Source organism: Phyllostomus discolor, chromosome 1 (assembly GCF_004126475.2).
Source record: "Phyllostomus discolor isolate MPI-MPIP mPhyDis1 chromosome 1, mPhyDis1.pri.v3, whole genome shotgun sequence".
NCBI lineage: Eukaryota > Metazoa > Chordata > Mammalia > Chiroptera > Phyllostomidae > Phyllostomus > Phyllostomus discolor.
The window spans coordinates 72389212-73414188 of NC_040903.2; the positions used below are offsets into that span (position 1 = coordinate 72389212).

A 1024977-nucleotide genomic window follows, 5' to 3' on the forward strand; every position below is an offset into this window, starting at 1 on the left:
AAACAATGCAATTAAACAAACACATAAAATAGAGAAAACTAAACAGAAAGAAGAGAAATAAAAAATACTAATAAAATGAAAGAAGTAAAAACAAGGAAATAATAATACAAATAAACAATAGAATTCAAGTTCTATAGGATAGCAAAGTGAAATTTGTCTCAATTTTCAGTTGTTAGGGTTAGACTTGTGCTTCCTCTTTGGATCTGTCACAGCTATAGGTCTTATTGTGTCACTTAGAAGAAGAAAATAAAAAGAGAGGGGTGGGGGGGAAAGCCTCCTGATGACTTTAAACCTGCCACGCAAGTCCTGCTGGTCTTCCTGGATGGCACAGGCAGAGGGTGGCTGGGCTTCGCTTTTCTCCTTTCCTGTGGTTTTGCAAGGATAGAAGCCAGATCTGGGCCACGATTTTCACAGTTGCCCAGCCTCCAGCCCAGGTCCTCTGTAAGCTGCTGGGCCCCCACTGTCCATCTGCACCAGGCCTGTGCCTTGAATCTACAAGTTGCACCAAGGTCCGTGTGTGTGCCTCCTCCTTGCTCTTTGTGAGCCCACCACAGGGCAAACAGCACCAGTCAGCCACCAAGCAAGTGACATGAATCAGCCTGTGGGCAAACAGCACAATGGTTTCCCAGGGATGTTATCTAGGTTGTGAGTTCAATCCCTGATAAGGGAGTGTATATAAAAAGCAAGTGATCAGTGTTTCTCTCTCACATAGGTGTTTTCTCTCTGTCTCTCTGTTTCTCTCTTCCTCCCTCTCCAGGGTTCCGGCAAAGGCTGGAAAAGAGTCAAGTGGAGATGCCTAAGGAAAGACTGGGGACAGAAACTTTGGGGAGAGAGCAGAGAGAGTAGCCACAGGGAACCCCTATTTCTTTAATATTGAATGTACTAAGCATACGTAAAATAGAAATAGATATCTAAAGAGTATCAAATAAGCTGGGTTATTATAATAAGAAGAATAGCTAATATTTGAAACAATCGAAAAGTAGAGAATCATCTTATGTGAGAGTTCCATTCTAAAGTTGGCTCATGGAGTTACAATTATGTGGAGTCAAATTAATCTTGAAAACTTTCAAATCACCTATAAAATGTAGTGTAGTGTGTGGCATATTTGTTTGTATGTAGGTCTACAGTAGAGTTCTATGTTTAGTATCAACTGAACTAAATAAAAAAATAAAAAGGAAAGGATTCAGTCAGATGTCTGGGTATTCAAATCACTGTGCTTTGAGAAAATGATCACTTTCCAAAAAGTAATTGGAGGTTAGACAAAGAACTTCAAAGTGTTCCTGTTTGCCTGAAAGGATTATTCAAATTATTGGTTTTTATTAAAACAATAATTATAATATGTTACTATTTGTTATTATGAGGATTAATACATATGCAAGTGTTAAATCTTAGAAAGAATACAAAATTGGCCCTAAAATTATTGTGTTGTGGAGATGAAACTTAAAAAGTTTGAATATTATTCTTGATTCTATCACTAATTAAATCCTAACAGCAAGATGTTTTCTTTACTTTTTCATATCACAGTTCTCCTTTTGAGAAATGGGGTTATAATCATAGCTTCTATCACCTAATACTTTATTAGAGTGAATTTTCTAATCTCCCTGCCTGCAAGACCTTCTCCAGTCTGGCCACTTCACAAAGCTGTCCCTCATTCTTTGTTATTTAGCTCAGTGATCACTTCTTCAGGTGACCTATCATCTGAACTGATCCTGTAGAACAGAATGTAATTACCTCTATTAATATTTGAACTATTAAAAATATATTTGTACTGTTTATTTTAATTGTTCATTTGTTTATCGTCACTCTAGAAAGTTCTTCATGATTATTGGATGTTTTCCCACTTCTTAGTACCATGCTTGGTTAATAAAAACACTCAATAAGTATATTTTCAAGGAATAAAAGAGAAACTGATAGAATCTTAGGAATGAAATGGAATAATTTTTAAATTTCTGATTCAGTGTTGGAATTCCTTTATAATACACATATCCCTGATATATGGGTTCCAGTCCTTTCTATTTAATAAAATGAAAGCACATATTCTTGTACAACTTGTATTATTTCATCTTCCTTAAATTAAATAAATGCTACCTCTCTCTAATCTTAAAAAGCACTACTTATCTAAGAAGATTCAATAGGGCATATTTTTGTTTTATTTTGTTAATGTTAGACCTCATCCCTGACCTCAAGAAGCTCTTAAGTTAGTAGAGAAAACAGACATGAAGACAAGTAATTACAACATTTATATTCACCAAGTGTGATATGATTCAAAAGCAAAGGTCGATGCTATGAGACCAATGGGTTGCATCTATATATTATTCCAATGACACACTGAGAGATGACTAGTACATTATGGAGAAATTTTTTCCAGATGTATCACAGAATAACCAGAACAATAACTATATTTATTATATGCTAGGCACTATTCTAAGCAATGTATATCATTCCACTATTTATACTGACATAGCACAGCAAGGTTGGTACTGAGATATCAGCATGCAGCAGGGCCAGAGTTTCCATGACAGCAGTCTGGCACTTGAGTTTGCACTCTTGGTTATGGTGCCACACTGCAAGAGAGAAACCCTTTTCGTTGGGAATGTCATAAAAAGTAAATGTCATTTGCTTGAATTCTGCTGCTGGTTACGCAAAAGAAAAGTAGAGAAATAATATCTGCAACTAAATAAATACAGATTTTACATGTTGAAAGTTTGAGCCATTATATGAAGACAGATTCTCTGGAAGATGATCCTTGGTAGGAGGAAGTTAACCATTTAATACTACTGTCAATCTAAGGCCACACAGAAGATAAACTGAACTAGAATCCAACTGAGGGAAAAAGAAACTCTGGACAGAGCAGGACCACACAAAATTACCAAACTACATTTATCAAATGGTTGGTAGAGATAAAGTAGTGTGTATATGAATATTTGCATTGAATATTTCACAGCATTAATCAACTAATAACCATGGGAAAGCCGGCATTAAGGAATGGTAGTTATTTAGAGTAGTCAAGATTCTGAGACCCAGAAAGGACAGATCAAGTAAGCAGCACACATCATTAACTGACACTGGAACATAGTCTTTCTTCCCACATGGTGTGTCACACATTGTGATCCCACATATCACATTGTGTTTATATGATATTATGAAAACACAGGTAAGGGAAAAGCCACTGGAAGCTACACAGAAAACCAATGTATTTTTCTCATGACAATCCTTCAAATATTAATCTCCCTGAGGCCTTTCTTCTCCAGTTTAACTGTTCTGTGTTGTACAGGTTTACCCTTGACAGACATGACTTCCTGGCCTTTCACTATCCTATTTACCCTACCCTCAAAATGTTCTTATTGGCAATATCTCCCTTCAAATAACACAGAATTGAATACAGCACTACACATATCATGTATCCATGTGATGTCCAAAAGGCTGATTTATGTACTGATTTGGAATCCCTTACTCAGTTCTGTTATTATAGCCTAAGTTGGCACTTTCAGTTTTTATTTAATGCATTTCCTAGTACATTATATTGACCTTACAGACTTTTTCATATGAATTACTATTAATCTAGGTCTCCTCCACTCTGGAACTAACTTTGTCTCGTTAGGGGTTAGCCTGTCTTTCTGTCAGGGTGATGATGGGGGTGGTTGGTATCTCTTTACAGCAGTTCTATCAGCAGATCAAATTGAAAGGCTTCTCAGTTTTCAGTCATTCATAAATTTAATGAGTAGATCCTACTATCAGTAAATTTGTTACAAAGAATGTCAAACCTGTGGTAATTATTACAAACACTCTTTGAAACATTTGGAGGAAAAGCTCCTACAAGTAAAAGGCATATTTTAGTGTATTTACATCTAATGTTATTAATATGGCAGTGTTAAATATTTTATTATTTTTTCATCGTTTTACCTGCCATTTGTTTCTTTATTCTTTATTTTTGCTTTATTTTGGTTTAGCAAATATCTTTCAGTAATTTATTACAATTCCTCTATTGGCTTTTTACCCAAACCACTCTGTATAATTTTTTCAACCTAGTTTTTTGGGGAATAAAGTATATATATTGACATTAATGTTATACTACTTAGTGATTAATGTAAGAATTCCATAACATGTAATTCCATTTATACCATTTCCTTCCTTCCTTTCTTTATATTCTTGTGTGTGTGTGTGTGTGTGTGTGTGCATGTATTCATCATTTCTGTAGATTATTTAATGTATTTATCATAGTTTTAAAAATATCCTCTGCCTACTAGTGCATATGTATTTTACTTTTGTAGGTCTATTTTTATAGACTGCTGTTTCTCTTTATATACCTTATTTGAAAAAAATATGAATTATATCTTGTTGAGTCTCTGTATTCTATTATCCCTCTCTAAGGAATCTGAACATTTTTATTCTAGTACACTGTTAAACTGCTGTTAATGAACTTAGGCTGGTAGAAGTTTGGTTTTTAAACTGTTCACATAGATTTCTTTCAGTTTTGTCCTTAATCTTAGAGTGAACACATTAGTCCTTGGGTATTACTCTTATCACTTTTGGGGTTTGAATGAACAGCTGAAAATATTTACCAAACCCCTCTAATTTGATGAGATCTGAACCCTAATCCAGTCCTCTATGTGGTGTGTCCAGCTTCTGAAACCTCAGTGAGCTCTTTCAGCTTTAAACTGCTGTTATCCTCCTGAGTTACCTGTGTCCTCCTCACACATACACCACTCAAAATTTAAAGAATTTGAAGGGGGTTTCTATTCCAAATTGGGAACTTCTACTTCAGTGTTTCTGTCCTTTTGGGGATTCCCCAACCTCTCAATTTCCAGTCACTCTTCATCCTGAGACTCTATCCTTTGCACATCAGACTAATCAAGCTGTGTCTTCCTGCTTAATCTTATGTATCCCTGCATGGGAGGCCTAGGGATTTCCTTTAGAAGAAAAACTATGCAGTAGTCCCCTTGTCTGTGGTTTTGCTTTCCATGGTTTGTTTCCTACCATCAATTTTGATATAAAATATTAAATGGAAAATTCCAGAAATAAAAAATTCATGAGTTTCAAATTGTGCACTGTTCTGTGTAGCATGGTAAAATCTTGTTCAGTCTTGCTTTCTTCCACCTAGGATGTGAATCTCTTGGTCAGTGTCTCCATGCTGTATGTGTTTCCTGCCCTTTAGTCACTTAATTGCTCAGGAGTCATCGGGTTATCAGATCAACTGTCATATCCCAGTTCTTGTGTCCAAGCAATTTTTATAGTAGCCTAATGCTACATCACAATGCCTGCATCATTCCCCTCATTTCATCTCATCACATAGGCATTGTATCATCTCATATCATCATAAGAAGGTTGCATACAGTATATTAAGGTATTTTGAGAGAGAGATCGCATTCACATAATTTTTATTACAGTATATTGTATTCATTTTATTTTTAGTTATTGTTGTTAATTTGTTATAGTGCCTAATTTATAAATTAAACTTTATCATAGGTTAGTATGTATAGAAAAATATAGTATATATAGTATTTGGTACCACCTGCAGTTTCAGGTACCCACAAAGGGGTCTTAGACTGTATCTCCTGTGGGTAAGAGGACTAATGTATAGCCAAGGTCTCACCCACTGTGGTTTTCCTTCCATCAAGATCTGAACCCCTCCAAAATATATGAGGGACTCATATGACTCTACTCCAGGAAGATAAACAATACAAATTAAAAAATGGGCAAAGGACCTGAACAGACACTTGTCCAAGGAGGACATACAGAGGGCCCAGAGACATATGAAAGGATGCTCAGCATCACTAGCCATCAGAGAGATGCAAATTAAAACCACAGTGAGAAACTACTTCACACCTGTCAGAATGGCCATCATAAACAAATCAAAAAACAGCAAGTGCTGGTGAGGATGTGGAGGAAAGGGAACCCTAGTACATCTTGGCTGGGAATGCAGACTGGTGCAGCCACTGTGAAAAACACTGTAATTTTCTCAGAAAACTATAAATGGAACTGCCTTTTGACCTGGCAATTTCACTACTGGGACTATACCCTAAGAACCCTGAAACACCAGTTCAAAAGAACCTATGCACCCCAATGTTCATAGCAGCATAATTTATAAAAGCCAAGTGCTGGAAGCAACCTAGGTGCCCATCAGTAAATGAATGGATCAAAAAACAATGGTACATTCACACAATGGAACACTATGCGACAGAAAGAAAGAAGGGACTCCTGCCCTTCCTGACAGCATGGATGGAACTAGAGAACATTATGCTAAATTAAAATAGCCAGGCGGAGAGGGACAAATACCATATGATCTCACCTTTAAGAGGAACCTAATCAATGAAACAAATAAGTAAGCAAAATATAATCAGAGACATTGAAATTAAGAACAAACTGACAGTAACCAGAGGGGAGGTGGGAGAGCATAATGAGGGGGAAGGAGGGCAAGGTTGTCAAGAACATGTATAAAAGACACATGGACAAAGCCAAAGGGGAATAGGATCAAGGGTAAGGGGTGGTGATGGCTGGGGTGGGGAGAGTGGTGGTAGGAAAATGGAAATAACCGTACTTGAACAATAATATAAGTAAGTAAGTAAGTAAGTAAATAAATAAATAAATAGAATAGAATAGAATAGAATTGAACCCCTCCAGTTTTACTCTCCAGTACCTTCAAGTACCTTTTTAAATATACTTGTTATCAGAAAATGAAACTATCTATTACATGTTACTCTGAAACTACTAAAAATCAGAACCTCAAGATATATTTAAAATATCAATTCATTTTTATCTAAAAGAATTAATTATATTTGTAAGGAAACAGAAGTAGAACAGTGGAAAAATCTGGCTTTGAATCACTGTTCTGACTTGGATTATGTCTGTGACTGCAGGCAAGTTGCTTTGTCTGTAAACTTCTTTTCCTTCTCTTTAAAAATAGTCCTTTTCTCAAAAGAAAAAAGAAGTTTCTTAATCCATTCCTCAACTACTGGGGAGAGGAGAGCTCTAAGACTTCATACAGCTCCCTAGGTTGCCTGAACAAAGTAAGAGAAGAGTATGTACTGTAAGAATCTCATTCATTAAGTTCTATAAATAACAGTGTAGTGCTTTACTCATTTCTCATTCTTGCTCTTGTCTTTGCCTCCTTCATGGGCAAGGGGGTGAGGATGGGCATCAGGAGAGACTAAGGTGAAAGTTGCCTTCCCTAATAATTTTTAACAGTCAGTAAAGGTGATGTTGTTCATATATCTGCTCTCATTTTCATTAAGTCTTCTTTGAGAAATAAGTTAGAGAACTAGAAATTGGTGGATTCTGGGGAGAAAGCATTAAGCCACAAAGAAAATTATGACAGATATTTAAAAAGAGAGAGAACTATTTTTCTGTTTGGATATATGGTGGAGGAGGATTGTTATATTAATAGAAGCCAATAAGTATGCCATGTGACTTCTCAAAAAGTTGTTTTCCAACCTGTTTACTGTGCTGTGTTTTTTGTTTTTTGTTTTAATTTTATTTTAATCATTGTTCAATTAAAGTATTAACTGTGGTGGTTTTTAGTCACCCTAATTTGTTCCTTTTATATATTAGTGTTTTATTATTACTATATATTATTATCTTATTAGTATAGATAATATTAGTGTATATAAACCATATTTATTATTAGGAGAAATTACTTATGAAATGTTAGATATTGAAGCTTATACACCAGAATTTAAATTTGTGATAAAATTTACATTCCTAAAATTTTGAGCTTCAAATTCCATGATTTTATCTATCTGTCTTTACACAAACTAAACAGAAAACTAAAATTGAGAAAGTAATTGGAAACAAAGCATGTGCGTTCCCACACTTGTGTTTAGGATTTATGCTTAAATTTGGGCAGGAAAAGGTGAAAGGATCATAAAGGGGAGCCTTCCAGTGCTATACTACTACACTGCAGTACTACAAGGAATACCCCCACCTTTCATCAGAGTAAGAAAAAACAATGATATCTTTCAAATGTCTTTTTTACATAAATTGCTATATTAAATAAATTACTAACAGTCTTCCTTTGGGTAGAAAGGAAGGTACTTCAGGCAGAAAAAATATATATTGTGCAAAAAGATAGGAAGGGAAAAAAGGAGAGAAGGAAGGGGAAGTATTGGGTTGGTCAAAAAGTCCATTTAGTTTTTTCCATAAAATGAAAGACATATTTTTCCTTTTCACCAATAACTTTATTGATTTGGATATTTTGAGTATGTTGGTTATCTCCCACTATTGGCTTCTAGTGGATAGAGGCCAGGGTTGCTGCTAAATATCTTCCAATGCATAATCAGCCCCACAGCAAAAAAATTATTGGCCAAAATATCACTAGTGCCAAAAAAACTTTGCAAACCACTTTTGACACATTCAATTAGTTACAGCACCTCCTCCATACACTGCACAAATCTTTTTTTGTATTTCAGTTGCATTTTTACCTTTCTTAAAATAATAAAGCGTAATATGCTGAAAGTATTGCACGTATTCTTCAATATCCAATATTGAAATAGCTGCACAAAAAAATTCACCAATTTTGATAAGCTTTTTCTTAATGCACATTGATAGACACTGTCACAATACAATCTAACAAAATTGTTTTGAATAAACTTGAAGACAACTAAGCACTAATAGAGCCATCACACAGAAAAAAGTAAACCAACTTTTTGGCCAACCCAATAATAAAAAATAGAGAACACTGAGATTATAAAACTACTAAAATACCAAAAAGGTAAATTGCCACTATGTCATGAAACAAGTTTATGTCAAAGAAAAGCAGTAGTCAGATGGGGAGGCATGAATCTTGAATTTACCTAATTCTTCATGTAATTATGGAAATTACTTTATTGCTGTAAGTTGTAGCCTTTCCATCTGTAAAATAAGAATAATATTAAAAGACTATATACATCAGTGTTATTATGGGGATTAAGTTAGTTAACTGATGTGAAAATATGGGAAAATCTCAATAGGTAGAATGCAGATAAGTGAATCAAATCAATAAGCCAAACTTCCAAATTCACTCTTATTTAGACATATGCTTTCAGTACTTTTTAGAGACAAACTTTAAAAAGTTATATAGTTATATAGAGAATATATAGAGAATATATATAACAATATATAAGAATAGAGAAAAGTTATGTAGAGAATATATATAACATGATATATATATATTCTGTCATGATATATATATATATATATCATGTAAATATATATTTGTCTCTACTGTCTATATAAATTACTATTTGTCCAATATATAATTATCCTGCAAAATACAGATATATTGCTAAAGTTACTTTAGCATTTTGTTTTATAATAAAAAGTTAAAATTTCAGTTTCTAAACTTTAAAGAGCAGGTTGAAAACCTACTGTTGGAGAATATATTTTCAAAATTAGGTGTTTTGAAAAGTGTTAGACCCAAAGAGATAGCTACAGTTATTCGTGTTCAAATACTAAGTGATGTTCCAGGTGGTAAAGCAATACGAGAGGGAATGAATTCACCGATCCCTTTGAACAAAGTACTGGAAGGTTCAGCAGTGATGCTCACTGGAGACAATCTCAGGTAGTCTGGAGGTGCTGTATCCATCCCTTCTTTATCTACATTTTATCACATTTTTTAAAAGATTTTATTTATTTGTTTTAGAGAGATGGGGAAGGGAGGGAGGAAGAGAGGGAGTGAAACATCAATGTGTGGTTGCCACTAGCACACCCCATACTGGGGATATGGCCTGCAACCCAGGCATGTGCCCTGACTGGGAATCAAACCGCGATGCTTTGGTTCACAGGCCTGAGCTCAATCCACTGAGCTACACCAGCCAGGGCCTGCATTTTACCAAATATTTTTTACCGAAACCTTTCTGTCCAAATAACCTTATATAACTCTGTCAACAACCCTCCAAGGTGGAGGGTTCACTATATTCTTTTCTTCACAAAAAATGGCAACTGAGGTTCGGTAAGTTTTCCCAAAGTTACACAGCCAGCAAGAGGCAAAGCTTGGTACAAAATCAAGCCTCTGACAGATTAGAGCTCCATGGTTGCATGTGCCCACTTTAAACGACCAGTCATGGAAATCTCAATGGTTTCTGTATTGGGTGAGTAGATCAGAGTGACAATGTGTTTTTCCAACCCTCCCACCCTGGCCTTCATAGTTTTGTAGGCCAGAAGTATGTGAAATAGACCACAGAAGGATGAGAACATAAGCCACAGAGTGACAGCCCTGTGAGTGAGGGACTGTGTCCATGCCGTCATCCCTGTAAATCAGGAGGACTTCCAGATACTATGTTTTGGCCACACTTATTGTTTGAGATAACTGTGTAGATAGAGATCTTAGATGTCTTTGTTTCTGTGACAATCATTAGATGGAAGGAAGTTACATACTCCCTTGTCCCCCAACTTGTCTTCCCTCAATTACTACCTGAACATATGACTGAAAATCCTGAGTCTCCACACAGCTCCCTAGTGTCAGCAGTGTGAGAGGCTTCAAAGTACCTGGTCTAAGAAGGTCTCTTGAGGACATTAACCAGAGAAAGGATTTGTGCACATCATTAAACAAATTATTTCAAAGAAGACTGTTGTTCTACAAGCAATTAATTGTTGGAATAGACACCAGGTAAATATTGGGTAAATATTGCCTGTGTACATGAGTATATGTTGGCTTACATCCTACCCTTAACCTCCCAGCAGGTTATTCCCCATCCATATTTTATGACCCTACCCTGTCCCCTGTGTAACTTGGAGATTTCATATAATCCAATATAACTGTGAAACCACAGTAATACTGGACACTCCCATACAGTTAATTGGCAGCACCTAGATTTTCATAAATGGAAACTGGATGGATGAAATTGAGTAAGTTGCCAAAAACCTCACAGGCAAACCATGAAGGAATAAGTTAAGGATTGCTGGTTAAGGGTGTATTGTATGTAGGGATCCAGTTTCATTCATTCTTGGCTCAATAAATGTTTGTTGGGGATAAAATAATAAATAAAATGATGCAGTTTTGCTTTCTAAAAATGAGTTGAGTCAAATAAATAGACAATTACAATGCATAGGATATAGCCGTTAATAATACAGCACTCTTTGATGGCCCATAGAGAGGCAGCTGACTTGAGAAGGATAAGGGGGACTTTGGGTGCAGCTGGTGATTAAGATGAGTTTTAATGGACAACTGGGCGGGGGGTTACTGAGAAACAACTGATAGGAAAAAAACACTATGAGGAGAAAAACGGGTTCTGCTTTGCACATGCTCTTTAAGGTATCTCAAATACAAACTAATAATAGCTAACATTTCCAGAGTGCTGATAATGTGTCAGACAAGTTTTCAGTGTTGTCTCCAGTGCTCTCAGCAGACAGATGAAGTAGATTTTTTTCCTTCTTACAATGAGATTGAAATAAATATGTGTGAGTCGTTAGTGTGCTGAAGCCATGAGGGTTTGAGGGAGAAAGTGGAAAAAGAAGAGGGTTTATGAAAGACTCAGAAATATTGCAAAGTAAGCAGAGAATGAACAAATGAAACTGTAAGGAAAACACTATATAATGGAAACAAAGGAAAATTTTACATGAAGATGGGAGTGGTCACCATGCTAGAGTAGAAGTCAATGACTGTGAAGACTAAGTGTCTTTTTTTGTTTTTAAGATTTTATGTATTTAGTTTTAGAGAGAGGGGAAGGGAAGGAGAAAGAGAGGGAGAGAAACATCAATGTGTGTGAGCTACAGTGACCTGTTGCCTCTCACATGCCCCCCACTGGGGATCTGGCCCACAACCCAGGCATGTGACCTGACTGGGAATCAAACTGATGACCCCTTGGTTTGGTTTGCAGGCCAGAACTGAATCCACTGAGCCACACACCAGGGCAAGACTGAGTATCTTGACAGTGAGTGGGCACCATGTTGCAGGCAGCTGAAGAGAGAACAAAAAAGCAAAGAAGTAGAGACAGTGAGGAGAACAAAATTCATTCGAATGTCACACTGAGGAGACAGTATAGCAATACAAAAGTGGAACATGGGCTTGGCAGCTTTGCTGATGTGTATGCATGATACCTCTTAGTGCCTAGGAGAGCTGATGAGGCTGGGAGCTGAATCTAAGGGGCCTGGGCTGGGCTGAGGGGCATTTCTTTATAACAGCAGGAAGGAAGGAGAGAAGGTTTTCTATGGATATGTGTAGGTTTTTATATTCTTCATTCTCTGTCATAACTGCTACATTTCATGTAGATTATAAAACAAAATTCAGTCAGCTAATGAATTACTCAACCACACCCACCCCAGTTCAATTGAGATTCATGGAGACATTGAGTTATGTTTATTTGCTTCTTGTTTAGAGTTACTCACATACTAGTTAGTATTTACTTCCAGTTGTAAGGAGCATTTTTAAAAATCAAGAGCGAGCATAAAATTAGCACATTCTACCAGCTTTATTTATTTTTCCTATTTGGTCCCTGTTCTTAAACATTTGGAAGTATTGTCAGGGTTTCCTACCCATGTTAATGTGCTGAATTCAGGGGTAGATGAAGAAGTTTGGTGATTTAGAAATAGCTTCGAAACAATCACATCTACACAATTTTGGTTCATGTATTGGAATCCTTTTTGTTCAGCATTGCCGCCAAAGTTATTTTCAGAACATCATATGGATTTTTCATTGAAACATCTGTGTTAACTTTTATTATCCCCGGTCTGCTTTGTAATTTTGGGAACAGATATAAAGAACGAGCAACCCAAAGCACAGTAATATAGTGGGAAGCATCCTTCATAAGTCAATTGAGGAATTTAATAATCTCTTTAGAAATAAGCTCTGCAGCTATGAGAAAAATGTGTGGGTTAAAGGCCTTCCAATTAAGAAAGGTTTCTCTGTGGATTTATAGGCTGGTGGTTCACTCTTCCTGTTCGAGTTTCCATAGCAACTGTCAGGTAGATTTTCTGCTACTTGCTAGGAAGTTAGAAATGTTGAGTCTGGTTGAGCCTTTTCAATTCAGTGAAGCTTAAATGAAATTCTTCGCAAGAAACTGGCATTTAGCTTGGGTCATTTATTCATATCTAGAAAAAAAAAATCAAATAATCAAATGTGCAAATTTTTATTGGGATTATTTTTGGTACATATTTTGTGCTGTAATCTATTCTTAATGCCAGAGTACTAAAGGTTTGAAGGGCTGCAGCTGGCCTCTTCACTATCTGACGGCTTGTGGCTTTAATTACAGCTCAAGACATAGGAAGGCATGCCTTTTCCTGGTCTACTTTTGCAGGCTATAATCACCCCTGGTGATATTCAGAAGCGAAGTAGGATCCAGGAGACTCATTAAGTTGAGATACCTATACTGTGTGAAATACAATGTACAACCTTTTATTCTTTTATTTTTCCTTTCCTATTGATTATTTGAATTATAGCCTGGTAAATAAATGATATATATGTCATTATTTAAATTTCCTATAAGTACAGTATCTTCATTTTCCCTTCCGATTAGACCCACTTTGGTGTCACTCACTACGGTTTATTTCAACCCACATTGACTGATGTCTGACAGCTCCATGTAGGATGGGGTCCTTCAATTCTTAAAAAAATATTGAACATGTAAGTGGGCAAAGCGAGCACCCATTCCATTTCTCTTTATCTAACATACAGTATATGCCACATGAAGGACAGCTATCTAAGGGGCATTGCTTAGTGGGTTCTTTTGTTAGCATTGTTGCTCATTGGCACAGGAAAAGCAGCTTATACAGAAAATAAAGCACAGTCCTTATTTTACATTGTGAGTCTATTTATTTACCAGGTCCCCTGTGGACATTTTTTATAAGATATATTATTTACAACAATGGCTTTGAATGCACATTCCCGCTCATTTTGTTCCATCCCTCTTCTTTCCCTTGTCATTTGTAGATCATGCCTTTGTCTGTTATAGTGATGCTTAATATTATATACAATTAATTGTTGCTAAAAATACAAATAAAGTAAATACAGGAGAGGAGAAAGAGAGAGAGAAAGAGAGGAGAGAAGAGAGATTTCTTTTGTAAAAAGTTCAGCTCTGAAATGTCCTTTACTTACTTGCCTTGCCTTGTCTTATTTTCTTCCTCTTTGGTCTAGAAAAAAGCACAGTAACTGTGCTTTTTTCTATTAAGCTAAATAAAAATTTTCTGAGAAGAGCAATTGAAGCTGAAGGAAGCTCACTCTTCAGTCACTACACTAGGAAGTGGAAATGAAGTAAGTCTCTCAGCCCTGCTCTCAACTTTATTTACTTTAAACAGTGGGCAATTTTCTCTTAAAATAAATCATACTTGGAGTTGCATGGCTTTGTCAGAAGGGGATGCACCTATACCCTGGAGCAGAGAGATAGAGAAAATTGAGGTTCTGAATGTTTTTCTGGATTTAGAGAGTTGGAAAGGGAACAAACTTGCTTAGTTATAGAAGTATACTGAAGTATATAAATGCATAAAGGGATAAATTGACTACCGAGACTATTCTGATTCTTGTTTTGACAGTTGTAAACAAAGGAATTCTGGGTAAAATAAGAGGCATTATTACTTTGGACAACAGCAAGAATTAAATTTTGGCTGCTACTGCTCAAGGGAAAAAGAGAAGCTATCTTTGCTGCTCACATTTAGACATTGGATTAGAGATTTCCGTCACCTTCTCCTCTTCCTAGGAAGAAGGGAAGAAAGAGGAGGTTGAGGAAACTAGCCCTTTTGGTCCAGCACATAACCAGGCTGGGCACCCACTGGAGGAAAAACAGTAAAGGGGTCACTTGTCCCACCTCATGCTGTTCCTTGGCTTAGTATGAATTTAATTCAGTAGATAAGCCCTTCCAGGTTCTCCTTGTCCTTGAATTCAAAGTCCCTATGCCCAGTCCTTGAGGCCATGGCTTCTACTATTAGCCTCCAGTCTAGCCTGACCTCTCTTCTTCCAGACCTTTGTTCCTGAAAATATGGAATTTTTTTTCTGAATGAGCCTCAGGTCCACTATTTTGTGCTTCACAGTGAGACAACTTCTCTGGCACTTCCTCCCTGCCTGCTCAGCTCCCATCCCATCCATTCTCCAGTTGAAGGCAAGTGCCTTACTTAGTCTTGCTGAGCAGAGTCACTCAGTGGGCTAAGATGATTTTTTTTCCTCTTCCTCACCTCTCTACTTTCTCCATCATCACCTCTATTATTCCATCCTGATTTTTCTTGCTTTCTTTTATTTAAGACTTTAGTCCCAGTCTTTCTGTTCTGGGCTAGCTCGTTCTTCACTTTCTCCTCTAACATCAGCCAAGTACCCTTTCTCTATAGCTCAGGTCACCACCACTCCTCACTCCCTACCCTTCCACCCCCACACACTAAGGCTTTGCTAAAATACTGGTTTAAATGTTAGTAAGAATCTCTCTTCAGCCCTTGCAAACTTCCCTCTGACTTGTGTTTTATCAGAACTCTGCTATGAGATCTTAGGCAAGTTACTTAACTTCTATAAGCCTCAGATTCTGCATCTCTAGAATGGGTACAATTGTACTAAAAAATTATAAGATTGCTGTGGAAATTAAATTAGTTGATTCATGTAAACTCTGTAGAATGGTTTATTGCACTAGAAAGTTCTTCCTAAATATTAAATTTTATGACTGTTTTTTGTTGCAAAGAACTCGAGCCTTGCCATCACAGAGATATATGTGTTTGATTCTATTCTCTGCTGTTTGCTACCTATATGATCTTCAGTATGTTTTAAAAATTCACTGCATTTGTTTACCTCCTAGTAGAATGAGAAAAATTATAGCTCCCTCCTAGGACTGTTAAGACATTAACTGAGCAGGAAGGTTTTCAACATTCAGATGTAATGTCCATCTCACAGTAATAGTTCTCTCTTCTTAACATGCCGATTTTCTAAAACCTTGATTAATTATTCCTTTTATCTGGTGTGCATAAAACATGAACTCATAATCTTCCTCCACCTTACTATTTCCTTTCTTAAAAATGATCTCTCTTTACTCTCTCATTTTTAGGGAAATCTATTTCCTCAAGGCCACAGGTCTTACAATAACAGAAAGCAAGCATTCTGTTCTTCAGCTCCTTCCCCCTTACAAAGCTGGATGAATATTTTTAAGAGGCTGCTTCTAAAAGCAAAGGGATATTTCTATTCAGTGGGGTAGGAAGACAAGTTGTGAACAGAGTTTGTTTCACCAGAGTGCGCAGAGTAGAGATTAAGAGGGGTGTCTTCCGAGTGCCCCCGATTCCAAGGAGCCCACTCCTGACTCTAAGCACAAAGTTACCCTACTGTTGGAGCTGTGAAGCACAGGGGGGAGTCTATGTCCAATTCTTGGCATCTTTGTCTCAGTTTTACATTTGAATTTTTTTCAATTATTTCATCAATCCCGGATGTGGTCTTAAATCCCTTGTTATGCTTGCAGTCTCTGTAAGTGCAAAATTCAAAATTATTCTCGTCAAACCTGCCCCTTCCAGATTTGCTAACTCAAAGATCAGAGCTTTCTGCAGAAGAAAAGACTTCCTGGCTCAATGTGTTAGCTCCTTTTCATGTAGCTGAATCTTTCAATTTGTAGCAGAACCCCCGCAGCACTATAGAGAAAAGAGGATATGTCTGAAATGCTGAACTGGGGTCACCCCTGTCTACCATTATGTTTCCACAGGCTGTCTATAAAAAGTTGCCAAACCAAGGGGTCTGAGATCTGACACCTGAAATGGCTGCAGTCACTCAAAGGCACCCCTTTTCCTGTCTCTTGCTGATTGACCCCATCGCATTGTGCCTTTCAATGCACAGCCTGCAACTCTATATTTAGGGTGATGACCAGCTGTATATACAGGCTCCAAACACTTCTCACTCTGCCCTTGGATGGCTTCCCCTGTGAGTTTGGTATTAGACTCAGAAAAGCTGTGTTCCTATCTCAGCTAGGACACTTATTGTGTGATATGATGTGCTTTCCCAGAGCTTTCTGAGATTCCATGCCCTGTAAAATAATAAACAATAGTGACAGCTAATATCATTGAGTGCTTGCTGCCTGCCAGATATTATTCTAAGTCTTTTCCATGTGAATGTGTGGAGACACCAATGCCTTTAAAACTCACCACAAACTAATGAATGAGGTCCTTTTGTAAGAGAGGAAACTAAAGCCTAAACTCTCCCAGGTGCTAAATGGTGGAGCTGGGATTCCAACTCATAGAGTCTTGTTCCAGACCCTATGTGATTAACCAAAAGCTACTTATTTGCCATATATACAACCACAGTCGAGTCTCATTATCCACAGTAATTATGGTCTACAAAGACGTTTTCCCAAATATTTGCCTAACTCGGAATCTCATGACTCTCCAAACAAGACAGTTATTAAGTATCAGAAGATTCAGTCCAAATTCTTCATTTTTCCACTTAATCCCTCTTCAGTTTCCCATTCTGTACAATAATAGGAAGTAGTAGTTGCTTCTCCATTTCACAGACTATTGGTAGGGTTCAAGTTAGAAAGTGACAAAGTACTTTCAGAAGCATAAAATGCTATGCAAATATACATTATTTTAATTGCTGTTACTATCAAGGATGACTCATATTACTAATTCTAAAAATCAGCAATTTTCTAATAATGGAAGAATATATATATATAGTGTATGTGTGTGTGTATATATATAGACACACATTTTATATATATATATATATATATATATATATATATATATATATACACACACACACATTCATTTTCAGACAGGAAAATGTCTTTGCTATAATGAGTAATACATTTCTATAATCACCAGTTGGAGTCTATAGAATCAGATCATATCTTGTAGCCATTTGGATGCTGGCCTTTGACAGTAACTCCAAGACAATTGGAGCAGACAGGAAGACATCTTATGTTCTCTTTCTGTAGTCTGAGGTTTTTGGGATTTACTGAATGTACTTGGATCATTTTTAATGAAAATGTCATACTTAATATTTACAAGACCATCACAGAGACAACCAATTCTCTTAAATGCCTCTTTTGAAGTTGCCTTTGCCAAGTACAAACAGTCGACACATTAAACAGCCAGTCATGCAGTCTTGTCCTACACACACAACAATACATATTTCTTAAGAAAGCTTATGGAAAGCTGTAATAGAAAACTTTAACTCCTCCTCAGATTCAGAATCTGGTTTTCTTTTTTTTCAAAGATTAAATAAAATGTGCATCATTTGCAATGCCATTGTCTGAAGAGATACTGAATGTTTCCTTCCACAAGTACCTATACGAGTACCCATACTAGTTAATGACTAGAGGGATCCCCAGTGCCTAAGTGATTTCCTAGTGTTAAGTGAGGTGCTTGATGGGGCATCCTTATTCATCTGCATCATTAAAATTCAAGTTAGTGCCTTCCTGCTCCTGGAGCAGAGTGTAACCAGCACATCTGGCCAGGTCTGCTCCAACACTAAATGGTGCCTGGTGGAATGATGGTGTAATAGAATTTGCTTCCCTGAGCAGAGAACAGGATAGCAAGCAGCGAGTTAATCACAAGAGATAACACACCCTAGAGGTTGTTCTTTGCCTCTTTTCCTAATACTGAAAATATCCTTTTTAAATTAATGCCATGTGGTTCTGGGGCTCAAGGTCCCCATCCAGCATGCAATTCTTCTACCCAGGAATGCTGGCATACACAGAAATAACATCCCAGAACTACTCTCATCTGTTACTCAAGGTAGATGGCTTCTGATGACATTCTCCATCCCTCTTGCAGATTTTACACTGCTTTTTGTTCTAGGGCTTTGTTTGTATTCAAGTTTGATGCAAAATGGATTGTCTAATAAGAACTTTGGGGAGGTTCAAAGATGGCAGCTTTGCTCCAGGGAGTGTGATTCTCAGCTTCTCTGCAGGGGAGGTAAACTTGCGGATCGGCAGAGGAACAGAGCAAGTAGCCTAGGTTACTGAAACATTTTTGAAAACAGGACATCAAAAATTATAGCGGACATTGAAAAACCAGACAGTAAGGAGACTGCTTCAGGACAACAGAGACTTAGGGATCAGCTCGGTTACAAGGGGGATTGTAGGCCCCAGGCCCAGTGCTCCCGGGTCTGCCTCAGGGCACCTGGGAGAGCAGAGTCGCTGCTCCCTCCCTGGACAATGGAGGTTGAGCAACACCAGGGGAGACCTTGTTGCTTGAAGGCACAGAGAGGGGAGTTGGACTGGGAGATAGTCTCGCAGGGGCTGCTAGCACCCACCTATAGCCCTGGAAGAAGTGAGTACCTCCAGCTGGCACAACCAGGGGTGGCCTGGAGGTGCACCCGCACCCCCAGCCCTGTGGGAGTGTGGACCAGTAGAAAACCCAGACCTCACAGCCCTGAACAAGGAAAGGGCATGGGCCTTCTCAAGTTTCTGGAGCCTGCAGTGGTGAATTGTGGAAGCGCACGCCCCCTCGGGAATCCTGACTCTCCCCTGCTGTGAAACCAGAAGGGACACAGTGCTTAGAGTGTTCCTAGAACCTGAAACTGAAAAATTTGGTGGATGGGTGCACCCCTTTATGATCCCCACAGATTCCACCATGAATCCAGAAAAGTTGTGGGTGCTTCCCGAGAACATAGTGCCCGCCTCGGTGAAATTTGGGGGAAGGGTACGTCTTCTTGAGGTCACCGGAGCTTGCATCCTAAAACCCGCAAAAGACACAGGAGCCCTGTGGGGCCCTGGCACGAAGGAGACCGAGGAAGTGAGCTCCAGAGAGCATGCTCGGGAGTGCCCAGGGTCCAGTAGGGGAAAGTTAGATTGGCTCTGGGGAGAGGCCCTGGGGATAGTACCTGAGAGACTTACTGAGTTTTGACTGGGAAGAGTGATAAACAATTCAAACGTCCCTCAGCCTGCTGAAGACAGCAAGACCAGAAAAACTAGTCTGGCCAGTTAGAAACCAACAAGAGGTTTTGTTTTGTTTTGTTTTGTTTTGTTTTGGATGTGGTTGGTTGATTGATTTTATCTTGTGTTTTAAGTGAATTTTTATTTTTCAATTCTTACTATTTTTACATCTCTCAATCCCTTATGTTTCTCTTCCATTCATCCTAGTATTATTCCTTCTACTCCAAATTTATCTCTCCTGCACTCCATCTTTTGCTCCCCCCCTCTTTTTTTTTTTTGAGCTTGCAAGTTACTGTAAATTAGTATTATCTTTTTCTCACTTTTCTGACATTTTTTATTTTAATAGTATTTTGGTATTCTTTTTCTTTCTGTATAATCTTCTTTCCTTGGCTGGTTATACTGTCATTTGATAGGTTCCCCCTCTTATCTCAGTCACAGTGTGTTGATAATTTACTATCCTTCATTTGTGTTCCATTAGTACACCTCTCAAGGTTCCATACTCCTTATTCTTGTTATCTAGATCTCATCGATTCTGCCACATGATTGTTGCTTTAATATTACTGTAAATAAGACCTAGTTCATACAATTGTAAATACTACTCAACACCCCTCCCTGATCTCAGCCCACTTTGCAATATCCTGAACTCTATTATTGTGGGGGTTGTCTCTATTCTTTTACACACTACTCCTATTTACTAATCTTTATTCCCACCCTACCTCAGAATCTGACCTCCCACAGCCTCACAGCTTTCTAGATCCAACTAACAATCCTTTTGTCCCCAGTAAGAGTCTTACCTTCTTTCCATCCTTTCTAAAATGTGGCCAGTGGGGTGGAGGATCACAGTTAACACTATAAGTAGCCAAAGGATATCCCATCTCTTCTCTACTGGATGCTAATGTAAATATCATAGAATACTGTCTTGCTGTCTTAAACCATTTTGCCTTACTCCTCCAACTGACCACAAAAAAAGAGTAGGGGGAAGCTGTCAACACCAGGATACATGAAGGAGACTGCACCACTGAATCTCACAGGTATTCTACCACAGAAGTTCACACCATAATCACAGGGAACCAGAACACATCAATTTAATAACAGAGGCTAACAAGAAGAATCCCAGGAACAATGAGAAAACAAAGAAACAATCCCCAAATGAAGGGAAAGGAAGAAGCCTCAGAAAGAATGCTAAATGAAATAGAGGCAACTCAACTATCAGATATTGAGTTCAAAATAATGATTATCAGGAAGCTCAATGAACTCACAATGAGCTACCAGAAACTAGAGGGAAGCTACAGTGATCTCACTGCAAACTATATAAACATTGAAAAGGAAATAGACACTATCAACAAGAGCCAAGAGAAAATGAAGAATGCCATTTCTGAACTGAAGAACACAGTAGAAGGAATGAAAAGCAGGATTGATGAAGCAGAAGATCGGATTAGTGAATTGGAGGACAAAGTAGAAAAGAACACCCAGAAAGAGCAAGAAAAGGAAAAGCTCAGAAAGAATGAAGAGGGATTAAGAGAAATACAAGACAATATGAAACATAAGAATATCCATATAATAGGGATACCAGAAGGAGAAGAAGAAGAGCAAGGGATAGAAAACCTATTTGAATAAGTAATGATGGAAAACTTCCCTAATTTGATGAGAGAAAAAGTCACACAAATCCAGGAAACACAGAGAGTCCCAATCAAGAGGAACCCAAAGAGGCCCACCTCAAGACACATCATAATTAAAATGGCAAAATTTCAAGACAAAGAGAGGATATTAAAGTCAGAAAGGGAAAAACAGGAAGTAACATACAAGGGAGCCCCAATAAGGCTAACAGCTGACTTCTCAATGGAAACAGTCTAAGCCAGAAGAGAATGGCAAGAAATATTCCAAGTAATGAGAACCAGAGGTCAGCAACCAAGGCTACTTTACCCAGCAAGGCTCTCAATCAAGATAGAAAGCCAAATAAGAAGCTTCCCAGACAAAAGAAGTCTAAAAAAATATACCTCCACCAAACCAGCTCTGGAAGAGATTCTAAAGGGACTGCTTTAAGGAAAGGAAGGAAAAGAGAAAGAGAGAGAGAGGAACGCATGTACATAAAAGGCAATGAATAAGTACCTATCAATAATAACCTTAAACGTAAATGGATTAAATGCTCCAATCAAAAGACATAGAATAGCTGAATGGATAAGAAAACATGACCCAACATATGCTGTCTACAAGAGACCCACCTCAGTATAAAAGACCTACACAGGCTGAAAGTGAAGGGCCAAAAACAAATTTTCCAAGCAAATGGACAGGAAAAAAAAGCTGGGGTAGCAATAGTCATATCAGACAAAATACACTTCCAAAAAAGGTCCATAAAGAGAGACCCACTGTAATCAAAACAGCCTGGTACTGGCATAAAAACAGGCACATAGACCAATGGAACCGAACAGAGAGCCCAGAAATAACCCCAAGTCTCTATGGTCAATTAATATTTGACAAAGGAGGCAGCAACATTAAATGGGATAAAAATAGCCTCTTCAACAAATGGTGTTGGGAGAATTGGACAGCCACGTGCAAAAAACTGAAACTTGAGCACCAACTTACACCATATACAAAAATAAATTCAAGGTGGATAAAACACTTAAATATAAAACGTGACACCATTAAAGTCCTACAGGAGAACGTAGGTAGGAAAATCTCAGATATTTCACGAAGAAACTTTTTTACTGGCATGTCCCCCAGAGCAAGGGACATAAAGGAAAGAATAAACAAATGGGACCTCATCAAAATTAAAAGCTTCTGCACAGCTAAAGAAAACAGTATCAAAATTAAAAGAGAACCAACTGTATGGGAAAACATATTTGCCAATGATACCTCAGACAAGGGTTTAATCTCCAAAATATATAAAGAACTTACACGACTTCACTCTAAGAAGACAAGGAATCCAATTAAAAAGTGGGCAAAGGACTTGAACAGACACTTCTCCAAGGAGGACATACAGAGGATCCAAAGACACATGAAACAATGTTCAATATCACTAGCTATCAGAGAGATGCAAATTAAAACCACAATGAGATACCACTTCACACCAGTCAGAATGGCCATCATAAACAAAGCAACAAACAACAAGTGTTGGAGAGGTTGCGGAGAAAAGGGGTCCCTAGTGCACTGTTGGTGGGACTGCAGACTGGTACAACCACTATGGAAAGCAGTATGGAACTTCCTCAGAAAACTAAAAATAGATCTGCCTTTTGACGCTGTGATTCCACTGCTGGGACTCTATCCTAAGAATACTAAAACACCAATTCAAAAGAACCTATGCATCCCAATGTTCATAGCAGCACAATTTACAATAGCTAGATGCTGGAAGCAACCTAGATGCCCATCAGTAAATGAATGGATCAAAAAACTATGGTACATTTACACAATGGAATTCTATGCAGCAGAAAGAAAAAAGGAGCTCCTATCCTCTGCAACAGCTTGGATGGAGCTGGAAAACATTATGCTTAGCGAAACAAGCCAGGCAGTGAAAGACAAATACCATATGATCTCACCTTTAACAGGAACCTAAATAACAAAACAAAGAAGCAAGCAAAATAGAACCAAAGACCCTGAAATAGAGGACAGGCTGATAGTGACCAGAGGGGAGAGAAGAGGGAATTTCAGGGGAGAATGGGAAGGGTTTACAGGAACAAATTTAAAGGAGACAGGGACAAAAACTAGGGGGAGGGTGGTAATGGGAGGGAAGTGGGGAGAGTTGGGTGGGTGGGCTGGATTGGGAGTAAAAGGGAGAAAACTATACTTGAACAATGATTAAAATTAAAAAAAAAACTTTGGAAAAACATATCCTCTTCATTTAAAAAGAGTTGGCTGACAGTTATACCAGAAATAACAATATCATATTAATGACCTTAAAGTATACTACCTGCTATTTATTTTTTTTTTTGAGATTTTATTTATTTATTTTTAGAGAGGGAAGGGAGGGAGATAGAGAGAGAGAGAGAAACATCAATGTGCAGTTGCTGGCGGTCATGGCCTGCAACCCAGGCATGAGCCCTGGCTGGGAATGGAACCTATGACACTTTGGTTCGCAGCCCGCGCTCAGTCCACTGAGCTACACCAGCCAGTGTTTACTACCTGATATTTAAACCTGTTAAGAGCTAGGACTTCTCTCCTGAGAGAAGTATGATGCAAAGTACTGAGGATTCAAAGATGGGAAAGACCTGTTCCTGATCTTAGGATGGTTCCACAAAATGGAGACAAAGGTTAGACTCTGCAGGCTGATGAGTGGTTTTAAAGATTAGTAGCAATCACTACAGAAACAGAGAGAAAGGGAGCCAGCCTGGGGTCCCAGGGAGTCTTCCTGGAAGACACACTGCCTGTATATTTAAAGGGTGATTAGGAATTTTTCAGACAAAGAAAGTGGGAAGGACAATTCCAGGAAAGAGGAATTGCACACAGGAAAGTACAGAGATGTGAAGAACCCACATGTTCAGTGAATTCCAAGCAGCATAGAATCCCTAGAGGACAGTAACATCTTTGGAGAATGAAGGAAAGTAAAGATACGTGAGAATGTAGCAGCCAGGTAAACGTCATGTGCAGGAGTTTATCTTTAGTCATTAGGGTTGTTTAAGAGGCTTGAGTATGGAAATGAGAGAATGGAATTTGGTGTTAAAGTGAGTGCTGCTCTGCGATCACTCTGAAGAGGATGGGGGTGAGAAGATAAGACCAGAGGGAGGGAGAGCAGTAAGGGTGGGGAAGGGGGAGGATAGAAGAGATAGAGGAGGGGGAGAAAGACAGACAGACAGACAGCAGTGAGGAAACTATCATAGTTCTCCAGATAGGAGGAAATTAGGGTTTTGTATAATGTAGGTGTGGTTAGAACATGGAACAATGAACAGATTCAGGAACTAATTAGGAGGCAACATCATTATTAGTTAGAAATTTTGGGAGTGGTTTTGAAGAAATGAGAAAGGTGTCCTGAACAAAAGGGTATAAAATGCTCCTGATGATACTGGTTCCTCTAGGTGGGTGGTACCATCATTTACAGGCATAGCCAGGGAAAAAAATCCTTAGGTGGTTGGACAGCTGTGAAGTGTGTGAAACATCCAAATAGACTTGCATGTTCAGGCAAAGTTCTAAATCTAAAGCCCAAGAGAAAAGCATCAAATACAATTTTGGGGCATTTTTTGTCACAGTAATTCTTGGTGACTCTCTGTATTTATAATCTGTATATTTCAGGTCAATATTTAAAGAACTACCTTAAATTCTCCATAAACTAAGGATATGGTTATCATTTCAATAGCCATAATTGTTGTGGTTTCTTGAGTATTTCTTTCTTGTTTTCTTCAATAGTCAATATTTTTTTGCCATTAGGTAACTTTCGGTCCTTGATTTCTTATTTGCTTAAAAATGTCAAACATGCTCATTTGTGATTGGAAATTATATATTAAAAAGGCAGGAATTTAGCATGCCAAAGGTAATATGCATATTTCTAAGTGTCAGATATTGTTCCCTTAAAATAAAACTGACTTCCTTTCAGATCCATATAGGAAAAACAAAATATTATTCATCCTACACTAGATGGTTTCATATTATTTGGAAATACTTGTCACTTGATGGGTTTTTTTGTGAATAGTTCAATGACTTTTTATTAAGAAAGAATCTTCTATTCCCACTTGATCATATTCTTTTGAATATCTTAGATGATTGCAAAAATATTCTTCTAGACATTGATGGAAAATTTTATTGTAAAATATCTCAGCTTTTGTTTATTTTTCTTATAATAAAAAGAATAAGTGAATCTATATTTGTTGTTGCTATGGTAACTAACATATTTTTATACATTGAGAAGAAATATGAACACTTCTAAATGCATTTCCATTCTTCTGCTATATGTCTCTAAATATATAAGATCATATATTAGGGATAACTCAAGTCCAGCAGACTTCAGAACAGGTCCTCTTATAGCTATTTTGTACCATCATTTTTACATAGAGACAGATGCTATCAGACCTAGGTCTTATTTAGTCTGGAGGACATAAACTGTACACATTATACAAGAAAGGAATTGATCACTTTTATTTTTAAAGGAAGATTGGAAAACATTCCTAACAGGTTATTTATGCTTCAGCTCTTTATTAAAGTTTGTAAATATCTCAGGTCATTTCTTAAATAGGTTTCAAATATGGAAATCATTGATAAATCACTTATCTGCCTGAGTCTGAGGTTGGCTCTAAATCAGGCACATTGCCCATATATACAGTCATTAAAAAATATTTATGACAACTTTCTAAGTTTAGAATCTTTGCTAGATTAAAAATTTAGAGGAAGTAATAGTCACATACTATATAATTATACAAAATAATCAAAATGATATGCACCAGGATGGAAATGCAAACAAGGCATCACAGGAACAGAGGAGGGTCAACTAAACTAGTCTGAAGGCATCAAGGAAGATTTTGGGGATAGTAGAGGAGACAATGCCTGAATAACATCTTAAAGCTTACATTTAACAAATACAACAAAAAATATTCATTATGTACTCTACAAACTTCTTTGTGTGTGCATACATGTAGGAAAAACAAAATCCATGCAGTTCAACTTAGTTTAATCATATCTATTGAACTTCTACTATGTATCAGATGCTGGCTAGATTCCTTGGTTACTCCCAAGGGGTTCACTTTTGTGAAACTTAAACAACCTTGCAAAGGTTTAATGTAGTAGTTCCAGCTCTTGGAACATATTCTAATTAAATAGTTAAATAATCAGGAATGTGCACAAAGATGCAGTCACTGGGGTTTTTAACACCCATTATTAGTAAAGGTGAAACAACACCATTATCCAAAATGTCCAAAATGATGATTGGTTATGTATATCATTATAGACATGGTGCATTTGTTGTTATGGAATAAAAATTTTATTTATTATATAATTTTCATTAAGTTGTTAATAATATTTGTTCTCACTGGATTTTCTTCATCAAAAAGTTTTAGTGAACTAACCAAACCCAACAGGTGTAGTGTGACTATATCTTTGAATTTCCTATGTTCTCTGCTACTCTGAAATAACTCTTAGTGACATTGCCAATATTGTATTTTGTTCTTTTAAGATGCATGTTGTATATAAAACTAAATTGAAATATAGAGGCCAAAAGTCTGGTGAAGATGAGAATGAAAAAGTTTTAGACATATGGCTTACTAGGAAAGAAGATTTAGCAATGGGTAATGAATTAAGCTTGGACAAGATTGTTAGAAAATTGGCATAAGAAAGCGAGAATAAGTTATAAAGAATTAAAATAATCTGGCAGACAGTCTAAGAAAATATGGCAGGAGAAGGCAAGGAACAAGATATGAAGACAAAGGAGATTAACACATTGATTATTAATCTAAGATTTCTGGCTTTGAAAATCATCCATGAAACAGAAAAACTAATCAGGAGAACAAAGATGGAGGCTCAGGTGGAGAGGAAAAAGACTTTCTGAGGAAATGAAACACAGTGCTGTTGAGTCTCTAAAACAGTGGTGGGTAAACTATGGCCCTCCAGTTTCTATAAAACCCAAGAGGTAAGAATTTTTAAGTGGTTGGAAAAAATCAAAAGAATATTATTTCTTCACGTGTAAAAATATGAGTTTTAAATTTTAGTGTCAGTAAATAGTTTTATTGGTATACTGCCATGCTTCTTTAATACATTGCAGTGGATACTTTTGCACCACAAGGCACAGCTAAGCAGTCAGCAACACTTGGCCCATAAGGCTTAAAATATTTGCTATCTGCTTCTCTCCAGAAAGCTTTCTGACCCCTGATCTAAAGACTAAAGGAGACAAGAAGGAACAGGAAAATATTTAAGAAGGAAATTAAATGAAGATTGCTTGCTTGAAGTCAAGAGTAAAAAAGCATTGTGAAAGGTTAAGTAATTGTTATTCAGGATTTAGAAGGTATGGAAGTTAGAACCTTGGTTCACCCCCAGCCCTGTCACCCACTGACTCCTCACCAGCTCCATTCTGCCCTAATGCCACAATCAGTCTCACACTGTCACAAGGGTCTTTGGTTCAGTCTATCCTACTAAACCTCTAATATAATCATGGCTCTCTTCTGATTTCAAGAACCAGAACTCTTTCCTAACTACCTTTAATAAAAAGTCAAATTTACATGAAGTCATACGAAAACTTAAGGAAGTGAAGTTCAACTAGACTTTACAGGAACATGAAAACCACCAGGTTCTAAGGACCCCAGTTTCTCTATCCCATGCCCTTAGGGTCCTATATTTTCTCTTTTTTCTCTCATGGAAGACTTACTTTCCCTGCTTATTCTCTAATTTTCATGTAGCCAAAGATAACCTCCAGTTCATTGTCTCTAGGGTAACCTCTTAGAGCTAGCATCAAAACTGGGCTGTCCTGCATCCCTCCTCTTTCAGACTACTGGGGAAAGACTAAGGGCTTTAATCCAGTCAGCTAATTAACTGCATTGATGAAAGTGTGTACCTCTGATCTAATTAATGGTAGGTGGTGAGGCTGGTGAGTTACAAAGCCCACTTCATATTTACTAGGGCCTTACATTGGGTAGACAATGAAAACTAAGAGGAGAAAATGGTAAAATGCATACCAGAATACATACACAGAGGCCTTACCTTCAAACTTCAGCTCAAAGCACCTCTTCTAAAAAGCCTTCACTAACTCTACAGTCAGATTTAAATGTCTTTCCTCTGCTCTTGGTCATACCTCAAGCTTGGGCAAGTTTCATTAAGGGTAAAGTTGCATCTTTATCATTTGAGTCAGTTCTGTCATTTCCAAAACATATCATATGACCAATATAGCACATCAAAAGGATTAATTGGTATGTAAATGAATAACAAGCACTGTGTGAACAAATGTAGCAAGTTAAACTCAGATAGGCTATATATTTTTGAGGATGTTCAACTTTAATTAATTGGTGGTGAGCTACCCTTTATAAACCCTAAATATATATGATTTTTAAAATTGAGAAAATTAGGGAAGATACAAAATAAATTTCATAAATTAAATGGCCCCACTGTAAGTGGAAGGCTGATTCAATGTTCAAAATTCAATCAATGTGATCTACCCTAATAACAGACTTAAGAGACAAAAACATGATCATCTCTGTAACTTCCAAAACGTTTCAGTAGATCAGAAATAAAAGGGACTTTTCTTCACCCAATAAAGGGCATCTATTTAAAAAAATATCAGTAGTTAACAAGGGAAAATACTGAATAATTTTCTCTAAGATCAGGAACAAGACAAAAATATCCTCTTAACACTCCTATTCAAAGTCATACTGGCAGTCCTAGACAGTGTGATAAGGTATGTTAAAAATATACCTAGAAGAATATACAAAAACACTCTGAGAACTAATAAGTGATTTTAGAAAAGCCATAAGATACATGGTCAGTAGACAAAAATCAAAGTATTTTGGAAAACTAGTTGAACATACTATTAAATAACATTTACAATAGCATCACTACAGAGCAATAATTAGGTGTAAATCTAAAAAACTAAATGCAGGTTCCTATGCTGAAAATTATAAAAATCAATTAAAGGTATCAAAAATCTAGATAATGAAAGAGGGGTAACTTGTTAAAAATTAGAAGTATCAATATCGTTAAAATGTCAATTCTTACCAAATTGAACATTAGGTTTAACCCAATCCCAGTCAAAATTCTGTTAGGATTTTTGTGACTATCACCAGATACTTCCAAAATTTATATAGAAAGGAAAAAGAATCAAAACACTGAAAACAGCTTCTGACAAAGAACTTCTATCCAGAATACATAAACAACTCGCAAAACTCAACAGGAAAACACCAAACAAACAAAACTCTCAATTTAAAAAAGTGGGAAAAATATTTGAACAGACACTTAACCACAAGAGATGTACAGATGGCAAATGAGCACATAAAACAGATGCTCAAAGTCATTCATCATTTGGGAAATGCACATTAAAAACTACAATGGGATACTATTATAAATATATAAGAATGGCTATTATCAGTACCAATATCTTGACTTTACTCCAAGATATGGAGCAAGTGGAATTCTCACACACTACTGGTGGGAATGCAAATAGTCCAGCAACTTTAGAAAATAGTTTGGCCAGACTCACAGATACAGAGAACATTTTGACTGTTGCCAGGGAGGAGGGGTTTACGGGTACAGGTGAAATAAATAAAAGGATTAAGAATACAAATTGGTAGTTACAGAACAGTCACGGGGGTGTAAAGTACAGCATAGGGAATATAATCAGTCATATTGCAGTAACTCCGTATGGTGCCAGATAGGTACTAGACTTATCAGGGTGATCACTTTAAGTTATATAAATGTCCAATCACTGTGTTGTTCACCTGAAACTAATATAATATTGTACACCAACTTTAATTGAAAAATGAAAAAAAGAAAAGAGTATGGTGATTTATTATAAAGCTAAATATATACTTATCATACACTTACCATATGATACTTACCATATACTTACAAAATGCCACTCCTCAATATTTACCCTAGCAAAGAGAAAACTTAAACATCTCCTCCCCCACCACACATACAAAGTCAATGTGAGGTCAGTACCACTCAGAGCATCATAATTTGTCAATGTCTAAATTTGATCAGAATAAATAAAAATGTATAAAGAAAAAATTTAAATTTATAGAAATAAATAGCCGACTGCAAATTTTCCTTAAAAATAGTTAAGGTATAAATTTATGTTGTGTATTTTAGCACAATAAAATTTCAAAATATTTATAGAGAGTAATACTATAATTTTAAAATCTAAAAAAATTAAAATTTAAAATTAGAAATTAAATATATTAAAATAAAAGTAAATCTGTACGGATTTATCTTTATGCAGTGTAGCAGAAAGAAAACATTCATCATTTGGGCCAGTAAATTAGATACATATCATTGGTAGCATAGATTTGAGTTACATTTTAAAATTCCCAATCTCCCATCAATTATATCATAAAATTGTGAGAATTGTCTACCATATATTTTATGAACAAATAGCCTAAAACTTTTGTCATTGTTAGAAATGTGCACTGAGACACTTTTGGGCTTACCTATAATACTATGCATTGTTGTAAAGACTTTATGAATGCTTTGAACTGTACCCAGCTGGTTTTTGCAGAACTGAGTATGTTCCACTCACTAGTACCCTCAAGAGGTTACTACAGTGGTTTGCTTTATGTATTATCAGTCTGTCATTAGGGCTGACAAGGCTAATATTCCACCATGGGCTCTTTCACTGTCCTCAAGAGATTATAAAATGACACTCAACAGATTTTAGATGTTTAAACCTGCTGGTACTGTTAACACTATTTTCTTTTCCAGTTGTAAAGCTAACTGGATAAAAATCCCCAAGACCCTACCCAGATCCCTATAAAGCAGAAAAACAGAAATTTGCTTTTTTTTTTTCCTCCTCTCTCTCTCTAATGCTCTTGTCCTCTTTAACGGTAAAACTATCCTGTACACTATTTTTCTATTTATAGCCCAGACAATTTAACTCCAGGCAGGCGGTTCTATTGAAAGATAAACAAACCGGTTACAAACCCCCACTGGTTCGTAAATGGCCAACTGTGCTGACATGGCAGGCTGCAGGTGACAGAATCCATCCAGGGATGTTGGTCATTTACCACAGGGCTAGGGATCCCACAGCATCTTTGGCCAAGGAACAGCTGGTGCTCTCAGTACTTTTGTCTCTTAACAAAACTCAAAATCAATGGTCATACAAATGGATTAACAGAATCAGGTGGGGCTTCATCTAATATATCAAATTCCCAAAAATATCTTTACTGCTTTTGCCTAATGTGCTTATTGATTGCTGAGCATCTTTTAGAGCATTTTGTTGAATAGTTTTGCCTGTGAAAGTGCAATTTTTATCCAGATGGTGTCTTAGGCACATAGTCCCCCTCACTTCTTCTCTTATTGCTTATTTTTCTGTCTGCCCACCACTGGGATGACACCTTGTACAGAATTATATAACAGAACTGGATAAAGGATGACAAGAATTTCTCAGGAATGGATTTCTACATACTCTTTTTCAATTTTCTATTCCCATTCATGGTCTCATTGTATCTTTATAGCACGCAGTTCACTAACTGTTATTGGATCTTACCTCCTAATTAAGTTTACCACTTAAATAGCATGAGCCAATTTTGTGGTCACTAATCCATCTTTCACCATTATATTTTGACTGTTTTCATTGGAGGTTTCTCTGTTGTTTAAGTATCAAGAATGTCTGCTGGCGCCCTGGCTGGTGTGGATCAGTGGATTGAGTGCTGGCCTTCGAACCAAAGGGTCACCGGTTTGATTCCCAATCAAGGCACATGCCTGAGTTGCAGGCCAGGTCCCCACCCAGTAGGGGACACATGAGAGGCAACAACACATTGATGTTTCTCTCCCTCTCTTTCTCTCTCTCTCCCTGTCTTTCTAAATTAAAAAAAAAAATGTCTACTGGTAATTAGTATCTTTCCAAGATATGACCCAATCTAGTGCACAAACAACTATTGTTCAAGGAAATGGGACACCACCCTTCAATAAAGGGAGATAGGTAAGCCATTATTTTCAATATAGTTGGCATGAATGGATGTGGCACAGAAATGGTACTTTGTGGTATTGAGTATATTTTTAGACATGAAAGGAATATGTAAATTGTGGAGGTGAGGTACTTTAGGGGCCAAAACACAGAGGAATTTACAGAATAATGATGGAGCCTCTGAAAGATTATGGTAGAAAACCAGGATCATCACCTTTTCATTTTAAGAGTACACTCTAGTAGAGGTATGGAGCTGGGTTTGAAACAGGTAAAAACTTGGACCAATAAAATGAGCTATTATGTCGCTGTCATAATTCAGGAGAAAGAATATACCAAGAGCAGTAGATGAAGGAAAATATATCTGAAAGCTTTTAAGAAGTTTTTTTTTAAAGTTGAACTCATTCAAATTTACTAAATAAAATCAAAGAGTTTATCACAAGGTTGATGCTTAAAACTAACCTGTTATGGCTAACATAACTTACAAATTAAGATGAACAAACACAAGTTTTTCTGCTACAAACATTCTTTTTTTACTATTTAAATTATATTTTATTGTTTATGCTATTAAAGTTGTCCCAATTTATCCCCTTTGCCCCCCTCCATTCCCTCAAGCAATCCCCACACTGTTGTCCAAGTCCATGGGTCATGTATATACTCTTATGTTCTTTGGCTAATTCCTTCACCTTCTTTCAGCCAGTCCCCAGCTCCTCCCACCCCTCTTACAGCTGTCCATCTATTCCATGTTTCTATACCCCTCATTCTATGTTGCTTCTTAGTTTATTTTTTTCATTAGATTCCACATATAAGTGAGATCATATGGGAGAAGCGATAGAAACACCCAATATAAACACCCTCCTGGTATTCAGCAAAACCAAACTCTGGGCTCCAGAGGCCCCACCTACCTGCCTACTAGGGACTCCACCCTGCCAAGTTCAGGGAAATAATCTAGGACAGACTCAGACTCAGTTGTAGACTTAGGTAGGGAAACACACCCATCATCTTCCCTGAAGTCTGAATGGCACCTCCCCCTCACAGTAGATCCAAGGGTCCCATCCCCTTGATTCCATCAGAAGCCCTTTCAGAAACAGCCATTTCAGTGACTAGTGACAGCTGGCTGTCAGGCAGAGACAGGCAGAGGCAGATCCTCTGGTGCTGTGGGATGTTTGCTCATGCACTCCTGGGCCCTGTACTGGAAAAAGCCAAACTCGGAGTGCAACTTGGCCCTTCCTGTGCACAGCCAAACCCGGCAGAGGCAGCTGCAAACTATGGACTACTTGTAGCTTTGAACAGCCTGCTGAGGGCCAGACATGGACAGAATCTGACATCCGAAACTAGCGCAAACTAGCTTCAAACAACGTTGGAGCAATAACAAAGGAATCTCCCAGCAGGCAGGTACTAAACTCTGCTGAGAAGTATTTTTTAAAAATTCTAAGTTCTTAGCTCCAAAAGCATTATAGATAGATAACAGAGACAGACACAAATCCCAAACCAAAACATGTCATTTTATTTTTGCTTTATAATGATTATCTTGAGATGACAGAAAATAGTTTAGTAATGATATACAAACAAAAAAGTGAAAATAAAAGGAATAGTAATCAATTGTTGAGCTAGTGTCACAGCTCACAACAGGAGGCATTTAGGTAGAATCTAACACTTAAAATTGGATAAAACTTTCTTAACTTTTAACCACCAATATTCTTGAGCAGTAGATTGTGGACATACATAGATAGATACATAATCTCTTGCCTATCAGGATGTCTTACATTCAGGCTTTTATGGATAATGATCAAGTGACATGTCAGGTCTACTGTATTACATTTTCAAAGAGAAGAAAATGAGTTGCATGTTTTCTAAAGACAATTTTTATTACATACACCTCTCTTTTTTTCCAGAAAGTGAGCTTATTTATTGATTTACAATCTTATGTTCTACATTAAGTTTACATTGCCCTAATGTCCTGTCTCATGGGAGCCAGCTACAACTTCTAAAAAAACAAACAAAAATAAAATCATAAACCTTTATAGCTGGAGGTTTTGTGCAATAAGCTTTGACACTACAAAGCCAGAATTGACAGATATCATTTTTTTTTGCACCGTTACCCATCCCAGTTTGCTTTTACCATCAGTTGTACTTCTGCTGGTCTAGGATGTTTGGTCCCTTGGGATATCCCAGACTTATTTCTGAAAGATCTGAGGCCCCAGTTACTATACACTCCTTAAATTATGGTTGTTTCAGTTGGCCATTCATAGCTATCACCAGACATGGAAGCACCAGGTGGTACCCCAATAACTACTATGGGTACTAGACATTCTTGTACTTGCCTTCATTATAAAGGAATAATTTTGTATCTTTATGAAAATCAGGGACTATTACTCTTGTCAGTATAGGAATTCTTTTTATGCCTGTTAGACTACTGACATGAGGAGCCCAAAATGACTATGTGGCAGTTATTGATTTAGGTTTATTGGAATCCTTTCTATAGCCTCTGAAAGAAATCCTTTTTCACCACAAATGGTATACGTTAATGAGATATGCTAGGTGACTTTTAGAAAAGCATGTAAGGATGAGGGCCAATTTCCAGGAGAATCAACTGCATGACTGGAGAGCTGGAACTTTCAGTAGTACATGCCTAACTTCCAGAGAGGGGAAAGGGGCTGGAGGTTGAGTCAATCACCAAAGGCCAATGATTTGATCAAGTATGACTATGTGATGAAGCTTCCATAAAAACCCAAAAGGGCAAGGTTTGGGGGCTTCCTAGTTGGTGCACATATGGAAATGAAAACTTCATGCCCTTGCCCCATACCTTGCCCTGTATGTCTCTTCCACCTGAATGTTTCTGATTTATATCTTTTTATAATAAATCAGTGATCTAGTAAGTAAAATGTTTTCCTGAGTTCTGTGAGCTGCTCTAGCAAATCAATCAAACCCAGAGGAGGTTGTGGGAACCTGTGATCTATCACCAATCTGTCAGAAGTATAGGTGATACCCTGGGCATGTGATGGACATATGCAGTTTCCAGGTAGATAGTGTGAGAACAGAGTTTAATTCTTAGACATTCAGCTGATGTCTGAAAATTGCTTGTTGATTGTAGGGGAAACCCACCCCCACACACATTGGAATTGGTTCCAAAATCATCTTTTATTAGACAGAATTATCCAAAGATAATGAAAGATATCTAGTTATCAAAAGATCTGGTTATGCCCCTTTCTCTGTTACACTCTGTAAAATGGCCTTAGGGAAGGAATGGAGGAAATGCAGTTGTACTGTATATACTTCATATACAGAGCTCTGACATTTCAGAGCTGTCTGTTGGGGGCTCAAATTCTGTTTAAAGAGATGGACCCTGAGTCTGAGAATTGGCTCATCTTTGGAATGGGAAGAAGGAATCACAATTTTCCACTGCGACAGGTGCATTCTCCTTTCTTGCTCTTGATTTATCATTGTTGTTGTAAATTGAAGTGGTACCCTTGTTGCTGGCTTATGTATCTCATTCCACAGATTTTTTGGATCCTTACCCAATGACCTGTTTATTGACTGTAGAGATAGAAGAAGGGAGAGATGAGACAGGGTGGAGGAGAGAGAGAGAGAGTGAGAGACAGAGAAAGAAACATGGATGGGTTACCTCCTGCATGCACCTCAACCAGGGATCCAACATACAGACTAGGTATGTGCCCTGACCAGGAATCAAATCCACAACCTTTTGGTATATGGGACCAAGCCAAGCAACTGAGCCATTCGGCCAGGACACACCATAGATCTTTGTAAGTTAGGACCCCCTGTTTTCCATTCTGACTTTGCTGCATCTTATAATTAATTATATTCATTCTTCCTTTGATATTTAAATGCTGCCACTTGCCCTTGAATATTTTAGAATCCTCCCATATCAAAGACATAAGATGCCCAATTTCAAAGCAGCCTCTTTCACTATCAAGCCTGATGTATAAGGTATAGTAATCGCTGACATTTCTCCACATATAAAATAAAATTGAGGTCAAAAAGAATCGTCACTGGCTGATGTTTATTTTACAAAGACAAGATTAGGACACTTGACAGAGTATGGAGAAATCAAACCACTATCTATTACAAAATGACTTGAAAGTGCTTCTAACCCATATCTGGCATAAGGAAGAGAAAGGCCCTTAACATACATATTCCTCCCCACTGAAATGCTGAAGAAGTTCTTGCTATTTCTCCATTTTTGCCAGCTAAAATATCACATTTCCCTTCTCAAGTAACATGTAACTAGTGGAATATAGGGTTATTAAAATTGGTTAGGTATGTAATGTGCAAGCTATTTTAATATTGAATTTATTTAACACAGAGAATTTCTTTTTGCACATATAAGTGTAACTTCAACAAATCAATTCCATCTGATTAAGCTCACTTTACATGGCTAATGTACCGTGGAACACTCTTTCTCCTCTGATGCCTTTCCTAAAGATCACAGGAAGAGCATTTCGATGTTCACGTTGTATGTCACCCCGATGCACACAAAGTCCAATAGATTCAAAAGGAAACATTGCATTAAATTAATTCGGCTTCAGGTTCAAAGGCTTATCATGTATGATAAACAAAACCAAAGGAAATGATAAGATGCAATGTCACATTTTATTTAATGTCTAAGTCTACTCACAACAATGTAATATCTAATTCATTGTAGCTTCACTCTACATTCATATGGCATAGCTCCTTAGGAACAGAGAAAAAACTCAAAGAACCTGGAGCTGGCAACTATAATGGGAAGATATAAATGATTAAGAGCAGTGGTTCTCAACCTTAGCTATACTTTATAATCACCTGGGAGCTAGCAAAATTCCCAATTCTCTGGCCTCACCCTAAAAAAATTAATTGAGAGTTTCTGGGGTTAAGATCTGGGCATCAATAGTTTTTAAAACTCCCCAGCTAATTCCTATGTGTGTAAGCAAGATTGGGATCCTATGATTTAGAGAGTGGTTCTTAAAGCTTCACACACTTCATATCACTTAGAAGGCTTGTTAAAACTCAAACTACAGGGCCCCATGCCCAGATTTTCTCAATCATTAGTTCTAGAATCTGCATTTCAAACAAGTTCCCAGGTGGGGTTCTTGCAGCTGATTCAGGGACTACACTTTGAGAACCACTGCTTCAGGAGAACTCATGAACCCCAGATAATAAGTAAATCCTATGAGGTTGCCATCGATATGGCCCTAGAAAGATGAAAAAAAGATACCTCATAGTAATTCCATTGGGGAAAGGGGTCAAAAACCTCTACTACATGTGAGTTCTATGATTTAGATAAACTGATCTAAATAAATAAATATCCCAGGAATAGAAATTTGAAGTTTCATAGAGGGAGAGATTCAAGAAATCTGAGAATTTAAATATGAATGTGGTACTGGGTGGGGCAGAGGATTAGGATTTGAAATGTTTGGACTAAATAAGGAATGAACAAAACTGTAAACCTAAATCTTGAATTAGGCAAACTCAAGAACAAATTATTTTACAAGTGGCTTTCATTACCAGTTAAGGGAACAAAATAAACTAGAAAATATGTCTCTAATAATGATGTTTTATACTTCACAAAGTATATTACTACTTACATTTTTATGATCTGAAATTTGAAATGTTTCATAAAGTATAAGCATCAAACAGAGAAGAATTTATTTCAATTTCTACTCCTGCCTTATGTTGATACCAAAATTTGAAAAAGTTTTGGTATGGTGCTTGTACATATACTGACTTGGGAAAAAACACAAGACATTTTGGGAATTATTCAGCCTTATGTTTCACACAGAGATGAAACTGAAAACATACCCTAAACCATTATTTGTGTTTCTTTATGGGGAAAATTTCAGAAGCACTTCAGTTTCTATTTTTTTCTGTTTTGTATTTTTTACATTGTTTACATAATGTCTTTACTTTTGCAATGCCAAAACAAATACAACTACTAAGAATACATTAGAAATTGATATAAATGAAAGATAAGAATAAACTGAAGACACAGATGCCAAAAATAAAGACTACATTTCCCACCCCCTTTGCAAGGATTTATGATTGTGTATGCAAACTCTGGTCAAAGAAATATAGACATATGTGTGCCGTCCACTGAGTAGATTTAAAAGTAAAGAGGCATGTCTTCCCTCTCTTCCTCCCTTTCCTCCTTCCTTTTATTACTTTTTTAAATTGAGACATTTCTTTAAAGCAGTTTTAGGTTTATGGCAAAAATGAGAGGAGAGTATACAAATTTCTGATATACCCCCTCCCCACACACATGAACAGCCTCCCCCCTTATCAATATTTTCCACCAGCATAGTACATTTGTTAGAATTCATAAACCCATGATTGATATATCATAATCACCCAAAGTCCATAGTTTACATTATAGTTTACTTTAGGTGCTGTACATTCTATTGGTTTGGACAAATATATAACATGTATCCATCATTATGGTATTACATAGAGTATGTTTACTGTCCTAAAAATCTCTGCTCTGCTTATTCACCTCTGCCCCTCAAAACTCAACCTCCAACAACCACTTATCATTTTATTGGGTCCATAGTTTTCCCTTTTTCGAAATGTCATACAGCTGAAAATTATACAGTGTGTAGCCTTTTCAGATTTTCTTCTTTCCCTTATAATATGTATTTAAGCTTCCTTCATGTTGTTTTGTGGCTTGATTGTTCATTTCTTTTTTAGTGCTGGGTAATCTGTTGTCTGGATGTACCATCCTTCATTTATCCATTTACCTACTAAAACACACTGATTGCTTCCACATTTTGGCAATTATAAATAAAATTGCTATAAACATTCATGAGCAGGTTTTTGTTTGGACATAAGTTTTCAGTCCTTGGTAAATACTGAGGAGTGTCATTTCTAGATTTTATGGTACTAATATGTTTAGTCTTCTTAACTGGTTATACTATTTTGCATTCCCACCAGCGATAAATAAGAGTTCTTGTTGCTCCACATCCTTGCCAGCATTCAGTATTGTCAGTGTACTGGATTTGGCCATTTTAACAGGTATATAGGGATATGTCATTGTTGTTTCTTCTTTAATTTTAAGTTATAGTGGACATTCAATATTATTTTATATTAGTTTTAAGTGTACAGCATAGTGGTTAGACAATCATAAAATTTGTAAATGACTGCCCTGTTATTTCAGGTACACACCAGGCACCATACATAGTTATTACAATATTAATACTCTGGCTTCTCTTCAGATCATATAAATACTTCACCTTTTACAATATTATTGACTATCTTCCCTATTCTGTACTTTACATCCCATGACTATTTGTAACTACCATTTGTACTTCTTAATCCCTTCAACTCTTTTACCCAGCCACCCCAAACCCTTCCCCTCTGGCCACCATTAGTTTGTTTTCTGTTATCTATGAGTCTGTTTCTGCATTTTTTCATTTATTTTTTCTTTTAGATTTCAAATGTAAGTGAAATCATATGATATCTGTCTCTCTCTGTCTGACTTATTTCATTAGCATCCATGCTATTGCAAATGATAAGGCTTTGTTTTTTATGGCCCAGTAATATTCCATTGTTTACATGTACCACCACTTTTTTATTCATTCATCTGTTGATGGGCACATGGATTGCCTTCATATCTTGGCTATTGTAAATAATATTGCAATGAACATAGGGATGAATATATTTACTTGAATTAGTGCCTGAGTTTCTTCAGAAATATGCCCAGAAGTGCCATTAAAGTCATAAGGTAGTTCTTTTTAATTTTGAGGAGGAAACTTCATACTGTTTTCCATAGTGGCTGTACCAGTCTGCATTCCTACCAATGGGGCAAGAGGATTCCCTTTCCTCCATATCCTTATCAGTATTTTTTGTTTGTTGATTTATTGATGATAGCCATTCTGACAAGTTGAAGTGATATCTCATTGCTGTTTTAATTTGCATTTCTCTGATGATTAGTGACATCGAGCATTTTTTTATGTTCATCTATTGGCTCTCTGTATGTACTTCTTGGAAATGTGTTTATTTATGTCATTGTTGTTTTGATTTGCATTTCCCTGATGACATATGATATGAAACATCTTTTTATATGCTTACTTGCCACCTGTATAACGTCTTTGAGAAGATGTCATTTAAGATCTTTAGCCCAATTTTACAGGGGCTGTTTATTTTCTTATTATTAAGTTTTAAGGTTCTTTGTATATTTTGTATAACAGTCCTCTGTATCAGTTGTTTGTTTTGCAAATATTTCCCCCCAGTCTGTGGCTTGTCTTCATATTCTCTTCATATGGTCTTTTGCAAAACAGAAGGTTTAATTTCTAAAAAGTCTAGCTTATCTATTTTTTTCATGGATTGTGTCTTTGTTGTTGTATCTGAAAATGTATCTTCATACCCAAGGCCCTCTAGATTTTCTCCTATTTACCTTCTAGGAGTTTTATAGTTCCATGTTCTGCATTTAGATCTATGGTTGATTTGGAGTAAATTTTTGTAAGGGGCGTGAGGTACGTGTTTGATTTATTTATTTATTTTTGAGGGGCATATGGCTGTGCAGTTGTTCCAGCATCACTTGTTGAAGAGACTGTCTTTTCTCCATTGTATTACCTTTGCTTGTTTGTCAAAGATCGGTTGACTAGCCCTAGCTGGTGTGACTCAGTGAATTGACTGCCGGCCTGTGAACCAAAAGGTCACCCATTCAACTACCAGTCAGGATACATGCCTGGGTTGTAGGTCAGGTCCCCAGTTTGGGGGTGTGAAAGAGGCAACTGATTGATATACCTCTCACACATCAATGCTTCTCCCTTTCCTCCTTTCCCCCTTCCCCTCCCTTTGAAAATGAATAAATAAAATCTAAAAAAAATAAAAAGAAAAATGATCAGTTGACTATATTTTTAAAGGTCTATATTTGGGCTCTATTCTGTTGTATTGATCTATTTGTGTATTTTTTTTCCTTCAAAACCAGTCTTGATTACCAGAGCATCATAGGAGGTCTTGATGTCAGGTAGCATCAGTCCTCTAACTTTGTTATTCTTCTTCAGTATTGCATTAACTGTTCTGGGCCTTTTTGCTCTCCATATAAACTTTAGAATTGGCTTGTCAATATCTACAAAATAACTTGGGATTTAATTGGGAATGACTTCAATCTATAGATCAAGTTGGGAAGAACTGACATCCTGAAAATGTTGTCTTTCTATCTATGAGCCTACAATAGCTCCTTATTTATTTATTTAAATTTTTGTTTTTCAGATTTTCATAGTTTTCCTTGCTTTTAAATACTGCTTTTGGAGTTTGGTATCACTCAGCTGAACCATATCCTAAATGTTACAATGGTAGGGAATAAGTTCTGTATTTCAAAATTCGGTTTCTAGAAGGATGTTGATGGTATGGACATAATATATAAGATATCACAACCAGGGTTTAGCTTCTGGAGAAGGGGATAAACATTCTATGGTAATTTCTGAAGTTCTGCCAAGACTCTGAGGATTTCATGACTTTTAACAGAAAAATAAAATAAAATTCTTGATGATATCATGACAGGGTAACTTTGAAATAGCCCCACTGGAGCTTTCTTCTAGATACAAGTTAATGCAACTTGTTCAATGCACAGAGAGGTGATTCACTTCCGGAAAGACCAGAAAATTAACACAAAATGGAGGAAACTACCTCCCAATAAAAATACATTTAATTAGTAGAACTTTAAAAATTACTTTCTTCACCTTAGTTTTTCAATTTGTATCTTTCTGAACAGCAATTACACCATCTTACCAAGAACATATAGAAAATCAATAAACTGAAAAGTTCAGTGTAGTGTAATATGACTAACCTAGAAAATATTGTGCAATATAGCATCATAGTGAGCTAATTCTACCAGACTTTTTTTCTTGTTACTACAATCTCTTTTAATGCATTTGATTCCTCAGATAATGTAACTTTCAGTTTAAAGTGAAGTTATTTCTGTACAGCAGGGAGTTATCCCTTGAGGAAACTTGACCTCAAGGATTTTTTCTTTCTTTTTTAAGCAAAATGAATATCAGGTAAAGTATCAAGATAACCCTCCACAGTGAATTCTCTGTATGATTAGTGACATCAAGCAAGTTAAAACCACAATGAATATCACCTCACATCTGTCAGGATGGCTACCATCAATAAATCAACAAACAACAAGTGCTGGCGAAGATATGGAAAAAAAGGAACCCTTGTCACTGTTGGTGGCAGTGCAGATTGGTGCAGCCACTGTGGAAAACAGTATGGGGTTTCCATTAAAAAAAAAAAACTAACTAAAAATTGAAGCTGCTGTTTGACCCAATGATCCTACTTCTGGAAATATATCCTAAAAATCCTGAAATACCAATTCAAAAAAAGATATGCACCCATATGTTCATGGCAGTGTTTTTTACACTAGCCAAGATCTAGAAGCAGCCTAAATGCCCATCAGTAGATGAGAGGATCAAAAAACTGTGGTGCATTTTACACAATGGAGTACTACACTGCTGTGAAAAAGAATGACCTCTTACCCCCTGCAATGGCATGGATAGACTGGAGAATATCATGCTAAGCAAAATAAGCCAGTCAGAAAAAAACAGATCCTATATGATCTTACTCACATGTGAAATCTAATGAACAAAATAAACTGACAAACAAAATAAAGCCAGAGGCATGGATATATGGAACAGACTGACAGATCTCAGAGGGGAGGGTGGTGGGGACTTCTGGAAGAGATTAGCCAAAGAACATATATGTATATATGTATAGCCCATAGAAACAGATGACAGTGTGGTGAAGGACAGGGGGCAGGGCAGGGGCTAGTGGAGAGGGAAAAAGGGGAGAAAATCAGGGGACATCAATAAAAAAATGAAATGAGTCTGCTTGCCAACTTAATTCATAGTTGATTCTGAGTAACTGGAAACTCAAATTCTCTTAGTTACAATTTCCTTCCTATTCTCATATATCAGTATAAACCCCCCAAATCTTAGGAAGATATTGAACTATTCTCTTCAAAGTGCACACTGTTTGCAAATTAGTCCAGCTACTGATAGTGCAGCATAGCATATGTCTCTCAAGATTGGCCAGTGCCATTCACCATTGTGTTCCTAAATATGAAGTGGGGCAGAGAACCCAGGGTTCCCCAGGCTTACCTACTAGAGTGAGTCAAGAACTAAAGAGCTGTTCCTCCTTTTGGAACTGACAACAGAGAAAGCAGGAGGACAAAATACATAATGCATAGCATTCAGCTACCTCAAAATGTTATCATCATTGTGTCTCTAATAACTCAGGCAAGCAGAAATATTTGGAAGCTGGGTTCTGGCAAAGAGAACCAGAAGACAAAATGAATAGTTAAATAGTGCATAGTTAAAGTGTGCAGTTATTTCAAATTATGTTTATTGCTGGAAGCATTCAGAGGTGTGGCTTGTGTGGTTCAGAATCAGGGAGAGTTTTCCAGGACCTGAAAGAAGACTGGAAAAAGCAAGATGACAAGGGTATTAGGAGACAGATATTCCTAGGCAGGTTGTCAGACAGATATTCTGGTACAGGGACAAGAATAGTCTCATTTGAACTAAAATGGTTCAAGTTAAAGAATTCTGCTCCAAAAACCCCAGTATCAAAATTTAAGTCAGTTTTGGCTGGGAAGCAACAAAATACCCCAGTGACAATTGAATCCTGAGACATAGAACTAAATCTGAAAACTTAGAAGCTATGATAATGCCTCAAGAATAATGAAAGAAGAAAAAAGTAAAGGAGGAGAAGGAAGAAGAGCGCGGAGATAGAAAAGATGGGAAAGGGGAAAATATTTTGTGATCCTTTATTCTGTACCATTTTACCTGCATTTGCTTATTGACTCCTCATAAATCTATTGTAGTAGGTTTATGGTTGCTCCTCAAAAGCTATATTCTTTACCCCCAAACTGTGAATGTTACCTAATTTGGAAAAAACCTTTAGAGTAGTTCAATCAAGCATTCAAAATAGCTGTGGATACCACGAAGTTGCTTCATTGCCTAACTTCAGGTAGGGCTGTTCATCGTGTCAACAATATGAATGGTAACTCTGAGCATGTTGCCATTCTTCATACTAATAAATTATAAAACCCCAAATTAACAACATATATAATCTCTATTGCCTTAACTATAATATATAACTAAGTCTCCATGACATAAGTAATAAATAATATTTCTGATGTCAAAGAGTGTAAGAAACCTGGAGTAACTCTATAGTATATAAAAGCAGACCATCACTTATAATTTAACCCAAAATCTTGTTTTCCATATTATAATTTCATCCATGCTTAATTTATGTCATTGAGATAGTTCCATAAAAATAAATTACTAATCCTTAAGACGTGTGTCTACATTTCCATAATCAATAAGTATTACAGAATATAAGCACATTACCTGAATTCTGTAAGAATAATCCTGTCTTATTATATTTCATGTAAGAGAAGAACATACTATATTAGACATGCCATAATAGGAATATTAGTTTAAAATCCTTTTCAGGTAAGATTTCCATTTTACTAAACTTGGTTAGATATCAAAACTGCTACTGTGTAGTCAAACATAATCAAAAGTTTGTTTCTAAGGCATACACAGGGGAGACTCTACTTATTGGGCCTTTTCTTATTCGTTTATATAGAGCAGATGTTTAATGCACATTCATTTTATAAATAATATATCTCTCTTTGGCACCTTATTCCAAGAGGAGCATATTGGACTTATAAACTATATTTCCTAGAAGTAAAATGTGGTTGTATCTGTATAGACCTAATTTTCCCTACTTTTATTTTAATGTAGTGAGAGATTTTTAATGAAATTTAATGGTATCTAAAGTGCATTGTTGGTGGTGTGCTTTTTAAAATATGCTCATTATTTAAATTTGTTCTTATAAGGCATTCTTCCCATATTTTGCTCCAGGTTGTGAGTTTTTTTCAGGATAGGAATACATCATGTTGTTCTTTGTATATAAACAGATCTAGACATTTAATAGATACTCATAAATTTTTGTTGAATGAACAGGATTGCAATAAGTCTGAACATGAGCCCAAATGCCAGATCTATTTAGCAGAAAATTGAAAAATCTGGTGGGGTTGCAAGGCCTAAGTCAACAGCTAAATATGAAAATGTTAGTAAAAAGGAAAGAATAAGAGAATGCAGCATCTGGCTTCAGAGGCAAAACTGTGAAGTAGGCAGGTGGAACAGGTTTTTTTTTTATTTTTATTTATTGTATTTAGAGAGAAAGAAAGGGGAGGGAGAGAGAGAGAGAGAGAGAGAGAGAGAGACATTAACTTGTTGTTCCTCTTATTTATGCATTCATTGATTGATTCTTGTATGTGCCCTGAACTGGGATAGAACCCACAACCTTGGCATTATGACAACACTCTAACCAACTGAGCTACCTGGCCAGGGCAAAGTGGTCCTGTACACCAGGCAAAGGCTATAGAAGGCATTGTGTGTGACTTTTCCCCTCGGTCTGGCCTTTCTGTAATTTTCTTTCTCCTCAGACATACCAGTAACAAACTTATGTGCTCTGAGAATTTACCCTGAATCTTGTGGATACCCATATTTCAATCTCCCTCATCTACTACCTCTTATATTTTTCTACACTGTGTCCCCATAAGATCCCAGAATTTTCACACAAGTGAAAATGAAAGTATCAATGCAGTCACCAACTTGTGGAACAACCGATTCTCTTTTCACAGGTAGTGCTCTTATTCAAAAGGAGAAAAGGGAGGAAGAAATCAAGGGAGGGAGGGAAGGATAGGAATAGGAAGAAATAGAGGAAGGAAGGAAGGAAGGAAGGAAGGAAGGAAGGAAGGAAGGAAGGAAAGAAGGAAGGAAGGAAGAAGAAAGGGGAGAGAGGAAAGGAGGACAAAAAATAAATATCTTCATTTTCTTCCTGCTAAAAGACAAAGTTTAGAAAAAAATCTAAAGATTTTTTTTGTCTTATTGTGAGAACATGTATAAATATGTTTATACATGGAAATAAGAAAATCTTAAATTTGTCTCAGCTTAATGACCAGAAATTTGTGAACACATTAAACATAATTTTATTGCATCTTATATAGTATTTTTTTTTAGAAATCTGATGTTATTGATACTCTTCTCAGACATGATGCCCATAGTTTAGGTCACTAAGATACAGTTGAATGGCAATTATGGAATCAAGTCTAACTGAATTATCATCCATTATCAAAACATAGGTAATTAAGGAAAACATTTTTTTTATTTTGATCATTGTTTAAATACAGTTTTCTCCCTTCTACTCCCAATCCAGCCCACCCACCCAACCCTCCCTACTTCCCTCCCATTAGCACACCCCCTACTTTTTGTCCCTGTCTCCTTTAAATTTGTTCCTGTAAACCCTTCCCATTCTCCCCTGAAGTTACCTTTTCTCTCCCTTCTGTTCACTATCAGCCTGTCCTCTATTTCAGTGTCTTTGGTCATATTTTGCTTGTTTCTTTGTTATGTTGTTTAGGTTCCTGTTAAAGGTGAAATTATATGGTATTTGTCTTTCACTGACTGGCTTATTTCACTTAGCATAATGCTTTCCAGCTCCATCCAAGCTGTCACAAAGGGTAGGAGCTCCTTCTTTCTTTCTGCTGCATAGAATTCCATTGTGTAAATGTACCATAGTTTTCTGATCCACTCATTTACTGATGGGCATCTAGGTTGCTTCCAGCACCGAGCTATAGTAAATTGTGCTGCTATAAACATTGGGATGCATAGATTCTTTTGGATTGGTGTTTTAGTGTTCTTAGGATAAAATCCTAGCAGTGGAATTGCTGGGTCAAAAGGCAGATCCATTTTTAGTTTTCTGAGGAAGTTCCATACTGCTTTCCATAGTGGTTGTACCAGTCTGCAGTCCCACCAACAGTGTGCTAGGGTCCCCTTTTCTCCACAACCTCTCCAACACTTGTTGTTTGTTGCTTTGTTTATGATGGCCATTCTGACTGATGTGAAGTGGTATCTCATTGTAGTTTTAATTTGCATCTCTCTGACAGCTAGTGATATTGAACATCGTTTCATGTGTCTTTGGATCCTCTGTAAGTCCTCCTTAGGTGTCTGTTCAAGTCCTTTGCCCATTTTTTAATTGGGTTGCTTGTCTTCTTAGAGTGGAGTCATGTAAGTTCTTTATATATTTTGGAGATTAAACCCTTGTCTGAGGTATCATTGGCAAATATGTTTTCCCATACAGTTGGTTCTCTTTTTATTTTGATAGTGTTTTATTTAGCCATACAGAAGCTTTTAATTTTGATGAGGTCCCATTTGTTTATTCTTTCCTTTATATCCCTTGCTCTAGGGGACATGTCAGTAAAAAAGTTTCTGTGTGAAATATCTGAGATTTTCCCACCTACGTTCTCCTCTAGGACTTTAATGGTGTCACGGTTTATATTTAAGTCTTTTATCCATCTTGAATTTCTTTTTGTACAAGGTGTAAGTTGGTGCTCGAGTTTCAATTTTTTGCATGTAGCTGTCCAGTTCTCCCAACACCATTTGTTGAAGAGGCTATTTTTACTCCATTTTATGTTGCTGCCTCCTTTGTCAAATATTAATCAACCATAGAGACTTGGGTTTATTTCTGGGCTCTCTGTTCTGTTCCATTGGCCTATGTGCCTGTGTTTATGCCAATACCAGGCTGTTTTGATTACAGTGGCCTTGTAGTATAGTTTAGCGTCAGGTATTGTGGTCCCTCCTACTTTACTCTTCTTTCTCAAAATTGCAGCAGCTGTTTGGGGTCATTTATAGTTCCATATAAACTTTTGAAGTGTTTGTTCTATGTCTGTGAAATATGCCACTGGTACTTTAATAAGAATTGCATTGAATGTGTAAATTGCTTTGGGTGGTATGGACATTTTGATGATATTAATTCTTCCAGTTCATGAACACAGTATATGTTTCCATTTTTTGTGTCTTCCTTGATTTCTTTCCTCAGTGTTGTGTAGTTTTCTGCATACAGGTCTTTTACCTCTTTGGTTAAGTTTATTCCTAGGTATTTTATTTTTCTTTTTGCTATATTGAATGGGATTTTTTTCTTGATTTCTGCTTCTGCTGTTTTATTGTTGGTGTACAGAAATGCCTTTGATTTCTGGATATTGACTTTGTATCCCGCTGTTTTGCCAAATTCATTTACTAGGTCCAGCAATTTTTTGGTGGAGTCTACAGGATTTTCTATGTATACTATCATGTCATCTGCAAACAGTGACAGTTTTGTTTCCTCCTTTCCGATTTGGATGCATTTAATTGCTTTTCCTTCTCTGATCACTGTGGCTAAAACTTCCAGTACTATATTGAATAGAAGTGGTGAAAGTGGACAGCCTTGTCTTGTTCCTGATCTTAGTGAAAAAGATTTTAATTTTTTCCCATTGAGTATGATGTTGGCTGTAGGTCTCTCAGATATGGCCTTTATTATGTTGAGGAATGCTCCCTCTATTCCCACTTTGCTGAGTGTTTTTATCATAAATGGGTGCTGTACCTTATCAAATGCTTTTTCTGCATCTATTGATATGATCATGTGGTTTTGTCTTTGCTTTTGTTTATGTGATGTATTACATTTACTGATTTGCGAATATTGTACCATCCTAGCATCCCTGGAATGAATCCCACTTGGTCATGGTGTATGATCTTTTTAATGTATTGTTGGATGTGGTTTGCCAGTATTTTGTTGAGGATTTTAGCATCAATGTTCATCAGCGATATTGGCCTGAAGTTTTCTTTCTTTGTTGTGTCTTTATCTGGCTTTATCATTAGGATGATGTTGGCCTCATAAAAAGAGTTTGGGAGTCTTTTATCTTCTTGGAATTTTTGGAATAGTCTGTGAAGGATAGGGGTTAGCTCTTCCTTAAATACTTTGTAGAATTCTCCTGTGAAACCATCTGGTCCAGGGCTTTTGTGTGTTGGAAGTTTTTTGATTACTACTTCAATTTCTTTTCCTGTTATTGATTTGTTCAGGCTTTCTGCTTCTTTTTCACTGAGTTTTCGAAGATTATATTTTTCTAGAAATTTGTCCATTTCACCTAGGTTTTCAAATTTCTTGGCATACAGTTCCTCGTAGTAATTTCTTACAATCCTTTGTATTTCTGTGGTATCTGTTGTAATCTCTCCTCTTTCATTTCTCATTGTGTTTATTTGGGTCTTCTCTCTTTTTTCTTGATGAGTCTGCTTAAAGGCTTGTCGATTTTGTTTATGTTTTCAAAGAACCAGCTCTTAGATTCATTGATCCTTAGAATTGTGCTTTTAGTCTCTCTGTCATTTAATTCTGCTCTGATCTTGGTTATTTCTTTCCTTCTACTTGCTCTAGGCTATCTTTGTTGTTGTTCCTTGAGTTCTTGTAGATGTAGGATTAGGTTGTTTGTTTGAAATGTTTCTATCTTTTTTAGGTGGGCCTGTATTGCTATGAACTTCCCTCTCAGGACTGCCTTCTCTGTGTCCCATAAGTTTTGGGTTGTTGTGAGTTCGTTTTCATTTGTTTCGAGAAACCTTTTGATTACCTTCCTAATATCATTCTTGACCCATTCATTGTTTAATAACATGTTATTTAATCTCCATGACTTTGAGTGTTCTGGGTTTTTTTCCTTGGGGTTGGTTTCTAGCTTCAGTCCCTTGTGGTGCGAGAAATGCTTGGTATGATTTCAATTTTCTTGAAATTGTTGACGCTTGTTTTATATCCTATCATGTGGTCTATCTTTGAAAATGTTAGGTATACATTTGAAAAGAAGGTGTATTTTGCTTCCTTGGGATGGAGGGCTCTGTGTATATCAGTAAAGTCCATTTCATTTGGGTATTATTCAATGTCACTATATCTTTGTTGATATTTCGTTTGGAAGATCTGTCCATTTTTGATAGTGGGGTGTTAAAATCCCCCACTATAATTGTGTTGCTGTCAATATCTTTCTTGAAGTCCTCTAAGATTTTCTTTATGCATTTGGGTGCTCCTATGTTGGGTGCATATATATTTACAATATTTATGTCTTCTTGGTGCATTCTTCCCTTGAGTATTATGAAGTGACCTTCTGGGTCTCTCTTTATGGATCTTTTTTGGAAGTGTTTTTGTCTAATATGAGTATTGCTACCCAGCTTTTTTTTTTTTTTCCTGTCCATTTGCTTAGAAGATTTGTTTCCAGCCCTTCACTTTCAGCCTGTGTAGGTCTTTTATCCTCAGGTGGGTCTCTTGTAGGCAGCATATGTGTGGGTCATGTTTTCTTATCCATTCAGCTATTGTATGTCTTTTGATTGGAGCATTTAATCCATTTATGTTCAAGGTTATTATTGATAGGTACTTATTCATTGCCTTTTATGTACATGTGTTCCTCTCTCTCTGTCTTTTCCTTCCTTTCTTTAAAGCAGTCCTTTTATCATCTCTTGCAGAGCTGGTTTGATGGAGGTGTATTTTTTTAGACTTCTTTTGTCTGGGAAGCGTCTTATTTGGCCTTCTATCTTGATTGAGAGCCTTGATGGGTAAAGTAGCCTTGGTTGCTGACCTCTGGTTCTCATCACTTGGAATATTTCTTGCCATTCTCTTCTGGCTTGGAGTGTTTCCATTGAGAAGTCAGCTGTTAGCCTAATTGGAGCTCTGTTGTATATTATTTCCTGTTTTCCCTTGCTGCCTTTAATATCCTCTCTTTGTCTTGAAATTTTGCCATTTTAATTATGATGTGTTTTGAAGTGGGCCTCTTTGGGTTCCTCTTGATTGAGACTCTCTGTATTTCCTGGATTTGTGTGACTTTTTCTCTCATCAAATTAGGGAAGTTTTCCATCATTACTTATTCAAATAGGTTTTCATCCCTTGCTCTTCTCTTCTCCTTCTGGTATCCCTATTATATGGATATTATTATGTTTCATATTGTCTTGCATTTCTCTTATTCCCTCTTCATTCTTTCTGAGCTTTTCCTTTTCCTTTTCTTCCTCTTTCCGGGTGTTCTTTTCTACTTTCCTCCAATTCACTAATTCAATCTTCTACCTCATCAATCCTGCTTTTCATTCCTTCTACTGTGTTCTTCAGTTCAGAAATGGCATTCTTCATTTTCTCTTGGCCCTTGTGGATAGGTTCTATTTCCTTTTTCATGTTTATATAATTTGCAGTGAGATCATTGTAGCTTCCCTCCAGTTTCTGATAGCTCATTTTGAGTTCATTGAGATTCCTGATAATCATTGTTTTGAACTCAATATCTGATAGTTGAGTTGCCTCTATTTCTTTTTTTTAATATATTTTATTGATTATGCTATTACAGTTGTCCCATTTCCCCCTTCACTCCCCTCCACCCTGTGCCCCCTCTCCCACCCACCTTCCCCCCCTTTAGTCCATGTCCATGTGTCATACTTAAGAGTTCTTTAGCTTCTACATTTCCCATACTATTCTTGCCCTCCCCCTATCTATTTTCAACCTACATTCTATGCTACTTATTCTCTATACCTTTTCCCCCTCTCTCCTCCTCCCACCCCTACTGCTAGCCCCCCATGTGCCCTACATTTCTGTGGTTCTGTTCCTATCCTAGTTGTTTGCTTAGTTTCTTTTGGTTTTGCTTTAGGTGTGGTTGTTAATAATTGTGAGTTTGCTGTCCTTTTACTCTTCATGTCTTTTCTTTATCTTCTTTTCTTAGATAAGTCCCTTTAGCATTTCATAAAGTAAGGGCTTGGTGACGATGAACTCCTTTAATTTGACCTTATCTGAAAAGCACTTTATCTTCTCTTCCATTCTAAATGAGAGCTTTGCTGGATAGAGCAATCTGGGATGTAGGTCCTTGTCTTTCATGACTTGGAATATTTCTTTCCAGCCCCTTCTTGCCTGTAAGGTCTCTTTGGAGAAATCAGCTGACAGTCTGATGGGAACTCCTTTGTAGGTGACTGTCCCCTTATCTCTTGCTGCTTCTAGGATTCTCTCCTTCGTTTTTACCTTGGCTAATGTAATTATGATGTGCCTTGGTGTGTTTCTTTTTGGGTCCAACTTCTTTGGGGCTCTCTGCGCTCCTTGGATATCTTGGAAGACTATTCCCTTTGCCAGTTTGGGGAAGTTCTCCTTTATTATTTGTTCAAATAAGTTTTCCACTTGTTGGTCCTCCCCTTCTGGTACCCCTATAATTCGGATGTTGGAACGTTTAAAGGTGTCCTCGATGGTCTTAAGCTTTTCTTCAATTTTGTGAATTCTTATTTCATCATGCTTTCCTCCTTGGTTGATTCTATCTTCCTTCTGGTCCACTGTCTTGTTTTGAGACTCAGATTCCTTCCTGTCACTATTGGCTCTCCTCCGTATGTCTTCCTGCATCCCTTTTATGGTAATCTGCATTTTTTCATGTAATTTGCCTCCAAAATCAACCAGTTCCGTGAGCTTCCTGCTCACCAGTGTTTTGAACTGTACATCTGATAGATTGGCTATTTCTTGGTCACTCAAAAGGATGAGTCCTGGGGGACTGATCTGTTCTGCTGGAAACATGTCTTATGTCTTTCCCTGTCCCTCCTATTATTTTATTTATTTATTTATTTTTTCTCCGGTCTGGTCCCTCTTGTTACGGTGGGGGGGCGGAGCCTTAGGTGTTCGCCGGGGCTGGGAGCCCCAGTCGCTAGATTGTGACGTTATATGTGGGGGCAGGGGTGGGAGCGAGGACAGGAGGGATCAATGGCGACCGTTCCGTTCTCCTGGAGCCAGACACTTCCCTGGGCTTCTGGGCCGTGAGCTCTGCCCTGGTCCACAATCGCTGCCCCACTGATTCCCCCAGCCACTGCTTGCGTACTCAGGGATCACGGCTGCACCGCTGCACTCCGGCGCCCCGGATTGCTGTCATGCCGATTTTGTCCCAAATTTCCCCCAACCTCCGCGTGCCTGCGACCCGCGCCAGCCCCGGGCCCGCTCGGCTCGTGGTCCCCTACCAGTCTGGATGTACGGGTCTACTTCAACTTCTTGGCTGTCCGACTTCCATTTAGATAAATCCTCTGACAGTTCTGATATTATGACTGCAGATCGTTGTTGTAAATTATTGTTGTTCTGTTCTTGGTTGTGCGAGGAGGTACGGTGCGTCCACCTATTCCTCCATCTTGCCGGAAGTGAGTTGCCTCTATTTCATTTAGCATTTTTTCTGAGGCTTCCTCCTTTTCCTTCATTTGGGGATTGTTTCTTTATTTTATCATTGTTCGTGGGATTCTCCTTGTTAGCCTCTGCTTCTTAAATTGATCTGTTCTTCTTCCCTGTGATTGTGGTGTGAACTTCTGTGGTAGAATACCTGTGAGATTCAGTGGTGCAGTCTCCTTCATGTATCCTGGTGTTCACAGCGCCCCCCCTACTGTTTTTTGTGGTCAGTTGGAGAAGTAAAGCAAAATGGTTTAAGACAGCAAGACAGTATTCTATGATATTTACATTAGTATCCAGTAGAGAAGAGATGGGATATCCTTTGGCTACTTATAGTGTTAACCGTGATCCTCCACCCCACTAGCCACATTTTAGAAAGGATGGAAAGAAGATAAGACTCTTATTGGGGAGGAAAGGATTGCTAGTTGGATCTAGAAAGCTGTGAGTTGTGGGAGGTAAAATTCTGAGGTAGGGTGGGAATAAAGATTATTAAATAGATGTAGTGTGTAAAGAATAGAGACAACCCCCATGATAATATAGTTCGGGAAATTGCAAAGTAAGCTGAGATCAGGTAGGGGTGTTGAGTAGTATTTACAATTGTATGAACTAGGTCTTATTTACAGTAATATTAAAGCAGCAATCATGTGGCAGAATCGATGAGATCTAGATAACAAGAATAAGGAGTATAGAACCTTGAGAGGTGTACTAATGGAACACAAATTAAGGAGAGTAAATTATCAACACACTGTTACTGAGATAACAGGGGGAACCTATCAAATGACAGTATAACCAGCCAAACAAAGAAGATTATACAGAAAGAAAAAGAATACCAAAACACTATTAAAATAAAAAATGTCAGAAAAGTGAGAAAAAGATAATCCAATTTTCATTGACTAGCAAGCTCAGAAAAAAAAAAGGGAAAAAAGCAGAAAGTGGAATGCAGGAGAGATTAATTTGGAGTGGAAGGAATAATACTAGGATGAAAGGAGGAGAAACATAAGGAATTGAGAGATATAAAAATAATAAGAATTAAAAAATAAAAAGTCACTTAAAAAACAAGATAAAATCAAACAATCAACCAACAACAACAGCCGAAAACCAAACAAACAAAAAAAAAGTCAAAAAAAAAAAAAAAAAACCCACCTCCTGTTGTTTTCTAACTGCCCCGACCAGATTTTCTGGTCTTGCTGGCTTCAGCAGGCTGAGGGGCATTTGGAATGCTTATCACTCTTCCCAGTCAAAGCTCAGTCAGAGTCTCAGGTACTGTCCCCTGGCCCAGCAGGGCGCTCTCCCCAGAGCCAATCCGACTTCCCCTGTAGGACCCTGGGCACTCCGCAGCATGCTCTCCAGAGCTCACTCCCTCGGTCTCCTGGGCTCTGGGGCCCACAGGGCTCCTGCATCTTTTGTGGGTTCATGGATGCCTGCTCCAGGGATCGCAAGGAGACGCCACCCTTCCCCCAAATTTCACCACAGCTGGCTCTATGTTCTCAGGAAGCACCCGCATCTTTTCTGGATTCACAGTGAAAGCTCCGGGGATTGCCAAGGGGCATGCACTTCCACCAATTTCCCCATTGCCAGTTCCAGGAACCCCCAAAGCATCACATCCCTTCCAGGTTCAAAGATTGAAAGTCAGGAATCCTGAAGGGGCGTGCACTTCCCCGAGTTCACTATTGCAGGCTCCAGAAAACAGCCAACCCCCACACCCTTTTCCTTATTCAAGGCTGGGAGGTCTGTGTTTTCCACAGATCAACACTCCCACTGGGCTGGGGGCACAGGCGCACATCCAGGCTTCCTCTGGCTGGGGGCTCTCACCCCTCCCAGGGCTATGCTTGGGTGCCAGCAGCCCTGCAAAACTGTCTCCCAGTCCAGCTCCCCTCTCTGTGCCTTCAAGCAACAAGGTGTCCCTTGGTGTTGCTCAACCCCCATTGTCCAGGGAGGGAGCAGTGACTCTGCTCTCCCAGGTGCCCTGAGGCAGACCTGGGAGCACCCACCCTGGGGGCTGCCATGCTCCTGGTCCCTGAGCTGATCCCTGGGTCTCTGTTGTCCTGAAGCAGTCTCCTTACTGTCTGGTTTTTCAATGTCCACTATAATATTTGATGTCCTGTTTTCATAAATGTTTCGATATCCTATGCCCCTTGCTCTGTTCCTCCACCAATCTGCGAGTTTTTCTCCCCTGCACAGAGGAAGGAGTTCACGATTCCTCCAACTAAGCTGCCATCTTAGGACCCTCTCCAAGCAAAACATTTTTCAATTCCAAAGTATATCACCTACCCTAAATGTAAGCAAACATGTTTTTTTTAATGAAAGATAGAGACATTTATTGAAGAAGATACAAGAAATGTTGTGTATAGGACAATGACACCTCAGTGCCTTTCAAAATAGGCACCTTGGGACCTCACAGAGTTCTCCCAATCACCATCAGCTGTCCCATTGCATTTCTGTGAATCTCATCACTGGTCTGAAATCTCTTCCCTTTCAAAGGTGATTATAGTTTTGGGAAAAGTCAGAAGTCACAGGGCACCAAATCTGGGTTGTAGTGGGGCTGAGTCACCTGAGTGATTTGATGTCTCACCAAAAACCTCTGTACAAGATGAGCAAATATGTTTTATATCTTTAATTATATAGTGCTAAGTTTTTTAATTGAAATTATTGATTATGGGGTAGATTTAGTAATTTTTTCTTAACTAAAAAAACAAAATTATACAATACCTCTTGAGACTTCATCTTCACTTTCATCCATATTATTTAGTTAATTCAATAACCATATATGAAAGTTTAAATTCTCGGCAGTAAGCTCAGTATGAGAGTAGCAGAGAGGAAATATTTGGTTTCTGATCTGGATTAACCTACAGTCTAATGAGGAAAATGAAGGAACAAAAAAACAAAGATTGTAGCCTGAAGAAATCAGGGAATCTTTCTTGGGAAGATGGGATGTTGGAATGACTTCTTGTGTGTGTGTATTGTGGGGAACAGTAGTGGTTAAAGCCAAGTGAGGAAGTTATAAAGAGCCTTGCATATTATATTGAATAGTTATAATCATTTGACATGTTTTAAGAAGGAAATTAACATTTCAAATTTTCTCTGTAGAAGATGACTGTAGTGCATTATATGGAGTACAGATTTGAGATGAACAAGAATAGTCAGGAGACACAGATAGGAAACCATTGCAGTTATCTGAGTGAAAATCAAAAGGATCTGAATCTAATTAGTAACAGCAGGAACAGAATGGAGAGAGGGTATGTGTCAGCCATCAAGATGCCACTTGGGTTTGTCTTCAAGAAAGAACTTGATTTTTTAGTTGCAAGAAGTATAATTAGCCAGCTTCTTCTAGCATCAGTATCTTTTTATAAAAATGTTATTGAATTTATAGGGCTGGCATTGGTTAATAAAATTATATAGGTTTCAAGTGTATAATTTTATCATCTGTACACTGTGTTGTGTGTTCACCACCCAAAGTCAAGTTTCCTCTGTCACCATGTGTCCCCACTTTAACCTCTTCTACTGCTCCAGCTCCTTTGCTTTTGGTAGTCACCATGCTGCTGTCTGCATCTATGAGTTTTTTGTTCTTCATGGCCTGCTAGTGTTTGAATTGAGATCACACTTATCCTGAGTAGCTCGACCAGAGATCAACATGGTTGTAACATTAGGCTTTGGTCACTTCTGCCCAACATGGTACTCTTCTTATGGTCAGTCCCTAGTGCTGAGTTTTCTTCTGGGTTGACTTAGATTTTCTAAGATCTGCCTTGTTGTATGAAACTCCCTGCCCGGTCCTGTTTCCTTCTCCCTTTTCTTTCATGGGCATCAGATCTGCAATAAAACCCAGTAGAACCTCCTGTCCAATTCTGTTTCTTTCTCTATCTTTCACAGGTGTTACACCTGAATAAATTGCTTATACTCATGTCTGCAGCTCCACATCTACTTCCAGGAAAAAATTGACGACCACAGGGTATTTGAAAAATAATTAGGTGATAGAATTGACAGGAATTTTTATTGATTGGACATAAAGTAAGTCAGAAGGATGATTCAAAGACAACCTAGTATTATTGCTTGGATGGCACTTCAGTTCACTGAAACGTGGTTACAGGAAAAACAGCAGGTTGGAATTAGCAGATTTTGGAGATGATGAAATTGAAATTCCTGTGGGACATGCAATAGTCTCGCCCATAAGTAATTGCACACATATGTTTAGTGCTTAGAGAGAGTTCTCAAGATTGTCACTATGCACTAATGATGCATATCTTGTACTCATAAGCCTTTTGCTCAGCAACTCTGACTTGTTAATGAAAATGCAACTTTAGAATGCAATAGTTTATAATTCTATTAATATGAGTAATTTTTGAATATTTGTGATTATATTGTGACAAACACACACCTGTGGTGTTATACAGTAGAGAGACAGAATTACATAATGGTTAACATGTAGGCTTTTCTACTCATTGGTTGTGCAAACCTGGGCAAACATTTTTGTTCCTTTTTTTTCAATTGTACTATAGAATCAATATAGTACTAACCTCATAGCATTCCTGTGACAATTAAATGAGAATATAGATGATGAGCCCTTAGTCTAGTGCCTGGAATGAAACTATGTTTCTACAAACTATTACATGCTTTTATATCTCTTCTATTGCCTAGCAGGGTAATGTTTATATAGTCCTCGTGTAATGCACATTTGTCAAGATAATTAACTGGATAAAAGTGAAAAGAAAATACGTATTTTTTTATTACCATGCATGTGATACACTAAATAACACGAATTGACTTGTAAAGGTCAAAGTTTAATTCCAAGCCATTCTCTGTCATATCCTTTTCTGATTTGCTAGAAATCATAGCACAAACAGGGGCAAGGTTCTAAATCCTTTCTACCACTGCCTAAGAATGTTATTGTCAGAATGAGTTCTCTCCCTCCCAAACCTTTCAGAAATTTTATGGCCACCCATCACAATGCCCTCCATCAGAAATCTTAGGCTTCAAAGGAAATTAAAAATTGTTCTTTTTGTAGATTAGTAGTGACATTCTTATGAGAATAATGACTGAGTCACTACCAGCCTAACTAAACACCATTTTTACCTATAAGTTTTTATTTTTTGTCACAATTAATTAACTAAACTGTAGCCAAGTATTTTTGCAAATCAGTACCAGCTAAAAGGGTTTAATTTCCATTCTAGGTCCTATATTAAGGACCCTAACTTGGACCTAACTTGAACTCCAAGGAGATTTATACATTTGCCTCTTTGTCCTACTCTTAAAAATTAAATCTAATTGCTGATGATAATATCATATTATTGTTTTTAATTAAGGTATTGACACATAACATTACATTACTTTCAAAATGTTACATTACATATAACAAAATGTTATATTACATATAACAAAATGATTTGATATATGTATATACTGCAAATCCATCACCACACATAGTTTTTTTTCTTGTGATGAGAACTTTTATGACTTACTTTCTTAGAACTTTCAAATATATAATATAACATTATTAAGTACAGTCACCATGTTCTATGTTATATCCCTAGGACTTATTGATAATATAGCTGGAAGTTGGTACCTTTTGACCACTTTCACCAACTTTTCCTTCTTGCCCTTGGCACTAGTAACCAGTAATCTTTTTTCCTTATTTATGAATTTGGGAGTTTTGGGGTAGAGGGTAGGTTTTTTATTTTACTTTATTTTTTAGATTTGAAATATGAGATCACACAGTATTTGCCTTTCTCTGACATACGTCACTTAGCATAATGCCCTCAAGCTTCATTCATATTGTGGCAAATGTCAGGACTGTGTTTTTATGGCTCAATAATATTTCATTGTGTGTATGTGTGTGTCTCATTTTCTTTATTTATCCATCAATGGACACTTAGGTTGTTTCCATGTCTTGGCTATTGTAAATAATGCTACAGAGATGGGAGTGCAGATATTTTTTGTTGCCTGCACTCCTTTCAATAAGTAACCAGAAGTGGAATTGCTGGATTATATGGTAGTTCTATATTTAATTTTTTGAGGAACTGCCACACTATGTGTCTTCCATACTGGCTGCACTAATGTATGTTCCAACCAACAGTACAAAAAGGTGCCTTCTCTTTTGTCCTCATCCTCACCAACACTTACTATTTTTGTCTTTTTGATAATAGCCATTGTAACAGGTGTGAGTAATTACATATTACTATGGTTTTGATTTGCATTTCCTTGCTGATTAGTGATATTGAGTACCTTTTTAATTTTTTAAAATATTTACTTATTTATTTTTAGAGAGGGAAGGGAGGGAGAAAGAGAGAGAGAGAAACATCAATGTGCGGTTGCTAGGGGCCGTGGCCTGCAACCCTGGAATGTGCCCTGGCTGGGAATCGAACCTGCAATACTTTGGTTCTCAGCCCGCGCTCAATCCCCTGAGCTATGCCAGCCAGGGCCTAGAGTACCTTTTTATGTACCTGTTGGCCATCTGTATGTCTTCTTTGGAAAAAAATGTCCATTTAGATCATTAACCATTTTTAATTAGATTTTTTATTGACTTGTATGTTTTTAAGAAATGTTTTTTTTATTTTATTTATTTATCTTTAAAGGGGAAGTGAAAGAGAGAGGGAGAGAAACATCAATGTATGGTTGCCTCTCATGTGCCCTGTGCTGGGTACTGGCCTGCAACCCAGGCATGTGCCTTGACTGGGAATCAAACCTCAACTCTTTGGTTCACAGGCCCACATTCAATCCACTGAGCTATACCAGCCAGGGCAACTTGTATGTTTTTAAATGTTTTGGATGTTAACCTCTTACTGGATATGTTATTTGCAAATATTTTCTCCTGTTTAGTAGTTTGCCTTTTTATTTTGTTGATGTTTCCTTTGCCGTGTAGACGCTTTTTAGTTTCATATAGTCCCATTTGATAATTTTTGCTTTTGTTTTCTTCTAGGAGTTTCATGATTTCAGGTCTTATATTTAGCTCTATCATTCATTTCAAGTTAATTTTTGTATGAGTTGCAAGATAGTAGTTCTGTTTCATTCTTTTGCTTGTGGCTGTCCAGTTTTCCCAACACCATTATTAAAGAAACTGTTCTTTCCCCACTTTATATTATTGCTAGTTTTTCATACACTAATTGACCATATATACATGGGTTTATTTCTGGTCTCTCTATTTGTTCCATTGATCTATGTGTCTGTGTTTATGCCAATACCATGCAGTTTTCATTGCTATATCTCAGTAACATAGTTTGCAATCAGAAAGTGTGATGCTTCCAGCTTTGTTTTTACTCACAATTGCTTTGGCTATTTGGGATCTTTCATGGTGCCATAAAACCATGAAAGGTATTTTATTTTTTTGATGCAATTGTAAATAGAATTATTTGTTTTTAGTGTATAGAAATGCAACTGATTTTTTTATAAGGATTTTTGTATTCTACTGAAGTTTACTGAATTATTAGTTCTAACAGTTTTTTGTAAAGTCTTTAGAATTTTCCATATGTAATATAATGTCATCTGCAAATAGAGACCATTTTACATCTTCCCTTCCAATTTTGACACACTTTATTTCTTTTTCTTACCTAACTCCTCTGTCCAGTACTTTCAATACTATGTGAGAATGAGCAGGCATCCTTGACACATAACTGATGTTAGACAAAAAGCTTCCAGCTTTCCCCATTGAATATGATGTTAGTCATTGGCTTAGTCAAAGGTCATATACGGCCTTTATTATGCTGAGATCTGTTCCCTCTTACCCTCTATATCCTTTGTTGAGAGTTTTTATTGTAAATGAATGTTGTAAGATGATATTTTCTAAACCCTCTGTCAGAACACATGATCTAATAGCAATACTTTGTTTCATTTACAGGTGCCTATAGATAATCTAGAAAAAGTAGTGAATATGCCAACATGTTGGAACTTTGTGATATTCTAATTTTTAATAGAGTAATTAAGTAGGATATTTGAACTGAAGCTTGTCTCTAAAGTAGATAATAATCTTAAGTATAGGATCTATTCACTAACAACAATCCTATAATACTAAATTATTTTATGTGAATAAACTTAAAGCCTGAGTAAAAGCTTAGAGGTAACAATTCATAGTATCAGAAACCTGTGAATAATATATAAAAACATTAGTACCAGAAAATAAAGGCTTTAATATAATTCAAATAGCATACATATTCTCTTTAAGTTAGCCCTATGCTTATTTATATACCAACCTTGGATGACTGGTTTAGTGTATAAATAATTTAAATATAATTTAGCATTAACAACCACAGCATTACTTTATTTCAGACAGTAGGAGCATTACAAGTTCAAATGCAAAATTATTTATATTCTGAATAAAATATTATATCTGTTTAGAAATTCAATTTACATGGTATTAACTATAACTCTATTCTGTGTTATAGTTTGTTTCCCCTGGTATCCAGAAGCATCAAGTTTATTCTTATATGTAATTTCGGGTCAATACATGCTGCTTACTTGGCAACTAGTTGAAGTAGTTGCATTGTAAAGCAATTCCACTCAGATAGTTTTAACAACTGTAATAATATTTCATACACTGTTGGTACATAGAAATGAAAACAAAGTGTCTGACTCAACTTTCCACCCAATGCTAAAATTCAGTGGCAATTGGCCACTTAGCTTCCACTTAACCTCCGTGATGGAGACCTCACTACCTGATGAGGTTGTACATTTCATGGTGTGACAGATCCAGATTTTAGACAAACCTACAGCATTAAAATATTCACACAGTTCAGCATATTTCTTGCCAATTAACTTATAGCAGAAATAAAGTGATTGAGAATAATGAAATAATTTATATTAATTCCCTTCACATGTAGTATTAATTTTATGAGGGAATATAAGCTGTATAAACAAAGGTACAAACAAATATGTGTCTTATTAGGAAAGACAAGGTGCCAATAATTGCCCCCAAGAATTAAAACAGACACTGCCTTCTCTACTCCAGTTCAAGGGTCCATGCTTAAATCTCAAAATTTCTGCCCATTAGCTCCTTATGTGTTTGCTTCTATACACTCAACATATTTGTGCCTCTGTTATACATAATAACTGAATTGCTTCACCCCAAAGACTGGTCCCCTGTTGGGTGCTATGACCTCTTTGGACTGTTCTTATTTGAGGATTTAAATGTACCATCTTGACCCTATAACCTATCCTGGTTTTGAATGACCCAACTCCTGGTTCTGCATTAGACACTTAAGGCTTTCTGCTGACCACCCTTTTAGGTAGACTATTAATGATTTACAGATAAAAATTTTAAAGAAATATTCAGCAAGGATATTGAGGGCAACAAAGGAGATGGATAGAAAGGGAAAAGAGCTAGCCAACTGCATGAACCACAGCTAAAGAGGAGTGATGATAGCTGAATCACACTATTTTCATTTAAACTTACCACCTTTCTTCCTAAGTTGAGCCACAATGGCACTGAATTATGTCAAAGAAAAAATCTGTCAAATATCTGTAAAATAATGTGTACTTATTAGCTAATTAGATGTCCTTAATAACTTTTAACTGGAACTTCAGTCTCAGAAATAAGATAAAGCCCACAGCACATTTCAAGATGTCCCACTGAGGCATGGGTGGCCCTGGAGTAGGTGGGTATATCAGGAGATCATTATCTGGCTGGAAGTACTTTAAGAAGAATGTCTGTGTCAGAGATCTAAGAAGCTCACAAAGTTCAAAGCAAAGTGCTTGGATTTCTATTTGAAAATTTTTGACACATGCTTCAAGGTGCAGAGGCAAGAATTACAAAAGTCCCCTTTCTCAGCTTCCCCTGCTCCCCTGCAGAGCTTCCATTGATTTCAAAGACTTGCCAGGCTTACATCAGCTCTGTGGGGCATAGACCCAGGTGTGGACCAAAGACAGGAGTAAAGAAAGGCTGAACAGGGGAAAAGGAAGGTTCTGTTGATAAATCTTAGTACAAAAGAGTGCTCCTTTCTTCTGACCTGCATGAGTGCTGATGCAATAGATATAAGCATCCATCATATATTTATAAAACATGTTTATAATAAAAACTATATCATATATAAGATACAGATACAGATGATTATTTATCATATACATAATAAGAAAATATATATGTTCTTTTTTAATCTGATGAAATCTTGCCTAGGAGCAATAAGGATATTAGATAATGCTATCATAAATCCTAATGATTGTTCTTACCAACTAACCACTGATGCCTGTTTTTCATCAGTGAGATCGAAATGAGATATACCACATTATTCAAATTGATTTAGGACCTGAGTAATTAAAGCTTAAAGAGTGAAAGATTTGCCAGAAAAAAAATGTATTTATATGAAAATTCTGGAGGTCTGTCCAGAGAGTATCCAGCCATAAAACATGAAAAATTTATTGAAGAAGACACAAGACATAAGAAACACTGTACATAGGACAATGATGCCTCAGTCTTTTTCAAAGTATGCACCTTTGGATCCCACACTGTTCTCCTAGTTGTCATCAGCTGCCCCACTGTATTTTTTGCGAATCTCAACAATGGTCTCAAATCTCTTCGCTTTCAAAGGTAATTTTAGTTTTATGAAAAGCCAGAAGTCATATGGTGCCAAATCTGAGCTGTAGAGGGGCTGAGTCACCTGGGTAATTTGATGTTTCTCAAAAAAAACTGCACAAGACCTGATGCATGAGTGGATACATTATCATGATGAAGCTGTCAATCACTGACTGCCCATATCTGCAGCCTTCTGAAGCATCCAAATAGTTTCTGTGGAGGAATGTTCAAGCTTAATGCAAAATTTGATGTAGATTCACTGCTTTACTCCCTCAGTCATTTTGAATGTGATAGCCACACAGTACATGTTTTCACTTAATGGTGTCTACCATTCCCACTGACTTGTACAGTAAAGTCATCATTGTTCACACATGTGCAGTCCAGTTCACTCTCCTTGGCTGCCAGGTTACACTGATGTTATACAAATAGTTCTCATTATATTAACAATGGCTGGACTTTTCCAGACTGATCCTGTATGTTTATGTCCTCTGTAAGTCTTAAATTGTGGCATTTATTCATGTGCATGCTGTGGTATAGGAACCTATTTCTTAAATTTTATTTAAGTAACAATTTATCCCAAGTTATTTATGAAATATTTTTTTCCAGTAATGTATACCTCTCACATGTTAAGTTCAAAAATATGCTTGAGTCCATTTCTGTGGTCTCCACTGAGTGTCATTTGTCTACTTTCTATTCTTATGCTAATATCAAACTATTCTAATTGTTATGACTTTAAAATAAATATTAATATTGTAGTAATGCACACACAAGCACACATCTCTTCTTTAAAGTTGGCTGGTATTTGTTTTGTCAAGTAAATTTAAGATCAAATGGTCAAATTTCACTAAAACTGTATAGGGATTTTTATCTTAAAGTATATATAAATTATAGAGTAATTTAGAGTTTACATCTATGTGCTCTTTAGTTTTCCTACCTATTAATACATAATCAGAAGAGAATTTCCATAGACTCAAAACAGCACATTTACTTGGCTACAGATGTCTGCATCACCACAGTCTACATATTGTTGTACAAGAACTGTCCTTGTTCCCATCTGAAAGTAGTCCTGCCCATTTTGCAATTTTGCCTTACCAAGCACATCTCTTCAGCGGTTCCATTCTTTTTGTTTAATATCTTGACCAGACTATTCTCATTAGTATACAAATATGATGCTATTTCTGTCATCTTAAAAAATACCATCTCTTGACCTCATTTCTTCCTCCAATTCCCTATTTTACTATGCCAAAAACTTATTAAAAAACATCATTTTCAATAACTTCACTTCCTCTTCTTTTAATTGTCCTTAAATTGCTAAATCTAAATTTCTCACCATTTTATTAAAACTGGCTGGCTGGCATAGCTCAGTGGATTGAGCTCAGGCTGCGAACCAAAGCATCGCAGGTTCGATTCCCAGTCAGGGCACATGCCTGGGTTGCTGGCCGGATCCCCAGTGGGGGCCACAGGAGAGGCAACCACACATTGATGTTTCCCCTCTCTCTCTCTCTCTCTCTCTCTCTCTCTCTCTCTCTCTCTCTCCCTCCCTCCCTTCCCAACTCTAAAAATAAATAAATTAAATATTTTTTTAAAATATCTGAGAATTGATCAGGAGGTTACACTATTAAAAAAAAACTGCAACTGTCAATATGGTAAACTACCTCTGTGTCAACATTCTACTTTTCCTAAGAAATGGTCCAATTTACCTAATTTTCAAATGTATTGATATATAATTATTTACTATACAATTATATACTCTTTTAAATGTTTCTGACATATGTAGGGTGATTTTGTTTGTTATTTCCACCTTGTCCCTCCTGATTTTTCCCTTTATTTTTAAAGAATAAATATTTTCTATACTGACTTTTTTTCTTTTTTTTTATTAATGATATTCTATTACACTTGTCCCAGTTTTTCCCGCTTTGCCTTCCTCCTCCCAGCCCAACCCCTGCTCCCAGTCAATCCCCACACTGTTGTCGATATCCATGTCTGTGGGTCATTCATACTTGTCCTTTCACTAATTCCTTCCCACCATTATCCACTCCCCCTCACCTCTGGCAGCAGTCAGTCTGTGCCATGTTTCCATGTCTCTTGTTCTATTTTGCTCGTTAGTTTGTTTTATTCATTAGATTCCTCATATAAGTGAGAGCATATGGTATTTCTTTTTCACCAACTGACTGATTTCACTTAGCATAATAGTCTATAGTTCCAACCATGCTGTCACAAATGGTAGGATCTCCTTCTTTCTTTCTGCTGTGTGGTATTCCATTGTGTAAATATACCACTGTTTTTTAATCCACTCATTCACTGATGGGCACTTAGGTTTTTTTTCCAGCACTTCACTGTTACAAAGAGCTCTGCAATGAAAACAGGGGATACAAATAGCTCTACAATGAACATAGGGGTGCATTAGTTCTTTCAAATTGGTATTTCAGGATTCTTCAGGTATATTCCCAGCAGTGGAATCACTAGGTCATAAGGCAGTTCCATTTTTAATTTTCTGAGGAAATTCCATACTGTTTTCCACAGTGCATACACCAGTCTACATTCCCACCAACACTACACAAGGGTTCCTTTTGCTCCACATCCTCACTAGCACTTGTTGTTTGTTAATTTATTAATGATGACCATTCTGACAGGTATAAGTGATATCTCATTGTACTTTTAATTTGCATCTCTATAATGGCTACTGATGTTGAGCATCACTTCATATATCTATGGACATCTGTATGTCCTCCTTGGAGCAGTGTCTATTCAGGGACTTTGCCCATTTTATAATTGGATTGCTTATCTTCCTGGTATTGAGTTGTATGTGTCCTTTATATATTTTGGAAATTAAACCCTTGTTCAGTGTATCATTGACAAATATTTTCTCCCATATGGCTGATTCCCTTTTCATTTTGATGATGGTTTCTTTAGCCATGCAGAAGCTTTTTAATTTGGTATAGACCCATTAGTTGTTTTTTTTCCCCTTTTATTCCCAAGCCCTAGGAGATATATCAGTAAGAATATTACTGTATGGGATATCTGAAATTTTACTGCCTATGTTTTCCTCTAGGGCTTTTATGGTATCACAGCTTATATTTAAGTCTTTTATTCATTTTCAGTTTATTCTGGTATATGGGGCGAGTTGACAGTCTAGTGTCTTTTTTTTTTTTTTTTTTTTGCATGTAGAAGTCCAGTTCTCCCAACACCATTTATTTAAGACTGTTTTTACTCCATTGCATTCTTGTACCCTCTTTGTCAAATATTAATTGACCATAGAGACAAGAGTTTATTTCTGGGGTCTCTATTCTCTTCATTGAGCTATGTGTCTGTTCTTATGCCAGTACCAGACTGTTTTGATTACAGTGGCCTTGTAATGTAGTTTGATATCAGGTATTGTGATCCCTCCAACTTTGTTCTTCTTTCTCAAGATTAGCCTCCGCAGGCTATTTGGGGTCCTTTTTGGTTCCATAAAAACTTGAAATATTTGTTCTAGATCTATGAAATATACCATTGGTATTTAATAGGAATTGTGTTGAATCTTTAGATTGCTTTGGTAGTATGAATGTTTTAATGATGTTAACTCTTCCAATCCATGAACATGGTATATGCATCTATTTATTTGTATCTTCCTCAATTTCTTTCCTCAGTGTTCTATAGTTTTCCAAGTATGGGTCTATTACCTCCTTGGTTAAATATATTCCTAGGTACTTTATTTTTCTTGGAGCTATAGTAAATGGGATTATTTTCTAGTTCCTCCTTCTGATAGTTTATTGTTGGTCTACAAATGCCATCAACTTCTGAATATTGATTTTATATCCTGCTGTTTTGCCAAATTCATTTATTAGGTCAAGTCGTTCTTTGGTGGAGACTACAGAGTTTTCTATGTACACTATCATGTTGTCTGCAAATAATGACAGTTTTACTTCCTATTTCCCAATTTGAATGCCTTTTATTTCTTTTTCTTGTCTGATTGCAGTGTCTAAAACTTCCAGTACTACCTTGAAAAAGAATAGTAAAAGCGGACACCCTGGGTTTTTGTTCCTTATGTTAACAAAAGGTTTTAATTTTTGTCCATAGAGTAAGATGTTGGCAGTAGTTTTCTTATATAAGGCATTTATTATGTTAAGGTATGCTCCCTCTACTCTCGCTTTGCTAATTGTTTTTATCATGAATGGATGATGGGTTTTATCCAATGCTTTTTCAGCATCTACTGATATGATCCTGGGCTTTTTGTTTTTCATTTTGTTTCTGCGATGTATTACATTTCTTGATTTGAAAATATTGTACCATCCTTGCATCCCTGGGATAAATCCCTCTTGAAAATGCTGTATGATCTTTTTAATGTATTGCTGAATCCAGGTTGCCAATATTTTGTTGAGGATTTTAGCATCTATGTTCATCAGAGTTATTGGTCTGTAATGTTCTTTCTCTGTTGTGTCTTTACCTGGTTTTGGAATTAAGATAATACTGGCCTCCTGAAAGGAGTTTGAGAGTCTTCCGTCTCCTTGAATTTTTTAGAATAGTTTGAAAAGAATAGGAGTTATGTCTTCTTTGAATGTTTGGTAAAATTTGCCTCTGAAGCCATTTGGTCAAGGGTTTTAGTGTTCTAGAATTTTTTTTTTTTGATAACTGCTTCAATTCTGCTTCTTGTTTTTGGTCTATTCAGGCTTTCTTCTTCTTGACTCAGTTTTGGAAGATTGTATGTTTCTAGAAATGTATCCATTTCAACAAGTTTTTCTAATTTCTTGACATATAGTTGTTCATAGTAATTACTTACAATCCTTTGTATTTCTGTATTGGTTGTAATTTCTCCTCTTTCATTTCTGATTTTATTTATTTGGGTCCTCTCTTTTTTTCTTGATGAGTCTGGTTAAAGGTTTGTCAGTTTTATTTATCTTTTTAAAGAACCAGCTCATAGATTCAGTGATCCTTTGAATTGTTTATTTGTTTGTTTGTTTGTTAGACTCTATGTCATTTAATTCTGCTCTGTTCTTGATTATTTCCTTCCTTCTACTTGCTCATGGCTTTATTTGTTGTTGTTCCTCCAGATCTTCTAGATGTAGGGTGAGGTTGTTTATTTGAGGCTGATAGAAGAAAATTTTTCTATCTTCTTTTGTTAGGCCTGTTTTTCTATTAACTCCTTTCTCAGGATGACCTTCACTCTGTCCCAACATTTTGGGTTGTTTGTGTTCATTTTCATTTGTTTACAGATACCTTCTGATTTCTTCATTGATCTCATTGTTAACCCATTCATTATTTAATAAAATGTTATTTAGTGTTCACGAATTTCAATGCTTTTACGTTTTTTTCCTTGATGTTGGTTTCTAGTTTCAAGCCATTGTGATCTGAGAAGATTCACATATGCATCTTGATATGCTATTTGATATGAATTCAATTTTCTTGAATTTGTCAAGGCTTGTTTTGTCTCCTGCCATGTGGTCCACCTTTGAAAATGATCCACATGCATTTGAAAAGAATGTGTATTTTTCTTCTTTGTGGTGAAAATCTCTGTAAATATTAGTTAAGTCCATTTGATCCAGGGTATGGTTTAATGCCACAATATTTTTGTTGATTCTTTGTTTGTAAGATCTATCCATTTTTGACAGTGGGATATAAAATTTCCTACCTTGACTGTATTGCTCTTGATTTTTTTCTTAAAATCCTCTGAAATTTTCCTTACATATTTAGGTTCCCTATGTTGGGTGCATATAGGTTTACAAGGGTCATATCCTTCTAAGTATTATGTAGTGACCTTTTTTGTGTCTTATTATGTCCCTTGTTCTGAAGTCTATTTGGTCTGATATAAGTATTGCTACACCAGCTTTTTTTCCTGTTCATTTGCTTGGAATTTTTTTCCGTCCCTTCACTTTTAGCCTGTGTAGATTTTTTGTTCTGACGCAGGTCTTTTATAGACAGCATATATGTGGGTCATATGTTCTTATCCATTCAGTTACCCTATGTCATTTGATTGGAGCATTTAATTCATTTACATTTAAGTTTATTATTGATAGGTATTTATTCCTTGTGATTTTTTTTCCCTTTGTTCCTGTGCTCTTCTCTCTCTCTTTCTCTTTTTCTCCCTTTCTCTTCATCTTCTTAAACCAGTTCCTTTAGCATCTCTTGCAATGCTTGTTTGGTGGAGATGTACTCTTTTAGCCTTATTTTTTTTTTGTCTTGGAAGCTCCTTATTTTGCCTTCCATTTTAAATTAGAGCCTTGCTGGGCAGGGTGGTCTATGTTGCAGGTCTTTGCCTTCCATTACTTGGAATATTTCACACCACTCCCCTCTGGCTTATAGTGTTTCTTTTGAGAAATCAGCTGATGGCATTATCAGAGCTCCCTTGAATGTTACTAGCTCTTTCTCCCTTGCTGCCTTTAAGATTACCTCTTTGTTTTTAAATTTTGCTGTTGTAATTATGGTGTGTCTTGGAGAGGACATCTTTGAATTCATCTTGATTGGGACCTCCTGTGCTTTCTAAACCTGCATGACTTTTTCCCTCACCATGTTATGAAAGTTTTCAGTCATTATTTTTTCAAACAGGTATTCTGTCCCTTGCTCCTTTTCTTTTCCTCTGGTATCCCTATGAGGTGAATATTGTTATGTTTCATGTTGTCCTGAAGCACCCTTAAACTATCTTCAATCCTTCTGAGTCCTTTTTCATTTTGTGCTCTAACTGTTTTTTCCTACTGTGTCTTCCAACTTGCCGATTTGATCTTCTGCTTTATCTAACCTGCTCTTTTACCTCTGAGTGTATTCTTCACTTCAGATATTGTATTATTCATTTCCTCCTGGTTCTTATTCATAGTTTCCATGTCCTTTTTCATGCAGATGTAGGTCCCCTAAGTTTCCTGTTGCTCCCATAATGTTCTCTGTAGTTCTCATTGAGTATCTCCTTTAGCATCTTTATAAGTATTACTTTGAACTCTGTGTCTGATAGATTGTTTATTTCAATTTCATTTAGTACTCTCTGGGGATTCATCCTTTCCTTTTGATTTGGTGTTTCTGTTTTGTTTCCCCATTTCAGGTGACTCTTTTGTTTATTTTAATCTTGTTTTACATATTAGATTGATCTACTTTGACTCCCTGTTTGACTTGGCCTTTTGTGGAAGGAGACTTGTGGGACTCAGTAGTGCAGTCTACTTGATTTTCTGAGCTGGATGCTCTAGGGATTCTTTATGCAGTTTATGTGGGATCTCTTATTGTAATTGGGGTTGGTTGTTTTTGGCTTATTCATTGGTGGTTTTCCCCTCTGACTGGCTGACTGAGAGTCATAACCGTCGCCACATCTTTTATGCTGTTATACTGGTGCTGCCAGAAAAAAACAAAACAACCCAGGAAACAAAACCACACCAGCAAAAATACCCTGCATCCACAACCACAATATTAACAACAAATAAGCAAAGATTAATAAAAGTGGAAAGAGAATAAGAATCTTATAAGAAAGAAAAAATAATATGAGTTGATTAATGGAATGAAAAATAATTTTGAGAGGGTAGAGGGAGGAGAAATAATGAGTAGGGAATAGAAATGTGGCAAAGAGAGGGAGAAAATAAAATATGCAATGTAAATAAAAAAGGGAGTGAATAGAGCAAAATAGAGTAAAAAAAAATGGAAGAGCATAGTATGATGTCCAGAAAAAAAGTAAAAAAAATAGGAACCAACCTGAAAAAAACAACCACTGCATCAATATCATGACAAGTGAGCGAAGAATACTAAAGATGAAAATAGAATAAGAATATTATAAGAAAGAAGAAAAAAGAATTTTGACAGGGTAGAAGGAGGAGAAATAATAAGAGTAATGATTAGAAACCAGGTTAAGAAAGGGATAAAATACAATTTAAAACAAAAATAAGAAAGGGCAGGAGGAAGGTGAAATGGAGTAGGAGAGTGCAACATTACCATGAGCTTTGAATTTTTTAAAAATGTTAAACACCTAGAAATATAATTAAAGAAATATACAAATGACCACAATATCACTGACAGAAGAGCAAAGATCAATAAAGGTGGAAAGAGAATAAAGATATTATAAGAAAGAAAAAAAGAATATGTGTGGGGGAGCATTGTCCACAGAGCCCCCCATCCACCACGGATGAGAATAAGTCTACCAAGACAGGATCTGCTTGGGGAGGAAACATGGCCGATCTCTCAAAGGAAAAGGACCAATAGCCTTTTCCTCAATGGCTTTTATTGGGCTCGTTTACACAGGAATTCAGGTAAAGCTCATTACTCATTGCTGGGAAGTAAGGATCAAATAACAAGGAACTCTGAGGGCCTATTTTGAGTCAGGGTCAGATAGCTAAAAAGCTATAAAACACTTTAAGGAACAAACTTACTTCTTCCTTGGACCCTTATCATTTGAGAGCATTCTAAACAAAGCAGGTTTCACAGGATTTTACATATTCTTTCTTAGGCCTGATTGCCTGGGGAACCCGCTCTTTCCAGCACAGGGCTGCACCACCCTCTGTCATTGTTTCAGGCTTAGGTGGAGCAAGGGAAGTAAGGTAGCCAAGAGATTAGGAGATTCTCTCGCAGACAATGAGGACTCAGGCTATGTCAAAACCGAGGGGTGAGGGTCCATCACCCCCTTTTGCTGTAGCCCCAAAAGTTCTTCCTTAAGGGCATCCCATGTGATCGTGCCTGTCTTGGGTCGTTCCCCCCTTGGGAAATCTTACTTGTCATTGGCTAACTGACCAAGCATTGGGGGTCAGGCAGGGTGAAGTAAAAGGAGCAGAAGTGGCACTCCTGCCAGGGAGATAAGCTTTTGTCTCCTTGCTGGCTTACGGTCCAAGGTCATTCCCTCAGCCTTAGCCTTGGCGGGGGTTACAGCTTCTGAAATCAGGCAGGGCAGTTCCCAACAAACGTGAGATGATTAATGGAAAGAAGAATGGTTTTGAGAAGATGGAGGGAGGAGAAGGAAAGTGGGGAATATGAACAAGGCTTAGAAAGGGAAAAATAAAATAAAATTTAAAACAAAAATAAGAAAGGGAAGGAAGAAGGCAAAGTTAAGTAAGATAAAAGAAGAAGAATGTATGAAATTCGAAACAAAGCTATAATTAAAAAATAGTAAAATAATAGGACCAAAATTGAAGAAAGGGAAAAAAATGTTAAAAAGTTATGCAGGAGAAAAAATAATGCAAATAATGAAAAAGAATGAGGTAGAATTTGTCTCAGCAGAGTGTAGTGTTTGCCACTGTTTTCTCTTCCTGTATCTGCCCCTAGCATTGTCAGAGGATGTCCCAATGTAGTTTTGGCAGTCTGTTCCAGGCTACAAGGAATCCACAGTCTGTGACTGTCTCCTTCAGGCTCGGCTGGTCCTTGCTGTTCTGCCCTAATGGCTTTTTATCAGCACAAGGCCCAGGGGTAGTTCATTTAAAGACCAACAGCACCACATGTACCACCTCCACTTGCTTCTAGAAGGGCTTCTAGTACAACTGGGAGTGTGGGATCCCTGGTTCTCCCCTATGAGGCACTGTTCAGTCTTCTGGGAAAAGTACGGGTGTGTTTCCCCTGCCCCTGCACCACATATCTTGGTCTTTCCCAGATTATTTCCAATAATGTATAGTTTCTGATGAATTAGCTATCTGTTTCATGCGAGGGACCAATCTGTGTAAAGGGTCAGCTCTTTCCTATTTGGAGCTGATGGCATCTCTGTATAAGAGTGGAACTTGGGTGAGACCCTGAATATCCCTCACTGTGCCTATTTCTCATCTCTCTGCTCTGCTATTTTCAGTGGAATAGGGGCCAATGAGGAACGAGTATAATTTGTCTTGTCTCATAAAAGTTCATAAAGGGCTCTTTTGGAGATTATCTTTCTTTCCTCTGTGGATGTATGCTCAATAAGGGGTTCTTGAGTTGGCCTTACTGTACTGCAGAGTTTGCAGTCCTGCAGGTGGGGGTTGGCCTTGCCTTCCTCTTCCCAGAGCTTTGTACTCCATGGTGTGAAGGGATCTGCCTGGCTGCAAGGAATCTTAGGTGCTCAGCTTTTGCCCATTCTGTTTCCTGCCCATCTGGATTCTGTGGGTAGAAACTGCACTTTCAATCTAGTTTTTTGTTTTGGTTTTGGTTTTGGTTTGGTTTTTTTGCTGGTAGCACAGCTGAGCATGCATATGGCATCCCTGCCCAGCCATGCCTCTGCTCCCCTTTAAAAATTCTCTATGTGACACCCACACTGCAGCACCGAGTCACTGCCTGGTTCAGTTCTCCACATACTCCACCTCCCCCAAAATCAAAAAGTCTCTCTCAGTCAGGGCTGACCACAGCCTGCTGGTGCCTCTAGCAGGTTTAAGAGATAGAATTTCTCTCTGGAACTTTCCCTGTTGGCACTGCAACAGTTGAAGTGCTGCTTGCTGTATGCTTGTATACAGCCTGAGACTCCCTTATAGCATCCCTTTTTAAAACTTTTTAAAACCAGTTTCTACTCTTACTATTAATAATTTTATTGTTGTTTTATTTTTTGACTCATTTTACTAATCTTTTTGACTCAAACTTAGTTTCCTTATTTTTAATCTTTTTTCTAATAAAAATGTTTTTAAAAGTTTTTTTTTCTTAAAGATTTTATTTATTTTTTAGAGAGGGGAGGAAGAGAGAGAGAGAGAGAGAGAGAGAGAGAGAGAGAGGGGGAGAAACATCAATGTGCGGTTGCTGGGGGCCATGGCCTGCAACCCAGGCATGTGCCCCGACCAGGAACTGAACCTGCAATGCCTGGTTCACAGCCCACACTCAATCCACTGAGCTATGCCAGCCAGGGCTAAAAGTTTTATATGTAATATCTTATTACTACTCACTTCAAAATATTTTCTAATGTTCAGTATTTTTTCTGTGACTCATGAGTTACTTATACATGTATCTCTTAACTTCCAAACAAGGGCTATCTATTATCCTTTAGATCTTTACTGCCTGGAGGTCAGAGAATATGCTCTATGTTATTTCATTCCTTTGAAATTTGTTACAACTTGCTTTATAACTTAGTATATGATCAAATTCTGTACATCTTCTAGGTGAACTTGAAAGGAATGTATATTTTGCAGGATTAGGGTACAGAACTCTGTGTAAGACACTAGGCCAATTTTGCTAATTATGATGTTCATATTTTCTGCATTCTTGATTCTTCTGTCTAATTATTCTGTCAAGTACCAAGAAAGTTAGAATCACCATTTGTGAGATTCCACTGAAGAAAAAAGAAAGAAAAAGGTAAATGAAAGAAATACTGTGGGACTGACTTGGAATGCATTGAATCTATAAATTGATTTAGAAGGAATTTCAATTACTGAGTCTGCCAATCCACAAACATGATACTCAAGATAGATATATATGTAGGTATATATGCGTATGTATATATGTGTATATATGTATATATGTGTATATATATATAAACGATAGTTTTATTTAAACCTCAACTAAATGCTAACTTGACTTTGATGTGGGTGATGCTGACAATATGAAAGAGCACTAGAGAGGTGAGGGGGAAGAGACAGGTAAAAAGAGTGCTGCTTTTCTAAATTGTGATTCCCAGGTTCTCATACTCTCTGTACCCTAAGCCTCATCTCAAGGGACAGTGGGAGGTAAGATTCTTTTATTAATAGTTATTTACTTGACCATTACAGGGATTTTTCTTTTTTTAACTTTCATTTTTAATTTTTTATTAAATTTATTGGGGTGACATTGGTTAATAAGATTATATGGGTTTCAGGTGTACAATTATATGATGGACCTCAGTAACTTTGCAATTTTAGTGGAAAATTTTTGCACATGTTTTGGGTTTATTTGATGTTTTTTGAAGCTATTATAAATTGAATCTTTAAGAAATTATTTTTGTGTTTTGCTGATATATAAAAATATAATTAATTTTTGAATATAAGCCTTGTATCCAATAGCTTTGGTATTTTTCCTTATTAATCCTAAGATTTCATTTGTAGATATTTGTGTTCTTTATATATATAATTTTGTAATATGCAAAAATATTATATTCCCTTTCTCCCTCACCCTTACATTTTTATTTATCTTTCTTGCCAATTTTACTTGCTACAACCTGGAATGTGGTGATTAATAAAACTGATGAAGAAGGCTATCTTTGTCTCATTGCCAACCACAAGAAAGTCTCTACAATATTTCACTATTAATTATATGTTTGCTATAGGATTTTCCTAAATTCTCTTCATCAGATTTAGGAGCTATGCTCCTATTAGTGGTTTGCTAAGAGGATTTTGGCCTAAATGAATGTTGAATTTTATCAAAGGCTTTTTCTTCATATATTGAAATGGTCATATTATCTTTCTCTTTTTTCTTCCTGTCCATGTGATGAATTCCATTTGTTGTTTTCAAATATTAAAGAACTGTGAATCCCTGACATAAATTCAACTTGGTCAAGATATGTTATCCCTACTGCATAATGCTAAAATATATCTTTTAATATTTTATTTAGGATATTTGCATCTACACTCAAGAGGTAATTGCTTGTGATACAGTTTTTACATAATGGCATTTTCAAGTTTTGGTGTCGAGATTATTGTTTTAGATTGGGTCCTCTAGGAAAAAGATTATAAGAGAAAAATTTGCATGCAGATAAACAACTGAGGAATGTAGGGCTGGGCAGTAGTTTTACTGCCATAATGTTGGGACAGAGGTCCCAGGCCACCCAGAGGCACTCTAGAGCCAGGATGACCCCTCAGCATTGTTCTTGCTTAAGGCCTGGGGGCTGGGCATTTATACCACTTAATAGCTCAGTCTTTGAATAAGATTACCCTAAGGGCCATGTTTTTGGATTGGTTGGCAGACTCAATATTTCAAATTCTTCCCTAAGTAACTGACAGATTCAATACATTCCCAACTAGTCCCATAGTATTTCTTTTATTTCTTATCTTTCTCTCTTTTTTGTTATGCAGAAATGGAAAAGCATATTCTAAAATTTATGTGGTAATGCAAAGAGCTAAGTAAGAATTGCTAAGACTGTTTAGAAGAAGAAAGAAAAATAGGAATATTTTATATTAACAGCTGCCAATACTTATTTTTCATGTAGAGTAATTAAAATACAGATTACTACTGAAGAAAGTACAAACACATAGACAAATGGAACAGAGAGTTCCCAAGCAGATGCACATACAGTCAATTGATTTATGGCAAAGTTGATAGTGCAGAGAGGTGGAGAAAGGATTATCTTACAATAAGCATATGGGTGATTTGGATTTATCTGTATGGGAAAAAATATTATGAGCCCTACTTATTATCATATACAAAATATCAGTTCCAGATGGATTATACATCTGAATGTATAAAGTAAAATATCAAAATTCTGGAAGAAAATATAGGAGAATCTCTTCTTAATCCTGAGGTAAGCAAAGATTTCTTAAACAGACATGGAGCATCAATCACAAAGGAAAACATTGAAAATCAGACTACATTAAAATTAAGAGCTTCTGCCCTGGCTGGGTAGCTCAGTTGGTGTAGTGTCATCCCATACACCAAAAGGCTGTAGGTGTGATGCCCATTCAGGGCACATATGTGCGTTGCAGTTTCAATCCCTGGTTGGGGCATGTACAGGAGGCCACTGATCAACATTTCTCTCTCACATTAAGATTTCTTTTTCTCTTTCTTCCTTCCCCTCCCCCTTCCTCTCTTTAAAATCAATAAACACAACTTTGGGGGAAGATTAAAAAATTAAGAGCTTTCATTCAAAAGACAGCAATAAGAGAGTAAAGAGCAAACTATAGAATGAGCAAAGTAGTCAATCTTCATTCTTCATGGATTTCACATTTGTGAATTTTCTTAATGCTTATGTTTATTTGTAACCCAAAAATCAATACTCCTAGTGCTTTCATAGTCATTCAGACATGTGCAGAGTGACAAAATTTTGAGTCACTCAAAGTGCACATTCCCAGATGAAGTCAAAGTGACACTACCTTCTTGTTTCAGCTTTCATACTGTAAACAAGTGTCCTTTTCTCAGTATATTTAGTATCATATTTTTTTAGTTTTGTTTGTTATGTTGATCCTTCAAATGGCCCTAAAGCACAGTGCTGAAGTGCTATTTACTGTTCCTAAGTGCAAGAAGGCTGTTCTGTGCCTTACATAGAAAATGCATGTGTTAGAAAAGCTTCATAAGCATGAGTTATAGTGCTGTTGGCCATGAGTTTAATGTAAATGAATCAACTATATGAGGTCTGTCCAGAAAAAGGCCAGCCATTGTCAATATAATGAGAATGGTTTGCATGACATTAATGTAACCTAGCAGCCAAGGAGAGTGGACTAAAATGTGCATGCATGGACAATGACAACTTCACTGTACTAGTCAGTGGGGGCAGTAGATGCCATTGAGTGAGCATGTACACTGTGTGGCCATTGCATTCAAAATGACCGAGCAAGTAGAGGAATGAACCTTCATCAAATTTTTCAGTAAGCTTGAACATTTCTCTGCAGAAACTATTCAGATGACTCAGAAGGGTGTCGGGGATGATGTAATGAGTGAAGTGCAAATAAAAGTGTGCACATGCTTCAAAGATGGTCAAGAATTTGTTGACAGTGATCCACATTTTGGGAGGTCTACAACAAGCAGAACACCTGAGAATATTGAACATGTACAAGCTGCAATCAACAAAGATTGGCAACTGCCAGTGCAAGAACTGGAAGCTGATCTGGGGATTCCAAAAACTACTGTGTCTGAGATTTTGATGCAGGATCTTGGCATGAAATACATCGTTGCAAAATTTGTTCCATGGCTTCTGCTACCAGAGCAGAAGGAACATTGTGCTGCAGTTGCTAATGACTTGATTCAAACCTCTACCAATAAACCAGATTTCCTCAAGAAGGTAATAACTTTCGAGGGGACTGAGGCATCATGTTCCTATGTACAATGTTTCTTGCATATTGTAACTTCAATAGATGTCTCTATTTTTCTTAGCACATGGCAGGATATTTTCTGGACAGACCTCAGATGAAGTGTCTTTAAATAGGAAATACAGAGATTAAGGCAGTATATTAATTGCTTGACAAATATGTTGTAACCAGAAGATTGGAAGAGCATAATCCTGTATTTCCTGTAGAAGTAGTGGTTCATTATTAACTAATTCAGTTTTTATGATGACCTCATAGAACATAATTATTGTAAATAACAAAAATTCACTATGTTTGTAATACACAGGTTTTGTAAAGGTCTCATATACCTAATATATAAAGAAGTCTTATAAAACAATAAGAAAATAACAGGCAACCCAAAATAAACACAGATAAAAAACTGGACAGTACTTAATGTAAAGGAATATCCAAATGGTGAATGTATTTATGGAATGGTAGACTCAAATATATGTACCTTATCTCTGCTCTGTTCCTCAGTTTTACTCACAAAAATGATAATCTCCAATTTGGATAATATAAAGTTATTTTAAGATTATTTTAGCTTGGTGGGTTCCTGATGCAGAAGTATTGTGTTGTCTTTGCAGTCATTTGCTCTACAGACAATGGAGGCACCATGCCTAATGAAATCTCAACTGATATGACAAAAGTCTAACCATATGACTGTAATTACTCAAAGCCAATCAAATAACACTTGAGCCTTTATTTTATTTGCAGAGATTAAAAAGTGTCTGAAGTAATGTTTCCTGGGATTGATATAATAATTAAATGTATAGGGTTTTAATTCAAGGTCTTAGTATTTTTCTGATAAAATAATGGGAATTATAAAATTAAATTACTGAGAAAAAACATAAATAAATAAAAAAGATGTTAAGATTTTTTTATTGAAATTATTGGGATGACATTAATTAATAACATTATATAGGTTACAGGGTTACAATTCTATAATACATCATCTGTTTATTTTACTGTGTGTTCACCACCCTAAGTCAATTTTCCTTTCTTCTATCACCATTGAAAAAACAGATTTTAAGATTATCAAATCCTATCCAGACAGTTTTGTCAGGGTCTGTTTGAAACTGCTATTTGCTTTGTTACTGTTGGCTCTTTGTTCATGGATTTCCCTGTATACCTCTGCTTACTATAGTACTAACCGTGATTCATTTCCCAGCTAAAAATGTTGCCACTCCTTGCACTTTTCTGATTACTCTAGGAATAATTCCTTCCATTTCCACTGTACTTTTCAGACCTTCAGCCCTCTCCATTCTACTTGGCAGATATACATAATTATTTATGCTTACATTTTATCATCCACACTAGATTATAAAACCCATCCAGGGCAGAGACAATGCACAGCACCTATGTGAATCCCCATGGTACCAGTCTTACACAAAGACTTAAAACTTGAGAAGCATTCAAATACCTAACAAAGAAAATGTACTTGCTCTATAAAATAAGTTTTAATCTAGGAAGTAAATAGGACAAAAACAAACAAAATTCTTAACAACAAAAGAAAATAAGCAGTGCAAAGTTGACCAAAACAGTTAAGTACAATGTGAGATCAGGTAAAATAAGTTCCTTTTCCTTCTATTTTCAGCTCTTCTTGATTATTCCATGTTTCTGATTTTCCTTGCTTGGCCTCCACCTTTTACTCTGCCTTGGACTTCTGAGTCCTGCTTTCCAGGCCCCTCACTGTCCACACCTACCTGGTTTATGCTCATGTCAATCAGAGCTAAGCCTGACTGTGTCCAAGCCAGACCTCCGGAAATCCATGCTTTCATCATTGGCACCACGACTGCCCCCCACTGCACCATAAAGTTGAGGGCCACTTGAGCTCCGTGAGCACCAGACCAGTGTGCCGTGCAGTGAGGGAAAAAAAAAATTTCCCAGCTACCTTCAAGAAGGCGCCTTTTTTTTCTTTTTTTGCAAATTTTAATAAACAGTTGACTGAAAAACAATTCTAGATACCACTTACCACCTGATGAAATTATCTAATTTAAGGAAGTTAGCCAATTGTTTACCAGTAAGAACAGTGTCTCTGAAAAACAATAAAGCTTTCAGAGCAATTTGAATCAAATGTCTTATATTTATCCCAATAGAGTAATACTTTTATTTTCTGCACATATAAATATTATTGGAAGTTTTGGTTTTGAACTGGATGGCTGACTGGTCTGCTGGAATAGAGGAAAAAAAATAGCACCTGGTACAGTGCCTGAGGCAAAGGATGATTAATGTTAGTGGATGATGATGATGTTTAAAGCAATATTTTTTCTCTTCACTTTTGAGAGAATGCACCATCCTTACACTCTGAAGACAGATGTTTTTTACAAGGCAGCAGCTGGAACTATGGTACGCCGTGGGCAGTATCAGATCACTTTGTACACCATGTGTTTCTCAGGAGAGACTAGTTAGCGTCTCACTGCAAACAAAGGTCACATCATAGGAAATGACACAACAGGGCAAATAATTTAATGGAGCCATCCAAATTGCTTTAAGCCCAACCTCAGAGAAAATTCAGCCTTACTTAAACTCTGTCACACTGATAAAATACACATCTGATTAAAGATTCATCATCATTAGCACCATAATTACAACCATCATCAAAGTCCTGGAATGACTAGCTGCAGAGCCAGGGCCAGGAAGTAGGCTCAGGGAACACACAGAGAATGAAATACACACCCAGCCTTCTTCCCTGGAGCTGCGGACCCACACTTCTGATCACCTGCCTTCTGGGCAGTTGCCTCAGATGGTCCCATGGAAATGTGCAAAAATTCAACTTAAAAGATCTGATACAAATTTTTTACTTTTCTTTCCATAAAGCTTTTCTATTTCTTGTTCCATTCATTTTCTTGTTAATGACACCAGTATACACCATGGTAACCAAGTTATAAATGTGGGCATAATTAGATGCTTGCCACTCCCCACACCTCTCATTCACCAAGTTCTTTATGTCATCTAATTCTTTTTTTAATCCTCACCTGAGAATATATTTATTGACTTTAGAGAAGAAAGGAGAGAGAAAAAAAGAAACATCAGTGTGAAAACATTGATCGGTTGCCTCCCATACATCCCTGACCAGGGATTGAAACTCTAACCTAGGTAGGTTCCCTGACCAGGAATCAAATGCACAACTTTTTTTGTGTACAGTAAGTACATGAGAGGATGTTCCAACCAACTGAGCCACCCAGCCAGGGCCTAAGTAGTTCTTTGTGCCCAATTGTCATTTTCTCAGTCATTTCATGCTGAATTTACTGCAAATATGCCCTGTCTTAACCCATTCAGACTACTATAATAAAAATACCATAGCCTGAGTGGCATAAATAACAAATATTTATCTTTAACAATTCTCAAAGCTGGGAAGTCCAAGATCAACGTACCGGCAAAGTCTGTTATTTGGTGAGGACTCACTTCCTATTCATAGACATAGTTTTGCTGTGTCCTTACATGGCACAAAGAGTAAAAGAGCTCTCTGAGGTATATTTTATAAAATAATTAATCCCACTCATGAGGGTTCTACCATCATACCTAATTACCTCCTAATATCACCACCTTGGGGGTTGGGATTCCAATGTATGAATTTTAAATTTTGTGGGGACACAAACATTCATTCCACAACATGCCCTTCATTTTCATCCTTCTCAATCCATTCTCTATACTTCACCAAAAAATAATAATTTCTAACCTGTACACACCATCACATAACTTCCTTTGGCCTTAAGATAAAATCCAAGCTCTTTAGCATAATATACAAAGCCCTTAATCATCTGAGTCCAAGTATCATCTCCTGCTGATCTCTACCATTTTAAATTTTATGCTCTACTGACGCTGAACTATTTTCATTTCTCCAAATGGGTCAGATATTACATGTTTCAGTCCTTTGCACATGCTTCCCTTCTGCCTGAAATGCAATTTTCTTTTCCCCACCCTTGACTAAGGAACATCAGCTTATCTCTATCCTATCACAGATGTCACATCTCCAAGGACCATTTCCTGACACCTCTTCCTTCAGCCCTGCTATCTGTTACTTTGGCCTTACTTCAGTGGTTGCTCTTATTCTACTATATTGGGTTGTGTGCCAGCCTCCTCATCTATATATTAAACTGTTTACTAGAATCCAGGGACCATGTCTTGGGTATTTATCACCAGCACCTCGCAGAGTCCTTGACATGTAATAGGTACAGAATAAATATTTTTAAATGAGTGGGATTGAATTGAGCTGAATTACAATCTGGTGGCCAAGGGAGTGCATGCAAATAAAAAGATTCAAATGCAAAGTGCCAAATGAGGGCTTATAGCTGCTTAAAAGAGAAAGCAATTATGCTGGCCCAGGAAAAGTGGATGAGGCAGGACATTCGATAGTATCAGTGTTGTATTTCAAGGGCCCTTATGTTCATTCATTTTGGTCTCCACAGAGATACAGTAAATGTGAAAGTGGCTGATTCAAAAATGCAGAGATAGCATCTGCAGCCCCTCTTCTGGTGGATAATGTGTTCCTTAAAGCACTGGGGAAGTCAGACAATAGAGATGTCTGTGTGTGTTTCTGTGGGGGAGGGAAGGGATATGTTTTTCCCATAAGGGTGGAAAAACAGAAATTCTTCTCACATTTATTTTTCTTCTATTGTGACAATTCTGTTCCATTCCCCATCATGGAACATAGTTTTTATAGGTCTAAGCAAAATAATTACTATCCCAATCTGTAATACATTCCTGTGAATCACTATGCCAATATCCAGCATTAATCTAAGGAAAATACATAGGAACTTGTCATGCATTTTCTGACCATGAAAGTGGACCAGAGAAACTTCTGTCAGACCCAAGAGTCAGCCTGTAAAGCAGGCGGCTGGGCACTTCTGTCCATAGAGCATTGACACACCTTCATGGCAGTTTTGGAAACACATTTTACCACTTTCTCCAGCCTTCAAGTTTTCAGCAATGCTGAGTTCCAATTTCACAGTATCCTATAACAAAATAAGAAATTTTAATTGTCAAAAGAAAAAATAAATAGTTAAATTTCTGATTTACTTATTATTCTTAAACCGGAGAGCTAAATATTAAATGGTGCATTTTGACACCTATCAATCTAACAGTGATAATTCACTCAAGTACTATCTCTCTTTAAACCCAGGTAACCCTTCATCTAAGTGAAAATCATATCACAGACATGATATGATTGGACCAGGAGGCTGCTCCCAGTAATCCCAGACTACTGGGGATTCTGAGCATCATGCATAGGTCCACTGCCCTTCTTGCCCCTGACAGTTTCTCATCTTTATACCTGTCTCAAGAGAGCTCCCATGTCCTGGGAAATGAGCAAGTAACTGTCTTTCTGGATCATAATTACTTAATAGTTTACTGGGACTGTAATGGCTTATCCCCTGAATGCTCTTGAATAAACAAGTATGTGGCTGCCTGAGTGAAGGACACCACCAACTGGTTTCTTCCCTTATCACAGAGATGTGCTCCAGTGTGGCTGCAAGAGGAGGAGGTAGGACGTGAACATTTTGTGAGAAGAGGTAGTGGCCTCTCACCAGAAGCAAATACCACAGAACACAACTTGTGATTAAGTCAGCTTCAGTCCCTTGTCTCTATGTTTGGGCTTGGGGCCCTCACCTTTCAGGAGAGGAGAACACAGACTAGCCCATGTTCCCACTTCGTCTCCATGCACTCCCCAGAGTCAGGACTCAGTTTGGCATAAAAAAAATCACTGCCTTCTTGACTGAAGCTCAGACTTTCCTCACACAGAGCTCCATTAGAAAGCCTCAAATGTTCATTCTTTTGTGAACCCTGATAACTAAAACTGCAAAAGAAAGGTGGTATAAGCGTGCCAGGACCTATTGTATGAAGTAGGGAGTTGTGTGCACATCAAATCCATAACCAACACAGGCTCTGTGCAGGGGGGGTTTTAAAGAAAATGACCTCCAATTTGAAAAAACATGTTGTATCACCCTACCAATATAAAAGCATGGGAAGCATTTTCTTTTTCTGCCAGAAAATTCAGTTTTATAGGACTGCCCTGAAGGGATGGAGTCATATCTTTACTGTAGCCAGAATCTGGTTATTATTTACTTATTCCATGGGAGTGAGGCAGTGGATTTTCACTTCTGTCAGGGCCATGCAAGATGACAGAGATAGGAAAGGGTCTCTGTCCTGTATCCAACTGCACTCTGTTGTTCCATTCTTGCTCAGACTACACACAATGCATCTGCAATGGACTTTTCTAGTCAACAGTCAGGTAAACTCTAAAGGTAGGGTGAGATAAGGTATATAGCATTTATACAACATTAATGCATATATGCATTATTTTATATACATTTATAGTCATCTTCATTCAGGCTGTTGTAACAAAGTACCATACATTAGGTAGCTTATAAACAACACACATATTTATTTCTTGTAGTTCTGGAGGCTGGAAGTCTAAGATGAAGGTGCCAGCATGATCAGCTCTGCTAAGGAGCCTCTTCTGGGTTGTAGGTAGTTATCTTTTCATTGTGCCCTCACATGGCAGAAAGAGGGGGAGGGCTCGCTCTGGAGTCTCTTTTATAAGGACACTATTCCCATTCATAAAGACTCCACCCTCATGGCTTCATTATCTCACAAAGGTCCCACCTCCAAATACCATCAACTTGGAGGGATGGGTTTCAACATATGAATTTTGAGGGACTCAGTCCTTAACACTAGTTATTTACATTTTATCAGCTAAAGAGGCTGTATTTAACTTATTTAGGTCCTTGTACCAAGCATCAGAAGGGTTAGGTTTTCTATGAGTTTGACTTTTGGAGAAAGATATTTCCTCCTTAGATCCAAAGATGGGTGTTCATAAATGCTCTTTCTCTCCACTAAGACCGCTCCTCCCTCCACTCCTCGGATCTCTGTTTTACAAAGTTCAGAGTTCTCCTTTATGCTTCCCAAATCCAGTTCAAGTTTCACTGCACCAAGGCTGGTGCTATTATCTTATTAGTTGACTACAGAGCTAGTGCACCTCAGCAAGGCTAGTGATACATTTCTCTGAAGACAGCACAGCCTAATCTCAGTTCACACCAGTCTATCTCTTCTGTTAGCATCACTCCAGATTCTTCAAGACAAAAACTACAACAGTACTGTTCTTAGGATGAATTATTTGTTGGGCCTGTCTTACATTGAAAGAACCACCACACAGCTGCTGAAGACTTAGTTCTTGACATCAGGATTGAAAGTACAGGCTCTGATTTGCTTATTTTTATCCTGATATGGTTGACCTATATCTCTACCACATTCCCAATTGAAGGGAATTTCTACATTACTCCCCCACACTAATTTAGTACAAAAATATATTTTTAAAATTTTTCTGTTAGCATATCTATAGACAATGTGCAGGGAGTGAATATATTTGAGTTTGCATGCATGAGTCATGTAATAAATACCATTTTTATCTTATTAAAAGCCATGCAGACTTGTGTTTTTAGCTAATACTCCTACTCTGTGGAATGTTGGACTTGTATTTTCTTGGACATATGGGCCAGCTAATTTAAAAGACCTCATAATAGAGAGTCTCTGTGGAGTGGTGATCTGCAGATCAGGAAATCAGGGACATTGTTGTCATTGAGTCAAAGAACTTAACTCTTAGGTGACTAGAGTGGGAATCTAATAGGAAGAGGGTAATCTAATAGGAAAGAATGCGTTAAGACTATTTCCCTTTCTGGAATAAATATTTGCATAGTAAAAAAAGGGTTATTTACTTTGTCATCAAAACACAATGGTGGTTTTAGAAAGTGCTCTATGAACGCTTTCCTCATCTTTAAAGTATCTTCTGAGGAACTGAGGACATTAGTTTTATTTTCTCCAAGTTAAAAAAGAAGTAAGTCCTTCACATTTGAACATTTTGAATTGCAAATGTAACAGCACATGGAACTCATGGCTGTGAAAGTTGACCTTAGCGTCATAGTGAGTAACAGAATTTTATCACAGAATATGAGCAAAATTTAGACTCTCAGAAATATTTCATGAAATTTTATAGCTCATCTAATGCCAAATGGCCCAACTTCACCTTTTAATCCCAGTTATTTATTGTTAGAGTATTCTGAAAGTTAATTTTGTTAATGAACAAATGAATACACAAGTAAATGTAAAGTTAGATTAGGGCTTTTTAAACCAATACTCTTACTCTTCATTTATTCATTGATTTAATAAATGTTCACTGAATATTTTTGATGTTCAAAAATATATCAGGGTGATAGCAGTGGGGTGAAGGATGCAGGAAGAAGCAAAAGGGAGTAAGACACTAGTCCTGCTTGCAAGGTTCTTGCAACACAGTAGAGAGAATTAGAGTAGAACATAAAGTATTTTAAACTGAGGCAGAATGTCATATGTACTATAAAAAATGCACTGAAAATGCTATGAGGGTTTAAAGAATGGGTCATTCATATCCAATTATTAAAATTAAAGAAGACAGTGCATGGTGTCACATTTGAATTAGATCTCAAAAAGTTACCTGGGATATGTTGGAAAATGTAGATCACATAGATGGGTATGAAAAAAAGATGTTAAAGCAGAAAAGTGCAGAGTAATTCCATAGATTCTCAGGCAGTCTACACACCAACCCTATGAAATTCAGTGTGTAATTTCTCTGTGGGGAGGATTCCCAGCTTTCATCAAAATAACAAAAGATATGTTTGGCTTTATTTGAATATTAAGATTACATAGCATCCTCAAAACAAAATTCATTTCTTAGTCTTTGGTGAAACAACAACAGCAAAAAATCACATAAGAGGTCCATGTTTGGGAACTCTCTGGTGTAGTGTATGACCTGGAAATAGCATATAACATTTGAGTTATATGCAATACACATTACCCTGCTAACAGTTAAGGTAAAAAATCAGCAAATAAGCCCTGGCTGGTGTAGCTCAGTGGATTGAGCGCGGGCTGGGAACCAAAGTGTCCCAGGTTCGATTCCCAACCAGGGTACATGCCTGGGTTGCAGGCCATAACCCCCAGCAACTGCACATTGATGTTTCTCTCTCTATCTCTATCTCCCTCCTTTCCCTCCCTAAAAATAAATAAATAAAATCTAAAAAAAAAAAAAAACAAATAAAATGAACAAATAGCCAAGAAGGCAATAGTTTAAACCCCTTCGTTTTTATTTTTAATTTTTTTAACTTTTTGAACATCATGGAATTTATTTTGGAGTGCAGTGTGTGACAGATGTAAACATTACTTTATTCCAAATAAGTTATCAGTTGTTCCAGCATCTCGTATACAATTTTCCTCCCTTTTCTTTTTTTAAGCATTTTTATTGATGATGCTGTTACAGCTATCATATTTTTTCTCCCCTTTATTCCCCTCTGCCCTGCACTCTACCTTACACCAGCATCCCCCCTTTAGTTCATGTCCATGGGTCATACATACAAGTTCTTTAGCTTCTCCATTTTCTATACTATTCTTAACTTCCCCCTTTCTATTGTGTACCTACTATTTATGCTTCTTATCCCTGTACCTTTCCCCTTCATTTTTAAATAGAGAAAATGGGACTCTGATCATCATCACCAGACTTATTACTACACAGAGATAAGGATGTCTTAAAATACCTGTCTTAAAAATTAAAAATGTACCTGGCTGGTGTGGCACAGTGGATTGAGCAGTGGCCTGCAAACCAAAGGGTTGCTGGTTCAATTTCCAGTCAAGGCACATGCCTGGGTTGTGGGCCAGGTCCCCAGTAGTGGACTTACAAGAGGCAACCACACATTGATGTTTCTCTCCCTCTCTTTCTCCTTCTCTTCCCCTCTCTAAAAATAAATAAATAAAATCTTTTTAAAAATTATTTTTAATTAAAAATATATGAAAAATAGACTTCTGTTTAGTAGGCATTTGGGAGTCATTTCATTGTTTTTAGACAAGGAGTTGTATGCATGTGTCTTGGTAGAACTGTTAGTTTTAGTGGAGAGGGCAGAACCTAGACTCAAGAAGGCCAATTGAAAATGTATTATAATGGCTGAAATCAGAACTAAATATGGTCGAAATCAGAGCAGTGGCAAAAAAAATTAAAAGGACATAATAGATTCAAAAACTTAATGATAGTGAATACTATAATATTCAGAATGGAATAGATATGAATGGCAAAGAAGAGGTAGCCACCTAAGATGACTCATAGATTTCACTATTGTAAACTGGGAGATATTCTTTTTTAAATTTTTTATTTTTTAATTTTCAATTATAGTTTACATTCAATATTATTTTGTATTAGTTCCAACTTTACAGCATAGTGGTTAGACAATCACATACTTTACAAAATGTTCCGCACAATAATTCCAGCACTCTTAAAGTATGTAACACATGGGGAGAGTCAGTTTCAGGAGAAAGGTGATAATTTAGTTTTGGATATGAATGGCTTGATTAACAAGATAATGTATGCCAACTTAATTTATGGCTCTACAGTTAGTTTTCAAGAGAGAAATGGCACCAGCCCAATGATATTTTTGTGGTCAGAGCTGACATCCATTTATTTGGCCTTGGACTGACTTCCTACTGAGGTAGCTGCACTATGTGAAAGTTAATAAAATGCAGTTAACTGGTATGTCTGTTGGCCAGTATATGGAACAGTAGATGTAGAAAAAATCAGAATAATTTTATATTGCTATAGTTTATGAATATTTATATTATAGTTATGTCAATTTGCATAGCTTATAAAAATCATGCTACTGACTCAATAAGTATTTAATAAGCTCCTTGATATACCAGTTTCTATAATAGGTTTTTTAAGGGAGAGTGCAAAAAAAAAAAACAGGAAGACATAGTCCTAAACCTTAATAACAGGTAATTTTAGATAGGGTTGTCAGAAATAAATACAATCCCTTATTTGCTGTTGACATCATATTGTTTAAACCAAAAATGCTGGAAGGCTTGTAAAATATGCATATCTCTTCTGTTCTTCCCTTTAAAAGAATTTTATTCTGTTAGAATTTGAAGGCTTGTAAGGATCAGCTGAAAAGCCAAAGACAAACCTCACTATGTCTTGTTCCTTCAGCTTTGAGCTTCTCCATGAAGTCGGTGGAAGCCTTTGGCTGTCAGAGTAAAAAAAAAAAAAATCCAGTTTCAGCCTATGGGTATGTATTCTGAGATCCAGCAGTAATCTAACATGAACTGTCCTAGCATCTGATTATTTTTAGGTCTATGTCTGTACAAACACCCAAGACCTGACAAGTTCACTCCTCCTTAAGCTCTGTAATTCCTGTTCTATATGAAAGATGTCCTTTTTCAATATTTTTCAATTTTTACTTTTTGTCTCTCTCCATTCACTCAAACTTTTCTGCTTTCCTATCCTTATTGGTGACAAAAGTTTTACTTTTCTTTCAGTTAGATTTTCATAAGGTCAGAGTGAAATTAAATGACTCAAACTGAAACAGTAAAACCAGTGTGAGTGCCAGTTTCTGAGAACTCTCCTCCCACCGTGCCTTTTGTCCTCCTTCAAGCTGCTGGTTTCTCTGAAGAGATTCCAGCATTTGTTTGAAACCCTAGAGCTCTGGACCAGCAGCTGGCATATGTCATAATTACTTCAGAGTTGAACTATTTTGAAAGCATCAAAAAATAATGAGATTTGCCTGAAAAATTATTATTAGCACATCTTAAAGACTTGGATCAAGGTTTGCCTGTTCTCATGCAAAAGTGTTAAATATCTTAATGGTGTGGCTTGCAACAGAGAATACTCTTCCTGCAAGTGTGAATGGCATAAAAATCAGTTGGTGGAAATAAGAACATCTAAACTGTGATTATATATGGAGTCTTTATCATCAAGTGACGAGTTGGTTGGGAAATGGGAATGACCACTCTCTGATGGTTGGACTGACGATTACGGACATGTCTCAGAGGACTAGATGAGCTTCAAAAGTAAATTATACCTGAATCTGTATGGATTAACCCTTTCATTTCAACACCCCATCTTCTGAGGTTTTCCAGTAGTTAAGGCTTTCCTTCATTGGAGCAGTATGGCCTAGTGGGAAGCAGCTTTGCCTATCTGATGACAGTGGATATAATTACTAAAAAATTTAGTGATCTGGAGGGAGATGGTTGTAGTTTGAATCAATCTTTACTTGTCACTTACTAGTTGCTGGACCTTAAGCATCACTTAAGTCAAGTTGTCCTCATCTGTATCATGAGGATAATGATCAGCTTGGCTTTATAAGGTTTATTTGACAATTGAATACATTTAAATTGGTTAGCAAAATGTCTGGCTCTTAACAAGTACTAAATAATATTGCTAATGTTGTTATTTATTATTATTATTATTACTAAATTTCTTATAGGGTATTCAGCCATCTCTCCATACAGTGTTTCCCCTAGTGACTCATTTCAGTAGCCTGCCTGACATACTGATGAACTGTTCTTCTCCAAGACTGCTTCTGTGCATCAATCCCGCAGTCTTTCGCTCTACTCACACCTACCTACCTGAGGCCTGCTACCATAACTGTGTAACATGGAATTTGTAATCAACTTATTGGCTTACCTGCTTTTTCTGTTGCTGAGTTTTGGTTATGTCTGCCTCACTGCTGTATCTTTCCAACATCACCTTCTCAAAAAGAATCAGTATGTGTATATATATGCTTTCCCCTACCAAAAGCAATAATTCTAGCATGTGTCTCTCCTCTTTTATTAAGTTGAAACCAACTAAGAAAATACAATTCAACTTTAAGAAGTATAATTACAAAAGGACATTTCCTACAAAACAATACTTGGAAACATTTTTAATTTTTAAATTTAAGAACATAATTTTCCATTTAGATTTACAGGAGGAAAAAAGCACCCCATTTTAGTGGTTAGTTTTTAATCATTATTTTTAAAAAAGGAAGGAGATTTGCTAAACTCAATATCTAGGTCACTAAAGGTGGATCATTATTCCAAAATTTGGATCATGGAACTAACAGTTTGTTAATTCATTCACAAATATGGATTCCTCTCTAAGAAGGGTATAGTCTAGTAGGAGAAATCATGGGTATATAAACATTACATAAGGTAAAAAATGGTTATAGAAGATGTTTGAGTTAATTGCTATGGGAGCTCTGAGGAGAAAAAACAAGCTTTCCAATATGAACTCAGAATCATCTTCTTAGAAAGAGAGGATGATAGGCTGAGTCTTGAAGAAGCAGGTTATGTGATTGTGTCTTGCATATTTAAGCACATTGCCAAAGGTAGCATATATAGTCAGTGAGTTTACCTGTAGTTAACTGTTAAGTTCTCACTCATCCTATCATGTAATTTCTATTTTATTTTCATCCCTCTACCCCAAATATTTCTAAATCAACTGATGTTGGCCTGAATTTTTGCTTATCTTGTTTAGTGTCTGATAAAAGTCAGCAAGCACTTTCTCTAAAGAGTCTGATAGTAAATATTTTAGTTTTTGCAGTCTATGTGATTGCAACTATCCAATACCACTATTGGAGCATAATAGTAGCCACAGACAACATGTAAGTAATGTACATGTCTGTGTTCAAACAAAACTGTGTTTACAAAAACAGATGCCAAGCCAGATTTTGCCTATGGAGCAGGGAAGGTGGATGGCAGTATGCCAACCTCTGATCTAAAGCATAGATTTACTCATCAGTTCAAAGAAAATATCTGTTATCTGATATGCATGGAAACGATACTATAACAAGTAGGGAATCAGCATTCCTACTAGCCCAAATACCCAGCTGTCAATAACAGTGAAGGGTCCGGTATTTTACTCTAATTGCAAATAAGTAAGTTAGCCTGCCACATTTTTAAGGATGTTGGCATAAGACACAAGATTCTTGGGTCAGAATCAAAGGAAAATTTATTAGTCACAGTAATAACAGAGTCAGAGCATCAGCATTTCTTGTGCCATTTTCCCACACCTGAATTCCCACAGGGCAACACAAAAAGAGCCATGTAACTATACACACAGTGCATTGCATTACAGGGAAAAAACCTGAGTTTAGAGAACACGAATCTTTTATAATGGTCAATAAGCCTGCCTGACATTTTGCTCCACTGAGAGACATCAACTTTATTATACTAGACAGTAACTATGCCTGCCCTTTGCTCTGGAGAGAAATACCATCCCTAATTTTCAAGGCTGTTTATCAAACTTATATGCTTGAATAGATAATGCAGAACAAAAGCAAATAGTGCCTCTACCTGTGAGATGTGCATATGCCAAAGACTCATGGAGAATTGTCTACCAAGCCCAGCTCCCCAGGCAATCCCATGCTCTTGCATATCTTGAATGCTTTGAGAGAAATGCAGGGTTAAACCAGACACACTTAAATGTACACTGAATTTACCAAAACAAGTATGAAAAAATCTAGAAAATGGGCAGGAGCATTCTGTACCTTTTTAATTTAAGACCCCAGCTTAGCAACAGCAATGAGGGACATCAACTCTCTTTCAGTTCTATCTTTGGAACTTATTTCTTTAAACAAGATTAATTAAAATTAACTGTTTCAATGCCATTTACATAATTCTATTTTTTAAAGTTTTGTGAATGTGTATATACGCTTGCATATGCGTGCATATGGAAAAGTGTTGTTTTTGTACTTATCAGAGGTTACAGGGAAAAATGATATTAAACTGAAAATAAGTTGAGATGCTTCAAATTTTAAAGAACTGACTGGAATTTCAAATGTTTTTATGATAATCACCCTCTCAGAATTATTAAAATTTAAATTATAGTTTCTATAATCACATTGCTTGGTAAGAGATGACCTATGCTACTCCCAATCTCCAACACTGGGAAATGGAGACAGATGTGCATAGAACTACACTGACCAAGACCAACAGGCAGAGTTGAAACAAAGCCCTAATTTTAAATATTGTTTATTTTAAGACAAAAGATCTCACATATTAATTACTGGGCCAACCTACAAAATATAGGCATAAAAAAACAAAGAAAAATATCATTATTGTCCTAATAAAACATGTCTAATTATTGAGGTAGTGGTGGCTGTTTCCATTTGATATGGTAAGATGTTAATGACCTTGATACAGCATAAATACATAAGCCATTATTTATAAACCCACCGTGGCTCTTCTCCAATGTCAATTTTGGGGTTGTACTTGATTTTATGACCGGTTTTTATACGGATCCATGAGGGAATGGGAAGTCTGCTTTTCTTTCTCGACTAGGAATTGCTTGATTCTGAAAGCCTTATGGGAAGACATGCCAAGGAAGGGGGTCAACCACCCACAGCTTGAGGGCAGAGAAAAGGAGATAGGTTCAATAATTTTTCAACAGACTAAATTTTGAACACAATGCCCAGGATATTTTATTGAAATGAACAACATGTGAATTTTTCTCTCATAGTCACTTTTTAGGCCTTTGTACATTGCTATGACAGTACACTACATTCTATGGAGGCAGCAAGATGTGGGGTTACGATCAGTCTTTGCAAAGGTACTATGCACATCAGGACATAGACTTACACACCATACATGTGAATAAGCAGAATACGTAAACAGGAGAGCAGCCTGGTTCACGGCAGGCAGATGCTAGTGGCAAAAACTGAGAGGAGTCTTGTGCTACTCAGCTCCCTTCACAGAACACATTTGTGTCTACTTTAAACAGTTCACTGAATAGGAGGAGAAATGTGCATGTGTGCAAAGGGCAGAGGGACGGAGGGGTGTGTGTGTGTGTGTGTTTTCACTTCTAAACACTTTCTCCTCCCTTTTACCCCATTGACTCTTTGGGAAACATGTATCTATAATTGTGATACTTAAGTCATTTTTAACCTGGACATTGGGAAGTGAAGATGACTGATTCATTTCACAGATATTAAAGTATGTTTTCTTGTGTACAAGCATTTTTTAAGTATGTCCCTGTTTATAGGTACAGACATCAAGAATCCTGCAAAATGCTATTGATGTGTCGTTATCCTGCATCATAGAAAAGCTAGAGAAGATTTGGTGGTGAGAAAATAAAACTGTGGCAAACCCTGAGTTTTAAGTTTTACTTTCATCACATTTGTACTTCATTTGCTTTTAGTAGCAGCATGATGTCAGTCACACTTAAATCAGATGAAAACCTGAGTTGTCATATTAATTAAAGTTCAATGAATGATTTATAAAGACATGAAGAGGTGAGTAGTGATGGGGATGGGGGCAAGTCACATGGGGTGGATTTTCTGCAGATTACCTGTGGCTGAGCTGAACTTCCTCCTGGGTTTTCTGGACTGATTCCAAATTAAGAAAGAGATTGACAAATAATGTTAGTTTATTCTGCATGTTTTTTTCTCTTGTGAAGAGGAATATAAACAAAGAGAAAAGAAATGTTTTCGTTGAGTAATGGTGTACACAATTGCATGTATGTGTGCACCATGGTTCTCCCATGAAATAACGCAAATATATGCAAAACAAATCACTGCTCTGTGTGCAAGTATCTCTAGCAGTGTAAGGCAGGACACACAGTGAAGCCTATGCCCCCAAACTCCCTATTCAGCTGTTAACAGTGCCTGTGACTGCAGCCTGAAGATTCTATTAAAGCAATATCTGTGTACATTTCTATATCATCACCATGTGACCAGTTAAATCCACCAGAGTTTAATTATTTGTATTCTAACCCATAAATGGAGATTTTTAAAACTATTACTTGGCAAAGACATAGATAAGAAAAAAATCAATGTTGTGGAGGCATTTATACTCTTAGTAAAAACTAAATTTGAACCCTAATTTCTTTCTATGAAAGAAATTCATAGCTATGACTGTCATGGAACTGCCTGTTACACACTTTAAAGGTTTATAAAATGTCACTCTGAGTGGGTGAGAGAGTTTTTGTTCTTGTTCTGGTGTCCTTGGGTTCTGTCTGTCCCCCTCCTGTCAGCTATCTTCTTCCCATAGGGTGCCTGGGAAGATCTTGACTGTAGAATGTACAGAGATTCTCTGCACCCCTGTGAGCATCAGATTCTTAATGCCTAGGGCTTTCCAATTTAGCAGTCTCTGCTGCTCCAGTTACTGCTATGTTATTACTATTAATGTGCCTACACTATCTATCTGTCTCTTTATATTTGAACTGCTGATTACAAGACAATTGACTCTAGTTAGAAAAACATAAATTATGCTTTTAATCTTTCACACTTTGCTTTTGGTACACTGCATCAGTCTGTGATGGCCCCTGTTTCCCCACATTGAATTAATTCTTCTTGTGATCCTGTTTAAATCTCCTTTCTTGAGGCTTTGCTGGCTGTTTGATCAGTGGACTTAATCAAAGTAGAGTTTAAGATATTCAGTCCTTAGAACACAATATATCTCTTGACAGTGATTTTCCAATTTTGGAGCAAGAACTGGTAATAGTACATAAAAATAAATCAGGCATGACAGAATTTATAAAGTCATTAGTGATGCATTAACAAAAATCACATAAATATACAGCTGTGTTAATCTTTTTAAAAAAGAAAAGCAAAAGCTTAGGTTTCTAGAATGGTAGGACTGAGATCCTTGGATGTGGTGATTGGTTAAAATAAGACCTGTAAAAGCTAAGAACTATTGTTCTGGTCACTGAGCTGTGTGGATTTGCCAGACCCACCTGCCTTCCTCACCATCACATCCTCACATTGCAATTGTACTTCTAATGCCATACAGTGGAAAAAAAAAAACATTTTAACCTGTCCTTGTGCTTTTGATAAGAATGAAATAAATAATTTCCAAGGACAGTAACTATGAAGTGCTCTCCCCTGGAAACCACGTAAATTTATCTCTGCTGCTTTTTGCCATTTTTTTTAATGCCCCAAACCTCTATGCAGTGGGGCAATGGGTAAAATGTCCATGTGAATATGCACTTGAAGACTTCTCATAATAACAAAGAATTGCCGTTAGAGCATTTAATTTTCTATGCTTCTGCATTATTATAATAACATACCATTGAATAACCAATAGCAAATGAGTAAATTATTGATAGCATTTAATGGAGCATGTTGTTATCCAGAGAACTTTAAATTATTGGAGGAGACAGGGACTTTTTAAAAACTAAGGGAAACATGATCTATTGCTGTATAAGTTAAAAAAGAAGAAACAAAGACAGGGAAAGAACAATAAAGTAAGAAGGGAGCTTAGTAGGAGATATGAGGAATAAATGAGTGGCATTATATCTTACAAACATGCAACTTGGCTGAGATTAAATTTTTAAAGTCCAGTAAATAAATCACCTGATGTAAAATCTGACACGGTGAATGATTAGAAAAAACAAAAGTTACATGGTGTTTTATCAATGGCATGTATTACTTGAGAAATAATATGCAAACCCATTCACTTGTGTGCTCTCCCTCTTAGTTCCATCTCACTTGGATACATTGCCATCTGGATTAGCACTTGATGAAACAGACAAGTAACTAAGCATAACTGAGCTAAATGATAAAGTCTACAGAGATAAAACTTTTTCCAAAAGCTGAATGTCAAAATATATATTTCTAACATAAAAATAAATTTAACTCAAAAAATAGTTTTGAGTACTTATTATGTGGCAGTCACTGTTCTAGACTGGCATGTCCTTAGTCAGCAAAATAAGGGTTAACTCTCCAATGCATAGTAAAATTAAAATATGTGGAGGATAGATATTTATAGTGAAAGTTTAAGCCTTTGAAAGTCATGACAGTTTGTTGGTACCGATTTATATAATAAGAAATAAAATATTTGTTTTCAAAATCATTTTTGGACACTCAGTGATAAATTTGAATAAAGCCAGACATCAAGGATCTTTTAAACTTGCTATGAATCACAATGTACAGGACACTTAAGCCTTCCTTGACTTTAATGGTGAAAGACATCACTGAAATGTTTTATTTGTTAATCATTGAAAACCTTGGTATTGAGCAAATTTATTTCCTACCATGAGACATTTTAATGGAATGAATGTAATACATTTTCTAATTCATCATTCAAAGGCTATTCTTATTAATCAATTTGGAATGTATTTTTCTTTCCAACATCACTTTTTTTTGTAAGAAAAAGGAGAGAATAATAAAAATTGCATATGTATTCTCTACTTTCTGATTGACCAAATGAAAATATGTTTATATATCATTCTTTCTTTGAGGTGGGGGGAAGCTAACTACTTCTATCTTGTTTCCTTCCTCTTATAAACTAAATGTTTGTGTCCCCCCAAAATTCATATGTCAAAAACTAACCTCTGATGTGATCATATTAAAAGGTGGGGCATTTGGGAGGTTATTAGGTTATGATAGTTGAGTCCTCATGGTGTCATTAGAGCCCTTATAAAAGAGACACTACAGAGCTCCTTGGTCCCTTCCACCATGTGAGGACACAGTGAAGGCAGTCTTCTACAAACCTGGAAGCAGTCTGTCATCAGACAGGAATCTGTCAAGGCCTTGATCTAGAATTTCCAGCCTCCAGAATTATGAGAAATAAATTTCTGCTGTTTATAAGCCACCCAGTCTATGGTATTCTATTTAGCAGCCTGAATAGACTAAGATAACTCCTATATAACATACATGTAGTAATAGGTCAACTCAAATAAAAATATTGAAGAATTCAACTCTGCTGACAGAGTACATTATTTTTTAAAAAAAAAAAAAAAAAACAAGTATTTGAGTGATTTTTAGCAATTCTCAGGAAACCAAAAGACTGGAGCCTCCCTGGTTAAACCTACTTCAGTGTCTCAGCTTTAAGAAAGACTCCATTTCTTTGCAGCCTGTGCTCTCAGAGTGGGTGATAAATGGAACAAGGCTTGTCCTCCCATGCAAATTACTGATTCAAGGGAAATACTTTGGAGAGGAATAAAAACCAAAGACAAAAAAACTAGTAATTTCTAAAGCCAGACTTGCAACACAGAACTGGGTTTTTCTCTCATACAAATGAGAACTATAATAAGAGTATTGACTTATATATTTTACTTATGTATACATATATGTTAATATTTAGGTAACAAGTGGTATGGCTTGCTTATATATAAAGAGGGAGGGAGAGTTTATTTTTAAAATAGTTTAATATCTTGTGGAATTTTAAAAGAGATATATAGTTGGGCTCAGGAAAAACCAGAAGCAGAAACAAATGAATAATATCAGAACTCTGTCTTCATCTCAACACTTTTGCTCCTTTCTAATTTTCTTCTCTCCCTTTCTCTAACTCTCTTTCCCTCTCTGTTTCTGTTTCTGTCTGTCTCTCTCTCTCTCTATCTCTCTTTCAGTAAAGACATGCTACCTTTCCTTTTGTAGTCCATATGACAAGATTTGGGATGATCTGCAACACCCAAGTTGTTTTTGTTGTTGTAGTTGTTGTTTGGTTTTGGGGTTGTTTTGTTTTGTTTTTTTTTTTTTACAGATACCATTTGGGTTCTAAATTTACCTGTCTCCTGAAGGAGTTAGTTTGACTATCTGAATTCTAAATCTACTTGCCTCCTTGGAGTGCTCAGCTGGAGCCAGCATGAGTCAGATACCATCTTCTGAACCAATCAGTGGTGTCTCTGTACACAGGGCTATGTATCTAATTTACATATGTATCTACAAAAGAGCTCTCAGTTGTAGCTACGTGGATAGAGGTTGTAAATCCCAAAATTGAGGTATAAACCTCTAAGAGGAAAATCTCAGATAAGTCACTATTTTATAAATTTAAATTACTTCTATATTGTTGACTGTGGCTAGTGATCACATTAACTTATCCTTTTGCTCTCCGAGACTTAAGTCATATAGTCCAGTCCTACTTGACTCACCAGAAATCAACAATCAGTTTAAGATGTTTTCAGAGTTTGGACTCATGAAACATTTCAACTGTATTTGGCGTAAGTTACTGAGTACACTTAGAGAAGCTGCCAAAATGTGCAGAGTGTCTTTGGCAGAAGAAAAAAAAAGCAGATGGTCCCATCAAATGGATCACGTATATGGGCATTAAATTAGATTCAAGCATAAGAAGAATTAAAACATTTTCCTGGGGAATATGTTTTAAAGGGTTAAGTAGCTCTGTTATCATAAGCTCGTACATAATGCTTCAAGAGACTGCTCATGAATTTGAGCATATAGGCTGGGTTCCAGATACTGAAATAGTGGCAGGAAAGAGTGTTTCATGATCAGAAACACTACAAGAGAGCTGCTGGGGGCTACAAAGTAGTTGACAGATCACACTAGCAAAGAGAGCCAGGCATGAGCAGAGCCAGTGTGAATAAAAACACCAGTGAAAATGACCACAAGACAAGAGAGCAGAATTTCTTAGGCCTAAGGTATACAAGCAACTTTATAAGCTTCCATCAAATGCTTTAGAGATCTTAGAGCATAAAAAGAACTTGGAGATCCTTCAGTCTGAACTCTTCATTTTGCAGTGAGGAAACTGAGGTCAGAAGAGGGAGGTATACAGTGTCAGGTTTCTTAATGATGAGGATTGTGCTTTTCTATCTCCTGTTTAACAGAAACTTGGAGTTAACAATCAAGGAGGGACATAAGCTGCTGAGCAAGGCTATCTTCATATGAATTCACTCAGGACTGCTTTGTCCTGGGTGAAGAGCAAGAAATAAACCTCAGCAAAGTTACACTAGTGAAAGTTTGAGGTTTTTTGTTAATGCAGCTAAAATCACTGCAATCGATACAATAAACTAAACTATTTCCTTATGTAGGTGCCATGTTGGATATGTCTGAAAATGAGTGATAATAGGCCATGTTCCTAGAGGGATATATTTAAATGAAGTAGGCCTATTAGAAATGCATAATGTACAGGAATTACAGGAGCATCCTTTTAGTTTCCCAGCATTTCTTTGGAGCTTCAGAGCTGATCTGTCTCTTTGTATATCAGGATAAAAAGGTTTACACTAAAATAATGACTTACAATTTGATGTCATGGCTTGAGTCAAAGGCAATTATTACAGTGAGATTTCCAAAGAATTATTGGAAATTACACAAGCTGGAAGGATTTCTAACATGCTTCTCTGAGACATCCCTTTTAAGGTCAAAACAGCCTGCTTTGTTTGTGGCAACAACAACAGAAAAATCTCAAAGAAGCTGACCAAAGCCCATAAGTATCCTACCAAATGGAACACAGCTTCAAGTGGTATTAATATAGTAAAAGGCATACAGAACATCACATCACAACAGGACCCCAAAAACAACCTTCTTGCCTTCATTTTACATAGGAGAAAACTGGCTTTACTTTTTAATCTCATTCAGTTAACAAATGACTTAAAAATTCTGAAACCCCTGAATTTTACTAAAGTACTATATAGTTTTTCACTAAGAAACACTATATCTAATTTGAACTTTTCACAAATTTATATTTTCTTTTAGTTATCTCTTCTCTCCTTTATATCTCAAACTGGTTTCTTTCACTGATTAATGTATATGGGAGGATTTAAGAACACCTAACACTGAGATCTTTTCTAAGTACATAAGCTTTATATAACTGTTTACTTCTTAAAATCTTCAAAGCTATTATAAATAGTGTAATTTTCCTTGCCACCTAACATTCCTTTGAATAGTGTAAAGGCATAACTTCAGTGTATCCATATTATAACCAAGAAAAGCTTTAATGAGACACAAGAATGTTGGAGGAACTTCTGCAAGTTCCTCCTAATACCTACTCTCTAAGCCATGGGACAGCTTGCACAACAAGTTCCCTGGTCTGACACTGACACCTAGAATTCTTGATTCAATGTCTTTTCATTAGTTTCTTAAGTTAGAAGGAACACTAGGTACTTGTATCCTAACCATGTCATTTAGTAAGTTTTTTGTTAAATAGAGCATGTTTGAGAATTGATATTGCCACTTTTTGCATTGAAAGGTCATAATTAGTTGTAGAGAAAAAAAATCAGTTTGGTTTTTACTTCTAAAGCAAAAGATATCATGTTCTTAACAACATGATTCCAAGGAGAAGTAAGGGAAGTAAAATCATGCTAATTCAAAAAGAGAGAAGATGCATGAATTCCTGAGCTGTAGCAATGACTTGGCTGCTGGCAAGGCCTTGGAAGCTACTATACTGGAAAATTGGATACAAAGAAGAGGAAAATAGACATGTGATAGATCCAGGAATATGGGAGCAATCTAAACCTACCAAAAAGAGAGACACTGAAAACTAGATAAATATATTATGTTTGGGGATGAATATCAGGCAGATTCTATTGCTATCTCCTATCCTTGCATAGTTGGCTTATTAATGGAGAATTAATAACAGAGATGGAGGCTATTCAGGAGCCCACTGATTTTTTAATTGAATTTATTGGGATAACATTGGTTAATAAAATTATAGATTTCAGGTATGCAATTCTATAATATATCATCTGTACATTGCATTGTGTGTTCACTACCCCAGGTCAAGTCTCCTTTCATGAACTTTATGCCTTCTTTACCCTCTTCTGTCTCCCTCTAACCCCTTTTTCCTCTGGTAATCACCATACTGTTTTCTGTGTCCATGAGTTGTTGTTGTTTTTTTTTTTCTTTGTTTAATTCCTTTAACTTTTTTTTACCAAGGCTCTTTCTCACTAAGGCTTACCTATCTTTTGCTGTTCCTAAACATCCAACCCTGTCAGCAGCAAAGATCACACCAGAGTTCTCAATATCATACCTTCATGCAAAGAGGTCAGCGAGCCACTTGGGATAAAATCCATTACATTAGACTCCTGCTATACCAGAACTGACAATCATTACATGAATTGTCCTTCCATATTCTCTGTGCTTCTGCAAGCACTACCCTCAGAGGGTTTACAGAATGCTCAGTTACTGACATAGAACCCCACAGAATGTAAGCTTGAACTAAATGACCTATTTTACTGCCATATTGGTTTGAAAATGGTCACCTGTTTCCATGGATGGATCTATTTCTAAGCTATGTTGATCCGCTGGTCAAGTTCTGTACATCTGAGCCAATACTACAGTGTCTCCTACTTAATAATATCTTGATACCTTATAAAACAACCCTTAACTCATATATATATATATATATATATATGAGTTATATATATATATATATATATATATATATGAGATATATATATATATCTTATTCTTTGTTATAAATTTTTGGGCAGATTTTGGCCTTTGACTATTCTATAAATATGATAATCAACTTATAAAGTCCCACATAATGTCCTTCTGAAATGTGGATAGAAATATCATTGAATGTATAGATCAATTTGAGGAAAAATTAGTGATAATACCAAACCTTCCAATTAATGAAAATATATCTATTTACTTAGATTGTTTTTATTAGCTCTCATTAAAATCTTATTTTGCTTCATTCCTGTCTTGGACAAAATTCAACTTATCTCTTTTTCTAGCTTTATTTCCAAACATCCTATTATTGATAATTAATAAATAGATAATTTCCATTTCCTTCATAGACAGTCATGTCTTCTATCAATAAAAGAAGTTTTCATTTTTATACCTCTGCATCTACTTTCTTTTCAATTTCTAGGGAATATAACACAAAGCTGAAAAATTATGGTGATATTAAATATTTCTTAGGGGCTTTTTTTAAAGGTTCTACCATTAAGTGATATTTTTATGCTCTCTCTTATTAGATAGACATGTCCTAGTTTTCTAAGAATGTTAAACACAAACTGGTATTAAAATTAACTTATCCTTACATTTACTAAGGTGATCAAATAAATATCTTTAAGTCTACCAATCTGGTGATTACTTTACATATATACATATTTGTAAACTTGGTTTTATATAATATGGGATTAGATTATTTTAAGGACTTTTGGATATATAATCACAATTAACATTGAATTAAAAATTTGCTGGTCTCATGTAATAAGTTGGAGAGTAGTATTTCCACTTTCTACCATTTTCTGAAGGAGGTACAATGAAAGTGAAATGGTCTTTTCCTTCAAAATTTTGTAGAATTCACTGTGAAAATGGACACCAGTTTCTATGGATGGAGGGATCTATTTCCATGTTCTCTGTGTGGTTCCATTAATTACTTTATCTGTCCCTGGGCCAATACCACATTGTCTACTGGTTAATAATAGGTTTTTATTTTTTATAAAACAACCCTGCACACACATATATGCATCTTATTCTTTGTTAGAAATTTTGAAAATTTTCATTAAATATGATTTGAGCTAGGTATCTTTTTGTGAGATTTCATGAGATTTTTTAATACTAATTTATGGCTGTGGTTATTATAAGACTATGCTTGCTATTTCTTCTTGAGCGTTCTGCTAGAATTTACATTTTTCTAAGAATTTGTCTATTTCTTCCAAGTTTTCTAATTTAATGGCATCAAGTTGTTCGTGATAATCTCTAATTCTATTTTAACTATCCTATTCCTTATTATGCCCCCTTTTGTTGCTAGTATTGTTCATTTAGAAGTGGTTTGTCAGTTTTATTATTCTTTTGAATAAATGACCATTGAGTTTTGAACAGCTGGTATCTTTATGTTCTACTTCATTGTTTCTAATTATTTATGTATTTATTGTCCTTCTATATTTCTTCTGCTTTGTCTCCTAATATAAACATTCATGACTCTCAGCTTTCTTTTACTTACTATTATCACTGCATTTAACACATTTTGGTTTATAATTTTATACTTTCATTTCACTCAATTATAATTACTTATAAATTTATTGTGATTTTTATTAAAATATGAGTTACTTAGGTATATAGTTTATAAGCATAGAAACATATGAAAATTATTACATAATCTTACAATGTTAAAAGAAATTTCAACATGATAAAGAAGAAACTGATAGTACTTCATACTTCTAATTTTCTTAATAACAAAAATAAACTTTTCTTTTTTAAGTATATTTTATCAATTATGCTATTATAGTTTTTCCAATTTTTCCTCTTTTATCCCCCTTCTGCCCTTCACCCCGCAACCCTCAGGATTCCCTCCCTTTAGTTCATGTGCATGGCCTATACATATAAGTTCTTTAAATTCTCTGTTTCCTATACCATTTTTTACCTCTTCCCATCTACTTTATGCCTACCAGTTATGTTTCTTATTCTTTTTCCTTCCTATTCCTCCCCTCCCCAGTGAAATCCCTCCATGTGATGTCCATTTCTCTGATTCTGTTCCTGTTCTTTTTGTTTGCTAAGTTTTTGGTTCTGTTGTTTTTCTTTATTTTTTTTAGGTTCATTTGTTGATAGTTGTGAGTTTGTTGTCATTTTACTGTTCATAGTTTTTTATCTTCTTCAATTTCTTAGATAAGTCCCTTTCATATTTCATATAATAATGGCTTGGTGAGAACTCCTTTAACTTGACCTTATCTGAGAAGCACTTTATCTGCCCTTCCATTCTAAATGAAAGCTTTCCTGGATAGATTAATCTTGGATGTGGGTCCTTGCCTTTCATGATTTCAAATACTTCTTTCCAGCCCCTTCTTGACTGTAAGGTTCCTTTTGAGAAATCAACTGATTGTCTTTTGGGAGCTCCTTTGTAAGTAACTCTCTCTTTTTCTCTTGCTGCTTTTAAAATTCTCTTTATCTTTTTTTTAAGGTTTTATTTATTTATTTTTAGAGAGGGAAGGGAGGGAGATAGAGAGAGAGAGAGAAACATCAATGTGCGGTTGCTGGGGGTTATGGCCTGCAACCCAGGCATGTACCCTGGCTGGGAATCGAACCTGGGACACTTTGGTTCTCAGCCCGTGCTCAATCCACTGAGCTACACCAGCTATTTCCTTTCCTAAAGGAAGTCTATTTCCTTTGCCAGACTGGGGAAGTTTTCCTTCATTATTTATTCAAGTAAGTTTTCAATTTCTTGCTGTTGTTGTTCTCCTTCTGGTACCCCTATAATTCGGATATTGGAATGTTTAAAGTTTTCCCAGAGGTTCCTAAGCCTCTCTTCATTTTTTTGGATTCTTGTTTCTTCATTCTGTTCCTGTCGGATATTTTTTTTTTCCTTTTGTTCTAAATCATTGCTTTGAGACCTGGTTTCCTTCCTGTCACTGTTGGTTCCCTGAATATTTTGCTTTATTTCACTTTGGGTATCCTTCATTTGTTCTTTCATTTTGCAACCAAGCTCAATCAGTTATGTGAGCATTTTGATTACCAGGGCTTTAAACTCTCCATCAGATAGGTTGGCTATCTCCTCATCACGTAGCTCTCTTTCTGGAGTTTTGTTCTGTCCTTTCATTTGGGCCCTATTTCTTTGTCTTGGCACAACAGTCTGGTTGGTCTGGTTGACTGTTTCTTTAATTCCTTGGTTGTCAGAGTTCCATGCAATTTGATTTTCTAGTATTTCTGGTTCTTTATTGATTTTAGATTGGTTGTTATCCTCCTTTTAGTTTTGTGAGGAAGCTAAGGGTTTCTACCTATGCCTCCATCTTGGCCAGAACTCCAAAAATAAACTTTTCTATAAGAACACTTAAGTTATCTGAAAAACCTGAAATAATATTTATAAAATGTAAAGTTCTATATCTATGATATATGAAAACTCTTATATGTCAAAAATAACATGAACATCCTAACAGAAAATTGGAAAAAACATGAAAACAAACTCCCAACAAGATATATAAATGACTAATATGAATGAAAAAGCCTTATTTAAATAGTCTAGAAATAAAATTTAAATGTATGTAATTATTATAATTTATCCACTGAATTAATAAAGCCTTTAAAAATAAAAGTATGTAAAGAATTCTCATATATCAATATTTGATCATAAATTAGTTTAATTTTCTTGGAAGTAAATTTAGTAATACATGTAATATATGTCAAAACCTTGAGAACTGTGTATAAATTCTAAATCAGTAATCTCTCCTTTAAAATTTAACTAAGGCAAAAATAATAATAATGAGGAAACATCTTATTGGCAACTATGTCCATTATCATATTTTTAAAACAATATGGTAATTTGTGTGTCCAATTAATATTTGAAAATATTAAAATATTGAACAACATAAATCCACCCAAGCTAGGGCTCAAGATGATGTGTGAATGAACTCATCAACATTTATTCACCGTTAGGATGGGCTGAACTTCAAAAGTAGTTCTATTTATTTTTGTATTATATTTTTGGACTTATTTTATAAGATGCATACAATTTTGCAAAGCTATAACTTCCAGGTGAATAGAATGTTTTATTATATAGTGATCCTCTCTATCCTCAATATGTTTTATCTTAAACTACACTTTATATGAATATAGCTATTCAACCTTTATTTTAGTTTGTTTTCTTTTTTTAATTGTTTTTCTATTACAGTTGTCCCAGTTTTCCCCAGTTGTTCTTCCATGCCCTGCCCGCCCCACAGTCAATCCCCAACCTGTTGTCCATGTCCATGGGTCATTCATACATGTTCTTTACCTAGTCCCTTCCCCTTCTTTCCTCCCTTATCCTCCATCCCCTTCCCATCTGGTTCCTGTGACTCTGTTCCTTGTTTCCATGCCTCTAGTTCTATTTTGCTCATTTGTTTTGTTGATTAAGTTCCACTTATAAGTGAGATCATATGGTATTTGTCTTTTGCTATCTAGCTTATTTCACTTACCATAATGCTCCAGTTCCATCCATGCTGTCGCAAAGGGTAGGAGTTCCTTCTTTCTTTCTGCTGCATATATTCCATTTTGTAAAAGTACCACAGTTTTTTTGATCCATTCATCTACTGCTGGGCACTTAGGCTGTTTCCAGCACTTGGCTATTGTAAATAGTGCTGCTATGAACATTGGGGTGCATGGATTCTTTTGAGTTGGTGTTTCGGGGTTCTTAAAGTATAATCCCAGCAGTGGAATTGCCAGGTAAACAGGCAGTTTCATTTTCAGTTTTTTGAGGAAATTTCATACTGTTTTCCATAGTGGCTGCACCAGCCTGCATTCCCACCAACAGTGCACATTTTTCCATCTTTTTACTTTCAATTTTTTCATTCTGTACATATACTACTGATAATGGGATAAAACTGTAACTTTAGAAATTCCATTGAAAAGTCTATTTTTAAAAAGATTTTATTTATTTACTTTTAGAGAAAGGGGAAAGGAAGGAGAAAGAGAGGGAGAGAAACAACGATGTGCAAGAGATACATTTTACACTTGGTATAAAAGTGAACATGATTCATTTCACAGGATTCACCAGTGTATACTTGATCTTTTTGCTTCCCATGAGGAAATTGAACCCCAGTCTTCTGTGTTGACATGCAGAGATACTCACAGTGTGTACTTTTTGTTGTTGTTTTGCAGAAGAAAATAGTAATACAAATATAATAATTATTTTAATAGTTTTAACAAAAAGTGCAAGTTTTCTATTTCTCTTGGTGTCAGGTTAATAGAATTTTTAAGAAATGTGTAAGTTTTTATTTGATTTCTTATTGACATAGAATTTTAGACAATATTCTCTTATTCCTAAAAGATAATATGTAGTGATACCTCCTTTTTTGCTCCCAATACTGGTCATTTTTTCCTATATTATCTCACCTTTTGAAATGTATTAACCCTTGTTTTATAGCCCAAGATACAATACATCTGTGACTGTTCCATGTGCTCTTAAAAAAAAAAGTGTATTCTTTAGTTACTGGGTGTGATGTTCTGAGGTCAGATCTTCTATATCTTTATTGATTTCTTATCTACTTGTTCAAACCATGGCTGAGAGAAGAGTCAAAATCTCTATCTTTGAATTTGGCCTATTTCTTTCCGGAGTTCTATCATCTTTGCTTCATATTTTTTACTTTCTGTTAATATTAGGCATGTTTATCCATTTAGCAGTTTAAAATTATCTCTGCTAATACTTCTTATCTGGAAATCTACTTAGTTTGATGTAAATGTAGCCTTTTATATGTTTTCATATGTTTAATAATTTTCATATGCTTAACATTTATGTAGTATCTTTGTCATTCTTTTATTTTAAACCTAGTTGTATCTTATTTTAAAGTAAAGCTCAGATTGCATTTTGTTGGTTCTTACTTTTTTATAAAGGCTGATAATCTCTACTTTTTAATTGAAATATTTGACTCATTTATGTAGTTATTGATGTATTTGGTATTAATTCTACCATCTTTATACTTGTTTACTCTCTATTCCATCTATAGTTGCTATATTGTTTCTCCTTTTATACCTTCTTTTGATTTAAATAAATATTTTATTGTCTATTACAATATCTAGCAAAGATGCAAGAATACCAATTAGTGTGGGTGATCAGTTGTAATATGTCTAGATGAATGTCTCTTTTTAAAAAATGTTGACTTTTATTATAATACAAAGTTAACTTACTGGCATTTTTACTCAGTTTTGTTGCAGCTTACCTTTAGACTTTGTTAAGGAATATTATAGTAACTTTGGGGCACTATTATTACCTCTAAGGTATAACCCTGCTGGTATTATCAGCTGAATTCCAAGGTCTTTCCCTTATAACTGGGTCAGAGCACCAGCATTTCCTAGAACTGTGGCATCTTTTGGTTCCACTCTCAACCTTGCAGGTGCCACACTCTGCCAGGCAGTGCAGAATTAAACCCTCAGTTTAAGCAAGGAATTCATGAGTTCTTATCCTCATTGCCTCCTCTTTCTGTCCTGCAAATGTAAGCTGCTTCAGTAGCTTCAGCTGTGTTCTCAGCCTTCTCCTGTCAGTGAGACCACGATGCTCTGCTTTAGTTCTACTCTTCTCTGCTGCACTTGAGAGTTTTTCTCGAAGCAGAAATTTCACCACATGGGTGTGTTTCCCTTTTCTCCAGGATGAAAGTCCTGCACGACCAATGGTTTAATGTCTGCATGCAGTTGTTTCATACATTTTACCCAGTTTTATAATCGTTCATGACAGGAAGGTAAGTCCAACAGTTAATTCTTGAATCATAGTTAGAAGTTGACTCCTTTAAAAATGTTTTCTCTTTTTGTTCTCATCTTGTATCAGTGTAGATTTTTAAATTCAGTTTATTTAGATGCTTTCTGAAGCTGTGGTTTTATATTTTTTGTCATGAAATAGATGGGAAATTTTCATATATTATCTCTTCAAATATTGCCCCTCGTTAATTCTATTTTTACTTCTTGGGACTCTATCATATATATGTTAAAATCCCCTACCCTCCTCATCCAATATTTCAGCTGATCTAAGTTGCTTGCTAGATCAGCAATACCAATATTTGTCATCCCTGAGGGATCTGGAGCTTTTGTTTCCTAGCCCTTTCCTTGCTATGGTGGCTGCAATTGTCCATTTACTCCTTTGTGGGTATGGAAGGGCATACTTATGGGACTTGATCCTGTAAACCAACAATATGGTCCTCAGTATATAATGTTTAAGAACTAAAACAGAGAGTATGTACTTTATATAACAGCAAAATAACTAGAAATGTGAAACAGATAGTAGATGATATAGAAACCAAAAGCAAGCAAACAAAAAACTAGAAAGAACCTAAATATCTATCAACAGGAGAGTAGAAAAATTATATTGTATGAGTAAGGGAATATTTAAATGAGTGACTAATCATTATTTAGAGCTAATCATTATTTAGAGCAATAACATCTATATGTTTATTAGAAAGTTAATACTGAGTGAAACAACAAATTTCAGTAGACTACAGCATGATATCTCTCTATGTGTATAAAATACATATATAAAATAAGGAGAAATAACATATTTTGGGAAGGATAGGTTGAAAGTATTCATAGCACACCAATTCTCCCATTAAGAATAATATTAAGATCCAAATACATTATAAAAATAAGACGTTGAACAAAAAAGGAAAAAAAAACTCATGGATGTGGACAACAGTGTGGTTATTGCTGGTGGGTGGGGGATATAAGGGGACAAAATGGTCATGAAAAATACAATAAAATTAAATAAAAAATAAATATACCATTGAGTTGTAGAATCAGTAAGAACTAAAGAGAGTCAAATTCCAAAGAGGAGACCAACCTCCAGGAGTGGAATGAGGAGCTGGGCTGGCCATGGAGCCAGTTTCCAGGTCCAGGCATGTGATAAATATTAAGAATCTGGACTTGGCTCAGACAGCACACTACTCCTGGGAAGGGGGAAATATCCAGAGGTTTTTTTATTGTGAGGGTGTCCTTATATTTTCTTATACTACCTGTATAAGAAATATATTAAAAGTTTTTAATATATTTATTTAAATATTTACTACTTATAGCACTATTTCTAAAGAAATTTTGATAGTTTTAAAAGTGTCAGTAATTTTACCTCATCTATTAATGTGCTCATTTTGTTTTTCCACTTCATTTAAATGTGATAAAATTATTTAAAGATTCTAAACTCCAAATCTCTATATCATAGAGGAAATTAGTGTACAGTTCAAGCAATAAATTATGGTTTTTCTCTGGATTCTAATGTATCAGATTTTGATTGAAATTGATCTATGTTCATAGATAATATGAGGAGAATTTTCTCTAACTCTTTATAACTTATACATTCATATCCTTTTATATATTTTAATAATATTTTATAATTCTGTCCAAGAAAATCTTGTACATCTTTTGTTATATCTATTCCTCAAGGCTTCACAGTTTTTTGCCCAGTATATACATGGTTGTATTTTCCATTAAATTTTATGTTTACTGCCAAAGTATAGGAATATTGCTGATTTTCTTATTTTTATAAATTTGTTTTGTATCATTAACCTTGATGATCTTCTATTGGTTATAACCATTTATATGTAGAATCTCTTGACTTTTCTATATAGATAAGTATATAATCTGAAAAAAGAAAAGGCAAATGACTGAGTTTATCTCCTCCTTCTCAAAATATGCATTGCTTATTTTTCCTCTTGTGTTATTGTCTACAATCTTCAATAATCTTTTGAATAGCAAAGATTATGGGAAACATTCTTATCTTATTTCTGGTTTCAATAGGAATGCTTCTGAGTTTCAGTGTTAAATGCAATGCTTGTCCTAAATTTTAGGTAAATGGCACTAACTATATTAAGCAAGTGTTATTCTTTTAACATGTGTTAGATTATTTATTTTTACTTATTAATTGCTTTCAGCATTAGTTTAGATTGTTTTATTTTTGTTACAACCACTGACACATTTGAGGAAAGTTGTCTACTTCTTTGTTCTCTTTGAGTATGACAATTCCATCTCTTCCTATTTTCCTAGTTTCTTCTTCACTTAATTTTTTTTTCTTTTAAGGATGCTATGTAGATACCATTTCTTCTTGGAAGCCATCTCTGATCCTTCAAGTCTAAGTTGGGACTATACATCACTTTTCTTCCCATATCATGCTCTCCCTTCCCCATTCTTACACTCACTGTTTCAATTGCCTGTTAACTGGTCTTCATCCCACTAGTCTGCAAGACATCCCATTAGTCTACAACCAAATATTGTCTTGTTCTCGGTTGTATTTTTAGTGACTAAGATGGTGTCTGATGCAAATTATGTGCTTAATTTTTGTTTAATTGATTAGTTAAGTGCTAAGTGTATTTTCTTTGTTTTAGGGCTGAGGTGGACCATTTTTATTATTTACTTTTCAGTTTAAAATTATAATCACTTGCCCTTTGAAGTAAGATTTAGCTCATTCATGATTGGAATCAGGCTCACTGCATATAAAATATAAATATTCAAGTTGTTTAATACAACACTCTGGTACCTGTTTGTAAGAATTTATGACAGAAATATCTCTCTAATTTTTCATCCAAAGATCTGTATTTCTGCAACAACTGGTTTGTTTTTATCTTATGGAGAGTATGATATGAAGCTGTGTTTTCTTTTTTTAAGATTTTATATATTTATTTTTAGAGAGAGGGGGAGGGAGGGAGAAAGAGAGAGAGAGAAACATCATTTGGTTGCCCCTTGCATGTCCTCAGCCAGGCACCCAGGCATGTGCCCTGACCAGGAATCAAATTGGCAACCTTTCAGTTGGCAGGCTCAGACCACTGAGACACACCAGCCAGAACCTGACTGTGCTTTCTACTTCACATTGTTTGCAAATCTTAAAACCAATTGCAGAGGACCTTCACCAACGGTATACAACATGTAGTATAATTTTGATTATTATTTTAATCCCTGTTTTTCTTTTGTACTCATACCTTATTTTTCCCTCTTTTTGATATCTTTTAATTGTATTTTATATTGTGGAATTATATATTTCCCTCTAAACTGCTTTAAATCCTTTTCAACTATACAAAGTAAACTATCATCAGGGTAATACTGTATTATTGAAGGAATTTTCACCCACTTCAACTTATTTTAAATGTTGCTAGCAGATTTGTCTTTCAGCAATACATATATAATGATGCCTTGATCCTGCTTAAAATACTTCAGTGACTTCCTATTGCTTCTCAAATGAAACACTAAGTTGTTAGAAAGTTGCACTTGGATCTTCCTGGGACCTTCTCTCAGTGCAATGTTGACATAGACTCATTTAAACACACTATGTTGCCATTTGATGGAGTCATTTGGAAAATAAAATATACAAATAAATTTTTATTACAATATACTGGCTTACCTTCCCACCAAAATTACAAAGTAAACATTTTCTTTTCCCAATTATGAGTTTGGGCATAGTTAGTTATTTTTGTTTTGTTTATTTTGTTTGTTTTTCAACAATGATATATGGGGTCTGGAAAATAACACCCCTTTTTTATTACAAAATGTTTTATTACAAAATGATAAGCATGTAATTCTGTAACATAACAATATAATAATCACAACATGTGACATTTTAGGTGAAATGTTCAAATTACAACTATAAATTATTACATCCATATTATTACCCTACCAACCACACTCAAGTAGGACTTACTTCTGCTGGACCCTGTATATTGAATTGGGTTTGGCAAAACATGAAAATTCTAGAAAGTTAATATTATGGTGAAGAGAATAGAGAGCAGTAAAGAGCATAAAGATAAAACCATCAATTGTTCAACATGCTATTCCTGATCATTTTGACATGCTATTCCTTATAGACAACTCAGAGCCCAGCAAAGGTGTACCTGCAGTCCCCAAGTTTGAAGTGCTTTACATTAGATGAAAGTGTTACATTATTTCAGAAGATAAGTGAAGAATATTTCAGAACTTAAATCCAATCTCTCCCACTGTGTCATTCACTTTGTTTTTCTTCCTACATCTAAAACAGAAGAATTATGCCAATTCTGTTAAGTATAGTAAATTATGGCTTGAGAAAAAATAATTCTGTCCTAAAAAGGACTTTCTCACCAGTGGCTTGAGAAGAAATGAGGAGTTTTGTAATGAAATGCTATATTCCTATGATAAACTGACAAAGTCATTGAATTCTGCCTTACTAACAGCATCAGAAAGTAGATGTGGAAGAGCATTTTGCAGGGCATCTGTGGGATGAGAGGGTTCAACTTCCTTCTAAATCAATTGATAAAGACTCTAATTTGAGAAAACTCATAAGCTATAGCAGATCTAAAACAAGGGTAGAATAATCCCATGTCAGAACAATATAAAAATTATATAATGCACCATTTGAAGCAACATTACATATTTACACTTGCATGATTTCTAGGATGTTTATTTAAATATAAGGTGCATTATACTGCACTTCATGTTTATATACTCAGTTTTCCAACAAACATTTTCTCAGACTATTAGTTGTGTCATAAAACCTTCTCCTTTAAAATGATGCACATATACACTCCCTGCCAAATTGAGTGCCATATATTGGTAAGAGGGAGTTATATAATATACTCATATGCATTTATATTTGTTATCTTCCCTACCATATCACAATTTTCTCTACATGAGACAAAGATTTCTAACATAAAGCTTAAAAATTCAATTGCATATATTCCAAATAGATTAGGAATAGGAACCTTGATGTCTAGTTTTTTTGTATCCCTAACTACTCATCTAAAACCTGAACTGAACTATATTGTCAGATAGGAGGGCAGGAAGATGGTGAATATGTTCTCATTAAATTTAATTGTGTGTGGTTAACGTTGCCCTTTTTCATCCATGCTATGTGGCAGTCAACCCACCACTACAATAAAATTGCTTCGCCAATGGCCTTCAACTTGATGTTTCTTGGTAATATTTTCTAGTCTATTCCAGTCCAAATATAAATATTTGTAATCTTTACAGAATCGGATGCCCTAGATTAGTTCAAATCATCTTGCTTGAATTATTTTATCCTATCTTGTTCCACATTCCATTTGCTTGCTTGTCTGTTTGTTTTTTGAGATAGAGAAAAACATCAATGTGAGAGAGAAACATCAATTGGTTGCCACCAAAAAACCTAAGTATTTGTCCTGACTGGGAATCAAACTGGTGACCTTCAGCTTTGCAGGACGACACCCAACCAACTGAGGCACATAGGTCAGGGCTCCACATTCCTTCCTGCCTGTCATGCCATTTCTCAATCTGTCACTTGAGCACTTCCTCCTTTGCCATCCCTGGAATCCTTCTCTCATTTCTTGGCATTCTCTTGAAGAGCTCATCATTATGTGGTTTCTGTTATAGGCGCATGACTCTATGTCACTATCACTCCTCCACTGATTACTTACCTGAGAGCTAGACCCAGAGAAATTGGCCATCTTCTCTACTTTCACCAAGCAAATTCTTGAATGAGCATGTTCCAAACTGACCTCACTATCACTCATTATGCTAAACTTCAACCTCCCTGCAGCCCTCACAGGGTGAATTGTGCTACTGTCCACCTCATTATCTAAGTGAGAAGTCCCCTCTTCTTTTCAGCACTGAATGGTTCTACTGATTCTATTCCACAAGTTCTATGCCATTCTTTACTCACCTTGGTCAGTATAGAGATTGCAATTTCCCTGGGCTTTCATCTTCTCAAAATGAAACCTCTTAGCTGGTTTGTAAGAAAGTTTTGCTACATTCCAATATGCTGTGCAAAATTTTAGTAGTCAGTTCAACCAGGTAATGCACTTTTTAATAAAATGCTGTATTTCTCAAACTCTGGTATTCTCTGTTTAAATTTTCCATGGCTTACAGAGTTCTGTGGTTATATCTTGTATGTCACTCTACCTATTAGGGGAGCAATGCATACCCTTGGTATAGAAATAGAATTTAATATTGTCTCCCATTAGAAAATGACATGATACTTTCTGTATTACATTCAGCAATGTAACCCCTACTAAAGGAAACATGATGTTTAATGATTTGAGTCTACTCTCATATGGGCTACCTTACACTTTGGAACTGAATTCACTTTGAAAGTGTAGTTCATTTGTGGTATGTTTGCCCCTCTTTGTAAGAATGTGACAACAAGATAGAAATGGGCTATGGAAGTTTAAGGTACTCTTCTGCTCTTTATTCTATCCTAGGCTAAATAACAGTTTCTAAGGTCACCTGGTTACAATCTGTATCCCTACGCTATACTGTCCACAAGTTTATATGTACATAGTCCCAAAAAATTATTGTGAAAATCTCTTATTGTTGGAAATTCTATGTGTGTATTTTTAAAAACTCGTGCTTACTTTTCATAAATTTAATAAAATTTATTTAATGATGGAAATAAAGTTCAAATGATAACCCAAAACTGGTAAACTATTTTTATGACAGTGGTGAGATATTTTTCTGATTACTCAGGTTTAAAGGGTTAATTATGATAGCTAAGTGTTATCACAAATGTGAGCAATTTCTCAGAATTCTATCAAAGTTAACAAAAACATCATTCATTGACTGTTGGAATCATTAAGACATCAGGGTCACAATATATCATTCATTAGGCAATGTTTTGCTGCCCCAAGGACAAAAAAGTAAAATTACACTGAAGACAGTTGATTTAAAATGAGGGCTACATTTATCAAAAGGCAATAAAAAATGATTTAAAAATATGCAATAAGTTTGAAAAGTATTTCATTGTCAATTATAACTGAAAAGATAAAATGTATTATGCATAAAAAAATCAACGAGCACTCCCCACCCTGATGTTAAGTTTCTCTGAGCATAAACATTTATTTACTAAAGACTGTTCCTTCTGTGAAGTTCAATGTCAGGACTTTTTATTTGATTGAAACTAATATTCTGATCATTACACTTAGCATTGAGAACCATAAAAAATTCTTCTTCCTTTAAAATGGAGATCTTCAGAATATAAATGTGCTGCTCTGTGCATATTTGAACAATATATTATCTAACATATTATCTTTGTTATTCACAATAATACTAAAGTATTAATATTAGTCATAAAAGTTTATAACTATAAATATACTACTTTTAAAGAGCCATTATGATTTCTCAGCTCTACATATTTTTCCTTCTACACATATTTTCTTCTCTATGTTTTTTCTTCTATATGTTTTCAGCTCTACATATCTTTCTAGAACTCTTCTTTAAAAGGAAAGGATTGAGAAATGCCACTTGAAATTACAGAATATTCCAAGAAACTAAAAACCCTCTTCAAGTAAATCTTTTGAAAAATCTATGCATAACACTTTCTAAGCAAAGGCATGGGTTGGTTTTATTGCATTTTCTGCTGTGACAAAGTGCTATAATTAGTATATTGGTGTAATCTACCACTGCTTCATTAACTCTGACTGCCCAACTACCTGGGAAGTTAACATGACATCTTGAGTACTTGACCTGCCTTATTTTTCTACACAACAGCTGTTTGTGGGAGTCCAGCAAATTCATTCACTGCAAAAAAAAATTATCCTGATAAAGGTTATAATACAAGGAAAATATTTCATTTTGCTCTTTGCTTCCTTGGTCCTTTCCATCTTTATTTGGTTCAGTTTTATGGTGAGACCTCAAATGACATGGATATCTGGCAATCTATTAATGTTTTTACCAATTTAGGAAGCTAAATCATATATGTTTAATTTATATTACTAATTACTTCTCTTTTTGAACATCTTAAACTATTGAGTGCATTACAGTACACTAAGTCTTTCCCATTCTTAGCTTTCAGGGTTCTACAAGTTATGCAGAAATAGTGAAGTTCATTTAAATGGCTTGAGGTAGGGATAAGGAAAAATTCTTTAAGAAATATGAAAAGTAAGAGGCAAAAGTAGATTAAATATGATCATGTCAATAAGAGTAACTTTCATGTATTCAGCCACTGGCAAAGACCCATGTTCATTTTATCTATTACTGGTCAATCACTCCCCCGACCACGTAATAGGAAACACCCACCAGCTTGGTACTTATGTTAGAACAGTAAGATGATCTAAGGAAAATTCAAATGGAGAAACAATGCTATGCACCATTACAGAATCAGTGCTTCAATCAAGGCAAACCTACAGATGGTGTATACCTGCATACTTGGAATAACTTCAATACCAAAGTAATCTATAACAGCCTCATCTGAAAAGAACACTTAGAAAACAACAACAAAAAAAAGCTTGTTGTAAATTCTGGGTAAACTATTTACATTCTGACAGAAGAAGGATGGGCTTTATGATCTGTCATAATTCCTCTGCTACCAACAGACAATGTGCTGCACATTAAGTAACTGTTTTATTTTTCTTGCTAAAATTAAAGTGGTTGTCTATAAGACACACTTGAAGTTAAATTTGCAAAGTAGACCACATTTACAGCTATGAATTTTAGCTCTTTGCCCAAATCATAAATATGAAAATGAACATTTTGGGTTTATTTGCAAAGATTTTTGCATTAACATTTCATCCTCCTGAGAAGTTTCACGTGTTATGGAACCTTCCTCCTAGGCCCTCTGTCACTTGAATAATTTGCAACACAACATGCTAAAAGAAAGATATCAAAGGAGAAGTAAAAACCCTCATGATATTGTTATATCTATCATTTCTGAGAATTTCAATGTTTATGAGTTAAAGGAAAAGACAGGAAATGATATGTCTTAGAGAAGAGGACAGGACAGTGAAGGATGCAAAGGATGGCACTAAACAGATAATAATAGTAAAAATACAAATAATAATAGTAACTATTATTATTATATATCTTTAGAAAAAAGAAAAATGAAAGGAAAAACACCCAAACAGTAGTCAAACACCAGCATCATGAACTATGGTGAATCAATTAAAATGGAAGGGAATTACATGCCGATGCTTCAAATAAAAAATCTAGAATACCTTTCCACTGATGATTTTTAGTTGTCAGGACAAGTGAGACCCAAACAGCAGACAGAATGGTCCCAGCATGCTTGTTGCCTTTTTTTGTTTGCACAGTAGCTGTCAATTCCAGGCTTGCAGGTAGTGGAACCCAGCAGGAAGAAGGGGCGGGACCCAACGATGCAGACTGAACTGAGAGCAAATTTAAATTACTGAGCCTTTTTTCCCCTTTTTTTATTTTTCTACTCTGCGACAAACTGAAAAGATTCCAGCACGCTAATTTAACCACACTGCTTTTTCTTCTTTGCTCCCCCCACCCAACCCCTGCTTCCAGGATAATTAAAAGAGAAACCTGTAAAGGCAACATTCCTGTGAGCGAGTTGGTGCTGCAACGTGCTGGTAAGAAAACCAATTTAATTTTTTAAAATCTTTTCTTTTCCTTTTTTTGCTTTTCCTTTTTTTAAAAAGAGCTGAAGGCTTTGTCTGTCTAATGCAGTCATAAGCGTAGCTTTCCTGCCGTGAGGGGTTAGCATGTAATGAAACGGAGTAATTGCCTGATATGTGACCTTCGCGTCATACTTATAATGGGTGATAACAGCATTCCTGTGGACCCTGATGATGCTTCTCTCTGAGAATTGACTAGTCACCCAGTTGCAACAGGGCTAAGATTGTCACACTACAGCAATGAGTTGTTGATCGTTTAGGGTTGGCATTTCAGTGTCCTGTCAGGGAGAATTCTTGAGTTGTCCAAGTTGTTCACTTACAAGGATGTTATGGGTTTTAATAGGTTTGTGAAGGGCCATAACTGTTTTGTTGTTCACTTACCAAACAGGATGTATAGTGATGAAACTTTCAGTAGCACTGTAATTATTGTAGACTTCCTGAGTCCAGATAATAAAACAGACAAAAGTGAATACTGACTAAAGTTATGTTAATCCCTTTCATCTGGAACTAGCCAGGAGTTGATTAGAGAGTCAACTGTGAAGATCCTATCATTTGGGGACCTTGAACTTGAGGTGCTAACTTTATTCTCTCTTAAAAGGATAAATTTTAATTCAACCCAATTAAATTCAACAAGTATTTCTATACATTCTGCGTGGCACTGGTACTGACAATGTTTCTTGCCTGTTGTTTTTTTATGAGGAAAAACTGAAGATAGAGGGTGTAAATTTTTAGCAGCCAGATATTTTTACTTCTATTAAAGCTGATCAAATCATTTCAGGCACATTTTACCAGGTTAAATCTTCTACAATCAGTGTACTTTTGTTTCTTTTGTTCATGTGAATTTTGTTGATATCAATTTGCATCTATGGTCAGTGCATTTTTTACACCATTTTAATGTCATAAGGAAGGAAGAAAACAGAAATCTTATCTTTCTTATAAACCAAACATGTCATTTGAAAATATATGCATGTGGCAAACTATTTTTGAAGTTATCCAGATTCTAGCTTCAGAAGCTAGAAGACACATGGAAACGTTTAGGTTTATCAATAAGTTTGCTTGGATTTGGGTCAAGAAACTTAGGAACAAAGCTTTTTTTTCTCTTTTTTTTCCTTAAACGTATAAAATATCAAGGGATTTCTCTGCTACTAATCAGTATTGTTTATAAACTGTGATAGTGTTTGGTTTTCTTTGTTTTTGCTGTGAATAGATTATTAAAAATGTAATGGGAGAGCATCGAAAGGGGACTGTAGTCACCAGTTGTCCATTAAGAACTTTTCTAAAGAAAAACTCCCCTGTGAAAGTTTGAAGGTTGGATGCTATTGGCATCGGATAGAGAACGTGGCATTCTGTACACTGGTAAAACTTGGTTTCTAGACTCTGTAGCTATTCTAATTGTGTCACTTCTACATTTAACAGCTCTGACACTGTGCCCCCCCCACCCAACCTTCAGTCCTCAGCAATGCCCACAGATCATTTTAAATGTCCAAAAAGACCCTGGAACATTAGAAAGTGTCAATTGTTAGAATAATTTCTGCCTCATACAACAGTGATAATACTATGGATTTAACAGTTCAATTTTTTTAATCTGTTTTTATCTACCAGTAACAGTCTTTTAGGAACATTTCAGATGTAATTGGAATAAACGGTTGCCCAGTAACAAGCAAGTAACTCTGAAGCTACTTTCCATAGAATCAGTGACTAGAAATAGCTACAAAGAGCTAAATGCAGGTCAAACCACAGCACTTGGCTTTAATTTTTTAAAGATTCATTTCTCTAAAATTTTACCATTCTCCTTAAATTTTTAAATGTTTTAGTCAAGTTGCCTCTTCTTTAATAATTTCCAACTGATCAAAATGATGTATGTGAAAAATAAAGGCCAATAGATCTTTGGAGGAAAAAATCTTCCTGATTCAAAATAAGAATGACAAAGATAAGCAGAACCTCCCAGATTAGGAGCGTTAACAAGAGACTGGGCTAGCAAAACCATTATATGTGAAGAACTGCCATCATCTCTTGCAAAATGTAATGTGAAATTATGGGTTTTACAGTAGGACTCTGTCATTTAAACCAGTAATCAGTCCATAATTCTATAGATTGCTGCAGTTAGAGCCTTTCCCTGATTAATAAATATTGAATAACAGTGAAATTACTTTAGTTAGATTTTACCCTATTTTTTTTTCCAATAGAAAAAGAACCAATAATAACTCCAAATTCTGATATCTAAGCACAGAGAGTAGCAGAATATCTTTTCTTCTTCCCTCACTGAAGAGCTACGACATTACAATCTCAACAGCAAAACTCTTTCACAGTAGTTCTGCATTTGCCATTTAGCTCTTGTGACATTGGGGACTAATTTTCACCTTATAATTGCACAGGTGTTGAAGGACACTATACCTTATGGAAAGAGTAAACACTGTTATTTTACACACAGACATACACACAAAATTACACATGATGTGAGAATAAAAATGTGAAGTCACTGTAAAAATACAATGCTTTCTGAAAATGTGACATTGAATATTTGCTCAATTGATTATAAATGTTCACTGAGTATAAACCATGCCAATCTATAGAAAATGGAAAAATGAAAAAGCCATATATTGGTCATGAAGGGAACAACCATGTAGTGGAAGTACAACTGGTGAACTAGAAAGTATAGTTTGATTAACTAGCCCAAGATGAACATGGCATTATATTAGGCTCCCAGGATAATAAGAAATTAAAACATGTTGTTTCTACCCTCTTGGAACCAGCATATTCTTTACTTTCCACCTTAGCTTCAGTTGTTTTTCAATAGCCACATATGTTTTCTATTTCTTGTGTTTTTAAGAAAGTATTATTATTGATACAGATAGTGTTATTCTCTGTATTTTTATTTACTATAAAATAAAAGATGCAAGAAGCACATGCTTCAATATAGGGAGACATCAATCCTAATCCCTAGTTGTTCACTGACTTTGGTACTTAGTCTTCTTAGGCCTCTGTTTCCTCACATTTACAAAGAAGAAATGGCCCCATCCAACAGTAAAATGTTTTGATTCTGCCTAGCTGAACATGGATAACTTCCAAGGAAGAGAAATAGGAATATCACTCATGGCAAGCACTGTGGCTTAGTGGTTTAAACAAAATACATGAGAATAATCAAGGAATGAACCACGAGTCCTAGACTCTGCATTTGTGCTGAGTTAAATGTGGTTATGCCAGTGCTTGGTTTCATTCCCTCTTCTCTCTTGACTGGGCTGCTCTTGCCCATGAGACTAGAGAGAAACACTGCAATAGAACAGTAAGTGTATGTAAAGAATGGAACTGCTTCCACATGTCACCCAAGGAAATAAAAGGAACATTTCTGTCCTTAAAACTAAAATGTATAGCAATGCTTTTTAAAAAAAAAAATGTATGTAATATTGACTGATTACATTACACTTCCAGGTATACAAAATTATAATTTGCTATCTGTGTAATCTATTTATGTTCAGCACCAAAAGTCTAGTTTCCATCCATTACTATACATTTGATCTCTTTACCCATTTTGCCTTCTCCGTGCCTCCTGTCCCCTCTGGTAAGCACCATTCTGTCATATCCATCAATTCATTAGTTTTGTTTGTTTACTTATAACTTTTTTTTATATTTCATATATGAGTAAAATCACACATTTTTGTCCTTTTCCATCTGACTTGATTCATTTCACATAATAGCCTCAAAATCCATTTATGTTATTGCAAATGGAAATATTTTATCTTTTTTATAGCAGAGTAGTATTCCCAGCAATGCTTTATCTAAACACATAAAAATATTCTAATGTATATATTAGTACCTATTACTGACACTTTAAAGTAATGTAATAATTTATTTAAAGTAGCAGTTTATAACCTATACATTAATAATGTAAAATAGATTATAAATGTAAATTTAAATTATTTCTAATGCCTGTTTCTAAAATTTTTCTAATATATCTGTCAATATTGAAAATATATAAATGCTTATATTTCATAATCCCTTTGTTTTCTTCCTGCCTCCCTACTTTTCTATTATTTTTTAAAAATGATGAGCTATACATGGGATATGTACATATGAGAAACTACAGTTTTTCTTGATTCTGATCAAATATTAATTGGTCATTTAGAAACCCAGGTTGATGGGAAGAGGTAAAGGGAAGACTAGTTGTTCTTAGATTATTTCTTTCAGAAAAGTAGAAAGACTAGCCCTGTCTGGGGTGGGTCAGTGGACTGAGTGCCTGCCTGAGAACCAAAGGGTCTCTGGTTTGATTCCCAGTCAGGGCATATGCCTGGATTGTGGGCCATGTCCCCAGTAGGGGGTGCACAATAGGCAACCACACATTGATATTTCCCTTCTTTTCTTTGTCCCTCCTTTCCCTTCTCTAAAAATAAATAAATCCTTTTTTTAAAAAATAAAAGAAAAAAAGAGAAAAGTAGCAAGACTGAAGGACTTCTGACTTCTTCATTGACTCATTTATCTATTCATTAAAAATTTGTTTTTAATAGCCTATTTTATATTATATTTTTCTATTACCATTTATCCCCCTTATTCCCTCTCCTACCTCCACCCACTCCCTCCCCACCCTGCAATCACCACACTGTTGTCCATGAGTTCTTTTTCTATTTGACTTGATTCCTCCATGCCCCCAAACCTCCCTGCCAGAGCTGTCAGCCTGCTCTCTATCTATAAGTCTGTCTCTATTCAGCTTGTTAGTTCAGTTTGTTCATTAGATTCCACATATGAGTGAAATCATATGGTATTTGTCTTTCTCTGACTGGTTTATCTCACTTAGCAAAATGTTCTCCAAGTCCATCCATGCTGTCGGAAGGGGTAAAAGTTTCTTCTTTTATGGCTGAGTAGTATTCCATTGTATAAATGTACCATGTGTACCATAGGTGTTTTATCCACTCGTCGACTCATGGACAGTGGGCTGTTTTCAAACCTTGGCTGTTGTAAACAACACTGCAATGAACATAGAGGATATAACGACTGTGAAAAGCAGTATGGAGTTACCTCAAAATATTAAAAATTGAACTGCCTTATGACTCAGTAATTCTACTTCTAGGAATTTATCTGAAGAAACCTGAAACACTAATTCATAAGGATGTATGTGAAATTTGTTCATTAAATATCAGTTCTATAAAATGTACTGATATACTCTGATTAAAGAAAAATATATGGTTTCCGTCCTCAAGAAGCTTAAACTGTGAGATATATTTAATCAAATGACCACAAAATATACAGTTATAAGTGGTATTAAGTGCTATCAAGGAAAAATTCAAGTGCTCTGTTAGAAACTATAGCAGAGACTAGGGAAGATTGGTGGGTGCAGGGAAAACTGTTCTAACCCAAAAATAGAGTTTGACAAATACTTATTTCTATTTCCTCATGTTTTGGGGCATTGGAGTTAAAGTTCCTTGCTTACCTGGGTTATTATAACACCTCCCTAACTGCCCCCATGCTTCTCCCACAGCCTCTTTTTCATACAGCAGCCTGTGTGGTCCATTAGAAATAGAAGTCAGAGTATGTTGTTGTTCTTCTAGCCAAAATCCTGAAATAAAGATACCTTGGAAACTGATAAACAATGGTTGTTTGTAGGAAGAAAAACTGGATTCCTGGGGATCAAGGGTGAGAGGAAGGGCTTGTATTTACTCTGTCCACCTTTTACATTTGAAAATATCCATGCATTAAAATCTGACTAAATAAATGCTTTTAATTTAATGGACATTTTACAAAAATCTCTCCAATGCTTTCAATATTATTCAGAGTAAAAGTCAATTCCTTATGAAGGGCTTCAATATTAGGGTAAGGATATAATTTTTCATTTTTTCCATACACTTTTAAAAGTGAAAAATGAGAATATAATTATTGCTGTAGGACAACCAACATAAAATAGAGTTGTCCAGGGCCATCATTTACCTGACCCTGTACATTTCCCCAACTCTCTCACCTTATTCCTAATTCCCCCTGTACTCCAGCCCCTTCACCTGTACAGATGAAGACAGAGAGAAGGGAAGACATGACAAAGTCAGGGGTGATAAGATGCAATGAGTAGGTTTCATAGAAGAGATGGGGACAGTAATGGAGAGATTTCTGATGTTCTGTGTGCAGAATTTATTGGAATGTGGGCTGGATCATCTGGAATAAATTAGATCTTTCTGACCCTGTAAATGGGGCTTCACTTGGATTTCTAGAAGACTTTCTTAAGGAACTATTGGACTTGAATAGTTATAAGCTGATCTAATAAGTGATAGTCATCTGAAAGAACACAGAGTTCAAGGAATTGGGAAACATTTTACTAACATTTTTAAAACCACATCATACAATGTTTCATTTTCCATGTATTTTTTAAAGTAGCACTTGAGAAATACATTTAACATTCTTGAAAATCTACCAGGAATAGGATAATATGAGCAGGCCATGGAAAAAATGAACTTAACAAGTTATTTTTTTCATCTTTGGTTTTACAGTATTTATGTATAAAAACAGCCCTTCATTTTAAAGACTAAGTTAAAGAGAGATCATGTTTTCTAAGTAGTCATTCTTTGTAAAGGTTATTATAAGAAAATAAGGGTGTGGTGTCATGCTTCTCTGGCAAGGAGATACTTCTGAGTTTTTATTACGCTAGACCAATTATCAATCTGACCTATTTAATGAGGGATTGGGGTGAATAAAATAAATCTGCCCTAATTTTGAAAGATATTTGATAGAGATTTTAATCAACCAAATTGATTTGTAATTTACATACAATATGCAACACCCATGGTGAGTGTAAAATTTGATGCATTTTCATCTATGTGTCCACCCGTAAAGCCACTACGGCAATCAAGATACAGACATTCATCCACGTGAAATTTTCCTTGTGTCCCTTTGCAGCCAGTCCTATCTTGCGCACCTAGCTTTAAATCAACCGCTGATTTGCTGTCAGGATAGATTAGTTTATACTTTATAAACATCTGTGTAAATGAAATCGTACAGTATGTACTCTTTTGTCTCTGGAATCTTTCACTCAAAATATCAGTAGGTAAAATATTTTATTGCTGAGTGGCATTCCATTGTATGAATATGCCACAGTTTGTTATCCATTCACCTGCTGTATGACATCTGAGTATTTTCCATTTGGAAGGTATTATGAGCAAAGGTGTGTGAATCTTCATATTCAGGTCTTTATGTAGCCATAAATGTTTGTTTCTCTCAGGTTAATACCTGAAAGTGAAAATGCTGGGTCTCGTGATAGGTGTATGTTTGGCTTTATAAGGAAAAACTGAGCAGTTTTCCAAAGTGTGTAAAATTGTATGCATCCATAAGGAATACAAAAGAGAGTTCCAGTTGCTGGAAATCTTTGCTAATGGTTGGTATTGCCAATCTTTTCCATTTTCATCATTCTAATGGGTATATGGTGATATCTCACTGTGGTTTTAATCAGCATTGTCCTAAGAAGTAGTGACAGGGAACATCTTTTCATGTATTTCTTGGCATATTGTGAAGTTTCTGTTCAAACTTTTTGTCCACTCTTTATTGTGCTGCATGTTCTGTTATTGTTGAGTTGTAGATCCTTTTATTTATTTATTTTTTATTTTATGGTTGATACTTTTTGTGTTCTCTCCAAAAAAATTTGCCTATTAGAAAGTGACAAAATTTTTCCTTTTTTAATGAGTTTTATAATTTAGGTTTTCATTTTCATTTCTATCTGTGGTATGAGTTAAGAATAAATTTTAATTTTTATATGAATATTCAATTACTACAGCACCGTTACTGAAAAACATACTCTGTACCTCATTTAGTGACATTGGACTATTTACCAAAAATCAATTGATCATGTATACATTGGTCATTTTCTGGGATCTCTATTCTGTATCATTTATCTATGTTTTAGTTATCTATGGTTTCACATTACTGTACTAACTGGGTATCTAACTGGTAATCTTGAAAACAGGTAGTGTAAATTCTTCAGTGCTGTTTTTCTTTTTCAAAATTTCCTTGGCTATTCTAAGTTGTTCTGATTTCCATATAAATTTTAGAATTATCTTACAATTTTCCCCCAAATAAAAAGGCTGCTGAAATTTTTATTGGAGTTGCTTTGAATATACAGTTCAATTTGTAGAACTGGCATTTTAATTACATTGAACCTATTATCAATAAACGTTTACTCAGTTGCTCTTCATTTACTTAGACTTTAGTTTTAGAAATGAATTGTAGTTTTGAGTATACAAGTATTAACATTTTTGTTAAATTTATTCTTAAATATCTAATATTTTGGATGATACTTAAGCAGAATTGTGTTTTTTATTTTATTTTCCAGCTTTTGTTGCTGTTACATGTAAATACTAGTAGTTTTTTAATGCAGACCTCTATACTGATATCTTGACAAATTCATTTGTTGGTTCTACTGGTTATTTTTTACATATATATTTCTTAGGATTTTATAAATACCCTTTAAACTCTTTGATCAAAACACTCATCCTTTCCGATCTATATTTTTTTCTATTTTCTTACTTGATTAAAATAGCTAGGATTTTCAGTAAAATATTGAATAGAAATAGTGAGAGTGAACATCTATGACTTATTTTCAATTCTAGGTTCCTGTCTGTTTCTAGTTTGCTAAGAGTTTTTACATTAAAAGGGTGGTGTCCTTTTATATAATTAGGATTTGATTTGCTAATATTTTATTCAAAGTTTCATGTTTCTGTTTTTGAGGGATACTGCTTGACACCTTTACTTTGTTATAATGTCTTTGTCTAGTGTGCTCTCAAGTAATACTGATATCATAAAAACAGATTTGTAAGTTATTCTTCCTCATTTATTTTCTGAAAGATTTTTTGTAGGGTTAGTAATTTTTTTTTCATTAAATGTTTGATAAACTATATCAGTAAGCTATCTGGGCCTGGAATTTTCTTTGTAGGAAACTTTAGTTATAAATTCAATGTCATTCATAGATATAAAGTTATTTAATAATTTCTGTTTTCTTTTATGTTAGCTTTGCTAATTCATGTTACTTAAAGAGGTTTGTATATTTCACCTGAGTTAACACAATTATTGTCCTAAAGTGTTCAGATTTCCTTACCCTCTGAATGGTGTAGTATCTGTAGTAATATCTCCTCTATCTTTCTTAATATCACTAGTTTCTGTTTTCTATCTCTTTCTTGAAAAAATCGATGTATAATTTTCTACTTACACTATAGCAAATTGCCAAAAACATACTGACTTAAACAATATAAGTATATTACTTTATAGTTCTGTTTATCATAAGTCTGTCACCAGTCTTACAAGATTCAAGTCACAGCATCAGCAGAGCCACATTTATTTCAGGAAGCTGTGGAGGAGGATCCATTTCCTAATTCATTTGGATTGTTGGCAAATTTCATTCATTGTGGTTGTAGGACAAAGATTCACATTTCTTTGCTAGTTATCTCACCTGGTCATTCTCAGCTTCTAAAAATCACTCACATTCCTTGGCTTGTGGACTTATTCCTCAATCTTCAAGCCAACAATGGTGGGATATGTTCATGTTACACTTCAAATCTTCCTTCATTCTTTTTCCATCTCATCTGTTTAATCCAACTGGCAAAGACTCTTCATTTTTAAACACCCATGTAATGAGAGTGGGTTTCAAAATAATCTCTCCATTTCATGGTCCATACCATTAATCATACATGCAGAGTTTCTCTTGCCATCTAAAGCTACACAGAGTTATGAGTACATGAAAACAGAGTTTATTCTTGTATTATTATTTATTAATTATTGTATTATTTTCCATACAAATAACCATAAACCTACTTTTGCCCCACCATGTATTTATAGGTTCTAGTGAGTGATTCTTAGAAGCTGAGAATGACCAGCTGAGATAACTAGCAAAGAAATATGAAGGGATTAAAGAATAAAATCTTTGAGGATCAATTTTTCTGCTTTCTGTGTCAGGAGTTTCCTTAGTTAATTTGACCTGTTTTTTCTTCTTAATATATACTTTTAAAGATATATATTCTCCCCTAATTACCACATTAACTGTATCCTGAATATTTAAATTTTATTTTTTATTATTTTATTCAAAATAATTTTAATTTTTTTGTTATTTCTTCTTCATCCCATTTTTCAAAATGTGTTATTTCATTTTCAGATATTTGTACTTTTTCTATCTACATTGTTGCTGCTGATTTCTAGTTTAATTCTTTTCTGATCAGAGAACTTACTCAATAATATCATTTTAAATTTGTGTCACAATATATGGCTTACTTTGGTGAAACCAAGCAAAACATAACCAGAGACATTGAAATAAAGAACAAACTGACAGTAACTGGAGGGAAGGTGGGAGGGGATTCTTGGGGTAGGAAAGGGGGAAGGTTTTTCAGGAACATCCATAAAGGACACGTGGAAAAAGCCAAAGGGGGTTAGGATAGAGGTTGGGAGTTGGGGATGGCTGGGTTTGGGGGGGTGGGGATGGAGACAACTGTACTTCAACAACAATAAAAATGTTTCAAAACATTTTTTAAAAATGAAAATTCCAAATTTATAAAAAGGATGTATATTCTACAGTTATTGGATGTACTATTCTATAATTGCCATTTGGTTTTAGAATGTCCTCCTGATCTGATAGTATTATGGATTTTTTGTTTGTTTTATCAATTACTGAGAGTAGGGTAAAATCTCCATCCATAATGGTAGATTCGTCTATTTCTCACCCTTAGTTTTCTTAGATTTTGCTCCATGTATTTTTAATCTCTATTAAGTGTGTATACATTTATAATTGTCATATGTTACTGTTGTATTAACCTTTTTCATTATGAAGTGACCATTTTTTCTCTGGAATTACTTTATTTTGATATTTTCTTTCTTTCCTTTGTGTTAATCAGATGTTTTGAAATTTTCATTTTAATTTATTTATTGGCTTACTAGTTATATTTTTCTGAATTATTACCCCATGATTGCTCAGAAATTATAATATGCATTTTAAACTTGTTGTTAGTATTTCAACACTACAGTTACCTTTTGAGCTATTGTTTTCATTGGTTACTTTTATTATGAAGTCATTAATAAGACATGATTTTTTTCTTGAAACAATCATTTTTCTTTTAAAGAAATTAAGAGAAGGGAATATTTTTATATATCCTGAACATCTTTCTTTACATTACTTGTATTGTAATTTTCCTGGTATTTTCTCACTTTCTATTTGTCTGACATTATCTTTATTTTTTAGGATAGCTTCACTAAACATTAGAATTTATTATTAGCACCTTTCTTCCTTCAGCACTTCTGTGTCATTCCAATATCTTCCAGTATCCATAATTTCTTATAAAAGCCAGTAAATCATAACATTCTTCACCTATTTTTTAACTTTTTTATGTGTTGATTTGAGAGAGAGAAAGAGAGGGAGAGAGAGAGAAACAGCAATGTGTTGTTCCACTTATTTATGCTTCCATTGGTTCCTTCTTGTATGTGCCCTAACTGGGGATTGAACCCACAGCCTTTGCATATAGGGATGATGTTCTAACTAACTGAGCTATCTGACCATGGCCTTCACCTGTTCTTAATGTGTATGCTTTCTCTGACTGAGTTCAAAATTTTGTTGGATGATTCTGGATTTTAGCAATTTAACTACAATGTATTTAGTAATGCTTTCTTTGTTTTAATCCCATTTGGATTTCTTAAGTGTCTTGTATCTGAATTTAATGTTTGCCACCAAATTTTAGGAATATTCTGCCATTACTCACTTAAGTGTTCTTTTTCTGCTTCTTTCTTTTTCTCTCCTTTTTTTCCCGGTAAGTCTAGTCTAAGTCTAGATAGCATGGTTGATCTTCTCCCTCAGGCCTCTTAAATTCAATTCAGTTTCCTTCAACCTTTTTTCCTCTGTTCTTAAAATTGGGTAATTTATATTGATCCATCTTTAAGATTACTGATATTTTATTTCACCAACTCCAATCTTCTATTGAGTGCATCTAGTTAATTTTTAAAGTTTATTGAATTTTTAATTATCAAATTTATATTTTATAGATGTATTTCTCTGTTGAAATTTTCTTATCTTTTCACTCATTGACTTCATACTTTCTTTAATTCTTTGAACATATTTATAATTGCTGGTTTAAATTTTTTATCTGCTAAATCAACACCTGAGTTCATTGGGAATGAATTTCTGTTAATAATCTTTATTCTTGTTTATGGGTCATATTTTCCTATCTCTACATATCTAATAATTTTTTACTATAAAATGAACTATAAAGATAATACATTATTAGGTAGTATATTCTCCTGTGCAGTGTATTCTGAGAATTGGGTTGTTTCATTGCAATATTGAATTATTCTATCTGGACATTAACTGCACTATTTGTCTTCTCTGTAGTATGCAGCAACTTATCTCTGATCTGTTCTTATGGCTTCCAAATGCTAGTGTTATTAGTCTCCCATCCTGAAAGTTTCCCCTGTGACTGTATAATTTAGCAACTAGGGATTGTGTTTTATTTTACTTATATTTCAGCATTCACCCTTTCTATGGTTTCTTTACTTCTAGGAATTTCTTCTAAATCTAGCTTCTATGACATATCCTTAGGAACTCACTTCTGACACTTCAAATCCCAAAGGCTTCAGCTTTCTGATGCTATGTTTCATGCAAGTGGAAAATGTATTCAGCTTTAAAAAGCAGCAAAATTGTAGATCTTGACCCAGGCTACTAGTATCTTTCAAAAGTTGATTCTTTTCTGACCTCTTCCTTCTTTGTTACCAGGCCCTATAGAATTTTCCTTCACTATGCACAGTATTTCTCTCCACATATATATGTATGTTCTAGGTGTTTTATGAGCTCAGAACTCTGATTTCTGCAAACATTTGCTGACAAGGCTATGTTTTTCAACCACAATTTTTCTCTGCCATATTCATGGGGGGTTGGAAAATAAACAATACTTAAAATTTATTGGGGGTTTTTTTTCTAAGAATAAACTCTCCCCAGCTTTTGTCTCCATTTGGATATATGATAGTATCTTTAAAAAAGACTCTAATAGTTTTATGCTTTATTCATTTTTTATAATTTTTATCTGTAGGAGTGTTTCTGCAACTACTTAACTCCACTACTGTACCTATAAGGTCCTTTTGTAGGCATATGTATGTATTTTTCTCTGTCTGATACATCACAGGGACTCTGAAAAATAGAAAACAATCTATCCAAAGAGGAATTTTTTTTATTTTTTTACGTATGTCATATTTTAAGCCTGCTCTTTTGCCATTGCACTCTCTTATTATATGGTTAATACATTTACATCTCAGTCATTTTAAGAATTGAAAGCATTTAATTGTATAAAAAGGTCTGTGAATGAACAGCATCTTGGGAGACCTTTGCCACTGCACTTTTGGGTACTGTTGTGGGTTGTATTGGGTTCCCCCTAAAAAAAAAAGATAAGTGGAAGTCTTAATTCCTAGTACCTTACAATGTGACCTTATTGGAAATATAATCATTGCAGTTGAAATTGGTAAAGTTAAGATGAGGTCACCCTAGTGTAAGGTGGGCTCCTAATCCAGTATGACTGGTGTCCTTACAAAGATAGTGATGTGAAGGCAGGGGCACACAGGGAGAACACCTTCTGCTAATAGAAGCTGATGTGTGGGTCACCGGCCAGCAGTGATCACGGAACACTGTGGATGGCTCGTCGAAATGCGAGAAAAAACATGCACAGAGACAGACTAGTTTCTGTGGAGAAGTAGGGACGGGATGGCCACCCCCTCTAGTGGGGAGGGCCTTGGCCACCCTCTCTCCTGGAGGGCGCCACTTGGCCACCCTCCCTGGTGGGGAGAGTACACCGTTCCCCCTTCAGAGAGGCTTTTTATTGGTTTCGTTTGCATAAGAATTCAGATAAAAGCTCATTATTCATTGCTAGGAAGTAAGGATCAGACAATAGATAACAAGGAAGTCTGAGGGCCTATTTTGAGTCAGGGTCAAACAGCTGTAAAACTTTAAAGAACAAACTTACTTCTTCCTTGGACCCTTATCATTCAACTGAGAGCATTCTAAACAAAGCAGGTTTCACAGGATTTTACATATTCTTTCTTAGGCCTGATCACCCGCCCTTTTTAGCACAAAGCTGCCCCACCCTGTCATTGTTTCAGGCTTAGGTGGAGCAAGGGAACTAAGACAACCAAGAGATAAGGAGATTTTCTCCCAGACGATGAGGACTCAGGCTATGTCAAAGCCGAGGAGCGAGGGTCCCTCACCCCCTTTTGCTGTAGCCCCCAAAGTCCTTTCTTGGGGGCCTCCCACATGATCGTGCCTGTTTTAGATCATTCCCCCCTCGGGGAATCTTACCCATCTTTGGCTAACTGACCAAGCTTTGGGGTTCAGTTATGAATGAAGCAGCAGAAGTGGCACTCCTGCCAGGGAGATAAGCTTTTGTCTCCTTGCTGCCTTACAGTCCAAGGCCACTCCCTCAGCCTTAGCCTAGGCGGGGGTTACAGCTTCTGATACCAGGCAGGGCAGTTCCCAACAAGAAGCAGAGATTAGAATAATGCAGTTACAAACCAAAGAATATCAAAGATGGCTGACAAACCACCAGAAGCTAGAAGGAGGCAAGAAAGGATTCTCTTGCAGGTTTCAGGAGGAACATAGCCCTGTTGATACCTTGACTTTGAATTTCGAGTCTCCAGAAGTGTAAGACAATAAACTTCTGTTGTGTTAATCCACCCATTTTGTGGTACTTTTTTACAACAACCTTAGGGAACTAATAAAGGGTCATTGCTAGATGTGCATTTTGCAGGTTATAGTAAAGATTGACTCTTTTCTAAGGAAAAGTCTTATGAATTAAATCCTACTAGGGATGATATATACCATAATGTGTTGCAGAGATGTTTGATCTTACTTGCTGTTCTTGATATATTTTTAATGTAATGGCATATGCCTATATTTATCTATCCTACTTATTATGCAGCTCAAGGGGAACAATCATTAACTCATTAAAAAGAAAACTGAGGCTCCTTATGCTAAATTCTTTGTCTAGGTCACATACTAAACCTTTGGAAGAGCTTAAAAAAATAAATTGTCCAGAACCATGAAGTAGGTGCCTATAGTTCTTTGGTTTCATATTCTTGAACACCATGACCACAACCTTTACTACCACTTCAGTCTACCTCTGCCTGCCTCACTCAGATAGATGTAAATGTTCAGAAAGATCACATTGTTGAGTTATCAATGTTCCAAGTCAAGTATTGGCAGAATTATTCAAACTCTTGTGTTTGGTCATTCAGAGAAAAAACAGTAGAAAAGTAATTTTCTCATTCTACTACCAGACCAACTTTTCAGGGTAACACCATTATCTAGGGAGAAATGAAAATGCAAATGTATAATTTGAGGGTTTCTTCCTGGGAAACAAATGTAATTCAAACCATCAATGGAGAAAGACCATAGAACCCATTGTGCTGGAATTAAAATATTTTGCCCCCTAACTCATATGCTCAAATATGTTGTTCACATAGGTAATTTAAAGCTACAAAAAAATGTTTTTAGTTACTTGTAAACACTTTATTCAGACTGTATATTTTATGCATAAGAAGGCTTAATGTTTAAATAATGAACATTAAGTTCCCAATTTTGTACAATTGTGATCAGGGAGTTCACTTTTCTTTGAGTGGGCTGACATTTTCTTCCTTTTATTCTTTTATTTCGCATTCTACTTTTAAGCTGTATAGCTTTCCCTTTGTAGGGGATTTTGATAATTCTTTTTTTTTTTTACCTTGTATACTATTGTTTTTGAGCCACTGGGACACCTGGTTCTACCACAGTTTGCAGCTTTCCAATACCAAGACTGCTAGGTTCCTGTACGCTTTTGAATACCTATGCTGAGGCAGAGAGTTGGTTAGCAGAGATTGATAAAAAGCAATTGAAAAATAAAAATTTCCTCAAATTCAAGAATTACCATGGGCAAAATCCCAAGATTTCAACTTGGTTTACTGTTATTCTATTCCTGCTTACAAGGGAAGGTTTGTTTGTTTGTTTGTTTGTTTGTTTAAATTACCCCACAGCCCTACTTTCTGATGTAACTTTATTATAGACCTTCAGTCCCTTGGTATTTACCTGAAAGAATTGAAAAAAGGCTATATCCATACAAAAACTTGCACACAAATGTTTGTAACAGTTTTATTCATAATTGCCAAAGCAACAAAGGCATCCCTCAGTAGGTGAATGGATAAACTGTGGTAGATCCAGGAATGGAATGTTACTCAGCACTGATAGGAAATGAGCTATTAAGCCATAAGAAAGAGGTACCTTAAATGCATATTACAAAGTCAAAGAAGCCAATATGAAAATGCTGCATGCTGTATGATTCTAACTTTATGACATTCTGGAAAAGGCAAAGCTATGGAGATAGTAAAACTATTAGTTGTATCCAGAGACTGGAGGGGAAGGATGATTAGGGAGAGCATAGAAGATTTTTAGGACAGTGAAACTACTCCATATGATGCTATGATGGTGGACACATGTCATTATACATTGTCCAAACCCATAGAATGAACAACACCAAGAGTGAGCCCTAATAAAAACTAAGAACTTTATGTGATGATAATGTGTCAGTGTAATCTCACTGATTGTCACCTACATACCATTCTGGTGGAGGATGGTGATAGTGGCTACGCATGTTTGTGGACCTTTCAATTTTGCTGTGAACTAAAACTGCTCTAAAAAATTTGAGTCTTTAAAAATACAAGATTGTTAGGGATAATGAACAACTAAAACTACAATTCTGCCCACCCTGTATTGGTGCTGCCTTTGATTTAGAGGGTTTTGTGTGACTGCTGGAATATAATGAATTGGCCCAAAAGTGTTTCATCTCTAATTTTTCCAAGCCCTATTCATAACTAAGTAGCTAAAGAACATGAAAATACCTGGTGAGAATTCAGATATCTAAAATTTTGAGGGCAATCCTTTCCTAATTAAAAGCCTCATCAATCACATTGCATCCCCACCATGCTCTACCTTGTTGACATAACAATTTTCTAAGCAAAGAATTATCATTACATGATATCACTCAGAAAATAAACATGATTATCAAATGCATAGACTGTCTTCATGTGGCCCTTCAGCTGAAAATGTTTTTATATTTGTAAATTAAAAAAAAGAAAGAGAAAACAGAGAAGAAAGAAGGAGGTTGGGAAGGAGGAAGAGAAGAGAGAAAAATATGAGATAGACACATATAATCTGTCTCTTGAGAGAAACACTTTACCAACTCCTGAACTATATGAATTAAAGCATTTTAAACTCTATAACTTAGAATATTTCCATTCTTCATATTATTTTAGTGAAAATATTAATAACCCCTCCCCAAGAAAAGTACATTCTGCATATAATGTGGCAGGTTATTTATGGCCTGAGAATAAATGTAACACAATTTAATGCTATGGATGTAAGACTCAAAATTTGTTTTGACTCACTCTTCTTACAGTTGAGTCATTACTAAACATCAATTATATACTAGTTTCCATATGAACAGTTTTCTTATATACCCTTCAAGTAAAAACACAGCCATCAGCTTTTCTATCTTTTGTCTGATAGAAGATTATGTTCTGTGGCATGTAAATTGCTTTTGTCAGCAGGTAAGCCAAGACTTGGATGAGAAAAACTATAGACACCAATGCTATTTATTTCTCTATTATGTTATGGGTTTCCGCCCACCAAAAGTTGAAATCTGGCCAATGTTAGGTGGTTTTTATTTTTTGAAGCTTACAACTGCAGTTACACTTTTTCCTCATATTTTTTGCACATTTTGTACATTTGATTTGTATCTACTGAGATTCAAACATCCAAAAAAAATGAGAAGGAAGGATCTAATGTATGTATTTCTCTTTTTAGCATCTAATGTAATCGGGGCATAATTACTATACTTGATTTTAGATTTAAAAATTTAGTTATAGACAATAAAGCCCTCTCTAAATTTTTTCAAATCTGTAAAATAGAATTATATAGTCATTGGTAGAAAATGATTTTTAGTTTTATTTGGGCTCACCATGAACATAGTGCATGAGAGAGAATTTCAAGTAAATTACTAACTTGGTAGGACGGAAGTGGCTTCCAAGGAAGCACTATGGTTATAGAAAATCAGTAGCTCATGGACACAGTTGACCATGCTTTTCATAGCTCCAGACACTTCTGGAAGCAGACCTCCATCATTTCTGCCTGGAACAATTTCAGCCGTAAAACCATTCACAATGAAGTACTAATTAACAGCAATTGAATATTTTATCTGGTTTGGGAATTATACGCAGGTAAAAGTACAAAAGTATAGGTTAAAGTAATTGGTTTTGTGTTATATGGTTTGGTAAAATTGGAAGGATTTCTTAGTATTCTCTTTGTTCATGCTGCCTACCCATAAGCCCTGCCCCTCCAATATCTCATTGGCAAATCACTTGTGCAGCCCTGATTTTTTCTTTTTTTTGGGGGGGGGGGGGGTTATATGTATTTTTATTTAATTCAACAAACCATTTTAGAGACAGGAAAGTTGAGGCTCAAAAAGCTTACATGGCATGTTCCCAATGGCACCTACTTGTAACTGATCAAGTTAGGTCTGATTCCAAACCTAGATTCTTGTCATATGACATCTAATAGTCAGAATGGGGGGTGACACCTTACACATTGATGGAGGCAGAGTTAGTGCCTCTTTTTTTTAATTGTTGTTCGAGTATAACTGTTTCCATTTTCCTCCTACCCTACCCATCCCTTCCTCCCACTCTTGATCCTGACCCCCTTGGCTTTGTCCATGTGCCTTTTATACATGTTCCTTGACCACCCTGCCCCTTCTTTACCCCATTATCATCCATCCACTCTCCTTTCTGATTACTGTTAGTTTGTTCTGTATTTCACTGTCTCCGGTTATATTTTGCTTGCTTCTTTGCTCTGTTGATTAGGTTCCACTTATAGGTGAGATCATATGGTGTTTTCCTTCACCACCTGGCTTATTTCACTTAGCATAATGCTCTCCAGATCCATCCATGCTGTCATGAAGGGTAGGAGCTCCGTCTTTCTTTCCACTGCATAGTATTCAATTGTATAAATGTACCATGGTTTATTGATCCACTCATTTACTGATGAGCACTTAGGTGACTATTGGAAATTGTGCTGCTATAAACATTGGTATTTCAGGATTTTTAGGGTATAATTCCAGCCATGGAATTGCTGGGTCAAAAGGTAATTCCAATTTTAGTTTTTTGAGGAAATTCTATACTGTTTTCCACAGTAGGTGCACCAGTCTGCATTCCTACCAACAGTACTGTTTCCTTTCATCTCAAGCCATGACTGCTCTCACATTCTGGAATACATGAAGTACAAAGGTGCTCTCTTCCTACATTTCCCTCAGTCTTTATTAGAGATGATTCATTTGGGCTACTATGTAAACTGCATAAAAGTTATGATAGAAAAAAAATATACATCATGACTACTTCACTAATTTTCCTATTATTTTCACTACTAAAAGTAGGCAATACTCTATTTGTTCTAAGGTATGATATGCTTGGAAGTTGTGATTAAGAACATGATCGATGGAACCAAATAAATCTAGGTTTAAGTTCTAGGTCTACCGGGGACCTTGAGCCACTATTTAGTATCTGTAAGCATCAGTTTATTTACTTTGAAAATGGTAATATTAACACCTCCATCAATTACTTATTGGGCAGAATAAAGCATGATCCTGTAACTTACTGATTTCTTAATAAATGGAATAATAAATAGAAATGATAATAACAACAATTATTATTACTCACAATTTAACCCTGTTCACCTTTTTTCTGTGCAAAGAAGCTTTAACTGTGTATTGCACAGATTAACCAAGTGTGATCAAGCTTGACCTATAGATTTAGCCTGGCTCTCAGGATCTCACCTATAATTTCCCATGCCTAGATCTTTGTGGACTCTGCATCTTGCCTCGTCTGTAGAAATATAGTTCCCAGCTCTTTCTCCACTAGTTAGTGATGTTTAATCCTTTTATAAACAGAACCTTTTTTCCAAGGAAAATCATATATGTAATTCCAATGTAAATATATATGTAAATACATAAAACAATCAAAAGAAGAGTTACTCTAGTTTACACAAAATGGAGCTCAAAGCTTCACTTCATAGGCCTCTGAGTAATGGCTGAAGGACCCCAGGCTTCCATCAGTCCCTTTAGAAAACCCCTGGTGTGGTGGATCCCCTTGACTTTAGCTCAATATCCAGGTTCAAGGAAAAATGAGCTCTCCCATTGTTTAACTCTACTCCTTTCTTTGCATGCAGATACCTACCCCTCTAAGCACTGCTGGCCCAGCCTATTTCTCCTTTAGTTTGAGGTTAAGGCAGAGCAATAATGGAATATACTCCTTATTAGAATCAGTAGAGATAAAGATGAGCTATTTGTATTTTGATTAGCTTCTGAAGTGAGTGAGATGCTACTATACTTAAGAATCACTGCTATAAAGAACAAGAAGGTCACAGATTTACTGACTCCCAAATTTAAGGGAATAAACTCACTCTGTATGGAGCTTAAGCATTTGAAAATGGTTGTTTAACAATTGCTTTGAAATGATAAGAAAGAATAACTAAAATCTATATTTTTTAAAAAAGTCAAAGTGGAAAAAGAGTCTACAATCAATAAATCATTAAGAACTGTTTTCTAAACATTCCATTAGCTTATTTTTATTTCCAAATACCACTAATCATGTTTTATTATTTACACATCAATATTATTCAGATGATGAAGAATCTTGCCTAATGTATTTTGAGAGAAGAAATATTTGAATGGAATGCTTTATCCTGGCTGTTTCTTGTCATTCAGTTTCAATTGTCATCTCCTTAGAAAGTCCTTCCTTCACTGCTGAGTTCACAGTAGTCAACAATAACCTTCACATCAAAATTTTAATTTTCTGTATATCACATTTTTCTATGTATTTGCATGTTTATGTATTTATGACATTAATTTTTATCTGCTTATTGGTTGTTTTTACTTTTAGAATTTGCTCCATGAGCATAAGGACTTTATCTTCCCTCAAGTGCCTGGACATTTTGGCTCATAATAGGTATTTATTTAATAAGGAATGAATTAATAAACTAGTGAAGTGAACCCTCACTTTTAACAACCATAAAGAGAGTTTTTGGTGGTGGGAGGAAGTTGAAAGGCATGACAAAGAATAAATTCAGCAACAGTTTAGCTGCAAGCTGAGGTAATGGACTTTCCCTCTCCTCACATCCCCCTTTTGAGTTGGGCCATCTTAGACTCAAATACATCATCCCAGTTGCAGATATTCTGAAAGGACTAAAAGATTGCCAGTACTTTTCCTTTTGGCTTACATATGATACTATTAGAAAACTTATAATTGAGTCAGTGAGACTTAGGAAGATGATAAAGGACACAATATCATTTTTTTGTTTTCAGAGCTCAAGATTTCACACGATGATTTTTCCCCTTTTAATTATAAATTGTTAACTTAGTTCTATAGTAGAGGGGAAATCATGCAAGTGTTATGCTTCATTTTCCTTCTAATAACTCAAAATAATTATTCACTGGCAGAAACACAAGCTTAGAGGCACATGAAATAATACAGCATCAGGTCTTATTGCATATGGAGAATGTCCAATTTAGGCAAAAGTTATTTCTAGAAATTTATTATTCTGAATCCTCAATGGCCACATTTTGGATTTTCTTAAACTTATTAATGTTAAGAATTATTTTTCCTATCCCTTTAAGTACATAGAGGAGTTAACATTGTAGGAATTGCTGTAAGTGGGTGAATAATATTTATTTGCACATATATTCTGAAAAAGAATCGCAAGTAGTTTGCACATTAAGTGTCTTTGAGGAGATGACTCCAATTTAGAAGCTGTTGGTTGTGTGCATACCTTTTATTTTATGAGGAAAAATTCTGTTTAAAAGGGTAATTGTTCCAAAATATCCCAATGCATATGGTAATTTTTGAAATATAAATTATTGCCAATACACAGAGTATGTGGAATGCATATGCATATTATGATTAATGAGCAATAACAGATTTATAAAAATCACAGAATTTAAAATATGAAAAAAATGATTTAAAATGTGATTTTGTAACATTAATGTCCTGCTAAATCTCAATATGTGTTGGTTGCAAAGGGTCAAATTAGTTTAAGGTACTCTGGGTTAAACTGCTAAAAAGGTTACTTTACTGTAGGATATCATGTAAAAAAATGTGCTAGTAGGCATTATGAATATTAAAGTGAACTACAAAGTTTATATAATTTTACCAAATTCGCACCAAAGGCAATATTCTTTTACAAACAACAGATTTTTTTCAATGTCTGCATTTTATGATGCTTTGACATCTTGTGGAGAGGAAGGGCATTGCTAATTCTTAACACACCACTCTTCCCAAAGCTAGCTAATTCTTAGAGACAGTAAACCTTCTAGCCATTTTAGTCCATTTGGGTTACTATAACAAAATACTACATACTGAGTGGCTTATGATAAACAGAAATTTATTGTTCACCATTCTGGTGGCTGGAAGTCCAAGATCAAGGTGCCTACATGGTTCACAGCTAGTGACATTTTCATCCCTTATGTGGTGGAGGGTCTAGGGATCTCTCTGGGGTCTCTTTTATAAAAACACTAATCTCCTCCATGATAATCTGCTCTCATGATTTAAACATCTCCCAAAGGTCCCATCTCATAACACCATCACATGGGGTGTTAGGATTTCAACACATTAATTTGGGGGAAACAAACATTCAGACCATCACATCTGCAAACACCTGCAAAAATAAATGCCAACCAAGCAATCACCAGTCCACACTCCTGACTACCTGCCTTTTCTAACTCTCACACATTGGATTAATATTTCCCCTGCTCCAAATGCCTCCAGGACTAGGAACTGGAAAACTAGAAACCACTCTTATGGCCCACTGAATATATTCAAACTCTCCAATCCTAAGGTTGTGCTACCACTTAACCTGCCTTGCACCTTCCTTCCCATGGGAAAATGTGTATAGGCCATACATTCCTCTCACTCCTTCTGCCTCCTGATGAAACCTGGTGCTTTCCCAGGTACCCCTACGTGGCCTGATATGCCTGTTCCCTTGGAAACTATACGCCTCAATGCATTGAACTCTCAGTGTCATCAATCAGTCATCTCTATAAATTTAAATCTCACAGATTAAACAAGATAAATAGCTAGTTAAATGAAAAGGAGCATAAACTTTGGAGTCAAGCTTGGGTTCAAAACAAGCTCTGCTATTACTTCCTACCTAAAATATCATGGGAGAACGTCAAGTGTTCATTTCCTCATTTGTAAAATGAAGAAGACAGTAATGATCTCTGAGATGGTGCTTTGACGATTTAATAACACAGGATATGTAAAACACAGCCTGTGGTAACAGATAGGAGTTCAGTGACTGTGTGCATACATTCAGTTTATACATAGAGAAATGCATACCTAAGAGTGGACTAAAGTTTTATGTTAGCCAATTTTGCCCTCATGATATAAAGAAGACATTTATTTGCCCATAAATAAAATCAATCAGTTCAATAAAGACCATTTTAAGATCTCTCTCTGTCTTTAGTTTTGTTTCACCTTAGTTTGGTAGTGAAATGAAAACAGAAATCAGGTCTTCCTACGATCAGTTTTATTTTATGTCAATTCCATCTACTAGACTAGTCCCTAGACTTTAGGCTGTCCAATGAGAAAATGAAAAGAGGACTCCAAAATGGCAACAAATTAAACAATTCAAAGTATTCTATAAAGAAAATGTTTTTGCCCTGACTGGCGTGGCTCAGTGATTAGGCATTGCCCTGCAAATGTAAAGTTCACTGATTCAGATCTGGTCAGGGCACATGGCTGGGTTGTAGGCCACAACCCCAGCTGGGGGTTCGTGAGAGGCAACCAACCAATGTTTCTCTCTCAAACTGATGTTTCTCTTCCTCTCTTTCTCCCTCCCTTCCCAGCATCTAAAAATAAATAAATTAATTAATTGATTAATTTTTTAAATGTTTTCTCCTTAACTTCACAAGTTATAAAATTTTATTTCTCATGATAGCTTTCAACTAGCATCCTTATGCTCTTTTGGTGGGTTAAGAATATAAGCCATTCTCCTGTCTATATGAAAATAGCCATGTTTGCACATTTTAATGATCAAAAAGTAACTTGACTTCCAACATGTGAAGAATCTAAAAACTAAACATACCAAATAAAACACTGACAAAAATCATATAGTGTAATTCTTAACTAGTATACTTAATGATTAGGCAGGGAGTATATCTGCTTTTCTGGGTATCAGTTTTGTTTTTAAATTGTGCATTCCAAATTAGCTATGAGGAAGAGGATATTTTCTGATAGAGTTATGATCTCTTTTGTCTAATTTTTCATTTTAGATAGCTTCTTGATGATGCTTTATGGTCAGCCTGAACTCTGCATCTCTTTATGTACTCTTCCTGATGCTACCAGGAGTTGCCCTCCAGGGACACTATGACATTTCACTGGGGCATTCGAGTAATAAGTTTTACGTGGCCTGTTAAGGAGATTGTCCTCACATAAGAGTCAATTTCTTAACTCCTTATTCAGTCATTGATGATAGATTTAATTACACGAACTGCCATTCCTGGGCCCTATTGCTAAAACGAAATTCATGTTGTTTCAGCACCATCTTTATTAAAATGTTAAAAGCAACAATGAGTAATGCAAGGACCTGCATTTATTAAGGTATGGCTGTCCAGAGATGACATGTATTCATCTTCTTGTTCAACAGATGGTCTTCTCTGTGAAGAGTTCTACCCCTTTTTACTTCAGTATACAATATTAATGCCTTATGACTGGATTTGCAGTGGGGGGAGAGTGTGCATATGTAAACTTTTAAGCTTGTGATATATCTTTTCTTCTGAACAAGTCTTCAGGTAACATTTGTGAGCAGCAATCAGACAAATACATATAAGCTAGCATGCACAAAGCAATCCAATGGATAATTCTCCTTAATAAACGTGAGGGGAAAGTTGTCATTCTTCATGCAGTGAGAAAAACTCATCCCTGTTCTATTTGTGTCACTGGCAGCTTTGTATTAACAATGTTCACAGCACACCCACCTCATGAGATGTTATGAGGATGAACACAACCATCTTTGCAGAGTGCTTTGTGTTTATATAGCACCTCTTCCCAGAATACTCCCAAGGGTGGTACAGCAGTTGTCACTGAAATTAACTGTCTCTGTCCTGTCCATCTCCAAAAGAGGCCTAAAAATGCAAAACCAAATTTCAGAGCCTCAGTATAATCAAGATAAATAGGAAGCTTATCTGTGTTTTAAAAAAAAAGTCTGAAGATTCAACGTAGGGAAATACAGGAGAGCAAGTGAAATCACCCACATAATCGTCAGTGTTTATGATCAGAAACTTTAGTTGCTATACTTGGCAATCATGTGAAGAAAGACACCATTTTAAAATGAGTTAATTGCATCCATTAGAGCATAGAGTAGAATTAGAATCATAGAAATGTAGAATAGCAGCATCTGGAAACTGAAGAAACCTTATAGCTTCTACTGGATTATCCTTTTTATTCCCCTGGAAAGGTCAAAGAAACTTCAAGAGAGTGTGCATGAGCTGGTAGTGGGTAATTCAGGGTCCTTATCTTCTTGCTGCTAAATTTGGACTAGACAAAGCAGTAAGATAAACAATGAACAGATATTGTGAACACAGAGGCAAAGAACCCAGACCTTTCCCTTTTCTGACTGATTAATTAAGCATACACGGACATGCACAAATACACCCAGAGAGAAAAGCTTAGATACTGACCTCTATGATGACCTTTTAATACCATGATTTAGTTATTTGCGATTTAGAGACAGTGACTGCTAAACATCACAGCTCGAATGAGTCTTTCATAATAAAATGTATTTTTTGTCTTCTGTAGAAAAATAGTGTACACATTTCACACCACTGAATACTATTTTATTTAATGTTTACTATCTTTATACCACTGTATTCTTAAAAAAATAATTGAGGTAAACATGCCTGGGTTAGTTTTCCTGGGATTTCTACATGAATTTATGGAGCTGTCACCAGGAGGTTAAAAGCAGAAAGATTCTACAGTGATGAGGAAAAATTAGCTGAAGGTCAGTAAATGTAAAAGGGAAGAGAGAGGACTTGTAAAGAACTCAAAACAACTGATTGATAAATACGTCAACCACATTTTCTGTCCCCTCCTCCCTCACTCCCCTGAAATAAAATTTTCCTTTCCATAGTCTATGTCTAGGAATCTTTTTTATTTGACCAGAGAATGTAAAAGCATTCTCCATTTAGAGTTGTCAGGATGAGGCTGTTTCAGATGTGGAAAGGAGTTGTTCTATGATCCCTGGAGTGGTTCACAGAGAGCAATGTGTGGGTGCTGCAATGCCTTATTTTGATCTTTCAGACTCCTCCTCTTGGTTTGCATTTTCAGTTTTTTAGCATGATTATATGTGAATTGCCAGTGTCTCAGTCACAGTACAGATGTAAAGGGCCAAGTGACCACGTGAGAAGACAGAGCCACATTAAGTCTGGGTGATTATTAATTGTCAAACTCTTCCCTCTCTTAATGTCTCAGCTATTTAAAAAAACAAACTGCTTTTTTTTCCTGATTGGTTTGTTTCTCATGGATTGGAATAGTTCTGAAGGTTTATATGTCATCCTCCAAAAATTTCAATGTAAACACACCACAGTACATTTGTTTGTGTCATTAACTATGGGTAGTTCTAGACTGGATTTTTCATGATTTCTATGGTCCAACCCTTTTATTGGATATGATGCTACTATATCTATATTCTGAAGAAAGAAACATGCCTTGGCCCTTCCCTTAATTTTGGCTGTTTCATAAAAAAAACAAACATATGCTGTGATGCATATTTGAGAAGATATTGAAATTACCATAGACTATTTAACTGGTAACTTTAATGGAATCATTTAGTTCCATTCACTCATTTAGAATAAATCATACATTATATCCACATTTACATCATATTAATCCACCATGATTAAAAGTCTTATAATGAATACCAAATGAATTAGTAATGATGGTCTATATGCATAACACTTTATATAAAACAAAAATACAAGACTTTTTCTGCTCTGAAAAAGTCCAGCTATTGTTAATATAATGAGAATGGTATGCATGATATCAATGTAACCTGGCAGCCAAGGAGGGTGCACTGGAATGCACATGTGTGAACAATGACAACTTTACTGTACTAGTCAGTGGGGGTGGTAGACATCATTAAGTGAACATGTGTACTGTGTGGCCATCCTATTCAAAATGATTGAGTGAGTAGAGCAATGAATCCGCATCAAATTTTGCATTAAGCTTGAACATTCCTCCATGGAAACTCTTCAGATGATTCAGGTTTTGGGGGACTATGCAATGAGTGTGGTGCAAATGAAAGTATGGCACACATGCTTCAAAGATGATTGAGTCTGTTGAAAGTGATCCATGTTCTGGAAGGCCTGCAACAAGCAGAACACCAGCTTAGTGAGCCTTCTTCTTGACCTGCTTCTTTTGGTATTTGCATCTCCAAGCTGCTGATAGCAAGATGTCTTCAGGAAATGCTAAAATTGGGCACCCTGCCCCCAACTTCAAAGCTACAGCTGTTATGCCAGATGGTCAATTCAAAGATATCAGCCTATCTGACTACAGAGGAAAAGCAGTAATAAAAAAACTCCCAGCACACAAAAGTCCTAGATCAGATGGTTTCACAGGAGAATTTCACAAAACATTTAAGGAAGAGCTAACCACTATCCACAGATTTTCCAAAAAATCCAAGCACAGGGAAGACTTCCAGACTCTTTTTATGAAGCCAGCATCATCCTAATCCCAAAACCAGAAAAAGACACGACAAAGAAAGAAAACTTCAGGCCAGTATCACTGAAGAACATAGACACTAAAATCCTCAACAAAATATTGGCAAGCCATATCCACAGTACATTAAAAAGATAATACACCATTATCAAGTGGGATTCATCCCAGGGATGCAAAGATGATACAATATTCACAAATCAATAAACATAATACATCACATAAACAAAAGGAAAGACAAAAATCACCTGATCATATCAATAGATGCAGGAAAAGCATTTGATAAGGTACAGCACCCATTTATGATAAAAACACTCAGCAAAGTGGGAATAGAGGGAGCATTCCTCAGCATAATAAAGGCCATATATGAGAGACCCACAGCCAACATCATACTAAATGGGCAAAAACTAAAATCTTTCCCACTAAGATCAGGAACAAGACAAGGCTGTCCACTTTCACCACTTCTATTCAACATAGTATTGGAAGTCCTAGCCACAGCAATCAGAGAAGAAGAAATAAAAGGTATCCAAATTGGAAAGGAGGAAGTAGAACTGTCATTGTTTGCAGATGACATGATAATGTACATAAAAAACTCTACAGACCCCATCAAAAAAATATTCGATCAAATAAGTGAATTTCTCAAAACAGTGGAATATAAAGTCAGTATTCAGAAATCCAGAGACACATGAAAAGATGGTCAGTATCACTAACTATCAGAGAAATGCAAATTAAAACCACAATGAGATACCACTTCACACCAGTCAGAATGGCCACCATAAACAAAGCAACAAAAACAAGTGTTGGAGAGGCTGTGGAGGAACGGGGACCCTGGTGCAGTGTTGGTGGGATTGCAGACTGGTACAACAACTATGGAAAACAGTATGGAATTTTCTCAGAAAACTAAAAATGGATCTGCCTTTTGACCCAGCAATTCCACTGCTGGGATTGTATCCTAAGAACCCTGAAACACTAACCCAAAAGAACCTATGCACCCCTATGTTCATAGCAGCACAATTTACAATAGCCAAGTTCTGGAAGCAACCTAAGTGCCCATCAGTAAATGAGTGGATCAAAAACTATGGTACATTTACACAATGGAATTCTATACAACAGAAAGAAGGAGCTTCTACCCTTTGCTACAGCATGGATGGAACTGGAAAGCATTATGGTAAGCAAAATAAGCCAGGGAGTGAAAGACAAATGCCATGTGATCTCACCTTTAACAGGAACCTAAACAACAAAACAAACAAACAAGAAAAATATAACCAAAGACACTACAATAGAGAACAGGCTGACAGTGACCATAGGGGAGAGGGGAGGGAATTTCAGGGGAAAAGGCAAAGGCTTTACAGGAACAAGTATAAAAGACACATGGAAAAAAACAACAGGGGAGTGGAAATGGGAGGTGGTGGGGAAGGGCTTGGGGCATGAGCTGGGATGGGAGTAAAAGATGGAAACTGTACTTGAACAACAATTGAAATAAAAAAAAGAAATCAAAGGCATTTTTGTACACAAACAATGAAATGTCAGAAACAGTAATAGGGAAAAAAAATCCCAGTTGCTATAACACCATGAAAAATAAAATATCTTGGAATAAACCTAACCAAGGAGGTAAAAGACCTGTATGTAGAAAACTACACAACAATGAAGAAAGAAATTAAGGAAGACACAAATAAATGGAAGCATATACCATGTTCATGGATTGGAAGAATTAACATCATCAAAATGCCTATACTAACCAAAGTAATTTATAAATTCAATGCAGTTCCTATTAAAAGACCAAACACATATTTCACAGATATAGGACAAACACTTCAAAAATTTATATGGAACCATAAATGACCCCAAATAGCTGCAGCAATTTTGAGAAAGAAAAACAAAGAAGGAGGAATCGCCATACCTGACATCAAACTCTATTACAAGGCCACAGTAATCAAAACAGTCTGGTACTGGCATAAGAACAGGCACATAGACCAGTGGAACAGAATAGAGAACCCAGAAATAAACCCAAGTGTCTGTGGTCAATTAATATGTGACAAAGAGGGCAGCAGCATAAAATGGGGTAAAAATACCCTCTTCAACAAATGGTGTTGGAAGATCTGGATAGCTACATGCAAAAAAAATGAAACTTGATCACCAACTTATACCATGAACAAAAATAAATTCAAGGTAGATAAAAGAGTTAAATATAAGTTGTGATACCATAAAGGTCCTAGAAGAGAAGAGAGGCAAGAAAATCTCAAATATTCCATGCAGCAATATTTTCATTGATATGTCCCCTAGAGCAAAGGACATAAAGGAAAGAATAAACAGATGGGACTTCATCAAAATAAAAAGCTTCTGCATAGATAAAGAAAATATTAGCAAAGTGAAAAAGGAACCAACTGTATGGGAAAATATATTTGCCAATGATATTTCAGACAAGGGTTTGATCTCCAAGATATATAAAGAACTTACATGACTCCACACCAGAAAGACAAAAAAAAAAAAAAAAAAAACAGTTAAAAAATGGGCACAGGGCCTGAGCAGCCACTTCTCCAAGAAGGACATACAGAGGGCCCAGAGATGTATGAAAAGATGGTCAGTATCACTAGCCATCAGAGAGATGCAAATTAAAACCACAATAAGATACCACTTCACACCTGTCATAATGGCCATCATAAACAAATCAACAAACAAGTGCAGGGGAGGTTGTGGAGAAAAGGGAACTATAGTGCCCTGTTAGTGGGAATGCAAACTGGTGAAGCCTCTGTGAAAAATAGTATGGAATTTCCTCAGAAAACTAAAAATGGAACTGCCTTTCAATCCAGCAATCCCACCGCCGGGTTTATACCCTAAGAATCCTGAAACACTAATTCAAAAGAACCTATGCACCCCAATGTTCATAGCAGCACAATTTACAATAGTCAAATGCTGGAAGCAGCCTAGGTGCCCATCCATAAATGAGTGGATCAATTAACTATGGTACATTTACACAATGAAATACTACAAAGCAGAAAGAAAGAAGGAGCTCCTACCATTTGCAACAACATGGATGGAACTGGAAAGTATCATGCTCAGTGAAGTAAGCCAGGCAGTGAAAGAGAAATACCATATGATCTCACCTATAAGTGGAACCTAATTAACAAAACAAACTGGCAAGTAAAATATAGCCAGAGACATTGAAATCAACAACAAACTGACAGTAACCAAAGGGGAAGGGAGAGGGAAATAATGTGGGAAAGGAGGAAAAGGGACATAAATGAACATGAATGAGGGACCCATGGACTGAGCCAAGGGGGCAGGGATTGAGTGTACGTGGGATTGATGGTGGGAGGTGGGCATGGGTAGGGTGGGGGAAAGTGGTGGTGGGAAAATGAAGACAACTCTATTCAAACATCAATTAAAAAAAGTAAAAATAAAATAACAGCTTTATGGCATATTAACACAAATAATATATTTTTATTAAAAATAATACATTTCTAAAACAAAAAAATGCTGAAAAGAGTGGCATTGTTTAATATTCTTGGAAATAAATGTTCAATGTTTAGCTTAATAAAAAACAACCAATAAAAAAACAAAGAACAAGCAGAACACCTGCGAATGTTGAATGTGTAGGGGCTGAAATCAACAAATACTGACCACAAACTGTGCAAGAAGTAGAAGCTAATCTAGAGTTTCCAAAAACTACTATGTGTGAGATTTTGACAGAGGACCTTGGCATGAAATGTGTCATGGCAAATTTCATTCCATGGCAGCTGATGGCAATTCCAACAAAGGATTTTGCAGAGGGTTTTGAAGAGTGGAAGAGACAGCGGAAGAACTGTGTAAAGTCCCAAAGTGCCTACTCTGAAGGGGACTGAGGCACCACTATCCTATGTACAATTTTTCTTGTACCTTGTATCTTCTTCAGTATATGTCTCTATTTTTCATAGTACACCACTAGATACTTTCTGGACAGAAATTGAAGTGAAAAAAGAATGAAAAATTGAAGTTAAGTTGTATTTGTAATACAACAATCACATACTTTTATTTATGATATTTTTAGGCCCATGTTTTTGTTTAACAATTTTTCATTGCATGATTTATTTTATATAATAATGAAAACCAGTGTATTATATATCACAGAAGCAAATTCCCATAAATAGCTTATGCAGAGACAAACATTCCCAAAGTGGAAATAAACCAGTTATAGTCTATGTTATGAAACATTCATTTTAGTAAGTCAACAATTTATTATTTATTTTTAAAAGCATTTAATAAGAGTATTTTTTATTATATTGCCTATCAATTCAATAAAGTGGGGTTGTTAACCCTAATCTTCATCCTGAAGGAAACATACAGCCACCAAAACAAAAGATTAAACTAATTAATTCATTAAAAAACATGAGCCTAGAGTCAGACAAACCATGCAGATCTAGAAGAGTTAGCTACTTAGTGTATGACCTGGTCAAGTTATTTTCCTTTCCAGTTCCTCAGTTTTCTCATCTGTATGAAAGGAACTAAAAATCCTTACTTCATAGTCTTTTGTTCAGAAACAAATGTGATGGTTTGTGGAGAGTGTTTAGCTCGTATTTACATTTATTGAATCTTATTGAGTACTACATATGTACTTTACATGTATTTTCTCACTTAATCATCACATAGTTACTAATATCCCCCTTTTATACATAAGAAACTAAAACACAAAGAACACAAAAATAAATTACACAATAAATGGCTAGTGAATTACTGCATATTCTGAAGTAAGGATTGTGTTTGATACCAAATCTTTCCATTTTTATCCTTTAAGGAAAAAAAACACATAGAGACTAGGAGTTTGGGGTCAAAATCCCCAGCAAAGACACAGACATGTTATATCTGAAACTTCTCCCCTGTTGAAAGTGGCAAAATTGCAAGTAGGGAATGGTGACGGTAGCTAAAAAATAACTTCCAAGCAAAGCTTTGGGAGTGTTCTGTCAAATCTTAATCATCAGAGAAAACAGTTCCATATGTACCCTAAACATCCAGTCCTATAAAACACCTTCTGGGAGCTCCATAACATCTCACTGATGAGTAACTTATTTTTAAACCAACTTCTTCATCAAAAGTCTCCTTCACATAATCCACATTCTGCAGAAGATGAATATTAAAGGATAATAATTCAGCCTAATAAGAATGACACCTCAGCTCTATAAAACACCTCTCCTACAAGTTGTCAGAACATGTTAGTCCTGTCACAGTCTTTATCCAGAGTGACAACCAGCCCCAGGATTTCAAAATTTTAATTAGAAAAGTTTGTGTAAACTTACAGTCCACTGAGAATCCTCACCACTGATCATTTAAAAACTAGACACATTACTCAGTATCAGCTCAGTCTAGCATTCATTGTTTTGACAGCATACAATTGTGCTGTATTTTCCCTCATTTGTTAGCTCACATTATTTAATCATTTCAGTTAGGGCCCCCAAATATTCACATAATTCAATGAATATGAAGTACATATTAGAAATTCCCTCAATTTCATTAAACTTTGAGTTTTATATAAGCCAGTCAAGTAAAATAACTACAGATGAATATCTTTAACTACAATAACAACTGTAGTTGAAGATTATCATCTAAGTGTGAGAGATGCTTAGCCATTCTCATGTGGCAATGTTTTGCCACTTTTAGTGTAGTATTTGGGATTTTGAATATACTGAAGAAATGTTATCATAAAATAGACCATGGACTATTTGAGAGCAGTTTGTGCTAATATATTTTCTATAACTTGTCCTTCAAAATTAAATGTGGGGAAAGTCAGCAAAATGGCAAGATTTCAGGAGCAAAGTTGACAATTTCAATTCGATAACTTCATGAATTCTATAATTTCAGTGACATAACACTTCTTTTTCCATTTGTTTAATTTTAAATTTTTTGGTCTATATGAATATATCCTAGATTTGGAGGGGAAAGTTGTGACAGATTTCTATTTATACAAATATATTGGACACTTGTCATTGTTTACAATGAACATTCATTTTTATAAATATTTGGTACAGAGATTCAGAGTATTCAGAGGTTCAGGAGTTGTGGAGGGAATGCAGTGGCTTTTATGGCATGATTTAACACCTAACAAACCTTTGTTAGTTATCTGAAAAATCACATTTGATCACAAAATTGCTGTGAGCAGAAATCATTTTTATTTTTTATCATATGACATCTGCCAGCTATTCTAATAGGACTATTCTCTTAAAAAAAATGTCCTTTTCTGCACCAGAAATTTTTATCAAGTTTACTTTTTTGGACTTAATTTAGCCAGACACATTAATGGGTGTTCCCCATGAAATCAAACCTACATTTAATGATTTTGAAGAAGAAAAGATATTTTTAAAGAAATGAAAGTGCCTTTCCTGTCATCCCATAGACTATAATCTAATCTATCTGTCCAGGGAGAGAACACACACACAATAACTTGGAAATTACTCATGCACCCAAATGGGCACACACATCACATTAATATAAAAAAGAAGTGATAGATGATAGATAGATAGATGATAGATAGATGATAGATAGACAGATAGATAATACATAGATACATAGATATATGATAGATAAGTAGATAAAATATGAAATAAATGAGAGGATGTAAAAGTGAGGGATGTAGTAATGTGTGGGTAGGTTGTGAATTAATGCAAAGATTGGGCCTAAGAATGTCCTGTCATTCCTACCTCTGATCCTGTAAGGTAAATTAGATTGTGATTCTGTAGAAACTAAGAAGCTGAAATTTATACAACTTGCTCAAGAGAATTAATAAAGGCTAGTTGGAAGTAGAGATTAACTTTGATTCAAATGGGAGAGAGCCTTTGAGTTGGAGATATTTCACCTCCAAAAGATGACCTGCCAAACTGAAACTGAGAAGGTCATATAAATATGCAGCATTATTTGGGCAGATGTTACGAAGTTTCACAGAACTAGTCATTATTTGCTCTCTGGTGACTATTGAAAAAAAATCAATACTATTTAAATGTCTATAGGGGACAAGCTAAAGAAAACTTAAATCTCAGCACAGTTAGAAAACCGCTTGATTCCTCCTGCTCTGAGGCAGTTTATCTTCCAAGGTCAAGGTTAGAGGAACTTGCTTGGCAAGGAAATTTCCCCAGCAGAGTAAACAGATGAGGTTAGGTACTTCAATCCAGCCCCTTTCACTACCATTAACATCTATTCAATACATTTTATTCAATGTGCTTCAAAAACTTCATCCAGACACGTTCAATAAAGACAGAATTGTCTTGCACAGAAATTACAGTTGTTTGCATTGCATATCCATTCTAAAATATGACTAAATGAGGTTTCCAGCAGTGTCTGCACTAGAAATAGTCTTGATTCACTTGGTACTCTTTGGCTTATTCTTCAACATCTTCAGAAAGATAATCTTTATTCTAATTACTCTTAAAGACATAAGATCACCCTATGTTTCCCCAAATATGAGCAGCAACTGAACCGTATTTCTTTTTCTTTTTTCAAATAATTTTTATTGTTGTTCAAGCACAGTTGTCTCCATTTTCCCTTCACCTCACCCCCACACCCCACCCATCCCTGCCTTCCACCCTCCAACCTACCTCTTTTGGCTTTGTGCATGTGTCCTTTATACATGTTCCTTGATGGCCTTCCCCCTCCTCTCTGGTTACTGTCACTTTATTCTTTATTTCAATGTATCTGGTTATATTTTGCTTGCTTATTTGTTTTGTTGATTAGATTCCACTAATAGGTGGAATCATAAGGTGTTAGGATTTTCTCAGCTGAACTACAAGAAGTCCATTGCCCCCAAACTGTTTATAGTGAGTTTCTTGCTTTTGTGATGGAGTATTTGAATTGTTTTGGAATGTGAATTCCTAACTCTAATCTCTAAAACAAAAGTGTTTTACATTCACATACACTACCAGTATGATTTTTCAGCTCTGTTAAACAGGCTATTCAGTTAAGCCACAATGATAAAAATGATTGAACTAGCTGGACTTTTCTGGAATTACCTCATTCTTATTTGAGAAATATTTATACCTCTCTTGTCTCTTGCTTTATCTACCACTTCTCAAGTACATCTTAATAAATTTCTAAAAAATTTTCTATTGTGTATAAGCCCATATGGACATCTTTTCATGAACATATATATTGGATCAGTTTCTTCAGGTCTTTTTTATTTTTTCCCTTTAATTCACCCAATCCACTCTCTCCTTCTCCTTTTCTCATCCCCTTCTCTCTCCCTTCCTCTTACTTCTTGTGCTATTCTATTCTTCACCCCTTCTGAGGTAATGTAATGACTGAGAATTTATTCTCTCCTTAATTTTCCCCATGGCACAGATATAACTTCATTAAGTACTTAATTGCACTTCTCAAAAAAAATCTCTGAAATTTATCATCTATTTTTTAAAAATTTGTATTGAATTTATTGGGGTGTATTGGTTAATAAAATTATATATTTCAAGTGTACATTTCATTAATATACCATCTGTATATTATATTGTGTGTTTACCACTCAAAGTCAAGTCTCCTCCTGTCACCATTTAACCCCCTTTATACTCTTCTACCCCTCCCTACCCTCTATCTGTTTAGGAATCACCATACTGTTTTTATTCACACAGGACCAGCCTTAGTTCACATCTTCACATCATCTCTAAGCTGGTTACATGACAGCCTGACTCCAGCCATCCAGCCAATCATCCATTTTCCACACAGTGGGAAGACAGCTCTCTAAACCAAACTGATCAGTCTCTCACTAGCTTAAAATCCTGTAAATATAAAACCTTGTTTGGGCATGTAAAACTGCTCAGCTGCTGTGGAAAACAGTATGGCAGTTCCTAAAAAAAAATAAATAAACATAGAATGACCATAAAATTCAGCAATTCCACTTTTGTAAAATTCAAAGAAAATAAAATCACTATCTTAAAGAAATATCTATACTCACATGTTCATTGCAGCATTACTCACAATAGCCAAAAGTCCATCGACAGAAGGACAGATGAACAAAGTGTGGTGCATAGATACAGTGAATATTAGTCCCTATTGAAAAGAAGGGCATTCTGACACATGCTACAACAATGATGAATCTGGAAGATATTGTTCTAAGTGAAATAAATTAGTCATGAAAGAACAAACATTCATTTATATAAGGAAACTAGAATAATCAAATTTGTAGAGAACAAATGCAGAATATTTGTTGCCAGGGTCCAGGGAAAGGGAGAAATGGAGATTTATTATTTAATGGGTAAAGAGTTTCAGTAAAGTACTAGAGATGTTGGTAGTGGTAGCTGTACAACAATGTGAGTGTACTTAATGCCACCAAATGAGCACTTTAAAATGTTTAAAACAGCCCTGGCTTTTGTGGGTCAGTGGATCAAGTGCTAGCTGGTGAACCAAAGGGTTGCCAATTCAATTCCCAGTCAGGGCACATGCCTGGTTTGCAGGCCAGGTTCCCAGTGGGGGGTGCACAAGAGGCAATCACACATTGATATTTCTCCCCCTCTCTATCTCTCTCCCTTCCACTCTCTAAAAATAAGTAAATGATTCTAAAAAATAATAAAAATTTAAAAGTTTTAAAAAATGGCTAAAACAGTAAATTCTGTTATATATTTACCACAACAAACTGACAGTAACCAGAAAGGAAGAGGGAGAGGGATAATGGGGGAAAATAGACAAGGGCCATTGAGAAATATGTATAAAGGACACATGGAAAAAGCCAAAGGGGGTAGGATCAAGGGTAGGAGGTGAAGATGGGTGGAGTAGAGGGAGCATGATGGAGTGAAAATGGAGTTAACTGTACTTGAACAACAATAAAAAATAAAGTGTTTTAATATCTAAAAAAATAAAAATAAAAATAAATTCAATATCATGGCCTTTACCACAAAGCTCAAATTTCTTAATAAACCATTTGCTACTCTGTGTCCACATTTCTTCAAGCTCTAATGCTGTTTTTTCTGCCCAGAAAGTGTCACTTTGCCAACCTACCTCTGACCTTTTCCTGACAACCTGAAGCAGAATATATAGCTCTTTCCTCGAGGACCCAATGGTTTCTTCTTCTCAGGGACCTACAGCATTGCTGTAGCAAAATCTGTGAGAGAATTTTGCTATTATCTCCCACTAGAGAGGGTGAATTACTGGGAAGCAGAGTAGTCTTTGTAAGCATAGAGCTGATGTTTCATAAACACTGAATTGGTGAATGAATTTAAATTTCATACCATGTAGACCAAAGGTGTCAAACTCCTTCTCACCAGGGGCCACATCAGCCTTGCAGTTGCCTTCAAAGAGCTGAATGTAATTTCAACTCCTTACCAGTTAAGGAGTAGTCATTTATACAGTCTTAAAATTACATTCGGCCCTTTGAAGGCAACCACAAGGCTGATGTAGCCTCCGGTGAAAATGAGTTGGACACCTCTGATGTAGCCCATTCTGTAAGAATCACCAGATATCCAGTTTACTACTTTTCCTTTAAAGGAAAAGAATAAAAAGAGTTGCCTCATGATTCTTATGGAGGTGGATTTTGAAGTATTGTGATTAAGACTGTTTTTCTTTAAAGTTGATTTTGATTGGTGTAAACATTTCTAGTCCTAAAACATATGGACATATTCTATTGGTAGATTTTGTTACTGATAGATAAAATATGAAAAGTGAGTAATCCAATGTCTTTGACCATTCCTGCTCAAAGAAGCGCCCTTGGGATACCATAGTACATTCCAAGTTCTCATAATATTGGAGCCATTCACTTTCCAATAACTCACATTACAAATGGGAAGACTGACATACAAAATCTGATAGATTTGTTATAATTAATATAAAAAGAAAGCAATAGGGGGAAGGGCGGAGGGTTGGGTGGGTGGGCTGGAATGGGAGTAGGGGGAAGAAAACTGTACTTGAACAATGATTAAAAAAAAAAGAAAGCAATAGATATATAAATGGAAGATTTGACATTTTCTCCTTCAACTCATTTTTTATATATATGTCAAACTTTCTTACCATGATATTATATAGTAAAGTTGTTCTCACAAACACTAAACCAATCAGTAAAGGTTTGTTGAATACCTAGTATGTGTTCGGTCCTGTACTTGACATTGGGGAGAAGAGGGAAATTATGTAAAAGTTATAGTTCATGTCTTCCAAAAGTTTATTATCTAAATATTACAATCACTATCAAAGACATCTATGAAAGGCATAATATGATTACACTCTGGACTTTTGATATGCCAGGCAAACATTGATATGAACCTATACATACAACAAAATAAATATATTTAGCTGAACAACAACAGAAGAAATCAATCTAGGGTATATTAGAATAACATCTGCTTAAATTATTTTAAGTTAATATTATCTACAAGCAATCAAAGATTACATTCAAAGTCTACCTTGCCCCATTAAAAGAGTTTTCCCTTTTTAAATAAGAAAATAAAACACAAAGTTTACATTATGTACAGATCATTAGACAGCTATGGACCATGTTTAGTAAATGGCTATGCAGGCTTTAATATGTTCTATAGTGAAAGGAAAATTACCCTATCCAATCTCTATCTCAAAAGAGACCATTAACTAAGAACTAGTGTGGGACTTACAGTTACTAAAGCAGCTTCATCTACTGAGGACCTCAAAGACATCTTGAAATTCACTCATATTTTAATGCATGTTACCTGTACATGAGGAGGCAGCCCAGCCAGCAGACAACCAGAATTTCTCCATTGATGACCTCCTGCTTTCTGCCCTTCCTTTAAAAAAAAATCAAATTTTCTAGCAGAGAAAAAAGTCTATCTGCTGTTATCTGACAGTACGACAAAATGATTAAGGTAACTTTTTTGTTCAGTATTTAAAGCAAGCAACATGGACTCTGTGTGTGTGTGTGTAGAGACAGGCAGACAGAAAGACAGACACACTTGGGCATATCTATTTGCTGTATTCTTCAGTGGCAAACTCATTAGTTATATTTGGTTCACTTTCTGAGGACTATAGGCATCTTCTCCTTGTATCCACATATCCTGGGAAATAGGAGATATAATCCAGTGGAAATAAAAGTTTGTATTTATTTGTGCCTATTGAATAGAGTGATATTTTAATCTGTTGGATGTATCTGCTTGCCACTCTTTAAATAGTTATATTTAACATTTATTATAATGTAAATAGTAGTAACATATTGATTGATCACTTAGTAACAATAACACTGTTTATTAACAATAGTAAAATTTGATCATTAAGTTAATGCCAGACCTTCTGCTAATTGCTTTACATGTATTGCCTTATTTCATGCTTGAAATAAAAACCTGTGAGGAGGGTTTTGCCCATATCTACATTTTATAGGTAAGGAAACTGAGACTTGGAAAGGTTAAGTAATCTGCCCAAAGCCATACAGTTAATAAAAAGAAAACCTTAGAGGACTTCAAACTCAGATCTGTATAACTCCAAATCCCAATTATTTATAAGCCACCCCATTCTTCTATGACAAATCAAGTTGCTTAATTCATTCAGGAAATATTATTGAAAGATAATTCTATGTGAGATATTTTATGTTATATTTCTCAATCTGCTAATTTCCATCAATACCACCCCTCCTTTAGAAGATACTTTCTTATCTACACTATGATAGTTGTCTCCAAATTGTTGTTTTCTTAGCTATGTCCCCGATCTTTACAATTTGAAACTTTAAGATCTTCTGGTTGCCCTTAATGCTGTCTGTCTTGTTACCTAACCTTCATGTTCCCAAAACCCTAGCGCACAACCTGGCACACAGTGGGTGCCTATTAAACATCTGTTGGTGAATGCATGTGTGGATAAATACAAACATGAATAGTGAATGGTTCTTGCCCTTAAGCAGGTTAACAGACAAAAGGAAAGAGAACATATGTATTTATTTCTATAACACAAGATAGAAACTGCAGATCTTTATGATAAACATCTCCCCATGAATGTCCTGTTTACTTGTTCCTTTTGGCCTACAGGATCTGGAATGTGTAACACCCCTAACTACAATCAGAAGCCTGTGATAAGTGCAAGAGGGAAGGAATGTCCACGCATTTGAGGCAGGGATCAGTGGTGAAGGGAGATAGAGTAATAAAAGAAAGGAACAGGAAAAGGAATATAATAAAGAAAAGATGAGAACACCAAAGAGAAACTCTTGGGACATACCTACATTTGTAAACCAGAGGGCCAAGAACAGAGAGACACAACAAAAAACAGAGACAGAAATGGAGAGACATGGGGACAGAGTAATCATTAATTTGGTTCATACAAAAATACATAATGCCAGTCTACTATGTGCCAGACACTAGTCTAGGCGCTGAAAACAGAGCAATAAAAACAAAAAGAAAATATCTGCTCATTGAAGGTGCAGCCTAGAAGAAGAGAAAAATGCTAAGTAAGATGAAGTCAAATATATACTGTGAGAAATAGTGAAAACTGCTACAGGATAAAAAATAAAGCAGGAACAGGATAGGTGAAATATTATGGATGCAGCTTTTCAGTTTCTGCACAGGTAACATAGGAAGACCTCGGGTAACTTGCTGAAGCCTGGCAGAATGCAGAAGTCAGCCAAAGGCACCCTGTGAAAGAACACTTCAGACAGAGGGGACCAATGGCAAGAATGAGGCCTGAAGCATGAGTCTAGAAGAGTAAGGGGGCAATGTAGAAGGATCAGAGAGGAGGATGGTGGAATGAAGATGGAAGGGGCTAATGGTGCAAGCTGTCATAAGGACTGCAAGGCAGGAAGCCATTGGAGGGATCTGAGCAGAGACTTGACTTGCCTTACATTTTAACAATCACTCTGGCTTTTCTATTGAGAATAAACAGATGAGGGACAAGGGCAGAAGCCAAGAGACAAAAGAGGAGACTACTTCAATAATCCCGGCAAGAGGTAAACGTATTACACATGAGGGTCATGATGATGGAGGTGGTAAGAAGTGCTCAAATTCTAGATATATTTTAAGGAAAAGCAAGGAAGATTTGTTTATAGACCAGATGTGAAAAAGGGAAGAGAGGTCAAGGCTTATACCAGAGTGTTTGGCCTGAGCAAATAGAAGGTTGGAGCTGCCATTCACTGAAATGGGGAAGGCTGCAGAAGCAGCAGGTTTGTAGTGTAGGCAGCTCAGTTACTAATATGCTGAGTGTGAAATGCCAATGACCTATCTGAAGGCAGATTCTGACTAGACAGCTTGTAGGTCCCTATTAATGAGAACCAGGGAAGGGCAGCATTCATGAAATCGGGGAAGGAGAATATCAGAAGTAAGGAGATGGTGGTCAGGCCAAAAGCTGCAGATTAGCTAGCAGTGGGAAATGGCCAAATTTCTTGGGTTTGATCAAGAGAGAATGCTTGGAGCTCAGTTCCTAGGGGCAGAGCTCTGACTGCCAGCGGGTGAAAAACAAGTAAGAGGTGAGGATAAGAAGATTGCAGTTAGATGAGTTGGACTAGACAAGTCTAGTGCATGATGTTTTCTAAGTTCATGAGACAATGCCTTTTTGACAACTGCTATTTTTCTGAGATTATTATTTCTCAAGTTTCACCTTCCTCTCCTCTTGCCCACGACAGAGCTAATAGCTAATACAGAGGCACACTGCTAAAAAGCACTATGTAACAATGGCAAGCTGTGAGAGTGAGAGGGTTAACCCCATTAAAAATTAGGGAATAGGGATTTGAAGCTAATATTTGATTACCTCATATTATTAAAAAGGGCACAACCAAAATAATGAACACAATGAACTGTCTCATTAAACTATTTACTCACAAATTAGAGAAAAACCACAGGTGGGAGAGTTGTAGGCAGAAGGAAGGGCCAGACAAACATATACTTTGGCATTTTCCTAACCTACCTCATTGTATTTCACTAAAATCCAGATGTGAAGTCAAAGAGAGACGACATTTTCCCTTCCCACTCCTTTACAACCACTTACACCCTTTGAACAACTGGATTTTTTCCAAAGAATTCTACCAACTGGAGACTAATTTATGTTTGTTTCTTTTAAAATAAAAACATCCAGAAGGAGGAGTAAACTTACTGGTAAGGCATACTTGGTTATTTACATCTCTGATAAGTTTGTCTAGTAGTTTGGATTGGCTGGATACTTTGGGGCCACAGTGGAAAGGAAAGAAAGTGTGCTAAGGTGGGTCTTTAGAAGGGGAACTGACTAGGATGATGCTGTGCAGAAATGAAGATGCTGTAACATTAATGGTGATATCAGGCACCAGAAACCATGACTAGGACAATAGAGAGACACATAAGAAGGTAAGGCAAAGTCAGCCTTCATTTCACTTTTGCTAAGTGTAGTTTTCCATGAAACTTGAGGGTAAATACAGCCTTGGCATGTAAGCTAGAATAAGGAGCAGACATTTACTTGAGTCATGGGAAGTGCAGCCTATAAATTCACACTTCTGACTACCTCAAATCTCATCTGGGCATTAAATAACAATGATGTGGTATTTAGGGATAGGATCCATTTTATTTTGTTGCCTGAAACATTATTACTTACTGTATTCACTTAGTTTTTTAATTATTTAATTGAACTTTTAATTGATATTTTTGTAGATTCATGTACAGTTGTGAGAAATAATACAGAAAGATCCCATGTATCCTTCACTCAGTTTCCAGAAAGGGCAACATCTTGCAAAGCTATAGTACTGTATCACAAACAGGGTATTGACATTTCCATCACCACCAGGATCTGTCACGGAGCCCTATTATATCCACATCCTCTTCCCTTTATCCTCTCCTTAACCCCTGCCAACCATTAATTTTTTTCTCTATTGCTATAATTTTATCATTTGAAATAATCTTATATAAATGAAATCACACAGTATATAACGTTTTGACATTGGCTTTTTTTTACTAGCATAATTCTCTGAAGATTCCTCCAGGTTTTGTGGTACACGGCAATAGTTCATCCGTTCTAATTGCTCAGTAGAATTCCATGCTATGTGCCAAACTGTACCACAGTTTGTTTAACTGTTCAGCCATTGAAGAGAATCTGAGTTGTTTTTACCTTAGGGTTGTTAATGCTGCTATAAACATTTTATCCAGGTTTTTGTATGAACTTAGTCTTCATTTCTCTAAGATAAATGCCCCAGATTGCCATTGCAAGGCTGTATGATATTTACATGTCTAGGTAGTTTTTAAACAAAAACAGCCTACATTTTCCAGACTGGCTGTACCAGTTTACATTCCTACCAGCAATATAAGAGTGATACAATTTCCTTATATCTTTGCCAACATTTGGTTTTCTCACTAATTTTTTCTTTTAATCATTCTGATAGGTATGCAGTGCTCTCCCTTTGTGGTTTTTATTTGCATTTTCCTACTGGATAATGGTGTTGAACATCTTTTCACGTGCTTATTTGACATCTGTATCTTCTCTTCCATGAAATGTTTCTTCATGTTTTTTGCTCACTTCAAAATTGTTTGGAATTTGGGGTTGCTTTTTTTTAACTGTTAATTTTTTTAACTGTTGAATTTTTAATGATTGGAGAATATTCTAGATAATATTTTTTCTCAGATATGTGGTTTGCAAAGATTTTCTCCCCCTCTGTAAGGGGTTTTCATCCTCTTAACAAAATCTTTTATAAAACAAAACTTTTTCATTTTGATCAAGTCCAGTGTATCAGTATTTTCTTTTATGAATCATGTTTTTTGTGCCAAGTTTTAAAAATTCTTTGCCTAGCTCTAGATTCTGCAGATGTTCTACTATGCTTTTCTTTGAAAATTTTATAGTTTTCTATATTAAATTTAACCCTATGATCTATTTTGAGTTAATTTTTATATAAGATATGAAACAGGTTCATTTTTATAAATTTTAATTTTGGAATGTGAAGCTTTTTGAATTAAAGCATAGCTGACATACAATATTATATTAGTTTCAGGTATACAACATAGTGAGATTTGACATGTACCAGTATATAACTTACAAAGTGATCACCACAAAATGTCCACTATCTGTCACTATACACAGTTATCATGATATTATTGATTGTATCCCTTACACGGAACTCGTGACCTGTTTATGGTATAATTATAACATTATACTTCTTAATCTTCTTCACCTTCTTTGCCTATCTCCCTACCTCCCAACCCATTGGCAACTATCAGTTTTTCTGTATCTGAGTCTGTTTTATTTGTTCATTTATTTAGTTTTTTAGATTCCACACATAAGTGAAATGTCTTTCTCTGACTTGTTTGACTTAGCATAATACCTTCTAAGTCTACCCATGTTGTCCAAAATGTCAAGATTTAAAAATAAAAAAGTAAGATTTCATAATTTTTTGTGGCTAGTAACATTCCATTGTGTGTGTACACACACACACAGACACACACATCCACTTCTTTATCCATTCATATATTCATGAACACCTATGGTGCTTGCATATAATGTCTATTGTAAATAAGGTTGCAGTGAACATAGGTGCACATGTATTTTTCAGTTTAGTGCTTTGTCTTCAGATAAGCATCCAGAAGTGGAATTGCTAAGTCTTTTTTTGTTTCATTATAGCCTTTGTTTTAAAGTCTATTTTTTCTGATATAAGTATTGCAATATCAGCTTTTTTTGTTGTTCCCATTTTCATGAAGTATCTTTTTCCATCCCTTTACTTTCAGTCTGTGTGTGTCTTTTGATCTGAAAGGACTCCCATATAGGCAACATATATAAAGGTCTTATTTTTATTCATTCAGTCATGCTGTGTCTTTTCAATTAATCACTTAGTCCATTTACATTTAAAGTAATTATTGATAGGTAAATATTTATTGCCATTTTAATTGTTTTTATGTGCAATTTATAAGTGGTTTATAAACTTTACTATATGTTTGTACTTACCAGTGAGAGTTTTTTTCCTTCATATATTTTCTTATTTCTAGTTTGGGCCTTTTCTTTAACACTTACAGAACTCCCTTTAACATTTTCTGTAATGCTGATTTAGTGTTGATCTACTACTTTAGCTTTTGCTTATCTGGGAAAATATTGATTTTTCTATAAGTTCTGAAGGATAACCTTGTTGGGTAGAGTATTCTTTGTTGAAGTTTTTTTCCCTTTCATCATGTTGAACATATAGTGCCACTCCCTTCTGGCCTGCAAAGTTTCTACTAAAAAATACACTAATAATCTTATGGGCATTCCCTTATATATAACTAGTTGTTTTCCTCTTGCTGCTTTTAAGATTTCCTTTATCTTTAACTTTTAACAATTTAATTATAATGTGTCTTGGTGTGGGCCTCTGTGAGTTCAACTTGTTTGGGGCTCTCTGTGCTTCTTAGACTTGGATGGCTGTTTTCAGTCATTATGTCTTTAAATAGGTTTTCCTTCCCTTTCTCTCTCTCTTCTCCTTATGGTACCCTTATGATATAACGTTAGTATGTTTGATGTTGTCCCAGAAATCTCTTAAGCTATCCTCATTCTTTTTCATTTTTTTTATCCTTCTGATTGAGTGATCTCCATTATCCTGTCTTTCTGATCACTGATCCATTCTTATGCGTCCTTTGATCTGCTGTTGATTCCCTTCAGTGTATTTTTCATTTCAGTTGTTATATTCTTCAGTTCTGATAGGTTCTTTTTTTTATCATTTTATCTCTTTGTTGAAGTTCTCACTGTTTATCCACTTATCTGCAGAGCCTGATGAGCATTTTTATGATTACTACTTTGAATTCTTTATCTAGTAGACAGCATACCTCCATTTCATTTAGTTCTTTTTCTGGGGTTTGGGGTTTTTATGTTTGTTTGTTTGTAACATACTTTTTCTCATTTTCCCTGTTTGTTTCCATGTAGCTGACCTAGGTAGGTCAGCTATGATTCCAGTCTTAAAAAAGTAGCCTTATTTGGAGGGTGTCCTGTGGGGTCTAGGGGTGGAATTATCCCTTGTCACAGATCCAGGTGCTCCAGAGGTGTTCATTCCCTGAGTGGACTGATGTGGCCTTCTGTTGTAACTTTGCCACAACATCTATGGCCATGCCAGCCAGCAAGACTAGTCCCTTCCCAGATGGCTGTGAGGCCTGGCCACAGCTGTTGTTAGCACACTGGTATACAGGGAAAGCCTTTGGTGGGCTGGCTGTGAGACCCAGCCTCAACTGTTGTAGACACACTGCTGTATATTGGTGCCAACTGAGGATGCCCACTGGGTGTGGCAGGTATACCAGTGGAGCTATACCAGCCTGGGTGAATCCTCAGGGAAATGCCAGGGTGAGGTGAGCAGTGTTAGCAAGGTAAATGGAGAGTGTCAAAAATGGTGCCTGCCAGTGTCAGACCAGCTAGGTGGAAGAAGAGTAAAGAAAGGGGGAAAATAGTGACCACCCTCACTTCTGACTCAGGAGAAAGTTCCAATAGGTCCCTGTCCCTCCAGTGCCCACCCTAAAATTAGTCCATGTACCACCTTCACATGTGACCTAAGTGCTCAAACTAAGGCCTCTCTGTCAGGATTCAGAAAGAGTGCAGCCTGGTTTTTCTATAGCCCTTTGGCTCTCATAGACATAGGTCCCACTGGTTTTTAAAGCCAGGTGCAGGTTCCCAAGGTTAGGGCTGGAGACCTCAACAGTTATGATATCCCTCCCACTTATGAGTCACCACATGGGGACTGGGGATAGAGTAGGTCCTGACTAGACTTAGTATCTACCCCTCCTTTCTGTCTCACTGTGGCTTTTTCTTTATATCTGCAGTTGTAGAAAACCTGTTCTCCTGATCTTCAGGTCATTCTCAAAGAATGTAGTTGTAGTTTTGGTGTCAATAAGGGATGGTAAGCTCAGGACCTTCCTACTCCACCCTCTTCAATTCAAAGCCAGGAGTCTTACTCTTAAATGACAATTTAGTGTGTCCTGTCTATGAAATGTCCCTTGCCATTGGTGCACTGCCCTATAAGAAATGTGTCTTCGGATGAGATCATCCCTTAGTTTCATTTATTTGCCTATGGATGTCTATTTGCTTTAACACAATTGAATGCTATGTATCTTTGTGAAAAATCAATTGGGCATATTTGCATGAGTCTAATTCTGGGTTCTTAACTATCATGTTCCACAGATCTATGTATCTCTTCCTCCACCAATATCACATAGTCTTAATTACCATAGCTATTAATAAGTTTTGTAATCACTTAAACTGATTCCTCCTACTGAATTCTTTTTCAGAACTATTTTAAGTAGTATGCTAGTTTCTTTACCTTTACACATAAATTTTAGAATAATATTGTTTATATATACCAAAAACACCTGTGGTTCTCCTAAGGATTGCATTAAACCCATATATCAGCTCAGGTAGAATTGACACCTTTACTATGTGGAGTCATTCAATCAGTAATCAGAGTATGTTTCTCCATTTATTTTGATTTTCTTTGATTTCTTTTATCGTGTTTTGTTAAATCTACATGAAGTATTCAAAGTTTGTTTTCATTGATTGCTAATAATAATATAGTTTTAATTTTGGTGTCTATTTGTTCATTGTTAGTATTTACAATGCAATTCATTTTTATATATTTCTTTTGTACCCTGTAACATTGATGACCTCAGTACTTCTAGGAGGTTTTTTTGTAGATTCTTTAAGCTTTTCTATGTAGACCATCATGTCATCTGAAAATAGCACACTTTTGTTTCTTCCATTCTGATCTGTTTATTTTAGTTTGCTTTTATTGCTTTAATAAACTGACAAGAATTCTAGCACTGTGTTGAATAAGAATCAAGAGTAAACATCTTTGCACTGCTACTGATCCTAGCAAGAAACCATTGTTTTTAATGATTAAATATCACATTTGCCATAGTTTTTTTAATAATATTCTTTATCGAGTAAGGAAGTTGCCCTCTATTCCTGTTTTGCCAACAGCTTTTGTCATAAATAATTGACAAATGCTTTTCTTGCATCAGTTGGTATTATTTTCTTTCCTTCTTTTTTTTTTTTTTTGCTCTGCAAATATGGTGTTACATTAATAGATTTTCAGATATTGAATCAGGGTTTGCAACCCTGAAATTAACTTTACTTGGCCTTAGTTTATCACATCTTTTTATATTTAGCTGAATTTTAATTCCTAATATTTTACTAAGGATTTTTATATCTGCATTCATGAGGAAAACTGATTTACAGTGTTCCTACTGTGAACTGTCATTGTCTGATTTTGGTATCCTTGTAATACTAGCTTTGTGGAAAGAATTAGGAAATGTTTCCTCCTATTCTGTTTCTTGCAAGAGATTGTGTTGAATTGGTGTTAATTCTTTTTCACATATTTGGTTTTGATATCAGGATCCCAAATTCTCTTGTGAAATCATTAGGGCCTGGAAATTTCTCTTTAGAGAGTTTTAAATTATGAAATCCTTTCCTTAATAGTTGTGTGGCTATTCAGACTTTTCACATTGGATGAATTGTGGTAGTTCATCTTTGTTGAGGAAATGAACCATTTCTTCTAAGTTCCCCAATGTATACACGTGTAAAATTTTTTGTAGTACTTTCTTTAGTTTTCTGTAGGCTCTGTAGTTATGTTCCCTGTTTCATTCCTGATATTGGTAGTTTGCATACTCTTTTTATTTTTAATTCTTGCTAGATATTTGACAGCTTTATTTTTAAACTGTATTATTATGTATTTATTGTTTCAATGTTTTATGATGTTTATTATTTCCTTCTTTTTGCTTACTATGAGTTTATTTGGCTCTGCTATTGATAGGTCCTTGAGGTAATTAGATTGTTGATTTGAGACTTTTCTTCTTTTGTAATTATGTATTTAGTGCTAAAAATTTCCCTCTCAGCACTGTTCTAGCTGTGTCCCACAAATTCAGATATGTTCTATATTAATTTTCATTCAGTACAATTTTTATTATTTCTTTTGATACTTCCCCATAACCTATGGATTATTTAGAAGTAGGCTGTTTTATTTCAATATGCTTGGATATTTTTATTATCTTTTTGAAATTGATTCTAGTTTGATTACACTGTAATTGGAGAATACACTCTGTATAATTTCAATCCTATTGATTGATGGTATTGTTAAGTGCTGATTTTCTGTCTAGTTCTATCAGAGTCTTCTTATGTTTTTTTTTTTACTTATAATATACAGAAATTCTAGCAGGAGGAATAAAGTACATCTATCCAGAAGGAAAAGTCAGTATTCACTTATTTTTCAAAATTATTTTACCTGTGGGTCAATTGTTAAACTTCTTGCAATGGTAAAATCAAAAAATTTCTTCAGGCTGTTTATTTTAGTAGGAAATTATCAGTTATTTATCCTTTAGTCTTGCACTTTTCTGCTTTTCTCCCACATCTCACCAAATGCTCAGGGTGATTATATTGGGTGTGTGCAGTCGTGTGTGTGCATATGTTATGTGTGATGATAAGTGATCCAACTCACACTGAATCTATACTGAATTTTGCAGTGAGTGAAGATCCTTAAAAGCCTCTTCAGATAATACCAAATGTTCCTCATATATTTATTGCTCTTCAAATAATACCAAAGTGGCATGCCAGAAATAACTTCTTAGAGCTTGAATTCCAGACACAGCCATCATACTGACCCACCCATTCCCTACCCTACCCTAGTATCCATTAAGGAAGAGAGGAGACTCCAGAACTTGATGGAACTTAAGGAAGAAGGGAAGCTTAAAAGTTTAACCTTAGGAAACATTAGTTCTAAACCTGGGCTATGGGAGAATACATACATGAAGGTCCTATCATTTGCCACACCACTCCATGTCCTGTGCAGATTAAAATCATCTTCCATAGTGGAGATCTAGACAAGGACTGTGCTTTGTAGACAGGATGATGGTGATTTGGGGACGTTTGGTGTTCAGTTTATAGAATTTTCCAGAAGCATTTCACTTCCTCACTTTAGCTGCTCCTACCTTGAGTTTCAAGGGGTTTAATAAGTATTACATAAAAATGAGGCTTTTTCTTTTCTTTTTTCTTACTTTTTTCAGTAGCTTGGCCATACTTAATTCCTGATTCTATAGTACTTTAAGTCCAAAACATAAAATAGAGCATCTAAACCCATCTCCACTAACATCTAGAAATACTTCAGGGAGACAATTTTGAAAAGCAAATATCCAACAGCTTTTCACTGAAAGTACCACCAATTTCACAGGCCTATTTGTTTTATTTATTTTTCCTTATAAGCTGCACTGTACTAAGTAATAGAATCTCTTTACCAGCCCCACCCTATCCCTGTTGGGAGGGAGAGCATGAAACCATTTGCCAAAATGTATGGGCCAGACATTGTGTATTTTTCAGGTCTCACTTCACAATTGCCAACATAAAAGAGAATAAGTAGCTACTTCATCTTCTTAAACCAATCCCTGTCCCTGCAATGACACCATTTTAATATTTGTTAACAGAAACACAGGGCATACCTAGTTATCTTTTGGCAAATTTAAACTCTGTGTATAAATGAGATAAACATAAATAAAGGAAGCTGGAGAAACAAATAAACTCTGTGCCTAATTAGAAGATATTGTTCATAAAGTCTCAAGATATCAGCTGAAAATATTAAAAAAGAAGAGGAGGAGGAGAAGGAGAAGAAGGGAGAAGAAGGAGGAGGAAGACAAGAAGGAAGAGAAAGCACAAATATTAGGAATTAGCCCTGGGATTTTGAAGTTCTCATAACTACAATAATCCAGAGGATATGGTATTCTTTAGTATAATTCCATGCAGTTACCTAGCAGGTAGGGAAGAAAAGGAGATTAAAAAATTCCAATTAAGTACATCACCAAAACTGCATTGAAAATTTATAGTGATTGACATGGGAAACAGAAGAAATTATGGGAAGAAAAGGATGTGTAATATCATGTGGAATTCATCTAAATGTCTTTGAATTTAATTTTCCTCTATTGAAATAAAGGTTGACAGTATATAATCACACTTTGGGGAGAAAAATAGAAGGGAGAATAGTGCTAAAAATTAAAGATCAGATATAATCATTAATATTGAGAGCCCTCAAATTTACAAGTTTGAAGGAGTCAAGCGCTATTCCAGAGGTACTATTTAATTTGGTCTGTAGCTTTCTCAAACAATACTACACCAGTGGTGAAACGAAATGGAAATAACTAGCTTTCCATAGTGTTTACCTTTGGTTTAATGTATTACATAAGGCATCAGGGGAAAGAACACTTACAAAAAATATAAAAAGCCAGAACAACTTAGGAATACTACCTAAGTCTTGCACTGGTCCAAACTGGAACTCCTAGGGGGGTCTGTGCTGTCTCACACAGAAAAATAAAAAATTCATGTGTTTTGCAATTGGCAGCCAAATTGTGCATCCTGCCTCCAGCAGATAAGCCCTGACAGTTGTGCAATGCTGTCTCACAGGTAAAAGGAAAACCACTGACCCCACTGAGCTACTTGCAATATTACTCAAACATGAAAATACCAGATGGATTGAAAGTGACAGACCTAATAAGCAACTTCCCAAATCTGCATGCATCTAATTGCAGAAAATCCTTAGTGCAGCTGCTTCTATTGGCTGTTTCAAATCCTTAAGCCAAACATCCTAGATCAGAGAGCTTCAGCATGCACTTGAACTGCCCAAGACATCTTTAATGTACTGTTGAATTTCTCTGAACCATGGCTCCAATTAGGAATTATTCAAGATTTCCCAATTTCCCACAGGGAGGAATGTCATTTAGAAATATTGGTTGTCTCTGAATCTAACTACTTATAGTTTCGATACTTCCTTCACCCAAATTTCTTAAAAGGAAGAAAGGTGTATTTTCAATGAAATAATGATTAAATTAATTAAATTCTAAGGTGGCTGTATAGCTGGGTAAGCTAAGAACATTCTTTCACTGAGAAATATGTAGCTTTTTCAGAATTAGAAACATTCAAGGATAAAAGGCTCTCTTTAACTTTATTCTGTACTGTTTTGCTTGATTCCCCTTTTATACAGTATATGACTTTAGATACTGGAGGAGCTAAGAGGCAGTTGCAATAAGATGGAAAGGAATGGATCCACTCAGTCCTCTTTGGGTGAACTATCCTATTTCCATCATGTCTCCTTTTGATATTGTACTACAGAAAAACTCCCAGCCTGTCCCAGGAAAAAAACTTTCATTCTAGAAAATAAGCTCAGAGATGCCCCTGACATCAATTCTTAGGCAGTCTTTCTTTAAGACTAACCACATGTCTTGCCAAGCCACTATTTTAGCTTTGGCGTAGTCTTGGAAAAGTGAGGCAGTGACTGACCACTGTAGTCCCACTTCAGAAATGCTCCATGACAGCTTAAGAAAACATTCCTGGAGGACTCAGAGAATTAGGAATTGTTTTTGGTGTCCCTATCAGCAAGCACAATAGTGAGTTAGAAGGTGGAATGGACACCAGTGACCCTGCCTTGATCTTGCCAATGAATTTGATTTGTGCTATTTCTACAACCAAGGCCAAGCATCTACATAGGCATTCTATGCATGACCCCTGTGTTCTTGTCTATCCATCATACTACTAGATGCTTTTCCCCCTTTTCTGGAAAACAAATTGTATGTCTGAACTGTAATTGTTGCCAATATCAATTTATTAGATATTTCTTAGTTAAGGATTTGTTTTAGTGATGATCCCTCTGGATGCACTTTTCATCATGATACTCACTTCCTATTCACAAACCTCAAAGTGCTGTTGCCCTGAATGAAAATTAGCCATTTCACTGATGAAAAGTCATCCTGTAATATTTAATTCAAAAGGGCTTCTAGGTCCTTCTACACCCATCTATCTAGAAAAAAAAGTTCTTAGCAGAATTTCTTTTCAGTTGTGCTATTTAGAGATGTGGTACTGAAAACATAAGAATAAGGAGAGATGCATGTAAAATATCACAACCTTTTAAAACTTATTTTTTACCTTGATAAAAAAAAGTTTAGCTTTCCTGGAATGATATTTTATCAATTTTTTTAATTTAGTCATTCATTTATTTACCAAATACTTACTGAAACTGACAATGTGTGGGATTGTGTTCTTGTCACTGGGGTTGTAGCAGTGAACAAAATGGATGTAACCTCACCCTTCTTAGGGTTTCTATTCTAACAGAAGTGACAGACAATGAACAAATACATAAATAATTAATTTTTAGATAGTGATAGCATCTTGAAGAAAGTAACAGCTGTCAGAGAACGTAGGGGCTAGGCAATGGGATGACGGTTGTAGACTGTATCCAAGGAGGTGATATCTGAGCAGAGATCTGAATAAAAAAGGAGTAACCCAGACACAGAGCTGGGGTACAAGCCTTCTAGATGAAGAGAATAGCAAGTCCACAAGGCTTGAAGAGAGAATGAACATGGGATGTTCCCAGAATAGAAAGCCAGCAGCACTAAGGGGAGATGGCTAAGGGAAAGGAGGAGAAAGAGGCACTCAAACGGACATGGAGGCACCCTAGGTCTGTGAGGGAATATAGATGAGGTTCTGCATGGGATGGGCATCAATACCAGGGTTTTCATCTAGACTTGTTTTTAAAAACACATTACTCTGACTGTAGTTTGTAGAATAATCTATAAAGTAGAAACAAGAACAGATTCTGACAATAAGAAAATAAACTCAATATATGGAGCCCCCTGTAGCATGGGGGTTTTTGTCTGGGGGACAGTATGTGGTATATCTGTAATGGTAACCAGTACAGACCTACAACTGCCCTCTTGAGCTGGGATGCTAGTTCTACCATGAGACCTTGGATAAGTTATATCAATTTATCTGTGCTTCAGTTTCCTCATCCATAAAACATAAATAATAACATCACCTACTTCAATGGTTGTTGTAAGAATTAAGTGAGTAAATACAAAACCACTCAGAACAATCTACAGCCTACAATAAGAACCATATAAAGACTCACTACTATAATTTTCCTTATTGAGATTAAAAGATTGTTCAATGCAAGAATTATGTCTTTTTCTTTCCAATAAGACGTTGCAATTGTTAGGCCTTCAATAGATAGGTATCTGCTAAATTGAACTATTTTAACCCCAAAATACATGGATATTGAAACAGGCATAATCTTAAAGGACCATGGGAACCTAGCAAAATTATCCTCATTTTGCTTTCTGGTTATTCAATTTTTTTTACAAACTAACAAGCTTCTTGTGTCAGGGTATAAATAAAACACACAGTTTAAGAAGTTTCTGTGATTGAGCAGCATGCCTCATCTTGACTCTCTCTTCCTATAGTCAGACTCAGTAAATATTTGTGTTTCTGATGGCAACATCTATAGTGACAGATTTGGAAGGTGTAACACCAAGTGTCATTAGTCCCATACCATGATATCAGGAAAAAAATTATTACTATCAGTGCACATTTGACATAAGTGCTTCCTCCTGAGTGGCCCAGTTAGATACCTCTGGGAACTCTTAACAGGACCAGCTAACGATGACGTTGTGGTTTCTGCTGCCTGGAAGCTCCTACCCTACCCTCCCGTTAACCCACAGTCATCTCCTTAGTTTCTTCTTGGATTTCCTTCGTCACCAGAAGATGGAAAGATCAGTTATTAGTTGTAATAGGTGGTCAAATAAACACTCTGGCCTCCATCTCAGGCTGAAAAGAAATACTCTTGTGACGATTTCAGCCTGCTCCTTTATAAGAAGCTGCCTGTTGCTTAAAGGGGAGGTCCAACAGTTCAGTAATTCATCTGACACAGTGAAAAGGGTATGAAGGTGGTTGTTTTTTAGAGATATGTAAGGTAATCTGGGACACCCACTCTTTTATTTACTGAGTATGACACAATAATAATAATCAGTGTCTATTAAGAGATTCAAGTTAAGCATGAATAATGAACCAAATGGTGTGTAACTTAACACCTTAACAGTTCAGGAGGCACTGGAGAATTTTTGTCCCCTTTTTTCTCATGAATTTGCTGTGGCATACTTAAGAAATGACATCATCCTATCAACTTCGGCTATCAAAGAGCAATGATATCACAATCAGATCACCCTCACAGCTAGTCCTACTAGTCCTGATTTGTTGAAAGAACAGCATTTCCTTTATCCTCATGTGATGAAGTCTATCAACTCATAAGAGCAAATGCTTTTGTCCAATTCAATGAAATTCTGCTTCATTCAGTATGAAGTGGGAGAGAAAAAAACCTGGAATGCCAAAAATCAAAGTAATATAGACACTTCAGTTTATCCTATGATTTCAAAATTGTTTTAGCAGAGCTACCCACTCATAATAGTTCCAATTACAGTAACATAGCCAAGATGATAGCATCATTTCATCTAAAAGATATACTATATGTCTGTTATAAAGCATGTACTTTCTTTAAAGACTTAATTTTTTAAAAAATCAGATTCCACTTTGCTTCGGATCATTTCACCCTCTAAATTAGCTCCAAAGAAAGGGCAAGGGTGATATATGTAAGCCAACCTGGTTTCCTTCTGTAAACAAAACCCTAGATTCTTTTTCTTGCCAGCAGACCTCCCACCTTCCATCACCTACTCGAACACCCTAGAGCATCCACTCCTGATGGCTGTCTTCCTGACAGGCTCATTCACATTCTTTGCCAAGCACACAGAACCCCTGAGGGCTTTAGAAGATGTTATTCCTAGGTTCTCAGGGGATGTTTGCAAATATAAAGTTCTTGATTTCAAATATTCTGGAATGAGAGATGGTAAAACTCAGTTTGGAAGAGTGGGAAGAGAGAAATTTACTCAGAGAAATGGCCCTATACTAGCTGTAGATTGATCCATTCATGGACTTGATTTTCAATCAATCGATTAAGGACACAACTGGCCTACTGATGGGTGGTGATCAACTGGATCAAATATGGCTTTCGTTATGAATTAATAGTTACTGAGGAGCATCTGTATGCTCATCAAAATCTACGTAATGCAGAGAATAAAAAAATAAAAGACATGGTCCCTCCTGCCCCTCAGTAACCCACTTAAAAAAATACTAACATATGAAGCAGCAAGCACAAGACAGAGAAGATGATCAAGCTCTGGTCCAGAAGAGGTCCTAAGTGTTGTGCCATGTGTCCTGGCTGAGAGCAGTAGCCTAGGCTAAGCTGAGGAGAGTCAGTAGGCTTGTGGATTCACCACATGTTGAGGAGAGCAGCTGCTGTGATTAGAAATAGTTGGGGGGCTGGGATAGCCACACTGATAAGAGACGTGCTTTTGGATCCTGTTCCAAAAAAAAAAAAAAAAAGTAGCCAAGGATTGTGTAATTCAGGGCTTAAACATAGAACTAGGGAATTAAGACCATGAGTGTTAATTCATGGAACTGCCACTGTGTCACCATTTGGTGTGATTCAAATTATTGCTCAAATAAATCTTACCCTGCATTTCCTCATTAGCAAAATCAGGATGACCTCTGGATGCTTTGCAAAGCACAGTGAATTATCATTTGTGACAAACAAGGAGTTAGAGAACAGGTTGTGTACATGTGTACAAATGTAAGACCAGCAAAGACCAACATACTTTGCCTGTGGCATTTTGAGTTGAAAGGAGATATGAAAATATAAAATAAATAAACAAAATAAAACCAAGAACCCAACAAGTAGGGGAAGAGGGTACTGAACACATGAAACACCCTCTGAACTCTCCGTGGGGATGCTGAATGCTACAACATATCTGATCACATTTTATAGACGTTGTACTAAGTCTTGACAATTGATTCCATATATGTGAGGAAATTGGTATACACTAGGTATGTAAACTCATGAAATCATGCAATTATGACATGTTTTAAAATCACCCATATTCATGTGATCAATGAGATATCCCAAATTTTCTATTGGAGTCATATCATGTAATATCTTAATTGCTTTGATTGAAAGTCATTCATTTAAGCTGAAACATCTACTACTACTGCACAATTTCCAGACACTAATATATAGTAGTTGAACTATTATCTTTAATAATTAGTCACAATGACCCTCGTTCAATCTGGTAAAAGCAAAATCAAGTGACCTTGAAAGGAGCAAACAAGATTATTTGAATTCAAAAAAATCCTTTTTAGCCCTGTCCCACTGTGCCTTGCTAATACTCTATTATTACGACTGTTAACTTCACTTTAAACAAAGGGAAAAAATGTAGCACCAAGAGAATCTGTGACTACTCAAGATCACAATGCTGGACAAGCCAAGTTGGGAAGATCTCTGGAGTCAGAAAACAAGAATCTCCTGTTTTTACCACTTACTGGTTATGTGAACTTTGATCAGTCATTATACTTACTAGCTTTCTCCTCTGAAAAAGCAGTAATGTCATATTTCAGATTCTAAGCTTACGAATTTTTCTCATTGAATATCTCTGCAATGGGAAACATTTTAACAACTATTGTTATAGCATATTGAGGTAGGCAGTACTTTTTCTTGCTTAGTGATAAATGAAATAATGCTGGGTCTTAAAATCTATGTCTTAGAGTCGGTAAGAGACAGTAATAATAACTAGCTCTGGTGACAATATGTGAGAGGACTACAAACATGGAAAATATGTGCATACAGCCATTTCACCAAGGAAATTCAGTGACTAAAATTTGCTAGGTGGATGAAAAGTTCACTCTCACTCATATGTGGAATTTAATGAACAAACTGAACTAACAAGCAAGACAGAGACAGACTCAGAGAGCAGGCTGACAGCTGGGTGGGGTGATGGAGGGACTAAGCAAAGAAAAAGAAAAAAAAAAGAACTAACTCATGGACAATAGTGTGGTGATCGCAGAGCAGGGCATGTGGGTGGAGGTGGAAAAGAGTATGGGGGGATAAATGGCAATGGAAAAATACAATTTAAAAAAGTGTCAAAAAAAAGAACGATAAAAGTTCTCATATCTTGGTCTAGCACTAACCTTGGAATGCATAACTGCTCAATCTTACACCCTTAAAGTACCTGGCCACTAGTAAAAATGGTCAGTGTAAACAAAACAATAAGAAATTTCATGCACTATATCTGTAAAGTCTATTTTTTAAATCTGAATTCCATATTAGCTTGTCATTTCAATATGTGTGACAAGTGCATGTGAGGATTTTGACACTGAGGAAGTTTCCAATATACTTTTACTATATGAAAAAATAAATGTAAAATATATAAATGTGTTTCTAAATTGCTACTGTTTATTTTAAGAAATAAAACATTCATCATCTTCAAATTCTGTACTTCTGTACACTGATTGCTATGTAGTAGGGGTGAGGGTAGCAGCAAATTATAGTCAACTCGGCAGCCCAGATAAACTGCAGCTGTTTTCAGTTCTGTTTCTGCAACATCCGTAGTGGAATTCAGAATTTACTGAGATCTGGTTTTTCTCATTTTTCTGGCAAAGGAATTGCTGGCTTAATTACCCTCAGGGGTCCTGTGTAAATTATGTCCATAAATGTGGAGAAAGAAGATGGCAGAAAATAAATATTCAACAGCATTAAGAGAGAGAGAGAGAAAAAAAATTCACCTCTGCTGAGTTTTCATTTCCTTCCTTGATTCCTTTGAAGCTTGGAAGGGAACAAGTCCCCTCTGGTTCTGGATAAATCATTAGTTCTTCACACCTTACTAATTCAGAAGCACCTCTCTCATCCTAGTCCCTCCATTCACCATAATCAAACAAGCCTGGCCTCATATGGCTGTGTTTAACTCCATTTATTTCCTACCCTTCGAGGGTCCCCCATGATTTTGTATGTGAATTCACTCATTGCTTAAGATGAGAGATACATAAAAACATTCACACGTTAATTAAGGTGTGAATTAATTGATTTTTTCCCATGAAGTAACCACCAGTTACACAATAATAGCTAACATTTATTGAAAATTTGCTCTCTGCTATTGATCTCATCCAAGCCTCACAGTCACTGTGGTCATTGGCAGGCATTACTGGGATTATTCTCCATTCAGTGCCTGAATTTTGGAACAGCTTGAAGAGATTTGAAGTAAGATATGGGCATCCCAGGCTGAGTGGTAACTGGCCAGAAGGAAAGAGGTGGAGCCAGTTTTCATCCAAACCCAGGCTGTCTGACCTTTGCACTCATTCTTTTAGTCAATTTATGCACTTTTGCCTTCCTGGTTTGAGAATTCTGGGCGTAAAGAGGGAAAGAAGAGTATAGTAAGAAAAATGGGAAGGCTGTCAACCCTTCAGAATCCCGACCTTGGTCAGCTCAGCTCATACAATAAGAAATATGATGTTTTGACATGTGACTTTCCCCTGGAGTTCAGGCTGACAGAGCCTATATTTTACATTTGAAACCAGGATCCCTTAGTCAAGTGCATTGAAGACATCAGCAAGGGCTAATGTCAGACTGCCTCATGAAATGAGCCCAATTTTAGGGGGTGATTTTGATTGGCAGCACTAAAAAGAGATGAAGGGAGCAGGATGAGGGAGCAGTCTCACTAGGTGCTGAAATGCCACCATAACTCTCCATAAGAGCTTTGAAGCTCTTCCAAAAGCAATCCCACTCTGGCAATTATGTGGGAGAGGGCTGCACTTTGCACAGAGCTCATGATCCTGCTGAGGAATTATGCAGTTAATGTGCCTGAAAATCCTTTATAAAATAACGTTTCCTTTCCTGGCTTTATACCCACCCACACCTGGTATGTGCCAGTTTTTTGTACAAATACAATGGCCTCACTGGCACTATTGTATTTCATTTTCATTGAAAAGGTGACAATTTGTGTCATAACCACCCACTATCTTCTTGAAACCCACCCAGCTATCTGGACACCCCAGTCACACTTAGCATGTCCTTCATATCATTAATAGACCAGGATGGTCTCTCAGCAGCAGCACCCAGACCATCTTCTACCATCGCCCAGAAAATGATGCTTTCCTTGTTTTAGTTTTTTTACCTTTCTCTTTCATCTAATTGAAATTCCTGTGAGCAGTTATGAGAAGATGATCCTTTCCCCAAGCCCAGCATTATACCTAGAAATGGCCCTAAGACAAACATTGGACTTTCTGCACCCCAGATTTCACACAAATATGTATCTGCATTAATGTGTATGATAAAAACAACCGTGACAAAGAAAAAAATACAATACAAAGCAGGGAATTATGTGTCACTTTTCAGTCTGCCACTTTGTGGCCTCAGAGAAGTTACTTAACCTCTCTAGGCTCTAGTCCAGGGGTGTCAAACTCATTTTCACCGGGGGCCACATTAGTCTCAAGGTTGCCTTCAAAGGGGCAAAGTAATTTTAGGACTGTATAAATGTAACTACTCCTTAACTGTTAAGGAGTTGAAATTACATTCGGCCCTTTGAAGGCAACCATGAGACTGATGTGACCCCTGGTGAAAATGAGTTTGGCACCCCTTCTCTAGTCTTTTCATAGATGTTAGTAGAAGATTGTACTGCAGAATGTTCATACACTCTCCTAGTATAATGATTCTATAATTCCAAACACTGTAAGAGTAGGAGTTCTTTCTCATTATCTTGAACTGTAAGGCATTAACCAAAACTCAGTGAAATTCTTAATTAAGTATTAGGTGATGATACATAGAATCTGAAAGAAGGTAAATGTTGGCATGTAATTATATCTGGTAGATGTCAGAATAGATACAACATAGCACAGAGTGGTAAGAGACAAGCTCCACCATGTTAAAAAGGGGAGAAACATCTCTTAAGGACCATTCTATCAGGAACCCACCCCCCAGAGGTGCAAAAGAGAGGCTGACAGGCCACCATCTAAGACTGATTTCTCCAGGTGGATAGGGAAGCCCCTTGGTGGAAGCTAGACACCTGAGGTGAGACCAACTGAGCTTTCCAAGTGGACAAAAATTTGTCAGGAGTTCAGTCCAAAAGGAGTCGGGAAGAGAATAAATAAGAGCCAAATTTTAGGAAACATAAGCAGAATCTGAAAAAAAGTCAATCAAAAAGTAAAATAACATCAAAGAGGGTGATCTGAGGCTCTATATGAATATCAGGCTGAGGGCAGCATGGCATGGATATTCAAGGAGACAGGCCAAGTAGCAAACTGGAAACAAAATTTAGTGGAAGGGGAATTGCTAAAATGCCAGGATAGGAGTTGGGCGAGTTACTTGGCTGTTTGCTGGCAGGTTCTGCTTGTTCGTGAAGTAGAACCTCTACTGATCACTAGAAACAATTCTTTTAGAGGATTAGGTTCAGAAAATCCTGTTAACAGAGGGATGTATGAATACTTTGGATAAATCTCATAAGCAAATAAACACAGCATTATATTAGGCTGATTCAGAAAAATAATTCAGATCATGAGTGAATGAGTTGGAATTTTAATAAATGAAATGACCTACGACATTACTTTTGACTGCTTTTGTTACCATATGTAAGATATGTCTGTGTTATTATCATTTAAAATAACATTATAGAAGCTTTGGAACTTCACAAGTCAACAGCTAATTTGACTTCCTAGTGGGAGTAAAGAATAGAAAGATAATCCTCACAGGTGTATCCCATGAAAGCAAAGTGCTGAAAATTAAAAAATGTCTGTGATGTTCCTGTCAGGTCCCATTCTTCTCAAGAAAGCCTTCTTATAGGTAAACAATTACAGATTTTTTCCATTTACAAAAACCACCTCTCAGATGCTGAGTGAGACCAGACCACAAAACCAAACCTGTGTTCAAAGCCTACCTAATGAGAACATTGACTTGGACCTGGTTAGCTTGCTTTCGCTTGTGTTTACTATTAGAACAGCAAACATTCTGTTCTGGAGAAACTCGAAAACATAGGTTAATAGGCAAGGCTCTCCGCTTCCTACTTAGTCAGTGCCAGGTGTGATCTTTGTAGCCCAAGGGAAGTGAGGAGGTCTTCAGTGTAGATAAGCCCAGAACCTCTGGCTGGTTACTACATGTAAGTAGTTAAGTAGGAAAGAGGCCACAGCTGCCCTTGCAGGCTCTCCTCTTAACACCAGCTGAGGAAATCTACACCACAGTTGCTGACTTCACTGCTCTTTATTTTACTTCATAATTGGGTCTACTAAATCATTCAATGTGCCAGGTCAAACAATGAACAGAACATTTAAGCTCACTTCACATTTTAAAAACAATATGACAATATTAGACTGTTCCCAGACAACTTTATAGGCATTTATTTAAAGACCTAAGGCAGAAGAACTGGTATGAAAGCCCTTTTATACTGACGCTTTGTCCAACTTTCATTGAAGTCAAAACAGACTATTACTGAAGACCTTAGAATACCCAGACCAGGACCAAACACCAAGCCGGCTGGGTCAGGATAGGTCAACTTTCCAGAACATACTGGAATATTTTAGAGTTTGTGCTGTGCACTAGATACAAGAAGATCCAAATATTCCTATTCTCCAGTGCTTGAGAGCTTGTCCTCAAGCTTTCACCCAGCTAGTGATTCTATGGAGAGCAAAACCCACACTGAGTTTTAAGCTGCCAGGAGAAAATGACAGGCAAAGGGAAAATGAGGGCACAGTGCTGAAGGCAAGGTTAAGAGAATAGGGCATGTGTAATATGGGGACAGCAGCCGAAAAGCCAAAGCACAATATGAGATGCAACTAGCAAGAGAAACAAAGGGCAGCCAGACAATATTTCACAAATACATTAGGAACAAGACAAAGGAGAATGTAGACCCGCTAATTAGGAGGGAGGGAAAACAAATAGCAGATGCATCAGAAGGCTTGAGCTTTTAATACCTATTATGCTCTAGGCTTCACAAAATGGTTAGCTATCATCAGAAGCTGAATATAAACCACAGTAATGAGCACATGTGGGGTGAGGAAAGTAGTTTAAATGGAAACCAAACAGATTAGTAACTACTTAGTCAAGCTCAATGGTTTCAAGTCTGATCCTGGCAAGAATCACAGTGCCATAGTAATAAAATCACTGTTATTTCTTTTTTGATTCCCTAGGGGACACTTTTATTGGATTTATTGGGGTGACATTGGTTAATAAAATCATATAGGCTTCAGGTATACAATTCTACAACACATCATCTGTATATTGTATTGTGTGTTCACCACCCAAAGTCAAGTCTCCTTCCATCATCATTTATCCCCCATTTATCTTTGAAATGCAAGTTTCTGTCAAAAAGATCTGTTGAAGGAGTGGGAAGATTTCAGGGGCCTAGGTGTGAGGCAAAATCAGGGTCCTCACTGAGCAACAGGAAATGACAAGTAGCTGGAAACAAAAGCAGTGACCTTGGAAAGGGACATGGGTGTCCCTGTGGAGTGACACTCACATCTACCCTAGACCAAGCACAGAAGTGAAGGAAACTCAACTGGTCAGGGTGCCACTGTAGACAAGACCTTGGGATAAGGCCCTGGGAGTGCCATATTTCAAAATAGAGTTGCCATGTCTTCATAAAACAGTCAGGCACTTGACCAATGATGACAAAAGTAGGAGTCTAGAAAGAACCTGGGAAGCCTCAGATGGACAGTATAATTGGGGGTGAAAGGCCCAGCAAGCCGAGTTAAGTACCTTTCATTTTCAGATTAGTATAACTAAAATACTTTGCATCCCTACTCTGTGTCATGCACTGTGCTAAGTACTTCATATGCATTTTTAAATTTAATTATCCTCAATACCCAATAAGATAGGTACTATTATCACCTATATTTTATCATTTCTAAATGTCCCTCAGCCTCAGATCCTTCATGTAAGTGATTTGAAGAACAGTGTGAGAAAGGAAAGGGGCTGCATTTATCTGTTTATTTGCTCACTTGAAGCTGTGTAGTATAGCTTGTCTATATAGCCTCTTTGATCTGTTAACTAAAGCAAAGTATGTGAAATTTAGGTTATTATACGATTTTGTCATCTAAATATAATTCCTAGGTTTTTTTCAAGGTGTCAATGCTACTTTTTTTAAAAAGCTATAAACAAATGTGTTACTTTAAAAAAATAAATAATATGAGGCTATGCAGACTTATGCTATCCTTCTCTAACTACCAAGTAATGAAGAAGAAATGAGCAGGGGTAACTAGACAATGATGCTCTACACCTGGCTGCAAATTGATGAAAGAAAATGGTCACAGTCCAGCCAGAGTCTCCCAAGATGGCAGTGACCTTGGTGAGGTCACTTATCTGAGAACAAGGATGACAAAAAAGAGCAAGTTCCTCCCATTTGCTGCACCGTTGGCAAATATTGCAAAATAATCCCAACATTCTCTCTCTTGGAGCCCAGTGGCCCTTAAAGTTGTTCTCGACACACAATACAAGATTCTTTTTGCTGAAATACTTACAAGTACCTTATAGAGTAATTCTTCTTGGTATCAAGGTGTCTTGGGCATCAAATGAACTGTCAGGAAGACATTTGATGAACATGGACCCAGGAAGTAGAAATCCTGGCTTGATTTTTTTAATTCATTCATTCAATAAATACTGGTAAATGCTGGGCTCAAACAGGCAAAATAGTTTTTTTTTTTACCATATAACTTCTCAATCTTAGACCTGCTGGTTTGAATTATTAGTCTACATAGATTGTACATAGCATATAGCATTTCCCAAACTTGGAGACCACTGGAACCATCTTCTCACAGGGAGTGTAATATCCAATAGGGCACTCCACGGTCTATATTTTTTAAAGGTTAATAACATATTCCTGTTGGGGAATCAAAGCTTATAATTAATTGTACTCTGTGTTTCTTCCTTGGATGACATTAGCACAATAGTCAGATCTGGATTAAGTTTAGGACAGAGCCAGGCAAACAGAAAATACACTAAATGTTGAACTCTAGACTTAAGGGTGGAAACTCTTTCACTCTCCCCTGCTGAGAATAAGGATGGATCTAGGATTTCCTGCAGAATGGTGCCTCTCTATGGAAGTCAAAGAAGTCCAGCTCTGGAAGATAAATTAGGGAGGAGCTGGCAGACAGCAATGACCTAACATATAAATCCTGACAGATTCTTATTGCCCAATTTCCCTGTTTATATGCACCATGAAGTTACTTCAGGCCATTAAGTTGTAATGCAGTTTATTGGATTACAACATTCTTTAGTAACACTCCAGACTTATACATGTGTCTAAGAACATTTTATATACTTTAGCTAAATGCACTTAAACTGTTTCTAAGAGTGGGTTAGTCTGAAGATAGCCACTTACATCCATGGTACTTCAACTTCCAGTAATTAACAGTGAGAAGGTGACTCATCCCCAGAATTTGTAGGCATCTTATTAGAGTGATTTATACACTTAACTATACATTGCTGGGCATCCAGTGAAACCTTGCTAACTGAGTATAACCCCAGCATAGAAGACTCCCTTAGCTTCTACCACCAAAGCTGTCATTTCCCAGTGACAAAATAAGAAGTCAATACTTGCAGTTGGGCCGGGGACATCATACATCCATTCAACCTCCATTCTTCATTCATTCACTTATCAAATATTTATTGAGCACAACTCTTCATTAGTATTAGAGTTGCAACAAGCAAAACAGATATCATCTCTGTCCTCACAGAGCTGATGGTCTCAGTGCCAGTCCAGTAATGGAGCTGTAAGAACTGAGGATGGAGCCTCTGATGCTGGAGCCCAGGAATTACCCACAGTTTCAAGTTAGTATGTGAACAATTTCGTACATCAGACTGGCTGGTCACACAAATCAATGAGATCATCTTAAACCTTTGAACAGCACCATCCACCTCAAATGCAAGTCCTGCAGCCAGCAAAGTTGCTACAATCATAGTTTCTGTACATAAGCTGTGTTATTAAAGCAGATTTAGATTTAATTTTGCATACATAAATAGGTATGTAGTCTCTATTTATCTACATACCTATTTAGCAGAAAGTGCTTTCAATGAGTGAAATCTCTGTAGACAGTTGGTGCTTAAAATAAAAAGAAAGGTGGAAAGATGAAAATTTAAAAAATGGAATAAGAAAAAACTAGAGTGGCAATATATATGGAGACCTTCAAAAAATATTTTGCTCTTGAACTAGTTGTGTTTATCCGAGGGCAGAGTTCATCAGAGAAGTTTGAAAGACTATGTCGCTTCTCAGTGTGTGAATGTGTGTGTGTTTACATAAATCCAAAGGAAAAGTAATCTTATCCTAGGCAATTAAGAGAACTGGAGGATCAATCAGTTTCTGCTTTGTATGAACACAAGATGGACAGACTCTTGAAAGACACTCAGTCATTAACACAGCATTGAGATTTCCTGGCTATTGCTATTTGTATACACATAAAACTGCATCTAAGGAATTCATGACCTTAATTTTAAGTTGCTTCAAAGGAGATTTTGCATTCAAAACTAATGATTTAGGAGACAGTCTTTAGGAGTTACAGAATTGCACTCAGGGATACCTTCAGGAAGGGGTAAATGGCTTTTTTAAGAGATTGCAAGCACTATCTTTTATTTCCTATCACAACAGTACTTCAATGATGCCTCACACTCTGAGGATGTGAGCATATACTTTTGAGCTAATAAGTTACTGAGGTAGTTTTAAAACTTTGGGTGTAGCTTAAGAGGTTTTGTTTAGAAGTATAGGAAGTATATTTCTTGAGAAGATGGGCAATATCTACCAATTATTTAGATAAGTGGCTGGAGGCCTAGAAAAATCTCATAGAGACAGTGAAAGTTCAGCCCTTGTGTGTGTGAATATGTGCATATATTTCTGATAATGTCATTGTCCCCCTAACAATAGAGGGTTCTGAAATGGTGCTGTATTCTAAGTTGCTCAGCTCTTTTAAAAAAAATAACTTTTAAAAATTTGCTTAGTGAATGTGTTAGATTTTTTTATCTGATTACAAACCAAGTATGTACTGCTTTCTTTTCTCACTACAAAGACATTATAGAATAAAAAATAATAAACTTTAATGTGTTAAACAATATTCTCATTAAAAAGTCACTGTGATTCAGTACATATAAATATCTCTTTTCTGGCATTAAAATTTCAAATCAAGTTATATGGAGAAACAGCACATGTAACATTACAAAAGAGCAAATGGGACTGGTCTTCTCACCTGTCTGATGATTTCTTAGCCAGCTCCTTCTATATACCTTCAATTGCCACTGTTTGAAAGGCTTCCTTCTTTATTATTTGCCAACCCCATAATCATTCAGGGTGACTTCATACACGGTAGATACTGATGGCTCCTAAACCAGCTGTTAGGTCTGAACATGTATGTCCAACTGCCTACTGGGCATCTCCATTTGGACAACCAGCAGACATTGCCAACTCCACAATTCCATTTTGAGCTCATCACCCACCACCCCTACTCTTTGCCATTTCCTGTTTTTCTTTTACCGAATAAATGTTTGTTGAATAAATGAATTAATGATTTTTAGCAGTTACTAAATGAATGTCATATAGAAGACAAGTACTTATTTCTATACATAATGAGACTTAAATTGGGTAAAGTCTTTCTAAATAGAGTTGGTTCTTCTACAATTTATGAAAATCACAGTCTGGAGAAATACTTGGGAATTGAACTTCTAATCATCTGAGCAAAGAAGAAAATCACAGGTGAAGACCAGAGAAGGCCACAATTTATAAATCATCAGTGTTTTCTTTTGAATCATTCAAGCAAAATTTTATAGTTGCATTACAAGCAAAAAAAGATCTGGATGTGTTTCTTTGCACACACACTTGCATAAAAAGAAAACAAGTCAGTTAATATTTTGCTGAGCATCTTCTACCACTGCTGTACTAGTGATGCCACATGCCAGTGATGTTTGAAGCCATGAATTTGGACTACTCTTAACTAACCAACCTACAGGGTACAATATTGTGTTAATGCATGATGCTCCTTTTAAGGTAATATGTACCATAAAGTATGTGGAATTATTTGCACTTACAAGTAACTCCAATAGTTGGGTTTTCCTAAAAGATGCCTGTAGCTCTTTTATGAGGCATTAACTTCTTACTTGGCTGGAACCCCAGAGGGCATTATGGCCAGCATCCAAGGAATTTTAGTGATTGAGGATCCAATTATTGCTTCCAATGTGAGATAGTTGTTCTCTACAGGAAGAAGAGTACTGCTGCTTACATAGCTGATCTTCTCTGGGGTGTTGACACCCTCAGTAGTACGTGCATGGACAGGACCAAACTATCATGAAGGCATCACTGCAAAGAGGCCTAAGTGGCCAACACTACTTTGATTTGTCTCTATAACCTCATTAAAGAAAAGCTTTCATTTCAAGGAAGGAGCAGATCAACTCTATGTCAGGTACACAGAGCTTTTTCTGTTAGTTCTGATAAGATTTTTTTATACATTATCTCATTCTGTTTCCAATCAAATTAAACAACTTACAAGATCACAATTAGTGGACACTCAAATTAGAACTGAGGCCTTCACATGTCTAGCTCATTGTGCAACACCCCTAAACAAACCAACACTGAATTTAGTTTTAATTCACAGATGCTTGAATTTTCACAATTTGAGATATACCCCTTTTCTTTACTGTCACTAAGCAAATGTACCAGGAAAAGGTACATTTTCTAACCACCAAACTCTCTAATCACCAGGGCTCTAATCACCAAACTCTCTGGGAGTAGATGATGATAAGGTGAAAGGCATAGAGCCCTGGTTGGTATGGCTCAGTGGACTAAGTACCAGACTGCAAACCAAAGGGTCACCAGTTAGTTCTACTCCCAGTCAGGACACATGCCTGAGTTGTGGGCCAGGTCCCCTGTAGGGGGTGATCGAGAGGCAACAACACATTGATGTTTCTCTACCTCTCTTTCTCACTTCCTTCCCCTCTCTAAAAATAGATAAAATTCTTTTAAAAAAAGACAGAAGACATAGAGACTAAAAGGCACAGATTGACTAAAGGGCTGAAAGAAGGCAGGTGTGAAGAGTGAGAAAAGCAATCCTAGGATAACAGATACCTGTGGCCTTCCTCACTATCATGTATGTAGCTAGTTGACATGGACATTTAGTAGTATTGTGGAAGGTTCACTGTGAAATGAACAATACTATATAACATAACCAGAGAAGCCTCAAACTTAGAAGGCTGACCCTTGAACCTAAGACATTAATGTACTAGTCTATCTCCCTAAGTTTGAAGGAAGTTTTTGGAGTGAGAAATCCTATAGCATGGACCCCACTCAGGAGTCTGTTTGCAATGCAAGCCTGTGTCAATGCTGACTTAACGTTCAGCCCACACTTGTTGTGATCTTTTTTTTTTAATTTCCTGAGTGATGATAATTACTATGGTGCTCACACTCCTGAAAGGAATTGTTGTGCTATTACAATGTTTGTTTAAGATGCTTACAAACCAAACAAGTTAAAAAAGAATACAAATAGTTCATTCAGGACTCATTGGTTTAGGAAGGACTTAAAGGAGCATATTTGTATCTTAAAAAATGATTTTGTCCAGAAAAGTATTATTAGTATTAGCTTTATTTTGACACTGGTTCTGCCCAGCAATATCTATCACAGCACAACCAAGAGTGGTAATTGAATGAGAAATTGATTTTTATTATGTCTAATAAAAAGCAACTATTACTATTATTACAAATTGCCCATAATGACAATTGTCTGGAGACTGTTTTATCAGCCTGAGTTGGATAGAAATAAGATACATGTGCAAGTGCACTTCCTTGTCTATGAGTTAAATATGTATGTTCATTACTGACAATGTAAATTGACATTATAGCAAATTTCATCTATTTCACTCTTCTGGACAGAGTCTAATGCTGCTGACAAGAGATATTTAGTACACATGTCATTTATTTCTGTTTTTTAATATTCAGAGATGCAAAAATGGTGGCCCTGGTGTGTTCGTTCTAGTTAATGGAGATTTTGTCAGTCTTCCACATCAGAGCCTGGTTCATAAAATACTAAGAAGCTGTCATGCTCTTTTTGTACATCAGTCTTGAAGATTAGTAAACAATTTACTAGTCATATTTTAGAGACCACTTATTTAATGAACATGTCATTCAGCCACCTTCACATCTGGTTCGTTGGTGGACAGCTAACAGAAATGAAAAAATCCACCTCAACACAGTTGGAAGACTAAAGGATTCCAATGCAAAGATAGAATCTTTGACAAAAGCACTCTGTCCCAGACTCTTCATCATCACCTCTGAACCCAACTCCAAGGCAGTGCCAATGTCTCCAAGCTGCAATTTAGCAAGTACTTGAGGGCTATTGTCCATTATCAACATAATAGTCAAGCCTTGTAGAAGTTGATCAACTTCTAGAGCTTTTCTGCTGCTTCCATGGGACATGAGATAGATGTTTGTCTTTTCCTACTCAACCCCCCATACATACACATACACCCACATATACAAGTATCTTTGGGTGTCTAGAAGCTCTCTCTGTTCAGCAGGGTGAGGAAGCAGGGAAAGTCAAGGCAGTTGGGAAAGGGACCATTTTTAGCTACCATACAACTACCACCTATTGAAACCTGGTTATTCATAAAGTTGTTTGAAAACAGTGAGTGCTGAGATGCCCTGGCTGTTTTGAATGAGAAAAAAATTCTGAAGCAAAAAATACAGCATGCTATTCACTAATTCTTTTTTAAGTATATTTTACTGATTATGTTATTACAGTTGTTCCAATTTTGTTCCTCCCCTTTATCCCCCTCCTCCCTACACCACCCCCCTCACCCTCTAGGATACTCCTTCTCATAGTTCATGTCCATGGGTTGAACATATAAGTTCTTTGGCTTCTCCATTTCCTATACTATTCTTAACCCCCCTGTCTATTTTGTACCTACCATTTATGCTTATTATTCCCTGTACCTTTACCCCCATTCTCTCCCCTCCCCTCCCTGCTGATAACCCTCCACGTGATCTCCATTTCTGTAATTCTGTTCCTCTTCTAGTTGTTTGCTTAGTTTTTGTTTTGTTTGTTTTTTAGGTTCAGCTGTTGATAGTTGTGAGTTTGTTGTCAGCTATTCACTAATTCTTATTAAAAAACTATTTTCAGTATTGAATTGGTACTGTTCTTTTATCCCAGATGCAGAAGAATGGCCTCTTTAATGTTATGTCTTCAAATTACATAGGCATAAACCAGAGGGTGGACCTACACCTGCAGTTGATGACTGCTCATAGTATTTGTAATGCAAAGTAGCTAATTAAGATGATGGTCAAGCAGTAGTTTTCTCCTGGTATTAACACAGAAAATCATGGTTGTGTTTCTATTTGTTTTTACACTGTATAGTATCAGCAAGCTGAAAACTGATGGTTAATTTCAACACCAGAAACTTCAAAAGTGAGATAGCCACATCTAAAGATATGCATTTAAATTGGCATTCACCTATAATTATATATTATCTCAGTCTAAACTGCTGTTCCTTAATACCACAGTCTCTCAAAGTAGGATGTGAGGACCACATATATCAGAAGCAACTGAAGACATTTTTTTAAAATACACATTCCTTGACCTGACCATACTGAATTAGGTTTCAGGAAACTGCACGTTACCCATGTTCCTCAGGTGATTTTGATGGACACCATGTGTAAAAATCGCTCTAAAACAAAATAGAATAATTGACCAAAGAAGGATGGTGCCATTGTGATGACAAAGTAACCACCATCAACATTCCTGTAAAGGGGAAATGCTGTTTACCAGGCTCTGACACCTGACCATGTGCTCCAGATCCTGACCTCAGATCTTATTGCTCATCCCTCTTTCTGACACCTCTTTGGCAGTTTGGAATTCTGACATCAGCCACTCCTGAATCTCCCACACTGAGCCAGCTCTGCCCAGTCCATGGGGCACCAGGCAAGTCTCTCTCTTCACTTAGGGTCGAGACATCCTTATCTGTGAATTCTGCAGGAGGAGGCTAATGTTTATGTTCCCTATGTTCAGTTTATTTTCTCGTCCTTTCTCAATAAATGTTTCATCAGAATTAATCTCCTGTACTAATCCTTTGGACATTGTTTAATTGGAAAGATAGTACTCACCACCCTTTAGTCCCATGGAGGTCCCCAGCACGTCACAGTGTTCCCACCCCACTCACGGTACTGCAGTTGCATTAGTGGATGCATCACCCCTACCTGAAGGGGATAAGAAGCAAATGGAGAGTTGACTGAGCATTTGGAGATTGCTAGATGGAGATGCCTAATAGAGAAGAAAGTACATAATATTTTAACTCCTAAGTGCCATATTTTGCCATGTATAGTGTGCATTTTTCTGCCCAAATTTTTAAGGGAAAAATAAGGGTGCATATTATACATGGTTACTGCTAATTCCATATCTATATAAATGTTTTTAGTTATTTTATTTATGTTTATGTATTAAAAGCATAACTCCAGAAAGCAATAATGATATCCATATGCAAAATAATACCCTGGAATATGATCATCGGTTTTGTTTCTAAATATAAATAAATAAATAATTGAATTAAAAAATTAAATGAAAGATTTTTTTTCCTGAAAGTTTGGGCCAAAAATATGGGTATGTATTATATATGGCAGAATTTGCCTAATAGCCAATGCAGCATAAAGTCCTCAAGGTCCTCATAAGACAGGCAACGTCTTTTCAATCCTCATTGTCATCACTGTGGTTGAAAAGTGCTAGAGTGGACAGGTCTTCTCAAGGAAGTTCTGCTGACACTACTGTAAAACTCCTTAGCCATACATTTGGAAAGTCTCTAGTAGTCATTTGCTTCAATAATTTAATTAAAATTTAAGCCACACATCTGTTTTAAAACATATCTGCAGAGATAGAGGGGTTTGTTCTTGGGATGGTGATTGACAGGGAAAAACAGAGTGATTTGGCATGTATGTAGAACTCATTAATCTTCAAGCACATTCTGGGGAAACAAGGAGTTCTCTTTACAAGCTGTTACTAAAACAGCACTTTTTTTTTAAAGATTTTATTTATTTATTTTTAGAGAGGGAAGGGGAGAGAGGGGGGAGAGAGAGAGAGAGAGAGAGAGAGAGAGAGAGAGAGAGAGAGAGGAACATCAATGTGTGGTTGCTGGGGGTTATGGCCTGCAACCCAGGCATGTACCCTGGCTGGGAATCGAACCTGGGACACTTTGGTTCCCAGCCCGCACTCGATCCACTGAGCTATGCCAGCCAGGGCCAAAACAGCACTTTTATTTGCACAGTTGGAATTCTAATAGTTTAAGTGGAAGTCACAGTTAAGGGAGAGAGAGATGCTCTCCTGGGATCAAATGTTCCATGATCACACAACCTGATAGTGTCAGCAGGACAACAAGAGTTAAACAATATCACAGCATTTTTCCAATTGCTACAGTTTTAGTATCTAAATAGTATACAGCCAATTGTAAGGTCAGTCTTAGATATCATTTGATAAATGTGGAATTTTGCATGTCAGTGAATTTTGTAAATCCTGTAAGTATCAATATTTGTATTTCAAAAACTACTCACTAGAGATGTGGGAGCTTTCTGAGCTACCTTGGTATATCTTTGGAAGATTAGATACTACAATGATACAAGAGGGAAAAAATTAAAATGTAGCTATCATTTTCTTGAAGAAGGAAATCAGTCAAGCTGAAACAGATGTAATGCAGTTACCCCTCAAGTAGACACCCTCCAAATATTGGCGGGAGAGTTGGGCTGATGGAATTTTCATGAACTTCACTTTCTGGCTTTCTCTGAATGCTGTCTCTGCAGATTTAAATCCATCTTACTTCAGAATGCTGGGTTTGTAACTGAGAAGAAATAGTGCAGATGGCTAAATTATCCTCGCTTGTTTAAAACCATGACAGCTTACCATAATATAGCTTTAAGCACCTGAAATTAATTAGAGCACATTTGAATATGGAGAGTATGATTTATAGTATGTGCTTCAATACAGAGACATGTTTTGATTTCAGGCTGTCATTTATTATTTTATCTATAAATGTTGATCAAACAGACTTTGTTTTGCCTTTTAATGTAGACTACTGTATGGGGCAGTGGGAAGCGGACATATAGTCCAATGTTTAAAGTGTATAAATTTTGGAAGAACTGGAACAAATTTTTCTTATAAACATGACTAAACCTTCACTGATTGTTATGGGGAGGTAGGAAGGTACACTAACAATGTTTCAGTTCCTATAAAGGGTCATTAATATTTTTTAGAGATATTAAGTTTTTTTAGTGTCAGGTATATTGATGTATGATTTACATTTTAAAAATTATTCTTTTTAGTGTACTTTCCAATGAGTTGACATTCTATATTATTTTATATTAGCTTCAGATACACAGCATAGTGGTTAGACATTTATGTAATTTACAAAGTAATCACCCTGATAAGTCTAGTATTCACCTGGTACCATACATAGTAATTGCAATATTATTGACTATCTTCCCTATGCTGTACTTTACACCCCATGACTATTCTATACCTACCAATTTGTACTTCTTAATCCTTCTACCTTTTTCACCCAGCCCCCACAAAACCTCCCCTCCCATCCAGCAAACATCACTTTGTTCTCTGTATATATGGGTCATTAATTTTTTATGATAATACTCCCTGAACTTTATTAAGGTCCTTTAAAAACTCAAACTAGGTCTTCAGAAGTTTTTTACCTTTGAGTAACTTTTTAAGGGAAAAGGCATAACATGTAGTTGAGTCAGACAAACTCTGCCTTGATCTTGACTCCATTGCTAACTGGCTGTGTGACCTTGGGCAAATGGCTTAACCACCCTGACAGAGAGGGAGGATTCATAAATAATGGAGAAACAGAATCAGAGATAATGAGACAAACATTATGTCCAGACAGGGTCATCTCTTTGAGGAAATAATTCATTGGTTAGGGCCTAGGTATGTTGAAACTGAGATGCTGGTGAGCCATCCAGGAAAAGGTGTATGGCAGAGAGTGAGGACTTAGGGTCTGGGAGGAAGCTGAAGTATACAGATATATACATGGAAGTCACTGGCAAATAATATTTGAATTTGTGGAAGTGAATGAGATCACCAAAGGGAAGAATAGAGAGAGAAAAGAATAATTAAGGATATGCTCAGAAATGTGAAGGAACACTGACAATGAAAGAAACCAAGAAAGGACAATCTGAAAATAGGAAGAAAATCAAGATGTCATCGTGTCACAGGGTGTTTGAATGGGAGAAAGTAGACCACAAGATCAAATGCCTTCAAGTGGTCAAAAAGATCAGAATTGGAAAAATAAAAGGCAAGAGGTTAGCAGTAAGTGCAGTAAGAAAAACAGGTGCTAAGTATAGACACACTTTTCAGATGTTTAGAGTAAAAAGAGAGGCAACAAATAGCTCAATAATTTGAAGCAATCCAGGGAACTTCTTTTAAAGCTGGGAGACCAAAGTGTGTTTATTGATGGGGCAAAGAACTCAGAGAGAAAGAGAAATTGACTGAGGGAGTTGCCAGTGAGCCAAGAAGGAAATAAGGTGAGATACAGAGAATTGGAGTAATCTTGGAAAAGAGAGAAACCTTCCCTGAGACAGAGAGGAAAAAGATGAAGCGAGATACAGATGTTATGACAGTTCACTAAACTAAATTTCTCTTACCTCACATCTCTGTTGTTCTGTGCCTGTCTGTCTGGACCCCTTCACGTGCGGGCACACATACACACATACTTACCCATATCAAGTAAAATTCTATCCTTGAGAAGAATAGAATGTGTTAGTTTTTAAGAAATGGTTGACTTCAAGCCCCTGAGGCATATTTCTAAGAAAGAATCCAAACATCATCCTGGTACATCACTGTGGCCTGAAAGAATGGATGCACTTTGATAAAGGGGACAACTTAATTATTTCCCTTAGTAGCTTTTGTCTTGGGTCTCTGTGGGGCTGGCCAGTGCACTAGGTGGCCCTGTGTAGCCCCAACTTTAGAGGGAATCTCAGTGGCTTTCAAAGAACCAGGAGCCTCCCTCTCTGTGATACTTTGGGAATTTACTCATCCATTAGAATTTCACTCCTCACCATTGCAACCAAAGAAGGTGGAACAGGTGTTTCATTCCCACATCCCAGGTGGAAAGTCAAGACCCAGAAGGGAACACTCTCTAAATCAGGGCCACATGATATGTGGCTGCTGGAGCTACACAGAAAACTCTGGACTCTAACTCTTAAGAGATTATTTTTTATTTCTACTTTACGCCACTGCTTTTATTCAGCGAGCATTCAGAACACCTCCAAGATAGAAATTTTACCACCAGGCATAAGAACTATGTGCAAAGTCCATCACTGAAAAAGGCTGAGGCATAATAGAACACATTTGAAATAGCTCAGCAAATACACATGTTCAGTTACAAAAGCTTTCAAAGTAAATGACTTGGCTACTTGAAGCAGAAAGTAAGACAATAAGCCAGGCTAAATAAGGGAATCCTTTCTAGATTTTTATTTCTTTCCCCTCAGGTACTCAGGGAAGACTGCCAGGTGTAGTTCCAGCAAATTTGGAAAACAGATTATAGCAACAGGGGTAAAGGGAGTACTGGAGTTTTCTAGCTTCCTTATTTTTTTAATAGTTATATTCTAACTCTTTCCAAACAACATTGAGACAGTAATTCCTCTCATTCCAGTGCCTCAATGTTAAACAGCAGAGTTGGTATTAAGAGCCCCGCAACCTCTCAGTGTCTGTTACTGAAGACAACCCTCCTCAGTTAGGTAAAGGACTTCAAGGTGAAGTTTTAATTCTGTGTCACAGTCCAAGGTATTTCAGTGCAAAGCATGGAAACATGCATGTCAGCACACACAGCATAATACATGTACCCTCTCACCCAAAACCCAAGGGCCAGGTTCAATTTAACATGATAAAATGGACTCCATGCTCCTGGCTTTCAACGCCCACTTTGTCCTCATCTCCTGCACACAGCTCTGGGCTCAGGGCTCTGACACTGAGATCCTCTCAAGAACTTTTTGCTTTGGGCGCCATTCACAAAAGCCATCAAGAGAAATCTCAAGTTAGGCCTACTTTCCAGCCAAATATCTAAGCTGGGTCTGCCTTTTGACAGAGCAAATGGGCCTTTAGAAAAACAAAAAAAAAACTCCTAAGCTTTAGAAGACCTGCCTACCCACACAGTGATTCATGACTAAACAGAAAGAGGCTGCAAAACAACAGGGAGGGAAAAGTTGATCCTTCAGTCCAAACAAGTGAATGTTACTAACAATAAATTCTTCAGATGACTTCCTGATGAACACTAAATGAAAAATCTGCACAGGGAGCATTAGATTATTTCAGGGTATGGGTCCTTCTACATTCATCAATAATTAAAACATATGAGGTGGTCCGGACTGTGTCGACTGTGAGCATCCTGGCCTCATTGCGTGGATGGATTTCGTGGTACTGATGTCCATTCTCCTAGAGGGCCCCATGTACATCCTGAAGAATTCAGAGTCTTCTTCCCATTATTGCCCCTTCAGTATTCCTCTGATGACCACTGAAGTTCCTACCCACCTTTCAACCCAAAAGGTCCACACATGTAAAGCCTTTTAAAGCCTTGCTGATATCAAATTTAAGGATTCTTCCTATGTTAATGAATATTGTATATTTATTCAGGTAAATTTGTGAATAAATGGAAACAGTTTCAAGAGCTGCCACTCTCAGATAGAATTTGCATCTCATTGTGTTTTATACCTGATCATTCAGGTCAAAGGAAGGGGTCACAGAGCAATGGAATTAATTGTAACAGGACTGATTTTTAAAATAGCTATGATTAGTGCTTAGAATAGATGGTGTTCTAGGTGCTTAATGGGAATCATGTAATCTAACTCACATCTCCCTTATGATGTAAATGAAGTAATTATCCCCACTTTACAGATGAGACAACTGACATACAGAGGGTTAAGTAACCTACCAAAGGCCACTCAGCCAGCAAGTGTAGATGCCTGTATTCAAACACAGGTAACTGTGGTTCTAGAGTCCTCTACCTAACTGCTGTACAGCACTATGGGAAAAGAACATTGCAGGCATGTGGAAATCAAGCCAAGGAGAACAGATAAAGGCTATTTACTGAGATAGCAATCAATATCTATATTTATTTATATCTATAAATGTATCAAAAGAGTGGGTCAGTATCTCTTGTGTTTTGGCTAAGACTCAAAGGCAGGGAGAAGAGTAGGAAAGCTTTACAGAGGAAATGGGGGGAAGGCTTTAGGGTTGCCCTGATTGGAGGCTTTTGGCAGAACGAAGCTGTTCGCGGGCTAACTAGAAGTGGGACTTCCTATGTCATTAGTTAGAGACGCATATTCAGCTCACTCTGGTTAATCCTAAATTGGAAGCAGAGACAAAAAAAATAGGAAAGCTGTAACTTATCAAGTATTCGTAGTTTTAGGTCAATTGTTATAAGGGCTATTGTTTGACTTCCTGGACTATGTGCTAGTAGGGGTTTCATAAGCTTGACGAATGGAAGGTGGCCTTCTGAGCTGGTTACTGAAGATAATGGGTTGGCTTCCTGCACTGATTGCTGCAGATCGTGAGTCAGGGTTCTATTTTTATATACAATCTGGCCATTGCCGCTTTGTGTATTCAGCCTCTCAGACAGAAGAATCTCCTGGAATCATTCATTTGCCCCCAGTATGCAAGGAGGCCTCCTTCTGGAAAGGGGTCTTCCAGATAACAGCAGATTTTTTCACTGAATCAGGTTGGTGAATTGGGTTGAAATCTTGATTTCTGGCAAACAGTTATCTGTTGAGTTCCCATGTGCTGATCTCTCCTGTGCTACTTAATATTTGTCTGGCAGTTAGGAGCCAAAAAGCAGAGAAATTATTATCCTTAATCATGCCCCCAAAGTAAAAGTCAAATGTTGGTCAAGATCTTAGCTGGTAAACAAGGAGAGGAGAACGTTCTCTTGTAATTTCCTCCAACTAAGCTACAACACAAATCTCAAAATTACCACACCAGTGACCTGGAGGTGAACAACCTGGTCAACTTACTTGCTCCTAAAGACTGAGGCCCTTTTCAGCAGCTGGTCACCTGCACACCAGCCTATGACTTTTCATTAAGGTAACAGATGGTTCTCTTTGCAAGAGAACCAGGCATATCCCAGAGAGTTTTAATATAAACAGTACAAGTAGGCAAAAAATGTTTCCTGAACACATACTCTATGTTCATTGTGATAACGGAAGTAGAATATAATGATTCTGCCTTCCGAGGATCGTACAGCTTTTATGTGCAATACCATTTTTCATTGACTAGAGTGAGTGATAAACAAATTCAACACTAAGTATCCAGTGAGTTTTGCCTTGAGAAATACATGTGCCCCTAATGAGATATGGCTCTTGCTGTGATTTTATTGCTTCTTTCTAACATGAAGTTAATCTGAAAGTGCTTGCATTTGGGGACGTGAATCAATTACATGCCCATAACAACTACAGATGCATGTTCTAAAGACATTAAAGGCATGCCAGCATGCTGTCTATTATGAATGTTCTGATGTAACAAATGCCAGGGACCAGTATTAAAATTGGAATCTAATACAAAATAAAACAAAGGCTCCTTTTAGCCACCAGGTGAGCGCAAACCTAGAGAAGCACAGTCCCCATTGGCCATGAAGGTGAAATGCTGATGAAGGCATGGACTGATTGGTCAAGGCTATGATCTTACTCATTCCTCTGGGCAGGGAGCAATTTGAGACCAAGCAAAGGGTCACAGGAGAGCAGATGTGAAGACCATTATGTTACATAATGTGCAGTTTGATGAACCTGAGTTCTAACCTGACTCAGTTACGATTTAGTGGAGTGACTTTGGGAAAATTACTTTCCTCCTGGGACTTCATTGGAAATTATCCCTGATAGAAGAACATAGGTAAGATGTGTCATATTTTGTATAAATTTGTGCATAGACATATAAAGTATTTTAAAGTAAAATAAAAATATTCCTTAGGGAAAACTACTAGTAAAGTAGTACTAGTATTATATACTAAAATGATGACTACACTGAAGAAATAATGAATGAAAGAGTAAAAGAAGAAAAGGACAAGCCTAGAATTTTGCAAACTTTTCTCTCCATTAACTATGGAGACAGAGATTAGAGAGAAGAACATTTTCCTTTTAGAAGGAAAAGAAAGTGTAAGAGATTGCTCCCCACCCAGTATTGAAACCAATCTGGACATTTCTTCCAATGACAGATGTAAAATAATTCCCTAATTTGGTATTCTGTTGGTGAAAAGTGACAAAATATCCTTAGTATAGTCTTTCCAGGACCCTTGACTGAATGTCTAGGTTTCTACATCTAAAAGAAAAGATTTTGTCCAGAGTCATCCTTAAGCCTGAAGGGCCTGGCTTCCTAATCACTGTAATGCACAGATTTCAATGGGTTTTCTGCTTCTCTTCAATACACACGTAGAACTAAGCAATCAGCCCACGCAGCTTCTCTGCTCTTCTTGAACACTTGATGAATAAAATGAGAGACCACGATGAAACCTGTAAGATTATGCTTTCTATTTTTAACGTAAGGATTCCCATTTCTACCTTAAATTCTTCCGTGATTTATTTCAAAAGCCAGACATTATCTATGGAGATGTGTGTAGGCAGGAGTGTGTGTGTGTGTGTGTGTGTGTGTGTGAGACAGAGAGAGAGAGAGGAAATGCAATTACACATCCCCACTCAACTTACAGCAGTTACTTTTAGTCATAAACATTCCACTTAAATCTAGTATAGCTAGTAATGTTATAACTGGATTAGCTGGATTTCTGCCTACAGTCAGAGAAACCCAAACAAGGTCTACTTCAAAAGAAATGATACCAAGTATGCTACTCTAAATTAAAAAAAAAGATGTTTTAATTAATGAAAAACATGTCCTGTCATATAACCAATCAGTTGATCACCTACTGCATTATTCTCAACAATGAGGCTGAAAAAAACAAAGCTGCAAATAAAGTGATCTTTGTGTTACATTTCTCGACTTCCAATCATATTTTCTTATTGGGTGGATATTATCCTCAGAATAAATAAATATATATATATGTATGTATGTATGTGTATGTATATGTTATCTTTTTATGGTAAAAAAGAGTAAACCCTGAAATAGACAACAATTTTTTAAAAGAGAGTGATGTTCAATACTTTTAGGATGAGCAAGGTAACAAAGCCTCTTGAGAAGGCATTTGGCAGTGCACTGAGAAATAACAGTAGCAGATGCATAAGATCTGGCAGAAGCAGCCCTTAAATGAAGAGTATATCAAAATAAGGCCATGTCTATGGTTAAAAGCACTAAGACAAGTGGGAATACGCCCACGGAAGAGGACTGTAATTTTGACTATGTTCCCAGAGAAAGGTACTGATTCCATGAGAGGTTCAGAGAACAGACCATGTGCTGAAAACCCTGAGGATATACGACGACTTTGATAAGAATCAGGGAAAGAAATTCGACAAGCATTTTTTAAAAATTATTCAAACCTAAGGTACCTGGTACCAATAATCCACTCAAAATAGCTTTAGAAGCACTGGGAATATATATCCAATGACGGTTATCTATTGCACAGGATTACTGCTCAACACTAAGACCATTGCTACAGATTGCCATGCAGTGTGTGTTGGGCAAAATCACGCAGTGCTAGATAACGTGGCACCCATCACCAAGTGATCTCTAAATTGATAATTAAACCCACTGAATTTTGATAAAGAGTCTATAAATAGCATAACATATGCTTTCATTCACAGAGTTCAGGTAGATATCTTTTTAAAGAGCTCATTTTGTTTTGATTAATTTGGACTGGATCAACACAGGTTGTAGGGAGAGAGTTTTCATGGTCATTGGTGACCCTAAGTCCAGAACACTTAGATAGATGAACCCTGTATTTTTAATGGTAAACTGAACACATTATACATAGACTGGTTATAAGTGTTTGAGAGAGTCAAAGCATGTGCCACTTCTACTCTGCATGGCCCTGGACAGTGGGACAATGAGCCATCCCATCCAGATGATTACATACCATAATTACTCTCTGGTCAAGAACACAACACATTAGAATGGATTCATATGTTGCAGGTAAATTATTTTACTGACTTCTGTTTTGAAAAAACACTTGACACAACCTTCCCAAAAATGAGGAAAAAGAGGGACAAATACCTAATGGACATTTTCCCCATAACTGTTCCTTGAAACTTGATTTCCAGGGAAGCACCTATGAAGGAAAATAATTTTGTGTGTATGCTGGGGAGTAGGGATCTTAGAGAGACAAGCATTTTGAATCCTGACCCTACCCACAAACTTGCCTATCAAAAAACATCCACTAGTATCTCATCATTGTTTTACCAGAGCAGCTATCTACCTGCAGCTACCTGACCAGCCAACCAGTGTACTGGGCTACCACACCACACAGTAATTACCTTAATTGGCTCTACAATGGTGAGAAATATGTTTTGGACAGCAGAGGATTTTATTTCCACTGACTTTTCCATCAAAAAAAAGTTAACAAACACGTGTTGGCTTGCCTCAGAAATGGATACCATAGGACACATGAAAGCAAAGCACAGAAACAGGAGGTACTACACCTTGTATCTCAGTGTCTTTTTAATACTGAATTTCTTCTTTAAGTATATAGAGAAGATTTCCCACACACACAGGGAGTCACCCATGGGGGAACCACTTGATATCTGTGCAGTCTCACCACTGTTGGTCCCTTCTGCCAAGAAATATCACTGCCTTTGTAGTACAATAATGTTTTTCCACCTCAGTGAGAAGTCCATTTCTCTGAACAGCTGATTCATGAAGTCAGTGAAATTATCAGGCCTATTGGTCTCTAACTTTTCCTAGTGAGCAAGATTTGCTCTGATTTATATGAAATGTTTACAATTCCACCCTTGAAGAGCTATTATTTTATCATGGGACTAGAATACAAGCATATGTACAAATTAATGCCATTTACAACATGTAGAGAAAGATACTATTCATTAAAAGTGTGGCTTTACTTAAAAGCTTATATTTGGAGTTTAACTTTGATAGAAAGAAGAGGCAGCAAGTTTCTTGTGCCATTGCTCAGAGGATTGTTTAATTATAAAAAAAAAAAAAAAAACTTCATATCACAATGAAAAAAAAAGGAAGAGAAAAGGGAACAAGTCGTAGGGGACAGAACCCGGATGATCAGCCAGGGGCTGTTGGTTCCAGTCCCGACTCCAGCACTAATGAGCTTATGACTGTGACACAGCATTTAATCTTTCTGGGCCCCAGTTCCCTCATCTATTAAATGGACTAGAGAGCCTCCAAGGTCTCTCCCAGCCTAACATACAATCTGAAATCATTCATTGTCAACCTCCCTATTTATAATTACTACTGCAAGCATGCATTTGCTGGTTCTTATGGTTTCTTCTGGAAGGGAATTTGTCATAGCCTCAGCTTTGGATTTCAACCTTCCACTTCCTGAACACCAAGACAACCATTCAGCCTTTCCAAGTATAGAGAGTAACTCGAGTTGGAGAAACAAACCTTGTAGCCATTTTAATAACATTTTATTTTTAATTATGTATATTTTAATAAATAACTTGAGAGTAGAAATAATTTGATGCATTTGACATATTTGAACTTAGACAACGTGAACTGAAGGCATTATTATTTTATGGTTAGGGGAATCACAGTATTTTGCAAAATTAGATATAAATAGTTTTTATCTTCCAGGGTAGATCAATAATTTCCCCTTGGCTAAGATTAGATGGTGATTTCTCATTTCTTAGAAAATCCATCAGGTTTCCTTAATGTCTCTTTTAAGATTGGTTTTAAGTTATTTTAGTTTTTCTAAGTAAATATCTATGACATATCTTATAATTTTTTTCATGTCATATATTGCCTTAAATTGTATAAATATGTTTAGTGTGGGGAAACATGCTATTTTTCATAATAAGCAAAGTAAATACATTGTGTGTGTGACTTGTTCCTCTTGATCAACCCCAATGAGGTAAAATCTCACCACTGTTGGTCCCTTCCACTGAAGCTAAATGAGACTGGGTGTGAATTCGTTTCTTAGAATTGGTTGAGAGGGCTAACAGTTGTTACAAAGGGATCAGCAGGTGGCAGTAGGAAGTTTAGATTTTATCTCATATAGCAGAAAGATATAGACTTTGAATGAGGACTTTTTTGCATTTTGGATCTATCACCCTAGGCCAATTATTTAACCTCTCTGACCCTCAGGTTCTCATTTATAAAATGGAGAGATAGAATTATGTTTTAGGTTGTGTATTAGTTTTCTAGGGCTTCCATAACAAAAAAAAAATTTTTTTCAAGATTCTGGAGGCTAGAAGTCCAAGAACAAGGTGTGGGCAGAGTTAGTTCCTTCTGAGGCCTCTCTCCTTGGCTTGCAGATAGCTGCCTCCTCTCCATGTTATCGCGGCAGTCTGCTGTGTGGACATGCCTGGCATCACTCTGTGTCCAAAACCTCCCTACCTGTAAGGACAACAGTCTTGTTAGATTAGAGCCCACCTGAATGACCTCATTTTAGCTTAATCACCTTTTAAAGGCCTTATCTTCAAATACAGTCAAGTTTTGGGAGATGAGGATTTCAGCATGAATTTGGGAGGAACACAATTGACATAACACATGGGTTCTCTGGGTAACAGATTCTGAGATGCTGTCTACATGGAGCAGATTTTCCAGGGTGGGAAGGGAAGGTCTCAGAAACAAAACCCATAAAGAAGTGAGGGAAGCAAGAGTGGGCAGTGGAAGAATTTAAACCACAATAGAGTCTAAGGGAGGTCTGCCTTGATTCCACAGAGAGCTCAGGCTATGATGGGCTTTCGGAGTTTTCCCCGAATTGAAGATAGGGGGCTGGGCTTTTGTACCCTGACATTGACCAGATGCCCCCAGGAAAGGAACATCTCCTCCCTAAAGAAGGAAAAGAGGAGTATCCTTGGGCCAGAAACTCCCTTGAGTTGAAGGTCCTTTGATGTGAGCCTTCAGCTTGGGAGCCTCACATTGATCTCACAATACACTGGGGGGTTGAGTGCCTTTGTCCTGAGAAGAGAATGCAGAGGCGCCCCCAGCTTCCACTGGAGAGCTACATGCCAATTTTGCCATTGTACAAATTTCATGAGGACTAGCTGAGACAGGTATAGTCCCTGGCACATAGTGAAAACTCTATTGATACTAATCCCTCTCCATGGCCCCAGTCTGCCACATCCACAAGCCCCGTCCTTAATAGCTAGATCCTCCAGCATGGGCCTCACACACACCTCTACTGAATGTGTTTCTGCTGACTAAGAACAGGGTCTGGAGAGAGCTGGTTTTCAGGTGCTTTCCAGTGTTGATATTTAACTTCCCTCCCCTTTGACCCTTCTTTTGTCATCCAGATAGCTCAAATCAACAATGCATAAACACTCTGAACTCTTTATAAATGGAGCTCTTTAGGGAGCTGCATGCTGCTTGGGTACAAAGCTCGATGATTTTCAATGTTTTTTTTATTATTTTTAATAATACCCTACATTTAAAGTTTCCCATCTGCCGAGCCACGAAGAAGAGCATGTGGAACATAATGTGCAGTGAGCATGGGAGGAAAACAAAAGAGGAATGGGTGGGTTCAGACAAAGAGGCTGCCTTGTATCTCTGACACGGGGCTTTTGTGGTGATTGTTGATCAGTAAATGAAAGTCCATTTGGGAGAGCCACGTGCCTCCCCAACTATAAAATAATACTTCATGGGGGTGAGTCCTTGGGTGGAAGAACAGTTAGGCTTGGAGAGAAGCTAAATGGCAGCCCATTGTCACAGAAAATGTAACCTAGCAATGAATGGTTGGGGAGAAAGCATTTCAAACAAAGAAAGGCAATGGGTAGAAATGAAAGAAATACATAGTATCCTTCTTGTCTGCAGCCTTTCCTAATGAAGACTAGCAGAAGATAAATGGGATTTTGCTCAATGTATTTGTTCTCCAAGTATAAGACGTCATGTGACCTCTCCTGCAATACCACCTGGACATGGATCCTATTTCCTGATGGAAACTCACATTCACCACATAAGGAAGGATAAAGAAGCAAAATGTTTCAGGTCTTGAAAGAAAACAGTTTGTTTTAATCTCAAATGAGCCTTTTAAGTGTTTTGCGGGGTGTCATGAAACAGTCACATCCTGCATAGTGGGCACACAGAAGAAAAGGCTGTTTCACACTAAGCAAACCTGGGATCAGACACAAATCCCAAAAGCATTCAGTTTATTGGGCTGCCATTTCCCTTCTGACATTGCTCATTAATTCTTCGTTCAATTAGTCAGCTCTGGCTGCCATAACAAAATAACACAGACTGGGGGCTTAGAAAACTGACATTTATTTCTTCCAGTCCCAGAGGCTAGGAATCCCAGATCAAGGTGCCAGCAGATTCTATTGCTCAGTAAGTAAGTACCCTCTTCCCAGTGTGCATGGCTACCACCTTCTCACTTTAAAAAAGCTACAGAGAAAAAGGCAGTAACCTCTCTGTTATTTTTTCTTGCATAAGCACTAATCCCATCAACAGAGTTCCAATCCACCTCGTGACCTCATCTAACCATAATTACCTCCAAAAGACCCTACCTCCTAATCCCATGACATGTGGGGGTAGGGTTTCAATATAGGAAAATGGTGAGGGACATGATTCAGTCCACAGCACCACTGGGAGGCACTGCACAGCACAAGGCAAGAAGAAGACAGAAGGCAGGTGTATCTGTATGTCTCCAAAAGCACGCTCTGGGCTTCTATGCCAGGCAAGGAGAAGAGAAAATGAGGAAACTGTCTCTGCTTTCAAAGATCAGGATGAAAGAGAGATAACCTAGTTAGGGAAGTCAAAGAAAACTTCTCCAAAGAAATGACTGAGCCAGGATCTGAGAGATGAGCAGAGGTCAACTAGGAAAGAGTATTTGAGGTAATTGGGCAGTGTGAGCAGAGGCCCCACAGCAGGAGGCAAACATGACAAGTTCAAAGCCTGAAGAAGAGCCTTGTATTTGGAGCTCAGGAAAGTGTAATGGGCAAGGGGTGGTTGGAGAGGTTGGTGGGTGCTGGACCAGGCAGGGCTATGCCAAGCCTGCTAAGGAACCAGCAAAAAGGGAATCCTCTGAAGGAATTTGCACAAGGTAGCAGCTTGATTGTATTTATAGTTGAAGAAAATTGTCCTGCCTCTAATTTGAAAAGTAGACTAAAAAGTGGCCCAAATTGGAGTGAATGCTGGTAGACAGTTGGAAGTAATTGCAATAATACAAGCAGGAGATGGTGATGGCTTGGACGAGAGTGGTAATGGTAGGAAAGATGTGTGAACTGATCCAGGAGTCATTGAAGAGGTAAAGGCAACAGGACTTGACAATACGTTAGATAATGGGGACAACAAAGAGAGCATTAGTGTATCTCATTATCCTTGACACCTGGCAGAAGAACAAGGCCCAGATGAGAGCACTCAGTACATTTCAGATCTTGTATTCCTCAATCTTCATGCACATCCCCTGGGTATATACCTCCCATAATTAGAAAGCACATATTTCCCGTGGCCTTGTCAGGTCCTTAGCCAGTTTGCTCTCAGACCTCCTCCTGGTCCTTCTGCTCCACTGTAGATACAGAGATTGGCTCTGTGGCCTTTGTTTTCCCACTTCTGGCTGTTTTTGGCCATTGGGAGGCACTGCACAGCACAAGGCAAGAAGAAGACAGAAGGCAGGTGTATCTGTATGTCTCCAAAAGCACGCTCTGGGCTGCTAGCTCCTGCAGAACAGGTCTGCCATGATAGCCTGGCCCTCTGCTCTGAGGACATTATTTTTGCTTATTGTGCTCCCGGAATAAGAGCCACAGCAGTCTTCTACAGTTACCAGTCTCTGGGTCATCTCTTTCCCCTTGGGCTTCTCAGCTCTTTCATTGCCTGTATAACTATTTTCCTGAATCAAGTTCCATCTGTTTGCCTGATCTGACCTTGGTTCATGCAGTTCTCAAAGTCGCCAAGTCCAGAAACAATCTCTTCCAACCACTTATCAATGCCTGAAACTCATTTGTTCCCTTCCACCATGAAATAGAAGGTATAAGAGGCAAATAATCCTAGGAGACTTCACAAATTGAATTATACACAGGACATGGTGTTTCCCCCCCAGAGATCAGCATGTGTTTGGTGTAAGAAAATGACAGGATGCCATGGGGTGGGAGAGAGGAGCACTAAAAAGAATCACACAGAGAAGGTCAAGGACTTCAGAGGTTAGGAGGAAAAAAGTGAAACATGCCAAAGATTGACTTGCTTCAAAATTTCCCATAAGCAAGCCACAGTGTCACACCATTGCTGAATATATATAGGGAAGAATGTCCCCCAAATGTTAGGTGAGTTGCAGCAAAGGGTTATTAATGGACAACTAAACCTAGGATTTCAAGAGGAATTTTAAAGCTTCATTAGGAAAGAGAAGTGTGTGAGCCCAAAATCAGGTTAAAATAACTTCCACCTGCAGTCTATGCCAAGCTGATAGTCATTCAGTCTCCATTCTATATTGAATTTACACACACATACACATAAAGGTGTATGTACAGTCTTCATATCATTGGTAAATATGTGCCTACCAAACTGGGATCAGGAAATAAAAACGTGAATCTGGGGTATATTTCTTCAGACCTGGAACCATTCAACACTCATGAGAATAACTCCAGTGTAATACAAAGTTGGATTTGCTTGGTTGCAAATATAACCTATGTATTAGCAATTTGTGCCATGAGTAACTCAGATTGTGACTTTTATAAATAGCTCACATTGTTTGGTATGTAGTTTACCCTGCACCACTTAGTACATCAAACAAGTAGAATTCTACAACCCCTCCACATCCCCTTGGGAGTACACATGCGTACACACACACACACTCTTACATCTGTCTTGCAAACACTGTTTAATGCAAGGTCTTAAAGTAAACTTTAGTAAATTACAATAATAAATATCTGGCACACATGAATGAGAGTCTCACCTGACTCTCCACAGTTGCCCCAACCTGTACAATCTCTTCTCTCTCAAGAGAAATTAGAGATAGAAGATAGATGAGACAGAGGTGTGTGTGTATGGTGTGTGTATACAAATATATACATGTATATATGTATAATTACATGTATATATAGTAGTTTATTGAACTTCAGTGGTAGTTTGTACTTAAATGTGGCTAATATAAGCCCTTGATAAATAATTTTTAACCTGTGCATTTTTAATGGGTCACATTATTAATTCAGATTTCCATATCTTCACTTCTGCATTAATTTTTATTTTCATTTACTCACTTATTCCTTCAGAAAATATTTGTATGCCCATGCTCACTGCCAGTATTCCCCTGCACAATACCTACATCCGTATCTAAGCTGTCCAAGTGGCAGTCACCAGCCACAGAGGGCTCCTGAGCACTTTAGGTGTCACCAGTCTGAACTGAGATGTGCTGTAGTGTAAAATGCATGCTAGATAGTTCATGGAAAATGTTTGTGTGGATTATGTGTTGAAGTAATACTATATCAGATATATTAAATATATATACTTTGAAAATTCATTTTCACTCTTTCTTTTTACTTTTCAAATGTGCCTACTAGAACACTAAAAATAATTAAGTTGCCAAGGCCACTTTAAGTAAATAATCACCATCTAATGAGAAATTGTAATAAGTACCATGAAATTTGAATCCCCTTCCACCACCTACATTAAGCATGTCTGACCACATCAGTGGTGATTTGGGAATGCAATGTTTCCTCCACAAGATATGAAGTGTAGCAAACTAAAATGGGATTGGTAGCCAGAGAAATGTGGTTTTAAATCTAGTACTCACTAGCTGTGTGACCCTAGAAAAATTATTAAACTTTCTGAGTCTTAATTTCTTCATCAGTTAAAACTAGCTGCTCACAAATAATACCAATTATTTTGCTTGTTTTTCTTTAATCAAGTATGCACAAGGACAGGTGGATAATACAGAACTGATTTTGCAATACTGTCACCATGGCAACTCAAGCAGCATCAATAGTCCTAATACACTGATGCATACATATTGAGGGACACATATTGAGGGACATATTGAGGGACACTAGCCAAGTGTTATTTGATAAGAGCTCACTTAACCTTTTGTTAACTTCAAACCATATATATCTCCAACCCATTTAAAGGCCTTACCTAGAAATTCCAAGGTCACATTTATGCCAGTGGCATAATGAGAAACAGGAGCAAAATACAAGTCCGTTGCTCAGATGTGGACTGCTCTCTTCTGCCTGCCACATTCTCCCCGTGTGACTAAGCCTCCATACCTTAGCCCTGATCACTGGGGCAGCTCTATCAGTATAAAAATGTGTACTGAAATCATTATGGAATGCAAATTTACCATCTGATGAAGATTTAGAAGTTGGTGATAGTTCTCTGAATTCCTAAAAGATATACTAGAAGGCCATCTGCACACTGCTTTTGGTTGGCTTACCAACCAATTAACCAAGTAAGAGAGGAATCTTGAATGAAGGCTCAATGTCATAAAATCATCAATCTGATTTACATCTATTGTGACTGTGGGCAGTTTTCCCAAAACTCATCAACTTTCCAAGAATAGCTGTCACTTAATAGTGATCTACAGACTATCCAAAAGGGAATTTGATTCTGAATCCATTTTGTCTAAGGTGTGTAGCTCTCCTCTTTCTTTTTTCTTTCCCCGGAAGAAGGATAGAAAGGTATAAGTCAAATATAGGTATTCTAAAACATTCACACTATTGTTGTTTGAAACATAGAATTTATGTTTCCACATTACTACAGTATTTTGTATGCCTCTGCACACACTGAACTATTACTAACAGCCTAACCATCTACTATTTTCATGGAAAGAGTCCACAACCTCACTTTAGTCCAGCATACACTCCTTTGTGCACTGATGGGCTAGGGAATATAGTTCTCTCAGTCTCACATGCTTCCTTGATTCTCTCACTTGTTTCCTCCACTTGTAAAGAAATATTTAACCTCTTCTCCCTCCTACACATCCATATCTAATTGCTCTTTCGCCCTCTTAGTTACCCTGCAACCTGATCCCAGTAGGAGACTTGCTGATCTGATCGGTAGGCTTTCAGCACTTTTATCAGGCTGTGGTTTAGCAGTTGCACGGGGTACTCAGACATGCTCCATGTTCTTTCATCCACTTCTTTCATTCTACAGATATGTGTTGAGTGCCATCTCCATCCCAGGCACTGTTTCAGTTTCTGAGGTAAAGAAATAAACATAACAGACCAAAATCCCTTTCTTACTGGAATTTACATTTTAGTCTTGAGCGATATTCAATCAACAACATAAGTAATTTAGAAAATGAGTATATCAAAAATGATAAGTGCTAAGGAGAAAAATAAAGTAGAGAAATGCGAGAGTTGTAGGAGTTGCATTTTAAGCCAGGACAGATGAAGACAAAGTCACAGAGAGGTGACATTATGACCTAGGATCTAGGTACCGATGCAACCATTTTGCTCCCACCTTCTCCTTGACTTTATTCCTTCATGTGACTGCCTAGAGAGTGGTGCAATCTCAAGTTAAATTCTGCAGAGAAAATCTAAACCATCTGCTCCAATTCCAGCCTTTATCAGAGGGCTACAAAGCTACCAACATGACCGATCAACTCTGCTATTCATTGCCTAGAATTCCCTTGGGAATTTCCCCAATGTAGCAGTTACTAGCAGAGCAGGATTTTAGAACTGTTGGAGTTCCAACTGTACATGTTCTAAAATAGCACTAGATCAACACTCTCACACTCCAGAACCATTTTTCTCCATCTCCCCTCAGACCCGTGTGGGGTAGGAAGAGAAGAATCCCAATGTAACACTGTGGACAATGACTTCTGCAGCCAGGCCTGGGTTTCTACTTCAGGGAAAAATAAAAAGGAGCGGTTCTGTGCAATGTCAGGTGGTAATTACTTCTTTTAATTGATAACTGATGTTTTATTGAATAGCCTGTGTTTTAGCACTTTTCCAAAAATTTACATTTGTCATCTTTCCTAACCTTCAAGATGATTTTTCTGTGTGTGATTACTCTTCACATTTGAGGAAGCTGAAGCATAAAGAAGTGAAGGAAATTGTACCTAGTAATGACAGATCTAAGCCCACACCTAGGCTAGCTGGATCCACAGCATTCATTTACAGACCACGCAGTATTTGCCCTGAAATACCAGGTGCAGTGAAATACCAGAATACCAGAAAGCCTTGACTTACAAGGCGAGGCTTTCTTGGTGAAGTTACCCACACAAGCTTCGATCCCTCATGGTTCCCATGGAATTCATTGTTTCTTTCCCTCCCTTCTCTCCTCTTCCTTTTCCTTCCCTTTCCATTTATTTCCTTTCCTTTACTATCTGGGCCAGACGTTGACTTCATATCTTGGCCTTCCACTGCCCTCTTGCTCCATCCAGCCAAAGACACTCTCCCTCTCAGACTCTCCATACATAAGTAACTACTTCTCTAGGCAGCACAGAACTTTTGGGAGCTCTTTGTAATACATTTTCTTCTAAATACTATTAACAAAGATAAAGAGACAGAATGTAGAGTTGTTTTTTTTTTCAATACTATTAACAAAGATAAAGAGACAGAATGTAGAGGGGTTTTTTTCATCACTGTTCAAGTACAGTTTTCTCCCTTTTACTCCCAATCCAGCCCACCCACCCAACCCTCCCCACTTTCCTCCCATTACCACCCTCCCCCTAGTTTTTCTCCATGTATCCTTTAAATTTGCTCCTGTAAACCCTTCCCATTCTCCCTTGAAATTCTCTCTTCTTTCCCCTCTGGTCACTATCAGCCTGTCCTCTATTTCAGTGTCTTTGGTTATATTTTTCATGTTTCTTTGTTTTGTTGTTTAGGTTCCTGTTAAAGGTGAGATCATATGGTATTTGTCTCTCACTGCCTGTCTTGTTTTGCTTAGCATAATGCTTTCCAGCTCCATCCACGCTGTTGCAAAGGGTAGGAGCTCCTTCTTTCTTTCTGCTGCATAGAATTCCATTGTGTAAATGTACCACAGCTTTTGGATCCATTCATTTACTGATGGGCATCTTGGTTGCTTCTGGCATCTACCTATTATAAATTGTGCTGCTATGAACATCGGGGTGCACAGGTTCTTTTGGATTGGTGTTTAGTGTTCTTAGGATAGAGTCCCAGCAGTGGAATTGCTGGGTCAAAAGGCAGATCCATTTTTAGTTTTCTGAGGAAGTTCCATACTGCTTTCCATAGTGGTTGTACCAGTCTGCAGTCCCACCAACACTGCACCAGGGTCCCCTTTCCTGCACAGCCTCTCCAACATTTGTTGTTTGTTGCTTTGTTTATGATGGCCATTCTGACTAGTGTGAAGTGGTATCTCATTGTGGTTTTAATTTGCATCTCTCTGATAGCTAGCAATATTGAACATCGTTTCATGTGTTTTTGGATTTTCTGTATGTCCTCCTTGGAGAAGTGTCTGTTCAAGTCCTTTGCCCATTTTTTAACTGGGTTCCTTGTCTTCTTAGATTGTAGTTGTGTACCTTCTTTATATATTTTGGAGATTAAACCCTTGTCTGAGGTACCATTGGCAAATATGTTTTTCCATACAGTTGGTTCTCTTTTAATTTTGATACTGTTTTCTTTAGCCATGCAGAAGCTTTTTATTTTGATGAGGTCCCATTTGTTTATTCTTTCCTTTACGTCCCTTGCTCTAGGGAACATGTCAGTAAAAAAGTTTCTGTGTGAAATATCTGAGGTTTTCCTACCTACATTCTCCACTAGGACTTTAATGGTGTCACATTTTATATTTAAGTCTTTTATCCACCTTGAATTTATTTTTGTATAAGGTGTAAGTTAGTGCTTAAGTTTCATATTTTTGCACATGTCTGTCCAGTTCTCCCAACACCATTTGTTGAAGAGGCTATTTTTACTCCATTTTATGTTGCTGCCTCCTTTGTCAAATATTAATCAACCATAGAGACTTGGGTTTATTTCTGGGCTCTCTGTTCTGTTCCATTGGCCTATGTGCCTGTGTTTATGCCAGTACCAGGCTGTTTTGATTACAGTGGCCTTGTAGTATAGTTTAGTGTCAGGTATTGTGATGCCTCCTACTTTACTCTTCTTTCTCAAAATTGCAGCAGCTGTTTGGGGTCATTTATAGTTCCATATAAATTTTTGAAGTGTTTGTTCTATGTCTGTGAAATCAGCCATTGGTACTCTAATACAAATTGCATTGAATGTGTAAATTGCTTTGGGTAGTATGGACATTTTGATGATATTAATTCTTCCAGTTCATGAACACAGTATATGTTTCCATTTGTTTGTGTCTTCCTTGATTTCTTTCCTGAGTGTTATGTAGTTTTCTGCATACAGCTTTTTTACCTCTTTGGTTAGGTTTATTTTTAGATATTTTATTTTTCTTTTTGCTATTTCCAATGGAATTTTTTTTCTTGATTTCTGCTTCTTCTGTTTCATTGTTGGTGTACAGAAATGCCTTTGATTTCTGGATATTGACTTTGTATCCCGCTGTTTTGCCAAATTCATTTATTAGGTCAAGCAGTTTTTTGGTGGAATCTATAGGATTTTCTATGTACACTATTGTGTCATCTGCAAACAGTGACAGTTTTGTTTCCTCCTTTCCAATTTGGATACCTTTTATTGTTTTTCCTTCTCTGATCACTGTGGCTAAAACTTCCAGTACTATATTGAATAGAAGTGGTGAAAGTGGACAGCCTTGTCTTGTTCCTGATCTTAGTGGAAAAGATTTTAATTTTTTCCCATTGATTTTAATTTTGTCCATTGAGTATGATATTGGCTGTAGGTCTCTCAGATTTGGCCTTTATTATGTTGAGGAATGCTCCCTCTATTCCCACTTTGCTGAGTGTTTTTATCATGAGTGGGTGCTGCACCTTATCAAATGCTTTTTCTGCATCTATTGATGTGATCATGTGGTTTTTGTCTTTGCTTTTGTTTATGTGATGTATTACATTTACTGATTTGTGAATATTGTACCATCCTTGCATACCTGGAATGAATCCCACTTGGTCATGGTGTATGATCTTTTTAAAGTATTGTTGGATAAGGTTTGCCAGTATTTTGTTGAAGATTTTAGGGTCAATGTTCATCAGCGATATTGGCCTAAAGTTTTCTGTCTTTGCTGTGTCTTTATCTGGTTTTGGAATTAGGATGATGTTGGCCTCATAAAAAGAGTTTGGGAGTCTCCCATCTTTTGGGGTTTTTTGGAGTAGTCTGTGAAGGATAGGGGTTAGCTCTTCCTTGAATGCTTTGTAGAATTCTCCTGTAAAACCATCTGGTCCAGGGCTTTTGTGTGGGGGGAGTTTTTTTTATTACTGCTTCAATTTCTTTTGCTGTTATTGGTCTTTTCAGGCTTTCTGCTTCTTTTTCACTGAGTTTTGGAAGATTATATTTTTCTAGAAATTTGTCCATTTCACCTAGGTTTTCAAATTTCTTGGCATACAGTTCCTCGTAGTAATTTCTTACAATCCTTTGTATTTCTGTGGTATCTGTTGTAATCTCTCCTCTTTCATTTCTCATTGTGTTTATTTGGGTCTTCTCTCTGTTTTTCTTGATGAGTCTGCTTAAAGGCTTGTCGATTTTGTTTATCTTTTCAAAGAACCAGCTCTTGGATTCATTGATCCTTAGAATTGTGCTTTTAGTCTCTATGTCATTTAATTCTGCTCTGATCTTGGTTATTTCCTTCCTTCTGCTTGCTCTGGGCTGTCTTTGTTGTTGTTCCTCGAGTTCTTGTAGACGTAGGGTTAGGTTGTTTGTTTGGAATGTTTCTAACCTTTTTAGGTGGGCCTGTATCGCTATGAACTTCCCTCTCAGGACTGCCTTGGCTGTGTCCCATAAGTTTTGGGTTGTTGTGAGTTCATTTTCATTTGTTTCCAGAAACCTTTTGCTTCCCTTCCTAATATCATTCTTGACCCATTCATTGTTTAATAGCATGCTATTTAATCTCCATGATTTTGAGTGTTTTGGGTTTTTTTTCTTTGGGATTGGTTTCTAGCTTCAGTCCCTTGTGATCCGAGAAAATGCTTGGTATGATTTCAATTTTCTTGAAATTGTTGAGGCTTGTTTTATATCTTATCATGTGGTCTATCTTTGAAGATGTCCCATGTACATTTGAAAAGAATGTGTATTTAGCTCCTTTGGGATGGAGGGCTCTGTATATATCAGTCAAGTGCATTTCATCTAGTGTATTGTTCAGTGCCACAATATCTTTGTTGATATTTTGTTTGGAAGATATGTCCATTTTTGTTAGTGGGGTGTTAAAATCCCCCACTACAATTTTCTTGCTGTCAATATCTTTCTTGAAGTCCTCTAAGATTTCCTTTATGTATTTGGGTGCTCCTATGTTGGGTGCCTATATATTTACAATATTTATGTCTTGTTGATGGATTCTTCCCTTAAGTATTATGAAGTGACCTCCTGCATCTCTCTTTGTGGACCTTTTTTGGAAGTCTATTTTGTCAGATATGAGTATTGCTAACCCGGCTTTTTTTTCCTGTCCATTTGCTCAGAAGATTTGTTTCCAGCCCTTCACTTTCAGCCTGTGTAGGTCTTTTATCCGGAGGTGGGTCTCTTGTAGGCAGCATATGTGTGGGTCATTTTTTCTTATCCATTCAGCTATTCTATGTCTTTTGATTGGAGCATTTAATCCATTTACTTTTAAGGTTATTATTGATAGGTACTTATTCATTGTCTTTTATGTATGTGTGTTCCTCTCTCTCTTTTCCTCCCTTTCCTTAAAGCAGTCCCTTTAGAATCTCTTGCAGAGGTGATTTGGTGAAGGTATATTCTTTTAGACTTCTTTTGTCTGAGAAGCTTCTTATTTGGCCTTCTATCTTGATTGAGAGCCTTGCTGTGTAAAGTAGCCTTGGTTGCCGACCTCTGTTTCTCATTACTTGGAATATTTCTTGCCATTCTCTTCTGGCTTGGAATGTTTCCATTGAGAAGTCAGCTGTTAGCTTTACTGGGGCTCCCTTGTATGTTATTTCCTGTTTTCCCTTGCTGCCTTTAATATTCTCTCTTCTTCTTCAAATTTTGCCATTTTAATTATGATATGTCTTGAGGTGGGCCTCTTTGGGTTCCTCTTGATTGGGACTCTCTGTGTTTCAATTTGTGTGACTTTTTCTCTCATCAAATTAGGAAAGTTTTCCATCATTACTTTTTCAAATAGGTTTTCTATCCCTTGCTCTTCTTCTTCTCCTTCTGATATCCCTATTATACGGATATTATTACGTTTCATATTGTCTTGTATTTCTCTTAATCCCTCTTCATTCTTTCTGAGCCTCTTTTCCTTTTCTTGCTCTTTCTGGGTGTTCTTTTCTACTTTGTCCTCCAATTCACTAATCCAATCTTCTGCTTCATCAATCCTGCTTTTCATTCCTTCTACTGTGTTCTTCAGTTCAGAAATTGTATTCTTCATTTCCTCTTGGCCTTTGTGGATAGTTTCTATTTCCTTTTTCATGTTTATATAGTTTGCAGTGAGATCGTTGTAGCTTCCCTCTAGTTTCTGGTAGCTCATTGTGAGTTCATTGAGCTTCCAAATAATCATTGTTTTGAACTCAATATCTGATAGTTGAGTTGCCTCTATTTCATTTGGCATTTTTTCTGAGGCTTCCTCCTTTCCCTTCATTTGGGGATTGTTTCTTTGTTTTCTTATTGTTCGTGGGATTCTTCTTGTTAGCCTCTGTTTCTTAAATTGATCTGCTCTGGTTCCCTGTGATTGTGGTGCGAACTTCTGTGGTAGAATACCTTTGAGATTCAGTGGTGCAGTCTCCTTGGTGTATCCTGGTGTTCACAACTTCCCCCTACATTTTTTGTGATCAGCTAGAGGAGTAAGGCAAAATGGTTTAGGACAGCAAGACAGTATTCCATTATATTTAGAGTAGCAGCCAGTAGAGAAGAGATGGGATATCCTTTGGCTACTTATAGTGTTAACCATGATCCTCCTCCCCACTAGCCACATTTTAGAAAGGATGGAAAGAAGGTAAGACTCTTATTGGGGATGAGAGGATTGTTAGTTGGATCTAGAAAGCTGTGGGGCTGTGGGAAGTCAGATTCTGAGGTAGGGTGGGAATAAAGATTAGTAAATAGCAGTAGTGTGTAAAAGAATAGAGATAATTCCCACAATAATAGAGTTCAGGAGATTGTGAAGTGGGCTGAGATCAGGTAGGGGTGTTGAGTAGTATTTACAATTGTATGAACTAAGTCTTATTTACAGTAATATTAAAGCAACAACCATATGGCAGAATCTATGAGATCTAGATAACAAGAATAAGGAGTATACAACCTTGAGAGGTGTACTAATGGAACACAAATGAAGGATAGTAAATTATCAACACACTGTGACTGAGATAACAGGGGGAACCTATCAAATGACAGTATAACCAGCCAAGCAAAGAAGATTATACAGAAAGAAAAAGAATACCAAAATACTATTAAAATAAAAAATATCAGAAAAATGAGAAAAAGGTAATACAAATTTGCAGTAACTTGTAAGCTCAAAAAAAAGGGGGGGAAAGCAGAAAATGGAGTGCAGGAGAGATAAATTTGGAGTAGAAGGAACAATACTAGGATGAATGGAAGAGAAACATAAGGGATTGAGGGATATAAAAATAATAAGAATTAAAAAATAAAAAGTCACTTAAAACACAAGATAAAATCAATCAACCAACAACAGCCAAAAAAAAAAAAAACCGAACAAAAACAAAACAAAACAAAAAAACCTCTTGTTGTTTTCTAACTGGCCAGACCAGTTTTTCTGGTCTTGCTGTCTTCAGCAGGCTGAGGGGCCTTTGAAATGTTTATCACTCTTCTCAGTCAAAACTCAGTAAGTCACTGGGGTACTATCCCCAGGGCCAGCAGGGTGCTCTCCCCAGAGCCAATCTGACTTCCCCCTACAGGACCCTGGGCGCTCCAGAGTGCGCAGGCTCTCTGGAGCTCACTTCCGTGGTCTCCCGGCTCCGGGGCCCCACAGAGCTCCTGTGTCTTTTGCAGGTTTCACGACGCAAGCTCCGGGGATCTCAAGGAGATGCACCCCTCCCCCAAATTTCACCCCAGCGGGCACTATGTTTTCCAGAAGCACACATGTCTTTTCTGGATTCACGGTGCAAGCTCTGGGGATCGTAAAGGGGCTCTCACGTCCACCAAATTTTTCAGTTTCAGGCTCTAGGAACCCTCTAAGCACCACATCCCTTCCGGGTTCACAGCTCCAGAATCAGGATTCCCAAGGGGGCTCACTCTTCCACAGTTCACCACCACAGGCTCCAGAAACCCGAGAATACCCACACCCTTTCCTTGTTCAGGGCTGTGAGGTCTGGGTTTTCCACTGATCCACACACCCACTGGGCTGGGGGTACGGGCACACTTCCAGGCCGCCCCTGGTCGTGCTGGCTAGAGTCACTCACTTCTCCCAGGGCTATGGGTGGGTGCTGGCAGCCCCTCTGATTTTCTCCCAGTCCAACTCCCCTCTCTGTGCCTTCAAGCCACAAGGTCTCCCCTGGTGTTGCTCAACCCCCATTGTCCAGGGAGGGAGCAGTGACTCTGCTCTCCCAGGTGCCCTGAGGCAGACCCGGGAGCACTGGGCCTGGGAGCTGCAACCCCCTTGGTCCCCACGCTGATCCCTGGGTCCCTGCTGTGCTGAAGCAGTCTCCTTACCATCTGGTTTTTGAATGTCCGCTATAATTTTTGATGTCCTGTTTTCAAAAATGTTTCGGTAACCTAGGCCACTTGCTCTGTTCCTCCGCCAATCCGAGAGTTTCTCTCCCCCGGCATCAGACTTTTCATCAGCATCCTCTACCACAGGTGTGATTTGGAGAGTGTAGAGTTTTGATCCCAGAACCCTTCCTCCTTACCACCTTCTCTTTTCTCTCTTAAATCCTCCTGGGAAAGACAAAGTTATCACTGTAAGGGAGGCAAGAAAGTTTTTTACCTTTCACCCTGCTGGGTTTTCCAGTAGAGGCCCTACAGATTGGAATTACAAAAAACAGATTCATAAGAGAAAAACAAAAACACATTTAACATGTGTATCAAGCATCACATGAAAAAAGCTAGTGATGAATACTGAAAGAGAGGGCAAATGTTTGGTCTGGCTGCCTGACTTAGTGAATAAAGGGAGGAGGAAAAGCCTTTAAGGAAAAGCACATGACCTTTTGGAAAGATAACTGGGCCCCACTTAGGAGAGTAGATGGGAGACCTGATGATTTCTGACAATATCTGGGTGTGGTGCCAGAGGAGGTTAGAGCTATCTCAGGAGGGGATTTATGGCAATTGAGTTCTTTGAGGGTGGTTCTGCTTTTAGGAAGATAAGGGATTTCAGGAACTCAGATGCCTCAAAATTATTTTTATGCCAAAGTGACATAAATATAGGGGATGTCCTGATTTCCTTCACCATGTAAACAAATGTTCAAGAAGTAGTGTCTATTCAAAAACCCGGGTATGTCTCCCACAGTGTCTCTGGGTGAGGGGGAAGATCTAGATGGGGGTTTCTTGGCCATTGGGAGAAAGAAAGGTTTACCCTGCTGGCCATTGATCTCTTGTTCTTTATCACTTCCAAGGCAGATATTACCCACCCTACCTAGTGGGCTCTTACTCTGAAAAAGTCTTGGGTGACAGATAAGGTGTCAGGGTCACAAACTCTGTGAAAATGAAAGGGAGAAGAGAGATTCTAAGAAATTACTGATGGAAGGGTAAGGTCCTTGGTTACAGGTCACTTCTAAATCACTATTCAAATATAAGACAAATACCAAGACTGTATTCTATGAAGGAACATTCTGTAATGTATATTCTGTCAGCTTGAGGTTATACAATAGTGACAAAGCTCAGCTTTCCCCTTCGAGGATCTCACAATCCAGATAAACCTAATAATTAATTTTCTTAAAAATATTTAATATTCTGATTTTTGCTGCTGAGCTTCTTCCATCTGTGAAACTTCCTCTCAGTTTCCTGAGAGGCTCCTGAACACCTGTCTTCACCCCCACCCCTAACAAAGAAACTGAGACCTCCTTCTTCCCCCAAGCCAGAGAAGAAGTCAACTGCTCTGGATTTGCCAAAGGAAGAAAAAGAACAACAAGAAGCAACTGAACATATTGATGAAGTACAAAATGAAATAGGCAGACTTAATGAACAAGCCAGTGAGGAGGTTTTGAAAGCAGAACAGAAATATAACAAACTCTGCCAACCATTTTTTTCAGAAGAGGTCAGAATTGATCACCAAAATCCCAAATTTGGGGGTAACAATATTTGTCAACCATCCACAAGTGTCTGCACTGCTTGGGGAAGAGGGTGAAGAGGCACTGAATTATTTGACAAGAGTTGAAGTGACAGAATTTGAAGATCTTAAATCAGGTTACAGTATAGATGTTTATTTTGATGAAAATCCTTACTTCAAAAATAAAGTTCTCTCCAAAGAATTTTATCTGAATGAGAGTGGTGATCCATCTTCAAAGTCCACTGAAATCAAATGGAAATCTGGAAAGGATTTGACAAAACGTGCAAGTCAAACGCAGAATAAAGTCAGCAGGAAGACACAGCATGAGGAACCGGAGAGCTTTTTCACCTGGTTTACTGACCATTCTGATGCAGGTGCAGATGAGTGAGGAGAATTCATCAAAGATGTTATTTGGCCAAATCTACCACAGTACTACTTGGTCCCTGATATGGATGAAAAAGAAGGGAAGGAGAAGAAGATGATGTTGAAGAAGAAGAGGAAGAAGGGTTGGAAGATATTGATGATGGAGGGGATGAGATTGAAGGTGAAGAAGATGAAGAAGATGATGATGAGGGGGAGGAAAGAGAGGAAGATGAAGGAGAAGATGACTAATGGAACACTGATAAATTCCAATCTTCTTTTTTAATTTTCTCTAGTCCCTGGGAACAAGTTGCAGTCTTTTGTTTTTTTCCCTCTTGTGCTCAGTCTCCCTGTTTCTGAGGTCTCTTTCTCTCCTTTACACCTTGGTTCTCACTTTATTGGGGTGGGGGGGGGGGATTTGCCTTGAGCAGAATATAGTGGGGAAAAAATCTCTGCTCCTTTCTGTTCCAATTTCATTTTTATCCCTTCCTATCTTGACAAAAAAAAAAAAAACTTTACAGAATCAACACTACTGTGCTCTGTGGGGAAAAAGAAAAACTTTTCACTTCTTTAGCTCTGCTGGAAGCTGGAGGGTGCTAGGCCCCCATGTAGTAGTGCATAGGATTCTAGCTTTTTCCTCCTTTTACTGTATATCGGGCTCAAAGATTGTGTCTGTATATGAATATGGACAGTTAGCATTTACCAACATGTATCTGTCTGCTTTCTCTTGTTTGAAAAAAAACTTTTAAGAAAAGGGAGTTATGATGACTTGAGACCTGCCACTCAGTGGGAGAACCAGCAGAACTTTGTAGGATCTTATTCGGAATTGACATTTCTCTATTATAATCTTGTTCCTGTTTATTTTTAAATTTTCTTTTTGTTTCACTGGAAAGGAAAGGTGATAATCTGTTTTAAAATGTTAAAACTATACAAGTTGCTTTGTTACAATAAAACTAAATTTCAAATGTATCACAATGTCAATCTGTTTAACAGACAAGTGTTGTTCCTGGCTTGGGGCTTGATGCTAGGCATTTTTGGTGTTGTTTCATTAAAAAGTACTAGTAGAAATATAACATATTAAGCTAATTTATTTGCATTTTAAAAAATTTTTCTCTCTTGTTCTTTTGCCCCCCCACCTTTTGCCTCCAATATCTCTGTGTGAATATGAACCACTTCCAAACAAGTTAAACTTGAAGACCTACTTAGTTTCTCAGGCTCATTACCAAGGATTTAAAACCTCTCTATTCATTCAACAACAATGGTTTCCATGGCAATTACCGCAACACATGACATCCCCTGCAGCTCTGCTTAAAAATGCGCCAGCAGAAATGGCCGCACATCATCACGTTCACAAGGAACAACTAGGCCAGGCAAGTCTCCTCACTGCCCCTGGGTGTAAGAAATTAATTATTTGTAAAAAAGACAAATCAATCATTTTGATTTCTTTGTGCAGTATTGATTTTCTCCTTTTTTTTATTTCACCCTCTCACACCTGTGATGATATCATTTTATAGCAAATCATTTGAATTGCTTTTAAATGAAAGTGGCCAAGGATGAAGACGAAGTGCTTACTGTAATGTCCATCACCTTTTAACCCCTTCATCTGTTTCCAATTCTGTAGTCATTACTCCTAGCCCTTTCCCCTTCCAAAAGAGACACAAATTCTTAAAAAATCAGCAAAATGCAAAAGTAGAAACACAAATCTAGCAGAGAATCACACTCTACACAATCTGTCTACTCTTCCTATCATCTGCCAAGAAACACAAATATAAGTTGCACTCAAAATATACCCACAAGAAATAACTAGTTAAATGAATACACAGATCCAGAGCATCCCTTTCACTGAGCACCTGCAATGTGCAGGTACCACGGTAAGCACTCTGCATGAATCATTTCATTGTGATCCCCTGAAATCTGTATTTTGACCATTGTACAAATTAAGAAGTGCATATTCAGAGAGATAAATAAATTTGCTTAAGATCATACAGGCAAATGAGTCAAAATTGAGAATTTTTTAAAATCCAAGTTGCCCAGGTTCAGAGCCCATGCTTTTGAATTGATAAAAAGACTTCTTTTCTCACTCAGATGTGAGAGAAGATAGAGTGGGGAGAGGAGTACAGTCTAGAGGTCCAAGCTATTATCTGAGCCCTTGGGAGTCCCTAGACAGTGGTTGGGACCATTCTAACCAAGTCTCTGTATCCTTACTTTTTCATTTTTCTGGGAAACGTTAATAGCGATGTTGACCTGCTTCCCTGGGTTATGTAACAACAGATTGTGAAATAAACAATAAGTGAGAGTTTTGAAATGCTAAGCAGTAATGATGGTGATCAGAAACTTATGGAGATAGACATATGCAAAGAGAAACTGAGAGGAAATATATACAACAAGAATGTTTTAAAATGAATAGGGAGAGGGGCTTGCCTAAAGAGAATAGATGGTATAATATAATCTAATTACCCTCATTCTGTCAAGCCCTAAGTAGATGTGTTAAATAAGAAATGCAGCTCCTGATTCTAACTTCTGTAAAACCTGGCTCTAGAGGTGTAAAGGGGCCCTATGAGAAGATGATCTAGGTCATTCCTGTCTGTTTCTGGTCCAAGAGTATATAAAACTCTGGAAGACTTTATGTATGTGTGTTCATTTCTCTGCACAGAAGAATTTTGGACTTCAAGCCTTTCTTTCACAACCATGGTAATAATGCAAATATCAGTTATCTTTGGCTTGGGAGCCTGTGTGTGTAATCATTAAATAAGGAGCTATATTAGCTTCCTATTAAGGTAATAGCTATGCTTATCCAATTTTGTATTTGTTTTACTTAGGCTTAGTCCTTAATGATGTATGATATCTTTAATTAAGGGTCGGCAATTAATGAGGCAGTTAAAGTTAATTCAACATGTTAGTAACTTTGCATCATTTTTCCTTTTCCTGCACTTTAGAAGCTATCTAAAAGCCAACTTTGGAAATAGCACAGAAGTGTTTTCCTGACACATACTCACCTGTATATTTATGTGACAAGCATTTATTTAGTACCTGAGGATACAAAACAGAACCCTCCATGGTCCCTACCCTCAAGTAACTCAGAGCCTAGGAAAAACTGTATGAGATTTTAACAGATACCATATAAAAAGAAGGCCCCAGGGAAAACGTGAACTATAATCTATGTAGGTGTGAGCAAGCTGGAGTCCAAGAACCTAAAGATTTCACTTATATAGAAAACATGTGGGGAGAATGTGTCTCAGTGGCCAAAAATTGTGTCGAGCCCTTCTAAGGACCTTCCATGACAATTTACATGAAAGGTACTTGGGGATTTTCACTTTCAGAAAAAGATTAAGCAATCACATTTTACAAAATTTCAGGTCAGTCATATTTGTCCATAACCTACAAAAATGTATTATAAGCTAATTCTATGTTGAATCTAAAAGTCTTTAGATTTTTACTATTTTGTGACTTAAAAAAAAAAACACCTTAGGAAATTGATTTAGCTTCTTGGAAATAGATAACTCTTCTAGAATGTATTTCTTCTACATATGCCTACTTAACTTTTTAGGGTTTTGCAGGTTATGAAAACTATAGCCAAAAATCATGAATGGCATTTGGGCTTTCAGAGACATTCATGTTTAAATAGAAATATGTGTAAATATACATATTTAAATATCACTCACATCTGCTACTAAAAGGAGGGTCATCACAGAGGGGACAGTGGTCATTTAGAAAAGATAATCTTGACATATAAAAGAGTGAAATTTCCAGACCAATTTATTCTAAACTAAATAATAGATGCAAATAAATTTGATGAGTCAAATAAACATTCCTTTTATTACTCAAGTAGTTTCAGTGTTCAAAGAACTAAAGAAATAAGGGAAAGTTTATCTTAAACAATAATCATGTAAGACTTCCAATAAGCAGGCAAGAGAAAGTGCTTTGACTATGATTCCATAGAAACTGAGTTGAATCCTAAGTAGCCATTTACAGTAGTTCCCTCCTATCCTCAGGGGATGTGTTCCAAAACCCCAGTGGATGCCTTGAAACCACAGATGCTACCAAATGCCATATACACTGTGTTTTCAAATACATGAGAAATTTTAATTTATAACTTAGGCACAGTAAGAGATTAACAAATATAACTAATTGTAAAAGAACGATTATAACAATAAAATAAGGGTTACCTGAACACAAGCACTGTCAAATCGCAGATATCTGATAGCCCAGATGACTACTAAATGCCTGGCGGGCAGTGAGTTTGTACGACGTGGCTACACTGGACAAGGGATGATTCACGTCCTTGACAGGACAGAGTGGGATAGCACAAGATTTCATCACGCTACTCAGAATGGTACACAAGTTAGAATTTATAAATTGTTTATTTTTGGAATGTTCTATGTAATATTTTTGGACTGAAGTTGACTATGAGTAATTGAAACCATGAAAAGTGAGGCTACAGATAAGAGAGGAATACTGTACAGATTAATTAAACTTTGGTAAGTGTCACCAGTTGAGTTGCCTAGATAAGTCAACTCTAAAATAGAGATTAACCTACAGGAACCTTATCTGGAGGTGCACTTGGGATAAACACCAAGAGAAAGGAAAGAAAGAAAAACGATAGAAGCAAGACTGGGCAGAGAGGAGAGGAGCTTTTTCTGCAGTTTCAACAGAGGCTTCCACTGGCTCTACAAGGAACTCTGAAACTGGGATGGCCCTTCAGCATGGTCCTGAGTGTAGATGAGGGACCAGGCTTTGTAATTTCTGCATTGACTACTCATTGGTTAGGGCCTCCCAGAGAAGTGGCCATGATCTTGGGGATTGTGTCTCCTTTCACTACAGGCACTAATGAAGATGCACCTGCCAGTGGCACTCTCAGAATCTGAGGAAATAAATTCTGGAAAAGGGAATTTGGACAGCACATTCCAGTGTCTAAAACTGCACACTGCAAATATTCATTCATTTCCCCAACAGATATTTATGGAACTCTTACAATTTGCAATACGGATATCCAGTGATCAAGTAATAAACAAAGCAGACCAGGTCCTTGCCCTCATGGAACTTTCATTTTGCAGAATGAGGAAGGGATTATACCAAAAGAAAACAAATGAAATAATTATGGAGTGTTCGTACTATAAAGAAAATAGTGTGATAAAGTATAAATTAATAGAAGAGGCCAATTTAAGTAGAGTCCTTTCAAATAGAAAGGATTGAAGAATGAATAGATGATGAGGGAGTAAAGAGAGTGAGAGTAATTTGACTATGCGGTAAAGGAGAGAAATTGGGTCATAGGTGCAGGATGATAAAGAGTCAAATTTCTTAAGTCTGTTTGCAAGGCAATGCATAGAGAGGAAGGGAAAAATGAGTCAGGAGAGAATGAATCAATGAAGAAGCAAGTCTCCTGATCAGGGATTAGCAAACTAGAGCCCTCAGACCAACCCAGCATCTGTTTTTACAAATAAATAAAGTTTTACATAGCCATACCCACTAGATTACTTATTGTGTATGATTGCTTTAACACTACAACTTTTTTTTAATATTTTCATTTTCTGATTACCATATTTTCCAGACTATAAGACGTACTTCCCTCCAAATTTGGGAGGAAAATGGGGGTGCAACTTAGAGTCCGAATGTAGCTTGCCTGGCTTACTGGGGGAGGGGGACAGCCTATGTTATTTATGGTATTAAGTATTTTACCACAATTTTTGCTTCAAAACTTTTTTTCCTATTTTCCTCTTCTAAAACCTAAGTGCATCTTATGGTCTAATACATCCTACAGTCTGAAAATTTGGTAGTTCGTCTCTTTTTTTTTTTAGATTTATTTATTTATTTTTAAAGAGAGGAGAAGGGAAGGAGAAAGAGAGGGAGAGAAACATCAATGTGTGTTTGCCTCTCATGTGCCCCCTCCTGGGGACCTGGCCCACAATCCAGGCATGTGCTCTGACTGGGAATCAAACCACTGACCCTTTGGTTTGCAGGCTGGTGCTCAATCCACTAAGCTACACCAGCCAGGGCTCACATTATACTTTTAGCCTTGAGTAGTTGTGCTGAAGAACTTACAGCCCACAAAGCCCACAAATTTTGCTATCTGGACCTTTACAGTAAAAATGTGCTGACCCCTGGTGCAGAGGAAGCAAAGTAGAATGGGATCTAGTGCAAGTCTGATGAAGCTCATCTTTGAATAGAGCAGGTACTCTTTAGGGAATATGATAGGAAAAAAGGAGAAGAAGATCCACACATAGGCAGGTAGGTTTGTGGACCTGAGAATGAAGAAGAGAAAAAAGTTCGATTTTGGTGGCCTTAATTCTCAGTGACAAATAAGAGTGTGAAGGGAGGAGTTGGGAATATTTAAGAAGAGAGATTTCTAAGTTCTTGGTTTGGAGAATAAAAAATTAATCTACAGAAGTGCAGTAGAATCAAAAAAGGTGGTACTGAGTACCCAGTGGATTCAGTGGCCATAAATTTAAAGTAAATCCAATTTAAAGAAGGGACCACTAGTTAAGATATTGTGATAAATGTATGCTTTCACATCACTCCCTCTCCTCTACCTATAGCTGTGAGAAATAAAATATATAAAGAATAAAGAGGGGTTCAAAAGTTACAAACTTCCAGTTATAAAATAAGTCCTAGGGATGTAATGTACAGCATGGTGACTACTGTTAATAATACTCTATTACATATTTGAAAGTTGCTAAGAGAGTAGATCTTAAAACTTCTCATCACACACACAAAAAACAAACATTGTAACTATGTCTGGTAATGGTTTAAAGTTTGATCGAAACTTTGATGAAACTTTGTGTTTCAGTGTACCTGAAACACAGCAGATAACTAAGGCAGTAAGTGCAGTTAAAGCAGTGAGGCTGCTGATAACCTATCTAGAATCAGCCATGGATAGCTGAGAATTTGGGTTCCTCGGGGTAAGGGATAAAATATGTTTCATTTAAGTCTCACTCTTGAAGCTGATGTTGGATGTACCAGTCAGGTCCAGAAGAAGAACAAAAAATACTCTAGAATCTGAGGCATGAAGAAATTTAATACACAGAATCAAGTGCTTATAAAATCATTGAGATGGTTGAAGAAACAGGTTTCAGGTTGGATGGGTATTGTGGAATGACTTCCAGAACACCATGGGACCAGAAGTAGGGCCTACAACCTCAGCAACTTTGGGAACTTTCCCAAGCCAGCAGCCCCACCAAACCCTGGACATTAGGAGAATGTTCACCAATCATCATCATCATCATCATCATCATCCTATGCCCTTGCACTGAGCAGGGGCACAGACTTCAGGAAGTGACTCTACCTCACTTGCACTCTCCAAATCTAGCATGGATGTACTTAGTTGACTGAATCTAAGTAATATCTAGGAAAGAGTTTACAACCTTGCCAAACAAAAGGGAAAAGAAATGCTAGGTGCTAAACCAATCTGGTATCCAGAATGATGAGGTGTCATAACATGAAAAGGATTGTTGACCTGAGAGCTATGGGTCTGCTGGGGTGTCAAGGGGAGAAGAAAGACCCCATGGACAGAAACTGAATCAAATGAGCCCTGAAACACCATTGTAAGTCTTGTTTCTAAATTTTGCATCCAAGAAGCAGGGAGCAAGCAACTGCTAGGCTGGAACTAGTGACAAGAAAATGAGAGCTAGAGAAAACAAAAAACTCCAATTTAAAATGAACCTAGCAACCTAAAGTTATTCAAAGAAAGTTAGCAACAAAATCAGCAATTAGAACACAGATTCACTCTTGGTGAAATTAATCTTATGTGTTTAGAATATTCTAAGAGATAATAGAAAGAATGATATCAATTTTAAAAATATGATTTGTAAATGAAAAGTGACTAAAAATAGGTGGAAGTAAAAAAGATCCACTTAAAATCTATGAATGAAAAATATGATTACTAAATTTTTAAAAAATATCAGTACATGGCTAAATACAAAATTAACATAGTTAAGTAGAGAATTAGTAAATTGGGAATAGTAATGATAAATTCACCTGGAACACTGATAGGGAGATATTTAAAATGTAAATAAGAAGGTGGAAGTTGTGGAAAATAGCTTGAGAGGCCTTGAAGTACATCTAAGGGAGTTTCAGAAGTAGAGAATGCAGGAAATTATGGCAAAACAACATTTGGAGACTTCTGAAATTTTTGCAAAAAGTAAAAAGATAAGTAGTTGTTCCTAGATGGAATGTATACTGTGAATACAAAAAAAAAAAAAAATCAAATCAAATAAACCCACACTGACAGGAGTTGTGATTAAATAAAAGCACATCAAGGATAATGTTAAAAATCTTAAGGGCTTCTAGAGAGAAGCTCTTCTAGAAAAGGAGAAACAGACAAGTACACTTTACTTTTTCTAGAAAAAATGAAGATGACATAAAAGAAACAGACAAGTACACTACCGTCAGAATTCTGATCAATAGTAATATAATGTTTTCACAAGCAAATGTCATGCTAACTTCAGAAGACTGAAAAACCACACCTAGCAACAAGAATCCTGTGCCTAGATTGACTAGAATTTTTTTAATAACATCAAAACAAAATTCCCAGATGCTCAAAGACAGAGTGTTTACCACTCACAGACCTTTACTGAAACTATTACTAAAGCATGCACTACAGCAAGAATAAGAAGTGAACATACTCATTTGGCCTGGGATAAAAAAAATGTCATGGAAGACATTGATTCAAATGTTAATAAATATTATTAACTTTTGACAGTAAAAAAATAGTAAATACAGTTGCCCAAATAATATATTTTCCCCAAAATCTAGGCTTTTTAAACAGCTCACGCGCTGGTATAAAGAATTTAAAAAGTTTGGCTTTTACCACATGAATTCAAGAGCAGGAGAGAGGTAAGGCTGGTGTGATCAGGGAGTGAGAATAATGGTGGATCCTGAGTTGTCATTGAGGTTATGAAGGAAGTGAAGGAGTCTCAGCAATGGTCAGTCATGCAAAAATGGTGGAATCATTAGTTCTCAGTGAGGTCAAGGAAATGTTGCAATCAGAATGCTGGTAGGATATGATAGAAGGCTGGGTCAAAGAGTGGATCCTTACAATAGATTTCAGAAATATTGTTTTGATGGGGTGATATGGGAATGGGACATGAAGTAGGGAAGAGAAAAGAAAATTAGAAGTGAGATATAGAAAGTGACAAAATTTTATCATTCCTCAGAATACAATGGGAGTAGGAATGTGAGATGGATACCGGCCAGCAGTATCCATCGCTGCTGTAGATGCTCGAGATACGAGAAAACATACATACAACCAAGTCCTGTGGAGAAATAGGAATGGCATGGCCACTCTCTCTAGTGGAGAGTGCCCCATTTTCCCGCCCGAGCAGGCTTTTATTAAGAATACAGATACAGTTTGTGAATTACAGTCTGGCAGGGAAGATCAAATGAATAGGTGGCTTTCTTTCAAAGAGGCTGACAGAACTCATGCTGGAATTCTGGGCTGGGATTTTGTGGGTTTTATCACTTAAAAAGACTGCAGGACCTAAAAGGCTAGTTTCATTTCCTGCTGGTGCCTTCATATTCTAATTCAAGAGCATCCTCCAGCAAGCAGATCTCACAGGATCTTGCATATTCTATGTCCCAGGTCTGATTACCCCGGGGGTCCACCAACTCTGGTCTGGACTGCACTGCCCCTGTTATTTCTACAGGCCTGAGTTGGGCAGAGGAGACAAAGGCAGCCAGGAGACTTGGATTTCTCACAGCTTGAACAAGGGCTCAGGCTTTGACAAAGCTGAGGGGGCAGGGGTCAATGTCGAGTCAATGTCGATCACCCCTCATTTCCACAGCCCCCTGAGTCTCTTCCCTGGGGCCTCCACATGATCATGCCTGTCTTAGGCAATTCCCCTCTTGGGGAACCTTACCTATCATTGGCTTACCTATCATTGATCAAGCACTGGGGGATAGGCAAGGAGCAGAAGCAGCGCTCCTGTCAGGGAGATAAGCTTGCCTCCTTAGTGGTTCCAGGTCCAGAGGTCTCTCACTCAGCCTTAGCCACAGCCAGGTTACAGCTTCCTAAGGCCAGGCAGGGCAGACCCCAACAGGAATGGAGGAGGAGGCAGGGGGTCAAGTCTCCAATGAGGGGAGAGAGTGACAATGTGATTTGTAAATGACAGCAGCAATGAGGAAGAGGAGGTCGAATAGCCTGATGGAGTAGGATGTTACAAGGCCTTGGGTGTGACCATGGAGCAGCTCTTGAGAGGGTGATGTTTCAATTTGCTCTGTAGAATGAGTCTTTTAAGAGTCCTTACTTGCAAGGCTTAAATTAGATATAGAGAGAATTCAAAAATCCATTTTTTTATTGTTAAGATAGTTTAATAACTACTGAGTTCCCTTGTTCTTTCTAAATGTCACTAGATTACATCTTATGACTTCATTTCAGAATACCTTGAAGGAATTTTATGCCTCGTTTGTTTGTCTTATAATTCCATGAGGGCCCAAGGGTATGGAATTACACATTTTTCCTTGGGAAAGTGATCTGTACCAAAGAGATTCAGAATTCCCTTTACTGAGGAATTTATAGTCCAATAAAATAAAAATATATCATTATGACTATATGCACTTGCATTTTATTGCTTTATTGGTTATGCACAGATTATAAATAAAATATGCAAACATTGCAAATATAGATAAAATCTATCTATAATATAAATTTAAACCTCTAAATAAGGCTCAGATTAAACACACTATAGAGCATTCTGATTTACCAAGTATTTTAGATTTTGCATGATTAAAAATAGTCAGGCAAAAAACTTTATTGAGCTTCTTGCATATTTAGGGTGATGTTTTCAGTGTCACAGTGATACAAAGACGTATAAGGTAGTGTCCCTACTCCCAAAATTTTAGTTTATGTATTTTAAAATAGATATTTTATAAAAGCAAATACATATTATATTCTAAATAGCAGTATCCCTCAGATTATTTTTAAAATTGCTCTGGATGTTCAAAGTAGAAAAAGATCGATATAATCAGAGCTGGTCAAAGAGAATCTAAGAAAGTTTGTATTTTAAAGAGATATTGCAAAGTTAAAAATGGCTCAAGCAGAAATTTCAAAACAAAAATGCAGAAGACTTATTTTATAGAACCAACTTTCTTAAATAAAGGGTCTTTGTATGGAAATAATTACAATAAAGACTACTTGGGAAATGGCTTTGAATGTCAAGGACATTAACCCATAGACATTCAGGGCTAGTGAAAGGCTTTGGGGCAGATAACAGACACTGTGGAGGCAGCAGTGTAAGACCTGTTACTGATAACAAAACACAACAGGGGTTGTATAACAGAGACATGAATCTCTGTTAGTGGTGTAGTGCAGGGCTTGGCATGAAGAGATGCAGGCCTGCTTCAGAGGTAGCGAGAGAATTGAATAAATGATTGAAGACAAAAAACATTATGATCAACCAACAGACTTTGTTACGAATTATTAACAGTGAGGTGACATCAAAGAATAAATCAGAGACTCAAAAGTATCAACAAGAATTCAGTTTAATCAAGAAAATTATGGTATTTCTCATGAAAATATTGGAAAGTAGGAAATAAAGCTATTTTAGCTCAAACCAAGTATTCTTATATTTGGGAAGAATAATATCTACAGGCAACAAAAAACATGGGTAACTGGCAGTGTGTATGTTAGTGTTTTATCTCAAATAAATAGCTTTTTATTTTGTTATTATTAGAAATGCTAAGTACATCTAATGACTTAAAAAAACAGCTTTAACAGTGGAAGAATAAATAGAAGCACAATTGATCACCATGCCAGCCAGTGTTTCACTGAGCAAGTCGTTCCTAATAATTGCAACAAAACATGAATAAACAAACACAAGAGTAGCCATTACTCATTAGCTCATTCTTGATAGACACTGGACACTAAGAAAATGGGAACATATAAAAGCCCAATATAGAATAAGATCCAAGTCATGGAAGAAATCAGCAAATTCACGTTGTGTTTAGATTGTACTTCTCTTCATATTTTGCTTTATTAACAAAGGTTGTTGGCCTGCTTAACTGGTGTTTTACATAGATTAAAGTACTAATCAAAGTTGCTTCATGTTGGAGATTCATCCTTGTAAAGAAATTTTCATTTACAAAATGCCTGATCCAGATAGGTTTTCTTTGGTTGAGTGTGTTTTATGCTCCATGCCAGGCTGCCCCCTGCCCCACTCCAATGCAGGACCCATTCTACCACCATGCAGAAGGAATATTCTCTCACTCTGTGATTTCTCTATCTGACCAGACATCAAATAGCTGCAGTCTGTTCCAAGAATTGAAAGCCTAGTTTTTCTCTGACTACTAAGGTCACGTGTTTAATTTTTAAGGTCAACACATCCAATTAAAACAGTTTCAGCACAGAAGAGACAATACAAGGTAGAAGGCTTTCAAAGGACAAGATATTAATTTGTCTTAAGTTATATCAATAAGGGGAAATAAAAATTTATTACTGCTTTCTGCTATGAGTGTTAGACACTCTAAGTAAAACTCAGTGACTCAAAAAAACATTTTTTAAGATAGCATCAAAGGAATGTTGTGGCCTCTGGCAAGGTCAAGAATCATGAGCAGACATTATCTCCAGATTTGAAGGAGTAAATCATATCAAAGTGATTTTAAATCAAATCAAACTGGACATTTTATCAGTCTCATGGACTAATATAAAAGGTTCTGCATTTTGAATCCTTCACAAAACCTATACAAGCACAACATTTACAGGCATCCGGCACCTCCCTCCTTCTTTATCTGACTGGCGCTTTAGCCCAGATTTTTTTCTGTTTCTCCTGTGCCCAGAACTCCAAGAGCCCTGTGTCACCCTTATAGGGAGATAGAGACCATATCAGATCTTGGAGCTGTATGAGCAGTTATAGAATGTTTCAGAAGGGTCAAATGACTGGGTATAGCTAACTAAAAGTTTCTAACTAAAAGTTTCCTACACATTGCTGCTTTCTCTCAAGTTTATAGTTAACATAGCAGCACAGGAAACTGCCCAGATTAATCTTAGGGGTGTGTGCATTTGTTTTATTTTTATTTTCTGGCAGATGCATGATGAGCACAAGGATTTGCTTTCTCACACCCATGTTTTGACATTTTATACATCCATGAAAGAAGAAATCAATCCCAGAAAAGACTTCTGGTACTCATAATTAGCTAGTCGATGTATTTTTAACTATGAATTCCTCAGTGAATAGGTAAGGGAGGTGGTAGGTTTTCACAACAAGCACATGGCCTCCCTTGTATCAAGCTGGGTTTATGTCTTGGTTCTGCTATTTACAAATGTGTGAACACAAGCAAATTGTTTAAATACCATAGGCCTTCCTTCCTCATCTGTAAAAATAGTGTCTGCCCCAAGGAGTTGTGAAAGTGAAATGAACTAACATATATAATATACTTAGCCCAATGGTTCTCTCCCTCCAAGTGCTCAATAAATGTCAGCTGTTATTATGTTGCTACTCTGTGAGGTTACTTTAACTCACAATGAAAACTTGATAGCCTCACAAGAACACTTTACTTTTATATAATTACCTTAATTTCTCAAGGATGACTTGTGTATTCCAACATTGTGCCTTTACTCATGCATGCTATTTCCCTTATTTGGCATATCCATGAACCATCCCTCTGCCAAACATAAAAATTTGGCACAGAATTCACCTCCTTCAAGGTGCTTTTTCTCTGGCCCACCCAATTCTACCTACTCTGGTCCTTTCTCTCATGTCTCATCCACTTAACCGTTATTTATGCAATGTATGCCACATTGCCCTGAATAACCTGCATAAAATAAACTAATACTGGAGTTATGCCTGTCATTAGCATATTTAATTGTGTTGTAAAGGAAATACAATATTGCTTATGCTTTTGTGAGCCAGCGATCAGTTTTCATTTTCAAAACCACACAGGAAGAGGCTATTTTACCCCCAAAGGGGTTTACAAATCTTTTATTTTACCACAGCAAGAAGAAAACTCTAACCACCCAAGGAGATGGCAGCTATCAAAGCAGAGGTCTCAGGTCACAGCAGAGAGAAACTCAGAGACTGAACACTGTTCTTTGAGCAAGTGCATAAGTAAACAAAGACTAAATAAGGGCCTCAAGCAAGAAGCAAACAGGCTTGGGCCATTAGTGCTGTAAATGAGGGGGTTATTGCAGGGCACAGGGAAGACTTTCTAGACTGGACTAGATCTACTCACTGACCTCCATGCTGTGGGTTTTACTTTCCTTAGCAGAAAACAGCTTGGAGGTACAGAAATCACTTAGTCAACTCTTCAGGTGTCTTCAGTAGGAATAAAAATCTATGCTGTTCTTATTATGAAATTTGGCTTCAGTTATTCTGAACAAATAAATTTATCATTTTTCAAGCCCTGGCTGGCATAGCTCAGTGGATTGAGCATGGGCTGTGAACCAAAGTGTCGCAGGTTCGATTCCCAGTCAGGGTACATGCCTGGGTTGCAGGCCATGACCCCCAGCAACCGCACATTGATGTTTCTCTCTCTCTCTCTCTCTCTCTTTCTCCCTCCCTTCCCTCAAATAAATCTAATAAATAAATAAATAAATATTAAAAATTATCATTTTTCATTAGGTCTTCAATTTTGGTACATCAGAGAAATAATCTAATGTATATAAGACTACTGTAAATAATCCAGATATCTATAGGACTCTTTCAAGTGGATATTGATTTACAAAGTGGCCAAGGTACCATACAAGCTTATTCAAACCACCAAATATAATTCTCCTAACCAGATATGCTTCTCACTGAATTCTCATTGCAACTGCACTTCTTACTAGGAGGACTGAAGTTGCTTATGCTTCATATGTTTATTTGGTCCTTTAATGGGTTCAGACATTCTTTATGCATTCAGATCTTTATATTAATTCTTCCTGTAAAAGCAAAGACTAATTTATTTTACACTGATCATTTCAATACTCAGTATTTTTATATGTTGTTAAGGTTAATAACTTGTATATACATTAGCTGTTTATTTCATACTCAACTTGGCTCTTCCATGACATTGTGATGCCCAGGTCTGGGACACAGGGACTCTATTTCCAGCTTTTGAAAATTTCAAAATGACTGGCAGTTCTGTACACATAGCGGAACATATATTTTATTTAATAAATGATTGAAGAAACAAATGTATGAAAAAACAAAGACAAACTGTAAGGGAATAACAAGATTCTGAATTTCAAACTGGAGATCTAAGAGAATTCAAATATTATCAAAATCCTTTAGGGTTGTGTCATGGATTTAGGGTTTGTGGTTCAATAAGGTTGAAAATGCATGACTGAAATTCATTAGGAAACATACATATAAGAGCTGTTTTATTGGTTGTCTTTCAATGTCCTTCATGTCACTGCCTCTCTCCATGGGACAAAGGAAGCCTCATTTTGGCTTGGCCTTCATAGATCCTCAAGATTGGTATAGATTATTAGGTAGTTACTTAAGATGACTTTTTCATTGTGTTGAATTTGCTATTGGCCTTCAAAGTTTGCTCTAAGCTTTGTATGTTGGACTTAGACTATTTCACAGTTTTGAGATTAGGATAAAAAATATATATAACCTAGTGTAAATACTTCCCCCCACCTTGAAGAGGTGGCATCTTTGAGACAGGGTAAACATAGGCAGTCTCATAACATGGCAATGCTGCTCCAGAATAGTAAGAATATTCATCTTTTGGTGCCATACTATTCTCTTCAAAATATAGTCAAGGAATTTCTAATCACTTCTGGGAAACATTAACTATGTAATATTACAGAATACTTAAAAGTTCCAAGTATTATATCTGGAAAATAAAATTGTTTTTGAGTGGAAGCTACAGAGCAAAAAAGATACAGCCAGAACACATTGAGGTGTTAATGGAATGGTTTATAAATAGAATACAGATGGGAAAAAAGATTTGAATTACAGGAAAATATAACAAAAATGTGAGATATGGATTGACGTCTGGGGATTCAAGAACACTTTGAAAAGGGTTTCCATAATTTATGTTCTCCTGCTACACAGCAATAATAGTTGCATTGCCACACAAGCCCTGACTGTTGTGGCTCAGTGGATTGAGTGCCGGCCTGCAAATCAAGAGGTTTCTGGTTCAATTCCCAGTCAGTACACATGCCTAGGTTGCAGGCCCAGTCCCCAGTTGGGGGTACATGAGAGGCAATCACACATTGATGTTTCTCTTACTCTCTGTCTCCCACCCTTCCCCTTCAAAAAGAAATAAATAAAATCCTTTAAAAAATAGTTACCACAAAAGGAAAATGCATTTAAATAAAGCTTTTTCCTTAAACTGCATCACAGAATATGTTTTCATATAAACTTGAAATGAGAGAAAAACTTGGCATGGTCAAGCCATTTAAGAGGCTAATAATCACTCTTGGAATCATTAATATGGAGATGACCTTATGTAGAGAAAAGAAAAGGAGGAGAGACCTATTCTTTTCCCATAGTCACTTGTGCACTTTCTAAAAGTTAGTTTATTTGATGTTGCTATTAATCTCTTAACCGTGCTGATTCAGGAACTCTGACTTTAATGAATTAGTATATGTCACAGATCATAACATGCATATACAAGAAAATAGACTCTAGATCATTGTGTTTACCACTTTTAAGCTTATTATTTTTGGCAATTCTGTCTCCTGAGAGTCAGAGACAAAGCAATAGAAATGGCTAAACACACTGTATTCCATTGGATTGGTAAATATTTACTGTATGATTGAGTCAGCAGTGAATTGACATCATAGTGACTGCATAAAACGTACAAAAGTCAATAGAATTGTCTGAAAATATAATGCAAGTTGTAGAGAATAAATTCCATTTATAAATTTATCTTCCTTGTGGTAATGTCCATGAGAAGGTTCTAATATTAGAGAAATGGATTTTTTTTTCAGGTCACAATTGCATTTCCATAGTTACAGCTCTTTGTTGGTTCTTGCAGCTTAGCCTGGTCATTACTGCCTGTATGTCAGAGATAATGTGTTTTTAGTTTTTAAATGTTGGTGAATTATGCATATTTTGAATCTCCTGACAACGATAAAATGTCAGTATGTGCACATAATGACTGTAGTGAAAGATACATGGTATTTACAAGCTAACAAATGGGCAGTATTCACAAACTGAACAAAGGAGGTAGCCCTGTTCATTCAATTTGGTAATAGTTGCTCCCCAGATATTAGTTTAAATATAATCTTTAGTTGTAATTTGTATATTTAAAACAGTTATACAAGTAGCCAATCATCTGAGTCAAGGAACAAACTACGAAAGCTAAATTAGAAATAGTGCCAATTTTGATCCATTTACTGTCAAGAGGGTACCTTGATGGAGAAGCCCAAAGCGCTGGAACTTGGATTGACCATTGCAAATAGGAGATGACAGGCAAGATGAGAGATGATGAGAAGACTTTGGCAGGGGTGGAAATTGCGTCAATAGTACTCAGGAAAGCTGACACACTGACACAAGTAACAGGAAAAGACTACTCGGTCTTCCTCCCACGTTCATGCAAATAGATATTTTAATCACATGCAGTTTAAGCAAGAAGGACTGAGATGGAGACAGGAAGTTGGCAACAGCTGCCATGATCATCTCAGGGACTAAATTGTACAAAACCATATTCAAATTCTTTTGAAAAATCAAGAAAACATCTAATCTAAAGATTTGGTAATTATTAAGATGACTTCCCATACTTAAGGATAAAAGAGTCACATATTCAAACCAGCAGGAGCAAGATGAACTCATTCCTGAAAGCATTTCCCTAATTCTGTCTGTAACCCCATAAAGATTCTTTTCCAATCAAATTTAATTTCCCCTTGACCCAATTTTATTGCATGCTACCCTGTGTTTGTGAATCCCGACTCAGGTACTAAAGATATTATTTTAAGTAGCTGATATAACTGTGCCTGTAGCAAATCCCTTACAAGGCTTTAAAGTAATAATGTAGAATGTAAATATCTTGATGAAACTGGTTGTTAGATAACTTTTGGTTATGTGTCTTTGGTGAGGCTTTGAATCATCTCTAGGTAACCAGGATGTTAGAAAGTTGCTGGTGTTTTTGCTAATGACTGGCATAGCTTCTTACAATTCAAATGTGTTTTTTTTCTTTTTGAATTTGTTTAAATTTATTGATTTTAGAGAAAGAGAGAGAGGATAGACAGAGAGAGAAAGAAACATTGCCCATCCATGCATTTGTTGGTTGATTCTTATATGTGCCATGACCAGGGTTTGAGCCTGCAACCTTGACATATAGGAATGATGCTCTAACCAACTGAGGTACCTGAACAGGGCTCATAGAGATATATAAATTGAAAATAGGCAGGAATCTTAGTGATTATGGAGTTTAGGCATCTTACTTTAGAGATGAACATATTCTTTATTACCTAGATTTTTTTCCTAACCAGTTCCCCTAATTCTTTCCAATTCCAGTGAAAAACCATGTTATTATATTTATTTTGTAATTTCTTCAGTCATATACATTTTCAGTTAGACTTTCAAGAAATCAATAAGCATTTTGTTGAGGACTCATTGAATTCTCTGAGCTATGCTAACTGATGCAGTTGAACTATTTATAGCATGGTATTTTTCTAAAATCATTAAAATATGAGAAAACAAAGTAAAACAAATGAAAGAATTTGGATCACTGGGTCACAAACTTCTCCTATATTTTTTCAGTATTTCCTTCGACAAAAAGTGGTGGTAACATCTCAGATTTGTATTAATAAAAGTATAAGACCTAGAAAGAAGGAAGTAATGTTTCCATTCTACTCAAGGGTGACCAAACCACATTTGGCATAAAACATTCAGTCTTAGAGTCCTCAATTTAAGGGAACTTAGGTAAGCCACAATGTGTTCAGAAGATAGTAAACAATTCTGAGATCATGTAGCATAAAAATTGAAGAATAATGTAAACTTTCACCTAAAGAGGAAGGGATATAAGAGGACGATGAAAGCTGTCTTCAAATATTTTGCAGTGCAATTGTGTGAAAGAAGGATAAGTTTGTATATATAGGTGTAGCCTGTGTGTCTCTAAAAGCATGAATCCAGGAGTATAAATAAGGTCCCATCAATACCTGAATTGCATTTATCTGTCCCACCCACCTGTATAATAGGGTTTTGCTTCCTACCTCAGGGTATTTTCTAATTTGATACCATTGATCCCCTCATGTTTATTTTTTCTGCTCTCCCCTCCATTGCCCATGAGCCTTGTGCTGGAGGTATTTCATATCTATGAAATGCTGTTGGTAGAAACACTATTTCTCTGCCAAGGATGTGGCCTTTCTGTGCCCAAAGCTTCAAAAACATTCAAATGCAAAAATCCATGCACAACTAAAGTTGCTTCTCTGATGCTTTAAACATGGAAACAATCCCCTCTGCCAATGAAGCACAATACCTGGTTGCTGGGGCAAAATTAGAGACCAGGTTCTCACCCATCACACTGAAAGCAGCTCAACAAAAATTTCTCTTTTCCCAAATCCGTCCATAAAATTTACTCATAGGTCATGACACCTGGAGAAGAGGACTGGGGCCAGCGAGAGTTTCACACACCCAAAGTCGGGATTGACCTCTGATCAGAGAAAGCAGGACTGATGACAAAGCTCCTGGGAGATGCTTCAGTATAAGGGAAGATTAGGCAATGACTGGGGATTTCATAAGATCCAATTTGCTACCTTGAGAGAATTTTCCCTATCATCATTTCTGTTCAAGTATGTACTCCATGTCAGCAAGTTGTCTGCAGAGGATTCAAGCAGCAAATGAGTGTTTGGACTAGATAACCTTGAATATTCCTTCTGACTCCAAAACTGTAGGGGTCCAAAGCTGTCTGTTCACCTTGGACATTGAGTAGGATGTTGGTTATGGAGCTTGATAAGTGGGGCAATAAAAACACAATCATCATCATAGGCCTAAAAACAAATAGAATTCAAGGTGTCAGGATGTCTTTATGCCCTCTTCTATGTGTTAACCTTACTGCTGTTTCTCCAAGTGAGATGTGCAGACCTTCATCAGAATCACCTGGGAAGCTTATTAAAAATTTAGATTCTTGGCATGAAAGCTTAGAAAGCACTCTTTAAAGCAGCACTATTCAATAGAACTTTCTGAAATTATGGAAATTTTCCATATCTTCAGTCCAGTAACCACAAACCACAGGAACATGTTGAGCATTTCAGAAGTGGCTGGCGTGACTAAGGAACTGAATGTTTTTTTCAGTTTTCTTTTTATTGTTTATGCTGTTACAGTTGTTCCCACTTTTTTAAGTTTTGTTAATTTTAATCAATTTACATTTAAATAGCTACACATGGCTAGCAGCTGCCATATTGAACAAGGCAGTTCCAAAGTCTTAGAAGAAGGAAGCTTGGAGAGAATTAAGTTTGTGATGCATAGGAGGAACAAGGGTGGGCAATTGAAGCAAAAACATGAGGTTGGATCAGGGATGCAGCAGAAATTAAACAAATAAGAGGAAAGGGCCTTAGAGATCACCCGATACAATAGCTTATACCTTTTTCTGCAGTTCTGGAACTCTTTGAGAATTATTGAAAGCAATGGATAGTCATAGTCAGTAATATGCTCATCCTAATTTAAATGATAAATTTATATGAGGTCTTGGAGCAATAGAATTGGAGAATCCCTAAAGCTCACCCACTGTCCCCATTCCAAACCACAAATCCCTGAGTAGAATTCTTGGTGTAGTAAAACACCCCTCTGTCCATACACAGAAAACTAAAACAAGAGGTTTCAAAATTGGCCCAAAATTATTCATTTATCATCAAACTTGGCTTCTATTTCTCCCCCTCCTGTCCTCGGGACATCTTTCTATACTGTGGGTCATGTAAACTTCACATATTTTATAAATAGTAGAACAAGCTAAGATTTATGCACAAAAGTTAGTTCATCTGGGTTGAAATGAGTGCACTTGGATTTATTTGGAGGCACAGTGTTTTTTGCAACACTTAAGCCATGCTCTCCTGTTTTTAGAAATGAAGTTACCCTTAGCTCGATAGTCCAGGTGCAGGAAGAACAACAAAGTGCTTTTGATTATCTTTCCTTTCTCTTATAAGAATAAAATGTGGTTAAAATGAATCAATAAAGAGAAGTCTTGCTCCTTGGTGTTTGATTAGGGGAGCCTTTATGCAATTGATTTTCCAAGCTCTTAGTCATACTGCAGAAAGGTCCCCATGCATTTCAAAAGTATTAACTGTTAAAAATAGTTTTCAGTTGCTGGGCAAATACCAATTTGCAGCAATGGGAAAGAAAAATTTAGCATGACTGTTTACATACATTGCAGAGAGAATGTTAACATCACCTTGAGCTATCTGTTGTTTGCTTGTGTGTATGAAGAGAGAAAAGCCAATGCTTAATACAACACTTGGAACTCACATTTTCTATTGTATGTTCATAAATATTAATCTGGAGAGATAATTAGTTCTATAAATTTTACAATTAGCCTTTCAGAAAAGAAGTGGATGCTAATAAAAATAAGGCATGCTTTTAAGCTTCTCCACTGCAAATGATTTCACTCTAACAACTCAGAGGCAGGGACTGTCTTTAATTTTTTTCCTGAAATAGGCATGCTTTACACTTATTTCATCTCTCCCCTGAGACCATAACCTTGCAACAGGGAAAATAGGTTTTCTATTCTTAAAATCTAGTTACCATCTATTTTTAAAGTCTTTTTTTTTTTCTCTGAAATACCCTGGTATAACAAAAAGGCTATGGTTCACCCCATAGGAGATTGCTCCAGTTCAGGCTATCTGAAATCTACAAAGTGTGTCAGCCAGGTGAAATCAATGTTTGTATTTGTGTGCTTTTCTGCATGTAGTGATTTTAAGTAATACTCTACCATGGGGGTCCAACCTTTTGGCGTCTCTGGGCCACACTGGAAGAAGAAGAGTTGTCTTGGGTCACACATTTAAATACACAAACACTAACAAAAACTGATGAGCAAAAAAAGTTTTAAGTAAATTTACAATTTGATGTTGGGCTGCATCCCTAGCCATCCTGGGCTATGGGTTGGACACCCCTGCACCTAATCCTTAAATCCGAGCATTAAGTGCTACAATTTAATGTCAGCCACAAACTGGGAAGACATTGGTGCCGAAGGCTTGGTCAATGCTTCCTTTTAGAAACTAAGCAGTACAGTGGGAAACTATTCAACTGGGAGTCAGCAGTGGTGAATTCTAGTCTAATTAATACTAACCAGCTGTATTAACTTGGACAAATTGCACAGTTTTTTCTTTGAAATTAAGAGTGTCAGCTTGATCAGTAGATACCTAATCTGTCTATACAGTTGGATTGATTAAATACAGATTTCTGGGCCCCTCTCTAGCACTACTAAGTTAGAATTTCCAAGCAGAGGGGCCCATGAATATTATTTTTTAAAAAATGAGTTCCTCTAATAGTTCTCAGATACACAAAAGAACCAAGTGGATTGTATATGGCAGCTGGTGAACTTAATGGTTTTTACTGTTCATTCCTGTTCTAAATGTCTGCAATCGAAACATGCCAGGAATAGGTGCAGAGGACAGGACTCTGGGAAAAGGGGGTAGCTAGTCTGAATCATGCAAATAAAATGCAAAATGTGAGCAGGACCAGAGGTGGGCTGTGGCCTTTCCTATTCACTCCAGGCTATTTCTTATTTATACAATAAATATGGTTGTAAGATGGGTCAAACTTTTCCTTTGAGGCAGCCTACAAAATTTGCAGGTTGGGGTATCGTTTGTTTCACTCTCTCATGTCAACCATAACTGATAGGTGGTGAAGCCTGGAACCTCATGTTAAAAAGAATAGTAGAGCTAAGTTTAGGGCCAGCTGAGAAAGAGCACCAAGAGGCATGGTTAACACAGGAGTGGTTACATGAGCATCATCTGTTCTCTTCTTACACTCTGCAAGAAGTCTGAAGCCTACAGGCTTCAAAGTTAGGGCTAGATTCAAGCCTAAGCTTTGTGACTCATTTCCATGACCTTGTGGCAGTCAGCTGCCCTATCACTACATTCATTAAAAACTAAGGATAATAAAACTTACAAAGTAGTTTCAAGACTAAATCAGTAATGTTCAAAAAGTTCATGACACACCTAGTACTCAAAATGTAAAAAATAAAAGTTCTTCATGCCCCACTTCCCTCAAGCAAAGGATCATATCTGCCCCAGTGATATAGCTCTCATTTAAGCCAGTACACTACCTGGAACATGAGAGGTACATAAATAATAGAAATGGATGATGAAAGATAATAAGAGAAAACACATATATAATGCTTATATGTACCTGGCAATGGTCTAGGCACCTGATAGATGTGTTTATTCTTAATATTTGCCCTTTTATAGATGAATAAATCTGAGGCACAAAGTGGTAAATTAACTAGCCTCGAATTATAATTCATAATTGGTGTTCTAGAACCCATGCACTTGTCATGCTACTGTTTAGAGGAACGGAAGGAAAGAGAGGGGAAGGGATTTCATGCCACTGAGTAGAATGAGAAAGCCACAAGGCTCCACCTTGGACTTTCATGGGATTTATTAGAAGTTAGATGTGATGCCTGCACATAGCACATGCACATACCAGTGGCTCTAGTCCCACCACTCTATTGTCTCAACACCGAACTGCCTCATTCATTTCACTCATATATGTCCCTTCTGGCCCCAGAAGTGTTTGAGTTTGAGATCACTCTTATGAAGTTATGTAGGGCCCATGGAATCCTTGCTAAATAAATGATTGCCCATGGACGATTGTATAGGTAAGTCTTCATTACTCAACTAAAGGTTTTAAAAACCTTCCAAATTTGATTTTTTAAATTTAGAAATAAAATTAATTAAAACTAACAAAAAAGTAATTAATTCTGAGGATTTATTTCCTTATCTCTTTTCAAACTAGGTCCATAGGGACTTGAAATAGCAGAACTACCTAGTTTAGGCCCAATGTTGCATTCTGAGAGCCTTGTTCTTTTGTTGTTGGTAGTGGTGGTAGTTTTTCCCCTCATGGTTTTCCTACTGAAATGCCTGACTTAGCAAAATTCAAGAGGGAAACCAGGACTTGGCTGATATGGAAAACTAGTTTATGGCTTTCTGGGCTTCCTGGAGATCGTAGGGCATGTTATGAATAGGCATCTGCAAGGTTGATAAAGTTCACAAGACTTCCTAGCCCAAACACACACTAAGTGGCCTTCACTCACCCTCGGGAGGAGAAACTGGGAGGAAAAATTCAGATTCAAGTCTTTGTTTCACCTAATATAGAATACTAACTCGAAGATGAAGATGTGACCCTGCCTCCTTCTAACAAATTATGTGTTAAAGAAGATCAAAAATGTTTCCATTGACTGAGCCAGCATACCAGAAATTGTGCATGTTTTGTAACTGCAAGTTTCTTCATGGACTGGTGACCCTGTGACTCATTCATCTCCCCCCCACCCCAATCTTGGGAAGACTCTCTGGAGTCTCCCAAGGGTTGCCATCAGAACTTTGAGTTTCAAAGGGAAATTTCTTCCACTTTGAAAATGTTTAACTAGAAAGGAAGAGCAAGTCAGTGAGACAATTGACCCTGGTTCCAACATGGTCCCTAACTGTGTTGGCAGTCATTGACACCCTATGCCTGTGATTTACTGCTTCAAACCTCAGATAAACCTCACAGCCTTGGCAGACTGTGACTGCAAGTTTGGTCCCTATGCACCATTGCGCCATCCTGGGATATCCAGGAGCATCTGAGGGAACTGTGACTATTGTCTTAAGATTTACCCCAGATCAGCCATGCTCAATGGTGTTGGAAAGGACTAGCACGGGGCAGTTCTTTGAGGGATTATAGGTGATTTAAGTTTGGTCTTACTAGTTAATATACTTTGACATTTCAAACAGGATTAAAGAAGTACATAGACATATTTCTACCAACATAGGTCATGAATTAAAAAGGCAGGGCAGCCCTGGCTGGTGTAGCTCAGTGGATTGAGCAGGGGCTGTGAACCAAAGTGTCACAGGTTCGATTTCCAGTCAGGGCACATCCCGGGGCTGCAGGCCATGGCCCCCAGCAACTGCACATTGATGTTTCTCTCTCTCTCTCTTTCTCCTTCCCTTCCCTCTTTAAAATAAATAAATAAAATCTTTTAAAAAATAATATCTATAGAAAAAAAAGGCAGGGCAATATTACCTCAAAGCTATTACTGGAAGTGTGAACCATCTGGCTATTTTCAGGGTATTCCAGGCTTTGATCACCTGAGTCTGAATCAGAGGTCTCCCACACTCCAACCCCATTCTGGTGTGGATGCTGATATTAGTAGAGCACTATGCTCTTATGTTGAAATGCCAATTTAAACTCTTGCTGGTGCTGTCAAATTCATTAACTCAAACTGCCCCCAGTGCTTTGAGGCACATTAACTTACTGGATCATGACACCTTTCCACCCTAGTGTTAAATAGTTGTGTCTGATGTTGTAAACCCCCATTTGATAGGATATAAAACTAAGGCTTGTACATGCTCAGTGGCTACTCCAGGGCTAGAGCTAGCACCTGGCCCAGGCAGGGTGGCTACACATCGTTATCACACTAGAGAACAGGGATCACTGTCACTGTCTTTGGTTTAGGGAGAAAACCACAGCACCCAGAGAAATCAGGGAATTCTCAAAAGACGTTTAACCTGTCAGGGGCTGAAAGCAGAATTTCGATCCGGGTTTCCTGAAATGGTTTTATATGCTTTTCTCTACATCTACTGCTCCTATAACACTGACCGAGGCCCTAGACCTCCCTCGGACTCTAGAACCAGCATCCTTAGGGTGTGTGAGGCCACTAAATTGGATGTTTGTTCACTGACGGGGCTATAAAACCATTCTTTGACCAGAAGTGTGACACACTGGGACATGGGCACACACACATATACACACTTCTATAATCTTTTTCTATTTAAGGTGGAGGAATGGGGAGAAAAAGCTTCTTAAAGTCAATTTATTTTTATTTTTTATTATTTTGAAAGAGGGATGAAGGAAAGATTGATTATTTGGAAGCTAGAGATAATCCTTAAATCTTTATTTCAGCCATTATTTTTAAACATTCCACAGTTACTTTTGAGCAAACTTACCCTAGAGCAAGAAAAACCAGAAACCAGAAAAATTCACTGAGTTATCAGTCCCAACTAGACAGTAAGTTAATATGATAAGAGGCAGAATTATCAGCCCCAGGTCGAGAATATGTGGCATTATGAAAGGCAGAATTTCACTAGGCTATTTTCATCTCTGCTTCTCTTGCGGTAACGTCCTTGCACTGTTACTGTCACCAGGCCTAGAGAGCCCAGGGCTTTCTTATGCCCTCCTCATCCTCTCTGGATACCCACATGGCCACCCAAACAGGCCTGCTCTTCTTATCAAAGCTCTGTCCCTCCTTGGTTCCACACTAGATCTACTTGCAAAGCTTTTAGGACATATCAAGATCTGGCCCCTCCATAATCAGGTAAGTCAAAATCCTCATAAGTCCCTCAACTGACTCTTCTGTGCAGCTATATCTAAGCTCTGGATCTTTCTTTCTCTCCTTGCCTTTTTTCATCAGAACTTTTCACCTGAGTACCATTCTTTCAAACCCCCTTCCCTTCTAGGCAAAAGGCATACCTAGGGACTGTGGGAGCTGGGCATAAGTTCAAGTGCCATGGTAGAGCATAAAATCATTTATCTCTACTAAGAGCAAAAAAAAACAAATGAAAACAATGAGATTGAGATAGACCTTTTCACTTGTCACACTAACAATTTCTTAGAATATTTAAACCTTAGGGTACACAAGGACAGGGTAGAACATGCAGTCTTGTGTACATTTAAGGGAGTATAAACTGATAAAACATAGCTAAAAAATCAAGGTCAACACTTGTATTAAGATCTAAAAGAGCTCAAACCCTTGACCCGTGACTTTATTTCTTTGAAAGAAATAGTAAGAGCTATACAGAACAATTAATTATGGGAATGGTCAATATGATGTTATTTATAATATCAGAAATAAAAATAAATGAATGAAATGAGATATTGAATAATAAGAACAGGATGGTTAAAGATAACACAGTCCACCCACCCTATGGAATAACATCTAATTATATTTAGAAAGGTGGGTAACATGAGGATATTAATATTAGAGAAAACTGATACAAAGTAGTACATATGAACATTTATATGTCTGTGTAAATACACATATACATAAGTTTAAAGAAAATATGTGAAATTTTTAGTGGTTATTTCTGGGCAGTGGGATTATAGATAATTTAGTGATTTCTCTCCCTTGGATTTCTTCATTTTCTAAATGTTCTGACAAGAACGCATTAACATTATAGTCAGAGAAACATAAACATGAATTTTTTAATTACAAATCGTTGTAGAATTGGCAGCTTGATCTGTTCTTCATCCCAAATAACATATTTGCACTTTTCCAGGAAGATGACTTTCATCAGGACAGAGGGTTTCCATGGGCTGAAGTCTGGGACAGTTCAAATAGAGAAGATAATTCTGCAGAGAAAGCGTTCCCAGCCTTTCAGCTGCCACAGCCAGGAGCAGCTTTCCTTGTCAGCAGTTCGAACACAAACTCTCTCCTGCATTCACCGTCAGACATGGGATTCTAGGCTAGCTAGTGTGTGCTCACACACACACACACACACACACACACACACACACCCTCTTGTAATTGGACATATATTTGTTTCATTAAATTCACTCAGTCAGCAGTTTCTAAACAGTCCCTAGGGCCTAAAGAAAAAAAAGTCAGTAATCAACATACTACTTTCAAGTACAGAGTACCGACCTATTTATAAAAGGAAATTAAGTAAAACCCGTAATTATAACTAGCATACAACCTTTCAACATAGTCAATGAGAAATTCAATTTGCTTAAAATAATGAGATACTCTGGCAAGAACAATCTGTTCATGTGCTGTTCCCAAGAGCCTCAGGATGGAAAAAGCCCTGCCTGACATTTTAGTACTATCTGTCAGTTTATCAACTCTGTCTCAGGGTGAGTTTTGCCATGGTGCTAGGAGGTCTGAGATGGAGAAAGAAAGAGAAAAACCTTTTTTTCTCTCTTCTACCCAGTTACAGGAAAGTGGTTTAAAATGAATTCAGATTTTTATTTTGAACACAAGAACACATTAAATAATCTCCCTAAAGAGGTCAGAGGGAGATTATTTAAGGTGGGCTTAATTTAACCACCTTCTACTTTCTCCACATCATCCAAACCAAACTGTTGGCATCCCTGAAATATGTGCTCTGCTCACAACCCTCTTTGCTTAAAGTTCATTTGGCATTTCCTTGCTGAGTTCATATGGTATTGAGGTAAGACAAAGATATGTGTTGGCTTGGTCAAAAAGTTTGTTTTTTTCTGTAAGATGGATCTAGTTGCGCTTAGTTGTCTCGAACTTCATTCAAAACAGTTTTGTTAGATTGTATTGTAACAGCTGCCATTTAAAAAATTACCAGTGTGCATTTTAAAAAATTATCAAAATTAGTGAATTTTTTTGAAGCCATTTGAATATTGAAGATGAAAGAAAATACGCAACATTTTCAGCATATTATGTTTTATTATTTCAAGAAAGGTAAAAACGCAACTGAAATGCAAAAAAAAAAAAAAGATTTGTGCAGCATATGAAGAAGGTGCTGTGACTGACTGAATGTGTTGAAAGTGGTTTGCAAATTTTCATGCTGAAGATTTCTCACTAGACAATGATTCACAGTCAGGCAGACCAGTTGAAATTGATAGCAATCAAATCGAGACACTGAGAACAATCAACATTATAACATATGGGAGATAGACAACATACTCAAAATTCAAATCAATAAAGTTATTGGTGAATATGAAAAATGTAGCCCTGGCTGGTGTGGCTCAGTGGTTGAGTGCCTGCCTGAGAACCAAAGTATCACGAGTTCGATTCCCAGTCAGGGCACATGCCTGGGTTGCAGATGATGTACCCAGTAGGGGCACAAGAGGTAACCACACACTGATGTTTCTCTTCCTCTCTTTCTTCCTCCTTTTCCTTCTCTAGAAATAAATAATTAAAATATTTTAAAAATAATAAAATGAAAAACTATGTCCAAGAAAAAAAAACCCTAAACAGACTTTTTGGCCAGACCAATAGAAGTTGAATTAAAGAGTGTCAGCACAAACCAACATCTACTGATTTGTGAGCATTTCCCTAGCTAGCTACACACTACCTTCTGATTTTCTTTATTGATTCATTCATTTAGTCAACAAGATTGATTGGCTACTGTTAAGTGTCAGCCATTCTGCTAGATGTTGGCACAAAAAAAGAGTGAACAAAGCGTAGACTGGGTCTTCAAAAGCCCCAACGTCTACCAGGAAAGCAGAACCATAAATAGGCCATTATAAAACTATTTAATAGTGTGGTGATAGGAGTTTTGTTTTTGAGAATAGTTAGAAGAGGTGTCTTGCCTAACCCATTCCCATAGGGAAGAGTTAGGAGGAAGTATCAAGGAAGAAATAAATGATAAAATCTAAACTACAGGTATAATAATGATTCAGTGTTTGTATATATTGCAACATGAGCAACACAATAAGTCTAAATAAATATCTGTCACCACACATAGTTAAAATTGTTTTCTTGTGATGAGAAATATTAACTTCTGTTCTCTTAAAAACTTTCAAATATGCAATGGAGTACTATTAACTATAGTCACTGTGCTGTATGTTCCTAGGACATAGCAATTTTAAAACTGAAAGTTTGTACCATTTGACACACTTTCACTCATTTTCCCCTCCTCCACCTCCCACCTTCACCTCCCAATCTCTTCTCTGAATCTATAAGCTCAATTTATTATTATTTTTATTTGTTAGTTACTCTATATAAATGAGATGATACAATATTTGTCTTTCTCTGTCTGACTCATTTCACTTAGCATAATACCCTAAGGAGATATAGATTTTATATATATATATAAAACTTTCTTTATTCATTCATCATTGAAGGACACTTAGGTTGTTTCCATAATTCGGCTATTGTAAACAATGCCTCAGTGAAGATGGTCTGCATATACTTTTTAAATTAGTGCTTTCATCTTCTTGGAATTATTACCCAGAATTGGAATTGCTAGGTCTCATGGTAGTTTATTTTTAATTTTTTAAGGAAACTCCATACTGTTTTTTTTATAATGGATGCACCAATTTGCATTCCTACCAATAGTACACAAGGTGTTTTTTTTTCCCAACATCCTTGCCAATAGTTGTTATTTCTTGTCTTTTTGCTAATAGCCATTCTAACAGGTGTGAAGTAATGTCTTCTTGGACTTTGTTTTGCATTTCCTTGATGATTAGTAATGCTAGCATTTTTCTATGTTGTTCTTGCCAGTATGTGTGTCTTTTTTGTGAAAAAATGTCTATTCAGATCTCTGCCCATTTTTTAATTGGATTGTGTTTTACCATTATTGAGCTGAATGAGTTCTTTACCTGTTTTGGATATTAATTCCTTATCAGGTAATTTGCAAGTATTTTCTCCTGTTCAGTAGGTTTCCTTTTCATTTTGTTAATGGTTTTCTTTGCTGTACAAAAAGTGTTTTAGTTTTGTGTAGTCCCACTTGTTTATTTTTGCTTTTGTTGCCTTTGCTTTTGATGTCAAATCCAAAAATCATCACCAAGATCAATGTTAAGGAGCTTACCACCTATGTTTTCTTCTAGGAGTTTTATGGTTTAGGGTTTTATGTTCAAGTCTGTAATCCATTTTGAGTTAGTTTTTGTATATGGTGTAAGATAGTGCTCCAGTTTCACTCTTTTACATGTAGCTGTCTGGTTTTTCCAACACCATTTATTGAAGAGATGATTTTTTCCCACCATATATTCTTGGTTCCTTTATTGTAATTAAATTGATTAGATATCCATGTGTGTTTGCATCTGGGCTCTCATTCTGTTCCACTGATCTGTGTGTCTGTTTTTATGTCAATACCATGCTGTTTTGATTACTATAACTTTGTAAATAGTTTGAAGTCAGGAAGCAAGATGCCTCCAGCCTTGTTCTTCTTACTCAAGATTACTTGGGGTTTTGTGTCTTCATACAAATTTTAGGATTCTTCTTTCTGTGAAAAAATGCCATTGTAATTTTAACAGGGATTGCTTTGAATCTGTAGATTACTTGGTTTGTATGAACCTATTAATACCACTGATTCTTTCATTCCATGAGCACAAAATATCTTTCACTTATCTGTGTCTTCCTCATTTTCTTTCATCAATGTCTTATAGTGTTCAGTATACAGGTCTTTCACTTCCTTGGTTATATTATTCCTAGGTATTTTATTCATTTTGATGAAATTTTAAATGGGATTGTTTCCTTAGCTTTTCTTTCTGATAGTTCATTTTCAGTATATAGAAATATGACAGATTTTTGTATAATGAGTTTGCCTCCTGCAACTTTACTGAATTTGTTTAATAGTTTTAACAGGTTTTTGGTGAAGTCTTTATGGTTTTCCATATATGATATCATCTTATCTACAACTACTGACAGCTTCATTTTTTCCTCTCTGATTTGGATGTATTTCATTTCTTTTTCTTGCCTCCAATTGTGCTGATTAGGACTTTCGGTACCATGTTGATTAAAAGTGGAGAGAATAGTCATCTTTGTATCGTTCCTGATCTTACAGGAAAAAAGCTTTCAGCTTTTCACCACTTAGTATGATGTTAGCTATGGGCTTGACATACTTATATTTTATATTTTATTTATATTTTATTTATATTTTAAGGAGACAAACCAGGAAACTATGACTTTAGAGAAATCATAAATGGTGATAAATGCTCATTCTCTGAAGACAGACTGACCATGAGTTTGTACCTTGTTTCCTCCACAATCTAAATATTTGATTTTAAGCAGGTTCCTTGACCTCTGCAAGCCTTAGTTTTTTCCATCTGTTAACTGGGGATAATAATAACAAATGTGTACCCTACGGGGTTGCAGTAGTCATCACATTGCTTTATCATCATCATCATCATCACCCTCATCAACTTGAGGATCAGTTGGGACCCAGATACACAAGTTCAGGTAAGAGATGATAAAAGCCTGGAGTTGGCAATAGTTGTTGACGCAGAGAAGATAGGTTTGAGAAATGTTTGGGGGGTTAGCATTTAAATGAGAAATAAATTGATTATATGTGAAACTCTGAAGAGAAGGAAGACTCAAGAGAATTCTTCAACTTTTCTAGCCTAGGTTACTGAGTAGACTGCGTCTAAATGATATAGCTGATATAAGAGAAAAAGTTTATTTCTAAGGAAAAATGATGAGAGGTGAGTTTGAGATGCCTATGAAAGTCTAGACTGATGGATACCCATTGGACAAATATTGTGAGCTTAGTTTCAAGCCTACATGTACCCAGCTGTGAGATTATATAATATAGAGAAAGAAATAAAAACTCTACCTTTAAACTCTAATTATGCTTGCAGGTAAAGGGTCTTCTTTTCAGATGTGAATAGAACCTTAATTCTCCATAAAATCCAAACCCCAACAAGAAAACGTAGGTGGCTGGAATTCCTTATCTTGTTCAGTGTTATTTAACTGACTACTTTACCAAAAGATAAGAGAGTGCTTACCTTATCACCCCATCAGGGTTCTCCATTGGAAGAGATTAAACTAGAGGGAAATACTCAAAGGCAGAGGAGAAAAAAATGAGGGAAGGGGGGGAAGAAACCTGGGAAAAGGAGGAGAGAAATTTGCCTCCTCTAAAAGGGAACAGCAATTTAAGAATGCTCCAAACAAGGGCACTGCAGATTCCTGATCAAATTATGAGACTCAAGGGTCACAAGGCAGGAAGAATAGAGAATCACAATTTTGCCTAAGAACCGTAGAAATTTTACTGGAAAAGTGTTGGGTACGAAGTCAGTTCTCTTAGGAATTCTTCCAACCCTTAATTCTCAGAATTTGGGGGGTACTAGAACTTTATCTCTTTCTTTGGAGGAGGCCATACAGTCTTCTAGGCAGGAGAGATTTCAGGGAGTGGGCTGATTTCTTTCCTTTGATATCTGGAGGATTTGCCCCAGAGAGCACAGTGGAAATGGCTTGCACCTCTGTCCTTGGCCTTAGGCAGACAAAACAGTCTTGCAACACGCTTGTGTACAGGGCAAAGGATCTGGAAATATTAATCCACTAGGTCATTAGTTCTTAAACTGATAAAGACCATGTACCATCTCACCATGAAAAATTCATATTCAAATTACTGATACAATTTCAGGACTTGTACAAGACTATTAAAGGTAATCCATGGAAAATCTGAAGATCAGAGGACCAAAAGCTAACAACCTGACATAGAAAGGGCGTTGGAGGGAGACCCCCTCCCTCCAGGTAGTTAAGTCCTCATTTAAAAGAGTTGTGCTGGGAATAACTCAGGGCAAGGATATGCAAGATATGCACAATTTCACTATAATGTTAGCTAGAATGACTGATAGATTTGATAGTGATATGCGGAAAGTAGTTCATGAAAACCATCATTACTGCTCCATTTTGGTATCATGGGTACTGAGGATAATATGATTGAGCTTAATGCAAAAGCAAGGAATTTTGGAACTTGAGAAAGGATCGCAACTTCTACCTATATAAAAACTAGCAATACAAAATCCAAGTCTTCATTTTAATGTTTGTTTTGAAAGAGGAATTTAAAGAACTTAATTTTCACTTTGGGGGGCATTTAGATTATCATTGCAGGGCAGTCTGCCCACTCTGCCTTTGTCTCTGATTTGCACGTGTGGCTTGGTGTCCTTCCAGGGAACACTGTGTACATGAGGGTTGGGTTTGCTTTGCTGTGGTGTGTGGGCAGCAATCTGTGCAGGAGGAGACCCAGTTGCTACTGCAAAGAGCATGGGCCTCCCAATAATATCAGTCAGTTCTGTGTTACAAAGCAAATCTCTAGACATCTAGAGATCTAGACGATAGAGTTTTAGTCTTCTCAGGCTACTTTACAACTTTCTGTTTTAAATTAAGAGTCTCAAGTTCTCTGGTGTGGGCTCCTGATCAGCACCCCCATGCATGTAAATTTGTCAGCTTACTCTTTACCCAATTCTCAAAGGGGAGATAAGCCATGGTTTCAACTGTCCTTTCTTTCTCCTGTTGAGCATGTCCCATCTTTTCCTCTTTTCGGGTTGAAATATAGCATTGAAAGCTGTAAAGGTGGCACAGGATTCAGGCATCAGGATTGCAGCCTCACTGTGTGTATAGATCTCCTCTTCCTGTGCTACTTCTCTAACTTCTCTCAGATTCTCCCACTGGTATTTCTTCCTCCTCAGCCCACTGAAGTACAGTAATTCCTCAAAGTTCACACAAGAGACCAGCTCCTCTCAGACACCCACTACTACCAAAACACCAAAGCTATGTCCAAAGCCTACCCATGTTGCAGTCACATCCTTTCTTCAGATTGGAAGTATATAAAACTTAATCTTTCCCCTACTCTCAAACAAAATTTGAGTTTCTTAAGTATATTAATCAAGGATAGAAAGAGACATGCCTCCAGTAACTTCAATTTTGGAAGGAAATAGATGATTCAGTCTAAGAGAACAAGAGGCCCAATAAGTTAGAGAGTTTTCATGTGGAAATTCAATGAATTATAGTTGTCCACATTGAACTCTGAATGATGATGCATTTGGAAATGTCATTCTGAACAATGGGAATATTTTCAAATAAGCCTTGAGAGTATAATTTCTTTTTATCTTATACCAAAAGCTCCTATAAAGTATAAACTGAAGCAGCACACTTAAGCCTGCTGTGGAAAGAGTACTCAAAGCTTTGGGCTTATTGAGTAATGATGATAAACCACGTGTCCAAATCCTTTCCAGACAGGCACAAATGTGATATAGACAAATCAGCTCTAATGAACAAGAGGACCTTTTGTATAATAACCTTTTGATATTATATAGTAATTATAATTAACTTTAAAGGACTAGTGTGTGATACACAGTCCTCTCAAAAATCCTTGTAGTTGATTCCAAGTTAATGGTAAGATTGGGCAAATGAATGCAATTAAGTGCAGCAACATTAACAAAAATCACATTTCAAGTGCCCCGATCCCTAGGCCTGTTCTACCACAAAACTCAATGTTTTCCGATCTTTCTCAAGTGCTTGCTCTAATGACCCTGACACACTTGCCTACAGATAGAGCAACATATTGTCCAAATAAATATTTTCTTTGAAATATTCCCTAGTGAACTCAAAAAAGAAAATGATGTTCAGGATTAACACATAAATATTGCTTCCCGATAAAACGCAGGCATGAACACTTTATTTAAATGAATCTAATTTAAGGAGACACCTTTTATGCCAAAAAGATATCATTCATCAATACAGTGCTCTCTGGTTAAAGGAAACCCCTTAACACCTGGCCTAAAAAAAACATTTCAAATAATTCTTTTTCTTAAACTGATAGAAACCTTGTATCCTGAGAGGATTATTGTCCCAATGAAGGGAACACTTCTACTGCATTTTATTTCAAATCTTATGTCCACCTGAATATTTAGTGCAAAATGCTCAGATGCCCAAGCATAGTGTTGTGGCACCTCAGATAGGTATGAATAAAACACGAACATATTTATTACATGTAGTCTCAGTCCCTCCTCAGAAAAATCCTTTATAGATTTATGTCACTCATCATCCTTTCAGAGGAGCTTTTAAAACTTTTACCACAGTTCTTCAGGGATTTGGCGATGGGTTATGTAAAATGGCTGTGACTCATGTTGGACAGCTGTAACAATCAATACTGAAACACAAAACCCAGACACTGCAGCAAATGGCTTGCCTCGTGCAGTTGGGGTGTGGGAAGCAGCTGGGGTCTCTGACCTCACAACACATCGCTCAGGTTCCAGTTACAGAGCCACAGTACATACACATATGGTTTGGGGGGTATTCATATCCGTGTAAATTGTTGTGAACGTATGTGGGTATTCAGTGCACACTATTTAGATGAACTCAGCTGAAGCTAAAAAAAACTTAGGCATGCTGAACAATCTGTGGAATTTTGTCAACTTTTGACAACTTTTGAAAATCAAGGCTGATCTTCTAAATTGTGCACAGTTCAGCATTTTGCTTCTTTTCCTTCCCCATGCCCACTTTTGGGACTGATTTTCAAGTGGATTAGTGCATTGATGAAAATCATTAACTAACAGAAATTTGAAGAATAGTTTATATGGTCAGAATATTTGTATCCCACAAATTTCAGATGTTGAAATTTTCAACCCCAAGGTGATGGTATTTAGAAGTGGGGCCCTTGGGTAATGATAAGGTCATGAGTGCAGATCTCCCGTGAACTGGATTAGTGCCCTTATAAAAAGAAACCCCAGAGAGCTCCCTGGCTTCTCCCATCATGCAAGGTTACAATGAGAATTTGGCAGTCTGCAGTCTGGAAGAGGGCTCTCACCAGAATCCAACCAGGCCAACACCCTAATCTTGAACTTCCAGCACTGAGAGCTGAACTTCCCAGAACTGTGAACAATAAATTTCTGCTGGTTAGCCCTGGCTGGTGTGGCTCAGTGGACTGTGTGCTGGCCTGAGAACCAAAGGGCCACTGGTTCAATTCCCAGGCAGGGCACATGCCTGGGTTATGGGCCAGGTCCCCATTAAGGGCACACAAGAGGCAACCACACATTGATGTTCCTCTCTCTTTTTCCCCCATTTCCCCTCTCTCTAAAAATAAATAAGTAAAAATCTTTTAAAAATAAAAATAAATACATTTTTGCTGTTTATAAGATCCCCAGTCTGGCATTTTCTCACAGCAGCCCCAACAGACCAAGACAATAGCATAGAGAAGTCATTAAGAACAATGGCTTTGGATGAGATTTGAATTAAAATTTTTATTCTGCCCCTTTATATAAACTGTGACCTGAGCCTGTCATAGTCTATTAACTTCTCTGAGATTTAAGTTCCTTACTTGTAAAATGGAGATAAAAGTAAGTAGTATATCTCTCTGGAGTTACTGAGAAGATTAAATGAGATGATGCACTGAAAGCACTCAGCACAATGCTTGGCTCAAATTATGTACTTAATATAAATTACCAACTCAATATTTACTGGCAGTAGACAAAGTCATATTATAAAATATGCATTCTGTTTTTGAATTCCAGTTAATATCATTAAGTATACCCATCAAAACTGTGGAACTATGAGAAGCTGACAGTAGGAGAAACATTAGCTTTGAAGCTGGTAGGCATACAAGGGAGAAAATGGAATGAATGCCTTAAAGGGGTAAAAAGATTATCACTATGCTTTTGCTACCAAATCACCTATGACAGTTTTTTTTTTTCCTGTTGTCTGTATTATTTAGTCTCTTCCCCTTTTCTTTGTCTGCCTTGATGCTGACCTCATGCACAAATGCACTATCAAATTCTTAACAGTCACTACTAGCTGGGGTCTAATGGACAATGGCAACTCTGTCATCAGGAAAATGCAGAGTAATTCATGCTTCGCAGGAGGGGGATGCAAGGAAAGATGAAGCTGGTTTATGATTTGAAGATACAGGATTCTGCATACTAACTTTTTATTTAAAGATTATTTTTTCAATTGACCTTCATAGAGAGTCAATTACCAAAGTCTATTTTTTGAAATTCTTCATAGCAGCCCTGTCTGTCTCTGAAGTCATTTTGAAAACCACAGCACTGGAACATGTCCAACTACCATTCTCCTTAGTATTCTTTAATTAAAAGTATTAAAAAATTTTGCTTATAATATCTTTAAAGAAAATATTTGGATAAAGACAGAGACATGGAAGTTGCCTGCATGGTGATGATATTTGTAGCCATGGAAACAAATAAAATCCCTTAGAAGAGGAAGCATGAAATCTGGGTGCAGACCTTTGGGAAAAACCTTCATTCAGATGATGGATAGAGGAAGAGGAGATAAACCTAATAGTCTGAGAGGGAGAAAAATCCATATATTTAATTGACACATAATGGAGGGGAAGGGACAGAACTCAAACAGCAACTTTCAAACCTTTTTTAGACACAGATTCTTCTTCTCAAAGGATTTTACAAAGGAGTTCGATAATTAAACTAACAAAAGCAAAATGTGGCATTACTATGTGGCATTTTGAAGCACTCTATGTAAAGTCACTTATTTAAATTTTGTGCAACCCAGTAAAATAAGTACTATTACTACTTTGTTATATTTGCTTATTTTACAGATAAATAACCTAAAGCACAGAGAGGTGTAGTAACTTGTCCAGAGTCACATAATCTTTAAGGAGTAGATCCAGAATTTGCATACAGAAAGACTGACTCAGAGATGATGAAGGTCTGGGAAGATATCATGGAGGAAGAGAAATGGGCCTTAAAGAGCCCAGAGCAGCAGCCAGGGGAGGAGAAATGGGGAGCAATAGTGAACACCAATCTCTTAGCTCCAAGAAGTTCAGGCAATGTCTTAGCTATTAGAATTTCCTTTTCTCTATTGTTCACAACAAAATGAAGTTTAATTTTCCCACTGAATCCTGTGAAAGGTAGTCCTAGCCTCTCCATAGTGGTTCAACCCAGATCTTAAAAAAAAAAAAAAAAAAAAGTTTCAAAAGAGAATGGAAAGAAATGGCGAGAAAATCACTTAAAGTCATTGCTATGTTGGCAGAGAGCTGAGATGGGGAGTAACAGCAGCAGAAATGAGCAGGAGATTTTAAAGGTGCTATGAAAATTGTGGTGCATCCCCAGTTGAGGTGATAAGGTTTAATCAGGAAGCACAAAGAACTTTTAATAGTCCACATGGAAAACAGACCCTACTCCTTAAAGTCTGGGCCAGGAAAGATCATAGTGAATGAGACACATTTAACTGCACTTGGTTTCTCTTCAAAACATTCTGTCTCTAACCTTTTAAATGTCAATTTTACTGCATTGTAAATCTAAAGAATGGCCCATCTGTGCTCTGTTCCTTCTTACAAACAAACAAACAACAATAACAACAAAAATTTAGCCTCGATATTATATTGTCTTAATAGCATCTTTGCTTAAGCATCAGGTTTCTTGATTTCTGGGAAAAGTGGCTGCACCCACTGGGACAGGCTGTGTATGTTGGTTTTCCCTAGATTTCCCAAGGCTTTGCTGACCTGGTACAGTTTTACAAAGTCACTGAACCCTGGCTTCAAGTGACTTTGAATGGGCTACTTAAATACAGACACCCATTACTCATGTCTATCCTTACCCCTCCCCACCCAAAAAAAGCCAACACAGGTTTATACACATAGTTGATACTCACTTTTTAACACTTTTAAAAAATAGAATAGAACTGAATTGCTTGGAGTAATATTAGGACCTGGATAAACAAAGAAAACAAAAAGTACTGTAACTTAAAAATCCTTTATATTTAGGTAAATTTATTTCCATTTCGCAGGCCAAAAAATATTAACTTAGTGTCTACTTTATATACCAAATTTTAGATTTGGTGATAAGACTTTTTAAATTAATAAAAAATGGTATAATTTGGGCAATGGTTTCCTTTCCCCAAAGCTGGAAGAAGATAGAGTATTTTACTTCCTCACATGATTTTCAGGTGTTTTTTGAGTGACTGACAATTGCCAGGCACACATCCATTTATAAAACATAGGCAGGCATCACAAAAGTATTTGTAATGGCAATAAGGAGCTGGTGGTTTGTTTCCACCAACTTGTCACAGATGAACCACTAAATGGATAAACCATAGGCATATAATTTACAGATAATTTTTCCTGTCTTTTTCTAACTGATATTGTTAGGGGGATTTAGAATTGTCTCTAAAACATGAGACTGTGCATATTAAAGAGGTACACAAAGAGACAAATACATATTACATTTAAAAATATGTTGGATCTCAATTGCATCTTTGCCAACTAATAATATAGGGGCTCTTACACCAGTATTTTTATAAAATCACACAATAACCATAAATCTTCAATTTTATTTTTTTTAATTCTAACTAAACCAAGAATCAAATAATTGTGTGCATGATGAAACACTGTAGAGATCTCTAAGAATGCCCTGGTCTGTTGGATGAAGAATCAGAAATTCAGTTTTACAGGGAGGATTAATCTGTTTTAAAGCAATGTTAAGTGTACTAGGAGGGCCAAAAATAGTCCCATGTAGCTTCAAAATGAGAAAAATAGCCAAGAGGACAATGAACTGGAGGTAGAATTATTTTCCATATATTTGCAAATCTAGGCAATGCATTCTCCATTCAAGCCACAAAATGAATGGACAGCTAAGGGAGCAAGTCAGAGATGAAGGCTCAAATTGCTTTTACCTTGGGGCTACTGTCTTCTGCCTCTTGGGGTGCATTTCAATCTAAATTCTCTATTTATTTTGGAAGAGTGGGAAGGAAAAAGGGCTAATTGTCACAAAAGTAGGTTTCATTGTTAATCTTATCACAACTGAACCTCAAACTTAAACAAAAACTTATAATATTTATGTTAATAATTCATTTTCTGAATAAAATAAGGAGAAATTTCTCTTCTCAAATAGTCTGCTAATAAACCTCTAAGTCTTCGATATACTACAGAAAGTGGTTAAATCTCTTACTGCCCAAAGGCACACAAAGCAAGGAAGTAATGTCTGGGATATTTTCACAAGCAAATCATCCTTACAAAGATAACCTTTAACTTATAAAATTCATATATTGTATTTCATGATATAACTGATAAATGTTGAAGTGCTTCAGAGAGGGATAAAATTAAAACATTAAGAAGATTTAAAAATAAAAGCTAACTCTCATAAGTAAAACAAATTAGCTTAAGGCTCTATATATCTAGCATTTTTGCTGTGGTTCACTAGGAATTAATGAATCAAATGTTCTGATGAAAAAGAAGTTTGATGACTACAAAGGTTTGGCCAAAAGTATAAAAATGGTTGAAATTATTAGTTTCAGTGGGCATACCTACTATGGACTGAGTAAAACTACTTGTAAGGCTCTTGATAATAGTAGTAAAAATAATAATTCTCTGAATCAGTATATAAGTTATGGTAAGTAAGCCAAGGGACAAACATAAGTGCTTAGGAAAATTTTTTCAATTGTTCTTTCTACAAAGAGCTACTCCATAGATTTGGCTAGAATTGCCTACCTATTCCAGCCAGCATCTACACAGTTAGCAGCACAGACGTTTTAATCAGATAATGGAAAAATAGTCAAATAAGCATATCTAACTTTTTTGTCGATACCTGTTTTATCCAAATTAATAATTACTGGTAAGGATACCTTTACCCTTGTATAAAAAAATGAAAATATTTTTAGGTCTATGCTTTGAATATGTATATTTTATGTCACAATTCTATCACTATCTTTCTAAAAATAATGTTACAAATAAAATGCAGCATTCCATCTATTGAATGAAGCTTTGAGTTTTCCATGTAGTCAATGAAACCTCTGCCTTTGTAGCTGATTCACCCCTAATATGATTACTCTTTTGACTGGCTTATTGGTCAAATCAGAAGACATGGTCCATGCTGTGGTTTACCAGTCATACATGAAGTCAGCTTACAGCATTGACTGAACTGCATCCTGGCTAATTTGAGCACATTGTACAAGCATGCTTACTCTGAGAAGAGTCCAGGAAATGGAGATCATGCAGGTTTGCGAAATGTTCTGTAAAACTCTATTCAAGAACATAGGGTCACATCAGCCACGTGAGAAACAGAAAAGTCATATAGCAAGTGGAAGACTCAATTTTTGGAAGGTTTGCTTTAATCAGTCCAAGGGACTTAGTATAGAAAGAGAATACAGTGAATTATTTGGAACAGCACTAGACCCTCATCAATTGCTAGCCTGTAAACATGAGCCAAAAGCATTTGCATCATGTGCTTGAAATGCATGATCTATGCTAAATGTTCTGCCAACATTTTCAGGGCTATAAGTCATTTTACAACCTGCCATGTGACTCAGACAGAGAGCTGGAAAGCACTGGTGTTCTGTTGTGCTCAATGCTTCTTCCCATTTCCCTCCCATTCCTTTCTGCCCCAACCTTTCTTTCTCATTTTAACTAAGTGGACATGGCCTTGCTTTTCAGAGATTTACTTAGGGGCTACTAGGATTCACCAGTTGTGTTTGGTTCTGCAAGTTCAAACACATTTAATGGAACATTTGCAGTACCAACATATCTGTACTTTAGTCAAAAAAAAAATGTGACTGAGGGGACTTGGCCGGTTTTACTCCTCTAGGAGTGCTTTGGAGATTTTAGACTGTGATGGAAAATCCACTGGACAGAAAATAAAAGACCTAAATTTTAGTCCCAGTCCTGAAACTAAGGGCAATTACATAATTTTTGAGCATGAATGTCCTTTATAAATCAACATAGTGCTACTGACTCATGGTTAGCTGAAAATGAGCTTTCAATTGCACATGATTTACTAATGATAGAGTAAAAGCAGGCACCATGGCCAGTCTTTGACTAATGACACATATTTTCACAAGTTACAGGTGTTTGTTAGGGTCATGAAACAGAAAATTAGCATTGTATGGGGTTCACATCAACAAACTGGGTTCCTTATAATATGTTCTCACCAAGATTTTGTGAAATAAATTCTTTTTTTTTAGGTTGTACTTTTGAATCACTCTGGACTTGCTAGAATACAATTAGAATACTGAAGTAATCACATATCTAATAAAATTGTGATGGGCTAACTCAGGTGAAGACTGGAAAAGTCTGGTTCCTCTTTTAATAGAGCTGCATGGCTTTGTGGAGGGATGTCAAACTGAAAGATAACATATTACAGTTTTAGGCCGGGCTCTGTTAGGAATCAACTGTAAACTAGGGAAAGGTTATACGCACCTCATTCTAAAGTTCTTTCTAGATCTAAAATTTATGATTATTTTAATCAAAGGAAATACCAAGAAAAATGCCACTGTGATTGTCTGTGAATAAACACCACTATGGAATTATATATTCCCCAGAGATATTAAAAGTCACTTAATGCTGGAGGATGATCCTTGACTTAGAGAGCAATTTTATTTCCTTACTCGGTTTGTAACCTAGTGATACTCCTAACACTGAAATATTCAGTGAAGATCACACGTCAGCCAACCGCTTGAAATGAGTAATGTACGTGCTCTCTGGTGCACCTCATCATGTGTTTTCATTCAGGTGTTTCATTTTTCATGGTGTTACATTTTATTTATGTAAAGAGAATGTTAAAAATAGGAAACGGCAGCAAAACGAGCTACCTGACAGCCTAACGAAATGCTTGCCACAGGAATTGTGACTTCCATTTGTAACTTGTGGGCTTAAACTACAGGTACAGAAATTACAGGTTTATTCTCTGATAGATCTCAAAGCCAACCATGGGTAGAATCCCATTCTAAAAAGCAGCAGGTGTTTCCCCCTTGTCCTGATTGGGAGCCCCCAAAATACAAAGGTATAAGAAAAAATGTAAAAAAAATAAGGCAGAAGGAAGCCTTAAAAACGGTTTCTCTCTTCATTTAAAAAAAAAAAAAAAAAAAAAAAAAGACCACTAGGTAAATTTTCTTTCTCGGATGCAAGACATTAGGGGAGAAGTAAAACTTTAAAACTAGTGAGTGACTCGTTTTCAATTAGCTTCCATTCCCTCCCAAACATCACTGAAAATGAGAGCTCATGCATTTTAAAGCAATAGAAGATTCTGATTTCATGGATACAAACAAAGGAAAAGTCTAATAGTTGATTAAGGAAAAGCATTTGTTATAACTTTAGTTACACCCTGGAAATCGATAGAATTACACAAAAGATATTTGGTTTGGGGATTTCCAGCTTAAAGTAGCTGATTAATTTAGATGAAAGAGGGAATTTTTTAATACCAGATGTGTTTACATTCCGACAACCAGAGTAATACTGGCCTAGAGACCCAAAATCATTCATCCTTAGGGATTGTCCATTACTTAAGGCAAAAAAACATCCTGGACTTAGTGCATCCTACAGGATACTTAATTAGTTCTGAAGACAAAATTAGACACTGGTGAGGCCTCTGCAATTTCATCTTAGAGTCTGAGGAGTTGAATGGATCTGGGAGCTGGAATATTTTATCATCTTTAATGGGTGTTCTTTAAGGGAAGATTAAAATTCTGTCCAGGTTGAATGCAGGCAAGGGGAAAAGATCTGGATGAAATCAAAGCAAATGAGGCCTGACCTCATAGACAGCACTCAGCCTGTGTCCTACAAGCCATACTTTCCCAGCTCTGCAAACTCTCCCCAGCCCAACCAACCACTTACAGAATGTGTACGTCCAAACTCACACTGAGACCAAATAGATGCCTGAGTCAAGGAGTCTCAGGGAAGCCCTGGCTCTGCCAAATATCTCTTCCATTTTCTGGAATTCCTCACTATATAGCAATACTTCTTAACCAGAACTATCTATCTAGAAGTACCTATCAGAAACACTTCAGGGTCTTTTAAAAATATAGATACTCAGGGGACCCCTTGAATCAGCAGGTTTACATTATAAATGTTAAATGCTCTGGGGGTGGGCATGACTGTGATTTATGGTCAGAGTTGAGAATGTTGGCCTAAATGGGCCAGGACTGAAAAGCAGCCTTCTTACAAATGTGATCTCTACTGTGAGAGCCATTGATCTTTCCTGCTTTAATTGAACAATTTCAATCACATTCTCCTATAATTTTAGAGTCAGTGCAGACTGAGTATTCATCTTGTCTACTCTGTCCTACCTTTATTCCAGGTGAGGGAATTAAGTCCAGAGAGAAAAAAAATAGGTATTAACCAAGGTCACCCAGGTGTAGTGGCAACAGCAAAAGCCAGAACCAGTTATTTTATTTCTGATTCAGTAAATATTCTACTTTGCCACCACTGACACTGCCATCATCATTTTGTTTATGTAGCATCCATCATGGATGTCATGAAATATGGTCCCAGCTCCAGTAAGTTGTAGTGAAGCTGGAATGAGAAAAATAGTACTGTGCTGCATTTGGAACAGAGAAAATGGTTAATAAATGTTTCCTTTATCAAGGATCCCCTTTTACTCCCCGAGTGTCTGTGTGTCTCTCTCAGTATCACAGGTAAGAGCTTTGAATAGCTGACAAGTGTATTGTGGTTGGAAGCAAAGAGGACAAGCAAGATGGGTAGGTGCATGGAAGGATAAGAAGTACAGGAGTGAGGAAGTCTAGGCAAACTTTGCTGGGACCAGCTCTATCTCTACTAATAGAATCAACAGACTTCTGACAAAAGAACAGATAATTGGCTCTCAAAGTCTTTTTCAAAGAACAGATGGGAGGTAGGAGTTGAGAACTCTATTCTGGGATTGCAGAAATCACTATAGATGTTGTGGTTTTTGCCAAATCACCCAACTGGCTTGTGACTCAGTTCTCTCCATCTGCTAATGTGCTAAAATGTTGGGCTGCACCATCTTCTACACCTACTTGCCTCACAGATATGCTTTGAGGAACAACATATCAAAGCCTCTCAGAGACTTTGGATTAATTTAAAACTAAACCCTATTGTGAAGGGGAAATTAGTTTTAACTTTTGGAGTCAATGAGTTTTTGATGCATTTTCTAAATGTAAATATTATTTTCAAAAGGACAATTGATCTTTGACCTATTTGTGTGAATCAATATATTTTGCTGTGCATCCTATCAATTAAGGTAACTAGCACAGGCTGAAATACCCTTTAACATTTTGATCAAAACTAAAAGGCAGCAACAATAAAAACCTCGCTTTTCTTCAGTCAGTGAAATAAGATCTATCAAAATGAATATGCAGTGAGCCTCACTGAATGTGCCACAACACGCAGCGTTACTAATTAGAGCTGCATCTTCAAGATATTCATGATTTTTAAAATTAAATTGTTCTTCTACAACCAAAAATTCATCTTCACATTTCCCCTCCCTTGATGCTGCCTTAAAATGGTGCCAAACAAAATTTTTCATTCTAAATTTTAAAGCATGTGTGAATATGATTTTATTCTGTGAGTGGTTGGTAATATTTTTTTAGAGTTGACATTATTTGACAGTTCATTTAAAATAATTATTGCTCCAAGTTGTTTTTGCTAATGTGAGATAACTTAAAAATCTTAAATTTCTCTTAGACAAGTTTACACATTTTTTGAGTTAGAAGTTTGAAGAAAGTAATGTTTCTTTGATTGGACTCCTCTTAACTTACAGGAAACTGGTCTTTTGTGCTAATAAAGGTTAATGTCTATATGATGCCAAGAGAGAAAACAGTTACCTTTCTGTTTCAGTTATATTTCTGGTTTCAGAAAGGCCAAGAAAAAATACTCCAGTATAAAGAAAACCAGGCAACTGGCTTGGTGTCACATTTGGACCAGTTACAGTGGTTGAAGGAGAGAAAATGGTAGAATTCTGGGTTAACAAAAGAAAGAGAGATGAAGTTAATGAGGGAGCCAACAAATTTCTTTGGAAGTCAGTATTGGTCCAAACAAAGAAAGCCAGAAATGAAGACTGCACAGGGCTTTAGGGCTGAAATTACTGACTGTCTCTCAGGAATGGGACAGTGGAAGTAAGGGTAATAAGTTGGGAGAAGGTATGTCCAAATGCTCCACTGAATTCTGCTATTGTCCAACTATGATGTGAATTGGAAATACCTGAAGTGGGATCAAGTCAGGTGTATTATTCTGGCCCCCTTGAGTTACCGTGTGCAGGGTGAAGGCACTGCCATTGGTCTCAGGTAGACATACCAGAGCCAAGAAGGCCTGTGCATCCCGCTTTACTGCATGGAGTTCCTGGGAGGCCTCTGTGTCTGATGAGTCCTTTCAGGGGACAGTCCTACAATTAGACATAGAGACCCCTTGAGAGACAGTACACCAAGCACATTTACTTGCCCTAACTGCCTTCACTGAGTTACTTTAAGGGAACTTCACATGCCTCTGCAGCATCTCATTTGACTCTTCCTCTTTGAGATGCAAGGATGCCAACTCCAGTATATTTACCTTGGCTAGACAGGTGAAAAGTGGCACTATGGTTACATTAGTAATGCCTTCTAGAATCCAAAAGTCACAAACGCTTAACATGAAAACGTAGCTGTAATAAGCCACATTTGTAAAACACATAACTGAGATCACTTCTAATCACTGTCCCTAAAAATCCAATGTAGAGTTCTTGCCCTGAAAGAATCCTGAAAATCAGTGTCATACCTGTCCATTTCTAACTTGATTTCCTTGTTTGGTTAGAGATTAATGGCAGTGATGCCAGACACACATGAGGCCCTTTAATTATGAGCAAACAGTCAAACTTGCACATATATGCATATACACCTGTGGAATATTACACATGCATATATAGTCTCTTTTTATAATTCTATTTTATTACCACCCAACTATCCTGAAAAGGCAAGCTGTTGGTGAGAGGCAGGCCATGCAGGAATTTAGTGCAGTCCATCATAACCGAGGAGAAGGAGAAAGCAGGGATTCTGTATTCATCTGCACATTATCAAAATTATCAACATTAATGCTGACTCCAAGGAGGGCTGTTATTTCAGTCTAATGTTATTTTGAGAAGAAAAGAAGCACCCTGTCTACTTGTTATGCTATTCTGTAGCAGAAACACTCAGTCGGAAAAATGAAAAACTTCCTCCTAATCAAGTTATTGTAGTATTGGGTAGACCCACCCACAAAATGTGTCATTGCTTCTATCCAAAGTATGGTCAGTGGTGTTTCTATAAAGTAATAACTTTTAAAAGGCCACATTTTACATATAGTAACATTCCAACTATGTGACATTCTGGAAAAGGCGAAACTACAGAGACAGTAAACCAGGGAGTAGGGGGAGGGAGGAATAAATAGATTGAGCACACGGGATTTTTAGAGCAGTGAAGCTCCTTTGTATGACACTGTAATTGTGGATACATGTCACTGTACATTTGCCCAAACCCATAGGACGCAGACTACCAAGAGTGAGCCTAAAGGCAAACTACGGACTTTGGATGATCACGACATGTTAGTGTAGGTTCATCAGTTGTATCAAATACATCACTCTGGTGAAGTTATATGAAAAATCTCTGTGCTTCTGCTCAATTCTACTGTGAACCTAAAACTGCTCTAAAAAGTGAAGTGTACTTTAAAAAAATAAAGAAGTCTCCAGTGAGAGGAAAATGCCAATTTGCTTTTTTGGGTTAATCAAATCCAGTTGTACATTTCATGTTCCTTGGTTACTTTCCCTAGGAAATGATAAAATAATAAGCTTTTCTGCAGATTGTGCAAAGAGGAGGAAGCACAAAGTAATAGGCAAAAAACACATAAGTAAATGTGAGATCTAATCTCAGATCTGCCACTAATTAGCTATGTGACCTTAAGCATCCTATCACCAAACAATTATTAATTCTATGTGCTAAGAACTCTGCTAGATGCAGGGACACACCAGAGGGACAAGCCAGAGAGAGAAAAGGGCGAATAAATCATTCTGATTAACAGAGACAAATCTCTGATAGAAGTAAGTGACTTACTCTTCCTGGACCGAGGAAACACTGTGTGTAAAGATATAAAAGTTCCACCACAGAAGGTATTAACAGGATGATAGAAGGAGGATGAGCCAAGATGAGCAAGCCTCTTACTTCCTCCAGACCTCAGTCACACAACACTTTTAAAGAAATTGATTGTATTGGACTCCCTTCTTTCTGCTAACCCTATGATACCCTTTGTTACTCCAATTTGGGGCCACCACACCACATCTAATCAATTGACAGGAACTCTCAGAGCCAAATTCTTGAATGTTTTTTTTTTAACTTAGCAAAGGTGATTGATCACTTTATTCTGATGAAAAGCCTTGTTTTCTACAAATAAGAAGGTCTGGTTGATATTTGAATTCCAAGAACAGAGTCCTAGCTTGACACTTCAATCAACAGTCCTATCAGTGCAATTGTTTTAAATATCCTATTAAAATAAAGTGATGGATTTATGTGAAAATATTATTATTAACATGAGAAAAAGTAAGGCAGTGCAATGAAGCCTGAATCAGTGTCAAAAATCAAACTTTCTTAGCTTATACACAAAATCTTAACTTTTAAAAAAACAGATTTTTTTGGTATTTTCTTTTCTAGAAATCATGAAATAAATGTCAAGTGGAATTACAAACGGTGTGCTCCCTCTCAGTAGTGGAAGTGGAGTGTGTCATGTGGGAGAAAGGAATATTACTGTTGCTTGACAACATTATGCTCAGAAAATATCAAAAAGCAAAGAGAGTTTAAAATGGGTATTTACATATAATATCCATGCATATTTACATTTAATATCATATTGGATTTAATTTTATTACTTTCTGGAAGGCAATTGGGAGAAAAATAAACAGTGGAATGTTATCTCATTGCCATGCAGAATCAATATAATCACATGGCTGATATAAACTCATAAGAAAACGCTTCTGACATTTCATCGGAGCTTCTTAATTTAGTATTTACAATGTCTATGTGAAATGATATAGTAGTTTTATTGTTTAATTATGGAGATGGTAAAATGTATCTGATTCCTGACTTCTTCCCTTTAATTACTATAGCATGCTCTCAAATTGTTGAATGCAGAAGGATATAAGCTGGTCTCCTGTTAGGGTTGCTATTGCTCAGATTTCAAATAATTTGTAATCTTCCCTGAAAATGATCTTAAAAAAAATCTTTCCTCTCTAGTATGTGGACCTTTATTATGAGCAATAATGTAGCACAGGAGTATGATTATGGTGAGATAATCACAGTGCAAAATAGAACGATGCTTTGGAGTCTCGTAACCTGCCTGAAATGGTTCTTCATCTTGCTGATGTCCCTTAGATGTATTGTTCCTTCCTGTTAGGTGATCAGATCTTTGGGAAATAGGGGCTGAATTTTTTTATTACACACCATGTGTATAATTTTTAATGACATTATTTGCACAAGCAAATATATAATAAAGGGTAAGTCAGAATGAGCAGGTAAACAAATGTGTTGGTCCCCTCCCCAACCAGTGTAGGATTCCTGAGCCTTGGCTGTGACACAGAGTACTGTCTGTGGGACAGAGACCCAGCTTGTGTTTCTTAAGTAATTTGCATTTGAGGATCTGGGTTAATTGATCTCTATGGTTAATGAAGTTGACCAGATACTTCCTTTTTCCTTCATTGCTTCTCCAGTAATTTAAAAAATCCTTACTATGCCTTTGAATTTAGCACCAGTTAGATGTCTGTTTGCATTCCAACACTGCTAGAGTAATAGAAGAATTACAGCCCCCAAACAATCCCACCTCTGTATTTCCCTCCAAATAAGCAATTTTTTTTTATCCCTGGGATATCGGCCCCCCACCCCAGAAGCCAGTGTGAAATATAAGGCTCTTCTCCAGCAACAGCGTCCATAAGGCAATCTCCACAGAAGTTGTTTTTCTGATTTTAAACACAGATTTATCTTATGGCAAATGGCTCCATTTAAACAAAACAAAACAAAAGTTATAAAATTCTACTGTCTCCAGAACTGATGGTGAGTGATTAACATTCCCCACAACTTCACAGAGGCTGCCACAAGGAACTCAGCAAGGGGAATTGATTGAGTCACCTATTCAAGAATAAAAATGAACAGGGTGCCAGGCCTGTTGACAGGGAGAGATATGAGTCCAGCCTTATCTTCATGTTATTGCCCTTGCCAGTTGCTATCACACTATTAAGATAAAGCAAGTTACCCAGGTTTATAAGCCACTGATTGGAAGGTGGATAGTGAATTCAGGATTTTTCTCTGTGAGTATTGGCTTAGCCCAGACAAAGGTGAGTTGGTAAATGAAAAATCTACTCTCTAGGAAATAGACATAAAGAACAGACCAAAGCACTTATGTAGCCAGTCAGAGCTTTCACCAGGTAATGGCGGGTGGCGATCAAGTGATGGGAGCTGGGGCAGAGGGGAGCTCTGAAGAGTTTGATGGTATCTATAGGCTTAATTAAATACTGTTTCAATTTAGCGTGGCTCCTGTCACCCAAACCTCTAGTGGCCATTTTCCCATCAATAAATGAGGTCCACTAAGTTCTAGTCCTTGTTATATATGTGACCTATTCTCTGTTGTAATTTTTAAAATCATAAAGTAGAGATAAAAAAAATACTTAGTGCAATTACTGAGGAGATGAGCTATGTACCTAAGTATAGTCCATCCCCAATCTTCATTGATTCCATATTGTCAATAGGCCTACTCACTAAAATTACTTGTAACCCTCAAATCAATACTTGCAGTGCTTTTGCAATCACTGTGCACATGTGTAGAACAACAAAAAACCTTGAGCTACCTGATATACATATTCCCAGCTGAAGTAGAACAAAGCATCACTATGCTTTCTTGTGTTAGTTCCCAAACTATAAATAAGTGTACTCCTTCAAATCTACTGTATGCCACACTTTCTGCATTGTTGTGCTTTTTGGTGGTGATTTTGCTGTTTAAAACGGCCCCCAAACACAGTGCTGAGGCGCTGTCTCAGGTTCCTAGGTGCACCGTGTCTGTAATATACCTTACAGGGAACGTATGTGTTAGGGTAGATCGGCTTCATTCAGGCGGTTGTTGTAGTGCTGTTGGCCATGAGTTCAATGTTAACAATTCAACCACAAATAGTAAATGAGGTGTCTTTAAACACATGAAGCAAGGTTATATATCAGTTGGTTGATGAAAATGTGACCAGAGTTTCACAGAAACTCTAACCAGCTTGCTTCTGCCCACGTCCCTCTGATCTTTTTTTCAGTCACCACCATTTCATGCTTGAATTACTGCTACAGCCTACTGTGGTTCCTAGACTTGAATCTTTCCACCCATCACCTAAAGTCAAGCTTGAAGGATCTTTTCAAAGTACAAATTTCATACTTAAAACCATGCAATGGTTCCCCAGTGTCCATAGGAATAAACCCATTTCAAAATGCATAATGAACTGGGCCTTTCCTTCTACGCAGTCTCTTCTGCTACTCTCCCACCCTGGCTCAATGTTCTATTTTTCCTTTAAAGAGGGTATGCTCCTTTTTACCCAAGGACCTTTGCACTTCCTGGACCCTTGGCCTTCTGGCTCAATATAAGATTTGCCTCATGGAAGCCCTTTGGTCTTTTGTGTATCAGGTGAGCTATCACATTATCCAGGAAGATGCCCCCACATTTGATTGGGTTCAATGTTCTACCATGTGAAAACAAAGAACCAAAATAATCCCCATCACAGGGTTTCTCATAGTGCATTATGCAGGTCCCTCACCCACCACCCCCCATTAAACTGAAAGTTTCCCGAGCACAGGAACTTCCCCTTGTCTGTCACAGGATCCCTAAGGCCAGCACAGGTCTTGGCATGTAGTAAGTAGGATTTCAGTAAGTATTTGTTAAAGTACTCTGCCCCTTACCAGCTGTGGAAAAACCACCTGGACTTTGAGTAACAATTTCAGAAGTGTAGAATTAATACCCATAAATCTTACAAAACCTCTTGTACTGGTAGCCATTGGGCTAACTTTAGTCCCCAGATTTGTTTCATGAGTGCACACAGTGTTGTTTCTAAAGATTGATGTGAATTTCTCAAGCATAGCATGCCCCTCCAGTTCACTTCCCACATCCCCACTGCTGGAGTCTCACCTTCCCTGCCAGTGCCTGCTCTGGAAGGCATTTGAGTTTTTGACCACTGATTTATAGAAATTTTTGAGATGAAAGAAATATAATGTGTCAGAGAACATTGTATCATCTAAACAGCACCAGAATCCCTTTTAATAGGAAAACTGTTTCTACTCGGTAAAACATAGTCCTAGGAATTTGGAGTAGAAGTCAAGACTCCGGGGACTTAAGTACCATCTGATGCCAAAATTCTGGAGGAAAAGACAGAATTTCTCTGTATAGGAGGGAAAAAAGAATTTAGAGTTATTGGTGATGATGGGGATGGGGAATAGGATCAACAAAAAAAAACAAAAAGAGAAGGAAGACAGAATCCACAAGATATCAAAAAGAACACTCTAAGGCAAGGTTGGCAATTTTTGACCCTCAGGCCAGTTTTGTTTTGTTTATGTAAACAAAGATGTACTGAATACAGCCATGCTATGCTTACATATCTCCAGCTGTTTTCCCACCATAAGGACTGACTTGAGTAGCTGTGGCCGAGAGCATGTGGCCCACAAAGCCTAAAATACAATAGTTACTCTCTGGCCTTGCACTGACATTTGCTGAGCCTTGATCTAGGGAAACAGCCAATGGGCAAACCCTTCACTTGTTAGAGTGGCTTCACAGAAATTTTCTGATCAAAAAGGCCTGATGTTCAGTTGAACATGCAGTGTAAACTTCCTTAGCCTCCTTAATTATTTGGGGAGAACTAGTTTGTTCATGAAGCTTTCCTTGAGAAGACTTTGCATGGTAAGTTTGAAGAAAAGTTGAATTTCACTTTCAGAACAAAGTAGCATATTTTTATAAATGGAAATAGTTTATGTGATCATGAGAGCTGTGGTTTCTGCTCAGAATGCACAGAAATCCATGGGAGGGAGTTCCTGGTCAGGATTGAATAGGTTATATAGACTGTTAGGGAGGAGTGCTGAATCCAAATTTACCCCCTTCCTGAGGGAGGAAAGGATGAATGACATGACTTATATGTGTGTAAATGCCCAGCACAGTGCCTGGTGCATAAGGCATTCAAACACAGCAGGAGTCCTGGCTAGGTAGCTCAGTTGGTTAGAAGGTCATCTCTATCTACATCAAAGCTACAGGCACAATCCCCAGTCAGGGCACATACAAGAATCAACCAATGAATGAGTAAATAAGTGGAACAACAGATCAGTCTCTCTCTTTCTCTCAGTCTCATCAATAACACTTTTTTAAAGCAGGAATTACTATTATTATTTAGCTCATTTTCATCATTTATTTTATAGTCAAGAAAACCAAAGAGTAGAAAAAAAGTGGCAACTCCCTGAAGATCCTGAAGAAACTCACAGTGAAATGTGCTGTTGACCCTTGAAGGTCACAGGGGTTAGGAGCACCAAGCCTCCCACCTACAGTCAAAAATCCTTGTGTAATTTTTGACTCCCCAAAACTTAACTACTAATATCCTACCATTGACAAGAAACATAACAGTTAATTAACACATATTTTGTATGCAATATTTATTATATACAGCATTCTCACAATAAAGTAAGATACAGGAAGGAAAATGTCATTAAGAAAATCATAAGGAAAATACATTTACAGTATTTATTGAAAGAAAATTGTATAAGTAGACTCATGTAGTTCAAACCCATATTGTTCAAGTGTCAACTGTATAACAAAAATATTTATGGAGATATTAAAATTGAATCCAAAAAGAAGAGATCAAATATACTTGCTGTGAGAACTAAGATGGCCTCTATACTTGGACCTTAAATTTACTCTAAGCTTTCTTATACCAGGTATAATAAGAAATAAAGTATATTATGAGTCTATATAGGAGAAAAAAGCTGAGTCATAATCAGGGGATAAAAAAAGTTTACTCAGCACTAAATTCTAAAAGGAGCCTCTCACATTGGACCTTCAGGGTATCTGCCATGGCAAAATGGAGAACAGAGCAGTTCCGAGGCTGACTGAACACTGTGAATCATGTGGAGTTTTCTGGAAGTGCCCATCCCTAGGCCTTGCACCCACCTGTTGGCATCTTAGGGGTGGGGCCCAGGTGTCCTCAGTAAAATCACCATGGGTGATTCTCAGGTGCAGCCAGGACTAAGCACCACAAGGAAAGAGCATCCTCTGATTTAGAAAATTACAGAAGCATATTTCAAACGAATATATTTTCGGTTTTGAGACCTACTAGTATGAGACATTTTAAACATGTTTAAAATGTTTTTAAAATTTATTTTTAATTACAGTTGATATTCAATATTAAATTACATTCAGTTTTACAACATAGTGATTACTCATTTATATAACTTGTGAAGTGGCCACTGTAGTAAGTCTAGTAGTAATCTGACTCCATACATAGTTGTTATGATATTTTTGTCCATATTCCCTATGCTGTATACTTTACATCCCCATGACTGTTTTTATAACTGATAATGTGTACTTCTTCATTTCTTCACCATACTTTACCCATCCCCCAGTGCCCCTCTCATCTGGCAACCATCAATTTGTTCTCTGTATCTATGAATCTGTTTCTATTTTGTTCATTTATATTGTTTTTTAGATTCCACATATAATTAAAAATCATATGGTATTTGTCTGTCTCTTACTTTCCTTAGTAAAATAACCTCCAGATCCATCCATGTTGTCACCAATGGCAAGATTTTATTCTGGGGGGCTGAGTAATATTGCATTGTAGATGTGTACTACATCTTTATTCATGCATGTATCCATGGACACTTAGTTGCTTCCATATCTCGGGTATTGTCAATAATGCTGCAATGAACATACGGTTTCATATATCTTTTCAAATTAGTGTTTTGAATTTCTTCAAATAAATGCCCAGAAGTAGAATTGCTGGGTCATATGGAAGTTCTATTTTTACTTTTTTGAGGAACGTCCATACTGTTTTCCATAGTGGCTGCACTGGTTTGCAGTCCCATCGGCATGCGCAAGCGCTCCCTTCTCTTTATACATTGGTCCACACTTATTTGTGAATTTATTGATGAAAACGGTCTGACAGCTGTGAGGTGATATCCCAGTGTTGTTTTAATTTGGATTTCTCTGTAAGGTGTTATCTCATTGTTGTTTTATTTTGGATTTCTCTAAGCATCTTTTCATATGTCTGTTGACCGTTTGAATATCCTCTTTGAAGAAATGTCTATTCAGGTCCTCTGCCCATTTTTTAATAGTATTGTTTCTTTTTTGATGTTTAGTTGTATGAGTCCCTTATATATTTTGGATATTAATCCCTTATCAGATGTATCATTGGTGAGTATCTTCTCCTACTTAGGTTATCTTTTTGTTTTGTTGATGGTTTCCTTTGCTGTGTATAGAGTTTTTATGTACTTCCATTTGATTATTTTTTTCTCTTCTAGTTTGATGTACTTCCATTTGTTTATTTTTTCTCTTCTTTCCTTTGCCTGAGGAGACATAGCCAAAAAATAATAATATTGTTAAGACTCATATCAAATAGTATACTATCTATGTTTTTTATTTCCTATGAGTTTTATGGTTTCAGATTGAGCATCTGAAGAGTGGAATGTTTCTTTAAAAATGCCAAAGTTGCTGCCATGGATTGGGAAAAGAATCGAGCATTTCAAAGTTGAGACAAAGATTACCAATGGGGCTAAGGAGTGGACTCCAGGCAGGATGTTATGTTTGTGTACCTGGTTTCAAAATAGTGGCTGGAGCCCTCTTTATGACCATAAGCAACCTTGCTTTAAACAATTTGATGAAATGTTTTCACTCAACTGGGAGATGTAGCCTGTGGAATCCGCTCCTATAAGTAATAGCATGGCTGTCACTAATTCAAAACTTATCTGCAGAGATATCTAGAGCAGGCTCTTCTTATCTCCAAAGGGCAGCAAATGTGGGTAATCTGTGTCATAAACACACATCAGAATAGAGCTCCATATTTTATTTGACTAAAAGTAGAAGGGCAGTTTGCAAGTTGATTGTAGAGTAATCATTTAATTTCCTCCGAGTTATTTCTACTAAAGCTGTATTCTGATTCTGCAAAGATGCTAATCTTAGCAGTGGGAAATTATGTCATGCTGGCAGTATTTTAATGGCTTCAAGCCTCTTTCCCTTGGGCAGAGTTGGCTACCACTGCATTTCCCCTGGCCAGAATGTAACCCAAAGCCACTGCAACAGGAAGCTCCCTGGAAACAGCCTATCAGCCTCAGTGACTCCTCCATCTAAGAGGAAGCATATCTAAGCCTTACTATTAAAAAGCAAGAGGAGCCAAGACACACCAGAGATGATGAAGTTGGAAGGCAGCCTGAAATAATGAGGATAAGAATGAAAGTTTATATATATTGAGGATTTATAATGTGCCAGGTACTGTACTAAGTGCTTTACATAATTTTGTTTCATCAAATGCTTAACACAACCCTATGAGATAGGGTCTGTTATACCCAATTTACTAATCAGGAAGTGGAGGTGCAGAGAAGTGAACTGCCCAGTCTTGACCGATGAGGAAAACTGGTACACTTGGTCTAGAACCTTAACCCCATACCCAAGAAGGTAGAGTGCCCATCTGATAAGTCTGATAAAACTGGACACAGCAAGACTTTCTGAATTATGCTGCTGTCTCTGTGTTTTCATTGACTATTTATCCAGTGTTTTTTCCTTCCTTATCTATGACTTGGAATGAGAAAGAACAGGATGTACTGGACAGCATTAGGGCTGTGCACTCACAGTCCACATGTTCCCCCTGGGCAGCAAACAGATCCCTTTCTCCATGACCTTTGCTTCATTTTTACCACCTCCTCTTCTTTAGTGACTGTTGCCATGATTCATAGCTGAGCTTGTGTACAAATTTCTACAATCCGTGTCGGAAGTCTGTTTTGTGTCAATTTCTAAACCAGAAAGTCCTTTTAGTACCTTTAACCTTTCACCTTCATTCTAGTACATGTGCACTGCACTGGAGCAAAGTCATAGCGCATACATAATCACTCTGTAATGCATTGCATTATTCTAATCACTTAAAAGATTTGGTCTGCATTTACACAATCAAAACGATTGTCGTTTCAGTGCAATCAATTAGTAAATCTTGCTACCTTAATCAGTTCAAATTACATTTAACTAATTTGGCCAATTGATGCATAATGCTGATAAAAATGACCCCAATTAATGCTGTACCATGTTTTCAGCATGTAAACCTAGTTTTGGTGGTATTATATGTGTTGACTGCAGAAAGCCCTGGGGTATAGTCTTAAGTCCCAATAGATCTAAAAATCTTTGAATAACACACTATACTCAGATGTTTTACTGGAATTTGACAAATTAAGACAATCATACTGAGCACAAGATTTTTGAGAGAATTCTGCACCACTGAAATAACTAGTGAATAACTGCAGGAAATAAAGAGAGAAAACACAAATCCAGGGACACAAAGAGCCAGATGGCAGGAGGAAAGGTCCTGGTTTTACCATTTCTCTTAGTAATAAAATAAGATGTCACACAGACACATATTTTCACTCTGCTAATGGCCTTTACCCATAACACCATTACTAAGTCCAAGTGGGTGAGAATATTTCTTCATGTTTACCTCAAAAATCAAATGCACAATAGAATAAACAACTAAAAAATTCAGTATTCAGACTGCCCTTTGTGACTTCTTTTTCCCTTAAATTTTTCCATGATTAGTTTTCAGTTTAATTTCATAGTAAATGAGTAAAAAGGTGGAAGATTTTCCCTAATCCTATAGGTATAGTGTTGACAGAAGAACCAAATAAAAACTTCCCCCATTTGGCCTTTAATCCACTTGCTGAGTTATTACTTGCCTGCCTTCCAAGTGTTGTGACTGGGGGCAATTATTTCTATGGAAATACGGCCACAATAACCAGAAGAACAGCAGCTATAGTTCATTGACCTTGTACTATGTGAGGCTGCCATTATGAATTAATTCATTTAGTGATCATGGCAAGCTTTTATAAGGTACTTTAGTGGACACTAATATCAATCTCATTTTACACATGAGGCAACATTGTGTAAATTGGAAGCACAATAATAATTTCTTATACTTTCATAGAACAAAGAGCATCACGCTTTGCTGGATCAGCTGGAAATATAGTAAAATTTCAAAACTTCAAATCCTGATGCTCCGAACAGCAAGGTTTCCCCACAATGAAATAACCTAAGGGCCAAAGTGAAAATCTCCCACTTGATCATTTAGAACTCAGGCTAGGTTTAGAAAGAATTCTTGCAGGGCCAGCTTCCTTGAGCTTCCCTTTCTTTACTGTTGCCTTCCCTTCACTCCATAGCCCAAGCTCTCTCTCCATGCAGACTTTGTATCCATTCTCTGTTGAAGGAGTGTGAAGGTGCCAGGCACACACAGCATCCTGAGCTCCAGAGGATCCATGAGTTCAAGTGTCTCTGAGCCACCACCATTGGGTTCTCTCTCTTCAGTTTATCTTTTTAAAGCTCTAGCCATTGTGTTTATTTCATATGATATTTTTTTCTTTCTCTGAAAACACCAAGTCATCCCCAAAGAGGAGTCAAGCCTAGGACTGTGCAGTTAGATCTGGTTCCGCCTTCCATTGGAGTCCTTCTTTCACCTAGAAAGAGAACGTTTTAGTGTGCGCTCTCAAGATAAACCAAAATAAAAAGCTAATGTTTATCTCACCTTGAATTTATTTTCATTAAACTGGTATACATACATGCCTGTACCCCATCACGAAGTGTGTTGGTTGCTTTGTTGATTTCCAATATATTCCAGGTTTAGAGTTGCAGGATCACACCTTCTCCAAAGAGCTCAGGAATTGCATCAGGGTTGTCATTCATACGAAAGGGAAGGGTTATTGTCAAGGCAAGATTCATGTATTTACGTTAGAATGAATTTATATTAGTAATAGGTATGGAGTAAATGAAATAAGTCTGATCTGGGGTAGTAAATCTGCCAGACTTAAGTGAGTTTCATATGCAGTTGACAGCATGTAAATTTCCTAAATGTGATTAACAGCTTCATGCATGTGAGACCTATCAGCTACTGACAAAGCTTTCGTCAGGGAATGAAAAAAAAAAAGATAAAAAATAAACAGATTTTTCTGAATTCTACCTCTAGGGTTTTTTCCTTTTGCTATAGATTTTTATTCTTTCTACTTTTTTCTTATTTTAGGACTTAATGTATAATGCTTTTACTTTACATGTTAAGAGTCCCTATATTATGGAGTGGAAACTCTATAATTTTTCAGCTTGCTAGCTCTAACAGCAGGTAGCAGTATATTTTCTATTGGGGGGTACTTCACTGACAGCTTATTAAAATGTGTTGTCTCTTGTGTATATTAACTGTGGAGTCCACAAATCCTTAAAAACGCATCTTTAGTCACCTGTTTGCAGTAGAATTTTAAGATGCTGAGTACTTCTTTCTATCAACACCACTGATGTACTAATGTCGCATCAAGCGTTATAGGATTCTGGGGGTTTGGGGTTATTTGATAGGTTTGGGGTTTTTTTATTTGTTTTTGTTTTTATTTTTAGCATTCCTTAAACCCTAGCATGGGATTTTGTAAAATAAGCACAAATTTTGGGGGAGTCTCTCTAATTCCAAACTCCAGGTCTATGTCATTTAAGAAGCTTCTGCTAAGTGGCTCTTATAACTGAACAAAGAATTTGTCAGAGGAATTCAAGCCCCAGAATCAACCAATAAAAATGTAAGTGGGACCCCCACAGCTCCTGCAAAGAGCCTCGTTTTATGCCTGAAAGAAAACGAACAAACTTACTTTCAGGACAAGAATTGCTAGTGTTAGGTCCATAAGACTTCATATCTCAGGGCCTCACACTTTCCAGTAAAACCTCTGAATATATGTATATATTTTTGGAGGAAAGTGTTAGAGTGTAAATTTGGGGGAGCTCTTCAGATGATTAGAATTAAAATAGTTATGTTTCAATGGCACTGCTTATTGGCTGACAGTAAATGAGTGGTCTCAATACTGCCTCCCAGAGTCCTCACTGTGCCCAGGGAGTTGATATCTAGAGCACAGCAGGGAGAAATACTACGGGAGGTCAGAGTTCCCTAGGGTGTGGACCTGCAGAGAGCTGAGGCAGAGCCCTAAATGACTAAAGTGCCCTGGTTCTGCCTAGCTCCTTGTATATTCCAAAACTCTTTCACACATATTTTCTCCTTTGTGCTTCACCACCTGCCTCCAGGTAATTGATGATTTCAGTGGACAGTGACACTTGGGGTAGCATGTTGAAGGGAAACATGCAGCATGAGGAAGGGAGGAACGTGTGGGGTGCAACTCAGATCCCACCCCTAAACTCAACAGGCCAGGCCCTCTTCCTGGCCTCCTGGGTCTTTGAGGTCTCAGGGATCTCTGCGTACTGATCCTGGAACAGCAACGTAGCAGCTCCATTCCCTTTCACTGCTCACTGCCGGGTACATAAGCTCCAAGTCAGGCACTGGGTGGGGCCTAGGCCTATGCCCCCCAGAGATGGATCCAACAGGCTTTGTGGTGCCCAGGAGGGTCCAGGAGGGCAGTTCATCCTCAAATACAGTCTTCTTGAGTCTTGCTCTGTGAGCTCCTGGCTGTGGGTGGCACAGAGACACTTCAGCATCTTCCCTTTGTGGCAACTTTCTACATAACCTCTAAAAAACAGGATCCTTTTTTACTTTCTATTTGAATATAAGCTTCAGAACAGTAGCACTGTGCATATATAATTTCTTTGTCACTATATTCCTAGTGTTTAACATATTTGGATGCTGTGAATGCCTAATTCTTATCTAACCCTCTTAAAAAGAGTAAGTGCTGCTTGGCACAGTCAAAAACTTTTATCAGGATCCTGCATCTTATAGAACCAAATGTATTATTATTATGTACATTAAGCTGTTCCCATTCCAGAAAAGGAAACAGGACGGGAGAAAAAGAATCTCATTTATAGAGCACCTACCGTATGCCAGCCCCTCTGCTAGATCCTTTCCATGTGTGTGTTCCACCAATCCTTCCAGAAAATATATGAAGTGAGGAGCATAATCTCCATTTTGCAGACAGAGTTTCAGAGACATTAAGTAGCTTATCCAAGTCACTGGGCTAACAGTGGAATACATACATACTTACATGTTTAACTATAAAACTTTTCTCTTTACTAGTCTTCCTCCCCATAAATCATATCTATAGAAAAGAGAATCCCCAGGAAAGGATCATGATTATAAATAAGAATATCATGCTCTAATTTCAAAACCCCAAAGCTCCTAAAGACTAGAGAGGACCCACATCTTTAATCCAATGGTATTAATAGACCAATGGTATTTAATGTAAAGGTGGGTATTCCATTCTTATTGCAGAGTTGGTTAATGCCAAATCTCCCAGTTCCTGGACCCTGGTGGGTAATTGCCCCAAACTTCTCCAGCACTCTGTCCTTATACCTCTGCCCAAAACATTCCTTGGTTCTGATTGTTCTTATCCTCTTACCCTGGTTATTCTCCCATTCTCTGAAAGTAGACTGAAGTCAATAATTTTCCCCTTTTGGTTTTAGAATGAAATTGTGAAAGTCACTCCTATTTCTGGAATCTAGCTTACAATTTATTGAAATAATGTGTGCATTTGCTTTTCAATTTTAGGGTCCTTATATTCTGTAGGAAACCTCCAAACTGTTTTTAACCTTCACATTAAAATTTTATTTCCTTAAGTTTAATTAAGGCTCTCCTTACATCATCTTAGATAAATGTCTAAATATCATGCTTTCTGCAACATAAATTTCAAAATTATTATTACTTGAGCTACATTCTTTTCAGATTACATGAACCAACATAATTTGAGAATAGCAATCTCTCCAACAAGCAAACCAGTGCACTCAATGATAGCAGATCTCTTCCAGCGAAAATATTTTCTAGTGAGAAAGTTGGAGTGCCCAGTGTAATCCATTTCAAAATACTAATTGGATGCATTTGTTTTAAGAATCTGGACACATTGCGTATGATGTCATATTATGCAGTTGCTTTTTGCATAAGTGAACCATTGCAAAGCACAAATGAAGACAAAATATCAAACTTTTGTAAAGCTATTAAACAATAGCCCCTTAGTTATCTTGGCTCTGAGTTTTACCTGATGTTTTATTACTGACCAATCTGTAACTACTAATATTCTATGTTCTCCCATTTCTGAAGATAGATAATGAAAGAATAATGGAATAATATCTTGCCAAGCAAGATACTCCATCTGTTTTTGTTTGTTATTTTTTCCCATCCCATCGCCCACTTTCCCCAAATGCTTCCTCTAATGCAATAATTTTCCTTTAACACAGATCTACAGTTTTAATCAGCCCATCTGTGTGGCTCTGTCTGGGGGAAGGGATTGAGGAATTAGCATTTGTTCATGTCCCATTTTGAATGTAAGAGCACTCAAAGTACACAGTTGCCTTTTAAAACTCAGAGTGAGTTAGCCATGGTAAAGACCACCCAACAGCCTGCAATCTTCACCCACTTTTCCTTTCCCTCAGTTGGGATTGTGCTAAATATTAAGCAAGGAATCGGGAATCATCTGGAAAGAGAGATAACTCTTAAAACCACTGTATGGATCAGAGACCACTCAGATCTTTATTCAACAGTGACTGATCTCCTCGCTGTAGAAAGACAGAAGCCAAAATCATGAGTGAGTGTGACAGGACTCTAGCAACTAGTTGAATCCTGATCCTCTAGGTAGAGACTGTCACTAGGTGCTAGAAAAGGTCTGTAGCCATTAAACCAACAGTTCATAACATGAGTGAGACTGGAGCAAGTGTACACCTGGAAACTGTTTAGAGCTTCAGAAGATCTTATGGACTGGATGGGAAAATAATGAGAGTGAGAGAAATGGAACAGAAAAAGAAATAGACTGATATCACTATAGCACTTAAAGCATATGCAATACATTAGAATTATTGAATTATAAGAACTGCAGAAAATATAGCTGCAAATAAAGCAACTGAATAGATTAAACATTATAAGTAAGATTTCAGAGAGATGACTCCCACTCTCCCCTTATCTCTTATTCTCCCTACAGAGGAATCTGCTGTGCAGTGCACAAAGAGTACATTTTTATGCCTCATTAGATAAAATGTGATGTCACAGAGTGACAGTTGCCAGGGGAGCTCTAATTTGGAATTGGCAATGTTATACACCTTAAGATTCTCAACTATAATGCAGCATTAAAACTCTTCTCACTGAATTTCTTTAATAAAAAACACAGCTGTGAGCATTCACTCAAATATGTACTTGTGATGTTTTATTCCTATGAGTAATCACTTCCAGATTCAGCCTGACATTTGGAACTTTGCTTCTAAATGGAAGACTTTAGAATTAACAAAGGCACCTTACCTCATTAGAAACAAAGCTGAACTGGTGGTGAATTTGAAAAACACCAGACTAAAGCTAACAAAAAAGCTAGTTTAAAAGCATGTACACGTATCTGGAAATTATAATTTGGACCTGATACTACTATTCTATGTGGGCACAGCAGGACCTAAAAGGGCTAGGGTCTGACCAACCATCTCCATCCCGGAAATGCACTTCACATCTGTCTCTATAGGTCATGCCAATATGAAGAATGTTAACTTGAGAAAATTCTAGAAGCTCTCAAAAAGCAAGGATAAAGAACAGGCATGCCAAAAGTAACCATTCCGTTCAGAAATAACTTAAAATGTGAAAATAAAAATACCTAATGTACTTAAAACTAAGAAACATAAAATCTTATTTTATTTGAGGGAAAGATGGTGGAAGCTCTAAATTCCTGGAATGTGAATGAGTTAAGATCTTCGTGAATCACCATACTTTTTCTTTCTGTAAAAGCATGACATTTTACTTTCAGCTCTTCTCCTGAGTTCTTTGCATCAAAATTGTCCCTGGTATAGGTGAAATTCTACTTGTGAAGGAAGAATATTTTTCTATAAAATGTGAGATAAGAAAATAGGAAAGTAGTGAACAAAAATATTAACTAATGGTCAAATTGCAAGAAGTGGGTTGGGATCTTAGTTTGCCTCTTACCAGCTGTGTAAAGTGATATTGATGCTACATAACAATGTTATTGTGAGGAGTGAATGAAATAACTATGTGAAATGCTCAGCACAATGCCTATCACACAGCAGGTGTTCCTCACTATTCCTTCCTTTTGCTCCCGCATACCAAACCATCCTCATTCCAGCTCTTCCCTTCTGCTTTAGTTTCAAATGTCAAAATGTTTTAGGCTATATTCTCATAGCTAAAAACAAAGTAGAAAAGTTATTATTTCTGAATTTATTTCAAGACATATATCTGATCCAAACCTTTCACACACTGGAGCAAGGCAGATGATGAATTCTTTTCTTCCTAGAAATACAGATACAAGGGTGGTATGCAGTGAGGGATTAAATGGATTTTATATAAATTATTTAACCTTGTAAATGATCACATGGCTCATCCAGTGATTTCTTTGATGTTCACAACCAGCTCTAAAAGCTTCACGTTTTGTATTGTGCAAGCACAATTTTATTTCCAATTTTCCCCTAAAAATTCCCCCCAAAGCATCAGATTCTAGCACATGGAAGAGTACATAATCTAGGAGAAGTGAGAGTGGAGTGGAGGTGCTCTGTCATCTGGCAATTCGATCTTTATGAACAATCCACCCTCAGGTGCAATTTGTCATTGACAGTTCTATTAAAACTGCCAGCACTTAGTGAACCTGAACCCTCCATAAAATCTGCACCTTCTTTTTGTTTGTGTTTACTGATCTTTTTTAATTATTTCAGTATTTTAGTAGATGGTAACAACTATGAAATTCACAAGACAGAAAGTCTTCTTCCTACCACTGAACCTAGTATTCTAATTCCTGATACTAAGGGTAGCCATTACTGCCAAGGCTCTGTGATATTTTTCCAGAATAATACTATGCACACAAAAAGGTACAAACATGTTTGTCAGTGTTAGCATGGGATGCATGCTGTCTTGCACCTGAACCTCGTATGTCTCACTTAACAATATACCTTGTAGCTTGCTCCATATTAGTCACATAGAGATACCTCATACTTTCTCAAGGCTACATAGTATTCCATCATATGAATGCACCAACCTTTCCTTTAAACTAGTTCTCTTTTATGAGCATTAAAGTCACATTTGGATCATCATCATTATTCACTATTACAGAAACAATTTGGGGGGCTACATTGGGCCTAATTTATTTCACACTTGAGTATATGTGTAAGACAAATTTACAAAAATTAAACTAATGGTTCAAAGACTATGGGAATTTTTTTTTGAAAGATAGATGCTTATCAAATTATTCTCACTGAGGTTTGTCAGTTACACCACCAGAAAAGCAGGCAAGTTCTATTTCCCTACATCTTGTCAACACTGTTTATAAACTGTTTGACCTTTGCCAATCTGTGAAAATAATCTCTCAAGGTAGAGTTTGCTTGGTATATTTTTTATGTTTTTATCCTTTGGTATGTGCTTTATTTTACATCCATTGCTCATGTTTCTATTGTATTGTTGGTATTTGTTGATTTATGTCTTTTTATGTTAAAAATAATAACTCATATGAATTGTAACTTTTTTTTACAGTTTGCCATTTACCTTTTGCATTTGATACTTTTGGTCATATAGAAAATGTTTTCATTTTTATGTAGCAAAATTTTGTTTTTCATCCTTTTTCCTTCCATTATTTTTTTAAATTTTATTGTTGTTCAAGTACAGTTTCTGCCTTTTCCACCCACCACTCCCCCCCAACCCCAGCCACCCTCACCTTCCTCCCCTGATTCCAACCCCCTTGGTTTTGTCCATGTCTCTTTTAAAGTTGTTTCTGAAAACCCTTCCCTCTTTCACCCCCATTATCTCCTTCCACCTCCCCTCTGGTTATTCTCAGTTTGTTCTTAATTTCAGTGTCTCTGGTCATATTTTGCTTGCTTGTTTGTTTTGTAGATTAGATTCCACTTAAAGGTGAGATCACATGGTATTTGTCTTTCACCAAATGGCTTATTTCATTTAGCATAATGGTCTCCAGTTCCATCCATGCTGTTGCCAAGGGTAGGAGCTCCTTCTTTCTTTATGCTGTGTATATTCCATCGAGTAAATGTACCATAGTTTTTTGATCTGTTCATTTAATGATGGGCACTTAGGTTGCTTCCAGAACTTGGCTATTGTAAATTGTGCTTCTATGAACATTGGGATGTATAGGTTCTTTTGGATTGGTGTTTCAGGGTTCTTAGGATATAATCCTAGCACTGGAATTGCTGGATCAAAAGGCAGTTCCATTTTTAGTTTTCTCAGGAAATTCCATAGTTTTCCATATTGCCTGCACCAGTCTGCAATCCTACCAACAGTGCCCTAGGGTTCCCTTTTCTCCACAACCTCTCCAACACTTGTTGTTTGTTGATTTGTTTATGATGGCCATTCTGACTGATGTGAAGTGGTATCTCATTGTGGTTTTAATTTGCATCTCTCTGATGGCTAGTGATGCTGAGCATCTTTCCATATGTCTCTGGGCCCTGTGTATGTCCTTGGAGAAGTGTCTGTTCAGGTCTTCCTGGAGTGGACTCGTGTGAGTTCTTTATATATTTTGGAGTTCAAATCCTTGTACAAGGTATCATTGGCAAATATGTTTTCCCATACAGTTGGTTCTCTTTTCATTTTAATGCTCTTTCCTTTAGCTGTGCAGAAGCTCTTTATTTTGATGAGATCCCATTTGTTTCTTCTTTCCTTTATGTCCCTTGTACTAGGTGACATATCAGTGAAAGTATTGCTGCATGGAATATCTGAGATTTTCCTGATGATGTTTTCTTCTAGGACTTTTATGGTGTCACAACTTATATTTAAACTTTTATCTACTTTGAATTTATTTTTGTGTATGGTATAAGTTGGTGATCGACTTTCATTTTTTTACATATAGCTGTCCAGCTCTCCCAACACCATTTGTTGAAGAGGCTATTTTTACTCCATTTTATGCTTCTGCCCCCTTTGTGAAATATTAGTTGACCACAGAAACTTGGATTTATTTCTGGTTCTCTATCCTGTTCCATTGGTCTATGTGTCTATTCTTATGCCAGTGCCAGACTGTTTTGATTACTGTGGCCTTGTAGTATAGTTTGATAGCAGGTATTGTGATCCCTCCTACTTTGTTCTTCTCAAAATTACTGCAGCTATTCAGAGTCATTTATGGTTCCATATAAATTTTTGAAATGTTTGTTCCATATCTGTGAAATATGTCATTGGTACTTTAATAGGGACTGCGCTGAATCTATAAATTGCTTTGGGTAGTATGGGCATTTTGATGATGTTAATTCTTCCAATCCATGAACATCGTATATGCTTCTATTTGTTTGTGCCTTCCTTAGTTTCTTTCTTCAGTGTTGTGTTGCTTTCTGAGTATAGGTCTTTTACCTCCTTGGTTAGATTTATTCCTAGGTACCTTATTTTTCTTGTCATTTTATCAAATGGGATTTTTTTCCTAATTTCTGTTTCTGATATTTAATTGTTGGTATACAAAAAATGCCTTTAATTTCTGAATATTGACTTTGTATCCCTCTGTTTTGCCAAATTCACTTATTAGATCCAGTAGTTTTTTGGTGGAGTCTATGAGATTTTCTATGTACACTATCATGTCACCTGCAAACAATGACAGTTTTTATATGGTAAAATTATTTTCATCTTTTATATCTTCTGGGCTTTATGTCACATTGGAAATACCCTTTCCTACTCAGAGATTTTTTTTTCTAGCATTTTAATAATTTTAGATTTTTTAACCTTTAAAAATGTGACTTTTCTACCATGTATGTATGTGTAAGGAGTGAGGTACAGATGTAATATTTTCGTGATATCTATCCATTTGTTATTTAATGACTATTACATCTTTTCCATGGATTTAAGATACATTTGTATCACAGTTAAATCATTGTATGCATTGGGCTTACTTCTAAATTTCTACTCTGTTCCAATTATCTGTCTGCTTATTCCACTACTAGAATCATCAGTTTTTAATTATTGTAGCTTTATAATTTATTTGAATAAGTACTAAGAGAAGCCTACTCCCTGTTTCACTGGACAATTTTCCTGGAATTTTTACTTTTTAGCCATATGTACTCTAGAATAAGTTTGTCTTGATATTTCAATTAGATCACATGAAATTTATAAATTTACATGGAGAATTCTTAAATCTTTAAAATGCTATGCCTTGTATCCAAGATCATGACATGCTTTTGTATTCATTCAAGTTTTCTTTTGAGTTCTTTAGTGTTTTAAAATTTTCTTTATGTATATTATATATGTCTTATTAATTTTATTCCTTGCTGTGTTCTCAATTTGGGCAGTGTGATTGTCTGTAAATAGAGATTTTACTCCTACCATTATTTTTTATGTTCATTATTGGTTGTATGTATGAAGGCTATTCATTTTGTATATTTTCACCATTTATTGAATGATCATACTTTTAATATGTCATCTGATTCCCTGTAGTAAGTAAATAACATCAACTAAAAATATTTCTTCTTAATTTGGCTTTTAGGTTCTATTAATCAGGGTATGCTAGGTTATGATGCAATTCTAAATATCCCCAAGTTCTTAGAGGTTTAGCACAACAAAAGTTTATTTCTTACCCTAAGTCTGCTGTGGGTCCAGGCGATTCTCCAGAATGGCAATTCCCTATGTGTTGGCTTGGTACTGCCCATGGCAGGACCCTTAGAGCGCCTCCCTATTAGCACCTGCTTCTATGGACACCACACTGCAGAAGAGAAGGACAAAGACCTGGGTATGAGCAGGTAGACCCAATAGGCACATGTGTTGCTTCTGAGTATACTTCATAGCTCAAAGCAAGTGACACAGCTGTACCCAAATCCCAGGAGTGGGGAAAGGTAAGCCTATAACACGCCTGGAAGCAGAGGCAATTAGGAGGAGAAGAAGGCAACACAAAATGCCTTCTCCCTTAGTTCTGTTGTCCAAGTTAGTAAATTGTGCCCCCAGCAGAATTAGGTCCTTAATTTGTCATCCCGTAAGAAAACAATTTACATGTGAATGTTTCAGATTTTTACTTCAAATCTTGTTAAAAAGGAATTCAAACATACCTGAGGAAAGATTCCAAGGTCATTTCCTTTCTGTGTGGAAGGTCTCATGTACCAGTTTACCCATTTTTCTTTAAGGAGGCCATCGCACGTTCTAATCTTATCCCACTGTAGGGTTTATCTCTTTGACTTTTTCTTCCACGTTTTATCCCTTTAAGCCTTGATTAACTCTCTACCTCTGGGGTCTTGAGCAAGGAGGGGAGAGACTTTCTTCCTTTAAGTGCTGTGTTATATAAAATCTTTGCCTATAAAAAATATATGTAGAAGGGGAATGATACCTATACCTTTGTTTTCTCCATCTTCTCTCCTCAAAAGCCACAAGATCAGAAATAAACGCATTCAAGCTGTTTCTAAATAATTAGCATTAAATAATGTTAGCATAGGAGAGGGGAGATGCTACATGCCTATGAAAAGATACATAGGCATTATTTTCTTCAAATTCTATCTAAAAACAAGCTATTCACTTGATTGGTAAACAGATACTATCAGTATGACCTTTGGGTCTTTTCTTCTCAGTGACTGGTGTGATGACTATGATAATATAACTTCTGACAACTTATTTTTTACAATGCCTATTACCTATTAGAAAGGTCTTTTCTTTTCCCCCAGACCCACTTGGGTCTGTCTAAACAGAAATATATGTGACAAATATTCTGAAGAAAAGATTATTGGGCAGGAATTTTTTTTTGATGTAAGAAATATATCAAAGGACCTAAAGGAATACAATTTTATCACTTCCAAAATACCATCTTAATGGCCAATTAGTTAAAGTTTATATCTGAATTATTCCCTTCTGATCAATAATATATGCACAAGAAAATATCTGTGTAAAGAATTCCCTGCATGATCAAAATAATTTATAATTGCTACTTCACTTGGCTTCCTTTGGAACAGGGCTAATATTTGGCTTTTCAACCTGTAATAAATGCTTTCCTCTCTCTTCTATTCTGATTGTGCCATAATTAACACCAAGGAAGGACAAGTTTAACTATATATGACAGATATTTATTTAAAATACCTTCTGCTGCATATATTAACATTTTTCTTTCTACTCTTTAAAGTAGCCCTGAGTTCAGCAATAAAATGAGATTTGCATTTCTCTTATGTTAATAGCCCCATGCTACCACACTATGGCAGAATATATCATTTCAGAGGAAGTCAGAGAGTTGCATCACAATAATGGTGTGTTTACTGCACTGAGAAATTTAAGTGGAAAAATGCTATGGAAATAAGGCCTCCTCAATCTCCTCTACCAACACCAAGTTATAGCCAAGCCAACTAACAATAATCCATTAGATCAGTGCTGAATACTCAGTCTCTTTGTAATTTCTGAGAAAATGGAAATGCACGTTTCTTGAGAATCTTTACACTAATTTCACTGGACTCAATAATTTAAGTATATCTATTGTCGAAAAGACTTCCTATGTGAAGATAATCTATACAAGACATTATGAAGGGTAGTGGCTCACCAAATTCTGGAAACCTAGACTTATGAAATATGTTGCAATGAAATTACTAGGATAAAGAGAAATAAGTATTATTTTGATGTTACGATATAAGTTTAAAAATGTATCTCTTCCTAGGGAAAATATATGAGTGGAACACATCACCAATGTACAAGTCAAAAAAATGGTCAAGCTGATATCAAGCTGATTGTGTAGATGAGGGAATTGGGACTCAGACAGCTCAGATAGTCACACAGCTTATTGACAGTTACACTTCTACTACAGCCCACTGTCCTGAGCCCCCTGCACCCACTTTTTTCCATTTTACTTCATGAGTGACCAACCTCTGGTAAATGGTTAGGGGAAAACTATAAATGTTGGAGTATGTCTGCATCCTGTAGGGATTTAGTGTGCCCCCTCAAAACACACATAGTGTCTCAGAAACCCAGGCACAGAGACGTGAAGATAATGTATTTTTTTCAGCATTAGGATTGGGAGTAGAACCCCAGTCTTCTCAAATCTCAGCCCAGTGCAGTGTCCCCAGCCCTGGATTATCTTTCTTTCTACCACAGTAAGAATCCATCCTGTAGTCATCACATTTGAACTTACATTTTTCTCAGAGCAAGAGAAAAGTTCCAGATCAGTACTGGCTCTGACAAAAGGTGGTCAGAGAAGAACCTGGTGGCCATCACTCAAAGGTTAGAGAACACAATTTTTTCAAAACTCTGACACATCATTATTTCAATACTTCAAAGCTAGACATGCCCGGCAAATACAACTGTGTGAAACCTCTCTACCTCAGTGGGCATGTGTTCACAAGTTATCTGAAGCAGTCCAATTTCACCTCTCAATTTAGCACCAAATCTCAAATGACTTGAACTTGTACTGGGATCTCTGCTCTGCTCACAATAACCTGAATAAAATATTGTTGGCCCTTTTTGGTCCTTTGCATGAAAAGCTTCATGGTTACAGCTGCACTAAATTCCACACCCTGAATAGGGGTTAAGTAAACTTTCTGAGATCCTAAAAATAAGCATCATATTTACAAGGTTCAATAACAGTTAAAAATTGTACTTCATTTTTGAAAAAGAAAAGAAAAATCATCAGGTTATTATGTATGGTTTCCCCTTTAGTTCAGTTGATGAATAGTTCATCAAAAACAGAATCTTGAGAAAGATTTCATTTCATTAAGGGCACTGACATGGATAAAGTGGAGTATCTTTAAATATTGTAAGCAGTGTGGCCAGCATCTTTCTGGTAGACAGAATATAATACCCACTGGGCTGTTTTTATTCATTTATATAAATTAATTCAATCAGATGAGCATGGGTGACACTGATTACTGAAGGGCCCCAATGTATAAATCCATGGACCCTGTCAGTTTCTATATCCTCTGCTTCAAGCCTGTAGTTAATTTGACCATCAAAGGCTTCATTCATTAATAAATTTCTACATGAACCCATTTATTCACTCATCCATCCATCCATTCATCCCATTGTGAATGAGGGGAAATGGTCATATTGTGGTATAATAAGGGCTTGGAACTGTGAAATAATCTGTGCAGTATCTACTGGGAGGTCATGAATATCATGAATAAGATTAGTTCCAGATTTTCTGTTTGAGACATTAATTGAAAAGAGACATGTTTGCTCCTCTAAGATTTGATTTTGTTCTTGGTTTTGCTAAAGTCCAAAGGGGAGATTTCAGCAGCATTCTCTGGCTACCGCTTTATGATCGTAAGAAAAACTAAGCATGGATGGAACTGGAAAGCATTCTGCTAAGCGAAATAAGCCAGGCGATGAAAGACAAATGCCATATGAGCTCACCTTCAACGGGAACCTAAACAACAAAACAAATAAGCAAGCAAAATATAACCAAAGACACTGAAATAAAGAACAGGCTGACAGTGACCAGAGGGGAGGGGAGAGGGAATTTCAGAGGAAGAGGGGAAGGGTTTACAGGCACGAGTTTAAAGGACAAATGGACAAAAACCAGGGGGTGGTGGAAATGGGTAGGAGTTAGGGAGGGCTGGGGGGTGGCCTGGGATGGGAGTAAAAGATAGAAAACTGTACTTGAACAACAATTAAAATAAAATTTTTTAAAAAAGAAAAACTACGATATAGCATTGAAAGATGTGTAGTTGTTCTGGATTGTATGATTAACATGGATGTTGTAAAGTTCTTCCTAAGTAATTGAATACTCTAAGTGTTTTTTTCATATTTTCAACAGTTAATATTATTGTTAGCTTATGGCATATGTTGTTTTTAAATGTGACAAAAGAAATTCCAATTTGGACTATACCAAAAATGTCACTATACCTTTTGGGAGTTACTTCTTTGGATACTGAAATAGTTGTTACAATTTACAGGACTCGTACCTTTTTTAAAATGTTCCTATCTTTGAAAAAATTAAATATAAAATGAAAAACATGGTTGAGAGGTTTATAAATGTTGAAGGATATGTCTATTCTCTTAAATCATTGATGCAAATCATTTCACTCTTTTATTTTTACTATTTCCACTGCGACTTTGTTGAAACTACATTTGATAAAGAGTTTAACGTAAGCCCTGGCTGGCGTAGCTCAGTGGATTGAGTGTGGGCTGGGAACCAAAGTGTCCCAGGTTCGATTCCCAGCCAGGGTACATTCCTGGGTTGCAGGCCATAACACCCAGCAACCACACATTGATGTTTCTCTCCCTCTCTCTCTCTCTCTGTCCCTCTCTATCTCTCTCCCCCCCTCCCTCCCTTCCCTCTCTAAAAATAAATAAATAAAATCTTTAAAAAAAAGAGTTTAAAGTAAATGGATTTTAATTGTTCTAACAAATGTCTTTAAAATCCTTCAAAAACCTTATTGAAATAAGAAAAGAGCTTTAGAAAGTCCCAAGTCAACATTTGATAATGTTTTTGTTTGTTATAGTTTCTTGTTGTGGCAGATAATTACCAAATTTTAAAATACACTTATTTTATTTTGGCAACTGATTTTCCTGAAGTTCAACTCCAAAAGTGAGGACTTTCCTGTTCTCTGTCCCAAGCACATGATAGTGACTAGGGGCAATTAATGAAAATGAGACTGTGGGGGGACATGGTATCAAGGCCAGACTCACTTCTTCTTATTCCTCCTATGTTGGCCCTGCTGTAGCCACAGGAATAGCAGTGTTCCTGGAGTAGGTCATCACTTCCTGTCTTCGTACCAACTCTTCTTTCTCCCTGTAACTCCTTCTTCCAAAACTGTCCATTGACAACAACTTGCTCCTCATGCAATCCCCATTTCAAATGTGATCTCCTCCGAAAGCCTTTCCTGATCTCTTAGCTAATTACCCCTTCTTCTGGACTCTCAGCATGCTATTTTCACTTCGATTTAACACTATTTCATCATACCTTTATTTATTTTATTTTATTTATGCCATTATTTATATGTATCTCCAATGAGATTTTAAACATGCTGAGAATAAAGACCATATTCTATCTTTGTATCTCTGTGCCCCTTACATTATTTTGACTGTATCAGTAAATGCTTAGCTTCAATTATTTTTGCAATTTCATGAAGACATTCTATTTCCCCCCTTTATACCTGTGTCCATACTGTTGTTCCCTCTGTCTGGGATACCTTCTCCCAAGACCTATTCACTTCTCTACCCAACTCTCTTACTCAAGTACTGGGATCTCTGGCATTGTCATGCCTCTGTATTAAGCCTTCTCAGATTATTACCTCCCCCTGCACCTACAGTCAGGAAAGATTCGAGTCTCTCCTCTGTGCTTCCATGGAAATCTCTATCTTCCTCAATCATGGCAGGGATTACCTGATTCTATAATGGCTTGTTTAAAAAGTTGTCTTATTCAGTAATCTTGTGAGTTCCTTGAGAACAGAAATCATTTCTGGCATGTCTGAATTTCTAAGATTGGTATGGTAGGCACTCAATAAATATTTGCAGAATGAAAAGAGTGGATAGATGGATGAATTTTTAAATGAAATTTGGTTGATAGATCATGTATCTTGCTATTATTCTTATATTATTCTCTAAAAAAGAAAGGAAGAGATATGGTGACTTAGCATATTAAAAAATCATTGACTTCATTTTTCTTCCACTTTTCCTATGTATTGCATAACTATATTGACCCAGTTATCACAATGGGGGGCCCACCTCACGGTCTTCTTTATTTTCTTCCATACTTTCCCTACCACTTAATTCCATCTACTTGGGTTTGAGGAGCAAAAAGATTCTAACTGGCTAGAAGTCAATAATATGAGTATGATATACCTTCCTTGAGGAAAGAAAGAGTTTAAAAATCTCTGACTAGAATATTAACTATAATATTGAGAACTTGTGACCCATCAACCTTAATCATGTATTATTGGAAATTCTGGATAAATATAAAATTTCACCAACTTCCCATAGTCTGAGTTAATCAACAACAATAATGATATTTTTATTTGGAAGGCAGCATGTGATTGTACAAAAAAAATTATTGACTTTGTATACAGGCAGATCAAGTTTTAAATTGTCTAAATCTACTTTCTAGCAGGATCTTAAGCAGTTACTTACCCTCAATTTCTTCACCTGTATAATGGCAATATCACAATACGTTGCCATTTTGTTTTTAGAAAGTAAACACATATGTCCATACTTGGCACTGTGTCTAGGAGATACTCAGTGTTCTTTTTCTTCTCATTACTGTCATAGTACTAAAGAGTTTTAAAAACAGATTTCTCATTACCTTCGCTGTCTCACATCCTCCATCCCAACCCCTATTATCATTTTTAGATAAAAATGGGTTGAGATAAATATCAGTACTCAACACAGTAAACTTCAGGCAGTGTTATGTCTCCCTTCTTGTTTTCCTGATGTGTCATGTGTTTTCTGCTGCCGCATCATTTTTCATGCTGTTTATTTTAATAAGCCTTCAGACCAGATAGATCATAAACCCCTTGAGAGGAAGGACACTGCTTTTGTTTCTGATTCTGAGTGCCTGGTAAAGCCCTGACAGCAAATGGCCAGTAAATGATGGATATACTCATTCATTTATTCACTAGCCAATCAAGACCATCCTAGAATTTAAAAAAAAAAAAAAAGGAAAGAAAGAAAGAAAGAAAGAAAGAAAGAAAGAAAGAAAGAAAGAAAGAAAGAAAGAAAGAAAGAAAGAAGGAAAGAAAGAAAGAAAGAAAGAAAGAGAAAATGGGAAGCCTGCTGCACATTAGAAGAGCCGAAATGAGTGATTCCCTTTGCCTTGGCAAGGATATTTATGACACCCCGGCATTGTTATTTTTCCTTTTTATTACCTAAGGCAAGTTTTTCTTCCTCTCATACCATTATTACCCCAAATCTTGTCACTAGAGTAGTAGAGCAAAGGGGACTTCAGACAGGTCACACCAACTATTGTACTCTGAATCACTGCTCCAGCAAGACCCCAAAGTCAAACTCAGACTACCTTAAAAACCTTCATTACCCAATGAACTGCAGTGATGCCTGGTTGCTTGTATTAAATAATGATGTCACAGCCAGACAGGGGATGCCTTTCTAGCAAGGAGCAATAGGGAAAATGAAACAACCAGGGAGAGAAAGTGTTTATTCAAATGCAAATGAATCCTTTGTGCATTTGCTTTAGCGCTTCTGGAAAAAAAATCTGTTAAGATAGCAGCATTTGTGTTGCTCCCTCCCTTGCTTATCTCTACCATGTTATAGGAACTAATATAAAAATATGAAAACATAAGAATTTTGAAGAGAGAATACTTATTTTAAAAATGCATACTTCCTCTAAAAATAGCAAAAGGGGTAGCAAAAGTTCCCAGAAGAGTAAATGAATGTTGGTTCAAAATCATTCTTTTTCCCAACAGTTGGTCCCTGGACAGCAGGGATGCCAGTGGGGCCTGTCCCTCCTCGGAAGCCCCGGGCAGGAGTCTATGCTGGCACCCCCAGGCCTGAGGGCCACCTGACCTCGGTGCTGTCGCTCCACCTGGGTTGCCTCTCAGCCCCCCTGGGGACTGCTCCCCCTTCCCAGAGCAAGGACCCTCCTCATCAGCAGCCTGGTAAACAGCAGTTGCTGGAATTGGAGCTGGCGCAGCCCTTTCAGTTCTGCAGAGGAGAAAGTTCTCTTGAAATGGAAAATACTACAAATGTTTTGACCAGCACAGGGAGACACACTGTGAGGCTGAACAGGGATACGAGAGCAGATAAATATTCCATCACCTCAGTGTTGGAATGTACATCACCTCAGTGGAATAACCAGACCTTTGCCTAGTCATCTGCCTGACAATTATGTGATTCTTATAAATGTAAGTTTTGGAGTTTTAAGTATTTTCTCGGTTTACACCTGACCCTGTTGTCAAATGCTCTATTTTATTCATCATGGACCTCATGGACCAACAACTAAATATTGGTCCCTGTGGAAATCCTTCTGCAGAAGAGAATTAGGACTTTTCTAGCAATCTACCCAACTTCTCCTAGACCTGAAATTTAATATCACCCTCTTCCTTTCTGTTTTTATGTAGCCTCTGAAAATTCTAGTTGTCAGTCTTAAGTGGCAATTTCTTAGTCTCCATTTGCTTTGTGAACATCTGACACAATTACAGTTTAGTGGTTTATAAATAGCAAATCATATAGTCCCTTGTCAGAAATAATCTCTTTTTCCCCATCTTCCAAAAGATATTTTCTTGGATACTGTCTTAGCCCCAAGGTAAAAATGCAAGATTATGGACATCCTTTCATTTTTGCCCCTAGGTTCAAATTTAGCTTTGTAGCTGATAAGGTGATGCTGCAATTCAGGTTTTCTTCACAAAATCATGTCTTCTCTTTACTGCCCCATGATAAATAGGATCTGTACTGCCTGACACTGGTGAACAATGGGTGAAATGGATATTAGAAAAATCTCATTTATCTTCTGCTTTATTTCTTGATAGGGGTCCTTGTCACTGGAACTATTGTGTGACCAGCTCTGGAAAGGGCAACTCATTAGTTTTTCTTATCAAGATAGCAAGGTCCTTTTAAACAGCGAAGTGCTTACATTTTGGATTCAATTAGGAAACTGCACAGTGTGTATGGATGTATATGTGTGTGCACTTCAGATCTTTTGCTTTGAGACAGAGCAGTGTTAGCTTTACTGTCACAAATTCGGCGTTCACTACAGCTGGAACCAGTGGCCCATCACAGTGGACCACACACTGGAACTCAGTGTCTGCCTCCACAAAGGCAGCTGATCAGCTAACCCTCACCAGATCCCATGGTTTCGTGGGAGGCAGAGTCCAGCTGAGCAAGGTACAGGGCACAGAAGGCTGTCTGCATATTAAGGGATGTCCATGGATTTCTTTTCTGAGGCAGTTTATTTCAGAAATTGAACAAAAGCACTTTTCCAAAGGTTCCCCTTGGTTTTCTCAGCCCCCCTGATGCCCGAGGCTCTCTTGACAAGTGCTCTTTTTGGAACGTCTCACAGTTGCCACCCGGACAACTGGAAGAATGTCAACAAATCAGCAGTATTTCTAATATGTCAGGTGGAATGCAACTTTTTCCCATCATTTTGAAAACCCTAGTGACAGGCAGATGAAGTGGGACAACTGTACATCAGGGCACTATTTGGTAAATTTAGCCAACACACTAAGAGAAAGCTCCTCTCCACCAGCAGCTGTGAAAACAAACCCAAAATGGAACTATCCTGCCAGGGTTGTGAATGAGCTCCCGGGGATACTGGCCTTTTCTGAAAGCACAGTGATTCCTTTCAGCACAGTAGGGATGCCATGTAGCTCTCTTGTTGAGTGGATATGGTACGTAATTGACTTGCAAGGTAGAATCCTCCCCTTGTGGATTGCTGCTGAATTCCCTCTTGTGGAATGGATATTTCAGGAAGAAGTTTCATTCACTTGTGTTGGAATACACTCACCACTCATGGCTGATACTCATCACAGCCATGATGAAGAAATGATTTGCCTGGTGGAGGATAAGCTTCGGAGTGCTGGATGAACGTCTGGTTCCTGGTGTGCCTCCTGTGTCCAGCAGCAGCCTGGTGGAGAACTGGCACTCAATACATTTCTTTTCGAATCGATGAGTGACTAAATACAAAGTTGTTTCTGTCTAAACATTCTTTCCCTTACTGAAGTAACTTCAGTCTGAGATTCCATGAGGGTACCCTGTAAGGTAACTAACTGAGTCCTGGATCTGGCTTTGGGGACTGATATCAGTACTCCAGACTCCTGATGCCTTGGTTTAGTCTCATATTCTAAGGGGTGTTAACTCAAAATTTTCCAGATGTTCTAATGCTAGGCCCTAGGTTAAGAATACTGGGGAGCTTGACAGCTTACTCCTGTTTGAATGTACAAATTCTCAAAAAAAGTCTAATACATGAGGTTGCTAACAATTTATTAAGTTGTGTTGGTCCTATTTTTCCCTATCAGACAGGGCATCTGGGCCACCTAAGTGGTCTAAGCACATACAGATAAAGAGCCACAAAAAGGGGACAGAAAGGGGGATAAAAATCACCCAAACCAAAATTCACCTACTTCACAATTTTCCTAATTGCCAATCAATAAATGCCCACATGTAAAGGCAGAGTATGTTCCTGGGAACCATAAAAACCAACAGCCTCATGCAAATGAAAACCACATCTGATTGATGCTAATTCCATAAAACTTCATCTGTCATGTGTCATCCCACAGAGTGCTGGGTTTTCTGCACATTGTCACTTGGCCCCTTCTCTTGCTCTCACACCATTTAACCGTGCCTCTTCCACTGCTACAACACTTGGCAGTGTTAACTATTAGAGCAATCACATCCATGTCCATGCATAATTAAGAAATGGATTAGATGCTTTGAAAATGAAAATCACGGCTATGACTTCTGAAGCTAAAAATATTATCCAAATCCAGTATTACTTCCTGAGTTTTGTTTCATGAAATATTTATGACAAGTTGTGATAAAATATTGAACCAGGATGTTCTGACTAGAAACAGGTGCCACTGAAATGCCACATCATTATGTGGAACTTGTGTGGTGCTTGTTTGCAAGAGCCCCTCTCATATACCAGGTTCGCTTTGCACTTGCCTTGTCAGCTCTGCTATTTCAGTGCTAGGAGTGGAGAAATAGACCCCAGAAGTGTGAGTGGTCTGCCATGCAACAGTGAATTTTCCCTGCCCTTCAATGGGCTATACACGCCCTGCCCATTCAATTTGCTTTCAAGCTTCCTCACTGGTGTGAACAATGATGAAGTAAAGAATATATCATGTTTCCTGCCAGATGATATCTCCGTGACCCTATAAATAGGGCCATGGGGACATGACTGACTCTCCCCTCCATCTAGAATTCAACCCTGAAATCTGAGTTTGACCACCTGGTTTTCCCTTTCATAATTCACAGCCCATTCTTCCCTCCTTCCCTCACTTCATGCCCAACTCCTCTTGTCCCATTTCCCCTCCATGTTAAACCCTATGCCTTCCTCAGGACTTGGCTGAAGCATCACCTATTTTAAGATTTCTTGCTAACCCTGGTCCCTGAGGTTTCCTGACCTTTGAACCCACTCCAACCCCACCCCATGTGTAGGTATGCACTAATATCACTGCTTGTACCTAAAAGCTGATTTTAAAATTGATCAAAACTCTTCTGTGTGTTTTTAACCAATTAAGAACAAATTGTAAATGAAAAACATAAATGTGAGTAGGATTTAGCCACCAAAGTTCCAAAGCCATTTTTTTTCTATAGCTGAAGTGTAGCTCCTGCCTGGTGAGGATGTAGATGACTCACCTGTCAGTAATGACTACAGATCCAGCACTTCTCAAGCTCTCCCTCCCAGACCCAGTGGACAGACATCTCTGGGGTGTAGGCATACAGACTGAGAAGGCAGACAGCATAAAACTCTTTGAGTCTCTTGCTTTGTTTTAAACCTTCACTCGAACATTCTATCTTCCATGATAAATCTTTTCATTTTCAATTTTAAAATGTTTTAATTTACTTGCCATTAAGTAAAAATGCCAGTCTAAAAAAGATCTCATGGGTCTGCAATACCAAATTAAAAAACTAGGTGCCATCGAACGTCATCCTTTTCACTGCTCTGAAGGAGGCGAGACATTTGTTACTAATTTGTTGTTACAGGAGAGAAAACGGATCTTCAGTTTGATTCACTTCTCTGAGTCACAGATTAGTGGCATGCCAAGATTCAGCCCCAAATGTGCAGATTCCAATCCTCCTGCAAAAATGTGTTTGCCCTTCAAGAAGCTTCCAGTGTCACTGGCCTCATCATACATGAGTGTGTGTCTTCTACTCACCACTGGATACCTAGACACAATGAAAGAAACTGCCCTCTGCCTGGGAACCACAGTCCCGTGTCCACATTAGCTCATTCCTCCGCAAACCTTACACCCAGCTCTCAGCCAAACCCCTTCTGCAGCCACGTTCAGCACCCAAACCAGAAACCCAAGGCAAGCTCAACAGACTCCCTGTATATTCACAACTCAGAGCTCCCTGGAGTACTTTATTTTTCTTGTTATTATCATACATCTGTTTTTTTTTTTTAACTAGGCTATAAAGTCCTTAAACATAGTAATCATCTCTTCTGATCCTCACTCAGCTCAGTGTCTGGCTTTTCATAAGTGCTCTTCTGTACGTGCTGATCAAATGAATGAGCCAGCTTCCTGAGACTGGCCCAAGAGAGGTGGAGTGCGTTAAAAAATGTACTATTTCCCCAAACCAAAGCTGAAGAACACCTGCAACAATGAATACATAGCACAGCGTTGCTCCATGCCAGGCCACAGCTTTCCCCCTCTATTGTAGGTACTGACATACAGCATTCTGGAAATAACGGTCCGTAGCTTAAACAAACCAGGTATGTACTCTGATTTCTCCTATTGCCTGGTGAAAAATATTTTATGGTTTTGTAATATTGTTTCTTAATATCCAAGATGATTGACCATACCATCTAGCAGCCTGAAGGAAGACATCCTCAAATGTCATGATTATTTATCCCAAAATATCAAAACAATTGTATTTGAAATTTGATCTTCTCAAAAATATTCCTATAACTGCGTTCCATTTGACTCAATGACTGAAATAGGGAGGAGGCACCGGCTGCTTCTAGGCCAGGCTCTTTCCTATTACTCCACTTCTCTCCCTGGAGAGCCATGGAATTGAAATGTTACATGTTCTTCATCTTTTCTTATGATATATTGTAACTTCTCAAGGCTTGAGATTTCAATCCTGGATTTTCAGCTGATAGGCTAAAACTGATTTCCCATCTATTCCTCTTTGAAAGAGGTACTATGTCTAAAGAAACCATTATCCTCTGGTGAATTTCACTCTGGTGAAACCACAGATCCTGGCAGATAATCCTACATGCTTTTCAGAGCCAGGCATGGTGAGGCTTTCCTTTTTCTAAATGACCTAATAAATCAAAGGTAACTGCATTTTCTGAATTTACTCCCCTTCACAATATTAGAATTTTAAAAAGCAGGTCAATTTTTCTATTGGGAAAGTTAGAAATTGTTATAAGTAGTTGGCAGTTGCATCTTTTATATTTTACTTTTATACTTACTTGTATATTACCCAGGTCAATATAACCAACTATTTTGTCGGAATAAAATATGAGCTGGACCATCCCCAAGATCATTTTTATGTGTTTCACATGTAGAAACATCCTATAGAGAGGCAAATAGCACCAGAGGCCACTCAGCTTGTCCTAGATGACAGTTTTAATTCACAAGCATCACCTGTGTGTAATAATAGACTTACAGAGCAGATTCTAAATTGAATCTAGATGTGTAATGATTCACAACTCTAGAAGAAGCAAGCAGATTCTTATAACCCCAGATGCCCCTGGCTTTCCTAAAACTCTGGGTCCTGACTGTGCACCTGTCAGCATGTGAAAGAGCCTGCATACAGTGTAGACAAACTGAAAATCTCTGATCATGTCCACTTGCTTTTGGGTACACTCTGATGCCTGAGAGTGCATTGAGAACCCCCTGACTGTGGCAGTCCTTCTATTCACTTCTGCCACCTCCACAGTGATCTCTGCAGGGAAATGATTTAAGTGGCTGTTTAGATCGATTCCTGAGACAGCCCAACAAAGATATCCGCCCTGCCATAATCTGCTCACTCTCTGTGCAGAGACATGGGCTTAGCTCCAGGAACTCCAGTTGCATTGCAATCTGCTGAAGACTTTCAGACTACTGAATGCTCTGCAAATGCTGTTCCTGGATCCAAGAAATAATGAAGAACAATGCAAAATATAGCCTTGCCCCTTAGTAGTATTTTATTAAAGCCTCAACTTGAGACAATAAAAGAGAATTGAAAATAAAAATAAAATAAAGCTGACAAAAAGCCCCCTGTTTAAAGTATTGTGAACGTTCAGTCAAAGCATTCACTTATTACAAAAATAGCCTGCAAAGAGCAAGACAACTTAGTAAGGGAATCAAGTTATTTCATTGAGCATGTTTAAACTTCTGTTATCCAACTTCCTCCCAGAGTGTTAAATCTACCCACTTTACTCAAACCCTTAGTTAAAAATTAATTACCATAATATTTCCAAAAGTTGAAGATAGGCATATCCTAATACATTCCTAAAGGTGCACAGAGAGGCCTACATAACAATATGCCTACAGCATTACTTATAAGAGCAAAAGAAGAAAGATTCTAAGCATCCACTAACAGGATTTTAAAAAATGAATGGATTTGAAAAAAACAAATTGAAGTATAATACAGCATTTATAAATGAAATAGAACCATAAGATGCTGCTTCACATTTTTTAGGATGGTTATAATAGAAAAGACAGAAAATAATAAATGTTGACAAGAATGTGGATGAATTGGAATCTTCATACATTGTTGACAGGAATAGGAAATGGTGCAGACACTTTGGAAAGCAGTTTGGGAGTTCTTCAAAATGTTTAGCATAGAGTAACCCTCTGACCCACTGATACCACTCCCTGGTGTATATCCAAGGGAAATGAAAACATGTCCACTTGAAGATTTATGCATGAATGTTCATAGCAGCATTATCCATAACAGGAAAAAAATGGAAACATTTCAAATGTCCATCGACTGATGAATGGATACATAAAAGTGGCATATCCATACAATGGAATATTATTGAGACATAAAAAGGAATAAATTATGGGTACATTGCTACAACATGGATGAACCTTGAAATGTTATGGTAGGTGAAAGAAACTAGACACAAGAGGCCAAATAATGCTGAAGTCTATTTATTTGGAATATACAGAAGAGTTAAATCTGTGTGGACAAAATGTAAGTTAGTTGTTGTGTATAGTTTTGTGAGAAGAAAAAGTTATTGCTAATGGGTACAGAATTTCTTTTAAGGAGGGATGAAAATATTCTAAAATTAGATTATGGTGATGGTTGCACATCCCTGTGAATATACATTAAAAAACTGAATTATATACTTTAAATGAGCAACTTGTATGATGTATTAATTATATCTCAGTAACGCTATTTATTATATTTCAAAGAAAATAGTGAAACAGAAGCAAAGTTATCAATGTGGTTAGTTCCTACAACATAATTTTGAGTAAGAAAAACAAAAGGATCCATGTTTTACATGAAATAAAAATACTGTATATAAACATAAATATAAAATATATACCATACTACCTTTATATGAAGTATAGTATATATACGCATGTGTAATAAAGGAGGGGTGAGAGGAGGGGGGAAGGAGAAGCTTCTCTGGGAGAGTTACACAAGGTTTTCAATTCTTAAGTTTGGCCAAGGATACAAGATAGTCATTATAACATCCTTTATGCCATTCTAACTCTTTGAGCAATATTAGAACAGGAATGATAATTACCAATAAGAACATTCATCTGGAAGGGGCAGCTGAATTCTGTTAGAATCTTCTTTACCCTATTAGGAGCTTTCTGCTTCCATTAGGTTTACACTAAGTTGTAAAATCAAAGAAAAGTTAAATTTGCTGTGACTTTGATTGCAACTTTAATTTCCCACTATAAAACTCAGAGGAAATTAGCAAATAGATCCCCGCATTCACTTTATAAAATGTCAAGGCTTTAATTTATTATCACTGTTTCTCTGCTGAGAATAGTTACTGAAAAATTTCTGTCTGGTGCTGTCTTTTCTAAAATCCGAAACTTGAGTCTTTAAAATTGCAGGCCACTAAGATCATTGTGGATATTTTTTTGTTGCTGTTGCTGTTGTTCCTTTGCTTCAATCTTCTGCAGTTTGGCCTTAAGAGGAGTGAAGTCTATAATCCAAAATAAATTGTCAAACAATTGCTTAACCAATTTTCTTTAGACCACATCTCCACTCTTCGAGATGATTTTAAATTTCAAATCCAGAATCCAAAATAATATTGAAATTGTTATAAGAACTATCATCCATTAGCTATTTAATGAATATGCTTCATTTTTATTAAGAAAATCAGTGTATATCTACACATGCTGAATCCAGGACCAGGTATCACCCAGACTGTCTAAGCAGCCTTGTGCATCCGTCTGCTAGGAAACCCAAACCTTGGCCTGGTTGTCAATTTTTATAAATGTTTTACTCATTGAGGTATTTAAGTCTATTATGCATTTTTTCAAAATTTTTGCAGCAGAGAAAGACATATTCAGGGAGTTTAAACATAAAATATGTTCTATTGTTACAGAGTCTGAATACATGAGTACATTCTATATAGTTCCTTTATGTTTATTTCCAAGTTGAATATTTAACATTTTAACTGGGCTGACAGATTTTGTTCTTCACAGAGTCTAGAGGGTTTGAAGTTGCCATGTTCTAGCACTTTGTTCATCTTGCCTGAATAATATAGAGAAAATGTCAAGGTCTCTTGGAAATTCTAGAACCTTCAAGAGAAATGAAGGAGTACTTTTGTTTAGTTTGAGGAGCATCTATAGCATCTTACCTAAAGGTGATGTTGAACTCATAAATGAACCTGCATAACTGTTCGAAGTGTTTAAGGTAATGAATGTTCACCAGAAGAATGCTTAAAATTATGTTCAATTTCTGGTTATTAGAAAAAACAAGCATAGCTACCTAGTCTCTTGCTGCACAAATGCTATTCAAATTATTTTATTGAATAAAGAATGACCTCAAAAGCTTGATAATAAGGGTTTTTGTTCTTTACCATCTTCTTGACCTGTCTAATCTCTCAATTCATAAAGAAAACAAGAGCTTATTAAGGAGATCATGTCCTATATGCAAATAATTTGTCACTGTTTTCATACTGAATCTTCTTCTAATCAGGTTACTCAGTGAATTCTTTGCTTTTTAATAAAATATTTATATTTTTAGTCTGAAATTCCTTCAGTGTTGTAATAGTTAAAGGAATTTCAAAGTGAGTACAGTCACATGCCCCATAACGATGTTTTGGTCAATGACAAACCACATATATCATGGTGGTCCTATAAGAATAAAATTGAGCTGAAAAATTTCTATCATCTAGTGATTTTGTAACACAACACATTATTCATGTGTGTGTGGTGATGCTGAAGTACACCAGCCTACTGCACTGCTATAAAAGGATGGCACTTACAATTATGTACAATATACATTACTTGACAATGATAATAAACTTCTGTTATTGGTTTGTGTATTTACTCTAGTACACTTTTATTATTATTTTAGAGTATACTCTTTCTATTTATTAAAAAAATGTTCACTGCAAAACAGTATGCCATATTACACAGGCTGCAGCTTCATACATCTTGTTTTCCATGTCTTTTGACTGCATCATTTTCTCTTGTGCTTGATTTATCTTGTGTTGTTCTGTTCATCATGGCCCCTAAGCATACCAAATCTACTGTTAAAGTTGCCAGTAAGAGGCTACATTGAGAGATTGACCTGGAAATGAAATTAAAACTGATTAAGGACTACAGAGGTAGAAAATCAGTGATGCCCTTTGCTCGCTGGTCAGACATGTCCCATTCCACCACAGCTATGATCTTGAAGAACAACAACAAACTGATGAAAACTTAAAGTATCTGCTTCACCGAAGGTGAAGTGACTAACAAAAATCAAGATGGGCCTGCATCAGACATGGAGGGACTTCCAGTGACATGGACTGAAGGCCACACACAGAAGCATGTCCCTCTCAGCATCATGACAAATCACAGACAATGCAAAAAAGATTGTTTTCTCTGCTAAAATAAAAGTCTGGGCCCGACTACAACGTTGAATTTACTGCTAGCTCTGGGTGGTTTAAAATGATTCAAGAGTCGTTATTCATTACATAATGTGAAAGTGAATGGTGAGCTGAGTGCTGACATGAAGGCACCTGAAAATTTTTTGGAAACTCAAGATAAACTAATTGTGGGGGGAAAATTACTTACCAGAGCAAATATTCAATATGAATGATACTTCGATTTTGGAAATGCTGCCTGAAAGGACTTTCATTCATAAGGGGGCCAAATCAATGCCAGGTTTCAAGGCATTTAAGGACAGGATAACAGTTTTGCTTGGTACCAATGTTGCAGACTGCAAATGAAACCCTGCATGATCTGGGAGCACAGTGAGGACCCCAGGGCCTTGGAGCATATTGATAAACACACACTGCCAGTGTACTGCAAATAGTCCTATAAAAGTGATCACCTTAGTCCCATTAGTGTCCCACTAGTGATCACCTATGCTACCAAAACTCTGAAAGGAAAAGAAATTCATGCTCCCCTTCCTCTTCTCCATCCCTTCTTGTGCTTGTCTTCACATCTCTGCCATTGTTATGGTGTTTAAGGATGGAATCCATCTTGAGCAAGGTTAAGAAACTGGTAAACTTTCTAGTTCACACCTCTCCTGGTCCATTGCAATAACTTCAAGATTATAGGCTCCCCTCCATTTCCCAGAACCTTCCTAGCCACCCTCTACCCTAAGCAGAATCAACTCCCTGATGCAAAGATCTAAGCTTGTCAGTGTGAGGCCCCTTTGGTGCCTTCAGGTCTAGCTCCCTCTTGATAGTATACAGGGTTTTTCTCCTGGTCCCAGTCAGCCTCTTGTCTAGCCAGTCCCACCAACCTTGCCTTTCAACTACTCAGAATCTCCAGAATGGTCTCAGGATAACTCACATATATTCTGTAGTAGGCTTAATAACGCCCCACCCCAAAGATCTGACATCCATTCCCCAGATACATTACTTTACATGGTAAGGGGGACTTTGCAAGGGTGAGTAAATTAAGGATCTCAAGATGGAGAAATTTTCCTGGATTATCTGAGTGTCCTCAGTGTTATCACAGGTTTTCGTAAGAAGGAGGCAGGAGGGTCAGCTGGGAGAGTAGGCAATGTGATAACAAAAGAAGAGAGAGGGTAGATGCGACAGTGAAAGCAGAGGTCAAAGATCAAGATTCGAGGGTGCTGTGCTCCTGGCTCTGAAGATGGAGGGTGGGGCTGCGAGACAAGTAGTGCATGAAGCCTCTAGAAGCTGAAGAAGACAAGGAAACAGATTTGAGTTTGACCCCCAAATCAAAATTTACCAGCAATCTTTGCTTGCTATTAGTCTGCATCGCTAATCTAATAAGGTGAAATGTTAATGGATGATCATGACTTAAATATATCACCTTTCCCAGAAAATAATAATAGTGAAGTACCGTGTTATAGCCACACTGCAAGGTAGATATTTTCCCAATTAGAAATTATGGGGTGGAGGCTGAAGAAGGATAAGAAAACTGTCCAAAATAAGAGTATGTTGGAGCAAAAGTCTTACCTGGTTTGTCTAAATTCAGAATCCTCTTACATTAATGGTATCACAGTCTCTCGTGGTTTACTAACACCTTCTTTAGCAAGCTTGTCCTAGTACCCTCACATGGATTTTTCTAGCTCTCTTCATTCAGCATCTGCTGTGCCCAATACAGTACTTACTTGTACTACAGTCCAAATAGTTTTTTATCTCCATAATAATTACAATCAATTCTTTCAACACATTATGTGAGGCTGAAAAAATGTCTTGTTTTTCTTTGTATTCCTGGCATCTAATTCAGTACATGCAATGCTGTTAAGTAAACTACAAATATTTGCTAGAAGAAAATGAACAAATGATGGAACTTTTTATTTTTTTGCAAATTATCATCAAAAAGTATGACCTATGTTGCTTTTTTAAAGCAACCTAGAGAATCAATTTCTCTCTACCCCTCTCCCCAAGGTAAACTTAAGGTAAATTTGAACCCAAATGGAACACTCAACACTATAAAATAGATGTATAAGAAAGCTAAAATATTGCAACCAATCACTTTGGTCTGTCTCTGAGCTAACTCTGTCATAGTTCCTGTTCAACACAAGTTTATGATCAAAATAAAATTCAGAAAAGATATTTCTCACATCTGCCTTTTTTAAGTGAAGTATAATTTACACACAGTGAAATACTCAGATCTGCAAATCAAAGCAAAATATTTCTATTACCCTAGAAATTCCTACCTGTCTCTTTCCAGTTACTTCCATGTCTTCCTCTAAAATAATCACCGATCCCATTTCTATCACTCTGGATCGGTTTTGTCTACTCCAAACATTCATTTACATTGACTCATACAGAGTGTACCTCTTTTGCCTGGCTTCTTTCACTCAGTGCAATATTTCTGAGATTCACCTGTGCTGTTGCATGGATCAACAGTTCATTTTCTTTATTGCTTTGTTGTATTCCCTTTTAGGAACGTACCACAGTTTATAATTCCATTCTTCAGTTAATGGACACACCTGGGTTTTTTTTTTAAGGTTTTGGCTTTTATGAATAAATCTATTGTGAGTATTTTTGTGCACAGTTTTGTGTGGACATACATTTTCATTTCTTTTGGATAAATACCTAGGAGTAAAATTGCTAGTTTACATTGTAAACATATATTTGCATTTTACCAGATGGATTATATACATCTGCATTTTAGAATGTTCAAGGACTATATAAATTATTATCATTGTCCTATGAATGTCAGTATGTTGCAACAGTAGACTTAGTCACCATATGTCTTGGGTCTTGTTCCCTTGCAGTGGAGGTAGAGGCTGGATTCTTGTGGAGGTGATATATTGAGAGAGTGTCTGTGAGAGAAAACCACAAATGAGTGAGGGAAGCAGGGTAAAACAGGGAAGAAGCTAAGCACAGAGGTGGTTTTAGCTGAAGCCCAACCTCATCCTTATCCCACAGAAAGCTCTGGAGCATCTCATGTTAAGGTAGGAGAGTTGGGCCTTCGTACCCATACTTCAGCTGGTTATTTGTTGTAGACAGTCTCCCTCCAGGCAGATGGAGTCTGCATGTGGGAGTAATCTCCCAGACATCTAGTGGCTGTAGTGACTTCTGTGGGGATTGAGAGCAATTCATGAAAGAAGGGAGCAGTTGTGAGCCCTAATGTTCAACATTCACAGCAACTGGGAGAAGGGAACACCAGCTCAATAAAGGGGATCTGCATGTGGCTCCAACAGTGTCAACTCTACCAGGTCAGTTACTAGAATACACGAATTCTCTCCAGGCCACAATTTGCCTGAACTTGTCAAGGATAGAACCATCACACACACACAAAAAAAATTCACTCAGACGTTATTTTGAATAACTCATGTCCATTGCCCAGAGCAGATAACCCTAGATCACAGGTTTAGGCTTAGTATATGCCTGACAACCTGCATGGCTTCTCAAGGAGTAAAAAGTTAAGAGTGGCTGCCACCCTTTGAACTTATGCCTGGCGACCTTGTACTTCAGGGATGGCTGTTCTCTGAGATATTTTAGCACTGACCTACTTCCTAGCAGGAGCTGCTCACCCCCACATCCTGGTGCTTTAGTCACCACTTAACATTGTAGATTTGTAGCACTAGCAGGCTTGGCAGTCGCACGTGGAAGGACATGACTTGTGACCTGAAGGAAATTTTTGTGCCTAAGAAGTTTCATTTTGCTCTAAAGCTGACCCCTTCCTCTGTAGATCTGTGTGGAGCAAATGGTGTCTTTCTGTGAGGGGTATTTGAATCCTACATTGACAAAAATAGGTATAAAAGTAAAAAAGGAAAGGTCACAAAATGGCAAAAAATTAATTTATCTCCTTTTCAGCTGAACTAGCAATAGAAGGATTGATAGGCACAGGGGATTTAGAAGCCACCATATGATCTTTGATGGAGCAGCTTTGCTTTCTGATCTATTAATTGGAGTGCACATTAACCACTTTCCAAAAGAGAAGACAATCGCTACAACATCATAACGCATCCATGGCAACTCAAGGTCAAGATGTCTTTCCGTGACCCTTGTCGCACTTTGTATAAAGAAAGGCTCATTTCAGCTTTTCATTCTCGCTGCTACTCTGGAGGGTCTTACTCTCAGCAATATAAGGAGCTATTGCTCCACTTCTTAGAAATGAGACAGTAGTAGAAACAAGAGCTGTTATTAAAAACTCATCATATTTATTATTTCCATCAAAGAAAAGAAGGAAGTCCTCAGGCAGGCCTAGCTGAAATATTACAGGGCCTAAAGGTGAACTTGATAACCTTTCATTTCAAGCTCGCAGCTGCTGTGTATACTCGGAATACTGTGAAAAAGAACTTGCCAAAGAACAACCATGAAATTGAGCAACGTTTATTAATCTTTGGTTATTTCTCCATAGTTGTTCAAGAGCAAGCAGCCCCACGTTAATATTTAGGCCACTCAAGTGGAATAGTCTCATAACTTGTGAGGTCTCTTCAGTATACCCAAAAGAATAAACACACAAGAAAAATCTAGGGTATTCACACACTGATTAAGAGGAAATGTTCTTTAAGAAGCCATTCATATTCTTTAAATTTTGGTCATTCTCAAAGTTCTATGATATTTATTATGGCTACTGAAGCAGCCCAAGCCACTTGATAACTGTGGTCCAAAGAATGTCTTTGTTGGCGGCTGAACCCAGGGGAAGACATGCAGGAAGATATACCTAAAGTTCATTATTTCTCATATAATGCTCAGTTATTAGAAAAAAAGAGTAAGACAGTTTGTGGATACAGGAAATTACACGGTAAGATGATAAGAAAAGCCTCAGAAAGCTGGCCCATTGAAGTCTTTTAAAACTGACTTAATGTTTGAAATGACTGATTATGGTACCAGAAACTCATGTCCCTGGCTCTGAATATCTATCCTTTCCCTGAGAGATGAATCACAGCATGTAGCAGAAATATTATTATATTTCTAACTCAACAGTAGCAACAGGTTATGGAATTAGAACACAAATAGATTCTTCAGATGTCATCTTCAGTTTACTACCAGTAGTTAACTTATTGGAACAAGAGAAATTTATTTTGTCATAACTGACATTCTGAAAGAGATATTGATTTTGAAAACTTATTTATTTAGCCACATGGAGCTCTTTAAATTTTTTTATTTTAGAAAATTAAAAATTTAATTACAGTTAACATGCAATATTCTATTAGTTTCAGGTATACAACATAGTGATTACAATTATATAACCAATGAAGTGATCACCCCAATAAGTCTACTATGCATCTGACAATTGTATGTTAGTTTCCTTTTTTAACTTTATTTATTCATTTTTTAGAGCTAGGACAAGGGAGGGAGATGGAAAGGGAGAGAAATACCAGTGTGTGAGAAAAAATCAATTGGTTGTCTACTGCACACCACCAACTGGGGACCTGGCTTGCAACCCAGGGATGTGTCCTGACCAGGAATCAAAACAGGGACCTTTCCATTTACAGGCTGTTGCTCAATCCCACTGAGCCACACTAGCCAGGACTGTACGTTAGCTTTTAACTGATTCTTGTATTTGCTAAGTTTACTTCTAAGCAATTTATCTTTTTGTTGTCATTGTTAATATAATCTTTTTTCTCATTATGTGGTTTTCAGATTTAAGAAAATGATTTATTTTGTATATCACTCTTTTAAAAGACACCTTAATGAAGTTTCTTATTTCTCCTGGACTTTGTATGTATATAATCATATTGTCTGCAAAGAATTATCATTTTACCTTTTTTAAAAAAGATTTTATGTATTTATTTTTAGAAAGAGGGGAAAGGAAGGAGAAAGAAAGGGCGAGAAACATGATGTGTGAGGGAAATAATGATCAGTTGCCTCTTTCACACTCCCAACTGAGGACCCAGCCCACAATCCAGGCATGTGCCCTGACCAAGAATCGAACTGGTAACCTTGCAGTCCCAGGCCAATGATCAATCCACTGAGCCACACCAACCTACCTCTTGCTTTTTAATTTATACCTCCAAATTCTTTCTCTTATTGAATTGCCCTGGCTAATCCTTTCAGAGAAGTATTAAATAATAGTGTTGATACCTGTGGGTGGGCTTCTCTCACCCCCAGCTTTAATGGTAATGTTTGTAGTATTCTACTCTTTTTTAGTATATTTTATTGATTATGCTAATACAGTTGTCCCATTTTTTTTCTTCCCTTTATTTCCCTCCACCCTGCACCCCCCTCCCTCCAGCATTCCCCAATCTTAGTTTATGTCCATAGATCACACATATAAGTGTTTTGGCTTCTCCATTTCCCATTCTATTCTTAACCTCCCCTTGTCTATTTTGTACCTACCATTTATGCTTCTTATTCCTGGTACTTTTTCCCCATCCCTCCTCCCGCTTCCTGCTAATAATCCTCCATGTGATCTCCATTTCTGTGATTCTTTTCCTATTCTAGTTGTTTGCTTAGTTTGTTTTTGTTTTTTAGGTTCAGTTGTTGACAGTTGTGAGTTTGTTGTCATTTTATTGTTTATAATTCTGATCTTCTTCTTTTTCTTAGATAAGCCCCTTTAACATTTCATATAATAAGGGCTTGGTGACAGTGAACTCCTTTAACTTGACCTTATCTGGGAAGCACTTTATCTGCCCTTCCATTCTAAATGATAGCTTTGCTAGATAGAGTAATCTTGGATGTAGGTCCTTGACTTTCATGACTTTGAATACTTCTTTCCAGCCCATTCTTATCTGTAAGGTTTCTTTTGAGAAATAAGCTGATAGTCTCATGGGAACTCCTTTGTAGGTAACTGTCTCCTTTTCTCTTGCTGCTTTTAAGATTCTCTCCTTATCTTTAATATTGGGTAATGTAATTATGATGTGCCCTGGTGTGTGCTTCCTTGGGTCCAACTTTCCTGGGACTCTCTGAGCTTCCTGGACTTCCTAGAAGTTTATTTCCTTTGCCAGATTGGGGAAGTTTTCTTTCATTATTTTTTCAAGTAAGTTTTCAATTTCTTGCTCTTCCTCTTCTCCTTCTGATACCCCTGTGATTCGTATGTTGGAACATTTAAAGTTATCCCAGAGGTTTCTAAGCCTCTCCTCATTTTTTTAAAATTCTGGTTTCTCCATACTGCTCTGGTTGAATGTTTACTTCTTCCTTCTGTTCCAAATTGTTGATTTGAGTCCTGGTTTTCTTCCCTTCACTGTTGGTTCCCTATATACTTTTCTTTATTTCACTTTGTATAGCCTTCACTTCTTCCTCTGTTTTGCATCCACAATCATTTCTATGAGCATCCTGATTACCAGTATTTTGAACTCTGCATCTGATAAGTTGACTTTCTCCATGTCGCTTAGTTCTTTTTCTGGAATTTAGATCTGTTCTTTCATTTGGGCCATATTTCTTTGTCTCCACATACCTGTTGCATTTTAAAGGGTGGAGCCTTAGGTATTTGCCAGGGCAGGGCAACCCACCTTGCTGAGTGTGGCATTAGACGTGGGGCAGGGTTAGAAAGGGAATGGAGCTGCTTGCTCAGCTCTCACCTCATTTTCAGTCATTTCCCCTGCTACCCACAAGCAAATTGCACCTTTCTGGTGCTAATTGCTGGGTGGGTGGGTTTATGTACATTCTAGGACCCTGTGGGTCCTCCAATGGACTCTCCTGTGATACTGAGAGTTTCTCCCACTGCCACACACCCCACAGGTTTTTATAGCCAGAGGTTTTGAGGCGTTAGTTCCCCACACTGGAACCCTGGGTTGCATGGTTTATCTCTTGCCCCATTTGTCCCTCCTGGTTTACCCACACCCAAATGTGGGACCACCTGGTCTTCCAGTTCCTGCCTTGCCCACTTTGTCTGCCAGCCACTGCCTTGCTACATGTCCTCTCCACCCTGGCTGCCCATCTCTGCCACTCTTACCAGTCTGGATCAATGCTTCTTCTTTAACTCTTTGGTTGCTGGACTTCCATACAGTTTGATTTTCTGGCAGTTCTGGTTGTTTTTGTTTTTTAAATCAGTTGTTGTCCTTCTTTGGTTGTGCAAGGAGGCAAAGGATATCTACCTACGCCTCCATGAGGCCAGAAGTTCCTCCATTTATTAGCCTTATGGAGTTTATCTCAAAGAACTTTGAACTCAAAACAAATTAATTTAAGAATACAAAAAAATTAAAGGTATGTGCATATTAACATCCTTAGAGTCAAAATTATGAGTCATTCAAAATCCAGATCAAAGATGTGTAGGCAAAAGTATGAAAACACAGTTCTGATGGTCCTAGCAGATCACAAGCTTTAGAAAAATTTCCAGCAACTAAAAATTGTAGATATATTGGTATAATGATGTTAACAACCATAGTTATGTCTTCAGAATAAGATGAGGCAAGAAGTGAATCCAATGCTCAATTTCAATATTATAACGCTCTTTATTGCTACCAGTTTGGGCACAAGCTTTAAAAAATTGATATAGAAATAAACACACAAAAGGCTATCAAACAAGCTCTGTGAAAAAAGATAAATGATAATGGAGGTTTTCTTAACCTGGAAAAGTGAAGCTAAAAACTACCCCCACAGCAACCCATGGGTATTTGAAGCAATAGTTCAGAAAAGATACAAAGTGAATTTTCTTCATTTTTGTTAAAGAACAAGCCAAAGAAAAAGCGCAGAAATAGAGTTTGGCTAGAAATTGCTGCATGTACTTTTTGTTTTAACACTTAGATGGGCTATCAAGGGGCAGTTTGGGGTCCTAGATATCTTTAAATATAGCTAGATAGAAAACAAACCATGATAGAAAACCATCTTAACCATTTACCTTGAGTTCTGCAAAACATATAATAAACTGAAGAGAACTTTTGTGTTTGTCTTCATGGTAGTAGCCCCAGGTATGTGGTTTAGGGGAATCTATCTCCACATTCACACCTTGTACTTGGCATTCTTTCCCTCACAATGTCGGATATGAGTCATGTAAAAAGTTACTGAAATATTTAAGACATTTTTTTGCAACTGCAGAGCAAGATTCACTTAACTGCACAAATGAAAATCATCATCATTCCAACAAATCAAATATACCCAAAGAAAACAACAATGCCAACAAATGAAGCCAGTGTGAAGCCACTCAGCACTGTGGTAGGATTAATCACATTGCTCTTTGCGAATTTAAAGCTTTTAATCATGTAGTGCTCCAGGCTTTGGTTAAAATTTATGGGCATTTATAGGTTTATTTTGGCCCCCAGGACCCCTGTATTGCTCACTAAGGACAATGAAAACCAGCTAAGAATAAAGAATAAAAATTAATGTCAAACTGAATAAAGGAGCTGAAAAGGTCAAAACTTGTTCCTGGGGTCAATGAATATGCCTGCCTGTGGAAAAGACCATAGTAATCAAGATTAAATAGAGAGCATTTGCCCATAAATTTGTGGAAGTAGCAAAATTGTCTGCAAACCAACTTTCCAATACTCAGTGTTACAAACACATAGTGTGCATAGAATATATTATGGATATGTGTTAACATATGCACAATCAACGAAGAAATTTCTATCTTTTCTTAGAATCCAAATACCTTGAAATAGCTCTTTAATTACCAATCCTCAAGAAGATGGAGAGCAAGCCCTCTCAGAAGACCCATTTCTACCCTGAATATAGAAATCTAGTGGAAGGCATTAAAATTTTGGTATCTAATGATTATTAGATCTAATGATCTAATTGGTACTTATTTTGTAATTGAAAATAAATGTAATGCTGATATAATAAAGAAAATATAAACCTATTTATTTAATCCCAATGTCAATCCCTTGCAAATTAGTTTTAAAAGAAGGACTCTATAATTTTGCAAATCACTTATTAATAAACACTAGGATTTAGGATTGCTCAGGGACGTAGGTTTGGATACATTACCATCTTGCCCTAAATGTCAAGTTCCACAAATTAATAGTTGAGTTGGTAGAGAAATTCTAAGGAAAAAAAATTAAAGTTCTACAAAGACTATTTGTGCATCTGTACTCCACACAATCACCAGCAGTTGAAGATCCACAAATAAAGCCAAGTCTATGAAATCTGAAGTAGGGTGTTGTCCATCCTGCCAGTCCCATCTGACTCTAATGTCTGGGGACCATCTCAGCAGCTTTCACCCTTCTCCCTGCTTGCAAAGGGCAGAATATCTTTGCATTGGTTTTGTCACTTCCCTGACTAGGCTCTCAGGCATCTTAGCTTTCCTTTCTTTGAAAGTCATTTCCTGGGTTTCTAAATCAGCTCTTCAATCTGACAGTTCAAATTCATTCTTTCAATTCAGAGCCTTCAGAGCTTTAACCTTGCCCTATTCCAGGTCCCAGACAAGCACCAGTGACTGCATGTGTTCCCTTTTTAGATTCCACTAGTCAAAGCTGTACCAGGTGAAAGGAACTCCATTGGCTTGGTGTCTTCCCAGGGAAAAATGAGTCGAGGGAGGGCAGTTCACTGGTTGGTATCCAGCACCACCCCACGCAGCCAAACACTGGTAGTAGCTATGCATCCAACCTCTGTAACCCCACCATGACCTCCAGCAATCCCCACCATGTCTGCCCCTTGAGCATAGTACAACAAACCTGGATGAGTCTGAAATGGTAATGGGAGTAGCTAATGAAGAGGTAGGAAAACCTTGAAATGATTTGTCTCAAAAAACAGCCAAAATTCCCACCTGAGAAAGAAGGTGGTGTGCCATCAAGAAAAAAAGCTTGTTCACTTGTTTGTTTGTTTTTTGAGCATACATGCTCACACACACACACACACACACACAACCACAGCATACATTTTATAAGCCAGCGGCCCTCCAAAATAAACCAGATGGGAACATGGCAGAGGGGGGAATAATAGAAGAGCAAATGAATATGTATTCTGGGCAATCCAAATGAATCCATTTTATTTGAAAGTGTTTTTAAGATGGCAGGTTGAAAGGCACCATTGCTATTTGAATAAATGAATTGATCACTGGAATTATGGCTGTCACAGTTACTATTTTTCAAACAGGTGACTTTAAAAAATATGCAGTAAAATCAAGAAGAATGTCTAGGGTCAGGTTCTTATTTTAGTAACTGCCTATATCAGTGAATGTTGTGAAAATCAACCCAGCATTTGTTTTAGAAAAAAATAACATATTCAAAATGCAAGTCTGCATTTAGCTCCTTCCAAGTGAATGAAAGCTGTGTTGGTGACTGTGGGCTAATGTTCTCAGGTATCGACATGTTGAAATGGAGATGCTTTGAGGCCCAAAAGGCCACAGAAATAGTTGCCAATCTAGTCACAACTATAAATCGGTGTTGAAATATTTCCTATAATTTAAAGAGCATGAAAGGTGGAGTTATTGAATATGTTCCCCAAATTTCAAGGAGCCTTCTTATTTTTATCTGCAGGAGCAATATTATAACTATTGATGAATCTTTTAAGCACTCTGCAGTGTGTGGACTTATGCAAATTCAATTTTCCAAAGGTGCCTCTGTGAGTGCACATGCATTAGCTCCCAATCTGCTGGAACACTTGGGATAAGTGCACAGATGGAATCAGATGAAGGTCAGATTGAAATAAAATTGAGCCTTTCTGCTTGCTCAGGGCATAGCTTATACCATTTTCCAGTCAGAAATATTCTGGGTATCTCTGAATGGCAGTTGGGTTTAGCCTTACCCTTAAAACTAACCCATGATTCTCTGCATACCCTCACCACTAGCACAACCCTTTTGACTATGTGAGCTTTTCAGTTGTTTGCCTCAAAGAGGCACAGATTCACCGAAGCAGCCACGCCATTCCGTCAGTTTTCTTTACTGTTCAAACAGATGAAATGGACCATTCAGGCAAAGCAGCAGCTTAGAGGGAGAGACTGAAATACCCAAAGATTAAGACTGAGCATTTCTGTAGTTTTACAAATCACTTTACACATCAACATTTTTAAACAGTGTATGATAACATTTTATAGCAGTATAGTTAATATTTAATTAACTGTACATATTTAAAATGTACAATTTGGTAAATTTTATCATATCCATGGGACCATCACCATAGTCAAGATGGCGCTCAACATTTTCTTGAGGTTCCTTTTTAATTCTTCCTTCCCACCACTCTCTGCATTCCTCAACACCATTCCACAATTTATAACCTTGATCTGTTAAGGAGGCTAAGCCAGGTATCCTGTCAGAACACCTTCTGGACTGGACTGGTTATTTCTTCTTGGTGCCATGTAGTGTATTCCTCTATCTCTCACATTTCCTATAAAGTGGAAAATACCTTTAGAGGCCTGATGAAGTCATGTTAAGCATTTTGAGCTAAAAATAGCGTATGTATTTCAAGAGGCATCACATCAAAGATATTTAATATCAGGTTGACCCAACTATTTCTATACTACTTTTTCTGATACCAGCTTTTATTTGTTGTTTATTTTTATTCTTTGCTTTGATTTTAATGATTTATTTTTTTCTTAATAGATGCATGTAAAATAATCTAGCCACTTGAATGTGAATTGCTATTTGGGTTGTAGTTAAAGGAGTTTTAACTTTGCCTGTATTACAAAAGATTTTTATATTCACCCTATTCACTCCTCACTGTGAAGAGAGGAATCTTAATAGGGGTTTGGTGAAAGTAGACATGAATTGTGGCTCTCTTGTTGAAAGCAATGTGGCCTTGGACAACTTACATTTTTTTCTCTGAGATTCAGTGTATTCACCTGCAAAGTAGAGATTAATATGTCAGCCCTAAATACCTGAATGGTGTGTTATATGAACCAAAAGTGATAATACATGAGTTGATGTTTTGTGAAGAATAAAGTTTTAATCAAATAACATTTTCACTATGCTGATATTTCTTTGAGATAAGAAGGGATTCTAAGTATTCTATTGTACAGGCGGAGAAATAGAAACACAGAGAGGGCAAGTGACTACAAACCCAGTGAACAGAACATTATCTTCTTGGCTCCTAGCACTCCAGGGAGTCCTGATCTGAAATAAGCAATGCCTCAGTAGGAATCAGGACCCAAACTCACAGAAGGGTAACAGCCTATGGCTCTATCTGTCATCTGCTGTCATTCCCCAAATGCAATCTACAGACCACCCAAACTGGCTTATGTATTTTCTCAGCACACTCCTTGCTTAACTGCCATTGCTAATGCCACCTCTTCCATGACATCATTTATCCTCACAAGATATAATTTCCTTTCCTGCTGAACCATGGACAATTTAAACTGAACTCCTTTTAGAGATTTACACGTTTTTCATAGTATCATTGCTACTTATTTAGATTGCATGCTCCTTTCAGATAAGGAGTGAGTTACATACATGCCTTAAACATAGCATATATTCAACATATATTTGGTGAATTAAATGAAATTGACTCTCAATGCCAGACTGAGTTTCCAGTGAGAGTACTCACGTCCTTACTAATTGGAGGGCCCAGCTGTCGCCATTAAACAAACAAACAAGGAAACAAAAAGATCACTTACCAAAAACAAAACTATGATTAAAAATTGATAAAAAATAGGTCATTTATAGTTTAGCTCTTAGAGTTTTAATAACTATGAATGCCAAATTTAAATTGGAGGAATTAAATTGAAATGGTCTTTGTAATTAATCATTATTCTAAGGGCTGGATGAACTAAATACTTAACCTTTAACTGCCTTCATTTATTTACAATATAAAGTATTTTAACATAGTCAAAAAAAAAACAAAAAAGAAGCAGCAGCAAACCAGTTTGGCCCAGCTGCCTGTGGTTTCATTAGACAGCTGTAAGGTAATGACAACTGTAGCAATTCATGGTCTGCAGAGAGAAATCTGCCAAGATTATTCTCTAGGGCAGTGATTTTTCAACCAGTGTGCTCCAAGAGGCACACTGTGGTGCCACAAGAATTTTTAAAACCTGCACTACCTGATTATTTAGTCAAGAGGCCCTGACCTCTTTTCCCTTAGATTGTCAAATTAAAAAACGACAACAGCCAACACAACAATAGCTGTCCAGTGGGAATGAATCTAAATTGTACCTATTTCTAGTCATATAGGTAAAAAATATATTTTTTTGGCGTGCTGTGGAATTTTTGTAATTAGTGCCATAAGATGAAAATGGTTGAAAATCGTTGCTCTAGGGACATTAGGCATTCATTTATGTGACGGTACTAAAGTACTTTGGAGAGTCACATTAATAGAGCCTCAAAATTATATAGAAACTAAGCAAGTAATATTTATACAGTAGCCAAGAGAGTCATAGCCTGTGGACAGGGTACTTGGGTACAACTTTTCTACTAGGTGATAGAATGTGTAGCTGCTAAAAAGTCCTGGCATTAGCACATGAATTATATGGTGACAGAAGAAACCAAGTGGCCTCTTTGGAAGCCTGGAAGCTGTTCTGTTTGGGCTACAGGACAAAGGGAAACTTGGTGTTTCTCTAAGGTTCTCTGAGACCATCAGTATCAGAATGACTTACGTACTTGTTGAAAATGCATATTTGTGGGGCCCCAACAAAGCACATTGAATCAATCTCTCAGGAGTGGAACCTAGGAATCAGAATTTCTATGCAAGCTCCATTAAATGACTGTTACACACAATAAAATTTGAGCACTGCCCTTGGTGTATTCCAGCTCTGCCTGCTACAGCGTGTGGTGGTGCCACCCTGTGGTGTTTTCTCTGCAGCCATATTCTTTGCTTAAACAGCCTCATGTTTAGTGCTTTAAATGTCCTCAATGTGGCCAATTCAGGCTTTGGGGGATCCTAACTGGTATCTGCTAAACAATGAACAAGTTGCCACAGGGTCAATTTGATTGAGTTGTTCAGTTGGCCAGAACAAACCATTAATCAATGAGCAGTCTGATTATTTAGGGCCACGTGAACAATGGAATCAGGGGAAGCCAGGTAATGCAATTACCAGGAATTGACTTATGACAGTCGATCCAGGTGACTTTAAAAGGCAGTCACTTTATAGGATGACCCTGTGAGTTTCTGTCTCCAGTCTATAAGTATCTCTCCAAGCAGACCACAGGTGGAGGAAGGTCTGTAGCAAAATTCTGATCTTTGCCACACTTTGCCCTATGCAGCTAGTTATCAGCCATCTTCATCATCCTTTCTCCCTCTGTGACCTGCAATTATATCGTTTTATAGGACATACCCACGCTCCCAACATCTAGCGAAAAATGATTCCAAACTGGGTTGATTTGTAGGTTGTTTGTAAAGATCGATGAATTATATCTGATACCTGAAGCAGTTAAGTGAATACTTAAAATTGTTTTACCTTACTGTGACCACATTACACCATCTCTGTTACCAGGCTATAATCACCTCCGTCAGACATTAAGCAATGGCAGTTGCTACAGAAGCTCAATGATCTGGCTGTTAGCAAACATGAGCTTTGTTTGAGCTGCTCCTTCTACCTGGAGGATGATGGTGGTCTTTCCATGTGCACCTGTACACACTAAATGGTGGCATAAAGGCTGGATATGGGACCTGAATAGATCTTTGTGGGTGCAGGGGACTTATTGTGGATGGGTTCAAATCCTCCTTATGGTCAATCAATGTAAAATTGTTTACTTAGACACACATTAGTTCCAGAACGGAGGGAGGTGCTAAAAAGGGGAAAGAAATCCCAGTTCCCATTATTGAGGAAGTTATAGTCACTGTTCTGAGTCTAGGTGACTCTACAGGGTAGTGGAGATTTTAATGTCATTGGGCCTAACCTACACAGACAGGGTTTATTTTGCTGTAACTAAGTGAAAACAACAACAACAAAAAAGAACAAAACAGAATTCCTAAGACTCTAGAAGATAGCAATTAAAACCTTTATTTTATCACACTCCTATGATAATTGTGATTATAATCTTTAAACAACTAAGTGACTTATTTCTTCATGAAAAATAGGCAATAGTTCTTGAGCAATAGAGTAAGGACAGAATAGCAATCTTTTGTGTAGCCGAATACATTACTACACTGGACCCTCTGCGTATGCATGTGTGTGTTTATTTAAAGTAATGTGCTTTTTTTTTTCCTCTTTTTCCCTTTTTTTATTCAAGTAATGAGTTTTTTCCTCTTTTTTAAATATTTAGACATTATAAATACAGAAGTGTACATAAATGTATATATACAGCTTAAAATAATTATATGCTTATATCTATTTAAACACCATCAGATCTAGAAATATAATATTGCTACCATCCTAGAAACCACATATTGTGCCTACCACCCGACCATGTAACCACTAGCATGATTTTTGTGATACATATGTATGTCTGTGTAGGTACAAATAAAAAATGAATGTATGTGGCATTTTTCAAAGGTCGTCAAGACCATCCTTGCTTCTGACACCAGTTGCAAATTAGGGGTTCTCTAAAACCCGCCTTAGTTTCTAATTTTCTGGAAGAACTCATGGAACTCATCAAAGCCGCTATTTTCACAGCTATATTTCATTAAGAGAAAGGGCAGAGATTAAAATCATCCAAGGGAAGAGTCATGTGGGGCAAGATCTAGAGGGTTCCGAGTGCAAAGCTTTTAGTGATCCCCTCCCAGTGGAACTGCACTTACTTCTCCCAGAAATGATGTACAAGAGTCTGTACGCAGTACTGCCAACCATAGAGGCCTACCTCAGCCTTGGTGTCCAGAGTTTTACTGAGGCTTGGTCATATAACATTGTTGGTCATTTACAGGGCTGACCTTGTCCCCAGCCCTGTAGGTATCTCCAGAAGTCAACTGATACTGCATTGCCCGAGGCTCTGTGTAGGCGCCATAAATCACATTGGTGGCATAGATTATCTGATACAGCCCTAGTTCCCCAGGTAAACAATGACATTCTTATCATACAGACTATTCTAAAGGTTTCAAAATTATCTTCCAAGAGCCAAGGCCAAATGCCAGACCTGTCTTTGGGAAAAGTTAATTATTTACTGCACATATATAAATATATCTTTTCACTGAAAATGTAGTTTGGTTGTGCCTGCTTTTGATCTTTATATAAATGCTTAAATATTATATCCATTATATGCATACTCAATATAAGTATGTAAACCTTTTAGACTTCATATAAATTATTTCATGTGTACTTATTTTTTTAATAATTTTTTTATTATTGTTCGAATACAGTTGTCTCCATTTTCCCACCACCACTTTCCTCTGCCCCACCCACCCCTACCTCCCACCTTCAATCCTAACCCCCTTTGGCTTTGTCCATGGGTCCTTTATACATGTTCCTTCTTGACCCTTTCCCTTCTTTCCCCTGTTATCTCCCTCCCCTGCACCAGTTACTGTCAGTTTATTCTTTATATCAACGTCTCTGGTTATATTTTGCTTGCTTGTTTGTTTTGTTGATTAGGTTCCACTTATAGGTGAGATCATGTGGTATTTGTATTTCACTGCCTGGCTTATTTCACTTAGCATAATGGTCTCCAGTTCCATCTATGCTGCCAGGGAGGGTAGGAGCTCCTTCTTTCTTTCTGCTGCATAGTATTCCATTGTGTAAATGTACTATAGTTTTTTCATCTGCTTATTTACTGATGGGCACTTAGGCTGTTTGCAGCACTTTACTATTGTAAATTGTGAACCTATGCACCCCAATGTTCATATGTACTTATATATCAAGTTTTGCTTCTTTTAAGAGTTGTTTTTTATTCTGTATTCAGTGAATGTTCTAGACATTCCTGTCAAATATTAAGAGAATCTTGAAGTCATATTATAAAATAAAAAGGAGATTTCATATAAATATGGTACAGCAATATGGTCCATTAAGAGGTAGTATTGGCGGTTTACTCACGTGGAATTGATTTTCTGTCTTTTATGCTTTCTGGTATATAAGCATTTCTAATGTTTCTTGTTGGTTTTTCTTTTCTAGAACTGGCTGCACAAATAGCCAAGTGTTCCATTTATTAATTAGTGTACCCCTCATGGTCTGCAGTGAGAGGGTGCAACCTAAATGACTCCTGAATGAAATACAGTCATTTTTATTTTAAAGCCTGAAAGTTACCACTCACATTTCTATACTGATCAGCCTCAATCATTAGGATCTCAACACTAGACCCCGTAATACTCCCTATGAAGATGAAATCAACCATGGTCTAAGCCAGAGGTCAATACATTTTCCCTTAAAGAACTAGGTAGTAAATATTTTAAGATGCAGGCCAGTGTAGCATGAAAGCAACCACAGATGACATATAAACAAATGTGTGTGTCTGTGTTTCCAGTAAAACTTTATGAACACCAAAATGTGAATTTTGTATAATTTTCACATACTATAAAATATTCTTCTTTTGACTTTTTAAAATCCCTAATAAGGGAAAACCCATTCTTAGCTTATGAGTCATATAAAAACAGGTAGTAGGCTGGATTTGGTCCCTGGACTGTAGTTTTTGAAGCCCTGGCTGTGTCAATGGATTTGGGGGTTCTAGAATTGGGTTCAGGATTTCCATTTATAATAGAATATTTCTCACTGCTCCTAACTCATCAATCTTATACCACTGACAACTGCAAAAATGAATTACAACTCATCTAAAATATTTTAGAACCCAGTTTGTATTGCTTGGCAAAAAAAAAAAATTACAATAAGCAATTTTACAGTAAAGCATTGGATCAGAACAACTAGCTAATGTTCTGAATTTTATCACCTAAATAAAACAAACTAAGCATATACCCATAAATAATCTTCTAAGTTCCTAGATAAAACTTCCATGGCAGAAAAAGGGCATTCATTTTCATCTTTCCCCCTTCAACTGATATAGGTAAAATAAAAGATAGACATTGGGCATCAAAATCCCCAAGGTAACATGGACAAACCCTAGTAAAAATCTCACTGGTGCGGATGTGGCAAAAATCAGAAATCAAATAATGCAGCACTATCACTTTAGTGTGATGAGGATCGAACAAGTCCCCACTACTAAATTTCACTCCTGCCTTGACTTGAGGTCAACGAGCATAGTGAGTAATCTGCAAGAACAAATAATACAAGATTCATCTCTTGCTTTTATTCCAACTTTTTATTTAACAAAAAATAAATAATTTTTAAAAACTTTATGTTAGCCTAGAATATCTTCCTCAAATTAAAGGACCAAACTTAATTGCTACTCTATTTTTTTTTCTTCTTTAGGACTACGGAACTAAAGAGTGATCCAGTGGAGCAGGAAAGAGCTTGCTTCTTTTGCAGACTTAACGTGGATTAGTCATTAAGAGGTAGTGTTGGCCGTTTACTCACGTGGAATTGATTTTCTGTCTCTTATGCTTTCTGGTATATAAGCATTTCTAATGTTTCTTGTTGGATTTTCTTTTCTGGACTTTGTTTACTGTTGAGTCTGGTTTTCTGTCTCTTCGGATCCCATTTATATCGAAGCCTCCCTGTTGTTGGATATCGGCGTTTCTATATGACCATCAAATTTAACAGTCCAAGTGCCTTTGCTTTATTTCGTTCATGCAAAACTTTGGCTTCTTTGAAAAAATATATTTGGAATGAGCTCATTGGAATAATGTTGAGAAAATTAGGTCTATGGGCATAGTTTTGAGGTTTGAAGCAATAGACTGCATGCCAACCCCATCACCCCTCAATTGACGAAAGGGCACCCAGGCCTGGTGACTCTCGCTGTCTCCCACTGCCTGTTCATGCCACTTAGGAGGGCTGTGGGGAAAGACATCATACTTACTTTTTCTTTTCTGTGATTTTGAATATCAATACAACAATACTCAAATTTAAAAGAATAATTAACTCTCCTCCTTAAATAAATTAATGCAGGGCCACTCGCTCTGCTGTAATATCTCTATGTCCAGACCTAGTAACAATTTATGCGCTGCCCATTTTTCAAGACAGCCCAGGAGATACAGAGAAACTAATCAACCCTTTCCAAGTCATCCTCACAGATAGGCTATTCAGAATCTTTTTTCTCCTCAGGTTTTAAATGTCATTGCAATTCAATTTTTGAGGACCACAAACTCTGGAATATTGTTGCTGATAAATGATTTCTATTAATAGCAATTTAATTCATTAGAGCGTTTTAACTCATTTTGGTTTTGCTGATTTTCATGCTTGTGATTTTTCATTTTTTCAATACATTCCATTTTTCTGTTTCTTTTCAATGTTTTAATCCAATTACCAGCCCCGTAAACAAGCACTTGCCACATCCACAGTAGGTGCACTGAACTGTGAGTAGAAGTGATTTCTGATTACAGACAGGCTAATTTTCAAGGAACAAGAGGAACAAAATGCAGTGAACTGCATAAAAGTATAATGGTAAATACCTTGTTAGGTGACATATGGCACAGATTTAGAGCACAGATGGGAAAAAGAAAAGTTACTTAATCCTAAAATACATATGCATTGCATGGATAGAAGTTGCTATCTGGTTCCTTTATGATCTGCTTGGTTATAAAAGGAAAAATATTTTATACATTTTATTGCTCAGGAGTGTTTTTTAATATTAGGATTAGCCTCTCTAATTGAGAGGGTGAATAAAAAGCAATTTAGATTCTTTAATACCCTAGAGTTTTGTCAACTGGGCCAATGGCAAAGGCAATTAGGCAAGAGACTCTCCAGGACTTCTGCATTTTCAATTTATTATCCTTGTTCTTCTTTCTTGGTTCCCTTTTTTCACCTCCTTTTAGACTTTTTACTTCCATGGTCCTTACTTACACATAGAAATACACACATACACACACACACACACACACACACAAACCCCACATACTTCCTGCACTTGGATGTATGATTACGACTGTCTTAGTGAGTCACCTTTGTTACACCCTTCACATACTGCCCAGCATTTATGCCTTAGAAGGAAAAAAGTGAAGCACGGATGAGGGAGGACTGTGATTGTTTTAATCTGAGCCAATAGATGAGCAGATATTCTAGGGAGTAATAGGACAATCACAGATCCCTTCAAATCATGGGGTTGCACTGCAAAGTAGGTTGCTCTTTCATCAATGGAAGGCAAACCAAGATTATCTGTTGGAGCCAGAGTCAAAACAAAGTGAGTATGGAGACTAGATGCTACTGTTTTATGGACCCATTTTTGGCTGGCCTATGAGTGATGGGTGTGGGGTGTGGAGTGATGGAAAGCCCTTTCCATTGACAGAGGGTTTAGTCAAATAAACTTAAAAGAATAAGAGCTTTGTCAGATTAGTCTAGCTTCCAACACAAGAAGAGAATATCCTGTTTTGAAGCTCCTAAATTGGAGAAATGAGGTTCATAGGCCACAGTCTTCGAGAGAACCAGCAAGTGCAAGGCATAATAGTCACAGCACCACAAACTATTTTACTGAACATTTAACCATTGTGAGTTAAGATTCCTACATAATGATGAATTCTTGTTGGTCACAGCAAAGCTGACAAAGACAGGAGGTTTAAACACAAATGACCACTAGAGAAAGAAGAACTTGAAACGGTTGTCAGAACCAAGTTAAATGCAGTGATGGGAAGGCAGGTAAACTCTTAATTTGCTCTGTGCTTAGTGTGGGTTACATGAGGGAGACAGATCAGCTGAATCTCTGACCCTGCCCTCCTCTTTTAAAGGCCAAAGGAAACTGGATCATACATCTGCCTTCTGACGGTTTTATGCAGCGTGGTCTGTCTCTCCTTAGTAAATGCAGCTTTAACATATTTTTTCATTCTTTAGGCAAACATTAAATCATAAAATTTTGCACAGTATTTAAGAGACATTTAGCTGCCAAATGGTGAATAAAATGGATGATTTAGACACTGAAATACAAAGCTTGGTGTCACTTTTATCATCTCATTTCATTATATATATAAAATACAGAGCTGTAACTTATAATGGCAATGGAAAGCACATACAATGTATCCTGTAGATCCACTTCTAATTCTAGCAGAATGTGTTCAGACAGACTATAGAGTGCCATATACAGCTAGACCATAGGAGTTTTGACTTTGATTTCAAAGGTTTCATATAGTGTCTCAGGAGCCCAGACCTAAAGAACCAGATGTTCATTTGAACCCTGACTTAATTTGAGGCTTACTTTATAGCCCAGGACCCCTATTGATAAAGACTGTTGAGGATATGGGTGTGAAGCAGTCTGTTTTCTAATAGACCAAGGGCATTTGTATAAGCTAGGTAAAGAGAATGCACACAAGTAAGACTTCAGTAAATAGAAACTGACATTTAAAAGGTGAATAATCTAGTTTGGTTTTCTACATTGATCAAATTCACTGAATAATTGCTTAGCTGTCCTCTTCCTTCACTTGAGAGGTCAGAGGGAAGAGGCCAGATCCAAACAGTAATGGCAGGGTGAGGGGTGGGGTTGCCCTCTGGGGTTTGCTTCAGTCACAGCTGTCACAGCAATCTGTGTGAGCTACGGCTACCTACTTAGGCCCCTGCTGTATGGTATGACAGGGAGTTTTACTTGCAACTCCTCTGTCAACAATGGTGACAATATTGTGAAAAGCTGGACTTCAATGTTGGCACATAGTATTAGATTCTTTCCATTTGTTGGTAAGATGGAGGGAGTGTTTTCGCTTTGCATGGAAAGAAGTTTGAAGTTATCACCATGGAAGTCTAAATCAGGTAACTATAACAGGAAACTTAATTGCTGGAAAAAAAAAAACTTAACTTGTGCGTGTGTACGTGGTATGTTCCACACCTTTTGTCTACTCATCCCTTTTCCTGTGGTGTGGCTTGCTTGTCTGTATTTGGGACACTTAGTTTGGCTTGATTTTGCATTCTTGATTAAACTTTAAATAATAGTTCTCCTACCTAAATCCCTGACCTCTTGTATTTATGTATTCCTTAACCCTTTTTTCAGGAAACTGTAGCCCTCACTTCTCATCTATTTCGGTTCTCTTTTCCTAGGCCTGATTTATGCCTGAAAAACCACTGTTTCTTTCTTGTCCTCAGGCTTGTACAAACGTGCTGTGCTTAAACCCTGGGGCCCCTTTTCCATTTCAGCATTTCACAGAAGAGTTTCTTAGAGAATCACTGCACAGATGGGCACAGTTACAAAGCACTGATCTTGTGAATCTGAGCTGTTTGCTAATGGATGCCCACAGTCTGCCCAAAAGGACTGCCATGGAAATACTAAAGGTTAACTTTCCTCCACCTCAGACTTGCTACTGAAATTAGCAGAGCTCATTTGAGAGATAAATTTGTTCTTTAAAAATTTATTTCCTCAGCATTCATTTTCTTATTCTATTAATGGGAACCTGGGATCTCATAAAACTGAATTAAAATTATCAAATACTATTGAATCAACCTAATGAAAATTTTAACCAAAAGTCATTGTAAATTAGGTATGTACTACACTGAGAACACAAGTCTTTGTAAAGTAGATATTGTTCCTATGTAAACTCATGAATGGAGACTTTCTTGAATAAATTACTTCTTAATAACATCAGAGAGTCATTGGCTGGGTAAATATCTCCCTAGGGTATTCACTAAGATTCTTGAATTTAAATGTTCAATAGAATTTCATACTTGTCACCTTTACTAACAAGTTTTTCTTTATGAAATCATTATTAGCATAAAAAAGTTAAACTTTGTGCCCAATTTTTAGAATTAATGCAGTTTAAAAGACCTCAAGGGGTTGAAATGTGTCCTCTGGGAATGCGACATTTACATAATTTCTATTGTCCCAACATTTACTCTCCCCAGCCTACTGTCAATTTGCTACCTGAGGCAGGAGGGGAAAACATGATCAGAACCACCCAGTGTCTGGGAATTTCTTAGCAGAAATGCCTCAAAGGACCAGATAGGGAAATCATGTCTTCCATCCCAAGTGACATAAGCATCAAAAACCTTTACTGATGTTCTTTCTAACCATATATTCCCAGCAAGGGCTTTGGCAGCTGCTACATATATAACACTAGTAGACAAGTTTATCAAAATGGTTCAATGATTCCCTGAGTTGTAAGAACTGGTTTGATTATGGTTATTCTGGAATTGTTTATTTTTTCATTTTTTTTATCTTTGGGATCTAGAATTCTACCTGAATTTCATTTACTTCAACATTGAAGCACACGTACTAAGTGTTCTCTTGTGAAGATGAGAACTGTAGGTCATGTGATTTCAGCTTGGAGTTATTTATATACCCCATTCTGCAGAACCCTGTAAGGCGGAATATGAAATGTTTGCTTATAAACAGACCTGAACTGCTTCTTCCACATAGGGAACAGTGAGACAATGCCTTGAGATTTCACAGGTGCCACTCCCATGACCACTCAGAAACAAAGAAGCAAACAGACTATAAACACTGTCCTACTGTGCTGCTGAGTCCTAACCAGACTCCTCCTGTTTGGGGCTACCTATATTCCCAAATTTACTGTGGGCTTTATACCACAGTAGGCTATGCCAATGGGGTATTTGCTGCATATGTAGCACAGAGAAAGTCCTGGGTGCAACACAGGGCCTTCAGTGCATCGCTCCCCAACCACTAAGTGTTTATGGCATCTTTATAATAGAGTTATAGCATTTAGCTTCCCTGAAAGTTGAATCAGTACCTTACAACTGCTACCTGAAGATTTGATTGTAAGAAAATCCTTTCTGGGTGCCCTGTTTTTAAAACCTTTGCATAAAAAGTATATTTAACAAAATCATAACATGAATAATTAAAACTAGTATTTGAATATAATTCATATTGCTGTGAAAAATTTTTAACACATAGGCTAATGATATTAACAGAAGTTACTCAAAGGTGGTTTTATGCCACTGAATTTGCTCCTGAGCAAACACCCAGGAAGGCATGCAAATCACCATGGCACAAGACAGATTTGCAAAGAACCCAGATTAGCAAATAACTGAGTGGGTACTGCAACCTCCACTAAGAAAACCCTCTATTCAGCCAAAGATTTTAAACAGAAGTGAAAATTGTTTCCACATTATGCTACAGATTCATTGAAATACATATATTCTAACAAAATTCTATATATATACATAACATTTTTCTACTGAATTTTAAATCAAATAAAATCAAATATGACTGAAATAAAATATGAAATCCCATAGGGATTGTTTTCCAGGTTGACTTACTCAGCAAGTACAGGTTGAGAACAATCTAAGCACTAGGCTGACTTCAGTGGCAGGAGTCAGAGTAGAGGAGACTGAGAGTGAGGGTTACATGGTGCCTGGCTCTGGGGAGCAGGTGCGGTGTGCACATACTGTTGCCAGGTGCTTAAGCCTGCAGTCAGCACTGTGGTTTTCTCTGTATCATTTCTACAAATTCTGAACTCTCTCCTCTTCTTCATTACCTTCCAAGACTGTAGGAATTTCCTTTATGCCCAAGATTCTCTAACCTCATATTAGGAATTTCAAGAACTTTGCAACTTCCCCTCTTTTGACTAGTTCCTTACAATGTCTGCATTGCAGGTAACAGCCTTGAGGGGAGAATGTACTCTGTCTGAAATTCCCTAATGTTTGAGATTTGAGTTATTCAAAACAAGGATGTTTCCTGTTTATAAATTCTGTATAATTAAAATTATCTATTTATCTTCTTTAATGAACTATCCATGTCTAATAAAGCAGTATTCTACATATAGTATGCTGATTTGCCATAATAAAATGAAAACTGAATCAAGAATGTGTACTGCAGGAAAAAAAAAAGGACATGTTCTGCCCCATCAAGCCCTGCAGCAGCAGATACCCTACAACTGTTGGCTGTAGTGCAGGCCTGAGAGACAGAACATCTGGATGCAAAATCCCAGCTAACCTTCTTTAAGCCGCATGTCCTTAGGGACATTTTTTTTTGTTGCCTCAGTTTTCTTTACAAAAAAATGGAGAATCACAGTATTTTCTGTCTCATAGTGTGGTTTTATGGATTAGATAATAACATATATTTAAGGTGCTTGGTATCCTGACTGGGACATGTTGTTGTTGTAACATCCTGCCTTAGAACAAGGCAAAAGAAGGAGCAGGCCTCCAGTCTGGTTTTGAGAGAAGGTGAATACAGTGCCTGACTGTACAGCATAACAAACGATAAGACAGGAACCCCAGCAACAAGGCCTGAGGCTCACCAACATGGTAGTGGTTTTCTGCAGGATGTTTCCAATGGAACAGACGTGTGGAGAGTTCGTGATGAATTACCAAAACAGCTCTTAGATTACAGCTGTTTATTTCAAATAAGAAGGACCACAGAAAACCCATCTCATTCAGAGTGCTCCCACACACTGCTTAGGGTAAGGTGTAAGAACTGGGAGCTGTACAGACACACAATCTCTCTAGGCATCAGCAAGGGTGGGCATGGCAACCTCAAGGCCCTGCATGGTGCCAGTCATTTCATTTCATAGATCCCAGAAACTTGCCTGATAGGAGAGTGAGTCTATGGTAGAATATTCACTTTAACTGGAAAATGGCTCCAGAAAACGATCTTAAGCCAATGGAATTATTCATGGAGCTCAGAGTAGTAGAACAGTTCTATAGATTAGGCTACACCTATGACATTATGCAAGTAACTGACTTCTTCACTATAACACATCAATAACAGCACCTCCATCTCTCAGGATGTGGGGAAGGTTAAATAACACAGACAAAACATGAAAGTACTGAGCAAAGTCCTTGATGCAAAATGAATGATACACATATGTAACTTTGCTTTCTTTGTTTTTCCTAAACCCATCTACTTAAAAAAAAAGGAGAAACCCTATTTTTTTACAGGATTATATACCTATTAGTTCTGAGGATAACCCATCTAAACCATGTAAGCCTTCTCAGTCAATGATAGATCTTGGTGGGGATCTGGCCCAACAACATACTTGTGCAATGAATACATTGTGAGCTCAACCACTCCCGACTGACTGCTGTTTCATTCTATGTCACTTTAGAGCTGTTTCCATCTTGAGCATCATTCTTGATTCTAAAAGTCAGCAATAAATTCTGTCTTTGCAACTAGCATGCACTATGGTTTTAGGTAAATATATATAAAACCTGCTGGTAAATTTGTATATAAAACATATATAATACCTATAATTATATTTAACATGTAAGTATAATATGCTGATAAAATAGTGTGTATATGTACACACACACAGCATATATGTATCTTATGTATTGCATATATACTAGTATATAATATAGCTACTATAAATTATGGTAGCTATCTATTATACTATATAATGTATCTATTATATACTATAGGAACATATCTATATACTTCTTAATTTCTTCACGATAAAATGCCTTACTTTCCTGTTCATTAAAGAGATTTTTTAATGAACAAATATGATACAAAATGTAAAAGTTCCTTTGAAAAATTAAATGTTATCCCATATATGCTGCAGACACATATCAAACTTACCAAAAAAAATACATGTTTTGAAGAAAATTCTCTTTAAGTTACTTCCTTTTTGATCACTAAATTAACTGTATATAATAATAATTATTAATCAGGATAGGAGGGAATTTCTACAAAGCTTTTCAGGGCTTATGTATAATTTATCAGTCCTGTAGATAAAGTTGCTGATATCATAACTACTTATTACAGACTCTGGGACAGGCAGGATGCTAGGGAAGGGGATGTCAGTGGTGAATGCTTCCTATGCAGTACCCTTGTGGAGATGGGTACTTAGACATTTAGTAAAGACACAAATAGAGGTATAATTATAAAACATCTCAGCTGCTATAATGGATGAGAATAGAGCACTTAACAAGGGGATGAGACCTAATCATCAAAATTCCCTGAGGAAGTGACATTTGCTCCTGTATCTAAACAGTGGTTTGCAGGGTGGGAGACTGAGAGGAAGTGGGAGGGGAGGAGGCCCCTCCAGGTGGAGGGAGCCAAACGGCAGGCATCTCTTCTGGAGGTGATGGTTGCCTGAGGCAGAATGGTTGCAAGGTTGTTGAAATGGAAGTAGACCACTTCAGGGGAGCTCAGACAGCAAGAGGAAGGGAAGTTGGCAGAGAACGCTGGAATCTCCTGAGATGTTACTGACATGACCATCTTAAGGACTTTGGTTTTTATTCTAAGAGCCGTGCATGATAAACTGCATCTGGCTTTCAACTGTAGTGAAGAGATCTGTGTTTTCTAAATGACAGCTTTAGCTAACAATTGTGAAGAATAGAATGGTGTCTTCAAAATATGTTCCAGATTTCACACCTTTACATTCATCTTAGGGAAGACTAGTCTTAAATATATAGAAATGGAATCTAAATAATTAAATATTGACATCTCAATAAACCCAGAACAAAACTCCAACCTCCACCTTAAAATGAAATTACAGCCCCCACTAGATATCTGAAAATGCAGACAAGAGGTCTACTCCTTTGGCTTAAAGGCTTTGTTCCTATTAAAATGCTAAAAAATAAAGGAATAAAGATTTTAAAAGGTAGCATATAAATCCCATCTGTCAGTAAGGACCATTGACCACTTTTGTGGCAAGAGGTCTTGCTTAGGAAGAGATAGAATAAAAAGATGGGTAGGGTGGAAATAGTAACAGCTAGAGAAGGGAAAAGAAGAAAATGAGAGGGCCCCAAAACCAATTCACAGGCTGTACTGTTTATTCTGATTACCAACTACCTTGTGTGAGAAAAGTTTGCAAGAAGCTCCCCAATTCCAAGTTCTAGCATCATTATTCCTTCTGTTGTACTTCAACTCAAGGATCCAATCTGGATGTCACCCTTTTTTCTACTGTAATAAATAATAACTCTGAAACCTAAACTAAGATTTATCAGTGGCACTCAGATATAGCAACTCATAAAAGCTCAAAGTAGTCTTTGCCTTTTTCCTAGAATAGAAAAGGGAGGGGGATATTTATGAGCCCCCTGCTGATGAACAGACTAGGAGTGTTCCCAACCAGCGAAGAAGGATTAGACAGACAAAACCCAAACACAGAGAAAGATGCAAATATCCCCAGGAACTGGGACACATATGAGCCTCAGCTCCAAATGTCAATTACTGGAAGTCTCCAGAGCCTGGTTAAAAATAGATATGCAGGTGTCTTCACTCACATGTCAGAAAGGGGCATCCCATCAAATCAGATTCCCATCACCCTCTTTTCACCCAATAGCTGAGTGTCAACCACTTGCAACTGTAAATCTTGGTTACAGTGCTGTCACAAGGTCCAAATTAGCATGCGCCCTCTCAATTATAGGCAGGTACCAGTGTCTTCAGGTTTTCACAGGATGTCTGTGATAGGGGGACAGACAGAGACATAATATATGTAAACATTGCTGTAACCAGCCCCCTAGCCCTCGTAGTAGCCTTTGTGTGTTTGTGTGAAGAAAGAGAAAGAGAGAGTAGGAGGAGGGAGCAGTCACAAATTGCTGTCAGGTAAGTTAGGCAAACCAGGAGGCAGAACTGGGTGGAGATGAGGAGGGCCACACTTCATTTTCCATTTCTGCTGCCACCTCACTTAGGGACTTTAGAAAGTCCCTCATACTGCATTTTTCCTCTTCTCCGTATTTAGGTGAATCCCTAACTACCCCACCTTTGCCCAAGAAATACTGTGCAAATGAATTAGACTTAGGCTGAACTTCTCCTGCTAAAAGTGCTTAAATTTGCAGTCAACTCCAAATTAGACTTGGTAATTGAAGGAGCTGCAGTACAGATATTCCCAAATAACAGACAATCTAAAAGTCATTTTGACTTGATTCCAGTAGGCAATGTTTGATTTTTGAGGGGAGCAGAGGATTTGCTTCCCTAATTAGTTTTAGCTTAAGCCACTATTAAACTTGTATGTGTTCTATTTCGTGAGCCCTGCCTGGCTTGAAACAAAAGATACAGAATAGGAAAGAGACACCCAAAATGTAAATGTTGCCACTAAAAGTGGAAATACCCACCAAATGAACAAGTTACATATTGTCCATAAATCTAGGTTTAACTTTGGAAAGAGGAATGGTGGTGGTATGTTTAACTTGTTATTTTTGCCAGAAGTTTCATTTTCACTGGGCAGACTCCTTTATGTGTCTCTCCCCTATAAGTCTTTGAAATTGAACCTTGCCACAAAAATCCTCACCCTGCCCCACTAGGCTAAATGAATCACTCTGGTTGTGTCCATGTTTGAGACATCTTCACCAGCCTTATTACATCTCTGCAGTTGTTCCTTCCAGAGGTAAGCAAGTATTTTTTTTTTAAAAATTATATTTATTTATTTTTAAAGAGAGGGGAAGGGAGGGAGGAAGAGAGGGAGAGAAACATAAATGTGTGGTCGTCTCTCGCATGTGCCTTACTGGGGACCTGGCCAGCAACCCAGGCATGTGCCCTGAGTGGGAATCAAACCACCAACGCTTTGTTTCACAGTCTGCACTCAATCCACTAAACCACACCAGCCAGGGTAAGCAAGCATTTTTAAGAACTAGTCTTCCCTCCATAAACTATTCCAGATCCATTTTTGGTGATAAACAGAATTTATTAGAGCTCAGGTATGCCACTCTTTAAATACAAGTAATTTTATTCCCCTGACCATTTTCCAACATAAATTTTCTTCCCCAAAATAGGTGTAAAATAAGATTCACTAAAACTGACACCTTTCTAAACCATTGATGGTACCTACCCAGAGGGCCATCCTGTTCTTCCTGACAGCAATCAGGAATTCCTCTGCTCCCTGGGGGCCCAGCCAGTCTTCTCAGAACCTACAGACCTTGTAAGGCACTACCTTTCACATCTTCTGTCCTGCCCTCCTGCCCCTTTGAATAACCACTAGTAAGTTTACAGTTCTTGCCAGGTGCTGAGAACTGAGTGAGCCCTTCATGTAGATTAACTCAGTTAATCACAACTCAATTGAAACTTTTGTTATGGGAATTTTACAGATGAAGAAAACCCAGTGGTGGGTGAGACATTAAGTAAATTTCTGGGTTTGACTTCTCACTCACTAGCAATAGGGTGAGAAGTGAAACCCAGCATGCTGATGCCAAGGCCCATGCTTCCACTCTATACCGCCACTTAACAGTGAGACTGTCCCCTACCCTGCCCTGGAATCTATACTTAATCCTAACTGTTGTGGCTCGACTAAGGACCCAGACTATGACACTGGAGATTCAACCCAAAACACAGATTCACATGGGTCCTTTCAACGATCAGTGGCCTCACAATGTCTGCTAGGTGGGGAGCAGTGTGTTTAAATTGCGAGCAAGGTGGTTCGATGTACAGCCACCATTCAGAACCATTCATCAATATTAATTGATTGAAGGGAGAGAAGATGTTAATCCATCAAAAGGAGAAACAATGACAAGCAATAAAAGTCTAGGTACAGTAAATTCTGAATCCCAACATTACCCCCAGATCTGGGTCCCATTCCTCACATAAAACGATGTAGCCCTTTCTTAGATAAGGTGGAATTGCTGTAATTAAGTTGTACCTCCTTTCTTGATGGAAAAAAAGAATCATAAAAGCCTGCTCAATAAAGCAGTGTAGTAGACTAGAAGACTGGGTAAGAGAACATGTATGAGGTCTTTTCTTCTTCCAAAGACCTGTGATTACAGAGAAACAGTCTTATGCTCATGTGAAATGGCAACCAGAAGATGAATTAAACTATCTTTTTTACCTCAGTTCCTTACTTTGCATTTACAGTAGAACCTCCATGTTTTTCACTTCAATGCTCTGTAAGCCAGATAATTATTTGAAACCCCCTGCAGTCCCAAAGCCATCTCTGCACAAAGATATAATGCCTGAATTCTATAGTGAGATTTCTGATTACCCAGACTTCATTATCTTTATGAAACAAGCAACAATCCATTTACTGATGTACAAGAAAGTTTTATCATAGACTGTTGAGTCTGAACTACCATTGGCAAAACAAATGGATAAAACATATTGTGTGATTTACTTTTCTTGATTTTTTCTGTCTGTTTGCATACCCACTCATCTGCAAAATCTGGTAATTCACAATGGGGCTCTCTGTCATTAGTCTGAATTAGTAAGTTTCTGCTGTATTTTAGAAATCAAATTGAAGTCCTCAGGAGGTTGAAATGCTTGAAATTATCTAAATGATTTTCATTATTGGAGCTCAGATTTTATTAAACATGTTATTACTTTTCAGAAATAATGAACAATAATATAATAATTAATAATCAAACATCAAGGGGTACTTTATTTCACACTACAAAATTAAAAGGCTAATGATCAGCAGCATGGCTGCGGAGTCTAGTCTCTGGTTTCTGTGTTCTGCCGTTGGTGGAGAGGTGGGGCTGAGTTAACTCCAGGCAGGCTCGCTGCTCTCACCCTCATCCTGCTGTCTGTCCACACTGATGTCCTAGCACCTTGTGTCTACTGGATCCCAACACAGGCTTTAACTGTGAAATAGAAGTGTTAACAATGTTCATAGTGTTTAATGGTAAGATAATGCCAGCATTCCCTTTTAAATGCCCTCCAGACCATCCCAGAAGACAGAAAAAAGCTTATATAAGAATTCATGCCTTTTTTTCTTTCCCTTCCTATTCATCCAATACCATTTCCCTTCCATGCTCTTCCATGAGCGAACACAAAGTTAAAGAATGAATTTGTGAAATAGTGCGGATGTATGAAACCCACTTTCTTCTTTCTCCTATTGCTCAGCATCCCTGAAGTCACTACGGTATAGAAATCTGCCTCTTTCTCTATAGAAAACTTTTCCATAGCAACTCAGTAACTCTCTGAAGCATTTGTGTTCCTGTTATGACATGAGAGACTGTATTTGAACTTCAGGGTGGGGGTGGTAGGAGTAATAGTGGTACAGGGTAAAGAAACCTATACACAAAAATCTACAGCTTCTTGCTTACTGACTTAGCACTTCAGAGATCAGAAAAAGAGTATGAGTTTGGGCTCATAGCCTTACCTAAAAGTGTCTTGGATTTTCGTTTTCACTCCCCTGCTGAAATCAAGGTGAATTACCTTTAACTCTTTTAAATTTTCTTAATTTGCCAATTATTCTAGGTATTGTCTCAGTCTGAGTCAGTCTCCTCTCCTCCATTCCTCCTTTCTGCATCACACCCCCTTGCTATTTCAGCCTCATCAGGTTTCATACTGTGGCTCTTCCTCCAGGAAGCCAAGCCTGGGCAGAAGTCCCTTCTTAGTGCACATTTCCCAAAGGTACTTAATGTGTCGTGTTGCTTTAATGGTATCTTCCTCCATGTGGACTTACACTCTGAGGGCAGGAGCTATGTTTGCTTGTTCATCTTTATCCCTAGTACCTAGTTTAGTATTCATTAAGTTTTTGTTTAATAAGAGTGGGTGGGTGAATAGATGGATAACAGTGATGAAGGGAAATTTTGCATGATTCCCTGTTCATACCACTACCCCTGCAGCCCTTCTCATCCTGAAGGATGAGCCCTTCTGTCAATGTCCTCCACTTGCTGTATCTTAATTCAGAGAGTTTTCTATATTAAGCAAAGCCTCTATCTTTTAGGGCATTCAAGGATGGGGAGGAAAAGCATTTGCAGAAATAGAAACAATCTGTCCAATAGGAGATTGTGGTAGAATTCATGGGCTGCTCTGTAAAATGGAGAGCAAGGCCAAGGTGTTCCAAAGAGCCAGATGTGAGTATCAAATGCCAAAAAAATGATGTTGGTGCAGGGAAGAGGAAAAGGAAAAGAAGGGGAATTAGGGAATTCCCCTTGGAATTGGGAATCAAGAAAAATCAGTAAATTGGCACTTATAAAAAAATGATCAAATGAAAAACTATATATTAAAAATTTTGGTTGGTAACACAAATTACATTCATTTCCATAAATTACTTACAAATTTTGCCTAAACAAGATTCAGTAAAGGAATAATTTTATTTATCACAATGTGCAAGTCAATATTTATCCTTGTGGTCAGCCTTTCCTATTATAAAGGCAAACCCAACACATACATTTTTTTCTTCAATTATTTATGAACTTAGCTTGGTCAACTCTAAGAACTTTAAAAATTTGTGGAGAACTCAGTGATTATCTATGCATATGTTGAATTTTGCAAGTCATTAAATGTTTTAAATAACAGAAATTAGCTTTATTTAAGTGGTTTACTCATTTAGGAATAAAGTAATAGCAACTAACAAGTCTTTTCTATTTGGACTTACCTTTAATTCACCTAAATTTAATTCAGCCAAAGTTAAATGAGCACTTCTAATTTAACCAACTGTAGAAATGGCAAAGAGAAAACTTTTGTTGGGCCTCCTATCCCAGCTAGATCTTTAAGGAAAACTGCCCAAAATTAGCTAGAGCCAATCACATAACCAAAAAATTATCAACCCACCATCAACCTCAACCCATTACCCCCATACTAGACTCAAAGCATTCTTTTCTCAGCTTCTACCTTTACAGTAATAAAAGTCATAGGCATCTGGTATGGAAAGAAGGTGCCTGAAACATATGAGTAGTACTTAACAGGTTCTCAACCAAATGCAACCAAACTGTTAGTCATTCCCAATAATGGAAGGCAAGTGGGCACAAGTATTAAAATTCTCAGATAGTTCAAAGTCCTTCCTTAAGTATATTACTATTGAGCATAAGTGGATCTTAAAGATATCTAATTAAATTACTAGATCCTCTAATATTAAGTGTTAGGAAACCATGATCCGAAGAACTCAAGTGAACTGTCAAAGGTCATGGAAGCATCTTGTGGTGGTGATCACCAGTGAGCTTCCTCTGCCTGGATTTTTCAACATTAAAATTTATAGTTTCACCAAAACTTCAGGCAGACATAAATATTCCCTCTCTATGGGTTTTCAACTGATTTGAAGGAAAGAAATAAAGCAAATGAAAATATCAAATAAACCTCAAAATTTTATAAGAGAAATAACCAGTTCATCAACGCTGGCTTGTAAGTTAGACTTTAACCTTCCAAATATAGACAGTTTTACAATAAAATTTTAATGCTTGGGGTTGGTGACTTTTGGGGTGATTGGCTCTCCTCTGATATATCAATCTGGGTTAAATATTCAAATGCATTTGAAATGCTGGCTGTTTGATTATGATGCTATAGTGGAAATATAAATAATAACTCAGTTTTATGTGAGCTAATTACAGAAGCCAGACTATATAATCAGTGCACAATTTGATCTAGAAATCCTCCAATGAAGTGTGTACCCTCTGTCTAGACACTTTATTAAATGTCAGCAAAATCCTAGACACCTGATACCTTAGGGGCTTTTGATTATGTCAGGTAGGGTGAAATAGATCTCTTTCCTTTATTTTAGGTAGGAAAAATTGATCACCAAATGAGGTTAATATCAGATAACATGGCATGATAGTTGTCATTAAATACTTGAATGGTGGCAATGTTAGATAAATTCCTTGTTAATTCCATCTAAATAGAGGAAAGTTATTTTAAAAGATGGTTGAAATACGGTGAGACAAATTTTTGGTTCATGTGGACAACACAATCCTTCCTTATAAGAACTGCTCAATAATATAAATGACCAGCCACAAGAATCTGTGAGCAACTGGTCACTGCCAAAACAGAAGCAGACCAGATGACCATCTGTCAAGGTGGTGTAAATGGGACTCTGGCATTGGGTGGTGGGGTTGAATGGGATAACCTCCTTTTCAATAATTTCCTTCTAATAGCAGGTATTATACAATTCAGATTTTATAAACTGACTTTAGTAAGGTTTGGAGTATTCATTTGAATCAACTACTACTAAGTATCTAAATTTGGACTTTGCTAGATCCTGTGCAGAGAGAACTTCAGAGACATAGACCTAGTCCTTACAAACGTAAATACATGCACACAAGCACAAAGATAGGTATGATTCACATGTTATGCTTTTGTAGATGATCTGAAGGAGAAGTCATGCAAATGTTGATTATTTAAAGCAGTGGGCCAAGCCAAAGGGCATAAAAGAAGAAACGTCAATGCAGTGTGAAATAAATCTGTCCTGTTGCACAATATTTCATAGCACTGGCTTGGTGCGCAAGCCAAGAAACACAGAATCATATTTAGTTGCTATAATGAACATATGTTTTGAAAAACTATACAGGTAAAATCTCTATAAACTATAAAACTCTAAAAACTATACAGGCTAAAACACACTCTAGAATCCCATCATTTTTCTTTATAGATGAGAACATTGAGATCCAAGAAGGTGATTAACTTCTCTATAGTTCATGGAATTATCATGGTGCTGAGGGATTGGGCAATGTTTCTAGCTAAACTAACTTATGTAAGGGATGATGTCTTCAGACTTAAGACAATGGCATTAAATGGTTCTGAAGAAGGAAAATCAGACAAATGACTTGGCACATATAAAATACTTCCAAATTAAAATATAACAAAAATCATGTCAGTGCACATAACTCATAAGAAAGAAGAAAATATTATTGAGCTGCATGATAAGAAAAGTCACTGGCTCAATACAGAAGAGGAAATCAAAGAAAAAGGATCATAGATTTTTTTCATTTAAGAACTATTTTTCTTGTTTTTCTCTTTTTATTAACTCTTTGTGAGGTCTTTCCTTGGAGTCTAATATAAATGGTATTACTGAGCCAAGAATGAAACCTAACATACATGATTGAAATAAGATACTGAGAGTGGTTAAAATGATATTTAGGTTAAGAAAAAAATTCTGTTAGCATATTGCTATTCGCCTTGACCCTTTACACACACACAGGCTAAAGTTTCATCTAAAAATGATATAGACTCATCATAATATAGACTCTATAAAGGCAAAGACTATTTCTGGCCTGTGGCCTTTAAGCTGTCTGCCCTGCCAGGTGTTATACATGTAATATATGCTTAATAAATACTCACATATGAAAAGTATGATGATGGTAACAACCTTTGCCAAATGCCAATTACAGGACATCCAGTCAAAGCTTCATGGGTCAATACATCAGCAGAAAGGAAGCAGTAAATGGAATTAAAATAATGTATCTGTTTGTTCATTGTTAATGGCTGCTATGAATTTGAATTAGGCCAGTAATTGCTTCCCTGATATGAGAGCAAAATGCCAAGGTAAAGACTGTAATTAACATTTAGAAGGAATGTAGGCCCAGAGTATGGGGACGCCTTTAAAAAGAAATCTCCGGTTTCCTCTGTCCCTCTTCCAAATCTCTTCCTAATTTCTGAGCCTTCTTTGCTCTTAAAATTCTGTTTTTGTTTTTTTTTTTATCTCTCTCCTCCCCTCACTTTCAACTATTATCTCCAATTTTGAAACCAGCAAAATTCCTGTGTTTAAAGAATGCTACATTTTTTCTGAAAAAAAGTTAGGAAATAGGACATGTTAAAAAACTCAGCTAAGTAAATTTGAAGATCTAATTGCTTTATTCAATGATTCATGAGTCCAGCAGCAACCCCTCTAGCAAATATATAGGAGCTCCCAAGAGCTATTGAAAAGGAAAGGCATTTTTTAAAGATAGAGAAGGGGTGGGACAAGAAAGTTTTCTAGCAGAGTGCAAAAAGTGGACTGTTTCAGGCTTCTGTCACTTTCCTATAAGGGGTGGAAGGTGCCAATCAGGCAAATCCCCTCATTTCTGCTGACCAGCCAACTCCAGGTTGTCTTGTTAAAGTTTACAATCCTGGGAGATGCTGGAACTGCAGTTTTGTTAGGTTTTATGTCTTGGTTTGCTGAGGTAAGGCTTAGCAACAGTAACTCCATTTTGGGCCTACTGCTTCTTTTTTAACTGCCCCACCAGCAATAATAAGAGTCCTGATGAGGAGACTGTGGAAAGGCCTATGAGATACTCAATTTTTAAAATAAGTCTTAATATCCAAACTCCTCATATCTGATCACTGCTTAACAGGGAAGGCAAGAATGTGGCTGGCAATCCTATGGCCAAAGGAAACCAATCGATGGAGTTACATCCATCAAGAAATAAATAATCGTGCTTATAATAAAGTTTTGAGGTCAAACAGTTTTTTGACCTCAAAAAACTGTTTCAAATCCAGTTTTTCTGATTCCCATCAGTTGGGATGAATCTGTGGCCTCTTACCCCTTTTACTAGTTTGGAATGTGATTGCTTCATATATGTTAGAACATCCTCAATTTCTTCTCCAAACCACAGGATTCTAGAAGGAAAAGCCATCTCCCCAAGAGAAGCAGATGGCTTGGGGTCTGGGTGAATTACACAGCTACGAGTATTTGCTTTGTTGATTCTTTCCCTCATGGGTCCTAGCTCTGTGCTGAATTCTACCCTGTGACGGTGTTTTGACTGAGGACTTTACAATATAGTCATGAAAACTCACAGAGCCCTACCCGCCACTTTGAAAGGACTCAAATTCCTATAGCACTAAAAGAATATTTTTAATAGAAAATAGAAAACAGTTTTCCTCTCTAGGATATGGGGCAGGAACCAAAATTTTCCTCTGTAGGATATGGTACATTTGAAACAGAATAATGGGTGGAAAAATGCATTTCTTAAAGTAAAATCTTCAAGCATGTTGAAGTTATTAAAATAATAAAGTGGAGTATAGAAATAGACTTGAAAAAGACTCCATTGTCTGGGGCTAATTAGTGTCCCAGGCAATAATGTTCTAAGACCAGGATTTCATATCTAAGTAAAAATAATTACAGGGAAACAGCAAGCACAGTTTGATCAGTGAGTATCACTTATTTAAGAAGCGTGTAGTAAGGATATGCTGAATGTATAGCACTGTTTTATAAAGCATAAACAAGCCTAGCAGAAGTATGTTTTTGATCTTATAATATAATTAAGAAAAGAATTGCTTCGTTGAAAATCAATTGCATTGGATACCCATTACCTGGTGAGCTTCAAACCTGAATTTTGGGATTTTTTTGTTTCTTTCTTTTTTGGAAAGACTTTGAAATGCCAAATTTTGTTTCAGGAGCAGTAGGGGTTTTATTTGCAATATTCAAGGCACAAAAACTTCACAAGAAATGCTAAATTGCATTAATGGAATCAGTAGAGAGCTGTGGGCATTTTTGTGCACTTCTAATGGAATACCATTAGAAGGTATTCCTTTCTCATTTTCTTTTTTCAAAGTGAGACCAATGGCACAAATTGGAGACACTGATATTGTTAGATATAGGTATAACAGTCAGGAAAATAAACTAACAGGATTGTACTTTTAATCCATTCTAAAATTAAAGCTAATGCTTGTTAGCTTTCTTCATATCAGAGTTTTTCAACCTTGACATTATTGGCATTTTTTTGTTGTTGGGGACTGTCCTGTGGGCGGTAGGATATTTAACAGTATCCTGGGCCTCTACCTTCCAAATGCCACAGCAGCCTCTCCAGTGACAACCAAACTGCCTGTCTGCAGACATTGCTAAATGTCCTCTAGGGACATTCCCCTCCCCCATTAACAACAACTGCTATATAATGATTGTGTGAGTTGCTATTGGCCATAAGAGAAAATTTTGAATTCATTGCATCATGGCTGCTACAAGTTTAAGCAAGAAATTGCATAGACAGGTGACACAGACACTGGTTCACAGTGTCCGCAGTGTTACGGATGAGATGAGACATTCACACACCCAAGTACTGTGAAGGAAAAGGGATGGCACGGCCACCCTCTCAAGAGGAGAGCACCACAACCCTTGCCTTGACAAGCTTTTATTGGCTTTCAATTTGCACAGGAATACAGGTAAAGCTCATTAATCATTGTCAGACAGTAAGGATCAAACAATAGATAACATACAAAGAACTACTAGTGCTTATTCTGAGTCATGGTCAGATAGCTAAAGGGCTACAAAACTTTGGGAAACAAACTCATTTCCTGCTCAGACCCTTATCATTTAATTGAGAGCATTCTTAGTAGAGCAGGTTTCATAGCATTTTATGTATTCTTTCCTAGGTCTGGTCACCCGGGGAACCTGCCCTTTCTAGCACAGGGCTGCACCACCCTCTGTCATTGTTTCAGGCTTAAATCAGGCAGGGGAAGTAAGGCAGCCAAGAGATTAGGAGACTTTTTCCAGACAGAATGAGGACTCAGGCTATGTCAAAGCCAAAGGGCAAGGGTCCATCACCCCCTTTTTCTATAGCCCCCCAAGTTCTTCCCTTGGGGCTCCCAGTGATCATGCCTGTCTTAAGTCGTTCTCCCCCTTGGGGAATCTTACCCATCATTGGCTAACCGATCAGGAATTGGGGACCAGGCAGGGTGAAGTAAAAGGAACAGAAGCAGCACCCCTGCCAGGGAGATAAGCTTTGTCTCCTTAGTGGCTTAGAATCTGAAGGTCACTACCTCAGCCTTAGCCATGAGGGGGTTACAGCTTCTGAAACCAGGCAGGGTGGTTCCCAACTGACAGGGAGCTATGGCTTGATGGAATGTACAGTGCTATTGACTCACAGGTGACTTATCCTAAAAAAAAAATTGATGAAAAGCCTTGGGTGTACTGGCCCCAGGGTTGTCTTTCTGAGAAACAGTGTAGCATCTCCTGCTCGACTGGACCTGTTCCTCTCCAAAACTTTCCTAAGCAGATGCTACCTAGAGCAGTCACTCCAATTTGTGCACCTGGGGTTAATTATAATGACTGACCATTCCATCATGAGAATAAAGGAGAAAATGAATGTCTTTATTCTACTACTGGTTTACCTGATAGGAGGATGCCAACCTGTTTACCTCTGAATTTGCAAAGAAGGGGATACAATAGGTGCACTGAACTTTAGCAAGCCTCAGCTTTTCAAGGTCTTCATTTTCCTGTTTATAAAACAGATTGGTGGCCCTTGATTCTCTGACTTTTCTCATCTCAAATGATTTTAGCATGTCTCTAGAGTTTTATGAAATTCATTGGAGATTGGTAGGATATAAGCACAAAGAACTGGAATCTACCATGACAGGGAAAGTGTGATGCTTTCTGGTGGCAGATCTACTCAGGCATATGTCATAGATCACACCCTAGATAATCCATTAGATGAGATTTGCATCTTACAAGATACAAGAATTTTCAGAGTGTACCGTACACATAAAATGTTTCTTACTTTATGTTGTAGTTAACACTTGTCATGATTGAGTATACTCTTCTTCTCTAATCATTTTGTTTTCATGGCTTCCATGATGTACATTTGCCTAGCTTCACTGCTACACCAGAGGCCCTTTTATTCTAAGCTCCTAGACTGGATCCTTCTCTCTACAAAATCTATAAATATTTCAGGGTTCTCAGGGCTCTGTCCTCAGGCCTCCTCTCCTATACCCACTCCTCCTGTGTGATCGCATCCACGCCCATGGTTTCAAATGTAATCCATATAGCAGGGATTTATTTCCCCAGCCTAGACCACTCACTGAAGTCTGTCCTCTTTTATCCAGCTCCTACTTGGCATCTTCATCTAAATACCTAGTGGGCATCTTCAACTTAGCAGAATGAAGGTACTGCTGTTAATATTTCATATTCATTTCTATTTTCTAGTCCACTCACACCCCAATCCTCTCCCAAATCTATATGTCATCCTTTCTTTGCTCCACACTCATATACAGCTCTCCAAAATATACCTCATATTCCTAATCCAACCACTGCTCACCTTCTCCATGTTTATATCTCAGTGCAAACCTCTGGCACCTCTCCTCTGGATCAAGGCCATAGTCTTCAAACTGTTGCTCTGTCAGCAACATATTTCTAAAGCTTTAAAACCTTTGCTTCCCATTATACTTGCAAAGAAATTCAGCCCTTATTAAAGTCTGCAAGGTCTCTAAAACCTGGCCTTCACCTCTTCCATTCCTCCCCTCACTCACAACACAATTGTCACAGACTTTACTTCTGGCACACAATACATCTGGTTTTGGTCACAAGGTCTTTTTGCCTGAGGTTCCTCATGTTTGTGACACTCATTCCCCAGATCCTTGTAAAGTACCCTTTTCTCATCATGAAGATGCCAACTCCAGTGGTTCCTCCTCAAAAGGCCTTTGTCATCTGTTAGAGCAGCTCCCTCCTCTCATCTGAGTGGAACATTCACCTCTTTTATCTTATTCATAGTGTGTATTCCTGAATTTGCCTTATTTGTTACATGTCTGTTATCTGATCTCACAGGTAGAATCCATGCCCCTTGCTGGCAGTGACTCTGTTTTGCTCATTGCTATACCCCCAGAGCCCATAACAGTGCATTAAATAAAAACTTGTAAGCTGACTATCTAGATGTAATCCAAACCATGAGGAAAACCTATGAAAATTTAAATGCTGTTTAATAAACCAACTACTTGGTTCTGTCATGTACCTACCTACCTACCACCAGAGTGCACTTCTTTATCTTCATCTACAAATAATCCTGAATTGTCCTTCAGTCATTTCAAAGCCCATATATTAACTAATCAGATGAACTCCTATATGCAGATAGCTTATTTCAAATGCTGGTGTGTCATGCAATTCTGCTTTCATAATTTTGGTTGCTTCTAAGACCCAGTGATGCTGGTACTCTTAGACAATCTGACCAAGCAAAGAATGAGTCACTGTGAATGAATCAAACTAGCACCAAAAGAAAATATGGGCACAGATACCTTGAGAGCAAAGAGACCAGTGTAAGAATCTACTTTCAGACAACATTTAGATGGTGATAAGAAATGCAAATCAAACATCTTTGGGCCACTGGAAGATATGAAATTTCCTTTAAAAGCAGCCTTTAAATTGGGGCAACCTACTGAAGCTCATTTTTTACACTTACATCACTGTTATTATGTCTATAGTTATTTTCTTGTTACCAATATCATCAACAATATTGTGGTAAAAGAAATTTCAGACTGGAAAAACAAAGACGACATTGGTACAATTGCCAATATTGACCTGAAATATAAAACAAGATAGTAGCTAAATTATAACTAATTAAAGATTAGCCATCAAAATTAGGAAGCCTTGTTGGTCAGACAAGTTCAATTTCAAGAAGAAAAGAAAGTGTGAACTCAGGGTGGGGGGGAATCACAGAATGTACCTTGCATCTTTCCACAGTTTGGCAATTAAATGAAATTCACATCAATTGAGATCAAGGGTGCCAAAATCAAAGAAGGTTTTATAGGCCTGTATGACGTGTTGACAGAATCACAATCATTTCAGTACTAGAAGGACAGGGAATTTTTTGATGAGTTCCTTACAATGGATATCTTTTAATCATAAGGAAAATACCTTCTCCAAAATATAAAAGTGAGCATGTTGAAATGCTTACTTTTTTATCCACATGCTTATATTTTAATTGGCAAATAATTATGTTGGCTTAGATCTATAAAGTGCTCTTCCTCTTCTTATCCCCATACCGTACAAGCAAAAACATTTAAAAAGTCATAGATTCAAAAAAGTCTAAAATAATTATATTACCTTGCTGAAAATAGTTTATATTACCAAAAGAAGGAAGAAAAATTCCTCTACCCTCAAGGCTTCTCTGGCTGGTCTCATAATCAAATTGGCATGAGACAGATTACCAAGAGACAATAACCAAATTTAATACATGCGTATGGCCCTGGCTGGCATAGCTCAGTGAATTGAGCGCGGGCTGCAAACCAAAGTGTCGCAGGTTCGATTCCCAGTCAGGGCACATGCCTGGGTTGCAGGCCATGACCCCCAGCAACCGCACATTGATGTTGCTCTCTCTCTGTCTTTCTTCCATCCCTCTCTAAAAATAAATAAATAAAATCTTAAAAAAAAAAGAAATGATAAGATTTTTTAAAAAATACATGCATATGTATGGCAATCCATGCACATGAATAGACATGGGAGAATCAGAGACCCCACATGCAGGAGAGCTTCAGAGATAGAAAGGGGGATTGAGGTACATAAGGCATTGTGGGCTAGGGATGAAGTTAGGCACTTTGGGGGCCTCAAAGGGTCATTGTAGATGATGAGAACAGATGTTTAGTAAATAAAAGTTTGCCCTTCCATACAGGTGGGTTGAGAAAGTTATTGCTGATATTCTCTTATGGTGAAGGCCTGTAAGTCAGATTCTGTTAGGCAGTTATGGGTGGGGGTCAGAAGTTTTTCCAGAGCCTGTTTAGCTCAAGCCAATCCACATACCACAGGAATATGTGCTGGGGCAACTTGTTCTGGTTCCCCACATAATAGAATGGTTTCATGTTCACCATATAAAAGATTCATCCCTGGATGACTTTATTAAAAGCTCTCCTGTATTTCTAAGTGTTCTGTCAGAGATTATGATTGAACCAAGGTGACAGAAAGAAGGAAATTTAAAGTTCACATTCTAGAAGACATAAACAATTGAAGAACTATCAAAAATAAAAATAAAGCATCTCCAAAGTCATTAAATATGTCAATAGGAAAGTAAGTTAACATTTTAAGAACTTCATGGATCATTTTAAAGAACAGAAATATGATATAAAAAAGAACATTGGTATTTCATCAAAGGCCAGGAAGGGGAAAAACTAAAGACCCTTTACTTTCTCAGAAACTGGGGAAAAAAACAACTTTTTCCACACTATCTCTGTAGAATTTTTAACGCTCTAGCTTCCACTGCATAAGCCAGACAATCAAATTATATATATATATGAAATAAGTTTTCATATATCAGAATGTGGGAGGGGGTGGGTATGGTGGAGGAGAGTTATGGGGAGAAATAAGGACAACTATAATTGAATAACAATAAAGGAAAGGCAAAAAAACACAACTCTTTGGTTCAGTGTTCAGTAATCTTTTATTTTTAAGTGTCTAATTTTTTTCTTGGACAAAGATCACTTTTCATTGTTTTATGAAAACATTTTTTTTCAATATTTACCACTAACTACCTTTATAATACAGTCTTAAATCTTAGTTCCCTTTATTAATTTGTTCCATAATATTGTGTGTTAAGGTAGTGGATATAAATCACTATAGTATTGTTCTGTGAAATCAAACATACCTGACACATTTGCAAAAACTCTGGTAGAAGAGCTGGTGACCAGGATTGAATTTGAGTCCCATTACACAACCCTCATGTCCTCAGCAGTCAGCTTGCCTGATAGAGTTACTTTATCAATCAGATGGGCTGAGCTCTCTGAAAACTCTCTGAGAAGCATAAATAGCTATACACAAAGCTAGTAGAAATAGTGATATATAAAACTGGTATGGAATTTTCAATTACAAGCAACAGATGACTAGAAAGTTCTTCCATGGTGTCCGTGAACATTGAGCCTTCTGGCATGTCCTCCTTTGTGGTGAAGGTTCACTACCTCTGCCATGTGATCTGTTCTTTTGAAATCAGCTAGAGTTAATGTAGTCCAAATATAGTTTGCTCTGTATTTTAAAAACAAAATTTATTCCTTGTAGTTGGAAAAATTCTATTTGAACATCAATAGAAGGTGATGTTCCAAGTGGAAGGAAATAAGAATGTATTCAGCTGATATTCCTAACATGGATAAGTTCACAGATAGAAATTCTATTACTATTAGCACTTAAGAGCAATTTTGATTCATGATATTCTTCTACTAATATTCAAAAGATACAGGTCATAGTTTATCAAAGTTTTATATTATACATACTTTCTATATCTGAAAATTATTGAAACCAGTCTTTTAAAAAACAATTCCTTCAGGGTTTTTCACTCTTTTTTTTTAATTGAGTCAGAGCTACTTTCAGTTTATTGTCATGTTCTTTTGCCTTTTTTAATTTTAAGCTGAAGTGGTCCCCATACCTGAATATCACAGGCCAACATGGTCAGTTTCAGCCAAAGCACCAGCAGAGATAACCTGTTGTTGGAGCGTTCCTAGTTCCTGCAGCAGTTCTGGAATTTTTTTTTTTTTTTTTGCTTTTATTGTCATGCACAAAGTTCATACCTAAATCTTGTGACCCAGGTGATTTCATTAGGCTTACCATAACTAATCAATACCAGTGAGATGGTCCCATAATTTAATAAACCAGATAAAGTCTGGGTGTCTACAGATAAGGATGTACCATGGGGGCCTGTGAATCACAGTTTTTATCAGAGACTCAGTGGGATCATAATGTATTCTTTCAATCTGTACCAAAGGTAGTAGCAGGAAGCTATTTTATAGATTTCTTGGTAATCTGAGCTGATGTTATACCTGTTACAGGACTATTCCAATAAAATAGAAACACAGCAGGATAAAAAAAGATACAAATGGTGATTTTATAACAGTCAATAAAAGCATGACTCTATAGTAATGGAAAATTTGTTCATGAATTGTGAAGTATCAATGGCTCAGTTGGTTTAGTAATAAAATAATTTGTGCCCTGCCACTGGAACTTTTTTACCATGCTAACATGTACCTTTAATTTACTGTTTTTTCCCTCCCTTTGAGAAAGGAGTCACCAAAGGCAATGAAACTTATTAAGAAAATAATGTGTCTTAGTCAAACACAGACACCTAATCAAAACAGCCTTTTAAATGACTTTTTAAACTACTTTATAATCCATTACTTTTATTCATGAAAGAAAATTTCAGCTCATTATGTGAAAAATAAATTTATATAATAGTTGTTTCATGTAAATGGGAATGAACCATTTTATGTATAAAATAGTTAATCTGGTGCCTCCCAAATCAAGACCTTCCATTACCTTTTAAGTCACATGTTGACCTAAAGAAGTAAAATGCAGAAAGAATGGATCACCATTTTATGAGATGATTTAAAAGAAAACAAGAAAAAGCAGGGGAAAGAGGACCATTTGAAGGAAGAAGACAGAAAAACTATATTCTATTTGATCTATCAAAGTATTTTCTCCCCAAAAGATTTATCCCCAACCCATGCTAATCAATATCACAGTCCTGTTCCTGTGTTCTGCTTAGTTTGTCTTCCTTCCTGTGGTCATGTCTCCCTCTTTCTCTGGGCTCATTGCAGAGTGAGGCTCACCTCTCAGACCAGCCATACCAAGAGGACAGGAGCAATATCAAAATGCCTGCACTTCAGCTGGTAGTGTTTGCAGGGTTCTTAGAAGTGGAGTAGGAGCAGCTCTGCCTGACTGTGTTTGCACAATTAACACAATATGAAATATGCAAACACAGCTAGAGTGTAGACAACATGGTGCTTCAAACACAATCATGGCCACATAAGAACTCAGTGGTGCCTTGCATAAGGGAAATGGTTGAGTTAGTTTTCCCTTCCTCCATTCACTTAATTTTGAAAAACAAACAAACAAAAAGAGCTATATGGGAGGCTCACAATAACCCTGCTAAAGAGTCAGGCTGAAAACTGGGTGTCACTAGGAGGTCTCCTCCAGGAAGCCGACCAAAGTTAGGCCACCAAAGACTATGCTCTGTGCAGCTCTTCTTGTATCCTCCTCACATGTGGGTGAAGGGCCAGAGCAGCAGGTCTCACATAAGTGGCAGGAAACCTGTTACCCTGAGATAGTGAACCTGATTGCCCTCTGCACTAACTCCCCAGATTTATTTAGCCTAAACATTTTAGTAATTTTTTTAATTTAAATTTTTTAAATTATTTAAATTTGGACATTCCAAGATGGCTGAAGAGTAGGTGGAAGCTATACTCTCCTGCTCCCAGCCCTCAAATGGATTTATAGCTGAATTATAGAGCAATCAACCTGAATAAACAAATGAGGACTTGCTGAACTGAAATATTATAACCAAGGATTTACAAAAGAGATGCAGAAAGGGCTGGCCCCTGCACCCAGGAATGGCAGCTGAGAAGCTGGAGGGATATCTTAACTGCAAAACTCTCTCACCACAGGAGTATGGGGTTGAGACCTCATGCAGGGATCCCCAACCCAGAGCAATAGACATGGGAAGAGAAGCCCTCAGAGCATCTGGTGGTGAAAATCACTGGAAATTCAGTCTGCTTGGAAGGAAGGGGAGTCAGCTGGAGACCCAGATACCACCTTCCCAAGGACAAGCACTCCTATTGTTTAAGCACCAGCCTGGGAAGTGTACTGCCTGGTCCCCCAACAGCTGACAAGGTCACTCCACCATGCTGGGTACTGCAGAGGCATCTGCTGGCTGCACACAGTAGTGACATTTGAGGCACTCTTTTTCTGGGGAAGGATCTTTTCAGAGACTGAATTGTGTAGCTTTGGAAAGGGTACTGGTCTCCCCCACCTCAAATGCACAGCTGGCATCCCTCAACTTGTTGAATCATTTAGCTGACCCAGTACTGCTGAGTTTAGTTGCACTAGAGGATCATAGTATGGTGCAGACCTGGGACTTTCAGAGCATGTTCCTGGGGAAGCTTTTGTCCAGAAATCAGACAGACAGGTACAGGGTTGTTGGCTACATTGTTGGGGGTGAAGGGGAAGAGGGCACCCCTATCTCCCCTGGGAGCTCAGCCATGCTAATCCTGGAGGAGGGAGACATGCGTAGCCCTCTTCAACATCCCTTCAACAGGTTTGTAAGCACCACTCCCAATAGGAGCCTGTTGGGATTTCCCTGTCCAAGACCCAGATACCCTGCCCTGCTGAACTCAGTTCTGCAGTGGGAAGGAGAACTCTGAACTGAGACATTCAGAGTATGAATCCCTCTAAGACAAGGTCTAATTGTCTTAGACCTTAATGAAATGATTGGCCCCCTCCTACAGGCTGGGCTGGCATCACCACCAATGGAAAACTCTTTTGATCTGTCCTCCTGAGCATGGTGCCCCCATCTGACTGAGTTTGCTCCCAAAGAAGGGACAGCTGGCTGCACACAACCTGAACATGCAGTGCACCCCTTTTGAGAAAACTAGAGTTGGAGACTCTGGCAGAGACTGAGTGGTTTGCTGCTAGAGTAGGGGCACTTGCCCCTCATTGAATGCCTGACTGCATAGCTCCCAAGTAAAGGACCCACTAACCCTGTCCTCCTAAGCCCCTTTTGCCTCACCCTACTGAGCTCACAACTTGTGGAAGGGCCTATGAGTTTCAGCCAGTCTGGGTACACTCTACAGTCTTTCTTCAGAAGGCCCTGGAGGAAGACCAGGCAACCTCTGGGGTTGCTAGAGTAGCTGGCAGGTGGAGGCTGACCTCAGGGGGCCTCAGTCCTTTTACAGGTTTGCCTCCAGCTCTAAGTTTGAGGAAGCCAGCCCTTATATACAGATTGGCCCCTCCCATGCACATGTAGGTTCAGTAGATACAGACACAAAGAATGAATAATGTGGTAGCTCTAGACAGATAGCCTAAGGCCAGTTACACACAATGTCTGACATCAACCTGTACCTGAATTCCACCCAAGTGAACCCAGAACCAACAAAATCAATGATGTGCTTCAGACCACACCAGAGCTCCACCCAACTAACCACACTAGCAGCATACCCAAAGCAGAACTCCAGCAGGCACTAGGCCCTGCTAGAAACAACTCTGCCCCAGTGGGTAGCCCCCACACAGTGTCCCACATGCAGTGATCAACATTTACCCTTATAGTTAGAAGCCTAAAGGGTTAACTTCACCCATGAAAGGGCCAACAGCATTCAAGATTCAACTACAACAGGAGGGTGCACCTAACCCACAAGAAACATTCCTAGAGCACAGAGCTCATGTGATCTGGAGGATTGTGCCACTGAGTGCAACAAAATACCTTATCATAAAGCCATGATAACAAGTTTAGGAGTCATAGAAGATCTGCCTAATACACAGAGACAAAATGCGGTGTGGGGGACAAAGGATATAGCCCAATGAAAGAACAAAAGAAATCCCCAGAAAACAAAAAAGGAAATGAAATGGAAGCAACCAAAAATAGCAAATGCAGACTTTAAAGCAATGGGCAAAGCCAAAGAGGGTAGTATTGAGGGTGGGACATGGGTGTGGGTGGGGCAAGGGAAAGTGGTGGTGGGAAAGTGGTGGTGGGAAAATGGAGACAACTGTACTTGAACAAAAATAACAACAACAACAATAATAATAATACATAAAACAATGGTTATAAGGATGTTCAAGGACCTTAGAGGAAGAATGGATAATCTTAGTGAAAACTTAAACATATAGTAGGCATCAAAAAGGACATAGAAACCATAAAAAGGAATAGTCAGGAATGAATACAATATCGGAAATGAAGAATAAACTCTAAGGACTCAACAGAAGGTTGGGTGAAGCAGAAGATTGAATCAGCGATTTAGAGGTCAAGATAACTGTAAGCACCTAAGCAAAAAGAAAAGAGGGTGTTAAAAAATGAGAAAAGTCTAAGGGATCTCTGGGACAACATCAAGCATAACAACATCTGCATCATAGGAGTACAAGAAGAGAGTAAGCAACGGATCAAGAACCTGTCTGAAGAAATAATGACTGAAAATTTCCTTAACCTGATGAAGGAAAAAGTCATACAAATTCAGGAAGCACAAGAGTCCCAATTAAGATGAACCCAAAGAAGCCTACTCCAAGACACATTATAATTAAAATGGCAAAGATTAAAGACATAGAGAGAATTATAAAAGCAGCAAGAGAAAAGCAGTTAATCTCTTACAAAGGAGCTCTCACAAGGCTGCCAGCTGATTTCTCCACAGAAACACTTCAGCCCAGAAGAGACTGGCATAAAATAGTCAAAGTGATAAAAAGCAAAGACCCAAAACTACTCTATCCAGCAAGGATATCATTTAAAATTGAAGGCAAAATTAAGAGCTCCCAGACCAAAAAAAAAAAAAGTAAAAAAGAAAAAAACACTGAAGGTGTTCATTGTTCATTATAACCAGCCAGTATTGTAAGAAAATGTTAAAGGACCTGCTTTAAGAAGAAGAAGAAGAAAAGTCAAGAGAGAGAAGAACTTAGGTATAAAGTATAAAATAGCCCTGGCTAGTGTAGCTCAGTGGATTGAGCTCGGGCTGTGAACCAAAGTGTCACAGGTTCGATTCCCAGTCAGGGTACATGCCTGGGTTGTAGGCCATGGCCCCCAGCAACTGCACATTGATGTTTCTCTCTCTCTCTATCTTCCTCTCTTCCCTCTAAAAATAAGTAAATAAAATATTTTAAAAGAAGAATAAAATAGCAATAAATAAGTACTTAGTAATAATAATCTTACATGAAAATGGATTAAATGCTCACATCAAAAGACATAGGGTACCTGGATAAGAAAATAAGCAACCCACCTAAGAACAAAACATAAACACATATTGAAAGTGAAGCATTGAAAAAAATATTTCATGCAAATGAAAACAAAAATAAAGCTGAGGTAGTAACACTTGTATCGACAAAATAGGCCTCAAAAATAAAAAAGGTCATAACAAGAGACAAAGAATATCGGTACATAATGCTAAAGGGATTGCTCCAACAAGAGGGTATAAGCCAAAAATGGACAATGAAGAGAGGATTGACCATGGGAGAGTTGAGTGAGCTGGGTGGAGGGGAGCAAAAGGGAAAAAAAATGAGATAACTGTATTAAAATAAACAATAAATATATATATATACTTTAATAATTAAAAAAGAGGATATAACCCTTGTAAACACATAAGCACCCAACACAGGAGCACCTAAATATATAAAGAAAATTTTGCTGGACATCCAGAGAGATCTATAGCAATACAGTAACAGTGGGGATTTTAACACCAACTGACAAACATGGATAGAACCTCTAGACAAAAAATCAACAAGGCAATAGCAACTTTAAATAACACATTGGACCAGATGAATTTAATGGATATTTAACAGAACATTTTACCCAAGGGAACAAAATATACATTTTTCTCAAGTGCACATGGAACAGTATCAAAGATAGACTACATGTTATGACACAAAATAAGCATTAACAAATTCAAAGTGATTGAAAGAATATCAAGCATCTTCTCTGACCATAATGGTATGAAACTAGAAATCAACTGCAATTGAAGAACTGAAAAACATTCACACACGGAGGATAAACAGCATGTTATTAAACAATGAATGGGTTAACAATGAGATCAAGGAAGAAATCAAAAGTTACCTGGAAAAAAATGAAAATGAACATACAACAACACAAAATCCATGGGACAGAGCAACAGCAGTTGAAGTTCATAGCATTACAGCCTATCTCAAGAAGCAAGAAATATCTCAAAGAAACAATCTAACCTGACACCTAAAAGAACTAGAAGGAAACAACAAACAAAGCCCAGAGTAAGTAGAAGGAAGAAAATAATAAAGATTAGAGCAGGAATAAATGGCATAGACTAAAAAAAAAATACAAAGGATGAATAAAACCAAGAGCTATTTCTTTGAAAAGACAAACAAGATTGACAAAACATTAATCAGACTTATCAAGAAAAAAGAGAGAAGATCCAAAAAATAAAATTAGAAATGCAACAAGAGAAGGTACATCTGACACCACAGATATACAATGGGTTGTAAGAAAATACTATGAACAACCATATCCCAACCAATTGGACAACCTAGGCAAAATGAATAAATTCCTAAAAACATACAATCTTCCAAAACTGAATGAGGAGGAATCAGAAAACCTGAATAAACTGATTACAACTAATGAACTGGAAACAATAATCAAAAAACTCCCAGCAAACAAAAGTCCTGGACCAGATGGCCTCACAGATAAATTTACCAAACATTTAAAGAACAAACATCTATCCTTCTCAAACTATTCCAGAAATATCAAGAGAAGGGAAGACTTCCAAACTCTTTTTTTGAGACTATCATTATAATAATTCCAAAGCCAGATATAGACACTATAAAGAATGAAAATTATAGGTCCATATTCCTGATGAACATAGATGCTAACGTTCTTGACAAAATATTAGCAAACTATATCCAGCAATACATTAAAAAGATCATATGCCATGATAAAGTGGGGTTTATTCTATGGATTCAAGGCTGATAAAATATTCACAAGTCAATAAATGTGATACATCACATAAACAAGATGAAAGAAAATTACATGGTCATATCAATAGATGTGGATAAAGCATTTGATAAAATCCAGAAGCCATTTATGATTAAAACTTTTAGTAAGGTGGGAATAGAGGGAACATATCTCAACATAATAAAGGCTGTATATGAACACCCACAGCCAACAAAATACTCAGTGGGCAAAAACTACAACTGTTTCCCTTAAGATCAGAAATAAGAAAAGGATGTCCACTTTCACTCTTATTCAACATAGTACTGGAAGTTCTAGCCATAGCAATCAGACAAGAAGAAGAAATAGAAGGCATCCAAATTGGAAAAGTGGAAGCAAAAATGTCATTATTCAAAGTTGACATGACATTGTATATAGAAAACTCTAAAGATTCTAGCAAAAAACTGGAGCTAATAAATAAATTTGGCAAAGTAGCAGGATACAAAATTAATCAGAAATCAGTTGCATTTTTATACACCAATAATGAACTATCAGAAAGAGAAACTAAGAAAACAATCCAATTTACTATTGCAATAACAACAACAAAAATATGGTCTAGGAATGAATTTAACCAGGAAGATAAAATTTCTATTAAAATATTAGTCATATTTTATAGATATAGATCAAATATTCCAAAAATTTATCAGGAACCAAAAAAGTTCTCAAGTAGTTTCAACAACCTTGAGAAAGAAGAACAAAGTTGGAGGGATCACACCACCTTACATCAAATGATACTACAGGGACACTCTGTTCAAAACAGTCTGGTAGTGGCATAAGAACAGGCATATAATTCAATGGAATAGAACAGAGAGCCCAGAAATAAACCCACTCTTTTATGGCCAATTAATATTTGACAAAGAAGGCAGGAGTGTACAATGAGATAAAGACAGTATCTTCAATAAATATTGTTGGGGAAATTGGACAGGGACATGCAAAAAAATAAAATAAAACTAGACTGCCAATTTTCACCATACACAAGAATAAACTCAAAATGGATTAAAGACTTAAATGTAAGTTATGAACCATAAAAATCCTACAAGGGAACATAGGCAGTAAAATCTCACACAACTCTTGTAGCAATATTTTTGCCAATATATCTCCTTGGGAAAGGGAAACAAAGGACAAAATAAACAAATAGGACCACATCAAACTAAAAAGCTTTTGTGCAGTAAAAGAAACCATCAACAAAATGAAAGGGGAACCCACTGAATGGGAGAATATATTTGCCAATTATATATCTGGTAAAGGATTAAATACCAAAATATGTAAAGAACTTATACAAGTCAACACCAAAAAACAAACAACACAATTAAAAATTGGGCAAAGGACCTGAATAGATACTTCTCCAAGGAGGACATACAGATGGCCTATAGACACATGAAAAATGCTCAACACCACTAACCATCAGAGAGATGCAAATTAAAACCACAATTAATTATCACCTCACATCTGCCAGAATGGCTATCATCAATAAAGTGCTGGCAAGGATATGGAGAAAAGGAAAGCCTAGCACACTCTTGGTGAGAAGGCTGACTTGTGCAGCCACTGTGGAAAACAGTATGGAATTTCCTCAATTAATTAAAAGTGGAACTGCCTTTTGACCCAGCAATCACACTTCTGGGAATATATCCTAAGAATCTCAAAACACTAATTCAAAAGAATACATGCAACTCCCATGCTTATAGCAGTGTTATTTACAATAGCCAAGATCTGGAGACAACCAGAGTGTCCATTAGTAGATCAGTGGATCAGTGGATAAAACTGTAGTACATTTACACAATGAGGTACTACTTGGCTGAAAAAGAAAGATGAGAGAGAGAGAGAGAGAGAGAGAGGAGGGAGGGAGGGAAGGAAGGAAAGTTACCCTTTGTGACAGCATGGATGATCCTGGAGATTATTATGCTAAGTGAGAAGCCAGTGAGAAAGAGACAAATATCATAGGATCTCACTTATGTGTAGAACCTAATAAACAAAGTAAACTGATGAACAAAATTAAAACAGGCATGAATACATGAAACATACTGCTGTCAGAGAGGAGGAGGTTTAGGGGACTAGGTGAAGAAGGGTGAAGGGATTAACCAACAAAAACATATATGCATAACACATAGACACAGACAACAGCATGGTGCTAGCCAGAGGGAAAGGGGGATGGGGAAAGATGGAGATGAACAAAGTGGGGGGGAAATGGGGACAAAAAAGAGCCTTTGCTTGGAGTGATGGGTGAATGATGCAGTGTGCAGATACTATTTTATCGGGCTGTACACTTGAAACCTGTGTGGTTTTGTGAGCAAATGTCACCCCAATAGATTCAATTAAAAATAAAATAATTAAAATAAAAATTATTTAAATTTAAGTAATTATTTAAATATTCCCATTGTCCTAAAGAAGCTTGACTAACTTGTTTCCAGAGTAATGAACTACTGAAATCTTTATATTGTTTTTGAATGTTGGATGACAGTGGCCAAGTGCTCCCTTCAGCTCTATGAACTGAATCAAGGCACTAGAGCCAAATAATCTGAGTTCCTTTTCACCTAATTTTGTTATCTAGTTGTGTGTCTTTAATGCTTCTATGCCTCATGTGATCTGTAGAGGAGAGTTTAAGTGGTACCAATTGCATATGGTGATTGAAAGGATTGGTAGAGGTAAGATAGCACTGAATGCAACAGCATATAGAAAGCACTCAGTAAATCTTAGTTATTGATTCTGATTTTGGTGGTGATGACAGCAATTCATAACCTAATATTGAAAAGCCAAAAGCAGTTGTTTGAAGTCCATTGACAGCCACCCAGTTAGTCACAGGTAAAGGTTTATTATTGGCCCCCTCATCTGCCTGACTTTCATTGTTTTGGGGAATCTTATTCAATTTGAGGAGGATAGAATTTGACCCATTCAAGTGGATTCAGTCAGGCTTCTTTTCATTTAGTGAGACTGGAGAACGTGATACTGAGTACTGAGACCTGGGTACTTAGAGGCTCTGGGACTCTATCTTTGACTTAACCACTGGGTAGAACATGTGGCTGGTAACTCATTTATGAATAGGGATAGTAATAATGCTACTTATCAAATAGGTTTAGTGTAGTTAACACATTTTTAAAACATTATTTATATTAACTATGCAATACTAGACAAAGATAAGGACTGTTACCATCTTCAAAAGAGTGTTCCCCTCCCACCTTTTATTTGCCTGCATTGGCCCTGTGAATGATACTGCCCTCAATAACCAATGCCTTGAGATCGTCCTTACTGCCAACACCTGCTCTTGGAAACCCAACTAAATGATAGTGCAAATGATTACATGAAATCACTTGGGCAAACAACTAACAAACAATAGGACAACTTCTTCAGATTGTAGGTTCCTTCCCCAATTCATTTGTCTACCTATACCTGTATCCCTACATTGGGAGAAAAAAATGGTACAGAGTCTGGGGCACACTGATTTTGAGAAGACAGAGGCATGCCAAGGATTAGATCATCATAGCATGTAGTGTTGACTGTATGGTCTTAGTTCAAAAAAAAAATAGAGAAACCTGGAGAAAATATGAGAAGCTGAAGAGTACCGTTGAAGTGTTGACTGTATGGCTATCATCTAAATTGGGTTCCTGGATTTAATTCCAAAGTGAGGAATGAAAGGGTGGTTTCCTCAAACATCTACAAACAATTCCCAGACACCAGGATGGTGTCCAAGAATTCAACTCAATTCTGACAGTATCTACTCTGAGAGAGACCCAGTTTCCTCAAGTTGAGTTCAGTCCAACAAGAATGCCCTTCTCCCCAACACACCTACACATGTACATAACTCAGACTTTGGTTGAAAGCCCAGGATCTTACCTGTGCTTCTGGCTATAGATTGGAAGTTCCCACACCCTACTACTTGGGTTCAATTTACTTTCCAGAATGGTTCACATAACTCAAGAAAACTCACTTACTGACTAGATTACCACTTATTACAAAGGATATTAAAGGATTCAAATCAAGAGCCAGATAAAGAGATACATAGGTACATAGGGCAAGGTCCTGAAAATAAGAATTTCTGTTCTTGTGGAGCTTGGGGCCTGGGACAGCCACACATGGAAGTGTTCTGGTTCCCCAACACAGAAACCCCCCCCAAACCTCTTCTTTTGGATTTTTATGGAGGCTTTCTTACACAGGCCTAATTGATAAACTCACTGGTCATTGATGATTGATTCAATCCCCAGTCTCTCTCCTCTCCTCAGAGGAGAGGGTTAAGGGATGGGACTATAAGGTCCAACACTCTAATTACAGGGTGGGTTCTCTTGGCAGCCAGCCCCCAAAACCTAGGTACTTTCCAAAATTCACCTCATTAACATAACAAAAGACCTTGATCACTTTCAATACTTAGGAAATTTCAAGCTGTGAACCAGGAATTGTGGACAAAGATCAAATATATGAGAAATATATTTTGGTCTTCTGAGTGAATAAATGACAATATTACACTATCTGAACTTCTTCATCTAAAGTAGCTCTTATTAATAATGATTCCAGTCATCATTTCATCTGGACGCAAGTAATTTTTTTTACTACTTACAATTTATTGAGAGCCTACCATGAGCCAGGTACCATGCAAGGCTCTTTGAATAAAATGTTTCTCACCCTCACAGCCACACTTGGGATTATATATTGTCCATGGCCTATAGATGAGGACACAGGCTTGTGGGGGGGCTCCACCTGAAGGGTCGCCCCAGCCACCACAGATGAGAATAAGTCTGCCAAGACGTGATCTACTTGGAGAGGAAAGGTGGCTGATCTCTCAAAGGAGAAGGGCCAAGAGCCTAATCCTCAGTGGGCTTTTATTGGGTTCATTTGCACAAGAATACAGGTAAAGCTCATTAATCACTGTTAGGATCAAAGGCAGTTAGGATCAAACAATAGATAACAAAGAACTCTGAGGGCCTATTTTGAGCCAGGGTCAGATAGCTAAAGTGCTATAAAACTTTGAAGAACAAACTCACTTCTTTCTTGGACCCTTATTTAATTGAGAGCATTCTAAACAAAGCAGGTTTCACAGGATTTTACATATTCTTTCTTAGGCCTGATTGCCCTAGGGAACCTGCCCTTTCCAGCACAGGGCGGTACCCACCATCAGCATTGTTTCAGACTTAAGGCATTGTCTCAGGCTTAAGTCAGGCAGGGGTAGTAAGACAGCCAAGAGATTAGGAGACTTCTTCCAAACAGAATGAGGACTCAGGGGCAAGGGTCCATCACCCCCTTTTGCTGTAGCCCCCAAGTCCTTCCTTGGGGTCTTCACGTGATCGTGCCTGTCTTAGATTGTTCCCCCTTGGGGACTCTTATCTGTCATTGGCTAACTGACCAAGCATTGGGGGCAGTTATGAGTGAAGAAAAAGGAGCAGAAGCGGTGCCCTGCCAGGGAAATAAGCCGTGTCTCCTTAGTGGCTTATGGTCCAAAGGTCACTCACTCAGCCTTAGCCATGGGGGGGGTTACAGCTTCTGAAACCAGACAGGGTGGTTCCCAACACAGGCTTAGAGATGTTCAATAGCCCCCAAGCTCACACAGGGATGAGTGGCAGAGCCTGGCTTCAAACCTTGGGCACAGAAACCCAAGCTCTTCCCCTATGCCATGCATGCTTCACAGTGGGACAGTGGGGCTCACGTTGCCTTGATAAACAATTGTTTTCAAAGCATAATAAAATAAGCAGAAATTAATCTTAGGAAAGCCAGTTGGGGAAGAAAACATGCAAATCCTAAAACTATCATTTAAAGCCCCACTGGATGCAAAACAAAATGTTCTTCCTGGTAACAGATTAATAAAATAATTAAGCCATGTTAGACAGGTAATGTTTTCATCAATTTAGTGTGGGTAAATCACTCTTGCACAGATTGCAATTCCTACTCAGAGACTATAAACATTTGCATTTTATGAGTTTTTAAAAGCATGTCTTATTTTAAATTCAAAGCTTTAATGTCACATACAACTGCAACTGATAAAAAGTTATTCCTGTGCCATTTGGAAAGAGAACCCAAATAATGGGGTTTTGGCAGAGGTTTTGAAGTAGGGTGAGATCAATCTGTAAAAGTAACCAACTAGATCTAGCTTGAAATATTAATCATTTATTAACCCCTACTTAATGTACTTTACCCCTATTAAACTACACTGAAATCTCACTTGAAATTTAATAATAATCTATACCCAACCATCAAATATTTAGTGTCTATTTAGGAAAAGTAATTGGTGGAACTCAAAATTACTATTTGTTCTGTGTGATTAATGTTTACCAAGTGGAAGTTTTGGAACAAAGTAATGCATCAGCGGTTCACACTCACTGATGCTTCCTCTGCTTATCAATACCTCATCTCCTGATCTTGCTTTGCATCATCCTTTGAAAATGTAGTACAATAAAAATTTTTTTATTCAATTTTATTTCTGGAAAGAATTTGCATTTTCCCTGGATGACAGATGTATCACCTCTCAAAATTTACTTTAGATAAACTAATAATATGTCCACTTCTCACTACATGTTTGCCTTCTCAGAATCATTAATGATAATCAGTTATAGCAGAGAGCAGCATTACTCCCTTCCTGGGTCCTTTCTCATTGTATTACTTCAGGTGAACGCTATAATCTCTGAGCACAGCAAAGTGCCTAGCATTTGCTATAGGTTCAGGGTTTGATGAATGAATTAATGAGCATTCCCATATGTATTAATATATTGATGATAATGGAATCCATCCTTCCCATTGAACCAGTGGGTTCAATGACTAAACAAGGCATAGTCTAGGCAAACATTTTTAAAATAGTAAAATAATGCATAAACATATAGTCTTATTAAAATTGCAGGCCTTTGAGTAGTACATAAGAAATATTTGAAAGAAACTGAAGGATAAGAAATACTTTTCAGATCATAAAAATTTGCAGAGCCTAAATAACCTTGATCCCTAAGATAAATTAAATAAATTAGCGCAATTTTCTTAAAGCCTGCATTGAAAAAAGTAAAAACAAAGCAATGCTCCCATTGTCCCCTCTCAGCCCTTACTTACAGCCAAGTTCTCATGACAAAATTATGTTTGTAATAAAAATTATTTCTCAAGAATAGAATTTTATAGTTTAATGATTAAAAGACATCAATATAAGAGTTTCAGCAGGGAAAGACTCTGCTTTGTGACAACCATAAGTGGCACCTGATCTACCACGATCAGCCATCCTATGATGACCAGAAAAATTAAGAATAACTTGTATGACTTCTGGTCAAGATGGCAACATAGGTAGCCTCATCATACAACCACATCAAAACTACAACTAAATTATAGGACAATCATCATTCAGAAATCAAGTTGAATGGAAGTCTGACAATTACAGAATTAGAGAAAGCATATCCATCCATACTGGTAGGAGGGACAGATATGGAATGGGATGGTCCCCCACCCATGGGAGGGATATCTCAGGAGCTAGGAGTCCCAGCCCCACAGCAACCTGCCAGCCAGGTTTTCAGTGCCAGGAAGAGAAGTCCCCACAACTTCTGGCTGCAAAAACTACTGGGGACTGAATCAGTGGAAGAAAATCCTGAAGTCTCAAGCAGCTCCTCTTAAAAATCCCACACATGGACTTAGACTCACTCCTTCTGAGCTCCAGCACCAGGGTAGCAACTTGAAAGGCACCAGTGGCATACAGGGAGGAATTAAAGTGCCTGGCATCAAGGCAGGAGCTGGGGGAAAGATTTATCCCAGACAGAAAAGCAGTTAGAGGCCACTGTCCCTTTTCATATCCCTCCTCCCACAGAGCCACAGAGCCAGTAGGCAGGTGCCAATTCTGAGACTCCATCAACCTGGCTAACACTGTTTGCCCCATCCTGGAGATCCCCTGAGATTCCATCCCACAACTTTAGGACCCACCTAAGCTGTTAACAAAGACTTTTCCATTTGAATGGCTAGTCTTGTCTCATGCTTCACAACTTGCTAAATCCTTTCAAACAAACAACAGCCAGCCTCAGTGAGCCTCCAGACCTTTTATGTCTTGCTAAGTGGTTCCAGGTGTGGCACTAGCAGCAGCCAGACAGGATTCACATCTTGGCTTCACCTGGGAATCTCCAAGTTCAGCACAGGCAGCAGCCATCTCACATTGCTATATAGCCCAGGTAGAGTGACCCTGAACAAAACACAGGTGGGGGCTGACCTTGGTCTGCACCACCCAGGAAACCCCAGGGCCAGCACACCCACTGGGAAGCTAGAGACTACATTGGAGCACCACCACCTTGCCCCTGCACAACTGATCCTCCACAGAGAGTGGAGGTTGGTGGTCAGTGATCACAGCTAAACCTTGCAGCTGACTAGCCTGGGTAAATCCCTCCCCTTGACCTGCCAACAGCAACCAAGACTCAACAAGAAGAGGGTATACTCAGCCCACATGAAGGGGACACCTCGAGTACCCAGCTTGGGTGATAGGGGAGGCTATGCCACCAAATCCTACAGGGCACCTACTACATTAGACCATGCTACAAAGACAGGGAGTCATAGCAGCTCTACCTAATACATAGAAACAAACATAGGGAGGCTGCCAAAATGAGGAGACAAAGAAACATAGCCTAAATAAAAAAAACCAGATCAAAACTCCAGAAAAAGCACTAAACAAATGGGAGATAAGCAATCTATCAGATGCAAAGTTCAAAATAGTGGTTATAAGAATGTTCAAGGAAATTAGTGAGGACCTCAACAGCATAAAAAAGATCCAGTCAGTAAAAAAGGATACACTAATTAAAGAAAAATTTACAGGGAAACAAGAGTAGAATGGATGAAGCTGAGAATTAAATCAATGATTTGGAACATAAGCAAGCACAAAACAACCAATCAGAACAGCAAGAAGAAAAAAGAATTAAAAAAAAAAAAAAACAAGGATAGTGTAAGCAGCCTTTGAGACAACTTCAAGCAATCCAAAAATCACATCATAGGGATGCCAGTAGGAAAAGAGAAAGAACAAGAATCTGGAAATCTATTTGAAAAAATAATGAAAAAAAATTCCCTAATATGGTGAGTGAAATAGACAGGTAAGTCCACAAAGCACAGAGAGTCCCAAACAAGATGGATGCAAAGAGGCCCACTCCAAAACACATCATACTTAAAATGCCAAAGGTTAAACATAAAGAGAGAATCTTAAAAGTAGCCAGAGAAAAGCAGTTAGTTACCTACAGGGAAGTTCACATAAGACTGTCAGCTGATATTTCAAAAGAAGCTTTGCAGGCTAGAAGGGATTGTCAAGAAATATTGAAAGACATGAAAAGCAGGGACCTACAGCTAAGATTGCTCTATCCAGCAAAACTATCATTTAGAATTGAAGGACAAACAAAGAGCTTCCCAGACAACAAAAAAAACTAAAGGGGTTCATTACTCCCAACCCATTATTATATGAAATGTCAAAGGGTCTTATTTAAGAAAAAGAAGATCAAAACTAAGAACAGTAAAATGGTAATACATGAATATTTATCAACAATTGAACCTAAAAACAAACTAAGCAGACAAGAAGAATAAAGAGAGAATCATGAATGTAGAGAGTGTTTTGATGGTTGCCAGATGGGAGGTGGGTGTGGGGGAATGGATGGAGGGGTGAAGGGATTAAGGAGTACCAATAGGTATTTACAGAATAGCCATGGGAATGTAAAGTGCAGTATAGGAAATGGAGTAGCCAAAGAACTCACATGAGTGACCCATGAACATGAACAATGGTGTGGGGATTGCTTAAAGGAGTGGGGGTTTCTGGGTGGAGGGGGGCAAAGGGGGAACATTGGGATGACTATAATAGCATAAACAATAAAATATATTTTAAAAAAATAATAACTTCTGTGAGCAAGCTGAATGTCCTCGCTGTATTTCCAGAAGCAAGTTTTAGCATTTTCTTTTATAATACTATCTGGACTATTTTGATGAGGGCAGGTTGACAACAATAGTGAGATCTAGGGACTAGACAAACTAGGATATAACAAAGATTCCCAGAATCTTTGAATTGGCCTAGAATTGGCACCCTTCCTGTCCTGACAAGGAAATGATACTTTTCTTCCTCAGTATTGGATCTTGATGTTAATCTTATTTTGGTTCTTCTAAAAGGAAATGCTACGGTTTTAACTATACAATTGTTTCATTCCTCATAAATCTTTATGTACAGTGATAGTCATGTGTTTTTTTTCTTTTCTCTGAGTTTTAATTCATTGGTATCTTTGTGGAACAATACTTTTTGACGCAGTTGTGGTCAATTGGAAATAGTAAACATCCCAAAATTCATCTTTTTCTTATTAATGTTACTGTGTGCCTGGGTTCGTGCTTTCCTCAGGACAATTGTTATTGTTGTTTTAACGGGAAGCTTTGCACGATGAATATATAAAAGTGAGTATAGTACCCTCAAAAAATGGTCAAACATTTCTTGACTCTTGGTAATATGAAGCAAAACAGCTGCTGGTCCAAAATGGTCTAAGCAATGTCCCCATCATCCCAGAAGGACATTCTCAGTGGCTACTCAAACAGATCTGATGAAAGAGAGACTCTATATTGGAGACTAGTAAAGACTCCTTAGCAATTTGCAAATATGTTTTCAATTTTTTGTTAATTATCATTTGAATAATGTTTGAGTAGCCGGAAATTGTTCCAGAAATTCCAAACAGTTCACCAATAAACATTTATTTTGAAATGTAAGTTTTTGAAGAATGTTTAAGCCATCTAGCATATCCCACATCTTATACAGTCCTTGTTTTTAAAGCACAAAACCACACTGCTTATATGAAGAAGAGAATTGGTGATGTTATAGAGGAAACAAGAACAAAGCCTAGAGACCTCCTAAAAAGTACCTGTGTGTCATTCTAAGAAAAAGAAAGTGAATTCTAAAGTAGGTAAAAATTAAAGGAGTGGTATCTAAATCAAGAACAACCAAGTAGAATATATATGCAAATTTATTTAAAACCACATCTCATTAACCATAGTCTTCCATTCTTTGCCAGATAGTTGCTCTAAATATCATTTTAAGGATAGTTAAGACTGTTTTTCTAAAGTATACATGATACCTGATCTTTAAACAGCCTATAACATTACATATCAATCTATTAAATCAAAGCATGCTAGAATTAATGTACTGCTATTTCAGAACACGAAAGTTTGAGCTCCTCTCCCTTGTGTCCCAAGCCCAGCCTTAGGACAGCCCACTTAAAGCTGCAGAGGAGTCAAGGCCCCAGCCTTGAACTTTAAAACTGTGGTAAGTCACCTCATCTTTGTATTTTCCAAAAAAAGTTCAATTCCTGTTATTTTGAGTAAAAACAAATCAAAACCAAAGATAAAAATACCTGGATAGTAATCATGACATGTTTTTACCCCAGAGCCATCTCTCTAGAATGTACACATTTGGGGGAGTCATTTCACCTCTCTTGGCCTCAGTTTTCTCAACCAAAAATTGAATTTATAGTTTAATCATGGATTGTTTGACTTTGTTTTAAAAGTACAAGTTTACACTACAAACTACTTATGGATTTTGTCAGTTAGACTTTTCAGCACAGTATTCATATTGAAAAGATACCAATTATTCATAGTATCTTTCTCTCAAATCCTTGCTTCCTGTGAATGTTTCTAGCCCATGAGTTTCTATATAAATGGCTCAGAAAAGGCCCTATGGAATTTACTTAATGATTGTGCCTTTTGGAATGTTTAGAAGAGGCATTAATTTTTATATAAATTGAGAGAGCTCTGAAGGGTGTATAATTTTTAGTTAATCCTAATATCTACAGCTCTACTTATAACGGTTCATCCTGATAAATAGAACTACTTTTCAACCCCTGTATTATGCTGCTTTGAAAATATGTTCGATCTCAGCACTAGCTTTTTTGAATTATTCTTGGGTGTACTTTTGCTTTTACCAGCAGTCTAATCCTTAGCTCAATTATCAGCTGTAATTTCCCTAAGGGTAGCTTGCTTTCTGTATTACTGAAAAACCAATTTTTTTGTTTCCAGATATGAACTGAAAAGTGACTAATTAGCTGCCACTAACAGGAATAATAATAATAACTGCATTGGTAAGTGCTTACATTTATTTAGGATATTTTTTCAATCAGAGGAGGATAGAGCCTGTCTCCTGTTTGACAGGGTGATAAACAAACTGAATCAGAGTGATGGATTCAACCTCTTAGGGTAAAATATAGTAGCTATTAAATAGTCCACAGCAGTATAGGATTGAAAGGTAAGAACAAAAAATATATATTTCTTTATCGCCTCATGGAACATATTTCCACTGCTGGTATTCCTCCTTGGACTGCCAAAGAAAGTCCCAACTTGCTTGTAACAAAATCCACCTCTTGTAGCTTGGGTGCAGTGTTAAGATGATGTATTGGAATGGGACAAGCATGGGCTGAGGGTCAGATGGACCCATTCTCTAACTCTATTTCTTCCACCTATGAGCTTGCCAGCTTGGGTCGAAGATATAACCTCTGTGAGAAGCATTGTCCCTGTGTGGTAAATGCAAGATGGGATGGTTACTCTCCTGGTGGGATGTTATAACTATTAAGTGATATGCAAATTTGTGTTGCCTGGTTGTATTTCAGTACCATACATGTAATAATTCATGAGGGAGGAAAGTACAGAATTGGCATCCAGGGCTGAGAGTGAGGCTATGACTCTTTTCCACTGTGTTTGGCTGGTTAATATCTACAAGTTTTTTGTCTTGCTCGTTTGTACCTTTCCTGGTTTTATGGCTAAAGAGTAGACCTTTTTTTCTGACATTTTTTGAAGGAAAAAAAAACATTTCCAAAGTATTTGCCTTGATATCTACCTTTATAATCATTTTACATAAAACATAAATTAATCTCTTTATAATTAAGAATAATGCTATAGCCCTGACTGGTGTGGCTTAGTTGGTTGGACTGTGTCCTGTAAACTGGAAGGTTTGACTCCAGAGCACAAGCCTGTGCTGCAGATTTGGTCCCCAGTCAGGGTGTGGACAAGAGGCAAGCGATCGACGTTCCTCTCCCTCTCATTCTCCCTTCCTTCCCCTCTCTCTAAAATCAATAAGCATGTCCTTGGGTGAGGGCTTTAAAAAAAAGAATAATGTTCTATTGATTATCATAACTGCATAGTATAGTAAATGCAGGAGCTAAAAGGGATTAGTCTCCACTATAAATTAAATACAAAAAGTTACTTTCAGGCAAAAATATGGTCCTATAGCAGTACATCTGTTTGCTTCCATTTTTGTATGCTGGTTTTGTTTTTTATGCAGCCACCTACCCTAACATTATGAGAGGGTTTTGTCCCTCCTTCCCAATACTTCCCATGTCATTTCTAAACCACCACACTGTGTATTGATATTGAACTAAACTCCTAGCTAGCTTTATAAATCCTCATCAGCAAAAACACACAACACCTGCCCTTGATTGCTTTATAAAGAAAAACAGGGTGCCATCTTAGAGATTCCTTTATGGTATACAATAACTTTGTCAAATAGAAAATATTTTCTATCTAATCCAATTCATTTTTATGGAGCACTACAATAAGCCAGGCACTGAGCTGCTGGAAACACAAAGATGAATAAGATCCTCCCCCAAGTTGTTTACAGGGGACTGAAGAGGAGGTCACACACGCTTAAGGAAAGGGAATGATGACATGACTGATGGTAACTTGGGTTGGGAGAAGGGAGTTGCGAAAACCTCTGAGTAGAAGTGACCTTTAATCTGGATCTAGAAATATGAGAAGGATTTTTGTTTCAGAGAAGTAAAGGGCTAGAGAAAAAAATACAAGCATGAGTACAGGGACATGAAAGGACCCAGAGGAGCCCAAGGCTTGGCACAGTGCCCACTGCTCAAGACATTCTCAGCAGATATTTGCAGAGGTTTCAAGGTTGCATGGGAAATAGGAGAGGGTAGGAGACAGTTAAAGAACTTGGTGAAACATTTACTCCTTGTTGTTTTCTATTTTATTAAGCACCTTTACTACTTTCTCTCTTTTTACCCACCTCTGGCATGCATTGATAATATATGCATGTTGCAAACTATACAAAGTGAAAATTTACTCTTAGGAAAGCAGACCAGAAGTAGCTTTCTCTCTTTCTGCTTTTTTTTTAAGCACTAAGAACATGAACTGGTTAAGTTATTTTGCCGCCTCTGAATGTGGAATATAGTTGAGTTCTGGAGGGGAAAAGAATTGATTGCCATAACAAGGTCTACTGCTAAACTGAACATATGTTGCTCATAATGTCACTTTCTAAATCAATGAAATTATCATTATAGAACATGTCGACAAATTAGACATGTAAAGTGCCGGCTGTATGTGGGAGAGATGTAATTTGGCTCCATAAAAAGAAAATTAAACAATAAAATATCATTGACAGATGTAGTTAGCTAAAGGTTTTGAGGTTTAAATACCAATTTGTGGGAAAAAATTATGCAGACAAACTGAGGGTACTAGATAAAAATACCAGTTTTCACAGGAGAGGAAAATTCAGTCTTTTGACCAGATGTTCTAAGACCTTAACTGTGGCCTTTCTTTAATAGATGGGTATGCTGACAGTTCCTAACTTTTTCAAATCCAAATAAAGTAGGCAAGTGATAATAAAAGAAATAAATCCAATTGAATATTTAATTTATGTCTCTATTTGAAAGACTATAGTAGATTAGGTTAGACCAGTAATGCCAAGTTCTTCCTCACCAGGGCTCCTTCCAGTGGAATTTCTCTTGTGTTTCTCACCTTAGAAAACAACATGCCAAAAAGCCACAGGTTCCAAAATTTTTATAGTTGCGGTTACTTATTATAACAATAATAGTATCATGGCATTATATAAGAGTCTTAAGGATAAGTCTAAAAAATAAGCAATACAACTATTGATGATAAGCTGATTATTATTACTATGAAATCTGTATATTACTACTTAGACAGTAGAATAAGTGAAAATTGATCTTATTTTATACTCCAGCTACAATGGTTATTTCTAGTAGGTTTCAGATTTATAACACCATAGCTGGCCAAGTAGACAGACTCACACTTTTCTTAACATTGAAGGCTGGGACAGAGTAACAGAATATAAGCAGTAGAAAACACTTGATGGTGCCTTTACAAAATAATCAGCATCACTTATAAAGATAGTAAACATGACATATACCAAGATTATAGAAATAGTATAACACTTTAACATCAATAAGATACACTAAGGGACACCTCCAATCTCTTCTAAACCCTCTGCTTTTATGTGTCTACACTGTATCCACTAATCTTGGGAAACAGTTGTGGGTTTATCATTCCTTACTCTAGCTCTTAGAACAGTAGCTTGCACCCTAATAGTTGCTTTAGTTTATGTATAGCCATGAACACATGTTGAATCAACTTATAGATGGATAGAAGGAAGGTTAAAATATTTCCCACATGGAAACTATTAATCCTGTTTCTAAAATAACTCTACTTTGCACATTCTGACCACTTGGGAGGGTTGTAACCCTGACTCCCATATAATTGACTGGAGCTACTTCTGCCAATACCTTCTAAGGAGAAGTGACCTGAGTCATTTCCAGGCTGGAACTTCCAGGGCTGGTGTGAGACCCAGCAGAGTGTTCTATCCCTTTCTCAGTGCTCACGCCAGCTGTTCTGTCAACCTGGATTCCAGGTTAATTATAATGAGAATAGTCCCAAGCTAACCCATGGACATAATACATGAATGAGAAGTAATTGTTTGTCCCTGAGATTATGCTGGATGATACAACTGACAAAGATGGAGTGGCCACGAATATTTCCCAAGAAATATTGCTTCTCCTATTAAAATGCCATATGATATACATCTTTGCAAATATCTTGTCCTCACTCCCAATCTCCATCTCATTTCCAAAGGGACAGGTTTGATTGAATGTTAAATATTGCAATAGTCTATACCCAAAGATTCTTCTCCAGTGGAAAAAACTATTTTCAAAGTGGGCTGTATGCTAAGGAGACAAAGAAGATTCTGCAGAAGAGTACACATATACACAGACACTTGTAAGTAACTTCATTCCCTGCCTCTCTTTTTAGCCAAAATAGAAAAACATGACTTGATATAAATAGAGGATTACCATAGTTGTTCAGATATTATTTTCTTTAATTTCTGTCTAATGTTATTAAATTGATGATTCCATTATATCCCACACAACATAATTAATAGAAAAAGTGACAAAATTATAAAAGTGGGAAGAAATAAAAATTTAACATAAATGACATTCCCATCTGAAAGTTGTGGATAGAAAACTTCTCCAGCATCTGTTATGGAAATATGGAAACTGGTATTTTTAAATGCAGTGTGAAGTGTAAAATAAAAAATAAAATGTGGTTAGTCCATATTTGAGGATCCTTGCTTGTCAAAATAACACTTCCAAAAAGAAAATCATTTTCAAAGGTTACCCCTCAGAATACTGCCACCAACAGTGCTGCTTTCAATAAATGGTATATTTAATATTTCTATACAATATTCAGCACTACAAACCTACCACCCCAAGACAGCTGAAGAGGAACAGAAGAAGGAATGTACTAGTACAAATATGTAACCTCCATTCTGTGTGAAAGGATACATCTTTCAGTAGCATGTTGGGAATGAAGAGCCCACACCAAACTGGCCATGAGGAGAAAGAACTTATGATGGGGGTCATGTCACTGGCAATGGAAATTAAGAAGTAAACATTAAGCAATAAGAAATGCAATGTAGCATAGAATACAGTTGACCCTTGAGCAGTGCAGGGATGAGGATGTCAACCCCCCCACCTAGTCAAAAGTTCATGTATAAACTGGGATTCCCCCAAAATATAGCCACTAATAGCCTACTGTTGACTGGAAGCCTTGCCAATAATATAGTCAATTCACACATATTTTGTTATGTGTATTATATACCATGGCCTTATAATAAAATAAGCTAGAGAAAAGAAAATATTAAGAAAATCATAAGGAAGAGAAAATACATTTATAGTACTGTATGTATTTATTGGGAAAGATCCTTATAGAAATGAGCCCACATAGTTCAAACCCATGTTGTTCAAGGGTCAACTGTGATTATTTCCTGGAAGTTAACTAGCAGACCATTTGTTTTTAATTTCAAAAATAGTATCAGAGCACAATTCAGTAATAATTAACCAAATGATGAAAACCACACACCTCAGAGTGAAAAAGAGTGCCTAAGGTATGTTTTCGCACCTGTGTCTACTTGCCCAAAGGTAGAGTGTATGTCTAGGCCTACTCTGCCTGTCAGTTTCTCTGAGATTTGCTATTCTTGTTAGGATCTGCATGTAGCAGATCAATAATCACATCCATAATTTATATTTTTTCTTCAAACTTTTCCTCCTTCTATGTGTCAGTAGAGATAAATATTCAAACTTCAGTCATCAAAGAAACAAACTTTAAACAAGTAAGAAATGGCAAGTATGCCCAGGGAAGGAGCAGAAAGAGGATAGCCTGTCGAAAACATCTCACCTGGGACCTAGGTCATCCAGGGACATCCATAGATGGTTCTAGGTTTGGTGGGACCTAAAACAAAATTGGTAGACCCTCTTTAAGAATAAAACAAATTAGAAATCAAAATAGCTTAAAAATATCTATTTATAAAGAAAATTGACTTCTGGCAAGATGGAGGCATAGGTGGATGCACCGTACCTCCACGCACAACCAAGATTAGAACAACAACAATTTAGAGCTAGAATAACACCCAGAACTGATAGAGAATTTATCTGAATGGAAGTTGGACAGCCAAGAAGTTGAAGTAGACCCGTTCATCCACACCGGTAGAAGGAGTGGAGCCAGGCAGGTGCGGGTCAGTAGCGGCTTGCGGTGATCCGGGAGAACTGGGCGCGAACTCAGTGCGAACTCGGTGCGTAAGCCATCCGGGCGAGCAAGATCGCAGCACTGGACCCTGAGTATGCAAGCAGCGGCTGGCGAATCTAGTGAAGCAGCAATTGTGGACCAGGGCAGAGTGCGCAAACCAGGATCCCAGAGAAGAGACTGTGATCTCAGGAGAACAGAACTACCACCATTGTTCCCTCCCACCCCCGCACCCCTCCCCACATACACTGTCACAATCTAGCGACTGGGGTGCCCAGCCCAGGTAAACACCTAAGGCTCTGCCCCCCACCGTAACAAGAGCGACCAGATTGGGGGGGGGGGGGAAGGAGAGACAGAGACTTGTCTCCAACAGAAGAACAGATCAGTCCCCCAGGACTCATCCTTTTGAGCGACCAAGAAATAGCCAATCTATCAGATGCACAGTTCAAAACACTGGTGATCAGAAAGCTCACAGAATTGATTGATTTTGGGCGCAAATTAGATGAAGAAATGCAGGTTGCCATAAAAGAGATGAAGGAAGATGCACAGAGAGCCAATAGTGATGGGAAGGAAACTGGGTCTCAAAACAATAGAGTGAACCAGAAGGAAGCAAAAAACAACCAAGCAGGAAAACATGATGAAATAAGAATTCAAAAAAATGAGGAAAAGCTTAGGAGCCTCCAGTACATCTTTAAACATTCCAACATCCGAATTATAGGGGTACCAGAAGGAGAAGAGGAAGAGCAACAAGCGGAAGAGTTATTTGAACAAATAACAAAGGAGAACTTCCCCATTCTGGCAAAGGAAATAGACTTCCAGGAAGTCCAGGAATCTCAGAGAGTCCCAAGGAAGTTGGACCCAAGAGGAAACACACCAAGGCACATCATAATTACTTTAGCCAAGGTAAAAATGAAGGAGAAAAATCCTAGAAGCAGCAAGAGATAAGGGGACAGTAACCTACAAAGGAGTTCCCATCAGACTGTCAGCTGGTTTCTCCAAAGAGACCTTACAGGCAAGAAGGGGCTGGAAAGAAATATTCCAAGTCATGAAAGACAATGGCCTATATCCCAGATTGCTCTATCTCATTTAGAGCTCTCATTTAGAATGGAAGGACAGATAAAGTGCTTCACAGAGAAGGTCAAGTTAAAGGAGTTCATCAACACCAAGCCCTTATTTTATGAAATGTTAAAGGGACTTATCTAAGAAAAGAAGATAAAGAAAAAACATGTATAGTAAAAGGACAGCAAACTCACAATTATGAACAACCATACCTAAAGCAAAACCAAAATAAACTAAGTAAACAACTAGAACAGGAACAGAACCACAGAAATGGAGATCAGTGGAGGGTTAGCAACAGGGGAGTGGGAGGAGGAGAGAGGGGGAAAAGGTACAGAGAATAAGTAGCATAGAATGTAGGTTGAAAATAGATAGGGGGAGGGTAAGAATAGTATGGGTAATGTAGAAGCTAAAGAACTCATAAGTATGACACATAGACATGAACTAAAGGGGGGATATGGGTGGGAGAGGGTGTACAGGGTGGAGGGGAGTGAAGGGGGGAAATGGGACAACTGTGACAGCATAATCAATAAAATATATTAAAAAATAAAATTAAAATTAAAAAAAGAAAATCACAGGAAATTAAAAATACTGTGAAACATTAAAAATCTAGAAAAATGCATGTATTTATTTAACTTTTTAACATATCTCAGTAATACTGTTTCTCCTGGATGATGTTTTGGTTGCATAGTCTTTGCTCATGTTTTGATATGATAACAATCATGTGTTCTTTTTTTATAAAGAGACTGGAAAGGTATCCAGAGTGACTGATCAGAAAGTGGTGGTGATGATTATTACTGCATGACTTCTTCCAACTTTACAATTTGTCATTGGTAACAACATGTACATATTTAGGATTGTGGTTAAATTTGGGAGAACCTCTTCAATCTTCTAATGGGCTATGAGATTTGGAAGAATTTTCTACACCGGGACCTCTGTATCTGCACATTTTACATCCTGTTTTTCCTCCACCTCCCACATACTCCTGGTGCAGGGAACAAAAGGAAACATTTATGTCACCATTGGATCTCTGTCCTGCACCAGCATGTTGCAGGGCAAGGAGGGTTGGCCAAGTGGGCATAGGTGCAGTCCTGGGAGCCTTTCCTAATCCAAGATGGTTGGCAAAGTAACTGTCCACAGAAGATGCTCAGCCTTCACTAGAATCCAAAAGTGTGGGGAGCTATTCCAGTGACATAAGAGGAGGCAAGACACAAGAGAAGGAAATATTATGGTAACAGTGGGAAAAGATAGATCTCTCAATCACTGTTACCATAATATCTAACTTTTGAAAATTTTTAGCAAACACATGACCCTCTATAATAGGATGACCAACCATCCCATTTTGCCTGGACAATCACAGTTTTAGCACTGGAAGTCCTGCATACCAATAAACACTTTAGTCCAAGGCAAAGCAGAAATTGGCCCCCTCATCTTATAAAAACATTTCCTGAGGCACCTCTCAGGACCTTGAGGTTGTGGGGTGGGCTGTGTGAGTGAGGGGACCGGAATCTCAGACTTCACTAGCCTCACAGTCATTCTAATCCTGGTTCCAAAACTTGTCCTGCCAGTTGTTAGGGTATGACACTGGGAAATGCACTTTATCTCCTGAATCTCCTTTTTTGAACAGGTATAAGATAGGGTTGCTTGAGAGGATTATAACAGTTTATAAGTATGAAGTCTCTTGAACAATGTGGGATTATTATTATAGTTTATTATTAACGGCAGGACCCAAATGACTTCATGAGTATATTGCTTCAATATTTTAGTGTGAGATCAGTGGTTAAAAATAAAAGATTAAATTCTGAATTTACAGTAAACTTTTCAGAATCCCATCCATGTCATACGTCATGAACTATTTCTAGGCAGCAGTATGTTGTGGAAACAATGTCAGTATAAATACAGAAGCACAACTGCTGAATTGTTTTTGTGAAATTTAGCATCTCAGGAGACAGCAACCATGATATGCTTTACAGAAAAACAACCTTGTAACTAAAATCTTTGCAATTAGTGGTTTGAAACCCTTATAAGAAAGAAAATGATTTGCAAAAAGACTAGAGTTGAAGACTGATGAGGATTTATTTTATTTTATATTACCAATAAATTCCTCTGATAATTTCAATGCTTAGGCACCATGGCATCCAAGAAGTTGTTTCTTATTTTTAATTGAACTCTATTCTGCTGTAACATGAACCCATTTGTCTTGTTTGCATCCCTATGGTGATAATAAATGGTCAACATCTTCCTCAGACTATTTCATATCCTTGTGGACAATTATTGAATTGTCCCTTCATTTTTCCTAGTCTAACAATATTGCGCCTTTCCATCATTTATGAAAAAAAGCATAGTGACAGTCTGAATATAAACTGCATGACAGCTTGCTTGCGGTCTTTTCTGTGCCTTAAATTCAGTAATACTCAATACATACCCAATGTATAGTCAATAAACACCTGCTAAATGAATAAGCCTGCCAATAGCTCAATGTATGAATTTAGACAAGTCACCAAACCAAAATAGACTTAATTATTCTCATCTTTAAAAGAGGGAAATTAGACTAGAAAATCTTGAACACTCGATCCAGTCCTGAAGTTCTGCCATTTTAGAATCTATTTTTTCATTCTTTCTCCTGGATTCTTTCTGGGCAGACAAAACAAAATACAAAACCCTGAAAAAAGAAGAAAAGAATCCAGCCCAATCTATTGGCAGGGCTTTATCCTGGCCTCTTGTGTTATTTTCCTCTAAAAGCTCATTAAATCCTGTTTGCTTTTAAAATAAAAGTGCTGGGAATGTAGTTCATTATCTAGCTCAGAATTTCTTGCTCTAAGATCATTTCTATTTTCTTCTTTTGTGAATCTCCTGTTTTTCACACCTAGTTACAGAGCTATATCAAGCATGTCAAATTGGCAAAATTTTAATATCTGTAAATCAACATCTGATAAAATACTCCATGGTGACAAATAATAACAACTTAAGAGAAATATATTGGGTTTTAGTGTTTGTTTGCTTGTTTGCTTGCTTGTTTTGGCTCACGAAGCCATACCTATATGGTGAGATGATTGAGTTAGAGAAGAAGAAAATAAAACTTTAAGCCCAGTCTTTTTAGTAGCCAAAATATGCTGACCATCAATTTTGTAGGATTTAGTTAATTCAAGATGATTTAATAATTTAAGAAAGAGACCAACAAGATCAATCTGTTCAGTAGTTTCACATGAGTATGGACTAATAATTTTGATCCTGATGATGTGGTACCTGACATACAAGTTTCTAATACTCTAGGGATTGAAAGAGTCTATGTGGAGGGAATTGAGGGCAAGCTAAACTGCCACAGAACTCCCAGTGCTGGGCTGGAGGTCAAGGATGCATTCCAAGGAAGTTCTAAAAATATTTCACCAGCCCCAACCTTGTGGTTGACCTGGTAGCCATGGAAAACTTCACTGGAGCCTCTCTAGACTGTAACTGGAACTCTTAAAAACTCTTTTCATCAAAAAGTATCAGGAATGAAAATCTAAGATCTATACCTACAAGTTCAAATAACTTCCTGTAGCCACAACAGGTTAGCTAGATTCCTTGATCATCAAGCTATCATACCCACACTACCAACACACCCAAGGAAAATGTCTATATCAATGTTTTTCACATTACATATCATGAAATTAATTGTGAGTCATAATGAACATTTTTAAGACAAAATAAAATACCAAATATCAAAAAAAGTCAATGTGTCTTTCAAATGACACAACTTAACCCCACAGAGAAAATTACTCAAGTGGGATAAGCTGCCCCTATCTGTGTAATTATAAATTATAAATAAGTAATTAAAGATTAATTCTAAATCTCAGTAGGTCCTCTGACAGATCGGCCATCTGGTTGTTCCTGAGATGTTTAAAGAACCTTGGTACTTATATGCCCCAATCAAGGGAAGACCTTTTAGAGGGAAAAATTGCAAGAAATTTTAGCATTTTGTTCTGTAATATATTTATTTGTCTCATCTAACTACTCCCTAAACCTTCGGTTTTCTAATGGGTCTATTTAAAGGCTCATATCATGTTCCTATAGTTCCCTTTAATCCTCATTTTTAAAAATCTGTGAAGATTGAGGAGTACTTTGCATCAGCCCTTTGTCACCCCAAGTACGATAAACATCTTTGCATGGAGAATTACTTAGCCACACTAAAAGACAGATCTAGTATCTCACACAGAATTATCTCTGAACATCTCTTTCCAATGCTTCCTTATATTTTCCTTATCCTAGGTAATGTATTTCTCCCAGGATTCAAAACTAGCAGAAATCTGTCAGCTGTCTGGATGTTGTTACTTTTATCTTGCCATTGCTCTTCATGTCAAGGCAAGACACTAGGTAGAGCAGGGAAGGTTAAATTCATTAGCAGAGTCATTCGGACAGCCTTCAGGAGTGCAGAAGGTCTTCCCATTCTTTGCCCCATTCCACTCTGCTACCCAACTGCCACCCCCCCTCAGAATACATCATCTTGGCAACTCCCTCTTCTCTCTCAAGTCCTACCTTCTGCATTTCTCCACTTGATGACAAGTTAGAGTGGCCTAAGAAAGAATGGCAGGTCGTCTGCACATTGCCTTTTGGTTTTGATGATCTTGAGCCAAGTTTAAAGAGAAACACCCAGCCATAAAATGGTCCTTAACAGACCATTTTAAGAAATGAAGACATGGCACATATCACATTAAGCAGATTGGATCTCTCCCTTGCTAGATGTTTCCAGTGGCCTCCCATTACACTGAGAATAAAAGGCAAATCTTTGCACACCATGTACATGTGGGCCTCTGCCCATCTACCACTCCAGTATCATCTTACATCACACATATGCTCAATCATTCCAGCTACACAAGAGTGGTGTAGAGAAATGGCACGCTTTCACTGATACATGCTTGCTGCTAAGACCATGGGTTGCCACAGATGCTCTGGAGATCCATTTTTTGCTATGTATCAGAAGTCTTGTTGTTCAAATAGTGTGACCTAACAATTCAGTCCTTGTTTTTTAATCCTAAAGAAATAACCAGTGACACATGAAGAGATAAATCCTCTAGGTTAGGATGTATTGCAAGATTTTTTTAAAGTAATTGAAAAATTTAAAGCCCTTTATATCTCTACCAAAAAGAAATTGTTTAAATAAACTGCAATACAGCCATAATTCTGAAGCTATTAAAATTCAACTGTATCTGTAAGTGTGGGATGTCCTTAGTGACTTTCTTCCAGAAAGTACCAACTGAAAAAAAATGGGGGAAAGAATAATTCTTACAGTGGAGAAGCCTGATGAACAATACCTCATCCAGATGATCCATGTCAATATCAACCTGAGTGTTATGAACCATGTTGGTTATGTGTACCCTTGATATGACTATGAGAATGACAATTTACCTCTGTGGTCTTCCTCCAAAGTAAGATTACTGTAATTTTATCTTGAGAAAACATCAAATTCCAATAGACGAACTTCCTACGAAATGCCTGACTAGTAATTCCCAAAACTGTCAAGCTCATCAAAAATCAGCAAAGTCTGTGAAACTGTCACAGTCCAGAGGAGCCTAAGGAGACATGACAAGTAAATGTAATGTAGTGTCCTAAAGGGAGTCTTGGAACAGAAAAGGAAAACTAGGTAAAAAAAAATTTATCTGAATAAGGTATGGACTTTAGTTAATACCATACCTTAATAAGGTGTTAATATTGGTTCATTAACTGTGATAAATGTATCACACTAATAAAGATGCTAACAGTAGGAGAAACTGGGTATGGAGTATAGGGCAATTATTTGTATTATATTCTCATGTTTTTCATAAACCTAAAACTGTTCTAGAAATTAAACTCTATTTTTATCATTTATTTTTTAACTACAGTTGACATACAATATTATACTAGTTTTAGGTGTGTAGCATAGCGATTAGACATTTATAAACCTTATGAAGTGATCACCCCTATAAACCTAGTACCTGTCTGATCTCATACATAGTTTTTACAGTATTACTGAGTATACTCCCCATGCTTTAATCTCTGTAACTGTATAACTGGCAATTTGTACTTCTTAAGGAAAGGTATTTCTTTTCTCCTACTTATATATTTACATTGGTATAAACTTGTGCCATTCTATGGGCTATTTATTATCCAGTACTATTCCTCAAATTGTTCCAGACCTTGCCATTAGGAACTCCTTTGGGTTGACTTCTTTGTCCTTTTGACATGCTCCCAGCTGTTTTGGAGCAATTGCTTACTTACAGCACCACGAGACATTCCTGGCTCCTCTTATGTTTCTCCACTCCAACCCTGACATCAACCACCTCTCCAAGGAGCTCTGGTTTCTTTTATTGGAAAATGGTATTTAGAAACCAAAAGGAAGACCCAAGATATACTATTAATATTGGGAAATTATTGCTTCTAGGACTCTGATCAGAGGATATATATATACCAACCACATGTACACACAAACATCTATACTTCTATAACCACCAAGTTGCATAGAGAGAGAGAGAGATACCAATGTAACAGCACAGGCTTATTTCACCTTTCTTGGTTATAGCCTCTTTCTCCAACAGTGAAAAACCTAGTCTTTATTATCTATAATCTTTTTACTTATTTATTCAATCCTGCTATATGCGTACAGTAGTTTCAGAACTGCTAACATATATCCTTCTAACAAATTTGTTAATAATTAAATTTGTATACAGCTTTTTGGCCTTTAGATTTATAATATGCCATCAAAATGTTGTTTTCCAAAATGACTTTTGTTATTTCTTTTCTTCTCCATCCCCTTTAGTGTGATTCTGTCATCAATTTATAAAACAGTTTCAGATTTATTTGTTAATGTTAATACTTTGTTTTGGGTTTTCCACATATCTTGGTTTAATTTTTTTTCCTTGGGTATGTGCAACAACACTGTGGTTCTTACACAGCTATACCAGAGGTACACTCAGAAGCACCAGTCCCTCCTCATCAAATTGCCCGTTCCCACTCCCCCTCCCCTTTTCCCACCGAGCCCCACCTGGGAAACCAATCTCTTTACTTTCTGGTTTATCTCTACTGTATTTCTTCTGCACAAATGAGCAGATACGTGTGTATTCACTTTTATCTGTGTCTTTTTTACATGAAGGTTGCATACTATAGATTCTCTTTTGCACTTTGTTCTTTTCACTGAATGATATACTCTGGGAAGTTTCTATCACTTCCAAGAAATGCCCTCATTCTTTTTTTTACAATTAGCACAATATAATTCTCTGTTATGTGACTATACAATACTTTATTCAGTTCTCCTATGTATGGGCATTTAGGTTGTTTCAAATATTTTGCAGTTACAAACAATTCTATAAGAAATAATTATATGCCTGTATATGTTCATATTGTTGTAGGTGTATCTCCCGAGTAAATTCTTAGAAGGTGGGACTGCCAGGTCAAAAGATAGTGATTGCCAAAGTCCCCTCAATCAATTTTATATCACTTTACATTATTACCAGCAAGGTATGACAACAGAATGTGTCATTATTCCTTTTTTAATCTTTGCTAACCTGATAGTGAAAAATATCTCAGACTGTTTTTAAATTCAAATATAATTTAAAATTCAAGATTAAACTCTAAACATATTAATGTTTCCCCACATATTTGATAGCCTTTTTATATGGCTTTTCTTGAATTATGTGTTTGAATTTTTCCCTCTTTTTCCATTGAGTTTTGATCCTTTGTCACTAAATTTCCAAGAGTTCTTTACATTTAAGGATATTGCCCTCTGTCTGTGATGTATGTTACAAACATTGTCTCCAAGTTCATCAGTTGTCTTTTAGCATGGTTTATGGGAGGTTTTTGCCATGCAAAATATTTTAATTGTTATGTAGTCAAATATATGTCTTTTATTACTTCTGGACTTTACATAGTTAAAAAGCCTTCCCCTACCCCAAAGTTAAAGAAGAATTCACCCATATTTTCTTCTAAAGCTTGTATGGATTTATTCTTGCATTTAGTTCCATAAAGTTCAAGTTTATTCCCATGGATGGCCACACACCCCTTTCTCCACCATCTCTTTACAAGAACATTTGTGCTCAGGTGAAATAAACTTGGAAATGATAAGGTTAGAGGAAACATGTAGCATTAGGTTAGCTATGGAGAAAGAGAACTTTAACCTGGAATTATTAGAGGCAAAGCCAGTGCTCATTATGACCAACAGTGTGGTGGGATCTCTACCAGCCTCTCTCACTCCATTCTCTACAGGCAGGGCCATTTCTCTACCCTAGCCAGGGTCTTGTACCTCACTGGATATGTACATTATGGCAGATTTATGATATCTACTACAAAAAAAAATGTGGCATTTCCTGCAAAGGAGTGATTCAAGTTTTTGTTCTTTGACCTGAGGTTGAAATCTTAACTCTGTGGTGAAACATTCTGAATGTTATGCAGGACATTTCTGTCTTTGCTTTCATGGTATTTCCTGCCACATTCATTTATTCATTGACTTAAATACTCTTTGAGCATCTACTGTGGGCCCCAAACTGTTTCAGTTTCTAGGTAAATGGTGAAGAAAACTGTCTTGGCTCCCACGGAATTTATCTCCCAGTTCAGAAGATATTTCTACAGTCCCAGATTCCTCTTATTTCTTAGTAGTCTTAGTCTTTACCCAAAAAATTCTCTCCAAACTTAGAAAACAATGACCCCTGAGATTGGTGTGAATGCAGCTGAGGGGCTCCTTTGGAATGAGAGGTAGTCTTTAGAGGAAAAGCAAGCTTCTTTGGACTGGAAGAAATTGGAGCATTTTTGATGAAAACAAAAATGACAAGTTACAGGTATCTACAATAATACAGGTTTTTGTAAAGTATTTCATGTTATGCAGCCAGAGAGAGGACTGCCCTTTGAGAAACTGAGAATAGCTCCAATCTCTAAATGACTACCTATAGTTGGCCCATTATCACCCCTGATGAGAACACACCACCTGCCCAAACTCACTTTGGAAGATTCCCTCACTGACAAGTGACATGCAAGTACAATGAATTTTTTAATTGGAATGTACTACTGCTCCATTTAGTCTATTTCCCACTCATTTGCTTAATATACAAGCAGCATCTTTGTCTTTGTAATGTTCCTTTCCTGTTGTTTATGCCACACCTGAAGGCTTAATCCTCGTTTTGACATTTTAACCCATAAGTGGTTGCTATGGCAATGATTAGACTGTCACACACAAAGGATTATTACCTTTGGTTGGATACCATCCAGACCATACAAATCCTGAAAAACAATATTTAAGGCAAATGTTACAATGAGAAATTGGAGAGAAAATAGATTGTTGATATAAGTAAAATGCTCCAGCCCAGTGTCATTGGTCATCTTCGATCATTCTAAGGTGTGACACACAGTGGTGAAATTTTTCCTTAGTAACTCCTTTTCCTTCTTCACAGTGTTCTACCCAGTTTTCAAAAACCTATTTGTAAGTTGATTTTTTCTAAATAATTCAGTTAAGATAGTTTTACAAATATCTGACAATGACAGTTACCCAGCACTGCTCAAAGATACTCTGAAGTCGCAAACCCACGTAAATACATACAAGCATCATCAGCTCACTCTACCACTTGCACATTGAGAATAGTATTAGAAACCATACTCCCTGCTACACACATACTTTTTCTGTCTTTGAGCTTAAAACATATCAGCATTATTTTACATTCTGAATCATTCAAATGCATATGATTTCAGTGCCTGGGAACATTAAGTATAACTATTTACATTTGCAGAAAACATGAAAAAAATTTCTGGTTATATATATATATATTAGCAGTAATCATACATGATATTTAGGATTTATTTGTATTAGTGCATTTCCAAAGTGGTTAAAGAATGCTTTTCAAAGCAATTCTTATGATATATGCTTACTCCCAATTAAGGAAAAATTGGCACAGTGATCTCACTTTCCCTAAGCCATAACCACCATCTCTAGCCACTGAGCACCACTTGGCTACACCCATACCTCAATCCATCCATCCTAGCATGTCTCACCATCCACACAAACTGCCAAAATCCTAGATAATGAGAAGACATTGCATTTATATCTTTGCCCATTGTGCTAGTAAAATGATTCCATTAATTTTTAGCAGCAATTTATTGAGTGCCTACTATGAGTTGGGCCCTTTATAGTCTGACATTTGGTTGGCCAGTACAACTGTTCATTTTTTCCCCTCATGCTCTGAATACAGAATCAATATTTGTAAGTCAGAGAGATTGAAGAGGAGGAACATTTCCCTACCTAAATCCACTACTTACCTACATTGGAAACCAATTAGCAACCTTTCCTGTTTCCAGTTTACCAACCTTCCCTGGTATATGGATTCATAGATGAATTTCAAAATACCCCACTCATAGCCAGACATAACCAGAGCAACAGGGCTCAGGAAAGCCAGTTCAGAGACATGAATGTTAGTTTATTCCTGTGAGAGAAGCTTCTTCCATAAAAGATATGGGAATGTGCTTGCTGTCAAATCCATCAAAACTCTGTCATGTAAAGCTATAGGGGAAAAAAACTCTGATAAAAACTGAAGGGACATTTGCAAAGAGGCCTGTTTTGCAGACATCGTCTTCTTGTGATTTTTTTCCCCATTGTCACTGAGCAAGCAGGCAGAAAAGTTACAAAACTGGGGTTCAAACTCATGTGCAAATAACACCATTGATCAAAACTGCTGCTTCATCACCTTGATTTCCTGCTAAATTGTTTTCCCTTTTTCACTCATATCTCTTTTTATAGCTTTCAAGGCAATTTTCTAGCCCATGTGAATTTGTTCAATCTCTGCTCCTAGATCCATGTAAACATTTTCACATGTTCATCCAAATTCTTCTTTGTCTACACCCCTACTGAGCTCTCTTTGAAGTGGAGAACTTGGCAGATCCTTCCCAGCAAAGCAGCATGCTTCCCTCTGGTGAGGGGTGTGGAGGGGGAAGGGATATGAGGGTGTGTGTGTGTGTGTGTGTTTAACCTCCTCCTAACTAGCCTGCTTGCCAGTACTTGGTATGATTTTAAATCAGTTTCATTTCCCTCCAGTGGGTATCTCTATCCTCACAAAGACCACTTGTCTTGGTTCTGCTATGCTATTTATGGATTTTTTCTCTGCTGGCTTCTGTCAAATGAAAGAAGACCCCTCTAAAATGACTATGGAATTACCCAATCATCAATACTCTCTATGTTTGACCTTGTCATAGGTATATTTGGATAAGTCGCATGACCCTTGGTAATTTCCCAATACTTCTCTACTTGAACAGGGATGATATTCAGGTCATCCCACCTATCTTTTGCTAAAGGTAGACAACGTATTTTTTAATGTTGCCTGAATCATGGTGATATTATTTCCTGCCTGTCATTTGGATTGGATGACATAAAGATGGAAATGAAGATTCACAAAGATAGTGTCCTTATTTTGCATTTATGCCTGATTATTAATTCCCCAAACTGCTTAGCTTCTGCTTGTGCCATTTCTCATTTTAATTAGAGGGCCAGTCCAGGGCATGGATCCTGTGTCACCTAAATCTCAACCATTCATCTAAGGCAAATGAGCTGCCTTGCCTTTTGCTGCTTCCTTTCACTGTCTTACTTTTCAATCTTGCAGCAGGATTGGTTATTAGGAAAACTGAATAGTCTGTGTTCTTGGTAACAAGGAAATCTGCAGAAAACCAGTATAATAGACAGTGTGGTCAATATTGACACAGACTTTAAAAATCAGGTATTTAATATTCAGTTATGCATTTATTTGGCAAAAATGTGCTATAATCATTCTGTTTGCCTGTGGAGAATATACAAATATGATTAGTGCTGGTGGCCTCTTGGAGATGCTGCATCAAAAAGCTCAGCCAAAAAAGAGACTGAGATTTGAGATTGATTTGCTATCCTATGTAGATTTCTAATTCAAACATATTAGAAGTTTAAGTGAATTATTTTAACTTAACTTCTGACTGAGGTCAAACCGAAAAATCAAGTTTCAGTGCACGTTGTAAGAGAATTCTCACTATCCTTCTGCTGTGTCTCTGCTTAGAACTGAACAGAAAGCAACAAACACTGTGAAGCCATTTAAAAATTTTTTAATGAATTATTAAATCTCTTAGACTTCAGAATTGGAGATTTTGATGATATTGGTTTTAGAGTTGCTATTTGTAATAAAAAATAAAATAAAATAATTATATAATTAAAGTATTAGAATCATAATTTAAATATCTCAAATACACCAAAAATAGATATCTGTCATTTCACTACTGAATCGTGTTCCTTGACAGTTTTGTGAGCAGAGCCTTTGCTGTGTGGTGTCACCCTGTGTGAAACAGAGAACAATGAGAGCAGTGAACATTGTGTTGATTTCTAAGTGAGAGCTTGGTGGCATCAGAGTGCAGCACCTCCCTAAACTATGGCTATCTTGAAGTAAGTGTTTAGAAACTATTTGAATTTACTGAACAGTAATCAAGATTTTTTTCAGGGAGAAAATTCTCTTAGGGAGTTTTGGAAAAATACTGAAATGGTTCCTAGTACTGTCCAACTAGGAAAATATCCATCTTTTTGGAGCCTGCCAGCCGGTGGGCCTGTCAGAGAGTTGCCCTAAGTTATCGCTCCAGCACTCTGGGTGACGGGAGCTTAAGGTCATGCCTCTTCCAACAAATATTCATGAAGGGTCTCATATACCATGTACTGTGCTAGGCATTGAGTAAAACACTATAAATAAAATAGCGTGACTTTCACAGTTTTCAGTCAAGTGAGGGAGACAAAGAAGAAACAAGCAAGCCAATAAATAAATGTATTTGCAAAGTATGGCAAGTGCAGTGAAAGAAATAAAAAAGGCACATTCGTAGAGAGCAATGGGTGCTGTAGAACGTGGCAGCTTTGTGAAGCATAGCAGTGAAGAGGGAGATACAGAGCAAAAAAGGACAGCTTATGTGGATGTGCTGAGCAGGATATTGAAGGGCCTGTGCACAATTCAGGTAGCACCTTATAAACCATGGTAAGGAGTCTGGGTGTGTATTTTATTAAAAATGCTAAGTGCAAGGGTCAGTTGTATTGTCTTCAAAAGAGGAGGAGCATGATTCCCAAAAGGGTTAAAAAAAAAAGTCCATCTGGAAGAGGCCAGTAGTGGAGGCCAGAAAGAGACCAGTGAACTGACGGTGGCTTGGGTCAGGGGGGTGGCTGTGATGTTGGAGAGAGGTGGACAACTGGAAGTGGTTCTATGCAGGAAGCAACGAGACTTCCAAGTGAGGGAGGTAAGACTGTCAGGGATGCCTCCCAGCTTTCTGGTTTGACGGAATGTGTGAACTGTGGCCCATTTGCTAACATGGAAAGGAGGAAGAGAGACAGGTGGTTTTTTGCTTGTTTTATGGGAGATTCATGGCAGTTATTAAGAGTTCAGTCTGTGGGTGTGCTAAGTTTGAAATGTCTGTAAGATAATCAAGAAAATTATGAAATAGACACTTGGATATTCAGATTACAAATAGTTATTTAATGCCTACTTATGTGTCATGCACTGTTCTTTTATGATAAAGATAAGTAATTCTGCATCTAGGAGAAGTTTGGGCTTGGTAAAAAATCAACTTAATGCTGAGTGCTGGCTCCATGATGGAGCACACACAGCCATCTGCTGCCCTTCTCATTGGCGGCAAAACGAGGCATGTCACGGCCGGCTGGGAGTTACTGAGTTCTAAGGAACTAAACTACAGCTTTGCACACTACCCATTAAATTGTGATTAAATGACACTTGAGTGACAGGAGTCAGTTAATTATATTTACTAACAATGCGCAAAGAGTATTATCATTTATTTATAATAGCAAAATATAGATGCAATCTATCTAAATGTCTAACACAGAAGGAAAGGTTAAATAGGATATAGTCATATAAAAGAATATAAAGCAGTCATAAAAATGTTTGGAAAAATATTTAATGATATGAAATAAAGTATTTAATTAATGGCATGAGATAATACTTTTTAAATATATAAGTGAAAAGTAGGCTAGGAAGATACATTTATAATATGATTTCAGTTTTCTTTAAAGACAAAGTAATATATGCATAGAAAAAAGATGGGGGAATGAGTAAAAATGTCAATTATAGTTATAAATAGATGATGTGATTTAAAATGATTTTCGTATTTTCTCTATGCTTTTAAGTATTTTCAAAATGTTTTATAATGAACCTATTCTAGAGATCTAAATTGAAGGAGGTAGTAATTATTTGAGAAGAAAGAGGACCAGGATAGTAACTTTGTGGAAATAGGAGGAACACGTTAATATGGCCTCTACTTTAAGTTAAATGTAGAGAATAATCTGTTAAAAAAACAGGTCTACTCCTTCCTCTTGAGTCATTGAAAGGATCAGTACTTCTGTTATTTCGAGCCAGAATATCATATGGAGAGGACTTATAGGGAAAGCCTGCAAAAGATTGGAGAGATATTCTCCACAAGGGATGGAAAATAAAGTAACATGTAAAACTGTTATTGTTAATTAACATTTATTGTGCAGTTACTATGCGTCAAGCACTCTTTAAAGTATTTTCCATTTAAGAAGGTAATTGGAGAATGTTGAAAGGTACACTAAATTAATTTGGACTAAACACCATTCCTTTCCCTTTAATTGCTCTGATGTAGAACAAGAAATTGGAAAACTTTAATTATTAAACAAATACATACATGCAAATATATGTGTGTTCCATCTACATATAAAGTTAATTAAGACAAAGTTAAGATTTAATTAAAATTTTTGTCACTAATTCTAGCCACAGTGATAAGATGGAAGGATATATTGGTTGTCACCTGCCTGTCAGTTGATTTAGCAGTAATTAAAGCCCAGCTGGCAAAGGTGTCCTTGAAACAAGTGTTGAGACAAGGCTGCAATGTAGTTGCCATGGGTGCAGATAGTGAGATCCCGAGGGTCCCTAAATTTGTTCCATTCCTATTCCAATTTGGACACGAGGTCTATAGAATTTAGATCCCTTTGTTAAAGCATCTATAAAGACCTACAGAAATAACAAACATCACTTTTCAAAATAATTGTTCTGAGATTTCAGAAATGTTTCAGAGATGTTTAGAAACCCCTGAATATTTCTTGCGCTCTTTATAGAATGGAGCAGGTTATGATCCCATTGTGCTAACATCTCCTTCTCTAAGCAATATTGGTGTGTTGAGTTTGTGGGAAATTTTTCTGTAATCTTGTAATATTGGTTCGGGGGTCTGTCTATAAATCTGATTTTTTGATAGCTTCTCCCCTTGTCCATTTGTTTAAAAATTAAGTATCACTGCCTTACAAACAATTGCACCACATGGACAGACTGCCCTCTATGCTTTGGAAAGACACTTGCTCTAAAGTCAGCTGCCTATAGTCTTGAATTGGAGGAGTGAGTGCTCTAGAAAGTAAAGGAACATAATCCTTTTTTATTTAATAATTTATTGTATTTTTCCATTACCATGTAGTCCCACTGTATCCCACCCCACAAGCACCACACTGTTGTCTATGTCTGAGTCCTTTTTCCTTTTTGCTCAGTCCCTCCACCTCCTACCCTCCCCCCACCCTGAGCTGTTATCCTGCTATTTATGAGTCTGTCTCTATATTGCTTGTTACTTCAGTTTGTTCATTAGATTCCACATATGAGTGAAATCATGTGGTATTTGTCTTCCTCTGCCTGAGAGAGAATCAAGCTTGTGTCTGAGAGAAACAGAATAATAATATAACTCCTTAAGGGGCAGAACAGACCGCCACAGCAGAGCCATTGCACGTGTCAGTCATTCTGGGACTCTATCCCAAAGGTGCCATGTGCTGTTTTCTTCCACAGTTCCTTTGAATAGAGCTTCATGCTGATGAGGCAAAGCACTGCATTCAGTCTCAGAATGGATCAGCCCAATTTCCTCCCTTTCAGGGCTGTGTATTTCATGACTAAGCTTTATTCTTTGTTAACCCCTGCTCAGAGAGGAGTACGTTGAAAACAGAGATAGAGCAATACAAATTCTGCACTGATTTTAGAAAAATAAGCTTAGTATTATACTTTAATGAGCCCAAATTAGGTGTGTTGGCAAAGTATGTGACATTGCCAGTCTGTGAGAGGAAAATTTTTCAAAGGTTGAGAGAAACTACTCAAGTGTGGTTTCCCAGTACTGAACACAAGTATTCTTGTGTTGTCAAGCTCTCCTAATCTCATTTTCTTTGATTGAAGTTTGAAATGCATTCCTACATCAAACAGACCAATATCACTCCTGGAAATGATGTGCTAGTAAAAACAAATTATGCCCTCCTTAGGTCACTGAATTAAAAAGGTGAAGTTTTACCTAACCCACTGGTGCTCTCACTGAAAGCACTCAGGTGGATGCAGGGAAGTGCTGATTTCAGCATTTACAACAACAGGGTGTGTACGAAATCCAGACTCTGGTTCCATTTGACTCGTGCTCTTCCAGGGAGAGACTCTGGCCTGCAGTCCAGTCCCTGAATACTTCGGGATGTTATCTGTCACTATCAACCACTGCTCCTCTATCCACCACATTGGGGAATACTCCTGATGCTCTAAGATCCCTCTAGGGACAATAAGGCAGCTGGAGCTTTGACATAAAAGTGGCTCTAGAAATAAGACATGGCAGGAATGAGCTGCTTCAGTGTTTCTTTACATTTCAAGATATTTCTGGAGATCGAAACGAATTCAGGCTAAATAATCTACTGATATGACCCATGGCAGGGGTTGGGGGGAGTGCTAGTAGTAAAAACATTTCCACCATGATAGGCATCAAAATGAAATACAGAGTCTCAAAATTATCCTATTGGTAATCCCTGGTTCAGAAGACTCTTAGTTCATAAATTAACAAACTAATATTACATGTCTACACATGTTACAGCTGCCCACAAACATAGCATAATGTACTTAAAGACAGGGTTTTCCAATTGATGTGACCCATTAGCAAGTTGTAAAGTTAATGTTGTAAGCTGCAACTTTTCCTTTTTTATTTTAAAAAGATTTATACAGTTAAATTAATGAGAATGCATCTCATAAGTCATATTTTAAAAGCAACTATGGCTTAATATAGTATTTGTTTCCATTTGTGTGTATTTGGTGGATTTATATATATCACAGTGTTTAAAAATTTAAAGCTAATTACAGGAAGTTTGTTTCTTTGATAATGAATTTTACTTTTTAAAATTTCTCTCTAGAAGTGAATTCTAATTTCCAAAGCCCCGTGTGTGAGAGATTCTGCAACAGAGTGAGTCACATACAAACTGATTTAATAAGCAAAACAGAGACAGGCTCATAGAGAGCAGGCTGACAACCCCCAGGGAATGGGGATTGGGAAGGGAATCTAGCAAAAAAGAAAAAAAGAGGAACAACTCATGGCCACAGACAACAGTGTGGTGAAGGGGGAAGGGGTGGAGCTGTAAGAGGGTATAGGGGGATAAATGGTAATGGTAAAACAATAAAAATAGCATAAAAATAAAAATTTAAATTGAAATTGAAAAAAAAACAAAGTGAGTCACAAAAAATTAATGTTACCAGTGAGTTCTAATAGTTTCCATATCACTTCTAGTACTGTCCACTTAAAAGTAGTAGCCTATCCTCTTGTCTTGCTCCCCAGTAGCATTATGGAAATTTGCTAATGAGTGATGTCTTATGAAAAGTGAGCCCACTCCCAAAAAAGAGATGTCATCGAAGACTGGGAAACACAATACCATGTTAGGTGATTGATTGTAACTTTTATTCCTGGCCAACTAAACAAGGGTAGAGCTTCTATTTCTTGTGTAAAGAGACTGAGAAGTCTTTTTTTTTATTTTTATTTACTGATTTTAGAAAGAGAGAGTAAGGGAGGGAGAGAGAAACCACAATTTGTTGTTCCACTTATTTATGTATTCATTGATTCATTGGTTGATCCTTTAAGTGCCCTGAATGTGGGTAGAATCAGCAAACTTGGCAGGTTGGAATGATGCTCTAACCAACTGAGCTACCCAGCCAGGGCCCTGAAGTCTTTTGGAAAAACTCCTAAGATGAGCTGTCAGCTTTAGAATATATAAAATTTCTTCTGAGTTTTCTACCTTATGGAGAAAGTCACATGCCCCTGACATCCACAATTAAAACTGAAGTTATGCAATGGACTATGCAAAGAAGACAGGGCCTTTCTAAAGCTATACACATAATTCCAGAGCAATATTTATGACATCTAGAAAACAGGCTGCATTGCTTAGCATGGGTGCTTAATTTGAAATTTTGATATATACTCATAGGTAAGAGTTTATCATGAACAGGATGTTCATCAAATCAAATGCATGGCTGTAATTAAATCGCTGCTTGTTGAGACATGTTTTATAGCTCTTATTATAAGTAAATATAAATAAAAGTTGTTTGGAGAATTGTGCCTTTTTAACATTTGACTTGAAAAGCATCTTAAGTTAACCATTTAAATGATGAGGTAAAAGCATCCTTTTTCATGTTCTTTAAGATACTAGAGGAAAAATGAAGACACTAGACCAGCTTCAAGTGATGGACATGAGTAAGCAGGATCATAAAGAAATATCTTTGGAGAGAATTCTGCACTCTTAGAATTTGATAATATAAGGGATGCTTAGTTGAAGGTCTATCTTGCCATTCACATAGTTGAGTCCAGATTCTTTAGATCCTTTTCTCTAGGCTTCAACCATTTTTCCAAATTTAGTCTCCTGCTACCTTCCAGCCCAAGCCCTCCCTTCAGATCTGAACTCGACTTGTTCTTTGAAGCTCCAAAAAATCTCCCTGCCACTCCCAAGCCTATTCTGGTGACCAAAACCTTAAATGATAGAACCCTCTTGAATTCCTGAACCACAAATTATCTGCTTCAATTGACAATAAGAATATACTTTGTGTATTGTGTTAGTTATTACTGCTCTTTAAAACTTACTTTGTTTCCCTAAACATATTAATTGCTTTCTTTGAGTAGTAACCATCAGTGGGTTCAAAGATAATACTAATCAGAATCGTTACATTTATTCCAAGGTTATGTCTACAAAAGACCCATACTGGGATAAAAACGGAAAAGAGAAACAGAGGAAAAATGAGGAGTGATAAAATATGGATTTATAATCTCAAAATGGCACAATATTTATATTAGGATATATAGAGAATTAATAGGTAGTTAGCAGATAATTAGTATAACCTTCTATCATTTTACACCAGATATTTGGAGTTAGAATGAGAGGATGTGTTTCGCCCATTCTCATATTTATCTTCTATTGACTCTTCTTCATAGTATACTAATATTCCAATTACTTAAGATGACTCTGGTTCTAAGTAATAGAAAACCCAGCTCAAATTAGCGCCAACAGTAAAGACATTTACTGGCTTAAAGCACTGGCAACCCAGCGGTAGGACAGATTTCAATTCGCCTTAACCTTCTGGCTCTGCTCCATTTTCCTGTAATTCATTTGGTTCAGTCCTCCTATGTCTGCTGCCTTTCTCATCAAATCAGTCCTGAGATGGTGACATAGTTCCATGGCCAATGTTTGCACAAGACAAATTGTCCAAAGGGAAAAGAGAAAGGGACACCTTTTCCATCTCTCCTGAATGGCAGGGGAGAACTTTCCTAAGGTGATCCTGCACAGGAGGTCCCCCTACTGTTGTGCCTCTTGCAGCCGTGGGTGAGCTCTGGTTCTCCTAAGACTCTTGAGCTGTGTGGAAAATAAGAAGATACATTAACAAAACTAGCTTTCTGTGGGAGAAAACAAAGGAGAGAAAAGATGCTAGAGAGGCAACATAAAACGACCTCTATGCCAGCTTATCAAAAAATCTTTTTATTCTGAGCGGAACCAAAGCACACCACTGTTCTAACGACCATCTCTCTGCTGCTCAGCGCATGTGTTGGCTTTGCTAAACATAAACATCTCCTGGGCAGAGTTTGTGCAATATTCCCCACAATGATTTCACAGATATATTCTTGGGGAAAACTAATGAATATTTAATTATTTGGGGGGAATTCATTTCATATAATATCAAGAATAATTTTTTCTCTGTATCCTGCATACTTAATACTACCAGGAATATGGTAATTTACCAAAATTGCAAATGCTATTTCTTTCCTATGTATTTTCTTTTGGAAAAATGCTATACTTTGCAGGTCATTTAATATTTTGATACAGCAGACCTACCAAAGGTGCTGTCTATATTTAAAAGTGTTTAAGAAAATTTAGTTCACTGATTAGTAATGATGAAAATAGTCTCTCACTATTGCCAGGATAGCTTTTCTTTTTTTTTTAATATATATTTTATTGATTATGCTATTACAGTTGTCCCATTTCCCCCCTTCTCTCCCCTCCACCCTGTACCCCCCTCCCACCCACATTTCCCCCTTTAGTTCATGTCCACGTGTCATACTTATGAGTTCTTTAGCTTCTACATTTCCCGTACTATTCTTGCCCTCCCCCTATCTATTTTCAACCTACATTCTATGCTACTTATTCTCTATACCTTTTCCCCCTTTCTCCTCCTTCCACCCCCCTGCTGCTAACCCTCCATGTGCCCTCCATTCCTCCATTTCTGTGGTTCTGTTCCTGTTCTAGTTGTTTACTTAGTTTCTTTTGGTTTTGCTTTAGGTGTGGTTGTTAATAATTGTGAGTTTGCTGTCCTTTTACTATACATGTCTTTTCTTTATCTTCTTTTCTTAGATAAGTCCCTTTAGCATTTCATAAAATAAGGGCTTGGTGATGATGAACTCCTTTAACTTGACCTTATCTGAGAAGCACTTTATCTGCCCTTCCATTCTAAATGAGAGCTTTGCTGGATAGAGCAATCTGGGATGTAGGTCCTTGTCTTTCATGACTTGGAATATTTCTTTCCAGCCCCTTCTTGCCTGTAAGGTCTCTTTGGAGAAATCAGCTGACAGTCTGATGGGACTCCTTTGTAGGTGACTGTCCCTTTAGCTCTTGCTGCTTCTAGGATTCTCTCCTTCATTTTTACCTTGGCTAATGTAATTATGATGTGCCTTGGTGTGTTTCTTCTTGGGTCCAACTTCTTTGGGGCTCTCTGAGCTTCTTGGATTTCTTGGAAGACTGTCCCCTTTGCCAGATTGGGGAAGTTCTCCTTTATTATTTGTTCAAATATGTGGTCAATCTGTTGCTTTTCCCCGTCCGATTCTGGTACCCCTATAATTCGGATATTGGAATGTTTAAAGGTGTCCTGGATGGTCTTAAGGTTTTCCTCGATTTTTTGAATTCTTATTTCATCATGCTTTCCTGCTTGGTTGATTCTATCTTCCTTCTGGTCCACTGTATTGTTTTGAGACTCAGATTCCTTCCTTTCACTATTGGCTCTCCTCCGTATATCTTCCTGCATCTCTTTTATGGTAACCTGCATCCTTTCATCTAAATTGTGCCCAAAACCAACCAATTCTGTGAGCTTTCTGATCACCAGTGTTTTGAACTGCGCATCTGATAGATTGGCTATTTCTTGGTCACTCAAAAGGATGAGTCCTGGGGGACTGATCTGCTCTGTTGAAAACATATTTTTCCCTGTCTCTCCTTTTTTTTTTTTTTTCTGGTCTGGTCGCTCTTGTTAGTGTGGGGGCGGAGCCTTAGGTGTTTACCTAGCCTGGGCACCCCAGTCGCTAGATTGTGACGTTATATGTGGGGGCGGGGGCAGGAGTGGGGACGGGAGGGAACAATGGCGGTAGTTGTGTTCTCCTGGGCTCAGACCCTTCTTCGGGCACCCGGGCTGTGAGTTCTGCCCTGGTCCACAATCGCTGCCCCTCTGGGTCTGCCAGCCGCAGCTTGTGTACTCAGGGATCACCGCTGCGTTCTTGCACCCCGGATGGCTGTTGAGCTGATTTCGTGCCAAACTTTCCTCGACCTCCACGCGCCGCCGACCCGCGCCAGCCCCACGCCCGCCCAGCTCGTCTTCTCCTACCAGTCCGGGTGAAGGCGTCTACTTCAACTTCTTGGCTGCCCGACTTCTATTCAGATAAATCCTCTGTTGGTTCTGGGCGTTATTCTATCTGTAAATTATTGTTGTAAATTATTGTTGTTCTAATCTTGGTTGTGCGAGGACGTACAGTGCGTCCACCTATTCCTCCATCTTGCCAGAAGTCAGGATAGCTTTTCATAGTAAGGAGATACCATTTTCACCTCTTCATTTATAAGGGAAACAATAAGAAAATGCCTGTTGGCTCATATCTGACAGTCACATTATTAGATATTTTGGATAGAGTTATTGTGTTTGGGGTATGATTCTTTTCTCCCGAAAATACAATCACTCCACAATTTTCAGCTAGAGATTTTATTTTCACTTTTCCTAAATTAATATTATATTACAATCTTATTTTATAAAATCTATATTATATTACATAGGTTTATTTTATGTTTGTTTAGTGATTTTTCAGTGAACATCAGAGGTACCTCAAAGGAAGTAAATTTCTATTGGACATGTCTTTCTGATAAGTTGAATTTTAATGGCTCAGTTATATTGATTCAATTAAATTAACTGGTAATATTTTATTGATTATTTCAATTTTCTTTTATTAACTTATGATTTTTTAAATTTCATTTATAATTAGTAATTTTCTAGAAATCATTGTCCTAGAACAGTACAAATATCAAGACCCAATAAAGCAGGATGACTTAAAAAAAATCAATAGTTTTTGTTAAGCTCTAAACAAAAAGCCAATGTCTATAATAATAAAAAATCTTCTATGAATTCATCAAAATCAGCAATGGCAATAACAAATACACATACATACATACATGCATATATGTGTGTACATGTCTGTATGATATGTATGTAAAGTTCTGTAAAACAAAATAAGCAAATGAAAAAGAAGAATGAATGATTAAGAAATATATAAAAAGATATTCAACAACCTATAAAAAGAAATACCAATGAAATCAACTATGAACTATTTTCTAAAAATAAAAGAATAAGCTACTTATTCTTTTGTATTCTGTGTATGTATTACTTGTGCATGTGTGTGTATGATTGAATATACACTGGTGATATAAAACAATAATGCATAATGGCAAATTATTTCTCTTTTATCATAAACTGAAAGCAGTGTAGAGAGAAATAGAAGGTACAGTTCTTGCCCTTGTTTATCCTGCCATTGAATCTGTGATAAAATTATTTCATTTTATATAGTTGAAAATGTGTAAAGAATTCTTCAGTAATGAGGAAGCAAAGTTGGTAAACTAGGCCCCTTGTAGACCCAAATTATTTGAGCCCCAGGACTTTCACTTGTCAATGGGCTCAGATACCCACACACTTCCTCTAGGCACCACAAATACAATGCTATAAGAGCTGAGTGATATTGACAGAGCTATCAGCAATCTGTGGATTTTCATTTTGAACTGTAGCATCCTGAAATAAGTTGAAGCAGAAATAATATCTCTGCGTTGAAAGATTTCAAATTCTTTTTATTGATAGGTGAAGTACTGGGCCAAAACTAAGTGACTGAAGAATGCTTTGAGAGGGCAGAATAACAACTAGATGGCTGACTGCAATTGGGGAAGGGAAAAACAAGAGGAAGGAAAAAGAAAACAGCCATGTATGGGTGCATTAAGCTTCAATTCACCTTAGGCTCTTTATCTACTTTTCATCAGGTTTGCCTCTCTGCTTCATTCTCCTCAGAGTTCCAGAAGGAATTATCAGCACCTCAACCCTTTGGCAGCACTTAGTGAGAAACCTCAGGAGGTCAGTGATATGAGCCAGTGTAATGACATCTTCCTGCCTGGAACAAAGATAGCGTTCATCATCATTTAAGTAGGCACATGATGTTGCTAGACAAAGCCTCAGCCATGGATGACATCAATTTCCTATGTGGAGTCAGCCCTTTTACCAGTGTCCACATGGAGTGGCACTCTGAAGGCTGGATAGTGAGAGTTTTCCTAGAACTTCAGGGAAAATTAATGGACTAAATCAGTTGGTTAATCATCTGTATCATTGATTTTGGTGGCTTAATGGAAAAAGATACAATAGTTCAGACATGGCATGGATGTAAACAAGGAATTATAATGTGCATCCATGACATAATTGACAGGCTTGAATGTATTTAAATAATATGGAATTAAATAAGCCTCCTAGTCAAAAATAATTATCTCTGTTTTCTTCCTTGGTTTCCTACATTTCTTGTTCTGGCATATACCTAGTTTGGTTTCCCTAAGATGAATGCAGTGGGCCTTCTAACATCATTTGTCTTTTGATTAATACTGCCTTTGTTGAATAAAGCTACTCAGAAAGCTTTCTCTATCCCCTGAGTGTCAGACAGCCCTCTGAGTGGTTATAACCTTGCCAAAAGCTGAAGTTCTCCTCAGTTGGCACGGTTCTTTGCTACACAGCAATATGAGCTATCTAATCAATGATTGCTTCATAACACGGTTCTTGCCATCTATTCTCTGAGCCTGAGCATAACACACAAATTCATCATTGAAGCCAAATCCCAAAGGCATAATACTCCATGAAACAAAGATGAAACAAGAACACAGAGAGAAAGATGCCAAGCCTAACACACACAGCCCTACAATAAAGCAGGGATTAGGGAGCATCGGCTGAACTCAGTGATCTCACTCTGCAGTCACCACGCCTCACACTGGGACGTACCCCCAAATGCAGCCACGTGGCCTTGGCAACACGAAGGAGAATTGCCATTGCCATAGAAGATTGTTGCAATAGTTTTATAAGTTCAACTATTTATCATTCCCTCTTCATGAAAAGTAAGAGTGTCAATAAGTGATGCCATGTTTTTTCCTAAATATATGCCTCTTGGAAAACCATATGGAGCAGATAATCATATTCTTGAAATGAGGTACTATTTCTAACAGAAATAGTAGCTAAAATAGCCAAGTTTTTTATCATCTTTACTGTTGTTCTCCTGACTCTTACCTTTTCTTCCCTGGCATATCCAGATCTCCCCTCTATTTCTGAGAATGTGGGACTCCAGGCGTCATATGCTATTGCTGTTTGGATCCTCCACATGATCCAAATGGACACTTGGACAGGAAAGAGATTCTACTACTGTCACTTGGTTTGGTACTTGATTGTGTAGGAAGAGCTAGCCATTTCATTGGTTCATTCATTGCATTTATTTGTTTACTAAATTATTACTCATTTATTTACTGAATAGTGCATACCTCGTATTGAGCCCTGTTCAACTTACAAGATGCAAATAATTTAGATGGATAAAACTTATGGTCTGGTATGGAAGCTGGGCATTAAATATAATTACAAAAGTAGTAAATTAATGATGCCCATGATTAGAGCTGTAATGGAGAAGCAGGGGGTGCTGTGAGCCTGTGAGTGCACATTCACCTAATCGTGGAACTCAGGAAGATTTCCCAAGGGAAGTGACATATCAGCTGAGTCCTGAAGGCTGTATAGAACTTGTCCAGGCAAAGGCAGAAAAAGGCCAAGAGTGTTTTTAGCAGAAAGAACAGTGTCTTTAATAGTGTTGAGGAGAGAAACAGCTCTATGTGAGGGAGGAACTGAGAAAAAAAACTCCCAGCCAGGAATAGTGAATGAGAAAGATCGACAAGATAAAGCTAATGATGTTGGCAAAGGTCACATCATGCAAGGCTTCCTCTGGCTTGTTAAGGAGTTTGGATTTATCTTAAGAGCAATGAGAAGCCATATAAGAATTTTAAGGTGAGTGGTAATATGCTATAATGAGCATTTTAAAAGATCACTCAGTGTTTTATGCAGTACAGGTTTGGATGGTGGGAATTAAAAGCCTGCAGATCAGTTCGGTCAAGAGTCTTGATGTTATGATGACCTGAATTTAAGCAACAATAGACATGGAAAGAAGTAGACAACTGAATTAAGTACCTATGAATCAAAACAGGCTAAAATTGATGATTTGGGGAATGTGAGGGAAGGGAGTATAAAAGGTGGTTCTCGGGTTCTAACATTAGTAGTTGAACAGGTAGTGATATCATTTCCCAGTTTGGGGGAATACTTGATGAGGAATAAATGTGGAAGAGATGGTATGTTGGGTTTTTTTGACAGGTTAAATTTGAGAGACCTATGTGAAATCAGAGTTGACATGGTAAATAGGTCATTAGGCATACAAGTTTCAGAGTAGTTGTGATGGTTAATTTTATGTGTCAGTTTACATGGGCCATAGGGTGCCCAGGTATTTGTTCATACATTATTCTGAGTGCATCTGTGAGAATGTTTTTGGATGAAATTAACATGTGACTTGGTAGACTGAATAAAGCAGATTGCCCTCCAAAATGTTAATGGTCCTCATTCAATCAGATGAAAGTCAGAATAGAACAAAAAGATAACCATTCCACAAGAAAGTGGGAAGTCCTCCTGTCTGAATGCTTGACCTAGGACATCAGTCTTTTCCTGCCTTTGGACTTGAACTAAAACATCAGATCTTCCTGAGTCTCTAGAGCTTCCACTGTTGGCTCTCCTGGCTTTGGGGTCTTCAGATTTGGACTGAAGCTACATCATTGGCTTTCCTGGATCTCCAGGTTCCCAATGCAGATCATGGAGCTTCTCAGACTCCACATTCACATGAGTCAACTCCTTATTATAAATCTTTTTTTAAATATATTTTATTGATTATGCTATTACATTTGTCCCATTTCCCCCCTTCTCTCCCCTCCACCCTGTACCCCCCTCCCACCCACATTTCCCCCCTTAGTTCATGTCCACGTGTCATACTTATGAGTTCTTTAGTTTCTACATTTCCCATACTATTCTTGCCCTCCCCCTATCTATTTTCAACCTACATTCTATGCTACTTATTCTCTATACCTTTCCCCCCTCTCTCCTCCTCCCACCCCCCTGCTGCTAACCCTCCATGTGCCCTCCATTTCTGTGGTTCTGTTCCTGTTCTAATTGTTTACTTAGTTTCTTTTGGTTTTGCTTTAGGTGTGGTTGTTAATATTTGTGAGTTTGCTGTCCTTTTACTATACATGTCTTTTCTTTATCTTCTTTTCTTAGATAAGTCCCTTTAGCATTTCATAAAATAAGGGCTTGGTGATGATGAACTCCTTTAACTTGACCTTATCTGAGAAGCACTTTATCTGCCCTTCCATTCTAAATGAGAGCTTTGCTGGATAGAGCAATCTGGGATGTAGGTCCTTGTCTTTCATGACTTGGAATATTTCTTTCCAGCCCCTTCTTGCCTGTAAGGTCTCTTTGGAGAAATCAGCTGACAGTCTGATGGGAACTCCTTTGTAGGTGACTGTCCCCTTACCTCTTGCTGCTTCTAGGATTCTCTCCTTCATTTTTACCTTGGCTAATGTAATTATGATGTGCCTTGGTGTGTTTCTTCTTGGGTCCAACTTCTTTGGGGCTCTCTGAGCTTCTTGGATTTCTTGGAAGACTGTTCCCTTTGCCAGATTGGGGAAGTTCTCCTTTATTATTTGTTCAAATACGTGGTCAATCTGTTGCTTTTCCCCGTCCGATTCTGGTACCCCTATAATTCGGATATTGGAATGTTTAAAGGTGTCTTGGATGCTCTTAAGTTTTTCCTCGATTTTTTTGAATTCTTATTTCATCATGCTTTCCTGCTTGGTTGATTCTATCTTCCTTCTGGTCCACTGTATTGTTTTGAGACTCATATTCCTTCCTTTCACTATTGGCTCTACTCCAAGTGTCTTCCTGCATCTGTTTTATGGTAATCTGCATTCTTTCATCTAAATTTCGTCCAAAATCAACCAATTCTGTGAGCTTTCTGATCACCAGTGTTTTGAACTGCGCATCTGATAGATTGGCTAATTCTTGGTCGCTCAAAAGGATGAGTCCTGGGGGACTGATCTGCTCTGTTGAAAACATATTTTTTTCCCCCCTGTCCCTCCTTTTTTTTTTTTCCCGGTCTGGTTGCTCTTGTTACGGTGGGTGGCGGAGCCTTAAGTGCTCACCGGGGCTGGGCACCCCAGTCGCTAGATTGTGACGTTGTAAGTGGGGGCGGGGCGGGAGCGGGGCGGGAGAAAACAATGGCGGTAGTTCCGTTCCCCTGGACTCAGACCCTTGTCTGGGCTTCTGGGCCGCGAGTTCTACCCTGTTCCACAATTGCTACCCCTCTGGGTCTGCCAGCCGCAGCTTGCGTACTCAGGGATCACCGCTGCTTTCTTGCACGCCGGATGGCTGTCGCGCTGATTTCGCGCCAAACCTTCCCCCGACCTCCACGCGCTGCCGACCCGAGCCAGCCCCGCGCCACCCGGCTCGTCTTTTCCCACCAGTCCGGAGGAACGCGTCTACTTCAACTTCTTGGCTGCCCGACTTCCATTCAGATAAATCCTCTGCCGGATCTGGGTGTTATTCTGATAGTAAATTATTGTTGTAAATTATTGGTTTTCTAATCTTGGTTGTACGAGGAGGTACAGTGTGTCCACCTATTCCTCCATCTTGCCGGAAGTCCTATAAATCTTTTCATATATATGAATTTGAACTTGAAAATTCTGAGCACATAGATGGTAAATGTAGCCATTGGAACTGATGAGGTAGCCTAAAATTGGGAGAAAGGGAAGAGATCTTAAAACTGATCTCTGAAGCATTCCAACATTAAAGGTTGGGTAGACAAGGGTAATTCAATAAAGGGGACAGAGAAGGAATGACTGGAGAGGCAGTCAGTAAAATAGATGACCAAGCCATCATGGAACATAAGAGGAGAATGCTATATGGAGGGAGTACATGGATGTATACTATGATGAATTGAAGGAGGTGACCAGGCAGTATTCATTGAGATGAGTAATATGAAAGTCAATGCTTAGAACAGTAACTAATTTTAAATTGTGCTACCAGATGTCAAATGAAGTAGTTTGAGGCATGACTTAGAAATGAGGAAATAAAAATATGGAGTAGGAAATTCATCTCAGAATTTGGTGTAAGAGATAAAAGAGAGAATATATTGTAGCCAAAGCATGTATTTTCACATATATATGTAAAAATATTTATATATTTACGTATCTATATATGGCTCATGAGCCCTGGCTGATGTGGCTCAGTGGCTTGAGTGCCAGCCTGCAAACTGAAAGGTCACTGGTTTGATTCCTGGTCAGGGCACATGCCTGGGTTGTGGGCCAGGTCCCCAAATGGGGGTGTGTGAGAGGCAACTGATCTATGTTTCTCTCACACATCAATGTTTCTCTCCTTCTCTTTCTCCTTCCTTTCCCTATCTCTGAAAATAAATAAATAAAAGCTTTAAAAAAAGAGAGAAAGAAATGGGCTCATGAGCTTATGGAGTCCTGGAAGGGGAGACAAATAATATATTTTTACATGTCAATAAAGTTCAAACTAGTGCTCAGGAAATGAGACAACACTGCAGAAATCTAGGAAAGCTTAACCTTTAGCTTTTGGAGAAAGTTCTCAGGTCTCAGGAATACTGGATTCACACATAATATCTATACCAATTCAAGAAGCATAAAGCAAAGAAAGATTTAAAAAAAAAAAAAAAAAAAAAAAACATGTTTTTAGAGCTGCAGTTTCTAGTTAGTACCAGAACTTCATGTTAGAATTTGGAACTTATATTTGAAGTCCTAGATTTTCATCCAAGATTTTTCATATACAGTCTCTTAGCCTCTCTGAGCTACAGTTTGTCCATTAAAATATATACTTGATGATACTTGCTATGTGAAACTCAGAGGGTGGTTGTGGGATTCTGATGGGATGGTGTATGAGAAGGTGTATTGTTAAGTATAGAACACTGGCAATTTGTATGTATGGAGCAACTGCTTTTCTCCTGTGCACAAGTAATTAGAGCAGTCCAAATAGTTTTCAAAAGCTTTTTAACCCCCATTTAGTGTACAAAAATGCAACCATTTTTTGTAGTGAACCCCGTGAAGTTGCTAATGAAAGATATTTATTTGATAACGAACTTGGAAATTGAGATTCCTGAAGAGTCCAAGCATCTGCAATTCACACACCCTAGGCAGGCTCTGTATGTCAGGAAAACCCTGTCCAAACGAGCTTAGGGCTGAATAGTTCTTTTAAAAAGAAATTTGTACCCTCTGTAGAATTGCCCTGCATATGAAAGAAAAGGAAGAGGGTTCAGAAAGGTAGATAATAGCATGTGAAACTGAAACATATAACATTTCTATCTTTTGAATAGTTTTTGCGATTTTGTGATTATTCAAACTATGGAGCTGTTTTATATAGAATGACGTGTGAACATGGGAACAGAGCATCAGTGTATCCTCACTAGGCAAACACATAAAATCCAGCTGGAAAAAGACTGTTGGGACATGGAAAGAAAGGAGGACAATTAAAAATGCAAAACAAAAGAAGACCGTCTCCTCCAATATTTATCTGTGACAGGTAAGCCCGTCCATCATACCACCTGAACCATGGAGAATTGTGCTGTTGTGCTAATGACTCTCTTTAGTGACTCTCTGAGCTCTGGACTTTTTAAATTCCAGGATGAGAAAGCTCTAATGGATATGGCATTGTAGATGTAATGAATTAGTACTTCATTCCATGCTGCTGTCTGAGAGTTTTAAACAGTAACCCACAGACTACCAGCACCCCATGCTCTTAGTGTTCATTCAGCCATTCGTTCCTATTAGTAACAGACCAACTCTGAGGTCATGTAAAAATTCAAAAAAAAAAAAAAGGAAAAAGGAAAGGAAAGTAGATGTCAGTAGGATGATTCAGGAAGATTAACACGTTTTGCAGTGAGGCTGTTTATGATCTGTCCACTGTATTGGGCACATAGACAAGAAAACTCTAATAGTTCATATTTGAAAGGTAAGTCATATGTCATTTGAAAATTCCAAATCAAAGCTACTTTGAATGAGTTGTTTTAAAAGGTATACTTTCCACACAAAATTTCATTTGGCAAATTGGCACCTGTCACGGGCTGTGCCTTCACATTTAGCCATTTCTACCTGCCTAACCTGGGCTTCCATGGAGATTGCAGGTATGAACAAACATGCTTGTAGCAGAGGACACTGCAGAGCTCCAACACAATTGCTCATGAAAACCTAATCAAACAATAGAGATGCACTGTACACTGCACAGAGGGACTTCTGGGAAGCAGCAAGGCCAAGATTCCCAAGAAGAGGAAGGAGTTTAGAGGTTAGTGTCTCAGGAGGGAAAGGCACCAGGCTTAGGTGTTAACATCAGAAAAAGCACATATAACATGGCCCGCCTTCTTTTCATGTCTCATAATCTGACTCTTCCATTCCTTCTAATGATTTTTTATATTATAAATTATTGTGCCAAAACTTCTTTAAAATTTCTTGAACTTGAAAACACAGTCAAGAAGAAAAAAGTATCACCCACTTTTCAGTCATGCCTGTCTCACCCCCACTACATGTTAAACATCTGCTTCTAGATCTTCTGTACAAACCAAATATCTCTGTTTCAAATCTCTGCATTGTTATTTCAAGTCTTTCTTGGCCAGGCTCCCCAGAAAGCAAAGCCTGAGGCAAAAGCTTCTGTGTAGTATTTTATTAGGGAGTGCAACCCCAGGAATGCAGGATTCAGAGCAAAGAGGAGTGACAAGGGAAGGTGAGAATCAATACAAGCTCAGGTGATCATTACCCAGCTGGCCACCTTTGGGGATCCGGTGTTACCAGTTGCTTGATCTTATAGGACTGGTATCCAAGGAGTCATATGAACAACTGTAACTTCAGACCCTGTGTCTAGGGAGGAGGAAGAAAAAATTTATCTGCCAGCTCTCACTTGCCATTGGTCAGTGTTCACGTCATGGGACATCTGCCCCACACTTCTGACTTGCACAAGTGTAGCACTGAGCAGATCTCAAAGCCTCTCTTGCTTCAGTTTTTACAAAATTAGAAGGCCCAGGGTAGGAGGCAAGGGTGCCTGGCGCAATGATAAAAGGTGCTGTTTGTTTGTTTGTGCCTGCATGGAATTGGCCAAAACCCAAGCAGGGCTGATGTGCAGCTGTAGGTGAGCCAGAGCTGTTGGCCTCAGGCCCGGTGATGGGCAGTCTGTCAGACTTATCCATGCCCTTGCCTTTTATTGACTCCGCATTACAATTTGGGCTTCATGGCTGTAAGAACAAGATGCCCTGAGAGTACATATGAAACCAGTCTGTCTCAGTGTCCCTTTAAGGTACCAGCCAGCCTCAATGTTTGAGAGCCTAAAGTTAAAAGGTGGGTGAAGTAAAATCCAAACCTCACTCCTATACTTGATCTGGAAGCCATGACTGATGGTTCCCCACCACCCATTCTATTGTACATTTCCATCTGCTCAGCCAGCACTGGGGCTTGTCTGTGTGGCTTAAGTGGAGGACTGACCCACACTGGTTGTCTTTTCCCTGTCAGGCTGTGGTTGCTGCAGTTATCTGTTTCTCATCATCATCGTTCAACATCAAAGCACCAAGAGAAACTCCAGTGAATCTTGGATTCCACATGTACTTTCCCTGCCCCATTGTACAGCAGCTCTCCTAGCTTCTCTTATAAGATCAAGCTACCAGTTTATACAAATGGCTGCCTTGGCCTCTGGCACACTGACCTGAGAAGCCAAGGGCTCTTGTAGAAGTTTCCCAACAACCAATTCTGGTAGAAGCTAAAATTGCAGGGACAGGAAAAATAAATGCCCTAATTTGGTCACTGGGTGATGACAAGAGGGGCCAATCCTATTTTTGTTCCTTTGGTTCCAAGAGTCATATATTCTAACTGCTGAGAACACAATACATATGACACTGGTTAGTATGAACTGCATGTACACTAATGCAGACAGGATCACACACTGACCTCTAGGATGTTTCCCTAAGCTGGTTAAGCCTTTAGTGAAACCTTAACTTAGTTAAGCCTTTAACAGCCCCGTTGTATAAAGTCAGCTCTTTCAGGTGATGAGTCACAGAGAATAAGGATGCTCTTGTGTGGCCATTGTTATACTTTCTTCACCATAAATGTGTTGAGATGATCTTGTGTGGAATAGGTCAATAGGTTGAGGCCTTGAGCAGAGAAAAGATGAACCAGATATAGAGAACATGGGTTCTGAGAAGGACAAATTTCTGCCTCCATTAGGATGGACGTGTCTGGTGTTAAGTATCTGCACAAGTGTCTGCTGGGGCTCCTTGAGGAATGGCTCATGTGAAGGCTCAGCATCAGTCTCTGCTGCTAGCAGGCTGATTACTCAGTAGTGGTAGTAGCTAGATCAGTTTTGGTGAGAGGGAGCCCACGACATCAGGCTCCTATTTAATCTCTATCCCTGTCACCATGGCCACTCTGTTCATGGACCCATTACAGCTTTGCTGGGGTTGCCAAAGGTGCAGATGCTGGGTGACATCACAGAAGGGGTCACGCTGCCCCCTTGTTTTTGAGACACCAACATCTGCATGCTTTGTGCCCACACACATATGAACATCTGCATATCTGGGGAAGACATATGCACATGTGTCTTCCCCAGAACTCCATGTCCTTGATTTCCCATCTTTTCCTTCTAAGCCCCTGAACAACCAACCAATAAATTCATCTACATGAGGCAAAGTTCTAGCAAGTTGAAGCTCCATGAATTTGATTGGAGCTCATGAAGAGTATGCTGGAGCAACTACTGAGCAGAAACAAGTGGCCAAAGGCCCTGGAAACCAGTAAGGTCAAGAGAACCTGAAGGTGATGCCTATCTAATACAGGACCTTTCTACCTTGGTCATTTCCCTTCTCCAGATCCTGCTTTTTGACCCCTGATTTTTGTTTTCTTATAGAGTCTGTGTCCTTACAAATCACTGTTATCTAGATTGTGGAATGTATTTTATAAGAAGTATTATTACATTCATGAACAAAAACAACTGGAACTAGCATAAGAGTTTTCTGAGGACCTATTTTTAATGAATAAATAGGAAGGTAGTAGGGCATAGCAGTGAGTTCGGAAATTTGCTTTCTAATCTGGGTTTTGCTGTAATCCAGATAAATAATCTTGGGTAAATCTTTTGAGCTTTCTAAATCCAGTTTCAACTGTAAAATGTAAATTGAGTCTAGATTTTTAAAATCAGCTTTGAATTATTAAATATAAATATGTAAATATAAAGTAATTGTGTGTTTAAAGTTGCATAAAATTGGTTTGGTTTCCATTCAAATGCTGTGTATTTTACCTGTTTGTATGTCATTGATTTGCTAAGCAAGCCATTGTGATAATCATACAGCATATGTCAGTCTAGTCCTACACTGAACATTCACAAACTAGGGTCTGAATCAATGCTCTTGGGATGCACCCAAGTGAACAGGTGGAATTAGTGCTATCACAGAGGGAACTCTCTATTCATGGCCAAAAGCTATAAACTCTCCATTGCTTCTTATTCCTCCTCAAGGCAGAGCTAGCTGTAGAGGAGACGCTCTGGATTTCCCTTTAAATTGTCCCCATGAGATAATTAAACACAGATCCTTTATTTCCCAGGAAGTCTCCCATATGGATAAAAGATGTGAAAGATCAAGGCAACATATGTGAAAATGTGTCAAGTAAAAAGAAAACTCACTTATTTGAACATCTTAAAAAATGAAGATAAAAAAAAGAGTACCCAGGGAGTTATGAAAATTTAGCTCTAGGCCAGAGAAATGTTGCTTTTAATTTCTATACAGCAGAAGAAAATTTAGTACATGAATATCATTTCACTAAAAGGTATACCTTTAAAATTTTATATTATCAAATTTGAATGAAGGAGACAGCATAAGGTAAACTGTCTGGCATATGCTGATTTAGCATTTATTCAGTAAACAGAATCTTTCACTTGCTGTAAAAATATATAGAACATCTCATTAAACACAAATATGATATAGATCTCAAAAGAATAAGAAACAAAGCAGGGAAAAACAACACCCACCTATTATTTTGCCCACTCCTTAAGATTATTCTTGATCAGGTGGCTCATTGTGTCCCATGTGTCTGCACAAGTTTCTCCAAGAAGCCCATCACTGCTGGCATTATTACATACATAAATAAAGCTATGAACATCAAAAGTGAGAAACTCTCCTATAACATTTCAAACTGAAACACGTCAGTTGAAAGCCTTTTGCTTCATCGTGTAGTTCAGGCTTCAGCTTTATTTTTGCTGGTTTGGTTTAGTCATGACATTGAAAACTCCTATAGGCATTTATACATATATGGACTTATTCCTTAATTTAAAGCTTAACATGTTGCTTCAGTAAAAATAAGCCATTGAACAGTGTAAGGATCACTGTTAGAACAGCATGCTTGGTTTTAATTTTGTCAATCTGATATGTTTGTTCCCTGACTTCAGTGGTTTTTCAAATCTGTCTGTATACTAGAATTGAGTGGGACACAGACATGTTTTTTAAAGCCTATCCCCCCAACCCCCTATTCTGTGATTCTTCATCCTTGACTTTGACCTTTCCCCTGTCAATAAGTGTTCTCTCTTCACTTCCCCACTCACATGGCCCAGACCCCATGGCTCATCTTTTCCATCATTTTCCTGCCAAGATTTACAACAAAACTACACAGCCAGTTCAGCCCCTCACTTAGCATTTTCTATTCTCACAGAGAGAATTAGTCAATATTTGTGATACTAGTGATTCAGAGTCCTATAAAATGGGCTTTCAATACTGCCTGGTAACTTTTAAAAGTTGTCTTTATGTGTTGCTTCCACTTTTCAATCAGTCAAGAAATATTCATTGAACATATACTTGGCATTGTTTTAGATGCTGGAAAAATAATTTCAAACAAGGCACAGGAGCTCACATTTCATGGAGAGAAATAATAAATATAGACAAATAAACAAATTATTGATATGGAGATCTGATGCACACTGTGAACAATCTAAAATAGTACCATGTGGTAAGAGAGTGACAGTGGATTGTACACTGGTGGTGTGTCTCCACATGGCTCAGGGAAGGACTTTTGGGTGAGGTGACTCTTGAGTTAAGACCTGAAATATGAGGAGACAGGCCTAAAAATATCAGGAGACGAGCATTCCAGGCCAAAGAGCAGCAAATGCAAAGGCCCTGGAATAGGTATGAGCGTGGTGTTTTTGAAGGACAGAAAAGAGGCCCCTGTGGCTACAGGGTGGTAGTAAAGTGAGAAAGCTGGGAAAATGGCGTCATAGAGATAGACAGGTGACAGATCACAGAGACCTCTGAGGTAATGAGGAGAATGTCTGGTTTTATTCTAAGTGTATGGAGAGACCCAGGAAGGCTTTTCGGTAGGGGCACCACATGATCAATGATGGCTCCTCTATGTCCCTTTCACTCCTTGGCTTCTGGCTCTGTTTCAGTCATTTTTCTCACAATAATTTGGCACAGGTCACTGCATCCTGCTTGAGGCTAAGGCTACTGCATTCTCTTCATTTCTACTCCATGGCATTTGTCTCAGTCCCTTCTTCCTGAAATCTCTTTCCCGTGAGTTCCACACTTTCTCTAGAATTTAGTTCATTCATTCTGTCTATGGTCCGACTCCTCCAACTCTTTTGTGGAATTCTCTTTTCTAGACACCCTTAGTGGTTAGCATTCCTCAGTATTGTGTCCTGGGTTCTAATTTCTCCTTACTTATAAAATCCCTTCTATTCCACAGGCTTTAAATACAACTCTATGGTAATGACACCAAAACATAACTTCAGCCCAAATCTCTTTCCCAAGCTCCAAGCCGGTGTGTTCAACAGCCTCTCTACATCCTCACATGGATGTCCTCAGTACCACAAGTTATCCGTGTCTCAAACTGAATTCATAAGCATCTCCCTAAATCAGAGCCTCCATCTACACTTGAAGAACTCCCCATCTAACACATTGCTCAGGCTAGAGCTGAATGTGTCATAACTGACTCCTCTCTCTCCCTCACCCTCACCCTCAACATCTGATTAATGGCTAGTTCAGTCTGATCTTACCTTCAAAACAACTTTGTGTTCAACCTCCTTTCCTCTGCCCAGAACTGCCTCCATTCTGATCCTCTCTCATCTCTTGCCTGGGTCAACTCCACACTCCCTGAATGGTCTTCCTGCCTCAGGTCTTGCTTCCTTTTAACCCATTTCTCAACTGCAGTTGGTGTGGTATTTCTAAAATGTAAATCAATTGTGCCTTCACCTCCTCAAAATCTTTGAGTGGTCACCTGCCCTAGCCCCCTTTGTCTTGAGATGAAACCCAAATGCCAAAATATGGCTTCATAGTCCTCCACAATCTGGCGCCTGCTTAGCCCTCTCTCCAAATTTATTTCTTATCACTTCAACCTCAGACTCCACACCCCAGGCATAGTTAACCATTGGCAGTCCTTTGGCTTCCCTCTCACTTCCCTCAGCGTTCTTCTCTTGGCCTGCACAGCAGTTTTTGGATCACACCTCTTACATCTTTGGCAACCTTAGGTCTCAGCCTAGAGTTACTTCCTGCAAGAATTCTCCAAATTCATCCTACCTCCAACCTTAGTTTCCCAGCCCCCCACATGCTTTTGTGATAGCACCATAGACCAAATTTTTGAAACAGAAAAGAGAGCATTCCCCCCTCCCCATTTACACCATCAGCTCCCCAAAACTGCCTCCAGATGAGAGTAGATGTTGGCACAGCCAGATTAGCCCAGCTGGGTCCAAAGGGAGAAACCTTGTACTCCATTTTTTAGAAAGAACCCAGAATAGTAACAGCAAAACTATGATTGAGTTTTTCAGACTAGACAGGAAGCAAGGGGTTCGGGGGCATGGAGAATATATCCTACTTTCTCGGACATAGTGATAGTATGGGTCAAGTTCCCAAGGAAGATTCGACAAGAATCTTATGCAAATAGAGTGACCTAGAGTGACCTGAGAGAGGGAACTACCCCTGGAGGGGCTGCAAAAGCAATCATGTGGAGTGTGCATGTGCCTTTCTGCATGGATATCAAAGCACACATATTCATAGACAGACAACTCAAGCAAAAGATGACTGTCCTGTTTCTGAAACCTTGATAAATTGTAAGTTCCTAGAATTTAGACCAAGTGTAGGAAAAGAGGGAGAGATTATGACATAAAGACAATGTTTTTGCACACCTGAGTTATGAACTGAGATGTGTCACCCCACTTATCACTCTGCGTAGTAATCATCTATCTCTTTGTCTCTTTAGATCACAAGTGCTTTATGGTGTTATATCCCCTGCCTTACTCAGAGCATAGAATCTGGCTAATAATGAGTGATCAATCAATCTACACAAAAAGAATAAATAAATGAATACATGTTTTAGAGTAAAAAATGAGTCATAATTAAAAAATCAGAATCACAGTTAGCTGGAAAGAGAGACAAGGATACAAGTAGCTCTGGAGCAGTGGGTTCTAGTGGAGATGCATGAATGGGGCAATGGAAGAACTGGAGGGAACAACTAATATTCTTGCTAGGAGTCCAGGAAGGCTTCATGGAGTAGATGACATTTGAGCTGAGATGTGAAGGTAGACAACCAGTTTTAGTAACTAGTTGGATCCCTTATAAGGCCTAGGTAATGAGATCACCCGTTCCCAATTTGGATTCACACCATCTCCTCTGAGGGTCCATGCAAAAAGAACAAAGATGGGTCCTGGGAAGCTCAGAGTCCAGACACCAGGAAGAGGCATTTGGAAAGAATCTAATAGTGTGCATTTGACCAGGTGTGAGTCATTCTCTCTTTGTTCATCTGTTTTTTCACCTACTTCCACTGTGTCATCTCTCCATAACTTACATTTGTATCACGGGCAACAGTCCACAAACTGTGTTCCTTTTACTCTTCCATGTTGTAGAATATTGCTAAGGTTTAAGGAATAGATCCAATTCTCTTAAGCCAGATTTTTAGGCTAGTTTTACCCTATTTTTTCTGCCATAATCTTTTCTTGTTAGTGTGAAGAATAAAAATGGGCCAGGCACTTTGCAAATGTAACAGCCTTTATCAAAGCAATGTCTGACTTGAGAAACTGCAGGCTCCTTTATCCTCTGGCCCCTTCCATTCTGCATTCACAAACCTTCCTGTCATTCCTTCCACTCCTCCTTTTGTTTTGCTCTCTCCTTTCTCTTCTTCTTGACCTTTCTTCAGCCTCTGTTCCCCTTGTTTCCTTGGGCAGCACGAAGCTTTCTGTTATCAAGAATTGGTCTCAACTCTGCTGGTCACAAACTGCATAGTCATGACCATCCAGCCCAGTGGTTCTCACACTCAATCTTCATCAAATTCATCTGAAGATAGTTTTGGGGGGGCAGGCAGATGTCCATGTCCTCAAGAACTTTAAATTCAAATAGTCTGCACTGAAGCACAGACATAGGTATTTTAAATGCTTCTCCAAGAGGTTCTAAAGTGCAGTCAGGTTCTCAAACCTGATATGAATTTCCCCTCCAAACCTTAATTTCTTTTTCTGTAAAATGCAATTATTGGCTTGAATGATACAATGTCCCTCCCAAAGGCCCTTATTGGTGGTTCCCTGAGGAAAGGTATGGTTAGAACAGGGAGTTACAGAGGACAAGGGGGTTAAGTTGGGTTTGGGTGAGATGGAAAAGAAGGAGAGAAGGTAGATTTCAACAACTTTTTTGTCCACCTTTAGTCTTGACATTTTTTTAAAAGCAGAAGGTTTGGCATTTTTGTTTTGCTTTGCTGTGCTTTGTTTTTCTCAAGAGGAATAACCCATACTTCCTTTGAAGAAAGTGCCTTTTAAGTCATGTATTTGGACATCTGTAATGAATTAAATACTCTGGCCCTTTTGTCTTTTGTTTGCTTTGTTTTAATAAAGTTTAAAGCCAACTAGCCATTTTGTGGAACTTCCTAATCCCACCCAAATTCTGCGCATGTAAGTATCTGGCAAGAATCAAAGATTCTTGGAGGCGCTTTCCCTGGGCATTTTTAATAAGAGGGTAGAGAGCCAGTGCTTCTTGGTGTTGCCGTGGCGGCAATCCAGCTCAGTTACTCGAGAGATCCCCTCTTTTTTGACCTAAGAAAGTGGTTTGATAATGGAGGGAAACTTAGGAACCCAAACATCTGTGGTGTATTTGCAAGGGTTTCTGTGCATGACACCATTATCTAGAATCCTACACATCAACACAACTCTAATTAGCTTAACTTGTCATTGGGTTTATTACAGACTCTGAATAACTGTTCCACTTGGGGCTCAGCAGGTTTCAAGGAGCAATATATCTTGTTGATAAAACATTCTACTCCTCTTGAATCATCACAGAAACACTAAGAAATCAAGTAATTCCATCAACAAAAGCATTTTGAGAAAATGAACCCACTTACCAAAAAAGCTAGTGTTCAGTGTTCTTCTCCCCCTTGCCAATAAACAGTACCTACGGGAAGCCCATAAAATAGTAGCATTTTGTTTTCCTGTTTTCCTCAGTGTCTCATCTTGAATACTCCGCTTTGTGAAGGAGAATATATTCACCTTGCCTTGCCCTCTTGCAGCCAGATGACTGTTCAGGTTCTCTGTGACATCAGCTCAGTAAATCTGAGGTTTCACAGCCACCGTGCCTTCAAGGACTCTGGAGAGGCAGGGTCAGACTGAACTCTTAATTTATTTAGGGAGAACAGCAGATGGGTGGAGTTCGATGTTTGAACTTCAACCAAGAATACCCAACTTATTAGTTGTGTGGTCCCAAATATTTAATTAAACTCTCTGATTTTAAATTTATTTAGTAAATCTGAAGAGCTACTGAGACTATCAGGAGTCAGAGGGTCCATGAATATGTTATAAGCTTCAAAATTCTATACTCATATAAGGTATAGTTCTTATCCTTTTTTTTCCAGAAAAATAAGGAATTTCTTCTTATTAGGGGTTTTTATAATTTTTGGCCAGTGATAACTTCTTTCAGTTGGCATAAAGTATCTGTTATGGGTTGAATTATGTCTCCCTAAAAGATGTTCAAGTCCTTACCACCAGGGCCTGTGGATAAAAGGTCTTTGTAGGTGATCCCACTAAGATAAGGTTGTTAGGACAAGCCCTAATCCAATATGCCTGCGTCCTAATAAAAGGGGGAAATTTGACACATAGGGATGGAGACTCATAGAAAGAGAAGATCACCATCTACAAGCCTAGAAATGCCTGAGGTTACCAGAAGCTGAGAGGGCAGCCTGAAACATTCTCCCTCGCAGCCCTCAGAAGGAACCAACCTGGCTGATACTTGGCTCTTAAACTTCTAGTCCCCAGGTGTGAGACAATACATTTCTGGTGTTTAAGCCAGTCACTTCATGGCATTTTGTTATGGCAGCCCCAGCAAATGAATTCATGATTATTTTCAGAAGATTGAATGCCCACAGTGAAAGTCTTGGCGGCAATCCTTCCGGTCTTCAGCAGGGCTATTCCAAAGCAAAATAGACGTGGAAGTCATGGTCTCAAATTGGCTGCCTTGGGACCATGTTCCCAGGGTTTAGATGGTTTGAGATATTTAGTTTAACACACTTGGACCCATTTAACCTGCCTTCTATGTACCCTCACTGCACCACCAGATGTCATAATATTGATAGCCCTGGACCTGTGAATATGCATAACCAAAACTCAAAATGCTTAATTACAAAGTTATCAGTTTTTCAAGTAGAATTCCAGTGCATCTGCATACTGAAACCATTATGAATGATTACTGTCAAATATAAAATTTGGATTCATAAAACTTCTTTGTGCACTTGACTCAAGTTTGAATTATAGCCTGTCTTCGTCTTGATGTCCCATAGTGGTCAGTGAAGTCCACGTGGCACAGTGTTACTGACCCACCTACACATTAGTATCACTTGGAAGTTTTTAAAATACTGGTGTTTGGATGGTGCCACTCTCAAAGATTCTATTCTAGTTTCATATGGAGGGTGTCTTGATGTTGGAACTTTAAAACTCCCTCCCAAATTTGAGAACCAGTGGTAAAGACTGGATTCTGTGGTCAGCCACAGCTAAGTTTGAACCTCTGCTCTACTGTTTAACACTGCTACTTTGGACTTATTTCCATTCTCTGATAGGTGGAACAAAAGCAATAATAATTCATACCTCCTTGTGCTTATGTGAGTATTAAAAGAGAGAATGCACATAAAATTCTTGGCCCATATTGTTATCAAGAATAAAAATTTCCTTTAGACTGACTATGTGTAGATTTCTGGTCATGTTGGGAATTTAGAGGCAATAAAAACGATCCTAAACTGCCACATCACAAAGGCACAGAGTTGGTCAGTAGCAAAACTTAGATCTGGATGATAAGTATTCAATCATACCTTGTGATCCATCTGAGAAAAAAAAAAATCCCTATAAAGGGATAATTTTTTTAAAAGAAAATTACAGAGCAGAAACCCAGGAACTCTTTCTACATTTCTCAATCAGTTATGACAAATTTTCTATACTTTGCACTTCAATTCAAAAAATAGAAATCAAGTTAACAAAAAAAAATTTGTTTTCTAACCTTATTTGCAGTATGTCACAGGGAAGTAAGAAGAGGATTGGGGAAGTACATCTCCATACCAACCGGAGGGTTCACCATCTTTGAAAGGTGAAAAGGAGTAGGAAGCATTCTAGAATTTAAAAAGTGACAATGATAAACTTAGTGAATTTAACCTCCCTGCACCTTCTACCCCTTCAGGAAATATTTACCTCCTATTCCTTTTGATCTTTATTTGCCTATAGGGTTATATTGTTAAACTACATTAAAGCACAGGCTATAGAATAATCTACCCCCATTTTCATAGCAAACCCATCATCTCAGAAAACTATTTGCAAGTTTTAAAGTGAGTAATTTTTATATACCTACTTTGTAGAAAGAAAACAAGAACAAAATCAGGCAAGAAACATTATAGGATTTGTGTTATAACTTTAATATGTGTTAAATATTCAGTTATAAAAAGTTTCTCCTTGCATTTATAATTATAAACTGACATATTCATTTAAACATTGTCAACAAGATATCAGAATTCTCACTTTTTAACGCTTCAGTGGGAAGAAAGCCCTCGAGGTTTGATATCACACATTAAAAAAACATTTCTCATTTTAAAGGTTATATCAAACCTTCTCTGGAAGTGAATTATACTATGTACCATCCAACAACGTCAGCCTAATAGCTAGGATACACTTGTTTTGATGCTATAATAATTTGGATGATTTTTCCTTTTTACTTAATACTTTAAAAATACAATATGCTTCCAGTAAAATAGAGGGATTAGGAAAAAACAATGGCTGGTTAAAAATAAAAGCCAGATTTTTCTCTCTGTTTTCCCAATTTTTATAACATACAAGCTTTATAAACAATAGAAATGGCCAATCTTGTTTCCAAGAAGCCTCACCCTTTAAACATAAGACACCAGAGGGGGAGGAGGTGCATACAAATTATTATATGTGTGCAGCAGTGATTCTGCAATTAATTTGTTGTGAGCTTTGTGAAAAGCATTCTTTGTCCTTCCATGAAGAGAGGGCTTTGTAGTTTTCGCCAGTTATTTTATCATACCCCTCAATCAGCTGAGCCTATTACATTCTTTTCTAGATCGAGTACTGTACTTTTTGGCTATATTCCTTTTTTTCTTTTTTAATTCCCTTTTGTAAAGGCACTATCCAGAGAAGCCTGTGTCTAAAAGGTGGCATGCTAGTGTTAATTAGACCTTTAAGGAAATCCTTCTTTTTTGTTTCAGAAGCCATGCCTGGCCAAAGAATGATTGGATGTCCTAATATTTTAAGTAATAAAAGACACTTAGGTCAGTGAACTGCCGAAAGTGTGCTAGCAATGGACTCTACCACTAGATTTAAAAATCGCTTAATATCATCCACCTATTACTGAAAAGGGTAGATAGGATTTAAAGGGAGAAAAGGAAAAATGCAGCTGAAACTGGGACAAAATGATTAGGTTATGCCACAAGGGAATAAAAATATAAGACAAATTTTTAGATCCCTGTTTCTCAAATAAGCTTCTGACAGCTTAGAAATAATGATTATATAAATAATAGCATGATCTATAACCATGTAGATGTGTGGACATATTTAGAAATATAACATCAGCCCTGGTTGGTGTGGCTCAGTGGACTGAGTGCTGGCCTGCAAACCAAGGGACACCAGTTCAATTCCTGGTCAGGGCACATGCCTGGGGCCAGGTCCCCAGTGAGGAGCATGTGAGAGGCAACCACACATTGATGTTTCTCTCCCTCTTTCTCCTTCCCCTCCCCTCTCTCTAAAAATGAAATAAAATATTAAATAAAGAAAAGAAATATAAGATCAGAAACAAACTACAGAATAGGACCCTTCATTTTTTAAGAAACTACTTTTTATTTCCTAAAAGGATTAGTAAATAGATAAAAAAATATGACAGGAGGTCATAATTTTCTGATTATGAAAAGAACTACATGGAGAGAACTTAGATCATAGAAAAGGTATAAAGAAAATAAAATTTAAAAGATTGAAATTATGTAATAATATATCATTTTTGTATTTTTATTTTCAGTCTTTTTTTGCATTCATACACATGAACATGAATGTGGGAAGTCACAAACTGGAAGCCCCTGAATGTGCTTTCTTTGGTCTTCATAGTATGTGTATGTATGTATAAATATACTCATACTCAACAGATGATAGATAGGTGGATGGATAGATAAATAATGTTGAGCCAAAATTTTAAAAATTTGAATTCACACACAAAATAAGATTTATGCTATCTGTGAGTCAAGTGCAGCATTTGGCCACATTTGGGCTCCACTCTTAATATCCCATTTTATATTAATCACATTGTATGAAGACATTTTTCATGCACCTTTAATTGTTGGATATTTAAATTGCCTCTAATAGCGCATTAATAGAATTAGTACTGTGATGAATATCCTTTTGTGTAAATCTTAAAAACAAATTTTAGAAGTGAAATGTCACGGTCAAATAGTAGAAATATTAAAAGTTGTTTAATACATACCATCAAATTGCTTTCTAGACAACAACAAAACATATGTGAGTGGGCACATGTAATTGTAGCTTATTCTGCCATCCACATAATCATTTAAAAGTGTTTGTCAATTCAATGAGTAAAACCCTATTTCTCATTTTAAACTTTTATTTCTGTGATTCTTATTTTATATACATGTTTTTATTTGAATTCCTTCTTTTGTACATCTTTGTTGTTAGATTTGCCCACACTTTTTCTATTATTATATCCATGGAGTTTTGCTCCATTATAGATGTATGTATTTCTTAATTTGTTGTTCATATTTTGTTATATATGATGCTTTTGATAAATGCAATTTTATGTACTTGAATATATAAAACTTTTCTTCATATTTTTAATATTTGCTTTGATTTAAAATTTTCCCTTATAACTGATATTACTTAAAAGCAGAAAAATTTATCAAGGCAAAGATTTGGCTTCCCTAGATTATTGTCTAATTTTCTGTAGTTTCACTTTTTATTTTTAGTTCCTCAAGTTTTTTGGTATTTCTGTTTGTGTGTTTCTGATATTAACTGAGGTTTCATATTTTCACCTCCATAGAATTACCACAGGTTTTCAAATGATGTTAGTTGAGTCATTATTCTAGTTCTTCTGTTATGTTTCTTTCATCTATTAGTTCTCTATTCAAGGAAACGTATAAATACTGTGTTTATTTTTGTGCCAACAGAATTTTACAATAATTATTGTCTAGATATGTCTTCTTCCCCTGCCTCGAAAATATCTCCTCTGTAACTGTACTTACATGCATGTCTGTTTCCCTCTGAGTGCCTGCCCTCAGAGCTGTATGGCTTTTGTTTCCAACACACTCAAAGACTTTGATCCTTTATCAACTATAATAGAATGTGTGTAAATGATACATATATGAGGATTAGAGCGGGCATTGTTTCCTTCTTTAAATGACCAATGAGGGATGGACATTTACAAAGGAAAGTATGAAGACAAGTATGTGGTCACCATACTACTATAGTTACCTTAGTCAGAACAGATACTTTTAAAGGGAGATGAGTGAATGTTCAATACATCTTTAGTAATCTAAAAAGAGTAACCTATGGTTTTAGCCTCCTGCCTTGATCTATGAATTACATACGTTCGTGGGCAAGTTTTATTTAAATAGCAATGTTCATTAATTGAATTGTCCTGTGAAATTGCATTTGTGATTTTTTAAAATGCTTTACCTTTTTTTCTGAGTGCCCATGAGCAGTGGCCCTTGTGTATTCATGACAGTGTGGCTCTTACAAAGCCAGACTGTAGTTTCAGATTATGCCTTGGCCACTTACTCACGAGGAAAACTATTTTCCCTTTTTGTACTTTAGTTTCCTCATCTGTAAAATATAAATAGAGTTTGACTCATAGCTTGTTATGAAAATTATGTGAGTTAATCTTTGTATGTAAAGACATTAAAACAATTCCTGATACACGGGAAGCGCTATATGATTGTTAATTGAATCATTGAAAGTTTCTCTTATTTTCATACCTAGGCCCTTGTACTTACAACTGTGTCTCAGTTGTTTAGCAATCTAAAAAAAAAAAATTGCTTAAATACACTAGAGCGAATTAAACAACTTAGGAAGCCTCCAAAATATTTTGTGATCTAAATTGTTTTTAAGGAAATACATTTGGAGTTTTACATATTGAGTTATCTTAAACTATGGCAAACTGCAGTTTCGTTTTCCTTGTTCAAATGTAGAACAGGAATAAATACATAAAATAGGAATTGGAGGAAACAGTTGGAGCTGTGTCATAGTTACTAATTACCAACTTTACCAGTCGACAAAGAAGTGTTTTCAATGAATTGAGTCCCAATTTAATAATAAATTATTTAAAAATTTCTCATGAAATGGTCATCTTAGGATTGTTGGGCATCAGGTGGCTTTTAAGTTATTTGATTTTTTAAATTGTTTACTACAACAGTAAAAATCAGTATAAATGGATACAGTTCCTATTCACATTAGCTCATATAGGGTTGTTTAATACAGATCATAAAACTACTCTTTAAAAGTCTCAATGAATTGATTTCTTATTGTTGTTGGATACTTTTCATCAGTACTCCTTAGAGTGTGTAAAGCAGACCAATGCTGGTCTGTGGATGGTTTGTTTATAACAAATGCATAACAATTAGGAATAAGAGTTCAGACATGTATAACAATTTTACAGGGTAACTTTGTCTATTAATCCAATAATTTAAATAAGCCAGGCGGTGAAAGACAAATACCATATGATCTCACCTTTAACAGGAACGTAAAGAACAAAACAAAGAAACGAGCAAAATGTAACCAAACACACTGAAATAGAGAACAGTCTGATAATGTTCAGAGGGGAGAGGAGAGGGAATTTCAGGGGAATTTCAGGGGAAAAGGGGAAGGGTTTACAGGAAGAAGTATAAAGGGCTCATGGATAAAAACTAGGGGCAGGTGGAAATGGGAGGGATGAGGGAAGGGCTGGGTGGGTGGGTTGGGATGGGAGTAAAAGAAAATCGTACTGCAACAACAATTAAAATAAAAAATATCTTTTTAAAAATTGGGTTACACATATGAATTTTCTTTGCTTTTTTCCAGTAATTCAATTTTATTATATTTTACAAAAGTATTGGTCAGCAACATATTGGAAATTTTAAAGCAAGAAAGAAAAAGAAATATGGTTCTTCACCACAGTGAGAAATACTGCCTCACCAATTAGACAAATTGGAAAATGCATTGGCATGCTAATGGAGCATTTGATTGCCAAATGAACACTTTATACGGTGAATCGGTGAATCGATGATCAATACTTTTGTTTGTTGTGGTTACCACTTCGAATCAAATTAACAAGTCGTTAAGTATTTAAATCTGTGTCTTCAAGTGAATTTGTTGGACACTTTAATTCCACTTAGGTCTTCTGGTTTATTCTTTGAGGGTAATAACAGAAGGCTTATTTATCTTTTTCTCTTAGCGATTCAACACAGTATTTGCCGTTAGGAAGTTCTTCCCCGAGAGCAGATGTTGACATTGTTGCATCGACTGGAAACTTGGCAATAATGTTGGACTTTGCTCTAACACTCAGATTTCCCTCTTAAAACCCTGTGAGGAGTCCCTCTTTAGGCACACAAACACCCGGGTAATGTTAAACTGCCATTTAAAGAAAAACAAAACAAAAAAAGATTATAAAATCAATGTTGCCCATTTTGTTCCCTGGCCTGGGATATGGGAACACTGTATCTTCCTTCTGGACATTCCTTTGTCCCTTTTGGTGTAAGCCCTGTGTGCTAACATAAACAGCCTTGATATTTAAAAAAGGATACTACACAGCTTTGAAAAATCTTATCTTCCTTGGCAGCACAGGAGTTAAACCTCTTTTATTTTCCACTGTATGTACCAAATTTGGCCTGTGATTCCTTTGAATGGCATGAAAAACAGCAGGCTGGGTGTGAATCTCCTCCCCTCTCTTCCTTTCTCACTTTTAAAATATGCCTGGCAAGGACCCAACACGCCCCCTCCCCCAGCCTCAATCCATTTTGCCCTCCTGTTCAGCTGACTAAGACTCCAGTGAAAGACGAATTCCTTCCCAATTGTTAGGAGGGCCTTCGCCTGGTAAAAAATATTCCGTACATATGTAGACTCTGAATAACATGTTTGGTCTTTTCCCATGCTTAGCAGGTTTTGTAGCTGCCTCTTTAGAGACCCTGTAGATTTTTTTTAATTCCCATAATAGCAAATTTTTTAGTGTCCCATAATAGCTATTCTCAACTCATTGACAAAGCACCAAAACACAGATCTTTGTTCATAAGGTTTTCATTGTATCAGGTGTTGTGAGCCAAACATGAAAGCACTTAAAATCCCATTAAAGTAATAAATGAATGCATTTATTTAAAAAGGATGGGGCGGAGAGAAACACCATCTTTAGAAGTTTTTCTCTATAGACATCTTTAAAGTGAGAATATGTACAATACACAGTCTATGTAACTGAAGATGAGGGTTAATTGTTCAGGTGCAGATTTCTTACAGTAGGAGCTCGGTGCACAAACAAGAAAACACAGCAGCTGAGTTAACTGTCAAGTCACTGTACAAAATAAATATAATATGGGGACACTCTCACATTTTATAAAACGACAGCTTCAGTGCTTTCTGAACACATTAAACTTATCAATACGTAAAATGCAATCAACTAGTCTGTCTGAAAACAAGAAGGCTGCGAGTCATTTCCTAATTCCAATATTGGAAGATACAGACATTCTTTAATCATATCACTGCTTTGTTGAAAAAGCAGCCTGAAATGGGGTGTTTTTATTTGTCTTGTAACGTCTAATACAATTAAAAAGAAGAAACTTTAAGAACCGTTAAATAAAGGCATTTTGATGCCTAGTCAATGACATCAAGGTGTGTTTACAGAACTCCAAAAAAGAAAAACAATAACCACAGTGATGTTGCTATTTTTAATTAAAGTCAGTCTAGCATAGGGTTGCCAGGTTTAGCAAATAAAAACACAACATGGAATTGAAGTTGAAGTTCAAGTCATAAGCAAATGATTAATTTTTGGTGTAAGTACATCCCATGCAATATTTTTGGGTATACTTACACTAAAAATTTACTCGTTGTTTTTCTGAAATCCCACTTTATCAGAGCATGCTGTATTTTATCTGGCAACCCTTGTCTATCATCCTTGCCACACTGTGGTTTGCTATGAAAAGCATGCAAAGCTGGATCCTATTTCCAGGGTCAAGAACAAGTGCTGTAGTTTCTGTGCTTACTCCATCTGCCAATGTAAAAACTCTGGCATGTCAACGAGACCAGGAATGCTTCTTTAACAGAAATAGAATACACTTCCAATTAGTCATTTACTTTATTTTCCTAAAGGAAAAGAGAAAGGCACTGCCCACTTGAGAAGAAGGTAAGAGCTGGCAAGTAAGAAAAAGAAAAATCTGGAACAATCAAGAGGGGAAAGAATTTTTATCAGGAAGTAACAGAGTTGGACACAAATAAGTTTGAGTCAGAAAACAAAATACTTAACATAATTAGATGCCTAGGAATCAGAAATTGGAGACAAAGAGAGAGAAAATGATAAAAGGACATAAAAAAATTGTATTTTTTCCCCTAGGAAGGCTGCTTTTTAAAGAATTCCTGATGATCAGAAAGTTAGACATTTTGTGGGAGAGAAGTTTCCAGACACATCATACTGTCTTTCTGAAGCACCATTTAATAGTTGGTCCAACTCCCAACTGATGAGAACGCTTGTTTTTCTTCTTTCTTCCTTCTGTTAACTCACACCTTTGGGTGCTTCCTGCTCCTCTATATCCTATAAGATGAGCTGCCACAGACCCGCACCCCTGACTTCAGTGACATTGCCCTCAACCATATGAAAACCCCCCTGAGATGCTATATGACCAGGGCAGATTTTCTGCCTACTGGCTCTATCTTAGCATTTCTCTGGGTGTGCTGTGAAATGCAGATGCCTTGGCTCCTGCTGGTGTCTCCTCATTGAGATTCTACATTTCAATTTGCTTCCTGGTGACCAGAATCCCAATACATGTGGGATGCACAGGCTCCCAGGACGTGTGGCTTAGGGTTTGGGGTGTTGTTTGTTAGGATGAAAGAGGTATAATTAGTGTGGCTGCTTTTGGTTTGGATTTGGTTTTTGGTTTTGGTTTCTGTACTTGAAGAGAGGGAAGGATATCACAGAAATTTTATTTATATGAAAAGGAGAATTATGGGTCTTCTTGCTGGTAATAATAGGACAATCATGAATGTTGCTTTAAATGGATTGATTCCTTTTTTAACACAGGGACAATTCAGAAAAGTCCATTATTAAAGAGTCCTGATAAAAAACTATATATTTTATTTTTATTTTTTTAATTTTTATTTATTGACTTTACAGAGAGAGGAGGTGGGAGTGAAAGAGAGAGAGAGAGAAAGTGAGAGAGAAGTGAGGAACATTGCTTTATTCTACTTATTTATGCATCATTGGTTGCTTCTTGTATTTACCCTGACCAGGGTTTGAACCTGCAACCTTGACATAGCGGGATGACTCTGTAACCATTTTAGCTACCCAGCCAGGACTATTCTTCTATTTTTATTTTTTGTGAAGTAGAATATTTTTATTTTGTTGAATTTATCAGGGTTACATTGATTAATAAAATTATACAAGTTTCAGGTATGCAATTTTATAATACAATACATCATTTGTATATTGTATTATATGTGTACCACCCCAAGTCGGGACGATGCTCTAACCAAATGAGCTACCTGGCCATGGCTATTATCCGATTCTTAAAGGGATAAATTACCAAAGTATGAGAAAAAGAAGACAAATGCAATGAAATCTTGCAATTCATACCATGACGTAGAAGAAAATTATATTTTTTAGCCCAAGTTTCTCAAGGTTAAACTTAACCTTTGAGTTTTATGTATAGAGAGTTTATTATTGTTTTTCCTGAGTTGCAGATAAATAGCCCAGTTTTGAACAGGGCAGTATTTTTGCTCATTCCTTTGTTTGTATTTAGTGAGCACCCTCAGAGCTGAAGGTGACTGAATCATTCTTTTTCCTAGTAGAAAATGGATCCATTTGATGTGAAGCTGTTCAGAATCAGTGCATGCTTAGGGAAACAGGAAAAGGGAAATCTGCAATATACAAAGCATGGAATTAATCTACAGTGTGTTAAGAAAACACTTGATCCTCAAAATTAAGAAAGAGAAGAGCAAAATATTCAGTCTGTTTTGTACTCAATACACCTTTAAAAGATCATTTAACTGCTTCATCACTAGACACTTTAGGAAGTGGGTTTCCAATTGTGTTCTCCTAAACACAGGGGGTTCTCTAGGGCACCTGAGGAGTAAAAGCCTGAGATGCGTGCCACCTCTCTTACTCACCCATAACTGGACCCCAACCTCAGTCCTACCCTCAAACACATGCACTCACCTTGCCCAAATATTTGTCTCTGCTGGAAGGAAGGAGAATGCCCTGCAGTGGTTGCTCCAGTGGGGTCCCAGAGACACACCTTCTAGGTCCCACAGTTACCCCTGAGAACGACTACTTTGTGAGCTCAGACCAGTTGCTTTCTTCTGCGTGCCCAAAGTCCTCACGTGCGTTAACAAAATAGGGGTTCTAACTGGGAACTCAGCTCTCTAACAACTTAGTCAAGAGGACTGAACCAGCTAACATACCTGGATAAATTAGAACAGTGTCTAGTATCTGGTAGTAAACTTCCGCTATCATGTGTTTCTGTTCTTGGGCTTGGCACAAGCTTCTATTCAAGGGAAATCGTTTTTACTGCCTTAAAAAGTGTTTGGAAGGACTACTGCCTCAAACCAGTCCTTCAAAATTTATGATCACGCTTTGTCCTTTTATCCTTTGGCTGAAAGCCAAGTCCCACCCCCTGAACTCCAAGGGTTAAAGACATTCCTTTCCTTTCCTAGATCTGAATTCAGGGCTGTGGTGGTTAAAGATGGAAGCTGATGATGACATCATAGAAACTATTTCATTATAATCTTTTGTTTTTCTCTTGTTAACTTTTTAAAGGGAGAAATATTTTATTCATTATCTAAGCATTCAAAACTCTTTGGAGGTACACTCGACACGAATGCTGTTATTATCACCCATATTCGGTGAACTACTTGGGGATTAGAAGTGTTATGTAAATGTTTACACATTATTACACTGTGGCCCAAGGTCCACAGTGGGACAGCAAAGACAGCCAGGGAAGAAGCATGAAGCGCCAGAGAGGCAATGGTTTTTGTAAAAGGTATGAAATTCTTTTTAATTTTAGCATAATGATAGTTGCATTTCTGAAGAGAGTCATTTACAGCCATTAAGGAAAGTATATATGGCTGTACAAGAGAAACACATCTAAACTGAGGATTTGCTGAATGTTTTAAGCATGGAGTTTTTAGAGAAAAGGATGATCGAGAATGGATTTAAAATGCTGTGAGGGGCATTTGGAATTCACTAGAAGAACTCCCTGACAATAAAAGCAGCATGCTTCCCGACCCAAACTGTCACTACATCTTTCCCAATGGAAGGAACAACTTTCTCTTTCTTGGTAGGTTCTGCCTAAAGGGAAAAACTTGGAACCCCTTCTCCCAGCTGACTATTTTAGGTAGTAAGGACATTACAGAATGTAAGTACATTACAGAATGTTGAAGTCTATTCTCTTAAAATCTTTACTCTTCCTTGTAGAGAAAGTCTCTGATGGGTGCAAGAATGTCCCCCATACCCCTAACACTGGCTAAACTCTTTTTAACCAAGGGGAAAAAAGACCTAGCCCAGTGCCTTTAGCTGGTCCATGTGTCTAGGTACAATAATTTTGTTCGACCAGTGGAGCTGATTTTCCAATTATGGTAATGATCTTAAAAATTTGTTTAAAAATAAGTGTGAGAGAAAAGAGGAATTTGATATAAAGAGAGAGGCTACCAAGTAAAGCCCCCGAGACATGCAGATGGACTGGAAATCTTGATGACCCTAGACCACGGTCCGGAAGCCCCTGTTCTACATGATTTCAGGATTTTCTAATTCCAGGATCCTCGAGGACGCGACAAAGAGCTTCAGCTGCAGAGTCTTAGGTGGGACCTGGGAAAGCTCGAGAGGCAGCGCTTATGAAAGTGAGAAACCTCTCCCCTCACAAAGGAGCTACATCAGCACAGGCAGAAGAACTGTGGACACTAAAGACAAAACAATCCTGCTCTTGATATTTTAAAAATATCTGCTAATGCACGGTTTCAGATGATTATTGAAAGGATGTTCGGTTTTGAATAAAGGACAAAAAGACAAGTGGAGGGAGAAAAGCCCACACTCTTTTTTCTTAATGTTTAGAAATATTCTCTCCCCTCGCAACCACTTCATATTTTTTAAAACAACACAAGAAAGAAAGGAGGGGGGAAAGCAGTGTAACAAAATCTCCACCAGAAAACACAATAAATTCTAGCTGGTTAGCGGCCCCATTCCAAATTATTTTTTAAAAACAAATCCTAACAGTCATGTAGTTACAGCCCCTGAGGGAAGCTCTAAGCCCAAGGCTGGTGTCCCAGAACCCGAACCACAAAAAAAGGAAAGAAAGAAACCTAACCGGTCTTCGACAGGAATATGAAAGCAAAATCTCCGAGGCAGCGGGAATGCCCCAAAGGAGGAGAGGGCTGCAGCTTGCAGTAATCTGTAAATGATTGCGGGTAAAGTCTGGAGGCTTCAGGCTTGATCTGTGTTTGTTCCAAAAGAAAAGCCAAGGAGGACGGTGTTAATAAAGAGAGATTTAACGGAGAGCTGTGCTTGGAATAAAGTGGGCTACAAAAAGGTCAAATTTGATCAGTTGGAGCAGATTACAAGGGCTTTCAAAGGTGGTGTGGAGAAATGAGCCCGGGCTGGGAAGGAATATAGCGCCAGATTGATTTGGGGGGTGGAGAAAAGCCAGGACAAGTGCTTATCAATCCTGGAAGTAAGAAGAGCTGTGCTGGGCGCCCCATCGCGCTGGCCCGAGCCAAGAAGCCGGCGGGCCGGTTCCTTCCCCTCCACCCACCCCCTTACCCCTCCTCTCGGATTGGATTCGCCTTCAGCTGCCTCTTAGACAATGGATTCCTTAATCTCTGACTTGGATCCACTCAAAGACTGGAAAGTTTTAAGGTAGGCCTGCTTTCTTTCTCTCCCATCACTGTTTCAGTTCATGGCCAAGTTCCTCCCCACCCCCACCCCTACCCCAATTAAGGAACGCTGGATGCGAAGTGCGTTGCCTGTGGTGGCTTTCAGTGACAACCAGATCTGCGTGGAGGAACACTCCGCTTCGATAGGGAAACAACTCCAACACTTGCGCGAATCGAGGCGTGAGAAGTCTTGTTTCACTCCAAGAGACGAATGCGGTGCATTTTAATGACAGCATGCACAATTTTACTGAATTGATTCCGGACACCAGCTCACTCACAGGACCCCGTTCTCATCTTTATTGTTGTATTTCATGGGCGCGGAAGAGAGGAGAGGGGATGTAGCAAACTTTGGGGGACTTTACATTAAAAAAACAAACTCCAGAAAACATTATTCCTGCTCCTCTTTTAACAATCTGTGGAAATGTGTCCCTCCTCTGACCTCTCCTTCTCTCCAGGTCAAATATGGAAAAGCTAGAAAAACTCAGTTGACCTTAATACTGAATGAGTAGAATTTATGAAATGAGGTCTTTCTCTAAATGCTCCCAAAAAGCTGAACTCTGACCTTTGCGTCTCTCAGGAGCCCAGGAAAATTAGAAGCAAGGAGCTCAAAGTGACCGATTTCATGCGTTCCCTCCACCTGGGTCTCAGCTGACTCTTGGTAGAGTTCACAGTGAACTCATAGGTTTAATGTAACACCAAAGGGCATTTCCCAGCAAAAAAAAAAAACACTTTGGGCAAGTTTTAAAATATAAAAAACAGTGAAATTGAGGGAGTTTTTGAAAAGGATTCTATAGTATGTCAAATTGTCCTAAATATCTACCCCAAAACATGATTCCATTGGAACTAAGTGTAGACTAGAATAGAAGTGTGTGTGTTACTGGACCTCTTTTTCCTGACATTTATCTTATCTTAATTAGCTAGTATTTATTTCCCTCTCATTGGTTCTGCCTTTGTATTCATCTACTTTTCTTATTTTTCAAAGGAACAATATTATAGAAAAGAGCAAATAGAAGGAAAAATAGCCAATATCCATCTTAGTGATTTTCCTTTTTTAAATTCTTCCATCCTGCTTTCTAGAACTTTACGTGTGTATGTGTTGTACATCATAGTGTATGTGCCATTTTAGAATCTGCTTGTTTTTTCACATAAATATCAAACATTTTCATGTCGTTACCTACCATTCATAACCATGATTTCAATGGGTAAATAAAGCACCATAATGTTGGTGTACATTGTTTACTAAATCATCATTTGTTGAAAACTCAGATTGTTTCCAGGCCTTGATTTGTATTAACAACACCACAAGAAACATCTTTGTGCATATAAATTTTTGCTTTTGTTAAATAACTCCAAGGATTTCTAGATAAAAAGGCACAAAATTTTATGGATCTGTCAGTTATATTTTCTTCTCTTTGTAGGTTAAATTTAAGTTGTAATTGAGAAATGGTAAATGTTCTTATGTAAATGTTCTTATGTACTTCTGTAAATGTCTTTATGATGCTGCTCTTAGAATGAATTTCATTCTTTATTTCTTTGACTGGATTGGTAGTCTGTTTCTAAAATTGAAATATTTCTTTTTTTCAAAAAGATTTTATTTATTTTTAGGGGAAGGGAGGGAGAAAGAGGGAGAGAAACATCAATGTGTGATTGCCTCTTGTACGCCCCCTGTCGGGGACCTGGCCTGTAACCCAGGCATGTGCCCTGACTGGGAGTTGAACTGGTGTCCCCTTGGTTTGTAGGACAGCACTCAATCCACTGAGCAACACCAGCCAGGGCTTAAAATTGAAATATTTCTTAAGACTACTTTTGAACATTTCTTTTCGGTGATTAGCTTATTAATATTATTACACAAATGGATATTGTGGGCCATAGCTCTAAGAATGTGTGTGATGATTATAAATTTTGAAGATGTAGCCCTCCAAAGGCCTTTTTAAATGAATCTTAATCCACTTAAAAATCAGTAATAATGTTACCTTACCCCTAAATGTGTTCCTAACATAAGTGAAGTTTACTTTATTGCTAGAGTAAGTAAAGTTTCCCAAACTTGGAGTGGCAAGACCTGGCAAAGAGGTATATTTTTCCATCAACCATTAGGGTATGCCAAGTTCATTCTGTCCTCACCTCTTCTTGGCAAGCATAATTTCATCAGCTTTTAAACTGTGTAATCCTTTCCTGAGGTAAGGAATTATAAAGGGGATAGTGTTTATGAATTGAATTTTATATTCCTTAATTGTTTACAATGAGGCTTTTCTTGGCTAATCCTGATCCATTGAACCATTGAGTCGCCAACAGTAAGTCTCTATCTAATGTATGTGGGAGAAGCAAAGATACAACATGAGCTTATAAATGGGACAACTATCAGGAGAATGAAGATGTATATGCTAATGCCGTACAGAGTTCTATGTGATATGAGTTTTCATTCATAAAACGGCTTTAGAAATCCAGAGATGAGAGCCCCCATTCGGTAAGGAAAAGGAACACTGTTACTTTGACAAATGAGTAGAATGCTTAATTTATAACAGTGGAAAGGCTTTCAAACCTGTGTTACCTGGAATGTTTTCAGATGTTTGCTCCAGGTATGCAGCCTGGAGTTCTGCCAAACCTGTTGCTCATGAAAAGTGATCGTGTAAAACAATTTTTAAATCTGCTGACACCATAATTTAGTGTTTCAAGATATGATCTGCTGCAGGGATACAAGTTCAGGTCATAAACCTTCTCAACTATGCTTGACATCATCCTAGGCATATTTTGTCAAGTGGAAAATCAAAGCAGTGAATGGTGCTATTGGCTGTGTTACCAGTAATTTAATGTCTGTGTTAAGGGGCATAAAAGAAATCTAACTCCCACCCAAAGACACCAACAATTTCCAACAGTGATACTCTAGAATATAGGGAAAAGACAAACAGAAAAGTTTCACACAAAGAAAACATTCAAAATCAGCTAAATCAAGAAAAATATAATTAGTGTACTGAAAAAAAAAAGAACATGACAATTTAGTAAACCTCGGGTAAAAAGAATTGAAAAGAAACCTGGCAATATGTTTAATACAAGATTTAATGTTCATAGGTATTAGTCGAGGGGAAAAAAGTTAACAGTGAAGGGGAGTTAACAGGGAGCAGACCTCTGAATGCCTGGCCTTTGCTATACCCCTGCCCATGCCCCTGTATCACCTCCATACAAGAGCCTGAAAAACCCAAATCTAGTTTTCCCATACCATTTAGAGATGAAGGAATTGAGCACACAAGATGGAGTGACTACATTAGGTCACAGAATTCATCAATTGGACAAGTTGCCACTACAGCCTTCTCTTGAACTCCATCTTGTCTGCTGAGGGGTTGTACTCACCTTCACTTGTCTTCCCACCTCTCCTTTAATGAGTTAAGACAGCTCAGCCCAGAACTCTCCTCAGAGTTCCCAGACTTCTCAGCACAGCCAATGATATATCTTAACGATGACTCAAGCTACACAGGTTATAAACCGTTTCTATAATCTCCCCCAAGACCTGGTTCCTTTCTGCTGTTCACAAGTTTATGAGTCACACAGCCATCCCGCCAGGTACTCAAGTGGAAAGCTAGGAATCCTCACTATTCCCTCATTTTCCCTCTAATTACATCCATGCGGTTACCATCTCCTGTTGATTTCAATTCCTAAACATCTACAGATTCTTTGCTTTTTTCCACCTTTCTTTGCATTTATCTCGTTTGGCTCAGAAACCTGTACAACTACCTAACATATTTCCCTGTTTCAGTTCTTGCTCTCACAGTCAAATATTTTCCACACGAGGGGAATGAAAACACTTCAAAAGCCATTAATCATATCATGTGACTTTTCTATCGAAAAAGTTCCCATTACAGTTCAAATTAAACTCAGCATCCTTATTCTAACCTACAAGAGCTCATCTGACCTAGCCCTGACTACCTCTCCAGCCATATCTTCTCCCTCTCTCCCCACAGACCATGTTGTTCCAGCCACTATGGTCTTCTGTCTCTTCCTCCAAAAAGCCAAGCTTATTTTGGCCTTAGGATGTTTGCACAAGCCATTCCTCTTCCTACCTGGAAGTCTTTGCTATTTGTAGGTCTGGATGCTGCTTGTTATACAAGTCTTAGCTCAAATGTCACCTCCTCAGTGAAGTTGTCTCAGACCCCATGATTTAAAGTCATTCAAAAGTCACTCTCTAGCATGTCTCCCTGATAGGTTGAACCATATAAAATTGCCAGTATTCAACCACTTTTGACCTATTAAAAATATTTCAATTTTACATGGTCTAATTAATATTCTCATAGCACTTATCAATACCTGTTATTTTTAAAAAGATTTTATTTATTTATATTCAGAGAGAGAGAGGAAGGGAGGGAGAAAGAGAGAGAGAGAGAAACATCAATGTGTGGTTGCCTCTTGTGTGCCCCCTACAGGGGACCTGGCCTGCAACCCAGGCATGTGCCCTGACTGGAAATCAAACAAGGACCCTTTTGTTCACATGCCCATGTTCAATCCACTGAGCCACATGAGCCAGAGCAATACCTGCTATTTTTACATGTATTTATTATCTCTCTCATTAGAGTATATGGTTTGTATGTTTAACTGGCATATACCCAGTACTAAAATATTTTTTGGCACATAAGATAATGAGTGAGTGAATGAATTAATTGAGTGAAGTGGTCACAGTTTGTCTTCCCCATCAGCCTTACACTTTCTGAGGCCAGAGGCTTTACCTATTTTGTTCACACTCTAATGCCCATGTTTATCACAGTAGCGGTGGTGTATTATGTGGTGGTATATTATGTGGACTGAGTGAATGAATAACTAACTCCTACCTCCCAGTTTACTAATTCTATCTCCATATCCTCATTTCTGTTTCAATCAGCAAAGTCTCTGAATTTGATAACATGGACAATTTTTACTTTCTCTGGGCATCTGATAGACACCTATTATTCAAGCAGAATTTATTTCTTCTATACAAGAGAATGATCTAGATCCAGAATGTACAAACGTTGATAAGGGCAAAAAGATAAATACTTGAGTTTTTGATGGCCACAGAATCTCTGTTGCAATGATTCAGTTCTGCCATGCAAAGTGAAAGTAGCCATGATAAATTACTAAGTAGCCTTAGTAAATTACTAAGCTTGGGTGCAATCCAATAAAACTTTATTTACAGAAACAGTCGGTGAACTGGATTTGGCCTATGGGCCTTCTCTTACCTCTCATATATTAGCTAATGCCTTTGACCCACAAGAAAATAGAAGTGTTTTTGGTGTACACTTGGAGCAATGTTTTCTTTTTTTTTAATTTTAATCATTGTTGGAGCAATGTTTTCAATCTCATCTGACGAAGAGCATTTATTTCATAAAGTTGCCTTAGTATTGGGAAAAAAGTTTTTTAAAAGATCTTGGTAATATTTCAAAGGTCAAAGATGTTTTAGATCATGAGTACTTTATCTCACAGAGATGATTATAATCTGGAGACAATTTATGGCTTACTACATCCCTGAAATGTTTGGATGAACTTTAATGCTATATAATAAAATACACTTTGACCTGTTCCCTTTCTGAGTGTGTGAGAAACTCCCATTAATGAGAACAGCACATGTTGATGGAAAAAATAGACCAGACCCTGACATGTTTGGCCTCTTCTCCTTCTTTTTCATTGCTTTCTCTAGCTCATTTAGGAGACATTTCTCTTTCAAATGCCTGATAAATCTCCCAAGATGAATTCCAAATTCACAGAGGAAAGCTTGCTATATATTTTTGAATGAATGCCATGTGTAGATACTCTTTGGCTCACATTACATGACATCTTAAAAATACTTGGAGGAAGAACAAGTTACATGGAAGCTCTGTTGGTGTCCCCTGAGGGTAGGCTGCCATCTGAAGTATAGGGTTAGTCTTAGAGGATGAGATAAGAATTATGAATGCTTTCTATGGGCCAGGTATTGTGCTAAGTGCTTTGTATTTAATATCTCATTTAATCTTTGCAACAACACTATGAAGTAGGTGCTCCCATTTACCACAATGGGGACTTGGTTTTTACTAGCTGAACCAGAACACTTAGAAAATGATGCCATATACTGTTCTGACTTAGCACCTTTCCTTGGCACACTGGTAACTTGATGAAGCATGTTGCCTTAAGTATGCCTCCGATGGGAAAAATTTGCACCACATTATTTTTCCTTTTCTCACAGGAAAGTTTGAAGAATGATGGCCTACTTATCATCAATGGCATGGGGTACTTTTTAAAAACCTTTGCAAGAACCAGGGGGAAGTAGGCTATGAGAATATAGAGAAGATCATGTAATAATTCTCTAGGTAGAATGAATTACTATATATGTTTATGAAAGTGAATACAAGATCTGGGCTTCTTAAACAATTTATTATATTGGAGAATCTACTTTTCACAAAGCATGACTAATGTAGCACATGATATAACTGATAATGACAAAGGTTATTATAAGATCACATAAAAATGCAATTGCATTTTCATCTCATTCCAGCATTCAAAAAAACAAAAATACCTTCATGAGTTGTTTCCATTCCATTGACAGAAATAATCAGTACAAAAATATTCATTGACAATTAGTTTTCTCCCTCCTGAATGGTTCTGTTTCCCTGGTGGATTGTACCAGCAATGTATCAAGGACAAAAACAACAAACCCAGATCATGTGAAATTTCAAAGAAACACAAGAGGAAATTCCTCCTGTAATCTCCCAAAGGTCAGAGACCACAGTGAAGCTATTTTCCCAAAATAGAAAACCACCTGCTACTTTTATTCCAACATTTGGGACTAGAAAGCAGAAAGTGCTACTCGCCTCCCTACACTCCCCAGATATTACGTGTTCAGGCTCAATGTCCCAGAATACTAGAATCAAATGCGATAGGCTGTTCCGTAGGAGAGGACTGCCAGGGTAGACTTCCTGTCTGTTCTTATGCAGGGCTCCCGTGTTTAGCTCCTCTCTGCATTTTAATACCACAGGACAAGGTACCTGAAGAGATCAACCACTCACCCTCCTTTCTTCAATTCTATGTTAAAAACATCTCCAGTCCCCACACTCCATAGGTTTCCTGAGGACACGGACTGTCTTTTTTACCACCGTGTCTCCAGCAGTGTCCAGTCCTGACCCAGGTTTGCTACTTCCTAATTTCAGCTGAGAACTCTTCACGAAACTCTCCTTGCTTCCATCCCACCTCTCAATGGAAGGAAAATGTCCTTCCCCTGAATGCTCATAGCACTGAACATAACCTAAGATCTCCAAATGCAAGTGCATATTTTCTCCTTTGTCATTTATATATACTTTTGTCCCCTTAGGAGGCTTCAAACCCTATAAAGATAGATAAGATCCATGCCTGATTCATCGCTGTGTCCACTTGCATCCTATCCCCAGACACTGCTGTTTGCCCAGCCAGTATTTGAATGGACATCACATTCCTCGTTGTAAGATGAGAGATTGAACCAGGTTATGTATCTAAGGATTCCCACTCATAAAATTATATTATCTCTGTGAGATAGAACAAAGAAGCACTCTCCCACGGATCTCAAGTCCCACCTGTGTAAGCCATACCATGCTTCCTTTGCCCACACTGTAGAGTTTTTCTGGAAGCAAAGCAATTCTCTTTACATTGATTCTCACTTTCCTTCACAGATCTTTTATTCCCAATCCTTCTGTAGAGTTGATAGACTGAACTACAAACCTGTTTTCCAATGTGCTGTCTCTGAACTCAGGCTATATTATAAATCAGCTGTTGCAGGGATGCATTCTGCTGATGCATACTGACATTAGCAGTCATGTGAGTATTCCTACAGGGCCGAATACTGCACTCTAACCAGACTGCAGGTGTTACCCTTAACCATGGTTTGGGAACTCCATTTTCTTTTTCATTGCACAAGTTTTTCATTCTCACAGAGACACAAATGCCTAAGCCAGAAAAAAAATACAGGCCTGTGGAAATGGCAGTTTTATATATTTTATTATGTTTCCTGGTGGATAAGTGAAAGACTTTGTAAACTGGAAAAATGTTATCCTCATTTAAGTTTGGCATTTACAAATGGAACTTAAGGCTTCCTCTGAGCCTTGGCACAATGCTTCCCACCATCATTATCTTCATTATCAACCACAACAGCCATTAATGAGGCCCAAGAGCTGGAATGCTCTTCTCCTCCATAAAAACTCATGTGTCTAAAAGGTTTGTTCTAACCGGAATTCCTCAGTGTAACTCTGCCTGACAACCTTATTTAAATCGGCCACTTGCCACATTGCAACTTCCTCAACACTTAGTTGTCACTCTACAGAGACGTAATGTAAATAACAATTTGAATGTGGATTTTTTCAGATAATGATTGACATATAACATCATAGTTTCAGTTATATAACAATGATTTGATGTTTGAGTATATTAAGAAATAATCACCATAGTAAGTTCAGTTAACATCCATTACCATATATACTTACAAATTTATTTTTCTTGTGATAAGAACTTTTAAGATCTACTCTCTTGGCAACTTTCAAATAAACAGCACGGTATCATTACGTATAGTTACCATGCTGTACACATCCCCAGGACTTATTTTGTAACTGAAAGTTTGTACCTTTTGACCCCTTCATCCAGTTAGCTCACCCCTGCACCTCTGGTGACCATCAGTATGTTCTCTATATCTATGAGCCTATGAGCTCAATTTGTTTATTATTGTTGTTTTGTTTTAAATTCCGCATATAAATGAGATCATACAGTATTTGTCTTTCTCTGACTTATTACCCTTGGCATAATACCTTCAACGTCCATCTATGTTGTTGCAAATGGCAAGAGTTCTTTCTTTTTATGGCCGAGTAATACCCACTGTGTGTTAGTACCCCATCTTCTTTACCCATTATCTGCCACTGGGTACTTAAGTTGTTTCCATCCATGCCTTGGCTATTGTAAATAATGTGGTGATGAACATGTGGGTATATGTATCTTTCTGAGTTAGTGTTATCATTTTTTTTGATAAATACCCAGAGCATAATTGCTGGATTGTATGTATGTTAGGCCTATCTTTAATTTTTTGAGGAACCTCCATACTGTTGAGCACATTTTCATGTACCTACTGGTCATCTGTATGTCTTCTTTGAAGAAATGTCTATTCAGATTATCTGCCCATTTTAAATTGGGTTATTTTCTTTTTGCTATTGAGTTCTATGAGTTCTTTATATATTTTAAATATCATATATTATCAGATATATGATTTACAAATATTCCCATTTGGTTGGTTGCCTTTTCATCTTGTTGATAGTTTCCTTTGCTCTACAAAATGGAATGTGTTTTTTTTATTTTCTTATCTATTTCTTTGAGTTACAGAATGACTTCCATGAAAGCAGAAAGCACATCTCCATTAGAAGGCCCAGGATGATAGGGTGTTTATGAAATGTGCACATTTGAAAGACATAAAAAATATAATTCTTTTACACTCAGATGGAAAGTAAGATTGGGTATATTAAATGGCATTATGCCCAGGGAACCCATGGATGTTTGGGTCTTGATGCAGACCCCTCATGTACAAGTGTCCAGAGGGACTAAGGATGGAGGGACCAAGAGGGGGCCATCAGTTTCTTAACTGAGGATTCTAAAAACCACTTGTTGGGGAATCACGGAAGGGGCTGAAATATTCTGGAATGTTATAGCTGGCCTTCTCCACTGCCACTTCTGCAAAACCTGGACCTTCATGGCCTGAAAGAAACAATGACAGATTGAAGTAAGAGTGTAGAATTAAATGTGGATTGGTTCAAAAGCCCAATATGTATAAATCTAATGGGTCAGACTGGACCGTTCAGACACCATTTTTTTTCCTAATCTAATCTAGATTGTTTTAAATAACTTCTGCTCTGTTTTACATTGAAACCTCAGTCTATTAGTTAGAAATGTTTCAGCTACAGGTAGCCAAACGTTGAATGTTTCAGGTCCATTTTATGATGATCTACACCAAGGACTGGCAAATTGCTTCTGTAAAGGACCAATTAGTAAATATTTTTCGCTTTGCTGACAAACCATATGGTCTCTGTCACAACTACTTAACTCTGCCATTGTAGCCCAAAAGTAGCCAGAGATAACATATAAGTGATCGGATGTGGTGGGATTCCAATAAAGCTCTGTTTACAAAGGCAGGCAGAGGGCTGGATTTGGCCCACAGGTCATAGTCTGCTGATTCCTAGGTAAGCCAATTGACCATATATGTTCCACTAAGATTTAGACCTTTAAGAGCCTAACAGCAAGGACCTCAATAGGGAAATTAGACCAGAGAAAGCAACAAGAGAACATATTCTCCACATGTTATACACTGAGCTGGCCTAAGCTATACTGGACTTTAGCCTCTAGGAAGAAGAGAATGTACAAAGAGTGAAGGAGGGATAGTTAGACTTTCTCTGATCAATCCAGGATTACCTTTCATTTTGGCTATATGGAGGCAAGCGCAGAACATGCTACATTTTAAGGAAGACCCAACACTTCTAACCCACCTGACCTTGACAATGACCTAGAATCTCATCAAGTGATAGCAGGGACTCATCCCATTGGGAGATTATGAAATGAGACCAAGGAAGAGAAGAACTCCTTGAAAAACACCCTCTACGGGGATTATAGGAGTTGTGGGAAGAAGGCAGCTGAGATAATTTACTGCCTATTGCCCATGAGAGCCAGAAAATGACTTCTTGAGGAAATAAAAGTTGACTTCCAGTGCCTTTGGTCTGTACCCACAATTGCTGTCTCATTACCACAAAATCAACCTCATCTTTAGGATGTGGTCAGGCATTTTATTATTAAAAATAAAACTCATGCCTAGATTGAATGCCAAATTGAAAACATGCATGATCATAACAAGCAAAGAGATTTAGCATCTGATAGAAGCCCCCATGTCCTACCTATAACAGGTACCTCTACAGAACAAAAATGGTATTTTTTATGAGATTTAGGATTATGAACTGGCCCTGGGCCAAATGAAGTAACATGGCTTTTCCAGCTTCTTTATGCATTATAAGGCTCTTCAGAGGGATCAATCAGTTACAGCTTCCTAGAAATTTAAAGCAACATAATTCGACATCAGAGAATTTACATTTTGTGGCTTACTTGCAGCTATGCAGCAAACAATGGGAGGGTGGGGAAGCAGCAGAATTCAGGTATGAGAAGAAGGTTGGTGAGGCTTTCTGTATTGCTGCCCCATAGGTTCTGCCTGGAAGACCTGAGTCAGGAACACTCCAGTGTGAGCTGAATTCTTCCTGAGGAGGAGGGCTTCCTCTGCTCTTGAATCTTAATAAATTACCACTTTACAATAAGTTGCACTTAAATTACCAGATCAAAAAGGTCAGTTTCCTTTGTCAAAGAACTAGAAGTATACAAGAACAAGACTACAGGAAAATCACTGGAGAGGAAAGTGGTTTGAGGCAGAATTTCTTTCTGAAGGACTTTAATTTCATTATAATGCTCTCCTCAATGGCAAAAAAAAAAAACCTCCTTGAGCACATGCCCTCACCCAGATTCTGATCAGGTCCCCTCCTGACTGCTGCCTTTGTCCTCGTCCTTCCTCGCTGTCCCCTCTCCCCTTAAAGAACAGAAGGCAGATTTCACCTCTGGGCACCTGACATTGGTGATGATGGACAGGGAGTGGTAGGTAGGAGCAGAGTCACATAAGGCAGAATGTTCTCAATTTTATTTCTGTAGGAAAGGAAGGAAAGGGTCCTTATTGTCATCTTTGAAAGCAGGCTAAGTGTGTTTGAGGAAAACAGCTCCTGAAGACGTAGATTTTGTTTTATTAAAATCCAATAACTGGGTTGGAGAGTAAAGCTTGTGTCCCTAGTCCCTGGATGAGTACTTGCCTCACTGTCTTCTCTCATTACAGAAGGCAAGCGGCAAAGTGTTTTTCCGTTTATTGAGCATATCTTGGGCAGAGCTCTGTTAACAGAACTAGTGTGTTGTGCTTCTGAAACCTGGTTTTAAGCTCTGTCTGCAATCAGGCAGAGCTCTCTAGAGGAGAAAGCTATATTAAGCTTTAATTCTCTAGTTAATTTTTTGTTTGTTTGCTGCTATAAAATTGATTTCCTTGTCTTTTGCTTATTCTCTGCAGGTCACCATTCAGTAAGTCAGCAGTCTCTCCGGCACTCTCAACCAGCCCATTAGTTAGATGGGGATCAGAAAGAAATATTTTGCATATAAGCTTCCAACATCATAAAGTAGAAAAAGAGAGAGTAAGAGGATTTGAAGTCTTGGACTGTATTTCATAGCTTGAGTTTTTCGCCCTGGTAATTGGTTTAAAATCCCTTTTGATCATCATTTCTTCTTTTTTTTTTTTTGGCAGACAATGTTTTTTCTTTATAAAAACAGTGAATGTTTTTTTAACTTGTGGTAACAACATTCTCCCACATAGATCTTTCACTTTCATTGACCCCTGCAACTGTATTCGCTCGGAACTTTAATCTCCAAACCATAAAATGAAAGTTTAAACCACATCTTGAGGCAATAAGTTTCTGCCTTTGCCATTGGTAACACTCAGAGGCTTTTGTTAATGAGAGATTTGGGTAAGGGAGAAATAAACCTGTTCTAGAAAGTCACAAAAGATGTGCTCATGTTTCACAAATCTATTGATTTAAATACATTGGACTTCTCTTTTTACGTGATTTTAAAAAATGAATCAAAGGCAAATTTAGTTAATTTTGTGTTATAAGGTGATTCTGAGAGCTCCCTCTCTGCTTCTGACTTTAGAGAAACCTCTGTTTAAAAAGATATTTGCTGAAAACCTAATCTACATGATTATAGCAATCAACATGTTTCGAGTATATTGAGTGTATTTTGCAAATGCACGGTTTAATTATGACATTCTCTGTGTCCCTTTTCCTATAATTATTTTTCTCTGCATTATGCACATACTGAATAGCCAAATGGCTGTCTGTAAGGGGGGAAATGAATAAGTGGAAAATTCAATGTCCAGTTAAGTAGTGACAAGTCTCTGTACAGATATTGAAAACAAGTCATATCTTAAAAATACAGTCCATTCTTCTGAGGGGCCTTGGATAAACAAACTTAGTATTACTCAAGCTAATCATATGGTACTAATTTGCTGCCTTGCTTTTCCATTAAACTCTCCCCAGGTGATTCCATACAACGATTGTGTTTGGTATGTTCCAGATTTAAGTAATGGATTAAAGTTTAGCAGATAGTCTTTTAAAAAGACAGCATGTAACCAGAGGCTGTACTAGAATTTTCGACATGAAAATCACTAGAATGGGAAAGATAAAATATATTAATATGCACTCTCCTGACCCTTCCTTAAGGAAAAAAAAAAGGGAGTTAGAAAAAGAAATGGAAAGTCTGTAGGTCAGAGTTATGTGGTGTCAGCAATCCAGACAGGTGACTTGGAAACTGGTTCTGGAAGTGTCTGGATTGTACACACATGGCAGGCAGTGGAGGGGGCGAGATTGCATGAAGAAAAGTAATGAATCAAAGGAAATGGACACATCTGTTTATATTAGGTTGTCTTTGTCCTGAATTTTGGGCATTAACACTACTACATAGTAAAATAATGTTAGTGAACCTGCCACCTTCCTCAGCATTTCTTGTTCCTGAGGCCTAATGTGTGGTGGGAAAGTGGGCTTCAGAACAAGATAGACCTGAGTTCAGATCCAGTCCACCACTCCATAGCTCTGTGACCTTAGGCAAGTGCCAGTGATGTTCTGAGGTAGCCTACCTTGAAGGGTTGCTGTTAACTCACAGAGGATCTTCATAAAACCGCTGGTACATAGTTCTCAGTCACACACACAGACAAAACAAGCTGTATCACTTATACATAAAATCAAACACTTCTGATCTTCCTAGGATTTATTTCGTGGTAAATAAAATTATTTAGGCAGCACCTATGTGGAAACTGCATTTTGAGGCTACCAAGCAAAATTTAAGAGGTAATCATGTGTCATTAGTTTTGTGTTATTAGGCAGTCTTGAGACCTGTAGGAGCACATTCCTACAGATGTGACCCTCACATCTGATCCACCAGAGTGAGACCGCCATGTTGTAGGCATGGGCACACTGATTATAGTACCAGGTTCTCAGGCAGAGGGCTCAAGCAGGTCCAGCTTCCCAACCACTCAAACTGTACATCCAGAAGGAGATTTTTTTCCACTAGAGATGAGGTTCAGCTTCCATTGAAGACCAGTTAGAAACTACTTGCTTACAGGGGTAGATTATAAAACAAAAACAAAACCAACTCAGATCCCATTTCCTGGGGTCTGAAAAGGTCCCAACCTTCAGAGCTCCAACAAGCAGCATGCCGTTTTCCACGTGGAAAGCTGAACTTCTGAACCATGGTCAGCTTGGCTTACTGTGTGTGTGAGGTGGGGGGATGGAGTGGGAGGTGGGGAGGTATTGCTCTTGGTAGAGCTCTGCTTGGTTGATATTGTTAATAGCATATCGCAAAGTGTATTAACCAGGAGGGTTCCAGACTAGCCAAATGGAAGGAGCCTAGATTTGGGCTAATTGTGGTTGGAGAATTTAACTGGTTGTGTGATCCCTGATAAGTCCATGACCTCCCTGAGCTTTTGTACACTTATCTATAAAATGGAAATAATACCTATTCTATATACTGCTTCAGGTTGTTGGATATTCAAATTATAATAGGAAGCATATTCAAAATTATAATTGCTTCAATTTCATCTTATTGCGTTTTTAATTTTATTTTGATTTTAAAAATGACATTGAAGGAGAATGTGAAATACTTATGCTTAGTAAAAAGGGACCTGAACAAACTAAGATCAGAGACAGTGCTCTGTGGTAACCAGATTTGTAGAAAAAGTGCCCAAATCAACCTTGCTCAAGAGTTGAAAACCATGTGTTTTGGCATGAGTTTAGTATGTAACTACTTTTGCTGAATCCTAATGGTCAAATCCAGTGGCCTAATTTTAATCCTCATTGTACTTCAATTCTCAGAAGCATTAACATGCTGATTTGTCCGTTTCTCCTTAAAAAGATCCCTGTCTTGGCTTCCAAGAGACTGTCAGCCACTGGTCTCTCTTCTATGATCATTATTTCTTCCTTTCCTTTGCTGGCTGCTCCTCTGCATGCATAGGCTTTATCTTTGACTTTCCTTTCTATCATTCTCCTTGATGTCAAACAGCCCTCCAAGAGGGCTGAATGGAATTTGCAGAAGTGTTTTGTTTTGCTGCTAGGATGTTATGTTTTAATCTGATTTTGCATGCCATACAACAGCGCGCACATCCTCCAGTACACACTCACTGCTACTTGTCACTTACTTCATCATTTCACAGGTACATTTTTGGGTGGTCCCTGGAGGCATTTGAGCTTGCACTTCTTCCCTGTACCTGCCCCTTAGCACTGCAAAGTTTCTAGTGCATATGCCTGAAATTGGGAGTACAACGACTCCCAGTTTAAACTTTTCTCTGAAAAGTATTTTGTATATTCTACCACCTACCTTGTATCCTATGGAGACCTAAAAATAAGGTCTAAATATGCACGAAACTGAATCCATCTGCCCAGCTTTCCACATTGTCCAACTCTCTCCTCAACTTGATCAATGACTTTATCCATCTCCCTCTTCATCCTCATTAGAAATCATGGACTTATTCCTTTAGTGGTTTTACTCAAACATTTACTGAGCACTTTATGTGTACCAGGCCGTATGCTAGAGAATTCAGTGGTGATCATAAAGAAACCTGGCCCCTGCATCATGGCATTTACCATCTAGTTAGAGAGAAAAAAATTTATGAGATAAGACAAAAATAGATACAAAATTGCACCTGTGCTAAGGGGTAGAGAGCACGTGATGCTATGAAAATTACATATGGTTCTCTGGTCTAAGTAGGGATATCAGGAAAGGAGCTCCTGTGGCAAGCTGAGATCAGAACACAATGTAGGACTTTAGCAAAGAGGGCAGGAAAAGGGGTTTAGACATATTCTAGGCTACATTGAGGATTTTGTTCTTTCAAGCCTAAGAAAAATGGAAGGCACTCACATTGTTAAACGGAAAGAGTGCCATGGAGAGATTTACATTTCCAAAAGTTCATTCCCAAAGTAGTAGGGAGAGTGAGCGTGGATGTGGGAGGGGTGTTTTAGAGGCAATTGCAGATGTCCTGGCCAGAGATGACAGTAATTTGGAATGGGACAATAGCAGGGGGACTGGAGATAAATAGGCAGATTCAAATGATATTTATGAAATGAAATCTAAGGATTTGGACTGATATTATATATGGGAGTGAGGAAAAAGAAAGGATCAAGGACAACATATGGGTTTCTGGCATGGTGGAGATGTCATTTGCTGAAATTAAATCCTACAGGGAACCAGATTTAGGGTTGATTTTGGACATCTGTATCTAAAGTGTATCTAATATACCTATGAAGACATTTCAAGCCCTGGTTGGTGCATCTCAGTGGATTGAGTGTGGGCCTGAGAACCAAAGAGTTCCCAGTTCAATTCCCAGTCAGGGCACATGCCTGGATTACAGGCCAGGTCCCCAGTGGGGGTGACACATGAAGGACAAGCACACATTGATGTTTCTCTCCCTGTCTTTTGTCCTCCCTTCCCATCTATAGAAATAAAATTTTTAAAAACCTTAAAAAAAAAGACATTTCAAGCTGAGATTGAGTACATGGATCTGGAATTCTAAGGAGATGGCTAAAGAAACATATTTATAATTCATTTGTGTAGAGGAAAAAATAGAATGCATATGTGGTGTTTAAATGCATACATGTGGCATTGGCATGGAAAGAGAAGCTAAGACAGAGGCTTGAAAAATGCCAGTCACCAATAGCTTAGCTCTTGTGCTTCACCACATATATTCAATTATCATTCATTCACTTTCTTCTTGGAAGCACCTCCAGAATTAAGGTTCTTCTCATCTTCCTTGCTCCTGCAGTAATGGAGGTCCTCGTCATTTCTTTCAAATACTGTTAGATTATGACAGGGTATACTGGCACTTACTCCAGACTTCAGAGCTTCCCACGCTGTTATGCATTTATTCTCTTACAAAGACAAGTATGATCTTGTTTCGCTACTACTCAAAGTTTCTGGGGCTTTCTGTGCTCTCTCAAAGCACACTGTTTATATGTCTGCCCAGCAAGAATCCCATTGTATTGTAGCTACTTGTTCCAGATCCTTGGCTCCCTCCTCAGCTGGAATGCAACAAGCTCTCCAACAGAGGGGGCTGGACTTCACCCACCTTTGCCTTTGTGAAGGCTAAATGGGCATTTGGCAACTAGGAGCTGTACAGTGATGTGAACTCTGCTGCCCTCTGACCTTTACCAAATCAAATCCTGCCATCTGTTTCTGCTTTAATTTTCCTCTGCACAAATATAGATAACAGCTATTGGCCTCTTTCTTACCTACTACCTTAGAGGCACATTTTGCTGCAAGTTCAAGAGGTCTTCCTGCCTAAATGAGGGGAGTTACAGAAACAATGCTTACAAGAAGTAACAGTAATATATATGCAGTCATGCATTTTTAAGTTAATAGTAAAACTGCTTTACAAGTTTAGGCATGACATTATTTTTACTCAAAATAAAATGCCCTCAAAGCCCCATTGGATTAAATTCCATAGATTAATTATATGTGTTCAGTGAGAAAAAGTTCAAACTTCAATTTGAAGAATCTCAGGGGAAAACATGTTGTTTGAAGCAATTAGCTATCTGTACTTGTGTGTAGGCCTGATTTACTGCTTTACTATTTTTCACCAATTTAGATTCTTTTCCCATTCTCCTTTCATGTATCTGAGCGAGACAGAAATGGAGATAGGGATAAACAACATATTTTTGCATTTAAACCTTATTATTTGGAGTAAAGAAAATTAGATTATTTACTAATTACAGATTTTAATTTTTTATCTTGATTGGAAAACAGCTGTCTGGCCCTAGTAGCTTGCCAAGGATTGATGCATTCAGAAGATCTACTTAGAAAAAATATCTGTACATTTCTAGGGTTTTCACTTGTGAGGAATTGATGGATAAAGATAAATCCAAAATGGAATTTTTGGAAGTTATTTACCTAATTGATAATGGCTTAGATGTATGTGGACTTTTGGAAATAAGATATTTTCTTGAATTGCAGCAAAAAGACCTTAAAATGGCATATGTAATTCTTTTCTTGTGTTTCCTTGAAGCAAAAAATCATGATCCGAAGGTACTTTTTAAAACATTTTGGTACACAGAAGCAAAGAAAATTACATATATATATATAGTACTCTCTAGAGTTCTAGTTAAAAATAAATCTATTGTATAATTAGCATATAGTTGAAATTGAATATTGTGCCAAAATTCAATATCTGAGCACTCTCTCACAGTAGTTCAGTTGCACTAATTCTGCATTTACACACCTTCCAGCACAGTCTTATGCGATGAGAAGGGAAAAGTAAGAATCATAGCACTGGCAGGGGTGGACATTGGTTATAGGGCTAGAACCCCATCTGGGTCACAGAAATGAGGAGTCACAGTTCATCTCATGCTGTGTGTGACCTTTCAAATTTAGGATATCCCTTTTCCTCCGCACATAATGCTTTTTAAACAATAGGCAAGATAAATAAAGAGACTTTGTTAACTGATCTGTATGTGTGTATGTGTGTGTATACATAGTTTTTTGGTTTGAAAAAAAAACAAATATTTGTGTGTGTGTTTTCCTATAAACAAAAAACTGGAGTGGCTGAGTTGTGTTGCAAGTATGTAAAAACAACCAAAGCAATTTTATTCATTTATAAATATTAAGCTAAATGTGGTAGAGATAATAATATTAATAATCAATCTCATACAATTATAGTATAACCTGCTATCTGAATAATAATTATATGCTAAGCCCTATTTTAAACACTTTAAATCTTCTATCTCATTTCATTCTTGCAACAACCCATGAAGCAGGATCCATCATCATCCCCATTTTATAAATGAGAAAAACAAGGTCCTGATTGAGTAATTCAGTTGGTTAGAGAGGCATCCCAGTACACCAAGGTTGCGGGTTCAATCCCTGGTCAGGGTGCATACAAGAATTAACCAATGAATGCATATATAAGTGGAACAACAAATTGATGTTTCTCTTACTCTTTCTCTGTCCTTCTCTCACTCCCTTCCTCTCTCTCCCTGCCTTCCTCCCTCTCTCTAAAATCAATGAAAACAAAAGTTTCTATGAGAAAAACAAGGCACAAAACTTGCCTACACTCATACCATTAGTGTGTATGCTTATTTCAGATCTTTTGACAAGCAAGCTATAACTACATTAAGCAAAATATATTTGCATTTCATATATTTATACATATTTACATATAAGTATACACATACACAGAGTGTTTTATGGCTGACAGTATTGAAAACTCACCACAACTGAGAGATTCAGGTTTATTTTCCATTCAACTACCATTTAGAATTTGTTCTTATTAAACAAATAATCTTAATTATTAAAGTTTAAAAGTAGAAAGTCTAGCATGTTAAAACCTATGGGAGAGCTTTACAAAAACCCTTCATTTTATCACCTGAATAATCAGCTGTGTTACATATGTCACTTCTACTAAGGAATGTTACTAATAGTGTATGGTTGTTATTTATTTATTTGGCCAACAAAGACAGAGTTTCCCAGAATTTTCTTTTTGTTTCATCTCACAATATTTGTCACCTCTCAATTTTATTTATTTATTTATTTTTAAAGATTTATTTATTTATTTTCAGAGAGGGAAGGGAGGGAAAAAGAGAAAGAGAGAGAGAAACATCAATGTGCAGTTGCTGGGGGCCATGGCCTGCAACCCAGGCATGTGCCCTGGCTGGGAATCGAACCTGTGATGCTTTGGTTCGCAGCCCAAGCTCAATCCACTGAGCTATGCCAGCCAGGGCCTCACCTCTCAGTTTTATCAACACAACCCCAAAATTTCAAATGCATATCTGGACCCTGAGATACTCTGCCAAAACTCTGAAGAAAAAAGAATAACAAAGTAAACTAAACTTGAGGATGTTTGAAATCCTTGTCAAACCAGACTTCGCATCTCAGATATTCCCACTTCCTTAGCTCCATGTGACTTTGGGATAATAATTATGCACAATCTCTAACTGGAGCATTAGCACTTTTAATGTTAAGCCATACTTTTAGTAAGAATGCAAAGTGTAAACCTACTTAAAATGATCATTTTCTTAAGCAATGTCAGAAATATTTAGTCTCTGTTGCTGAACAGACTTGCAAGCCAACCTTAGCCAAAGGAGGTCAGCTCAGATATGTGCCTGCACATTTAAGCTGCCAAAAAACATAAGAGAATGTTTAGAACAATGAATTGTAAGCTGAAGGTTTCCCCCCTCATGGAAAGTTAACTCTCTAGCGCTCATACCTCTGATTAAGAGGGAAAATCAGGGAAAGAGCATGGAACTGGGCCACCTAATGGAAATATTTCATCAGACAGTGACCTTTCTGCTTGTCATTGTTTGTCTTCTCTGCTTTCTTGGGCATACTGTTTTAATAAGCATTTGTAATTTTAATCTGCGCAAGCATTTTAACAGTTTCCAAAGAGAGACTCATTTGAGCTGTTTCGCAATTGGAAATTGGCGTTTATTTGGAGATGGCTCTAGTAGGATCATTAGCTTCAGTCCCCCTGGTGTTCCCTGTATGATTTCAGTGGGTCTTTTTTGGGAAACTTGCCAGTGTTTTATGCTTCCAACCATCATAGTAAGATTTCTGTGTTCATATAAACTTTCATAACGCTCTGGTTAATATTTGAACGTGTGTTTAAATATGCCTGCTATTTTTACTTTAGGGGTAAATCCTTCATGAATTATGGCACTTAAATCGATATCTAGAGCATTACTGTACCGCTCCACAAGGTCACATGACATAACAGCAAAGGCCACGGAGGACACCAGGCTGGGCATCTACCTGGCTAGGAAACTCCCAGTAAATCACTTTATCTTCCCGGGCCTCAGTTTTATCTGTAAAATGATACATTTAGACCAGATCATCTCTCAGATCTGGAGCTCTGATTGCATGGTGCTTATAAATCCATCTCCAAAGAATGTCTTAAGGTTAAGGGGTAAATTGCTCATACAGAGATGTTTTAAAAATAACAATAATATTGTCTTCCTCTAACAAGCATGTACTCTGTGCTAGGAGTCATACAGAACTTGAAGTACAGCCTCTAATATTAATCCTTACAAATTCAGATTAAGGGGCTTAAATAAACAAATGCCAGGGTAATCAAACCATAAGAGGTTTGGTTTCTGATAAATTAAAACCTCTCATTTGAGCATTAATTTATTAATAAAATTAAACAGCTTACTCCTTTCACTGAATCAATTTCATGCAAATATTTAACAAATATTAATTGGATGGGGAAAATTATCAGTCTTTCCAGGATCCTCTTTAATCTTGAGCTGGCCCTCCTTGGAGAAAGATCATCATTATTCACGTTCAACAGGAAAGGAAGCCGAGGATCATGGAGGCCATGTAACCTGCTCACTTACTCATCCACATGTAGCACAGATGGAGTTTGTACCCACAGGACTCATGCTCTTGGGGTTACGAGATTTAGCAAACAAAAATATAGGACAACCAATTAAATTTGAATTTCAGATTAGCAATGAATAATTCTTTTAGTATAAGTATATCTCAAAAATTACATGGGATATTTTATGCTAAAAAATTATTTGTCACCATCTGAATTTCAAATTGAACCAGGCATCCTGTGTCTTTCTTCGACAACCCTATTTATGACAGAATTCTGTGATAGAATCTGACCTCTGTGCTTTAGCAAATGCACTGGGGATGAGCAGGAGGAGGTCCTACCTCTGGGAAGTTTAAAATCCAGATGATGAAACTGAAACAAAAAGTGGAGTGAACATGGAAATATCCACAAGAGCATCCGAGTAGCCTTAGAAAATAAAGAGCACTTGATTTGCCTTCAGGCCTTTTTTTGGGTTTTTGCCTTTGAGATCTAGAATTTGCATTGTGGTAAGCACCAGGGCAGTTTGTGCAGAATAATCACCAGAAGCAGACTTACAGACCTTCAGTGTTTAGTATTGGGTGTCCTCAAGAATCCGTAGTGGGTTCAGATCCCATATTTGAATGGGGCTGGTTGGGACTGAAATACAATGATCTGACTCCCTTCCCAAGGACCCTTCAGGGAATGGCACATGGAGGAATGCTCCAGGTGGCGTAAGGCTAACCAGATAGAACTAGATAATGGCAAGGCCTCCTGGAAATTTTATTGGGATCAAACTGTTTTTGTAGATAGTTAAGTAGAGAGTTCTATCCTGACCCAGACCCCCAGGCCATCAAGGGACATGTCTTTCTCCATTTTGCAAATATTTTTATATTTTTATGAACAGATGCTACTGTTCACTCACAAATTTTCGGGAGCTAGATACCTAAATATCAGGTTACCCAGAAATCTTTTCCCCTTCTTCCCTCATATTACTAAGTTGCTAAGAATTATTTTATAGCTAACATGTTCTCAGTAATGTCTTCTTCAGAAATTAGGGGAAAAAGAAAACAAATTATTTATCTTTGCAACCTGAGAACAGACCACTCTGGAAAAGCTATAGGTAAGAAAAAGTGTTTAAAGAATTAGCTGAACAGGATTTATCCATAGATTTTACTAATTTATCATATCCTTGACCCTAGCTATCAAAGATGATTCAGAGCAGACTGAGGGTAAGTTAGCACTTCCTGTGGACACAGAAGTCATTCGTGTTCCCCGGGGGTGTCACAGTGAAGCTGGATATTGCTTGGCAATCAGAGTTAGTTCTCAAAACATTTCTCAAAAGTACTCATGGTTTTATTTTTCTGTATACAGAGAATGCTATCACACAGAAATGTGTGTGTGTCTGTTTTAAAGACTGTGTATATCTTTAATACAAAGATGAAATGATAAAGGCAAAGGATAAAAATCATGAGTAGAGAAGTGTGAATTACACATCTCATTTGTCACTAGTGTAAACATTTCTCCAGAGCAGAATAAAACACCTTTGAAAGTAAAACTAATTTGTATTAAGGAAATACAAAACAAAACTACAAGATACAGCCTCATACTCATTAGGATGGAATTATAAAAAGAATATAGTGCGCATTGGGGAGGCTGTGCAGAAACCAGAACCCTTGTGCACTATTAGCAGGAATGTAAACTGGTATAGCCACCACGGAAAACACTGTAGCAGTTCTTCAAAAAAATTTTTTTCCATTTTTAATTTTTTTTATTTTTTTAATATATTTTATTGATTATGCTATTACAGTTGTCCCATTCCCCCCTTCTCTCCCCTCCACCCTGTACCCCCTCTCCCACCCATGTTTCCCCCCTTTAGTTCATGTCCATGTGTCATACTTACGAGTTCTTTAGCTTCTACATTTCCTGTACTATTCTTGCCCTCCCCCTATCTATTTTCAACCTACATTCTATGCTACTTATTCTCTATACCTTTTCCCCCTTTCTCCTCCTCCCACCCCCCTGCTGCTAACCCTCCATGTGCCCTCCATTCCTCAATTTTTGTGGTTCTGTTCCTGCTCTAGTTGTTTACTTAGTTTCTTTTGGTTTTGCTTTAGGTGTGGTTGTTAATAATTGTGAGTTTGCTGTCCTTTTACTATACATGTCTTTTCTTTATCTTCTTTTCTTAGATAAGTCCCTTTAGCATTTCATAAAATAAGGGCTTGGTGATGATGAACTCCTTTAACTTGACCTTATCTGAAAAGCACTTTATCTGCCCTTCCATTCTAAATGAGAGCTTTGCTGGATAGAGCAATCTGGGATGTAGGTCCTTGTCTTTCATGACTTGGAATATTTCTTTCCAGCCCCTTCTTGCCTGTAAGGTCTCTTTGGAGAAATCAGCTGACAGTCTGATGGGAACTCCTTTGTAGGTGACTGTCCCCTTACCTCTTGCTGCTTCTAGGATTCTCTCCTTTGTTTTTACCTTGGCTAATGTAATTATGATGTGCCTTGGTGTGTTTCTTCTTGGGTCCAACTTCTTTGGGGCTCTCTGAGCTTCTTGGATTTCTTGGAACACTGTTCCCTTTGCCAGATTGGGGAAGTTCTCCTTTATTATTTGTTCAAATACGTGCTCAATTTGTTGCTTTTCCCCTTCTGATTCTGGTACCCCTATAATTCGGATGTTGGAACGTTTAAAGGTGTCCTGGATGCTCTTAAGGTTTTCCTCGATTTTTTGAATTCTTATTTCATCATGCTTTCCTGCTTGGTTGATTCTATCTTCCTTCTGGTCCACTGTATTGTTTTGAGACTCAGATTCCTTCCTTTCACTATTGGCTCTCCTCCGTATATCTTCCTGCATCTCTTTTATGGTAACCTGCATCCTTTCATTTAAATTGTGCCCAAAATCAATCACTTCCGTGAGCTTTCTGATCACCAGTGTTTTGAACTGTGCATCTGATAGATTGGCTATTTCTTAGTTGCTCAAAAGGATGAGTCCTAGGGGACTGATCTGTTCTGTTGGAAACATGTCTTTCCCTGTCTCTCCTTTTTTTTTCCCAGTCTGGTCGCTCTTGTTACGGTGGGGGGCAGAGCCTTAGGTGTTCACTGGGGCTGGGCACCCCAGTCGCTAGATTGTGATGTTATATGGGGGGGGGGGGGGCGGCGGGAGCGGGGATGGGAGGGAACAATGGCAGTAGTTGCATTCTCCTGGGCTCAGACCCTTCTCTGGGATCCTGGGCTGCGAGCTCTGCCCTGGTCCACAATCGCCACCTCACTGGGTCCAAGAGCTGCAGCTTGCGTACTCAGGGATCACCGCTGCGTTCTTGCACCCCGGATGGCTGTCGCGATGATTTTGCGCCAAATTTTCCCCGACCTCCACTCACCGCTGACCCACACCAGCCCCGCGCCCGCGTGGCTCGTCTTCTCCTACCAGTCTGGATATATGGGTCTACTTCAACTTCTTGGCTGTCCAACTTCCATTCAGATAAATCCTCTGTCAGTTCTGGGTGTTATTCTATCTGTAAATTATTGTTGTTCTAATCTTGGTTGTGCGAGGAGGTACGGTGCATCCACCTATTCCTCCATCTTGCCGGAAGTCTTCAAAAATTTAAAAATAGAATTATCATATGAGCTAGCAATTCCACTCTGGTTTGTACACAAAAGAATTGAAAAGCAGGGTCTGAAAGAGATATTTCTGTACCCATGTTCATAACAGCATTATTCACAGTGGCTACACTGTGAATACCAGAGGTTAAAGTTGGAAGCAACCCAAGTGTCCATCAGCAAATGAATGGATAAACAAAATGTAGCATATACACACAATGGAATATTATTCAGCCTTAAAAAGAAAGGAAATTTTGACACATGCTACACCATGGGTGAATCTTGAGGGCATATGCTGAGTGAAGCACTCCAGTTGCAGAGAAGACAAACATTGTATGATTCCACTTATATGAGGTACTCAGAATATTCAAGTTCATGGAGACAGAAAGTAGAATGGTGAGTGCAGGGGAATGCAGGGAAAAGACAGTGGGGAGTTGTTTAATGGGTACAGAGTTTTAGTTTTCCAAGATGAAAAGGGTCCTAGAGAGTGGTTGCATAGCAATGTGAATGTACTTAACACTACTGAACTGTATGCTTCATGGTGGCTAAGATATTAAATTTTATGTGATGTGTACTTTATCATAATTAAAAATCAACAAATAAGTAAATGAATATGTCTAATGTGGTCATTGGCTACTTTTCTAAACCAATATGTATTGAGCATCTACTATGTTCCAAACAGTATTCCCAACCAAAAGTGTCCAGTGCTGAGACTGATTTTCTGAGGTACTATCATGGGCATTCAGTAAATAATCATGGTATGAAATGAATGAAAAAAATATTAAGTAAATGCATAGATTCACTAGAAACAATGCTACATTTTTCATGGGCATGAAGAAAGAGGTGGTTGAAAAAGAATGGCACTTATTATGTACTAGCCTTCCATCACTGTCCCCTGAGTCACAAGATGCCTCCAAGAAATTCCAAGTCTAGAAGAAAACGTAAAAATTGAAATTAAAAGACTGTAATGTAAATGTATGTTATGATACTCAGAATTAATTCATAACAATGATCTCCTATATTGAGGGATAGTTATGATTATCAATCTCATCTTCTTACTTTTGTTATCTTATCACTGTATATGGACTAATATTTATTTGGAATATTGACTTTCCAACCTGGCTATGCTGTGCACTTTTGACTCATTTTGGTGAAAGCTAAAACAAGCAAACAAAGAATGATATGATTACAAAAACAGTCATTGCCATCTGCTTATTCACAACAGAATTGTTTACAAGTCCTTTTCTTTGGGAATCCATCCCTAATTCAGAAGTCAGGAATGTTATTGTCCCTGCCTAATTATTAACAAGCTGTGGACCTCTACTGGATGTATGAGTATGGCATTCTTTCTGAGACTAATTTAATGATTTATTATGTCCTTAGTCTTCTGGAAAAGGTTCTTTCCAGAGATGGCTTTCTATTAGTTAGTGAATTTGAAAGTTTGGTCGATTCTAATCAGTTTGTGCATACAGGGTATGTGTGTATATATATACATATAATTATTTAAATCTTTAATCATTTTATATTATTTGGATTTAACTATCTCCATTTCTTACCAGAAGTTAATTCAAGGCAATTGCCCTGCCGTGTTTGTAAGTACAACAGTCTTTGAGATTTCTGGTACAAGGGTTTCTTTTAATTGCCATTCTATTGAAAGCTTTTAAAATGTACTTTTGCTTGTAAGTCGTGTGCAGCCAACATCACCAGAGGTTAAGAAGCAAAGGGAGAGGCTGAGGTGATTGGGACCCAGGTGGGGTGCACGTGGTGGCCATGGCAGAGCTGAGATGGTTGAGTCTTGATCCTGCAGAGGTTAACTTCTGCTACACCATGTATATGTCCCAATGGAGTTCCTCAGCATTCCAAGTGGTTGGTTCATCTTTGGAACTATGCAATATCATTTTTAATGTACAATTGCCTTTTGTGAAATAAAACAGGCACAACCTGTAACCCACTGGCCAAGTTGTATTTGTTTCTCCCCATCATCATTTTGGTCCTCTGTCATATTTACTTCTCTGTCCACTTGGCATCAGTATAAAAAGGTTATTGAACTATAGCCAGACAAGGGTCAAGACACAGCAGTTTCCACTGAGAAAGAAGTTTTATAAGACTCCTTTTTTAAAACTGTATGTGTGATGCACAATAGTAGAAGTCCTCCCACTTGGATATATAAAAGCAATTGTATAGCCTAGGCTGTGAAAAGACTTCCAAAGGGTAATACAAATTGTGGACTATTTAATGCCATGGCTTAAAAAAAAAAAAGATCAACAGGAAGGTATTAGAATTACAATAATGATACAAACAGTATTTATAGCAGATTGTTGAAGCTGGAGTTACGATGTAATCATTGCTATTTTATAGCAATAGTTTTTACTTCAGTGCAAGTTTATTTCCTAAAAGCTTTAAAAAATATATAGCATAGTTCGTATATTGTGTCACCCCATAAGGAAGCCAAGCAAAATTGACTCCTCATTCTATGTTATTTTTTTCCTTGGTTCCTTAAAGGATAATTTTTAAAAAAGGAATTCATAGATTCCAATCCACTCCCTTCTTTTCTTTTTACAGAACTTCCCCCTCCTGATGCCCTGTGGGAAAGACTAAGGAAAAAAAATAAAAGGACTGTGGGAGAGAAGTCAGTCAAAAACAAGCCCCCTAAATTCAAAAGGCTTTTTAAATTTTTTTCTTTTACATAGAGAATACTCACATAAAGGAATCAAGAGAGTTATAATTCCTATTATTTGGCTAGAAGCAGCACACAAGTGCATACTTCCTGTGTGTTAGTCATTTTTGGTTGCCTAGCTGCCAAACACAAATATATTGCAAAACTATTTTTTCAGCACAATTGTACCCATCTGTCAAAGAATCTACTCCCCTGACTTGTTTTTTTAATACGTTAAAAACAATAGATGTCATCATATCAAATTCCAAATTCCTGATTGCTCCAACCTTACTTAACTCTAAGTGTGATCCCCATTCTAGCTTAAATGTTGGCCTTGGCTGAGGCTGCAAGAGAGAATTGCATAAAGTAAACCAAAAGTCCTGGAAACAGGCAATAGTGGTACCCAGAAAGAGTTTCCTCCCGAAGCCAGTAGAACAAAGAAATAAATGTTCTTATATGCTGAGATGAATTAAATTCCCAATTTCAAGTATGTTAGCATTATTCTAGAACAAATTGCTCCAGTGTTGACTTGTGGTGGTGTAATGAGTATTCTCAGATACTTGAATATGATCCCAGATTCCCTGGTGTTTACCTCCTCAGGGTTGGCCGAGGGTCATGGCTGACACAAGGGCGGCAAAGGCACTTCTGGAGCAGGGTTCACAGAGCCACTCTGTCTTCACTGTGCCCTGTGGTTGGCATGCACTAATGTGCGCCAGCTCTTACAAGGTCCAGGGCTGGAAGAGGTGGTTCAATAAGCCCTAAAGTAAGGTGCTAGAAGAAGGATAAGACTGTGATAACAAGCTCAGCTTTCTTGAACATATCCTGTCTGCAATATAGGGGTATAGAAAACTGGGTCCCAACTGACAAAGGCACATTAGGGGCCTGTGGTGGTGTACTCAAAGCCTGTCCTCTACCTGGGCAACCTGTCCCATATCACTATCTCCCCAAGGAAATGAGTACAGTGTCTGGTACATAGTAAGCATCTGATAAATATTTGCTGAATGTACAACACTTAGGGGAACTTTATACAAAGAAGTTCAATGCAAGAATTCTGCAGCTGCTCACAGAGAGATTTTAATGTCCTTGGGACGTCTTGTAAGATGCTAGACCTGAAGACAAAAGGGGTCACCAGCACAGAATCATTTTCAAAAGCAAGAAAATAGGTCCAGAGTTTTCTTTTGCAATGTCACATTGGACTCAACCAATTGACAAATGTCTTTCCGACAGTAGAACAAAAGAGACAATAACCTTTTCTAGGCATGATTATAGCTTCGTGTCGGGCATGACAGTGAATCCATCAGGTGACTGCATGGTTCCTGCTTCAGGGTTGTGAACCCATCTTGATCTCAGGGTCTTCTTCCTGGGGTCTTTGCTCATAGTCTCCATGTTATTTCTTCCCCAGTGACTTGCTTTTAAAGTAGAAATATTGTTCAAAACAGAAACAACAAAGGAAAAACAACAATTTAAAAAACAACCTCTGAGAACATGCATTCATGGCACTAGAATTGGTGGGGAGAAAAGATAAAATGCAAATTCATCTTAAAAATAGTAAAGAATAAGATGCCTGGGCTGGGATGACTAGCTATCTCAACTCTCTGGGAATTATCCTAGGACACAATTTTAGAGTTCTCCAGATATATTAACAACATATCAATTTTTGAAGGGTTTTTTGCCTCATATATATAAACAGAAGTGTATAAATAAATATTTTAATGTGAGTTCTGCAAAGCAGAAAATTGAACAAAGAAAAATGTGAAACCACATCTTACCCTTCAGAATTTTGAGGATCTGTTTTCATGCATAAAACTTTTATGATAATGCCTTATGTTATGGTTTGTCTTCTCTCCAAAATGCATTGTCTTTCCATAGTTAATGGTACGTAGCCCATCCTAATCAACCTGGTTAATATAAATGAAGCAATAGCAGACATAATTCAAAACCACAAATAATTTTAAGAGGCATTTATGTTTGATTCTGGAAGGCACATGGTATTTTTCCTTCCCAATTGTGTTTATGAGACTGACGTGCAGTTTGAATTCCTGCATAGCACACACCAACTGACTGTGTAAAGAAACTGCCAAGATATCTCCTATGGCCAGGATGAGGCCAGACCAAGATTAAAAACTTGCTGTAAGTAAGGCATAAAGAGGGTATTTAGGAGCAGGCAGCATTATCTCATGTACTCTCATACTGTCCCTTGAAACTAGGTAGAAATATAAACAAGGATTTTTGAATCACAAAGATGAAGGAAAGTATGGGAACAGACCTGAATTAGAACACACGAGGAGTGGGTTGGACTGTAAAGATGCAGGGGCTGTGCCCTTCCAGACCACCTGTGTTACCTAATTTTAATTCTCACAGCAGCACGGAGTTGCTATCCCCATTTTAGAGAAGATTCCAAGAATTTGAAAGGCCAACTACCATGCCAAGGACACACATCCCTGGGGAGTGGCACATCTGGGAGTCACACCTAATTTGTTACTTGACTCCAAAGCTTTTCCCCTTTTTAAAAGAACCAGGAAGGCCACAAGACATCTTAAATATCACACTTAAGAGAGAAATTTGGTTTTCTATGATATATAATAAAATTATAGAATTCATTAACATCCCAGAAGGAAATCTGGTATATTGGTGTTATATTACTAATCATTCCTATCAGATTCCTAATAGGCAAACAGTTCGGGCTGCTTTTACCCTGTTTTCTCCTCAGAGCCTTATCTTGGCAATTCGCCAGGATGTCTGCCCAGGGACTCCCACCTTAGAGTCATCTCTGTCCCTCCTCCTCTCTTTTCTCCAACCTTATCAAATTAGTAACAAAATTCTCATTCTGTTTTACCCTTTTAATGTCGCTCACATTTGTGCCCCTTATATCAGCAGCTGAGGTACAAGTTAGGGATAAGGCACCCGGACTATTGCATTAGCCTTCTAACTTTAGCTTTGCATCTTGGAACTACCTATGCCTCATGAGCAGATTAATTTTTAAACATCCGAGTCCTTCCCATGCAACCAGCCCCTGAATTTGTATGCTATGGGAGCCCTGTCCTTTTGGAGCTTATGATCTAGTGGGAGAAAAAGACAAAAACATGTGAGCAGATACATCAGTATGAGGCCATAGAGCTCTAAAGGAGGTAAATAAGGTGTCGGGACAGAGAGTAGTGAGAAACCTGCTTAAATAAGGAGGCCAGGGTAGGCCTCTTTGAAGAGGTGATATTTAAGCTGAGATGGAGCTGATCTTATAAAAAGTCAAGGGTGAGTATTAAAGGTAATAGTGTGTGAAAAGCTCCAAGACAGAATTTACCTTGTCGGGCTGCATATTCATGGACAAAAGGGACTGTATCATGACATGAGATGGAAAAAGTGAGCATGGGTCCAATGGTACAAGTCCTTGTAGTTCATTTCAGAGTTTTGTGTTCCACGTGAGATGAAAGTCATTGACAGTAAGGATTTCTGTATGATGAGTCATATTTTAGGTTCTGAAAGAAAGCTGGTGCGGTTGAAGTATAAAGAGCAAGGGAAAGTGTGAAGCAAGGTGAGGCCACAGGTGCTGATGGGGCAAGACTAGGCAGGGTGCATTAAATATTTTGACTTTCAGCCCTGGCTGGTGTGGCTCAGTGGATTGAGTGCTGGCCTGCAAACCAAAGGGTTGCTGGTTCGATTCCCAGTCAGGGCAAAGGCCTGGGTTGCAGGGCAGATCTTCAGGAGAGGGTACGCAAGAGGCAACCACACATTGATGTTTCTCTCTCTCACTTCTCCCTCCCTTCTCCTCTCTATAAAAATAATAAATAAAATCTTAAAAATATATTTTGACTTTTATAGCAGGAGCCCCAGGGAACCACAAAAGTGTTTTAAGTAAAAGGTGACTTGACCAGATTTGTTGTGACAGAGGGAAAGGACTGTGGTAAACAAGAGTGAGAACAAATGAAGACCATGAGAAGGTTGTTTCAGGGACTCATGCAAGAGATGGTGTAATGGTTTCGACTAGGGTAATGGAAAAGATTGGACACATTTAAGATAATTTAACAAGTTTTTTTTAATTTACTTATTTTCACTACTTTTTCCTTTGTGGTAAGCACTTAAGATAATATCTACTCTTTAGCAAAATGCTAAGTGTATAGTACAGTGTTGATAACTATATATCCTGTGTTGCAATTAATATATCTCTAGACCGTGTCCATTCTGCATAATTGAAACTTTGTGCCCTTTGGCCAACACCTCTGCATTCCTCCCACTCCCAGACCCTGGTGACTACCATTTTGCTCTCTGGTTCTATCAATTTGACTACTTTAGATTCCTCACATAAGTGGGATCATACAGGATTTGTCTGTCTTTGTGTGGTAAGGGAAAGGGCTGAATCAAGGATGGTGCCAAAGTTTCTGTATAGAGCTAGGAGGAGGGTATTGCCACTTTTGAAAATGTGGAAGATTGGGGAACAATTTGAAGAGGAGGAAGGGGCGATAAGAGACCAACTCCGGACATGTTAAATTTGAGACAGCTCTTACATAATTCCTGGGCATCCACATAAAGGTGGCACGTAGGCAGCTGTATCTGTAAGAACAGAACTCAGAGAAGAAGCCTGGGCTAGAGATATAAATTGTGGAATAAAAATCAAACAGATGGAAATGAACCACACCAACGGAATGAATGAGGTCAACTAGGGAGAGATTATAGAGAGAAAGAAGAAAATTGGGAGGGTGGGCCAGAAGAACCCCATTGTTATTTAAAGGATGAATATAGAAATACCCATCAAGGAAGAACAGCTAGAGATGAGGAGAAAATCAAGAAAAGGTAGTGTTCCAGAAGCCAATAGAAATCGTTGTTTCATGGGTCTCTCCTATCAGTAGCAGAGTCAGAGGCTGCTGAGAAGCTGGAACTAAAACGAGATGCATGACTTATTAGAAATGACAACACTGAGGTAGGTAATGACCAGTGGAGAGGCGGCTGGGCAGAAGCTGTCCTGGAATGGACTGAGCTGGGAGAGAAGGAAGAGGATGCAAATCAGTACTTAAAATCTCATTTAATTCTGTTACTTCTTAGTGAAAAACCATAGATGGCTTTCTACTTCCAGCCTACACATGAAACCCACATTCTCTAGCCTCATTTTCCACTTGCCTTCCACAAAAATAATCCATTCTGGTCAAACTGACTTAATCTTATTATTTTCTTTCCTTTCTACTTCTACCCATGTAAGTTCTTACCCTAGGAATTCCCTACTCACCCCTTTGGGACTCAGCTCTCTCTGGCTTGCCCTGATAGAGTCTGTCATGCTTGCCCTAATCTTTTCGTCCTCTGGAGTTTTACAGCACATTCTGTCTATTACCCCTGTTGTGGCATTTATGAAACACTGCTTTTATTTATATTTCATGTTTTATCTTGACCAAAGAGTCAGAATACAATGGACATTACATTTAGCATTTTCCTAACACAAAATGTTACACACATTAGCACACAGTATTAATGTTTGAATGGTGGTGACATGCTTCACCCACTAATTTCAGACTCAGTGTCCAGGAAAACAGACCTACACATCATACCTCCCAGATTCTGCCCCAAGGAAAAATGCAGGAAAAGTGATGAGATCCTGATCCAGTAACTATGTTTTCTTCTGCTTTTAATAAACTTTTTTTAAACTTTAGATTTATAGAAAAATTGCCAAGATAGTAAAAGTTTTCATATGAGCCATATACAGTGTCCACCATTATTAGCATCTTATATCAGTATGGAACGTTTGTTATAATTAACCAATGTTGATACATTATTATTATTACCCAATATCTATACTTTATGTAGATTTGCTTAGTTTTGTTTTGTTTTTACCTAACATCCTTTTCCTCTTCTGAGGTCCCATCTAGAATATCACACTACATTTCATCATCATGTCTCTAGTCTCCTCTTGACTGTGAAAACTGCTCCAATTTTCTTGTCATTGATGACATTGGCAGTTTTGAGGTATATTGGCCAGGTATATTGTAGAGTGACCCTAGGGGTTTGCCTTGTGGTTTTCTCATGATTAGACTGGAGTGATGGGTTTGGGGAGGAAGACTACAGAGGCAAATGCCACCGTTCTCACCACATCATATCGAGTGTGCACACTATATGGTTTGTGACTACTGATGTCAATTGTGTTCACCTAGTGTTTGCCACATGTCTCCACTAGCAAGTTGTTCTCTTCCCCCTTTCTATATTGTACTCCTTGGAAAGAAGTCACAATGCGCAGCCCGTGCTTAAGGAGTGGAGACTTATGTCCACCTACTTCAGGGCAGTGTATCTAATACAAAACTTATTTGACATGCTTTTGCATGGGCAGCTTGTCTCTTATTCCCCATTTAATTAGTTATTTACCCATTTATTTATGCCAGGATGGACTCACGGATATTTGGTTTATACTTTGGATTATAATCCAATATGACTATTTTGTTGCTTCAACTGTTCCAACGTTGGCCACTGGGAGCTCTTTTAGTTGTCTCCTGTGTCCTTTGACATACCTCTATGTTTATATTTGTTTTTGTTCACTTCCTTGTTTTATTTTGAGTAGTTTCTTGTTCCAAATGTTCCATGTGCATTCTGTGTAATTCCTGCTCCAGTCCTAGAATCAGTCATTTCTCTAAGGCAGGGGTTCCCATTGGAACCCGGCCTCACAGCAGAAGGTGAGCAATAGGTGAGCAAGAAAAGCTTCATCTGTATTTACCACAGTTCCCCATGGCTCACAATACCACCTGAGCTCCGCCTCCTGTCAGATCAGCCCAGCATTAGATTCTCAATGGAGCACGAACTCTGCTGTGAACAGTGCTTGGGAAGGATCCAGGTTGTGCACTCCTTGTGAGACTCCAATGCCTGATGATCTGAGGCGGAGCTGAGGCAATGATCCTAGCTCTGGTGAGTAGATGCAAATACAGATTATCATTAGCAGAAAGGTTTGACTGTCCAGAGATCATAATAAATCAGTTTTTTGCAGACTCATATCAAAACCCTATCAGTGAGTGGCAAGTGAACCAGCTGCATCTGGTGGCAGGCTATAAAGCCATCCCTACCACCCTTTGGTCCATGGAAAAATTGTCTTCCATGAAACTGGTCCCTGGTACCAAAAAAAGTTGGAGGCTGCTGCTCTAAGGATCCCTGGTTCCATTTTTTAGAGAATGGGATTAGAAACCAAGATCAGGTCACTATGTATGCTCACTGCTACTATGTTGTTGTTGCATCTAGGCCCTCTCAGCTGACACCAAGGAAATATATGTGGATATTATTAACTCGTGCATATATGCATATCTCTAAATATTTCTATAGGTAACTATCCATATTGCTATTAAGCTAAATGTAAGTTCATACCCACGTCTCCAATGCTAATCCATTACCTTCTCCTCCTGTTTATTTGCAAACTCCTGCAGTGAGACCCCTAGCTCTCACCTTTAGCCTTCTATTTACTTGAGTGCTCAATTTTACATATACGGTGGCTTCAGAATTTCAACCTATACTCGTACTCCATTGGGAAACAACTGCATCAACTAGAGTACTTGCTTGTGTCCTTTGCCTTTAGTCTTAGAGATTCCATTCATTTCTACAATTACTGTGGTCAGAATCCTTTCACCCCATCCCCTTTAATGGGGCTATTTTATGTGTTTGAACACACTTAAATTATTTTTGTAACATTCTTAATTCTATCTGGGATCCCCTGAACTTGTAAGTGATTTTTAAAATTTGCATAAATTAAGGTTCACTCCTTGTGCTGTAAAGTCCTAGGGTTTTGACCAATGTAGTGTCATGCATCTGTCATTACAGTATCATGCATTACCCTAAAATTTGACCACCCTAGAATTTCCTCTGTGCTTCAACCTCCCCACCTCAACCCCTGGGCTTTTCCAAAGTGCCCCAAACATAGAATCATACAGAATGTAGCCTTTTCACAATAGCTTTTTTCAATTCACAATATGTACTTAAGATTCATCCACGTATTTGTATGGTAGCCTGATAGCTCATTTTTTTAAATCACTGAGTAATATTCCAATATATAGATGTACCACAGGTTGTTTATCTATTCACCTACTAAAGGACATCTTGGTTACTTTCAATTTTTGCCAATTATAAATAAGGCTGCTGTAAACATACACATGGCCATACATTTTTGGATCAGTTGGATAAATACCTAGAAGCATGATTGCTGGCTCATAAACTAAGACTATGTTTAGCTTGGTAAGAAACTAGTAAACTCTTTTCTAAAATGATTGTACCATTTTGCATTCCCACCAGCAATTACTGAGAGTTTCTGTTGCTTCACATCCTCAATAGCCATTGGAAATGTCAGTTTTTTGGACTTTAGTCATTCTAAAATATGTGTAATGGTATCTCATGTTCTATAATTGGCATTTCCAAAAGGGCAAATGATATTGGGCATCTTTTCATATACTTATTTCCCACATAGAGATATTCTTTGATGAGGTGTCTATTCAGATCTTTTACTCCTTGTAATTAGGTTGCTTTTTTTATTGCTAAGTTTTGAGAGTTTTTATGTATTTGGATATAAATTTTTTATCAGATGAATTCACAAATATATTTTCCCAGGCCTGACTGGTGTGGCTCAATGGATTGAGTGCTAACCTGTGAACCAAAGGGTCATCAGTTCAATTCCCAGTCAGGGCACATGGGCACTTGTGTTTTGGGCCAGGTCCCCAGTAAGGGGCATGTGAGAGGCAACCACACATTGATGTTTCTCTCCCTCTCTTTCCCCTTCCTTTCACCTCTCTATTAAAATAAAAATAAGTAAAATATTTTAAAAATTTATATATATATATTCCCAGTCCATGGCTTGTCTTTTCATTCTCTTTATACTATTTTTCTTAAACAAGAAGTTTCTAATTCTAATCAAGTTTAAATTATTCATTCTTTTCTTTCACAGATTGATTTTCAAGCTGTACATAAAAAAAAAACAAACTCCTCATCGCCAAACCCAAAGTCATTATATTCTATGTTCTACGATTGTTCTATGTTTTCTTCTAGAAGTGTTATAGTTTTATATCTGAGTTGATGTTTTAGAAAGTATGGGACTGGGTCCAGGTTCATTTGTGAGTATTTGGATACCCAATTGTTCCAACACCATTTGTTGAAAATACTCTCTTTTATTTATTAAATTACCTTTGCACCTTGAAAACAATCTATGAGTCTGTCTCTCTTTTGCTTTTAGTTCAGTTAACTGCAGGGGTTTTTTAATAGATGTTCTTTATCAAGTTGGGGGAGTTTCCCAATATTTTTTTCTTTTTTAAGAGAGTTTTTTTTTCAAAATATGAATGAATGTTAGAATTTTGAAATGCCTTTTCTGTATCAATTGATATGATCATATGATTTTTCTGCTTTAGCACTTTAATATGGTGGGATACACTGATTGAGTTTTTTAAAAGTTGAATCATCTTTGAATAATTTAAGTAAATCCATTTGGTCATGGTGCATAGTAATTGTATATATTGTTGGATTTCATTTGCTAATATTTTATTGAAGATTTTTGCATTTATTTTCATGATAGCTATAGCTTTCTTTCTTGTAATATGTTTATCTGGCTTTGATTTTAGAATAATGCTGACCTCCTAAAATGACTTAGGGAGTGTTTTCTCTGCTTTTATTTTCTGGAAGATAATGTAGAGAATTGGTATGATTTTTTTCCATAAATGCTTGGTAGAATTCACCTATGAATCAATCTGTGAAATCAATCCTGGAACAAATCAGCTACTTGGACCTGATTTGTTGTTGTTGTTGTTGGAACCTCACTCGAGGATATATTTATTGATTTGAGAGAAAGAGGAAGGGAAGGTGGGAGGAGTAGCGAGAGAGAGACGTGAGAGAGAAACATGGATCATTTTCCTTTTCTGTGTGTTCCAACCAGTTAACAAACCTGCAGCCTAGGTATGTGCCTTGACAGGGGACTGAGCCTGGCACCTTTTGGTGTATGGAACAATGCTCCAACTGACTGAGTCAGCTGACCAGGACTGGACCTGATTATTAATTATTGATTAAATTTCTTTACTAGATATAGAGCTATTTAGGTTGTCTATTTCTCGTGTGAGTTATAGTAGTTTGTGTCTTTCAAGAGTTGGTCCATTTCAACTGAGTGGCCTGATTTGTAGTTATTTGTAATATTTCTTCTATTATCCTTTTACTGTAGATGGGATCAGTAATGATGATCCAGCTTTCACCTGATATTGGCAATTTGTATCCTCTCTTTTATTCTGCCCAGCTAGAGGTTTATCAGTCTTACTGATTTTATTTTTTTAAACAGCTCTTTGTTTCATTGATTTTCTTTATTGTTTTCCTATTTTTCAATTATTGATTCATAAATCAATGGCCTTTTAAAAATTACCTCTTTTGTTTGCATTCATCTTAAATTGCTCTTCTTTCTTTAGTTTCATAAAGTGAAAGCCAGTTGTAGATTTTAGATCTTTCTTCTTTTTTAATGTATGCAGTTAGAGCTATAAATCTCCCTCTAAGCACTGCTTTTGGTACATGTCATAAAATTTTTAAAGTTGTATTTTTATCTTTAGTTTTAAAGTATTTTTGAGGTTGTTTATTCAACCCATGTCTTATTTAGAAATGTGTTGTCTAGTGTTCAAATATTTGGCAATTTTATAGCTATCTTTTAATTATTTATTTATTTTAGTTCTGTTGTAGTCTGAGAACATACTTTCTATGACTTTTATTCACCTAAATTTTAGGTATGTGTTTTATGGCCCAGAATACAGTTTATTTTGATGAGTTTTCCGTGTAAGTCTGGGGTGTGTATTGTGCTGTCTCTGGATGAAGTATTTGATAAATATCAATTAGATCAAGTTGACTGATAGTACTGTTTCAAGCATCTGTATGTCTTTAATGACTTTCTGCTTGCTTGACCTATGAATTACTGACAGAAAGATGTGAATCAGTGGCCTTATTTTGGTCTTTGAAGCAAAGTCACCCTTGACCAGGACTGCAGATCCAACTCCTCTTTGGATACACTCAGTTGTCTTTCCGTGAATTATAAAAAATGGTATCTTTGAAAAGTGATGATATGAAATTTCTTGGCATAAGGGTTATGAAGAAATAGGCAGAAGCACCACTTGTGGAGGATATTGTGAAAGGGAATCACAAATCAGGACAAAATTGAATTAGATGATTTCTAAGATCCCTCTGACTCTGGGATTTTCGATTCTCTTAATATTTTTTACTTGACTTTTCTACTTCTTTGCTCTCACATTTTTGTTTCTGCCTCACAATCTTGGTAATAAAAGTTTTCTGTTAAATAAAACCTAATCTGTGACCTCTGACCAATATACAAGTGTATAGTTATTGGGGGGCCTGTGGGTCAAACATTTTTCTAGTTTTTCCTATACAAGTGCCTGTCTGAAAATATTCAAACCAAGGGAAAAGCAGTCCATACCCTTCTGGAAAAACTAGAGAAAAATAAGGAGCCTTTATTAATACTTCTGGCCAAAACTACTGCCTTTTCCTGAAATTTAAAAAAAAAAAAGAGAGAGAGAGAGGTGCATATATTCTTTTGAATTGGTGTTTCAGGATTCTTAGGATATAATCCCAGCAGTGGAATTGCTGTGTCAAAAGGCAGTTTCATTTTTAGTTTTTTTTAGGAAATCCCATACTGTTTTCCACAGTGGCTGCACCAGTCTGCATTTCCACCAATGGTGTACTAGGGTTCCCTTTTCTCCACATCCTTGCCAGCACTTGTTGGTTGATTTATTGATGACAGCCATTCTGATTGGTGTGAGGCAATATCTCATTGTAGTTTTAATTTGCATTTCTCTGATGATTAGTGATGAGCATTTTTCATATGTCTACTTGCCATCTGTATGTCTTCTTTGGAGAAGTGTCTATTCAGGTCCTTTTCCCATTTTCAATTGAATTCATTGTTTGTTTTTTTGGTATTGAGTTTTACGTTCATTGCAGTGTTATTTACAATAGCCAAGATATGAGAGCAGCCCAAGTGTCCATCAGTAGATAAAACAGCTATGGTACATTTACATGATGGAATACTACTGGGCTATAAAAAAGAAGAAAAATTTTCTTGTTGCTCTTCCTGCAGGCCACCCCCTTCCCCCCAGCAGCCACAGATGAGAATAAGTCTACCAAGACTTGATCTGCTTGGGGAGGAAAGGTAGTCAACCTCTCAAAGGAGAAGGGCCAGGAACCTGTTCCTCAATGGGCTTTTATTGGGTTCAATTTGCACAGGAATACAGGTAAAGCTCATCAATCATTGTCAGGCAGTAATGATCAAACAATAGATAACATACAAAGAACTAAGAGGGCTTATTCTGAGTCAGGGTCTGTTAGCTAAAGGGCTGTAAAACATAGGGGAATAAACTCATTTCCTGCTTGGACCCTTATCAGAATATTGAGAGTATTCTTAGCAAAATCAGGTTTCACAGGATTTTATGCATTCCTTCTTAGACCTGATGGCCCTGGGGAACCCACCCTTTCCAGCACAGGGCACACCCACCTTCAGCATTGTTTCAGGCTCAAGTCAGGCAGGGAAGTAAAGCAGCCAAGAGATTAGGAGACTTCTTACAGACAGAATGAGGACTCAGGCTTTGTCAAAGCCGAGTGGTGAGGGTCCATCTCCCCCTTTTTCTATAGTCTCCCAAGTCCTTCCCTGATAACTGGGCCATCATGACTATGCCTGTCTTAGGTCATCCCTCCCTTGAGGAATCTTACCCATCGTTGGCTAACTGGTCATGCACTGGGGCCAGGCAGGGTGAAGTAAAGGGAGCAGAGGTGGCACCTCTGCCAGGGAGATAAGCTTTGTCTCCTTAGTGGCTTATGGTCCCAAGGTCTCCACTCAGCCTTAGTCAAGGGGAGGGTTACAGCTTCTGAAACCAGGCAGGGTGGTTCCCAACAGGTAGACCTGGAAAACATTATGCTAAGTGAAATAAGCCAGTCAGAGGAAGACAAGTATCATATGATTTCACTCATTTATGGAATTTAATGAACAAACAGAACTAACAAGTAAAATAGAAACAGACTCCGCAGGGATTGAACAAGAAGGAAAAATCCTCATGGACATAGAAAACAGTGTGGTGATTGTTGGGGGAGGGGAGTGGGTGGAGGTGTAAGAGGGTATGGGGAGATAAATGATGATGTAAAAAAATAAAATAAACTTAAAAAAGAGAGAGTGAGGAAAAGAAAAGAAAACAAGAGAAAAGAAAAGAAAGGAAAAGAGAAAGGAACTATCTAAGACACCTGAACTTTTTTTGTAGAAGATTCTTCTAAATGGGGAGAAATAGTGCAGGGAAGACTTGCTCTACTGCAATTGCACTTTTTCCCCCAGAAAAAAATGAGGAGCCTGGGAAATGTTGACAAATGACTCTTGTAGAATATCTATAAATCAGTCATATAAATTAGCACATGTCTTATGCCTAAGAGAAAAAAAGTTCCCCAAGCCTTTCCTCTGTAGATACTTTGTTGAGTTTTCTTGGGATTCTCTGACTTCAGGAAATTTTAACTATGTTTTGGGTCCATGAGAAAAAGGAGTTTGGTTAGGGTTAGCATAAAAATTTGGCACAAAGTCTGACATATGATCTGACAAAGAAAGGGACCTTTGCACTTAGAACTATCATGGAAACTGAGGAAAGTGCAGGTGCTGCTTACTGCTCACCTCTCCCCCACAACAACTTCCTGTTGAGAAAGAGCCTCATTATTCATTAGTTCTCTGTGTTTCGTGTTAGATGGATGAATGACCAGAATTTTCATTCCATTTTTGTAGACCAGAGTGAGAAACAGCAAGATTTTAATTATTTGCTCAAGGATAGGACTGGTCTTCTAATTCCAGTTCCTGTTCACTGCCTAAGCAGTTTCATAGCCTGTAATATTTAAATTACTGCCTAAATGTTTTATTTAATGATGAGTGGCTTTTGCCATCATAGATGGGAAATAGCTTTGGCCATTTTCTCGCTTGAATAACCAGAGTCTCTGAGAGGGTAGGCTTATTCTTCAAGGGCCTCAAATGCAAAATCTATTTTAAACGTGTCCAAGTGCAAATTAGCTTTCTTAAAGGGAAAAAGAGAAAACACACACACACACAGTCCCAGTTTTTCCTCCATTAGCCTTCAGCTCATTGCTCCAAGGAAAATGGGAGTTGTTTTGCAAATAGCACTTTATTATTGTGATAATATCTGTGGAAACTCCCTAAAATTTTAAAACAAGATAAAATAATAAAACAACACACACACACACACACACACACACACACACACACACACTGAGTTGTGGGTAAAAGCCTGCCATGCATTTCTGAGCTATTTCTTCGAAGAGAAATACTGCCTCAGGAAGCAGTGTCAAAGAGGAGGGATTCTAAAAGCAGAGCTAAAATTGGGCATTATCTAACCATTAGCTCAGTGATGAGCACCTCATTCATGCAACCGAGTAAGTCAGGACATAAGCATCTAGTGTCTCAGTTTCCCCATCTGTAAACTTGTCCATTCTGATTTGAACAGATCCTCCCATGCTCCCCAAGGTCAAATAGGAGCAGGCATTTCCTTTGGGATTATTCAAAGCAAGGAATCTGGTCTCACCTCCTCTTCTGCTAAGACCAGGCATTTTCATGATTAATTATGTATAGTTCAGGCTTCTTGAATCCTGTAGTTTAAGTGTTGTTTTGCAGCTTCTTCATTCTTTCCAGGACCTGGCTGTTCCTAAAGCATTTTTGCTGACAATGAAATCTCTCCACTTGCTGCCCAGAGTCTTTTTCAGATGTTCCCTGTATCAACAGAGCAGCAGCTGCTGCCTGGCCAGTGTGAGTTTAAGGCATCTGCTGGTGTCTTTTCATCTTGGCAAATATCGTTCAGATAAGCAAATAACTTTCAAAAAAAATCCCAGAAGAATCTATGAATGTGATAGTTTCCTTGTCACTTTCTGTTCAGGAACTTGACTTCACTTTGATGTTTTTATCACCTGGGATAAAGATTTATAAGGGATCCATAAATTGTGAGAAAAAGCAATAATTGCCTTCGGAGTTGAGTGTAACAGGCTAAGCCAGTGTGGAACCCTGAATGGTCCAGATCTGCAGTGACTGCTTTATGCTTTTATTTTACCTGAGCACAAGGGGGAAGGACATTGTAGGTGTGCCTGCAAGCGAAGTGCAGTAGATACAAATCTTGAGATCAAGCTCTATTTTGCTGAAATGAGGTTAGAAAACAATCTAAAGAAAGTTATGTTTTCCTAAAATAAAAATTGAGTTCAGGCACCAAACTATTGTACATGCTTGTTTAAATAAGATTTGAGCACTTTCAAGTGATTGCAGGTTTCGGTTTTCTGTTTGTAATTCCCTCTTGCAATTTCCCCTTTCCTGCTCACCTAAGGTTAGGAAAAGTACCTCAGATGGGATTTCTTTTATTGCCTACGTATTTGATGTACAATTTTGATGGCTAAATCCATTATTAATCTTGAAATAGGCAGTCTTAAAAAACTGACCAGTCCCTTAATATTTTATTTGTAGGAGATGTATAAATATTACATATGTACACATGTGTGTATGCGTGTATATATATATATAAACAAAAGTGGAAGATATGGTAATATATAGTAATATGTATATAAATATATATTACATATTATATAGAAGTATATATCATATAAAATAATTTTTATGTAAATGTATATAGATATATATGTATATTATATAGTTTTGTATATAGAGATGAGGAAGAAAAGCACTGCTTTAGGTGCAAAATAAACTATGATAATCCCATCACAAAGGTAATTTTAAAATGTCATTTCAATTCTCCCTCATCAGTCTGTAAAATAATGATACCATCTGACCTATTTACTTCATAGACTCAAATGAAAAATGTCCCAAGGAAAAATGTAAATGTGAAGTTTGCATGGTGCGCCCCAGTGATGTGCGGGTATGTGAAGAAATGCACACCCACTCCACTGCAGGCACCCCTTTCTGTAAATATTCACATGACTTGAAGCAAACACAATGTAACAGAATTTATTATTCATATTTTTAAAAAGGAGGATGGCTTGTTGAAAAAAAGAAAGTATCATTGTAGAATGACTATTTCTATCAAGTTGTAGTGAATTGTAAAATGTCTCAGGAGCATGTCTAGTTTAGAAAGCTGAGTATATGTTTTAAAGCAGTGGTTCTTGTCCTCCATTGTTCCACAGAATCACTCAGGCCCCACTCCCAGAAATCCTCAGTCACTGGGTCTCTGCTGAGACTCAGGTATGGTGCAGTTTCAAGCTCCTTCGGTATTCTAATGGACAGCCAGATTTCACAGCGTTATCTCTGAATGTGAAGATACAATATTTAACACACAACCAGGAAAAAGTTACTACATTCAGGTCAATATTGTAAGCACTGAATTTTAACCAAAAGGGACTATCACAGCACATACTGTATAGGATGATCGGCCTCTCTCTGCCCTCCCTCTCCCTTTCCATCCCTCTTCCCCTCTGCCCTTCTTTCTCTCTTTTTCCCTCTCTCCTCCCCTCCCACTCTCCCTTTCTTCCTCCCTCCCTCTCCTTTCTCACTCTCCTTTCTCTCTCCTTTTTCTTTCCCCTTAGGTATGCAAGTTTGTCAGCTAGAGATTACAATTTCCTGCTATGTTGTGCATACCAGTTCAGATTAAATCCTTTAGAGGAAATTTTATTTCCTTTTTCTATATGAAATTGCCCTTTTTAACAAGTGCATTTTAGGTAAAAGCTTTTCAATTTGATCTGTTCACTACCTCTTCATTGCAATAAAAATAGTGTGGTCCTGAATAAGTTGGAATGCCCTTGAGTTAGCGAGAGAAACCATTTTGTTTACCTAATGTTCCTGCTGATTTCCTTTCCCCTTTGTGCATTGTGACTTTTAAAATTAGCAACAGTGCCTTGAATATTGAGATGGAATTATATTATATGTCACATTTTTAAAAAGCATGACATGTATAACTTAAAAACTGCTAAAAATTAGAGATAATGCTATTCACCAGAAGAGGCTTCATGAGAAATTAAAGTTTGGCTTAAGTTTATGAATGAGATTAAGACAGAAATCTTTAATTAAAGCAGTTCAGAGCCACACATAACAGAAGGCGATCTTTGGCAAGGGTTGTGTTTTCTCCTGCTTTCTGGAAGGCTCCCATGGTGTTGTGGGATTTTGCCGGTCTCTTCCCTTCAGAGTAGGAGGGGAAGCATTTGTTTTGGACTTCTTGTGGCCTGGGTCATGCTCCCAGGTCAGTGGGGGTGACAGAAAAGAGACATCAAAAGAACAGGTTTCTGTTCCTGCATCTATCAATCAAGTAAATTGAAAAAGCCATTTCATTTGTCTCTATCGGTTTTCTTCAACCATCTAGAAAATGGTGATTATAGCACAGGGCTTGAGAGGGAGTCTGATGGGGATGCCACATTGTCTTAGGCAGCAGGATTAAGGAGTACGTTCCTTCTCCAGTCCATGTCTGCTGACTGCCCTCACATGGTCTCAGGAGAGATTGCCCAGGTGTAGGGGTGAAAGGAAAAAAGTCAGAACATTCTTACTCTGCTATAAACTAAATGTCTGTACCTCCCAACCCTACTATCCATATGTTGAAGCCCTAATCTCCAGTGTGATGGCTTTTGGAGGTGGGATCTTTGGGAGTTGATTAGAATAAGCTGAGGCCTTGAGGATGGAGCCTTCATGATAGGGCTATCAACTTTATAGGAAGAAGAAGAAACCAAAGCTTGTTCTCTTTCATTTTTTAAAATATATTTTATTGACGGTGCTATTACAGTTGTCCCATTTTTTTCCTCCCCTGTATTCCCCTCTGCCCAGTATCCCCTTTCCCACCAGCATTCCCCCACCTTAGTTCCTGTCCATAGGTCATATATGTAAGTTATTTCTCTTCTCCATTTCCAATACTGTTCTTAACCCCCCCATCCCCCATCTATTTTGTACCTACCATTTATGCTTCTTATTCCCTGTATCTTTTCCCACAGTCTTCTCCTACCCACTCACCACTGGTAGCTGATAACCTTCCACGTGATCCCTATTTCTGTGATTCTGTTCCTGTTCTAATTGTTTGCTTTGGGTTTTTTTTTTTAAGGTTCATTTGTTGATAGTTGTAAGTTTGTTGTCATTTTACTGTTCATAGTTTTGATCATATTCTTTTTCTTAGATAAATCCCTTTAACATTCCATATAATAAGGGCTAGGTGATGATGAACTCCTTTAACTTGACCTTATCTGGGAAGCACTTTATCTGCCTTTCCATTCTAAATTATAGCTTTGCTGGATAGAGTAATCTTGGTTTAGGTCCTTGCCTTTCATAACTTTGAATACTTCCTTCTAGCCCTTTCTTGCCTGTAAGGTTTCTTTTGACAAATCAAAAGAGTAGTCTTATAGGAACTCCTTGGTAGGTAACTGTCTCCTTTTCTCCTGCTGCTTTTAAGATTATCTTCTTATCTTTAATCTTGGGTAATGTAATTATGATGTACCTTGGTGTGTGCTTCCTTGGGTCCAACTTCTTCAGGACTCTCTGAGCTTCCTGGACTTCCTGGAAGTCTATTCCTTTGCCAGATTAGGGAAGTCCTCCTTCATTGTGTTTTCAAATAAGTTTTCAATTTGTTGCTCTTCCTCTTCTTCTTCTGGCACCACAATGATACAGATGTTAGAATGTTTAAAGTTTTCCTGGAAGTTGCCAAGCATCTCCTCATTTTTTTTTTTGAGTTCTTGTTTCTTCGTTCTGGTCCAATTGAATATTTATTTCTTCCTTGTGCTCCAAACCATTGATTTCAGTCCCAGTTTCCTTCCTGTCACTGTTGGTTCCCTGTACATTTTCCTTTATCTCACTTTTCATAGCCTTCACTTTTTCCTCTATTTTACGACCATATCAACCAATTCGGTGAGCATCCTGATTACTAGTGTTTTGAACTCTGCATCTGATAGGTGCATCTGCTATCTCTTAATCGCTTAGTTCTTTTTCTGGAGTTTTGATCTGTTCTTTTATTTGGACCATATTTCTTTGTCTCAACACACCTGTTATGTTATAGGGGGTGGAGCCTTAGGTATTCACCAGGACAGAGCAACCCACTTTGCTGCATTGTGGCACTGTATGTGGGAGCAGGGTCCTAGAAGGAACTAAGCCTCTTGCTTGGCCCTCAGCTGGCTTTCAGTCACTTTCCCATCTACCCACAAGCAAATTGGGCCCTTCTGGTGCCGATTCCCAGGTATGTGGGCTTTTGTACACTCTAGGACCCTGTGGGTTTCTCCAACGAACTCTCCTGTGAGGCTGGAAGTTTCTCCTGACACTGCAATCCCCACAGGTTTTTATAGTCAGAGGCTTTGAGGCTTTATTTTCCTGTGCTGGAACTCTGGGATGTGTGGTCCGTCTCTTTCTCCCCAGTTGTTCCAACCAGTTTATCTTCATGCAAATGTGGGACCACCCACGCTGTCAGCTGTGGCCTTTTTCACCCTATTCCTCCAGGCATTGCCTTGCCTAGCGTCTTCTCCACCCCAGCTACCTATTTGTGCCCCTCCTACCAATCTGGATGACTCCATTCTTTTAAATATTTTGCCTATTTCTTCTTTAACTCCTTGGTTGTTGGGCTTCCTAACAATTCAATTTTCTGGCAGTTCTGGTTATTTTTTGTTTTTAAATTTGTTGTTTTCCCTCTTTTGGTTGTGTGAGGAGGCAAAGTGTATCTACCCACCTTGTTCTCTTTCCACTATGTGATGACACAGCAAGAAGGGCACCTTGAGAGGAAGAGGGCTCCCACCAGATACCAAATCTGCCAGTACCCTGATTTGGACTTCTAGCCCCCAGAAGTGTGAGGAGTAAATTTCTTTATAAGCCATCCAGCCTGTTCAGGGTAGTGCAAACTGACTAAAACAGTCTCTGTCCTTGGCTCGTTAATTTTTTGTATTAGTAGAGTTCATAATTGAACTCTATTTTCCCTTTATTTTTATTTTTTGTAATAATTTAAGCTTATAAAAAATCACAAGAATAATATACAGAATATCATATACCTGTCTCCCAGATTTCCTATTTCTTAACATTTTGTCTATTTGCTTTACTACTCTTTCCATACATATATCTTTCTGAACCATTTGAGAATAAGTTACAAACCCAATGTCCTCTTCTGCTAAGTTGTTCAGTATGTATTTTCTAAAAAATAAGAATGTTTTCTTATATAACCATAGTACAGTGATCAAAATCAGAAAATTAATATGATACAGTCCACCTCATTCAGAGTTCTCAAACTGTCCCAGTAAATGTTTCTTACATGCAAAAATATTCTTTTGTCTATTACATATGGCTAAAAATATTTTCTATATGTATATATGTGTATATGTCTAAAAGCATTGACCTTTTTAAGACACACACATACACATTTGGCTTTTGAAATTGGCTAATTTAAGTGGCAAGGAAAATTATTGAACAACAATAGGTAGTTTAATCATCTCCAAAAAGGCCAGACAGCTACATTTTAAAGCTATGCAACTAGGAAAAAGTCCAAATGAAAGACAGGGCTCTGTCCAGGAAAAAAAACAGTACTTCACTGCTCAGCACCCATGTGCTTGGGACTGAATTCTAAGATGCTGCTAAGGCTACCCCCAAAAGATTGTGGGAAGAGTTACTTTCTTGTACATGGCCATCTGCTTTTCTTGCTTCTGAATCCAAGGCCTTCATAGCTATGCCTGATTGGTTTCTAGGTCAAACTAAGACAAAGGTCATTACCCCAACTTCAAGGAGAAGTGGCAATGCAAGTTTTCTGGCTTCTTGGGATCTCATAGTGTGGGAAACTATCAACATGTAGGAAAAAAAGATGTTGGACCATGACAAAAGATAATAGTAGCAACACCCATTGCAAATAATAACAGCTAACATTATTGATCATGCCTTACATGCTAGACATTCTTTTAAATATTTTGCTTTTTAATGCTTTGAATCCTCACAGCAACCCAGTGAGGTGATTAATATTATTGTCCCTAGTTTATTGATAAGGTAACTAAGGCACAGAGATATTTAGTAAGTTGCCCGAGATTACTAACAAGTAAAAAGCAGAAACCAGATTCACACAGGTTCTTAATCCTCACATCTTTCTTTTTAAAACACATACTAGAAAATAGTTTGGCAGTTTTTCAGAAAATTCAGCAATTGCATTCTTGGGCATCTATCCCAGAGAGAGGAAAAGTGAAGTTCACACAACAAATGTTCATAGCAGCTTTTTGGTACCAGACTTGCCCTCCCACCATAAACAGAAAATGGTGATAGAAAATTAGACCTCCATATGCAAAAAATGAACTTTGATCTTCATGCCAAATTTTTAAAAAATGACTCAAAATGACCACAGACCAAAATATAAAACTTAAAATAATAAAACTTTTAGAAAAAAGCATCAGAGAAAATCTTTATGGCTTTATGTGTAGGCAAGGGTTTCTTAGATATGACTCTAAAACTATAATCCAAAAGTTGGTAAATTGGACTTCATTAAAACAAAGCATAATAACATAAAAGTTGTATCTTTGAAAGTTATCATTAAGGTAAGGAAGAGACTAGCCATAGAATCAGAGCAAATATTTGTAGATCATATCTTTGAATTATATCTAGATTATATAAAAAATCCTCAAAACACAACAATAAGAAAATAAATAACTCACTTTTTAAAAATAGGTAAAAGATTTTAACAGGTACATTCCCAAAGAAAAATGTTCCCAACATCATTAGATATTAAAAATGCAAATTAAAACTAGAATCAACTACCCCTGCACACTTATCAGATTGGCTACAAGCAAACAACTGACTATTTCAAGTGTTGGTGAGGATATGAAGGAACTGGAATGCCCATACACCACTGGCAGGAACGCAAAATGATATAGTCAATTAGAAAACAGCTTGATAATTTCTTAACAAGTTAAATACACAGCTACCATCTCATGCATCATTCTACTCTGTGTTGTTAACTCAAGAGGAACAAATTCATAGTTCCACATAAAAATATGCACTTAAATATTCATAGCAGTATTGTCTGTAACAGCCAAAACTAGAAACAACCTGGATGCCTTTCAACAGGTGAGTGTTTAAATCAACTGTAATAGTACATCCATACCATGGCATACTGTTACTCAGCAACAGAAAGAAATTATAGACTTACACAACAACTTGAATGAATCTCATGGGTATTATGCTGAATGGAAAAAGCCAATTTCAAAGGTTTATGCTGTAAGATTCCATTACTATACAATTTGTGAGGTGATAAAATTATAGGATTGAAGTACAGTTTGGTTGCCATTTAGGGGCAGGAAGGGGGCACAAGAGAGGTGTGTGATTATAAAGAACAACGTTATGAATTCTAGTGGTGATGGAACTGTTCTGTGTCTTCACTGTGGTGATGAATACACAACGCTACACCTGTAATAAAATTGCTTCAAACCAAACATACATACATACATACACAAGTGAGTGATAGCTGGTAAAATGTAAAAAAGGTTCATGGATTGTATCAGTGTCAATATCATGGTTGTGATGTTACACTGTAAGTTTTGAAAGATGTTACCACTGGGGTAAATGGTTAAAGGATAAAGGATCTCTGTATTAGTTCTTATAACTGGATATGAATCTATAATTGTATCAAAATGAAAAATTTAATTAAAAATATACATACGTATCCAAACAACAGCATGAGATGAAATACCTTTATTGAGGTCTTCAGTTTTCAAAAACTGACATCAGAGGCAGGACAGGAGACATACAATTGATTTTTATATATCCTATTTTTAGAACACAGGATTAACATTTCAACTTTACTTGGATGCAGGACAATTTGTGCATATATAATGCCACTATCAATCATTATTTTAACTTTGTCTTTTCCAACTTTATCAGTCTCGGCTTCTTGGTTGCAGTAATAAGAACAAGCATAATTATCAGGCCAAAAAAGAGGGGTATTTAGTGAAGGATCTGGTGAGCTCAGAATCCTCAGGAAGGCTACAAAACCAGTTTTGGAGATGAGCAGAAACAAAGGCAGTTCTGGAGGTCAGAATCTCATACATGAAGTGGTCTCTTGGTAGGAATAGGTAGCTGGGGTGGCAATGGTGTCTGAGAAGAATGCCCTCCAAGCACTTTCAGTCATAATATCACTTATTCATGGGTTAAAATCTAGCAAAAAAAAAAAAAAAAAAAAAACCCTTCCCATTGAAGAACTTTCACCACAAGCCTTCCTCCTAGCTGTATAGAGACAATGAGACTCAGGACCTGGCCCTCTTGGTCCTCTTAGTGAGGGTCCGGCACCAGAATTTAGCACTGCACTGATTCCCCACAGTGTAAGAGGGGTTCCCTCCCTAGCAACAACCAGGAAGTGATTAGAAGGAAGTGCGTGCTGGCTGAGCCTGTGATGAGATCTGCCTCAACACGATGTTAAAGGGAACAAGACTTGCACATATATGGAAAGAGTGTGATATTTGAAGAGTGCTAGAGGCAACTTTTCTGTGTCCCAAATTCCTTCTTTGTCTAATTTCTGAAATTCCATCATTTGGGGATATTTTCTTGTTAGGCATTAACTCTCATCTGATAGTCCATTTAAAATACATATTCCCCTGGTAGAGGCAAAATGCCAAGTTGCAAATATTGGAATATTAATATCAGATTGGAAACTCTTAGGAGTCTCACCTGGATGTGAAAGTTAAAAAAGAGGCTGTGCCTGCTCCAGTTTTCTCTAGGCCTGGCCCCACCTAAGAAGTGATTTAGGGGCAGTGAATCTGTTTTAGGTGTTATCAGCCCCAGGCTATGAAAAGCTCCAAAGCAAGGCAGAATCAGGAGTCAGTTTATGTATATGATGTGACTACAAACAAGACATATGCCAAACCCATAAATGGCTCCTCTGAATGACCATTTGCACTAGAAATAAATATACAGGTACCAGCCAGCTAAAACACCACAGGTAAGAAATTGATTCTATTCAAACATAACCCAAATAAACCTCAGGGTCCATGTAACCTATTCTTGGCACAATAACTCATTCATATGAACACAGTCCAGAAAACAAAAATAATTACTGGAAAAATGATTTCACTTTTGTTCGTATTTTCCCAAAAATGATTAAGTGAATTGTGTTTAATTCATAACCCACATTTCCCCAAACCCCTTTCCTTGTTTCTCTCCTCTTTACTTTTCACCATGCAGCAGACCTGAGGACTCTCTCTAACTTTCAACTCTCAGTTCCAAACCCATTGTTGTCTCTCATCTCTCGGTCAGCTCATTTTCCCTCCTTCATATATAAATGTCAAAAACATCTAAATGCAAATCAGATATCACCACTCCTAGCCTCATCTTCACCCAAGTCCCTTGCTGACATCCTTGATCCACTTGAGAGTCAAGGGCACTTGGGGGAACAGAAGAAAAAAAACCTTTTCCGCTCAATAATTTTGGGTCCTTTCACCCAAGGATTTAATCACGGGTGACTGGGCAGAAAGTGGATTCCAGGTGAGGAACGTGAGCTTCAGAGTCGTCCTGTTAAGCATGCATAAGTTCACATCACAAACATGATGACAGTCAGACTCGGCCAAGCAGATGAAAGTCTGTCAGTCCTTCTTGCCCTGACAGGAAACTTCATCTTTGGGCCATAAGTGTAGATCCACCTGCTTTTTTTTGGTACCTGAATCGTTGCCACAGAGCAACTGGATTCCGGTCACAGTGACAATCTGTGCACGATACACAAGCTTTATGTATTTTCACAACACTCACATTGAGGGTCTTCAGGCCCCCTCTGCAAGTCAAGATGTCCATTTGGCATCTCTTGTCCCAGTCACTTCGTCTGGCCTTGTAACTCAGAGGTGCTCTTGGCATTTCCATCTGCAAGTGTGATCAGGTGTAAAAGAGGATGGGATACCAAAGTGACACTGCTGTCACCTAGGATGGGCTTCCTGCAGTTGACATGTGTACACACAAGAGCAAGGTGCAGTCTGCTCATCTAAATCCATTGGCACCGGGGTAACAGCCACAGGGGCTTTGATAACTGGAAATATAGTGCCCTGTCACCAAAGACTAGCAGAGCATAGAAAGATTTAATCCTTTCAATAACCCTGGCACATAAATTCTATACAGATTGTGACTTTAAGAGGTTTCACTACCAGACTTGGATACAGCCTGTTTCTGTCACGTACAAAGAAAGCTTCCCATTCATTGTGCTACAGAAGTCTTCAAGGGAGGGAAAGAATCAGGATGGTTAACTTTAATTCAATCATTCCCATGCCAACAGTTCCCAAAATTTGTTTCATGGAGTACTAGGATCCTTGGAGATATTAACAGTCACTCATGTTCAACATTAATTCCAACTTAATGTTTACTGAGTTCCTTCCTTAATATGTGGTAGGCATGATTCTAGGCTTAGAAGATCCATCAATGAACAAAAGAGACAAAAATAAGAAAAGGTGATAAGGAGGTCTCTGTTGGGGGAAACTGGATCTAAGAATAATTCTGGTAAGGTTTGAGGAAAAAAGGACTAACTTCATTAGACTTCTCTCATGGATGGCATCTAATACTGTCTTCCTACTTAGTAGTCTCTCCAGAGAACTTAAACATTCTAAATGCAAGATAGAAGTATGTGCACCAGGACTTTCACTACCTGGGGAGGAGAAAAGAAGGAAGTTGGTATTTCAAAAACAACTATGGTTGGCAAACTAATTATATTTTATTTAATCTGAATACTAACCCTATTATGTGGGTATCAGTCCCATTTTATATACAAAACTGCATTATTTTCTAGGTTTTCAAAACTAGAAAATAATAGAATGGTAATGTTTTTCTTTTTTCTTTTTTTTTTATTGTTGTTCAAGTACATTTGCCTCCATTTTCGCTCCACCATTCCCCGCACACCCCAGCCATTTCCACCTCCCACCCTCAGTCCTACAACCCCTTGGCTATGTCCACATGTCCTTTATGTATGTTCCTTGACAACCCTTCTCTCTTTCCCCTCCATTATCCCCTCATACCTCCCCTCTGGTTACTGTCAATATGTTCTTTATTTCAATGTCTCTGGTTATATTTTGCTTGCTTGTTTTGTTGGTTAGGTTTCACTTATAGGTGAGATTATGTGGTATTTGTCTTTCACTGCCTAGTTTATTTCACTTAGCATAATGCTCTCCAATTCCATCCATGCTGTTGCAAAGGGTAGGAGCTTCTTTCTTTCTGCTGCATAGTATTCCATCATGTAAATATACCACAGTTTTTTGATTCACTCATTTACTGATGGGCACTTAGGTTGCTCCAGCACTTGGCTATTGTAAATTGGGCTGTTATGAACATTGGGGTGCATAGGTTCTTTTGGACTGGTGTTTCAGGATTCTTAGAGCATAGTCCCAGCAATGGCATTGCTGGGTCAAAAGGCAGTTCCATTTTTAGTTTTTTGAGGAAATTCCATACTGTTTTCCATAGTGGGTGCACCAGTCTGCATTCCCAAATGTTTTTAAAAGCAACCAGTTGACCAGCATCAAAACCAAGAACTCATCCACAAGTTATTCACACAAAGTACTTTTTAAAACCTTTTACTTGACCCTTCTGGATATGCAAATTCTCCAAAAAAAGTTTCTGGATAGTGAAACAGTATGACTCTCTTATTTGGCTTGAAAAGAGAAGAGAGTTTAGAAGAGAACCTAATTCTTCAACTGATAGTATTTCATACAGAACATCCTAGCAAATAATCACATACACACACACAAACCCTTTTCATACTAGCCAGAATTCTTGATTCAGAGAGCTCCAAGGAACTATATGGCCTAAATCTGTTGATCAGTTAGGCCATACATTAACAAAAATGTTTCTAATTCTTACTAGAATTTTCAAGATTTACAGCATAACACACATTTAGAAGTTCATGGTTATGATTTATATAGAAGAATAGATGTTGCTAGTTATTGTCAGTAAAACAGTGTTTATTTCCTAAGGTAAGTTTCTAAACAAGCAGTTCTCAGATGTTTTGATTTCAGTCCTTTTTTATATTAAAGAAATGTTGAGGATCCTGAAAAGGATTTGTTTTAGGTGTTATATTTGTCAATATTACCTTACAAATTGAAACAGAAAATTTTAAATTATTAATCCAGCAAAATAATAAATCCATTACATGTCAATTTTTAAGAAAAAATATAATTTGTTAATCATGATACAGTTACATTTTACAAAAAGACTGTTAAACATGACATTATTTTACTTTTTTACAAACCTTTTTGACATTTTACATATTAAGACAACTGCGTTGTCATAAATACTTCTGCATTGGATCTGTTGCGGTATCACACACCATGCAGCCTCTAGAAAACACCACAGCGTGCTCATGACAGAATGAGGTAAGAAACAGCAAATACAATCATAACATTATTATGCAAATAGTTTGACTTCACAGGCATTCTAAAGGGGAGTCTGGGACCCACAAGCACCCTCAAGCCACACTTTCAGAATGTTTATCCTAACTAGCTCAAAGAACTTCTCTCTTTGAGGGTAGTCTCCCAGATATCAACTGTATGACTCATAAAAAAGGAATGAGAAGTTATCAAAAGTATGAAAAAGAAAATAAATTTTATTCCTTTGGTTTCTATGGCAAATGATGATTTTAATTCAGTTGATGAGACTTGGTACATTTTTATTAAAAAAAATATATATATATATATATACAGACATGATGCTGTGAAAGTTAATGGTCCCTAGGATGTTTCTCAGCCTTGAAAGGTGCTGTGGGCAACTCCATCAGAGGAGTTAGCCTCCAGCCACTTCAATCACCAATCAACAACTCTGGGCCATCCCAATCCCCCCTCCCTACTGTATATTCCTAATTATTCAAGAATTGGAACTTTCTACTTTAGAAATTATAAAAATGTTTTCTTATAAAGTGAAAAGTGCTCATATTTTCTCTCTTAAAAATTCTGATTCTCCTAGAAGACATGGCAAGGCAAATAAAAATTACTCTCACCCTTGAGTTTGTAAAATGAAGACAGAGAAAATTAATATGCTCAAAAGTAGACAAAGGCTTTTGGCTCTCTAACCATTATTAATTAGGAACAACCTTTAAAACACAATAGGTCTAATAAAAGGAATTGGCAGAGTGAACCTATTTTTATTTTTATTCTCATTATGTCCAGCTCTCCAAATTGCTTACAGTCAAGGTTCTTGGGACATTTTAATGAACATAAAGCTAGCTCTTCAAATTATCATAAGACTTCTATCCACGAGAGTATACTTCCTTGGAAATATTAGTATATAATTTGCAAGGCTGTATGTTGGACCAGATGGCAATGGATAGAGGACATGCAAGCATGTGGTGGCTCTAACATCCTGTGTTCCGGTTATTGTGAACAAAGTATCACCCAGTTTGGCAGCTTAAAACAATCATTTCATTTTACTCACAATTGGGTAGATCAGGAATTCAAGAAGGACTTGGCTGTGCAGTCTTCACTGAGGGTCTCTCGTGTTGGCTGGGCTATCATGTCATCTGAAGGTTCACCTGGTGTCAAAATCCAATTTGGCTCACTCATCTATTGATGCTGGTCAGCTGGAACTCACATAGGCTGTCAATCAGAATGCCTATATGTGGAATTTCTAGCGTGACAGTTTCATACTTACATGGCCCCTCAACCTGAGCAAGCATCTTAAGAGAACTAGGTAGAAGCTTCTCAACTTTTTCTGACCCAGCCTCAGAAGTCGCTTAGCATCACTTCCCTAGCATACTATTGGTTACAAGGGAATCATGAGAGTCAGCCCAGATTCAAGAGGAGGGTACATGGACCCTACCATTCAATGAGAGAAATGTTCAATAGTTTTCAGGCATGCTTTAACATTGATTCGCCATGTAAAGTTGAGAGTGCCTATTTTAATATTTTCAAAAAAAATTTCCCATGAAGCCTATGTAATGCCAGTAAAAATTCATTATATCTTTATTATAATTAAAATCTTTTGTGATCACATGAAAACAGTTTATGTTGAAAAATCTTATTTCAATTCTGTTAAAAATGTAGTCTGCCAAAGTGTCGCAGGTTCAATTCCCAGTCAGGGCACATGCCTGCATTGCAGGCCATGACCCCCAGCAACCGCACATTGATGTTTCTCTCTCTCTATCTCTCTCTCTCCCTCTCTCTCTCTCTCCCCCTCTCCCTCCCTTCCCTCTCTAAAAATAAATAAATAAAATATTTTTAAAAAATGTAGTCTGTGTAAAGGAAGCAACCTTTTGTGGAAAATATCCTAAAGAATTTTTTTTTCTAAAGATAATGTGTTAAAAGCTACAGACTGGTAGGCTGTTGAAAGAGTTGCTGTTAAATTAAGTATTATTGTATTAACAATTGTTTAGATAAGCTCTGAGTCAGGAAACTGCTGAGGGAAGGATAGTTCACTCTTCTGATTGGAAAAAAAAACATGAAGATTTGTGTATTCTCAAGAAAGGATTGACTAACATAGCCTCATTTTTTTTTGTATGGAAGTAAAAAGGGACAGTGAAGAAAATATAAAAAAACAAAACAAAAAACTCCATGCAGAATTATAAGTACTTCAATAGTGGGCAATAATGAAGGAGACTATAAGCCTAATTTTCAAAACTGAAAATGAACATGGCTTACAAGTTGAAAGAAACTGTAAGTGTTTTGCACACTGGGTTGTCCTAATGTGCAGGAGTTGAACCAGATCTAGGTAAACAGTGGAAACAAAATTTAGGATGAGTTAAAATGAAATATTCTAATTTAGGACTGAGAATTAGAACAAAATTAAATTAAGTTGAAATTCATAGTAATTTACAGAGACAATATGATACTTCTCTTTGATTTTAGATGCAGAAATTTTATGTCATAACAAAAAGCTTGAAAACAAAAACCCATATGAATTTTAGATAAAAAAAAAACTCCCCCTTTATCTGTGCCTAGATTCTTGCTATCAGCTCCGAACTATGCTCCATGCTTTTACTGTTGGCAAATAATTATTATTTTAAGGCCTATGCCAGTCTCACAATTTTTCAGGTAAAAAGTAAATGCCTTACCATGACTTATGAGGCCCTTTATGATCCACCACCACAATTTCAGTAGAACCTTCTACTGGAAATACCCAAGTGAAGTGACATTATAATGGGAAATATGTGAGTTAATATTACTTTTCTTCAGCTTTTTTCAGCTGCTCAGACCAACCCAAAGAAAGAGAGAAACTAAAGTTATCTTAAGTTGAAATTTTCTATTGTCAAAGAATAAAACAAATAATGCCAGGACTTTAAAAAGATGCAAAGTCAACTGTATTGACTTTTCAGGCAAGAAAACACACCAGTGAAGAAATACTCTGAGTAGTTAGTTGGAAGAAAATGTCAGAGGTCATTAAGCATTGGAAGTGGGGCCATTCATAGTGATTATGTTAATTAAAAATTGAACACTAGCACTCTAGATAGAATGGAATGAATCCATAGGTCTGTACAGAGTTAATTTTAAAAGTTCCATTGCTTATTATTCAGGAAAGAGATTTGAGGTAGATCCAGTGAAGTCTGCTATGCTAGGTCACTCAAAGTTCATTGTCAGGTTCAACTGTTAGAACAAGTTGTAATAAAACAACATTCGCTTTTGACATCTCCTAGGAAAGAGCTCCTGGAAGCAGGAATTTTTCCTTTCTGTCATGTAAAGGAGAAGGAAAGAGGGAAAGACAAAAAGAATGATGCTGCTGGGAGACCACTGAATGCATGTTGACTAACAGGAAAGCTGACAAAGAGGCTGAAAGAATATGCATCCTGTGTGTTGGGTAGTAGTTCTGTATCCACCTGAAGGATAATGTCAATGGGGCTCTTTAAGCAAGAAAGCTAGAAGAAGAGGCTGTGATTGGAGAATGAGGTGCATGAACTTGTGATAGCAGATATGATGGCAAAGTCATGGGTGTGATGGCGGGGTGGCAGAAGGGCAGCAAAGGAGGTGATCTGACCAGATTTGAGAGCTAGAGTGTTGGATGTATCTGTGCATAGACTTTACAGCTCCTTAAAATGATGGCAACAGCTCAGGTACAGAGGAATGATGGCACCAGCTGGGGTGAGAATCCGGTGTAGCATATGTTGTGAAATGAAAAGTAGCAGAGGATTTGTAGTGGTCTCTAAAGAGTTCAGATGAGCCTGGAGGACTCTCATTTTTTCTCCTAGTCAGGCCACATGGAGTAAGAGAGAAATGTTTTTATTAGAGTCACTTTAATCCTCTGAAGAAGGTATCACCCCAATTTTGCTGATGAGATTATACAATTTGTGTATTTTCATATATATATATATATATATATATATGAGAATGTTCTAGGGATAAAATAATAAGCATTTGTGTGTGATTTAATTTCTTCTCAGTTGTTTTACATTTCTTACTTTCCAGAAACTGATGTTTTAGATATCTGGGTTTAAGGCCCAGCTCCAATTTTTCTAGCTATGTGATATTGGCCATGTGAGCAAACCTCTCTAAACCTCAGTTTTCTCACCTGTCAAATGGATCAAGGGTAGTTATGAGGATAAAATTAGATATTTGTGTAAACATTTACTATAGTAATTAGCACATAATAAGTATTCAATAAAAATTTACTGAGTAACTAGGCAAAGAATGTGTTTATTTATATAAATACATACACAAACACATACACAATCTTGTCACCAACCATTTGTTGACCCTGGACAAATCACTTTAACATTGGGGCACCGTTTCTTCACCAGGCCACCTATTAGATCTCAGAGAAGAACTAGAACTAGAGAAGAACTAGCACCTCATGAACACTTCTGCCACAGTACTCACTGATATCTTGTGTGCACTTCTTTTCCACTCTAGACTGAGCTCTGTGAGAGCAGACTATGTATTAATTAGTTCAGGCTACCATAACAAAAATACCATAGCCTGGGTGGCTTAAACAGCAGATGGTTATTTCTCATAGTCTTGGATGCTGGGAAGGCCAGGACCAAGGTGTGGTCAGATTCAGAGCCTTCTGGGAGCTCTGTTCCTGGCTTGCAGATAGCTGCCTCCTCACTGTGTCCTCCTGTGGAGGAGAGAAGGAGAGAGAGCAAGCACTCTGCTGCCCCTTTTTATAAGGGACACTAATCCCCCCATGGGGGCCCCACCCTCGTGACCTCATCTAACCTTAATGACCTCCCAAAGGTCCCATCTCAAAATACCACCACGTTGGGGGTGAGAATTTTAATCCATGGATTTGGGGAGGAAATAAGTATTTCTTCCATTACAGACAGCTTTTACATCCATGTCCACAGGGCTTTACATGTCATTGGTCCCTCAGGAGAAGCTTTCTGAAATTTTTTTTAAAAGATCTTATTTATTTATTTTCAGAGAAAGGGGAAGGGATGGAGAAAAGGGATGTGTGGTTGTCTCTTAAACATCCCTAACTGGGGACATGGCCCGTGACCCAGTCATGTGCCCTGGCCAGGAATCAAACTGGTGACCCTTTGGTTCCACAGGTCGGCACTCAATCCACTGAGCCACACCAGCCAAGGCAGCTTGCTGAAATTTTAAAGCTCCATCTTGTCTCCAAATTCTATCATCTAGAAGTAATGAAAAAATATATATCCACAATATGGTAGTTTCCCCTTATATAAAATAAAAGAACTTGGGTGTTTTCAAAATCTCATAGTGTGGTATTGCTTTGATATAAGAAAACTTAATTTGCTGTCTCATTGCATATTCATTTAAAAATACATTTTAATAAGTGCCCTTGGAAGGAAAAATTAGGAAAATTAATTTTCCCTGTTAGATAATTTTCATTCACTAAACAGAGTAACCATTAAACAGCATTCACCATGTGCCTCACATTCATCTGTTCTCAGTAGGAAATATGGTCTATTTCCTACTGTAGTCAAAAGAAAATATGGAAGGAAGGCTCCTAGTGACTAACATAACACCTGCACGTGTCTAATGGTATTGTCACCTAAGCCACCTGGATAAAGAATGCCACAAACCAGAGTTCAAGTGGTGTGGAAGTTTTGTTAGTGCTTTGGTTCTGTCTCAAAAATATCACCCTGTTTTTCAACACCAAGCTATTACATATTCATCTCTTTTAATTCTCCCCAAAATGAAATACATTAATGTGTTTCTATTTAATAGAAACAGAACAAGCTAAAATGCTTCTGATTTTAATGAAACCTTTCAAGTCTATATGGCAATTCTGAGATGAGTCACAAAGAGCTTTATTACTCATTATATTCACATCTAAGTCATTCTCCGTAAGTTTTTATTGTGGAAATAAAAATGGAAAAAATATTAATATAGTTTAGTGTACTAAGTAACATCTCAAAATCCCCAGGTTTGCTTTGCCTAACAGATAAAACTTTTGTGTCTTACATCAAACTTATTAGGTTGAAATCCTCTGAGGATTAGGTTTTCATTCATATTCTCAGTAACCTTTTCTTTTATTGTGCTAACTCATTAATTTTTTTCTACTATCCTAAAACAAAATGAGGAGAAAGGACAATGCAGACTGTATGTGAAAACTGAACTGAAAAAAAATACCAACATGGTGAATTGGGAGGATAGGGTTGTTTTGGCCGTCAATTATAATATACTAGCTACATTATTGGGCAAAGGTGAGGTTAATCATTTTTTTTGACAGGTTGATTTATTTAGCATTTTTTCTAGTGCCAATAGGATAGTGTTTGCAGACTAAAGGCAGAAAGAACATGACATTTTGGGGTGAATTTCAGGTCAGGGAGCATGGGTGGGTATTCAGTTCCTCTTCACCACAAGCTCGCTGAGAAGAGAAATTGAAGAACACCAGTTTTCCCCTCTTAAAAAAATCTTCTCACAGTTAATCCTGTTTTCAATTCCATAGCTGCTAGAGGACCTCCATCTTCACATTGCTAAACTGTGCTGACTTCAGCTCATTTTGTTGCCCATTTCCTTGGTCTTGGAATGTCCAGGCATAGAAAAGAGGGTGAAGTCTGTCTTCACATGTAATAAATCATTTATGTTGAATCTAACAGTTGTGCTTCACACAGCTAATAAAAGTATGGTGAAATAAACTTTTACTCATGTCCTCTGTAGAATAAGGCATAAGTGAATAAGAAATGTAACAAAATTAAGTTCACTTTCTTGTGGTAAACTGAGTATAGGGAGGGAATGGGAAATGGTGTGCTGTTTAACAACCCACTCTCTGGGCCATGAAAGCCCAAATATGTAGTGTCTGCAGATATCTGTGGTGTGAGTGTACCACCTTGGCCAATGTCAAGCTACCAACAAGATGTCACTGACCACAGATATAAAGAGAGATGTTCACAATTAGCTCTCACAAGTGGATATGAGTTGGCCCCAGCACACTACTAGACAAATAGAACCTCAGTTTAACCCTCTGTGGTGAATCATCTTCCCACCCAGGGATGTTTACAAATTACTGACAAGTGGAAATAAATATATTAGCCTTTAAATCTTTCATAGGTAAAACTCTTAATTCCTAGTGAAGTTGTAAAAAACTAAAAACACATGAAAAAATTCAATAATATTCTATTTCTGGATCTCTCCAGCTTTCTCAGTCTCTTCTCTCACATAGCTTTTCTCTGGACCTCAAATTTCTGCACCTTCTTTTCTTTCATATCTATTATCAGCTCTTTTCCAGTTCCATTTCCTTTCCCTACACAGGCTAAAATCCATGGTCCATTGCTTCAACTAATACCTCCTAGAACCCACAACTACCTCACTCTCTCTTCCCTCCCCACCTGCTCTTTAAAACTGCAGTCCAAGATCAATCCACTCATATGACTTCTCTTCTCCTAACCTGGACAGCTGAGCACAGATTGAGAAAATCTCAGCCCCAGGCAAATGGTATTCTTCCTAATTATAGCTTACAACATCACCATGGCCTTCAAATAAGTGAACTTTTGCTGGGTTTTCTCTCCAGGTACACGTACCTGATATTCTAAATATTTATCCCTTTTTTCTAAACCCACTACCCCATCTCTTTCTCCTTCTTACCAAACTACATTGCTTCCAAATTCTCACCTCTCATTGCTCACCTATTAATCTATCAATGTATCTATAATCTTAATTCACTTGTTCTTGTCTCTTTTCTGCCTTTCTCTTGTCAAAGCCAAAATCCTCTATCTGTGTTTTGGTACCAGTTTCATTTATCTGTTCCTGGTTAGCATACCACTCCCAAAGTTAGTGGCTTAAAAAGCATTTATTGTTATCTCTTGTGGTTCTGTGGGCTGACTGGGTTCACCTGGGCATTTCTCACTGGGCTCACTCATGCAAGTAAATCAGATGTTGGCTGGAGCTAGTCATTGGAGGTCTTGGATGAGCATGATAGCCAAGATGGCACCCTCTGGGCTGGCGGTGGATGTTGGCAGTAGGCTGGAAGCCCTGCTGGGGTGTTACTGAAGCACCTCCATATAGCCCCTCCAGGTGGTGTGGGCATCTCACAGCCTAGCACTGGGTTCTGAGAGAGAGCAAACCAAGAGCAAATTTTGCAAGACACAGAAGTTGAAGCTGCCAAACCAGTTAAAGTTCATGCCCAGATATGACACATATCCAGTCTACTGTGTTCTTTTGGTCAGAGCAGTCACAGAGCCCACCAGATGCAAGTGAGTGGAGAAATAAACTTTACCTCTTGATGCAGGAGCATGAAGGTCACATTGCAGAAAAGCACATGGAGTGGGAGATATTATTGTGTCCATCTTTCTACAGTCTTCCACAGTACCAAACGCTCCTAGTTTTTATCTGCATCCTTCCTATTGGCCTTTTTTCTGCCTTTACCTGCATAAGCAAGCTCTTATCTCTATGTTGTAAAAAAATTAATAAGTATAGAGATTAATGAGTCTATCACTTATGATATGTATACTTTTCTCTGCATGTATTATAATTTAGTAAAAAGTTTATAGTAGAAAAAGGGAAAAAATTGTGGCTTACTGCTGTCAAATATGTGAGTCTTCATAATAGGCATTTCTTCTAGGTATTGCCCCTAACTTAGCACTTTTTTCTAGAGAACTAATTAATGTTTACCACATATATAAAAGTCAATGTTACAGTAAGTCGGTATTATACTAACATTGAGGTAAATAAAACTACTACATAAATCTCTATTACCCGTCTATCTACCCATCAATCTATCTTTCCATCTAGGAAAGCAAAAATTTTCAATTTTTTCTATGCCTTACATTTTTACTAGTAAAATGAGATAAACTAACCTCTTAACTTGGATACGAGGGGATTAGATAAAGTGTAGAAAACTTTTGAGGTCTAGGAAGAAAGTCCATATAAATGTAAGCTATGTGATTTCTACTATTGTTCCAATGAAGTTAGGTAAAATAATATTCCTAAGAAGTCAAAATAAAGATGATCCTTCATATATATTTAAGGGTGGAATTTCTATGTGTCCAGGAAAGTAGGACAAAGCATTTTCTCATCCCTGGTTTTAGGAAAATGTATAAACTAGTCAGTTTTCAACATCCTCGATTTTTCCTCCTGTATCCTGCTCACCACTCCTCCATACTGTGTTCTTTCACTTTCCCTTGGATTGCCAAAAAAATCAGATATTAGTCATTGAGATCACTTCACCCTGAGGTGTAAATATGTTAGCTCTCTCAGGACATGTGCATTTAATCTTCTCTATAATTATACAGTGGGGCTTTTTCTTTCCATGTCAAAGCAACCTGAGTATCAGGGCATAAAGGATGTGTCTGGACAAAAGGTACATCCCGTTGACATGCCACCAAGGCTCTCCATGTGGCCCTGCTTCAGTGATTTACAAAATACCAGTAAATCATTGAGAAGCTTTAAGGAATTCATACTTGAACCAGCCCTATGTGAACCAGTCAGGTCTTCTAATTCTCAATCTGTGTGTGTGTGTGTGTGTATGGAGAGAGAGAGAGAGGACTATCCAGAAGGTACCCAGCCATATAATGTGAAAAATAGACACATTTCTTGAAGAAGATACAAGAAACATTGTACATAACACAATGATGCCTCTGTTCCCTTCAAAGTAGGCACCTTGGTGCCTCACACAGTTCTCCCCATGGCCATTAGCTGCCCCATCATAGTTTCCTGAATCTCACTGATAGTCTGAAATCTCTTCCCTTTCAAAGGTGATTTGAGTTAAAAACTGCACGAGATGTGATGCATGAGTGGGTGCATTGTCATGATGAAGCTGCCAATCACCAGCTGCCCATACCTGCAGCCTTCTGAATCATCTGAACAGTTTCCATGGAGGAATGTTGAAGCTTAATGTAAAATTTGATGCAGATTCATTGCCCTACATGCTCAGTTATTTTGAATGTGATGCCCATACAGTAAACATGCTCACCCACCTGCATCTACCGCCCCCACTGACTAGTACAATGAAGTTGTCATTGTTCACACATATGCATCCCAGTCCACTCTCCTTGGCTGCCAGGTTACATTGATATCACACAAACTGTTTTCATTTATATTGACAATGGTAAGACTTTTTTCAGACATCTAATATATGTGGGCGGGGGTGTGCACACACACACACACACACACACATATATGTACAGTGTACACTGTATACACACACATATTGGGGGAGAGCCCCAAAAGTCTAGATTCAGCATCAGTTCTGAAGAACTGACATGCCGCCTTATTCAAATTCATCAGAGCTTCAATGGGAGAAACTGACATTCACAGGCAAATCAACTGCTCCCAGCAGTTCCAGGCCAGGAAAAATCCACACTTCTCCCAGGACAGGATCCCTTTTTATAGGGGGCTAGTAGTGAAACCATATGGTGGGTAGTCACAGAGACCACCAGAAAGAACAATGCATTCCTAAATTAACAGATAATATCAGGCAGTTATCACACTCCATGTATTCATTAACCTCCTTCCTGGGGGCATGGCGTTTATCCTTGGGTGGCATTCAGATTTTTTAGGTAGTCAGCCAAGCCTGCGGCTGCAGAGAGTTGAGCATAGAGTCCAACATTTCCCAAACACTTTTGCTGCTGGTGCCATATTGCACCTAAAGTGAATTCCCCTACATCTACCAAAGCTCAGAAGCAGAAGTTTCCAAATTAGCAAAATCCCTTCTACAAATCCTTGAGTTTCTTTTTATTTCTACTTTTAAGTCTTCAACCTCAAATCCATGCCATTCCTTAAGCCATCACCTGCCCAGCCTTCCCCAGCCCAGCATCAGCATACATCTGCTGCATCCTAGGCGGAACCACAGCAAAGTGGCAGCCCTGCCAGCCTGCAAACAGTCTCCAAAGAGGGAAAAGTGATGTACTGCCTCTTTTTTGCTAATATATCTTGGTTGCCTCCAGTCTTGTTATTTTTCTCTAGACATTACTGGACTTAGGAAAGCAGTGGCCTGGAGTAGACAAGAGGCAGACTGCACTTTTCACCCCACCCCCAGCTTGCAGAGAAGAGCAACTCCCTGCTATTGCACCATAAATAATTTAAAAATCTCTTCCAGGCAACACAGTCAAGATGCAGATTTAATTTATTCCCTGGGATGACTAAAGGTGGCTATATAGACCCAGTTCATAGTCAAGCTCAGTTGGGGACACTAGTTTCTTTCAAAATGTGTCAAACTTACAGAGCACATGCCCTCAGGTCTAGCACTGAGCCTCATTGCTAGGAATGGTTGGCTTTGTTTTACTTTTTTTCTTCTTCTTTGATTTGTTTTGTTTTTCCTGAGTACTCACCATTAGGGAAAGAAACTTTACAAACAGGAAGGGAAATAATACTGATGGAACTGCATGACATTTTGCATATATGTAAATTCACAGAAAAATGTCTGCTCAGATTCTAATGTTGTTGACTTGTGAGGGTTGGGTGCAGGGGCTAAAGAGTAACTGCAGGGGAGGATAAAGAATAACAGATACACAGCTAAAACTCCCAAACATACTAACTAGGGTCACTGTTGAGTACGAAATTGAATACATTGATTTCTACACATTAACCTTCTATCGATGTTTTATAAAAACATTTTGCATTTTAAAGAAGCATATCTTTTAAAGATGTCTAGCCTGCCTTGGGATTCCTCGCTTTAGAAAATGTTTACTGGTTTTCACGTGAAGTATTTCCTTTTGGAAAGCATTCCTTTTACTCTTCCTCTCTCCCTCACCATTCACTATGAGGGCATTTACAAACTATGTAAAGTATGACTGGAACCTTTTTGACAAGTACTTCATAATATCAGGCTTTGTTTTCAAGTCTGGGTTGCTATGATTGTATTTCTAAGGAAGCTTGTTAAGTTTTGGAAAGACTGCATAACCCAGAGGCCTGACCTGTTTCTCTGACCTCTGAGGTGATTTGAGGAAGTGACTTCAACAAATTAACTTCTCAATTGTTTCAAAATGACTTGGAAATTCAGAGTGAAGAAAGTCACTGAGGTAGTTTAGAGTAGTGATGTTCTGCTGAACGCTTTATACAATTTTAAGTAAAATTTTCCAAATCACAGAAAATCATTCCAAACAATGTCATCAGATTCACTTCACACAGCTGTCAGCTGACTGCAAACATTTATGGTTCCCATTAAGAGCTTAGAGGGAGAACATGTGGGTTACTTCTGGTCCATCTACACTGATAAAAGTCCAAGACTATGCTGACTCTGTTAGACACATGGAAAATAAACTCACAGAAATAAGAACAACAACAGAATTCTACCAAAATTTTACATGCTGTCATAGGCTGGTGGGCTTTTTGGTTTTCTGGGCATGTGGATAAGGAAAGAGGAGAATTTGCCCTCTTGGTGAAATCTCTTGCCAGAAAGGACTGTAACGTGAAATGCCATTATTTCTGGAGTGAGATGTCTGTGCTTTGTATTACACATACAGAATCTGGAGGGACAGTGCACTTGGTGAAGTGTTCCAAGGTCCTCCGGTATGGGGTGCTTATTCCAAGAATTTCTGGGTGACCCTTTTTGGTATTTAAAATAAAACACAAACTTAAACCACTTAAATTTCTCTCTCACTTGTGTTGAGTCAGCTCTCCTAACTCAGTACATATTTGTGTAAATGCACACACATCCACACATTGGCACGTGTATACACATATATTGTACCACACTGGCCAATGCAATATTTATGTTTGTACTTTGGGCTGCCTAAGATTTTGTCATAAAATCTACGGCTGCTGTAGGGGAGAGAGCACATAAAACTTTCATGACTAGTATAAAAAATACAAAATGTTATCATTAATATTTAATAAAATTTGCAGCAGTCAATGAGCAAAATCAATGTTTTTTAATTAAGTTATTCATTTGTAATACGAGCTGTACCTTGTAAGTTAGCATGGAATTTAGTAGGCTAAACTTAAAATAAATAAATAAACCTAATGTTATAGCCCTCGGCGTGATGGTATTAGTAATAAATCTATTAATTGGTTGCCTTTCTTTGATAAGCAAACAGGGTTTCTTCAGTGACAACATCTTGTATTCCAAGGTGTTTTATGACTTGCAAGCTGGATGCTGGCCAAGGTGTTTAGTGAGATGAATTGCAGTTCAGACTGTTTTTAACAGGTACTTCCGTGCTCCTAGCATATTGTGTGTTCTCACCAGGTCTCTTTTATAAGGAATGGGAACAAATGAGGGGTGGAAGTTCACACAACATGCGTGGGTTTTTAAGCAAGGTTTCAGAGCCATTGTATGTTAAAGAAATTAGCAGTAAACTAACGGTTTGTTAATCCCTCCACCTCTACCTGACTCTGACGTTCATTTTTCTGAGCTGTTGTCTCTGTCCAGTTCTCCTTCCTGATTGATTTTCTGACCCTTACTCCTTTGTCTGGCCTTCTTTCCGAGTGTATGGAGGACACAGTGTTCTAGAGCAAAGTTTACCTGTGCAGGTGGGACAACGTTTTTCCTTACGGTCATTTAAAATGCAGGTGTGATTGGCAAGACATTAATGCAACCTCTGTACATTCCCTAAACCTAATTGATATAAGTCATACATTGAAATGGCATGTTATAAACCATACCACCGTGTTTACAATACACTTCACCCACATTGCAGAGGAAAGAAAACACAACCCTTACCTACATCTTTCAATGGTGTCCTTACAAGTTGTTAACTGTGAGTTGAAAACATACAAAAGACTTCTGGCACAAATTTTTCAAGGTTTGTAGGTGAAAAAGGCATAGTTTTCCACCTACCACAAATTATTAAAGAAATACAAATTATTGGTATAATTTCTAAATGCAAAAAATTTAGACCCATTTTATTATATATTACGGTTGTTTAAATATACATAATGGGGGCATTATGAAATCCATGAAGGCTCAGTGTGAACAAAATAACTTAAAATTAATAAAAATAATATGTATTGGTACGATATGGTATGTAGAGTTTGGGATTAACTTTATAACTTCTAAGGAATAAGCAAAGCAAGACAGGCATCTTGATAAATGTTCCCACTTCATTAATAATATAAAATTGAAAGTATGAAGGACACTGTAGATTTATTAGGAAAGCCACAAAAAAAGGGTTTAATTTTTATTTGTTTTAAGAATCTCAATAAATAAATATCAGATATAAACTGGATTTAATTAGAATAACTCAAAGATGATTTCCTGATCAGAGTCATCCAGAACAATTACTACAGACCCTCTGGGAGGTAGGAGAATATGGGGAGAGAGTGTGCTAGCTCACATTATGCTCAGCTTTTTCAGTTGTTTAGTGAAATGTGTCAACTTTATTGCTAATATTCCACTGATGGTTCGTTCTTCATTTCTTCAATATAGAATTCAATTTAATATAAAACCTGGTATTCCATCTGAAAATTTCAATTCCCACCAGAAGTATAATTCAATTAAGTTCCAAATATTTCTTTTAAAAATACAAAATAAAATAATTCTTTCTACATATGCTATTTCTGCTCAGTTCCAAAAGGATAAGAAACTGCATTTGTTTAGTTTTGGTTCATCTATCACTTTGTACATTTTTATGGATTTTTATGTGTAATCACATTTTCAGAGGGGATTTTTATAAAGTCTGCTCCATTTCTGCAGAGTTATTATCTTTCAGCCTTAAAATTATAAAAATTGATACACAATCTTTGGTTTCTTTTTCCTTGGCAAAGTGATAGGTAGCCATTCATCATTCACTGTGACAAGCTGAACTGGCTTTGTTTGTAGTGAAAGATGACTTCTATTCCTGTTTCTCTTCTTTCTCCTTCTGACTAACAATGGTGATGATGATCATAGTGGTTTTGATGTGTGTTGGGGTGGAAGGTTGGGGATAGCACCTTATTTCTCAGCCTCAGTAATAATCTGCATTTTTCTCCAAAAAGCTCAATGAAATGTGTCATTTTAAAGGAATTTATAAAAGAAGTCAGACTTGCATCTGCCTATCCTGTTGAGGCCCCTCTCCATACATTGCTTCCCCCTGCCTCTCTCTACCAATTTTCTCTTTATAGGATGACGGCTCTATCACACATAAAATGCTGCCTTTTTCACTTAACTATGCAATAGCTGCTCTCTGTAGTTCTAGGGCAAATTTAATGGTGCATTTATATTCCTTTCAAACTTGAACACAGCAAGAGAAAACCTACCCACAGGGATCATAAGTACTGGTGGCATTTGTGGGGATCTGAAAGCTTTGCATATGGTATTATATTTACCTAAGCCATTCCAAAGTGTTATCATTAATATACAATTGTGCTTTCCAGGTGTCAGCTGGGCATAGATGAGGTTAAGAATCATTTTTATGCCTCTTCCCTATGGCTTAGGTAGAGGCTCATTTTAATATCTGTGTTGGAGCAAAGGGCCATAAAAAAAAACACCTTAACATACAGAGTGCGCAAAAGTCGATTTACAGTTGTAATCCAAATAAATACAATAATTAATAAATAATAGTGCAAGAATAAACTCTGTTTTGCATACTCACAACTGTAAACTGACTTTTGCCCACTCCAATACATCAGTCTCAGAAAAAAACAAATGTCAGTTTCCATGTGAATATCAACTGAAGAAATGCCTTCTCTTAACAGGGTGGAAGAAATGCCAAATGGTAAGAAACAAGAGAGCTCATTGAGAAAAGCTTTCACAATGGGCCAGTCTGGTGAGATTTCATTTAGCCCTCAAGTTATATGCTGAGAGACAGAGCCACCAGTTTACCCAAAAGAGCCCTGCCACTGATTAGAATATAGGTGCATCATAGGTGCCCTCTCTGTCTCTTTCCTCTCCCATAGCGGAAACTCTCACACATGAACAAGAGTGGCTACCACAAGTGAGATGTGGCAACAAAGTGCTACATTTCATGAGACTGATCAGTTTTAAGGCAGTTTGACCACTCCAATTTCCTGGTGGCTGAAAGACAAACTTGTAGACTATGAAAATGGCTCTTTACTGACCCTAGTCCTCACTGCATATGATTCCCAACCCTTCCATTCAAAAGATTAATTCTCTTATATTCTCTGCTGCATTCTTCTTACCAAATCTTGCTGCCAGGAAAGAATTGTCATCATGTATTCCTTCACATGAGGGTGAATTTCAGATATAAACTATGAGATGCATTTTAAAGCATAGCCATGTTTGGCCTGTGTATGATTACAGGTACACATGTGCTTGCTTGTGTGCAGGTAGAGATTGAGGAGCTCACCTAAATTCTTGAGCCACATTCCCTCAGCAGAATGGCAAATGGAAAATTTATACTACTCACCTATTAGTGATTTCACATTCCTTTTAGAAAAGTCCTAATCCAGTGTACATCTAAAAACTCTCTAATTTGGCTCCATAAAAGTAAGTAACTGGTATAGATTATACATAGACAAATAGAAGGAATTCAGTGATCTAGGCAGGCAGTAATTTGACCTTCCTTCCTCCTCACCTTTAAGGCAGTATGACTAAATATTTTTTGATTGGATGGAAGAATCTCAGTTGCCTGGAATTTGGGGAAGAAAAGTTGGTAAGACTGGGAGACAATGAGTACAATGGAAGGGTTGAATAAGAAGCAGCCAGTTTACTTCCATCCTAAGTAGATGTTGGATAGGTTCTTTATTCATTCATTCATTCATTCATTCATTCATTCACCAGTTCTATGTCACACCTATTGTATTTAACAGTCCTGGCACAGCCTCTGGTCCCCCTCAGTTTGGCCACATGCATCCCTTGTATTCATTCAACTAGACAGGACCTAAATTTTTTTGAAGACTGACCCAGATCATGCCAATGAAGATACTCTCTTCCAAGGTAGGAAATTCATAGACTGGGGGAAAGGCTGATATAGAAGAGACAACAGTCGGTCACTGACCTCTCTGTCTTCATAGGGAGCTAAAGCAATCCAAAAGCTTGCGATTACCAACTGCACACAGAATTGCTCTACCCACTACACTTCCCATGTGAGGAACCCAGAAGTCTCCACAGCCCCCACCCTCCACCATGTAACTTATTGGGATCCTTTATCCCTAAACTAGAAGGAAGAATGTCAATTCCGATCTTAATGTCAATCATTAGGGGCTCAAGAGCTATCCTTTCTTCTGCTATCTTAAGGGTTCATTCTCCTGAGCCAGCCACAGGTGGGATATAAACCACAGGGTTTTCTGTGAGTGTCTGAGCACTAAGTTCTTCTCCAAAAGGGAGAGGAAGACACTGAGCAAACACCTCTTGTGTGTGCACCGGTTCCCTTTCATGAAACCTCAAGTCTAACCTTATTTTTGGTGCTTCAGTTCTGTCCACTCGCCTTCACAACTCTGAGATTCAGGCTTCTGTTCCCTCTTTGAGCAGATGATACACAGAGATCTAGTATGCAAATCTCCAAATGGGTCAGCCTAGACCAGATTCTCTGTTCTATACCTTCTGTAGTTGCACAAATGCCTTCAACTTTGGCCCAAGTTCTCTAAGGGTGGTGGTGTGTGCTGACAACTTTCCTTATCTTGGGTGAGTAGAGAGTTTTCTCAGTAACAATACAGAACTACCTACCTGTGGAGGAGAGAGTGTCTGTTTCTGATTAGAATTAAGATCACATAATTGTTTATGACAGAAAGCATGATTTCTCCCTGCCCCCACAAATACACAGATGAAAGGAGTTTTGTCTCAGCATCTCCTTGTCTCTTTCAATCTCTGGGTGAAGATCAGCGTTAGGCAAAATGAAGAGCTGGGACTGATTTGCCATTGATTCCCTCAGATGCATTATATAGAAAAACAAACGAAGACTTTATCCTCTACTTTTCACATGCCTGACTCCCAGGGCTATCCCACATCCTTTTCCTTTTTGCAAGAATGCACAAGGGGCCATTAAATACTTGTCTCTCTATATCCAGGGAAATAACTGGGGAAATTGTACCCACAGGTAGATATCCTTTAGGTAATCAAATGAAAACAGTTAATTCTGAAGCTGCACAGCGATGTTCTTTCTCATAATGGAAGGTAAACACTGTGAAACTTTTCTAACACAGCTGAACATTTTTTAGAGGCCGGCAAGTCCAACTCCATGCAGCTAGCAAAGACAGGAAAATGAAGCTGGCTGCTCCTGTCTCTCTCCAAGCACCCACCCCTCAGCACTTCTCAGATCTACAGAAGAAGCAGTGCTACACACTGGCTAATACTGTATTTTTTAATGCAACCTGCTTAAATGCAGGCCTGAAACTTGACTGAGAACTTCACTTTGGCCTATCCACTTAAAACAGAAATTAAATTGATTAAAGCTGAGTCATCGCAAAGCTCATCCTCGAAATTGTTTGCATCATAGATTCTCAACATTGTTGTGTTTGATGTATCAATACCCTCCCAGAAGCCTGGCATTTAAACTGTCCTGAATGGATAGGTGGCAATTCTGTTTGAAAAGCTTTCTAGGAAAAGAGTCTAGGGGACAACTGTCTAAATCCTTTGATACTGAGTTCAGGAATCTCTCCTTCTGCCTGATCTGAATTCTTCCTGGTCCAATGAAATCCCATTATCTCATGCTCCGTTCTGCCTTCTACATGGAAATAAACGCTGCTTCTCTCCAACTCTCCAATACCTGTGATCCGTTTCCTAAGCCTTCTCTTCACCCGGTTGAATATTTCCAGTGTTTTCCAATAGTTGTCCTGCCCTGCTCCTGCCCACCACCTCTCTACTGCACACCTTTTGTGGACTCTCTTGTCCAGCCCGATGGTAGTGGTACCACAGAGATGACCATCTCCCTAATTAGAAAACCTGACGTCTAACCCCCTGAGGAATCTGACACGGAGTGAATGAAAGCAGTTCAATTTTCATTTTTAAATCCATTTGGCAAATATTTATTCAGCCGGCTAAGTAGAAGAAAATGTGCTCAGTCTAATGGGAGTCAGGAGGGGTGAGATAAGGTTCCCGCTTTCAAGGACCATAAATTTTAAGTCTGTGAGTAGCTAAATAAAAAAACATGGTAATGATTCAGGCAGTGGCACAAGGAGAGGCAGGTCCGTATTCGCTGAAGAAAGATTGGTGTTTTACAAATTCCTAGGAGACCGTCGGGGGAAAATAAAGGAAGACCTATAGTATTCCACAGCCCTGGTATTACCACTCTTCAGAGGAGCCGCAACCAGGCCAAGCTAATAGAAGTAGAAGTAGGTCTCTCAGTCCCATGAGAGGGAACAAATGCCTCGGGAGGGGAGGAAGCGACATTTGTTCCTGACCCCACAAACACAGCTCTGAGTAACACCTCCTGTCCAAACAGAGGGTGACTGTCAGGGAAGAAATGTGGGCAAAGCAGCTTGTCTTTGCAGCTTGAGAGGGTTGTGTGGCTTTTCAGGACTAAGAATTCTTGCACAATGCTGATTTTCAGCGTAGTATTTCTGATGTTTGTACCTAAACTGGATGATGATTATTAGTTTAAGATCTATAGATAGATTTTTTTTCCAACATGTTAAGGAAGATTAGTTTTAGTCCATTTTATCTAAAGCTTTTTTATACCTATTTATGAAATCTATAAATTAATAGATTACCAAATATAAACAACCTTACCTCTTGGTGGCAATCCCCATTAATTCTTCACTTACAATTCTTTTAATATATGTTTAATGTGATTTGCTGTGATTTTAGATATTTATACATGTATCTTCAAAAGGGAAATGTCTTTAATGTCCCTTCTTTTTCAGATTTGATAGTAGAGTGTGTTATTTTTACCAAATAAACTGATTATATTTTACATTTTTCTGTGTTCTGGTACAAATCATATAAAAGGGACTGATTGGTTCTTTTTTTAAAGAAGCAACTTTTAAAAAAATTTTATTAAGTTTATTGGGGTGACATTGGTTAATAAAATTACATAGATTTTAAGTGTACAATTCTATAATGCATCATCTGTATGTTGTATTGTATGTTCACTACAAAAGTCAAGTCTTCAGTCGTCATTTATCCCTACTTTACCCCATTCTACCTCCCTGCTACCTCCCCTCACCCGCTTTCCCTCTGGTAATCATCATACTGTTGTCTGTGGCTGTGAACTCAGCCCCCAATCCGCCTCCCCTCTGACAGCTGTCAGCCTGTTCTCTCTATCTGTGAGTCTGTTTCTATTTTGTTTTGTGGTTTATTTTTGTTCATTAGATTCCATCGGTTCTTAAAAGTTTGGTTTTGTTAAAAGGTGGAGCATTTAAGAAAATAAGTAAAACCTCACCAGTGAAACTGATATGGAAGCCTAGGAAAATAATTTTTCCTACTTCTTTTTGTTTTCATTTTTCTTTTCTTTCTTTTTTCCAGCTTAATTGAGATATAATTAACAAAAAAGTAAGATATTTAAAGTATACAATGTGATTTGTTATCATACACACTGTGAAAGGATTCCCCACACTGAGTTGTTTAATACAGCCATCACCTTACATATTTCCTTTTGTGTGTGTGAGAAGATTTAAGTTCTACACTCTTAGCAAATTTCAATTTTATAATACCATATGATCAACTATAGTCAGCACATTTTACATTAGGTCCTCAGCCCTTATTCATGTTATAACTAAATGTTTGTGCCCTTTTACTAACCTCTCCCTATTTCTTGTACACCGCTTCTGCTTCCCTACCCTCAGCCCCTGGCAGCCACTTTTCTACTCTCTGGTTCCACGTATTCAACTTCTTTTATAAACTATACACATAATTGATACCATACAGTGTTTGTCTTTGTCTGGCTTATTTCACTTAGCATAATACCCCCCAGATTCATCAATGTTGTTGCAAATGACAATATTTTTTTCTGTTTTTAAGGCTAAGTAACATACCTTTGTGTATATATATTACATCTTCTTTATCTATTTATTCATCGACAAACACTTGGGTTGTTTCCGTACCTTGGATATTGTAAATACAGCTGCTGTAAACATGGCAGTACAGATATCTTTCCGAGATAATGATTCTGTTCCCTTTGCTTGTATGCCCAGAAGTGAGATTTCTGGATCATATGATAGTTCTATTTTTAATTTTGGAGGCAACCTCCATACTGTTTGCTATAGTGCTGTACCAGTGTACATTCCTACCAACAGCACACAAGATTGCCCTTTTCTCCACATCTTTACCAGCATTTTTTATCTCTTATCTTTTGATAACAAACATTTCAAATTAGCATAAAGCAGTATCTCATTGTGGTTTGGATTTACATTTCCCTGATGATTAGTGATGTCCAGCACTTATTTTATATTACCCTTTGGCTATTTGTATACGTTCATTGAGAAAATGTCTCTTTAGGTCCTTTGCTTGTGTTTTTAATTATTTTATTTTTTGCTATAGAATTATATGTGTTCCTTATATATTTTGGATATTAAATCTTTATTGAACATGAGGTTTGCTATACTATCTCCCCTTTGTAGGTTGCCTTTCATGCTGTTGATGGTTTCCCTGGCTATGAGGAAGCTTTTACGTTTAATGTGGTCCCATTTGTTTATTTTTAGCTTGTTGCCTTTGCTCTTGGTGTCAAATCTGAATAATTATTGCCAAAACCAATATCAAGGAGCTTACCATTTATGTTTTCTCCTAGGAGCTTTACAGTTTGAGGCCTTAAATTTAAATTTTTAATAATTTTGAGTTGATTTTTGTGTATGGTGTAAGGTAGGCCTTTTGCACGTGGCCACTGAAGTTTGTCTTTACTGAGAGGAAGCTTGTTCGCTTGATGCAGCCCCATCTGTTTACTGTTGCTTCTGTTGCCTTATGATGTTCATTTTCTTGGTTTACTTTCTTCCCTAAATAATCAGTTCAGTTCATGAACTCATTTCTGAATTAATTTTTCTCTTTCTACAGTTTTTTGTCTTTTCTATCCTTCTCCTATTTTTCTCAACTTTTTCTTGCCCTCACAGGTATAATGCTTAATTTATTTTCATTCATCGTTTAATAAATCCATTCCATTGATAAGTTTTATGTACAAGTATTTTAACATTTTTATTCTCTAATAGTTTGTAAAGTTTTTAAATTTTTTCTCTAAGAATTATTTAGCAGAAACATTTTGTTTTGCTTTATTTTGTTTTAGATATCCAACTGATTTGGTATGTTTATTTATATTTTCATTATTTTCTGGTTTTACTGAATTATGGTCAGAATTTATGACCTTTAAAATTCTTAAAAAATTGTTTTGATAATGTATTAGTTGATCAAGGGTTTTGCGACAATTCCATAATGGTTGCTTTATATAATATATAGTTGGATAGGTATATACGTATTCAATTCTACCTATTTTATGATATTTAAATCATATTTCCTTGCCTTTTTTTATTTTTCCTCTGTCAAAAACTGAGAGATGTAATTCTCAAAGAACTTTATTTTTGTCCATTTCTTTTATTTGAGTTTTTGATTTATTGAAATGCTACCTAAATTGTCATCTGTGCATTTGAACATTTTTTTAATGATTGTACTTTTAATAATAAAAATTATGCTCTTTCTTATTTAATGTTTTTGTTTGTCCTAAGTTCAGATTGGCCTTAAATTGTTATTTTCGCCTCTGTTTCTTTCCATTGTGATTGCCTCTTATATATTAGCTTGTCTCTCTTTTGTCTTTTTCTTTTAGACATTTATCTGTCCTTTTATTTCTCTTAAAAACAGTTTATAGTTGGATTTTGCTTTTAACATATTCTTAGTCTTCATTTTTAAAAACATCAATTTTATGTCTTAAGCAAAATGTTTGAACAAACTTCTATGGTGTTATTTTATATATTCCATGTTTATGTGGGCCTTACTCTTTCAAAATTATCTCTTTCTTTTTTTTCCAGAGATAAGGAAGGTACAGTCCTAAAAAGTAGAAAAGCTTTATTTACTCTAATGGCTTGATTCAGGAACCATTACTTTAATTTTTCCTCATGTATGAGCAGGAATTTATAGTGCTTTTACTTTTTCCTATTCTCCTTCTAGCTAATCTTTGAGAGATATCGAAATTCATACCCTGATAATAATTCCTTTATAACTTCTATTTAAAATTTGTCAGTTGTTACACTGAATGTATTTTCTTTCAAGAATTATTTTAAACATTCATATTTAATTTTGAACTTTATAACTATTATTTCAATGTAACCCTGTGGGTTTAACTTGTTTAATTGCTTACCACAGTCTATTCACACCTTGACTTGCCCCTGCTGAATTTCTTGCCTTAGATTCATCTCACTTATAACTGGAATAGAGTTGCACAAATTTTTAGAACTGGTACATGGATGATATATTTTCAGAGGCCTTGCATATCCAAGTAAGGCTTACTTTTGCTTTAAAATCTGAAAGCCAAAGAATAAAAAAATAAAATAAAATAAAAATAAAATCTGCTGAAAGCCATCTGGCTGTGTACAGAATTCATGAGTAACCACTTATGTCCTTCTGAAAAAAATGTTCTACTTTATTTTTTTCTAAAATTTGCAGTTGAGAAAGAGAAGTCTGAACAAAAGGGCCCTTCTTTTATTAAAATAGCAAATATTTCAAACTACCGTTCAAAGATTAGTAAAATTAGACAAAGATAAACCCATTATCCACCTTTAGTATAAATATATTCTTCATATATACTTTAGTTCTGTTTTTCTTTTAAAGAAATAAAATATTAAGTTAGCTAAATTTTCAATCTGATTTTTTATTGTAATATTTTGCTTCGGTCTTATCATTTTAAAAATCTCGGTGCCTATGGGTATGTGTCTCTTTACATTTGATATTCTTTTCTGGAGTGCAGATGAATCTTTTCTATTGAATCATTTTTCTTAGTTCAAGGAAGTGTTCACTGAATTTTTTGGTCAATTTGAATATGCTACTAACTTTAATATACATCATTGATTTCATTATGCATGTAAGTATATATGTATATATATACACACATGTATATGTGATGCATATATACTTTTGTGTATATACATGGTTGTTTGTATACATATGTACATGTATATATGTATTACACATAAATACAAAGATAACTCTGCTTTCAGAACTATTAAAAAGTCTACACAGAAAAGGGAAAACTGTATCAGCAACAAAGAGATGTGGCATTAGATATACATATTGTTTTCTTTGTTGGGAATGTGGATTTGCTATTTATTACCAAGTTTTTTATTTGATCTTTTTTATTTAGTTGTTAGTTTCCTATAAATTACCTGTAATTTTTTTTCTGTAACAGTGTGCTTTCTACTCTGTCAATTCTGTTTGTTTATTGCCTTGAACACACATTTTCATTTTCTCTGGTGTTTTTCATACATGACTTTCTTCTCTGTCAGTTACCTTTTCACACTTTAGCCAGATTCCCTCCCCTCTAATACTTAAATCTCTCACTTAATCAAATTCATGCTTCTTGAGTACCATAGTCTATAGTTTTACATAATGATGATGATGATGGTGATAATAATGACAGCAAACAATGGATACTTTCTTTGTGAAGAGCATTACATGTATTAATTCATTTAATCTTCATACCACATGATAGTGTTTTGCTCTCCACTTCATAGATAAGGAATCTGAGTTCCAATAACTAAATAACTAATAGATAGAAAAACCTAGAATTTTAGGCCAGAAATTTGGCTCCCAAACCCCGACTCTGAACTGTGAGACTACTACAGGTGCCATGCTGTGTGAGGCAAACTTCCATTGTACCTATAGGATGATGGATCCTTTCTTTTACTCTGGTGCTTTTTTTCATAGACCCCCCCCCCCCCCCCCACATTAAATACTTGGGGTTTTTTTTTTCATGCTGATTCTCTAACAAAGAAAGATGTGTCCATATCTAGGGTTTGCCTGCTGCCAGATCTGTCTGTTTCCAGAGTCCACCTGGTGCTGCTAAAATCTCTTTGCCAGATCTAAAGCTTCATAGCGCATTGTTGGGTATGAGCCACACAACTTGGTTGCTGCCTAACAGTCATTTATCCAGTGCAATTCTACTTCATTGAGTCTGGGCACGACTGGCCATTATTCCCTCTTCAATACATTTCACTTATTTTGTAGTTGGGGATAATTTCTCCTAAAGATTAGTGATGTTTTCAGTTGATAGCTTTCTTTGCTAGGGCTACTGCACTTTTGCATCTTTTAATGTTTTTTGAAGGATATTGCGAAAGAAATAGGCAAAAAGTGATCCTGGGACAGCTAGCAGATCACCATCATAATTCTGAAGAATACAATTGTTATTACCAGAGCCATTTATTTCCCCCAGAGTGCTCGTCAATGTAGTTTAGATTATTAGTTTCCATCTGATTACTCACATTTTCAGTCTTGTCTCATAAAATGAAGCCATGAGCAAGAAAATGGGAGGAAAACAAAATGAGAAGAGGGGAAGAGAAGAAGACAGAGAGCACAGGATCTGTGGAGTGCCCCTTGTGTTGCTTAAATTCCCACTGAGTAGCAGAGTTGAAGTGTGGCTTCCCTCATAGTTTGTTTTCTTAAATGCATCTCCCCTCTCGTAACTTGATGGCCTAGGGGGTGGCGGTGTTCTACTGCCTTGACATTACTTGCTCGAACGGGGAAGGTAGTTTATACTGGTTTCATTCTCATTCATAGCAATGATTTTGTGCCCTCTCTTTCTCACGAAATTCAATTCATTATTACAAAATCCCACTGCTAACATGAACAAATTGAATTATTCCATTGGGTTTTATTGCTCTAAAAAGCAATTCCTTCAATTGATGAGAAAGACTCATAATATACTAAAAAAGAGAAATATAACCCTTAATGACAAGGATTCTCCCATGTGAATTTTCTCTCTGAAGACTTTCTTGTGATTTGGGTCTTTGACAAATAAATAAAATACATTTTATTATTCTACTCCTATTATTTTATTATTCTATTAGTCCAGATTTTAAAATACTGAATTATAGTCATCACATTCTGGGTACAACACTAACCTTTGGACCATTCTCTTGCCCCTCACCGCAACCTCAGGCTAAGTATGCTCTGGTATCTGATCTCGTCATGACTCTACGGTAAACTTCATTTCACCTCTAGTTTATAACCTCTGAATATTGAAGGAGGGCAAAAGTTCTTGTTATCATTCTCCCTGTCTCTTGAAATGTTAGTTTCACTCTTTTTAATTAAGATGAGATGGCACTGGGAGTAAAAAGTAGTTTGCTTTCATGTTTATATTTTAATAGGCCTTCATGCGTTGCCCGGGAGACAGTGCCCGTGGCCACCTGGTAGCAGAGACGTGTGCCCCTTCGTGGGCAGCACGCATACCTGGGCACCTTTCAAGCTTTTTCCAGAAAGCTTTGTAAACTTAAATACTGACAAGAGGAAGAGATGTATGTTAAAAATAACAAACTGCCAAGCAATAAGTGAGACTATTATCAATTTCACTGTTTTTATTTCTAGCTTTAAAACTCCTCATAGAAATTGGACATTAAAGAAATAAAATCTGAGAAGTACAACATTTTTTCATTTTCCCCAATTTCATTTCCTGCTTTATAGGGAAAAGAATATGTTTTATTCAAGCGGTGAGGTTGCAACTGCCCAGCTTCTCTGAAAGGATCCTGTTTTCAACAGGCATTCTGGATGTGACTGGCTCTCTTTGCTCTTTCCTCTGCGTTTCCCTCAGTCCCATGGGGCTACTGCCCAGAGGAGCATTTTCAGGCTCTGGGGAAAGCAACCAAGTGCTCCTCCCGTGGGGTCATTCACAAGAGTCCCTGGTAGGCTAGTGTGACACTGTGGTGGGAAAGCTGTCTAGTGGGTGCTGTCACACGCCCCATCGCTGTGGTGGAGATGACATGGAGCCCGAGGTGTGTAAGGGAGACTCGTCTTGGGTGGGGAGGCAGGGTGAGGAAGGCATGGAGGAGGACAGGTTAGACCATATGAAATGGCTGATATTTGACCATTTTTACCTGCAGAGACAACTATTTCATGTGGTTTAACCTAACACATTTCCCTGCTGCTGCCAGTATGAACAAGATGACATGGGCAAGGATCCTCTCATCATCATTTTCTTCATCCTCTTTCTCCTCACCTTCTTTTTCCTCTTTGCTCCTCTCCTCCTCTTGTCCAGGGCTGTTTGGGAATGTGATTTAGGAATTAGCAAGGAACCAACCCCACAGTCTCAGCCTCTCTCCCCCGACCCCATTATATTTTGAAAATAAATGAACAAACCTGAAAATACAACCAAGGCTGAATAAACAATCATCTCAAGGATCCTCTTCCAGTTTCCCAACTCGGTAACAGTGACCCCAAGAAAAATGGCTGTACTGAAATGGGACTTATTGAGAGCTGGAGCTGCGTGTCCCAGGGGCTGGCTGTGGGAAAGCGGAACCCCGCATGCCTGCTGCTGGCCGAGTGAACTGTGGCGATTCAGAAGGTGACAAGTGATGCTCCTCACTCCAGAGCCTAACTTAACTACTGTCCATTGCTAACACTGCAGTGCTTTTTAAATGTCAAAGGCCACGTTCTTAGTTCACGCAGCTCTAAAAGACAGTGTGCTCTCAGAACTATCTACTTTTCAAATTTATTATGTACAAAGTGAAGCCTACCTTCTTTAGTATGACATTTAAAACTATACAGAGAACTTATCCTACACTCTCAAAACACACACACACACACAGTGCTTTAATTGTTTCTTGACATCTTGCCACTTCTAGGACATATTTTGTACTTAAATAACAACTCTTAAATGTTTTCCTGAAATGGAGAAAAATATGAATAAATTAGGGTCCAGATGAAGTTCTATCTTCCTCGTGAAGATTTGCACAGTAAAAACAAGCCCTCCATGCCTTTGCACTTATACACAGGACAACTGCACACTAGTTTGTGTGCCTTGTCTTTTTGTGCCAAATAATTTTCTGTGTATGTGCAGGTATCTATGGTTTATTTATTGTTGTGTTCTCTGCTCATGGGAGAGTATCTGGCACATAGTAAGTGATAAGTGATTTTTAACACTAATAATAGGTCTTTAGAGATGATATGTAGGTGTCTGCTTTACACTAAGCCATGCATTAAAGGGAAATGTTTTCTAGGGGTACTCCAAAGTAAAGCAAAAACAAAGTAATCTGGGGTAGATGGTTCTTTAAAATCATATGAAAAATATCAGAAGTACAGTTCCAGTCTAAATCTAGAGTCTAGGCCTCAGGTTGGCAGGAAACAAGCAGAAGACAGAAATTTTATCATGTTGAGGGATTTGTTTAATTGAGAACCAGTTACCTTTTCCTTTCCAGCTTCTAGAGGCCTCCTGCATTTCTCTTAGCTCATGGGCCTGTCCTCCATCTGCACAGAGAGCAGAGCAGCATCTTCAAATATCTCTTTCTGGCCAGCCTCACATCTCCTTCTCTGACTGAATCTCCTCCCTCCTTCTTTCCCTTGTAAGGACCCTTGTGATAATGTTGGGCCTATCTGAACAATCCAGGGCAATGTCCCATCTCCAGATCCTAAACTTAATTACATCTTTAAGACCCCTTTAGCATGTAAAGTGATATAGTCACAGGTTCCAAGGATGAGGGCATGGATATTTTTGGAGGGCCATTATCCCGCCTACCACATCTCATGATCCCAGAAAGAACTCAATCTTCCCAGGTATTCAAAAGAGCTGGACAGATAGTCTTATGTGTTTGTAAGCCAATGTTCTATCCATGGTCATTTCCCCTTCTTCTCCTCCCCTCCTCCCTCCTTCCCTCTCTCGTCCATCTCTTCCTCCCTTCTTTCCTTCCTCCCTTCCTTCCTCACTTCCTTCTTTCCTCTCTCCCCTTTCTGTAGTCCCTATTGAGTCTCTTCTGAGGACCATCGAGTGTTTCTAGCCCAAGTTAGAGGTACTGACAGAAGTGACTTGACCATCCATCTCCCTTTAACTGTCCAGACAAAGCTATTAGGATTCATATGTCATCCAACTTGGAATTCTTTATAGGAGCCTTCCATAAACAAGTTTAAGCATCATTTTGTCAGAACACTTACTTACTGAACACTTCCAAATGCAGAATTATGGCAAAGTGCCTACAGAGGGGCTGCCCTCCTGATACTTACACTTCTAGACAGAGAAGACTGTTGCAGATGTAATCAAGGAACAGTCTGAAAAACAAACAAGCATCAAACATTTCTCTGGATTAAAAAAGTAAATGAGTAACATGTTGATGTTATTTATAAGCTGTTTGTGGCATGCCAACCAAGAAGCTGTCAGAGGAGCGGCATTTCTAGACAGGGTGGGATTTGCGGGTAAGGGTAGGACACAGATGCTTGTCTGGGTGTCGCAGCCTCCTGAATTTGCAGTTTACAGTGGACACCTCTGCAGCCTTTCTCAAGCCTTAAAATCCCTGTCACCAAGTCTAAAATAACCAGAGACTGGCAGAATCCTGGAGCTATTCCTTCCCAGATTTGCAACATTGTTATATTTTCTAAACTCCACTTGTGAAATGTTGAATGCCAATCCAACTGGCGAAGGCATCTGATAAGAGCACATCATCCCGAAAGCATTTCTGACAGTCAGTGTCACTATGCATCTTTTTTATCACCCTGCGTTTTACAAGGTATCACAGATAGCACACGAAGTTCAACTATGATTAATAGGACTCTCTCACCATGGACTTCACTGGGTTCTAGCCTACGAAGAAAAATGTGGCTGCTGATAAATCTCATAGGATAAGAGCTGTGTTATGTAAGCAGTTTGGGCAGGCATTTCAGTGCCTGTTATGACATGGAGGTAGTTTGCCACACTCAGTTGAATTGACAAGGCCCCTTGTTTCATTGATTTTGCTAAGAATCTGTGCAGTGAGACCAACAGATACTTGTGCTATGAAACCCATGCACACATAATAGACTGCTTGGCTGCTGGTACATGGTTGTTTTTGTTTTTTTCTGGGTTTGTTTTTTTTTTTGGAGCCACTTTCAGAGTATAATACACATGTTGAAAAGGTTTCTCTAGGGGTCCTTTTATTTTTTATTAGAAATTACTAATATGTCAAAGCTTCTGGTGGGACATAAAGTTGAAAAATTAAAAATCATCTAGGAAAGTCCCGGACACAAAGACAGAGCGTGGTTGTTCTGCTTCAGCCTGTGATGCTCCAGCTGTGTGTGGGGGAGACACTGTTTAGCATGTCAAGTTGTATACATGCATAAGACTTATGGATGAAATGGCAAGTTATTTAAGTTACTAAGATTCTAAATGACAAGGGACTTAAGTGATAGGAAAAAACACCTCCGATTTATGGGAGCATAAAGAACATTCCTTCAAGGCATAACTTGTTTACTAGAAACATTCTGAAGGAAATTTAATTGTGCACACAGGGTATTAAGGGGCACAGAGAGGACTTTCCAATGAATTGAAGTCTGTGGGGGAAAAAAGTTAGGGGAGCAGCTTTCATCTCAAACCATGACTCAAAGCACAGCTAAAAATCATTCAATCACTGAGCAGTGGGCAGTTATGAGGACTGGTTAGGTACACACATTCTGAGGTTTCTGAGCCAACAAGTGGAGAGTAGTGCCTTTATTTGGAAGCCCTCCTCCTGTAGCTCATTTATGTCCCATGAACTCCTGCCTGAAGCCACACTGGAGAGCCTGCATCCCCCCCACCCCACTCTTGCACTTGATCATGCCTCTGTGGTTCTGCTTAGCTGTTCTGTTAGACCAACTATTTATATTTTAAGACCCAGAACAAAGACTCATCATCACTTCTCATCAAAACTAGTGAGTACCCCTTTTCTGAGATCCATTCTTTTATAAATTCACTGTTACTTATCTACAGCACGGTCTGTTCCCAACCTCCCTTCCCCCATAAGATTGTGAGCTTCCTGAGGGCTTGGCCCACCCCTCCAGTGACTTGCACCTTGGGATTCCTGTCCTGCCCATGGAAATCATAGACTCCTGGAGAGTTCTTATTCAGTTATGGAATGAATCTGCACCCAGGGAAGAGACACCGGATCCTCAAAAGGACAGTCCATCATCCTCCTTATATTTCTAATCAAAGAATGTAAAACTCTTCATGTAAAATTTTCTCAGATAAAGAAACCAGAAAAAGGTTGTGTAACTTAAAATCCTGTAATATAAAATGTTCATGTGGGCAGATCCAACAGAGAAGAAACTAAGCCTAGGGGATTTGCACTCTGAAATCCATGGATTTGCTTTCTTGTTGTCTTCACCTCTTCCCAGTAATTCCATGTGATGGAGACATTTTGCTGGGGTTAATCTACACGTAATGAAGTTTCAAAGAAATTGTATACTGTACTCTCCTTATGGCCCCCTGAGGTTTTTCTTTTCTAAGCAGCATAGTACCAAACAGTGATAAATAAGCCAGTGTTTATTTCTGTAGGTAGTACTTTCCTTCACTTTTTTTTTTTTTTTTTTTTTTGCTATCTCCAAAGCAAGTAGGTATTATTGGGAGTGATTTCTTCATTAAAATTAGAGGTTTTTGCACACATTCTGGCAAAACTGGAAATTTCTTGATAAACAGAAATATGGAAAATCCAGGTGATAATTTTATTTCAAAAGACCTTCCTTGCTTTCTGGCTCGTGCAATCTGACCTTTGCTTTCAAATAAAAGTAATGAGCAAATATCCAGGTCTAGCCTGAGCTTGAGCCCTGAGATCAAGAACTCAGCTTGGCCGAGTCCTTCACCCTGTACCTGCTGGCCAAGAAAGCATAAGACTCCCCTTCCCTCTAGATTTGCAGAAGAAGGGTATAACATGGAGAGTCCCCCAGAGTGACCTGATTTTAAACCTCATTCTCATTATGAGGAAAGTAAATAGCTCATCTGGAATCCTCCATAATTGCTTGAGGAATGTAGACTATTTTCTATGCACGGCAAATTTGGGGAAGTTACAGCAAGCAGAGTCTTACACAAATGCTGATCTAGTTTAAACTTAATCCTCTAGTCTGGAATCAGAAGAACACAGATTCCTGAGATGTAAAGAATGGAATCAAAGTAATGATAAGAAAGTTTGTATTAGTTTAGTTTTGTTTTTTTCCAAATCTCAACTGATTGAATTTTAGTGACATATGAATGTGGTTAATTTTCATGACTTTTTTCTCTCTGGTTTCAAAATGAAAGTAAAATTAATAGTCAAAAAGAATGAGAATAATGGCATACTGAGACTGAAGAGCATTCAATCAACTACTGCCCAGATTTCTGGAAATTCATGGCATTGCCACATAACTTTATATCTAGATCTGGAGTGCTCAGGGGTGAATTATTCACACTATGGGGGTGAGGTATGGAGGAAGGACCACAGTGGAGTTTGAGGACAGAGAATGGAGCATCCCCCTGTGCCCCTCACTGGCAGCATTGTGTCAGGGCAATTTACAAGATTGGCTGAACTCCTTGGGGTAAAAGCGTTTTGTGAGCATAATAAAAAAGCGTGCAATTATCCATAATTCCAAACAATCCTTAAAAATGTAGCTTTATAGTTTTACTGATCTGCCAGCCAATCTGATGAACAGGAATGAGATTTTGTTTACTGTTTGTCCATTTGTTGAAAGAAAATAGCTGTTGAAGCACCAGGTGCCTCTGTTCCTTGGAGGTGGGCTGCTCACTGGTAGTGAGCTGTGGTTGCGGTTGCCCCGCACATCAGTGTGCAGGATGGCACCTTCCACTCCACTGCAGAGACGGGAGAAGAAAACGATGGGAGGAAAGAGCATAGTGGGGAAGTTTGAGGTGCAGAGTGATTTTTCTCTTTAATTTAAAAATATTTCCAGAAGATTAGACATACATGCTTTAAGTCAGAACAAATGTAAATAATTTCAGATTGTCTGTTTAGGATTATTCCTAGTGCTTTTCCTGCACATTAGTGAGAGCACTGGGAATTGACTGTGGTGTTAACCCTCTCTGATATGAATCCGTAGTCAAAGCAGGTAGTTTGGGCAGGGAGCAAGCAGGACTTACCTGGCCCTAATAGTCAAACTCCATGAAACAATTGCTAGTCCTTCCTCTAAAAGAGGTCTGAAAATAGCTGTTAGTGTTAGGTTAGCGTTGGAAATTGAAACCTGGAATTGATAAAATCCAAAAGCTTTTCCTTTCAATAATAATAATAGTAATAGGCAACTTTTACTAGATTTCTTCTTTGTGTCAGAAGCAATACCAGTTATGTACATATATTAGCTCATGCACATTCATCCTTACAATCCCGAGAGGTATGTATTGTACTTCCCATTTTTCAAATGAACAAACAGCAGTGCATGTTACTGACATAACTTGGACAGCCTTTTGAGAGGCAGAACTGGGACTTGAACCTGGTTCCAACTTCAGGCCTCACTTTACTCCCTACTCTGTGCTGCTGCTTCAGTGTTTATTAGCTAGATGAGCTGGATGGATGGATTTACACATCACAGGTCTTAAGATCAAATAACCTCTGTCTTCACACCTCAGTTCTGTCACTTATTACCTCTGTGGTCTTGAAAGAGTTTGTTAATCACTCTAAGCCTGTTGTTTCCTTTGTAAAGTTTTGTTGTTACTGGGCCTTCTGCCCTCTCGGGATGCTTGGGAGGACCAAATGCCACCGTGTGTACTGAGTGCAAGACAGATGCAAGGTCTCCTTATGATTCTCCCTCATAGTGGTATCATTTGCAAGGCTTGTTCTTAAAAATATGTTTTTCTCAAAGGGTTTGTATTTTTCTAAAACATGGGCATTTATTGAGTGGTAGAAGCAATGATATGCAATGGAACTTTTATTTAATTAGAACCTACGAAAGTAGGAACTCTTAGTTATCTATGTTGTTTTTGTTGTTTCCTTGAACTCCACTTTTGAGAGCAAGATACAATGAGTGAGAAAATAAGTGACTGGCAGAGGTTTGTTAAAGATCCAAACTGTTCCTCCGGTATTCCTAGGGTTCTAATCAGAGCCCATTAGAGCAGGAATTCCCTAGAGACCACAGATGTCAAGTCACTTGTCCAATAGCAGGTTCCTGTGCTCTTTCTGTCATGTCCCCCATATTTCTCTCTCTCATGCTTGGCTTGGTTTTGAGCCCACACAGGTGCTCAGAGTGAGAGCTCCCCAGATCTCCATCCACATGGGAGGTGGTCTTTTCTGTTTCTGTAGATGGTGCTTATTCATGGTGACTTCATTCATGGTGAAAACACTTTTAGCCGCAAAAGTTGGAGATAGAAATTTCAAATCAACAAAATGTTTCATTCTCCAAACAGTATCATTAATTTTTTTTAATTGTTATTTGGCTTATGAGGGGGGGACCCAAAAAGTCTAATTTATTTATAAAGAAATGTGTATTTATTTTTACATGTTTAAACCTCAGTCACCTTCAAAGTACTCTCCATTTGATGAAATACACCTATCAAGACATTTTTTTCACTACTCAGAACAGTTTATGAACTCATCAATTTTGATGCCTTTTAGCGTTTCTGCCTTTTTTTGTTTCACATCTTCCAATCAGCAAAATGTTTTCCTTTGAGGACTTTTTTCATCCAGGAAAACAAAAATGTCACTTGGGGCGAGATTAGGTGAATAGGGAGGGTGGGGCACAGGGGTCATGCCATTTTTGGTCAAAAACTTCTGAACACTCAGTGAAGTGTTGGAAGGTGTGCTCATAAATCAGCCATCAAGAAATGGGCAAATGCGTTGAAAGAGTCTTCCAAAAAAATTAACTGAAGCCTCTCACAGCCTCTCACAATGACACCAGCTGGTACACTGATACGGATGAGTTCTTAGAACATTCACCTGGCAGGGGAAGCCTGTACTACAAGAGGCCCACCCTCCAGAAAATAATTCCCGTTTTGGGGGGTCCCCCTTTGTGTATAATAATGGCAAAACAAGTGCAATTTGAACTGTCTAGGACACATAGTGAACTTGAACTAGTCATTCCCATAATCCACTGTTGGGCTCTGCATATGGCCCAAATTTACCAGAAAACTGCCAATCTCACTCCTAAATTCTGAAGATCTACCACAGAGGGAGGCATTGTGCAGGATTATAGAAGATAAAAAACCACATAAAGGTGATTTTTATTGTGATTGTATAAGGCAAACACAGGGAAATGCTGTGTTTGTAAAAGAAGGTTCAGTCCAGCCATTCCCTTACTTTCAAGTGGAGGGAACAATACTACTTGAAAGGAAACAGAGGAAGTGCCAAAATGTAAAATGTGGATATCATTTGCGTGGTCCTTATTTTCTTATGATTGTTTCCTCTTGATTGTTTCCTTTCAAACACTGACTCCCTTGGGGAATCCCAGATAGCAGGAGAACAGAACATTCTAACATTTTGCTTTGAAGCAAGGATTAGAATTAACTGCCCTTTAAATACAGCAACAAATTAATCCACCCCAAGTCCCAGTGAGAGAGGTCAGTCAAATTCTTGTGATTTCCCAGATGCGGGCATTTCACACAGAGACACAAGAGAGGGTAAATTACTTGCTCAAGGCCACACAGCAAGTTACTGAGCGGCTTGGAAGCAATTACACATACAGAGAGATCTTAATTGGCTGAGCCCTAAGATGATAGAAGAGCCATGACATCTGATGCCCCCAGCAGTTCTCTGCAGTCCCAGTGGTTGCCATATCAACAGCTATGAGGTTGGGAGACACCAGGCAAGGCCAGGAGTCAGGCAGGAGTGGAATGCAAGATTTATAAAGGTACCAAACCCCCTCTACATTCTTGTCCACGGCTGCAGGACCTAACCCTGTGGCCTGGGTCTGCTGCACAGGGTTCCCAGAGCACACTGAGTCTAGGAAAGTAAGCACAGAGTGTACTATATGTTACTAGAATCAGAGCTCTTAGACCAGAATGACCATGTTAACAATAATGAATGTGAGTCAGACCAAAGATAATTTTAACAAAATATGTTTTTAACCTGATTCTCATAGGGCAAAAAAAGTCCAAGTGGTAGATTTTTCATTTGGGGCCAAAAACAATTGGAGGTAATCTCAGAAGTTTACCTCTTTGGGCCAGAGGCGGAAACTTGCAGCTCAAGGAGGAGAATAATGTGAGCTTTAAAATGGATTATAGAGAGCCAAATAGAATAAAATTGGGATCTGAGTATGAGTCGGTAACATGTTACTGAGTTTCCTGAGATGAATCGTCTGCACAGTTTAATAGCACCAACGTGGTGGCTTTAACGTAATGTCTAAAGTTGCTAAGCTTTGATATTGTAAGTAGCCTGACCACATAGAGTCTGAGTAATTCGATTTCCTACTATTGTTCTAAAGTGGATCCTCTTTATAAAGCCACAGATACATGGGGCCGTTTAAAAGATAATGCGAAAATCCCTCTAGCGTAGAAACTTCAGTTACTGGTTTATATCATCAACTTTCAATCATACCAGAAGTCTAGTCGATGGACAGTTGGTTATAAAGGCTTATCTGAACTGAGGAAAGGGATGATTGGAAAGAGTAATCTACTGTGGCCAATTATAAAATGAGCCACCTGAAAGGAAATCTGTACTAAATATGGGCAGCCTGTCAGGCACAATGTGTCACGTGGTACTCAGTCAATCCCCAAACTGCTTCTGCATGCTACCCTCTGGTAAATCCCCCATTGTACCCCTGGTGAATCCACTTTGAGACAGACCCACTGGAAATCTAATATGATTTCATATTCTCTCTTTATAAGCTGGAAAATATCTGTCCATAGAGAAACCCAAAGCTGTATTTTTAAAGAATTTCTCCTACATTGCTCACACCTTGTAGTCTCCAGCCAATACCATAGGAGTAATCATAATGGTTAACACTTACTGAGAATTGAATGCTGTTTGCTACATGACCAGCCCTGTGCTGAGTTTGTTAATGGACAAGATCATAGTGAATCCTCACAAGAGTCCAGATTTACCTGCATTGTTTGGATGAGGACACTGAGGTACAGAGGTGAGGTAACTGGCCCCGGGAATACAGCTGATAGGAGACAGAACCAAGATTTGAAAGCAGGTGGTCAGACTCTAACCAACGTGGCTGATTGTGCTGCCGTGGCCCAGCGTCCCTCATGGACTTGCCCCACAAAGCTCTTTTCCTAAGAAAGAGATGTTGGTCATTTTGATGTGAATTTGATGCTGTTACCCATGCTACACATTTTAATCTCAACTGTTATTGTGAAATTCAAAGCTTATTTTCCAATCAACAAGAAGTCAGTGAGAAAATTTTTGCTCCAGACCAAGATGGAGTAACAGAGACTGGATTTACCTTTCTGTGTGATGAAACTATTTGAGAAAGGACAAAATACATTTTATAAATACAGTAAAAATGTATTTTTGAAAAAGGAAAACAATGTGCAAGGCACTGGGCACCAGACAATGACAGACAGTGATCCTGAGGTGACAGGACAAGGTGGAGGAAGATTGTCAGACTTCTGGGACCTTATAAGCAGGAAGCAGGCTGCTGGAACTGTTCAACGACAAGCACGTTCTACCCAAGAAAATGGAAGAGTGACTCTGAGGATGCCGCTACCAATGCAAAGGGCAGAGCAGCAGACCAAAAGGAGGGGCCAGTGAGGCCTCCATGGGCTCAGAGGCAGGGCCCTGGGATCTCTGCCAGCCCAGACGAGGGAGCTGGCTCAGCCTTCATGGGCCCTGATGGTGGATCAAGCCTTCGAGAATTATTCTTAGGCCCTAAAACTTAATGGAATTTGTCCTGATGGATTGCAAATTTATTTAGACCAGTGACCCCCTATAGCCTTCAATTTTCTCTCTGTTCTTTGTGGAAAGGAAGTGGCTATCTTGTGACTGCTCCACCATGTACCCTAGAAGCAGATAACTTCTTTTTTAGTATCACAGGTCCACACATAGGCAGGAACTTCCCTGGGGTGAGTCATACCCATAATCTTACCTGCACCTAATTTAGAGGACTTATATGATGATGTTTGGAACTTTCTGGAGGTGATGCTATTTAGATAAGATGTTAGATTTAAAGTTAGTGCTGGAATGGGTTAAGACTTTTGGGGCTGCTGATATGAGTTGAATATATTTTGCAAATGATGTAGATGTAAATTTTGAGGATCCAGAGGGCAGACTGTACTAGATTGAATAGTATTCCCCCCAAATCATGTCTACCTAAAATCTCAGAATGTGACCTTGTTTAGAAATAGGATATTTGCAGATGTAATTAGTTAAGATAAAATCACACTGGATTAGTATGAGCCCCAAATCGAATATGACTTGTGTTCTTATAAAAAGAAGAGAGGCAACACTGAGACATAAATAAACACAGGGAAGATAGACACGGGACAATAGAGGCCAGGACTAAAGTGATGCAAGCTGCAGTGCCCCAAGGATTGGTGGTAGCTAATGGAAGCTAGAAAGAAAGGATTCTCCCCTAAAGTCTTCAAAGAGATTATGGCCCTGCTGACATCTTGATTTTGGAACTCTAGCCTGCAGAGTTGTGAGGAATATATTTCCGTTGTTTTAAGCCACGCATTTTCAAGTATTTTGTTACATCAGCCCTAAAAATCTAATGCACCATAATAACACTAACAAAAATAAAGTTGGAATGGCTCTATCATTAGTAAGAATACTACCAGGGAATAAAGAGAGTCATCTAATTATAATAAAGTCGATTCATCAATTGATCCAGAAAACATAGAACTCCTAAACTGTTATGCATTTAATAGAGATTCAAAGTACATGAAGTAAAAACTGATAGGGAAAGTAGATCCACACAATTCAGAAATTTCAACAGTCCTCTTTCAAAATTGGTAGAACAAATGAACAGGAAATCAGTGAGAAGAGATGTGAACAACACTTGAACCAACTTGACCTAATTGACATTTATAGAACATTGTACCAAACAATAGAATTTATATTCCTTTCGAGTGCATTTGGAACATTTAACAAAACAGACCATTCTCTGGGCCATAAAAGAACTTTAATTGATTTTAAAAGTATTCAAGTGGTACAAAGTACACAATTTAACAAAACAGAATTGAATTAGAAATAATAACAGAAAATCTCCAAATATTTGAAACTAAAATATACTTCTAAATAATCCATGTGTCAAATAAATCAAATGGAAAATTAGAAGTATTTTAAACTTAATAAAAATAGAAACCCAGCATATCAAAATTTGTGGATGCCACTAAAACAGTATCATGGGGGGCTTTTAAGCACCAAACCCCGATATTAGAAACAAAGAAGAGTCTTCAATCAATGACTGCAATTTTCACATTTAGAAACTACAAAAAGAAGAGCTAATGAGGGCACAAAATAAAGAGAAGAAAGGAAACAATAAAGATGAGAGTGGACTAGAGAACAAAAAGATTGTAACAGAGAAAACCACTGAGCCAAATACTGCTTTGTTGAGATCAATAAAATTGCTAAACCTCTAGCTAGACCAATTCGGGGGAAAATTTAATAATAATAAATGTGAAATATGTTACATCATTAGAGTTTCTACAGATATATAAAGGGATGTGAGGAGATATTATTAACAACTTTAGGCCACTATATTTGACTACGTAGATTGGGGGTAACCAATGTTTACTGTAAAAGAACAATAGTCAAAATTTTAGACTTTGAGGGCTGCATACAATATATGTCAGACTAGTTTTCAATCTTTAAAAAATGTAAAAAAATACCACATTTTAGCTTTAAGGCTGTAGGTGAACTGCTGACTTAGATGAAATAGACAAATTTCTTGAAGGAAATTACTCAAGCTCAGTCAAGTAGAAATAAATAACCCGAATAGCCTTGTATCTAATAAAAATTGAATTTGTAGTTAAAAACTCTTACAAAGAAAACTCCAGACCCAGAAGTCTTTACAGGTAAATTCTACCAGATATTTAAGGAAAAAGTAATACAATTGTGAACAAATCCTTCCAGAAAACTGAAAAGGAGGGAATACTTTCCAATTTATTCTATGAGACCAGCATCACCATAGTACCAAAACCAGACAAAGACACTATAAGAAAATTACAGATCACTATCCATGTGAACATAGATGCAAAACTTCTAAACAAAATGTAGCATATTAAATCCAATAATATATAAAGAGGAAACTTCTTATATTGATCCAACATTATATACAAGGGAAAACTCATGATGACCGTGTGGATTTTATGCCAGGCTTGCAAACTTGAAAATCATTTAATGTAATTCACCATATTAACAAACTAGAAGGGAAAACTATATGATCATATGATAGGCACAGAAAAGGATTTGCCAAAATTCAGCATTCATTCCTGAAAGAAAGAACGAACGAAAGAACGAAAGAAAGAAAACCTCTCAGCAAACTAAAAATGGAGAGGAATTTCCTCAATCTCATATGAAAAATTCACCACTATTATCATACTTAATAGTGAAAGACTGAATGATTTTCATCTAAGATCAGGATCAAGACAATGATGTCTACCCCTCCTCTTCATTTTCACATTGTACTGGAGACTCTAGCCAGGGCAATCGGGAAGACTGTGCTGTGAAAAGGCAGTATAAAGGACATCTGCATGGAAAAGGAAGAAGTGGAACTGTCTTTTCAAAAGCAACTTATTGTCTAATATAGAAAATTCTATGGGATCTACAAAGAAGCTACTAAAACTAATAAAAAGTTAGCAGTTTGGTAAAATGTAGCATCTACATGTGAAACTAAATCGTATGTCTGTGAACTACACCATTTATGATACCACCAAAAAACGTATATGCTTAGGAATAAATAACAAGAGACGTGAAAATTTACACACTGAAAACCACAAATATTGTGGAGAGAAATTAGAGAGGGCCTAAGTAAATGGAGAGAACATCAGTTCATGGGTCAGAAGACTCAATATTGTTCTGGTGCCAATTTTCCCTGAATGAATCTATAGAGTTAATGCAAAATCAATCAAAATCCCAGAAGCCTTTGTTGGAAAGAAATTGGCTGAAATTCATGTGGAATTGCAAAGGACCTAAAATAAAATAACTTGAAAAAGAAGAACAAACTTAAAAGCTAACATTACATGATTTCAGGGCTTACTATGAAGCTGCAGTAATCAAAACAGTATGATAATGACACAAAGATTGACAACAGATAAGGGAAACAGAAAAGAGTGCCCAGAAAGAGACCTATATACAGATACTGACAGCTGACTTTCAACCAAGGTACGAAGGCACCTCAGTGGAAAAATGATAGGGTTTTCAACACATGGTGCTGGACCAGTTAGACATCCATATGCAAAAAGGAATTAAACTTGATCTTTATACCACGTAAAATAATTAATGTAAAATTATCACAAGACTAAGTATAAAACTTAAAACCATGGTACTTTAAAAGAAAATATTGGAGAAAATCTTTGTGACTTGGGGTAGAAGAAGATTTCTTAGATACAATCCCAAAAGAATGACCCAAAAGCTGGTAAATTGGACTTCATAAAAAAAAAAAATCTTCTCTTTGAGAGAAATCATTAAGAGAATGAAAAGACAAGTCACAGACCAGGAGAAAACCTTTGAGATTATAATTTGAGAAAGAACCCTTAAAACTCAACAGTAAGAAAACTCAAAATTTAAAGTGGGGCAAAAGATTTGAGCAAGTAACTTTTCCAAAGAATTTATACAGGTGCCAAATAGGCACATAAGATTTTCAACATTATTAGTTAATTAGGGACATCCAGATTAATCTAAAATGAGCTACCACTATAACCTGTTAGAATGGCTAACATTTAAAGGACTGATTATACCAAATTATGGTGAGAGGGGAAGCACCAGAATGTTAATAATACATTCTCACACACTGAGGGCAGAATGCAAATGTTACGGTCACTGAAAAACAGTTTGGCAGTTTCTTAAAAAGTTAAATATACACCTACCACATGATGCATCCATTCAACTCCTAGATAGTTACCCAAGAGAAAGAAAATCATACAATGTCCATATACAGATGTGTACATGAATGTTCATAGCAGCTTTATTTAAAATAGTTAAAAGATGGAAACACCCCAGATGTCCATTAAGGAGAGAATGGCTAAACAGTGGCATATTCATACAGCAAAATGCTATCCAGCAGTGAAACAAAATTCACTATTATTGATATAGGCTACAACATGTGTGAATCTTAAAATGATTATGCTGAATAAAAGAAGCCAGACCAAGAAAATTAATAATACATGATTCTATTTATATCAAATTCTAGGAAATGCAAACTAGTGCAGAGTGACAGGAAGCAGACCAGTGGTTACTTGGGGAGGAGGTAGGCTAACGGGAGAGATCACCGTTGGGCAGAAAGGAACTTTGGGGGTTGATGGGTACACTCATTTCCTTGATTGTGGCAATAGTTTCACAGGTGTATATATATGTTGAATCTGACCAAATTCTACACTTTAAGTATATGCAGCTTATTGTATATATCAATTGTATCTTTAAAAGGCAGAGAGGAGCTCTTCCTGAAGGAAGAAAAAGGGAAGGGGGAGGATGAGGAGGAGAGAAAAAAGGAGGGATACAAGTTTCAGATCTCACAGAAACAGTCTGGGAGATTAGATTGGTAAAAGGAAAGTGAGAATTTCCTTGAAGCTCCCCACTATCTTTTCCTAATCAGAGTGAGACTGGTCCTGACTGTATATAAGCCAACTGACATGTTCCACTGGAATGTCTGCTCAGATGGTTCCATTTGCCTTTACTTTTTACAACTTTTCTGAGATATGTGTGGATCATCAAGGTTCTACCAGTGAATGACTACATCTGGAACCCAGGCCACAGTTGCAACCCAGGATTTATTATTTTATTAGTAGAAATATGGCCTTGCTTTCTACATAACTCTTACTGCAGAGAATTTCCAATAAGTAAAACTGATTTATGAAATACAGACTTATAAACAAGTGAGACATCGATAACATTCCTTACCAAAACAGTGTCCAAAGGGCCCCTTTAAATAAGAAAGCTTCTTCAGGGCACCTAAAATCGATTCAATGCATTAAAAAGTTGGCTTTACACACATTTTAGGAAACTATCTGCATCTTTTATGGGGGGGGAGGGGTGAAGGGTGTTCTTTTTATTACCAAGTGATGTCCACACAGTTGTAGGGAGTTAAAATAAAAATCTGAAAGTGCACTTTATAAAAAAAAAAAATCATATCACAAGCAGAAATGATATACTACAGATGAGAATAATGCTGGATGTATCTTCAAATTTATACATTATAAACACTACCTGCGTACTGTTAAACCAGCCTTATCAAGTGAATGAATTTTTAATAAGCTGTATTTTCTTTGAATGCGCCTTTCTATTCATAGCTCTCCACCCTATATTCCCCAAACTTTCCCTGGCAGCCCTTGGGGAAGGTAGACCTGGGAATAGAGCGGTACCCGGCGTGCTGCTGAGTAGCCTGCAGAGGGGCTTTCGGGAGTGTCCATAGCGCCCCAAGCGGACAGGAGGCCTGCTCCACTGTGCAGCTGTTAGGAGACGACTGGAGCTCACTGTGGCCTTGCCAGGGGTGTCGCGACATTCCTAGGCCTCCGCACGCCTGAAACAATGAGTGACCCGCTTGATTTATGGCTGGACCTGGCCCGGCTGCGGGTGGGGTAAGTGCTCCTTCCGAAGCCCCACAGGCTAGGGTCGCAAGGGGGAGGCAGGGCGCATGTAGAACGCTATGCTGCCCCCTGTGCCATCTTGGATCAGAGCCTGCAGACCTTCCCACCTTCCCACCCCCTAAGCTTTCGGGGAACCGTACAGAGAGGGTTGGTCCTACTGCCCTTCAGGACATGCCGCAATCAGCTGGCACTTTTGTCCCTGGAGAGCTGGACACTCTGCTGCTGCCCTGGAAGTGACACCCTGCCCTCTGGGCCCTCAGGTTGGCTGGGTGGCCCTTTAAAAACAATTTTTACGTGTAAGACTGAAATTTTTCTACACCCACCACCCGCCTTTCCCTGGAGGCACCACTTACCCATCTGCTGAGTTTCCTTCCAAGCTTGTTTCTATACGTTTCTTACCCAGATGTACCCATGGTACACTTTATTCTATGTTTGTTTTAAACATCACCTGCGTAAAACCCAAGGTGTTATTCTGAAACTTACTCTTTTTATAATTCAACATGCCTTGGAATTTTGTCCATTTTAGAACATAGACGACCACCTCATTCTTCCTAACCACCCCCCACCCCCACCCCCGCATACATATTCCACTGTGGATACAGCCGTTTATTTAGCCATTAACTTATTTGGGGGCATTTAGATTTTTCAGTTATTCACAGTGCTGTGATGAATGGCCACGTCATGACTTCTTGTGCATTTGGGTGAGGGTAGTTTAAGAAGTAGTTTAAAATAACACTTAACCCTAAACCTGAGCCTGAAAACTACCATCTGACCCCTGTATCTGCTCTCAATACCTCCAGTACCTACAGACCTTTTCCATAGAAAGCATCTGTGTCCAAGAACCAGTAAGAGAAAAGCTTACATATCTACAGGTAAAGTTGGGTAGTGAAATTTCTTTTTTTTTGATCCTTGTTTCTCTCATTTTGGCTACTAGATTGCTATGGAGATCCAGGCAGATTATCCTGTTTCTGGTTTCTCCTGACCATGATTTAGCCACATGTTGTTTTGTTTTCTTGGTTTAGAGTTTTAAACTGCTTGTCTTATAAGGACAGTTTTAGAGTTGGACAGGCCTGGGTTCAAATTCATGTGACGTCTCTAAGCCTTAATTTCCTTATCTTAAAAATGGGCATTTTAATAACTAACAGTTGCAGAAAATAAAAGAAAATTATGTAGAGTGTTAAACAAAGCAATTAATAGATAGAAAGTAGGTAGTAATTGATGGGTGTTATGGGATAAATGATAAAATTTTACAATATAAATCACATCCAAGCCAATTTCAGTACTCTGAATACTGAGAGGTTTTTTTAACAAGAGCAACTTTTTCGTGTCTTAGCATCTGTGATACTAATGAGTGGGACTGCTTTTATCCACACCCCTACACACTCATACAACCATACGTGTCTTTTTAGGCTTATGCTTATTTCCTTTAAGATTTGGTCTAGGTTTTTAAGCTATCGGATAATCTCAAGGTTATAAAGGGCCTTAAAAAGAAATAAGGCCAATCTGTTCCAACCCCTGACCCCATTCCCAGGTATACACAGCCTTTGTCTGATGGTTTATTTCCCCGGACAGCTAATTCAACCAGATAAGTGGGGAAAATATCCTTCATTTCCAGAGTTATATTACCTAATTTTCTTCTATCTTCAAAGTCATCCAGGTGATTAATTTTCAATTACGCCCAACATAAACGGGAAAGACCTGGGAAAAAACCCTCTCCCTTGATTCAACATATTCAATTTACTGAGAACTTTAGGGCAGCCACTCTCAGTTCTGGGTGCTAGTGATAGAGGGGGATGAGAGACCACCCCTGCCTGCATGGACTTTACAGTCTAGCCGGGGAGACAGTGATAAAGTGGCATTGAGTTAGCGTCTAGATTTATGAGGTAGTAGCATTTCACTGATCCTAATTAGACACTGACCCCATAAAGCTGATAATGACTGTGCACTCTACTAAATGAGAGGCAGATTTGTAACAATGCAGGGACTTCTTTGTTTTGGTACTGCATAGTTTGTGCCCTGCGTAAATGTGCAGTAAGTAAACAAAGAGATAGTGTTCTATAATATAGAACTAGAGTACATACCCTTATAAGACAAGCAGTTTTTTCCCCAAAAAATCTTGAACAAGAAAACATACCCTATAAATATAGCATTTCTGTTTTTAAAAGTATTATTAATCCTCCCCCGAGGACATTTTTTCATTGCTTTTTAGAGAGAGAGGAAGGGAGGAAGGAGAGAGAGAAAAACATCAATGTGAGAGAGAAACATTGATTGGTTGCCTTCTTGTATGCACCCTGGCTGGGAATCGAACCCTTACACTTTTGGTCTACAAGACAATGCTCCAACCAACTGAGACATACCGGCCGTGGCTAGTATTTCTTTTTTATTAAAAGACACTACACACACATACATACACGTATACATGTACACATACACCTACACAACTAAAAGGAGAAATTTTTTTATAGCTTGCAGCAGGCCTAGAGATTTAAATACTGAAACCTTCAATTTGTACTGATAATTCATATACAGCAATATGGGGTGAAAAAGGTTAATGATGGAATTTTTTTAAGTATGTTCCATTGACTATAAATGGCAGATCTGACAGTTAAAATGAAAATTGTTCCTGAAGAAACTTTAGTCAAACTAATTATTGGAGACGTTATAAGGATATATAATTATATTCTTCACCTTTAAAAAAAGTTTTATTACAAATGTGCTTTTAAAGAACAAGTAGAGAAATAAAAGCTGTAATTGTTCTTAATTATAGCTAACTGTAATTGCAGTGAATTGCAATATGCTGAATATCACCAACGGCTAAAGAAACCCTGGCATATAGACAGTGCACCCACTTTCGTGAGATGAGGTGTAGTTTTATGGATATTCTGTTATCTATAATTTAGCTCTTTTACTGTTGATTCTATTTCTGTTGGTTTTATTTGATTTTTTTAAAGTTATTATAGAGACATAATTGTCATCTATGAATGTGCAGCAGGTTGGAGGTTTCATCTGGGGTTAGTTCAGAATTCCCATTGACACAAAAATGACATATTCAAGATTGTTAAATGAGCAGAGTGGACATGACCCACCATGGCTGAACACACAGGTTTGAGTTTCCAGAGGTAGTGATAAAGACCACATTTAATTTACTCAGCAGGGCCCAAGAAGTGACCTGGAAAATACCAAGGGTCTACCATAGCACTAACGACTCCTCCACAGATACCACCCAGAGTCACGTTATTTCAAATGGGTAAATTTAAGTAGGGCGATCGGGTCCTGTGAGTGGGAGTTTTCATCTGGCTCCTTCTTTGTGCTCCGAACTGAAACTGAGTTCTGTCTCTGCCAGGTGTCTGGTATTCCTGCTCGCTTTTATGGTGAGAAAGGCTGAGCCTGAGTCCTGAGCCGATGTTTTAGCAAAAACTCTTGAACCTCATGGCACCCCACTTTACTCTTCTGTGAAATGAGGTGATAGCACCATCCTGCTCTTCACTGAGGACTGTATAAGGCTAGATTTTTAAATGAATATACTATTGGAGACAAGTAGCTTCTTCAACTTCAGGAGAAAGGAGCATTTTGTTACGTTTTTATAGCTACTGTTCTGAAAAGTAAAAATTAATAAACAAAGCCAAGATTCCCCCAAATCACATCAGAACAAACCTTATAACTTTTCAATCTCCATGAGTGGCTGCTATGAGCTTTCAACCCCATAACCAGTCAGCCTTGACATAATTTCTGGTGCATTTTTTAATTTGAAAAAGATGGGGGGCGGCTCTCAGTGCCTTGGCTGACCCCCATTCCTGACTGCAGGTGAGAGGTTGGGACCAGGTAGACTGAAGCCCTGTGAGGGGATGTGCTTTGGGCAGAGGTCACAGCTACACCACTCCCCAAATAGATGCATGTGTGTCCCTTACTTTGGGGATCAGATGGAAACAAACAAGAGCTAGAAGTTCCAGTTTGTGTTCCTCAAAGCCCTACAGCACCCAGTGCCTGCAGGACCTGCAAGTCGATTCTATGAAGGGGCAGGGGAGGAAGTAATCGGACCCACAGCCACTCTCAAATAGACCAGTAGTCCAGGAGCTGGTGTAACCCGTCTTCCATTTTTTTTCATTCTCACTGCATCCCACCTGGAGTTTGACTGTGGCTGTCTGAAGCCACCTTCTTCTCCTCAGTCCTCCATGTGTCCCAGGGCCCACTGCTGCCCTCCCCCAGGCCACACCCTGACCTGGAAAAGAGCATAAAGCCCTGGGAGTTCTCACATCTACTTCCGAATGGACCACAGTTTTTGTATTTTACATTCTTGAGGACAGATCTATAAGGAAAAATATGCTTCCTCTTGCTAAAATCTGCTTTCTCAGTCACAACTTTGGCATTATTGTATGAATGAACTCTCTGGATTTGTTTTACCAAAAACCTCTCCAACAGGGAAACAACCCTGGTGTAGGACTGATACAGTCTTGTCCTACACAACTGGACATCCGCTTGGGTGGGCCTTTGTTCTGATGGCTTCCCCACTAGATGGCTGACGTCCTGAGGGAGGGGTCCCTGTTTCTTCACTCCCTGCCCAACCCCAACACGTGGAAACTGGCACATAGTAGGAGCTATAGAAATATTCGTTTTGCAAGTTAAAAAAATAAATGCTAATAAATATGCTAATGGATTCAATAACCAATACTTTCAGCTGATGGATTAGGCTATTAGTCAAACATAACATTACAGGCTGGTATTTGCAAATCCCTCTTTGATCCAGAAATTCTCAGGAATGGGGATGATTTTCTCTCATTAAAAGAATTTACGGGTAATGCTATGTCTCTGGGAGCTAATAGAGAAAAATTGGTCTTTATAATAAAATGGACCTCTTTTCAAACTGATGTATCCAAGAAAAAAATTTATTTGGATTAATAATTTTTTGTTATATTTTTACTTATAAAGCCCATTTATGAATTGCAGGGCAGCTGTGAGCACCATCATGAAGCCATATTAAATGCAGAGTCATTCAGGGACCTGGTTACCCCCTTCCCCTTGCAGAAGCATAGTATTTGAAAAAAATATACCTGTTTTGTTTTTATTTTTTGGAGAGATGTTAACAAAGCTTTGAACAATCACACACACACACACACTGCCTGTAGTATGCATTGTCTGTGTTTTGGTTGTTTTTGCCTTTGCTTTTTTGTCTCTGAGAGCACAAGTTGTTAAATAAAATGAAATGTGCCACTTCTAGGGTCTGTGACTGTCCCTCAGGTCTGGGTACATTTGCCATTGCTAATGTCTAAATAAGGGAGGTTTAATGAGCAGGAATTGCTCCTACTGGCTGAACTCAGGTCCTTCCTCAATCATATCCTTTAACCATAGTAGATTCACAACATTTAACCCAGGGAAACTCCAGTGTGCACGGAGGCCCACTCTTCTCTTCCTAATGCCACCAGCAGTGTCTCCACTTCAGGTGCATTTCTACGCTAAGTGCCAAAATGACATTTTTGAAAGAAAACAAAAGCCCTTACCACCACCTGGAAATGATGGGACAGCAGTGCTATTTAAACAGTGCCTCCCCCCACCCCCAAATGACAGTCAGCCAGATGGGCTGGTTTGAAGAGCTGGTTAACAGAAACCTTGAGCAATTTTATTTTCAAGGCAGTTGAGCACAGAAACACAAAGGCACACAATAGTGGCTGTTTTTACAGGGAACACTAAAATACTCTAAAGGCTGGATACGTCAGTTTTCTGGCTAAATTAATCTTAGTGCTGCAAGTTTCTGATACCCCAGATCACAGGCAGGCCTGCGGCCTCATGTAGGTCACTAGTTCTAAACCAGGGGTCCCCAACCTCAGGACTGCAGACCAGTACCAGTCAGGGCCTGTCAGGAACTGGGCCGCACAGCAGGAGGCAAGCTCGAATGCAATGCACTTGAATCATTCTGAAACCAGCCCCCCACCCCCCAACCCCCGCTCCCGGGTCTGTGGAAAAATTGTCTTCCACAAAACCAGTCCCCAGTGCCAAAATGGTTGGGGGACTGCTTTCCTGAACAACCGCCCCTCCACCCCCAGTACACCCCAGTTTCCTGAGGGACTTGGTGGATAGAAGTCCCATCTCCTAGCAAGTGGCAACTCTCAGCCTGAGCTAAATACCAAAAGTGCTTTAAAGAGAAACTCCACCTTGTAGACAGTTTTTGAATGGAGGGGTGTGGAAAGGTTAATCCCTGTGAGTGTAGGCTGCTCAAAAAGGAACCTGAAGGCATTTCTCTTGCAACGCTGGTCTGCAGGCAAGACCATGTCTGAATGTCAGCTGGCTGGTAGGTAGTTCATTCACTTCCACACAGGAGTGGATTTGAGAGGCTGGCCAGCCTCTGTAGTGTTATGATGTATCTCTTGTCAGAACCTACAGTTTTCTAAGAGACTGGGTGAGTTTATCTGAGAGTCTTGTTTCCCCTTTTAGTTTGTCAGCATTTTGAATGTACAGATTCAGACCTATCTTTTTTTTTTTTAAAGCACAGAAACACCTAGTACTGTCCACTTCATGCAGTGGGTACCTGAGGAATACTCACTGAGGAGAAGGGTGGAATACAGTTGTACAAAGGAAAGAACCAGGCATGAGGAATTTAGGTGGGGAGAAGTGGCTGTGTTTCATGCAGTCCCATATTCACTCAGTCTCCTGATCAGAGAGCTCTTTCTGGCCACGCTATAGAAAATACCCCATACAACCCTCACTGTTCCATTCTAGCCCCTGCCTTGCCTATTCTTCTACCTAATGCACACTATGGCAAGTAGTGATAAACATCTATTTGCTTGTATGTTTGTGTCTATCTCCCCCTTCTAGATTGTCAAGTTCCTATTAGCAGGACCATGGTTTTTTTGTTGTGGTGGTCACTGCTCTAGCACAGAACCTAGACAAATGAATGAATATGCAACACATTAATTATATCTGTAGCTTCTATATCCTCAGTAGCAGTGTAGAATAGTGATCAAAAGCAAGGCTCTGGGCCCGGCTGGCATAGCTCAATGGATTGAGCTTGGGCTGTGAACCAAAGCATCACAGGTTCGATTCCCAGTCAGGGCACATGACTTTGCAGGTCACGGCCCTCAGCAACTGCACATTGATGTTTCTCTCTCTTTCTTTCTCCCTCCCTTCCCCCTCTAAAAATAAATAAATAAAATCTTAAAAAAAAAAAAAGCAAGGCTCTGGGACCTAAATGCTTGGGTTCAAACCCTGGCTGTATCTGTCACTAGCTATATGACCTTGGGAAGCAATTCAACATTTTTGTGTCTTGTTTTCCTCATCTCCATTGGGTTTTAATCATAGTGATGACTCCATGAGGCTTTTATAAGAATTAAGTGACTAAACCTATGTAAATGCCCAGAATAGTAGCTGCTATTAAATAAGCACCCAGTAAGGGTGTATGCGTGTAAGTGTAGATTTCACCGTGTGGGAGTGACTGCTTGTGTCTATGCACAGACATATGCACACACATACACATGCACACACACTAATGTTTTAATCATGTGAGTGAAAATTGAGGAGGGATGAAAGTGGGAGAGAAGAAATAGAGAACAGCCCAAACAAAGAGAGCATGAGGACAGACAGATGAATGGTCGGAGAGGAAGTGCGAGCAAGAGGAGGGTGCAGGGTCCCGGGAATTTCTTTGTCAGAGAAGAAACCTCCATCTCTGAAGTGTCATGGTTCACCATATGAGAAGAAGTTAATTGTCTTAATATATGGATTTGTAATGATGCCTTTAAGCCGATCTTCTTGTCTATGTATCATTTGGAAATAGATCCAATTTCTCTTTAAGATTTTATTTATTAAGAGAGAGGGGAGGGAGGGAGAAAGAGAGAGAGAAACATCTGCCTCTCACACGCCCCCAACCAGGGGCCTGGCCCGCAGTCCAGGCACGTGCCCTCACCTGGAATTGAACCAGCGACCTTGTGACTTTTTGGTTCGCAGGCAGGTGTGCAGTCCACTGAGCCGCACCAGCCAGGGCTAGATCCAACTTTAAAGACCCACAATTTGCCCCAAGTGTGGTGATTGAAAGAAAAAGAAAAAGAGGAAAGAAAACATGTGCTTGATTGTAATATTTTTACCCTTAATTAAGATAAAGAAAATCTCAGTCCTTCTGCAACCAGAACGTTAAATCATTTGCAGGAGAGGCAATTTAAAAAAGGTATCTTAACATATTTGAAAAGTCTTTGTACTTTCGGAAGACTCAAAGGTACCATTGGAGAGAAACATTCCAGGTCTTAAAAATATTCATCAGGCTGACATGCAATTAGCATGGGGGCTGATGTCCTCTGCTTTCCTGTTGTCAGCTAATTTTGGAAGCTGACATGCTGCACAGGAATAGACGGCGTGCCCTTGCTTCAACGCATCCTGAAGAAGAGCTGTGTGACTAGTGCAGGGGTGGGAGGCAGAGGAGCAGCGCAAGAGGAAGACCTGTATTTCAGACGGCTGAGCAAAACTGGCATCACTCTGCACCAGCGAGTGGTCCACACATTTAAAATTAAAGTCAGAAGCTCACACCCTCCATCATTCTGGTCTGCCTCTCACCCCTGGGACAACTCTGTTTCTCAGAGCAAATAATTTCGCTTTGTCATTTTTTTCATCATTGTTTTCATTCAATTTTTAGCATTGTGCTCTCCTCTTGAAGGCAGATTATCTTGGCAATGATAACTAAGAAAAGGAAATTAGTACAATTAAACTCTGAATATGGCTCTAACTCTGGCAGGCATTTTTTTTAAGTGAATTTAAGACATTGGAATTACCTTCAGGTAGAAAATGTTTCATAGTCTCATCGCACTCATATTTATTGAGAGCCTGGTTTGTGCCACACACCGAGTATTTAAACATTTGAATAAGACATGGTCTTTGGCTTAGGGGAGCTTTCAGCTGTGGGAAAATAAAAGGTGTTCACCCCTTCATACCTTATGTAACATCCTTTACTGGAATGTGAACACTTGGAAAGAAGGGTCAGGAACTGATTCATCCTGGTGCATTTTGAAGCACCAAGCGTGGTTTGTGCTGAACATATTGTGAAGGCTCAGTGAATATGTTGAATGAGTAAGCATTAGTGCTAAAGACCACTTATACTTAGAAAGCAATATTAATAATGGACATTTTGACCTATAAAAATTCATTGAAAAAAGCATGGTCTTTATGGTACTTTCATTTTTATAGACTTTAATTTTTAGAGCAGTTTTGGCTTCACAGCAAAATTGCAGGGAAGGTAGAGACATTTCCTACATACCCCTCATCCTCACGCATGCACAGCCCCCCTTCCCCTCTGTCAATATCCTCCCTCAGAGCTGAACCTTCATTAGAATTGATGAACCTCCACAGACACAACGTTTTCACCCAAAGTCCACGGTTGACATTCAGGCTCACTCTTAGTGTTGTGCGGTCTGTGTGTTGGGCAAATGTATAATGTCGTGTGTCCCCCATTACATCATCCTACAGACCAGCCTCACCGCCCTAAACAGTTTCCATATGGCACCTTCTGTAAGCTCTCTCGGTTGGGTTGTAAAGGAGTGTTGTCTTTGTGAACCGTAGCATATTCTGCTAAATTTATTTTCCTCAAGCGTTTTTTTTTTACAAAAGGTATAAATTTATGAAAAGATGAATAATTCAGATTATTTGTCAACAATAGTAAACAGGTAAAAATGAACAATTTGTCATTTTAAAAGCTCTAGTGTTTTGCTGATCTGAAAAGTACCTGTTGGTTGGTGAGTCCTGGCTGCACTGGAGCAGTCAGATATAGTTGTGGTTTCTTTGTACTTTTTAAAAAATCATGGGGCTACACACTCCAGTGGAATCATCAGGTTTTTAGGTGGCATCACTTAACCTGTGTTCACCCATTCATTTATGTTTACCACTACTTACTTTTCCTATGAAGTAATGTCTACAACTTTAATGTTACTTTTTGAGTACATGGTTGTATAAAACATCATTTCCCCACTCACTGTGTGAAGAACATAACTTTTCCCCCAACATTTTTGCCTTTTGCTGTAAAGGTCAGGCCAGCATCTTTCTGTTGCACATGTGGATCTACTGAGTGGGCTTAGACATTGTCTTTCATGCAAAATCATGCCCATATGTCACTATTTCAGAATTTCTGGCTTATTTGTTAAGAGGAGTAAAAACCACAAAAAAACACTGTGTAAACCTTGTCTTTCGCCCCCCAGTATTTATAACTGTCTCGCCTCCAGGTCTAATTCAACATGTTTTCTTAAATGGCTTATTATTTTTAATCTTCCCTAGGAATCTGACTTTGTTTTCAAAGAAACAAAAAGTTTTTCATATTCATAGTTCAATGGTTTTATATCATGTTTAATCAGATTTAAAAATTAAAATAAGTACCACTTTGGGGGGGGCTTCAGCCTCAGGCCCCCCTCCCCCCGCTGCCATGGATGAGAATAAGTCTACCAAGACATGATCTGCTTGGGGAGGAAAGGTGGCTAATCTCTCAAAGGAGAAGGGCCAAGAGCCTTTTCCTCAATGGCCTTTTATTGGGTTCATTTACACAGGAATTCAGGTAGAGCTCATTAATCATTAATAGGAAGTAAGGATCAAACAATAGATAACAAAGAACTCTGAGGGCCTATTTTGAGTCAGGGTCAGATAGCTAAAGAGCTGTAAAACTTTGAGGAACAAACTTACTTCTTGCTTGGACCCTTATCATTTAATTGAGAGCATTCTAAACAAAGCAGGTTTCACAGAATTTTACATATTCTTTCTTAGGCCTGATCACTGGGGGAACCCGCCCTTTCCAGCACAGAGCTGCACCACCCTCTGTCATTGTTTCAGGCTTAGGTGGAGCAAGGGAAGTAAGGCAGCCAAGAGATTAGGAGATTTCTTGCAGGCAATGAGGAGTCAGGCTTTGTCAAAGCTGAGAGGCGAGGATCCATCACCCCCTTTTGCTGTAGCCCCCAAAGTCCTTCCTTGGGGGCCTCCCACGTGACTGTGCCTGTCTTAGATCATTCCCCCCTTGGGGAATCTTACCCATCATTGGCTAATCGACCAAGCATTGGGGGCCAGTTATGGATGAAGTAAAAGGAGCAGAAGTGATGCTCCTGCCAGGGAGATAAGCTTTTGTCTCCTTGGTAGCTGACGGTCCAAGGTCACTCCCTCAGCCTTAGCCTTGGCAGGGTTACAACTTCTGAAACCAAGCAGGGTGGTTCCCAACATACCACTAACCTTCTAAGTGGATCAGGGGAGAAATACAACATACTCTTCCCTGGTAAGCATGCAGACTGAGGGATCAGGAGCCAAAGTGAGACAGGCATCCATGAGAGGGCTGTCGTCGCTCTATTTTTTTCCATGGGGATGGAGAACATTGGTTAATTCAGTAAGGCTTTGAAACAGAAGTCAGTTATCGACCCTAAGTTTTATTACTGTATTGCCGTGGTTCTCCAGCGAGGGCAGTTTTGCCCCTTGGGGATATTTGGAAATGTGGAGAGACATTTTGATTGTGAGAACTGGGCATTGCGGGGAGTGGATACCTTTAGCATCTAGTGGGTAGAGCCCAAGGATGCTGCTAAACGCCCTACAATGCACAGAATAGCCCCTCAGGACAAAGGAAGATGTCAGTGTAATGTGAGGTTGAGAAATGATTAAGTGGACTTATTATAACATATGCCCTAAGTAGTTTAAAAAGATATTAGGGGGGCTCATACTATTAAAATACGAATAATAATCTGGAAAGCAAAAATAAAGAGTTAAAAGACTAGAAAGGAGGACAGGTAATTGTACCTCAACCCTAGGTTGCTGCTGTTACTATGATCAAGTTCTAAACTCACAGGCAGCAGAAGTTCAGAAAAGTTCATTAATTCATTTCTTACAAATTGAACAAAGATTTATTGAGTATTCACGTATGTTGGTGACAAAATGAAAAGTAATAAAATTTAAAAGATATTTCTGTTGTGATAAATGTCATAAGGGGAAATGAAAGGGATGGGTACTTCTCAGCTGGGGTGTCCACAATTCCAGGGTTCATTTGGAAAGAGAAATTTCTTATGCAGGAGCTGAATTCTTAGAAGGGATGAATAGATATGAAGCATTCGTCTGTGTAGTGGGCAAAGCTTTCAACTGTGGTTTTTGCTGAAGGAATGAAAACTTCCTCTCAAAAGCCAGTTTCTCTACCATTGAAAGCTGAAGGTTTAATGTTGTGTGGTTGTTTAGGAAAGAACATCTCTATAGTAGCTGAATTTAGAATCATTCATTTATTTAAGGCAGGACAGCTCTAAGGGAACCAGCACATTCCTATTACGGACAATAGGTAGGAGAAAGTTCTCGAGGCCAGGAGGGCCCCAGGCACTTCATGGAGGAGGAAGTCCTTTATTTGAATTGACAAGATGAGTAAAGACAGTGTGAGTTTAAAGCCAAGATTTCTAAATCAGGGCTGACATACTTGCTTTAGGAGGTCCACAGACCATCTACATTTGCACATCACATTTTGTATGTATATGTATGGGTTTATCGTTATATTTTTGTAGGTAAGGTGTTTATATTTTTAAAGTGATGAGATGACCCAAAGAAGTGGCTGCACTAGTGTTCCTAAGAATTACACTGTTTTTTTTTTTATAATATAGCTATCAAGTATTGTTTTTTACAATATTCTACTTACTATAAGTAGAATCATACTTATCATAAAATAAGTATGATTGTACTTATGACTAGAGGCCTCTTGGTGAAGGGCATGCCTTAATCATACTCACACATGCCCCCAAAAGCAGTAATTCACTGTCTTTCACTGTGTCACTGTGACTCACACCAGATCACTAGTTTATTAGGAAGGATAGAACTCAGGAATAGCCAATCAGAAGGGATGCCGAGAGGCATGGTGTATGAGGCTTCCTGCTCTCTTCAGGCATGCCAACCTCCCAGTTCAACCAGGAAGCCCACCTCCACTTTTAAATTATCTCAACATCAATCTTCATTCTCCTCCTCCTTACTTCTCATTATTTTCAAGAGCCCATCTCTGGTGGAAGGACAAGATATTGCAATTAGGAAAAATTTAGTTTTTAAATTTGTGTCTGGTCACTCAACTAGTGACCTGTCTTTTGTGCCATTTGACTTATCATAGCATCTCCTTCAATAATGGCAGCTGGTAGGACATTGTAACAAAGAAGTAAAATACAGTAATTTGCTATTAAAAGAATTAGATTTCATGCCATACATATTCTTTCATAAACCTCAGGTGACAGAGCACATCAACATGAAGACACATTCTCAACAGAATTTATTACTCAATGATTCTTGGGAAGAGAAAACAGATGTTTTATTTAAGTGGAAAATATCTAAAATATTTTATATATTTTGATATTTTAGATATTTTGGTAGTTTAGGAATTTTTTCTTCCTATTTCCTTCTGTATATTGTACATTTTTAAATTTTAATGTTTTAAACTTAGTTAAATCTTACCACCAGGAAGCAAAGGCAGCTATTTCACATGTGTAGAAAGTTTCCTTTGAAAATAGCCATTGAAATGTTTATGGGAATTAATCAAAAATGTTATTAGACAATGTTAAATCAACAGCTGCATACACAGTATCTTTTGCAAATATATGATACCATTATTCCTTGGTGTATTATATTATGGTTTTATTAAACACATTTTTAGAACTTAACAAAATAAGCTTATCATACTTATCTTCTTTTTCCCCTCCAGAGAGACAACCACAGAGTTAGCGGGAAGTCTACCAAGGTGAGCAGACAAGCTTTGCTTATTCTGTGCATGATTTCTGATATACCCAGAAAAAAGTGCTGTAAGCTTTCAGAAAGAACTTCATTTTCTCTTTTTCACATCAGATTTTAAGATCCCATATTTCACTATGTAAAAGGCAAAAACTGTGTAGAAGTCACATAGAAGTGATCGAAACAAGAAGTGATGAGGATGATGCCCACGTGTGGCTTAGAGAAATTCTTATTCATTTTTGAAGTTCTGTCCTTTATCTTGGAATGTATGGATGAGCTATATTCTTCACAGACATCATCAACATGCTGTTTCTTTTATTATATTCATGGGATTGGCAATCTAAAGATGCATGGAATTGATTTTCTCTTTCTTCAGTATATCTGTTATTGTCACTGTGTTCAAGGATTTATAGATTTATGAAGGAATCCTGACATTCCCCTAAAGAACTTACAGTTTTGATGGTGACATATATATTGTACTTGTTATCATCATGGAAATAAATAATTAGTAATATTATCTTACCAGCAAAAATAAATCAATATATAAATTAATCAATGTATTTTATATATTTTTGATATTTAGTGACTTTACAAAGTAAGATATGATTAAGAGAATGCAAATTATAGAGAACTAGCCATCAAAAATGATTACCACCATTTATTAGAAGAAAAAAAGAAAGGGAATGGCAATACTTTGCTGGGCATCACGTACAGCACCTAGCATTGTGCCTTAGTCTTTGAAAGTGCTCAATAACCATTTGTGAATGAAGGAATAGGGTATAGAGTATTGGGAAATGGAAATCAAGGGAACCTTAAGAACAAGAAAAAGAAGTGCGAACAGACTATGGTAATGAACAGCACTAGGGAATAAGAACAGTACATATCGTCACCATCTGTTATAGGAGATAAGCACATTTGGTTGCTTTTTTATGTAAAGAAAATCTTTGCTTATAGGATCATGATTAATATTGCCAAAAAACTGTTTACTGTGATTCAAATATTTAAATTGCTCCATGTCTTAATTCTTTGGATAACATCCCAAAGAAACATTTCAGCTGTGTGCCGGTTTGCAAGGTTAAAGCAGATGAGAGTTCTGGTGTATGTATCCCCTCTACAAGGTCCACCCTGAAGGCTTAGGCATCCCATCATTTTCAAGGAGAAAGAGAGTTGTGTATCTGCCCATGATTGTGGTGAAGAAGTTAATCCCCAAATAATGAAATCAAGAATGACTTTCAGACGTTTCTAAAATGGCTAAGGAGTGGGCCACCCTCAGATGAGGCCCACAGGGAGCTGTATCATGCAGATAAAAATTACTCAGCTATCTGAAAAATCTGGTGTGCACCCTGAATTCTGTTAAGCAGCAGTGTTTATTATAGTGAATACCAAGTGGCATTTCCGGTATTCACTGCAAGTGGTCCTCTGTTGTAGCTGGTTTATTACCCAGGGAGAGTTCTCTCTCTTCTTGAGTTTGGTGGGAGATATTTTAGTAATGAGCCTACTTATTTTTTTTTTTTCATGATTTTTTGTTACTCCAATGTGGTATCATGTAGCAAATAAACATGACAGTAATCTTATTCAAACTGCGATTCTCAGTCATCCTAAAGGCATGGCAACCAGGGTGTGAGAAATGGCAGTTACTTCTCAATTAGCCTCGAATGGAGCCTCAGGTATTCTTCCTGACTTTCTGCACAGTCAGTGTAGGGCATGTCCACGGACCATTGTAACCGTCCCTCCCGTTAACATGAAATCATATAGTATGTTGCTGACAACTACTTCTCTTGGCATTCAGAATTCAGAATATTTCTTTTGCTAGCATTTGTTTGCTTGTACACTCTTGTGGAATTAAGTTATTCAGCTTTCAGCCTTTTTTTCCCCCAAATTTCTTCAGTCTGTCACTGGGAAAGTGCAAGTGAGCCCTGGAAAACCTTGGTGCCACTCAACACAAGGCACTTGGTGTTCTGTTTGTTTGTTGGCTAATGGTTAGTGGAATGTGACTTAAGGGTTTTTATACTTTTCGCCATAACAGCATGTTTCTGATGTGACATCCAGGAAAAATGAAAAATTGTGATTCAGGCAACTGCTAAGTAGTGGGTGATACAAGTGGCTGGATATAAGACAGTGGCGTCTTATAGCGGTTTGGTTTTCATTGGCTTTGCCTGTCTTGAAATTTTTGAGAAAAGCCATTTACAAATATTGCACAAGGGTGGAGTTATTTCAACTTTAATTGCCTTATGTGGCATTAATTTAAAGTAGCTGGCCACTGGTTGATAATAGTCTGTGAAACTGTCTAAATCATGGAGCAGTGGATGGTGTCCCGCTAGTTAAACATGCTTTGAAGCTGAAATGAGCTATGTGCACAAGCTGCTTGAACAGGCATTGGGTTTGTTCTTCATTACTAATGATAACCTAAAGTGTTTCTGAGTTATTGGTATTGCTGAAATTAAAGCCTAGTAATAATGTGTCACCAGGAAAAATTAGATTATATGAACAACATGCACTAAGTATTGTAATTATATTATAAATATTCAAATTGATGATCTTGTTGGGATTAAAACATATTTAAACTGGCTTCAGGTACTACTCATGCTATCCTCTTTATCTGGAAGCACTGTGGAAATGGGATGGATGGTTCCATTTCTTGAAATGGGAAAGTGTTCATTTTTAATTTTACTTGTAACTCCTTACTTCTGTTTTGCTGTAGCAAAGAACCCTTTAGAAATCTGAACAATTTGGGTTTTTTTCCCCCATTACAAGCATGTCTTTCAAGAAGTTCTTTAATGGTGAGGAGTGTTCAGTTTATATAGATATGTTTTAATTAAATAATGGTAAAATCCCAATTGTTCTAATGGGATACAGGCACTAAATTAGTTATTATAAGCTGGGTTTTTAATGCAAATGATGCCTATACAGAGACACATCTTTATTTTGGATAGCAGAGTAAAGGTATAAACAAGGTTTATGTTAACAGAGATTTTAATGTAATCACGCAATATTAGTGGCTGTTTTTAAAAAAGAGAGAACATTTTAATCCGTGTTAATGTAGTCTGCTGTTTCTCAATGTAAACTGAACAGTATGGAAAATAAAGTGGCTTAATACACTTTACTGGAAGTAGCTTAAGTGTTACAACAGAGATTCACAGGCTGGTTCTTAACGCACAACACCGAGAAGTCAGGATAATCTTTGAGGAACATGAAGTATTGGTAAATGAAGCTTAAAATAATTAGGTATATAAATCAGATGTCATCTTTTACTATATTTTAGCATAAAACAGAGAAGGCAGGAGACAAAGATTAAAGTAAAGTTATGAAGGAAAAACTTAGACATTTTTTCTTGTGTTTTAATCCAGTCACTTGATCTCTTTTTCTATGCCTTTTTTGAGGGGGTTAAAGGAATATAAGTACTCAGTATAAGAAATGGAACCCCCCAATTCCTAGCGTATCACTACTCACCATAGGATGGCTGTTTCAGACCCTCTACCAAAAATATAGGAACTGCTTGCTTTGTGTGACTATCAGAACTGAAAGCCATTAATTACATTGCAACTTAACATATGCAATTTTTGTCTTAAACTATTGAACTTTGTTTTCCAAAATTTGATCTGAACAGATTCTATGTAGCAGAAGGGCAAGAGTGTACTTTCTTTTTTTTTTTAAAGATTTTATTTATTTATTTTTAGAGAGGGAAGGGAGGGAGAGAGAGAGAGAGAGAGAGAGAGAGAGAGAGAGAGAGAAGCGTCAATGTGCGGTTGCTGGGGGTTATGGCCTGCAACCCAGGCACGTACCCTGGCTGGGAATCGAACCTGGGACACTTTGGTTCCCAGCCCGCACTCAATCCACTGAGCTACACCAGCCAGGGCTTGTACTTTCTGATTGACCATATTTCTTAGTCATGGGTGTGACTGGTCAGGTAGCAGCAAAAGGAAAAGGTGGAAGCAAAGAGAATCAAAATAAGCTCTGCCAGCTCCACTCACCCCATGTGGCTCTAGAGGGGTTTAAGTCAGACGTTCAGTCTCCTGTGGAGGGCTTTAGTAGCTAACATAATCTCATATTTCTCATTGTCTCCAATATGAAATTCTGACCTCTGAAAGACCTTTGAGAAATTAAAAGATAAAAGTGTTGGTAACCAAAGGCAACAAAAGCAAAAGTAGACAAGTGGGACTACATCAAGCTAAAAAGCTTTTACACAGAAAAAAAAATCAACAAAATTAAAAGGGAACCTAATGGATGAGAAAGATATTTGCAAATCATATATCTCATAAAGGATTAATATCCAAAATATACAGAGAATTCACACAACTTGATAGCAAAACAAAGCAAACCATCTGATTAAAAAGTAGACAGAAAACCTGAAGAGGTATTTTTCCAAAGAAGGCATACAGATGGCCAACGGGTACATGAAAAGGTATTCAGCATCACAAATCATCAGGGAAATGCAAGTCAAAATCACAATGAGATTCGACCTCACACCTGTTAAAGTGGCTATCATCAAAAAGACAAGAGATAACAAATGTTGGCAAGGATGTGGAAAAAACAGAACCCTTGTGCTCTGTTGGCAGAATGTGAATTGGTGCAGCCACTGTGGAAAACTGTATGGAGGTTCCTCAAAAAATTAAAAATAGAACTACTATAGGATTTAGCATTACCACTTCTTGGTATTCATCCAAAGAAAATGAAAACAGGACATGGAAGAGATACCTGCACTCCCATGATAATGGCAGCGTTATTCACAAATGCTATGGAGATATGGAAACAGCCTGCCTGTCAGCAGACGATTGCATAAAGAAGATGTGGCATATGTGTATGATGGAGGAGCATTCAGCCATGAGAAAGAAGGAATCCTGCCATTGTGATAGCATGGATGACCTTGAGGACATCATGCTAAGTGAAATAAGTCAGACAGAGAAAGACAAATACTGCGTGGCTGCATGGTATCACTTATACTTAGAATCTAAAAAATAAGTCAAACTCATAGCAACAGAGAGTAGGAAAGTGGTTGCCAAGACCTTGAGTTGGAGGAAATAAGGAAAAAAACAAAAACAAACAAAAATAATGTTGGTAGTTCCAGGCCAACCTCTTGCTAAGTAATCTAGAATTTATGAACATTTCCTCTCTTTTTTATAATCCCAAGAAAGAACAATTCCCTTAACTTTCATGGGACCCAAGTCTGGTTCAATATTTACAAAATTTATCATTTATTTATTAATTCAACTAAGGTGCATTGAGCACCAGCTATATGCCAAGGGCGTTTGCAGGCTCTGTGATAGAAAACAAACAGAACATCATCTCTTCCCCTAAGTAGTTTGGTCTAGTGTGGCAGATACAGACAATCATAGTGCTGGGTGGAAAGTGCTTAATGCCGTTAGAAAGGTAGAAAGACATGTAATCAAACTAAAGGCACCAAGGGATTGCAGCAACTAGATGGGCCACTTCTGTTTGGAGGAAGCAAGGACAGCATCATGAATCAACTTTCAGAGCAGATGGATCAGGTTTAAGCCTGTGGCAGTGGAGGGGGCTGTGCACTCCCCACAGAGGGAATGTCATCATTGATGCCTAGGGGAGGTGTGCAGCGAATATGTGTAAAAAACAAAAAAATGGTACCATCTTGTTGGTTGGAGTGCAGAGGCAGGAAGAGGAGCTTGGGGGATGATTGGTTGATGTGAAGGGAATGCTCCAAGCTATCCCTTAAGAAGGATAATCTGGAAAAATCAATAGAATGGATTTGGGGAAAGCAAAAAGGCTTGAACTTCTTTGTATAGAACCTCATGGTACCCCCGGACTTCACAATCCTCAGAGCCCCTCTCTCTTAGATTTACTACTTAGCTAACACACAAAAATAAACCCTCTGGCCTAAGAGATTGGTTTCCAAACCTTACACTACCCAATTTTCTGCTTCCAGCACCCGAACATCATATTGCATACTGACTCTGAGGTCACAGTCACAGTTGGTAAGATGTATTCTCTCTTCCACCCTGCCTGAACCCCCACATCCTAAACTTATGCAATGTATCTTCCACTCTTGGGCAGTGACTAATTCTCTTTTGCATGAACCTTGCTCTAAATATATTTTTAAAATTATTTTTCTTAGGTTGACTCCATCTAAAAGGTACTGTAGCTATGTCAGGCCAGAAAAATGTAAATTGAGTTTGTAGCTATAGTTCAAAAGGTTGGAGAAGACCCAGCGTTGACCCACTACCCTGGTAAATTCCTTTTTCTCCCCTGCCATTCTTGGCATGTTGGGTATGGTGTGCATCCTGTTCACAATCTGGTTGCAGCAGCTCCAGCCATCACATGGAGACCTGACCACGTTTAGAGAAGGGCATTTCTTCTCATGTATCTTTATTTTAGGAAGAATTTGTTGCCCATGTCTAAGCTCTTAGAGAGGAAACTGGGCTTCTGGTGTTTCCAGACTTTATAATGAGAGAGATATTCTGCCATCAAGGAGGAAGGTATGCGTCAGGGTAGGGGGAAAATGGCTTGTACATACTTGAGGAATGATATCTGCCATAGGACTCTTCTTGTTCTTTTTTTTTTTTTTTTCCTCCTAACCTATACCAGCCAGGCTTTTGACCCTTTGATTCTACTATACAGGGCTGGTCAAGGTCAACAGCAGCCTCCATCTAGCTAAAATCAGAGGCCATTTATCGGTTCTCTTATTTGGCTTCCCACTCAAGATAAGGACGTCTTCCTTCTCCATGAAATGCCTCCTTAGGGTCTAGGACACCAAACTCTCCCCATTCTCCTCCTCTCTCACTGGCCATCCTTTCTCAACCTTTGTGACTGTTCTTCCTCTTTTATTTGACTCTACATGCTGAGGTGCCAAGGTTCCTCTTGCTCATTTCTCTCTTCACATGTAGAGAGGATGTGGAGAGAGATTTCATCTAGTTCGATGGTTTTAAATATCATTTTCATATGGTTCATTCCCATTTTTGTATCTCCAGTCCCAACTTCTTTGAGCTTCAAATCTGAATACCCAGGCGTCAATTTAACATCAATACTTAGATATAAAATCAAACACTTGATGTGACCAAAAAGAACTTCTGAACCCTATCCATACCCACTTTACCACCATGCACCCAATTGCTGAAACAAGAAACCTAGAGTTATTTATGTTGCCTTTTTCTCACACTTAGCAGACTATCCATCAGCAAAGCCTACAAAATTTATTTCTAATTTGTTTTCCCCATCTCTCTCTAAGCCATCATAAAGTCCCACCTGCACTATTAAAATGGCCTGCCAACTAGTTTCTCGTTTCCTCTGTTGCAATGCAATTTCCACATAGCAGCCCAAGTGATCTTTGAAAAGTTATCAAACTTTCTCTTCCTTCTTTCAACAGCTCTAATCTCATCATGAGAACCCCCAACCCCCACATGACCTCATCTAAACCTGATCATCTCAAAGGCTCTATCTCCAGTTTCTATTACATTAGGGGTTAGGGCTTTAGCATATGCATTTAGGGGGATGCCCACATTCAATGATAACAGGAAAGGAGGGAGGGAGCTTTAAAGAAACCTTGTCCCAAAGAACCAGTGGTAGATGAGATATAGTATCTGTGCCCTCTGCCACCCTTCTCCCTCTGCTCACTGCTTTATATTCTTGGCACCCAGAAAAAAATCATCTTACTGGCTGAAATGTATTAACCTGAATTTGTTAACAGGCTGTTTGGAGCCGATGTTGTTGAGTGTATATTAGCATAGAGGTTAAGACATTGGACTTTTGGTTCAGACACTTGAATCTTGTGTTGGCCAATTCTTAGTCGTGTGACCTTGAGCCATTTAGTTAATATCTCAGTTTCCATGTTTCATTTGTAAATTTGGAAAAATTGTGATATCCATCTTATAGTGTCACAATGAGAAGATAATCCTTGTAAAATATTTAGCTCAGAGCCTGGCAAACAATAAGCAAACTAATACATGGTAGCTATTATAGTGATTCATTCAAAGACAACTTCATGCTAATTATTTTTTATCAACACTTGGATAGTGTCCATATCCAACACAAGGTGCCTTATTGCATTAGAAGAAACAGGCTAGTGAAGTGGTTTAGCACATGTGCCCTGGACCCGAATCCAGTGTGTGTTCATATCCCAGTTTGGCCACTTACTCATTCTGTGACCTTAGTAAGTTTCTTAGTTACTCTGTGTCCCGTTTGCTTCATCTGTGAGATGGGGGGTGAGACAGGACCAATAATTCTGAGAATGAAATGAAGTGATACATGAAAGTGCTCAAAACAGTGCTTACTTTTTTTTTTTTTTTTTTTTATCATGGGAAATTCAGGTTGTATACTGGTTGAAATTTGAGGTGGGGAATGAAAGGGTGTCAAACCATAGGCTATATAACCCTCTAATTCAGATATTAATTATTCAGTGGCCAGATTTTTGCTTTGCTATGAATGATTATTGATTAAAAACAAAATACCCAAACAATGAATATAAACTTCCCTTGGCCCTGCTATAGTACAAGAAAATAACAATTACCCGAAGAAAGTATGTATGCAAATACTCCCCATCTATCATAGCCAGCTATATCAGGAACACGGTTTTTATTAACTCTCCAAATTACCTAAATCAAAACATTTAATTCTTTATAGATGCATTTAAGAGCCCATAGTGGCTGAATTAAATTACACTTGTTTTGTAATATAGTGTCCTGATGTGTAACAGACTATCAAAGGAACCATCTTTACAAGGAAAACTTTAGAATATTGTTAACTTACTCACTGCATGACCTATTTAAACTGCTCAGATTCTTCTTGTTGTAGACTACATAATTAGATTTTAAATGGAACATGATAAAGAAATTATACTGGTGATCTCCAGAGATTTTGATACCCTGTTTGGCTCTTTGTAAGAGTATAGCAAAGGCATACTTTAAAATTTAATAAAGGCCTGGCCTAATTTTTTTCTTTTTAGATTTTCCTTATCTGCTCAGTAATCCAGAGCTATGCTATATTATCCATAAGTGTTACCTGAAATAAATGATCAAAATAAAGATTCCTAAAAGCACATTTATCCTATTTTGAGAATTTTATTATTTGCACTTGAAAGCTTTTGTGTAGCAGTTGAACTCCTTTAAGATAAAATGTGCCATTTCCTGAGTACGTCACTGTAGAGAACTGGAGCTTGATTCACTCTGATTGTGGGAGCATTCATAGCTTCAGAGCTTCTGAGCAAGGGGGTTGGAGACTGTTTCAACGGAAGATGAACTTTTACAAGTAGAATTCCTTATTTGCTGTGTAAAAGTCGCACCTCTTGAGAGGATGAAAGGGAACGCATGTGTGTGCACACGTGTGTGTACACGCGCACACACCCAGCCTGCAGAAAGCAGAGCCAATGGCAGAAGGAAGGAGAGTTCCTGACTTGAGTGTCCTAAGAGCCATCACATCCTCTTCGGTAAATGATTTTGTGTCATAACTCCAGTAGTTCATCTTTTGTATTTAAAGGAACACTGCCAAGATAAAATGGTATGTTGCATAGAGCTACTTTTTATTTATACGTAATACTACTTTGCTGAATAAAAGCTTCTCTGGTCCCTCTGAAGGGTTTCCAATTTTGTTGTCCACTGAGCTTTGATAGAACACCAGGTGGGAGAGTTCTCCTGCTGTTCAGGGTGGTTTGGTTGTCTTCAACGTTTGCCTCCATTGATGTTTGCAATTATCAAGCTGCCGAGAGTGTATAAATTAATAAAATTCATTCTCATTTATACATACTTAATTTTAAACCTTGTAAACTTTTCTTTTCAAATTAGGTTTTGTAAATGTTTCTATTATGCATTTCCCTTTTCCCTCTTTCTGGCAAATATACAGTTTTCCTTTTGGGCTCAAACCACTCAAGCATCCTGTGTTGTTTTCATTTTTCAAATAAGCAACATTAAACTCACATAGCAGTGCATAAAACCAAACATGAGGCCATGACACAAGCCAACAGAGAAAATAAATTCACCATTTAGCTTGACTATTCATCCTTAACCCTCTGCTTGTATGGATTCATCCTTATTCATTCCTAACCCACCACTGGGTGTAACTTGAAGGAGTAAAGCTGAGTTACATATAGGATTATAAAGAGAAATCCAGATTGGGAGTATGGTTATCCAGTGAATAAGTGGAAATTCTGTTTACCACCACAGGGCAGCGCGGCAGCCCCTCCCTCAGCGGATTCAGATCTGTGGATCTCAGGCTGGTATCTATAAGCATGTCATCTGGTGTCCCACAACTCATTACAGAGCGTGTCGTTCTTCTTCCAAAGTAAAGAAAATCATTCCCAAATTATATTTCACTGAAATAGGCTTATGTGACTAGCTCACAACTTATGTAAATATTTAATGAATAATGAAGAGGCTTATGGACATAATAGATGATGAAACTTTAAAATGAATCTGTGGTTATTAAGAACATCCTTATTACTAGTTGCATCTTTGAGAATCTGGAAGATAAAAGATACAGCGATCCCTGTGTTTAAGAACCAAAAAATTCTAAAAGTGGAACTCTGATTTATAGTAAGAAAAACTATGTTCTTCCTTGGATCCCAGTGCAAGCACAGGGTCTGTCACATGATACGGTGAAAACATTTTTATTGAGTACATTAAGTACCATATAAATTGACTAAATATTTGAGTTCACAGGAGAGAGAACATTTTTTGTATGGCAATTAGAAAAATATCACAGTGGACGATATAGATCTTCTGGGAAAGGAAATAGCAGTAACGAAGCAAAGAGCAAGGAATGTGGAGTGCCCTGAAATGGAAATTCAGCCAGCTGGTTTCAACCAGATGGTTTGTTAAGAGGATAATGAAATATGGGATTAGAGAAGTTGGTAGAAGCCAGCGTGCAGCTTTAAAATGATATACTAGTTTTGCTTTTGGTTTGCTTTGTTTTCTTTCCAGGAGGCCATTGGAGGCATTGGAGCAGGATGCATGTATGATTCAAAGAGTATGTTGGCAAGGTTAATCAGATGGTGTCCTGCAGAATGTATTACAATGGGAAGAGAAGAGCTCACCAGCCCAGAAACTTCCTGAGGACTAGGGCCAAGTCCATGTTGCTCACTTTTTTATCCTCAACACCTAGCACAGTGCCTACAGCATAGAGTAGGTGCTCAAATATATGACAAATCAATGAATAACTGAGGGATAAGGATTTTTCTAAATAGTGTAAAGGAGGAAAATGAATACTTGAAGTAGCCTGGTCATTGTAGGAAGAAAAAGGCACTGGCTGATTAGAGAAAGTAGTGGGAAAAACAAATCAAAACTTAGGTAACGAAGGAAAAAGCAGTCCAAATGATCATCAAGTTTCCAGTCTGGGAATGTTGCAATAACACCACCACCAATCAGGACGGTCTGGAGGAAGAGCTTGCTGGGAAATGTGGCTAGAAAGATGGTTGTTTCATATTGAGTTAGAGATAAAGGCCAGCTATTAAAATGAACGTTCCTGGTGGGAGTGAGGGACGTTTGTGGACATGGAACCGAAGGTTTGACTGTCTGGGAATAAAGTGTTTGGGAAGTCTGCATGGAGGTTTTGTTGAAGACCTTTTGTCCACACAAACAGGTCTTGCAGTTGTGTTTCATGGTAGCATCCTTTGCCAAATTAGGCTGGATGCAAATTTGGAAGGGAGTCCTTGAGGACAAATAATGTTGAAGCAGAAATAAATGCAATAGACCAATGGCTTCTAGTTCATTCTGGCAATCTCTCAGGAGAATAATGAAGGAGTTCTCTGGGGTGACTTACATCCCTTTTAAATGCCCACTTCAATTGCCATCTTGTTCCTGACTTTCACTATGAAAATTTGGTGCACGACACCGTTAGCAGAGTTCCGCTGGCAGCGGAATTGTGTTTGCTGCCTGCTCTCATTTGGCCTTTCTCATCTTGGCCTAGTGCTTCTTGGCTAATTCCATCATGTCAGAAGTTTCGTGTCTTTTGGGTTCTTGCCTGCAGCTCTGGCAGCTGACAGTGTTCAGTTGAGAAAGACCTATCCAAGTTCAACTTCCATGATGCAAGAGTCTCTCTTTAATACCAGGGTAAATTGAAACCCAAGTTGAATGCAATATTGTAGCTCTTCATTTTGTAAGCTAGTTCCTGTATTGCTTGAATACTATACATTAAAATTTTCTATAAAAGAGCACAGATTATTTTTGGGATGCTTTGGAACAACTTTACATGTAATAGTTAAGGGAAAATAAATCATAAAACAGCACCTGGTAGCTTATATAATATATTAGCATAGGGGTTGTTGGGCCACGTAGATTTTAAATTTTGTTAATGTGCAGGGACACTCAGACAACCATACAGAGATTCTTGTGAGGGTGAAAATGTTATAGTCCTATTTCTAGCCAGAGTAAAGGACAGTAGTACTTAGGAGTTGGAAAGTGAGAGCCTGTGAAAGCAACTCAGGACCAAGGGACAAGGTGAAGTCAGAGTAGTTGTCTTGACTTCTCACAGTCAGCGGCTCTGCAAAGATTTTTCAGATGCTTCACTTGTCTCTTCCCCTTCCACTCTCTCTGGAGTCTCTCCTTCCTCTGAAAAGTATGTGCCTTGTGGCTGATTTTGGTAAAGTAGAAAGAAGCAAAAAGACCTTTAGAAGGAACAAAGGTAAAGAAATGGTTACACTCACTCAATACAAAATAAATTAATATAATATTTAAATAAATACATGCTTTTCATAAAAAAATAAATGGGTGCTGTCAGTGGAGTAATAATTACATTTAACATTAAAGTTGTCAAAGAATGCAATGTAATCTGCATGAGAATTGTGCAACTATTCTTATGTGAACATTCTCCTGCCAAACCAGCCCCTGGATTGGTTTTTTGTTTGTTTGTTTTATGTCGATTCTTAGTACTTTAGAGCTAGATGGAATTTATTTTGTATCATCTTGTTTTATACATAAAGAGGCTGAGCATTAGAGAGTCAAAAGCAAGTCCTCATAACCCCACGATCTTCTTTTGCTGGACAAGCTGATACTCACCTGGTGTCAGTGGAGTTCAGTCATTATTTCAGGGCCTGTTTTGGAGCCATAGAACCAGAATCCCCTTTAACTCCCTTTGGCATCTGAACTTTCCCCCCTTCTTTGGTAACCTCTGTATTTCCACCATAGCCTTGTTCTGCTAAATGAAAGCAAAGTGCTGAAACTAGTGTTGGTTGTTACTTATATCCTGGTGTACAATAGTGCTCCTCAAATCTTAATGTGCATGTAAGTTGCCAGAGGCTTTTATTGAAATGCAAGTTCTGATTCAGTTGGTCTGGGATGCAACCCAAAATTCTCTCTTTTTTTTTCTTTTTATTGAATTTGTTGAAGTGACACTGGTTAACAAAATTATGCAGGTCTCAGGTACACAATTCCACAGCATATCATCTGTATACTGTATACAATGTGTTCACCACCCCAGGTCAAGTCTCTGTCCATCACCATTTATCCCACCTACACCCTCCTTCGTCTCCCCCAACCCCTCTCCCCCAGCAATCACCACATTGTTGTCTGTGTCCATGAGTCCTTTCTCTTTATTCTCTCTTTTGCTCAATCTATCCACCCCCTAGCCCCCAATCCTCCCCTACCCTGACAGCTGCCGGCCTGCTCTCTATCTATGAGTCTTTGTTTTGCTTGCTAGTTCCATTTGTTCATTAAATTCCATATATGAGTGGAATCACATGGTACTCGTCTTTCTCTGACTGGCTTATTTTACTTAGCATAATGCTCTCCAGGTCCATCCATGCTTTCACAAAGGGTAATATTTCCTTCTTTTATACAGCTGAGTAGTATTCCATTGTGTAAATGTACCACAGCCTTCTTATCCACTCATGTACTAATGGACAGACTGCTTCTAAATCTTGCCTATTATAAGTAACACTGCAGTGAACACAGCGGTACACGTATTCTTTTGAATTAGTGTTTTGGGGTTTTTGGATAAATTCCCAGAACTGGAATTGTTGGATCATAAGGTAGTTCCATTTTTAATTTTTTGAGCTATCGCCATACTGCTTTCCACAGTGGCTGCACCAGTCTGCATACCCATCAGCAGTGCACAAGGGTTCCCTTTTGTTCACATCCTCACCAGCTCTTCTTATTTGTTGATTTATTGATGATGCCATTCAGACAGATATGAAGTGATATTTTATTGTGGTTTTAATTTTCATTTCTCTGGTGATTAGTGACTTTGAGCATCTTTTCATGTTTATTGGCCATCTGTCTGTCCTCTTTGGAGAAGTGTCTATTTAGGTCCTTTGCCCATTTTTAATTGGATTGTTTGGTATTTTTTGTGTGTTTTCTTTTACATATTATATGTAAAATTTGGATACTAACCCCTCATCAAATGTATCATTGGTGAATATGTTCTCCTATTTAGTGGGTTGTTTTTTCATTTTGTTGATGATTTCCTTTGCTATGCAAAACTTTTTAGTTTGATGTAGTCCCGTGTGGTCATTTTTTCTTTTGTTTCCCCTGCCCAAGGAGTTAGGTCAGAAAAGATATTGCTATAAGAAATGTCTGTGATTTTACTGCCTCTGTTTTATTCAAGGATTTTCATAGTTTTTAGTCTCATTTAAGTCTTTAATCCATTTTGAGTTTATTCTTGTGTATGGTATAAGAAGATGATCTGGTTTCATTTTTTTTGTATGTTGCCGCTGACTTTACCCAACACCATTTATTGAATAGACTGCCTTTACCCCATTATATATATGGTTTTGCCTCCTTTGTCAAATATTAATTGACTATAAAGGTGTGGGTTTATTTCTGGGCTCTTTATTCTGTTCCATTGACCTATATATCTGTTTTTATGCCAGTGTCATGCTGTTTTGATTACTGTGGGCTTGTAGTATAGTTTGATATCATGTAGTGTGATTCCTCCAACTTTGTTATTCTTTTGCAAGATTGCTACAGTTATTCAGGGTCTTTTGTGGTGACATATAATTTTTTTCAAATATTTGTTCTATTAAATACGCCATTGGTATCTTGAATCTATAGATTGCTTAGGGTAGTATGGACATTTTAATGATGTTAATTCTTCCTCTCCATGAACATGGTATGTGCTTTCAGTTATTTATATCTTCTTCAATTTCTTTCTTCAGGGTTGAAAGTCTCCATTTCTAATAGCTCCCCTAGGAGTTCTGAGAATTCTGGTCTTTGGGCCACCCTGTGCGCAAGAAAGGAAGTATGGAACCACCAGTCACATTTCATTTGAGAGACATGACAGCTGCTTTCCACGTTCTACATCCATATCTTTAGAAATATGATGCTTTTATTTATATTATTTTACCTTACATCTCTGGTGGGCTTGATACTATTTACTTTTTGAGAAGATGCTACAAAGCATTTTGGATACTACTGCTGCAGGAGTAATTTCTTTTCAAACTCTGAGTTATTATAAACCTGTTCAAGAAGTCCGTGGATTTAGAAGATTTAGAAGAATTGTATAAAGGCAATATTATGTTTTTTAGTTCATATGAGTTTAGAATGCAATATCAATCAAGATTTGACTTTCAATTCTGAGTTTATAATGAGTAGTTATCATTAAAGCAGAGTTTGGCTATTAGAAAGTTTTATTTTACATCTATGAAGTCTTGTTGATGTCAAGTAATTGAGCTCCCAGGTGTTCTTATTCTGTACCTGTGACTGTAGACAGGCAGTATATGTCTAGGTGGTCTGACCATGTGAATATATGTGTATATTCATATTCAGGAATCAGCTTCAGAACTGTAGTCAATTCACAGGCTATAAGCTGATTCATGGAAACTGACATTTATGGACTGCATGGATGTTAAAATTATCTTTTTTCATTCTGTAGGAAGCTGAAAAGTGTTTTTGAAGCAAAAGTACTTCTCTCCTTTCACTTCTATTCCCATTTATCTCCTCCTCTCCCCTCTACTAAAGTAAACTGGGGTGTCTTGGACATTGCAATCTAATTTGGAATGATTCAAGAGAAATAGAGAGACAGGTAACATTGAATATGCAGAACTCAGTAATGAAAAATAGTCACTTCAGTGAAAACCCAGCTGTTCTTTGTTTTCTAATAGGCTTGTGGTGTTTATGAAAAATAGCATTCAAGTAAACTTTACCAAGTAAAATTCGTTTGATTTAGGGTATTATATTGTTTTGCACAATAGGAAATGTTATTTAGATTGTAAAAAAAAAAAAAAAAAAAAAGCTGAACAGTACAGACAGTTCAAAGACCCAAATACCAAAGCATTATCTTTAAATTTAGAGAATGAAAAATGCTAGTGCATTATATTTAAGGCATGGTGTGATAATTCTTTCAGAGAAAATTCCTGTGTTTTCTGCATTTTTCAAATTTCATTTGAATGAATGCTTTATGGATTTTTATGACTCATAGGAATGTGTTAAAATGCCACTGCACACATGCCAGGCAACTTAGGTTTAAAGATTCTCGACTTGAATTATCACATTCTGCTATTTTCTTACTTGGAAAAAAAAATAAGAATTTTGTCATAATTCTGAGTTACTTTTCTGTATCTCCCCAGTGAGTTTGTAAGTCCGGTGAGTTTCCCCCAGAGCAGACCCCGAGACAAGGATCAGAGTGCAAGGATGTGAGGGAAGTGAGGCAAGGAGGAGGGACAGCCAGGAAACACATGTTCCTGAGTAGGCTACTGCCTGGGCAGCAGGGACTGAAGCTCCCTGGGACCCTGTTCCACTGAGGGGTAAGCAAGCTGGAATAACTGTGATAATGTCTTACCCTTCAGTGGTTGACATTGCTCCAGGCCCCCTTTGTTCTGAAGCTCTCAGTCTTCCCTATGCTCAGGCCAGTCACTCCAAGGACTAGAGGAAGCCCTCTCTGAAAGGCTGAAAAAGGAATCCATAGACATCTAGGGAAGGAGCTGCAGGTGACCTTCAGGGCAAACTCAGGGCATAAAAGCAAGGCATTGACAGTACCTATCTCATCAGTGTGATCACACTACATTCTCAGTGCCTGTTGTAGTCCTGGTACCTAGCAGATGCTTAGTAAGTATTTATTCAGTGTATGAAGGAAAGAAGGGAAGGAGAGAAAAGGGGTGGGCAGGGAATGCATGATTCAAATAGAATTGGGAAAGCCAGCATTGGTATCTGGTCAGCCAACAGTGGTGTTAACTTCGTAACCACCATCAGGTTGGTCTTGTGTCCCGTTTTCTGGGGCCTGAGTGACGTCCTAGAGAAATCACACAAGAGGAGCGCCTGAGAAGACAGCTTCAAGCTTACAGAGTTTGACAGTATCAGCAAAGGGTTAATAAGTTAGAAATATGTATTCCTTGCCAGAAACATGAGCAGAAAGTGCTTGGCAATGGTTACTTTCTTTTTTCCTGGAGGAGTGAAGACATGTGCTGCAGGGCCAGCATGGAGCCGGGAGCCCAATGCTGTCTCTCTCCTGGGCCTGCCGTGGCCCTGGCACTCGCTGCGCGGCAGGCCAGTCACAGAGTGACGTGAGGATGTATCCATAAACACGTGCTTTCTTTAGCAGGACTTGTAGCTCCTCCTGACAATTTCCTCATACTGATTTATTGATTTAATTTTTCGTTGGCCATAGTGGTAGTTATAAAGTAAATTTACCCCAGGAAAAAAAAAAGGATATTTGGGGAATTCATTAAGGCCAGCATTGCACTTGGATGCTGGACTCCCTTTCTGTCTGCCCAAAACAGCTGCATAAAAGACGCAAGTGACACCACGTAAGCGACAACTGACTGTCTTTTCCATTTATCCTGTTGGGATGGTGGGAATTGAAGAATGTGAGTGTTGTTTTTCTCGTAATAGTTAATCTTGGGAATCAAAAGTCAAATGACACTCACAAACACCACATTTGTCCTCCTGTTTGAATTTCAGCTGCTTATTTCTCTTTTTCCATTTTGATTTAGGGCTCAGAAATAAAAATTGTCTTGAATATGTTTTTTCCTACTCTTGACCCTGTTTTTGTTTGACAGTACCCCAAAATTTAGCAGCTTAAAGCAAAAAACCTATGTTATCTCAGTATCTCTGGTTCAGGAATCTGGGTATGGCTTTGCTGGAAGCCTAGTTCTCCAAGGCTTCTCACAAAGTTGCAATCAAGCTTTAGTCTGCAGTCTCATATGAAATCTCAACTGAGGAAGGATCTGCTCTCAGGTGCCTAAACATGGGTTTTGGAAGGATTCCGTTCCCACAGACTGTTGGATTGAGGCTTCGGTTCCTGGTTTTCTGTGGGCTGGGGCCTCCCCTGCTTCCTTGCTATGTGGGCCTCTCCACAGGGAAATTGACATCCATTGTAGCAATCAAGAGTAAGAATAAGACAGGGCTAGCAAGATGGCACTCACAGTCTCTTTTTAATCTAATGCCATAGTGACATCCTGTCACTATTACTGTGTTCTCTTTGTCATAAATGAGTCACGAGGTTGAGCCCATACTCAGAGGAAGGATGATACAAGCACATGAGAAGGAGATATGTGAGGACCATTGGGGGCCATAGCAGAGGCTGCTTATATAGATATGATTCCAAATTACAATCTGATGGAAAGTTATTTTTGCTGCAACTAAATGCTGTATTCTAAGACAAACTCTCAGTTATTTGTTATGATGTGGATTAATACCTTGAGGGTGAAGAAGAAAGAAATCATAGGGCCAAGTAATTGAAACTTTTCCTACCATGGCTAAGAAGGAACCAGAGTTCAAGCCCAGGGAAGGCTCAGGGCAGGCCCCATGTGTCTGCTTTTGTGGGTGAAGAAACAGGTACTACTATCCAATGAGTACCTGTGAGGGCTGAACTTCTACCTGGGGCTGAAGGAAGAGTTGGTTAAGTTTTGAAAGGAGAATGATGTGTGGTCTGGGACCTAGATAAGATGGTAGAGCAGACACTGAAGTGTGCACTTCTTAGCCTTGAGTGCCTTGGGTAAACTGAGAGCCACGTGGGCTGGACATAGCTGGCCTCACTAGAACAGTTTCAACAGTGGTGGCATCTGTGCCTAGCAGACACAAGGGTGTCGGTACGCCTGGGAATGTCTCTCAGGCTAATTGGAGGTGGTGAGATCTCTGGGAACCTCTGTGTGTATCTGAGTGGCGAGCAGTGGTTATGGCAGTCACTGGCATTAAACTGCATGGAGCTGTGGATGCTTCATACCTGATGTCCAGGAGTTGGTGACAGCAAGGGACTGTCAGCAGCATCAGCAGCTGTTCCAGGATAGAAGCCCAGGAAAGTGGTAGTTAACTATGTTGACAAATTTCTGACGGGGCTATTACAGTATGTCAATGTGCACTCTCAAACAATATGTTTCCATCTTCCCACCTTTCCCCTGCTGGTTTGATTGAGAAAACCATAGCGACCGAAAGTGCGAGATTTATACAGACAGCGTAGCAGGGGATTGGGTTGTGAGCAGGGGGCCCCTTTGGGAGGAATTTACCTTTTAAAACGAGAGGGGGAACAGGTGCTCTGGAAATGGCTTGTAACTGCACAAGGGTGGGGGTGGCATTCCTGGAGGGAAAGGTTACTTAGATTAACAACACTCTGCTGAAAATGATGCCATCCTGGCTCTGTCATTAAAACAGGTGGCTGTCATTATGGCCGCTCGCTCATAATGGGAAGATAATACAGGCAGAGAGAGATTTATATAGGCCCCAGAAAGATGAAATTGCACATGAAGGGGGAAACAAGGCATAAAGAGGGCCAACTGGGGGGTTTCTCTCCCCACAGGATTGCACGTGATGCTCATTAATGGCGTAGCATTTGTGTGGCTCTATCCGGAGGCTTCTTTTCCTACAGAGCTTTCATTTATTCAGGCTTATTCAAGTATCATTCAGGAAAGATTCTTTTTTCCCTCTTTGGATGTTTTTCTTCCATTTAAGAGAGAAGTAAGTATAAAAGTATACTGTGTACAACAAAAGTCACCCCTCTTCTTTTCTGGCAGTTCATCTTGGCTGCTTAGGAGATGGTTGGGAATTTGGAGTTGGCTCCTGATAAAGCGGTCATAAAGGTTCCCGTGCTGGGTGAGGTTGGTGACAGGCCTATCTGCCCTGTTTTTCTTTTCTTAAAAAGATGAAGTCTAAAAAATTATTTTTTTATTTTAATACACACTTATATGGTGCTAATTATTGCCAGGAACTGTTCTAACCGTTTTGTAAGTGGTAACTCAGTTAACACTCACAATAACACTTTTGAAATAAATGCTGTCATGATCTCCATTTACAGTGACTTGTCCAAGTTCACACAGCCAGCACGTTGTGGAGTTGGGTCCCAGCCCAGGCAGACTTGCTTCCGAGGCCACGCTCCTGACCACTGCCACACACTGGCTACACGACACACATTTTGTTCATTTTCAGTTTTAGGGGTCATTTAAACTATTCATCTGTCCTCTCTTCGAGTCTCTCTTCTGGCAAGAACCCATTTTAAAATTGTAGCTTGTTGGACGTGGTTGCATTAAAGGTCGGTAAGCTATCAGAATTGCACTTAAGCCTGAGCAGACTGCGGTGTTTTCCATTTCACGGGGTGTCTTTAAAATGTGCAGCACGTGTCACAGTCAGACCTTCCGAGCCCTGCTCTGCCTGCTGTGTGTACACTTAGTGGAGGTGCGGTAACCTTTTAAATCCATTAGAAGTGCGCACACACTCTCTCAAACATAAAAGATCAACCCAAAGTTTCAGATATGCTTACACACTTACTGCAGCCACTCCTTCCCTGCCTTTACATGTACAGTTGGGAGGATTTCTCTTTGGCCATCCTGAGTACATTTTTCCTGGAGATTTAGAGCTGAGTGGGCACAGATGGAGGCAGGGTAATTTACCCTTTTCCTCCCCCTCCCTGTTCACCATTTGACAGAAGACATGAACAGCTCTTTCGCCTTACAGGGCCTAGCCAGACTGCCAAGTAATTACCTTGATTTATGAGGGTGGGAGTAGAAGGCAGCGCAAAACATAATTGTTAACTGAGATGGTTGGATTATCACTCCTGTAATTTGTACATCATTTCATGTTGTATTGGATACCTAACAAGCATATTGCATGGGTAACGGTATCTTATTACCTTTGTGGCCCCAGTGCCTAGGACAATGTCTGACTTTCAGTATTTGTCGAATAAAGAAATGATTGAATAAATGAGTACCCAGCCTCTAGTGTCCAGCACCTGGAATATTCCCTTGTAGAAGAGATTTAAAGATGCCTTCAACTTCCTGCTTTCAGGGTTACAGCAGTGTAAGAGGACAACACTGTATCACAACTGTATAAAAGAAATGTAGCATTTTAGAAGAGAGAGAAAATGCTTTCAGTTTGGAGGACTAAGAAAGCTTTCTTAAAAGAAAGGGAATTGGAGAGAGCTGGGAGAGGACAGGGGGACTCCAAGAGCGTGAGATAGGAATGGTCAGGACGTGGTAGGAAGTTTGCTAGTCATCTGTTGGAGGTTAGCTATGTGCAGGTTTTACAAGGGAGTAATGAAGCTGGGGCCATGGTGACTACCAAACTGAGGCACTTGTGTCTGGTACACCAGGCAACAAGGAACAATTGAAGATTTCAAAGCCAAGGTCACAGCTTGCTTTGGCAAGGCAGAGCTCACAGGAATCTGAAGTGGGAGGCAAATCTGGAAGCAGAGTGACCATTTAAATGCTGCTGGAGTTGTCTTGAGGAAGAGAAACTGGAAAAAAGGTGGCAGCTGTGAGAATGGGGGGAAAAGCTATCTCAGAGGCATAATTTATAGGAATTAAAATTATTGGGTAGGAAGCAAAAAACAAAGGAGGATTGAGTTGTACCTAAAAGTCTGAACCAGGGAAACCGGTGGTCAAGAAATAGGGTGGCCCAGAAAGGAAGAGAAACTGTGGAGCTGAGTTTGGTGGATGAGAAATAGGAAATCGTAAATTGCACTCTTGCAAGTTGGAGGGGTACGAGTCTGAGTTATGGAGCTCAAAGTCATCTCCGTGGATGTAACAGATGAAGACAGAATGAGTCACAACCCTAGGGGAAAATGGGTGAGATGAGGTATGTGAGAATGGCTTGTCCAAGTCAACAGGAATAGCAGTCATTAATATTTCATGAGCACAGGGCAGCCAAGAACAGAAACTCATATTCCTCAATGGTGACCAGAATCTACCACCATCCTCCACAGACGCTGTGTGCATAGAGAAGGCCACTGGACCTGCTCAGCCTAGGAAACACATTCACACTGACTCAGCATGACTGTTGGTGGGAGGTCAGGCCACCAATCCCCACTACCTAGTAACCAAAGTGGCAGTTATTGGGTTGTTAGTTGCTGGAATTTGACAATCCTCCAACTGGTTTCCCTGCTTTTCCCTTCAACTCCTTGGTCTCATCCCAACACAGAAACAAGAATATGAATATAAAATCCAGACCAAGGCGCTCCTCCCCGAGACTCGCCGGACTAACAGCCACAGAACTTCTAAGCATTTCGGAGCCCTCTGCAGTCTGTCTAGGAAGCTTTGCCTCGTCACCTGCTGGTCTCCCCTTGGCCACCCTGCTTCAGCTTGACCAGGCCCTCTGTTCTCCTTTCTTCTACCTCCTGCCTTGGGACTATTACAGTTGAATAATCTTTGCTCGGATAGACTCCTGTCTCCCACCCTCACCTCTTTCCAGGGTTTTTCTTACATGCCTTCTTAGGGAGGTTTTCCATGAGGTCCCTTTTCAAAAATCACTCTTCCACCCTGACATGACTGAGCAAATATTTTCCCCCTCATCCCCCCTTCCTCTTGCAATACAGTGATGGTTGAGAGCATGGACTCTGGCCGTACAGCCAAGGAGGGGATCTTGGCTCTTCTGTTTCCCAGATTCATGACCTTAGGTTGGAGACATCAGCCTCCTGTGAAACCTCAGTATTCTCATCTATAAAATGTAGTATAATAATAATAAAGTTGTAGTGAGAACAGAATAGGTTCACATGTATAAAGTGCTGAGAACACCACCTGACGTGCAGAAGTTTTCTACAAGAGGTAGCAATTATTATTCCATAGCATTTACCACCATTGAGCACACTAAATGTTTACTAGTTGATTTTTGTTCATTGGTCTGTCTCTTTCCACTAGAATGTTAGCTCCACTAAGGAGGAAATTTTTTTTCCTCTTTTTCACTACCATGTGCTCAAGGCCTAGAATGGGGCCTGGCATATAGGAATTGCTCAATACATATTTATCTCAATAATGATAAACATCATTATTATTTTCTTGTTTTTGTGTCTGGCTTGCTTGCCCTTGGTATTAGGAAGCATAGAATTCATACATTGACAAAATCAGTTGGTTCTGGGTCAGGATTTTGGTATTAGATTCTAACTAGCCTTTGTAATGCAGTTCCTTTTCTGAGGGTCCTTCGGAACACTGAACTGTCTCCCACTTCTCAAAACCTGTGTCTGTGTGTAATACAAAAGACCCTTGGTTTAAGTCCGTCTGGTACTTTAATTATTGGATCCACTAACTTCCCAAATGCCATGTCTCAGTTCTCAGTGCTCCCCAGTGGTTCTGGGAAGCAGTGAACCTTCTCATCCATGCAACCTTTCATAGGCCTGCCTCAGGCTGTAGGTGCAGTCACTGCACTGGGTAGCCATCATCCCTAACAATACCCTCTGAAGCCCTCAGACAGCCAATAGTTTCCCATGGTTGGTGGGATGGACCTGAGTACAGGGCAGAGGTGGATCTGGATCTGTGATTGCCTTTGTTAGTATGTACTGTGTCCTCCATCATTCACTGAAGTGCCACAAAATCAACACATATCTGAAGGTAGTTTTAAACATCCCCTACGGGACAGTCCAGTACCTGATTAAGGCACCGTTACTCATGTTCCCCGAAAGCCCTTCTAAATGTAGTATTTTGTCAGAGAACATAGGCACCTCCCCATAGTTCGTTTTCTCAACTACCTTCTCCATGAGAGGCTGAAAGGTGGCATGGGCCATGGGATCCATCAAGGCATCCAATCAAACTGTAAAAATGTCATGTGCAGAGTGGGGGTCTCTTCTCCTTATTCCTCTCTGCCCACCCCTCACCATAACACAGAAGACCCTGGACTAAGGGTTCTAAACCTATAACGTAGTCTGACTGCCACTGCTCTAGGCCTCACCAGCAGGGGCAAGCTAGAGGACAATTCTCTTTGGCCTCAGCCTCCATCTGGCTGTAGGTGAAGGCACACAGGATATGCAGGGGAAATTAGCCAGATGACTCAATGGTGCTCATGCTAGGATAACAATTGGAGGGACTGGACTTAGTATGGATCCAACATCCTGGTCCACTACCATTATGGTGCCCAGTCCTCTCAGTTCCAACTGGGAGTAAGCCTGTGCATGTTACCAGAAAGAGAAGAAAGTGGGCAAGTTAACACATATGGGAGGACTTATTAGAACCACTTGCAGAACACAGTCTGGCTGTACCTTCTTTGCCCGTGGTCCTACCACTCTGTTCCTGGACAGGCATACAACAGCCCTTGTTCCCCAGCAGAGCTCACCTGCTGTCAGTTCCTCTACTTCCAGGAAATGACTGAGTTTATATCTTGCCATTAAATGTCTTTCTTTTCTGAAGTAGAAGCAGGAAACGGAATAGCTTCAGAAGGATGCTCTGTATTTTAGGTCTAGAGCTCTGTGGCCTTGAAGGAAACATTTGGGCAGCCCCTAAACTTTGGGGCTACTGCCAGAACTTCACAGTAGTTTCTGATGTCACCTTCTGTCTTGGCCATAAAACTTGATATACTGTTGGGTTTTGGGGTTGTTGTTTTTTTTTAAACTTTTTATATCTTCATGGGCTTCAGCCTTTTCTCCCTTTGACTCAATTAGCTGTTTTTAGAACATTTCAGAGGGTCCTAAGGATGTTCAGAGGCCAAGGCTAAGTCTGGTCATTATCCTTCAGTTGGGAATGAGGGGCTCATTCTCTGCAGCAGGCTCCATAACATACTTTGTGCCCAAGGGTCTGAACCTCTGAGCATTTCCCCTTCACTCTCTACTCACCCGTGTCCTTCTCTAAGACAAGCAAACTACCTTTCACAAGGATGGCACATTTTACCTTCTACATTGTGGGTCCTTTGCAAACTCTCCATTGCCCTTCTTCATGTGATCAAACCTCTATTGGAACTTTTTCTGTCCCAAGCATTGCAGGCTCTGGCTTCCTGAAAGTGTCTTCAGTTGCTTCTATACTTATCTAAAAGAGGAGGTACCCAAAGAGGGAGCGACTCCTTTATGTATTCTAAATACTGCTTTGACCTCAGTTCCCCCCAAATGAACATGTATACAGTAGGTAAAACCAGTATTTATTCCAAGAGAATCGGAGGAGGAGGGACAATCTTCAAAGGGAGGAAAAGATTTGGGGTGAAAAATATTTGGCATGTGCTATGGCCTGAATTTTTGGATACCTCCCAAAATTTGTATGTTGTAATCCTAACCCCCAAAGATGATGGTACTAGTGGCTGGGGCCTTTGGAAGGTAATTAAATCATGAGGGTGGAGCCCTCATGAATGGGATTAGTGCCCTTATTCAAGAGGCTCCAGAGAGACCCCTCACCTCTTTCATAATGTGGGGACACAATGTAAAGGTGCCACCTATGAACCATGAAGAGGGACTTTAAGAGAACCTGACCATGCTGGCACCTTGAACTTGGACTTCCCAGCCTCCAGAACTGTGAGGAATAAATTTCTGTTGTTTATAAACCACCCAACAAATACCTGTAGTATTTTGTTACAACAGCCCAAACAGACTAAGACAGCATGGTAAGGCTTTCCTCCCAGAACTTGAGGGTGCCCATATAGATGTTCCCTCCTTCTCTAAACCTGTCTTCTCCAGCCTTCTTCAAATTCATCTCCTTCCCACATTCTTTCTCTGTTTAATCTCTGTCCCACTCCCAAAGCCCCTGCATTTTCTGGAACCACCTATCAGTTCTGAATGGGCTGTGACTCTAAGAGGCCTCTCCCAAACCTTGCTTCATCACTGTGGACAAGAGAGAGAGGATGCTGAGTGTAAAGTGGAGGACAGGATGGCAGGACAGGGGATGGCAAGAGGAATCTCACTCAGGGGTACAGCCCATTGTTGTTGTTGTGTTGTTGTTGTTGTTTTTTTTAATCCCACCTATAAATTCACTGTGCTCACAGCACAAGGACCAGCTTCTGGCCAAAAATACTTGCCTTTCCTACATAAGAGACTCACAATCTTCAGGTTGACAGAACTTTGACTTTTTTATGCTAAAAGAGCATTTCTCCTTTTTCTGACCCTGGGTTGCTTGAGGGGCCTTTTTGATGACCTTGACAATGCAGGTAGCCTGCCTCATCATTCTTGAGTTTATCCCCATCTACAGGATGGGGCTAGGGGAGGGTTGGGGTGGGCTAGCAGACATACTTGACCATCCTTATTGTTTCCAGGCTCCATAGGAAACATTTTGTGTTCTTGAACCCAGTGGGAGCTTGAGCTGGGGAAGAACCAAGTGTGTTCTATATCTTTGAATTGATAGAGCCCCAAAGAACATGACTGAGGGAACACAAAAGGAAGATATTGCAAGTGACAACATGGTGACTTGCAGCTCTTTAGGATCATCTGTTTCTGTCCACGGTACCAACAAACATTGGATCAGGGTCGCTGGGGCAAGGCACTGTTGAGATTTTAGATGGGAGCCTGGACAAAGAGCAGAGGAACTATGTGATATTCTTGTAAATGGTAGCAACCTCAGGGGGAGATGCATGTGGTTTGTAACAGTCTGTTCTGTTTGTTTGCGGGTAGGGAGCATGTTTGATCTCTTTAATACTAACAGGCTACCAGGGACTACCCTTTTTAGGGAAGTATGGAAGAATCATAGCATCTCGTAAGGGAGATATAAAGAGTGACTGATGCCACCTATTTTGGAAATAGGATACCAATTGCTTATTTATCATTTTTGCATATAAAATTCCAACTCATGTAATTAAATTGCCTCAGGGCAGAAGTACAAAACATGAAAGTTTAGTTCAAGTATGTAAGACAGAACAGCAGGAGCTATCAGCTCATATTAAAATACCTACTGTTAAAAATGCCTGTAATGAAGGTAGCTCACCCATGGCATCCTACCTTCTAGTCTTGTGCCAAACAAAAGTAGAATTTCTGTGAACAACTCCTTGTAAGTCAAGTTTGAGAACACCCAGATTTTAGCTTTGTGTTCGAGTACATAGCAGCAGTTATTCTCTCACAGTGGTATTATGGTAACTCATGAAAGTAGCTCATGTCCTTTCTGTATTTAATGATATGCTATTTAGCTAGACCCTTGGTGCCTCCAAAAGCCAGTTACCAAAACTGTCAGAAGAAATTCTTCAAGCCTACTGGGAGCTCACCTTCAGTGCCATCGTCCTTTTTTATAGTTCCAAATATTTAAGCCCTAATTTTAATGAGGTTCCGTTTAGTGAATAACCACCAGCTAAGGAGGAGGGTGACCAGGTGGGTGAGCACAGCTTCATGCTGTTGTGCTCCTCCCAGGACATGAGTTGCAAAGGTTGAAAACTGTAACCCCCCACTACCACCCCGTCTGATTCCATGCCTCCTGTTCAGTCTTTCCAGCTGAGTGGGTATCTGCCCATTAAAGCCCACCCTCTTCCCGTGGGGCAAACAGGAAGGAAGGAGGCTTGTGCTTTTCCACTGAAATCACACTCTAGGGGCCTAGAGACAGAAGAGAAAAAATAAAGAGATTATCTTCTGTTCTATCCCTCCCAACCATGCATCTGCCCCCTGTGGCCCGGCAGCCCAGCTGTACAAAAGCCATGGCTAAGCATACAGACTAGCACCAGAGAGGAAAAGCAACTCTGCGTGAAGAAATGTTGCATTTTGGGGGTCGTCCTCTCCAGGGCTCCTCCTGCGTGGAGAGGAAGGAGAGTGAATGGCAAATAGAGTCAGAACCAAGCCAGAGCAGTTTTCTGGGTCATGTTGGCTGTGTAGCTGCCCTTGGGCATGGGAGTGAAGGCCCCAGAGCTGTTCTGCAGGTGTCCAAGGAGAATATCTGTGGACATTTTCACACATCAGGAAATAACAACAGGAAATTACTGTGCCCAAATTACTGTTTGGTTGTGCGTTCTGGGGAAAGAGCCATGTCATAACAAACTCTTAATTCTTACCCATCAGTTTTGCACCTGTTATACACTTTTCTCATCACAGCTGTACAAGCTAGACCAACTTGGAAAAGAGCCAAACTCTCATGCGTTTGAAAAATGGGGTATTGGTCCATCCCCCAAAGAAAAGAGCTACAGTTGTATGTGGCTTTGAATTTGGAGCCTCTTGAAGTGAGAAGGCACATGTTAGAGAAGGAAGACAGAAGGAAGAAGAAAGACAGGAACTGGAGAGGTGGCAGAGTATAACCCCCTGGGAAGTGACCTTTACTGGGAAGTCCCAGAGTCTATGTTTATTGTCTCTATCTCTACATAAATATTTTAACATTTATCTCTGTCTAGCTACCTCTACTTATGAATAAAAAATTACTGAGTATGAGATGGTCCAGAAAAAAGGGTTACAGTTATTTAAGTGGCTACTTTAAAGTTATTTTTAATCAGACATTTGTAAAATGTAATTATGCCCTATGGCTTCATGGGAGAAAAGCATGATTCTAAAAATTAAGCACAGATAGAATGGAGAAGTGATGCCCCAACTGTGTTCACCATTCGCTCCATGTGTAATTAACTTTCCTCATTCTTCTGATAGCCAGGCATCCAGAGTAATCTCTGCATTTTGCAAGAGCCCAGGTTTGATGGTAGTAAACGATGTTGCAAGAGAAAAACAGATTGGTGAGTTGTTTCAGATGTCTACATAATAGAAAAACAGTAATAAAAATGCCATCATCTACATATTGTAGGAAGATAGAATGCACTGCTCATCATGGATGAATGGTTAGTCTCATTTTGTCCTCGAGCCATAATCAATTGTACATCATTAACAAGACAGAAAATCTTTACTAATTAGCTTTTATGATTATATTGTTATTGCATGGAGGCATTTAAAGCATTGAAGATAAAGGAGATAAGATGCCCACAAAAAAGGAATTCTTTGAAAAAGGGGGAAATAATGCCCCACCCCCCATATCATCTTCAGAAATGTTCACTATTACCATATGTAATTTTTAATTCAATTCACAGTGAAAATTAATATTTTTAGTAAATGAGTGACAACTGTTGAAAAGAGGGAGAAGGATATTGAGTGTGCTTTCATACCAGGAAAATGGAAAGAAATTCAGCTGCTGAAGTTATCTAAGAAGAATAATTATTCATTTTCTCTTTGCTAGAAATCTTCAAGGCTATCTTTTTCCTATTCTACATATAACTTCTTATAAATTGTTCTTCTCTGAATATATGAAATAAAATTTAGCCAATTAAAAGAGTTACATCCATACCTTCTACCAGGTTCCATTTCCAATGGCTCAAAGATTTAAATGCAAAATATAAAACAAACTTATCAGAAGAAGGCAGGGAAGAATTCTGGGGGTAACATCAGAGTGAGAAAGTCCTTTTAAAACCATGATACAGAACCCAGAGCCATTAAGGAAATATGAGAAAAAATCAACTCCAAAAAGGAAGTTCTGCATGGCAAACTAACAAATTCTATACAAAACAGCAATAAGCAAAGCCAAAAATAAATGACAAGCTAGAAAAAAAAATTGCAATTTATATTTCAGACTAAGGCCTGCTATCTCAAATATATAAAGAGCTACTATAAATCAAAATGACAAAGACCCCAAAACCAATAGAGAAATAGGAAGCAAAGGATATGAATAATCATTTCCCAGGAAAGGCTAGTCAGATTGTTCCAAAACATGAAAATACGCACAATTGTTTGCATAATAAGATGAATACAAATTAAACTACATGGAGATACCACTTTTGATTGTCAGTCTGGCAAAGATCAGAAAGTTTGACAAGATCATGTTAATGGGGGCATGAGAAACTGGCTGTCTCACTGCTGATCGGAATATAAATTGGTACAAAATCTGTGGAGAGAGATTTGGCAATTTCTGACAAAATAACAAATGTATAAACCCTCTGATCCAGCAACTTCACTTCGAGGAATTTATCCCACAGATACAGTTGCGTGAAAAGATTTATTTAAAAGTTATCAATTTCTGCATTGTCTGTAACAGAAGATGCTAGGGAACAACCTAATGCCCCTCAGTGGAGGGCTAGTTAAATCATAAGCCATCAATCAGTGCAATAGTATGTTTCTGTAGAATAAAAATGAGGATGTTTTTTATGTATGGATCTGTTAAAAAAAATCCCCAAGATGTATTGTTAAGAAAAAAAGCAACATGTAGCGAAGAGTACATAAATTAAACATGTTTTCAAAAGCAGAAAACTACAACACAGATGTATTTGTTGTTTAAAAAGATAAATACTAATTCATAGTTCTTAAAAGATGAACTCCCTGTTCCAAAGGCTCCAAATAGCCAGCACTTCTCTCATGTCTATTATCTTTACTCCCGGTGTGAGCAGTCTATATAAAGATAGGTATAGAGTTTTTTAAATTAATTAATTTACTTATTTAGAAATTAAAACATGGACTTTATTTGAGCATATGGAAAAAAGAAAAGAAGCAAAAGAAAAAAGATTAAATCTAATATGATGTAAATTATTTTCATATCAATAAGACATTCATTGGATAGAAAGAACATTTTTCTGCACTTAATCTTCTTTAATTCCTAAAGGTGAAACTAGATCAAAGAAAAATTCTTATCACTAATAAGCTGATGGCCAAACATGCTACTTCTGCTTATTAAGCAGTAAATGTCCTAAAGGCATGGATATTTATATTATTTATTTATTTATTTATTTTTCACTGTTTTTTAAAGATTTTATTTGTTTATTTTTAGAGAGGGAAGGGAGGAGAAAGAAGGAGATAGAGAAACATCAATGTGCAGTTGCTGGGGGCCGTGGCCTGCAACCCAGGCATGTGCCCTGGCTGGGAATCGAACCTGTGACACTTTGGCTTGCAGCCCGCGCTCAATCCACTGAGCTACGCCAGCCAGGGTATTTTTTTTCACTCTTTTAAAATTTTTTCCCATTACCATTTATCACCCTTGTACCCCTTCCCCCTGTAATCACCACACTGCCGTCCATGTTCATGAGTCCTTTCTCCTTGTTAATTGATCCATCCATCCCCTAATCCCCCTTCCCCACCCAAGAGCTGTCAACCTGCTCTCCATCTATGAGTCCGTCTCTACTTTGCTTGTTAGTTCAGTTTGTTCATTAGATTCCACATATAAGTGAAATCATATGGTATTTGTCTTTCTCTGACTGGCTTAATTCACTTATCATTGTTGATGGTCTTCTAGAGCTTTCATAGGTCTGTCTTTACAGACCAGAAAACTGAGACTCAGAGAAGGTAAGTAACTTGCTCAAGGCCATGTGGCTAAGAAATTGCAAAGATGGTGTCTGAACCCAAGTCTGTCTGGGCCTAAAGCATGTGTGCCTTTCACTCAACTATACTGAGCGAATTACACTTTGCCTGCCTCTAGGGACCCATGGGAACTGAGGAAATGGAGTTTTTACCTCTGGCTGGTGGACTTTGCAGCTTCCTAGACCCTGTCTCAAATGTATTGATCTGACCCTTCAGAATAGAGTCTTTATGTGTGGGCTTTCAAAGTTCCTTGGAGGAGCCTGAGACAGGGAGGTTCAGAACTACTGTCACTCAGGAATAGTAATAAAAGCACATTCTCACACTCAGCCATTTAATCAGCAGACAGCCATGTGAAGTAGCTACTGTCTCAGAGGCGGTACCTCACTCTTAGACAGAGAGAATAATTAGCCCAGGTCACAGAGCTAGTAATGGAGTGGGGGCTGAGATGTAAGGCCAGTAATCTGGCTCCCAGGCTGTTACCAATTATGCTGTATTCATGGCCACATACTGTGCTCCTGTATAGTAATTCCATAAGCCTAGAGTTTGGGATATTGTTGTAGGGACATGCTGGTGTTCACGTAGACTGAGGTAAAAGGGACCACAGGGGTTTCTTCCTATTCCTCATAAGGAAACCAGGCTCAAAGAAGCGAAGGGTGACAGTAGTTTAAACGTTTAACACAACTCCCTGCTTCCTTCCAGGTCCATCACTGCAAATCAAGTCATCACCTGGAATTGTTCAGGCCTATGTTAGGAAAGATTACGCTTGTTAGAAAAAAATGGGAAAGAAAGGGCTACTGAGAATCTATTTGACCTGGCGTTTAAAGTTGTCTTCTGTGGATGGATCAGTTTACAGACATTTTTATAGCAACATCCTTCTTCCTTTTTCTCCCCCCTGTATTTGATGGGGAGCTTACCAAACGCTGATACTGAGTCATTTTACTTTATGGCTGCCACAAGACGGCTCTTAATAAGAAGTGAAAAAAGACGAGTGAAAGCTTATGGTCTCTTCACTCTATTTTTTCAAAAGAGGACTGTACTCAGAGTTTTCAGGTTTTAAGATTCTTCTTAGAGAAAATGCTTTGCTGTCACAAGCAAACAATGTTCCAGGTGCCATATTTACTTACGTATTTCTCTCTCTTTGTAGCTGTAATTTCCCCCTGGGTGGTGACTGTTAAATGAGCTAATCTTGGGAATAGCCCACACTTGGATCAAATCCTATTTTTGCCTCTAATAAGCAGTGTAACCTGAAGCATGTGTCTTAACTTCTCTGAACCCTGGTTGTTAAACTTATCTGCCATGGTGTTAAATAGTATCTACTGAGCAGGATTGTGAGGCAGGCAGTTCAATGAACTGCCATTTGTCAAGCATCCACCAAAGTGGTTTGTGCGTGGTAGATCCTCCTTAAATCTTAGATGTTCTTCTTATGAGACACACTCAGTGACTGGGCCCAGCTCTATTCTCTGAGCACTCAGGACCAAATCTAGAATCTTCTGCAGGGCAGCTTCCCAAGTATTTAAAAGTAGCCATCTTCTCCTTCAAATGCCCTCTTTGCTCAGCACTCTGGAGTTCTGGACTTTTCCACATATGGTAATTCTTGGTCTCTTTATTATTTAACCAGTTTTCCCACTAATTCGCACAAACTGGTTTATGTATTTAGCTACAACCTAAGGTACTGGTTAATTTATTGAAAGAAATATATTACCAGTAATGGTACATTAGGACTATGATAGAATTAGGGTTCTCTTTGTGTGCATGTGTCCTTGGGGAGCTATTCACTCTCTGAAAGGATGATCCCAGAATGCCTTTTGTTTGAATGTTAAAGGATGAATTGATTCACCTGTGAAGCAATTGTAAGCTAAGGCAGTAAGAAACCCATTGGGATTAAACAGGTTGTGCTTTAAGCAACCAATCAGTCTGAGTGAATCATTGAACAGTGCCTTTCCTGTCTCTCTCTCTCTCTCTCTCCCCCACCTTCTTTCTTCCTTCCCCTCCACCTTCTCCTCCCTTCCCCGTCTCTCTCTTCCTCTCTCCCTAGAAAGGAACAAGTCATACATAGGTCAAGATCAGTGAGTGAGCTCTGTGAGGGAGGAAAACTAATTTTCCTTCTACCCTTCTGAGTTCTTCTGGCTAGTCTAATAGTCAAGCTGACATGAGACATACTAACAGAAGAAAACAACCAAATTTATTGCATATGTAATTATATATGCACATAAATTGGGCAGTCAAAGCTTAGATGCCATCTTGAGCTAAAAAGAAAGAGGGATGGTGGTTAGGACTTCAAAGAGACAGTAGGCACTTCACAGGCAAATGAGAAGGAGCAAACATTTGGTAAACAAATTTTTTTTTACCTGGTCCCCAGAGGGAACTCTAATAAACAGATTTTGCTAGGTTCTTCTTATCCGCCACACTTAGTTTATCTTATGCTAAGGTGATACCTCCCCTCCTTTAAGCAGGCTTTCCTATCTAAATTTCTTTAGACAAATAAGGGGGAGGGTCTTTTTGAGTCTTTTGTTTTTTAAACAACAACAACAGCAACTTAAAATCATCAAAAAGACATACCATATTCCAAAAAGACATACAAACTCTATTCCCCCTTACCTCTTACCTGCAGAATACTTTAAACGACAACTTGTACTGTCCCCTCTCATAGTAAAATGATTCATAATTGACCAAGTTGTCCAGCTTGTATCTGCACTCAATTCAGCTCTTCAAGAACTTGTAGCTGGAGGACAGAAACTGGTTAGGAGGTCAGAACAGACATAAACCTTTTCCTTACAAAGTTTTCCTCAGCTTCCTCATCAGAAGATCATATTGGGATCACATTCTCTACTGAATTAACTTTGCACATGCCGTAGTGATACCATGAGACTAAACACTACAATCACTTCAGATGGTTCAAAAGAAAGCCATTTTCTGAAGTACGAGTAGTGTTAGTTTCTATTCTCATTATCTCTTTTAGAGGAGTGTTGGGACATCAGAAATGTTTATGAAATATTCAGCAGGCTGGGATTAACTGGACAGATTAAATGTGAATGATTCCTTAGAAGTAAGTCGTTGAGGGCAGTTGAAAGCTGTACTTAATCAAGGAAATGTTTAGACCAAAATAAGCATGTGTCTGTCTCTTTGTCCATCTGTCTAGAGAGTAGGGTGAATGTGGGGAATTGAACAACTTTCAACAAGAAAGAGAAACTTGTTCAAGCGTGAGGGAGGCATTTCACTGAAATCTGTGCTTGGCTTCTTCCCGGTTAGTGCTTCTCCTGAGCTTTGCAGCTGAATTCTCAGGGATCTGTCCTCAGAAGTACTGTGTGTACCAATTCATAGAATGAACAGTGGAGCCAGGGAGATGGAAGTGAGAAACCCAGCCATCTGCCCGAGATATTTTGCTCCCTAGCCTGAGGTTCTCCAGAGCAAGCATGTGGACCATGAGGAGCTCTAGCAAAACTGTGACACAGGGCCTCTGATGACAAACTGCCCTGCTCTCCACTTTGAAGTGTCACCTCATTGCTCTGCCTTCCACATATGTTAGAAAACAAAAAAAGAATAGAGCTACAATATCACTACAATGTATGAATGTGCTATGTTGCTTGGCATGTCAAAAACTGGACCAGTATGTCTTTCTAGTCCTAAGAAGTCCCAGATCCAGGTTAATATGCTATGGACTAAATGTTTGCATCTGCGCAAAATCTGTGAGTTGAAACCCTGATCCCCTGTGTATTTGGGAGTGAGGTCTTTGGGAAAGCGATTAGGTCATGAGGGTAGAGCCTTCCTGAGTAGGATTAGTGTCTGTGAAGAGACAAGAGAGGATGATCTCTCCCAGCCATGTGAGGACACAATTCAAAGACAGCCATCTACAAACCAGGGAGAAGGCCCTCACTAAGAGCCCGGCCCTGCTGGCAGCCTGATCTCAGACTTCCAACCTCCAGAACTTTGAGAAATAAATGTTTGCTGTTTAAAGTACCTTATCTGTGCCCCCCAGCTGCTGTGGCTCGGTTGGTTGTGTGTTGTTTCACAAAAGCTCGCAGATTCAATCCTCGGTCAGCGCACGTGCCTGGGTTGGAGGTTCGGTCCCAGGCCAGGGTGTGTACGGAAGGCAGCCAGTCAATGTTTCTGTCACATCAATGTTTCTCTCACTCTCTTTCTCTCTCCCTTCCCCTTTCTCTAAAATCAAAAATGAAAAATGAAAAAAACTAAAGTACCCTATAGGTGGTATTTTTGTTTTAGAAGTCCAAAGGGGGCAAGACAAATACCTTTTGTGGCACTTCACAACTATGGCCTTCTGTGTAGGAGTGAACAAGGTCATCCATTTTATTATGGCCCACTAGTTTCTATAGGGCGTTTTCCTTTCAACAGGAGACTGCGATCATCTTTCATAAATATTTACTGAACATTTAAAATTCTTTGAGTTCTGCTCAGAAGAAAACAATTAAAAAAAAAGTTACATGCATTTCACAAGGCAGACTGATTAGACTCCAACTGGGTGATTTGTCCAACATGGAGAAGCAAGCTGGGATTCCAGGAATGTTCTTAAATTTCCAGCCGGTGCTATTCAGTGCAGTTTTACTGTCTTCCTAAAATTACATTACATCTTTCCTCCTTGGATATTTCTGGTCCATCTGCAGAAGGTACTGTCATCACATAGTTATTGTCTGGCCTTTGCAGAGAGAATGACCCCATACCCCAGAGGGAGTTACCTTAGATTATTTTCCTTTGTAGAAAAAAAAGTGGTTTTCAGTCTCCTGGATGAAAAAAGCATGAGGTAGGTGCAAATTGTTACAGCATTGAATTATCATTTTCCTCTTCAATTAGCACCAGTAGCTGTCACCTTGTGTGACCCAAACTGAAAAAGGATTATCATCAACATGCTTTTATTCCGACACAGTGGTTACCTACATACACATGAAGCTGTCAGGATTCCTGCTACCAGCTTCAAAGCTCTTTAACCACTTGAGATGGGCTTAAATTGCATTTTGGATTTTGTAGCCAGATAGTAAACTTCTTAGCCAGCCTTTCAGCCTGTGGCATATTCCTCCTGGGGCATACTGGGGCTCTAGAAGCAGAAGGTGTTTACAACTGCAAAGCATTCTGTTAACTGTGTTGCAGGAACAGTGGTGGAGGAATTCAAAGCAACTCTATTTCTCTCTGCATTCCTACCCATCTTTAGAGTCTTCCCTCCCTAAGCCTTTACATCATTCAAACCACATGAAGCTGGTACTATTTGAGGCACTGAACCAATGTGCTGCAAAAAAAAAAAAATGTAAAGTAAAAAATATGCAAAACAAAAAACCCAACTAATTGGTTTTCCAGTTTTGTCAAGTATCCACACAGTAGAAACAATGTACTGTTAAAGTGAGTTGTTCGAACATTCTGTTAACTAGAAACCTTTATTAATTAATATAACCATAACTCACTGGACATAGTGAAAAGTGAAGATCATAATGGTGACCTAGAGGCAAGGAAATATTCAAAAATGTCTTGATTCATCAAGGAATGATTAAAATATGTTTAGCATTGTCTCAGTCTTGAGTGTTTTATTGTATTCCATGTCTTGCAAATTGGAAACACATACCTGGTATTTTTTATAATACCCTATTAAACAGATATTTGATTTGATACAACATCCCATTTAACAGAGCAGGGTAGCAGAGGGCCTTTTCTCATATCCAGCTGGTTGTACTACTTAAGACAAAGTTTGGTCATTCTTATTTTTTATAGGGAACGTAATAGGTATGAGTTAGAATCTGACTTTTTTCTTTTAAATTGTGGATTAGCTTTATAGATTTAAATAGACCAGGTTTATTTTAGAGGGAGGTATTATAACTAGTTGTGCCCTCAGCCAGAGGACTCCCTGCTCCTAAGTTTCTCAAAGGACAGCGTTCTCTTTGGCTAATGGGATTAAAGAGAATGTAGCAAGGATGGGAATCTCTTTCACTGCTCTATCTCTGCCCATTTCTTTATCACAGCCCCCAGCTGCTCAATGGACTTTGAATTCCAATATGATCCTCTTACAAGTACTTTTTTTAGGCCTGAGGAAGGCCAAAGAGTTAATTTGGAATTGAGAGGCTTCTGTTCTTTTCCCTAAAAAAGAGAAGTTCATTAAGTAGGTGAGGGGATTTGAAGTAGGGAGATAATGATCTCAAGTTTTAAAGGAGACACAAAGGAAAGCTGACCTCATTTTATTGACAGAAGATTACACTGTGTATTTATAGTTTGTGGTATTGACTTCTTGAAGAGAAAAAAACAAAAAAATACCTTGTGAAATGATACTGTATTAAAGAAGGAATCGCTGACATTCCCATCCAGGTAAATTTTTTCATTTGACTAATTAAACAGTGGTTCCTGTATCACTGAAGATTTAGTTTCATTTTATTTTTTATAGATATTTGAAAATTTGTCTACATTATTTAATTTGGGCTTTTTAAGTTCATCTGTCATTGTCTTCCTGGACACACTTTTCATACTTTTTCCTCACTTTTCTCTCTCAGATCTTTTTTCCAATTCAAGTATGCATAAAACACAAAATCTAATAAAAAAATAGATAAGGCTCTTTCTTCTCTCCCATTTTTAACCCGTAAGCCTCATGGTACTGCATGTTGGAGATTTCTGAAGAAACAAAATGGGGTGTTGGGTACCAGGCCCATTGCCCTGCTCTGCAGATCCCATGGGCCCTGCTGGTTATGGGGTAGCACCATCATTCTGCCATAAGAGGCTTTTTGCTCAAAGTAACAGAGACAATATATTATACTGTGATAAGAAATTTCTTTTTCAACAACTAGGGTGAGGCAATAGAGGGAAGAGGGGAAATGACAGGGAAAAAGTGAGAGACAAAATTTGATATTTCTTCCGAGATCTTCAGAAGTCAACCAAACCATTGGCTGATGCTGGAGTAGGGTTGGCTCTGTTCCCTGGTTGCTTGACCCTGTGATTTCCTGTGGCATGTCTTTATCAGATGGGAAATGCCCTCTTGGTAAATCAAATGGATTAACCTTTTCTATAAGCAAATTCTGTTTTCTTGTTAGTCCACACTTAAGGTTGTCATCCTTAACCTTTTTTGCTTAATGGTGTCTTTAACACTTCTCACCATTGAGGGTTAGAACTTTTCCTTGAAATTTGTCAGAAATATACATACAATCAATCCTCGAGCCTGAAAGAAACTTATGTGAAGAATTAGAGGGGAGTGCACACTGGCTAGCTTTTGCCTGGCAGTGTGAAATCTTTACACAGTGTGGGTCTGTGTAGGTCCTTGTATCAAATAGATAAATGATAGATAGGTAGGTAGGTAGGTAGATAGATAGATAGATAGATCATTACTCTTGGGAAAGCTTTTAATCACTGGTTTATTGGAAAAGTATAAGGTAGCTTGTGAACTTGGATTTAATGTATGAATTTTGGGTAAGAGTGCCAAATTGAAGTCATAGTAAATGTCACATTAATAGGTAAAGGTGCCCGTTGAAGGGGAAGAAAGGGATTTCACCTCCTGAAGCTGTCACCCTGATGCTGTTGATCCCAGTTTAATGCAGCAATGACTTTTGAATTTTTCCTATTCTAGTATACTCACCTACCCCCTAGAGACCCCTCATGAGCAGGTTATTGTGTTCTTACCATATTCACAGTTGTCTATAAAAACTCAGAAAGATTCTCTCCTACACTGAAATCTAAATTCTAATACAAACCAAAATCTAAAGTCTAATACCGTATGCCCCCACTCAGTCTGAAAGCATGTTAGAATCAAGGAGATATTGGACTAGATGTCTTCATTAGCATCATAAAGCATGGCTAATAGAGAAGAAAGAGCTGTCTTTGGATAATATTATTTGCTATTATTGGACAAATTTATAATTAAAATCTCCTTTGGAAGCCATGGTGTGTCTTCAGCTTACTAGGGAAATTCTAAAATCTCTTCAGGTACCTATCCTAAATACAGTGTTAAGGGTGAATTTGATAATGTCTATAAAATGCTTTATGTTTATCCGAATCTAGTGCTAAAGAAATTGAAGCTATTTGGATTGATATTATCAGTGATTAGGGGGTAAAATGACCACTTTTTAAAAATGATTTAACACTTTCAGAGCTTTGAGATGCCATTGAGTGCCTTGGAAAAGGTAAGTAACTTAAAAGAATTGATGACCACCAAAAGTGAGCAAGTTATTCTATTTTTTCTTTTAGGATCAAGCCTATAGAATTATATGTGAAGTCATCACTTTCAAAAGGGTTTGATTTTATGTCATTTCAGCAACTTAAAAAAGTATCTTGAGAGCAAAAGAAAGCCTGGGGTTTTTTATTTGTTTGTTGTACATTTTCAGACACATCTACAGAAGGAATAAAAAAATAGATTTTTAAAATTTTAACCTGAATGTGAACCTTCCTTTCTCCTATTGTCTTTTTAGAATCAACAAAATCATTAAGCCTCTCATGCAGAAAAAATGCAACTTTTAGACCAAACAATAATAACAATAATAGCAGATATCTAATTTTGTTTCATATAGTGTTTTAAACCTTACAAAATGCTTTCACATTCCACTACCTCACAGTGTCAATTATGAATTAGCTATGAAGAACTTTTTTTTTTCATCCTGGACAAATTTCAGCTAGGCATGAAAAAAACTCTTAGCTCTCGCAATAGTTTAATACTGGCCTAGTTTCCTGAGAAAGGCTGTAGAACTGTTTTTCTTCGATGATAAAAACAAACTACATTTAGAAACACGATTAAATTTACCCCAGCCCAATTCTTGGAGTCTGGGAAAAATGGCTTTAGCCTCTTGTTTATCATTTACTCAAAGAACATCTTACCTTCCCATCAATATTAAGTATATATTTGTAAGGTAAACATTGAATCATACCTAAAGAGATATAATCCAATGAGTATGGTCCTCTCTCTTGAATGTCCTATAGTACTGTTTGATTTGCATAAATTTAACTATTTATTATCTATTAGGTTTTTTGTTAATTTCATGTGTGAGTTTTCCCAACTTGATGGAAAACTGTTAAAAGACAAGAGTCATTCTTGGAACTATTTTTGTCCTCTCCACAGGGCTTTTGACAAATAGGACAGCTTTCATTGACCCGTGGTTGGTACAACTTCTGGCCTAAAGATAATAGACACATGAGATCAGTTGTTCTCAAACTGGAGCATGGATCAGAGAGAGGGCTTGTTAAAACACAATTCAGGGCCCCACCCTTAAAGATTCTGATTTAGGAAGCATGGAGTAGGGCTGGTGTTTTGCATTTTGAATGGTTCCCCGGTGAGGCTGCTGCTGCTGCTGGTCCTGAGACCACAATTTGAGGATCATTGCATTAGATTCATGTTAAATTCTCCTTCCAATTTTATTTGGTGATACTTAAGATCTGTACTAGTTTTTAATTGGGATCCAAGAGCACACAGCAACATTATTCATAGAGACAAATGCAGTTAAACCCACAAGTTAAAATTTAGGAACTTACTGCTAAATCCATGAGTTGAAAGACCTAAAAGGAATTAAGCTGAGCTTCATATATATCAGGCTATGAATGAATAACTCTAACTGATTAATGATAATTCTCTAAATGAGGATGTATCCCACATCATTAGCACAGCTATTGCCCAACTTATGAATGGATCAGACTCCACAGTTTATTTGGGGTCTGGTGTTTGGAACTCAAAATGTGTTTTACCATAGAAGAATTTTGATAAACAATTGTAGCAAATGTCTCTCTGGCTCATAATTTACCCAAAGATAATAGTACCATGAGTCCTGATCCTGGATTTCTAAGGGGAAAGCTTTAGGATTTACAGGTTTGTATTACCACCAACTAAATAGGGTACCTGGATAGAAGGCCAGGGAGGAAGGAGATGGGAGTTTCATTTTGGACATACTAAGTCTGAGTTTTCTTTGGCACATGCAGGTGAGGTCCAATATGTAGTATTATGGAGATATCCCCACCTCACTGCAGCAGACTCACAGTATCCATTTGTCCTTCTCTTTTTGTCACCCAGGCAGTGATGGGGAGACTGATTGTGCTTTCTTTCATGGCTGGATCAGTGAGCTCAGCCCAGAGGGGCTGAAGAGTTCAGGGGGAGCTGTGCATCATGTGGCAGGTGTAAACCACTGCAGATACTTCTGGTCTTCTTTTTCATAATACCTGAAGGTCCAGTAATGGACAGGCCTACTTAGATATTTCAACACCAACAACTGTAGTTTTGTTACTCTCTTCCCTTCTCTCATGGGCTTTCTACAAGACCCTCAATACTTCCCTTTTCTTTTTCTTATTCAGATTTACAAAGAACTTAGAGCAGATAAAGGTGTTTTGGGGATAACCATTCACCTGCATTAGAGAGGAAAAACCCAAATCTCCTGGACCTGAGAACACCTCATGCAGGTGTTCTGCATTGAGAAGAAGCAGAATGTCTGGGATTAGGGAATTGAGGAAATGTGACGAGACCAAGCAGCCAGAGAGGGCCCGGGAGAGCTGAGGTGTGAGCCCCTCATTTCACTGCATGAGCTGCCTCAGAATTCAAACTGGATCGCAGGTAGCAGCCTGTTCTCTATCATTTTAGGGTAAGAGAAACGAATCACTGTTGTCAAATCATAAAGAAAAAGTAATTCCTCTAGCCACCTTATATTATTTAGGGTGAATCTAAATCGCTATTCCAATAGCTTTGTGAACCAGGAAATTCCTGAGTAATCTCTCTCTCTCCCTCTCCATAAAATGCCCAAATCAGTTTCATAGTTACTGATTCATACTATCCTACACATTATTTCACATGGAATTATAGACTGTATGAATCTGGGTGCTTTTGGAAGTAGGCACCAAGAGAGAAATAAACATGCAAGGATTTTATTAGGGGAAATACCAGTGAGAGGAGAGGGGGGAGAAGCCTGAAAATACTGAGAAACTGGCAGACTGCAGTGACAGACCCTGCGGGAAGGGAAGGTTGGATGGAAGCATCCCAAACTGAAGTGCTATCTCAGGAAGATTTCTCAAGTCCTTGAGCAAACCAGACCACCAGAGCCACTGTGTGTCCCCCAGGGGATGGGGCTGCCTTCCTATCCCTCCCATGCTCATTTATGGCTGGACAGCCAGTGGGACATGTGACTGGGAGCAAAAGTGCTGATGGATTTCAGAGCACAGCAGCCAGGCACCTAAATATTTCGCCTCGTCCAGTTGGAGTTCTGTGATGTGTGTGTCCTAACCTCACCTCACCTCATCTCACCTCACCTCACCTCACTTCACCTCACCTCACCTCACCTCACCTCGCCTCACCTCACCTCACCAACAGGCCAATAGCCAAAGTGCCTTGGGTAAATGTAAAAGTTGTGCTTTGCATTGTGAATGGCATGATATCAGTTATGAAAGAAAAACAAAGAAAAGAAGCAGTGCTTCATTATCTTTAGAACTTAGAAAGTAGAGAGGGTAGGTTATTAAAATCTACCACGATCTGAAAATTTTACTTCCAGCCTGTAGCTTTTGGCCTATCTGTCCTCCAGACTGGTATTAAGAGCTGGTGAGAAGAGCAAGATGAACTGCCTTGGCATCACTTCTCTCTCAGTGCTTAATGAAAGGGCAACAAAATGCTATAGAGTTGGAAGCAAGAGGGAGGAGTTCAGCATGGGGGGCATGGGTTGGGAGGGCTGCAGAAAGCACCAACTTAATAACTGCTGCTTAATGATTAAGAATTGGCAGTAGATCCTTTTTTTTTTTTTTTTTTGGATTGCTAAAATTTTCACTCTTTTGACCCAGAAAAAAATCTTGGCCTTTAAATGCGGAACACCTAATTTTTCATTTTATAAATAATCTGTGTACCATTCCACTGTGTGGAATGCATAATGATGTTTAGAATACCAGCTGCCACCTAGAGATGTTCCCAAAGTGAAATATACATATTTCCTGCTGGATTTTAAATTATGTAAATAATTTGCTTTCTGTCTCTTCTGATGTTGAAATGGAGAAATGAGGAGTTATGATTTCCAAAACCCAACGGATATTGTATATTTTATGCTGTTTGTAAGAGGTGGGGATGCATGGGGAGTAGAATTTCTTTGAGATAATTTTTGAAAAGCTTAACTAGTAGGACAGTTCCCGTGATGGTGCATGTGCATTGTATTCTAATTGTATCACACATACTTCACTCTGTGTTCTTTTAGGCTTAAAATAATGTGGAACACAAGTGACAACATATCAATGAATTTTGCTGAAAAAGGGATAGAAGACATTCAGCCATCAGAGTGGGACAGTTGCCTAATGTTTAGTATTACTTTTTTTGGTAAAGAATACATACACTTCGAAGGACTGGAGTTAAAATGAATAAGATAATGACTCTAAGAAAAAGACCTTTTTTTTTCTTGTTCAGAATGAAAATACATTAGCCAGCTCTACTAATGCACAAATGAGATTAACAAAGGCCTTGGTTTTTCTGAGATGGAGAATAGCTAAGATGATGATGAGGATGATGGTGATGATGAAAGTATCAGGCAACAGTTTCAAAATGTGGGACTCAGGCAAACCCCAGAAGGCCTGGACTGAGTTCCAGGTTAACCTGAGGTCTCAGGTTACAGGTGTGCAGAAGCAGTGAGGTGTCTCTAAGAACCAGGAGTAGGAGGGGCTTCCAGTATTTCAAGAGGTTTATTTTCTTAATGAAATGAAGATTTACCCATTAAGTAGAGCATTTAGTTGACTGTGGATCAACCAGGCCGTCCACTTAGTTTACATAACAGTGAACAAACTACTTGTTGCACACACAACATTGCATGTTTTCTATGTCTCTGTCCCTTTCTCACATGCATGTGCACACACTCTCCCTCGTAGACACACTCACTTATTCAAACACCCACTCTATAAAAAGGGAGGAATGGTCTCTATACCTTTTTGCCTCAGAATGCATGTGAAATACAGTTAGACCTCTGAAATAATGTGTAATAATACTTGAGATCTGTAAGTTTCTATAAACTTATATAGGCTTTAACACATAAAAGATGCTTATCCTTAGATAAGCTGAATTGTCTGTGGCAATTAAATAAATGTGCATTTAACACTCCTGTTTTCAGTAGGATGCTGGCTGATGCTGGGTATAGGTTACTAATTTGCCACCTAACAATTGTGGTTTAAATACTTGTTTGGGGTGGAGACCAACTTTCCCCAGCTGCTAACCTGACTAACGAGGAGGTGTCATCAAGCTGCTGAGTGGGTTAGCTTTCCGATTAAACCTAATTAAAACTATATCTTTAGAATGGAATAATTTCCATTTCTGTTAACATTTTTAATATGACTTTAGCAAAAGAATTGAATGTAACATTATAGAGGAAAACATCTGAGAAGCTTCTGTTTGTGCAGTTCACTTAGAACAAAATGTTTTGCAGAAATGTCTTTTAAATATGTCCAAACCCCAGAATTCACACTTTTCCCCAAAACAGGAGGTAGCTTGTGGATTCTTGCTTTGAATTGCACAGACAAGAAAGCCTCTTGAAATAATTGTTTTTAAAATGATTACTAAAAATACTGATCATTTTATACCTGTAAGTGGTAAACAGTGATAACCAAGAACAACTCCCATTTTCCAACAATGTGGAAAATACCATCTTGTTCACATCTATTCCACACTTCTCATTCAAAATTCTGGTCTTGTGTAAGTTGCTTGACTCAACTCTTAGTTCAAGATTAGCAAAACGAACAACATGTAGTTTCTCTACTCATAAGATTTTGGTTTATTTTGGCTTGAACTTCAACTCACCAAAATTTTGGGGTTGTGTAACTTTGGATATTGGGAATTAAATAATAAGACAGAGCCCCAAATTACAAATGAACTGATAGATGAGGTATGTTGATGTTAAGGATCCTGTAGTCAAGACACCCTGTTCCGTGGACCCAATGACGTGTAATGACAAGAGAACCGGCTAGAACTGAAAAGTGCTCAGACCCCAATTCCATGTTCTTCCTTGGACACTGTCCTTGAGTGTCTCCATACCTTTCCTTCTGGCTCCTGTCCCTTTTCAGTGGCTTTCATTTCCTGCTTGCCTTTCTTCTGTTTCCTATTCCTTGCTCCTTCCAGGCCCAAGTCAAAGGCTACCTCTAATAAGGAGCCTTACCTAGTCCCCCCAACCAGTACTGAGTTCCTCCTCCTCTGGATTATCATAGATGGGTACTTTATTTTTATATGAGCACTCCTCACGTTCCACTTGCGTCTGGCTCCTTCCGTGTCTTCAGTACCTTGCTCCAGCATTTATCCCTTCTACCCTCCTCTCTTACTCCACATGTTTTTGGCTTTTTTCTCTCTCTCTCTCTCTCTCTCTCTCTCTCTCTCTCTCTCTCTCTCTGTTTTTTGTCCTTTCAGCCTATAAATTTGCATAAAGCCCTTTCATCCTAAAATGTCCTACTATTGCTACATCCTCTCTAGTTCAAATCCTGTATGTCAGTTGTCCTCAACCTTTTTAGAACAAGGGACTGGTTTTGTGGAAAGACAATTTTTCCATGGATGGACGGTAGGGTTGGTTTCAGACAGATGGGGAGGGATGGTTTCGGGATAGTTCAAGTGCATTGCATTCAAGCGTTAACCTCCTGTCGTGAGGCCCAGTTCCTAATAGGCACGGGCTGGTACCAGTCCATAGGTCCGTGGCTCCTGGGTTGGGGACCCCTGCAGTACGTGTCTTTCCAACCTGTCTTTTGAAAGAGTAATCAACATCCTCATTTCTTATTATTAGTCAGTCCTTTGCCACTTTGCGTCCATCCTTATTGCTCCACTAAAACTGCTCTGATAGAGGTAATCAGACCTTTGACTTGCCAGTTGTCAAAATGCAGCCCTTAATGTGTCCTCATACATAGGATCTCTCTGTGAAACCAATATTGCAGACAATTTCTTGTTTAGGGACACTCATACTAGGTTTTCCCAAAGTGTGCTACAATGAACATCAGTTTTGAGGGATAGGAATAGGTTTTATGTAAAATGAAGAGTTTGGTAGTCAAATAATTTTAGGAAGCTCTACACGCTATAATCCCCTTTAAAGATTTGCAATACAAATTAGTAAGACAGTTTCACTTTAATCTGTAACACTCATTATAAACTAAGAATATTCTTTTGGGAAGTGCTACTCTTCAAACTTGATACCTTCATTTCTGTTCTCTCTGGGTTTTCTGGTTTCTCTGCCTATCCTCTTAATTCTTCTCTTTTTATTGTTATTTCCTAGTTCCCTTCTTTGACCTACTACTCTTCCATCTACATAGTTTCTAATGGGTGAGCTTACTCATTCTCTCTGTGGTTTTAATTATCTCCTAAATATTGATGATTCCCAAACTAGGTCTTTGGTTTCTGAATCTCCCATGTACTTCAGACCCAAATATCTAATTTTCTAACCATATATCTCCCCTTGGATGCTCCAAGATGCTTTCTTTTACCTGGACGCTCCTCGGAAAATTGAAACTCAACATGTCCCAGATTGATATGATTATTTTCATTCCCACCCCTCATTTTTGTACCTGTTGCTATTCCTGATATATGGTATCAGTTACAGGCACCCACAGAGTCACCCTCATCGGAAAACGAAGGGGCACAGTTAATTTCGGCTGTGGCTTCATTCCCAATTCAGTCAGCGCTGCAAGACTGTCACTAAAGGATGATGATGTGATCAGTGGAAAGCTGGGAACAGGGAATCGGGAGTTTCTTTAATGGCAAAGGATACCGACACCTAGGGAGATAATTAGACAAAGCAGAAGACAACAGAACACACTCCCCAATGGGATGACTTCAGGGGCCCCGGTTCACCATGACACGCCATCTCGGCAGAGTGCACATTCCACTGAGTGTAAGAATTTTGCCTGTGACATTTTTAAAGGGTATTATAGCCTGACACCCACCCACTCCTGGCTTTTCTGGACACCATGCCTGTAAGCCTGCCCACTCACCATGTGGATGAAGCACAGTGGGAGTGGGATGATCAGCCACCAGCTCTTTCAAGACAGGCTTGGTATACAATTTTGACAGTTTGACCCAAGCTTTCTCCTTCAGTTCCTGCGTCCCACTGCCTTCCTGATTTGGGCTTTCATTTTACAACTCCATTTCTGGTGCCTTCCCCACACTTCATTTTTATTTTCTCATTAGGCACACAGTGATTATAGGGCTTTGTAGGCAAACGGAACCTCAAAGACTTGAGCTCAGACACACTGGTGTTTAAATCCCAACCCTCCCACTTCAGCTCATGGGACCTTGGACAGGGCATTTAGAGTTCTCTGTAAACTGGGGAGCTATGAGGATTGAATGAGATAACCCACATTAAGTGCTCAGCACTTTGTGGTCATTTAGCACTCGGTGGCTACTATCACTTACTATGTCAGACTTGCTTCCTGGTCTGGGTCTCTTCTATACCTCTCCTTCATCGTTGCTGGCGAATCACATATATAAGTAATACAGCTCGTGATTCCACCAAAATATTCTCACATTGTTTAAGAGTTTTCACAAAATTTCCTCTCTAAGTGCTGGGAAGATGTTAGAGGCATTAAGCCTGAAATTCAATACTTACATAAAGAAAACGAACAAGGTATTTAGAGTCTCCATAAGGAAAACTGGATTTGGGTTATAAAGTCTTACTTGAGTCTCACACAAAATAAAAATCTATGAAATGTAATTGATCAAACTCAAGGAAGTGAAGAGTCATACGCAATCTGAAGGGATTTGAACTTGAGGTTTTAAACAGCCCAGGGATAGCAAACCTGAAGCTTAGTGCACAAAGCCCTGCCCTCTGGCTATGTGATTATATACAGCATTTACTGTCCAGGAAAGAAGCAGGCTTGCATAGTACTGGTTTCCCCTAATCCCACCTCTCCACTATGGTAGCTACTGAAAATACCACCTTAAAGAAACATTGAATCCTGCCTAGTCAAATTCTCATGAACCAAGACTGAAGTTTATTTCCAGTTTACAATGTAGAGTCAAATTTCTATTTTTACCATAAAGGCAAGGCATATAGTGATTTTAAAGTTTTCTGACTCAAAAATTTATCTGTCTCTATTAATAGAACACTAGATATTTATTTAAAAGTATATAAGAATTACTTGTAATTAAAAATAGATTGAGGGTGAAGAAGAAAGCCAGCAACTTTAGTTTTCACTGAGAGTAAAATGTGTAGACAGTGCTGTCTCTCACCTCCTTTCTAGCTGTGTGACTTTGGAGACATTGTGTAAATGATTTGTTTTCCCCAAACAAAAGATTCAGGGATCAGAAGTTCAAAGACCTAATTTCTAATGTCAAGTCTGTAAACTGATCACTCAATTTCAGTTTGCCTCCCTTGTAGAATTGGAACATCTAACTTCATGGAGATCTTAGATTTGAAAAATATGTATAGGTGATTGATTAAGAGGAATCTGATTATCATTTTAAGTTAATATTTGTCCATGCCTCCCAAGTGCCAAATAGTACCATATACATTGGCAAATACAGAAGAAGGCAGATCTCATTACTTCTGTTTTGCAGATAAAGACACATGGACTTGAGTATGGCAAGTGATTTGGCCAAGTTACACAGTTGGTCACTTCCTGAGGCATGTCTACAATGTGGGTCTTCGGACTGCAATCTAATGCTTCTTCCAAGCATTGCAAGACTATGCTGCAGAGAGAGTTTGTCTGCATTTATCTCCATGAAATGAATATGTTTTATCTCATGTCAGGCATGGTGTTTCTTTTTATGTTAAGCTATATTGCCCTTCCCCTTTTCCATGCTTTTAGTTTCAGGGAGGGGAACTTGAAATCACCTTTAATTTTGTTCCCCTTTTCTTCCGTTCCCTTTGCTGGGTTTAATTGCTGGTTCCACTTTCCAATCTGAGGTTCTTAATTAGTCCAGTGACACAGTGCAGCTAATGAGGCTCTGGACATTGCAGAGTGTTTGTAGGCATAAGGTATTGATCATCAGCATCATGGCTAACACCGTAATTATCGAATGTTATTTTCTTTCACCTTTAACAATCTGGCTTCTAGAGATTTCCTTCTCTTCCCTTAAGGGAACTCAAAATGTTGCTCATTTGTAACCCTGGTTCTCTCTCTGGGGCCCCGTGGTATATGTGTCAGTTCTCATCATTTACTGTGCATTTTCCGGGTAACTGTTCTTCCTGCACTGCTCAACCATAATCTTTTCTACTGTCCCCATCACTGAGTTATTTTTGAGTGCAGATTCCACCTACAGATCTGTGTCCTGGAAAGACACGAACAAGTTCCTGCTGATTAACTTCCTTCTGTCAAGAGCATTGCCCTGATTTGGACCAACTCTTGACAGCTCCCCGTGGGCAAACATCCGCAGAAGCCTGCTGGTAGCCACAAGTGGATTCAGGATCTGCACAAGGTCTAGTGCTCCTTTTGGAAGTTTAAGTGACAATGAAAACTCATCCCTTCTTCTGCAACTGTTGTGGAAAAGTGAGGGGAACTTCAGCTCTCCACAGGTCATTTTGTTGTTTGAAGGGAACAGCACCAAGAGCCCAGAACATCTGTTGTTTGAGACACATTTACACAGACACTTAGTGATGCAGCAGACCCAATGGTGTTTGCATGGTATTTCCAAAGACTGTATCAGGAAGGAGTATTTTTAGTCTTTGGTGAATATTGTACATCATAGACTCATCGTTGACATCTGCCTGGTTCAGAAGCAACCACAGAGATCTTTCAAAACAAAACTGTTGCAAAGGATATTTAAACCCGTAATGTCACTTGGGAATAAAATGTTCCCTTCTCTGACTGTCTTTCCTGGTGTGAAATGTACAAATTTTAAAGATTAGGAGTGAGTCAATTTAGATATTCTGAAGCACAGAAATGGAAAGGAAGCATTTTTTTCTGAATGTCATCCCTTCTGAAAGTATAGGGGAAAACTTTGTAATTTTCTTGAAGGAAAAGGGAAGGATTTTATACATTGTCTTCCCTGGATTCATGCAGGTACATCGTTGTGTACTTGGCAGTTCCATGTCATATGCCCTGGAATTGGATTAGACTCATATTCTGCCTCCATTGCTTCATAGGTGTATGGCCTTGAACCAACATCTAAATCCTCAGGGCTCAGGTTCTTCCTCTGTAAAATGGGGATATCACCAGTCCCCACCCCCTAGGATTGCTGTGAGGAATAAATGTCTCACCTACAAGCAGTGAAAATCAGCGCCTGGTGCAAAAAAAAAAGTGCTCAATAAATGTTAGCTGATCTTTTGCTCTTACATGGAAGTGAATATGCTAAAGAAGATAGAAGTGGTATGTTTTGTTTTTCTATTTCAGAGAAAGGTGCTTAACTTTAGATGATTTTTTTTAAGTTCATAATAGATTCATATAAATGTTTCTATGAAAACACCATATACTTGACTCTTGAAATTAGGATTCAAAAATCAAAACAGAACACTCACTGCTCTCAAAATATTTCCAGACTTCTCAAGACATCAGTCTTACACCATCATTCAGTTATTCAGAAAACAAATGTCCAGTTTTAGCCTAATGCTTAGCAAAATCCATGTCAGTGTTTCGCCGTTTACCTACTTGTAGCTTGATAATATAAGTCTTGGGGGAAAGCTATCAAATGTTAATGAGGCATGATTTCCTTCTTTTTAAAAGGCTGTGTTAAAAAGCAGCCTGGCTCAAGATTTTTTTTGTTTGTATTTATGTTTTTTATTGATGACATCGATTGGTGGCCAATTAAGGAAGCAAGAACTGAAACATTCTCTATAGCCCTTAGGTCTCTGAGGTACTTTGTGTATTTTCAAGACACAAAGGTAATAGGAGATTGGCAACCACAAGTGAATCAGTGTTCAGAATAATTGACTGAGTTAGAACTCAGAAGTTGTACCACACATGCCAACAATGCAATAAAAACAATTTCAATATTGTAGTAGCTTGTGAATGGAATACTAGAGCCATTTCTAGCAGTTGCCTAGGAAGAGGGGGACAGGAAAAACTGGCAAGACTCAATAGCTCTCAATTATGTTGGAGGCTATTACCCTATGCCTGGAAACTGAATATGAAGAGAGGAGGAAAAAAGCTATGAAAATTGAAAAAGACGAAAGCTGCCATCCAGTAATATCAGTATTACTGATGCATAAGAGGAAAATTAACAAAAATACTCATGAGCAAGGAGAGCCTTACGACAGTTTGACTTGTTGGCTGGCCTCAGTTCATGATTTCCTTGTGGCCCATTTCCAGGATTCCAGCCTTCTTATTTCCAAATACCTTTAAACTATACTCCAGCTTTCAAGTTGCACCACTTTTCTGCCCTTGAAGTTCTTCTGTTTACTCTCTGGCCCCAGGTTTGGTCACCATTTTCCGGGAGAAAGTGACAGCAGCTGAGAGGAAGGAGAGAGAGAGATGAAGTGTATTTGGGGTCCCTCCTGCACACCCACATTTCTGTTCTCTTGGCTCCAGGCATGTGCCTTCCAACCATCCAGATGCGATTAGGTCCAGAGGGTCACTGATCAGCACACTTCAGCTCTTAGGTCCAGGAAGCTATGATAGGAAAGAGCCTATCATAGGCTCTTCCTATGATGGGAATTACTTAAATAATCATTAATGATAATAATAATTATAATAAAAATCACATTGGATTATAACTTTACAATTTGCAAAGTACTTCAAAAAATAAGCAAACCAAACTTTAGGATGCCCGTAAGAGCAGAACATCAGAACATCTTCCTTGAAACTTCTGAAATGGGGGGAAATGGAATATTGGTAAGGAACCAAAACAGGAAAACTCTGTAAATTGCAAAGATGTTAGTAACTATGTCTCTGGTTTCTTTTTGATAAAAAGAAATTATTTTTTTGTTAGCGTGGTTGTTTTAACAAAGGGCTTTGTTTTCAGACAGAACTTTCAGAGCATTTGCAGAGGCAAAGCAGAGGCGGCAAATAAGTCAGTGTTAAGTAAGCACTCAGCAAACCGGGATGCTAGGCCCCATATATCAACTAAAAGACATCTGACTGTTTTCCTAATATGTTGCTAAAACCAGAGGGAAGAGAGAAGAATACAAGGAAAGAGAAAGAAAAATTGCAATAGCTTTCAAAGTCAAAGAGCAGTAACAGCAGAGGAGAAATCGTTACACTTAACAGATTCTGAAGTGTAAATAGAGTACTGTTAACTGTTAACTGTAGATACAATGTTGTCCAGCAGATCTCTAGAACAGATTCATCTTGCCTGACTGAAACTTTACACACATGGATTAGCAATTCACCATTTCCTCCTCCCCCCAGTCCCTGGCAACTACATATCACTCTCTCCTACGGTTTGGTTATTTTAGATACTTTACATAAGTAGAATCATGCAGGATTTGTCTTTCTGTGGCTGGCTTTTTTTACTTAACACAATGTCTTCAAAGTTGATTCATGTCACTTATTGCAGGATTCTTTTATAAGGCTGAATAATATTCCATTGTGTGTGTGTACATGCACATTTTTTTATCCATTCATCTAGCAATGGACATTTAAGTTGTTTTCATATCTTGGTTATTGTGAATAATGCTGCAGTGAACATGGGAATGCTAATATCTCTTTGATATCCTGATTTCAATTTCTTTGGATATACACCCAGAAGTGGGATTGCTGGATCATATGATAATACTATTAATATTTTTAGGATCCTCCATACTGTTTTGCATAGCAGCTGTACTTTTGGCATTCCCACCAATAGTGATCAAGAATTATAGTTCCTCCACATTCTTCCTATTGCTTGTAGTTTCTCTCTCTCTCTCTCTACACACACACACACACACACACACACACACACATATATACACACATATATGATATATACGATACACACACACACACCCCATCCTAAAAAGGAGTATAGTGATATCTCATTGTGGTTTTGATTTGCGTTTCCCTGATGATTAGTGATGTCGACCATCTTTTCATGAACCTGTTAGCCATCTGGATGTCTTCTTTGGAGAAATGACTATCTAAGTCTTTAGGCCATTTTTTAACCCAGCCATTAGGTTTTGTTTGTTTTTGCTCTTGAGCTATAGAAGTTCTTTATATGTTTTGGAAATTAACTCCTTACCAGGTACACGGTTTGAAAATATTTTCTCCCATTCCATAGGTTGCTTTTTAACTCTGTTGGCTGTTTCCTTTGCTGTTCAGAAGTTTTTGTGTTTATCTTACAGCACACACAAAAGTCAAGTCAAATGGATTAAAGAGTTAGACATAGGACCTGAAGTGGTAAAAGTCCTGGAAGAAAGTACAAGGGAAAAGCTTCATGACATTGGTCTTGGCATTGAATTCATGGGATGGCACCAGAAGCACAGGCAGCAAAAGCAAAACCAGGCATGGGGGACTACACCAAGGCTTCGTTGAACTTCATCTTCTACCTTTTCCAGTGTCTTCGCTGATGCTCTATTTCATTGCACGTTAGTTTCTCTTTGCAAATTATACAGTTTCATCTTTACAGATGTCATTGTTTATTTAAAAGAAGCTGTTTTTTTTTCTTTTCCCTCCCAAGGTGAGATATATCTTTTTCACAAAGAATATTATCTTTAAAGGCCTCCTTGGATCTTAGACTCTGGTATATCCCTATTTAAGCCGTGTCCTACAAAGTCTACACTCTCTGTGGCCTAGTTCTCTTAGTTCCCACACTCTACCTGCCTGCCTCGGCTCCCCTGTGCTGGCCATCTTGCTGGTTCTCAAAGACCAGCAACTTCATCCTGCCTCAGGAGTCTGCACTTGCTCTTCCCAACCGGAATGCTTTTTCCATGTCTCCTGTGTTCTTCCTTACTCCTCCTCACCCCACACCTCTTAGTCAAATATCTACTGTAACGTCACTCCTTCAGAAAGGCCTTCCATTATTAGCATATATAAAATGTCCCTTAATCTACCCCCACTTCCACTCATCATTCGTTCTCCTTTTCTTTCTTTATTTTGATTCCACTACTCATTTACTACCTGTCGTGAGATCACATATTAATTTGTGTGTGTTTACACATAGGTTTTTACAACAAATTTTGTCACAGAATCCTTATCTACTAGCCCCTGGGGGCTCTGGGTTAGTGGCACATCAGGGCCTTCATGACCTTGTGACATACCAGCTGAAGTCCCACGGTTGGTATACATTAGACAGCCAATAAATATTGTTGAATGAATGTTTCCCACTTCATTCTCTTCTTTCACTTGATTATATGGACTTCTATAACATACTGTAATCAAAGGTCTTTTTTCTTTAGGCAGTGTGGATGTTAGAACAGTATGACTTGAGCAGCTGAGTGGGGAATGAGCTCACTAGACTGTACCAACCTGTCAAAACATTCATTGGCTTTTACCACATGCTTAGCAACACCCTACTGAAATTGCATTTTGAGAACACTAAAGAGTAATAGCTGGAAGAAGTAGGATGCATTTAGTCTAATACATTCAAGGTTGGAGAACCTGCATCTACAGTTATTTAATGCACATGTTAATAAGCACTTCACAGGTTGGCATCTATATTTTTAAAATACTAAGCTTCTAATAAATAATAATACATACACAGTGGTCTATTCATGCATGCATTGTTTTCACTGAGATGCTTACAAAAGTAGGTATTCTGACTAGTATGGCCATAGCTACTCCCCTTTCTAGGATTTTGCTCATTTTATTACATTTTACACTAATCCTTTCCCACTAATATGTTATAAAAATAATAAGGATAGTTAACATTTTGTGTGCCAGGTTTTGTCCAAGCTCTTTTTATGCTTTTCCTCATTTAATCCTCTCTATTCTCTTAGGCAGGTAAAAATAACATTATTCTCATCTTAGAAATGAGAAAATTGAGACTTAGAGAGACCCCACAGTTACTCAGGATTTAAACCTTGGTCTGTCACATTTCTAAGCCTCTGTTCCCAACTGCTTTGCAGACCACCTCCTCTACTTTCTGGCACCCTGGCGATCAAAATTCTTTGGCATGTGGACTCACACAGAAGTCACAGATAGAGATGTAGAAGGTCTTATAATGACCCAGAAACCCTCAGATGCATGCCCCTCATGTTGTCTTTCTAAACTGACAAAAGAAAGGCAGCTTCAAACTAACATGGGAAATGAATCATTAAATGCTACAGAAATTTCTGAACCTGGCTATCTTGGGGGCACGGCTGAGGTTAATCAAGCAACTCTTGGTCCCTTGGAGAAGAGAAGGAAGAACGGAACCCAACCCTGCCAGGCTAGAGGCCCAAAAGGAAAGAGGTGTGGCCAGAGCAAGTGGGAATGAGGTCCAGGAAGGAGCTCCTCATCAGATCAGAGGAGCATTAGAAAGAATATATAGCGCCTTATTACCTCGTACTTTCACTTTGATCTGAGGGAAGAAGTTGGTTCTGTCTCCAGACTAGATTCATTTTTTCACCTGAAGCATATTCATGCAGGCAACTTGAGTGTTCATTTTCCCACAGCAATTTTAAAGCTAATTAATTTATCAAGTACTTGCCAGCTTTTCCATTCTTGCTCATAACTACCTCAAGTCTTCAATTTCTAAAATGATTTTGGTTTTGAAGTTCCTTTTATTTCTTATGGTCTGGTAGAGCTTTCCTTATTTTTTTCCCATGTCTGAAATTTTATGGGAATACTGCACTTCTAAACGTATTCATTTAAGTTTTCAAAAAGTATGTTGTCAGGATTACATGCTGAAGAAGTCTTTTGCCCCAGCAGCTGGCTGTATTAATGGGGTTGTTAAACCGTCACTGGCTTTAAGGCCTCCTCTTAATTCAGCAGGTTAGCTGATGAACTAATTTTGTAAGTGATTTAAACCCTTTTGAAGATTATTTTTCCAAGTTTCTTGGAAGGTACATTCAGACACATGGGCTTGTACAAGATGAAACTGTTAAGTAAAATTAGCGATAGATTTAAAAAATGTATCATAAACACTTTTACTTAAACACCATGCGTAAACACCATGTGTTCCCGCGTGCAGCATATACACACATCATAGTTCTATAAATTAAGGGTTTTTGGGGGATGGTATTGAGTAAGTGATCTGTGCCTAAGTTGGTACATCCTCCCTAACTTAATGTTTACTTGGTTGACTTGAGTAAGGACTCTTAAAAAATGAAATTAGCCATAAGAACCAAAGGGCAAATGCATACATAGTATGGCTCTTGTACTGGACCCAGCAATTCAATCTGCAATTTTTAATGAGTGTCTATAAAGGTCTTGTGTTGTGGTAGGGACTATGCAGATGCATATTTTTTAATGTAGATTTTTATTCTTGCCCCCAAAGATTAAGACCAGCATTTCAATTTGCATGTATCTATGATTTCAATGACTGAACTATTAAGTTAAGAATGGAAAACTTATCTATATAAGTTTTTCTAAGGCCTCAGGGCTGGCGAGATCATGAAAAGGAGAAATATCACTTACGAAGTATCTACTATGTGACAGATTCTTGACATGTCTTCTGTTATTTTATCTTTGCAATGTTTATATAAAGAATGCATTATCCACACCTTACAGATAAAGAGATAGGTACAGACAAGAAACTTTCTCAAGGAAATTCAGAGGGTCATTGTGTCAGAATTTGACTTCAAGTTCAAACTTATTCTAAAACCCTCTTCTTTCCAGTACATTTCACATTCAATCATAAAATATAAAATTAAATAAAGTTTTGATAGCTGTTTAATAAAATCAGTGCAGGTGGCCGAATAGAATAATTAAGAATTTAAAATAGCGATTTTGCTTTGACTACTTGGCTTATTTAACTGTCTACAGCTACAAGTTAAACGGATAATTGTAAAGCGTCTAAATTGCTTTAGGTTCTGTGGATATAAGCCTGATGTGGTTTCACTCTGACTCTAATTACATTTAATTTCAGATTTATAATAGCTCCTTGTCTAGTTGGTGTCCTAGAGAGGATGCTTTCAGTTGTGTGCGTTCAGTGGTCCTTGGAGCCGGACAGCTGTGCTCCCCTTTAAAGGAGCTCCATTCAGGAAAGTCAGGCTCACAGACACACACCAAGAAATGATGATTTGCTGACAGAACCACTCTTCTTTCTTGAAGGTATTTACTATAAATTTCATTTAATTAGTAAGATCCTCTGGCATATTTAAAATACTACTTTAATATATGAATGTGAATTATACTTCTTTTTGAAAATTTATCTGTTACTTCAGATCTTTCAAAACTTTGGGAGGAAATGTAATAACACATTGCCCATACTTCTTTTCCAACTTCTGAAAAAGCATTTTGACTGGTAATTAGATAACATTTATTTTATATATATTGTACATGAAGAAGTTTAAACGGTGATTGTGTGCAATTTGAAGGGAATGTTTCTGAAGATTGACCTACTCAGGAACATTAAAATGTACAGGGGTTCACACTCTTATGATAATTTATCATTTTGAAAACTTATTCTTAATAGACCCCTACATTACTTTTCAATAGAGTGGTTTCATTTTCTTTAACACCCATTAATAGCTATTAGTGGCAAAAAAAAATAAGGCTTTATATAGATCATTAAAGTACATTTAAGTAATTTAAAATTGACAATTAAATCAGCATGGCAACGCATTATCATAAGTTTGATAGGTCTGCCTTTTTAAAAAGTACTGAGAAGAAAGGACCCCTTTGTAAGGCACTCCACTACAGACTAGTCGTGCATTTTAATTGATCACAAAGAGCACATTGTCTCCATATATGTGCTTGGTAATCATCTTGTACAAGTTTCCTTTTGTCAGGATTTTGAAGCTGTGTGTGGGAGTTTGGTTCATGCTAGAAAGACTGTCCTTGGTGAGATTTGGAATGACCAGCAGCTGCCTTTAAACTTTTCTCTTTGCCAGTGTCATAATATATATAAAATATTAATCATCAAAGTGGCCCACTTCAAAAGCCTAGATTCCTCATTTTCGCTTTCCTTCATCTCTCTAAAGACGGATGAATGTGGACTAAGAAGGCCACATCTCAGTGTTACCATGACGATGGCCAAACTGATAGGGGGATGGTCTATTCCTGTCAAATGGTATTGCCCTTATCCGCTCAGACCACAGAGGAAGTGTGTACATTGTGTTTGTCAAATTGGGACTCTTTTTCTCTGTCCTAGGAAATTTGTGGACTTAGCATGTAGAAATTATTGTTGAGATCAAAATACAGAAACATAATGCCATTTGATAGGGAATTCTAATCATTCATAAACTTTTCTTCCTCAGGTGATATTCCAAAAACTTTATAGATAATTGATTAACTCCCGTTTTCCTGTATTTTCTCATGCCAGACAATAACAGTGTAACTATCCACTTAGCATAAACCTTAAAAAAAACGGTACATTCTCTGCATATTTCAAAATATAAAATAAAAAAAATGAATAATTTCCATGTAATTTGCTATACTCTAAGATAGGTCAAAGTAACAATAGATCTTTTCCCCTCTAATATCTAAAAATGATATTTTATAATATGGACATAGGCAAGTTTTATGCGAGATTGATTACTTTTATACAGATGTATCTGCTATAAAGATCTTCTTGCTGTTGTTTAATTTATAGATTTTATGGGTTTTCATGTGAGATAAATGCCTTACATAAAGGTGGAAGGGATGATGGGTGATTTTTAAGTACTAGAGGTTTTAAAATATTGAAATCAGTTAGATACTGATACCCAATTAGTAGAAATTAAAATTTTGATTTAGCTACGAAGGGGAAAGGAGTCTCAAACTGAGTATTTTATATTGTAGAATAGTTCCATGCATACAATAGCTACTCAGTGATTTCTTAAAAATTAAATTGAATTAATTAATTCAAGAGGTTCAAACCACACTTAAAGTGTAATGGGTAATTCAACAGACCTCCCCATGTCTACCTTACTGCCCTGAGGCCAGACTCACTGGCAGGAACGTGTGAAATACATGTAGTAGTCAGGACCACATGTCATGTATTCCCACTGCCATATAAAATGGGTAATATGAATATATAAAAGGGGGGATGCGGGACTCAGAGGAGGCCCTGAGGACTCCCAGCTGTAGTAGGAATGCACAGATCCAAGGGGTAACTGATGAAAACATTAAGAGAATGCTGTAGAAGTATATAAATTGTTTATTTTATGGAAAGAAGCCAAAGTCAGAGATTTTCTGAAGGTCGGCCATGGACAAACTTCTTGGCACAGGTGATCTTTAATTTTCAAATCCCACCATCTCAATTTGATTCTATTTGAAACATGATTGAAGGTGTTAACGAAAGAAATCAAGATCAGCAATGCTGTAGAGACTCTGGAGTGCAAAAACCAGGCAGCAAAATGGCTAATAACTTTAAAGTATCTGGTAAGTCAATAGAGAAAACATAAGTGATGTTCAAAGATTCCCACCCACCCACCCCCACCAATCTCTGGTAGAGCACTAAAGCCTTTCTAATTCAAAGTAGTCTTTCCTAAAATTGGAGAATTTTCCAAATGTAAACTAATTGTTATAAATATTATAATAAACTAAGACAAATATGTACTACTTAGTTGAATGAAGTGTGTTAAGTGAAAACATGTCAGAACAAGGCTATATTAACTGTGCTTCCTAAACTTTAAAATATCAAGTTACATCATTTACTTTTAACATTTTACTCAAAGATAATACAAGCTCTCTGGGATTTCTAGTTAATATGGTGTTTTAACTGTGGCCCTTGACATCATTCAAAGATAGAGTACATGAAAAGAATCATTCTCTACAACCACTTACAGCTTATATCAAGAATAAAAAGATATTTTTGTTTTGGAAAACATGTTCATATAATGCACCACCTCAGGAGGTCAATAAGAAAAAAATGATCTCAAAAGATACTCAATAAAATTCAAGCCTAATTCCTATCATGGGGGCGGGGAACTCTTTAAAAACTAGGAATACAAAGGAACTTTCAACACATAATAAAAGATAGCTATCTTAAACCAACTGTTGGCTGAGAGATGAGCAAGGGTACAAATATCATTCATTAAATTATGCCTGGAAGCTCTGATTATAACAATAAGATACAGAACTGAAATAACAAATATACTCATCAGAAACAAAGATAAAAAAATTGATCATTGCACATGATATGATATAAACCATAAAAAACATAATCAACTAAAAACCTCTAAGTGTTTAAGGAGTAATAAAAATGTTTTAGATCAATAACTTTCCTTCAAATCAGTAGTAACAGAAGTGGTAACTATTTGAAGAAAGCGTTAAATACTTCAAAAGAGAGAAAGAAATTAAGATTTTAGTGAATTTAAGCCATGTTGCCACGTAGAAAAAGCAACTACTAGAAATATTACATTTTCCCAAATAAACCCAAGGGTTGAATTCAAGTACCAGGCACAATCTTAGTAGAATTTTTTTTGAATGGACAAGGTTATTCTAAACTTCAACTTGCATTTTCTTTTGCAAGGAGAGAGTAATACTTAGGGTAACTTGCTGTTCTGGATGTTATAAAATGCAACCACCAAGTTTTCCTACTTAAAACAATGAGGTACCAACATAACAAGTGACAGAGAGATTCAGTAGCACTAAGTCTAATACATGAACATGCACATCATACTCCCCAAACCACAGGAAAAGAGTAGATCACATAATAAATGATATTGCCTATTTGTGAAAGAGGGAAATTGCAGGCTGGAGCTTCCTCTCCAAAATAATCCTAGATGAATCAAATACAAAAGTGAAAACCAAAAAAATATAAAGGAAAACATTAATCTAGTTTCAGGATGAGTAAGACCTACTTTCATGTAAAAAATAAAATTATAAGAGAAATTATTAAACTATCTAGTTATATAAAAATTTTGAAACAGTACTAAATTTTTTTAATTAAAAGTAAATGATCTAGAAAAAAATGTATAAATTTATAAATCCTTTTTTAAGAATTAAAATAAGAAATATATAGAATGACAACTTCTGGCAAGGATGGACATATAGATAGATACACTTTGCCTCTTCACACAACCAACAGAGAGACAACAAATTTAAAAACAGAATTCCCAGAAGGTTGAACTGTATGGAAGTCTGAAAACCAAGGAGTTAGAGAAGAAACATTCATTCAAACTTGTAGGAGGGACAGAGTTGGGCAGCTGAGGTGGAGAGAATGTGTGGTAAGGTGGCGGCTGGAGAACCGAGCAGACCAGGTGGTAGCTCTTAGACCTGGTGGTCCCACATTTCTGTGTGGGTAAACCAGCAGGAACAACTAGGGACTGAGAAAGTCTCAAACCTTTGGCTATAAAAACCTGTGGGGATTGCAGTGGTGGGAGAAACTCCTAGCCTCACAGGAGAGTTCATTGTAGAGACCCACAGGGCCCTAGAATGTACACAAACCAACCCAGAAATTAGCATCAGAAGGGCCCAATTTGCTTGTGGGTAGTGGAGGAAGTGACTGAAAGCTAGTTGAGAGCTGAACAAGTGGCATTGTTCCTTCTCAGACCCCTTCCCCACATACAGTACCACATTACAGCAACATAGGTTGCCCCGCCCTGGCAAATATCAAAGCCTCCAACACTTACAATGTAACAGGAGCATGAAGACAAAGAAATATGGCCCAAATGAAAGAACAGATCAAAACCCCCAAAATAGAACTAAGCAATGAAGAGGTAGCCAACCTATTGGATGCAGAGTTCAAAACACTGATAATTAGGAGGCTCACAGAAATGGTTGAGTATGGTCACAAAATAGAGGAAAAAGTGAAGGCTATGCATAGTGAAATAAAGAAAAATGTGCAAGGTATCAACAGTGAAGGGAGGTGAACTGGGACTCATCAACAATTTGGAGCAGAAGGAAGAAAGAAATGTTCAACCAGAAAAGAATGAAGAAACAAGAATTCAAAAAAATGAGGAGAGGCTTAGGAACCTCCACGACAACTTTAAACATTCCAACATCCGAATCATAGGGGTGCTGGAAGAAGAAGAGGAAGAGCAAGACATTGAAAACTTATTTGAAAAAATAGTGAAGGAGAACTTCCTCAATCTGGCAAGGGAAATAGACTTTCAGGAAGTCCAGGAAGCTCAGAGAGTCCTAAAGAAGTTGGACCCAAGGAAGCATACACCAGGATACATCATAATTACATTACCTAAGATTAAAGATAAGGAGAGAATCTTAAAAGAAGCAAGAGAAAAGGAGACAGTTACCTACAAAGGAGTTCCCATCAGACTGTCAGCTATTTTCTCAAAAGAAACCTTGCAGGGAAGAAGGGGCTGGAAAGAAGTATTTGGAGTCATGAAAGGCAAGGACCTACATGCAAGATTACTCTGTCCAGCAAAGCCATCATTTAGAATGGAAGGGCAGGAAAAGTACTTCCCAGATAAGATCAAGTTAAAGGAGTTCATCATCACCAAGCCCTTATTATATGAAATGTTAAAAGGGCATATCTAAGAAAAAGAAGATAAAAAATATACACAGTAAAATGACAACAAACTCACAATTATTAACAATCAAACCTAAAAAAAACAAATACTAAGGAAACAACTAGAACAGTGATACAATCACAGAAATGGAAGTCACATAGAGAGTTAGTGTCGGGGGGTGCGTGGAGGACAGGGAGAGAAGGGGAAAAGTTACAGAGAATAAGTAGCATAAATGGTAGGTAGAAAATAGACAGGAGGAAGTTAAGAATAGTATGGGAAATGTAGAAGCCAAAGAACTTATATGTATAACCCATGGACTTGAACTACAGGGAAGGAATGGGGGGGGGGGGGCGGTATGCAGGGTGGAGAGAAATAAAGTGAGGAAAATGGGACAATTGTAATAGCATAACCAATAAAATACATCAAAAAAGGACAAATGACAGTAAATATTGGGGAAAATATTTATCTTTGTTAGAAAGAGATGGAAATAAAACAGTGAGGTAACAGGTTTCATTCTTTACATTTGCAAATTTAAAATTAAGTAAATGTCAATGTGTTTGATAGCATAGCAAGTCACACATTCTTGTCATGTGGAGGGGTGTCAATCAATGGCTGCAGGTCTTCCCCAAAGCAGGTTAGTCACATATGCTAAGATTTACTATTGTTCTCTTCTCTCAGAAGAAAATGTAAGAAATGAAACTTGTTACCTCACTATTTTATTTGCCTTTCTTCCTAAACAAGGTAAATATTTTCGCTAATGTTTATTGTCACTTGTCTTCTTTTTTGAATGGTCAGTTTATGTACTCTATGCTGTACACCTGAAACTAAACAAAGTAGCATTGAATGTAAACTATGATTGAAAAAAATAAAAAATAAAAATAAATGAAGAATTTTTATCTCAGTGTTACATATAAAAGTAAAGATTTAGAAGCACTGCTAATATCTAATGTTAGGGAAGTAGTTAAACAAATGATGGAACATCAGTAAAATGAAATAACATATAATCCTTGGAAAATGTTTTTTAAATAATTATTTGTGGGATAAAATAGCTCCTATTGTTTTAAAAAAGGCACTAAAAACTATATGATTAATACAACCTAATTTTATAGTAAAAAGATGAATGCATTGAAAATGACCAAAAGGAAATATATTAATTAAACAATTATTTTTCTAGTCAGAAATAGGTGATGATAATTTTTCTTCATACTTATCTATATTTCCCAACAAAATTGTGAATATAAATTGCTTTATAATCATTAAAAAATACATGTTATTTTTAAAGGATTACAATCTATGTTCAAATAATCACTAAATCTGATATACGGCATCCAAATTAGGACCATTTTAACAGTAAAGTTTTAGTAATACAATATCATATATTCAGTGGGAATTCAGTATAGTATTATATTGATAAGTTTTATTGTAGTAAGATGTTTAATAAAGGCTAAAAACAAAGGAATTATTTCCCAGAATTATTTAGAAGAACAACTGTTATAAAACAAGTTTTGTTTCAGTCTGAAACAGCCCAGAAGTGCATTCAGTAAATTGCTCGCAAACACCCCAAATGGCGCACTTTTCTACATATGTCAACGTGGTTTGGTATCTTTCGGGGTGTTTTATGTTCCCATCCGGGCTCCCAAAAGGTCTAGATGTTCGGCCATCGAGCCGTCACATAGATTCCTAGGAAATGCTTCTCTCTCTCTCTCCTTTCATATTTATTTATTTATTTATTTATATTGGTTTTTTTCCATTACCATTTAACCCCCCATTTTGATTTAATCTTATTGTATTTTTTTCCAGTACCATTTAGTTCTCTTATACTTCCCTCTCCCCAGCAATCACCACACTGTTGTCCATGTCCATGAGTCCTTTCTCCTTTTTGCTCAATCCCCCCACCCTGTAATCTCCACCCCCACAGCTGTCATCCTGCTCTCCATCTATGAGTCTGTCCCCATTTTCCTTATTAGTTCAGTTTGTTCATTGGATTCCACATACAAGTGAAATCATAGGGTATTTGTCTTTCTCTGACTAGCTTATTTCACTTATCATAATGTCTTCTAGGTCCATCCATACTTTCCCAAAGGGCAAGATTTCCTCCTTTTTTATGGCCAAGTAGTATTCTGTTGTAAATGTTCCATAGTTGTTTTATCTGCTCATCTACTGGTGGATACTTGGGCTACTTCCATATTTTGATGATTGTAAATAATGCTGCAATGAACATAGGGGTGCTTATGTTCTTTCAAATTAGTGTTTTGGGTTCCTAATGATATATTCCCATAAGTGGAATTGCTGGGTCAAAAGGCAGATCCATTTCTAATTTTTTGAGGTATATCCATACTGCTTTCCACAGCAGCTACACCAGTCTGAATTCCCAACAACAGTGCGGAAGTGTTCCCCTTTCTCCATATCCTGGCCAGCACTTGCTATTTGTTGATTTATTGATGATAGCCACTCTGACAGGTGTGAGATGGTATCTCATGTGGTTTTAATTTGCGTTTTTCTGATAATTAAGTGATGTTGAGCGTTTTTCATATGTCTTTTGGCCATTTGTATGTCCTCTTTAGAGAAGTGTCTATTCAGGTCATTTGCCCAATTTTTAATTATGTTGTTTACTTTTTGGGGGTTGAGTTTTGTATGTTCTTTATAAATTTTGGATATTAACCCCTTATCAGATGTATCAATGAGTGTGTTCTCCCATTCTGTAGATTGCCTTTTTGCTTTGTTGATGATTTCCTTTGTTGGGCAAAAAACGTTGTAGTTTGATGTATTCTCATTTATTTATTTTTTTCCTTTGTTTCCCTTGCTTGGGGATTTATATCCAATAAAATATTGCTACAAGCAATGTCTGACGTTTTGCTGCCTATATTTTCTTCTATGAATTTTTCATGTTTCAGGTCTAACATTAAAGTCTTTGATCTATTTTAAATTTGTTCTTGAATGTGGTATAAAAAGGTGGTCTAGTTTCATTTTTCTGCACATCTTCCCAACACCATTTATTGAATAAACTATCTGTAGCCCATTGTATGTGCTTGCTTCCTCTGTTGAGTATTAATTGACTATAAAGGTACAGATTCTTTTCTGGGCTCTCTATTCTGTTCCATTGATCTATGTGTCTGTTTTTATGTCAGTACCATGCTGTTTTGATTAATATGGTCTTATAGCATAGTTTAATATTAGGTAGCATGATTCCTCCAACTTTGTTCTTTCTCAGGATCACTGTTGCTATGTGGGGATTTTGTGGTTCCATATAAATTTTAAATATATTTGTTCTAGAAATATATCATTAGAATCTTGGTAGAAATTGCATGGAATCTATAGATTGCTTAGGGTAGTATGGACATTTTCATGATATTAAATGTCCATACTATTCCATACTATGTCCATACAGAGATCCCTCTATCTCTACATTGTTGAGAGTTTTTATCATAAGTGGGTGCTGCATCTATTGATATGATCAGGTGGTTTTTAACCTTCATTTTGTTTATGTGGTGATTATTTATTGATTTGCAAATGTACCAACTTTGCATTCCTAAAATGAGTCCTACTTGATCATGGTGTATGATCTTTTTGATGCATTGCTATATTCAGTTTGCTAATATTTTGTTGAGGCTTTTAGCCTCTATGTTCATTGGAGACATTGGCCTATAATTTTCTCTTTTTGTAGTGTCTCTATCTGGTTTTGGAATTTGGATAATGCTGGCCTCATAAAGTGAATTTAGGAGCCTTCCCTCCTCTTGAATTTTATGAAATAGTTTGAGAATGACAGTTGTTAGTTCTTGGAATGTTTGGTTAAATTCATGTATGAAGCCATTCTGTCCAGGGGTTTTGCTTTTTGGGGAGTTTTTTGATCACTGCTTCAATTCCACTAGGTGCAATCTGTCTTTCATTTTCTGATTCTTCCTGATTTAGTTTTGAAAACTGTACGTTTCTAGGAATTTATCAGTTTCGTCCAGGTTGTCCAGTTTGTTGGCATGTTGTTTTTCATAATATTTTCTTACAGTCTGTATTTCTTTGGTGTCAGTTTTATTTCTCCTCTTTTATTTCTGATTTTATTTATTTTGGGGTCCTTTCTCTTTTTTTCTTGATGAGTCTGGTTAAGGGTTTATCAATCTTGTTTATCCTTTCGAAGAACCAGCTTTTGGATTCATTGATCTTTTGCATCATTTTTTAAGACTCTATTTCATTTATTTCTGTTCTAATCTTTGTTATTTCCTTCTGCTCACTTTGTGCTTTGTTTTGAATGAACAAATCCCTTAGCTGTTTCTTGTCTGGGAAACTCTTTATTTCTTTCCATTTTAAATGATAGCCTTGCTGTGTAAAATAAGATTGTAGGTCCTTGCCGTTCATCACCTTAAATATTTCATGCCACTCTCTTCTGGCTTGAAATATTTCTGTTGAGAAATCAGATAACAAACTAATTGGAGCTCCTTTGTAGTTAACTACTTGCTTTTCTCTTGTGAATTTTGGGATTCTATCCTTGTCTTTAAGCTTTGCCATTTTAATTATGATATGTCTTGGTGTAGGCCTCTTTGGGTTTATATTTCTTTGATACTCTCTGAACTTCTTGGATTTTTGTGTCTTTTCCTTTGACCAGACTAGAGAAGTTTTCAGTCATTATTACTTCAAATAGGTTCTCAATCCCCTGCTCACTCTCTTCGCCTTCTGGTATTCCAATGATGCAGATGTGGTTACGCTTCATGTTGTCCTGAAGTTTCTTACGCTCTCCTCATTCCTTTTAATTCTTTTTTCTTTTTGCTGCTCTGCTCGGGTTTCTTTTCCTACCTTGGCTTCCATATTGCTGGGTCAGTTCTCTGCCTCCTCTAACATACTGTTTATTCCTTCCAGTGTATTATTTACTTCAGATATTGCATTCTTTATTTCTGACTGGTCCTTTTTTATTATTTCTGTGTTCTTTTTCATGCTTTTAAGTATCCTTATAATCATTACTCTGAACTCTATATCTGATAAATTACTTGCCTCCCTCTCATTTAGTTCTTCCTCTGGAGGATTCTCTTGTCCTTTCATTTGGGGTCTGTTTCCTTGTCTTTCTACTTTTGCTGCCTCTTTGTGTTTGTCCCTATGTATTATGTAGACCTGCAAAGACTCCAGTGCAGACCTATGTCAGATGCTGCCTGTGACTGGCCCTGAGCAACCTGTTTGGAACTATCAAAAATCCACAGCTTTTGGCTCCCTCTGCTTGGCCTGGGTTTGTGCAGAAGGAACCAGGGTGTGCACCAAGGTCAGCTTTTACCAGGACTGGGCCCAGGAGAGGGTCAGCTAAAGTCTCAGAACTCCCAGAGATCTGCCTTAGTTGTTAAACTTAATCACTGAGAAAACCTCCAGCTGTGTTCCTCAGCAACCAGCTTAAGCTCCACAGGATAGGGCAGAGTAATTCCTGTGAGTGAGGCTATTGCTTCTTCTCGGGCTACAGCCAATTGGTGGGGAGTGCTCTGCCTGAGAAAGCTGGCTCCTGCCGTGTAGGGGATGACTTGGTACATGGGTTGTGGCAGCTGTTCCTTCAGTTCTCTCCCCAAAACCACCAGCCCCAGAGTTCTTCATGTGTCAGTAATGCACTCTGCCCCACTTCTGGCAAATCCCAAGGTAAGTGGCTGCAATTGGAATTTTGTGTTTTGTCCTTTTACGAGGCTCTCTCCATCTCCAGCCTTTGCTCCCTAGTGGACAGGCTTTTCACAGATGGATGTTGTCTGGTTTTCTTTGTATCTGGGCATCTCTGGTGCTATAGGCTGAGGAGCCCATCTTTGTTTTAGAGCCCACACTACTCAGAGGGATCCCTGGCCACTGAAATATCCCTCCTCGAGGACTTCAGCTGCCACCCATGGGAGCCCAGCTAGCCCTCTCACACCTCTTCCACAATCCCTGTCAGTCTCATTGTGGTGAACTGGTTTCTTCTGTCTGTCCTGCGTTATAGAGCCTCTCTCCAGCTAGTGTTCAGTTGGATATTCAGAATAATTTCTATACAATTTAGCTGTAATTCCAGTTTAGTCCAGGGAGGAGGTTTGAGCAGCTTCCACTTACTCCTCTACAATCTCGGATCCCCCGGAAATGTTTTTCTCATTTATAGAAATGGAAACGAACACATGATTACGGCAGGTTTTTGAGGTGTGGTGTGTGTTAAAAGGAGGTTGTTCTTATGAAATATTCCTTTTGAAATTCAGAGCTTAGAGAAAGCATGAGTTTGGTGAGTATAACTTTGAAATGCATAAAAGAGCAGCTTTAATCTCATTTTATGATTGGCACCAAACAATAAGCAAACTATCTTTTTATTCTTCAAAACACAATATAGGCCTGGCTGGTATGGATTGAGTAGCGGCCTGATAACCAAAAGGTCACCAGTTTGATTCCCCATCAAGGCACATGCCTGGGTTGTAGGCCAGGTCCCCGGGTGAGGGTGTGTGAGAGGCAACTGACAGATGTATCTCTCACACATTGATGTTCCTCTCCCTCTCTTTTTCCCTCCCTTCCCCTCTTCTCTAAAAAGTAATAAATAAAATATTTAAAATAAGAACACAGTAGAATGTGTGTGCATATCTGTGGTGTTGGACATTCATGTGTACACATGTATGTGTGTGTTGTTCAATGTAAGTCAAAGGTTTGAAAAGTTCAACTGCAAACACTAATGAATTTGGCATCCTTCAAGCTCTGTCTCGTAAGGAGCAATTCTAATGACAGGCCCGTGACACATGCTCTAAGGGAATGTGACAACAGTCTCAGCTGGGAGGACTTCTTCTGTGGAGACCTGCTTTCATCTCCCATGTGTTTGCCCAGGCAGCATAGACCTTTGGTGACCAGGCTGGGAGCTTCAGATACACCCCAGCCTTTCAACAACAACCAAAGAGATCAGTAGGTCAAGAGGGCCATAAACTCACCACAACAGATTAGATGGTTACAGAGACAAAGTCACCTGAAGGGACAATAGGAAAGTTTTACTTCCTGATAATTTTGTTTTCTTCATTTTTTTTCTGAAGGAGGTTCAGGAGGTTCAGGCTTTTCAACTTTTGTTAATTTTCCTAACATTATAGTGACTCTAGACAGGCACTGCTGCTTTTCATGCCAGCTGCCCCCCAAAAGACTCATGCAAGTTCACGGTAGGGAAAAAAATGTTCTTCGAAGATTACTGGAGTCACATGGAACGTCTGTGGCCTTTTGAACATTTGATCATCAGAAAATAAAGGGCAGGTAACATTCTCTTGCATGGCTTTGCACAGACCACATTCTACTAACGCTTGCTCCTAGACTCACTTTCCTCATTTCCATCCTAGGTGCCTCTGTTAATTTATTTTTTCTAACACCCCCTTCATGTCTTCCTCCATGTGGTTCTTTGATCATCTGGTCATTTGTTGATTTATTCTAGTATGTAACAAACATTTATTGAACATCTACTATGTATCAGGCATTTTAGTAGGCATTAGAGAAATAGAAATTGTCACCATGGTCTCTGGTCTCAAGGAGCAAACAATCAAATTGGGCTACAGAAAAGAAAAGTAATTTACTAGACAGTTGCTGCAATGAGGCTGTACACTAATGATTTCACAATACGGCTTGCAACATTATACACTTACTCTTACACTGTGAGTCTGCGGGTAAATTGTGGTTTGGCAGATTGGGTTAGGCGGCTATCTTTCAGGCTGTAAGTTCGCTGTACTTGGCTCCAGTCTGTGAGTTGGGCTGAGATCTTTTCTATGTGTGTTTGTTCTGAGGCCCTGGTGGGAGGGGCATGCTTTTCTCATGGCAGGTCACGGAACGTAAAAACCCAAACTAAACCACACAAGCACATTTAATACAATGCCTGCTGACTTTTTAACAGCTGAAACAAGTCACATTGTCAAGCCCAATGCCACTGGAGTAGGGAAATATACTCCACCTACTCCAGTGCACTATAGGTCAGATGATAGAGACAGGGCATGAAGAACTAGCAAGATAATCTAATCCACCACACAAATAATGACAGTAAAGTATGACAAATGGTACTAGAGAAGTATATTTAAGGGTTGGATAAGGTACAGAGACTTATCTCAGAGGAGGGGTGTGGCAGTCAGGGTCAACCAGAGAAGCAGGGGCAGTAGGATAGATAGATGGCTAGACAGTTAGTACAGGGATTTGACTTCACACAGTTCTGGCAGTAGGTTAGGAAGTCTCTGTAAAGGTTTTTCCTCCACATCTGATGCTAAAGTTGATGTCCACAGGCCAAACAGTCAAGAAAAGAAGGTGATGGTAAAGTGGGGGTGGGAGAGGTCAAGGGCAGGCTAGAACCCAGAAATCTGAGCTGGAAGTGCTCAAGGATGGACTGAACACATGTCAGTTCTTGTTGCCTCTGCCTTGGTGACCTTGAAGGTAGAGGTAAACACATAGCCCTGGCCCAGAAGTGACAGACACTCAGGGAGGATCGTGGGAGGGTAGAGCAGTTACAGGCCCAGCCCGCCAGCGACAGTGGCAGTTGCTTCCCCTCAGTTCTTCACCCCCCTGAGAATCTTCCTGTGGCGTACCCTCCCCAGACACATTAAAAATAATGATAAAGTCAAGTCTGGGAAATGTAGTTCAGCCAAGGCTGGTTGACAAATTACAGAGCCATGACAAGGGAAATCTAATTCCAGTAGGAGAAAGAGTAGATCAGGAAGTGCTTGAAGGGAAGGTGATATTTGAACTGAGTCTCGAAGGATGAGCAGCACATAACCAGGAAGGAGGAATGGCAGTTCAGGCAGGCACAAGGCATGGGAAAGGTAAGGTTCAGGAATGTGGAAGATCCTTGTGTGGAAGCCCAAAAGCCAAAGTCCCCAGGATCACACTCCGAGTCAAAGTCAGGTATAACTTGCTGTAGCAAAGGAGCATGCTCACCAGTGTATGATGGGGCACCTGAGAAAAAGGAGTTAGGAAGGGACTTAGTACGGACATAGGGCTTGTGCGCATACTAGAAAGTTTTAAGGAAGCAGACAGTTCTTGATTGGGTGTTTTTAAGAAGTATTGGGTATTGTTATTGGCTGAATTGTGTCTCTACCCTGCCACAAATTCATGTAATGAAATCCTACCCCCCAGTATCTCATAATGTGTCTGTATTTGAAGCTAGGGCCTTTAAGGAGGTAACTAAGGTTAATGAGGTCATAAGGGTAATAGAACTGGGTCCTTATAAGAAGAGGAAGACACAACAGGGATGTATGTGCGCAGAGGAAAACCTGTGTGGGGACACAGAGAGAGGGTGGCTGTATGCAAGTCGAGGAGAGAACCCTCAGGAGAAACCAGCTCTTCTGATATCTTGATCTTGGACTTCCAGCCTCCAGAATTGTGAGAAATAGATTTCTGTTGATTAAGCCACCCAGTTCACAGTAATTTTTTATAGCAGCCCCAGCTGACTAATCCAGGGATCTTGGTAGTTTTATCTAAAGATTAGGAAGATTAAAGCAGAGCCAGACATCACTGGGAAATAAGCAGTTGGAAGAAGGGGATATTTCATTATTGTTGTAGCTGCAATGTCTTTGTCTTTCTCTTGTTCTACAAGAGCCTCAAAGTCTGATTATTTCTGTGTTCTGTAAGAGTTGTTTATAAGTTGGAAACATCATGGCCTACCAGCTGCCAGAGCTGTTTCTAACTTTCTCATTGGCATATTTGGAGAGGATTCTCATTTACTGATCCAGAAATTACACTGAATCCCCATTGCTTATTATGTTGAATCCAGATTCCTTTGCTCAGTTAATAAGATTCACAGTCTGGCCTCATTCTTCCTAGTTTCTTTAATTTCCCTACATTTGTCAATACTTGTGCTATTTTATTCGGAATTTCTTTTCACTGTCTCCCACATAAACTGTCTTCAGTCTGGTCTCCACTTTGTGGCCTCCCCATGTGTAATCATACTTTTTAAGATTGCCTCAAATCTTATTCCTCCATGAAAGACTCTCAGATTGCTCCAGCCAACTCCCACCTTTCCTTCCTTGGAGCTCTCATGGCTCATAAACTACTACAGCAATAGATAATCGATTGTCCTTGTTTTGTATGGGTAAGTTCTGTCTTTCTAACATGATCATACATTCTGTGAGGGCAGAGCCCATGACTAGTAGCTCCTTTGAATTCAACTTTAGAAAACTAACATTGTAGTCCCTCAAAAAGAAAAAAGTGTGGTTGATTGGTTTTATCATATTTTTTTTTAACTGGGACTGTATTCTGACATCTTTGTATTTCCTTTGCTACTGAGGCAATATCCTCTACTTATTTATGTATTCAGCCAGCCAGCAAGTATTTTTGAGCACATATTTTTGTGTTCAGCACTTGACATTTAAGCTCAATAAATAAAGCAGAAATAAATCTGGTGGGAGTTGGAGATCACCAGGAGAGTTTTGCATGAGTAGGAAACAGCATGAACAACAGCACAGAGGCAACAATAACCAGGTATTTGAGGACTCAAAAGAAGTCTGTGGGGAAAGAGCACAGTGTGCCAGGTGAGAAAACACATGAGACAGGGTTGGCGATGTGGGTAGGCCTCATGACCCCGTTGTGCGGCTTGGACTTCATCGTCAGGGCAGGGGGAAAGTTCTAATGGGTTCCAAGCATGAGGCACATATGGCCATAATTTGATATTAGAGACATAGCTGTGTGGAAGAGGTAGAATGGATCAGCACTGGTGAGACTGGCAAGAGAGGGTCTCCTTGGAAACCCTGAGAGCCTGAATCAGGGTCATGTAGGTGGTGAAAAGTCAGTGGGTTCCAGAAAAGGTATGGTTCTGCTGACTCTCACTGCTTCGCAGGCAATTTTTACTCACAAGCATTCTAGTTCCTATATATTTATAGTCATCAAATCATGCTTTGGTTATGGGATTGAAGACAGACCCAAGGTTTTGTTCATCGGGGTGAAGTTCCCTCTGTAATATACTCATGGGTGCTTTTCTCTAAGTATATGTCACTTCACTAAAAAGTTTAAAATAGTTGACCCAGGAAATGTTCTCCAAGTCTATAGTTTATAGTTCCTGATAACTTTCAGAATCCTTATCTGGCAGCATTCACAGACATCTTCAAAAATGACTTTTGCTGTTGCTTTTCTGTTCTGTAAACTGGGTTCGAGATGCAGATGTGAAAGTAGCTCGATTCCCTTTCAAACTAGGCTGTCTTCTGTAGTTATCGCCCCAGTTCCCGACGGATTCCTGAAACTTTCAGAACCTTCCTGCCTCTTATTTGTACTGCCCTGCTTTTTCGTTTAGCATCCAAACAAATAATTCATTGGGATCAGATACAGCAAGGTAGCTCAACGCTTGATGTGCATATGTTTTCTCTCCCCAGCTAAGTTTAAAACTCTTCAGTAATATGTCCAAACCTCCCTTTCACTGAAGCATCCTTCTTTGCCTCCTCCTCAATTTTTGATTTGCCCTGGGGTTCTGGTCTTGGTTTATTTTGTTGCCCTCGCTACTCCTCCTGGCTGCTCTCATCACCCATGCAGGAGGTAATTCTATGCCTCCTCTACTCGGAAGGCCTGCCTGCAGACATCGCAAGCTCAGTTTATCCACGGTGGAATCATTTATCTTCCCCATCTACTCTATTTTACCTTTTTCTGTTGTTTTTTCCACCTTTAGCCCAATTGTCCATGTTAGAAGCATCAGGATTATGTTCCACTCTTCTGTATTCATCCCACCTATTCGGTTGTCCATATAATGATCCTGCTGCCACTAAAAGATCTTTTACCACCTTATCTCTGAGGCACAGTGAATACAGCTAAGCCTGACTACCATCTCCAGCACTTACTGCCAGTCAACTTGGGCCTTTCTTCAACTCCCAGGCTCCCAATGTCCTTACTTGTGTAATGTGGACAATAATACTGATTTACTGGATTGCTCTGATAATGGAGTTACTCAGTCTTACATGGAGCATCTCAGATGATGGCAGTGAGTGGTCCACGAGTAGGAGAACCAGCCTCACAGTCCACGTTACCTCTTCCTTGTTTGCTGGCTTACCCACTGCCTCCATGACTCCGGGCCTCTCTCTGTTCTCAGTTCATGCTTGATGCTGAAACCAGAGCTAACTTTCTAGAGCTGCTCGAAAACCTTTCATGGCTTCTGTCGCCAATGCTTGGTGTGGATTGCTGTGTCCTTTCTGCCTAATCTCCATCACCCCTTTGGCCTCTAGCACCTTTCCTTTGAAGATTGTGACTTAGTCATGTACTTAAAACATTTTATATATACATATAAACACACACACACAAATTATATATGACAGGAATAGAGAAGTCAAAGTAATGTTGAATATCTAGCCCTGTAGGGTGAAACAAAATAAAATTAATACACTTTTAAAAGTGAGGATCCATCTCATTAGGAACTGACTTAAAGAAATGAATGTGGCATTTAATAGCGTTTACTGTCTTGTTTTGTTTTGAATGGCAGGCAGAAGATGGAACTAATAAGAAGATAACTTGCTGCAGGTCCCTGGGGACCCAGTGAGATAAGAGGGGAGTAAGCAGGCCTTCCCTGGGAGAAGGAGATCAACTCACTAACTTTTCAAACTATGGCACAGTTAGCTAAAGAGTTAAACACACAGAGTAGATCTACTCCTGCAAATGAATGAAGCAAAAATTAGACTGACTTCTGATTCTTGTTCCTGGCCTATAAGGACACTGGCTTTTTCCATAAGACATTGTAAAACTTATCCTCCAACTCCCATTGCCCTTAATTCTGAAAGTTTGTCTACTCATCTCCTCGTCAGTGCCCTGTCCTACCTGCCTGCAGTTCATCAGTTCCCAAATGTCAGCGTTATGGCAAGTAATAAGGGAAATATATTCATTGATTACTTCATTCTCTGTGTACTCATACAAATGGTGAGTTAAAGTTCCAAAAAAAAGTGAAGCAACAGGCTTTATCATTGCATGTCAATGAGTGTATAAAGTCCTTAAAGTCAGGAATAGGACCTCCTGATCTTTCTGTCCCTCAGAACTTCTAGCCTACTGACTGTTTATAGTTGAGCATGGTGAGTTTTTCACCAATTGTATTATATAGCTGTAAGCCACTGAGATTAGGTCACTTAACAAAAAGAATGCTTCACAGAGAAATCCAGCCATTGAACAAATGTTTATTAAGTGTCTACCATATGCCACATATTATTCTAAAGTGGTGATAAAACGAAGTTCCTGTTTTTATGCAACTTAGGTGCAGGTGAGGGAAGAGATAATAAACAAGTATATAAGTAGATAATATAATTTCAGAGAGCAATACATTCAGAAGTATAACATTTAAAGCACCTGCACATTCTGTAAGAGCTGTATTATGGTTGTTTGGAAAGCATCTTTCCCAGGCCATCTGTGCTTCTCTTTCATCTCTATCATAAAACCACATGAATTCCCATCTTGGTCTCACCTTCGCATGGCAGACTTGTCTACTTCACTGATGGCCTTCATTACACTTGTGCTTTTAACTTCTTCGGATTCCCTAAGATCAAAACCACTAAGAAAGAGGGATCCCCAAGTGCACCAAACTCCATGTCCATTACAGAAATCTCTCTGACATGGCAGTTTGAGCAGGCAGAATGGTGGCTGTGTGTGCATGTGCCTGCCTTAAAAATAGCAATAATAAGCTTGGCCCATCTCCTGTGCAAATGTTAATGCCTAACTTATATATAGTCACCTCTGGCTTTCTTAAGATTTCCCATCTGCCCAAGGGCAGCCGTTGGCAAAATATTAGGCCAAAAATAATCACTCAATTGTGAACATGTTATTTGCTACGTTATAAGGGTTCACAGACCGAAATTAGTTATTTTATCAATGAGGCTATTTATGATGCTCTTTTTGTGGGAAATCCTTTACTTTCTTCTTTCTGTGTTCAATGAACCTTTCCCTATATGCACAGAAAGAGTTCTCTAAATCTGCTTCATGGTGTCTGTTTTTAGAACTCTTTTCCTTCATGGCAAGCCGTCACTATTACTCTTTATAATAATAGTTCTTAAATTGATCTAGTGTCTATTTTCAAGTAGCTTCTTGGAGCTCTGAGTACTTTATGGCTTATTATTTATACCTACTTATTGATAAAGATGATACTTTCTAATTTTAAGGGGCTTTACAATTATTCTTGCTAATTACTCACCTCCATAGCCCTCTCATCCTAGAAAACATTTTGAAGGTGACTAAGTAGTCCCTTGGCTTAGGAAGGAAAGTCAGTTTGGCACTCAGGGCCCATGGATTTGTTACTGAGATAGTGGCCCCCTGCTTCTGAAATGTGACTTAGAGGTAGTTTTTGGAGTGCTCAAGTGCAAGGAACTCATGGTACACGGATCCTCAGATTGCCATCAAACCCTTTCTTTACTAACACTGCTAAGGTTTTACTTCAGGCCAACTGTCAGTTTTATGTTTCAGGTTGTGACTTGTGATACCTGTGTCCCTTTGCCTTTGGAGGGTTTTCCCCTCGAGGCAAAGGGGTCACTGGCATCTGGAAGAACAGGACTGTTCCATATTCCATTCATTCCAGCTCCCGCTGAGTGCCGCTCTGGGCTGGTCCCTGTGCAGACTCTACTGCCTTGCCCCTCTTTGCCCTTGGAGACCCTTCCTCTGAGGTTCACAAAGACAATCAGGAACTTTGTGTCTCCTGCTCCATACCAGGTCTGGGTGGAAACACATCCACTAACACACAGATTTAACAACTTTACTCAGCACCTACTGTGTGTCTGTCATGCACCAAGTATGTTGGAGATCTATTTCTTGTAGACCTTGGTCACTGCTCAGTATTTACCAATTCTCTGTTGTTGTTTCATCTTTTATAACAATATGGCATGTTTCTTAATTAAACCTGGCAATTTGTGGTATCTGCTATGTCCCCCTGCAAATTCATACGTTGACATCCTAATGCCTTATGCAATGGTATTAGGAGGTGGGGCCTTTGGCAGGTGATTAGATCATGAGGCAGAGCTCTTGTGCTTGGGATCACTGCTGTTAATAAAAGAGACCCCACAGGGTTCCCTAGCCCCGCCTGTCACAGGAAGACATAGCAAGAAGGAGCCAGCTGGCACCTTGATCTTGGACTTCTCACCTCCAGAACTGTTGTGGTTGTTTACAAGCCAGCTAGTCTGTGGTATTTCGTTATAGCAGCCTGAATGAACTAAGTATCTGAAACTAGCAACTAAATAGATTTTACGTCCTCCATACCTCTGCATTCCAAGAGTGTTCTTTTAGGACAGGAACCTGAGAAACATGCTAGATTTCTGTCCCACCCTTCATCAGAGGACTGATCTGTGTTCCTTGACCCTATGTCTCCAGCACACCTCATGTCATACACTCCCATCGAACTGGTACTTCCCATTACCCTGGCAACGCAAACACTCAAATGCAAAGACAAGACAGGCATACAAGGCAGAAAAAAGTTGGTGTCGTTAATGTTGCATTTAGAAAGTTAGCTTTTTATTGTAGAAATTACCTATAATTTATGACTGCACATATAATGTAACTTTAAAGGGCTGATTCTCAGCTCACCCCTGGAGTCCCACATTGCAGTGCTTTTCCAGTTTTTCCCTCACCAAGTTCACATTACTAGCTAAACATTTCATTTATAAAGTTAAAAATATCTTTTGGGATATAGAGAACTTTGCGATAAGCTAAGTTTTTGTTTTGCTAATTATCTCTGTTAATCCTTTTGAAAAAATTTCCCTACAAAGTTAATAATCAGGATTGTTAAATTAACTGCCATTGCAGATAACCCCCCAAATAAAAATTTGTCCCCTAAAGTGCTTAGTCTGCCTAGTTTTAATTCAACCTTCAGTTGAAATAACTCTTTGAAAGGAATTGATAAATACTAGTAGTCAAAAATATAACCTTTTAATCAATTTTGCATTAATCTACTACCTAACCTCTAAGGTTATCACACTGGAACAGGGTGCAGTTCGTTACACCGAACACTTAGAAGCCCCGCCTTGCTGGGTGTGTGCCTAAGCCGGTTGCTTGCAGGTGGCCGCACTGTGGCGCTGTGGCTGGAGTGCAGGCCCGGGGGCTGTGGGCTGAGTCCTCACGCTCCGTCATTACTGCACCTTCTGTGGGCAAGTCGTTCCATCTTCTTCCACTTGAACTTACTTTCTCAGCTGAGATGTAAGATTATCAGCCCTGCCTGCCTACAGTGTTGTTATGGGGACTAAATTAGCTAATAAATGTGAAAGGGGCATGAAATTTAAAACATAATCACATGTAAGGAATTCTCAGTATTGTCTGCTGTGCCAACTAAATGACTGAATTAAAATAAAAAGTGTGGTTTTTTCCCTGCATATTTGTTGAGGAAACTACATAAAAAGAATTTTGAAAATAAAATACAGTTGACTTTTGAACAATGTGGTGGTTAGGGACACAGTTAAAAATCCATGTATAACTTTTGACTCCCCCAAAACTTAATTAGTAATAGCTTACTGTTGACCAGAACCCTTACCAATAACATAAACAGTCAATTGACATATATTTTGTATGTTATATGTATTATGTACTGTATTCTTACAATAAAGTAAGCTAGAGAAAAGAAACTGTCATTAAGAAAATCATAAAGAAGAGAAAATGCATTTACATTACTGTATTTATTGGAAAAAGTCTACATATAAATGGACCTATGAAGTTCAAACCTTGAATATGCACAGGCCAATTGTAGTCCTCTCTCCAAAGTTCCAAGAGTTAAAAATAAATTCATCTCTTTATTTAGCTAATATTTATTAAGTACCAGCTAAGGGAAAGTTATTTGATTTAATGGATTAAGAAGTACAAAGATTAATCGAGTGTGGATTCAGAATGAATCAAAGACGTACAATACAATATGCAAATGTAAAGATAGCATACCTTTTTTCTATTCATTCAGCTTTACAATCACAATTTCAGCACATACAACTGGTGGATATAAGACTTTCAATCTGTCAGTAATGGAGTTTGGACAAGTCCAACACTCTTACCTCTGTAGTTGTCTCATTATTTAGGTACCTACACTGAAAAGGAAGTGGAGAGAAAATTAAATGTTTAATGGTTTGATTCAATCCCAGTCCTTATTATTATGGGCCCATAATTCATTTCATTATAGGAATAGCAGCATGTACCAAAGCACTGGCTTCTGATGCTAAGGATCTATTTATGGATAAGCAAAAGCATTATCATTATATGTTAGGACTTGCTTCATTGTTTAGGCCACACTAGAAACTGGATGGAAGTGTTAAAAAAAGGGATTTCTGTCTGAGCAGCATATTCTTACCTGTCTCTAACAGACAAAACTGTGGTCTATGGCAGTTCACTCATTCTCCTTTTTACTAATATTGGCAGTGGCAGAACACACCCAGTTTCATTACTGCCTGGCTCTTCAGGTGCTTTCAAACACATTCACTTTAGTCGCCCCCACTTAGCTGCTGGGGCAAAGAGAGCTGCAGAGAGGTAAAGGGACTGTTGCCTCAGCACCCACCAGTGGTCCCCAGGGCACGGCTCAGACCCTTTATCTCCAAGGTCTCTGGGTCTAAGCTCATTTACATGACGTTTATCTGGCTCCCAAAGAACATCTTAGATTTTTTATACTGTCTTTCCCTGGCAAGGTCATTCACTTTTATATATTCACTCTATAACTTTCATAGGCTACAAGGAAGGAAGGAAATGTAAACATATCGTGGTTCTAGGGCCAGGGCTCTCATTTCATTATTTGACCTTTGTCAGGTTATTTATCCTGTTAGCTGACTGCCTTCCAGAAATAGCGACGATGACTGCTGTCACCTTGGCTTATTGTCCTCAGGCCAGTTGATACTCTAAGCGAGATTACTGTGCAGTGGAGAGTAAAGAACCTTCATCACCCTCCAGAAGGTCTCCATTTCCCTAGCTGTGGGTCAAGGCTAAGTTCAGAGGTCAGAGATCTACGAAGATATTGGGGTATATTTCAGGTCTTCAAATACGAAGGAAACGGGAGCTCATTGTTCTTTTCTCCACCCCTCGATTATTTCCACAAAAGCTTGAACTCCAGGCTGTTACTGAGGAGCATGGTTGTGTTGACAGGAGACAGGTGAGGAGGTACTTGGAGCCTGGAAGTGAGAAAACTAGCATCCAGTGACCCAGATCTGTTTCGGGCTGTGTTCTGTGTTGTTCCATCCAGGATGAGAGCATTTTTGGTTTCCCATCAGCACACACCTCCTGGAGCGGTGCCTTCATTTGCACTTTTGGACAACTGCCTATTATGTCTATAGCATCTCGTCTTTTCTGTGTGTGTTTAACTTGCTGTTTTCCTTGGCTAATCTGCACAGGATTCTTTTAATTCCAATAAACACAAATGTAATGTGTATTTTCCCTGGCTAACTGTATGCTAAGCTCAGTGAGTATAATAAAGTAGGGAAGCAGGTTTTTCTTATTTTGGAAAAGAGCACCCAATTGGCCTTTCGAGGAAGATGCTCCAGTGTCAGTTAGGACTTCAGTGTGACAATCTGTGCATTGCCTGCCTCCCTTAGATGCCCCACATCAGGTTGATTATGGCTCTGATCTGCAGGAACTCTGTTAAGTATATCCAAGTTCCCTAATTTCTGTCCTCCACATCCATGACCCAGGGTGGGACTAAGGGTCTTGACCTTGTCACTGTTCCTGAGGACAAGACTAGAGGAACTGATGAATCCAACTGTGAATTGAGTGTCCCAGAAAAGAGAAGCAAAAATCCTTTCCAGCACACCAATCTATCCAAATCTTCTCTTGTTGTCTGTGATGCCTGCTGATAGTTGATAACAAAAAGAAAATGTGAAATTTGCTCTGCTATTAAATGTATAGGAGAAAGGTAAATGAGTCCCTTATTTTTCTTTCCAATTTTTTAAGACAGTAATTAGGAGAACCAACACCAGCCAGGCTTGAGTGAATGCACACAAGACCCCTATAGGCAGCACAGTGTACTAATGTGAAAATATGCCTAGACAACATAACTTGTCAGAGAGGATTATTTCTATTTAGTGAGTCTGCAGGAGCCCCTTTGCTCCACCATTCAGAATTTGACTAGACAAGAGAGTGGGGCAAGAGAGAGAGAGAGAGAGAGAGAGAGGGAGAGACAGAGAGAGAGAGAGAGAAAGGGAGGGAGAGAGGGAGAGGGAGAGCGCGCGCATTAGTGAACAGCTACTGTGGCATTGATGTTTGAGCGCACTTCTGAACTGGCTTTGTTGAGACTATCAGTGTCTCAGTGCAGAAAGCATGCGCTGTCCCAAATCTGCTGTTACTATGAGAAATGAGGAGCTGCTTTTAAGGTATGTTGTGGTGGCCTTTGTTTTAATGTATGTTTTTCTTGTTTCCAGAACTGGCTGAAACAATAATCATGCTCTGAAGCAAGTAGCTTCCTTATCTTAGAAGAGAAAAAAATAATCTGGAGAGGAAGAGAGAAAGAGGGAAACAAAATCGAGACCAAGAGATTGGGAGAAAGAGAGCAAGCGAGAGAAAGGAAAGGGACTGCTGTGTGCGAGTTCTATTTGCACGAGTTGCCTTTTGAAAGCTTAGCATGTTTTTGCTCGCTGCGATTTGTGAGTGGCCAGTGGCTCATTTTAAAGGCTCTGAATCTAGCTGTTGGTTTGTCTTTTCCTTTGCAATGTCTAAGCCTCTTTCATTATTATGCACTCTGCATGGAATAATCACCGAAAAAGAAGCTAAGGAGACCCCCATATTAGACTTGCGTTCCAAATACCGCTCTAATCTGGACTTAGCCTACCTAGATAGCCCTTCTGTGTTACCAGGTTTGGGTCACTTTATCCTGTTTGCCAAAATGTGTACCTGTTTAAATACCTCTGTTCATGCACGGCGTTCTGGGTCCCATGTATTGAAAACAAATATTTGTTTCCTCCATCTATGTCAGGGTTCTTTCGCATACTGAGAATGAGCCACCACTGACCTTTTGGAAGCAGAGAAAGAATTATGAGAGAATTGGCATCCTGCTTTGAAAAATGTAGTCTTTTGTTTATTTGCTAGCAGACATTGTAGCACTGAATACATCTTTGGGTCTGACAATGGGACCGGTTGAACAATGGAGCTGTCAAACTAGCTTAATGCATGTCTGGGCCTTTTTTTTTTTCTTTCTAAACACCCTTTTTATCTGCTATAATCTTGTTTGTATAGACTATACAGAATGAAAGCTTTTAGCACTACTTGTTTGTGGGTTTTGTGCTTTTAAAAAATTTAATATGTGCCGTTCATAGAGCTTTTTGCATTTTGCAGCTATGTCGGTTGGATTAAGTTAGAGATTTATTGCTTACCTCTCTGTTAACTACAGAAAGAAACATATTGATTGAGACTGCTTGTAATACCATTATCATTCCGGCAAATGCCTTGTTATCAGACATACCCCTACAGTATTTATACTTGGGGATTTAAAATTTGCCAATTTGGTGAACTTATGGAAGGTAGCAAGAGAGAGAGAAGTTAAGAGGGATATTTCTATATTTAAGTAAATTATAATTTTTAGCCTGTATCTTCACTCTTGACATCCAGATAGACAAACAGTTTAGAAATTCAGGGGCAAGTGAGAACTTTTGCCCTTATAATTTTGGTCACAAACCATTATTATAAAACCTTTTAAGTTGGTAAGTTACAGGTCTCTATGGAACATACTGATTTCTGAAATACGGTTATGTGCTCATAAGACGCATTTCCACGCAGGGCAAACATTTCTCACGGCTTCAAAAATCTTTCTTTTATAACATAAGCACTGGTTTCTAAGGTGAATACAGCGAGACTTCAAAAAGAGAAAATGGAAAAATCTGGTTTGAATTTCTCATAATATTGAAATGATTTTTCTTCTCATACTAGATATAAAAGAACAGACCCTATAATATTAAATGGTAATTGATTTCCATGAAAATCATCTCACTGAGATTGGTTTTCATAAAGAATAATTTTTACCTAACATTTTAGTATTTTGCTTTAATTAGCTGCTTGTGCCAGAGCAATATTTTGAAAAATGTTAGTAAATTTATGGAGAGAGATTAAGAACCTAATTTCTAAAAACAGAAGGGGAATCATTTGAAGGGGCAAAACTTTAAAATATTTAGTGATAAATATTTCCTCTTTGATTATATTGTGGTTTAAATTAGTGATATTACTGGTAAATAAGGAACAAGATGCATTTCTTATGAAAACACAGTTATGAAATATTAACTGTTTTTTAGAGTTTGGACATACATTTCAATTTTTTAAACTTAAGTTGAAATGTTATGAAATACTTAATTCAGAATAATTCAAATTAATGTTACAGGCTAAGTAAATTGCATTCTCAAGTATAGATTTTTCTTTTATGAACAATATATTTGGAGCCTGGGCAGACCCAAAAGGTATCTGCAGCATAATGATATTTTAAAAGTTACCCATTGTGCATAGAGTGGATTTTGAATGCGTGCTTATTATGTTCTCCTACTTCCAATGGGATCTGAACTGCTCACTCCATCGGGTATGCCAATAATTGCTTTTAGGATGAGCTCATAAAAGATAATTGGTGAAGCTTTATAACTGAAGCTAGCCCACATTTGCCAGCACACCTAGATTCTGCTTTCCTGAGAAGTTTTTATTCCAAAACAAAGGTTGCAAAGCAATTTTTTGTGGTTTGGAAGAAAAGTAGTCTCTTGTGCTTCCCAGCTCACTGTAAGTAGGATACTGAAAAAAAAAAAAAAAAAGATATAACTTCAGAACCTCCATTTTGAATTTTTGACTAAATTATAATTACTTACCTGAGATCTATTCACTTGGACTTCTTTCTGCTCTCAGGTCCAAAAGGAGGGAAACCCCTTCTCATGGTTTGGTCCATTACAAGCCAGAATTCAGAGACCCCATTTCCAGCATTCCACATACATACTATCTTTTCCTTTAGCCTGATGGGAAGGCGTGAGATTGTCTGAAGTTGGCAAACTTGTCTACACCTATTTTCACAACAGTGTCAAGATATGTAATCTGTATCCTGCCATCAGCCTCTATGTGTGATGATTCCCCTCGATAGTGACCTAAACAAATACCAAAGTAAATTTTAAGTCTAAGCCCAGACTTGCAGAAAAGGAACAGCAAAAGATTCAAACTGGGAAATGGCTTCTTTCAATAGAGTAACGATTATATCCTGAGCCCGGTCACACACAAGCCTCGGAAATACCCATTAGATGTGTTCGGTCTGAGATCTGTACTCTCAATGTATTAATTAGTATTCCTTTATTTGTTAAAATAAAACCTCACCATTTTTCTTTTTCTTTTCTTTTTTTTTTAATATGAGTGTATACAATTGCAAAATATCCTTCTGGGGCTGAAAAACAAAGAAGAGTATTTGATTAATATTCATATCTGGAACTTTACAGCAAGTACAGATTGTGCTTGAATACATAGGAAGTCATTCCAAGAGTGAATCAATACTAATTATTGTAATCAGGGGGGTTAATTAGGTGAAAATGTGGCTGATGGAAAGTTCATTGCTCACAGCCCTGGAAACACCAAGGATGATGAAAAGAAAGGTAAAATGCAGAAGGAAGAGTGCAGTGTGGGAATGATTGCTCCCATTCAAGGGGTCAGGCTTTGTAGATGAGAAACACACCTTGATTTGGTGTAATCGTGGTAGTGAGGAAATTAGAAACCTCCGAGTTAGGTTCCTGGATAGAGATTTCTGTAAAAGTCACTAAGACTGCAGCTTCTTTAGTGGTGTCTCATTCAGCTCCAGAGCATCTTTCTGTACCTCTTCAAGCGGTAACAAGTAGTCTGTTCAGTTGCAATAACGCTTTCGATTGTCCTTATTAGCCTTTGTGAATTTCTTTCTACATTTTGGTAATTCCTGGGGGATTTCCCCTTTCATAAAACTATTGATTGCTTCTCTAATGTTTATTGGCTTTGGGAGTTTTTCTAAACTCACAGTGACTTTTATTCTGCAGGAAAAACAAGGCAGCAGTGGTTTAGAGAGGATTAAAATCCATGGCATTTTCCTTAACTGACATTGGGAAGAAGGTGTCAGAGGAAGGAAAGCATATGCGAGGTTTTAAGGTTGTAGCCCATTAAGACTCCGAATGAAGTGTCCTAGAGCTATAGCATCTTTCAGATCACGTGGCACCAATCTACAAAGATCGGACTGAGATGGAAGCCAGGCATACATGCAAGAGAGAGGAGGGGAGAGAGAGAGAGAGAGAGGGAGAGAGAGATAGTTTGAACCTCCACTCAGTTCAGAATTGTGCTGGTTAACCCTAATTTGGGATGAGGTATGAGGTACAGTTTGTTCCCAAACGTGATCTTCTGCTTTACTTGATTTTAAGAATTATCATGCACAGGTATGCTTCTCTTCTCCATAGCGTTCTCACTGTGACTGATCCCAAGCACATTTTTTTTTGTATGTCAAGACCATCAGAGTTAACAGGAAACAACATCTGTGGGGAGAGGATGACACTGGCCCAGAACACCATGTATTACCAGGACAGCTCGGGCTGCCGCCTCAGCCCATTCCAAGTTGACCCGCCCATGATTGGCTGTTCAGGATTGTGATGAATCACTAGAGTTTATGAAGCAGGACTTGCCAGCATGCCCTCAGAGAAAAAGAAACACTAGAATTTCCCTATAAAATCATTCAGTTCAACCAGCTTTGTTGTCTTGGTCAAGCAGAGCTTGAGGTTTGAAGTTTTAAGGCTGATAGAGCCACAGTAACTGGGGCTTTTTAAATGCCTGTCTTGAGAAAGGCAGCAGCTGCAGTCAGTAATACCTCCACTGAAACCCATGGATGGCACTGCTGGTTCTAGATGGCGTGTGAACCAACTAGAATGGACACAGTCGTGCCTGATACAGACATGCTTCAGATGCTTCTCACCCCTCCCATGATGCTGTCCACCTCAGGCCCACTGTGGGCCCTGCAATGCAGTAGTCTTTGTCACATTGTGCTTTTTTAATATCTTGGTCTGAGACCCTAGCTCCCTTGTGGGTTCTGTGAGGTGGCTGACTGGTCATTCAGAGGGGATTTAAGAAGCACCTCTGTAGGTGAAAGTGTACTGAGTTGGAGGTGGGTGGCATGAGTTCCTGGTGGCAGCAGTTAGGATTGATTTTGACCTTCTCTCTGGAAACTGAGTTGATAAAAAGGGATGAGATCTCATTCCAAGCCCCTGGATGTTCAGTGCCTGCTCTCCACAAACCACAACCTTCCTCTTCTCTCTGGCTTTGGCTGCTGGCCTTACATGTGGAAGTGTCAGTGGAAACTAATGCAATAGAATAAGATTAAGACTGAATTTTTCTTTCCCTTCCCACCTGCCAGTTCTAGGTTTAAACAAAGATTGGGGGCAGGGGGGAGTGTTACGATTGAGGTAAGGAATAATGTCAAAATTTATTAATAATCAACTCTATGCCTGGCACTACACTAGATGGTTCTTTTATCTAATTTAATTCTCACAGATATCCAAGAGTTAGTGATAGTTCTGTTATTCGCATTTTACAGATTAAAAAACCGAGAGAGGTAAAGCAACAGGCCTAGAAGACACCCAGCTCATGGAGGAAGGGATTGTAACTCAGAAGTCAACGAAGTCCTTCCCTGGCCCACAACTTGAAAGTATAACAATTGGATATTTGATACTTTCAAGTCAGATCTTCCTCTGCGGCTGCATTTCCATCTTGGATTTGATTTGTACACATCTCCTAATGTTGCCACTGTCTAAGCTGTGCAATAAGAAAGGGAAAAGAAAGCAAAAAAAAAATATCAGCAGTTTTTTTGCTTCTGAGTTCTAGTCCCAACTCCCCTCTTTGTTGCTACGTGTTCATGAGGTCTTTGAATTAAAGTATCCCAAACCTCACTTTTCTCAGGCTTTAGTCTATATAAATGGGAACAGATGTTGAAAGGAATAATGGAGTATTTTAAAGCTTAATAAATTGAAATGTGATTTTTTTATCTGTATAAGGGGCCAAAACAAGTCATACTGCAATCATAACCAATCTAGCAACAAAGATATATCACCCTTGATACAGGACGGAGTCTGAGCCGTCCAGAAGCTCACAACAGCCAAGAACCAGGAAGAACAGTGGGTAAGAAGGTACTGAGTGCTGTAGCACAGAGGAGAGGGTGCTGAACTGGGCCCTGAAGGATGGACGAGTGAGGAGGAGAGGGGAGTTCTTAGGAAAAAACCCTGGCCTTGTCTTTTTTTTTTTTTTTTTTTAACAAAACAAATCCTGAGCCTCATCACCTTTTTTTTTTCAGATCCTCAAGGTCATTCCTATCTCTCTTTTCTAACCTTGCCATATTCCTGTGAAATAGGGCAAATGTAGCTGTTAGCCTCCAAAGAGCATGGGGAGACGAAGCAATTAGGTCACGCAAAGGTTTATATCCAACGTTAGAGATAAGACAAGAAAGAACACATTCCACTTAACTCAGGTAGATAGTTACACTAATTTGCCATGAACATTTTGGGTAGCTTTCTTAAGAAAAAGGGAAAATAAGCCCCCCCCCCCTTAATGGACTTCGTGTGAATTAGCATCAAAAGCAAATTTAAATAAAAAGTCATTTGGGATTTTTAAAAAACCTCTATCATGAGTTAAAAATGGCTAGAGAGTTGAACCATATTACAGGGAAAAAATAAATTTCCTGTGCTCAAAACCTTAATGTATTTCAACCTCCACGTCACTTTAATAACTTGGTTACATAATTGCTGTAGGGAAAAATAGGCTAACACATTGTCATCTGAGGAGCGTGGTAGGTTTGATTTTTCAGCCATTCATCCCCACAAGGAAATGATGGCCAGCTATATGACAAAAGTCTAGTGATGAATCGGAAAATTAAATGACATGTTCCCAGTGTCCATCAACTCTGTGGCAGAATCAAAAGCAGAGTCCAACAGGTGTGGTTCTTAAATCTTATAATCTTTTTCATGGAGTATGAAAATAGCATTTGCCTTAAAGAGTCTGGTCTGCACACACTGTATCAGATGACTTCTAATCCTTGTAACCAAAAGCTCTCTGATGGGGCTCTGTCATCATTGTGGGTAAAGTAGATTCCTGTATTTTGTTTTACAGAACCCCAGGTTTTTGCTTAATCCCTACTTTAATTCATTTGTTCAGGGAAAGGAGTGATATTCCAGCAAATGGGGCTGTCAAACCTGCAGAAATTTCCTCTCAAGTTGAGATTTTGATTCTTGCCAAGGTCCGTCTCCGGCAACCCCACCCTCGGGCTAAAACTTCCATGTCTTTTGCTTTTACCCCCACCTGTTGCTGCTTTCTCTCTGGACCCAGGGTTAGCTCTGCTACTGTATCCACCCAGCTGTTGCCACTCAGCTGTCCTCAGTCCTCAAGCAGTCAACACGTGACAGTAAGATGAGCACCTTGGGCCAATTGGGAGAAAGATTTTTGTGGGGGTGGGAGTGTTGAAGGGTAGATTGCCAAGAACTAAAAACCTCATTCTGATAAGTATAAATTTTGTTCCTGCCGCCAGGCTGGCACCAGATAAGGGTACCTGGTATAGTCTGACAAATCTCGGCATCTTCAAGAGGCCACTGAAACATTCCTTCAGAGGCTATTTTCCTGAGTGCCTTTGTGTACAAATCACCATGCTGGACAGACGGGCCTTTTTCACCTCCCCATCTTTTCTCCATTCTTCTCCTTCCCAATTTTCACATCCAATTCACTCACTTCATGGGACACAGTTTTACATCCTCCCCCTGCCCCCCCTGGTAATGGCTGGAAGGCAGCCCGACTCCAGAGACAGCTGCTCCTAGGTCAGAAAGCAGCCTTGGACAAAGCAAAGGCAAACTTTATTTCTCTGACAGATAAGCAACCAACAAGTCACTTCACTTTTGTAGTCACCTGCCTTTTCAGACAAGCAGCTGTAGAGGGAAGCTTCTGGCATTTTCTGGCTTCCCTTTGAGAGAGGGAAAAGAGGGAAGAGGAGAAAGAAAGAGAAAGCTGAGGGTGAGGGAAACAAAGAAGTCAGCAGCAGTGTAATGGAGAAAGAAGGAAAAAGGAAAGGCAAATTAGAAGGGGAAGTGATGAGCTGGTTGGGCTCTGGCTCTGACAGATCCATAGCGTTAACCTTTCATCCTCTTGGAATGGAAGCTTCTGGAAACTCTAGAGGGGCACCTCATTTCCGAGCTCGAAGGTATGTACGCAGAGAACAATCTTCAGTTTGAGGGCCTCTTCAGAAGGGAGATAAATTCACCATTATGTATTTTTGCTCTATTAAAAACAGATTCAGAAAAATACAAGATTGCAAAAAGCCAGTAGCAGCTGTTCTCAAGGGAAAGTGACTACTTAAAATTCCCATAAAGTGTAAAATATGAGTTTAATAATGATTTCATCTTTATTGGCATTTAATTTCACTTAAGTCGTTTTAAGACTGTGATAAAAATCTCCATTCCAGAAGCTTTCAAAGTGGGTGGGGGAATAATAAGGTGATCATTTTAAACTTATGATTGGTGATTTAAGCACTTATATTTTTTAGGCAATATTTTATGGAGCTAAGAAGATATATATTTGCAATGTATCACTTAAAGGTCTGGCTTTTTGCTGTTGTTGTTTTGTTTTTTTGCAAGTTGCTAATGAAACTGGGTAAGCCAAGAACAAACACATGGCCACAAAGTCAGATACTCTCTTAGGTACTTAAAATTCATGTGGATTCCAAATTTATTGGCTGGAAATGATGGGAAATCCCCTTATAGGGCCTGCAGTTCTTGCTGCAAATGGCGCTGAGCACAGTGGGCTTGAAAACAAAAAACAAACATCTATGTTAATAAAATTTGATGTGAAAATGTGATAGGGGAAAGATGTTTTGGATTCTACTTTGTAAAGATGTGCCAGAAGTGAGGGGGGAAACCCCTTTGTGAAGGTGGCTTTTCGACTTGACAGAGCAGTGCTACTTCATCTATAGTTGCATAGCTGATGGTCTGCTTTTAAAGAGATTGTGATGCATAAGGTTATGTGAGGGAGCACTTTTTTAAAAATGGAGATTTGTCATAAAATATACAAGGTCGCCTGGAGGAGAAAATCGTTTGGTTACAAACATCAATTGTTATCTACCAGGCACCAGTCTCTAAGTTATAGAAGACAGTGCAAAGGTGCGGGTAGGGCCGTGGTTGAGGAGCTGCATTCCGGTTCATGGATTGAGCAGGGCGACAGAAATAGGATTGTTTGATTTCAAGCAGTGTGTACTCTATGTACAAATGCATTTATTAGCACTCTGTTTCCACTGAGGTTTTTTCTTTTTCTTTTTTTAAATGCCAGTGATAATTCAGAGCTCAAACAATCACCATTGGTCAAAACTCCATTAGAGATGAGGAATGAGAGGAAAAGGGGTTTGCTGAAACAGCACAATGCACCCGATTGCCTTGGAAGGCCTCGTATAAAAATGAGGTCATTCAGAAACTTTCCCTTGAAGTGCTTCCAATTCTTGAATTGCCTTTTGTTTGGGAAATGAATAGCAAGTTGATTAAAAAAAAGGAGACAATTAGTGAAGGTAGGGGGATGGGTTGAGGGATGAGCTTGAGGTTTTTCTACAGTGAAGCTAAAACTATGAGGAAGCCTGGTCCTACATGGTGTCATCGACCAGGTTGTGTCCGCAGGAGGAGCCTGCTGATGGCCCCATCCTCTTTCACTGCTGGTGATAAGATCCTTGGCTATAAAATAGCTTCATTGAACCCAAGTGCTCAACAGTGGCCCAGTGAAGCTGTCTGCCAAATAACTCAAACTGCCAAAACATGATACCTGATGGTTCATTACTACATGAACATTTTAAAAAGGGGTCCCACTGAGTTGCTTTCAGATTTTTACTTATTTTTTTGCCTTCTGTCAAAGCAGTTAAATGAGAAATTTAAGCTTTTCATCAGGTGTTTTTGGTTGGGTGTTTTTGTTTTCATTTTTAAGCTCAAGAGCTTTTGAAATTTGTATTTTTGAAAATGGCTAATGTACATGTGCTTACATCATGGAAACAAAACCCTTGGGGGTGTGTATTTGTTTCTCTCTGGTACCTACATCAAGTGCTTATGCGGTTACTACATAGTTTGGCTGCCAAACTATTTAAACTCAACCATACCTCATAAGCTTTCCTTGGTGCATGTCGTCACTGTATCCCACTTAAGAGTGATCTTTTATATTTGACACTAGTCTTGCTTCTAACTTTAAATGGTGAAGCAAATGTGCTTTGAAAACTCTGGTACACTCTAGTTGTTAAATAAGGCAATAACCTATGCACTTGTAATTCTTTCTCTATGACCTACTTACACACTACTTCACCCTCCTTATAGTATGATTAAAAGCTGCTTTGAATCCACGATGGCCTCCAGGGATTGGTGGCGAGAATTTAACAAACTGCTGAGAAGGCTTAAGTCAGTAAGAGGGCTTCCCTACAGCTTCGCCTAACTAATTCACATGCAATTAAAAGGAGAATAAAAATTTCAGAAGTGTACATGTTAATGAAGCCTTTTCTATCTCATAGAATGTTGATATAGATGGCGCTTTATTCCATAGCTGATTTAAAAACATTTTTTCCTTTTGATGAATGCAGCTATGCTCTGCCTCTGTTGTGGGCACTGGTTCTGTTCGTTCGTTTAAAAATACATTTGTTATATAGTCAGCTCGTTATATACATTTGGGATTTATGTAAATAATGTGTGGAAAACCAAAACTGTCAAGGTTTGTCTCATTTATCCAGCCAATAATTAAAATTATTGAAAGACCAACAAAATTTTTACAATTTCAAATGTAACCTGTAGTAGCTGGGGTAGGGAATAAATGTAACCCAGTATTAGGAAAAGCTTGGGCATTTTGGATACAAGAATTCATTTATTGCATGCTTTTCAATTCCTTATGAACCTAGACCTGGTTTTTCAAGTGAAGTTTAGGCCTAGTCCTACATTAACTGTCTTGGAATTAGAATTATCCTGGTCAAAAGCCAGATATATTGTTCAGCCAAAGAAGGAAATCAAGTGAATTATGTATGTTTGGCCTTAATTGAATACTCCAGGCCTGTTAACTCCATATTGCTCAATGCATCAAGCCTGGATTTAAAATTGGTATGTGAATTTAAAATTGGTATATAAATATTTTCCTTCAGAACCTCTAAAGCTGGTCAGTTCTCATCACACAAGAATTGGTGAGATTTTTTTCCCTCCATATTGTGGTGTTTGATACATTTAACACAGGTGATACATTTAACTACACGTGACTGAGTTGTTTAACCCCCTGGCTACTGTGATTACCAAGAGCCAAACTATTAATATTAATGTCTGCTCTGCAATTTATGTTTAGAATGGGAAATAGGCCATGAAGTAGTCTTACATACATGTGACATTGTGAAAAGTTTGGTTTCATCCAAATAACCAAATAAAACAATATGGAGAATGCTAAATTAGTATGCCACCATATAAATTACTTATCTTTTAAGAATTTGGGCAAATCACCTGGGAAAATCCAACTCATTTTGTATTTTTTGTAAGCATTCTGTCATTCACAATTCCTATCAGGAAATCAGTCACAAATCTTAAATGGTAATTTAAGCTTCATGGTCATTATAGGCTTAACACTCTTTAATGAAGTCACTGTTGATTTTTAATCATTGTATTACATACTTGGAAATGACAAATTTGTGATTTCTTTTTAAAAGAAAATGATTTATTACTGTTTCTTATTTTCAGTCCCTTATACTTAGTGTTTTCAAGATGATACAAAAGTAAACATATAACTGTGCAGAGATTGATTCATCTTTCTCTTTAAAGCTCTGAGATAAGTCCCTAAATTTCACTTGGGCCATTTTTTGATATGTTTACTTTGGCTAAACCACGAATCCTATTTCAGTTATTATGATTAGTCCATACACTAGCAAACATGTTACACTGAGAGCATTTAAACAAACAATTGAGATGATTCCACCCTGGTGTCTTTGGGAGCTTGGGTTTGACTGAGAGGTGAACTAGGCTTTGGCCACACACTGGCACGAAACCTAGCAGCGGTTCTCCTCGTGCCAGGCGCGGTGGAAATGGGGAATTGGGAGGAACAGTGCAGACTCATTGCGGTGAGCGTTTCTAGACGCTCTGGACCCTGGGAAAAGTCGGACTAATTTTAAACCCAGTGAGCAAGGCAGCCCCAGCGGCTGCCTCGGGCAGGTCCCTCCCCCGGGCGAGCCAGCAGGGGTTAAACTGCGGCGCGCGGGCGCGCAGCTCCGCCTCCGCTCGCCGCACCTGGCGCTCCGCTGATCTTGGCCTCGGCGCTAGATTTCGGAGGGTACTGGCGGAGTGAGGGAGGGGGAGAGAATGTGACAAGTGCCGGCTCCGGCGGCCGCCCCGGGGAGGCCGCGCGCACCTGTCCCTGCCAGTCTCGCCGCCCGCGGCCGCTCGGACGCGCGCACCGCCCCCCGCCCCCCTAACACCGCCCGCCCTCCGAGCGCCGCGTGCGCTGCGAACATGACTTCTGCCTTCAAGCTGGATTTCCTCCCGGACATGATGGTCGAGGGCCGCCTGCTAGTTCCCGACCGAATGTGAGTGGGGCCCTGGGGGCACGTGTAGCCGAGCGGGCGCTCTACTTGCGGCCCCCGGCCGGGCAGCCTCTGCCAAATCGCTTTCTTGGATCCCCGAGGAGGGCGAGGCAAGCTCGGCGGCTCCTCCGCCCCGGGAACGCGGGTGGCGGCTCCGAACCAGCCGCCTCCCCAGGGCTTTCGAGCTCGCGCTGGGCGCGGGGAGGAGGGAGAGTGTCCTGACCTGCCGAGCGGCGCCAGGACCGGAGGACGGAGCGCGGGGACTGGGGTCCGGAATCGGGTAGGGGACCGGCGAGCCAGGCCTGCGGACGTGAGCCCGGACCGAGTGAGGACCGGTCAGCGGGGCGCGGCGTCCCGGGGTGGAGTACGCGCGTGCACGCTCATGTCATTGGAAATGTGGGGCTGTTGGAGCTTTGTTGGGTCATTTAAAGATCCCTTCTTACCAAATTATCCGCTCATCCGACTTTGCATTTGCGAAGATTCCTTTTCTGTAGTGGGAGAGTGGAAGGAGAGAAGAAGAAAGAAAAAGGGGTAGTGGTGGCAGAGCATAATTATAAAGCATTACAATAGCCAGGTGTGCTCTGTGGCAGAAATTAGTGGTAATTTTTACGTAATCATGGTGGTTTTGTCTGATATACAGCCTATAATTTAATAATTAATGTGCTTCTGGTAGTTTTACATGTTGTAAAACTAGGGTAGAGTTTATTGGGAGAAGTAGAGAGCTGGGGTTCCTGAAGAAAGTATGCCTCTTTTTTATCTGGCTGGTTCGTTTTGGTAGTGCCTGAACTGGCAAAAGAAACTTTGTCCTCTCAGTGGGATCTATCTGTATGCGTGTTCTGAAAAGAAAACCTGAAGAGAGGAAAGGGATTGCCAGAAGTGGGTGTGAAAGGTCTGTGTCCATTTTAGACTTGGAATATGTGAAATTGTCAATTTTCAGGCAAGAATGTTTATAGTGAATCTAGGCTACGATTAATCTAGGGAAAAAGGACTGCTATCCTTGGTAAGAGTCCACCTAAAATGTTTCCTATTCTGCACACTGTAAGACTTAACATCCATATTCTTTCTGTCACGTTACTGTACTCTTACAAATTTTCATGCCATTCCGAGCTTTATGATCCATTTCCCTGGCAACTAACTTCCCCCAAGGTGTTAGACTATTTTTCTTGTATGTTAAATGTTATGAGTTGAGAGATTCTTGAGAAACTCCACAGTGGGCAATTATTTGAGCCCCTAAGAATTTTTTTTTAATGGAAGAGAAAGATGATAGAATTAAATGGGAATTGTCCTTTCAGTGGATATTAACTCGCAATCAGGTTCGTTATCTCAACTAAGATAATCAGATAACATGAATTAAAATATTGAATTTGCTTTTGGCACTTTTCTCGGAGAAATTAATCTTGGTTAGTAACAGTTCCATGATACTGGTTTTAAAATGTTTCTATCTTGTCCCCCTTAAATATATATGTATAGATATATAATACATGTTTTCACATTAGCTATTGAAAATTTTGTGTTTTCTCCTCTCCAGAGGAATGTTGGGGCTGAACTGAAGAATTGGCTTGGCCATGATTTGAATTTATGGTCACCTGCTATGTAAGTGACCATGACATATGTAGCTAATGAATGTTCTCTGGATTTAAAGTGTTACTGGCCTCCGAAAAGGTGCTGTCTTTTGCCAGTTAAATTATGAATGTTTATTTGTTCTTTTCATTAGGTGGATGTAGGTGGCTTGTTCAAACTGTTTGCTCTGAATAGAGTCTGTGTATTTTAGACCCGGAATATCCATAGGAACCCAAATGTCACTTCTACCCCACTTATCTTCCAGATGTTAGTTATTCCCAGATGATGTCCTTTGGAGTCAAACTTAAATTGTTTTCAGTGTTTGCCAATTATTGTTTAATTGACCTTTTTAAAGAAGAGGAAAACTAGAGGATTCGTAAATAATAATCTTATTATTTGTCTCCTTATCCCTGAGAATATGGTAGTATGATTTCCGAATAAAAAGTTTACAATGAACCAACATTAGAGACTAAGTGGGGAATAGAGAGGTGTGTGGGAGGGCATACGACCAACTGAAAATACCTGAAACCCACCTGGCAGTGTATTTTATCACCATGTTTAAACCATTGAAAAGATAGCTGTGTGGATTCGATGTTTTCCAAACTGGTTGTCAAGGAACGGTATGATGCCCTTTGCATTAAATTTCTGTGGGCTAGATATTGGCCTGTTCCTGAAAGGAACTTAAATAAAGCATAGGGGCTTTTCTGGTGCTGGTTTTTTTAAAGCAGTAGGATGTATTTTCAATGTCATTTTCCCAGGAGAATATATTGGATAAATTTGTAAGATATAATATGATTGAGTCCTCAAGGCAGATGCACAAATAGCTTTGCAGATGAATTATTATGCTTCACAGCCCCACCAGCCATCCAGTGTTTAAAAAGCCCAGCTCACTGAATGCTCTATAGTGTGAATAGAATTATTAGGACATGGGCTTCTAAGTCTTGGGGTTTTAAATATTCATAAATAAAACTGCAACTGGAAATGGACCTTTTAAATCATCTTAACTATTAATGTTTTGTTATCTTTGTGTCACTATAGAATATCATTTACAACAAAGTATGGTGAAACAAAGTAGGAACTGATGATTTTAAGAAATCTGTTTTAAAGTGGGGTAGCTGGTTTTGGATTGGTGTTGGGGGGATGTTTCCTCCTTTGTCTCATCTTTTTAATTATCAGATATGCACTTAGGGTTTTTAAGTGTTTTTTAAATTTTTAAACAAAAAATATAAGAAATAACTTGGAAATGAGAAATTACAAGTGGAAAAATCTATAAATAACAATTGTAAAAGTATTAGCTCACATTGGTGATGTTAAAATAAGATGATAAGAAGAAGCTACCAAGAAATTAAAATGAAATCTTTTTTTTTTTTACCCACAGTTGGTAAGTAACCTTATTGAAAATGAGAAAAGTTATTTTGAGTGCAAATTCATCAACGTGGTGAATTTCCCTTCTGTTTATCAAGTCCTCCCAAGTTAGGATGACTGGAAATATCCATCAGTGTCTAATTGAGCTGAAAGTTGGTTCTAGGGATATCATTGTTCAAGTTGAAAGGGGTGTTGGAGAGCGTCTCATAAGACCTAGTTTTACAGACTAAGAAATTATCAGAGGGGCCATGTGACCAGTCTAAGAAGGCAGCATAATTATTGCCTTCCCCCTTCCTCCCCTAATTTGACAAAACCATGAGTCATTGATTGAATGCCTACTGTGTCTCAAGACACTTTATTTATAGTCTCTAATCTTCACAGTAGATCTGTAGGGTGGTTATTATACCCATTTTACAGGTGATCCTTAAATCAGTTACATGCTGGCCTGTGTCACAGAGGCGGGAAACAAGAAAGCGGTGATTGGCTTGTGTATGAGTATGTTATATAAATGTATGTTCACATGTTAATGGGAAAGAAGAGAGATCTCTGAACTAAATATGACTTAGATTTTTTTTGGTCAGAAAAGCAAAATGGTGCCACATGGGAACGGTTGAGCTTTATAGGAAATACATACCACCTTTTCAGACTTAACTCTCTAATTTGGTTCAAACTGAGTCTGTTACTCTGTAGTTTGATTCAAATTTACACTGTTATTTCATATTTCAGTTAATTAAGGAGAATATATTTTAATTAAAAATATTTTTGGTTTACAAAGGACCAGCAAAATGAAAGTCAAAAGCAGTGGGTCCTTTTTTTTTTTAAAGATGGTATTTAAAATGTTCTTGGAAAATTCCATTACAAATAATAAAGAACAGAGATAACAGATTTACCACCTGATTCTGTGATGGTCATAAGAAATGATTCAAATGAGGAGACTTTAAGAGAAAGGGCTATATACATGTTTCTTTAAGGATATTTTAAAGATGTATTTTCAGGTGTGATTTCTCAGTTAGCACTGAATATTTTAGTGTTAGCTGCTTCCTAAGACCCAAAACTCATCCTACATTGGCATTTAGAACACTGAAGTTATCTGTGATCTGGATTAGAGGTATTATTTTATTGTTAGGTCTTGCTATATAATTGTAATTTGCTGGATTGAGATTACTTTGGCTTCTGTTGAGGAGAGGCAGTGAACTGGGGTGAGGGGGGCCAGAACCTAGCAAAACAAGATAAAAAAGAGAGGATGTTCAGATGTGAACGTAGTAATTAAGATTTCATGTGATCATTTAGAAGGCTTTTCTCCTCGGTATTCCCCACCCAGCAGCAGTAATGAATGACATTGCATTTGGCTTCTGATAAAAGACTGCAGAAAGCATCCCTCCTGCCCCGTCGGGGGGGTTTTTTGTTGTTGTTTTTTAACGCAAATCCCCAAACTTTGCTTTCACTTCACCCCTTAACTTGTGGTTTTATTTCTGACAAGCTAACACTCATTCACTTCTTATAAAAACACAGATAATGTTTTGGCATACGAAATAATCCGATAAACTTTCAGACAACCGGCACACACATGATCTAGGTATTGTGTCAAAATCTGGGTGGAGTTTTTTGTAGAGGCTTAAATGTAGACTTGGGAGACCAAATATCAGCGGGGGTCTGATGTCATGGTAGTGAATTAAAAACAAACCTCACAACTGCCAAACAACACTATAAACATCCTTTACCATACTTGCATGTCAGTGAAAACTTTCGTATTTTCAGCGTGTTGCAATGAGCTGAATTAATATCATTCATGTGTGGCATTTCTGGTGCCGAACTTGACCCAAAATTAGTCTGTACTTCCTACACACAGTGTTAATACCAGAGGGTTGTTTTTTCAGGGGAAGGTCCTGTTTTGTGTTTTGTTTGTGCATTAGGACAATGGAGTCAGCTATTTCTCGGTGTAATATTTGTTCTAGGAAAGTGCAGAAGGGAGTGTTGGGAAGGTCCTAATGATTTCCAGTCCATCGGCACCTGCACGTGCCATGCCCTCTTGTCTGTGCCCACTGTGAGGGAGGGGCCGCAATCTAGCGAAGCCAGCAGCAGCCGTGTGCTACTTGTGTAGCAGTGCAGAAAATGTATTTTTATTTTTCCTTAAGAAAAAGCTCTTGCTCAATCTAAGAGAAATGGAGCTGTGCACTCCTGGAAAGACCTTTGAGGGAAACAAAAACCAATTAGCGCAGTAAATGTGATACTCTCAGGTAATTGTCAAATAATTATTCCCCTTCAGCGTCATCACTGTTTAATTGTGCCATCCAATATTCTCCTGCTCTGAATGTGGATGTGAAGGCACGGCAACTTTGCTCCCCTCCTGGGATTTCCTTTTTCATTTACTGAGAGCCTTATATTCCTTCTAAAGGACTTTTAAAAGAAAGGGGGAAACACTGAGGGAGATTTTGAGCCACTTCCCATTTGTCCTAAATCACAACAGAAAGTGATTACTCCAACTAGCTTTATCGAAATGCAATTCCAGTTATGCAGTTGAAGTGCCGGTGAGCATGTTTGGGATTTACACTGTCTCTGCGACACCCGCTCTGTGCACAGTCTGTTTTACGGAGTGCGTGCTGTACGTTATGTTCCGATACTGAGACCGATGCTTTCAAATCAGCTGATAATTTAAAGTGGAGTGCTAATAAACATGTAATCATATGGCTTTCAGAATGACAAATGGGTATAAATTCCATTTTTGGCTAAATTTTAATTACTCCTTGGAATGAATGTCAGAGCCAACTTGCCAGCAAATTATTAGAAGCATTCCCCCTCCCCCCCCCCCCCCCAAAAAATGTATGTAAGTTAAGTTTAGGCTGCATTTAGACTAAAACAGCATTTCAATTTATTATTTTGGATTTTTCTAACAGACTAACATGGCCTCTTCCGTAAAGTCAGCTTTTAAATAATCTGAAGAGATCTCAGTTTAAATGCGCGGTGGGTCATACAGACAGATGGACCAGTACGTAGGATTCCTGTGATGGTAACAGTGTTTTAAAATGAGGTTCATGGGAGGTTTTGATTTTAAGCCTTAACAATGAAAGAAGTCAAGGAGGTTTTTCTTTTCAATGAAACTGTTTGTGGCTCTCTCTGTCATAACCACAGAAATAAATTCTCACGACGCACCAGCTAGCTGCTTTGTCCAACATTTATAGGCTCAAACGGGACTGAAGGTTTCCTGCTCTCCCAAATGATGGTGTTGATTCACTCCTTAGAGAGAATGCAATTAATTTCAGCTGATTTGATTAACATTTTGACATAACTGTTGCATAACTTAGAATGTTTTTAAAGTACCGTAATAATGAATACTTCTTCGACTTCCACAGCAGGATCCAAAATTCTGTGATCTTATATTGAAAGGCCTACTTCCCATGCTTTTTCTAAAGAAAGTTCATAGCTTGACTTAGGCTCATTAAATTTTAAGGTGGTATTTTAATCCTTTTCCATGAATCATGTCTTCATTTCTTAGCCTCCCCCTGTAGCAGTAGAGTTGTACCACATTTATCTGACACAAAATCATTTGGTCCTGTAGCCTAGAAAAGAAGAATGTTTTGTTACTCATCTGGCTGTGGTCAATAGGCATAAATATGTGTCTGCGTGTTTCTGTACACACACACATGAATACACATGTATTCATGTATGTGGGAAAACATTGGGCATAATTCTTTACCTTCTTGAAATATTTTACATTTAATGGTCTTTGGCTATAAAAGTTACAAAATTCTTGCACAATGTAACAGGTGTTTACAGACTTTGTTACCTTTGTAACTGAAAAGTTAAAGATTCAGAAAAGTTTAACAACTTGACCAAAGATATACTTCAAATTAGTGATATAGCAGAAATCAGACTCAGGACTATTTTTTTTTTATTTTATTTACTGATTTAGGGGAGTGGGGGAAGAGAAAGAGGAGAAACACTGATTTGTTGTTCCACTTATTTATGTCTTCATTTGTTGCTTTTTGTATGTGCCCTGACGGGGCATTGAACCCGCATCCTTGGCTTATCAGGACAGTGCGCTAACTGACTGAGCTACCTGGCCAGGGCTTTAGGACTATGTTTTGATTCTTTGGTCCAGAACCTCAGAGTAGCTTCTGTTGAAAGTGTGAAAAGAAGTTTACTCTGATGATCCTGTCAAACCTGATTGGGTGACAAGCTGAGGCCTGCAGCTGGGGGCCCTTCTGTGTCTCACTCGCAGCTGAGATGATGCTACTGGCCTGATCTTTTAGGTTTAGCGTAAGAACAAAGAAAGACTCTTCACAGGAAAATTTAGACAGTAGACCCTAAATTGATATTTTCTTGGGTAGACACAGCTGGTCCTAGCCAGACCAAATTCCTGGCTGCCGGCACATTTTATGGGATCCATATATATTATCCCATCACTTCCTGTCGCTGTTAAAAGGAGTCTTTGATTCTGTGATTGTGCCAAATGGGCATCCAGTGCATAGATGGAACCTCTTAAAAAGGCTGAAGTTGCAGGAGGTTGGTGGGACTGTCGGGGTAGATGGGTGTAAACCAGTTTAAACATGTGCACTCACTCTCACACCCAGTTGTTTCTTTCTCTTTGCATCTCCAGAGGGAGCCATTGGGGGTCATACGAGAGAACACATACAGGTTGAAATTTGACCTATCATTTTTTCCTTGAAAGCTCTTAGAGGAATAATAAAAGGGGAAAATGCTATGAAAAAGCTGAAGGAAGGACAGCTTTTGGCATAGAGGATGCATGTCTGTGTTGTCACGCTGCTGCTGCTGCTGCTGCTGCTGCTGCTCCCCTGCTGGTTCTTTGTGCCCTAACCTGGATTCCTTTAGGTCACGAACAGCATAGCTGGTTTTGAAGTTGTCTTTCTGCCTTTTTTATATTTTCCTGATCTGTATCTTTTCCATCTTCTTAATCTCTAAGATTAAGTGGGCTTCTCTAGGCCCATTTTATTATCCGTTCCTGAGCAGTTTTCTAAATTTCAAGAGAAGAGGCTACATCTGTACACAACACAGTTCTGAGAACTGGAGCCTCGAGAGGAGAGGAGGGCGGTATCAGAACAGCTCGGTCATCACTGGTAGTAAATTCCACTGGCACAGCTGTGTGTTTCTGTGCATAAAACTGTATTTGACTTCTTCCTACATTATGGAAGGGGTGTTGCATTTTCTGGGTGAATGTAAGTGTAGCGTATTTCAGAATGATTAACTTTATGGATGTCATTGTTGTGGCCAGCTATATTTGGCTCTGCTGCAGCTGTGTTTGCATTCTCAAAATTGTCACCAGAAGGCCTCCAACTGCAATTATTCCCTTCAGTGCATGCTGGTAGCATCTTTCCCCGTGACTCCCATTGTCCACCCAGCCATCTTTCCCGGCGTCAGGATCTAAAGGCAGCACACAAATCCTTTGAGAAGCCCGAATGCTGGCCAACGCTATGGCAGCTCTCTCTCAAAGGGATTTCTTAATATGAAGTCATTTTTATTTTACATTGTTATGTTCCTTGTCAGGATTATTCTCTCTTTTCACAAAGAACCCGTATTTTCCTGACTTTTTTCCCCCCTCCTTTTCTCTTACTCTTAGATGTCAAAAAATCACTTGAAACATCTACTGATGGGCGGTACATCTTCGTTTTCTGTATGGCTAGGGCACTCAGCACATGTCTTTACTTCTGATTCTTAGAAGTGCCTTACAAAACCTCATATGGATATGAGGTTGAGGCGAAGCTTTGCTGCTGAGCACCTGCCACAGAACTTCTCAGGCAGAATTTAGGAAACGTTTTATTTCCTTCATTCAGAAATCATTTTAAGTCAGTGGGCTCTAAGTTGGGTGGGTTGTCATTCTTGGTTAGAAATCACTTCCTCTTGGGCTGTTTCTGCGTGTCAAGGACATTCGCCCTGCCTTGGGGTCTGCTCGTGTGCCGCAGAACGGAGTCACTAGGAACATCGCTCTGGCTGGGGCGTCCAACCTTTTGGCATCTCTGGGCCACACTGGAAGAAGAAGAGTTGTCTGGGCCACACATTAAATACATTGCAACACATAATCACAAAAAGTCCTCAAAATGTTTTAAATTAATTTATAATTTTGTGTTGGGCCACGTTCACAACCATCCTGGGCTGCATGCAGCCTTCGGGCCACCGGTTGGACGCCCCTGCATCTAGGGTCTTTCCAGCAAAGGGTTGGAAGCTAGTTCTTCGAGTCTGAGCGTCTTTGCTAAGCAGCAGCCTCATGTATTCTCCTGGCTTGTCTTCTGATTTGTTCCATGTCCCCTTCAGGTCTCAAGTGACTTGTCAAGATTCCCCATCTAGAAAATAAGGATAATAGGATACGCTTCTTACCTGTCCCACAGCGCAGTTGTAAAGCTAATACTGGGAAAGGAATGACAACCTAAATATTTTATAGCTTCACGGTACTTAAAACTGACCACAGGTTCATCTTCATTGCCTGGGAGAATCAAATACAGTGGAACTTCATTACAGCTGGCCAGCTAATGTTTCCTCCCCCAGAACATTCATGCTTTATAGTCTCAGCCGAAGACCCATAAAGCCATATTGCCCTATATAAAGTTTCAGAAAATGCTTCCCACCCAGGACAACATTAAGAAGATGGATTTTCTTTTTCTCTCCTCTTTCTGCATGATGATTGAGAAATAAAATGCAGTTCCTGGGCCAGCAACTGTGAACTTGTAGTCAGACTTTCCCTTCTGGAATGGGGTGAAGCAAAAAGCAGTACCTCCCTCCAATATCCCCATATGCATGTTCTGAAAAAGCCCATCTCTAACCTGCTGAAATAGATGAGAATTAGCCACATGATATGAAGGCTGGTTCTCACATAAAGGGACTCCTAACCCTGCAGAAACTCATCCTTTAAGAAAACAAGATAATTTTGATGGTATGAATATGGAGGGGGTAATATTGTAGATCCTGCCACCTCATGGCCTCACTGGGTGCTCAGGTCACAAAATGCCTGGAGAAAAGAGGAGGAGGAGGAGAGTCTCTGAAGGAGCAAACTGTTAGGAGAAAGAATCATTGACTTTTGTCTTAAGAGGTGGCTATAGGGTGTAGATATAGGGTGTATATCCAGGTGGTGCCCAGCTGCAGGATGCATCAGAATTATTCTGTTCTTGCACTTTAATAAGCAGACACTATTTCTGCTGACATGGCTGATAGGGTCCTTGAAATGTAAGAGACCAGAGCCACTATAGCTAGTGTGAAGATTTGCTTCTCATGTTACAAGTTGCTTGGTTTATTAAGATCAGACATTGATGAGGTTCAGTTGGGAAGCCTGATCTGAGCCCGTTGGTTGAGGGACTTCCTCTGCATCGGGCCAGGGGAACACTCAGCATGGGCTCTGGCCAAGAGAGGGATGTCGACACTGAGACACTCTCCAGGCTGTGACTGTGACCTCCAAAGTTGAGGATCCCTGCCTCACGCAACAGACCGCTTTGCATGGGGGGAACTGAGGCCGTCCCTGAAGGCAGTGGGGACTTAAGCGGAGTCAGAGGTGATGGCTGTGTCCAAGATCACTGGGAAAGGAAACCCGGTGAAATCTGGCAAAGTCGGCCACATCTTTGGTCTGCCACACAGATACTACAGGTGTTTCTATACAAGTTAATTAGCATTTCATGATCATATTTTGTCTTCTCAGTGTCAAAGAAGACTAACTTTACGGGCGGCCTTGCAGCTGGGCCCGGACTCTGTGTCAGCTGTTAGCAGAAGTGACTGAGATGGGACTCGCAGCCGCAGAGGGCGTGCGGAGGCCTTTATCTTGCCTCTAACTATGTCTTGTTTTCAGGTCTATTCAGAACGTGAGACTTTTGATCTAAATTGATTTCTAGATGTCTGTTCAATAAAATGATGTATACCCAGAAGCTAAAAAAGGTTTTCTGGCATCAGCAAAGCTGTAATTCATTGACAGCTGAATATTTTGTGTGTGTGTGTTTCTCCTAATTCTGATTACTAACCCTTCAAAGGATGCTGCCTTCCTGTGGGTACATTTTCTGGAATACTTTATAATGTTACTTGTTCATACCATGAACATACCGTGGTATGTTCTTGATTTAGAACATACCATGGACAGCCACTGGGCTAAAGGATTTATATAAGTGATGGATGATTTTCAGGAACACTTTGCAAGGCAAGTATTGTGTCATTCCTGTTTCACAGGTGGGGAGCTTGAATTCTAGAAGGTGCTGGTACTGAAAGTTTGAGCCTGTGCCTGTCTCTCTCTCTCTCTGTCAGTTTGTAAAGCCCAAGGTTGTGGTTTGGCCTAGGAGTTGCTTATAAGTCTTGTGAGGGATTTTCAGATCATTTTATGACCACAAACAGGTTGGATTTGTAGATATGTTGGTGCATTGGCAGTTGAATATGTGGATTTGAGTGTGAAATACAGTTTCTTAGCTCTGCCCTAATAACCTGCTTTTTCTGTGCTCTTTCACATAAAGTACTTGTTCATGATTTTAGTTCATAGCCAGACCAATTGCTGAGTCCAGAAGGCCAGAGTGTTGTAAGAGATGTCAATAGAATGGGGCATCAGCAATGTGATGTCAGGATCTCCTAACTGCCTGAGGCAGATTCTCACTGCAGAGATAAGGAGGCAATTAACATCGAATGTTAAGGTGAATCCCAGTTCTTCATTTAAGATAACTATGTGTTTCATGAAGGGGTTTCTTTTGAGGATTTTGTGAGAAACCTGACATTTCTTCCCATTTACTGCCCACGACCTAATGTTCACACCTGATTTAGGTGAACACTTGGCCTTTCTCAGGGGCCCTCTCTGTAGCCCGTAGCCTTCTTGTGAACTAGAAAAGGGCTGGCTTTCAGGTGGCGTTCCATCCCCATTGTTCCCCTCGATGGGTGACTTGATGCAGCATCCTTTTTGGAGTTACATGCACTTCTGCCTCTTTCTTCATAAGAGGGCCAAATAAGTAGGCAGTAGAACAAGTGACTCTCAGCAAGGTGACAGATGGGCTCTAGATGATCATCAGTGGGGACCAACCCAGTTATGGTACCCGGTCCATTTCGAGTGTCAGTGCACATTCAACCTCTCCATAGCTGTTTGCTTAAGTGCTTAAACATTTGATAGGATTCTGGGTTTTCAGCAAATCATAGGTATTTGTTTCATGTGTAGACACCCAATGTAAAGAAAGAGATGCTAGAAAAGTTAGAGTAGAATATACTCATGGGCTGCCCTCACCGGCAAACCATTCTGCACCCCATATGAGCTTGCCAAAATGCCTTTAGTTTTGTTAGGAGACAAACGTCATAACTTAAGAGAATGTGATTTGAGTGGAGTTTTCATGCCCTATGTGCCTATTGTATTCTTGCTACTAATGCTGACATTATCTATAATACATCTTCAAGTGACTAAAAATTGCAGGCTTTGTTGAACAAAAATACAGCCAAGGAATGTATATCCACTCCATCCTCACTATAAGGTTTCCAGAAATCATACTATAAGGCCCAATACCATGTCTCTCACCTGCGTGATACAAACTCCATTCTCCGATGTTTGAACTCTTTGCTCAAGACCTGGGTTCTCGGTGAGTATAGAATTGGAGAAAGATGCTATTCCTCTTCGTCTGCTCCATCGTCAAGTCGGTCACAGTGGTAACTCCTCTCACAAACCCTCTGTTTTCAGGATGTAAACCAGGAAACCACAGATTGATTGAGATCCGAGCATGATGGGCCAAGTTGAGGGAGCTGGTTGTGATCCAGACACGGTTGCTGTCCTGGGGCAGGTACTCTTGTGCCCCTGTGATGTCGTACTGCCTTTACGATCCCTTGCCTCCCACCTAGGGTGGGATTAAAAAAAAAAAAAAGATTGATCCTGTGGGAACTACTGTGAGATGGACTCTTCCCTTGGTCTTAAGTTCTGGCTAAGGGACAAGAAAACTATCCTGGCCAATTTTGCTCTTCCAGACACAAGATAAGATTCTGTTTTTAATTTCAGTGAGAGCTTAAACCACTTGGAATTTAAAAAAAAAATAAAGAGAAAGAACCTGACATTACACCTTAATGTTTTGCTCATCATTTAAAGTCCTGGAAGCCCATGCAATAGAAGATGCTCCTTGGATTTGGATGGAAAGTGAGTTGGGGAAGAAGTGGTGATGACATTGTCGCTGTCGTTCTGTTTCTGAGGTGTTAAATTTGTCATACGCGAAGGTTCACATTGTTACAACTCACTCTCCTGGACCTAGTACAGTTCAACTCTTTGAAAAACTAAGGAAATATCATTGGGAAGGTTTAAGTTAAAATAGAAGCAGAACCTTGCTTGACTGAGGTTGCTTAGAAGACCCACAAACCGTCTTGGATTCTACGGAGTCCAGCACGGACAAGTAGGACAAACACATTAGCAAACAAAAAAATGTGGACCATAATATAATTGTGAACTGGTGAAATTGATTTAGGTGTATACCTAATTACTTTTTAGTTACTTTTTCTAACATAAATGTAGTTGGGTTTTTGACAGACCGCTTTGTACTGAACTATGAAATTTACCGACTATATTCAGTATTTGCAGCATTCATAGACAACTAGATAACTTTAGGGGTCTGTGTGATGCAGGCAAGCAACAAGGGTTGTTTGGGGTCTCTTTCCATTTTTTAAAATGTAAATGGATTGTTGGAGCTTTTGAAACAAGGCCTCTGCAGTGAAAATTCTGAGACATAGCCAGTCTCCATAACAGAATTGCCCAGTGGTGAGATAGAAATAAATGAGGGCAATTCAATTTGTGTGTTTCATGCATTCCCTCTGTGAATCGCCATTACCAATACTCTCTCTCATGTTCAGGGCACTTTTTTTTTTTTGACAGGTTATGTGTTTATGTTTCTAAGTGCCTGGTATTTGATGGCTTGGATTCTTAACCAATCAGCAACTCGCGTTAAGAAATGTAATTAGCCAAGAAGCAAAGTAAATTAACGTTTGAGGTTATCTAATTCTTGGGTTTCTTGTTTGCCTCTTCAATAGCAAATTGATTCCACCTTGGTGTAATAAATACAGCTCAAGTTTGAGGCACATGGCAGTTGTACAGTTTGAAACACAGATTCAATAGTTAGAATTAAGTCGGACAGTTGAGGAGTTTAGGATTTATGAGTCACAACTGACCTGTTATTTGGCTGCATTGATTCATTGTTCTGTCGTCGTGTGGAAACCACCTAAATGTTTTCTGCACTGAAATCCATGGTCCTTTTTTCCACTCTTATGTGCCTGCCGGTGACCAAGAGTTACACTTGCGTTAAGTGTTATTCTCAACGTAAACATTTAAAGTGTCATGATGTACAGGTTGCTGCCTGTGCTGGGTGCTACAAAATTTTATCAAGTGTTAACAAAATAGTTCTTACTTTCGCTTAAACATTTGTTACTCTGAACTTTAGTCCGTCACTGTTGACTATTTTTTCTTTGAGGAAACAGGTTTAAAGTGAAGGATCTGCCTGTTGTGTTGTTTCGGGCTATGTAGGGTTAATAAAGTGTTTTCTTGTTCTTGGAACAAAAATGTAATTGTCCATCTCTCTGAAGACCTTCATTCCTCATCCCATACATTTGATGAAGAGAACATTTATTACAGTATGGCCTCATACATTTTTTTGACATATCTAGATCCTTCCTACATTCCTTAAAATAATATTTCATGTGTTCTTCTTTACTGAGAACACAGTGGAGGAAGCATAGTCTCTTGGTGGACACGTGTGTAGACATTAACACTTTGACAGTCTCGACCATTTGGACTGTAAAATCCAGGTAGCTCGAGCGAGGAGAAAAATCAACATTAATCAAAATCGGTAATATTATAGTTCTTTCACATCTAAAAAGCTACAAGAGAAACAGTGCCCTAATCCAGTGGGTCAGATTGGACCTGGTGTGATCCACAGACTTAATTGTGCAAGCAAAGAAATCTATTGGGTTGGCCAAAAAGTCTGTTTAGTTTTTCTGTAAAATAAGACACATTTTTCATTTTCACCAATAACTTTGTTGATTTGGACATTTTGAATATATCCGCTATCTCCTGCTATTGGCTTCTAGTGAGTAGAGGCTAAGGGTGCTGCTAAACATCTTCCAATGCATAAGACAGCCCCACAGCAAAACATTATTTGGCCAAAATGTCAGTGGTAGCAAGAAACTTCACAAACCACTTTTGACATGTGCCATCAGTCACAGCACCTTGTCCAGATACTGCACAAATTTTTTTTTTTTGCATTTTGGTTGTGTTTTTACCTTTCTTGAAATAATAAAGCATAATATGCCAAAAAATGTTGTATATTTTCTTTCATCTTCAATATTAAAATGGCTGCACAAAAATTCACCACTTTTGACAAGTGTTTTAAAATGCACACTGGTATGACAGCTGTCACAATACAGTCTAACAAAATTGTTTTGAATGAAGTTAAAGACAGCTGAGCACTACTGGAGCCATCGTATAGAAAAAACTAAATGGACTTTTGGACCAACCCAATAGAGTTTATCTTGTCTACCCTTTTGGTCCCTAGCTTTCTTTTAAATGAGTTCTCTAATTTATACTAGATCTAGAATCTTGAAAACAAGTAGGTACAGAGGGTGAAAATAGGTGGATGGGTAGCAGCCACTTGCTTGGCATTGCAGATGTGACCTCAAGCTCTTTTTCATCCTCTTGGTTCTCAAGATGCAGCGAGTGTGTGACCTAGTTCGCTGGAATAATACTTCCAAATACCTGTCCCAGCACCCTCAGTGTCGTCCCATTGACTCTGAAACGTGAACAGTCAATGTGTCTCGTGTCTCATCCTGTATTGCTGTTTTTCTTAAATACAGGGTGGGGCAACAGTAGATTTACAGTTGTTTGTATGGAAAATAATGTAATTAATAAGTGATAATACAAGAGTAAACTCTGTTTACCAGCTTTTAAAAGACTATACATAAGACCAAACAAAGCCTTTCCACACACACACAAAAAGGTTATCCACGCTTTTAAGCTTTCAGGAAAAGCAGTATCTAGCTTCTCTTTCTCTGACCCATTCCCTTACCTACCTTCTTGTAAATAGAAAAATTACTTAAAATTTCACAGAAATTTATTTGGGGTTTCTAATGTGTTGGCATTCCTGCTGAGCACCTTGGGGTGTGCTGTCTAATTAAGTTTTCCTCTGACCTGAATCCCTTGTGCTGGAAATTCCTGCCTGAAGCTTTGTCTGAACACTGTTCCCCAGCACTTGGGTTCAGTGCTGGAGGACCTTGAGATGAGACTTTCTGGTCAGCCTTTCCATTTCAGTTCCGTTACATGCAGGAAATAACTTGACTCCATTCCGGAAAGCTCATATAGGAAGCTCTGTTACTTCTTTTAACTTTCAACTGCAGGGTGACCAGAGCCAGAAAATGATCTGATGATTCAGCCTTTGTTTGCTTTCACACTGCCCTTGGTGGAAACGAAGAGCCCAGCCGAGGTGTTTGGACATCAGGGGGCCCAGATAGATTTTTGGGTTTTAATCTCTGGCTACTTGTACACTCTTCAGTGCTCATTACTCTTTCTCACCAGTGCTGGAATTTCAGAAGATTGGTGAAATAGGTGTGTCTAAAATCGATTTCCTGATGTTTACATTTATACCCAGCTGTTTGTTATTCAGTGCAGCCATCAGCATCCGAGTCTCAGTGGACCATGTAATGTGTGGCTGTAGCCAGATGTAATGCTTCTGCTCCCTAAATGTTTCCGTTAGAAGCTCAGAGAGGCAGGCTAGAGACTGCTGATAACTGTGTTGCCTGCATTTATTTACCCTCTGGAGCCACACAGATTCTGCTTGGCAATTGTATTTCATGACCAACAAGCAGAGCAGTGTTTGCTGTCTTTCCCTGGTAGTAATGTTGACGTTGTGTAGATCAGGTATATCTGCACTGTTGTGAAAGGTGCTTGTGCAGCCAGTTCAAACCACAGGGAGCTGTCTGATCTGCATGCGTACAGCAAGCTTGTACTCAAGAAACATCAGCCAGGATTCATGTCAGACCTTGGCTTAGAGTAAAATAGGTTCATAAACTAGTCTTTTGAACAGAGCATTTCTAAGGGAAAATAACTTTAGGATCATTTCTCTTCAGTCTGTAGTCAAACCGTGTTTCTAATTTGCATTTATTATTCAAATCTGTGTTTCCTTTTGTATTGGTGTGATGTATCTTTGTTTAGAGGCTACAGCTTCTACTAAATTTAATTACTTCCCTTGGAGGCTTTAAATTGAGGGCAGTGTCTATTAATTGCTAATTACTTTCCCCTGCCATTTATGCAGCAAAGGTACAGTTACTAATTGAGGGTCTCTTCTGTACTATGACATGAGATTTCTTCAGTCTCAATATTTACCTTTCTTTGGGGACCAATTTTTATTTCTCTAATCTTATCTTTTATTAAACATAAAAGTTGACATTCCAGTGATATATTGGCCATTCCTGTGATCCGAGTTGTTAGAGATCCTAGAGAAATAAATGGGAGTCATATTTGGCTCTGTATCGCCACCTGGTGGTGTCTTGATCTCTTTTAGCCTCCTTAGACCAATTTCTAGTGGGAAGATGGCACCCATGGGCCTTTTGCTTTGTTAGTTTTACCGCACAGCCTCTCTGGGGATTTCATATTAGCCTCATGCTCTATTGGTGGCTGAGGGAAGCATCAGTATGGTCCAGTGTTTTTTATGTTATTAAGTATCCATTGCATGTCTGCTAGATGTTTGGCAATTTTGAGTGTCTCCTTAAAATTCCTCATTTGGCCTCTGTCGTGTGATTCCTATTCCTTTTGTGATTCTTCTTATCTCTCAGCTGCTCGTCTCTCCACCCCTAATTCTTCCTGTTTCCTGACTATAGGCACCTGGCATTACTCACTTTTTGACTCTCAGCTTGTCCTTGGCAACCTTCTCTTTCTAGAAAGCCTGTATCTTCAACTACTCTATCCAGGCAGTGGGGGCAGGGGGAAGCCATGTCTCAGCGTTTGAATGCTGTTTGTGTCTGGATGTATTTCTGCCCCAGTAGACAGGGCTCAGAGTACGCCCTGGAGGCGGTGGGTGGAGTCTCTCCACTCAGTGAGGGCTGCTTCCTGAGTGCTCTTGGGTTGGCCACCGTCCCATTTCAGCAATTGATTAAGAGTGTTCTGAATCCCACGAAAGGTTCTGTAATTTACAGAAAGAACGGTAAGAGTTGTTTCTCCACTTATTTATTAGACTGAGTATTTCATAAGATGAAGTTGCTTCCTAGCTCAGCTTGGGCTATTTAATTTCTTCCTGACATTTTAATCTTTGCTTTGAAATGTATTTGCTGATACTTGGCTTTTGTGTTGTGATGTACTCCTGCTCCATAGTGCTGAAACTTATAACTTAATTTAAAAAATCATAAAGGTATAAAGAGCAAGAAGTGGGATATAGATTGAATTAATGAATAGTGGCACAGTGAAAAGCTTTAGATCCCTTGTTACTGGGCAATTTAGGTTTAAAGCAAAATCAAAGTGATTTGAGTTTGTGGTTTTCACTGGGTTTTGTAAAAATGCTCTACAGTGCCTAGAATGTCAGGCAGGTAGCCATGTTAAATTATAAATCTACCAGCCCTAGTAGTAACCTCGGGCAGAGGAGCCAGTTCCTGTGTGGTCAATGCTGCATGTCCCTCTGGCCCCAGGAGTGGTTGTCTCTGAGAGGACCAACCCACCCTCGCAAGGATGAGTACAGGCCACGGTTCCCAGAAGGACATTTCAGCCTCACGTGAGAAATGACTTCCCTCTTCCCTGCCTGTGTCAGGCTCATATTGGTGGAGTCCCCTTGCATATTCTCTGGTCTATCTCCTTAAGAGAAAAATGCTTCTCTTCTAGAAAGAACCTATCTAAGGTGGTGGGCAGCTCATTGCATATCACTAGGTTGTGCTGATGGAGGTACGTGGTGTGTGAAATTAAGTGGTCTTTCAAACTGTAGTGCTTAGTAAGTTATTGATGGATAGTTGTCAGCTTGGGCAAGGTGGGAAGATAATCGTATTAGAAAGTGATTACTGTTCTACCAAAATGCATGCAAAGAGTAGCAGTTATGGTGCCGGGATAGTAGAATCCTGGCAGGATTTCTGTCATGAACAAATATTATGCAGGACACAGCCATAAAAATGAATTCTGGAGTGAAATATAGAACATGCATCAAAGCACAATTTCATACATATTACACATTTAAATTTACATATCACACATAAATTACAAATGAAGGTGGGATAAGACACTCACTCTTTCTCAGGGATTATGGTTTTAAAATGTGCTATAACCTTTGTAAATATAAATATCCCACAAAACTATTTTAATATTTGGAACCCCACATATGGGCTTGAAATCATAATTATTTTGAATTGGAGGTTGAGTTCATTTTTATTAAAACATATCTGGCAGCAATGAAGCTCCCTTACTAAACATGATTTTGGAATTAAAAATGGAAAGCTTTTCAAATTCTTTAAAATGTAGGCAGGTGGGACCTTCTGTAGGAAGCCACCTGCCTTGTCTTCTCTCTCCATGTCCCCGCCCACCCTCAGACAAGTGCCCTGTCCCCGGCGTCCTGTACACGCTGGAGCACACCACTCATGCTGGCGTTTCCCAGGTGATGGCGCATCCTGAGTTCTGTTCAGTCTCTCCGGTCAGACAGTAGGACCCTGGGAGCAGAAACGGAGGTCCAGCAAGCCTCACCACCGCAGCACCCAGCACTGCACGTGGCCCAGAGTGGGTGCAGGCCCTTTAAATTAAGTGAAAGAGGAGGAAAAGTTGAGAACCAACATGGCTGGTATGGAAACAAACCAAGCAAGTTCTCACAGAGCACCTACCCTATGCGAGGATATAGGACCTAAAGACAAAAAGGGTTTCATTGAAGCCAACCTCAATACGTACTGAAATCCTCGAAATTACACTGAGGGTGGGCGCTCTAGGCTAGTCTGGGTGGACTGACGGGGCCCAGCCCTAGACTTTGTGCGTAAGCTATGGCCTTAATTATTTCCCTTAAGAGACACTACTTTGCTTGTTGCATTATTTGTTCACATACACAGTTTATTCTTCATGTAGGCTCTGTAAGATTCTAAATGCACATCATTGAAAAAAATTTTGTTTTCTTGAATAACAAGCTTATTTTTGAAGCTGTATTAAAGCCACTCAACAGAAAACAAATGTTAACAGTGCTTTGTCACTTTGGTCCTTGAAGTAGGAACTTATAAATCAGTTTTTATTAGCTAGTTTTATAACAAAATAAGGAATAATTATGCATTGATTACATTTTACACTTTTATGCCTGTGCTTCTGGAGGAGACCCAGGGCTCAAGCTATTCAAATATGCAGCAAGTTATATTTTTAATTCCAAGTGACTTTGGACTGTGGTGTATGTTGGGGGCTGGGGTGGGGAGGACAGTCGACTCTGTCATGCTGTCATCAAGATACTATTATGATGTCACCTCTACAGGGAGGATTTCAGAAACATCCCAGGGATTAAGAAGAACAAAATGTGTTGATAGTCTGTATTCGGACTATTACAGACTGATTTTTAATTGAAGACTTCTCATTTCCTGGCAGTTCAGTGTCTTGTTTTTGTGGCATTGACGATGGGACCAGGTGATCCTGAAGGAAACTGGGACAGGAGGAAGTGAGAGAATTTCCATGCCAGTGCTGGACAGAAGGAAGGGGCGGCATTTACATATCTGACGTGTCTCCGAGAAGTTCTCCATGCGGTTGCCTCCAACGGTATGGAGATGATTCAAAGCAGGCATTGACAGGACTCAGACACAGGGTGTTGGAGGAGAAATAAAACAGGTTCTCGGCTATATAAACGCACTGACTTACATGTTTAGTTCTTGATAAGATCTTAATTTTCTATAACAACATTTTTACATCTGTCATTTCCATTGTATAATAAAAGAAATACTAGTTTATGGAAACTTTAAAGATATAATTTTTACAGAATTTTAATTATGGAGCAGCAGAACTCTGAGCCATCAGGAAAAACCTATTTTGTGCTGTATTTCCTATGTAGTAACTTACTTTGTTGTAGTTATTTATTGTTATGGTCTCATTGGTCTTGTCCTTTTCCAAGTATAACAGTTTTAGTTGTTATTTCCTGGTTCAGCAAATACTTACAAAATGCCGGCCTGTGTGCCAGTCACTACACTTGTTGCTGGGAAGACCCTGCATCCTCAAAGTTGTATCCCCCTTTATAGAAAAGGTAAATTTGCATTTCCCTCCTGTTCATATGTGCGCCTCTTCTTCAAAACATTTCACCCTGTGCCTCCTGTTATGGAACAAACATTTATTTCGCTTAGTTCTGGAGGCTGGAAAGTTCAAGATCAAGGTGCCTGCAGATTTGGTACTTGATAGGGGCTCACTTCCTGGCTTGCACACAGATCCCTTTTTGTCTGTCCTTCCAGAGAGAAGACACTCTGGTCTCTCTTCCTCTGAGAAGGGCCCCGCCCCATTTTGGGAGCCCCACCCTCATGACCTCTCAACCATAATTACTTGCCTAAGACCCCTCCTCTAGAAGCATCACTTTGAGGTTAGGGCTTCAACATACGAACTTCAGGGGACTGCAGGCATTCTATCCATTTCGAATAATGGATGATACTGCCAAGACACAAACCAGACCCCAGGATGGGTGGAGGAACCTCAGTCGACGCTCCTAAGTGGACGCAGGTAGAGCAGGGAGGTGCAACATCAGGACCCGCTGGCTGTGAGGGGTGGTTCATTGCAGACACACATTTCTCAGGCTTTCCCTTTCACACCTGGAGCAGGAGAACTCAAGAGCCACACCAGAGAAAGTCCCCACACTCTTTCATTTAATGGGGCTGATAAAATAACTGACAGTACAGATAGAGATGGTAACATCATTGTATGACTTTGTATTAAAAATAAGATTTGTATTTCTTAGTTCTCTCAACACTTCTTAATTTCTGCTCAGTCAAGTCCCACAGACGTTTTTAATTTGGTTTTTAAGACCATTTCCTCAAGAAAAGTGCCTTCTGTAAAGAGATTTCTGTGGTCTCTCGCCACGATGTTTACCCAGCGGGGGCCCTGCAACTCTTTCATCCCAACAGACAGCCATCCCTTTGGAATGGAGCGCACCCTGGGAGTTTGCACTGGGTCAGCTGATCTGTCCGCACGCTCGAGGTCCTGCTACTGTGTGCATAACACACTTCTGTCCTGATTGTTTGGGTTTTCCCATACTTCATATGGACCTAGCTCTGGCTTTCTGTGATTAGTCCCATTGTTCTATGTGTAGAGTTTACTAAAATTAATTATATTTATGATCAACTCATTGGGGACACAGTTATTGGTACATGGTTAGTGGTGGGTAGAGTCAGGATAAACTAGAATGTTTGTGACAAACATATGGCATGATCAGAATTCCATTAACAAAATTAAGTGAAAAGGAAAGCTGAGGGCTTAGCACTGTTTTTCTTTTAATTTAAATTTTATTTCTTAATTACAGTGTATATTCAGTATGATTTGGCTTAGCATGATGTTGATCCATCAGGAAATTACCAAAAGACTGGTTTTCTGTTGAAAACAAAAGGAAATTTATATTTATGGGCTTTCATTTCATATTTCTGTTTTTATTGCACCGTGTACACTGTATTTAATTCAGAGCTTTTTAAAGCCTGGAACCTTTGCTTTAAGTTGAATGACTTCAAACTGGGCACTCGAAGGTTCGAGTTCCCCGGAAGCAAGGGTCACAGTCAAGGTGGAATGAGAACACGACTGGCAGGCGCCGTGGCCATCCCAGCATACAAATGACATTACAGTCCCTCTTGCCTTGGGAGAGTCACATTGCTGTTTCTCTGAACAATGGACTCCAACCTGGCTTTCTTTTCTTTTTATCTGAACAGCTGTGACTGGCTGTGCTTTCCCCCACCAGTATCATTCTTGTCTGTTTGGTTGTTTTTGTTTTTTTTTTTTAATTTTACAAAGACATAATTTACATGCCATCATAGTACCCTCCTAGAATGTACAATTCATTGGTTCTTAGCACATTCACAGAGTGCAGCAATCATCACTGTTGTCAGTGTACACCCCTGCCTGGCCGCTGCCCCCCAGGGCCCACTCCCATCACACCAGCCCTACACAGCCTCTCATGTGTCTCTGGTTTGTGGGTTTGCCTGTTCTGCTCATTTCACACAAATGTGGTCAAACAACATGTGGGCCTGAGAGCTTGGCTTCTGTCACTTAGCGTGACTTCAAGGTTCACCATGAATCAGCACATACCAGTTCTTCATTCCTTACGTGGCTGCACATCATTAAGTTGTGTGTGTAGGCCACAGCTTGTTTCTCCTTCATAAGTTGATGGGCATTTAGGTTGTTGTGGCTGTTACGAATAATGCCGCTATGAACATTAATGAACAAGTGTTTGTGTGAACAATATATTTTTAGTTTTGGGTATATGCTTAGGAGTGGACTTGCTGGGTTACATATGGTAATTCTCTGTTTAACTTGTCTAGGAATCGCCAAACCTTTTTCCAAAGTGAGCGCACCACTTTCCCTTGCACGGTGCGGTTGAGGCTCTGATTTCTCCATGGCTCTGACGACACGCGTGGTTGTCTGTTGCAGGGTCATTCTCAGTTGCATTTGTTCTGTGGATGAGAGGGCTGGGCTCGCGAGGGCACCCCCAGAGTGTCACGGGCAGGGCCAGGGACAACATTCCGTGTCTCCCGCTCATGCTCACCATTCCTTCTGCTACATTGTTTCAGGAAAACTGGATAAGAAAATAACTTTAAAAATTTTTCTAGAATTACCTATTTTTATTTCCCCATCATAAGAATTGAGCCAGTGGTGTGTCTCCAACCTCAGGCTTTTCTCGACACCAGCCACTTTCTCCTGTCTCCACTTGGATGTGTGTGAAGCATCTCAACTTGACTTGTCCCAAACCAAACTCCAGACCTCTTCCTGTCTCCTCTCCCTAAACAGCACTGACTGCTCCGCGCAAGAACTTACACTGACTTTTAATTTATCTTTCCCTCGTTCTCCACGTGCCGCCCATCAGCAAGTCCCGTGGGTTTTGTGCTCCTCCCACAGGCACGCCTGCGCGGGCCATTTCTTTCCCCGGGGCTCACAGCCACAGTCATCTCTCCTGGACTTCAGATCGTGCTGGTCCCCTGCTCAAACCCTAGTCCCCAGGGGCTTCCTTTCAAACCTAGAACAATAAATGTCTGCTGTCCTTGCACTGCCCTAAGCCTTTGACTGCCCCACTGTCCTCAGTTTCTGCCATTTTCTGCCTTGCCTCACTCTCGCCGCTGTGGCGTCTTTGCTCTCCGAAGGCACCAGCACATTTTCCTGTCACACACTTTGCACCTGCTCTCCTCTCTGTGCTGACCCCTCGTCCCCGAGATGTTCTACACTGGCTTGCACCCTCACGTCCTGTAAGTGTCTGTCTGAAATGTCACCTCATCAGAAGATTGCCCCTGGCCTCCACTATAAAAATAGCAGCCCCATCGTTTCTAGCTTGTCACTCACCCTCCATGACATTCCTCACTATTTGATAACATAAGCAATACGTTTATTTGCTAGTTTGTTTATTTTCTGTCTCATCTACTGGGAAGTAAGCTGTGAGATGACAGTGCCTCTGTACATTGGGTTTATGGCACATCCTCATAGCCTGGAATGGTACTTACTCAGCACATGCTGGGCACTCAGTAAGTCACTGTCCAGTGAGCATCTTAGCGTATTCTCTCTGGTATCGTCCAGAACCTTTTTGCTGTCAACTATGTTGGGTAAGCTTTTAATCTTTCCTACATTTTGCCAAAAACTTCCATATATTTATGTATTAATTTGTGTAAATCTTTTTTTCTATAGCAGTTTCTTCATATGTAAATGTGCAGTAATGCTAGGCAGGTGCTTTGAGGCCTCATCTGAAAAATGTTTTCCCCCAAGTACCAAAGATTATGATTATATTATTGTCATTTTTATTACTCAATCTGGGCTTAATACATTACAACAGTTTGGACCCTATTAGCCAAGTACGTGATAATAGCCTTATATTATAATACCCTAGGATATAATATTGTAATGTAATAATGTCTTATTACTGTGGTTCTACTAATAAGAATCTCATTTAATATACACATAGAGCTCTAGTAGTTTCATAATAAATATCCAGGGGTAAGACTCTGCTGTTAAGACTCTTACACATAAAATGACACAAGAGATATCTATAAAATATGTCCATATATTTAAGTTGTAAATTCATAGTTTTATTCTTTCTTCTGGCTATATTGCACATTGTTACATAAAATTCTAGGTGGTTCAAGTGCCTTCCAGCCTTCCTGTTGTCTGTTTATTCTATTTCATGAAATTGTCAAAAATAAGTGAGGCTGATACTAACTTTGGTGAAGGCAATGTTCTCATGCCTCTCAATACACTGACTCATTCAGGAGACTGTGATACAGTGGCTGGGTCCTTGCTCGCTACGGTCGGGCTCCCCTAAGCTTGACTGTCAACTCAAGTGAGCACTGTGTGTCAGTGAGGCACACTCCGAGTGTTTTATCTTCAGTTTTCTCACCTGTGAAATGGGGAGAATAACAGTAGCTACCTCATAAGGCTGCATGAGAATGAAATGATTTATATCAAGTACCTAGCACTTAATAAAGTGTTCAGTCAATATGAACTGCAATTATTATTACTATTAGTGTCTTAAAACATTCGTACACTATGTGTGAAGAAACATTCTTTAGCAAAGTGATGCTAGACTGACTCTCAGCTAAAGAGTAGTAAAAGGGCTTTAAATAGGGCAATAAAATGTAAATGTATTCCCATTGCTTTTTCTCCCCAGAACTGAATCTCATTCCACTGGTGGAAATAACAAATATAACACAGATAGAGACCCCCATAAGGTGCCCTATGTTTATAGCCTTTTTAAAGAACAAAAATGGATCTTTCTGTAGCACTGAATCTTGGCTGAGACACTCAGAATACTCATTAGCTTCTGCTGGTTTAGTTGTTACAATGGAAATTCACCTTCTTTCCTCTTGTTTGGCATCCTCTGGGGGCGGAGGTGAGAGAAACAAAATAGAATTTAAAATGCCTTGGGTTTGTTTTGAAAGGCAACCACTGATCAGAACGATTTTGCATGTCTCTCAAGTTTCTGGCCCTATTTTGCTGTCCACTGCTGTTTGATGATTTCATGCCTTCTCGACTAGACTGGATGCCTGTGGTTCCCAAACACAACTGTGCCCTAGAATCACTGCAAGGTGTGCCCTAAACCCTGAATGCAGGTCCGTCTCCAGATGTGCTGACGTCCTTGGTCTAAGGCAGGGCTGAGAATTTGTACCAGGAACAAGTTCCCAGGTGGTTCTGCTGCTGCTGCTGCTGGTCAGGAACTACCAGACATTGCAAACTGCACTGCTTGCAACTTGAAATCTCCCTAGAGCGCTGGGTCGGGAGCTGGGCGCAGAGTATGCACTCAGTAAATACTTGTTGGTTCGCTGCGTCTAATGACACTGAAATGAAATATAAAGGGAGGATAAAGTATATTAAGGTTCTCATTAGGAGCACTGCCTGATACTCATTAAGACTGTCCTGATTTCTTTTATGTCCTGGGCATGTGGGCTTAGTGCTAATTTTCATGGCTTCCATGTCCCTGATGCACTGTCATTTCCATCTCCTCCACGTCTCTCCTCATTGACCCTTTCCTTTCTTGACTCATTTTAGACTGAACAGAACCCTCAGGACTAACACGTGAGTAAGAATCCTTTTACCTCCTGTAGAGTTTGCAGAAGTCCCTCATCTTTAATCTCATTTTGCTCTGTCTCCTCACCTTGTTAGCATAGAGCTGAAACTCTGAGCTTGTTGCTTTATTTCTAAAATTTTAAATGTGATTGCAATTCCCTTCACTAAGCTAACATTTGATTGAGTCACTGGGGAGAAGAGGAAAATGTATAGGGAAGTGACAAAACAAATTGGGCTTGTAGAGGAAGGGTGGTTTTGAATTACGATACTGCCAAATTCATCGTTTATTTTACTCACATTTTCCTGAGTGTGTACACTTGGATATTTGTTCACTAGAAAAGAATTTGGCAGGGGAGGGGTTGTTTTGCACATGCTTTATGTGCTTCCTGTTTGAGCATCATCAAGTTTTAGAAGAAAATGTTTTCCTTTATTAATACAGGAAAAGATAGTCTAAGTTTGTTTTTACTGACCCATCGTTACTTACAATGGAGCCTTTTTATGCAACAATATTACAGATCTTTAAATGTCTTTTCCACTAAGTTTGAGTATAATTTTCACTTTTTGCACTCAGTTTTTAGGTTATTGTTTTTCAGAGAAGGTTCATGGAACACAAGGAGGGTGTTCCAAATGGATAAAAACATCCTGTGGCAAAAATGAAGAAAGCTTATGAGCACGGGTTGAGACAAAGTTAAACAGGTGTCTTTAATTCTATAATCTGGATGTCAGAATCTTTAATGTGACTTTCAGGGTGGCTGTGAAAGAGAGGGCCATCCCCAAACTCTGTGGCCCGGGAGCTTCTGCAGAGCCTCTGGCGGTATCGGTGCAGGCAGACTGTGGGACGTACTGGTGTGAAAATCGTGTGACGATAACCTAGTGTCATCATGTTTGATTCTTCAAGAAGCCTCTGAGCAAAAGAAAGCTCCTCTATGCTGTGCAATCAGATATGATGGGCATTGTTTTGGTTTCTTTTTGAAGCAGAAAAATTTTTTTTAGAAAATTGAAAGTACTAAAGAGACTTCGTTTGTCAATAATTTTGTCACTCATTATTAAGACCTCCATCCTCTACGGAATGCTGATTTCAGGTTAAATTTTCCTGGAAGATAGACATTTGCATCTTATATTTTTATATTGAGACAAAATTTCACTGCCCAGTTCACCCAGCAGTCTATTGCCCAACGTATTTTGAGAGTGAAGTGCTGCAGAAAGGTTGTGGGTTCACTTTGTTTTTTTCTCCCAGGTGTCAGCTTTCAAAAATATGAAAAATCAACTTAATATTAATTTGAAACTCAGTCCTTGATAATTTAAACAAGCCCATGAAGCCATGTATCTGAATGTAGGAATTGCTGCTTTCATGTTTGTACTGTTTCAGTTTAATTTTTTTCCCTGTTTTCTCCATACCCCTCCCCTGAAAGTCCTCCAGGGCTGTATTCCAGTTAATAGTGCTCTTGAGTGTTGCCTCGCTCTTCTCAGGCACTGGAAAATGCCAGGGAAGTGCAGTGTGAGTGGGGGAGGCCATCCATCTCCAGACGCCATCAGAGGGAGGAGTGGGGTTGTATCGCTGTCAGTTATTAACACTTCTGAGAACAGAAAAGTCTACTTGGTTTTTTTTCCCCTTTACATTTCTGCTGCAATTTTTTTTTTAATTGGCAACGAACAGAATATGCATTTGTAGCTGTTTCAGTAGTGCACATAGAGATGGTGAGAAATGGAGCCAAACCTGCACTTTATAAAGAGATTTTTGCCTTTCTGAACATAGAGCATTCTCAGTTACCTTGTGCAATCTCACTTTTCATTTCAGGGTGGTTATTTGTGACAGTGAGTGTTTCAGCACCGCCAACCCTTGTTTTCTGTGTTATCCCACCTCCACCCCCCATGAAAGGAATATTGGCATCTGGAAAGAGTTAGATCACCCCCATTTGACAGCAATATTATGCTTGTTAAGGTCCACTGAACTGTGAAAACACATCCATAAAACATCGAAGGTAGAACTTAAGAACACAGTCTCCTTCCTCTCTCTTCTCGAGGGGCAATCAAAACTTTTCTTTTTAACGTGATGTATTACAGAGCACTGTCATTTTCCATTTCAGCCAATCTGGTTCTTATTCACTGACTGTAATTACATGTGTAGGTATATGAATTATTTGCTTTAAAACCACAAAATGCACGCAGACATAAATGTGTTGCATGGGAATGTTCTGAGTACAGAATGCCTAATTTAAATGAATGACAGGGAGCACAACATCATTGAAATTGTCAGGAAAATAGAAATTAGGTGTTTCACAGCCTTTCTTTGTCTCTGTGTGCTGTTTTCATGTATTAGAAGCTGGAGGAGCTGCAAAATATGTACAGAATTGAGTGAGCTCTTTGGGCGTAACCTATTACCCTGCAAAATTGGCAAGAAGGAAATCACTTCTTGTTTTCTGTGCATTATGTAACTGTGAACAAGCTATTCTGTTAAAAAGTCTTTACTTTTTTCTTGCTGGAAAAAATATTAAACTTCAGTATTTGTGATAACTGCACTGGTTGGTGTGCCTTTTTCATTTTTTTTAATGGCATCCCTCCACATGCTTTCTCCCCAACAACTTCCCAAGTGTTGGATTACAAGTGTGGGCCTGGATTGAGAGTCACAGAAACTTGACCTTTAACAGCATGCTAATTGTGTGAAAGATTGCAGCAAGTTCAGATGTGCCGGATTCCATCATTGCTTCACTACTGCATTCTGATGGCAACAGGGTTGTGCGGTCCAGACGTCCTGCTTGTATCCATTCATTTTATGGCAAAAACAAATGGGGAGAGGCTGAGGACATGGTCTGTAAAAAGATGGAGACCCTGGACCTCAATCTTCCTGAGCCTGAACCACTCAATAAATTGCCTTTATTAAGTGTTGGTTTTTGTTCACATTTCTGTTTTTCTTCCAAGTGAACATTTTTTGGTCTTTTCTCTCCTTTGCTTTAGTTCTGATCTCTTCATTCTTTTTCCCCAAAAATGATAAAACTTCCTTTATCACTTTGTTTCTGCTTCTCTCCTTTTCTGCACCATCCATACCTCCAGTACGTACTTAGACTGCAAGAAGTAAGACTAGAAAGGTCCATGGATTCATGGTCCATTACACTGTTCAATGTAATGTCTTGCCTGCCTCCTTCTGGTGGGTTTTGTTGTTGTCTGTCTGTCTGTCTGTCTGTTTATTTGAATAGGTTGTGTAGGAACTTCAGGAATTAAGGGGAGAAAAATGCTAAAAATGACAACCTTCACAGGATATCTCTGCACAGTTGGCAGGAGAGTGGAATACCATAAAGGGAACTTCGAGAGAACGTGACCTGTCCCGTGGACTGGTCATGTCTGGTGGTGTCCTCGTGGATCTGTGTGCTTGTGGGTTCCCCCTGAAGTGTGAGAAACAGTTGCTGGTCCTTCCCACGAGCCACCTGTGGGTCGGGAGCTGGGATGGCCCACAGAGCAGGCAGCACTTCGTTGGCTGCATCAGGATGTGGGGCTCAGCTGGCTGCCACAGCTCTCTGTCCCTCTCTCGGGGTTTCCTGGCACACTGGCCCCCTGCTAGGGGTGGGGGACTGCATGGCAAGGGGAGGAGTTAATGAGCCACACAAGATGCGACTTTCTGAGAACAGAACATTGTCTGTGTCTCAAACTTTTTGTCCTTGCCTTTTGCAGAGAGAAATCCAGTGTAACGAACTTAAACCATCCTGCTTGTGTTGATGTTCTCTTGAACAGTGAAAGAAAACGCCACATTTAAAAACCATTATAGCACGTTGTGTGCACATTTTGTAGGTCTTGAGTTTCAGATACTTCTGGGTCATGCGTGAGATGCTGCACACTACAAAGAGACAGAAACAGGCGTGCAGTAGATGCTTGTATTATGAGGACTTGGCCTTGCTTGAGCCTGGGTGTTAGGTCAAATTTGGTTCTTCCAGACTGGGTCAGCCCCTGTGCGGCTAGTTCTCCCTGACCCGCAGCTGTGTACGGACACGTGTTTACATTCTTGTTCCAGCCTTTGTCTTGTCTTTAGTGTTGGGTTGAGAACTTTGTTCCATAGACTCATCTCTCGTCATTCCTCACCTCCCTGGTGCAATGTCACCACTCTGTCCCCCGGACTGTTGTGCCCATCTCCAGCCCCTTCCATGCAGCAGGACCAGGTCGCTCATCGTAAGGCCATCTGTTGGGGCCATGCCTCTTCTCAGAACACGAGTGGTTGCCCTGACCTTGGGCACGCAGAGCTCTGCAAACTATGTCTGTCTTGTCTGTCACCTCTTTACCCACTAACCCAGTGAACACTGCCTCCCGGTCCTGATGCCTTTTGGGTAAAGCTCCAACCTGCGAGGGAAGGCTGGTTGAACAAAACCTCACGCTGTGGTTGAACCTCACCTGTTTCCCATGGCTGTGTCCCCTTTCAGCACCCAGATCTTGACTTTGGAAAGCTGAATGAGGACACTGATGGGTTGGCGTTGTCTTCTGTAAAGCACAGGACAGTCTTAAGTGAGGGGTCTGGGAGAGGTAAAGATTTCGAGCTAAATCCCTGTTGTCTTTGGTTTCTAGTTTTTCTTCAAAAGATGTTCTTAAAAAGGTCAGCCCTTTAGACCCTTTGTAAAAGGGGACTTGTTTCGGCTGGAATAGGGGCTGTGCAAAGACGTGGGTGCTCTGCGGAAAACACCCTCTCTACTACGTTTCACGTGAAATGCTTGCTTACTGTATATTTTGAATATTGAAAACAACTGACACACACACAGTTTTCTTTCAAATACCCATTTACTTAATGAAAATGTTTAAATCCAGCAGGGCCCTAGCCTATACTCTTTTTGCATTTGCCTCTGCAACTCAACTGGCTTCGATAAAACATTGTAACAACTAAGCGCTGCACATTTATGACACTCAGCCTGCGGTCTCCCCAGTTAGATATTGCATTTCATTTTTGCCTTCAGTGGACACGGGACACCTCCTCAGTGACAGTGCCACCCGTGTGTTAGGGTTTCAGAACAGATACGGGGACTGCTTTTGTGGAGTGTACACTTGAGAGAAAGCCCAGTACTAAAGAATCACACAAATCAATGATCACAAACTAGCTGAAGATGTACACACAAGGGATTTTATTTCATTGGGGGTGGGGCTGGTTAAGAGGATGAAATGTTTAAAGTTAATGTGAAAGAGCTGCGTGTTGCCTGCGATATAGGATGGCCATACAACTTAATGGCCCTCACTGATTTTTAGACTCTGCCGGGGGTGTGTTTGTTGTTGATACTTTCAGCTTTGCGTAATTGGGCCTGTAGACCATTTGGCGGAAGGCTGAGAAGATGTAACCAGTAGGGACCATTACGTGTTTTCAAAGACAGGTAATGGTTCAGATAACCTGGTTTAGTTCAGATAACCTGGTTTTTATTTTTATTTTTACTATACTACAGTTGTCCCAGTTTTTCCCCCTTTCCCCTGCTCTACCCAGCCCACCCCCTGCTCCCACAGTCCCTACACCATTGCCCAAGTCCATGGGTCATTCGTACATGTTCTCTGACTAGTCCCTTCCCCTTCTGTCCACCATTATCTCCCTCCCCGAGCCCCTCTCACAGCTGTCAGTCTGTTCTGTGTTTCCATGCCTCTGGTTCTATTTTGCTTGTTAGTTTCTTTTGTTTATTAAATTCCTCTTACACAGATCACCTAGTTTATAGTTACTATGATCTGTCCTTGCTTTATCTAATCACCTAAGAAAGATATTTTTTATACTCTGAATAAAATCTAGGTTATATTTTGGTCCCAGGAACTAGCAGACTGGAAAGTGCTCTGCACGTCCATGTTTTTGGTGCAGGAGTTTGGTGACCATTGCAAGAGCCTTGGGCGCTGCTGCCCTGCGAGTTTAACCAGCAGGGCCTTTGCCTTGTTCAGACCAAGTAGTGCCATCTTTAAAAATGAAAAACTAACTGCAGATATGTAGAATACAGTTCATTTTAATGTTTTGGTCTTGTTTTGGGCATGTCTCTGGATCCTTATGTTTCTCTGGCAATTTTAGGATAGGACGTTATCCTTCACAAAGAAAGCTCTTTCACAACCCGGGTTTTGTTTGATCCAAGCAACCACTCTGGGAATTAGCCAGTCCTATTATTACAGTGGGATTTACAGGATGAAAATGGAGCCCAGGGAGATCGAGTGAGTGGATTTAGGGACAACAGCTAGTAAGTCCGTCCCGTGGCAGAGGTCTTCTCATTTCAGAATCGGTGTTCTTCTCACTGCGTCACCCAGCTGCTCTAACTCTTCAGAGCTTGTTACCGTCCTCGGAGTGAAGTGTCCTGTTACCTTATTTAACTTCTCTCCTGATGGGAGCCCGAGTTACTATTTTTTAAAATGTTGTCTTCTTCATTATAATCTTGTGGAATTGGGTTCATTGTTTCAGAGATTTTTCTGTAATGGAAAACCAAGGCCACAATAGAGTCGGTTGTGTTCTCACAGGTTGGAACAGTCCTTTAAAAGGATCTGATTCATCTGCGCCTTCAAATTATCAGCCATAAACACTGTAATTATGTGACACATTCTCTGGACATTAAGTATTATTGTTATTATTACAGTCACTTTCCCAACAAAATGTCACACAAGACCATTCTTTTGTTCCTTGGATCAAATGTTAATTAGATTTTCTTCAATAGACCATCTCTTCAGTTAAGAAGACGGATGGCCTGGCCTTGTTTAGGATTTTCTAGGTCCCGGATCCTTTCCTAAAATCACCATTGGTCTTTTTTTTTTTTTTTTTTCCCCCTGCCTGTGAGACATCCAAGGAAATACAACGTATTCAAATACATTCAAAATTAATTTCAACTATGTCGTGTGGCTGGGTTAGGAAGAAATATCTCATGTTGTTATCTTTTTCTTTTTTCTTTCCCACTTGTCAGCTAAAAGAAATTTTCTTTTACATCAACAAGAATTGTCATTTTTGTTCTAAGAAATGTGTTTTTAAAAGACTGAACCCATTTATTTGAGCATTCATGGCTGTGCTCTGATTTCTGTGTACATCAGCTCATCTTGAATATACTTCCACAGTTTTGTTTATAGCTGCTAATGACATTATTATAAATAATGAAACTACATTTGAGTCATTTGAAAACAAAGACAAATAAATATTCCATTTTGATACTGCTCAGACATAGTCATAATCTTGCCCTGGTTGGTGTGGCTCAGTTGGTTGGGTGTCGTCCTGCAAACCAAAAGGTTGCAGGTTTGATTCCCAGTCATGGCACGTGCCTGGGTTGTGGGTTTGGTCCCCAGTTGGGGCATGCAAGAGGCAACTGATGGATGTTTCTATGCCTCTCTTTCTCCTTCCCTTAAAAGAAAAAATGTTCAAAGATTTTATTTATTCATACAGAGAGGGGAAGGAAGGGAGAAAGACAGGGAGAGACACATCAATGTATGAGAGAAACATCAGTTGGTTGTCTATCTCATGCCACCACCTGGGGACCTGGCCCTCAATCCAGGCTTGTGCCCTGACTGGGAATCAGTGACCTTTGGGTTCACAAGCCGGCAATCAATCGACTGAGCCACAATGGGCAGGGCGAAAAAAAAATTCCTTTAAAAAACCCTCCAAAACCCATAGTCACAATCTTAATTGTTTTATATAATGGCTAATGTCTTTAGAGAGCAACCAGTTCTTTCAGTCAGCTCCTCCAGTGGTGAGAATCAGTGAGGTAATGGGCACAAAGCAGTGTCTGCAGAGTGTGGCACGTGGGAAGCAGGCGCCCAACGCTCCCTCTGATGATCCCTGCAGAGCTGGTGCACATTTGTATGGTGGTGGAATGCCTTTCTTTCCATTCTGTCTTCCCTTCACCAGTGCTCTCATCGTTCATCTTCCCTTGTCTTGTTTCCCACCCCATCCAGTTCCTGTGGTGTCATTAGCAGGAGGCAGTTGATAGTTAGGGCAAAGGTTCTGAAACTGGGAAGGACATGCATAGGTGCAAGATTGTATTTTGACGAGAAAGGACAGTTTGGAAAAACCCATCATCAGCTTTCATCATAACTTCTAAGAGGAGACAGTCTCAACGTGTATTAGTACGACTGTCTTTTAACTTAAATAATTTGAATTTTCAAAAAGGCTTTTGCATTGTCCTTACTGATCTCATTTTACAATGCACTGGGGAAACTGGGTTGGCACTGCATAGGTGAACTGTGACGATTAAATGAAGGCAAGACGAGAGTTAAGACGCTGTTAAGGGAAGACTCTCAACTCTCTTTTCTGTGACTTTCTTCATACATTTATTCTGTGAGAGATAAACCCATGAGATATAGTAGATGGTGAAAACCAGTTGAACTGTGGATATCACTATGACAGTTGTAACTTTTATTTCACGTGTTTGTATGCCACTTATGCAAATTGCCAGTTGCCCAAAATCACAAAAAAAGAGAAGTTAGTAGGAAAGGAGTTAACTCATATTCCAAGTGTCCTTTGACCCTGTGTACTTCATTAATTCAGAGCGAATACAGATAAAGACAGATATACACATATTCACACAAAACAAATAGGTAGACTCAACATTGGTAAAGTGCCTTAAAAGGCCAAGTTTATATTCATTCCTATTCTGCTAGAGTCAGTGGTGCACTGTAATCAGAGCACTTTACAAATAGGATGCATTCCTGTTTCTACTGAGTTTCTAAATTGGAATAACTGGAAGAAAGAACAATAAAAGGAATTATTTATTGGACAAAATATAATTTTGTATGGACTAGTTTTTGCAGAGGTTCAGATGATGCATGCTCACACAAGTGCATTTTCTCCATCATCCACGTGCCCTCATTTTTCATGCAGTCTGGAAAGTGGATGAGTGGGATAGACGTGCAGGTCTCAGATGGTTTTTAAGGTCTGTTCTAAACTGATATTTTGTGGAATGGGTTCTGAAGAGGAAAATATATATATATATATATTCTTTTTTGCTAAATGTGACCTTGTTTTGATCCTAATTGCTCACTCAAAGTGGATGGCATTTAGAAAGTGTGGCCCATTCGTAATCCCAGCCCCCCTCTTGAAAGCTTTTGCTTCCTTTCCCCTCTCCCATCTGGAGTATCCCCTATCTAGCCATTTCTAAAGGTTCCTTTTCAGTCCCAACTGCCGCATTATTTAAATCCCATCTTCAGCACTCACTACAAGCAATGCTCAAATCTGCTTTTGTGCTTGAAGACAAAGCTTTAAAAGTAGCTAGGGGAGCCACACAGAAAAGTAGTGGTTTTGTGACAGTGGCCTAAATCCAGAAAATGCATTTAGAAAGTGTTTTTGTTTGTTTTAAACAATTTGTTTCAGCATGTTTGTCCATTGACAATGGAGAATACTGAGGTCCTGTAGAGATTTTTAAAAACTAGGGGTTTTTGCTATAAATTGAAATACATGTGCATGAGGGTACCTTATGTCCCACAATCATATAGATCTATTAAAATGCATTTTATAATCATTAAAGTAATTCATTTTTGCATATAACATATGCACTTCCAACTCCATGTTATTTTGGGGGTCACTCTACAGATTGGGCTTTGTTGTTCCTATAGGACATGAATAGTTAGATCTTCTGCCTTTTCTAAAATGCATGGCTATGAATAGGTGGCTAATGGCATGCTCTGTAGTTTGTAATCAATCAGGTAATAATTGTTTATTACACTTGTACAAGTTTCTCAATACTGTGATAGTCTCTCTATAAGATAAAAAGTATAAGATGCTATTATCAGCATAAATTCCGTAAAATGCACTCATGATGCAAATTGAGAGAGAGGGAGAGAGGAGGGAGGGAGAGAGATGGAGACAGAGACACACAGACAAAGGGAGAGAGGGCGCAGCTGGGTGTCTGGGGAACTCTTGTGCAAGGAGGGGAGTATTTAAATTGTATAGGAAGGGTTGAGTCGGGGTTATACAGTTCATGAGTAAGAATGAAATGTTTACCAAGAGTGCTGATGTGTTTCTCGATAGAAGCATCACAGAACATCAAAGAGGACTCAGAAGAGGATACTAAGACCCAGTGCCAGAGTGAATCATTTTGATCCATCAGGACATTTCCATGAAAGAAAAGAATCAGAAGTCAGAAAAGGCACAGACATTAGAAATGACTCTGTAATTTAGAGTAAAAAACTCAGAACTCATAGGACTGGGGGAATTTTTTGTACAGTGAAATGTGAGGCCTAGAGGACAGTCAGGTCCTGCGTCCAGACTCCTGACTACACACTATGGTGGGAGCCTCCCTTCGGGAGGAGAAGAGGGTTTCGAACTGGCTGAGGGAGGTGTCCAGTCACCTGTTCTGAACTGAATCCTGAAGGGTGGGCCCAGGGGAGGCTGCGTCAGGAAGATTAACAAGCAGCCCTGCCAGTCGGCTCTGGAACCAGCAGTCTGGCCTGATGAAAAGTCCATCTCCAGAGGCAGCAGATCCAGCCCTGAAAGAACACGATGTCCCCGACCTGTCGTGGGGTGAGATGCAGCTGGAGGTAGTGGTCCCCAGACAGGGGAGTGCCTGGGCCCCGAGAGGGTGCCAGGCGCCCCACCCCACCCCCAGGGAGGGAGCTGGGAGCACTCCCAAATCCACTGCCCTAATTCTCATGCTCTGTGAGGGGAATCCCTCGCTGGAGGAAACAGTCATTTTTATGAATGCCTTGAAATACAGCCAGGTAATTATCTGGAGGAAATTTTTGTTTTGCTAAATGTTAATCTGTAGAGAGAACAAGAGGAAAAGGAAAAACAAGTTAATGGCATGATAAACAGCTACTCACCATGGAACTCCTACGGAGAAGCCCCAGACAGAGCCTTAGGGGGAGGCGTTCACTTGGATAAGTGTTAATCCAAGAATGCTTGGCCTTTATGGATACACTCATTGATTCTGTGCTCAGAGCATTAAAATAGTATTCCTTTTTTGTTTCCAACGAAGTGCTGGGAGCTGGTTTTTTTAAGTACCTAACTAGGGATGCTGAGTGTCAGGGTATCTACCACATGGGGAGTAAGCCTGACACCCCACACCCCGACACCATCCATCCACTCCAGGTCATCGAAAAGACGCATTTGTTGATAATGCATCCTGCAAGTTCATGGCATATATTTTTTGTGTGTGTGGTCTTCTGCAAAGAACAATTATGTTTAGCAAGACTAATTCTGCTTTTTACTGTTAGTAAGACATACGTTAAATGGAATTGTTTTTTTCTGGTCTAGATCTTAGATTACCTGGAAATAAAAAGGAGCTACACAAAATGAAAATGCTTTATTCCCAACCAAACGGGAATATATTATCTGATGGGAAAAAATTATAATATAGTGTTAAAAATCCCATCTCAGAACCCCAGAGAATTCACATGCCTGGGCTAGGCTTTAATGTTTAAATACAATGCAAAAGAGGATAAATAAAACTGAGACCAGGTTAGCCTGAGCTTAGCCACATAACAACATGCCACTGCCGTCTGCAGACTGTCCTGTAGGCAGAATGTTTTCAGCTGCAACAACCCTCCTGTATGTTTCTTTACAGGAATTTGAGGAGGTTTGAACCATTCATTTAAGTGGAAAGCAAATTAGTGAGAGCTCGTACTAAATAAGCTCTCAGGACGGTGGGCACCTTCCCCACAACCGTGGAGAACAAGTGCTTTCGCTTGCATAGTGAGTCCTCCTGAAGGCCGAGTCTTTGTGAAGAACTCAGGTGAAATGGTGAAAACACATCCCACGTGACTGCCTTCATTCCTCTTGCATCGAGGATATAAATCTTGAAAGGAAGGCTCGGAGTCCAAATAAAGAGTCGTGCAGCTACAGTAAGCACGCAGCCACACTCTCCAAGTTAACAGCTGTCAGGACAGAGGAGGGAGGAGGCAGGAATTCTCTCAGGTAGGAGCAGCCTGGCCTCAGGCACAGTAGGAGTATCACAGTGGGATTTTCGCTTCAGGAAGCTTAACTCTTTAGGCCTCCCAAACCCACTTTGTTGAATATGTGAAGTTTCTCAAATGTACATTTCCATCTTCTGACAGTGTGCCTAAATGAGGCCATAAGACCTGGGCTTTGAAATTATTTGAGTTTATCTGATAAGTACGAGTTTTAGCCTTCAAATGCTGGAGGTTGGCACAGAGCAAGATACTCAGGAACAGTTGACTTTTGGCCATAAGGGTTTTTTTTGGGGGGGGGGATGCTTTTCTTGTGAAAGCTTTTCTGAAAAGCACATCTTTGCAATTAGGCTTATGCTCAGAATGGAAGAGGAAAGGGAGGTCTAGTCAAGATCAGGTGCGGGGTCTCTTTGGCTGCCTGTGAACTAGAACACAGTATTTGAAGACTCAAATTCCACTTAGTCTAAGTCTCTGAACAGCCCTGTGGTCTCAGAGGTTTAACTTTTTTCTAATACCTATGATAGCACAGAGTACACCTTGTAATTGAATTCTGCCCATAGGTACTAAGTGAACCTCACTCAGCTCCTCCAGTACTGGGAAGCCCAGGAATCCCCTTTCCCGCCACCAAGGCAGTATGCACCTGCTGGGGAGAGAGCTACCCCTATACCACATGCAGTCATTACAATCAAATAATTGTAGGAAAAGCATACTTTAGAAGTGTTTTATATGGTGGAGTTTCTTAATGTTACAATGTTCTCTGCATTTCACAGCCTCAAATCTGCTTCCTTTACCTTTCTCCTTTGCTACTCTGAGACTTCAAGTGCTATCCTTCTTTGATGTACTTTGATAGAATATTTAGAACATGCTGCATGTGAAGGGGGGCTGCCTTTTACATGTTTGCGTCCTAGTTAATATCTGTGAAGTGATTTGAAATCATTAAATGAGAAATTCTGATTTGAGATGGTCGGGTGACTACTGTTATACAACACTCGTGAATTATCTGTAAAATCTAGGAAGAAACCTGTAAACTGGAAGGTTTTATTTATCAATTTTTACGTGAAAGCACCATTGTATGACAGGCACTGTGCACAGCATTTCTATTTCAGAGTAATTTGGGATCACGTTTTCAGTTAAAGCATCATGGATGTACGATTTATTTCTTCACTTAATATGGAAAAAAATGTCCTTAGAACATTTATAATTTCTCCTGAAGAAAAGTGTTTGTCCAGTGGCATTATGTTCACTCAGTTCTTTATTCATGAATCTGTTCAATATGTGAAGGGTCAGTTGTGTATCAGACCCTCTTCAGCACCTGCTGGGAAGGACTTCATCCCCTCCTGCTGGAGTTTATACTTTTTGGTTTTGGCAAAAGATTATTGTTTTCTTGAAGTCTGACTGTACCACTAACAGGATCATCTTGTTCCATTGATAGATTTGACCTCGTTCACGAGTCTGGGCCGGGCTGTCAGAATCACTTCAGAGTGCTTGACCCTTCCGCCTTCGGGTTTTGTTTCTTCTCAGCCACACTCAGTGTTTGGGTGAATCCACTGTTTCCAGCAAGTCATTCTGTGCTCTGCACCCCTCACAGTGTTCTATGGTCCTTTAAACAAGGAATCAGTTTTGTTTGCCTGTTTATAAAGAAACAAATAGTCCATTGCTCTCATTTTTCTAGAAACCCAAGCTTTAAAGTTAAAATCAAACAGCACTTCTTGGCTTTAAAACAAAGGTTTGACACTACAGAAAGAATCGTAGATAAGCCAAGTAATATCAAATAAATGATAGTGATTCAGTGAATAAGTAAACCCATCATTTGAGAATGAGAGACTTTATGTTATTCCGTTATTTTGCATTGTTTTGCTTCGGGCCAAGTATAATTGCTGCAGTTCCTTCTGCCTCCTGATACCAATATTTTCTTTCCTCCCTACCCTCCCAGTAACTATCTAAAATCTTGATATGTAGAGCATGAACACTGGAGATAAAATGCACATTCAATTAGGCAGAGACACTTAGCTGACCTAAATAGCAGTTCATTCATGAGATAATGTGACCTGCAGTCAGAAAGATGAAAATCTGTTACTTGAGCTGGGTAAACCTGGCATAGAGCAGACTCTCCAGTGCTCAGAGAATTCTCTAAAATTAGACCAGGCAGGAAAATACTGCAAAAGCTTTGTGGGCCTGGTCTCAATTCCAGGAATATTGCCTTCCCAAGATGGTATATAATTTGTCACCTGGACTATCCCTGATAATCCTTTAAACTTACCCTCATGAGTATGAAGTACTGTGGTGTCAAAGGAATTGAGCAATTAAGCAATTTATATATTTTAACATTAGTCTTCTGTTTATAACTTGGGGCTCAAACCTTTGGTTAAAGAGGGTTTCCTCTTTGGAGATGGTTGGTGTGTGGGGGGAATTTTGGGTGGGCACAAGTTCCACAGTCCTTGCAATTACCACAGTGTCTCTACCTCTCCTAGAATCCAATACTCTGTATTGTGTGTGCAAGTGTATCTTTCTTAACCACGATGATTCCTTTTGCAAAAATGTGAAATTATCTCTTTTGTTCCTGCAGGTACCTTCCAGTATATTGCTGAAGGGAAATTCCTTACCACTGAAACTATCTCAGATTTTTTCCCCCAAAAGATACGGGTAGAAATAAATTCAATACACAAGCTACTTTACTACCTGGTAGGCAAGTAACACGATGGATAGAGGATGGCCGGATCATTTAAATCATAAGAGACTGGGGTAGTTGTTTTGGAGTGTCCACGTCAAAATGGGAAAAGGGCAGGAATGAAGTTTTGTTTTTTGACGGGTATGGAAAAACTTAAAGGAAATCTAAAACATTAAGCTCAGGCTTCATTTGTTGAACAAATATTTATGGAGGATTAGTGAACAAGACAGACAAATCCCCCTGCCCTTTTGGAGCATGCAATCCAGTGGGAGAAACAGAAACTAGACACTAAATAAAATAACTCATATTAGAAGGCAGTCCGTTTTATGGGGAGTTGGGAGTAATAACGGAGCAGGGGACTTGAGAGTGCCTGATTTGTGGGGGAAGGATTTCAATTTTAAATAAGATGTTAGAATGGGCTTCATCAAGGAGGAGATAGTGGGACAAAAACAAGTAGGAGAGGAGGAGTTTGGCCATGTGGTCGTGGGGGATAAACAACCATCCGGGCAGTGGTATAGCCCGTGGAAGGCCCAGCATGTGTGTGGCAGTTCGGGAGAAGAGCCAGGGGCCAGAGTGGCTAGAGCTAGAGATCAGGTCACAGAGGTGAAAGGTGGCCAGACCACTGGGGCCTGGTGGGCCTTGTTAAAGAGACTGGCTTTACTCCAAGTGATGTGGAAAATGGAAAAGCCTTTGGAAGTGTTTGAGCAGAGGAATTCCTGTGTCTTAGCGCCTGTCAGATGTTTGGTCATTACTGTTTATTGATAAGTTTCATATCATTTTGGAACCACATGCTTCTCCCTTAATTTTTTTCTGTCGAAAAGTTACGACAATAGCTAACATTTACTGTGTTGGGCAAGCTGCCAGTCACTCTGTGTAGATTGTATCCCTGTGACCCTTACAACAAGTTTCAGCAGCAAACATTATTATCATCTCCATTTTATAAGTAAGGAAACTGAGACTCAGCATAACTGACTTAGCCAGGGGATCTTGGGCCACATGAGTGTCAGAGTCAGTATTCAAGCCCAGGAAGTTTTCTCCAAAATGCTGGTGCATAAGCACAGTGGTGAAACACTCATGCCCTCCCTGCCCTAAGTCAGCACCAGGCCTCCTGCCCAGCAGTTCATGGAGTCTCCAGCCTCGGACTCCCTAGCCCTTCCACTCCACAGACCAGGGTGGCTGAGGACCATCTGAAGCCAACCTGGGGGCTCATGTGGGCTGTATGGTATGGATGGCTGTATGTCTGCCAGGGGGTCAGGAGAGGGTGCTGTTGCTGCTTGTGTCAGTCATCTGTGGGGTTTTATCAAGTTATAATCTCCCAAAACTAACTTTCTTATGGGCCAGAAAGTGGCGAGGGGAGGACAGGGAGATCCATGCATGGGTAGTGAACAAAGAAGCTGGGTGATGCCGGCTTCCTCTCCTTTGAGACCACTGGTGTAGATGTTGCTGGGTTGTAAACGGAGCACCTGGGGTGACACCCCTGTGTGGTCTGCAGAAACTGTCATGTGGCATGGCAGATACTCTTGCCCACAGGTAAAATTATGAGGGAGTTGAATTTGCAATGTTCACTTCACTCTCAATTGCCTCCTACATCCAGTTTTCAGTCATGTCATGTCACCCAAACCCTTTTACAGCTGTTAATGATGCTGTCTCCTGAGTTTGCTTTTGCATTTTGAAAGGAAGAACCTAAGCATCTAATAGAAATGTATGAGGTGAAATGAGTTCTAAGGAGGGAGCCATTATAACCTCTTGCAAGAGAACATAAATATGTACTTTTTTGACAGATTTAAAAACACTGGGCTTACTTTACGTCATCATATTTTATGGAAACAAGCATTATGGTAACCAGTGGAAATATATTTTTGAGGTGCTGGTAAAAGGCAAATCCCTCATTGGGGAACTTTCTTTCTGAATTCTCTAAGGAAAACTTCCTCACAGATGTATGGCATCTATAGCACCGATATGTCAGAGCAGACTTCCTGTTTTCCAAGGACAATGAAAATACTGGTTAGGGCCCATGTGGTATGTATTCCACTTTTTGATAAGATTCTGCACACAAGGCAGGAAGAGTACAAGCTTTGCAGAAACATTAAAAACAAAACTCCACACACATATATTAAATCTAAAGGTTGATTCCAGTTGAATCATAGCTCTTTAGACAACACCACATAGTACCTATTGTTTCCTGAGCAGGGAGGTCCGTGTTCTGGATGGTGTGAAAGAAGGAGGACTGTGTCCCTGGTGTGTGTGTGAGTGGATGGAATGGAGAGAACGCAGGTTAAAGTCAGATCAGGCGTGGGCTTGGTCTTCCGTGTTTCGGTGCTTCGACCCTGTGGGTGTTATTCAACCTTCTAAATCCCAGTTTCTCATCTGTGAAATAAAAATAATAATATTCACTATTGAGAATTTAAAAACAACAATACCATACATGTAAATCACCTGACCCCAGTAAGTACTTAGTAGATATTTCCTTCACTATTGTCCAGTTTCATGTGGTTGGTGAGTTGCGGGGAAAGGGAGAATGAAGGTATATAGTAATCTGGAAGGGAAAAATTATGAAACATAATGGACAATTATAGGTACTTCCCATAGTGTGGAAGAACAACATAGAGCTTAGTTTGGATCCATTTCCCTGAGATCCCTATGGAAAACCTCCAGTGTGTCATGCTTGATTCCAGGCACTGAGAATACAGTGGAGATCGAAATCGTAACTGCTCTCTGCCCTCATGACCTGCACCGTTCTGTGAGCGAGCAGACATTGATACATACTCATACTAATGAGACCAATAAATGTCAAATCATAACTGTGCTTAGCATGATGAAAGAGGAAAATGATGCTATAAAAATGAGTAAGAACATTTGGCATAATTGGGGGAGATCCAGAAACCCATCCCTGAAAAAAAAAAAGTAGCAACAATGCTGATAATTTAAATGTGAGCAGGTTCATTTAACCCTATCAGGGTTCATTGGACTCCATTTTGGTTGTGGAATTTCTTGTTTGAACAGTATTAACTATTTTTACAGATTGCCATTTTAGATTGCTATTTCACAAGTTTTACCTTTTTTAGAGGTCTTCCAAGGCACAGAGAAAATCTTATTTCTTTTAAAGCAGAGTACAACTCAATCTACTGGACTATTACACATGGTTCCACTGGACTCTTGGAAATCTAAGATATGTGGTGGGATCACAGTGAAGAGTCTTTCCTATATTTTAACATTTTGCCATTTCATCATCTGTGAATTAGTTCAATGTTACTCATCGGTATTGTCAACCATGCTAAAAAAAATAAAAAGATTAAAACAGCAAAAATAGTAAGAAAACAAAGAATGATGGAATCATCTGTGGGATGTATTAGTGAAATAAATGTTCACTCTTACATTATCCTTGAGTTTTCTTACTTCGCTATTCTGTTTTGCATCATCTTTCAAGAAGATATAAAAGAGGTGTAGAGGCTTTGTACTTTTTAAAATCTTTAATTGAATGCAGTTGAGCATTTAGGATTTTACTTCTATGACAACAAAAAGTAGAAAGTTGATAGGAAGACATCTCACAAGTATTACATATTAAAAAAATAAATGCAAAAAGACATACAGAAGCACATCTAATAATGATGGTGAAATTGATTGTATGATGGTGAAATTGATTGTATGAGTGACATCTCAGGCTGATTCTTCATATAAAGATATCCTAGATGAATTTTCCCCAACTCAGGAATCAGTGAGTCAGCAGTACATTTCAAAGGTCAAAAAAGAAATATGGTACTCTTACCCAGTTGACTGAGGACGTTCAATAGGAAGTACTTCATCATACATCATGCACCAAACATCTGGATCATCATCTTTTTCGGAAAGCACATGACAGTCTTCTTTCAGCTTTTAAGATGTTTATGCACCAAAAATTTACTTCATGTGGTTCATAAATGAACAAATATAGATGTGTATACAAAGGTGGTTGAAAGAAACAGATGACATAGAAGTGAAAAAAAAATCATTGAATTGATTTCTCATTGGTGTTACAAAATCAAATGATGGTGTTCTGCAATTACTAAGTCAACTATGCGACTGCCCTCTTGTCAGCAAGGTGATGCTCCCATCAAAATGATAAGGATATTATGTCTTGACAATGTAACTTCAAGAAGAAGAACCAGAAATAATGACAAGCTAGGACTTATTAGAGATGTATTGGAAATCAGGAATCTGCATTTGCAAGACAGGTATGTGTCAGGTTCATTCAAGACATTTGATGAGCCCTGGCTTGTGTGGCTCAGTGGATTGAGTGCCGGCTTGCAAACTGAAAGGTCACAGGTTCAATTCCCTGTCAGGGAACATGCCTGGGTTGTGGGCCAGGTCCCCAGTTGGGGGTGTGTGAGAGCCAACCCATTGATGTTTCTCTCCCTCCCATTCTCCCTCCCCTATAGTCTCTAAAAATAAATAATAAAATCCTTAAAAAGAAAGACATCTGATGAGCAGTCCGTTGCATTATGTATCTCCAAAACCAGGGAAAAAGTATGGAATACAAATTTAGATTTACTGTTTAAGTCTTACTAGCATTTTTAATAAAATTGTTTTTATGTTGCCTTTATTTTTCTTTAAAGTATTCATTAAATTCATTAAAAAAATGTTTAAAAATTTTAAAGGGCCCATTGAACAGAGATGGTAAATGGTAGTGATTATTTTTCTGGAAATATAGAGGGTTCAGCAAGCAAAAATAAATGAATGAATGAATGAATGAATGGAGGGGACAGCACCTGTCAAAGCTCTGAGGTATGAGAGTGAACTATATCAAGAATTAAACGAAAGCTCTCGTGGCTGGAATGCAAGGAAGGCAGGAGAGCAGGAGAGGGAGGTGAAGCAGGAGAAAGGAGTGAGGGCTTATGATGCCTGTTGAGGATTTTTTTCTTGATCCTAAGAGCAAAGGAGCCAGTAAAGGGTTTTAAGCAGAGGATTGGCCTTATCACACTTGCATTTCAATAAATGAAAGTGCATTTGAGGTGATTTTTTAAGTATACAAGATGAAACATCAAGAAGACAGATATCTACATAGCACAGTCAAGAAGACTGTGCCTCATAGGAGATTTCTGGGCTGGAAATTTTAAGGTGTGAATCATCAACAGTTAGTTCAGTTGAAAATTATCAGGCACTAAACTCTTGACAAGTATGAAATCAGCCAGGGGAAAGAATGAAGAGAGAAGATCCAGGGCCCAGTCTCTGGGCAGCCAATTATTTTTCGCCCTGAAGAGAAGATGAGCTTGTAGGGGAGACGGGAAGGAGGACCAGTGACCTGAAAGAAAACCTGGAGAGTGTAGTGTGAAGGAAGGTGGAGGAGGGGAATGTGCCGTGAGCGAGGGGTGTGTAGCACTGATGGCTGTGGGGGGCAGCGAGGGGCATCAAATGAGAGTGAACTTTTAAAAAAAGTGTGTGTGTATGTTGTTTTATTTACCAATGCAGAGATTTTTGGTAACCTTAGTGAAAGATACTTCAGAAAAGCAAACAGGCCAGATGGAATGAGCAATGGAAAAGGAAGTGAGGGAGTCAGGGCTGCGTAGATAACTGATTTCAGAAATTTGGCTGTGTGAAGGGAGAAGAGAAGAGACAAAGTAATATCAAATGGCCAGATAATAAATATGACAGTGAACTTAACTCATTCTAATCTTGTTCACGTCTTTATTTATCAAGGCTAATTTTGTTTTAATGTTAATCCAAGTGCACTGAAGTAGAAATGTTGCCTTTACGAAGGCAGCCATGGGCTGAGAGATGGCCTTGCTTGTTACGTTGTGCTTTCACAGTAGGGCCAAGCTGACCAAGTGTAGCTGGATGGCACATTTCCAGGTAACACAGAAGAAAGAGTTGGCAGAGGTGAGGTAGAATCATACTGTCATTTTGTTCTGTCCCAGGAATTTCTTTAGGATGGAAGTCCCTGTTTAATACCCATCTTCAGCCTATAGAAGGTGCTATTTTGAAAGAATTGGGCCTTTTTCTTTCCTCGAGTTTTGTTCCCTCTCTGCACCTCTCTAAAGGTAACTCAGAGACCCTCTTTTAATTGCATTGACAAGGTGTTTCTTTGCCTTGAGGGGGAGATTTTGGTGTCACAGTAAATGGTGTTAGGACTTAGGCGTTTGTTTTCTGCATGTTGCCCACCACAAATACAGTGCAAACCTCAAATGTCTGTATCTCTCTGTGAGACTGAACTTTGACCACAGACCTCTGCAGGGCCACAGCAGCCACACCCTCTGTTCTTTGTGAGTCTCACATCCGAGTCCTCAGGTCTGAGCACCGACCACTCCCATCCTGGTGGTATTTCACACTGGGGCCTGTTGATGTTATAACCTGAGTGCGACCATTCTTCTGTCCGAATTTTAAAACCAAGATTTGTAATGAGGCAGCCCCTGCCATAGATACACAAGAGTCCAGTAGCCCCCTTGTCCACGGGGATATGTTCCAAGACCCCCAGTGAATGCCTGAAACCTCGGGTAGCACTGAACTCCCTTATACACTGTGTTTTTTATATGTACTTATGATAAAGTTTCATTTATAAATTAAGCACAGCAAGAGATTAATAACAATAACTGAAATAAAGTTATAACAATGTACAGTAATGAAAGTTATATGAATGCAGTCTCTCTCACAATATTGTGTTGTGCTGCACTCACCGTTCTCCCTGTGATGAGTGAGATGCTACAGTGCCTAGGTGCTGAGAAAGTGAGGCGGGCGGTGAAGGCATTGTGATGTAGTGCTGGGCCACAGTTCACCTGCTGCAGTGTGTACATCACGAGCTCTTGCACGCTTCTCTTTGGCATATCTGAATTCGGCTTTGGGTCCATTACCAAGTAAAATAAGGGCAACTTGAAAGTAAGTACTGGGCAGTTGATCCAAAGACTGAGGTGGCTACTTGGAGACTAAGGGGGTGGGGAGTGTCTGCAGTGCGGGACTGCTGACAGGGTGATGGTGCATGTCCCAGGCAGGACGGGGCAGGACTTGAGGCTACACAGAACAGCGGGCAGTTTAAAACTTGTGAATTGTTCCATTTAATGTTTTCTGGAATTTTCCATTTAACATTTTCCAATTGTGGTTGACCATGGGCAACTGAAGTGGAGGAAAGTAACACCAGGGATAAGGAGGACGTACAGGGATTAAGGAGGACCTACAGTAATGTCCTGCCCCCACGGCATTCACAGATGGTGACTGTTAGGTTTTAAGGATACCTTGCTCTAGTTAGTATGTATCTTGAAACTGGATATCCATTTGGGTGATATCCTTCTAGGTGAATTCATTTTCCCATTATAAGTCAGAGGTACAGTCAGTCACTGGGGATAGAAGCAAATGTCCCTGAAATACATAAAATTCATTTTAAAACAAAAAAAATAAAATAACTATATTAAAATATTTTAAATGAATATATTACCTATTATACAAACTATGTTTATATAAATTATAATACCCTTATATGTATTAAACAGAATATATAAAAATTATAAATTATGTATTATAAATTATAATTATACATTCTATAATAAATACAATTTATTAATATCACACTAAAATATTAATGTGAACGTTATAACCATGACGCTTATACAATTTTACGTGGTGTAATGCTCACTAGCAGTGTGATCTCCATAGGCACACAAATTGCTTTCTCTGTGGACAGAGCTGTTCCTTAAACTGGGACCATTTGGTCTCAGTTACTGTGGCATTTTCCTCCAGAAAGGCTCTTTTGGGGGGAGGGAGAGTGGGTCTTCTCCTCCCCAGATTATGATTTTGTTTTTTCACGTAACTTTCACTAGGAATTATGATACATGTACTTAAAGTGGAGGGATGAAAGTAGCAGCAGGGAATGAACTGTTCCAGTGAACTTTTAGGAATCTCTGTGACCTCTATCAGTACAGAAGTTTTTCTAGCATTTAGTATGTATTGCTAAACAAAACTTGACTGAGTAAATTTGAAAGATCTTGGCTTTGCCGATTCATGAATCCGACAGCATTCAGTCTAGCTGAGAGAAAGGGGCTCCGAGGAGCTCACCAAATGAAGACTTTCATAGGCAGAGGCAGCAGGAGCAAGGAAGCCACACAGGTGAACAAGCGGCTTGGTCCCTGCAGAGTCACTCTCCTCCAGGGCTGGCAGGGGCCTGTCAGGCAGGTTGAGTACTGGGGCTGACCAGGCGACTCCCGGTCGAGAGGTCTCGGGTGCCGTTTCTGGGAGAGCCCAGATGGTAGTTCAGATCGGTCTCCATTTGGTGATAAGCAGTTCCAGCTGGGCCTGTTGTCTCATTTTTGACAACATCCAAGTTTCACGAGTTACTTCCCTGGGATGGTTATAAGTTAAGCCACGTTTGCTTCCTCCTCTAAATGGGGCACTGTGCCTGCACACTTTGTATTCAGACTGCTTGGTTTCAAGTGGGAAGACTTTTATATCTGACTCTGCCGTAGTTTTCTGGTTAGAGATTATCATGGCATTAAAATGTAAAATGGCCTTGGGCTTCTCAGCCTGCTGATGGTAATAACATCCACCTTGCTGAAGAAGCAGGCTGTCCCCGGGGTATAGGTAAGAGAAAGTGACAGCGATTAGTGACATGGAAACCCAAAGTGTACTGTGTGTTGTACCTAGTCTTGTGAAGCAAAGTTATGATCTGATTTAGAATTTCTTAGTAATCATTATTTTGGCAATTAAATTTAAAATCAAGAAAACATTTTCAAAACTTAACCAAATATAAAATAAGTAGGAGAAATTAATTTTCATAAATGTCATAGAGTTGGGAGCTTGGGATTTGAAAGACTTATTTTAGAGAAATTACTTCCAGCCTCTGAGCCCAAAGCCCCAGAGGGGTCTGCAAAGTTATTACCAGAAGTTCTAAAATCCTTGAACACATAAAGCACTTTCTATAGATGGAAGTATATGTAAGTATATGTTGTAACATTTTTCCAATCTATTGCTATTTTGATTGATAAAATAATTAGTAAAATAAAAATTATTTTGAAGCACAATACTAAATTCAAAGTAGCTTTATACCCTTTTATATTTCCGCAATCATATCATACTAAAACTTCAACTTTTACCACATAAAGAGATAAAAACTTTAAAAAATATATATATATTCAAAAAGGGTGGGGATTACTATCCAAGAGATTTTTAAAACATAAGCAAAGATTGGAAAGTACTTAGTGATTTTTGGCTTCTAACCTGGTCCTCCATTCTTAGAAAGTATACCAGCTTTTTCTAAGTAGAATTTCATCATTGAAATGAATACCTCTGTTCTCAAAATATCTTAGCAGTGCCTTACAAACAACTTGGAATTAAAGGGGAAGATTTCCAACCAATGTGTGGTTGCCGTTCTTTGGTTCCCCTAATTAATATTAAGTGTGAAGTAAATTACCTGCCAGTCTTTGCAGCGTGCTGCAGGAGCCCTGTTCCCCCAGCCACTCTGAACCAATGCTGGCAGCGCTGTGTTCACAGCCACAAAGCACGTGACACACAACTGTACCAAATGCAGTGGCGGCACTGAACGCCACAGGAGGCGTAAATCATGCATGACAAATCTGGATGATCAAATGGGCATGGCCATCTTTGGACCTCTGCCTAGGAAAATGTTCATTTTTTCAGTAGAGGCTCACTGGTGGCCTTGCCCAGCCATGAGAATGATGGGCTGTTCTATGGCCAGATATCCAAAACAAAACAATTTGGTCTCTAAGTGGCAAATCAGTCAAAAGTTCAAGTCATATACTTGAATTTTGGAACTTATTTTCTCAGAGAAATGCTTCGCATGCAGGTTCCCAGTTGGACTAGTAAAAAACCTCTCTGACTTAGAAGGGAATGGAGAGAGATGTTTGATAATATTCTAGTTTGTTTCTGTTACTAAGAGAAGATGTTCCTCTGTTCTAATACCTTGGCCCTGAAAGCGAACGACCTTTTCCCCACGCCAAGCAAGCAGGGCATGACCTGTCACCTTCCTTTGTCACTACTTCTGAGTGGCAGAGACCTGGAGGATCCGCTACTGTGTGGCTCTCCATTTGTAAGTGGTGTTCGTAAGTCATCTGGAGACATGTTTGTATTTCTTTTATAAAATAGTTAAAGTATAGTACTCCCACTCCACCTGGAGCTTTCAGCATTCCCTTAGTTCACACCTCTCTCTCTCTCTCTCTCTCTCTCTCTCACACACACACACACACACACACGCACTTTTTAAATAGAAACATAAATGAAGGTTAGTGTGAGAATTGTCCAATAAAAAGATCATATTCTACCCTATTAGCCAATTTATTAAGGATTAAACATACAGTAAGAGTGTGGAGTCCCAGTGTATAGATACATGAAAGATGGGATTAAGAAAGTGTGTAAGAGGTGGTAATTTGACCCTCAAAACAATCTATAGCAAGAGTGTCAAACCCATTTTCACAGGGGGACACATCAGCCTCCAGGTTGCCTTCAAAGGGCCGAATGTAATTTTAGGACTGTGTAAATGAAACCACTCCTTAACTAGAGGCAAGGAGGTCAGTGCTGCTGCTGGGCAGAAACAAGGTGCTGGGCAGGGTAAAACAAGGGGGTGGGCTGGATTCGGCCCTCAGGCCTTGGGTTTGCCACCTGTGCTCCATAGGCGGTGTTTTTGCTTATCTATAAGAAGCTCCAGAAAAAGCTGATGTGTAAATAAAGTGGATTAAAATTCTGCAGACATTGGTATTGGTTCCAATGTCCAGGGATCCAGGAAATAAATATACATTCTCTCTCCTTTGTGTCCACTCGGGGTAGCGTTTACTGGAGACTTGTCTTGCAGGTGATAAAACCTTTGCGGCAACCATGTGCCAATGAAAACCTTTGTGCCAACCAAAGCGGGTGGCAACCATGGTCAAGGGTGAAACAGGACGTGAGCAGCTATGAGAGTTCTCGGGACTGAAGAGCCACTGACCATCCTAAAGGATCCAGGTGAAGATCTAAACAGATGCTGCAGAGTTACAGTTGGAAACTTTCTAAGCAAGAAAACTTACTAGTATTAGAGCGAAATCTAAATTAGCTGAGGTCTTTAACTTACTGATCCCATTAACATCTCAGAATGAGCAAAACAAAAAAGATTTTCTTCCTGTTTTTGTTAAAAATGATGCAGTAGCACACTGTTAATGTGAGAAAACACTGACTACTTTAGAATGTTAGATTATTTAAAAGAAAAGCTCTGAATTATTTAGAAAGAGAAGTCGTGGTCTGTTGTTTAAAAAAATCCAGTTAGATCGCCAGTAGACTTAAAAGAGCAGAGGTTTTTTGTTTTAAGTCTATGGACTATTTATCGACATAGATGGAGGGTGCTGGCCTGACGGACAAGACGCCATGCTTAACTGAAGCCAGCAGACCCTCTGGCTGAGGAAGAATGTTGGAGGATAAAGAGAATGCTCTATGGGGCCCTTCTCTCACAACCCTAAATGATAGAGCCTAGATTTGCAAGGAGCAAAAGGGGACAGATTGTTTCCTTTGGACAAGAAAAGAAAAGGCAGATGCTGTGAGGGTTCATTTGCATTGCAAGGAGGCAGTAGGTTTGCTTTATTATTCAGCAAGAAGTGGATAAATACGGCCTGAGGGCTTTAAATGTGCACCGCCTGCTTTAATATCTGTGAACAGATCTAGATCCAGAGCTCCTTTTCAGTGCTTGACTGTTTTCTTAGGTGAACCTTATGAGAATGTTTTACAACCCAGAATTAAATTAAGCAGTGATTGATAACAGGAAACGTTTGAGTTAGCAGTGTAACACCAGCACCTAGTATTCGATTTTAAAGGGACACAGGCTCTAGATGAGATGGTATGTTGAGCCTGCCTTTGGTATGCACACACACACAAAAAAAGTGGATCATTCAGTAAAAGTTTATGGGACAATAAACATTGCTTAGATGGTGGGCATTTTCTGTTTTCAACTTCCTAAACCTGAGGGAACTTCAGATTAACTGGTTTGAGCCCCGCAAATCAAGGCATTGATAGTCAGTGGCAGAATTTCAGGCTTAAAGGAGATCAACAGGAGGACAGCTTCCTTGGAAGTCTGGCTGGCTTATTGATAGCATGTGGTTTTACAGACCAAAAAAAAAAAAAAAAAAAAAGGTTATAGTAATGAGAGGCTATGAAACAAGTATTGAACTTACCAATACAACGTGGCTTTGAAATCTCACTCTGCCCTTTAACTATGCTCAGTAACCTTAAGCAAGTCAATTTATTTTTCTGAGCCTCAGTTTATTCACCTATAAAATGGTGATTTCCCAAGTCCTTTACAGTTTAAAAATCATTAACTCTGAGATGAGGTAATGCCTCTCTTGGTGACTGCAGTTCATGGAAGCCTAGGGTTATCATTTATAAACATCAGATTTTCAGTGTACAGAGTGGGAGGAGGAACAGTGTGTGGAAAGCCGGGAGGAGCACGTGCCGACCACAGGACACACCACAGCAAGAGGCTTCTCTTTCATTGGTTTTGTTTGATTAAAGGTTCTGTTATGACTGATGGCTAATATTTTCTCCTTTCTTCTTAAAGCTAAGTGCAGAAGAAGTAAGGAAGTACTATATTACTTAAAAAAAATCCTGAATAATCCCAAGTGGGTCATTTCTGATCAGTCCAGTTTTTAAGATGTTCTGATAAGGTTTTCATAACTAGACTTGACACCTAACTATGAGCAAAACACCACAAGTAATTAGGTCAGCTGGTCAGCATTAGAAACTTCTATCTTCCCAGTACAGAGTTGTCGATATGTATTTTTCTGCCTCCTGGAAAATAATGCAAGTCCTCTGGACCATAAAAAAGAAATGTGTATTACTGGTTCTATTAGTAAAATTGAAGCTGAACCCAGAAAGTCATTAGTTTCAAAGTTATTTATTGCTGAGTGTGTTAAACAGTCTCGTGTCCTCTGAGATATATTGAAATACAGGGTAAGCCTCTTGACAGATGAATTATGAACAGTTCATGTGTAATCTTAACCATACATGGACACATAAACATAAAGTTAATTTCAGTTTTATGGAATTCAGCCCCATAGCTCTAGAAATTGTTGTTGTGAGTAGAGGAAAAACATAGAGGAGTCTGATTTTCAAACTGTTACATCAGGATTTAGACATAAATAATACTTATGAAAGCATATTAGGAGTTTTGCAATTAAAACCCCAAATAATCTTCGAGCAAAGCATACCAAAGGGAATGGAAAATACAAATTAGTGGTTGGGAAGTAACCTGCTTAGGTAGGCTAGAGCAGACCGTTTTCTGCTAGTTCAAGGTCACTCCCTCTTACAGTACTTTATGTTTCATGCATTTAAGTTTTGAATGCATTCCCTTGGAGGGCAATTTCACAGTCTAATAGATAGAGGTATTTGGAAGTTTCTTTAAGACATTCAGCCTAAATTTTCTTTTAATTTCCTCTTCCACTTTCTACATAATTGCTCTTCCTTGTATTATCCTGAAAGGATTTTGTGGGGAATGTATGCAATGGGAAACAGAGTTCAACAGAATTTCTCTCTTGGGTACTACAAATTTCACCTTTCATAAACGTATGCTTTGCTCAGAGAAAATGACTACAACGGGAATGAATTCACTGCTTTTCTGGAGTTGAACAAGACACAATGGGAAGAGAGAAATTCCCTCAATGTATTTTTTGCCGGCCTCACTTTAGTGCTTGACCCATTTTCTAGTCACATTTTACTTATCGTGAATCTTCTTCCTCTCCGAATCCTCTACCTTCCAAAATGTACCCATACCCACTACAAAGTTACTACTCAGAGGTGTGACACTACGGTGTTCCATACCCACTAAAAGTTTGTCAGATGAATGATTCTGTCGGTTCTGTCTCTGCACTGCCCACAGAAAATAGAAGAATCCAAGGCAGCAATTCTGTATTCGCTGCCCTCTTATGTGTGGGACCAAGGCAGAGAAGACTGAACCTTTGGATGCTCAGTTGATAAGATCTGAGAGTGAGGGTGCTCTTAGGCGTGTCCATTTCTTTTAGAGAATCTTACTACTCCCACCTGCAGTGTAAATGTGATATGATTAAAGAATTAAGTAAGCAAACACTTTTGGACCAAAAGAGATTTATTTTACAATTGATTAATTCCCTTGAACAGATCGCCTTGTCCTTTTGACTGCTCCTGTACTCTGGGAGCACAGTGAGGTGAGATAGCACTGTGTGCCCTTCCTGTGCAGAACGTATAAAACCACCTTTCCTCCTCTGTTTTACCCCCCTGCCCTCCCTGTGGCTTTAAGGATACTGTTTGCATCTATTGGCCTAGAAGTAAAAATTAAAATGTTCTTAAACCTGTTAGGAGGGATGGAGAGGGGAAGGACATCCAAAAAATATGTAAAGTTCACAAATTTTTAGGGTCAACTTGAAATAAAGCCCTATCACCTAAGTGATCTCTTGTTCCATAATTTCTTTATATTCCATCTGTTGACCTTGGTTTTAGTGTGCACCCAGTTTTATGGGTTGATGTACAGCTGTCGCCTCAACAAAAATATGGGGGAAATGCAGATTAATGGAATTTAGCTATTCAAAGTAGAGAGAGAAGTTGTCTCCTAGCCCTCTTTCTTAGGTCAGGTTTTTGCTATCACCTGGCTGTATCGCTGCGTGTGATCAGAATTACCACAATACAGTGCAAAGAGCAATAGCATTTAGTAATAAAAAAAACAGATTACTTTGGGATCTATTAGTTGCTAACTGTTTATACCACTGCTAACATTAAGAAAAAAGTGAATCTGGCTGAATAATCAAGATTATAAGCCACTATCAATTGCTTCCTGGTTTGTGAATGTTTTAGCACATGTTATGAGAGCTAGTAAAGTAGAATGGAAAGAGTTTTGCTTTTGGCAGACAATAGTTCAAATGTTGGCTTTGCTACTAAATGTCACCTTAAACAAATCATTTAACCTTTCTCAGCCTTAAATTCATTGAAAAAATGAAGGTAACATAGGCTTATTATGAGAATTAAGTGGGATAATATATAAAAGGTCCAAGTAGTGACCTCATTAATGCTCCCTTTGCTTCTTTATGTCTTTGTTTAGTAAATCTGTGTATTTACAAGTCTTGCCATCATTAATGGATTATTCCTTAGGAAGTGCCTAGATTCTAGTCCATCTTGATTTCTCAGTAAATGTTCATGGTTTGAGTGAGTGGATGATCACTTGTATTTAGTGGGATGTGGCTCTTATTTATTCTATTAAACAAGGAACACAGAGTTTGTAGTTTACCTGAGATTACCTAGAAAATGGATTTACTGCCTTATATGGGCATCTAGAGATATATAAAGTTGTTCAATTTCAGGCAAAATCAGTATTAGACTTGAAAGTTTCCATGTTTATAACCGTTAACTTCCTCTCTGTCAACACTCGTTTTGTGAGAAAATGCATGCATGGCACTGAGTCAGATAAGGAAGATCCCGTTCATTGTGTGTTGTCAGAGACGGTCATCCATGTGCTTAACTTAATAATTAGGTAGTAATTTGGAGGTACTGTTCTGGGGTGGAGGAGCATGGTGGATGGCCTTTGCTGGAGCAGTGTTTAATTGGAATCAAAGTTTTAATATTCACTTAATGAAAAGGAAATCATATGAACTGTGATTTGATCCATGTCTGTTGTCGTTAGAATTAAGTCTAGCTGCTGCCAAGTCCTGGAGGTGGGTGGGCTGCAGCTGTCTGTTTTGGTGTCTTCAATGCTAGTTTCAAAGTTGGCTTTGTTAGATTAGTTACTTTAGTATTTATTTGAAAAAAAAAATAGGTGTGTGTTGAATTTCTAAAATGTGTGAGCAGCCATTTCGTAGAAGCTAAACTTTCAAAAAATAAAATTATTCTTTAAATTAAAAGGTGCTTATTTTGGAGGAGGGGCAACCTCAACCTTTCAATTAATTCTTTAGTAAACAGAAGAATTACTAACTTTTTTTTTTAACACATAAGATTTTTCATATAGCAGGGCATGGTCTCATGTTAAGAACATCAGCTGGAAAGTAAGATGTTTTGAAGAAGCCACCTTTTACTGAGTGATTTCCTGTTAACTGGTTTGGCAAAAAGACCAACAGAGGGAAAGGAAGAAGTAGTCTAGGGGGCAGGTGTCTTCCTCTCAGGGTCACAATGGAAAGAGTACCCCTTGACAATTCAAGTTCAACTAGCATTCAAGTTCACTTCTTTACATTTCATATCAGTCTAAGTCATACCTAGGACAATTGAAGTTTTGAACACTGGCTAAAGTATGTTAGGGCAAGAACATTTACAGTCCTGGTAGGGTTTGTTGCCAGGAAAAATGGAAACTCTACTTGAGAACCCTGCTTTACTATTTTGGCACTATGGGTTTAAATACCAGCCAGAACCTGGGAGGGTTGAGATAGAAAAAAAAGAAAATTCATTAAACCGAGCATTGGAACCTGTAAGAGGTTCTAATGGAAGATTCATTTAGACACAGATGAAAATTTGGACAAAGGTATTTGGGTTGGTTGGTTTTATTTTTCTCCGAAGTACTGACAGTTCTCTTGCCCGGTCTAGTAAATAAGTACTGCTGAAGGGTTTCCAGTGTGTATCATCTGGGCACTCTTGTTATTCTTTTTCTTAGGAAAGAAAGGCTTTCAGGGCACATTGGGCATTTACTGATGCATTTCCTTGGATTCTAATTTCCCTTTATCCTGGTGCTTTCTTTCATACATTTTTAACTCACTGAGAAGAAAAACAGAACAAGCTTTATTCTGGGGCCAGTAGTACACCATTCTGACCTACTTTGCTATCCCCAGAGGGACTTTCAAAAATTCCGTGTGATTTTAGTCAGTTTATCACAGAATGGTCAATATTCTGTTGGAGTGGGAGCTTGGGCTCTGGACGCCTTGTTTCTGGTCATAGCCAGGGTTCTGTGGAGGTGAGAAGGAAAGAGAGGAGCACAATTTTGGACTTTAGTCCTATCTACCGTCTTATCCTCCCCACTCCACTTAACCCTCATGTGCTCTCAGAGTTCAAAACCAATTGCTCCCCAGTGAGCACATTCCAAAAACAATATCCACCCTTTACCTCCTTCCAACAGAGAACAGTAGAGAAAATCTGCCCAGTTGCAGGCAATAGGTGAGCTCCTATCTTTTGCTGAAATAATGGGAGAGATGAGTCTGTCCTATCACCTGGCCCAGGTCTCTCTCTCTAAACTCTATTCCCTCCATATTTCCCAGATTTCCTGATCATTCAGCTGTTCATTCAACAACAGAGTATGGGTGGCTGATGTGGTCAAGGCAGTGTGCTAGGTTTCTCTGCAGATGGCAGCCTAGGAGACAGAAAGAACAGTTGGATTCTAGATTCCACTTTGCTGGGAGTAGCTGAGGAACAGTGTGTAAGTCACTTCTGCCTGGTTCTCTACTCTTATCTGCAAAGGGAAAGGATTACTCCCTTGAGCTCCGAAATCCCTTCCAATTTTAAAAGGGCTAAGATTTTCTGATTACCAGTCTCTAGATCCAGTATTTTACATTTCCAAATTAAAACTGAAAACAAAATTATTTTCATTCCTGACCAGAAGCACAAGGCAGACCATGAAGAGTCCCAAGGTGGGCGATGTTCACTGTAGATGGCAGAGGAAGCCCAACTTCCAAGCAAACGCATTGAAGCTTTGCTGTCCTTCCGATAGTATGTGTTGGACAGCCCCATTGCATCAAATAACTGCTTTTATGAAATTGAGCTTATCTTTATATTACTTAGAACAGGATTTCATTGTACACTGATGCCCCCAAATAGATGCCAGATAAGGAATTCCATTTACATAGGAAAAAATGTTTGTTCTTCCTCACAAAAGAGTTACCTGTGAGGATGGATCCCAACACCAGGTCCCATCCTAATATGTGTTATTCCCTTTGGCTGTGGTTTTTGTTCTGTCCTGACTGGCAGTGAGGTCAGAGGTCCCCATGACCCTCCTGTTCATACCATGAATCTGTAGACAGTTGACACCTTTGTTTGGGAAAATAAAAACTAGCTGGCGAAAGGACTTTTGTCATTTTGACAGCTACCCATTATTGGGGGCTGTGCCAACTGGTACAGTCCTAATAAGAAGAAACAAATGTGTGTTTCAGCCTCTTACTCAATTTCGTGAATGGCTTATAGGAACCGGTGAACTTAAATGTAATTGAATTTAAATAACAGAGAGGTGGAAAGGCCAGGGGAGGCTGGTGCTAAGAGTAGTTTGATGACTGTCATATATATTTCTTTCTGTCGTCAGCATGAGTGAGAAAGTGCCAAATAACCACCTGTGAATGATGGAAAATAACTCGAGTTTCACATGAGAGCTTTTACTGAGGTGCTGTCATGTGCCCTCTCTCAGCCTTCTGCGTTTCCTGCCTTCTTTCCATGCCTGATCTGCCCTTTCCTGCAGTGGGTGAGAAATGCATTTGTCACCTGACCCCTCCAGCTAAGATTAGTGGTTAAGAGCAAGGACTCTGAGATCAGACAGCTTGAATGGACTCTTGGTTCCCTCAGTCATCTGGGCAAGGCACTTAACTGCTCTGTACCTCAGTCTGTCCATCTTTAAGAGGGGAGTAGATAATGCTTTCTCACTGAGTGATGGGGGGATTAAATCAGAATGGATGGAGAAGGCTTTGAAACAGCCGTCGTGTAGTAACCACAACTTCACTCCATGCCTCGAATTGCTCATCTCAACAACCACTGCACGGCCTCTGAGAGGCTTGGTTTACTGTTCTTTCCGGAGGTCAGCTGAACCCTGTGATCAGGGGTTCAGAGCGGTTCCTGGCCCACTGTGAAGATCCAGTCCATGCTGGTCGTCAGTGGTGTGAACAGATAATTTGGGGACAAAGAAAAGAAACTGTCACTTGGATCACTCATTTCCCTCCAGAAGAGTGAAGAACCCACTTTCTTATTCTCTAGTTGGATGAAACTCTTCAGGAAAGAAATCATTAAATCTATAACGTCTATTGAACAGCAGCTTTGTGGAAGGATGGTACACACCAGGAACTGTGGGGGAAACACTAATTAAGACACAGTCCTTGTCTTTTTAATCTTGTTGGACAAACAGAGGAATACACAGGCACACAATTGACTATATTTTTGAGTAAATATAGATTAAAGATGCTCTCTGTGCTCAGGGTCTTAGTGGACTGAGTGAAGGAGTGCACCGGCACACAGCTGAGTGTGAGGTGCAGGCTGCGCCGTCAGAAGTGTGGAAGGCGTCCAGGCACCAAGAAGGGGAAAATGGACATGCTTTGGAAAGGTTTAAGATGACAGCTTGGAATTTGACTTGGGCCTAAAAATGATGGGTAGTATATTATTGGGCAGAGTTGAAAGTAGTGTTGGGAGAGAGAAATGAAGAAATTATACTTTTGAATTCACAAGTGATATAATTCGCAAGCAGTAATTTTGTAATTTCTGCTTCTAAATGGAAAATAAATATATTGCTGAAAATCTAGCCAGTTCTTGGTGCCCTACATGATAATTAATTAGCAAGTCTCTGGGAAAAGAATAAAAGGAAAAAAAATAACTAAGTTCTGCCAAGAGAATTTGGAAGTTATGGTCAACAGCACATAAACCCTTTCACCAAAAAGTTCATCGTGGTCTAACTGCTAAGGTCATCGGTATTTATTCTTCTAAATAAACCCAACAATTCTTTTAATATCATTATGGACATACAGGCTCCAGCACATGAAAATTATCCTATTGGAATGCCCTGCCATTCCTGTAGTTTGCAAAGTATGTTTTTAGAGGTGTTGACTTTTTATAATTTCTGTAAGTACATACCCCATGTCCTTGTTAGTTGATAACACTGTTATCTTCCAGATACTCAGATGTTCCTTTGTAGGATTTTCTTTCATTTGTATAAAATTTGAGGTATATTGCATTAATTTTATAATCACCCCCAAATTAACAGAAAGACAAATGTAACTGCTTATATAATACCATCTTTGAGGATATCAAGATCATTTTCCAATTCTGTATTTTGTGGATAGGAAAACTAGACCCAAAAATAGAAAGTTCCCTAACCAACATCCTACCTTGTGGGTTAGTGACTGACCTGGGTCTAGAAGCCAGACCTCGTAACTTGGGGTTCATCCATTACACCGTCCTCATTCTGTCTACTGCCAAAACTGGCAATTTACAGATTGGAACCAGTATATCAGCACACCGCAGATTAAGAGTCCAGATTTCAAGTACATTCTGCTGACACGTGGTCATTTAAAAATAATAACAGTAAGCTAACATTTAGGAAGTTTACCTAAGCACTTGTACATGTTTTCATTTGTTTAATCCGTCACAACAGCCTTGTGACACTGGTACTGCTACTTTCCGCAGCTTACAGGTGGGCCATTGAAGTGCAAAGGGTTTCCGTGGGAGGAGGTGGGGGTGGTTTGCATGGCTGGGATGCAGGCATGCCGCCTCAGGGTCCTTGCCCATCCCCAGCACCTTGTTCTGCTTCCCCCAAATTGGGCCTGGTCACTGGGAGCTTTTTGTTCCTACTGCCCACCGGCCTCGTGTCAGAAGCTAGCTTTGTAATTTCATATTAACTACATAGGTGGTCCAGTACAGTGGCAGCACTACTCCAGGTCATTTGCATCCTGGATCTCCGTTCCATTTCCAGAGATGCACAGGGTACTGAACTGCCCTGAAAGTATCCGGACCTTCAGGACAAAGGTAGGCAACATGGTGGCAATAGTTTTGTCATGGGCAATATCCCCTGTAGCTGCGGGGAGGGGAAAGCAGCACCTGCCCAGCTGAGCAGGTGATTGAAACTCCCTTGGCATTTGCAGCAGTAGCAGCCATGTTTTACTGTCCATCTAGACTAACTCTTGACTTTGGGAGAGGTTTCTTAAATAGACAGTGTTATTTGTTTCCATTCCCTGGGCCCCAGAGGGTGTAAGCTAAACCCTCCCTAACTGGGTCTACAGCGGGGAAAGGAACTAGACTCCCCATGGGTATGTGGAATAAAATAGTATAATTGAGAGAGGTGGGGCTGAGCAATCCAAAATATCTGATAACATTGAAAAGAGCTTTTTCCTCTTCCACAGTTAATCCATGTCTCCATTTGCATGTGTTAAAAAAAAAAAAAAAAAGAGAAACCCTGACAGCACCAACAACACAACAAGAGAAATGCACAGCCTGAGCAATAAATCTCCCAAGGCATTCAGCGAGTGCCACAGGGCTCATTAATCTTGGTTATTTCCGTAATAGATAACTTCACAAATCAGCTATTATTCCTAATCACACACATAAAGATAGGGACAGATAATAGCTTCCTGCATGGCGAGCCCCAAATAAAATTTCAGTTAAAAATATATTTCTGAAAATTCCAGGGAAAGATGTTTTCTGCCTTCTTAAAGGGGTGGGAGGAGATGGGGGAGCAACCACCAAAAGAGAAATTGATTTTTGGGGATTGGGTTTTTAAAAAGAATTAGATGTGCTGTATTTTCTCAGGAGCGCCGGCAGGCCTGTGTATCACTGTGTCAGCATGAGGTGGGTTGGAGAGACTTCAGGTGACAGGAGACGAGAGAATTGTGCGGTTCCAGTCTCCAGATGGAGTTTAAGAGGAATTCCCGAGAACAAATAGTAAATACAGGGATGTCGGGGCCATCTTGTGTCAGTAAAGGTGGCGTTGAATTGCACAACTTTTGCTGAGTTTGGGAATTCATTTATCTTCACAGGGTAGGCAGATTACCATGCCCAGGGCACAGAACTGTCCTGGATCCATCCAGACCTCCTTCAGATTCCAGCCACCAAACAGAATGAGCAGCCTTGAAAGGGTTTATAAGAGATAAGAGAGGTGTTTGCAGCATGTTTGGATAGTGTATGGATTTTTTGGAACAGGTGAGACTAGATTATCTTAAACCTAAACACTCCCAGCTCTGTGGCAAGCGTCAAAAACGTGTATCGAATTAAGTGCTGGGAAGAGCACTAACTAAAGTTGCCAAGGCGAGGAAAATGAGCCACGAGCTTCCCATCCTCAGCAATGGCTTTCTGAAGGCATCACAATTGTCCAGGGGGAGGCTTTGTTATCATGCAACAATAAGCCACCCCTGTCCATCACTTTATGAACAAGTGCCAGCGAATTGCACCAGGGCCTGGAATGAGATGCACCGTGTTTATGATGTGTTTGACTCCATAGTATTTAGTCAGCAGGAATAATTGACCTATAAGGACAACACGTACTGACAGAAACAGGGTCTGGTAATGCACATCTTTTAAACCCGACTGCCTTACCAGACAGCGCTAGCAAACACCCGTTCTTCCACAGGACTCTTCTCCAGGCGCCTGCAGTTAAAATTTGACTCTGAACTTCTCTTTTTACCTAAAATGAAGTAGTTCTTCTTTCTCAGATCTTCCGAAGGAGGAAGTGGTGGTGGTCATGCCCATGGCATACTTTTTTGCATGCGCAGTGTTAAATGTGAAGGCTGAAGGATTTCCAGACCAGGTGATTAATTGTTTTTCCTGCTAATGAAGTTGGTGTTCCTGGTATGTTCTCAGCAATGACAGAAAAACTGGACGTGTTGCATGGGTACAACTGTGGATTGGGCACTGGGGTAGACAGGTGTCTGAGACACAATTTGTGCCCTTAATGAATGTCGCGGTCCAGTAGTAGAAGTGATGTAAAAACAATTATCTGTACAAGAGGAAAGAGGGCACTGCCAGAGTAAAGGTAAGTACGTGCCGAGGACATCCCGGCGAGGCAGATCTGTGCGCTGAAGGAGATAAGTGCACACCTTGGCTATGAGCAGAAAAGAGAGTTGAGGCAGAGGGAACGGTATGAGTGAGGCAAAGCCATGGCAACATGTGGGACATCTCTGGAGAAGAGTGACTAGTCCAGCTGGGTTGGAGTGAGCAGTGAAAATGGGAGATAAGGGAGAGAATGTAAATTTAGGCCGAATTATAGAGGATTTGCTGCATAGACATTGAGCTCTATTAAAGGGTTTGTGGTAGGGAGTGACATGGTTAGAACTGTGGTTTAAAAAGATAGATTCAGCAATGCACAGAAAGAATCAGGAGGGAGAGCACAGCAGCAGAGCCAGTGCGTGTGCCGGTGTGCACTTAGACTCGTGAAATGATGACTTGCTTCGGCGCAGCTAGGTAAATGGATGGAAAACAAACCCTTGGATGGCAGGGGACGTGCAGAGTCAGTGGTTTTGTTGGGTGAAGGGGTTACCTATTGCTCTGTAAGAAGTCATCTCACGCTTCGTGGCAGGAGGCAGCTACATTGCGGTGGAATCTGAGGGTCAGGAATTTGGACAGGGCACGGCTACCAGGCCCGATCTCTGCCCCGTGAGGTCTGGGACCTGGGAGGATTCAAATGACTGATGGCAACTCGAGGCTGAGGACTGGAATCATCTGGAGCCTTCTTCAAATTCACATGTCTCTGTCAAAGATAAATAATGCTGGTTAAATAGGTCAGGACAGGTTTTAATCGATAATATACTATTGCAATAGGGAGAGAGTCCACTGTGAACTGAACTCAACTTCATGTTGTACAGAGGTGACTGGGCATTTTAAAGGGAGGATAAGGGAACTGGAAGGGGGTTGAGTGGCAGCTCATAGTGTCAGGGAAGTTGAAAATTAAAAAAGCGGGAAGGAGGGTTTTGTCCACATGAAGCCCATCTGAGTTTGTTAACTGGCTCTTTTGAAAGTTAGATTCCCCTGCCCTGACCCTCCCATGGAGGCTGGGAGATCCTATTTTCAAGTATTGCCTGGAACAAAAAGAAAATTCTTGACATCCTTGAGCTTTCCCAGGCAGATATTTCAAGGGGAGTGGGCAGGGCGATCCTAGGGATGGAATTGTGAGAAACTATATTAGTGTTTGTTGAAGTCTTTACAAGCCAAGATAAGGCCTAGTGGAGAAAGGTCTAAGAGAAGTCTGGTTGGAGTTTACTCATGGAGAGAATCTGGCATCTGACACTTGGGATGAGATTACTGAAAAGCCAGGCTCACCTGGCCCTGGTGACCTAAGCACACATGTGGCCTCTCGATGCAGCGTGCCCCCTGGGTTGAGAGAGAGAGAGAATGCTTCTGCGGAGAGAGCCTTCCAATAGAGCCAGCCGGGCAAGAGCTGCAGTCTTCTGTAACCCAGCCTCCCGAGTCACACAGTGCCCCTTCTGCCACATTCCGCCAGTTACAAGAGAGTCATTAAAGCCAGCCCAGATTCAGGGGAGAGATGAGGCTCTCACTCTCAAAGGGGTGGCAGCAAGGTCACATTTCAGAGGAGCCTGTGGGACAGGGGTGATTATTGCAGCCACCTTTGGAAAACAGTCTGTCACAGCGGAGGTTGGCAGTTGACAGCAGCAAAGATGACTAATGCAGCTTCTGCACCAGCTGAGTTGGAGGAACCCACAGGACTTGGGAGGTGAAAAGGGCACCGTAACTGGAAATGGAGGGTGTGGCCGAGGAGGTGGCAAAGACAAACATGCCTCCTTCAGGCCTGTACACTGAGAGGGCAAGATGGGAGCCCAGGAAGGGACAGTGGTCCCAGGGGAATGTGGTCCCGAACGCGGAAGGGAGGAAGAGTTGTAAAAAGGAGTAGTTTCAGTGGCAGGTGGAGGCAGAAGCCAGAGCCAAAACAGTAAGGAGATAGTGAAAGGTAGAAGCAGGTAGAAGTAGCCTGTGGAGCATTCCAACTCTGATGAAGAGACTTAGCAGCTTAAAGAGAATATTTTTTATAGGTGTAATATTTAAAAGCATAAGTAGCCTTTCTGTTTTTCCAGGTTTAGAGAATTATTCTTCATGGTCTTTGGAGAAGACAGAGTAACATCCTGTCCCTTACTGGATATTCATTTTTTAATTAAATTTCTCTTCCCCTTCCCCATTATAAAATGAAGTTCTGTTTCTTCTGGTGTTTAATAGCATGTTTTATAGGCTACAGTATTCAGACATTTTAACAGAGTCACCTGAGAGGACATCAGAAGATCGATTTATAATTTAGAAATGTAGATAACTGACTCTAGGACAGTCTCCCACCCCACCTCACCATCCCCCTTCAGGTTTCACCATTTTAACAAGGTGCTGCTGATTCAGTGGGCTTGAGGGCCTGCAGTGAAATCCTTGTCTCTGGGGGGTGGCGGGCGGGGCCGCTGGCCCTGGGGATCTCCAGCAGAGGAATGAAAACTTGTGAGAAACACGGCCTCTTTTATGGAAGTGAGTCAACCTTTTTGGGCCTTGAGAGAATACTGACCCACATGCCCTGGGCCACAGACACTGAGACAGCTCCTCAGAGAAAGTGAATGCCCTCTGCCTTTTCCTTCTAATGCCTTTCTTAGCTTTCTTAAAGGAGCTAAACTACCCTTGTGAGGAAATACTAAAATGCAGAATGCTGCAGTCACTGAGCATATCGTCTGCTGATTAAGAAGCAGTAGGAGAAAAGGTAAATCAAAGTTGGAGGAACACCCCAAAATAGAATTTTTTTTGCACCACCCTAGAAGTTTCTGACCTCATTTTATAAAATTTAACCTGTAGAAATATTTTACCCATAGCGAAATAGGTAAAAGAAAGCAATAAAATTCTCCTGAATAGCTAAAAGTGAGCTTGCCACTGTCAAAACTCTCAAAGTTAAAAATGTAACTCTCAATCAAATATATAAGATGCATGTGCCAAAGATTTATGAAACTCATCAGTGAGGAAACCTTGTAAAGTGGTAATTCAGGTTTAAAGAGCATTTGAGGACCTGAACAGAGGCATTTAGAAATGAATATCAGAATAAAATTTCTTGGTTATATATAAAACTGATGAATGTCTTACAGAGTAATACAACCATAACCTTTGGGGGTACTCTTTCTAACCGGGCATAAATCTGTAAGCTAGTCCATAACTTCTAGTCAAACACTAAATAGCAAACTCTGATACAGGTACATTCTAGACTCCCAGGGCTGTCCAACCTTCAGGCCACATGGGGCCCAGGATGGCTATGAATGCAGCCCAACACAAAACTGTAAATTTACTTAAAACCTTTTTTTTTTTTTTGCTCCTCAGTTTTCATTAGTGTTTGTGTATTTAATGTGTGGACCAAGGCAACTCCTCTTCTTCCAATGTGGCCCAGAGGTGCCAGAAGGTTGGACACCCCTGTGAGAATTAAATAACCCTTGGGCGGGCCTGTCAAACAATGCCCCACTATGATAACATAAGGACCTGAAAGTTTTCGGTCATTTTTCTTACCACCGCACAATTTTTCAACTTTTTTTCCTCAGTTTTTCAAAAGTTTTAAGAAATGTAATACAACTGGCATTTTCTTCATTACATAGAAAGGCAACAGTAACCATAACAAAGCCAGGCTCTTGCAAGAGGGTCTTGTAGACACCTCATTATCCTTTTGCACTCTAATTTCAAGCTGAGGCATCTTGGAGTGATAAGTGAACACTCAGTCTCACAGCTGAGTGAATATCCATTGCCACGTGGAACCCAAATACCTTATTTTGTAGCACCTCTGAATTTGCAACTTCATTTTCCTTTGCACTTCTCAGTTAAAGAGCAGCTGCAAGGCATTTCAATGCTGCCCAGCGCAATCCTTGCCTTCCGGTGCGTGTGACAGGAGGCTGTGCTTTGTGAGTGGCGTCAGTTAATTTCCTATTGTACAGAGTTAGCATGGCAGTAGATGCAGAATGGTGCAGTCACTTGTCATCGTCTCCTCTAGCTTTTTTAGTTTGTTTGTTTCCATCAGTCTGTTGACTTTCTTGACAGAAGGAGTTAAAGCTGCCATCAGTTATCCTGTGGGACACTGAGCCAGTTCCCTCTTCAGAAGGTGCTTGTCACACGGGAACAGTTCGGTGTTTGGGAGTTAGTTCACATGCAGATTCCAACTGACCGTGCATGCGATTGGACCTTAGTCCTGGAAGTTCAGACAGGCAATGTTGTGTTCACCACCAGGTATCTCTGGCCTCACAAAGGGTACTGTGAAGTTCAAACCATAATCTATTTGAACTTAAACAAACTGGGACTGTGGGAAGAGGGGCAGGGACAGGTAGAAGAGGAGGAAGAAAAGTATGAGAGTTGTTATAAAATCAGACCAACAGCCATAATACATATCCCAACTTCATAATTTTAGGAAACTTCTACCTTAATGTCATCAACTTGGCCATCACTGTGGAACTGTTCCAAATGTCAAGCAAACTTTTAAACATGATACTAGTAATAATCTACGTATATGAAATATTGAAAGATTTTGTATGTAACAGGGAACAGCAACTTTTTTTGCATGCGTATCCAGACCCTTCCCTCCAGCCAGATGAGCCAGTCTGTCCTGTTAACGAGGCCCAGACTATCAACGTGATCACTCACTTCTTGATCTCTCTTTCTCAGCTGGAACCCCAGGATGGCTAATTAATAAGGTCAACCTACGATATGATGATGATAGCCTCAGACAATATCGCTGCCGCTCAGACTGAACTAGCTCTTCTGAGGTTGATTCAGTATTTTCCATCATTGTCATGGGCAATTAGCAGCCATTTACAATTGGTCACAGTTCATTTCTGCTAATGGCATTAGGATGACATCCTATCGACCACATGACAGTCCACGTGAGTTCTCAGAGACTGGACCTCCACATGGTAGATTGGAAGCCATTCCATTTTTTCAGGCCAGTTTGGAACACTGCAGTCTCGTGGATTCCAGTGCTTTATTTGCATTCATATTTATGAAAATGTATCTTTATGGCACATTAACTTGCCAGGACCTAACTGCCTGACTGAATTGAATTTGGAGTAGTAACTTTACACTAAGTACACAACAATGACGAGGATGGTATGTTATTTTAGAAATCTGAGCATCCATGTTATTTTTCTAAAACGCCATCATTTTGTAAGAGTAGCTTTGGAAGAAAAGTGTGTGAGAATTGGCTGTCTTTTATCCTGATTCTAGTTACTGAGCTGTGCAGTCCATTTATGGGCAAAGAGCTGCTTTGTTGTTTTTTGTTGTTTTTGTTTTGTTTTGTTTTTGAAATCACCTTGTCTTCTCTTCTCTTCCTCATTTTTATTATAATGAACTTGGGAATGTTTAGTGGATCAGGTGACTTGAAGTGGTTGAATGTTTTCCAACCTTCTAATACTGAAGTGGTTGACAGTAAAGGTTCCATAGCAACCAGTCTTTTCCTGAAAACATTTTCTCTGGAAAGGGAAACAAGCAAAAGGAAAGCAAGAGCCACATCTTTATGTTAAATGCATTTGTTGATTTATTCTTAAAGGTAAAAAAGGAAGCTTTTCAAGCACTGTGGGAAAAGACTGCCTACAGTGTGTTCCTGCCAGAATGTCTGTCATTTGGTTTCTGAATCTTCCCAGTAAAGAATATGTGTCCCTGGCAGATAAACCTTGGGCATCAGATAAACATATGTGAGATTTTTTGGTATAAACTCCTAAAGTAGTGGACATTGGCAAGAATACTAGTGCAAAACCTTGAAGGATACACGACACTTACTTTAATTGAATATCGTTTTGTACATTAATTAATGTGTCCGTTCTAATTTCCCAAAATGGCAAATAATGATGTGTGAAAACAGTATAATTACATTTCGATATTTTTGGTGAAATAATAACTGGCTTCGATGTGCTTTTGATCTGGAATGGTATTTATTATTCTTATCAATCATTCATTCTTTTTAATTGTATTTGTGTTCATTTGCTATTTTTCTTTTTAATTCTGTACCCAGGTCAACACCAGCCCGGTGGGACCTGTGTGGGGGATTGACCCGATGGAGATTCTTCCTGGGTTTGTTAGCAGAACACTACTGTACATGCACACAAATACGCTCACATATTCAGGCTTATTAAGCAGAGCTTGTGACTTAATGAAAACGAGAATCCTTGGTTTTGTGTGGAAGTAGCCAGCTGTCTGGTTGTCTGCTGCTTAGTTCCAGACTCTGTCATTTGGACTGAAATCTCTGAGTGCTGTCGTGGGGTTGCCTGCGTTTCCGCTCTCTGTGTTCAGTTTATTCTCTCCTTTCTCTGGGTAGGTTTTTACCTGTAACCAAGCTGCAGCCCAGGGACATTTTAATCTGTGACCCGAAGAAGGTAGGGGCAGCTTAGGTTTACCAGAAGCATGTAAACCTCTCTGCCTTTTGCTCACATTTTAACGGTGACAGGGAGTTGTCACTAGGAAACAGCCTCTCAGCTTGGGAAAAGGCCCTCTTGCTTTTCAACTTGAAAGAGGAGGTGGTGGGATTTTTGTTTGGAGACCAGAGAAGGAGAGTGGCAGAAGCAGAAACGCGACAGTCTTCAATCCTTCAGTCGGAGAAGCCCTGCTTCAGCATTTATCATAGTGACAGGAGACACTTTGAAATGAAATTCGTACAAAATAGGAGACCAGCACTTAGAATCAGGAAGCAAGTGATGAAACCGCTCGTGAAAGTCCCCAGTGAGAAAGGGTGCATTTATTTTAGCTGATTTGTTTAGTAAAACTATTTCTAAATTAAAAAAAAAAAAACAACAGTCACTTCCTTGGTATCCACAATTTGAACATTTTGTCATGTACATTCTATATTATCATGGAAGTACGTTTGCACATTACTTTCTTAGATATTAATAGCTCCTTATAGGTCACCGGCCTTTGTACTGATAATCAGATTTCATTTTGCCTCATATTGACCTGCATTTGTTTGAAAGGCTTTATGCAGCAAATGCAGAGGAGATGCATTTGCTTCTACCTCTAAACAACTAAGGTTTAAATAATGCATTTCTGTGAGTAATCTATTAGAACAGCACTCTTGAGAAGTGTTGTGTATGAATGGATTCTGCATTCAGAATATGCGTTTGCTGCCTCTCTCCCACTAATTACTTCTTTCTTTGTCTTACCTCTAATTTGCATTGCTTAAGCAGAAGAGGGGATCTTAGCTGGCTTTTTCTTTTCCACAAATCCTTATACTTAGTCGCTGCAACTGTAATGTAGACTTCAGCTCATTTCTGTTAAAGGAAAACTGCACTGCCAAGGAAAAGATGCGCACTAATCGCTACATCTAATTACCAATAAGAGTAAATCACTAAAAACAAATTAAGTATCTTAAATAAAATGGAAAATAAAAGCAATTAACAATCAAAGAGGCGAAGTGTTAACATCTTTCAAGTCTGTTTCATGTGCTAATTGAAGGCAGTGTGAGTTTGAATGGCTGGCCAAACCGGGGGTTAGCAAAGCTTTTTCCCCATGGAACCATTTTTTGAAGATTTAATCCGCAATGATGAAAAACAAATCATAATAAAAACACCGTCTATTCTAACAATTATAAATATCTTTTGAAAATTAGAAAACCTCAGGTACCCTTTCTGTTGGGCTCTGTGGACCTACTCACACATTCTTTTCCTTCTTAGCCCAGGATGGAGATGATTTTCAAATCACTGTAGCCCTAATTTAAATAAACCGGAAGCCAATGAAAATTTATACTTGACCTTAATCTGAAGAGGTCTGAAATAAGATTATTACTATCCAAATCCTCTCCTCCTTTTCTTTGTACTGTCTTCTGTATTTTCAAATGCATGCTAGTCTTCTGATGTTAAAGCCAGCAGTGAAGTGAGGTTTTTAATCACTGGTTCAAAAAAAATGTGGCCAGAGGAATATTGTTTTTCCTCAGAAACTTCTGATCATGTTTTCACCTGGTACTTTTCTTATTTTTCTGTTTAGTGCCATTGAGTGATTTATAATACTTCCCATACGTACCCTAACCAAAGCTGTGGTGTGCCTGCAGGTATTGAGGTAGAATTGAGAGCACAGAGGGGGTTCTTTCATTGAATGTTGATATAGAAAACTTGCCTTTAATAATGTTTGTATCTTTTCTCTTGTGCTGTGGAGTTCCATTTGCTCTTCAAGTGCATTGTCTATTCTTGATATATATGAAAAAAATTCAGAAGGTTTTAAAGTTAATTTCTAAGGCGGAGGGTACAGGAGAAGAGAGAGAGATGGGAGATGGAAATTTGGTCTGGGAAAATTTAAATACTGAATAAACTTACCCACTTAGTTCCATTCATTTACCTAGAATCACTTGATACCCGTGCCCCCCTCCCCCACTGTTAGATGGTTCCACTACACCCTGAACTCTAGGATCAGGAGGTGTGAAGGAGTCCAGTGTTCTGATTCAGTAGCTAGGTCTCCTGTTACCTTTACTGCCTCAACTCAGAAATCCGAGTCTTTGCTTGTTTGCTCGTTTGCTTGTTTGTGCCAGGTGCCCACATGTTCTATGTAGCATAGCCCATTCTTCCATTTCTACTTTTAGGATCCTGCTGGTTACCTGAGATCCTATGGGATTTTCTAATACTATGCTCAGCCCACTAGAGACTCCCCCAAATGGCAGGTCTGTTTCTCATCACCTGATAATCCCTGCCACCGTGATCACTCTCATCAGGGCCTTCCTGGGTTGCTGTACGTTGGTCTCTGCTCCAGGCTGTGGCCTGCTGGGGTGTAAGCCAGCCTGCCACCGCCCCCCGCCCCATGAAAGTCTAGCACAGTGAGCCACTGGCCGGGAGTTGCACTTCAGTCTTTAAAGTCCGACAAGGAGTGAGCACTCGCCGGAGGACATAAGAACTTGTCAGTGGACTGAATGCATCCCCAAGTAGTAGCCAGGAAAGCAAATTCAGGATAATTATTGTAAGAAATTCAGAGTTAGTGAAGATTTTGAGTTTTGCCTTTTTGAAGAGTGACAGGTATTCTGTGCACCTGTATTTTGGGTTGAATGGACCACACAGGACTGGGGGGGGGGGAAGAAGCTGGTTAGTGGAATGTCCTTTTCTGTGGACAGAAGACAGGTCCTCAAGAGCCATCACCTTTTCTTTGTGTGAAAGGTCAGCACCCAGCGTGCTCTTGGCTCTGCTTCAACCAGGAGCCATGGACTGGGCTCTACAAGCCTTCACAAGAAGAGGGCTATGCCCAGTTGTGCCGTCTTCTCTGCCCCACTCTCCTGGATCAGCAGGAGCAGATGTTAGCTATACCCAAGGTACTGGGGAGGAATGAAGATGCCAGCCTTGGAGGAGGACTTAGAGAGGAAGGAGGACGTAAGAGAGAAGAAAGAAGATGAATGAGGAAGAGGATAAAAGGAGAGGTGATTAACACTGAAGTCATGTCTATCTCTTTAGAAAGAAGACTATTATTTATAATGGGCTCTCATTATTTTTCTATGTAAGACAAATCTATGCTATACCTATATGTGTAAGAACTCTGTGAAAAACAATAAAAGCCCCACTTAAAATAAGTTTATCTCAGTGATTTTCAACGTTTGTCTTCTCATGGTACACATAAACTAATTACTAAAATCCTATGGCACACCGAAAAATACAGTTTTTGCCAATCTTAACAAAATGGGCATAATTTCAATTGATCTATAAAAAGTAATAATAGTAATTACCTACCCTTTTTGCTCCAAAGTGACTTTTTAAAAATTCAGGTGCCTGTACTTGTATATAAGGATATCTGGTACCAGAAATTAACCAATCAGGTGCAGCCTTATTATGTGACATGCCCAGTAAGATGCAGCTCTCTGTTACATGACCTATGTATTTATGGTTTAAGACCAGACATTCACACCAGACAGGTCTTATTGTGTTGGCTTTTGTGATATTTTTTATTTGATAATCTAAAGGAAAAGAGGTTAGTACCCCCAACTAAATAGTCATGTGGCAGGCCAGTTGAAAATCACCGGTCTGATCTCTCTGTAGATCAGACCTTCCTCTACTTCATCAGTGTGGTTAATTTCTTTGAACCAGTGTCAACCAATTTTGCTGAGGCTAGACTATACCTTGGATGATAATGTTACCTGGACACTTGCCCAGGGGTGAGAGCAGACAAGTTCTCCATACCTCTCCCATCCCTTCAATTTGAGTACAGTCCAGGAGCAGAATATGCAAAACTGTGTCTAGTTGAAAACATAGATAATGGACAGAAATGCAAACAGGGTCGTAATATATGAAATACAGAAATGAAAGTTTGGAGACGGCCTTGGGAATGTCCTGGGGCAGTGTGACAGCCTTCTATTATAAGCCAGCCCATCTTTCAAGACCTGCAAAATAAGCTGTTCATTTGGAAGGAGCTGTTTGAAAAACCAAGGGGTATGGCATTGTGCCTTTATGAGGAAATGAATGTACTCTTAAGAATACCCTCACCTTTTTTAATAGTGTATATTGCATGGGCTGTTCTGTTCTTCAGGAAAGATGATTAACAGCCCCCATCCATCACACTGTGCAGTTTGGTACATCCGAGTAGCAGAGAGCTTATAAAATATACTTGGCAATAAGTCACAAAAACATTCGTATTTTTAATAACATTTTTGAAGGAGAAAAATCTGTTTTTCAATAAATTCTGGCATGGCTTCCCTCTAGATTTTATTTCTCATTTAAAATTATCTTGGGGTCGATTTTTTTTCTGTTCATTGGCTTTTTACTGGTTTATGCCAAATATATTTCAGAGCCAATTGAAAAGAGGACTAGGGTATGAGCAGAGAATTCCAGATTTCCTTCTATTTCTGCTTTTGGTTGTGATGGAATTAACATCAATGTAGTCAGTTAAATTTCACTGAAATTTTATAGTCACTGTTACTCATGATCAGGTAAAATTACTTCTCAGCTCAACACCTTCCTATGTTACTGCCCTATATATTTGGTTTTTCTTTAGGAAATATTTCTATTTACTGCTGTGTAAGTTGTAGTCTTTTTAAATAAAATAATAGGTCGCTACCATTTTTAATGGTAGGATACTAAATTCATTATATTTAGTCACACCTGTTATTGGAAACTCCCTGTCCCTGCTTTTTTAAAAACACAATTTATAATTACAGTAAATAATTGCTCAGAGCCAACAAGTGGATGCCGTATGATACCTGCTGAGGGTGATGCTCATTGTAGAAAATCTCTCCCTGCTCCATTCCGAAGAGGTTGACACATTATTCCTAAGTGACAGGGCCTTCTTTGTTCAGGGTCAGATTCAAGTTCCTAATAAATATAAGTGGATTATGCTATCTAGGAAGTGAAAAAGGAACTTTTAGAAGTCTTTGAAATTCATTCTTATATCTGAAAGAAGAGATGAACTTAAACCCCATCTTTTATTCTTCATACCCCCGCCACCAGTTAACATTATACTAAGTCTACGAATATAATAACATACATGTTCCTGCCCAGAAAGAGGTCCTACAGGATTTTATAATGAGACATTTTTAAAGCAAGGAAAAAGTTACTAGATACACAAACCTTCAAAGCCAGTGAACGGGTACCCTGGTGGGAGACAGGTAAAGCTAACTCTCTTTTGTTTATTGTAATGGGAGGTGTCATGTACCAGCTGTTGGGATTTTCTTCTCTTCTAGCAAATAGAACTTTCATTCAATTAAACAAAATCCATGTTAAAATGTGGATGGCAGAATAGTGGAAAAGCCAGGCAAGGAGAAAGAAGGCCCTTAATCCACTAAATAAATACCTTTGGTGCTATTTAGTTAGATTTTGAGACTTCATGATTGTTTCTAAAATACTTTGTTGCTGAATCCTACATTTCTTTTAATTGGACATTTGAGAGATATTTTGAAGGAAAAATCAATAGGACTTTGCAATGGATTGCATACAGAGGGTGAGAGCAGGAGGCATAAATGATGGCTGCGTAAATGAGGGTTTCTTGCATCCTTGAATGAATGATAGTGGTAGTCAAGTAGCAGGCTAGTCTGACAATGAGAGGGGACTGGGTTTGGAGGAACATGATCTGGATGTTAGCTTTCAGGTATGGGGGGTGACTTGCAGTACCTGGAGACATCTCAATAGAGATATCACATGGGGAATTAGGTGTACAGACCAGGTGTACAGGTCTGGACTACATGGGAAGGGCCTGAGTAAAGATATAAATTGTGACTGTGTGGATATAGGAGTAATTTCAGTCATGAGTGTGAATGAGATTATTAAATGACTCATCAGCTGGTAAGAAGATGAGCCTGTGCAGAAGGTAGAGGAATAGCCCAGGAAGTGGGAGCAGGGGTGTCATGGCACCCAATGCAGGAGAGCGTTCAAGACCAGAGGAATTCACAACCCAGTCAATGAAACGTGTGTCTTTTGCATTAATTCACACACAGATATTGGCAACATCAGAATCTAAACTTTGTAGAAAATCAGCTGTGCTTTCAAAGGGAAGGATGTGTCCTGGCCAACTGGTGAATGTTTACCACCAGGACACAGCAGAAGCACTGCCGGCCTCTCCTTTCCATGAATCCTTTCTCCCTCACCCAGAATAATTTTGCTTTAACATCACCAGGTGGGACATGTATCTAGTTCATTGTGCCATTCTTTCTATCTTGTCTGGGATCATAATGATCTTCCCTTTTGTTGACAATTTCAGTAATGACAGGAAAACACTATTTTTGCTGAGGTATCCTGGTTTCCAGCAGTTTCCTGGGAGAAAGCATCAAACTCCCACAATAAAAAGTTACAGTCCAAATTTAATAAATGTATTTTTAAGAGATTGGTTTTTTGTGGGTTTTTTTTTTTTGTCTTTCATGAAGAAGCAGTGGGGCCTTTATTGAACTAATTCCAATGGTAGAACTCTTGATAGAGCAATGGTGGTTGAGTAGAATGAACATCCTTACCTCATGGAAGGTGCAGAGTGTGACACAATTAGTCAGATTGTAATCCTGAAAATCCACCACATAAGCACAAATAAATTCATAATAGTAGCAATTGCTGTTCATTGAAGCTTTTCAGTCCATGGCAAAAATAGACATTCAATAGATTGCAAGATATTTTCCCCAATATGCCAGTTTTGAAATTGAAAGTAAAAGACACTTACTGGTTATTTGGGAGGAGGGGTATGAGGTAAGACAAAATGTGAATATCTAAATAATTCACAGTTCATTAAGTAAATTTACTTTCCCCATGTATCAATAATTTCTATCACTGAAGATAGGACAGGTGCATATGCTCTGGATTCTGTTGGCAAGTTAAACTGTCTTACTCCCTGAGTCTTGCTTATGGTATAGGTATTCAGATTTTTAAACAATACGGACTTCTCTTCTGGCCTCAGAGCAGATGGCTGCCCGGAACTTGTGTGGCGATGTGTGCTGTTTGTACCTGAGGCTCTGGGCCCAGCTATCTCCCCTGCCCCAAGTTCAGCCACCCTTGTGGTTTTAGACATCATCTACACTGCACTGACTTCCAAATCTTTATCTCCAGCCCCTCTTTTTGCTTGAATTTTAGTAATTTTCTACTGGACACCTCTTCCTATATGTCCTACAGGCAGCCAAATTTCATGTGAAATGGAACTTGTAACTCCCTCCCTCTCTTAATGTGTTTCTCTCTAGTAGTCTTACAAAATCACCCAAGCAATGCATAAGAGTCCTTTCTCTCCCTCAGTACCCACAGCACATGAGGCCCTTTGTCCCATACGTATTTCTTCCTGAATACTGATTATAAAAAAATCAGTCCCCTTCTCTTAACTGTGCATGGACGGACCATCTCTCCCTGGCACATTTGCAGTAATCTCTTCAACTACTTTCCCTGCCTCCACACTGAAGTCACTGATTTTTCTAACACGTGGGTCCCATCACGGCACTTCCTATTTGAAATTCTCCAGTACCTTCCCTTGGCCTACTGAAGTTTCAACTTCTTAGCATGTCCTAGAAGTGGGCCTCCTACTGCTTAGTTAGCAACTTGTGTACACTCTACCCCCAGCTACACAAAACCATGTATCAGTGTTTGAGGAAGTCCGTGCCTCTGCTCCGCCACCCACAGCCACCTACATCCGTGCTTTCATCTTGGAGCTTCTGCTCCTTACTCAGGGTCCACCACAGATGTAATGTTGCCCCGATAGCTTCCTATGAGTTCAGGGCTAAACTTTTTCCTTTGTCTTTTTCCATGATATTGTATATGCACATAGTGAATGCATTTTTAATACATTTAATTAACATTTTAACATTTAAGAGGCAGTATAGGCTGGTGCTTTTTTTAAAAAAAAAAAAAGCAGAAGAGTTTTTATCTGTTTGAAACCTGATTTCACCATGAGCTGTGAAACTCGAGTTCTTTGACCTCTCTGAACCTCATTTACTCATCTGTAAAATGAGACTCTAGTAGTGCCTACCTCAAAGGGTTGTCATAATTATCTGAGATAACCTAAATAAAGCACTTGGAACATTAAATGCAACACTGTGCCTGGTACACATTTATATTTGTAGTGGTGGTGATATTTCTCTTTCCTTTGAGATTGTCAGTTCTAATAACTGGTCCTTAGTAGAAGCTCAATAAATATTCCAAGAATAGATAATAAGTGTGTGAATTTACACTAGTTTAATCTTTGGGCCCAAAGATTAAAATAAAATCTATTCTAAGACATGATATTATTGCAATCAGAGGGATAAAATGATGGGGTGGGTATCTTAAAATTTGGATGAGCAAAATGTAATAACTTCTAAACTTATCCTGAAATGTGAGAAATTCGGGTTATGATTTTTATGGTCAGTCACTCTGTTTTCATTCAGCAAAGCCTGGGAAATATTTCAACAAAGAAACATGGACTGGCCTCACCCTTTGGCTCTGAGCGTTTGGTCTCCACCTTTAATCTGACCATCACTGCCATTGGCTGGTGTTTCCATCAGACCCTGTTTAATGTGCCATAAATTATATTAGGTTACACAATTTTGTACATTTGGAGGAAAGTAATTTTGAAAGAGTTTAATTCTTCTGGTATTTCTAACTGATTTGCTTGCCTTTTGCCATGCCCTATAAACTAATATAATCCCCTGTCAGATGCTGAAACTCTGTGATCTTCAGATTTAAAAATAAAAGGCCAGTTTTTATTTTCCAGGAAAAAAAACATACAAAATGTTCTGGTGAAGCTTACCTCATGAACTTAACATATTTACAAGGAATAGTGAAACTTAAGAAATAACCTTGAACTAAAAAAAAGTCCACTAAGGATACTAAGAAAAAAGACCATTAAAAGTACATTTTCTAATAATGCTGTTGGAGTTGATAAGCAGAAGAGTCTTCTGAGGAAATAATGGAACGTCCTGAGCCTTAGCATCAGTGTGTAATCTGTGGTGCAGACGCTTCCACAGCGTGGGGCGGGCACAGGTGACATGGTGAGAAGTACGACACAGGAGACACTGGGGCCCACGGCCAGTTCACCTTCTCTGAAGATTCACGTTCACGGAATGAAAACCCTGGTTCAGCTGAGATGGAGTGCAGCCAAGCGTCTCCTTTCCAACACCGCGATTCCACGATTAGCCAGCCAGAAGCAGTACTCTAAATACCTATCCAGTTGGGCTAATGGGGACTGAACCTTTAAGTCTAGAGCAATCAAGACATCTCGAGATTTCCACTGGGTGAAACGCGAGAGTCGACCTTTTTTGCGATCTACAGTAGTGATTAGAGCACAGATTCCAGAGCCAGACTGTCTGGGTTGTCTGAGGTCTTGCGGCTTCCTGGTTGTGACTTTGACTTAGTCCATTTCTTTAGGGCTCAGGTTCCTCATCAATAAACTGGAATGATTAATTACCTTTCTCAACAAGGTGGGGTAGAAATTAAGTGAGATCATGTGTTTGTAAAACTGTTCAATAGTTTCTGCAGAGTCAGAAGTGTAAGCTGATGTTTCTGTTGCCTTTCAGGATGAGTCAGCCATGACTTGGTCTCCAAACCTTCAGTGACCCCGAGTACCTCCTCATCCCCGGCCCTTTTTCACGTCAGTTGTGTTTACCAGCTACCCACTGAAGGTCAACACTTGGTTTTCTTTCGGGCTCTGCATACCTTTACCCAACTTGTTTTCTCTTTCCTTTGGTCCACTCTAAATGTTCTTTTTCCTGTGTTTCTTTAGTCAGTTCAGTCATTCTCCAGCTCTTGCTGCATCAGCACTCTGGGCTTCCTGTGGTTCTTGAAACCCAAAAGCCCATCTCTGCCCCAGGGCCTTTGCATGTGCCCTTCCCTGCGCCACAGCGCTCTTCCCCAGATAACACTTAACTCAGAAGCCTCCTCACCTAGTTTGTATTGCTGTCTCAACGTTAGGTCTTTCTTGACTGCTCTCTGCAATGTTACATCCCAGTCACACTCTTCTTCCACCTTCTCATGGATTTCCTCATAGCCTCTACCATTTATTACCTGACTATAGTATGGTGTTCATGCACAGATTTTTTTTTAATGAAAAAAACCTCAAAACAAAGCATATATAAACAGTGCCTTACCTGTTTTGATAGAAAATTATTACTGGGTTATCTGGGCTTTATATTTCAAAGAATTGACATAAGGTCCTTGTCAGTCCTGTGTATGTACCTTATCAGATATGCCCTGATCATTTTAAGAAGGTCCTAGCTGTTTTAAGGACAAACTAAAGTGAAAAAGGACATTTAAACTCAGAACTTAGTTATCTTGGAGTTTTTTCAAAATCCTCACCTGAAGTTCTGTTTATTGACTGTAGGGAGAGAGGAAAGGGGAGAGAAAGAGAAACATCGGTATGAGAGAGAAACATCAACTGGTTGCCTCCCATATGTGCCTTGACCTGGGCTCAAACCCACAACCTAGGTATGTGCCCAGATCAGGGATCCAACCTGCAAACTTTTGGTGTACAGGATGATGCTCCAAGCAACTGAGCCACCCAGCCAGAGCCATCTTGGCACTTTTAATACTAATTTTAGAACATAAGCAATACCTGTTTTGCACAGAACTGTGGAATGGGGACAAGGGTAAGCATCCTCAGAGTATTTGAAGTAGATGTCTTAAGCCAGGGAATGGAAGTTCATAGAAATTAAACAGTGAATACCATATAGAGCAGATAATCATTGCTTGTGTTTTTGACATCTTGATAGGGAATCAGGGTTAGAGCCACAGGTTTATTTACTTTGAAGGGAGTACTGGCCCTCAGACCATGGCTGCCCAAGGTGCAGGTGTCTTCCTGCTTCAAACATACTCTGAACCTCCCTTCAGAAAAGTTGTGTCCTCCCTGCTTGAGTATCTTCCTCACACAGGTGAACCCATGACTCTCCTTTCCCTGCTGCGTTTCCTCGGCCAGTTCTGCTGCAGAGGGAGCAGAGCCCTTCCAGAAGTCCCTCTTGAATTGGGCTCATGCTTATTTTAAGCTGAGACTTAGGTTGTTTTCATTAGTGGCCTGCTCTGCACCGTGACCAGTTTCCTTTGTGGCTCAGGCAGCCTAGCACACTGTCCTGCCTGGCAGTGAGTGACTGGCTACAGTAGCCGTGTTGCCAGCTTGCCATCCAGGATGGCCTGGCAGGCAGCCCTAGCAGCGAGGCAGGCTGGGTGGGACCTGCGCAGACCCGAAGGCACACCTGACGTAGGAAAGTAGACCCAGAGGGTCCAGGCAGACCTGACATGTGGGCTGTTGCCCCAGATACTCCCAGTTTGCCACAAGAACCAGCGATCTAGACTTAAGGTGAAACCTAAGTATTTGCAGCTAATTCAAGAACATGGTTTAAGCTGGTTGAGATGCATGGGCCACCAGCTTGTGGCCTTGGTTCTTGAAAACAGATTTTATCCTTATTCCAGAGCTCACTGTAACGGAAAGTATTCCAAATCATCATCCTACTTCTAGGACAAGGACAACGGATTTGGGCTAAGCAAGTGTGTGTGTTTGCACCCATGCCTGTGTATGTGTTTATAAGTATAAGTGTAAATACATACACTTCTGATCTTCTAGTAATTTTCCACCCACCAATAGCCACCTTTTCTTTTCCGAATATCCCATGGATTTGGGAGCTGAGACCACAAGCCTATCAGAGACTTAGAGACTGCAGGAAACACGACATAGCCATAGTAGGGCTGGTTTTAGTTCAAATGTACACCTACAGCAATCTCAAGTGTCTGGTAAATACTTACTGATTGAATGCCATTCTGTGTTTTAACCAAACGTGTTTATGGAAGGTAAGATATCTCACCTCTCACATATCCTCTTACAGTTTTGTAGTCTACTGCTTTGGCCTTTTAGACCTTAATCCTGTCCTCATTGCAACGTCCAAAGCAGCAAGCCACACCACTGACCCCCGGTTTTCCCCTCTCCCTGTGCTCCCTGGCTCCTCTCCCACCCCGTTCAGGTGCGCAAAGGTGGGTCATACAGCCATTCTTCTCCGCATGGCACCTCCCTGTGATCAGGCCATGCAAGGACACTCTGCTTTCATTTTGCTTTCCCTCTCAGCCCCTGTCCCTGTTCCCACTCTCTTCAGAGGTCACCACTGTAATGCATCGAATGCCACCTCAGATGTGTGTGTGTGCTTGAAAAACACAAATTTGCATGAATGAATTTTATAATACAAACGGCATTATGGAGTCTGGTTCTTCTCTTTCCCCACACCTCCAGCAGTCAGTGCTGATCTTAGAGCTACTGACTTTGCTGGACGTCAGTCTTATTTCTTCTTTCTGGCTGCCACATGGCACACCATCATATAAATGTAACACAGTTGATTCATCCCCGTAGTAATGATCACCCTCAGTTGCCTCCAGTTTCCAGATGTCCCAAATAGCGCTCTGATCCATGTCCTCCTTTGGCCTTGTGGGTGTGTTTGTGGGTTCCAGTCTCAGGGCTGTGGGGTGTGAGCACGCTTAGCTCCACCTGGTAGAGAAGGTTGCTCTCCAGGATGAGGGGACCAGTGCATCCTCCCAGCAGCTGGGACTGAACCTTGCTGTGTCCCCACATCTCCACGTGGCACTGTTTGACCTTCTAGCTCTAATCGGATAGCTGTGTCATTGTCATTCTAATTTGCATTTCTCTGATTACTAGTGAGATTGAACTTCTTATATATTGGGTTGGCCACAAAGTCCTTTTAGTTTTTTCCATAAAATAAAAGACACACTTTTCATATTCACCAGTAACTATTGGTTTGGATATTTTGATTATGTTGGGTATCTCCTGCATGGAATAATGTTGATTATTCTCAGTTAATGTCTCAACGTGATTGCTATCAACTTCAATTGGTCTACTTGACCATGGAGCATTGTCCAGTGAGAAATCTCCAGCATGAAATTTCTCAAACCACTTTTGACATTCAGTCAGTCACAGCACCTTCTCTGTACACTACACAAATCTTTTTTGCATTTCAGTTTCATTTTTACCTTTCTTGAAATAATAAAGGATAATATGCAAAAAAATTCATATTTTCTTCCATCTTCAATATTAAAATACCCACATAAAAATTCACCAATTTTGATAAGTTTTTTTTAATGCATGCTGATATGGCAGCTGTCACAATGCCATCTAACAATATTGTTTTGGATAAAGTTGAAGACAAGTAAGTACTACTAGAGCCATCTTATGGAAAAAAGATGAACTTTTTGGCCAGTCCAGTGTTTCTCAGCCATTAGAATTTGCCCTTCTTTGAACTGCCTGTACATACTTTAAGCACATTTTTCTATTGGGTTTTTTACCTTTTTTCTTGCTGATCTTTTGTATAGTCTGGATATGACTCCTTTGTTCGTTTTTAGAGATGACAAATATCTTCTGTCCATTTCATCTGTGGTGTTTTTGTTGTAAGCCAGTCCATCTGTGTATTTTTTATGACCTAAAAAAATCATGTTAGAAGAACCTTTCCTTATCCCAAGCTATCACAAATATTTTCCAGTAGCTATTTCTGTTAGCTTCACGGTTGTATTTCACATCTAGACCTTTACAGCATTTGAAGGGGAGGTTTTGGGGGATTCATTTTGTTTTTACAGTGGTGAGGGACTAGTCTAACACTTCCTCTCTGCAGTAATCTAGCTTTTACAATAGTATCCCCTAAATAATCCATCTGTTTCCCTCCCACTGGTATTGCTACCTCTCTCATTTAACAAGTTGCCACATACACATGGACCCATTCGAGGACCCTGATTCTGTTTCTAGAGCAGCACCCAGACTTGGGCCTCCTTGGGCACTAGAACCCCTAGAATATCAGGCACCCGGGGGATGGACTCAAGGAGTTTTCCATGTTGAACTTTAAAGCCAAAAGACCTTTAAATCTGATCTACCTCATGCTCTCGTTTTTATGTGGAGTCAAATTTAGATCATGCAAGGCTGTGACCGGGTCTACTCCCACGCAGCCCAGTGCCTTCCAAGTGACCCCAGGCCGCCTCCCTGCTCCCAGGACAAAGCAGGCTGTTTCTAGCCTCACTTTCTACCCCTGCATGTCACAGCTTTGTGACTTTGTTGAGTGACCTTGTTTAGTGACCAACTTTTTTGCTATTTAGGCTGATGGTTCTTCTTAACTACAGGATGCAGATGCTTTGTGTTTTTCCTCCTTCCCTCCCACCCTCCCTCCCTTCTTTTGTAGCAAAAGAGAATTTATTGGCACCAGTCTAGGAAGCAAGTGGGAATCAAGGCAGACTGGAGAGCAAAGATGACAGGAATGGTCTCTCAATGCTTTGTATTTTAATATATGCCTCAAAAAAATAATCTCACTGTTACTCCTTCCTAAATGCACTGTATTTAGATGCATTACAAGGATATGCTTCTCTGTGTGAAAATCCTTCTTTCTTTCTTCCGCTCAAGTGGAACAGAATAAAAAATTGTTCTGGAACAAAAAGAATTTGAAGAAGCCACTCAACTCCTTGCTCTCTCCCCATCCTCTGCCTAAAACAAACTCTGCCTAGGCACCTGCATCATTTCTTTCCTTAATACATTATGAATGTGTTAATTCATGTAATAGAAACAGAGGAACTCTAATCAGGGGTAACAAACAAAGGCAGAGAAATCAGACGTGAAGGGAAGCGGGGGGCTTGGTGACTGCTGCTTGCTGCCCAGTGACCAGTGAGGAATGAGGGCAGGGAGGCAGCCGGAGCGATCTCGCCCGTGTTCTCCAAGGTCACTGCATTCTCAGCAGTGCCCCAACAAAGGACTGCTTCTTCTAGAACACTAGATTAAACGTGCCAAAGGGAGAGTCATCTAGTTCTGTTTCTACTCATGTCTCAGATCTGCAAGCTTGGCCTTCGCTGCCTCCTCGTGTACCGCCTTGACCTCCACAGCGAGGCCTCAGCCCTTGAGAAGGCAGCAGGCACACACGCTGGACTGTGCCCTGTTTTCAGAACGGCGTAACTACAGGGATGCGTAGCGAGGCCTGTTGGGAGTGGGGCTGGGGGGTCGGAAGAGGACCAGCTCCGCCTGGGGGACGTTTGGTTAGGACGTGCTTTTCTGTTCTGTTGTCTGCCTCTGACCCAGGAGCTGTCATTTGGGAGTAAACTGAAATCCTTTGGTGAAATAATATATAGCACTTATGAATGGAATAATTTTTTTCACTCAAGGGCTCAAAAACCTTGTAGGCCTCCTAATATTAATCTTCATCTTTCTGCTGGGTGCTTTTTAAATTTTTTTAAATTTCCTTGTTATAGATGGGCAAAATGACCAAACAAAACCATTGAATACCTGACCCCTTGAACTCCTGACCCCCTCCGCTAGGTAGGTCATCTAGTGATACCTGAAAAGGAAGTAGCCACAGACAGTAGATGCCACATTTTGAGGCTTTTGTTCATGGTGAATGTTTGTCAGTCTTATTAAGACTGATTCATAAGAAGAACCAGTTTAGGTTTTCTTTGATGCACCTTCAGTGAAATCTGCCTCATAAACTTGGAAATGTTTTTCTTCCCAGCAATGTCTAACAGAGCTGTAGAGGAAAGCTCTTTCCAATTATAAAGAGGATTTATTTTTTTCTCTTTCTTTAAATGGGAAACTGTCCCTGGTATATGGGTGGAAAAAAGATTCCAAATGCTTGTCTGATGTGAAAGCATTCTCCCTTTTACTAAGCAACTTGCCCTTATGCCATAGAGGTTACGGATGAAAAATGATTGAAATCGCATGAATGGATCTTCCCATGCTGTGTCTGTGCTGCAGGCAGATGCCCCGAGTTGGTGGTGGGCATGTGGAAACTCAGAGCATTTCCACAAGCAATTTGAGAACAAGCCAGTACTTCAGACAGTCAGTAATGTATTTTAGAAAGAGACTCCTCATGTAAAGCAGTGGAAGTTGCAATGTATGTAGTCAGTTGATTGTAATATTCAGATACTTTGGGTAGCAGAGGCCTATTCTGTAACAAGAAGTCAACCTGTATGGCAGGCCAGGTTTTTGTAAAGCAAACATACTAAATATTTTGGGGATACCTCAGAGTAACTTTTTTAAAGCCTGCTCACCTGTTTGTTTCTCATATCCATTTTTGGCTTTTGAGGGGACCCCCTCCGTATTTGTATGTTTAAATAGACATGAATTTTTGAAGTGCTCTGTCTCAGTGCAAATTCTGAGCTCACACTTTTTGACATACGGTTTTTGTATTGGATGTTAATGTCTTTTCAAGAAAATCTTGCTGTGTGGGCTCTTTCATATCATTCTTCATTCAGCCATGGAGACACACTAAGCTTTTTAGTTTCTTCAGGCTGTATCACAAGGCATGGAAGAGGTCATTAGCTGGGGCTGCATACAGAATTTGAGATTATGGGTTATTCGATATGGAAAAGTGAATCTGAAACTCCTACAGGAGTTGCAGATGAGGCCAGGCTTACTCCTACTAAAGTGTACATATACAGACATACATACACGGCACATGTGTGCCCTGACCATAATTTCTCACACAGACACACGTGCACACATTTAAATTAGAGAGATTGTAGTTATTGGTTGAGCTAGTACTGACTCATGGAAAGGAAGGATTAAAAATGGGCCGTGTTTATGGGTTTTTGTTTATATATTTTGTAATAGAAATACAATACATGTGGTGGGTAGCCAGAGAGATGTCTTTACATTTATTTAAGGAAAAGTTCAAGTGGCAGTAAACTATGGACAACATCATTTATTTGGGGGAAAGCAGTAGTAATGATGCATTTTAATCTAGGCATCTGTGAGGCAAGAGAAGTTTAGGCAACAAAAATGATTTACAGACAAAGACGGGGCAGTGTAAATGAAGTTATAATGGAAGATAGTTTTGAAACTGAGTCATGATAAGTAAAAGCCTTGCCTTTCCATATCTGAAGCCTGTGTCCCAACCTAAAAAAACACTTCATCACCTTGCTATCAGTATTTGGAAAAGCCAGTGAACAAGGAAATGCAGTGTTTAATTATTCAGTAAATTAGTATCTTCTTAGTTGAAAACATGATGGTTTTAACCTGCTCTCTAACCCAGAGGCCATGGTGATTCTCGCCCAGGTAATATGAGTACTTTGTGTTTCTTGGAAAATGTTTCCAAAAGGAAAATCAAGGCTCTGTTCCATTTCACTGTTAAAATGGCGTTTTTAGGTTTTTTAAATTCATTGAGATTCCCATCATCAGCATCATCATTACTGATAATATAATTATCATCACCGCTAGATGGTGCGTGGGGAATTGGGGGCACCGAATATTATAGGAGTCATTCTCCTGGATGCTGTGCTATCACTAATTGGCTGTTCAGGGAATATAGAGATGTATCAGAGGGTGAAGGAAACGGGTGGTAACATTCGGTGGCCTTGTCTCAGTAATTAAAATTATGCCGCAGATAGTGGTAGAGATGGGCACGACGGGAGAGACAGCCCCGTCTCCCGTGTTTGTACCTGTAAATACACGTGCAGTTCTGAGGCAGGTAAACGGTGTCTACATAGCACAGTTGTCCTGTGTTGGAAGCAGGTATTCCTGAACTCAGAGTTGGAGAGGGTCTCTGCTTTTCTGGTAGAGCTGGGGTCAGAGACTCCCTTACTCAATCAACACCACAGTTTGTCTTGACCCGGGCCCCCCCGGCAGGCCCCCATCCCCTTAACTGCGTCGGGGTCCTGGCTTGTTCTCTCTGTGCAGCTGGCCCAGGAACGCCAGCAATGCAGTCAAAGTTCTGGCTTTGACAGGTGCCGTTTTCCGGGACCATCACTTCTTATTTTCTTCCTCTAGTGATTTTGGTAGACTTTAGGGAGTCTCTGCTGTCAGAAAGCGTACTAGCTCCTGGCTTCATGTATAACCTCTTGTGTCTGGCTTCCTCTGGACGAAAAATATAAGAGGAAAGAATTATGGATGGTTCAATTAAAGTAGTAATTGGGCAAAAACAACTCCTAACAAATTCAATTCTGGCAAATGCTTCTATGCTTTGATTATTATGTTGCTCGCATTTCTCCTGCTTAATTTTTTAAAATATGATATAATAGCTCAATTACAGGTTTCCCATTTCTCATTTGTCTTTCTAGCTGTAGTGCCTAGCACAGGGCCTGCTTACAGAACACAGTGGAAGTAAAAACAACAGATGAGAATGAATAACGGTCAAAAAGACATTTAAAAGTGTTTTGAATATGAAATGATTCCTTTCTATACAGAAGCATAATAAGCCGATAGTGTTTAGGTAAAATGCAAGGGAAAGCACAGATGTGAAGGGGCATTCATGAGGAGTACTGATGGTGTCAGTAAACAGCACGTTGAAGCAAATTTGACAGTTTTAGATGTTGTATCAAAGCTTTTGATTACACCAAATGTGGGTAGGTCACAAGTCACTTCGGCTATTTAAAACTAGCTGACACTCCCCCTTAGCTATGCTCTCAGAGTCATCAGTCAAAACAGGACTTGAAGATGTGTGGATGGAATTTCAGCACAGCCGGACACTGCTCGTGGTGGGAGGTTGAGTCAGTGGATGGTGGTGGTGGGTTTTGAAAAAACAAGGTTTATTAAGTGATTGTATCGATGTAATGGGTTGATAAAAGCCCTTTAATTCTTTAGACCTGAGAAATTTTAAATGTACCTTAAAGTCTTAGACCTCACAAAGGTGTTTGTACTCTAGAAGGACCATTACCTGGTCTAAACACCCACAGTAGAACATGCAGTAGTCTTAGTATAAAGCATATATTTTTAAGCTTTGATTAGCTAAAATGTACAACCAATACATCAAATTTTTGTTCAAGCTATCAGTGCGGTGGATAACTAACTTGATATATTTCTGTCCACTTTGTATCACCACTGGGTTCCTCCCAACAGGTAGCATACAGCTTCTGGCGCACAATAGGGGCTACGTAAACATTTTTGTGTGGATGAATCCAAACTACACACCCAGCAAATACAGTTTCCCCTACATAAACATGTGAAGGTGAACTCATTGCAAATTGTTCAATATGCAGATTAACCACATGGGTCTCTGGAGGTCAGGAAGCTAGAGCAGCGTGATGTATATCACGCACAGATTAAATTTTTTTCTAGCTTCATTTTGATTGGTAGCATCAAATCAGATACTAATGGACTTTTAATGGGTGAAGAGGATGTGTGTGTTATGCAACTTTTCATATCCAGCCCAGCAGCTGCCGAGAGCCTGATGCTACAGGCGGTTAACACATTTTTGTTGGGCGGTTGAAAAGGGGAAGGGAGGAATGCACTGGGCCATTAAGAATCCTTGCCCTTTCTGGTATCAAAAAGAAAAGCCTTGCTTGTAGTAGGAGGGAGTCGAATTTGTGAGTCAGAGGGACCCATTATCCGTATCTGCTGAAGGACTGTCAGATATGAAGTAAATTTAGAGACCTACTCGTCCCTTTAGCTATTCATCACTGGGGATTGGCTCTGGTGGCAGGCAGCCGTATTTTTAGAGAAGCGAATGATACGGAGTTTCTTCATGTACAGAACATTAGCTGATCCCATTACTCAAAGCTCCTCAAAAAGTCATAGCTGACACTTGACTGAGCTGCGGAGGAACAATAGACCTAAGGAACAAAATACTAAAATGCGTGATGAAAACATAGGTAGATTCAAGTTCCTCATCACCACAGTTAATCCAGTTTGGTGCTCCTCATTGTCAGTGGTATTAAAAACCTAATTTTCATAGGAATTGATTTTATGTGTGCCTCTTCACCCTATCATAGAGTGAAAAATAGGTTGATTTTCGTATTTTACACCACCCTCCTTTGAAATACATCTGACATTTATGCTGTAATGATTGGTGTGTGAAGACAAAGCACGAAGGACCTTTTTCCCTTTAGCAGTCAGCGTGGTGCTAGTATATTCTGGTTTCTGAAAGGCGAGTACAGGAAAATAGTAAGTAATTTTTTAAAAGGCCATCATCCTGTGGGATGGTATTAGTAATTTTGAAGATAAAATCCTTTTAATTAATGTATTTGAATCGCTTCTCTGCAAGAACTCTAGACCACAGAAATTTACAGATCACGCTTTCAGAAGAGCAAAAGACCAAGCCATGTGCAATTTTAACTGACAGTAAAAACTGGCCAGATCTTATCCAAAGTAGGTCTTTTCCACGTACATACTGAAGCTATGAGGTCATGGAAGCTGGGAGGACAACCAAAACCTGATGGCCAGGGCTGCAGGTCTCAAGCTGCATTGCACTGGTGGGGGCGGCAGTGACCACTTTGGCGGAAAGAGTTTCTTCCTTTGATCAATCCATGTAATTATTTGGTGAAATCAGTCAGCAGTTTTCCAAACCTCAGAGAGAGGAGAGACCCTAGGAGTCTGGGAAACAGGTTGGATATCCAATAGTGGTTGCTTTGCTTTTTAAAATCAGTGAGGAAAGAGGCCTGTATTTCTGTTGGTCATAATGGCAAGGAAAAGTATCAGGATTAGTTAAAAGGAACGTTTAATAAGATATCAGTGAGGTGATGTCTAACTTCATCAGTAAGTTGTTTATGTCAACTGGAGAAGAACACTCCACCTCACGGTAGAATAATGTATTCGTTCACTTGCCCAATGCTTACACAGCAGCTATTGTATAGCAGATATCATTCTAAATGCTTTACAAATGTTAACCCATTTAATTCACATGATAGTCACATGAGGTAGGTTGTTATTGCCCTCATTTTAAAGATAAGAAAACTTAGGCACAGAGACGTGAGAAACTTGTCCAGGATCACACAGCTAGTGATGGCAAAACTTGGGTTTGAAGCTGGGTGGTCTGGCTCAAGCCCATGACTATCCTGTTTCCTTCAAGCCTACCAGCCCTGGCTTGTAAACCACACAGTGACCAGTGATAGAGTTCCTCCCATTCCTTTGTATCACATCTCTCCCTTCACCTTTCTTCAAGGCCATTAAGAGATTCTATTGAATGTCAAATGGGCTGATTTAGAAGACCAGTCTGAGTTCTGACATTTAGTAGCTGTGTGACTTTGGAAGAGTCCCCTCTCTCAGTCACTTTTATTGACAAATGGGTAGAATGATGTAAATCTTATTGATGTCACAAAAGTCAAAATGTGCTGTAAGATGTAAAACACTGTAGAAACAGGTTAGGCATCGTGCAGAAAGACCCCTGGTTCTCTGGCGATGGCATCGTCCAAAGGGGCCTTGCTGTCTTCCTGCAGTTCCAGGTTTGCTGTCATTCCCTGCAGGTGCCCAGATGACCTCCTCCAAACCTGGGACTAATGTGAGGACATGCTGGACACTCATGATACATTCATGATAAAAAACAAAGACCACAGAGGTGACAGTATCATGAAATAAATGTGATCACTGCTCACATTAAAATGGAGAACGGAGTCTTCATTCTAGGTGATAAATAACACATTTGCTCAAATATTTTTAAAATGCATGACTCTCCAGACAGGATACCTTTGAGTGGCTCTTTCAGCTGACCCTGAGCGATGTGATACTGAACTTCCAACGCATCAGGCTTAGGTTGAATGGTATTCATCTTAGCTCCTCGTTCTGATCTTGTAAGAACTAACTCATGCATGCACAACATGATAGGCCATGTCACGCCTCACAGCCTTTTTCTGCGCTATCCTTTTATACATTTTTTATAAGGCACAATGTATTCAAAGCATTCTGCCTTGGAAGGCATTTTGCTCTAATGGTTGTGTAGAAGTGTTTACTCTCTGCTTCTATGTTTTTAAAAAACAAAAGGGTAATCAGAAGCATTTAATTGTCTTAGATGCTCTACAAATAGTAATTAAAAGCTTTCAGTTTTGCAGAAGTATAAGCATGTCTGTGAATTAAGTAAGGCCCTATGTCAAGCCTGATGTGAACAGCAGAGGTGATACAGTGTGGTAGTTAGTGCCGGACTGAGGGCTCCATGCCCCGCTGCATGATGAGTAAGCCCTATTTTAAATCACTATTGGTTCTTCAGCACTGTCTTCAGTGGTCCTGCTCCAAGGTGCAGTGTGCTGTTCTCAGGATGTCACCAGCTCTTGATTCTTGTTTTCATGGTAAGAGGCATGCTCAAAAAACCATGTCCATATCTTCCATTCCCAAAGTTTTAAGTGTCGATACCCAAGGATACGTTACTTCTATTGAAAGATTAGCATATTCAATACATAGTCCATAATGTCCCCATTTCATAGAGAGCAAAACTGAGACACAGCAGCCTTCAATTTTTACATGAGGTTATAGGTAGCCACTGGAAAAGTGGAAGTTGCTAACTTTTGGATTCTTGGCCTTCAGTTTTCCCGACCAATTCAATAGCCTCTCATTTGGGTGTCCAGGGAGATGTTAAACCACATAGATGTGTTAACTCATCCTATTCAAGGATGAGAAGATCAAAAGGCTGTCTGTTATTTTACAGCTCAGGAGTCACTTCTCTTGTCCTTGATTCGTCTGAGCAGGAGACAAGGAGGTCAGCAAACCCCGATTCTATTTTGGTCCTGACCAATGGCTGGTTGTTTGACCTTTCACAAGCCACTTAACTTCTCTGTCACTCTCTGTGAAATGAGGATGGAGGAGCCCTGGTGTCCTGCCTGTCGCAGAGGGTGACTTCATAAACAGAGGAGAGTGGAGGTGCTCAGACAATGGGCTGCTGGAGGCATTCCTGTGCCCCCATCCGGTTGACCACATACACAGGCAAGGCTGAAGCTACATGGGAACTAACAATTTCAGTGAGAAGATACGTCAGAAAGGCAGTGTCGTGTAACCTTGTCACCTGTCTCTTTGTATGAATGAAGGTATAATGGTCTGGAAGGTATGTCCCCCCCCCCCCCGAAACTTTACATATCTTAAGTAAACTTGAACAGACAAATTTGGTAGAGTTTGATAAAATAGAGCAATAGGTTCAGTTGGTGAAATTCAGGAGACATGCTTCCTAAAAGTCAGATTTTACTTGACTTCCTAAAAGTCAGTTTTTACTTGACAGACTACCATGTGTCTTCCTTAGGGAACAGTGGACGTCAGCCACCCACCTCCCCGCAAGCTAGGACATTTCCTGTGATTCAGGATTCAAGTCAACCAACATAATCTCTTGTGAAAGCATGTGACAAGCACTCTCTTCATGGGCTTTTTCATAGTGTCTTGAAATTTTTAAAAAATTGTTATGATACAGCCAATCAAATTTATGGTTTCCCCTAACAGAGTCTAAACATTAATAACTTAGTCTGTCAATATCAGGAGAAATGTCTTGTTCAGAAATGTCATGTTTGTACTATAAATCTTTAGGTCTCTTTATTGACCAAGTTCATGTATTTAATATTTAAAACCTTTTACAAATTATATTTTAGAATTCAAAACCCCATAAAGGAATGGATAAGTGATACAAATAGGTTTTTCATAGAAAAAAACATACAAATTTCTAATATACACATGGGAATACCTCCAGCCTCATTCAGTAATGATCATATATCTGCGTCCCTGTGGTGACCCACGCTATTTACTTGGCCATTGGATTTTTCTCTCCCTTTTTTTTTTTTTTTTTGGTTAAGGTATTTATGCAAAGTAGAATTCACCATTTTATGTGTGCAGCTTGATGCATTTTGGTCATCGTATATAATCTTGTAACACCATCACAGTCCATTTCATTCTTTTTTATGCTTCAGTTTCCCTGCCAGTTAATTTTCCTGACAAGTGCAGAACTGAGCTGGATGCAGGCACAGTGCTAATTCCACAGGTGAATGGAGAGGCTCATTCAAGCCAGCAAATGTCCTCTGAGCACCTGTTGTCTGTCAGACACCTTTTCCAGGTGCAGGGGTTACTGTCTTCAAGGAGTTTCTGTACAAGAGTATAGATACTTGCAGTTGGAAAGTATGCGTATTTTGTTGTTAACGTATACATCGATATAGAAACAGGTAACTGCTTATTAATGCCAGGGAGCACATATTCCACAAATAGTCTGTTTGTCAGGTGGCTAGACTGCCCACTTGCCTGTACTACCTGTTCAAGAGGAAGGAAAACTTTGCTGGATTTTGCTCTAGGTACTTCACTGACTCTAGTCACTAACATGACTTCATTTCTGATATTTCTATCATTGTTGGATAAGAGGGCATTTACCCAGAGAAAGTTAAACTTCAAGCTTATTTTATATTACTTAAACACACGTTAATCCCTACCACTTTAGAAATAAAAATTTACCTTTGAAGTTGAAATATTCAAGCACCTCCAAAGACCCACCTCCAAGTACCAGCTTCCACTCCAGGAGCTTCCTCACTCTTCGAAAGTCTGAAGGAAAATGGGAGAGCTCCACAGCCCTGAGACCTTGCGGAGCCCGTGCTTTTACCCTTCCTGCATCTGGGCCCTGATTCTTCCTCCTGCCCACCTCCCTTCCCCAGCCCTCCCAGCCCCTGCAGCTCGTCTGGTGCTGTGGGCCCTTGATTTCCTAGATTACTGTAAGAGGGCCATCGCAGGCCCTGCAGCACCACTAGAGATAACACTGAGCCTCTTACCAATACTTCACTGGTGCTCCTCTTTGAGGCCTGCAGTCCTTCAAGTGCAAAATTACTGCAGGTGCAGTTCAAACAGTGTGCGGATTGGCCAACCAGTGCCTCTCAAATCAACAGCTTTAACACGTGACCATTGGCAGATGTGCTGAGTGCTTGCAGGTAGCTGTGCAGCCTGTGAATGAGCCCAGAGCCAACAGTGTCCATGACCTAGACCCCAAGATGTGTTTCTGTCAGGTGCAGAAGTCACCCACATAGACCCTAGTCTGGCCTCAGAAGTTGATAAGTCTGCACAGTTGGACTTTCAACTAAATGCTATTTTGAAAATTCAAAAATAATAAAATCCACCCCCCCCCCCCGCCATTTCCAGGCATAGAAAACCAATTTCTCCCTTAATGGGTCCAATTATATGGTTGGTATAAAATTTTAAAGATCTGTCTCAGTGTTTTCTGAGGGTAGTCACTCTCTGTGAATATATAGTTCATGTTAGATGTCTGAGTATTTTTAGGTTGGCACTATTTGCATGAAAGATTAGGCAAAAAAAAAATTAGGCAAACTCTTCTAATGCCAACCGTTAAGCAGCATTTTCTCTTTTGCAACGAGCATCCTTATTTCCTTCCTCTCTGCTGTCCCTCTCTCCTTCTCTTTCTTCTTCCTTCCTTCCTCAGCAGATATGTAAGGCCTTACAAGTGTCAGGCTCTATGTTATGATGGACATACAACAATCAACAAGAACAAAGCTGGTTCATGTTCAAAGCAGCTTATGGTCGCATAGAGGAGGCAGACACTGGCCAGATCATTATGAAAATATGTACAAGTTCCCAAATCCGGAGAGTGCAGTGAAGAACACTTGCCCGTGCTGACAGGCTAATGTGTGTCCTTGGTGCCTTTGACTCGGGGGGGGGGGGGGGGGGGGTTTTGCCATGTGCTTGTGTCCAAATGAAGGGTGCCCCGTGGGGCTTTTTGCAGGCGCTGTTTTTTGGGAGGTCTTATTCTGAGTACATAGTGCCCAGTAAGCTAAGAGAAATAAACACTGTGATGACAGGAGAGAAAATATTTTTATGACTTTCATGGAAATTTCATGAAATTATTGTATCTTGGACACAATCATTTCATGGAAATTATTATGCTTTTTATTGAGGAAGTTGACTCCACAAGGAAGGGCTCATGCAGACTGAGGGTGGGGGATGGATAATTCATTCACATTTGCCAGATAACAGAATAGCCTGAAATGATGGCAGAGCATAAGGTCATTTTAAAGGCTCAGTGCACTTCAGATCCAGGTCGAGATACTCCAGGCAGTTCAGGTGTTTCTGGAAACTGACTTTGGTTTCTGTCCTGCCTTCCCTCATATTTTTCAAGAAGCCAATGAATGGAACATTCAGTTTTGAAACGCATAGCACTGTTGAGACCTGAAGCAGTGTTTTTTGAGAGTGGATCTTTGCAGTAAGCCCAAGGCTGGATATGTGGGTCCTTTCTGAATGTGACATCCCGTTGTCCCCAGTACTGAGGAAGAGAAGCATTGCTTTGCAGCCTTACTCAACTATTTTCTTTTTTGCAATAACAATGGCAACCATTAGAGTAATATAAACCACTTACTAATCAGTTTAGTAACCAAGGACATCTGCCTTACACAATATGGAGCCAAATTAAGAGGGCTTTTTGATGTTCAGAAATTGCCTGTAAGACAAAGTCAAAAAAACGAATGGTAAAATCAGTTGACTCTTTGTGTCAGTTTCTAACTAGCTGTACCCAGCTGTACCCTCCAAACACTGACTGCAGTAAACTACTGATTTGCTGCCATTCAGGTATCTTCAGAAAGTAGTCCCTTCAAAATACCATATGACCTCACCTTTAACTGGAACATAATCAACAAAAGAAAAAAACAAAATATAACCAGAGACATTGAAATTAAGAACAATCTAACAATAACGAGGGGGGAGGGGACAGTGGGGGGAAGGGTCTTCAGAAACAATTATAAAGGACACATGGACAAAAAAACAAGGGGGAGGGTGGAAGCAAGGGAGGGAGGTAGGTTTGCCTGGGGTGGTGGGGAAAATGCAGACAACTGTAATTGAACAACAATAAAATAATTTTAAAAAGAAAGAGAGGAGAGAGAGAGAGAGAGAGAAGTCCTTTCAGAGGTGGTATTCTAGAATCTTCCTAACTCTATAACCTGTAGGAGAGAGTGGGCCCCCCACTTCTCCCCTCTTCTTGGACTTGCTCCTTTGAAACCAGGGTGAACGGGCCTCTCAGAAACAAGCAGTGGTGGGACAAAAGCTCTCTCATGCACATTGGTTACAGCTTGAGTTGTGCACATCAAGTACTGATGAAGGCCAAGCCCGGTGGCTTACAAAATGTAATTTTTGTCTTCGGGAAACTTACTATCTTGGACACAAATACAGAAAGTTGTTTTTGAGTCTGAAATTGCTGGCAAAAAGTAAATAACTGATCTGCGGAACCGGGGGGCAGGGCCCCTGACCTATGTAGGGTAGGCCCTGGAGGGGCAGGGACAGCAGCTGTCCCCGTATCTGGGGCCAGAATTTACAACCCTGAAATTGAATCTCCCTGAAGTGGCCAAAAAAAGAAGAAAAACAAGCATAGATAAATGTGACCTCTGGCATTTCTCCTTTTTTTCCGCCAGTCCCTCAGTCCCCAAGTACAGATCCATGGGGTGAAAGTCATAGATGTGAAAGGAGGAGGCACCTTCTGCAACCAGGAAGGGTCATGACCTCTGAAGTGTCCTCTATAAGGACATTCTGTTAGGCCACCTTCAGGTACATGAAATGGGCAGTTTCTGAGGCCACACGCCATTGCCCAAGTTGCTAGGGCACATGTTTGTATTAGCCCTTTATGGTTCTTGTTCTGACCCTATTCCTGTTCCTCTCATTATCCACCATAAAATCTATCCTACCTCAGAAGCGAAAAAAGGGGTTAACAGCCACGGGCCTGAGAAAACTCAGCCATGGCTCTAAAAACATGCCCAGTAGGTGTAGAGAGCCCAGTTCACAGGCAGGGTTTTGATAGGTGGCCAAGGATAAGAGTTTTGGGGTGATACTCTGTGCTGTTGGTAAGGTCTCTGGTGCTGAAAACCATATTGGGCCAATTTCTTAGTAGTGTGGGAGATCTGCTCCTCATGGAGAGGAATCGGCTACTCCTGCCAGGCAGACGGTGGCCAGCCCCCTTCAACAAGGAGGACACGGGCAGATCAGCCTGGAAGTGCTTTGCTTCTGACAATGCCGAGAGACATGGAAGCAATTATAGAGCTAATACACACAGAAACATGAAAACATGTGTCTTCTCTTTCCACCCTCTCTCTCCCCCTTTTCTCTCCCCTGCCCCTCGGCTCTCAGAATGATGAAAGGCTCGACATTTGTGCGTCTACACCTACACACACTCGGTGCGGCCGTGCCTGTCATTCTTGATGACTTGTCTGTGCAACGAGATTGGTTCCAACTGTTTCTGTGTCCATTTGAGGAAAGGATCATATCACTTAGCTTTTTTTATTCCTGATACAGAGGGAAATGGGTTGGGATTAAGGTTGCTCAGTTGAAAATAAATTGTGATACAAATATGCATGTAATTCAACTCTGTTTCTCATCTAAAACAAACTGATTCAGCATTTTAAATTGTAATGTTAAATGACAGTGTTTAGCATTCTCCAACATTTAGTGATTATTTATGTCAGACAAATAAGAAATTTAATAACGCATTATCACTTATTTATTCATTCACTTACTCAACATGTATTTGTTGATGCTCGCTATATTTCAGGCACTATTATTAGTCCTGGGTCTGTAGTGGTTCCTGTGGGATTTCTTGGTCCCTCCTCTCATGGAGCTTACAGTCTGTCATCACATACGAAATTTCAACAGGAAGGTCACTAATCGGCATAAGGCAGAATTTTCCCATGTAATGTGTGACATTGTTTTACAAGTTACTTCAATCTAAATGACTTCCTTCCTAATGGGAACCATTAGCTGGACCATTAAGGATGATGGTTTCAGGTTCAACAGGTTCTGCCTTGAAATTGACCTGATCAGTGGTGGAAATGGCCAAGAACTTACACAAATGGAGTGTGAGGACCTCTGGGCCCCAGTCAAGTGCAGATCATTAAACAGCAGGTGCCGTGCAAACCAAGCCCCTGCGCTACCATTCACTTGGGCTCGGTGTGGGAGAGAATCGACATTTCTCTTTTGACTGTAAAATTAACTTGCTTGGATATAAATCTAAACATTTGTGAACCAGGATTTGGAATTATTCAAAGGCCTTTGCTTATTTGTAGTGTTGCCTTAGGTGAAATCGCCCCTGAGTATGATACACAGATAAAGAGAGGAAGGTTTAAAACAGGTAATTTGGTAAAAGATGAGAATTTCACACAACCAAATGGCTCAGAAAGGAGAGCCCAACCTTCACAACTCAATTTTGAAAAATACCCCTCCTGTGAAGGATTGAGTTCCTTCATTCACTCTCCTTTGTAATAAACTGATGATCTATTATCTAATAATGTACCTTCTTCATTTTAAGTTACTCAAAAATGGCACAGTGGTCCAGAGTTGATGCTATTAAAATAGTGATGGTAATGTTTTGTCACACTGCCTGTCACCTCTCAGTTTCACTGTCCTACCTTTTTACTTTGTCACTATAGCCTTAAATCCCTACTGTCCCCATTGAAGTGTCTACTTGTCTCCTAAAACTCATTTATACTGCTTGTTTTGATGTCCTCCTTGGCAACGTAACCTACACGTCTGTGATTTTTCAGAGTAATATTCTGCGCTTACTCTAATTTCCTGTTTTTAAAATTGAAGCCTTTGGGTTTGTGTGGCTTCTAGCCATGTAAACCATTCATCTCATTTCTCTGTCAGCATCGCTTATAATTTACAGTATATGTCTTCAGATTTCCCTGCCATTGCCCAGAGTAAGACCCTTCTGTCCATTTGACAGAAAGTGTTCAGTCCTTGCACTCCAGTGGCTCGGACCGCTTCTCCCCTCCAGTGAGTAACCCGAAAGTGCTGCCAAGAAAACAGTAACCGACCGTGTGAGGGCAGCTCACCGATAATGACCAATGTCTGAGAGGAGGGTGATGCCTGTGCTAGGTTTCCAATTCTCCATTCTATGTTTATTTCTATTGCCTTTCATAGATTTTTCTATAATAACCATGGAATCTTGAATCACTTCAGAACTGCATGTCAACCCTGCGTTTGTTCAGCACTTGCTTTTTCTCTCACACATGCCCGCTCTCACGTTCCCAGACGTCAGCAGTGGGCCAGCACACCCTTGCAGGAACACCAGTGCAGCCCTGGCGGAGTGTGAGAGAGGAGTTTGACATACCCCCAGAATCGCCAGATAGCCTCACACATACAAGTATATACACATACATGTGTGTATGCGTTAGCTGTATCAGAATACAATGATCTTTCCAACTATTTTCTGAATAAACCATTGAAATATTGGCGATGTGTGTAAAAATTGGGTTTCCCTGGATTAAATTTGGTTGCAGGTAATTAATATTATACACAGAGCTAAGGCAATGATTTTGAGATACAAAAGGTAACATATTAGTAAGAAGATAGAAGAAAACAGTCGTATCTGTGGATGCAGAGTCTTTGAGGTTTGGCAGATTTCGTGATACACATGTTATTAGTGGTTGGCATTATTTGCTGCGGCCTTATAATAATCTGAGTGTTTGCCTGCACAGTTTATTACGTACCCCAGGGGACATTCTCGCTCTTTACTCATCCGTTCTCCTCTGTGCTTTCAACCATGCATTCAACAAACACCTCACGCCAGCATTGTCACAGTTCAGATTTTCCTAATATTCAACCCTTGGGGAACAAAATTGTCCTAGCGGCAGGAGCCACAGCCATCACATCTGCCAGGTGTCCAGGGCTGCTCTGCTCCCTCTCCACCGGCTGCCACGCAGTTTTTCTTACTCTGATGCCCCTAAGCCCTTTGTTCTTCTACGGCATTTATCACTCTCTATTATTGTAAAAGTACTGAAATTGGAAGTGTATACATATGTATTTAGATGTATATATATTTGCTTGTAATATGTATTTGTATTAATGGCCCTGAGTCCGGAAGTGTAGATGTTTTTTATATTTCTAATCAGATTACATATTTCTAAGAGTTTTTAAACTCTTGATTTATATTTATTCCCCACATCACTACTAGTACAGTCCTTTCCATGCCTATATGTATATTTATATATACCTATGCACTTGTATATGTATATTTATAAATGCTAATAAATAATCGTACTTGAAACCTCATCTGTTATTAGTTCACTGTCACTTTTTCTGTTTTACCTTTTCACTACTAATTTATACACTCAATGGTGAAACTTGGGAAAAAGTGATGCATTTATTGTTAGAAATACGTGAAACTCCTAAAACTGTATTTTAGTGAATTAACTTATTAACAGACATTCATTGACCATTCAGAATGAACTCAGCCTTTGTTACATATTAGTTGTAGTTTCTTAAACAAAAAAAATAACAAAAATAGATTGAAATGCATCACATTGCAGTTCCACTGAAAAGACTTCACAATAAAACAGCTTGAAAAGTTGAATATTTTTGACTGCTTCGGAAACTTGGCAGGACAGTAATTGAGTTGGGGATAACGCTGACATGATGCCTCGGGAGCCAGTCGACAAGAAGACAGTTTCAGAGATGATAGTGCCCTTTAAGGAAGTCATAAAGGAAGCAGCTCTCGTGTGTGTTTGGTTTCATGAAAGATGTGCTGTACCAGGAAGCGTGAGGCCCCCTGGGGCTCATTACGTACACTGGTCACGAAAGAAGTGCCGTGGCATTTTTATAGGACTTCTCTGCCCGGTTGTAAGCTCTGAGATCCATCATCCCCGCTGAGAAAAGGTTTCGGTTAGCGGTCCAGGTTACCCTGCACTTAATACGCATCTGCTGTTGTAAAAGCCGAGTCGGACCCCCGTCTTCATAAGTGCTCTGTTAAGTCCAGATAGATCAAATAACAACCACCACAAGTTTTGTGGGTGAAGAATTTTTTATTAAATTTATCGGGATGACATTGGTTAATAAGATTATATAGGTTTTAAGTGTGCATTTCTGTGATCTGTGATCTGTATGTCACATTTTGTGCCCACCACCAAGGTCAAACCATCTGTCACCATATATTTGACCCCTGTTACCCTGTATGGCCCCCCATTCCTCTTCCTTCTGGTAACCTCCCAACTGTTGTCTGGGTCTGTGAGTTTTTGTTTGTTTGTTTTTCATGTTTTTTCACTTGCTGCTTTCAGTTTTATATCCCACATGAGTGAAATCATGTGTTTTTTAACTTTTCCTGACGTATTTCACTTAGCACAGTGTTCTCAAGGTCCATCCATGTTGTCGCAAATAGCAGAATTTCATCTTCTTTATGCCTGAGGCATATTCCACCGTATATACGTGCCACACCGTTATCCAGTCATCTATCAAAGCATATTGCAGTTGTTTCCATGTCTCAGTCACCATCATAATGTGGCAGTGAACATAGGGGTGTGCGTATCTATGAGAATAAATGTTTTCAAAGTTTGGGGGCAGATACCCAGAGGAGGGATTACTTGGTAGTACAGTAACTGTATTATTTGTGTTTTGAGAAACTGCCGTACCGTTTTTTTATAGTGGCTACACTAGTTTATATTCCCACCAGCAGTGGATAGGGTTCCTTTTTCTCCACAGCCTCTCCAACACTTGTTATTACTTGTCTTGTTGATAACAGCCATTCTAATTGGTGTGAGGTGGAACCTCGTTGTAGTTTTGAACTGCATTTCCCTGATAGCTATGGAAGTTGAACATCTTTTCATATACCTGTTGGCCATTGTATGTCTTCTTGGTAGAATGTCTGTTCAGGTCCTCTGCCCATTTTTTAGTTATTTGTTTGGTGTTGAGTTATATGAGTTCTTTATGTATTTTGGGTATTAACCCCTTGTCAGAGCCGTTGTTTGCAAATATGTTCTCCCATTTGGTTGGTTGCCTTTTTGTTTCGTTGGCAGTTTCTTTTGCTGTGCAGAAGCTTTTTAGTTTGATACAGTCCCATTCATTTATTTTTGCCTTTACTTCCTTTGTCTTTGGGTCTCGAGTCATAAAGTCTTCTCTAAGAACAAAGTCTATAAGTTTAGTACCTGTGTGTTCTTCTGTGTTACTTATTGTTTCAAGTCTTTGAACCATTTTGAATTAATTTTTGTGTATGGGGACAAACAGCAGTCTAGTTTCATTCTTCTGCGTGTGGCTTTCCAATTTTCCCAGCACTGTTTATTCAAGAGGCTTTCTTTTCTCCAATGTATGTTTTGGCTGCTTGGACAGAGAATTTCCCCCCAACCCCTGGCCTCCTCTCCAGCATCATCTGTGTCCTACACTGATGGGGATCCTTGACGCAGGATGATGTCTTCTCAACTACGTCATGGTGGCAGTCGGAGGCTGCAGTTGGAATGTCATATACAGGCTACACTTTGCAGCTAGTTGCAGCTCAGTAGTAAGTTGGCCTAGGTAATTTCTTCAGGGAAAGAGGGGAATTCATGATGAAAGAGAGGTCATTTAAAGGGTGTTCCCAGGGATCTAGTTTTGCAGCTGGCTAAAGCCAGCAGTCCTAAATTATCAAGTATAATAAAGTTATTGGTTTTCTGCTAATTTATAGATACAATTCATAGCAGATTTTGCATAATATTTTGGGTAGATATTGAATTTTAAGTCTTGCATTAATGAATTAAACTCTAAAGAGTGGAAGATTAGTGATTAAACTTTTTTTATAGAAGGTACAGTTTATATCTTTATGCAAATGTGTACCCAAGTTAGTGATCCTCAGGTTATCCTCTTCTTTTATTCATGTCTCTCACTGACCCCCTCCTGCTTTGTTTTTAAGAAATCCACTGCAGCCCTGGCTGATAGCTCAGTTGGTTAGAGCATCGTCCCGATAAGCCAAGGCTGCAGATTCGATCCCTGGTCAGGGCACACACCAGCCAGAATCAACCAATGAATGCATAGATAAGTGGAACAACAAATTGGTCTGTCTGACTGTCCGTCTGTCTCTCCTTCTCCCTTCCCACCTGCCCTCCTCTCCTGCACTCCTTTCTCTCTAAAAATCAAGAAATAATTTTTTTTAAAAAAGAATTTTGCTGCCAGTTAAACGTGTCCACCATTGTAGAGCCAAGGAAGCAAAAGGAAAGAGCATCCATGTTACTTCTTGTAAAAAATTTACTTCTTGCAAAAAATCTAATATTTAAAATAAGCTTCTGGGCAGATTTTAAATATCATTATCCTATTTCTTCATTTGTACCAGCTCTTACAAACAAGATTTGCTTTCAGGAGGGCAGAAGTCTGGTGTCTAAGAGGGTAGAATATCCAGGGAAGGAACTGTGGATGTACTTTGGTCACTGAGGCAGAATCAGCTCCAGAGCACAGTAAAGGAATGAAAATAAACCACCTTCTTCACTCCACACATGTGGGCAGTAGAGGCAGCCCCTTAGAAACCCACGTGATCCTGCGTAGTCAGGGACTGTGTATTAAACAGTGACAGGGCCCAATGAAATTGTCTTTGTGTTATAAATTTTCAATTGCAGAAAGTTACAGCTCATTCAAGATCTAATATCCATAATGCAGTCTGACAGCAGCAAAATCACTCCACCAGCAAAAGACTTAAATGAAAAGCAATGCTAACTGCCTGCCTAGGAGGAAAAGTGACACAGTGTTATCTAATCACATGTCCAAAGGGTATCATAGAACACAGAAGAACAGGGCCACCAAGGGGACCCTTAGGACACTGTTAATCAGGCATCCCAAATATTGGTCATTTGTGCGATGAAACTTGCTCTGTTCAGGCACCAGTAGAGTTGCCAGCCTCACAGCAGAACAGATAAGGACTCTGACTAATCTCGGAGGTGGTACTGATGGTTATTTGTGTCACAGCTACAGTGTTACGAGAGGGACGGCAGAACCGTTGGGCCAAATCTGAGTGACAAAAATGCCGTTAAAGAGTGCAAGTGTAAAGCTATGTAAGTAGGTCGAAGAAGACTGAGTGGGGCTACCTGTGTGCACTACTCTGACAGTCCAGCAAGCTTTCCATCATTGAGTAGCAAGGTAGGAAACATAAAAGTTCAGGGAAGAACGCAAGCACCCCTGATCTTTCCTAAGGAGATCCCTGAGTGGACCATGAACCATAAGGTAGAGGGAGGCCAGGGCAAGCAACAGGTTTGGATCTGTGAGTGGACAGATATAAAAAAAACCTCGACTTCTTGCCTTAGGTCAGAATTCTCTAAGTAGTTGGAATGTAGAAAAATAGAGCCAGTAAGTGCCCCTCATCCAAGTATTGATCCCCCATCCACATGTCCCCTCTGTCCATTGAAATACTGATTCTTTGACCCAACAGCTTCTGCTTTGGGACCAAGAACAACAAGAAAAATACAAGTTTATGTTTCGTAGTTGAGAGGCCAGTGTAGTGATACTACATTAATTGTGACAACAACAATAATTGTGAAAGGGAAGTCTTATGGACTGTGTCGTTACCATGTGAACAAAAGTGCAACATCATATTCCTTCAGTACAAAGGGAAGCGTGCACTAGGCTCTCTCAAGCATATTTATATTACTTTATTTAATCTTCACTACAGTCCATGAGGATCATTAACCCCCTTTATGCAGGAAGCCTCAGTCTCAAAAGGGCTAGGTAACTTCTGTGCGCAGACCATTCCCCGCCCTGCTGCACGCATCATGCCTGTCACTTTGGCCTGGTTTGCTGGTCCGTCTTCATCCAGTCTGTCCCCTGGGGAGGTCCTGTAAAACACACAGCCTTCTCAAGGAAGAGGACTGATTCCTTAAGACTGAACCTGCAAAGACTTTGAAATGGTTAAAGAATGCCCCCACCCCAAATGAGGGAGTATTACCCAGAAACTGAAAAACTCAATACGTGTGCAACACATTTTTTTGTAGTTTCACAGCTGCCTTTTCTCTGCACAAATAGGTTCTCTGTATATTTTTGGTTAGAATTGTGTGTTATCAGATATTTTCTACTGGGTGTGGAACCACTTGCACAGTGACACTTGTGTGTATTGAACCAAGGATGACAGTATTGTAAAGGGAAATGGACACTGCTGTCTCCCCTCACCCCAGCCCGAATGAAGGACACATCGTGGTCAAGTCCAACACTCACACCTGGTGAAAAGGTGTTCCACTCAAGGAAAACTTTCCTCTCCCATTTTCCTGGGAGGCTAAGGTTACTGCTCGCAGGGCTGGGTTGGATCCCACGGTTCTACGGTTCTTTGTGGTGAAAGGGTGTGGCGAGCTGCTGTTGGGTGCTCTGAAAGCTCTGGTGATGGCAGAGCGGATAGTCCAATGTGACCTCAGAAGTACAGCCCCTTGGGTATTTGACAAGGGCACAGGCTAGTTTTTCCCTGACAAATGCCCTGGGGCGTGGCTTGAAATGGCTTGGGCATCACTGTTAGGCTCCCAAGGCATCAAGTGGGTTTCCTTTCAGCACTCCCCTTTCTTGTAACTACCCCAGGTGTGCCAGTCTCCGTGCTAGGGGTATTCATGAAGGCAGGCAGGAACCAAGAGCCTCTAGTTCACCATCACTCTGGTACCTTGAAAAGTATGCCTGCTATGTCACAGACCTTCAGTAAACACCTGCTCAGTGACTGAATGAATGAGTGCTTGTTTCCTAAGTTTTAGTTCTTCTACTGGCCATGGGCTCTGAAAAGGGAGGGCAAGAGGAGAGAATGGGGATAGCTGGGTAACTTGCTTTCCTCCCGGCCTCCGCCCGAGCAGACAGGGCCCTCCTGGTTGGAGGAGGTAGGGTGACCTGGAAACCTACAAAGTGTGTGTGTGTGTTTGTAATTTCAATTGAAACACTTTTCTTTCAAATAGTTGAAATATCTCTGGCCAGTGGCTTCAGAGGGTATCATCCAAATCACAGGGCCTCACATAATGCTGCCGGAAATCTTAGGTTCTCAACCGGATCCTCAACTGCCTGTTGCTGCAGCCACACAGAATTCCTCAAGGTTCAGTGTTTGCATTCACTGGTGCTTTGGGAGCAGGGCAGCACCGAGGGGGAGACTGGGATCTCTGGTCCTGACTCCCACGCACTTTTCCTCCCAAGAAGTCAACTGTACCAACCGGTTCTGGTGTCATGTGCTCTGACATTGTTTGGTGCACTGTCTTAGCTGAGAATACTTTTCCCTCCCACGGTGGCGTTGATGTTTCACTTTTTGTTTTAAGATAATTGATATATAGTTACTGTTAAGCTTGTTTATCTCTTTTTATCAACTTGTCCCATCCCAGGGATGTGTTATGTTGTTTTGTTTTGGGTTGTTTTGTTTTCGTTGTTACTGTTTTCGTGCCTGACATAAAACAGTGGCCGTCAGGAGAGCCATGACCAAAGGCATGACTTGTACATCATGTTTCTTTTGCCTGCTGAAAAAAAATCGAACTCTCATTTATTAAATATGCATTGCTCCAACTTGTCTCTACTGTAGAGTTCATTTCATGACTTAGCAAGCAGATTTTCACAAAATGAAAATAACCTTATCAATACCCATGAAATATACTGTAAGAAAGACCCTTGCCTGAGGAATACCATAAATACCCACAATCATGTGTTCCTCCTTCTCAAGAGATCATTAAACTTGAGGTCACAGGACAAGCAGCAGGGTTTTCAGCTTCTTTATAAAGTTCATCGTTACTGTTCCTCTGCATTTTGGTCAAATAGCTTGGGCAACTCTGACCAGAGACCTTCCCCAACACTATCCTAGTGGCAGAAGGGCAGGGCTGATGCTCATCAAAGTGCGGCCTGGGGTCTAAGCACCAGCGTCACCTGGCACAGCAGCACACACTCCAGGATGTCTCTCTAGACCTACAGAATCAAACTCTGGGAGTGGATCCTGAGATTTTGCACTTCCACCGATCTCCCAGGAGATTCTTGGCCCTTTGAGAATGGTTACAACCACGCGACAAATGTTTATTATGGTCTGTGACATAGCAAGTACTTTGCTAGATGCTGGGAATAGACAGATGCTCAAAAGGAGACATGGAACCTGAACGTACTGCTTTACACTTGTTTAGAAATGTGTCTCGGCCGTAGATGGAAAGGTTCAGAGGTGCCTGAAAGCCTGGAGCCATTGCGTTCAGTCACTCAGCCAATTAACAAATATTCATTCAGTTCCTAGGAGAAAAGCATTCCGCTGAGCACTTGATATAGTAGAGACTATATCATGGCTCCTGGGCTCTGAGGATCTTATGGTTTGATTGGGAAACCGGGGATATGAAAAGTTAAATTATAGTAGAGAAGTCAGTTAATACAGTAGGACAGCACAAAGAAACCACAGTCGAATGTGTGATTGATTGCTGAGTGGTACTAAAGAGAACAGTGTCTTGGATGTTACCCTTTCCTGTACCCCACTAGAATGTTCCCCACATTGAGTCCATCCTCCTCCTCGTATGTTTAAAAAATGTAATATACAGTATTAATATCACTCTTAAAAATACTCCCTACTGTACCAGAGAATATTTGGAATTTTTGAAACAAGAGGTCACTTCTGCTCCGTATCATTCTACTGACTTAATGTTATCCAGATATAAAGTAAAAGTTAACTATCTAATTACACAATGGTATATTTAGGTAAAAGAGGAATTTTTTCTCATATTGCTATCTAGTTTGAATGTGTGTGCACACATACATACACACAGTATATATGTATAAGTGTGTATGTATATACCTATATACATAACAAATATATATATATAATAAACACATGTTATATATACACACCAAAAAAAAAATCCAAGGAGAAAGAAGGCCCACTTGGAAAACATGTGGTTCCACAATACATCAACTCACCTAAAGGCATGGTCCACAAAGTTTCTTCATTATTTGAGATATGAGATTGCTGTAGGTTGGCTTTGCAGAGGAAACTGGAGTAACCTCCCTTGGAAATTTTAAAGAGGTCAGTAGACTACAGTGAGTTAGAAATGGTCTACATCATACTCTCCGGTAACTCTGCTGGGGTTGCCCCTCTGGGGTCTCAGTGTTGGAACTAAAGTGTGTTCTCTAAGTTGGATGCTGTGAGTCACAGGGCCGAGGCCACGTCAGCGCAGTGGCATCGGGACTTTGGGTCCAGAGGCAGGCGGCCGCTGTTCCTGGCAGCCTCTCCCTGTGCGACCGTGGGGCTTAGTTCTCACACTCGGTTCTCCCGCCAGTCAGGCAGCCGGAATCATAGTCCTTCTGTGATAGAGCTGTAGAAGAGAGTAAATAAGTTAACAGATATTAAGCACTTACCCAAAGGCCTGGCACAAATTCAGCTCTCAGTAAATGTGAGTTCTGATTATTACCATCGTTATTTATTATTCACGAGAAGAGCCCACAGTGTCTTTATGTGCCTGTGCCTTAAAAGTAAGTCAGGTTAGGTTCTACAGAATAACTGATTGGTCTTTCTCAACAACTGATTCTAGACATATTTTAACAAATAGATAATTTTTTACAATAATAATAATAACTTTATTGTCCAGATACAGTTGTCCCCATTTTTTAAAAGTAGAATTATCCATATTCTTTCAATTATCCAAAATCTTGTAATTAAGGAGACAAACTTCAAATGTGTTTCTATAATCTGTACCCAAAGGAGAGTATGAAGTTACAAATGTGTAATTTAGTAACTACAGTGTGCGTGCCGACCAGCACACGCTCAGTCGAGGATGGTGAAAATCACTGGGACAGACTTAGCACAGTGTGAAACTGCGCTGAGGCAGAATGCGACCGGCCTGGAAATGTTGACAGTAATGATGAAGGAATTTTCACTTCCCACCAGCTGTGGTTTCTTGGAGCCGGTTACATGTTAAATACTAGAACATTTCTGAAATGTAAACTGAGACACCGAATCGAATGACCTTTGTCCTGAGGCTAAAAAGCATATGGCCTTGGTGGTACCTGGCCGTGCTGGGTGGTGATGTTGCCTGGGTATTCCACCCACAGCTCAACCGTCCAGGCCCAGCTTCCCGCTGACGCATGGGGCGCTTCTGAGCAGCCAGTGCTGTTGAAGCCACGCAGCTCTTAACATGCTTGTCCTGTGCCTCTGCCTTTATTCAGCCTGCGGACACACACCTGCAAGCAGAGAATGTGCCAGGCCATGCTCCATATGCCGTGAGGTAGCATAAAGAGCCTCACCTTCAAAGACTTTATAGTTTAACAGGAGAGATTTGCCTGAATACACGCTTCCAAAATTTCTATTTTAGAAAGACTTGGGCGGGTGTCATGAACTGCCTTTGTTCAAATGTATATCAAACCTTGTTTTCTTTTAGGAAGCCTGGATACTAAAGTGAATGGTATGTGTTCAGTAGGAGACCATCTCTTGAGTGTGTGAAATAAAGCCATGTTCTGCCTCCTAAATAATTTATAGTGGTTTAAGATGGAACCTTGGGTGCTGTGATTGAGAACCGCAATAAATTATCATGTCTAGGAGAGAAAGTTAATGCTTTCCATTTAACTTGATCCTGGAGCGTATTGAAGACATTAAGTGCAATGGTATGTGACTGAGCTGATGGGAGTTAATATGTAATTGCTGTTTTTTACAGTATGTTAATAGTGATTATATTCTATTTATTCTATTTTCCTTTGGAAATACAGTGTAATGTAATTATAATTAATAACTCTAAAGATAGGCTCAATTACTTAAGTCATGAAAATGAATTGCCATCATTACACTGAGAATTGTTTAACCACCCTGTATGGGAGCACCTATGGAAATGCCAGTGCTTCTGAGAGTGTTACTTGTAAAGAAACCGAAGTGAATAAATGCTGTGTTTATGCTGAAATCTGTACTGTTTTTTTAACTGGCAGAATTGTATAGCTTGCTGCTATCCTTTTACATATTTTATGAAACTTCATGCTTTAGTTATAACTTTAAATTTTTTCAATTTTAAGAATTATATTTTAAGAAACCTTATCTTTGCAAAATATACTTTAAAATAGTTTTTAAAAGAGTGAGAAAAGAAACCCTGTCCAAATTCAGGAATATTTCTGAATCATTGATCTTCATGAGGAATATTTTCGTTTTTTATTTTTTCAGTCAGTAGGATTTACTGGATTCTTTTTGGTACCAGGGCCTGTGCTTGACCACAGGTTACAAGATGAAGACAGTGCCAGCCCTCAGATCGAACAGATAACTTGATAGTAGAGAGTCTTTTCTTCTCCTCCTCCTTCCTCTTCTTTTCTTCATCGTCATCATCATCATCATTTTTAAATGACTAAAAAAACCCATGTATTAATGGCATTATGTGTTAAAAGGGGCCATGTTAATGTTTCCTACTAAGTATTTCAGTTACCTTTTGGTGTGAAATTTTTATGCAGATTATGTGATTTTTATGTAAAAGTGAAACCTTCTGGGAAGAAGTTACCGCCCAAGTTTGTGAACGATTTCAGGGTGACTGACACACATGCTCCCGGCTGTTGTTCTGGGCGCTCCTTGCAGCACCTTTCCTCTGTCGCAGTGCCGAGGGTCTTCTAGGTTATGAGAACCTGTCAAACCTCTTTCCCTTTCTCTGTCCCCTTTGCCCCACATTTGGGTTACTTGCCTTATCCTATGAATTTGAGTTCTACAAATACTGTACTTCTTTATTCCCTATTCCATTCCTAGTATCTATCTTAGGCCCCATCATTCATTTGTTCTATTCAACAATCCCCCTCAAGTCATATATACCAGTCACTCAATAAATAGTAACCTACCTCTAATTAGTTCACTTCTCTTCATGGACATTGGTATCACTCTAGACTAAGCCACCTTTAATTTCTCGTCTGCTGTGGGGGCGCTCTGCCTGCAGAGTCCCCCCCAGCCCATCCACCATGATGAGAATAGGTCTACCAAGACATGATATGCTTGGGGAGGAAAGGTGGCCAATCTCTCAAAGGAGAAGGGCCTTGAGCCTATTCCTCAGTGGGCTTTTATTAGGTTTCATTTGCATAGGAATACAGGATGTATACATAAAGCTTATCGATCATTGTCAAGCAGTAATTATCAAATAATAGATAACATACAAAGAACTAAGGGCTTACTCTGAGTCAGGGTCATATACCCAAAGGGCCATAAAAGTTTGGGGAAACAAACTCATTTCATACTTGGATCCTTATCATTTAAATTGAGGGTATTAGCAAAGCAGCTTTGACAGGATTTTATGCATTCTTTCTTAGGCCTGATCACCCAGGGGAACCCTCCCTTTCCAGCACAGGGCGGTACCCACCTCTGGCATTGTTTCAGGCTTAAGTCATGCAGGGAAGTAAGGCAGCCAATAGATTAGGAGATTTCTTACAGACAGAATGAGGACTCAGGCTATGTCAAAGCCGAGTGGTGGGGTCCATCACCCCCTTTTTCTATAGTTCCTCAAGTCCTTCCCTGATGACCCCATCGTGACCATGCCTGTCTTAGGTTGTCCTTCCCTTGAGGAATCTTACCCATCATTGGCTAACTAGTCATCCACCTGGGACAAAGCAGGGTGAAGTAAAGGGGGCAGAGGCTGCGCCCCTGCTGAGAGGATAAGCTTTGTCTCCTTAGTGGCTTATGGTCCCAAGGTCTTTTACTCAGCCTTAGCCATGGAGGGGTCACAGCTTCTAACACCAGCAATCTGCATTATTTTCTAAGAGGTTAAAGGTGGAGACAGTTTCTTGGGATTTCATTTAATGTAAAATTAAAAATGGGCATTTTCTATTCTTATGGGATGGTGAACCCAACATATTTTAGAAAATAGTCTCACTGCTTAATCAGTTCATGCAAAATACTGAACAGGAACTGAATTTGCCTTAACAGAAACCTAGCTGATAGGTTTGGACCCTTCTTTCCCACTGTCAGGTACCCAACAGGGCAGGAATTACATTTTAGACTTCATCTTTTGATGAGGGGCCCATTTTAGCGATCTGGTGGGCTTCTCTGGGAAATGCTGGGAACCTGGAATGGGCTTCCATTCTGCCCCCATCTGCCTTTTAGCCTCAGGCCCCTCTCCTTTTCAGTAGTTTTATTCACTTTGACTGGACTTATTTCATTTGACAAGAACATGCCTCTAATCATGAAAAAAATTTTGAAATGTTGGAAAAGTATATGAAATACTGACCTCTTTTTGTCTTGTCACATACATTTCATTGTTTGACATTTAATGTCTTTGCATTTGTTAAATCATAATGACTTCCTGACATAGTCCCCATCACTTAATTTGCATAAAAATGGAGCTTGCTAGCATTGTTTATTTAATTCACTCATAGAGTATTTCATTGATTACAAAATTTTAAACACTCATCATGTGCCAGGCGCTGTGCTAAGCTCTGGGAATGGAAATCTGAAGGCGTGGACCTTTCGTTAGGAAAGTTCCCACAAAAGTCGTGCACGTGTTGCAGTGGCACTTAGCAAAGTGCCTCCTAACCAGCTCTAGACTCAGGGGCTAGGGTCGGGCAGAAGAGTTCCCTGAGGGGTGTTTCAGAGTCAGATAGCATTTGGCCAAGTGAATGGAACTGAGAGGCAGCCCCACACTGAGCGACAGTGGTGGAAGATCGTGTCGGTTCTGTTCTGGGACCAGCAAAAGCGGGGAATTTGAGGGGAAGGGTGGTAAAAGCAAGGGCATGGAAATAGCCACAGGCTAGTTCCTAAAAAGCCTGGATCATTCAGAAGAGCTTGCAGATTATTTAAAGGAGCTTTAAAAGATTTTAAGGAGCTGGAGTAACACAGGCAGATTTATATTCTTGAAAGATTTCTTGGGAGCCAAGTGGAAATGAATTAGTGTAATCTAGACTAGACAGCCCTGGAGTGCAGGGGAATACAAAGCAATAGGCCCTGGCTCCTCAGGCCCTTTGCTGCTGACTTTGAAGTGCCAAATACTGAATCATTGCATATTCACTTAGTTCCTGATGCATTTATTTAGATCCTGATGCTGCCTTGACAGATGAAGTTGGACCTAGTTCCTGCCCTCAGGATACTCAGAGTCTAGCTGGGAAGAAAAATAAAAACATCATGTATAGTATATAATGTTTTAATAGTTTGCAGAGTAATTCACATGCAATATCTCTTGATTTTTTAAATAACAGTGATACAAAGGTCTGTCTGGAAAAATTCCAGCCATTGTTAATATAACGAGAACACTTTGTGTGACATCAATGTAATCTGGCAGCCAAGGAGAGGATTGGAATACATATGTGTGAACAATGATGACTTCACTGTACTAGTCAGTTGGGGCGATAGATGCCGTTGAGTGAGCATGTGTACTGTGTGGTTGTTAACATTCAAAACTACTGAGTGAGTTGAGCAACAAGTTTGCATCAAATTTTGCATTAAGCTTGAACATTTCTCCATGGAAACTATTAGGATGAATCAGAAGGCCACAGCTATGGTCATCTGGTGACTGACAGCTTCATCACAGCAACATGCTCACTCATACATCATGTCTCATGCAGTTTTTTGGCAAAATATCAAATCACCCCAGTGACTCAGCCCCCATACAGTGCAGATTTGGTGTCATGCAAATTCTGGCTTTTCCCCAAACTAAAATCACCTTTGAAAGGGAAGAGATTTTAGACCATCAATGAGATTCAGGAAAATAGGACGGGACAGCTGATGATGACTGGCAGAACTGTGTGAGGTCCTTAGGTGCCTACTTTGAAGGGGGCTGAAGCATCATTGTCCTGTGTACAACATTTCTTATATTTGGCGGGGTTTTTGTTTTACATGAACTCCTGGGAATAAGCAAATGTCTTATTTTTTTCTTCTTTTTTAATTTTCCACATTTTTTGTTGTTCAAATACAGTTGTCTCCATTTTCTCCCTACCACTCCCCCCATCTCAGCCATCCCCACTTCCCACCCTTGATCCTACCCCCCTTTGTTTTTTTCCATGTGTCCTTTATAGTTGTTCCTGAAAACCCTTCCCCTTATATTTTGGAATGTTTTGATAGTTTGCAGAGTAGTTCACATACAGTATCTCTTGATTTATTAAACAACAGTGATACAAAGGTCTGTCTGGAAAAATCCTTGTATTTTGTATCTTCTTCAATAAATGACTCTTTTTCATAGTCCATGGCTGGATACTTTCTGGACAGACTATATATGTCATGGTTATCGCAGCTGACATTTTATTCATGGAAGATTGTAGCCCATGTTCTGTGGCCCATTTTGTAAGTAATGGAGCTGTAACTCCAACCATGGTCCTTGGACTCAGGCAGAAGACCTTACAGTGAGCCACACTGTCCCACTTGTTAAATAATGTAAGGAGATAGTTACACAGAATATGAAATTGTATAAAATATGATTACTTCTGAGATGGCTTATATAGACGAGAAATGTGTGGTAAGTTTGGAGAAGAATCGATCACTCTCTGGGTCTTGAATTAGTGCAGCAGGAAGATAATTCTAGGGTTCAGAAGTGAAGGAAGAAATGGGCAGGGCAGATGGCAGGTAATGAACGCCTGTGCCCAAAGGTTCTTGTGGGGGAAATCGAAAAGGAACTGGAGTGGCCAGCTGGATCCAGGGGTGAAGAACTTGAATGTCAAAATTAACAGTGTGCAGGCAGTCCTGAAGAAATGGTAGGTAGACCATAGGGGACTTAGAGCATGCCATCGGAAAAAAGGAGTCAGCAGTGGTGTGTGGAACGAGTGGGCAGGTGAGCCGTGAGGTCAGGTCAGTTGGGAGGAGCTCGCCACAAAGCCAAGGTGTGTTCTCCCCCCATCCTGCATCTTCAGTCCCTCCTCGTCTCCTTTGCACCCCTCTGTCACTCTTCCATTCTACGCCCCTTCAGGTTCTGGGATGGTAAACCCCTCAACCCACCAATCCCGAAGGGTCTTCTTTCTCTCACTTTTTCATGGTTCTGATATCCAGCTCAGTTGGATGTTTTGCTAATTTTTAGTAATTGTGGTTCCAGTACATTAAAAATCTCCAGGCCCTTGAAATGCTAGAGACTTGCAGAAGGACACGTCTGCTCCTCCCAAGGTCCTGGGGGCTCTGCTGCTGCAGTTTAAGATTCAGAGCTTGCTCTTCCTTTCCTGTCACACCAGAGCGGGTGCTGGCCTACTTTCCTTCGTGCTGGACGTTTCTTGCCAGTACTGTCTTCGTAACGTCATCAGCACTGAGGATGTCTGTGTTTTGAAAGATTTTCACCCCAGATGGATTAGTTGGTGTGTCCTAATGCACACGTCATTTTTTTCTCTCCCCTTATTTCTAACCTCTTGCATGCCTCACACATTGGTGCTTCACTCTGACATACAGTTTAGCACACCATGCGGTGTTTTGTTCCTGATTTCAGAATTCCTACATGAGGCACCATCTCAGTCTAGGCTTCACATTAACCTTTAATGTCCTACCAAACATCTCCTTACATTTGGAAGGAGATGTAGTGTCATTTTTATTTCATTTTTTATTATTCATTCGTGTGTTTCACTCTTTATTGAGCACCTGTTATGTATCAGACATATATAGGAGCTGAGAAAATACCAAGTTAACAAAAAATGCATTCATATTTTCACAGAGCACATACCTTTGTGACTACAGATAACCACTAAACAAATAAGTAAGAAAATGATTGTTTCCCTGGCCGGTGCAGCTCAGTTGGTTAGAGCATCGTTTCATAACCAAAGGGTTGAGGGTTTGATTCCCAGTCAGGGCACACACCTAGATTGTGTGTTCCAGACCCTGGTCTGGGTGCGTGCGGAAGGCAGCCAATCAATGCCTGCCTCTCTGTCTCTCTCTGTCTCTGTCCCTCTCTCTCTCAAAGCAGTGAAGCAAATTGTCTTCAGGTGAGGATTTAAAAAATTTATTGTCATCTTTATTAAAATATATTTCTCTTCAAAAGGCTATACCCGACATTTTTTTTAAAAAAATTTTCAGAGTGGTAATATGTCTTTACCTTATTCCTGAAAAAAGGGGAAAACTATTGAATAAAATGCACAGACCTGCAGGCAACAGCTCTTTAAATAATATAATATATTCACATTGCTGCCATATATCAATGGCATCACTATATGGACTGAGAGCTCCTTGCAGCATTTCCACAGTTAATGTGCAGCTGCATGTTACATTTTCTTTTCATTCTAAGGTTCGCTCTGAGGCCTCTGGGTGGTGTGTTTAATATGGACATTATCTAGTGAAAATGCCACATTTCATAATGTTGGAACAAAGTTTCACCGTAATTGCCTCTGAAAGACATTTGCAGCTCTAGATTTACAACTCAGTGTCTCACTAATTTATGGCAAGGTCAGAAAAGCAGCAGGCTTACAAGTAGGAGAAGAAAAAAATCTTCCCGTCATGCTTGTAATGATTCGTGCAGTTGGGCAATTAGGCAAAATATACAAATTGTAGTTTGATGCTGCATTAACAGACTTAGCCGTGGGATATAAAGTCATAAGGAATGCTATCATTTCAGGACAATACACAGTGCCAAATGCAAAATTGTGAATATTTGGCTGTGTACCATGGGCAGTATGGACTTCCCAGCAGAATTATAGTGTTCATTTTACTGTGTTCTCCTGGCTCCTTCGTTGGCTGGATGTTGAGAAAGCAGATTTCAAAATGTTAAAAGAAGGAAAGAAACTTCAGGAGCAAACTCACAGAAATACTGATGGTATTCGGTTGCTGTTGTTGCTGTTGTTTTGAAGGCCTTCTCTGCCCTCCCTCACAGGTTGTGCTGCCTGGGGGCCAGGTGGTTGAAAATACACTGCACACCAAGCCTCTCTTGTTTATTTGTGTGTGGAAGGCCAGGCAGCTTAATAGAATCTGAATATGACTAAATCCAGCCACTTAGCGTAACTGTCGGTATCCCTATAATGCAATAGCCAAAGGTAATCTGCTTGTTAGGCACTTTCCTTTATGATCTCAGCGAGTCCCACGTTCTGGAAGCAAATGTTGTATTTACCATAATCCACGAGAGGAAAAAGCCAGGGCTAAAAATACAAAACAGAACAAATGTAAAACATTGCTGCCACTCCAGTCCTGTAATTGGTCTATAAATGAGTCTCAGGCATCTGTGTGGCAGAGATACTTTTATGTATCTTTGAAAGAGCTGGCTGCACTTCAGATAGGTTTTCAGGGGCATCGGAATTCATAAGCGGCCCTGAAATGCATTTTGTGCTGACCAGGCAAATCCTAGCAGGTTGTATGTAGGACTCCCACGTTTGCAAACACATTGCCCGGTGAGTGATTACATTTAATATGAGAATCAGGTAAAATTGTTTGCATAGAACCAATTGGTGGGGTGGAGATATTAAAGAGTAGAATTGCTCTGGGAAATCTATATTCTCCAATCAGCTACTGAAGAAGGGTGGGATGCTGAGGCAGGAAGGAGAGAGAGGAAGTGAGCTGTGGCTAGATGCAGGGTGGCTACAGGGAGGGAATTGTAAACGGGGAACTCCCTTCAACCACCAATAAACTAAGTCTGGTTTAGAAAATTCAGGCAGGCCTCTCCAGTGTAGAAGCTGCTTAATTTATTTTCCTTCCTTTAGCATCATGATCAGTGTTAGTTAAGCTTTATTTAGCATTCTGGGTGCTTGGGCTTATATTGGGCCATGTGGCTTCCATTTGAAATCTGGCTGATATATCCAGCTGCTTACCTTGTTGAGAAACAACTATATTACTCCTTTATGTATTTTTTTTATTTTTCAGTACCTACTTAAAATCAAGAGAACACTGTGAGAACAACTATACTCTTTGCAAGTGTTGTTAGACATTTAAAATATCTTACTTAATCCTCACAACAGCACAGAGGTAGGCCTCATTGTATTCATTCTCTATCTGAAGGATTTACCCAGGATTACATAGCAAGAAAGCTGAAAAGCTGGGGTTTGAACTTGAGTCTGGCTGGCATCAAACCTTCCCTCTTTTCTATTCATTACACTTCCTTGAAATATATTTTGCAGTATTTTATAGACATCCAGTAAATATTGAAAGAATGAATGATTTGGATAATAGTACTGTACTGGTAGTATTTTAAACGCATTCATATGAAGTTTTCCAAAAAGACTCAACATGTAATTGATCAAGCTTCTTACCAAGGTATTTTTGTAACCTCAGGAATATGTCTGTCTCTCTACACATATTGGTAAAGAAAAGTAATAATGATTTAACTATGTTTCAGTTCTGAACAATCAGACTTTTTATTTTAATTTTTTTCAACATTATTGACATAACATTGTGTAAATTTAAGGCGAACACTGTGATGATTTGAACAAACTTTCATAATAAAAAAGGGAAGAAACATTTTTGTTACAATCTAAACAAGAAGCGCTGTTTTGCCCTTTGCACTTTATTATCCCTTGAGTGACCTGTGTACCCGCCATTCATCATTAGCTGGGAGAAGGAAGTCACACGTAAAGTGGACTGGGAACAATGTCTTTGGATCTCGGAACCACATCCCATCATCCCCTGATGGCCGCGTGCTCTTGCGTTCTGTGAGTTGATGCTGTTCACATTCCTTAATAATGGAGTTTTTCGTATACTCAGGATTCTTTCCTTCTGAAGCCAGAGCAACCTTGATCTCCATGTCATTAGGTAGTTCATCTTTCATTTACAGCTCCCAACTGCATCTCTAAGTGTGTTTATCCATATAGCCTTGTCTTTGTCTGGTCCCCTGATGATATCTCTTGGGTGAGAAAGTAAGGCAGTCTAGCAGGCAGCCCAAGGCCGTGGCACATGAAAACAGAACTAGATCAGGATGGATGGGTTCATTTAAAAGTAAAGGAGGGAGCCAAAATGGTAAATGTGGTTTTCCAAATTGGTACTCAGCTTGAATGGTGCCTTAATAAAAGTGATTAGAATTTTAGATGAGTACCTGAATTAAGATAGATTACCATGTCCTATGTCTTATGTATGTATGTATGTATGTATGTATCTGATCTATCCATGCCAGCAATAGTGGCACTGACAGAAAACTGGTCAAAGAGTCACATTTTAGTTGGTGTCTGAATATTTAAAGAATTCTTTGTGTTAAGGTTGTTAGCTTTAGAGGTAGAAGTAATTAAAAACCAATTCTACTTCCCTTTTTTGTTCTTTTAATATGATGAGCCCCAAGAGCTTCTGTAGTCATTAAAAAATAAAATGCTTGTGCAAAGCTTGTCCCCATAAGCCTTTCTGAGTGTGGCCCCCATGCATACAAACCAGGATGTCTTTGTTAAGTAGGGTAAGCCTGTTAAAACGATTGAGCCCAGTGTTTCATAATCACCTGGCAGTAGCTGAGAGGCAAGTGGATTTCTTTTGCACAGAGTGTAGACTCTAAGTTACAGAAACATACATAATTACTGTTTGCTAATTTTATTAGGAGGAAATTGCTCTGATTATCATGATCTCCATGGCATAGCGAGGAGATTTCAAGTTACTGTGTCACTTGAAAATTCATTTTTATGAACGCTTGACCGTGGTGGGTAAAACTGCCAAGCAGAGCTGTGCCCAGGCTTCCCACGTGGTGAGATTTCCTTCCTCCCAGCAGGGCGGTGGGCACCTTGGCAGCAAAGAGGATTCATGCTCCCGGGGAGAGCCACACACCAGAATGATGATTGGCCTGCAGTGTCAGAAATGATATTCATATGTCAGGTTACAGTACATTTTACATTGAAGGGAGGCTACAGCTTAGCACCACTGGAGCTGCCAAAAAAAAAATGTTCTTAACATGTTCTTGTTTATTTGAGCAACTTAAGCAGCAGTGAAAGTGGAAATTGTACAGCAAGGATTTGGTTGAATCAGGAAGGGGCTCCTAAGCTTTTCTTAACTGCATCCATTAAGATTCTTGTATTAGAACTTAATAACATAAACGGTGTTGCAACCATACTCAAATCAGTGTTTTTAGCAACAAAGAGACTCCCACGCTGTGACGCATTGTGTACCCGTCAGATGTCACCAAAGGTGGTCCTTGGCTCATTTACGTGATACACAGAACTAATGCAGCTGCTTTTGCTGACGGGTTAGAACAGGCAGAGTGTACATATTAGACAGGAATTTTGCCCAATGTGCTTCTTTCTCCTGTCTTTAACCAGCAGAAATATATGACTGTAAATAATTGAAGCTGAGACTCAGCCAGCAGTAGAGACATATATAAATGCTAATAAAACTCAAGGACAGTTGATACTTTGGCTGGCTGGCAGAGTGACACACTTTATGTCCTGGGTCAAAATAACGTGGTGTCCTAATTCTTGAGATGCTTGGTTTCCTAAAATGACCATCTTTATTTAGCGTAAGGACCTATTTAGAATAGTTTTAATAATGTATGGTTTCATACATAAGTGGTTCCATAATTTATTTCACCATTACTCTCTGTCAGGGTTTTGAATGTTATTGTTAATTAAGGAGGAAAAAGAGAGAGAGAGAGAGAGTCCCTCCAGCCAGTCAAGCTGTTTGCCCTTGTTTTTATCGATTGTTGTCTTAAAAACCAACCCAAAAACTGCCCTAGTAGCCTGTCAATAATGTCCAGTTAGTGAATTAAAAATTGCCTCAGTAAATCTCATCATTTCAGGTTCACAGGTGAACTGCCTCCAAGCTGGAACCCATTTATCACCAGTAGCCCATTTGCCGGAGGAAGTTTCTACTGATTTACTCCCCACCCCTCCCACCCACACCTAAATTATTAACACGAAATATTAAGGAGATCCCCTGCCTTCATCCGCTGATGTAATTTGATTTTCCCACACTGCTGAAACCACAGACCTGTAGGGCTTCTGTCATCTAAGTGAAAATTCTAGAACAAATTCTTTCTGTAAATATAGTACACATGCACATAAGCCCCATGGCCAAAGGAGGTGGGATTTCCAGGAGCAATGCCTGAAACACACACTGAGGTTTTATACTGAGTGTGGCTTCAGGACACATCTGGCGTTCCTCTTATTTCTAGATCTTTCTGTGCTGTACAGAGGTTGACTATTGCCAAGCTGTCTGTAGAGATCAGGATGCTTTGGGTTGCTAATAAAGGCTCTGTGTGGAAGCCTCAAAAACAAGCTGATCTCAAAGAATGTGGCAGTTGTAGGTCCGTAGTTAGGAAGGTACCTCATCATCTTGGATTCTCCCTGATTTAAATGTACTCTGTGCTCAGGTGTTCATTCACTCAGGTGTACTCTCCAGCCAGCTGATCCCCAAAAATCCAAATGCCTTTTTGCTGTTAAATAAATTCATAATTCTTTGGACACAGAAAACCTCCCACAGTTATATTTCCCATGGGAAACGTGGTTTCCAGAATTGATACCATATGACCCTGGGTGGGAGATTTAGAATAATTTTCATATTTGAGCTGTTGTCTTTAGTATTTCTGTATCTTTCTGTCTTCGATGAGTTTTTTGGTTTCAGTATCAGCCGTTTCATTGTTGTTTTTGGTGATACAAGACATAATCCAAGTCATTTTGCTTTCCCTCAGTCAGCCTTATGCAAAACAAACAAACAAGCATCATGATTTTTCAAAGTAGACATGGAGCTGAAGGCAGGAGCACTGGTATCACTTTTTGTGGTTTATAATCTTTGTATTGGCATAGTTACTAAACTAGCTGTGTGGCACTATATCCAGTATAGTATGTATGTTTTTACATAAACATGAGCCCTGTCAGCCCACATTTTAGAGCAATATACTAGCTACATTATTTTGGAAAGGATTCTTTCGTATTACTATTTTAATGACTTCATTGCTTGAGAATTCCTCTTCAATGTATTTGATTTGACTGCCCTTGTAACGTTGTCTGTGAAAACAAACCTACGAACCTAAAAACTAACAGATACTTGTAACACCTTTCAAAGAGGGATAAGTGTGGCAAGCACCTACTCCCTGGTCCCCCCCCTCAGCCAGAGCTGAGCTGCCTGCGTGCAGCTAGACCTCTCAGCATTAAACAAGAGGGAAACGAAAAAACCTAGGCGGCGATTTGTTTTCAGGTTTCACTTTTGAACTCGCTGCTGAAGCTGTGCCACACTTAAATTATAATCTCCTAGTTATTTCCCATGTGTATAACCTCCTTCCCTTCAAGGAGTCTATTTAGCAAATATTGTCAATTCCGGAAAATTATGATTGTAATTTTGGTTGCCCCAGTTTGGAGCTGTCATTTTAAAATTGAAGAACTGTCGTAATATGCTTCGTGTTATTGTTATTAAGGATAACAGTAATTATTTCAATAATTTAAAAATACCAACAATAATAATTGCAGGTGGTTTTTTCAGTTTCTATATTTGACTCCCCATCACCTTTCAAGAGAGATCTGAAATCATGAAAAGTTTTAAGAGGAACAGAAGCGAGGAGTACTAATCAAAAGAAAGTTTCTAAAAGATGAGGGTATTTCACTGATGAGACAAAGGCATACTGTTTACAATCTCTTCGTTTCCAATGACCACAGATGTTTACTCACCAGTGTTTAGTAACATAGCGTTCGGCTTTGATTTACAACTGAAAAGTTTTCAACCTTGGGTCTGGTAGTCCAAGTTGGGTTATTAAATTTAAACCTCATGACTTGTATATTCCCTGGATCCAGATGACCATGCAGGTCCTATTAAAGAAGCATATTGCTGATGCCTTGAGTTTTGTGTGCTTTTGAATTGTTCTTCCTTTCATATCTTTTCCATGGGTAGAATAACGAGAATTGATACCTGGAGCATGAGTGTCTGTGAGGATATCGTAGGCTGTTGCTGTTGTTGATAGTCTTTGATTTGTGTAGTGTTGTTTTATTTTGCCCAGAGGTAAGGATATATTAATTCCTTGTATTTTAATCAACTGAATAGGATTTTGAACTGTGGCGTTTTCTATAGTTTTCACGTTCCTGCAGATGTACCATAATGTATGCACGGGGCCACTGTGTACGGCCACCAGCCGTGGTGTGGAAGCCCTGCCAGAGCGGAACCAAAAGTCCTTTGTGCCTGCGAGCTGAGCCTGAAACTGAAAGGAGGCCTGGGGCTGTTTTTTCTAGCCAAACCCTAACTCAGATCCTCAGGTCTGCACATCTTCACAGTGAATTCAGTCTGGAAGGAAAGAATGTAGGGAAGGCCTCTTAGGGAAAGCAGTGTAGCCTTTCTCCTCCAGAGCAGAGCATCTGGCTGAAGCCGTTTGTTTTTCCCCGTCCCTCCTGAACCTCACCCTGCCATGTTCCACGTGCAAGGGTGGGAGATGCGCCTGCCCCTCGGAGGGGGAGGCAGCGCTCCTACTTTGCACACCAGCCATTCCGAGTTACAAGGAAGCATTCCAAAGAGAAAAAGAACCACTTAGGGAGAAATAAGAACTTGTGTTAGTGAACTTCTTCAAAGCAGCACCGGAAGTTCCTACCCTAGCACCATGGCCTAGTTATATCCCAGACCTGGGGTTGGACCCCATTAATTTCCCTCCTGAAGAGTGGAATGAGGGGGAAAGGGGCCAAGAGTGGTAACAGGTGTGCTGTGATAGACTGAATCTTCATGTCCCCCCACAATTCGTGTTGAAACCTAACACCCGAGGTATTACTGTTTGGGAGGTGATCAGGTCCCAGACTGGAGCTCTCATAATGGGATCAGTGCCCTTCATAAAGGAGGCCGAGAGGGTTCCCTCCCCGCCCCCACATTGTGAGCACTCGGGGAGGAGATGGCTGTTTATAAACCAGGAAACAGGCTCTCACCAGACACCAGTTTGCTGGTGCCTTGATCTTGGACTTCCTGCTTCTAGAACGGTGAGAAGCAAATTTTTGCTGTTTGTAAGCCACCCAGCCATTGGCGGTTTTGTTACAGCAATTGAAAAACAAGGTAGGCAGAGGAGGATTTGAGCAGCCAGCTGTTTCCAATGCAGAGCCCTTGCAAAAGGAGTTGTCTGACCCCTAGTCGTGTAGTCACTTCAACCTGTACCAGACTTTGGACTGAAAAAAAAAATAACAACATAATGATGCCTTGTTCGAGACCTTGGCTCTCTGGTTGGACAAGTTACTAAACAGTGAGAGGTATCAGGGCAGTGACAACGTTCTACTTGCACTCAATAAACAGCTTTTTAAGAAATGAAGGAAAAATATGTGACGAATGAAATAACAGTGGGCACCATGGCCAGGTAAGAGCGTTTACTGTGAAGGACAAGTACATATGCACAGGCCTTCCTTGTGTGTTTCCAGAGAGACTTTGACTTGTAGAATTACCACTTTTTTCATTGTTCAGGGTCCTGAAGGATGTTCTTGAAGAAAACATAAACTCTACATAAAATCTTTTTTTCTCTTTCTAAGGCATCTTTTCCAAATAAAACTTATTTTTTCTTCACTTTCTTTTTGTAGGATCTTACCTTGAACTATATTTGTAGTTCACATTTCCAGTCTCAATCTGTATATTCAAAATGCATGAAACTTACATAAAGTTGCCCTTGTCGGTTGTTTTTTTTTTCCACCTGAAAGTATTAGTAAAACTTCAGTGGCACATACTTAGCTATAGACTAGTCAAGAGCGGCTCTGAATTCTGAATTCTGGATTCTAGCAACCAAATTAGAGTTAGCCAGCGTCACAGAGAGGGGGAGGTGGTAGTGCACATCAGTCCAGGCATCATGAGGGTGGCTGTAGCATTTATTTGTCTGAAGCTCAGACGTAATGAGTTGAGCTCTTAGCTTCCAGAAACAAAGGAGATTACCTTAACCACAAAATGAGAAAAAGTTCTTTCAATTACCAGGTAAAGTAAGGCACTTCTGGATGTCTGCTGAAGCATTGTTGAGAGCCATGACTGGTGCCTACTTTTCCCAAGAAATCAGTGATTTTTTTTTCTTGTTCAGGTTGACCCACCAAATTTAAGCCACTCTAGAGGGGTCTCTTCCCTCTCTTAAATATAAATAGAAAGGTATTTAATTGTTAATATTCTCTTCCAGGTTTTTCTGACAGGTTATACATATGCTAATAGAAATAAGCTCATTATTTGAAGCACAGGGCTGCTTGTCACTGAAGCTTCATTAACACCGTTATCACTGGCTGACATTTATCTTATAATTTTCTAGAGCTGACTGTTGTGTCTCCATGGAAACCCAAATTGCAATTGAAACAAGTATGATAATAAAGGCATCCACTGAGATTGACAGCATGCAAAGCCTGATTACATTTGTTTATAGTTCCTTCAGTAGCTACAGCCAGAGATGGAGAATATGCACTTTGGGTGCTTAGAATTAACTTGCGCATCACGTGTGGTACCTGACTGTGTGTATGGCAAGTTTACCATAACATCCTTGGTTCTGATGTTAGTAATTAGGTGGATCATTTCTATTGGAATCATCTCAAGGCTTTATGAATATTGGATGTAAAATTAACCGTGATTCTGTTTGGATCCCAAAGGAAATTCCTCCTGGATGATTTTGACACTGTGAAATGTTGATCAGACCTTAAACTGGTGGTTGGTGTTGCCTGGTGCATTTCTCTCTGGGCCGGTAGAGCACCCACACACTTGTACCCTCCCTCTCCCCTCCGCCCCGTGATGTGGAGGAACCTGTGCTCTTCTAAGTTCATGACTTCACATCAGTTTGGTTGGTGCCTCAAAGTGAAGAGTCATGAAACTGGAGTGGGTCCAGAGTGAATTAATCTGAAATTAATTTGATTTTGAAAGACTCCATCTGGCTATGTTTGGGAAAGGCAGTTAGACAGATATATAAACAAATCTGTATTCATTGTGCCAGATGTAGTGTCAAAAAATGAAGAAATGGCTTTTAAAAAAGTCAGCTATGGGGAATTTTGATATAATGATATTCAGCATCTTAGAATAACAGCCATTATAATTTAGCACATAATCCTATTTTTATTCTTATTTGTTTAGGGGGTTAGATCTGATGGGGTATTTTGTAAGAAATAAGCAAATTATATGTCAAAGCCTATTTTAATTGGTGATTTAAGATGCTAAACGAAATTTACAGCACTCAGAGAGAGCGGGAGAAGTGAGAGAGAAGAGAGAGAGAAAGAGTCTGTAGAATTTTAAATCAAAATGTGGTGTTTGGTATGGATTTCATCTTAAGATATGGTTTTAGAGAATTAAAAACCAGCAGAGTAGAATGTCACTCGGACTTTGCCTTTCAGTACATAGTTTTGTAGCATGACAAACGTATGTTTGTGTCATAGGAAACCAAATACAATGAGCTGACATGTGTAGAATCCTGGAAGTCTTCTTGGAATAAGTCTACAAACTTGGCAGTTTTTCCTTTTCATTCTTTTGCAAATTTCTTTAAGTAGGCTATAAACTTGGCAGTTTTCCCTTTTCATTCTTTTGCAAATTTCTTTAAGCAGGCTATCAGAGAGGCAAATGTTTTGGATTGCTATCTAGGAATTTAGTGCAATCATAGTAGAGCATCTCATTGTCATAGTAGAACATCTCATTGCTTTTTTGTGTCGGAACAGAAAGATTATAGAAAATTCACGATTAGTTATCTATTTCATTTTCAATTTTTAAGTCTCAAATTTATCTTTTTATTTATTTATTTTTAGACAGAGGGGAGGGGAAGGAGAAAGAGAGGAAGAGAAACATCAGTGTGTGGTTGCCTCTCACACGCCCCTTACTGGGGACCTGGCCCACAACCCAGGCATGTGCCCTGACTGGAAATCGAACCTTGGTTCTCATGCCCATGCTCAGTCCACTGAGTCACACCAGCCAGTGCCTCAAGTCTTATCTTTTGTAATGTCTAGAAAAGAAAGAATTAAAATTTACTTCTTGATCAGTGAACAAGCATAATCTACTTGAAAAAAACAAGCTCCCGCAAGGCAACCCTTCTGCCCAGGTCCCCACCCACCTCCCTCACTTCTGCTAGCCAATCAACAGCAAGAACAGTAATAACAGGAGGTAAAAATGAAGCAGGATACTTAGATAGCAAAAATTAACTCCCAAAGAGCTAAAGAGTCTTGGCAAATCGGTTGCTGCCTTTAATGACAGCAAGTTAGATGCTACACAAATCTTGACTTGTGATACTCATTGGAGCATTGCAATGAACGAGAAAGTAAAATATGAGACACCTGGAGCGCCCCCCCCCCCCCCCCCCCACCCCCCCCCTCCCCCCGGGAATGAGACAGGCTTATTAGCTAAGTTTGCAGTAGAGATGAAAGCTCATCCTTTAAGGCAGGGGTCCCCAACCCCCAGGCTGCGGACTGGCACCAATCCATGGCCTGTTAGCATTAGGAACAGGACTGCACAGCAGAAGGTCAGCGGAGAAGCTTGGCTCCCATTCCTGCCTTAGCTCCACCTCCTGACCCCCCACCACCCCACCCTGGTCCCTGGTGCCAAAGTGGTTAGGGACCACTGCTTTAAGGCACCAGCTCTATTTATTGTTTCATTTTAAAGGAATTCTTCTTAATAATAAGTTATATATTTCCCTGCCTCCTTAAACAGATTGTATTAAGTACAGTGTGACCCATTAAACGAGCTAAGATGGTTGTCGTGCATATTAATTTTTCTACTGTGCTGCTGTCAATGGGAGGTTCTGGAGAACATAAGTTGGCCCAGCTCTGAGTGGGCTTGCACTGCTGGTCCCATTCCGATGCTCCTGTACATCGGCCGTCACTCCATGGGCCACCTGCTGCAAGCCGTCCTGTGTGCTGCTTCTGATCTCCTGTGCCTATCAAATGCAGATAATGAAGACTCAGACACCAACATAAAATGAAAAATCTTTGCGGAAGTGATCAAGAAGCTCCCCAAAGGGTTTAAAGGGCATAACATGAGAGCAGGAACTTTCTGTCACACATTTTGACTGTTCTGGAAGCCTGTATTTCCTAACTTGGTTGTGGTGGCATTTCACAAACACATGAACTTGAAGACATTATCAGGAAAAAAATAAAACATCTGAACTAATAAATAGGTTAGTCTACAGTATCACATATCTCTTCACAAATGGATTCTGTTTTATGACCTAAACTACGGTCATTAATATAAAGTAATTAGTTCCTATTTACTATCAACTTTTGATTTTCCAGATCATTGGAAGAAGCAGTGACATTACTAATGTCCTACCATTTGTATCAAATCTTATACTACTGGCTGCATTCCTTTGGCCGGCATTCAATTTAAGTTGTATTCCTTGATTACACATCATTTATGACAGGGGAAGCCCGGCCAAAAGAAGGGTGAAGAGAGACCAGCCTGAGATTAAATTCTGCCATTGATAAATGATGAAATGAATAATGAATGGACAGATAATCAATATTTAACGGAAGAGTAGATAGAGTTCTGAATGCCAGGCAAGCACAAAGGTCAGCAAAGTCTTTGTCCTTTAGTTCAAAGTAGGAGAAAGAGCTCACTGAACAGTTCCATGATGGTTTATCATCAAGATAGCTAAAATTAAGACAGTGGCTGGGTCTGAAAAAGGGGACCCAGAGGACACTGGAGACAAGCAGGCATGTAACTCATTGGCAATAGGTGTATTGACCCTCACATTCAGTGGAACAGCACTAGATGGAATAACATGGTTCTTTATAATGTGACGAATTGTGTAGTGTGTGATTTAATTTTTACAAATGGTAAGGTTTCTTGCTATATTAAATCTGTTCATTCAGAAAATGTGTTGAAGATACAATGAGACTGAGTAAAAGATCAGATTGGAGGGTTGCATGGACATGACCAGGGGAGTGATTTTCACACCAGTGGTAGCAAGTGAATGGCACACTGGAGAGATGGAGAGGGTGGGGCTTTAAGGGTGGCAGTGGGTTCCCAGTTCATGGCACTGCCAGCAAGTGAGGCAGGGCTGGGCTGTGTCCCCCAGCGTGAGGGCCAGCAATATGTGTAAAAGTCAACTGGCCATGGGTCTGTGTAGGCGCGCTCTGTGGTGGTGCTGAGGTCTCCATCTCAGTGCTTGCTCACGGCAGAGGGGCGGAGGCCCCTGCTTTCTCTCAAGTCTGTGCACCCTTGTCATAGCCTATTTTTTAACTCAGTTTTCTTTTCATGTCCTTGCCAACTCTGTGAAACAGTACAGCTTATCATCCTTGCCTTTGATTTTTTTCAGATTCCATTTAAAAATTGACCACAGGGATGAAGTGTGGTTTACTATGCTGAATGCCAGTCCCTGCAGCCAAATTAGCCACTTATTGTTGGCTTACTGCAGGCCCTGTATCTATTGCTTTGTTCTGGGCCATATCACTTTGTGTTTGGGTTTTATGTTGTGCATATGTTTGTCTCTTCTCATTGGCTGAGTGGCTTAAGGGCATAAATTAGGTATTTTTCAACTCTCTCCTTCAAACCTAGCACCATACCTGGCATAAAGCAGATCTTCAGTAACTGTAATCCGAATTCAAGAAAATGACTATGTGTGAGAATAAACCTTAGATGGGTCTGAAACCCACTTTTACCACCTGTATTTCTTCAATGAGTGGAGAGTGTTGTGAATCCTGTCCGGTTGTTTTCTGTTGCATAAGTAAGTCCTGTTTTATTTTAGACAAAGTTGAAAGTGGGAGCTGTTTGCTTTGAGAAGCAGAGATGCTGAAACCCAGATACCTGTTACCAAGCACCGTGCCGTGTTGTTTGTGACCAAAAGTATCCATTTCTCCTTGTCATCATTTGCTGCTAGAACAGATATATGGGAGACAGTTTTGGTAAAAATCAATGTTCAGTTGGGAAGTTCAGACCAGTATTGCGTTTCCTCCCACATTTGTCTGTATTTCATGACTCACATTTCAGTTAACTGTCTGAAGGAGGGGGGCAAACTAGTGTCTTCTCCATCATCCAGAGGGCCGTTTACAAGTACTTGCCCAAGCAAACAGGTGACTTTGGCGGCTTTTAGCTACACCTGGAGGGGGTGTCCACCCAGAGCCACGTGGCTCCCCCTCTCCCCTCCTTTCGCTGTAGGTAAAGTAGGGGCAGTAATCCTGACCTCAGCAGTGGGGAGAGGATTAATTAATGTGAGCTCCTGGAGCACTCGCAGAAAGTGAAACCTGATATAAATCTTCTGGGTGATTATTATTTCCCTGTTGCCATTTCTAAAAGTTCATCTAAGAAACCTGTCCCTGTGCAAATGCCTTCTGCTCTGCTCTGAAGTCCACCGAACTATTTCTGATAAATCACCCAAGGCAATGAGTTCCCTGGACAGTGCCTGTCCATGGCCAATCCCTCACTGCCTTCACAGCGAGGGTTATTGTGGGTTCAGACTATAAATCCCCCCGGATGCCTCCAAATTTACTTCTTTTGGGGGGGTTTCCAGTTTTCTGCCTTTTACTAGCAGTCAAGTAGAGGTAAGGTAATAAGGTTTTCTTTTTGCTTGGTGAGCCCAAAGCCCTGTGTTTCGCAGCCTTTTCTGCAGGAATAGCATTGCATTTTGCCCTCACAAACACTTGTACGGATGCCCCTGACTCATGATAGTTTGACTTCAGATCTTCTAACTTCATGGTGGTGCTAAAGCAATATGCATAATAAATTACTTGAGATATTCAACACGTTCTATACGTTCTTAATAAAATTTTATTCAAATTTTGGCAAAGCAGCCCTGGTGAATGTGGCTAAGTGGGTTGAGCACCAGCCTGCAAAATGAGAGGTCTTTGGTTCAATTCCTGGTTAGGGCCCAAGCCTGGGTTGTGGGCTGGGTCCCCTGTTGGGGGTGTGCAAGAGGCAACTGATCAGTGTTTCTCTTGCACTTCAATGTTTTTCTCCCTGTCTTTCTCCCTCCCTTCCCCTCTCAATAAAAGAAAGAAAATCTTTTTAAAAAAAATTTGGCAAAGCATTGGGATGAGCATATTGCATGTAAGTGAACTTACAGGAAACTTGAACCTTTTCTTCAGAGGAACACAAACTAATTTATTTACAATTTGAGCATTTGGAGAAAGACTTTGCTTCCTGCAGATAGATAGGGCAGTGATTTTCAACCTGTGTGCCACAAGAATTTTTAAAACGTGCAGTACCTGACTATGTAGTCAGGGGCATGGACCTCTTTTCCCTGAGATTGTCAAATAAAAAGGTGACAACAGCCAACACAGCAATAGCTGCCCATTGTGAATGAATCAAAATTATATCTATTCTTTGGTATGTGAGATCGACAAAAATTTATTTTTTCATGTGCCACAGAATTTTAGCAATTAGTTTATTTGTGCCACAAGTTGAGAAAGGTTGAAGAACCGCTGACTTAGAGCAGCATTTGATCCAGTGAATTATCGGTGAATTCAGCAGATCCACCCATGTCCCACCTCAGAGGTCTGGGGCCCCGTTCTGCGTGGGCATGGCCCGGACTGACAGTGCCTTGGCAGCACTGGGTAAATGGGAACAATATCTTCCACCTAAATACAGGAATGGCATTGGTTTGGTCATCTTATTGGGGAGAAAACATATCCAGAGAGTTTTGTTGAGTTGACCAGAATCACTCAGCAACCCAGGATCCCACCACAGCCAGCGTGCAGCTGCACCAGCCGGAGACAAAAGTGCTCCACTGAATGGCATCACAGCAGACGGAGGCGTCCTTCCTGGTGACACTGCAGTGGTGCGTTTTCAAAGGGAGACGTGATTCCCAGAGCATGAGTTTGGATGCCGACTGATTCCTTTTCCTAAGGGAGAGTCTGTGGTGAGTTTAGAGCAGAGGGTGGAGGCTCCAGATCAGGGCCTTGTGTAGGTCTCTGTGTGTTCTCCGTGGCGTGGGGAAGAGCTGACTCTGTGCCCAGGTGCCACACCCTCAGTCCGTCTGTCAGTCAGTCGAGGAGAGAATTCTGTTCTTAAATAACAGCAACAGCATGGACAACGTACGAGATGGTTCATAGTGCTGGATTCCCTGCCCATTCTGTTGTCCGCCAGAAGGCGCCAGGCCCGTCACCACGTTCTTTCTGCTTTTCCCTCGTTCAGGTCAGTCTTAGACATTTTCCTGTGAACAGCAACAAAGCCTGTTTCTTCGTGTGCTATTATTTAAGTACAAGTGATATTAAAAAACAGTTCCTGGGCCCTTTGAAAGAGTGGCCTGTCAGCTGACTGAGATGGTGGGACTGCAGTTGGGATATTAGGAAGAATTAGCACAAATTGAGAGAAATGATGCTCTGGCAGCAACCCCAGGCCACCAGCCTCTCAGCGGCTGTCTCAGCCTGCAGGCTGCTCTCACAGCGTAGGTGACACCTCGTCAGCTCACTGGCCTATGCCGTACTCACTTGTGAGGCCCGGGGACTAAATTGGACACAGACAGGGAATTGCCCCAAGGTTGCAGGCAGCTGGTCATGTTATATAAATTATCTTTTCTATATATCATTATCTGGGTCCACACCATAACTGTAGAATTACAAAATTTAAGAGCTACATGGAAACTATTTTGCTCTTTGTTTTACAAGCAAAGAAACTGAGGTACAGGATGGTTATACGATTTGCCGGGGGTCCCACAGTTAATTCAGTGTGGAGCCGCAACTGGAACCCAGGCCCACCAGCCCACCAGCCCAGCACCCCACTGGCGTGCTGTGGTGCGCCTGCAGCCTCCATGCCGTTCTCCTGGCTCCTTAGTCCTGTTTTCCTGAAAGAACCTCCTGATGGAATAATGGTTTAGTGAATCCCAACCCTAATCAGTTTCTTTCTAAAGGTAGATTTGCATTTAGAGCTATTTAAATTTAAAGTGAAATAAAATGAAACATTCAGTTTCCCAGTTGGACCAGCACCTTTCAAGTCTTTAGGAGCCGCATGTAACGAGCAGCCACCATACTGGATTGTACGGATCATGCAGTATTTCCATCGTGGTTCAGTTGGGCAGGACTACTGCAGGATATTCCACAGAACAAAAGGAAAAAAACGATAAAATGTATGGGGATAATAAGATTATTAAGTACCAGGGAGATTAGCTATCTTTATACAGAATTTTTCCAGGACAAGGCATCTTTTTGTGTTGGTTTTGGGTTTGTATATCTTCTGAAGGTGGCATTTTACATCTTTCTCTCAGCATTAATATAATTATTTACAGTCACTTGGCATTTCTCATACCCCTTTTGTAAGTTTGTTGTTTCTCCTTTTATGTAAATAAAGGAGATAAAATGCAGAAGGTTGCTGTCTAAGGAACAAAGGAAAGAAGAAAAATATCAATTCTTTTGTTTCCATTCTCAAAAGAAACCTTGCAATTCTCTGGGCTTTATAAAAGCTTGTTGTCCTGGAATTAATACTGGTAATAATAATGATGATTATGCACTTCAATCAATTATTATAATTTTAGTATTTTACTGCGTAGAGGAACCTCCGAGGATTTTGCATATCTTCCGCTGACCTGCTTCTTCTCACTCCAAAGTGGAGTAGGGAACTAGGTCAGCGCCTGTGCTGAAAGCAAAATGTCAGCACTCTCATTTTTTCCCCAAACGCCATTGTATTTCCCTCTTGGCTCTGAGACTGATACCACCAGCACCCGCCGGTCTGCTTCCATATGGCATCTGTCCGGGAGGAGCCTTAGAGTTGGCTCTTCGCCAAGAGCAAAACCAGAATTGGCACTCGGGATCTTGTAGTTTGTTGGATTGGTGCCAGCAGAGATGTGCTGGTGTCCAGGACCTGCAAGTGACCACTGAGTCCACAGGAAACATCACCCTAGAGGAGCCCTCGGAATATTAAGTAGTGAGAGTTGGCCTTTATAGCTTACTGTGCCCAGGTTCTGCAGGCACCTCTTCTTAAGGGTGTGACACAGGAAAAGTCACTTTATCTTCTTGACCCTCCATTACTTCATTTCCAAAATGGGGGTAATGATTTCAGCTTCCTGGAGTTATCATGATACTGGATATCAAACACCTGGCAAAGGTTTTTAGAAAAGAGTAGGCCCTCAATAAACAGTGTTTGAATGTGAATTAATTCCTGCACTGCAGTGGGTGCTTAGGACATCTGGGAAGTGCAGAGAAGCAAGCTAGTCTAATTTTCTAAGCCCAGTACCAGATTCTAGTAACTGGATCTTACTGAGAGTCTTACTCAAATTTAGGGCATCTGTTCCCATAATTACTCCTCTGAAGAGCACATTGGCTCTCCATGGCCTCTGGCAAGTACCCCTAAAGGTTTATAACTGTTGGACACACAATGTCTGCTTTATTTGGAAGTGTCAGTGCTGACATCCCCATGAGGACAAAAGGCAGTAAGTCTCTGCAAGAAATGACCCTGCACCCAGCAGAAGGTTGCGAGTCCAAAGCAGAAGAAGCTTGTGCGTATTAGAATAGAGTTAACCAGGCAGTTGCGTATCGTTGGGGCCAGGGACTCAGCAACCTGTGGGTCATGGGTGCAGTGGAACCACCTGCCCAGCACAGAAACTTTCCTTGCCCAAGATGTGCTGTTCCTGATGTTGCTTTGTATAACCACTAGAAGTCCTTGGATTTACTTAAGGAAGGGATTGTTAGGCAAATGTGATGTAGATCTTTGGGATGGTTGTTTGCAAAATGCAAGTAGTTAGAAAGGGATGTGGGTGAAAGGCACTCATTTAAGTGACTTGATGGAAATGGAAAGGAAAGGAATCTGTGGAGATGGAGACACTTCTGTAATTATTGAGAAAATTTGGAGTGAACAGACTCTTAAGTTCACTTCCCACAGATGGAAAGAGGACAGGTGTGTGTGTTTCTTGCATTGGTACCTTTATTTGCCATTGGGATTCCAGGGACCCAGTAGGTCTTGCTCTTGGCCTTGTCTTCTCATAGATTTGCCATGAGCTTTACACTCTCAGTCCAAGGCAGACTGATGCAGTATTTGGCCACATGTTGGATTAGAAATATTTTGTGCTTTGGAGCCTATTGGACCTAGGTTTGAATTCTACTTCTATAATTTATAAGCTGGTAATTTTAGGAAAGGAATTTATCTCTCACATGTTTGCATCCGGAAAATAATACTTTTTCTAGGATTGTTATAAGGACTAGAAATAATTAATGTAAAGTGCCTAGCACAATATTTGGCTTATAAATGCTCATTAAAAGATACATATTATTATTAGTTAGGATATGAGTTGTGTTTACGTCTATACTATGAGAAGAGTGGGATTGAAAAGTACACGTGTGATGGCCACTCATTTCAAGTGCATCACAACTGCAAAGAGATAAAAAAAAAAAATAGCTAACACTTACTAGACATTTATTCTGGGCCATGTCCTGTGCTGAAGCATGTGACTGTAGGAGATGGAGCCTCTATTCCCATTTGACAGATGGAGTCTGAGGCCTAAGTGGCACAGTTCGGTGGGGTGCCAGGACTCAGAGCCCATGCCCTGAGCTCCCACACTCCACTGCCTCAGGATGGTAAGAGGTCTCCAGCTGTTTCTGAAGTATGGCTGATGGGAAAGGGATTATAAATATGGGTTCACGGACGTATAAAAACCAAAGGTATGAGGGATGTCTTCTCAGCTTCCCCTCCTTTATGCACCCTGGTGAGTGCATTTTTTGAGCAAGCAAAAATGGCCCCTCATTGAAGAGACATTAAGGAACACTTGCTCTAGAATTCTGGCTATAGAGGTTAGTACTGTATACTCTCATCTAGCTCCTCCGCTGTACTAACTGCTCTGTACAAACAAGATGGAACAGCCCTAATTTCTGCACTTCCGTTCTCTGTTAGCTGAGACAAGTGGCAGTGCCTTCCTCTTTTCATTCTAGTTGGTTGTCAACAGCGCTAACCGCAAGTCCTTCCTGTCCCAGAAAGAAGTCTTGCCCCACTCTAAGCTCTCAACGAGCTGTGAACACTACATTTTGCTCCCTGTAGGGCTCTGTCACCTCCACTTCACCAAAGTTAGCTCCATGGGGTTAAAGTGTTTATTGAATTCTCAAAGGGCGATTTGAAAAGAAGTAAAGGTGCACAATAACCATTGATCTCTAATATAAACAAGCATTACATTACACCCAAATTGTTGCAAGAAGATGTTGTGCTCAATATTTTATTTAGCAGTACATTTTATGTAACAATAAGGTTGATTAGAGAAAGCTCTGAAAGTACTTCAAGTTAGACAGTTTGTTTATCTCAAGGATAGAAAAAATAAAACGATAAAGTAGGTAGATCAAAAGTAAAAAATAAAAAGCCAGCTCCTAGTGAAGAGTATTTGCCATCATTTTGAATACCTTCTTATTACTACCCAAGACTAGAGTGAAATGACACCTGCCACTTGCAGTGAAGTTTTAGTGTATATGGGGCCCTTTTTGACTTCTCTGCCTCTAGGGCTGGGGGCTGGAGGCTGATCATGGACATGGCTCTGTAGATATTTTGTCTGCCAGGGTTGCACTTGTTTAAGTGCATTTTATTTTCACAGGCTGAGAAGCTAACCCAAGAGCACAGTACTGCAAATGAATGCTGCTCAGGACATTGAGCCCTATCACTTGGCAGAGTAGGTGGGTTTAGGGGGCATTCAGAGGGTGGAAGACAAAGAAGGCATGTGGTTTTGCTTTATTATTTACCTGAAGGTCAAAGGGGGGTAGAATCCAAGTAAAAAAAAAAAATGAACACCATCATCATCATATTTCATGATGATGACTAGAATTGCAGGCTCTAAACAAGCCTTCTCTCTTCCAAATGGGGGCTTTGGAAAGCTTAAGGAAGATTGATATGTCAAGGATTATGTTCATGTTCTTTGTATCATTCCCAAATATTTACTGAAGCTAGGAGAAGAAAAGGCAGACTTTCCTCTTTTCTCTTCCAAACGTGTGATTGTTTAGAACTCAAGTGCAACATCTGGAAGTCAGACATACAGAGAGCTTTATGGAGTGTGAAAGATTTGAAATATTCAGTGTCCTTTAGCGGGAACTCAACTTTCTGGGGTTGCATTTTTTTTTTTTTTTTTTTTCGGCACAAAGCAGGCAATTCTGAGATCGCCTTTGCCTCTCTGAATTAAACCCTTTGTGCATGGGTCCCATAAACAATGTGCTTTTTAAACGGGAGCCCCCTCCCCGCCCTGGCCCTTTTCTCCAGTGTAGGCAGCCAATCGGCTGCACCCAGCCGCATTGCTGGAGCACTTTCCATTCTGAGCAGCAACAACGTACTAATTTGATGCACACATGGACGCCCCGCGCACTCTGCAAATTCATCATCAGCATCTTGCATTAGTCATCTGACGGACTGCCAAGTGTTTCATTTTCTTTTCATGTGACTTTATCATTATCACCTCTCTTCTCCTCCCAAAAACCTCCAAAAAGGGGAGGAGAAGGGGGAAAATCCAGCAGAAATCCAGCCCTGCCTTTCTTTCCACACGAGAGCCAGTGTGAGGCTGATAAGGCTGTGGATGCATTGATGGCAGCCTTGCAGAAGGAGACCTGCACTTAACTTGCAGCTGCCTCCCAAGCAGGGTTTCAAGATGTCCACGCCCCGGGTGACAGCCGGCAGGGCGCTGCCCGGGGCTCAGGCGAGGTGCTGAACGGCAGCAGCTTGCAGTGAGAGCCCGCTGCCGCTGCCACCGAGGAGCAACCTAATGGTGCCTGTGCTTTGTTTTAGTTCATCAAATTTCTACGACTCATTAGGCACTTTGCCCGGAGCTCCTCTTCTTCCTCCTTCCGCTTCAGCCTGCCCCCACCCCCCTATTTTTTTCTTCCTGTCCCTGACCGTGCAGCCCTAACTCTGGCTCCCGGTTCCCTTTTTGACAGTAACGGCACAGCCAACAAGATGAACGGCGCTTTGGATCACTCAGACCAACCAGACCCAGATGCCATTAAGATGTTTGTCGGGCAGATCCCCCGGTCTTGGTCGGAAAAGGAGCTGAAAGAACTTTTTGAGCCTTACGGAGCCGTCTACCAGATCAACGTCCTCCGGGACCGGAGTCAGAACCCTCCCCAGAGTAAAGGTACGGTCAGCGGGGTGTGCGCGGTTGTGGCGGGGGGGGGGGGGCTGGGGGTTGTGGGCCTCCCTGGGCGTCGTGGGTATTGCGGGAGGGAGAACTGCGAGTGGGAGCCGCCTGCTGCCCCTGTGCCCCGTGGCCAGCCCGGCTCCTCCCCGCGCCCCCGCCCCCCTCCCGCCTCCCGGGCAGGTGGATCCAGCTGGCCTGGGACGCAGGAAAGGAGGAGCGGAGGGAGGGGGCGCAGCCGGCCTCTGTCCAGGCGCGTGATTGCTCTCGGAGGTCACTTTCTAGGCAGCGCAGGCTCCTCTTCTGCCTTGGAGTGACTGCCTCTCAAAGGAATAGTGTTTCTCAGCCTTGCATATCAGGAGTAACTCTTTCTACCCCTACCTCCCCGTTATTGCTCATGTAATTATAATTGCATTTCACTTTTCCATAGCCTGTGGGGATCCTGAAATGCCTTATAAACAGTTACTGTGTTACCACTGGTCTGAGGAATAAAGGGTACACTTTTAGGAGGAACATCAATTCTTGGGATCCAGATGGGCATCCTTAGATGCGTGTGGCGGCAGGAAGTAACACCCTAGTGGCCTGAAATAGTTAGCACACCTTCAAAATGCTTGTGGTTTACGCCCTAACCAGTGGTAAGATTCACGTGTACCAATCTGGTGGTTTTTAACTGCCTCCATTTTAAGATGAGGGTGATGTTGCAGGGTGGGGGTACAGTTATTAAAATAGAGGTAAGTCAGAAACCTCTATACCACACTGAAGTTTCTTTGTATTGGAGTCATCCTTTGCAAGCTCTGTGCAGACTGAATTGAAAATATTTCCTCTCCTGCCACTTGGTTGGTCTCTGTTGATATTTTAACCTTGCTTTAGTAATTTTGTTCTTCCTCCATTCTTGGTCTCTTGGTCTTTCTGTGAGTCCACACTTCCTTTTCCTCTGTATCTTCATATATCTCTTTGGCCTGTTATTTTATTTCTGTGCAGCCTCTCGTAAGAGCTCCTGCGAGCTCATTATTGAGCACATGAACGTCGGCACACACTTTTCTCTGAGCCTCTTACTGTCAAGGTGAAGGGATAGGACTCAGTAATCGTTAAGACACTGGTGTTCTGTGACTTTGAGAAATGGGCCATCCCTTGTTCCCTACACTAGTTGCAGGGATCTGATAGGACTTTTTAGAACCTTTAAAGAAATTTAAAAACCTAATACTTATTTTATAAAGGTAAACAGACACACCTTCAGATTATGTTCATAAGGCTCTCATTTTCTGTCTCAGAACATAATCATATAACACCAAGAGTGTTTTCAAAAGGACATCTATCTACAAAATTTTGTCACCACAAACTTAGTTGTCCCTAACTTGAAAAAAAGGAAATTAGATAGCTAAAACGGTAGGATCAAAAATTAGGGAAATGTAAAAAGAACCTTTGTGAGTCGTATTCCAACCCTGTTTCCCTACATGTTTCCCAAACGGAGAGATGACTAGAATTTGTTTTTTAATATTGGACTTCTCCAGTATCCTACTGAGGGAAGACTGCCTGGGACTGAACTTGGCAAGTGAGGGCCCTCCCGCCACGTAGACTGAAACCCACAGGACGCTGGGCCAGACACAGTGAACTGGCGCTCCAGAGCAGCCCGCACAGTTCATTCTGGACCAGGAGAGTGTGCCTCCAACTTTCAGTTCACTCGGCACTTTTCAAAATGGCCTCTCATATAGTGGTCAAAGCTCATTTATAGTTACAATGCCTGGTTACTTGCATTCTATCTCTGGATCCCACGTGTCTGTCTTTAGCAAAAAAGATCTTCCTCTCCATCAACTGAGTACTTGCGCATGGCCTAGTTCTTCTGCCATTTTCTCTCTCTTTTTTTTTTCTGGTATTTCTCTGAGCAGTCTCTTCACCAGAGTATATCAGAGACAACACATTTTGTCAACCTCGCTGGGTTTTATAACTAACTTCATCTAAATAGTTTGCATAAACCCATGGTCTTGGAGGGAAGGGGGAGCCCGATGCCGGCTTTTTGAGCCCATGCTCTGTACCGGGTCCTGTGTTAGGAGCTTTACATATGTTATCTTGTTTAGTTCTTACTGGAATCCTAAAAGTAGATGGCATTAGTCACCTTTTGCAGATGAGGCTCAGAACATGTTAAAAAATGTAGCCCAGCTTACCCAGCTAGGAAGAGGCAGAGTAGAAATTTGAGCACAGTCCATCTGTCTTCCTGTGCTACACCATCTTTCCTTTCCATGAGATGAGGCCACAAACCAGCTTTCTCCTTTATCTAAGTGTTCCCCAAATGAAAAGAAGGAATTTTGCCCTTTTAGAAGAGCAGGGTTGATTTGCTTCTATCTTTGTGTTTAGTTTTTATACTCATGGGTTTACACTGTATATCACTCCAACTCACGGCATCATGGGATAGAAGTTACAGATGAAATCATTCAAATTTCACCTTTGGAAATATAGGTCAGTTCCCATTACTGTGCACTCCAGGTCTCATATCAAATACTGCTTGAAGTACATGGGCTGTCAGCCAAAGCTTGCAAGGGTTTTTGTCATACAGACATCTCTGTTGTAACAGTATTTGTTGTGATGGGATTTGAGCTGTATAATGACATTCCTCTCCAAGGATTAGATCCCTTAGCTGCTTATGTTCAGAGAGCAACAGCCACTGTTCTTCTTTACACCGATACCTATGTGTGCCCTGTGTCATTTGCCTGTTCATGTGTAATGTAGGACCCCACATTTGCGTTGGTGCTGACTCTACCAGCAGAGTACAATCACCACGTTTTCCCACTGCTGACGCCAGGGCCTCAGAAATTAGAATTGTGAAGGTGCTCTCTAAGTGTGGTGTAAATGATGTAAGTAAGGCTTTTGGAGTGGCCTTGATTCGTTGCCTTGCTGACGTCAATGATTCCAGGGATAGAGACCAGGTCAAGGTGCTACCAAATCCAGGCAGTCAGATTTTTCTCTCACTTTGCACCCTGATGATCTGTTTAGTCTTGAGGCGTAAAAACTTTGTTCCATTTTTTAAATCATTCTTTAAGAGTTAGAGCCTAAATAATCTGTTTCTTCTCCCTGTAAAAGTGTGTGTTAACCATGCAGGCTCAGCAAGTCTGGGGAACTTGGCTAAGTCAACTACTAGAACTTATGGAGAGGACGTTTTATTCCATGATCAGTTGAGTATATGGATGATAAGAAATACCACACAGTAGTTAAGAGCATGGCTTTTGAAGTCAGACAAGCCTCCTTCATTTTCCAGCCCTACTGCTCCTGGGTGAGGGCCTCAGGCACAGTATTTAATCACATCTGAAAGTGGAGAGAGTCCTCGTAGGGTTGCTGAAATGGAGCAGTCTGCTTTCACAGAGCTGGAATATGGTAGGAGCTCATGGTAGTGGTGGTTATTGTTACAATTACTATCATCGCCACTGTTCTCAAGAACTTGAAGCCTAGCAGGGACAATGAGACCAGTACACAGGTAACTATAATCTAAAAGAACATGAAATAAGAGGAAGAAAGAGATGACCGTACATGAACTGTGGAAGTTCAGGGGAGGAATGGATAACTTATGGCTAGCAAGATAGGAAAAGATGGCATCTCTACCAAGTCTTTAAAAAAATAAGATTTCAATAAGTAAAACCAGTGTTAAACATTACATGTGGATGGACTGGCCTGACTGACACATGGAGGTAAGAAGGTGCAGGCGACTTCTGGGAGTGATAAATGCTTCCAGAGTTCAGAGGTATAATGTGAAGAATGTCAGATGAAATGGAAGATGGGAAGGTCACGATGTCTGGAAAGATAGGCTCACTCCAGTTCTTAGAGGACCTTAATTCTCAGGCTACAATATTTGAATTTTATTTGCTAGATGAGTAAGGGTCTGCGAAGGGGCGGGGTGGGGGGGAGGCTGGGAGGGTGGTGCAGTGTGCTGTCGGAAGTACCCAGAGTTACACAGGGACGCCGTCTGTCACGGCAGTGGAGAGGGAGGAACTGAGTGATAGAGACGTGACCGTGGTGGAAGGAAGGAGACTCGATAGCTAAATTAAGGCAGTGATGACCAAGAGGTTTTGGCTTAACTGGGGAAAATGGGAAAGCAGTCAGTGATGGTCGAATGGGGAAGGACGGATATGCAGTTCAGTTTTATTTTTCTCTTCAGTTTTGATTGTGTTGAGTCTCAGTGCCATAGGAGAGTCAAGAAGAACACAGGCCAAGAAGAGCCATTGGACTTGGTGTTTGGGAGGGTGTGAGAGTGTTTCAGAACAGTGGAGGTCAGGGTTGGAAGAGGATTGCTAGGTTTAAACACAGGCCTGTGGGTGGAGGGCACTCTTTCTAGTGGTCTGATCATGAACGAAAGAGAGCTTAGGTATAGCTTGTTTCTTACACGAAATGTAAGAAGGTAGAGTTAAAGGCAATAGTGAAAGTGGAAGGATGATAGGAATCAGGGTCCTTAAGGAGATGCAGGGGCGGAGGGGGGTGGCTGAAGAGCACACATGAAAGGGCAGAGAGATCCTCCATTTGAGATAGCAGGGCAGTTAGGGGAAGTGACACTGAGCAGGTTTCAATCTAATGGGGGGAAATAGACACTCAGTAAAGATGCCTTCAGTCTTCTCAGTAGATGGTACATTTCTGAGAAGGTCACGTGGCGTTAAAGAGTTCAGAAGAATGGAAAAGGTTTAAAACAACAGCTTTGGAAAATCCGATAGGGGAAAGAATTGTAAGATTATTGAAGAGCAGATGGGCCCACTTACACTTGGGTTGTGTTGATGTAGAGTAAGCCCCAGTAATTGTGGCTCTGTGATTGTCCGTCAGTGGGCGAGCAGAGAAACAGACATCAGGAGCCTGCGTAGGAGACAAAAAGACAGATGTGGCAGAAGGTCAGGAAGGGTATTGAGTGCATTAGAATGCTCCCCTGAGGTCTACAGTAGGGAAGCTGGTGAAGACAGAAGGTAGCTTATGCTCTGGAGAAGAAAGAAGGGTTGAGGAGTTGGAGATCATACATGAGGGATGGTGGAAGAGGTAGCAGGTCTAGGTGGTGTTCAGTGAGACCAAGCTTGGAACTTCCAAATGGTAGGGAAATTCTGTGGTTTGGATCATCACTCTTTTGATATTTTAGTTTTAATCAAGTTATAACCCAGGATCATAGCACCCTGAAAAAGCTTATCCTAATGAATGCTAGTTACCTTTGTGTAAGCTCAGCCCGTAAGGCATTGCTCACCTGGTTTTACAGAAAGGAACACTGAGGAGACTCTGCTAGGCGATCAGAATAAAATCGTTTGGCATTTGAGATTGGACATGAAATGGACCCTCCATCCTAATCTGTTGCCTCGTTGATCCCGTTTTACCCTCTTTGGCGCCTCCTCAGCCAGAGGAGAACTAGAAGTGGGAAGTGGCTTGTGTGGACTCTCACTGTGTGCCCCAGGCTTGAAAAACAGAACTTCCTTTTTTCTTGAATGGTGCTCAGAGGTCACGGTGCTTCACACCCAGAGCTTTCTGGGTGGAGCAAAGATTAAATTCATGGCTCCTCTGGGAAGATTATTAACTTTAAATTTCAAAAAGGCAGCTTTTTGTGGTGGTTCTGATGGCTGTTACCATTTCGTGTTCTTGTTGGCTGGTTAGGGCAACAGTTAGGGGGATGCGGGGAATGGCCTGGACAGAGGCGTGCTGTCCATAACCCGACCCTCCTCTCCACTTCCCAGGGCTCAGCCTGTGGCAGAACGTGAGTTGCATCTTTCCATCTTTACGTCAGTCTTCAACAATCCATTAAACACATCGAAGTTTGTTATAACCTCTTCCCATTTCCGTACTATGGAAAAGTTTCTGGAGAATGAGATGAGGTGGCCAGGAATCAACAAGGAGAGGCGAAGAAGAGAAGGCACCAAAGCCCGGTTTTACTCATCTCAGAATTTGGCAGGAGGACAACCCAGGGTCCAGAAAATTCTCCTGTGCTTTGGTAGAATGAGAGCAGGCCCTGGAGAGTCAGGAGACTTACAAATTTATTATCACACGCTAGCTTAGAGAATGTGCCTCAATATTTTTATCCTTATAATAGCAATAATACCTACCTCAGAGTTGTTTGACATATTCAGTGAGAAAATAGTGTGAATGCTGCTAGTCTAAAGGGAGTTGATAATCTTATAAACTTTATTCTTCTTTAAAATGTGAAAGTTTTATAAAGAACCCTTTCATCCTTTTCATTAACAGAACTGCACTGGGAGGAGGGCAGTGGGAGTGGAGAGGTTCGTTTTCATGTTGTATGCCTTGCCTTTCTTTCTTAAAAAAAATCTGTCAGAAACTTTCCTTAAGTAATAGAAATGGACTTGGAACCAGTTTTTTTTTTAAAGTCATCTTGAAATCAGTAATTGAGGAAGAATTCACAATGTAGGAAGATGAGCCAATTTTACATTTTAATGCACACTAGCTGAGGATAGAATTTCTGCCCTGAATTTCTTGAAAACTAGAGTTGCTGCCCTAGATTTTCTGGGACAGTCCCAGTTTTGATAGTGCTGCCTCACTGGCCTGCCGGAAGGATGCTTTCATCCAGAATTAATTTTATGCTAACAGAAATCACTGTGTAACTTATTTGGACACCCTTTTTTTGTTGGCTGACCACAGTCAGTCCTACTGGATACACATAAAACGAGGTTAAAATTTCTGTATTTGTGCAGGCAGGAATCCTTATCATATCCTTGGGAAAGATGGAGTCACTCGTTATATAGTTATATTTCAAAAATTTAACAATTCCTTTTATTTTTCAAAAGAGAGGTTTTAATTATTTTGACTTACACAGACTGCACCCATAGAACTGATTGAGATAAATGAGAGAAATATTTAATAAGTCTCTTTTAAGTCAGAGTGAGAAAGAATCTCTTTACGGACTCCGCACCCTGGCGCCGAGAGGCTGGACAGTGTGTGTCTAGCACAGAACTGAACTTCTGTGGCTTATATCAAAGACGGCTTCTACCCTGGCAAATACCTCTCCTGGGCACGTTTTGATTCCTACATATTTAGAGAGCAAAAGAGGAAGAAAGGAAAAGAGGGAAATATAGACAACACACCAAGAGAGCCAAAATCAAAGACAGCAAGAAATTACTTAAGGCTCCTTCTAGCCATTTTGTTTCCTTCTGTGTTGGGAGCATCAGCTGGTCCCCAGTCGTCCTGTCCCCAGTACATTTGCATTTCTGGAATTAAAGTAGCAAAAGAATACAGAGCACAGACTCTGGACAAAATTTCTTGCTAGAAGTTTAACATGAAAAAGAAACTGGAAAAAGAAGCCCATAAGCCAGGGCTTCATGGCTTATGTCTGTTGGAATTCCTCCAATGCATATTACAGGTTGACTGCAAGAGCCAGGTTCTAGGGGATCTCACAATGTGCATTTCCCACTGGGGCATTTATAGCTTGCCTGCTTGGAAGTCTCAGTCTCCTTTTTATTTGTACCCAATGAGATCGCTCCACGTTACACAATGGTACCACTCTGAGTTGCCATCCTGAGGGTCGTTATGAAAGCAGCCTTTGGAATGAGAAGTCCAGTTCCTACCCGGTGACTCTGTTAGTCACTCCGAGACACATATGCTTCACCTGGGAATTGGCTTAGCACGACCTGCTCTCCCTTCCTCACTTCTGCTCCAGAGGCCCCAGATAATCAGGCCATGGGTTGCAAGGTTTACTTTCTTCCTTCTTCAAGCTTTGCTTCTAATTAAAATTTGAAGTGAACCATAGCTAAGGTATATTTTAGAAGTGTTCAGAATGTTAGCATTAAAAATATAAATAAAATTATCACATACCATTTGAAGAAGTTTCTTATCTGTTAGAATTCCAACCATAATAAAATGCACAGTGCTGTTAGTACCATTTTTCTTATCATGTGTTCATAGATTCTTAATGAATTTTGATCCTTGGACACCTGGCCCCAGATGCTAACAAGATTTAGCCTTGAAGTCTCAGGTTCTTTGTTTCCTGTCCAAATTTCTCTGGTCCTCAGACTGCCCATTCGCATGCTGTGTGTGCTAACATTGGCTAACCCTGACCTCTTACTAGAACACCTCTCCCTGCAGGTGGACATACATGTGTTCGGATGGACCTTCATGAATAAATGCAGAGCAGTCATTATGATCTTCAAAACCACTGGAAGCAAAAAAGGGATGAAAAGAGAATTAGCCTAATGGGAAAAAAGTAGAAACTAAATAACATGATTTAGCCACAGATTGGTATAGGTTTATACGCTCTAGTAACAGAAATGGTGGATAATAGCATGTTGGCTTTCAAGACAGTTGGTCAGGAGAAATTGAAAGTGTTCTGACCCACACTGGGAAACTCAGACATTAGGTATCTCTGTGATGCTGTGGGTATCACACTAGAGAAATTTTCAGTGAACTAATTAAATGTATTAAAGAATCCAGCTTTTCAAATATCTAAGAATATTTTCAAATCCACTTTGGTGAGCATATATGATGGAGAAAGGATCACAGGAAAAAAGGCCCATGTGGAATGATGGATTATGATGTTCTTGGATTTCACCAGGCCTCTTTTCTGCTGAGTCACATAGACACCTAGGTAGCAAGCAAGCAAAAATATAAATAAATAAAACAAAAGCAGGTTTTGTTATAAATGGAAAAGGGAGCTAGTTAGCTGAATGGGCAGGTTATAATGGTAAAAACTAATGGGTCCTGGAGAATGGGGATGGCAATTGAAACATCCCAGGAATTGGTATTAAAATCAATATTTTTTCACTTTCTATGTAAATGACTGAGAAAGATGTCCCTAATCCAGTATCCACATTCTGGCATTAATTCAAACTGGAGAGACCAAATTGGAGACATATATTCTGGACAGTAATCAGTTTGGAGAATAAAGAAATGTAATTTCTCTGTTTCTATTAGAGGATCATAAATTAGAATTCAAGAAATGAATTAAAAGATTGCACTCTTTAAATGATCCAGGATCTGGTCACTTGAAAACACCATTGGATATGTTAGACCTGCACGGGACAAGTTCACAGGCAAACCTGTGTGGGGACCAGGGGCTCTTCATAGTCATCTTTAGGGTTGCTTGTGGTGTCTGTAGTTCTTGCCAGCTAAGTCCATAGAATGCTGTTCTTTCGTTGCCTTCTTTTTATTTAAGGTAAAAAAAAATGCTTCCCAAACTCTTCTAGTTTACTGGGAACAGCATCCTGGACATAGAGAGAGACACAATAGGGAGGGGTGAGGGGCATTAGAAACAAGGCCTCTGACAAGTTAGTGGTCAAACACCCCCCCCACCCCCACCCCCTGCGCCATGCTAAGTATTACAAATGAAGACACCAGACACGGAGCGTTAAGGAGCAGGTAATTCACCACCTTTTGTCACAAAATGCTTTTCACTCCTATGTAGGCCACTGTGCTCAATATTAGGACATGTTATTGAAAATGTATCAAGGAGATGGAGGAGTTCTAAGGGAGAGCAGCATGAATCTTTAAGGTCCGGGAAGGTGAGCCCAGATGGAAAGGTCTAGGAGGTTAACTTAAAAGGCCTGAGAGCATTGAGTCACAAGAATGAAAAGGGGGAAACGCTGCAGCAAAACATAAAAAGAGGGATTGTGCTCTCAAAAAGAAAAGTTAGAAGAGAATATGATAGAAGTTTTGAAGATGCTAAAATACAGCATGAGGCTATTTATAGATAAACTCTTTCAATCAATGCTAAACCCTAGGATTCTGCTGCTTATACTTAAAATGCTGGAACAGCAGGCAAGCGGAAGAGTTTGAGCCAAACTTTTACACAGAAGAGGTGGTGAACTTAGAGAACATGATGAAAGTTAGGGAGGCCGAGGGGGCAGCTGACTTTCAGTTCCCCAGGAGTGGGCCTCTGGCCAGCGCTTTCCTGAGGCTTAATGCCTAGCTCTTTCGTAAGGGAGATTTATTTGAAGCTTAGGGTAGCCTTGAAAGCTCTGTTCCCATTTAATATCAAATTTAATGTAGAATAGAAAAAAAGGAAAGATGTGACCCAGAAAGTTAACAGTGTTTACCAAAGTACCAGTCATGTGGCAAAAAATATTTACTGGCGCCCGCTGTGGATAAGGCATTGTACTCGGTGCTGAGACTGTGAGGATGAACAGGGCATGTTCTTTGCCCCAAAAGGAGAGAAAGAGTTGAGTGCTATGAAAGATGGGACTGCCATAAGTTCTTTTGAAACAGAGCCAGCTTTGGGTTAGCAGTGTCCGTTTTGTCTGTGTGTGTGTGTGTGTGTGTGTGTGTGTTTTCTCTCGTGGAAAGTGTTCTCAAGAGGCTTCATGAGCGGAGAATCCGGTGCTGTTCATATAAGAAAGGTGAAATGAGAGTCTTAAGGGAACCCAAGGCCATGTGATATATGGGGCATGTTCCCTTTCAGCAACATGCCCCACGTATCCTCTTCCACCTTTGTCTTCAGTTTTTACTTTTTCTTGTTCTTTCTCCTCCCTTTAGGGAGTATAGGTCAAGAAGAGGCTAAAATTTCACTAAATGAACCTTTTCAAGGGTTCTCCTTTAAACATAAGGATATGCAGTTTGCAGCCTTCCAGCCAGCATCACTAAGACGTCTAGCACATTGGTTGACCCTCACTACCCTCCTCATGTGTAACAGTGCTCAGTGCGGGGCCCTGGTGTGGTCAGCCCCCACCTGCTGGAGCTACAGCCAACTGACACTGAAGAGTGACTCATAGCCTTAGCCCTCAGGGGAGTGTTTGTGTACATGTGTACAGCACGCACACACATGTATTTCACACTTTATGGTAACCCAGAACATTATTTCTTTGAACACCATTTCTTCAGATGGATGTATCTATCTACATGGCAGACTTCTGAGGGACAAATTGTTTACAGAATATTGAATGTAAATTGCCTCGTGCGGTGCCTGGGGGATGGCGGGAACTGAATAAAGGATAGTAAGTGACCCTCCTGTTTGGTAGATGCGGAAGAGGAACACAAAGGTGAAAAATTAGCCACAGCAGTAACAGTATCTTCACTTTGTGAAGTGTTTAATAAGGAGAGTTATTTTTTCATTTGTGTGCATGGAAACCTTCTAATGCTTCCTTCTCAAATAGTTTGCTAGAAAATGTTACACGCAGTTTAAAATGGCATTCTGCAGGGGACAAAGACATGGTAGAATAAGGCAGGGGAATGGGCAGCCAATAAAAACAGTGATCTCTGGGGAAAGAGTGTCATAGATGGCAAAACCAAGATTCGGAGACCTAGAGATTCCAAACCTCAGCCCTTATTCAGAATTCTTGATCCTATTATCCCTGGTCCTGAGGACAGTGGGCTCTCTCAGCATAGTTACCTGTATGATTATCTTGCTTTGGCCCAAGCTTCCGGGGACATTCGATAACAGGTGCAGGCCTCATGCCCTATTGCTCAGCACATTGGACTGTGTTAGCACTGTACTAGACTTTCTGTCTGGGGCTTTCAGGCGTGGCTTGCTCTTGTCTTCAGCACACAGACTTTTCTGTATGATTTGTTCAAAGTTGACTTTGTTGACAAGTTGACTGAACTACCATTAATGAGATGTTCCTTTTGAGTTAGTTTTGAAAGTTTATTGCAGTTTTTTTTTTCAATGTCTTTTCCATGGCCTCTCTTGCTACCAGCTGCACTCAGTTTTGAAGATGGCTGATTGGCATTAGAGCAGCACTCTCTGACCACAGGGGGAGTGACGTGTACTCACTTTTATGGTAGGAATCTCTCAGCCTTCTGAACTCGAACCATCCTCACAAAGACCATTTCCACACAGAGGCTAGTTCTTAACCCACCCTTACACCCTACTCAGAATCCCCACTGGTTTCAGAAGCCTACGCAGGGCCGCTCATTCTGGACAGAGTCTTGTTAAGAGAATTATTTAAAAAGTCACAAGTGTGAGGAGGAAATGGGCTCATTAACATCAGCTTTTGTACACATGAACATCCCTCTCTCTAAAAAAAACCAAATTATATTACAAAGGTATCCCTTATGTGGGACTTACATTCTGTTTAGTAAAGAAATACTGTAAATGATACCAACTCTGAGTAGGTTTTTTTTAACATATTAATTGTTAATGAAACCTAATAATGCAGTAGAGTTTTTAACTTGTCACTTTTTATGTTGCTTCTTAAAGATTCTCCAAGGCAGGTTATTTGTGTATGAATTTTATAAAAAGAATATTAGGTTATTAAAAAGAGGACATGAATCAAAATGTTTGCATGAGTTCAGAAAACAAAAAAACATCATTGAGTTTGTACACACGACTGCTGTGGAGGAGACACCCTCTCTTTGCACTTCAGTTAGAGAGGAAGGAAACAGACCCACTTAGTTTCCCTGCCTAGCTTGGGTCTAATACCTCAGTGGTAAAAACAGAAAATGGTGCTTTCATTGTTTCAGTTCTCTGTAGGATGTTTATGAGGTGTCCAAGTAGATAAGACATTTTGCATTCTTCCTGTCCCTTCTCTTTAGGGTCCAATAAGAATGTGCTTGTTTGGGGTAAGAATGCTCACTAGCCCAAGAAAGGTTAAAGGGGACCATTCCTGGCCTCCTCCACCCCAAGTGCTCTGCCCAGGACTGTAATGGAAGCTGATGAGAGAATGGGGTGGGGGTGGGGGGGCCCTTGCAATTACTGTAAGTCCCCAAGTGAAGTCAGTGTGTCCTGGTAGTGGTCTTAGAAGACAATCACTGTGTGGTTCAATGAGCCAAAACCTAATTTGGAAAAACATGGCTTCGCAGTAGGATGAACGAGACAGTATCTGAGAAGCCCTTTGAGGTGTTTTGTAAGGGGTTAGATGGATCAATAAACAGAGTTCTCCTCCGAGAGCTGCTGACATACTACCTGCCATAATCCCTCAGGCCGGCCTCAGCCTGACTGAGTAAGCAACCTGGGTGGGCAGAACAAGGCATTGTGATCTCCATGCCCAGTCCTGTCTCCTCTTTGCCAAGCAGGCTGCTGAGTGTGATGCTCTCTTTGTAAAGTGGACATCTGTTTAATGGGAACTGGATTGTGACCACCAGTTCATTTTATACAGGCCACCATACAGCTGCCAGATGGTGACGGGTCCTAGCTACTTTGCAAGTCCAATATGGCTGTGTTCCACCCTAGAGGTAGAGAAACGATGGTCCCTCCACCAAGCCCACGTCCCTGCAAAGGCAGTGCTGCCAAGAGCCAAGGCTTTGCTCTAATCTTTTTGAAGGAAGAAAAAAACTTAAGATCATGAATAAATTAAAGACACGTTGTTGTTGTTTTGAAATCAGATCTTTTGGGTTTTCCTTTCTATCTAATTGTTCTCTAATCTGTACTTGGGAGCACAGTTTTTAAGTGGGACCTGTCAAGTTTTTACTCCACAGATTAAATTCCAAGGCAAATGACATCATGACAGTTCTAAGAGGCAAAAGGAAGAGCCTGCGTCTAGTGGCAGAGTTTGATTGTTGAACGTGGACTAATCAGTAGTTAGAGGGCCTGCCTTAGGCCTTCAGGACGCCAGCCGAGAGTGCTCAGAAGATAAGAAGAGAGGCCCACCTCTCTGTGGCTTTCTCTTTCCCTGCATTAGCAGAATTGCTGCATGAGGGTTTTTAGAACTGTTGGTCAGATTGCCCTAGCAACACAAAAGGCTGTGTTGACACATATTCCATCACATGTTCGCAATGAAAACGCCATATTTTTAGAGCACTTCAAAGTGAGGAAACCGTTAAGCCATATCACATCCTCCCTTGCCTCTGGCCACTTCCCCCCCATCCCTCGAAAAGTCACCCCCATTTTATTGAAGGGAAACCTAAGACAAAGATTAAGTGATATTTTGAGCAAGGCCGAGAATGCCAGGGAAGGTTGCTGATCTGTTCTTAAAATCTAATTTTTATAATGCTTCCACTTTTACCTACACCACGTAAGTTCCATATGACCTTGACTCCAAGCCTTAATATTGAATATGGAATTCAGAAGGCAACTGAGTCTCTCCTTGACTCTCCTGGCATTTATTCATATAAAAAGAAAGGCACAAAAATACTGTACTGTAAAAATCAAAGCTCCAGGCACACATTGAAAATCTTAAGAATTTATAACACTTATTTTCATAGGTATCTTTTATGTGAGTAGCTTAAATCGCTTGTTAGAGACTTTGTCTTTTGTATCTCTGAAATTCCAGTGCCTAACTCAGTGCCTGGCATAGAACAGGCATTAAAAATTCACTGCAGATTGAATGAAGTAACTACTGCTTACCCATTTCTACAGAGTTATTGCTGAGAAGCAAAAAGACTTCCATTCATTCCTAGGACATGTTTCGAGAGTCCTACCTGCTGGGCAGTGTGCAGTATACCAGGAATACAAAGACAGAAGGTGTGGCCCATGTCCACAGGGCATTTGGAATCTGTTGGCTATGGGGTGTACCAGGGTTGTGTGGGCAGGGTGGGGAATGCTTGGGGAAGGAGTCTATAATGTTCTTCCTCCCCCCACCCCCCCGAAAAGCTCTCTGACCCAGTAGAGGTTAAGAACAACAGGGATGTATATGTAGGGGAAGGAGCATCTGAGTTAACTTGTATAGCATTCTGCTAGGTATGTCAGTCATCGATAATACGTTCTGCCACTGTAAGCAAAGCAGTATATAACAAAACCAATTTTCTCACAGGCTAATTGATTTATAAACAAGAGTTAAGTTCCTAGGGCATCGCATCAGCTTTGTAAAGAAATGATATTATTTGACGCCCCACTGTACATGCTGCAAATCAAGCCTTCAACTAGTAGGGAAGCTTATTAGATATGGGAAAGGCTGGACCCGCCCTTAGCCCTCGGCACTGTTTCCAAACAAGAAGGTTTCCCTCCATCCCCGCAGTCGTTCCTGTCAGCACCCCCAAATACCCAGGGCTGCGGTGTTTCTTATGTGAGCCTGTGTTTATTAGCCTGTTTACGATCCTCAGTAATTTGGGGCCAGAAAGGGGAAAAAGTGGATCAAATAAGTGAAAGCATTTTATGAAGTGTAAAACTCCATACGAATGTGAGGTATGATTTTTTTTTTTTTTTGGTGTGTGCTTTTCCTGGTTTAGGTTAATCTTCATACCACATTGAGCCTCTCTTTACTCTTCACCTACCAGATAGAAGTCCAGCTTCCAATGAAACATTACGTGTTCTAAAGCAGACCTTGGAGACGAAGTGCCTAGTTCCAGGCCTGACTCTCCCACCTCCTTTCTTTGTGTCACCTGACACCTCTGTGCCTCAGTTTCCTCACCTGCACAATGAAGAGTGTGGTTATGCAGATCGAATGAGATTGTTCATACAGAGCACTCAGGAAAGTATCTGGCATGTAGTAGGCTGTGGTTTCGCCCAGTTTACTCTGGATGAGAAATCTGAAGGGCGGGAGGTTGGGGGAACCGTTGCAGTCTCCCACAGACTCCCAGCGGCAGCTCTGCGTGCAGCCCCCATTCCTGGCAAACTGGCCTTTCCGCAGAAGTGGCATCGGTTCTCAGAAGTATCAGAAATACTAAGAACAGCTAATATGTATGTGGGGTACTTGCTGCGTGCCAGGTCTTATGCTAAGAATTTAATATATAATACCTTGTTATAACACATCCTCACAACAATCCTATGAGGCAAATACTATTACTACACCCATTTTATAGCCAAAAAAAATCACCTGAAACTTAGATAACAAATATACCTAAATGGGTGGCAGACATGGAATTCGAACCTAGTTTGCCTTTAGAGCCTGTGCTCCTAACCATTACACTCTCCTGCCTCTGGGGTTCCTACGGCATTCTGGGCACGTCTCTATTCTTGATGTCTGTGATTATTACACTGAAATGACCTGTTTCACTTTAAAACCTATACTCCTCTGGGGTACGAGCTGTCTGTCACATCTCTACATCTCCCACTTAGCACAGTGTATGGTAACCAGCAGGTGCTTAGTAACATTCGTTGAGTAATATTGAATTAGTCCTGCACGCTCCTTGGATTTTGTCCCCCATGCCTTGAGTCTTCCCTGTTTCCTCTACCTAGAGGTATCATTTCTCCTTCTTCTCAGTGCTGATTGTTTATGTCCTGGCCTTTCATGGTCCAGTGCAAATGTCATTTCATTCATAAAGGCTCCTTCTGGGACACTCTATTAAAGAGTAACGTCCACTCCACTGAAGTTCCCATGGCATCATGTCCCCCTTTCACCCTGCAAGTACTTCCTGTGTCATACTGAAGTTGTGTCTGTGCTAGTTTTCTTGAACTTGATGCTTCTTGCCATCAGGGGGCTATTTTAATCAATTGGTGTACTTTAGAACTTTATAGAACTTCATGCAGTGCCTTAAAACTGTAATGAACATTGGTTGGGTAACTGAATACAGAACATTCAAGAGAAAGGGATTTTTTTTCTCTGCCAGCTTATTCTACCTTATTTCTTCTTATTTTTGTTTTCATGGCACGTTGAAAGAGAGGGCCCTATTGCACTTCTGGTTTTGAATCAGCTGCTGGGCACTCTATGGAGCATGAAAAAATATTGTCTCAACTGAAGCAACAGAAGTAAGAGAATCATTTTAAGGTGTCACTGTAGTGTGAAAAGTTTGACATTTAAAATAAAATAAGGAAGGAGAAAAACAGTTCCCTCTGTAGTTGGAGCCCTCTCAGCAGCACGCTCAACCTGAAACCCCGCCAGACACACAGATGTTTCCTTTGGCTCCGGGGTGAGGAAGCACGCTGCCGTTCTCGGGAGCCATTCCGTTCTGGCAGGACTGATGCAGCAAGGAGTGCGGCAGCAAACAGAGAGATGACTTCATAGGTGTTACCACTTCCAGTTTCCTAGGGCCTGTGGTGCACCTTGCCTTTTCCCTTCCAGTTTTCATACATCACTTTATTCACTCCAGGCCAACACACACAACCTTTTTTATGAGGCTACAAAAGCTCCACTTAGTTGAGTCCATTTTTTTGAAACTCTGCACGGTGAGGACCTGATGGACTTTTCCTCTCGTTGTGATCCTAGAAATTTCCTCAAGGTCACATGTAGGTGAATGGAACTCTTCTAGACTTGGGCTCTCTGCTGTCAGGGACTCAGATTATAACACAGAAGAAAAGGAATCCACCCAAGGGCAGTGAGGGAGGAATGTGGAGTTGAAAGTGTGGAATTCCAACACTTTCCGAGTGGGCATCTTGCTGTCACTGCCAGTCCCATGTTCTCAGCTGCCCCCTTGGAATGAGATGTCCTGGCAGCATCCAGCGTGTCCAAAACTTGAACTTGCCTACAACTCTTCCTTTGGTAGTTCCCATTGTTTGTAAGGGTGCCACTTGCCTTCCTGTCAACCCACCTCCAAATTTTGGTTGCACCTGACCTGCGCCTTTCCCTGCTTTCACATCCAGGTCTTGTGAATTTGAGTCCTTTGTGTTCTTACAGCCGTGTTTTTCCATTCCTTCTGCCAGCACCATTTGTGTTCCTTTTCTAGGGTATCGCAAGTAGCCTTTCAAATGGCTGTTTCAATAACAGCTTTATTGAACCATAATTAATATACAATAAGATTCACATGCCAAAAGTGTAAAATTTGGTGTTAACATATGTCTACACCTCCGGAACCATCACCACAATCAAAATGACAAGCACATCTATCACCCCTAGAAACTCGCTCAGTTTCCTTTGAAATCCCGTACCCAATGTTCTCCCCCTCCCAACCTGCTCTCTGTCACTATAAGCTTCCATTTTCTAGAACTGTATATAATTACGGTCATACAGCCTTTTGAGGGGGCAGAGTCTCAGTTCTTTTATTTGGCACAATCATTTAAGATTCAATATCAACGGTTCATTTATATCAGTAGTTCATTCTTTTTAATCACTGGATAGCAGTCCTTTGAGTGGCTGCACTGAAGTTTACCTGGTCTCCTGTTCATAAGCATTTGGGTGGTTTCCAGTTTCTGACTATTCACAAAGCTGCTATGAACATCCATGTACAAGTATTACTAGCTTTTGTTTCTTTTGGCTAAACATTTAGGGGTGGAATGGCTGAATCATATGGTAAATGTTTACATATTTAACTTTTTAAGAAACTGGCAAACTGTTTGCTAAGGTGATGATAACATTTTCTGCATGTTGGAGTGTAGGAGTTTCAGTTCCTCCACATCCTCACAAACACTTGGTATAATGAGTATTTCTAATTTTGGCCATTCTAATAGGTGCATAGTGATGGATGTCACCTGGTTTAATTTTCATATGACTAAAGACACTCATCACTTTTTCATGTTCTTATTTGACACTCATATATCTTCTTTGACAAAGTGTTCAAATCTTTTGCCAGTTTTTTCTTATTGTTGAGTTTTGAGAATTCTCAGTATATTCTATATTCAAGTCCTTTATAGGATACATGTTGGCTAACATTACTGCCAGTCAGTTCTTGTCTTTTCATTATCTTAACAATGTCTTTAAAAAGCAGAAGTTTTTAATTTTAAGTCTTTGGTTTTGTGTCAAAGAAAAACCTAACATAATCACACACACAAGACACAGGTTTGCTTCCTTTTTAGTATAGGCACCTTTTTTTTCTTGTCTGATTGCAATGGCTGAAACCTTCAGGACAGAGTTGAATAGAAGTGGGGAGAGTGAACATCATGATCCTGCCCAAAATCTTAGAAGAAAATTACTCTGTTTTTTGCCATCAAGTATGATGTAATCTGTGGGTTTTTCATGAATGCCCTTCATCAAGTTTGAGGACCTTTCCTTCTGTTGCTACTTTGCTGAGAATTATTATCAGGAATGGGTGTTGGGTTTTGTCAAATGCTTTTTCTACATCGATTAAGGTGATCATATGGTTTTCTTTTTTAGTTCATAAGTTTGGTGACACACTGATGGATTTTCTGATACAGCAGCCTTGCATTGCTGGGAGATAAACCCTACTTCATCATGATGTCCAACTCTTATGTTATTGGATTCTATCTGATTAAATTTTATGCAGAATTTTGGCATCTGTGTTCAGGAGGACTATTGCTGTGTTGTTTTCTTCTAATTTGGATGGTTTTGGTTGAATGTAATCCTTGCCTCGTGAGTGATTTGTGAAGTATTCCCTCCTTTTGAATGTCCTGGAAAAGTTTATATTAAGTTGTAGTTTACTTCCTTAAATCTTAGCTAGAGTTTATGACATAAGTCATCTGGGAACCAGATTTCTTTGTGAGGTTAAGTACAGATTTAATGTTTTTAGTACGTTAATATACATACATGTACTAAATGTATGTACATACATATACCTATAGGCCTGTTCATATTATAAACTTTTTCTTGAGTTTCTCCCTCTACAGAATGTGTCTGTTGCATCTAATTTGTCAAATTTATTGGCATGAAACTGTATATAATATGCCTTTTATACCTTTAATGTCTGTAGAATCTATAGTGATGTCATCTCTCTCATTCTATGTGTTGATAATTTGTGCTCTATTTATTTCCTTCATTTGGCTAAAAGTGTCTCAATTTTATTTGTTTGTTCAAAGAATTCACCTTTGGTTTTATTTATTTTCTTCATTGCTTTTGTTTTCTCTATTGATTTCTACTTTGATTTTTATTACTTTTCTTTTGCTTACTTTGGGTTTAATTTGCTCTCATTTTTATAGAATTTAAGATGGAAGCTGAAGCCATTGCCTTGAAATCTTTCTGCTTTTCTAACTAAGTAGGGAGTATACTTCCCCCTAACTACTGCTCTACCGACATCCCACAAATTTCGATATGTTAGAGTTTCATTTTGGTTTCTTCTTTAACCCATGGTTGTTCAAAGTATGTCATTTAGTTTCTAAATATTTGAGGATTATTCAGAGATTGTTCTGTTATCGATTTCTAATTTAACTTTATTGTGGCCAGGGAATATAATACAACTTGAATGGCTTTAGACTTTTGAATTTACTGATAATTGTTTGATGTCCTATAATTTGACCTGTCATGGTAAATGTTCTGTGTATACTCGAAAAATCTATGTATCCTGCTGTTCTTGGACTGAGTGTTTGGCAAATGGTTGATAGTTTTGTGCAAACCCTCTGTATCATTACTGATGTTTTATATACTCATTCTGTCAATTACTGAAAAAAGCCATTGACATCTCCAAATACTATTGTGGATTTTTCTGTTTATCTTGTAGTTCTTTTGGTTTGTCCTTTATGTATTTTGAAGTTCTATTATTTGGTATATAGATGTTTAGAACCTTTATGTCCTATTGATAAATTGATTCCTTTATTACTTTGAAATAATCTTCTTTATTTCTGCTATTATCCTTTGCTTTGAAATCTGCTTTGGCTGATAACATAGCCGATCAAAGGTTGTTGTTTTTTTTAACTAGTGTTACAATGGCATATCTTTTTCCCTTTTTTTCACTTTTAACCTGTTTGCATCTTTGTATTTTAAGTGAATTTTCTGTAGATAGACAACAGTTGGGTCATACTTCTATTTAAATCACTGTAACAAGTTCCACCTTTTAATTGCAGTATTTACGTAATTAATTTTAATGTGATTATTGACAAAGTTGGGTGTAGGTCTATAATTTCACTGTTTGCCTTTTACTTCTCTCATATGTTCTTTATTTTCTGCTTCCTCTTAAGATTTTTTTTTCTATTTAATCTCCATTCTTGGCTTATTAGTGATAAAACTCTGTTTTATTTTAAGGGCTGCCTTGGGATTTAGAGTACTTATCTTTACTTTATTGATAGTTTTCCTTCAAATGATTATACACAACTTTGCATATAGTTTGAGAATCTCACAGTCGTCAACTTCCCTTTTCCCCCTCCAGACTTCATGCCTTTATTGTCATACATTTTACTTTTACATATGCTAGAAACCCTTTAACACATAGTTACAATTTTTGTTTTGGTAGTTAAGTTTATTTTAAAGAGATCTGAATGCGGAGAAAAATATCGTACATACCATGTAGTTACTATTTCTGGTTCTCTCCATTCTTTTGTAGAGGCCTCCATTTCCTCTTGGTGTCACTTGCTTTCTGATGAAGGACTTTTATTAACATTGTTTATACAATAGGTCATCTTTTGGTAAATTCTTTTACCTTTTGTATGTCTGGAAACATTTATCTCGCCTTTGTTTTTGAAATATATTTTCACTGAATATAGAATACTAGGTCGATAGGGTTTTTTTTTCTGTATTATGTATTTTCTCTAGTTCTGTCAAGGTTTAGTTGGCATATGACACTGTATTAGTTCTTTGTGTACAGCCTGATTAGATAATATGTATATTGTGAAATGATCCCCACAAGTTTTGTGTCCATCAGCTTGCATAGTTACATATTTTTTCTTGTGATAAGAACTTTTAAGATTTATTTTCTTAGCAACTTTTACATATACAGTATACTATTGTTAACTTAGATCACCGTACTATACATCACATCCCCAGAACTTACTTATCTTAGAACTGATGGCTTGTACCTGTGACCACCTTCACCCATTTCTCCCAGCCCCTGCCTTTGGCAGGCACCAGCCTGTTCTCTGTATCTTACAATATTTTAACTCTCCATCATCTTCTCAGTGTTATTGTGCCCGCTACGAAATTTGAAGTCATCCTTATCTTTGTTTCACCATTTATGAGTCTTTTTGTCCTCAGTCTGATTTTAAGATTTCTCTCTTTATTACTGGGCTTGAGCAATTTGATTATAAAGTATCCTAATTTATTAAAGTGTCTGAACAAAGCCCTTACTTACTTCAGATATTTTTTTTCTGTCCCTTTTCTTCTCTCCTTCAGGGACTCTTCAGGGCAGTCAGCTGTTTTCAGACTGGAAGGTTATCCGTCTAGCCTGGAAGCAGAAGTCTGCTTTTCTGGACAATATTTTTATCCCTGATTCTTTCTGTCACAGTAACTTCCTGTTTATCCAGGAGAATCACTGTACTGATTATGGTACATGAACATTTAGTGGCACCATATTGCTTAGTAAATAAAGCCCAGATTATGTGGCCATGCTTTCTAGATCTTCCATAAACCTTTCTTTTTTTTTTTATAATTCCCTTCATAATCTCCAGTCCTACGGATGTATTTTTTATAAGCTGGAATTCCTGTACTCCATCTCTTTCTCTCAACAGCCTACCTTTCTTCAGGACTTACCATTTCCCACAAAGTTGTATCAGATCTCCAGGTTAAAAATAATCTCATCTTTCTCCAAACTCCTGTAAAGACTTATATATGACTCTTTTATTCAACCTGTCACCTTCTACCACGTGCTAACTTATTTATTCACATGTCTTAGCTCCTCTATCAGTAACTCCCTTGAGGACAAAATCTGTTTCTCATTCAGATGTTTTTTTTTAAGATTTTATTTTTTTTATTTATTTTTAGAGAGGGAAGGGAGGGAGAAAGAGAGAGAAACACCAATGTGCAGTTGCTGGGGGTCATGGCCTGCAACCCAGGCATGTACCCTGACTGGGAATCGAACCTGCGACACTTTGGTTCGCAGCCCGCGCTCAATCCACTGAGCTACGCCAGCCAGGGCTCATTCAGATGTTTTTAGAAACATACAGTGGGTACATATTAAAGCAACCCATGGCCCCGGCCATCTAGCTCAGTTGATTAGAGCATCGCCCTGATACACCAAGGTTGCTGTTTCAATCCCCAGTCAGGGTACATACAAGAATCAACCAATGAATAAACGAATGCCTAAATAAGTGGAACAACAAATCAGTCTCTCTCTCTCTCTCTCTCTCTCTTTCAAATCAATAAGTAAAAATTAAAAGGAATCCATTCATGTTCATTCAAAATATAGTTGTTGGGAATCAACAATAACTATGTATTAATGAAATTCTAGCCCAATGATAAAGAATATACTAGGCTAAAGTAAGTGGAGAGATTTAGTTTCCTACAGGATGTTTCCATCCTACTGTCAATTTAGCTGATACATCTCTTCTTCTATCTCAGTTTGCAAATGAGAATTGCCATTGTCCCTTTGAAAGAATGACCGTAAAGGCAGAGGTTTTATGTGGGTATCTCTGTATTCCCACAACCTAATACTGTACCTGGTTCAAGAAATAGCTCTTTAATCACAGCAGTAAACCCCAGTGGGAGATCTTCTCAAAAGAATTATTCTTTAAAATAAAAAAAAAGAAACTCACAAAGTAGCCCAGACCATGGATGTGGTATGGAGAGATTTTATCTTCCAAAACCTGCCTGAAATACTGAAAGCATTCAAAGAAAGAGAAAGCTCAGAATTACACTATGACTCCCTGGGTTTCCTCTCTTTAAAAGTCCATTGAAATGAATTCACTTATATGAGGTGCCTGATGTAGTCAGATTGTGAGAGACAGAAAGTAGAATGGTGGCTTTCAGGTCCCGGGAGAAGGATGGAAAAGGGACTTGTTGTTTTGTGGGGGCTGCTCCCTTTATTCTGGTACATTTCAGTTGGTGGTTGATGAAAAGCTTCTGGAAATGATGGAGGTGGTATTTGCACAACAACGTGAAGGTACTTATTGCCACTGAACCAAACACTTACAAACGGTTAAGTTACATATATTTTACCACAATAAAAAAAAAAAAGAAATAATTGAAGTCCTGGTCACATTTAGGGAAAGGTTATAGATAAATCTGGGTTTAAATTCTGGTTCCCAACACTTCCTAGCTAGCGGTGTGAGGTCGGGTGAGCTGCTCATCCCCTCTGAAGCTGTTGCCTCACTTATAAGTGGGGCCCACGATCTTTAGACGTTTTGGACCTGACACCTGTAACACAGTGGGCACTCACAACTGGGCACCTTGTTCTGACCTTGGCAGCTTTATAGTGGCTGTCTTCTTACTTGGAAAATCATGCCCAGGTACAGGCTTGGAGAGTCAAGGGGGCAAGATTGTTAGCTTGGGAAAGAGCGGTGTTTAGTTTAGCTCGACCCAGCTTCATGTTTTCAAGAGTCTGAAGCACACCACGAGGACCCTGAGACTGTAGTCTGAGGAGGTATCAGGGACTCCGAACGTGTGCCAGCTCCTAGTGTCGCTGTGGGGGAGAGGCCTCTGGACCAGGACTCACTGTGGAACCAGCTGCCAACCTGGTGGCGTCAGAGCAGTGACCCATTAGGTTGCAAAAACGGGGACATGCCTTGAATTCACTCAGTGCAGGAAATTCGGGCTCAGGGTAACATTCTGCCTGTTCTTGCCTTTCATTTCAGTGTACACCCCCACCCCCAAGGATACATGCCCTCAAGTGGCCTCATTTTGAAAGCTTAGATCTTTTCCAAATCATCAGACTTGACTTCTTTTATAAATAAAAACAAATAGTTTTTGTTTGTTTCACTGGTGTTCAGATTTCTGAGCAAGGTGATTACCTGAAGTCTGAATGTAGAGAAGTAAGGGTCAAATAAAAAGGGAGGGAGGAGAGTGTGTGTGTGTGTATGTGTGTGCGCCCACAAATTCCATTTTTCTGGTTCATACTGCACTTCCTCCCTGTCCTCACCGATTCCCAGCGTCTGTGTCACTTTGGCTTCTTAGAACCTGACAACAGGGAATTTTCCTGGGGAGGTGTGGAGTCAGCGTCATTTAATGGGTTCCTGCTGTTTGCCCAGATGAGCCAGTTAGTAGTGAGGGATTGTCATCTGCACACGTCTGGCCTCACGTGCCTTCGTGTAAGCATGTCCATCAGTGTTAAAGAGCCATCTGTCCCTCTCATACAGATGTGCAGGCCCTCGGGCTGGGATCCTGTCAAAGGCACATGCACTAAGCAGAGTACTGGAGTTTCGTCATCGTGGTTATATGGCACTCTTCTGACACAATCCCAAAATTCTTGGCTGATAGCACCAAGGAAGCATCACCCCTAAATTAGGCCCCCCTCTGTCCCAGCAAGGCTGCAGGTGAGAGGAAACAATGCAGTTAGTCAGGAGTGCCAACCATGCTGCTTCCTTTATTCTAGTACATCACAGGGCACCAGCTGGCTTTGATTCCCAGCAAGCCCTCTCTCACATGCTGAGTAGCCTTGAGGCAGAATGTGCTGCCACAGCCCTGCCTGGCCCTGCCACTGTGCCACTGACCATTGGAAGGGAGACTAGACTGTCAGCCACCGATAGCGACAGAGTGCATTTCAGGAGAGCCAGGATTCCATGGAAGTCAGCCACCCCGCTCTTTCTCCCTCTCTCTCTCTCTCTCTCTCTCTCTCTCTCTCTCTCTTTCTCTTTCTCTCTCTCACACACACCCCCCCCCACACTGCCCCATGACAGTCTGTTACACCAGAGCCATGTTGTTCCAGAAAGGCTTTGACTTCAGATGCAGACTTGAATTAATTTCCTCTGTGACCTGGAGTAAGTTTCCCACCCTTTCCGAGCCCTTTTCACAAAGCTGACATGAGATGCAAATGAGATGCTGTGGTTTGCAGCCCTGTCTGTCTGTCAGCACCACCTGGAGGAGTTGAAGAAACAAAAATATCGGTGCCTGGCCTCCGCCTTCAGGAGCCCTGAACTCCCCTGGGAGGGGCCCAGCCAGCATCTCACGGTGTTCTGGTGATACGAAGGTACAGCCAGAGTTTGGAAGGCTCAAGGCTGATGAGGCGAGAATGCTTGAGGAAAGTGTTGGTATACACCACTACATAAATGTAGTTTGCTGTCACTGCCTTTATATTTCCCACTCTTTTGGTGATGTCTAACAATTTTAACCCTATTAATTAATGTAAAGATACTGTGATCATTCATGGCCTGGTCTTGTTTTCTTGTTTTCCTTTGTCTTTTAACATCCCTTCCAGTGCCCAGCCAGGCCATTTTTAGTGAGTGGTAGACACCATCATGCACCTCCCTGAACACAGACACCCCCAAATCTGCACCCTCTCACTGGGCATGCAGCGGCTTCTCCACGGACTTTCATGGAACTCTCCCGCAGGGGAACCTGGTTTTCCAGTGGACTGTGAGAATCAGGCTGACCTCTCACGCAACAATAATTGCTTTCTGGTTGGAAACCCCTCGGCTCCTTCAGCACTAGACATGTACCAAATGTAAGGGTAGGGCAAAGAATGGTTTTGATGGGTAGGATAGATTTCCTTCTCAAAATCTTACAACTAGGGGTCGGCAGGAAATCACAGGTTTATGTGAATGTGAAGAGAACAATGTGAAAGTTTCACAGTGACAGGATAAGTGTAGTAATTATATTTAAATGAGTACAAAAGAAAATTTCACCGCAGCCTGAACTTGCCTTAACTAAAGGAGGTTTTCTGTGGTAGAATGTAATTGAATTAATGTTAAGATCTATCTGTGTACCAGCTAATGCCCTGCAGGTCCTACCTCAGCACAGCGCTCCGGGTCCGTGCAGGACGGGGCCCGGGTACGGACTAGCCCTGCCTAACAGCGGGCTCTTATCAGAAGGGAGAATATGTTCTGTGGATCCAGTATAGTTTTTGATGCAAGAAAAAAAAATAATGCAGGTTTAGTGGAAAGCATGTGATTGTTTACAGCACTGTTAGATTCTGTGCATGTTTGTGTTACTTTGTGAGTGGAATAGCCTTTCCAAGAAATGCTGAAACACACGTGGTTATATCGTGCTTGACACTGAAAGATTTATCAGGTACTACTCAGTATCATCCTGGGAAGGAGGCTGAGGAGTCATCCTCAATTTGTGGATGGGAAAACTGGGATTTACACTTTAAATAATGGTCACCTCACTAGGAATTCGGCTGTTTGGAGAGGACTCAAGATCTTAAGACTCTCATTTTGGAGCTTTTTCTGTTTTATCATTTTTTTACTTTTTTTTTACTTTGAGCATTAAAAAGGAAAGATTTTAAAATTGTTTTTATTTTGAATTAAAAAAATGAAAATTTTAAAATAAGAAAATTGGCTTTCCCCCAGAAACCCAGATAGGTATGTCTTCGTCTTTGCATTGCTCTAGCCCTTTAGAATCATGAAGCCCTTTCTCTGCAAGGGCGCCCTGAAACATGGAAGGTCCAAATGTCCATCATGGATGAGTAGGAGAAAAAGTGCAGTAGACTGCCTGGACCCTTGAAATAAACGTTTCCTAATCTCACCCCACCTTGCTATTATTAGCAAAGATCAATGACATGTTAGCACGTTATGCTACTCTACTGGGACTGTGATGTTAAATTAATAGATACACAGACAGCATTTTCTGTCGCTGGAAGAGAGACATCAGATGTAAACACCCATAGGTATTACTTTTCATGGAGAAGTTCAGTTTTTATTTGCTGTCTATTTCATGGAAAACAAGAAACCATCATATTTTATAGTGCCATGTGGGTTACAAAAATGGCTCTTTCCTAGACAAACCATAATCTCAGGGAAGAACAGAGATGAGCTTTGATCTCGGTGGCCTATGCTCTGGATTATCATTTTCAGCGGGCCACTTTTAGGCATCCCATGGCACGGGTCCCATCTCAGGACAATGGGAACAGTAATGCCTTTCCCTTGCCTAGTTCAAAAGGAGCTTTGAAAGTGCCCTTTTGGAAGCTGTATAAATCTGTGATGTTTATTGTCTGTTCCACCATGAACTTAAAATCACCTCTTATCATACCTCTAGGTGTGATAATATTTCTCATTCTGTTACAATAGAGTAATGTCACACTTGGCACTTGTAACTGTCCTTTTCCTAGAGTATCCCCAAAGTGCTTTCTGACTGTTAACCGCTATTTGGCTTATTTTTCTGCACCAGAGAGAACAGAAACGCACCAGACACTAAGAAGAGATTTAGTGTGCAGTAAGTAGGTGGTTCCAAACAGCAGTGAGTACAATTTGGCCTTCCCTGACCCCTGCTCTTGTGGTTTTTCGGCACTGGGTAACCAGGTCCTGATAGCAGTGCTTAGCTATCATTTCTTTGTATGCCTTACTCTTCCCTGATCATCAGACTTGGTTCTATACCTGCCACGTCCATCCAGGCCAGTAGCCATGCATGTGTAAAGCAGTGTCACCTAGGGAAAGAGGACTGGAAGCAAATCATGTTTAAAGTTTTGGCTGGCATCTGTCTAGAGTGAAGGCAAAAATTAATTTATCATTATTTGGGTCCTTCTTCGGCAGGCCTGGGTGCCACAGCTCTGTGTTTGCTGGGAAAGAAGGTGAAGCAGGACTCTCAGGCTCCAAAACAGTCATTAGCCATTTCCACGCCGGTGATATTCTATATGAACTGGCTCTGGGATGCTCTGTGTCATTCGTCTTCTGACTCCTTGATCCACAGTGCCTCCCACTTGAGGCCAAGAACATTATAGCTGTGCCAAAGAGTGGGTGGAAAAATAGCCTTATTATTAACCTACATTGAAGATATAATGGTTTATTTGAATGTCTTCATTCACAGATGCAGTCTCACAAGATACTAACACTCTTTCTTAAACATAACAGAACAGAGTCTTCATTTAAACCTCCTCTGTCCACCTCGTGGGAAAAAATTAGCCCCTTGAAAATGACTTTGTCCTTTATGTTTTCTGAGTAGTTTGAATTCATCATTGGGCTGTTTTTATTGGTTGGCAGCTCTATTATCATATAAACTGTGAATATGTAATTTAGAGTCATTTAGATCAATCATCCCACAGTAACCCTGGGAAACACGTGAGTGCAGTTAGCCTCTTTGTGAAGGAGGAGAAGACATGGAGAGTAATTTGCCAAAAGCTGCTCAGCTTCTGCTCCAGCCGATCCAGGTTTATAAACTAGAGAGTTTTGATACCCTATTTGGTAATAACTTCCATCTGTATAGACTCCATCTGTTCATGGAGCATTTTCTCATCATCCTCTCATTATTCCCCGTGATGGCCCTGGGAGTAGGCAGGGCTGGCTGGGCATCTCGGTTTTACACAGGAATCTGTGGAAGGTGGTCAGTGACTTGCCCCAGCTGGGAGGCTTGGGACTAACACCACCCTCTCAGACGCAGGCCAGTCTCTTCATTACACCAGGCAGACTGCTGAATGCAGGGTCCCTCTGTTGGACTCCACACACCTCTTCCCCTCTCCATTCACATATGTAAAAAGGCTTTGTGGGTTCTATAGGGTCCATTTTCATCTCAAGTTTCAGTTCTCATAAAATAACAGATACAGAGGTCTCAGAGGGTCTCTATCAAATGTCACAGGGGAAAAAGAAAACCAAAATCATGTTCTGTACTTTGCAGAATCCAGTTTAGCATCCAGGTTGCCTGATACCTCCAAGGAAAGCAGTGGCAGCGTTTATTGGCCGCCTCTCAATGGACCACTTTTCTGTTCAACAATGCACAGTGGAAGTGACACAGACTGGCCTTGGGCTGCCCTGCTTGGGACACTGAATAGACACTCACTTCTCTTTGAGTTGCATGGTTGATGGCTGGGGGCGGGGAAAGCAGCAGCTCTTAAATCTTTATTCCCAGATGGATATCTGAGAGTGAGGTGCTTGTAGACAAACTGTCCAATTCCTGCGTGCTTGGTTTATTGGTGTATATTTACTGCTGATTTTAATTCATGTCTTCATGAGGAATCTTCTGTATTTTTGTTGACGCTGACAGTTTTATTAAGGCTATTTCTTTATGTTTTGGTGTTATTACTCTTTTGAAAATACATTGTTGTGGCAGCTTCAAGGCAGTAGCAAAATACTTTTTTTTTTAATACAGACGTTGGATTAAAACGTACAGTAACTGTCACCTGGTAACTAGACCCCATATAACTATGTCAGTATTCACCAGTGATTTATTGCTTTAAATTGGAATCAGCTGATATTTGGTTTCACAGTTTTTAACCCTGCGGGGTTAATCTGGAACCTACTGGTACACATAAAATAGTAGTTTTATCTGCTGTTCTAAGACTGATGAAATGTTTAAAACATGGCTGTGTAATCAGTCAGTTATCTCTTAGTGTTACAGCTTATTCTGTACAGCAGTGTACAATCTCAAAAATAATTATTCTGCTGCAGTTAAGACATGGGAGCAGAATGCAGTAACTGATAAAGCCTGCAGTCAGCCGGTCCTTTCCTAAATTGGATAGTTCTACAGTATTTTGTTATCTTCTTAGAGGAAAAACATGGGTTGTGATGGTCAGACTTCCTCAGAGCCTGAAAACGTAGGGCAAGGCCTAGGAGACAGGACACTTCATCTACTGTCAGTGTCTTTTTCTACCGTCGATCTTTTGTTTTTAGATCAACTTGATTAGACTAGAGTTTCACTCATGTGGCCATGGGTAGGCCCCTTGGAAATAAGGATGCTGGTGTTTAAAGAGTTTTCTTTTGTTCTGAAAGCAGCCCAAAATATCTAAGGTTATATGAATTTTTTTAAAAAATCCTCGACCAGAACCCGCTTTTTAACATTCTTCTTCCAGAGCCAGCTATGGAAGAAGACCTAAAAGGGAGGGGTCGTTGGGTCTGCCCCAGACCTCATCTTTTCTGCAAAGCTCATCTGAAGGAAAGCATCATAGGTTTTTTTCATAAATTCTGTCATCTCTGGAGACAGTTGTTCTAGTTTACAAAGATGTTAGCAGCAACTGTAGACAACTTATTGACGTTTCAAGAAAGACCCAAGACTCAAAATAAAATCTTGTATATAAAGGTCTTCTGAGTAATTACACGGCCTGTCTTTGAACTCAAAGTGGAGCCTGGGTTTTTCAGTTCATAGAGGAAAAACTACAGTGAGTTGTATTATGAGGTTCTCCTCATCTTGTGGTGGACCAAGAGCAGTTTACCTGTCAGGTAACCAAGGATTCCAGGGATTTGGAAAGCTAGGGGTAGTTGGGGGTACACTTGTATGATTATTTTTACAGTTGACAGGTTATCGGGGGCAAAATTATAGTTTTAATAGAACCCAAGAATATTATCTCTGTCACCAGCATTTGAATTGGAGACTAGTAAGAAGCCATTCAGTTAAGAAAACAGTAAAAGGTGCTTTTTCTTTGTTTCTGTGATGCTTTACTGGTCAAACAGTTGGCCCTTCTTCTTTCTGCCTTGAATATATATAGCAGTTTGCTTCCAAACAGACTCATATCCCTACAGCCGAATGCTTTCCCTGTCGTTCTACGGGTCTGCTCACTCTAGCTACCCGACCAGAGGTGTCAGAAGCAGGTGTCAAGCTTGCCAGCAGGCCCATCCATTTCTGCACGGTCTGCAGTCTGGATTAGACAGATGGGGCCTAGAAAGGTGATTGATGGATGTCGCCCCCACATTTTCTGGGTGTACCTTCTCTTGAAAAATATGTTTAATGACATGGAGTCCGTGTCTAGTCACAGTTAAGAGCAGGCCCTCTGGACGCTACTCAGTGTGTCTGTTATGAGGAAAAAGCCATCAGTATTTTAAAAGCTGATGAGAGGCAAGAAGATGGCCTTGATGGCTAGAAATTTAGAATTTTTTTAGCTCTCTATAAAATATATTCATTGTTTCTCTAAAGCAGTACTGAGAGAAGGCTTAACGTAGAATAAGGAATGTGGTGAAGAGTGATGAGATAAAACCAGAGTCTTCAGGATTCAGGTAACCTAGATGTGTCCTGATTGTATGGCCTGAATTTCTCACCTGGGAGCTTCTGCAGCAGCCAGCACCCAGCGGTGCCCCAACGTCAGTGTCACAAAACTGGGTCATGGGAGGTGTGCCCCAGAGAATGTGTCTGAGGGCAGATCTTCCCGGGATGGACCTCGTGGTTGAACAGAATAAATGATGTTCAGATTCACCTAAACTTTCCAGATACCACCATAATGTTCTTATGAGGGGTTTGGATGACTATACTAACTCTTTAGGGCTACTAGAGAAGTTTTACATGTAGTTTGCAAGGACCAGTTTGCATGTAGTTTTACATGTTAGTCTGTATGATTTCCATTCTGCCTTCAAATCGTTCAGGAGTCACGTTTATACATAGGTCTCCCTCATATGCAGCCACACCCTTACCTCCATTCCAAAAATTAATTTTTCTCTGTTCCTACATCGCAGTGTTAAAAGACTGAAAGCATCTCCTTAAAGCAAAGGAGATGCTTAGTGTTTTGTATACTTGTTTAGATCCACATGAAATCCCAACAAAAGGGGATTTAAGAAAAGAGGTGAGTTTATTAGATTTTTACAGTACCCGTTCCCTGTGTTTTCGTAGCATATACCTTGACCTCTCGCAATACTCTTTTGTATTCGTGCATACGCTTATTTTCATGAGTTCTTTGATGGGATTGAAAACAATTGCAAGGCTACTTAGGTACAAAAAGGACTTGAAGACAGTAGGTTCTAGCTCCTAGCTTACCCTAGGGAAATGGTACAGCACAGACTGCCTCTCTGTTGTGCCAAGGTGTCCAGACCCCTTGAGATCTCTCCGGGTGAGACTTCTGTTCACACTTCTGTCCACACCTGCACAGCAGCCCCTGCCAGGGCCCAGACTCACTTGAGAATACTCACTAGTAAGAGAACTAAGAGAGGAAGGGAGTAGGGGCTGAGTCTGAACTGCTAGACCCACACTTTGAAAAGTGCTAACAAAAAGAAGGGAGAAAAGATTGAAAGAGGAGACAAAAAATAACTTTTATGTTTATTTGTGAACTAAATCTCACCATTCAAGCACATGAAATTAGGGATTATTTGCCAGTGTGTACTGAAATGTTAGGCCTATCAAGAATTGTATCATCCTCCCAATCTGGTCAGTTTTACCAAGTAGTTTGTTGAAAAAAGGGACATGCTTACCAAGAAACCATTAAATACGGGTTTAAATGCATCATTCACTTTATCTACCTGATTTCTCTATAGCCATACATCAACTTATAATTGTTCTGAAACCACATTCTAAAACGCATTCATTTCGAGCCTCCTGGAGGGTTTCACTGCAGCCACTTTGGGAAGTACCCAGAAACTGCTGACGGTGAGAGGCAGAGAGAGACGATGCACTGAAATGTGCTAAAGGTGTGAGGTGGGGCACCGACATGCTCGGACCTGTCACTGTTTCTGTCCTTACAGTTCTTCACCATGTGGCGTTGCAGTAATGAGGATCAGTTAAACTGCTGTAACAGATAGACCTAAAAGTGTATTTAGACTTGTCTTTTGCGTTCATGTCAGTAATCCTTTCTGGGTGTCCTGGTAGGTGGGCGGCTCTCCTCCACAGGGTGTTCCAGGGATCCAGCCTTCTTCCTCATCTTGTGACTCTACCTCCTCCTGGTATTTTTGTTTATTTCTTTGCTCTTTGCCATCTGCGTCCATCCCAAAATAAAAGGAAGGGGAATCTGAAAGTAAATATGAAAATATCTGCTGTATTAAAAGCCCTGACCCTGAAGCAGCAAAGATTACTTCCATGCGCATTTCTTTAGACTGTGCCCTGCCACACGGCAGGAAGCTAGCAGATGTGGTTTTGCCACAGCGCTCTGCTCCAGCCTGGCACTGTGAGGGGGAGTGGGTAGGGGAGGACAGCTGGTGGTCTCTGCCTCTGGTGTCTTGTATTGTTTCCCAGACTTCCTTGAGGATGAGACTCCCTGGGGACACTGATATACAGATTCCCAGGCCTTGCCCCCCTGAAAATCCTGAACCAGTCTGCCTGGGTTGGTTCTGAGAACCTGTGTATTTACAAACACTCCAGATGATTGTCTTCAGGAAAAGCTGAGAAACACTGTAAGATGAAATTAGATTTTGGGAAGGTATTGTACATTTATTGTGGCCTTCTGTTGAGAATCCTGGAGTATAAGGAATGAAGGCAGACTAGAGGGGCAAAACCTAATTCCTGGTACCCATTAGCCATCTCTGGTCTTAGAATTGAGTCAGAGTTACACTATAACTCTACCATGTAACACTAATATGTCTGCTCAAACCTGAATTTTTCTTTGAGTTAGCTCATTGCTTCATTCAGTTCACCAAGCTTAACAGTCGTTTTGACATGCGGTTGTTTTCCAGATTATATCAAGTACTTGGACTGTATCACCTCATGACAGCTCTTTAACACGTAGGTCAGTGTATGAGATTGACTGTAATGAAATCTTGGAAGTTTTCTCTTGCTGTCATAATGTTGAGTCTGTCGTGGAAATTAAAAGCATAACTATACTGGATGAGTAGTGATTGAATTATTTATCACTGACCCCTGTCCAAAACTGAAAAATGGAAAGCTGCTCCACCCAGCCGTGTGAACACTCCAGAAGGACGACATGAAATGTGTGTGATTTCTGTGTGGTACACTCACCACGGCACATTTGAGTCCTAGACCCTTTCTCCCTGCCACCCAACAGTCGTGCGGACCGCGTCCCTTTGGACGAGTTGGGATGTGCTCAGGGAGGTGAAACCGACTTCGATGTTAGCCTAAGACAATTTGTACATTCAGGAGGATAACTCTTCCTCTCACTGACAGAAAATGTATTCCAGGGCATATGGAAAAAATATTTGGAATATCTACTGTTTTGGATTGCCTGAGCATTGATCTTCTTGTGACAGAATAAAATGTAGAACAAGGGGGCCTTTAGTGGTGGGAGAACCTCTTTTTTGACTACAAGGAGGCATTATCGTTTGTTACCTGCACAATTAGGAAGAAATAGAGTGCAGCAGAAGCTTTGCCATGTGAATTATCTTCGTTGCCTCGAGCCTCTTAGCTCATTGCTGAGCACCTTAACAACAGCCTTTTTTCCCATCCCATCTTAATAATTATGCGTTTGCTTGAAATCCACGCAAGCCCTAGCTCTTAAGTCCGAAAGGGCTAAAGACAGAGAAATCCATCTTCATCCAGTCATCTTGAGGACGGAGAGGGAGCCCGCGGGATATCTGTTTTCTCTCTTTTTTAAAGGTTTAACCAAAGAATGAGGGCGTTGACAATGATTGAGAAAAATGAGAGTTTTTAGATCAAATACTGCTTCGGCGTGTGTGCAGCGTGGGGAAGGCTGATAGATGGCGTCTTCTCTCCAGAGTGAAACCAAGAAGCTGCTAATCAGTGTGTGGCGTGGAGAGTTTTCCATAATCTTGAAATCAAGGAAATATTTCACTTTCCCTCTGAGGTCTTCTAGGGAGAGATTCTGTGGCAAAGCAGATGAGTCCTCTCTCTACCTGCCACAGAGTGGGCAGTTCACGCTGCAGCCAAATTTTAAGCACATCAAGTGCAAGGACCATGTATTATATTTTTCTTGGGACTGTAATCAAGTATATCTATTTAATTTTCTGAAAAATTAAAAGCCGTGCTCAACATATACCTGGGTTGAGATTCAGAACAATGGAGCAGCATGGCAGGGCTTGGCAAGCGCAACCCCCCCGAGTTGGGTTGGGGCCCAGGTGTGGTCAGTAACCGGAGAGTTGACTCTCTGTCCAGATACCGTCTCTCTGGGTCTCAGTCTCTTTCCCCGGAATCAGGGACTAAAGCCAGATGGTTGCTAAGTTCCCTTTACTCTCTTCAGTCCCTTTGGAGTTGATCACAGTCAAATCAAGACCAGCCCTTGTGAAAGTTATGACATGTGTGAAGTTTCTTCCCTGTGGCCACCCCCAGTTTTTGTCTCCTTTCCCTCTTTCTTGCCACCACCTCATCGTGCCTCAGCACCCATGCCGTCACGGCTTAAACTCGTGTCACAGCCTGCCATCAGAGATTGATTTATGCTGCAGTGTATATCACTGGAAAAATAGATCACAGTGTTGTTTTTTGAGTGTGTATTTTAATAAAAATTGAAGCTTCCAACTCAAAGGAGAAGAGGAAGGACTGAGAGAGAGAACGAGGGGGGGTGTGCCTGCGGTGGCCCTCGGTTTGTCCCAGAATAACCGTTGTTTTCCCCTTCTGCTTTCCACAGTGTGCCCACTTGGATGTGATTTATTCAGTCACCCTAGATATAAAGGAATCCTGCATGGGGTTCCTAAAATTATATCATAAGTTGAAGGAAAAGAAGAAGCCAGCCTTTACGTAGTGTTTTCTGAATGCTTGAATCTGAGGTTGGTGCTGTGTATACATTATTACTAAGTGGATTGAACAAAATCTATCTCACCTAGCCGCCAAACTACACATCTTAGGCTTGAAATTGGTCAACCATACCAGGGTTACTTCTCAGCAAGTGGACTAAAGAGTGTCACATGGGCTGGTTTAACTACAAATAGCCTATGTCAGAAGGGCTGATGGAACATGAAGTCTTAAAAAAAAAGTTGTTCTGGGCTGAGCAGATGGGGAAACGCCCTGAGGACAGTGAATCAACATAAAAGGCACCTCGAAGCCAGGCACCGTGCCATGCCTTGTTAAGGGGACCAGGGATCCTTTCAGTGTGGCCTCTGCTGTCAGAGAGCTTCAGTGGCCCTAGGTAGCATGACAACAGAACAATGAGAGAACTGTGATTACAGACAACAGTTTCTCAGGCGGTCAGCGATTTTTCCTGTGTGTCACCTATCATTGAGCAACGGTAACTCTCAAAATGAAATCCAGCCGCAGAAGCCCCATCCATCTTCAGTGGCGCCCAAGTACACCTTGGGGACAGGCACCCCACCCTCCTCCCTTTTTGCCCCTGATCCTAGACATTGAGAGTGCTGCCTCTTCATGCAAAGCCCAGTGGTTCAGCTCTTTTTCCTCCTTTGTGCCAAAATGAAGGAAGTGACATAGTTGTGGCTAAGTTCCTTTCATTATAACAAAACCTGGGTGTGCTCATTAGACAGCAACAGGTTTTGTTTCAAATAAGAAACTATTTTAGGGAATTTTTGGCTCTTTGGGGATTACCATCAAGTGTACAGTCGGGGAAAATTTTGTCGTACCTTGAACAGGAAAGTCATCCCAAGGACAGCATTAAAGTTGATTGACTGTTTTGCGGTCATGTAAATAGATGTACAAAGTACTCAAAGGCTGTGCAAATGAGTGAGCTTGGCTAGTCCTGAGTAATTACTGCAGAAAACAAGACAGCAAAATCAATTCCAAACCCTATTAAAGGGTGTGTGGTCATTGTTTACAAGAGGCTTGATTGTCTCCTATCCACCCAGAGGCCAGCGGGAAGCAGCATGAGATCATGGTGGACAGGTTGGCGCTGCCTCTCGGTGCCTCGGTTTTATCTGTGATAACATTGGGGTCACACTCACTGCCTGCCCCTCACCTGCCTCGTAGTGCGGGAACCTGCATGGGTCCCGCCCGGTGTGGGGCTTTATGGAGTGACATAAATTTAAGGGGGACAATAATATCTAACATTTATTAACCATTTTAATGTGCCAGGAGCTGTGTCAAACATTTTCACAAATTAGTTTGTTTAATATGACAATCCTATGATATGGCCGCTATTACTAACCCGATTTTATAAATAAGGAAACAGACTTTAGAAAGGAATGTGTCAAACCCCCAGTTGAATCTGTAATTCTCATATGGAGGAGTGAGTTCTTTAGTCACTTCGAAGTCTTATGAATGAAGCAGGAAATACCCGGTGTGACTGAAAATGGTCATAGTCTCTGCCAAGAGAACTCTGGGACCTCTTATCCCTGGAGCATCAACTTAGGCGTATTGGCTTCATAAGTGCATTTCTTACACAAGTGCTGCTGTTCCAGGAAATTTGTACAGATCTGTCTCTCCCTGATCTACACGCACATGAAAAATGACATCGTCATCGTGGGAGTGGGTGAGGCCGCCGTTGTGGCCATAATGGCAACTCCCTGGAGTCACACAGCATGGGAAATAGTCTAAAATCAGTGCAGATCTTGAGCCAGTACAGTTTCTGTAGCCAAAGGGTTGGCCTCTGCACTTCACTTTGGCTGTCAAGACTCGAGTCAGGAAGTATAGATACAATTCCTCACTCCAATTCCAGAAGTAAAATACTTTGTTTCTACTCTGGATTGAAATGCCTCTTGAGAGTTCAGCCCCACCTACATCACGTCCATAAAATGTTAGAATACCTGGTGGAACCCACTGAAGGACAGAGCTGAGCTCTATTTTACGCAAGCTAACAGTAAGGGGTCTATATTCCTCGTTTCCAGGAGTACAAATTGCCACACCCTTGAAGCAGGACAGTGAGGTTGAGACTTAGCAGACTGTTCTGGCGGGGAAGCATCTAAAAGCCCAGTGTGCTGAACTGAGAATCATAGAAAAATAGATAGGATTTTAACCTACTCTCCTTGCCACCAAACTCCTAATTAAAATGCCATCCTATCCTCAAGTGAATCCATACTATGAAATAACCTTATATTAAAAACTTCCTTTTAATGAGTTCCCTCAGTACTTTAGAAACTAAATCCTTTTTAATTGGATTCAAGACAGAGCTACCTTCTACCACAGCTAACCCTGGGCCGCCTGCCTGCATCGGCGTGGAGGTATCTTGATTAAGTCGGCCTGCAGGCCTGCTCCAGCCCTGGGCCCCTGGAGAAGGAGCCACGGCTGCCACCCCCACTGGCACCGCCTCTGCCTCACCTCCAAGACCCCGGGGAGAGCCACCGGTCCAGGGAGCCAGTCCGGTCACACCGAGTTTAGGGACATTGCCCACTACAGCCCTATGCAGTGTAACAGTTGGCTTGTCAAGGTCAGCCTTAATTTTTTTTCCCTTTAGAGGAAAAATATGGTCCTTCTTCCAGCTCTAGAATTAATATTTAAAGATAAAAATGTAAGTCCACAGTTTGCTTACTACCTTGTATTCCAAAGGTCAGGTGACCTTTTCTGTAACAAAAGACACCACTTGCTGCTTTCATCCTTGACATGCACGCATGTGACCCACAAACTCCCCTTCGCATGCTTAGGGCAGAGTGAGAGAGTACAGGAAACAGCTAAATGCAGGGATTGTCATGTCAAGGGAAAGGGGTGCCATTCAAGTTCTTCAGATACTTTACAGGTGTTGAGCATTTGAAATGGCTTAACATAAGTGGCTTACTTCAGAGGCCCAGGGAAAGGGGACAAAGCAGATGCCAGCAGTTTTGCCCTGGATACCTTTTCTGTGTCCTGCTGTCCTTGGCATTTACGTAATAATGGGTGGGGAAGGGTTGCAGCACACGCACAGCTATGCACATCCCTCCTCAGTTGTTCCAAAAGGCTTGAAAATACAGTGGATTTAATCTAGGTTGAAAAAAGTGAAGAAAAAGAAAGAAACTCAATTTTCCTGGCAGAAGATGCAGGCCCATGTCTTCACAGGGCCATGGGAGCCAGGAGGCGGTTTCTCCGAGAGAAGTCCCCAGGGCAGCAGGAGGCCGGCAGTAGCCTAGGGCTTGTGGCCACTTAACAGAACGTGGTCAGAGCACATCAGGTGCAGAGTCTGAGGAGATGGTGCAGGATGGCAGGGAGCCGGTGAGATCAGTGTTCTCTCCCTGGTTGAAAGGTTGGCTCAGATTTGCTGTATATGGGTAGTCCTGTTGGGGACGTTGAGCCAGAGTTCTGGGAGGAACAGAGGACCCCTGCCCAGGCAGCCAGAAGTAAGAAGTACAGCTCCTGCTTTAGCACTGGAATTCGCAAGGGATTCCCTTGGGTTTGCGCTTGGTAATCCAAATGGTGACAGCCACGTAATTCAAGAGCTGAAAACAGAATGGCAGCATTGTTTCTCTGCTTCCTCGGTAGTGGCCAGATGGTAATACTTTTTACATCAGGGTGCCAATTATATCAAACTCTATAAAGCCAAGCTAATTGGATACGGTTTCATTAAAAGTTGATTTCTACAGGATGTGGCATTTGTATTGGGTAGCTGTTATGCTAGTGATGGAAGACCCACTTTTAGATAGGGGGAAAGGTTTGTCCTGGGAGACCGTTGGAAGTTTCAAATGAGAGAGATTTAGGTTATGAAAGTCTTTTCATACATGAAAGGAGGTTGAAAGAGTTCTAGGCAGAAAGTCTCGCGTGGGGGTGGGTGTCCATGGCACAGCCTCCTGTGATAGGCATTGACTTTGAAGGGTGCTGTCAACCAATTACTGTTAGGATGTTTTTGTCTTTTCTGTTAGCTTCTTGTTAGGTTAGTTGAGTTAACAAATTGTAAAACTCAGTGATGAAAGGGGCACAGAAGCCAAGAGAAAGCAATGCCACGTTAACTTCCTCCAATTTTCTTATTCTTCATTTTGAGTTTAAAGCAAAAAATGGGGAGAAAGGCTTACAAAACAAAACTCTCATCTTCTTGCAGGTTCTTCACAGAGCTAGCTTTTTGCCTTGAATGCTGCTTTTTTCATTCCTTCCGCTTGTATCTCAGCATTGGCCATTGCAGCCATCTGGGCGCAGCATCCGAGTTGGGAGGAGCCCCAGTGAGGCACGGGAGGCCGGAGCACAGAACGGTGCCCTGCTGAACTGGAAGGGAACTCGTGCAGCCCCACCTCTCGCCCCGCTAAGGCAAGCCACACTTTGAGGCCCCAGTAAAAGGAATACACACCCGAGACGACAGAGGCCACCAGTTAATAACAGTGCATTTGACGTGGTTTTTAACTGGCAGCACCAGTTCTTCTTGGTGGGTGGACTCTGGGCCAAGGACAGGGACATGTGTGGGCCTCTGCAGGCACCAGCACACTTCCTGAAACGTCTCTGTATTTTCAAAGAATGGCATTTTGTCATTGTCTTCTTCATCAAGGTGCTGAGGGTCACCTTCCAGACCACTGGTAAACTACTCCTTTTTTTAAGGTCATTGCTAAGTTTTCTTGAAAAAATATAATTCAGGGGATTTTTGATGGGGTGTTTGAACCTTTAACTGCTTTGTGGAAACTGAAAGTTTAGGGTCTCGGCAGGGGTGAGGCCAATGATTGATGGTCGAAACCTTGGTGTGTGTGAGTGTCACTTGAGCACAAAAATGCACCACTTAGATCAACAACCTTTGGACTCTGGAGAACGCGTTACATTCTCTATATAGTGGCAAAGATTGAGGGGAAAAAATAGACTACAAGGGGAATCAAGGGTGAGCAGAGTGTCCTCTTTTGACTCCAGCTGGCCTGTGTGCTACTGACTCGACGAGAAGCCGAGATCCCAATTGTGATGCAACTTGTGTGACCTAGGCACCTGCCTTGCTTGCAAATGTGCACAGAAGAGAGCTTCATTCACAGAAACAGAAAGACCAGAGCAGGCTCACTCATTTAGCCTTCCAGGGCCTTAGTCCTTTGATCTGTCAGCCCCTTGGCATTCAAAGACAGCTGTTAAAGGAATTTTCAGTTCACAACATGGGGACTCTCTGTTGATGCCCTGAATTCAACTGTATCATGAATTTGTCTGCCAGAACCATTACTTTGTTTTTAAAAGAAAGAAATACGAGTGTAAATGCAGGGTTCAACTATCAGGTGATTATTTTGTGGCTATTTTTAAGTGATTGTTTGCTTAGACTTAAAAGGTACATTTCTTATGTGTAAGACACTGCATGGCCCTCAACCCATCCTCTGCGCATCCATTGGGCAGAGCCCTCTGAGGAAACTGGCGAGCAGGTGCACAGCTCTGTTTTATTTCAGCAGCTTAGCCACAGGGTTGTGGGAAATCATTTTTCTCACCTTCTTTTCTCCATCCTCAAGTTGTAGAGTAATTTGACTTCTTTGGAAAATGTTCCACAATTCTCCACATGAGGGTATTGCTGGAGAGTGGCACCAGAGAAAGAACTAGCAGTCAGAACCAGATCATTCTAACGAGGCCCTTTCTCCTGTTCACGAGAGCCCCTCTCACAGGAGGGCTTATGCTCAGCACAGGCTGGTGGCTCCAGGAGAGCCCTGAGGAGCATGTCAATAGACCACCCCTGCACAGGACTGGCTCCCTTGTGCCCTTGAGCAGACAGAAATTGTTGGCCTGTGAGCTGAAGTGTCCATAGTACAGCTGACGGGTGACTATTTCAATAATTGAAAACCATTCAAGGCACTGACCTCCTGTCTCTATGCCCAGATTCTATAAAACAAACACGCAGATATAACACACACTGCCTTGTCTATGTTTTAGAGTCTGCGGCTTAAAGAAAATGCCCTTAAAAATGGTGTCTCTGGAGCTTCAAACCTCAGTTCTCCTTCTCCCCAGTTTGGTAAAGTTGGGAAACCTGGGAGGAAATCCCTTTAACAAGTAGGGTGTCCATTTTCTTTGGGATGAAGTTCATTTTAAAATTGGATCTCTGGTATCGTTCTCCAGAGCCGTGTCTATGCTACTCTCCACCCTCAACACTGAACGATGTGAGCAGATTGCTCTTTGACTCGTGGCAAGACATAATGCGAACTGGCTGTCTCTACACACGCACGGGGGTTTTTGTTTTGTTTTTTTTAAATTCTGTGAGTATTATTACCAAGAGTTTCCAAGCAAAGATTTTCGAGAGACACAGCTGCAGTTTGAAAAGATATGTGATCATCCAGATGGTTTCTTTGAGGATAAATCTACTTGATCATTTAAAACGAAAGTCTTTCAGTAAAGTTAAGTGTCGTCTTTATGATTTTAAATGCACTACCATTTTGTGTGTGTGTGTGTGTGTGTGCGCGCACGCGCGTGCATGCCATTGGCTTGTCTTGTTTGGAGCTAAATCTTTGGAAACAGCTACAGACTCATAACTATGTCTCATATTATTCAGCAATTAAGCCAGCAAAATACCTGAGGGAACCCTTCGTGACAGCACCAACTCTTTGTGAGGAGAGAGAGTCAGACGCCAACTGCCCTATCTGGACTGTGTAGTGCTCAGCCCCTCTGGGAATTGCCACTCTCAACTTCTGATACAAGATGGTCTGGTTTTATCGCACAATTATGCTACTGATTACACTTCACTTTGCAAGCTGAACATATGCAGCTAGATTGCTAAACTTGCCCGCTTCTGGGAACCCAGTGGTAAATGGCTCCCGGTCCTCCTGATGGGGCTCTGTGGAGGCAGACAGAGGGGTGGCAGACAGGGGACACTGGAACCAGATGACTTTTTCTGTACCTCTCTCCTGCACTTGGTGTCCAGTGTCCACTCACTTGCTGACCACTCTGAGGTGCTCACTTGAGGCCTTGCACCACCGGCCTTCACAGGCAGCACTCTGCACTCTGGGATCTTTCTCTTCCACACCCTTCCGCCCTCAGACTTGGGTTGTCCTACATTGTCTTCCTGGGGGCTCTGCTGGATGTTCAAGGTCAAGTAGCAAAATGAATTCACAGGGAGACGTTCATGGCAGCATGCTTTACTGTTACCCCAGACCATTCATGCAGACTCGCCTGCATCCCCTGAGGATCAGCAGAGGGGTCCTCAGGAGTGGATATGTGATGCTCTGTGTGTGGTTCTGGAATCACCTCTCAAGTTTTGCCTCTGAACCTGTTTCGCCTGTGAGTTTGAAAAGCCCTTCTGAGGAACAGTGGGATAGGATCGACAAATAGACACGTGAACGGTGAATATATATTTTTTGCTCCAAAATCCAGAGCTCTTACTGATACAATTCATTGTATCAATGAAACTGTGGAAAACTGGGGTGCCACGGAGTAGGCTGGTGTGGAACATCATGTTCATCTTTTGTAAGGTGGCTGCTGCCGCTGACAGAAACTCCTGAATAAGTAGATAAAGGTGACAAGAATTGTGAAGTACAAGTGCTTATTAGTGTCAAATGAGCAAAGCAGAAAAATGTGAAGCAGCAAAAATTAGCAGCATTAAGCAGAAAAAGGAGGTTTGAGTCTTGCTGAAGCACCTGACTCATCAAACTGCGTTAGCCTCTGCTAATTCCCCAGAGTCCCCCGATGGGTCACTGCCATGTTCGACATGGAGAACTTCATGGATGGCAGGGAAAGGCGGGTTCCAGGAAGGGTCCTGGAATCCCCAAAGCTGGAGGGGTTGTCCCCTCCAGTGCACGTTGCGGCCACTGACCACCGAAGAGCACCTGTGGATAATGTAGATGTTTAACCACCCACCTTACGATGCTGTCTGTGGGAAACAGAACTGCTGAAGGAGGGAGGTCTGTCCCCAGAATCAGATTGCCGAGCCATCTGGTGTTGCAGCTGACCTGAAAATGCATCCAGTACATTTCAGACCTGCATTACAGCTGGCGTGGGGAAATCACAGAGACAGGTGGTTCCCTGAACAGCTGTACATCCAGTTAGGGTAGGCAAGAAAGAAAATTCCATCCTTGTTCAACCTTCATGGGTCTTCTGGGATCTGTAGTAGCTCCCTGACCTTTTTCCATGATAATTACCATATCAAGGCAAATAATGATGTTTCTCCCTTCCTTTGTTGAAATAATCTCCGTGGGTCAATGAATCTAAAATTTTAAGTGAGCATATCAAGTGATAGATGGATAAAGAAAGTATGGCTTTTAAAGAGTACTCACAGAAATAAAGAGTCTTTAACACACTCTTATTCTGGAAGTGTACAGACAGAAGTCCCATTGAGGGAAAAAATACAGATTGCTGTGCTTAAGGTGACTATTGAAGTTTGTAATTCTCTATCCTGCAAATTTTAAGATAACTTAATCAAACACTGTTTTTATTAAATGGATTAGTATGCATGCTGAATGAAGTATAAGACATTTTAAGCCCAAGAAAAGTAAAGAATAATTTTTACTTTTGACTTTAAAAATTTGTTCCTAATGTAATACTAGGCTATACGTCCATATAGTTTACGGGAGGGTTTAGGCAGATCTGGTTTTTATTCTCTAATTTAGAAGTGATGAAACTAAAGTAAGTTACAGAGGAAGTTAGATATTTTTCAAATGTTTGAACCCAGAGGAAAGAGTCTTGGGTGATATTCCAAATCATACTGTCTTCCCCAGAACCCCCACATTTCTGCAGGTTGCTTATGGCAGGAGGGTTCCCAGCTGAGGCTACAGGTGAGGGCAGAAGTGCAGCCTGGGCTCTGCTCTCCATGCCATGGGCTATCGAGAGGAGCTCTGCCTGCCTGGAAATGGGATGCCTTTTTCAAAAGTGCCAGATGTATTTTCCAGAATGGCACCCACGGAGCTGAGCTGTAGGATTGGGGTTCAATGGGCAATGAGGAGAGCATGTCACTAATGTTATTCTGTATATTCTCCTGTGTATTACAACCAGAACTTGAGCTGATCTTGGCATCATCTTAATTAAAAAGAAAACAAAACACAAAAAGACCTTTGTTTAAATGTACATAAAGAAAGGGTTAAGAGCTGTGCATAGTTTGGAGATGATCAGTAATAAAAAAAATGCCAGTTTCACCTTACCAGTTATACAGGCAGAGAGGACCCCAGATGAAATTGGGAAGAGATTGACATTTGGGGTATCTTCTTTTTTTTTTTTAAGATTTTATTTATTTTTAGAGAGGGAAGGGGGAGAGAGAGAGAGAGAGAGAAACATCAATGTGCAGTTGCTGGGGGTTATGGCCTGCAACCCAGGCATGTACCCTGGCTGGGAATCGAACCTGGGACACTTTGGTTCCCAGCCCGCGCTCCATCCACTGAGCTACACCAGCCAGGGCGTGGGGTATCTTCTTATCTCCCCTTCTATACATTAGACTCCCCTCTCCATCCCCACCCATCGCACACTGCTCAGACATCAGGTTCAAACTTGCCTTTTCTCAAACACAAAACCCCCATGAAAACCACCTTCCATTTACTAAGAACCTTGTTCAAAAGGAAAGCACATTAGCCACATTTACACTAAGATGTAAATAGCTAGGAAGAGTTAAATGTTGCCATCCCTATGGGCACCAGGTTAAATAGGAAGTGAACTGTACCTTCCCAGTGGATTCCAGGCAGGGGGAAGGGTAGGCATTTTGTTTGGGCAGTTAAGGCAGGAGAACTTGCTTTATTCCTGAGACCGCTGTGTGTTAGTCAGAGCTCTTCCAGTCTGCCAAACATGCAGGCTTCCCTCAGCTGGTGTCATCTTTGTTCCTTGCTGCTTTTAGCATGGTTTGTCCTCCATTTCCAGTTTCCCTGTCATTTCACTGTTCTTTGACACCCATCTGAACGCTTCATTCTTAGCTCTGAGCATGGCCAGACTGGCATTTGTTTTCCATCTTCCTTAACTGCCGTCTTCCCAGGCAAGCAAACTATCGTATAACTTCTATTCCATCCCTAAATCTCTCTTTAACCATCACACCTCCCAAATCCACGTGCTTGAAAGTATCAGATTGTGCCTCTTTTTTGAAGCTCTGATTATTGAGGTTGAAGTTCAGAGCCTTCCCCATTGCTTTCTTATCTCAAATCTATCCCCATAAGCCCAGGAGTAGGAAAGGAGAACTTACTGAGAGTCTGGTTGTTAGAAGCTTTCAGAAGGCAATTGATGTTCCTTTTTCTGCATTTCTTTCTATACCAAGCCTAACAAAGTATACTTGGTATTTTTTCTTCCTAGAGCTAGTACAGTAAATACTGGAAGCTGGGACTTTACATTGCTGTTTTTAAATTATTCCTTGATCTAAAGCAATTCCTATAGCTTTTCTTAGGCTTATGTTATGCCAGTGAAGCTAAAACCACTCATTAATTTGCTTAGTTCAGTAAAAAAATTTACCATCAGGCAGCATGGCTGCATGAACTCTGGTCAAAGAAGTCCAAATAGCTAAAATGAAAAGCTCATATAAAAATGGTCAGTCTGCCCATCTGTGATTCTTTAAAGAAATTTCATAATTTTCAATTTTTTCTGTCATGCCAATGATTTATGTTAGGGGTTTCCTATCCTTGGATGCATGGATTTTTTAAATGCCAAGGAGCTATGGTCATACTCTACTTTGTCCAAAAGGTAAAGGTTTTGCATATTTGACTTCAGCAAATCATATATATTTGATTCATTGAAATCAAATATATGGCAAGTTTCCAAATTTCTTTCCAAATGAGGAGGAGTCATTTTTGATGCATTTAGGAGTGCTATACAAATGGTATTGCACTTTATTTTCCCCTACTCCTTTGAATGAGTTTTCGTTTTGAAAAAAGAATGCCAACTAAAGCTGGCTAGTGGTACCAACTCACCACTCTCCAAGTGTGTCATTTTTTTTTTTTTTTTTGCTCTTGGTCTTCTTTGCATCATTCTCCCAAATAAAACCAGTGCTAATACCTGAGTGCTGTGTGTCTCTCTCCTGCTGCTTGCTGTCGTTGGCATGGGAGTGCCTCTCAGAGCTGTACCTGTCTCTGGCTCTGTGCCTTAGGATCCTTTAGTAAAGTGGGGTAAAATATGCACAGTCTTGGTGAGTGCATCTCTCCCCTCTTTTCCTAGCCCAGCTTACCAAAGACAGCCCTGATCAGAGGTGGCATCTTTTCTCTTTAAATTTTTAGTTTTGTCCATACCTTTTTTTTAAGCCTGGTCATGCTAAGACACTGCATGCTATTTAACAGATTGTTAACTGATATCTTTATTTGTTTTAACCAGATATGTTAACCAATATCTTTAGTTAGCTACAAGTTTAGGAAGGGGTCAGCCACCCTTCAGAACACAGGAGGAATGGTCTATGATTTGGCACTGTTTTCTTTGGTGGAAGGAGCTGGATAGGAATAGGGTATATGCCAGCCTCTCCTGGAGGGGCCTTCAGCCTGGACTCCCATCAGCTCTTGGAAATACAGAACCAAGAGATTACCAGTCAATGTGCCACAGCCGTAGTAAATATGTGGGACAGAGCATGCAAATATCTGTTTGGGCATGTGTCCACCTGTATTGTAACTTAATTGCTAGCTAGTTAAAATAAAATAATCTTTCATTCTGGCAAACAAATATTGAGTATCTCTTATATGGGAATTTACATTATGTACCATGGTGGAGATAAAAAAATAATGGAGCATTATGCCAGTTTTGAAGAAGCTTACAATCTAGTTGTCTAAACCAGTGAGTTTAGAAAGTGTTTTAAAAGTGTGATGTTCTAGAGATACCCTTTAAGGAAATTATAGTTAATGTGAGTTTCTGCTATTGTTGCTGTGATTAAACACTTCTCTCTGTGAGGCTGTGCACCACAAGTCCTATTAACAACTCACCCACCACCTCCCATCGTTTCTGAAGAGCCGTGTTCTAGGGAGCTGGCGCACAGAGCCATGGATTGATCTCTGCCACGGGTACAGCTAATAAATATGACTTAGGATGAAAGGCACGATGTAAATGCTTGAGATGTTGTTTATTACTGTTCTCATGTACTTTATTATTTTTAAATTGTGCATCCTTTAAAGTAGATTATTTGTTCGCCACAGTCTCCATTATATCTAAGCAAAGCATTCACAGAAATTTCTAAAACCTTTTCATTTCTCTCTGTAGGTTGTTGTTTCGTAACATTTTATACAAGAAAAGCTGCACTTGAGGCCCAGAATGCACTGCACAATATTAAAACTTTACCTGGGGTGAGTCGGTTTACTTTTGTACCAAAATCACTTTATTGCTTGAAAATGGTCCTTTCAACTGAAGGCGCTAGTTATGGGCTCTTAGTGCCAAAAATGACTTTGGTCTTTTGAGGAGTGTGTGCTGACCCCTCCGTTCCTCTGCAGCAGCCAAACCAGCCGGCCGGCCCCGTAAAGAAGCACTGGCATTAATGCTGACAGAAAGAGCTCTCAAATAGTGTGTCCCCTGGTTAGAAAATCAGAGTGACCCCACTGGGTCACAGCGGCTGCCAAAGAGTATTGGGTGGGCTAAGATTTTAAAAAGGGGGGAAAAAAAACTCAACACACACAAGAGAAGCAAATGGAAAAGGAAAAGCTTTTACTCACCAGGGCCCCTTTTCAAATTTTGTCTTTAGATTTTTCTTTTGAAAGGACAAAATGTACTCTGTACAGCCATAATATTAAACCTCCTAATGGCTTCTAAACAGTCCTTGGTGGTTAACAAAGTCAGTGTTTCAATGCCCAATTTGTGGCTGCATGTTGATAGAGAACAGAAAATACAAAGCTTACCCCTTTTTTCCATTTCCTTCCCAGTAATATTCAATGATGAGTACAGTTCACTAGAAATGAACTGATTTATATAGCTACTTCATCAGAATACATGATTTCTGGAGTTTTGTGTCAATTTTATATAATGCATGCTAGTATAAATTTCCCTGTGCTGTTTGGATATTTTCCCCATTGACATGGAAATCAGTGACAAGCTGATGTCAGAATGATGGGCGTCGGTTGTATGAGGAACCTGTGGTAAGCAGTGCAGTGGTGCCGATTTATTGAAGCCTGGTTCGGTGGTAACAGAAGAAAGATCACATAATGTCCCTGATGTTCTCAGAGTATAATACTAACTTTGTGTCATTTAGCCATCTCTGTAGGTGTGCACACACATGGGCATTTTACCTCCCATTACCCCCAGAAAAGAAAGCATTTGTTTAATTCCCCTTAGATCCACTGAAAATTTTATGATATTTGTGATGGCAAGCTATTCAACAAAAGGTTATCAATATATTAGCTGCTTAATAACCCAAAAGCAATGAATTGTGAGCCTTGGTCTTGAACCACACCACATTGGTTTTCCCCTTTTCATGTGAGCACATCAGAGAGAGGCTCAGCAAAGCAAGTGCATGGTAGGAGAATCCTCCCTCCCAGTTTAATTTAACTTCTCCCTGAAACTTACGAGGGGGGTTTAGTAAGGCAGCTTTTAGTAGGTCTAAGTGACTTTTTAAACCAAAAGTAGTACCTCAGCTTCATTTTCTATATAAATGGGATTATTCCAAAGTAAATTCTGGGAGGTTGCAGCGTTTTTAGATCATATTATCGAGTGACACAACCAAATCCCTTCCATGTGTATTTTTAAAAAATACTTGAAATGATGAATGCTCATTTAGCATTTAGGGTATATTGATGCCAAATCACATCCTGTTTTAAACTAATGCAAAGCTTGGTTACTTTTAATTTGTCCTGAAAAAAAGCATAGCTCCCAACATGCCATCTTTATATGTGAAGATGCCCTCAAGAAACCCAGAGTTAACATGACAACTGAGCCATGTTGAAAACCGTGCAAGTGACCCATGACTACGCTCCTGTTTGGGGCATCTTACTCGGACCCTTTTCTTAGCAAATAAATAGCATCTTAATTTATTTTTAAAAAATCACATATGTCTCTCTCTCCTCCCTAAAAACTCCGCATCCAGAAGTCAGGGATGGTAAATTTGGAGACCCCTTATTAAGGACAGTGATTTGGGGGTTGGAAAAGATGGTTTGTGGATTGTTTGGGTTTTCTTTTTATCCAGTTCAATTTCATATGCCCAATTACTTGAGGCGGGTTAAATGAAAGTTTGGAGATGTCGGGTCTGATTTGCAGGCTCAGAGCCTCCACGGCGCACGCACTGCTGCTGCACTTGCCATTTCCAATTAGGTAAATAGGAACCGAGGTCTACGTCTTACATTCATGTGTAGCTTTATCTGATAAATATCACCCTTAACAGCTACAGGAAAATCATGAAAGTGGTTTCCTTTCAGCTGTGAGCTTTTGGTGGACAAGAAGAAATAGGACCAGACATAAAAGATTAATGCATATTCTTGGAGAAAAAATATTACAGGATGCCTTGCTGTTTGATTGCAATCCTTGGAATTAGTCAACATTTCCATAATTCTAAACCAATATACACCTGTTTCCCCACTGTGATGCAAGGCACAACTTAATTTAACAGAAGCCCTGCTGTGCTCGGCCTCTCATTAAATACCAAGTGAGTTCAGTAATTTAAAGTCGTACCACTACTATTTTTACTGGTTGCCTTCATGTTATGAAATTAATAAGAAATTAATGATGCACTTTGCCATATGCCTTTAATATCTCTCTGTATAAAAATAAAAGGGATAAAGAAAAAATGCATCACCAGCTGACACTTTAAAGCTTTCCTGCTTGTAATCATTTTCCTGCGGATAAAATCCATTAAAAAGGCACTTGCTGCCTTTTCTTCTAAAGTGTCCAAAACATTCAATTTAAAACAAGATCAAAGAGTGCTGGGTGTTCGGGGTTCTTGTTTTGTTTTGGTTTTTTTTTTCTATTTTCTTTTGCTGTTGGTATTTTGTATCATACGGCACTTTTATCATGCAACCAAAATTAGGTTTAGAAACCATCTCTCCTTCTTGAGAGAAACAAAGAACTTGGTTAGGATGTGAGAGGAAAAAAGCCAGCAGGACTATGTGTAATGCAGTTGACTGTGTCGGCTCTCAGATTTCTCTATAAAGACACCCTTCCTCATGTGTCCCGTATGGGTTATAGAGTCCCTTTACCTGGAAGGTGCAAGGCGTGGGGTCAAGGATCAGGGCCGTACTCATCAGTGGGAGGTCACTGAGGAACCATTTCTCAAGCCTGTCTCTTACCTCATGACTGAGAAAGATACTGGGTCATAACACCTCCTGAAATGTTCAATGTGAACTCTAGAAATAGAATATTAAAAATAACAGGAGTTAAATTGGACAGCTCAACCCAAAGAGCAAAGGATGGGAGTCCCGTGTTCATTTCCCTGGTTTCATCATGTTCTCTTTTAGAAATGGCAGCTTGAAGCATAAGCAACTGATCAAATTCTAAGTGCAGTACTTTATTTATGACTGGCATTTTATTAGATTAATAAATCACTAATGGTTACTGGATGCCTACTGGGTACTAAGGGGTCTAAGCTATTCTGATCACACACACACACACACACACACACACACACATTCCCCCTCCCCCTTGGAATTCCCTAGTGAGTCACACTCTTACAGCCTGAAGAGCCTACTGTGGCTGTGCCTGCACAGGCAGGGCTACTTAATGAGCCATTGAGTTTGGTGCAAAATTGGGAAACTGACTCTTTCCAGAGTTCGTGTTCTTGGACAGATTTTCATTGCCTCTGCTCTAACAGTACAGCACGTGGCTTACGGATAGCTTCCTTTGTGTAGGGTTTCAGGTAGGCACAACCTAACTGGTCGATTCATTCAATAGAAGCGTCATCATTTGCCATTGTATTTCCCAGAGAGAAATCTTTGGAAAGGCAACTTGGAAGATTCATTTTGTTTTCACTGACCTAATTTAGCTTAATTAAAAAAATAAAGTGAAGACCTTAATTGAGGCACAGAACAACCACCATGATCTTTCAGTCATCAGATGTGAAGGCCAAATATCCCTGTGCCAGTGACGGCACTGTGGCTTATGTCATTCTTTCTTCAAGGTCTTAGCACATACTGTCTCTAGCTATAAGGCGTTTTGATTGAAAATCTACAGCAGTATCATTAGGGCATTCACTGTATAAATTAATTTAATTAAGGGTGTAATAACAGAGGAATATGGTTTTGAAAAAGCTCTTAAATTTTAACAGCAAGAAGGAATCAGTGGAATCTAAATGTCTTGTAAAATATTAATTGCAAATTTCTTCCAGACATTTTCTCTGAATATGCCTTATTCCGTTCCTTTTTAGAATCACTACCAGTTTTATTAAATGCAGTTTATATTAAGGAGTTACTGCCCTGAGAGAACATTTGTTTGCAGCACCCCATTTTGGCGGCGGCATGCTGAAAGGTGTTTTATAATAACGCAGGCAGTGTGAGCACGGACTGCACGTAGATTCGAGATATAAAAACAAATGAGCCTGATCCAGTGGGAAGAAGCTGTAAATAAAACGGCCTCTTGGGACAAGTGTGTTCACCCACACAAAGTGAATGAACCCCTTCCTGGCTTGCCCTGGAAGAGATAATTTACCTATGTGGGTAGGCGCTTTCCTCCCAGGCAGATTGTAACGCAACTCTCCATAGAATTGTCCCCCTGTGTCCTTTAATAGTGGAATGCCAGGATTTAATATCCTTTCAGTAGGACAGCTTGGCTCTCACTGGGACCAAATTCAATTTGTCCATTGTAATGCGTTTTAAGGTGGTCATTTTCCTTGAACCACCTCTGCTAACTATTAATACGTGTTTAATGCCTTTGTTCTCAGAGTCATGATGGTTATTATTTTATCATTATCATTATTTCTGTCATAAAATCTCTCAAACCGCATGTCATCATTATGATGAAAATTTCCCCCAAAGCATCCATTTGATTCAAAGCCAAACTAAGTCAAACTAGAAAAAATGGTTTTTTTACATGTGTTTTATTTGAAACTGTTATGAAAAACAGCCAAAATACCTTTCTCTACAAACGGGTTTGAGTCCTCAAAATCATGGGCCGTGGGGAACATTCCTGTACTCATACAGCCCATGTTCACTGAACTGTGACCGTTTGCCAGGCACTGTTCTAGGTACTGGGGGTGCGATAGCAGTTGTGCTGTTTGGAGCTGAGTCACCGACAGACAGAGTCCGCCACCGTGCCTCTGCCACCATGCCTCTGCGTAGTTAACGTTTAACAGATAGCTCTGGGGTAGTGGAGGCCAGAAAGGGTTAGTTTTATAAAATATTTCCAGAGGAGCTGAGTTTTGTTCCAAAAATGATAATTCTGCCCACAAGTATTCCAAATGCTCTAAAATATAAGATGAATACGGATTTGTTATTACCTGTGTGTATAAGGATACAATTTATTTCATATACACGTATCTATACATATTTATATAGAGCTCCAAACACCTACAGATAAATTGACATTCACACATCTACATGTGGATATCAGTTGAGCCATATAAATACAGGTTTAAGAAGATTTAGCTTAAACATCGCATTTTCTGTTGGGTCTGCCAGCATCCTCTCAGTCATTGTGCTGCCATCTCTGTTGCCGATGCCAGACTCCATGAAGCGCCTCGGTCCCTCCGCACACCTCTTACCAGTTTGTTTCTGCTTTGAATCAGAGTCATGGCTAGTTGTAGTGCGTGTGCAAGGTTTTTGAGAACTACTATTTTCATGATGATAATCCTGTCTTCCACCTACTTAACAGAAGAATGAGATAAGGTATGTAAAGCTTCCTGAGGCCCTGAGGAGAAGCGCTTATAAAACATTGTTTCTACATGGTAGTTTCTGTGGGTGTGAACTCTCCTGCTGGGACAGCCCACCATACAAAGTGCATTTGCTGTGGGATGTACCACTCAGAACATCCATTTGGTGTACATTCTTCAGATTTACATCTGCAGAATTTGGTCTAGGCCGAAATATCTGGCCTCATAGGCCTAACCCAAACCAGCTAATTCCCTGCTGCCTGGGCTGTTGTAATAGAACACTTAAGTCCCAGAGAAATACAGGCTACACAGAAAATAAGGCCTTTCTTTAAGCTGACTTCTGAAAGGACTAAGATGCACCATGGTGTTTGTGGCTGTAGAGGAGCTTCTCTGCGGGGTGCAGAAGCCCCTGCCCACCCTGGGAGCCAAGCCGTGTGAAGGAGAAGAGCTCCAGGTGGAGAAGCAGCTGCCAGTGGGACTCAGCCAGGTGGCAGGATTGCCACCAGGAGAGACCCTGGAGAGAAAGTTGGAGGATAGAGGAAACCCTTGGCCTAGTGATTTCCAGTCCGCAGGTCCCAGCCCCAGAGGTCTGGGAAAGTATATTTTAATACTTTATAAAAGGCCATTAGGAATTCACCGTTTCAGCCATGATAAAGGTGCTTGTGCCACTCAAATAGAGGATGCTTTTGCTTTGCTAATTCAATAATTGCGAATGGCGATTATTTACGCATGTCTCCAGTTAACTAATTAAAATCTAGTTACTTTTAAAATATGGACTACTGAAAGCAAGAACGTCTGTAGGAGAAAATTAATGGGGATGGGGAGGGTCCTTGGTGAAAAGTTGGAAATGACTGAGCCAAACAGCCCAGCCAGCATGGGGTAAACAAGGAGTCGCCACACCACTTGTCGGAAACAGAACTCAGTGTTTTATTTTACAGACAACACAGTCTCAACTACATACCTAATGGGTAGGAGTATTCTGAGGGTTTATGAGCTGCAAATGGCCTGGCACAGGTGCCTGGCCGGATGTGCAAAATTGTCAACTCGTTATTTGAGGAATCCTGGTGTCTGATTGTTATGTGAGGACATGGTGTGGTGGCGCAGGGCAGAATGAAGCAGTAGTTGATTTCGAGACCGTCATTTCTTCATGACACCTCAAGTTTAAATTGGGAATACTAAGTTCACTTATATTGACCTCAGTTCCCAAGAGGTTGGTAAGATTTCAAAAGAAGATGGTGGAAAGAAAAAAATTTCATGAATATGATAAAAGTCTGTGGAATTGCAGAGGGGCAGGTCGTGAGAGTCAAATGAAAGGGGGAAGAGTTTGAAATCAAGCTGGAAAATCATCCCCATTCTGTCTCAAGAGTATGAGGCCTCCATGAGAATTCATCACCCCAATATATGACCGTTGTCCTGGAAGGAACTGGAACCTTTCACATGTGAAGGCCTTTCACATGTGGGCTGGGTACAGCTCAACAGACTGTCTGGGTGAAGGGGGCTGGTCAGTACAGCAGGTCCTCAAATGATGTCATTTCATTGTAACGTTAATGAGATGCTGTAGGACTTTAACTCTTATTTATATTAATTAGCTTATGGCAAAATTTGTTTCATTATATGTTGTTTCACTTAAAGTCACAGAGCCTGTTGATGACATGAAAAGTGCAGGCGTACTGTATATGACATGAGCCTCAGGGTTCTTCCCCACCCCTGAGAAATAGAGAGCTGGGGGGAGGGGACCATGATCAGAGGGAGCCTGGGCCCCACCCCTGAGCCAGATCTGGTTAAGCACAAGGGAAGCACACTGGCCCCTAGGAAGGAGAGAGGCAGGGGAAGAGCATCATGTGTCCTTTGCTTGTTTTAGCAATAGACTGTCATTGCACACAGGTGCTCAGGAAGTCCCATTAGTATTGACATAAGCTATTAACTTTGTTTTGATAATAAAGCCATATTTGAGGACCATATCATTACTGCTGTTACTACAAGTCACAAGATGAAAGGATAAACAATAAACAGTACCTGAGGGAGAGTGCAGAAAGGGACACGGTGACAAATGTTCTCTCCTACTCTCTTGTTCCTGACTGACATTACTTCCCACTGGTACTCAAAACACATACTGTGCTGTCATCTCCTCCTCCATCAGTACTTAGAAATGCTTCAAAGCCCATCCCTTCTTCATCTGCAAAACAGAGTGGTTGGATGAAGTGATTCTAAGAGTCCTTTGCGGTGAACTGTCCTTCACCTTCCATACGCTGCCTACAGGAATGTCCCACTGGAGTTTTAAGAAATCTAGACAGATAGATTGAGGCAGAGAAAACAGCTAATAGGTAGATAGGCAGGAAGACAAACAGATAGGTGGACACGTAGGTATATAGGTAATAAGATAGATAGATAGACAGACAGAGATTTACATGACTTGTTTTAAGGATTAGTCATTTCAGAGTCCTTTGTATAGACAAAGCTGAACCATTACAGGTTTAGCTATCCTCTTTTTTAAGAATCTCCTGGCATATGCTTCCCTCTTACCTCTAGTTGAGAACCAACAGGGAGCTTAGCACTCACCATTTTTCTAGCAGGACACAGAAGAAAGGGAAGGCAGTGAACTCTAACAAGTCAGTCTAATTCCTTGCTTACAGCCTTGGTTTGACAAGTAAGGGTGTTTAACCTAATGAGGTTTAAGGATTATTGATGGCTTTCTTTTATCTGTTTGATTCCTGTCCCCACTTCCCATTGTTAAGTGAGTTGCCTGTGTTTGTAGATGGCTTTATGGTGCTGTTTGTCACCCCTTCTAAAAATATTTCAGGTGATGTATTGATAGCGTTCACCTTGTTATACTGAGGACACTGAGGTGCCAGCAGATTAAATTAACTTCTCTGCCCTCCCCTGGCAAAGCAGTGACAGAACTAGAATTAGAAGTCACAGCTGCTAACACTTTCCATAGCTTGGCCTCCTGACAGAGGATTTTGGCAAGGCACTCACCACATCTTAGGGAGTGGGAAGCATGACTTAGGAGGTCAACACAGCACAATAAAAATGACTACAAAGCGACTGTTGATTGCCTGCTTATCAGGTACCATATGGAGGCCCTAGGACGATATTGGGGTCATCACAACTCCACAGGCATGTGTCGTGAAGCCCCCTTTTACTGATAAGAAAGTGGAAACTCAAAACGAGCGACTTGTCCAGGGTTACACAGCTGGTAACTGTGAGTTGCTAGACAGTCAGGATTAAACCACTGTCTCTGGCCTCTGATGTGTAGGTCCCGTCCACTCGATGTTCACGAGGTAGAGGCTTGCAGGTGCTGGATCTTGCCTGCCCACTGTTTCAGCAGGAAGTGTGCCCCTCGGTACTTCCAGTGCTTTACTGATAAGATCAGAATGACCACATTTACTTCCTTTGGAGAGGCCCTAAAACAAATCCAAATCCTCAGCTACCACTCATAGTGTCACCACTACAACTAATGGTGTCCCATGGTGAGCTCACCAAGTGGCAGAGCCTCTGGCCCCAGTGCTTTGCTAAGTATACCTTCCTAGAAGTCAGCTGGGGCCTTCCTGGAGAACCTACCTGCCACCATGTGAGCACGGGCACCATGGCGTGCACTCTGCCCGAGATGAGAAGCCACGTTCTCTTGCACAGGCAGAGGTCACTGAAAATGCTGGGTGGGTGCAGTGTTGCAGAAAAGGTGACCAACAGCACGGTCTCTAAGAGGGAGCTTCAAAGCCAAGGCTGTCCATACTGTAAGAGGGCCTGCTTTGCAAAAATGATTATAAATGCAGCACCTTTCTTCAGAGGAGTGTAGCTTTTCCAATATCATCTCATTAACATTCATGTTATTAGGGTACTTTTCTTTATCTGCATCCACAGGCTTTCGGTCCCAGTCCACAACCTGCATCCTAATGTCCTGGCTCTATCCCGCTGGCCTCCACCCCCCACTCAGCCCTTGTCCATAGGGCAAGGGCAGATGGGGGCTGGGCTCACAAACCCTATTACTTGCCACCTGGAGCATGAGCTAGCAGGACCACAAGCTGTGGGTGTGGACTATGAGAGCGAAGTCCGTGTGACCATCGAAATGTCTGAATCCTCTGTTTCTAAAGACAGGGGACCAAACTCACCACCACAAACATGGGCACTAAGAAATTTGCTGTAACCACACACAGGATTGTGCACAATCCCCTCAGCAGCCCCACTGAGCAGCAACGTCGAACACAAGGAAACTGGGTCTGTGTGGTCCAGGCAGCTCAGGTGTTCCTTCTCTCTGTCCCCATCCAGCCATCTGCTCTGCTCTCCCTTTTTGTCCAGAAGCAAGTTAGGATCAAAGGCTGAGGTATTGACTGAGATATTAGGGCGAGTGACATGGTTAATTCTGTCTAGTCATCACGTTGTGATTTCTGTGTCGATGTGAATGTAGATAAGTGGATGTACTGTAGAGGCTTAGACCAAGGTCATGGCTGCCACTGTCTTGGTTTTGGGAGCAGGAGCTAGGATGCTATGTCACCATTAGTTAACACGTGGGGTCAGATCAGGGCGGTGTCTTCTCCAGGCCTCTGCTTCTTGCATTATTGCTCTCTATCAGGGCGGGAAGGACCAAGTGTGCGAGTGACTAGGTTCCCTCAAAACTCACCTTCACCCCAGAAGAGTAAACTAAGTGACTATGGGTCAACAGAATATATTTGAGTGATAAAATCCAGTGTTCTATTGTACTGGCTGACGTATATACTGCGTTTCTTCAGAAGAACATATATTTAAATACAGACCAGAAAACTGTGCCAGGTGTTTTGTATTAAATGGTACATGGTGGCCAGTACAGTATAGATCAGGGCTGTCAAACTCATTTTCACCGGGGACCACATTCAACCTCGCATTTGCCTTCAAGGGGCCGAATGTAATTTTAGGACTGGATAAGTGTAACTACTCCTTAACCATTAAGCGAGATCTCGGCACTACCACCAGGTAGAAACAAGGTGCTGGGCCAGATAAAACAAGGTAGAGGGCCGGATGTGTTTGCCACCTGTGCAGTAGATGGATTGTTGACAAGCCATAGGAATTAGGATTTAGAGAATTAATTGCTGTCACTGCATGTTAAATTCTGGGTATAAAGTAGTTATGAAACTCCAGAAGAAGTATGTTTCTAGCACGCTTTGGTTTTATAAATGTTTTATCTACATGACTGATATTTTTCAATGGCTTTCAGAATTTAGATAATTTTAACCAATAGCAATAAATGTTCAATTAAAAAATGATAGTAATAGTTAACATTTATTGAATCCTTACTATGTCTTGAGTACAGTGCTGAGAGCTTTATATGCCTCTGACGTCATATACTAAGAAAATAACAACAAAGCTGTAAGTAATATTTTCCTCCCTCTGGTTGCCTTTTCAACTAGAATTCTGTCATTCTAAATCCAGGAGTTAAAGTCTCTTTGACTGTTAAAGAAAATTTTTCTGACAAATCAATGACTATCTCTTTTGGCTGGTAACTGCCCTCCTTCAACTAGATACAAGTATAGTATAAGAGACAGCTGTCAGCTAGTTCAGACTAACCTCACCCTCTCATCCTAGTTCATGGTTAATATGCCATTTATGACTTACTAATATTTGTAAACTGTCATTTAAATGGAAGAGGAGCTTTAGCCAAGACTTTGATGAGTTCTCCCTCACATTTCTTCTACAGCCTTTGGAGGCCTTTACTATTATCACAACCCCTAAAAAAATAAATCTCACAAGCACCACTGAGTCATTTATTAGAGAATCTCAACTACTAGGTCACCTAAATCACTTTTCAGTCCAGGTTGTCCAGATATAAAACCTCTAGAGGTCATTAACACAAACTAAATGTCATCGGTAAGGAAAATAAAAGTTAAGGGTCACAAGCCTGTGCAATCCTGTGGCTAATTTCAGTGGATCTCTATTTATTTAAATGTTTTTTCTCTGGGTCATTGGAGGAAGAGAGGGCATGCAAAGGAGAATAGACCAGATCTCATTATAGATCATGAGCTATAGAAGCTAAAAGTGTTTTTAGAAATGGTCTGTCACCCTGGATGGTGTGGCTCAGTGGATCGAGTGCTGGCCGGCAAACCAAAGGGTGGCTGGCTCAATTCCCAGTCAGGACACGTGCCTGGGTTGTGGGCCAGGCCCCCAGTAGGGGGCGTGCAAAAGACAGCCACACATTGATGTTTCTCTCCCTCTCTTCCCCTCTCCCTCCCCCTCTCTAAAAAATAAGTAAATAAGATATTTTTTAAAAGATTAGTTATATAAAAAAAGATGATACTGTCCAACCCCCTCACTTAATAGGTGAAGAAACTGACACCCAGAAAGGATAGGTGACAGGCTGCAAGTCACACAGCCACTTCATGGTGGAGGTGGAACAGAAACGCATGTCTCCTCACTCTGAGCCTGTTGCTCTTTTCGAGAAATCATGTCCCTACAATTTTTCTACAAGATTATGCCAGACACACTGTTTTAAAGAATCAGAGATTCACAGTGCAAATGCCAGTCTGTCCACGGCGTTACACTCCCTGACAAGAAGCAAGTTGAACAAGATGATTTCTTTCTCATTTCCATTCTCTGAGGATGATCCAGAGAGACAATACTAATATTTATGTGGCCATTTACCTAAAATGATACATGAACTAGATGAATTTGTAAAGAAATTGATGAAGAAAGGGGAAGTGGTCTTCAGGTTTAATCAAACCCATTGTCATCAACAGCTGGGGCAGTGATTCTCACTTCTACACTGTGGACTTGCTGGGGAGCTCCTGACACTGCCTCTGCCCACACCACACCTCAGGCAAATGAAATTAGATTCTCTCGAGGTGGAAACCTGACATCAATATTTTTTAAAGTTCCCCCAAGTGATTGCAGTGGTCAGGCAACTTTGAGAACCACTGCTAGAAGAATGAATCTTCATCAACCCCAAGGTTTAGGAGGTGGTGATTGCCTTGCATCCTTCTCCACTCTTTATTTGGATATATGCTGATTACCTGCCCCAAAGCACAGCATAGTCTTGCTACTCAAAATGTGGTTCTTGGACCAGTAGTGTTGAATCATCTGGGAATGTGTTACAAATGCTGAGTCTCTGGCCCGACTCAGACCTGCACTGGCACCAGATCCCTGGGAGGTGTGTGTGCACAGTGAAGTTTGAGAAGCACTGTTCCGTAGAAACAGACCTCAGCCATGCTTCTTTCTGAGGAATCGATCACAGTTCACTTTAAGACGCTACTGAATACATGTGCACACATACCTGTGGCAACCATCAGAGTGATATGCAGTCTCATCTGAGTGCTGAAGAGGGCAGAGCTCCACCTTCCTTGGAGGTGCACTGGGATGACCTGACTATCTGGGACAGGCAAAGAGGTGAAGGGACAACTGAGGAAGTCTTTTGTTCACCTGCATTTTAGTAGGAGCAGCTATATTTTTCCATCCCATCAGCACTCTAAGACCAGATGAAAAATCTCACATGAGTGAGACTTATATAGAATTAATATGTCCTGGTCTGTAAGAGGATGAGGAGTTGGTGCTTTTTTAAGCACCGTTTTCCTGGCCAAAATAAGCTCATTGTAAAGCAAGAGGAGCAATTTTCTGTCATAAAAAGTTAATCTGTAATACTTGGCTGCCTGGTCCCACCTTTCAGAAACAATAGACGTGTGGAGTCCCTGCCGCTGCATCATTCCTGGGCTGGAAATTCCTTACCTGGAAAGCAAAACCCTTATCCCATTTCTCTTGATATTCACAACTTGAAAGACTTTCACTGACAAAAAAACTGTAACTACCACATGAATGCTATAAGGGGTGCTTTATGCATGTATGTTTTTGCAGTTTGGGGAACTTAAAAGGAATGTCATCTGCCCCAAATAGTTGTTAAGATATCCCCCTGAGTGCTTTATGTTTTTCATCCTTCTCAAGGAAACAGACCTTACCAGTGCTGTTTCCTCAAGAAACAATTTTTCACATTTTCCGGTTATTCCTAATCACCTGAAGTACAACAGACATCCTCATTAGCAGTCTGTAAGCACAGTCATTTGTTGCTACATAAAACTAAAATTTGCCATCGCCAGCATTTGTCTAAGTCCCAAATTTGTCAGACCAGCATCAAAGCACCAAGTGCAGCTTGTTGGCCACATGAGAAGCAGAAAGTGAACAGAGCTGCTGGATGGGACAGGGAGGGAAACAGGGCAGGACAAGAGATAATCGGTAGCCAAAGAGGGAATAACTTCCATGTGACACCTGTTGGTGGTGTGTTAGACCTGAACAGAAAAGGAGATCCAGCAGGAGTCCATCAAAAGAAAGAGGAGAACTAGCAGGGCCAACACCCACAAACACACACACACACCCTGTGTTTATTTCGCTTATCACCATCAAATGACTGTCTTAAAAATCCTGTCGGCTGAGTTTGTATACAGTTGACACCTTTCATGCTCACATTCCTCTACCCATTATACTTCAGTTTCTAATTAGAGCTGAATTAATAGGACTGGGGTTAAAAAGTAGCTTCTGCCTCTTAAGTATGCATTTTTGGAGACTGACATATATATATATATTTTTTTTTTTTTTTTTTTTTTACCCTCATCCCAGCCCACCACCCCCTTGTTTTTGTCCATGTGTTCTTTATACTTGTTCCTGTAAACCTTCCCCTCTTCCCCTGAAATTCCCTCCCCTCTCCCCTCTGGTCACTGCCAGTCTGTTCTCAATTTCAGTGTCTTTGGTTCTGTTTTACTTATTTGTTTGTTTTGTCGATTAGGTTCCTGTTAAAGGTGAGATCATATGGTATTTGATCTTTTACCACCTGGCTTATTTCGCTTAGCATTATGCTTTCCAGTTCCATCCATACTGTTGCAAAGGGTAGGAGCTCCTTCTTTCTTTCTGCTGCATAGAATTCCATTGTGTAAATGCACTATAGTTTTTTGACCCATTCATTTACTGATGGGCACCTAGGTTGCTTCCAGCACTTGGCTCGATATATTCTTTTTTCTCATATGTTCTCACTGTGCCTCTGAGTCATATGGGTTCAGTCCCCTCACCCTTGGTCTTGGAAAGAATTAGAAGACTGTAACAGGGCGACAGGATCCAGTAGTTAATCGACATATCAGCTCGTTAGTGAAAATGAGCTCCAGACTCTCAAACCTGTTGACTAAGCATGAAGTCTCCTTGTCACTAGGAAAGGAGGGAAAAAGCCAGGATAAGGGTGTTTCAGTCCCCGTGGCACTCTTTGGTCACACCTCCTGAGAGGTACCTTGATGACATTGGCTCAGTAGCTGTATGCCACACTGAGGGCACACCCTTGTTGTATTTCTGTGTAACTTGCCTCAGAGTCATTCATGGATGGGAAAAGGAGAACGCAAGAACACTTTGCCTACAAGTCAGGGATCTCATGGGCAGCAGTCTCTCAAAGTCAATTGTGCCAGGTGCCTAGTTTCTAAAATCACATCCCAGAGTCTCAAAGGAACCCTTGACCTTCAGTTTCTGACTGTACTTGGTGGGATAGCTGTTATAGTTGGGATTCTTTGGGTGTGTTCATGGGCATTTTATCTTGAGTCCCTTCTCTAAACATGATATGCTCTTCAAGTTCATAGTAATACAGACATTAAATATTTCCAGTGATAACTGGGAAAAGCTTTACTGGGAAAGGGAAAATTTAGCTTAGACTTTAACAAAATTCTTGATAATAAAAGTGAATACTCCAGCTGTCTAGGTCCAATATTGATTTATGACAGGGAAGACTGGAACCTGACCTAAAACTTGGAACATTGAAAAACTGGATCCAAGCAGAGCTGAGTATAAAAGAGAATATGTATAAAATATCTCACACTATGGGCCTTCCCAGTGCCTTCATTACAACAATGAAGAGAAATTATTAACAACGTGCCTTCTCCCAATAGGAAGGAATTTGATGTTTTCCATAAGGGGGGCAAACAAAGAACTGTGCCTTACCAGGGGTGCCCTACATTTTGACGTCCCTGGACCACCCTAGAAGAAGAGTTGTCTTGGCCCACACATTAAATACATTGCGACATATAATCACAGAATCTTATAATGTTTTCAGTCAATTTGTGATTCGGTATTGGGCTGCATTCACAGGCATCTTGGACTGGCCACAGGTTGGACACTCCTGCCTGTGCCCCAGGGGGGTTTTTTTGTGTGTGATTTCCTCAGGTCTCCATTGTTCGTTCTCGTGGTCTCCAGTAGGCTGTTGACCCTGAAGTCTTGATCTTGAAATCAGACTTAGATGTCTAGTATCTGGTATTGGAAGTTTCATCCAAATGGTCCATAGGAAATTCCAATACGTAAATTCTCCTCCCACCACACACAGGCCCTCTGCAGGTATTCCCTGTCTCAGTGGATGGTTGGTCCCACCAAGACAAAAAGCTGAAATCATCCTTGACTCCTCTTCCTTTTCCTCCCTTTCCATAGCCTGTTGCTAATCCGTGAGGAAATCCTGTGTTCTACCATAGTAGTGTCTCTAGAATTCTGCCCTCTGTACAATTTGGGACTTATCAGTTGTCATGAGAGCTAATAAAAGCACAGAAGGGACTAGGGGGCTTTTGAAGTTATCCATCCCTATAGTAACTCATTAGTCCTCCAGATGCTTTCTTAAGTGGAAGAGGATGTCACCATCGGGACACTGGAAGCTACCTGTTACCCTCAGCACAGATGAGCACGGGTGAGCATTGTTGTGTCTTAGGGCAGAAGAAAATGGATGCAACTGCTGAGTCATAAGAATGAGATCTGAACTCCATGCGGTACCCCTTCCTTTTTCTCCAACTTCTGTGACACTCTTGCCCCCATGCTGTGTCCCAGCCATGGGACATCATGCAAGTGCCGTCTCACCCGTCCTGGCAGGTAGAACTGAATATGCTTTCACCATGATCCAATGCAGCACGTCCTGAAACTCATCCTGCCACCCGCTCCATTCTGTTCCCCCTGACCATTTATATCTCAGCCTTTTCCATACGGATCTCCAAATTCCTTCAGGAGAGGGAACATTCTGAGAGGCAGCATAGTCATTCCATAGGCGCTACTCAACAAATGTCAGTTGAATAAATGAACTCCCAAGTGTAGCTTTTATTTATACACAGTCTCTCAATATAAAAAAAATCTCAAGGGTTCTTTAGAAACTGGTGGAGCAGAAGTGGGGGTTGGGAGGGTGGTCTCAACATTTTCATTGCATCAAAATCCTTCTGGTCGGGTAGACAGACCCCTACTCGACAAAGTAAAAGCACAAGGTGGAACATGAGCATGTGTAGCCACAAGGCATTTTTTTCTCTAATTGTTATCCTTAAGTGAATTAAAATAAGTTTATCATCATAAATTACTTCACAGTTCACTGTGTACTTTCACATGTTATCTGATTCCAGCCAAACAACCCTGAAAAGGATCATTTGCTGATATGATCCTTGCTGTCAGAAATGGTATGAGTTCATGATTCTTCAAGAAGTCAGGTTGCTTGACTATAGGTATTTGCAGTTGACAAAGTCAGGATTCTAACCCAGACCTTGTGGTTCCAGCTTTGTGTTCTTTCCATTGCTAAACAAATGCAAAACAGCTTCCATTTGCTAAGACCTCATTCAGCACTTCACACCCAGAGATGGGAGAGAGGATTGGTAACAGTAGGTTTGCCATTGCAAGTCAGGTGGTGTCAGTGGAGGGTGCTGACTATTTTCTTAATGTGAAATTTCTTCCATCTTCTTGTCCCATGGATCCCCTTTCCAAGTTTATCTTTGCCATGTATTTGAGGTCCCGGGCCTTGAATTTGATATTCAGAGGACTCAGCTTCGGAATAAGGGTTTTTATAGAACAATTGAACCATCATAATTTCCCTAAGCTGTACTAGCAATAATTTCCAAAGTTGGTGAGTGATCTCTTATGTTAAAGTAAAAGGTGGAAATCAAAATGAGACAGTAAAATTAAAATCAAACTCATAAAGAATTTGCAGCACTGGAAGAGATCTTCATTTGGCAAAATATCAACCAAAGTCTAATACTACTGTGGAAGATGAGATGAATAAATATAGCTGCTAAAAACAATATCAGATGTCTTGCTCAGATGTTTAATGGATTTTCATTTTAAACATGGGTAATATGAAATAGCCCTTAAGGCATTTTTTTCAAACTTGCCATCTTTTTTTAGTAGGAATTTTTTTTAAGCCAGACTCATTTGTTTTTAAAAAGAGAGAGTGATATTTAATCATTTTTGCTTAAACATGATAAAGAAAGGAATATTATACTAGTTATCTACTTTCATTCACTTAGTACAAATCCCAAAGGCTATGGGGGTAGTTAAATAAATGGGAAAAGACTGCTGAGTGAGGTATGGCATTTATTTGTCTGTTGTAAATGAAGTTGTCATTCCTAAGCCAATCAAATCATGCATTTTTTATGAGAGGTTGCAACTTGCAGAGAGATGGAAATGTTAGACACTAATTAATAAACGTGGCTGGCAAAGCAACTCGGCTCAGGACTCAGATGCCAAGCTATGGAAGGATCATTAGAATATGAAATTCACTGGGGCTTTTCTGTTGATTTGATGAAATGCCTTACATCCTGTCAGAAGGTTCAAGATAAAATACAATTGGCTTAAGATGTCCACGTTAGTTTTGAACCAGCGATTTGAATGATTTGCTTGTCAGAGGGGTATTCTTGTGGTGGCTTTAATGTGCCTTAAACTTGAAAGGAATCTAGAGATTACTGGATGGAGCATCACTAATCTGTGCAGAGCATTGAAGCTGCTAAGGTGAATGGAGGGTGCCTTGTGTTGCACTCGAAATAGCCATCAGTCGGTTTAGAGGGTAGCATCGTTTTATTGTCAAGTTAATGTTTAAATTGTACAACTTGTGAGTAGTGCAGATGAGTTACTGAAAATCTGTCCAGACCTCACAAAGGAGATAGCCTGCATGAATTGAGCCTTGGGGGCTTTTTATGAGTCGTGGAGAGAAGATAGTGCATTTGCATTGCTGTGTGAGATATGAGGTTGTACCATATGAAATTGTCACTATTCAACCACTTTTAATCTATAAATATGGCACTTTTACATGATTCAACCTAATAACTTGACATATAGGTATTTCCATATAACAACATGCAGCAGTTATATTGGCAAAGGAAATGTTGTGTTTATATGCATGAGAGGGGTTATTATGTGTTTCTTTGGATGAGCAGATGGCAGAAGTTCCAGTAATAGGAAGTTGTCCAATTTGACTAGAAGAGAAATGTAGAGCCTGAAAAGGTTATTTGGGGTCAAAGCACGGAGTTCCTTGAAAGACAGGCCAAGGAGCTAGAATTTAATTTGGCAGATAATTGCAAGTTTTTGAGCAGGGGAGAGAAATGATTAGACCTGAGTCTTAGATTAAAAAGGCAGGTATAAGATGGTTTAGGGAGGGGTGGGCGGGGACCGGACTGGTGAGGAGGCCATTGCAGGAATCTGAGTGAGCAGTAATGAAGAGCTAAGGAGGAATAGAAAGGAATATAGAAGAAAAAGAAATTTAACTGAGATGGCTCTAAACTGAAAATTCTAAGAGGAAGAAAAGGAAGTCAATTTAGCGCCAAACCTGACTGTTAATGGGAGGGGTCTGGGAATGCAGGCCCAGCAACTGCTTCCTCACACAGCACATTTCCAGGGAGTGACAGAAATGCAAGTGCAACCTGGGCATGTTTCACTGTCCAAGGATATTTCCGGGGGTGGGGGGAGGGGTGTGAAGCAGAGGTATAGCTGAAGAAGCCTAAGGAAAGAAAATTCTGGAAAGCCATACCAGGGATTGTCAGTAACTGAGTCAACCCCTGGGAAGAAGGCAGAGAGACACGATTTGGCTAAGAGCCCAACAGTAGAACCAGTTGAACAAAACGGTCATTGCCACACAGTGAAGGTTAACGAGAGAGGCACAGTGCCATACACTCACCAGCATGCAGGGCATCAGGCTCGGTTCATCCCAGTTCCCTAGGCACTGAGAACTGGGTAACAGTGAATGACCCGAGAGCAGCTGGTGTTGGGGGAAGGAGCCACCAGGACCCTGGCAGGCTGGGTGCTCATTTATTCTAAGGCCGCATGAGAACTGAGCCCAGTGATGGTCATTATGGGAAGAGACCAGTGTAAGAGGACAATTTATTTTTAAACCAGACTCATTTGTCTTAAAATATGAGATTATACTGAGTTTGTGGCCTGTAGGATCATAGTACTGGAAATGTAAATGAACTACCAGGTCCTTAAACCACTCCTTAATGGCCAGGCCAGACATTATTATGTTAGTGTGATTTTTGCATGGCTCAGTGAGGCAGCCTGTCTAATTTAGCATCTGGGTAACATCTGGAAGAATAACTCTTGGAGCATCCATCATTGATTTGGGGAGACAGTTCCACAATCAAAAAGAAATCATGGTTCTATGAGGATATCTGTCTAAATCCCACTTAGTGAAAAGGGCAGCATTATTGCCTTTCTCTTAATTTTGGCTCATTAATTAGAAGTGATCTCGATCATCCAACTGTCACACAAAATCGTCATATGGTCCTCTGCTGTACTGGTATTGCCACAGCAGCACGATGCTCTGCACACCTTATTATGAGTCTTTCTATTGATCTCCATTGCCAAAATTGTCTTATACACTCTAGTTTTTTTGTCATTAAAATCTATAGCTCTAAACAGAGAATTTTAGACAAACTTAAATAAAATCTTTTAGTTTTAACTATTTTTGCTTTGTTCCTCACTGAATTTATTTGGGAGCTCAACTGACAGGATGAATTATTTATTATATCCCAAAGATGCCTGACAGAGAGGGATAACTGCAGTGTTATCAATAAACCACTTTCTGCTCACAATAACATTGCTCATCACAGTAACAATACCATCTCCTGAAACAACAGCCAGCTAGGAGCGCAGTGACCAGAGGGTTACAGAGTAGCATAGATTTACCTCTCTTAAGTAATACACTGTAACAGTCCCAAGAAAAATTAAACTAAGAGAGGATTAGCATTCTTCTTGAACAGCAATGCTTCTAAAAGCATATGTTCACACTTAGTTATAACAGTTATTTCTCATTCACATTCCATGCCTCCTAGTTTGAGCTTTTTCATTTTTCTTCTCATTTGAAAAATAAATAAAGCAAAATGGAAGCCTGTGTTATTGAGTATGAAAACAAAGAACCTAATCACAGCTAATGAGCATAATAAATGCTGGGCTGTACCTACCCGCTCTGGTCTGTGTGTGTTTTGTATACAGAAGGTTACATGGGCTGGGTAGCTAGGACGCCAAGTTACAGATGGAGTTGTGGAATGTTCTCTGACAGCTGATTAGAGTAATCTGTCAGAAATGATGACTTAATCACCATAACAGACTCCAAATTCCCTCATAGAATTCCACCCAGAGTAATCTAATTTTCCTGTAATATTGTTTTTATTTTATTCTTTGCCAGGACTGAATGGGTTCACTGCTTGTGTCTCCCCCTCTGCTCTGCCCCATGATTGTTACAGAAATGTGAACAGGTAGAGTAATTCCAGCAAAAAAAAAAAAAAAAAGCTTTCTTTGGAGTGTTATAAGCTGAAAGCAGATACACAGTTGGGGTTCTATAGGGTTTTCCTCCTCACTGGATTATTAGCATTTATGAAGAAAGCTGGGAGTTGACCAATACTAGCTGTTTACTTCTCAGATGACCAAGAAAAGCCATTCCTTCCAGTATATTCTCTTAGCTTTCAAGCGGCACCTTTCCCTTATTTCCTCCAGAAAACCTTACGCAAAGTAAAATAATAATGATAATGATAACTTCATTGAACACTTAATTACACCAGCTATGCTTTAATGCATAGCTCAGCTGCATTATGCTCTATGCTCTGCACTATGCTCACCTGCATCAATGTCTATGGAGAAGAAATAGTCATTTATTTTCACTATGGTTTTTCCCCCTACTTGTCATTTGCTGCAGAAATAGAAAGTACAACAATATTTCTTTGTTGTTGTCACACCCAAATACCCCTTTGTTCCTTGCTTAGTTCGCTTGCCTAAAGCTACACATGAGCAGATACTGGTTGAGAGTGCCCTGTGCACCCCCCACGTCAGCACCGTTGGTGGTGGCCCGCAGAAGAACACTCTGCAGCAGCTCTGTGGCCCAGAGCGTAGCCGCGTCCTGCACACTCACCTTCCAACAAGGAATGTGCATCTTCAGAGGACAGCTAGGCACTCAGTTATCTCCAGAAGTTCCACAGCAGTATTTGAATAAATTGGCATTATATAATCTAGTTGTCAACGTAAAACTGAGTACCAGGGCCGCCTTGTGTAAATGCTGGCTTAGCCAACAAAGAGAGGACCATTCTGAAGACTTCAGTGTACTTTTTACACTATCAGTTTCTGAAGAAACTGCAAAATGCAGGCTCTATTAATGTCAGCTATTATTTTATCTCTCACATAATAACTGACATCTACTCTTGCTTGTCATCCATTTTCTTCTCAGCAGTGTAGGTATAAGATGTTTTAGAGAGCCTGGCCTCCCCTCCCTCTTCCTTGGCTCCTCATGTATCCCTGTCTCGGGGTGTTGTGAGAATTAACTTAGTTGACATACCTAAGGATCCTGCAGCAGTGCTTGGCACAGCAGCATTGAGAGTGAAGGGAAGATGGACCTAGGTTTTCACCAAAAGTGCCTAAACTCTACAGTGAACAGGTATAGCTGTGAGCTCAAAATCTGACTTTGTTCCAATGACAAAAGTTCCTTTCGACTGATCAAAGACATTATTTCTGTCCTCTGTATTCTTGCAGAGGTATCATTCTATTCCAGATATCTTAGCAAGTTTACCACCATGTTACCATTCAAACAAATCAGAAAAATTCAGAAGTTGTTATTTAATACTTGTAAGTCAACATTCCTAAAGCTGCTTTTGTTTCATTCCACTCTTTCTCAAGGAGAGCATAACAGAACAGTGGCTGAAACAGCAACATTCCCTTCCTGGAGGGTTAGGGAAGCCACACAGCTTTGGGGGTGCCTTCCCATGACAGCAGACCCCATGACAGCACACGTGGTCATTTGGGGGGTGGCATGCCTCCAGTTGGTGGCAGTTCTTTTGAAACTTACCACCTTTGCCATTATAACCCTTTTTAAAGAAAAGTTCTGCCCCGGCTGGCGTAGCTCAGTGAATTGAGTGCAGGCTGCAAACCCAAGTGTCACAGGTTTGATTCCCAGCCAGGGTACATGCCTGGGTTGCAGGCCATAACCCCCACCCAGCAACCGCACATTGATGTTTCTCTCTCTATCTCCCTCCCTCCCTTCCCTCTCTAAAAATAAATAAAATTTTAAAAATCTAATAGCTCTTTTGAATTGTTAAAAAAAAGTAAAATTCTTAAAGCACAGGTGCTTTTGGTATTCCCTGGTCTGCTGTACAACAAGATATGAAGTATTCTGCATGAGTCATATGCGTGTTGTCTTGAGCAAAAGAAAAATTCCAGTTTGTCTTCACGGCTAGGGTCTTTTAATTTTCTCGGGTAGTGCATAGCTCTTCTGTGAATTCACCTCTTTCCCTCCTCTCTTTGTCTCCCTTTAAATATTTTATGGGCAGTAAGCTTATAATATGTACCATCACGGCTACTCTCTCCAGAGGTCAGGATAGGTTTAACAATGAGATGCGTAACAGTGACTCTGTAAAACCCATTTCAGGTTAAAAATGGCATGTTTTATTGAATCTCGTGTTAAAGGCGGTTCACTCGTCAATTGGTGACGGCCGGGTTAAACAAGTTCTAGCACGAGCTCTCCTCCATGTGAGGAATCGGCCCTGTCGCCTCCCCTCCGCCCGTTTCCTGCCCCCAGGTCCTCCATCTCCCACACCCGGCCTGTGTTAACATGGGCTGTTGCAGCTCCTACTCTCCCCCTCATTCATCACAGAACCAAGACAGAGGTTTTGCGCAGTCACGCCGGACTTTGTGTGTAATGGGAACTCCAGAGAGTATGAATGCTGGTGCCCTGTGGCCCAGCCTCATCTCTGCCCCTGTGACATGATAGGACTTGTAATGTAGGCAGTGACAGCTGCTGCCAGGGTTATGTACAGCTCCCTGCACGTGACGCTACCCCCACAGACTTTGGGTAATGGCTCTGCTGCGCAGATGTATCCTCATTTTCATTTTCATGAGCCGCAGCTGGGCTCTTGGCTTCGACTCGAAGGTCAGTGCGTTCAGGAGTGAGGAGCGTCGGGTCCTATCAGCGATCTGCCTTGCTGAAGACCAGGCCAGATCTGGGGCCCTCTGGGCATGTGCGGGGAGCAGAGGAGGGAGGGCTAAGTGCCACTCACTTGTTAGGAGGCAGGAGAAAGGGTGAGGCTTTGCACTGGAAGGCTGGCGTGCTCCAGCACTCACAGGCAGCTTCCCATCGGAGTGGAGGCCTGGGACGGCTACTGGGCCTGTGTCAGACAGGAGCAGGCTGCATCTTGTCATTGATGTCATGCTTGGCTTTGGCATAGAGGGGACAGTGGGATATGGTCTTTCTCTTTAGGAATCTCTAGCTCACTGAAAGCCTAATCAAAGCCCGAAGCAACGGCCCCTCCGTGAGCTGCAGCAGCAGAACTCTTCTCCAGAGGCTCCGCCTCACTGTACATGTTACTACACAAATGTAACAGAAATTGACTGATTTCTAAGAAACACAGTTGGCTCCTCCTCTGCCCGCTGGGAGCCGAGGAGGGAGCTCTCAAAATTTCCCCTCTTATTAAACTTCATTGGTTCTTAAACAAACAGGGTTAAATATGGACCAAGATATTATCCAGTACTGTAATGTGTAACTTGAGGCAAAATGTTCTACAATAAAATGAAAAGGAAATTCATATGCAGTCAAAGAAATATTCAAGGGAATGGATTTCAAAGACTTTCTTCGTAGAAATATAAACTTGATGAAATATGTTAAGTCAGATTCACTGCCATGAATCAGGACCTGTTTCCAAAACAATTGATCTTGGCATCTTCCTGGGACAAGCGCTCCACCAACAGGGAGCCTGGGTGACAACACCCGGAGCCCTCCTGCATCTCAGTGTGCTCCAAGGATGCAGGTTTTTTCAGACACAGCCAGCCCTGTATGGCTATGGAGACACAGCCTCAATTTAATTGACGCATGTGTCTTAGGAGACTCTGCAAAAATTCACGAAGATCGTGTGTTCACTTGCTGTAGACAGAAGGAGAAGAGTACCCCCGCCCCAGGGAACTAGCCTCCACTCTGATTCTGAGATTCCCTTACAACTGGTGAGACATGAGGAGGTTGGAAGGGTGACTGCCAAATTCTTTGGCCCTTCCTCTGGTCTGTTGATGTCAACTGGGACATCCAAGCTCAGAGCACCGACTGGAGTGCCAGCCTCCGGCTCCGCCATCCAGCTCTGGCAGCAGATAAGACCAGTGTCCATGGTTGCTACAGCAGCCATGGTGAGAAGCAGCAGTTCTGACCCCAAGGGTTTTGTCTTCCACTGTTGAAGAATGCAGTGATGTTGTGGCCACTGGCTGTCAGTCATGGTTCCCACGGCAGTTTTAATTCAGGGGTGAGCAGACTTGTGTTGTTGTCTTTATACTTGAAATATTGCCATTCATAAATATATCCCTCACTTAGTCTTGTGCTTTGTAATTGGTGGATGATCTTTAGTGGCCTTATCGTTTCCTCTGTTGATCAGGATGTCCTATCATCGTTCTTTAGTAACAATATGACCTATTTCTCTTACTCTGCACCTTCAAGTATGTTGTTTCTTCCCTCAAACGGCCTTCACTTATATATTGATTAACATTAGCATTCCTTCAAGGTTGAACTCAACCACTGCTTCCACTGAAACACCTTCTCCAGCTTGCCCTTCCTCCTTCTGTGTTGGGTGTCTCTCCACCAGGCTCTCACACTGTAGGTCTTAGCACAGCACACGTCCCCTGGGTGGGGGGAGCGTCTGACGTAGCTCTCCCTCCCACTGTGTATCAGGCTCAAGCCATCAGGATGGGAACACTTTTCTGCTGTATTCCCAGAAGCTAACAGAGTATCTGGTAGAAGCAGAAGTAAGGGAATGAAAAAGTAGTCCTGGAGTCACACTGGATCAGATCTTTGAAACCATTTCCTGTTTAGGGAAAGAACCCCTTAGTTATGACTGGAAACTTGAAACTAGAGTGCCTGTTCCTTGACAGTATTTTCTCTACTCCGTTCAACAAACCTCCCAATGGTCTTTGGAGTCATGAGATTTCAAGGAAGTAAAACGTGAGAAGGACACCTCTAAACCATTTTTTTTGTCTTCCTTGACATTTACATCCTGTATCTGATCGGAAATTTGTAACTCACATGAACTGTTCATGATAATGAGCCATTCTTAATACAGTACTGATGGAACACCTCTCCCCAAGAAGGTCACAGTGCTTTACATACATTATCTAAATTGTCTTCAGAATATACCTGAAGTAAGGGTGACCACCCGTTCAGAATTCACCAGGGCCTGACAGTTGTGATCTCTGTCAAGGTGACTTTCACCCCCCACCCTTGGCCTAGGAAAGAGCAAAACAAAGGTCGAGTCTTCAGTGGCAGTAGCTGCTTTATCATAGTCATGAGTCTCTTAACACCATATGTTCTGAGACACGCGTTGTTAGGCAGGTTGTGTGTTTGTGTGAACATCATAGACAAACCTGGATGGTATGGCCTCCCACATGCCCAGGCTGTGAGGTAAGCCTGTTGCTCCTAGGCTACAAGCCTGTACATGTTACTATGCAAAATGACATGAGATTAAGTCAAGCACAAGAAAAAATGATGCACATAATCATATGTGCTGTACCTTTATCCAACTGGCAGCACAGTAGATTTGCTTACCTCAGCATCACCATAGACGTGTAAGGATTGCAAAGATCGCAAAGATGGTACTATGGCTGTGAGGTCACTAGGCAATAAGAATTATTCAACTCCTTTATAATCTTAGGGGACCACCCTGTACATGTGGTTCGTTGACCAGAACATAGTGTGCACACATGACTGTACCACTACTTTGGCATTCCTGAGCCTCTGGGTAGTCTCGGGTCAGAAACTGAGCTAATTCTCTCAGCAGCTACAAGAAAACTAAGAGTCGAGTCTCAGTATAATACCGGTCATAAAGCTGCATAGATAACGTGTTTGGGGAGTTTAGTAAGGGGATATTGCAGGCGCCTTCTAATGCGTGCCTGGTACTTTCAGCGAGTGAAGCCTGCAGTTTTCATTGTGGGCTCATGTGTCCAAATCCCATGTGGGGCGTTTTGTGGAGAAGCAATGTGATAGGGGGAATCGGCACTGGGTGAGAGCAGGAAGCTTAGATTTCTGATCCCGTCTCAGCTGTTAACCAGCTGTGTGTCCTTAGTGAAGTCGCTGAGTCCCTGCAGACCAATAAATTGAGAGCATTGGACTAAATGATTGCCAGGCCCTTCACAGCTTGCGAGTACAATGATTCTGTCCTTACAGAATTACAGCTCCCACGTTTCCTGCTCTAGACTTCCATGCACTTCGCAGATTGATCCAAATGTCTGAGGTTGGTCACCATTCTTCTGTATGTTTGTGCATATCAGCTTCCAGGATGGACTGTCAGCTCCCTGAGGGCAGGACTCCCATTCACTTCATTTTGTGTCCCATATGTAACATAGGTATACTTATCTCCTCTTTCCTCTCTTCAGCCTGTAAATCACATCTGCATCCTTTCTAAACATTTGCCTGTACAAGTCTTGCCACCTGGAAAGGAAAGACTCCACCCCATCCTCCATCAGGCTTCCTATATCTCCCCCTCCAACCCTTGCTTTGTAGAGACTTTTCTTGAAATAGTCATCTACATTTATCATTTCCACTATTATCTTCCCTGTTACTCCCCAACCCTTTGTAAGCTCACATTCTGCCCTCCCGCAAACCTACAGAAAAGTCTTCTGATTAATTCTTTAGGGATAAAGAATTTTTTATTACCAAATCCAAAAGGACGCTTGGGCATTTTCATTGTAGCATCTAGCAGCACCACCTTTTTTGTAAACCTCTCCCCACGTGGCTCGTGTGGGACCACTTGTTCCTGCTCCTGCTTCTCTGGCTGCCCTTCGTCTGTCCCTCTCAAACCAGTGTTCTGTCCCCGGCTCTGGACTCTCTTCACTTCGCATTCCCTCTGTGGACAGCTCCACCCATGCCTGCGGGCTCCGCTGCCACCTCTCAGGGCCTTTGCTACGTCTTGGATCGCCCTTTCCCAACTTCTCTCTAATCCCAGTCACATCAAATGGGTCATGTGCAGACCTGTGCTCAGCAGTCCCCTCCAAAATGGCATTCTTGTTTTCTTTATTTGGGTGATAAGCCCAAAGTATATCTAGTTGTCCAGGCCTGGGGTTCTCTCTTTCCCTCTTCCCCACAACCCGCCAGTTGCCTCTGAAGTTGAGATCTTCATCAGTTTCACATGGATGGTTGCAGTGGCGCCTCTACTGTTCCCCCTGCTCCTTTGTTGCTCCTTTATAATCCATCCTCCACTGTAGCCAAAAGGGACTTTCCTAGAATTCAAATTTCAGCTTGTTGCCTTGGCTACTTAAATTTTCTGTGCTTAACCATTCACATTTAGTTAGACAAAATTTCAATTTTGTAGTGCACAAGATCCTTTGAGAACTGGATGTTCACGCCCTTTGCAGCCATTCCTGTGCCCCTCCCCTCTCATTTCGGATGACTCGCTGCAAGACCCTGTGCTCTTTCTCACCCCTGTGTGTCTTTACATGGGATATTCCATTTCCCCTTCCTCTGCTGGCAAGTCCAACGTGGCCTGTAGGACACTAATCGGGTGCCGCCTTTGCTGAGAAGCCTTCTCTTCCCTTGCCAGGCAGAAAGAAGTGCCTGCTCCTTTGGGCTCTCACAGTCTCTCGTTCCTGTGTCTGCCACAGTGCTCACCCGTGTTGCATGGGAGGCTGTTTACAGTCAGCCACCCCCACCACACAGTGAACACCCAAAGGGTCTGGACTTCTTCCCTTGGCCTTCCTTCCTCACTTCTTAGGCTATAGCCAGGGACACAGTGGGTACCTCAGAGATTTTTGCTGAATGAGTGGATGAGGCATGAGGGAAGAACAGCTTTCTCAAAGACTCAGTCCCTCTTCCCCCAACATTTTTTTGGGATCATTCTTTCTGTTACACATAGGATGGAGGCCATATTCCTTAGCCCAAATCAGGTGTTTCCCACAGTTTACTTCTGCCTTCTTTTTAGGTGTATATTCCAGTCTTTTTGGAAAAGTCTGATCTACTTACTGATCCCTTTATCAGTCATTAAACATTTCATTCTCATTCTAGGCTCTTCTATAAATTGAACAGATTAATGAATGGAGTGGGAATATGAGTAGATCTCACATCTCAAGGCCTATGTTCTATGCATAAGAGCATCTTGCCTTGCAGAATAAACAAAGCAGCTCTGCATGGCTCGTCTCTCCCCCACTCATAGTATTCCCTCTTCCTCTTCCTCGTGTGTTTTGGAGACCCTGGCAGGCACTAGCTGCACATGATCCTGACTGCCTGATGATAATTTCCCATCATTTAAGTGCTACAGCCAAGTGCCATTGCCCTTTCATGTAAATTAGATAAAACCCAGAGCTGTGGCTTGCAAGTGGTGGAAGTCCACTGGGGAAATTAAAGGTTCAGGGAGAATGGGACCCATTATAATAAAAGCATTTGCACAGCCAGTGATTCCATCTACCCTGTGGCTCCAGTGTTCCTTGGGGTAGGATGAAATATGAAGCAGGAGGACCTTTGAAAGTAGTTTGAGGAATTTATTTTAATTGGAAATAGCGGCAGCATTCTGCACTTGGAGTCAGCTCTGTAGGTCCTGTATGGTGGTGTGATGGGTGTTGCAGAAAGGGCTAGTGGGCACCCAGTTCTGCCCTGATTCCAGATCTGGGCACCACATCACCTCAGGCTCTTTCTGCTCCTCCCTGTGTACTGAACAGACATGCTCCTAAGGTCTGTGCCTCCCTCTCCCCTCGCTCCACCCCCTTCCTCCCTCCCTCCATTCTGTCCCATACTCCGTGTTTAATAAAAATTACACCTTGGCACCTGAGTCAGTCAACTGGTAGACCTTCAGATTCTCGCAACACTAAGACCTAAGAAGATCCATGCAGCAGACAGAATGGCCAGAAGGAACACACAGATAATCTGCATTCAAATTTGTAATAACACAAAATAACAATAGCTCTTTTTTCAGCACATCCTGTGCCCTGTTAATTAAGCACTTTACATGTATTCTCTCACTTAATTCCCACAGCCCTACTGTGCAGGTGTTCTCTCCACGTCACAGATGAGGAAACTGAAGCTCAGAGAAGTTAAGACACTTGCCCAAGATCACGTAGCTAGCACACATGGCGGGACCAGAATCACCTCTGAGATACAGGCAGAAACCATACTGAGTGGCAGAACCAGGTTTCGAACTCAAGCCTGACTGCAGAGCCCAAGCTACTAACTACTGTGTCCCTGCACCCTAAGTCAAAAGGGTTCTATTCCTGAACATAAAACACAGGCTTGTACATTTGGTTGCATTTTACCTGGGAGAGGTCTTGTTCTTTAACTGTGTGTCCTTACAGCAATATCAGTGTTCAAGTTTAAAAGGATGGAATTTCTGAGACTGTTCATGCAGTTGTTCAATCTGCCTTTACTTTCTCACTTTTGTGTTTTTAGATGCATCATCCCATTCAGATGAAGCCTGCAGATAGTGAAAAGTCAAACGGTAGGTGGTGACTGACTGTCCCCTGTAATGTCTGTGTCTGTGAGTTAAGAAGTCAGTGGGGGGAGGGCGATGGCGGCTCCAGTAGCTCTTCTCTCCGAGAGGCCGCGAGGACTGCTCTGGGAAACTTCCGCTCAAGTCGGCATGTCCCGAGAACCTGAGCCTTGCTCTCCTGCCTCATTTATCTCTGGTGTAAAGGTCTGTGAAGATGTTACCAGATACGGTTTTTCGTGTCCCTCTGTTGTGGGCTTGCTCTGTGTGGTGACCCTGTGGCCTTTGGCTCCTGTTTATCTGCTCTGCAGAGCAACACGGGACACCTGATGGGGAGAAGTGACCTTATGCTGTGCAGGGACGACGGAGCGGGAAAGGGTCATCCTCTATTTTTTCTCCTTTCCGTTTGTTCATTTTTTGGCTTGGAGGCTGTCTTACGGCTCTCTTTTCTAACTTGTACCAATGCGTTTGCATCTGCATTCATTCAGAATTCAGCCTGCTGATTAAGTAAACATACACTCAGTGCAAAATACGCATTTGATAGGGCCCGTGGAATAATTGAGATTTGACTATCCGAGACGCAAGGGGGTTGATAGCCACGTTTCTCTCTCAGGTTTTTGCTTCCACTTATGCCAGCCTTCTGTCCCTGTTTTATATTTTGAATTTACTGAAATGTATGTTAAAGGACTCTTCTACCTTCTCAGACCTTAGAGCTTCCCTGTCCCACCAGACTGACATAATCAGCTCGGCTTCCTTCCACAGGCGGTTTGCACCTCATTAATTAGTAATCAGGGCAGAAGCCATGCACTCAGAGATCTGCATATCTGCAAATGTAAATTATGATTGGGCTCTAAATCTCTCCACAAGGTATTTTTTGCTAATTGTAGTGCATCCCATTTTCTGGCTTTTTCAGACTAGAAAGTTTTGAAGAGAGTCCCACGTCACACCGTGGGCTGCAAGCCCCTGACGTGCGTGTCAGGGAGTAGACTTCAGTGTTTTGACTGCCGCCTCTCCTCGGCTGTGCTCTTCCCTGAGCGTTAATTCCCTGCATCCTCTGCTGCTTGATCGCAGACAAGCACTCAGTGTCAGGGGCCTCCGATTGCCACTGCTCTGTTGCAGGACCTCCGTCGAGACACTTCGTTCGTTTATTAGACAATGCACATTGATTACTCACTGTGTGCCAGGCCGGGTGCTAGTGGAGGCTGCAGGAATGAATTTTAAAAAGAAGAACAGGCTACAAAAAGACTGCCCTGACCTCAGAACTTACACTCAGTCTGCTGATCTCCACTAATCCATCACTCAGACACTGAACTTGAATGTCCTCACCTATAAAGTAAGAGTAATAATGACTGTCTCACATAGCTTGCCTTTTTTTAAGATTTGTACAAGATGTCTGCCACAGTGCTTTGCATGTGGCAGAGCACCTTGATACCATATTGGCTATGGCTACCCAGATTTTTCCCTGGCCACACAGAGTTCTGCACTGTGCATGTGCACCCCTGCTGAAGGCCACATGCCCATGACAGGTCCTAGAGCCCCTTTGCTCCAGAAGTGCACATATATAGTCTGTTCTCTTCCCCACAAGGGAGGGGGATCATGTATTCGTGGGATAAATTCTGTCAGTGAAGGTCACCTTGGAACTTCTGGGTAAGAAGAGGCACTCCCCATCTTTTGGCCCCACCATTCTCTGAACTGTCAGGCAGGGGCCGCAGAATGAAAGTTCATGGAAAAGGCTGTCTTCTTTCTGAACCTTAGATCATAATTATAAAGGTGTGATGGATTAGAGAACTGAGTTGGAAATATTTAACCTGAAATACCCAAATCATTGAACCATGAAAAAATTTCTTCTTTTGCATTTTCTGTTATTCAGACGTGAAGCCTGCCTTAGAGAGTCCTTTCCCTAGAGCGGCTGCAGGGGGCAGGGGTGGGGGGTCTCAGGATGGTCCATGCCCCTGCTGCTCAGTGTCTGCTTGGCAACGGAATAAAGCTGCCGAGAGCATGCACAGTTTCACACGATCTCAAAAGCCTAGTGGGACTGGGCACCGTTTTTACTAAGATGAGAGAATACCTAAAAATGCCATTTTTCAGGGAGCAACCTGGAGCAGTAGTTAAGAACTATTTTGAGGAGCCTGGACTTTACCCCTTGACCCTGCACTTGTTAGCTATGTCCGTGGTCATCTTCTGTGGGCTCACCTGCCCTTCTGGTCTCCAGCTGAAACAGGGGCATCTATAGTGGTCCTAGGGTGGAATTCTTGTAACACCTGCCTCACAAGGGTGTTTGAGGAGTACATAAGTCACCATCTGCACAGAGCTGAGCATAATACGTGGCTCATAGTGAGTATTTACTGTGCTAAGTTATCGATGTAACTCTGTCTCACTGAGGCTGGCACTTAGGCTATTCATGTCACAGCATAGATCTGCACATACAAAGGACACCCCCCAAAAAAAACTTTCTTGTTGGGACAGTTCTCCCTTTGCTTTGTAGATAGAACTTCATTTTCTGAACTTCCAGTAGAAAAAAAAAGTCAAAAAGTATAAATGGACTGAAATCTGCTTTTAAAGTGCTCTTATGGAGGCTCCTGTGGGACCTCACCTTTCATAGACATGAGCAAGGTGCAAGGTCCTCCTTGGACCTGATGGAGGAATCCAGAGAAATCTATAATTTTCTAAAGCAAGTGATAAACGCTGCAAGCCTTTTCTGATTTCACATGCAGCTTTGACAGGTAAGCATAGTTTGCAAAGCTCAAAGAGCACAAAGATTTCTTTGGCTCAGATGCTCAAAATAGCTCCTGTAGTTGTGGAAGAGGTATCACGAGCTCTAATTGCACTTTTATTGAGTTTGCTGACATTTATGGATAGCACAAAGGGCTCATCACAGTTAGACAGTTACTGCCTTCATTATCAGTATGTTCAGATTTCTACAACTTTGTATTTGCCGAGCAAGACAGGACTTCTCATCACAGATTAATTAGTGATGGACAAATGAATTTCAGAGAAGCAATTACTCTTTTCAGCCTTTGTGTGTCCAGAGACTCTGACACAGGGAACCTCTGTGGTGAGCTCAGAAATGTTGGACTGCTCTTCGATCTGCCCTGCACATCAGTATTTTACTGGCCGGTCTTCCAAAACCTCCCTGACTTTCTACAGTCTGCCCCCCTTTTCTTTGGCTCTGATTTAAGCTGCAGCCTCAAGCACATTTATGCCAACTCATTCATGCTTCTGCCATGCCTGGTGTCCCCCCTCAAAAAAGCCCACTGCATTAGCAATAAAATGCTGGGGCCTTTAAGAATAACACACTAAATCAATACCCAAATTTCAATAGACTCCAACTTTTTTGGTTATTTTTTCCATTGTGGATAGTCGAGTGGTGGTGCAGGAAGGGCACTGGAGGAGGTGTGGTTTCAGGGACCGGCATATGCTAGCATAAACTTAGTTATTCTCTTTAATTCTATGTGTCACCGAGAGCCTGTTTTCCAGCTTTTAATCCCTTATCACTATACAGGAAAAGGTACCAGCAGTGCAAGGTTGAAAATTAAATGCAGTTGTGCCATGACCATTGTGGCTCAGTTGGTTGGGCATCATACTGCAAACTGAAAGATCTCCAGTTCGATTCCCGCTCAGGGCACATACCTGGGGTACAGGTTTGGTCCCTGGTTGGGGCGTGTGGAAGAGGCAACAGATCAGTATTTTCCTCACACGTCGATGTTTCTCACCCTTTTTCCCTCCCTGCCCCTCTCTCTAAAAATAAATAAAATCTTTTTTTAACAAAAGAAAGAAAGTTAAATGCAGTTGCTAGATCTGAATTTTGGCTAGCAGTGAGCGATAAGAAAAGCATAGAGGTTGCCTCTGGTGCCGTGCTTGGGGTCTTGGTGGCGGCAGCCAGTACTCACACTTAGGCTGTGCTCCCGGCTGAGAGGGTTGTCCTCAACTCTGCAGACACCACATAAACCCAGCCTGCTTTCACCCTCCAACGTCACAGCTTGTCAGGGGTCCTTAAAGCCTCAAATCCAGAAATGCCATTCAAGACCCCTGTCTCTTAGCTTAAGGCCTCTCAAGTTCCCAGGGTCCAGGTGTCCACTTCAGAGCTCACAGGAGTGAAGATACAACTAAAGATTGTCAGGGAAGACACACAGGAGTAGCAGAGTGTTCCCATCCAGCCCCTTCCTGGTTTACTGGAAGATGAAGAAATAATTTTGAGATTCAAAGTAGAGAGACTCATGGATTTGAAGGCAGCGATTAAATGCCATATGTTAGCACTAACACACTGGAAAGTTGTTAATTAATTCAGGCCACCCAGATCCAGGTGTGACTTTGACAGGCTGTGTACCAGGGTGTGAGCACAGGCTTACAGTTAGAGATGTTTTTAAAATTTAGTTTCTATTCCCCCAACTTCAAAAAGTTCCCACTTACCATATTAACCCCTTCTTATTTAAACCATGGAAGGAGAACTTGAAATGGGCCCTGGCCCTGGACAACCTTCCAGTTTTGCTGTGGCTGGTACTGGCGGCGGTGACCCGTCTGCACAGCACTCTGCACGTCACAGTGTTCCCCTCACTCATTCGTGGCTTATCCTGAAGGAGACTCGACTTTTTCCCAAGAGGACATAGACCTTATGTTTTTTGGTGTTTTGGTTTTTTTTTTTTAATTTCCCTAAAGCACTTAGCAGAGTACTGGGAACATGGTGGGTTTATTTAAGCAATCAGCATTCCTGTGGATTGAAAAACTAAGTGAGCTACCCACTGCCTGTGAATACTAGGGAAAACCCCACCAAGAAATTCATCAAACATTGATGAAAAAGTTAAGTAAATTGAAGATAATTATATTTATTTAAAATGTTGACAAGACTGTTTAGAGGGACCCTCAGCCTGGGAATCCCAGGGAGGATTGGTATGAATAAAACTCCCCCTGGAAACTCAGGAGAAACCCGCGGGACGGTGGAGCTGGAGTGTGCCGCTCGCCCCACTGTGCCTGGAGAGCAAACATAGCCCAGCTGGTAAAGCCACAGAGCAGCCCTGACTAGCAGGAGCTTGCAGACACCCAGCTCCCTTTCAGCATGCATGCACACACGTGAAAAACATTAACACATTGACTAGCGCATGGTGGTGTAGGTTTTAAGGATTTTGTTTTTAACTGATAGTTGTTACTGAAAAAAGGGAGTCATCAGTCTCCCTGCCTGTCTGAGTTTCCCCTTTATGGTGATTAGGAATCAGAATTTCCTCAGTGGTTTCCATTTTCGTAATATCCATCTTAGTTTAAAACATCGTTTACTAGCTTACTGAGGAGTTGCATGTTTTGTTTAGTATCCTATCCCTCTAAAGTTCAAAATCTACCAATTGTTTTAGCTAAATACCATAATCAATAAGTTTACCTCTGAAACCAAAAACTGACTGAGAATGTATTACTTGCCTTTGTCTAAAAGCCCTCAAATCAGATTCTTTAGGCTCAGAAGAAAATGAATAGGATTCTCGTCGAGACAATAGCCATGGCTCCCTCAGGATGCGAGCCCCAGAGATGGGAGAGGGGGAATAAGAAGTGCAGCTAGAAGTTGTTCAGGTCCTGCTGCCCGTGTCAGTCAGCTCCTGCCCTCTCCCCGCTGCCGGTTCTAAACCCTGCCACGTCCTCTCCCGTGTAAAGAGTCTGGCGTCCTCGTGGTCGTCCTGGTGTCGGAGAGCACAGACACCCATCAGAAGGGATGCTGCCTTTCTGGGGCATCCCATGTTTCTGGCACTTAGGTCATCGTTGTGCCAATGCTGCCCTTGACTTCTGCACTTTTACTAGTTCTTAAGAGACCTTTGGTAGTTCACTGACTCTTCAGGGAGAAAAAAGATCTTAAATTTAAAAATTTTTATCGATATATAAGGAGCCAGGTCCTCAGTGGCCTCCCCTCTAGGAATAATCCCATGGCCCCATTGCCCATGCGTCCTTACTACCTTTCAACACAGACCCTCAGTCTTGGACCACCTGTCACCTTCCTGACACATCAAGCCCCTCTCTATAGGTGAAGCAAGTAATCGTGCTGGTTGTGCTCAGGCCAGGCTGCTTTCCTGCATCTGCCACAGAGACGGTCCTTATGTATTCCTGATTCCGGACCTGCCCAGTTAGGAAGTTGTTCCCTTGTTCCACTGCCAGTCTGTCTAGTCCCTGCCCATGCTTCTTCAAGGCCGGCCTAACTTCCACATCTTCCATCAAGCCTTTCCCAAAAGCTGTGGGACACTTTCATAGTTGGCAAGTACTGTGGAATCGTGGTTGGGACCCATGTTCCTTGGAGCCCTGAAGTTTCTCTGCATTGTCTCAGCAGCAGCCCCAGTGTGGAGAGAGGCTGAGTGGAAGGATTCTGGGCTCTGGCATGCCCCGCCCCCACACACTTCAGTGTGTGGGACATCTCTCTGCAGTATTTAAGAAGGAGAGAAAGGAAATGAGAAAAAAGAATAAGAGTTTAAACCTTCATTTTATAGATGACAAGACAGGGCCACAGAGGTCAGGTCATACTCTAAGGTCACACGTCAGCTGGATGGCTGTGCTGGAACCAGGGCCTGAGTTTCCTAATCCCCACTTTGCCCCCTCCTGGAAGCCTCGTCTGCACCCCCTGCACTTGCAGGAAATGCAGTAGAGTGAAAAGAAGCCCAGGAGGCAGTATGGTCCAGGTTTGGGCACCTCCTTGCTGAATGACCCTGCGCAAGCCCCTTCTCTCTGCTAGGCCTCAGGATCGCTTTTCGAGGTGGGCAAAACATCTCTCAATCTCCTACTTCTGGTCTGGGGTTCCGTGATAGGAGCATTTAGCTATCTCACTAAGGCCCCTCAGAACTGTGCTGTCCAGTATAGTAGCCATATGTGGCTATTAAAATTTAAATTAGTTAATATTAAATTGCATTAAAATCTGGTGCCTCAGTCACAGTAGCCATTTTTTAAGTGCTCGGTAGCCACACATGGCTTCAGCTGCTGCATGGACAACAGTGGAACTTCCCCATCCTGCCGAGCTGTTGGAAAAGCACCTCATTGGAGCAAACGCCTGTGCTGCCTCACTGCTTCACAAGTAGATCTTCTGCCCCGCCTCCTAGAGGGCAGAGAACGCATGGTGTGACATACGTACCAAAAGCAACTGGGCCTAGAAAGTCTAGAATGCAGTCTTGTGGGTTAAAGGAAAAGGAGACACTTTCTAGCAAAAGAATGAGAGAAACAGAAATACAAGCAACTAAATAGTAATGACAAGATGATAAAGCGTAAATAGAAAGAGGTTTCTACAGGGGTGCATGGCAGAACCTTTCACTAAGCCAGGATGATCTAAGGTGCTGCTGTAGCTGGCTGTCCTCTTTAATTCTAATAATGGATTGAATGGAACATGGGGAATAAGCAAGACTTCTCCCTGAGGGTTTCTATGTCAGTCTCTTGCTCTCTCCTTTAAAAAAAAAAAAGACTCCCAACACTGTCCTGAACTCTGCTGTAATGGTGCCTTCCAAGCTAAATGTAGGCCAGCGCCCCTGAGCACAAGCATGTAGATTTTGAGGAAAGTCTCCCTGGTCATCTGAGGTAAACTTTCCCTTATCTTTACCCCCAGCAGTTTCCAAGGTTAGAATTTGCACATTGCTGTCTTGACATCCAAAGTGAATTTCTGTTCAAGAGTCCTGCATCCAAGTGGGAAGAATAGTATTGTCCCTTCTTGTTCTTTCCTTGGTATGGGGCTATCCTGATGTAATTCTCAAGTAGCTACAGCCCCATTCTCTTCATGAGGGTCGCCTTCCTCTTTCACTGTAACATATAGACCACGTGTGCCATCCTGGTCAGGGCCGCAGAGCCCATGCTGAAGACAGGTTGTTTACTTGGTTTCTAGAGAAATGGGCATCTCTCATCTCCTCCTCCCTGGATCTGTGGGGAGATGCTATGTGAAATCTGAGAAGGCTGCTTCCATCCCTCAAACGCTTTGTGGGAAGTTTTGTTTACTGTTCCATTATATCTGCTCCTTTTGTTTTTCCTCTCCTGACCTTTTTCTTTCCCTGTCACTGAAGTTAACATCTACACACACACAACAAAATCTGTCTGCAGAAATATCTCTGTGGAATGGCAGTGTTTAGTGACTACATGGAACTTGAACATTTTAGTAAACACATTACCCATTAGTTTCCAAATGGGAGGAAAGAATTTCTTGGTGTTCTGTGTCCTATGAAGCTATTTCATTAGTAAGAACCAGCTCACAGAGAGTGAAGTGTTCCGGAAGGGCAAGGTGGGAGCGTGTGGAGGCGCCTGGAGGGCTAGGGTCAGCCTCGGGGCCCGCGCTCGGTGTCACGTGATGGGCACCTGGTTTGATGTGGTCACGAAGCATTGACTACCGGGAAAAAGATGGACAGTGGCCTTTGCTCATGCATTATTTTTATCTCCTAGCTGTGGAAGACAGAAAATTGTTCATAGGAATGGTTTCGAAGAAATGTAACGAGAATGATATCAGGGTGATGTTTTCTCCATTTGGCCAGATAGAAGAGTGCCGGATCCTCCGGGGACCCGACGGGCTGAGTCGAGGTGAGTGCGCTGTCACTAAAGTCTCTTTCCCGAAGTGCTAATTGGAGCTCTGTGTCATAGTCAAGGTAGATGTAGCCACCACACGCAGCTAGGGGTGACCCTGTGATACATTCCATGTGATAAAGTTATCCAAGCTGAACTTTCCACCATAGCTGAAATGATCACCTTTTATTTGTCAAGTGGGGAAGGTCTTCGTGCCAGCATACCAGCCCAGGCTATCACTGTTAGATGGGAAGCCAGTGGGCTGCCCTGTTGTTCCACATCCCTTTGCAATCTCAAATCAAAGTAGATACTGGAGAGTGAAGGGAAGATGTGGGAGAGGAGCAGAATACTTGTTTTCATTTTAGTTGCTGGCTTTCTGGCTGTGCCTGAAAGAAATACGAAGGACATGGGCCTCTTGACAATGCTGTAAACCAAGGAAAAACACCCATGTTTCCATGTAGGGCAGAGCAGACATGGACTAGGAATAACTGGGCCATTCTTGGGGCATCCGGGTCTTATTTTCAGACCTCCTGGGGTCTTGAACACAGGGAGTTCTTTTAGTGACAGAGAAATGATCTCATCCAGAAGAAGATTGCAGGCTCCTCTTTGCCACCGTGGTAGAAGCAAAGGCTGGGCTCCAAGCACTGATGAAAGCCAGTTTTCGCCAGCAGTTCTACAAAGTAGTTGGAAATACCTGTTCTGTTTCCCTGTTTGCCATCCCCTGTGACAATGCCACACCCCCCTTTTTTAAACCACTTGTGAGGGCTGCCATCTGACTGCAGATTCCTGCCCAGCCCAGGGAGGCCCAACTGAAAGCAAGTGTGTAGAATGTAGTTTTCAGTTTCTTCTGAGAAATCCGTGTTCTTGCAACATGAAAAGGATTTTATCCCATTAATGTAGTTATCAGCGCATGTTCTGTGGGGTTAATTAGAAACGTCTCCTCATTCCCAGTCTCCGGTTCTGGGACAGCCCTTCCGCCCCAAACCACACGTGGAAAGAAGTTGGGCATTAAGTACAAAGCACTAATTTTCACCTGTCTCCCTAATTTCACTTAAAGTCAGCACCATGTGCGGAAGAACATTTGTTCTTTTGACTTTTAGACATAAGCTTCGTGATGTCAGCTGCAGGGTTGCAAGCACAGAGAACAAAAGTGTTCCGCCCACATCCACCTCCAGTTGCCCAAATGGAGGGAGTCTAGAGGAGAACTGGAAGGAGGTGGATCAGCTTTGAGTGCACCATCCCTATATTTTCTTCTGCAGGTGGTTCAAAAAAAAAAAGAAGAAAAGAGCGGAGGAGGCACGGAGCTCACAGTTTGTGCATTCTCTAACAGTTCTGAACCCTTGTTACGTAACCCTCACTGAAGAGATGGGGTTCTCCAAAAACTGAGCAAGATACGATGTTGAGGGAGATCCCTAAACAGCAGACCCCATGCCTCCACCTACCCTGTAGCATGCCACTTGTGCTATTACCAGTGTCACCCAACATAGTGCATCATGCTGGTGACCCTCACAACCTCTGGCTCCTGCACAGCCTCCCAGCAGGAGGACACTGGATTTCCATCCTAGTCCCTCTGTTCCATCCTAGCAAATTCACACCATGAGAGCTCTAGTCATATTGGATCATATAGTTCTTCTGCAGCTATGACAGACATGTGCCCACTTAGGCAGACAGACCAGGACAGAGAATACCAAGGGAAAAGTCAGGATGGCTGAACAAAGGATAAAATATGTAGGAAACACACAGTAATATTTTTCCAAAGCCTTCCTGCTGCCAATTCCATAATTAGAGCCACCATTCTTTCCTGTTACTGTTCTCAGCCACTCTTCTGTGTTTTCATTGTATTTTTTCATGTGCCAAGGCTCATGGCACTCAGAACAGCAAGGCAGGCCCTAAATTTACTCCTAGTGAAATTTATAGTGGTTTGGGGGTTGAAGACCCCCATGTCCCGTCCCAGAACTTTTCCTGACATGAATGTTACTGTAGTCATTTCATCTTCTTATGTCTCTCCCTCAGTTTCCCCATTTGTAAATGGTGGTAGCCGAAACATCTGTCCTGCGTACCTCAATGCATCATTGGTTAGCGATGTGGGAGACTTGTACAAGCATACCATCCATGTGGTGTACTGGAGGCCTTGACCGTGGGTTAGGAAGGCATGAATTCTGTTGTCCCTTTGCCAGGCTGGGTCTGTTTATGCAGCGACCCTCCCTGTCACATCTGTCCAGTGGGGACAGTAATGCATGGCATTGGTGCCTGCAGTGTCTCAAACTCCTTGAGCAGATGTGAGTTATTTCTGCAGATGAGATTTTAAAGCAACCCCAACTTGCATAGAAAAGAGCAGGATACAAGACTTGACGAGAGAATTTGGCCAGTGTGATCAGCTATTTGGTCCATGAATTGACCGGCCCTAGACAGAAGCAGCTGGTTCCTGAAACAAGTTAGGGAAGACCCTCATCACTATTTTATGCAAATGCTGGCTCAATGTAGAGAGCAGAAGCTTCCTCCCTACCCTCTTATTTTTTTTTTAACAGAAAAGTAATTTCTGGTGAACTGATGAGATTCCCTATGGCAAAAAAGAAAATACTAATTTATAACCATTTGTTCTGAAATACAAAGACAGACAGTGGTGGGTTTTTCAATGAGCAGAACCCAGGGACTCCTGGGTACAGGGTACTGCTCCTGAATCACTGTATTTGTTAAAGGAAAAATTCTCTTTTATGCTACTATTTTGCTTCCATTAAAGAATTGTGCTCTTCAATAAAATATTAATAAGTGTCTCCTATTAGTGGCACCACAGATAAAGGGCACTCAGCACTTCTGGTCTCAGTGCCTGTTGCTGGCTCAGCTGTTTCAAAAATAAATAAAAATTAAGTGAAATGAAAGCCTGGCTGCTCTGAAAATTACTGCCTAATAACTAAGCCAGGGTATAAACTAGTCAATAACAAAGTTTTTATTGGGTGGTTCACTTTTCTTTTTTTGCTTTTCAGCTACAAGCATGCTGCTGCTCTCTCACAGGTGTCTAATGTCGTTTCTTCTCTGTCACATCAGTGGTTTCAGTTCCTCCCTGGGAGGTATTGAGCTGATGCTTCTCCAGGCTTGTTGACTCAGTGCCCTTCACTGAGGCAGACTAGTGGGCTTCCAGGACCCACACCTTGGTACCTATCAAGCCGTACTATACTTTCTGTGAGAATCACTGTCTGTAAAAAAGGCATGACCTACCTGTTGGCAAGAAAGATTATTTTAAGAGTCCCATCATTACTCACCCACACCCAGATCTGTGTCATGTTCCAGGATGGGCTCTCCACCCCCACACTCAGGAAACTGTCACGACTGCACACACACAGCACCTAGCACCTGCCAAGCACATTGCAGCCACTCAGCAAGTAGCAGGACTCTGCCTCACGTCACGCCACATGCCCACTATCTATCTAAACATGCATTTCCCCTTTGGGGGCAGTAACCTGTTCTGCCATCTTTTCTAATTTGAAAGATTTGGTTTGAGATGCTTTCAAGCACAGTCGTAATACTCAGCTCCTCCTGCAATGGCAGATCGACCTCGCAGGCCTGCTGCATGAGCCTTCACCGAGAAAGCAAGCAGCGTGTTGGGAGCCCACACGTGGCGAGTCAAAGGAGATGTAGGCTCTCGGAATCAAAGCTTGAGGCTCTGAGGCAGTGCATTTATGTGACAGTGTTACCTTAGCATGCTGATTTCCTAAAATACACCTTTGTTCTCACCCATAACCTCTCAGTCAGAAGGGACTATTTGGGCACAGTTTACAAGGTTTTCCGTACCATGGCAACTGAATATTTGTAACTCAAAGACAATGATGGAATTTATTTCATGTTTCTTTCACAAAAACTGTAGTCAAATCTCCACTACCATTTAAGGTAACTTTCTCTTGTTTAAGAATATTCCAGCTGTGTTTATGGTATTCCAGCATTCTCCTGCCAAAACCCTTGACAAATGAATTGGCAATATTTTCAAGGATGTTGGCGAGCATAGACTGGATTCAGCCATCATATCCTCATTTGTTTTTGTTATATCTGATCAGGATGTTAGGATAGGGGTTTGGACTCATGAAACGTGTGCACAGTGAAGGACTCAGTTTTGGTCAGAACATTTTAGTCTTGCCTGCATAATACCTTAACATTCAGAAACGTAGGAACTCTAATCAGATGCCCCCTAGATTGTTAACTATACCTTGTAATCTTGCTCTGGACACAATCTTCCATTCTCATCTCAGGGATGAGATTGTGCCAACTATTAAGTCCTAGTCCACCCTCAACTTTGGGTGCCATAAGTGAATGATCTCTCCATGCCAGCTTAAAATAAATGGACCAACATTGGGAGTGGTTGATCAGAGTATTAATTGTGGTGCTCCATTATCACTATGCTGAAGACATGTGTTTAATAACCCCTGCCACTGCTCAGAAAGATGCAGTGAGGAAAATTGGCTGCATTATGATCTTTCCTTGGCAGAATGAGAATTTATAAACAAGTTCTGCATAGGTTGAAATCTCCTTCATGCTACACACGTTATTTTAAATTACACTTTTTTCTGTTGAAATACAGCAGGCTGCTGTGCCTTTTTCAGAAAAGTAGCACAAAAGAGGCCCGGGCATTGTACATGCTTTCTGAAGTGCCTGTATTTTTTTGTGTGCACAGAGCAAGAATTCATCTAGTTCTCTAAAAATCCTCTTGCAGCCCAGAGAAAAGGTAGAACACCTGAGTTAAGCTATCCTTTCAATTGCGATGACAAGTGTAATAGATGTGTTCCAAAATCTTCTCTGTGACAGGGCCCCGTGCTTTCCCTAGATCCTGTCTGTAGGAGGAAATTACTTTGAGAAACCTTTCCCCAGTCAATCATTTATCTGTTTTAGCAGCAAGAAGGCAACCTCGCCGAAATAAAAGGAATTAAACTCCTTTCATTTCTATTAGCAATCTCTCACTTTCTGAAAATGGAGACAATAAATAATTGCAAGGTTGTCCACATTTACAGATGAAAATTTTTCTCCTCTTTTTTTTTTCTATTATGTTTTTGGAGGCCTTAAGATGGTAATATATAGACTATCTTATCAAACCCATCTGCCCCCTGCAAAAATGTAGCTTCATTGTTAGGGTACATGTATCTTTTCTCCCAAATCTACTTTCTCTTGTGTTTTGGTCAGTAGCCTGAGAATTGGCTGCTGAGACAGCACACATAACAGGCTAGAAAAGTTAAGGAGAAGACCTTTCAAGATCGGGGCGGTTGTCCTGTCAAGACCCTGTGACCCCCACTGCACCCAGTTCGTTTTTAGTAGAAAAGGGGATAATTATGACCTAAGTTATTTCTGTCCACAGACAGGCATCTGGTCAGCTTGCAGAAGGAGCCAGCAGCCAATCTTGGTGGCAGGAGCTCCTGTGGATGAAAAGCCACACTTTTGAGGTCTAACCCCAAAATAGCCACTACAGCATTTTCAGCGATGTTGAAAGAAAATTGAAATCAAACCATAGCACTACCATGACCTGTTGTTTTAGAGAAATTACACAGGTTAAAAAGCCACCAATCCATGAAACATTCGGTTCTGAAGTTGCTTAACTTCATCCAGAGAAGCATAGAGAGCGAAGGTTTTCAACATGCACTCTCACTTCACAAATGACACAGTAATTTTCTCTCCTGAGTAACCGAGCACAGCGCACAGTACAGAACTTGACAGAGCCACAGAGGAGACGACTTTTCCCTTACTGTACTACTGCCAGTAGGATAAAAAGGTTAGAGAAGTCATGAGGTCTGGCAGATCATTTATTTTTGGCTGGGATGAGGATCATATAATTAGAAGTGTCAGTGGATTTTAATTGCAGGTTTCATACCCGAAAGGGCAATGGGTTGAGTTTATAGAGGTATAATTTCATTGTTTTATTGCTAATACTCTTCTTTTTAGACCTGTTAATTACTATATACCTCTCTCTAAGTCATTTACAAAAGTCCCGCTTGTTCCGCAATTGTGGTTAAATGCGTAAACTGTGCCTTATTGATTGTTGTTGACATTTTGTTTTTTAATGCCTTCCGAACCTCCATTTGGAAGCTGTCAGTTTGGCACATGTTCCTGGATAATAAGAGCAAATGAAGTGAATGAAACAGTTCTTTTGACTATGAAAAGCAGTCAGTCCTGGCTTCACGTGGTTTCAAATATATCTCCATTAGATCATTTGCTTTTGCTGCCATTGTGCTCTCAAGATAAGAAATGGGACAAGAAAAATCTCTTGGTGTTATTTCCTCTTTCAGTAACATCTGTGATGATGACAATGTTTTCAAAGAGATATTCCTTTGAAATGGATGGTAAATCTGGGACACCGTCATTTCACCATAGAGCCGAGTATGGAAGCCGGTAGAGGTCCTGTCACCTGTTTCACTCTCTCTTACACACATCATCTAGGTGCCTTAGCGTGGGTCACCAAATTGCTTTTATTGATGCAAAACCTGCAGCCAGTGTCTTTAAGTAAAAGCTTCACCAGCTGCTCTGACATCAGAGAACTCTGCCCAGCTAAGCATTCCTGGTGAGCTATACTTCAGGCCTCAGAAGGCCAGCTTTACTGGGAGGTAAACACAAAATCAATCACCCATGCACTGAGAGTTCTGTGTGTTAAAAATTGCAGCATAATGCCAAAAAATGCATTGACTTATTTTATGACTGGATGTTGTTGTGCTTTTGGGTTAATGGGCAGGCATTGTTGTTTGGTTAAAAGGTGCTAGTACAGTATTGACTTGATAATCTCACCAGGTACGCATGTAGAGCAAAAGAAGGAAATAGGGTTTAGGGCTCACAAATGGATTTATGCAAACCAGACCATCCACTGGTTGTTTAGACGGGGAACATTCTGTCAGGTGTCCTGGCAACAAAGGCAACCATCTCACCGTGTCGATGCCAGAACCCCACTCTCTTGCCTTCACTCTGAGATGACAACAGGCTTTTCAGCCTCTGTATTTAGATCTGCTTCATTTGGAAATCTTTTAAGTAGTAATAATAATAATGTTTTGAGTAAATTGAGTGGAACACTAAATTATTCTCTGATACCTAAGTTCAAACTGTGCAAGGCTAAACAAGCTGAAAATCAATGCACTTTTAAAGTCATTAGAGATCCTAAGTGAAATAAGCCTGCGTTGCTTCAGCTCAGCTTTTAGTGTGCTATGGTTTTATTATAAAAATCAGCCTGAATCTGCATTAATTTCACAGTCTTTTTCTCTAAGAAGCTCAAGGGTGCATGATGAATAAAATGTGAATTTCAAAAGGCGGTGTTTTTACTAGTGAAAAGGGCAGTGAGCTGTGTAGCTGCAGCAGTGACCTGCACAGTGCCCAGTGTGGCTACGAGGTTCAGGGACAGGCACTGGAGAGTCTAGTTATTTTTCAGGAAAAGAAAAAAATAGCCATGGACTGTGCCATAAGTCTCACAGGAGACATTCGGAGAAGTAATGTACATTGTCTTGTGAATGTTAGATCTTAGGTCAAATTGCTGGTATGTATCAGAAACTCAAAACTTCCAAAAGTCACAAAGATTCCACACAAATAAAAAAAAATCCGTTGCAAATTTAAAATTTTTGCTTTATGTGCAGTGTTGAGTCTTCTCAGAATAATACAGCATTTGCTTTTGTTCATAATTAGTAAGTACTGGTTTGTGCAGGATTTGGTTTATTGGTTTACATTTGAATGTCATCAATGTATATTTATAGACATATACTTTTTTAACTACCCAGAAGAGATTAGATATATTTATTTGCTGACATTTTGAGCTCTTGGAATTTTATGCTCATTTGCCCTTGGAGGATTTTATTATTTGCTGCTTAAAAATCAACGCTAAAATTTGAAATCCAGAGCCCTAATATGTTTATGCCCTAAGTAGAGATAATCAGCCTGGCAGAAAATGTAAAATAACAATTTTTTATTCTAGAAAATGTAAACTAGATCTTGCTAATTTCAAACCCATGGCTAGAAAGAGTACCCAACTTCCTTCTCCTCGTCTCCATTTAAAAAAATAAACTAATCAATCAGCAGATCTTTCTACTTTGGTCAGATTAGCAAGTCAGCACTGTGAGTAAAAAGCAAAATACTATACAACCAAAGGGAGAAGTTGTTTATTTTTATGTACTACTGAGAACAGTGTCGTCCTGTGGCAGTTCTCGTAGACCGTGTTGGTTTAACAAGCGTCCAACCCTTTTGTCTTGTTGTTTTTTGTCTTTCCTGCTCCCTGTCCCCTTGTTTCCCACAGGCTGTGCGTTTGTCACATTTTCTACAAGGGCAATGGCACAGAATGCAATCAAAGCCATGCACCAGTCTCAGACCATGGAGGTACTGTATCATCTGCCCTTTCTTTGTTTTCTTTGTGCAAATGATGGGGATGGTAACGCAGTTCTCTCCTGTGTGCATCGTTCACATGACAATCACAGATTTAAACTCACCATCTTCCTCCATTCATTCATACTCATTCTCTCTCCTCCCTTCCTCCCTCCCTGCCTCTCTCTCTCCCCCCCTCTCTCTCCCTCTCTCTCCCTTCTTCCCCCTCCCTCCCTCCTCTCTCTCAATCTTTCTCCTAATGACTTGAAATGGATTTAGGAAAGCCTTCCACCTGCTCTCTATTATTTCTTGAGCCTTTTATTACGGTGGCCAAGGGTCTGCCATGTAAGGTCATGATGCAGTTCAAGCCAAGTAATATTTTGTACCTAAAGGGTCACATCCACTCCTCAGCCCAGGGTTAGTACGGATTAAATATGGGCAATCCCCACTCCAAATTGCAATTTGCCCTGTGCTCACGGGGTTCTTTTTGCTTTTTAATGTGGGATCAAGTTTTCTTTAGTCAAACAGAATTGTGTTTTTGCGTTAAGAATGTTGGAGAAATTAACTATTTCTCCCACTTCGTTTAAAAAGTGACAATACTCTTGGATGAGAATGCCTTGAAAAATTAGATTTGTCTCCTTACTGAAAAAATGAACAATAACCCAGAAACATAAAGGCTCAAATTTGGTCTCCTAATGAGACATAGCGGATTTAAGGGAAGATAAATACGTTGGCATGGGTGTTCACCCACCAATGTAAGATAGATGGCTCTATACTTTTAGTCTGTGATTTGGGTCATGGCCTTTCAGAATTTTGCACAAAAGCATTCCAAGAGTGATATGCTGTTACTTATTCTGTACTGTCTGGTAGAATCATTTGGGAGTGCATGTGCTGCTGTATTATGTACACTGTATCTTTGTGTATGGGTGATCTTTTCCACAGGTGGCCTTGTGGCTTTATCTGAAGTTATATTTTTCATCTTTGGGGAAAAAATATTTTCAATTTTATTTAATCTGCAAAAATTTCTTTATTGACTGAGCTTCTTTTTTGGCCTCCATTTTTTTGGGGGGTTATTTTTTATTTGTTTGTTTTGTTTGTTTTTTGCAATGCTGCATCTCCCAAAGCATGCTGGGAGCTAAATGCTCATTATGCGTCATGTTTTGTGGGCACCTTTTTTATGGTGAGCCAAAAGGTGGGTGGGAAGGGGGGAATGAGTGTGCATGGCCTTGTCACTAAGTGTTTATTGTACTTTTCTGAGTTTTGATATCAGCATTGCAAAGCCTATTGTCTTTTTCGAACTTCATTTTGACTTTGATATTCCTAACATATCTTATATAATCGCTGTGTTTTCCTTTCAGTGCAATGCATTTTTAAGATACTCCCACCCCCCTACCTGAAGGCAAGCTCAGGTGAAAATCCGGCCATAATAGGAGATAATTAGCAGGATCTGCAGTACCTAGGAAGCCAGTCTTGTACAACATGCAGTCACTTGTGTGACAGTTTTTGCTCCCCCTTTCTCTTAACTTGGGCTGTTCCATTACTGTGGATCAGTCTGATTTCCAGCTCCATTTCAGTTTGGAGATTAAAACAGGTGCTGTTAGGAAAAAGAAAGTCTTTACCTGTATTTATTATCTTCCATGTATGTGTTTCATCATTAATTATTTTTACTTTCCATAATTGAGTGATTTGTACCTGAATTGGTCTCATCTTAGATAATTTTTTAGTCTAAATTCTTTCAGCTCTGTTAGAGACATTGCCACTCCAGCCTCTGCACTCAGTGCCCCCTCTCCACCAGCCAAGCCACAGAATGCTAGTGCGGGGCTGGGTTCCCCTGTTAGCACAGAGGGGGAGCTGGAGGACAGAAAGCAGACGGGGTGTGAACCTGACCCTAGGAACGGTAGGCTCTCAGAGTGGAAAGGTTCTGCTGTACAGGATGGGGTGTACTGATTCTTAAGTTTTTGATCCTTTGTTATTAATACCTACTATAAAAATCAAATTTGGTGCACATGTTTGAAATCTGGACATCCATGCTTAAAGAATGGGGCCCTCAGACACTTAAATGTCTTGTTTAATTAAAAAATATTGACATTCGAATGGAAAATGATACATTATGCAATTGCATTATAGTGGTACAACTGAAGTATGTTTTGTTTTGTTTTGTTTTTTTTAACGAATTACATTATTTTCAGGACTCTGGCTCACATCTTTAATCAAGATGTATTATCTAAGAGATTTGAATTGAAAATGATGTAAATGTCAAAGTTTAAAAAACACATTTTCTAAAATAATTAATTTATAATATTGTACCTTTTATTTTTCTACTTTCTTCCAATCTATTCTTATCCCATTTTTCCGTTTCATGGTTTAAACAAGTACTATTTGAGCTATAATATTGGCCTGATTTTCTGCTTTTATATCATCTTTTCATATTTAAGGAAGAAGAAAAACAACAGTAAATGTACTGTTAGGAGGAGATGCTATCATTTGTTATGGAACAGTTTGGTACAGCCATAATAACCCTTTTCCATGCAAAATCCTTTCTCTATATAATTTTCCTCTTCAGAGTATTTTGCCCCCTTTAAGGAATGAAGTGCTGAAATATGGAGCAGATGAAGAAAAATGAAGCATAGCTTTTTTAAAAAATGGTGGAAATACCACTTTTGTGCAATTTTCTGACATTTAACATTCTGCACTGTGACTCTGACTACCAGAGCTGAAGACCAACACGCTGGGAATTCAACAAAGTCACCTCATTCTTTCACATATTTTGGTAACAACAGACATGACAGCCTCACATCTTCATAGCTGCCTCCCCAGTAACTACCCAAGGTGATAAAGAAATGCAAGTTTGTTTTCTAGGAGAAAGAAACGTGACCCAAAGGGAAGAGAACGGAAAAGCTCATTTAAATAGGAATATAAAATTTCTGAGAGGAGTGAGAGAGGTCTATTATCATGCTGAGTTTCAATAAAAATTTTTTTAAATCACTTGGGTAGAATTACTTCTTTTTACCTCAGCAAAATTTTAACAGCTTTAATTGTGATGAAAAGTGAAGGCAAGCTACGCTGAAGAAGGAGAAGAGATGGGGAGGGAGGAAGAACTGTTTCTGCGGAGTGTTTACCCAGTGCCGCAGTCTGAAAGGTGCTTCCTTCCACAAGGAGGCCTCTACAGGCCTTGAGGAGTTGGGCCCTTCTTTTCCCTAATGATTTCATGTGTCAAACATGAGTTCGCCCTATTATATAACCCTTGGCCATTCCTCACCGCCCCTACTCATTTCCTTTTGAAGGAAATGAAACCTGGAAGAAGCACCTAGAAGGCTGAGATTTGTTAGAAAAAGAAGTCAAGTAGACTCCTCCCTCTACCATTAATGCTATGTCTCCTTTGATTAAACTATGCATTTCTTTTTGTTTTGAGGGTTGTTGGTTTGGTTTTTTTTTTGGTTCATAGTAGTTCTGGGACTGTGGATAATGTAGATATGATATGGAAGGAAGAGAGATCGTTCTGAAAACATGGGAACAATTACATTGGTCATTGCCTATGTTCTGTGAATATCTCCTTCATTCATCTGTGTTTCTAAAAACAAATCCACTTCTCCTGATTATGTTGCTGAATCAATATGATCCCCACAGTTCCAATTTAAAAATACATAACTGAAAATTGGAGAGAGTGAAAAAACAAATGAATGAGAGATGTTTTTATTCCCATCACAACTCCCGCCCTCAAGCTTGTCCCCTGTTCACATGTGGAAAGAGGCAGACACACAAAACAGGCCCATCATACGGGTAAACTATGAAGCTTAGTTAAAGAACACTGATGAGGTCTCTTGTCTCTGAGGAGGTCCTCGGAAGGTTGAAGGAAGACACATGAAGAAGGAAGGAAGGAGAGGCAGTATAATAAAGAGAACAAGAAAACAAATGGCTCCACCGACCACCAGATCCCCAAAGAAACCAATGACAGTATCTGGAAATTTCTGTTGATGGTACAATTCAGAGAAGAAGAAGGAATATCAAACCATTTTAAAACCATTCCTGACCCTTCCGTGTTGCTCCAAGATAGTTCAGAAAGCTAGATCCAGTGCTGAGTTTCATGAGCGGATTCGACCAGGCTGTAACTCCCTCTTCACTTTCCGCTGTGTCTGACCACAGGGCTGCTCTTCACCTATCGTGGTGAAGTTCGCTGACACTCAGAAGGACAAAGAGCAAAGACGCCTCCAACAGCAGCTCGCACAGCAGATGCAACAGCTCAACACTGCCACCTGGGGGAACCTGACAGGTCTGGGAGGACTCACCCCGCAGTACCTGGCGGTAAGTGCTGCAGGCTGGTCAGTGCCAGTCCCCAGGAGACAGGGGAGCATACCCACTGCAACTCTTACAACCTACTTGTCCCCCAAGTATGCCAAAGAATTCATTTAGGGGGCACTTTGAGTCTCAGGAAATTACTGAAATCAGCACTGATGCGCAGTGTTTTTTTCAAGCTAAGTGGTTTAGCATAGGACATGACTAATTTAATTCCTGCCTGATATAGGCTAAGCAGAGTCCCACAAGGCTAAATTTCTCAACAGGTGGTTATTTAAGGATGCTGAGGCAGTGTGGTCGGAGGGCTCACTGCCTCGGAGGTCAGTCTGTTCCACGTCAGGACCTCAGATGAAATCCGCATGGAACTCGCCCTCAGTGATCCCGGATCTTCCCGTGAAACTGTCAACTAGATGAAATATTTCTTACTTTATCTATTTGATACCAAAAATTTAGATCTGATTTCAGGCCAGATAGACCCAGTTCTTTCAGTCATCCCTCACATTTCATTGTCTCTAAACTTTTTGGTTTCTTGATTTTTCCTGGAGCCACCTATTATATTTCACTCTGTCACTGTCTTTATTAACATACAGTCGCCTGAATTTAAGACAATTCCCCCCTGTAAGACCTCAGCAGCACTGAGCAGTGGCCCTAGCTCAGACTCAAAAACCTCTCAGTGTAGCTTGAGAGTGGCATTTGCAGTAACTGTGTCACATGCTACACTGAAGGCAGCCAGTACGCCTTCAAGTTTTTATTTATCTTTCCTTGCACTCCTGCCAAACCATGCTGCTGTACCCCGTTTCCTATTTGAAACCTAAATGCTGGATTCCATGTTTGTCAGTATAATTTCATGTGGTGCAATGGGGCCCTCTTCCCAGCCTCTGCCGGAGCATGTGTGTGTGTGTGTTTGTGTGTCTGTGTCCCAACGCTCTCTCTCCCGGGACTGTATTATCTACTAGACTTATTTTGTCACAGAACCTGTTGTGTTCTGCAAAATAGTCCTCCCTGTGGTTTTGAGAAGTCAGCCCACTCACCTGTACCAGTGAGAAAAGGGAGACTCAGAAAGGTTCCCTCGCTGGGCCTGAAGTCACACGGCGGGCGGCCCAGCGGGACGCAGCCCTCTGTGTGTCCTCTCCGTGTGGCCAGGCTGCCTCTCGGAGAACAGACACGTCTCCTGTTCCTTCTTTGCCTACTGGGGCCCGGCATGTAATAGCCACTCGACACACACCTGACTACTAATAAATGAGGAGTGTGCTATTCCTGTCTTCACCTGAGCCCTTACTAAAACCATTGACCACAGGTCCGTCACTTTCACACCCTTTCTCCATCTGACCCACAAAGACACTGGGGGGGGGGGGGGGGGGGGGGGGTGCCAGTGTCTTGCTAAAAGTCTGTGTATGCGCTGCCACGTCTTTTTCTTGGTCTATCAGTCTAGAAATTATGTGGAAAAAAATGAGTGTAACTTAATTTATTTTTCACAAACTGGTGCTTTTCAGATGTTCACAGACCATGTTTAATCGTGCATATAAGAATTTTTATCAGAGATTGAAGTCAAGCTCACCTTTCTTTTTCATGGCTTCTGAGAATCCCGCTTCCCGCTCCCCTGTTTCCCAGAGCCGAGACCCACGAGCCTGGCCCTGGTCCACGGCATGTATCCCGTGCCCCACAGCGTACCGGGATCTCTGGCCATGTTTCTGTGGTCGCCAATGCAAAAGATTTCTGTATTCTGAAAGAAAATAAGTCTCATCTTCTCTCACAAAACACATTTCTATACACGCTTTACTGTGTTTTCTCCTACTTTGAATTGAAGGTCCACATCTGTGGGGGACCCGGGCCTTTCAGGCGCCCCCTGCCTGTGTGCACGGCGGGTCCTGACTGTGGCTCACCAGAGAGCAGAGTGCGGTGGGAACAACCCTCAGTGATGGTTTAATGACACTCCGGTCTGCTTACCTCAGCAAGTTTTAATTCCTCAAAATATCTTCAAAGCTTATTTACTGTTACTTTAATTTTTAAAAATATCTAATAGGAGGAGGGAATAAGGGGTCACAATCACAAAAGAATGGGAAACCCAAGTAATCAAATCAAAATAAGGGATTTTTCATCAGAATGGGTAATCTCCGGCTCCTCCCTCTTGCTCCCTCTTCCCCTGTGTGTATGCGTGTGTGTCTTTTTCTCTCTCTCTCTGTGATGTCTAGGTAACATACAGGTGTGGGCAAAAGTACATTAAATTACCAACCATCGTTACCTAAAAGATAAATCATAAGTAAGGATACCAAAATAATAAGAAAAATAACACAAATAAATACAATAATTAAATAACAATACAAGAATAAACTCTGTGTCGTGTACTGTAAGCCGACTTTTGCCCACCCCTGTATTCCAGCATTTGGGGGGAGGATGAACATCAGAGATGTTTTTCCGTGACTGTTCGTGTTAATCCCCTAACATCACTGTCACCGAGCCTTTGGTGTAATTAGCCACTGACGCTCCACTCTGCTTGGCACCTTCAAGACAATTGATACATCCCTGTTTTTGAGTCATGTTTATCATGGAGAATTTTTTCTTAGTAAACTGAAGAGCCCTTCACTCGCCCAGAGGAATGGTGGTCCTCTACATTGTGTTTTGCAGAGCTCCACATAAATTCTGAAAGCTCTTTTCAAAATAATGAATTCGTCTTTGCCTCCAAAGCACATAGCTGTTTTCAGTAATAAATTTGGAGTGAATCTATGCTTGTTGGTGTTTATGTACATTTGAGTGGAGGAGGTAACTATATGCTTGTTTCTGTGTACAAACTCTGTATTGATCAACCTTGATAGAAAGAAGATAATAAATCAAGTCAAACACTTACCTGAATGTTAACCTATAATTCAAGCCAATGGGGCAAATATGGGAGCATTTTAGGTCAGTAACCACCTGCCTTTACCGTGTGGCAGCCACTGTGGTTCTATGTGGAGGAAAATGTGTTTTTGAAATCTCTAGGGAGAAATGCAGACACCTTTTCACAGATATGTTAATTTTAAAAAAGATGCTGATATATTTATAATGCATAGTACAGCATCACACCACGTACTTCTAAGTTTTGACAAAGAGTATGTTTCCCTCTGCCAGTGAAGACCATCTTAAAATGGGTGAGCACCGTCTCGGTCATGTTCATGGCTGCAAATAGATACACTGATATCCGTATTTATCCTGGTTTCTCTGTTGGCCCCTCTAATCCAGGATGAAGGAAACAGCTATGAAAGGAAGTAGAAGAGACGGACCTCAACTGACAGAGATGAGTTACAGTAACTACCAGACGGCAGGGAGATAGCATTAGTCATGCCATGTTGGCTTCAATAGACGTAACACCTGGTTGTTAAAAAGAGTGAATTGATTAAATGTTTTAAGGCAGCAGTGTTATTGGGTTTCCACGATGTCTGTGTTCCGTAATAGAGATTAGACATTATTGTGGATTTACAGCCCTAACTCTGGGAACCTTCAGTCCATTAAGAGACAGCAGCAGCCAGATCTACAAATGTAAAGGAAACAAGACGTGTCCCCAGTTTAATTTGGAGGTTACTTTGCCCCCCTCTCCACATTGTGCTGACAGCACACTTTTCCCTTCCTTTGCAGCTTCTGCAGCAGGCCACCTCCTCCAGCAACCTGGGTGCATTCAGTGGCATTCAGCAAATGGCTGGTAAGTCACAAGCCTTGCCTTTCCTTTTGACAGGTGCTGTTGTCTGAATTTGAGGGGGTTCAGAGGGCAAAGAAAAGCAGCAGGAGAAAAAGGGGAACAAAGAGCAATTACTACCACTCTTCCCTTTCTGGTTCAGATGTTAAAATTAGAATAGCTGTTGGGAAGTTGCTCTCCTACCTCTGGCATTACCAACACTTACAACATGGAGGGATGGAGAATTCCTGCATAGTAAACTCATTTTCTTATTTTTAAAAATGGGATTGTCTACTGGGGAATTTCCAGCAAGATTCTTATATCCAGGGCAGCCAAAATGATTAACATCCTTCTAAAATTTTAATAACAGGCAGTCAATAAAAATGGTCTGACCTCCATAATGAAAGCCAAGATTGCAGGCCTATCTGTGCTACAGTTCGCAGTCCCCTGATATCCACAGACAATTATCAGGGCGCCTTTTTCACTTTCGTACCCCATTTGACAGAATTGGGCATCAGATGCTTTTATGCAAAAGTATAATCTTTGTTCTCTAGAAAATCAAAGTGTGGCTGGATTGAAAGCCGGCTCATGAAGGGTTTCTGTTTCTAATGAGCTGTGTCAGTAGTAACTGAGGTGCAGTGATTAGTGAAAGGTCACTCCTGCTGTGTCACCTTCCAGGCTGATATCCTAACTTACCACGAGGCCAGGGACGGCAGCTTGTGCAATAAATCAGAACACAGGTGCCATTAACCTGCCGCGAGGAGCGGTGAGAAAGCTTTTCCTTGTTTCTTTCCAGAGAGGTGGGGAGTGAGGGCAAGGAGAAGAACAGATTTTTGGCACATTAAAATAAGGCAGTTTGTTTTAATCAAGGACACCCTGAGTCAATATGCAGAATAAAAGCCAGATTTCTTTATCTGTCACTATGAAAACTCCTTTTTTCCCCTCTCTTTTTTTCCCCCAAATACACGTCCTTGGTTTTTTTTTTCCTGGTTCACTTTGAATGGATTTGGAAAGACTTCCGATGAGCGTATGTAGGCTTCTCCTTGTTTGCGTGTTGTGATCATCAGCCCAGCCTTTTATTGTGGCCTCGCAGGCTAATGGTGACCTGTCATCTGGTGGGACGCATTGGCCTACCCTGAAAATACTGCGGGATTATTCTCTGGGCTTTCAGTTCATCGGCACTGCCAGCTTGTTCTGTTGTAAGCACAGCTTTTGGATTATTGGAAAAAATATATATGTGTTCATATGATAAGCAGTTAACTCATTCATCAGTATCTTTGTGGACACAGTTTAGGAAGCTAGCCTTGGAGCTAAGACTCATATTTAATGGTTAATGTATTCTTAGTTCCGTGAAGACATGAGTAAAATATTCAGGAAGTTTTCTGTGTTTTAAAAGGAGAAAACCTCCAGATTGCAAGCTTTAAAATAAATGATAAGATTTGTCACATTTTCAGCCAATGCAAGATTTGTTTCTCCTCTAATAGTATGGACCCACCCAGATCCAAAATTAGGGTCTTTGCCTCGAGGAAGCCTCAGGCTCCCCAATTCCCACAGCTGAATTATGCAGAGAAGGTCACCGGGTCCTCAGGCTACTGCCAAACACATCTTCCTGGGTGGATGGTGCACCCTGTCACTTTTCATTAGACTCTGTGTTCACCTCACCAGCCACCGGTCGGGATGTCGGCACTCACATGCCTTGCGCACTCACTGAAAGACTGAGGGCATCTGGGAATCACCTTAGAAGGTGAGTGGAGCAGGTGGCTGATTTAAGGCACTCTCTGAGTGTGCTGGGCTTTCCAAAATACCCCTTTCGTGAATCTTCATTGTGTTAAATCCAGTGCCCTGCGTTTGCACAAACTGGGAAAGCAAGTGCCAAGCAGTCCATATGGGCCATGGCCTTGAACATAAGAGTATTAAGGATGTAGGTGTCAAGGCTTTGTCTGCTGGGTGATTTTTCTATAAAGCGTGCCCTTCATTCAGAAACATAATCAACTCTCACCTTCCCAAGTGTTTGAAGGATCATGGTTTGGGATTTCTTTTTGGTTTTTTATTTTTGTTTTTGTTTTTTCAATAAGGTGAAGTTAAATGACATCCTGCTCTTTGGTCATCTCCCAAAAGGCTTATTAACTTTTGTCTTTGCCAGTCATTACAAAGTGAACTGGTAATAGAGGCCACTTTCTGGAGGCAGTACCCCCAACTCCCTAGTTGTGGGAGGGGTGCCCCAGAACCCTCGCCTCCTCCCCTTCCTTCCTCCCCTCTGACACTCCTGAGTCGTCAGAGCCTGAGCCCGGGGAGCTGGCCCAGGCTGATACCAGCCCTCACTCCTGTAAGAGGGGTTCATGCCTATTTTTGAGTAAATGAGGAAACAAATATATAAAACGACATACTCAAATTTATGTTTTGGGTATGTTCCCAATGGCACTTAAGTTAAATGCCTGGTTTCTTAATTAAGAAATTTGGCATTAGCCTTATACATCTAAGCCAAAAAAAAAAAAAGCCCAAAACCAAAAAACATTATATAAGCTAAGGACGGTATGTTCATGGGTAAGTTACTGAGGATTTGAAATTAGAGGGTTTGTCCATCACGCATGTCATGGCACACATGGTCCATTGCACATACGTGGGAGGGGCATGAAGGAGCCCAGAGGTCACGGATCCCAAGCCCCCACCTGAGTTTGGTAAAATGCTCATCAAGTGGTTGAGATTGTGGTGCTGTGCTAGTGGGCACCTACACAATTCAGACTCGGGTTTTGTGTCTACGGCACCATATAATAAACTCACATATAAAATTCAAGTACTCCAGTGTGGAACACTCACCAAAGCAAGTGAAATACCGTCTCAGAAACTAATAATATTTTGTTGTGAACAGCTCTCAAAACATAATGGTCTATCCTTGAGGAGATTCAGGTTTATCACCAGAGTCTGAAATGTGTCATTCGAATGAGTAAAACACTTGCTGTTAGAAGAGAAAATAAAATAAATTCAAAAAAAAAAGCAGAAAAAGAAATTTTAGATGACAAGGTACTAAGCAGTTGCATTAATAAAATTAAATGACGCATGAACTGTACTTTTCTGTCAAACTAAAAGTAACTCGAAATGTGTTCCATGATTTTATAAAAGGACGCCTTTATTAAATATGGACTTTAAAAGCAGAAAATAGATTGGGATCAAATCTTAATCATCTAAATACTTTCATGTGGACCTTTTTTGCATCTTTGAAATTGACTTTTCCCTCTTAAAACCTATAGTAAAAACCTGTCCATTTTTTCACTCAACAGTTGTATTTGTTACATGAATTTCTCAAATCTCAGAAACTTGGGCCTGAGTTTGGGCTCAGAGTATGAATTTTCCCTGAAGAAGAAGGAATGGGGGACAATTGGCTTTTTGATCATTAATTTCTTTGTAACAACTATCATGTCAAAAGAGGATCATTTTAGAAAAACAAGGGTGCTATGTTACGGTTTTGTGTATAACAGAGTTCCTTGAAATAGCCTTGCCCTTTACCTTCATAGAATGCCTAAAACAAAGGCACCCCTTTGTCACTACATTATAATTGGAAAAACTGAAGTATGAAAGTGAAATAAGTAGCATGCGACCACAGCACCAGTTAGGGGCATAATATGGACTAGGATACAGAATTCCCAAATATCAAACAACCTTATGAGGTAGGGACCATTAGTATCCCATTTTACAGGTGGGACAACTGAGGCTTAGGGAGATTTGTCTAAGAAACTTGCCCAAAATTATGACCTGGGCAAGTAGCTGACCCCAATTTGACATCCCACTCAGCCTGACCCTGAAACCTGAGCTCTCTTGCCCCCAGGCCTGTGCAGCAGGGCTCAGTGTCTCAGCGGATTCAGGCATGTGTGCCCATGTGCAGCTGCAGCGGCTCACCTGCGCAGAGGGTTTGCCAGGCCAAATAACAGGTCAAGTCCAAGCTGTACATAAAAAAATGCAGGGAGAGCCCCAAATTTGCTCAGAAAGAAGCAATTCAGAGACAGTGCCTCCCTTCATTTTGAACAACATTTGAAGTATGTTAAGAGTGGTTTACTTTCTGTTAGGGGAATTTTTTTTCTAGGGCAAGGGGCTGTTGTTAGGAAATGACAGAGATTATGAAGCAATGGCTAAAGAAGAGTATCTTTTGCTAAACAAGAGAAAGCGTTCACATTACTTCTCATACTCAGTACAGCTGCTGGTAATTCCCTTTCAGAATATCTAGTCCACATTTTAAAAGTAGCAATAAAATTATAGAGTGTGAATATTTGCTTCCAACAACAACATCGCAATGCTTTTGTCAGTTCGAGACCCATTCCTACAGAAGACTGTCTTAGTGTGATACGTGGCGAGAGGAAAGTCATTTTAAAAGCTGCATTGGAGGCTGAGAAGCCGGCATGGGAGACCCTCCCGAGGTGTGAGTTGTGTGTGCATCCTGGACCCTCAAGGATTCCTGTGCTTCCCAAGGACTGGCTCCCACCCTGCACCACAGACACTTCCTGCGAATGTGCTAATGGGCCTTATGAGAACGTTTTATAACCACCCATCTGTCACTTTCTAACAGACCTGATTGGCAAGCACTTGTAACAACTGACATCTGTTCTCGCTTATTGATATGCAGATTTATGGTAATTGCTATGAACAATAAGACACAAAATTACCTAGGGTGAACATTAAATTAAATTTTCATGCCCTTCTCCTTATAAATAATTTTTTTTAAATCTTAAGTTTCAAGTAGGCATATTGCACATCTGTTTTCCGCATCATTTCTTCATTTTGATAAGGACCCTCTTTTCCGAAATAACGAATGAAAAATGTGGAATCCCTGTATTCCCAACTTTTCCATTTTTTCCCCTGCCATCTTGCTCTTGGCACACTATTGGATTTCATAAAACTTATTTAAATGTTTTGTATTTCTAGTCACCCAGATTATCACCCCTGTTTTGAGGGATGCCCATCCGAGCAGAGTTCTTCATGAGGTTCCAAGTGGTGGTTTTCCGTCTTAGCAAAGAGCTGTGTGCCACACCAGACCCAGTGTTCCCTGAGAGGCCGCCCACTGTCCGTCTGGTGCCCTTTCTGGATCATTGTGTGGGAGCAGCCGAGAAAGGGGAAGGGGGCCTGGGCAGGCGGGGAACTCAGAGGGGCCTGTAAAAGGAGCTGAGACAGAGGACAGGACAGGATGCACTCAGACACCCCAAAAGAAAAAAAGAACCAGAAATGTGAATTCAAAGTGCACAGAAGCAGAAACCCCTGTTAATGGCCTATGGGACCCCAGTGCTGGCCCAGCGCAGAGTTAAAGGGAGGGAGACCTCGTTCCAGCCGGGAGCAGGCCCTCTGAAGAGACAGCGGTGATGCAGTCAGCGTGCGGGAGAGTTGGGGGCAGTCAAGGAGGTAGAGCATGTCCGCATGGGGCTTCCCAACCCTCTTCCTGACTCCGGGCAGATGCCTTTTCTGGAAACTGCGTGGCCCCCAAGCCCCCTTCCTAAGTGGGATGACCACACTGTGGATGATTGCTCCCGCGCTGTGGGAGGCAGGAGGAGCCAAGACATCAGTTGCTGGGGACACGTACTGTGGGCATGGTGGGCTCTGTTCCGTCCTCACTTTGCTGCTGAGAAACCCAAGGCACAGGCAGCTGAGCACATTTGCTCGGGGTGAGGTAGGTGAGGCAGAGCCCCGACCCAAAACCCAGGGGTCTGAGAACAGGGCCTGCACGCTTCTTGACCAGCCACACTGCCTCCAGTAAATGGCAGTTGTCACACTGTCACCAGCAGAGAAGGCTGGGCATCCTAGGCCCTAGGAACTCAGGACAGGGCAAAGAAGGGCTGCTTCTGCATTGAGAAAAGCAAAAGTGGGAGGGCAGGTATCCAGGCTGGGACCAGCCCCCACCCAGAACGTGGCAGGGAAGCTGTAGTATACTGAGCACATCTGTCTGGGATGAGTGGGAAGGGAGCACTGTGGGATCTGCTGAGGTCTGCCCACCAGGACCCCGTAATAACTAGGATAGAAGGAGAGGCATGATCCTCCACTGGGACACCCCACATTCAGTTTTTCTGTGCTTCTGGCTCATGCCATCAAACTAGAGATTAGTGACAAAGAGTTCCTGAGTCTGGGCCTGTTTCCAGAAACTGATATAGGACTATTCCTCAGTTCCTGGCTTCTCCCTGCCCAATATACAACCACCTCTTCAGGGGCAGGGACTTTCTTGTTTTCTGCTTAATTCTCAGTGTGGTACCCAGGGTCTGGCCCATTGTGGTCACTCAGTAACAGACAGACAGGTGGGATGGATGGACGGACAGACATATAGAGGGGCAGGCAAATGCAGGGCCTACTCCCTGCTGGTTCTCTCTACCTAACCCCCCTTCCTTCTCCCCCAGATTCCTCTGGTGCTAGGGATCAACAGTGGCCTCTCCACACATCATCTCTGCTTCCTTTGGCCCATATCTTGTTCCTTTCCACGCAGTGTGATTGTTGAATGGAGTGCCCCCCTCGCCCCCAGTGTGGTGTTCTGGAGCTGATCCCTCTGCCTGGCCTTTCTAGCTGGAGGGAGGGAAAGGCTGAACCAGGTGGCACAGGGTGGGGAGCAGAGGAGAGGAAAGGCAGAGGGGACATGGAGGGGGAACACACAGGGCTCAGCCAACGTTCCCAAGTGGGGAGGGGAGTGGGGTGAGAACCCGAGTGTTGGCAGCTGGGCTCCAGGACCTGTGATGAGTGCTGGTGGATGAGGTAAGGAATACGTATACTTCCCATAAGTATGTGTAGAGTGTTTATCTAATGATTGAGAGAAACAGTCAATACTCGGCATGTTATAGATACTGAAGAGCTGACGAAACATGGAGAAAACTAAAATTGGTTGGGTCTGTGGACAGTGCTCTTTAGAGAAATTCATGAAAATTCCATGCTATCTGTTCTCTCCATTCATCCTTCCTGCATTCACCCATCACCCCCTATGTAGGCAGCAGTGTGTATGTGTGCGTGTGTGTGTGTGTTCAGGTGGATTTGATAAGACAACATCTTTGTCCTCAAGGAACTGAGTATCTAGTTACAAAGTTAAGGAATATACAAAAAAAGTTTCAAAGGGAGATATGATTAATGAATGACCGCGGAGTTAGAAACAAGGAGATAAGGGAGCTTGCAGGTGACACCCAGAAAGTGCATGTGTTAAATGCACAAATGCAAACTCCCAGTCTTCACCAGAGGGTGGTGTGAGCTATAGCTAGATCACTGCCCTGACCAGGAGGTTCTGCCACCACAGGCTCTGTGGTCTCTAACCCGAGCCTCTGACCCAACTGAGGGGACCAGGTTCCCCCCAGCTCTGCTGTCTGAGCGCTGGATATCTGAGGGAGGTGGCTCCCTCCTGGGCAAGCTCAGAGGAGACACCCCTGGTGAGGACCCCATGGCCTGGGCCTGGGAGAGTGGCTCTCCGTGCCATTGATCAGTGCCAGATGTACATTGTGGGTTTCACTTTCAGTGCCAATCCCTGCACTTGTCTGTGCAGTCAGCTGTGGGTCATGCAGTCCAGTCATCAGGTTTGCATCATTGAAACATTGGAGGGAACACTTGTCACTGGAGGACCAAGAGGGAGCAGATGGGTCGCATACACGCTCCTTGCTCCAGGCAACGTGACTCGCTTGCACTCACATCACACTCAGGTGTGAAGTGCATTCAAGCAGCTTTCAGAAGTGGGCCCTCAGGTCCAGGTGGGTCTGCACTGAAGCCAGGCAGCTCCTATATTTCCCCCAGGTCAGTTTCCCTCAAGTAAGACTGAACAGTGAGAGCAGCGCTTTCTTTACTCTCACATTCTCAACAATACGACCCTAAAGAGCTTTGCTCCCACCTGCCTGGGTTTGAGAAAGTAGGGTTAGACTCACAGAATTCCACTAATGCTGCTGTCCTGCTTCTGGGAAGCCCCAGGAACTAAGTGGGTTTGGGAAAACAAGTGTTTGGTTTCACCCTAAGCCAAGAGAGCTGGACATCTCCTAGAAGATAGGGTATCATTTTGAGGAAAATGAGAGCCCATTTTGCAGCAAAGACATCAAGAACTGAGTGGAAATAAACCCTGGTAGAGGGGGTCAGGCTGGAGGAGCAAAGTCAGTGAGGCCTGCAGCCGCGCTGAGCCAAGGGCTCCACAACTGTGATGCGGGGCCTTCACAGGTGCGTTGCTAGAACATTCTCTCGCCCCTCGATCCACACCCCTTCCCCAACACATGGAAGCTATCATTAGGCACTCCACAGCAGACTAAATTTGCTCAGTAGACCTTTATTAAGTATCTGTATTTGAGACATGAAGAGAAGGCAAAATTAAGCTGATAACTCCAATATCTTTCCATAGAAAATTCCCGTTTGAGGAGAGAGCCATTGCTCTGTGCTTCTCAAATGTGCGTTGGTGTGAAGTGCGTCATGGAGAAAGACTTTGAATGTTCAGAGGAGCTTTGAATTGAGCTGTAGAAGTAAAGAGGAGAGAAGACACCAAAAGTGCTTATGACAAATACTCTAGACCCCAAGCCCCACGCCAGCATGGCCACATGTAAGATATGTCTAAAGAAAGGAGTTCAGTGGCGATAACAATGTTCTCTGACATCATTAGGAGCTTACATTGCACCAGTCACTGTGCTAAGTAATTGGCATTCATCTATTTAATCTGCACAAAAACCCTTTTAATTTAAGATACAATTACTATTACCACTCACTAAACAGGAAACCAGAGAAGTTAAGTAATTTGCCCAGAGTCACACAGCAGGTAAAGTAGCTGAGCCCAAAGCCCCAAAAGTTCAAAGCAAGAACTTTTCACCAGTAAACTGTGTCTTTCTCTCAGATACCTTCCACATGCAGCTGTCAAGCTTAGAGACTGATAGTTTACCCCTAAACTCACCTTCCCCCGGCCCAAGCCCAGACCCTACTGTTTCCTGACAGCCTCATGGTGGAAGGCCCTGCTGGGGCCAGTCCCCACACAGCAATCTCGACTTGTCTTTTCCAGTGATCTCTCCAGCCCTGAGCTGATGCAGCTGGGAAGGGTGTCCTGGGTTAGGACAGGCAGCACCACAGGGAGGTGATTGCTGAGAAGTTAGGTGACACACGAGTCGCCAAGGCACACGTCAAAGGGCTTACTGCCCAGGGCCTCTGCTGTCATCATCTGCCTGGTAAAGTGGGCCTGTTGCTAAAGCCGCCCCTTTCTCTTTGTTCCACAGGCATGAATGCTTTACAGTTACAGAACCTGGCCACGCTGGCGGCAGCCGCAGCCGCAGCGCAGACCTCAGCCACCACCACCAATGCAAACCCTCTGTCCACCACGAGCAGCGCCCTGGGAGCCCTCACCAGCCCTGGTAAGAGGACACAGCAAAGAGGACACTCAGGTCTGCACGCACCTGGGTACCGGGTGCAGGGTACATGTGTCCAGACAGCCAGGGAACTTGGGCATCAGGGCTAGCTCCTTTCACTAATTATTTCGAAAGAACCAAACTTTCAAACTGGATGTGGTTTATTTCCCAATGAAAATAATGTTTTCACTGGGAGAATCCACCACGCTGGTGATTCTCACACATTTATGTTGCTTCAAAAATATGTTGTCCATTCAGTCCTCATTAAGTCTTCACCATCATGAAGACCCTCAGTCTCGTAGTCACGCTTTTAATCCTTTTTCTTTTTGTAGCAATTTAAGAATTTTGTGTTAAAGCTCAAAATCTCTAATCATTCCAGTGTGATTTGACACCCTCACCATTCTTCACATTTGATTCTAAAATCCACAGTCCAGAGGAACCGTCTTGGTCGTTTGGTTATGGCCGTGTTCTGGACTCCATCATTGGACGTCTTTTTCCTCAGAAATTTTGTTGCCTTATTCAAAAGCAGATGCCATTTTTCTTTCATACAAGCCTGACATAATGCGGTTGCTTGGATACCATGATTTGTTTGTTAAGAAATGTTTCCCTGGCTTCTCTTTCTCCCTGAATTTCCTAAACCTTGATAAATGATCTCAAGGCCTCCTCTGGGGTGTGGAGGAGCTGGCCTGGACAGTCTCCAAGCTTTCTCCAACTTCGAAACCTCGTGACCCTCTATTGGTTCTGCCAAAAAGATTAGCTAAGTGTTGAAAAGGACTTTTATGTAATAGTTCGAGGTTTTCTTTCAGAAAAATAGAAAATGAAAGCTGCAGCACACTGCGGACCAGCTTTCGTACAGCTTTTGACATTAGAGAGCGATGAGGCCCTCTGGCAGGTTCAAAGGCAAGGGCCCTTGGTCCTTTTATAAATCGTTGTGCATCTGAGATGTGCATTTCCCTGTGCGTGCAGTTCGGAGGGAGAAATCCAGGAGACTTCTAGGCAAAGCGGGGGTTTGTCCTGAACGTACTGTAATCTCATAGCAGAGCCCATGGGGGTGCTGACTTCATTCTCTCCAATGCCTTCAGAGACGCACCATGGCAGCAAACGGTCTTCCTAAAAACAACTTCATGGTTTCAGCAAGTTACAGTGCTAACACAGTATGTGATGCCTTTGTTATTTAAACAAGGCCTGTAGTGGCCCTTGCAAGAAATAAACATGTTCAGAAAATAAATCCCTCCTTATAAAAATAATAGTGATTTATCTTAAAAACAAATTAAAAAAAAAACTCTGATGTATCTTTTTATAAATTGGATTTAAAAGTATTTTCTCAAATAAGAATTTTTACTTCCCCTATGAAGACCATGATATGATTCCATTAAAACACCACACATTTTATTATATCTTTAGTCAGAGGCTAATATTTTTAACTATATTTTATTTGGAGAAAAAGAACTAAAAGTGACTCAAAACCTGAACACTTTTTTGTTTCTATAAAAAGGAAAAGGTTTTGCTCTTTTTTTTAAGAGAAAGCAGTATCAACTTTTTTGTCTAAAGTAAATTTTTCTGATTTTTCCAATCCTGGCCTTTACCTTCTCTCCCTGCTGTTGAAAATAGCCAGGAGAAACTGATCAAGTCCTTGTTAAGAGGTAGAAAAAAGAAAACCTTTTTTATTACGAAAACTTCCTTCAATGGCAAAGACCCATATAGCCCACAGTTTGGACCATACATCTTTAACTCTAACTTTCACATATTTAATACTGTAGTTACATTAAAATTATCCCACTGTTCTGACAGTTGTGTTAAGGGTATGTGGCCTTTTGTTTGCTTGCGAGAGTTCGTTTGACTTGATTAAAACACCTCCCACTGTCGTGACGTTTGTGCTGGAATGTGCCGTGTTTCCAGGGAATCAAAATTAATATTGGAACATTTCATTCTTCTTTAAAAGAGGACTTGTCAGTTTAAGAAGCCAAGTGCAAAAACGGATGTGAGCTGATCGCTGTGATGATGTAATTGATAGACGGTGCTTCTTAAATGCTGGTACAGTGGTAGGTGCTGCCCTGGGAGCCCTGGGAGTGGGGGCACAGCAGTGAACAGAAGGGATGGGACAGTCCCTTCTGCCTGACAGCCTACTGGTCTGTCAGGGTAACTTGGACAAGAAGCAAATGAGGTCCCCTGGACGTGATGGATAAGCGCCATGAAGAGACACCGGGCAGGAAGGTGGAGAGAATAAAGAGGGAGGAAAGAGACTCTCTCTCTCTCCAAAAAGGTGACATTGGAGCAGAAACCTGAACCAAGGGGAGGAAGCCATGTTGATATCTACGGAAAGGGCCACTCAGGCAGAGGACAGAGCAAGTGCAAAGGATGCGAGGCAGGAGGAAGCTTGGCGTGGTCCTGAACTAGCAAGGAAGCCGTCCCTGATGCTGAGAGGATGAGAGGTGAGGGGTGAGAGGTGAGGTGAGGTCCACATTGTGGATCCACGTCCATTCCCTCCAGTGTGGTCAGGAGCACAGATATGTCATAGCCTTCTTAACATGCAGTACTTAGCCCAGGAAGGTGGCTGAAGTGTTTAAGGAATTTCAGACATATTTGACCATTTTCAGTTTTTTCCTGGGACAAATGAAAGGGACAGTGTGTCCTGAGATTATCCCCTTCCTTCCTGCTCTTAGTACAACCTACCCCTGGCAAGGTGTCCTTCCCTCCGCTGCATCTGCTCCTCTGTAGATTCTGCTCAGTGAGGCACCGTTGAGAGTGGTTTTTCTCTTCTCTATTGAGGAATGCTTTGCATAATAGCTGAAAGTATTTCATTAGAATCCTGAAGTGTAGCAGCAGAAACGATTTAAATCTACATTTCAGTTATATTTCTTAAGTATAACTAAAAAATCTGGCATTTAAGTGAAAGTAAATTATTTGTCTAATTTCCATCAGGGACTCTTTCAAAGTCACAGAAAATGTGGTTAGTAGAATTCATGACTCTCCACTTCATCAGAGCAATTTCCTGGTGGGGGTGGGGAGCAGTTCCCAAGGCCAATGCCTTTGCTTATTATTTTTAAATAACAAAAAGCTGGGCTTATTATTGTTCCATTAACAACCCAGTCAAACTGTGAAATGCATCACTCTTGCAAAAGCTTGGTTTTACCCTGTTTTTAAAGCTGCCTCTTAACGCTTCAGACAAATCTATCCAGAAAGGAAAGGGACAATTCAATCCCCTAAACTATTAATTCTTTTAATAATCGTAAATTTATCATTTCAATTTTGCATGCCCAGGAACAGCCTTCCTACAGCATTATTATAAATGATTTTAAACCATCTATGCTTTAAAACATGAAAGATTAAGCTTTAATTTTTATTTTTTTAAAAAATCCCCTTAGGCAATAAATAGGTTCCTTTGTCTCATGGCCTTGAAATAAAATTAAAATGGTCTAAATTGCCCATGGTTAGAATAAGTGTTTCATGCAATTATCAGATGGTAGTGAATAAAATTAGAAAGTAAATCATGAAAGAATAAAAACCAGGTAAATGCATATATGCCTTTTATAAGTTTCTCCCGGGGCTTTTGAAGCCTAATTCAATCATGCCTCTTGTCTTTTATTTTGGTATGATAATTTTTCCTTTGTTTACTTCAGTCTCCTATTTAGTTAATTAATTCTTGGGTCATTTCTTCTTACCCAGTTTTGAACCTGTTTTTGTTACAGAACAAACAAGGGGGGGCCTGGGACAATATACTATTATTTTAAAAAAAGCCCCCAGGTCTGTCATGTCTGCCGCCAGAGGAAAGATGTCTCTCAATGCCAGAGATTCGTGAAAAGGAAAGGAAACGTTTATTTAATGCTAAACAAACTTAAAGTAGTGACCTAATGTCTTTATCAAAAATCCTAAAGTCCCTTAAAACACCCACAAACAGACACAGTCTTTCCTTCCTTCCCCCTTTGCCCAGTCCAGAGTACCATATCTCAGGAAAGGAAATAGAAGTCCATGGCTCAGGCAGTCCTCTGGTTATTCCCAGTTAGTACTCCATCTCAACTGGGAGACCTCCCTGGGTTCCTGGCACCCTCAGCTGTGTCGCCGGGATCTCTGCTAAAACCAAGCGGTGGTTCCCCCTTCTAAAGCTGTGGGGGTCCCCACTCTGGCAAAGGCACATGGCCCTCTCTCCCAGGGCCACGGGAGTCTCCACTCTGTCAAGGCTGTGTGGTTCTCTCTCAATGGCTGCCGTGTCTGGGTTTAAATCCCTGAGCCAGTCTTCCTCTGCAGCCCCATTTCCAACTCCTCCTACACTCAGGCACACTTGCCCTCAATCTGCTGTCTTCTCCAGCTTTTCTGGTCACCATCGTGGGTCTGGGCAGGTGTGACCCCATGTCATGGAGCCAGTCTTTTCCAAGCTCCCATGCAGGCACTGTAACTCAGGGGACCTGCCCCCCAGTCACATCTTGGGGGGGGGGGAGGTCCCTTTCCATCCCCCTGGCTCAGAGCATGGCCACAGCTATTTAGCATATCTAAGTGACCAGCCAAAGGCTATAGGTATGTTAAATGACCATGCCACGCATTAGCTGCAAAGCTGCCCTGCATGTTCTTGCTCTGTGTGCCCCTTCCCCCAAATCACACCTATGGGGGAAGGTGTGGAGACATCTTAAAATCTCCTGGACACCTTGAGTTCTGGACCCCATTTCAAATGCCTATTTGGGGTCCCCCCTCTAGGCTGCATGCTGTAACATTTTGAGGAATTATCTCTTTTGATACAAAGAGGCAAATTGTCTCTAAGGTGTGCAGCTAGGTCTTCAAGAAAGGTAAGATTCATCTCCTGCCCAGCTTGTATATGTGTTGCTTTCGCTTGGTAATTCCAAGAACTTAGCATCGTTATTGCCACATAGGAACATGTCTTTGGCATTTTCTGTCTAAAATACAATATTGCGTTCCTGTACCACATTATTCCACTGACCTTCTATTTCCTTTCTTTAAAAAACAAAAAGATGTTTTAAAATTCTCCAAATGCCTCTGTAAATGCACTCAATCAAGTGCACATTTCAGGATAATAGATAATTTCTTTTGATAGTATAAAGCATTTTAAAATGCTAAGAAAGCATTTTTCCATTCCCACCATTGACTTTTCAAATAGTTTTCACTTGAAATTCTAGGCAATATTTTCCCCCATCTTCCAGATGTTCCCTGACCTGCCGCCCACCCCCACCCCCCAAGGCTGTGACAGACACCACACAGCCCCAGGGAAACGGTGTGATTGCCCTGTGGGCTGTTTGAGGTTGACGGAGACTTGCGTTGTCTTCACAGGATTCAGGCCCCTCCTGCACTACTCACGTAAGAAGGGCCACCTTTGGTGTCACACCCCCCTGTCACCAGGGCATTAGTAAGAAAAGCAGCTGGCTGGATGGCCAGATGGGCGGTGGGACACAGGGAGTCATCCCCAAACCTTCCAGGGTTACTGAGGCTTCCATCCCCCCTACCTATGCCTGGAAGTGTGTCATCCAGGGCTCACGTCACGTTACCCAGCGGGGTCGATAGGCCCTGTTTTCAAGCCTTCTGTTTCTGTGCAGAGCAAGTACTTCATAATATACGAGTACTTCTAACAAACAACTAATTTTAAGCCTGAGTCAAATGCAGACCCCTTCATACGCAGCTGTGTTAGAAGCTCCTTGAGGGCAGAGACGGAGGGGAGGCGTTCTGCCCTCCCTGCTGCGGAAGTGCGTTCACCGCACTGCGGCTCCTGGACTCCTGCATTTCGATTGTTTCTGTCACAGGGTGGTGGTTTGAGCACACGCCTGTCTCTCACCATCTACACAGTAAGTTCTTTCAAAGCAGGAACAGTTTGTTTACTGGTGATCCCTTTGCGTGTGGAACACTGCTTCACCCCTAGGCACTCAAAGATTTAATTCAGTTAACAACAGTAGCACAGTGAAGATGTTCTAAGGTAAATGTTTAAAAACACTTTATTCATTCTAGCCCAGGCTGCATCTCTGAGAAGGAACCCTAGTCTGTCACGGTGACCTTTGACAGGGTCAGTGACCCACCTGACCATCCCTGACTTGGTTCTGGAATAATTTTAAAAACAGCAACACTTCACAGGGTAAGATTCAGGTCTGACTGGTTTCTGGAGATGAATCAGTACTAATTGACATTATAACAAAGTCATATAGAGCAGTTTTTTTATTCCAATAATTTTATGAAGATTGGCTTTTAAAATGTTCTGATGTCACGATATGGAATAGAGAAGAGTCCCATATCAAATAAAGGCATTTTGTTTTCAAAAGAATCATCTACTCATGTGTGGCCTTTTGCAAACTCATCCCCCCAGAGCACTCCTTACTTGCATGAGCTTCACTGACTCCCCATGGTCCGCAGCGCACCTGCCCTGTGAGGGAAAGCAATGCCTCATCTAATTCTTCAGAGATATTGGTTACTTACACTATACTTCAGCATTTTATTAATTCAGGGACCAGTTATTCTTGACCTCCCCTTTTTCTCCTTAGGCCCCTCTTGTTTCATTGCTGATCATCAAGGAAAAGAAGTCAATCTCGAAGCAGTCCACCTTCCCTTTCACTAGCAGGTGGTTAAGGGTCTCAGGCAGGCCGAGTCAAGTCCATTGTTAAAGTCAGCGATTTATTTGTGGGGTCGAATCCGTTAAACAGCTTTACACCCTTACTGCTGCTGACGGAGAACTGACAGCTGTTCTTTTGTTCATTTCCTGAAAGTTCCAACATTTTGTGCTTCGTTTCTTTCTTTATTTTTTTTTTTGAAGTTTTCTACATGTTACAATAACTCGTTCTTGTTCTTGACATTATGGGACTCACTTTATTTTCCTCAGTGTTAATGGAGGTTTGACATTATACAAAATGTTCCATAAATGTCACTGTAGTGATTTTAATTTTCTAACATACTTTTCATTCATTCAACAATATTTGTTGAGTATCTACTGTGTACCTGGGGCTATTCTAAGACACTCAAAACATATCAGTGAACAAAGCTGACAAAAATCCCTATCTTTGTATAGATTATATTCTAGCGTCAGCTTTCTAAAAACCATTATTTCACTAAATTCCCACCATAGTAAATGATTTGGTTAGCCTTTAAGCATAAACTGTAACTTATTCACCCTTTGAAAAATCGTCATAACCAATATTTTTGTCTACCTTATGTTAAAATGTTGCAAATTAGACCACACTGGGGAGAGGAGGGAACCTTCCTTCTCTATGTTCTTCCTCCTCTGTACGCTGTACCATTTTTCTGTATGTTTTATGCAGCAGGGAGCTCTGAGAGTTAGTATGAGTCACTAGGGTGGACCTGGTAAGTCAGAGAACCAGGGAAAGGTGAGCAGTGTACTTGCACTCTGCTCTATGGCTCCGCAAGAGAAGCATTGTGTGAAAATAAAATATTTCAAAAGTTGTTATGCATTTAAAACATATTTAAAAAAATAGTTGGCAGTGGTCTGCCTTTCTAGTAAATGGTTCTTTATTTGATATTGGTCATCATGCTTCAGGTTTAAAAAAAATGCAAATATCTCCCAACCAGAGGAGTTTTGATGGCCCCTTCTTGGGCTGGGCATTTTGGTGTGGAATACCTTTAAATTTCCCTTATTACCAAGAAAATGAGATGTCTCTTGGTGCAAGTGGAAAAGCAGCTGATTCTCAGGTTCATTCTGGTGTCCTCATCTGCCAGAGGGTCCCCCAGCCTCCTCCATCAGAACAGCTTTGCCCAGCGGCTGGGCCGCCCGCAGTCGCTGAGATGCCCCTGACCAAGAGTCTCTTAATAGTCCTGAACTAATTGAAAGCTAAATAAAGCTGCCCCGCCAAGGAGGGCAGGTATTTATGGTTTGTCACTTCACCGCAGAGCCCACATTCAGATTTCTGCGAGCTGATTCCACCTGTGCCTGAGCTCCACTTGGTGTCCCAGGCCTAGTGGGCAGACAGGTCCCTGTCACTCGCTCCTCTGTTCCCGCTTTGTTTTGGGTGTGCTTTTTAGTATTTTTAGATATGGGCTTCGATTCTTTGTGCATGTGCAGTTGGCAACTGTGGAGTCTATGCTGTGCACGTGGGTGTGGCTCCCTGGGGCAGAGCCAGGCCACGGGTCCTGCGCTGGGTGCGAGGGCTCGGATGTTTGTCTTCTGTCCACCTCCGCCACCTAGCATTTTCTCCCACCGAGCATTTGTGGGGCTGCCTGATGAACAGCTGGTCACTGCTCACACTGACACAAAGCACATATCTGTTGCTTAAGTGCATTTTAGATGAGAAAAGTGCATTTTAGATGAGAAAAGCAACAAAACTTTATTCTAGTCACAACTCCCTGAAGGTGCATGATCCCAGGTCCACGTGTGAAGACTCGAAAGCAACCAAACAGAAGTGTTTCATTTAGATGTGGTTCAATCCCATGAATTCCGGTAAATATGATGCAGTGGCCAGGTACAAAAAATAAGCAAATCACACAATCCTGGACAGTCCAGTTGGAGAGTGGAGAGGCAGATAAGGTGCCAGGTATCACTAACAGGAGAGAGTCTATCTTCAGGAAATGGGGGACATTTTTAATAGAAAGGCTGACATTGAAGCCAAAATTTTAGGATGAAGTGGCTCTTGAAAGATAGAAATGGAATGGAAGATACAACAAATGTGTGGAAGATAAAAAAAGGCAGACCAAGAATTTAGTTGGCAAATGGAAATCTATCTCATTTTTCACAAGGGTGAGCTTTATGGAAAACACCCGCCATGGAAGACTCTGAAAGCCTACAGGACGCACTCTCATAGGCAGCCAAGAGCTGTTTCAGGACTTGGAGCACAAGAATGTCAGTGATGGGACTTTCGTACCAAATGGAGATGGGGAGAACAAGAGGAAGGAGGAGTTGAAGAAGACAGGGTGTCTGTAGTTCCAGGGACCAGCGGCCCAGTGTTTCCATTAGTAGAACGGAGTGCGAAGAAAAGGTTTGCAGTAGAAGCTAATTTGATTTTCCACATGTTGGGCTGAGGCACGCGTGAGCAGGCCTGTCATTTAAACACATGCAGCAAGCAGCTGGATATCTGACCCTCGAGTTTATCACAGAGGTCAGAGCTGTTTAATAAAATAGTGCCTTGAGAATGAACTGCAGAGGTGAAGCAGGCTCAGCTGCTTTGCAGAGAACAGAGTGTGCGTTCTGGCTGGGCACAGTTGGTGGAGGGAGCTGCTCAGGAAGTGGCGTCGGTGAAACTTCGAGCAGCAATGTGAGAAGGTGAGAGCAGAGAAGAGATTCAGTAGTCCCCCCTCATTTGCAGTTTCACTTTCCACAGTTTCAGTTACCCACAGTCTCAACCTCGGTCTAAAAATATTAAATGGAAAATTCCAGAAACAATTTATAAGTTTAAATTACACACCATTCTGAGTAGTGAGATGAAATTTCTCACTGTCCCACTCCATCCTGCCTGGGACCTGACTGGTGCCTTTGCCCAGCATCTATACATCACAGATGCTACCCCCCCTTTAGTCACTGAGGAGCCATCGCGGTTATCGGATCAACTAGCCTGGGGTCCCAGTGCTTGTATTCCAGTCACCCTTATTTTACTTAACAATGATCTCGATGCACAAGAGTAGTGGCAGTTTGGACATGCCAGAGACAAGCTGTAAAGTGTGCATAAGTAGGAAAAAACATCGAATATATAGGGTTCATCAGGCATCCACAGGGGGTCTTGAAAAGTACCCCCTGGAGACAAGGGGGATGACTGTTTGAACTGAACTCTCAGGTCATCAGTTCACCCCTACAAGGGGCCAGTTCACCCCAGTGGTGGGGAGATGTCAGTCCTGTAGGCAGTAAGAGGCAAGAATCACATATTTATAGATGGCATTTTCATGAGATTTGGTGATTTTTTTTTTTAAGTCTATAAAAGTAGCAGGGTCAGTAAGAGGAGAAAGTTTAAGATGGAGAAAATGGCCCTGGTGTGGCTCAGCGGCTTGAATGCCAGCCTGAGAACCAAAGGGTCACTGGTTCGATTCCTAGTCAGGGCACATGCTTGGGTTACGGGCCAGGTCCCCAGTAGGGAACATGCAAGAGACAACCACACATTGATATTTCTCTCCATCTCGTTCTTTCCTTCCCCTCTCTCTAAAACTAAATAAAATCTTTTTTTAAAAAGATGGAGAAAGCATAAACATATTTCTAAGATACAGAGAAGCCAGAACAAAGAAAAGGAAGAGGCCTACAAGAGGCAAAAATTGATGGACTAAAGTCAGAAGGAGGTCGAAGGGATGGAATCAGACTCTCCCGTGGAGCAGGGCCTTGTTAGGCTCTGCCACCAAGCTCCTGGCCAGCGGCCCCTTGCTGTGCCTTCACAGCTCTCCCCACCAATGTGCGCGCATGTTAACATATGTGGCACATCATAAACGCTTCATAAGCGCTTCATGGCGTGGACTTAGAAGAGGGAATGAATACCTTTGCCTCTGAGGCATGAGCAGAAAGAGGTCAGGAATGATGAGATGTAAAGAATGTAAGATAGAAAGGTATTTACGTCATATATAGGTCATGAATTTAAATATCTACAAACAAACAAAAAATGTTCATGCCCCAGGCAGAGGTTTAAAAAATAGTTAACCTACAGAATATAATAGAGGAATTTCAATTTTATTTTCTTGCTAGAGGATGTGAGCACCATGACCAAGATCCGAAAGATGGCAATTTAGAGCAAATTATTTCATCTTTATCTCACTTTCTCAGTTGTGAAATGAAATTGTTTGCTTTTATTTTTCTTAGTGAAATATTAAGGTTAAGTGTATGTAATGCACACTATTGGGGTTTTTTAATGACAATGTTAACTATAATAGGGAAAAGATGTCATTATTTGGGGGTCATATAAAATTTTCCTCTGGGCCTCAGGAAAGTGCGTTAAAAGTGGAATAAGAGCCAGTGATATCTTTCTCTGAATTTCTTACCAAATATCTCCCCACCCTTCCTAAAAATATGAGAATATAAATGCAGATTGCTTTCCATCTTTTGGCTAAGATCAAGTATAGAATATAAACGCAGAGAGTAGACCATTCCCTTCTTTTGGACTTAGCTAAACGAGTTGGCTGTGAACTTCCCACAATAGTGAGAAATTTGGCCTGAGGTTACAGAACCAACATACCCTACTTACTAAAGACAGAATGGCACTGTTAAGTTAAATAGAGCGAGATACCATGTCCAGGCAGGGCTCCTTGTAGCTGTCACCACTGAGAGGCCCAGAGGCCGGTGGAGAGGTGTTCGGTTCTACTTCAGCCGACTGGATTTACGCTCTGCGGTGGGCCAGTAGCAGAGGCAGCTGCCCTGCTGAAGCGCAGGCTTACTTAGCCTGTGCCTACAGATCACAGCTTTTCAAACCTAGAACTTTGCGGGACAGTCTCTCGACCCTTTGCCAGCCTGAGTATCATATTATCCAAAGGAAGATCTGTCTCCCAGAAAGAAGTCTGTTACCCCTCTGGGCAAACTGCCCTCTTTCCAGGACGTCTGAAGACCAGGATTCACACAGGTTTTCAGTGACTCCCACAGACACACACTTGCTTTCCACAGAAGTTTGTTCTCCTCACTCTCTCTCCAGAGTCCAGAGCCTGGTCAAACCATCAAATCTTACAGTAGTAGGGAATCCTCAAATAATCCACCCAGGTGCCTCGTTCAGGATCCAGATGAAATACCGAGCGGTTCTACTACCTACCCCATGAAAGACTCAAAAGCAGGGACTCCTGGGGAACCGCAGTTGTATTTCTGGACCTTTCAGCTTACATGTTCTCTCCCTCATGAAGAAATCCCTCATGTTTTTCAATCTGAGTCCATGACCATCTGTAAAAACAGACATCTGAGGTCAGCTAAGGGAAGGTTTGTACTCTCATTTATTTTGGTAAATTATACGCAAAATACCATTGAAACAGAAAATAGGTTTGATTTGCTCTTCCATTCCTGTTAGATCTATATATACTGAATTTATATAAGCTGACTTTTTGAAATGTATGAGCCAAATTATATCTTAATTCTTTAAGTGTCTGCCTTTTATGGGACTGGGGAGAGGGGAGCAAGAAACACTAAAAATAAGGTATATTAAGGAGGTACCCAGGTCTAATAACAATTATAATAAATTAGATTTCTGTCTTAGAAAAATAATGAGTGAAAGCTCCAAAAAGCACATGGAAATGAAAATTAAACTGAAAAAAAAATGGTGGGACTGCTTTGGACACTAAAAGTATAATACTGTCCACAACCATTTCTGTAGCACTTTCTCGCCTTCCAAAATGGTATCATCATAGAGTAATGCCTTAAAAGTAATTCAGAGTCCAAACCAGGAATTGTCTTCTTCTGCCCTTCACAATCTAAGTTTCCCCCTTACCTGTCTTCTAGAGGACCAGTAATGGCCTGTCCGGCCCTGTGCTACCTCTGCTTACCAGTCTCCCCGTGGGTTGGAAGTGGTGTAATAATGCACGAAGGTGCTACAGTTGTTCGTGGGGTAGAAAACAGGCCTGTTACAGAGACTCCAGTAGTGAGATGAGAACACCTCAGAACCTATCAACACCATTCTCGAATACAAACAGCCTCCCTTTCCATCCACCACCCTCTCAAAAAAGCCTTTTAGGGAATAAATTGAGGTGTAGTTATTGTACAATACCTAGACCCCAGGGGAGAATGGACTCTCTGTGTTTTGTTAATACCCTACAGTTGATTAGCTAATAATCACAGGTTGTGCCTGTGTCACTGCTTCATTATTCGACATCCTCATTTCACTGCGGTGAAGTCTTCACAGCACTGTCGGACGCCAGCACCCAAACTTGTTTGAGGCCGAACACAACCGCAGGCTCTGGTGCCCTGAATTTTCTGTTTATAACTATTCTGTTTCCTAAACTGCAAAGCCACCATGCTTTCACCATGTAATTGTTCCATGGAAAGTGTTTAGTGAATGCCCTGAAGGCAGATTCTTGCTGTCTTCTTAATGCTGTTTCATTGTTGCTTTAAAAAAAAAAAAAATCTCTTGCTGTCCAGGAAATGTGGGAAGGGGTTAATGTGAGAAAAATTAATGCACTTAATTCCTAGAAAGTAGTCATTTCTGGACTGGACTTAAGGCTAGACATGACCTGCAATAAAAGACAAGGAGGGAAGGGCAACATTCATGTAGGAAAAAAGATTTATGTGAAGTGGTAAATGTGAAAGGCTGACCAGCCCCAAATGGCCATTTTTCTGTGGATCTTTTTCTTTGTGGATCTGGAATCTGAGAGGATGGAGGAGTAGGTGAGTTCCCCACGGTCAGCAGCAGTCAACCTTGCCCCAAAGTGGGGATCTTGTTCATCACCCCACCTTCCACAAAGAATGAGAAAGCACCTGGTGTTTATGTTGTCCCCGATTCCAGTTAAAGTGAAAGGGAGGATAGGTTATCCGGCTGGTCTTTGAATTTGGCCCTGTGCGTGCTCCTGGTTCCTCCTGCATGAGTTATGTCAATGGAATAAAGGGTGTCTCTGCTCCCATCCTGGTGACAAGGCAGCTACCAGCTTCACTGATTCTATTTTTAAGTATCCACACTCTGTCTGGCATATCAACACAAGGGGATGGTTTGATGAGTCTTACACTCTGCCCCACAGGCTTAGTTGTGTCATTAGGAGCCCTCTGTGAGGCCATGAGGTGGGAGGGGATCCCCTTCTTCCAGCTCATTCAAGCCCACAGATTGGCCTTGTCCTAAGAGAAACGGGACGTGGAGTCTGCAGTAGAAATTTAAACTTTCCATCCAGCAGGTATTTATTTAGTGCCTAGGATGTGTCAGTTGTTCTTGTAGGTTATGGAAAATAAGACAGGGAGAACTCCTGCTCTTTAAAAAGCTGGTGCACTTTTCTTATATAGAAGATAGAATCACAACTTTCTAACCTTATATAGTATTTTACTCTTGGTTTCCTACTTCCCAGAATCTGTTTCCCTTTCTTATCACAAACCAAACCTCCCCCCTCACAACCTTTCATCTTCTCATGCTGCAAACTAAATTTCATACCCAGCCCTGATGGAATTTGATGGTGCTGCGCTCAAACAGCCCTAAGACCAATGGTTCTCAAGCTTTATTGAGTGAGATGCACTAAGAGGGCTTGTTGAAATCAGATTCCTGGGTCCCACCATCAGAGATTTTGGTTCAGTGGATCTGACATTACCTCCAGGTGATTCTGCTGCCAACAAGTCCTAGACTATTAACTTTTAAAATGTGACCTTTCTCCATTAAAAGTATGTGTGGTTACTGTGCCCCCAGTGTGTTTACTGCCTCCAGCAGACAGAACGATTCTGACCGAGTAGCTGTCAGAGCATCTCAGCCGCCGTGGGTCAGAAGTCTGGCCTTTCTCTCGGTGATCATTTTCTCCCTAATTCGGTTGTTCAGGATTTGCGTTAGGTGTGCTCAGTGCGGCAGCTGCAATATGTGTAAAAAAGGAGAAAGGTAGAAACTACCTACCATATGTATTGAACTTGATTAAGTTTATTTTTATGCAGATCCCTTTGTTCTGCAGTCTCTAAATAGGTCTGCAGTTTCCCATTGTTTAAGTGGGTGCGGGCAGTGGAAATTGGGACCTTCACCAAAATTCAGCCTTGAACCAGTAGAATTGTGCTGTCTTGCAGTCCTTGTTTTCCTGCCAGGAGATGCAGCCAGCGTGTGTTTGGCACTGGCAGAAACAATAAGCTTTTCAAAAGTGAGTTTATTGGATCTTCAAGAGGTTATCAAGCATAGCCTCAGGGCCTTCAGAAACCCCCTGATATATGACCATCTGAGGCCTCAGCTTTCGTATTTCTCAAACTGGGAGGAGGTGCATCTTAGGCAGCGGGACTCACTTTGGAAGAATTCAGATTCATTGGCACTTCCTTTGTACTGAATCTGCCTCCTTCTGGCTATCACCCCGTGATCCTCATTTTGGTCTCTTGAGCTACAAAGAATATCTTTTTTTTTTTTAAGATTTTTTTAAAGATTTTATTTATTTATTTATTAGAGAGGGAAGGGAGAGGGGGAGCGGGGAGAGAGAGAGAGAAACATCATTGTGCGGTTTGCTGGGGGCCGTGGCCTGCAATCCAGGCATGTGCCCTGACTGGGAATCGAACCTGCAATATTTTGGTTCGCAGCCCGTGCTCAATCCACTGAGCTACGCCACCCAGGGCTCAAAAGAATATCTTCTTGATGTCAAGACTGAAGACTGTCTCTTCCCTGAGTCGCCATCTCTCTAGGCTAAATTGCACCTTTTTATGACCATTTCTCTCTTATTCTCAACTTGACTTTCAGGTCTGGTCACTGTCTTCTGGACTTTCTCAAGTCCACACACACAGACTGAGCTTGCTGGTGCTCAGACTAATGATAAAGACTGCAAGGTACACCATCACCCATGCAGTCGCCTTGCTAGGGGGCAAATGTTGAATCTTCAAGTGCTGTAAAATGATGTGAAAAGAATGTAGTTCCTCCTTTTGAGGACAGAATAACCAGATTCTCACCCTTCAGATATAGACTCAACAAATGTTTATTGATCATCTACTAGATATCAGACATTAATGCCACTTCATTTGATTATTTGATTATCATGTCACTTCTCAGAGCTGAGTCACATTATCCAGTTTGGCAGATAAATCCTAACCTCAGCTAAGTAGAGCCCGAGGTTTTACAGATGAAGGGGACAGAGCCAGAAAATTAAGGGTGAATCTGAATGACTCCAAATTACTTGTTTCTGTCAGTAAATCTCCACAGTAACCACAAGTGCAAGATGCAAAATAGGAATTTAAGTTCAATATCAGCACTGTATCGACTCTTTGGAGTCGGACAGCTGGGTAAGATCCTGGCTGTACCACTTACAGCTGTGTGACTTCCCACTTCATAGGATAATTATAAATGATTAAATGAGCTAATATTTATAGTCTTTAAGACAATGACTAGCACATGGTAAGCACTCAATAAATACAAGCTATTGTCATTATTAGCTTTATTCCTGGCACAAATGAATTGAAGAATATATTAGTTTTCTATTACTGCTGTGAAATATTACCACAAATTTATTGGCTTGAAACAACACAAACTTATTTTATTTTTACCCTCATCCAAGAATATTTTTTCATTGTATAGAGAGAGGGAGGGAGAAACATCAATGTGAGAAACATTGATTTGGTTGCCTTGTCATACACACCCCAACCAGGAATTGAACCCACAACCCTTCAGCCTAGGGGATGATGCTCCAACCAACTGAGTCACCCTGGCCAAGGTCACAAATTTGCTTTATTACAGTTCTCTAGGTTAGAAGCCCAGCATACTCACTGGGCCGAAACCAAGGTATCAGCACGGCACACTCCTTCCTGGAAGCTCTGGGGAGAATCCATTTCCTTGCTTTTCAGCTTCTAGAGGCCACTGACTTTCCTTGACTTGGGGCCCATTTTCCATCTTCATAATCAAGATTGTCTGGTCAATGCATCTCTCGGGTCCATATCTCTGGTTCTCTTTTTCCGTTCCCTCTTCCACCAACAAGGACCCTCGTGATGACATGGGGCCCTCCCAGATAATCCGGGATAATCTCCCCACCTCTCTCAGTCAGCTGAACAGCAACTCTGAATCCCCCTTGGTCACAGTAACCTAACCTAAGGTCCCAGGAATTATGACATGGACATCTTTCAGGAAAGAAACCGTTATTCTGCCTACCACAGAGAACACAGAAGTAATATTCCTACCTCCCTCTGCAAGTATGGCCCTGGGGACCCACATGAACTTAATCTGCCTACCCAGCAATGCAGAGGTCGGGACAGAAAAGGAACAGAGAACAGGAGGGCCTTTGTGTTGTGTTTCAGTTCAGTGGCCCGTTCCCTGGCCACTGCATGTCAGGCCCTTCCAGGTCTCTCCAGTCAGACCAGTTCCTCATCCTCCTGCGAGGGAAATCAAGACTGGAGGAGGCTGAGAGGGCGGGTGGTCCAGTTCATCCCTACAGCAGACATAGGAGCTTTTACCTGAGAAATGGAGCTGACGTCCTTGTCTTGGGAAGCTGAGGAAAAACGAGTAAGCATTTATCTCTGGCATGAATAAAACTAAAAATAAAGTAAAAGAAGTGGTTTTTACATTTTGGTAAGATCAGGCTTGCTTGTTATTCGGGGTGGTTTAAGAAAGTTTTCTTAATTGCCCCGCTCCCACAACCATTATACGTCTCAGTGGCTGACACAGTATGGCCACCTCGTCACGGACTCACCCACACAGCTCGGGTGCTGTGCCCACTCACCGTGTGCACTGGGCAAGTCCTCGGTGTCCTTGTCTGCAAAGTGGGGACAATTCCGTATCTGGATCACAGGTTGCCTGGGAGGAGCCAACCTAAAATGAATACACATAAAAGACTTACCATCCATTTGCTGGAAATGAAGGAAAAGAAACAAATATTTCTGTTTTTCTGAGTGGGCAAGTCCAAACCTCAGCTCTGTTCTGTCAGACAATTATTCCAAGGGCCCTAGTAGCACTATTTTTTTCTTGTTTGCTTTATTTGCCTTTTCCTTCCTTCCTTTCTTTTCCTTCCTTCCCTCCCTCCCTCCCTTTTTAAAAGGGTTTTATTTATTTATTTTTGGAGAGAGGGGAAGGGAAGGAGACAGACAGAGAGAAACATCAGTGTGTGGTTGCCTCTTACATGCTCCCCACTGGGGACCTGGCCCACAACTCAGGCATGTGCCCTGACTGGGAATCAAACCAAGAACCCTTCAGATCACAGGCCAGCACTCAGTCCACTGAGCCACACCAGCCAGGGCTCTACTTTCTTTCTTCCTACCTTTTATAACAAGAAATCTGGTGACCTAGGCACATCTGTGACCTACAGATTTTACCTGGGCCAAGAAACTCTTCCAGATAATTGTCCATCCAAGACACAGCATAGCCCTGAAGAGAAAGAATTTGTCCCCTAGACTGAGATAGGTGTTTGCACACTACTCAGCTTGCAGTCTTTCCTACAATAAGAATAAGCTACCTGGTCAAAGCAGCAAAGAAATTCTATAACCAGGACAGTTGACACATCCTCACCAGCAGGGTCCCTTTTTTACCTGCCAACTCCCCTCACTAATACCCCACTGTCCCCACACACTTTTTTTTCCATAGAAAGACACAGAACTGTGTTGCCATGTGAGGTCATAAAAACATGGCTTTTGGCCATCACAAGACATTTTATTTCCTAGTTAGCCAGCTGGTCATAACACTTTGGGCTGGTTGGGGATTTTTAAACAGTGGTGAAAGAGGCACAAAATGGGACATGTGACAAGTTATGCCTACCGCTAGGTGAGCAGGGCAAGGCAGGCGGAGCTGTCCCGCTGGCATTCCTCTTGGCTGTGTTGTGTAACCTTCTCCTTGCAAGGAGCGGCATTGCACGGAACGAGGTGCTGTGGGCAATTATGACCCGACATTTATTTACCTCCCTTCTCCCAAAGTGTTCCTTTGGTGTTCTGTAAACAATTTAATTGAGGAAGCAAAGGATATGGTTCTCAGTGGAGACTGAGGGGAATTTTAGGTGGGCAGAATGCAATTACCCAAGGCAGCATCTTGAAGTCTGCCAACACAAAAATAGGAAAATGTGTGTGTTGGTGGCATTTAATTTGTCTCTGTCTATTGTGTCTAGGGTCTCTTTCTCTATTATGCATGTGTTGAATATTTAGTTTTGAAGCATCTGATTGAGGTTGGCTGTGTGACAAATTTGAGTTTTTCTTTTGCTTTAAGTAGACTATTTACTAGAATTCTTAAAGGCAACTGGATATGCAGTCAAGATGTCTTTTCCATCTTAGACCCAATTGGGGCAAATGTTCAGAATGTTGTCCAAAGATAGGGGGCACATAGCATCTTCTCAATTTTTTAAAGATTTTCTTTTATTCTAGACAGAGGGGATGGGAGGGAGAAAGACGGGGAGAGAAACATCAGTGTGTGGTTGCCTCTTGCGCACCTCCCACCAGGGACCTGGCCACAACCCTGGCATGTGCCCCAGACAGGAAATCAAACCAGTGACCATTTGATTCGCAGTCTGGCACTTAATCCACTGAGCCATGTCAGCCACGGATGCATCTTCACACTTTAAGGCAAGTTATTTGGTTAATTTTTCTTTGTCTCCTGCTTGATTCCTCTCCTTCCTTTTCTTCACCCATCTGTCTGCTGGGACTACCTAAGAACAACGTCGTAAGACATCAGGAAACTGTGTTCGGTCTAGTTCACTGCAGCAGGTCTCCCAGGGTTTTTTAATAAATAAGAAAACAAGATGCAAAGAGACTTCTAATCTGCATATTTTATCTTTATTGTCAGTCACAAAGTGGGCCCAGTATGTTGTTACCCAACCTCCCTACCTTTCCTATAGCCTCCAAGCCCAGGCTTCCTCTGTTATGTGTGTCTGTTACGAGTTACCTCTCCAGCTCACTGTTCACCATCAAAATTGTGAATTACCCACACAAGCAGAGTGTGACTTTAACCCACCTCTTCCTCAGACCATCTGAGACTTGAAGGATGTGAGAAATCACCCATGAAGCATGAGATCAGGCAGTTCTAATGTCATCCAGCTCCTTTTCCCTCTCAACCCTGAGTGAAGCTCTGGCTAGAAGGAGGTGCTTCCTGCTGCTTTGATTTCTCTGCGTGAGAAGGCCAGCGGTGCCCACCATGGCCCTTGTCGAAGGGGCCTCGCGGGCTGGCACGTGGGATCCCCTCTAGAATTTCATGTGAGGCAAAGAAGGCCATCCAACAGCAACACCACCAGTGGTTGTGTAGTTGTTGAGAATTGAAGGTGTTTAGACCGAAAGTGGAGAAAAGCGTGTGTAATTTTTTGTTCTTTTGTGAAATACATTCTGTATAGGCTTGTCCCCTCAGTTCAATCTGTACCCAATAACTGATGATCTAAACATCCCCAACTGGTGCTAGACACTGTGCTGAGGTCATGACACAGCTCACCTCACTGAGTCCTCACAGCTGTTTTAAATTGGGTATTTTTTTCTCCATTTAAAAATGATGGAACTGAAGCCTAAGGAGAAAAGCAAACAGTGTGAGTCCAGTGCACTCAGTTTTAACTACAGTCCCATTTTGCCTCCAGTTCGTTTTTAGAAGAGGGTGGTGAGATTGTAATGATGTGTCATTTATTTAGAGGCATAGCTTCATTTTTCAGTACCTCTGCGGCCAACCTCAGACACGTTACCCTGTCCTCCCCAGGGATGCCCATGCTCACCAACCTTTGTGGTCCTTTCCTGCCACCAGAGGTCAGAGGGAGGGTGACCCCTGGAGGACTAGAGACTAGTGAGGCCTGTGCTGTGAATGAGGTCTGGACATTTTAAGCTGCAGACACTAAGGAAACAAGACCCTGTCATGTGTTTTGTGTCTCCAGCAGTCACACTGAATACTCGGCAACATCATCATAACGACAGGTCCATCATGAAACTTCCTAGGAATGTGGGGTGTTCCTTCTGATAAGCATCTTTCTCCACGTTACTGCTTTTAGTGCTCTGGCACCTGTACTTCTCCATCACCAGTGTGAATGGCAGCAAGTCTTGGGGCCTTTCTGGTAATAACAGTAGGTTATTGGACGAGTGCCAGAATTTCCTGGTCCGCTTACCCAGCTGACCCCCTCCACACCCCATCCCAGTTTGCTTCATATTCATTTCCTGTGCTGTAAGGGATTATCTCATCTTCTCACCCTGTTCCTTTCCATTCCTTTCCCTTCTCTTGGATCTGAATGAAGAGTCTGAGAGATGTAAAGAAGAATAGAGCCCTGAATCAAACAAGTTTTCTGACAGTCATTGTATACTGGCCCTGGAGTCCTTTTATTAGCTGCATTCCATTGGACAAAGACACAGATTTTCATGAGAAGCATCTTAAGGTCCTTTACAATGCAAGCAGTTGACCCAATCTTCCTTCTCTCTCAAATTGCTAGAAAGTCTATATTGTCTCCTATTACTATACCCAATCCAGCTTACAGGGTAGCTGTTGCATGGCATATATTTTTCCATCCTTTTACCTTAAACCTGTCCGCGTCTTTGAATCTGAAGTGTGTCTCCTTGAGACAGCATAGACTGATCTGGTTTTTGGTTTTTTTAACCCAGTCTAACAATCCCTGCCTTCTAATCGGATCATTTAATTCATTCACATTTCACGTTCTTATTGATATGGTTACATTTACACATGCCTTTGGACTTTTTGTTTTCTGTGTGTCACATAGCTTTTTGTTTCTTGGTCCTTATGGCTTTATTTTGCATGAAGTAAATATTTTCTAGTACATTTTAATTCCTTTCATGATATTTTCAAATTTTATTTTCTTAGTGGTTTCCCTAGGACTTACAATAGACACTTTAACTTACCAGCATCTATTTCAGATTATACTCACTCAAAGGTGGTGAGGCACAGAAATCTCATCCTACAGAACTCTCCCCTCTTCCCCTTGTTAATGCTATTATTTGTACACATATTACATCTACATACATATTCCAAACCCAACAATATATTATTGTAATTATTATGTTATACAACCTAATGTCTTTTAAAGAATGTGAAAGGGGGAGAGCAGATACATATTATTTTTCTGCTCTTTTCTCTACTTGTGGTACTCCTACTATACATATGTTCATGTGCTTAACGGTGTGCTGCATTTCTGTGAGGCTCGGTCTTCTGCCTACTCAAATCAACTACTGATCCCTGCGGTGAATTCTTTATTTCTGTAATTTACTTTTCATTTCCAGAATTTCCATTTTGGTCACTTTTGTGGTTTCCCTCTCTATCATTTAATGAAACATTGTCATTATACATTTCTTTACTTCAGCATGGTTTCCTTTAGTTCTTTGAACATATTTATAATAGCTGCTTTAATGTCTTTGTCTGCTAAGTATAATATCTGAGCCCTCTCAAATACAGTCTCTGTCACCTGCTTTTTTCCTGAATCACACTTTCTTTGCAAATCTCGTAATTGTTTACAACTGGACATGTTAGGTAATATATCATAGCAGTTCTGGACACTGATCCTCCTCACTCTATTTCCCCTCCATCTGAAGCCAACTTCTTGTTTGCTTCTTTGCTTAGTGACTTAGCTAGACTAGTTCAGCAAAACCAACTCCACTTCACTGTGCTTCTGATGTCGCTCCTTAGAGGACACAGCCTTGGGCTGTGACATTCTTGTATTTTCTTTTTTAAATGGCATAACTCTTTCAAGTGGCTCTCTGACTACCTCTATGCCTGATCTCCTTGTTAAATTTCTGGTGGGTCTTTTTCTATTATTATTACATCTAGCTGTTAGTCTCCACTAATTTCTACTTGTACGATCTATTGTTTTTGGCCCTGGGGCATAAAATGCCCCTACAGCCTGGTTCAGTTCACATCAGGCACCTTCACAGGGAAATTCTTCAAGGCCATTTGGTGAAACTTGCTCTGACCCTAGGAGGGCTCTTCTTAGCTTTCTCTTTCTCTGGTTCTCTCTGTTAAACTCCTAGCTTGCCTATCGTTTTCCTATTACGGAGCTACAAGGCTCCTCCTAATCGTCCACCACCAAAATTTCTACTGTTTCCAATAGCACATTAGGTTTTAATACCAATGTAAATTTTGAATCTTGAAATACACAAATTCCCAAAAGCTATAACTTAATAAAACTGATTCAAGAGGAAAAACAGAAGTTGCATAATTCTCTTTATTACAGAAATGTAATCAATATTTTAAAACTATCCCTTGTCAAGTCCAGGTCATTTTTACTGGCAAGTTCTACCAAACATTTAACTTACATTTAAGGTAAGTATTCAGTCTTATACTATCTATTCCAGAGAATGTAAAAGTATGGCATTCTCTCAGACATTTTGTGAGGTCTGCAAAAGCTTGATAGCAAAACTAAAGACAGTACAAGAAGGAAAAATAAAGGTTTAAATATTAGGTTTAATAATGGTAGGGGTATTTTTAAAATTGTTGTTCTACTATGGTTGTCCCAATTCTCTCCCCCCTTGCTCTCCCTTGCCCCCCCCCCCCCCCCCCCACAGTCAATCCCTATCCTGTATGGGTGTTTTTTTTTAAAGCCCCAATTTTAAGAGTTGCATACGGAAGTATGTAAAAGTGAAATGGCATAAGGTCTGAAATTTGCTTTAAAATACATTTAGACCCCAGCTGGCATGGTGAAGCTGGATGGGGTGTCATCCTGTAACTGGTCAGGGCACGTGCCTGGGTCGTGGGCTTGGTCCCTGGTTGGAATGCATAGAGAAACAACCAATGGATGTTTCTCTCTCACATCAAAGTTTCTCTTCCTTTCTCTCTCCTTCCCTTTCCTTCTCTCTAAAAATCAATAAGCATGTCCTCAGATGATGGTAAAAAAATAAAGTTAAAAAATACACTTAGGTTTTGGGAATGGGTTGTTTTTCAAATATTCTGGAATCTGGATATGAGTTTATGGGAGTTTGTTGTTATTGTCTCTGCTTTTGTCAGTATTTGAAAAGTTTTATAATACAGAGGGACTAGAAACTTTGGCTTGAGTATATATAATTATTTTTTTAAAAGAGAGAGAAAATAGATACACATTATGAGGTGTCAGAAGCCAATGTCATACATGGACAGAACTGTGACAGGGTGGGGAATTCAGTGTTTCAACATGTGATCTGGCTGCATCCAAAGGAATCCCAAGCGAGGTGCATTACATACACTGCTCTGTGTCTCTCGTGGCAGAGGGGATGCACACCCTCCCGCTGGGCAGGGGCATTCCGGGAGGATGGGTGACGGTCCTGCCCATGCTGGATGGAAAGGAAGTTTCACACTCACAGCGATTTCACAGCTAGAATGGACCGGGGGCTGCTTTGAACCACAGTCCGAGTTGAGTGTAGCCTTTCCCTCCATCACCAGAATAAAGATGACGTGTGTAGAAAAAGTCAGCAGATTGTGAAGCTCTATAAATGTAAGATAGTTGAAATGTAAGATAGCCTCTGTTATTTACAGAAGCATATATCAATTCCAGAATTTCCACTTTGTTCATTTTTGTAATTTCTCTTTTATTTGATAAAACATTGTCATCGTACCTCTCTTTAATTCTTTAAGCATGGTTTCCTTCAGTTTTTTTAACGTATGGATAATAGCTGTGAAAAGGACGGGGAGTACGATGATTTTGGAGGATAGTTTGGCATTTCTTCACAATGTTGAATAGATTTAGCATGTGACCCAGCAGTCCTGGCCCTGCATGTGTACTACGTGTATACTCAAGAGAACTGAAAACATGTGTACACAGAAACTTGTACACAATGCTCACAACAGCATTGTTCATAGTAGCTTAAAAGTGGAAACCACCAAAATGTCCACGGCTGGGGAAGCGATCAACAAAATGTAGTATTTCCATACAGTGGAATATTATTTAGCAATAAAAAGGGAGAAAGCATTGACATGGGCTACGACATGGATGAACCTTGAAAACGTTTTGCTAGGTGAAAGAAGACAATCAAAAAAGATCATATGTTTTAAGATTCCATTTAAGTGAAATGTCCAGTCTAGGCAAGTCCAGAGAGAAAGTACATAGATCAGTGGGTGCCAGTGTCAGAAGGGTATGGGTTTCTTTCAGGAGTAGTAAAAATGTTCTAGAGTTAGATGGTGGTGCTGGTAGTACAACTTTATACATATACTAAAAACTACTGAACTGTGTACACTGCAGGGGGGAGTTTTATGGTGTGGGAATCGTATCCCAGTGAAACTGTCATTTGACAAGAGGTGGTGGAAAGAACAGGGGAAGGAGAGTTTGGACCAAAATGACTTTTTCTCCTATATTCCACCCCATCTATTACCACAGCTCTCAGGGTCTTGGAGGCTTCTGTCAAACTCAGGAAGATGTGTGATTTTTTTTTAAACTTCATTGAGAAAATGACGGCTCTGAAGCAGACACAATAAGAAATCCAAACAGTGTGTTTTACTCCCCCACTCCTTAATTTGTTAACCCAGATGAGAAGGAGGCTTAGAGCACTGAGGCCTCCAAAAATCAGTGGGCTGGACACCAGGACACATGGGGCTGAAGTGGGGCTAACGAGAGGCGAGCCTACCCAGGACAGGTCTCCTCCAATTTTCTGCTCCCAACCGGCAGTGGGGACAGTCACTGCACTGGCAAACAGAGCTATAATCATTCTTATTAATCAGCAAACCTAATGGTCAGAAGTGCCACAAATGCCACCCCATATGTTTTTCTTACCCACCACATAAGCACGACCCCCTGGCTCCATCTGCTGTGGTGAGGACGGATTACTTGCTGGGCCAGTCTGCTTTCCTTCATTTTGTGCTTTCTCTCCCCGTCTTCCACCCTCTTTTTGTTTTTTAGTGGCTGCTTCGACCCCCAACTCCACTGCTGGTGCGGCCATGAACTCTTTGACCTCTCTTGGGACTCTGCAAGGACTGGCGGGAGCCACTGTGGGACTGAACAATATTAATGCACTTGCAGGTACCATAAACAGTGAGTATTTGCTGCTCTGGTGGACAGCCTTCCCCCAAATTCTCCACAGAAAAATGGTTGGCCAGAAATGACCTAAAACAGGATACAGAACAGGGAGAACTAATACTTGGGGTGGAGGAGCACATGCTTTGATAGGCAGACACTGTCTAGGTTCCTCTTGCCTCAAAAAACACCCAACCACTCTCCACCTGTCTTTTTCTAATACGCAGCATATGCATACTCATCCACACATTTCTGTGGCTGGCAGGTATTTGCAGGTTTTGAGGGGTTTGGTTGGGTTTCGGATTTGTTCTATTCTTCTAAGAGGCAGTGTGCTAATAATAGGAAAATTGATGGACCAGAAATCAGGACACATGGATCCAGCCCCCAATCTGTGAGCAATTACTTGCAGGATCTTAGGCAATTCACTGCCCCGCTCTGAGCTTCATTTTCCCATTTGGAAATTGAAAGTTCTGGATCAGATGATTTTAAAGGTGCCCTCCAGCTCTAAAAACCCAAAGATTCATGACAGTGTTATTGGGGGGGGGGGGGCACGAATGAGGCCTTGAAAAGAAGGAAATCCAGCTGAGCAGATGGAGCCACTGCTGAAGGGAACACGGTCGGGCGTCTTTATGAAGCACCGCAGGTGTGGGTCACTCACTAATCAGTGCGGCTCCGAAGGGACGCCGTTCCACCACCACAGGGTGGGACAGGCTGCTTGCCGAGTCACCCAGTTCCGAAACATGGGGACTTGCTGGAGAACTCTAGGTTCTGCCCTACCTAGCATACCCACGTCTGGCACTTTAGATCTGTGGAGGGGACAGTACCCAGCCAGCAGATAAGTGTATTAGAGGCTCATGCTTGGCATTGGCTCCTGTGCTGGGGGAGGGCCTCAGCCCACAGGGCGGGCACCTCATCTGCCTTTCCCTCAGCTTGGTCCCCCGGAGGCCTGAGAGCGGCTAAGCCCATCAGGTCCGTGATAGCCCAAAGAGATTCCGATTTGAGGGTCCAGTTACCTACCATGCAGCCCAAGCAACCCAACACCACCCATTTTAAGCACTAAGAAAGGGGTTCTTGGCGAGTTGCCCTGTTTTAAGCCATGATTCAATAAGTGGACTTACTGATCAGACAGTACAATTTTCTTAAAAAGGCAAAAAAAAAAATTCCCAGTAATTCTATACTTTAAAAGCTCAAAAATAATACCTTGCAATGTATTTGGTTTAAAAAAAAAAAAAAAAGAACCTAGAACTCATCCAAATGAAAGCTAACACTTACAATCCTGATAAGGAAATAAGTCATATATTTAGGGGTAGGAAATATTCAGGTTTTATTAAATCCTTTCATTCAGATGCTCTAGAAAAAAACAAAAACTTGAACTGACTTTTATCTGACCATGAACCAAAAAAGAAAATGAAAACATTTTTCCTTCCATGTATGGCGGCTCTTCATTAGCAAACAGCGTATGAAGTGGTAATCATGCCACAGCAAGATATTTTATCCAGTAAAACCTCCTCCAGCCCCCGCCTTGCCAAGAGCCCTCAGTGCCTTGACTCCTGTTTCTGACCTTGTTCTGCAGACGCTCCAGCCCACTTGTCCTTGCCCTCGGTTGCAGGTGTGTGTGTTTGCACACAGCCCTTCATGCTGCTTCTCTTGCCCCAGGACCTAGTTCCCCTAAAACAAGGACTTTGATTTGATCGCCTGCCTGTCCTTGGTCTGCAAAGTAACAGGCCAGTGGGAGTGGCTGTCCTCCTCAGCATGTGCTCATGACTGTTGCGTGTTGTCTTCTTGTCTGTGTGTCTGCCTGTCTCCATCCTGTCGTGTGTTGTACTTTGCTGGCATCGTCCATCGTTGTGAGGGGCTAGAGAGGGGCCACTTGTTGAATGGCAAAGACACTGTGACTATGTCTTGTGTGAGATCCATGTTACACAAATTTTGCTTCTGGCAAGGACAACAGGCTTAAATTATTTTGTTTTTTTTAGAATTCTTTGCCATTGGATTAATATGTTTGTATAGTTCGTGGGAAATTATGAATGTTTCTAGTTTTAAATTACTACTACCAGAGAGTATCAACCAGCAAAATGTTTAATTAAGTCAAAAATCATGCTAAAACAAGAATATATTCTTTCTGATTTGGTGAATGTTTCCAGTTCGGGGCTGTTTAACAATGCCAGCAATGGCTAGCAGCTAATATTTACTTCTGTCCCAAGGAGACAGACACAAGGAGAAAACCTAACACAGGGTGGCCTCTTTCAGACCATTCTCCCTCAACATACATGGTGATGCTACCCGTCCTACCGAATAATTCTCAAAACAGGTCATCAAGAAAGTTACCTGGACAGAGGCAGCTCCTAAACTAGTTGACTCAGCTTCCATATCATTGATGTTTCCTGCCCCTCCCTCCCAGGAAGCACTGCTTGCTGCCAGGAGAGTTTTCTCGTTTACTGTATAGAGCCAACTCCTTTCCATGGAAAAAGGGGCCAAGAAGAAAGTAGGTGGATAGAATCCACAGTTAATTCTCAACTCATCTTAGTGTTAAGTTTACCTTCCTGCTACCCTAAAGTTTTGGTTAGTAGACAATTGGCTAAATTTAACTGAATCTGATCTCCTTTTCCTTCCTTCATACATTCATGAATGGAGGGGCTAAAAAAAAAAAATAGCACAGCACACTAAAGCTAAAAGTGGAAATTGTCCAGATCAGAAGGAATGTGGGTGAATCACTAACAGGGCTTTCGCTTACAGATCATTGAATGGTTCTTCAGGCATGTTTTTTATATTTGTATCTGAGCTAAGGTGAAAATATTTTTTGTAGATGTGTCCACCCAAGAGTGTAAATCTGATTTTGTGTGTTTAAGTATATTTTTCCTTGTTTAAGTGGCTTACCCATATAGTGCTTAAAATTATGGTGATCTGGATATAACCAGCCACAAATGCCTGGTGAATAAAAATATCTTTTGTAAAAAAGGAAAAAGAAAAAATGCTTTGGGCATATTGTGGCTTGTCAGTCTATTTACAGTGTGAAATGACTTTTAATCTGTACCATTGGAATATACAAAAGATATATGTAGTTAGATGTATACATAAGCACAGACAACCTCACACATACCTGTGACCATATTAACACCAGCATACATATGAATGTCCCATATGTACTATTCTAACTCACCTACCCTGGTTCCAGACATTTTGTATGTAAGTTCTCATTGTCAGCTTGCAGCTTAGAAGGATATGCTTCACCTACACCGGGGACACTTATCTCAGTAAACAGATTTCAAATCTGTGCCAATGCATTAGCACATTCTTCACTTTTACTCTTTTTATTTGGTAGACAACTTAGCAGAGTGGCTTGAAAGCAACTGTAGTTTGCTTGTGGTACTTGGCCTCTGCTTCTCCAGCTCAGTACCACCTTCATAGCAGCTGGAAAAAACTGTCAAGCTCATGTTTATGGGGGGTCCTTCTGTGTCATTTTCACAGAGCTAATCAGTAATCTCACAGTTCCTCAGGTCTCCATCAGATGAGAACTTCTGGAGAGCAATGAAGTTTAAAGTGCTTAGTAGTCGAGATACACACTAACTTTACTGACAGGCCATTTGCAAGGACCTTACCTTGTGGAGGTTTGACACACCTGACACTTTGTCCCAGCCTTCCGCATCCAGGTAGCTTTCATGGGAACCTGAATTAAATGGGGTGAAATGACTAAATCCATTTGGTCTTTTCAAAGCAAAGCCCTATTTGTTTAAGGGGTAAAGCATTTTACTCAACCTTCTTCAAGCCTGTTTCTTTTGTGCCAGGTTTTCAGATGTAATGACATACCAGCAGCAGAATTCACATGTTGTCTTTGATATAATTACAGAATAACATTAGTTAATCCACAGGAATAACTCTCACAGGTTGAAATCTTTTTTTGAAGCTCCTTCAAATTCTACCAGGCAATCAGTTACCTATCCTGCCATGGTTTTTGGCAAATACACCAGAATTTTCAGGATAGGTTTGGTTTTAAATATTCTCAATACACTTGTACTTGTTAGAATTTTTATCCTTATTTTTTGTCAAAAGGATGGTTATACCGTGGAGGAAAGCAAGGGCTGGAGAGGCCTGAGTAGTACACCCCTTTTACTTGGTGTCTCGTCCGCCTTCTCCCTGCCTGCCCCAGGCAGGTAAGGCCAGCCTGACTACCTCTCACACACATGGAACCAGCTGAAGCAAGCAGGACCCTTCAGAGCGCAGGTTTGCCCTGAGAGAGAGTCCAAAATCACAGCCAACCACTATAAAGTGTAAGTGGGACAAGTGTGAGGTGGTGGCTGAAACATCACTGGCTGGAGCTGTAAGCCACACAGGACCCCATTCCTGGAACATCTGTCCAGTGTCTCAGGAGCATGAAGTTCATTCTGCTTCTGTTTCAAAAGGGAAAAAAATGGCAAAAAAGGGAGAAAGAGAAGATCATTCACCGATCCTGGACAGTAAAAAGGGCCTGTCCCAGACGGGAAGGGAGTCAGGGCCACCAGCAGCTATGGCAGTTAAATACCACCTGTGTGTGAGCCCTCCTCTGGAGAAGCCAGGTAGCAGAGGCTGCAAATCACAGGACAGCTCTCCTTCACAGTCCTTACCCGGGAGGGCCTGAGAGCTCTGAGGCCCTTAGCAGACATGGCATCAAGGAGATGTAGTGCTTCCAACCATCCCATTGCTGTCCAGGGGATTCGGAGACATTCTTTGTGAGTGGAGCTCCTGGCTTCAGCCCCTCCTTGTCAGGCCACTGTGTTCCCCGTGGCTCTGTAGGCCGCGGAGCACACCTGGAACTATACGCTGCATGTGAGTGGAGTGGCAAGTCACTGCTCACTTTCCTCCTAGGATTTCTTCCCACACAGAACCCTCACTTTCCAGAGGGGAGCCCGTGGCATGACCATCTGTATCCCTAGCACCTATTAACGGCCTGACAAAAATGAAAGCAGCAACACTTAGCAACTGTGTTCTGCTCTTCCCCAGCTGTTTTACAACCTCCTCTCACTTCTCTGAGAAAAGAAACACTGGTGTTTCTTTGCACTCACACAAATATTGGGAGGTGAGAATGAAATAAGAAGATGAAACAAGGAAAAGAGAAGTTACTCCCCACCCCTTCAGCGGCTGTGTAGAATAATGGGGATGAGTAGAAAAGAGGCAGTGGGTTAATATGGTTGGTCGTCTCAGGGATTGTTTAATTAGGAGGACAAACTATGTCCAAGCTCTTTAACAGCACTTATTTGCCTGACCAAAAAAATTTGAGAGACTAGCCTCCTTCATAAGAAGAAACTTAAAGCAGAGTCAGCAGGACTTCTGCTGGCTAACCCCTTTTTAACTTTGTATTTCCAGGTGAGCCTGATTTCCTTTTTCAGTAGGCCTGTGCCCTTCTCCTGGCCTTCAGGCTCTCCTTGCATGCACTCGGCCCACCGCAGGCCTCTGTCAGAACATCACCCAGAGCCCAGTTCCGTCTTCTCAAGCCCACAGGAGCAGTACCAGACCTAAGACACTATGAGAGTCCTCTATTGTAAAGCAATAGTCTGATTCATATTTTGTATGTAGTTTTTCTTTTAAATCAAAGAGATGAAGTTGTCAAAATAACAAGCACTATGGAGAAAGCAAAACATTCTCCACCTCTGCTTCCCGAGGATGGCAAGGAGAAAAACACTGACAGGAGTGTTAAAGTGGCATAATTCCTAAGCATCCTTATCTCAGTTCTCTATCCCCTGCAGACTTCTTACCAACTTTTTTCAGTTAGTCATCTTTGCTATTTAATAGTCCTGATCAATAGCCCAAGCCCCTTTGGGACTTTCACTAATGTTTTCAGTAAGTTCTCCCAGAAACAGAGCTTTAAAAAAAAACATTTAATCATAAAAGGAACAATTATGATGTCACTTCTTCCATTTCCTGAGCTCATATGAAAGTTAACACTTTATAAAGTCTTGCTTGTTTTGACTTAGTATTCAGGGAAAATATGACACAATCAACAACCGTAATAGAGCAGAAGAGCAGCCAGGATACAAGCAGAAAAAATGAAAAAAGTATGCTGGCAAACATCCAGTTCACATCAGCGAAGAGCTGAGACCCAGCTCGTCAAAACGGGTGTCAGCTTCAGTTAACTGGAAAACACGACACAGAGCTCGCCCATTGGCAAAAACCCCAGTTACAAGGGCACTGATTAATATTCGTGTGTGTGTCTGCCTGTCTGTCTAAGCATCTAACTATTTGCTGCTGAAAACAAATGGCCCCATTCCATGTGTAGCCTTTCATAGTGAATAAGCAACTTCAGTCTCTGCAGTTAGGGGAAGGGTCCACATTTTTTCTTGTGCCTTAACTCTTCATCAGCTAAAGGCTATTCCTAAGCTCCTAGTCCTGGCAGCTTTCTTCTGTTTAGTAGAGCCGGTTAGTGGGACTGCCGATTCACTGGGCTATTGAGTGTAGAGCATGACGTGTCTGCCATTTCCTCATCAGACAGCTTACAGGAGAGAAGCTTTATGTTTTCCTTTCCACCTCAACTGCTCAGGTCCTCCAAGAACCCAGTAAATGGATTTAAGTGTACAGATGGTACAGGGCTCTCCCAGTGATGTTTTTTACCCGCTTCTAAGCTCTAAGAAGCAATGGAAGGCTTTTATTTCAAAAGGCTAACCCTAGTACTTGCCAGTAGCACGCTGCATGGAATGAAGACATACTGTCTAACTGTAGCACCTCAGTGAGTGTTGGTCGCTGGCCTAGGAAGTGAGGGTTCTCATCGCTCAAGGGGTTCTTCGGTTTGCTGCTGTCTGTATTTTTATCATGATTGTCAGTATGACTTCATAGTTTCATTCTAAGTTCATGTTGCTTTCATCGGTACGCTAGCTGCATGCACTTGCTATCTGTTGTACTTGTGTCAAATGATTCTCTAACTTCCTTTGGAAAGCACTAATGAAAAGTGCTGTTTCTCTTCTCTATTGTTGGGTTTTTTGTAAAGTTGCTCAAATGCTCTCAGGTATGGCGGCTCTGAATGGAGGACTTGGCGCCACGGGCTTGACGAATGGCACCGCGGGCACCATGGACGCCCTCACCCAGGCCTACTCAGGGATTCAGCAGTATGCGGCAGCGGCACTGCCCACTCTGTACAGCCAGAGCTTGCTGCAGCAGCAGAGCGCGGCGGGCAGCCAGAAGGAAGGTACGTGCCGCCCTCGGCCCGGCGCTCCTGCTGTGGCCGGCCTGACGGGCACCTTTCACCTTCAGAGCTACTTTTCATAACACCTAGACTGAGCTCGAAAGCAATCGTTTTATTTCTAGTATTCGTGATTTTTCATTGAGAAACCCAATAATCTTAAACCATTTGATTCTATCTTTCCTGTTCAGATTTATATTTCTTTTATCTTTTGATTTAATTTTTCAGCTACCTCTTAAGGTGGATTTCTTACCCACTATGTGTTTATACACAATCGCTTAGTAATTGCTGCCATCAAAACATTTCTAGGGCCCTGGCTGGCATAGCTCAGTGGATTGAGTGCAGACTGTGAACCAAAGTGTCGCCAGTTCGATTCCCAGTCAGGGCACATGCCTGGGTTGCGGACCAGGACCCCAGTGGGGGCCACATGAGAGGCAACCACACACTGATACTTCTCTCCCTCTCTTTCTCCCTGCCTTCCCCTCTCTATAAATAAATAAATAAATAAATTTTTAAAGAATTTCTAGGAACCCCCTTCTTTCTCCCAAATCAGCATTATTTCTCTTCTCACACTGCAGCTCCTCCTCAGTAGGAGGGAGGAAGTGTCCTGTCCCTGTGGGTGAAGCGCTCTGTCCAGCCAGTCCCAGGTTGCACAGAGCCCATGCCGCGCTGTGACAATGGCCTGCCTCTTAGCAGGTGCTGGTTTCCAGGTTCATAATAAATCTACCCTTAGGATCGACTCTGTCTTTAACTGGGGGTTCTGGGGAGCAGCAAATAAGTGATTGATCGCACTGCTGCTCTGCCGGTAAAGCAAAATGAATGTCAGGAAGTTAAAGTTCAGAATAAATTAAAGCTAATTATAAATTAGTTAATGAACTAGTCAAAATAGGAAGACTTGTCTCTTTTTCTCTCTTCCTTTGGCGGCTTCTTCCTTAATTGAAGCTGCTTTAAAAGCAGAATCTTCAACATGGTTTTGATTCCCTCTCTGGCTCGTTAAGAATATGGGATAAGAAGCCAGAACGGGGACGTGCTGTTGAAGAGTTTTGCTTGATTTCTTTCTCTTCTCCTTTACCCTCACCCTGTAATTCCAAACTGTTTTTGTCTAAATACTTTGACTTTAAATGTATTCTATAAAGAAATAGAATAGTTTTACTTTACAGAGTTGTGAATTTAAAAGGGGACACAGCTTTAAAGATACTAATGTGTTTAAAAAAAAAGGCTTTTTTCTGTTTGTAAAAATCAGAGACTGTTTAAAATAGAAGCTATGTGAAAATCTATTCATTATTTCAGCTTTCTCTTCACTCTCGGTTGTGACACTCTACATGTTTTAAACACACACAACGGTTCAGACGACAGTTCCCCCAGGCGTGTGGAGATACAGTGTCATAAATACACAACTCCACAAAAGCCTGCTTTGAGGTCCCTTTGTCTGGAGTCTGACTACAGTTAGGTGACAAATGAGAGCAGCAGGAGGGTCCTTGTAAGGTAATGACTTCCTCAGAAGGGACCCTACAGCCAGTTCCCCCACTTGCGCCTTACCGCCCTCTCCATTATCCAGCAGCATCCCACAGCAAGCTGCAGAGCCTGTGTTGCTGGGAAAATGTCCGCAGAAGACTCAAAATGTAGTGCTTTATGCAGAGGCTGGGCCTGGAAACACCATTTTCTTGAGCTGCTTTACTCCAGCCCACAGCCCTAAACTTAGTCCCTGCCTTGGGTTTTCGGGATTGCTTGTGCAGTAACTAGCCTTCTGGGATTAGTTAGTATAAAACAGTTTGAAATGACAGTCACCAACTCCAGATTATGTGTATTTAGGTATGCAGGCTACCAGTAGCTTGGTGTGGGGTTTCTTTGTTGTTTTTAATCACATCTCACTTTCTCATACCCCCTTCTCATCCAGTTAACATGAGTTCAAGAAATGTAAACCATCTTACTATTAGTTGAACTAAAATAATGTAAAAGGCAGGTTATACTGGGAAAGAAAAAAATCTCAAAATCTCATAATGAACTGTATCGAATAGAGTTTTAGATTTGCCGCTTCATAGTTCCGTCCTTCATCAGTCGAAAGAGGTGAAATTCAGCGTGACACATTTAGTCACGTGCCCTGGGTGTATTACCCCACAGGAACATGAGCCAGTCTGGCTTTGTAAAGCATATGGTTTCAAATCTTCTGAAGGGTTATGGCATCCGGACTGATCCAAATCCAGAAAAGTCGACCACCTTGCCTGCCTACGTTCTCTCTGGCCCCTTCCACACCTCCCCTCGTCCCATGTTTGCAGGAGGCAGGTCACACACACACAAGCAGGAAGAGCCTCTGACACCCAACGGGAAGCCGGCAGTCTGATGCAGACACCCCCAGTGCCCTGTTAGAAATACAAAATATGAATGCCAACCAGCTGAGACCAACAATACAACAGACTTCTAACAACTTAAAATAACGTGTACTGGGAGAAATCTGAGGAATGTGTGATCTGTCAGCCAGCTTTTAAAGGGAAAGGTGAGGCAGATAGGTGGAACTCTCAAAACAATTTTTACTTTTTACTGTTGGCATCTATGGCAGTAGCCACCTGCCTTCACACAAGGGAGGTTTTCCGTGTTGGGTCAACTTTTTTCATTTGGGTGTTAACAGTTGGTGGTTTGCAAAATCAAACTATTTGATGGAGATGGGAAAATGGGTCTATAGTAGGAGATGGTGGCATTTTTCCTGGAAAAATGATGACTAAGAGCACAAAGCCTCCTTGGGTTTTCCCGTCTTCATATTTTCTTGGTCCCCACCTGGCAGGGATATAGTCCGAATATAGAGCAGTCGGGAATGCCAGGATTACCCAGGCATAGGCAGTAAATTTGCATTTCTCCCCCCCCCCCCCCCGCCCCAGTTTCAGGAGCTAACACAACTTCACGATTCAGATTGGGTGCCATCCGTCCTCATCTGTAAGTTCGGATCTTTTATCTGAAAGGAGTGTTGAATCTGGACAGCGCTGGGCATGCCCAGGATACAGACTGCAGGGGAGGGCATGGCACAGCACACCGAGAACACCCATTTCCAGCGTTTGGGGTTTATATCTACTCATAGTTTGCACTTCTAAGAATTTTTTTAAGCCAGGAACTATTTTGGGGATCAAAGCCTGCAGCTGTATCCCTTCAAACACAGACTGCCTCTGCGTCAGACGTGGCATGTCCATGGAAACTGAGCGATCTGGAAAGGTCACGTGGTCGCGTTGACACTTAAGGAAGAAACACTTTGTCTCTGGCTTCAGAAATTTGCCTCAAGAAGTGTTCCTTGTGAAAAGCCCCATTCATTAGAACATTTCTTTTATGATTTTTTTTGTAGAACGTAACTGGTTTAACTTTTCTTTGCAAAGATATTCATCGCTTTTATTTGTATAAAGCTATTTATACCCCATTTATATTTTTCTTTGACCCACTCCCGTGGACTCCCACCCTCTGCAGCTTATCCTCAGGGGCTTCCAGTCCTGGTTCCTCCTGTGAGTGCCAGTTAAGGTTCCACATACCAGCTGCAGAGGTTACTTCGCCGATTTTATCTCCCTTCCCTCCCAGATACCATGCCCAGAACACAGGACATCCCAGAGGCATCCCACCCTCAGGCCTCTCCAGAACCACCTGGGAAAGATTGTGCAACTAGTCCTAGCACCCTTTGACCTGGAAAGCATCCTTGCCTGTTATGTATTAGAAGATGATTACCTTCCATCAGGTCATTTGGATTTCCACCTTTCTCTATTTTTTGCTTCCTTCAGATAGTTCTTGTGCAGGTGGCTAGAGAGGAGGGAGAATGAAATGGAAAGGAACTTAGGAGAACTTACCTCTCTGACCATTGTAGCTCAGATCTTCCTCACTCCGTCCGTGTTTGCTGTATTCCTAGAAAGTGATGGGTAACAGTAAAGAGCGTGAGTCTCTGACTAGCCGCTGCATCACATGTCTTCGTTTCCAAGGCCAATTCCCAGTGGTATATATTCCTGTTACAGTTGTAAAAGTCTACCTACCTAGTTTTTCCTGTCTTGACTCATTGCCAGTCATTTCTAATAAAGATGATTATTAGACTGTGTGTTAAGAGATTTGGCAAATCAAAACTGGATGGATAATTAGGTAAATGATTAAGAAACCCAAGCAGCATTACTGTTATATCCATTACTCTCAATTGCTGCAATTTGCTTAGAATGCACAGGACACACTCTCCTCTGAGACACACTGTATACGTACCGGAAAACACGGCCACCCAGGCAAACCCGTGCCTGCATTCTCCTCCCCTCTCTGTCCTGTGACCGCCACCCATGAAGAGATTGAAATATTGCTCCTGTGCAGAGAGCAGATGTGGCCCACAGAAAACTATCAGTGAAAAGGAAGCCATTCTTAACCAGTGTTTCCGAGAAAATGATGAAAGCCTCAAGCATGTTTGCTTTCCTGAAAGACAAATTGGCACATGGCATTTTATCCTTCTGTTTTCTCCACTTTCGGCGTGAGGGAAAGCCAAATGCTTAGCCTGTTGTTAAAGCATTCCTAAGAAGTGAAGAATACCTTACTCTGGTTTTTGTTTCCTCTTTAGGTCCAGAGGGTGCAAACCTCTTTATTTACCACCTTCCACAGGAGTTTGGAGACCAGGACATTCTGCAGATGTTCATGCCTTTTGGAAATGTTATCTCTGCTAAAGTCTTCATTGACAAACAGACCAATCTGAGCAAGTGTTTTGGTATGCAACAGAAACCAAGCTAGAATGTTACAGCACGTCCCCCACTGAGGAGCCATGGGGAGGAAGATGTAAATGGCAAACACTTTAGAAGTCAGGACAGGGCCGTCCCTGTGTAGTGGTGTTTCCTGGTTCTCTGGATCCATAGGAGCAGACTGGGCAACGTTGTTTAATAAAAAAAAATTAAGGGAAGGGGCTGCAGAAAAAGGAAGGATCTGGGAAATAAAACCAGTTGCCCATACATTAGGTAATGCTGTATGCTATACAGTGGACACCTGTTGCTACATATGTCTGCCACTGGGTCATTGTAGAGCAACAGTAGTTCCTTTAAATCTCATAGACTGGACCACAAACTGTAGCAGATGGGAATGCAGTTAATGAACTGTAGTGTAGGCTGTCCTGATACAGAGTGGCACTGACACCCCTTTACCACTAATTCCTCACCCTGCCAGGTTCAGTGTGACTGAGCCACTGTGGATGCGGGTGACACACTGAACTGGGGCCCACTGCTCAGCATCTCCATACACTGCACTCGAGTGCACACATCTTCCCAGTAGAGGGGAGGTCGGACCACCCACCACATTGCAGTTCCAGGAGCACAGGGATGGCTGGTTAATATCTCATGGTCACACAAAGCACCACACTGTGCTGGGAGCTAGAAGTTGGGTGGACAGGACCTGCAAGGACTGCCTGAGTGGCTGTACAGCACAGAGGGGCAGGTCTTCTGGGAACATGGGAAACCCAGCTGCTCAGCGGCCTGAGCTGTTATGCCCTCCTTCCTCAAGCAGCCCAGACTTTGCCTCCCTAGGCCTTTCTCTGCTCCGAGAGAATAAGACAAGCTCATGGCGTGCACTAATGTTTTACACCAAGGGGAGAGCATTCATTATTGCTTGTTTTATTTTTTTCAAGCCCTTCTAGTCCCCAGAGTAGTTTAGAGGCAGAATGTTCAGAGTATATATTACTCACTTGACAAGTTCTGGCCCAGTTTGAGAAAGGACAGTTGCTTGAGTCACCCCTCCAGTTTACTAACGCATGTTGGTAGTAGGTATTACGAATAGCATAAAACAAAATAAAGTAGAATACATATGGGCCAGAGGAAATACAAATAGAACTGCACGATGTAAAGTAAAACATCAAAGGTAGGGTGGTGCTCAGCCAAAAATTCAAACTTAGTATCTGGCTGACTGTTAATAGGCAACCAGGATGTTTTGGCTTCTGAAGCTTCATTATCATAACGTCTAACTTCTGTGCTACTGCCCAGGAAGGTCTGAAGCTTCTGCTGTTAGGGGAATTAGTACATCAACGATTTAAGTCACTGTTTTTACCCAGTGGAAAGGCTGTCGGCCTGAACCCATTACTCTGTAGCTACCGCTGCAGCAAGTCCATCAAGCCCCATGTAATGGTTCAGAAGAGAGAAAAGTGGAGTTGGTTGTTATATAAGGTGTGTGTGTTTCAGTACGAGCCTACCTTTGGGAGCTTCCCTGAACAGGTTTTAAGCCAGACTTTTATATTGCTCATTGCCAAACAATGTCCTGGGCTGATCTGGAGATTGGAAAAGGATTGAGCTTCATGGTTGGATTTTTCAGAAAGTATTGCTTTTAAAAGAGTACATATCAGCCCACAGGCTACTTAACCAATGTGTTCATAATAACTCAAGTTACAGCTATGAGTATCAGCAGACACTTTAGTTTAGTGGACAGTGTTTTCGATTTTTATAAAAGCCATTGCCTCCCATACCAAGGTTTCTCAGTGAGAGTTTAACTCCTTGGGGGCCCAGGTTCTCAGTCATAGGGTAATGACCCCATTCTTTTGTTCTAGCCTCTTGGCCAGGTTTTGTAATCCATTGCACTCTTGACCCATTTCCGCTCATTAATCGCCTTGCTACTTCTGGATGAAAACCCACAGGGGAAAGGATAAAGTCTGAGCAAATATCTTAGCTTCAAGATCACATTTATCCACAATTAGATTTCAAAAAACGTAAACCACTGTTTTGCAATAGAGCCTGACTATGAGAAACCTTCTACTGTATACTCATGTTTATCAGCTGAGAACTCTGCTAAAGGTATATTCATGTCCTTTTCTTCCTCCTCTAGTTTATAAAGGAATTTTCTCTTTAACTTTAAACTTTAATAGTAGATATATGGAGAAGCTTAATATAAAACCTTCTAAACAGCTGATGTTCAGGACTGAAAGGCAACTAGTATAATAGCTTCCTTTCACTACCAAAAGTAAGTAGGGACTGCACAAGCTCAGCACTTTTGCATTGACATTGCAACAACACCACCCCCTGCCTGTCTCACCCTCTGGTGAGAACAAATACATGATCAGAATTCTGTTTCTTGGTCTTTGCAGAGCATTATCAGTTCTTTTTCAAAAGCATGCCCTCCCTATCTTTTTTAGTGGTGAGTATTGGAATAGAGAAGGACACTGGGAACTCTGTTAGGACCGTTAAGCCCTGAGCTGTTTAGACTGTATATTCCCCAAGACTCTTGGGACTACGAAAGTAGCAATTTCCATTCTGTTGCATTCAGTGGAGCTTTGAAAATGGAAGTTCAGGTAAGGAAAAAGGCCCAACATTTCCCCTGCAACCCTAGATGCCTCTCAATAATAACTCTAAAGTGTTCAAAATCAAGTGTAAATTATTCTAGAGTTAATTCACTGACCCCATCCTAGAGCGTGGGCTCTGTGAGATAGAGAATGAAAGGTGGGGGAGTCTCGGGCAGCACACCGAGTTAAGCCGTCCTGTCCTTAGTTATCCTGCCCCTTCAGTTCAACCTACTTGGGATACATGAGCCTCTGGGGGCCCTTTCAGCCCTGCATATTTATCCACCACTTATCTGAGCAGCGTTTACCACGTATCTGGGGTTCTTGCAGAAACATTCTAAGGGACTTGAAACACAAGTGGATTTTGACTGACATCAATAAGCAAAGAGACAGAATTGACTCAAACAACTGAGTTGGAGATTTTAGCTTTCTGCAAAGGGGTTTTCTTGTCAAACCCAATTACCTGTCTGGCCAGCCTTTTCACTGCTGCTCAGCAGACATTCCCATTGTGGCCCCTAAAATGTGCCCTATTTGTCCGTGGCATCGGCACATGTACTCACCATTTGCAGTTACACTGTCCGGGGCCAGGGGACCCGGCCCCCTTCTCTCTGCACTGCCTCTCCATCTTGATTCCTGCCTTCCTTCCCTTTCTGTTTTCCAGGTTTTGTTAGCTATGACAATCCAGTGTCTGCACAAGCTGCTATCCAGGCTATGAACGGCTTTCAGATTGGCATGAAACGCTTGAAGGTCCAGCTGAAGCGCTCCAAAAACGACAGCAAACCTTACTGATCCTAACCCCAGAGGCTCCCTGCTTTGTTTTAGCTTTCTTAGGGTAAGTCCCACGAGCCAGCCTGTTCTCAACAGGAAAGGCAGAGGAGGACCACATTGCCAACTTTTACCAAGAGAGACGGTTATTTTTACAATAAGGCCTCCATTTCCCCCTCCCACCCTTCACCTAGTTCGCCATATTTAAAACTTGGGCTACCTTGTTTCTATCGAGTAAACTCCTCCAGTTGTGCCACTGTATTCTTTGTTTTGCGATTTGAATCTCCTTTTACCTTTTCTGTTTTTTTGTTTGTTTTTTTGCTTTTTTAAAGGAAAACATACACAAATAAATGACATCTTGACAATTTAAAAGGCAAACAAAGGCTAATGTGCAATTCTAACTCAGAGACCCCCCTGGTGCCCTGAGAGCACTGCCTGGAGAACTCACCCCTCCTGTCCTGTTCACCCCTAGGAGGGCGCCAGCTGTTTAGAGGTCAAGGTGGTGGCCTAGAGCAAGAGAAAAGCCAGGAGAAGCACTTAAAACAATACAAACGTCTTTCCACTACATTTGGTTTGTTTTAATAAGTAGGATTTTATTTTAGGGTTCAAAGCAACATGACATTTATTACTGGTTGTCTATTTTGTTACTGTTTTATTTTAGTTCTTAGAAAGGATTAATGTAAAAAAAGATTTAGAGATCTGTTTCTTAAAGCTACAGGGTTTAAAAATAAAATAAAAATGAATGAAAATACTTGATGTTTCTTGAAAGATAAATTTAATAATAAATAATACATAAATAATACATAAATAAAAAAGAAAGCCACAGGCCTGTAAATTTTATTTGTAAAAAAAGCATTTCTATTTTTGTACAAAATTTTTACTGCCTCAGAAATAATGGAAGTTATTTATTGCCTATTGTTAACTTATTGGGTACCTAAAGAGCAGCTCTCTGTGCTAGCTAGATCCTTCTGAAGTAGTCTCTACAGGAATCGTTCTAGGAATGGGCTTTTTTTCACCGTTGGACCCTAGGCCTAAATTTCATGCTTTATCCTCTCGTTGTTTGTATCTGTCTGATTATTTTGTTCGTAACTTCCATTATCTAGTTTACAGTTCAGTTGTCTGACTTTCCCCTTGTCACATTCGTTGAAAACTGGATCCTCCCCTGTCCCTTGCCAGCCCCTCACCCCAAAACACCAGGAATCCATCCCCTCTCCCTCTCCGGATGGATTCTCTTGGGGTTCCATTGTGCTGTGGATAAAGGTTGTAAGAAATGCAAATTATGTGGATGGCTCGTAGACTCCCCAGTGACCTAAGATTTGCATTAGTTTTTCTCCTGCACCCTTAAGAGTGATTTTGTTGCTGCTGCGTAGATTCTGTGTAACTTTTTACTCTCCCTTGTTTTCTCCCTAGACATCTTCATGCCCGTTAGTTCACCGTTTGCCTAGCATGTCCCTGTGGCGTCTCAAAAAAAGTTTCATCGTCCCGTCATTGTTTCTGATGTCTTTCTGACCTCACATCATATTTGGTTCTCCTACTGACCTTTGATCTAGTTTGACCTTTGAAATTTGCATGTGACCTCATCTAGCTATGAATTCTGGGAAGTCAATGTGAAAAACATTGCTGCATTCATGCAAGACTGAAATTTATTATTAGAAAAATTAATTATAGTAAAAAAACCTGTGGCAAAATGTTTCTTTCTTATTTTTTTTCTTTTCATAAAACAGACTTGAAAGTATTATACAGGGATTGGCATTCTTCCCGGTCACTGGTAACAATAGCAATATGTGTCCAGGGACACAGAATGTTGGTTTCTAACAGACTACTTCCAAAAACAGTTTGAGAAAAAAACTGTCTGATTTTAAGTCTCTAGAGGTCTGTAATAGTTTTTACATTTTTCAGGCAGTGTAAAGTTTTTTGATAAGGCCATTTTAGGTGGCTCACTTTCTCATTAAGATATATATATAGAACCACTTTTTGTAGATTAGTATAAGAAAAATATTTACCCTGTTTTGGGGCAAATGCTACCTATTTGTGTCACCTTTTGCTGAACTGACTCACAGTTAGACAATCCATGGTTTAATGCACATGAAATTACCTATATTTTATACTGTTTCAATGTACAGGAGAAAGGTTACTGTAAACTGTGTTGCGTTGGTGCTTCTGTGAATTAAGTTGTGGTTTCATCATGAGTCTTATGGTCTTAATGTTCTTTGTTGATAAGACAAGTTTAGAATTGGTTTACTTAAAAAAGAATTTCAAAAAAGTTGTTTGCTTAAAAAATATTTCATGTGAGGGGGAAAAAAAAATCTATTCCAGAATAAGTTTTGTGTTGGCTTGTAAAGCATTGATGTCATTTTTTTTTTATTGTGGACTATTTAGATGTGTTTGTGTTCAGCAAAATGTGATTTTTTTTTCTTTTAAAGAAAAAAGTGAAAATATATAGTGCCAAATTCCAAAGGTACTTCCTTCCTAGAGCTTCAGTGTGTTTCTTGTGAGAAGTAATTTGATAACATGGGTATTTTATTATGTGTTTTGTATAAATCCCTGATATTTAAAAAACAAAAAACAAAAAAAGAGGTTAAAAAGTTTGTTAACTTGCTATCCTGTGGTCTTGTTGCCTGAAATTGTTATTGTTTGTTATTTCTCTATGATGTTTTTTGTAAGACATTGTACAAGTGCCCATGTCTCACTTTTTTAATCGCTCTGCACATCCGTGCTGTGACGGCAGCCTCACCGTGTATTTTCTTCATAATATATGGAAACCTCTAAGGTGAGAAAGTTTTGAACTTTTAACCCTTTCTACCCAGAGCTATCTGGAATGTTGATAACTTTTATACTGTCATCATTTTGCTTTGTTTTGGGTGTTCTGATTTGGATTTTTTCCCCTGCATATATCTTCTCTGAGTTGTTTTTTGTCTTTACTACTTTTTTATCCTTTGGTTGAGATCCAAAAGAAAAAAATCCACAAGGCAAATCTGAAAGAAAAATATGTATGTCTTTTAACCCTTTCTGCTTTTTTCCCCTACATTTTAACATTTGATTATTTCTGTTCATTTTTTGAAAAAAAGATTCTTAATGTGCTGCTGGGATTCCTTCTGTTTAAAAACAGTTTATTAAATAAACCTTCTGAGAGGGATGGTAGATAGATTCAGCACCTAAATAAATCTTAGATTCTGTATGCTTTTGAGATCAGATGTAGTAGTATGTTCCAGTTTAGAATATTTCCATATAACTTCCTGTTAAGTGACATGGTAATGGGTAGTCTTTTGAGGTATTTTTGCTTTTGTATTTTAAATATTCCTAATTAATATTTCTAATCAGCCATTGTGCTGGGGATCTCTCTGACCCCGTGGATACCTCTGAATACCAAGGTGTCTGGTGGTAGCTGATAGTCTTTTCCCTAGCTTTTTTTTAATTCAATGCATGTACTGACCATAGAAGGAAAACTCAGTTCTTTATCCAAGTCTCTGACCAAATAATTAGCACCAGTTCCTGCTGCCACTTTTTAAAGTGCCATATTACTTTGACTTTGACTTCACGTGAACAGATCTCTTGCTGTCCTGACAAGTCCCCACGTCGTCATTGCAGCCCCAACAAAAACTCCTGCCTTCCAGAAAGCAGACCCCGAAAGCTTCTCTGTCTCGAACGGAGTTCAGAAACTACTGGCTCCCTTTCCTTCCTCCTTGTCCCACTTACCAGCCCACTTGGTTTAATGTGTGTGTGGATGTGATAGCCCTGGGATGGAAAGGACTAGCCTCTAATAATGCAAAAAAAAAAAAAAAGTTCCCTTCTTATGGCACATGCACTTATAATGAAATGATTTGTATTATCCTCACATGTGTTTACTACTGCTGGGGCCTTCCTTCATCCTTTGAGGGCTATTTTGTACTTCCTGCAGCAATCCGCTGAAACAAAAGTTACCACACATGTCTCTCTCATATGTAGTATGTGGTGGTGTGTAGATACATACATAGGAACACGAGAGAACACCATTTGAGTTATTTAGACTGTTTCATTCTTCATTTACCTATCTCTACACAGATCTCAAAAAACAATGTTTTCTGATTTCTTCACTGAAGCGAGCTGCCCTCCTCCTGCCCTCTTCCTTTCACCCACTGCATCTCCCCCAGAGGGACTGAGTGCAGTTGACAGGGGGCTCAGGGTGGACACTTTAATTTGAGTGTTTCTTATTTTGCAGGCAACCAAGACACATGTAGGGGGAAAGTCCATTCTTTCTGGGGTTGGCTTGTTTGGGGTTTTTTGGGCATGTTTCATTGTTAAGAAGATAACCCTCCTCAGAGACAATTTGTCCTTTTAGTCACTTTATCTTTTAATATCAAAAGGAAAAAGCTGCAAGGGTGTGAGGGCCTGTGCTGGAAGAGAAAACACAGGGAAACTGCTTTTTTTAAATCAAGTGTAGAGAACAGTCATTTTTAAACTAAATTAGAGAATTGTGATAAAATGACAGTCCTCAAGGCGAAACAAGTTCATCTTTCTTTCACCATAGGGGTTCTAGTTCTTTGGCTTGTGCTACTCTGGACTCATTTTACTGTTTGTTTTTATTATTATCTTAAGTGCTAATTAACACGAAGAAATAAAATTTTAAAAAAAAACCTGTAGTTTCATTACCTTTTTGAATAATGTCATACAAAAAATGTATTTGTGTTTTTCTGTGCTGTGAGAATTGTTGTAGATTAATAATATCATTTTGTTTAGAATTATAAAATAGTTTTTAAATATTGTCTGAGAAAAGCCAAAGTTCCTGCAACCTAGTGGAAACTGTAAGACCACTGAGTATTGTTTGTGTTATTGATGCATTTGGATTTTGTTGTTTGATGGAATTTGAGCCAAAAAATAACAATAATAATAATGCAGGCTTTCCTATTTCTACAACTGATTGTACTTATTATGCATTTTGTACCAGTGGAACTTTTTATACTGGAGATTAAAAAAAATGGAAATTTTTGTGGCTTACTCTAGTGGGCCCCCTGACAATGACTGATTTCAAGTTTGATTTCTGGTTGATAGAAAGAAAGTTGCTTTTCTTTTGAGAATTAAAAACTTTGGCTTGATTTCTTTTTTTCCCTTTGCTTATATCTAGCATTAGAATTTTGTCTTAAAATACAGCGGTAAGTTTCACTTTTTATTCTGTATTGTGCAGTTACACAATAAGGTAATTAGATTTAGAAGTACTCAAGTCACTTTAAGTGGATAAATGTATTAGTTAAAACTTTAGGGGTTTGCTTTTTTGCTGTTTAGATCAAAGTTTTTTCTGATTCTTCCGTCCTCATTGTGAACATAATTGTGTAGTTGAAACAGTCAAACTTATTTTTGTAACGTATGTTATTGTGTGATGCAGTTTTTTGCTTCTGTCTCCAATATTAAACCATTTTCCTAATACTTGTTTCTCTCTCTGCGTGTTGTATTGTTGGTAGTCATTATGTGTTGGTGATACATCTACACACCTCACTGTTTCACGTATCTGTTTTTTTCCTATATGTCGTGTAAAAAGATACAGTCGATTCCACCTAAGTGAATATCTGATTTGGAGGAAGGGGAGACTGCACACCAGCCACCTCTGATTTATGTACAACAGCCCATTTTAACCACTGCTTCCATTTTCGTGATTCACCTAAATAACTGCAGACAGAGCTGGGTTTGCCAAGACCTTTTATGGTCTTTGGGCCAAACTGGGAAACTTCGCCTTCTCTTCTATCCTCTTCTGACCTCTCTCCACTCTCCTCTGCCATGGGTGTATGTATGCAGTTCTTAACATTCATTTAAAACTGCTGCTGCTTTGCTGAATAAGCTTAAGAAACTTAAGAGGAGAAGCAGCAGAACTTCTGTGTACACCCACAAGTCCAAAGGCATAACACTACAGTCATACTCTTCTTAGAAACTAATCATCATCACATATTAAAAAGGTGAATTCTCGAGGGCAGAAGAAATAAACTTACCTGGTGAATAGAAGATGTGAAAAAGGTTAAGTCTATGTGTTCCCATCAACCAAGAGAGAAACATAGAAAAGTCATTTAAATTTTATGTATTTTAAGAGCCAAATGAATCCAGGAGCAACTTTAATTATTAAAAATAATGAAAGAGAAAAGAAATATATCCAAGTGTTCAAATGGAAGCTCAGCTCAGTCAGGTGGGGTCGAAGGGGGAGGAGGTAAAGTTTCTCATGCTTAGTCTTCATAATCTATGCTCCATTTCCAAATGAAAGCCAAGGATACCCTATGGAATCCACACACTCCCTCCTGAATGAACGCATATTTTTTAAAAAGCTTTGACCCCCCCACTACCACCCCACAACCCCAGTTATCAAAAAGAACTAAAGAAAAAAACTGTTCCTTATATGCCCTCTAAAACTGAAGCCACAGGTCCTCCTCCCTTTCTGCCCATCTCATGTGCTCAGGAATCTGACTGCTCTCCAAGTGCTCTTAAAGGATTCCTCTGATGTTTGCTCCCCATGTCTTAGCTCTCCTTCCAACTTTTCAGACGCACAATCTCTGACTCAGGTCACCCAGCACCGGGCAGCCTTCCCCTGGCTGCCAATAAGATTTTCCCAGCAGGTGCTCAGGCCCTTCGCCTCTGGTTTCGGCAGCCCCTCTGACCCCTAGATTGTCTTCTCTAGTGGGCTCAACAACCGAGGGGCCTGGTAAGGTGGAAGAAAGGAGGCTTGCTCCTCCATAGGCCAAACACCTCAGCGAAGTGACTTACAGCAGCCCCATCCTGCACGGATGGGAGCTGACTTGCTGCCACCACTTCTATTGTCAATCTCGTAGCCTTCATCAGTTTGCCTCTGAAAACCCACAGCTTACACTAGTGGGGAAAGATGGCTGAGGGTGTGATTTTTCTTTTTTTTTTTTCTTTTTTGGTGGGGGATGTGAGGGAGGGGAAGAAGGCAGTAGGTAAAAAGGAGTGAGCAAGTGCTCGTTTTAAAAATATGTAAGATATAGATATGTATCTCCACCATTTGGCACAAGGCAAAATGCTCATGCTAAGTAAAAGAAGGGAAAGACAAAGCCAGTTTTGTTGTTGTCCTGGAAAAACAACAAAAATAATGATTCTCCAAAGAAGGGGACAGAAATGCCAGTTACCTGATGCACTCATGAGTGTACAACTGATCCCTGCTTTCATGCACATGTACCATTGTGATTCTGTAAAACCGCTGCAGTGTCAGCGAGGCGCACTTGTTTACCGTGCTTGGACCGCCCTGGAAAGTTACGGGAGCTGCCCATTTGCCTTGCTGGTGGAAGCCGCATGTCCACCCCGCCCACAGCGACTGTGGTCCGGGGCTCTTAGCTGGCAGGCTAGGACTCACAGTGAACACAAACGTACTGTGAATCGTTCCTGATAAGTGAATAAAACATTGTGACCAAACAATCAGCTTATTCACTTATCAGGAATCGACTGTTCTGCTAATTCGCTGTTTTTGTTTTTCATCTCTGTTGTAGTTCACTATTTTTGCCGTGTTCTGTTTTCTCCTCTCATGCTTGGACAAACTCACTGGGAATATTATCTTCGTGTGACCATGAAACGTTTATATCGAGTGAAAATGATATCTTAACAAAATCTATGCACTTGCTATCAGGAACACAATACTGGATGTGTCTTATATATATTGAACTATATAGTACTCGATTTCTTAAATAAAGCTTAAGAAAGGATTCTGTTGTGTGTAATGTTAGTGTGATTATTTTTCAAAGCAGTGTTTCTAAGGGGTATTATTGTTCTTTTAAGTCTTGAGTGATACAGGATATTTTTCATTGAAATTATATCACTGGCTTCATGACTTAATATTCAATAAATTGACTTTGGAAACAACATGGAGTGGGGGGAAGTTCTTCTGAGTGCATTTTAGCATAAGGCATCCGGAAAACCATCCACTTACTGGTGTCCATAGAAAATCTCCACCCAGGTGCTGGGGGTAACAGAACAGAGCAATCGCTTCACTGCCAAAAGGCCCCTGGAAAGCGTCCACAATCTGTCCTAACCTAGAAGACCCAACTGCCTTCCTGAATATTATCTCTTTAGGCCCAGCAAAAAAGAAAAAGAAAGGGATATCCGAGAATAATGCTGGTTTGCATTGATGTTCTTCCAAAATGACACGGCACTAAAACCACACCCTGCTGGAGAGCAGTGGCGGTTCTATTCAGGAACTGCAGGGTGAAAAAAAGCAGGAGAAGACATTTGATCATTCAGGATGAGAAGGGCAAAATTTCAAAGCAGTATGTGAGAGGACATCCTATAACAGTTGCATAGCTTAAAGGGGAAGCCTGCTGCTTGGCCCTTTGAAGGAATATTTTTGAAATGTTTCTTACAGGCCATAGTTGGAACAGAAAGACATTTTCTATTGGATTTTTTTTCCAGCTTTGGCATTTTATGTTAGATTTGTATTTCTTGCTTAATGTTTGATTCTAAGAAAAACTTCTAAACTTCTACTTGCAAATGGCACCAGTACCCTATTCCTTTATAAAACAAATCTTTGTTATTCCTGATAATGAGGGACACAGAGAGTATGGTTAATGAAAATCACAGAAAATCTCCAGTGTCTGCCTCTTCCCACCTGAAACTTTCTGCTTATAAATTTGTCAACAAAAACAAAAACTAGTGGAAGAGCCAAGGGTAGCAGAATCAAAAGGTCTAAATGGACTGCATTGCTGGCACCATACAGTTTGGGACTGGGGGAAGAGGTTTGTTATTTCTTTTTTAATGGTTAACATTCTGAAAACCACTGGTCTCTGGCTGCACATGGGGTGCCCTAGAAAGTATTCCTTTCAAAAACTTGCCTTGACCATTACACAGCTAGAAAGCATCCTCTTTTTTAAATAGAACACATCCAAGACAATTAATGGGTAGGAGAACATTGAGCCTCAGTCAGAGAAGAAGGAGTGAAAACCAACATATTCCCCTCAGTCTGCAGTCCCAATTCAGTGGTTCCCCACTGCTGATGTCACCAGTCGGGGCTGCATAATGGGAAACACAGCTCTGAGGGACAGCTTCAGGGCCTACCAGGTGGGAGCTGCTTTAGGGGAAATGTTACATTTCTTTTCATTTTTTTCTACTGGGCAGCAAGGCAGCCTAGTACCTTCTACCTGCCTGCATCCAAAGAGCTTTTTAAAATAAAAAGTAAATACATAAATATACATTCCATATATATTACATACTAAATATATAAATACATTGTGTTTTGCAACTGGTCAATTACAGTTAAAGTCCCATGTAAGACCCTCCAATTTTGAGACACTGGATGATGCTTCTGTCACAGAGTTGGAGTTACAGATATGGAAGGTACTCAGGAGCATCCTCCAATGAGTCACACTGCCTCATTTTGCATACCAGCACTGCACTAATTACCCTTGTAACCTCTCTGTGCCTTTATTTCCTCACTGGCAAAGTGGGAGTTAAAAATAATATCTAATACCTAATGTCTGAGGTTGCTAAGAGGATTACCTAAACCAAATATACACAAAACACTTAGATCAGGGACATCACATTGTAAGTGCTCAGTATGTTCAACTGACTGGAGCAGCAGTAGTATCTGCCAACATGGTCCAATAAGCCCCCTCTGCTGGCCTGGTCTATTCCTGTCTCCTACCAGCTGTCCTCTCTCAGCCATCCCCAGAGAAAACCCACGGCTCTTCCTCACTTCCTTGAACAACTACAGACAAGGTCCAACAAAAAGACCACCCCCTTCCAACAGAGATCTCTGCACTAACAAGTTCCAGGACAGACTTTCCCGTTGTGAGAAATTGTACACTGGAGACATGCCCACCTCAGAGGCTAGCACAACCACACAGTCCTGCCCTAAGCATGAGGCCCGACAACAAACTCCATTCTCAGAAAGGGAACCCAATCACCCACTGTAATCCACCCCTGCTTTCTACATCTAAGTTTTATACTTGGGTATCTCTTCCCAAAAGAAAAGCGTAGGTGTCCATTTGGGTCCTAGATGGGAGCAACAAAGTCACCTGGAGAGTTGCCTGTAACAAGCCCGTAGGTTCTATGCCTTCCCAAGGCAAAGCTGCGTCCTCGGCAGCAATGAGAGTTGAGACATCTTCGATCACTTTGGGAAGAGCAGTGGTCAGGGCTCAAAAGCCTACAGCTGCAGCCAAGCAGCAGGCTCTCTAATCCCCCACCCCGTCTTTGCCCACCTGGGCCAATCTAACCAAAGGTACTCTTCTTGTTTTATTTATTGTGGTCTATGTAGAATTTTGAAAAACAATTTTGCTACTAAAAGCACAAAGATGAAAAACCAATGCTTTAGAAGAGAGTCTCAAAGAAGTTCACCATTACCTAAGCTTTGTGATAAATATTTATTGTCTTTGGGGTCATTTTCTCCTTCCCTTATCTCTCTTCTCTTTCTATATTCCCATAGTTCTTTGTCTGAAATGCATGTAACATTCACTCTATTGTGCACTGTTTACATGTTGCTTATGTCTGTCTCCCAAGCCAGACTGTGAGCTCTTTGAAGGAAGTGACTGTGTCTCATTCATCACTGCATCACCAGTGTCACACAGTGGCTGTCATATAGTCAGTGTTCAAAAATGTTGGATGGATGGATGGATGGATGGATGGATGGATATAGCAGGTCATCTTCCAGGGGCTCGAGAATAACATGCCTCATTAAATGGACAACTCAAGAAATATCTGCGGAGAGGGATCTGATTATGAGATGGGATGAAGTTGGTGGAAATAGGAGGCAAAAGTCAGGAGCCATAGTGGGAGGCCTGGAACACCAACAGGGATGAGGAAGAACACTGTTCTGCCTGTGAATCCCCAGAATTCAGGTTCTGTCTTGTTGCCACAGAGCTAACCACCTACTGCGTCCTGTATGGAAAAACATCCCTGCAATTAAGTCAAGCTACTTTGGGTATATTGTCATCAATTTTAAGCTACATTTTTTTTTACCTTCTCAGCAACATTTTATACCTAGGAAATGTCCCTAGATAGACTTTGAACATCTGAGAGACCAGAAAAGCCACAGAACTGTGTACAAACCAATAGAAAACTAGGAATAAAGGCACCTGATTCTAAGGCATTCCTGAGGGGCAGGTAACTCCTTTTCGCCTTCTCTCCCAGCTGCAGCTACTGTTGGTCCTGCCAACTTACCACCTGGAGCGGGATGGGGCCCAGGCCAGCCCTCAAGCAGGAAAGTACAACTAAGTCATTAGAACAGCCTTGCAAAGGCAAAAAGTCCAAGCTGCTGCTGGGATGCCATTTAACTCCAGACATCCAGGAAATGTGTGTGAATCCAAGTAACCTGTCCCAATTTGTCAATAGCTACTATAGGGACAATGCATAATCCACTCATCCATCATTCATTTGTTCAAAAGACAGATACTAAGCAGTGACCCCATGCAAAGTACTCTGTAGGAGCTGGGAGTGCAAAGAGAAGTAAACATGACCCTGCCTCCAGGAGCTTGCCTGTATTAGCATGTATCTGCCAGGTAAGAAGAAACCCTTCATAACACTAAGAGTGGATGGTCCAGACAAACTCCACTCTCCCCAAAATGAACACTATGTCACCATGATGCACACACAGGATTATATACTTAAGATTTACAAAGTTACAGCAACTCTTTCAGACTTTTTTGTCCTTAGCTGAGCTCAGTGCTGCTCAGACAGTGTCTTCCTACCTAGAGGTTAAAGGTCTTTCCTGAGGGAGAATGAAATATAATGAGTGATGGGGCAGGGGAGCTGGTCCTGACACTTCTCCCCATCAATGTCTCTACCAAGGGCAGAGCTGAGCAAAATGGCCCTATGTACTCAAGAGTCGTTCTAACTAGCTAACTATATGACACATTCTTACTAGTCTACCAAATGTGTTCCATCTAATAACTTTGCCTCTTTAAAAACTATAACCTGAACAAATGGAAGCCTTCACCTCAAAAGTACAATAAGGTTGAGAGGAGATTGGAAAAAAGAGAGCCTCAGTGGGAATAAGAGAGGGGGCGTTACGACATGAGAAGTCCTCGAAAGCTGGGGGTATAATCACTATCCACCTGTAGCTCCAAGGTCCCAAGCTCACAAGCTTGCTCTCCATTCAGTTCACACTCTACCCACCTTCTCATCCCACTGTGAGTGTGTCTTCTGCCATATAAGGTGCCTCATTCAGGTTCTCCTACAGGACTAGGCACACCCTAGTCCTAGTACCAATTTCAGCCCAGTCACAGTAAAATGCTGGCGACAACTACCACCTGGTATCCCAAGCTTCAGAGAATGAGAGATTCCTAATTGAATTGCCCTGTCCCCACGATGAAAAGGTGAGAAAGGCAACCCTCACAATGGCTGGAACAAATGAAAAAAAGAAATACTGGTGACTCCATCATTAAATAATATGATAAAAGTAGAATCACCAAGATGGTGACAAAGATCATTCTTGACTTTGCTTCTCCTCTCAAGAAGAACAATTAACAACTATTCATGAACAAGACACCACTGAGAGAATCTTAGAACACAGGGTGAGGCTGGAGCACCCTCTGTACCACAAAGACCAAGATACTATATTAAAAGGGTAAAAGGAGCAGCTATACACTGACCACACTGCTCCTCCCCCAGGTCTGCACAGTACCACACCAGGAGGTCTCCCAAACCTACAGTTGCTGCAGTGAGAAAAGAGCTCAGGGATGACATCTGTGCCCCCAACCCCAGCACTGTAGGTCACTTTGTGGGAGCCCCTGTTCTGTTTCTGCCCCCTGGGGATTGCAGGGGAATCTATGGGGCTCAACAACTGGGAATTTGACTGGGACAGAGAAGGGGAAAGGGGCTTCCAATGCTTGCATCTTGGCAGACCAAGTTCCTACCTACACAGCCCAAGTAGCTTTGCTCCATCTGCAGAATCAAGTTGGTGGCACATTCGGACATTAGGAACTCAGCATGGCCCTGATTCAATTCCTCAAATGAGGAATTTTGCTACCCCTGGAACCTGATCTTCCCATACCCAGACAAAAGAGCTGAATCATCCTTAACCACTGCAAAGTACAGCTACTGGGCCCTCTAGATCAGAAAGCCTTTGGGGGAAAACTTGGAAGTTGCCTCAGATGGGTCCTCCCAGACCCACCCAGGCCAGAGAGCTAAGTCCATAGCTCTACCTGCCATGGCCCACAGCCCAGGCACCATCTGACAGGAAGAACTGGCAAGAACAGCTGGAAGCTGCTGTGTTATATAACAATGCTTGAGCCAAGGCAGGTGCACCCAGAATAAAGCCAATGACTGTGTTCAGCCAGGAAACCTGATGCATGGGTCAGCTTGAGTCAAGACCAAAACACAGAGCCTAGTGGTCTTAGAGTTGCTTCTTCTGAGACAGAGAAACTAATCAGTAGCTTCACTTGTTGCTCAATACAACCTTCAGCCTTTCTACCAAGGTACCTTATCAGAAGACACAGGAAGCTGCATAGCCCATCCCAGAACCCTGCTTTGGCATAGCCAATGGATTTCCTTGTCTGAAGAGTGAAACCAATACCCTCACCTGACCAGGATATTCACTGCACACTCTTTTTTTTTAGACGTTATTTATTTTCAGGGAGAGGGGAAGGGAGAGAGGAAGAGAGGGAGAGAAACATCAATATGTGGCTCCCACTCGTGCACCTTCCACTGGGGACCTGGCCTGCAACCCAGGCATGTGCCCTGACTGGGAATCGAACCAGCGGCCCTTTGGTTCACAGGCTGCTGCTCAATCCACTGAGCCACACCAGCCAGGGCTCAGTGCACACTCTTATCTGACTTGAGTCCACCAATAGTAGTGAAGTAAATTCATAGCCCCACCTACTGCTAAGCATACTAGCCAGTCCTGACTGTCTAGTAAGCCTGACCAAAAAAAAAAAAAAATCCAGACAACCACAGAACCCTTCTTACAGCCTCACTTGAAGAGAGAACCAAGTCAGCAGTCCTACCCAGCTGTCATCAGCCAGTGGCACAGCATCACACTCACCCCCCACTGCCAACCTCACAGCTCAAATAATTGCCTGGCCCCAAAAGAAACCCCAACAGCAGGCCCCACATGCCCAAGAACAATACCAGCAGGCACACACAGAAACCAAAAAGGAGCTGGATAGTGAAAAACTATCTCCCCCCCCAAAAAATAACCCTGCAAAATCTGAAAGAGGATACCATATATTCAAATGTGCACATACCAATGTAAAGAATCAAGAATCACACCAAAAAATGCCCCAAAACTAATAGAGGTCTACAAACTGTCAAAGAATTGAGAATAATCCTCTTAAATAAGTTTAATGAACTACAAGGAAACGGAGACAATTAAATGAAGTCAGGAAAACAATATATGAACAAAATGCAAAGTTAACAAAGAAATAGAAACTATCAAAAAAAAAAACCTCCTAGAGCTGAAAAATATAATAATTGAACTGAAGAATTCAATGTAGAGCTTTAATAACAGACTTGACCATGAAGAAGAAAGAATCAGTTACCTGGAAGATAGGATATTTAAAATTATCCAGAGAAGAAAAAAATGAATAAAAAAGAGTGAAGAAAGCCTATGGCACGTAAGAGACACAATTAAAAGAAACAATGTTCACATTATGGAAATTTAAGGGAAGAAAAAGAGAAAAGGGACAGAAATGATATTTAAAGCAATAATGGCTAAAAACTTCCCAAACGTAGGGACAGAAATAGACATCCAGATCCAAGAGGCCCAAAGAACCTTAAATATGGTGAACGTGAATAGGATTACAAGTTGATACATTATGAAGAGTTTGTTGAAAGTCAAAGACAAAGAATTTTTAAAGCAGCAAGAGAAAAAAGAGAAGTTACATGCAAGGGAATCCATGAGACTATCAGTGAATTTCTCAGCAGAAATTTTTTCAAGCCAGAAAAGGATGGGATAACATATTCAAAATAATGAAAGAAAAAACTGTCAACTGGTTTTAGAGATGGCTGTGGAGTAGATGGATCTTGAACGTGCCTCCTCCCAGAACCATACTGGAAACAACAAAATTGGGAGACATCATTCTGAAAAGCCAACTAGAGACTAGGAGAAGAGGAGTCTTATAACCAATGATTTGCCGAAGCCACATAAGGACTGGTAGGAGGGGCAGAGACATGTAAAAGGCTGCCCCTCCCCCACTTCCATAGGCTATCACTGAGGTGCCAGAGTGATATCTCAGCTGTGAGAGCCCCCCTGGAGAGACATGGGGTCAGGAAGAGGCATGAACCTAGCATCTGGCTGTGAAAAAAGGCAGGGTTTCTGTCCACCAAGAAGAGACAGAATCCACTGGAGACACAGGCACCCTGTTAAAGAGCTAACATAGAAAATTTTGTTCACAGCCACTTACCTTGGGCTCCAGTGGAGGGAAGGCAGTGCAGACTGGAGTCACCTGAGGAGAGTCTGGGGTTTTCAGATCCAGGAAGGGACAAAGGGGCACAGCCTATAAGAGAGCTCCCTTAAGGTTGTCAGCTGATCTCACAACAGAAACATTTAAACTAGAAGGAATGAAATATTCAAAATGATTAAAAGTAGGGACCTACAACCAAGACTACTTCACCCAGCAAGGCTACCAATTAAAATTGAAGGAGAAATAAAGAGCTTCCCAGACAAGAAAAAGCTAAAGAAGTTTGCTACCACCAAACTGTATTACAACAAATATAAAGGCTGTACTTTAAGTAGAAAAACAAGACAAAAAAGGAACAGAGTTTAAAGAATAAAATGGCAATAGATACTAACTAATACTCACTTTAAAATTAATGGCTTAAAGGCTCCAGTCTAAAGACAGAGGGTAACTGAATGGATAAGATCTAATACCCTTATATGTGCTGTCTACAAGAGACCCACCTCAGAATGATACACACAGACTAAAAGCAAAGGGATGGAAAAAGATATTTCATGAAAATGGAAAGAAAAAAACCCTAGGGAAACAATATGTATAGCTGACAAAACAGATTTTAAAACAATGGCTACATCAAGAGACAAAGAAAGACACTACATAATAATAAAAGGAGCAATCCAACAAGAGGATATAATTCTGGTAAACATTTATGCACCCGACACAGGAGTACCGAAATATATAAAGGAAATCTTGATGGACATAAAAGGAGAGTTTGACAGTACTACAATCATAGTTGGGGATTTTAACACCCCATTGACTTCATTGGATAGATCTTTCAGACAGAAAATCAGCAAGGAAACAGTAGCCTTAAGTGACACATGAAATCAGATGAGTTTAATTGATATCCTCAGAGCATTTCACCTCAAAGCAGCAGAATATATATTCTTTTCAGGTGCACACGGAACATTTTCTAGGGTCGACCATATGTAAGAACACCAAACAATTTAAGAATATTGAAATCATTATCAAGCATCTTCTCTGACCATAATGGTATAAAGCTACAATCAATCACAGGAGAAAAAACAGAAAAACACACACAGTCATGGAGGCTTGACTTTAGTGGCAATAACTTGTTACTAAACAATGAATGTGCTAATGATGAGATCAAGGAAGAAATCAAAAGTTACTCTGAAATGAATGAAAATAAAAACACAACAATCTAAAATCTGTGGCACACAGTGAAAGTAGTCCTAAGACAGAAATTGATATCATTACAGGCCTAGCTCAGGAAACAAGAAAAAATTCAAACAGTCTAACTTTACACTTAAAGGAACTGGATAAAATCAACAAAGCCCAAAGTGAATAAAAGGAAGGAAGTAATAAAGATCAGAAATTAATGAAATAGAGTCTAAAAAAATAATGCAAAAGATCAAGGAAGCCAAGAACTAGATGGTCCTTTGGAAACATCAACAAGACTGACAAACCTTTAACCAGACTCATCAAGAAAAAAAGAGAGAAGACCCAAATAAATAAAATCAGAAATGAAAAAGGAAAAATAACAACTGACACCAAACAAATACAAAGGGTTGTAAGAAAATATTATGAACAATAAATATGCCAACTAATTGGGTAATCTGAAAAAAATGGATAAATTCCTAGAAGCATAAAATCTTCTAAAAATCAACTGAGAAGAGTCAGAGAATCTGAATAGAAAGACTACAACTAGAGAAATTAAAGCAGTAATCAAAAAAACTCCCAACAAACAGAGGCCTGGGATTGAATGGCATTGCAGGTGAGTTTTACCAAACATTCAAAGAAGAACTAACACCTTTCCCTCTTAAACTATTCCAAAACATTCAAGTGCCGGGAAAACTCCCAAGTTCATTTTGCGATGCCAGTATTATCCTAATTCAAAAGTCAGATAAAGACACTACACAGAAAGAAAATTATAGGGCACTATCCCTGATGAACATAGATGGTAAAATCCTCAACAACACATTAGCAAACCTGATATAGCAATACATTAAAAAAATCACATACCCTGATCAGGAGATTTATCCCAGGGATGTAAGCATCGTAAATGTATGCAAATCAATAAACTTGATACACCACATAAACAAGGTAAATGACAGAAACCACATGATCTGTATCAATAGATGCAGGAAAAGCATTTGACAAAATCCAGCACCCATTTATGATAAACAAAATCTCTCAGCAAAGTGGGAATAAAGGGAACATATTTCAATGTAATAATGGCCATATATGACAAACCCACAGCTAACATCATACTCAATAAAGCATTTGCCTTAAGATCAGGAACAAGACAGGAATGTCCATTTTCACCACTCTTACTCAACATAGTACTGGTAGTCCTGCCACAGTGATCAGACAAGAAAAGAAATAAAAGGGATCCAAATTGGAAAGAAGGAAGTATTGGGTTGGCCAAAAAGTTCGTTTAGTATTTTACATAAAATAAAAAGCATAGCGTTCCTGGCTGGTGTGGCTCAGCAGATTGAGTACCAACCAGACTGTGAACCAAAGGGTTGCAGGCTCGATTCCCAGTCAGGGCACATGCCTGGGTTGTGGGCCAAGTCCCCAGTAGAGGGTTCATGAGAGACAACCACACGTTGATGTTTCTCTCCCTCTCTTCCTCCTTCCCTTCCCCTCGCTCTAAAAATAAATAAATAAAATCTTTAAAAAACATATTTTTCCTTTTCACCAATAACTTTATTGATTTGGATATTTTTAGTATGTCAGCTATCTCCCACTATTGGCTTCTAGTGGACAGAGGCCAGGGCTGCTGCTCAACATTTTCCAATGCATAAGACAGCACACAGCAAAGAATTATTTGGCCAAAATTTCAATAGTACCAAGAAACTTTACAAACCACTTTTTTTGACACATTTGATCAGTTACAGCACCTTCTCCATACACTGCATACATCTTTTTTTATGTTTCAGTTGTATCTTTACCTTTCTTGAAACAATAAAACATAGTATGACATAAATGTCACAAATTTTCTTCCATCTTCAATATTAAAAGAGCTGCACAAAAATTCACCAATTTTGATAAGTGTTTTTTAAAAGCACACTGAAATGACAGCTGTCACAATATAATCTAACAAGACTGTTTCAAATAAAATTAAAGACAACTAAGTGCTACTAAAGCCATCATATGGAAAAAACTAAGCAAACTTTTTGGTCAATCCAATAAAACTGTCATTATTCACAGATGTCAAGATATTGTACATAGAAAACCCTAAAGACTCCACCAAAAAACTGCTAGGGAAAATAAGTGAATTCAGCAAAGTAGCAGGATAAAAACTTAACATTCAGAAATTGGTGGCATTTCTATACACTAGTAATGAATTATCAGAAAAACTAAGAAAATAATCCCATTTACTATTGCAACAAAAAATAATAAACTACCTAGTAATAAATTTAACCAAAGAGGTAAAAGACCTGTACTTGGAAAAACACAGGACAGTGAAGAATGAAATTGAGGAAGAGACAAATAAGTGGACGCATGTACTGTGTACATGATAGAAAATTAACATCATTCAAATGTCCATACTGCCCAAAGCATTCTATATATTCAACACAATTTCTAATATCAATGGTATATTCTACAAATCTAGAACAAATATTCCAAAAATGTATATGGAACCAAAAAAGACCCTGAATTGCCTCAGAAATCTTGGGGGGGGGGGGGGAAACAATGTTGGAGGGATCACAATATCTGATATCTCTATACTATAAGGCCATTGTAATCAAAAGAGCCTGGTACTGGCACAAGAACATATATATGGATCAGTGGAACAGAAGAGAGAGCCCAGAAATCAATCCATACCTTTATGGTCAATTAATATTTGACAAAGGAGGCAAGAGCATACAATGGATAAAGACAGTCTCTTCAAAAAAATGATGTTGGGAAAATTGGACAGGCACATTGTAAAAAAATAAAAATAGACCACCAACTTACACCATACTCAAGAATAAACTCAAAATGGATAAAAGACTTAAACATAAGTCACAAAACCATAAAAACCCTAGAAGCAAACATAGCCAGCAAAATTTCAATTAGCTCTTGTGGCAGTATTTTGGCCGCTGTGTCTCCCAGAACAAGGGAAACAAAAGGAAAAATAAACCAACGGGACTACATCAAACTAAAAAGTTTCTTCACAGCAAAAGAAACCATCAACAAAATGAAAAGGGATTCACCAATGATACATCTGATGATGAGTTAATTTCATAAGAACTTATGCAACTCAATACCAGGAAAACAATCCAATTAATAAACAGGCAAAGGACATGAAGAGACACTTCTCCAAGGAGGACATACAGATGGACAACAGATGAAAAAACGCTCAACATCACTAACCATCAGAGAGATGCAAATTAAAACTACAATGTGATATCACCTCACACCTGCCAGAATGCCTACCATCAATAAATCAACAAACAACAAGTGCTGGCAAGGGTGTAGAGAAAAAGGAACCCTAGTGCACCATTGGTGGGAACACAGACTAGTGCAGCCACTGTGGGAAACAGTATGGAGTTCCTCAAAAAGTTAAAAACGGAACTGCCTTTTGACCCAGCGATCTACCTTCTGAGAACATATCCTAAGACTCCCACACCACCAGTTTAAAAGAATGCATGCACCCCTATGTTCATAGCAGTGTTATTTACAATAGCCAAGATCTAGAAACAGCACATGTGCCCATCAGTAGATGAGTGAATAAAATAGTTTTGGTACATTTACACAGTGGAACACTACAGCCATAAAAAGAAGGAAATCTTACCTTTTGTGACAGAAAAAGGCAAATACCATATGCTCTCAAAATGTGGAATCTAATGAACAAAATAAACTGACAGACAAAATAGAGAGGCACAGACATGTGGAACAAACTTACAACTGTCAGAGGGGAGGGGGGAGGGAGGGACTGGATGAAAGATGAAGGGATTAGCCAAAGAACACATATGTGTAATTTATAGACACAGACAACAGCATGGTGACAGCCAGAGGGAAGGAGGTGCAAGGGATGAATGGGGGCAGGCAAGGGGGGTGAAATGGGACATCTGTAACACTCAACAATAAAAATTTTAAAAATAAAAAACTTATACTTGAGGGGAAGAAATAAAACACTGTGTACACAAAAAGATAACCCAGAATGCAGGACAGTAAATACTAGCTGCCAAATCAGTGATAGGAAAAGTGAATGCTTTTGATAATTCAAAGAAAAGAGAATTTACTTTGACCAGGAGTGGTTACATAAGGGTTTTCTGAAAGAGGGAGGATTAAACAAGGCTAAATATAAAATTAATAATGATAACAACAATGACAACAGGGATAGGTTATTGATTCTACTATACCAGGTACAGCACTACGCATTTAATGTGCATCATCTCTTTGAATTATATGTCCTCTGTGGTAGGTAAGTGTTGTTATGACCCTTACTGTCCATTTGAGATTCTGAGAGGTGGAGGAGGGCTTTGTCCAAAGTCGCCCAGTGCGTGAGCAGAGGAATTGGGATCTGCCCTTGAAGTCAGACTCCAGAACTCTACTCCATATCATTAAGCTACATTGGCAGATAGGGAAGAAGGAAGCAGTTCAGACCAGGTGAAGCCCAGGGGTGGAAGTCATGTTGTCTAGTCCTTGACAACCATGTCCTGCCAGACAGAGCTGGGCTATTACTACAAGCCTAGAGAGTTGGCGTGCCCCTGCTAACACCAGATAGACCTTGAGGAAAAGGAGGATCTTTGCATTTTCCTAGATTGCACTGCTACCAGCCATAAATGAGCCCCTTTAGTTCCACATCTCAGCAGACTGGTTTTGTCAGTGTCCTGGATTTTGGTCATTCTAGTGGGTGAGTAACAACATCTCATTGTTTTGGTTTGCATTTCCTTGATGACATATGTGGAGCATCTTTTCATGTGCTTGTTTGCCATTTATATATCTTCTTTGGTGAGATCTATTAAAGTCTTTGCCCAGTTTTTTTGGGGGGGAAACAAAACAAGAATACTATATCTGGCAAAGCTGTCCTTCAGAAATGAGGGAGGGATAATGACTTCTGCAAACAAACAAAAGCTGAGGGAATTCATTAGCACTAGAGCTGCCTTACAAGAAACCTAAGAGGGTTTTTTCAGTGAAAATAGGTGGATTCTAGTTAACATCATAGAAACATAAAATATAGTGTAAAACTCACTGTAATGGTAAATTCACAGACAAAATGATATTCTATAATATGGTCATGGCATGGCATAATTTACTTAAAACATTAGTTTAAAAGATTAAAAATAAATGTAAGTAAAATAACTATAGTGACAATAATCTGTTATTAATTATACAATATTAAAAATATATAAATTGTAGCTCAGTAAATCAAAATGTGAGGGGGAGTAGAAGTAAAGGTATAAAAATGTAGGCATTCTATTGAAGCTAGGTATTATTAGTTTAAAATATGGTGTTATAATTTTAAGATACTTGATGTAATCCCTATGGTAAGAAGAGGAAAACCTACAGAAATTACACAGAAGAACATAAGTCAAACCACACTGACATCACAAGATATCAAAACACAAAAAAGATAGCAGAATATGAAACAAGGAACAATGGATCTGCAAAATAACCAGAAAGGAATTAACTAAATGGCAATAGTAAGTTATTATTTATAAAGAAAGTACATACTTATAAAATAAACCAATTAAATTCTCCACTCAAAAGACACAGAATGGCTGAATGCATTTTAAAGGACAAAAAAAAAATCTGACTATAAGGTACAAGAGACTCACTTCAGCCTTAATGACAAACACGGACTGATACTGAAGGGAAAGAAAAAGATATTTGAAGAAAATGGTAACCAAAAAAAAGCAGGGAACATACATTTGTATCAGAGAAAATAAAATTTAAACTAAAAATGGTTAAAAACAAGAGACAGAGATAATTATATAATGATAAAGAGGTCACTACATCAAGAAGATATAACAGCTGTAAATATGTATGCACACAACAGCAGAGCACCTAAATACATAAAGCAAAAACTAACAGAGCTAAAAAGAGAAGGAGAGAGAGATACAGAGAGAGAGAAGTAAATGAAAATACAATTATAGTTGGGGACATTAATACCAACTCTCAGCAATGGACAGATCATTCAGACAGAGAATCAATAAGAAAACAGCATATTTGAACAACACTATAGACTAAATAGAGCTCACAGACACATACAGGACATTCTATTCAACAACAGCACAATACACATTCTTCTCAAATGCACATTAAACATTTTCTAGGACAGACCATCTGTTAGACCACAAAACAAGTTTCAACAAATTCAAGAAGACAGAAATCATACCAAGTATCTTCTCTGACCACAATGCTATGAAACTAGAAATCAATAGCAAGAGGAAAACTAGAAAATTCCTGAATATATGAAAATTAAGCAACACTCTCCTGAAAAACCAATGGATCAAAGAATAAATTAAAGAAGCAATAACAAAATATGTTGAGACAAATGTAAATGGAAATGCAACATAACAAAACTATGGGGTGCAGAAAACACAGTGCTAATAGGAAAATTCATGGCATTAAACAGCTACATTAAGAAGCAAGAGAAATGCCAAATAAACAATTTAACTATATGCCTTAAGAACTAGAAAAAGAACAAACTAAATCCAAAGTTAGCAGAAGGAAGGATATAAAAAAGATTAGAATAGAAATATGAAATAGAGAACAGGAAAACAACAGAAAAGTTTAACCAAACTAAGAATTGGTTCTTGGAAAAGATAAACAAAATTGACAAACATTTAGCTAGACTAATGATGAAAAGAGAGGACCCAAATCAAAATTATAAATAAAAAAGGAGACATTATGACTGACACTACAGAAACAACTATATACCAATGAACTGTACAACCTAGAAGAAATGGAAACATTTTTAGAAACATACAAACTACTAAGAGTGACTCAGGAAGAAATAAGAAGCCTGAATAGACCAATTGCTAGTAAGGAGGTTGAATCAGTAATCAAAAATCTCTCGCAACAAGGAAAAGCCCAGGACTAGATGGCTTCACAGATAAATTTTACCAAACATCTAAAGAAGAATTAACACCAACATTTCTTAAAGTCTTCCCAAAAAACCAAAAGGGAGGGAACATTTCCAAACTCACTTTATAAGGGTAGCATTACCCTGTTACCAAAGCCATAAAAGGACTTCACCAGAAAAGAAAACTACACCAATATCCCTTATGAGTATAGCTGTAAATATTTTCAATAAAATAGTAACAAACCAAATTCAGCAGGACACTTAAAAGAACACTCATCATGGTCAAATGGGATTTACATCTGAGGTGCACAGATGGCTCAGCATACGCAGGTCCATCAATGTGATACATCACATTAATAGAATGAAGGAAAAAATCATATGATTATCTCAACAGATGCAGAAAAAGCATTTTAAAAATTCAACATCAGTTCATAGTAAGAACGCTTAACAAATTAGGCATAGAAGTGACATATGTCAACATAATAAAGGCCATATATGATAAGCCCACAGCTAACATTATATTATACTCAATGGTGAAAGGCTGAAAGCTTTTCCTCTAATCAGTAACCAGACAAGGATGTCATCTCTCACCACTTTCATTCCACATAGTACTAGAAGTCCTTGCCAAAGAAGTGAAAACAATTAAAACAAAAGGTATCAGAACTGGAAAGTAAGAAGTACAGGTGACCCTTAAACAAGATGGATTTTAACAGTGTGGGTCAACATACATGAATTTTTTTTCATCTTGTAAACAGAGGATATAAATTTACAGTATCAATAAGCACAATACTGTAAATGTGTTTTCTCTTTTTTTATGATTTTCTTGATTAACGTTTTCTATTCCCTAGATTATTTTACTCCAAGAATATAGTATATAATACACATACAAAATATTTGTTCCAAGAACACTGTATATAATGCACATATAAAATATTTATTAAGTGACTGCTCATATTACTGGTAAGCTTCCAATCTGCAGTAAGCTACTAGTAGATAAGTTTGGGGGAGTCAAAAGTTATGTGTGGATTCTGGACTACATAGGAAGTCAGCACCCCTAACCCCTGAACTGTTCAAGGGACAACTGTATAATTGTCTCTATTTGCAGATGACATAATTTTACATGTAGACAACCTTAAAGATTCCACAAAAAGTCTGTTATATGTAATCAACAAATTCAGTACATTTGAAGCATACAAAATTAACATGCAAAAATCAGTCACTTTTCTATACACTAACAACAAATTAGTTGAAAAAAATAAAGAAAAAATCACATTTACATACTAAAAAACAAACAATCCAACTTGAAAAAATGGGCAGAGGACGTGTGAATAGACATTTCTCCAATGCAAGTATATAGAGATGGCCAACAGACATATAAAAAGATGCTCAACATCACTAGTAATGGAAATGCAGATTAAAACTACAATAAGCTATTGTACCTGTCAATATGGCTATCATCAATAAGTCACAAATAGTGAAACTGCCTGCACTGCTGGTGGGATTTATGCTGGTGCAGCCACTACAAAAACAGTGTAGAGGTTTCTCAAAAAATTAAAAAGAGAACTCCCATGACCCAGCAATTCTACTTCTGGGTATTTATTTATCCAAGGAAGTTTTTTTTTTTAAAAAAAAACATGTGCACCACTATGTTCATTGTTGCATTATTTACATTAGCCAAGATATGGAAGCAACATAAGTTTTCATCAATAGAAGAATGAATAAAGAACCTGTGGTACATGTAGACAACAGAGTATTATTTAGCCAAAAAAAAGAATGAAGTCATGTCATCTGTGACAACATGGACAGATTTAGAGGGGATCATGCTAAATGAAGTCAATCAGACACAAAAAGACAAATACCATGTGATTTCCACTCACATGTGGAATCTAAAAAATAAACAGGTGGGAGTGGTGTTGGAGGGATGGGTGAAAAAGGGAAAGGGATTAAGATGAACAAATTGCCAGTTATAAAAACAGTCATGGAGATATAAAGTGGAGCACAGAGAATACGGTCAATAATGCCGTAGTAACTACGTATGGTATCAGATGGGTAGCAGACTTGTCAGGTGATAACTTTGTAGTTACATAAATGTCTAATCACTATGCTGTATGCCTGAAACTAATATAATAGTGTAGGTCAACTGTAATTGAAAACAAATTTTAAATAAATAAATAAATAAATGGTGTTGGGTGAACTGGACTGATACATGCTGGAAAAAACATTAAACCAGAATAACTTCTTATATTATATACAAAAATAAACTCAAAATGGATTAAAGACTTACATGTAAGACCTGAAACCATAAAACTCCTAAAAGAAAACATAGGCAATAAACTCTTTGACATTGCTCTTAGCAATTACTATTTTTTAAAAATATGTCTCCTCAGACAAGGGAAAAAAGAAAAAATAAACAAATGGAATTACAACAAACTATTAATAAAAAGGCTTTTCACTATAAAGGAAACTATCAACAAAACAAAAAGATAACCTAATGTATGAGAGAATATTTGGCAATAGTACATCTAATAAGGAATTAACATGCAATATGTATAAGGAACTCATATAACTTAGAAACAAAAAGTCCAGTTAAAAAATAGGCAGAGGACCTCAATAAACATGTCTCCAAAGAGGATGTACAGATGGTCAACATCAATAATCAGTCACTAGAGATGTGCAAATTAAATCACAATGAGCTATCACCTCACCACTATTAGCATGGCTATCAGAATGGAGAAAAGGGAATGCTTGTGCACTATTGGTGGGATCATAAACTGGTGCAGCCACTGTGGGAAATAGTACAGAGGGTCCTCAAAAATTAAAACTGAAACTGCCATATGATCCAGCCATTCCACTTCTAGTAATACAACCAAAGGAAACAAAAACACTAACTCAAAGATACCTGCACCCCCATGTTCACTGAGGCATTATTTACAACAGCAGAGACATGGAAACAACCGAGGTGTCCATGGACAGGTGACTGGATAAAGAAGTTGTGGTGTACATGTGTAATGAAATACTACTTAACCACAAACAGTGAGGAAATCCTGTCATTTGTGGCAACACAGATGTACCCTGAAGTCATTATTCTAAGTGAAATAAATTAGACAGAGAAAGACAAATTCTGTATAATCTCACTTATATGTGGAATTTCCTCCCCACCACACACAAAAAAAGCCAAACAAACAACAAACTCCAAGAAAAAGATGAAATGTGTGGTGACCAGAGGCAGAGATAGGAGACATTGGAGGAAGGTGGTCAAAAGCTACAAACTTCGAGAGGTAGGTTATTTGGATGTACAATAAGTCCTCATTTAACGTCAATAGGTTCTGCAACTTTAAGTGAAATGACCCATAACAAAACCAGTTTTACCATAGACTAATTAATATAAACAAGAGTTAAGTTCTTAGGGCATCTCATCAACATTGTAATGAAATGACATTGAACAAAATATGCTTTTCAAGGACCTGCTATAATGTACAACACGATGACTATAGTTAACACTGCTGTATAACATACATGAAAATTATTAAGAGAGTAAATCCTTAGAGTTCTCATCCAAAAAATGTTTTTTCTTTTCCTTTTTCTTGTATCTATATGAGAGGATGGATGCTAACCAAACTTACTTTGGTAATCATTTCACGATATGTGTAAGTCAAACTGTCTGGTGCATACCACCTTACACTTACCAGTGACGTAGGTCAATGGTATCTCAATAAAACGGGGCAGGGGGATGTGATAAACATATCATCCACACATATATAATTACAACTGTTCCGTTTAACATCTGTGTAATCTATTTACTAATAGTATTGGATGAATTTGGAAACATGGATGCAAAGCAATGTTTTCCGAATTGTATTTCACAGACATTAACCTGCAAGATAACCTATGAGAAAAAATAGGGTTCAGTAGCCAAAAAGTTATGGGAAAATGCTGTTAAGTATATTTAACTACATCCTCCTTTTGGAAATTCACAATGTGCATTAACATATAAAAAGTCCTGAGAAGTCTCTCCACCCCCTGCAGCAAAGATTTGATTTTGTTTAACCTGGTTAACTTGGGCATTTGTTCTTGAAACTTTATATAACACCTATTAACCTGGGGGACAACAGAGTGTGGTGGCTAAAAGAATAGCCTTTGGAACAACCACTTAGTAGCTATTAGTTTCATCTACAAAATCGATATAATAGCACTACCTGCCTACATGCAAAATATTTACAACAGTATAAGCACTGAGTGTTGATTAACATCCAGCAGAACCAGTGTTCTAAGGCACACTTTGGGAAACACTGGTAGAGAATCCAGCCCATTCTCTTGGGTCTCCTGTCTTTCTCCATGAGAAGATCATAGATTACTTGGAGATAGGGGTATATAATTATCACACAATATGTTAAGTCCTGAACAAGGGCCAAGTGAGGACTTTGGAGCCCAAAGAAGGAGTAATATTTTTAATGGTAAGGGAGGTTTCGGGAAAGAATCCATAGCCAATCTGACAGAAATCCTAAAATGCAGGTAGAACGTCACCATGCAGAGAGCAGAGAGTGATGTCAGCAGAGACTGGCCTGGGTGGGAAACAGTGAGCAGCCGGATTTGACTCGAGTGTAGGGAGTGCAGTGTCAAGTGGGAAGACGAGGACTGCGCTGGAAATGCGGTTGACGGCAGATTGTTAAGGATACTGTATTCCAAACTAAGGATCTTGGGATGCCTATTAAGTAGCACCGACATTAAAAACAGCCTATTGACCAGAGAAGGCCCAGAGGGTCAATGTGGGAAGTGCGTAGAAAAGAGGAAAAGATTAGTCTCAAGGATACTGCAATAGTTCGGGTAAGCAGAGAAGAAACAAGTAGTCAGATTAAAGAAGAGAAAATGGGGTTTAAAGGTTTTTTCAAACATAGAAAAATATCGGATGTGACATTCAGAAAAATTTTAGACGTGGAAAAAAAACCTCAGTAATCATGTGTGGAGGGGGTGAGGGGTGAGAAGGCCAATGGTGGTAGCAAATAGCCGTGAGATGGATACCGGCAGTGTAGAAAGAAGCACATCCTTGGGGGGGGGGGGGATTTTGGGGGGTGGTGGGGTAGGGAGGGTTGTGGATAACTAAACAGGTGTGTGTCTGGTTCAAATCTCTCCTGGTCTTGACCTCAGGAGGTGGGGGCCAGAAACAGATATGGTCACTAGTCAACGGAAGGATCAGGCTCACCCTACAAGAGTGTCAACGGGAAGGAAAAGGGCCTGTACTGAATATGATGCAGGATGGATTTCCCCCCTCCCCCAAAGATCCGCGTGAGTACTTTGGGAAAGCTGGGAGGTTAACATCTGAAGGCTATATTCCATTCAAGAGCCCGTTTTGTCCCTGGAGGCCTTCCTCCTCGCCTCACTTGTTGACAGAAGCCTGGAATTTCTATCAGGTGAAGATCCTTTTAGTCCCTTCTCCGTCTTCCATTCTGGCCAGGAGATTGCCAAGTTCCACACTCATCCATGAAACTCTATGTTTGAAATGACTACTTGACACAGGAACACACTGACATAGCTAAATTTCTATGCCTATACATTTTCAACATTTATTTTATTGCCACCTATTATGCTAAAAAAAAACCTCATTCCCTGCCACCCTTCACACTTTTATCCTATCCTTGGCTTAACTCACCCCTGAGCTTCATTCAGGGGTAAGGATAAAGTTCAGGGTGAGTTAAGGGTCAGTAATGTCTGATATACACATTTTTTTTTCTTTTTTGCCACACCAATGTCCAAATGGCTGCCTCAAAACCACCAAAATAAAACTTCCTACCTTGCACTATGATTCTTTCTATCCCCACCTGGATCAGCTAAAATCTCCAGATAGTATTAGCTCATCTAATTAGCTGCCTTCCCTCTCCTGCAGCTGAAAACTGTGCCAAATGCACATCAGTCGCGTCCCTCCCTGAGTGAGAGCCCTTTCTCTTCCTGCTGACTTTCCTCTTTGAGGCTAATTGCCCTAGCCAAGAATAGACATCTGCGGCAGTGTGTCCCTGAAAGTCCCCAGGGTCACAGTTTGGAGCTTTCCCTGCCAGCTCCCAGCACCTAGGCATCTTCCGGCCAACTGCTGGAGATGCTGAAGCACTGCCCTGTGACAGGAGCAAGGCCCAGGCCAGTGCCGAGCACTGTGCCCCTCTCTTCCCTCAGCTGTGCCTGCCACCTGCTGTGATTCCCCACGGTGGAGAAAGGTGCCTGGCTCCAAACAATTCCTTCCTAACAAGCTCCACTTAGAAACTGAAGCCCAGCGTTCAACAATTAGATAAAAGGCAAAAGGCAATGATCCTGAGAGAATTTAAACAACAAAGGTTCTGGAAGTCTGAATCGCCTTGTGAGATTGTTTTAATCTAATAAAATAAATGGCACAAAGAGCCTTCTTAACTGAGGAGAGAGGATGCAGTCTGGGCGCTGCCCAAAGACAAATTGCTTCTGCCCAGTAAAGCTGACCTGCGGCATCTTTGCTATGTGCCAGGCATTGCACTGTATTGGCTTATATACTTTATCTCATTTAATCCTCAGTGACCTGATGACGCGGGCACTGTTTCCATTTCGTAGGTAAGCATACTGAGGTTCAGGTGTTGTTTGTCAACCACCAGACAGCCAGTATGCGGCGCAATAGTTATGTTCCATGGTTTCCATGACAACCACCAAGGCGCACAGGTGTTAAAAACCCAGACCAGGAGGACAGGTGTGGTTCATTCCCACTGCCCACAGGATGAGCCCTGGTGACCACAAATGCAATGGGAAGAGTGCTCTGATATACTTAGGGGGTGGAAGGGCACTCTCCCGCATGGGCGCAGAGGTCAGGGCGCTGGCCATAGCCGTGTACCCGCTAACCCTGGCCTACGAGTCACTAGACCCCACCCTCCCACCCCATAGGCAACATCCCTGACGGTGTGCGGAAGCACACTCCCCACACTCGCCTGGTCTCCACGGCTACCTCAGGAAGGCAGGGAACAAAAGTCTGCGACCACGAGTTCAGGTGCGGGAGAACCGTAACTGTGTGTCCACCCTTAACCTCTCGTTTGGCTTCTCGTTTTCACCTTCAATGTAGTCAGTTTCTGGTTTTCCGGGTAAATGAGTTCACTGCGTTTGCCCCGTTCAGGCTCAACAGGCCATGGTCGCCTTACCCGGAGTGAAGCTCCACGCTGTGTACCCTCTTTTCCCGTGGCCCGTAGTGTCCTGGTGCTGCTTCTCCGCAGTTGCCCGGGACCTCGTCTTTGACCCTTGACCCCAGCCAAGGCCAAGTGAGTCCCTTGGACATCTCACACACTTCTGGCCTGACTGGCCTGCGGCTCCGCAAGAAACCCTGGGACTTTTGGTTTCTCTGCGCAGCACTCTGGGAAGGGGGGTGGGGAAGGGGGGCGGGGACAGGGGTCCCCGAGGTGGGGGGGATGAGTTACTCCTCATGCCAGGGTTATTTTTCTTCTCGTGCTCAAAAGTAAAACTGACTGATCAGTAGTCTTACTAGAATTACTATTTTATACTACACCACGGTTTTTAAACTTGAAAAAAAAGAAGCCAAGCATGTGTTACTTTCATTCCTTGATTTCACTGCCCTCTAGGGTAGGTGGAGTTGCCAGAGAAAATTAAAAGACACCCAGTTACATCTGAATTTCTGGTAATTGACAAATAATTTTTTAGTATAAGCAGAAGCATGTCCTAAATATTGCATAGGATACACTTATACTACAAATTGTTTGTTGTTTATCCAATTTAAATTGAACTGGCATCCTGTATATTTGTTCGCTAAGCCCGGCACCCCTCCTTGGGGAAGGGGGGGCCTGATTCCTGGCGCTCTCAGTCAGCCCCGGACATGGGTGTCTGAGTCCTTGGCAGGTGGGAGATCGTTCACAGTATCATCTTCCCACACAAATAAAAATGCACACATTTTCTGAAAGGAAGCCTAATAGGGGCATTTTATCTGCAGGATCCATAGAGTTGGATATTGCCAGGAACAAATAAAACAATCACATATGATATAAGGTAGGAAGCACATGTTTCTGCAAGTATAGTTATTGCAAGCTGCTCTCTTGTAACTGTGTTTCGGTCTCTGACATTGAAACCACGTGGACACCCAGAATCCAGACAAAATTCAGGGAAGTTCGGTTGGCTCCCTGTCACATACCTCATACTGATGCTTGGTTAAGCAAGCAGAATTGCGAAGTGCTTCTTGCGTGAGCATGGATGTGTCACTTCACATCTCTACCCCTCAGGAAAGGGCCCAGCACAAAAGTAAACACACTGTAATGTAACCCTTCTAGTCAGAACTGGTGACAGAACAGAAGTAGTGGGTGTGGCACTTTATTAGCAATTTAGATCCACGGAGGCAAAGGAATTAACTGAGTTACTCACCCTTCTCAAAAAATGCCCAAAAGAATGTGGCTAAATTGGAACATTTCAAGCAGGTTATTCATAAAAGCAAAAAGTCAGTCTTTCTGGAGGGCTGCACTGCCTTGGGTAAGGTTGATCTTTTGCCCACCACCTCCCTGGGTCTAGAGAGGCCTCTGCCCTAAGACTTGGGGTGGCCATCTGGGCAGAAAAGAGGGGCTCTGCAGAAAGATAAGGGAGGCCAAAAAGATATGATGTGCTTTTCCCAAAGACACACCCAGAGCCAACCTTATCCAACTGTCTTAGACCCTCCTGCTACTCCCATCCTCCCACTAGCCTCTGCCCTCCACCAACCAGACTAATAGTCCTGCCATTTCACGCTTCACCCTGGGGTCAGAATTGCCGTGGTCTTAAGCAGCTGCCTCTGTCTGATAATGTTGTGACCACTCACGCATTAACCTGGATCTCCAAACTAATTTTTGTGCACTTTAGTCTTTCTGTTTAAGTTTGTGTGCCCATATGCAAGAATTTGAGAAGGAAAATAACTTTGGCCTTGAGAGAAAGGTTGATTTTTCTTAGTGTCATATATATATAATTTTTTTGCTTGTATTACTGATGTAATCAGGGACCATCCTTGGTTTGAGTCTGCCGTACTCAAAAAGAGACTTGAACAAGAAAGGGCCTTCATCCTGCCCTGGGCTTTAGACCTTACTGAAGGTCCCCTGGGGATTGAAGGACAACAGCAGGACATTTTTAAAATCTGTTGTCGCCTAGGGCCCCTGTGGCTCTGATCTTTTTGCAGTCACTCGGTGAAGTTTCCCCTTGTATCCTCTTTTGCCCATGTTCTTCCCTAATGAAGAAGAAAATAAAGACAGACCACCTGAAGGACCCTTTTAAGAAGGGTCAGAAATACTCCTTTTTATTCTATTGTCTCTGGAGCCATAGACATTCTCACATGGGCATAACTCACTGAGAATTGTCCATTTTTAAACACATCTTCTTTCAACACCAGGAAGGAAACTATCTTTAGCCCTGTCTCTACAATGACCATGATAATCAGTGAAGGAAGTTCTTGAGTTCCTTGTGCGTGCCCAGTATTATTCTAGGAATTATAGGCTGGTAAACGGAGCAGGAATCACATCTGCCTTAAAAGAGCTTACAACTCCATACAGTCCCAAGCGGACATCCACATGGGTAAATTTACCTGGTTAGCTGGGGGGCCTCTACCATCCCAGTTCCACCTTTCAGCCTCCTTGAGGCCCATCAGGGTGTGCACTGGGGCAGTAAGGACCTCAGTCAAAGAGGGTGACCTCAGCCCCAAAAAGGTGAGTACTTGACCTTGGGAACAGAGTAGAGCAAAGGTAGATCTTGCGGGACCAGCATCCTAATGATCCATTTGTCATAGTGATCTCCACTACTCTAAGATGTAAATCCCTTTGATTTTCCTTTCTTCGACCCCTCTACTTCTCTTCATCTCTCCCAGAGGATGCTGGGCCTCCTATTCAGGTTTGGGGGGCAGAAATGGAGCAAAGAAATAAGGAAAACTTTTTCCAGTTTCTGCTTTCTTTCTTGACTTTAAAGAACTCCAAGGGTTGAGGCATGATGGGAAGGGATAAACATAAGGAGTCAAGAGATCGAAAAGCATCTGACCAAACCTCCCTCTTCCTTCCTGCTCAGAACTGTAGGAAAAGTCAAGGTCAAAAAGCAAAACCTGGTTGGAATGATGAGCAGAAAAATCACGAGGCAAAAAGCAGTAGCAGTGAACTCTCCGTAAGCAAATGTTAAATACACTTAGTATAGCAATAAATAATAATGCAGGATGGAGTGTACATGGTGTAAACACCTTTAATACAATTCTAATTTTCTCTTTGCTTCAAGAGCCACAGATTGTTATGGCAACAAAACAGAAAACAGATCACAGTATTAATTTGATATCTCGGCTTCATTTGTTCCACATTTGCAATACAACACATGCATAATAAACAACCCAGGCTGAGCCAAAGCCGAGAAAATACTAAAACCACAGAAGGGCACAATGGAGCACCCTCTCAGCCTTGAGTTTTGCTAAATAAAAAATAAATAATAATTTTCTACAAAGAAGAGCAGTTTGCTTGCCCATACAATTTGCTATGTGATTGATAACACATGAAAAACAGATCATTCTGTTTCTGCCAGCCCGACACCACAAGGGAGAATGTGAAGAGGCAGCACGGCGTGTACGGCGAGTTCTCCACCGGAACTTCTGAGCCCAGGAAACACAGCATGCTGGCTCTCAGCTCCCCCAGGCCGGGGCCCTCTTTGCACCACTTCCACCCGCACCCAACTACCTTTTCATTTTGCTACCAGGGAAATATTTTCAAAACAAAAATATGATTCTTTTATGTGGAGAAAAAGGAACTCTCATAAACTACTAGTGGGAGAATAAACAGAAACTTCCTTCGATAGAAACTTGGCAATTTCTAGTAAAGTTGAATATTCTTATAACCTATGGTCCAGTAGTGATTCCCTTCTTGAGTAAAGAACTTTTGAATATAAACACTTTTGCCCATGTATCTGAGGGTACCTGGCAAGGCAATTCATTCCAGTATTGTTTATGGCAGAAAAAATTAGGAACAACCCAAATGTTCATCAAGAAACTGGATGAATTATAGATATATAGTCATAAAATGGGTTACTCTCCAGTTTTTTGTAATACTCCTTATTTTATTGATTTCACTAAGTATCTACTTATCTGATTTTACCTGTAATATGATTCTTAGATATGGTATTTCATTTTAATCCTACATAATTTTTTCCTTCTTATAAAGTTTATTGGAATGGCACTGGTTAACAAAACTATACAGGTTTCAGGTGCTCAATTCTATAACACGTCACCTGTACACTGTGTTGTGTGCTCACCATCCCAAGTCAAGTCTCCTTCTGTCACCATGTGTCCCCACTGTACACTCCTCCACCACCCCCCACCCCTCCCCACAGCAATCATCACTGCTGTCCGTGTCCATGAGTTTTTTTCTTTTTTTCCCTTCTTTGCTTAGTCCCTCCACCTGCTACCTAGCCCCCCAACCCTCTGACAGCTGTCGGCCTGCTCTTTAGTTATTTAAAATAAATGAACTGGAACCACATCTTCGACATATACAAATTTCAAAAACCATTGTTGAGCTAAAAACCAAGCTCAGAATGATAGCTATAGTATGATACCATTTGTATAAAGTTTAAAAACCTGAAAAACAACAATATTACATTATGTATTGGATTGGCCAAAAAGTCCTTTTAGTTTCTTCCATGAAATAAAAGACTCATTTTCACCAATAACTTTATTGATATAGATATTTTGAGTATGTTGGCTGTCTCTCGCAATTGGCTTCTAGTGGGTAGAGGCCAGGGATGCTGCTAAATATCTTCCAATCCATAAGACAGCCTCATAGCAAAGAATTATTTGGTTAAAATGTCAATAGTACCAAGAAACTTTGCAAACCACTTTTGACACATTCTATCAGTATACAATGCACAAATCTTTTTTTGAGTTTCAGTTGTGTTTTTATACCTTTCTTGAAATAATAATCCATAATACAAGGTTGTCTGGAAAGTATCCAGCCACACACTATGCCGAATAGAGACATTTCTTGAAGAAGTTACAAGATATAAGAAACATTGTACATAGGACAACAAGGCCCCAGTCCCCTTAAAAGCAGGCACCTGGAACTTCACAGAGTTTTCCCAATCACCATCACCTGCCCCATTGTATTTTCTTGAATCTCATTGATGGTCTGAAATCTCTTCCCTTTCAAAGGTGATTTTAGTTTTGGGAAAAGCCTGAAGTCTCAGGGCACCAAATCTAGGCTGTAGGAAGGCTGAGTCACCTGGGTGATTTGATGTTTCACCAAAAACTCTGAATAAGACATGATGCATGAGTGGGCATGTTGTCATGATGAAGCTACCAATAGCTGCGGCCTTCTGAACCTTCCAAATAGTTTCCACAGAGGAATGTTCAAGCTTAACACAAAATTTGATACATGTTTGTTGCTCTACTCAGTCATTTTGAATGGGACAGCCACATGGTACACATGCTCACTCAATGGTGTCTACTGCCCTGACTGACTAGTACAGTGAAGTCATTTTAGTTCACACATGTGCATTCCAGTCCATTCTCCTTGGCTACCAGGCTACACTGATGTTACACAAACTGTTCTCGTTATATTAACAATGGCTAGACTTTTTCTGGACAGACCTCATACATCAGAAATGTTGCGTATTTTCTTTCATCTTCAATATTAAAATGGCTACACAAAAATTCACCAATTTTGATAAGTTTTTTAAAACACACTGATATGACAGCTGTCACAATACAATCTAACAAAATGGTTTTAAGTGTAATTAAAGAACAACTATGTGCTACTAGAGCCATCGTACAGAAAAAACCTAATGGACTTTTTGGCCGGCCCAATATATGAATCCACAAATATGTAGTGATGTATAAAAACCCATAGGGGGAAAAATATGGCAACAATGGAGATCATGCTGGATTAGAGATGACAGTTAGAGAAGACTTTCTGAGGAAATGATGCTTGAGTGACAAGAAAGGGCTGGGTGCTGAATGGGGCCAGGAGCAGAGGGCTCTGAGCAGCCTGGAATCAAATCCTGCTCTGTCTGCCATTCAGTCCCTGTGGGCAAGGCAGGCAATATCTCTGCGCCTCAGTTTCCTTGTATATAAAACAGCACGATAATAGTATTTACCTCATAGGGTTGTGGTAAGAAGTATGCTGACATGTTTTTAAAAATTAGAAGACTGCCAGGTACATGCTAGTAGCTATAAATGTTCACTATTATTTACACACATTCCAGGTGGAGGAAACAATAAATTCAAAGACAGAGTAAGGAGGAGAAAGCATGAGCAGGAAAGATTTGAGTATTTTTACACTATCAAGAAACCCATATAAATAAAGCAAAGTAAGTGAGGCAAGGTGGAGGGTAGATGACATTGAGGTTGGAGAGTGAGGCAGGGTCAACTCCCAACAGGTCTTTGAGGTCATGGCAGGGAGTGTGGATACTGTTCCACATACTACTGGAGAGATGTAAGCCATTGAATGATGTGATTCAAAATGTATACTTGAAAAAGATGACTTACTTAGCAATTTTTTAAAATAGCAAACTATTAGCATAATCATTGAATGAAACTCCAGGAAATTATGCTAAATTTTTTAAAAAGGCCAATCCCCAAAAGCTACATACTGTATGATTGCATTTATACAACATTGTTGAAATGGCGTTGTAGGGATGAAAAGCAGATGAGTGGTTGCCGGTCGTTAGGAAGGGGTGGGGAAGAGAAGCAGGTGGGTGTGGCTCTAGGAGGACAACACAGGAAGAGATACCTGTGCACCTGTCTTCACAGCAGCATCACTCACAGTAGTCAAAAGATGGAAGCCACCCAGGAGTCCACTGACAGATAAATCAATAAACAAAATGTGCTCTATGCACACAACAGAATACTACTTGACCTCGACACAGAAGGACATTATGACACATGCTAGAACATGAATACACCTTGAGGACATTACGCCCTGTGAAATAAGCAGTCACAAAAGGACAAACACTATGTGACTCCACTTACATGGGAAACCTAAAGGTCTCATTCATGGACACAGAAAATGGAATGGTGGTTACCACGGCAGTTGGGGAGGGGAGCTAGTGTTTAATGAGTGCAGAGTTTTGCTCCTGGGTCATGAAAAGAATTCTGTGGATGAACGGTGGTGGTGGCGGTAGCACAGCAACACGAAGCAACGAAACGTCACTGAACTGCACACTGAAAAATGCTTGAGATGGCAGATTATAGTTTGTGTATTTTACTACAATTTGTAAAACAAACAAATAAATAAAGTCAAATGAGGGTCCTTGAGGGCTAGAGCTGTTCTGTATCTTGACTTTACCAATGTCAATATTCTGGGTGTGACCTTGTACTATTGTTTTGTAAGATGTCACCATTGGGGAAACTGGGTGAAGGGTATATGGGTCTCTCTATTATCTCTTACATCTGCATGTGAATCTAGAATTACCTCAAAACAAAAAGTGTCACTTTAAAAAAATCACTGTGGTGGCATGCAGATTGGAAGACACAGTGCGGGCAGAGGGAAGCTGCTGTAGTCGTCCAGCTGAGTGAGCTGAGCCTGAACCACCACAGGGTGTGGCAGAGAGGCGTGTGGACGTGCAACACACTTCAGGAAAGCAGGCAGATAGAGCTGGAGGTAGTGAGGTGATGAGGGGAAGAGAAAGAAGAGGATGATGCCAAATTTTTACTAGGATGACGGGTTATCCGGGTCAGCTCAATACAGTCACAAGGGTCCGTAAATGTGGAAGTGAGAGGCAGAAAAGTCAGGTGTCAGAGTGGTGCCAGGTAGGAAAGACTAAAGTGGCCACAGCTGGCTCTGAAGACGGAAGGAGCCCATAAGCCAAGGACTGCAGGCAGCCTCTCAAGGCTGGTAAAGGCAAGAAGACAGACTCTCCCCAGAACATTCACAAAGGAATGCAAAGCCAACATTCTGGTGTTAGTCCAATAAGCCCTCGTTTGGACTTTCAACCTTCAAAATGGAATGATAATAACTTTATGTTGTTTAAACCACTAAGTTTATAGCAATAGGAAACTGATGTAATTCTTAACAGTAATAGAATGACCTGGTTTGGGAAGGACCTGGAAAGGGCCGTGTCAGGTGCCAAATCCCTCAGTGAGGAAGGGGAGACCAGATGGATGAGAAGGGAATTCAAGACAACTCAAAAGTGTAATTAAATAACAAATCTGAGGTTCACACCACCCACCCCCACCCAGGCCCCTGCCTGCACTCCAAACACTATTCACATCAGACAACAGGAAAGCAGTAGAAATATCCCTCAATGAAAAAAACAGCAACTGAACCACCAGGAACACTGGGCAAACTGCTACTTTTACTGGCCTCACAGAACTAATTGCTCCATCCGTGGCCCATGATACAGAGGCCTCAGGCCCTTTCTATTCCTGGGCTGCCTGAGAAGAGCCTCACTTTATTTGGAAAAAGCAACCTGACGGCCCCAGGAGTTCTCTGAAAATGGAGTTTCAAGGTATTTTTTCATAACAAAAGTACCATTTTGTATTGCTGTGTACTTTATTTTTAAAATATTTTATTCATTCATGTTTAGAGAAAGGGGAAGGGAGGGAGAAAGAAAGAGAGAGAAACATCAATGTGTGGTTGCCTCTCTCATGCCCCCCACTGGGGACCTGGCCTGCAGCCCAAGCATGTGCCCTGACTGGGAGTCGAACCAGGGACCCTTTGGTTCTCAGGCTGGCACTCAATTCACTGAGTCACATCAGCCAGGACTGTATTGCCATGTATTTTAGTGTTGTGAACACTGACAGGAGTCAGTGAGTGCCCACTGGTTGGATGAATCTGAGTGTGCTTGTCTTCCTGTCTCTCCATTGTTTTCTAATTGAGGAATAATTGACCTACATCTCTGTACAAGTTTAAGGTGATATATATATTGCAGTGATTACAAAAATAGGTTTAGTTAACATCCATTACCTCAGATAAATACTATAAAAAGAAAAAGAAAAAAAATCCTTGTGATGAGAACTCTCTTAACGACTTTCCTATATATCATCCAGCAGCGTTAGCTAGAGTCCTTATGTTGTACATTATATCCCTAGTACCTATTGCTCTTATAACTGGAAGATCGTACCTTCTGACCACTTGCCTCCACTTTTCTGCAGAACAAACCATGGTGCTTATTCCATCTACGTGCCTAGACTGGATCTATAGGGAAGGGAAACAGAAGTGGGAAACCAATGTTTAAAATATGGTAAAATCCATAGATGACAAAACTTTGAAAATTCTGGGCTCTCTAACTCAAAGTGGGTGGCCTCCAAAACTGGAAGGTCTGTGACCAGAGTTGTGGGTTTGGGTCAAAGAAGCTGGGTGACCTTTTATTCCTTTTATTCCTCTTAGGAAGTGACAAAGCCAAGTCATGGAAGGGGCCCTACATACATGACTTTGCTCTACCATTAATTTCCTGAGAGATATTGAATAAATCACTTAATTTATCTGTACCTCACCTCCTCATTTTAGTGAGAAGTGATCAAAGCAAGAGATAACATTTAGTATGACTAAAGAGAGCATTCACCAAACAATACAAAGTTCAGACATCTATGCATTCACTAATTCCATCTGTCAACATTCTACTTGTTTACTTCAATTACTCTTTCACACAGAAGAAGAGTTAAAGCTATCGACATAAAATTCAGCAATATAGTAAGAATTAGGAGTAGTGAGAAGGAAGAACCAAAGGCACAGGCAAACAAAAGTGGAAATAAAATGGCAACAAAAATGACCCTGGAACACAAAATTAAGTTCTATGTGCTGGCTGAAAGTAAGCCTAAGATTGTGTTCTGAGCTCTCCAGAAGCCAATGGGAAAAGGGAAACTAGACCAAAAAATAAAGACAAACCAACTGCTCAGTAGAAAACAATGAGACATGATACAAAAATAAGACAAAAAAAACTCCCCTGAGGATTGTTGCAAGAGAAGAACGTTTGAGGTGATGTTCAGTGTCCTCTGAAGCTGCCTTGCAGGACACCCGACCTGGGGTTCCCTGGGACACACGCAGGCTGGCGGCATCACTGCATGGAACTCCGCAACTCAGAACTCCTGTGCAACAGGCTTCAGGTGTGCAGCTTTCTAGGGCTCTGGCTAAATTCAAAGAATTATTTTAAATTTTTTAATACTCATCTGAGAATATTTTTTATTATTGATTTTAGAGAGAGAAGAAGGGAGAAGGAGAAACACCGATGTAAGAAACATTGATTGGCTGCCTCCTGTACTTGCTCCAACCAGAGACTGGACCAGAAACCTCGGGATGTGCCCTGACTAGGGATGGAACCCACAAACTTTTGGTATATGGGACGATGCTCCCACCAACTGAGCAACCTGGCCAGGGCAAAAGAATTATTGTAGATCAACTAGATGTCTGAAGGATGACATACATTCCAGCAACCTTCACTTAATAGTGTTTCCAACAAGTTTCAAGATACCAGATACAGACATTTCTGTCAACATTTCTTTTTAAATTTACTCCAAATAGTAAAGAGGGAAAAAAGCAGAAATATGAACTTTATCTTCAGTGAAACTAAAGGAGCTTTGTAACTTAGAACAGAACAAAACAAAGGCAATCAGGAAGGTCATACCTAGGACCCAGCAGTGGGGTGGAGAAGAAAGTTACATTTATAGTAAAACCCAGTCAGCCTCTGGCACCGAAGGCCTGGTACAGCAGAAGGCAGACAAAGGGAAGACGTGAAAGCAGGAAGACTGTTTGAAAGTATGTAGGAGGCGAATTTAGACTCCCAGGCCCTAACCCCACCCAGTCAGACAACCCACCTCCAACCCCCAGGAACGCTAAGACCTTGAACCAACTCACAGTTGCCAGGTGACTGAGGAGGGTGACAGTGGGAAGGCTCAGGCCGGACACAGGAACTCAACAAAGGCACAGGAGACAAATAGCCCTTTGCTCCCGCTCAGCTCCAAACCCTCAGCAAACACGGTTACATTCCCAGGCCAGGGAACTGGAAGATCCTCCCCCATGAAAAGAGAAACCCACAGACACTGACACATGGGTGTCTACCAGGAAAAACCCTGCTGGCCACCCATCGCTCCTCCAGCACAGCTCCCAAGACAATAAGCCCTGCTCGGGCAAGCAAGGCCCCGATCAACTTCTTATATACATCGCTCTGAAAATGAATGAACTGTGAAGGACTGGCAGGCAATGGAGGAAGGTCTTCAATGTGAGAGAGAGATACCGAAACAAACAGAAAAATCAGAGTCAGGCAAATAGAAATTTTAAGGAATAAAATAAAACTTAGGTGGAAAAAGTGCCTATAAATAATATCCTCAGCTAAATAAGGAAAAATCTAAAGAAATGACAGAATAATGCAGTTATTAACTTCAAAAACATAGAAGTTGAACAAGAAATAAAATATTGTCATGGTGCATCACTCAACTCCATGAACGGTACTCACAGGTGCACAGTAGCAAATGTGGAGTACGAATTGAATAGAAATTAGACTTGGCCGCAGTGGGAGGGCAGAGAAGGAGGAGAGAGATAAAGAAAGTAAAACTCCTCATCTTTCACAAAACAGGTGAATCATGGTACAGAACACACTATTTAGGAATGTGGCCTTAAAGGCTAGAAGAAACTATAAAGAAAATAAAATGCATTCTTTAAGGAAGAGGATAGGGAAAAAATAGGAAGTCTTTTTTCCAACTTTTAGCATCATTTAACTTGTTTGACTATGTGTGTGCTTTACTCAGATAAAATAAAAGTTGTCTCAGCCACATGTGAAATGTGTCAGATGAAGGTGCATCACAGTCCCATGTCCTAGGCCTCACCATTTGATGTACCCAGTGAGGCAGAACCTTGTGTCATCACAGTCAGCGGCGATGGGAAACTGCAAACACGCTGTGCAGCCCGAGACCCTAAGAGTCAAGAAGGCAGGGACCACACTGAGTGTGTCCACTTAGCACTGACCACCATAGTTGCTACGCTAAATAATAACAGCTAATGTTGTTGTTACCTACCTCTTACTATGTGCCGACTGCCAATAGCATTCTGTGTGCGGTAAAGCATTTAATCCTGCCAACATCCCACAAAATACATATCCCTGTTATTCCTCACTTAATAGATGAGACCACCGAGGGAAAGAGAAGGCAAGTAATTCATCCAACATTGTCACCTAGCAAATGGGGAAGCCAGGGTTGGAGTCTAGTCTGACTCCTCCCCTCTCAGTGGCCGTGTGCTCCATCATGTCTGTAGAGAGAAGACAGCAAGGTGGAAGGCAGGAGGAAAGAATAATTAGCAGGAAGAGAAAAAAGGAAAGGAAGGCCAATTCTCCTTAGGAATAATTTGAAATCTGATATCACACAGAAACTCCAAAATTCTACTCCTGAGACCAAGAATACAGTAGTTTTTGCCTAGAAAAACGTGCAAGCACATCCACTCCAAAGATGCTTCCGGGCTATCAAAACCAAGCACCCATAGGCTGGCCAGCTTTGGGCAGCACCGCTTTCTGGCATCTTCTCCCACATCACCTCGCTGCAAAATGGAGCTGCAGCAAGTGAGAGCAGCCCACTCCACGGGGATGAGACTAGTAAGACAGCGAAAGCCTGACCTCATGGGGAGGCTCTAGCAGACCTCCCATAAGGTCAGGCATCTGCATATGTAACCTGAGTCTTCCAGTTAACTAAACGAATCAACACAGCAGTTACAACACAGGATCTCTCTGGCTCCACCCCACCTGCATCCCAGTGCCTTAGCCACTCCAGCACCCCACCCGACCCCACCGCTCTCACCTGTGCTCACAAGTGCCATCCTCTAGCCACCCCCAGATTGGCCATTTTCCACCTCTCCTGCTCCAGCTCCAGCTGCCACCACCAGCTTGGATGTTTATGCCAAGGTCACTGGAGCTCACAAACTCCCCCGTGTCATCCCACGTGCTCTGGGAACTGTGGGTCTCTCACAGGCAATGCCCTTTCCTATCTCACTCCACTTGCAGCTCCCAGGCCTCCAGCAGTGAATCCACAGGGAGCAGGTCCCTCACCAGCCCCAGGGCCACCTTGCCTCCCAGCACCCCTCAGAGACTCTGAGAAATTGCTTCCCCACTTTCTACTTGCAGCCACCATTCTCCAGAATTTGGGCTCAAATTCTCGAGATATTAATTGAAAATAGATTCCACCTGTCTCCAGGCGGCCCATTTTGTCCAGCCTGGGACCATGTCCCTCTCTTCTATGTGTATTTTCTCCTCGTAGCTCCTTGACCAAACAACCCCTGAGAACAATTCTCAAGAAAGATGGAGAGGGGAGGAGAACCAACAACAACATCATACAGACTCTCCATTTGGGGAAAAGAAAACTGCCCAGCTGAGTTGGCCAGGGGATGCTTCCAGGAAGATGTAAGATAGAACTGAACCTCAGAGCAGGATGGGACCCAGGAGAATGGGGTCCAAGTCAGGGGTGTGACAGAGCATGTGAGTGCCCAGTGTTCAGAGGTTAGGAAAGTGGGTGTGCTGAGCCAGAGACGCGTGTAGGAAAGCATGAGACAAGCCTCCAGGTTTTAGACCTTGAATACGAGCTCAAACAGATGGAAGTTAAAAAAAATCCAATCCTGGGACTCTCACCTACAGCTCTATTCACACTTGTGCTGTGGTGGATGAGCTCTGAGGAAGGCCCAGACACCATTCCAGCCACCTTCTTCTTAGCACCTTCCTCTACAACTGAGCCTATAAAGTAAATTCATTTCCAGCCTCCCTTAGGCCAGGGTTCATTGGCCACGTGACATAGTCTGGCCATACACATGGAGGTATGTTGTTGCAGAGAGTTTCCTTTTCAGTAAGTATCTCCCACCCCTCACCCCATACACAAAAGCAAATTCTGAAAGGCAAAATGCCCTTGGCTTTTGCCCTTTACCTTCATTCTTCTTTCATCCTAACCGAAAGGTAGCAGCAGACCCTGGAGCTTCAGTAGCCATTTTTTTCACTAGGAGAACCAAAGCCATAAACTAGGGTAACAAAACAGGAGGACAGAAGAACATCTTTGAACATCCCTGCACTGCCTGCCAGCAGACTTCCCATGACATTTAAGGAAAGGAAGGAAGGAGAATGGAAAGAAACAGAGAAGGAGGGGAGAATCTTGGTTGAGCCATTAGAATCATGTTTATACGTATTTATGGCTATGATATTACTTGCAGAAAAATGCATTCCCAGACACTGGAGGATCACCTGTAACATTGTAAAATGGGAACAATTAAAATGGAAGTGGTGACACAAATTAGGAGCCACCCACACCATGGAATACTGTCTAGTGGTTAACAAGGATGACATCGGCACACGCGCGCACACACACACACACACACACAGGGACACGGAAAGTTCTCTACAATATATTGCAGAGTAAAATAAACAAGTCAACAGAACAATATGTAGAATTGATCCCTTTATGGGATTTTTAGAAGTATATGTGTGCATGCATCCACCTAGCTATCTCTCTACCCACCCATCTGTGAACGCACAGATGAAAGAAGTACAGGCACCAACTGTCAGCAGTGCTCATTCCTGGGGTTGTGGGAGAGGAGGGTCGGGACTGGGATGGATAAGGCCTCATGTTCTTCACTTTATGCTTCTTGGCAGGGAATAGTTAAAAAGTAAAGTTTCAGTTTGCTTTCTTCCATTTGGGTAACTAAGTTCTAGACTAAGTCTGAACAGATGAGTAAAATGGCTCAGGAGACCATGTCCTAGATGTGTTTGGCTCTCTGGTTCCAAACACCTCGCACAACTGCCCATCACAGAGACAGACAGATGGCTGCTTGGGTGGGGCACCCGCTGGAAGCTCCACGGGACGGCATTACTGCTGGCCTTCTGCCCCTGGAGACCTGAGAGTGGAACTCTTGCACCCCACGCAATACAGCAACTGGGCGATTCAAAGAGCTAGTTGTACAGCATCCAAAATTCAGCCAGCACGCCCTTGCCCACTTCAGCTAGGGGAGTGTTCGCAACCTGAGCACAGCCTGCTGCCCCTGAGGTCAGGGGTGCGGGGAAATTTCCTTAGACCCCCAGCGCCACCTCCCCTCCACAGACCTGGGAGTTGGAATCAGGAGCTTCCCCATCACTTCTCCACAGCACCAAGAAGGGGCCCAGTGCTGGGGCCTCGGCCTGTTTCTGGCTTTCTGGGCTCTGGCAGGTGTGGGTCTGCCGAGTGCCATTAGCAGGGTGAATGGATGTGACCTGTGAATTACACAGCTGCTCGGAGGGATAATTGCTCTGTAATCTAAACCATAATGGGAGTGAGGGAGAGACTTTTCAATGGTGGCTGCACTGTGTGTCTGAGGATGTTCCCAGTTGTGGCTCCCGGTGAACAGAGCTCTAGCTAGGCATGTGGGAGCCCTCGGCGGGGAGCACACTACAAGGTCCCGTCGAGGGGAACGATCTATGTGAACACTTGTGCAGGGAGCTGACCAAACCCTTCAGAGGCATTCCACCTAGTGAGTGCCAATCAGTAACAGCACACTTATGAGGAAGCAGATAATTTTATTTCAAAGATGGCCCCAGGGCTTATAGGAGAAATCCAGGACTCACACATTGGTCCCTGCATGGCATCCCAGTGCAGCAGCCAGCCTCCTGTTAACTTCTCACAGCCTGGTACCCCTTGGAAATGAGGAGGATCCCACAGTCCTGTGCCACTGGGTTTCTTGCCTCTCAGAGCCAAGCCCCCCATCTATCCAAAATCCCCGCTGATCCAGCCTTACTGGCCATCTACTTCATGCACAACCCCAAGCTGGGCAGGTGCAAGCTTTGTGCCTGTGCACTTGCAGGCAGGGGCCACGGTGGGGCTGTCACTGGCAGGGCAGCTGCCAATCTGGAGGTCATGGGAGGGACGACAACAGCACGTACAGCAGCTGAGCACCGGTGGGTAGGGAGAGCTGGCTCAGGAAGGCTGTTTGGAAGGCTGCACACAGAAGCATCCCTCACCACCTTCAGGTCACTGGGGGTGGTGGGGTGGTCACAGCTACCACTGAGTTTCCTCCCCTCTGTTGCTCAGAATGGGTGACAAGACCAACACCCCCTTCTCCTGTCAGCTTTGAGGCTATAGCCGAGACTGAGGGGTCTATGGGAAGTGTGTGAGGAGGGTACAGAGGGGTTGGGGTACTTGTTCAGACATGGTATGGGCACCATCGCACTGTACCACTTCATCGTGGTCCCAGAGCACCCCAGGAAAACCACCCTCACCTCATGCTCCTCCCTGACCCCTACCCCATCTCCCTGACCCTCCTCACCTGGGCTTCACCAGCCCCACTGAGCCCTCCTCCTCTTCTTCTCCAGGAGGGTGGAGTGATAACATTTGCTAAGGGGTCTTGAAGGAGGCAGCTGACAGAAGTTGGGGGTTGGGGAGAGATGCTCACATCTCCCTCATCTCAACCCAGGCCACTTCCCCCAACATGCAACCCTGACATTGCTGAACTCCCTCACACTCTCTCCTCCTCTGGCGCATCTGCCACCTGCCTTCCCCACCCACCCACCAAACTGGTGCTTTTCAAGGGGGAGAGAACCCAAAACCCCTCCAAGTAACAAAGAATCATATAATTACTTTGCAGCTACTTGTCCTTGGTAATTTGATGCTTGTGTTGCTATAATTACACATTATGTGGAGTTAGAGAGTCACAGTGGTTGTGTGGCCAGCCAGAGACATCTGCAGTACGTGTTCGCAAACAGAGAAAACGGTCCTTGAGGGAGCCTGGCTGATGGATTCTGCAGGCCCCAGGCTTGGAAGGGCAGGTGGGGGCAGGAAGGAGGGGACAGGAGCACAGGTGAGGCCTGGGTCAGTGGGGGAGGGGGTGCCCACTGAGAGCAGGGTAGGGGGCCCCATTTGTCTAGGAGCGCACAGCGTCTGCATGTGAAACCTCACCCGCCCCACCACACAGCACTTCGAACCCACACGGACCCCTGTCCGAGGTCCCCTCTGAAAATCTCTCACCTGGCTCCTGCCTCCCTTCCTCTCCATTGAGGCCGCTCTCTGCTCAGTCCTCACCTGCGTCCCTGCCTCAGCCTCTGCTGCCGTGTCCGTCTATTCTCCACACACCGCTCAGATGGTCATCTTTTTAAAAAAGCAAATCAAATACTATGACTTCTTGACCAGCATTCACTGGCTTACCACTGCCTTCAGGAGACGACACCAAGCCCTGGCATGGACCCCTGGGTGGTCTGGCGGCCCTGGGGCTGCACCTGGTCTCTCTCACTCTCCTGCTGACCTGGCTTTACTGGGAACGAGAAGCCAGGCCCAGCTGGGGCCAAGGCCAGCCTCATTACATGGTCACTCTACGCCCATTCTCCGCCCTGTTAGCTTCTCTTCAATTCAAGGGTAGATCATAAATCAAACTAATTTGACTTTGGAATGATAATAGATACTCAATAAATTATAAAAACATAGAAATTTGGAGGAGAATAGGACCCCAGGGGCTATGGGGCCGGCAGTTCCCAGCTGCTGTGCACATTAGACTTGCCTCTGGGGCTGTGCAAAGGGAAGTGGGGGGCCCCCCCGGGCTGAGTGGATTGGTCTGGGGCAGTGAGCCTGAGCTTCGACAGAGTCTAAAAGCTCCTGATGTTGCTAATGAGAAATCCAACACTGGAGATCCTGAGCAATTTGTCTCCGTCAGCACAGGCTGTGCAGGGATGACGCGGGGACCTAGGCAGGCCACTGACCTTCGCCTCTGGCCTGCTCCATCCCGGCCAGGCAACCAGGGCTAGAGAAATACCAGCACAGGGGCTGGTGGAACTAAGGATATTTGGAATTTCCCTCTAAAGAGCCTTAAAGTCCCACTGGACTCAGACCACCCGTGTGAGGGAGGAGAGAGCCTGACGTCACTGCCCATGGTACTGATCAGGAAAACTGCAGAGCTGACAGCTTAAGTCCCAGGAGGAAACAGAGTCCAGTGGCTAAGATCGCTGTCCGTGGACTCAGACCTGGTTTTAGTGCTGGCTCTGCACTCACCAGCTGTGTGACCTTGGGCAGATCACTGACCCTCTTGAAGCTCCAGGGTTCCTCACTTGCTAGCTGGGGAAGTGCAAGAGTACTGTGAACATGAAAAAGACTGGCCCGTTGTGAGCGCCCAATAAATAAGATCCATGATGACAAAGTGGTCCCCAGGCAGCCCCTGATCAGGCAGCGGTGGTTTCACAGATGACGTACGTACTTATGAGACGAGGCCCGGTTCCCACCGCTGGGCGGCAGCAAGCACGGGTCTGGCAGCACGCGGCGGCCAGAGGCGACCTGGTGCGTCTGAGCTCCTGGTCTGGCAGGGTGCGGTCTCCCTCCCTCTCACCGATCATCTGTCTGGGTGCAGCCAGCGGGAGCTCCAGAAAGAAGAAAGTGTGGCCTCACTTGGCCCAGAGTAAGAGGTGGCCGAAAGCAAAGAGGCAGCCCACAGTGAGGAACCCACAGCAGCTGGGCTCAGCGTGACTGTCACCCACAGTAATGAGAAGCACGACCTTCCTGTTACCCTGCAACAGGGCTGCAGTGAACCAACTGTCGAGGACATGGCCCAGGTTGTTGAAGAGGCCACAGGGGTCCTGCTACCTTTTCAGAAACTCACATTTAAGGGAAAATCTCCGTAGGAAATGGAGAAGCCATTGTCTGCACTTGGAATACAGAACGGTTGTGGGCCCGTGGTAATTGGGAAAATGAACAGTCCAGAGGAAGAAGTTGAACTAAAGAAGTGGAAAGATTTGGAATAAGTCTGTGGACAAGATAGCTGACCAACTGGAAGAGCTGAATAAAGAGCTTACCTGAATCCCGCAGGGTTTTCTGGCCGAGGATCTGTAAGCTGAAGCTCTCTGCAAACTCGATAGGAGAGTAACAGCCACAATCCAGCAGTTTATGAAGATCTTGGAGGAGACTGACATACTCACTCTGCCAGGACATTTCAAAGACGGCAGACTGAAAAGGAAGGTTTGGTGCAAAGGGCTCAGCGTTCCCAGCTGAACACAACATCAGTGGAGCAGAAGGAATGCCAGGAGACGGAGTGGCTACCGTCCACACACTTGGCCCTGGCTGACCGAGGGGAGGTGACAGAGGCTGTGCTGCCCTGAAGGACAGGACCGCCAGCTCTGCCCTCCCTGGAACAGATGCTACCTGATTTCTCCAGGGCTGCTGGGGACAGCTGGCCCGCTGTCAGTTGCCAGCTTTCCCTCTTCTACACCTGTTCTCAATGAACAAGTATTGTCTTTATAAAATCTTCTTTTAAAGATTATAAAATCTTTTAAAAAAGAGAGAAAGCTGAGACTCAGAGAAGTCAGAAGACTGGCCCTAGATCACACAGCAAGCCAGATACAGGTCTGGGACTGGAACACAGGCCCAGAGTCTCCCTCGTAACCCTTGGGCTTTCCGCAGATGCTCCGGGAATCCAGGTGTGTGGACTCTCCCGCAGGCCCTGCTCACTCTAATGTGCTGCTTATAATGCGATTGGAAAGTCAGCTCCTTGTTAGAACTCCTGTGGGGTGAGCACATGAAAGGGAAGAAGGAACCCACTGGCCCTCCAGCCTCCACAATACACTCAGCCCCGGGAAGAAAAGTAATTAAAGTCATGAATCCTGGGAACAGTGGCTGCATCACTATTCACATTAGCTCAGCCCCCACTCGATCTCTCCACGGGGCCACCTGACAAGGAAGAGCTGATTTGCAAACAAGCACAAACTGCTTAGCTTTGGATTTACAGTTTGATAAGGGACCATCCATCACATTTACGGGGAGATAATCTCCTACGAGCACAGGAGCAGCGGTCCGAGCCACGGCTGGAGGCCAGCCCAGCCGGGCCTTGGGACAGGTCGTGATGGGACCGTCTCTGGAATCAGAGAGAATGTGAGTGGGGCAAAGGCCACCTGGGGAAATGGAAAATAAAAACTTCTCTCCCTTTCCCCATCGGTTTCTCTTCAGCACGAGAACAAAGTAGGATTTGTTCATGCGGGGTTCATTTCCCCTTACCGGAGAGAGCACAAAGTAGTCTGAGGGAACTAATCAAGCCAGGGACTCTCAGGAGAGTGCTGCTGTGCTACCAGCATGCACAGGAGAGAATTTGTGAATCCATAGCGGGGCATGGCCCCTACTCCCTCATATGTGAAGTTCTCGCTTGGCCAGTAACTCACCTTTGGTCCCTTGCCCTCCCTGGTCCTCTCATTTGTAAAGTGACCAGATTAGACCAGGCTCTGCACTCTGTCACTCTGAGGCCCATTGCAGGACGGCCAGGTGCGCCAGGTGCGCCCGATTGAGCAAGGCCCCTGCTGACCAGGTTAGGCCCAGGACTCTGGTGCAAGGACAGACCTGGCCCCAGGGGCCACACCCAGCCTCCAAGGGTTTGAGGGCAAGAAAATTATGTCCACCTGGGAAATGTCCCTTTAGAAACTAGGATTATTTGGGGCTAGAACAACAGGAACCACAGAGGACTCCAGGTGCCAGTGTAGGGCATTAAGACTCTACTCTATGGGAAACAGGGGACACTGGATTTCTGAGAGCAGTGACACCACCCCACCCCTGTTTTGGGATGACTGCAGCAGGAAACCTGGGGGGGTGGGAGGGAGTCTGGGCTCAGCCCTTTCCAACGGCAAGGGGTAGGGGCTAGAGGCCTCTTGGGGCCCCTCCAGCCAGCCCCATGAGTTCCCATTCATTAGAAAATCTGAAACTAAGGTTTATGATTCATCTTATTAATTTTTAGTCTTTCTGAAAGACCTAAAGGCTTGGAAAGCAAGGGAGCAAGAGAGTGCACAAACGTGCATCTGGCAGGCGGGAGCTCGGTCTGTCAGCCCAGGTAATGCAAAGTCAGGAGGGGCAGGGATGCCTTATGGAGAACGTTTTGTAGCATAAGGTCAATGTTACGCTACCAGAGAGGCTCTGAGTCTCAAGCATGAAACCGATGAGGGCTCGTGGCAGAAATCAGCCCTTGCAATTTGAGATCGATCTGATGGGTTTCAGGAACTTGACACAAATATAAGGAAAAGATGGCGGCAACGGAGAGCAGAAAGTCACCATTGCCACCCCTTTTATCCCACCAGGCACAGAATGAATGGTGTGACGGGCTCACACTGGGTCCAGAGGCAGTAAATGCTCACAAGACAGTGGGAGGAACTCGAAACTTGGCAAATTCTGGTAGAGGCTGGGGGTGGGGCATGGAGAAGGAGGGGAAGGGGTCTTGAGGAAAAAGAAAGGAGTTAGAAAGGCAGAAAATGTGTGTGGGAAGAAAAGAGGTAGCTAGTAAAACAGAGAGGGTACCACATGCTGACCAAGGGGGACACCCATGGGGTCATCCCAGAGGCCTGAGCCAAGGTGACGCACTCTTGGATGACAAAAAGGTGCAAGGTTGCTACACCATGATAGGGGTTGTGTAGCAGCCCCCCCCCCCCCCAAAGTGGCCTCTGTTCCATTCTTTCTTCACACCCCAAATTCCTGCCCCAGCGCTTTCTAGTCTCACACTTGGCCTAGCCAGGGCAGTAAAAAGAAGCCCCTGAACACACGGTGTTAGCACAGTGTGGTATTCATGGAAACCCAGAGACGGGGAGTCTAATGAGTGTTAAACATCACACAACATTTATAACCACCAACTAAAAATTCAATAACAAAAAGGAACTTTTTATTTGGTTATCTCTCGGAAGCAGACAGATCACTTTGAAATAAATATTTTGATAAGTCACTGAATAGTGAGTGATGTAATTATCAGAGACGATGCTGTCTTTTATAGAAAGTGGGTCTGGTTAACCCCATGGCTCTTCATTTCACCGCGGTCTGTGTGTGGTGTTGGTGCCAATTTCAGAACAGAAGCTGGGCAAAGCTGTTCTGCTGTGCGTGAAAGAGGAGAGGGCCCAGGTCAGGCACTGCCTGGGGACCGGGAGCTAGAAAAACCCTCAGAGGACAGACTCTAGAGAAGCAGAACATGTAAAATGGATCCTTAAGTATTTAGCTGTGATGTAAATCCCTGGACCTGCCTCCCCAGCGAGAGCTTCTGTAAGTCCCACTCAGGACTGCAGTGCTGTGCAGGAATCTTTTCATTCCACTCCCAAGTCATATTGGGGTAGAAATTCAGGCCATTGCCACAAACGCCAGGGCCAGAGGATGAGCGGCAGCTGACATGCGCGGAGGGACCAGGGAGTCGTCCCTGCTGGGTGTGACCTGGAAACGTCCTCAGGAGGAGACAGGGCTGTGGAGGGGCAGGGCAGCAGACGTGCAGACAACGGTGGATGTGGCGGGGTGGACCTGGGGGACAGCTGGTAGAATCCAAAGGCGTGTTGACCTGTCAACTACCGATACCACAGCTGCCCGTGTCCCTGCTTTCTCCATGTCAGCCATAATCGTTGAGTCTCACAAGTCAACAGGCCAGCCAGGGATGGGGAAGGCAGGAAACCACCACCGCAAAGACTCAAAGGAAGTTTCGTAGCAGGGAAAAAAATAAATAATGATAGGCTTTTACACCAAGCACTGCTCGGGGAATCCAGCTGTTCCTGCTGTATTTTAAGTGTACAGTTACTAAAAAAGAAAAAATAAACTAGATTAAAGCAATTGAAATCCTCCCCAAAAGAAGGACGGCCCTGCTTGGACCCAGCCGTCACTTCACCCTATGGCTCTCTCGAGCGCGGTGCAGCTAGCCACGGAAACGGAAGATTCTAATTAAAATGAGGCTGGCTGGTGCTGCTGCTCAAATTAAACTCCTTTAAAAAAAAGAAGAAGAAAACATTTTCAATAAAGAGAGGCTAAACTCAGCATGCTTTAGTCATTATTACAGTACTTTTTTTCCAGGAGGATTAGCAAATCTAAAGTATAGAGTCTAGAAATTTTGATCAAGCAAAGTGTTTTTAAAGGGTTTTATTTTCTTCCTCTTTCATTAAAATTGCACTGCTGTGATTCTATTCATATATAATACCGATACACACAAGCACGCTGTGTCTCTTCTGTATTGTGAGGACAATAGGACCCTCCATAGGAACCAATGTCTCTTTTAGGATCTGTTGGGCAAAAGCCTTACATATAAAAATAGAAATGAAAAGTACATTTATTTTGCTTGAAGAGGCAGGTCTGGATGTGGGAATGTGACTCCAGGGAGGCCAGACAGTGGAGCTTGGAGACCCCTCTCCAAACAGCTGGGCCTGAGAGGAACTGAACCTGGGAGAAGACAGCTGGTTGCTGCAGCCGGGAGCCTTCTGCTCCCAACATTTCCCCTCCCTTTAGGCTCAGTGGCTAAAAGGAAGGCAGGGGAAAAGAAAGGGAAGAGGAGAAGAAAAGAAAGAAGAGGATGAGGAGAGGAAGAGAGAGGGAGGCACAGGGAGAGAGAAAGAAGGGAAAGGTTGAAGGCACCTTTGGCCCCAAGTTAGAGTTACCAAGTCAAACCAGCTTAAGAGAAAAGGCATGGATGGACGAGAAAGAGAGAGGGGGTGAGTCACGGACACCCACCCACAGACGGGACTCAGGCAAGTTCTGGAACAAGGACCTACAAAACCTTTTGGGTGAGACAATGAAACAAGGACAGATGGAGAATGGCCATTGGGTTTATCTACCTGGAAGTCGTGGAGCAGCTCCAGGGCAGTGGAGGGCTGCTGGCCGGGCTGCTGCAGGAAGACGAGGTGGCGAACAGCCCTGGCACCAGGAGCTGGGAGTGGGAGCAAAGGGGAGGGTCCCAACTGGGGAGGTTAGGGATCCCAAAGGAACGTTTTAAGAGGAAAAGGGTTTGAATGTTGTGGGGAAAGAGTCAGCAGGGAAGGAACATGGGATCCAGAGGAGGCAAGAGGGAACCCTAGCTTTGGGAAAGAGAAGGGGACAATTCTTCCATTTCAACATCAGTGAAGCAGGAAAAGAAGAGCAATCGGAGCCCATAACCAAGGCGATGGAACCCCAGTGGAGTGGGGTGTGCGGGGAGTGCTTGCAACAGAGGGAGACTTTCAGTAGATCGTGAATGTAGGTTGAGTGGAGGAATTGGTGAAAAAATGAACTGATAAGTGAATATCCAACATGTTTGGTAACAGACGTGCAGATCAGGCCTGCTATTTTTGTTCAGGATGTGTCCTCAGATTGCTACCTCTGCCCCTGGCCACTTGGTATGTAGACTAGCAGACAGCAGCTTTCTCATCACCGACTGGAAGTAGGCCATCGAGCTGCCCACACGCAAGCCAATTTTTTCCTCCAGTACATACTGCATTAACTACAAAAGCTAGAGGCATATGATTTAAACCCCTAAAGCTGCAGACCAATAGAGCAGGCAAGAACTGATGCCTTGGCCCTGGATTATTTCAAGGGCCATTGTTATAAGCAAAAACAATAGGCAGGGCTTCCTCTGAGCTGGGTCTCTCTTCACTCCCTCCTCAACACCACCTCAGGCACTGACTGCAACAGGACGCCCCCACTCTGTGGGCCCTCGGGTCCTGCATAAAGCCCGCTAGTATAACTGGGCCATTGAATTTCAAATTAAATCGCCCCCACAGGCCCAACTTCTCCTGTTACTGGGCTCATTAGAGCTCAGATAATGGAACATCTCCTCCTGCTAATGGCCCATGAGCAAGTGAAGGAGAGAAACCAGCCCCTGTACTACTTCACTAAAGAGAAAAGGGGAGGTAAAGGTCACTGACTACAGCCCCAAAGTTTTTAGTGCTTTGGAAGAACTTTCTCCTGACCAGGAGAGATCTGGAGCATGAACACAGAATTTACTGAGATGTGCTGGTTATAAACAGAACAGACATCCTTCACGCACCCTAGTGACCCAAGTCCACAGTTCTGGAATCTATCATTCGAGAAGGTTGTGTGGCTCAGCTCACTGGTAGAAAGAGGGCTTGTGAGATCCCTGGGGCCAGAAGAGGCTTTCAGAAGCTGTGGGGGTGGCATGCCAAGAAAAGTAAAGTCTGCTAGGAGCTGCCTGGTTTATGTTGACTTCTTCCACATGAACCACGGGGCCTGAACAAGGCTGCCCTCTCTGGGGGCAATAAAGAATGTGACAGTGACTGGACAGCTGGAACACAGAAGCCTACGAAGATGCTCCTTGCATCCAGCCATATGTGCAGGGCTAGCCCCCACGTGTGTGCAGCTGCTGGGAAACAGGAAACATTCTGGTCTAGGAGCGTGTCCTGGCCCAGCACTGCATTGGTGCCTCCACCAGGGACCACACCAGGGGCCACGAGAAAAGGCAGTGCTCCTGTTGCCCACCTGCCTGACCCTGAGCCCTAGCCTGCCTCCAGCTACGTTCACCTCCTTAGAAATCAGCTACCTTAAGAAAGTGACAGCTAATAAAGCAAAGGAATTGGGGGGGGGGGGGTAGGAGGCATTCCAGGCACAAGAAAGCTAACGGCAGCCTCTAATTTCATGTGACCCAGACAGACTTTCCTTAAAGGACAAGAGCAGAATGGTCATTAGTGCCTTGTGAACTGTTCCTAACCAGCCCGTTAAAACCACTCACTAAAATGAATGGAAACAAAGAGATTCATAGCTCCGGGGCCTTCCTAACCCACTGGTGTAGGGATCAGTTCCCAATGGCGAGTGACGTCAGGACAAGAGAACCGGCACTCCACAACCAAACTCCACTTTGGTCTCTGATCAGGGCCCTCACTGTCATTCTGAGGTGGAGGCACCTCTTTGGAGCCAGCTGAGGACATCAAGAGGTCATTACCCGCCTGGCCCTTCTCTCCCAGCTTCCCATCCATCACAGAACCTGCAAAGGGATTGCCAAGAATCCCCAAAGCCTGCCATTGGAGGAAAGGGGGTTTGTGGGGTGTGGGGTCACAAGTGGGACATGTAAGTTTCACAGTTATGGCCTTGGTGATCTTAGTTACCTCACAAAATGTGGGACCAGGAGAGAACCATCACCAGGGCAACCAGAAGGAACACACTGTGATCCAGGAGGGCCCTATGACACAGAGATCTACTGTGTTGTTCCTGCAGACCCCCTGACAGCTGCCAGGAAGGGGAAGGTGGGGGTGGGTAGGCCCAGAGCACAAGCTCAGCAAAGACCTTCCTCCTCCTATTCCCTGGCTCACCACCCACTCTCACCCATCTGCCCTACCCCCCTACCCCCACCTCTCCAAAGTCCTCTGGAGGCCCCATCACTCATCTTAAGGACAGTTAGTGGTTAATAAGTTACATTTAAGACAATATGAGAAAGCTAGCATTTGTTGAGCACCACCTTTGTACCAGCACTGTTACCCTACAGAGATTATTTCCCGCTCAAGAAAAACCCAGTGATTTAGGCTCTGTGCTTATTCCCATTCCATAGATGAGGATACTAAGGTTCAGAGCAATGAAGGAACCTGTTGGGATGTTAAGCACATGCCTTCTGGCCTCTGAGCTTTCATTATTACCCTTTTTCTTCAATTCCCAGGAGCACTTGAGAGCTAAATTTAGTCACTTGGAAAGAAACCAATGCTTAATGCTAAGCTGTAATCACTCATGATGATTTTGCACAGGACACCTACATGGAGACATGTCTTGAGAGAGAACCATTCTGGGGTCAGTCCCTAGGTGATTGCCTGTTTCCTCCATTGCTCATGTGGAGGGATGGAGGAGGATTCCTCTAACCTCTTCATTCTTTCATTTTTTTGCCTGTTCCTTTTCCAGCGTCCCTTCCCAAAGTCACACATGTGCCTGTCACTCAGAACCACAGTTCCACTTGCTCTGACCTCCCTGAGCCACTCTGCCCTGAGCAGAGCAGCACAAGCAGACAGGGAGGCCCCCAGCACCTCCTCACCCCACCCTGTCCCCCAACACCTGTCCCCAAGGAGTCCGGGCCCCTAGCAGTAGAAACAGGGTCATGGGCTCCTAAAGTTCTGCTCTCTCTCCACCTGATGGACAGCTTTGAGGAGCATGCTGCCTGCAGATTTCCCTCTGAAATCTGATTCAAAAAAGCAAATCTGATGACAGCAGTACCCTCTGCAGAGGGAGTTTAACCGGGAAAATGAAATTGCACAGCTTGGACTGAGTCTAAGATGTCAGCCCTGGGGAGGCCCCAAGGTCTCAGAAGCAGCACAGGGCAGCCCCACCAGTGGCCCAGCTCCTCAAAACCAGAGCAGAGAAGGAAGAAGGAGACAGCCCCCAGCAGCTACCCATCATGGAGGTGTCTGAACCCCTAGGGCAGAGTTGGGGTCCATGGGGTACCTAGACCCAGAGCATGACCTGGAGGGAAGGACCTCTGGGAGCATTTTGATTCTAGGGCCTCAATGCACTTGACTTTGAAAAGGGGAGTGGGAAGCAGCAGCTCATGGCCTTGGAGACAGTGGAGGGTCTGGAGGTCTAGATTCTGGCTGAGACTCTCTTGGCTGTGTTGAAGAGGCAGCATTGCACCGCAAGAAGAACAAGGTGGTCCCCTCTTGTCCAGCCCTCTGCCCTCAGCTTATGGTCAGTGCCTGACCTTTCTTGCCTGCCCAGGGGACCAGGTGGGGCAGTCTGTTTCATAGCCAGTAGGCAAGTGTGAACGCCTCCCACGTGGAGAGCTCTGGATTCCCGTGTGGACCCTGCCCCAGGGTGACCCTGGGCAGTGGGGACAATGGACTGAATGCCAACTACTGAAATGCAGGTCAGACTGCGATCCAGGCAGGATACCTGATTGAGGAGCCTGGGAGCCCAGAGCAGAGCATGACTGCTTTGCCCAGGGGGATCCAGGAGACTTCACAGAGGTGACCTTGGAGCTGGGAATATTGAACAGATCATTAAGAAATGGCAAACAGTTCTCCCAAGTGTGCTGGGAAGAGTTCTCAGCTCCCACAAGGCAGAGCAGCTTTCGGCGGTCAGGACCTGGCTCCCTGGAGCCAGGTCACACCAGGCCACCTTCCTGGCAGTATGCCGATGGGGTGGGTGCAGTTCAGGGGCTTGCACTCTCTCCATGCCCCACCCTCTCCATCCTTCCCTCCTAAAAATGCCTCCTTCAGGCCTGGCCAGGTGGCTCAGTTGCTGGCATGTCGTCCTATATGCTAAAATGTTGTGCATTCAATTCCTGGTCAGGGCACATATTCAGGTTGCAGGTTCAATCCCCAGTTGGCAGGGTGCCTATGGGAGGCAACCGATCCGTGTTTTTCTCTCTCATAAATGCTTTCTTTAAAAAAATTTATTTATTAGCCCTGGCTGGCATAGCTCAGTGGATTGAGCGTGGGCTGCAAACTAAAGTGTCACAGGTTCAATTCCCAGCCAGGGTACATGCCTGGGTTGCAGGCCATAATCCCCAGCAACCGCACATTGATGTTGCTATCTCTCTCTATCTCCCTCCCTTCCCTCTCTGAAAATAAAAATAAATAAAATCTTAAAAAAATATTTTGTTTATTTACTTTTAGTAAGATGGGAAGTGGGGAGAAAGAGAGAGAGAGAAACATCGATGTGTCAGTCGGTTGCCTCTTGGAAGCCCTTAGCTGTGGACCTGGCCCGCAACCCAGGCATGTACCCTGACTGGGAATGGAACTGGTACCTTTGGGTTTGTAATATGATGCCCAGTCCACCACTGAGCCACACCAGTCAAGGCTCTCTCACATTGATGTTTCTCTCTCTCACTCCCTTTCCCTTTCTCTCTCTCTCTTTCTCCTTCTTTGCCCTCTCCTCTCTGTCTTGCCCCCACTCTAAAATCAATTAAAAAAAGAGTTGTAAAAATGCCTTGTCCCTGCAGCAACACTATCATCACACTTGAAGCACATTTTTAAAACAAATACAAAAGCAGAGGAGATAATATAATGCATCCCTATCACCTAAATTCCATTTTCTCAAGTCAGTCTTATTTCGTCCATACCCCCTCCCCCTTCCCCCACCTCGACCCCAGACAGCGTTCAGTTCATCCATAAGTATTTCAGATGGCATCGCAAACAGATCCAAGGTTTCCTCACACACAGCCACAATATCATTGTCAATCCTTTAAAAATGTTATCAGTTTCTGAATATTATCAGATATCAAGTCAGTGATCCTGCAGTCTGGATGCTACCGAAAGCACCTTGGAGATCACACTGAATATGTTCCCTTGTCCTTTGAATTTCCTGTAAATTGATGTTTAGATTGAAAAGCTTAATCCCAGTCAGTATGATTACTTTTGACAAGAAGCATCAAAGGTGGCAGATTCCATCCACCGAGGTACAGTGCCTGCTGAGCTCTTTCTGTGGCATTCAGAGGCCCCAATGACCCTCGCCGGATCCGGTCCCCCTTTAGAGGTGGTCACTTGGAGGCATCCTCTTTCTAGAGCGCCTTCATTTATTAGCTAGAATGCTTCTAGAAAAGAGCAGCTTAGGGGAGAGGAATAGATGCTTGATTCTCTCCCTTCTTATAACAGTTTCCCAAAGAATGAATTACTTACCTAACACTCTCCAAAAGTGATCAATGAGCATTTTAGTTTTTGCATCTTTAGAAAGGCTTGGATTTCAACATATCTGATGTGTTTTCATCCATTGCTGTCAATCCCTTGCAGTTGTTGTCCTAATTGGCATTTGAACTTCCTCGGCCTTGCCTACCAACAACCGCTTAGGCCCTTGGGTCCGCTCGATAGTTTCCTTGCTTTCCAGTAGGACTGCACGTCCCAGGCTCATCTTGTACGTTCATCTTACTCTTGTCTATTTCAATAGCAAGTCCCCTGACCCCCACCTCCAATCTGTCTGTGTCTTCACTGCAGCTACATTGATCTAGCTTTAAAGTACGTTTACCTCTGTTTCCCTTCCTGGGAGGCAGGGTGATGCAGGGAACAAACAGGAGCTTTAGCACTTAGGAGCGCTGAGTCTGAAAACTGGCCGGTACGTGACCAGCTGAGCTGCACAGCCCTTCATCTCTCTGGGCCTTCACTGCCTCCTTCGTAACAACACCTCACAAGGTCGTGGTGAAGACTAAACGTAAAGTGCTGAGCTTAGAATCCGGTGAAAATACGTGCATGTCAATATCCATTTCTTTTCTTATTCTTTTCTGGAAACACCCTAGGGCCCCTCCCACTGTCCAAATTTTCCCCCTTTAGTCTGACTCGTATTACCCGCTTGTATCTATGACTGTTCTTGCCACCCACCTGCCCTCTGGTCCCATCCTCCCGCTCTCCTCAGAGCTACCAACTCCCTCACCAGCCTTTACTCACACGGGCCTCTACCTTATACACCCCACAACCTTCTGTTTGTTCACACCCTCCCTGTGTTGGAGACCCAGCTTGGCTCCTTCTGCTTCCCCTGCTGCTACAGCCCTCGGTTTCCTCCCACCCCGTGAAAGCTTGATGGGGGCTTCCTGTCCCTTCCAGCTTGGAATCACAGAGTTCTGGTAGTTCTGCCCCTGCAACGAGACTTCAGCCAGGATGTGAGAGGACCCTGGAACCTGATCTTTACAGAGACCCAGTGGTGGTCTCTCAGGGGTGGGGGTCTCATGTTTCTAACTGGATGTGACCCCATCTGGAACAAGGAAAAGAGCCCTGAATGACTAGAGAAAACTTCCCTGTCCAGATTTGGCAGCTGGACCCAAAACTAAAGATGAACTCGGCACAGAACCTTCCCGTGGAAGAACCATCCCACGCAGCACTGACAAATAAGGATACTCACAGGATGGCCTCTGCTCCCAAGACACGCCATCCCTCCCAGGACTGGACAAACTGCCCCAGGCACCACAGAATCCAGAGAGGCAACTATGGCCACGTGTTGTCCACCCCTGGCCCATCCTGGAGCCGGCTCCGGCTCAGGATGGAGCCCGCTGGGGGACATCAGCCACTGCTGCTCGGAGGAAGGAAGAAATGCTGCTCCAGGTGGGACACCAAGGCAGCTCCCAGGCAGGTGGTCTTGAGTTTCCAAAATTAACCCCAGGTGGGCTTTCTTGGGTCTTTGGGGTTTAAAAGAAGCGCCTGCTTCTTTCCTCAAAAGGTGCCACCCAGGTAAAAAGGCTTTGGTCAAGCTGGGCTCAAAACTCAGTGTAAAACAGCAACTGTGATTCAAGTGATAAAACTGGAATGTCCCTGGAGGGCTGAGGCAGGGGGTGGGGCAAGAGCCCTGCGACAGAGACGGGGACTGGGCAGCCTCCTGAGAGGAAATTCCTGGAAGAACTGGCAGGGGCCCATCAGGACAGGGAAGGCAACATTTGATGTGGCCACTGAGTCCACCTCTGCTGTCCCAAAGCACCGAGAGGACACACACCCTGGGCCGATGTGCACTAGGGACAAGGGAGGTGGGCAGAATCCCAGCGGGTGGCCCTGTGTCCAGGAACATCGGAGAAGCGGGCAGGAAGGAGGGAGGCCATCGCTGGAGCAGAAGTCAGACAACCCCCATTATTGTGGAGCAAAAGCGGCTTCGGCACAAGTGGGGATGGGCTGTGCTCTTTCTAGGGAGGAGTGTAAGTGGGACCTCAGGTTGCTTTAGGGGACGTTAAAGGAATGGTGTCACTCTCCCCCCACATGGGTGCTGTGTGTGGGGACGGCATGGGTGGCCCTGCTCTGCTCTTAACCCACTTTAGGGCTTTGCGGCATCTGAGAGGAGGAGGTTCCCAGGGAGGGACGAAGCTAATCTCCACTTGCCATAACAGAATAACATTTAGTAGGAGCCCACCATGCCCCAGGTTACATTCCCACAGCGACTTGAAGACACCAGCCCCCTTCCTTCATAGGCTTGTCACAGGCACAGCCTCTGGGAGTGTGGAAAGCACACCTGCCCCAGCCGCCAGCAGAGCTGGTAGAGGCCCGGCTCCTAGCCCTGTGGGCACGGGTACCAGGGAGGGTTGCCTCTGGGGGACAGCCTCATAGAGGCAGATGCTGGTGCACGTGCTTTAAAAAAACCCCTACAACCCTCTCTACTTCTGACCTATAAATAGAACATGCTTTTGTGCCTCTTTCTGGAGCAAGACACATGTGCAGGCTCTTCTCCCACAGCTTCTTGCCCAGGCACCTGAGTCCCTTAGAGGGGCAAGGTGTCCCAGGGCCAGGCCTCCTGGAGGCTCTTACGCAGGAATTCTTAGAGCTCCTCTCCCTGCTGCCAGCCACAGAAATCAAAGCTTTGAATGGTCTGTTTGGGGCATCCTCGCTGAGTTCCAGGAAACTCTTTATTGTTGGCTTGCTTTTGTATTTCAATCGTCTTTAAAGGACCCTGTCTGGCTCACTCGGGGGTGCTGCACTTGTCCACAGGAATGGCCTTATGAAGTTATCAGGCCATCTCCCACCCTGGGGATGCTCAGAGAATCCCAGAAAGGGCCACCTGCCGTGCCCAGCATCCCCTGATCAGGACAGGCCACGCTGAGAAGCAGGACAGGGATGGGGGTGAGACAGGCATCCCAAACCTACTGGGCACAACCTCCCGATGCCAACCTGGGTGAGCACCTCATCTGCCTCACAGAGACCAAGCCCTGCATGCAAATGATCCCATCTTGTGCTGCATAATCCATAGGTTCTGGGAGTTTTCCCAGGCATCTACTTTAAACTCTTCTGCTTCGAATTGAATAAGACTCACAGCTCTTGTTGCAAGGGAGACAGAGACTCAGAGACAGAGAGAGACCTACAGAGACAGGGAGACAGAGAGGCACTCCCAGCGCTGCCAGGAGCTTTCCGTGTGATCTGAGGCAGCCCTCTCCTCAACCTCACTTTCAGTCCTGATTTTTTCAGTTTGATCTTGCTACACCTTTTAAGCTCTGCTGGCGGTTGAGCTCCATGGAACTTCCCACAAGCAGCCCCATCATCATGCATTTCATTTTCCGGATAGCTGTCTAATCCTTGAGCCCCTTCCTGCATTCATTCAGTGTCAGGCACTATGACATCAGTATAACCCTGAGGGCTCTGAAAATCAGCGAGCTCAAAAGGGACAGTTTGCTGGATCTGTCCGCCATCAGGACTGACCTTCAGGATGATGAGTGGAGGAAATAGCACACTATGGAAAAACGCCCTGCACCCAGTAGTATACGCACAGGAGATGGGAAGAATATACAATGTGCACTGGAGAGAAGGAGAGAGAGAGAGAGAGAAGACTCAGGAAAGAATGAGTGGCCGGAAGGGGGCCCTGGCATCCTGCCTGCGCTGCCCTGAATCCAGTGGGTTTGGGCTTTTGTGTGCACGAGGCCAAGCTGACAGACACACTCCTCCCACTGAACACCTTTGAAGCTCCAGGCTCTGGCTTCTTGAGGAGGGGATCACAGAGGAGAGGACGGGGGTTCTGACTCTGAAACCAAGGCTCTTGGAACAGGCCCAAGATGGGGAGACAGTCAATAGTAGAAGGGCACAAAGAGACGATTGAAGGCAAATGCCCCTCCAGCAATTCAAGAAAGCCCTTGGGAAGTCAGTGGACAGCTCAGTGGCACTGGGTATATTCACACTGTTGTGCAGCCATCACCACCACCCCACACAGAACTTTCTCATCTTCCCAACCTGAAACTCTGCACCTATTAAACACGGACTCCCGGCTGCACCTCCCCCACCCGACACTCCCCATCCTGCTGTCTGTCTCCATGGATTTGAGTCCTCTAGGGCCCTCATATAAGTAGACTCATACAATATTTGTCTTTTTGTGATGGTTTATGTCATTCGACATAATGCCCTCAAGGTTTATCCACATTGTGGTATGAGTCAGAATTTCATTCATTTTCATCCACTGCATACTATTCCATTTTGTGTATAGGCCACAGTTTGTTTCTTTATGGAACTTTGTCCCTTTTGTCCACTGCTGTGGAGCTACTTAAATGTGTGGTGAAAGAGCGATTTACATGAAATAATCCATTAAAAGCACTTCTTTTGGGCACATAGAGCTTTCTACAAGTATTAGCTATCACTGTGATTCGTCTTCATCCTGAACTCATCTGTGTGAATACAACACACACAAAAGAGAGCCGGTCTTAGCACTGCTGCTATGTGCACACACAGAGTGAGGCAGCAGAAGCCACAGGTTAGAGGGAAATGTTGTCAATACATCTGAACTTGGAAGTTACAACTGGAAGTTCTACTAGCTTCTGCCTGAGGAGGCACTTCCTGCAGCCAGGCTCATCCCTGCCACCTTGGCGACATTTTTTGAGATACACACTGTAGTGGATCCCTTAAAAGAGTAGCTGCCCTCTGTCACCCCATCTTTCCCAGAGGCCTCTCTTTTCTCATAGATGAACCACCCCTTCCCAGAAGGCCCAGGGCCTCATAGAGCACACTGTCAGCACTCTTGAACAGCAGCCCTCCTCGCTCACTTCAGAAAACCTGGGAGGGGGGTTGTTTGATTGTTTGTTTTTCTAAGAGACAGGAAGAGGGAGAAAGGGGGAGGGAGGGGGGGTGAGAGAGAGAGAGAGAGAGAGACATTGATGCAAGAGATAACAGGTACCCTGACTGGGAATTGAACCCACAATGCTTTGGTGTACAGGACAACGCTTCAACAAAATGAACCCTCGGCCAGGGAGAAAACCTGGGGTTTGGGATTGGTCCTTTGTCATTACAGGGAGAGAGAAGCCCTCCCCACTTCCCCTTTGAATGAACTCCAGGAGGTCTGGATTATCTGTCCTGAAGAGGGTGAGCCAGCTGCCCAGGGCAGTCTTTCTTGTCATGTTTTCAGGCCCCAAGATGGTGCCATCATCTGAAGACCTCGACCCCAGCACAGGGAGAAGCCATGGGGGCGGGGGGAGCCAGGAGGGAGCACGGGAAAGAGACTGTTACATCCCGACACAGAAAACTCCAGAACATTTAACTCTCCGCTGGAGCCTCGTGGCCCAGAGTTTGATGGGGGCCCTCTGCTTTCTCCTGTCAGATTTGGACAGCTTAGCATGGCGGCCTTTTGACATGAAGTAATAATTGTCAGAGCGGGTCGGGGCCGCACCAGCTGAGAAAACGCCAGCGTGACCCTTGCGAGGAGAGTGGGCCCTGCCAAACCAAGACACAGCCCATTAGCAGGTCAGAGGACCCTCCCGCTGACAGGCGTGGCGGCGCTGCTGCATCGGGGAGTCTTCATCAGGAGACATCCTCTGCGCAGTCACCTCCATGGGGACTGCACCCGCCTCAGGGCAGCGTTCGGCAGATGGCTTTAAATGCCACCATTAAGACACATTAGAAGGCATTTCACGGTCATTATTGCCTTAATACAAAAGGAATAAACAATCACAGAAATTTTGGAGATTACAGAAAAGCAGACAGATGGAATTAATTGTCTATAATTTTTTTCTCTACTCAGCAGAGCTATTGTTTGTTTTTTTAAATATATTTTATTGATTATGCTATTACAGTTGTCCCATTTTCCCCCCTTCATTCCCCTCTGCCCTGCACACCCCCTCCCACCACATTCCACCTGTTTAGTTCACATCCATGTGTCATACATATAAGTTCTTTGGCTTCTACATTTCCCGTACTATTCTTACCCTTCCCGTCTATTTTCTACCTACCATCTATGCTACTTATTCTCTGTATCTTTTCCAACCCTCCCCCTCCCACTCCCCTGTTGCTAACCCTCCATGTGATTTCCATTTCTGTGGTTCTGTTCCTGTTCTAGTTGTTTGCTTAGTTTGCTTTTCTTTTTGTTTTAGGTGTGATTGTTAATAATTGCGAGTTTGCTGTCATTTTACTATACATGTTTTTTTGTCTCCTTTTTCTTAGGTAAGTCCCTTTAACATTTCATATAATAAGGGCTTGATGAGGATGAACTCCTTAAACTTAACCTTATCTGGGAAGCACTTTATCTGCCCTTCCATTCTAAATGAAAGCTTTGCTGGATAGAGCAATCTGGGATGTAGGTCCTTGCCTCTCATGACTTGGAATACTTCTTTTCAGCCCCTTCTTGCCTGCGAGGTCTCTTTTGAGAAATCAGCTGACAGTCTGATGGGAACTCCTTTGTAGGTAACTGTCTCCTTATCTCTTGCTGCTTCTAGGATTCACTCCTTCATTTTAATCTTGGGTAATGTAATTATGATGTGCCTTGGTGTGTTCCTCCTTGGGTCCAACTTCTTTGGGACTCTCTGAGCTTCCTGGAATTCCTGGAAGTCTATGTCCTTTGCCAGAATAGGGAAGTTCTCCTTTATTATTTGTTCAAATAACTTTTCCACTTGTTGCTCTTCCTCTTCTGCTTCTGGTACCCCTGTAATTCAGATGTTGGAAAATCATTTAAAGATGTCCCAGAGGTTCCTAAGTGTCTCCTCATCTTTTTGAATTCTTATTTCTTCATTCTTTTCTTGTTGGATGTTTCTTTCTTCCTTCTGGTCCACACCATTGATTTGAGTCCCAGTTTCCTTCCCATCATTATTGGTTCCCTGTACATTTTCATGTATTTCACCTAGCATAGCTTTTATTTTTTCATATAATTTGTGACCAAATTCAGCCAATCCTGTGAGCACCCTGATTACCAGTGTTTTGAACTGTGCATCTGATAGGTTGGCTATCTCTTCATCACTTAGTTGTATTTTTTCTGGAGCTTTGATCTGTTCTTTTGTTTGGGCCATTTTTGGGGGGGGTCTTGAGGGAACAATGGTGCTTGCTCAACTCTCTGCCAGTTTTCAGTTACTTCCCCCCACTTCCCACAAGCAAATGGGGTCCTTCTGGTGCTGATTCCCGTGTGGGTGGGTTTGTGTACAGTCTAGGACCTTATGGGTCTCTCTAATGAACTCCCCTGTGAGGCTGGGAGTTTCTCCCACTGCCTCAATCCCCACAGGTATTTTCAATCAGTGGTTTAAGGCCTTATTTCCCTGCACTGGGACCCTGGGTTGCATGGTCTATCTTGCTCCCCAATTGTTCCTCCTGGTTTATCTGTGCACAGATGTGGGACCGCTCAGTCCACAATCCACCGCCTTTCCAGGTCTGCCCGCTGTTGCCTTGCTGGCCAGCTGCAGCCTTGCATGCCCTGCTCCACAGTCTGTCACCTCACTGGGTCCTCCAGCTGCCGCCTTGCCATGAGTCCTCTCTGCCTGGCTGCCTGACTCCACCCCTCCTACCGGTCTGGATGAATGTGTCTTCTTTAACTCCTTGGTTGTCAGACTTCCATACAGTTCAATTTTCTGTCAGTTCTGGTTGGGTTTTTTTGTTTTTAAATTGTTGTTGTCCTTCTCTTGGTTGTGCAAGGAGGCATAGTGTGTCTACCTATGCCTCCATCTTGGCAGGAAGTCTTAATTGTCTATAATTTAACCCCTAAAAGATGACATGAGAGCTGTTGCCACTGTGGGGTAGAATCCTCCAGTCTTTGTCAATGTCTATGTGTGTGCATGGACGTGCATGTGTGTAAGTGTGGGTGTGTGCACATGCATGTGTGCATGTGTGTGCACATGTGTGTGGGTGTGTGCATGTGTGTGTTTATCCCCACTTACATATAGGGAACATATTCCAAGACTTCCAATGGATGCCTGAAACCAAAGACAGTCCCAACCCTATGTTATGGTTTTTTTCTCTGCATGCATATCTATGCACACCTATGAGAAAGTTTAATTTATAAATTAGGCACATAAATGATGAATAACTCATAATAAACTAGAACAACTACAGCAATGTACTGCAATAAAAGTTATGTGAATGTGATTTTTTCCTCTTTCTCTCTAATAATTTTTATATTTTTCAGTCCAAACCTATTCCTGAGTCTGTGACCTTCCCTTACTTGCAGTATATGGCTTGGTGTCACTTGTTTCAGGGGCCCCTTGGCTGAAGCCTTCATATAGGCTCAGTGCTTTCTGGTGCAACACAATGTTCTGGCAAAAATAATTCTAAAATGTTCACAATGCTGATGTGTTTGCCTATTCCTTGAGGCATGTAGCAAAGCAAGTTTGCAAACAGAGATAGAGGGACACGGTTCTGCTCGCAGAAGGCCACTCTGCCTGGGGCCGGCCATCAGAGTTGAGTAAGCCACTGGAAAAGCCAGCTTCCTCAGGACCCCAGTAGTGGGTGGTCACTGCAAGATCAGGGCCTTCTCAAGGCCACCAGAATGGCAGCAGCCAGCTGGGCAGCTGGATTGGAGGTGTTGGTCCCACTCCAACTTAACACTGCAGGTGCATCAAGAAAAGCCACTGTTAAAAAGAGGAAGAGGGCATGGTAATGTAAGCCGTTAAGTAAAAGAAGACCTAGGGGCAGGCTGAAGGACTGCGTCCAGGAGAGATTTTTGAGTAGACTTTTGCCCATGGAATGAACCAGAAACAAATAGACTGAAAGTTTGGGGGGTAAACTCACTCTGACAGAGGACCCACACCTCGTCCCATTTATGGATGTTGGTAGTACATGCCCAACGAAGCTTTGTTTTATTTTGTCCTCCAAGTCAAGCTCTTTAAATCAAATAGGTAGGAAGGAAATGTCTACGCACACATCGGAGGAAGCATTTCGGGTCTTAAGGACAAATGCGATCGAGGGTGGCTGAGCCCAACGGTGGGGTGTGTAACTCCCTTGTTCTCACAGCCCCATGAGGTGCTGCTGTCAGCACCCCTTTTATAGAGAAGAAACTGAGGTTCAGGGAGGTAAATAAATCTATCATTTGTTCCCTAGAATGGGCCTCAGACCCCCGCCTGCCTCGGCAGTGGAAGTTCTGCCGTGGCCCCAAGTCCCTTCGGCATGACAGGGGCATCTTAGGTAACGCCCCTGCTCTGCGGTGTAAGGCAGTCTGAGCTCACCGCGGCCACAGCCCCTCCCAACTCAGAAGAGCTGCCGTTCCTTTGGTGGGAAAGGGTTTCAGACACATACTCTGATTGGGGTTTTGGAGGTGTTCACTATCTCCAAGCCTCTTAGTTGGACAAAACTCTAAAATACTTTTCTCTTTAAAGATAAAAATACATGAGTGCCTACTAAAACTTGCAATTCAAATTCAGAGCTGTAAGTTTTTTATTTAACTCATTAATCACACATCTGCACTCTCTCCTTCTGTGCCCAGAATTCCAGGCCTCGGTGACTCCACAGAAAGGACTCATTGGCTCAGTTCCACAAGGTACATACAGTAGCTTTAGAATAAAAGTGCCCGACACCACTCCAAACAATAGGACTAGTGACTACAGTCTCACACAATGTGTTACAGTTCTTTTTGTCTGCAGAATATAGCCTAACTCAGGATGCTGAGTTAAATTACTGCATGTTAGAGTCACTTGAAATAGTTCCTCTCTGAGAAATTATGCTACTGTTTCAATACCCAGTTCAGTTCACCCATTCCACAGTTTTCCACAGTTAGGGACCATTTCTTAAAATTTATTTCACAGTTATGTAAAATATTTATAGGATTCTAAAGTCAAGCATACAAAACAAGGTGAATTTAGTGGACACTCCTTATCAGCTGTGAGTCCTGGGGCAGAGCCCACACCTCACATATACGGCGTTTTAGAGTTATGAACAGAGCCAACAGCACCCTGTCCTGCTCATAGACCAGCACTTAGACTTCTGCAGGTGGACATGGAGGTGAAATTTCAACTTCGAATTCTTGGCTCCTTCGAGCTCTGCGCTGGAACTCAATGGCGTGGAGCGAGCCTGGCCCTTCCGATGACTCCTCACCAGGTAGGCAAGGCTGCTGGAAGCAGGCCAGGCACAGAGACACCCAGCTTCTCTTTGTCCCCTGGGTCTTTGCCGTTTTCGGTTAATCATTTCTTTTTATACATATAAGCAAACTTTATAGATAAGTATACATATTTACACACACACATTTACATGCAGACTTTCTACTCTGTGGTGGGGACACAGGGCACGGGAGGGAACAGGAGACGCTTTGTCACATAACCGGTCTCCTAACAGCTGATAAGGGGTCCCGTTGAGCCAGCAGCAACGAGGAACCCAACCAGCTGACAGTGAATACAGGGAAACTGCTTCCTGTCATTTTGAGGCAATTCTGTCAGAGGAAGCAAATACAACCTAATTCGCATCAACCAATAGGAAAATCAGACAAACCGCATGTAAGAGAAACAGATTCAGTTCAGGCTCCTGCAACAACAGCACCACCACCTTGAACTGAAGTGCTGGAGGGGGCCTTCTGTTTGCTTGCAAACTCCGGAACGGGATTGTGCCTCAGGCCCTTCCAGGGAGAAAGGAAGGAAGCTTCTCCCCGTCCCACACACACACACTGCACCAGAGGAAACCTGATTCGTGCACCCCACAGCCACTTCACAAACTGCCATCTGTAGCTCCTCCATTCCTCACGTCGATCAGTCCCATATGCCCCACTTTTGGAATTCCCTTTATCTTCTTCAGCTCCCTACCACCTGCTCTTATCTGAGGTAAGAGCTGTGCTTCAGGGCCCTGCAAATTGCCGGCTCTCCACTGAAGCACCATTTCCTCAGCTGTCAGGCGGGGAGCCTTAAGCTCTTCCTGCTGAATGATTAGGAGGCCACACATCACAGTCGAGTTAGGAGGATGAAATCAGAAAAACAAAATCAGAATCCCTGGCATGAATCAGCTTCTGTGTCTTTCTGTTACCGGAAAAATGCTAGACCGTCAGACACACCCTGGGGGGACACACTAGTTCCCCCCGGACACTGTGATTCATGAATTGGCCACTAGATGGCCTGAGGGATCTGAGGGAAAGCACTTCACCCCCAGAAAAGCTGATAGGATGGAAAACCTGTGAACCAGAGAAGAGTTCTTTTTTTCAATATAAATAGACATAAATATCACTTAAAACTTACCATAGATTATATTTATAAGAACAATGTGATGTCCACTCACTTAAAACTCTACTTATAAACCACCACCTAACTTTACCTTGGGTTGAAAATCTTTTCAGTTTCTTTTTGAGTTAGAAATATCAGAAGCAATGTTCACTCCATATAAGCCTTATAGGAAAGAAGCCTCCCTCTGCCTCTGTAAATAATAATCATCAGAGTTTTGCTGGAAGCTCTCAAAGTCTCTTTCCCAAGAGAAAACCAGCAGCCCCTCTGCAATGGGCTCTTATCCCCTACTCTTTGTTTGCTCTGCATCTGTGTAATTAAAAAAAAAAGAGACGTGGAAGCATGGCAGCCAGGACGCCATCCTCGTCAGACCAGCCACCCAATCAGGAATAAGGTTCATCTTGGTTACCATGGGCAACCACTGCTTGTCCCTGCTCTCTCAGGCCTTGTCACAAACACTTCACTGAGATTGACAAAGATTTTCTTTGTTAAAGAAGGACTTCCCGCCTTCATACTTTCAACTTCATCATGACACCTCCAACCAATCTGCTTTATCTCCCTTCCAAATACTCAAACATTTTGTACAGACCAGCTGGTAAATATAAATGATTCCACAAGTGAAGGTCAAACCACAGGGCTACTCAGCCAAGATGTTAATATTACCGCTTGTAGAAACAACTTTATCTACATAAGACAGCTGGTGGAAAGACCCTGTTTGCTCTAAAGATGGTATCATAAACTAATCTTAGTCTAAAATAGTCTGGAAGGAAGGAAGGGAGGAAGGAAGGGAGAGAAGGAGGGAGGGAGGGAAGAGAAGAAGAAGGAATTTATTGGCTCATGTCACTGTGAAGTTGAAGAAGAGCGCTGAGCTGAATGATGGGCTGAAATGGGACCATGAGGCTTTCCACCCTCGTGCCGCCTGTTTCTGATGGCACCATTTTGCCTTGGTCTCCACTGTGCAGACAGGGTGACCAGCCTGCAGCCCAGTCCCAGCCCCCAGCTTGGAAGCCTGGCAGAAAGACAAGATCCAGTGCTGTTTCCACACACCCCCGCCGTGGTCTAAACCAGCAGCTTACCCCAAACACCCAAATGTGCACTAAGGGACAGGTTTGGGGACTGTAATTTCCTTGAGGGTTTAATTTCTTTAAAGAAGAGGAACTAATTTTAGACTTTCCTTTCTCTTCACTAAAGGGAGGAGTAAGTATCAGTCAAGGTCCAGTCAAAAGAAAATGACTGCCACAGTTATTTAAATTGGGGAATTTTAGCCCTGGCTGGTGTAGCTCAGTGGATTGAGCACTGGCCTGCGAACCAAAGGATCCCTAGTTCAATTCCCAGTCAGGGCACATGACCAGGTTGTGGGCCAGCTCCCCAGTAGAGGGTGTGTGAGAGACAACCACACATTGATGTTTCTCTTCCTCTCTTTCTCCTTCCCTTTCCCTCTCTCTAAATAAAATATTTTTTTTAAATGGGGAATTTTAATGTGAATAACTGTTAAATAAAATTATTACAGGGGTGAAAGAGGGCCAGCAGGTGTCCAGAGGTGGCAAGTGCAAAGGGGCATGACTAGTTCTTGGCTGAGGGAGAATGCGTGTAAGACTTGGGGAGGGGACCCCCCCCATCCTAGGCTGCAGTTCTGACTCCTTCTGTGACGGATACCAGCCAGCAGTATCCATTGCTGCAGATGCTTGTCGAAACATGAGAAAAACATACACATAGACAACCGAGTCCTGTGGAGAAATAGGTACAAAATAGCCACTCCCTGTAGTGGAGAGCACCCCGTTCTCCTGCCTGAGCAGGCTTTTATTAAGAATATCGATACAGTTTGTGAATTACAGTCTGACAGGGAAGGTAAAGCAAGTAATTAGCTTTGAAAGGGGCTGGCAGATCTCCTGCTGGGATTCTGGGCTGAGATTTTGGGGTTTTATCATTTAAAGACTACAGGACTTAAAAACTTAGTTTCATTTCCTGCCTGTGCCTTCATATTCTAATTTAAGAGCATCCCCCAGCAAGCAGATCTCACAGGATCTTGCATATTCTATGTCCCAGGCCTGATAACCCCGGGGGTCCGCCGACTCTGGTCTGGACTGCACCACCCCTGTTATTTCCACAGGCCTGAGTCAGGCAGAGGAGACAAAGGCAGCCAGGAGACTTGGATTTCTCACAACTAAGAACAAGGACTCAGGCTTTGTCAAAGCCGAGGGTGCAGGGGTTGATACCGATCACCCCTTCATTTCCACAGCCCCCCAAGTCCTTCCCTGAGGCCTCCACGTGATCATGCCTGTCTTAGGCGATTCCCCCTGTGGGAAATCTTATCCGTCATTGGCTAACTGATCAAGCATTGGGGGCCGGCACAGAACAGGCAGCGTTCATGCCAGGGAAATAAGTTTTGTCTCCTTAGTGTCTCCTGATGCAGAGGCCTCTGACTCAGCTTTAGCCACAGGCGGTTACAGTTTCCTGAGACCAGGTAGGGCGGACCTCAACACCCTTCAGAGGCAATAAGGCTTCCAGGGAACACGCTGCTACAGAGAAGCCTGCTGGAGGGGCAGCAGGCCTAGGCTCCGTTACTGAAGGATAACAGTAACAGAGTCACAACCTGGAAGGGAAGGGTCTTCCTGCTGCTCTGGCCTGGTGCAGACCCTTTGCTGCCTTCTGTTGAGGATGCCTAACCTTCCTCCACCCAGCAAGGAAGAAACGTTCACTCCAGTGTCCCAGGAAGAGCAAAGAAGGACGAGCGATGACCAATCAATAACTGACACAGGTGACTGATTTGTCTGGCCTTTCCTCTCTCTGGTGAAACAACAACGGGAGTGTTACAGAACAGACTGGGGGTGGGGGGTGTACTATTACCGAAAGGACCCCCCCTTTTGCTCTGGGGGTCCTCCCGCACCTACTAGGTTCACTATGCCCACCACCAGAGGAAAGATGTCTCTCAGTGCCAGAGATTTGTGAAAAGGAAAGGAATTACTTATTTAAAAAGCTATAGAGACTTTGAGTAGTGACTTAATGTCTTCATTAAAATACTAACGTCCTTTAAAATACCCACAGATGCACACAGTCCTTCCTTCTCCCTCTGCCCAGTCTGGGGCACCATATCTCAGGAAAAGAAGTAGCAGTCCATGATTCGGGCTCCTGGAACCATCAGCTGTGTCACTGCCACGATCTCCGGTTAATCCAAAGCCATGTGACACTTTCTCATGGCCCATCAGCAAGAGTCCTTTCCCCACTTTTCTTCCAGGCAAAGTCTCCCCTGCTTCCTAAGCCACATGGCAAAAGGGAGCACCCCAACCCCATGCAGTCCAGACTCTGCCAAAGCTGTGTGGTTCTCTCTGGTATGGCTGCCATGCCTGGGTTTTAAATCCCTGAGCCAATCTTCCTCCGCAGCCCCATTTCCCACTCCTCCTACAATCAGTTACACCAGCCAGCCAGCATTCCCCTATTCTTTCAGCTTTACTGGGCTGCCATCGTAAGTCTGGGCAGATGTGGCCCCATGGCATGGAGCCAGTGTTCTCCAAGCTCTCACACAGATGCTATAACCAGGAGGAGCTGCCCCCCACCCCATTACATCTTGGGTGGAAGTCACTTCCATCCCCCTGGCTTAATGCATGGCCACAGTTATTTAACATATCCATGAAACAAGTTAAAGGTTATAGATATGTTAAATGACCATACTAGAGTTTAGCTGCAAAGCTGTTGCTATACAACACAGCTCCCAATGGCCCTGCTCCATGTGTCCCATCCCGCAGCTCAGCCTTGTGGGTGGGGGAGGGGGGACGTGAGGACATCCTATATGTCTTTCTAATATTTCCTGGATACCTTGAGTTCTGGACCCCTTTACAAATCCCTATTTGGGGCCCCTCTTGCTGCCAATCCCTCTTGGCTGCACCCTGTTACAGGAGGGGTTGCTATTGTTTGGGACATTTCTGGGGACATTGTATCTGGGTGACACTGTCAATCAGTCACAATGTCTCTTTCTGGGAAGGCAGGTCGGGCATGGAGCTGGACATGGAGTTGGGGGCTGTATGTAACATGTGTGCTTGGCTTTCATTTACATACCTTTCTGACCTACTTGGGGGCAACAAGAGCTGAACTTCCCACTTCACTACCCCTGCTAGGGGATAAGGGATTGGCAGAGCAGCAAGGAGGGGGCAGCATCGCCACTCCGCACCTGCCTTCTGGGAAGAAGGAAGCCAAGGAATTCCCATGTGGCTTCGTGCACCATCAGACTGAGCTGCATTTGCTCTGGGTTGGGCCGCTGTTCGTGTGGATGCCCAGGGGCACTGCTTTTCTGTCTCCTGTGGGACATGGCCAATGGCCGAGTCCTGCCCTCTGCTCTTTTCTCCCCCTCATCAAGGTATCCAGGTGTGCTTTGCTTTGGTCTCTTGCATGAGGCACCCGGGTAAAAGGTGATCAAATCCTCAGTTTTCAGATTGCAGCTACAGGAGAGATAAAGCCTCCTGCGGAATCCAACCCAGCTTTGCCCAACTTCTGTTAAAGTGGTACCTGCCTCCCCTTTCACTGCTGCTCCTTGTCACCATGGATCCCTTGAAACTCAGCAGCCAGGACTGAGTGTTCCTGAGCTCCCTTCACCTAATGATGCTGACATGGGTCACAGGACAGTTATACCTGGTTCCTCATGGCAGCTGTTCAGGAGACCTCCCGTCAACAGACCAGTCCTCTGAGAGGCCAGGCCCTGGAGTGCTTGCACAGTACTCAGAGGATGCATGCATTTGCCATGCAGATGCACCACTGCTGTGGTGAATCTCAGGAAAACCTCTGAGCCACGGGATTCAGCATGATAAACCACTCAAATTTAGCGTGCAGCTAGCCCTGGATTTGCATGGAGGAGATCGTGGGGAAAGCAAGCATGAATGCATACAAGAACGAGCATTCAGAGAGCTGGTGGCGCTGGCCAGCAGGTGCCTGGGTTGTTAGGGCTCTGAATAAAAGAGGAAACACTAAGCCTCCATCCATCATCCAGGCAGAAGGCAAACTGATCATTTCCCCAAACAGCACTTCTCTTCAACAAACAGTGGCCATAAAAGCAGAGGCTTTGAAACTTTAAGAGGCCATAAACCCTTTGGCAATGGCACAGGCTCTAAGAACACACACATGAATAAATAAAAACCCAAAGCTGCCATGAGACATAGCCATGTCCGGAAGGATACAGATCAACAGACTCTTAGAGGAAAGAAACACAGGCCACTGTGCCTGACAGCATCTCACTTGAGCCTGGGGCAGCTAGCTGCCTACCCGGCACCCAGGGTCCCCCCAGCCCTGAGCCAAGTCAGCAGCTTCTGTCAGCTGAACAGGGAGGGCACGCTGAGCCACAAGGTCGATGGCTTTTTTGGTCAACCAAATAGGGACCTCACTGGATGACTCTAGGCCTGTAGGCACTCTGCTCTGAATAGGGACAGAACAGTCCTCTGTTTCTGGGGGTGCAGACGCATTGCACCTTGTGTTACCAACTTCATGTTCAGCCTCCCAACCAAGTGCTTCAGGGCCAAGAGACCCACTTGTCAGGCTCCACATTCAGTGATGTACATGGGAAGGCTTTCCACATGGAAAGTCTGACATTAAATGCTGCGTTTCTCCACTGAGAGACAGCTACAAAGACCCCACTGCCTGCCCACACCAAGGCTTTATCCTCAACTTAAAAACATCCTTTCCCCTGCGGACCTCAGAGCAGTGACTGTAAAGAATGCCAAAGAGGCCCTGGAATCAGACAGAATTGATGCGGCTCATTCCTCCTGATGGATCTTGGTGGGATACTTAAAACCCAGACTGTGTCCATGTAGCTCCTTGCCCAGGACCGCATGTCATTAAAGATGCATCCAAGGTGCCGCTGTGTCTCAGTTGGCTTGACCTATCATCACAAATAACAAATGCCACAAGCTGGGGGGCTGAGACAAGCCCATCCTGTGCAGGGCGTATGTTGAAGATTCTTGTGGGTGAGGCTTTCTTCCTAGCAGAGTGAGCCCTAGTAAGATTCACAGGATACCTACAAAGTTTACAAGGGAATTATATCAGAAAAAACATTGTCAGCTTGGAGTGGAAAGGACAGACAAAACTAACTGAAAAGATGTCTTTGGACTGTGAAACTTCTAAAGGCCGGAAGCAGGCTGAGAAAACTACATACACGCAGGAAAAGGAAGGATAACTCAAAAGGTGGAAACAAAACTCCATGAAGAAGCCAAGGGCCATGAAAAATTGTTCTGAAAAACTGTTGATTTGTATCCAACTGGATTTTAGAATTACTATGAACCAGTGACTTCAGTGCCTCTCGGGTTTCTACCCTTGCAAAGCAGGAGGGTCTGCAGCAGTCATCCTGTGCTTGATCTTCCATTGTGTGTTGTATGTTAACTGGTGGGCTAGGGGCTCAGGAAGGGGCTACAGTGGCTAGATGGCATGTCTGCAGGAGGACAGGCTGGGCCGGAGAATCCTACTACAGGGAAGGAGGAAAACCCAGAGCAGGAACCTGGTGAGACTTGCTCTCTCCCTCGGCCTTCAGGAGTGCTGTTGCTTCAAGCTTGTTTTCTTAAGGCCGAGGTCCAGTGAGTGCTCACACTGGACAGTCATGTTCTGAGGGACCAGTCTTGTAAGGGACCAGAGGGCCAAAAAGTGCTCCTGAGGCCAAGGCGGGTGGTTCTCCCACACACAGGACAGTCTGTCTCAGTATCCTGGGGGTAGGCTGGTCATGAGACAGGAATCAAGGATCAGGGAGGCCAGCTGTATCTGGGCCTCCTAGGAGCTGGGTGGGACTCTAAGGACGGGCACAAAGCCCTCCCAGGGGTGGGGTGTGGCTCCTCCTTCCTATTTAGGCCCCCTGGAGGCGAGGTTATGGAACTCTGGAAAGGATCCCAAGGGCAGACCTGCCTGAGGCTCTGGGAGTGGCCACATCACTATTCAGTTACCTGTGCTGCACCTCCTCCCCCTTCTCTCACCCTAGCTGGATAGCATAGTCCGGTTTCTGTCACAGTGGAGGAATTTAAGGGAAAAGTCTGTTCTGCTCCTGAAATGCAGAACTGAGTGCTGAAGCTACCTTGTGGGTAAGGACAGCAGCCTGAGGGGGAGGGATGGTGGCCCAACTCACTGACAGAGTGAGTGTGAGACATTACAACCCCCAAATCAGGCCCCTAAGAGATCTCAAAAGGACTGAAACCCTGGGCAAGGAGGTGATCCAAGATTAAAAATTCACAGCTTGATGTGTAACTGGGGAATTCGTGGAAAGACGAAGTGTGCCTTAATTGGTGGTCAGACTTGTGAGACCTGGACATGCAGGTTATTGATGACTTGGATACATAATGATAGATAGGCAGATAGAGATATAGGCTGGACAGATGTATGAGTGGAGGGATGGATAGACAGATAGATAGACGAATAGACTGACAGATAATGGGTGGGTGTACAGGTATAGGTATGATTGATGGTGAAGCAGTTCAGAGCACGTTACCCCAAAATAAGCCATTCCGGTATATTGATTACTTTGAGTTAGATGCACATAAAAAATAGCAGGTGTAAGAGGGGCATCCTCTTCCTTTTTTATCCTGAAAGCAGGAGATAAAAATATGTGGAAGGTGCCCTCCCTATAATGGGAAGAAGAAAGATAGACATTCTTATCCCCAGAGATGGAAAATTGGGGGCCAATTTTAACAAGTGATCTTGTTAAACTTGACATTATGTTCCTAGTTCTTCTCATCATTTACTACCCTCAGCCCAAACCCCTCCGTCTTGTCAATTCTGCACAACTTTATTTTTTCTTTGTTTAAAAAATAAAAAGCTTTCTGCTGTGGTCACTTCTTTGGGCCTTCATTATTTTGTGAAGATTCCCATGCACATGTAAAAATTTAATAGACCTTGGATCCATTTCTCCTGTTAATCTGCCTTATGTCAGTTCAACTCTTACACCCAGCTGGAGACGCAAAGAAGGGAAAAGAGAATTTTCCTCCCCTACGATGGATGGATGGATAGATACATGATGGATAGAAAAACAGAAAGAGAGAAAGAAAACAAAAGAGAAAGAAGAAAACTGGAGGAAATATTTCTTTTATTATATTTCTAAAATGTGGACAAGGTGCAAAGAAAGGACATGAAAACATAAGCAAATGGGAATCCAGAATGCAAATTACTTGCGTTAGCTCATCACAGTCCAGGAGGATTTTAGAGGCAAGGTACAGTGGTCCCCAGTTCCCCTTGGTTCTAGATCCTGTGATGGGTACATCTCACAGCAGTTTTACCAGTACCAACCAGGAGATCAAAACAACACAAAATGGGACCCTAAAAATGGAAAAGTGCCTGTTTCTGTCCCTTACATCACATGAAAGAATGAGAGAAAAGAAAGTTGTTCAGACAGACCTGGAGACAAGGCCGGTTCTTGGGGTTTTACCTGGAGCTCCCCCACCCCAGAGCATGTGGCTCCTTCAGTCTGACTCCTTTGCCCCTCCCTTTTCCCATACTCAAGGTGAAGGTTGTGATATTTCACCCATTCCCTAGGATGTGTCAAGCAGCTCAAACAACTGTTCTGAAGAATGTGGCAATTTGGGGGTCAAAGACCCTATGCAGGACAAACTACTGTCGATTAACATCCACAAAAGACCCTCAGAAATGTGGGAGCCAGAGAGGTTCCGCTGGGGAGTGAGACCAAATGGAGCGCATGGGACGTTAAGAGTTCTAAACCTCTGTGACAGCCCAGCTGGGGAGGCCGGCCACATGCAGTGTGCACATTTTTCTATGCATAAAGCTGATTATCTACCATTACCTGGAAACAAAGAAAAATTACTGGTAATTATTCTAGACTGAAAAATAACGACTTCTGGAAGTTTTTTGACTCCCCTCCTACAATGCCCATTAGTGGTTATAAAGAGGAAATAATAAAGCATTGATTTAGAGTAATGCAATAGATCAGAGAGTGACTCACATTGTAGGAGGTGGGTAAGAAGGATCTACCTTTAAAGAACTCCAATTAAAGTAATTACCATTGTTACAAAAATTACTGTTTTAAAAAGACTGAAGTCCTCTATCGGAGAACACTTCAGAAAGCTGGGGGAGAAAACCCACATGACCAGTACGATTAAGGAGAACAAAAGCCAAGCATTGTTTCAACTGAGCTGCTTAAATCCTCCTATGCCTTGTTCCTTGGTGGGAAGTCACCACTCCTGAAAGCTTGTCAGGCTTTCTGAAGTCTTCAGAGAGCTGTCAGCAATATTCCAAAGGTGGGAGGCAGGCCGACATGTGAACATTGCTGCACGTGGCAGGGTGACGACTGTCACCGTCTTTCTTTTTCTGAACTTACCTGCAGGCGAGGTGGCATCCTGTGGCTCTTCGTTCTGGACTAAGTTGAAGATGGACCACAGCGAGCCACCTGGGTCTGAGACCCTGCACTCAGGCAGGATAGAGAATTACAGAAGAAAAAAATAAAAGACAGTGCCAGCGGCCCCGCAGAGGTGGGGGCACAGGAAGGTAGTCTGCATCCTGCCTGGATCACCTTCGTGCTGGCACCTGATGCTAGGAAGATCCAATGGGGCCTTAATGCTGGTGGGATAGCTTTCAAATGGCGAGGGAAAGGACTGTTTTTTAAACTTTTGGTGTGTTGCAGATGGATATTTTTTGTAAAGTATCCTGAAAACTAATCATTAGATACATGAAATTAATAAAACAAATACAAAATATAAGCCCCATGACTTTGTTATTAGGCTCAGTGGACAATAAAGATTACTCTGCCCAGTGATTTTAACTGCTTAACTGTAATTAGCCATAAAAGTCACTAAAAGCTTACCTTCAATTTCTGTACTTACTTCTTTGCAGACCACCAGTCCATGGGCTGCTCGGTAAGCATCTCTGCTCTAGACCAGCAGATCCCAAAGTTGTTCCCAAGGCACTAAGGTACCCAAGGTGACCACAGGAGAATGGTTCCAATTGTCAAATAAGGTTTGTGAAAAGTTACATATCCTTTTGAACATTCACGATGCATGGTGGCATATTGAAGGCTATGAGAAATTCTGTATTAAAAAAAGTTAAAAATGACTTACTTTTATTGAGCTCAGTTTTCCAAATTTATTTGCTCACTCTCTCTTTCTCTCCTTTATTGTTTTCCTCCTTTAATCCTCACCCAAGGATATGTTCATTGACTTTAGAGAGAGAGGAAGAGGGAGAGACAGAGACAGAGACAGAGAATTGATGTGAGAGAACAACACTGACCGGTCACCTCCCCCGTATGTTCCCCAACCCGCAGACAGAACCTGCGGCTGTGCCCTGACTGGGAATCAGACCCATAACCTTTGGTGTACAGGATGACTCTCCAACCAACTGACCCACCTGGCCAGGGCTCTTTCTCTCCTTTTAAAAAAATTTAAATTTATTTTTAGAGAGAATGGAAGGGAGGGAGAAAGAGAGGGAGAGAAGCATCAATATACGGTCGCCTTTTACATGCCCCCAACTGGGGACCTGGCCTGCAACCCAGGCATGTGCCCTGACTGGGAATTGAACCAGCAACCCTTTGGTTCACAGGCTGGCTCTCAATCCACTAAGCCACACCAGTCAGGTTCTCTCCTTTTTAATTTGCATTTTTTACATATTAATTTGTTTTTGCATAACACCTGCAACATTTGCCCAACTACATTCCACCAACAGATGCTAAGAAATGCTTGCCGGCGTCTGGCCTCACAGGACTCTGCCTCACCAGGGAGAAGTTGGTTGACAGTGCTGGACCCCAAAGTGAAAAATCCACCTGCATCAGCCAGTTGCTGCCAGCCTGAGTTGACCCTGCGATGGTGATGCTGTACCCATTTGCAGACCTCACCAAACAGTCCAAGGAATCGCTTCCACTGAAACTCAGGGGCCTCTTTAATTGTTTAGCCATAGCAGATAAGAATTCCAGCTGATAATCCTACTGTATTTTGGCAATTGCCTTGTGTGCTGAGACACAGTGGCCTTTACAGACCACCGTGCGTGGAATAAACTCAGTCAAGTGTAAGGAGATTACGAGTTACGCCGAGGAGCTCCGGCGCACCAGCTATAGCGACACCATTTACCCTTCCCTGGGCTCAGTCATGCCAGGCCCAGAATGCGTTTCCCTAATTAGTTGGCATCAGGCAAACGTCCCATGGAGCAATCAATGTCCTTACACTAGGCCCTCAAATACTGCTAGGAAGTACATTTGAATCACTAAGCTTCCTGATTCCCCTCCAACAAAACAATTCCAATTTCTGCACACGGAACCCCAAGTGCCATTCACAGTGGGCGCAGTGGAATGAGAGGTCTGGTTGTGGCAGGACTCGACTCTCCATTGGTTTTAACAGTCATGGAGACGATCGACTCTTCTAGAATACCACAGTCCTTCAAAGATTCAGGATTTCTGCTGTTGTATCACAAATCAAAGGCACATGAAAGTCTAGGCCACATTCTTGTCTTCTGCTCAGTCTCCTTTCTGTTTCCTGCCTTCCTAATGCTGTTTCCTATCCCTGTGGGATTATCACTTAAAAGTCTACTCTGATATAAGCTATCCTGAGCCACAGGAAGAATATTTCCCAGTCTGGGGGTTTTCCTAGTAACAGCAGAGATACAGTGTCTAGTCAGAAAACATAGCCACTTGGCTGCAAACTACACCAACCCTTCACAAGTCCGACATGGGCTGCTAGCCACTGCAGGCACCAGAAGACTTTCACTGACACAGGGGATAATTAGGAGGTACCCAGACTATGTCACAGGCTTCTGTGTGGTTATAAAACACGCCAGTAAATTCTTAGAGAAGCCTCCCAGGAAAAAGCAGAGTCTGGCTTCCCTCCCCATGAATAAGGGTCAGCCGTGGGCACTGATTCTGACAGACGGACTGCAGCAGAAGAGATGGCTGCCGTCCTCTGAGGCGAGGTCAGAAAGGGGTGCAGTTTTGTCCTAAGCTGCCACGTACGAAGTTTTGCTCACCTGAAGACATGCTGGACAGACCATGAGTGAGACCACAGGTAGAGAAATGGCCAAGGGTGAGGAGGCCCAGCTATCCAGCCCAAGTGCCAGATAGGGGGGCTAAGAAGCCTTTGAGAAGTCCTCAGCTGCTCCTGACTCGTGAGAGATGCACCCCCTGAGGCAGGCACACCCTGAGGCCACATTCCTTGGTGTCTCCCCTTACAGACCAAGAGCACTATTGGGTCCAGGCCTGTGACTGTTTACTGCAGCTTCCACACACTCACTCACTCACTCACTCACTCATGTGTTTATGAAGCTTCCCTGGAGCTCTGAGAGCAGAACAAAGCTGATAATCTCTCGCCATGCTGCAGAAGCAAGGAAAACACTCACATCTTCATTAGCAGCGTGATGAGCCAACACCAACCAGGGCACTCTGCAGCTAGGACAGAAACATTAAACAGGAAACGTTTGTTTTGTTGCTGTTGTTGCATGAAGTCTTATGAGCCTGCGAATGGAAACAACTACTAATTTTCTCACAGTGCTTCCGTAAATATCGAATGGCACAATGGAGGTAAGAGTGATACAGGGTGCAGCCAAGAGGGGACCCCAAAAAGGGATTCGGAACGGGATCCAGAACTCAAGGTGTCTAGGGAATATTAGAAAGACATATAAGATGTCCTCACCCCTTCCTCTTAGGTGTGGGTTGGGGGAGGGGACACAGGAGCAGGAACACATAGAGCTGTTTTGTACAGCAACAGCTTTGCAGCTAACCTCTGGCATGGTCATTTAACACATCTATAACCTTTAACTGGTTTCATAGATGTGTTAAATAGCTGTGGCCATGCTCTGAGCCAGGGGGATGGAAGGAACTTCCCCCCAAGATGTAACTAAAGGACAGGTCCTCTGAGTTACAGTGCCTGTGTGGGAGCTTGGAGAAGATTGGCTCCATGACATGGGGCCACCCATGCCCAGACTCAGAATGGCAGCCCAGTGAACTTGGAATAATACAGGAATGCTGGCAGGTGTAACTGATTGTAGGAGGAGTTGGAAATGGGGCTGCAGAGGAAGATCCGTGTGAGGATTTAAACCAAGACACAGCAGCCATGTGAGAGAGCAAGTCACGAGGTTTTGCCAGAGTGGGGACCCCCACTCTAGTAGGTAGTGGGGTAAACCTACTATGCGGCTTTAGCAGAGGGGAACCACCATGAGGCTTTAGCAGAGAATCGCCACTTGGCTTTGGCGAGTGGCAACCGCCCCTCCCTGCAGCTTTGTGGAGTGATCCACCTGGTTTTGCCAGAGTGTAGACCCCCGCAGCTTTGGTAGAAGGGGACCACACAGCTTTGGGGTGCTCTCTTTGATGGCCTGGGAAGCAGGAGAGACTTTGTCTGGAAGAAGGGTGAAAGAACTCCTGGCAGTAGGCCATGAGAAGGTGCCACATGCCTTTGATTAATTAGAGATCCTGCCTGGACGGTGACACAGCTGACGGTGTCAGGAGCCTGGATCCCGGATGTTTGCTTCTTTTCCTGAGATATGGTACCCCGAATTAGGGCAGGGGGAGAATGAAGCACGGTGGGTGTCTGAGGGTATCCTAACGGACTTTGATATTTTAATGAAGACATTAGGTCACTACTTTAAGTCTGTATAGCATTAAACAAACATTTCCTTTCCTTTTCACAAATCTCTGGCATGGAGAGATGCCTTTCCTATTGGCGATGGACAATCAAGCCCAGGAGGGGTCCTTTCGGTAATAATAGTATATCGTCCTCACCTCCCATGGCCCCTGTGTGTGTGTCTGTTCTGTAACAAGAGCCCTCCCCAGTGCCTGGCATGTAGGAAGGTAAGCCATTCTGTTATCACACATCACCTCAGTCTGACACGCCCAGCACTGAGCTCCGCACATTCCCTCTGCACCTCCCACACCTTCTTCATCTCCTTCACGACCTGCTATCCTTCCAGTTACTCAGCCAAAAAACAAACAAACAAAAACAACAAACAAACCCCAAGCCTAAAGTCCTTCTCTCCTTCTCTCACATTCCCCATCCAACCCAATGTCAGGGCTTTGTGGCCTTGTCTTTAAAAATGGATTTGGAGCTGCCTCACTGCCCCTTCTGTCCCTGCTCTCGCTGCCTCCCCTGAGCACCGGCAAGATGTGCTAACTCCTCTGCCTGCCACCCCTACCCCCGACCCCCGCATCGCCACGACTGGTTTTCCCACCAGCTGCCAGAAGACGTGTGTTTAAACAGAAGTGATATCAAGTATTTTTGCTCAAAATCCTAATGACCTCAGGATCTAATGATCTGGCCCGGAAGAGTTAGAGCAGGGTTAGAGGCGCAGCCTTCCTGGAGTGCCGCTAGTGCTTAGGGAGGCCCTCTGGTGCAGTCAGTGGCAGGTTTCCGAATGTGTTCCCTAGTACCACTCGCTTGCAATGGGGTAAACACTGGGGGGAGGGGTGCACATTTCCTTGACAGTTAAATAGCATGTTGAGCTGGGAAGGGTCACAGGATATGGGTTTTAGCCCAGGCTCTGATATTTACAGCCTGAGGCAGACCACTCTACCACTGAGGAACCTGTAGTGACCCCATGAAATGACTTACCCTCTGCTTTCTCAGCAGACTCACATCACAGATGACTCTGCAGCCCCAGGTGTATTTAAGACAAGAGCCTTACGCATGAGTGTAGGGAAACTAGGGCATTTTGTGGTGACACCTCTGCTTCATATAGAACAGTTTTTCCTTCCCGCTTTCCTTGTCCCGCTCATTTATTTATTCAGGAAATGCTTCTTCAACATTCATCTAGGTTACAAAAGATTATTGGCAATGGGTCTTACCTCCAAAGGACCTTCATTTCCACGCTGCACCTCTGCCTCCATTTTTCCTTTCTCTCTGAGCTGTATTCCCTCTGCTGCTCTCTGGGGTGAAGCTCATGGTCTGAGAGGCAAGATAGGTGGTTGTCTCCTGTGCCAGCTGTTCTCGTTGGGAAAGTTACAGCCCTCAGAAAGCCCAGCTGATGCCTGCTGACAGATCCCAACCTTCTGTAGCCCCCTGTGCATGACAAACGGGTTGGGCAACCTGTCTGTATGTGGACTTCAGAAAATACTTGAGGAGGAAGCAATGGGGGGATGCAGGATAGCAATGACTGAAGATTTACTGGAAAAAAAAAGTGTCAGGAGCTGTGGGTTCTGCAGGGATGGGTTTGTCAGAGTTGGCATCTGCAACATGGCACGGGGCCCAGGCATAGCAGGTGGCCTAGACACAGCCTTAATTGATAGCTTAATTAAGGAATTAGGTAGGTTATAACTTCCAACCTACAGCTTGGTTTAGCTAAATTTTATTATCTTCTTTTCCCATAGAAAAACACAGAAGTAAATGAGGAGTGGGTGTCATCCACCCAAGAACTGCTGCTAAAACGGTTTGGCCCACCCGCATGCACGAAACTGAAGAAAAACTACGTGTCGGGGTGGCACATCCCTCCCACCCCCTGCTGGGAGCTGCTCCAGGGGGCCCTAACAGCAACAATTTACCCCTTTCCCCTTAAGAACTTATGGAATTGCCTTCTGGAAATGAGAAACATCGTCTCCAACAGCCAGACCAGAGCTTTCAAAGGGTGTAGGTCTGTGAAATGTGTGGTCTGCCAAGACATGAAGAAGACACAAAGCCATTCCATTTACGTCCACAAGCTCTGAGAGGCAAAGTACCACGTGCTTCACAAACCACAATGGGCAGCTGCCTCTGGTGCCAGGAAACCACTTGGCCCTCCAGGTCAGTTGCAATGGGTCTTGTACTTCTGCTTCATTCTTTTCAAGGAAGCCTGGCCTTGATCCTCATTACAGTGTGGTCCTGTCTTAACAGCATCAGCACACTTGGGAGCTTATAAGGACAAGAGAACCTTAGATAAATCATGGACCCATGGAATCAAACCTGCATTTTTAGCAAGACCTCCTGGTAATTTCTATGCACATTGAAGTTTAAGAGTCCGTGATCTGGAAAACAGATAGTACAGTCCAACTTCTACTTAAAATGAACCCTTTCCTAAAAAATTCTGTGAAACTTGAAAATGTAGGAAAAGCAAGGTCTATGAAAAATAGAGGCCACTGCATGGGGAACCATTAACTGAGATATGACACACTTATTTAAATATAAATGTTATGCTGTGGCTCACAAGTGATACCAGGCAGTAACAGAGTCTTAGTTACATGTGGGAGGTGGGTACTAAGCAATAAAGAACATTCAGGAAGGGATTGGGGGACACTAAAGGCTTTATGATTCTGCCACTAGCCGGGTGGTGGGTGTCCTTCATGGGCACCATGGAAGATACTCTTCCCACTCTGGGGTGCTGTGCACTTTGGAACACTGACCAAGCTATTGAAAGTCACAACCCACCAAACTGAGACAGGCCTAAGAGACCAACCATACCTCTTTGTTGATCTCTTATGCCAGCAAAGCCCCTTTGTTATTTTCAAATAAACAGCCCACTTTGCTACTCTCCAAACCACCACAGTCTGAGTTATTTCCAGGGAGGCTCTGGGCCCCCAAAAGGCAGAGGCAGGAAACTCTGCTGGAAGAACGTTCACATCGTGAACAGCCTTGAAAGTCATCTGACTGACCATGGTGAGCCACTGAGGTTTTTTAGCAGAAAAGGACATGACCCAAGTTGGGCATTAAAGGTTTAATTTGAGATTATGCAGTTGAGTAGAAAGTTATTCCAATAGTCCTAGCAAGTGTTACTGAAAGACTTTAACTAGGGTTTTTGGTTTTTTAATTGGGATTGTAGTGAACACATGTAACTTTATTCTGATGGACACTTATGGTCTGAAGAAGACATTCAGTAACACCAGGTTGAATGAATGAATGTGTGTGACTTAGGAACAACATTACACAGACCAATCTCCACAGTAATGCAATTAAACCTTAAATTTTGTTGAGCTCTTTTCACCCATATTAACTGGGTCAAAATACCATTTCTTGAATATTTGCACCTGGGGTCATTGGTTGGCGGCTTTTACATGTAACTAGGTTTTTATCTTCTTCCCTCACTCCCAGGTTGAGTGCAGTCTGGCAGGCAGGGGATGCCTGGTGTCCACCTTCCACCTTTGCACTGCTGTGGGATGTAGCAGTGGAGAAAGGTGAGGGCTGGTCCTTTGCTCAAGACCAAGGCAATGGACTATTCTGGCCTCTTTTCTTCATTCATAAACTGTCCATCAGGAAATGAGGAGAACTTTAGAGACTGCCTGGCCTGAGTCCACTAGAGACCTGAATGAGCCTGCTGGACTTGGGCGTGGTCTGTCACTGTAAGGGGTTCCTCGACAGGCACAGTGTTTGAGCTCTGCTGCCCTACATGTGGACATTCACTTGGTTAGGCCAGGCTCCTTTTGGCCTCTTGTCCTCACGTGAAGCTGCCAGGTGACCAGATTTTGGATAGGTAAGTTATTCCTGCTTCTCATCAACACAATTCATCATAAAATAACATCTGGTTTTCTTTGCATGTGTCATAATTTCTTATACCAGCTTCAATGACCATATTTTGCTGTGTGTAATGCACACCAAAAACTTTGAGCCAAAGTCTTTGGCCCAAACTTTCAGGAAACAAATCTTTTATTTTAGTTTTTAAATCCAATTATTTATTTGTTTCTATTTAAAAACAAAACTGATTATCATATTCCAGAGTATTATTTTGCATATGGATATTGTTATTGCTTTCTAGCGTTACACTTTTAACTCATAAGCATAAATAAAAAAATTAAAAACATTTACATACAGAATTAGTACTACCCATGTATAACACACATCCTTATTTTTCCCTCAAAAATTTGCACAATAAAGTGCACACTATACATGGCAAATATGGTTAGGTCCTACTTTCCTATACTTCACTCAGCTAATCCCAGATGTAATTTAGATCACCATGATTTTTTAAAATACATTGTACAGACTCCTTCTCAGGACTCTGATTAAACTCACAAGCCCCATCTGGTGTTATAAAAGCTGTTTCAAGCCTGAATTCCTTCTCTGAGGTTATTTGCCAACAATCTATCCATAAATTAATAGTTGTGGTATGTTTATTAGTTCCCAGGACATCTAACAGTGTACTGATTCTGGACAGAAGCTTAGTGTCTGGTTTGGCTAAAGAGTTTAATTTTCTACAAACCATGCAATCTGATCATCATATCATCTGGTATTGAACAAACACCAATTCAATGGTCTTTAAATGCTGATGTGTGCATTAGGGCTGAACCATACAGAGTTTTCACCAATCTGCAATGAGATATTTATAAACATCAGAGAAAGAGAAAGAGAGAAGAAGAGGAGTTGGAGAAGGAGATAGAGAAGAAGGAAAAGGAGGTGGAGAAGAAGAAGGAAAAGAAAAAGATCAATATAGTGGATTTTTAAAAAAGGTTAATTCTCACTTCTGGCCAAGATGGAGGCATAGGTAGATATACTTTGCCTCCTAATACAACCAAAAGAAGGACAACAACAAATTTAAAAACAAAAAATAACCAGAAGTGCCAGAAAATTGAACTGTATGGAAGGCCAACAACCAAGGAGTTAAAGAAGAAACATTCATCCAGACTGGTAGGAGGGGCAGAGATGGGCAGCTGGGGCAGAGAAGACTTGTGACAAGGCGGTGGCTGGAGGACTGAGGTGGGAAAGGTGGCAGCTGGTGGAGTGGGCAGTCCCACATTTGTGTGCAGATGAACTGGGAGGAACAACTGGGGAGCAAGACAGACTGAGCAACCCAGGGTTCCAGTATGGGGAAATAAAGCCTCAAAACCTCTGACTGAAAAAAGCTGTGGGGGTTGAGGTGGCAGGAGAAACTCCCAGACTCATAGGAGAGTTAGTTGGAGAGACACACAGGGACCTAGAACATAGAAACCTACCCACCTGGGAATCAGCACCAGATGTGTCCAAATTGCTTGTGGGTAGTGGAGGAAATGACTGAAAGCTGGCTGAGAGCTGAGTAAGTGGCACTGTTCCCTCTCAGCTCTCCCCCTCACCCCCTGCCACATATAATGCCATAATGCAGCAAAGTGGGTTGCCCCACCCTGGTGAATACCTAAGGCTCCACCTCTTACTACATAACAGGTGTGCTGACACACAAGCAATATGGCCCAAAATGAAAGAACAGATCAAAGCTCCAGAAAAAATACAACTAAGTGATGAAAAAACAGCCAACCTATCAGATGCAGAGTTCAAAACACTGGTAATTAGGATGCTCACAGAATTGGTTGAGCATGGTCACAAAATAGAGGAAAAAGTGAAGGCTATGAAAAGTGAAAAAAGGAAAATATACAGGGAACCAACAATGAAGGGAAGGAAATCAGGACTCAAGTCAATGGTTTGGAGCAGAAAGAATAAATATCCAGCTGGAACAGAATGAAGAAACAAGAATTCAAAAAGACGAGGAAACATTTAGGAACTTCTGGGATAACTTTAAACATTCTAACACCAAATCATAGGGGTGCCACAAGGAGAAAAGGAAGAGCAAGAAATTGAAAACTTATTTGAAAACATAATGAAAAAGAACTTCCCCATTCTGGCAAAGGAAATAGACTTCCAAGAAGTCCAGGAAGCTCAGAGAGCCCCAGAGAAGTTGGACCCAAGGAAGCACACACCAAGGCACATAATAATTACATTACCTAAGATTAAAGATAAGTACAGAATCTTAAAAGCAGCAAGAGAAAAGGAGACAGTCACCTACAAAGGAGTGCCCATCAGACTGTCAGCTGATTTCTCAAAAGAAACCTTACAGGCAAGAAGGGGCTGGAAAATATTCCAAGTCATGAAAGAAAGGCAAGGACCTACATCTAAGATTACTCTATCCAGCAAAGCTATCATTTAGAATGGGAGGTCAGATAAAATGGTTCCCAGATGAGATCAAATTAAAGGAGTTCATTTTCACCAAGCCCTTATTGTATGAAATGTTAAAGAGACTTATCTAAGAAAAAGGAGATAAAAAATATGAACAGTAAAATGACAACAAACTCACAACTACCAACAACTGAACCTAAAAACAAAAACAAAAAGAAAAACAAACTAAGGAAACAACTAGAACAGGAACAGATTCACTGAAACAGAGATCACATGGGGAGTTATCAGTGGGGAATGGGAGGAGGAAGGGGAAGAATGGGGGAAATGTGGAAGGAATAAGAAGCATAAATGGTAGGTACAAAATAGATGGGGGGTTAAGAATAGTATGGGGGAATGATGGTGGGAGGGGGAGTGCAGGACAGAGGGGGATAAAGGAGAGAAAATATGAGGCAACTGTAATAGCATAATCAATAAAATCTACTTAAAAATTAAAAAATAAAAGGGTAATTCTATTCAATTTAAAGGCTGTCCATTTTTCTGAGTTGATACTCCTTTTTTATGTGTTACAGTGGTCTTTAAAATATTCTTTTTTTTAGATTTTATTTATTTATTTTTAGAGAGGGAAGGGAGGGAGAAAGAGAGAGAGAGAGAGAAACATCAATGTGCGGTTGCTGGGGGTCATGGCCTGCAACCCAGGCATGTGCCCTGACTGGGAATCAAAACTACGATACTTTGGTTCACAGCCTGCACTCAATCCACTGAGCTACACCAGCCAGGTTAAAATATTCTTAAATAAATGTATTTGATAAAATAAAAATGGACAACTGTACCATAGTACCTCACATCTTAGAGAACATTTTACTGATCTATGAAATCCAAGGGAATAGGCTATCCTGAACTAATGGAGTATCTGCTGAGCTTTAAAAGATGGGACAAGACCAGATTTAAAATCTCCTCCATCCCTTTCTGGTACAAATAAGCATCCACCACTGTTTGTGATTGGGTCTGGCCAGGGATAAAAAGACAGGCTTCCCAGACAGGCTTGACAATAGAAGCCTCTAAGTCCAGCACTGACTTAGCAAGAAGGGAATATGAAGCATCTGATTCCCTGCCTCCTCCCCCATATTTCCAGGTCTTTATATTTCTGAATAATTTTTCAAAAAAATTTATTGCTGACTTTCACTCACTGGGCATCATTGATCTTCAGATTCAATGATAAAAATAAGATTGCACCCTTTTGTCCCAGGCCACGCAGGCCTCCGGCAATCAGAGCATGCCTTCCACTGCATGGCTGGGTCTCAGGGCTGCCAGCCTGTGGCCACCTGCTGCCTTTCAAGGTGCCCTGGGAACCTTTCTGTTTTCTGACCGCTCCTCCCTCCCAAGTGAAAGCACTGGAAGGGAGTGAACAAGGCAGTTCAAGAGGAGGGAATGGCAATTTGAGAGTCTCTCCACTGAGGACCAGTGTTTGCCGAGTTCTGCCCAAAGCCCTGTCATGCTCATTCTTGACTGAAGCCTAAACAGTGACCAAAGTGGGGAGCGTATGTTCTGCTTTGCTCCCACCTTCTATTCCTACCTACCTGGGACATGCCCTGCCCCCACCTTTAGGGCTCTTTGCCCCTCCTCGCTGCCCTGTTTTATTTCAACATGGTTAATTCTTACATCTCATTGCCTGCCCAGCAGTTCTAAAACCTTATTCGCTGTCCTAAAAGGCTTCAAAGCCTTCAAGCAAACAGAACTTCCATGGCCCACCTTGACAGCCCACAGGTCCTGAATCCATGGTTAGCAACCTCATCCCCACCCACTCATGACCTTCAACACCATATGGCTGAGTCTGGCTTCAAGACTGGTCTGGGAGGAAGCCAGAGGCTAGAACGCCAACCAAGTGCTATGTGAATACTGCTTTGCAGCTTTTTTCATTCAGCTGTAAATCATAGACATCTTTCCATGTCAATCACATTATCAAGCTATGTATGCATGTACTTTTAAAGGGTGAAAAGTATTCTTTTGTATGGCTTTATCATAATTTAACCTATCCTCTACTGATGGACATTCAGGTTATCCTTTTATATGTATATTTTTCCATGTGTACTTCTATTCATAGTAGTTTTGCAGGGGCAAAAAATACAATGCATAAACTCTGAGCTTGCGAAGTGGTGCACTTGTGGAATACAATGTTCCTCTCACTAGCAGGGCACCCCCATTCTTTTAGACAACTGTCTTTGCCAATCATTGTGCAAGTTTTGATTTCTCCAGTTAATGGGTTTGTATACCATATGTTTACTGGCTTTTCACTTCTCTAACTGTACATTTTCTTTTTTCTAAAAAATACTTTATTTTTTTATTTTATTTTTTTTAGAGAGGGAAGAAGGGGAGAGAGAGAGAGAGAGAGAGAGAGAGAAACATCAATGTGCGGTTGCTGGGGGCCATGGCCTGCAACGCAGGCATGTGCCCTGACTGGGAATCGAACCTGCGATGCCTGGTTTGCAGCCCGCGCTCAATCCACTGAGCTACGCCAGCCAGGGCAAAAATACTTTATTTTTAGAGAGGGGGGAAGGGAGAGAGAAATAGAAACATCAATGTGCCAGAGAAACATTGATCAGTTGCTTCTCCTGAGCTTCCAACCACTAACTTGGCCCACAACTCTGGCATGTACCCTGACCAGGAATTGAACCAGTGGCCCTTTGGTTTGCAGGATGACACCCAGCCCACTGAGCCACACCCGTCAGGGGTCTGTACATTTCCATTTAGCATTCTTTGCCCATATTCCATTTTGGGGTACTTAATAAATCTAAAAGAACAAAAGCTCTTTAAATATGAATACCAGCCCTTTCCTTTCCCTATGCAAACATTTATATTCATCACTTAACATTTATGTCCCACGCACTGTATTACATGTACATTATCTGAATTGATCTTCAGAACAAACTTGCAAGGGAGACCTTATTTTTCCTTATTTTATTCATGAGATTGATGACCAGCAAGGTTAGTGGAAAAGCTGAGACATCCCCAAGTTTGTTTTTAAGCCTGTATTCTTGCCACTACACCATTCGAAATCCTCTAAATAAAAATTTGAGGGTTGTTTCCTGATTGTAATAGATGACATGGAAACTAGAAAAATAAACAGAGGTGGAGAGAGTGACATCTCCTTTTTTTCTGTGTGGTCAAAACACTTCACTTGTTAGCAGAGGCAGGCCATTCATGGCTTTCATCAAAGGTTTCAAGCCCAAGGGTCTGATTTCTTGTGCTATATTCCTTTACAATTGCATTCCATGGTTAGGTTCTAAGGGACTGATTCCAGAACCATGAAATATTGGGCCATGTAAATATTCAACTTAATTGGTCTGTGGTGGGTTTGGGCATAATATTTTGACAGCTTCTCAAGTGATTCTTATTTGTGACCATGGTTGACCTCCACTGTTTTGGGTCACTTCCACAACCTTTTCTAGCTCTGATGCCCACATTTTATAGCTGAGGAAAGCAGGGCCCAGAAAGGCAATGTGACCTGCCCAAGGTCACACAGCTGACGAGTGGCAAACACAGACTGCCATGCAGGTCTCATAGCCTCCAGGCCACTCTACCAAACTGCCTATGTACAGGGAGGACCACGGCTGCTCTAACTCAGCTAACAGCATACTGCATGGGTGCAGACTTGGCTCAGAACTTGAAACTGCCCTCACGTTAGCAACTTGAGCTGTTTGTGTCAATACCTGCTACTCGGCATCCTTTGCTCCGAGGCTATGATGAGAGGGGCTGCATCCCCCGAGGCTGTGAGCCGGTTTCCTCCGCCCCTTATCGGGACTACTTCCCCTGCATGCAATTCAAGTCACATCTTTCTCACCAGTGTTGTCTCCTCACTTGCTATTTATTACAGGTGCTGAGTGCATTGGCCTCTCCTCCTTCCTGGTCCTGGCCAGGGTGAGGCTCATTTGGGTTGGTAACCACATACTCAACACCAGCCTTCTCCACAAGACTCTCCACTCCATGAGACCAGGGACCATGTGATCTTTGCTTACCACTGTTTTCCTAACACTTGACACAGCACCCAGCACAAAGACAAACAGGCCTCTGGGTGGTGCACCCTCCCCTTAGAGTTTGGGCCAGAAGCATTTCCAAACTCCCCCTCTCACTCCACAGTTTATAGATCAGAAAACGAATGGAGGCCCAGAGACCTACCTTACTCAAAGTCATAGCATGAATTAGTGGCAGAGCTTATTAACACATTCAAAACTGAGTTAGCTTTTGAGGGAGCCACAGCTTGTTGCTGATTCATATTTAGCTTACAGAGAAGCTACCCTCTCCATCTTGGGCACGTATATGCTACTCCTGAATCACATCTCCAGTTAACGTACATCGCATGACAGCAAAACTTAGTACTCTTCAAAGTCAATGATGATCATGGGCAGCACTTGAGTTTTCTTGGTGCAGCCTGCTTCATATTCAGATTGTGCTGATTTTCCTCCAAATTAAAGTGAGATGTCTGAATTACAGAAAGTTTAATAATGGGTGTCTTAATACTCATCGACACATCAAGTAGTAACAAACTGGAATCAAACCAAGGGCTGACTTGCAGGACTTCAGTGTGTTTGAATGGGCAAAACTGATTTCTAATCAGCATTTTTTTCTGTATAAATACACATTCCCTCCACCGCTGCCTTCACTCACCCTTCCCTCCAGCCACCAGTCAGGAACTGCCCATCCCTTCTCATTCACACCTTCGGAGAGAGCCGGTCACCTTCCACAGGGCCTGCACCCACTACTAACCGAATGTGGCTCTAAGGACAGCATACGACAGCAATGAGCTCCCAACTGTCAAATCCAAACCATCCTTTTGGTCCTAGTGACTGGGTCCTTCTGCTGTATTTCACACTTCCTGCTTCTTGGAAGGCCTCCTGCTCCAGCCATGGCACCAAATTCTCCTATCGCCCTGTGTGCATTCCCTCTCACGTGCCATGTGTAACCCACTGCCTGTGTCCTGCACTGCGAAGTCGGCCATCGCTCTCGTTCACTACAACCTGGCACTGTGGGGGAATGTGAGTGTAGACAATATGCCAAAGCAATACTGTGTGACAGTGCTGCACTGAACACTTTATGCAAATTAACTCACTTAATCCTCACAACTCCATGAAATAAAAATACTGCCGTCTTCCTTTTATAGTTGAGGAAATGGATCAAAACATAAGCTCTGCAAGGACAGGGATTGTGTTGTCCTTTACATCACAACTGATTCCACTGGGACTAACGACAGGGGCTGGCCCACTGATGCAAGGTCCAAACTCGAGTCAGTTTGACTTCAAAGTTCAATCTGCAATCACTGGACATTTAAATATTGCAGAAGCAGCCCATGACTGTTTTCTCTGAGTCCTTCACGCACTCCTTTCCCTCTGGCACCTCTCCCACGCCAGAGACCTCCCCCAGGCTCTCTCCATCCTTAGCTTGTTCATCTTCTCCCTATAGAAGTTCACTCTCTATTTCAGTGACTTTGGTTATATTTTGCTTGTTTCTTTGTTTTGTTGTTTAGGTTCCTGTTAAAGGTGAGATTATATGGTATTTGTCTTTCACTGCCTGGCTTATTTCGCTTAGCATAATGCTTTCCAGCTCCATCCAAGCTGTTGCAAAGGGCAGGAGCTCCTTCTTTCTTTCTGCTGCATAGAATTCCATTGTGTAAATGTACCATAGTTTTTTGATCCATTCATTTACTGATGGGCATTTAGGTTGCTTCCAGCACCTAGCTATTGTAAATTGTGCTGCTATGAACAGGCTGATAGTGACCAGAGGGGAGAGAAGAGGGAATTTCAGGGGAGAATGGGTGGGTTTACAGGAACAAATTTAAAGGACACATGGACAAAAACTAGGGAGAGGGTGGCAATGGGAGGGAAGTGGGGAGGGTTGGGTGGGTGGGCTGGAGTGGGAGTAAAAGGGAGAAAACTGTACTTGAACAAAGATTAAAATTAAAAAATAAATAAATAATTAATTTTAA

At 39.9% G+C, this 1024977-nt stretch overlaps 1 protein-coding gene, 2 long non-coding RNA genes and 2 pseudogenes across 15 annotated transcripts; 3 read left to right on the forward strand and 2 right to left on the reverse strand.

The window, feature by feature from the left end:
* The first annotated feature begins 205905 nt into the window (after positions 1–205905).
* Positions 205906–220927, forward strand: LOC114491934 (annotated as a pseudogene).
* Positions 220928–432199: 211272 nt separating this feature from the next.
* On the forward strand, positions 432200–934042 carry CELF2 (CUGBP Elav-like family member 2). Of its 13 annotated transcripts, none has more exons than XM_036024602.1 (14): positions 432200–432683; positions 544525–544560; positions 776069–776265; positions 823974–824056; positions 854081–854129; positions 862494–862628; positions 870853–870932; positions 875061–875219; positions 878820–878883; positions 888036–888170; positions 913374–913505; positions 920443–920640; positions 925193–925336; positions 928539–932424. In XM_036024602.1, the coding sequence occupies exons 1-14, from the start codon at positions 432631–432633 to the stop codon at positions 928664–928666; spliced, it is 1593 nt and encodes a 530-aa protein (XP_035880495.1). In that variant the 5' UTR covers positions 432200–432630; the 3' UTR covers positions 928667–932424. The 13 variants fall into 13 exon arrangements, with proteins under 13 accessions (XP_035880495.1, XP_035880505.1, XP_035880500.1 ...); XM_036024612.1 differs by having other exon boundaries at positions 432202–432683; positions 920461–920640; positions 928539–929393; XM_036024607.1 differs by having other exon boundaries at positions 432204–432683; positions 913374–913493.
* Positions 721395–733777, reverse strand: LOC118500321. Its single transcript, XR_004902885.1, has 2 exons — positions 731198–733777; positions 721395–731167 (listed from the first exon to the last, which is right to left on the reverse strand). It is a non-coding gene; the product is annotated as an uncharacterized LOC118500321 (long non-coding RNA).
* On the reverse strand, positions 879778–889977 carry LOC118500320. Its single transcript, XR_004902884.1, has 3 exons — positions 889842–889977; positions 881179–881180; positions 879778–879788 (listed from the first exon to the last, which is right to left on the reverse strand). It is a non-coding gene; the product is annotated as an uncharacterized LOC118500320 (long non-coding RNA).
* A 43006-nt stretch (positions 934043–977048) lies between the features above and the next one.
* Positions 977049–977956, forward strand: LOC114491935 (annotated as a pseudogene).
* The last annotated feature ends 47021 nt before the right edge of the window (positions 977957–1024977 follow it).

What these genes read in the sequence shown, in the direction of transcription:
- CELF2 (XM_036024602.1), top strand. Translation starts at nt 432,631, where the DNA reads ATGGATTCCTTAATCTCTGACTTGGATCCACTCAAAGACTGGAAAGTT. An exon ending in AGATAGTGAAAAGTCAAACG is followed by an intron (nt 854,130 to 862,493) that starts GTAGGTGGTGAC and finishes TTTATCTCCTAG; the next exon opens with CTGTGGAAGACAGAAAATTG. An exon ending in ACCAGTCTCAGACCATGGAG is followed by an intron (nt 870,933 to 875,060) that starts GTACTGTATCAT and finishes GTCTGACCACAG; the next exon opens with GGCTGCTCTTCACCTATCGT.